The sequence below is a fragment of the Peromyscus leucopus genome, chromosome 8a (assembly GCF_004664715.2).
Source record: "Peromyscus leucopus breed LL Stock chromosome 8a, UCI_PerLeu_2.1, whole genome shotgun sequence".
In the NCBI taxonomy this organism is placed as follows: Eukaryota; Metazoa; Chordata; class Mammalia; order Rodentia; family Cricetidae; genus Peromyscus; species Peromyscus leucopus.
In genome coordinates, this window is record NC_051085.1 from 25,983,362 (window position 1) to 26,980,985 (window position 997,624).

General features: G+C 38.7%; 1 protein-coding gene and 2 pseudogenes across 8 annotated transcripts; all 3 read left to right on the forward strand.

Annotated features, from left to right (window-relative positions):
• The first annotated feature begins 641 nt into the window (after positions 1-641).
• LOC114698631 lies at positions 642-24,350 on the forward strand (annotated as a pseudogene).
• Positions 24,351-371,960: 347,610 nt separating this feature from the next.
• Positions 371,961-945,531, forward strand: Lama2 (laminin subunit alpha 2). Of its 8 annotated transcripts, none has more exons than XM_028877370.2 (67): positions 372,020-372,216; positions 508,478-508,648; positions 515,735-515,847; positions 548,272-548,514; positions 595,293-595,472; positions 598,265-598,354; positions 599,763-599,880; positions 605,832-606,010; positions 611,790-611,889; positions 616,205-616,365; positions 630,190-630,330; positions 633,499-633,672; positions 689,925-690,026; positions 691,352-691,563; positions 703,830-703,941; positions 709,870-709,923; positions 710,118-710,231; positions 715,148-715,275; positions 723,719-723,805; positions 730,905-731,116; positions 734,617-734,723; positions 735,433-735,696; positions 739,731-739,911; positions 744,061-744,197; positions 751,271-751,507; positions 752,728-752,871; positions 753,555-753,734; positions 753,845-754,033; positions 754,120-754,253; positions 757,464-757,581; positions 765,931-766,065; positions 774,140-774,264; positions 780,908-780,994; positions 783,938-784,131; positions 799,761-799,903; positions 803,696-803,794; positions 812,879-812,990; positions 817,672-817,834; positions 819,469-819,679; positions 828,778-828,894; positions 829,592-829,755; positions 831,450-831,588; positions 857,086-857,188; positions 869,861-869,977; positions 871,816-871,998; positions 873,851-873,856; positions 876,583-876,737; positions 883,242-883,385; positions 884,137-884,270; positions 885,782-885,941; positions 890,530-890,654; positions 895,805-895,967; positions 896,653-896,797; positions 906,275-906,413; positions 908,443-908,454; positions 911,626-911,746; positions 914,437-914,613; positions 919,742-919,890; positions 925,469-925,645; positions 925,878-926,046; positions 934,036-934,148; positions 934,476-934,665; positions 936,631-936,786; positions 938,187-938,340; positions 941,231-941,361; positions 943,763-943,985; positions 945,060-945,531. In XM_028877370.2, the coding sequence occupies exons 1-67, from the start codon at positions 372,108-372,110 to the stop codon at positions 945,215-945,217; spliced, it is 9,684 nt and encodes a 3,227-aa protein (XP_028733203.1). In that variant the 5' UTR covers positions 372,020-372,107; the 3' UTR covers positions 945,218-945,531. The 8 variants fall into 8 exon arrangements, with proteins under 8 accessions (XP_028733209.1, XP_028733203.1, XP_028733206.1 ...); XM_028877373.2 differs by having other exon boundaries at positions 783,938-783,993; XM_028877371.2 differs by lacking the exon at positions 908,443-908,454.
• LOC114698638 lies at positions 643,174-643,289 on the forward strand (annotated as a pseudogene).
• Positions 945,532-997,624: the final 52,093 nt, after the last annotated feature.

Genomic DNA, 997,624 nt, shown 5'->3' on the forward strand with positions numbered 1-997,624 from the left:
TTCACACAGAGGCAGGTGGAACTCTGTGAGTTTGAGGACAGCCTGCTCTACATGGTAAGTTCTAGGGTAGTCAGAGCTATGTAGAGAAACCCTATCTTAAAAGAAAAACAAAAAATACCCACAGGAGCAAAATAGATTATCAAAAATATGCTGTTTCTTTGGCACCATAATGAAATCATCAACTCGGAAACTCAACAATTAAAACTCATGGTCCACTAATCCCAACAGAGAGTCAGAAGTGGAAGTCAAAGCGTGTTTCTCCATAATGACCAGTGGCTATGAACTACTTTGTGTAACTTTACAGAAGATTTGAGGAGGCTTCTTAAGCAGGAAGGTAAAATAACTCAAAATAGCTTCAGGAAGTCCCTGAAGCAGACCAGATTCACGAGGCCCTTCCCTGGCAGGGTAAACAATAAGAGTTACCCTATGACCCCGAGTGTGATGGATGTTGGGGTGTTGCTGGGCAGACAGTTGTAAAACTGCACAGGCACAACCTCCCAGGGCAGAGTGGGGACTGCCTTCCATTGTGAAGTCTCATACTGGTTACTCAGGAACCAACACATATTGTACCAGAACGTTCTATAGATGATCCCATAAAGAAGAAAATGGAATTCACATCGACTAGTGCTTCACTGACAAATATGGTTTCAATAGAGGAGAGACTGTCATACAAACCACACCCCCAGGACCCAGAAAAGCCTATTCTGAACCAGGAAGCTGTCATCATTGCAAAAGGGGGCAGCCTCCTCACCTACCTTGAAGGACTTGGGGTCCACACTGTATCTTCAAACAACAGCAAAGGCTTTGAAGCAATGGAATGGGTGGGTCAATAGCTGAACGCTGAGGTTGAGGGATTTTCTGTCAAGAGAAAGCCTTAGGATAACCCATGGCAAGTGGTGCTGTTGGAGAGGTAACTGTGAAAGTTGGTGAACAGCATCAGGTTCCCCAGGGCTTGCCAAGCTGACTGTGTGTGTGTGTGTGTGTGTGTGTGTGTGTGTGTGTGTGTGTGTGTGTGTACATATATATATATATGTATATAACTATAACTATTTTATTTTAGGTACTTTTTTTTAATGATCTGTGGTAAGGCTGTATGACTTTTGAATAAAACAAAAGGATCTAAGACTTCTAAACCAAAGGAACCATCTAAGGTTACATAGTCATAGTTAAATGACTATGATGGAGGGTTCTGGAATTTATATGAACAGTTAAAAGAGTATTATTATTATTATTATTATTATTATTATTATCATCATCATCATCATCATCATCATCATCATTATTTTAAGTACTTAAAAGAAATTGATGTCTCCTTATGGTAGAATCTTAAAGCATTTCAGACAGGAACTCTGCCTGGCTATGGACCAGCCCAGAACAAAGCCCAACACCCTCATGCAGAAGGTGGCCTTGCTGCTGTGAACTAGAAACTCCTGGGTGAGGAACTCACTTTAAAAGGAGAAACTGTGTCATTTAAATGACATTAATTTGTATAAAATAACTTTCTCTGTTGAAAACTTCAGTGTTTGGATTGGCTACTTACATGATTATTTTTAGAGTGAAGATTAGCACTGAGGTATTATATGACTCTAACAACAAAAAATATTATTTTATTGTGTTAGAGTACTGTATTGACATGCCACAGTTTTGTAATGTAATAAAGACATTACCTTCCTTGGATTTGTACTTTGTGATGCTGTACTGAGAGCTAGTTATGTTAACTGGGAAAAAAAGAAAAAGAAAGAAAGGAAAAGAAAAAAAGCCATTACCCGAGTATTATAGCACTATTAAGCAGAAAGAATAAAACACTACATGTTTGTTCTGGAAAACAGAGAAGAAGGGCTTGCAAGAGGACGGCTCAGTGGATAAAAACACTTGGTGCCAAGCCTGAAGACCTGAGCTCAGTCCCTAGGACTCAATAATGGAGGAAGAGAAGAGACTCCATAAGGTGTCCTCTGACCTCCACAGGTACGCACAGTCACACACACACACAATGTGTAAAAAAAAAAAAAAAAAAAAAAAAAAAAAATGCAGGTTAAAAAAAGAAAGAAAGAAGGAAGAAAAGAAAGAAAGAAGGAAGGAAGGAAGGAAGGGAGGAAGGAAGGAAGGAAGGAAGGAAGGAAGGAAGGAAGGAAAGGGAGAAAATGAAGACAGGGCTAAGAACAAAGAATGCAAGCAGCTTCTAGAAGCTGGAAAAGCAAAGAGAAGTGATTCTCCTTTTGAGTCTACAAGTCAAATACAGACCTGTTGTTTTCTCTCTGATTGTACTGCAGCCTGTCTGTCAGCCATGATGGGACAGAGACATAGTGTCCTGCTGTGATCCCCAGAAGGAGTTCCCCTGGTCTTTTAGGGACCTCCACTCAGGCCAACCCATGGCTCATGGCTTTGACACTGAAAAGAATTTAAAGCAGCCGGTCTGTGAAGCGGAGTTAGGGATTCCATTAAGGATAAAGTAAGAGTTAGGCGAGAAACGCTCAGAAGAACGGCATACCCAAGGTGGGTTTCTATTTCGCAAAGGAGGGTAGGGGGAAGATAAATGTACCCAAGTGTAGATACGGGCTCATCAAAGTAGAGTAAGCATTAACTGTTTCAACATTGGCAGTGTATGCGATTTTGGCAGCTCTGAATCTGCTTCTAAAAGGTTGCTAAGAAACTTTTTCCCCCTCCCTCTCTCCTCTCATGATGAATGAGGTAAGTAATGCCTTGGATGGAATTCTCATCTGATAAGGGAAAATCAGGAGCCACTTCATTGCGCAAGGAGCTACTACGTACGCATCCTTTCCCTGTAAACTGAGTGTCTGGTGAGATTCCTAGAAAATTGCAGGTTTATGCCTGGAAAAGGGGGAAAGCCGTAAGCAGTTGGTGATAGTTGGAATTCTTGCTTCTCTGCTGGTGAAAGGCTCCAACTTTATTCCAGGGTGGGGCCTCCTCCTTCTCTTCTGATGTCCCCCAGTTGCGTCCCAAATTTCTTCCTTGCCTCCAATCCTTTTCAGAGGGAGAAGACAATGAACTTGTGTATTTTTAAGTCACTGTGTCTGTAGCAATTTATAATAGCACTAGGAAGCTCATGCACCTGGACGGCCTCATTTGATCTAAACAGTAAACAAATTTCATAGATGAGAAAACTAATGCTCACATGCCTAAGTTAAGCAGTTTATTTAAGTGGTGGAGCTAATGTACAAATCTATGCTCTCCTGGTCTGCCCATAAACAATACTGTTTCTAAGCACAAATTTAGACTCGTGAGAATATACTGGGGTTAGGGATGAGGTTCCTTGATAGACAAGCTGCCTAGCATGCACCAGACCCTGATATCAAGCCTCAGCACTGGAACAAGTTTTTTAAAAAATTAATTGAATTACTACATGAAGGTACACTGTGATCGCAAATTCGTACAATTTTACCGAATAGGGTTGCAATTTTCAGTGTAGTCAGAGTTAATACAATTTCTAAGATTTAAGTTCAACTCCTTTGCTACGAAGGCCAACGATTATATACTGATCTTGTGTAGCTATTGTGCTGGTTAGTTTTTATGTCACTTGATAAAAGCTAGAGTCATTTAGGAAGAGGGAGTCTCAATTAAGAAAATTCCTCCAGCTGGGTGGCAGTGGTACACACCTTTAATCCACCCTGCTAAAAACAAACAAAAAAAAAAAGAAAAAGAAAAATCCTCCATAAGACTGGCCCACAGGCAAATCTGTTGAGCATTTTCTTCATTAAGGATTGATGTGGGAGGGCCCAACACACTGTGGGTAGTGCCAACTCTGGGCAGGTGGTCCTGAGTTGTATAAAAAAAAAAAAATCAGGTTGAACAAGATATGAGGAGCAAGCCAGTAAGCAGAGTTCCTCCAGGGCTTCTTCGTTTCCTGCCTTGCGTTCCTGCCTTGGCCTCCCTCAATGATGAACTATGACCTCTAAGCCAAATAAACCCTTTCTTCTCCAAGTTGCTTTTGGTGATGGCCTTCATCACGGCAATAGAAACTCTATGACAGTTGTATTATTTAGTCAGAGGAGCACATAAATTAGGACCTAACCTTGGTCAGGTTGGCTGGAAGACTAATCATCGTGCATGTTTGGTGTGTTTCCTGTCAAAACTATTCTTAGGTTGTCCCCTGTGGACTGTACACTACTGAGAGCTGAGAGCAGAGCGTCCCAGTGTTCCACAAGGCTATCATTCCACCCGCTTCCTTACGTCCTTAAGAGTTTGTTGGTCATTGATACAGAAGGTCATTTCCTTAGGAATCAGTCTTTCGCCTTGCATCAGGTGGTAGATACATCTCAATTACTCAGGAGACTGAGGCAGCCGGATCACAGGTTCCAGTCCCGCCTTGGCTACAGAGTCAGTTCGAGGACAACTGAGGCGACTTAGCTGCCTGTCTCAATACAAAAGTTTAAAAGATGGAGGTTGGCTGGGGGTAGTCATCCCAGAACTCAGGAAGCCGAAGCAGATTGATATCTATGAGGTCAAAGCCAGCCTGGTCTACTACATAGTGAGTTCCAGGACAGCCAGAGCTACATAGTGAGACCCTGTCTCCAACAACAACAGCAACAAAAAGGCAGAGGCTGATGCTTGTGGTGTGTGTGGCTTAGTGGTCAAGTGTTTGTCCAACATGTGTGAGGTCCATGGCTTAAACCCCAACACTGAATAATAATAGAAGAGTAGGTGTAGTCTCAGTGCTAGGGAGACTAAGGCTAGATAATCAGTGAGTCAAGGAATTTTAAACCAGCTTGACCTATCTCGATTCTGTCTGAAAAAAAAAAATGCTTATAATAACAACACAAAGTGATAAAAGTGGAACTCATACAGTCATTGAAAAGGTTTAAAATAACATGTATGACAACCTGAGTTCAGATCCCCAGAACCCAAGTAAAGGCTGAAGGCAGTAGTGGAGCATGTCTATTAGTCCTAGTGTTTGGAACGTGAAGACAGGAGGTCACTCTTAGTCAGTCAGTCATTTAAACTATTTAGTCAGCTCCAGGATAAACACATACAAATAAACACCCACACGTGTGTATGTACTCACATAGTATAGATCTCTCTTTCTCTCTGTCTCTGTCTCCCTCCCTCCCTCCCTCCCTCCCTCCCTCTCTCTCTCTCTCTCTCTCTCTCTCTCTCTCCCCCACCCCCCGTCACACACACACACACACACACACACACACACACACACACACACACACAGAGGCACAGAGGCACACACGCACGTACACGATCAACCCTGATGCTGTATGCCTACCTTTTCTTTCTTACTCTATCTGTTGCTTGTTTTATAGCTCTAACCTTGTTAATTCTTTGTATGGTCTTCATGTGTTTGATGAGATGTTTTCCTTGGGCATGGCAAACAGCAGTGGGCATCACTTATTTACACTGAGAGACACCAAAGGCTTATCATCGTAACTCATTGGGTGGTGCTGTTATTGGAACTAGAGGAACTGTACATCTAACTCCAAGACATCCAGGATAAAGTGAGGCAGCACAAGAACACATTGCAGACCGATTGGGTCGCTTTTGATCTCAGCTTTGGGGTTTTCCCCTCCCTCCTAACTGCCAGAAGCTGCATCTACACTTCTTCCTCCGAATTACCTTTAATGAAAAAATACTTTAGTAAACAAATCGTGATTGGGCAGGGGGCCCTGGAACCCAGACTGTACTTGAGGGTGTCTGACGAAAACCTCTCTGCTGCTAGCTTGTCCCAGCTTGTCCCATGCAACTCAATTTTGTAGATACAGTCCCTGTGGGCCTCACAGGAGCCAGCTACTCTTTGGGACACTGCTTATACAACAAGGAGCTAGCAGTCAAAAACCATTGCTTAGTTTTCACATTTTAGTCGAGAGAGGTGGACAATAACAAAAGAAGCAGAGCGTATAGATGGTCCGGGGGGAATAGCTGTCTCCACAATATTGTAATATATGAAAATGATCAGAAAAGGAGGCGTCTTATTGGACTTCACTTCCCCAAACCAAGACTAGCTTTGGTGTAACCATGTTTGCTCAAAGTAAAATTGGGCTCAGTATAAGAAAAGAATGTATGGTGAATAGATTATCTGCTTTTTTCTTTTTAACTGTGGATATTTATATTTTGTGAATAATTGTGTAGCCATCTGGGTTTCCTTTTTTACTTTGGCTGCTAGGAAACTCAAGTCTAATTTTGCAGTTATAATAATTGGTTCAACTTATAAGTCTATATTGTTTCAGATTACATTTCTACTGATCTTATTTACAGTTTTATCCTGAAGTTCCTCTTACTTTGTAGGAATTTTGAGACACTTATTTCATGAGCTGTCTCCTTGGTCAGTTAGTACAACTATCCCAGTAGGACAGATACATGATGCTTGTACATTCATAGAGCAAATCAAATGCTTCTATCTTCTGACTTCTTAAATCTTTTTGAAGAAAAATAGAACGTTAAGCTGGAGGTGTAGCTCAGGTGACAAGGTGCTTTGATGAAGCCCTGGGTTCAAGTTCCAGCCCCACATAAACTGGGCAGGGGTGACACATGCCTGCAATCCCAGCACTGAGGAGGTGGAGGCAGGAGGATCTGAACTTTAAGGCCAGCCTTATCTAAATAGTAAATTTGAGGGCAACCTGGGCTAAATGCATTTTTAAGTCATATCATGAGACATCAAAGTTTCCCAATGGATCTGTGAGCATGGGTCATTAGCTGACTGTTAGATTTGGCTGGCTCACCACTTGTCGTGGTAAAATGCAGGTGGCATGATTTCTCTATTGTGAACACTTTAATTAAAATGCCTTCGAAAGTTATTCATCATTAAGTCACAGAATTGTTCTCCCTTTCCAGTTTTTATCTACTTCACGGATATTCTGAGAGTTATCACTGAATTTTTCTCTAAGAGAAAGAAATTAAGGTGATTGACAGAGTCCTCTAAATGCTCACCAAAATCGTGGAGAAAAAGAAATCTGGGTACAGAATCTACAAATCGTAGCGGATGCACATGTTTATGGAGTCAAGGGAGGGTGCTTGAAATGCCTCTAAAGGATTGCAAGCTACCTCTTTATTAAAGAGCAATTATGCGGCTCTGATTCAAAGATGTGATTTCTCAAAGAAAAATGACACCTGAGTTAAGTGAAGAGAGCCAGCACAGAGCTCTTTGTCCAGTAGCAGCCACGCAGTCTCTGATCAGCTTACCAAAGAGCCCAGAGGAGCAGATTAATGACTTAGCGGTGGGATGAACCGAAAAGCTGTCCCTAACTACTCCGGTATAAATTGCAGCACGACTCTTTTCAGAACTCCCAGTTAGGAATCACAGAAAGTGCAAATGAACCTGAGTAGGGTCGTGCGACTGGTGGAGCATCCTGATCTCCCGTTTCCCTCTCTTAATTGTACACCCCCATTTCTCCACTCAGCTCAGCATCCAGTGACATCGTTTTCTCTGGGTCATGCTTCAGGGCCTGCTCAATATGGTACAATTCATCCCTGCATCTTTTCTCATATATATGTGTGTGTGTGTGTGTGTGTGTGTGTGTGTGTGTGTGTGTGTGTATGTATATATAATGCTCTATGTGGAGGCACTGAGGATATGATGAGAGTGATTTCCTCTCTCCAAGAGCATGTTACCACATAAGAGTAAGAGTAGGGGACAAGGAGAATGGCATGTGACAAGGATTAAATACAAAATCTACAGGCATGAGACACACATACCCTGCTGTGAAAACACAGATGCAGAAGCAATTAATTTCTGTCATTTGCGAGCAAGGGTAGGTGACAAATATCTTCACTCCGCGATTCTTCCATCTGTTTCTCTCACTTCTAATGGGGACCGTTTGGGATCTTGGTTTGTCAGGATTTGCTACTGAAATGTGGAGGGTGAAATGTATTCTGATGTCAACCCAGTAGATACTGTATGTAACTTAAAATAACAAAGGAGCCATTTAGTGACTGGTTTTCAATCAAGAATAACTGTCTGAGGTGGCTGGTACGACTTAAGGATGTGCGGCTCCCAATACCAATTTTCTCACTTCTCCCTCTATTCTACTTTCCAGCCTCTTCCCAGAATTCCCCAGTGTTCTGCTTTTACTTCCTAAGCAGTGCCTGAACTGGGCTGTCCTAGCTAATACAGACCAGTCTACATATCAAGATAGCCCGTTACCTCTGTGTTATGAATTTAATAACACTTCTAAAATGCCACATTTCTATGAATCTTATATCCCTGTGACAGGAGAAGGTCTCTAAGTCATTTACCTCTCTGTAGCTAGAGTTTTCCTGCCTTGCCCACAGTCAGGACAAAATCTGTCACCTGCCAGTCCCACAGCCGCTCAGACCCAACCAAGTAAACACAGAGACTTATATTGCTTACAAACTGTATGGCCGTGGCAGGCTTCTTGCTAACTGTTCTTATAGCTTAAATTAATCCATTTCCATAAATCTATACCTTGCCACATGGCTCATGGCTTGCCAGCGTCTTCACATGCTGCTTGTCATGGCGGCAGCTGGCAGTGTCTCCTCCCACCTTCCTGTTCTCTCAATTATCCTCTTTGTTAGTCCTGCCTATATTTCCTACCTAGCCACTGGCCAATCAGTATTTTATTTATTGACCAATCAGAGCAATTTAACATACAGACCATCCCACAGCACCTCTCCATTAAAATTATTTCATAATATCATTGTTTTCTATGCATAAGCAGTGGTGGATAGGGTAATTCACAATTCAACCTCCATTTTCTCAGAGAACTATTATATGTTAAGTTGGTTCAGAAAAAAAGAATAAGAGGTGGCTGACTCATACGCCAGTGGGGCATACATGTGCAAGGAATACAACTGCAGTTTTAATGAGTGACAGTTTTATAGAAAAACCTCCACACTGCTTGGGGCATTGGGTAAAACCTTCCAAGAAGACCAGACACTTGCCATAAATCTTTAAACCTAGGTTGGGGTGGGCCAGAGTGAGAGAAGGAGGGAAAAATAGAGAACGAATACCCCGATGTAGGGGAAATGTGGCTGAAGACTGAGACAAAGACTTGAAGAATCCCGGAGAGGAAGCAGACACTTCTGGGAGGGAGAAGTGGACCGTTATTAGGGAGAACACGACAGAAGAGAGAAAGGATCATGTGAGGACTCTGAGACGTTCTGAAAACTATTTGAATTTTTGCCATTGAGTTTGTTTTGAGTACTGAGGACGGAGCCTGGGCCCTTATACAAGCCAGCCAAGTGCTCCACACTTAAGCGACAGCCCCAGCAGAAAGCCGGTCTTAAGAGACAGGGAAGTGTAAGACGGCATCCCAGAGTTGTTTTGATTTGCATTTCCCTGATGACTAAGGATGTTGAGCAATTCCTTAAATGTCTTTCAGCCATTTGAGATTCTTCTGTTGAGAATTCTCTGTTTGTTAGCTCTATAGCCCATTTTTTAATTGGATTGTTCGCTATTTTGATGTCGAGTTTCTTGAATCCTTTATATATTTTGGAGATCAGCCCTCTGTCAGATGTGGGGTTGATGAAGATCTTTATCCATTCTGTAGGCTGTCATTCTGTCTTGTTGACCATGTCCTTTGCCCTACAAAAGCTCCCTCCTACAGCTCCAGAGAAGCTAGCTAACAAGGAGGATCCTAAGAGGGGTACAGGGATCACCCTGCAAAGAAGAAATAGATGAGAACTCCATGAGAAAACTGGGGAGCCTTCATCCAGTAACTAATGGAAGCAGATGCAGAGATCCACAGCCATGTACCAGGCCAAGCTACAGAAGCCCAGTCGATGAGAGAGTAGAGGGATTCTATGAGCAAGGGACATCAAGATCATGATGGAGAAACCTCAAAGACAACCAAACCAAACTAGTGGGAACTCATGAACTATAGACTAATAGCTGTGGAGTCGTGTGTCTCCTCCCCTCCCCATGAGACTGGACTAGGCCCTCTGCCTAGGTGAAATAGTTGTTTAGCTTGGACTGTTTAAGGGGCCCCCTGGCAGTGGGATCAAGAGCCATCCCTGGTGCATGATCCGGCTTTTTGGAGCCTAGTGCCTATGGTGGGACATGTTATACAGCCTTGTTGTGTGTGTGTGTGGGGGGGGGCTTGGATCTGCCTCAACTGAATGTACCGGGCTCTGCTGACTCCCCATGGGAGGCCTTGCCTTGGAGAAAGTGGGAATGGAGTGGGTTGGTGGGGGAGCCTGGGAGTCGGGAGGAGGGAAAAGAGGGAGATCTGTGGTTGGCATGCAAAATGAATAGAAAATTTCTTAATAATAAAAAGAAGAAGAAAAAAGAGAGACAGAGAAAGAACTCGGGTTCCGATTAGAGAATGTGGAAGTAACTGGAATTAACAGTGTAAGAAACCTTCCTTTTTTATGTTTAAGATGTAGCAATTTTTATTTTATACTTATGAGCGTTTTGCCTGTGTGTAATGACTGTACACCATGCGTGTGCCTGCTGCCTACAGAGTTCAGAAGAGGGCATCAGATCCCCTGGAACTGGAGTTATGAATGGTGATAACCCCCTGTACTGATGCTGGGAGTCGAGCCAGGTCCTCTGCCAGATGAGCAAGTGCTCTTAACCACCGAGCCATCTCTCCAGCCTCCAGCACTCCTTCGATCAGTTCTTTGGCCGACAGAACAAAATGTTGACGCATGTTGTTGATTTACTGCTGCCTATGACACCTCAGGATTCAACTTTTCATTTTTCACAGGGAAGCCCAAGGAAGAAGATCCTTAAGACTCCTATGAGCTCTAAAGTCTGCAATTATTTTATATTTTAAATCAACTGCGCTTTGTCTAGCACTGTCTACATAGACATGGCCTCCTACTCTTAGGAGCAAAAGCATTATCAGACATTGACATGAAAAAAATTGAGTGCTTTATTATTTTAATTTGAAAAGTAACTGTTTGACTCATTACAAGGATAGTCCATATTCGTTACAGTAAAATTAAAAAGGAGAAAATTGTAAAACAGTACTTAGATACTACCATGGCTCTTATTTAGTATATAACCTTACCAAGAAGAATACTGTTTTGAATATGATTATTTTTGAGTAGAAATACAAAAGGCACCCTTGTTTGTTTCTTCGACAGCTAAGAGATTTTCACAAACAATTATTAAGCATCTTCATGAATTTAGGCAGATGCCATCCTCTCTGTGAGATCAGTTAGTACTGAGTAAAAGCTAATAGAATTAAAAGTCAATATAAATATCTTCCCTGGGACTTCAGAGTAGTGCTTCCTTAAGGCTGTTTCAAAACGCATCCTCAAACATTAATAAAAACACATGCCAGGCACTTGGATTAACTCTTCTTTTCTCACTGCTGTGACAAACTACCTGAGGAAAAGTGAGTAGAGAGAGGAAGGTTTCTTTTGGGTCACGGTTGAAGGTCCACTGGTCACATGGTATCCACAATTGGGGAGTAAAGAGAGCTTGATGTTGCTGGTCATGATGCTGGCTTCTTTCATATTATTCAGGCCAGACCCCCAGTCCACTGTGTTGGTGCCCACATTTAGAATCTTGCTCAGGACATAAACCTCTCTATAAGCAGCCTCACAACTAGGAGGTGTGTCTCCTAGGTGATTCAAAATTCACTCAACTTGATGACAAAGTCAAACCATTCAGGGGATGTACAAGATACTTTGTTTCTGTTAACTGTAATCATATACTAATGCACCAGATGAACTTATTTGTATCCCAGTTCTACAGATACAATTTCAGAGGCTTGACAACATCAGTGGAATTTATTACAATTTTGACAGTAAAGCCCCCAAATACTCTTACTACTGTGCCAGAATTCAGCAAAGCTTTCCCTAAAAATATTAGCATCCAGGAGTCAATGTTCTATGATAATGGCTTCATTGTCAACTACATTTGGGACATACCACATGGCAGCAAAGAAACAGGTGTAACTCAATTGAATGCTTAGTTTCTTAATCTAATGTGTTAAATAAAAGGACTTTTTAAAGGAAGTACTGTGTCAGGGGCTGGAGAGACTTCTCAGAGGTTAAGGGCACCTATTACTCTTTCAGAGACCCAGATTCGGTTCCTAGTACCCACATGGATCCTCACAACCATCTATAACTCCACTTCCAGGGGATAAAACACTCTCTTCTGGCCTCCATGGGCATTGCACACACATTGTACACATAGATATATGGTGGCAAAGCATTCATATACATGAAATAAAAATAAATAAGCATTTTTTAAAAGCTAGTGCTGTTTGAGGAGAATGTATTTAAGAAGCATAAGGAGACTTATCTAGGTGACACTTTCTTCTCAGAGAATGAAGTTGATTAGGGAAAGATTCAGAAATTTCCCTTTCCATTGCCAAGAATTCAAAGGTAATCAGAAATTGAGACTTGTTCAATCCTCTGACTATTAGATTTTTTCCCATGGCTTCAGTATTGTGGACTAAAGGGAATGCATATTATCTGGGAATCAAAATAAGTTTATTGCCTGGATCTCACATTAACCTTCCTAATGGGTTTCAGAGGCAGAAGTGAATTTGTTTTTTTTTTTTTTTTTTTTTGGTTTTTTGAGACAGGGTTTCTCTGTGTAGCTTTGCGCCTTTCCTGAAACTCACTTGGTAGCCCAGGCTGGCCTCGAACTCACAGAGATCCGCCTGGCTCTGCCTCCCGAGTGCTGGGATTAAAGGCGTGCGCCACCACCGCCCGGCCCAGAAGTGAATTTGTAAGACAATTTCACTAGACAATATTTTTCTTAATAAATTTCCATTTCTTTTCTTTTTTCTTTTTTTTTTTTTTTTTTTTTTTTTTTTTTTTTTTTTTTTTTGGTTTTTCGAGACAGGGTTTCTCTGCATAGCTTTGCGCCTTTCCTGGAGCTCACTTGGTAGCCCAGGCTGAAATTTCCGTTTATTAATAATCTTAGTTTACAGTTAATATTGACAAGGAATAAAGGGACTGGAAGGTTTGCGGGTTCTAACTGCCTTACTGTTCAGTGTAAAGAGTATACCTTTGGCTTCTCTTTAAGACATGGTCCTCATACCACTATTTAGCAGGTTTGTTTCAAGAAAATTGGTATGAAGACAGTACATAGCAGAGGCTAGAACAGGTATAGTGGGCGGCCATTCCAGCTTTGATCTGGAAATTCCAACCCCCATTGAGGCTTCGGCAACTGTCACGCCTACAAGGCGGGGCCAAGAGAGGCACAGGGAGACCCGAGATTGGGATGGGCCAGCGTGCTAGCCCTAGACGGTGGAGGGTGGAGGTTGACCAAGCAGAGCTCCAGAGAACACCGCTGGACTTGGATCCACCTTCCCCAGACCCCACAACCTACCTTTCCCTTTTTTTGTAAGTTACCCACTAAATAAATCATCCTTTTAACTACGTGGAGTGGCCCTAAGAATTTCACCAATGAACAGGTCTTTTCGTACCTACACATTTTCAAACTCATTTTCTTATTATTTTATATGTATCAGTGCTTTACCTGCATGTATGTCTGTGTACTATGTGTGTGCTTCTTGCCCACACATTTAACAAGATAAACTGTCAAATATGTTTAGTTCAATGGCTCTCAACTGGAGATTTTGCTCCCTAGGAAACATGTTTAGACGTCACAAACTGGGATAGGGATTGGGAATCCTTCTGGCATCCAATGAGCCAAAAAGTGGGTGCTGCCAAACATCTTGGGATTGACGAAGTGTCACCAACCTCAATATAGATTTATCTAGCCCCAAATGTCTGTAGTATGAGGGCAGAAGAGACCCTGGTTAGTGGAGGGCATTGTTGAGTGTAGAGCCTGCTTCTCGGGGGTATTCGGTGTGACCTTGCCCAATGTCCTGATGGAGACATACAGACTAGAGATCACAGCCCTACAGGAACTTGCCATGTGGTGATTGGCCTCAGACACATGCAACTGGCAAAGGGAAAAGGTTTGAAATAAGGCAGAAGCTGGTCTCAAATATTTTCCCCAAACACTGAATCTGTACAATTAAGAAATACAAGGAGGCCGGGCGTTGGTGGCGCACGCCTTTAATCCCAGCACTCGGGAGGCAGAGCCAGGCGGATCTCTGTGAGTTCGAGGCCAGCCTGGGCTACCAAGTGAGCTCCAGGAAAGGCGCAAAGCTACACAGAGAAACCCTGTCTCGAAAAACCAAAAAAAAAAAAAAAAAAAAAAAAAAAAAAAAAAAAAAGAAATACAAGGAAAAGATGACTACTTAAAAACAAAAATCATCTGTCAGAAATGTAACAGTTATTTTGTACAATATCAAATGCACCACGATTTTTCTCTTTTGTTGATCAAAATTATTTAAAATAGAATTGACAGAAATTGTGTAACTATAGGGTACAAACGTAGTGGTTCTACAAAAGCCATGTGTTTTGCTTGGTGTGGTGGTGCGTGCCTTGACTACCAGCACTCAGGAGGCAGAGACAGAGGCATGTGGATCTCTGTGAGTTCAAGACCAGCCTGGTCTACACAGTGAGTTCCAGGAAAGCAAGTACTATGCAGAGAGACCCTGTCTCAAAAAACAAACAACAGCAACCCCCACAACAAAAGACATGTGTTTTATGGATTCCAGCATGTAGGAAAGTCACCAATACTTGTGTTCAGAGTTTTCTAAGCTCTAACTAATTTAAAATGTATTCTGACCTATTATGTTAAAAACATAAACCAAGTTTTTTTTTTTTTTTTTTTTTGTAAACTAGCTATAGGAAACATTACAGAAATTTTCATATAAATAAGTGATCCATTGCCCAACAAAAAAGGCTAGGAAAACTGTACTAACTATGCTAGGCACTTGAGTAATTAATTAAAATTTTTTTCTTGAAATTTATGATGTTTACTTGTCAGCTTTGAACAATACATACCTTGGGGCAGGAGAGATGGTTCAGTAATTAAGAGCACTCTTCAGAGGACTGAAAGTCGATCCCCAACATCCACATCAGGTGGCTCATAACTCCGTACCTCCTGCTCCTGGGGACCTGATACCCACATCTGTCCTTTACTAACACTTGCATGGACATTGGCTTATACTTACAGACACACATCCTTTTTGTGAGACAGGGCCTCACTGTGTAGTCCTGGTTGGTCAGAAACTTACTGTCTCAAACTCACAGAGATCTATCTGCTTCAGTCTTCTAAGTTCTAAAATTAAAGACAGGCCAAGACAATAACTTTTTCTCATCTTTAAAACATTTAATTCATAAGTGGGATAAAGACTTGTAGGGAGGAGGAAGGACTCATTGGGCAGGGTTATAAAATAGGGGACAGGGATAAGTGTAACCAGAATGTATCACATATATGTACAAAATTGTGAGACAATAAATTATATATACATATAGCATGCCTTTTACTATTTTAAGTACCAATTTTGAATGTATAAATTTAATTTTTTTCTTATAAAAAGGATTGTAATGTATGAATTTTAAGCTTCACAAAGCTTCAATGTCATCTGAGATTTGCATTTTACTTTGCAATAAAACTTTGAATTGTTATTTCTTTTATTTTCTGAACAAAAATATTTGCTTCCAGGTCTTGGCTCCTTTTAGAAAGCAGCTGGATGGAGAAGTCTCTATTTCTCCCCATTTTCCTGTCTTTCTTGAGCTATGGTGTCCTCTTCCATTTCCCTCACTTAATGGAAAATGAAGATGTAAGAAAAAAAATTCCATTACCTCTGTGACACTTGATGCCCTAAAGTCACAAACATAATTTATGGATTCTGGCCATGCTTGCATTCCTTGCCATGCCAATAAAGTTTATTGAAATTGAGGTTGGAATTGAAAAGCTTAAGCCAAAGAATTAGTCAAGAGGTTGGAAAAAAAAACCATGTATTTGTAGATGACACCCAAACGAGAATATTGTTTTACCTGCACCCAGGGTGTCATGTAAATAAATTACCAGGAAGTAGTCTGTTTTATTTTGAAAGCCAAGCTAAACACATTAGCAATGAGGAAGAATTTCACTTTTACTTAATATTCATACTTAATGTTGTTCTACATTGAAATGAGGTTCAAGGAAAAAGGAACATTTTTGCTTTATCCTTCAGACTTCTAGGGCTTTAAGATTTAGAGAGAACATGACAAAAAAAATCTGTGTAAGGCTAAAATTACTATTCAGGGTGAAAATCATAAGAATGTAAGTAAAAATGAATTTTAAAGTGATATGAGTACATTGAAATGGCTGAAACATAAAACCCCACAGAGAAGTATTTGTGGATGGCTGCAGGAAATGTGCATTAAAGGACATTATTTCCTGTGGAGAGAATTTTACTGAAATTATAAAGAACTCCTATGGCAAAAAGGAAAAAGAACCCACAGCTTTCTAGCAGCAGTCAGAACCACAGCACACATCTCAAAATAAACCACACACATAGTCCTAGGGACTACTCCCGCTAATCAAATGTCTCCAAACATCTGGACCCAACTTGGAGTTGCAGGAACGTTCTGGCCAAAGAGAAGGGAATGTAGGTTGTGAGAGCGGAACACTTCAGAGATGCAGCTTTTTTAAAGCATTTCTAATTTTGTTCTATCTCAGAGGGCCCCAGACTCATCAAGAGATACCAAAAGAGTGGGTGTGAAGACCCTTCAGTTGCAGGTGGGGGAAGGCGTTGAACCAGTGGTCAGGTGGGTGTGGAGACACTCTGGTAGGTGAAGGAAGCTCTTCTGACCTCTTCCTGCCACGGCTGAACTGTCCTCCATGCGGCTCTGACGAAATGTGCCAGGCTTGTCACCAATGCCTAGGATGTGCCTATATACACTGAACTTGGAATTGTCAAATTTATGAATCCCACCCGTCCCCAGCCATTAAGAACAAGAGCTGGTTACCTCCAAAGAATAAGCCAGGGCGCAATGAATAAAGGAATGATGTCATATACAGGCTGACCTATAAAGATAGAAAAATTCATGCATGACCACAACCTAGATAAATTTCTTGATCTCATCAGTAATACATAACGATGAAGTTCTGAGGGAGCAGTGATGAAGTAATAAGTGTTGTATGTGAACCTACTACACAATAGTCCTAAAAGATACTGGCTTTGGGGGCTGGAGAGATGGCTCAGAGGTTAAGAGCACTGACTGCTCTTCCAGAGGTCCTGAGTTCAATTCCCAGCAGCCACATGGTGGCTCACAACCATCTGTAATGAGATCTGGTGTCCTCTTCTGACCTGTAGTCATACATGCTGTATACAAAATAAGTAAATAAATCTTTAAAAAAAAAAAAGATACTGGCTTTGTTGTTTTGTGGTTACTGTGGTGGTTTGAATAGGAATGGCCCCCATAGGCTCATACATTTGAATGCTTGGTCATCAGGGAGTGGCACTACTGGAGAGGGATTAAGAGGCAAGGCTTTGCTGGAGTAGGTGTGGCCTTGTTGGAGGAAGTATGCCCCTGGGTATGGGCTTTGAGGTTTCAAGAGCTCAAGCCAGGCCCAGTGACTCTCTCTTCCTGCTGCCTGTGGATCTAGATGTAGAACTCTCACCTTCTCCAGCACCATGTCTGCCTGGGAGCCGCCATGCTCCCCACCATGATGGCAATGAACTAAACCTCTGAAACGGTAAGCAATCTCCAATTAAATGTTTTCTTTTGTAAGAGGTGCTGTGGTCATGGTGTCTCTTCATAGCAATAGAATAGTGATTAAGACAGTTACTCTCATCTCTTCGTTTAGTTGGGTGAGTGACTGTGTGTGTGTGTGTGTGTGTGTGTGTGTGTGTGTGTGTGTGTGTACGTACACGTGTGTGAATTACTTCTTACCAAATAAGTGCAACATAATCTTAATTTTTAAAAAATGCTATTATGTTGAAATTAATTCAAAGCACAGTCACATTGACATAAGTTAGTTTATATTGTTATTTGAGCAGGAAACTTAGGTATTCCAGTCCTAACATCACACACAGAAATGTCCAATATTATACCCCCAAATGAAATATATTTGAAATAGCCTTTATTTTATTAACACATTTCTGATGGGACAGAAACAAGTGGGGGCTTAATCTCAGTGTACTGAGTTTCAGAACTAAAGATTTCACCTTATGCATGAAGAAGCAGACCACACTATTATCAATAATTCATGAGTTGCTTTCTTCAAAGCTAGAGGTACTAATATATATTACGACTTCTTTATTCTCTTTTGCTCAAAGTTTCCCTTCAAGTCGCTTAATTAGTTAATTAATTTTTGGTGATTGTTGTCTATTTATTTATCCATCTATTTATTTATTTATTTGCAGGGTAGAGAGGACCCTTATAGCTCAGGCTGCCCTCAAACTCGCCATATCTGTATCTGAGGGTAGCCTTGAACTACTGGTCCTCCTGTCTCCATCTCCCAATTCCTGAGATTACAGACCTGTATTAGCATGCATGGCCAAATCATTAATTTGACCAGCTATTATTTAATTATAATTTTTGATCTAAAATAAACAAGACATAAACATGGGTTTCACAATTCCACAGTTGTGCTGTGTAATCTAGAAACTACATGGCCATTCTGAAATAACAAAATTAAAAGACAATAATTGGATCTTCTATCAGGCCTATTTCATATTAGTAACTCTTTGAAAGTCAAAGAAATGTGTTAGTGTGTGTGTATATTTTCACAGTGAATATTCTCTAGAAGAGTCATTGAGCCACATTGTCTGCTTTTTTTTTTTGTTTTGAAGTATTGAAATTACAGCTGGATAAAGCCTCATCTGTAATCTGAAATGCAATATTACTTGAATACCAAGAGGTTTCCTAAAATTTACCAATGGTAACTGTCTAGAGGTTCAAAATGGAAATGTCTATGATTCATGGCTTCCTGCTAACATGGCTGTAGCTGTATCTTTGATAACACAGTGCTCAGACACTCTCTAGTCTATGTCCTACCTCTGTTCTAAACCCACATGTTCTACAATTTGCTACACATTCCAGTTCTCTAGATTTCTGGAAAGAGATCATAGCCCTGGATTTCCTTCAGCAATATTCCCAACAGCCTATGTTTTCTTCTTTTTAGTATTTTAAAACTCAGGCAATTTACACTACTTTAAAAGATCAGCTGTGTTTAAGAATTGATTAGAGATTGGTCGTTCAGAACCTCTTGTGAACTGTGTTCTGTCAGTTTTATGTCATCATGACACAAGCTAGAGCCGTTTGGGAAGAGGGACTCCCAATTTAGAAATCGCCTTTGTAAGATCTACCTGTAAGAATGTCTGTAATGTGTTTTCTTGATTAATGATTGGCATGGGAGGACCCAGCTCGGGGGGCAGTGAAAATGCTGGGCAGATGGTCCAGGATGGTATAAGAAACCAGGCTGAGCAAGCAATAGGGAAGAAGATAGTAGCCTCCATGGCCTCTTTTTCAGCTGCTGTCCCCAGGTTCCTGCCCTGTGTGAGTTCTTGCTCTGACGTTTCCTCAGAGACGGACTGTGATGTGGAACTATAAGCTGAAATAAACTCTTTCCTCCCCGAGTCTCTTTGGGTCATGGTGTTTTCTCACAGCAATAGAAACCCTACCTAAGACATTTAAAAAAGCAAAATAGAGTTTATATTTCAGTTAGAGAAGAAAAGAAAACCTTCACTGTCCAAGAGAAGTATGCATTGGAAAACAAACAGAAAGGCAATCTTTGTCATAGCAGGAAAGATAATGCTAAATTTGAGATGAATTTACTTGAATGTAGGGGTTGCATTTTACTAACATATCTCAGACAGCAGAAGCCGATGCTGTGTGCTAACTTCTCGAGTCCTGTGGTTCTGTATGGTAATCAACTGTTTTCAAAGTTTTTGATGGATGGTACTTACTGCTCTGCTACCCTGCTCTGTGAGTCATGTAATTGTTTACTGTCCTGGTCCATTTAACTCCCATTTAGGACCATATCTCATACATATCCTGAGTATTTGTATTTCTTTTCTTTGATCGTAAAACAAAACATTTCATATTTTCTGCAAGAGATTTCAGAAGTTCAAGTTATTGATACTGGAGGGTGAAAATTCTGACATGTAGTAGGTGACTTCCTCCTTCCAAATTCCTCTCCCTCACCCCAACTCCTTTTTCCTCCTCCCTCCTCCTCTCCCTTCCTTTCTGCCCTCCTCACCCTCCCTTTCTTCCTTCCTTTCCTCTCTCTTCTTTTTCTCTTCTTCCTCCTTTTTCTCATTCATTCTTTCATCCTTCCATCAGTCCCTCTCAATCTCTTTCTTCCTAAAGCAATATTACACTTAATAAACACAATTTTATGCATGTGGAGTCCGTTTCTTAAAATACCGTGTGTCAGTTCCAGGTCTTTTGTCTAAGATCAAGTATAAAATACTGTGCTGTCTTACTCCATATGTAAGTTAAGTGTTCATACATACCTGTCTAACTAAAACAGTTGTATGGACATTATCTTTACTGTGAGGATGCTTTACTGTGAAAACACTAGGTCAAATGATATGATTGTTTCAATTGAGCAAACATGTATATTAATGACATTTATAATGAATTCAATAAGAAATTTGCAAGTAAATACCCTAACTTAGTAAAAGTCTGCAAATCAAGTCAGAAAGATGAAAATATCTTTCACTAAACTGTACAACTTTAAAGTGCAGAATTTGATAAATGACAAATACATAGAGTTATGAACATATAATGTACATATTGTATGCACAACAGGATTCTTCTTTGTTTTTAAATGGCTTCATTTATTCAAGATAATTATTTTGAGGCCCATTCGTGCTATTAGCAAATTCTATTTTATGATGAGGAGATTACATTGTGTGGATAAGACAAATTTTTAAAAAGATTTATTTATACTTATGTGGGTGTTTGTCTACATGAGTTTATGTGTACCATACCATGCACATGCAGGTGCTTGAGGAGGCCAGATCCCCTGCAGCTGGTGTCCTAGGCAGTTGTGAGCCAACCAATGTGGGTGATGGGGACTGAACTGGGGTGAGCCGTGTCTCCAGCCCAAAGGCACGAGTTCACATGTACACTTGTTCATGAGTCAGCTTGACCATATTACAATTTACTGTATTATGAATAAAGTTACTGTAAATATTTTTATAAAGGTTATGTTTTCATTTTTCTCCAACCAATGCCTAGGAGTCTGATAAATGGACCATATCATGGGCACACATTGACTTTTCACGCACTTGATACTTTTTTTTCAGAGTAGTTATTGGAATTCTGTCAGAAATGCTAGAGTCCAGTGACTCCATGTCTACACTAACACTTGGTGAGGTCAGTCTTTTACTTTGAGAAATTCAAGGTGCAGTGACATCTATTCATAGTTTAATTTGTAATTATTTAATCAGTAATGATCTTGAGAGTCTTTGTGGAATATTAATTTTTATGTTTTCTTCTGTTAAAGCAGTCATTTGGTTTTTCACAAGTAGACCATTTATTAGAACAATTTTATATTTATAGAGAAACTAAGATAAAAGACCACAGGGCTGGAAGACACAATGGCAAAGTTCCATTTTCGTTATACCATAGCAGGCATTCTTATTATCAACTTCCTTTTCCACTGTGACTGTAGCCTTAACCACCAGATCAAGCTAGCATCTATCGCATGGCCTCACCTAAAAAAAATTGTATTTAGGGTGTTGTTCTTTTTTTTTTTTTTTTTTTTTTTTTTTTTTGTTTGTTTGTTTTGAGACAGGGTTTCTCTGTGTAGCTCTGCGCCTTTCCTGGAACTCACTCTGTAGACCAGGATGGCCTCGAACTCACAGAGATCCGCCTGCCTCTGTCTCCTGAGTGTTGGGATTAAAGGCATGTGTCACTACCACCCGGCAAGGGTGTTGTTCTTGATCCCGGTTGTAACTTAAAGGGAAACTTAGACAACGTCTGGAGCCCTTGATGTCCTGCAGATGAAGAAGGAGGATGTTTGCACATTCGTTGCAGCTGGAACCCTCTTAGGAGTCACCAACCTTGACTTTCAGATGATGCAGCACATCTACAAAAGGAAAAGTGATGGTATCGACATCGTGAATCTGAAGAAGACCTTAGACTGAGAGCCTTGCTGATGTCAGCGTCATCTCCTCCAGGAATACTGGCCAGGTAGCTGTGCTGAAGTTCGCTGGTGACTCCCGGAGCCGCTCCAATTGCTGGCCGCTTCACCCCTGGGACCTTCACTAAGCAGATCCAAGCAGTCTCCAGGGAGCCATGACTTCTAGTGGTGACTGATCTCAGAGCTGACCCCTCATAGAGTCGTCTTGTGTCAGCCTGCCCACCATTGCTCTGTGTAACAAAGACTGCATATGCATTACCATCCCATGCAACATGGGAGCTCACTCAATGCGTCTGATGGGGTGGATGCTGGCCAGGGAAGCACTCCACATACGTGGCACCATCTCCCATGAGCACCCTCGGGAGGTTATGCTTGATCTTTACTTCTACAGAGACCAGAGGAGATTGCAAAGGAGGAACAGGCCGATGCTGAGAAGGTTGGGCCAAGGAGGAATTTCAGGGTAAAAGGACCACACCATTTCCTGAGGTCACTGCTGGAGCCAGAGGGGGCAGACTGTACCTATCAAGCTGTTCCCAACTGAAGACTGGAGTGCCTAGCCAGCCAGTGAGGACTGGTCAGCAGCTTCCACAGCTCAGGCCACTGAGCAGGTTGGAGCCACCACTGAGTGGTTTTTGAACCGATCGGCAGACACCTTTGCAAAGGGAAAAAGAAGTGGAAGAAAAGTAAAGCTCTTAAAAGCTGGAGAATATTGTGTGGTATTATGTTTGTATTCTGACAAACATAGCTAGCCTGGAGATCAGAGAAACAGAGTAGCAACCACTTCTTACCTCTATGAATCTTCAGATCGAATGGGGGAGTTCCTTTCTCCACAAATCCTCAGACTGAATGGGGGCGGAGATCCTGTCTCCACCTGCCTTATATTCCTATCTCAAACTCCCACGTGCTGGGATCAAAGGCATGATCCTCCCAAGTGCTGGAATTAAAGGTGTGTGTCACCACCGCCCAGCTCTGTTTCTCTTTTAGACTGGTTCAATCTCATCGTGTAGCCCACGGTGGCCTTGAAATCCTGATCTTCCTGCTTCCTTCTCTCAAGTGCTGGGATTAAAGGTGTGTGCCACCACTGCCTGGCCTCTAGGGTTAACTAGTGACTAGCTCTGCCCTCTGATCTCTAGGCAAGCTTTATTCGTCAGAACACAAACAAAATATCACACAACAGGAGAAAAAAAAAAGAAATTGTGTTTATCATTGATGCACACACTTGTGTGCATGCGTACATGTGTACGCGCGCGTGCGCACCAGGACAACCTGCTACCTTTAAGTTGTGGGGATCACCCCCAGGCCATTAGGCTGCACAGCAATCACTTTTACTTGCTAAGGCATCCCACTGGCCCTTATGTCTTTCTTCAGTATAATCTTTGCAGAGAAATCTCTCTACAATTTTTTAATGGTGTATCTATTTGTTAAATGTGTGTGTGGGAGTGCAGGACAGAGGACAACTAGCAACAGTCAGTTTTCTCCCTCCACCCTATGGATCCTGGGGATGGAACTCAGTCATCAGGTTTGGCGGCAAGCACTTTGACCTGCTGAGCCACCTCACTGCCCCCAAAGTCATTTTCTTTTTTTTTGGTTTTTCGAGACAGGGTTTCTCTGTGTAGCTTTGCGCCTTTCCTGGAACTCACTTGGTAGCCCAGGCTGGCCTTGAACTCACAGAGATCCGCCTGGCTCTGCCTCCCGAGTGCTGGGATTAAAGGCGTGCGCCACCACTGCCTGGCGGCCCAAAGTCATTTTCATTGAGAGTAAGTATTTGTGTATATGATCCGTAATTCTACACACACGGGGTTTATTTCTTTCCCCCGGTGGCTTATTTTAATCGTTTGTTTGATAAGAGAGATGGGTTCATGAAAGTGTATGTTCATGAATAAATATTTCTGTAAGTAATCCAATAATTCATTGCTGTCAACGCCTAAGTCATTACTATTTCAACTATTGGAAGCTCTTTTAGCCAATTCAATATATAGCTTTGAAAAATCTCCTTCCAGAGGGTTACAGTTTGCTTTGTTAGGTTTTTCTGGCAAAAAAAAAAAAAAAAAAAATCACTGATTTATCATTTTGTACATTTTAATAAGAATTTTTTGCGCATAAAATTTTAAACACAGACACACATGTTCTTATTGCAGTTTTGGGAAGCAAACCCAGGACCCTGTACATGTTAGACAAGTGAACTTTTCACTGAATTACACCCTCAATCCCTATAGATATTCTTGATCTAACTCTTTCTCAAAAAAAAAAAAAGTTTTGCCATACATTTTCTGGCATCATGTGGCTTGTATTTTTATTTTCTTAATAACATTCTTTGGGATTTTTGATTTATGGACCTCTCAACTAGAATCCTTTTATTTTCAGTCTGGTATCTAATTCAACCTAATTCACTCCTGATTATAAGAAACCTCTGTCTACTGTCATCAGAAATTTCTACCACATCTCTTCTGGAATCTTGTAGGTTAAAGATGGACGTTGTGGGGCCGTCATTCACTTTGATTTCCTTGATGAGGTGTGAATTGAGGTTCAGCCGGTCAGCTTGTGGACTCCAGTTGTCGTAGCACGATTTGATGGTGAGAATGTACTTTCGCTAGGAATTTCCTTACCCCTTTGCCCACACACTCTTGACGCGGCCTTCCTTCCTGGGATGTTCTTCTGTCTTCATGCCATGATCACACTGGATGATGTCCGTGCCCTTACACTGTCTGGAAATCAGGCCATATAATCCTTCTAATTTTGTTCTTCTTTCTGTAATTGGGTTAGAACCCACTGTGAGCACACACTGCTTTTTGTGTTTTCTTTGTGAGCACTCAAAAAATAAAACAAAAACAAGTTTTGGGAGGTCCCTGGCAATGATGGCTTTACACTTATGGGCCAAAGAACATCAAAGAAGAATGTATTGAAATTATAAAAGTATCTCTACACGCATGTGTGGAGACCAAAGGTCAAGGTTAAATATCTTTCTCTTTTACTCTCCACCTTGTGCTTTGGGACAGGTTCTCTCACTGAACCCAGAGCTCATTGACTGGTTAGACTGATTGTCAGTGAGACCCCATGCTCTTCCTGTCCTGACCTTGCAGCTCTGGGAATACAGACACATACTGCCACACTTAGTTTTATTACATGGGTCCTGAGGATCCAAACTTCAGTCTTCAGGTTGGCGCAGGCAGCATTTAATCCTGGGGGCCGTTTCCCAAGGCCCAAGATCACCACCATTTTGAAATCTACAAATATCAAAAGCTAAAGAGGGATTGGGGAGACAGGCATTACCATTTAGTCTGCTTGGGGTAAACTGTCAGTTCTGTCTTGTTGGAGTCATGACTTGTTGGAGTCATTTTGGACACTGACAGTGGAGAGCAGGTGTCTACTGAGGTGGGGTTATAATTGCTCAACACAGGCTCTCCTTTAAGCAATTTCTTACTTACCAACATCTCAGTATTCCTGCCTGGCTCCGTGTCTTCTGCTAGAGTTGGCGAACCAATCTGTAGGGTCAGTGGATTCCCAGACACGTTTCTGCCCTGGAAGCCCATCCAAGCTCCTGAAGGGTGACTCAGCTAGCTACTTGTTGAAAGTCTCCTTGGCAGATCTTCAATTTCGTTCTTGCTCTTCCAATTAGATTACCACTCTTCCATCTGTTTTTCCTCTTCCAAAATTTTGTTCACACCTCTCACCTGCTGTTGCCTTCTCTCTAATTCTCTCTGTCCTTGCAGGTTTATTCTTTTATTAGCAATGCTTTTCATCACTTTCATTTCTAGAAGGAGAGGACATAAACAGCCGAGTTCCATCCACCCTGCTGAAAGGAAACCCGTTTCCCCAAATTACCACAAGAAATATGATGTCATTTTAAAATTTAAAAAGTTACTTTAAAATGAATGCTGGATCTGACAGGTGAGGCCTGCCTCATTTCTTTACGGCTGTGATTTTTAATTAAGCATGAATCAAACGCAGCAAACGCTGACAGCTTTATAATGTCCATTTGTCGTATGTTCAACCGAGCCTACCAGGGATGCTGTTTTTATAGTTCCCTCTCTGGCTTCCCATGGAGGTTTGACTCTGGGCCGGCTGCAAGCAGGATGTGAGAGAGACTGCAGGGCCACATTCTGGGAATGTGTGTCTAGTTTGTTTACATACATTTTAAAGTCCACCTGATAGGGAGTTTAGGAAAGAAACGATTTACTAATATTAGAAATGTAACAGTAACAGACCTAGGAAAGTGAAATGTATACTGGCGCTAGGGAGATGGCTCATTTGATAAAGCAATTACTCCACAAGTGTGAGGACCACCAGAATTCAAGTTTAAAAAAAAAAAAGTGGGCAGGCAAGACAGCATGGAATCCCAGTTCTCGGGAGGCAGAGACGGGGAAGTCCCAGAACAAGTTGGAATTTGCAAGAACTGGATTCAGCGAGAGGCACTGCCTCAATAATAGAGATCCCTTGAGGAAGACTCCTATCTGCTTTGGACCTCTGCATGCACACATGTGCCCTCCATGTGTTTGTACTAACACATATGCAATCATACATACACACATGATTGTAAAACACACACACACACACACACACACACACACACACACACACACACACCCCAAATCAAATGAGCGAAGCATTCCTTGCCTTATGTAAGATGTTACCAAGTTATGATTGTGTGTCAGCTTTCACAGAGATGCCCGCGGCATTGGGAAAAGAAACTACGTTTAATTAGAGTCATCAGCTCTATAAATACCCACCATACATGAATTTGTCAGTTGATTCTTGAACGTTGGACTTTCAACAAAACCTTTATCTCTTCTGCTTTATACGTTTTCATTTCCATTAAAGAGGGAAAGCACAACACTGAATGAAAGCCTGTGATCTGTGTTATGTCAGGAAATCCTCCATGTCTATTAAAAACCCACCTAAACGTGCAGTTCCCTTGACAGGGCACATAGGAAGGCCTTTCTCCAGCTGCTGTTTTCTGCTGATGAGATGCCAAATGTCTTTACAGATACATCTGCAAAAATAAAGAAATAAAGAAAATAAAATAAAGAGAAGGAGTGGATGATGGGAATTCAATTACAGGCGCTCTGTTCTTCAAAGAAATGGCTCAGCAAAGGTGAGTGAGTTTGCACATACAGGATCACCACACAAGGATGATTTTAAATGATGTCCGTGAAAGAGAAAAGGGTTTTTAATCTGATTTTTAAATATTGGTTTATGCTTAATAAATGATGTATGAAATGTCCGTCATCTGCAAACGCAGAACTGGAGTGCTTCTTCCTGTCACGATTTTATTCATTTAAAAATTCTAGAGCTTTCAAACGTTATACATTCTTTTTTATTTATGTGAAATCCAATTTGTTTTTCACAATATTGTGAGCTATACTCTGTAGACCTGTGTTATATAGCAATGGATTTAGAGACATTCAATATATAAATATTACTTACTTCATACACATCCTGATTTTGATATAATAATGTGATAAAAGATCAGCTAGTGCATTGTAACTTTTTTGTTGTTGTTTTTGTTTTTGTTTTTGTTTTTTCGAGACAGAGTTTCTCTGTGTAGTTTTGGTGCCTGTCCTAGATCTCACTCTGTAGACCAGGCTGAGCCTCGAACTCACAGAGATCCTCCTGGCTCTGTCTCTCATGTGCTGGGATTAAGAGTGTGCCACCACCACTCGGCCACATCGTAACTTTTAACTCTGCAGACTCAATAGAAAGTTTCATTAATTTCTTGTTTCCAACTAAAAAATTTCAAATAATTTCTGTTTCTCCTTCATCTCACACTATGTACCTTTTGGAGAACTTGCTTTTTATATGAAAGGCACACCGGTTTTGACTAGTCGTTAACGTTTGCTAGTGTATTATTGGCCCCAGTGATCTTTTAAAATAATACTTATTTGTTCTATTCTGTGTGTGTTCCTCAGCGTGTATATGTGCACCATGCTTAAGGAGGTCAGAGGAGGGGCTAGGAATCGGAGTTACAGGTGGTTGTGAGCTGCCACGGGTGCTGGGAACCGAACCCACACCCTTTGCAAAGAGCAAACAAAGAGATGGCCTCCTAATGGCTGAGCCATCTCTCTAGCCAATCATCTTTGCTGAGGATCAGTAATTTTAGAAATATTTGGGCACAGTCATGGCAAACTTCAAAGGTAACAACAAAAAGGTACAGTTTCCTCTGCCTCTCCATCACTTCCCTCTCTCTTTCTTTCTCCCCCTTCTCTCCCTCTAACCTATCTTGTCTCCCTTTGCCTTTTATTTAAAAAAAAAAAAAAAAAAAGCAGACGGCAAATTTAGTTCACGGCTAGTTGAGGTTGGATATTTTTACCCATCACTTTCTGAGTTAGATTACACATCTGTTCTTTAAAGCATCAAATTGTTACCAGAGTGTGTAGGAAAATTAAACTGCCTCTGAGGCTGGATGACACACGTTCAGTGTTCTCCGAGATAGGTGTAAATTGAAATGGAACGGAACGAGCAAGAGCAAACAGAGTAAGAATTAAAAGCACGTTGCCTTTGTTCCTTCATTTCCTTTACGACGGAGTGTAATCAATACTTTACAACAGGGTTAATACACTGTCTTCAAACATGGTATTATTCTTTCAAGAGCACACAATAACTTTATTAGTTATGCTGTCTGCAGTCTTTCCGAAGTGACAGCGCTGTGTGGGTGTGTCAATCACAATTCCTGGTACCCTCTGGTGGAGTGTTTCCTTTGTGCACCAACCTTAGCGGTGAGAGCCATACAGCTGCAGGTAATTTTAATGGTGGAAGTTCTAATTTTAATTAGTATAATTAGCTGAAACAAAACAAACCAAAAAAAAAAAAAAAAAAAAACAGAAAAAAACATCCCAACCTCTTTTTGCTTACTGGTTATTGAATATTCAAATCTTACATCTGTTCTCTCTATTCAAGTGGAAACTAAGTTGCTCAATTTTGTTTCAAAGGAGTCCTAGTCTAATTCCATATCAGGACACTAATTCAACTTTCCTCTGGATATTTAGTAGAGTTGAATGTTACTTTTTAAGTGCTATTCACATACACGTTTTTGTGTTTCTAAAAATACGTTAAAAGTAAAAACAAAATTATTGTATGAGTAACATTTCTAAGTTTCATTACTAGAATTTGTGTATTTTGATATGTATTTTAGGAATGAAAGCAGAAAACCCTTTTTTATAAGTAACTTACTAATGACCTCTCCAATCATAAAAATGTTCTACAGAATACAAAGAAATCAAACAGTTTGAGCTGAACATCTACAGGGTAACATCTTGTTAGGCAATTCAAACTGTGAGTTCAGGTGGAGAAAAAGGTAAAAACAACCTATTATGGGTTTTTTGGTTTGTTTGTTTGTTTATCTCATCAAAAGAGGCAGGACAGTTCATGTTGGAGTGATACCTGATACAATGCTGGTGTCATGCATGGTTGGGCCTAAGGCCAACTTGCCACAACTTAGAACCACCTGAACACCAGGCCTTAAGTGAGGAACTGTCTCTGATTGCCTTCGGTGAAGTAGGAGGTCCTACCCCTAATGTGGGCGGCACCCTCTGGTAGCAGCTCAGACAATAAAGGACTCAGCAGAAGGGACAATGTTCGCTCACCTTTGACTCACTTGGCCTCGCTCTCGCCACAGCATTAACTTCCCCTGCTGCCGCCGCCGCCGCCGCTGCAGATTCCCTCACTGACACCGGAACCAGCGTTTTCAGACTTCCTACATGAACTGTGGATCAGTAGCTCTCCAGGAACCCTCCATGACCTCAACACAAGACTGGGAATGCTGAGGCTCTCAGCTTCGTAGGCTGCACAACTACCAGGTTTTCAACCTTTCAGGCGTGAGACATCTCTTGTTGCTACTTAGGCTGTATGGCATAAGCAATTGCGATAAATTCACAGAGGTGTTAGGCATAGGTCTGGGGTCACAAAGAAAGAGACCATGCTGGGAAGAGTGAACAGACACACACACACACACACACACACACACACACACACACACACACACAAACACACACACGAGAAATACGCTTGGTTTTCCCCATAGGCTGGAAGCAGATCTCACAAGCTGACTCGATTGGCTGGTCTGAAAGGAATTAGTACACAGGAAATGAAGGAGGAAGAAGGGTCGCTGCGCCTTGGGAAGAGGGCCAGTGCTCCAGGCCATCAAATTCCTGAAATGCAGCAGGGACCTTTGTGTAAACAAAGGTTTGACTGGGTGGGGCAGGGTGTTAAAATATTTGCATAAAAGTCTGGTAAGGTGGGGGAGATCAAAAGATTTGAATTCCTTGTCCTAAACACAAGCTTTATAGTGCTGGATAGGAAACATTCACTTTACATTTCTTACAAATAAATATTCAATCTACCAGTTCTGGTCCTCTAGAAGACACTAACACAGCCGGGTTCCTTGTCAGGGAAAACGGCTCCTCAGAAACACAGATATGTAGACCGACAGAATTTATACAAAGAGGAAGGCAGAGGTAGTGGGGGGTCACTTTGCCACAAGCTGAGGAGTCCTAAAGATTGCCACTTATCGCCAGAATGCAGGCAGATGCCAAGACAATCCTTTCCGTACAGCCCACACAGAAAGCGGGGTCCTCACACAAAGTGGGATGTTGATTTGTAGCCTCTGAAACTGTGACACACTCCCCCTGGGTCGTCTCGCCTCTCTGTGCTGTTGGGTGTCTTTACAGTTGCAGCCATAGGAAGCTAGCTAGCACAGTGTCTCTGGCTATGTGGCCTTCCCTGGAGTCAAGAAGATTTGGTTAAAGGTAACATTCCTAAAGCCCTGTTAGAGCACAGGCTGGGGCTGGCTGTGGGGATGTTAGGGTAGGAATGGAGGACATGTCCACTGCCTTTAGTGGATCATCGAGGACATTTAACCAACATCCAGTTACTGAAGCCAATAAATAATACTATAGTATATATTATATCATCATCATCATCATAATAATAATACCACAGTATTATTATCTTGATGTTCCTCAAAAAATGAAATTCTGAACAAGGAAAAGAAACATATTATCACCTTCTCAATGATTTAACAGAGATGACATTCACTTTAATTTTTCTTTTCCCCGGGACTGGAGAGATGGCTCAGGGGTTCAGAGTACTTTGTTGCTCTTGTAGAAGACCTGGGCTCAGTTCCAGTACCTTCTTGATCGCTCACAACTCCAGTTCCAGGGGATCCAACGTTCCCTTCTGACCTTAGAGCATAAAACAGGAAAGGACGCGACTGCTCTTAGGTGTGGTGGAGGAGAAAGTTTATTGTAGGTAAAAGGGAGACATAGTCGGAGACAGGGACATCTGGAAGAGTCCAGAGTGGACATGACCCTGGGCCATGTGAGGAGAGGGGGGAGGGTAATGGAGAAGGGAGAGCAACTGCTGACCAAGAGGGACAGCCTGGGCCAAAAGACCAGCCAAGGGATTAGACCAAACAGACCAGCAACCCAAATGGCTGGATTATATAGGGAAGGGCAGCTGGGGGAAGGGCAGCCTAGCCCCTGGGCTGGAGAAGTTTAGGGTGGGGGCTTGTATGCCAGCCAGTAGGGCCCTGTCATAGGTAGAGACTGAGGGATGCAGGGAGAACCTAGAAGCCAGGGTCCACTTTGATATGTTAAATAGGCACCTCAGTCATTTGCCCCGGGTTCCTGAAACCTGACAGAGGGCATTATGCATGCATGTTATGCATAGACATAAATGCAGGCAAAACACTCATGCACATAAAATTAAATGAAACAAAACGTGTTTTTGAGCAAGATCAAAGTGGAGAATCATCAACTCTGAGACAGGCCCCCGGAGTAGAAATTTCACGTAATGTTATGGCCGGAAGTCTCAGTATCAATAAGCTAACCTACTACAGTCTGGCCTTTTTTGCCTGGCCCTTCCTTTTCTCACTGTGGCCTTGGCTTATTACAATAGAGTCAGCTTGCAGTATTGCTTGGAAACACCCGACTCCTTTCATACCGAGAAAGCAAAGCTTCTATGATCTAGACAGATCTTCTGCTAGTCTGAGGGAATGGAGGAAGAAAACAGAGCAGAGCCGACAGACTGGGCACAAACATAATTAGAGGATGGCACATTACATCAAGAGGAGGAAATAAACAGTGTGCAGGAAGCCGAAGAGTCAGACGAGAGCAGACAGTGCCCTGGAAAAGTATAAGCTGGCACAATATTAGATTCCCCCCATCTGAGTAGTATTTGAAAGTAATATTGTAAATTAATAGAGGATTATAATCCTAACTATATCTTTGGGTGATAATTTAATGGAAACAATTAGGTAATTATGTTTTTGCTGTTTGTTTTATAATCAAACATGAAATTGAGAGGTCGAGAGTGGTTTTGCCCGGGTTACAAAGGGGAATAGATGTTAAGAGATCACATACTATTATTAAATGTGCAACAAACTTGTTTTCTAATCTCGGGACTGTAGGTTTGCTGGGTAGTATGGCCTTTAGATATTACTGATAGTAGTGTGATGTTTAATTAATTTGTGTTTATAAAATAATCATTTTTAAAACATGTCATATGATTGCAGATGACAATCAGGATTGTGTGTGTGTGTGTGTGTGTGTGTGTGTGTGTGTACATGTATGCTTGCAATAATATCCACCAATAACCAATACAATACCTTTCTCCCCCCAGAAAGGTTTATCTGCTGAAATGTTTACACTCAGTTAATCTTGATGGGGATACACTCAGCTGCTGGTATGAAGAGACAAGAAACACAAAGTATGTGAGAGGAGAAAGGAAGAAAAGGGGCATTTCAAAATTTCTCAAACTCCATCGCAAACAGGTTCTTAAAAAAACAGAACCCACTGCCATTGGTATTGGGAGACCACACTGTGTTCCTGTATGCTTTTCTATTCTCTGTGCTGTGTTCTCCTTTGTTCAAATTACCTTCCATTTTCTATATTTTGTCTATTATCTTAGTCCTTGAAATCATTAAATTTTAATATTTTAGTCATTTTCTTCCCTCTTCTCTAGTCCCGGGAGAACTATCCATTTTGTCAACATTTACCCTGCTGTTGATAATTTCATGGAGTTCATGGCAAGTCTCCATTTATAACAAATACATGAGGGATGAGTTAAAAAAAAAACTCCTCAAATTCTCCTATATTATGGGGATATAAAATATACATTTGGGAGGGCATGGCAGAATCCATGTAGAAATTAAAAACTGAGGAACTGCGTCCCTTCCCTCCTGTCCATTGGGCCTTATGTCCATTTAGACAGCAGTTAGTGACCACCAACATGTGCCTGTTGCTTATGGCTCCCTAGGGAGACTAGACTATAGGAAAGAGGCTTTCAGGTCAGATGCAGCTCAAATCATATCAGTCTTGAGTCCTATGTGTGTGGTTTCATAGGGACCTACCCTCAAAACCCCTCCCCCCATACACACACCTGTGGTGATATATTGTGTCCTCTAATATATTGTGCATCCTAATAAACTTATCTGTGGTCAGAGGACAGAACAGCCACTAGATACAGAGGCCAGAAAATGATGGCACACACACACTTCTTTAATCCTATCTCTTGGGAGGCAGAGATACACCCGGATCTCTGAGTTCAAAGCCACACTGGAAACAGCCAGGCATGGTGACTCACGCCTTTATCCCAGGAAGTGCTGGCAGAAAGCAGAAAGGTATGTAAGGCATGAAAACCAGGAACTAGAGCTGGTTAAGCTTTTAGGCTTTTAGCAGCAGTTAAGCTGAGATTCATTCTGGATGAGGACTCAGAGGCTTCCAGTCTGAGGAAGCAGGATCAGCTGAGGAATTGGCAAGGTGAGGTGACTGTGGCTTGTTCTGCTTCTCCGATCTTCCAGTATTCACCCCAATACCTGGCCCTAGGTTTGTTTTTATTAATAAGACCTTTTAAGATTCGTGTTAAACACACCATAAACAACAAAGGCTTCTTTGGATGATTTCATTTCAATGTTTCTCATCTGTCCTATTCTTACCACCCGCCTCACGGTCCTTTGCTATGGCCTTCTTTGATGATGTATTGCACTGATGTTTGCACCAATCCTCACACGTCTTTCTGCAGTCTCTGTGCTCTCACTTCCTCTCTGTGGTGGCTTGAATGAGCGTGCCCTCCATAGGCTCCTGTAGTTGAACACTGGGTCCCCATTTGGTGAAACTGTTTGGGAAGGCTTAGGAGGTGTGGGCTTGTTGGAGGAGGTGTGTCAGGGATGGAGGGTGGGCTCTGAGCTTTCAAACACCCATCCCATTCCCAGTTAGCTTTTTCTATCAGCCTCATGCTAACGGATCAGGTGTGAGCTCTCACAGCTCCTCCAACACCAAGCCTGCCTTTGTGCCGCCATATTTGTTGCCATACTTATTGCCATGATGGTCATGGACTCACACTCTGAAATGGTAAACAAGGCCCCAATCAAATGCTCTCTTTTATAAGTTGTCTTGTTCATGGTGTCTCTTCACAGCAGTAGAAAGTAACTAAGACACTCTTTTGATTTGTCTTGCTATTATCGATGTATTTCCCGTCTACTCTTTTTAAAATTATTTATTTTAGTTTTTGAGATTATAATATTTCCCTGTTGCCTTTCTTCCCGATAAACCATTCCATAAACCCCTTCTGGCTCTCTTTCAAACCTATGGCCTCTTTTTCCATTGTTGCTGCATACATATATGTATATGTATATGTACATGTATATGTATATGTATAGACATGCATATTCCTAAATGTATAAACACAACCTGCTCTGTCTGTATAATATTACTTGTATGTGTGTTTTCAGGGCTTACCATTTAGCACAGGATAATCTATAGGTGCAGTTTTCTGTCCCACCAGCCTGCTCCCAAATAACCATACAGAGACATTATTAATTATAAATGCTTGGCCAATATCGTAGGCTTGTTACTAACTAGCTCTTTCAACTTCAATTAACCCATATTTCTTATCTACACTCTACCATATGGTGGTACCTTTTCCAGCATGGCATGTTCATTTCCTGCTTTCTCTGTGTCTGGCTGGTGACTCCACTCTCCTTCTTCCCTGCCCTCTCTTTTTTCCACAAGTCCCCCCCTAACCTCTACCTGCCTAGCTATTGGCCATTTAGCCTTTTATTAAACCAATCTGAAGGTACCTTGGCAAAACACATCTTCACAGTGTACAAAAAGATGATTCCATAACAATAACCAGCTGGCATGTTCTTTGCTGTCAACTCTTTACCATGTTCTTGAATAGACTTTGGTAATGCTATGCTTTTACTAAGATGTCTCCATTTGGGAGCTGATCCCCAGTGCCATGGCTAATCTTGTCTGTCAACTTGACACACCTGGGAAGTGGGAACTTCAGCTGAGGAATTGTCTCCATCAGGTTGGCTTATGGGCATGTCTGTGGGAAAAATGTCTGGATTGCTAATTGCTGAAGAAGGCATCTCCATCACTGTGGGGTGGTGCCATCCCTGGGCAGCTGGCTGTAAGTTGCATAAGAAGGCTACCCAAGCAGAAGCAGGGAGCAAGAAGTAAACAGGAACAGCATTCCTCCATGATTTCTGCTCCAAGGTCCTGTCCTGCAGGAGTTCCTGCCCTGATTTCCCTTGAGGATGGAACGTAACCTGTAAGATTAAGTAAACTCTTCTTTCTCAAGTTGCTTCTAGTCATGGTGTTTTATCACAGCAACAGAAACCAAACTGTAACACCCACCTATATTTGGTACTATTTGATTGAACCTCATGTTCCCACTTTTTAAAAGCCTTTGGCATTTTTCACTGACTTTTAGGATGAGCATCAAATTTTTCAGGGATTGCAAGACCACTCACATTTTGGCACAGTGTACTATAGCTCGGAGGATGGAGCAGGGGCCAGGGATGACTGATGTCTCAGTGTGCAGTGCTCTTGTATATAACTTACTGTCCAGTATCTTGCAAGACTTTCAAATGCCCCATAAATGCCCCAAGAGGAAAATTTCACCTAAACTCAGAACCTCTGCTTTTCATAATATGCAAACCTCTTATTTAACTTAATTTTAGAAGGATTTTTAATATGTACCAATTTTAATGGTAGTTTAAACCAAGATACTGCAGCACATCAGTTGTGGAAACTTTCCATTTTTAGCTTCCTAGAAAGAAAAACAGGAAAAATGAAAACATGACAAAACCCTGGGGCATCCCCACTCAGTTACCTTCTTGCGATATGTTAAGGTTTATGTGCAAACGTGTGTGTGTGTGTGTGTGTGTGTGTGTGTGTGTGTGTGTGTGTGTACGAAGGTAGCTTCAGCCGGGGCAGGATGTAGTGTATGGAGTGCTCAGAAGGTGAAGTACACAGGACACACTTGTAACCTATTCCTTCCCCACTGGCCTCCATTATCTTGGCACAAACAGTGCCACCTCCCGATCCCCACAACTCCCAATCCCTACTCAGAACCTTCACTCCAGTGTCTTCAGGACCCAGTGCCAGGCAGTAAACCAGTCCTTTCCTTCTGGGGAGCTGAGAGAAACAGGCGGGGTCAATCTGACCGTGCGGGAGTTGAGTCATCACCCTTCATTATCCAAATTACCGCGACAGTGGTACTCAACCTTGCTGCACAATGGAAATACCTACGTATTGTAAGATGTGCTAACACTGGGTCCCTCCCTCCCTAACAGCTCCTGGTTTAGTTTAGAGTGTAAGCTTGGAGATTTTTAACTGGTTCTCTTGGCAGCATAGATTAACTAACGAGCATCTTCTACTGATGGTGATTCGGTGCAGGGTAGTTAAAGGTAGAAAATGAGGATTTAACTTTGGGATGTTTGGGAGTATGGGTGGGTGGGTAGAGTTAGAGGTGCACCCCCCCACCCCCCACCCCAAGTTATCTAGATCTCCTTGTCAATCATATTGGATTGACATAATGACATGTGCTCATTGCCTGACAGGAAATCCAGTATACCTGAAGAGTTAGATCCCAATCCACACACCTTGGAGTCACCTGGACACTTTAAAAGAGCAAGAAATATGAACAAAAGAAATGAGAAACCCCACTGGTACTTGACTCCCACTTATGCACATGTCCATTTAATCAATACATGTTGGGACTTGGTGTATGATATGAAGAATTTGCACAGTTCTAATGGGAGACAGCAGAGTGGGGAATTCCGACTTTAGTGCAGAGGATATCCCAGAACAATAGAACATCCCAGCTGGGGAGCACAGCCACTTCAAACATTTCCATAGATTATCAATCCCAAAGGAAAAATAACCTGACAAACAGAACCTGAATAAAAGGTTGATATTTGAAAGTATTTACATACACACACACACACACACACACACACACAGAAAAGGAAGTAGGTAGCCAAATTCACACTGTGTACATGGAAAAATGTTTCAAGACCATAATGGCAAAAAAGAATCTAAAGCTCAACTGAGAACAGCTTCTAGTAGAGCAACTAGTAGGTGCAAAAAGATGAGGAAAGGGTATTTTATAAGAAGTAAAAGAAGCCAGCCTAGTCTACAGAGTGAGATCCAGGACAGGCACCAAAACTACACAGAGAAACCCTGTCTCGAAAAACCAAAAAAAAAAAAACCCAAAAAAACAAAACAGTAAAAGAAGCTGTACAGTGGCGGCACATAACTTTGATCCCAGCACTTGGGAGGCAGAGGCGGGCAGATCTGTGAGTTGGAGGCCAGCCTGGTCTACAGAGCAAGTTCCAGAATGCCCAAGGCTACACAAAGAAACCCTGTCACAAACAAACAAACAAACAAACAAACAAACCCAAGTTTGTATCCCCTGCATCTATGTAAAAATCTGGGCAAGGCAAAGTGTCACATCCCTGTAATCCCAGTGCTGGGGACTGGAGACAAGAGGAACCCTAGGGTTTGCTGGACAGCTAGTCTAGTCAACCCAGTGAGCTCCAGGGTCAGTGAGAGACCCTGCCTCAAAAAACAAGGTCAGAGCCGGGAGGTGGTGGCATAGGCTTTAATCCCAGCACTCAGGAGGCAGAGGCAGGCAGATCTCCGTGAGTTTGAAGACAGCCTGGTCTACAGAGTGAATTCCAGAACTGCCAGAGCTTCACAGAGAAACCCTGTCTCAAAAACAAACAAACAAACACAAAACAAAACAACCCACAAGGTGGGAAGCAATTGAAAAAGACATTGAACATCCACCTGTGATCTCTACATGAGTCCACGTCCATGACGTGTGGGAGAACACACAGAGACACACAAAAGAAAATTAATAGTATATCAGTTATTTCCAGGAAAATGTCAAATGGCCTAGTATAGATGCAGTTGAAGTTCTCATAGGGAACAAAGCAGAAAGAGAAATACTTGAAGAAATAGTGACCGACTTTGTTTCAAAAATTATAAATTCCCAGGTTAAATGAAAGAAAGAAAAAATAAATAAATAAAAAGATGGGCATGGAGGCACCAGTACTCAGGCAGGAGGCAGGGGAATTCAAAGCTCACAACTGCTCTATAGGTTGAGGGTTGCCCGGGGATCTGATGAGACTTTGTTTCAAAAAATAAAAGTCAAAAGAGCCCACTACAAACATTAAAAACATTGTGTGGTTTTCTAATGGAAGAGTCAACAAAGTTGTCTCCTCATTATGTATCATTAGTTCCGCTCTCAGCACTGGTCAGAGACCCTTCTGGAGCAGGCAATGGTTCTGACCTTTAGAACTATGTGCTGAGGGAACGGCACATATGGGAAACTCAGAAGTCTAGAACCAAAAAACTATCTGTCCAAACAGCCAAAAGAAAGATTTTCAAAGACGCTGTGGAAGAAAGAAGAAAACAGAAGTGAATGCAATGTGGATACATACATAAGAACTTTTGGGCATGCTAGTACAGGTCCTTAGGGAAGGTGAAGGCAGGAGGATCAGGAGTTCAAGGCCAGCCTTGACAACAAAGGAAGCTCAAGGCCAGTCAGGACTATTGGAAGCCTTGTTTTATAAAAAATAAATTGGAATCTTTTTTTATTGTGCAAATACCTCTAAAAGAGGATTGGTGGTTTAAAGGATCTGCCGTGTGTTTGGGAGGGTTCTGACACAAACAAAGTGAAATCTGTGCCAACAACTGCAGAAGACGGGAGAGGAAAAGTGGAAAGATACGGGCATAAGGGTACCACATGGGTTGGCACAGTGTCACCAGGAGGCAGGCTGTGGGAGGAACAAAGGCCCAGCCAGAAGAAAACAGTCCAGTATCAAGAGGAAAAGAATGGCAAAGTACAGATAGCACAGGTGTATTTGAACCCAACAGAGGCCATTGAAAGGACCATTGGAGCATCATCGCACACGGGTCAACATTTTCAAAAATAGCCGTTCATCTGATGCAGTGGTCAAAAACTGCTTATGGGTTACAACCTGTGCGGGATGTGTGGGATATGTGTGTGTGTGTGTGTGTGTGTGTGTGTGTGGTGTGTGGAGGCCAGAGGAGACACTAGTTTGTCAGTCTGCCAGTTACCCAGCTCCAGTCATCTTCCTGCCTCCGTCCTTACCCCTGAATGCTACAGTTAGGAGCGTGAGCCACACCTGGCCTTTTACATAACTGCTGAGGATCTGAACTCAGGTCTTCACGGTAACCCAGCAAGCACTTTTACGCACTGAGCCATCTCTCCAGCCCAGATTTAAAGTTCTAACGCTAAAAACCTAACATCTCCCTGTGCTGTGGGATGGTCTGTATGTCAAATTGCTCTGATTGGTCAATAAATAAAACACTGATTGGCCAGTGGCTAGGCAGGAAGTATAGGCGGAACTAACAGAGGAGAAAAGAAAGAACAGGAAGGCGGAAGAGTCACTGCCAGCCACCACCATGACAAGCAGTATGTGAAGATGCCGGTAAGCCATGAGCCATGTGGCAAGGTATAGATTTATGGAAATGGATTAATTTAAACTATAAGAACAGTTAGCAAGAAGCCTGCCACGGCCATACAGTTTGTAAGCAATATAAGTCTCTGTGTTTACTTGGTTGGGTCTGAACCGCTGTGGGAACTGGCGGGTGACAGAGATTTGTCCTGACTGTGGACAAGGCAGGAAAAGTCTAGTTACAAATGGCGCCCAATGTGTCGGCAAGAGTTTCCACCTAAAACCTGAGTAAAAGGATTCTAAAATGGAGATAAAAAAAATGTATATTTTAAAGGTACCTTGACTTCAAAATTTGGGTGTAAGGATATGTTGCTTTGGAAAGGAGGTTCTGCTTTTGTTCCCACAGAAAGCCAGAGGCTATGGTTTTGTTCCAGATTAAGATACATCAGGTTTGACCAGCCAAGACCCCCTGAAAGGTCTCAGATGACACCAAGGCTCAGATGATCCAACATCCAGAATTGTTTCAAGGCAACTGGCTCAGATGATACAGTCTCACGGACTACTCCATGATCCTAAAATTTTCTTTGTGTCTCCATAAGATACAGCACCCCCCCAAGCAGGAAGTAGTAAGAGAAGCTACGACCAAATTTCCAAATTGTATGTAATTTTACTATGTTAAGGTTAAAACCTTCCTTTAAAAAAAAAAAAGAAAGAAAAGAAAAGGGGAAGTGCTGTGGGATGGTCTGTATGTCAAATTGCTCTGATTGGTCAATAAATAAAACACTGATTGGCCAGTGGCTAGGCAAGAAGTATAGGCGGGACTATCAGAGAGGAGAAATGAAAGAACAGGAAGGCAGAAGGAGTCACTGCCAGCCGCCAGCCACCATGACAAGCAGCATGTGAAGATGCTGGTAAGCCACTAGCCATGTGGCAAGGTATAGATTTATGGAAGTGGATTAATTTAAACTATAAGAACAGTTAGCAAGAAGCCTGCCACGGCCATACAGTTTGTTAACAATATAAGTCTCTGTGTTTACTTGGTTGGGTCTGAGCAGTTGTGGGAACTGTCAGGTGACAGAGATTTGTCCTGACTGTGAACAAGGCAGGAAAACTCTAGTTACATCCCTGGGCAGGTTTTCAGGTTCCCAGAAACGCCATGGGTTGCAGTGTCTTTCCATGCCCAAATAGAACTTTGGACTGACTACCTGTTAAAAGTTCAGCCCAGTTTGCTAGGGTCCCATGCTCCATCCTTTCCTCCTATGGAAACTCATTTGTCATCTTTGCTGACTCTTCGTCTTACACAAATAAGGCTGCCTGCTTGCTAATAGTATTAATTTTCTCTAGCCATGTGGCCAATCATCACAACCTTTCTGCTTGATACAACAAACGGTCATTCTCATCCAGTCCCGTAGGTTAAGTTTCTGATGTGGGTGTCACCGGCAAAAACCATGACATTGACCAGACATCATTCCCTCCCAGAAGCCCAGTGGATGAGGTGGCCTCTTCGTCTCTCCCAGCCTCTAGAGGTTTCCAGTATTTCTTATCTTCTGGCCTCCTACTCCATCTGTCCCCCTCACAGGCTTATGTTACTGGTATGGCTTCCGCCTCCACATCTGTTTCTCCTTGGATCCCTCTTTTATACTTTAAATTACCCCATGATTACATAAAGCCCACCCAGACAATTCAGGATAACAACCCTATTTCAAAGTTAGCTGTCTCAATTCTATCAGAGCAGCCCCAGTTTTTCTTTGCTCTGTGCAAGAATGTATTCACAGATTCCGGGGACAGGGATGTGGACATTCATCACTTCCTGGGGAAGGGGGAGGCATTTTTCCACCTACTAAATGTTTCTAATATCAGCTTTTGTTATTAGTAACACATACCTCCACCCCTTTTTTATCGCCCCATGGCTATATAAAAACAAGTTCACACGGCCACCCCCTGTCACTAATCAGATTTCATTAATTTCGTGTCGTTTAAAGCACCTGGCAATTCCATATATCTTCCAGTGGAGTTAGGCATGTACTTTCATGTGCTGAAATAAAATTTAAGTTTATATCCTATTATAACAGTGTAACTTCACAATTGTTACATTTTCCTGCCCTCCCTGCTTGCCTCTCTCTCTCCCTTCTTTCTACCTTCTTTTGTTTCTTTTTTTCTTTCATGATATTACGAAGGTATGAGATTGACTTTCGTATTTGAGAGCAGTTGCTGAACAACAAGGGTATTAGGTATGTTGCTATTGAAACCCGTTTGAACTGTCTGAAGAAACTTCTTCAGGGCTAACTGAAGTGTTCTGTCCAAAAAAACACCTGTTTAGCTCCACCCATTCCCATCTGCAGCTACCTCGGGTGTAATGGCAGGTGCCACCAAGTGCCACAGAGCTGCTGCCAAGGGAAATATTGACCTGGTATGCCATTTCATGATTTCCATTTTCATGCTAAGATACTCTGTTGCAAGTCTGTGGCAAGAGAAGGAAATGAAGCTTATCAAATAAAAATAGTTAGTTCCACAGAGAAATAATGGAAACAGAGTCAACACTTCAAATCCAAAATAAACGAAGTCAAAGTTTTGTGCATGAAATTTTTAAAAATCTGTCTTAATTTTGTCTTGGCTACTAAGTGATAATTTTGACACATTTAAAAAATAAATGATTAATTCCTGTTTACATGATTACTAGTGGAATGCTTACCAAAAGCTTTCTTCAGTTTATGGTGACTGTTAATGTGTAAACATATCTTTTTTTTTTTCCTTTTTTTTTGGTTTTTCAAGACAGGATTTCTCTGTGTAGCCTCAGCTGTGCTTGAAGTAGCTCTGTAGACCAGGCTGACCTTAAACTCACAGAGACCTGCCTGCCTTTTCCTCCCAAGTGGTATAAAAACACCTTAAACTAGAAACTTTCAGGGTTGTTTTTATTCTCTGTATTTTTTTAAGGGAATAAATCTCATTCTTGGTTTAACAAGACAACACAAACACCTGTCAGATTTCTTTTTAACTTCTCTCTTAAAGCAACTCAATATTTGGCTTTCTGTTTCTCTCCCAGCCGGCTTCTTCTCTTTTCTTTCCTTTTGTTCTTAGGCACACAGTGGTGGTGGTGTGGGAGATACTGGTGTTCAGAAAATGCTGGCTATTGTAGTGAAAAATCCTCATTCCTGTGGACAGAAAGAAGACACCAGTGCATTCAGAAAGGCTTAAATAAAGATAATCCGTGCAAGTTTTATCTCCTGAATGTTCCCAGCAAGAAGAATCCAAATGGTATCTTAGAAGTCTATATGCACTTTCTCATTAAATTGCGTCGCTGATTACAAGAAACTCACCCCCACCCCCTACCACCCAGTCCCCACCACCACCACACCCCCCTACCCCATTCTGATGTAGAAGGAACAAAAACCCCTCACCCCTCGCCTGGTACTGTTTTCCGTAATGCCGTAGCTTTGCTATGTTTCCTCGAGCTATTATAATTTTATAAATAGAGGAAATGGAATACGAAGTTATTTACAGAGGGAAATACATCTCCCAAACAAATTGAGAGCCAGAAGGACAATGGTCTAGTTAGAACTAGTTTGGGTTATTCACTTACTCGTTCATAAACTAGTTCAGTACTTCCTGTATGGGATGTGGTGAGTTAGACAATGAAATGCTGAGATCAGTAAGGCAGGGATCTGCCCCCTAGAGATTTCTTTGAGAAGGAGACCAAAAGCAGGGTGGGATTATGTAGTTATGTTTCTAAAGGTTGGTGAAGAAATCACACAGGAGAGTAGCTGTCCTAGGTGGAGAGCTCATGGACAGCCCGAGCTGAGACTGCAGAAGCTAAATTCCTAGCCCGAGTGTGGCAGGAGAGATTGGTGGGACAATGGAAACATTGCTGGCAGCCAGGCCAACCAGTGGGGATGAGTTCTGGGCAGTGTCGGGGAGATTACAGAAGTCACGGGGGACAAAGCATTTGTGGAATGCTTTTGGCAGCATTTAAGCACATAGTGTTTTGGGTTTTATTTTGAGGTAGTGTCTTACTGTGTTGCTCTGGCTGGCTATGGAGACCAGGCTGGCCTCAAACTCACAGAGATCCACCCGTCTCTGCTTCCTGAGTGCTGGGCTTAAACGTGTGTGCCATACACCTGCTCAAAGCAGATCTTCAGTGCATTTTAATTTGCTTGGAGTTCACTATTTCTCCCAGGACTACAAGAGAATTTCCTATGTGAACTAGACTATACAGGATGACATAACTCTTTCCTCCCCTAAAAGCCAAGAGGGCATGGGATCCCTTCATTGTAACTGCTTTCTTTCCTTTTTCCTATCACTCAGGCTCTTCTATTTTAGATTTTTTTCCCCCTACTCTCCAGATAGTCCCTGATATTCCGCGTGCCCCCCCCCCCCCCCCCCCCCCCCCGTCTGGAATAATAATAGGAAAATAACACACAGCAAAGCTAACACATCACCCACTGGGCTATATTGAAGGTGTTATCATACATTTTAATTGTAAAAGTTTATTTTGGTAAGCTAATATTTTTTTCCAGTCCTCCTAATATATACCAATGACACATGTCCTCTTGGGAGAGGAGAGCAGTGGGAAGCCATCCCAGTTCCCCCAGGGGCATGTCTGAGGAGGAAGTCAGCGCTCCTCTTTAGAAGGAAGATTGTGACTGTACCAGTAAAACCTGCTTTGGTGGAGGCCGGCAGTCAAGACTTGGATCTTTGCTTTTGTTTGCCTGTAACTCACTCCCGGTTTAAGTTCCTCAAGTCTGGAAGCAGCAGGCATGCATGTCATTGTGGCCAAACATTTCCCATGACGTTTTTCGTTGTTTATTGTTGCAGTAATGAGGGTATGTGGTGCTATAGGTTAAGACAAGGCATCTTTCTGTTTGCAGCTCTGCCAGGCCTCTGCATACTAGGCAGAATGAAGCCTTTAGCTAAGTACTCAGATAGTTCAGGCAAAAAAAAGGCTAACCGAGAGGGAATGACTTGTGCGCCTTTTGGTGCACTGAAGTGTTCTGGATCAGCTGTCCTTGTGTACCAGAGCTTCTTTTAGCTGTGTCTTGGGTGCGGGAGGTAGAGGTAGACTCCCTGTGGGCTGTGCTTGTCTGTGAACAGCATTAGAATATATGAGGTTAGGGCCCTAGAGATGCCTGAGCACGTAAAGGTGTTGCTAAGTCAGATGAAGCAATTGCAATCCCCAGGACCTACATGGAAGAAGAAGAGAACTGATTTCTACAAGTCTGACCTTCACACTCAGGCACACACACTCTCTCCCCCCCCATCTCCCCCCCCCCTCTCACACACACACACACTACATAAAGTAATGAACAAAAAAAAAAAATCAAAGAATATACAAGATTAACCAGGATGTGCAGATAACCTGCGCCCCCCCCCCCCCCAACAGAGAATCATGATTTGGGCTAAGACTAAATTGCTTGTAAAAGTCACAGCAGTATGTAACAGAGGTGATACTTGAATATCCACAGATTCTGAAACTCCCTCAATACTTTAAAACTTAGAATATAATTTAATGGGCTTGGTGTAATGGTGTGCACTTGGAATCCTAGCACTTGGTAGGCAGGAAGTATCAGGATCTTTAGTTTAAGTCCAGCTTGAGCTGCATAGTGAGATATCATCTCAAGAAAACAAAACAAGCCCAACATGCTGGCGCTGACCTTTCATTCCAGCCCTTGGGCTGCAGAGGAAGGTGAGTCTCTGAGTTTGAGGCCAGCCTGGTCTGCAGAGTGAATTCCAGGTCAGCCAGAGCTACACATAGAAACCTTTTCTCTACAAACAAACAAACAAACAGTCAGCACAGTACTTGAGGATCCTTCTTTACTTTCTTGCTTAGTAGTAAGGAATGACTGCCTAAGATCAGATGACTGTTAATGGTGGAACAGAAGCCGTCCAATGGCCTTGAAAGCAACCAGCTCCAGGGCAGGAGAGGTGATGGCTCAGAGATCTTTATCCTCTGAGCCACCAAGCCAGCCAGAGGACCTGAGTTTAATCCCCAGGGCCCAGGTGGTAGGAAGAAAGAGCTGACTGGCCTTCAACTGTCCTCTGACATCCATTTGTACATGGTGGCATGTCCATGACTGTGAGAATGCACACACCAAGTCACAAAACAACTAAATAAAATGCATAAAGAAATTTAAAATGTATCATCTCTGTATGTTAAGGATGACACCAATGTATTCTTTAATATCTCTATGCTTATACGCAAATGAAATTTTAGGAATTTACTATACATACATATAAATGAATTTTCCATGAGGCCAGTTTTTCTTACAACACACGTTCTGAATAACCACCATATAATTGTATGTGCAATTTGAACACTGAGGCAGTGGTGGTAGGAGCAAATTCACACAAATCATAAACTGTTGTTACACAACACATTTGGCTTTTCAGTATATTCTATCATTTTCTTAAGTGAACCTATCATTCAGGCCAGGCTTTTAGAAAAGTACATTGCAGGTGGTAAAATAAGGTTAAAACAACCAGAAAAACAAAACAAACCAGAGTTCTAGCCACCTATGCATTAGCATACACCTTGTAAATACAGAGCTAGAAGTGTACATTATTCTTGATGGATGGCTGTTCCTGCGGTGAAGGTTTTACTGTGTGAAAGACAGCAGGAACAGTATCTGCAAAGCCTGGGAAGGTGCCTTTCCCTTTTCAGACTCAGTGGTTTGAGATTATTACTGTTCGGCAAGCAGGAGTAAATTGGGCCACAATTTCAACAGCTTTGTAGAAGTAGTCCGAGAGAGTGTTGGTGAATGAGTCTCAACACACCACGTGGCTCTCCTGTGGCTTCATTGTCTGATGACTTATTCACAACTAACACGCTCAGCTCTGAGGGCTCCTGTCACACTACCAAATATGAAAGTTGCTGCTTTCCAATCAACCAGCTCAAGTGGTATACACAGAGCTTGAATGGATGATTGGCTTCTAGCAAGTGTGAAGCTCTAGGTCCAATCTACAGTACACACCTTCTCTCAAGCAGGCAAGCAAGCAAGCAACCAACCAACCAACCAACTTGCCAACTAACCAACCAACTAACCAACCAACCAACTAACCAAACAACCCAAACCGCCCATGTCAGTTTCTTTTCCTGATGCTGTAATGAAATATTCTGATTGACAACTTAAGATAGCATGGGTTTATTTTGACTCACAGTGTGTTGGTACAATCCATCATAGTGAAGAAGCCATGGCAGCAGCTGCTCGAGAGAGCTGGTCACATTATATCCAGTCAGGGAACAGACGGAGATGCCTGTTCCTGCTTAGCTGACTTTCTTCTTTTTATGCAGTTCAGGAGCAAGCAGAAAGGAATGGTGCCATCTTTTAGAGTGGGCTTTCCTACTTTTTTTTTTTTGGTTTTTCGAGACAGGCTTTCTCTGTGTAGCTTTGCACCTTTCCTGGAGCTACCTTGGTAGCTCAGGCTGGCCTTGAACTCATAGAGATCTGCCTGGCTCTGCCTCCCGAGTGCTGGGATTAAAGGCGTGCACCGCCGCTGCTGCCGCCAAAAGCCGCTGCCGCCACCACCACCACCTGGTGCTACTTTCAATTAACCTAATCAAGATAATCCCTTAAAGATGTGCCCAGAGACTTGTCTCGTGAATCTAGATCCTGTCCGCTAACAACCAATATTAAACTTCAGACCACCACACAGACCATGGAGAGCTTTTGCCATTTTTTTTTAACCAATATAGCAAATGCAATTTGCTTTCTACAGAAATCATTCTTATGTATATCTGAACATCACCCAGGACAGCATCCTGTTTAATTTTGTCTAGGGTCCTATGAGTGATATTGTTTGGGGGACAATGAACATGACGTTTCCTTTAAAAGGGTAATGCTTTTAAAGCTCTTTTGTCAGACAGGGTTGACTTTTCTTTCATGAAGAGCCTGGCCTAAATATAGCTACTTTGCGTTCTGAAGGGCTGCCCATGTGTTTAGGACAAGGGGGAGGTTTAGGTACTGTGAGGTGTTTCCATGCTCTATCTTATTTAATGAATATTTACAGGAAATTCTGCAAGTTACACATCAGTCCTAGTTTACAGATGGAAATATGGTACTCAGGAAACTTAAAGAGCCTGCCTAAAGTCAGACGGCAGAGGTGGGTTTTCAAGGTTCCATTTCTCTCTCCAAGGTCAGGAGACCTCATCCTAGCTCCCATTTGGTTTACAGGGCTTACTTGGTTCTTGTACCAAACTCAATGAAACAGTTTCTTTTCTTTTTCAACTTTGATTGCATGTACTTATCGTGTGTGTACTCGTATGAGTGTAGATGTCAGAGGACACCTTGCAGGAGCCTGTTTTCTGTTTCCACCATGTAGCTCTGGGTGACCATTCAGGTATACGAGAAAGAGAATACTCCTTTCCAAAGTGGAGTGAAGTTCTAAGCATTTCCTTGATCGAAATTATTGACTTATGATGCCCACAATGAATGAGATTAGCCTGAGATTTATTTTGATCAATGCACACCTTTGGAGGACATCAACTGTACCATAAATACATGACCTTTGTGCAAAGAAAATGACAGATTCTTATTGGGAGATCATCTATATGCTGACCATATTGTCAAGAACCGAGGCCTTATGTATATCTCTTTTCTTCTCCTTCTCGTCCTCCTCCTTCTTCTTTTTAAACCACTAACAGTGAAGTAAAGAAACTTGCAGGATTGTAGTGTGGATATGAGTTATGAAAGGGGATGTAATGTTAACTGTTTCTGTCATTGAATTTTAGTTTTTTTGTGGTGAATAAGTGCATAAAATATATTTGATAGTAAAAATATAAAATCCAATGTAACACTCCGTGGCTTCCTTTCTGTTCTAACCACATTCAAGTCCATTGAGATGTATAGACTGTGGGTCTGGTTAATTTTTGTGTGTGATTTTTTTTTGTTTGCAAGTTTTTTTTTTTAATAATGGAGTTTATAAAGAGATTTTTAAAAACAAGAAATCTGGAGGAAGATTCTTAGCACCTATTTTGATGAGAATGTCACATTCTCTTTGTGCAAACATCATGAAAACAGTCTCTTTGTATTATGCTGTGACATGGTGTCATAAAATGCTTTCTGAAATAGCTAGTATATTAATTATTTTCCTTTTTTTCTATTTTTTTTTTGAGGCAGAGTTTTTTTGTGTAACTCTGATGGTCCTGGAACTCATTCTGCAGACCAGGCTGGCCTCAAACTCAGAATCACCTGCTTCTGGCTCTGTAGTGCTAGGATTAAAAGTGTTCACTGCCTCCTCCCAGTCTACTAATTATTTTTCTTATTGCTACAACAAAAACCTGACACCCTCAGTTTAAGAATGATACAGTCCATCACTGTGGGGTAGGCATGTTGGCAGGAGTGTGAGGTAGCCAGTCACATTGGGTCTACAATCAGGAAGCAGGTAGAAGACAGGAAGTGAGGTCATGATATAAAAGCTCAAGGTCTGTACTCCAGTACATACTCCCTTCAGTAAGCTTTCACCTCCGAAAGATTCCACAAACTTCTAGAACATGGTCACCAGCTGAAGACAATGTACCCAAAATTATGAACCTGCAGGGGACATTTCAGATTCAAATCCTGGCAATTAGTATGCTCGTCCTACCTCAGCAGCCTCAGTGATCAATACATTTTGTAAACACGTATTTACAAAGTGGAGCAGAGTTGGTGCCAATCTGAGTTTTAACACAGCCTGCAGTTGGCTTTGATCATTCTAAAGCTTGATTATTACTGGCTTATGAACATGTCCATATCACTATATTTCCATTTAATTAATTTTTGAGATCATGTTTGGTCAGATAACTGAACCCAAGATAAATGATTTTCTTGTCTTATTTTGTGCATAGCAATAACATTTTGAGTTAGCCAGCTTTATACAGTTAGTCTGCTGTAATGATGTGTCTTTTAAAGTGTGAATTTGTTCCTGTGTAATTGTTATACCGGGAATGGGCTTATTATAAGGGAAATTTGCATTTAAGTGCACATTACTTCATTGGCTAGACAAAGTAGCTGAATGCAGGAAAACTTCATACATTTGAACAGGGCCTTGTAAGAATACACAAAACTTGAACTCACACATCACAGGGTTAAGCAAGGATTCTCACATTTCCCTATGAAGTGATACAACTCCTTGTTGATTTCACTGTCTCTTCCACCATTTCCTACCCACTCACAAAGCTATGATCCTCCCGTAAATAAACTTCAGGTCTTTTGTCATGCAAAGTGGTGCAGTAATTATGTGTTTTAATACCTTAACAAATATACAATAATGCTAGCACCTTGTTAGGTATTTCTTTTTAAAAATGTTGTTTTGACATTTGGGGGGTATTATATTCCAATACTGTGTTCTTTTGCACAGTCTGGATAATTTTAGGAAATCTTGTGTTGCCCTGAAGCAATCAAAGTACAATTTGAGCAAAACGTAGCAACTGTTATAACCCTTATTTTAGGACATTTTTGTTTACAATCACGGTCCCCCCCCCCATTAATAACATCAAAGTGAATTTGAAGTGTCTTTAAAATATTTATCAAGGGCACAAGACTGTAATCCCGGGGTTTTGGAGGTAGAAGCTAGAGGCTCAGGGGTTCAAGGTCATACTTGGTGCGATGATTGCTTTTATTGTAAACACCTGAGAAAAGAGGCTCAGTGAGGGTTGTCTACATTGGCGGGCCTGTGGACATGTCTGTGGGAAACTGTCTTAATTAAGCTAATTGATGTGGCAAGACCCGGTCCACTGGGCTGTCCAGAACTGTGGAAGAGTGGGAGAGACGGAGTTGAGCACATATAAGCAACATGCATGCATTTGTTTCACTCTGTTCTTGACTGTGATGTGAGCAACTGTTTAGGGGCCCTGCCCTGACTACCTACTATGATGGGCTACAACCTGGAATTGTAAGAGCAAATAAACTATTTCTCCCATCAGTTGCCTTTTGTCAATGTATTTTAATCACAGAAACAAATGTCATTAGAACATTTGGCTATACTAATTCTAGGCCAGCCTGGGCTATTTGAGAACCTGTCTCTGTCTCTGTCTTTCTTAGTCTCTCTCTCTCTCTCTCTCTCTCTCTCTCTCTCTCTCTCTCTCTCTCTCTCTCTCTCTTTGGTTTTCAGTAGTATGTCTCCACGTTGACCAATTATCACAGTGATAGACAAATACATGAAAACAGCTCAAATTGTCCTTCTTTGCATGGAGCTGGAACCAAATTTGTTGGTATGTGCCAAAAGAACTCAAAGACAAGAGACACTTGACATCACAGGAGGAAAACGTCAACCCTAAGCCTCCCACTTACTGTTATCAGCATTGCATTTGTTTTTCCCCTTCGTAATACAGTGCCTCATCCTACACGGCTCCAGAGATTGGCTGGACTGGGGTGATGAGGGGATAGAAAGAGGACAGACAGAAACACATGCGCAGAAAAGCTGGGACCAGGTGGGCTGGGCTCGCTGATGGAGAAGCTGCTGCACCCCAGAGGAGCAGGATGTCTTTAAATGCATTTGAACATGGAGGTGGGGTTATTACATAGAGCTGAACAGGGAGGTGGGGTTTTTATTACATAGAACTGAATCGGGGAGGCGGGGTTATTATTACACAGAGCTGAACAGGGAGGCAGGGTTATGGGTAAGCAGGGTTATTACACAGAGCTGAACAGGGAGGTAGGGTTATTACACACAGAGAAGGAGGCAGGTTTATTACATAGAGCTGAACAAGGAGGCAGGTTTAGCTAATCTTGATGGGGGATCAGTCTGCAAGGCCATAAACCTCCTGGAGGAGAAAGCTACAGTGGACATTTTCTGCATACACTGTCAACATTTGTCCCTGGACCCAAGGAAGGCTTTGCCAACACTCTGAGCTTAACCAAGGGAGGTTTTGCTGTTCCCATGGTTTTAAGGCATTGGACCTTGACTCACTGTGCCCATGTTAGCAATACACATTTATTTAGGACTTTGCTAGCTCCCTACAATACAGTCCTTTATTATTTTTTATTTTTCATCAACTGTCAAGAATAGTTGTCTGTCCAAGTCTGTCAGTGATAGCTTTCCTTATTATACAAAGAGGCAACGTTATTTGGTAGTTAGCTATGCACGTGGGTCATTGACAGACAGGACACAAAGGGAAGCAACTGTTCCTGGATGCTGTATAGGGCTGAGGGCTTGACGGCCAGTCTGTCCCTACCACCCCCAACAGGAAGACTTTTGACCAAGTCTTACTTTTTTTTTTTCTTCTCCAAAGTCCCAGCTGAAGCTGAAGAAGAAACCCTGTGAGCATGTGCTGGTGGCCATGATGATGCATGCTCTCAAGGCAGGATCTTTAAACACGAGATAAATGACTGACCTTATGGTTGATCCTCAATGTATTAACTCCACAGTCAGTGGACTTTGGCTTCCTGTTTACAAGAGGACATTTAGACTTCATCATTCCGGACCCATTCAGTGCCTCAGACATTCCAAAACTCAACAGATCTCATTTTCTAGTTATTTGTCTGTCTTATTGAGTTTTTCATGGCTAGCTTATCCTCAGAAACAAAACGAAGTTATCTGATGGGTCAGAGTGGTTTTTGAGGAGAAATCAATGGGTACTGGATTTGTTCTTGTTAATGAAGTTTTAGAGGCTGTACCGATTTTCTAATATGAAACTCGGGAGAGGATGAGGACCACAGTGAAAAAAGGCATCAAGTAAACACGTAAGAAGCAGATTAAATCTTGGACTTGAGTTTCTTTGGGTTTTAAAGAGACACATCTATAACAGTATTGCTTCCTGCTGACCTACCCTGAATATGATGTTCAGTAGCATTTTCTTTTCCATCCCTAGAAAACACACTCTATTCCTTCAAATAAAAAACTTGAATAAAGCCATTGTAGTTTATAACTCCCTTCTTGTTTTTTGAGGTAGCATGTCTGAGTTTCAGGAATCAGGGTAATGTTGTGAAGCGAGATCCTGTAGGCTGAGAACTCTGGTATGCGCATCACCTTTCAAACTGAATGTATGCCAGTATGCTGGTTCAGATCTATATGCAGGATGGCTTTCTGAACAATTAGGTGTATGAAAAGAGCAAAGGTAAATAAATTTTGTAGTTAAAGACAGCAATTGGAGCAGTGCATGGTGGTATAATCCTACTACTTCAGAGGTAGAGACAGGAGGTCATAAATTCCAGGCTAGCCTGGACTGCACAAGGAGTTCGAGGCTAGAAGATTCTGTAAAGTGAGACGTGTCTCAAAAATAAAATTAAATTAAAAGAAAAAGAAAAAAAACCTATTGTTCAAACGATGTTTTGCATCAACTCATTTATTTCTCAATGTCCTCCCCAAACCTATTATTTCATGACGCGTTGGCGGGAAATCATGATCTCTCGAGTAATGAATGTGCAGCAGAAAATAACAGCGCCTGATGGCCCTTTAAAGCATTTAGCAATTAAAGGTGGCTTGTCCAGAACCCATTTATCCTGAACAAAAACATGGTGAGACTCGGAAGTTTTATCTCTGTAATTATTCATTGCTTATTATTTTGTTCATGGTGCAGCCTCCCTGCTCCCGCATCAGTGCTATCTGTCTTAGATTATGATCTGTCTTGACCTGAACTGTTTTCTAAATTGCTCTGTGCAATTAAATCCTTTGTGATCGTGATAAAAAAAGCATCATTATAACTGGGAGGCTGGAGATCTACAGGCAAAGCCACACCCCATGAAAAGAAGCTACCGCCTGTTAGCAATGGCTGAACCTGCTCTGGGAAGGGAAGGAGTCACAGTTGTTGGCTTTGAAACAAGCACCCATGCATGGCTCTCAGTATTTGAACTCCAGCCTAGTTGTGTGCATGCGGGTATGTGGGTGTAACTTCCTGCTTACTCTACAGCTCAGAATACCAAGTAAATTGGATTATATTGTAATGTCAGTTAATGTATTTGTTTTTTTGTTTTTGTTTTTTGGTTTTTCGAGACAGGGTTTCTCTGTGTAGCTTTGCACCTTTCTTGGACCTCGCTCTGTAGACCAGGCTGGCCTCGAACTCACAAAGATCCGCCTGGCTCTGCCTCCCAAGTGCTGGGACTAAAGGCGTGTGCCACCCCAGCCTGGCCAATGTATTTGTTAATGAAGGAACTTTCTGTTGCTGTTTTTGTAGACTTCCATGGCTTGATCTCCTAAACCTGAGGTCTCTGTTAGACTGATTAGGGACTCTTAGTAAATGGTAGACAATAACAGATTTTATACTTTGTAGCAATGAAAAAGTTCTAAGCAACTCCCTCAACTAACTTTCATGAACATTTGCTTAGTGTCTGAGACACAGGAGGTGACAGTCTTCCATAACCAACAAAATACTCTTTTCCAAAACAAAACAGCTTTTGCTAATGTGTGCAAAATAACAAGCACACGGACACACATGTGCGTGTGTATCCCGCTCCCCAAATGAAGCTGATGGTCTTGATTTATTTTTCAGAAATAATACATTTTGGATCTTTTCTCTTAAACTGTTTATAAAAACATTTGAAGAAATATGAATATATTTAAAAATTATTTCTCCCCTACTGTGTTCTCAGTCTTGTATTTTCTAGTTAATATCAAAGTATTTTTTAAAATGAAGGTTAAAAAAACCAGAAATAAGTGTATTAATATATATAAACTTCTGACATTATTAATAGGGCCTAAGTCTCTAATGAGTGAGCATCTGGAATGACAAATAAACTTTCAAATCATCTTTAAACTGACAAGCTTTAAAAATTCTCCAAGTAAATCTCCCCAATTTAAGTTATTCTTTCATAATGTACAAAACCTTTAAGTCTGCAACAGGAAGTTAAAAAAGAAACCTTGATGTTTGAAAATAAAAGGTTGTATTTCAGAGAATGCATGAGAAAATATCCCATCAAAGGCTATTTCTATCAACATAAACAGCTGGGGAAAACAAGAATGGTAAAGCCAAGGAGAATACCCTGACCCCGCAGTGGGACTCCGTGCCCACGAGCACATCTCATTATGGAAGTCTTTCTAATCTGGTGCCTTGCAAACTCCAGGTTCGACCTTGGGCAGGTCATTTCATCTCTCAAGGCCTGCTTTCTCTCATGTCAAAGGAAGAGGTTCATCTTTAAAAAACAAAACAAAAAAAAAAAACAACTTAAAAGTCCTTGTTTGTAAATACTATAAAATTATTACCCCGATACATGGCATGATTCTTAAAAATTCTAGAAGCACTTATATAAAAACGGCTTGAATGCACACTGTACCCTGGGCTGCTATGCTGAGGAATCACAGAGGCATTAGTGACCTAGTTCTCTGATAATCAATGACCACTGAAGAGGGGTACAGTTTCTCTCAAAGTTTGTAAATTCTCCCCAAATACTGGTGGAGGAAAAGAACTTCAACATCTGTAGTGGGCACCCACAATACGTAATTTACAATAATAGGTACTATGCATTATTATCTGCATAAAATGTGTTAAACGTAATGACCTCTGGAGCTCAAGCTAATTACATCGAACTCATGAGCATATGCGTGTTTATCTGGAGTAAAGTATATTTCAAAGATCAGTGGCCCTGAGTTAGACTGTAAAGGTCAAAGCTCTTAAATTCATCCAGTGCACATCACCTAAGGAGCTAGTAGTGATTTCTGTTAGAGCTGTTCAATTCAAGGTAGAGTGACCTCACAAGGCAGAGACTTTCCTACAACGGTTCATTTAGCAAATGTTAGACGAGCAGGCCATTAACGGGAACACAAAAACATTGCAAATACATATTCTTCTTGTTTGTTTTCGTGTTGTCTGTCGCCCTGACAATGGAGGGGAAATCACCACACACGTCAGAGTTGCCCGTCTTCCTTTCTCCCAGGCTGGAAATAATTGGCAGTGTGGATCTGAAATGCAGACACAGGAAGTCATTCTGGGTTCGATGCTTTTTTTGTTTTGTTTTGTTTTGTTTTGTTTTTCATGTTTTTATTTTGGTGCACTCTCCCCTACCCCATAATTAGATATTACCTTAGTATTAAAAAAGAAAAAGCAAGAAAAATACTGGGTAGGAATGCAAAGAAGAAGTGAGAAAAACGAGCTCCTTACTTGTCTCCTGCATTGGCTGGGCTTATGTGATTGGTGCATTTGATTTTGTAGTCATTTCACTGCCTTCTCTGTAAACATCACACACGAAAAGCACATCCTTCTACCGTGAGGATGAGCACCAATTATTTCTGTGTGTGTACAGGTTGCCTGCTTTCCATCTATTGATCTTCAGGTAAAGGCTGAGACTGAAGTAGACTTAATGTATAGGTAACTGCTCTATCTTTATATCTATTGCAATTAATATCTAGGAGAGCAAGCAGGAAAAGATACATTGCCATTCTTCTGATTTTTTTTCCCACTTGCTCCTGAGAAAGTGGGATAGAGAAGGCTTACTGTCTATCTAACTGAAACAGACAGTTGGACTATAGTGAATTCAAAATCCTTAGGCATTTCCCTCAAAGTTTCTTTCAGTGAAAATTGATAAGAATAAAAATTATGTGGAAAAAAAATTGCAGGGCCATTGCTTCTAGCGGAGTTATCTGAATGTTCCCCAGGTCAAGCAATCTGTCAACTATTTCCCTCTAGATTGTAGGATTAGTATATAAGGCCAGATGCTTATCCTGTATATCATTGGGTAGTTATTTTTAGAATCAGACTGAGCATACGATTTGACACTCCTAGAGGAGACTTTCGAAGATTTTACTTCCAAAAATCTGGTGGGATATTATAGTAAAGTAGAATTTCTTTGCAAAATACAGCTGGAAAAACTAAAATGCAGTTTGAATACATTTAAAACGAGTCTCCAAGGCTTTCTTCACTAAATAAAAAGATTGCAAATTAAAAGCACTCAAAAATTGTAGTTGACATTCAGAAACTCATTAGCTTCATTCTTCTCCAAAAATCACCATAGCAATTAGTCTAAACTTTAATTGGTTAAAATTGCTCCTCATTAAGGCACTGATTTTTTTTTTTTTAAAGACATTTTCCCTCCATCTCTGCCTTGGTCTTAAATTTTTTAGAAATTGAAATTCCTATCCTTGACTAGTTTCTGACATGATTGAGTCCATTGCATTTCATCTGTCCAGAGATGATAGTCTTTCCTTTGAACTTTCTCACCCTGGTTTCTTCTGCATGGTCAAATGTCTGAGAATCCCACACTGATATATTGCTTACTAATCTATATATTCTAAAACAGTAAAAAATGTGTACAGAGTATCCTATTTATATTAAGAAATTTCAAGTAGAAATTTCTGTCAATTTTACTCTATCTCTGTAATGTAGTCTTAACATTTTCATGTCAAGTTAGTGTTCACAATTTAAGATATTACTTCCTATTAAAATATAATAGATGCCATCTTAAAATCACCCACTACTGTTTAATATAAATCTTTAGGTTCCTTCCTTCCTTCCATCATATATTCAATAGTCATGTTTAAATTAATTCAATATCTCCCTGTGCAGATATTATGGTAGAAATATGGATTAAGGGGAAAGAGATGTGTTGTATGGTCTGAAAATGCTTACGAAAAGCAGATAAACTAATGCTTTTAAACTGTTAAGGGAACAGAGACAATATGACAGACAGGGCAAGGGAGAAGCCCATAGAAACAGATTTTACCATCTGAAAGGCAGGTGATGAAAGAGAAGACAGGTAAAAAATGTACATGAAGCTTGAGCAGCTGAGTGTTCAAAGTTGTGTTTTACCAGGTGGTCAGTGGACAAAGGTGTCTTCGATGGAAGACCTGAGGCACAGGACAGGAAAATACACAACACATTGAGAGAAATCAAGCAGTCAACCCGGCTAAAGTAGATGAGAAGGCTCAAGACTGAGGCAGGGACCAGTCGATGGATGACATGAAGACAACAATAATCATGAATTCTAGACAAGAATCATCAATGTCAAGCAGGAAAAAGAGCATAAAACATAGTTTCCTCTTTTGGAGGAAAGATATTAGATATTTGAAAAAATAAAAATAAAACATTTCCAAACCTAGATTTGGCTTTTCTTTAACCAAATTTGTACCAAAACAGAATAGAAACAGAAACATGGACAGAGAAGTACAATTGCTTTTGAACTGACAAGGCGTGCGGACCATAGAACTTTGACAATGAGAATCTAAGCCAAGGCCCGAAACTCCATCCTTTTCACCAGTGTGTAGGCTGTTGTAGAATATTATTTTAAGGTGTGTTACTTTTGTTTATGCTCTGGAACATTTATTTAATGATGCAAAGATGTGTTTGATTAAATAAAATCCACCTGCAGTCAGGAGGCTGACTCAGCAACCAGCTGACAGGAAGTGGTAGGGAGGAGCCAGGTGGAGAAGGGTTTGTAAGGAGGAGTGAGGAGCCACACTGGGCTTTTTGCGGGGAGGACATGAGCAAGGAGAGGAGGTGAGGTACTTGCTATTCAACCTCTCTGAAGAACAGAATTCCACCTTAACCTTTGAATCCTGAGTTCTTTAAGGGACAGAAGTTTAGTTATTTGCAAGAGTCAGAGCCTGGCCGGGCAGTGGTGGCACACTCCTTTAATCCCAGCACTTGGGAGGCAGAGCCAGGCTGATCTCTGTGAGTTCAAGGCCAGCCTGGGCTACCAAGTGAGTTCCAGGAAAGGGGCAAAGCTACACAGAGAAACCCTGTCTCGAAAAAAAAAAAAAAAAAAAAAAAAAAAAAAAAACAAAAAAAAAAAACAAACCAACCAAACAACCAAACAACAACAAAAAGGCAGAGGCTGAAAGAACAGAATTCCCTCTGGCTACGACTCTTGTGGGCTAACCTCTGCTGGTACCGGAGGAGTTGCAGTTGCTGATTTGGACAGCGGTGGCTTAAAAGGCAGCAACAACTAAATAAAACGACAACAGTAGGTAGCATGGTGGAACTTTAAATTATATCCAGCTAATTTCCTTATAAAGTATGTGACTGAACAGATACAGGAGAAACAAATAGGGATGGAGAGATGGCTCAGTGATTAAGAGCACCTGATGCTTTTATAGAGGATCTCAGTTTTGTTCCAAGCACCCACATGATGGTCCACAGCCATCTACAACCCCAGTTCCAAGGGATCCAGTGCCATCCTCTGGTACCTTCAGGCACTGCATACAGGAGATGCACATATATATATTCAGACAAAAACATTCATACACACCAGATAGATAAACCTTTAGCAAATAGGACAAGAATATTAAAATAATAGGAGTGGATTAGAAGAAGGTTGATTTTTCAAAGAGCTTTTATTTTATTCGATGCGCTATAAACATAAATGTGATGAAATTGTGGCAATTCATGATACATATTGTGGTCCCTTCAACAGGCATTGAAAACAGGGTAAAGATGCATACTGAAAAAGACTACTGAGCAATTCAAACCTAAAAGTAGAAAAGTGGAAATGCAAGCAAAAAAGGAAGAAGGAACAAATAGCAAATACTATAGTCAGATCAAGAACTGCTCCCTTTTAGTAGGAGAATGTAATCTATTTATACCAAATATAATTGTCCACTAAACTGGCTTTATCCTATCAAAAGATGTATTTTTAGCCTGAATTAAACAATAAGGTCTATTTATATCCTGCCTATACAGAAAAGCTGTGTGTGTGTGTGTGTGTGTGTGTGTGCGTGTGTGTATGTATGTATGTGTGTATGTCCACATCTCTGTGTGGGTGCATACATAAGTATGGAAACTAGAGGTCAATGTATGGTGTCTTAATTTTATTTTGAGTCAGTTTCTCTCATTGATGTTCTGTTCAACTAGACAACTCTTAGCGACTGCAGAATAATCAGTTTTGAAGTGTGCATAGACTATCAGAGATATACTGAGCCCTAAAACATGTCTGAACAAATTTCAACAAATTGTGTAATTGCTGAGTATATATCCTGACCAAAATATGCGTAAGTTAGAAATAAACATAATGTATAGAATAGTCTGGAATATTTGGACATTAAATGATTGACTCTATGTAACATCTCAGTCAAAGGTAAGGTTACAAACAATATTTTAGTTATAAACTAATTAAATTTATAGTTTGTATTGAATGATACCTGACCAATATTCTTTTTTTATTTAAAATTTTTCTCATTTTACATACCAACCACAGTTCCCCCTGCTTCCTCATCTCCCCCTGCCTCCCCCCCCCCTACCCCCCACTCCCCATCTACTCCTGATAGGGTGTAAGGCCTCCCTTGGGGAGTCAACACAGGCTAGTATACCAAGTTGGGGCAGGACCAAGCTTCTCCCCCATGCATCAAGGCTGAGCAAGGTATCCCACCATAGGGAATGGGCTCTAAAAAGGCAGTTCATGTACCCAGGATAAGTCCTGGTCCCACCACCAGGGGCCCCACGCAGATCAAGCCACACAACTGTTACCCACATTCAGAGGGCCTAGTTTGGTCCCATGCAGGCTCCCCAGCTGTCAGTCCAGAGTCTGTGAGCTCCTACTAGCTCCCACAGAGTCAGCTGTCTCTGTGGTTTTTCCCATCATGATCTTGACCCCCCCTTGCTCCTATAATCCCTCCTCCCTCTCTTCAACTGAACTCCAGGAGCTCTGCCAAGTGCTTGGCTGTGGGTCTCTGCATCTGCTTCCATTAGTTACTGGATGTAGGTTCTATGGTGACAATTAGGGTAGTCACCAGTCAGATTACAGGGGAAGGCTAGTTCAGACACCCTCTCCACTATTGCTAGGAGAGTCTCAGCTGGGGTCATCCTTGTGGGTTCCTGGGGATTTCCCTACCACAAGGTTTCTCCCTAACCCATAATGGTTCTCTCTGTCAAGATATCTCTTTCATTGCTCTCCCTCTCCATTCCTTCTCCAACTTGGCCATCTTGATGCCTCATGTTCCCACCCCCCAATCCTCTCCCCACTACCTCCCTTCCCAGTTTACCTAGGAGATCTTAACTATTTCCCCTTTCTGGGGCGATCCATGCGTGTCCCTCTTAGGGTCTTCTTTTTTACCTAGCTTCTCTGGGGTTATGGATTGTAGCCTGGTTATCCTTTGCTTTGTGTCTAATATCCACTTATGAGTGAGTACTCATACAATATTCTTGACCAACTGGAAAGAATAAAAGGTACAAAATATTATCACAGATTCTAAGAAAAAAGAAAGAAACAAAAACCTCAATGTCAAAAGGTTATGAAAAAATACTAAAAGCAGACTGTCAACTCTATATCAGATAATTTTTTTAAAATAGTAATAGTTTCCTAGTTTTATTTCATTACTGTGCTAAAACACTCTGATATAAAAACAATACAGAGGAAGAAAGGATTTATTCCAGCTTATAGCTTAGAGTCTCTCTTTGAGGGAAGCCAAGTCATGAACTTGAAGCAGAAACCATGGAGGACCACTGTTTGCTGGCTTTCTCAGGCACATAGTTAGCTAGATTCCCTTATACAGCATACGACCACCTGCCATGGGAATGGTGCTGCCCACAGTGGGCTGGACCCTCCTATTTCAATTCACAATCAAGACAATGTCCCAGAACTAGGTAATTCTTCAATTAACCTTTTCTCTCAGATGATTCTATGCCAATTAAAACTAACTAGGAATACAGGTTAAGTAAAGACTTCTTAGAAAAAGAATAAGTGGAAGAAATTGCCAATTTAAATTATTTATTTATTTATTATTTTTTTCATTTATTTTACATACCAACCAAAGTTTCCCCTCCTTCATCTCTTCCTGTTCCCCACCCTCCCTCCCTCACTTCCCATCTATCTCCCTTATCCACTCCTTCTCCATTCAGAAAGGGGCAGGGCTCCCATGGGCATCAACAAAGCATGTCATATCACCATTGAGGCAAGACCAAGCTCGTCCCCCTGCATCAAGACTGGGCAAGGCATTTGTGCATGGGGAATAGGTTCCAAAAGCCAGCTCATGCTCCAGGGACAAGTCCTGATCCCACTTCTAGGGGCCCCACAAACAGACCAAGCTACACAACTGTCACCCACACAGAGGGCCTAGGTCAGTCCCATGCAGGCTCCCTAGCTGTTGGTCCAGAGTCCATGAGCTCCCATGAGCTCAGATCAGCTGTCTCTGTGGGTTCCTCTGTCATGCTCTTGACCACCCCTCTACCCCCGCTTGCTTGTACAATCCCTCTATCCTCTCTTCTGGAGTCCTGGAGCTTGGCTCAGTGCAGATTTTTTTAAAAAATTATTTTATTTTTATTCATGTGTATGTGTATATGACAGTGTGCATGTGAAGATGCCTGGAGAGGCCAGAAGTCATTGAATTTCCTGAAAAATTATTTTATTTTTATTCATGTGTATGTGTGTATGACAGTGTGTATATGAAGGTGCCTGTAGAGGCCAGAAGTCATCGCATTTCCTGGAGCTGAAGCAACAGGAAGTTGTGATCTGCCTGACGTGTGGGCTAAGAGCCAAGCTCTGGTCCTCAGCAAGGGCAGGATGTGTTCTTAAACCATGAGTCACCTGTCCAGTCCCTGCCAGGAGATTCAACTGTAAGAAATATCAAACATTGTTCCCCAGGTTGAAGAAAAATGATATTAGATAGTGATCTGGAAGTAAACAGAAAAAGCTTACACTGGTAAAATATACATTACATAAAAAGTTACCACTTCACCATTTTAGTGAACACTTGAGGGAGTTAGATACAGTTCCATTGTCTAAAAATGTATCATGACTATCTATTTCTAGAAATTCTTCATCTTTCCCCAAATGACTCTTTTATTTATTTCATTTCTGTTTAATTAAAAATATTATATTACCTAAATAAAAATCAGTGACAATGTAGTATTCTATTGTGCATACACACACACACACACACACACACACACACACATATGAGAGATATGTACAGCAACAAGAACACAAGGTAGAGAGAGAAATGTATATTCACAGTAGTAATATTCTTACATATAAAAGGTATGATGACATTGAATAGTACTATACTCTTTATGGAATACATTATTTAAGCAATTTAATGAGAGCATGTGGTGACAAGATAAAGATGTATATTATGAACTATAGAGAAACCACTAAAATATTAAAAATATGTATAGTTAAGAACCCAATAGCAGAGTTGAGATGGGATATCAAATGTAGCTGTGATGGCTTTTCATAGTTGTCAACTTGACTGTATCTGGACTGCACTATAATCCAGAAATGGAGGGCACGCTTGTGATCTGGATCTTGAGGCAAGAAGACAACATGCCTTTGCCCCAGACCTTGAGGCTAGATGACACACACCCTTAATCCAGACTTTGAGACTGGAAGGCACACCTTTCAACTGGGTCACACGTTCTGCTTGAAGCCCATGTAAGGACAATGGAAAAAGGAAGGGTTTCTTCTTCACCTGCTCACCCTTGCCTTGTCAGCACGTTCATTCCTTCTTCGGGATCCCAGCAGACCATCTGAGACCCCCAGCCTCATGGGACAGAGCAGCTACTAGATTCTTGGACTGTCCATTCACAACCAGGTATTATTGGACTATAGCCTGTAAGTCACTCCAATAAATTCATATACATACAATGAGAGATTCATTCCGTAAGTTCTGTGACTCTAGAGAACCCTGACTAATACAGATTTTGGTACCAGAAGTGGGGTATTGCTGTGACAGACCTGACCATGTTTTTGGCAGGATTGTGGAAGGACTTTGGAACTTTGGGCTAGAAGAGGCATTGAGTGTTAAGAGCTCTGTGGCAACTTAAAAATAAGAATGTTAAGAGCAGTGCAGATAATAGAGGCTTGGCTTGTGAAGTTTCAGAGGGAAGTTTTAAGACTCTATCAGGGCCATTTGTTATTTTTGAATTAAGATCCTGTGGTTCTGGTTAGCTGGGGCTCAAGAATCAGCTGTAATTAACAAGATACCAGAACTACTAAAGCAAAATTTTGCTTTGCTGGGATAGTTGATGCTGGTTGGCTGGAGCTAAGAAATCAGCGGTGATTAAGAAGAGACCAGCATCACTGAGGTGAACTCTTCTGGGAAGTGCTTCCTGAGAGCACAGAGAAGCTGTGTTCCAGAGGTGGCCAAGGTTGTACCTCATGCTGGCAGCCAGACTTGGTAATGTGTAAGCTTCACCCAGGTGGTTCTGGTTTTGAAGCCATGAAGGGGTCATGGAGAGCAGCTGAGGCTTGGCACTATGAGAGGCCAGGAAATGCCATCGGTGAAGGTACAGCCTCAGTGGGACTGAAGGGGTCAGTTGTACTGGCTGGTTTTGTGTGTCAACTTGACACAAATTAGAGTCAACAGAAGAAGGAGCCCCAGTTGAGGAAATGTCTCAATGAGACCCAACTGTAAGGCATTTTCTCATTTAGTGATCAATGAGGGAGGGCCCAGCCAAAGGTGGGTGGTGTCATCCCTGGGCTGCTGGTCCTGGGTTCTGTAAGAAAGTGGACTGAGCAAACCATGGGAAGCACGCTAGTGAGCAGCTCCCCTCCATGGCCGCCGCATCAGCTCCTGCTTCTGGAATCCTGCCCTGTTTGAGTTCCTGTCCTGACTTCCTTCAGCGATGAACATCAAGGCTAAAGTGTAAGCCTAATAACCCTTTCCTCTCCCACTGCTTTTTGGTCATGGTGCTTTGTCACAGCAAGAGAACTGCTAACTAAGACGGTGTCATCTAATTCAGAAGGAAAAATGAGCTGGAGTGATGCCTCAGCAGTTAAGAATGGGTATTGTTCTTGAAGAGGACCGGCAATTGTTTTCCAGAACCCACATAAGTGGCCCACAGTCGCCTCTAACTCCATCTCCAGAGAGACCCAATGCCTCTGGTTTTGTGGAACCTGCACTCATGACCACATCCACGTACACACACACACACACACACACACACACACACACACACACACACACAGAGAGAGAGAGAGAGAGAGAGAGAGAGAGAGAGAGAGAGAGAGAGAGAGAGAGAGAGAAATAAAATAAACCTTGACAGAACCCCCAAAAAAATTCAGAAAAAAAGGAACCAAGAAGAAACATAATAAATTGAAAACACAAGCTTGAGTATTGACTTAAATGCCACCCTAACAGTTACATGAATTCAGATGATTCTAAGTAGGTCCAATCAAATCACAAGGATTATCAGACTGCATTAAATAAAGTGTGTCCAACCCCATGTTATCTACAGGAGATGCTTTTTTTTAGTGTAATGGTCAAGAAAAATTTAAAAGAATAGACCAAGGAAGTACCACACATTGAAAACCATTACAATACACTGAGAAAGATATTCTGTGACTTTCCTGACCCTCTTGCCAAAATGTACACATCCTGAACTTAATCTGATCTAACCAAGTAGAAACCTCAAAAAATCAGAAAGAAAACTAAAAAGATGACCAGCTTCTCTAGAACTGTCAAGGTTATTAAAGTCAAGAGGGAGATGAAGAATGCTTCCTGACTAAACAGACCTGTGATGGAAGTTCTGGTCAGGATCCTTTAAATAGAACTATTGTTGGGACAATTGAGCAACTGTTAGTAGGATCCTGCATAGTCTAGAAGTATGTAAATGAGTCCTGTGCCGGTGCCGGCTTCCTGATCTCATGACTGCATTCAATTGTGCAGAGCAGACTGGAACATGTCCTTTTATCTAGCAGGTAAACTGAAGTCTGGGTGTCCAGGCTTCTGCTTGAGATCTTTTCAAATGGCTTAGGAAGACGTTCTGCTATCCTGGAACGTTTCTAAATGTTTACTGTTTGGTTTTGTAGGGCTGGCAGGGTTGTTTAATGGGTGAAAACACTTGCCATGCAGGCTTGATGACTGTGGTTCATCCTTGGAACCCACATAAACGAAACAAAAACAAACAATATATGGTTGCTAGCCAGCACTCCCAAGCCCAGGCAGGAGGTGGAAAAAGAAGTGGGAGGCAAGAGCTGACTCCTCAAAGTTTTCTTTTGACTTCCATACCACCGTATGTATATATGTGCCAATACACATATAAATTTTGGCGCACCCCCCATAATATGATGTAAATACAAAATTTTAAATTTGTTTTATAATAATCAATTTTATAATAACAATGAACAAAATCAGAATGACATTGAAATTCTTTTTTTTTTAAACATAGTTTTTAAAATTGATTCTTTGGGAATTTCACATCGTGCACCCCAATCCCACTCATTTCCCAGTCCCTCCATATCTGCCCTTAACCCTTGTAGTGTCTCCCTCCCAAAGGGAAACTAAAAAAGAAATCATAAAAATTAGACAAAAAATACAAGAAACAATACAAATAACAATATTAGTTAAAAACAAACAAACAAAAAAGCAAACAAAAAACCCACTTGGCTCGTCAGTTTTTCTCACCTCTCCATCACCTCTTCACTCGTCTTAGTAGCGTTGGGAGCTGCGGTGTACCATGCAGTATACTCTTTGTACAGACAGCTTTACTTGCAGATGTTCACTGTGTCATGTGTTGTTGGTCAGGTTCAAAGCCTCTGGCTTCTGGTGCACCATCAATGCTGGACCCCACTGAGACTCCTCGCAGATATCCCGCTGTTGTCCTGAGTCATGGAGAATCTGTAGATATGGTTCCACAGGACCAGTCCCTTGGTGAACTCCAACAGGTCATAGGAGTAGATACTGGGGAGTGCCAACTCAAAGCCCTGGAGGTATGTCTTGGTTTGATAAGGCGGCTGGAACCACCGCCCTCAAGTGAGGGATTGATCCAGTTCTCCTATGGCCGTGGGGGCTGGGAGGTGGGGCCAGCTTTCCCAAGTGGGAGCTGCTCTCCTATTAGAGGCAGGGCCATCTTTCCCATGCTGGGGTCATGGGCCCGGTATAGGTTATCCCAGGGCCGGTCAGGGGTGGCGTCAGCTCTCTGGTAAAAGAGAGTGGCTCTCCCTGGCCAGTGAGGGGTGGGACCAGGTCAGTATGGCTCTAGTACTTCAACACATGGTTCACATGGCCCCCTGTGGTAACACAGGCCACAGATATCAACACCAACCCCAGGACCATGTGCAAGACCAAATGAAGGACCACGGACCTGACATCAGTAGCAGGGTCTGGATGTCACCATTCGCCCAGGAGTGGGGGTGGGGGGCACAGGCCTCCTGCATCGGCATGGGCCCAGGAGCAGCCTGTTTCTCAGACTCCAACGTGGTCCCAGGTGGTAGCCCAGACCCTAGACAGTACCACAGCTTTTGATGGTAGTAGGAGCCACGGATCTCAACATAGCCCAGTGGTACCATGGACCCAGACATAGTCTCCAGCCATTGCTAGACCGAGATGTCAACATGGCCCCAGGTGGCAGTGCTGGCTACTCTGATCTGTATGGCCCTGGTGGCAGCATGATCCTTGGGCATCAACGTGGCATCAGGTGTTGGCCCAGACCCTGGGTGTCTGTACAGCCTTTGGCGGTAACTGGAACCATGGAACTCGATGCAAGACTCCAGCTGCGGTAGGGCCACAGACCCAGACATGGCCCTCGACAGCAGCTTAGATGCCAGCGCAGGCCACTCAGGTTGGCATGGCCCTGCAGCGATGTGTCTGTTCCTTTGTCCCCAACATGGTCACAGGTGGCAGCCCAGAAGCCAGCCATCCTGTGTCCTTTGGTGGCAACATGTGCTATGGACATCAACACAAACCCCAGCTGCAGTAGGACCACTGACCCAAACATGGTCCTTGGCAGCATCCTGGGCCTGGTTGTCACCATGACCCCAGGTGACTGTGCAGGCTACTCAGATTAAAATCACTTGGGTACTTGGACACCAACATGACTCCAGGGAGCAGCCTAGTTCTTGGGGTATCCCTATGGCCTTCGATGGTACCAGAAGCTGTGAATATCAACATAGACGCTGGGTGTGGTAGGGCAACTGACTCAGACATGACTCTAGGCTGTAGGTTGGCCTGGGAACATTGAAGTTCTTAACAGTTGCCCTAGATGCTAGGGATAGAGCACTGCATTCAGAATTCCCAAGGAGAATCCCCCATGCTCAATTCTTAGATGAATCAAACTTCCCCAACCTCCGTCTACCGGAGCTAAACCACCTGCCATGGAGGCTGGCCCTGTCCAGGTTTCTACCTCAGTGCTTATTTAACCCTGGAGTCCTTTCTAGAACGGCTGTTTTTATTTACGCTTTCCTTTGCTTTGTGATTTTCTGTGCATGTCTCTGATAGTTCTCTGGGCGCTTGGTCTCAGCTGCTGACAGCTCTTTATTTTTAGGCTTCCCTATTCAGAGAGCGCGGTCCCTGTGCAGGGACTTCCGCTGTCATCCTAAGCTTTCCGTGGAGCTCGACCCTGTAGCTTTCTTCAAATTCAAGTCACTGGGGAGAACTCTTGAAAAGCTGGAGAGACAAGACGACATTCTGTAGGAAGAAGGAAGAAAGGTAACTGGAGACGGAGTCCAAATCAAGCAGATACTGTGAAATACACACACAGACACACAGAAGCACTTAGATATACACACAGACACACACACAGATAGACAGACACACAGAGACCCACACACAGACATACAGAAACACTTAGATATACACACAGACACACACACAGACACACAGAGATAAAGACACATACACACAGACCCACACACAGACACACAGAAACACTTAGATATACACACAGACACACAGATAGACAGACACGCAAATACACACACACACAGACAAACACACACAGATAGACACACATAGAGACACACACACATAGAGACACAGACAGACAGAGAGACACATAAACTCCTCTCAGAAAAGTGAAGATAATAACAGGAGCCAAGAGATAAAGGGCAGGACCCCAAATCCCCAGTAAGCCAGCCAAAAGCGTCAAGGCCAAGGGGGCTAACTAGTCCTTAGAAATTTGCATATCCAGAAGGCAATACTCTCCCTATAATTTCCCCAAATACCTCCTAGGTTACTATACAGATTATAAATCCTCCCTTTTATTAAAATAAAAAAATATGTATTTATCTACCTTTTGCCCACATGGTTGGATAGGAGTGTCTGAGAGTGTACCTTGAAACACATTTAGATATATGGGTTTTCAAAGGGGTAAGACCATTATGTGAATGAACCTTAGGTTAAACCTACAGTCTAAAAAGAAGGAATAGGAGCGCTGAATGGATTCGTGCCTGGAATTGCAAAGATGTTTATTTAAGCATCACCAAGCTTTATAAAGAGTATTAACCTCTCTTTCCCCAATATTTAGTAATCCTCCCAATGGTGAAAGATAAACTAATGAATAAGCCACACTGTAATTGTCATCAAATATAAAGGTGCACCTCAGGCCATGTCTAACATGCCTTTTCGCAGTGACTTTGAGAACAGTATGTCCTGCCTGTGATGCCAAGAAATGCCACATGAGTCTTTTTTTTTTTCGTCCTAAAATGGAATCATTTGTTTCCTGAAAATAAATGTTATCTTCAATATTTCAGCCACTTGAGGTCTACTCCCATGAACCACTGTAAGTGACCCGCGCAACCCAGGACCCATTTCCTTGTTCACGGCCCTGGTTCCCATATGCACCCACTGCAGACTGCCACCTGGTTGCTAGCTTTGGGTCTCCAGCTCAGGCCCTTTCATTACAGCAGGCAGGAATGCAGGAAGCTGGGCAACAGGAGAGCAGGAAGCTGGGCAGGAGCAGTCCTGTTGCGGGTCAGACGTGTCTCGCCTTGTCTTTCTCCTTTCTCTGCATTTCCTTGGCCGTCTGGACAGTTTCTGAGGACTTGCATTTTTGGCTACATTTTTTTTTTTTTTTTTTTTTTTTTTTTTTTTTGCTTGCCCCCATTGCTCATTACAGAAACTGCCGGGCCTTTAAAACTCCTCTGCCCCTCTCTCCCCCCTCTCTCTTTCCCAGGATCTTGTTCCTGCTGGCCAAGTGTTCTGATACTATGCTACATACAACTCACGGTCATCTTGGAGCTGTTTTAAAGTGTTTTGATGCTGTTAGTTGGTTCCATTAAAAGGCTATTACCCCATGCTGCTTATGTGTGCCGTTCTGGGGACTGGTCCGCTGCCTTGTGCAGGCCAGGCCGGCATCATGTCGATTTGTCTGTTTCACCACATCCCTGATAGTAAAACAAGTAGTTTCTTCCAGACTTAGCGTGATCCCACACTCTCCTTTGACCTTCCTCTATACATCCTGTCTTAATTAAAAGTTGAATGAAAGAAGCCAAGCAGCCCATACTCGAAATTCATAAAAACTTCAAAGTGAGAAAACAACAACAACAAAAGATCTGGCTGAGAAAAATATCTGGCATCCCCAGACCCCTGCGAGTGTTTCCCTGAAGGTTTGACTCTCACCCTTGACCCAGCCACAACAGTGGCAGTCAGTGACACTTTTTTCCCCCTTCTTCTGAGGATTACACAGAGATCCAAGGCCAAGCTCTGCATTCAGACTCAATGAGTCATGAGTTCCTCCTGTGAACTGGTATGAACTCGGCCCCCTATGCAAACACCTGCGAGCGTTTTGGAGCGAAACCACGGTTACTGTACAAGTACCGGCTTCGGGATGCTCTGGCTGCCTTCCAGGCCCAGCCAGCGACGCTGTGTCGTAACTAGAGTCAGTCTAGCAGCATCGGGGCTTAGTAAACCATACTCCAGAGTGAATGGCCGGAAGCACAGCCGTTGTTCCGCCTCCTCCTCCCCTCCTGCTCCTCACTCCTTTTTTGTCTTACGAGGTAAGCCAAAGAAATTAGAATTTCCCTTCCCAGTGCTGGATGATAGCAGTTACTAGCACTTTGGTCTAAAGCCAACCATAAACTCTGAAAATATTGATTCTAATTTCCCCTGCCCCCTTTTTTTTGGCTAAGAATTGATCAGAAGACAGCCTCTGATCGGCCTCGTTGTACTGCTTAGTCTTTTATTGTCAACTTCATACAACCTAGAGTCACTTGGAAAGAGGGATCTTCAGTAGGAGAATCGCCTGGATCACGCTGCCCGGTGCCCATGCTGGTAAGAAACTTTCTTGATTGGCGATTGATGTGAAAAGGCCCAACGTACTGCCAATTATATCACCCCCTGTAGCTGGAGGGCTTCTCTCCAGGTTCCCCAAGCCCCGCAGTCCCACAATCCACTTATAAAATAATCACTCAGACGCTTATATCACTTATAAACTGTATGGCCGTGGCAGGCTTCTTGCTAACTGTTCTTTTATCTTAAATTAACCCATTTCTATAAATCTATACCTTGCCACGTGGCTGGTGGCTTACCAGAGTCTCTACATGCTGCTTTTCCTGGCGGTGGCTGCAGTCTCCCTCCCTCAGCCTTCCGCTTCCCAGAATTCTCCTCTCTCCTTGTCCCACCTACCTCCTGCCTGGTCATTGGCCATCAGTGTTTTATTTACATAGAGTGATATCCACAGCACTTCCCCTTTCTTCTTTTTTTAAAAAGGAAGGTTTTAACTTTAACATGGTAAAATTACATATAACAAAACAATTACCGAGCAAGAATTATAGTTACAATATTAAAGAAGATGTCCTATCTATCTTATATTTGTGAGTTTAAGGTTTTATAGCTAACTTATCTTTTATCATAACTGAGGAAATTACGACTATCTAGTCTTCAACCACATCAAAGACCTGAGAAGGAACATAATGGTACCTGAGAAATGGTAGATGGATGCAAGCAACTTTCGGGAATCTTGCAAAAGTAGACCAAGACAGCTGGCAGCCTGGACAGTCACCTAATGTTTTTCAGCATTGTTGGTGCATTCAAATTGGCTACAGGCCTAGAGTATCTGACAGACCATTTTTAGAAGCAGGAATTTTAAGAGACCATCTTACCCTGTCTTGGCAGAGTACAGTGGTCGCTTTCCTTGTGTCCCACTTGTCCAGAAAGGACAGCATTGCATTTGTACTGTCAGCCATCAAGGCAAGGGCAGTTCTTTGCCCAGTAGGCCATTTTGTGCCAAAAAGACAAACTTCCAAATGGAAATGTCTTAGAAGCCCAACATTCTCTCGGGATCAATTGGTGCAGCCAGGAGCAATTGTGTCTCACGTCAACAGAATTCTAAGTTATTTAAATGCCATATTCTCCAGGTCTATGAAGTGTTTGAAGATTACCTATCTATCTGAAATATATCTATGTATACCTAGAAGACTTAACTAACATGGCTACAGATATGATTATCATAGATGACTAATTATTAATCTATTTTTTAATTATCCATTACAATTTTAAATGAGTTATATAAACACAACACCTCAAACAAGAATAGAAATATATACATATATATAGAGAGTATAACAAAATTAACTTCAAGTTTGTATCAATGAACCAAAATTTATACCAATGTAAAACATTTTAAACATAAACTAAAATCTATACCAATGTAAAACATTTTAAACAAGTTATTCTTTAAAAGTAGGTTCATTAATCTACCCTTTAATCTTATCATCTCCATATCCTATATATCCATATCATATCCCCTTTTCTTTTTTAGAAAGAGATCACATTTATAATCAACCTGCTTTAAATAAAAATATTGGTTTTTGTCTGTCCCACACCAGAGGGCTCTTCTGATTTGGGACACAAGAATCACTTAACCATTTTTTTTTTTTTTTAAAGCAATATGTCTGGGTTTAGAGGGGGAGTGAGCCAATTCCACCTCTAAAGCCAGCTTGGTATATTTGGGAATTTGGGCGTAGCATCTCTTACTACTTCCTGCTGGAGGGGGGCGCTGTATCTTATGGGGATGCAAAGAAAATTTTAGACCTATGGGGTAGTCCGTGAGGCTGTATTGTGTGAACCAGTTGCCTTGAAACCGATCTGGATGTTGGATCATCTGGGCCATGGTGTCATCGGAGTCCTTTCAGGGGGTCTTGGCTGGTGAAACCTGATGTATCTTAATCTGGAACAAGTCCACAGCCTCTGGCTTTCTGTGGAAACAAAAGCAGAACCTCTTTTCCAAAGTAACATATCCTTATATCCAAATTTTGAAGTCAAGGTACCTTTATATACATTTTGGCATAACTCAACAGCTTTTGTAATCAAATGTTTTTCTTTAGTTATGAATATCAAAGAGAACATAATCCAGATTCTCTGTGTGGTAGCCAACTTTATGTGGCTTATGTTTTATATTACCTTGAGCCTTGAGCCTATTGCTTTAAACTGTACCATTGTAAGCCTGAAACGGGCGCTGTGGCTGCTGGCTCCGCCCACTTCAGCTTCCCAACATGGCAGTGGTACGTTTTCCGCCAGCTCTGGGAGTTATCAAGTCTCAGAAATAGTGGGTCTAAGCTTTTATCAAAGCAGCGTGTAGCCCAGAAACCTCTTTTTTTTTTTTAAATACTAGTAAAGACTAAATCTACCACACAGCGTAATGTGCCGCTGGCAGACGCCTCATTTCCGCCATACTGCCGGTCAAACGCACCCGCCAGGAACCCGCCAGTGTTCAAACCTGCGTTTTGCGGCGTCTAGCTGCTCATATGAGACAAGAAGCAGGAACCTGGTTTTGGCTCTGTTTAGAATTGGTTATTAAATATTCTCAGGTTTAAGGTGGAAACTCGAGCCGTTGGGCGCCATTTGTAGCTGGAGGGCTTCTCTCCAGGTTCCCCAAGCCCCGCAGTCCCACAATCCACTTATAAAATAATCACTCAGACGCTTATATCACTTATAAACTGTATGGCTGTGGCAGGCTTCTTGCTAACTGTTCTTTTATCTTAAATTAACCCATTTCTATAAATCTATACCTTGCCACGTGGCTGGTGGCTTTCCTGGCGGTGGCTGCAGTCTCCCTCCCTCAGCCTTCCGCTTCCCAGAATTCTCCTCTCTCCTTGTCCCACCTACCTCCTGCCTGGTCATTGGCCATCAGTGTTTTATTTACATAGAGTGATATCCACAGCAACCCCCAGGCAGGTGGCCTGAACTATAGAAGGGTAACTGAGAAGGAAGGCAGGGAGGCAGCCAGGAAGCAGGCCTTCTCCATGGTGGTTTCTGCTTCAGTTCGTGTCTGACTTCCTGTCCTGACTTCCCTCAATAACAGCCTATGACCTGGAGGTACATGATGAAGTGAATCTTCTCCTCCCCAAGTTACTTTTGGTCATGGTGTTTATCACAGCAGCAGAAAAGCCAACTACAACAGCCATCGTATTAAAAGTCATAAGACGTCCCCATTCCAGAATGGGTCCTACCCATACCTTGGAAGGAAGGAGTTTTGTAGAAAAGAGCCAAGAAGAAGGAGGAGGAGGAGGAGGAGGAGGAGGAGGAGGAGGAGGAGGAGGAGGAGGAGAAGAAGCAGCAGCAGCTGAACAGCCAGGTCTCACTGGGCTTTCACTTTACACAATTGCTATAAGATCATACCATTTTTGAGTTGTATTTCCATACAGATGTTCATGCATCATCGAACCTAACCATGAAATTGGTCAAATAAATTTGTCAGAGCTTTATTCAACTTCCAGAAGGAACATTTGGGTTTCCTTACACAATAATAGTAATACCACCCCCACCTCCAAACTCATTATAGAATGCAGTGCATAGCAAGTCCTCTCAATATATTAAACACTGTGTTTATAAAAGTGTTTAGTGAACGGCTAAAGTTTAGATTGATATTTAAAGGGATGTTCTTAGCATAGCCTCAGCTTTCTTCATGTGGTCACATCTTTGCCACTCACCCTCATCCTAGCAGGTCTTATCAGTATCCCCTGCTGACTGCTCTCATCTCTAAAATGCCCATGACTACACTTTAGGCTTAAGGGAAAAACACTGTCCCTCTCAAAAGTCTATCTAGTTGACAAGTTCTATCTGGTTGGCACTTCCTGAGTAGTCAGTGCTAACTTCCTGCTCCGGGACACACCTACCAGAGGTATGTCTCGCTGAGTTGTTAGGAATTACTTAGAAAAGTTCCCTCCTGAAAAGGACTCAGTGTGCCCTGATTAACCATTCCCACCTCATTACCAAAGGCCGGCAGGGACAGGAAACCGGGTCAGTGGGAAAACAGCAGTTACCCCTTTGCTGTCCTGTCTCTTCCACATTTTGACTAGGCTCAAGGTTTGTGTTCATCTGTCCATAGAGTTCTTTCCAAGCTGTGCCAGAACTTGGCACGGGGGATGGGAAGGCAGTTTTCAATGTGTCTCCCCTGCATACCCCCACCCTTAGGAAAACAGAAGATGGATATGCTCCTTGGGAATTGTCATCTCCCCAGTTCCCGGCTAGGGACTGTCACAGTGCTTAGGATCTTGTCATCTGGTCTTAGACTGTTGGTTCAGTTTACAATTCCACTCCTCACCATCTGTGCGAGAGCTCTTCAGTTACTTCTCCTTTGGCTTATTTGTCTGGAAAACAGGTACTTTAATAACAGCGCTTACTTCTTTGAGGAGATTAAATAAGTTACCCTGCATAAGCAGCAAGGATGGTCCTCTGTGTGGAGCACATAGCTATTAAGGTAGGTGTTCAATAAATAGTTGATGGATTGAGAAATGCCATGGTACTTTCAGCCATCAGCATTCACCAGGCATCATTTAATCACTGTGAATAGGCCCGCTGTTTTGAAAGTCTCTTGATTTTTTTTTTAAAAAAACACTTTTCCACAGGCCGCCTCTCACGTTTTATTGTATTTGTGTCAAGTCCACTTGTCTGAACATTTAAAAGAGCAAAATAGTGTTACCATTACAATGTGACTATAGGTTTCTAAACATTACATACAATGCTTAATTGCCTCTTGTAAGGCTTTACTTCTTGGAATACATGTAGTCAGTCAGTAGACATGTATTAATGTGGTGTGTAGCATGTAAATTGGGATAGCAGGTCAGCCTTTGCATGTATAGCTTGGTTTGTGTATATGTTTATCTGGATATGTATTGTGTGTGCGTGCGTGTGTGTGTGTGTGTGTGTGTGTGTGTGTGTGTGTGTGTGTGTGTATGTATGTGTGTGCGTATGTATGTATGTATGTATGTATGTATGTATGTATGTATGTGTGTGTGTGTTAGTGTTGAACTGGCAGTGACAATAGATGAACAAGACAAAGTTATTTCATGAAATTTTAAAATTTAGTATTTTGTTCCACGGAATCTTGAAATTTAATATTGAAGATCACTACACTAACATCGAGCTAAACAATCAGGCTCAATCTCTTGTGAGCCTGGGGGTGTCTGCACCCTGTTCCAGGAAGGTATAATAGTCTTCCTTTGTGTCTCTAATTTTCCCAAGGCTCGCATCAGAGTCAGAGCTTAGGTTCTTCAGGTCACTCTATCAGCTTGTACAATGTACCTCTGTCTACCTCTGTACACAAAATAAAATGTTGCTGTTACTACATTATGAAAAGAATGCATTTTCCCTGGAAAGGATCAAAGTGATTCCACAGAGGTAGAAACAAGGGTAAATTGCCGTTGAAGAAAAGTCCCTTAAAAGGAACTTTTAAAAATATTTAAACAATCTAACTAACTTACTAACAAAAAATAAACCAATGGAGTAGAGTTTAAGGGGTACTGTCCATTCTCAGTCATCCTGGTTTTTCTTTGCTCATGCTCTTCTTTGGGTCATATTTCTTCAAGTCCACTCGGTCCTAAGTGAGAGCATTCCCAAATCAACTTCATAACATTTTGCCAACAGCAAATAGAAGCAATGGATTTCATCTCTCTGTTCTTCAATATCTTCTTCTTCAAAACTTTGGCTAGAGTCCTTCCTGTTTCATCCCAAATGTCAGATCGTCCCTTCTCAGACAGCTCTCCTCATTATGATTGTCAGGGTCAGTGCATAGAGGGAGTCTTCCCACTGAATGAACAGGGTGGAGGGGGGGGGAGGTTACCATAGAAACATCTGCCGTTATCACTGATTCACTGCATCCCCCAGAACTGATGAACCACATCCTGTCTCCCAGTTACACTGGGTGAAGCCACAAACTTGGCATCCCTTCTATGACCAAATAAAGAAAAGCTCTGAAATCTATTCCAAGGTAACATTCCTCAGACTCAGAGTAATGATACTGTTTGCAATGTGTTTAAGTGGGTGATGCTAAGCGATTAGCTGCTAAGAACTGTTAATAGGGCACACAGCAAACATCACCTGTTTCCTGCTCTGCTTTCTGTGTGGTGGTGCCTATGGAAATAAAGAAAATGCCCATGTAAAAGCAAAGCATCTGCACATTCACATTGAAGATCCTCCTTCTGAGGGGTTGGTGTAGTCTCAACCTGCTGTGCTGTGAAAAGAGAGATAATTAAAAGGTCTCTATTATGGGTGGTGGTGGCTCATGCCTTTAATCCCAGTACTCCAGAGGCAAAGGCAAACAAATCTCCATGAGTTCGAGGCCAGCCTGATCTGCAGGGCAAGTTCTAGGACAGCCAAGGCTACACAGAGAAATTCTGTCTTGAAAATACAAAAGAGAGAGAGAGAGAGAGAGAGAGAGAGAGAGAGAGAGAAGAGAAGAGAAGAGAAGAGAAGAGAAGAGAAGAGAAGAGAAGAAAAAAGAAAAAGAAAAAACCAGCCATAAAAAGTCTGTTAATTTTTTTGATCCTTTAATTTAAAAAGTAATAAGTTACACAGAGAAACCCTATCTCGAAAAACCAAAAAAAAAAAAAAAAAGTAATAAGTTGATCTATGTAGAAAAGTCACATTTGTGAGCTTCAGATGTATTATCTAGCTTTATTACAGGTTTATTGTTTAGCCTTATTGCAAGAAAGCAGCATTTCCTGGATGGGATACCCAAAGAGACACAACTTCCCATTGTCCACCCCCTACATCACCCTCCTTCGAACAGCTGCTAAAACTTATAGCTTTCCTGCTCTGTTAATTTTTCCCCTTTAATCCTAGTAAAATTGTCTTCAAGCTTCCTTCCAGATCTGTTTCTAAATTCTTCTGCTAATGAGATCAATAACCCAAAAGGGAACCCTGACTTCCTCACTGACACCATCATTTTGGTGCTTTATTGGGCCCAAGACTGGAATTTTGAAAAAATGATCACTGTATTTATTACAAAAACATTTCTGATATTCAAAAATAGATATTAACATAATAACACTGTCACCTGATTTTAATGAATTAAGGAAAAAAAATCAATGTGAACTAGTCTAATAAACCACAGAGTTTCTTTTATTATTCTTGAAATCTAACTGTCCTGGGCTTTACAAGCAAATGATGAATGTCTCCAGGAAAATCAAATAAAAATCACAAAACACCAAAGCTCACATCATTGCTAATTCTGTCACACGTCTGGAACGCACATCGGATAAGATAGGGCATTTATCTAGAGAACTCCTCATCATGTTGCCTACAGGTACCAATCTGATGAAATGCTCCTGCTCCAAGGCACAAACCAATGCATTCAAAAACCGCTCTTTTCCTTCCAAGGATCCCACTTTCATTTGGATTAAAGCTTTGATGGAGAAGAGGGGCCGCTGGGAACGCAGGCAGTTTAGGGACTGACTGTTCCAGTATCCTTGCTCATCATCCCCAGCCTCCATGGAAAAACGGGTCTGAGGACAGTTGTCTTCTCCAGCAACACCTAGAAGGCCAAGTGGTTGGTGAACCACACCTTAGGCTGAGGATGAGGCAGCCGAACCAGTGGTTACAGACAATCTAAACAGAATTCAGGGAGGAAAGGCAACATCAATCTCTCAAAAAAATTGCTGACTGGGTTTAGGGGTAGCAAAGCTATTATCAATGGAGAGCTGACACAGCAAATTGTGTCTTGCAAGACCATGCAAAAAAACAAAGACAATGGAAGCTTTCAGGAATGGAAGTGTGTGTGTGTGTGTGTGTGTGTGTGTGTGTGTGTGTATGTGTGTGTGTGTGTATGTGTGTGTGTGTATGTGTGTGTGTATGTGTGTATGTGTATGTGTGTATGTGTGTGTGTATATGTGTTTTTATGTGTGTGTGTATATGTGTGTGTGTATGTGTGTGTGTATGTGTGTTTTTATGTGTGTGTGTGTATGTGTGTGTGTATGTGTGTGTGTATGTGTGTGTGTGTGTATGTGTGTGTATATATGTATAATGTGAGCTGGCACACTACTACCTTCAGGCTGGAGTCTTGGATTCATTCAGCTGGGATTGTCTTGTCTAGGTGGACAAGTAGGGATTATTTGAACATATAGTCCTAACTGGCCTCCTGTGGTTATCCCAGGAATTTAAGGAACATGTTTTAAAAAACCACTACAAATAATCCAGCCTAGAGAAGGGCACAGAAAGACATTGAGAAATTAGAGATGAAGAAAATGGAAAATAAATTAGTTATGGAAAGCTTGGAAAAGGAGAGCCCCGACACAGGGTTGGAAAAAAAGAAAGCTATTTCAGAAGTTGTTATTAAAGGTTTGTGCTTTAATGTCACAAGCATCTTTTAAGGTTCTAGATTTGTCTTTATGAATGAGAAACCACATGCTGTAGATGAATTTCTAAAATGTTATTAAATAAAAAACACAGAGCCAAATATAGGGGTGAAAGCCTTAGAGAGATCAGGGAAATAGGGAAAGCCACTAGCCAACCTTACCTCACCAACTCTGCAGCTTCCAAATGTGAGTTACTTCCTGTCTGCCCAGGCCTTTATTGCCTTGCTATTCTGCGCTCTGATTTGCTCTCTGTCTAGCTACGTCACTTCCTTTTCCTACACGGCTCTGTCACTTTCTGTCTGTCTGTACAGACCTCCAGACCTCTATGGTTGGTACTGGGATTAAAGGCGTGTGTCACCACAATTGGCTCTGTTCCCTAGTGTAGCCTTGAACACACAGAGACCCTGCCTGCTAAGTGATTGGATTAAGGGCGTGTGCTACCACTGCCTGACTTCTTTGTTTACTTATACTGGCTTTCTTTTTCCTCTGATTCTCCAGGCAAGCTTTATTTATCAAAGGACAAATAAAATATCACCACAACATGTCTTCCAGTAATAAACCAAAGCAAATACATGCTACTGTTTGGGGAGAAACCCTAACCCATAAGGTGTTTCTTCTAGGACTGAGATGTCACCGTCGGGGACTTACATGAGAGTCCCACTACAAGTCTCTCCCCAGTCCTGGTGCGCACTTTATCCTGGGAGAAGGAAGAAGTTTCCTTATTTTGAGTATGTAAGGCATTAAATGTAATCAGTGAAACTCTTTTCTCTCCTTTTCTGTTATCTGTCAGGAAAGGAGGTATATGAATGTCTGCTCTTTGCCATTTAAGAAAAACTCGGCCCCAGCCCAGCAGGAGGCCAGCAGCTGCCTGGTTATCACAATGGCCAGTGAAGGTGCAGCCCTTTCCAGTGTGAGGGTGATGGCACAATAATCTTACTGTGTGCAGTGTCGAAATCATCATCATCAAAGTGACATGGATATGTTATCCACTCCCAAGTTTGAACATGAAGGAGGGGACGTGTGCAGTATCTAAGTCATAATTAAGGTAATATGGATATGTTATCCACTCCCACATTTGAATATGGAGGAGGGAATGTATGTGTGCAGTATCTAAGTCATCATAATCAAGGTGATATAAATATGTTATCCACTCCCAAGTTTGAACATGAAGGAGGGGATGTTTTATTCAAAAATACCTTAAGAAAATTCTGCTTAATTCCATGATGGAAAAAAAAATTAAAAGAAATTTACAATTATATATCAATAAGTAAAACATCAGTAAATTATACATACATTATCATGCCAATTTGAGCAAGGTAGATAACAGAATGCATTTGAGCCCTAAGGTCATATTAATGGCCAATATTATTCTTTACTCCATTCAATCAGTTTTAGAAATATTACGGTCCATTTAAAATTTCTATTTTTAATTGAATTAATTATTAATCTAAAGATCTATATTTTAAAATTATGTGTATGTCTGTCTGTCTATGGGGATATGTACTTGTTTGTGAAGTTGCCTACAGAGGTCCAAAGACGGTATTGTGCCCTCTGGAACTGGAGTCATAGGAAGATGTGAGTTGTTTAACGTGAGTGCTAAAAACCGAAGCTGGAGACTTTGGAAATACAGTCAAAACACTGAACCTATCTCCAGCCCCTTTAGTTTAATTTAAAAAATTTTGAAATAGATTTTACATAAACAGGCTGACCTTGAACACATTATTGAGCCAAGGATGACTTTGAACTGTTCTTCCCGCCTTCACCTCTTCAGGGCTGATTACAAGTATGTGCTACCATACTTGGTTTATTTGGTGGCTTTGTGTATGCTAACGCAAGCGCTCTATCAACTGAACTAAATTTCAAATCCATGGACATGACAATCAATAAGAAATGGACATTGGGCTGGGAGGTGGTGGTGCTTGCCTTTAATCCCAGTAATCAGGAGGCAGACTCAGGGGGATCTCTGTGAGTTCCAGGCCAGCCTGCTCTACAAAGTGAGTTCTAGGACAGCCAAGGTTACACAGAGAAACCAGGTATCAAAAAACAAGACAGAAAAAAGAAAAGAGATGGAGATTGAAATCATCATTAAGGACATGAACTTAGAATGGGGTTCTCATAATCTACAGAGCACTGCAAAGTAATTAGACAAATTTGATACATTTCTTAGAAAACAGAACTTTGGTTGACAATGCCGACATTTCTTTCTTCTATTTCTTTATTGTTTTTGTCTGGATTCTATTGCCAGGCGAAAAAGAAATAATTTAATAATGTGCTAGGATATCCTGCCAAAATAGTCTTCAAAAAGCTTTACCCAATTTATCCTGCAGCTTAAAGTATGTAAGTGTGTAATTTGAATTCTCATCCTCAGAGTAGGCTGCTGAGAATTTCCACATTTTATTTCAGTCAGGGCCAGCTATGGCATCCATAATTGCAAGCAGGCCCCAAACGTTAGTGATACGAAGTAACTTGGGTTTCTGTCATGCTCAGAGCCCCTTATCTTTTGCAGGTAGGTGAGTACTCAGCTCTGTAATTGCCCTCCTCTGGAATCCTACCCAGGAGAGTTCAAGAGACTTGACATCTGCTCTTTCATATTCTGGTCCCTGAGTGAAAATATCACTTATGTCCACAGGTTCATTAGTCATAACAAATCACTGTGGTGGTATTGTGTTCCCCAAAATATTATGCACCCTAATAAACTTACCTGGGGTCAGAGACAGAACAGCCACTAGATATAAAGGCTAGAAAATGGTGGCACTCACACCTTTAATCCTAGCATTCCAGAGGTAGAAATCCTTCTGGATCTCTGTGAGTTCAAGGCCACATTGGAAACAGCCAGGCATGGTGACTCACACTTTTAATCTCAAGAAGTGAGCCTTTAATCCCAGGGAGTGATGGCAGAAAGCAAAAAGATATATAAGGCATGAAGACCAGAAACTAGAAGCTTTTAGCTGGTTAAGCTTCAGTCTTTCGAGCAGCAGTTCAGCTGAGAGCCATTGGGATGAGGACACAGAAGCTTCCAGTCTGAGGAAACAGGACCACCTGAGGAATTGGCGAGGTGAGTAAACTGTGGCTTGTTCTGCTTCTCTGATCTCCCAGCGTTCACCCCAATACCTGGCTCCAGGTTTGATTTTATTAACAAGAACTTTTAAGATTCCTGCTGCAAATCACATGACTTCACTGAATCTTAAGTAGAGTAAGGAGTGTAAGCCTAACATATATCAAATAGAGTGAGAGAACGAGAGAGAGAGAGAGAGAGAGAGAGAGAGAGAGAGAGAGAGAGAAAGATATTTTGTGACCAGTTCTATGCCTTACTTTTTTTAATATATAAATCTCTCTTGTAAGAGAAGTCAAGCAACGGTCTTTTGTGCATTGCTCACTGGGGTTGAATTGGCTTGCATATTAAGCTAGATACGTTGTAGAGCCTAGTGGAAAAGTTGAACAATTTAAGTTGCTCTCACATTATGGAACAAGGATGTTCCCCTTCCTGCTCACATAATTTCACACAGTGAACAATTCAGAGGCTAGCGGGTGGTCACCTGACATGAGACTCACTTCCAGCATTATGTCCTATAATGCGTTCAATAGAGACATGGACCATTAGCAGTAATTGGTGACCTATGATTGTGCTGTACAAATTTATTGTACAGTAATAAAAAAAATGTCAGTCTACAAGATACACACTGCCCGGTAGCTCGTTTTCCAAGAGGCAATTCTTAGCTACAAGGGACAGAATTTCAGTTTGAATTAGTTGAAAGCCAAACATGTACTGACTGCCTCAAGTGAAAATTGCATGGTTTTCTTACTCGCAGCTTGGCCAAGAAGGTGGGATCAAAGAGTATCACCTGAAATCTCTTCCCTTTTTCACCTGTCATGCTTGTTTTGGTCTGTGTTCATTTTTATCCTCAAAGGGTTTTTTCTCAACGTGGCTGTAGGGAGAAGGTTGGCAGTTATGTAGGTGGGCTTCAGATTGTATCTGAAGTCTTAGAACTCTGAACTTCAAGAAATAGGACCCGACCTTTTTTACCCACAATAATGAAAAGAAAATCTATTTTCAAATAAAAACTGTGCATATTCTGAAGTATAATATGATGTTCATGTATATCTGATATAATAATTAAGCAAGATTATTTATTGTTAGACACCCATCTTTATGGTAAGAACATTTAAGTTTTCTCTTAGTAAGCTTGAAAGATTATATTATTAAGTAGGATCGCTGTGTTTCTCAGTAGATCTTAAAAATTTTTATTTATCTTTCTAGCTGAAGATTTGGCCAGCATCTCCTTATTCTCACTGCACACTCCCCAAACTCTAAGTACCAATGTACTCTGCAGAAATTAACAAAGTAATGGCCATCCCTGCCCTGTGGTTCTGATTCCATTCCTATCCTATAATGAGATAGGTGAAGTCCTAGCTCACTAAACCACTAACTCTGACAACAGTCTTCCAAAGGGAAAGAGGCAGGGATGCTAGGCACACAGCTGCACAATCCCCATAAAACCTACGTGCCTAGGTCTAAACATCGTGTGTTTCTACAGAACCATGGCCTAAACATCGTGCTTTCTACAGAAACATTCTGGTAGGGGATGAATTATTGATGATGGAGCTCTTATTAAAGTTACTCCAAACACCTTCAACATCAATTTCAACATCCACAATCCAGTATAGGTTAGATGGATGCCGAGCACAGTTTACAAGGCTCTGCAGTTAGTCATATCTTAATTGGACCCTATCCACACCAATTTATTGCTTAGATTACTTCAGAGTTTGTCTGGTGCTATGTTTTTTTTTTTTTTCCTCTACAAGTTGTGGATAATGATAGTACTTTTTCAGTTGTGTGGATTCTTTATGTTAATTTATGTAAAAGTCTTATCACACTGCTTAATACAGTAATAGTAGACACTGCCCATTATTGTCCTATAGCAACTACTATGTATGGCAGTCCACACCAAAATGACCTGATTGCATGGAAGTCATGCAGAGATCTGAATTTAGCTCTACTATTATCTTTGAACTTTATCATAGACATGCAAATGAGGATAATGGCATGAAAGATTTCAAGTACGTCCCAAGCAGATTGCAGAGAGAGGAGGAACCGGATTTTCCAGAGTCCATATGTCTCAGTGTTGACTATGTTGAACTTGAGGTGCCTCATGATGACAGGATGGAGATGTCTGGTTTGAAACGCTGTTCTGTACATAAGGACACACTCAGGATAGGAGCCAATCCTGCAAAAGTCATTTGCAAATGTCAGAGATTACAACAAGCTCACCCTAGAGAACAGTTTGTGTATGCTTTCTTCCTCTGTAGAATTTCACACCAAATGGACAACTTTGCTATCCCCAAACACTTAAACAACAACAACAACAACAACAACAACAACAACAACAACACTTTCTTTAATTGATGAAGTGATTCAGGAGCTGTGCTTTACATTTTCCCATGGCAAATGTCAAAGGAATTGAGAACTCTCTAACTCCCCAGACAGGGACCATGCCACTGGTTCCCCATTCTTTTGGGCTTCCTTTCTCCATTCTGCAAGCTTTTGAACATTGGATCCAATCAAGCATCATGGAGGTCCCGATGAAGGTCACAGCCAAGACTGTCGACACAGAGGAAGTTGCTGTGGGAAAGCACATGCACAGGGCTGGTGGGGGAAGGGCCAGTGAGGAAGGAATCCTGCAGGAAACCAAGAAGAAACAGTCAATAAGAAGAACAGAAGACATTCTTACCAAGGTCAAAGCAGAAAGACGGGGTTCATTGGAGGGAAGTGGTCAAGCCGTCACATTCCTAAAGAAATGGACTAGGCTGAGTGAACCCTGTCTATTCATTTTGTCAGTGAGAAGGTCACTGGTGACATTATCCTTGTGATGGGGCAGAGGTGGGGAAGTCTTTATTCTGTTTTAGAAACATTAAACCTGCCTAATGTGATAACTGAATGAAGACTGATGACAAGGCTCTTTGCCTTTTTTTTTTTTTCAAACCCCAGAATAAAAATTTGCTTTATTGACTCCATAGGAATAGGTCTGAGTGAGAATTCCTGCAAAACAGTGAATAATTGATGGGCTTTATTATAAATAGAGAGACTGACTCAGCAACATTTTACACCTATGCAGGAGAATTTTAAGACTGGGTAGTTTTGAGATGAATACTATATGGATTGTTGGAGCTTAGAAAAATTGAAATCTAGCTTAGTAATTGATCCTACCTCTCTTTAAAGTGATTTCTAGTCTTACATTGTTCTCCAAATCAGGCAGTGTTGGAAGAACTCTGGAAATTACTTTGTATTTTCTTATTACCAGTTAATTCCTCTTATTCTCCTGGACACAAAGTCCCATTGAGTTGTCCCCTTCAATATGTTTTTAATCTTTGCAGTTTTTACTTCTTAAGACATTTTTATTAATTCTTTGAGAATATTCTGCAATGCATTTTGATCACATTCACCTACATCTCATGCCCCAGCTCTTCCCAGATTGTCTATACTTCGTCGCCCGCCTCCACTCATGTTCTCTTCTTTTTTTTTTTTTTTTTTGAGCTTTAACCCATTGACTACAGTTTCTGAAATTCATATGCTCTTGGATGTGGAACACGTAGGTGATCTGGCCGCAAGTAGCTCCAGCTGCGTGTAACTGCTTATAGCTATGGTCAAGTGCAGCTTTGACCGCCTGGAGCCTGACCGGTAGCTCCGGCTGGGCCTGGGGCCTGTAAACTCTGGCTGAGCTGGGACCTGTAACCCCTGGCCTGTGAGGCCACCAATGATTTTTTAATGAACTCTTGCCACATGTGTGCCAAATGTAGACGAATTTCTAAACAGTCTTATTAAATAAGAAACACAGAGGCAAATACAGAGTTAAAGCCAAAGAGATCAGAACAAGAGCCACCTAGCTTTAGCTTACCACCAGGAGTAGCTTCCCCTGAGAGAGAGACCTTCTACTGTCTGACTTGTGTTTTTATTGCCTTTTTGTTCTATCTTCTCATTGGCTCTAAGCCCAGCCACATGACTTCCTCGTTACTGCCTGTCTATACAGACCTCCTGGTCTCTATGGTTGTTACTATAATTAAAGACTCACACTTGGCTGTGTCCTTGACCACACGGAGACTCTGCCTGCCACGTGATCAGATTAAGGGTGTGTGCTACCACTGCCTGACTCTGCTCAAAGGCTTGCTATGACCTCTGATCTCCAGGCAAACTTTATTTATTAACATACATATAAAATCACATTTCAGTATAAATAAAATATCACCACATTTCCCCCTATTATTCTAATAAAAAGAAAAAAGGAAAAGAAGTTATAACTAATATAAGAAAAACTATATACAGTAAGTACAATAACTATATACAATATATACAAGCAATAAATACCTAAACAATGTCTAGTCCATTTGCATTTGACAGACTCAGAGAAAATATTCCATTATCTATTCTATTTTAGTAAGTCCAAAATGTACCTTATTCACTTTCTATCCTAACTTACATTACTAACAGAACTATCTACCAAGAGCCACACCCTTAAAGAAAACTGACTCTCCTTCACCTAGAAGTTGTAATCTGTCCACTGCTCTTAGTCACGGTTTGGGACCACCTAATCCTTCCAACTGTATTGACTGGCTTGCCCTTGTGCAAGTAACCATAGCTGCTGTGAGTTCATGAGTTCATTGGTCCTCTCCTGTCCAGAGGACATTGTTTTGCTTCAACCCTCCCTGACATCTGACTCTTAGATTCTTCCTGGCCCTTCTTTCAAGATGGTCTGATGCCTTCTGAAATAGGAATGATGTAGAAGTCCCATTTGTGGCAAAGTAACCCCCCTGCCATTTATTTTCTCCACTTTGACCAGTTGTGAATTTCTGTGTTAACCACCATCTACTGCACAAAGAAACTTCTCCGACAAGGTCTGAACTCTGCACTAAACTGTGAGAGGGGAGATATAAATTGAGAAGACAGTTGGATACTATGTCTGTTTAACAAGATAGTAGTAGCTGGTTTACCTCTCGAACAGTACCAGGCATGCATTTCCTTATTTGGAATGGGCCTTAAACCCTTTCAGAAAACAAATAGGTAACTCCATAACATTTGCGTTACTATTGTATTTATGGGCATATCTCTCCAGGTCTGTCCTTCCTGTGTAGCTTTTAGGGTTCACAATTGGGAAAGGCTGTTGATGACGATCCACCAGTAGCCCGAAGAACACTTCCAGCACTATGAAAGCTAGCCAGCAGCAGGGAAGCTTCCACGTCAACACCAGGATAACTCCTCCATGTCCTGTAACCAGAGTGTGTGGTGTCTTTTGCAATAGAGTCTTACCATCAAATTCGGCTGGGCAACTGAAAACAACAGTATCAGCCTGCATTGCTTTGTGAGGCTCCTGGACACCTCTGACTAACAACTCCAGGGGAAGCATCCCACATCTGCACATCTGGCTGTGGGCTTTTTTGTTGGCAACCTGTGGATGAGCACAATCTCATGTAAGAAATTCTAATCAAACTCTTTCATATGTATGTATATATGTGAGAAAGTCATAGGTTTCCATGATGTGGGTTTTTTCAAATGTAAACATTCTTAACTTGGTTATCACTCCTTCGCCCACTTCTGTTCTATCCTTCATCTGACTCCTCACTTAAACTTCCTTCTCATTATTTTCTTTCCCCCTTTGTATCATTTTGAATGTTTTTTTCTTAATGAAGGTGATGTATCTTTTTCCCTATGGATCTCTGCCGAATGGGAAGCAATTTAAAATGTCATTTCAAGTTCTAAAGATGTATTTCAATGAGTGGGCTCAGTGATTCCGCTCATATCTCAGGACTATTGTATCTATGTCCTAGCTACAATGAGCAGCCACTCTTCCTCGCATACCCTAGACTACTCCTTAGTCTTTTGTGTATCTCCTGTCTTTAGATGAACTATTACTTCACTGAATGCTTTGTGCCATGGACCTTCCACCTGGAAAATAGATCATTTATAGTCAGCGGAGGAATTAACGAGCCTGTAAAATTTCTTATCACTCCTTCTTATGTGTGCAGATTGTACTGCAGGATGCTAAATTCCTTTTTCCTTCTGACACACAACCACAAAGATTTCTCAGCCCACGTCCTTTGGCCTGGCCACAGTAAGTTTCTTCTCATTGTGATCCTCTGTAGCGTTTCTCATTTTCCAATGGTCAGTTTACACAACCCGCTAAAGGAACTCTCAGAAGTCACTCATTGAAGATGGAAGAGCCATTGGAAAAAGGTATCCCAGATCTCTCATTTATGGTTTGGGAAAGTTCTGCTGAAGTGCCATTCATGAACTGGATCTATTATCTATTATTTACATGTGTATTTGCCTGCACATATGTACAGCATATGCATGCCCGAGGAGGGCAGAAAAGAGCATCATACCTTCAGGAACTGGAGTTACAGAAGTTTGTAAGCCAGCATGTGAGTGCTGGGAACAAAACCCAGGTCCTTTATAAAGAACTGCCAGTGCTCTTAAATGCCAAACTATCTCTCTAGGCCTCACAATTTCTAAATTTTAATATATCTTTTTTTCCTCAAATTAATTTTGCCTCAGAACTCCCCCACCCCCAAATTCTTAAATTGTGATATGGGCACTTTTTGATTATTGATTCCTATGGGGGTCTAGCCCACTGTGAGTGGTACCACCATTGGATAGGTGGTCCTGGGTTGTCTAAGAAAGCAAGCTGAGTTGTGTTTCTCCAAGGCCTCTGCTTTGGTTCCTACCTACAAGTTGTAGGCCCCTGTTGTCTTTCCTGACTATCAGCTCTAGGGTGAAAAAGCCCTTTTCTCCCCAAGTGGGTTTTGGTCTCTAGGACAACATATCTTTCTAGACCTGCATAGATGTACTTTGTGCAGTTGGGTGCAGGCTGGAAGATGACTTTGAATAGCTTCCTTATATTTTGCAACAGGATCTCTCGGTGGCGCATGCCTTTAATCCCAGCACTCGGGAGGCAGAGGCAGGAGGATCTTTGTGAGTTCAAGGCCAGCCTAGTCTACAGAGCGAGATCCAGGAAAGTCACAAAGCTACCCTGTCTTGAAAAACCAAAAAAAAAAAAAAAAAAAAAAAAAAAATCTCTCATTGAATCCGAAATTTACCAACTTGGCAAGACTAGCTGCCCATAGGTTCCAAAGATCCTGCCATCTCTGCCAAGTTCTTCACTGCTGAGATTGTTGGGATGTGCTGCTCTGCCCAGCTTTATGTGGTGCTGACGATCCCAGGTCTTCATGTTCGTGTGGCAAGCACTTTATTGACAGGACCAACACACACACCCCCAACCATTTTTAAGTATCCAGTACAGTAGCATTAAATCATTAAATAAAGTCATAATGCTTGTGCCAACATTATCGTTGCTTTCCAACATAAGTCTTCTCACCTTGTAAAATGGATACATGGTACACACTAATGGATACATGATGCACACTAATGGATACATGTTATACCCTAATGGATACATGATGGATACATGTTACACGCTAATGGATACATGAGACACACTAAGTAACACTTCCCCTTTTCTTCCTCCCCAAGTGCCCAGACATTACCATTTTATTTACTGACTTTATGTTTTTTAAAAACATTTCAAATATTCCAACTCACTGCTGGCTGTCTCCAAAATTCCTGAGAAGGAACCTGAGAGTAATCCCTCGCCTGTGCGTAGTTGCTCATCTCTCCGTACACCAGACAGATTACCAAGGGCTGCTGTTGTCTGGCCGGGAAGGTAGCTCTTGTTCCCCCTACACTGACCTCTCCCTAGAATTTTCCAATGGCTATTTTTCCAAGGGAGAGCGTTCAGGAAAAAAAAGTATATTCTTCATAATTACAAGTGACTGGATTGTGGTTTTGGCACAAGGTATTCTCAGTTTTAGGAAACGTATGAGGTACAAGAAGTCATATATTCACCCAGTAATCATAAGCCTAAGAATTCCCTCTTCTCAGAGTGAAGAGTGATTGATATCAGGCCAGTTTTCAAATGTAGATGTGGTCCTGAAGTTTATAATTTATTATTTGTATTTTCATCAGTGCCAAGTGCTGTGGTGGTTTGCACAAATGAACACCCACAGCAGCCGTATTTTAGTAAGATTGAATAATAACCGTCTGTAACCTGAAAGGTAATTCCATTATGGCAAGCGTCCTGGGAAAATCAAGTGGACTGACTGTTATGAAAATTTGGGTTTATTGTTAAAAATTACAAGTTTATTCAATAATTCATACAATTGTCATTTGACCTTTAAATGTGAAGCTTTGGACTGCGGGTAGGAAAAGATAGTTTCTTAGAAATCCTTTCATTAATTCTCCCCCTCCCCGAAATGATCAGACCCTGGTTTGGAAGGTAGAACAGATTGTGAGGGAGGAAAAAGGATAATTGCCGTTCAAGTGAAGACTTAGAGCTATTTTCGTTTTTTTCTAAGCATTTCCCTTTGTTCCAGAGCAAATAAGGGATTTTTCAAGCTAATTTAATTATAATAAGTCATTCTTAAAATCCTAGAGAGCAGAAAATGACCTTGTTATTCAGGATTAGTCTAGTAAGTAATTAGTAGAAGTAGATCTTGGAAGTACTGGTTACTAAAATCCAATACAGGTTATAAGAATATTATTGTTATAGAGGAGCTTTTAAAAAATGTTTTTACCTTTAGACTAAAAATCTCATTAATTTGAATTGGCAATTATTTAGACTTTGTAAACAAAGAGTGCAGTCTGACATTTAAATTATTTGTTTTGAAAATCAGTGGTAAAAGTGGTATGTTAGGAAACTTTTAAAATCCATTTACAATGTTTAGAGAAATAGAAAACAAGGCACTGGTTCTGGTTGTAGAATTAACAGTAGTTACAAAGAGCCACAGCTACTTATCAACATGAATATGCTGATGCAAAAGCCACATCCCATCTTAAAGGGGACAAGGGATAGTTTATTCTGGAATCATCTTGAGTGACCATGGCCTGGTAGCATAGATTTAGGTTACTCCAAATTTGCACGTTTTAATGTGAAAGTGGTTTTTGTGAAATTTTATCGTTTCACAAAACAAGAAATGTCATGAATCAAGGCAAGTTTAAAATACACTGGGGAGTACATCAGGTTTAAAATACACTGGGGGGCACATCAGAGAGCCCAGTAAGCAAGATGGGGGAAGCTTTTCTATAGGCCCAAGATGCTGTCTGATATCATTCTTAGTTTTGGGGTTGGTGGAAGACAGTGGTCTGCAAAAGTTGACAGATCTTAAGACTTTATATATATATATATATATATATATATATATATATATATTAGTCACATGATATTAGTTGTGACACAGAGGTGGGTGTGCAAGGAATGGCTGTTCTGGAGGGCTAGAGCTAACCCACGGGAAGGTACTTAGCCTCTGGGACTGCAACATTCCGATCTCTCCACAGTACCCATCAGCCAGTGGTCTCTGAAGACACTGCCAGGAGTACTCATTCACAAATACAATGACATCTTAAATCATCAACGCCATGGGAAGACAGAGAGAGTCTGGGCAAAGGAGACCAAGAGGGAGGGGGGCCAAGAGAGGAAGACAAAAGAGAGAGTGTGTAGCTGAAATGGTAGGGTTATAAGGGCAGAAAAAGCTGGGGGAGGGGAGCCCATGAGCTGGTAGTTGGGCAGAGTGAGAAGAGCTGAGAAGAGCCACAGGTCACTGGGATACTGAGGAAGCCTGGAGGCCAGCATGCTCTGTGCTATGCTAATAGGCACCAGAGTTAGCCCTTTGTCCCAAGTTTCTGGTGGACCTGACACTATTTGTGTTATATACTTAGAGCAGGTGCAGCCACAGTTCTCCTAAACAATCTCAAAATTTTGGTTCTCTGTCTATATTTGCGAGACAGGCACACAGGATTTAAAGCTTAACTTGAACTTTTCTGTTAGGAACTTTCTTGTTAAGGTGAACAGGTTCAATATCAGAGATTCTGGGAAGACAGTGACCTAAATAGAACGCTCTGTATTTCACAACTTACTCCTTCCTAACTGACTTTCCCTAGGCAAACAGCTTCTGGCTGAGTCGAAGGGAGCTATTTGTTTCTTTCCCTTTGGTGAGCTAAGGGCCTTAGAGCCTCAGAGCCGCAGGCTAGGTCATTGGTTAGTTTCTCTTTCCTGGGTTGTGATAAAGTACCCTGACAAAAGGAACTTAAGGGAAAAGGGTTTTTTTTTTTTTTTTGTTGTTGTTGTTGGTTTTTTTCCTTCTTTCTTTTGACTCACAGTTCTAATAGTTCATACTAGAAGAGGACGTCACAACAGTAGGAACTTGAGGGAACTGGTCATAGTATATCCATTGTTAGGAATAGAGAGAGCAATACATGCATAATTAGTGCATGCATACTAGTGCTCAGCTCATATTTTATCAACTCCTATGTGAACCAGGATCTGCTGCCTAGGGAATGGTACCACCCAGAGTGGGCAGGTCCTTCTTACTTCAATTAATATAATCAAGACACGCTCAGAGGCCCATATCCCAAGTCTTTCTAGGCTTTATCACACCGGTAATTAAAACTAACCACCACAATCGTAAATCAATATGGCCCCTAAACAAGAAAACTAGCATGCTTACGGACTTCCCTTCCATTGTCTTCCAGAGGGGGCAGAAATCAATATTTTAAAAGCCACGTAAGACAATATGAACATCTTTAGGCTTGTTGCATATACCAAGGCATATATGACAATGGTAGATGTTTTAGCAAAGACATTTATACTATTTGTGGATGAAGGAAAAGCTTCTTAGCCTTGAATGGAAACTGACAAATATTTGATGATGTTGAAGAATAATTGACATAAAAATTCACGCGCCTAAAAGTTTCTGGCTGAAATGTTTAAAGCGACCTTCTTATAAGCACTGGCTTTAAAAAACAATGAAAATTACAAAGGAAATACAGTCTGTCAATGGAGTTGTCAACCATAAAAAGCAAATATAGAAAGACATGGGGTCCTCTGCCATTCTTCATTATTCTACAAGATGTGGGTATTTGAAGATACTAAAACACACACCCATTATCATGAAAAAGAAAGATTATATGTGTGCTAGCCAGGGGTCTCTAGGGGAACAGAACTGATAGCATGAATACTAATTGCAAAGGGCGTTCACTAGATCGGCTTACATGATGTAGGCTGGGCATTTTAACAGTAGCTGGTTGCACACTGGAGAAGTGGTGAATCTGGTAGCTGCTTACTGCACAAAGTTGGATGCCTTATCAACTCTAATCTGGTGCCAAAGGCCTGGAGGATGCCTGGAGATTCCTATGGGAAGAATGAAGAAGCTGAGTTCCAGTGTCAGCAAATGGGGGCAGCAGCTGTATCGACAGCAAGTAGATGTACTTACATGCAGAGAGCAAAGGCAGGCAGAAAGGCAAAAAGGACTCCTTTTCCCCAGACCTTTTCATATTAGTGTTGCTGCAAGAAGGTGTCCACTCTAGGGCATGGTCTCAGCCCCTTATTGAGTCCTTTTAGGAAACAGCCTCCTCATAGATCTCTCTGAGGCATGTTTCTTAGTGGAGCCTAGATCCAATGAAGTTGACAATCAAGATTAACTATCACAGTGCGTCGTTGGAAGGCATTATCATTTGGACATTATCAAATCAAAGCAAAAAAAAAAAAGTAGCCTTAAGGTAGAAGAGGAGGGTACGTCATCTCATAGTCCCATCTGACTGTCTTCACCCACACATGAGTGCTAAGTATGAGTCTTGAAATGAAAGGGCTGCATTGGGAATACATTTCAACCTACAAATAAAAGTACTAACTATTGTGTAGGAAAACCCAAGAGGCTGGAGTGGATTGGAGAGAAGTGGAAGTATTCAGATAGTTTTGTCTGGGGCACAAGGAAGATGGGGAACTGACCACAAGTACCTGATGTAATTCATATGTACCTGTGTGTGTGTGTGTGTGTGTGTGTGTGTGTGTGTAGTTGAGGGTAGGGGTGGGAAAGCAAGAATTAGGGTAACATTATACAACCTTGGCTAGGATTATTACATGATTTTTGTTTTGTTTGTTTATTTTATTTTTTTTTTTAGTCATGGTCTTCATAATCCAAGCTGGGCTTAAATTTGCTAAGTAATCAGGAATGATCTTGAACTTCTGATCCTCCTGCCTCCATTTTCAGGGATTACAGACCTGCACAACTACCAAGTTTATGCAGTGCTGGGGACTGAACCCCGAGATTTTGGCATGCTCAGGAAGCATTCTGAGCTACATCTCTATTCCCCAAATGGTGTTTAAATACTGGAGCGATGACAAAGTGTCCGATAAAGACCTTCATTAGCATGTCCATCAAAATAGGAAAGATATAAAATAAGCTAACTAATATCAGTGAAATAATGAAGTCATAACAACCTAACCAGAAATAAAATAAAAATATCAGGAAGAGATAAGGTAAATTCTAATGACTAGTATAACTCTGCATACACGTTTATAAGAACGACTCCCCTCTGCAAAAGGATGCAATGCACAAAGGGTAGAGTTTAAGGCGAAAATGGCATTTTAAGTACAACATTGAAAATTGTGCCTATGACATTTTAAAAAGATAGGTACCTCATCAAAATGGCAGAACAGGTTAATGAGTGTTAAATGACTCAAACACACACACACACACACACACACACACACACACACAGTATGTGAAAAAGAATACTTTATTTTCAACATCTTCGGTTTCATTCCAAAGTGCATTGAAAAGACTTCAGCAGGTAAGCTGTTATGAAGTGACCGAACAAGGGTCAGCTGAGTTCGCATGCAGTCTTTTGGGCTGGGATGAGACTCATGGTGTGAACTGTTTTCTGTGCTAAGGTGATGACCTGAGTTCAAACCCCTCGGAAGACACATCAGATCTGATCAGATAGTGCGTCTCTGCAACCCCAGTGGTCTGATGGTGAGTTGGGAGGCAGAGAGACAGACTCTTCAGTTTACAGAACAGCTAGCCTGAGCTATGCAGCTAGAAACCAGAGATGGAAGGTGGGAGGCAAGGATCGACAGCAAAGGTTTTGTTGTCTGATTTCTGTATGTGCATTGCGGCTGCGCGCACGCACACATACACACACACACACACACACAGATGAAAAACATTGGGATCTTGTTGCTGGAGGGCTTCTCTCCAGGTTCCCCAAGCCCCGCAGTCCCACAATCCACTTATAAAATAATCACTCAGACGCTTATATCACTTATAAACTGTATGGCCGTGGCAGGCTTCTTGCTAACTGTTCTTTTATCTTAAATTAACCCATTTTTATAAATCTATACCTTGCCACGTGGCTGGTGGCTTACCGGCGTCTCTACATGCTCTTCTCCTGGCGGTGGCTGCAGTCTCTCCCCCTCAGCCTTCCGCTTCCCAGAATTCTCCTCTCTCCTTGTCCCACCTACCTCCTGCCTGGTCATTGGCCATCAGTGTTTTATTTATATAGAACAATATCCACAGCACTTCCCCTTTTTTCTTTTTTTTAAAAAGGAAGGTTTTAACTTTAACATGGTAAAATTACATATAACAAAACAATTACCGAGCAAGAATTATAGTTACAATATTAAAGAAGATGTCCTATCTATCTTATATTTGTGAGTTTAAGGTTTTATATCTAACTTATCTTTTATCATAACTGAGGAAATTACAACTATCTAGTTTTCAACCACATCAAAGACCTGAGAAGGAACATAATGGTACCTGAGAAATGGAAGACGGATGCAAGCAACTTTCGGGAATCTTGCAAGAGTAGACCAAGACAGCTGGCAGCCTGGACAGTCACCTAATGTTTCTCAGCATTGTTGGTGCATTCAAATTGGCTACAGGCCTAGAGTATCTGACAGACCATTTTCAGAAGCAGGATTTCTGAAAGACCATCTTACCCTGTCTTGGCAGAGTACAGCGGTCGCTTTCCTTGTGTCCCGCTTGTCCAGAAAGGAGAGCATTGCATTTGTACTGTCAGCCATCAAGGCAAGGGCAGTTCTTTGCCCAGTAGGCCATTTTGTGCCAAAAAGACAAACTTCCAAATGGAAATGTCTTAGAAGCCCAACATTCTCTCGGGATCAATTGGTGCAGCCAGGAGCAATTGTGTCTCACGTCAACAGAATTCTAAGTTATTTAAATGCCATATTCTCCAGGTCTATGAAGTGTTTGAAGATTACCTATCTATCTGAAATATATCTATGTATACCTAGAAGACTTAACTAACATGGCTACAGATATGATTATCATAGATGACTAATTATTAATCTATTTTTTAATTATCCATTACAATTTTAAATGAGTTATATAAACACAATACCTCAAACAAGAATAGAAACATATATATATATATACAGTATAACAAAATCAACCTCAAGTCTGTATCAATGAACCAAAATCTATACCAATGTAAAACATTTTAAACATAAACTAAAATCTATACCAATGTAAAACATTTTAAACAAGTTGTTCTTTAAAAGTAGGTTCATTAATCTACCCTTTTATCTTATCATCTCCATATCCTTCTATATATCATATCCCCTTTTCTTTTTTAGAAAGAGATCACATTTATAATCAACCTGTTTTAAATAAAAATATTGGTTTTTCTCTGTCCCACACCAGAGGGCTCTTCTGATCTGGGACACAAGAATCCCTTAACCATTTTTTTTTTTAAAGCAATATGTCTGGGTTTAGAGGGGAGTGAGCCAATTCCTCCTCTAAAGCCAGTTTAGTATATTTGGGAATTTGGGCGTAGCATCTCTTACTACTTCCTGCTGGAGGGGGCGCTGTATCTTATGGGGATGCAAAGAAAATTTTAGACCTATGGGGTAGTCCGTGAGGCTGTATTGTGTGAACCAGTTGCCTTGAAACCGATCTGGATGTTGGATCATCTGGGCCATGGTGTCATCGGAGTCCTTTCAGGGGGTCTTGGCTGGTGAAACCTGATGTATCTTAATCTGGAACAAGTCCACAGCCTCTGGCTTTCTGTGGAAACAAAAGCAGAACCTCTTTTCCAAAGTAACATATCCTTATATCCAAATTTTGAAGTCAAGGTACTTTTAAAATATACATTTTGGCATAACTCAACAGCTTTTGCAATCAAATGTTTTTCTTCAGTTACGAATATCAAAGACAACATAATCCAGATTCTCTGTGTGGTAGCCATCGTTACGTGGCTTATTTTTTATATTACCTTGAGCCTTGAGCCTATTGCTTTAAACTGTACCATTGTAAGCCTGAAACGGCGCTGTGGCTGCTGGCTCCGCCCACTTCAGCGTTCCAACAGGGCAGTGGTACGTTTTCTGCCAGCTCTGGGAGTCATCAAGTCTCAGAAATAGTGGGTCTAAGCTTTTATCAAAGCAGCGTGTAGCCCAGAAACCTCTTTTTTTTTTTTTAAATAGTAGTAAAGACTAAATCTACCACAGAGCTTAATTTGCCGCTGGTAGATGCCTCATTTCCGCCATACTGCCGGTCAAACGCACCCGCCAGGAACCCACCAGTGTTCAAACCTGCGTTTTGCCACATCTAGCTGGCCGTATGAGACAAGAAGCAGGAACCTGGTTTTGGCTCTGTTTAGAATTGGTTATTAAATATTTTCAGGTTTAAGGTGGAAACTCGAGCCGTTGGGCGCCATTTGTTGCTGGAGGGCTTCTCTCCAGGTTCCCCAAGCCCCGCAGTCCCACAATCCACTTATAAAATAATCACTCAGACGCTTATATCACTTATAAACTGTATGGCCGTGGCAGGCTTCTTGCTAACTGTTCTTTTATCTTAAATTAACCCATTTTTATAAATCTATACCTTGCCACGTGGCTGGTGGCTTACCGGCGTCTCTACATGCTCTTCTCCTGGCGGTGGCTGCAGTCTCTCCCCCTCAGCCTTCCGCTTCCCAGAATTCTCCTCTCTCCTTGTCCCACCTACCTCCTGCCTGGTCATTGGCCATCAGTGTTTTATTTATATAGAACAATATCCACAGCAGGATCTCTTAGAAATACTTCTTTATTTTTAATTGGTAACAATTATATATATATGACAGTGCCTATTTTAAGACATGTATAAAGTCCTTATTGATCAGGTTAAGGTCAGCTCTAAAGTTTTTTTTTTTTTTTTTTTTTTTTTACAGTTTTATTTCAGTGTGGTTGGAGAACACAAATACTTTGATTTGCATACATTTTGTGGTCTGTTGTATGGTCTGTCTGGACGATGCTTCACATGATAATCAGAGAGAAAATGTGTGTTTCATGGCTATTGGAGGAAATATTCTTGAAAAGTCTATTGTGTCCATTTGGTCTCTGACATAATTTAAGTATGATGTTTATTTGTGGACTTTGGGGTGGAGTCTGGATAACTTACCTATTAACGAATGTTGGGTATCACACAATACTGACCATTGTATGCTACAGACTTCTCCTTTCAGATCTAATATCACTGGGTTTAAACGAACTGTTGCAGTGCTCTGGGGTGCATATACTTACAATAATTATTTCTTCTCATTGAAACGAGACAGTTCTCATTATATAGTGATGTTCTTTGTTATTTTAATTTTCTAACTTAATATCTATTTCAGTTGACATATGGATCTAGCTATTCTTATTCAGTTGTGTTTTTTATTTGTGTGACAAAAAATTCTTAATATTTCTTTTTTTTTTTTTTGGTTTCTCGAGATAGGGTTTCTCTGCATAGCTTTGCGCCTTTTTTTGGAGCTCACTTGGTAGCCCAGGCTGGCCTCGAACTCACAGAGATCCGCCTGGCTCTGCCTCCCGAGTGCTGGGATTAAAGGTGTGCGCCACCACTGCCCGGCTAAGTCTTTCTTATTAAATGATTTTCTTGTAAATAAATATATTGCTAAGTGTTATTTTTTCTATCCATTCCATCAATGCATTTTTGATTGGGGAATTCATTGCCAATGTTATCATCATTGATTAAATAAAGATCCATGTGTTAGTTAGGGTTTCTATTGCAGTGAAGAGACACCATGACCACTTAACTCTCATAAAGGAAAACATTTAATTGGGGCTGGCTTACAGTTCAGAGGTTTAGCCTGTTATCCTCATGGTGGGAAGCATGGCGGCATACAGGCAGACTTGATGCTGTAGAGGTAGCTGAGAATTCTGCACATGGATTCTCAGGCAGCAGGAAGAGAGAGTGACACTAGGCCTGGCTTGAGCATTTGAAACCTCAAAGGCCAAGTCCAGTGACACACTTCTTCCAATAAGGCCACACCTACTCCAACAAGGCCACACCTCCTAGTAGTACGACTCTCTATAAGCCTATGGGGTCCATTTTCACTCAAACCCCCACAACCCGTCTGCTCTTTTGGTAATTTTTTCCTGTTCATTGTCTGCACCCTTTATTCCTTTCTTCTTTTTCTCATTCATCTTTGATGTTGTAGGACTTTCTGTAGTGATAAATTTTGCTTTTATTTTCTTCCTATTTTGTTTCATTCAGTGAATTTTCTGCCACAGATATTTAGTACGGTAATTACTATCATTTCAATGCTAGTATAGTGCTTTCATACATTTTCTTCTAGATCTAGTCAAACTGTTACATTATCCCTGGATCTACTTTTTTGTGGTCTTCCTTGTTTGTAGATCCAAAAATATTACATTGTGTCTCAGTTAGGTTTATTCTTACTATGAGAAAACACCATGAACAAGACTAAGTTTGGGAGGCAAGGGTTTATTTCACTCATAGTTCCATATAATAGTTCATCATTAAAAACAGTGAGGGCAGGAATTCAAGCAGGGCAGGAACCTGGAGGCAGGAGCTGATGCAGAGTCCATGCTGGGGGGTGGGACGGGATGCTGATTCCTGGCTTACTCCTCATGGCTTGCTCAGTCTCCCTTCTTATAGAGCCCAGGACCACCAGCCCAGGGATTCTACCACCTACAATGGGCTGGGTCCTCCCCACCAATCACCAATTAAGAAAATGCTCTACAGGTTTGCCAAAAGCCAGATCTTATGAAGGCATTTCCGCTCAGGTGATTACAGCACAACACTGGCCAGCACACATAAGAAATTCCAGAAATAAACAAATAAATCTCTCCCTGACTCTGTTCTATTTAGGACCTAAATCATCTCTTAGTCCAGCACCCAAACAGTTTATATGCTACTCATTATAGCCACTTAGTGACAATGACAGTTATGAAGCATCATCCCAGGGTGATACTTGAGCTGTATGCAAGCAACTATTATGTTATTTAATAACAGCCTCAAAGTTCAGTGGCACTGGTAGGTAATTTTATTCTAGCAGAGTCACGTGCCACAGACTGCTGTTCTAATCAACAAAGGACCACACATAGGAAGATACTCTCATGAAATTATAATGAAGTGAAACATTTTCCACGGCTGATACTATATTCATTGTGGCATCACAGCACAGGGGGTTAGTCATACATTTTTGATGATGCTGGGGTAAATAAACATATCAACTCACATTCATTTGATAGTGACAGTAATTGGGCATGTTCTGGTTTTGGTCTGTGTGGTCCTTTTGTCATTATTTTAGAGGGTCCTTCTACATACAGAAGAGTTCACTATAGAGAGCACGGTCCTGCTTTGCTGTGACCAGTCTCACACACCATGTGTTTCCTGTGTCTCAGGACTGCGTCATTCACCTCTGCTAATGTTATCATCAGGGCCCCAGAACACATGGAATGCCCTATGTACTATATACCTTTAATAGGTAAAAGAATATACCACCTTGGTTTGTCTAGGTGTACTCTATTGTGTTTGTGTAATGAAAATTGTCTAATGACACATTTTCTAGTATATACTTCTGCAGTGAGCAATAAATTATAATATATTATAATTACCCTACTTTATTAGTTATTTTCGATAACATCTCACTGAACCTAATTTATCTATAAAATTTATTTATATTGGGGGTTGGGGATTTAGTTCAGTGGGAGAGCGCTTGCCTAGCAAGCGCAAGGCCCTGGATTTGGTCCTCAGCTCCAGAAAAATAAATAAATAAATAAATAAATAAATAAATAAATAAATAAATAAAATTTATTTATATGATGGGGATGTTGTTCTGTACGCTGTGAATATGTGTTGCTCTGATTGGTTGATAAATAAAATGCTGATTGACCAATAGCCAGGCAGGAAGTATAGGAGGGACAAGCAGACAAGGAGAATTTTGGGGAGAGGAAGGCTGAGTCAGGAGTCACCAGTCAGACACAGAGGAAGCAAGATGTGAAGGCAAAACTGAGAAAAGGTACCAAGCCACATGGCTAATCATAGATAAGAATTACGGGTTAATAAGTGTAAGAGCTAGTCAGTAATAAGCCTAAGCTAATGGCCAAGCAGTTTTAATTAATATTAAGCCTCTGTGTGATTATTTTATAAAAGGCTGCAGGACTGTGGGTGAGAGATTTGTCCTGACCGCAGGCCAGGTGGGACACAGAAAAACTTCCGACTACATTTATATATACATATTATAATACATAGTACATACCTTACATGCACACATAGAAAAGGGTGTTGTTGGCACTATTCGAGGGTTCTGACATCTATAGTGTCTTGGTGGATAACCCCTGGAAGCGAGGCAGGCTCTTCTATCAATCCCACAAAGCTGCATTCAGTTTGTGCTCTTCTCAGCTTTTGCCCAGTTCTCCTTGAAATTTGATCATTCACTAGCAGATAATTTTTTTTTTGAGGCAGGGTTTCTTTGTTCAGCTTTGGAGCCTGTCCTGGATCTCGCTCTGTAGACCAGGCTGGCCTTGAACTCACAGAGATCCGCCTGGCTCTGCCTCCCAAGTGCTGGGATTAAAGGCACGCACCACTGCCACCTGGCTTTAAAATTTGTTTTATGTTCAATTTTTTTTTAAACTTATCACTTATGACAAAAAATTCATATTTTTCAAACAAGTGCAGTATATAATAAAGATAAGAAAAGAAGGAAGAAATGATATTCCTCTTTACAGAAAACATTAATGGAAGTAAACACACAAGACAGCCAATGCGGTAATATCAGAGAAGCTGAATTTTAAGGGTAGCCACTGCAATCAGGATAAAACAGAACGTTATGCAATAATAAATGACTGTTCATGAGTAAACACGCTCTGTAATATAATATGTAGCAAATAAGGCAGGAGTTCGTGGGATACGGTAAAGTAGAAAGGGTGGTAAAAAAAAAAAAGGATGAAAAAAAAAATGATAGCTGGGCAGGGTGCCTAGACCTCTAATCCAAACACAGGAGGCTGGGCCTGAAGGGGTGTGCATTCCAGGCCAGCTCAACTATAAAATGAGACTCGGCCTCCAAAGCTAGCCAGCTCACAAGTGAACAATCATGCTAACCAAACACCAAATGAAATACAGACCATATTAATAAAAAACAAATGGTAGCGGACTAAAAAAGAAAACAGCAGAAAAGGTCAGCGTACAAACAGACGTGTATTTCTATGAAATTTAGTAGTCTCTGCTACTTGTGCTTTTTGAAAGGAAAAGATTGGTACCTAACAATTAAAACTGAATTAATTGGAGTGCAATATAACCCCTGTAACATATAGCTTTATTTAATAAGAACATTGTTACAAAAAAATGTTCTGTTGTATGGTACATAGGGGCTACAAGGGAATGCATCATGTCTAAACTACATTCTTCTTCAAGTCAGAGAAGGCAGAATGGAGACCTCATCCTGTCTGGGAACAGTAATGATGGCTTCTGGCTTATACTTTTCAAAGAGAACCAGCTGGATTACATTCAAGTGAGGATGTCATTACTTTAGTTTGCTTTCTCTGTTGACTATTAAAATGAGTTGTCTGAAAGATCATAGCCTGTAGCCACCTACGTATATACAGAAAATGAATAATTTGTGCCTTGCCAACGTTTTTCTAGACGTTCAAAAGGACTCTGGTGCCTAGGGATCAACATGTGAAATTCTGAGTCCATGGTACAGAAGTAATGATTGGCTTTCAGATATAGAAATAGTGACAGTGAGACCAGGCATTCTATTGTTCTATAAGAATTAGTAAGACATTCTAAATCTATCTAAAATTTTTCTAATACAAATGACTTTGTGGCAAGAGCTTTAGAGGACTATATTCTTTAATTCTCATCCATGAACAAACTAACTGGAACAGAAAAGAATAATAAATCATACCTTAAGTGCACTATGATATGTTTGTTCTCAAACAGGAGTATATGAGGTCTACACCGACTAACGTAGGATAGTTGAACCTTAATGCTGGTCAATCGTGACTATATATTGAAATCACCTGGTGCTATGCTGTGCCTGTGTCCCTTAAAATTCTTACCTTGAAAATGTAATTCTCAGTGCCACACTGTTAAGTGGTACAATTTGAAGACATGCTCAGTTCATAAGATTCCTGTCCCCATGGATGAAATAATTCTGTTCTTGAGGAGAGGACTCGTAATCACAGAAGCAGGTTCCTTATCACAAGCGAATAGTTTTATAATTCAGGTTTGCTGCTCGGATGTTCTCTTAAATGCTCTTTTGCCTATTAGCCTTCTTCCATGGAGTGAGGCAAGAAGTGTCCCCCAAGGTGTGGCCCTTAGTCTGGGGCTTCTCAGTCTTCCTGACTATGGGTCCACGACAGTTAGCCTGTTTATATAAACTGTTCAGCTGTGACATTATGTAACAGCAGCACAAAACAGACCAAGATATTTAAAAAAAAAAATACAGTGCTCTTTCCCACATATAGGGATTTTAAATGTTATCCATGGATTTCTATTGTGTAACCAGAGTTAAAAACCTTGGACGTAGAAGGAAATTGCCTCAAAACAACTTAGTAGAAGTATCAAAGCCCTATAAAACGGGCAATATTTGCTCATTTTTGGTTTGTTCATACATTTGTTTCAGGTGTTCAGCTTACTCTTTGTTTTCATCTTAATTCAATTGTTATTAAACAAGTGCTTTGTTATTAAACTAGAGGCAGAGATTCTCTATCCAGCCTTCAAAGTCCTCCCTCCTTGGCTAAGATGCGCATTAGTTTTCATTCAGTGCTTCTTACTACAAAAAGACATCTTCTTTTATTGACTCTGGATTGGAGAAAGAAAGAGATAGAGGGAGAAGAGGAGGAGGAGGAGAAAGAGGAGAGAGAGCGAGAGAGCGAGAGCGAAAACGAGAGAGCGCATTCCACCCTATTTGGCAAGTGCAATGTCCATATGTTTCTCCCAGTCAGCTGTTGGAAACTCGATCCCCACAGGCACATACTATTCGTGTGCAGAGGTGGGGCTTTGGGAAATAGGATTAGGTGAGACCTTGAGGGAAAGAGAACTGACTGACCTAGGATGCTTGCTCCGCTTTGCCTCCTGATGCCTCCTGCCATCTTGCCATAGCAAAAAAGGCTCTTACCAGGATTTGCTCCCCTGCTCTTTGGCTCTCCAATCTCCTGAACTCAGTTCAATAAATGTCTGTTCTTCAAAAAGCACTCAGTCAGTGTTGTTCAGTTAGAGCCCCAGACAACAGATTAGGAGAGCATTAGCATTTCACAACTGGACTCTATGAAGGAGGCATTAACTCTGTTTTATAAACTAAGATACTAAGACTGGAAAAGATTAAGTAACTTTAGCACAAAGAGGCACTTAGTGGCTGAACTGGGACATAGTCTGCAAAGTACTTCCTTAAAACCTTTTGATTGCAGCTTAACTCAGATGTGAGTAAAATTATGTCATCCTTAGAAGCTGTGCTTATGCATGTGTTAGGAAATACATTCTAGGAATACAGTTTCTTCTTGATTTTTTTTAACGCTTATTTTTATTTATTTCATGTGGAGTCTAGTCACATGCCGTAAGTTTTTCTTTCTTCAGTTTATTCTGAAATACCTTTTTCTTCTGTGCATCCTTCTCTTATGGCTTAGGATCAGCAGTTCTTTCCCTTGCACAGAGACTCATCTACATGACAGGGGAGCTCATGCATGGGTTAATTCACCTTGCTTTCTGTAAATTCAGTGATGCATCTTGGGTGTTTAGTTCATCTGGACATGTCATGACTTGACAAACTCAAGTTCAGGAATACTCTGTGTATTTAACCATGTACAGAAAACATTTGGTGTTGGGGAATATTATTATTATTATTTTTATTTATTTATTTATTTTTTTGGTTATTTGAGACAGGGTTTCTCTGTGTAGCTTTGCGCCTTTCCTGGATCTCGCTTTGTAGACCAGGCTGGCCTCAAACTCACAAAGATCCGCCTGCCTCTGCCTCCCGAGTGCTGGGATTAAAGGCATGCACCACCACCGCCTGGCAAGGGGATTATTATTTTAAGGTGTGTTACTTTTGTTTATGTTGCATTTGTTTAACTCTGTGAAGCTGTGTTACTGTGCCTGTCTAAAATACCTGATGGTCTAATAAAGAACTGAATGGCCAATATCGAGGCAGGAGAAAGGATAGGCGGGGCTGGCAGGCAGGGAGGATAAATAGAAGGAGAAATCTGGGAGGACAGGAAGAGGAGCAAGAACAAGGAGAAGAGGACATCAGGGGCCAGCCACCCAGCGACACAACCAGCAACAGAGTAAGAAAGAAAGGTGTACAGAAATAGAGAAAGGGAAAGGCCCAGTGGCAAAAGACAGATGGGTTAATTAAAGTTACAAAAAGCTGGCAAGAAACAAGCCAAGCTAAGGATGGGCATTTATAAGTAAGAAAAAGTCTCCATGTGTAATTTATTTGGGAGCTGGGTGGCACCCCCCACCAAAGAGTAAAAAACAAACAACAACAATTTGGTACCCTTTTGGGACTACCAAACCTGTATCTAGTGCCACTGTTTGGCTTGGGTACACCTACAGACAGTCCAATAAAGCCACGTGAGTCCACACATTGCTTCTTTTTAAAAAAGAATTTTTTTTTTTACCTCATTGTTTTTGAGAACTTCGTACACTAGCACCATATTTACACCACTTCCTTCCCCCTTTCTTCTTCCTGCCATGTTGCTTCTTTAAAGAGACACCTTTCAGAACTTGGCTTTTTGTTTGTGCATATAACCTTGATGGTCTGGACAGTTTCACTGATATTCTTAAAGTGAACAGGAAGATCTGAGTCTCTCTCTCATTAATTAATTATGTGTATGGCTATTTTGCTTTCATGCATATGTATGTGCACCACATGCATGCCTGTTGCCATGGATCCCCTGAAGCAGGAATTGCAGACAGTTGTGAGCTGTCATGTGGGTGCTAGGAATTGAACCTGGGTCCTCTAGAGGAACAACCAGTGTTCCCGTCCCTTGAATTATTTCTCCAGCCCTAAGACTTGAGTCTCCTGATTTGCATGATTTTGTAGTTTTGTTTTGTTTTGTTGTTTTTTTTTTGTCAAGTGAGTGCCAAATGATTTCCACATGTCACCTCAAGCCACTTACAGGAAGATTCTTTTTGTATCTTAAAAAATTCATCTTTAAAATTTTATCTCACCCCTGTATGTCAATTAAGGTAATAAATGGTGGGTAGCTTACCATCAAGGGAAAAAAAAAACCTGTTTCTGCTTTAATAGGTACAATTATATCGAGTATATTAACTTCAGAACCTTGTGCTAAAAAGACATGAGCATGAGTTAGGGTCAGCATCCAGGACATTTCTCTCTTCTGCCTTGTGTTTACTAAATTTTTGGAATTCACCTGACCATTAATATGGGGATACACGTGGCAATGGGCCTTGTTTGCTGCATTTTGAGCCTCTGATAGAGTGTGGCTGAAGCTAACCCTCAAGCATTGCCTGAAGCGAAACACCCTCATGTCCACTGCTCGGTCTCCTGATTGAGCCTGCTCTGTACTTCTCTTGACAATATAATTCTATCCCCTGAATTAGAAGTCTCAAGTGATTGCAGTCCCTAGGATTACCTCTTTAAAACTTCATTCTCTCTCTCTCTCTCTCTCTCTCTCTCTCTCTTTTTTCCTTTTCCTTTTTGTTTTTTTTTTGAGACACAGTTTCTCTGTGTGGCAATCCTGCCTGTCCTGGAACTCACCCTGTAGACCAGGCTGGCCTTGAACTCTCAGAAATCCACCTGCCTCTGCCTCTGAGTGCTGGGAATAAAGGTGTGCGCCACCACCACCAGGCTAAACTTTATAGTGATCCTACATCACTGTCACACTCAGCAACCCCTTGCCTACTGCAATCACTTACTTAAATCTCTCAATTATCTTCCAAATTTGTATAGTCCCTGCTGGCACAAGTCTGGGAAAGACAGGAAGTGGGTCTGTCTTTTCAACTAACGTATCTCCCATGCTTAGCGTTTCCACTGGCTACCTCATACATTTAGTGCTTGTCAACTCCAGTGTGGGACTCTCCATGTGGTTTGTTTGCAGATATACTTCTCATGTGTCAAGTTTCACTGACTGTAATGAAATGTTAGTGTAATTTATAAGGGCACCTGGTTGTGATTTCTACTTTATTGTTCTGTTACCTTTGGTATTAATAACGTCTATGTTACTATAGGTGTGTGTGTGTGTGTGTGTGTGTGTATGTGTGTGTGTGTGTGTGTGTGTGTTATGTGTATATATGGATGTATGTGCATGATGTGTGTATGTGTATGGTGTGTGTGTGTGTGTGTGTGTGTGTGTGTGTGTGTGTGTGTATGAGAAAGAGAGTGAGAGGGTGGAGGGAATGTATGTTCCGTGGTGGACACGTGGAGGTCAGAGAACAACCCTCAGGAACTGGAGTTGATTCTTGCCCCCCACCTTGGAGAGACACGAGCTCTCTTGTGTCTGTCACTTTCCTGTGTGCTCCAAGCTAGCTGGCCTGTGAGCCTTTAGGCAGTTTTCCTATTTCTGTCTCCCATTTCACATGAGGAGTGCTGGGATTGAAGATGGAGTCTACTGCATCTGAATTTTTATGTGGGTCCCTGGGATCTGAAGATCTGAACGCAGGCCACCAGGGCTCCCAGGCTTGTGTGGTCAACATTTTGCCCACTGAGCCATTTCACTATATCTTACACACACACACACACACACACACACACACACACTACTTTAATTATACATTTTTTTCTAAAGAATCTTTTCAGGTCATTTACCTGAGAGTCGCTTGACTCAAAGATTTCAAAATGTTCTGCACTCCGACTGTTTTATACACTTTAACTGATTTCAGGCCCACTTTCAAGTGATTGCTTTCTTCTTTTGTCTTTTGAGACTGTCTCAATTTGTAACTTAAGCTGCCCTTGAATTAGCTGTGCAGCCCAGGAAGGCCTTGATCTAGCAACTCTACTACCAACTGCTCAGATTCTCTGTGTGACTCAGGGTGCTTGCCAGATGATGGGTATTGAAAACCCTCCTCATAGCATATCCATAAAATATTGCTTAATACTCATTTCCCTTCTTAAACCTGCTGTGGAGGGGAACTGGTAAGTTCGACCTTCAGAAACTTGGGGCAGGAAGATCAAGACTTTGAGGCTAACCTTGGCTACAAGAGGAATTCTGTTTCAAAACAAACCACAAGAAAGAAAACAAGTTTGTTTGTAAATGCAAAAGATTGTGAATAGTTTTACTCATGTTAACACTGGATTGTCATGTAATTGGAGAACTCATAGTGTCAGAAACTGGTATCAAACCCACCCTGTGCATATCTAGCATCCAGTAACAAAAATATACAACCACTGTACTCCATTATTTTACATTACTCTAGATGTGATTTCTCAATTCCCAAATGATGCAATTTTATCACACAAGTGTATATACTCTTTTTATTGATATTTGACAATTACAGACTATCATACAATATTTATTGTCTTTCAAAAGCATAATAAGCAATGGGAAGCAGCTGGGACTGTGATGAGTTTGGTTCAAGGTCACGCATGCTCTGACACAGCTAGTCCCAGACCTGTCTTTGGTGGCTCCTGTTCACCCTCTCCTGTTTTGATTTTAGAATTCTGGCAGAAGGGAAGGGAAATAAAGGAAACGGCCCACTGCTTTCTTGCTCTACACTTTATCTTGTGAGAATTTATGGTGCCCAGCTCTTGAGAACAGTGCCTGCCTGGCGATTCTCTCAGCATCTCCGGGGCTGTATATCTTCCCATTTTCTTATTGGCCACATTGTAAATCAGCTTTGCAAACAGCCACTCATACAGGAACGGAACTGTGGAGTGGACAGTATAGAACTTTCTAACCCTGTATGTGGCTTAGCAAGCTGTGTCTCCTAAGTGTGCCACTTTTTTTTTTTTATCACCATCCCACCACAATTAATTCTAACACAGCCTCACAATTCTTTGGCAAATAAAAGACAGTATTGCAGCATACCTTTGTTAGGTATGATGTACATGGATGCTAAACTATTTTAGGATATCTCGTGGGGTGTTTTATGATACCGAGGTAGAAAACTTTCATCAGGACTTGGTGGGGGAAAAAACAGATGATGCAGTCTGGTAAGATCCTGTTGACCTTGGCAGAAAGACGTGATAGAAGACACGGGTTTAGAGAATTCCTGCTGCAAAAGTTTTCAGCTGATCTAAGCAAGCACGAAGTGGAGTTGCATGTTCAAGAGAAGGCTGTGCAGAAAGCATCCATTGTGTGTGTGCATGTATGCTTTTTTTTTTTTTTTTAAGCTAGAACTAGCTGCTTGGGTCTGTGGCTGAGACAGCCTCTGATGGGTGGGAGCCAGCGTGAGTCGCTGAGGGAACAGTGACTTGCTGGAGGCACCAGGATTCCAGCTAAGAGCTGACCTAGCCTCTTGCCAGGGGCTGAGAAGCTGCAGTGTGCCTAGATCAAGGACCCAGGGAGACACAAGGCAGGTGTTTTATCTGGAAGACGTCAACTGGCACACTGTCAAGCAGAGCAGCCAAGCTCGGCAGAGGCAGGCAGAGCTGGGCTCCCTGAATGTGTGGCTTTGCGAGAAGGTACCTGGCCTCAGCTCTTTTCGGCTCACTGCTTCTCTGTTCTTTACCTTCCTTGCTTCCCCCTGGGGTGGTATTGTTGCTTTAAAAGTTTCAAGAAGTTTGAGGAAACCCTGCTACTTGGAGATAATATTTTTTACCCATATTTACTAAGGGGGGAAAACATCTGTGTTCTAAATTAAAACCTATTACTTGTTTTTGTCCTTACTGGCAAATTCACCCCTGGTGCCTGGATTTGTGCTGGCAAGGTGGATGCTTCCGTCTGAGGATGCCTTTGCTCGTTAAGTAGCACAATCCTGAGCACATAAGGTTCATAAATTCTGCAGCTCTTCTGACTTTGCCCTTGACTCTGTCAGCTCTTCCTTAAAAAAAAAAAAAAAAACAAAAAAACCCAACACTGTGGGGCAGAGCAGTGAGGTGGCTTCCCCTGAGTATATCCACCCCCTCTCCAAGCTGCCTGTGGGTTGACAGTTTATGTAACACTAACTCTGAATATATGGAGCTGACAGTTGTCAAATTAATATTTATACAGAATTTGCTTCATATGCAAAACCAGTCAGCCTCACGTTTTCAACAGTGGACACTGGTTTAATGCTTTAAATATCGTGCTGATGTGGCTGAATCCGACTGTGGCATAGAAATGTGGTAGTGTGACGGAGTGCCGGGCCACTTTTAGTGCATGGTAATTATCTCCCACCAGACAACTTTATTACTATCTCTTGGGAAAACCATGAGATTTTAAAAATAATTCTTCCTTTTCTTTCTTATCTAGCTCTGGTCGCAATTTCTCACCCAAAGAGTCTTAACTAATTGTTTATTTCTCCATATCTTTACTTCAATTCCATTATAGCTTTAGCATTTGGATTAGACCCAACAGCCCCCTTTAAGGTCATTCAATGATCAAAATATCACTTTTTTCATATTTATAAAATTGACAACAACCTTCTAGCATTATCACTCTATAATTATAGCAAGCACTGGAAAAATAGTCATTTAACTAACCAGGGCCCACAGAGGCTCACAGAGACTGAAGCAACAATCATGGAGCCTATTTGGGTCTGACCTAGGTCCTCTGCATGTATGTTATGGTTATATAGCATGGTGTTCTTGTGGGACTCCTAACAGTGGGAGAAGGGGCTATCTCTGGCTCTTTTGCCTGCTTTTGGGACCCTTTTCCTCCTACTGGGTTGCCCCACTGAGCCTTAATATGAGGGTATGTGCCTAGTTTTATTGTAACTTGATATGCCATGTTTGGTGGATACCTCTGGGAGGCCTGCTCTTTTCTGACGGGAAATGGAGGAAGAATGGATCTGGGGGAGAGAGGTGGTGGAGGGGAGGAGATGGGAAGAGAAGGGAAGGAAAACCACAGTTGGGATGTAAGAAATGAGAGAAGAATAAACAAAGAAGAAGATATATTCATAATTAAAATGTATATAAATATTAAAAACATTCAGATACAGCTGAACAATGCCTGTGAATAAGACAACAATTCTCATGACAGGTCTCAATAATGGTTAAATGGTCAGACCCATCATCTGTAGAGCCTTGAAGTGTTTGAGAAACAAAGCTTTATCTTGGGCGTTTACAACGGTAGAGAAATAGAAATAAGAGGAGCTAGGAGAGAAAATGTAAGGAAATAAGGATGTCTTTTTTACTTCTCTATCATATGTCTGCGCCACCCTGTATATTTTTCCCTTATGGAAAAGGTAGAATTACACATACTTGAGTCAATAAATAATCTCTGTCTGCTTTAAAGAAAACCTACAAAATTTGTAAAGGCAAAGACATTGATTGCTGTTTTTTTTTCTTGAATCCTCTGTATCCCAAGCATGAGATACCATGATTGCATAAAATAAGTATGCAGTCCATTTTCTGAAAGAATAAATTAAGAAATTTCTTGCAAATAAATGAAAGAAAAATCAAATAATAACTAGTGAATCTAATAGATAGCCAGGCAAATAAGTCTCAGGATTCCATAGAGACAAGACAGCCTGTTGGGTATCAGTGGTCTGGAGTGTCCAGATGTTACCTAGCGACAGGAAGTGCCACCAGACTAGAAGGTGACTCTTTGCTTTGATTGTCTTGGTGACAGGGAGTTATCTCCTCTGAGTTTGGATTACGGGCTCTATGTACAGTAATTGTTAAGACAGGCCGTGAGAGCATCAAACAAAGGCTGTTTTCATTTCTCAAACGTCCAATGTAATTCTTTAATGGAAGAGACATTGGCAGACCATCTAACATGCTAAGCATATTTTTTTTACAGTGGTTATAAATGTAACATTATCATAATTTCTCCAAGTCTATTGTATTTTTTAAGTATAGTCTCAATATGAATAAGCCCAAACACACCTGTGCAACTCGTTGGTTGTATAATAATTAATACATTTAATAAAGACAGTAAAAGACCATCTTTTCTGGAGACAGCACATTTAACTTTCTTACTAGTTTTCCATAACAATTTGCAATTTAATTTATTCACACTTGTTTACATTCACTAATTTCTTTATATACTATCTACAAGAAGCAATTTGTCTTGTCTTCTTATTGGTTTATAAATTTGAGTTTTAAGACCAATTAAAGAAAAAAAATCATCAGATGAATGCAGCTGAATTAATTAACTAGCTGCTTTAACAGAATAAAAATACATGGAAGTTTATGTCTTCTTTAATGGGATTCTTTGTTATACCCTAGACTTACAGCCGGTTGAATAGGGTTTCATGTAGGCTCAAGAATCCAGGGCTACCTTCTGAATACGACAGAAGTGTTACCTGATGGGCTATAAGATCCTCTGAGAATACCAAATATAAAAACTTCAAAACAAACGTGCACTGAGAAATTTGTTTTTACTTCTAATTCACTGAAACAATGAAAGACGACTACAAATATTTAGAAAACATTTATGAAAACAGTAGGCTAGATACTGGGTATGTAGAGACGAAAAATGTGAGTTTTTAAAAATTCTCAAGACGTTTTTCGATTGAGAAGGTAGATACAGACAGCAAGGGCTTCATTAGAGTCTGATGAGAAATATAGGCACTCCCAACACATATGAGGAGCCATCATGATGGCTGGTGGGTACAGGTGTCCGCTGCTAGGCCTGTAGATCTGGGCTGTGACTCACATGGTAGAAAGAGAGAACTGACTTCTACAAGATTTCTTCACACTTCCAAATACACCCCTTGGCTTGCTTGTGCTCACACATATACATATGCACACACCAAGTAAATAAAAATATAATAAACAAAAATTGAAAGCATCAAAGAATTTGCATTAATTTTTTGAGAGTTTTGTGCAGGCGTGCAGTATATTTTGATCATATTGACTCCCCTCTCTCCATAACTTCTCTCAGGTTCACCTGCACCTTCCATACCCCACTCCAAACTTCATGTCCTCCTTTTTTTTTTTTATAGTTCACTTTGTTCTGCCCATTTGCGTATGGCTACAGCACAAACCACTGAAGCATGGTTGATGTACGAGAAACAACATCCTTAAAGAAAACTGACTCTCACTACCCTAGTACCAACTGTCAATAACTCCTCAGTTAATGGTAGGAGGGCTCATAAGCCTTTCCATGCTGCATACTGGAATGCTGATTGGCTCGATCTTTGCAGGTTGTATGCAGATAACCATAGCTGCTGTGAGTTCAAGAGAACATTGCTCCTGCCACGTCTGTAAAATGTTTGGGCCTGGCTCTCCTTGACTTCTGGCCCTTCTAGTTTTTCTTGGCCCTCTTCAGTGGTGTTCTCCGAGGCTTATAGGGGAGGATATGGGATATGGAGGGCTCATTTATGGATGATAACTCTACAGACAAAAAAATTCTCTGCACTTTGGCCACTGTGAGCTTCTGAGTTACTTGCTATCCATTGTAAAAGAAGCTTCTATGATGAGGACTGACAGCTATGTTAATCTAAAGTAGAAGATACAAGTCTTTAGAGGGATGTATAAAACTATGTACACATAGCCAGCTACTAGAGGCAGGTTTATTTCTGGGGCCTATGAGCTCCTCAGTCAGGGGTTGTTGGTTAGATTTATAGCACCAATATACATTTATTACTGTGGTTGGACCTTAGATCCAATCAGTTGATGGTTACATCCACGACATTCATGCCATCACTGTGCTCATGGGTATGGCTTACCAGACCGGTATTTCTTGTAGCTTGCAGGGTTCATAACTGCGTATGACTGTTGATTGCTCTCCCAAACCCCATCAACAGCCTGTCTAGCCCCTTCCCATCTGTGAAATCTGTCAAGCAGTGAGGATGCTTCCATGTTAGTATTGGCTAACGTGGTTTCTCCATTTCCTGTGGCCAAAGTGTTTCGTGTCTTCAGCAAAACTGCGTATGACTGTTGATTGCTCTCCCAAACCCCATCAACAGCCTGTCTAGCCCCTTCCTATCTGTGAAATCTGTCAAGCAGTGAGGATGCTTCCATGTTAGTATTGGCTAACGTGGTTTCTCCATTTCCTGTGGCCAAAGTGTTTCGTGTCTTCAGCAATAGGATCTTCTCATCAAACTCTGTTGGACAACCAAGAATGATGGGAATAGCCTATATTGTTTTGTAGGTATCTGAGATACCCCTGGCCAGTAGCTCAAGGGGAGGTATCCCACCCACATTTGGCACTGGGCTTTTTATTTTGCAACTTATAGCGTCTGTGATAGGCAGGGAGGTTTAGGTGGTGAAGGATGGGAAGGTAGGTTGGAGGAGGAGGTAAGGAGAGGGATAAACAACATTAAGGATATGTGAAAGATCCATATGGAAACTTGTTTCATAAGCTTTATATATGTGTGCAAGAATATAAATAATTTTTTAGCCAGGCAGTGGTGACTCACATATTTAATCTCAGCACTCGGGAGGCAGAGCCAGGTGGATCTCTGTGAGTTCAAGGCCAGCCTGGGCTACAGAATGAGTTCCAGGAAAGGTGCAAAGCTACACAGAGAAACCCTGTCTCAAAAAACAAAAAAAATTTAATAATAATAATAATAAAAATAACATTTTTTTAAAAGTGCAAATAATGAAGAGGCATCCCATTCAACCTCAAAATTTACTTTGTTGTCAAAACAAGTATCTAAGGCAACTATACTTGAGGGGTATTTTGAAGAAAAAGACATCATCAGAAGCAAATGGTGTGTGTGTAACTGTGTGCATGTGTAGTAGATATCAATGGGGGGATGTAGTTGCAGGGGTAGCTTGTGTATGGCAAAGCATGTAGTTTCTCCTTTGTAGTTCTGTACAGCATTTATGTTTAGTAATCATTATTGACATCTTGGGAGAGACAAATAGATGCCATATCATGAAAAACTTTAAAAGCACATTTACCAAGTGGCCTCTTATTCCAAAAAGAATGTGGAACCTTATGCAAATTTTTTCGTAGAATTGCTTCCGGTCTCCTTCATCATCTTCACTCACTCACCTTCCTTCTATCTTGCCTCCTTTCTCTGCTTTCTATCAGCACATATTCTCTTTGAATACACATATAAAAAAATATGGCTTAAAAAACAACAACCCAGAGTTCAAATCAAATGTTACTACAGAGAGTAAAGCAATGAAAGCCTTGAGTAGGATTTCCCCAATTGCACTAGTGACCATTAATTTAAGGTTTGCTTTTTTAATAAAGTGTCCTTTCCCCCAGCACATAGGAGAGATTGCTATATGATCTCTTTGCAGACACTCAGTTGAAATGTAAGGTCATGGTGGACTTTGAAGAGAGATGTTGGAGAATGGACTTGGGAGCTCTGTTAGGGGGTGAGAGCATACTGCAGGTAGGAATGATTAATGTCTGCACTGAAGAGGGAGCATCAGGAACTGAAGAAACAGCATTGGTGTAAGAAATACTGAAGAGTTCCGATCAATAGAGCTGGGTGATTGATTGAATGGGGCGTAGGGAAGACAGGGCAGTTACTCTCTATTAAGTGGAATTAGATGGGTTCAAATGAGGAAACCTTGGGAAAACCGTCTATTTACACAGAAGAGGAGGAAGGGAAGTTGTAAAAGACCCTGGAGCCAGGAGCTAGGGAAGCAGGAGTGAAGGCATTGCAGAATCTTAGGAGAGAACACAGGGAGTCACACTGAGGGAGAAGATGGAGATTCCAAAGTGACCAGAGGTCGAATGTGGTGGAAACTTACAAGCCTCGTTTCATTTGGTCACCACAATGTCATAGGTGGCTATATTCAGGTTGCATTTATGATTTTGCTGTTAAGCCAGAAAGATTTCTTTTTGTTTTTTGTTTGCATTTTAATTACAATAGTCTCCCTTCCCTTTTCTCCCTTCAAACCCTCCTGTCTAGCCCTCCTCACTCTCCTTCAAATTCATTGACTCTTTTTCATTGTTATTGCATGGATGTATGTATTTTTAAATGCACATATGTGTGTGTATATATATATATATATATATATTATTTGTACCAAAATGTGATTTTATTTGTATGTTAATAAATAAAGTTGCCTGGGGGTCAGAGCTAATAGCAAGCCATAGCAGAGCTGGGTGTTCGTGGCGCACGCCTTTAATCCCAACACTTGGTAGGCAGAGCTAGGTAGATCTCTGTGTGGTCAAGGATACAGCCAGCACTGGAGACACACGCCTTTAATCTCAATACCAAACATAGAAGACCTGCCTGTCTGTACAGACAGGCTGTGACAAGGCAGTCATGTGGTTGGGTTTACAACCAATGAGAAGGCAGAACAGAAAGTCTATATAAAGACAAACACACAGGAAGTAGGTCTCTCTTTGCTGAAGAGGATTGCTGAAGCAGGAAGTGTAAGGCTCTTAGCTCTGACCTCTTGGGCTTTTATCTTTACATTGGCTCTGTGTTTCTTATTTAATAAGACGGTTACTTCTACATATATACATATGTATGTGTACACACGTGTGTATACACATATACACATATATGTATATGCATGCATTCCTAAAACTAACTTGTTGAGTCTGTATAGTGCTTTTTGTATTTATGTTTTCAGGGCCGACCGTTGGGCACTTGACAACTAATTGGCATGCTCTTCACTCAGGAAGGCTCTCCTTCTGCTCTCAGCTTTACCCAGTTGCCTATAGTTCTTTGTATAGGGTTGAAGTCCCCGAGTTCCTGCGGGCTTTTTCTCATCCAGTTTGACATGTGCGTTGGTGTCCTCCTTATTCAGTTAACATTTGAGGTCATGTTGGCGAGACTTTACTGTAGAGTGTCTGATGACAGAAAACCTCAACCAATCAATACGCAGAGCCATAGAGCCCAGTCCCAATGGGTAAGTCTCCGAGGTTTCTTTTGAAGACACAAAGCCCATACTAAACCAAGTCTGATTAAACAAACAAACAAACAAACAAAAACACCTTTCTTCACACTAAACCAAGTCTGATTAAAAAAAAAAACCTTTCTTCACGTCACTTATTTTTCTTAATGTTGCAAGAGCTTTTGGCATTGAAAATAAAAGAGGAGGAAGGAAAGATAGTATCATACTCCTCCTGTATCCATTTCCTGTCATTCCAGTCAGCTGTCAGTTTAGTAAATTTATATATTTGCAATGACATAATTGGCCCCAAAACTATTTTGATCTTTTCAGATGTTGCTTGTATTCCACTTATTAAATTTTGTGTCACACAGACTTACAATGTTATTTTCTGGATTAACATTAATAGCCTTGAGTCTATAATGTATTAATTATAGGTGCACTTAAACATTAACTTTGGATGAATGTAGAAGATAATTTAACTTTAAAACCATAGTAACAGCCTCTCCAAACCTTATAGCATCCCTTATGAAGAAGGGTTCTGGGATCTCTCTCTCTCTCTCTCTCTCTCTCTCTCTCTCTCTCTCTCTCTCTCACACACACACACACACACACACACACACGTACACACACATTCAACAGAGTCCTGCAGGAAAGATTTTCTTTCTGATTAAATTTTCCATTTTAACCTCTCAAAAAATTACATTTTTTTGTGTATGTACATGCACACACACAGAAACACACACACACACACACACACACACACACACACACACACACACACACATGAGTGAGAGAGAGAGAAAGCAATTTAGTGGAAGACAGAGAACAACCTATGAGTGATATTTCTTTCCTTTTATTATGGGCAGCCCAGGAGTCAAACTCAGGTTTTAGCTTTTAAGTATAGGAAATGAAGTAAAAAAGTTTATGTAAACAATGGAAGTGTGGTTTGAATCTGGTGACAACAGAGATAGGAGAGAGGAGAGAAATATGACTTCCTTTTAATACCTAACAATATCGTTCTAAACAATAGGTCAACTTCTACTTCAAAGTCAAGTAGCCGCAAAATGCTCAAAATAGCCACAGGCAATACTGAGAGAGACCGCAGCCAGGATGCCAAGGATAAGAGAGAACTTGGGTAAAAAGTGGCCATGGAAGTAATATTTTGGGCTTAGGAAAGAATGAGATGGTTCCCAGGACTTCCTACTTCCTGTTACAGGCATGAGTTATATTTCCTAGATAAACAACATCTGAAAAAAAAAAGTGACTAGGAATTTTATAGAGGTGAAATTTCTCCTTTCATTATTGTGCAACACAAAATTTCTCCATTAAAAAAGCAAAACACCTCTTCCTTTAGTAAATGAAGTTTGAGAAAATGTAGGACTTTCTAAATCAGTATATTGTTGAGTAAGTAAGATGTGTTCTTATTTCTTTTATCTGTTTTCAACCAAAGGATAGAGATGAGACTGAGAAATGAATCCCCCATTCTTTTAACAAACTGAGAAGAGCTGGTTGAAACTCTTATGGCCCCCAGAACATGTGTGTAGTAGTGATGTATGCTAATCTCAGTTGGGAGAGACAGGAGAGCTCCTGCCTTCTCAGAATCGGAGAGGTAGTTTATTTAGATGCACAGAACTTGCTAGAAGCCCCTTGAATAGCTGTATGTGGTGGCCATAACTTTACTTCCTAATTGATTTATATTTTTCTTAGTTGTAAAACCAATTAGATTTTTATACAAATATTTCAATAATCTAACATTGTGAACCTGACTTAATTCACCTCTGAAATCGATGCCTATGTCCAAAAAAAGCACAGAAGTATATGGAGCTGAGAGATTTGCTTCAGGACATGAAGATTTGCTTCAAGGAAATAGGAGATTAAACTCTGCCATGGAAAGTTCTCAAGTCTCCCTAGTTGTCTATATGTTGTAACTTTCTTTTTGCTCAACATATTTGTATTTATTATTTTTAACTTTTTTAATTTCTTGAGATTACAATGACACCATTTCCCTCTTCTCTTTCCTCTCTTTAACCCTTTCCTCCCTTTCAGCCCTCCCACTACTACGTCCCTTGCTCTCTTTCAAATTTATGACCTGTTTTCTTTTAATTGCCGTGTGTGTGTGTGTGTGTGTGTGTGTGTGTGTGTGTGTGTGTGTGTTTAGCAAATACATGAATACAACCTGTTGAGGTTGTATAACGTTACTTGTATGTATGTTTTCAGGGCTATTTTGTCTTGGATAACCAATTGGTGTGCTCTCTCCTGGGGAAGAATCTTCCCTATTCCTCATGCTCTTAGCAGTTGTTAGTTGACTATAGTTCTTTGTGTAGAATGGAGGCTTCATGAGGTTTCTCTCATCCACATTAGCACATTTATTGGTGTCATTTTTGTTCATTTTTTAAGTTTCAACTAAATTTCTATTTTATTTTGCAGGTAGATATGTGCATATGCCGTGGTGTATACGGTGGTGTAAATATGCCACGGTTGGCCTGTGGAAGTCAGAGGATACGTCTGTGGAGTTCACTCCCTCTTTCCACCTTTATATGGGGTTCAGGTATCTAAGTGGATTACTAGGCTTGCGTGACAAGTGTCTTTATCTACTGAACCATCTCACTTGTCCATGAGTATTTAATTTTAAAAAGAACTGAGCTAGGTGCTTGGAGGAAAGAGTCAGACTTCCTTCAAAGATGATCAAGGCATGGTAGACTTAAAAAATGGTAATTGTTCTATTTTTTCTTTGACTATGAGAAATTCATCTGTACAACCAATTTCCAGTTTTAGCTGTATGGTGGCATTGTAGAGCTGTTTCTTCCCAAGTGAGACATTACTTCCTAGGGAAAGGAAGGAAGGTCATTAAGACAGAGGAGGTGAATGAAACTTAGAAGGCTAAGGAATTAAGTATCAGGAGGCCCTGAAATTCACAAGACTCACCAGGCCCCTCCCAAGGGTCCGTAGACAATAATGATTGTTGAGGAGAGGAGTTACATCAGTAGAGCTGCCTGTAAGTCATGAAAGGCACTCCAGGGATGAATCATCTCCCATAAGGGAATGGGCTTTTCATGAGACACTACGTGTGTCACCCATGATTCTATAACTAACCCCTGGTCCATACTCCTATAACTAATGTAAATAGGCTGCCTGGCTCCTTAGGCGAGGCTTGGGTACAGTTGTTTCTGTGGTCTGTTGTCAGCACTCTACCTGAGGTGGACAGATGTTTATTCTCATCGCCACAGGAAAAGTTGCATGACAGCAGGTTGCTGTGAACAAATCCAATAGTGTGAGAAAGTGTTTCAAAAATGGTTCTTTGAAATCAAACACTGTTGTTAGAGATGGGAAGGAAGTTCCTTGGCCAGGATTGTCAAACCTTGGTCATGAGGGTCACATCTTTCTCACATCTAGCTCTAATAACCACTACTATTAAAAAATATCCACCAACTGTTATTATCTCTCATGCTCCAACTGCTCTACCAGACTAAAATATTGCCTATTTTGAGGGTTTTCTGAAATGTCACGTCATTGGTGAGACCCCTTCTTGATCTATATACTGAATGCAATCTTTCCAAATTCTGCTGGCCCACGAAAGTATCTCCCTTTTCATGTTTTTGAGGTTTAAGATTTGTTTTGTCTGCTCATTGGCCACACAGCTTGTAACTTCTTTCATAGCACAATTTTTTCTTCAGGTTTATATTACCCATCATTTTAGATCATGTCCAATTGATGACAGGTAGATAAGTGATGAGATAATTTGTTCTTATGGAATTCTTTAAATTATGGTGAGGAAAACAAAATTTTAGCACGTGCGCGCACACACACACACACACACACACACACACACACACACAGAGAGAGAGAGAGAGAGAGAGAGAGAGAGAGAGAGAGAGAGAGAGAGAGAGAGAGATCCATTTGCCAAGAGTCTTCATCAGCAACATCAGTTGGGGATATTTCCTTCAATGTGTTTTATTCTTGGCACATTGATCTACTCAACACATTTTCTTTTTAAAATATTTGTTGTATGTATATGTATGTGTGTTTGTGTGAGTAAATGCCATGTGTGCATGAGTACTGGTGGAAGCTAAAAGGGGGAATCCCCTGGAGCTGCAGTTATAGGAAGCTGTGAAGCTTAGGATCAGTGTGAGTCCTGGGAACTGAACATGGATCTCCTGTAAGAATAGTATATGCTCTTAGATACTGAGCCATCTCTCTAGTCCTGCTATTTTCTTTTTTAGAAATTACATTTTTGTTTGTTTATTGTGTGGTGTGGGGTAAGCATGCGCTTGTCATGTGCAGATGTAGAGGTCAAAGGAAAACCTGTAAGAATTGTTTTTTTTTCCCTTGAACTCAGTTATTTTTTTTTTTTTAAAAACTATTTATTTTTCACCCTGGCCACAGTTTTCCCTCCCCCACTTCTCCTTGTCCCTTCTTCTCACTCCTCTCTGTTCCCACACCCCAATCCACTCCTCCTCAGGCTCTGTTAAGGAAAGGGCAGGTCTCTCATGGATATCAACAAAACATGGCACATCAAGTTGCAGTAAGACTAAACCATGTATTAAGGCTGGGCAAGGCTACCCAGTACGAGGAGTAGGGTCCCAAAAGCCAGCAAAAGAGTCAGAGACAGTCCCTGCTCCCACTGTTAGGAGTCCCACAAGAACACCAAACTACACAACCATAGCATATATGCAGAGCGCATAGGCGCGTCCTATGCAGGGCCCCTGGTCCTTAATTCATTATCTGTGAGCTCCTATGAGCCCAGCTTAGTTGATTCTGCAAGTTTTCTTGTGGTGTCCTTGACCCCTCTGGCTCCTACAATCCTTTCTCCCCTCTTCTGCAGGATTCCTGAGCACCTAATGTCTGGCTGTGGGTTTCTGCATCTGTTTCCATCAGTTGCTGGATGAAGCTGCTCTGATGACAATTGGGCTAGGCGCCAATCTGAGTGTAGCAGAATAACCTTAGGCATCATTACATTGACAATTTTTTTTTCTCCAGTCGTATTTGATTCTATCCTAGATCGCTGGGTCATCCAGCCTGTGGCTCCTGGTGATCCAGGCTGTGTCAGGGGTGGGCTCACTCTCCAGGCATGGGTTTTAGGTTAGAGCAGTCATTGGTTGGTCACTCCCTCAATCTCTGGGCCATCCTTACCCTCCACCCCCAGCACATTCCATTGAATTCAGCTCTTAAGGCTTGACAACCAGTACCTTACCTTGTTGATCTACCTCATTGATGATATATATATATATATATATATATATATATATATATATATAATTTGCTTATCATTTTTTAAAATTTATTTTACAATACTATTCAGTTCTACATAATAGCCACAGATTCCTTGTTCTCTCCCTTCCTGCCCCCCTCCCCTTCCCCCCAGCCCACCCCCCATTCCCACCTCCTCCAGATCAAGGTCTCCCCCGAGGACTGGGATTGACCTGATAGACTCAGTCCAGGCAGGTCCAGTCCCCTCCTCCCAGATTGAACCAAGCGTCCCTGCATAAGTCCCAGGTTTCAAACAGCTAACTCATGCAACGAGCCCAGGACCCGGTCCCACTGCCTAGATGCCTCCCAAACAGATCAAGCCAATCAACTGTCTCACCCATTCAGAGGGCCTGATCCAGTTGGGGGCCCTCAGCCTTTGGTTCATAGTTCATGTGTTTCCATTCATTTGGTTATTTGTCCCTGTGCTTTATCCAACCTTTGTTTCAACAATTCTCGCTCAGATACACCCTCCTTTTTCTCACTAATTAGACTCCCAGTGCTCCACCAGGGGCCTAGCCGTGGATGTCTGCATCCAGATTCCTCAGTCCTTGGATGGGGTTTATTGCACGACTATTAGGGTGTTTGGCCATCCCATCACCAGAGTAGGTCAGTCCCAGCTGTCTCTCAACCATTGCCAGCAGTCTTTTGTGGGGGTATCTTTGTGGATTTCTGTGGGCCTCTTTAGGTCTTTGTTTCTTCCTTTTCTCATGTGGTCTTCATTTACCATGGTCTCCTATTCCTTGTTCTCCCTCTCTTTTCTTGATCCAGCTAGGATCTCCCGCTCTCTTTCCCTCGACCCTCGCCCTTCATTGCTCCCACTCATGTCCAGGCTGTTCATGTAGATCTCATCCATTGATGGTATTTTCTTTTGATTCATGTGCTTCTTTATTTCTTTTTTTTTTAAAGTTTACATACTGCCCATTGTTCCTGCCCCCATCCCACCCCACCCACTCCTCCTAAGGGGTAAAGCCTCCCTTGGGTATTCAACATAGGATGGCATACCAAGTTGGGGCAGGCCCAAGCCCCTCCCCCCTGTATCAAGGCTGAGTAAGGCATGGCACCACAGGGAACGGGCTCTAAAAGAACCAGTTCATGTACTCGGGATGAGTCCTGGTCTGATTGCCAGGGGTCTCACAAACAGATCAGGCCATGCATCTGTCACCCTCATTCAAGGGGCCTAGTGCAGTCCTATGCATGTTCCCCAGCTGTCAGTCCAGAGTCTATGGGCTCCCACCAGCTTGGGTCAGCTGTCTCTGTGGTTTTTCCCATCATGATCTTGTCCCCGCCCTGATAGTCCCTCCAGGAGTTTGGCTAAGTGCTTGGCTGTGGGTCTCTGCATCTGCTTCCATCAGTCTCTGGATGTAGGTTCTATGATGACAGTTAGGGTAGTCACTGATCTGAGTACAGAAGGCTAGTTCAAGCGCCCTCTCCACCATGCTATGAGTCTTAGCTAGGACATCCTTGTGAGTTCCTGGGGATAGTGAGCTCAAGGTCAGCCTTGGACAGCAAGACCCCTTTAACAAAAAACAAGCAAATAACAATTCTTCAGTGATGCATTTATTGTACTAATTTATTTTAAATTTGAAAAAAATTAAAAATTAAGTTTTGAGAGTTTTATTTTTATGTTATACCTATTTCTTTAATTTCTAGAGTTAACTGAATACTATAAAATTAAGTTTCATTTCTCAAATATTGCCCCAAATTGTGTTTTTCTCTAAATGTGTTATAAAATAACCTCACAACTTTAGATTTAGAATGATTTGGTTCACCCTAGTGAATATAAATCCTGGTGAAGCATGAAAAAGCATCTCCTACTTCTGTGTCTATTTACCCAGATTATCAGTACCTAAGTACTTACTGGTTGTCCATGCTTATTTTAAATAATATTTTTAAATCCTGGTAAATTATATTTATAAGTCTGTGGAAGGTAAGGAGAGGGAAGGAGGGAGGGAGAGAGAGAGAGAGAGAGAGAGAGAGAGAGAGAGAGAGAGAGAGAGAGAGAGATTCAGTCTACTTTATATTTAATACTTAAGAGATGACAACCACTGTGTTGGAATCCTTTAGCTTCACAATAACCCTTTGAGTTTGGTCTTTTTTTTTTTTTCTGTTTTTCATCTTTATGTGGCTGAAGACATGAAATGCCAAGAAATAGCAATTAAGCTTCCAATAATCCAATTGCCTTAAAGCTAATTGATGAAACCAATTGTACATTCATATGTTACAAAGCAAAAAAGCAATGGAAAATTAGTGAGTATGTTATTATGTTATTATTTGATGGCATAAACACTTATTTGTTATGGGTAAATTAAAAAATGAGAGTCAGAGACCCATAGCCAGACATTTTGCAGACAGAAAGATTAGAACTCACTCTCTCTAAATGGGATGTCTCCATCAAATCCCTCTTTTCAGAGCTCAGGGAATCCCATGGAGGAGGAGACAGAAAGAGTAAGAGCCAGAGGGGATGGAGGACACAGGAGATCAAGTTCCTCTAAATCAACTGAGCAAAGCTCATATGAACTCCCAGCCAGCACAAGGCCTACACAGGTCTGTGGCTGGTCCTCTACCTATGTATCACAGCTTGTAGTTTAGTATTTTATGTGACAATTGACTGTGTGAACAAATGGGTCTCTGGTTTTTGTGCCTTCTCTTTTTTTTTTTTCCTTCTGTTGGTCTGCCAACTTCAATGTGATGGTTTCTTGTTTTATCTTAATATATTTTATTTGGTTATGTGTGGTTGTTATCTCTTAGAAGCCTGTTCTTTTCTAATGACAGTGGAGAGGGGAGCTGGGGAGGAACTGGGAGGAGTAGAAATGGGATGAGTTTGTACATTGACAAAACCTGGTAAAGACATAAAACACCAAGGATCACATATAGTCAAAAAATCATGTTGAAAACAGGAATTTGTTAAAATTGTTTTTGTATTGATTTCAGGGTAGTAAATTATAGTGACTTTGATTTTTTATTTACTCTTAATAGCTGACAATGAGTGTACCTCAGTACTATTTAAAATATAGCTCTTATTTCTAAAGTTACGTGTAATAGTGTCACACAGTTGTTATATAAGAACATAGATTTGCTGTATAAGGCCATTTTCTTTTTACCATTATATACTTCTTAAGTCCAAGGACACTTTAGACATTCTTGTTGGTGTGTTTATGAAGGAGGAGAGGGACAGAGACCAGAAGCCCCGGATTTACTCTTGACTTTATGTGCAGTTCACATTTCATGAACGTTTACCTTCAATCTAACCATTGTTTGCACACACATGGGAAAGTCCCTCCCAAAGTGAACAACAGGATATTTTCTGAGCTCTACTGGCTGCTACAAAAAGTCATAAAGGTATTTTTTAATTACAGTCAGAGAAGGTCTGCTGTCCAGCTCTGGGGAAGTCTGAGTATAGATTCTTTAGGAAAGCTGTGCAGGCGCAATTACTGGGAGGTTAATATTTAGCACAAGGGAATTTGGTTCTTTCTTCTTAAATGGCAAGTTTAATCAAGGTCTGGGTCAGAAAATCCTAAGCAAAATCAATGGAGCACAGAGAAGAATCTGGAAGAATAAACCATAAACTCTTCTAAACAGTAGACCACAGACCCCTCCCTCCCTCTCTCCTTCCCTCTGCTTCCTTGCTTCATCCTTCCTTCCCTCCCTCCTTCTCTCCCTCCCTCTTTCCCTCCCCTTTCCTCCGTGTCTTCCTCCATGCTCTCTATTTTCTTCTTCTGTCCCTCTTATTTTTTATTTTGTCCCCTGGTTCCTTGCCTTCCTTCTTTCATTTCTATCTTCTTATTACAACAGTCCTGGTCAAATGCTCTGCTTGAAGCACTTTTTGTAAGGACACTGCCTAGACCGTGTGTGTACATTAAGAGCATAGGTTAATATTTGTCTTTACTAATAAATACACCCCAAACACTCACCTGTGGTCTTTTTGCCAGTCACAGTCTCACCCATGAATTGAATAGCTCGTGCTGTAGAAAATCATGTACTTTGGGGCCCGAACCCCACCCATGACCTTCAAATGGAAATCAATGTTCTAATCAATGTAATGTGTACAGCTAGTGATGCACAGCATTCACTTGTAGTGGTGGTGCTGGCGCTTGGGTATCGGCCACATGGAGACCTAGGGATAAAACAAGAGAAATTAAATGAAGAAACTTCAGGTTCAAGGAACAATTTCCCTTGCAGAATAAAATCTTTCCTATTACAAGCAATATTAGGGTGAAATCTCACAGAATTACACAAAACACACTCAACTACAACTGTAATACTATAAAGTATAATATTAAATTCAGACTCGGAAAGAATACAAATGTGGGCTGAAAATATGTTTTATTTCAAGTTGAATTTCATGACAGCAGACTAGGGATAGGATATTGCCTTTTGATGAGCTATTTCTCCCCAATTTTAATACTGACCTAAGGTCAGCCTTTTTGGATTACACAGCACACATCTTTAAAGACCCTTCTAAATCATTCTTGCAGTCAAGTACAAGGTAACTACAACCCAAATCCATGTATTAAATCAAGGGTCTTTCAAAATGTGGGCGGAAAAAGCAAGTGGCCACAGGCACAAGGTGCTGAGTGCTTTGGGAAATAGAAATTAACCCTGGAAGCTTCTTCATTGGGCAAGGCTCAGATAAAATGGTGAGTTACTCCTCAGAGAATGCTAAACCATTAGAATAAGTCTCATCTTGATGTGTGGGCCCCCTGTTTATTTCTGGACACAAGTCTTTCTACGTCTCTTCCACATGTGAGAAAATGTGAGTTATGTCATATGTTTCTAATTGGTCAGGTTTAGAGATGGAGTGCTCCTCATGGAACACTGAGGCTCAGTCCAGAGAAATTGGTATACAGCCCCCACCTTACCGCAGAGAACTGGGAAGTAGATCATTGGGAATGGGGAATGGTCAGACCTTGGGACCCATGTTCAAAGTTCAACAGTTATCCAGAGAAGTGATTTAGACAAGTTGGCATTTAAAGGAATGTGGCAATAAGAATTCCAACAGGTACAATCCTTTAAAACAGAAGACTGCTAAGACTTAATATCACCTGAGTACTTTCTATATGCCACAAACTGTACTGTTATTTACATATAATTTAATAACAACTGTTTACTATGTACTGGGAATCCTTTAAAAGTACTAATTTTCTTGACTGTGATCCTATATTTATAAACTTATAGCAACATTTAGTCACCTCTATGGAGAATTGTGCAATAACATATTTGCTCTGTCATTTCTGCTATATAAATTTTGAGGCAAATATCCAAACAATTTTAGGCACCCCACATGGTGACTCACAGCTGTCTGTAACTCCAGTTACAAAGAACCCTACACCTTTCTCTGGCCTCCAGGGGCACCTGGAATGCACATGGAACACAGATGCACACATAGGTGAAACACAAACAGTAAATAGATAACAGAAATAGATCATTACTAATAACGATAACAACAATAATAACAATAAAGCTTGCCAGTGGGGAGTCCTGCCCATCAGAAAATTCTTTCCTCTTAGTTTTTGACTTTCCATAGCGAGAGAGATTTCTTTATATACATAAAGCCCTTGTTTCTCTCCCTCTTAGGAATCCGGTACCTCCAACAGCCAGCTCCTGAGTGTAAAGAGATACTTAGTTTGAAGCTAAGTCATTCTGTTGGGTCAGGAGTTGCTCGCTGACACTCCGCTGGCTTCATGAGTTACTGAAGGTGCGCTCCCATGACTGCCTGTGGTGACTTCCTGTGATACACCGAGTGTTCCCAGAAGTAATTGAATTTGTATATCAAGATATCTAGCAGATATTAGCTATCGGAGGCTTGACTACAGCTCAGTACACATCTGCTGTCTGTATGAAAGACTTCATGGTCCACATAGACGATAAGAATGTTTCCTTACCCAGGGTAGTGAAAACTTCCTGGAATGCATGAAGGCAATCCTAATGAGGACTCCTAGTAATGGGGGACATGGAGTCTCAGCTGGCCTCTGTTGTCACCAGGAGAGGCTTCCAGTGGTGGGACTGGGTTGATTTGAACCTGAATTGTTGGCTAAAGCGGTCCATGGAAATTCCCAAACCACCCAGGCTGTTGCTAAGACAAAAGTTGCTCTCTGCAAATGGACAGTGGGACCATGGCCATGGACAACACAACGGTAATTTTATGAAGAATGCTGTTCAGGTAGCTTAAGGTTTGAAATGAAGGTGGGCCGTTGTAGTTGGTATTGGGAAATTAGGGTAGCTTCAACAGCTTTGATGTAATAATATTGGGTTGTGAACTTGAGCACAGAGGGACTTCCTTTCTTAGAGTCCTAATCTCTTGTCAATGTGTCAGACCACTCAGATGAGATCTTAAGTCCCATCTTAATATATATATATATAATTTATGAGCATGCAGGTGTATGTACACTGTGTGTGTGTGTGTGTGTGTGTGTGTGTGTGTGTGTGTGTGCTCACAGGTCAGAAGAGAGTGTTTGATCCCTTGTAGATGGAGTTACAGACAGTTGTGAATAGCCAGGTGTGGATGCCAGGACCAGAGTTTGAATTGTCTGGAAGAGCATTAAGTGCCTTTAACTGATGAATCACTTTGTAGCCCCAATATGAAGATTTTTGGTTACAATATTTCGTGGAAACTGCAACTGGATCTCCATGATATCTGCCTAAGTTTTGAATTACTCTTTAAAATCATAGAGTTGGGTAAATAGGATTCATATTATAGTTGCTGGTCATGTAAATTATTGTAAAGGAAGTTGCTTGCTTTAATTTTCTTGCCTTAATTTTCATATTAAAACTTGAAGAGAAATTCCTTAAAAAATCTGGCATATGTTACTAGTTTGGAAAAAAATTTGTATTTCATATATATATATAACAAATCCTGCTGTTTCAGAACCCAAAAGAGACCATCTCCCAAACAATCTTTCCTCAGAACTCCCTGTGGGTGCCAGGCACAGTGAATTTACATCTGACAGACAAATGGGAAACTTTTTCCCATTACACAAAGGCGACTTTATAGTCTGGCTGTCAGGCCGCAGCTCCATTGATGCACTCAGATGTGGGGCAGATGAGGATCATCCAGGGAATCCAGCTGCAGCGACAGTCTCAGGGAGTCCTCCCCCCGGTTGGTTGAAATCCCAACCGCTTATCACAAAAGCGAGAGAAACTCGATAATGACTTGGCAGCAGTGGACTAGCCTCATTCTTGCTAGAACAAGAAAGAGATTGACATACTCTTCACATGATCAAAAGTTTTCTTTTCAGCTTAACTTGGTCAGATAGTGTGAGGGGCCATGCCAAATCATTTCTTCGCGTCTATAAAATAAAGTTGAGAAAGGGGGAAGAAAAGGTAGAAAAGAATGGGGCATTTATTTGCTGCAAGGACCAGTGAAACTGATCCTCCCCAAAAGAGAAGAAAAGGAGGCTACTCTGCCGGGTACTTAAAAATGTATGCACGGGGATGATTTCTAGAAAATGCTTGGTGAATAGGTTCCACCATAGACAGACACCAAAGGTAACAAAATTGGGTCATGTCAATTATCACGAGGTAATGAGTAAAACTGATATTGAAATTTATGTTGGCAAAAGTAATACAGGTTCATATTAAAGCAAAATCAGTAAAATGCAGAAGGTGTCCACTCCGTGGACTCAGCCGCAGTTAACAGCCTGATGTACGAAAATCACAGAAGAGCGGATGAACTTGTAGGTGCTCTTTAATTTGGTTCCCTTAGTTAACAGCAGAAGACGGTGAGATTCAAGCAAGGCTACCTGAATAGCTGGTCTGCACAGCTAGTTAGAAAAAGGCCTTGCTGTGCTCTGAGACTACCTGTAGACACGGATGTTTCTAGTAACCCAGCTTTCTGTCTTCAGCTACTAGGAAATTCATCGGATGGTCTGAACCCCCTCCTTTGTTTACCAAAACAGAGAATGGAAAGAATCGTTCAAAAGGAGAATGGCCCAAGGTAAGCAAAGGAGGTAATTTATGATTGAATGATCAGTCTCAGATGAAAGAATCTGCCATTCTTCTAAACTTGAGGTAAAAACTCAATAGCAATATCTAACAATATCTAGCGATTTCTTTGTTGAACACAGGAGTATATTTTCAGCTCTTTCTCTGGAAACTACAGGTTATGGACTATTTGGCCAATCGCTATATATGTTTACTCTGTTTTTTTTTTTTCAGCACGCCCACAGGGGGCTATTTTATAGTGAATAATACCAAGATAGTTTTAAATTTCTCTGAGATATCCACGAATTCCCTGAATGTTGGTGCCTCTCTCTTTTAAGGAACACTTGCGAATACTTTTCTTTATAGTTTATAACAACTGTATTTAGCATCTACCTTCTCTAGGAAGACTATTTCAGTACTATGAAAATCCCAGAAATGTTACTCATACATTTTGCATTGTTTAAACCCATCTTAATACTGTTTCTTTCTTAAACATGTCTCCAGGTCCTCTTTTAAATTTATAAATTTATGCCTTCTTAGCTTTTTAAAATGAAGTGGTGCATAAGCAGAGGATAGCAATGGTCCACGTAGGTTTTTTTTTTCTTCTCATAACCTCCACAGTGCTGAATGCAGTCAGCAACATACCTGGGAGTACATGGATGAACAGTCTGTGTACACATGTGTTTATATGCATTTAAGCATCGATCAATACAAGGTTCACAAATGTTCAAATAGGAAGGTGGTTGGACTTAGATTTGGAATCAAATGTTGACTCCTGTTGCTAGCTGTATGATCTTGGACCATTCACTTCCCTTTAAACGGTAGCTCCTCCTTTATGAAATGGGAAAAATAACGACTACTACCTTCACACCTTGTCTTAAGAATTAAATAAGATGATTCATTAGAATGCCTAAGATGTCAGAATGCTTGGTACATTGTAAGTTTCAACAAATGGCAATTGGTGTCCTCATCGTTATTATTTTATTCAGGCTCTCATGCATTGTTGGCTGGCTTTGAACCTAACATGTATCAGAGATTGACCTTGAACTTCTGATCCTCCTACCTCTGCCTACCAAGTGCTAGGATTATAGGTGTATGCAGTTTATGTTGTACAGCAAATCAAACCTAGGGCTTTGTGCATGCTAGTCAAGCATTCCACCAAAAAAGTCAAATCCTCAGGCTTAGCAGTTTCTGATATAACCACTGTCTTATCAAAGAATTAAATATTATTACGTAAAATATGCCCCATTTTTTCCTTGTGTTCTGACTTCCGTCCTTCAGAAAATACTTCTTTAATACAATTTACGGCTTGTAAACCCCCATACCCTATTTTTCTCAACCATATGATTTCTCTCTGACTCCGTCTCTCACAGGTTTCCTGCTTGTTGCTGTGTTGTTTCCTACAATATTGTGACCCGTTCCGGAACCATTTGGGGGTATTCTGTTCTCTGTGGATCTACCTTAGAATCCACCTCTCACAGTTGGTGACATCTTTATGAGTTGACCAAATTTCACAGTTGAGCATAGATTAGGCTGTCATGCCTCTGGAGTGCTTGCTGTTCCAAACACTTTACTGGACACTTTCTCTTGTCCCCTGATGCTAAGAAGAACATGTCAACAGTGAAACTTATCTGGAAGCTGAATATGATGTGGCTGAGAGATTTAGGTGTCGTGTTACATGGCAGACAGTAGTGTTGCTTGATAGGACAGAACACTGTTTGACTTTTTGCCAAAAGACACACTGAGTTCACGATAACTGTCTAGCTCCTCGTGTATCAGAATGTCATTTGCTAGCATGCTAAAAATGTAGCAAGAGGCCGGGGTTATTTTTAGTTTGAAAAGCTTCATTTACTTCTTATAGGCTAAATAGATCTTTAATGAAAAGCTGCTTTAATTTAGGCTTGTTTTTAACACATGCAAAGGGAATAAATATTCAGTGATTTGAATGATGGGTTCCCTGGAACAATGAAATATTTAAATGTTCTTCTTAGGAGCATTAATCGACCATAACGTTTCTTTTTGGCACTCATGAGAATTTCCCATTAAGTGGGAGTCATCTTTTAAAGCTACATATAAAATCATAAACATAGAGAGTTTTCATTTTAAACCTTCAATACTCAGAAATGAGCTTTTCTTCAGGTTGCCCATAGAAATATTTTCCTTAATTGTTGCATGAATAAGAATTGCCTATAAATGAGAATTAATTTTATGATTGGCTTTGAGACAAAAAGCTAAATTATAGTTTCTTGCATGAAGTGTTTCTTAACTAGAGAAATCAGAATTTGTTTTCTTTTCCCACTAACCCAGTCACCACCTAATATCACCTAATATCTGAGAGTAAATGCCAGTTTTTCAGCATTCTAAGATGGTGGGTAATTTACAAAATATTCCAATTATGTTGGGAGGAAATTGAATCTGGTAGATGAAATGCAGTAATCTGAGATTATCAATAATGAATTTTCATAGATTAATTGAGAATTCCAAGAAAAAGATGGGTATGGAGGGTTACCTTTGACAAGATTGCAAAGACCATGAAAAGGGTCAATCATTTCACTTCAGCTTTGAGTTCATGTTTCTGTGATGGAGTACTTTTCCATCAAGAAAATGTGGAACCAGAGAAAAAACAATACTTCCAATTTATTTCTTAAGGTATGTCAAGAGTTCGTTTGTTGTCCATATACACAGGCCTTAGGGGAGACAATATACAGCATGAGTCCCAGCCTAAGACTTCACCAGAATGATGCTGATATGGTTTATAGCTTTCTGTTTTCAACCACTTTTGACCTTTTCTAATAATGTAGGGAGTTTTCCCACACTGGTAGATTTCAGTCAAGAAATCAGAAGCCACTCTGTTTATTCCAATAGGAAAGGTTTACTAGTGAAATGAGTATAACTATAGCTTGGGCTACAATTGAATGTCAGGAATCCCTACCTGCACTTGCCAGTGACTGAGTGACTTAGAAAGGATTCTTGTAGATTTTTTTTTTGTTTAATTATGTGTATGTGTATGTATATGTATATGTGTATGATGTGTGTGTGTATGATGTGCATGCATATGTGTATGATATGCTGTATGTATATGTTCATGAACATGTAGGTGCTTGCAGAGGCCAGAGGAGGGTACTAGATCTGGTGCTGGAGTTACAGGCAGTTTGAGCCACTGGATGTAGGTGCTGTAAACCAAGAGCAGTAGTACATGCTTGTAACCACTGCGCCATCTCTCCAGCCTCTAGAAGGGATTCTTATAAGGTCACCTGGAAGCTTTTATAGTTCTCAAGGATCTTTAAGATGTAGTTATCAGTCATCTCATGAAACACCATGGTGACTGATTTGGAAATTCTCATGCAGAATCTCATGTCTGCCTATGAGTTTGTTTGGTTGCTTCCAGGGGGAAAATGCCCCTTCTCTGTGGTACCTTCTTTGTTTTCATGCTAGTTTGTCATATTTAGTCCAGTCGATAGCCATCTACCTAAAGGAATCCTGGATGTTGCAATTTCAGGTATCCTTCCTTTGAAGCAGATAAAAAGATAAAAGATGGACAGGACTAGCGTCAACGTAAGAGTCAGTGTGGCATTATCCAAACTTGGTCAATTCAGACTCCACAAACATTCTTCCACTCACATTCAAAAGTAATGTGAAGTGGTGTAAGTGTCTCTGTCCAACCATGTCCTGTTTATCACCTCTATGTGGGAGTGGATGTGAAGTTCTGTCAGTCACTCTGTTTCTGGGTGGTGTCGATTCTTTTTCCCAACTCGGTTGCAATTCTTCTTGGATACATGTCGCTTACAGACCGAAACATAAGCATAATGCTCATCTCAGCTAACACATTCTATAATAGAGAAAAGATAAAGAAAGACAAAATACGGTTAATATATTCAAATATCTATTTCATAAATAAGGAAAAGAAACGAATTTAGCCTCCATTGGCCTTGTTCCTGCCAATGAATAAGATGCCATAATTTGTATCTCTAGTTCCTTCCTCTTACTATTCATTCCTCTCCTCTTTAGTAATCACCTTGTCTGGTCTTGATTTTTCCTTGATGAGGTAATGTAAAACTTAGTTTTTAATGGCTTGAAAAAACCTCACTTTTATTGGGTTGACTATTCCTTTATCAGCCTCTGACACTGGACACATGAGTACTGAGGCAATTCAGAAAATTCCTTGAACCCTACCTTTCTTAGGGAGTAGCAGGTTTTTTTTTTTTTTGGTTGCTGTTGCTGTTTTAATAATCACTATTATCCCTGCAGTTAGTACAGAAAAATCTTTCCTTTTCTGCCAGTTGGATGGTATAAAAAAAACCTCAGTTACATGGTATCATTTAAGCAGCAAATTCCATTTAGTTTTTAGCAACAAACTAAACCTACAGAGTTAAACCACTGGAAAGAACAATCCAAATTCTTGTGATTGGCTCCTTGAGGGTAACAGGGAGAGGCAGGACCCACCTCCTTTCCCCTCTCCACCTTTTGACCCATGCGTTCTGGCGGTGGGGAAGAGATAGCATCATACTGGCTGCTGATTCAGGAGACATATCAAACCTTGCAGGACAGTACCCTCCAAATGAGATGTTGTTACTCTCTTATGTTATCCAGCACTGCAATGCGGACTTTCATATGGTACTCCACAGCTTTCACAGACAAGCCAACTCGAGCTGATGTGGTGCACGATAAGACCAATAAATTGCATGGGTGTGAGCCTTTCTCTCATTCCTGGATGGTACACGTGTTCTTTGGCTATCATCAGAAATTGAATGGCTATCATTAGAGAATATCAAACATTCCTTTAGCCCACAGTTAGCGGTTAATATAAAAGTAGAGCACCCAGAGAAGGCCGTTTATATCCATGTTTATTTTCGTGAAACATGTTGTTCCTGCTTCTGTGATGGAAATAGTCAACTTGGTTTGCAGATTCCTTGGGGAATGGAGCCAATAAATTGAATCAGTATGTTAGGTAGCTAGCAATTGGGGTAGCAAGAATAGATTCGTTGAAGGGAAAGCTGTGTGTTATTTAGCAAAATGTGCAGTATCTGTACTGAGTGCCTTGACTGTTTATGAGCCCATTGGTCAAGCTAAAGAGGCTGGAGAGGGAGGGTGCTTAGCGGCCACAGAAGAGTCTACTTGGTGTCAGTATTGAGAGAGTGCCCTGCAAGTGAAGCCTGCTTGTGAGCAGTAACTTGCAGCAGGATTTCAAACTCTTACCCATTCATATTTGCTCATTACTTTTTCTTATCAATCCCTTACGTTGGTTCTTTCAAAATCCTGAGACACGCTATAGCTATTATCCATTTTTTATTGTAGAGCTCCTTTTTTCTACAAAACAAACAAAACAAAAACAACAAAATACAAAACCAACCAACCAGCCAACCAAACCAACAAAAAACCAAATAGAAGTAACAACAGTTCAGGCTGCAAGGATGATTTCTTTCCCTGTCCTCCTTGAGGGCTATTCATTTAGGGACTGAAATGGTATAGGCTAGTGCAAGATTGGTGGACATATCTTCTAATCACAATTGACTTGGGTTGTTTTAGTCACTTGTTCGAGAACTCCTCCCAGTTCGAAGGTGTAGTATGTGATGTAATTGTCAGTCCAAACTTCTGGGGTTGAAAGTCTGAATTTTTGTGTCCATTCATATTATGCTGGAAGTTTCATTTTCTTTTGGTCACTAAGGGAAACTGATGTCAAATCCATGTGAGATTTCTGAATTCTCTCCTTTAATACACACTGCTAGGACTAATTCAGTTTTATTTGTGGTTGGGCTGTAAAACATCTTCCCCAAAGTCTGTGTTTTGAGGGCTTTGTCCACATCTGGCAGCAGCATTGAGAGGTGACTGGGTCATAAGGATACTGAGTTTGTCAATGGGCCAATGTGCTAGTGAATCCAGTGCTGTGGAAACTCTTAGGAGGTGGGATCTCAGCAGAGGAACTAGATCGTCTAAGATGGGCTGTGAAAAGAAAAGTCTCTGGACCCTTCCCCTTGCTCATTCTCTACCTTTAAGGCTACTAAGATGAGAAATTCTTCATCTCCAATCTGCTGTCTATGATGTTCTGCTTCATCAGAGGCCCCTGTAAAAATGGAGCCCAGGAACACAGATTGAAACCCTGGCCACCAGGAATCCCAAAGGAAGATTTCCTGATTCAATTGGGTTTCTCAGTTTTTTTGTCAGAGCAACGAAAAGTGCCTAATCCACCAGTTTAGTTCGATTGTGGGGACCATCTATACACTCTTAGAAATTTTGTTGATATTTAATTTCTATCCAGAACTGTATCCATTTAAATTCTGTCATTTAATGTGTTCTGACAGTTGTATACTTTATGCATGACCTTCACAATAGACACTTTATGGAAAGTTCCAGTGTACTGACATGCTGCAGCTCATTGTCCCATCATCATACTGGGCATTCTTTTGTTATGGATTCACCTAAGTAAATTTTAGAACTAGAAACTAGACGGTTTTCCAAATGACGCTTGATCTTCCTAGTCCCGTCTACAATGTACACGACCCTGTCACTTTACAGTCTTGTTAGACTTTTAAAATGTTAGTGGTTTTTACTAGATATTTAGGGATATTAACTGTAGTTCCATATCGGTTGATGGTGCTTCAATGTTTCATATGCTTATTGAACACGGAATGCTTATCTATTTATTTTGGTGATGCAGAAGTTTACGTTTACTTTTAGTAATAGACCAAATATGTCTATTACGAATGCTGACTCCTGGTCACAGCTGGCCTTTTTTGCTCTGTACAGCACAGTTCTTTCAAAAAAAACAGTCATTGCAGTCTTGATGAAGGGAAATGATCTATTTTTTTTCTTTTTGGCTCATAATTACTGTGTACTATACAAAAACAGTAAACAAAATAATGAAAAGAGTATATCAAAGCCATACTTTCTACTATGCTTTATTTTAGAAATTCTGGTGGGGGGGAGGGGTAAAAAAAATAAAAAAAAAGAAATTCTGTAGCTTTGACTTTCATACTTAGGTTGTAATTTTTAAAATTTTTTTTTTAAAAAAACATTTATTTATTTAACGTGTATGAGTGTTTTGCCTGCATGTATGCGGCTCCACAACATGTCTGTGAGGGTCATATGAGCGTGTTCGATTCCCCTGGGACTGGAGTTATAGATAGTTGTGAGCCACCATGTAGGGGCTGGGAACTGAACCTATGACCTCTGGGAGAGCAGCCATTGGTCTTAACTGTTGAACCTTCTCTCCAGCCCCACAGCTGTGGTTTTTCCTTCATATGTCAGACTTGAGGAAGGCTTTGAGGCTTCTGCACTCTTTTCTATCTCTAGTTTATTTCAGGTCATTTTGTATCATGGTTGTCTCTATTTCAAATCTTTCATTTTTTTTTTGTCCAGCTTTGTATTAACTGATTTATTGCCTGTGTTTACACGTCCTATCATCTCTGTAATTTGGAAGCCAGTTTTGATGTATGTTTCTACTCATTATGAGTCTTATTTTCCTACTCAGTTTCTGTCCCTACAGCAGATTTTGTGAAATTCATCTTGTTAGGTTGGATGTTTCCATATTACTTACTATAAATGTTTTTTGAGATTCATTCTGGGACATAGTGAAGTTACCTCAAAACAGATTGGTTGTTCTGGGTCTTACATTTAATCTTTGTTATGAAGGATCCTGGCAGCTATTTTTTCTTCACACTCTGTGTGTTTGTGCATTTTCTATCCAAAGTCTTGCTCTCCATTCTGACTGCTGAGAAGAGGAACTGTACCTGGTCGGGAGAGAACTCTGGACCCTCCCCCTCCCTCTCCGATGCTCCTGGGTTGCTCTTTTTGTGGTTGTTGTTGTTTGTGAGCTCTTGGGCAATTCACTTATGTGTACAGTACATTCCGGTTGCTTCCCACATGTTCTTGCTCATCTCCCTCCCATCTCCACTGGCCTCCTGTCTTCTCCCTCTGTGCCTGCCCTAGATTCCTGACTCTTGGATTCATTGTACAACCCGCTTGGTTTCACCAGGGCCATCTGTGTGACCTTCAGATGGAGACTGGCCTTTAGAGGTTGTTAATCTTCATCCCTAGAGAATTTCCTCGCAGAGATTCACTGATCATGATTTAGTTAAAGACTGGAGGGAGAAGGAGTCCATGGAGACTTTTGTGCATCTTTCTGTGTACAACTCTCTCCTCTTTTCCCCTGGCAGGGAAAAATGAAGCCTTCTCCCAAAGATACTTCAGCAGATAAGCAGAATATACTATATCTGACGTGGTGATATCACCAGGAAAATGACATGTGGTGGTGATACCTGTCAGTCTCAGGGCACTTCCTATTGTCACAAATCTCTCATGCCAGCAGGAATGTTCTGGCCAGCTGACTTAACTCTTCTTCCCTGGACACTGCCAGACACTCCTTATGGGCCTGTCTCTCTTGGGGTCCTTGACCCTCGCTGCATGCTGATGTGTGTTTCCTTTATAGATCCTTCCTTTAGCCATAACTGCACAGCTTTCTTGTTCTAGATATAGTATAATCTTTGCAAATTAGTCTTGTGTAGCTGGTTAAATCTTTCCTGCCCACCCGCCGGTACCCGAATAACCAGATAGAGGCTTCATATTAAGTACAAACTGTTTGGTCTATGGTGCAAGCCTCTTGCTAGTTAGATCTTTCATCTTAAATTAACTCATGTCTATGAATCTATGTATTGCCATGAGGCCATGGTGTTAACAGTCTGCGGGCATGTTGTTCCTTGGGCTGAGGGCTGGCATCTGCCCTGACTCTTCCTTTCTTCTCCCTGTATCTTTGCTTGGATTTCCTGCCTGTCTATAATCTGTCTTGCCATAGGCCAAAGCAGCATCTTCATTAACCACTGGTAACAACACATATTCACAGCATACAGAAAGACCATCCAACAGCAGTCATGTGAATGGAAATTTTCAAAACTCTTTATTCACAAATATTGATTGTCAAATGAGTTGTTCTTGTAATTTAATAGTTGAGTAAGTATATTTTGTTTTTTTTAAAAGTATTTTAAATTTCAGAGATGAATTTCATTGCAAAAGTTATGACTTCAATTGTTATGGTTTATGAACTCCTGGAAATATTATTAGTATTTTCTACCTTATTTGCATGAGTTCTTTTATAATCTCATTTTTGAATATCATTTATCTGCTAATATTTTCTCATTTGGTCTTGACTCCTATTTTGGTTAAATTTGATTCTGTATAAAATTTAAATTCTTGTTTACATGCATTGTTCTTCCTCCACTTCAGTTCTCATGCACGAATTAATCTTTAATCCACAAAACTGGAAAAGACGTTGAGTTATATATTTTTGCAAATACTTCGGATTTCCAGATGGATTGGAGTGCTGTCCCATCTCTTCCATTTCCCTCCTCTCAGGAAACCAGTACCAGATCTCAACTGGGAGAGACCGAGTAAGCAGGATGGTAGCTAAGTACAACCCTCTGAAGACATGCTATTCACAGAGACATCAAAGTCAACAGCTACACAGACTGTTTTTATTAGAGCGAAGAAAGCCAGGTGAGACACAAGAGTGCTTGTTTTTTAATACAGCAAAATGGAAAGACTATTGTAGGAACAGGAACAAAAGACAGATGTCACGTCTCTGCACCTCTAAGCACCCCGGCACATGGAGAGATACCTCCTCCTTGTGGGAAAGATGGCAAATTAAATTCAGGTTTAAGTGTAAAAGCTAGTATCAGGCTCAGCCAATAAAACCAAGTTCCTGGCAAAGCCCCCACTGACTCTATAGCCAGGCAAGGACGAGCTGGTGGAACTGCCTCAGGAAGATGCTGATAACAACTACTGTCTCTCCCTAGCCTTGTGCTGTAGAGATGGGAGCAGGACTCCACCCCGGAACCAAGGCACCGGAGCCAGCAAAAGGCTTTGTCCTAAAGTCCAGCACCAAGGTTTTCATAGTAACACCAGCATTTGAAAGAAACCGAAGTGGTCCTGCACACAAACAGCCTCTAGGTCAGGTCCAGCATTAAGCAGAGGTATATCTGCCTTCCAGACTAACTCAAGTGTGAGCTGGATTCATTTCTAGTCTTGGAATGAGCTTTGAGTACCCTTCTCCTCTTACTGGGACTGTGGGTTGAACAGGATCCTGCATTAAAGAGACTTAGGCACAGTCTTCCCTAATAAGAACCTAGGTGGACGAGGGACTGACTTTACCAATACTTTCCCACTTCCAGTATCATAGTGTCTCGTGGGAACCTATATACTAGATATAAGATAGGGAAGAAAGTAAGGGGCTGGTCAGGATCTTCGCTGTAGGTTAACACTTGGAAGATCTTTATGGCCCCCAGCTGTAGGCTTGCCCATAACTGACAGCTCTGGAACAGCTCCACTGTTAGAGAAAGGTACAAAGCTGTGTTAATTGGGGTTTTACCCCAGGAATGCCTGTGGCTGGCTACAGTGGTCTTGAGCTTAAAGTAAACGGCAACCCATAGCAATGAAAGTCTTGGTCTGATTGCAGCGATATGCTTGCAGATTCAGGGTGTGATGAAGCTTGGTGGTATTGTAGCCACAGAGATGACATAAGAGTCATGGGTTGTCCATCCAGGGTGACTTTGTCCTTGACTATGCAGAATCTTGCAGTGCCTAACTACAGGCTTGTAGCCAGGGACAAAACATCTGTCCCCAGTCAAGATGTTCCTGAGTACACAAGACCCTTCCTAGGTGCTTTCTTTCTTTTCTTTTCTTTTTTTTTGTGTGTGTTTTTGTGTGTGTGTGTGTGTGTGTTTTTGTGTGTGTGTTGTGTGTGTGTGTGTGTGTGTGTGTGTGTGTTTCCCCACTAATTCATTGACAGGGGCTTGGATTGCCTTCAAATGCCAAAATAGCAACAACAGCAGCTTCCTAGCCAGTCTGGATCTCTGCAGAAATGGTGGAAGCAAGGGTAGGCTTGGAGAAACTAAGCAGCCGGTTTAGGGTTTTTCTCATGACATATCAAGAGTGGGACATACGTTCTGTGTTTATCCATGACTGCAGAAGTAATGATAACAGGGGGTTCATTCATAAAACAAGAAGCAGCTCCTACTAACTGAGATGGCTCAGAGAGTGAGGATGCTTGAAACCAAGCCGGAAGACCTGCTTTTGATTGCTGGGATCCACATGGTAGAAGAAGGACATTGGCACCCAGGGGTTCCCTCTCTGGCCTCAACATATGTGCTGTATGCAGATGCACATATATGTGCAAGTATGTATATGCACACAGATAATAAATGAATATTAAAACTTTTATTAAAAACCTAGAAAAGAGCCAGGCAGTGGTAGTGCACTCCTTTAATCCCAGCCTTCGGGAGGCAGAGACAGGTAGACCTCTGTGAGTTCCAGGCCAGCCAGAGCTGTTACACAGAAAAAAAAAATCTGTCTTGAAAAACAAAACAAAACAAAAAATCCTTGAAAGGATTTTGAAAGTTTTTTACAGGAAGAACTAATAAAAAGTTGAGGAGATGTGTTTAACATAACTTATATACTATATAATGTATGCATGTATCAAAATGTTGCACATTGTCCCATTAGCATGGGAAAGTATGCTCAAATAAATTAATAAAAATTTAGAAAAGAAGAAGGGAGAAGGCTTGGGCAGTACTGGAATAGTTTAATTTAAAATTAAAAGCGGAAGAAGTAGTTCTTTCCCTTCCCACCCCTCCCCATGATGACTTAGCTCACCCACAACATTCCCCGTGGCATTAACTGCACATGTATTTATTTCATTGTTTCTGTCAGGAGAGTGAAGGAGAGCTAGCAAGGTCCAGGGTGGAGTAAATTGACAAGGTTTCAGGAGAAGGAATGACCTTTGAGAAAGAGAATAAAGCATTTGCATGTATATTTAAGGTGTCAGGCTTGTTCCAGGGGGTATGCAGACTTTTGTTTTACAAAAACCACTTTATAATTACTTTTAACAAAAGCAGCAGAAATCTAAAAGTGTGTGGATTTAAGTTTCTGAATTCTCTTCTATGCCTTCAACACTAATTTTCTTTTTGAGATATGTGTTAGGCTTGTGATTTAAATATATGCACTGCCTGGCTTTGTCGAAGGACGAGGTGAATGCAAAGGATGCTGCTAAGGAGCCTCCTAGCTTAAGGGAGAAGGCTTTGTGTCAGGCAAGTGGTGGAGGTTGTATTCATTTCCTCCCATCATCTCAGTGAAGCCTTTCTTCTGTTGCTGCCAGACTCATGGCCCCAAGTCCTCAGACACAGAGAAGGGAAACAGGTAGGAACCAGACAGTTTTAAGCACAAGTTATGTACTGGTCCAACAGGAGGGCGTGATGATTTCTGGCTGCTGTTTTATCCTTAGTACTCCATTTTTCTCCCCTGATCTATTTATTCCTATATATTGCAGAACACTGAGAATTTTATTATTTACTTACTGATTGATTGATCTGGTTGTTTTGAGACAGAATTTCTCTGTGTAGCCCAACTGTCCTGGAACTCCCTCTGTAGACCAGGCTGGCCTCAAACTCAGAGACCCCCTTGCCTCTGCTTCCTGAGTCTTCAAATTAAAGCTGTGTGCCACCATGCCTGGCTATTTTTAGTAGAATATATTTATTTTTTAATTGACACATGTAAACAATGTTTCTTGAGCATATGTAACCTAACTCCTCTCTCCTGCTCCCCCCGGCACTCAGACACACCTTATCCTTGGTGTTCTCTCCCCCACTTTTTTTTTTTTTTTCAAATAAAGCACTGAGACCAGTCAGTGTTGCCTGTAGTGATGCTGACTGATTCTGTTGACTTGTGTAAGTACCGTACTTACAGTGGGTTCATGGATGCAGAAGCCATGTCACAGGCAGAACAAGAGCATTTCAGAGCATCTCTCTCTAGCCTCTTGCTCTTACATTTTTTTCCATCTCTCTTCCAGGATGCTCCCTGAGCGAGCCTTGGGCAGAGGAGAGATGTCCAAGTTAGAGCTTGAGCCCTCTCCCAAAGAGCATGGGAACTTGGAAGCTTCAGGGAAGAAGTGAAAACTCAAAAATCGCATGCATAACTGTGAGCGGGTGTCTGCGGCAAACGAGGTCAAAGGGGGAAGAGTTGGTGGAGTTTACTGGTTTTAAGAGACAGCAGAAAGACAAAATTTTGAGGCAGCCCGGATTAAACTCCCCGCCCTGCAGGAAAACTCTAGTCCGTATGGGTCTCATTTTGGAAGTGGATTGAAAGGGTAATAGGCATGGAAGTGAGTTGCTATACACTGGTCCTTATCGCTTTGAAAAAAATAAACATTTCCTCTGACAGGTCAGACTTTTTGTGGCTTTACTATTCTGTTCTTAGGGCTCGGATTCAATGTCAAAGGAAAAATTAAATCACTTTTACTAATAACTAGGATAAACCCGATCATTAAAACCTGAACATCTCATTAAAAATCACACACCATCATATATTTCTACCTTTCTGGGTTTTTTTTTTTTTTTTTTGTAATTGGATTTGATTGCTCATTGTAGGGATATTTATCCATGAAAATTTTATGTTTTGTTCAATGAACAATGTACAAAGTTCATTCTGTTATCACTTCTTAGTGTACTAGTCACTTATTTTCTTATTACACATAATTAAAGTGTTAGCACCAGCAGATTAAATAATCCTGTGTATCTACTCAGTATGGAATATGATAAATAACAGTCATGTCCCCCCCTGCCCCCGCAAAAAAAAAAAAAGTAATTTTTTTCCTTCCCTAGGTATTTGGACAAACTGTACTGGTAGAATTTTATGGGCAGGACAGGTGGCATTAAGGCTGTCAATCAATTGACTTTTGAGCAAGGAAAAGCTCCCAGATGCAGCATGGGTGTAATGTAATTGCTATCCCTATAAATGCGGAAGACAGCAGCAAGAGGACCAGAGTGAATGACTCAGTGTGACTTTCTGATCAGCAGATGTTAGATCTGTTGTGAGTCTTTCTCTATCCTGCCAGCCAGATCCCAAATCATGACATGGAGACTTATTAATTATGAAAGCTTTGCCAATAGATTAGGCTTGTTTCTGACCAGCTCTTATAACTTAAATTAACCTACTTCTATAAATTTACTTTCTGCCTCATGGCTTTATTACCTGTTCTCTGTAGTGCCCATCCTGCTTGCTCTGTGTCTCTTGGCATCTCCTCCTTCTTCTTCCCAGCATCCTCTCTGTTCAGAAATCCTGCTTAGCTATTGGCTGTTTAGCCTTTTATTAAACCAATCAGAGTGACCCATCCTTACAGTTTATAAAAAGACTCTTTCACAACAGTGACTGTGTACATGTGGCCTGAACAGGGCAAGAAGGCAGAGCCTTCCTGTATCCCAGTGCAGAAATCCAGTCCTCTGGTTACCTAACCTCTAACCCAGTGGAGCCCACTCTGAACTTCAGATCTTTGGAGCTTGGCGGTGGTGGCACAAGTCTTTAATCCCAGCACTTGGAAGGCAGAGGCAGGCAGATCTCTGTGAGTTTGATGCCAGCCTGGTCTACAGAGTGAGTTCTGGGACAGCCAAGGCTGTTACACAGAGAAACCCTGTTTCTTTTTCTTTCTTTCTTTTTTCTTTTTTCTTTTTTTTTTCAAGACAGGGTTTCTCTGTGTAGCTTTATGCCTTTCCTGGAACTCACTCTGTAGACCAGGCTGGCCTTGAACTCACAGAGATCTGGCTGGCTCTGCCTCCCAAGTCCTGGGATTTAAGGCATGCACCACCGCCCGGTGAAACCCTGTTTCAAAACAACAACAACAACAACAACAACAACAACAACAACAACAAATATCTTTGGAATTATGACAATAAACTTTGTGTTCTTTCAAGCCACTGCATGGGCACTAATTTGTTATGGTGGCATTATTAGGGATATTTCCTATACACATATCAAGAGGGACATTAGGTTACTTTTATTACATAAACACTGTGGGCTAAGTATTATAAAGTACCAAATACTCAATATGCTTGTTGTAGCACAGGTGGAGCAGGCACAGAAATCTGTCTGTCTGTCTTGGAGTCTGACCGTAGAATCCATGGTACTAACCTCTGTCTACACACTCTTTTATCAATCATTGAACAAATAATTAAAATATAGAACATCAGGCTAGTACACATATGAAATGCTCAGCAAATGCTTATAAACAATTCATTTGTCATTAACAATTGATTTTTTTTTGTAATTCTCGAGAGTGAGCATAGGGACTCATGTGTGCTAGGTAGACATTCCTCCACCACTGAGCTCTAGCCCTGCCTTTTGTTTAGTTTTGATTTTAAAACAGCATCTCCTTAAGTGGCCCTGGCAGACTTTGCGTTTGTAATTTCCCTGCTCCTGTCTCTCGAGTATATGGAATTATAGCCATATGACCAGATGAAGCTGCATTTTCTATCAGAACGCATTTCATAGATTCCTGTAGAACAATGTTTTGATCAATAGGAGTACTGAAGAGGCCAGAGCTATTCTGCCTGCCAGGTTATAGGTGTGTCAGGGCCCATATGAACTTCCAGTGAGTGGAGCTATTTATATTTTAGCTGTTCATTACATGCATGATTTTAGAAATACCCAGACCTTTCAGAGCTCATTTCTTATAACTCAGAGAATGAAAAGATATATGAACCTTCAAGTATGCCCTGGTGAATTCTCCTAGTCAGGGTGCTTCTCTCAAGGCTTTCCTGACAGGCATTTTTTTTTTTTTTTTTTTTTTGTTTAAATGTGAAGAAATGGAAGCATATTGAACCCAAAGTCAAGTTATAGATTCCTTAAAGGTAAGCATCATAAAAACAACCGATCCATTTTTCTTCAACTTTCCCAACTTGTTTTCAGCCATTTGCTCAAAATGTTTTCTCTCTTGCTCTGTAAGAATGTTATGGGTAGTGCCTGAGTTCCCCTGTGGTGTTTGTTCTCCATTAACTTCCCATTGATTTTCAGTTATGTGTACACAGTACTGTAGGAGCATAAACCATGGGCACCAGACCTGAAGTTCTAAACTGTAGCTGTGTTATCTTGTTGACAAACTACTACGATGTGAATATTATTTGTGCTCTCCTTTTAAAAAACGTATTTAAAGGGAGTTGTGACAGGTCGGGTCAAGTCTGAGTAATGATGTATATAAATTATAGTGGGAAGGTGTTTGGCACCTTGCGATGAAGGATGTTCAAATAAGAAAGACAGGCTGGAATGGATAGAGATGAAGTTTTGAAAATATGGCACAGCGGAAGGTAAAACAAAATGTAAACCTTGAAAAGAAAGGTATCAAAAGATGGGAAAAGCCAAGTGGAAGGGTGAGGAAGGAATACACAGAGAGCTGATACAACACCTAAAGAGGACATCATGTTTGAAACAAATGAAATGTTGCATGGTATTTTAATTTACTTTGATTAACACTGCCTCTCACATTTAAAGACATTCAGATTAAAAAAAATTTTTTTTAAAGATTTATTTATTCATTATGTACACAGAAGAGTGCGCCAGATCTCATTACAGATGGTAGTGAGCCACCAAGCGGTTGCTGGGAATTGAACTCAGGACCTCTGGAAGAGCACTCAGTGCTCTTAACCTCTGAGCCATCTCTCCAGCCCGACATTCAGATTTTTATTGTTTAGTTTTAGACTCTCAAGCATACCAGCCACGTGTTGAAACTGGAAAGACATGGCAATACACTAGGCAAAAATATTTAATTTTATTAAGACTTCGTTAAATCACCCATGAGAATGGTCTCTGGACCAGTCTGTTGGGGGTTGTTTTGATTATGTTAGTTGAGGTGGGATGATCCAACACACCATGGGTGGCACCATTCCCTATGTAGGGATCATGGACTGTACAGGGGTGGAGTAGGGATCATGGACTGTACAGGGGTGGAGAAAGCCAGTTGAGCTTTACCATGTATACATTCATTCATGGGATATGACCTGCTGCTTCAGGTTACGCCATCCCAACTTTCCCAATACGATGGAACATTGAGCTAAATTTTTTCTCTTCTTGAGTTCCTTTTGCTGGAGTATTTTATCACAGCAAGAGGAAAAGATGCTGAGACGTTAGGAGAGGTGACAGCCAGCAGACATAGAATTATTTAAAAGGTGGCTCATGATAACAGGGTTGTGGGGATACAGCTCAAAGGTAGAGTGACTGTTTCACATTTGTAACTTCCGAAGCCTGGGACAGAAAGAAAGAAAAAAAAACGTAGTGAGATGTCTTTATGTTGTAGCCTCGTTTTGGACAGTTTGTGATAGTAAGATTTCTTTGTGTTGCAGGTTTGGACAGTTTCTGACTACATAATTGCACTGAGCTAAGACTGAGGTGGAAGACTCTTTGCTTTGTTTTCTGCATCAAATCTAATAGCATGTAATTTTTTTTAGAACTCAATATTGTGTTCTACGTTCATGTAGTATTTTTGGAAACAGAACAAAGCTTGAAATATAAGAAAGCCTTGTCACAGTGCTGAAAGTCTTGTAAAAAGCACCATATTGCGCAAAGTAGCTTTAGACAATGTTCATTTTTCGTGATGCCTCCTTTGAAGCATCTTTCTTGATACAACAAGGGACTGTTTTCTCAGTAGAACAAAGGTATGCTTTGGGATGGCAGGTAAGAGGCCAATGATCCTTAGCTTCATGCCTCTTTTCCTTATGCATCCAATAATTTTATGGATTTAATTGTTCAAAATACTTTTTGGGTGGTATTTACCATATTTTGTTTGAAGAGTTTAGGAATCTTAAGTAATGTTTAGTTATTAAATATTTGCCACCCCTTTTAAAAGACAGGGTTTCCCTTTGCAGTCCTGCTTGGACTGCAATTCACAATGTAAATGAGGCCAGCCTGGAACTCAAAGAGAACCCCCTGCCTCTGCCTTCGAAGTGCTATGATTAAAGGCTCACACCACCACGCCTGCCTTAAATGCCTTGTATTGATTTTATTTCATGTATTTCTATCAAAAAGCTCTTTCAAATGCAGGAAATAAGACTTTGATTTTTTTTTCTTTTTTTTGGCTAAATTGGGCTGAGTTGGGCTGACAGATTCCTGGATTGCGATTGATAAATGGCTTTTTCTAACAGAAGTCTTTTTGGGACTGTTGACTTACTTGAAAAACTTCAATCTTTCTCCAGCCCAACCGTAAGCTGCAATAAAATAAAGGATTCCACATACAATTTTTTGAATAGGAATCGGTCCTTACACAGTGAATTCATTTTTTCTTTCATCGATTACAAGAATACATCTCCTCCCGTTATTAATTAGCAGAATAACTGAAATAAAATCATTGGCAGCTACGATTTCTATTCTCTTTGATAACAAGTTAAGTATTTTGTTGCTTTATTGTTTTGATTCAGGGTCTTGCCGTATAGGAAATCCTTCTGTCTCTTATTTCCAAGTGCTGGGATTTTAGGCAGGTGCCATCACTCCTGGTTACAAGTCAAACTTTGACAATACAGTTAAACTCTGCAAAAAAAATTAAGCCCTGAAATTTTGTTCCCTCCAAGGTCTATTGCAAAGACTTTGTCTAAGGTGAGAAAGAGAGGCAGTATGTGGAAGTGTTTTATTTAAAATGGTGATCTTCTGAACCACTTCTATTATTAATAAAAATTATCCTTTTATGTCGAACTTCATCTGGCCACTCTGAGTCAGATTTCTAAGACTTACAGAATGTAAAACCTGGAATGCTGTTAGCCAGCAATGTTACATGCTGGGCAGAGTGAATTCAAGAAGCAGCAGTGAAGTACTGTACCACATGAAGCTGTGTGGTCAGTTAATACCTTATTGATAATACACTTACCACTAATGGTTGATTGTTTCTTGATAATATACTTAGCTGTAATGGGAAGAAAATACAATGAAGTGTTCTGAGTCTGGCAATTTTCATTTAATCAAGACTTTAAGAGCATCAAGATGGCTCATTTGGTGGGAGTGCTTGCTGCCAAGCCTGATGACCTGAGTTCAGTCTTCAGACCTCACATGATGAAAGGAAAATGTAGACATGTAGACTCCCACAAGTTGTTCTCTGACCTCCACATAATCCGTGGTGACACACACACACACACACACACACACACACACACACACACACCACACACACACACACACACACACACACACACAGAGTAAATGTATTAAAAAATTAAAGGAACTCTATTTGTTTGTATATTTTACCATAAAGAGAAAAACGGCCTTGATTATGACAGAGTTCATTTTTTTATGGAAGAATTCTGACCCATCCAAGATAACACAGAAACTCATATTTGGAGAATAACAACATCTTGTTCATTACTTTTCTCTTCACTATGGCAGCATATTTGATAAGAACCCCGAAGGGAAGGAGGCTTTATCCGGCTCACAGTTGGAAGGGACACAGTTCATCGTTGTGTGAAAGGCTTTGGTGAAAGGTGGCTCTATGGTGAGGAGTGCCTGTCTGTATCAATGTCGTCTCCTGGTAACCCATTCTCTTTATCTAGGCTCCAGTTCCTAAGAGTTACATCACCTCCTGAAACACTACCACCATCTGAGGACCACGTGTTTAAACACATGAGCCGATAAGAACATTTCATACTCACATCACAGATGTCTGATGGAACATTGATGTGGAAGTCAGTGTGTCACTTAATGCTTTCATTCTTTTTAAGTCATATCTCGAATCCTACCAGTTCTGGTCCTGAACCACAGGAATACCAGAGTTTTCCCTGTGACCCACACTGACCAAATGCACAGTGAGTGCATGAAGGATTAGATTTCTCAAGCTTGCATGAAGATGAGATTATTTACAAATCTGGAACGCACAGAATGGCCATCTGCAAACCAGTATTTTCTTCTTATCTGAGGCCACCATCCCTCCCTGAAATTTTCTTTTTTCTCATTTAGGTTTACTAGTTTTATCCTATAACCTCTCTTTATTCTTCTCATTTGTTTGTTTTGTACTAATGGTCACCCATTGGACAATCCTTTCAATTTTCCCTTGGTATTTCCTTTCAAATGACACTTAATTTTCAGTATTCCAACTCAGTTCTTTTGCTGTCTTAGGTACTGGAGCTCATTCTTCACCTGTAATCTAGCACGGACCCAGAGATATAGACATTTAGTTGATTGGATAAGAGAAGTAGTAGGGATGAAATATGATTTACATGTATGTGTATGTGTGTGTGTGTTCGCATGCACGCACGTGTTCATGTGTGCACATTTATGTGTAGGTGCATGTTCATGGGTGTGAGTGAGCATGTGGAGGCTAGAAGTCAGCCTTGGGTGTTCATCAAAATTACTGTCACTTAGTTTAATGAAAGAGGCTCTTTCATTGGGGTTGGAGGTCATGAATTGGGATAGTCTGGTTGGCCAAGAAGTCCCAGAGATCTTCTTGTCTCTACCTCCTGGTATGGGAATTATTTGAGTATGCCATAATATCACACCTGGCTTCTTAATGAGTTTTGGGGACTGGGGTCTGTTTCTCATGATTGCAAGGCAAGCACATGAAAAACTAAGCTATCTCTCTGGTCCAAATTAGGGACCAGGATGTTTAAAGGAATCTGAGAAGCATATTGTTCACTCATCTGTTTAATACCTACTACTAGAATTGAACAAGTAACATCTTTGGGTCATTCTTTTTTTCTCAAATGAGACAGAGATGAACACTTGAGTATTTCTTTAAAACAATTCTTGTTTTATTCATAACCAGTTTCATCTCTGCCAGGCCAAGGTTTTTACTCATTGAGTCTATCAATAAGTTGACAATTTGTAGCTATTTTCCTTTAGGTCACGTTCATTGTTTTATTTAAATCAGCTTGTATGAACTTGTGGTTTTTCTCAGGTTAGAACTCTTTTGTTTGTATCTAAAAATCTAGATCCAGCATCTTATCATCCTTATCATGTGTCCTATGCAGTACTTATATCATATACTGATAACTGGATATGAATTATAGATACAGACTGCATAATTTTGTATTTATTTTATAAACAAATGGTTAAGATATTACTGTGTGCAAGCACTTGATTCCTTTGTTCCTTCACTCATTTCTCAATTCTTTTAAGGTACTGAGGGTTTATTTAACACATGCTACCATGTAGTGGGTACTCCGCTACAAGTTTATAGCACACAGAACAAAGTAGATATGTTCACTTCTAAGTGTCTACAGGACAGTTGGGAAATCAAGTTGGGATTCAAGGCAGCTGATAAGACATAAGCTCTTCATACTGTAATAATGATATAGAAGCATATTGAATTTTACATTACAAAATTCAAAGCAGTGTAATTTTAGTAAAACCTGTAAAGTGACCCATACACATGAAGTAGGAAATAAAATCTTACTTGATAACAAGATGACCAGTGACAGTTTCATCAAGTTTTTTCCAATGAAGAGAGAAAAAAAATTAAGTTATCAGTGTGGTTCTCTAAGGGCCTACAAGGAAACACCAAATCTGGTAGCAATTTAAATCCCAGGGCAGAAGATCCGTAGAGAGTAAAGCCACACTTCATCCATAGCTTCAAAAAAGAAATGTGAAAAATCGACCCTGGTTTGGCAGAAAGAATAAACATAAAAATTCTAACCCTCAGGAGAAAAAAAGAAAACCTAGATCTTGATGAAAGAAAGACTTCAGAAGAGAATGGTTAATGTTAGGAAACCGTGGGCAAGCCTAAAAGCCCGGGATGTTTGGATCCCTGAAGAAATAAAGACACCATCACACGAATTTTATAGGGCATTTTATTTTCACAATAGTTCATACTGTAAGTTATTCTTTTTCCCCCAAAGAGAACCTACCATATAACAACCAGTAAAACAGCAAAACAACAGGTGAAATTGGATAAAAGACTCCATCTTCCAGCAGTCTGAGAGTTTACCCTGTAATTTGTCTTTTATTTTTTCACTTAGCTTGTCCCCGGCTGTCTCATCTAACAATTGGGTTGTAGATTATCACATCACTGAGCAGTCTGATGGTCTGAATCATAGGCCAGGGAAGCTCCGCAAGTGTCACCTTCCCCGTCTCCTGCCCTACAGCATTCAGACTAACCTAAAAGAATCACTCTTTTAGTCTCTGAAAGTCTTTTGTGAAGGAGAGGCCCCCATCTTCCCTTTCAGGGCTCCATGGAAAGCATCTAATTGCTAGGCTATTTTTAGATGAATTATCAATGACTATGCTTTTCCCCAAGTCTCTTAGCAAAGTACTTCCATACAGTGCCAACAGCCCCTGTTATTACCATGTCAGGGTAGCATTTTATTTAATAGACCCCTGGGAGGAGGGGAATGAGTTTATTCTTTTGAAAGGATATATATATATATATACACACACACATATATATATATATATATATCTCCTTGCATTTGTCTAGTATATACTCATACCTTGCTCCTATATTTTCTTTTCCAGTCTACACAGAACTCTCTTTGCCTCTCTATAAAGTTTAGAAGAATCAATGAGGGAATAATAAAGAGAATTAAAGTTGAATTTGGGATTTGGGGTATGAGGGAAAGGGTTTTGGGGAGTTATTTGTTAATGCCCACTGGCTCAGGACTTATTGTGTGACTGACATTACCCATCTCACAATTAGTATATTCATGTTCTTTCTATTCTGCTTAGGAAGTTAAGGTTATATTTTAAAATACTTATCTGAATATATTTACAACTAACTGGTTATCTACCATTTCTGACTCCCCATCAGCAATGATTTTTTTTTGTATGTGTGTACATTCTTTACCTTGTGTCTCCTTAAGCAACTTTGCCAATCACTGCTTTATGATTTGAAGTTTGAAATGACAACCAACCAACCAATCTAGATCTAGAAGTCAACAATAGTATTCAATTCCTGTGCTCCCAAAACATTACTTAGAGGGGCAACAAAACAAATACACCCCACTGTGTAAAGGCAGCCCTACAGTTGGATTTTGAGAAAGAAAGGCTTTGTCCACTGTGCTTGCTAAAGGTTGATGGCTTCCTAAAGCCATTGGGTGACACTTTGCCTCTCTCTGAGCAAGAAGAATATGGTAGTGTGAATGGAAGTGGCCCCCATAAGCTCATAGGGAATGGCACTATTAGGAAATGTGGCTTCCTTGGAGGAGGTATGACCTTGTTCAAGGAAGTGTGTCACTGTGGGGGCAGGCTTTGAGGTTTCTTATGCCTGAGATACCGCCCAGTTAAACATTTTCCTTTGTAAGAATTGTGGTTATGATGTGTCTTCACAATAATAGAAATCCTAACTAAGACAAGGAAGAATGGGGGCCAGAAGGTCAGACAGAGAAAAGCAGACCCAAGACAAGGAAACAGACCAAGTTCTTATTGATATAACTGGAGTTACACAATCTATTGTCTTGAAATTTAAGCTTATAGATTCTCCAATAGCCTCTTTACTTTCCACAGTCCTTCATGTCTTGCACTTTTCTATTCTAATAAAAACAGTCTTAGGTAATGAAATGTTTGTTTTGCTTCCATAAACGTAGTAGAACTTGAGACCATATACATTTCAATACAAAGGAGTCTATGCAAGATTCCCCTTTTGACTTAGTTGACCATCTGATTACATTGTAAGTAGATGGGAGATGTCATACAGCCAGTAAACTACACAGGTAAGTGGTTATGGGTCTTTTTTTTTTATATGCTAACAGTTAAATAATGAATACTTCTTTATTAGAAAACAAATTGGATTAATTAAAAAATGTAACTTATCTATGGTGCACACTACTGGAAAAAAAAAGCTAATATAGTTTAAAGACAGTTTGCTACTGATACCCTTTCATAGAGGCAGGTAGGAGAAAAAGAACAAAAGGCCACTTCTCTTCTTAAACTGCCTGAAAGGAATCTTGATGCAGAAATTGTGCATTTGTACCTGTCTATTCATATCTAGCAAGATGAGTGTTACAGAAGTCCATAGATACTGGTCACTTTTATTGCCACTCTTTGAAGAGGTGGATAAAGGAAGGTAACAGACCCCGGTGAAAAAGCAAGATGTACAATACATGAAGCTGAATTCTTTACCTGGGGAAGGTATATTATAAGACACTGGAATATTGTGAAACTGTCCTAATGGCTTCGTGAGGAACAAGTTTTCAACACTAGACATTAATTGTCTTAGGTAATACAGTTACTATTTGTAGTAGGAGGAGAGGAACAAACATCTTATTTTTATTAATTTTCAAGTTGTTGCATCATTTCTTTTCTGCTTTTAACAGGAAAGGAATGGACAGACTTGTAGATGAAATGTCAAGTCAAGGAACCTCTAAGTCATCTGATACTTGGAGATGGGTTGGACTTTCTGTTGGCAGCAGATTTTGTTTTATTATTTGCATAAGAAACCCCAAAACATTATTTTATGGAAAACTTTATGAAGTCTTTGTAATTTAAAGGAGGAGACTATACTCACAACAAATGAAATCTTGATAAAGTCTTAGAAAGGGAATATAGCAGTGTAATGAATACTCACATTAAGAAACACAGTGTGACTACATCCCCCACATTGCCCATTTGACTGTCTACTACCTCCACAGTAAGGACAACTGACAGTCTGACTTCCTACTCTAAATTAATCATTGGCAGGAGTTTTGAAAAGCAGAATACCCTACTGAAATGTGAGAGGACTTCCATTTATTACTTTAAATGTTAAACTGTATGATTCCATTCATTACTTCAAACATTAAACTATATGATGTCTTTTAACAACATTGACTTTCCTACGACTTATACAAGTATCTTCTCATGCCTACCCCACATTTTTGGCATTGAATTTGTTTTCTATTAAATTTTAAACATTATGGTTGGCACTTTAAATGACTTTGGTCTAAAGAGTTTACTTCATCATGGAGGATGGATGCCTTGGGAAGGGAGCATCTGCGTGATAATGTGGGTGCCTGTGACAGTCAAGGGATAGGGGCTAAAAGTAAAGCAGCCCACTTGTTTTCTCCTCTCATCCTTGTCTGCTCCATAACACCCACTGGTACGCTCTTTATGAGAAAAAGGGAAAGGAATAAAAGTTGCTTTTAGATGGCTTCATTTTAAGCCCCTTTACTTGCTACCCCCCTCACCGCCCCTAATTTTAACCTTCCTTAATCTTTTGTGTTCTTACCTTAAGGAGTGTAGGTCTCTTCTGGTGTGTTCCATTTTGCATCTGAAGCAGCAGAATTACACACAAGCAGACAAGTGAAAGGATGGTGCAGGAGCACTGGCCTGTATGTGCTCTGGGTGGAACACTGGTGTGGAGTAGGTTGGAAAAGGGGCCTTGCCTTGAAAGAATAGTGGTCATTCCTGTATACTGCCAGCTATTCTGGGTTTCTAAGTGTTACATTCTGCATCCAGCTAAAATAATCTTATCATCATTTACTACAGAGAACACAGAATGACTGATTAATAGAACCTAGTAAAAAAAAAATAGGGGTGCTTGAGCCACATGAGTTTTGCTCGTTATACTGGAATATTAGGAGAAATTTGACTGCTGGAAGGTTTAAAACTTGAGATGAAGCACTGTAAAAATACTTAATAGCATTAAGAAAGTCAGAATGAGAGGAATGTGCCTTAAATGATATTTTGTCCTTTATATTAAACTATAATCCGAGAAATGCTGATAGGAAGACTCTATGCATTTAGCAATTCCCAGAGCCACCGTTTAAATTGGATTTAAATAGAGATATCTCTAGCCCCTAATTTCCCTACATGGTTTAGTGGTTAAGATCACTTGTTGCTCTTACAGTGGATCTGGGTTCAGTCCCATCACCCACGTGGTAGCTCATAGTCATCTATAACTCCAATTTCAGAAGATCTGATGTCCTCTTCTGTCCTCTGGAGGTACCAGGCATGCATACATGCAGGTGAAACATGCATACACATTAACTAAAAGAAAACCTTAAAAATTATAAAAGAAAACATACTGCATAAAACTCAAAATATTTGTACATTGTGGCAGCATGGTTTATTGTACTCAGCCATTTAAAGGACACATGTAGCATATTACATTAGCATCTTATAATCCTTCATAGCACACATTTTTTTTAATTCTTGCAGTAAATCATTTTTGAAAACTGTTGAGATCATTTTAAAAGATTATCAGGGAAGCTATCTACCCTTACCAGCTTTCTGCCTTCTCATAGATAAACATTTTAAGCTTGGGTGTTGACTCAGTGTAACCTGGAACAGGTTAGTTCAACAAGGCTGTGTACGTGCATGCAGGCAGGTGCTCACTCACTGAATGTGCAATACAGTATTCATGTTAAAAATGGACACAGTATGAATAGTATGAGCAACAGAGACAAATGCAGTCATTAATAGTGGGGAAAAATAGAGGAAGGAGCAAAATGCAATAAGTACAGAACAAATGATCAGGGTCTTAATCTTATTGATACCAAGAAGTTATGGTGTTTCCTGTGGATGTGACCAGAAATTCCTTTGGTAGACAGAGCTAAGTTTCAAGTTCTTAGGTAGATAGATAGGAACCAGAAATAACTTTCCAACTCTAAAGAGAAAATCCTCCCTAAACTGCATATGTTTAAATTTGCATGAAATTCCCTAGAGACAGTGGCATGAGTTAGTCAAACAAATAAAAAAGAAGTGGAGAGATCTTTGCATGTGTAAATAAATTTGGTATCAAATATCAGATCAGTATCCTGAGAACTAGTACCAATCCATCTCTCCCAAGCCTAATAGCACACTTTTCTCTGATGTTTAAAGACTTTCTGTTGAACCAGTGAATTCAAGTCAAGAGCAAATGCTAGGCTAATAAAACCCAAATGCAAGGGGCTTGGGGTGTGGCTAAGCTGTTAGAATGCTCACCTAACATTCATGAAGCTCAGAGTATGAACCTCAGTAGTGAACAGAACTGAGCATGGGTACATACACGCACCTATCTATAACTCCAGCACTCAGAGGATCCGAAGTTCAAGACCAACCTCATCTACATAGTGATTTTCAGGGGAGACTGAGCTATATTGTCTCAAAAACAAAACAAAACAAAACAAAAATCCCCAAACAAAAAAGAAGCAAACAAAACAATACATAAATATGAACATGTTATACATGTGTGTGTGTGTACATATATATAGTATATTAATGTAAATATACTTGAGATATGTATGGTTGAAGGAAAATGACCCTCATAGGGATGAAAATATTAGGAGGTATGACCTTGTTGGAGTAGGTGTGGCCTTGTTGGAGGAAGTGTGTCACTGTGGGGGTGGGCTTTGTGGTCTCTTATGCTCAAGCCGTGCCCAGGGTCATAGTTCACTTTCTGTTGCCTATGGATTGAGATGTAGAACTCTTCACTCCTTCTCCAGCACCATGTCCTTCAGCACCGTGTCTGCCTGCATGCCGCCATGTTCCACTATGATGATAATGGACTAAATCTCTGAAACTGTAAGCCAATCCAATTAAATGTTTTCCTTTATAAGAGTTGCCATGGTCATGGTGTCCCTTACAGCCATGGAAACCCTAAGACAGTATGCATGTACATGAACTTGCTATTTATGTATGTGTGTGTACATATGTATAGCCCATTCATGTAAATATACCTGAGTCTTAAGTATTCCAGGTCACAAGATTTTGAAAATGTTATAAAATACTAATTCATTAAACTTCTGATATAAATCCAGGTTTTATAAACTTTTCCTTTAAGCAAGACCTCCAAGTTTTAAAATACAACCAATTTCATTTTTGTTTTATGTATTTTATTTTTAGTAATTAACTCTAAAAAACTTACAACTTGGTCATACTCATACACATTGCTGATGTGAGAATATTACAGTCCAGATGCAGACCACAGATCTTTGTCTCTGGTCCTGCTACTACCCTGTCAGTCTTGGACATTATTACCAAACATGAGGTGGGAAAGGAAAATTAGTTACTTTCTGTCTGTGAGATTTGCTTATCCCTTAGATACAAACTTTATAAATAGTGTTGGCTTCTGGAGACTGCAGTGGACAGATGGGGAGGCAGTCACCTGTCTCACCCAAGCGTATAACACAGATCCAAGTATAGCATGAAGAGGACTTGGATGTCAACATGACATTTTCCTTACAATGTATGCAATTAAACATAGGAGTGGTGAAGAAAATGCAACTTGATGATATTTCCAGGGCCCAAGGAGAAGGCTCAGTGGATAACGCATTTGCAGTACAGACCTGAGGACCTGGGCTTGGAGTCCTAGAAGCCATGTAAAGCAGAGCATGGAAGCACCCATCTTCAATCCCAGTGTTTTTAAGGTAAGATGGGAAGCTGAGACAGCCCTCAGAAACTAAAGTGGCATAGGTAGTTACAACCAACAGGAGACCTTGACTCAAACAAGGTTGAAGGCAAAGACCAATTACCCAAGACTGTCCTTTGACCTCTACACATCTGCCATGGCAAACCAACCCATATTCACACATATGAACACACATACACACACATACATATACACACAAGGTTAGAAAAATAGAATGATTTCAACCTACTATTTTTAGGAAGCAAATAAAAATGTTTGGTAATCATTCCATTTGGTATTTTGGGATTATTTAGTGGCTCCTGTCCCAGATGGATATTAGCATATTGGTTTGGCACTGCCAGCTAAATGGTCAAATTTTTAAAAAAGCAAGAGCTATTCACTTGGCTTCAACTGCTTTCTTAAAATGGCAGATTAGTTTTATGTGTGGTGTTTTTAATACAGCTTCATGGCAAAGCAGATTTGTGTAATTTGGCCACCTGCTATAAACATCAATTTTAATCAATCACATATATCTTTGCCAATACAGTTTATCAGTGGTAAATGTTTGAAGATTTTTGATATAAATTTAATGATAAAATTAAGCAGCCATCTGGAATCACAACACAGGGCTCCTCTAAATGGTTTGCATGTCATAAATCTGAAATGCTCTCTCTCGAGAGGACACATGCACAAAGTGTACATACATTTCCCCTCTTCCAATATTGTTTGCAAGGACATTTTATCATGAATAATTCAGAAAATTTACCTACCAAATAGGGTCTGTATGCAACCAAGGGTGGAAATATGTTTGAGCTCCACTGGTCTAGACCAGTGTTTGGAGAAAATGAATTCAGCTGCTCTCTCTATCCAGGGCTCATAGAGATTAGGATCCTGTCCCTGTAGCTGTCCAGTGAGTGTGTCATTATTGCAAAAAAGATGAAATTTGTTTACAGATATTGATTTTGAGTGATACTGTGCTAATGATGTGCCCTTGATTCAAAAATCACTTATGGTAAAACACCATATTTATCCTGCATATGTGAGTTAGATACTCCTCCATCAGAGTAATAATTTCCCAAACTGCTTAGGGAAGACATTTGCAAAGTATTTGCACAAAGATTGTATTACAGTCTGGATCCATGGAAGTAAATATCCTTAATATCTGCATTAGTAGTAATTTCTGCCTCTAACCCCTCAATCTACTTAGCTCCCCACATGGCTTATTTTGGATCTTTTCTCAGGCTTATTTTAGATTCATTGATTTATTCATTACTCATGGCAGGGAATGTAGGTTTTTAAAAAATCTCTCTTATTTTATCCCCCTTTTAGAGTTCTTTTATAGTTTGTTTTAAGAAGCCACCTATGGGATTTCTCTTTGAAATTACAGTATCAGGAAAGCAAGAAAGATATTTTAGTATTTTTCTAGCTTAGCTCCGCCTTTTATTCAAACTTATGGGGTTAAAAAGGACTGGCTACAACATTGAAAATCTAAAAATGAAGTAAAATACATTAAAATTATTAGCATTGCCAACTTGATACTTCTTCTTTCTACTTGCAAAATAATTAATTTTAAAACAGTTAAGGACGACATATTGTATTTCTAATCCCTACAGTTATATTGAAAATATGCATAATATATAACCCTTATTTACAGATTTGCTCTGAGCATGTAAATAAGTAATATCTCAACTAGAACTCATCTTGGTCATTGTTTATTTCATTTAAAATTAAAATAATTAGGGTCAATGAGATACCTTAGTGACTTGCTGCCAAGTCTAACAACCTGAATTTAATCCCCAGGACTCACATGGTGGAAGAAGAGAATCAACTCTTTCAAGCTGTCCTCTTACTTCAGCAAATGTGACATGACACATGAACACACTCCCTCCCCAACACACAATAAATAAATTAAATGTGATAAAACAAAAATACTTTATAGATTTGAAAAACATCCTTAGGCTATCCTGTCATATAGAGACATGGGATTCTTTAGCTTATTCGTTCAACAAAACCCATACAATGAATTGAATCCTCATCTAAACATGGTCTAACATCAGAATGTTATGAGGTAATATGCTGAATCTAAATGACAAGTTATCACAGATATGCTTGTTATAGTTTGAGAAAGAAATGTCCTCTACAGGCTTATTATGTACTTGAACACTTGGTCTGCAATTGGTAGAACTGTCTAGGAAAGTTATAGAAACATTGGAAAATGTGGTCTTACTGAAGACAGTGTATCGCTGCGGGAGTAGGCTTTGAGGGTTTATAGCCTATCTCTACTAACTCTGTCTGCTCCATGTTAACAAGAAGATGTGATCTCTCAGCTTCATGAGTTGGTCACATGCTGTCATGCATTGCCCACCATTAAGGACTCTTCTAGAACTGTAAGCCACAGTAAAGTCTTACTTCTGTAAATCACTTTTGGTCATTGTGTTTTATCATCACAACGAAAGAGTAACTAATGAAATACCATAGTACCTGTTAGCAATATTTGTGATGCAACTTGTTGCAGGATATGTTAATTACAAATTAATGTGTGCTTAGAAAACAGAGAAAGAAATAGCACAATTGTCTTTTAAGTTTCTTATGACTTTACAAGGGAAGTAATATTTACATTGGGCTATATTAGTCAAGGTTTACTGGAAAGACCAAACTTATAGAATACACACACACACACACACACACACACACACACACACACACACACACACACAGAATACACAGAACTTAATATACATTTTAATACATACTTATGCATATACAGTTTGGATGGGATTTATTAGGTTGGCTTATGAAATCAGTGACTGCATAATTACCCAGTGATTTTCTCTAGACTGGTATCTGAGAAACCAGGGGATTCTCAGTCCAAGAAGTTAGAAGCCTTATAGTAAGAAGAGGGACCCATGATGCAGCCCTCATCTAAGACAGAAGACCAAGAAGCTACCTGAAGGGTAATACATTCAAACACTGAAGATTCTGATGTCAGATATCCAATGACAACATCAGCAGCAATTTTTAAAAGGCACCTACTCAAGGGGAAGAGTCTGTGTGCATAGGCCCTGGCTTCCTCCTGGTTTCAACCTGTTGACAGCATTGAATTGAAGGAGACTCTTTGTCACTTAGTTCTCTGACTCCCATACCAGTCTTTACTAAAAACAGCCTCCAAGTTCTACACAGAAGTGCACTTTACTGCTTCCTAGCCTTCTCCCAAACAAGTCAAGTTGAGAAAGAAGATTTGCCATCACATGGGTCTTGAGGGATGTATCCATGTAAGAAGCAAGAAAGCAGACCGGGGTACATGGAGTGTCCTCACATCGTGTGTTGAAGACTCGATGTCCCAGCTTGTGGCACAGTTGAGAGGTGACCATTGAGGAGGAGCTCATTGATACATTAGTCCATCAGTGAGTTCACAACTAAATGAGCTAGGAGGAAGTGAGCCTTACTTAGAACAACTGTTTCCAACAGAAATTACTTAACTTAACCCCAGGTATAAAAACACCTATGGTGGGATTGGGAAGCTGGAAGCTCATCCATGGATGGACTCTTCTTCTCCGGCTGAGTTCTTCATTCGCAAGCTGTGGCACACCAATTTCAAGGCCTCTCCAGTTGGTTTCTGCTGTAGGTTATAAGCCTCCGTTTGAGGATGCTACTTACACTCTCTCAATCCTGCTACTCTAGTCATCTCTTTTAGATGTTTTAAGTGCCTAGTGGGACAATGTTTTTCTATTGAGCTGCTGTGTCTGTCTGCTACTTTCTATTTGATCTTTTCACTCTTGTTTGATACAGACCTGATAAAGTCCCTCATTTGAAACTGAATGTGAGGCTATACAGATCATTCAGAATACTCATGGAAGATGAAACATGCAATATTTGTTGGAAAGTAGATACTTCTGTATGAAGATTATTATTACTGCTGTATTCAGTACCTTTATTTTGTACCATTGATGCCTATACAGTGCCAAATCCATATACTGCAATGCATTATAAAACAGGATATTCTTGTGCGAGGGATCATTTGTCCATGTCAAGACATTTGATGGATTTGACTTGATTTGACAGTCTGGGTCAATCAAAACAATCAAACAAGCCTTTATACTACATCCAGTCTAATTATACTGTCAAAGTTAGATGCTTTCTGATGATAAAGCATCTTAATTGTTTCCTGCAAGGAGCTTAGGGTTCTTAGCTGCCCTTCTAGCATCTAAAATGTTGTTCACTTTCGTAAATATGTAAAGGGAAAGTTGGATTAAATTTTAAGCAAAGCAATTTATTTCCTTACTTAATGTAGGACTAGTACTAATGATTCTTGTAACAATTGTCATAAAGATGATTCATATTTTTCTATGTGGCTTTATAAATGCACCATCTAGTGTAAGATAGAAGATTCTAGTTTAATTGCTAGCATTTATCTTTTTGGGTCTCATTTTCCCCCTGGAGTAACATTTCTAGAAATGATAAAAAAATAAATCATTACTTAAAAGATTGGGCTTTAAAAGTGGAGTTCAAGGTTGTTACATGAAAGTTTTTATGGAGGGAATACTTACATTGGCCTAGCTTGTATGTTATATTCTCTGTTAGTCCACAGAGATAATTCAAGGGTTTATTGCCTTGCTGTCTTTACAACATCAGTGTTTAGATTACATCACAATTACCAGTTGCTGACTTAAATATGTAGACATTTGCTTTAAATTTTATCCTTTGAATCAGTGTGTTCAACAAATAACTTCTTTGTTTTCTCTCTCCTTCCCTGGTTCCTCCATTCTCTATTAACTTCCTTCTTGCTGCTTTATTATTGAGAGATTACTGAGTGTGTGCAAAATGAAATAACCTAGTGGCAACTGTGTGTGGTCATAAAAACAGAGCAAAAATTTCCTGCATTCAACCATTATCGAGGTTTGCCTCGAGCAACATTTGAAGATGGACAAAGCAGCCTGCTTTGGAGGGAAGATACTGTGAGTTAACAGAGACTACACCAGAACAAAATTGGCCCCTAAAGAGTAGTCACAAAGGCTGAGTTAGTTAGCAAGAATCTTATACACACTGTAGGCCTTGTTGGCGGAAGAGGGGAATGACCTTTAGACAGGACTAAAGAAGGAAAACTAAATACACTGCTGTTACCAACCCTCATAGGAAACAGTGCTTGGTGCAGAAGCAAGGCATGGGTCATGAGGAGCAGGAAGGCACAATCCTGCCTTTAGTTGTCAGAAAGGATACATTCACTAGGAGAAAAACCAAATCATTTTGTGTGACATCAATAGTGTTGCTGTTGTTATTTTCTTTTCCCTTTGCGGGGAGAATAGGGCAACCATGGTATCAAAATGGAGTATAAATTTAGAGGACACAGTCATCAAGAACACTCAGTTGTGATGTCAGATTGTCTGAATTCAAATCCTAGCTCCACTCCTCCCAAGTTATGGGACTTGGGGAAATTATTCATTCTTTTTGTGCCTTAGTGCTATTATCTTCAAAGTGGAGAAAAATCATTGTGCACACCTCATAAGATTATGCTTAGCCAATAGTAATATTATCGCACATATTTAAAATGGGCTATATAAATGAATAGTTCATGATACAAATAATAAGTACTACTACTATAAGAATAAAAGGGCAAATGCCTGGTGGTTAGTGTTTGAATGAGATCTGTGGGGTGAAGTTTGTAGTTGAAGGGACAGGTCTATACTTATTTTCTGTCTCTTTATACAAGACCAATTAATGCCCGAGTTCTCCATATTACCCCGAATTTCATAGAAGCTGGTTGTATAAGTGATGAAAAGAATTAAGATAATAAATTTCTATCTAAAAGGACAAGGGTATTGAGGTCCTAAGCAGTAAAATCAGACCAAAAGTATCTCTCCAGGAGTCTTGAGAACAAATATTCAGGGATAGAAATCTTGGGGCTTCTGAAGAAGGCATGTTACTATAAGGTCCAAATGCACACACAAGCTAAACAAACAGGACCAACACAGCAACTGAAATGGAGATTGGCATCTGCCTGAGAGGCTGCTATCTGGGTCTGACTCATTAATGGTTTGTAATTTTAGGGGTTAAAAACTAAGGGTCTAGAATTTGGACGTTTCATTCAGTCTTCATGTCTGTGATAAATTTATCTATTTGGAGAGTCTAAAAGTATAGAACTCTGTAGACATTTGAGAATGCTGTAGGTTAAAAAATGGTTAATGTCCTTCTGAGAGGTTGATTCATATTCTGTTATCCTAAGGGGAGAACTCTATTGTTGACAAAAATGTAAATTTCTTCCTAAGTCACATTGTTCAGTCTATGGGGACAACACGGATTGTTTTGTACAGTATGTTTTCTAATGATTTGTCCAAACTGATTTTGTATTCTGGAGTTACACATTGCTCTTGGGTTTTTCTCCCCATATTTCCCCCCCAGTGGATTATTTAATACTTTTAACAAAATGATGAATGGTTCTTTGTATATTCTAAATGTGTTTATTTCTGCTGGAGACTCTGAGCGAAACAAGTATATTCTTGCAGAAGACTCCTAACATGGTTACCTATCCCTTTGAAATTGGCTTTCTCTTCAAGTCTAAGAATTCTCTACAAATTGAATGCTGAGTATTAAAAAGCTGCAATATTTCTTATTTATAATAGTAGAGATAAAATTGTAGAAACAAGTCAAAATAGAGATGGGATTTTACTTTCTTCTGGAGAGGCAAATTTTGTAACATAAAATAAATCCATTTAGGAATTTAAAGACATCTTTCTCTCCATAAAATTATGGAGTTACTTTACCCCTTCTAGGAAAATCTTCCTCTATACTTCTAGCATCTGTTGTCTTCTCTCTTCATTGTTGTGTTTTTTTTTTTTTTACACGATGACAAGTATATTTTTTAAAGTCTTTACCAAATTGCTTTTTTCTTTTATTGAAAATAGATTTTTTTCCACACAATAGATTCTGATTACGATTTCCCTTCCCCCAACTCCTCCTAGTTCTTTCCCTCCTCCCCTCCCATCTAGATCCACATCCTTTCTGTCTCTCATTAGAAAACAAACAGGCATCAAAGGAATAATAGAATAAAATACAATGCAGTAAGATGAATAAAAGACAAAGAAAATTGGAATATGACAAAACAACCAAACAAGAAAAGGAGCCGAAGAAAAAGCACAAGAAACACATATAGATGCAGACACATTTGTGTACACAGGTATCCCATAAAAAAAAATCCCAAACAGGAAGCCATAATGTGTGCTCACGCGCACACACACACACACACACACACACACACACACACACACACACTGCCCCAACTTAGCATTATGAGTCAAAGAACCCCTAAAGATTGCCACTGAGTTCATTCTGTGTTGGTCATCTACTGATGGGCATGAAGCCTGCCCAAGAGTGTTTTGTTTCCCCAGTGAGACTCCCTTGGAGAAAATTATCAATTGGAGATAGCTTCTGAGTTAGGGATATATAGATGTAACCAACCATCTTATTAAATAAGAAACACAGAAACAATGTAAAAGAGAAAGCCGAGAGGTCAGAGCTCAGAGCTAAAATCTCACCCTTCCTCCTGCTGTCCCAGCTTCGCGAAAAGAGACCTACTTCCTGTCGGTTCGTTTTTTTATAGTATGTTGTTCTGCCTTCTCATTGGTTGTAAACCCAAACACATGACTGCCTCGTCACTGTCTGAATGTACAGCCCCCTATGTCTTAAAGGCATATGTCTCCAATGCTGGCTGTATCCCTGAACACACAGAGATCTATGGGATTAAAGGCGTGTGCCACCACCGCCACACTCTGTCTATGGCTCTAATAGCTCTGACCCCCGGACAACTTTATTTATTAACATACAATCAAAATAATATTTCAGTACAATTAGATTACCACCACAGGGATATGGGCATCTATCCACTTCTCTCAGCTCCAGAAGCCCATCTGGTGCAGACCTGTGCAGGCCCTGTGCATGCTCCCACATTCTGTGAGTTCATGTGTGAATCAGCGGTGCCGTGAATACTAAGAAGGCCTTCTTTACTTGGTGTCCTTCATTGTCTCAGGCGCTTACTCTCTTTCCGCTTCCTCTGCCCCACAGTTCCCTGAGCCCCTAGGGGAAGAATTTCATGGTGACACCCCATTTAGGGCTGGGTGTCCCAAGGTCTCTTACTCTCTGCATATTGTCTGGCTGTGTGAGGGTTGTGTGAGGGTCTCTGCATTTGTTTCCATATGCTTCAGGAGGAAGCTTCTCTGAGGATGGCTGAGCAAGACACTGATCTATGAGTCTAGCAGAATGTCATTAGGAGACATTTATTGCTATGTTTCTTTAGCAGAGCAGTGGTATTTGGTTTTTCTTTAGGTTCCTGGTCTAGCTCGTCTCAGATTCTTGGCCACCCAAGCAGTGCTAGGTATGGGTTTCATCTCACAGAGTGGGTCTTAACTCAAACCAGATACCCCTACAAGCTTTGTACAACTATTGAACCAGTGTATCTTAAAGGCAAGTCATTTTTGTAGCTAGGGTTTCTAGCTCTGTTGGTGTTTACCTTTCTTTGTTGGTAGCATGCAGAGTGCCATGAAGGTTAGCCCCAAGGGTCTGGGTAGGAACCAGCTTGACTTCTCCATGTTCAATGAGTTGTGTAGATTTTGTCTTCAGCAATAGGGATTTAACATCAGTTTGTAGAGAGCCATCAATAGCTTTGGGAATGGCCTGGGTTGTTTTGGGGTTCCTATAGGACTCCTTTGTCCAAGAACACTATTAGATGTAACCCATTCCCAGTATTGGGAGTGTCATTGGTGGCAAGAGATGTCCAGTTGGAGTTCTTTTTTTTCTTTTATTAAGAAATTTTTTTCATTCATTTTACACACCAATCAAAGATTCTCCTCTTCCTTCCTCCCATTCCTCCAGCCTCCCCTCCCAACCCATCCCTACTCCCCCCTCACAACAAGGCAAGGCCTCCCATGGGGAGGCACTTTCAGTAGAGGCAAGTCCAAGCCCTTGCTCCTGCCTCAAGTCTGCACAAGGTGTCCCATCATAGGTAATGGGCTCCACAAAGCCTGCTCATGTGTCAGATGGATTCTGATCCTACCACCAGGATCACCTACTATCCATGCAGATCAAGGTACACAACTGTCTTGCCATGCAAAGGGCCTAGTCCAGTCCCATGTAGGCTCCACAGCCATTGATCCAACTTTCATGAGTTCCCTCTAGTTTGGTTTGGTCATCCCTGCATGTTTCCCCATCATGATCCTGATGCACTTGCTCATAGAATCCCTCTTCTCTTTCTTTGATTGGACTCCTGAAACTCTGTCGAGTGATTGGCTGTGGATCTCTGCATCTGCTTCCATCAGTCATTGGAGAAAAGTTCTGTGATGACAGTTAGGGTATTCACTGGTCTGTTCTCTGGAGCAAGTCAGTTCAGTTCAGGCACCCTCTCCACTATTGCTAGTAGCCCAGGGTGGGGTCATCCTTGGGGACTCCTAGCAGCTTCCCTAGCACTGGGTTTCTCTCTATCCCTGTGATGTCTCTCTCTATCATGGTATCTCTTTCATTGCATTCCGCCTCCCTCCCTCTTCCAGCTCAACCATCCCATTCCCTTATGTTCTCATCCCCTATCCCCTACCCTCCATTGCCCACCCCTCATCCCCAGTTTACTCATGGAGATCTCATCTATTTACCTTTCCCAGCATGGTCCATGCATCCTTCTTTGGGTCTTCCTGCTTAGTTAGCTTCTTTGGAGTTGTGGGTTGTTGTCTGATTACCCTTTGCTTTATATCTAGTATATACTTATGAGTGCCAGTTTAAGTTCTATCTCACCTTTTATTTGGAAATTTTTATTTATATCATCTTCATTTATGCACATATTATAGGAAGCTTCTACTGTATTAGGTTTCCATATGACCTCTCAAATGACCCTTTGTTTAAATTTTCTCTCCCTTAACCCTTCTTATTTTACTCTCCCGGTATGATCCTCCCATTCCAGTCCTCCGACATCCAGCCTTAACTATCTTATTTCTTCTTCCTACAGATATCCACCCTACCCTTCTAGTCTCCTTTTCACTGCCTAATCTCTGTGGTTATAAGGATTGTGACTTGCTTACCAATGACTTAACAGCTCACATCCACACATAAGCAAATGCATACACATTAGTTTTTCTGGGTTTGTGTTACCTCATTCATGATTTCTTCTGGTTCCATCCATTTACCTGCAAATTTTATGATGTTATTTTTTTAATGGCTGGGTAATATTCCATTGTGGAAATGTACCACATTTTCTTTATTTATTCATCTCCTGACAGACATTTAGGTTGTTTCCAATTTCCGGCTATTATGAATAGAGCATCAATGAATATGGTTGAGCAAGTGTCTCTGTGGTAGGGTTAAGTGTCCTTTGGGTATCTGCCCAAGAGTGGTACACCTGGATCTTGAGGTAGATGGATTCTTATCTTTCTGAGGAACTGTCACACTGACTTCCATAGTGGCTATTCAAGTTACTCTCCCACCAGAAATGGATGTGTGTTTCTCTTACTTCACATCCTAGCCACCATACGCTGTCATTTGTTTTGTGGATCTTGGACATTCCAATTGTTGTAAGATGATATCTCAAAGCAGTTTTGAATTGCATTTTTCTGATGACTAAGGATATTGAACATTTCTTCAAGTGTTTCTCAGCAATTTGGGTTTCCTCTTTTGAGAACTCTGTTTAAATCTGTACCCCATTTTTAGTTGGGCTATTTGTTTTCTTGATGTCTAATTTTCTTTTTAGTTCTTTGTATATTTTGGATATTAGTCCTATGTCAGATGTGTAGTTGGTCAAAGTCTTTTCCCATTCTGTAGGCTGCTGCTTTGTCCAAATGATTGTGTCCTTTGTCTTAGAGAAGTTTTTCAGTTTGGCGAGGTCCTACTTATTCATATTTGACCTCACTGCTGTGCTATCAGTGTTCTGTTTGGAAACTCTTTTCCCGTGCTTATGAGTTCAAGACTACTCCCCACTTTATCTTTTATAAAATTTAGTGTATCTAGCCTTATATGTGAGTATGTGCACCAGAGTGCAGGTTCCTGCAGGCCAGACGTGTCAGAGAACTTGGACATGGAGTTATAGGAGGTTTGACTCACTGGATGTGGGTACTGGGAAGTGAATGTGAGTCTCCAGGAAGGGCAATATGTGCTTTTCACTGCTGAACCATCTCTCTATTCCCTCATTTATTTTTACACAACACATGCAAAGTCTCTGCAGGATTTAACAGGAGGAATAAAACCAGAAATGATAGTGGAAAAAAAAAAATGAAGTGTCTTTCCTAACGGTCAAACTACAGAAACCATAACTTCTCTATCCACTCCAAGAAAAAAGTGACGGAGTACCTGCTCATGGAGCAAGGCAATCTTCTCAGTGCCTGAAAGAGATGAGTGGAAGAGCAAAGTCATAGCTCCTGAGGTTTGCATCCTAAAAGATGATCTGGACCTTACAGTGAGTGCAATAGTTACAGAGGCATGGCAGCATAAATCATGATCAAGACCTCTCTCTCAGCGAGTGTCACAGTGGCGTGGCATAAAGGATGATTAGGACCTCACAGTGAGTACGACAATATCGACAAGGATTTCTGAATAATTTCTTCCCTCATTAATTGCAGTGATGTACTATGGCCTGATAGAAAACAATAAGAAACAAAATAGAGAAAGAGTGTGATAAAGAAAGGGAAAAAATTCAGAAGTGTTTTAGACAGAGAGCATCATTCAATTGATTTCATAGTATATTTGTAAAGCAAAGGTCTGGGTTTTTTTTTTTTTGATAGCTTTTGTTTGTTTTATTTACAGGTGATAATTGCACATTTTTTAAAATTTACAATTGTCTGTTCATTTAAAAGTAATTCATTCAGTTAATTTAAAACTTTATTTTATTTTTGAGAATTTTATACATGAAGCTTGTAATTATAATATTTTCACCCTTCCTTCTCCACCTTCATCTTCTCTTGTGCCCCCTTTCAAATTATTGACTTTTCTTCTTTAATTATTATTTTATAACATGCACATATGTATATATGCATACACACACATATATATGAAGACGTACATACAACCTGCTAAGTCCATTTAGTATTGCATATATATATATGTATGTATGTATATGTGTGTGTGTGTGTGTGTGTGTGTGTGTGTGTTTAGGAATGACCATTTGGGATTGGATAATCTCTCAATGGGTTTGTCCCTGGAGGAGACTGGTTCTTTCTCTCTCAGCCACCATCAGTTACCTTTTTTTTTTTTTTTTTGGTTTTTCGAGACAGGGTTTCTCTGTGTAGCTTTGCGCCTTTCCTGGAACTCACTTTGGAGACCAGGCTGGCCTCGAACTCACAGAGATCCGCCTGGCTCTGCCTCCCGAGTGCTGGGATTAAAGGCGTGCGCCACCACCGCCCGGCTGGGTTACCTGTAACTTTTCAACTAGAGGTGGGCCTTGTGAAATTTCCTCATCTAAGGTTGAACATCAACTGGTAGTGTCATTATGCAGATCTTGTTTAGGTGACCACATTTTTGATATTATGGGTGCAGCTTCTCTGTCATACACAGAGACATTATTTCACAGCAGATGATCTGGTTCTCTGTCTCTTATTACCATCATGTCCCCTCTTCTGTGATGTGCCTTAAGCCTGAGGTATAGGGTTGTATTGTAGATGTATCAATTAGGGTTGATAACTCCCCAATCTTTGTTCTCTTCTTTTCGACCAGTTGTGGATGTTTGTAATAGTCTTCATCTCATGCAGAAAGAGGCATTTCTGAAGAGGGGTGAGAGCCACACGTACCTGTGGGTATAAGGATAGGATTTAGAATACATTTAGGAATGACGCCGGTCAGGAAAGTGACAGAGGCAGGTTCTCCTTTTGAATCCGTGACCTCACCAGTCATAGGCAGTTTGTTAGGTTTACAGTACCAGGCACGAATTCTCTCCTATTGATCAGGCCTTACATCCAATTAGAGAGTTGTTGGTAGCTCCCAAGATATAAGTGCAGCTAATGCACCATTGGAGAGATCTTGGCAGGATGGTTCACTTTTGTGGCCCATAAATATTAGAGCTGGTCATGACTATTGATTACCTTTCTCCCTTGTCACCTTGCAGAGCAGCTTTGGATAGTATGAGAGCTAGTCCTTAAGGAGGCTTCCAGGTTGCTATCAGCTTGCATCCCCAAACTCCCATGTTCAAAGTTTGTGGTGTCTTCAGCAATAGGGTATTCCCTTCAAGTTTTAGTAGGCAATCAAGGACAAATGTCAAGGACCATATTGGTTTGGGAGTCTCTTAGACTTCCCTCCCAGTGACTCAAAGGATGCTTTCCATGCTTGGCACTTGTTAGACACTCTATGACTCTTGGGGAAGCATTATCACCCCAAGTAGAATAACTTCATTTGAAAAAAAAATACGTATTATTTGTATTTTTAAGTAAACATAAAAAAAATGTCTCCCTATGTTTTTTTTTTTTTCTCAAACATCCTTGGTGTTATTTATCCCTTTCCCTCCCTCTTCTTCTTGACCCCTCCTTCCCCTTCTCCAGTTAAATTCTCCCCTCCATGTGAGGACACAGCCTGAAGGAACTGTCAACTGTGTTTTTAATGTGAGGTTTACTCAAAGAATACATTTTCCTCTAGAGTGTTTGTGTCAGAGAAGCAGACAAGACACAGAAAAGACTGAAAAGAAGATAAAATTCACCACGACAGTAGTCCTCTAATCATTTGAGAAATTTTCCCTGCTTGGTGGATATTTATATTCTACTTAACAATTTAATTAACACATAGTTATCAAAGCCTTTCTATCTTAAAAAAAGCTGCAAACAGGCTATGGTATATTTTTTAAAAATCAAGAAATAAAATCTTTCTTTAAGAATTTTATGATCTAAATGAGGGCTTTTAAAAAAAAATTTTAGGTCAAGCAAGATGGCATAGCTGGTTTGTTCCCTTTCTACCCAAGTCTGCTGCCCTGTGTTCAAGCCCTGGAGTTTGGGTAGAAGTGGAAGGAAAGAGCTGACTCTACAAAGTTGGTCTTTGATTTCCATATATGTGCACATCCACCTCCACTTCACATCAAATGCACAGGCACACTAACAATGATGCTGATAATAATAGTCATAACAATAAATATAATGGTAATAATAATGACAATAAATATTTAAAAAGTCAATCCTAAGCCTCGATTAAACATTGATAAAAGGATTTAGATAGGAGGTGTCTAAATTTACTTCAGGATATCTGGCAAGCTGACCAGGGGAAAGGCTCTCAAGACAAGCACAGAAGGTAGAACCCAGAGGCCAGGACATTTCCAGCAGCAGTGATACAAGCCAATGCTTGGAAGGGTCACACCATGTAGAATGCTAAGCAAACAGGTCATGGGATGGGAGGGGCCTGGTGGAGATGTCAAAAGGCATGAATGAGCCTGCTTTGCAGCAAAAGCAGCTGATGAGATGCATTGCCTGTCAGCCTATACTTGAATGTTCTGTAGTAGAATCTTTTGAGCGCTCAAATGTTAGAAAAAAGAAGACTGTCGCTCTAGTCACCAAACACAGAGCATCAAGCCAAGTCTTTGAGGTACTGTTGAAATAGGATGCTGTGGTCTCACTTGAAATGGTGGTCATTTTTAGAGGCTGAATCTAGATTCCCTGAGGCAAAGGAATAAACAGACACGGAAGGTTTAATGAGCTTCTTAAAGGCAGTCTTCACCTAGTGGAAAGTATAAAGGAGAGTTCCAAAAAGGAATAACAAAAGTTGTTTGCTTTGTCTAATAAATATTTATTAAGCGCCCACAACATATCACTGTATAAAGTATGACTCTTACTCTTGAAGAGTCTATAAAGTGCCACAAATATAGCAATCTTTGAGTCTGAAGAACTACAGCAATAGACTCATGTATGTCTTGTGGCTACTTCCTGCCCCCTAGGTACTTTGAGTGAATTATACTGCTGATCTCAAAGAGTGGGAAAGTTAATGGACAATTACATTCCTTGGTGTGCTTGTAAGTGTTCCTTTTGTGAACGAAATGTTTGCCTATTTGTAAGACACACCAGAACAAGGTCTAGAGGGAACTCTTCAAGCTGCAGATTCAAACTTGGGGTTGTGAAAATAAACAAACAAGTCAGGATTTTTAGTAGATTGTAATGAAACTAGGGAATGGATGAGCAGAACAAAGGGATTGCCTTAGTGGTGGGCACAGGCTGCACTCTTGGTGGACTGTGAGCATGCATCTCTTTTCTTTGTGCTTTGCCCAGGGTTTCTGAGCATCAGAAGATCTTGGCTTCTTCTCCAATTCCAGGAGGGGGGCTCTGACTTGTCCCAGCCAATTATGGCAATGCCATAGCCCTGCCAAGTGATTCATTATGGCATGGGCATATGACAGAACCTAGCAAGTGAGATATGACAGACATCATTTGGCTTACTTCTGGGACAGTTTTAGCTACTGTTATTTAGGGATACAAGGAAATAAATTTGCCCTCTTTTCATCCTGGCTTTTGGATGTGGTTGTGTAATGGTGGAACATCTGAAATAGCCATCCTGCCTGCTGGCATGAAGGACAGACAAGCCTGAGGACTCCTCTCTCCATTCTGATGGTGATATGTGGAAGAGATGGAACATGCTACATGCTACACAAGGTGTAACCAACTGATGATCGACCAGTTAACCATTTTCTTTCAGCTATAGCTCCAAACTTCTGTATAACTCAGAAAAATCTCTCTATGGAAGCCAGTATTGTTTTAATGGCTTTTGCGGTTCTGGAGCCCAAAAGCTCTACAGGAGGGGAGCCTATTTCCTTTGCCTTTTTACATTCAGTACTGAGCATCCTGCACATCAAACTGACAGAAGACAGACTAGTAAGTGGAAAGGCGTGTGCTTTATTTTTTTAAAACACTCTTTTCTTTTGAAAACCACATTGTTGATGGGTGATGTCGCTCTGTATGCTGTGAATGTGATGCTCTGAATGGTTGATAAATAAAAGGCTGATTGGGCAGCAGTCAGGCAGGAAGTATAGGTAGGATAAGAGACCAGGAGAACTCTGGGAAGAGGAAGGGTTGAGTCAGGAGTCGCCAACCAGACACAGTGGAAGCAAGATGCGAAGGCAGAACTGAGAAAAGGTACCAAGCCACGTGGCTAAACATAGTTAAGAATTATGGGCTAATTTAAGTGTAAGAGCTAGTCAATAGTTAGCCTGAGCTAATGGCCAGGCAATTATTATTAATATAAGCCTCTGTGTGTTTACATGGGGGGACGTGAGTGGGAGAGATGTATTCTGACTGCCAGCCGGCAGGGACACAAAAAAACTTCCAGCTACACATTATTGGTTGATAGTCAAAGAGGTGAACATAGCTAATGTTCATATCTTGCTAACTCTATAGGTGAACATGTCATCAATGAGGTCACCACTGTTGTAATATGTACTTAAAGGCTGCCTTTACTAAAAAACTCTATGTGATGGCTAGTGTTGTCAACTTAGTAGAATCTACAGTCACCTGAGAGATGAGCCTTTGTTTTTTTTTTTTTTTTTTTTTTTTTTTTTTTTTTTTTTTATCAACTTTACACAAATGTAGACATATATGGGAAGAGAGAATCTTAATTAGGAAAATGCCTCCACAAGACTGACCTGTAGGTAAATGTGTGGGGTATTGTCTTGATTAACGATGGATGGGGGAGGGCCCAGCTCACTATGGGTGGTGCCATCCCTGACCTTATGGTCCTGGGTTGTATAAGGAAGCTCAGCAAGCCATGGTAGATGGGGAAGGGGAGGGGAGGAGAAAGCCAGTAAGCAAGTCAGTAAGCAATATTCCTTCATGGCTTCTGCTTCAATTCCTGGCTCTAGACTCCTGCCTTGAGTTTCTACCCTAACTTCTTTTAATCATGGACTATGATTTGAAAGTATAAAATGAAATAAAGCCTTTCCTTTCCAAATTTCTTTTGGCCATTCTGTTTTATCACAGCAATAGGACTCCTAACTCATGTCATGTGGGTAGGGCCATTCCCTAGGCAGAGGTCCTGAATTGTTTGAAGAAGGGAAAGTAGCCGATTGCTGGGATGTACGTATTTGTGTTTTCCTTGCTTCTTCACTGTGGAAGGGATGTGGCCAGGACCCTCTAACTCTCCCTCAGTGGTGATTTCTCCACTATGATGGACTGTCACTTGAACTATGAGTCAGAATAAACTCCCTTAAATTGCTTGGTTAGAGGATTTTATCACTGCAACAATGTAAGACATACTGACTCCTCCTTCCTGGTACCCACAAGGTAATTATAATCAGGAGAGAAGCCTGGCATCCTTGCATTTAATTTGCATCTGTTATCTTCATCTTAAGATTTTGGGTCAGTTTCCTGCTCAAAGTGTATGTAGGCATGCTAATCACACAGGGAGGGTCCATGTAACACTGGTGACACCTGAACAATCTCACCTCCCTTCAAGGGCAAAAGCAGACAGATAAAAATAATCACAGCAAATTGCTGTCAGCTTTAAAGTGTCTTATTCTACAAAAGAGCACCCCAGAATGTACAGCTATTGTCCTAAATCTGTAGCCTCACTTGATTCTAGAAACAGAACCTTACAGACAGATCACCCAAAGAAGAGATCACTCCCAAGAAGGAACATTCATTTCATGGGATGGGCGTGTCCCCATAAGCATTAAGGACATCTTGGAACAACCTTGTAGAATCAGAGCTAATGCTTCAGCAGAAGACCACAGCTTCATCAAGACGGCTTAATTATGCTCACTTCTTGCCCACTACCCTAGTTCTTTCTCTGTGTAAACCTAAAAAGTTCTTGTCTGTACTCTACAGGAGAACTTGGGGTCATTGAACTCCTTCATTCATTCTTTCCCACATGGCTACATTGGTTAAATCTTGCTTCTCAGCCCTTTGCAATTACTCACTTGTCTGGCATGTTGGGGAAGGAACTGGATCCCAATTGTTGGAACTTCTGGAGTTGTGGAGGGATCTTTGCCTAAGACCCTGGTGACACTATAATTTGCCATAAACTTGGTTCATTGAATTCACAATTGTCATATTGCTATTTATTTCTCTGTTTTGAAATATCAATATTTATGTATTTGGATGCTCTAATGTCGATGGTATATATAAGTATACTTACATAGATTTCTTTTGAATTAACTGATTTAAAAATATTTAATGAGTTTCATTGAATCTTATGGTAGTTTTTGAGTTAAAGTCTGTTTAGTTCAATGAAAATATAACTACTCATGCTCTTTTCTTGGTTGCCATTTACATGGACTATTTTTTCCTATCCCTTTACCTTCAGTGTGTTTGTGCTCTTATATATAAAATTCATTTCTGTAGTGTTTGAATGGTTCCACCCTGTTAATTTTCAAAACCTACTTAGCCTCTACGAAACTTTTAACTTCTAACTTTTATCCCCTCATGTTTATAGTAATTTTCTTATGAGTACGGACTTAAAATTTTTATTTTAATTTTTCTCTACATCACATAGGTTTTTGTTCTGTTCCTCTCTCCCCAACTTATTGTCTTTATTTGTGTTTTGTTAAAATTTTTTGTAGTGACATATTTGACTTTTTTTTTTATATTCTGCTAGCTAGTTTATGTCAGCTCAACCCAAACTAGAGCTATTTTGAGATGGACCCTCAACTGAGAAAATGCCACCAACATACTGGCCTGCAGTGCATTTTTTAAAGGCTGCAGTGCATTTTTACAATTGATGATTGATATGGGAAGGTCCAGGTTACTGTGTGTGGGTGGTGCCAGTCCTGGGTGTATCAAAGAGCAGGCTGAGCAAGCCAGTAAGCAGCACACCTCCATAGCTCCTGATCAGTTCCTGCCTTCAGGTTCCTGCCCTGCTTGATTGAATTCCTGCCCTGACTTCCTATCATAATGGACAGTAGTGTGGAACTGTAAACCAAAATAAATCCTTTCCTCCCCAAGAAACTCTAAGAGATGTATCTACCGTAAATTTTTCTCTGGGGTAGTCATGAGACATTCATAAAACTTCATATGGTTATAATAGACCATTTTAGCTACTGACAACTTCAATTTTATACATGGATTAGATTTATTTCCCTAATTTTATTTTATTGATTTCATCATTTACTTAATTTTCATTCTATATTCACAAACCAGCTTTGTTTATAATTAATTTTATTACTTAAAATTAACTTTAGTTTTCTTTATGTGTCTGTGTCCATATATGACGGCAGGCATGTATTCATGAAGGCTAGAAGAGGGTGTCTGACCCCTTGGAGCTGCAGTGACAGGCAGTTGTGAGCCACCTTCAGTTAGCACTAGGATCTGACCACGGGGGTCTAGGAAAAGCAGACAGAACTCTTAACTGTTCAGTCATTTCTCCAGGTCCTTAGTTTGTTATCCTTGTCTTAAATTCTACGCTTAATGATGACTTATAAACCTCCCTTGTGCAGAAGCACAGAAATCTTCCACAGGAAAAAAGTGGTTTCATGAGAGTCGCCAGATCCAGGTGACAGGCACCAGGACACAATAGAGCAGGCAGGACAGTTGCACCAAAAGAGGACCCTTTGGTCCACAAATTCTCCCATGGAAGAAAGGGTTTGCAGGAATGGGGGCTGAAGTCCTTAGTCTACCACACTTCTGATAGATAACCCCATATGTTGATTTATTGATAGTAATATGTACATGTATATTGGATGTCACAGAAAAGATAAAACCCAGAGGTCCTTAGACTCACGAACATACCATTTAGACAAAGGGACAATAAATTGTAAAGAGGCAATTAGATACTGAAAGGGTTGGGGGTTCAGCTTCTAGGGATAGTAACTTGTAGGAATGTATGAAATATACAGTAGACAAGGCTATTTAGTCTGGTTGGTTTGTTACACAAATTAGAACTGTGTCCTCCTCTTGGTACAGGAGATGGGAACACCTTGGCAAAAGAGATTTCTGTTCTTTTCTGAAGGGAAACATATGTCCTTGAGTTAAGGTGCTAAAGGAAGGGGCTAGAGAATTCTTCCTGCTGCTTCCAATTCACTTCGGCTCAAAATAACCCTTACGTCAAAGTAGACTATTTTGGAGTGGCATATTTTGATCTCCCTCAGCATCCTGCCTCATATAACATCACCTCATGTTTTGTTCTCAGAGCCTGGGCTTGAACCTTTTACTCTGGATTGTGGCTACATTTAATGTTCTCTAGGAACCAGAGCAAATTGGAGTAGGGTGGTAGTTTTCAGGCTAGACATGTTTACAGACGGTAATTTTCATGTCTAAGGTAAAAGCAAGTCTTAAGCATCGTTGTAACAAAGCTGAGGGTGAAGGCTGGAGGTGTAGCTCAGTGGTAGGTAAATGAAAAAAAAAAAGAAACAAAAAGGAAAGGAAAGGACATGACTACTCCTAGGTATTGTGGAGGAGAAAGTTTATTATAGATATGTGCATAGTCAGAGGCAGGGATATCTAGGAGAGTCAGGAATTGACATGACTAGGCTGAGCTGGGTCATGTGGGGAGAGGGGGACACGAAGGGAGGAGGGAGAGAGGAAAACCAGGTGCTGCAGCCAGAAGGCCAAAGGTCCACAAGGGAAGGGTGACCAAAATGTCTGGGTTGTATAGGGAAGAGCCTCTGGTGGAAGGGCAACCCAGCCCCTGGGCTGCAGAGTTCAGGGTAGGGACTGTAACAGGTAGGGACTAAGGGATGCTGGGAGAACCTGGTGGTGAGGTCCAGTTTTGATATGTTAAATACACACCTTAGGTTTGAAACTTAACGGTAGGGTGCATGTTTATTATGTGTGAGGCAGGAAGGTTGATCCTTAGTACCAGTAATAATAATAATAATAATAATAATAATAATAATAATAATAATTAATAGTATCATCATCATCATCAGATCGAGATAATAAATGAGTTGAGAAATTTAAAAATATTGTAAAAAGCATGTTCTGGGGCTAAGGATGCAGCTCAGGAAGTAGAGTGCTTGTCTATGAAGCCTTAGGCTGGTGTCCCAGCACCACCTACGTCTGTGTGGTGGTACACTCCAGTAATCTTAGCACTAATGTGGTGAAGGCTGGAGGATCACAAGTTCAAGGTGATCCTTGGCTATGAAGTGAGTTTGACATGAGCAGCTTTTCAACTAAGATGTGACAGTTCCAATTATGGCAATTTTCTTATTTTTATGACTTCTGAGAGTAAAAGCACAAAGATCTAAAGCAAGTGATCAAAAAGTTGCAATGGATTGGGCAGACAGCTATTTTTTTTAGGTACAAAAATAAGCATGGTTCTGTCTGGAATTTAGTGGAATGGCTGACCCCTGGCTTTTCTTTAAAATAGACATACGAGGGAGACATAGTGAGCCCTTCATAACTGAAGACCGGGAGTAAGAATGTGAATCTTACCACCAATAAAACGTCTCTTTTTACATCACTATTGATATCATTTGTGTAGGGGTTTGAATGACATTTAAGAACCTCTTGGCTGTATGAAATTGAATTTCAGTGAAACTACACTGTTACTTTGTGGGGTATCTGACTTAGCCCTTTTTTCTTTTAGAAGATATGGTTTTAATTAGTGTGTTTCAAGGTTAGGAGGACAGCATCATCCTTTCCCAGTAGTGATTACTTTGCGGACTGTAGTTTTATGTCATGGATGGCTGACCTTTCCAGTGTCTCTGAAAGATGCCTGGTTTTGATTCTTACCTCGGGAGGACTTCATTCCTGATTGAGAAGCAGAGACTGAAAATGTCACTTCTCCCTTTTGAGGTGTGGGGCATCATTTGGAAATGTTCAGTCTTCCAAGCTTCACGAGGGATAACTTCTGTAGAACGTTAGGTCAGAACTTTCACTACTGACATTTCTCACTTTCAAGTGTAAGCCTTGATGACACAAACACAGGAAGCAGTCCCACAATGCCCACCTCTTTCAGTGACCCCAGCACCCAGTGATGTGCGACTACAGGCTGTGATGGTTAATACTGACGGCCAAATGGATGGACTTTAGAATCACTATGGAAACAGGCCTTTGGGCATTTCTATGAGGCTCGTTGAGGTGGAAAGTCTCACCCTAAATATAGGCAGTACCATTCCATGGGCTGGGCTCCCAGGCTGATTAAAAAGGAGAAAGCAAGCAGAGCACCCGCATTCACCTCTCTCCGCTTCTTGACTGTGGATGCCATATGACCATTTACCTCAAGTCACGGCTGTGGTGATTTACTCGTCATTGAGGATGATGCTCTTGAACTGTGAGCTAGAACCAACTGTTTCTTACCTAAGTTGCCTTTGTCACTTTGTTGCCCCAAATGAGTAAAGGAACTAACATACAGGCAATGCCACCCACTAGTCACCAAGCCAAATCTTCTTTCTTTAACTTTCTATGCGGAGCTCCAAATCATACCAGAGGTCACCACAGCAAACGGTTCTTTAGTGGTCAGTGACGGGCAGGAACTTGATGTTGCTCTCTCAAGTTATTGCCCCTTCCCCACTTACAAGTGAAAGATACATATTTTCTTAGGGTAGGGAGGGTCAGATGAATTAATAAGTGGGTGGAATATTTATGATCTTTCCAGGAAGGGACCACTGTGTCTTCAAGAATTCTCTTTTCCTGTCTGCTTGGTTGTGGTTAGCTATTTACAGTGATGTTCATGGAAATTCCATAGTTCCAATGGGCAGGAATTTACTCAGAGGTGAGTTTCAATCTGATAGTGGAGCTAAAGGACAACAAGTCATCAAGAAAGCCACAAAGATGTTTCGAACCAGCCTGAGTGGAAGATCTGCTGTTTCTCACGGAAACTCCCCAATTGGATAAATCAGGAATTCTTAGGGCACATGCCGATCATGCAAGTGTGCTTCGATCAGTGGTCAGGAAAGAGGAGTATTAGAGAAGAGAAAAGAAATGGAGAAAAGAAAGAAGAGAGGGAGGGAAAGAGGGAGAAGGAGAGGGAAGGGGAGGGAGAGAGAGCGGAGAAAAAGAACAAGGTGAGGGAACAGGGAGATAGGGAGTGAGGACAGGGTACCAGCAAGATTAACTTATTGACAATAATAGAGTTGAAATGGCTAGCATGAGTGTTCGTCTTTCCTTGTTCCATGACCCTGGTTTAAGAAGGTTCTCTTTTTGAGAGAAATGGAGACCTTATGTGGACTGAAACATGAGGCGATGGTCTTTGTACAGATTATGATTTCCCGATTAAGTGAAAATTGCCTTACAGAGAGGACCAGACATTCTGAAATTCATTATGGGTTTATTGTATGGTCTTGGCTCATCCTTTTCTCTAAGCTGTATAGAAAAAGAAATATTTTTTTTCTATTATTTATCAAGTACTACTGTAGAGTGTGGGCATGTACTCATTTTGATGGTTTTGATCCTGTTGCTGTTGGGTGTGCTAAAGTTTGGATCCTGAGCCCCCTGTCTGCCAGGCAAGTGCGCTGCCACTGAGATATGTGTCCAAGCTCCCGTATCCGGTTCTTGACTGTCATGTTTTGTTAAGAATCTAGAGGTAAACCAATGTAATGAGCTGCCCATGATATAAGAGGCACAATTAGCTACAGATTAAACATTGGGGCATAATTACAGTCTAATTATAAGGAATAAAGATTAGATACCATTGACAGAAAAAGACTCCCACAGTTCATGCAATAGATACCCATTGAGTGTCTCCAAGGCGCCAGAGACTTTTTTGTGCAAGTGTTATGATTTTTTGAACTTATTCTTGGATGGCAACGTTAATTTAGAAGTCTTACTAATGTTTAATTAAAAGTTATATTAAGTATTGTGGCTGAATTGATAGCTTTGTCAGGGTAGAACAGAAACTTTCAGTTGCAGATTTCCTAAATGAACTAGGAACCATGAGGTATATTCTGTACTTAGGTTTAGCTGTGTGATCTTTTTGCGCTTCATTTTCTTCATCTTCTAAGCAAAAAAAAAAAAAAATGCCATATTTATCTTATCTATAGAGAAAATGAATATAAATGAGGAAGCTCGGGAAAATGAAAAGTGTTATACAAATGGAAGTTGAATAGTGTAACAGGATAACAGTCAAAAGTACTGAAGCAAGGAATACCTTTGAAGAGCAGACTATTTGTTATCCAAATTAATTATGGTAAATCCAGAAAATGTAATTTGCTTTTGTAAGTATTTCATGGAAGTATTTTTGCAGGGGTTGTCATTGACTTTTGAGCCTAGTCGAAAGAATGCTAGATGATGAAAATATGTTTCAGTTGTTTAGGAGAAAATGGGAGCAGAGGAGGGGACACTCGGGGCTGAGCGTAGGAATCATAATTCAGCTCCCTGGGTCGAGGTACATGCTAGAGTCAATGGCTCCTTTTAAGTTCTGATGTATTTCATCAAGAGAAACTCCTCTGCCTCAGTCTCTCTCACTAGATTTTACCTGCCCTTTAGCCTGAAATGTCTTTTTTCCCTCCCTAGTGGGAAATGGTGACTTGTTATTTGATGTTACATAAGTTACACGAGGAAAAGATCCCAAGCTGACCTATGCCTGGGGGCCTTGAAGGATTACTTCATACTTGAATAGACAGCTGCTTCTTCCTTTTTGGATAGAGTATGCTATATTGTTATCTATCTCTGCCACATTTTCATGAATATCTCTTCAATTTATATTGTTCCCACATTATTGTTTTACAGGTACATGTTTTAAAAGGCTTATTTCATTATTGTTAGTTATGTGTATGGGTGTGGGTCTGTGCATCTTTATGTATACATGCATGTAGGTACCTGCAGGGATCAGAAGAGGGCCCTGGGTCTCCTGGAGCTGAGTTATAGGTGGTTATGAACTGCTAGTGTGGGTACTGGGAAGCAATTTGGGTGCTCTGTAAGAGCAATATGTGCTCTTAGGCACTGAGACATCCCACTTGCTCATAGGAAATGCTTTAAAGACAACATATATAGATCTGGTACTTCCTTGAACCAAGTAGCATGACATGCTAAAGCCAGACTTGATACAACATATGTTTAACTCTTCCTGGACAGTCATGAGAGTCACCTGATAGCAATTACAATAGCAGAGACAGCTTATAGCTGTCACACTTAAGTCATTCAAGGCTATAAACTGTTTCAGGAAGTGCGGGGACCCTTGAGTTCCCTATCTTCTCTAATGTCAGATAGTCATCTTCTATGACAAACAAGTTTTTAGGAACATATCTCATAGAATTGTTAAGTACGCTCAGTAGAATTTCACACTATGGTATTTATTTCACACCTCCATATCTTTTCAGGCAGGTAAAAGAAACCATTGCATTATAAGCCTCTAACTTTAATTTTTGATATACTTATGTTAACAGCACATGTAATAGCAAGCAAGTTTATTTAGTTTTAATTTTTTTAGATTATAAGTATATCATTTACTCCTTCCATTTCTTCTCTTCAAGCCTTCCTGTATACCCCTCCTTGCTCTCTTTAAAACTCATGCCTCTCTTTTCATTGATTGTTACATATATATGAATATAAATATACATGTATATATGTCCCTAAATACATAAGTACAACCTGTTCAGTCTACATAATGTTACTTGTATGTATGTTCTCAATGCTGACCATTTGGTATTGAATGACCGAATGTCATGTTCTTCCATGAGGACGACTGTTTCTTCTAATCTCAGCATTCCTTAGTTGCCTGTAGTTCTTTGGGTAGGGTTGAGGTATCCTGGGATTGTCCTAATCCACTTCAGCACAACTATCATTGCTGTCTTTGTTTAGCTCTTATTTAGGCAGTCATGTTGGTGAAATTTTGTGGGTATAGCTTCTGATATTACTAGGAGACACAATCTCATAGAAAACTCCCTTATCTTCTGGCTTTTACAACCTTTCCACTCCCTCTTCCACAGTGATCCCTGAGTCTTAAGTGTGGGAGCTGTTTATCCCTTGGGAATGGGCTCCACAGCTCTGCATTTTGATTGGCTGTGGTTTTCTGTAATGGTCTCCATGTGTTGCAAAGAGAAGTTTCCTTGATGAGGAGGGAAGACTACACTTACATGTGGGTGGGAAGACAAATATTTAGAATATATTTAGGGGTTGTGTTGGTTTAAAAAGTGGCAGTTGTAGATTCTCTTCGAAGATTCCTGAGTTCACTAGTCCTAGGGAATTTTCTAGGTTTTCAGTCTCCCATGTGATTTCCTACTTGTTTAGCAGATGGAGTTCAATTAGAGGACTGTTGACTGCTGCCAAGGCATATGTACCACTACTACACCCTTAGGGTTATCCTGCAATGCTAGTGATTGATGTGGTTCATAGGCATCATCTTCTTTGGAAGCTTGCATGGTGCCTTCTGCTACCATGAAAGCCAGTCTTCAGGGAGGATGCTGAAAAGCAACTTTTAACAAATTCACTGGATGTAAAAGAGATTTGCTACTGACATCTATTAGTCCATGAATCACTAAGGAAGATTTGGCTGAGTTAACTTGTCTCCTGACGATCCCTTTTCTTCTTCATTGCCCATTTGTGTCTTTTATCAAGTTGCAAGTTGAACAAATTCAAGACAACTTTCAAGGGAAGAACTTTAATCAAACATCTTTAAACAACATTGATATACATTCAACTCAACTCTGTTGATACCCTAGTCATTGTCTTCATGAACATTATCAACATTAATATTGAAAACTCACTCTTGGCTATGCAGAATGACATGTGTCTGCAGTCTAAACAGAGACTAGATAGCAGCTCTAACTGCAAGGGTGCTGCAGCTACAGTTGAAAAATCCATTGTCAAATTATGCCCAGTCTGAAATAGTCCAGCTTCTGAAGGCTTTTGAGCACTGACCTGATGCGACATGTGAAAACCCTTACACCATAAAACCCCGTTTTATGCACAAAATTAATAAAAGCAATGTATAAAATTGTGGTGAGGCTATGTGAATGAACTGCTTGCTAGTCAGCTTTCTGTCACCATAATAAATACTGGTGACAACGAAGATAAAAGAGGAAAGGTTTACTGTGGCTTACAGCTCCAGAAATTTCTCCAGTCTTGTGCTCCCCTCATCCACTTTGAGTCTATGGTCGTATGTCACCGCATAAGCAAGGGGCTGTGTGAAATCACTCACCTCATGACCAGGAACCAAAAAGAGAAAAGAGAGGAAGAAGTTGTGGTTTAATTGTTAATTTTAATTAATTATTTAGTTAATTGCATCTGTGTTATGTGTGCATAGGAAGGTCAGAGGACAACTTATGGGAGTCAGTTCTCTCCTTCCAGCATGTGGATCCTGAGGATTGAACCTCAGGCAGTCATGCTTGGGAGCAAGTGCCTTTACCCCTGAGCCACCTCACTGGCTACTCCAACTATTTCTTCAATAACATGCCCCCTGCAACCCAAAGGTCTCTCCTCCAGTGTAAAAGGTTTTACAGCCTTCCGATAGGGCCATGCCTGGTGATAAGCCTCCAGCACACAGATCTTGGAGAGCACTTTATACCCCAACTGTAGTAAGGTCTATATGCATCCTGAATGAATTTTGTGTTTTCACTTATGTCTCACTTCTATGATATTTCAAATGAATATGCCAATACTCCAAAACTAGGAAAAATTTAAACTCTGATCTACAAGCTAAGCATTTCTGGCAGAGTACACAAGTACACACAACATACAATAGATGATGGAATGTTTGATGGTGTCTAAGGTGAGCTATGTTTGGAGCTTATTGAAGAGTGCCTATAATTTCTTCTGATTGTGATTCTTCTCCTTTGTGACATAAATATGTATATAAATATATACACATGTGCAATTCTCAACTGTTCATACTTTAAATATCACCAGATTTATTTTATTTGGTTCATGTAAAGCAAACATAATTCAAAACATGATTAATCTTCTACAAAACTAGTCCACTAAGAAACATAGCTGATTTATTAGAGAATGTGATAAATCTGTAGAGTCTGTGCGTTTTTATCAAAAAGAGTAATTGATATTACTAGTATAGATGATGATATTTTCATGGGCTTATTATGGGTGTGGGCCTGCCTGGGTGGCTCACATCTATGCAATGGTTAACCCACTTCGGCTATTCTAATTACATGTCTACTATCCTGGAGTCCATCACTTTCCATCTTAGATTTAGAAGACAGTGTGAATTATCAAATGGAACTTTAGAGAATACATCCCTATGTCAATAATCCAGCAGCCTGAGATTAATTATGTGATTTTATGCTAGTAGCCAGAGAGAATGGGGAATGAAGTTGTCCCATGTCCTATACCTCAAAGCCAAAACAATCAGGAAAATGGGTACAGTTGGTACATAACATTATCTCTATCACCCTGTATAATGTCCAAGCAGAGATGAAAATAGGCACGTGGAAAGGAGGAAAAGGGAGTGGATAATAGATATTGCCTTGCAAGACACTGACCCTGACAGAGTAGGTATTGAATAATAATGGCCATCCTCCAAAGAAAGAACATAGCAAGTTATTTGAAAGAGGATTTAAAGAATAGTGCTTCAGATGAAGGACAGGGCCAGAGAGATGGCTCAGTGGTTAAGAACATGTACTGCTCTTGCAGAGGGGCGGTTAGTTAGAACATGCTTAGTTCTCAGCACCCATGCCAGGTAGTTAACAAACTCTTGTAACTTCAGTGGTAGAGCCTGCACACACCCGAGCAATATCCGCCCGCCCACCATGATACATATGCATAACTAAAAACAAGAAAAAATAAGTATTAATGAAAAATTAAAAACAAGGTGGAACTTGTGCCCTTCTTCCTTGTGAAAAAGTTCTTGATCAGTGCTTGACCAAAGGACAGTTTTGATCCATTGCTTATGTTGGTATGAGTATGTGACTGGTTACTTTTGGATTACGTATAAATGTAGATGTCATATGGGTTTCTGCCAAAGCTTTAAGAGCATGTGCATTCATTTTCCCTTCCCGGGCTGACCTTGACTTTGGGAAATGTGCTCTGGGATTGTGGCTTAGGAAAGCAGAAGTGTAAAAAGTTTCACTGCCTTTTTCCACAAGTCTGGCCTGTGAAAGCAAATGAGACTACTTTTTGCTTAAGTCGCTACTCATTCCTGCCTTGTTTCACACATCTGATCCAGTTCTTAAATGGCATACTTGAAATGGCAGCATTTCATGCAAACACCACCACAGAATCACTGGACATAGTTCTGATGCTTTGTGTTTGTGATTTGTCCCTGATCAACATGATAACAATGATATCCACAATCAACAAATGCTGTACTCTCAGAGTCTTTGACACTTCCAAATCACTCAAAATTATCATACGTTAGGAAAGAAAAAGAAAAGATGGCCCGGAGTTACTTTTTATCTTTCTATAAGAATTTCTCCAACTTTGGGGCTAGGGGTGTAGCTCTAACTTGGTAGATATAATGCTTGCCTAGCACTCATGTAGCCCTGGGTTTAAGCTCCAGGACCATGCAATGCAAAAGGACTTGGTGGTCATGCCTATAATCTCAGCACTGGGGAGTTGGATAGGGGAGAATCAGTAGTTCAAGGTCACTCTTGACTATGTAGGAATTCTAGGTCAGCCTAAGCTATAGGAGACCTTGTCAAAACAAACAAATAGAAAGTAAAAGTAAGAAGAAAGAAATTTTCTGACTTTCTATGACTTCAAAGAACCAACAATATTCCCTGAAAATCACCGTTCACACGACACAGAAAACCAGTGTATTTTTTGGTCCCAATTGTTATATGCCACATACAGTACAGCTTCTTAGGAAGGTGAAATTAAAAGAGTATACTATCATAAAACTTTAATTGATTTTTAAGAGGGCAATGGAATTTATATGAATAATAAGGAACACCATCTTCTAAGTAATAAATTTTATTGAAAATGATAGCTTCATATAGAACACAGCTCTGAGAAGTGATAAAGGACTGTATATATAATGTGTAGTTCTTAGAATTTAATAAGCCATTAAATGTACCTGAGGAAACATGTGAAAAATTAATTTGAATTGGCAATGTCACTTTGGCTGAGAAATGGGTAACACTGATGGAATTCTGAGCTGTCTGACGGGTGATAATTACAGGACAAGATTAACTGCAATGCCTGACTTTTGTCTTGGCCGTCCAGAGGAAGACAGTGTTTCTTTTCTCCCTGTCTCTGTTTCTCCTTCCTCTTCCCCCTCTTCTTCTCCACATTTCCTTTCTTTCTCCCTCTTTCCTTTCTCAGTACATTTTATGAGTTTTCTGAAAAGACAATGCCATGTGCAGTGATTACTACGTAGTAAGTAGAGCCTATCTACACTAGAATTCTGACTTTTGCTCAGCAAGCATTTTGAGTATAAATAGCTAAATAACTGGTCATAAATGGACTATCTTACTTTCAACTCATATCTTTACCTTGCATGAAGCTGCATGTCTTAGCTATGGGAGCTGCAAGTCTTTTTTCTTGACTTGTGATCTATATTGTTTTCTTTTTTCTGGTGTGTGTGTGTGTGTGTGTGTGTGTGTGTGTGTATTTATGGGTCTCCAAAAATGTACTTTCATGCACATAGAAGCCTGGGGTTGATGTCAGGTCATTTTCTCCATTGCTGTCTACCTGTTTTTTTGAGACATGGTCCCTTACTGATCTTAGAACTCGCTGATTGGTTAGACTGGCCAGCAAGCTTACGCGGTCCTCCCAGCACTGAGATTCCAGCACAGTCCACCATGCCTGGCTTTTTTCATAGATAATGGAACTCAAACTCAGCATGCTTGCACAGGAAGCCCTTCACCAAACTTAATCTCCAGTCCTGTTTTCTCTAGTCTTAAAGACTTCCAGATGGCACATAGCTTTCTATTATACCAACAATTCTCCATTCTTCTCCTCCGCCTCATTCTTCCTTTCTATATTCCAGAATGAACTTTTTTTCCATGCCCCATTTTTCTTCACTCTAATAGTCTCATTAATATGAAAACATTTAAAATGCTTCCTAGTATGAATTGGACATCAGATAGAAATTAGAGAAACATTTGGTTCACAGAACTACATAACTATTGTCTGTGTTAATCAATTAAGGGCAGGTTAGTTCTTTCATTTTTAATTCATAAAATTTGTATATAAATAAATATTCTGCCATCATGAAACAGGTAAATGATAAACCACATATGAAAAGGTTTAAGGCACATCACACCCAGTGCGTGGGAAGTAAATGAAAGTTTTCTATCTTTTCTCTTTTATTTCTTTTTAAAAGGAAAAGTGTTATTCTAGCTCAGGCTTTCCGTTATATAGCTCAGACCGGCTCCAAACTCATGCCAATCCTCCTGCCTCAGCTTCCCAGGTGCAGACAGCCATCATACTGGGCTTCCAAGCGCTCCTCCACTGGGATTCCTACAGCCATTGCTCTGTGCTTTTTCCCTGTGTACACCTATCCTTTAATTTCTCACATTTCTTCTTCATCCTACCAAAATATTATGTTTGTAATTTTCTAAAAGCTGTAGTACCCTGACATAGGCCTAACTTTACTATACCTCTTAAATCACTTTTTAAAAGTAGATTTCCTAACACTGGAGCTTTAGCATAAAAACAGGGAGAAACAACTGTGCATGAACTTGAGTCTTCTATGGCCATTTGCAGTGTCTGCTTAGGGAGAATGTTAGTGTTTGGTTGCTTTCTGTAACACCCCAGGAATGTTTTCTTGTTCCCTTGCCAACTACACTCACCACCCCTTCTGACTGATGTGCCAGTGACAACAAGCATGTAACTCTCTAAAAGCATGGGAATGAGAATATGACAGACAGGACTTTTCTGGATGGCATTTGGAAGTGGCTGCTGTGAATGTTCACAGTAGTACCCTTCCACCAGAAGCCGTGACCTCAGTGGAGGCAATTCCAGAGGAATCCCACTAGGGAAGACATCACAGCATGGAAAATATTCTCTGTTACCATAGCAACCCTGTGCTGCCTATCACATCACTTCCTCTCCACCTTCATACTGACAGCTTAAGCCTGAGCTTCTTCCTTTAATTTCCCGCATCCCAGCTTCCTGCTTTGTAAGGTTCTGCAGACGATGACTTGGTTTCCTTACAGAGCGGCACCCTCGTCATGTGGCCTACCCTCTGTAAGGGAAGCACATGCTAGTCAGCAGAGGGCAAGCCCTAACTACGTTTGCCCAGCTGAGGATAGAGTAACAAGTTTGTCCCATAGGTGGCTATTGAGGAAAAGAGGTTCCGACAAGCTTGTATTTCCAAGAAGACCCAGGTTCCCCCTGTGCTGCTGCAAGTATCTTGTCCAGTATCCATATCAGAATGATACACACATTAAGACAAATCCATATCAGAATGATACACACTTTAAGACAAATCCACCCTCTATGGAGCAATGGGAGAGGGGTCCTGTTTTCTCAAATCTGTGACTACACAGCCTACTCTTCACTAGAAACAGAGAAATCACAAACACCAAATTGAAAGAAAATGTAAAACTTCCCTGACACTTCACTTCTGAATATTTACAGAAGATGACAGAACATAGTCAATTTCTTGTTATTTAGTTCTTGAGGGAAGTGCTGGGTTTGTAAATCCTAGAATATAATCAACTATGTTTCGAGCTTCCCTTTTTTTAGAGCTGGAATTTTAAAAGATTACATATTTTTTTGTGCCCCAAATGTGCATGCAGTTACTAATAATGATGCGGAGGGGATGGAAATGTGATCCTGGGAAGTGCTCCCCACTTCCTAAAGTTTTATAGTTCAGGAACCAGAAGACTGAAGATTGAAGTTTGATTTAATATGTGGTGGAAATAGGAGCTTATTATTTATTGCTCTGATATTAGAAATTATTTGAGGCTTCTGTTACCAAACTTTGTAAAAAAAACGTATTTCATAAAAATGGCTCTTAAATCAGGTTATACAATGAAAAAAAGGGATGCTGAAAAGTTGTCAGTTCTTTACACTGCGCCTGACCTAAATAAATTGGAAAAGTTCTTAATCTATTATGCTCATTTTCCCATCAATAAATGGAGTGATGATAGTACTTAATTATTTATTGCACAGGAGTCTTGCAATAATTAATTAATGCTTGAGAGCATTTTGAAGATGAAACAATTTAATAGGCCTCATTATTGAAGGTAAATTTTTATGGTAAATATTAACTAGCAAAAGCCCTGTATCTGGTCTCTTCAAGTTATTTTACATGCTTCATTTGGATGTTAACTAAAAATTTAAAAACTGACACTTATGCAAAGAATGTGGAATATTGCCATACAACCTGATACTGTCGGTTTTGAAGCATCTCTCAGAGCCAGCCAGTATGGATGTATTGCTCTTGGCTTAGGGACATAAGAAGAAGTCATCCATGATAGAAGACCTGTATTTGAAGCCTTTTACTTGCTTCAGAGAAGGTGTCACTAGACAATGGCAGTGCTGAATATGATATGATAAATACACATTTCTTCCTCATCCATTCTAGCAAGTACTGAGCAAGCACCATCGCCTATGAAGGAAGCATCACTAGCTACATCAAGGACCAGAAACTCCATCAAGGAGCGCAGTATCATCCTCGAGCTTATGAAACTCACATTTAATGCAAAGTGCTAAGTAGTTAAAGGCAAAGTGGAAGGTGACGGGTGCTACACAGAACATGAGCCGCCAACATTGCAAAAATCGTGCAATTCTGAGCACTGTGCAATTTTGTGATGGCAACATCTGGGTGTTCCACCATATTTAGTAGACAAAAAGAGAGGAGCAATATCCTAGACCAGTGGTCCTCAACCAGGCAATTGTTCAAACCCTGTGACATTTAACACGGTCTAGAGACCCCTTTAGTTGTCCCATTAGGGAACGTGCAACTCAGATCTAGAGAGACGGGGCAGAACACACCCAGGAGAATTTCCCACAACAAAAAATTACCTAGTGAAAATGAGAACACAGCAAAGGAAGAACACAGGACTGTGGGTAAAGTGTAGGACCTATATCAGGAGTCATTTGGCAGTAGAGAAAATCAGCACTGGGAACACTGAAAATGTCATTAAGAAAGCTTTTATCATTTTATTCTTTTAATACGTTTTATCTTATGTTTAGAATTTCATACATAATTACTGTATTTACATTCCTTTCTTACATAATTATTTTAGTTCCTCCCTCCCTCCCTCCAACTTCTCCTATATCTCTTCCACTCCCTCTCAGTTCATGACCTCTTCTTTAGTTATTAGTGTTACATATATATATATACAATCTAATTGGTTAAACATACCATCTAATTGGTTAAAATGTAGAGAGCAGCTGACCATGGGCTGCCTAACCTCTGGTGATTCATCTACAACATGACTCCTACATCCAAGGGAATGTTGCAGAAGAAGGGGCAGAAAGATCATGGGCTAGAGGATCATGAAGTCTGGTGTGAGATAACATCTATACATGACAGGGAAACTGCACCTGTGAAATCAACAAGACCTGCACAATGATGTCATTTGACATGCCAACATGAAGGGGGAAATCTGAAGGGGTCTTATCCCTATATGAAGTGCTATATATAGGCAATTAATGCCTAGAGTTTGGGCAGTTGGTAAGACAGACAAACAGAGACAGAGACAAAAAAAAAAAATCAATCTTCTCCAGAGGACTCTGCAGGTACATTATTCAATCCCAGAAGTCATCACTAAACATATACACATATGAGCAACAGTCATAAAACTTGGACTACCACACCCTAGAATCAATTCATTCTTCTCATTCACTCACATGGGTATTCATATACTTACATCTATTCCATAAACATTTATATCTCAGCTAATGGGGACACAGAGATGAAAGATGTAGTATCTATTGTCTAGTAACAATAATGTTTGTGAATCAAATAGACTAGTTACTGTATGCGCAGTGCATCACTGATTAATCTTTATGAAATACCAATTTTATTGATTCTTTAAATATCTAATATCTTAGTAAACCAAGACGAAGTTTTGGAAATAGTACATATTATACTTTTCTTTCTTTCTTTCTTTTTTTTTTTTTTTTAGTTTTTCGAGACAGGGTTTCTCTGTGTAGCTTTGCGCCTTTCCTGGAACTCACTTGGTAGCCCAGGTTGGCCTCGAACTCACAGAGAACCGCCCGGCTCTGCCTCCCGAGTGCTGGGATTAAAGGCATGCGCCACCACCGCCCAGCCGATGGCCATTTTCTTTCAAACACAGGGTAATGACTTCCTGTGCTCATCTTACTTTCTCCTTTCTCCACAGTCCAGGATTCTATCCTAATGAATGGCCCCACTCACAATGGCTGGGTCTTTCCACATCATTTAACTGAATCCAGGTAATTTTCCACAAGCAAGTTCTGGGGCCCATCTCCTAGGTGACTCCATATTGCATCAAGTTGATTCTTTCTGTTAACTATCACAACCAACCAAGCTGGCCTTGAACTTTTGGGCTCAAGTAATTCTCTTACCTCAGTCTCCTGAGTAGAGACTACATGCACATGCCATATGCCTATCTTTTTCTGTTCCTTGTAACTACTTCCTCTGCTGAACCCTGAAGATTGACAGCTGCCAGTGACTTTATTGTTAAAAGCCTTATGCTGTTCTACTGCCTATGTATTAGTAAAAATCCTTGATTAATTTTAAACTAATCTATCCAGGATCCTCCTATGAGCATGTGACCTGGGAAACATTTGTACAATAACAGCTTTGAAAATCATTTTCCAATGGGAATAAAATATTAATCTTTAGATTTCTTTTCAGGACCCATGAGAATGTATTGAATAATTTGTATTTCAGCTTATTTATAGCTGTATTTGCTTTTAAATATGGCTTATTGTATTAGCTCCTTTGCTAATTGTTGCTACAAAATACCCATCAAGATGCTGTTTAAGGAATGAAGGCTTTATTCTGGCTTACAGTTTGAGGGGGCATTCCATCATGGTACGGAAGATAGAAGATAGTGTTGTCTGGCCACACTACATCTGCACTCAGGAAACATAGGTCAACAGGAAGTAGGACTGGACTCTTAAAGCCCCGAGGCTTGTCCCTAGTGCCCCATTTTCTCCAGAAAGGCTCTAGCTCCTAAATCTTTCTAAATAGTAGAAGTGCCACCAGCAGTATAGGCGGACATTTCTCATTAAAACCTCCATACATGTTTTCGATGGCCCATAGGACAAGCCTATGGGGGACATTAGTCATTCAGCTCTCCACACATATTTACATGGCCCACTGTTCCACAGAGATGTTCTGATATTATATAGATTTCAACTTTGGCTATATTTGATTTCAGAACAAATTTCAGAACGTTGCAAAGTGAAGTGCTTGAACACAAGCTGCATTTTGTTCTGACAGATGGATTACCAAGAGGGAGGAGAGAGTGAGGCAAGAACCCACTGAGATCAACATTCAACACTGAATAATTAATACACTATGGCTCATACTTTCCAACCTGAAAGAAAGCAAGACTGCACTTTAAAGTCAAGAGAATGACTCGAAAAAATTTTCTATTGGCAAGAGGAGCAAAATCAGAAGGGGGCTTATACTAGTATGAAAGTGTATTGGATAGCACACCATCGCGTAGTGTAACATGACATGAGATAAACCAGGAGGTGAAGGGAATATTCAAAACAGCATTCTCTCTGTCCTCCCCATTCCTTCTTGGTTTCCAATTACATCTTCCTCTGAATTGAAAAGTTAGAATTTATACCGGGCATCCGCTGGCATGGAGTGGTGTGACAAAAACTCTTTAGGTAAATGGAGACTCAGTAAGGAGGGAACTTCTAGTATCCATGAACTCGAGAAAAGGTCATCTGAGGAGGTGCGTGTTGAAATCAGACCCTGAACAGAGTGAAGCAGGAGCTGCACTGGGTTTCAACCTCTGTGTCTAATCCAGAGAGAGGCAGGCCAGAGACCACAGACCGACTGGGAACAATTCATCTGTGCTTAGTGTCCCACTTAAATTTGACATTTGATCCCTTGTGTGCTCCAAAGTCTCTTGGGTCCAAATTATTTACATGTATAATGTTTTGGAGCTATCAAATTCTGCATATATTAACACTTGTTTCATTTTATTAATGGAGTAGTTTAGATTTATTTAGTTTGTTCTCTCTCCCTCTTTATTTTTGAGACCAGCTTTTGCTATGTAGCCCAGGCTGATTTTGAACTCCTAGTCATTCTCCTGCCTCAGCCTTCTGAGTGCTGGGATTATAGGCATGTGTCACCACACTTGATTAAGTGGTCTATATTTGGATATACTATAGTTGGCCATTCATATTTCAGTTGATAGACACTAGGACTGTTTCCAATTTTTGCTTATTATGAACAACTATAAACAAGTATTTATTTGTAGTGCTTATTTGTGAACTCATGTTTGTGTAAATTACTTAAGAGTTACCCAATATGAACATGTATGGAAACACTACATGGTACTTCCTAAATACCTACAATGTGTGTTGTTATGTATTAGTTAAAAATAAATTTAATTATAAGCATTTTGTGTCAGTGGGGGGACATTTAAGTGTGGGCACATTGGTTATGAAATTATTCAGTTTTTTCAGCCAGGATAGTGGTAGTTGGATTTATGAGAAGCATGTTCTTACTAGGATCTCTATGTTGAGCAGTTGCAGGTCTTAGTTGCTACAAGAGTTCTGTTCATGCTGAGTCAAAATATTTTTAAAATTTTAAAAAGATTTATTTGTATGTGTGTGTGTGTGTGTGTGTGTGTGTGTGTGTGTGTGTGTGTGTGTGTGTTCAGGTGCCTGTGTGCATGCATGTGCACCACAGACATTTCTTGTCTCTGAGGAGGTCAGAAGAGGGTGTTAGATCCCCTGGAGCTGGAGTTATGGGTGGTTATGAGATGCCCAATATAGACACTAGAAACTGAACGAAGTTTTGTGTAAGAGCAGCATCTCTCCAGCCATGTCCAAATCTTTAAAATATGACTTTATTAGTCTTGATCCTCCCACTGGAGTTGAAAGCATGTGACAATACTGATGGCCACGGGAAAATTTTCTTTTTTTCATCCACAAAATTAACTTAAAAAATGTATCCACACAAGAGAAATAATTGCAAAAATTGAGTATCCTCATCTATTTATTAATTATATGCTACCATGACACATATAATTTTGAGCATCATGATCCTTTTAAAGACCTGAGTTGGCTGAAGTTGGGAATAGTCATTATATCCACTGCTTAAATGGCATTACATTGATGTGATTTAAATTAGTATTTATGGTAGTCTTTAAGAATAAAATATATAGTGTTTTCTAAAGGTATGTGTACATATATACACATGCAGACATATGCATATCTTTGTATTCTCATTATATAGGTAGTTCAGATATTTATATTATAAATACTAGGCATCATATACACTATTGTATTATTGTAAGAGGCTGTGGCCTGCACACCCATGTTCCCTTGATTCTGTTAAACTCTTTCTTACAAGTTGTGACTGATAGGCTTTGCAACAATTTCAATATATACCGTGTATGGGAAATCTCCATTCTTGACTCTATCTTTCCATTGGGAAATGTTGATTGAACTGAGGGCAAGTGGTGAACATGTAACAACCACACCTGCTCTGCATTCTTGAATGTTAAAAGCACTTGTGAATTCTACATTTTGAGCACACCAGGTGAGACCAGAACTGCTTCCAACTGGTTATATGATATGGTCTGTTGCCAACCAACCTCTCAAACTTTCCTCCAATGGAGGTGTTTCAAAGTCTAGAAGAGGAGAGTACACCAGGATGTCCATGAGTCAGACGAGTCCTCCAATTTAGTGCTGTTAGCAACAATGCTAATATTCTGATATTTTTAATACCTGCTTCTGGTTCCAACTTAATGAGGGAGAGAGGTTTAATTTAATACCTCCTCCTCTCCCCTCCCCAACAGTCAGTGATGCAGAAACAGCATATATTTTTAGCATGCACAGTTGTAGCCAAAGGGGACCCAGAACACTTCTGTTTATTTGCATTTTAATTTGACTGCAGAATTTTTTTGTTTTAGGCCCTTTGGTCCAAGGCTAATTTAAATCACTTTCAAAAGGCTAGTATTCCCTTCTTTTCATGCTTTACAAGCCCAAATAATAAAAGATGCCGCCATTCATTTTAAAGCCCATATTCTCTAGGTGTGATTTGTTTTTTAGTTTCATGAAGGGTCAGGGGAAAGGCTGGGGATTCGGTGATTATAGACATTGTGTGGGGTAAAGACCTTGCTCGGTTTTAAATCTTAACTCTTGTAAATTAGCTGCACGAACATGTTAAAACCACCCAGTTTCTGTGCAGCTCTGCTTCCTTGAGTGTAAAATAAGAGGAACTGTGCAGTGGAGCTGTTTCCTGTACGGCTGATTTGTCCACCACCACCGTCCAACACAGGAGCTACCCGAGGCAGCTTGGCAATGAAATAACAGAATGATGCAGCCAATAACTCAGACTGTGGTGGAGGGATGGAGACTGTTAGCAGTCCCTCCTCAAAGGAACTAGAAAGGTCAGGAGCTCCCACCTGATCTTCCACAACACTCCCTCCTGTCCCAGCTATACAGGTCTTGGAGTTGCGGGAGAATGGAGGAAGTGGATAAATAATTAGGGGTTGTACTCTTCAGTAGGGGCAGATTTCTATGAGTCACCCATGCTGGGGGTGGGACTTTGATTTCATGCAGCTGCTTTGATTTGCCTGTTCTCTTCTGTAAACTTGCTGGCTCACCGAGCTCAATTTGGAGGGAATCTGTTCTTTGCTCTATTGCTGTATCTGGGGTACATAGGTGTTCCCCTACATTTCCCCTGGTGTACTAATTGGGGTTCTCTTATGAACAGAACTGATAGAATGAAGATGGTAGATAGAAAGATAGATAGATAGATGATACACACATATATGTAATATATATGTATATTATATACACACAGATAATGGATTTATTAGACTGGCTTACAGGCTGTCATCCAGCTGTCCAAAAGTGGCTGTCTATCAATAGAAATTCCAAGAGTCCAATCACTGTTCAGTCTATGAAATTATATGCCTCAGCAGGTCTTCAGCACATGCTGAAATCCTGAGGAAGTAGGCGCTGATGCCAGTGAAGGAGTAAGTTAGCCAGCAAGAGCGAGGACCAGCAGGGGAAGAGCAAAAGCTTCCTTCTTCCGTGTCCTTTACACAGGCTTCCAGAAGAAGATGTGGCCCAGATGTAAGGGGGATCTCACCATTTCCAAAGAATTGGATTGGTCCTCCCACTTCAAATGACTGAACTAAGAAACATCTCTCCCAGGTGTACCCAGCCTCTCAGATTTTAGTTTATTCCAGATATAGTCGAGCTGACAGGTACGAACATCTTATCACACAGGGGTAGAGCACACAACAGTGGACTTCATAGACTAAAGGAGCTATCACATTTATGGTGGATGTTGTGGTGTCTTCCATATAAACCTCAAAAAGTTACCATGCTTACCTGCTAGAAAAGTAAACCAAGAATTAGGTGGAAATGCTGGGAATGGATTTGTGCCAGCATTTCCATGAATGACACTCCATTTGTGATAGCTGTAAAGAAAATTGAGGAAACCCCCTCTTCTGAAATAAGAGTGGTGAGGACCAGAGTCTGCATCCTGGAGAACTGAACAAAACATGAGAACCACATCCATAAATGATTTAAAAAAAATCAAATATCAAAGACAGAATTCTGAGGGGATAAACTGCCAAAAAAGTGATAGTTACGTAAAAAGGAAAAGTCTGAGAAAAAGAAAAGAGAAAATTAAAAAAAAAACAGATTAAAAAAAATGGAACAGTGATTCCAATGATTGATGTGCTTAAAAATGGACCAGACATCCGCTGTGAGGTTCTGAATTGGAACATGTATTGTACACGATGATTATTCACACAGTAGATGTTTCTCTACTTAATGACAATTATAGGAAACAACTGGATACACTTTATTGAGCCTACTGAGCTCCGTGTTCTCAGACTTTCCAGAGAAAGATTCATCTATGCAGAGATGAGGCACTTTATTCTAGGTGCTACATTGAGAAAAGGGGTTAAGATATAACTTGTGTTTTGGAGCTTGTAGCTTCGGCTTTTCTTTTCTTTTTCCTTTCCTTTCCTCTTCTTTTCTTTCTGATACTTTCCAAATTCTCAGAGAAGTTTTGAGAGGCAGGCAATATCTTCGACACATGCTAAGATCAGGCTGCTGGCTGTCAAGTGCGTAAGGATTTGGGCTTTGGAGTTCTATTTGTTTGTGTGATCTGGAGTCCTTGCAGCTTCATTACAAATGTTTCAAAGCTTCTAAGCCCGACATACCATTTAGTTTAATAGAAGGAACAATGAACGCTGATTTCCAAGATACAAATAAGCAGTTTATTTAACAAAGCGTTTTAGTTCACAGTAAACTAAGATTTTGGAGAGATTTCTTTCCTTATATATAACAGTGTATTTTTTTTTCATTAGACATTTCTTAAAATAACATGCTTGATTTCGGAGCCTTGCAAGGATGTCCTGTGCATCTCTCTGTTCGATACACGCAAGAGGAGACCGACTTAACATTGGAAGTTTAAACATGTTGTTTTAGAACTTAGATTTTGATTTGCACTCTCTGGAGCTAGGTACCGTTGAGATACCAGTGGGAAAAAAACACTGAGTGGATGGCAACATAAAATGTTCTATCATGAAGGGAAATTTGATGAAAATATATTTGCTGCAGAGACTTTTGTCGAACGAGTAAAACCAATGATTTTTTTCCCCTCAACATCACAAACTGCACCCCCCTCCCCCCGCCGCACACCCCAGATTTTCTTGGAGACACATGTAGAATAAAATGTAATAAATACTGCACTTGTGTGTTTACTTACCAGAATGTTCTTCCCAGAAGAAGTAATGATACCCTTTCATTGACATCATCCCCGTGATAATATACTTTTGTTTCTGTCATTCCTGTAATGATAACCTTTCAGCCACATCACCACACAGCGCTTCTTTTATTGTACATAATGCAGAAAAATAAAAAGGCTATATTATTTCTTAAGGAATAAGGCTGTTATTTAAACAAACTCACAGACATCAGAAACTATGGTTCCTTTACTAATGTGGACTAAAATTTCTATAGATACTTGTGTTCTCATTCAGAATTAATTTTAATATTCTTTCAACTGTCACATTGCACTTAACTATGGGTCTCTGGGATTTCTTATCTCAAAAATATGACTTAAGCCAGTTAAAGTTGCTTATATCACCAAGATTAGGTTTCAGAATTTTTTTTTTCTCCAGATATGTCTCAGGCTAGGTTTCAAAGTCTAGTTTGTACAAGTAGATAAATTGCTTGCAAATAAGAAAACAAGAATGTAGAAGCTGAATACAGGGCTGACACTAGTCATGGTGAGAGGTTAACACATTTTCTTTCAAAATACTTTAATAATGTAAATAAAGCTATAGATTCAAAGGGGATCATTGTTATGCATTTATATAAGTCCTTTATAAATTCCTATTATGATGAATACAGTGGTAAAGAAATTGTGACACTGAGCCCCATAAATGGGGTCTCTTCAGCTTAAAAAGTGGTCTTTTTTATTTAAGTTTACTAAGTTTGACTATGCTCATCATAAATTGTCATATGACTTATGGTAGATGATAGAAGTCAATGTTACTAGATGTAGTAAAAAAAAGTGCACCATATATTGAATTCAAAAATCAAGAACTATTTATTTGAAGTAATCAGGTAGTTTTGTTGTATATATGTGAATCTCAGGTAACAGACCTAGAGGAATTTCCCAGCAACTGATTCTAGTATTTGACAAGGTTTATATGCTTATTACGTGTGTCTGTGTGGTCTTGCTCCATATCCACAGAGCAGCTTTAGGCTGGTTTGAAGACAAGTTTGCAAATGGAGGTCAGCATGTCACCACCATGTCCAGATATCTGTTACTAATTTGCAACCTATTGTTAGGTATTGAATTGTCTTGGAAGAAGAAAAGTCAAGGCAACGTTTTCTTTTTAGTATGTGTATTTATTGAACAGAACAGGAAACCTTTAAGATGGAGTTTTAGTTGTTCTCAAAGTAATATTTGGGTTTACTGTTGGAGACAGAATTCATGATAGTCTGCGTTTTACAATGACTGTGTTAATAGTTGAGATGACTTAGCATGCTTGGTTTCCTTCCATCAGCATTAAATTTAAATATACTCTAACTTAAGAGTATTCTACTTTCTTTTACTACCAGCCTTACTGAGATATAAATTGCATATCATTTGTTTAACCTATATAAAATATACACTTTATCATTTTAATAAATCCAGTTATGGAACTATTGCCACAATCAATTTTATAATTAGTATTTTCACTTCTCAGAATAAATTCTAGACTTACTAGCAGGCACCCTTCACATGTTCCTAAACTAGTCCTCCCTACCTCTCAGCCATAGCCACTTACTTACTTTCTGTCCCATACTCTGGCCTCTTCTGGGAACGTCACTTGGAGTCAGACAGAGTGGGTTTCTTGTGCCTGGCTTCTTTCAGTGACCATAATGTTTTCAGGGTTCAAGCAAGTTGCAACATGCACATGTATAGCATGGCTTTTTATTGGCAAATGATATTTAGTTGTGTAACTAGTGCTTGGGAGGTGGAGGTATGAAGATCAGAAGTTCAAGGCCAACCTCAGCTATATAGTAAAGTCCAGGCAGGCTGGAATACACAAGACTGTCTCAAAAAAAAAAAAAAAAAAAAAAAAAAAAAAAAAAAAAAAAAAAAGGCATTGTGTGGAATTATGAGGTTTCATTGAGTCGCTTCTTAGCTGAGTTTGAATTCTTTCTGCCCATTGGGAATATTAATATGACTGTAAACACTCATTTACAAGTTTCTGGGTGGATAGATGTTTTTATTCCTCCTTGTGATAGAGGTTGTAATGTTGCTCAGTACACAGTTAGTAAAATAATGGGATAATTTACTGAAGATTTCTGGGAGGGAGGTAGATTTCCTACTGTGTGCCATTAGGGGACCCATTCTTCTAGAAATATGTGATATGAATAAACACATTAACTTCATGAACATACATTTAATTTTTTATTTTATTAAATATAATAAGGGGGATCAGTGTGCTATATTAGCACCTGCATACAATATGCATTGAACAAACAAGCCTCCATTTATCTATCCCTCTTTGCCAACCACTTGTAGTTGCTGGACTACAATCAGATCAACTGAAAAAAAAATTCAACATGTGACGAGATCATGTGCTATTTGTATTTCTGGCTTATTTCTCTCAGCAAAAGATCTCCAATGTTCACCCATTTTGATACAACTTGACATATATCTTTATTCTTTATGGCTGAATCATATTTCTTTATGTACATAAACTATATTTTTCTTTATCCAGTCATCCATCTGTGGACACATAGTTTAGCTGTTGAGTAGTGCAGAAATGTAATTGTCTCTTTCAGATGCTGATCTCATTTCCTTTGGATATATCAAAAGTGGGATGACTGAATCATAGGATAAACCTCATTTAATTTTTAAGGAACCTCTGTATTGTTCCTTGTAATGTTTATCCTTATGTTCTCACCAACAGCAAATGAGAATTTAAAAAAAATTAAAATTTATTGCTACTGTGTATTTGATGTGTGTGTGTGTGTGTGTGTGTGTGTGTGTGTGTGCGTGTGTGTGTGCATGTACACATATGATGGTGCGGTACACACGTGTGGGTGCACATTTGTGTGGAAGGTATCTTCTGTAATCTCTCTCCACATTATCTTTTTTGAGACAGAGTCTCTCACTGAATCTTGAGATCATGAATTTGGCCAATTCGTTGACTAATAGGTCCCAGGGATCCTCCTGGATCCGTTCCCTAATGTTGGGATTACAGCTTTCTGCCATCATGCCTGAATTTATATGTAGGTGTTTGGGTTCTGAACTCAAATGTTTGTGTTTTAGGATTACAAAGCAACACTTTACTTACAGAGCTGTCTCTCTAGCTCTTCCTCTTGTATTTTTTCAGACAGCATCTTACCTCAAAAAAAAAAAAGTGAAATGGACTAAAACTTGAACACATTTGGCTTTGTCATAAATTTGGATACATCGTAAATTTGGCTACACATAGAATGCCAACATAAAAAGTATTTTCCATGGCACTAGACAGATAGCTCAGACATAAAGAGCACTTGTTGCTCTTGCAGAGGACCTGGGTTTGATTCCCAGCACCTATATGGTAGTTCACAACCATCTGTAACTCCAGTTCCATAGCATGTATGTGGTACATGAACAATGTTGGCAAAATTCTTACACATAAAATAAAACGAATAAATCTAAAAAATTAAAGTTTTATTCGCATTTTAAAATCTTTTAGAAGGGGATTGGAGTGAAAGCTCAGAGCACTTGCTGCTTTTGCAAAGGTCCTTGGTTTGACTGCCAACACTCACAGGGCAGGTCATGACTGTCTGTAACTTTAATTTCATGGCACCACCCGCTTCCAGACTGCAAATATTCAGATGCATAAAATAAAATATTAAAAAAAAACGCTTGGAAACTATCTTAGTTTGAGTTTCTATGCTTTGAAGAGACACCATGACCATAGCAAAAGAAAATAATTAATCGGGGCTGGCTTATAGTTCAGAGTTCTAATCCATTATTGTCATGGCAGGAAGCAAGGCAATACACAGGCAGACATGGTGCTAGAGAAGGAGCTGAGAGTTCTACATCTGGGTGGACAGGTCGCAAGAAGAGAGAGTGACACTGGGCCTGGCCTGAACTTTTGAAAGCTCAAAGGCCACCGCCAGTGACACACTTCCTCCAGCAAGGCTGCACCCCCTGTTAGTGCCACACCCTATGGGTCTATGGGGCCACTTTTATCCAAACCAACACATTCAAACAGAGATAAACGAGCTGACAATGTAAACATTTTTAGGGAGATAAAAATCTGGGTCAGCAACACAAATGAAGTCTTAACTATCAGTACATTTCCAGAAGCATTGCTCAGTGTACCTCATGATTCAAAACATGGGCACACAAACTTTGGAGTCATGTTTGAGTGACAGCTCAGTTCATCAAGTGTCAGCATCAGCACCCATGCCTTTCATCTTATGAATATCTCCGTTTCAGCTCAAAGATGAACAAATGGAATTTTTCCAATTAACCAAGCCCCAAGGCAGGAGAGTAAGAGTTCATTAACATGAATGTGGAAAAAAGCATATGTAAGGCATGAAGGAAGGACACTGCCTACATAGAAATAAAAAAGAAAAGAAAAGAGCAAAAGAAGAGAGAAATCAAACTTCAAAATGTAAATTTTTTTGCTTTGCTTTTTCAAGACAGGGTTTCTCTGTGTAGCTTTGTGCCTTTCCTGGAACTCACTCTGTAGCCCAAGCTGGCCTTGAACTCACAGAGATCTGCCTGGCTCTGTCTCCCGAGTACTGGGATTAAAGGCATGTGTCACTACCACCCAGCCAAAACGTAAATTTTTTTCTTTACAAATATTCTTTTCTTTAGCCTTGGTGTTTGTTTGTTTTGTTTATTTTTGCTGGGTGACAAGGTCTCACTATGAGGTTCATGCTGGCCTTGAACTCATGAACCTCCTGCACCAGGCTCTTGAATATGAGGAGCATAGGCTTGGGGATTGCCTGGCTTTGGCTAGCTTCTGTCAGCAGGTGATTTCATCTTGTGATCTCAGCGAAGCATGGCGCCCTTGCCATTGTTTAGAGCTCTTACGTGAAGCCACCAACAGTTAGTCTTGAAAACACATATGCATGGGGAAATGTAAAACAACATAAAACACTAAGGAAGCTTTCCTATTTAAACTTTAATGTTGGTATGATTAAAAACATACATCAAGAGCTCAAGGGCAAACTTCATAATCATAGAGAAGGCTTGCTAAAATAAAAATAAGCTTTTGTCATGTATGTCACAGATTTAATTCATTATTATTTTTTAAAGTAAAAAATGGTAGGCAGTGATCCATTTATTTTGGTGGAAAAACCGCATGTGGCACAGGGTTAATAGCCATGTAAAAGTATCATATCATTTTAGAAGGCTTGGGGGAGCCTAAAGCCTTGACTTTTACATCATTTGCTAATAAGGTAGTTATCTGCAAGCTATTAAATTAGAATATTTGAATTTGCCGAGATTAAAAAGAAATATTGGACTCATAGCTAATATTTTGTGTAGAGATGTTCTATTACATTCTGCAGTTTTAAAAGCCAAATGGAACAGTCTATTTTTGCTTTAGGAAATGTTGCTCTGTTGTACATGAAATAAAATAAATACAAAAAATTGAACTAAGCTAATGCTTTAAGCTTATATTTTTACATTGCTTCAAGCTTTAGAACTGTGCTTGCTTTAAACATTTTTTGTGGTTAATGTTTGTGCTCCAAGAATCCACTGTTTTCTACTGTGGAGAGCCTATGTGTGAAGGATAATTAATTCCAACAAAAACAATGTTTTCCCCTTTGACTCCAGTGGGAAAATTTGTAGGTAGAAGTAAATGTGAGGTTCCTAGTGAACTATGCAAGAGTACATAAATATTTTAAAAAGTAAACCTGAGAGAAGGTCATGAGCAGGACTCTTAGCACAGGTTGTAAATCTTTTAGATTACAGTGATTTTAGCATGTGTCTGTACATGCATGTGAGTTCATATGAAGATGTACATATGGAGGTCAGAGGACAACTTCTGGGAGTTGATTCTTCCTTCTTCCAGGGTTTGGGACCTGGGGATCAAACTTGGGTTGTTCTGTGTGGCAACAAGTGCCTTTATCCACCTTACCATCTCACCAGCCCTTGATTATTTATTGTTATTGGAAATTCAAGATCTGATCATTTATTTGTTACTCTCAAAGACCTTTTATTATTATTATTATATTCAGACTTAGAAGTAGAAGCTCTCAATGAGGACAGACTATGTCTCTTGACTATCTGTTCCTGGCATGTTTCTTTGGCTTTCTTCATTCTCTTGGCCTTTAAAAGTTTAGCATATTCTGCAATTTTCCTCCTTGTTTTTCTTAGTACATTGTTCCTCTAGATATTATCTTCTTTAGAGAGATTGAAAATTTTTCAGATTATGATAGCTCTTTTGGGCTCTAGCTGCCCAGGCATGGTAGTATGGTAGTATCTGTCAATCCAGGCATATCTCTTTCTCTCTCTCTCTCTCTCTCTCTCTCTCTCTCTCTCTCTCTCTCTCTCTCTCTCGTTTTTTACAACAACTAAGTTGAGAACAGTCAAATTGGCATCCCCAATGCTTCTACCAACAGACTTTGTGCTTCCTCTCTCTGGTTTTTCTCTGTCTATAACAAAGATGTCCCTTACTTACCAGCAGGTACACTCTGTTGTAGGTCAGGATGTCTTGTTCATGGAAAAAGCTTTTTTGTTTTTGTTCCTATCATGGATTAGGACCATACAACCTGTCCACTTTTCATACAGAGCATCAGCAACTGCTTCTGTGGCTGTGCACTTTTCATAGACAGTACAAAGCTTGTGTTCATCGTCCACTTCAATGTGTTTCTGAAAGCCAGTGGCTGGGAGGAAATATTCAGCTTCATCTTGACATAGTCAACAGCCCAGGAGGCACCCACGACAAAAAACAAGATTAACCTTTTAATATCTGATTTTTCTTTTACTTTCCCTTTCTTTCCTTCCTTGTCTTTTTGCTTCTTAAAAAAAAATTCTACCAAAGCTATTTTTATGTAGAGACAAGATATGGTCCTCTCTAAGGAGAATTTTACAATTCCAAGCCCTGTCTATTCAGTACCTCACATCAAGACACTACAATGTGCATGTAGTGTTTATATAAAATCCAAGAGAAGTTTTAGTTCTAAGAACACTGTAGATATAAATTTAAATCTGTTTCTTTTCTCTTTTGCCTAGCATGTTATATAATTTGTCATAGTTCAGTAAATAAATTGGAGTAAGCAACAAAGAATCCCCACAATTACATTCTTGCCACAAAATTTAATGCCTATGTTGACTTATGTTAAATGAAATATAATCACAAAATTGTTTCCCCTTATATAGATTTCTCAAGTTTTTAGTGAAAGAAGTAAATGTACAAAATATCAAAACCAGTTTCTTTTACTGAGAAATTACTTGACAATCAGCTCCACTTGGGACAGGCAGAGCCGACTTATGAGTAGGCTTTAAAATTTCCTTGATACGAGAACTGTGATATTTCAGAAATGGTTTCCCACTGTAAAAAAAAAAAAAAGAAGAAGGAAAGAAAGAATGAGACTTGGCCCAAGAGTGAGTCCCTTCAACCCTCCAACTGGCTTGTGTGTCTCATAATAAAACTAAAATATACAAATCAGGAAGCTCATTTCAAAGCATTGTTTCTAGGCATGGGAGAGAAGAACCCAAGCAATTCAGGTTTGCACTGCCCATGCGGTCAGTTTCATCCCTGTCTGTCTGACTCCAAAGGGGAGAATAAAACTGTTCAGACCTGGCTGGCCACAGCTCCATATTTGTCTTAACTGAGCCTTCCTAGACTCCTTCCTCCCATTTTTCTCTCTTACTGGCTCAGTAACAAATCTCAGAAGGAGGGGCAGCCTCCAATGTCTGACTTCGTTCCTCTTATCTGTCCCACTCTGTGGTCCCTTCCTCTTCAAGCTCCATCCTTATTCTTCATCAAATGATTATTAAGTACATTTGAAAAAATTTAGGATGCTTTTCCTCTTCCTCACATTGTGAAATTGTGCATATTTTTTCAAGTTTAGAGAGTTGACTGTACTGTAGATCCAGCCTATCTCTTTGAACCTGACATGAATCTTCCTAAATTGTAGCTAGAGTTTTCCTGCCTGGTCCACGGTCAGGACAAATCTCACTCACCCACCAGTCCCACAGCCACTCAGACCCAACCAAGTAAACACAGAGACTTATTTTGTTTACAAACTCTATGGCCGTGGCAGGCTTCTTGCTAACTGTTCTTATATCTTAAATTAGTCCATTTCTATAAATCTATACCTTGCCACGTAGCTCGTGGCTTACCGGTACTTTACATCTTCCTTGTCCTGGCGGCTGCTGCAGGCAGTGACTCCTTCTGCCTTCCTGTTCTTTTATTTCTCCTCTCTGCTAGTCCCACCTATTCTTCCTGCCTAGCCACGGACAATCAGGTTTTATTTATTGACCAATCAGAGCAACTTGACATACAGACCATCCCACAGCACAGCCAAGTGCAGACCATCTCAGACACCTGCACTCAGGCCCATGGTCCTGATCATCCTCTATTTGGACCTGCTGGGTAAAGCCACGAGGAACCCAAGAACGGGCTCCCACAGGACATACAGAACATCCCACAGCCTATAGTACTGTAGATCCAGCCTATCTCTTTGAACCTGACATGAATCTTCCTAAATCTTATCCATAAGAGAAAATTTCTTATACTCTTTCCCAGACTTTCAGGTGTCTTTTTTTCTTATTCAACCACATAGATCTCCTCTTCCTTCACTTTCTTCACTGATAAACACTGCCAATGTCATTTTCATTTCCATTAGTCTAATTTTAAGTACGTTAACTGTTTTCCTATCAAGCTTACATTCTTGAGAAGAACTTTCTTTCAGCTCTAATACATATCTGCCCACCCAATCTACTTAGTTTTCTTTCTCCTTAAAATTGCTTTTCACTTGACCTCTGGATCAAAAGAACATTATATTGTTTCTTAAGATTAATATTTTTCCTCTGATATACTCAAGTTTTTCAAATATCCCTTCTCACTATGCTGTTATTTTCTTTGCTAAATCCTGGCCCCAGAACTCTCCTGATGCTCAGAATTGCAACTCTCATTTCCTTGTGAAAAAAATCACAAAATAATTGTTTCCAAATGTCTTTGCCTGAACAACTATATTTATTCATCAACATGAATCCATAAGGCACAGAATTATTTCTGGAATCTCCAGCTTATAGTTTCTGTTTCCAAGAATCTGGCTATTTTCTCAAGTAAGCCAGAGACTTGAATACGCAGGCATTCAACATAATGTAGTCACAGATTGATGATTACATTTATGAACTTTGTTTCCTCCCATCCATTTTCCTATCTTATTTTTCCTATCGAGATTAATAATTCTGTTACCAGCTACCTATGTTCATTCAAAAATTTAAAGTTAAGTTTGATTTTACAGTGTACAGGGCTTCTAAAGTATTAATGTGGCTCATTGTCTCTTGGTGGCCCTCAACATTACCTGCCAATTCATTCATTAAAAAATAAATTCTAAAGCTAGATGTGTTTGCACATGTCTGCAATTCTGGCACCGAAGGGGTTGAGGCAGGAGGACCAAGATTAGCCTAGTCAAGAAAGCAAGACCGTTTCTTAAAACAAACACTCAAATAAACAGTGTGGATATTTATACATTAATGCTTCCCATCCATGAACATGGGATATCTTCCCATTTATTGTGTCTCATTCAATGTCTCTCTTATCTGTAACAGTTTTTACTGTATAGGGTTTTTCACTGGATTAATTTCAGTAATAATCACTTTCTTTTTGTAGCTATTATATATTGAATTGTTCTTTTGCTTTCTTTTTTTTGCATAGTGTATTGTTATAGAGAAATGTAGGTTTATTTTTATGTGTTAATTCAATAGCCCCAAATTTACTCTATTAATTTACTAGTTTTAGTAGGTTTTTGGTGGAATCTGTGAGGTTTTATAAAAAAACCCCTCTGTATCAACTAATAGGACATATCCCTTCTGAAAATGGCTTTTCTTGCCTTGTTTCAGAATTTCAAATGCTAACTTCTTCTCTGAGTCCCTGGTTTCAACATATTTTGGGAACATTTTCACATTTGTTTTGCTGGCAGAATTTTGGCCTTCTAATAGGTGACAGGCTCGTTGGTCTGGTAGACTAGTACTCATATTTTTGCTGCCACCTGCAGGTTGGATGACTCGCTGCATGTCTCATTTCTGAAGCTTGTTATTTCTGCATTGGCAAATAGTGTTCATACAACATATTACTCGTGGGATTTTAAAAGATGCCCAAGGAGGCAATAATACACATAGCTGGACAATAACAAGTTCTCAGAGATTTCCTCTACAAGAGCAGAATGCTGTTACTAGCAGAAATATAGCTCCAAGATGCAGGTTCTTGTTAGCATAGGTACTAAGATCATCAATTAGTAAATGGAACTTCATGAAACTAGAAAGCTTCTGTAAAGCAAAAGGCATCATCATTTGGACAAAGTAGTAGCCTACAAAATGAGGAAGGATTTTTGCTGACTATACATCTTATAGAAGGCTAATATCCAAAATACATAAAGGACTAAAAATGTAGACATCAAGAAAACAAATAACCAAGTTAAGAAATAAGGTATAGATCTAAACAAGAGAATTCTTGAAAGAGAAAGCTCAAATGACTGAGAAGTATTTAAAGAAATGTTTAGCACCCTTAGTCATCAGAGAAATGTAAATCAAAACTACTTTGAGATTTCATCTTACATCCATTGGAATGAACAAGATCATTAAAACAAATGACAGCTAATGCCAGTGAAGACATGGAGTAAGAAGAGCACTCAGCCATTGCTGGTGGGGGTGAAAACTTGTAAAGCCCCTATGGAAATCAGTTAAGATAGAAACTGATCTACCTGAAGATCCAGCTAGTTATACCACTCTTAGACCTACACACAAAGGACACTTCATGCCACTACCGCAGTGGTCCTCAACCTTTCTAATGCTGCGTCACTTTAATACAGTCCCTCATGTTGTGGTGACCCCAACCATAAAATTATTTTCATTTCTGCTTCATAACTGTAATTTGCTACTGTTATGAATCATAACATAAATATCTGATATGCAGAATATGTGATATATGACCCGTGTGAAAGGGTTATTTGATCCCCCCAAAGGGTCATTACCCACAGGTTGAGAACCACTATATTACAGAGACACTATGCTCAACTATGTTCATTGGTGATAGATAGAAGTTGGAAACAACCTATATGTTCTTCAAAAGATGAATGAATAAAGAAAATGCGGCATATTTACACAACAGAATATTATTCAGCTGTTAAAAGAATGAAATCACGAAATTCATAGGTAAATGGGTGGAACTAGAAAAAAGTCATCCTGAGTGAGGTAACCCAGACTCAGAAAGACAAGTGGTATGTATTTGTTTATATGTGGATGTCAGCTGCTAATTCAATGATAATCAACTTGCATCTGTAGAATCACAGAGGTTAGGTATGGAGTCAGGGACCAGTTGAGGAGGGATAGATCTCCCTAGGAAGAGAAATAGGATAGATAGTTGTAGATGGGTGAGGGGGTGGACTGGAACAGGAGGGTCAAACAGGTAGTGAAAGGAAAGAGGGGCATGAGGGAAGGAATATGGATTGCAGCTAAAATTAAGGGCCATTTGAAGGGAAGTATGGAAATCTAATATAATAGAATTTTCCTAAATTATATACATATGAGAAGGTGATCTATATGAAATCACCAAATCATGGGAGACAGAGCCCAGCTAGATATCTCTTGCCACCAAATGAAGCTCCCAGTGCTTGGAATGGATTGCATTTAACCCAGTTCTTAGCCAGAGGGGCACCATGGGAACCCCCAAACAACCTAGATTTTTGCCAAGGCTGTAGGTTGCTCTCCACAAAGTAATGACAAGACTCTATTGCTAAAGGCAACAGCTACATAACTCATTAAACATGGAGTGGTTGAGCTGTGTCTACCTAGAACCTTCATCCCTATGGGCTAGTGTTCTCAGCACCTGAAGGTACTCTGCACACTAGCAGAGAAGAAGAGTAAACACTAACCCAGCAATAAAACCTTGGATCTACAATGGTGTCCTGCCTACAAGATATGCTAGTTTAATGGTGGTACAAAGCTTGTGAGAGTAACCAATCAATATCTGGTTTGACTTAAGACCCATTCCATGAGATGAAACTATTTGTGACTCTGCTTGGGTGACCTGAAACCTGAGACTAGATGGACCAGGGACCTATGATAAAACAAAATACTACTGTTCTACTAAAGGAATGGAAAAATAAAATGCATCCGAATGACATTCTGCCATACTCATAGATTAGTACCATGCTCAACCAGCATCAGAGAACCTTCCTTGTGCAGCACATCAGAATAAATACAGAGACCCACAGCTAAACAATATGCAGAGAGTGAGAGACCTTGGAATACTCCCCCTAGAAGGGATGTTTCTATTACCACCTGCACCCCCCACCAAGGTTCAGGGATCCCTGTGGAAGAAGAGGCAGAAAGAGTGTAAGGGTTAGAGAGGATGGAGGATACCAAGGAAACAAGGCCTTCTAAATATAGCATGACTAATGTACATATAAACTCGCAGAGACTGTGGCATCATGCACAGGGCCTTCACCAGATGGGTTCCCAGAGCTGAAAGGAGAAGTGGAAGCATCCCCTATTCCTAACACAGAAGCGAACTCCAATTGATAAACTCCAATTGAGTTTTCTGCAAGTGAGTCTCACTGGAGAAACAAACGAATCTTATTGGTAATTCCCATGATCAGCAGTAGATGGCCAACAGTAAACAATCTAAATGGCATCTTTGGAGGTTCCTTGCCTCATAATGTCATGCCAGTGCTTGACTCTTTCCTTCCTTCTTTCTCTCTTTCTTTCTCCTTTCTTTCTTTCTCTCTTTCTTTCAGTCTTTCTTTTCTCTCTCTTTCTCTCTCTCTCTCTCTCTCTCTCTCTCTTGCTTGCTTTCTTCCTTATTATTTTCTCCTACATGTCCTGTATATATTATGGCTTCCAATTTTGTGTTTTTATGGATTTCTTGAGTGTGTGAAAGAGTGGGTCTCTCAGTCTATATCTCTCTTGCACCTTTTCTTGACTCTTTCCTTTGTGTTTGTTTTGTTCTATTTTGATTTGTTTTGTTTTGTTTTATCTTATTTTGTTTTATTATGGTCCCTTAGATGCCTATTGTTTTCTAATGAAAGACAGAAAGGGGTGGGGATGCAGATGGGAGGGGACGTAGTGAGGAACAGGAAGAGGTAGAAGGAGGGGAATCCATTATCAGAATCTATTGTATGAAAAAAACATCTAATTTCAATAAAAGGAGAAAGAAAAAATCCAGGTGCCTGTTTCTTTACCTGGTCACAGTATCCAAATTACAATAATTATACCATCTCTACTACATGGTGTATTGAATTATAATTTAAGTGGGTATTTTTGGTTGTAAAGACATCTGTATTGTTTTCAGTGAATATAAACAATGAATGAAATAAAGTATTTCAAGAGAGAAATTAGGTTTTGTGTATATATATATATATATGTATACACACACACACACACACACACACACACACACACACACACACATATAGTTTCTCTGCCTAGCCCTGGCTGTCCTGGAACTAGCTCTCTAGACCAGGGTGGTCTCGAACTCACAAAGATCCTCCTGCCTCTGCCTCCTGAGTGCTGGGATTAAAGGCGTGCACCACCACTGCCTGGCATTTTTATATATCTTTAATATTTTTTACATTTTATATATTATACAAGTCATTGTATTATAGTGTATATTATATACATATATTTATGTACATGTATATAATTGTTATTTTTGATTACATTTAGTTTGATATTGTATTGTTCAATTTTCTGATATTGCAGCAAGATATCTGAGACCACTAACTTCTAAAGAAAAAAAGATTTACTTAGGCTCAGTATTTTGAAAGTTCAAGCACAAAATCGAATGGACCCACTATACTGGGCACCTGGTTAATGGTGAGATGTGCAGATCAGCCCAAATTTCACCCTCACATGTCAGGAGACAAAACAATAAGGGGTCAAGGTGCCATAATTCCCTTCAAAGACACAAATGTCCTATGGACCTTCTTCAAGGTCTCACTTCCCAAAGCTTCCAGTACCCCTAATAATGCCATCTTGAGGACCAGGCATTTACCATATGGATCAATGGAGCATGTATAACACTCAAACCATAGCCAATATGAATCTTACATTTCTCATACACAGGTAATTTTGAAAGTATAATCCATCCCTCAGAAAATCTCTCTTATTCTTACCATGTCCTGTAATACAAAGCCAAAGCCACAGCCTCTTATTCAGAATAGAACCATTTTGAAAACAATGGTTAATACTTTCTACTTGACCCTTTGTCTTTAGGCTTGAACTCTATCAATCTGTTCATTGAACTGATGTAGACTAATCATTATTATTATTATTGTTATTTATGTGTATGGGTGTCTTGCCTTCATGTATGACTATGTACTACTGTGTGCCTTGTGCCAGAAGAGGCCAGAAGGTAGCATCTGATCCTCTGGAACTAGAGTTATAGACAGTTGTGAGCTTCTAGAGGAAGAGCAACCAGTGCTCTTATCTACCTAACCATCTCTTCAGTCCCTTATAATCATCCTAAAAAATCTCATAGGTCTATAACTGTCCCTTTGCTGAAAAACTTTCATTGGTTTGCTTTTCCCTATGTTGATGAAAACCCACAGCCCTCACTTCAAATGAAAAGAAAATTATTCTGGAGCCAAATATGAGTGACCATGGCCCAGAAACACAGATACAGGCTGCATTAAATGCTAGGTTCTAAAAGATAACAGTTCCATGGAGTTTTATAGTAACACAACAGTGAAAGTCACAAATTTGTACTCTCAAATACATCAGTAGGTGCATCAGGTAGGGAGGGAAACTTTGAGCAAAGGGAAACTTCTGTAACATGTATCAGATGCTACCTGGGGACATTCTTAGCTGTTCAGGTGGTGACATCTAGGGTTTTGTTTTTACATTCCACAAGATTTATCTAATAGTTACAGGATGTTTTTGTCTCACACAAAGATAGACGATAAATGGCCATTTTAGGGCGCTAGAGAGAAATGAAGATTATTTGTTGCTAGGTTTTGGACCCCCAACATTCTAACTTCACCAGATTATTTAAATTCCAACTGGGGAGTCAGCCGGCAGCTTCATTCTGGGGACTAGAGTACACATAGCCCAACAAAGCTAAATGTCTCCCCTGAAATTTAAAATTGCACACATGCTTCTGTTCTTCCCATGTGCTAATATTTTCTATTGTTCCTTAACAAGCTTCTCCTGTTCTCCTGAGACAGGTATATTTTTTGCTTATAGTAAACAATGCCTCAAAGATGAAAAAATTATAAAAATATTTAGGAACATGTTCTTTCTTTTACCCACTCCTAATATGGTTTTAAACATACATACCTCCCATTAATCCACAGAAATCTGCCTAAAGCTCACAACCAATTACATGTCCTCATTTCTTAACATCCTCCCATAGTCTTTTAAAATAGATGATCAAGTCACACAAAATAAACTTCAGTAGGTATTGGGAAAAATGCAAAGGTTCTGGCTCCCCATCAGGTAATGGAGAGGGCAAAGCCCTAACTACACATCTCTTGCCACCAGATGATACCTCTAGTGCCAGGAATGGCTTACATCTTATTGAGTTGTTGGCTAAAGAGGCCCCATGGAAACCCCCACATAATCCAGGCTAATGGTTGCTTTCCACAGACTGATGATAAGGTCCTACTGTTGAAGGCAATCCCTACATATCTCATCGAACGCAGAGGAGTTGAGCTGTGCCTAACCAGAGGCCTCACCCCTGTTGACTAGTATCCATGGAACTGGAAGGTACTTTGCAAGCTACCAGAGCAGAAAGGTCAGCACTAACCCAGCTCCAAATTCTTTGCTCTACAATGGTGACCTATTTGCACGTTGTGCTGGCCATAACCATGAGAGTAACCAAACATTATCAGATCAATTTTAAGGCACACTCCACGAGATGTTACCCATGTTTGACACTGCTTGGGTGGCCAAGAACTTGAGAGTAGATAGTTCATGGACCTAAAGGAAAGCCGAATCCTATTGTTCTGTTAAAGGGATATAGAAATAAATGATTCCTAACAATATTCTTCTATAGTTATAGATCAGTGATTCACTCAGCCATCATCGGAAAAGCTTCCTCCTGCAGTCGATGAGAACTACCACAGAGATCCACATCTGAACAATATGCAGAGAGAGCAAGATTCTGGAACACTCAGTCTTAAATGGGATGTCTCCAACAAACCCCTTTCCTCAGGCTCAGGGATCCCTATGGAAGAGAAGGCAAAATGAGTGTAAGAGCCAAAGGGGATGGAGGACACCAAGGGAATGCGTCTTTCAGACACAATGGGAGTAATACACATATAAACTCACAGAGATTGTGGTGGAATGCACAGGACCTGCATGGGTCCAAGCTAGATGGGCTCCCAGAAATGAGAGGGGAACCAGACAGGAACTCTCATCCTAAACAAGAAACCATTTCCAATAGACAGCTACTCTCAAACAAAAATTAGTTTGCACCAATGGAGTTTTCATTGGGAATACAAACCACATTTAAGGACAGACTCCAAATTCAGGTGTGGATGGCTAATGATCAATACAAAATGAACTCACTTTTTTTTAAACTATTGGTCTTTTGTTTGTATATTATAGTTTCTGATTTTGTGTTTTTATGGTGTGTGTGTGCGCGTGCGTGCGTGTGTGTGTGTGTGTGTGTGTGTGTGTGTGTGTGTGTGTGTGTATCTGTTTCTCATGTTTTGTTTTTGATTTGTTGGTTTTCTAAAGAGAGAGAAGATTTGGAGTTGGAATGGTGGGGATGTAGGGAGGTCTGAGGGAAGGAAAACTGTGGTTAGAATATATTGCATGAAAAAATTATTTTAAAAGAAAGCCCCCAAATCTGAGCAGAAGAGTGTTGTTGGTTGTTTTTGCTCTTTTACTCTTTTGGGGGGCTCCACCACCCAACTTCCAAATAAATCACACAGAGAGGCTTTTTTCTTGCTTATGAATGCCCAGCCTTAGCTTGGCATGTTTTTTTTTTTTTTTTTTGCCAGCTTTTCTTAACTTAAATAACCCTGTCTTCCTTTCACCTCTGGGCTTTAACCTTTCTCTATTTCTGTATATATTTTCTTTCTTCTTATTCTATGTCTGGCTATGTGGCTGGGTAGCTGACCCCTTCTTTTCTCTCTCCTTGATCTCTTGTATTCTCTCTCGCTCTTTCTTTTCCTCCCAGATTTCTCCTTCACTTTATTCTCTCTGCCTGCCAGCCCCTTCTATCCTTTCTCCTGCCTCACTATTGGTTTTGCAGTTCTTTATTAGGCCAATCAGGTGTTTTAGACAGGCACAGTAACACAGCTTCACAGAGTTAAACAGATGTGACATAAAAGAATGCAACAAATCTTTGCATCATTAAAGCAAATGTTCCACAGCATAAATGAATGTAACACTTCCTAAAATAATATTCTACAACAGGAGTCCTTTCAGAGATGTTCTCTGCAAAGACAAATGTAATGCATGTTTTTCCATCATTTTTCTTTCTTCCCCCTTCTAAATTCAAATTAATGGAGGAAGAGGAGAGATAGAGCTGTCCCTAAGGAGGTCACAATAGAGCGGGGACCTGAGTGGAATAATTGAGAAGGTTAGGTGAAGATCTGGGGAAAGTATTCCAGGCAAAGCAAATGGTAACTGCAAACTCATTTACACAAGGCAAGTCCTTCCTACTTCAGGGAAACCAACAGTGTATGAGGCAGTTGGGGGCGAGGTCACAGCAAAGGAGGAAGGGCAGGTCTCAGGACCCAGTCAAGGAGAGAGGTTGAAGATACAATAAAGCCTTCAGAAGATCTTAACTTGATGAAAATCTACTGCCTGGCTTAGAGCACAGTGGGACCAGACTGTGATTTAACACAATCATGTGTGTGATCTGTTGGGATGAGAGGCTTGGCCAAGGACAAATCTCTCCACTGAAAGTTTTAGAAACACTTTCCTACAGTGACTTTGACAGTCAATCATGGATGATGTAGAATTAGTGACATTAAGTTTACTGTATAAACACTAAAAAGTCAGAGGCACGATGTTGGAGAAATTAAGGCCAGCCTAGGCTACATAGTGAGTTCCGGGTCAGCTTGTGATATCTAATAAGACCCTATCTCAAAGAAATTGAAATGATTACTATGCACCTAAACCTAGAGGGTATAAGTAGAGTGGTACTGAGACAACACACAGCTTAGAATGAGTCTATTTAAGGTGGTGGGATAAAACTGAATGTCAAATGAAGTAAAAGTTTTAACAAAGTAAGGCCAAGTCATTAGGTGAAAACGGATTCAACTGTAAACAGAAATTAAATATAAATAAAAAATTAAAATTGACAAGTTTGAAGAAGAAAAACACATTGATATGTGTTATAGGAAAGTTTTGTAAGGATGGCTCAGCTCCTAATTCTATGGTTTTGGAGGACTAACCTCCAAATGTACAGAGGTTGATACTTGGGGCTCTGTGTATCACATGTTTACCGTGATTCTTTGAGTACAGTCTAGGAAGTTCACCCTAGCTAGACTAATTATGTGGGGTTTTTTTCCTCATGGAATTTGGGAAATAAAGTTGTCAAGACAAAGAATGATTAGAAAAGGCATAGAGCAGGGCCTGAAGAGATGGCTCTAGGTTAAGAACACTGGTTGCTCTTCCTAGAGGTCCTGAGTTCAACTCCCAGCAACCACATGGTGGCTCACAACCATCTGTAGTGGGATCCGATGCCCTCTTCTGGCATAAAGTTGTACCTGCAGATAAAGCACTCATATACATCAAATAAATAAGGAAATCTTTAAAAATAAAAGAAAGAAAAGGCGTAGAGCAGTGGCTTCCATCTGAGGCGCCATCATTGAGGATCTGTTGTGAGGCACTTGTCTTGCTGCTGTGACAACATGACTAGAAGGAAGTCAAGACAGGAAGCGTCTTCTTTGCTTTACAGTTTGAGGTTGCAGTTTGTCAGGATGGGAAAGGCGTGGTGGCAGGAGCAGGAAGCAACCGACCATGCTGTGTCCACAGTCGGGAAGCAAAGAGTAATGAATACCTGTGTTTAGCTCACTTTCTCCTTTTTATTTAGTCTAGGATCCTGGCCCAGAAAATGGTGCCACCCAAATCTCGGGTGGGTCTTTCTTCTCTAGCTAACTTAATCTAGAAAATCCATCACAGACATGCTGCGAGGCTGCTGTCCATTAAGTCTACATGGCCACGCTGACAGTCAGGATAGACCATCACAATTATGATTATTGGGGCTCATAGATCATGTAAGGGAATCAATTTCTATAATCCTCACCATCCATAAATACTCTCTCCTAAAATGGCCTGTTTAAAAGGAACATCATAAGAAATTATGTATCCCTTACCTGAATTTTCACGTAGCCTTTGTCTCCTCTACAAATGAAGACACGTGGGCTGGGAAAATGGCTGGCTCAGTGTTTGAGTACTCATAGCTCTCGCCAAGGACCTGAGTTCATTTCCCAGCACCCACATCTGGTGGCCTGTAACACCAGCTGCAGGTGACCCAACACCTATGGCCTCTGGGGACACACGTGCACACGCACACAGCCTGCCCTCATAATCAGAAATAAAAGGAAGGAAAGAAACAAAGACATGGCTCTCTTCAAGTTTTCTAGAATATTACAATAGACTATTATACCACTCTGTAACCATCAGGGTACCAGACAGAAGACAGTTGGAAATACTGATGCGGGTATGGAGGAAGCAAATGCCTAGTGTCTAGGTAACAAATCCTCTCATGGATTGTGGGATTTACTGTTCATTGAGTGAAATAAAACTTAGAGAATCTAATAGAATTTCCACTGATTAATCATTAAAAATAATATCTGAAGGAATACTGCTAAGTGATTTTTGTTATATACCTAATAATGAGTTCAAAGCATTGAATAACATTACTGTGTCTAAGCTTCCTCTGGGAGCCAGTTATTAATTTATGTGAATAAGCATCCTCAGCACTTATATCTATGAAAATGAAAATAGGGATGAGATGGCTCGTGAATACTGTCTCAAGAATAATAATAGCCATCAATGCATATATGAATTAATAATAAAGACTTATTGAGAGATCAGAAAAGCTTTATTACCTTCCCATTTCATTAAGAAATGCATTGTCAATTAAAGTTTATGTTTTCAAGACTGAAAATGGCCGAAGTTGTATTTTATTTATGTGTATGATCCTGGGGCTTGAACCCAGGGCCATGCACATACTAGACAAGCACATTGCCACTCAGCTACTTCTCCAGCCTAAATTAGTCAATTTATTCATTAAATCAACAGAGTACAACTAAACAATTATACTAATGATTTAATTCTGGGAAAAAATAATTTAACACTAGAAACAGAATCAAAGAGACTTATATATTAAATTTATTTACATAGTTTTTTTTTTACAAAAACACATTAAGAGATAAAAATGATGACAAAATGTATCATAAAACTATTTTAAAATTTTGTGTAAGGTTATATCAGGGCAAGTAAATGACGAATAAGAAAAATTTTTATTCCTGAAGGCAATTTTATTTTAAATGGAATGTGGTTCCAAATCTCCATGGTGTTCATGCTGAAGCAGATATGTTTTAAAGTGACTTGACAGTTTTATTTTCAAAGTGATGTATTTATAATAAACAGAAAAGTAAACTTTTTTGCAATGATTTGAATTTACAATGAAAAATTTTAGTTCTTAGGAATTCTTACGGAGATACTAAAATAACAAACATTTAAGACCTCACTCAGTTCTAGAGAGAAGGCAGAGTTGTGCTGGCAGATGCCTTAAAGGACCTTGGGAAGGGACTCCTTCTTCTAAACTGGGTTCAATTTTCAATTTAAAGAGGCAGAAAGATGGTCAGACGTGTATAGCATATAGGTCGAGAACACAGGCTTTCCAGTATGGACAGTGAGGCTGTTTGTTCTCTGTATAGTACTAGACGAGGGCAGTATTGATTTATATCTCCATTTCTTCATCTGAACAATGGCGAACATGGGCTACCTACTTAGAAAAGTTGTTGAAAGAACTATGTTAATATAGTTTGTGAAAAAATGCCAAAAATAATTGTACTAAAGTATAACAGAACACTAATTAAACACTTGAAGAGTAGGTAAAACAGTGAGAAACTGTAATGATTAATTCCCGAGTTGACTCATATAAAGCAGAAAACCTGAACAAAGCAACAATCATAGAAGAAACTGGTGCCTAAGACAGATTCCAATATTAGTTGACTTTAATGTCCAAGTGATAAAGAAAAGTCGGGGATCACTGAGTTTGATGGAGGATTTCTCCATCACCTTAGGGGGATTTAGCTTAGGATTAGGGTATCAGTCAGTTCTGGACACAAAATTTTCATTCAGTCAGTGGTCTCCAGGTTCCTGTTGTGCAGTTTGAAGAATGTGATTCACACACAACTGGAATATAAGTTTAGAAATGAGGTTTAATACAGATTCATAGCTGGGAGCTTAAGGGAAGTATGGCAGACAGAGCTCCAGGACAGTCAGAAAGGGTTCCTGGAAGTTGGGTGCCTTGAGGTGCTGTTCTGGGGGTTTATATTATAGGACCCAAAGGCAGAAACTGGAGTGAGCCATGGGAAGGCAGTCAGTCAATCCAGTCTACTCATCCATGAGGCATCCAAGGACCTTCTCTTGGTTTTGCTCACATACAGCTTCCAGGCGGAAGGGTAAGAGAGATAAGGAGAAAGTAGGCCAGGAATGGGAACTCCCTTCTGGCATTTCTAGCCTCTGGCCAGGACAGACCAAGGACACTTCCAGCTTTGGGCCAAAGACAAGAATTAGAACTCTTTCTTCCCTGCCAGGGTCCCTGCTGCTAAAACTGCCTAGTCAGTCTCTGTTTCCTGTGCTCATCACAGTCCTCCTAAACCTTTTAATGATTTAAAGAGCTGCTTCTGAAAATGGGGCAATATGGCAGGCCTACTCCCCACTTTCTTCCCTCCCTCCTGCTCTCTCCCTCTCCCCTTCCTTCCTCCTTCCCTCTATTCCTATCTTCCTTTCTTCCATCTGTCCTTACAGTAGAGATCAAACTGAGGTCCTTTTGCATGCTAGCAATGATCTATAGCCTTAGCCTAAATATAATTAGAAATGAACAATTCTCCTCAGGAAAGCAAACACATGTTTTTTAAGTAGTAGAGAAAATATTGCTATTGTGAGATGAGAAGCATTAACAACCCAAACTCTACCACATTACATTTGTCCAGTGTAAGATGAATTGCTAAACAGTTTTATTAATAAAAAAAAATTTGGAGCCAGATATTGGGGTGAAAACTGAGAGATCAGAGAAGGAGAAAGAAACCAGCCACGTTCTGACCACTAAGAAATCCTCAGCCAAGGAGAGAGCTACTTCCTGTATACTCACACCTATATCCTTTCTGTGCCCTGCCATCTCACTTCCTCTCTCTGCCCAGATACATCATTTATTCTTTCTGCCCAGCTCTATCACTTCCTGTCTGTCTGTACAGACCTCCAGACCTCTGTGGTTAACTAGTACTGAGAATTAAAGGCGTGTGCCACCACACCTGGCTCTGTTCCCAGTGTGGCCTTTGTTGTGCCCAGATCGTAACCCCCAGAGAGACCACCAAGGACGAGCATGCCCGAATGCAAAAGCAAAGTTTATCTGTTACAAGTCATGACAGGGAACTCATCTCAAGTCATCCCAAGTGAGGCAGGGAAGAGTTACTCTTTCTTGGGAAAGTTAGTTTTTATAGGCAAAACCCATAAAATTTCTTAGAGGGGAGGGGGTTAGTACGGGTCCATCCTTGATTGGTCCAGTTTTTCCCGGGCCTGGACTTTATCTTATTCTAGCTTATCTGTTTGCCCTGTCAGGAGTTTTACAACTCCTCTCAGGGGTCTGGTCATGTTATCTCCAGAGAGGGGCATCTTGTGGTTAATTGGTTACCATCAGACATCCTGACTCGGTTCTTTTGTTCCTGGGGCTGGCGCCATCATTTCTGGGGACTTGAAACTGGCCTGGGTCTATCTATATTGAGATATCTTTGTCTAAGACCCCCTTTTTGAGACAATAGAGTGAGGGTCTTGTTGTGCCTAGATCACATCCCCAAAGCTGCCACTGGAGACTTTAGGTACAGAATGCAAAAGTAAGGTGTTTTCTAAGTTTACAAGCCTCCAGGGAGGCTCTTCCAAATCTCTCACTCAAACACAGCAGGGAGGTTGGAAGGAGCACTCCCCTTTCTTTGTGAGGCTAGTTCTTAAAGGCACAGACCATATAATTTATTTTAATCTGCCTCCCTTTTTAGTCTTTTGGTCGAATATCCTGACTGTGTTTTCCAAAGTCCCTGTAGCAGATACAGCCACCTGGGGAAAAGGGGTCTAAGTTCTTATTTACACTTAGGAATCCTGGTTTAAGCTTCTCTTTGTCTGTAGGGGATAGAGTGGGGGGTTTTACTGAGGTATCACAGCCTTGAACTCACAGAGATCTGGATGAATCTCTGCCTCCCGAATGCTAGGATTAAAGGCGTGTGCTACCATTGCCTGACCTCTAAGTTAATATAATGGCTGGCTTTTTCTTTTGATCTCCATGCAAGCTTTATTTATTAGAGCACAAATAAAATATCACCACAGTACAGAGATTTGATGACAGGAGAAAGAGATTCATAGAAAGTTCTCAGATGGAAAAACTAAGCGTGTATTGCTAATAATGGTCCTAAAATTAATCTAATGATTATTGCTCAAATTAAAAGGTGGATCTGGAGAGATGACTCAGTGTTTGAAAGGACTCATTACTCCTGCAGAAGACCTAGGTTCCATTCTCAACACACACATGCTGGCTTATAACCACCTTTAACTTCAATTTCAGGGGATCTGATGCCTTGTTTTGACCTCCTCAGGCACCATGCATGCATGTGGTGCACCTATATGCATACTGGCAAACCATTTATGTAATAAAACAAATAAATCTAAAAATAGTTAAAAATAAAATGGTAACAGACTACTGACTTTCAGTTTTCTCAGAAATGAATTAATTAATATACGCAAAGGGAGCTAGACTGGACCATGCTTGATGAGGGAGCTGATTGATACACTGTTGTGAAAGGTTATCATGGTACATCACTGTACATTTAGAGCAATGGTTCTCAACCTTCCTAATGCTGCAGCCCTTTCAAACAGTTCTTCACTTAGTGGTGACCCCCCCCACTGTAACATTATTTTGTTGCTATTTCATAACTAAACTAGTGCTAATGTTGTGAACTGTACTGTAAATACTTGATATACAAGATATCGGATATGCCACCAGAGGAGGTTGTGACCCCCAGGTTGAGAACCACTGATCTAGATAAATGAGTGACATGACCTTTGACCTCTCTCTCACTGAACTATTTTTTTTTATTGAAAATATTATTTTTCATACAGTATATTCTGATCAAAGCTTCCTTCCCTCATCTCCTCCCAGATCCTTTCCACCCATCCTACCACACATTTTCTTTCTCTTAAAAAAACCTGGGAAAGGCTGAGGGAGGGGGCCGGGAGGAGGGAAAAGGAAGATCTTTGATTGGTGTGTAAAATGAATGGAAAAATTGTCTTAATAGAAAAAGAGAAAAAAACCCAACAGGCAGAAACAAATAAGAATAAAACAAAATGAACAAACTAACAAAAGAAACAAAGAAACACATGTACACACACACACATACACAGACCAAACTCATAAAAACACTAAGTCAAAAACCATACAAGCAAAAAACCAGTAAGGCTAAAAAAAAAAAAAAAAAAAAAAAAAAGTCCAAACAAAGCACTATGAAGCAAGACATCTCCCAAAATACATTTGAGTTCTTTTTGTGTTGTCCATCTACTGCTGGGAATGGAGCCTGCCTTCAAGTTTGGTTTGTGAACCGAGTGAGACTCACTCTCTCGGAGAACCTAATTTTCCCTTTGTAAGCATTTCTCAATCGGCAACAGCTTCTTGGTTGAGATGGAAACTTGTGTCTACTTCCCAGTCTCATGGCTGGGAGTGCATCTGGTTTGGACCTGTGCATGCTGCCACAGTCTCTGTTAGTTCATGTGTCACAAAGAACTATTTATTTATAGATTGTTTAATTCATTTTATTTTGTTAAAGACTCACACATAGTTACTCTCTCTATAGTTATATATAGATGTATTTATATCTAAGAAAATACATATATAAAGAAAAAGGTATCCAAGAGTGCACACACACTTAGAACAGTATACAGTGGCACACACTATGAGTTAGAGGCCAGATTTGTCTATGTGGTGACTCTCTGTGGCAAAAAAAAAAATCTCTAAATATCTGTCAATTTTTAACAGTACATTGCAAAGCTCATTTACATTGCTAATTGACTAACAAGAACAAAAATTTCTACAAAATGCAAGTCAAGCCTTGGGAGAAATGAAATTGGCAGTGGCCACCAAAAACAAACGTGCCCGTTACCTAGAATTAGAGGTGAGATGAAGGAGGAAGAGGATTTCCCTGCAAACTGTCTGTCCTTTGCACTCAGTGGTGGCTCTGCCTTAGGCTGGATTCACCATCACTTCAGCTAAACCACACCGTCTCTTCTGTAGTGAGTGACCTTACACATACATGACCTTGCACATACATGACCTTGCACATATATGACCTTGCACATATACAACCTTGCTTGACTCTCATTCTTTTTTTCTTGACTGACCCTAGACGGCTTAGGGACTTTGGTCAGCCAGACACTTTAGCTTCTCCTAAATTTTATGGCACCTTCTGATATGTGTCTACATTTGCATCACGTGGAACAAAAGTAAAAAAAGATACAGTTCCTGAGTTGTATGAATTATTTCCTTGTTTCAGAGATGCAGATGATAAAAACCAGGAAGACTTTTAAAAACCTTCAATGTTGGACATTTATTCTTGGGGTTTCCCATCTTTCCCAATGCTCTGCCTTGCAGTGTGGTCCTGTCCCCTGCTTGGAACCCGCCAAAGCACCACATCCTCATGTTACCCAGTTTTCCTTCATGGCTAGTCATTATTTCTCTACCCAGACTTTGGTTCTTTCCACCATGACACTCTCTCAATATCTTTCTTTCCTGGGTCTCCCATTCATCTACCTAGTATTTATCAATCTATTAGTCTACCTCTTTACCTGTTAGATCTGTCTCTCATCTACAAATTCTGTAGCCTTTGCTTTTCACCTAGATATGATAAAGAAATGTGCATGTGTATGTATGCTCTTATGTTTCATATACACAAGTGTGTGGAGGTCAGAGGTCAAACTCTGGTGTTATTCCTTAGGTACTGTCTACCTTGTTTTGTTGACAAAAGATCTTTTCCTAGATTGGAACTCTGGAATTTCTCCAGAAAATCAATTTTTATAATTGGACACTAGTCTTCCAAAAAGAACTGTGAGCAAGGTCATTCGTGTACACATTACCTATAGCACTGACTGGTCAGCAAGCCTGAAGGGTTCACTAGCCTCTGCTCCCCACCCCTCCGTGCTGGGGTTACAGGTGTGTATTTCTAACCCTCACATTTCCAGTGAGGAGTCTGGGCATCAAACACAGGTCTTCATGTTTGGAAAACACGCACTTTCCCATCCGAGCTCCCACCTCTGTCCTACACATACACTATTGACACCTTTATGTATAATTTCTTCTAAAAGGATCTAAATATGAAGAATTTGATCTTCAAGGTTTCCATAAATTGATCCTAAAGAGAAGAACAAAGTACCTATAAACCCAAAAGGATTTGAGAAATTAGCTTAAAGCAACTTGAATTGAAATGTTTATCTTTAATATACTACAAAATAATTCTCTTTGAATCTCATGGAGTTACAGGGAGAGCTCTGGGCAAGCTTGGGCAATAGAACAAGACCCAATCTCACAAACAAAAAAGAAAAGAAATAAAAAGGACTTTCAAGTAGAAAATAAAACAAATCATTTTATTTATTTAACCAAATATTTAATAAGATTGATTTTTCAAGATGGGTTCTTTCACAACAATCACCTTGCAGGGTTTCTCACACACCATCTCTCCAAAGCATAGCATTTCCTAGCTAACTCTCTTGTCTTTGTATTTGAGGATGTGTGATCATGTGCTTGCATAGGCTGTTACTTTGGGGTGTTTGGTAAGTAGAAATTTCTTACCCAATGTTTCTTAGAGGCCTGCTATGCTTACTAGTGGAAGTTATATGGGAGGAAAGCATAATAATGTATGCAAAAGCTACTCCTTAGATTTTCCATGCACTTAGAAAGCTGAATTTCAAAAAGGCCATCTCAGTGTCTTATGGAATTAGTCACCAGAAGGAATTGATGCAGCTTTTAAAAGAAACAGAAGTTCCAGGAGGGTGCTAATGCTTTGCTGGAGTGAGCATCAGTAGGCAGGTAAATCAGTCATACAAAATGAAATTATATATGCACCTATTAAAGATTACCTCTTTGCTAAATAAACGGAAATTTTTGTGATGGACATATTACGAGTAATTGAACGTTCTTGATTGCATGGGGTGTGAATGACAGCAGAGACTCACAGCGACCTGTTAGAGTAAATTCTTCTTAAAAATAGACTGAAAATGCAGACTTGGAAAGGATATTTTGCTTTCTTCTAAGTGATGGAAGTCAGGGATATAAAAGATTTAAATCAAACTCTCAGTGCTAAATTATCTTACAGAGAGAAGCCTTGTTTCTTGTTAATGTATATAATTCTCTCCATGTACTATTTTAAATAATTTAGCATGTGTGATCTAAATAATTTACAGTGACTTGTTTGAGCACAGATGTTAACTAGGCACTGTTTATGAAACATGAAAGGGTCTCCTTGGCTTGATGAGGGATTGGTTGCATCTTCAGGATGTAGGGGTGAAACCAAAAGAGAAATATACTCTGAATCAAATATAGGGGGACAGGTAAATATGGAGGAAGGCTTTCCATGACTAATAGAATTTGTACACCTTCCATTGAAGAAGCATAAGATGCCAGGTGCAAAGGTCTCGTCCAGAAAAAGCTTCATGTTATGGAAACATCAGAGGAAATTGAGCTCCTCTAGACCATAAAAACAGAATGGGCTGCGTGCCTGCTGGGTGAGTTGGTGTTAACGACAGCAGAAGCTCGGCTGTCTGCTGAGTTCTGCCTTCCATGGCAGGTAGGCAATGGTCACCATGTTCAGCTTCCTTCTCGTTCTCAGTCATCCCATCACTCTGTACACTGATGTGTCATGTTTGTTTGGGTGGGTGAAAGGCAGTGGCAGAGCTGCTCCCAGCACAAACTTGGCCTAAGCAACTTATATATATATACACACACATATATGTATATATATACATACATATATATGAAATATATATTATATATACACACACATGCATGCGTGCATGTGCATGCGCGCACACATACACGCGCGCGCGCGCGCGCGTAAATTTTGACACCTAAAACTCAAAATCAGAATATTGGATGTCTATATTTTGCTTAGGTCTGTGCTAGTAATGAGCTGGTTTCAGTCAAGAATCTTAGTAAACAATGACAATAAAACATATCAGGCAAGAATGCCATAAATTTCTTAAATACTATCTGTTTTTTTCCCTCAAAGTATATCCCTTTAAGTACAAGATTTCCCCTGTCCCAACAGGTCTTTTTCTTCTTCTTCTTTCCCCCCACCCCTCTGGCAGCATCTCCTCTTGTTGAGTGATAATGAGTTCAAATGGTACAGTACGTCTCCCTGACCTCTCATTTCATTTTATTTTGTCACAAGTGACTGCTATTGGAGTTGAAGGACATCCTGTTTTCTATAGGAATGGTGACCTTGAGCTTGCAAAGGTGAAGATTTCCATGCGAAACCTGTACAGCAGTAAACGATTCCCTCGGGACTTTGTTGTGCACATGTAAGGCTCCTGCCGTGACTTAAGTCTAATTTATCTTCAGTTCAAGGTGAAGTTAATATTCAGGCTTCGCTTTTCCCTTAGCTAGCTTTCTCCCCTTGCCCATTCAAGTAAAGCCTGAGCATTTTCCCCTTGCATTATCCTTTTTTTTTTTTGATTTGTATACTTGATGTCACCGGAAAGGTATTTGAAAAAGAGTATTTCAAACATAATATGGCTATAAATATCAAAGTTCTGTTTTTAATTTCATGGGAGAACTGTTGCCATTCTGTAGACTCTCCTAAAAAACTTTAATTATTTCTCAATTAATAGTAACTTTTGCATCTACAGGCAATTGAGATCAATACAACTGGGATTCCAACTAGTTTTAGAACGAACACCTGCCCCTGGAATTTGGCGTGACATTCGGGGAGCTATGAATGAATTGAATTTCTGAAGGCCAACACTAGGGGTCGCCCTTCCGTATTTTAAAGTTTTAGTCATTGTCCACATCCAATTGACATTCCATTAATCTCCGAAGGAAGCAGGCACTTTTGTAAAGGGAAGCAAAGAACTTTGGCTCTAAGAATGCTAGTGTCTTTTGCATTTTTGTCTCTATCTTGCTGTGAAGACAAAATTTGTAACTGAATTTGCTGAATATGAAGATGCTATTGATCTCTTTGACCAAAACTGTTTTGAGAATAAAAATTAACTCTAGGTTAGAGCTCTTAAGACAGTAAACATTTTAGTTCATATATATGTATGTATATATATGTATATATATGTATGTATGTATATATGTATATATTTTTAAATTCAAATAATTGAATTTAAAAAGGAGTTTTTCACTTTTTTAAAACAAATGAATAAATACCTTTCTAAAACAGTTCAAATTCTTCACAAATTAAATAGGTAAGTAGTGGTTATGCATAATATAACTATGGGCTTAAATATGTTATCTAAGAATGAAATTAAAAATAAAAAGACAGTGAATCTTTGGGTATGCTGGTGAATATCTTTAACCCTAGGGCTCCAGAGGGGGAATCTCTTTGAGTTCAATGCCATACTGGTCTATGTAGAAAATTCCAGGCTAGTCAGAGTATGGTAACATCTGTTTTAAAAGAACATTGTGCTGATCCATATAATGTTTATTTATGTTTTGGTGTGTGTGTGTGTGTGTGTGTGTGTGTGTGTGTGTACGTGCACGTGAGTGTGTCTGTGAATTTGAAAGAATATTTCCATCTACAGTAGTACAAAGAATCTGTAGACTATCAACTGATATTCTTAGATTTTTCCTCCACCGTTGAATTTTCAAGATGTCTTAACAGTTTTGTTAGAAAGCTTGTAAATGTACATTTCTAGTTCTTCTCAGCTATAGTGTTTCAAACATAATATGGCTATAAATATCAAAATTCTGTTTTTAATTATGAAAGAGGTTTTGAAATTTCTTTTAAAATTAAGATCCTAGAGCTGAGGATGTAGTTCAGCTGGTTGGGTGCTTGTTTAGTGTGCAGGGATCCCAGTTAAATCCCCAGCACCACATCAAACTGAACATGATGATGTACCTATTACTCAAGCAAAAAGGAGGTAGAGACAGGAGGATGAGAAGTTTGGGCTCATCTTCAGTTGCATATAGAGTTCTTGGCCAGCTTGGACTACAAGAGACCTTATCTCAAAAGGCAAACAAACCAACCAACCAACCCTAAACTACATGATACTGTACATAAGAAACCTTAAAAAACTCCACTAGAAACCTCCTAGAACTAGTGAACACCTTCAGCAAAGTATCAGGATATAAAATTGGCATTGAAAAACCAGTAGCTATTTCATATATAATTAACACACTGAGAAACAAACCATGAAAACAATTACATTCACCATTGCTTAAAAACACATATGAATAAACCTAGCCAAGGATGTGAAAAATCTCTAAAATGAACACAATAAAACACCGAAGAAAGAGATTAAAGATGACATTAAGGATGGGATGATCCCTTATGATCACAGACTGGAAGAATTAATATCATAAGATGGCTCTATGATGTTAGATATATTGCCAAAAGCTATATACAAGCTCAATGCAAACCCTTTCAAAGATCCAAGGATATTCTCCATAGGAGAAGAAAAAAATCCAAAAATTAATGTATAGAACAGAAAAAAACATGGATAGTCAAAGCCATCCTGAGAAAAAGAACAATGTTGGTTGTATAACTATCCCTGACCTCAAGCATGGTGCAGAGGTATAGTAACAAGAACACAGTATGGCATAGTCGTGCAAACAAGAACATACGTCACTGGAATGGAGTGGATGACCCAGAAATCAACCCACGCTGCTACAGCACACGATTTTTACAAAGATGCCAAAAGCTCACATTGGAGAAAAGACATCTCCTTCAACAAAAGGCACTGGGGAAGTTGGATACCTAAGTGTAGAAGAAAGAAACTAGATCCCTGCTCTCATCCTGTATAGGAATCAACTCAAAATGGACAGATTACCTTAGTGTAAGAGGTGAAACTGTTAGAGCAAAAACCAGGGAAAGCGATTCAAGATATGGGCAGAGGCCAGGACTCTGAAACGATTCCAGTCACCCAGAAAAAAAACCCCACATGTTGATAAATGGGATTGCATGAAGTAAAAAAAAAAAAAAGCCTCTCTATGGCCAAAGAAACAATCATGTGGAAAAGCAGCTATAGAATGGGGGAAAATATCTTCTAGTTATCCATTTGACAGATGACTAATACCAAGAATATATATAGAATTCAAGAAACTGAATTCCAAATGATATCCAAGCACTGGATTCAGTAAGTATGCCAATTAAATGAACAGAGAGTCCTCAAAAGAGTGAATATACCACAGAAATACTTCTACATCCATATGTGTAGAGATTTGAGACAGCATCTCACTATATAGCCCTGGATGTTCTGGAATTTACTATGTAAAAACCAGGATGGTTTTGAACTTACAGATATCTGCTTGCATCTGCCTTTTGGGTGCCATAGTTAAGGAGGCATTCTACCATGCCTGGTGTTCATATTTACTGTAACACTATTCACAGTAGCCAAGATACCTGTCAACAATAAATGGACAAAGAATACATAGTGTATATACCCAATGACATTTTGTTCTGCCATCCACAAGAGAGAGATTATGGCATTTGATGGAAAATGAGTGCAAGTGGAGGTCATGAGAGGAGAAAAGAGGAAATATATGGAGTGAAAACAAACAATGTACATGACATACTTGAGTGAAAATATGCTGATGAAATTCATCAATATGTGCAATGAATCACATGAAAATAAAAGTCTTGCCACAATTCTCTCCTGACCTACAGTTTTCTTTTTGCTTTGAATATAATTCTGCTTATCTTTTGTTCATCCTGATGAGAGAAGTACACATTTTAGTTGCTGATGCTTCCTGTGTGATGAGCATCAGGTCTTTACAACATCTTCATTTTATAGATGAAGAAACCAAGATAGTTGTTTCCTTGGTGCCAGAGGCTGGATATGAACCTATGCAAGTGAACTGAGAATCATTGTTCCTAAAAGTCTGGCCAGGCTGAGTTAGCCTGCAGACCACAAAACCTCATTATTAACTATATACCATACCTAGTAAGCCGCCTTAGATGGCAAATGTAGGGCTGTGGATGTACCTCAATGTTATATAGCATTTCTTCTGAACTGAAACATTCTATCCTGGAGGGAGACTCCTTAAGTAATAAGGAAGTAATATGATGTACAAGACTCAAGAAGTAGACATCCCACAAGTCTCAGGAAGTCTAAAAAAGCTTACAGGATTCACAAAGGCCTCCTCCAAGGTTGTAGAAGCAAGGCAACTTCAGAGATGCAGCTCCTGTGAGTTGTCTAGAATGTACTTTTGGTGAGTTATCCATGTACCTATAACTATCTGCTCACCCATACTTAAGTAATCCCCAAAAACTCACTGGTTCATTAACCTATTCTTGGGTGGGATCATTTCTTTGGTCCACCATAAGTGCTATATCTGGAATAAATAAATAAATAAATAAATAAATAAATAAATAAAATTTGTTTACATCTCCCCAGGAAAAGTCACACAGCACTATGTGGGTAGAGTGCTTGCCTAGCATGGGTTCTATCTTTAGCACTACATAAACTGCTGTGTGCCTATGATCTCCACTTGGGATGTAGAGGCAGGAGGATCAGAAGTTAAAAGTCACTGTCAGCTATATACTGAGTTCAATGCCAAGATGAAACTAAAGTGAAATAAGACAGTGTTACAATTTCAAGAGTGTTTCATTATTGTTGTTGAGACTGGTTCCTATATATATCAGGATGTCCTATAACTTGGTATGTGATCTAGGATGACTGTGAATTTCTGAATAGAGTGCTAAGGTTGCAGATTTGTGCCCCCATGCTCAGTGTTACATCAGCTGAGGATTGACCCAGAGCCTCATGCATGCTGGCAAGCACTCTTTCCACTGAGCTATCTCCCTAGACCAAAAGAAGGAATCTTATAGTAGCATTTTGGACACTGTAATGGGATCACTAGGGCAGCTATCTGGAACGATAGGTAATCATACAAGATACCACATTGTTTCCTGAAAGTCAGCCACACTAACTTGCAGGGAAGAACCTCAGCCAGTAGCCTATGTTAGAAAACCTGTGTGAAGTCCCACAGTTTGGTAATAGTCATGTTGATGCATGTTGGGAAGACAGTAAGGTATCACTGGTGATTTAATGAGATTAAATTTATATTTGAGATGTTTTCTCCCCAGTTACATATTTTCCTAAATTAAGAAGAATAATGAATTTCTCTTTTCTTTGTTATATTCTCATCTATCTATCTATCTATCTATCTATCTATCTATCTATCTATCTGATTACTATAACCTTCTCATAGCCTCTTGATTTTATCTACAGTTTCATACACAGAATCTATAAGCTCACTGAGGCTGAGACTATGTGTCGTTCTCTGTGGCATCCTCAATAACTGTAATCACGTCAGACATATGAGAAATGGAAAAGGCAGATTATCAATAAATGTGTTCTCAAATTTTAGGAACTATGCCATGTTTTGCCATCTGCTGTTGAGATATTGCTCAATACTTTTAAGGTAGGGATTGGGGCTGGGTTCATGGAGATGCTATGTTAGGAAAATGTGGTGTGTGGTCAGTTACAGGTGACTGAGAGACAAAGAGAGAGACAGAGATAGCCCAAGGTGAATTACACAGTGTGAAAGATGAAAGATAAGGAAAGAGAAGAGAAGGGAAGGGAAGGGAAGAGAAGGAAAGGGAGGAGGGGAGGGCAGGGGAGGGAAGAGAAGAGGGGAAGGGAAGGGAAGGGAAGGGAAGGGAAGGGAAGGGAAGGGAAGGGAAGGGAAGGGAAGGGAAGGGAAGGGAAGGGAAGGGAAGGGAAGGGAAGGGAAGAGTCTCGTGGGAAGGAGTGGAATGATGCTTATCCATCTGACCAAGGTGCATGCTTTTTTTTTGGTTTTGTTTTCTGTTTTCTTTGGTCAATTCCCAAGTGGCAACCTAGGCATTGTTTTGGAGAAGTTAAAGTAACATTTTTTCCAAGCTGAATGGGTGATAGAGAATAAAATCTTCTCTACCTCATTTTCAGAGTTGACAGAAAGTTGTCTGCAGGCCGAGGCATCAGCCTCCTGTAATCTAGATGCCTGTTGAGGCATCTGGTGGTTGGCATCCACACCTGCTGCTTTTGTTGATTTTGTATCAATTCAGCTACAGTATCTGCCAGCTTCCCATGTTGCCTAACACTGCTTTCACGCACTCAGTAGTTCTGGAGTTTAGAAACCCTGAAAGTTCAGAGGCCCTAAAAAGAGTCACAAGCTTGCCTTCATATTGGCTTTACCTTGCTCTTTGGCCCATCCCCTCTCTCCTCTCAAAGTCTGTGTATCTGGTGAGAGAGCGGAAGAAAAGAAGCCTTTCCTGGACTAATGTGTGAATGAATTGGCCTTACACTTGGACTGGATGTCTCATGCTTCCTTTTGCTCATAGGTACCTTCATACCCATCATTCTACCTCACTGACATTTTAACCTGCCTTGCCTTGAGAGGGAAAGTCTTTACCCCACAGTGATGTTTAGGCATACACTACTTTCTAAATGATTTTTAAATAAAATTTTGTTTGGTCATGAGAAGAAAACAAAAACAGCTCTCGCCCCCTTCCCCTTGGAATGAAAGAAATGCAACATGCTTCAAAAATTCTACACTAAATTCCTTCATATTCAGGGTGGGTGAGTGCTTGGGACACTCCATACCAGCCTTGCTCATCATTCTCTACATATCTTCCTTCTTGAGTGTCTTGCACCTGACTTTGAAAGTATTCCTGAAACTTTCTTCCTTCCAGTCAACTCTTCATCCCAGTCTCTAACTAAAGTAGGCATTACCTGGGAACCCACAGACCAGTCTGGCCAGAGAAACAGGCAGGCTAACTCCAGCTCTGTAACAAACCACCTACTTCAGCCCCCAACTCCTCCCTGCCCATATTTCCAATGGATCATACAGACTTTCTTCTCCAACCTTCATCCTACTGAACCCATTATCCCAGTCCCCAACTCCAGCAAGGGCCAAGCCTACAAGAGAAGCTATTAGGCCAGCTAAGCAGGTAGGCAAGCTTTGGATCTTTACTCTCCCCTCCTCTCCTCCATATCCAGTTCCCCAGTCTCATCTTCAGCTCTGTAGTAGACCCTCTGCTTTGGCCTCTCCTCACTCTTTGTCCCCATTCCCAGGAGACTAAGCAGGTCCTGGTGGGACACCCTGCTTTTTTCTCTCCTGTGGACCCCTTAGAACATCCTTAGCCTGTCTTCGTTACTAGAGTGTCGGCTACCAATACCTAGAAACACATTTTACTTGGAACCCCCAGTGGCCACCTATTCTTGGCAGGATCCCAAAAAGAATTCTCTACCAGGCAACATGCAGCTACCACACTCTCCCGAGAACCACAGAAGGGACAAAGCACCCACCCAACAAAGACAAGGCCAGATATCCGCACCTACAATGATCCCAATCCCAGATGCCTAGACCTCAGTGTAAAAATACAATCAATTATTGCTAAGACAATATGTCTGTACTAGAGCTCAGCAACCTTGCCACAGTAGGCCCTGAGAATTGTGATTCAGCAGAAGCATAAGACAATGACTTTAAATTAGTCTTTATGAATATGATAAAGGTCATTAGAGAAGAAATGTATACATCTCTTAAAGAAATCTATGAAATCACAAACAGTGGAAGGAAATTAATAAAACACTACAAGACCTGAAAGTGGAAAGGGAATCAATAAAGAAAACTCAAATTAAGGGAAATTTGGAAATGAAAAATCTAGGAACTTGAACAAGAACCTCAGAGGCAAGCCTCACCAATTGAATACAACAGAATGGAATAGAAATCTCAGGCACTGAAGACACAACAGAACAATCACCACCTTGGGCAAAGAAAATGATATATATATATGTTTTATATATATATATATATACACACATATATGTTTTATATATATATATAAAACTGGTACAAAACATCCAGGAAATCTGGGACATTATGCAAAAACCAAATCTAAGAATAATAGGACTAGAGGAAGGAAAAGAAATCTAGGTCAAAAGGATAGAGAATATTTTCAACAAAATCATAGAAGAAAATTTCCATGATTTAAAGAAGGAGATGCCTATCAAGGTCCAAAAAGCAAATAGAACACCAAATAGGGTCCATTGAGAGGAGCCAGGGCAGGAACTCAAACCAGACAGGAACCTGGAGGCAGGAGCTGATACAGAGGGTATGGAGGGTTGCTGCTTATTGATTTGCTTCTCATTACTTGCTCAGCCTGCTTTCTATAGAACCCAGGACCACCAGCACAGGGATGGCATATCCGTAATGGCCTGACATTTTCCCATCAATCACTAATTAAGAAAATGCCCTACAGACTTGCCTACAGCTAAATCTTATGGAACCAGTTTCTCAATTGAGGATCCCCCCTCTGATAACTCTAGCTTGTGTCAAGTTGACATAAATTTACTCAGTATACTCATCAAAGGAAAAATTCACCAAGGTGACATTTCGATTCCCAACATCTATGCACCAAACACAAGGGCACCCAAATTCACAAAAGAAGTACTGCTACAGCTTAAATCACATATTGAACCTCACACACGGAGAGTGGGATTTCAGTACTCCACTCTTGCCAATAGACAGGTCATCTAGACAAAAACTAAACAGAAAAATGCTGGAGTTAACTGACATTATAAACCAAATGGATCTTAGAGCTGCTTATACAACATTTTATCTAAACAGAAAAGAAAATACCTTCTCAGCAGCTCATGGAACTTTCTCCAAAGAACTGAGCACATACTCAGACACAAAGCAAGTCTCAAAGGCTCAAGAAAATTGAAATAACATCCTGCACCCTTTCTGACCACTATGGATTAAAGCTGGATATCAACAACAAAAACAGCAGAGAATTTATAAACTCATGAAAACTGAACAACTCACTGCTGAATGAAAAATTCATCAAGACAGAATTAAGAAGAAACTAAAGACTTGTGAGAACTGAATGTAAATGAACACACAACACACCCAAACTTATGAGACACAATGAAGGTGGTTCTAAAATGTGATCCAGAACACTAAGTGCCTACCTAAAAACTACTGGAGAGATCTCATACAGTAACTCATAAGCAAACTCAAAGCTCTAGAACAAAACGAACTATACCCAAAAGGAGTAGAAGGCAATATAATAATCAAATTCAGGGTTAAATCAATTTAATAAAAACAAAAACAAACAACAACAAAAACAATACAAAAAAATCAATAAAATAAAGAGTTGGTTTTTTGAGGAAAATCAATAAGATTGTCAAACCCTTAGCCAAATAACAAAAAGACAGGAAGAAAAGACTCAAATTAAAAAAAAAAAAGAATTACAAATAAAAAATGGCATATAAAAAGAGAAACAGAGGAAATCAAAGGACTCATAAGGACTCATTTTAAAAAATTGTACTCCTCTGGGTGGTGGTGGTGCATGCCTTTAATTCCAGCACTTGGGAGGCAGAGCCAGGCAGATCTCTGTGAGTTCGAGGCCAACCTGGCCTACAGAACAAGATCCAGGACAGGCGCCAAAACTACCCAGAGAAACCTTGTCTCAAAAAAAGCTCCCAAAAAACAAAAAACAAACAAAAAAAAACCCCAAATAACAACAAAACCTCCCTGTACTCTACCATATTCAAAAAAATCTAAAAGAAATGGATAATTTTTTAATATATATTTAATTTACCAAAGTTAAATCAAGATCCCATAAGCAATTTAAACAGACCAATAATGCTTAGTGAAATAGAATCAGTAATTAAAATCTACCACCACCACCACCCCAAAAAAGCCTAGGGCCTGAATCCTATCAGACTTTCAAAAAAGAGTTAATGCCAATACTCCTCAAACTATCCCACAAAATTGAAAAAAAACAAACATTGACCAATTTATGTTGCAAGGCCAAAGTTATCCTGATAGCCAAACCACATAAAGAAAGACCATCCACCAAGATTGAGTGGGCTTTATCCCAGAGACGCACACAGGTATAGTTCAACGTATATGAACTGATAAATGTAATTCACAATATAGACAAACTGAAGGACAGAAAACACATGATCTTCTTATTAGATGCGGAAAAAGCCTTTGAAAAAATCCAATACCCCTTCATGACAAAAGTCTTGGAGAGAGTAAGTATAAAAGAGATATACCTCAACATAATAAAAGTAGTTTGTAGCAAGCCCATGGTCAATATCAACTTAAATGGTGAGAAGTTCAAAGCAATTGCATGAAAATCAGGAACAAGACAAGGCTTTCTTTCCACTCACTCCATACATTTTCAATATAGCACTTGAAATCTTAGCTAGATAAATAACACAGGGGAAGAAAATCAATGGGATACATATTGGAAAGGAAAAACTCAAAGTATCTGTAATTGCAGATGATATGATATTAGACAAGTGATTCTAAAAACTCCACCAGGAAACTATTAACAGCTGATAAACACTTTCAGCAAAGCAGTATACAAAATTAACTCACACAAAATCTGTAGCCTTCCTTTATATAAATGGCAAATGTACTGAGATAAACATCAGGGAAATAACACCTTTCACAATAGTCTCAAATAATATGAAATATCTTGGAGTAACTCTAGCCAAGTAAATGAAATATTTATTTGATAAAAAACTTTAAGACATTGAAGAAAGAAAGTAAAGAAGATACAGCAGATGGAAAGATCTCCCATGCTCATGAGTCAGTAGAGCTAAAATAGTAAAAATAGCCATCTTGTCAAAAGCAATCTACAGATTCACTACAATCCCCATCAAAATTCCAACACAATTCTTCATGGATATTGAAAGAACAATTCTCAGCTTCTTATGGAAACAAAAAGCCTAGGACATAGAAAACAATCCTGAATAATAAAAGAACTGCTGGAAGTATCACCTTCTGGGATGTCAAGTTGGACTACAGAGCTATAGTATTGAAAAAACAGTGTGGTACTGACAGAAAAACAGACACATTGATCAATGGAATAAAAATGAAGATCGTAACATAAATCAACACACCTATGGATGCTTGATATTTGTTAAGGAAGTCAGAAATATATATTGGAAAAAGGACAACATCACACACACACACACACACACACACACACACACACACACACACCCTCCCTCCCTCCCTCCCTCCCTCTCTGGTCTTGCTTTGTAGCCCAGTCCAGGTGTTTGAACTTGCAGTTATTCTCCTGTTTCTGCCTCCAGAGTCCTGGGTTTACAGGTGTGATCAACTATGCCCAGCTAATAGTTACATTTCAATCTGTGCAAGTATGCAGTTCATTGTCACTAATTGTAGTGATGCTGTTGTACTCTAAATGTCCACGACCCAACATCTTTGTCCAGGCTGTGTGCCTTGATGTGACTCCAGTGATAGTTTTCTTTTGGGATGAGACATACATCAAGTTCTTCAAATCCTCTCTACTTGTTTTTCGTTTCCATTCTCTGGAACCTGAGCATGACTTGTGTATTTCACCTTTACTTTCTACTAAAAACTGTAATATTGGGCTTGAGAGCTGGCTCAGCTGTTAAGAGCGCATACTGTTGCTGCAGAGGACCTTTGTTCAGTTCCCAGCACCCACCTCAGGTGGCATACAACCAGTTGCAACTACCGTTTCAGGATCTATGATACCCATGTATCTGCAAGTACATAGTTCATATAAACTCACATAGGCATGCACACGAACACACAGATTCACACACACACACACACACACACACAGTGGGGGGAGGGGCACTCACAATGATAAAAGTAATAAAAATTAAAAAATTGAAACACTGCTTTCCTCAGGTCCTAATGTTCGACATCCCCAGTTTTTACTCAGTCCTCTAGGGTTTTCTAATTTTGCTTTCAATTCACTAGCCACTGAAAAATAAAAAATATAACCTGCACTGTTTGTTAAGAGTAAACAGAGATGATATCAAGCAGCTAACTGCAATTACTCAGCCACATCCTTCCTGAAAGTTTAACCTAACCCTGTCTCATAATCAACCAATCCAGGAATGGTGTTCTATAGACCTGCCTTTCTTTGAGCTACGATGTATTATTTCACTCACAGAATATTTATAAATGTGTAAGAAGTTAACCATAAAGGCAAATTGGATAAGTCATATTCTATATAAAACTGAAATATCATTTCAAATGATAATATGAGAAGGAAAAGTTCCAGTGATAAGCTGAGAGCTTCCCTTGAAAATATAAAGGAATGGGGGGAATCCTTTCTGATATTTGGTATTATTTTTCTAAAATGTATGTCTTACCTACTTATGCATGTTTGTGCCTGGGTGTGTGTGTGTGTGTGTGTGTGTGTGTGTGTGTAATAAGAGTGCCAGTTTCCTCAAAGCTGCTGTTACAGGTGATGGCCTACTTGTTTCATGGTAGGTGAGATCCAAACTCTGGTCTTCATGTTGCAACAGTAAGCTCTCCTAACTGCTGAACGTGTTTACGGTCCTGTGTCTTTTTTTTTTTTTTTTTTTGAGGCTTGCCTCATGACCTTTGAATACTCATCCCCACTCCAAGGCTGCATGGCTAGGACTTGAACCAGGCCACACCAATTATATCTTTACCTTCTTTGAATACAAAGGAGCTTTCATATACAGCCCAAGTAAGAAAAGACAATGTGGACATCTGTTCTTAAGCTGCGAGCTGACTGTGAGTAGCCTAGGGATGGGGCATTGATTTTCTTTGTTCTAAGATTGCTAGTTTGCAACAGGGTCAAGTGAGCTAGCACCTTGATTATCTGTTCTTACACCTCATCATCCCACAGAGGAAACTCTCTGCAGTAAAAGAGTTTGTGGTAGCTGTTTCCTAAGGTGCACACAAGGGTGGTGAATCCAACCCCAGAATGAGGGAGAGACAGAGAACTCTGAGATATGCTGAGACAATCACCATTCTTAACTCTGGTAATACTGTTTGGGAACTAGAATTTAGTGATGTTTCAAAATAAATTTCTTCAGCTTCCTTGGAAGTTTTCTCTTTTATGAAGCTTTCATTTTTTTTCCTGTGAGAGGCAAAGGCAAAATGATTGGAAGTTCACAGTGACCCTGGGCTATGAGCAAGACATTGTCTCAAAAAAAAATAAATAAATAAAATGAGTACTACTCGAGGACTCCTGAAAAATAATACTCTTATTATTTAAAAATTTCTTTTAAAAATAAGAAAATATAAGCAACTAAATAAAATGAGCAAAATTATGAAGTAGAGGACATCAAAATGACTAAAAGCAATGTAAGAAAGAAATAGACTTTACTTCATATTTGTCATCAATACCAAAATAGTAAGGCTTATTAATGACTTAAATATAAGTAAAATGGTAAAAATAAAAATTGCATATTTTTAAATTTTATGTAGGCAGGAAAGGCCTTCCTTATGAAAACCCAAAATCAAAATCCTAAGAGAAACAAGGGGAAAATTCAGAAGTGATTAAACATAAATTTCAATGACTTGATAGGAAATAAGGTAAGATGAATATTTGTGCATTTGCATATAAATAATATGTCTTAAAAACAAAGCCCCACAAGATAAATAAGGGCAGGAGAGGTGGCAAGCAGTTAAGAGCACAGGTGTTGCTTATAGAGGACTTGAGTTTTATTTGCAGTTCCCATATGATTGCTTCCAGTTGTCTATAACCAGGGGAATCTGACACTCCCTTCTGGGCCCCATGGGCACTGTATGCGTATGGTGCGCAGACATATATACAGGTGGGTAGCTGGACTTTTCTTTCCCACCTGTCTGTTCCCAAATTATAGATAAGGAGACTTAAAATTATTTATAAATGCTCAGCTGACAGCTCAGGCTTATTACTAACTAGCTCGTACAACTTAAATTAACCCATTGCTATTAATCTATGTGCTTCTCTGAGTGAGGCTGGTAGCTTTTATCTCTCTGGCATGTCTTGCTTCTGTGTCTGCCTGGTGATTCCTGAAACTTGATGACTATTGTGTGGTATGTAATTTTCCTATGTTAAAGTTAAAACCTTCCTTTTTAACTAGCCAAAAAGGGGGAAATGTGGAATATTCCTTTACACTGTGTGAGTATAGTCATTGTGACTGGTTTAATAAAGAAGCTGACTGGCCAATAGCTGAATAGGAAAAGGTTAGGTGGAAGAGTCAAACTGAGAATGCTGGACAGAAGAAGGGTGGCATCAGGAGTCTGGAGCAGATGCAAAGAGAAGAAAGATGGTCATGCCATACTGAAAAATGGTACCATGCCACATGGCAAATCATAGATAAGAAATATGTGTTAATTTAAATGTAAAGAGTTAGCTAGTAACAAGCCTGAGCTATTGGCTGAGCATTTATAATTAATATTCAGCCTCTGTGTGGTAACTTGGGAGCAGCTTGTAGGACAGAAACTTCTGCCTACCCAGGCAAAAATCCATACACATAAAATAAAAATAAGTAAATCTAAAATAAAAATCTCCAAGAATTTTTAAAGTACATATACTAGATAATCAAAGTATCCTACTTCTGGGTATGCAACCAAATCACCTCACCAAAGACATAATTTAATAGTCATGTGTATTCTAGTCACTATTTAGAATAGATAGAATAGGGAATCAGCCATTGTATCTGCCAACAGAAGAATAAATAAAATGAGTGTGTGTGTGTGTGTGTGTGTGTGTGTGTGTGTGTGTGTGCTGTGCATATGTGTGTGTGCAATGTATATTATCCATCTTTAAAGAGAAATGAAATCCTGTCATTTGCACTAAAATGCATGAAATTGGATGACATTGTGTCAAGTAAGCTGGGCACAGAATGACAAGTTCAACATCTCTTCACTAATATGTTAGAGTTTAAAATAATGTCAGCCTGAATGTAGACTAGTAATTACCAGAGATTGGAGATGCATAAGTGTAAGTAAAGAGAGGTAGAATTTACTCAATGTATGCATATTTTGGACCTTATCGACATGAGCAATTAAGACATGCTAGTAAGAAAAAGAATAGAATTAAATTAAAAAACTTTAAAAAATAATAAAAATGAAAAAAATAATTGCTAGGGTAAAGCTAATTTTTATAGAGGATACAAAGAAAAATGAGGTACCAATTTCCAATGGTCATCATCAGACAATGTGATAGTCTTGCCTGACAAGTACAAAACAATGCACAATTTTTAATATATTGATGATAGATTTAGTTGATACAAAATTTTTTGGGGTTGGTGTGAAATATTTCCCTGTATTCACTTAAGAGTACACAAAGAAGGCTGATAATATGCCAAGTACTGTCCCAGGCAATGGATGAATGTAATAGACATAGTATACAATAGTCTCTGACCTTATAATATTCCATTTTACAAAAATATAATATACTAACGTCTTCATACAATAATGTACTACTAAAAATTTATCTTGCAAAAAGGCTTATTAAAGTGCATAAAGGTTTACATAAAATGATATTTATCATATCACAGTTAGTCATGGGAAAAATTCAAAACTAGAAAAAAGTTTATCAGTATATGACTATTTGAAAAAAATTACATGTGTTGTGAAAACATTTTTGTAGCTCTTGAAAACAATGAGGTGCAATTGTCATATATATTTTTATGCATAAGAGACATTATATATGTATATACATATTAATATAGGAAATAGAGGCAGCATGCACCAAGTAATTATTTCCTCTAAAGGTGAGATTACGGCAGACCTTTATTTCTCTCTTCATTTTTAAATGATTTAAAGGTGTGTTTCAAATGGCATGTGCTATCCATCAAATAAAAATTGTTTAAGAAGTATAAAATGTACATAATACATTAGCAACCAAAGAAATCTGAATTGAAATACTATTGTTGTCTTTTAAATTGATGTGAAAACCTACAAAGAAAGGGAGAAAAATTCACAGTGTGGACAAGGGTTTGGGGAACAGGAGCTGACACAGGAGCTCTCTTCTGACATCACTTTCTTTAGATACTTTGGCAGGATCCACACTGACTGTCAGGTAGCTGGAGGCTTTGGGCAATGCAGTTCCCCAAAGGTCTTCATTTTCCATGACAGAAGCCTTCACAATTCCATGGACTCAGCAATATAGATACAGCAAGCAGTTCAGTCTTAGGAGTACATCCCTCAGCATTGCCTGGAAACCTCTCCATCCCAAGTCCTGTCTTTGTTATTCTACAGAGGCTGGTATGATCAATGGAACAAACCATGTTGCCGGAGGACCAAGCTTATAATCGATCAAGGTCTTGAGAAGGGAAGACCTTTCTTGTTGAGTGCCAGGGGGAAAACGATCTAGCTCTCAGAGTGGCAGGACTGGACAGAGGCAGGTTCTGTGTGGAAGCTGTGGAAGGACAGGAACTTTGCAGGACCAGTGGGCCATTCAGCAGGGACCACAGAGCTGCTATCTCCTTCTACTCATACAGCCCAGTACTCACAGGATGAATCTTTAAGAAAAAGAGACTGGAAATCCGTAACTTCCTAAAAAAATCTATGTGATCAAGTTGCATTCTCATTTTCATTCATCAGCAAGGGGGCTGAAGACATTGTTTTAGGGTCTGAAAGCATATTTGTTCATTGCATAAGTCTGCAAGTGGCTCATTGTATGCAAAAACACAGACCGATCATAGACTTATTCAAATGAATTGTTATTACAGATAGTAGACATAATATGAAGTCTAACAACAAGAGATGCTGAAATAGATTCATGGTATTATTCTGTGACTGAATGCTGGGGAGTCTTAAGAATACCCTTGAAGAATACTTTCGGCCATAGGAAAATATTAAAAACATTTTAAGTGAAATAAAATAAAATAAAATGAGGCTTTGAATCATAGCATACAGACCTGTTTAAAAAGAGATCTATTTTTATTTTTTATTATTAATTTTTCATTTTATAATTTAATTTTACATATTAGCCATGGATTCCCCTGTCCTCCCTCATCCCCACCCTCTCCCTACCCCCCCTCAATCCACCCTCCATTCCCATCTCCTCCAGGGCAAGGACTCCCCTGGGGATTCAGCTCAGCCTGGTAGATTCAATCCAGGCAGGTCCAGTCCCCTCCTCCCTTCACCCAGGCTGAGCTAAGTGTCCCAGCATAGGCCCCAGGCTCCAAAAAGCCAGCTCATGCACTAAGGACAGGTCCCAGTCCCACTGCTTGGGGGCCTCCCAAACAGTTGAAGCTAATCAACTGTCTCACTTATCCAGAGGGCCTGATCCAGTTGGGGGCTCCTCAGCTATTGGTTCATAGTTCATGTGTTTCCATTCGTTTGGCTATTTGTCCCTGTGCTTTTTCCAACCTTGGTCTCAACATCTCTTGCTCATGCAATCCCTCCTCTAAAAGACATTCATATATTAACTTGCCTGGATATATTAAGAGCGGCTCTCCTCACCTGTAGGTACATGTAGGAATTTTCCATAAGGAACTGTGGCTTCCATCTTGTTCACTTGTTCTGAAATTTTCCATAATAAATAAAATGTGCTCACTATTGGCAAACATTTAATTGAGCAAACTGCCTCCATTAGGATTTCACTATATTTAAGTCATTTTTTTGTAACTGTTCTCATGATTGTTTATTACTTACCAGTCACTAATTTTATGTCTGGTGCTATAGCTCATTTGGTAGAGTGCTTGCCTAGCATGCACAGATGCCTGGGTTTGATCTCCAGTACCTGACATGGTGGCACATGCTTGGAATCACAACACTTGGGAAGCAGGGGTAGAAGGATCAGAAATTTAATGTCATATTCAGCTACATAGCAAGTTCTAGAATGGGCTGTGATACACAAGGCCAAGTCTAGAAACAAACAGCAACAAACCCCAAAGATTTGTTAACTTGATAACCATAAAGCTTTTTGCAAAAACTGTTTTACTTTTTAAAAAGTTAAGAAGAGTATGTGTTGGATTGAGATGCACCCTCCTGTATAAAATAGTCAACATCATTATCTATCCTATGGTCTCTTTTTGAAACCTAAATGAAATTTATTCATGCAAAGTACCCCACAAAATGTCTATACGTCTTACCTGTTCTGATCATCACCAAACAGCAGCTGCAGCAAGCCTGGTACATCATCATTTCCTCCTCTGTCCTTATGCTTAAGCACTGGCCATCAATAGATGTCTACTCAGCGCACCTCTGTCAATCAGATAGATACTGGTGAGAAACACAGTCCCCATTCAAGAAATTTTATTCCCCATTTTACTTGGAAAATTATCAGATCTTTAATAAACAGATACATCAAATATGTTACCAAATATCCATGTGGATTTGATGCAGCTAAATTCCTCTGGGCTCCTCATTTGTCTCCATGTTAGTCAATCCTTGGAGCAAAGTGCCAACATTTTCTAAGATCTGTTGATTTTTATTATTTTATAAGCTTGTTTTTTCACATAATAAACTTTATTCAGACACATCCACTAAGTACATAAAATTGAAAGCAATCCAGAATTACCATGCATTCTACTCAGAGTCACACTAGGGCAATATTGGTAAACAGGTAAATCAACTGCTTTCTATTTGTATCAAAGTTTCTTGCACCAACATCCATGCTCAGATAGCTCACGGGAAGGGTGGACTTTACCTGTCAATCATTTTGCAGTATTTTGCAATACTTCAACAATGCAGCATTTTCAAACCAACATCATGGCAAGACCCCATCACTTCCCCATGACATCACACTACAAAGAAGTGAATAGAACATACAAAGGGAATCTCAGATAAGTCTTTTTCTTTCTTTTCCCTGATGGGTAAATTAGTCTGAACATTGATTTTTTTAATCATTTAAAAAAATTTTCCACATCAAAGATTGTTTGGGCAAGGCAGATACATTATTATTGAAAATACATTATTTAAAATTCAAAGCTCCTTTCTTAAATAATTATTAACCTATTACAATATAAGTAAAAAAAAACCCTGTAATTTCAATGGAATACATTTCTAATTCTGAAAACTTTGTCATGGGAATTAGAATGACAGACTTTCACAGTGTATTATTTTTCATTGACAATATGGGCATATGTGAGCACATATTCAGTATTCAAAGTATTCAAAGAAGTAGGAAGCTAAACTTAATTCTACTAAGAATTGAGAACTTTATATTTCATGATTTCCAATTTAAAACTTTTAAAAATCAAGAAAGGCAGACCAATCTACTCTTAGTCTGTCTTTAGAATCAATATATCACAGCTTGCTTTCTAATTGGCTGGAGCTGTGACTAGGACAGTTACCATTAAAGATTTCAGTTTGTTTAATTTATTGAATATTTTGATTCATAAAAACTTAAGCAAATTTTTATTGGGAATATAAAAAGACTATTAAAAATGATGTCAACTGTATTATGTAGGTTTGTTACTGTTTTCAAACTGTGTGTGATATTCAGGGTTGGTGGAAAAATATAACTTCAAACATATTCTCAAGAAGCAGTGCATATCAGATTCCCAAAATACTCATTTCTCCACCATAGAAATAGGAAATTTACTAGATAGACAGGTTACAAAAATAGATTTCACTGTGATGCCCAACAGGACTACTTTTTCCTTCCAAGTATTAGAATTAAAACCACGTGCCACCACCTCAGCCTAGGCTCAATACCTTGACTTCCTTTGGTATGCATCTTAAGCTATGAGGTTATTTAACCTGGCATATTGCTCACTGTTCAAACAGGTAGACAAAAAGTGTAATGAAGAAAGCCACATTCTAATCTCACGGAATAAAGGGTATCAGTAACAGTAAAAAGAAACAATAAAACAAAAACCAAGGCCCAAATAAGCAAATACCAAGTTGTTAAATAGATTCAAATACACTGGTAATCATAATATGCATAAATGAGTTAAATTCTCAAATGTACAAAATCAAAACTAACAGGAGAACTTATGAGGAAAGAAGACTGATCTAAAAATTCTAGTTAAGAAATTAGAAAAACAAAAAGGAGAAAAAAATTTAAAGAGATAAAAAACTGCACAAGAAAACACTGCAAATAAATCCAAACACAGATGTAATCACCATAAATGTTTGAAGTAAACAAGTAGTTTTCATGAAAGTTACCACATTAAAGTAAAATGAAAACACCTTCTGCTTTGGCTTATACTTTCTTACAAAGTTATAAAGACATTAAAGTAGAAAGATATAAAAAAAAAACATAGGCCACAAAAATACTAAGTCAAGGATATTTACATTATTAACTGACAATGTAAAGTAAAAAAAAAAAACCCATTGTCTTAGTTAGGTTTTATTGCTGTGAAGAGAACCTATGGCCATGACATCTCTTATAAGGAAACATTTAATTTGGGTGGCTTACAATTTTAGAGGTTTAGTCCATTATCATCATGGTGGGAAATATGGCTGCATGCAGGCAGACATGGTGCTGGGGAAGAAGCTGAGAGTTCTATCTACATCTTGATCTTCAGGCAACAGAAGGAAGCTGCCACTCTAGACCTAGCTGAGCATATATGAGATCTCAAAGCCTGCTTTCCCAGTGACACACTTCCTCAAACAAGGCCACACCTCCTGACACTGCTACTCCCTTTGGGCTAAGCATTCAAACGCGTGAGTCTGTGGGAACCATTCCTACTCTAGTAAGTTTGCTGTAAAACTGATTAAAACGAGTGAACAAATCAGTGTAAATTAAAAAAAAAAGCGCATCTGTTTAGGAATTGATGGTCCAAGGGAGTAAAATTAATAGTCAAGATGCCTACCATTGACACATTTCATCAGAAAAACGGGTAAGGGAGCTTTGAAGAGGTCCTTATGGTCCTCATGGACCGATTCAATCTTATCATTTGCCGCTGACCCATGTTGCCTTTGTAACCTATGTTTCCTGGGATGGATGTCCTGGCTTATTGTTTTCTTTCACTCTAGCCCCACACTGGGCACCACCAATGTGCTGTTGTTTGCTTTTGTTCTTTTGGGGGTCCCATCACCCAGCTCCCAAATAAACCACACACGGAGGCTTATTATTACTTATAAATGCCCCGCCTTAGCTTGGCTTGTTTCTAGCCAGCTTTTCTTAACTTTAAATTATCCCGTCTATCTTTGGCCTTGGGGCATTTATCTTTCTCTATTCCTGTATACATTTTCCTTCCTTCTTACTTTGTGGCTGGCTGTGTAGCTGGGTGGCTGAGTGCCTGGCCCCTGATGTCCTCTTCCTCCTTCTCTTGTTCCTTCTCCTCTTTTCCTCCATATTTCTCATTTAACATATTCCCTCTACCTGTAAGGCCCACCTATCCTTCCTTGTGCCTTGATATTGGTCATTCAGCTTTTTATTAGACCACCAGGTATTTTAGAAAGACAAAGTAACACAGCTTCACAGAGTTAAACAAATGCAACATAAACAAAAGTAACACATCTTAAAATAATATTCTATTACACTGGCTGTTTATTTTCTATTTATATCTGCACTCAAATTATATAAGCATAGCCACTGTAGGTTTTTAAAACAATGATAGGGTGATATCACTTTGCTGTTCTTAAAAAGTTTCATGTATGTTGGCTAAATAATTGCTTTTCCTCATGGATTTTTAGATAAAAAAAGAATCAAGTTTCGTAGGGTAATGCTGTGATTTTTTTTCTGGAATTACATTAAAATTATACTTTACATTTTGTTGTAATTGAATCTTATTTTTTCATTAAGTTTCATAATGGATGATTAAAGATATATAAGAATATTGCACACACACAGGCAGACACAGACACACAGACACACACACACACACACACACACACACACACACACACACAAAATGTTTTTGAGACAGGGTTTCAACCAAGTTGCCCAGGCTGACCTGAAACTCACAATCCTCCTGCCTCTTGGATGCTGAGATTAGAGGCATGTAAAACTATGCCCGATGCTGTATTTCAAGGTCTATTATTATATTAAAACAATATAATTGTAGATTGTCTTTGGTTTCCTAGTTAAACAACTTTGTTTTCTGAAAATATAGCTAGTTTATCTTTTCTGTGAATATTTCTAGAATCATTAGTTGTTTTACCTTCTGGAAATGAAGCTGTGCCGACGGTAGCATGCTGGCCTGTTGTTTTTGAATTCAGTGTTTTTCTTTATTGCTCCTATGGAGTTTCATAAGATGTCATTTTCAGGCTGTCATAATTTCATCCCGTTCTAGTTTCTTAGTTTTTCTTTACTCATGGATGTTCTGTTTGAAGGGAAAAAAGGATTAATTCTAGAAACAGCATCTGAGTGCTTGGCTACTTATATTTAGCCCTTAATATGTTTATCAATATCCTTTTCCTTGTCTTACACTCTTTTGTATTTGTGTATTTCTGACAGAAATTTGCTAAAACATTCATCTTATTAATAGATTTCAAAAGTTTCTTCTTAAAATTCAAGCAATCTTGAATTTTGTATTTCAGCCCTGAGTTGTTAAGTTCATACACAGTCATTATTTTTTCTTACTTGTGAGACCACTTTTTAGGAAATTACAAGGCAACCTTCTTTATTCAATTGTATTTTTAAATGAGACTTTGTTTTCTCTAACAAGCATGTCCACATTGCTCCAGCCTCTTCTATTACTATGACATATCTTTCAAACTCCTTTGTCTTTAAACTTTCCACATGTTTTTATCCAAGGTACAATACTTATCCTACCTGAATATAACTGCCAAATTCGTTTATATCACCCCTCCCCCAACCTAGGGATTTGGTAGGTGAATATTCTCTTCTGTTTGCTTTTCATTTAGCATAAACAGTAAATACAATTTCCATTCAAATCTGTACTTCTTAGATGTTTCCTACTAAGCAATAGTAAAAGTTTTAGCATGATTCTCCAATGGGTAATCTATGATGCTCCTCATCTTGTTATTTTAGCCAAGAAGTTGATACCTCCACTTTTATGACACAGACAGTTATTTGAAAAAAATGCATTTAACTTATTTCAGGAGGGCATTTTATCTTATTCAATGTTTTACTCCCCCCCATTTTCTTATCTGCTGATGAGTTTTGTGCGTTAGTTAGACTAGACATCACAAGATAGATGATGCAATATTCTTTCAGGGTATGTCTAAGAAGGTGTCTCTTCCTAGATCAGCTCTTGCATCAGTGGGATGAATAAGGAAGATCAGCCATCACCAGTGTGGGTGGGCATCATTCAGTTTGTAGATGACCCACTAGCATAGGGAAAAAATGCAGAGCAAGGCACAATCTTTCCTCTCGGGAACCTGTACAGCAACCTCCTCAGGCCTCTGTGGAAACTCACAGAACACTTCCCTCATTCTCAAGCACCTCTGGTCTGGTAAAGGCACTTGCTACCAAACCTGAAAACCTGAGTTAGTTCACTCACTGGATCCCATATGATGGAGAGAACCAAAATATCACAGGTTGCGCACGCGCGCGCGCGCGCGCACACACACACACACACACACACACACACACACAATTAAAATGTAACATAAAACATTTTGAGAGAATGGCTTATAGGTAAATGATCTCAGATATAAGTCTGAAAATACTTTTTTTGCATTTACTGTTGAATATCAGTTTAATTAAGTATGAATCTTTGTTGATAGTTTTCTTGTCTCTTCCATCTGTGCTTAAGCATAATTGTTGAAATATACTGCTGTAAATGAGAAGTCTACCTCCTGTTTGATTGTGAATTCTAAGTAGTTTATCTGTGTTGCTCTGACAGATTTCAAGAGCGTCATTTGGAAGCATGGAGCGTCTTGGAAGCATGGAGATCAGCTCTCTGGATGCATGTGTGGAACTTACCAATGGATCCCTGCATCCTCTTGACCTATGGGTTTGAGCTGTAGCTCCATTAACGTTTTATGTCTCCAATTTTCCTAGCCCTCCAAGTTACCCTATTGGAATTTCTTAGCTGTGTTTTATTAAGTTTTTGAACTGTATTTTCAACAACTCCATTCTTTATCCATCCTTCTAGTCATTTTGTTATTGTTTCCATTTTTATAACAATCATATATACTACATTTTATTTAAATGACATTCTTTTTCACTTTGGGGATAATTAAAGTTTCTTTTATTCTTAGTTTTATTCTTGCTTTAAAATTCTAGCTCTGATTTATTTCAAGCAAGCTCGGATTAATTACAATGGACTTAAGCTGTGAGTATTGATTTTCTTGGTTATGTTTTCTTCTTCTTCTTCTTCTTCTTCTTCTTCTTCTTCTTCTTCTTCTTCTTCTTCTTCTTCTTCTTCTTCTTCTTCTCCTTCTCCTCCTTCTCCTCCTCCTCCTCCTCCTCCTCCTCCTCCTCCTCCTCCTCCTCCTTCTTCTTTTGTGTGTGTGTGTAGTCCTGGTTGTCTTGGACCTTGCTCTGCAGACCAGGCTGGCCTCAAACTCACAGATCTGCCTGCCTCTGTATTCCAAGTGCTGGGATTATAGGCATGCACCACCCCTGCCCAGGTAGTATTCTATTTCTTTATGTGTTTACAATTTTCACCTCTTTTTCTCTCTTCTTTTCCTGACTACTACCCTCCTCTACTGCTTCTTATTGTTACATTCTTTTGCATGTGGTCATGTATGTGCTGATACAGCTATGTGAGCACATGTATGTATACATGATGGCCAGAGGTCAGCCAGTCACAGCCTTGAAGTTTCATCCAATCATAGACTCCAAACAGATCAGAACACACTCATGTAGGGCAAATGTTAACTATATCTGATCATGTGTCTTTTTTTTTTTTTAAGGTCCTTCCTTTCTCTGGCTACATACATAATCAACATATGTGGTTAGAGCAAGGCACTTAGAACTGAGTCATTTTTAGCCTGAGTAATGCCTGGTTTTAGAATTTTTTTTTCCTCAAGTAAACTTTGTGAAATATATCACTCAGAGTTTTCTTTGCTTTTTGTGTTTACTGAGAGATTTGAGAACCCCTTAGGAGAAGACCTGTGATGTTCACCCTCAGTGCCAGAATTTGGGAGGTGAAAGCAGTTATATTAGGGTTCAGGTCAATTTCAGCTACATGGCAAGTTTGAGGCCAGTCTGGGCTATAGAAATCTTTCTCAACAAACAAAAACAGAACAAGAGAAGAACTATTATCTTGGAAAAAGAGCTGGGGATCCAGCAATGCCGTTTACGTTTTCCCATGTCAACTGACAGGTCGTTTTCTTTTGGTCTTTCTTGCATTTCTTTGAAAACAGTGTAAGTCGATAAAAAGAAAATAGCTTTGTTTCTGGTGTCATCTGGGTAACTAGACAATTGGAGCAAACACAGGCACAGCTTTAACTCTTTAGCTTTTTTTTTTTTTTTTTTTTTTTCCCAAATGGATGCTGCATGGTGGTCATTTGAACTGTAACACTGGGGTAAACATTTGCAACGACAAAGGAAGTGTGAGTGTGTGACACAGCTGGATGACATAAAGGTAGACCTGTTGGCTTAACTTTAGAATTCAAAAAGAAGAATGGTAGATCATATGGTTGGAAGTGCAGTTATTAGCGATCAAATGTCATGGGTCTCATGCTATTATTTTTCTCTTCCTTGTCTTTTTGCAAGGTGCCGAAATAACTATTTAGTGTGTAAAATGTTAAGTCATCTTAAATGTATTCTGGATACAAATCTAACATATAATCCTACAATTTATAAGAACCCTCTTATTTCCTATTTGCTCACATCTTAAAAATAATTTATTTTGCCGGGCAGTGGTGGTGCACGCCTTTAATCCCAGCACTTGGGAGGCAGAGGCAGGCAGATCTTAGTGAGTCCGAGGCCAGCCTGGTCTACAGAGTGAGTCCCAGGAAAGGCACAAAGCTACACAGAGAAATCCTGTCTTGAAAAACCAGGGAAAAAAAAAGATTTATTTATTATTATTGTGTGTGCCACAGGGCTTGTGGAAGGTTGGCAGGCAACTGTGTGGAGTGGTTCTCTCTCTCTCCACTTTTATATGAATTCTGGGGATGGAACTCTGAAGCCCTTCACCCAGGCATCATCTCACCAGTTTCCTGTTTCTGTTGTTTTTTTGTTGTTTTCGTTCAGCAGGGGAGCCGCATTGATTTTTGTTATAAAGAGGAGACTAAAAACTTGAGCTGTTGTACAAAGCAATTTAATCTCGATAATCAACTAGCTAAATAGATATCATTCAGAGGCAAAGACACCATGGTGCACATTCGAGAGCATTTAAGCGAACTCATTTTTAATCTCTCCCCCGTTGACAATAGGCAAATATTGATACTGGGTGCTACAATGCACGCGGCAAAAGAGAATGATTTTCATGGTTATTGAAAAAAGGCAGTGGAGCCACTTTGCCTGTGGTTGGTTCTTTTTATCTCTCTGAATTGGCTTATTGTTTCAGGCTTTGTCTCTTACTTAGAGGCAATTTATACAAAAAGAAAAAAAAAGAGGTTTTCATTTGCATATTCTGTTGTATTCAAAGCATGTTTCCTTGGAAACTTCGGTTGTCTGATACAGATATTTACATAAACAATGTTTTCATCAAAGCTAATGCTTCCACAGAAGGGGGATATTAATAGTTTATCTTGAATAAGCACGGAGTTAGCACTAACATACTCTACCCCAACATCTACTGCAACTAACAAATTTAGAGACCCTCATCAAGAATATGAAATCATTAAAGAAACTTTCATAATAACACTAGGTTACATGTTCTATACATTATGAAATCATATTCGTTGTAGTTGGACCAGGCATAGTGGCCCATCCAAGCAATAGGGAGGCAGAGACAGGTGGATCTCAATGAGTTAGAAGCCACAATGGGTTCCTGCCAGCTAGGGTTACCCAGTAAGACTCCTGTCTCGAAAAACAAAACAAAACAAATCCCTACTACTAACTCACAACTAGTAGTTAGTTAAAACTGTTGCTTGAAGTGAGCTATCAGGGCTGGTGACATGGTTTAGTTGGTAGTGTTTACCTAGTAGAGTCTTCAGGTTCAGTCCCCAGTACCTCCTCAACTCGATGTGGTGTGTACACTTGTATCCCAAGGACTTGGGAGGTGGAGGCAGGAGGATCAGTACTTCGAGATACTCCTTAGCTACTTAAAAGTTTGAGGCAAGCCTGGGATACATGAAATGTCCCAACAAAAATTACATAAATCAAATTTTAAAAATAAAACTTAGCTACAGGGAAGGAAGAAACAGATGAGACGTTTGCTAAAGATGGCATGGCAGATGTTGCCCACAGAGGATCGCTAAGCTTGGGACTACAGCCGTGTCCTGTATTCAGGAAAGAGACTGGAGCCAGGTCTGACCTTGAATAAGGACCAGTAAAGATTTATAGTCAAGAAGTGGTGAGGGCCATGATGATGTGAGAAAACACCAGTGTCTTTGGATTCAACGGAGGCTTCTCCGTCGCCTCGGGGGGGCTTTAACCGATGCTCAGTGTCACACAGAACTTTGCGGAGTGAGTGACCTCTGTGTTGTTGTCTCACGAATTCAAAGAATGAAATCAGGGACAGTGTGGCAGGGATTTCAGGAAGGAGTTTTATTCTAGAACCACGGCTGAGAGCTTACGAGGAAGAAGGCGAAGCTTTATTGGAGTATATGTTGTCCCCGGAAATGGTACCAAACTGCCAGTCTAGGGCTTTTTAAAGGTCTGGAGGCAGAAACTGAGGCGAGGCACGGGGAGGGAGATGAACTGGTCTGTCCAACAGACTGAACCAGGGGTGTCCAGGTACCTCCTCTCACCTTAAGTCACTTCTTCATGGATAGATTCCAGGAAAGGGCTCTCACGTAAGCAAGGGAGAGAAGGAGAAACCAGCCCTCTCCCATTTCTGGAAACCCTGTGTTCTGTCAGAAGCAAGGACGTTTTGCCTGAAACCTTACTCTCTGAGACTTCAGTAAGTCAGAGCTCCCCACAGGGCTAGAGATATTTCCAGCTTTAAGGCAGGGGAAATCTATTTATTACCACAGTTCCTTACCCCAAATCTGCCTGACCAGTTTCCACCTCTTGCTCTCATCAATTGTATGGAAAATTCCTAAGAGGAAACACCGTGGATAATGACATGTAATAACTTGGTGGATGATTGCTAAGGATGGGGGAGGCAAACGCACAAAGGGAGTCAGATGCCACGGATAAGGGATTTTTGCTTAAGTAAATTGGTGGAATTCTTGTTCAAATAAAATTCTACAAGGAGAAGAAGGGAAGCCCAAGACTGAGTTCAGTCAAGTGAAGGACTCAGTGGCACAGGTCCAAAGTTTTGGCTGAAGGAGAGAGTCTTTGTCAATGCACGCATCAACATTTCACTTTAAGTTAAAACCAATGAATTTGTACTCATTTGCCCAAGCTTTGATGGTGATCCAAGAGCATTACTTTGATGTCTGCTGGGAAAAGCAGTACATTTTCTTCCTTATATAAACACATTCATGATGTACTTTATGATTTCCACTTTTAGTTTCTTTAAATTTAGTATAGAAGTCCATGCACTTGGGGAAAAAAAAAGACTGAGTATAACTTCTAGATTTTATTTCCAAAGCCCTTGTCAATATTTAACTTTCCTTGCTTGTCACACAACAGTGAGTATGTTAGGCATTAACATTTGTGGAAGTCTTCAAAGCATTTAACTTAGTTTACACAGCAAATCCACCATCAATCACATTTCATCAATTTGCATACCATTTAATTTAATTACATAATTGTAGTAAGAAGTACAGCTAGCATAAACAGCTCAGGAAATTCAGCTCGATTCTGGTAGGCACATATCTCTACTGCTAGGAGTACATCTATGCAAAAAAGAACCAGAGCAGTCTACTGAGGACTTACATTTACCTTTTGAAAAATATCTGAGAACAAGGAGGCTCTGAGTAAAAGTTCTCATTGCCATAAAATGGCTTTCTAAAATTTTTATTTTTGAGTCTTTATAGATACCAGACAGAAAAAGAAAAGATCATGTCATTGAAGAAATTTCCCCAGGCCACCACCAGTGGGGTCCAAGGTGATGTAGCAGGAATAAAATAAAAATTCTTAAGGTAAAACTTGCAAGAAATAAAAAAAAAAAATGCTACCTACAAATACTGTATCAACTTAGCTACTCCTTCCACCCCGACTTCCCATTTTGAAAGAGAAAACTATCTGCCCGTGTGGGATTTCGGCACTCTTTTGGTGCCAGGCAGAGTTCTTTTTGAAAGTTCATTCCTTGGATTGGTAGAAACTGAAATTGCTTTGTGCATTTTGTTTGGTGGGGAACGCTGCATCCTGCATAGCTCCGGTGGTTGTCCTAAGCGGGACATCAAAATAATGCAGAAAGAACAAACACATGGACATACAGGAAGCTGAGATTGGGTGGACTGGTTCTCTGACGGAGAAGCTCAGAGCGTTTATTATATATGGTTGAACAGAAAGGCGAGATTATTGTATATAGTGAACAAGGAGGTGGAGTTATTTCCTATGAACAACCCTTTTCTACACTATGAATATGCATTACTCTCATTGGTTAATAAAAAGCTGGGCAGGAAGTTAGGTGGGAAAGTCAAACTGAGAATGATGGGAAAGTGGGCGGAGTTAGGAGTCACCACCAGGTACAGAGAGAGCAGGAGACAAAGGGCCATGAGAATAAAGGTATCACCATGTGGCAGAGCATAAATAAGGAATACAGGTTAACTTAAAATGTAAGAGCTAGCTAGTTAGTAATAAGCCTGAGCTATTGGCCAATCATTTATAATTAATCGTTATTTAGCCTCTGAGTCAGTTATTTGGGGCTGGGTGGTTGGGACAGGAAACATCTGCTTACAGTTGTTACAGACATATAAGCAAGGAGGCAGAGTTATTATCTACAGCTGAACAAGGAGACCAGTTGGTCTAACCTCAGTAGAAGTAGCCTCTAGAAGAGCAGTCTTTGGGCAGTAAATAATCCAATGTGGTGGTGTGTGAAAGCTATGGTGGACACTTCCTGCACACACTGTCAACATTTCCACTCAGACTAGAGGAAGGCTTTGCCTTCCCTTGAGTCTCACCAGAGGGGAAGGCTTTATCACTCATATGGGGCTGAGGCTTTGGTCCTTGACATGGAGGACCAATGGAGAAAGGACTTCACTCACTCCCTACAGGAGAGCTTCAATTAGCACTTTTTAGATTAAATAACTGTCTTGTAGGGCTTCAAACTTGGACAATATTACCTAGTTATAGGTCTTCTTACAAGACAGGACTGTAACTTTCTGATTACTTTTGAATAGTTATAGTACTCTTAACAGTATTTTAACTGGAAGGACTCCCCTTCTGAATTAAATGTCCCCACAGTCCTTTTATCTTCAGTTTTTGATTGACTGATTTGTGCATTTTATGGGCACCAGTGTTTTGCCTTCAACATTCACTACATGGATGCTTGGTGCTAGCATATTGTAGTTACGCGCGCGCGCGCACACGCGCGCATGTATGTGTGTGTGTGTGTGTGTGTGTGTGTGTGTGTGTGCTGGGAACTGAACCTCAATCCTTGGCAAGAACAGAAAATACTCTAAATTGTTGGGCCATCTGTCCCTTATATTTTAAAGATTTATTTATTTATTTATTTATTTATTTATTTAATGTTTATGAGTGCTTTAACTGTCCATGATTGAAAAATGTGTGCTATGTGGGTGAAGATGTGACCAGGCCTTTTGTAATACAGATTACAGGCATTAGGCAAGTGTGTTCCTTTGCTTTCTATCTACTTTGACTTTTCAGATTTTAAACAAGAATTCATTCTGGCTGGAGATCTTCTCCAATATGGCTCCCAGAGCAGAAGCATTGTGGGTAGTATTCAGGATGCAGTAGACACCAGCTAGGATTTTTAGCATAGGAAACTTATTTCATAGTGTTGTAGATCTTAAAAGGTTACAGCACAATTGTCAGTCAACATGTGCTTGACTCAGAATACAAGTATGAGACCAAAGAGTCACCCAAATCTAACCTGAGACAGTTCTTCTATGGTGCATTGTTTCAGGATGATAGTTAAAAACAAGGATGTACATAAGAGTAAGCAAAGCAAAGCAGATTAAGCAAAAGAAAATTAAGCAAAAGTGAGATATAAGGAAAAGCAAGAAATTAAGAAAGAGTGAGGAATTCAGGAAAAGTGAGAGAAATTCCTGAGAGTGGGGTGGTCCTAAGAGAGGGGACAAAACAGCTGTCCTGCTACTTGCTTGGGGACATTCCATAGGACTTACAGCAGAAACTGGACAAACACTGGAGTCGTTTCTCTTGAGATTGGTGAATTTTCTCTGCGTATTGTGGACTGAGCCAATGAGCGCAGCAGAGCATCATACCCTGAGCCAATGGAGAACAGAAGAGGATCATACCCTGAGTCAATGAGCACAGCAGAGCATCATACACTCTGCACAGATCCTCCTGGTTGAGTCAGAGAGACCATCACATCCTGTTCACGCACTGCTTGCAGTTAGGAAGGTGGTCAGGTGTTGAAGCCCTGCCCCCACCACTGTCCATCTCTTACTTCTGCTTTGTTAACTGCTGACCTTGATTGCTGTTGCCAGTTGTTGACTTTGTAGGTGTTGCTGGGCTCTGACCTTGGCTTGTGTCTTGTTGGCGGCTAATTAAACTATGCTTTCTTTGTTTTCACATTTATGTGGTCATAACTGTAGTTTTATCGTGGGCCTTTTTTTCCTTTACTGCCGACAGACCTCTCATTCCTGCCTCAGTATTGGTCGTTTGACCATTTCTTTCTTGTTTATGTATGGCAGTGTGATTTAGGGCAAAGGCTTTATATTTCAGCAAATTTAATCAGTATTTTTCTTCTAGTTGGTAGACTGCAATGTTTCTTCTTCACAAAATATAAATGCAACTGTGTTTACTGTAAGTTGATATATTAGTAATTTATTATTTTTGTCTAAAAAAGTAATATTTTAGTAATACAAATATATTCATATCATTTCTTGTTGGTACTAAAAACCAACCTTCTGAAACTTAAATTTTCTTTCAATGACCAGGTTAATAAATCTAGCTAGTGCTTTTAAAGAATATTATGTCACAGCACTACAAAAATAAGTCATAAGGAAATTTAGAGAAAGATCCTTTATTTGGCTTAATTTTACTTTATAAAGAAGACAGTGGCTCTATTCAAATAAATCCGAATGTAAATATTTCCAATGCAGTAAAACATGCATTACAACATCCCATTATGCTAGAAAATAAAACACCATTTTTTTTTCCAATTTTGCATTCTCCTATTTCTTTGCAAAAAAAAAAAACTTTGCTTTGATTGTGGTCTTTGTTGCTATTGTGATTTCAAATGGAACAATTTTAGGTGAAGTGGAAACATCTGTGTACCTGTTAAATAGGTGACGGAATGAACATGGACTTTTAAAAAAGGATACAACACACTTTGTGATATCTTTTTAAAATAGAAGTTCAGTTGAATCAGCCCTTTGCTCTCTCTCATTCTTTTGGCTTTAGGCTTCCCCCCTAATCCTAAGGACTGAGAAGAAGCCCGCTTCCAGTTTCAGTCAATTAGGGGCGAGAGGTCAGAGTTGACTGCAATCTTCATGCCAGAAGAAGGCTTCTTGGCTCATCCTCAAATCCCTCTGGAGCCAAACTCAGTTCCTCAAGTCAAGAGCTTTCACTGAACCCCCAAATCTTCCACAAAGAAAGACAGGTGACCAGAAGTGAGGCATTGCCCCCAACCTCCACCCCTTCTCACAGAAATGGAATGTAGAAATTGAAGAGCTCGGTTGGAAAACTTTGATGCTGTATTTGGGAAACTAAAGGAGGATGTCCAAAACAACACATTTATCAATTTGTTTACTTTGAAGTAAGAAAATAGTGACATGAGAGCTGATGAGCTGAGGATTATATTTCCTGTTTCTTGTCTTGGTTTCCCTTCTAATCTTTTGTTTACCTCTGATTCTTCTGCTATTCTAGTCTCTAATCTTTTATTTCCTCCTCCTTCCTCTGCCAGTCCCTTTCCCAGTCTTTTAACAGATCCCCCTTTCATGTGATAGTCTCAATAATCCTTTCCTCTTCTAATGCTCATGTGAGCTGAACACAGAAGTCATGTTTTCATCTTAAAGCAGAGGAATAACACTGGCTCCTGGAGGATGAGATCCCATCTGACTTTTTGAATGGAAGGAAATAGCACTTGGGAGATGAATCCTCAACCCAGCTTGGGTTTTACTCAATGTAAATCCCATTTCCGGTTTGTAGCTGAAAGTTTCCCGTGTCCCACCCAGTCCACAGCTGCTCAGATCCAAATAAACACACAGAGGCTTATATTAGTCAAAACTGCTTGGCCATTAGCTCAGGCCTACCATTGCCTAGCTTTTATACTTAAACTCAGCCCATTTTTGTTAATCTATATGTCACCACATGTTCCATGGCTTTACCTGTGTGCCATTACATGCTGCTCCCTGGACAGTGGGCTGGCATCCCTCACTGAGCCTTCCTCTTCCCAGAATTCTCCTTGTCTGCTAAACTTCCTGCCTGGCTACTGGCCAATCAGCATTTTACTTATCAACTAATCAGAGCAACACATTCACAGCATACAGAGCAATATCCCCCACTACTGGTTAATGCCTTCCATATTCCTTGGACCCTTTATACATGGAGATATCAGACAGACTTCAAACTTAAGACATATAATATTAAAAAAAGAAGAACAAGAAGATATTGCAGTTTTTATCCTACCATTTTTTTTTCAGGAAATTGCTTTGTTATTTTCTTTTCATGGGAAGGTTAGTTTATCACTGTGTATTATGTTATGAATAGCTGTTAAAGAGGTGGCTTGGACTTTCTTCATATACAGCATCTTCAGTAAAAGCCATACATTTTCAGAGAAGAGGTAAGACAAGGGGAAAAAAAGTCCTTAAATTTTTCTCGGTAGAGAGTAGAGGAAGACAAACATATAAGCAAAGGCAGACAAAATCCAGCTCCTGAGATATACATAGATGCCTCTCTTGAAGTCTCTGAACTGAGGTGGGTCCTAAAATGTTATGGTTTGTGTGGGTTGTGTAACAGATAACGTGGCTACAAACAACAGAAATGGGTTCACATTTCTTGAGACTACAGGACTCAGTAGTAAGGCACTGTCAGCCCCAATGTTTGGTGAGGCCATATCTTTGGCCTATAATGATCTGTGCATTGTCTGGAGAAATAATTCAAAGGATTTTTTTCAGCATCTAATGAGATGATCATGTGGTTTTTTTTCTTTCAGTTTGTTTATTTGGTGTATTACATTGACAGATTTTCATATGTTGAACCATCGTTGTATCCCTAGGATGAAGCCTACTTGATCATGGTGGATAATTTTTTTGATATGTTCTTGGATTCAGTTTGCCTATATTTTGTTAAGTATTTTTGATTCAATGTTCATGAGGAAGATTGGTCTGTAATTCTTTTTCTTTGTTGCATTATTGTGTAGTTTGAATATCAGGATAACTGTAGCCTCATAAAAAGAGTTTGGTAATGTTCCATCTGTTTCTATTCTGTGGAACAATTTGAAGAGTATTAGAATTAGCTCTTCTTTGAAAATCTGGTAGAATTCTGTGCTGAAACCATCTGGTCCTGGGCTGATTTTTGGTTGGGAGACTTTTAATGACTGTTTCTTTTTCCTTAGGGTTATTGGTTTATTCAAATAGTTTATCTGGTTTTGATTTAACTTTGGTATGTGGTACCTATCCAGAAAATTATCCATTTCTTTCAGATTTTCCAATTTTGTGGAGTACAGATTTTTAAAGTATGACCTGATGATTCTCTGGATTTCGCCATTGTCTGTTGTTATGTCTCTCTTTTCATTTCCGATTTTGTTAATTTGGATGCTCTCTCTTTGCTTTTTAGTTAATTTGGATAAGGGCTTGTTTATCTTTTTGGCATCCATGGTCTCTTAGTGTCTGCATAATTTCTGACCAGGATCTTCTGGCTTTCAGAGTGTCTATATTGAGAAGTCAGGTGTTATTCTTATGGGTCTGCCTTTATATGTTACTTGACTTTTTTTCCTTTGCAGCTCTTAATATTTTCCTTTATTCTGTGTGTTTAGTAGTTTGATTATTTTGTGGCAAGGGGACTTTTTTTTTTTTTTTAAATCTAGTCTCTTTGGCATTCTGTAAGCTTCTTGTATCTTTATAGGCATTTCCTTCTTTAAGAAAAATTTTCTTCTATGATTTTTTAAAATACAATTTCTGTGCCTTTCAGTTGTTATTCTTCTCCTGCTTCTATCCCTATTATTCTTAGGTTTGGTCTTTTCAAGGTATCCCAAATTTCCTGGATGTTTTGTGTTATGACTTCCTTGGCTTTAGTGTTTTCTTTGACTGATGAATCTATTTCCTCTATCTTGTCTTCAACACAAGCAATTCTTTCTTCCATCTCTTGCATTCTGTTGGGTAAGCTTGCATCTGTGGTTCCTGTTCGTTTACTCAGATTTTTCATTTTCAGCATTCCCTCAGTTTGTGTCTTTTTATTGCCTCTATTTCATTTTTCAAATCTTGGACTGTTTCCTTCACCCATTTAATTGCTTTTTCTTGACTTTCTTTAAGAGATTTATTGATTTCTTCCAATTTTTTGTTCATCTTTTTCCTCAATTTCTTTAAGGGACTTTTTCATTTCCTCTTTAAAGGCCTCTACCATCTTGTTAAAGTCATTTTAAGGTTGATTTCTTCTGCTTCTTTTATGTTAGGATGTTTGGGTCTTTCTTGCTGATGTAGAACCACTAGGTTCTTATGGTGCCATGTTGGTATTTATATTGTTGAATATGTTTTTGCACTGGTGTCTAACTATCTCTTCTTTCACTCTGTGCAAGTGGAGTCTGTGTCTGAGGGAGCCTCTCTTGGTACAACTGATACTTCTGGTCTAATTGGGGCTCTTGGTCCAGTCTGTGCTGGTGGACTCTGTGTCTCAGGGAGCAGCTCTTAGGCCAATCAGTGCCATTGGGCTCTGTCTCAGAGAGCAGCTATTCCCAATTGGCATGGGGAGGGCTTATGGCTCCAGTGGTCACTGGTGCTGTAGAGGATGGTTGGCTTGGTGAGGTGGCAGGGGAAGAGGCAGTTGCCTGGTCCCTGGGCCTCAAACACCTGTGGGGAGGGGCATGGCATGTACCCCTGGGGCCTAGGGGCTAGAGACCTGGTCTGCTCAGTCCAGAGATGGGGCCTTACCCATTCCCAATCGGTGCAGAGTGGGCTTATTGTTCTGGTGGTCACTGGTGTCGCAGGGGATGGACCTTGGGTCTTGACATGGTAAGATTTTGGAGAGATTTTGAAAGCAGGCCCCTTAAAAATCTATATAATTAAATTTTGAACAAAATAATATTCTGTTTTTTGGCATAAGACAGAAATCACTGTTGAATCATATCTCTTGAGATGGATTCTCTGATTGCTTTGTAACAGCTCTGAATATTATTTGTGACTCTTCCTCAGCATTAAATTTTGTTTTGAATTTTTTTCTGGCCTACATTCATATATGAAAAAAAAACAGTTTTATATTGAGATGACAGAACTTGATTTTACAGATACGTGTGGGTTAGGTTTAGGGTGAACTTGGCTTTCTTATGTTATATGGATCATAAATATGTCTATTAATCCTATAAGTACTATAGTTTTAACTTATAACTAAAACATTTTCTTTGTTTTTTTTTATTATTATTTTTTAATTTTATAATTTAATTTAACTTTACATATCAGTCACGGATATAACTAAAATTTTTAACTATATCTTTATTTTTATTTCCAGAGTAAAATCTATACTTAAGATACAAAAACCATGTGTTTTACAGGTAATAAATTCCCGTGCCCATCACTTCTAAACCAGGCCTCCCCAAACTGGTAAGAGATTTATGCCTCATCTTTTGTTGTTAACAAGTCGTTTGAAACTGGGGACTGATAAATTCTGAAATAGACTATGAAGTATTGGACACCGTTCCCCCATTTCTTTAAGTGAAAATTCTTTTAAACAATTGGAAAACATATCAAGTACCACAACCCACTTAACACTCTTGTCAAAATCGCTCAGCTCCACATGTAAGTGTTCTTAAGCTCTTCGCTCTCAACAGTGACAGGTTATCTATTATTTTGTTGTTTCATTCTTTCACCTCAGTCTCTATTTGAGTGGCTTATTTTCTGTCTACAAATGAAACGTTAAACCATCATTTTTTGTCTTCCTGATGACACAGAGTGATGTTTAAAAAAAAAAAAGCCTGGGAGAAGTGATGTAATAGTAAGAAGAGACAGGCATGTGAGTGACAGAAGTCAGCATGGCTGGACCAACTTGGTAAAACCCACTTATCTTCCCAGATAGAAATCTGAGTGTGCTAAGACATCCTACTGACAGATGAAAAATATGCATTGAAAGTTTCATCATCCTTTCAGTTTATTACTGATGAGCTTATTTCTTGTGACAAAATCCATATTTTCTTTATAAGAATTTAGGTGGATGATGCTTCATGGGCAAGATGACAACAGATGATGTTGGAAGTAGGGAGACAAAACATCTCTTAGCAAACACAGCTCTTAGTTTGGTTCCAGCACTTAGGGCATTCTTCATGCTTTATGTAGATCAATTTCAGTTAATCTCACACACAGATTTCATTTTCTATCAGGATTGTTCAGCTGAACATCAAACTTTGGTACCTATCTGTATCCTGTCAATCTCAAACTGAACTTCCAGGTTACAGGGCTCTGATGTAAAGGTCATTGCAAGATTAATCGATAATGACAATTCTTCTGTATACTCAGGCCCACAACTTGAGTTCCAGTCTTGGCCCCTCTTTTGCTCTTTTATCCCACATCTAGGCATTAGGAAATACTGTTTGCTGTAATTAAGAGTATATATACCATCTAACCCCTTCTGTCTGAACTACCTGTTATAGACTGGGAGATGGCTGGAGATATCTAAAGGCTTCTATCACCTTCTGCATAGCCTTTTCTTTTCTTTTTTGAAAAAATACTTTCACTATTAGCACAATGGGTTTCATTATGATATTTTTATATATGGACATACTGGATTTTTATTATATTTACCCACTGTTGGACTCTTTTTTCCTCTAACTTTCTCCAATCCACTTTCTCTTGCCAACTAGCCTTATGTCTACTCTTATAATGCTCATGTTTTCTTCCTTCCTTCCTTCCTTCCTTCCTTCCTTCCTTCCTTCCTTCCTTCCTTCTTTCCTTCCTTCTTTTCTTTCTGTGAGCTCATGAGTTTCACTAGAATTGTTTACAGGTGTATAGGTGAAAATTTGTTTAGAGAGACATGGGCATCTTCGAAGTGGCTCCACCACTGAAGAAAATGTCTCTCCCTTCTCCATCAATGAATGACTGTGCATAAGTTCTCAGGGAAGGGCAGAGCCTTAAGAGCCCTCCACTTTCCATGACAGGTTGTTGACTAGTATTATTGTGCAGATCTTGTGCAGGTAATCACAGCTTCTGTGACCTTGAGTGCAAAACTATATCACACACTGAAGTCACTCTACCTCCTACCTTGGTTCTTGAATTCTTTCCATAAAATTCTTTTCAGTCCTTGGTGAATTTTTGAAGGAGCAATATTGCTGTCTCATTTGTGGACCTGTGTTACTTCTCATCTTATAATCATGCTTAAACATTCACACAAACTACTTGAAACATCATTTATTGTCACGTCTTTTCTGTGCCCCAAACCCTACCATTATGGCCCATTTTAATTAGAAAACAACACCAACACCAACAACAAAGTTCTCAAACTGGTCTATAAATACATACATGATGTAGCCTACTGTTATATCTTGCATATGGGAACATTCTTCAACATCCATCACTATAAAGCTTTCTAGTAAATTCACCCTTGATGTCATATAGAAACATTGAGACCAGTTGCCATAATGTATACTATACTTACTTCATCCCTGAGTAGATTATGATAACCCTTCTTAACTCTGTATGCCAGCCATATAGATGAAAGCAATAACAATAAAAGGCTCACTTGGAGGAAGTCAATATTAGATGGAGTTAGCATATTTTTATACATAATTTACTCTTTTTATTAAATATTACTAGTCATGTCAAGAGAGAATTTTATGGTCAGAAATAAAGATGAAAAGGGGGACAATAGAAACAGATTTACAGGTGATCCTGTTATTAACTGATGGAAACATTATCATAATTAATTGAATTGAACATATAATTGAAGAAATAGAGAACAGGAAAAAAGAGGAGCTGAAGAATGTTATCATAGGGGTAGAAGTGAAACAAACAATTGCATTTATGACTGAAACTAAGATCTGTATATTTAGAAGCAGCAGGAGACAAAAAGTCAACAGAAAAATATCCAGCCTGGACCATCAAAAGAGAAAGAATAAAACTGATATGTGGAATACATGATTATGATCTAAAGTTCCAGAATGAGGGAGAAAATGTATCAGAGGCAACATTTGATCCCCCTGCTTCTGCCTCTTCAGCCTACCCCACTGGTGTGCACCACCACAATCAACCAGAGGCAATATCTGAATAGATGATAAGGAAGACTTTTATAAATGGAGGAAAGATTCAGCAGCACAATTTAGACAAAGATTCTACTAGAAAAATTCTAGCAGAATAAATATAAAAGCATCACACCCTGGAGTAACATAGAGAAAATGAAAATAAAAAACAGATCAGAAACCTTAAAAGGAGCAAAACTAAAAGACACTTCATCTTCAAAACCTGACAGCTAATTACTCAGTAGAAGTGATGGAAGCCAGAAACCAGTGGAAAGACATCGTTACCATGCCAGAGAAAGTGGTTCTATTATCAACTCTATAACCATAGGAAAACACAGACAAAACAACTAATGACATTCTCAAACAAAAGGCAAGAAGTCACTGTGAGGAAATCGAACAGAAATACTTAGGGAGGGCTTCTGACAGAAATAAAGTAACCTGAAACAGAGACATGGAAAGTGAGATGGTAAGCATAAGGATGCTGGTAAATCCAGACATAGACTGTTCATGCAAATAGCAGTAATTATAGTGATTAATAGTACTGAGGCTGTGTAAGGCATAAAATTCCCGGCAATATGAATGTGGAAGAATATAGTGCCCAATTTATGCTGTATACATGTTGACATTTTCTAACTTCTTGCCCTGAGTGGCATGGCTCTAGATTCAGTGCGTAGATGTTGACAGTGTTTACCTGTAATTTTCATTGTCTGGATTTGACCACCAGTCCATGATGATGACAATGGACCAGATATTTAACTATTGCATAATACAGTCATCCATCTTTTCCACTTCTGCTATTAGTGACCTCATTGTCTACTGCCTGGTTACTAAGCCAGCACCACATAGGTAAAATACTTCTGTTTTTCTTTTCTTTCCTTCTCCCCCTTTTTTTGTGAGATAGTTTCTTGTAGCTTAGGCTGTTCTCCAATGCATTGTATAGTCCTATACCTCCTGAACCTCTGTTTTCAGCTCCCAAGTACTGAGATTACCAATGTGATCCACTATGTCTAGCTGAAAGACATTTCTCACATTCAAATTCTTATTGTCCATACGAGTTAAAATTATCCTATATGACAAAATTACCAAATCAAACACAACATGGATGACTTTTGGTTCCTTATATATAAGTGAATATTTTATGCCAAAGTACCGGTCTTGCACAGGTGCTTTTGGTTGACATGTATTCCTGTTGTCAAGTCTCTAACTTCTGTCATATGTCTCCTCCATGGTTTATTTATTTATTTATTTATTTATTTATTTATTTATTTATTTATGTGTATGTGGTGTTTTCACTGAGGAGGACATTGAATATCCTTTGGAAGAACAGCAAGTGCTCCTAACTGCAGGGCCATCTCGCCAGCCCCTTCTCCATCCTTTAAGCTTTCATCTTCTCTGTGTCAGGTGGCAGATAAGGAAACAGTGTGACCAAAGCAGAGCTGCTGTTGCAGGTAAGGTGCCACCTACCTCTTCACCCCACACTATTTCAACCACTCTGATTGAGGGAGCAGAACGTGCAGTTGTAAACGTTGATGAACAACTGGTTCTCAACAGGAGCTGGTACAGCACAGAGAGAAATCATGACTTTGTGTTAAACAGTTAACTATTCTGACACATGGGACACGCGAATAAAAATATAATCCTATTTTAAAAGTGTGTAATAGAAATATATCTCATCATACTTACCTTGGAATATTATGACTATTAAATAGATTTGTTACAGTCTCCAGAGGATAGAAATGAAAATGTCATCTATTTGTAGACCTTATGCAAAAGCTTTTAGTTAATTCATTTATTGGGAGTTTAAGTACTACAAAATAAACATAAACTGAAAAAGAGTCATGTAATCACCCAATGACATGGTATATAAGTTGAAAAAAAAAAGGGATACTTTACTCAAAAGAGATTCTTTGCATTTTAACCTATCTCCAGTGAATTTAACTTCATTGTTGAACACACTCTAGAGTCATTTGACTTGAGTAAGCATCATAAATGAAGACTGAAGAGAGCTGTTTGCAATCAGCTCTGTGTGCCATCTTCACCCTCTTGTGGATCAGTTACTTTCCTGTTGTTGGATTGTCTAGAAGACCTTGAGTTTTGTTTCCAAGAGTAATGCAGTACTAGAGTCTGTAGCAGGAATCTTAGATGGTCTTATTAATAAAATCAAACCTGAGGCCAGTTATTGGGGTGAACTGGAAGATCAGAGAATGTTGCTAGAGTTTTCCGCCTTGCCCACAGTCAGGACAAATCTTTGTCACCCGCCAGTCCCACAGCCGCTCAGACCCAACCAAGTAAACACAGAGACTTATATTGCTTACAAACTGTATGGCCATAGCAGGCTTCTTGCTAACTGTGCTTATAGCTTAAATTAGTCCATTTCCATAAATCTATACCTTGCCACGTGGCTGGTGGCTTACCGGCATCTTCACATGCTGCTGGTCATGGCGGCGGCTGCAGTGTCTCTTGCCTTCCTGTTCTTTTATTTCTCCTCTCAGTTAGTCCCGCCCATACATCCTGCCTAGCCACGACCAATCAGGTTTTATTTATTGACCAATCAGAGCAACTTGACATACAGACCATCCCCCAGCACAGCCAAGTGCAGACCACCTCAGACACCTGCACTCAGGCCCATGGTCCTAATCATCCTCTATGCGGACCTGCTGGGTAAAGCCATGAGGAACCCAAGAATGGGCTCCCACAGGACATACAGAACATCCCACAGCAAGAGAACCATAACAAGCCACAGCTAACCTCACCTGGCCAACTTCTCAGCTGATCTTGTTTCCTCAGACTGGAAGCCTCTGTGTCCTCATCCCAATGGCTCTCAGCTGAACTGCTGCTTGAAAGCCTGAAACTTAACCAGCTGAAAGCTTCTAGTTTCTGGTCTTCACACTTTATATATCTTTCCTTTCTACCATCACTCCCTGGGATTAAAGGCTCACTTTCTGGGATTAAAGGTGTGTGTCACCATGCTTGGCCGTTTCCAATGTGGCCTTGAAACTCACAGAGATCCAGAGGGATTTCTACCTCTGAAATGCTAGGATTAAAGGTGTGAGTGCCACCATTTTCTAGCCTTTGTATCTAGTGGCTGTTCTGTCTCTGACCCCAGATAAGTTTATTAGGGTGCACAATATTTTGGGGGAACACATTACCACCACAAGAGTCCCACAGACTCTCAATATTTACATCAGGTTTTCAAACCTCCCTGCTCATAACATGGAATGATATGAATTGCTTTTAATGTGCACACTTGGAGATTGCTGAAATCCTTAATTTCTCACAACCACTTATGTCTTTACTTTGTCAGTGGAAGAAACAAATGATACTTATGGTAAAAACATGAATGCACACATGCATTTGTACACACATCCACAGCCCAGAATCTAATGAAATGCTGTTTGGAAACTGCCTGGTGCACCACGCTGAGTTTATGCTTTCTAGTAGTTTGCAGAACCGATTCAGACTTAATGAAAACCTTACACTTGCTACTTAATTTCTGATATATTTATTAAATTGGTATAGAAAAATTCTCTCTTAAAACATGGAGTTCCTTCTCTTGACTTGAATTGCTTGCTCAAGAGGCACCTTCCTGAATGACACAATAAGGATACCATTAAAAGTTTTAAAGATATTAAATGCTAATTAGGTCTGGTCAAATATACATTAAACTTTTATTGCAGTTCATTTTGTTCTTGATTTATTATTGAATACAGTAGTTATATTCTTAAATTTGTAGCAAATGAATTATTTTCAACTTTTTAATTATTATTAAAGCGGCTCATAGCCTGTTGGTTTTCTTTTTTCCCCCTTGATAGTATGTGATAAATGTGGACCCTTCATAATAAGAGCCTTAGAGACTCAGAGTGTGACCTTGCAAAGAAAGAGGTCAGCATGAGCATGCTAGTTGATCACAGAGAACAGTTTTTAGCACTCCCATACAGCGGTTCTCAACCTTCCTAACACCGTGACCCTTTAATACAGTTCCTCCTGTTGTGCTGACCCCCAACCATAAAGTTATTTTCATTGCTACGTCATAACTGCAATTTTGCTACTCTTATGAATTTTAGTATAAATATTTGCTATGAAGGATAACTTATATACGACCCATGTGAAAGGGTCATATGACCTCCAATAGGGTCACGACCCACAGGTTGAAAACCACTGCTCTCATACAAGCCCCTTCCTCCCTCTTCTCATTGGCTGAACAGTCAGGACACAATCTTGTATGTCTTCCAGATCTTATTTTTCTCTCTGCCACTAATGCTTTCCTTCATCTGTAGCTAGACCCAAGATGACTCGGGGTACTTTTATTTTGAAAATGAACAATCCTATTTTTATTTATTACATTGCTATTTTCATGGTGGAGAACAAATGAAGGCCTATGTATTAGTTACTGTGATAAAATACTGTGAAACAAAAGCAGCTATAGATGAAGGAGTTAATTTTGGTATATGGTTTCATCCAGTGGTAGGCATGGTAGGCATGGTAATAGGAATGAGACGCTGTGTAGAAGACAAGAGGGCAAGCTACACACAAACTCTAGCCAGAATCAAGTCTGGTCATTGCAATGACTGAAAATTACCAGAGGAGAACGTTTACATTGTAGTTTATTCTATATATCGCTTAAACAGTCATTTACTATTTTTCTTGGTCCTGGGATCTAATCTATCACATTGCATGCACGCACAGAAGGTGCTCTATCACTGCACCACACTGCTAGCCCTCAGCTATTTTAAAGTCTTTAAAAGTGCAAGGGGGAGGAGGAGGAGGAGGAAGAGGAGGGGGGAGGAGGAGGAGGAGGAGGAGGAGGAGGAGGAGGAGGAGGAGGAGGAGGGTAGAGTTCCATACCTCATGGGAGGTGAGAAAATGATCTCTTGTTGCACGCGCTCTCAGGATTCCTCTCTCAGGAACACAGGATTTTTGGCTTCCTTTGTGTCTCAGAATGTCTGTTGCTTTCGCTTTTTTGACATGGCACTGTTTCATCTTTATTTTTTTTTATTTTTATTTTTATTTTTTGGTTTTTCGAGACAGGGTTTCTCTGTGTAGCTTTGCCCCTTTCCTGGGACTCACTTGGTAGCCCAGGCTGGCCTCGAACTCACACTGGCTCTGCCTCCCGAGTGCTGGGATTAAAGGCATGCGCCACCACCGCCCGGCTTGTTTCACCTTTAATTTCTCAATTATTTTGTGTTCTTTGACTCTGACATGAATGGGACTTTAAAGAATTTCCTTTCATAATTCTATCAATAGATAAATGCAAGCAATTTTATATTACCTCTGTGTACTATTACCTTGTTAAAGTCACTTCTTCATTAAAGTTGCTTATGTAGCATGTTTAAATTTTTCTGTATGTGTCGATATGTGTATAATTGAATATGATTAACAATCTCTGTGTCATTCTGTGTTCTACTTTATTTTAGATATATAAATATATTTGGTTTTTATCATAGTCTAACTGTATTTATGAAATAATGTAATCTATAAATATATACAATTTGAAACAAGAGTTTTCATGTTTTTAAAAAAGTATCTTTTCCTTGCAGCAACTTCTATAGTTTCCAATAAAATTCTGTGTGCAGTATTGAGAGGGGACATCTATCTCTGTTTTAATTATTGAGTGGAATATTTTATATTTTTTTCTTTAGAAGTTGTAGTTTTTCAGGGATATTCTTAATCTGATTGAAGATTTTCATTTTCTAACTGTTGCAATTTTTCCCTAAGAAATGATATTAAATTTTCTTGAATTTTTCCCCATGTGATCTTGACCTTCCTACCTTCTACAATTATGGGAAATAAATTTCTCCTGTTTGTAAAGCATCCTCTCTGTGATGTTAGGGTAGCACTAATGGACTAAGACCGTTAATAATCATTTCTATCTTATTTTACTTTTTCAACAGGGAGTTATGGAATGCAAGCTGACCTCAAATGCTCAGTGCAGCCAATAATAGCCTTGACTTCGTGATGGGCCTGCTTCCACCACCCAAATGTGGTAACAAGTGTGTACCGTCATGCCTGCTTTATTACTATTTTAAATGTTGGACGATTTCAACACTGAAGTGATGTGAACATGAAGTTTTCCTTCTGTGGAGAATATCAATAAAAATTCAATATATTAAACAGGAAGTAATTAAACCTTCTTTTCTTATGTTATTTTGGTAAAAATAGTTTTAACATTAATTTTGGTTTTCATTGGGTATTAAACTTCATGGCATAAAAGTCTTCCTAACTTCTTAAGGCCTGTGGGGCCTATATAATACCACTTTTGTTTAATTCTTCATTTGGTAATCATTCATTTCTTCCTTTTATTGGTTATTTTCACTGGAGATTAAAAACATTGTTTTTTAAATCTCTGGCCAATAGCCTAGTGAGCCTCAGGTTCAGCAAGAGACTCTGTTTCAAAGGAATAAAGTCATAAATGATAGAAGAAGATGCCAGATGTTCTCCTCTGCCCTCTGCATGGGCATATGTACCTGCTTACACATGTGTACACATGTACATACACCTCACCAGCACACATGAAGAAATAAATACAAAATTAAAAAATATTGTTTTTTTCTGAATTTAGATTTACTTTTGTCTACTGCACTTTAAAAGTAACACTTTCCAAGTGTCATCATTACTGCTCTGTATTTTAATTGTTGCATACTTAATTCACTTTTGTTTTGGTAGCTTTTAAAAGTGTAAGCACAGATTCTTTTAAAGGTTTGCTCTTTTTTACTGTCTGCATTAAAAATTATGTTTCCAGTTAATTAATACTTAGCTGCATCATGGTAATTTTGACATATTGCATTTCAGTTACTATTTGGCTTGAAACAGTGTCCTTATTCCTCTGCAGTTTTCTTTACTACAAATTATTTATAAATGTTATTGCTATTAATTATGATTCAATTTAATCAAGGGTCAAAGGGAAAATACTGTTATTCTTTGCAATTACTGAGACTTGTTTCCTGGTCTCACTTATTTTCCACTTGCTAAGTATATACATAATGCAATTATAAGGTGGGGTGTTCATAAATATGCCTATTATCAAGTATGCTAATGTTGTTTAAGTCTCTTTTGTCTTTGATGAAAGTTTGTCTAATGATTGCTAACTAGGCAATGTTAAAATCTGTAATCATGCTTGTTGATTTGTCTATTTTTGTGTGTGTTTATATATGTCTATACAGACATGTGGATACATGTGTGTTGTGGGGTAGAAGCATGTATGCATGTGTGTGTGTATTTGGAGACCAGAAGTCAGGAGCTATCCCCCTTTGTTTCTTGAAACAAAGTCTCATTGACCTGGAATTTGCCAACTGGGTTAGAGTGGTTTGCCAATGAGATCCAGGAATCACCTTGTCTCTGCCTCCCTGGGGTTATAAGTATAGGCCATCATATTTATCTGTTTTATTAGTGTGGTCTGGGGATTGACCTCAAGTCCTTACTCTTCCAAGGCAAGTACTTTATCTACTAAGCCATCACTCCAGGTCTCCATTTCTTGTTTTAATTCCATAAGTTATTGCTTGAAGTATTTTTGTTCTGTTATTAGATATGAATAAACTGATTTGTTGTTATGAAGTCCCTCTTTATTTTGTCAGCGGGCTTGCTGTCTTGTCTTGAACTATACAGTCGCTCATATTAGCATAGCTGCATATGGTTGCATTTTATCTTTACGGGGTGGGTCTTACTAGTCTGGAGCCAAGGCTGCTCTGAAAGTCATTAAGTAGTCCAGGCTGGCCTTGAACCCATAGCAATACTCCTGTTACTAACTCTGTAACCCTAGCCTTAACATGCATGAGCCATAAACCAACACAGCAGATATGAACCAACATGTTTGATTTTCCATATCATTCTTATGACTATTATTTATATTGTATGATTATTTCTAAGCATTTGCTAGCAAAATACTGAATCTATCTGTCTGTCTGTCATCTGTCTGTATGCATTTTAAAAAAAGCAGATAATTAGGTGGCCTGGGCTAGCTGAAGACATCCACAGGCCTGTCTGGTACCGTTTGGCCCAAGGTGGGCACCATTACAATGAGCAAATCTATGGTGAAGAAATGAGAGGGAAAGAGAAGCAGAGTGGTTCATGTGCTGTAGAGAGAGGTAACTGAAGAAGCTAACGTGGTGAGGAACAGGCTGATGTGGATGACCTGCATGGCCACCCCAGGCCATAATGACATCCAGGCCCCAGCTGCTGCCAAGGGCCTTGTCTGGGTCTGTGGCCCTATCACACCCAGGGTCTGTGTTGATGTCCCTGGCTCCTGTTACTAACAAAGGCCTAGCAGTCGCCTGGTGTCTGGTCCATGTTGGTGTTCAAGAGCCATGCTGCCCTCAGGGCCATTCTGATCTGAGTGGTCTGAGCTGCCACCCAGGACCATCATGGTGACATCTGAGTCTGAGCTGCTTCTGGGTGCTATGTCTAAGTCAGTTGTCCTGTTGCAACTGGGGCCCCTGTTGATGTCTGTGACTTGTGTTACCTTTGGGGGCCATGCAAACTATGCGTGTTGAAATTTGAGGTATGTGACAAGCTTGCACCACTGGCTGCTGCAGCAGAAGAGTTGGTCCTGCTCCTCACCTGAGGGAGGTGGTCCCGGCAGAGGCCGGGACTCATCAACTGGGCTACCACATCCAGGGCTTTGTTTTGGCTCTCGCCAACATATACCCTATCTATGACCTACTGGAACTTGTGAAGGTCTGGTTCCGTAGAGTCGTAGCCACAGGCTCTCCATGACTTGGGGCAACAGCAGGGTATCCAAGGGGAGTTTTGGTGAGGGTCCAGTACTGATAGTGTGCTGGGGGCCTTAAACCTGACTAACCACACATTACACTATGAACATTTGCAAGTAAATTGGGCAAAAGGGTCTACTGCATGATACATAGCAGCCACCAAGAGGAAGGAAGAGGTGATGGATAGGTGGGAAAGATGGAGGATTGAAGTTTTTTGTCTTTGTGTTCTTAAAAATATTTTTGTTCTTTTTTTAAAATTTTCTTTTGTGGGTGGTGGGGGACTGCTGCAAGGGTGAATATGGAGGGTCTAGAAATGAGTGGGATTGGGGTGCATGATGTGAAATTCCCAAATATAAAAAAATATGAACCAAACATTTCTTTATTTAAAACAAAGCAGACAATTAGATTCAAAATTGTACCCTCATTTTTAATTAGAGTGGCCAGATGACCTGCGTTTCATACAGTTCTTATAAGATTTGAATTTTAGACTAATCTTTTGTTCTGTTACCCTCCTCCTTTTGCTCCTGTGTTCTTGACATCCTTTCCATTAATCTTGCTTATTGGCTTTTAATTATTCTTGGTTTTCATTTTAATTTTATTGCTTTCCATGGAGAAAGTGATATGTACCCCTTAATTTCAGTCTCTACTATGTCAGTATTTTATTATTGCACTGAATGACAGATTATTTCTAACTTCCTTCCCATCCGTTGTGCCGCTGTTTTACACACCTGTCTTCTACACGGGGAACAGATCACACACCCGTCATTATTTTTGTTCTAAATAATCTATTGCCTGTAAAAGCAATTGAAAAAGTGTTTTAGTTTTCTCACATGTCTATCATTTCTGATGATCTTTATTCTTTCAGGAATATACTTGTTCTGTGTGATATAATTTATTTACATGCTGACAATGTGTTATCTACAATATCTTATAACTCTGATGATGTTTAAAATGATTTATTATTATTTTATCTATATGAGGTTTTTTTTTGCCTGTATGTACACATGAGCAGTGTCTACGGAGGGCAGAAATGGGCATTGGATCCACTGGAGTTACAAGTGGTTGTGAGATGCCATGTGGGTGCTGTGTACTGAACATGGATCCTTTGCAAAATCACTAAGTTCTCTCAACCACTGACCCATCCTGCCAGCTCCTTTCTTTAATTTTTATACAATTTTTTGTTTATTTCACTTCCACTGTTGAAGCATACCTAGCTGGCTATAGGAGTTTGGCTGGTAGGTTTCTCTCCAGAACTTAACTACACAACTTCATTTTCTTGTGGAGTTGTGATGAGAAGTCAGTCAGTCTTCTCAGCAGTGTCTTTTTAAAATGTATTATTTGAGAATTTCATCCATGTTCACAATGTGCTTCTGTCAAATCTGTCCCCATGTCCTCCTCTCCACATCTTCCCACATACCTCCTACTTCTTCCTCTTAACTTCATCAATGTCCTTTTAAGCTCTTGACCCATGGACAATTTTTCTCAGTGCTTTAATTTTTCAGATGTTGGAATATATTATTATTCTATACTTTGGTTCCCATTGCTATATCCTCTCTTTTTTTCTTTTCTTTTTTTTAATTTAATTTAATTTTATTTTACAATACAATTCAGTTCAACATATCAGCCACAGATTCTCTTGTTCTCCCTCTTCCTGCCCTCTCCCCCTCCCCATTCTCACCTCCTCCAGGGCAAAGCCTCCCCCAAGGACTGAGATCAACCTGGTAGACTCAGTCCAGGCAGGTCCAGTCCCCTCCTCCCAGGCCAAGCCAAGCGACCCTGAATAAGCCCCAGGTTTCAAACAGCCAACTCATGCAATGAGCACAGGACCCGGTTCCACTGCCTGGATGCCTCGCAAACAGATCAAGCCAATCGACTGTCTCACCCATTCAGAGGGCCTGATCCAGTTGGGGGCCCCTCAGCCATTGGTTCGTCGTTCATGTGTTTCCATTCGTTTGTCTAGTTGTCCCTGTGCTTTATCCAACCTTGGTCTCAACATTTTTGCTCATATAAACCTTCCTCTTTCTTGCTAATTGGACTCCTTTGATGAGTATTTACTTCTTCTGTATCTCTTCTGATTAGTTTTTGTCTACAGTTTGGTTTGCTAGATATTAAGATGGCTGCAGCAGCTGGCTTCTTAGTTCCATTTGCTTGGAGTATCTTTTCCATCCTTTACCCTGAGGTTCTCTTTATCCTTGATGTTAAGGTGTGTTTCTTAGGTGTAGCAGAAGGATGGATCCTGTTTTCACATTCATTCTGCTTGTCTGCCTCTTTTTATTGGTGGATTGAGACCATTAATGTTTAGAGCTATCAATCATCAGTGTTTTTTGATTCCTGTTATTTTGTTATGTTGTTGTTCTGTGTATTTCCCCTCTTTTGATTTGGTAGTCTAGGATTATTTATGCACTGTCTTTTCTTGGGTGTGGCTAACCTCTTTAGGGTCAAGCTTTCCTTTTTAGTATCTTCTGTAGGGCTAGATGAGTATAGAGATATTGCTTAAATTTGGTTTTATCATGGGATATCTTATTTTCTCCATATATAATGAATAAATGTTTTGCTGGTTATAGCAGTCTGAGCTGGCATTTGTGGTATCTTAGAGTCTGTAAAACCTCTGTCTAGGCTACTCTGTCCTTCAGAGTCTCCACTGAGAAGTCAAGTGTAATTCGAATAGGTCTGCCTTTATATATTACTTGCTCTTTTCCTCTTTCAGCTTCTTTTACCTTTTCTTTGTTCCCCATGTTTAGGATTTTGATTATTATGTGATTGTTATGTGCCGCAGGGACTTTATTTTTCTGGTTCAATTTATTTGGTGTTCTGTATGCTTCTTGTACCTTGATAGGCATTTTTCAGTTTAGAGAAACTTCTATGATTTTGTTGAAAGTATTTTCTGTGTCTTTGACCTATGTTTCTTCTCCTTCCTCTATTCCTATTAATCTTGGATATGGTCTTTTCATAGTCCCTCAGATTTCCTGGATGTTTTTTTTTTTTTAAATATATTTAAAAATATATTTGACCAATGTATCCATTTCTTGTATTTTGTCTTCACTGCCTGGATTCTCTCTTTAATCTCTTGTGTTCTGTGGGTGAGGCTTGCCTCTGAGGTTCCTGTTTGAGTTACTAAATTTCTCATTTTCAGATTATTCTCAGTTTTGGGTTCTTTATCGATTCTTGAACTCTTTTATACATTTTCTTCCACTGTTTGTGTTTTCGTTAAGAGATTTATTCACTTTCTCTTTAAGGACATCTATCATATTCATAAAGGCTATTTTAAGGTCTTTCTCTTGTGCATCAGCTATGTTGGGATACTCAGGGTCTACTGTTGTAGGGTTGCTATGCTCTAGAGGAGACATAGTGTCCTGGCTGTTATTGATTGTGTTTTTAGTCTAACACATCTAGGCATCTGAGATTGAGAAGATTGTAATTCTAGGACCTGGTATCTGGTCTTGTCTTTTTTTGGATGAGCATTTTCCTCCTTGGTTTTTGTTTCTTCTCTCATTCTTAGGAACATGTCATAACTGTGTGTTGCCTGGCAGTGAATTCTTCTGGGATCCTGATAGGTGTGGCCACTTGAGGTTCTGGGTAAAATGTGTTTATAAGTATTGAGAGCTCATACTTAGGATTGGATTTGGACTAGGAGGGGGAAATGAGGGGGTCCACAGGAAAGAGAAAAGAGGGCTGCTCCACCAGGATCTGCTTAGTCCCTTAGGAATAGGGGCGGAGGATGAGGTGAGACCACAGGAGGTGGTCTGATAGAGAGCTGGGAATGGCTCTGGAGGCTTGAATTTGGAGGAAGGAGGGAGAGGTAAAGATCCAAAGGTAGCCCATGTACTTTTCTGGTCAGAGTGGCCTGGGGTTCCCAGAGGATGCCTGTTGGAGTTTTGGGCTGGGATAAATCAGTGAAGGGTGGGGGTAGGGAGGGAGGGGAGACATCAGCTGGTTGCCTGCTTGCAGAGCTAGGGATGAGACTGGGGGACTAGACTTGGAAGAGTGTAGTCAGAGGTGAAGATCGGCAGTAAGTCTACCTTCTTTCCTGGTAGAAGTGATCTGTGGTTTCACAGCACGTTTGTTTATTTTTTTACAGTTTCTGGTTAACTTTTTGGTTTCCCGAGATCTCATTTGTTTTCCTTATCCTGGGTATTTCTTCCTCAAGTATTTTAACATGTTAAAAATTCTGGGTTCAATGCACTGTGTACTAATTTGGGAGTCTGAATTAGGCATGATGTTCATTACTGAACTTTTCTTAATATCTACCTACTCTGGATATTATGTTTGTATCTTTGGAGTGTTCATTACTGAACTTTTCTTAATACCTACCTACTCTGGATATTATGTTTGCATCTTTGGAGTGGTCCTGCTTCATCCTTTTCATGAAGGGCATCTCCTTTCAAGTCCAGGAGGAATGGTGTTGTGGTATTTGGGGCTGTTTTATCTTTGGATTTTGTCATAGTTACTTTTCTATTGCTGTGCTAAGACACCATAAGCAAGGCAACTTATAAAAGAAAATGCTTATTTAGGACTCATGGTTCCAGAGGGTTAGAGTCCACAATCATCGTGGTTGGGAGCATGGCACCAGACAGGCAGACATGGTGCAGAAGCAGCAGGTGAAAGCTTACATCCTGACCCACAGGCTCAAAGCTGAGAGAGGGTGCTAACTGGGAATGACATGGGCTTTTGAAAACTCTAAGCTCATACTCAGTGATACACTTCCTCCAACAAGGGTACACTTCCAAATCCTTCCCATATATTTTTACTAACTGGGGCTAAGTATTCAAATATATGAGCCTCGGGGAACATACTCATCCAAACCACAACATATTCTATTTTAGCAGGTCTCTGGAAACTTTGTAGCCCCTATAACATAATACTTTATGAATTCGGGTTCATACTCATCCTTCACTGCCCTTCTTTTAGCAAACTTCAGAAAGCTATGGGAAAAAGTGGCCAGCACAGTGTTTTCATTTTGTATTGGAGATGCTTTCAGGTTTCAATATTTTCTTCCAATCTTTACTTTTTAGAAATAGTTTTCACCTCATTCTTCAAAGCAGTAGACAGGCTACTTACTGCTCAGCCCACACAGATCCAGACAAAGTGTAAATCCCTGCTGAATCTCTGCTTAGGAAGAGATGCTTTGTAGATTTTTTATCAGCATTTCTAGATAGTGTGTTTTTAGAAAGCATGGGGTATGCCATAACAAAAGAAAATATACTTGTCAGATCTTCATATACTTTTTAAAAAATAGTTTGAAAAATCTTACCTGTGTAAGTATGGAGAAGTACGGCCATATTCATGCTACGCAAAACATGCTTATGGAGACCAGACAACAGCTTACATGGGTTGAGGACAGCTTACAGGGCTTATTTATCTCCTTTTATCATGTTAGTCTCAGGGATTTAACCCAGGGCTTCAGGTTTGGTGGCAGGTGCCTTAAATGCTGAGTCATTTTCCTGGCCCAGGTCTTCATATCATTTTTATCTTTTAAGTTGCATATATTGAAACGTTGTCTTTCTTCTGCTGGAAATCATCAGTGTCTCAGTTCATTTAATGATTCTCTGTTCCATGCTGTATCTTTCATTGTTTGCTGGGATGTCCCAGCTGTACTACAGAAATGTAGGTTCAAGGCTGTGGGTGTAGCTCAGTGCTGGAATGGAATGTATCCTTATCATGCACATGGCTCTTGTTCAATATCCAGCACTGTTATGAGGGTGGGAGGGGGAAATGTAGGTTTCAGAAGGAACTGGTTTTATTTTGTTATAGTCTGTCCATAAGTTAATTAATTAATCACATTTATTTTTAGGGACAATATCTTGCTATGGAGCCCAGGCTGAATTCATGATTTCCCCTGTGTCAGCTTCCCAGTTATATGATTATAGTGTGTGTCACGAAACTCAGTTTCTAAATTTGCTTTGTACTTTCACATAAAAGTAGAAATACCGTAGTCCCATTGCTCAGCCTTTCTCTACTTCTCCCACTCCCTACTCTCTCCAGTATTTTAATTTCTATGAGATTAAATATATTTGATTCCACATATGAGTGAGCACATTTTTTTTTGTGCTTGCCCTATTTCACTTAGCAAGATGAGTTCTAGTTACATTCATGTTGCTATAACTTACAAAGATTTAGTACTTCTTGAAGACTAAAATGGTAGAAGTTGATTTCTTTGTCTCATTCCAGATCTTAGCAAGCATTCATCTGTTTCTCACTCAATATAATGTTGGCTGATCATAAATGGCCTTTATTACATTGAAATATGTTCCACATATGCCTTATTTATGCAGAATTTTTTGCATGCAGAGATGCTGAGTCTTAGCAAATGTTTTTCTCAGTTGAGATGGCCACAGGGTTTTTGTTTTTCATTTTGCTGCTGTGTTTTGCTGGTATTTACTAATTTACCTGTACTGAGCAGTTACTGTATCCCTGGTAATGGATTCCATTTAAATCTTTTAAGGCACTGTTCAATTTGGGCTCTCAGTATTTTTTTTTGAACACTTTACAACAAAATTGATTAAGACTGTTGGCTTATAATTCTCTTTCGGTGGTTGTATTTTTGATTTTCTTATATTCTTCATATTAAATTACTAGTGTCTTGTACAGCTAGCTCATTTCTCATGAGGAAGGGATGTATGAAGAGTGTAATAATGTTGATGAATTTCTATAAAAAAAGGTAAAATATTTTCTGTGAAATCATTTATTACAGCTATGGACAAAAACGACTTCACAGACAAGCAGCCGATAGCACTTCTCTCAATCCAGTTACTCCAGTGTTTTCTCATTTTCATTATACATTTCTCATACTACAGTTAGCAAACATTCACAATCAGTGCTCAGTTAAATTTTAATTTCAGAAAACCTAAGTCATTTTTTATGTTGTATGACTGAAACTACAATTAATTTCTCCCCTGATATCCAAATGTAACTAGGTGTCCGGTATTTTAACTGGAAATCCTCTTTACGTTGTAACTATATTCCTACTGCTAAGCTTCCCAAGATTACATTCTTTCAAGTCTATCTTCTACCCCAAACAGCTAATCCTCTAAACCCCTCTAAACTCTAAACCTTCCATCTGCAATAAGGAAAGATTGCTGCTGATTGATTGCTCTTGGCATTTTTCAAGATGACAGTTACCACACATGCACAATCAGGCCTTGTCATACGTGCACAAGAGTGGTTATCTCTTGGAATTTGCACCTCTCAAGTACAATAAATGCAAGCAAATAATGTTCCTTTGTAAGCAATGACATCATCCAACTGTTTGATTCTATTAATGTAAAGTTCAAAGCACAGACAAAGATCTCACTATGAAGAAAGATCAGGTTATGTTCATGATGTCAGGGAGCATGTTAATGCTTAGTGGGAAATTTAGTCTAGATTTTCTATCCTCTGTGTGTGTGTGTGTGTGTGTGTGTGTGTGTGTGTGTGTGTGTGTGTTAAATAGGGTCCCATTATATGAAGAAGCTCAGGTTGTCTTCAAATTAGTGATTCTTCTGCCTCTGTGTACCAAGAGGTAGGACTGTGGATATGACTGGGGAAATTTTTTTTGAATGCTAGAGATTAAACTCAGAGCCTTGTGCCTGCTAGGCAAGTTCTCTACTGATGAAATCCACTCCCCAAGCCCAACATATTATTTTAAATTTAATTTTAAGACATTTAAGAATTTCCTAGGAATATTTAAAAAGTTTAAATGACAATTGCAGTCTTGGGTTCTAAAGATGTAATGAAATGTAGTAACAAAAATCATGAAAACAGTCATAGTCTTCTAAACACAGTATTATATACACTGCCATCATTTCTTTTCAAAGACTGCTCACAGCACAATACTACTTCCCCATTGCTAAAGTAATCAGGAAATTGACTTGGAAACAACTAGAGATGCACAAGGAAACTGCCACTGAGAGAACTCATTTAGCCACTGTTATTTTCAATGAGAACCTACTTGTAAAAATGTACATTTAAGGTGGTTATACAAAAGAGTGTTATTGTGCAAAAAGTCGGGTCAACAAAATGTGAAAAGCTTTCAACTAATCTAAGAAGAATTCTATGAGCATTTTAAGTTTATATTTCATGGAACTCTGGTGATATTTTGTTTGTGCTCTCACAAATAAAGCTTGCCTGGAGACCAGAGTTCAGAGCTATCCACTCGAGGCCAGGCAGTACTGGCACACACCTTTAATCCCAGCCCTTGGGAGGAGGGAACAGGAAGTGATATGGTTGGGCAGAGAAAGGAAGTGATACGGCAGGGTGGAGATGGGAGCTCGGCCTCTTTCAGTCTGAGAAGTCCTAGAGGTAAAAAGTTTCACTGTGGCTGGCTACTCTGCTTCTCTGATCTTTCAGCTTTCACCCTGATATCTGACTCTGGGCATCTATCTATCTATCTATCTATCTATCTATCTATCTATCTATCTATCTATCTATCTATCTATTTTGAGGCAGGATTTCTGTGTGTAGTTTTGGTGCCTGTCCTGGATCTTGCTCTGTAGACCAGGCTGGCCTCGAACTCACAGAGATCCGCCTGCCTCTGCCTCCCAAGTGCTGGGATTAAAGGCGTGCACCACCATCGCCCGACTTTGTTTTTATTTTTAAGACCAATTAGAATTTGCACTACATAGAACAGTAGTGATTTTTAAATTAAAGCAGGAACAATGATTACATAGAAGATAAGGAGAAACTTGGACTATACAACCCAAGAAGATAATTGACCACTGGGGACAGTTTTTGACAACACTGATGCATCATTTTTGAGATGGACAACTTCTTCATGATTCTGTGTGTCCCAAAGACCTCTCTGTATTTTATCTCTGTATGACAAAATGAGATGCCTGAGCAGAAACAGAGTTAGTAAGACAAATTTCTACAAATAAAGGTAGTAAGACAAACTCCTCCAAATCATTCTAATATCCTCTTCTTAATAATCACACCTAATAGCAACCAGTTTTTATTTTTATTTCTTTATTTTTTTGGGTATTCATGTGTTTGCATGCATGTTTGTGGGACACGAAGTGCATGTGTGTGTGTGTGTGTGTGTGTGTGTGTGTGTGTGTGTGTGTGTATGTGTAGGCCAGACATCAACCTTGAGTGCTGGTCCCCATGTTTGAGACAGACTCTCCCACTGATCTGGCACTCAAGTAGGCTAGATTGGCTGGCCATATCCTTAGGCATCTACCTGTCTTTGCCTTCCCAGCACTAGAATTACAAACAGAACACTCTGTTCAGCTTTTAAACATGGGTTCTAGGAACCTGACTCAGGCATTCACGCCTGTGCAGACAGCAGTTAACTGGCTTGCTGGCCTCTAAACTACTCTTTTGGTGAAGCATGTTAACCGTCAGTTTTGTCCAAGGTTGTCCTGATATTTAGATGAAGAGAGAAAGCTGGAGACTGCCTCTCATTTTCAAACGCACCTCTTTCTGACACACGGCTGTCTACTCTACCTCTCAAGTGATCTTAGTGTCAGCAATGACACATCTCTCATTTCACAAATGTCCAGGGCTTGTTAACCGTTTTTTTTCCTTTTAACAAGTTTTTCCTTTATTATAAAACAGTGCACTTCTGGGAGAGAAACACTCTAACATGAGTTGATTGAATTATTTCCAGCTTGGTGCTTCCCAACAAACTCAGAGGAATTGATACAGCTGTACCAGTCTTTAAGAGATCTTGCCTTCTTTATGACTTTAGTATTTGGGACACATTGTAAGGATGTTAATAAAAGAGAAGACACATCGGAGCTCAGACACCAATGACTAATTCTGACAAATTCATTCAAGCAGTCTGGTTGCATTTCATACTGTGGCTTTGCTAATTTCCTGCATTCAGGCGTGCTCTAACTAGGAGGATAATCTCACTGGACAGCAGGAGTGAAGTGCACAGCTATTCCTGCTACTTAAGACAAGAGCAAAAAGAGAGGCATTTCCATTTGTCTAGGATCTGTCAGTGCTGCAGGGACTCATTCATATTATTAAGAAGCTTGTCTATTGAGCGTATGTTATGTGCCAAATGTGTCCTAGGTTGTAACACAAGGAAGCTTTTGCACTCTTGGTATTTATAGTCAAGGTGGAAAAAAAAATTCACAGTTTTACAGCCTAGCTGATAAACTTTTCATATGCACTTGCATGAATTTCCTTTCATACACACGTGTCCACATTGAGAGCAATAGGTACAAATGCGTGTGTATGTTTGGTGGTGAGTTTTTTTAAAAAAAATTGAATAAAAGATGGAATTTCACAGTGGGCTACTTCAGCTAGAAACACCTCTTTGGTCCAGTGACATCTCCTGAGAAATGCAGGAAAAGTGGAGGGTTAAGCCAGCGTGATGCTGCATGGAGCCTTTCAGGGCAGGCCTTTGTGTTTGCAGAAGGACGGAGAAGGGAAGAGGCTGCATTAACGAAACAGAAGGCTAAGGACTTGGTAGGAACCTAGTTGATTTGGGAGACCTACTGAGGGTAAGCGTTTTATGCTGCAGCACCAGTGAACATGCACTGCATAACTGTGCATCACAGAAGGGAATAATCTGGTTTAAGTTTTAAAAGTAATGTGTGTGTAATGTAAGATCAGACTGTAGGAGAACTGAAGCTGTAGGGAAGAACATAGGTTAAAAAAAGATGGCTACATCTGGTCTTGTGTGCTGTCTTTAGAAGAATTTGAGTCTCACTAAATTTGTGTTCCATCAACAGGATTTGCTGATTTTTGGTTTTGGGATGTGAGGAGGAGCCAATGTGATAATGTAGAGTTTGGCCTGAGAAATTAGAAGTATAGAATGTGCTGTTTCTGAGATAGGCAAGCATGTGTGATAGCCCAGACCTGAAATCCCATCCCACTGGAGGCTGAGGCAGGAGACTCGCAGGTTGGAAGGCATCCTGTGCTTTATAGTGAGGACTGCCTCAAAAAATAAGAGAAAAGTTTCTGAGAATATTAATAAGAACCGATGTCCCAAATCTTCTGCAGCCATGTGGCAGCTCTCCTTGGACATTAGTAAAAACTTTTTCAGAAGACTGAGCTCATTCAGGATCCCATGATGTTACCTCTTGAATATTTTTCACACTTGTTAATAAATGCTCAGGTTGGCAGCAGATAAAAATGATTGGTAGAACTGTTAGGGAAAGGAACACCCATGGAAGCTGAGCCATCTTACTTGACAGGCAGAAACAATGACTTCTTAAGTGGCTTTAGGGCTGGGTAGTGGTCACCAACCCAGCTTAAAGGAATGCCAGCCTTATGACAGCCACAGAAGGACCCTGACTTCATGAGCCGTCTGCTACTAACAAGGTCCTGGGAGATTTTTCTCCTTCCTTTGGGTTTGAAAATTAGTATTAAATGATCATGGGCTAAAAATTAAATCGACCTTTTTCCTTTTTAATTATTAATAATAGGTCATTTATTTAGTGTCTGGGAGTAGAGAGACAAATCTAAAATCACTTGGTGTATTGATACTTTCCGTATTGACAGTAAAACAATTATTAAACAAACTGCATATTAGGAAAAAATATATACTAGAAAATTTAAAATAACACCTGTCTTAGTTAGGGTTATTATTACTGTGATGAAACACCATGACCAAAAAGCAACTTGGGGAGGAAAAGGTTTATTTCACTCACAGTTCCATATGACATTTCATCCTCAAAAGCAGTGAGGGCAGGAACCTGGAGGCAGGAGCTGATGCGGAGATCATGGAGGGGTGCTGCTTACTGGCTTGCTCCCCATGGCTTGCTCAGCCTGCTTTCTTTTTTGTTTGTTTGTTTTTGATTTTTTTCATTTTTCCTTATTAAGAAATTTTCTACTTACTCCACATACCACCCACAGATCCCACCTCCTCCCTCCTCCCACCCCCCAGCCCTCTTTCCCAAGACACTCTGTATCCCCACATCCCCCAAATCAGGGTCTCCCATGGGGAGTTAGCAGAGCCCAGCACACTCAGCTTAGGCAGGTCCAAGCCCCTTCCTACTGCACCAAGGCTGTACAAGGTGTCACACCACAGGCACCAGATTTCCAGAAGCCTGCCCATGCTCCAGGACAGATCCCAATCTACCTGCCTGGGTGCCCGTCAAACAGTTTGAGCCAAACAACAGTCTTCCGTAACCAGAGGGCCTAGTCCAGTCCCATGGGGGCTCCACAGCCACCAGTCCACAGTTCATGGGCTCCCACTAGTGTGGCCGGTCATCTCTGCACGTCCTCCCATCATGATCTTGAAGTCCCCTGCCTGCAGAATCCCTCTTCTCTCTCATCATTTGGATTCCTGGAGTTCAGCCTGGTGCCTGGCTGTGGATCTCTACATCTGCCTCCATCAGTCACTGGACAAAGGCTCTATGATGACAGCTAGGTTATTTGCTAGGCTTGTCACCAGAGTAGATGGGTCCAGGCACCCTCTGGACCACTGCCAGCAGTCCAAGGTGGGGTCATCCTTGTGGATTTCTGAGAGCCTTCCCAGCACCCTGCCTCTTCCTATTTCCACGATGTCCTCATCTATCATGGTATCTTCCTCCCTGCCCTCTCACTCTGTCCCTGTTCCAGCTTGACTCTCCCATTTCCCTATGTTCTCATTCCCCACTCCTTGCTCTCTGCTACCCCCTCCCCCCCAGTCTGCTCCTGTAGGTCTCATCCACTTCTCCTTAGCTGGGTCATCCATGTGTCCCTCTTAGGGTCTTTCCCTGTTAGCTAGCCTCTGGCCATCCCTTCCCTCACATCTAGTATCCACTTATGAGTGAGTACATACTATGTTTGTCCTGAGTCTGGGTTACCTCAATCAAGATATTTTCCAATTCCATCCATTTGCCTGCAAATTTCATGATATCATTGTTTTTTTTACTGCTGAGTAGTACTCCATTGTGTATATGTGCCATATTTTCCTCATCCATTCTTCAGTTGAGGGGCATCTAGGTTATTTCCATGTTTTTGCTATTATGAATAATGCTGATATGAACATAGTTGAGCATGTGTCCTTGTTGTGAGATTGAGCATTCCTTGAGTATATGCCCAAGAGTGGTACAGCTGGGTCTTGAGGAAGACTTATTCCCAATTTTCTAAGAAACTGCTATCAGTATACTTTCTTATAGAATCCAGGACTACTGGTCCAGAGGTGGCCCCCACCCACAGTGGGCTGGGCCCTCCCCCATTAATCACTAATTAAGAAAACGCCCTCAGGGTTGCCCACAGTCACATCTTATGGAGATATTTTCTCGATGGAGACTCCCTCTCCTCAGGTGACTCTAGCATGTGTCAAGTTGACTTAAAACTAGCCAGCTCAACATGTAAAAAGAATTCGTAAAAATGTATATACTGGATTATTTTCTCCTAGAAACATTATATTTTTATGTGTAGATTTTTTATTATCTAGGAAATTTCTTTGCTAAGGGAAACTATTTTTTAAAAGAGCACGATTAAGTGGTAATTTAAAACTATAGTAGAGTCCTAGAATGCAAACCTTTCCCGGAATGACACAGCACTTTGCATGACATGCTTGCATCCTATATGCTGTCTTCTACAGCATGTCTTTCTAAAGAATAATGCTATCATCTCTGAGGTTTCAAAGCAAATCCATCTCATTCAAGAAAATAAGCATCAAAACCGATTCGCACACTTCAGGCTTCAGAAGACAAGACTATTTACCTGAGTTTCAGCTTTCAGACTTACAGCCGAAACATAGAACTTCCAACTGGGCATTTCCCCATGGCCTTCTGATGGTAATGCTGCCTGCGCTGCCCTACAACATGACCAGCCAAGACTGTTCTCTTTCATTGAAAAACCATCCTTACTCCTTTCAATTGTTACTGCCATGCGCGACACCTTCCTCCTTTTTTTCACCCCAGGCTTCGCTGTCTTGCTACTTGTTTCATTGAGAGTTTTATGAATAAAGAACAGTGTCTTCATGACCCCATTCTTTATTTCTGCAATGAATGTGGGTGATATGTCTCCAAATCAGCTAACTCCCTCATCTACGTGGTCATAAGGTCATAGCCTTGACTCCCAAGGAATTATCTACCCCTGGAACAATCAGCTAGACATTCCAGTGTTTGTCCATACCCTCCTTTGGCTAGTCTGCTGAATTCCATTCTCCTGTCATTTGTCTGTCCTCACCAGAATCACCAGCATGGACACCTCTACATTTCCTTCATCATCTGCTCCTGACTTCTTATGTGTGCCGATGATCCGGTTTGTGACTCTTTTTCGATCATGCTTAAATTCCTATCAACTTATCTTCCCGTTCCATCTTCTGGGAAACATATGCCTGTACCTGTTAGTAATCCTTACTGCAGAAGGATGGAAAATGCTTCAGAATCAATAAAGCAGAAAGGAACTATTGGAATAGTTACCGGAAGCTCACAACCTGGGCCAGAAGATGTGGAAAACGGGCACTGAGGCAGTTTCCAAGGAAGGCTCAGGGCACAGATAGATGGGCTTAGGATGCTGACAGAAAAATGGGTGGACACAGTGACATGGCTCATCTGAACAGCGATGCCACAGCTGTCTGGTCCTGATACTGCTGTTGTTACCACAGCTGTACCAATAGCAAGTAACGTATAAACAGGGCTGGGCATTTGTATCACTTCCTTAAGACTCACAGTCTTAGATGGGAGCATATGTTAGTTTGAAATTTATGTAAATGGCTATATATTGGCTTTATAATAGAGTAGGAGACTCTCTCCTTTGTCTTTTGGTAATTGGAGATGAGGGAGTGAGTATCAGCAACTACAGAGTAAAAACCTCCCCCAAGTCAGAAACATGTTTGGGAGCTACTTGGTCAAAACACTGAGAGCTGTTTGACTTAGAGAGCTCTCTCAATTCTGCTGTGTTCCTCATCTCCTCTGTGCAGGGGACAATGAGCACTACTAGGGAAAACCACACAGGCGGGCATCTATATTCCCCGTCAGAATTAGACGCCCTCCCTTTCCTTCACATCCCCTCTGTTAATTATCTCTCTTCTCCACAGCAATAATTGCTGGTTTTCTCCACCTCTCTGATTCTTCTAAATATCCTTCCCTTTCTTCTATTCTTAGTGATCGCCTTCATCGCCTTCTTTAGGAAGAGAAAAAAGTTTAGTTGAGTCCTATAATTCCAGCCAGCATCCTAACAAACACCATTGGTCACAGTGACATTTTTCCATCCCTTTCCTCAGTCTTCCCACCTGTGTTCCACACCAGACTTCACACCATTTGGGTTCTTTACTTTGTTTACCCCCCACCCCCTTATAATTAGGTACTCCGAGTTCTCTTTTAACTTTGCCATTATACGTATATGCATTGATAGATTAGCATGTTACAGTTGCAACTGGAAGTGAGATTTTCTTAACCAATACTATTCCAGATGCAACCATTACCCTATGCAATAAAATTCAATAGCTTTTTATGGTTGTTCTGAAAGACTGTCTTATTTATGATACTATTTCCGGAATCATTTTAGAAGATGGAAAAAATCAATTGATCAATATCTTAGTTAGCTTTATGTTACTGTAACAAGATATTCAAGATATTTAAGACAATTAACTCATTTTTTAAGAGTTTATTTGTTTAGGCTGTGTTTTTAAAAGAGAAAACGGCTCAGTGGATAAGCACTTGTTGAGTAAATGTGAGGACTCAAGTGTAAATCCCTGGAGCTAACTCTCTCTCTCTCTCACTCTCTCTCTCTCTCTCTACACACACACACACACACACACACACACACACACACACACACACACACACACACACATTTGTAACCTCAGGGCTCCTACAGTAAGATGGAAAGTAGATACAAGAGGATCCACAGCCGGGCAGTGGTGGCGCAAGCCTTTAATCCCAGCACTCGGGAGGCAGAGCCAGGCGGATCTCTGTGAGTTCGAGGCCAGCCTGGGCTACCAAGTGAGTTCCAGGAAAAGGCGCAAAGCTACACAGAGAAACCCTGTCTCAAAAAACCAAAAAAAAAAAAAAAAAAAAAAAAAAAAAAAAAAAAAAAAAAAAAAAAAAAGAAAAGAGGATCCACAGACACTAATGGCCCAGCTTGCTTGGCATGTGCAGCCGCAATCAGCAGACCTTGTCTCAGGCAAAGCAGAAGGCCACAAGCAACATGCAAGTTGTTCTTTGATTTTTACACGAGCACCATGACACAAACACACCACACTCACACTCTCGAACATATATACACTACACTACACACACACACACACACACACACACACACACACACACATTCATGCAGGCATACACTTGCATACACACTACAAGAAAAGAAATGGTTTAGGACATTTAAGCCCAAGACCAACCATTTAATACCATGGCAGCAACACCTTGTGGTGGAGCATATGACAAAGGATGCCTCTTCATGTCAGGGTTATCTAGTTACAAAAGAGAGAAAGACCCATAGTCCTACATAGTCCTACGATCTTCTTTGTGAATGTGCTCCACTCACCGAACAGTGTCCTATTGGGCCCAGTTCTACAAAGTACCACCACCTCCCAAGTCTTTATTTAACATATGGACCTTGGAGGGTATTTCATATTATATTAAAACCAGCACTTTCCAAGGTCAAGGTAAGTTGAAGTTGAATGTCCCAGCTCCTCAAATCTCTGGTCAGGAGGAAGAAACTAGGGTTAGCTTACTTGAACGGAGATGAGGATCTTTCAGACACTCATTTGCCAACAAGCGTTCTTATTGTGGGAGCTGGGGGAACTAGCTTTCCTCTTTTTGGGTCCTCATCTAGTATCTCACTTGGGACAATTACCTAGTAACTACTGTTTGATCTCCTCATCCTGTATGGACTTCTTGTTGTTCCTATAAAATGTAACATCAACGTGACACAGATGCATGGTGGCACTATCTTCTAGGGAGGAACTCAGTGCTGGTTCCACTAGGTGGAAGGAGGTGCCAGCAAGTGAGCATTCCCTCTGGAGACTCTAGAGGAGAAGCTGTGGCTTGGGTTTTGCCAGCTTCTAAAGACGGCTTGCCTTTTACAATTCACGCTATCTTTCCTTCAACTTAAGAACTAGCAATAGAAGTGAAGGTCATTTCAGTAATAGTGTGTGGACCTTCACTGCACCTCTATCTTCTGGTTTTAAGGTCCCTTGTGATAAGTTTCTGGAACAGTTCAGAATAGTCACTTCAAGGTACTTAATCACATCTACAAGACACTTGATGCCATGTAAGGTAATGTCTTCATCAAATATGCCAACTAGAGCATAGATAGCATTGGGTGGCTGTCCATACTATTTTGTACTGGCACGTTTTGTGTGTCAACATGACACAAGCTAGAGTCATTCAGTGGAAGGAGCCTCAGTTGAGGTAATGCCTCCATGAAATCCAGCTGTAAGGCATTTTCTCAACTAGTGATCAATGGGGGAGGGCCCAGCCCATGGTGGGTGGTGCCAACCCTAGGCTGGTGGTTCTGGGTTGTATAAGAAAGCAAGCTGAACAAGTCAGGGGAAACAAGCCAGTAAGCCATGGCTTCTGTATTGGCTCCTGGGATCCTGCCCTGTCTGAGTTCCTGTCCTGACTTCAGCAATCCTGATGTGTAAGCCAAATTAACCCCTCCCTTCCCAACTTGCTTTTTGGTCATGGTGTCTCTTCACAGCAATAGAAACTCTCACTAACACCTACACACCTTTGAGTTGCCACTGAACCATTATGTATGATCTTGTGGCCATGTATTGCCATGGTCCAGATTGGTTTGCATAGTCTAAACAAGGAGGAAGCAGTTGACTCACCAAAGACTGCCATATTTTTCTCACATCTCTTGCACATAAGTGAAGAGTGGACACAGAAAAGCATCATAAGGGCTGGGGAGATGGCTGAGTGGTTAAGAGCACTGGTTGCTCTCTTCCAGAGGACCTAGGTTTGTTTGATTCCCAGCACCCATATGGCAGCCCACAACTATGTGAAACTCCGGTTCCAGGGGATCTGACACCCTTACACAGACATGAAGGCAGACAAAACACCAATGCACATAAAATAAAATTAAATAAAGTCTCAAACAAAACAAAACAAAACCCTGGCGATATGAGTGAGTGGTCCTGGATCTGAGGGCCTGAGAACAGGAGAACCGGGCCTGCTCCTTGCTGTAGGCTGCAGTGAGTGAGCCAGACAAGGCAGTGCTGGAGAGCTCGCCCACATAGTGACAATGAGGGAAAGCTAACAAGCTGACCAATCCACCTACCACCCAGGCCCAGATCCGGGGCTCATTTTGGCCCACCCCAACATCCACTGAATCTATGAACTGTTGGGGCATGTGAAGGGGACAATGCAATAGATTCAAAACAGCAGAACCTCCATGACACAGGATAACAGGATATCCAAGATGAGCCCCAAGGAGAGGCCATTATCAGTAATGTAGCAGAAACCAGGGGCCTTCATCCAGACTGACTGGTGGCAGTGACCACTTACAAGTAAAGATGAATGGAGAATGAACTAAAGGGTAAACTGTATGACTCAAAGGGCCACACTACAGCTTCCACAACAAGATTCTTCTTTCTTTCTTTCTTTCTTTCTTTCTTTCTTTCTTTCTTTCTTTCTTTCTTTCTTTCTTTCTTTCTTTCTTTCTCTCTCTCTCTCTCTCTCTCTCTCTCTCTCTCTCTCTCTCTCTCCCTCCCTCCCTCCCTCCCTCCCTCCCTCCCTCCCTTCCTTCCTTTCTTTCTTTCTTCTTTTTAAATTGTGTTTTGATTTGGGGAAAGGTTGTAAGGACAGAGGGCAGATTTGAGGAGAGGAGGAGATAAGTGCGATGGGAATACATGATGTGAAATCCACAGAGAAGATGTGATTACAGGTCTGCCTGTAGGCTGGCTCCTTTCCTCTTTTGAAGTGTCTTTAAGGAACAGACATTGTGTATGAAAGAGGGTCAATACACTCCAGCCTCCAATCTTGCTTTGGTGTATTGACTGTTTTGAGCTGAATGTACTTGTGAAACAGCACACTGACAGAGAGGCTTGCTCTCAGTCTTCTTAGCTGTTAAGGCAGACACCCCCCCCCCCACCTCACCAAGGGAACTCAAGTGTCAAGTCAATGAGCCATTCACCAGGAATTTTAACAACTGGGAAACACTGGTTCTTCTAACAGAGGAGAAGACAAGTCAACTCTTCAGCTTTTATTCAAAAGATGATGTCTCTCACCTGTTCTTTAGAGAGCTTGTTCATCTTATTCAACGGTAAGTGGATCCCTCCTCTTATCCTATTAGGACAGTACATAACTTTTATTTCTGGCTGCCTATTTTAGTATTCATTTTCTTTGGGTGACACCCAAGTGCCTATTAAAACTAATGATTTATGAAATCTTTTTTCTATTAACTTACTTATTGTCAGATTGTTTCTTATACCATCTATCAAACCTAGTGGTGTGGAGACAAAGTCCTGCTCTGCAGGGTATTTCATGGATGACACTTTTCCTGTCATCTCCTCCAGTATCACAATGATGGTGTCTTAGGGTTTCTTAACAAGTATGATATATTTTGAGGGTTTAGACTTATGCTCATAATAGACATGAAACAAATGGTTTTCTTGGTGTAATGTGAAGGGAAAGTTTATGATTTAGCATTTATATATATATATATATATATATATATATATATTCTAGTGGCATTTATTGAAGAGATTAAATTTACCTCTTAAATTATCTTCCCCTTTGCACAAGCAAAATCATTACAAATGTAGAGACCTACTCAGTCCATAGTATCTATCCCTTATACACATCTTTGGAACAATACATTCTGTTTTCTGTAGGTTCTAATAAGCCTTAAAATGAAGTCATATATGTTCTTTAATCTTGTTCTTTATAAAGCACATTGTTTTTATTATAGATCCCTTATGTTTTCTTATAATTTTAGAATCAGTCTAATTTTTAAAAATTCTGCTTGGATTGTACTGAAAAGATATAGCAATTAGAGAATTATTCAGCAATATATATTCTATGAATTCACGATTGTGATATATGTCTTCCTTTCTCTGGGTCATTTATTAAAGTTTGGCCACTGTTTTAGAATCCTTATTGTAATTAATATACTTTAATAAATATATTCTTAAGCATCTCATGCTTTTATAAATTGCTGCATTTAAATTTCTATTTCCAAGTTGAATGTGGGGATACAGATTCTAGCACTGGGAGGCTCAGGCAGCAGGGTTAATGGAAGTCTGAGGGTAACCTGGGCTATGTAGTGAGATTGAAGCCAGCTTAGTTTACACAGGGAAGCTGCCTAAAACACACACATACACAAAAAACCCAAAATAAGAGGCAACAAAACAACAACAACAAAATCCCCACCAAATCTAAACAAATACTCAACACAACACCTACTTCAGTTGTTTGCTTTTGTGTGGAAGTGGAATTGACTTTTATTATCTTTATTATCTTTATATTTATTATTATCACAGGATATGTGAATGGGTTCAGTTTATGGTTATTTTGTATGTTCTTTGCCACTTTCTATGAGAGATACTGATGAGAGTCACGTGTGACTCTTCAAGTTTCATTTCTTATATGCATTTCTTTTGCCATTTCACATTAACTACTAATTCCAGTACAGAGTGAAGGGGATGAGCGTGAACTCCCTGTTTCTGCTGTTTGGTGAGAGCATTCAGTCTTACTTGGAATTGTGTATTACATCTACCATAGGTTCTCATAGATGCTAAATGCCTGAGTAAGGAATTTTTTTTCCTGATTTTCATTTTCTCAGGTTTTTGTTTTTATTGAAAACTGTGAGTAGCTGTCTCTCTGGATCTATTGAGATATTCTTTATCTCATATGATTTACCTCTTTTATTTTTATTATTTTAGTAAATTGCAATGATCAACTTTCAAATGCTAACCCAACATTGAATTCCTGGAAAAATCACTAGTTTTTCACCTTTCCATTATCATTGTGTAACTGATGGAGTTATTTGACTAGAATCACTGATATCTAAGATTTTACCTACTTACAGAGGGATATTATATTTCCCTCTACCTCTTTCCCTTCCTCTTTTGAATTTTGACAGTTTTCCACATCATGTTAATATGACCCTATAAAAGTCACTTGGGGAATATATTTTCTATGATTCATTTTTTATTACCAACTTTTTATTTTCTTAAAGTATTTAATAGATATCAGTAAATGCTTTTGTTCTGGAATTTTCTTTGTGGTAAAGTGAATTGAGAATAAATTAAAAGTCTAGTAAATTCAGGGCTATTTAATGTTCATTTTACTTTCTCAAACAAACATTAGTTGTTTTTAATAGGAGGTATATTTTTTCTTCATTCAAGTTGTCACATTTATACCAGACAATAAGCCTTTATGTCCTTTGAGACTGCTTTTCCTGTCTGCATTATTTCTTTTGTTGATATGTCTTTCTCAGTGATAAAATTTTTGGTCACATCATCAGCTACATCTCCAAGATCAGTCAAAAGAGAGCTCAGCTTGTGGGAGAGTGTGGAAAGGACAATAGAGGAAGGAACCACTGAGCCTCTCTGGAAAAGCTCCTGGTTCCCCAGGTACTTGTGAGCCCTTCTCCATTACTCCTCCCTCCATTTTCTCCATTTCTCCTTGAGAAGATATTGCACAGCATACACAGAGGTTTCACTGTAGCGAAGCAGATGGTGTACATGAAGCAGTCAGTTGTCAAAGGTCGCAACATGTGCCACTGAGATTCACATACCTAGATATGCCACTCCAGCTGTTTCTGTAAATAAAACAACAGGTTCACAGAAAGGGCCGAGAAATGAGAACATCGGGGGAACTAACCAAGGCTCATTATGGAAGGCATGAGATTGCTCCAGTAGTTGATGGTGGCACAAAGGTTTCCCACCACCAAGGCTGGAACTTTTGGGGGAATTATGTGCAGAGTTTTTATACGAGTGTTTCTTCTTCTCCAAGGTCCAGATCAACATTCTGTTTGAAGACTGACCAGTATCCTCTGAAGCATCTTCACTTTTCCTTATGGTATATGTCTTAGGGAATCTTCAGCACATGTAATCCTGCTATGACATCTGCCTTGTAGAGGGCCTGAACTCCTCTTGGTGATGCCACATCCTTAAGCTTTCAGGTAGTGTCCTTGCCTTTGCCTTCATCTAGAGTCCCTAGGATACACTATGTGTATCCCTCAGTCCCACAACTCTGCTCTGCAGCCTCCCATGCCTCAACTTCCCTAAATTCAGTTTTCACCTCATTTACTCATTTAAATAATTATGTTCTACTTGGGATCTTCTGGACTAGGCCCATATAGATATCCAGGGGCAATGTATGACTCACCTGCTTGTTTTGTCTGTCTGTCTGTCTGTCTATTTGTGACTCTCACTTGTTTTGTGTTATTTTATCTTACATTCAGTTATTTATTGTGCATATTAAAAGTCTGAATATTGCAGCCTCCAAATCATTCCAGGCGATGCTATGAGATGAGGATTTAGCTTCTTTTGTTTGTAAACAGTGAATGCAATTGTAAAATTATATTAAACACCATTTTATCATAAAAAATTTTTAAATATCTTTGTACCTAATTCTTGAGTTATTGTCCTTTTCTATTTACATATTTGCTTTCACTTGAGGAAGTTTCTGATAGTTTCATAGAACATGTTCTTCAATCTGATGTGTAGAATAAATTCAATTTTTGTTGTTTGTTAAAGTTAATAACAGGATGTTGTTTACGCATAGACAAGTATGTCTAAGAGGACTTACACCACCCAATTTACAATACAGAGTCATTGCAGCAAGACAGCTACATTGATCAATGTGATAACATAGAGAAATTGATGTGTACAAATGTGCACAGCTGACTTTTGTCAGCACTAGGAAAATAATTCAGTAGTTGAGCAAGTGTTTTTAGCTAATGATCTGTGATCATGCAGCACCAGTGAGCCAGTAACAACAAAGTGCAGGACTTTGTCCAAACTGCTCCAAGTAGAACATTGGTCTAACACATACAGCAACGTAACAGGTAAATCCTATAAATTAGGATTAGGTAAAAGCTTCCTCGGTAAGATACAAAAAGCATACTCCATGAAAAATACAGACGAGTTCCTTTTCACAAAAATTTTAAATATTTCCTGTTCAAAGAATCTTTTATTCCTGTAAGATGGAGAGTCTATTAACAGAGAGAGTCCTGTAACTGGGCGAGTCTATTAAGAAATCATACGCATAACAAATAAAAGCTATTATTTATTTATTATTTACTTTCTGAGAATTTCATACATGAGTAATGAGTATTGCATTCCCATCATTTCTATACCTTCCTCTTCCAACTCCTCCTGTGTTCCAACTCCATCTCAAATTCCTGATCTTTTTTATTTAATCACTATTGATTCACACACACACACACACACACACACACACACACACACACACACACACACACACGTGAATACATCCTGCTGAGTCTATTTATTGTTACTTGTATATACATGATTTCAGGATTAACCATTTGGTATTGTATAGCCAGTTAGGGAGAATTAGGGAGCTTATCCCTAGAGAAGACTAAGTCTCTCTTTCAGCTGTCAGTCTGTAGTTCCCTATCTAGGGACAGGACCCAAAGGGAATACTCCCTTCCACATTAGTAGGTCTACTGGTGTTGTCATTGTTTGGGTCTTGTTTAGTCAACCATATTGTTGCAGCACTGTGGATATAGCTTTCTTGCAATTCTAGGAGACAAAATCTACAGCAGGTGTATGCCTTTTACTGGTTCTTACACTCTTTCCGTGGCCTCTTCTTCAGTGTTCCCTGAGCCTGAGGTGTAGGAGTTGTGTTGTAGATGGATCCATTGGGTCTAAGCATCCTACAAATCAGTTGTTCTCTGAAATTCGATCAGTTGTGGTTTTCAATGATGGTTTCTGTTTGCTACAAAGGGGAGTTCTTTTTGATGTGTCCCTTCTAACTATTTTTCCTATGTGTACAGAGCTGGCCACATAGGGTAGGATAACTTGCCAGGGGGCTCATCACTGTAGGTGACTGAATCTTGTTCTGTCAGCAGCCACGGACTCTTTGGAGTTCTTCCTCTAAGAGTGGGGCCTTGCGAGATTCCCCCACCTGTGTTGGCATGTGCACTGCCATTGTCACCGTATTGGTCTTGCATAGATGACCACATTGCTGAAATTTCATGGATGTAGCTTCCATGTCATTTATAGAAGATACTGTCTCATAGCAGATATCCTGGTCCTCAATAACTAAAAAAAAAAATAAAAAATCTGATTAGAAAATAGGTAAAAATGTCAAGCACATACTTCTTCAATGGATTTATACAATTGGGAAACACGAATGATGTTCATCATAGCTGTTACAGAAGTACACAAATTCCAAGCCACAGTGAGATGCCATAAGCCTATTGGAGTAGCTAATGTTAAAATCTCGTTGACTGTGTCAAACGAGTTTCTCATATATTGTTGATTCATTATGATCTTATCTTAATTAAAACAATCGACTCACCATAAAAACTCATGTATTATGTGACTCTGGAAGCAAACCCTTCCAAGTGTTATATATTATTTCTCCAGTTCTGTGCTTTGTTACACTGGTTGGTGGAAAGACACCTTATTTTTGGTTGAGTTTGTTTCACAAATGGATGGCTTCCTCTAAATGTTCCCTTCCCTCATCTTTCCTGTTTACTTCCTTTTTCCTTCCTTCTATTACTTACCCATTACTTTCTCATTGGATGGGGTCTTCAGTCTTCCAGGCTGCTCTGACCCCTGTAGGTAGACAAGGAAGGACCTTGAACTCTTTATCCTCCTGCATGTCTCTTCCCAAGTGCTGGTGCTACAGATGTGCACCACCATAATCAGCTTCTAATGCTTTTTAATGTTTTAAAAATGCTTTTTCTTAGCCTTTGATGGTCTCCTCACATTCATACTCAGACTCATACTCTCCTGTAGTATTCTCTCTCTCTGTGAAGCTTTCTTCTCAATGACAATCTCTATGTCTCTCCCTAGCTTGAAATTTCTGTTCTCTTTTCTCCACCCAGGAAATCTGCCAGTCTCCTTCTCTGTGCCCTTTCCATATATGGAGACTTGAAAGACCAGGCAGGAGACTGAAGCAGTAGCAGGATGGACCTCCCCGTGTCTCCTCTTCCTGGGATAGCAGTGGGCGCGATACATAGAAAACTGTTGTTCCGTGTTTCTCACATTTCGTCTGCTTTTGTGGATGTTTCAAACAGAGAGACCCTGTCCTTGAAGCTCCTTAGCCAGATGTAAAGGCCTCCAGTATTCTACTTTAATTGAACATTATAAAAACACTTCATATTTCTCTTTTATTCACTTGTAGTAAATTGGTTGTGTGTGTATGTGAGACAGTAAGTGTGGTTCTTCAAGATACAATTCCACTTAGACAATTCCATGGTTTTTCATGGCATTTTAGCACTAAGGTTGGAGTCTAATAAAAGTTTAAGGTGGTACAGGGGTGCCCATCTTTTTGACATTGTGATGTGATATTGTCTACTACAGATGTGTCAAACAACGTCCATAGCTATTCTGGAACACACGTGGTCCAATGGCCATACACTGAAGATGTCCAGTAGAAGGTTCTATATAAGTCCAGTGTCAAGACCTCTGCACTTCCCCGTTCAATGCCTGTGTGCTAGTCTCACTGAGCATGGAATTCTTCAAAGGCAGCAAGGTGGTCTTGCATCTTTAGACATTTACATATCCAAGGCCTTCTCTCTATTTACAATTAATTTTTAACTATCTTCTATTTGCCCTTGAATACAGGACATTTACACTATAATTCCTCCCAGTGTAACACTGTGTCACTCAATGGATAAATAAAAAATATCTTTTTAATAGTATAACTTGAGATTGGAGAGTGGAAGATGGGACTAATATTAAAGACTTTGAGTATTTGTAGCATTAAAAAGAGCTAAATGAATTCCTAATAAAATTATACAGTGTTTACCCTCTCCAGATCTTTATTTCATACTAGATAGTCATATGTGTACTTATTTTAGCAACCTTCATGTTCAGTAGAGTTTAATCCACCTGTTCTCTGTGTTCATCATTCCCACTGAGCCTCCAGGACTTTCCATTTAGGGCCAGGTTTTACCCAATTCAAGACAAGCATTGTCACTGCACTGTATTCCGTGAAATGCCTTCTCCCGTTTCCACTGGTCGGTTGGCATTGCTCATGGCCCTTTCCAGCAACCATGGGCCATCTTAGGTTCCAGCTTCATTGGCTTTTTTCTCACGGCACCAGACTCTCTTGATGAGACAGAGACTATTTGTCTTGACTGATGGTGGGCAAGATTCCTACTCCTATTACAAGTCACTAAGCAGAGAGTATTCAAGTGGTAAGACAAGTTGGCTCTAGACAATTTATGAAAATTAAATACTAAAAATAAATGAAAAAGTTATCCCTATGGAACAGATAATTTTTTAATATGAAACAATGGCGTTTCAGTTGCTGACATAAAACTATGCTTTCAGATATATTTTAAGTATATAAATTAAATCTGTCCAGCAATGCTTTTTTTTTTTTTAAAAAAAGAAGCAGTGCTGAGGGTTTTTCTCAGGGCCCCACACATGAAAAGCATAGGCTTTATCCTTAGGTACATCCCCTAAAATATGATAATACTGTTTTTCACAATGGCATTGTGTGTCATATGTCTATAATAATTATTTTTGGAAACAATATTTTCTCTGCTCTAAATGATAAGAACTCTCTTAAAGTTAGATTAACCTTAATATCTGAATTATATACCATTGGTCATAAAATATTTATTAAGCACAGCACTTGATTTTTGTTTATTTTTTTATTTTTATTTATTTATTTATTTATTTATTTATTTATTTATTTATTTATTTTTTTGGTTTTTCGAGACAGGGTTTCTCTGTGTAGCTTTGCGCCTTTCCTGGAACTCACTTGGTAGCCCAGGCTGGCCTCGAACTCACAGAGATCCGCCTGCCTCTGCCTCCCGAGTGCTGGGATTAAAGGCATGCGCCACCACCACCCGGCAGCACTTGATTTTTGGATTGGCACAAGGTGCACCAACGGGCATGTGATGTCTGCTGCAGGCACCTTTAAGGAGAGAGATCACAAAATGGCTAATTAATAATTCACAGGAGGCTGAGCTTCTACACTGTCTAGCCCCACCATACCCACTGTTATAATTTATCATTTGCAGAAAGTGACATTAGCTGCATGTGTCTTCCTTTTTATTGTTCGGTTGCTTGTAGCCAGTGGTAGAGAATTTTTATCTTTGTTTTGTCAGGTACTGTCATTGGAGACTCCAGTGTACTTTATTTATTCATGTTTTTATGGGTAAGTGATACTGTAATAAATACAAGTTAACCTAACATCTGGTTTGAAAAATAGACACGCAATGGCCTGGCTCTTCATGTTTCTCTTCTCCACTTTCTTGCTCTCTCTCTGTCACTGCTCTTTCTGAATTATGTGTAGGTATCTTCTTGCTCTGAAAAACATGATGTTAGGGTCCCAGAGAGATGACTCAGTGGTTAAGAATGCTCTCTGTGTAAGCAGGAGGCCCGGGAAGCATGCAAAAAGTCACACATGGAGCTGAGGAGATTGCTTGCTGTATAGGAGTGAGGGTGTGAATTCAGATCCTAAGAACCCACGTGCGTTCTAGGTAGGCATAGCAGCCCACCTAGAGTCCAGTGTTGGAAGACTGAGAGAGGGCAGCCCCAGTGCTTGCTAGTTACTGAGACTAGCCATGTTGGTGAGTATGGGTTTAATTGAGAGACTCTCCCTCAACCAATAAGGTGGAAGAGTTATTGATGGAAGATGATTCCCAATATTAACCTTGGGTTTTCATCTACTTGTGTACCCACATACACATGTGCTCACACACACACATGCCCCCACACATGCACACGTAGGTGCATACCACACAAACACATGAAAATAAAAACAGGAAAAAAGGCAAATGTAGCTGTGTAACCCCAACATTTGGAGGCATACACAGGTGTCTCCCGAGAGCTCACTGACCAGGCAGCCCAGCTGATGGGGAATTTTAGGTTCACGGTGGACCATTTCTCCAGACAATAAAGTGGAGAGCAAGAGACGAAGACATTTGACCTCTTCTGATTTCCTCATCAATGCACAGAGATACATTGTTTATGTGCATGTGGCACGCATACATGCAACACATAAAACACCTGGAGAAGAAAATATGACTTTGCTATTTATTGTTGAAAAGTCTGTTGTCTTCTTCTTTGTGAGAACACCTCATACAGTGATTTACCTTTTCACTTACGAAGAGTTCTTGTTGCTTCCCAAACCGGGCAAGATGCTTCTAACAACACTTGCCAGATGTTTGTACTGGGTATATGTGTTATTATGAGAAAAAAACCCATCCATTTTTACATAGGGCAAGCATTTCTCATGTTTAGTTAAAACAAAGAAATGAACAAATAAACAACAAGATTAGAGTTGTAAATGGATTTGACAGTTCGAAAGAAAGTGTTGTCCAAATGCCATTTTCTTAGATGATGGATGGGACTTTGAACAAGCAAATTGGAAATGAATTAATTTATTTTTGACACAAGCTCTCACTCTGTATACCAGGCTGGCCTGAAACATGCCAGGTAGTCCAGGATGACCTGGAATTCGCAGAAATCCACCTGCTTCAGGACCCACAGTGCTGAGTTTAGAGGAAGGAACCAATATGCCAACTTAAGCCTTTTGTCTTACGCCATGTTATTTGTCTGTGGCGTATGTCCTGTATGGCAGTGCTAGCTGGCTTTTTCTTTTTTCTGTCTGTAACCAGGTGGTAGTCGATATTTCCTCAAGGTAGTGGACTCCTAGCTTCTCTGGCCTTATGTTCAGAACTTTCCCTTAATGTTGCATTTGTAATTTATTACTTGACCACAAGGGTGCACTAAAAAGCCCTCATAAACACGAGAATGAGTTACTTAATTTGCTGTAACTCATTTACCTGGAGCAGTAAATGTTTTATTGGATTCACTTGATGGTGTTCACGCTCACAGGATTTTCCTAGGTTGTTGAGACAACACACATAAGAATGAAAATAAATTTTCCTCTCAGATAAAATACAATTGATAACTGCCTTTAATTAAGTCTTTAAAAAAAACTATATAGTTTATTTTAGGCATGAAAATGAATTTAGATAGGAAGTTTAAAAAAACCTCTTTGGTAGTTAAAAATAATTTTTCTTTGGGAGAAATAATGATATAATTGGTGCAGATATTTCTGTCTTGAACTGTAAAATTTTACATGGTAGCATTAAGACAAATTTCCTCCACTACTAGGATTACTAAGTAAAGTTATGTGTTGAGTTTTTAATGAGTCATACAGACTTGAAAAGAAACCTCACACGCTACGTCTAACAGTCTGAACTACTGGAAGTGAGTAAATTGCTTTTCACAGGACAAACAAAACCCAATGCTCAAATTTAATTACCTTCATATGCTGGAAACACATTACATCTTTTATCCTTTTGATGAAACATGGCAGTTATTTTGCTTTCAGGAAGAGCTTTAGAATTTTTGGTTGCAACTGCAACGTCTTTTTATTTTGCACTGTGCATATTTTGATCACCGTTTGTCAAGCTCCATGATAGACCTGGCAAAATAAAGAGAGAAGGCTCTTTTTAAGTCTTCTCAGGATGACAGGGGGATGGAGTTAACTAGAAAGTCACCTGAGGGGCAAAATTGGCTTCATTGTTCATTGGAGAATTTTCATGTGTAGATGGGGTGGATGGATTGGAGGGAAATATTGGGGTGTTTTAAAGCTAGATCAGGGAAGAAACAATAGATGGGAAGCCATCTCTTGTGTTTCAGTCTCAGCTCAATCATCGAGACCCCAAGGACTTCAGAAGATCCAGTTTTCTTATTTGTAAAATAAGAGAATTAGACAAAATGACCTTTGAGTTGTCTTTGTGCTTTATAATGTTGATTCCACTTGCATTCTGCGCAGTGGAGAGGGTACTCCATTTAAACGAAAAAGGAATGGGTTACAAACTGAACATTTTTTAGCAACAGGACAATAAATATATTGTGAGCTCTTAATTTTGAACATAAAGACATCATTCATTTTCACAGTTTAATTCAGCAATGGCATCTTGCCGATATGATAGGCCTAATATGACCCCTTCCACACAAAATCTCTGAATACCACGACATTCTACATCACTGCTATTCATCACAGGGAATGTCTTGGTAGGCCAGTTAGCTTGGAAATGGAAAAATAGGCAACAATAGTCCAAGAGATGACATTTACTATTGAAGCCTAATAGTGCATGGTTTCATTGAGAACTTCCTTATTTTCCACCATACCTCTCTTTACCTCAATATTGCATTTACCTTTTCAAAATTATGGTCAATAGCTGGTGCTTAAAACAAAATTGTGTAATAACCCACAAAAACATCCGTGTATTTTTCATGTACTTTTTAACAATTATTTTTTGTATATTGAATCTCTACCATTAGGTCTCACCTACTCTCACCCCATGTGAAAAATGCATTCAAAGTGATCAGAACCCTTGGCAAAGCAGCCCCTTACTTCTTCCTACTGCCTGAGTGGCTTGTGTTTGAACTCTTTCCTCCAGTGAGCTGAGGCTGTGGAATGGGCGAAGCATGATTTGTGAGCTGGGATTCCAGAATGTCTGATCATGTGGCTTCTACATGTGCTTCATTGTAGAATGGGTTTAATCAGGAATGAACCATTATATTTTGTAAAGTGCAGCTGTTGTCTACGCTTGATTTTTGTCACTTAGTAAATTGAACAGGATGTGTGTGTGTGTGTGTGTGTGTGTGTGTGTGTGTGTGTGTTGTGCATTTGTGCTCATGTACATGTTGAGGTGGCTTCCTCATTGAAATCTCCATCTATTTTTTTTTTTTTGACACAGCCTCTCAGTGACCTGAAGTTCTGTTCCATCCAGACGAGCTGGTGACTGAGTCCCTAGGATCCACTGATCTCCATTCCCCAGGGCTGGGGTTACAGGGGCAGTCATGTTTGTATTTCTGTCTTTTCAATGTGGGTTTTGGTATCTGAATTCAGGTCTTCATGCTCGCAGAGCAAGCATGTCACCTGTTAAGCTATCTCCCCTGCTCTTCCCTTCAGACATCAAGTAGGTGGACCCATTAACTCCAGACCACTTAGTACTTATCTGATGCATACTATGAAGAATGGGCCCACTCCTATTACGAGGTTACACCTATACCACTTTTACAACCGTTTGCTTCCTCCCTACTTATCTGAGATGCTACTTACTTTATCATGCATGTTGTCATAACAGTTAAGCATACACATGCATTTTAATTTCATGTCTCTTACCTATCTGCTTAGTTGAACATTATCATTTTAATTACAGAGGCTTTTAATATATTTTAATATATGGGGGTGCTAGTTCTCTCAGACATTAATCTTTTTTGTTCAGACCTTTAAGTCACTTTTTATTCACTCTGAAATTAACTTTATAATAATCCTTTGTAGCTCAAGGAAAAAATCTGTAATGACATTTCTGCAGCATTTACCTTAAATATATAAATTAGTTAAAGGAATGCTGATGTTTTTCTGGCAAGTCTAACCTGTCCTTAGACCTTCCTTTCCAAGTCGATCCTATCCTTAGACCTTCCTCTCCAAGTCTAACCTATCCTTAGACCTTCCTTTCCAAGTCTAACCTATCCTTAGACCTTCCTCTCCAAGTCTAACCTATCCTTAGACCTTCCTCTCCAAGTCTAACTATCCTTAGACCTTCCTTTCCAAGTCTAACCTATCCTTAGACCTTCCTCTCCAAGTCTAACTATCCTTAGACCTTCCTCTCCAAGTCTAACCTATCCTTAGACCTTCCTTTCCAAGTCTATCTACTAATGTATCATTAGTGGTTTTCATGTTGGCTTTTCTATGCTTCTTGTTAAGTATGCTTCTAGATATGTACATGTGTGAGGAGGTGAGGTAGTCTTGAGTGAAGGTGTGAAGAGTGGATGAATTACAGTGTATTGTTTGACATGGGCACAGCCGTATCAAAGATCAATGCCTCAGACCCACGGGAATGGCAAAGCCTTCACCATATGCGTCCAGCTCAGAATGGGCAAAGCCTTTCTCTGTCCTCATGTGAATGTTGACAGTGTGTGCAAAGACTAGCTGCTGCAGCTTCCTCCTCCAGATGTGTACAGCCTGACACTGCTCTCCTACAAAGCCCTCCTACTGTATTGTACATGATAAACTCACTGAGGTTCCTAGGTGTTGCTGTTGTTGGTGTGTTCCATCAGAGCAAGCACAGCCCTCCTGTCCCCACCTATGTGTCTGTTATTCATTCTTTTGCCAGCTATAGTCAAGTTTCCAGGACCCAGCAGTTCTGGCCATGGCACAGATGCGTATTAACGTAACTGTGTACTCAACTGTTAACCTACAAATGTACACACATCTGCTCTCAAAAATAGGGTTTTAGTTAGTTTAGTTTAGTTTAGTTAGTTTAGTTTTTGTTTATACACAGAAAGACTATTTATGTTGATTTTCACCTGCTACCCCATTAAATTATCTTAATGCAGTAATTTACATATTATTTAAATTTTCCATATAAATATGATTATTTCACTTGTAAACAATAACAACAATATTACTCCCTTCCCTGTCAACACTTTGTGCCTTTAAGCACTTCCTTTTGTCATTGACCAGTATCTCCAATAAGAAGACTGAATAATGATGGGTAGTGGTAGTGCGTGCCTTTAATACCAGCACTCAGGAGGCAGAGGCAGGTGGATCTCTGAGTTTGAGGACAGACTGGTCTACAAATTGAGGACAGCCAGTGCTACAAAAAACAAAAACTGAACAAAGCAAAACAAAAAAAGATTGAATAACAATGGATTTAAATGGCATACTTTCTTTCTAATGAGACCTTGCTTCTCAGCTCAGGCTGATCTTGAAGTCAGACTATATTTCAGGCTGATCTTGGCCTTGTGGAAGTTCTCCCACCTAAGTCTTCCCAGTGCTGGGATTACAGGCCACGCCTTACTCATTTTTGGTTTTGCTCTTGATAAAGAACTAACTACAGCAGGGGTGCCTCTGATGTTTTTCATTAGAAAAGATGCTGGCTTTTTTTGTTTTAAAGTCAAGGAAGAACTGCTTCATTATTAAGGAAGTTTCAATAGTTGTGTTTACTCATTTTTATAAGATATTGTGTTGAATTTGCAAAATAATTTTTCTTCAACTATGAAAATGAGCTAGTGCTTCATCTCTTTAGTATACAGTGTGAGGATAACCTGTACATTTCCATAAAGTGGAACTTCAGGTTAAAAGCTGTATGACTTACTACCATTATTATTATTACTATGTGTTTGAAATAGGGTGTCAGGTAGCCTAAGTTGTTCTCAAACTTGAGATCCTCCTGCCTCTGCCTCCCAAGTGAAGGGAGGTGGGCACCACTATGGTTTGCCTCCTTCGGGTTTTCTGTGCCTATATATTTGTTTACCTTTCCTTAATTATCCTACTTTATCTGCCTCAATAGACATTAACCTCAAATTAATGTAGAATTTTGTCTATAATGGATTATGTTACTTTGAGTGCTCTGTTTTTATAACAGTCTTAAAAGAGATGAAGAAAACCACATATATTAGTTTGTTGGCTGTATGTTACTTTTTTTGCTGCTCTGACAGAACCAAGGGAGAATACTTTTACCTTGGCTCACAGTTTTGGAGGTTCTCCTTAGTCTACCATGGTGGAAGGAGAGTAACAAAGCACATTGTGGCAGTCAGGAAGCAGAAAAAAGAGGGATATAAGAAGATGCTACAATCCAGCCCCTAAGAACATGACCCAGAACTTGACATACTTCCGCCAACTATGCCTACCTCCTACATGATGGTCTCAAGGAAACAACAACAACCAAACAAAACTCCAAGAGTCTTTACTAGCATCTACCATTTTTCTCTATCCCTTTCTCTTGACTCAACCATTTGTTCTGTATGAGCCCTCCACAGTGGGAAGGTGCCTGGTCGCACTGGGTGAATATAGGTTTCCATTACTGCACTGATTCAAATCTTACACTGTCCCCCAAACTCCCCCACACCTTTAGAAGCATTAATTCTAGGACCACTCTGCACCCAAGCTAACCTGCAACTCACTATGTAAGCTAGGCTGGCCTTCAATGCATGGTCATCCTCTTACTTTACCCTCCCACATGCTGGGCTCACAGCAGGGAGCCGTCATCTTTGGCTTAGTAAAATCTGCTTTCGGGGGATAATATGCAGCTCACTAGCCACTCCATCATAGCAGTTTGCCAGTGTTTTCCCCAGAACTGGATTCTGGCCTCCTATATTTCATATTCAGGTCAAATTCTGCATTTCTCTATTAATTCCATCAAGTTATGGCTAGTGTGAGGCTGTTTCTGTGTAGTCATTACAAAACATGGCTGAGAAACAAGCAATTCTAATTACAATGAAAATATGGACAGGATGAGGAGCCTTTTGAGTTTCATTTAAAATTATGTTTCATATAATGTAAAAGCCAAGCAATGACATCATGTTAAATTGATATCATTTTAAACTACATGATGTCAAAATAATGATATTATCTTTAAAAACCAAGTAATAAATATAAAGAATATTTGAACTTCATTAGGAGTAATTTAGTGCTGCTTTAAAATTCTTTAAACTCATCAATTATAAAAATAAGAACTTTGTAAAATTGAACTTTAACATTGAGAAATAATCACTGTATAAAAGTTATTTAAACTGTCAATTAATAGAACGCATTGCATTGTGTAACTTCTTTCAAGGCATTAATTACTTTTTTTTTCCCCTCTTGTTCTTTGAGAGGGTCTTATGTAGGTTTACCTGCCCTCAAACTATATATAGCTGAGGATAATCTTGAACTTCTGATTTTCCAGCTTCCACCATTTGAACACTAGGCATGAGGCTTGCAGTCACACCTTACCACTCCTGATTTAGGAACCCACAGTTTCATGCAGTCTGCCAACTGAGCTACAAACCCAGTCGCTTGAGTTCTGAGTCCAGTGAAAAGTGTGTAACATTTGTCAAATCACCCCTCCCTTTGGTACCAATTATGACCTGGCAAAACATTGAGATGATATTCGAAAGTCATGCAAAGCTACACAGGACACCACCATTTAAATAAAAAAAAAAAGAAATGAGCAATGATGCTTCCATTTCTTCTGCCTGTTCCACAAGAGGACTTTCCTGTCTCCTGACACATATGCGAAAAAGAGAACAAATAAAAATTTGCAGTTGTTCTGGACTGGAAAGATAGAGGTGAAAAATACCAAGAGCAGATATGTGTAGAAAAGGATATCTCAGCAAGAAGAGCACTCAGGGAAGGGATGCCCATCCCGCAATACTGCATGTACATAGTTTTCAACAAGGATTTAAGGCATAGAACAAGCCATAATCCAAAGAGGTCAGAGGAAAGCAGAAACTGAGCTATCCAAGACTCCAACATTTACCTCTTGTTTAGTAAGAGAAATTTTTTCTTCCATCTCTCTCCCTCTATGCATTCCTCCTTCTTTCCCCCATTCACCCACCCTCCCTTCCTTTCTTTTTAAAACATGTGTGTTAGTGTATATGATTTCCATGGTGTCAAGTGTGTATATGTTAGAGTATATGATTTCCATGGTGTTATGTGTTTATGTGTTAGTGTATATAATTTCCATGGTGTTATGTGTAGTGTGTGTTAGTGTATAGGATTTCCATGGTGTCATGTGTGTATGTGTTAGTGTATATAATTTCCATGGTGTTATGTGTAGTGTGTGTTAGTGTATATGATTTCCATGGTGTCATGTGTGTATGTGTTAGTGTATATGATTTCCATGGTGTCATGTGTGTATGTGTTAGAGTATATGATTTCCATGGTGTTATGTGTGTAGTGTGTGTTAGTGTATAGGATTTCCATGGTGTTATGTGTGTATGTGTTGTGTATAGGATTCCCATGGTGCCCCTGTGAATGTCCTTGCCTTCCAATTTACTTGAAGCAGAGTCTCTTGTTCTTCACCGTTGCATACACCAAGCTAGCTGGCCTGTGAGATTCTGATTCTTCAGTTTCTACCTCCATAGAAACACTGGGGTTCTAGATGCTTACTCCTGCATCCACTTTATAGGTTGTTTCTGGGAATTTGAACTTTGGTCCTCATGGTTATGTAGCAAGGGCTTTATTTACCGAACCATTCTCCCTATCCAGAGTCTCACTTTTACGTCAGACAGGTTTGTATCTCTCTGTTGCCGGATCTGGCCTTAAATACCTAGAAATTCCACAGCTTCAGCCTCCACAGAGCTGGCACTTTAGGAATGAGTCACCATGCCCTGCTCTAATTTTTCATTTAAAAGATACTAAGTCATAGGTTCCAGAACTGTGAAGACAATCAGTTTCTGCGGTTTGCTCCACCCGGTTTGTTTACTTTTAAAGATAGCCTTAACAAAAACTAATGCAGGGATGAACTCACAGGCAGCCACATGGAACACAGATAATAAATCATGACCAAGTGCATTTTATCCTATGAATGCAAAGCAAAAGCGTCTCAATGTTTCAAATCAGTCAATATAATTTCAACATGTTAATTCAAAAGAGGACAAAAAGTAGGGTCACCTAAAAAGAAGCATTTGACAAAATTTAGCACTAATGTATGAATTTTACAAAGGAAATCTCCCAGCAACCTAGAAACACATGTGAGAAAGCATTCTTAATCTGATTGAAGACACCTGAGGGGAAATGCACAGCCACTGAAAATATCCTCTCTCAAGTAAGAAATCAATTGCTGCCATCACTACCACTCAATACCAAAAAGAAGAAGAGGAAATAGCAGGGAGATCTAAGGCAATGAGAAGGAAAACTAGGGTCTGGGAAATTAATTTGCAAAAGACACAACTCATAAAAAGCTGTATACTACAATATACAAAGAACTCTAAAAACCAAAGAATAAGAAAATAAACTCAATTGTAAAACAACCCAAAGACCTTACAGGATATCTCACCAAAGATGATACATATTCAGGAAATCAGCATATGAAAAGATGCTCTACATAGTTTGCATCAGGGAAAATGCAAAATAAAATCACCGTGACATGAGTTATATAGCTAGTTATCAGATGGTCAAACTCTAGAACAATATCAAATATTGATAGAGACATGGAACAACAGAAATTCTTATCCATGGCTTCTGGGAATGCCAAAAAGCTTAGCCACTGTTGAAGACAACTTGGTAGTTCCTTGCAAAATGAAACATACATCAAATGATCCAGCATTCATACTGCTTGGCATCCACCCAAAGGAGTTGAAAATTTAAGTCACACAACCCGCATACAGATTTTTATAACAACTGTATTTATAATTGCACAAACTTGGGAGCAAGTAAGATATACTCCAGTAGGGAAGAGGATAAATGAACTGTCTTAAGTCGAGATAATAGGATGTTACATTATTGTGAAAACATAGGAGCTACCACTCTACAGGAAGGTGTGAAGGAAACTTTAATGTTTATTAACAGATGAGATGAGATCAGAAATATGAGTGTTCAAGCCTGTACATGAGATAGATGGTTTTAAGGCTGAAGACTCTGCATGATATACTATCGTGGCAGAATCGCATCCTTCTAAGTCTGTCCAAATTGATACAATGTATAATACCAAGATTGACCCCTAATATAAATGACAAATGGGTGATAATAATGTGTCAATGTAGGTTTTTCAACATTAATAAATGTAGCCCCCTGGTAAGGTGTATTGATGAGATGATCTGTAATATCCTTTTTATTTTATTATGATTCTGAAATTCAGGGGAAAAAGGCAGTTTATTTAAATGTTGGAAAAAATTTAGAAGAGAAGAAATTTAGAAAAGAACAAGTGAAACTTTATTGATGATACATTATTTTCAGGGAAAACTATATGCATTGTAAAAAATAGAAAAAAGATAGCCTACTTGAACTCATAGGTGATTTTAGCATAGTAACGCAAATTTTTAGAAATTTGAAGGAGAATGAAAACTACCATGTCTATTCTTACGTTACCTTTCACTCATACACTCCACTTATACTGGGCTTGTTTATATGTGGTGTATATATGTACACGGGTGTGGGTAAACGTGTATATGCATGCTTGCAGAATGTATGTGGAGGCCAAAGGTTCAAGTCAGACATCTTCCTCAATTGCTCTATATATTGAGAGAGGGTCTCTCACTGAACCCAGAGCTCATTGGCTTGGTTAGTCTAGCTAGCCAACTTGTCCAATGGATCCCTATTTTCTCCTCTAGGATATTGGGGTTGCAAGTGGGTTGCCTCCACAACCCAGCATTTATCTGATCTCAGAACCCCATCATTCATCTTCCTAGCCCCGTGTGCTTTCATCAGGTCATTTAATGTACCAACTATCTCTTAGGGTACACTTCACACACCACTTATAAGACAAGCTCTGACCATGTGCTCTATTGGTTGAGCATTGGGTTAGATATTAGCAGGCTTGGAGGTCATCGGACATAAGCTAAAAACTGAGAGACTCCAATTGTTACCGGGTCAAGGAGGTTCTACTACCTGCTCCTCTCCCCAAACAAATCTGGAGACAGACATTGCAGGAGGAGATAATTTTTATTCCAATCTGGACTTGGGAAAATTAGGTGAAGACTGTCCATATTGAAGAAATGTCCCCCTCATACTCTCCAAAAGAAAGGTCTTGGAGTAGAGTATAGAGTCATGAGTGAAATATTCATGCTCTTAGCAGAGAATTTTGACTCCAGACTCCCCCAGATCAATTTCTTCTTTAAAAACTAGCCACAGGCTGCATCCCCCATGTCCCTGTTGACATGCTAATTTTACAGTTGAAGAGCAGCGATGAAGGAAGGAGAAATACCATTTCAGCTTCTCCTTCAAAAGGTTAGCTACTGAGTAGACAGAGAAGGGGAAGAAGGCTGGAGTCAGAGGGCTTTGTAGAGGCTCGCGAAGAGAGGGTCATTTCCTTCTGGTAAACCGAGTTCATTTTCATAAATTCATTTGTAGCGCCTCCATTGTTAATTCCTCTTAATCCCTTATGTTCATGATTACTGGTCAGAGAAATGAGATCTGAATTGTAGCTCTGGCCCTGAGTAGAGACACGACAGTTTGAGTTGCCCTGAAGTTCATAAGATCGCTCTCTAGCAAGAGAGTTTACATGCTACCAGCTCCTCCTGTAAGAGTTAATTCAGCCTCTGATGGTGCATGCCAAAGCTCCAAGAAAAAAAATGAAAGAAAAAAAAGGTAAAAAAGAAAGAAAAAGGGAAAAAAATCAAATGTACCTGTTAATCAGCTGTACAGGAAAACAAAGTCAGAAAAAACTGTCTAGTCCCAAGACTGTAGAAATAGTATGAAGCCTTCCTAAAAATGGACACAATAGTTTCTCTGCCACCATCCACTCTCTCTCCTAGAGAGTGTTTTCCTCGGCAATGCTGTCAGCAATTGTCTGACTCACCTTTGAGAGTGGTCCACCACTCCTCCTGTCCCTCCACTGTGTTCTGCCCATCTCTTCTGGCGAGACCACAAGGGCAGCTTGAGACTCAGTGCCATTACCGTGTAGTGTACTGAATGTGTTCTAGGTGAAAGGTCAACACACAAAATCCTCACATTTTTTCTGAAAGAATATAAGCTGCACAAAGAGTTGATTGGATATTTACGGGGAATGCCACGGTCTGTTACTTACTCAGTAAATAATTATGGAATGAACGACCATGCAAATGATGATTTTGGAACAAGATAGCCTTTGACTTTTAAAGCATGGACAAAAATATCTTGTGGGGGCTCTGTATATCTTAGTGATACAGTGCTTGCCACTTGCTTACTATTTAAAAGGCTCTGGGTTGGATACCAGCCCTGGAAAAAAGAACTAAATGCTTTTTTCACTTGTTTGGACTAATGTGTAATTGAAGATAGTTTCCTAACACTAAAAAAAAAAAAGATCCATTATGGTAGTATACTCCAGCAAGATATGCTGGAGAGGCAGAAATAGGGGAATCATGAACTACCTTGCCAGCCTGGACCATACCTTGGGCTGGCAAGGTAGTTCAGTGGGTAGAGGCACTCGCCACAAAGTCTGGCAATCTGAGTTTGTTCTCTGGGTCCAACCTGCTGGAAGGAGAGAGAGCCTCAGCTACTGAACATTTTTGTATTCTGAGCTCTTCATGAGTGCTGTGGTATGTGTAGTAGGATTTTTCTTTGGGCCACCAGCTCTTAAATAACAACACAGTGACTTGTTAATTACAAAAGCTCGGCCTTAGCTTAGGCTTGCCCCACTAGCTCTTATAACTTAAATTAACCTGCTTTCATTAATCTATGTTTTACGATTGGCTTTTCACCTTTCTTCCATTCTGCATGTCTGACTCCCTCCACGTCTCTTTGGCGTCTCCTCTGCCCTCAGTTATCTCCTCCTTTTTCCTCTTTCTGCCCTGAAGTCCCACCTATCTATTGGCCATCAAGCCCTTCATTAAACCAATCGCAGCAATATATCTTCACACAGTGTACAAATATCTTACAACAGGCATGTGCTGCCAATAAATATGTGTCCTTAAAATAGTGTTTAAAGTACAATCAGAATGCCTTCTACTTATAGAATTATTCTATAGATATTTAAAATTAATTTTCCTCAGTTATCCACTGATAGAATTCTGCTTAACACATAACTGGAGCTAGGTATTTTCAATCCTATTAAAATGAAAATAAAAGCCATCCTTCAGGCTGATATGATGATACAGGAGCTCCAGCTACTTTCCCAGGTTAGCTCCTCATCGGCTTTGTAGGAAAAGGGCACATATTATTTGTATCCAAGCCTATGCCTTTCTAGAGTTGCGAGGCAACTGATTTCCATGTAATTCCCTCATATGTTCGTTAAGATTGGCAGCCCTGCAACTTACTGAAGTGAAAACAAGATCAGGAGGGATTCAGGGCTGCTTTCAGGGTAAGTGGGGAAAGAGAGAGCATGGCCTTTCCTGGCTGGCAGCTTCAGGGGTCAGATAGATGAGAGTACTTGACAAAGAGATGAGGGAAAGAATTTCACATTGGTCATGGAAGGAAATCCTGTATTGGGTGTGCAGCTGTGAATGTAGGTCATGGAAGCAGAAAGGGGACCATAGGAAGGAATCTTAAGTGCCAGATCGGGGGCGAAGGAAGGAAGAGAGCAAGAGAATACATTGACATCAAAAATGGGATGTAGGCTAAATGGGGGAAGATGAACACCAATAGGAAGGCTGAAGGGGCTAGGACATGGGAGAGATGGAGGATCAACAAGGTACATATGACAACACCATAACAAAATTGATTTGCTAATTTAAAAGAATATTAAACAAAGTCATATTGTTTTGATAATCAAGATCAATAAATGAAGTACTTAAAGTGAAAAAGGAAATTTGAAAGTAGGCTAGGTATGGAGCCCATGCCTGTAATGCCAGTACTCAAAAGGATGAGGCAGGAAGGTCACAAGTTCCAGGTCAGCCTGGGTTACATTGTAAGACCTTGCTTCAAAAATTCCTGAATGATGATGCAGTTTAGAGAAGCAGTTCCTGAAAGAGTTCTGCTGATGTTCCATCAGTGCATCAGTGAAAGTGGAAGCTGAAGGGGAACTTGTGTGTGTGTGTGTGTGTGTGTGTGTACAGTATGTGTGTGCAGGTACATGTGGAGCCTAAGAAGAGGGCATCAGAATTTGCAGATCTGGACTGGCTAGTGGTTGTGAGCTGCCTGACCAAATTCTACTCCACTGGAAGAGAGGCGAGTACTCTTCCACTTAGCCATGCTCCAGCCCCACAGATGGACTCTTGATTGCATATTGTTGATTCAAATTGTCAGTCTCCTGGTGTAACAGAATGTGAGCTGTGGCTGTGACAGTCACATCTTTACTGAGGAAGAAGTGAGATGGCTTCAATGCTAAGTGTTTCATGGTTTGAATTAAATCTACTAAGAGCAACCTTGGGAAGTGAGGGAGGACAGAATACATAAACATTCAGGGGATGATATTTGGGGTGCAGATTCATCTACACACAGTGGTCCGTTCCTTTCCCTTCAGTTAATGCAATCATGGTAATCTCCCATAGGCCTGCACAGAGGCCTATCACCCACACGATCCTACATTCTATCATGATCTCAACGGATGCTATCCACCACAAAGTATAAGGCATAACTGCCCTTGAGGTAAAGATTTATTTCAGGATAAGTGTTGGATTAAAAAGAAATTCTAACGACAGCAATATACAGATTTGTAGTTAACAGAAACAAACTGACATTTGTCATGTTGTCCCAGAAAACATACTCTAAAATTTCTATACTTTGGCCCTGTGCATTTGGCCCCCACCTGTGCATGAAAGAGGTGACGAGCAAAAGCTGCTATCATCACCGTGGTACATTTTTTGATTCAGCGGCTGAAAGCGACAGCTTAAGTTACAGAAAATTGGTAGAGGTACCATCAGGTAAGTAAAAGTCATTTTGCTTTTCTTTAGAAGTTAGAGTTCAGAAACTGGGAAGCAGAAGTTTGCAGAGCGTCATGACTCGAGCTTTGTGGCAGCACTACGGAGAGACAGATGACAGAGAGAGGAATAAACAGAAAGGATAAGCATGGGGGAAGATGACTGATGCTCTGTGCTCTCTTAGGTTCATCTCCTAGTTTCAGAACAAAGGGGAGATGTGCTGCAAAAATGACAGCCACAAATATAAAAAGCACAAACACCACAAGAAAACAGCCCGAACACACGAATCCGGGCCCCAGCTGCCAACATGGTATACATCAGCAATGGATCACATTTGCAGATGTGGTTTCACACCATCATAATGGAGCTGAAAATTCCCATCACCTCATGACACCATAGCCCGCACAACATGGCAGCATGCTACTATTCGTTTCTGTGGGCTTCTTGTGACATTGGGGTAAACCGCATCCCCCCAGGGAGGTGCACAGAAAATACAATACAGTGCACAGAGTATTTGATAAGGAGGATAAATGGGTATGCTCTTGGTTTACATATTGGTTGGGTTCTTGTTACTAAAATATTTATTAGATTATAGTCACATTGCCTGCCACTCAAATAAAGGCCAAACATGAAAGCAGGAGAATCCAGCCAGGACCCCTTAGAGTTCATAAACAAAAACAAGCATGAGCTAAAGCTGTTAGCTGTGAGAAACAGAATCTTCAGATTTGTTATTTAGAAAAGTCCTTCTATTCATAAATCTGTGCCCTGTGATGCTGACTGCAGACTCATACAACCAGTGTTTACTGTCCCCTGACTGCAAGCCTTCCTCTTGGGCTCAATTCAGTCTCTTGATGTGTTCATCAGGGCCCTGGGAACAATGGGTTCTATCATATCCCATATGCTGCATAGCTTAGATGGGCAGTTGTGGCTGTACTATCTAGACTGATGCACGTACACTCTGGGGTGATCTTATAACAAGAATTTGCTTAGAACCCACTCGAGTATTAAGTGATGTACAAGTGTAAAAAGTATCTGAAAAAGACAGTCTTGAAGCCAGCATATGTGAATTAAGAAATATTTAATCAAAAGATGTATGATGTATGGACTAGGGAGATGTCTCAGTGTCTATTTATTTATTTATTTTTGTCTTTTTTCTTCGCACTTAAGAGCAGTCAAGTTCTCATGTAGCCCAGGATGGTCTCAGATGCACTAAATAGCTGTGGATGACGTTGAACTCCTGATCCTTTTGTCTCTACTTGCCAAATACGAGGAATGAGAATTCGTCACGACACCTGGTTTACATGGTGCTAGGGATGAAACCCAGGACTTCCTGTATGCTAAGTAATCTAGCCTAGAACAAGGCTTCCTGCATGCTAAGTAAGCAGTCTATCAATTACACCTGGAACCCAGGTCACTCCCTTTCTGGAAAAGCAAACCCCATAAGTCACTGTGTTGTGTCTATAATTATTGGGCCCAGATTTGCTCCCAAATTGGTCAACTAGGTTGTGGATAAAAAAAACAAAAACAAAAACAAAACAGAACAAAAAACCCTGAAGTTATCTGGAACATACGTGAATCACTTGTAATCATAGTAATTTTTGATGTAAAAAAATCAGTAAATAATAAAGAAAACAATGATATCTCAAGATATCGTCAACAATGATAATATGACATGGACATTAGATTTCTAGTTTTGACAACTGCAAATGCTTCTGCGATTTCTTGGTGATGTGTGTTCGTAACCGCAGCACTGAAAGACTGAGACAAATATCCTGAGGGCTCCCTGACAAGGCAGTCTGGCAAAACTGGTGAGCTTCAAGTTTAATGAGACACTTAAAAGAACAAAAATAAAAACAGTGGAAAGCAATAGAGGAAGAAAACCGACACTGATCTCCAGCCTCCCCGTGAGAAGCCATAGGTAAATGGAAACACACACACACACACACAGACACACACACACACACACACACACACAGACACACAGACACACACACACACACACACACACACACACACACATACACGCATGTATGTATACACCACACACAGCTGCACATATGCATGCATACACTACACACATTCACATATGTAAACACCACACAAACATGCACATATGCATACTTAGACTATACAAACACACAAATATGATATACATTGAACTTACTAAGTAGTTTCAGCAAGAATGTGTCCTTAGAGGCGGGGATGTTCTTTAGAGTTGGGCTTAGTGCAAATATATCTCCCTACTAACTGGAATATGAAAAGGCAAATATATTTCAGGATCTGAACTTTTGAGCATCAGCAGAGGGATACAGGTAGAAAAATCTACACTTGAACTTGTCTTGTGATGATTTGCAGACAAGACATATGCACTAAAGTATAATGTAAATTATCATCAGATTACATGTACAAGAATATGTCTCTAAGATGTATTTGAAACATGAATGAATTTCAAGTTTAGGCTTAGGTCCTATCCCTAAGATATCTTATTAAGTATATGCAAATATTACAAAATATTAATTAGCCTAGTGTTCTACTTCTAGATTTAACATTTAAAGGGATATTCAACTTATAAGAAGGACATATAACCCAAACAGCCTTTTTGGAGAGATTTGCCCACTACACACATATAAAATGCCCTTGAAAGAGATCTTCTAGGTCAGACTCTCAGAGTTTCCACTTCACAGGGTGTGGTGGTTTGAATGAGAACATCCCCTATAGGCTCCGATGTTTGAATACCCAGTTAATGGAGTTGTTTGGCTACATTTAGGAGATGGAGGAAGTATGGCACTGGGGGTGGGGGTGGGCTCTGAGGTTTCAAAACGGTGTTGTAGCATTCCCAGTGTGAACTCTGTTTTAAGCTCGTGGTTCAAGGTGTGAAGGCTCCAGCTTCCTGCTCCTTCTGTTTTGCCTTCACTCTGCCGTCATGGACTCTAACTCTCTGGAAGCATAAGCCCAAGTAAACTGTTTACTATAGTGGTTGCCTTGGTCATTGTGATTGATCACAGCAATAAAAAAAGTGACGGATACATAGAGGCTAGAGTCACATTACTTGTCTTATTCACTGAATTTCTTGTTCTCTCTCTCTCTCTCTCTCTCTCTCTCTCTCTCTCTCTCTCTCTCTCTGTGTGTGTGTGTGTGTGTGTGTGTGTCTTCCTTCCTTCCTTCCTTCCTTTTTTTTTTTTGGTTTTTGAGATAGGGTTTCTCTGTGTAACAGCCCTGACTGTCCTAGAACTCACTCTGTAGTCCAGGAGGGCCTTGAACTCACAGAGATATGCCTGACTCAGCCTCCTAAGTGTTGTGATTAAAGACATGCACTACCACAGCCTGGCACATTTCCTGTTTGTAGTGGGGAGCTGTTCCAGCTTTGACCTGGAAGTACTAACTCTAGTGAGGCTTCTGGTAACTGCTGCACTTATCTATGACCTGCCCATGGGATGGGGCCAAGACAGGAGCCCTTAGGACCTGAGATCTGGATATGCTGGCTCTCTTGGTTCCTGGTGATCCTGGATGCTAGAAGACAGATGGAGTCAGAGTTCTCCAGAGAACCCTGCTGGACTGCACCTCCCCTCCCCTAGATCTTGTAACCAACCCCTTTATTGGCTGTAAGTTACCCCCAAATAAACCTCCTTTTTAACTATGTGGACTTACCTTAATAAATCCCCACAATATCTGGTGCCCAACATGGAACAAACTTTCAATGCCTGGGTGGCCCCCACGCTCAGCCTCCTCTGTGGCTGCTGTGCCACGTTTTCCATACTTCCCATGCTTCCCTGTCTCTTCTTCCCTGTCTCTTTTAAAATTCCCACCTCTAGCTGGGCGGTGGTGGCGAACGCCTTTAATCCCAGCACTCGGGAGGCAGAGGCAGGCGGATCTCTGTGAGTTCGAGGCCAGCCTGGGCTACCAAGTGAGTCCCAGGAAAGGCACAAAGCTACACAGAGAAACCCTGTCTCGAAAAATCAGAAAAAAAAAAAATTCCCACCTCTCTTTGAGACCAAGTGCTTTCCCATTCATCCCATAACCACCTGGTACTGCTCCTTCCCTCCCCTCCCCTCCCCTCCCCTCCCCTCCCCTCCCCTCCCCTCCCCTCCCCTCCCCTTCCCTTCCCTTCCCTTCCTTTTCCCAGGCACCCATCTGCCCAGTTCTGTATAGCCAGGGATCACCTCTGCGGTGATTCTGGTTTCATTTCTGATGCAAGGGAGCAGCTGAGTCTGGTCCTGGATTCTCCAACAAGCTTAGCTCCCAGACAGGCAAGAGCCACCATAAATGAGGCACCTCCCCCACCACCCACAATGCCCCCTTAAGAAAAGAAAAAAGGGGAATGGATAGGTATAGGGTATTAAGGCAGATTATTGTATATACTAGTAAACTAATTTAGTAAAATATCAGCCTTAGATAAATTGCACTGTTATGGATTCTTGTATATTGATACAAATGTAAACTATTTTTATATTCTTATTCCAGATAATTTGTATATTGATACAAATATAGAACCGTATTTGTTGTAATGTACATGTATTTCTACTCTTATTTGAAATGTTTATATATTGATACAAATGTAAAATTATAATTGTCATACTGTATGTATGTTCTAACTCTGTTTAGGATATTTGGTATATTGATACATATTTAGGATTATTGTCATATTGCATATTGCACTATACATTCCTACCTCAGCTTTAGCTGTTCTGTGTATTGTCACAATTTGGAGGTGATTGTCCTTTTACTGTACATTTGCTTACAGACTGTTGACCCTATTTACATGAAGCCTTAGTCCTTAGGTTATCTAGGTAGATAAGACTTACAGATTTATAGTCACTTATGCTTCTCATCTCTATAGTTATGTTCGTTAGATTCTCCAGACTTACAGAAACATATGTTAGATGGGTAGGTAATCTTCAAATGCTTCATAGGCCTGGAGAATATGGCATTTAAATGTTTTGATAACTTAGAATTCTGTTGACATGAGACATGATTGCTCCTGGCAGCACCGATCTGATCCCAAGAGAATGTTGGGCTTCTGAGACATTTCTGTTTGGAAGTTTGTCTTCACCTTGGCACAAAATGGCCTACTGGGCAAAGAACTGCCCTTGCCTCCATTGCTGACAGTAAGATGGTCTGACAGATATGCTAGGCCTGGAGCCAATTTGAATGTACCAATGATGCTGAGAAACTTTAGGTGACTGTCCAGGTTGCCAGCTGTCTCTATCTACTCTCACAAGACTCCCAAAAGTTGCTTGCATCCTTCTTCTGTTTTTCATGTATTATTATATTTCTTCTAAGGTCTTTGATGGGATTGAAGACTAACAGTTACAGTTACAATCTTCTTGTATCTTAGCTAGAACACATTAAGTATTAGATTTAGGTTCTTTAGGATAGGACACCTTTTAGAATGATCTCTGTAACGTGCAATTTACATATGCTCCAGACTTCTCTGGATTTTAGTATTTTAGTATGTGTCTCTTGTTTGATATTGTTCATGATGGTTGTAGTTCCATCTTAACTGGGTCATTATCCCTTATTCCTCCTCAACAATATTTGATAATCATTCCTGTTTATATATTTTTGTACTATGTTAGAACTTTCTTATTTAGACAAAAAAGGGAGATGTAGTGGGTAGCTGTTCCAGCTTTGACCTGGAAGTACTAACCCTAGTGAGGCTTCTGGTAACTGCCACGCCTACCTATGTCCTGCCCCAGGGGCAGGGCCAAGATGGGAGCCCTTAAGACCTGAGATCCAGATGTGCCAGCTCTCTTGGTTCCTGATGATCCTGGATGCTGGAAGATAGATGGAGTCGAGTTCTCCAGATAACCCTGCTGGACTGCACCTCATCTCTCCCGGATCCTGTAACCAACCCCTTTACTGGCTGTAAGTTACCCCAAAATAAACCTCCTTTTTAACTATGTGGAGTTGCCTTAATAAATCCCCACAATATCTGTTCTTACAATAGTGACTGCCATAGAAGAATACATTTAAATTTAAATTTAAAAAATGAAAAAGCAATAAATATTTTGGGTTGTGTTAGGCTACGTTTCACAGCAGAGCTGGGGCTTTGGATTGGTTCGTTTTGTCAACTTGACATGAATTGAGTCACTTGGGAAGAACCCCAACTGAAGAACGGCCTCTATCAGACTGGTCTGTGGGCATGTCTGTGGAGACGTTTTCTTGACTGCTGCTGGCTTTGAGAGGGCTGAGCCCTCTTGGGTTGTTCCAGCACTGAACAGGAAGGCCTGGGCTGTATAGGAAATGCAAGGAAATGCAACAAGAGGCATCATTCCTTGTTTCTCTCTCAGTTCTTGCCTTCCAGTTCCTGCTGTGAGTTCCTGCTTCGGCTTTCCTTGATGATGCATTGTAACCTTTAAGCCAAATGAACCCTCTCCTCCCCCAAGTGGGTTTTGACCTGGGTTTACCATAGCAACAGAGAAGCAAACTAGGGCAAGCATGTATTGATTCTTCAGGAAATATAGGGAACTTACGTATTGCATGCTAGAATAAAGAAACTTCCTTGTCTATTAAAAAAACAACAGCTCCGAGGAGCAGCTGCCTGGTGGGAGAGGTGAGATCCCCCGAGACTGAAGAACCTGGGAAGGAGGGCAGCATCATCAGGTCAGATGGATTACCTTTGTGGAGGATATTGGAGATTTGGTGTGAAACATGGCCAAGATAACTGAAGGAAAATGATTTCCTAAATAAAAGAATGGAGTTTAAACTCTTTTATATCTAATTTTAACAGGCTGGATTGGGCATCTCAGTATGGACAAAGAAAATGTTGCCATTTGCAACTATCAGGAGTATTTCTGGTGGTGGAGCCTAGATTGCCTTGATTATGGGCATATAGGCAAGGAAATCACTCACTAGTGATGGACTGGGGCTACTTTATATGGTAATAAAACTTACTGTTCAAAAATTCTCTGCCAGTATTACATCATGCTGATAGCCCCTTAATGGAGGCATGTCCACAATTATATGGGCTGCTGTTGGCGACTTTGGGATATTAACCTCATTTTGGGGGATAGTCTCAGGGGTATACATCATTGAAACTGTCCATTTGTAGTTTGAATAAGACACTTAGTACATTGCCTGGGCATAGGAGGCACATGCAAATATTTCTCTTCTTTGCCTATGTCATGACTATTTCCATCTTCACAAGTATCAATTCGTTTCTCTTTAGTCTGAATCAGAAGGCATCTGATACAGTGTTTGGTCTGTTTTTTTGTAGACAACTGCAATTCCTCCTCCCCCCCCATGCTTAAAATACTAACTCTGATTCTCTCCAATGAAACATGTCAATCAGCTCCATTGAATTCCTGAAGGTTATCGCTATTGAGATACCTAATACCAAGCGAATACTATATGCTCATTTTCTAGTCTTAAAGTCACATTTCATTTAATCTTAAAATTTGCTACCCACCCTAAGAATTCATCATAGTGCTCACCTAGTTGGAAGATATACTTGCAGCTCTGCTGAGTGTAGATTTAAATGACTATGGCCTTTAGATTAGTACCGCTAATTAGGTCTTAATGATTTTATGTGCTAAAGCTGATATCATAGGTAGATTGTAAATGCCTTGACTATTAGGCCTATCTGAGGAGTATTTGTTTCCTTGACAGCACTAAATCCAAGGGTCAGCATGTGACATATCCTCATTAAATGCTTGGTGACTTAAACAGAGCCTATACATAGGTGGAAGGAAGATTCCTAAGTCTTTGAGACAGAACTAAATGCTCATACAAGGGGCTGTGGAGACGACTCAGTCACAAGGATGAGGAACTGAGTTGCATTGCCAACATGTATGTAAAAAGTTGAGTGTTGTAGTGTACATCTAAAAGTTAAGTTCAGGGAAGGTGAAGCTAGGAGAATCTCTGGAATCCCTTGGCCAAGCAAACTTGATGAATTAGTGAATTCCAGGTTCAGTGTCTCAAAAAAATATGTGCCTCCATATGTACCCAGACACCCATGCACCCACAAACCCATGTACCCACATACAAATGCACATTCATATCACACACACACACACACACACACACACACACACACACACACACACACACCACACCACTCATTCCTTTAGTTTTAGAAGCGTCTCCTTCAGCACTCTTCCCTGCAAGACGTCTTCACAGCCTTCTTCTTGTCATTCTATTTTCCTTTTGCTTTTAGTCATTTTCTCAGTCTGTATCTACAGGTTCTTCATGACCATAAAATGACACATGAGAGCTATGGCAAGAATCTGCTGCATATCACTGAATAAGAAATGTTACTCATCACCAGCTAATGTGACATGGCAAACCCCCAGTCACTGGAATGTTCTAGGTCTATTCTTGAGCACAGCAAAAAATGGAACAGTCACACCCTGCACTCATGACTTCACAAATTTATTCTCAGAATTGGTGAAGCAGTGACCCTAAATAACTGCTTAGATTTTTGCTGTGTTATATATAAATGTTCCAACTAAGTATAGACTTATCTCCAGCTTCTGGCTTCATTGACAGTGTCTGGTTTAGTAGGTAGCTGATAATCAGTTTGTATTATAAAAATAACAAAATGTAATAGTGCTTGGTTGAACTTCAATGCTCAATAAAGGTAAAACCAATAAGCAATTATAATGAACAAATTACACATTGCATAAAAATCTATATAGAAAGTTGAACTATTGAGATAGACTTATTTTTTCTGAAGAGTTTCATGGAATTATTTTAGAGCTCTTCGAACAGATATGTTTTGAGATGTGGTCTTGCTATGTAGACCAGGCCAGCTTAGAACTTTTTATGTCTGTTCAAGATGGTCTCAAATTCCTAGCAATTGTCCTGTCTCAGCCTTCTGAGTACTTGGATTAGAGGCTGTGTCAACATGCCTGTCTGAATGCAGAAACCTTTGTTATTTTGAATAACAAAGAGAATTACAAATTTGATTAATTACGGTCTAACTATCATTACACTTTCTCATGGGTAGTAGAATATTAGAGAAGATAAACTGGTACATTGTCTCTGTTTTTCACTTATACTCACCATGACAGAAATTTCTCTCTGATGTGCAAGAGAAGACAGTTATTTTTCTAGAAGAATGTCTGTGGTGGTTATTCCCAAGAGAAATTGCCTAAAGGACCTCTCTGGACTTCTCTAGTTATAAGGTTGTTCAAAGACAAATTTTTTTTAAAAAGCAAACAACTCCCTCCCCTCCCCTCCCCAACTACTCCATCTCTCCAAAGCTGCAAGCAAATTGAAACTGTCCTCTTGGGCTTTCCTGAAACTCCTCAGGTCTAACACTTCAGCTCTGCCCTCAACACCTTTCACCTGCTTCTGGTTCTTGTTTTGAAATTTCACGGGGCCACAAATTCTTAATGGAAAATGGCTGAAATACCTGGAGATCAATTTAAGAACTAGTACGAGCTCTAAATGCTATTTGAAGTTAATTAAATATGGTAAAGCAAGGCAGACACCCCCTCCCCAACATGCTCTTCTCTCCCAAAAGTTATACATCTATACAGAATCATGCATGGACACTGGTCTCTGACATCTGGCCCAGAACAGACTCCGTGGAGGGACAGTTTTTACTGCAGAGTTCCCAGTATGCTTCACTGCAGCATTGGCAGATCTTTGTCACTGTTGGGAGATCTCTCTGCCTAATCCCTTTTCTTAAGTGTGGGAGCTCCATGGTGACCTTGTGCCTTCTGACATACCCTACTTCCTTCAGTTTTTATCTCTGGCAGACATTCCCACCCAAGGGAGCTTCCGACTTCCTCTATTTTTCAGTCTGCTTTCCAGAGAACCCAACTGTCAGAGTATTTTAACTGACTTGTCTAATATGTAAAATATTCACTGCAGTTTGTAATTTAATCTCCCTTTTATTCTATCAAGTTATGCAAGAAGAGGACTCAGAGCCTGGGGCTTGTGTCTAGACAGTTGATTTTGCTCTGTCATTCCAAGGAATAGGGATAGGGAACTGGACAGAGTGAAACATAGCCCAAGGGTAGTTACTGAACTGGTCACTAAAATCCTAGGTCAAGTTCCATTACAGACTGAGAAAGTTAGTCCAGCTTTCCCACCCCCACCCCTTAGCGCCTAAGTGTTGACCATAGGGTAGGAATTTTCTTATACTGCTGTTTGATCCTGTATTTCAGTGTCTGAATGGATTGCTTCTGAGAACTCATCAATAAAACAGTAGAGAATCTGAGAGAGAGAGAGAGAGAGAGAGAGAGAGAGAGAGAGAGAGAGAGACATAGACAGAGACAAACACTGAAGCCAGAGGCTGCTTTTATACCTCTGTGCAGCTGAATTTAACATTAACAACTGAGATAAAATTATAGGTCAAGAGATTGTGGCCAAAAGATAGACACTTGCCATTTTAAGTATCTATGAAGTAAGTCAATTTTGAAATAAATAAAATTATAAAAAGGTGTAACTTAATCTATTAGAGTCAGCTTTAACAACCATCAGCACTATATTCTTCTCATTTTCTTTTTCATCAAGTGCTTCTTTCCTTTGTTTCCTTGGTATTTTTAAGAAAAATCTAATGGAACATTAAGTTTTACTCATAAGGAACATGGTTTGGACCAGCAAGATGAGTAAAAGTACTTGGCATGCAAGGCTAAAGACCAATGTTTGATCCATGGATGCCAAGGAAGAATGTAGCTTGAGTTTTCCTGCCTTGCCCACAGTCAGGACAAATCTCTCTCACCCGCCAGTCCCACAGTCGCTCAGACCCAACCAAGTAAACACAGAGACTTATATTGCTTACAAACTGTATGGCCGTGGCAGGCTTCTTTCTAACTGTTCTTTTATCTTAAATTAATCCATTTCCATAAATCTATACCTTGCCACGTGGCTGGTGGCTTACCGGTGTCTTCACATGCTGCTGGTCATGGCGGCGGCTGCAGTGTCTCTGCCTCACCCTTCTGCTTCCCAGAATTCTCCTCTCTCCTTGTCCCACCTACTTCCTGCCTGGCCACTGGCCAATCAGTGTTTTATTTATTGACCAATCAGAGCAACAGATTTGACATACAGACCGTCCCACAGCAGAAGAAGAAAGGAATTATTGGTGTGGGGGAGTCCCTGTGGCTATCACCATCCACAGGCAAAGGAACCATGAAGAGGTGAGAATGAAAACCAGGCACAGGTGGACTTGGTTGGTCCAACTGGATCAAAATCTAAAGGGTCAGATACAGTGGTTTAATGCTCCTACACATTTAAACACAATAATACTCTGGGGGAAAGTCTCTACATGACAGTTTTCATAACAAAGCTTCATGGGTGGCTACATCAAAATTTCCTTTTAAAACACTGGCTACAGCAAAGTACCTGAGACCTTTATCCTAAGAATGACTTCTATTGACTGGGAAACCATGCTCAGGGCTAGGACCTAGAGAGGGAGAATTTGTACTAAACATAAGGATGGATTCTATTAATGGAGTGCGGAAAGTATGGAGGGCCTCCTTCATGAGTTTTACCCATTGAGAGAGGAAGCCCAGGGTTAGATCTTAAATAATTCTCAGGATTTGGGGGAAATTTAGGTGGAAGCTGGCTCCTAATAGAAGAGCAAAGGATCACCAGGTTGTTGGATCATTTTCATTTGCTCCAGCATTTCAGGTGACCCAGAATCTTCTTCCTTCCTTTGAAGAAAGCAGTCCTGTGTGCATAATAATTCTGGCTTGTCCAATGCTTAGCCAAGGCTGTGCTTCCTACAAGCAATGGCTCTTGAAAGTTGTCCTCTGACCTCCCTGTGTGAGCTGTGACATGTGGCACAAACACACTACTGTGCATGAGCATGCCCTCTTTAAAAATAAAAATGACAAATTAAAAAAATAAATTTAAAAAGGATCTTAATTTTTACTTGTATCAAGAAATTTTAAGCCTAAACACAATGTTGTCATCGTTTTTTAGCAAAATAAACTTAACCCATTACAATGTCCAAGTTCATTTTGTCCTGTTTTTAAAACACACACACATACATACATACTTTCACATGCCATTTGTTGGTTAAAGTAACTGAATTATGTGTCTTATAGAATTTCAAATATTCTTTCCTTGACTGAAAAAAATGACATTCTATAAATGAATTCTATAAATGACATTCTATAAATTCTTAACCTGATTATCTCAGTGCTGTAGCATTCAGAGAAGGCTCTCTCTCTCTCTCTCTCTCTCTCTCTCTCTCTCTCTCTCTCTCTCTCTGTTTGCTTTAAACATAGACAAAATAAAGGGGAACCTTTATGTTGACTAATTTCTAATAGAAATCTTAAGGTTTTTTATCTTTAATGTAACAAAATCACAGAAATTTTAGCAGTTGTCAAAAAAATATAATTTTAAGCCTATACTGTGTTTTAATTGCTAGATACATTGAAATATCATTTCCATCATTAATTTACTATTTTACACAGTTACTTTTGATATTAGTTATTGCAGTATATTTCAGGTCATGACAGTCTTGCTAGCCACAAATCTGATTGGTCAACTTGGGGACAAACCTAGCCTACCAATTACACAGATAGAACACAGTGACTTACATGGTTTGCATTTCAAAAATGCAGTTATCTGGGCTGGAGATGTGGTTGGTACAGTTCTTGTCTAGCATGCAAGAAGCCCTGTTCTTGACCTCTAGCACCACATAAGCTGGATATGATGCTGTAGACCTCTGTTCTAAGACTTGAAAAGTGGAGACAAGAAGACCAGGAGTTTAAAGTTATCCTCCATCACATAGTGAGTTTAAGGCCAGCCTGCACTGAAGGAGACCCTGCCTAAACCAAAAATCAGTAGTGATATTTTGTAACATAAATGGTTTCCAAGGCCCTGGATATAACATTCAGCATGTGTAAACCTAGTAAGTTCAAAGAGATATTAAATATATTTGAAGGACACTCAATATTGGCTATTTAAAGGAACTTATTTTTACTATAAACAAATTGGATATTACCAGCTCTAAACGTGGTAAGCAACAGAGACTCTTGTTTCTGTTTTCTTCCAGACTTTAACATTGTCTATGTTGTGAAATAAAATCATGGGCTGAAGTATTAGCTATGAAATTTGATTCTAGGGAAACTGTTCACCTATGTAAAAGGACGTTCAAAAGGGCATGTGTTAGACTGGATCCTGCTGTGTTGTTTTTGTTTTTTTTTTTGTTTTGTTTTTTGGTTTTGGTTGTTTGGTTGGTTTGTTTTGTTTTGACAGTTGAAAAGCATCAATACAATCTGTGGAATTTAGACTAAGAAGAAAATAATGCAGAGTGGAAAGAATAGTTTTTTATTATTTTTACTTGAAGATTTATCCAACTTAAATTATTGAGTGAGTCATGGAGGAGGTAAGGAAATATTTGGAATATATTGGTGTGTGTGTGTGTGTGTGTGTGTGTGTGTGTATGTGTGTCTGTGGGGGGGTGTATATGTATATGCATGTATATGTATAGTGTGCTTGTTTGTCTTTGTGGCACATGAAGAAGCCAGAAGTCAATGTTAGGAGTCTTTCTCAATCACTCTGCATTTTATTTTGTAACATAGGGTCTCTCACTGAAATGGGAAGTTTCTGAGTTGGCTAGACTGGCTAGCCAACAACCCTCTGGATCTGCCTGTCTCTGCTACCCAGCACTGGGATTATAAATGTACACTTCCATAGCTGTCATTCTGTGGATACTGGAGACAGGATTCAGGTGCTCCTGCATAGCCAGCAAACACTTTAGCTCCAGAACTGTCTCCCCAATCCTATAGTCACATATTTTGTTTTAGTTTTTTTTCTCCTATTACTAACCAGTAAGTACTGTTTTAGATAGTCTTGCTGTAGTATTCATATTGTATATTTTGGGATCAGGAAGCCCTCTAACCTCATACTTCCAAGTGATAGAATTACAGTTTGGAGCTTCCATGTTTAGGAGATGAAGGATGTAAATGACATTGGCACTGGTACTGTTGGGACAATGTCACTAGTGACACACTGTATATACGTGACTTACTGTGTTGCACACTGAAGGATTGCCTTAACTATTCTTAAGCATAACCTTAAATGCTAATTAAAATCACATTTCCAAGTAGTCAGCATTTATCAAAATATTGTGAAGACTTACATAATATGATATTCATGAATTGTTATTTACACCACTGAAAAGTATAAGAGGAATTATTTAGTCATCAGTTCACCCATTCTGTAAAAGTTTAAAGCAGCACTTATCATGATATTAAAACTCAAGAATAAAAAAGAAGGAAGCTTCACTTTTCTCCACTGGGATGATGCTCCTGAGTGGTTGGTGGTGTGAGTTTGGTTTATCTCACAGGTACTGATCTGTGTGTTCACCTTCTTATTGCAGTTTCATGATCTTATGTAATTCTCATCATTTAAATTTTAAAAACCACATGGAAGAATTTATTTGTTAACTTAAGGCAACAGGCTTAGAATGTGACAGATCCAGTATAGTGACACTTTATTCAATCTGAAAAGTAAGGTGGGTCTGAAGACCTTATTTTTAGTAACAGAGAACATAGTACTGTATGAACTTGCCAGGGCTGACATAACAGAATTCTACACCCTGGGTGTATTAAACAGCAGATATTTACTTTGCACACTCTGGGAAGTCTGAGACTAAGCTGTCGGCAGGACTGATTCTTGATAAAGTGAGTATCCTTGACTTGCAGATGACTGTGTCTGCTCTGTCCTCACAAGACCTTGTCTCTGGTCCAGGTTCTTCCTGTGTCCTTGTGGAAAATTGCCAGTCATATTTATTAATCCACACTCGATGAGTCTCATTTTAACTTAGTCACGGCTTTGGTGGCCAAAGCGTTTGGCTAAGAAACAATGCAGTCCAGAAGCCAGATAACAGTTGAGTGATATAGGACAGGGATGAGTAGAGAAGGGCCCAGAATAGACAGAGAGGGTGGGAAGTCTAGCAAAGAAAGCGCGGTGGGGTTAAAAGGGCAGTGAGAACAGCACCAGATACCCTATTTCAGCCAAACACACTTGTGGGTCAAACACAAGTTTTTATTTTTTCTCTGTCCCTATGTCCCTGTCTGTCTCCCTTCTCTGCTCCCCCCACCCTTTTCTGCAGAAAGGTTTGCCCATGCAGGTACATTTGCAGGCCAGAAGTCAACATCAAATGTTTTCTTCAGAAAAAGTAGTGACAAAGAAATAATACATTAAAAAAAAAACAATAAAAACAGTAAACAATCAAAAGCCAATTCACAAAAGTAGAGACACAGAGAGATTATAAATTTGTTTGTTTTATTTAATTATATAATACTATTTAATTAGACTGACCAACATTTTAAACATTGGTCAGTCTAATTAAACATTGATAGCATAATTAATTTTTCCTGGCCTTCTGCTCAGTTTTGGTCTAAGACCATGACTGATGGATAGTGCTTTTTCAGTTTTTATGAAAATATGCTTTTCTGGGATCTTTCAGAAGTAAAGCCTTGACACTGTTCCCAGGGTGGCAATGTCCTTCTATCATTGGAAAGAGCTGTACCCTTCCCACAAGTGCTCAGGTAGCCTGGTGGTGCCCAGTCAATATAATTGGGTTGTATTGCAGGGCATTGTGAGGTCATAAACTATATTTTGTGGCAAATTAAATGAGTCCTTGTAAGATGATGAGAAATTACCAAATATTTATGTACAATGAACATATAAATTTAAAATTAGTTTTATAAATCATTTGTACCTCATCTGTCAAAATAGTTGGAAGAATGAAAGTAACAAAAAAAATTCACCTTCTGATCAATTTATTCCCAACTCTATCTAGGTTTTCTGCTTTCAAAAATGCCACATATTATGATTACCAAGAAAATCCATCCTTTAGCCAGTATTTTAATTCTGCATGGTATATAAAACCTGTATCTCCTATGTGTCATTTGCTTAAGATACACATTAATGTCACAAATAATTAGATTGGTTAATTAAAATATTTAATTAAATTTGTTTGTCTTCTGTCCTTTCAAATATCTGTACATGTTATTTTTTCTTATTTTATTAAATTATACATTGGAAAAAGACAGTATGCCTGGAAGAATCATGAAGTAATGGATCAATCATGTGAGCTTGAACTTGAATCGTATGGTTGGGAGTCTTGACCATTTACCTTGATTGAGATAATGAATTTCTGTAAACTTTAATTTTTCCATTTCTAAAATGAAGAATAATAGTACATAGGCTTGTAAGAATTATTCTCAGGAATTATGGAAAATATTTTGATTGGCCATATATTTAAAAATGATTGCTATTGTTACTAGAATATCATACACATAAGATAACTAAAACATAATGATGTTTGTAACAATCAGATTATATATCATGCCACATGAATAAAATAATATATACATTTTCATGCTTTAGAATATGAGATAACAAGTTATCCTGAAGAATAATAATACATTAATTTTTAAAAAACATGTCACATTATCTTTTGTAATCATTGGTTTTTAAGTATCATTTACTGATTTTTTTTTAGAAATAAGGCTTTAAAACAAATTATCTATTTCTGCAATAATAATAAATAATAGTAATAATAACAATTTGGATAAAATTTTTTGGGAAAAAAGACAACCCTCAAATGTTGAGTTCTTTCCTGCTTGGATTCTGGGAAATTCCAAGCTGCCTTGAGATCCCCATCTGGTCTTTCTGTCAGTGGTACAGGTGGAGCAGGTGGAGCAGCTGGAGGAAGTGGAGCAGCTGAAGGAGGTGGAGCACCTGGAGCAGCTGGAGCAGGTGGAGCACCTGGAGCAGCTGGAACAGGTAGAAACACCCCTGTTGTACCAGGTCACTCCAGCTTTCAAAACAATTAATATGAGCCTAGGAGAGCTGAGTACAATTTACATTTACACTAATATTTTCAAAATGGAAACTATGAAACAGGTATTTAACTTTTATTCCCTGAAAATGGGAGCACCATTTTTACTTTGTGACATATTTCAAAAGAGGAGCCTCTGAGGATTTCTAGAGACCAGAATCTCTTATCCACTGCTCACATGCACTGGCTTTTCTACCTCACATTCTATATTCTTTAAGTTACATAGAGTAATGCAAGTGAAAGTTGCTTAATCCTCATAGGAGACTTATGAGCGCCTGTGAATGTGTGAATCTTAAGGAAGTTGAGTTTCTAGGCGGATTTTTATTCAGTAACTAAAGGGAATCTTTAAGGACTCGGCATTTTGTTTTCAAATTCTGCTTTTTGTTATCATCTTCATCCTCACCTTCCAGCTTTCCTCATTATGCCAAAACAACTGCCCTACCTCCATGCTTTGTAACCACATGTCATCTGGAGAAGGGACTGCTTCTTCCCTAGTGTTCAAAGTCAAAGTCCTAAAGTTCACTTCTCTATAGATGAATTATTCAGTATGTAGGAGAAGCAATGCTGCTCACTCGGGCCAGTCAGATGCCTCACTCTTGAACCGAACTCCCTTAGAACCCTGGGCAGCATAGTGAGTACCTAAAGTGAAATTAGTAATCCTTTTAGGAAAAGCCAGCTCATGCTGACTAAGCAGCTAATAACCAAAGTCAGAAAAAAAGAACTGAAAACGTTTTGGAAAACAATCTTAGGTACTTTGTAAATTTAACTCTACATCTTCAAGTATATTATAAAATAAAACACATGTAAACAATGGATAATAAAATAACTTACTTTTTTAAAAAAGAAAACCTACATCCCCAGAAGTTATCCATAATTTTAATGTTAATCTACTTTAAGAATATGGATCTGGCCGGGCGTTGGTGGCGCGTGCCTTTAATCCCAGCACTCAGGAGGCAGAGCCAGGAAGATCTCTGTGAGTTCGAGGCCAGCCTGGGCTACCAAGTGAGCTCCAGAAAAGGCGCAAAGCTACACAGAGAAACCTTGTCTCGAAAAACCAAAAAAAAAAAAAAAAAAAAAAAAAAAGAATATGGATCTGGGAATATAGAAGTCTAAATAATTGTGGATAAATTTGTAATGGATAATATACTCCAAGAGAGCATTTGTTATGGGACCCTCAATGAATAAATACATAAATAAACCGTTTAAAATGCAGTTTCTAGTGACGTCTTAAGACACTTGTCATATGAGACACTGTTTCACCTGGGACATGGCAACAATGGATTTCTGGACTTCCAGCACTGGATGCTTTCCAAATCTAGAGAAGACTACAGAGCAAGTTGTAGATGGCTTCATCTCTTTCTCTTCAATGCTATTACCAACCATACTTCCTAATTCAAATAGATCTCCAAGGGGCCGACAACTGAGTATGAAAAATGGAGGAAGAGATAACATTGCTCTTTTGTCTTGTTGGCTTTAGCACAATCCATGTGGATGAGCTGAGGCAGCTCCAGTCAAAATGAGTTTGAGGATAAAGCTAATATGTAGTTGGTAGGGTTCTCTAGAGATAGGGTGGATGGATAGATGGATGGGTAGGTAGATAGAGATAGATAGATAGATAGATAGACAGATAGACAAATGAAAGGTAGACAGATGATAAGTAGACAAATAATAGATAGATGACAGAAAAAAGATGATAGATGTGTAACAGATGATAAGTAGATAATAGATATTAATTAGATGGATGATAGAAAATAATAGGTAGATAATATATAAATAATAGACATAGAAGGATACATAATGAATAGATGATAAATAGGTGGTTATAAATGATAAGGAGTTGTCTTACATGATCATAGAGGCTAATAAGTCTCAAGGTCTGCACCATGGAAGCTAGAAAAAGTAGACTGATGTTTTAGTTCTAATCTAGTCTGGAGGCCTGAATACATGGTCAATGGATGGTGTAGTTCTAGCATGGTGGCTGGTAGGGCAGCCTGCATATGCAGGCACCCAGCAAAAGCCCATGTTTTTGTTTGAGTCAGAAAGCAGAAAACAATAATGCCTCTGGGGCTGGAGAGAGGGCTCAGTGGTTAAGAGCACTGGCTGCTCTTTCAGGGGACCCAGGTTTGATTTCCAGCACCAACAGGGCTGCTCACCACAGTCTATAACTCCAGTCCTAAGGCATCCAACATCTTCTTGTAGCTCCTGTGGGTACTCCATGCAGATGGTGCACACACATGTATACAGGGGAACCATATACATAAATACAATAAATAAAATAATAAAAAACAAATAAACAAACCTGTGTGTGTCTCAGCTGGAAGGCAAGAAGAATTCTCTCTCTTTGGAAGCTCTCTCCATCTTTTCTGATAAGAGACTGCCTACATTAGGCTATAAAATATGTTTTTATCATATTGCTTATCCAATGCTCATCTCTCTTAGAAGCACCCTAGTACAGAATATTTGGCCAACTGTCTGAGTATTCCCCGGACCAAGTAGAGACCCCAAATTAGCTACCACATAATAGCAGCTGAGGGGACTTTCTGTTAGAAGCTGACAAATGACTGACAGAAAGAGGCAACCCTTTAAGACTATAGAACTATTTTTTTTCAGTCATTTATACATTTTTGTTTGAAGTTTTTTGAGTTATATTTATTTATTTTATTTATTTATTATTTATTTATATTTTCTGAGGGGGGAGCAGGAAGGAATATGGGTATGTCACAGTATGCTTCTGAAGGTCAGGGGACAACTTGTGGGAGTCCGCTCTCTTCTTCCAGCATGTGGGTTCCAGGATCAAACTTAGGTCCCCAGGCCTGGCACCAAGTACCTTTACATCCTGAGCCATCTCATCTGTCCTATTTATGCATTTTAAAATCCATATAAGGGATTGACACAGAACGGATTAGCATGCTTTGGAAGAAAGCTCTGTAAGGATTGGGGACAGTGGATGTGCTACCCAGCCTACAGCAGAGGGTGAGTGTCTTGAAGATGTGTATGTCCAGATTAAAGCTCTCCAGAAAGATTGTCATGCCCATATTTCGTACTGTAATCATCTAGAAAAGTAGGTTCAAACAGTTCAGTAGCCATAGTCCGATATCTAGTATGTAAAATGGCTTACTTTTAAGTCAGGGCACGTAGTAGCTGATTCGTATGAAGGACAGAGGGGTTGGATGAGATTTATGCTTGGAGGGGGTCGGAAAGTGAGAAGAGGACTTTAGGGTCATGTCTGAGCTTGTGCCCGGTTGGCTTGAAGTCTGTAACAGAGAATTTTCATAACAACGCTACATGGAGTGATGGCTCAGTCTCTTGTGGAAGACCCAGGTTCCATCACCAGCAACATGGCGGTTCACAACCCCCTGTAACTCCAGTTCTAGGGGATCTGATTCCTTCTTCTGGCCTCCATGGACACTGGGTATACATGTGGTACACATACTTACATGCAGAGGAAACATTTACTAACATGAAATTAAAAAAAAATAAGTAAATCTTTAAATAAACGACTCCACTAGACAAAGGAGGATCTCGCAATGTTGTTTCAGAGTTCTGGTCTGAAATGTAACAAAGACAGAGAGAGGAGTGGAGTATTGTACTTGTTATTTGTTACTTTTTTTTCTAAGCAACACAGCATGCCATAGATACAGTGCAGACTGGAGGAAGTTCAGTGTTATTTTGCTCCCCGGAGAGTTTACTGCTATGTAAGCAACAAGAGAAGCTGCCCTTATCTTTACAAAACAAAAACAAAACCTCGGAACAACAGAAACCAAAAACGTTTTTTATGGTGGGTACAGAAGCAGCAGCCACATGGGGGCCTGTCTCCAGAGTGTCTTGGTAGATTGGAAGCCTCTGGGGGAGGCTGGACACAGAGCAGTGGACTGCTGGTTTGCTAATATGAGATACAATGGCAGTGTTGGGAGGCTGGGAGTGGGTTCTGAGTAATTTTTACAGACAGATTTAAAAGCCAGCAGTATTTATTTGAGTTACTGCTGTTAATAAGAGTGTCTCACATTGCTAAGGAGGGTAGATAACCGTCATTTCTTGGCTCTATGACCTTGATACTAAATAAACAACAGAAGAGATGACTGAGGAAACCAAAGGCTGAAGATGTTATGTCAGTATTACATATTTTGAGGAGAGAGAGAGGGAGAGAGAGAGAGAGAGAGAGAGAGAGAGAGAGAGAGAGAGAGAGAGAGAGAGAGAGAGAGAGAGAGAGAGAGAAGCCACAACTATTTCTTTGTGGTATGTTCCTGTGTCAGTGACTTCTAATTTCAGTGAATGACTTACCTTCTGTTTAAGGGTTAACTTGGTCACCTGCAACATGCAGAATTAAATGAATCAAGTCAAATCCGGAAGTCTCCTTTCTTACTGTGAGAAGCTAAATTCCACATGCAAACTTCTAGAGCAGTGGTTCTCGACCTTCTTAACGCTTCGACCCTTTAATATAGTTCCTCATGTTGTGGTGACCCCCAACCATGAAGTTATTTCATTGCTACTTCCTAACTGTACTTTTGCCACTGTTATTAATTGTAACGTAAATATCTGCTATGCAGGATATCTGCTATGTGACCCCTATGAAAAGGTTGTTTGACTCCAAAGGGGTCTAGACCCATAGGTGGAGAACCACTGCTTTAGTGACTAATAGCAGCTGCCTAGTCATTAGATTTCAGAAGTGCATACTGTCCTTGATTATCTGGCACGGATACCTTTTTTACATTGCCCCCAACACTGGTGTTTTTCAAGCGTCTTAAGTAGAACTTGTTTTTTAGTTAACCATAGGTATATGCTTTCAATAAATTTGGAGTTATGCTTGTGTTATGAATGCTGGTTGCACTCACTAAACCAAGAACTCTGCCTGGTAAAAGGATCATATTTTCCACAGAGCTGCTGAAAGACACACTTGATGCCAGTTTTATTCCATTTAGCATTTAAATAGGGATGGGGATATGGCTACTGTTAGGACCTTTGCCTATCATGTCCCATCCCCATTAGTCAAGGCTTCCTTTAGGCTCCACTTCCCAACACCACCACATCAGGGATTAAGCCTCAGTTTACCATTTGGTGGGGGACAAACTCTATTCAAACTAGAGCAGGTGTATACATGTTCTTTCTTTCCATTTCCCTTCTTCCGTAACAGTGAGGATAGTGTAATAATGACCTCCTTCCTTCCATACTACAGTTATGTTTCAAGTTACCCCCACCCCAAGGCTGGTCTCGCTTGTGTATCTTCACTCCTCTTCTAGTTTAAGAATCATGTCATCTGATATCGCCCCAGTGTGGGTTACATTTTTGTCAACCTGATACAAACTAGAGTTGTCTGGGAAGACGGAACCTTACCTGAGAAAATGCCTCCATCAGACTGGACTATACAGTTGTCTAGGGTTGCCTCGGAAAGCAATTTGAAGAAGCCACAGAGAGCAAGCTAGCAAGCAGCATTCCTCCACGGTCACTGCTTCAGTTGCTGCCCTTCCCCCGCTCTGTGACAGACTGTAAAGCGTACGATGACAAACCCCTTCCTTCCCAAGTTGCCTTTGGCCAGGGTTTCATCACAGCGACAGAGAAGCAAACTTGGACAGCCCCTTTCTGGGTTTCAGTTGCCGAATTCTCACCCATACTTCATTATTCAAGTGATGCTCAGAAGAATCAGAGTTCACCTGCACAGAATGATCAAGGCTGGACTCCGCTGCCAGATCGTGGCTCCAAATGCACTTCTGCTGAAGGAACCTGACCTTGGGGAAGCTGCTGAACTACTTTTGCCCTTCAGTTACTCATTCTGTAAGTTGAAGGTAACCGTGCCTATTTGTGGATTTTTTTTTTTTTTGGAGGCACAGAAGAGAAAACATGCATGAGGCACTTGGCAGAAAAAGGTGCTTCATGGCTGGTGAATATCATACAACATGGTTCTGATTAGGATATGTACAACAACATGCAAGTCTTTCTCCCAGAAACTGACTGGTCATTTCTCTAGCCTTGTCTCGGAATGCCCAGTAAGGTATCTTTTCTATCTCAAAGTATATAAATTCTGAGATGCAATACTAAGTGTTCAAACTATATATCCCCCCCCCGCCCCCGTTTTCTTGCCCTAGAGTGGTCTTATGCTGCTTAGTGCTTGAGGGGAAAAAAACTATTCAAAATTCACAGCCAAACTTTGATGGTACACTTTTCTGACCCTGTCTATGCTAGGAATTGCTTTAAGTAGTAGAGACTGTGGTTTTCCTCCAAAGCTCCCGATTCTATCTATTCTTTCCATACGTGACAGCGTCAGCTGCCATGACACTTTTGTTTAGTGATGGCCCTTCAGCTCTTTCATTCACATTATCATCCTGCTACTGAATTCACATCACAAACTAAGTGCGGGTTAAAGACACAAAGGGCTCAGGGGTCCGAAAATCGTTATCCACCTGGGGCAACCCTTACGTACTGAGAACATGGGTACAGGGTCGGATCCTGGAATTCAAAGAATTATTTCTTCATTGTCTTTTCATAGTATGCTACTCAGGTTCTTTCTGCAGAGCTGATTAGAGAATGGTGTAGATTTTATCTGCCTTCTGCCTCTGTGCCGTGAGATGCTCTTGCATCTGGCCCAGTCTTATCTTTGCATTGCCACGAGCCTGGCTTTGTTAGCACAAGAAAAGCCCAAGAAAATAGGCAACTAAAAGGGACCGGGGTTATCTGTCATGTCATCTAATTCTCTTCCTGGCTCTTACAGTCCCTTGACTCCTCTAAGGTTGTAGTGATTGAGCTCGAACTTACACCTCCCTTTAAGAGACTAGAATCTTCCCCTTCATATCCACGCTCATGGCTTTTACCTTCTAGTTGATGACTTTTTATTTCTGTCTTTCTCTTCCTGAACAACTAAAGGAAGGAGGGAATAAACTAGTAAAAGAATGAAGGAGAGCAATTGAAAGAAAGGGAGAAAGGAGGGAGTTGGAAAGGAAAAGACTGTGGAGAGTTCAAATTTGAAGTTCTGTCACGCGTCAGTAACACAGGACGCGAAATCAGCTGTGAAATGTGTGGGGCAGGCCTGAAGCTGAGAAGGGGTTGAAGTATGCCTAGAACCCGGGATCTTCTCATCCTGAGAGTGGCATGAGTTTGGCTGTTCCCCCGATTTGCTCCGGCACAACAGACCCCAGCAGATAAGTTTCCCCAGCCCAGAAGTGCTCCGTGCATGTAGCAGCTGATAGGCATTTCCCAGGCTACAAGGACTGTTTGCCATTTATCTAACGACTGAAACATCCCAGGCTGGACTTCCTTTATTTTCTATATGACCTTCTAAGTGTCCTTCTCCTGGCCCCTGATCCTCCCAAATATGCAAATGAAGCACCTTGATGTTCTTGCCTGATCCAATAACAGAACACCACGTGGATCCAACCGGCCATTGTTGGGGTGTAACTATCCCCTGCCCCCTCTGATAGTCTCCCAGGTGTTCTTTCCTGTCTACTACTCACTATCACCCAGGATCATCCTTTGGCCCCGGCCTTGCTTGTCCACACTTCCAGCCTCTCTCCCAGTTGAGCTAGTGTGCAACAGTCTGACCATACTGCGACAAAGTAGGGCTTGAGCCTGGATGGACAGGCAAGAAAATACAGATGGGCAAGAGGCTTGTAAAGGCCTTGGGAAAACGGAGAAGAATAACATATATAGGGAGCAGTAGAGGGCAGAAATATTGGTATTTCTTCAACCAGTAAGCAATTACAAAACAACTCTGAGATTTCATGTCCCAGAATAAGAACCATCAAGATCACCATTATCTGATAAATATACCAAACCTGTTATATGTTGTCAATACTTTCATTCTAGTATTTTGGTCAAGATTTCTTCTTACTTAGGATTTTTGTTGCTATGATGAAACACCATGACCAAAAGCAAGTTGAAGAGGAAAGAGTTTATTTGGCTTACACTTCTACATTGTAGTCCTTCACTGAAGGAAGTCAGAAATTCAAACAGGGTGGGATCCTGGAGGCAGGAACTGACGCAGAGACCATGGAGGAGTGCTGTTTACTGGCTTGCTCCCGTTTGCTCAGCTTTCTTTCTTTTTTCTTTTTGGCCTTTTAAAAATTTATTCGTTGTGTCTTTTACACCATGCATCTCAATCCCATATATTTCTCAATCCCTTCATATTCACCCTCTGCCTTTTGCAACCTATGCCCAAAAATAAAATAAAAATTAAGAGAAAAAATTTTAAAAAAGAAGAAAAAAAGAGAAAAAGTCAATCTCATCATCAAAGCTATAGTGTGACAGAGTGAGTCACTCAGTAAGTCATATATCTTTACTTGCAAGTGTTGATTGCAGGATGATTGATCTGGTTTGAGGCCTCTGGTTTCTGATACACTATTGATGCTGGGCACTAACTGGACTCCTCTTGTATATCCTGTTGTTGCCCTTTGTCGTAGAGATCCTGCAGCTTTTTTTTTTTTTTTTTTTTTTTTTTTTAAGATCTGTAGGACTGGCCCCTTCACATGCTCCCGCAGATCGTGGGTGAGGTGGATGTTGGGGGTAGGGCAACTCATAACCCTGGTTCTGGGCCTGGGTAGTTGCAGGGTTAGTCAGCGGGCCAGCTCTCCCTTGTCTTCACCACCAGGGGTGAGCTCTCCAGCATTGCCCTGGCGAGTTCATCCCTTGCAGCAATGAGCAAGGTGCAGGGCCAGTTCTCCTGCTTTCACATCCCCCAGGTTCAGCTCCCCTACACCTACACCATCAGGGCCAGCTCTACTCTGTTGCCCAGGCATGGTGCCGGGACCACTTTCCCGAGTGCTGCAGCTGGTGAGGGGCAGGGACAGCTCTCCCACTCTCATACCGCAGGACCAGCTCTCCCATCCACCTCAGGTGTAGAGGGGAGGAGGCAGCATCTCTTCCCTGTCCATGAAGCCATATGGCAGATGAGGGACAGGTTGAGATCTCCCACACTCATGTTCTCCAGCTGGCTCAACCTCCCCCTCCTCTGCCGCTGCCGCCACCACAACCACCATGACCACCACCACCACCACGACCACCGCCACCACCACCACCACCACCACCAGGTTTGGCTCTGTTGTGCTGCCCAGGTGAGTGTTGCAGCTGGTAAAGGGAAGGAATAGCTTCCTCGCCAGCTGGAGGTGTTAGGGGCGAGAGGGGAGGGTATCTTTCCCTCACCCCCAACTACTACATCGTAGATGAGGGAGGTGGTACCAGCTATGCCCCACTCATGTCCTCAGGGCTGGCTCCCCCATGCCTTATTTACATGGTGAACTCCACTGTGGTGTACAGGTGAGGCACAGGGCTGTTCTCCCAAGTGCTGCAGCTGGTGAGGGGTTCCGTCAGTTCCCCTACCTGCTGCAGGTGGCAAGGGGCTAAGGGAGGCTTCCTTTCCTCACCACATGGCAGGCACAACCTGCTCTCATTCTCATGTTCTCAGGGCCAACTCACCCTCGCCCCTGTGAGCAGGGTCAGCTCTATTGTCCTACACCTGTGAGGTACAGGACCCTCTCTCCTGAGAGTTTCAGCAGGACCAGACCAGTTCTCCTTAGTGTTGCAGCTAGTGAGGGGGTGGGCCCTAATCTATAAAGCCCTATCCTCTTGGCCTTCAGTGATATCAGGAGCCACAGACATCAATGCAGACTATGGCTCTATCAGGACCATAAACCCAGACATGAGCAGGCTGCCAGACATCACCATTCAGCCTGCTTTCTTATAGAACCCAGGACCACTAGCCCAGGGTTGGCCCCACCAACAATAAGCTGGGCCCTTCCCCATCAATCACTAATTAAGAAAATGCCTTACAGCCGGATCATATGGAGGCATTTTCTCAGTTGAGGCTCCCTCCTCTCTGATGACGATAGCCTGTGTCAAGTTGATATAAAACTAGCCAGCATATTATCTTAAACATAAATATATCTATTAACCCAAAATGTAGACACACTCATTGAGAAAGAGGAAACATTTCTTAAATTATTTAAGCTTTGAAAGCAAACATTCTTCTATCACATATAACTTCTGCCAATATCACAAACTAGTGTTTTGCTGCTTTATTGTCCATTAAAGAGAAAAGCACCTCTGGCAATATCACTTTCTTTATTATCTTTGCAGGTGTTATCTGGAAGGCAGGATATTGAGTCATTGTCTCAGAGCAGAAAGAGAAAACATATACCAGCAGAGGTCTGCTCAGAGGTTTACAATAATATTCTAAAGGAAAGTATAATTTTATAGCTAGAGTCTTTTGACCCAATTTTACAATTTTGAAACTTTTAGGCCTATGGCAAAGTCATAATCTAATGATTTAGGTTTAAATTCAATAACAATCTCACATTCTTCTGCTTTCATAGGATATATTTTGAGCACTTCCCAATCTCCCCAAAGTGTAAAAATATTTTCTGTCAAAATTACATTGTACATTGGACCCGGTGAGCAGTTAATTATGCAATTATAAACAAAGCTTATAATGAGGTGGGGCTTGGTATGTGACAGGGTTTCAATGAAGTAATTCTCCTGTCTCTTATTAGCTGTGACTTTGGAGAAGTGATTTCACCTCATTATATGTTAGCTTCTGCACCAGAAATCGAGAGGATAGAGTAATGGAAGAGCCTAATGAGTTAATTAATTGAAAGTTCATAAGGCAGTGCCTGGTAGTGACAGGAACTTGATGAGTGTTAATAATTTCTATTGACTACTGCTCTTGTGTTTGCTTGATCACTCTGTGACCATTCTATGTGCCCAGAAATTCTGACCTAAACTCCTGCTGGGGGGATGTCCTAGTTAGGGATTCTATTAAACAACATGACCAAAAGCAACTTGGGTAGGATAGGGTTCATTTCCTCATTCAGTTTGTAGTCTGTCAACCACCAAAGTCAGTGCAGGAACGCAATGCAAGATCCAGAGGTAGCAACTGAAGAGGATGTGAAGTAACACTGTTTACTGGCTTGCTCCTCATAGCTTGCTCACCCTGCTTTGTCATAAAACTCATGACTACCTGCCTAGGGGTGGCACCCCATCCTAGGATGGGCTCTCCCACGTTGATAATTAATCAAGGTAATATTCCACAGACTTGCCTCCTGACCGATAATATGGAGGCATTTTCTAAATTGAGATCTTCTCCCTTTCCCCAGATATATCTAGCTATGTGTCAAGTTGATTAAAAAAAAAAAAAAAAAAAAAAAAAAAAAAAAAAAACCCAACCAGCAACAAGGGAGACTCAGTCTTCCTATGTGAATAGCAGGTACTTAGCACACTTGTCTCTGGAGATTCCCTTGACTTAAGCTTGGAAACTTTGGGATGCATGAGATCATTCTGCAAAGAAACTTACACAGGGCTGGAGAGATGGCTCAGAGGTTAAGAGCACTGTTTGTTCTTTGAAAGGTCCTGAGTTCAATTCCCAGCAACCACATGGTGGCTCACAACCATCTGTAATGAGATCTGGTGCCCTCTTCTGGCCTGCAGGGATATGTGCAGGCAGAACACTGTATACATAATAAATAAATAAATCTTAAAAAAAAAAAAAGAAACTTACACAAGTAAATGTGTGTCTAGTCGAAAGCAGAGGCGTAGCAGTGAACTTACAGGGGCAGCATTAGCAGGCGCCTAGCAGTGGTAGTCTAAGTTGTTAGACATCCTTCCTACAGCTCTGAACCAGTTTTATCGGTGATAACAGTGGCCACTAAGAATGTCAAGCTCATATAGGCAGTATAATTTTTGGCTTCTCTTATGGATAAGGCTTTTGAATCTGGTTTTCCAAACTCATTGCAATTTCCTTCACAGCATTTTTGTTTTTTCAAATTTAAATCTCGAATCATCCAGTGACAGTCAGGATTTGTTGCTTTCAATGCAGAACTCTGATTAATATAGAATTGGAACCAGAACATGTTTGCAAGCAATAAGCCTAAGGGGAAATGGATGGTGAGGGCACACAAGGACTGAAGAGCCCAGAGGCAAAAAGATTCTGGTGAATATTAAAGACTTGTGGTAGTCAGTGGCATGTGGTACTTGAGCCACTAATTAAATTATTCCCTGTGGTCATCTACAGTGAAAAAATCCATTCAAAGCAAGGCTGTGAGAGACCAGTGGCTGTTGCACAGTAGCATGAAAGGCATTCAATGGGTAGGACAGAGTTTTTCAAATTTATGGACATATTCAGAAAGGAGGACAGTGTGCTCAATTCTAAAATTCTTGGCTTAAGCCCGAGACTGTAAATAACAAAAATTTTTATGACCATATCAAAAGGAGGAAAATCCCATCAGCTTTTGCTGCCCAGAGATGGGACATTGTAAACAAAATGAGCATAACCAGTCTGTGCTCCTGAACTGTGTTGGGTGAATTCATTGCCCTGCTGACTTATACTTTGTTATTTAGTTATTAATGTGTTTGTGTGTGTGTGTGTGTGTGTGTGTGTGTGTGCAGGGAATGCATATTTGTACATTGGTGTGTGTAGGCCAGAGATCAACCTTGGGTGTTGTTCTATAGGCACTAGGTGCTCTCTCTCTCTCTCTCTCTCTCTCTCTCTCTCTCTCTCTCTCTCTCTCTCTCTCTCTCTCATTTCCAGACAGGCTCTTTCCTTGGTCTTTAACTCAGTGCATAGGCTGGGTTGGCTGGCCCATGGTTCTCCTAGCTCCTCTTGTCTCTGCTTTCTCCATGCTGTAATTACACGTTTTCACCACTGTAACTGGTTTTCTGAACACAGTTCTGGAGAGTAAACTTGTCTTTATGCTTCCATAGCAAGCACCTCATGGAATTATTTCCACAGTTTTTACTTTGCCTTTTCTTTTAATCTCTACTTAGAAAATTATTGGTTTGTGTTTTTATTAGTGCATGGGTTGCAAATGAAAAAATGTCATCCAGGTATGAAGATAAATAATTTCTGCTTTTCAGCACAGAGCGCAGAGACACTGACGGCTTAAGCATAGTAATGTAATCATCCAGGTGAACCCACATGTGCTCATGAGGATGTTATCTCCTTGGTGGTGATACAAATCCAATGAATGTGGCAAACCATGCATGTTTGATGAACCTGTTCAACAGCTCAGAGGGGTTTCTCTTTGCCATTACTTCATGTCAAAGACTGGCCACTGTAATTCTCCCTTCTACATTCATGCTCAAGGTGAGGTCAAGGTAATGGGAAAATGCTAAATCTGCTACCAGACAATAAATTCTTGCTGGAAATACCATCAATTTGACACATTTCTGATAAGATACCCTTGTTAGGATTGAGCTGTGTATGTTTACCACATAATAGAAAGTGTAGAGAAATGGGTCTTGCTATCAATTAATAAGGTCTGCCACATTGTGCTTAGGTACTTTGGCATCTCTGGAGTGTGTGGTTGGAGTTCATATGTTTCAGAACTAGCAGACCCTTCATTTACTTGCCTGAGCCATGAGACAGAATTACTGTGGTAAGGAGAGCCAGTTAGGAGCCATGGAGCTTTTCTTCTTATCAAGATAATGCACTGAAGCCAATATATGATCCCTGAAGAAGGTAATCATCAACAAAGACTTGAAAGAAAGAAACCCAGGGCTCCTCCCATGTGTTTCACTTCCTTTTCCTGTTAATGTGCAGCATAATGGCTTGTCCCATCCTTTAGAAGAATTCTACTGCCATGATTCAACTTGTTGGCATAACCACTTTTAGGTTTCACTGATAAGGTAGACCCCTGTATTTCCTCTATCTTCCCACTTTTATAGTTCATCTGCCTTACCAGGACTTCTAATGTAGTTGCTTTCCAATGCTTAACTATCTCCTTTTAGTGCTGTGCCATGGGACTTCAGAGGCAAGCTTTTAAGTGTGTATGCCAAGTACCTGTTCATTAGGATTGAGGGTCCGATAAGCTAGTCATCTTTACATGTACCAAAGTGCACATTTGCAAAGATAATTCTAATACAGAACGGGCTTCTTGCTTAAAAGTCTTGTAGTTAGATACTTGGGGTTTGGTTTATTATGCCTCAAGTAAAATATAATGTATTATTAATTGGATTGGTCACTGGGCCAGTCACAGTGGTCAACTTAATCGCATTAGGCTCCAAATTAAACAGAGTGTGGTTGTGTTCAAGTAGAATTTAAGTTCTCTGGAAAGGATGTTGTAAAAGACAGTAGGAGACAAAGGAAGCAGTGTCTTTCTGCCTTGACTATAGAGGAAATGAAATAAACAATGAAACAAACAAAAGACAACAATGAAAGCCCCAAACCCTCTTCCAGCCTACTTAGCTCTTTCCCCTGCAATCTACTTCTGAAGATTAGCTTGACACTCTGTTACAGAATTATAGCACTGACCCAACTGGATTTCAAGATCTGAAGGATCTACAATCCAAATCTATGTGGAACTCTGTTTTTTATTTTGCTGTTGCATGTAGATTTGAGTATGCTTTGAACTGAAGTTGATGGGCAGTGTAGGGAGTATCGTCTGTAGGACTGTTCCCAAGCTTGGTTCATTAAAGCTCCTCTGCTCCCTAAAGCCCTATCTTTCCTCCACTCGAAACATATAGAAGAATTAAAGGCTTTAAGGGTCTTCTCAAGGTTCCTTTTGTGACACAGGGTAGCTAAGGATGGTAAAAGCACATTACATGGCAAGATTATCCAAATTAGCTCTTATTGAATTGAAGTCCTGTTAAAGTAAGCGTCATCTTCTTATTAAGCAGATGTTGTTATTAGAGAATAGCCGTAGTTTCAATTAGGGATGAACCAGGATTGTAAGAGTAAGTCCAATCGATGAGGGAGAGGAGGGATTCTATGAGCAAAGGGCATCAAGATCATGATGGGAAAACGTACAGCGATGGCCAACCAAACTAGTGGAAACTCATATACTGTGTACCAGTAGCTGTGAAGCCCTCATGGGACTGGACTCAGCCCTTTGGATACGTGAGACAGTTGTTTAGCTTGAACTGTTTGGGGGGGCCCCAGGCAGGGGCATCAGGATTCATCCCCGGTGCATGAGTGGGCTTCTTGGAGCCTAGTGCCTAAGGTGTAACACCTTGGTGCAGGGGGGAGGGGCTTGGACCTGCCTCAGCTGAATGTACCAGACTCTGCTGACTCCCCAGGGGAGACCTTGACTTGAAGGAGGTGGGAATGGGGGGAGGGTTGGGAGGGAAGGCTGGGAGGCAGGAAGAGGGAGGCAAGGGGATCTGTGGTTGGTATGTAAAATGAACAGAAAAATTCTTAATAATAATAAAAAAGGGGGAAAAAGAGTCAATTTAAGGACCAGGAAGTGAAGGGGAGGTGGTAAAGATAAGAGGAGTACTGAGTGGGAGGAACCCAGTTCTCCTCTCACACACCCTCTCTTCCTTACCCCAACCTCAGCAATGACTGGCTATGTGTATCAAATTTCCATCCACTTTTATTTAAGGAAAAGGTCCTGCTGCTTAAATTGCTTGAGGACACTTGGGTAAGAGCACATCTAATGTCCATTGCAAATACGAAATCAATGGCCTGACATACCCACCACTTCTAATAGCAGAACTAACTTTTGGAAAATATTATATACTTTATTTGTATTAAAAATATTTGATGAATTTGGGACACAAAATAAAATGTATATTTGTGTTTGATTATTTATTTAAAATTTAAAAGTTAATAATAGATAGATACATAAAATCTTAGGGCACATACACAAATCCCCCTTCTCCCTTGTTCCCAAGACATGGCATTTTCAAACAGCAATGACTCCCTAGTCTAACATTTCCAAGCAACATGAACTGGAAAATTGTCTTAAGCTCTTTATCCTTCAAATTCCTCATCTGTAAAATGAAGATGATAATAGGATCTATTCAGTGTAATGAAAACATTGTAAGACATTTTAAACCTTTAGGAACGTGACAAGAACCCCGTCAGCACTCACCATAAATAAAATTATATTATTGCTTATTTTGAAATGATTAAGTCAATATTACATGTGTGACCATTGAATATTTGAATAACTAATTTACGCCATTGTATAAAAAGAAATGGGACGTCTAGAATAGCTCGAAGTAGAAAACAGAAATGGAAAACAGATGGGAAATACCCGGAAAGAAATTTTTCTCGGTATTGCCCATCTGCCTCTCTCTGTCTGCATGCTTTGCAGTAAAATAAATTTCCAAACAGCTAAGTAACAGAATCCTCCATCCAGTTTAATTTGTGTTTGCACTTCAGTGGCCACTGGCAAGGAGTGGTTAGATTTCAATTTGACAATCGTTGCCACATAGTCTTCATGCTTAGCCCACGAGAGCCAAAGCCGTACAAAAGGCTGAAATTAGTGGGAGGCGATTGTTCTCCTTATTAATCAGTTCTGGACACATTTGGCAGCCTTCTTTTGTGACACGAGCATTATTCAAATCAAGGTGTGGAGGCTCTTTTCTAAAGTGTTATTTTAGTTGAAAGCATGCAACTCTTCCGAGAAGGTCACAACCTCCTTTGCCTAAGAATATGTTAAGATTAGTGTTTTTCATTTGAAAATTACACGGTTTTCTAACCGTGCCATCGTTGTTCATTCTCTTATTAATTTAAGCATACTTATTCACAGAAAAATAAATAGAACCCTATTTGATTTGGGAATTAAAGGCTAATGCATTCTCCTTCTAAATGGGAGGAAAGTCAGCATTACTTTGATTTCTTTTAATAAATGGCTGTGCATGCAGATCCAGATCACAAAGCAAATGATGGGGGCTCTTTTTTAAAGACAAGACTGAAATGTCGCTCCTGAATCCATTAAGCAGTTTATAGGTTGTTTTTTTTTTTTTTTTTCAGAAATAAAGGTGGTTAGTTATTAAGTCTATACATCACTAGAGTAGATGTTCAGTTTCCTGTTTTAGTAAACCAACTAATACAGACATTTTGGAATAAAAAGGAAAAGAATATTTTTTTTGGCTTATTTTTAATCCTTATTTTAATCCTTATGGTGGTATTTGTAGATGGTTGGCTACATCTACAAATCCTTTAATAGTTAAAGGAATTGGGCTAAAGGCTTTTTTTCTCTCTTTCTTCCTGTGTGGTTCTTGTTAGAAAATCTCTGCTGTGAACCCTCAGAAGTTCCAGCTGAAGGTCTTGTAGTAGCTAATGCGCATGTCTTAGTTCCATGCTACATTGCTTGGGGTGGCATAGGATTCAGGCCAGCGGCATTGCCTTCTTTAGACTTCCGAGTCTCATGACAGAGTGGCGTGGTACAAGGAGAAGCATGCAAAACCAACAGACATCACATTTCTTCCCTTGCCAAGGCCAGATACATAGCACGATGAATTGGACATAGCAGGAAACCATAGTCTCCCTGTTAGTGGGACTTTGGGAGTATCTGGCAGGCCTCACCACAAACAGCTGAAGAGAAGAAGTTTTGTCCAAAGCCCTATAGTGCTGAACTTAGCAATACCAGGTTGCTCATTCTTCTTCTAGGGAAAAGGGAAAAAAGATCAAAGGAAAAGTTAAGCCTGGCTTGCTGGTGTATTTCTTTATTCTCAGCCTTGGCAGGCTGGGACAGGACAGTCGCAAGTTGGAGGCCAGCTTGTGCTCTATAAAAGAATGTCTGAAACAGACAAGCAAACAAACCAAAAGTCCCCAAACATATACAACAACAAAGTAACAAGAGTTAAAAAAAGTTAAATTTGACCTTTTATCCTCTGGCCATGTCTAAATCTCTCTCATTAAGAGTGTTTTGGGATTCTATGTCCTGGCTAGGGTACTTGAACTTTGTGTGAATAGTTTGTTCATTAACTTAAAATTTGGAGAGACTGTTACATTATGTTCTTTGTTAATAAATCATCTGATAATTGTACTTGCTGTTGAAGGTGTCTGCAGCACTCTAAGAGTTACAATGGGACTGCAAGGACTTTGTAATTCTTTCTGTATTACTTTTTTTAAAAATAGTTCTCGCTTCCACACAGACTAGGATGTGTTTTGATCCCAACTATAATAATATAATTTCATCAATCCCCTCCCTTTCCTCCCTCCAAATCCACTCTTATACCTCTTCTTACTTTCTTTTAAATTATGGTCTCTTTTTCATTAATTGTTGTCACATACACACACACACACACACACACACACACACACACACACATTCCTAAATACATAAGTACTACCTGTGCAGTCTGTATAATGTTGCTTGTCTATGTTTTCAGGGTTGAGTATTTGCTGTTGGATAGCAAGTCAGTGTGCTTTTCCCTGGGGAAGACTAGTTCAACCACTTTCAGCTTCAGCTTTCCTTAGTTGCTGGTGTTCTTTCTGTAGGACTGAGGTTTCATGAGCTTTCCCCTGCCCACATTAGCATTGTCTAATGGTGTTATCCTTGATCAGCTGGTGTTTAGGAAGCCATGGTGGTGAGTATATATGGTGTAGTTTCTGGCATTTCTTGGAGACATAAGCTCACAGCAAACTCCCCTGTTCCTTACAATCTTTCCACTGCTCCTTTTGCAATGATCTCTGAGCCCTAGGTGCAGAAGTTGTGTTGTAGATACATCAACTTGGACTGGGCTCCAGAACTCTGAATTTGTCAGTTGTGGTTTTGTGTAGTGGTCTCTGTCTATTGCGAAGATAAGTTTTCTTGCTAAGTGGTGAGTACTACACTCATCTGTTGATATAAGGACACATATTTAGAATGTAGTTAGGGACTATGCAAGTTTAGTAAGGTGGTGGTTGGTTGTAGTATCTCTAAGATCTATGCTTTCATTAATCCTGGGTAGTTGTCAAGTATTCCAGTACTAGACATGATTTTCCTCTTGTTGAATGCGTGATAAGGCCAATTAGACAGCTGTTGGTTACTGCCCAACTATGTGTGCCACTAATACACTCAGGGTTATCATGCCATGCTGGTTATTGTGGTTCATAAGTTGGCTGTGCTGTTGTTTGCTTCCCTCCTTTGGAAGTCTGCAAGGTATCTTCTGGTACCAGGAAAGCTAGCTATTAGGGAGGGGCATTCAGGTCATTGACAGCTGGGAGGCCTGGGTCTTATGTACAAAATCTATGATGTCTGTGGTGATATATAGTGTCCCCCAATATACTGTGTCTCCCAATAAAATTTGCCTGAGGATCAGAGGGAAAAGCCAGCCACTATATTAACATAGAAGTCAGACAATGGTAGCACATGACTTTAATCCTATCACTTGGGAGGCAGGGATCTGTCTGAATCTCTGTGAGTTCAAGGCCACACTGAGAACAGAGCCAGGCATGGTGATACATGCCTTTAATCCCAACACTAACCATTGAGGTCTGGGGGGTCTGTACAGACAGACAGGAAGTGACAGAACTGGGAAGGGAGAGGAAGTGGTGTAGCTGGGCTGAGAGAGCAAATGAGAGAACAGAACAGAAAGGCACATAGGTGTGGGTAGACAGGAAGTAGCTTGCTTTGGAAGCTGTGGAGTTGGTGAGGTGAGGTTACCTGTGGCTTTTCCTATTTCTCTGGTCTCTCTCAGGCTTTAAACCCAATTTCTGGCTCCAAGTTTTTTTTTTTTTTTTTATTAATAAGGCTGTTTAGCAATTTGTCTACAGGTGTCTTCAGAAATAGGGATTTACCTTTTATGCCTTGTGGGAAACCAAGGGCAATAACAACAGCAATAGCCTAAAATATTTTGGGAGTCTCTTAGACAACCATGACAAATCAAAAGACAGCTGATCATATCTGGTATTGGGGTTTTCATAAAGTTTCAAGAATGTGTTCATCTTTTCATTTTATTTATGCTTTGAAGCTAACTAATAGAGTCTATCTCTTTTTATTTCTAGTTTTCTTTATTTCAAGTTCAGAATATTTTCTCATAAATTTTAAATTTGCTAATAGGAGTTATTTTAAAGTTTCTGACATGAATATATGCATATTGCTTTAGAGGTTTTAAATTTCACAGAAATATATTCATTGACAAAAATCTCATTAGTAATATTTCCATTCTCATATGTAAACATCAGGGACAACTAGGTATATCCAAATATAATTATATAGTTCTCATTTTTTAGTGTGAAAACACCCACTGTTTAGTAAATTTTAAAGAAAATTGTATACCATTACAAAATTCCTGTGTCTATAACACTCCTTTTTATGCTGGCTTAGCATCCTATGGGAAGGACAGATCATAATTTATTGAACCATTTCCAGCTGACACATCCTATATGCCTGGCTATTACTATTGTGTACACTCCTACAATCATCATCCTTATACCTACAGGGCATTTTTGCAAATATAGGCTTTCTCCTTTGAGCTCCTAAAGAGGGGAGTCGTGTTCTGCAATTTAGCTCAATTAAGGTGCAAGAAAATTAAATATGGCAGCAAAAGACTACCAAACTCGAGAACCTTTGAAACCAGAGAACCCCAGAATCAGAAAACTGATACTCAGAATAAAGTATGCTACTCAGGCAAGAGAACTCTGTGCTGGAGGCCATCACAACAGATGTTAAAAATGAATGAAAGCACTGAGAGGGGAATGCTGATAAGAGTGGAGCTGATGGTGGTAAAAAATGGGCTCCTGAAGCGGAGCTGTGAGCCGGGTGGATGCCATCCATGGTGGGTACAGGAAGTAGTAACTGCCATGAGAGTGAGCCATCACAGGAGAAGCCAGGGTGCAGACATTGATTCTCTTCCTTTTGATTGGCACATAATATTTGCACATATTTATGAGGTATGATGTGAAGTTTTGATGCATATATGCATTGAATATGCACGGATCCTTAATGGAATTCCACTTCTGTGTCAGCTAGGCTGTGAGCCTTTTCCTCTCATCAAAGGTTATATATCTACTAATGCTTTCCTTGCTATTTTCTTGGGGTGGGGTGGGGGCAACAGTATGAACCCACCCAAGTTCTTTGTGATGTTTTACATCCATGACCTATTTATAAATCAAATGTGAACAATTGACTTCAGATAAATATGAGCTGAGATGAAACAGACTGTGTTGATGAAACAAATGATTCTGCAAATAGAATAATTGGTCAAAGGCACCACATGTTTTAAATGTTGCATGAATTGAATGAAATTTACACACTGTAGATTCTTCAGGAATGTTTTCCCAAATGATGTTGGTAATTTTAATCACAGGTTCCGAGAATGTTATTCTACATTTCTTCCTTTAGCAGTGTGGATGGTTAACTTTTAAATATTTGATCAATTTATTTTACTCACTAGAGTGAAAATAGCCACTTCATTACTATCTTCATGTTTCTGAGTCAGCAGGAGAAGAATATGTATCTTTTATCTTATGAACCACATGTTAATCTTTGCTTATTTTTCTATTGAATCGTTTTCTGTCTTAGTAGTTTATAGACACTTAAAAATAACTGTATGTAAATGATGTGCTCATTAATCATTCAAAAGCATCCCCAATAATCCTTGTTCTATAATTTAACTTTATATGTTATTTCCAAAACAAATTTCACATATTTATGTGGAAAATTTCACTAGTTTTTCACTAGTTGTTATGAACTTTTTACTTTGTCTGCTGCTCAAGTATTAACATATTCATTTGTATAGTTTTGTCTATTTTTGAGATTGTATTTTAATTACAGCATTTCTCTCTTCCCTATTCACTTGTATTTTAATATGCTTTTGAAGTTTTAATGTACAGATATTAGAACTAGTCTATTTTTATGTAAGTTGTATAATGATATTCCAATTATCCTAATGATTTCTTTTGCTTAATAAATAATCAAAACTAACATTTACATTCCTTACCCAGTAATTTACAGATATTTCTAAATTGTGATATCTACTGTTTAGTTTACCTCTTACCAAATTGCTAGTGTCAATGACTTTTCCTGTTCCGTAAACACACACACAGACTTGTTTTAGTTATTTGCAAACAGTTTTATCTCTTTTTAAATTATTTAATTAATTAGTATAATTTATCTATTAGGTTTAATTTTTAATTGAAAATTCCTGCAATATATTCTTAACTTGGTTTCTCCTTCCCCATCTCCTCCCAGATCCTTTGCACCTTCCCACCCATCCAAACTCTACACCTTCTTTCTCTTTCTTTAGAAAACAAACAGGCAAATAAAAAAGCAAACAAACTAGAATAAAAACAAACAAACAAACAATAAAGAGACACAAGAAACACACACACACAAGAAAACCCATAAAAGCACAAAATTAAAAAAAAACCATAATATACAAGCAAAAGACCAGTGAGATAAAAATGCCTACAAAAAGTAATATGAGACAAAAAAAAAAAATTCTACAAAAGCACCATTGAGTTAGTTTTCTGTTGGACAGGGGGCCCACTTATCCTTAAGGATACTTTATATATACAGTGAGACTCTGTTGAAAAAAAAAACTAATTTTTCCTTTGCAAGTAGTTGTCAATTGGAGATAGCTTCTTCATTAAGGATGGGAGATCATGACCACTTCTTCCTCTTGGTGCTAAAATCCCACCTATCTTGGACCTGTGCAAGCCTTGTGCATGCTGCTACCGTCTCTGTGATTTCATATGTGCATCACTCCTGTTATGTTTGGGAGACACTATTTCCTTTGTGTGATCCATCCCCTCTGGCTCTTGCAGTCTTTTGCTTCCCCTTCTGCATAGTTCCCTGTGTCTTGGGAGGTGGGGTGGGGAGCTGTTAAAGACATGTGCTGTAGGACTAAATGTTTCAAAGTTTCTCACTCTCTGCACATTGTCCAACTGTAGGTCTTTGTATTAGTTCTCACCTACTGCAAGAGGAAACTTTTCTGATGATGACTAAGAGAGACATTGATCTATGAGTATAGCAGTATGCCATTATTAGTTTTTCTTTTTTAATTGCAATGTTCCTTCAGCAGAACAATGTATTTGGTTTTTGCCTAGGCCTAGAGCCTATGTAATTCATGTATACCCAAGTAGTGCCAGACCTCGATTCCATTTCATGGGATGGGCCTTAATTCCAATAATGGTTGATTATTCCCACAATGATTTCCCCACTATTGCACCAGCGTGTTTTGTAGGCAGGTCACCATTGTAGATTGCAGGCTTTGTCACTGGTTGGTGTTTACCTTTCCACTCTGGTATCATGCTGACTACCATCCAGTACCATGAACACTAGTTAGTAGGTGAAGGCTCCGGTGAGGCACCAGTTTGAATTCTCCATGTTCAGTGAGTTATGTAGGTGTTGCCTTCAGCAATAGGACTTCACCATGATTTTTGTGGAGATAAATCAATAGTTTTGGCAATAGCCTGGGTTGTTTGGGTTTCCATGAGGCTTCTTTGGCCAACAATTTGATTAAGTTGGCCGTTTCTGACTCTGAAAGTTTCACTTGGTAGCAAAAGCTGTCTAGTTGGGGCTTTGTATCCCCTGCTATTTGATGATTATTTTTAGCTTTCCTTTAATTTTCTTATTAAGATATATATATATATATATATAATAGTAGATTTGATATGACACCTCAGTTAGCCAGTAGTATTCATTGTCCCTCCCTTGCTTCCTGCCTTACTCATTCATCTCTTTCCTCGCCCTCCCCATTTAATTCTGTTCCAGTTTGCCCTGTCTCTCCATAACTGTGTATTCTACTTTCCCTTCCTTGGGAGATCCCCCCACCCCAGTTTTTTACTTTATACCTAGCCTCTAAGCAGAGTATAGCTTGCTTATTGAAGACTTAACAGATAACATGCACATTTAAGTGTATACATACATGTTGTGGGATGTTTTGTATGGCAAATGTGTTGCTCTGATTGGTTAATAAATAAAACACTGATTGGCCAGTGGCCAGGCAGGAAGTATAGGCGGGACCAACAGAGAATTGAGGGAACAAAAAGGCAGAGGAAGAGGCCTGCGAGGCACTGCCATGACAAACGAGATGTAAGGTACCAGTAAGCCACGAGCCACATGGCAACTTATAGATTAATAGAAATGGGTTAATTTAAGATAAAAGAAGTAAATAACAAGAAGCCTGCCACGGCCATACAGTTTATAAGTAATATAAGCATCTGAGTGATTATTTTATACATGGATTGTGGGACTGCGGGGTTTGGTGGAATCTGGAGAGAAGCTCTCCAGCTACACATACATTTGTCATTTTGGGTTTGGGTTGATTTACTCAGGATGAATTTTTTTCCTGGTTCTATCCACTCACCCATAGATTTCATGATTTTATTGTTGCTATTTTTTCTGCTGAATAATATTTTTAACTGTGTCTGTGCCTATGGAGACCAGATAAGGGTATCGGATTCCCTGGAACTGAAGTTAAACAGAATCATGACGTGTTCCACATAGGTCATCAGAACCAAATTTAGGCTCTCTGTAAGAGCAGTACATGCTCTTAACAGCTGAACCATCACCCCAGCCTCTAGTTTTACCTTTTGTTTTGATGAACTTTCACGTCACATTGCTCCTTGATTATATTTTTGTCTTATTCTTATGAATCTTCTTCACCAAATTTGGGCTCTGGGCTTTTCTGTCTCGCCTTGTAGAATCCAGTTTTAGCAAGAATCCCACAATGCCAGATTGCTGCTATTCTTACCCTTGGCTCGCCTTAGCCAAAACACTGTCACTTCGTTTATCATGACTTCCCTTCCTCTTGATGTGTCTGTCCACTACCCCGATGTTACCCCATCTACTTGTCAGTGTATCTTTGCTTGTTCTTGTGTTGGGAGCCACGTCTCTCCCCCACCACAGTAGTCTCAATAAGAGACACAGCTTGGTAATCAAGAGAGGTTTATTTCTGGGAGTAACTTACAGCCAATAAGGGGTTGGTTACAGGATCTGGGAGAGATGAGGTATCATCCAGTGGAGAATTCTGGCTTGGTTTCCCATGCTTCCAGGACCACGAGGTATCCTGAAGGGGCCAGCATTATGCCCCTCAAGTCTTAAGGGGGTCCCTCTCAGTCATGCCCCAGGGGCAGGTAATAGGCAGGTGTAGCAGTTACCTGCTGTCATTCTAGGGGCAGTGTTTTAAGGCCAAAACTGGAACAGCTGCCCACTACAGGGGCCCAAGTATGTTTTCTTTAAGACACAGTTTTCCAGATTCCAAAAATCTAGACATTTAATAAGTATTGATTAATTTGAGTATATTTGATATATTTAATGTTTGATCCTCTTTACAAGAGACATAGTTTATATATCTATTTCTAAAGATATATTTGTTTTTCTCCTTCCTTCCTTCCTTCCTTCCTTCCTTCCTTCCTTCCTTCCTTCCTTCCTTCCTTCCTTCCTGTTGCTGGAGGGCTTCTCTCCAGGTTCCCCAAGCCCCGCAGTCCCACAATCCACTTATAAAATAATCACTCAGACGCTTATATCACTTATAAACTGTATGGCCGTGGCAGGCTTCTTGTTAACTGTTCTTTTATCTTAAATTAACCCATTTTTATAAATCTATACCTTGCCACGTGGCTGGTGGCTTACCAGCGTCTTCACATGCTGCTTATCCTGGCGGTGGCTGCAGTGTCTCTCCCCTCAGCCTTCCGCTTCCCAGAATTCTCCTCTCTCCTTGTCCCACCTACTTCCTGCCTGGTCACTGGCTATCAGTGTTTTATTTATATAGAATGATATCCACAGCATTTCCCCTTTTCTTCTTTTTTTAAAAAGTAAGGTTTTAACTTTAACATGGTAAAATTACATATAACAAAACAATTATCGAGCAAGAATTACAGTTACAATATTAAAGATGTCCTATCTATCTTATATTTGTGAATTTAAGGTTTTATATCTAACTTATCTTTTATCATAACTGAGGAAATTACAACTATCTAGTTTTCAACCACATCAAAGACCTGAGAAGGAACATAATGGTACCTGAGAAATGGTAGATGGATGCAAGCAACTTTCGGGAATCTTGCAAAAGTAGACCAAGACAGCTGGCAGCCTGGACAGTCACCTAATGTTTCTTAGCATTGTTGGTGCATTCAAATTGGCTACAGGCCTAGAGTATCTGACAGACCATTTTTAGAAGCAGGAATTCTGAGAGACCATCTTACCCTGTCTTGGCAGAGTACAGTGGTCACTTTCCTTGTGTCCTGCTTGTCCAGAAAGGACAGCATTATATTTGTACTGTCAGCTGTCAAGGCAAGGGCAGTTCTTTGCCCAGTAGGCCATTTTGTGCCAAAAAGACAAACTTCCAAATGGAAATGTCTTAGAAGCCCAACATTCTCTCGGGATCAATTGGTGTAGCCAGGAGCAATTGTGTCTCATGTCAACAGAATTTTAAGTTATTTAAATGCCATATTCTCTAGGTCTATGAAGCGTTTGAAGATTACCTATCTATCTGAAATATATCTATGTATACCTAGAAGACTTAACTAACATGGCTACAGATATGATTATCATAGATGACTAATTATTAATCTATTTTTTAATTATCCATTACAATTTTAAATGAGTTACATAAACATAATACCTCAAACAAGAATAGAAATATATATATATAGTATAACAAAATTAACTTTAAGTTTGTATCAATAAACTAAAATTTATACCAATGTAAAACATTTTAAACATGAACTAAAATCTATACCAATGTAAAACATTTTAAACAAGTTCTTTAAAAGTAGATTTCTTAATCTACCCTTTTATCTTATCATCTCTATATCCTATATATCTATATCATATCCCCTTTTCTTTTTTAGAAAGAGATCACATTTATAAACAACCTGTTTTAAATAAAAATATTGTTTTTTCTCTGTCCCACACCAGAGGGCTCTTCTGATTTGGGACACAAGAATCTCTTAACCATTTTTTTTTTTAAAGCAATATGTCTAGGTTTAGAGGGGGAGTGAGCCAATTCCACCTCTAAAGCCAGCTTGGTATATTTGGGAATTTGGGCGTAGCATCTCTTACTACTTCCTGCTGGAGGGGGGCGCTGCATCTTATGGGGAAGCAAAGAAAATTTTAAGCCTATGGGGTAGTCCTTGAGGCTGTATTGTGTGAACCAGCTGCCTTGAAACCGCTCTGGATGTTGCATCATCTGGGCCATGGTGTCATTGGAGACCTTTCAGGGGGTCTTGGCTGGTGAAACCTGATGTATCTTAATCTGGAGCAAATCCACAGTCTCTGGCTTTCTGTGGAAACAAAAGCAAAACCTCTTTTCCAAAGTAACATATCCTTATATCCAAATTTTGAAGTCAAGTTACCTTTAAAATATACATTTTGGCATAACTCAACAGCTTTTGCAAGTAAATGTTTTTCTTCAGTTACGAATATCAAAGACAACATAATCCAGATTCTCTGTGTGGTAGCCATCGTTACGTGGCTTATTTTTTATATTACCTTGAGCCTTGAGCCTATTGCTTTAAACTGTACCATTGTAAGCCTGAAACGGCGCTGTGGCTGCTGGCTCCGCCCACTTCAGCTTCCCAACATGGCGTTTTCCGCCAGCTCTGGGAGTCATCAAGTCTCAGAAATAGTGGGTCTAAGCTTTTATCAAAGCAGCGTGTAGCCCAGAAACCTCTTTTTTTTTTTTTTTTAAATACTAGTAAAGACTAAATCTACCACACAGCGTAATGTGCCGCTGGCAGACGCCTCATTTCCGCCATACTGTCGGTCAAACGCACATGCCAGAAACCCGCCAGTGTTCAAACCTGCGTTTTGCGGCGTCTAGCTGCCTGTATGAGACAAGAAGCAGGAACCTGTTTTTGGCTCTGTTTAGAATTGGTTATTAAATATTCTCAGGTTTAAGGTGGAAACTCGAGCCGTTGGGCGCCATTTGTTGCTGGAGGGCTTCTCTCCAGGTTCCCCAAGCCCCGCAGTCCCACAATCCACTTATAAAATAATCACTCAGACGCTTATATCACTTATAAACTGTATGGCCGTGGCAGGCTTCTTGTTAACTGTTCTTTTATCTTAAATTAACCCATTTTTATAAATCTATACCTTGCCACGTGGCTGGTGGCTTACCAGCGTCTTCACATGCTGCTTATCCTGGCGGTGGCTGCAGTGTCTCTCCCCTCAGCCTTCCGCTTCCCAGAATTCTCCTCTCTCCTTGTCCCACCTACTTCCTGCCTGGCCACCTACTTCCTGCCTGGTCACTGGCCATCAGTGTTTTATTTATATAGAACGATATCCACAGCACCTTCCTTCCTTCCTTCCTTCCTGTCTTCCTTCCTTCCTTTCTTTCTTTGCTTGTTAGGAGATTTGCATGCATTTGCAGGGTAGAGACATCTATTAATAACTTGAAGCTTGAATGGAATCTGAAGCATAGGTGTGACAAATACATAAAACACATCATTTAAATTTAATTATTTGAATCATTTTATATTTAGCTTGGGAAATTTAAACAATAAATCTAAATCTTTTAGCTGATATTTGTCACCATTCATGAAAGTCTAAAATTCACAAAATATATACAATGAAAATAAAATATATACATTTAATTAAAAAATATACTTTGAATTATTGGGGATGGATTTATATAGTTTTTAAAAACATTCCCAAATGGAAAGTGTGGAGAGATTTCTTTCATTTTTATGTCCTGAAAGGAAGATAAAATAAAATTTTAAATTATGAGTTTATTATCTTGGACATTATGATAAAAATTATAAAAGGTTAGTAAAAATCAATACTAAGAAAGATATTCCTCTAACTGGTCTTATTTTTGTCATAGGAAAAGAATGAACTGAACTTGCCTTACTGTAAATATTTCTAACAAAAATTATAGAAAACAGGACATGAACTTGTTTATTTTACATTTAGTTTTTGAAATACACTTCTTAAACTGACCCTTTCTGTTGAAGTATACAAGCCGTTTGCTAAAAGTGAATCTTAGTTATCCTTATTTAAAGTGTTTACACTGTTACCACATTTCTCCAATTTTATTTTTATTAATTGCTGACTAGTTTAAGTGTGACCTGTGCTTTCTGAATTTCCCAAGATCACATTCATGGACATGGGGCATGCTTTAGTTTTACACAGCTTTTACTTTCTCATTGTGTTAGTTACTTTTCTTATTCTAATCGACCCCTGTCAAGAAGCTACCTCAGGAACCTCAGGGGTCTGTTTTGGCTTCCAGTTTGAGGGACAGAGTAAGTCATGACGAGGAAGGCATGATGGCAGGAGTTTCAGCTGGCTGGTTCCATTATGTGTTGTCATGAAGCAGGGAGTGAAGAGAAAATAGAGCCAGGTAATCATATGTCAAGAGGAGGTGGAGAACTGACCCAGCAGTTAAGAGCACTTGCTGCTCTTGGAAAGGACCTGGGTTTGGACCTCAGCACCCACATGGTGGTTCCCAGACATTCACAACTCCAGTTCTAGGATATCTGATGCCCTTTTCTGACCTATACAGGCACCAGGCATGCACATGTCATACACATACATACAGACAAAACACTCATAGACATAAAATAAATCAATCTTTAAAAAGTCCAAAAAATATTAAGGCTTGTCAGCAATGATTCATTTCCTTCAGCAAGGGTCAACTTCTTCAAGGTTTGGCCTTCTTCTCCAAGGGCTGTAGCACCTGGGGAACAATAGCTCAATAACTCTACCCATGAGCTATAGGGCATACTTCACATTCAAATCTCAACACACAAGGCAACTGGCTTGCTTTTAGTACCTATTATAGTATTAGAAATCATTTCTGAGAATATGACACTCATTTAGTTTAACACATAAGGAATAGACTTTTCACTTAAGTTTGAGAACTAACTCAGTAGCTTGTACTGATATATATATATATATATATATAATATATATATATATATCATATATATTATATATAATATATATTTAGGTACACATATGCATGCATCAACACCCACCCTCTTTCTCTCTCTCTCTTTCTCTCATTCTGCTTAGTCTAACTAGTGTTGCTCTAATTTGAATGTGCTTAGGACTGACCCCTGAAAATTAGGGTTTATCCCTTAAAAAAAAAACCTCAAACAAACTGATTTTCCCTCCTCCAGCAGTCACTGACTAACTATAGTTATTTATCTAGGGGTGTGGTCTTGTGAAGTTTTCCTTCATCCATGTTGGCACGTCAGTTGACATTGTGTTTGCAGGTTGTGTGAGAGTTCAGGAAAGGAACATCTTGCTCAGTCCATATGAACTGTCATATAGTAGTCGTCCTGTTCTCTGGCTCTTAACAATATTTCTACTCTTCCTTCTGCAATGCTCCCTGAGTCCTAGGTATAGGGTTGTATCGTAGATTTTCCATTGGGGTTGGACACCACAAGTCACCTACTCTTTGTATTTTGACAGGTTCTGTATCTTTCTATTAGTCTCTATCTGCCCCAGAAAGAAGCTACTTTGATGATAAATGAGAGCTGTATTTATCTCTGGGTAAAATTAAATATTTGGAAGGTAAGTAGAAACTATATTACCTTAGTAATATGGTAGTAGTAGGGTTTCTCTAAGATCTAGAGCCCCTCTAGCTATGAGTTCTTGGCTGGGTTTACAATCCCAGGCATGAGTTCCCTCCAACTGAGCTGGCTTTTGGTCCAATTATACAGCTATTGGTGGATTGCAAGACACAAATACTATGACTGTCCTGTTGGGGATATCTTGTCAGTCCTGTTGCTGTCACAGCTCTGTGGAACTATTAATTGCTTTTCTTCCTTGGCAGCTTGGATAGGAGCTTCTGACACCATGAGAGCTAGCTTTCTAGGAGGTGGTCTCCAGGTCAGTATCAGTATGGTTTCTTTAAGTCCTGTGTCCAAAGTGTACAGTGTCCCATGCCTTATGCCACCTTTCCCACATTCCAGATCATCTGTGATTTTACATCTTAATGAAAAGTTATCACACGCACGTTTTCCCTAGGATTAGTGTTCTGTGGTACCATAATTAAGGCAAGGTTTTCTTCAAATGTCACATTTTTTAATGACATCATATTCTTGATACCTACTCATGAGCCCTACCTCACAGTTCCTACAGTATATTTTTATGCATTTTCCTTAATTCATCTATAATTGCTCTAAACAATTTATTTTTACATTTGATCATAAGATTATTTGGAATTATATATGCGAAAATCTGAATTTCAATTCCTGCAGTTGCTCAGCCAGTTGACTATACCCTTACAGTTGTTTTTTTTTTCCCTCATTCATATTAATTCATGATGCAAATGAGCATCTGTTAAATTATTTTGCTTTTAGGTGCATTATCTTTTCTAATGATTTCCTCTGCACCCATTCTTCTACTTCATAGAAAAAAATCTCTTCCCTTGACTGGGTGCTCTATTCATTGAAATGACTCTGAGATGCTTTTATCAGAACCAAAAATAAGCATCCGGACACCTCCAGTGTCAATTACCTCAGCATATTGAGCTCACACCTGGCGGTCAGCCTGTGTTTCCTATCTCAGGCATTCACACTGCCAGACAGCCAGTTGCTCTAGGCAGAAACTTTAGAAGGGTCCCGAAATCCTCATGTCCGGTTGATTCACAAGACTTGTGAATTCACCCTCTCAAAGATCTCCAAACTATTCTCTCCTCGCTACCGACTCTGCATTCACTGCAATCCTGTCCTCCGTCAGAGCTCAGCTTAAATGTCACCTCCTCAGAGGGCTTTGCCTGGCACTGTTTAAGGGGCATCATTTTACAATGACCACTTAACTCCCTCCTTTCCCTTCTAACTCCCGTAACAATTTGTTGTGACTCATTCCCCACTTTTTACTGACTTATGGTCGGTTTTCCCACTTGAATGTAAGTCCTGCGATGGCTGTGTTATAGATCCAGTGTGTCCGATCACTCCTGTGCCAGCTCCTAACTCATAGCAGGCATTTAGTAATAAGAAGGAATGAATGGCTAAATAAAAGCACCACATGCTCCCTTCATTACTAGGTTCATTTGCTTCCTTCTCCCTGGATTGTTTTTGACAAACCCCCATGACTCGGATAGACTCTTTATCAAGCACAGAGGTCTGACCCTGATACTTCCTAGATTACAGACCATTCCCTCTCAAATGCAAAGCCAATATCATTTTCCTTAGCACACAAAGTAGCAGAGCTACTTTGAATTCACTTTAGGTTTTGACTACTCAAAAATGAAACATCCATATTACATATGCACCATACACCAAATCTACCATACATATTATGCTAAAAAAATCTTAAAATTCATATCAGATCTTAAATTCATCATGAATGAAGCAACAACAAACCGTCCACTGGTAATAGAGTTCCAGGGCAAAGAAAAAAATCCATAAGTTCACCTAGAGCAATGTTTCTCAATCTGTGGATCATGATCCCTTTGGGGTTCCAATGACCCTTTGATAGGATCCTATATCAGAAACTCAGCACATCAGATATTTATCTTATAATTCATAGTAGTAGCAAAATTACAGTTATGGAATAGCAAGGAAAATAATTATATGGTTAGGGGTCATCACAACATGAGGAACTTTATTGAAGGGTTGCAGCATTAGGAAGGTTGAGAACCACTGCTCTAGACTGTATTTATTAACTCTTTGAACATGTTCTCAACTTATTTCTTGCTAAGTATATTAAATTCTATTATTTCGGTTTTTAGAGATGTCTTTTGCTTTTATATTTTGTTTCTATTAATCTTTTTGTGGATTTTATAAGATTTCCACATTATTAAATATTATCCCCTTTTCTGGGTAAATCAATAGAAATGTTACAGAAAAGACCTGTATTTTGTGATTAGCCTGTAGAATTGATTTCATTCATGCCATTTTCTCTTCTACAGATCATACATTGGAAGAGCATGACAGACTTCCAGTGACAAGGGCAATGTCTCTGTTTACATAGCATCTGTATCATCTGCATGTCGAATTGGACACTTGGGCAGTGGCTAAAGAACTGAAAAAACCTCAAACATTAATTTTGTTTTATTTCATTTCAGTTTAAATAACCAGCCTTGACTGTGGCTACTACATCACAAAGTTCAAATGCAAACACCCTAATAAGAAGGCAGAAATTGATAGTCTCTGTGAAAATGCAACACTCAATCAGTTGTTGACTGTAAGAGACAAAGGTAGGCTGTTGGAAAGAATGCCAACCAAATAGGAACTACTGGATTTTAGCAAGAAAGAAATTTTCAGAGATATTATCAGGTTTCATTGTGATAGAATACCAGGGTTTCAGAAGAGGTGATATGAATGTACAAACATAGATGCTGTTGATAAGCTTAATCATTACTAGAAATCTTATGTGAAGAAGCTGCAATCTCAAAGAACTATTTTATAAGATTTTGGTGGTTTTGACAGAAGGTCACTCTCTGAAAACTGACAGCAGACCCCATTGCCAAGGACAACATCCACACAGCTTATTGAATATAGAGAGGTCCAGCTGCTATGGGTTTGGAGCCTTCATCCCTACATGGTAATCTCTATGGCCATGGAAAAAGAAACTTGGACACTAACCTAGACACAAAACCCTCTACCTACAATCTATCCTGCCTGCAAGATGGGCTGGGGCAATGGTGGTGCAGAACTTGTGAGAGTGGTCAACCAATGTCTTATTTCACTTGAGGTCCACTCCAGGAGAGGGAGCCCATGCCCTTGATGGCCAGGAACTAGAGAATGGATAGCCCAGAGACCTAGAGAAGAACCAAACATGACTGGCTATATATATATGTACACACTAATAGTTAGGTGCCTTGTCCAGTCATCATCAGAGAGGCTTCCTCCAGTGGCAGCAAATGGGAGTGGGTGTAAAGACCCAAAGTCAGACATTATGCAGCAACCCAGTCTAAATTGAAGGTCTACATTGGGTCCCTCCCCTTGGAGATTGGGGTACTCCAAGGAAGAGGCAGAGGAAAGATTGTAGGAGTCAGAGGGGATGGAGGACACCAGGAGAACATTGCCTAATGAATCAACTAAACAGGGCTTACAGAGCCTGAAGTAGCAAGCACAGGGCCTGCATGGGTCTGCACCAGCTCCTCTGCATGTGTTATGACTGTTAGTTTGATGTTTTTGTATGGCTCCTAACAGTGGGAGCAAGTGTGCCCATGACTCTTTTGCCTGCTCTTGGGACTTTCTTCCTCCTATTGGGTTGCCTTATCCTGCCTGGTATTAGGGCTTTCCCCTTGTCTGATTGTATCCTGTTTTGTCCTGTTTGGCTGTAGTCTCTGAAGAGGCAACAGTTTTTGAAGTTTCTGAAGAGGAAACAGAGGGGGAGTGGATCTGAGGAAGAGGGGAGATGGGAGGAAGTAGGAGGAGTGGAGGGAGAGGAAACTATAGTTGGGATGTATTACATGACAGAAGAATCTATTATATATACCTAGACACCTTTGAATACCCTTCCTTTGAAAAGCAGGAGTCTAGTTCTCGATCCATTGCTTATGATCTCTATTTATTCTCCTCATTTGATGGAACACATGGTGTGATTAGGTCATATATAGCCTTATAAATTCACCACCCTCTTCTGTTGGCCAAGTTATAAGACTACTCAGTCAACCTTATGTTGGCATGTGTCTGTTAAGAAGATAGACAGGTAAAGTAATCCCAAAGCAAGTAGAGGGAAGGAAAGTTTTTAAATGAAGAGAAAATTAGCAAACCTGGAAATGTACAACAACAATGATGACAATAATAATAATAACAAATCCCAGTGAAACGCAAAGGTGATTCTTTGAATGCATCAGTAATATTTGCAAGAATCATACTAGACTATTTTATCTAAATGCTCTCCCCCCCAACCAGCTAACTGAACAAGGCAAAAATAGTTTCAAATGCCAGGGGAAAGAGGCCACCATAGCAGACTTCACAGACAGTAAAAGGATAATGTATTTAAGAGAGAAAGAACATGAAGTTGGGTGAATAGGGAGGATCTGGAAGGAGTTGAGGGGGAGGGGGAGAAAAGAATATGAGCAAAGTATATTGTATGAAATTCTCTAAGAATAAAAAAGAAAATTATTTTAAAAGATAATTAGCTATTATAAGTTATTGCCAATTGAATTTGAGAATATAAACAAAATAGATGAAGTCCTTAATAGTCATAAATCACCAAAACTTGTATAAAAATTGAATTACTTTGTATATACTTAAAACAATGAATTTAGATCTTATAATCAGTAAAATTATGAGTTCATACAACTTCAGTGGTGAGTTCCATCAATCATTTAGGAGAAAATTTGTAATAATCCTCTATGAACTGTTTCAGGAAGGACCACATTCCAAGTAACTAAATAATGCCAATATTACCAATCCCTCATCAGAAAAAGGTTCACAAGAAAATTACTATAGGATGGTATGTCCTATGGGTACAGCGACAAAATACTTGTAAAATCCCAGGTTAATTGTGATAGTATTGGTCTGCAAATGAATGTACAAATGAAACCATTGGCCACTTAAATTGTTCTTATATAGTTTTGTATGTGTATGTGTGTGTACAAGTGTGTGCATGTTGTGTGTGTGCATATGTGTGTGTGCATAAGCTAAGACCACAACATGAATTCTACATTTAAAATATTCAGAACATAATACAGTATTCTTCATTACTGAACTTGAAAATAGCACAAATTAGAAGATCTAAATCAGAAACCTAAAGGTATAACAAATTGTGGTTACTTGGAGTTTATACATGGGCTCTTTGATTTAATATTAAAATAAATCTATAAAATTCATAATGTAAACCTAAACAAATTGTGTTAATATATATGCAAAAGAGTTTCTTTTTCTTGCTTTTTTTTTGGGGGGGGTATCAAAATTTAATACTCTTTTCTCACAAAAGTTTCATCCAAAGAAGAAAACTTTCTGTTTCGGTGAGTGCCTGTTGAAACCTCTAGCCATTATCATATGAGTGCCAATGGAATGGAAGGTTGCTTTTCATTCTGGTCAGAAACAGGGTAGAAGCGTCAACTCTTAACACTTGCATTCCACCTGGGACCATTGCCAGACCCATAGGCCAGAAAATATATAAGAGAGATACCGATCGAACAAGCACTAGTAAAATTGCGTATATGTACATAGCATAATCCCGTAAATTATGATTCAATGCATTTGTCCAAATCAGTAACATTATTGTTAGTATAAATATTTGAAAACTAAACCACTTTAAACATTAGACTTCCGTTAAACCATGGAACATTTAAAGTTTTGAAAGTATATTTAAGACACATGTACTTGAAAACTTCAAAACATGGTGTAAGATGTTAAAAATGTGAATTTATGAGTCATATTGTTTGTAGAATGAAAGTTGCGGTATTGCTCAGATGTCAGTTTCCCCCAAATTAATTTGTAGACTCAACCTAATTGCAGTCAAAGTCCCTCTTTTATAACAGTAGAGATTGATGAGTTAGTACCGTGGACTTTATAGAATCAAACACACTCGTATGGTCCAACCTGGTAATTGTGATCCTGGGTCCCAAAGCTCTGAAAAGTTATGTGTATGCAAAATATCTGTGCTTAGATGTTTATAACAACTGTTAATACTTGTTCAGTCTTAGAAGTAATAAGGAGGTTTTAAAAAATCACTGATTGCCAGAGACTAGGGGGTCAAAAGATGAGAAGAAAGATGAATTGACAAAGTTTAGGGAGTAATTTTAGGGCAATGAAACGACCCAGCATAGCATATTGTCCAAATTCACAATCATATGAGGTAGCAACTTAACATGTATGTGCTGTGCAGGCTGAGTGATAACTGTGGGAGCACAGGGTCATTAGCTGTAACAAGATCACCTTGATGAGAAAGTCAGAAATAGAGGAGACACACACACACACACACACACACACACACACACACACACACACTCCTTTTAACTTTCAGTTAATTTCTATCTGAGTCTAAAACAGTTCTAAAACAGTAAAGTAAAAATGTTCAACTTTATCAATAAAAACATTTTATCTAAGCAATTACACAAAATGCAAAAGCCCTAGAATAGTTAAGCGTTTTATTTTGTAAAACTAATATAGGATTTAACATTACCTAACTTTGAAGTTTGTTCTAAATCTATATTTGGAAGCTGTGACAGAGATAAATATATATGCATATATCGCACACAATGAACTTATTTTTTTGGGGGGAAAAGCCAAAGTTATCAGCTTATCAGCTGGGGAAATGATACCATTTACATCAAATATTGTCTGAGAGAGAGAGAGAGAGAGAGAGAGAGAGAGAGAGAGAGAGAGAGAGAGAGAGAGAGAGAGAGAGAGAGAGAGAAAGAGAAGAGCATCCTGATCCCATGGTACACTGATGCAAAGGATATCCTGTGCCTCCTAAAACCTATTAAAATTTGTTTTTGATGTCTTACTAAGAACCATTGGTCAATGAGCACCTGGTATGGCGTGGCCATCTGACCCCGGTGACAGAAATACTGTTCTGTTGAGTTAAAGAAGCCGCCATGACTGAAAAATGGAAATCCTCGCAGACACTTTATCCCCTTTTAATAACGTCCCCCGAGTAGAGGGAAAACTTCCAACCGGTGGAGTGATGAGAACCATTTCAGTAGAGCCTGGACAGCTTTAGTCTGCCACCCCCTGCTGCCGCCTGGACTGTCACCTCCCAGGAGGGGTGTCCCTGCAGGCAACTTCAGTTCCTTAATACTTTAGCACCCTGGCCTTGGGACAGTCCGGGATCACCTGGACCCAGGGCAGCTGCACACAGTTTTGCCAGGACTTTCTGAGGAGCAAAAATCTCTTAACTTTACGGATTTCTGGGAGATAATGTTTTCCATCTGGAGGGATTTTGCAGACCCCAGACTGCCTTGGTGTCAATTACTTTCTTAATGCTAAAGAAGTTTTCAAAAGTCCCACTAAGATATGATCCCCCTGACAGAGGAAGCACCCAGAGGAAAAGTCATTTCAATCAAGGACCCTTTAAAAGCCCAGGCCTGGGAAGGGGTGGGGACTGTCCTTTCTCCCCCACCCTTGGGCGGTGGCGGGGCAGAGCTGGGGAGGGCTGTCTCCTCCTCTTTTCCCTCGCAGCTGCTCATTCTAGCCTGGGTGGACCGGAGGCAGCAACTCTGTGGGCTCTGGAGGAGTGGATCTGCTCCCGCCACGGCCACGATGCCAGCGGCCGCCGGTGTCCTCCTGCTCCTGCTCTCCGGGACGATCAGAGGTTCCCAGGCGCAGCGGCCACAGCAGCGGCAACAGTCCCCAGCGCATCAGCAGAGAGGTAGGGTCCAGGGCGCCCTTTTCTGGGACCTCTGCTCCTAACTGGCTTCAGCTGGCAAGAGGCGGCTGGCTAGGGACCACTTTCTTGCTTTACTTTAGGACTTATGCTTCCAAGCAAAAGGGACCAGGACTCCTGAAAGTTTTGGGTCAGATCCCTGAGTGGGAGAGGTGCAAGAGCGTTACCTCCAGTAGAAGGGACCCCAAGCGCTTTCTGCTTTTTCACTCCCGAAGTCCTGGAAACTGGTTTATGGAAAACTTTTCTAAAGTTCCCAGGGCAGCCCTTTTTCCAATTGAGAGAAAATGTTTCATCAAATTAGATTCCGTTCCTGCAGAGGAAGGCTTCCCCGAGCTGGAGTTTATCTTAGAACTTTGAGTTAAGTACTTTTTTTTTTTAACTTTAGGATCGTGTTCCCAATTATTTATATAAAGCAGTTTAGTATGTGGGATAACACATCCATCCTCACAGTTGTGAAATCTCCTCGCGCTTAAAATAAAGACTAGACCTCTGCGTATCTTCAGACTCCAGGGACCAGACACACATTTCAGGGGCTTTTGTGAAACAAGTATGTTCAGTGCAACTAAATTACTTTTATCAGCACACCTTAATGTTTCTGTGCATTTCTTTCTGAAAAACTGGGGAGCCTTTGAAGGGTTATCAGAATTTTAATGAGATGCGCACGCACAGCACTGAGAAACATCATTTGTAACACATTGTTCCAGGACGCCTGTCCCAAAGCTGAAAAACTTGAATCAAAGTAGAAAGCATTTCAGAAATATGTGAACTTTATGTTAAAATATTTACTCTTAAAAGTGCAAAATCGAGAGGAAAAAGCTTGGGACAGTTGGGGGAGGCTGAATCTGGTAGAGTTTTGAAATGCAATTTCTGTTTATTAAGTAACTGGAATCAAGCCATGCCTAAGAATTCTCATGCTTGTTCATGCTCCAATCTATCACTTTCCACACTACTGTTTAAAAAGACATGTACAGGCACCCTGAGCTCCTTGGCTGTAGTCTCTGATGATAGTTCCTAGAATAAAAATGACTTCCAGCCTCTCTAGATAACTTCCTTCTATTTTTTGCAGAGGCGAAATGAGGTCAATGTGGCACAAATAATAGAATTACTTGAGACTGCTTTGGGGGAAGTATGGCTGGCAGTTGGTTTGAAAAAAAAATGCTACATTTAACCTTTTAATTTTTTTCCTTTCTTCAACTGTGATTAGCAGCAGGTGGTACTTTAATACTATTGGGCTTTGGGAGAGGTGGGCTGGGTCTGTATTCTCCATTAGAATAAGGCAGAGCTTCAACCCTCCAGTGTAGTCACAAGCTGAGTTCCAAATAATTTTTTCTGCACACACACACACATGAAATCTCTCCATGCTCTCTTCTTACATCTATTTATTTACTCTTTTGTAGTGGGGTGTACACATGATGGTGGAATATGTGTATCAGAGGTCAGTTTGGAGAAGTCACAACTTTCACTATCTGGGTTCTGGGTATAAAAATCATGTCATCAGGTTTGGGCAATCACTCTTACCCAAGGATCCATCCTCCTGGCTTTGTAAATGTCTTTGTTATAGCCATTTGTTACAGTTATTGCAATATATTTGGAGATAGGCTCCAGGATAAGTGATTTAAATTTATTAATAATAAAAGTATATTTAAAATTCATTTTATGATGACTTAAATTAGTATGAATGCTTTATAACTTAATGTACTTATATAGAAGTCATATAACCTTGTATTACAAGATCTATTTTCATCTTCAGTTATCATTATTCCCATGAGGCTAATTTAAAACCTAAGGCTTGGAGTAGTAGCCACAAAAGTTCGCATGACTGATGAGAATATTGTCATTTTCAGAAACTAAAAGAGTAGCCAGTATTATTTATGCTCACATTTCCTTTCCATGGTGTCAGGGTCTCTTTACTTTCCTTTTAGAAGGTTGTTTTCTTTTTGATATTGCATTATCAGTAAGAGTCACTGAATATGGTTTGACAAAAAATGTTTTCTTGGTTACCATCAACTTTTCTGGTTTTGATTATATGTACTAGCAATGACCTTAATGTCCCGGCACTAACTGTGAAGGATTTCTGATTTCCCTTGTAGACCAGTGCCAACTTATTAAGGATACTGATGTGTGGTATATTTAGACTTTGTAACACAGTGGTTCTCAACTTGTGGTTCATGACATCTTTGGGGACTTGAAAGACATTTTCAAGGGGTCGCATATCAGATATCCTGCATATTAGATATTTACATTGCGATTCCTAACTGTAGCAAAATTACAGTTATGAGATAGCAACAAAAATAATTTTGTGGTCCGGGGTCACCACAACATGAGGACTTCATTAAAGAGTCGTAGCATTGGGAAGGGTGGGAACCACCGCTGTAATAAAATTGGAAACCAGATTTTATTTGTTTGCCTCTCCTTTTTCCTGAAACTGTTGCACACTTTCTATAGAATACTGAATTATAGTGTGAATATCAGTGATTCAATAAGTTTGATTTCATAAAGGAAAAACTTTACTGTCCTGTTAATATATAAAAAAATAGTGATTCAGTCAAAGCAAATCTACCTTTCAGCACAGCAATAAATAAAATGCTCTCTGAATTCACATTATTAATATGTAGAATTGGAAGCATAATAACAGTATGTAACCTGCAACTGAGGGAAAAATAATTTCCCAAGAATATTGTATAGTGAGTGAAATCAATCTGGTAGTAAGGCAGTTTTCTTATGTTCCTTGTATAGATAAAAAACATACAATTTAAGTTGTCAGAACTTCAGTTAGTCTGAAGTTAATCCGCTAGTCTCAGTTTGGTTGTTGGTGAATAACAGGTCCAGACATTTCAGAGGTCTCCCCACCTGGACCATGGAGCCTGCATGAAATTAGTTTATTACTCATATCCAGATGTTAAATGATTCATTCTCTTCTGGAAATGTACTGTGCCCTCTATTAATGCACAGGAATGAGAATGACAATACCAGTGTGAATTGCAGCAGTTTTAGTGTGAATATATAGTCTGGAATTGTGGCCGAAAAGTCAACTTCCATTCACATCCACATAGAAGCAGACAAGGTTAGCACAGTCGTGTACCTGACTGATAAATCCACAGGCAGGGGGACAGTAGTTAAGGCTTTGAAAATATGTTCACGGGAGGCACAGTCCAAGGGAAGACTTTTATTGAAGAAGAAGGGAAAGGAAAGGGAATATAACAGACCTCTTCAGACCTCAAGGGGTTGTTATATGAAAAGGACTGAAAGGGTCTTCTTGAATTGATTCCATAGAAGACTATGTGAAAAAGGAAGACTCTACTCCAATAAAAAGAACAATCCTGATCTGTCTGTAGTTTTACCACTCATTCCAAACAGTAGGGCAATAACTAGGAGCTCCCTGCCTCTGAAATGTCCGCCTGATGATCAGATGCCCAGCTGGCCAGGTGTTCCTCAGGAGGAGATGCCATGCCCAGAGGAAGTTACGGCATGTGATGTTCTCAGTCTTGTTTCAGTTCCAAGATTCTGGAATTATAATTTATTGTCTTTGGAGTGAATACTTGTCTCTCAGTCTCTGGATTCTTAAAAATGTCAACAAAATGTTCAACGTGTTTGAATGTGTATTTAGATGCCTTTGGGAATTTAAAATAAAAACATGTTTGGGACAAACCTTGCTCATTTCTGGCAAAAATACTTAAACATTTGGTAAGGAATTTCCACATCACTGACAATTGCATGATTTTAAAACATCGTGTGTTATAAAATGCAAGAACAGTTTATAAATGACCTAAGATATTGCTGTGGGGTTTATTGTAGTCATAAACCTAAAGTTATTGTTTTTAACCTTTGTTTTGCCACTTTTATGATTTGATAGTTTATTTACTGTTCCCTGACCTAATAGTTTAGTAAAAATTCTTCAAAAACAGTTAAAACTGAGAATAAGAACATATTCAAAATTGACTGATTTATATAGTAGGGTTAATAAAATTGATACAAATACTTCAAGTTTCACATGTCAGTGAATGAAGATTTCAGTTTGGAGCCTTGAGGTTTTTTTAATCCAGCTGTATCATGCAAATTACTGAACTGCATCTGTATAAAGGATGTTGGTCATTAAGAAGCAAAAATTGGGCATGCTTTTCCCATTCTCCCTAACTCACTTCCTTAAATGTGGGTCAGTTAACACCTTTAGTTATGGTCATTATAAAGCCTAATTAGGTAACCCAAGGATTCTAGCCATGAATGGTGGCTGCAGGAAAAATGTTATTATATTTTCCATGAGGGATAGGTAGAGGGAGATTTCCAAATAGGAGACTGAGAAGATGGTTCTGTAAGTGAAGTGTTTGCTGCACAGCATGATGATTTGAATCCAGATGGCCAGTGCCAACATAAAAGCCAGGGGTAGTGGCCATTGTCTGTAACCCCATCACAGAGCTGGAGAAATGAGGATCCTGGGGATTCTCTGTCTAGCCAGTATACTTGATTCATGAACTCCAGTTTTACTGGGGGACTTTCTCTCAGATGTGAGACACTGACATTGAGCTCTGGCTCCCACATGAACACACATATATAAGTGCACATACATGTAGATAAAATATAAACCCACATATACATACACTTCAAATTTTTCAGATAATTCCTACTATACTGTAATATCTATGAACAAAAAAGTGTGCTTGATGGTACATTTCCCAACACACAGACTTCACCTTTATTCACCTACAGCCAAGCATTGCTGCTATTCGTCCATTCACACATCTAGTAAATACTGAATATTCTTTGATAATGAATGTGCTAGACCTCTAAGATTGAAGTACTACTTCTCTTGGTCCAAATAGACATAACAGGAATTATTAGTCAGTAAACTTTGTAGCATATCTCACACATTTCTTTCTTTCTTTCTTTCTTTCTTTCTTTCTTTCTTTCTTTCTTTCTTTCTTTCTTTCTTTCTCTCTCTCTCTCTCTCTCTCTCTCTCTCTCTCTCTCTCTCTCTCTCTCTCTCTCTTTCTTTCTTTCTTTCTTTTTCCGAGACAGGGTTTCTCTGTGTAGCTTTGGTGCCTTTCCTGGAACTCACTTTGTAGTTCAGGCTAACCTCGAACTCACAGAGATCTGCCTGCCTCTGCCTCCCAAGTGCTGGGATTAAAGGCGTGCGCCACCACTGCCTGGCCACACCTTTCTTCATAACATATGTTATTAGAGGGCCACACATCTGTTCACAATGGAAGAAGAGTACCCAGTAAGGCCAGAGAATGGCAACAACCTTAACCTTGACCATACACTGCAAAAAATCAGTGAGGTGGTTGGCTGTTTAAATTATAGAATACAAAGAATTCAAGTTGTGCTTAATTCATGTCATCATGGTTCTTCAGTAGGATTCTACTTTGCTGTTGAGCAGGGTTTTAAAGATTTCCAAGTAGAGAGGAATAACCACAACAGCAACAACACTTATTATTGTTATATGGAAGTTAGAGGAAAACCAAAACTGATTAGTGCAAGATTCATGTCAAGGTTGGTGTATGTAGATCAAACAGACAGACATAAGAATGACACACAAATCCCCATCACCGTGGAAAGTATATTTAGTTGGGATAAACATGGGGTGACAGGAATGTGGTGAATATATAATGAAGTAACACAGTTTACACAAAACAGAATATAGTCAATGATAAACACCTGGAGAAGCATACAGAAGAAAGAAGGGTCCATAGAAGAGCAGGGAGACTGACTACTGTTGTAAATGTGTTGGAAAAGGTTGACCTCATGAAGAAGGGACAACTTGAGCAATTGCTTGCAGGTAGAGTAGAATGTCACTGCAGGTATCGGGTGGAAAAGAAATCCCCAAGCAGGGATCAGCATTGACTGGGCCCAATTAGAGGACTCAGAGAAGTAGCATGAGCTAGATCACACAGTTTTGACCACTGTAAATCTTTGGCTTTATAGTCTAAATGAGATGGAAAGGGTACAGGTTTTGATCAGAGTTAATAAATGACAGAAATCATGCCTATATCTTTCCTCATGTAGACACAGCTCATGGAACTAGACTCAATGTCCAAGAATAAGACTATTTGCTGCTCATCTCTTCTCCCAGATGTCCTGTGCCTAGAGGATGTTAAATGATTCTATGTGGTAGAACATTATACCTCAAAATGCCTCTCTCTGTAAAACTCAGATACCTGATCTGACACTTCCTTCCTTTTGTTATCATCAATACTGTCCCACAATTCAAAGCATGTCAGTGGCTGCCTCAGTAAATGCTTTTGCAAGGGACATCTACAGCTCTCTTTAGATTCTGCCAGTGCACTCAGAAATACACTGTGGACTTCTAAGGGTAATTTTCTCTCACATGCACTTTAAAACAAAAGTGAGGTATTTTCAGTCCCACATAGATTCGTCTGTTCTTTGGAGTCGCCTTTGTTATTATCCATTTCAATATCAAAGCTAAACTTCAGACATCATTGCTAAAGTGACAGAAAGATATATTGGTCTGATGACCTCTTTTATGAAATGAACTTTGAAACAATGCCTATTATAGGAACAGAAGTTTATTCTCTGTTCCGTTTCGATTTTTATAAATAAGAATCACTGTAAATCTTACAGTGGCCTTTGGACCAAAGTAATGTGATTAGGGCATGATTTAATTCTGTCATTTAAGACAAAAGTTACAAGAAGAAAATTGCTTAGCTTTTCCCTTCGGCCATCTCTCTTTCATTCCCATTTAGTAGCCTGTTTGAGAATAAAATATGGTAGTTGAAAGAGATGATTTTAGCATTACATTTTTTAAGAAGACATATGCAGAAAATTCCACTTACATCTTTCATATTAAAAGGCACTGATAATTACTAAGATAGGTTTGAAACAATCTGAATTTACATGGTGAGTTAAAGCTAATGGCTTGTCAAACATATGTAACATAGATTAATTTTTCCCTTAAATCATCTTCCATATTGTTTTCATTTTTTTGAGGTAAGGTTTCAAGTATTCCAACTTGTCTTGAATCTTGCTGTGTAAACACATCTGGCTTTGAACTGCTGATACTCTTACCTCCACCTCCTAGGTGCTGGGATCACAGGTGTGTGCTACCACATACGTCTTTGAATTATCTTGAATCCAAGGCTCTGACAACCAGGCTGTTGCACATGTTAGCAAGGGCTCTACTACTAAGTATAATTTGGAGATGGTGTGTTTTTTTTTTTCAAGTTTTTTAATTTTTATTCAAAGACATGCCATTTAGTAAAAGACCATGAAGTCAATTCTATTTGTGATTTATTCCTCATAACACCATGAAGAGCTTAATACAGTTCAAATAGCAAGCTACTCTATGCAAATTCTGAATCATGAACAGTGTCAGAGCTCCGTGGTGCCTAGCACGTAGGCAAGGCCCCTTTTGCAATGCTGCATTGTCTCTCTATGTGTGGTCCTCTCAGCTGACTCTGAGCTGCATGTCTCCCCAAGGCTCTTCCTTCAACTGCTCTCCAGTGCCAGATGGTTTCATTTAGTATAATAGTATTTAGTAGATTGTATACATTAGCATATTTACTTACATAATGGGGGTGTTTAGTCAGTTAATATAATTATCCTCAGCTTATAGAGGGACAAGGATAGATGTCCTGCAGTCTGTCAAGGACAAAGAACAATTCCAGTGCAGTTTTAAGACTTAGAAGTTCATTTTTTCTGATTTTATGAATCCTAAGGCATCATCTCTTTTGGAGTTTTAAATGTCTATGTTTTATATAATACCTTGAGAAATTATATCTTCCTTTGTGAGTTTTGTTACTTTAATTTGAAAATAGCCATGAGACTCTACTCTTCAGAGGCCATCTTCATTTTAACTAATACACTACATAAAACCATGTGAACATATAAACATACATAACTAACTAAAACTACACTTGAGGCAGCAATGTATGGATGCAAATATAATTAGAATTTCTGCTCTAGTATTCTGAACTTTGCAGCTTAGCCTGTAAAAACATTACTTAGTGCTGCATATCTTGTGATAATTTCAATTTTCACATACATTTCCCTGTTTTAGAAATAACTATGAATATGAGAAACATGCACTTGAAAGATGGCAAAAATTAAATTGATAGAAAAGTTACTACTTATCTAATATCAAAATTTTGATAGACAGTTAATCTTATTAGTATTGTAATTGAGTTAGAAAATACACGTGGAAATGATTGGCAGTGAATCAATGCTTGTTACTTCTTTTTCTTTTTCCTTTGAGTATTGGGCTCAACAATAATATTTCCAGCACACATGAAGATAATTTTGCTTACAAAAACAAAACACCCTAAAGTATTCCTTTAATACACCCTAAGAGATTACACATGTCAAAACTATTTCGCTGTAGAGGTGTTGAAAAATTCTGTCAGGGTTACACAGGTCAGCATGGGAGATAACAGGAAACAAAAACCTCTATAATTAATTAATCTTCATGTTAGTAACTCAGTGTGAGAAGTGATTTGAAACAGACAAGACTATGTAGACATTAAGAATATATTTTTGACTCTCTGCACTTTTTTCAGTTAAAAGGTGATTGCTGGTTTTAAGTATCTCTCTGTTTTAGATACTTGTTAACTAAGTATTGAGAAAGCATTTTTATAGAACCCTGTAACAAACAGAAAAACACATCACACAGTTTTGTAAAAATTAGTTACCATTTCTAGCCTATGGAGTATTTATATCTATGATTGACATCTGCTTTGGTGAGATGTAGAAAATATCTCACTATAGTTTGTTTATATTGATTTTCACTAAGGACAAATAATTGTCTTGAAACACAGTTTTAATACTAAACTGGAGAGAGATATTTAAAAAAACAGTATATATTGTACAAAAGAATGGTTATTTTTTGTTTGTTTGTTTTGTTTTTTGTTTTTGCGGCAAGGTTTATCTGTGTTACAGCTCTGTGTAACAGCCCTGGCTATTCTGGAACTCCCTTTGTAGAACAGGCTGACTTCATACTCACAGAGATCTGCCTACCTCTTGCCTCCTGAGTGTTGGGATTAAAGGTATGCACCACCACCAACTGGCTCAAAATAATGGTTTTCATTATGACCTTTTTCTAGATGTATATATTATACATTGAATATATTCATTCTTCAAATCATCTTCTCCTCTCTCTCTTCTACTTGGTCCTTCCTCTCCTCAAAGAGTTTCTTTCTGTTTTCACATCTTTGAAAAATCCAGATTCTTCATAGGAGAAAATATTTTTTCCTTTTTTCCTTCCTTCCTTTCTTCTGTCTTTTCTTTTCCTTCTTTCCTTCTTTCCTTCTTTCCTTCTTTCCTTCTTTCCTTCCTTCCTTCCTTCCTTCCTTCCTTCCTTCCTTCCTTCCTTCCTTCCTTCCTTCCTTCCTCTTTTCTTTCTTTCTCTCTCTCTTTCTCTCTTTCTCTTTCTCTCTTTCATCCTTCTCTCTCTCTCTCTCTCTCTCTCTCTCTCTCTCTCTCTCTCTCTCTCTCTCTCTCTCACACACACACACACACACCATGTCCTAATAACAGAAAAGGTGAATTGATATGAGAGAGAAACTTTTTAATTTTTATCTTTTTATTAAGAATTTTTTATTCACTTTATGTACCAATCACAGATCCCCAATTCTTCCCTCCTCCCACCTCCAAGCCTTCCCCCCAACCCACACCCCATTTGAGAGGGAAGCTTTTAAAGCAGCTATCTCATCATTTTTAGTTTTTTTGGAACACATGTTTTGCAATTAAGCAAACATTCTTTTTCTTTGTCATGTAGACTTTATATTGCAATATATTCTTCCTATTCTAATTTTCTTCAGAATTTCTCTTTAAATTTAAAAAAGATTTTTTTTCGTGCAATAGGTTCTGATAATGGATTCCCTTTCCTCAGATCATCCCGAGCTCATCTACCAAATTCACAATATTTCTTGTTCTTTCTCACTAGAAAACCAACAAGCATCTTAAAAAATAATAATAACATAAAATAAAATAAAAACAAAGAGACCAGAATGGTATAAAAAAGAGCCAAAGAAAGCACAAGAAACACATAAGGAGACAGAGACACAAACATTCACACACATAAAAAACCAATAAAAACAAAATTGGAAGCCATAATGTATAAGCAAAAGTCCTCCAAGTTAAAAGAAAGGAAGAATTAAAGAAAGAAAGAAAGAAAGAAAGAGAGAAAGAAAGAAAGAAGAAAGAAAGAAAGAAAGAAAAAAACCCCAGACAAAACACTATGAGACAAAACAAACAATACTTCAAATAATACCACTGAGTTCTTCTCGTATTGACTATATGTTGTTGATCATGGGGCCTGTCCTTAAGTGTAGATTGTATACCCAATGAGACTCCACTGGATCAAAACAATTTTTCCTTTGTGAGCAGTTACCAGCTGGAGACAGCTTTTAGGTTAGGGGTGAGAGCTTGTGCTCACCTCCCCTCTCACTACGGGAGCCCCGTCTGGATTAGACCTTTGCAGGCCCTGTGCATGTAGCTCGTTTCTGGAGTTCATAGGTGCATCAGTTCTGTTGTGTCTAGGAGGCTTCGTTTCTTTGGTGTCTTCCATCCCCACGGGTTCTTACAATGTGTCTTCCTTCACTTACAGAGTTCCCTGAGCCCCGAGGGGAGGGATTTGATGGAAACATGCCATTTACGAATGAGTGTTCCTAGGTTCCTTACTCTCTGTACTCTGTCCAGTTGTAGGTCTCTGTATTTGTTCCCATTTACTGCAGGAGAAAGCTTCTCTGGTGATGGTTGAGCAAGACACTGATCTACGAGTCTAGCAGAAGGTTGTTAGAAGTCATTTTATTGCTGTGTTCCTTTAGCAGAAGAGTAACTGGCTTTTCCCTAGGACCGTCACCTATCTAGTATCAAGTTCATGGCCACCTGAGCACGTCAGGCATGGGTTTCATCTCATGGAGTGATTGGTTGCTTCCACAGTGTTTGCACCACGCCACTATTGTACCAGCATATCTTATGGGCAAGTCACTGCTGTAAGTAAAAATATTGTAGCTGGGTTGGTGTTCACCTTTCTCCTCTTGTAGCATGCAGAGGACCTTCCAGTACCATGAATACTAGTCAGTAGGTGAAGGCTCTAGGTAGGCACCAGCTTGACGGCTTGACTTTTCTGTGTTCAGAAGGTATTGTCTTTAGCAATAAGGACTTGCCATTAATTTGTGGTTGTTGTCTTTAGCAATAAGGACTTACCATTAATTTGTGGAGAGCAACTAGTAGCCTTGGCCATAACCTGGGTTGTTATTTGGCTTGTCAGTGTTTCTGTTTGGCTAGCAATTTGATTAGCTGAAAGTCACTTCTGGCACTGAAGGTTTCGTTTGGTGGTGAGAGATGCCTAGTTGAGGCTTTGTCTTCCCTTTGACTCCATTTAGATTTCTTTCATATATGTACGGATTTTAAGATGCTTCTAATGTATTAGTTTTCTATACAATCTCTTAAATGGCTTATAGTTTTAACTGTTCCTCCCAAATTTCCTCCCCCATCCCTCGTTTCCCTCCCTTTCCTGGTTTGATCCTCCAGTTCCAGCAGCCTCCCTTTATCCACAACTACCTATTTTATTTTCCCTTTCTAGGGAGATCCTTCTCTCCCCCATAGTCTATACCTATCCTCTGCAGAGATATGGATTGTAGCATGTGTATTGAAGAGTTAACAGCTAATGTCCACATAGAAGTGACTATATATATATCACATTTGTCTTTTTGTGCCTGGATTACCTCACTCAGTATGATTTTCTTATAGTTACACCACTTTCATACAAATTTCATGATTTCATTTTTTTTAACAGCTGAGGAACTTTTCATTGTGTAAATGTACCACATTTTCTTCATCCATTCATCAAACACACGTTTTTCATTTCTTCAATTTTCTTCCTTAACCTTACGTAGAGTGTTTTGTACTTAACTTTATACATTGTGCTCCTTATATGGTGTTCTCTGAGAAGTATTGAGGAAGTAGCGCCGTTCTCAAGCTTCTCACTGCTTCAAGTTTGTGAATTTTACATTCAGTTATTAATTCCTTTGGAGACAACCTTTTTCTTTTCCCTTTCCTAAAGCATCTGCTGTGATGTTCTTGTTCACTTTGTTGTGAATTAATTTCTGCTGCTTTCCTGAGGATTTCAAGCTGTATTCTGTTTTCAGGTCTACCTGATAAGAAATGTTTAGGGAAATAAAATCTAGGTTACCTCAGTAGGTTATTAACAAAAGAAGAGGACACAAAATTTCAAGGGACTGGAATCTAGGGGGAGTTAAGTTGAGGAGTGGGAATGAATGTGGTCAAAATACATTGTATGAAATTCTCAAGGAATTCATAAAAACACACTTAAGAAAAGAGAAAACACTAACTAGTTCTGAAGAAAGTAGAAAAAGAAACCTAGGTGACATACATATATAGCATTTATAAGCAAACAGTTTCCCTTATTTCAGTTAAATTTTTTTCTCTAGTTTTTAGATTAAAAATTTTATGTATCATACATGCATACAATAAAACTCATCTCTTCTCCCCCTCTAATTTTTTCCCCAAAGTGCCAACCACTCTTTTTCCCAACTTCATCTGCTTTTGAAAAAAAAAAATCTCACTGAATCCACTCAGTGTGTAGGACATGGGGCCTGGGCAACTTCTCATGGGCAGCATCGCTGAAGAAAACCAACTCTCCTTCCTCCATGAAGCAACAGCTGCCAAAGTCTCTTCAGCTGATGGAGGAACTTCATGAATTCCTCCATTTGCCATGCTGGGACGTTTGCTGGCTTGAACTTATACAGGTCTTGTACAAGCAGTCACAGCTGCTCTGAGTACTGACATGACTTTTAAGTGTATTCTGACATTGGTTATGTAGTCTAACTTGTTATCTCTCTCCTGGAGAAGGCGCTGTGTGTGGATGCAGAGAAAAGTCTTGCACTAAAGTTAGCTGAAATGGTGCATGAATGTTATTTTTCTCTTATTTAATTCTTTCTTTTATCAGCATATAGTGGTCCTCCTTTATAGCGGCTCCTTTTGTCTTTGTTTTTTAAAGTTGGTACTTTAAAAATCCATCCACTATATCTGACATAAGTCTGGCTGCTTCTTCTTATTGTTTTGTTTACTTAGGATATCTTTTCCTAATCTTTAATTTTTACTTTGTGTCTAAGCAAGTTTCTTGTATGCTGTCTACAAGAAACTTGCTTAGATTTCTTTTTATTCTTTTAAGCCTCTTGATTGATGAATTTTCTCTTTTATATCAAAGTTTTTGTGTGTGTGTGTGTGTGTGTGTGTGTGTGTGTGTGTGTGTGGTGAGAATTTAATCCTGTCATTTCATTACCTGTTAATTGTTTTCTGTTTGTTTTACTATTTTGTTGTTCTCATCTCTCATTTTCCATCTTTTTGACGCATTTTCTCTTTTTTTTTTCACTGTGGTTACTGGAATTGATTCTTTTATTTTTCTTTGGTATATCTGCTTTACCAGAGAGTTTTATTCTTTCATGTTATTTGTATAACATATAATACCATGGTGTTATTTGTCATTTTTTACTTATAAATGCTCTTTAAACATTTCTTGTAGTTTTAGTATAGTCATGATGATTTTCTTCAGATTTACTTGTCCTGGAGTTCTTATTCCTAAATAATTTTTGAAGGATGTATTTACTACATATAATCTTCTTTGCAAAAATTTGACAAGTACCTCATGATGTACTTTTGATAACACATCAGGGTAAAGAATAATATGCAATTGGCTCCTGTATGATGTTGGTGGAGTATAAATTCTACTAATGAGGTTCCTAGTTGGCAGAACCATTATTTCTAGAACTATAATTTTCCATCAGAAATCCAGCTCATGTGAGAATTAAACATGCACATCTTGAAATTAGATTTTCTGGAGGTTGAGCTCTTGTTGGCTGAGTGATGTTTGGTGAATTATTTAGCTTCTTTCAATGACTATCTCCATCTTTAAAATTGTGCTAATAATAATAATAATGACTATCTTAGAAGAGTACTCTCAGGATTACAAGGAATCTAGGACTTAATGCATATCAGACGAGAGTGATGAAGTCATTATCCAAAGTCTTTACTCAGTGTGGTGTCTTCAGCATGACCAACTAGAGCTTTGACTTAAGACATATAGGAACTAGCCTGGTTGGTCCTAGCTTTCATTTGATTAGAGGAAGTCACCTGCTGGTCTAAGTTGCACTGCCCTGTTTCAGATGGTGATGCTGTCTACTTCATGTCGACACTTGGATGTGTGTTTGGCCTCTGAGAAGGAGCTTTTCCAGTACTAAACATAAGTACTCTGTGTTCCCTTACTTCCTTTTTTTCCAAGCTTTCCCCAGCTTGGAAAATAACACTGATACCCACCTATTGAATAAAGTCAGACACATAGAGGATATCATGAAAATTTTTCTTTCCTTCACCTCCCACATCTAAATCACCAAGGCTTCTATCACCATACCACCAAAGGTTGCTTTCTCCATGTATAGTCACATATTTTCACCTCTGCTGCCGCCTGCATTGAAACGCTCTTTTCTTGCCTATGAAGCTACAACAGCTGCTGTTTCTTTTGCCTAGTTTATAATCCATTTTCCAGGCAACAGCCAGAGTAAGCTCTGAAAAGAGAAAATCATATTAGATCTGTCTCCTCCTAAGGCGTTCACAGAATTCCAATTTGAGGAAATAAAAGCTCCATAGTTTACAAAACTATTTGTGAGTGAGCTCCTATGTCTTTTCTGATGTCAAAGTGTGCTTTTCTGTTACATTCTAGCAGCAATGAGGACTTCTTCCTATTCTTCAAACATATGAAGCTTATTTACACGCCTATTCTATTCTTCCCTTCCCTTCCCTTCCCTTCCCTTCCCTTCCCTTCCCTTCCCTTCCCTTGCCTTCTCTTCTCTCTTCTCTGTGTAGTTCCCTCAGCATGACTTTATTTTAATATTTAAGTTTCATCTCCTGGCAAGGCCTTTCCCAAGTATTAGTTTAAATTATCTCCTATTGTGGATTTATTTTCCTGTTATAATTTCCTTAGTCAGGTTAATGTTTATTTAGAATAACTTTATCTTACTTTTCTGACTGTCTTCCTCCACTATTGGAATGCAAACTCTAGATGAACCTTCATCTCCAGAGCCCAGGGAATACTATGTATGCATCAATATTTCTTATTTTAAACAGGGCTGTGTTTAGTCTCTTCTGAACATAATTACATGAGCTAAGCTAACCTTGAATTGATGTATGTAAAGGATGTCTTGCTTATGATTTCTAGTTATGTACCGTAAGAGAAGACCAGTCCATTCATATTTTGAACTAACCCATAACAGCTCCAATTATAGAAAGATAGAAGGGTTGGTTATTAGGCAATTAGTTCTTCCATGGGCTTCAGTATTTTAACAAATAGAAAATTATTCAACATATTTATAATGATAAAACTTTTGTTGTTTGCTTCTTCTTTTTTGTTTTAATGATTGTGTCTGGCTTAATGTGACATGTGTCAGGCACAAGGAGAAAAACATGTAGTAACTAAATGAATAAACCAGTCTTCTTAGCTCTACCCCAAAGTAGGACAACTATAAGAGAGCATTATTGGTACTACTCATGTGATAAATAAAATACTTTAGAGATGAGGCTACCTTAAATCTTGCTTCTTGAGTTACATTTTTTTTCTTTAGACATTCCAGTGAGAATTAAACAGCATTTAAGCTTTGGATGAGAAATGAATATTTCTTGGCTTAATCAGAGCTGTTAGGTATTTGAAGCCCTTTTGGATGAGAATTACAATGTATCAGATCAAAATACCCACTTAAGATGTAAATTGAAGAGACAGAATATAAATAATTCACATGGATTGAGTTGATTGGCATCTGTTTCCAGTTTTTGTTGTTTCTTCTTAAACACCACAGAATATTTTTTTTTTCACCCAGAACCCAGTAAACAATTTCTTAAAGTTCCCGTAGACCTACAGAATATGTCAGTACTTGTACCATAGCTTTAGATGTAGTCTCTTCCTTGTAGTTCATAACAATCAAAGTGGGCAATATATGTGGAATTAATAAAAGATTTGGTACTAAGGATTCAGCTCATTTGTCAGAGAGCTTGCCTAGCCTGTGGGAAGCCATGGGTTCAGTGCACATCACCACATAAACCTAGATGTCGGGGTGCATGCATGTAATCTAAGGACTTTAGGAGAAAGGGGAAAGTGGATCAGGAGTTCAAGATCAGCCTTGGAAACTGGATGCCAGCCTTGGATTTATGAGACATTTTCTACGAAGTAATAAATAAACTTTTAAAAATGTATTTCAATAAATGTGGTGTATTTTTTTTTTTAAGAATAGACTGTTTATCAAGGCCAAAGGTAAGTCAGAGCTGGCCTACCAGCAGAGGTGGGGTGGAGGGTTTTGTTATAGAAATGAAATTAACAGAAAGTGAGACAGTGTAAGAGCTTTGAGAGCAAGGATCATGGCTAGTTTTTTGCCGCTGTTGCTGTATCCTCACTACAGAAGCTGATGCTTACAATGTCAAAGAGAAGATTGATGAACTAGTAGAAATGCGGTAGCTGACTTTCAGAAAGGAATATGTTCTTTATACCTGTGGTTGTAAGAATAAAAAGAGGAATGGCTGAAATTCATGGTTCTATTCAAAGAAAGCCATTATGACTCCCCCCCATTATAGAAAACATGGCGAAACAGCGCCGACCACAGGACTATTGCAACACGATGCCTTAGTTAAATATTTAAATGTAAGTGATGATGTCGATTCCACACCAGGGTCCTTCGTAAAATCCTCCCCACTTTCAAAGGTCACTGTCTTACTTGATGTCCTCATTTCTCAGTTGTTTGTTATTATATGGTCAAAGTGATTCCCTGCTTTATGCTTTTAGTAAACTATTCAAGCCATCAAAAATACCACCATTCAAGCCGGGCGGTGGTGGCGCACGCCTTTAATCCCAGCACTCGGGAGGCAGAGGCAGGCGGATCTTGTGAGTTCGAGGCCAGCCTGGTCTACAGAGCGAGATCCAGGAAAAATGCAAAGCTACACAGAGAAACCCTGTCTCGAAATAAACAAAACAAACAAACAAAAAAAACCAAAAATACCACCATTCTCCTTTAGCACATCCTTCCCTGGAACACCCTACCTCCTCTTCCCCTTTTGAAATAAGGCTTAAACATCATTTTCTCCACATTCTCCTGGTGATGTCACCTTTGCCTGACTGCATCTGACATGTTAGCACCGGGGATCACCACAACGTATGGCATAAAATTCTTGATCGTTTAATGTATTTAGAACTGTAGTCAGTTTCGCTCTTAACTGAGCTAATTAAGCCCCCCACTTTTATGAATTTAAATCTTCCATTTTCATTATTAATGTGCTTGTATGCTGAGAGTGTGGAAGGGGTAGGTTTAGTCTTAAAATTATGCATTTTTCCTTAACTAATTGAACTATTTAGTCATTAAATTATGTCTAACCTCACCAAGTTTAGCCAACATTTTTAAGTGGCAAATTTAAATAAAATAGAAACGTCACACCCTTTAAAGTTATGTATTTATTTATTATTTTTGTATATGTGTGTATACAACATGTGGGGGCACATGTGTACATGCTCCTGTACATGTGTGCAGATCCAAGGACAGTTTTTGGGAGTCAGTGTTTTCCTTTTCTGCTTGGGACCCAGGATCAATTTCAAGTTATCAGATTTGCATGGCAACTACTTCTGCCCATGATGAGCCCTCTCATTCTTCTCTATTTGTCATTTTCCTCTCATTAATTCTCCACACAAAAAAAGAAAAGGTAAAGTGATTGAAAAGACAACATGAATCAAATACTGAAAACCTCTGCAGCCAGATATAGAATTATTAGTCTACTGGGAAGTTTCTTTAATGCCAAACATTCCTCTAAGACATACAATTGATGTGATACAATTTAAACATTTTCTATTCAGTAATCAGTTACTATAACATACAGATACAGTCTGTTGTGGTTTGGATGGATATCTCAAAAGTCCATTTGTAAACCCAGGTCTCTAGAGTGGCAGGATTAAGAAGTATTATGGTCCAGGCTGGCATAACATCCTTATACCATGGGTGGCATACCACCAAAGGGGATTGTGGGACCTTGCCTCATCTGCTCTCAGATTCTTGACTTCAGATGTATATGCTTCAAGAAAAGCATCTTCCCTAGTTTGTCATCCTTGTCAGAGACCCAAACCAAGGGGGCCACCTAACCTTGAGCTTGAATATCCAGAGTGATAACATTTAACTTTGCCTTGATGACTAACATAGATCCTACAATTTAAATGTCTAGTCTTAAGTAACTATGTAACATATAATTTTTGTGGCTTAAATAACACAAAGCCATGACTCATTGATTTTATTCATTATAATTTTCCTTTCCACCATGTTTCTATCATATTCTTTACACCTGTGTAGAATCTGTCATCATGGAAGTTAAGCCTTTGCATCTTACATATAAGATGGATACTACAGCATAACCCATAGCTGGAGTAAAAGGGATCACTAGTCAAAGTGAATGAAAGATTGATGAAGAGAGGGAAATAGAGCTCTGTGTATTTTATATCTTATTCATGGATTCTATTTCTACATAAATTGTTAATTTTCTCTCAGTACTTAAACAGTTGAAGGCTGAGGAATTTAATATGCAAATTATATCAGAATAAGAGTACTTAGACATGATAGAATTAAGATTTGTTTAGAATCATGCCTATAACTAACCTAAAATGCAGGTTTTTAAAAAAAATGTAGTAAGAAATACTGATTTCTGTAGCTGGAGTTTTCTTTCCGGGTCCTGCCAAGCCCCGGCAGTCTGACAGCCCACTCATAAAATAAACACAGAGATGCTTATATTATTTAAACTGTTTGGCCTAATGGCTCAGGCTTTTTCCTAGCTGTTCTTATATCTTAAATTAATCCATTTCTATTAGTCTAAAAGTTGCCACATTGCTCATAGCTTACTGGTACCTTACATCTTGCTTGTCATGGCAGCGACTGGCAGCGTCTCTCCGCCTCAGCCTTCCACCTCCCAAAATTCTTCTCCTCCTTGTCTTGCCTACCCTATCCTTCCTGCCTGGCTACTGGACAATCAGAGTTTTATTTATCAATCATTCATCCACAGCAGATTTCTTAGACTTTCCAGAGTAAGGCATATATTCATTTTACTATGTGCTTCAGATAATTATCACTTATTCACTTGTACAATTCATTTTTGTATTCCATTCATAAATATTCATAAATACATTTCTACAAATTAGAATCTATACTGTCTTATTAACATATTTTGTTCTTTTATGTTAGGGTTGTATATGGTTTCCTACATTAGGATGATTAATTTATTATAATTCATTTTGTAAATTATTGATGTTAAAAAAATTTAGCATGTATATTTTAATGATACCAGAGTCTCACAGTGAAATTATTCCATCAAAATCTTTCTGTAAGTCATTCACTATTACTGGAATTGGGTTTTGTGAATTACATTCCTTTGATTTAATGTAGACTTCCATTCTACTTCACTATAAATGGAGTTTTATTAAATCTGACTCCACAATAAGTGGGTTCCAGAACCATTGACATTTAGTAGAATTGCAGATCTTAGTGTCTTTGTATATTGTGTAATAACAATTCTGTTTTAAAGATGTGACCATTAATTTACATAGTTGTTACATGAGAGAGTTTGTTTAAACTTCATTGCATGATTTCAGAGTGCCTTGATTTTTTTTCTGAAATCATTTGAAAATATTTTGTAGCATAGTTACAATTATTGTATAAAAATGAGATAAATTATGGATTATAATTTTTATGGATCTTAAGATATAGTTGTAAGTTTTTCCACAATATTCTTTTATTCTGTACTTTTAAAAATCAGAACTTTCATTTAGGCAATTAAATATTTTGGGCTTGGGATGTAGCTCACTTGGCAGAATAATTGATTAGCATACACAAAGCCCTGGGTTTGACCCTCAACAACTGTATTGTGGTATATGCCTCTTGTTCCATTCCAGCAGTGCAATACCAGCCAGGTTATATGATGCCCTTTCTTATAAAACATGAAGTATTTTGCTTGCAATTTCTATCTATCTATCTATCTATCTATCTATCTATCTATCTATCTATCTATCTTCTCTCAGCTTGTTTTCCCAAGTTTAAGGGACAGAGCTCACTGGGAATAGAATCTTTCCCTAGATTGCATATTTTGGGAATGTATTGGTTAAGGTGTTGCTATGTGGAACAAAAGGGAGAAATCTGGGTTGAAGGCAGTGACAAAAGAAAAGACAAATGCAATGGTCTTGATTTTAAAATGTTGTTGCTAGGATCTCATCCACACCCAGAAGCACGTTCTTGCCAATGATCTGTTTCATTTCATTTATTTATGTGGTAGAATATTATTGTAAGGTGTGTTACTTTTGTTTATGTTGCATTTGTTTTACTCTGTGAAGCTGTGTTTCTTTGTCTGTCTAAAACATCTGATGGTCTAATAAAAAGTTGAATGGCCAATAGCAAGTCAGGAGAAAGGATAGGGAGGGCTGGCAGGCAGAAAGAATATATATTAGGAAAAATCTGGGAGGTGGTGGAGATCTAGTAGCCAGAGAAAGAGGAGGACAACAGGGGCCAGCCACTCAGCTACACAGCATGCCACAGAGTAAGAAATGATGAAAGGTATACAGAAATAGAGAAACGTAAAAGCCCAAAGGCAAAAGGTAGAAGAGATAATTTAAAGTTAAGGAAAGCTGGCTAGCAACAAGTCAAGCTAAGTCTGGACATTTATAATTAAGAATAAGCCTCCATGTGTGATTTATTTGGGAGCTGGGTGGTGTTCCCCCCAAAAAGAGCAAAAACAAACAAACAAATAATATATTTATTGGTTTGTTGAAAGAACCTTACAGTGCAGGACGTGCAGGGGCATTTACCTTGTAATTAGGTTAACACTGTCAGTTCTGGAATTATTTCTTCAAGGGTCTTAGATCAGAGATCAAAGCCCAAGACATATCTGCTCAGTCCACTGTGATGGGAGGAACTCTGTGAATTCATCCAGGTCAATATCACCCACTAGCACCCTGTGTCAAAAACTGTGCCACAGGCCTCCTCTTTGTCCTGGTTTGAAGAGAAAATGGTCACCAAGTTAGTAGCTCCCTCAAAAGACAGCTTTCTGTTTCATCAGTATGCCACCCACAGCCTCGCCTCCTCAGCTTGTTCTGAGGAAATCTTCTTCATAACTTCCAGCAACAGATCGGGTGCAGAAATGCCCTTGATGCGGGTTGTAATAAGCATTCTTAATTTCCAACAACATGATTTCCCTTTGCCTCTCTCTCCCTAGCTAGCAATATGTGGGAGTTGAGTTTCCTGCTGAGTTTTTTAGCATTATTGTCAGGTCAGAAACCAAGCATATTAACAGGAAGCATGCTTTTCTGCATCTAGAAGCCAGAGCATAATAAGCATTGTTAATTTAGTTAAAAGAAAGACAGCTGCTTACGATTACTCTTCTTGTGTATGTGTGGGAGTTAACAGAATAATGTCTCCTTTCCAAATTATGCATGGTTTTCATTTGCTTATATGTGAAATTTAATTGAAGGAATTAAGAAGCTGAATGAAATAATGAGCTGTTTGGAAGGAAATCGGGCTATTGCTGCTCACTTAGATGCATGGTTGTATAAAGTCCTAGAAACTAGATAATCTCCAAATCCTTTTTTACTGAATTTTGTATTCTAGGTTATAGTTTCTTGTGAAATACATAGAAAACCATTCTACTTTCTAAATCAACCTTTTTGGTAGCTAGTATTTAGAGCCCTGGTCTAGCTAATGACTTGCAGTTGGACCGATGCTGTTTTCTAATAAGAGACTTGATAATTGTTTAGATTATACACTATATACAGATGTGTATAAAGAGCTTCTTTGCAAAATAAAGTTTGTGTGTTGAGTTTAAACCTCTTATCTCCATTTGGCTTTTATTACATCTGACTATTTTTTTTTCCTCTCTCCAAGGGGTAGTACCAAGTGTGTGCCAGACAGCCTATTCATATTGTCTCAACGATTTTTGAGATTCACTGAGGACTCAGACTGTTGCAATATGACTCCACAACAGGATAGGCAGCTGCTCTGAATTGTGGGATACTTACAAATGTCCCAAAGGCACAATTTCTGTTTTAAATGAACCCTTTGAGGCATAATTTATATCTAATAAAATTTGGGTAAGAATGTAAAGGTGTATGGTTGTTGAGAGCACATTCACTTATGTAACCATCACCCCCGATCATGAAGTAGAACTTTTCCTTTTTCCATCTAGTCCTCCTTGCCCTTTGTGGTGTCCTCCTATACTCTCCAGGTTGTTACCTGATTAAGTGATTTGTCTAAGAATTTCTGAAACCCAAGACATCCAATTCTGTATTTCTTGGGATCGTCCTAAGACGATCCCTACTTTGATAACTTATTTTAAAAAGTCATGATGTATGTTCCTCAATATTTGTCCCTTCTAACTTTCTAGCGTTTCCTATGTATAAATTAATGTTGAGTTTGCTTATTGGTGACATATACACATGCTGACTGTCTATGTTAACTACTTCAAATAAAGTTGATATTCACAATTGTTTTGTAGGTGTATGTTTTCATTTCTCATATTTAGGAGTAAATTAATGGATTTCATGTAAGATATTGTTTAATCTTATAACAAAAGAGAAACTTGTGTTTCAAAGCCAAGGCACAATAATAGTGGAGTGTTATGTCCCTATGGATAGCAATATACATGGTTGATCAGCTAACATTTTTGGCTACTGAATGAAACCATAATTAATATTTTTCTTCTACATTTTGGCTCTTTTTATATATTTTGAAATGTAACAGCAAAAAGCTTGTTTTATTTGGAAAGATTTTATCTTTATAAAATACTGACAAAGCTAACATTTCTTTAATAATTCTGCTTAAGTATATGCCACAAAATAAATATACACTAATTTTCAAAATGTGTGTGTGTGTGTGTGTGTGTGTGTGTGTGTGTGTGTGTGTGTGTATGCCACAGTGTTCAATTGGAGGTCATAGGGCAATATTCAAGACTTGGTTCTCTGATTTCATTATGTGGGTTCTGAGGATGAAAAACAGGTCATCAGTCCTGATGACAAGTACCTTTACCTGCTGAGCCATTTCACTGATCCAAATAAATATATTTTGTTTGATGTCTTTTTATCTACTTTACATGCATTATTCTCCCAAGTCAGGCAATGGAATGATACAAAGGACAGAAAAAAAATGCCCTTATTAAACAGGAATGCTTGGAACCAGGTGCTATAAGTAAGAAAAGAAATTTGCAGTTTAGATACAAATATGAAAAAGGTATAATTATCTCCCTCTAGAATTACATTAGTAGAGAAAAAGTAAATGTATCTATATAATGAGGTAAACACAGGCACAATGTATATGGAGAGGGTTTAATATGGTTATTAAAGTGTTTTTAGATTCTAAGAGAGAAAATTTTTTTATTTCATAGGAATAGGGACAGCATTACAAAGGAGATGCAATTTGTACTGAGTTCACTAGATGAGAGGAATTAAGATGGGCAGACCAGGAACAAAGTAACTTAGGGAGAAGGAACGGTGAGTTATGGGATGTAAATAATGAGCCTGACAACCAGGGAGACAGAATTATCAGTATTAAAAGAAAAGATCCAAACTTGAATTTAGGCTTATTAGTTTATAATGAAATCTATCATAAAAGAAGAATAACTGAAAATCATTTCAAATGTTATTTTTAATTATGGCTATAGGTGCGTGCGTGCATGCATGTGTGTGTGTGTGTGTGTGTGTGTTTGTATTGGGCACATGAGTGTACACACCCAAGAAAGCTAGAGATCCCCTGGATCTAAAGTTGCAGGGTGTTGTGAGCTGCCTGGGATGGATGTAGCGAGTGTATTCTACCTCCTGTATTATCTTTCTAACCCTCAACATAATTTATAAATATTTGATTAGTGAGTATTAACTGAATATTCTAATGGGGTTCTGTGTGATTTTTCAACATGTGCATACAATACAATGGGATCAAATTCTGCCTCATTTTATCCATGCTCCCCTATGGTATCCCTCTTCCCAGTTCTGGTAGTCACTCTTCCACCGAACATCAGCCTTTTTATTTTTTCTTCCACATGGAAGGAAGCATGTAGTGTCCCTTCTGAGTCTGGAGTAGTTGAGCAGGCAGATTATGAAAGTTGAGGTGGAATCTAGTTACATGTTTTTGACATGGCATGAAGACATAGTTCCTAATTTAACCATGCCTAGAAGCTATGCAGGAAATAACCATTACAGTGGCAATTCTAATAGACAGAGATTTTTAAATGTTGGTTCATGTTTTGTGTTACTTTTACCTTTTAAAGATTTATTTTATTTCTTATTGTGCATATGTGTGCATGCAGGTGTCCATCTAGATGTCATCTGATCCCGCAGAGCTGGTTACCAGGTGTTTGTTAGTCATCCAGTGTGGTTGCTGAGAAGCTAATTTCAGTCCTTTATAAGAACAGTGCATGCTCTTAATCTGAGCCATCTCTTTAGCTCTTCAGTAACTTTTCAAAGCTGATAAATTTAGCCAAACTCACTCAACTATTGGTTATTCTAGTGATTTATTTGTTTGATATACCTTTTCTTTGGGACATATTTTATGAATATAGATATTTGTACTGGCTTCCTTTGTCTCTTCTTAGAGCTTTTCATCTGAGATAAATGTCCATGGAAGACAGAATTATCAGTATTAATTTTTTTTTGTGGTTAGATGACTTTCATAATTTGGATTTAGTCACTACTAACTCGAGATTCTTTTAAAAACTTTATACTTGTAGCTTATTGCAATACCATAGTCAAAGCTCCCATATTTCCACTTCTGGAATTGATTTGTGACATCCTCTACATTATATACACCACTGTAGTAGCAAAGCAATCAGTGTTAAGCTCTCAAAGCAACTTAGACAGTGCTTATTAGCAATAAAATTTAGTTAAAATATGCTAGGCATAAACATATTTTTATGTTATGGAATTGTTTCAGCCCACAGGTAATCTAAATTAAATGAGGTTATAATTGAGAGTTGTTTGCAAGGGAAAAGAAAATTCATCTGTTACATAGACCACACATAAATTCATCTGTTGCATAGACCACATAATATGGATGAATTTATACATATATATGTGGTCTTTGTAACAGATGACTCTGTGTGTGTGTGTGTGTGTGTGTGTGTGTGTGTGTGTGTGTAATTTTATATCACAGCCAAAATTATCAGTATCTTTTGAGAATATGTGCGGGTGCCATTAAATGAAGCTGTTGTCTTAGACTGTGAGCACAAGAATAAATCTAGACATAAAAAATAGAAAATAGCAAGAAAAGCACTGTAGAGAAGAAGAAATTTTAAAGTAAAGCTAACACCTTCAATCCATTTTTCTCCCTTAAGTTTGGTAGATAAAATAATTTTCCAAATAGCTATGAAAAAAAGAAGCTCTTACTTTTATTTTTATAATAGTTTTCTATGGTGGGAGGTTTGTTTCTCTGTTACTATTAGAAATTAAAACAAAACAAAACAAAAAATAATAATGGGTTGGAGATGTTATTTTAACTTGATCCTCAAATCATTGGGTAGATGCTATTTAAACAGTATTTAGGTGCATTTGATTTTCTACTTTGGAAATGTATGTACATTTATTTGCAAAGTGGAACCTGAAACCAGCAAACTAAAAGTAAATGTGTAAAGAGCAACAAAGAATCACTACTTAAGTTAAGAGTTGACCTGTGTAATTTAAATGTGTAATCCTCTGTAATGTATGTATGTAATACTTCCTTCAAGTTCAATATAGCTCCTGGGCTCAGTGCTTCACAGTGTCATCTCAAGCATATCTAATTTTAAAATAACTATGCTCATTTCAAAAGGAGAATTTGCCACAGTTAAGTTGTATTTCATGGGCTGCAGTTTTAAATCATAGCTCATAGGAAAATAACAAAGCAAACTTTCATGGATAACTGTGCTTGACCTGTGTGAGGTAAACGATCTAAATATGTGTCACACAAGTACTTTTTTTATTTGAGTCTTAAGATGAAGATTGTAAATGTGCTGAAACAGACGCATAATTGAACCAGGGTTAGTCATTCTTGAGTTCACTAGACTTGAATCTACATATACTTTAATTTCTATTATCTAGATCCTGTTCTTAACTCATTATGACACTCCCAACTATATTTTCACATTATTTTTGCAAACTTTTTTTTTTATAGCAAACAACAAAAAAATAACCTTCTCCTCAATTTCTTGTACCAATTTGATCTGGTTAGTTTTTCTTGTTAGATTGACATAATCAAGAGTTATTTGGGAAGGGGAACTTCAATTGAGAAAATGCTCCCACCAAATTTCCTGTAGGCAGATCTGTAGTACATTGTTTTTTAAATTAATGATTGTAGTGGGTGGCCCCAGCCCAGAGGTGTGGGGCAAGGAACAATGCTAACCTGGGCAGGTAAATGGTCCAGAGTTGTATGAAAAATCAGCATGAACATGCCATGAGGAGCAATCCAGTGAACAATGTTCCTCTGTGGCCTCTGCATCAGTTCCTACCTTCAGGTTCTGGCCTTAAGTTCCTGCATGACTTGCCTAGATGATTGAATACAAATTATAAGATGAAATGAAACTTTTCCTCCCCAAGTTGCTTTTGGTCACAGTATTTTATCACGGCAACAAAAACCCTAAGACACTATTATTAGCCATTGACAATTTTAAGTAGAAGTCAGAACTTTGAAAACAATAACAGCCAGAGAGAGAGAGAGAGAGAGAGAGAGAGAGAGAGAGAGAGAGAGAGAGAGAGAGAGAGATGATTCAGCAAGGAAAAATGCTTGCTGGCCAATCTTCAAATCTCAGGTTCAGATTCCCAGAACCCAAGTAAAAGCCAGATATGGTGGCACACATCTGCAACCCCAGCACTCCCATGGGGAGATGGGGGCTGGAGACAGGCTAATTCCTCTACTCCACAGAAGCTCATGGGATGGCTAGCCTGGAGTATACAGAGCAGTGGTCTTCACACATAAATACACATACATACCACAGAGAATTGGGGAGAGACCACACACACCACCACCACCACCACCACCACCACCACCACCACCACCACCACCGCCGCTGTCAACAACAACAAACCCAATTAACAAACTCCGTGAACAACTCTGCCCTCAGACTTAATTGTTTTTGTTTCTAGATCTTGTTTAATGAAAGAGATGAGGGTAAGACAGAAGACCATTTGCTTTAATTTCAGACACTGGTTTCACGTGGACCTGGACCTAAATGCTACTGCTGTTATTCTGTATTTGGCCAAATGTTGAAAATTAACGTACTTTTCCTCTCTGCAAAAACACTTACCACGGTGACTATTTCAAACATCATGTTTTGCACTATAAACACATACAATTTTGTCTATCATTTTAAAAGGAAGGAAAGAACAGGGAACAGAAAAAAGGAACATTTTGTAAACATTCTTCTCAGACAGTGAACAAGGGAGAAAGGCTAATGAAAACAACAACAACAAAAAACCTCATTACCTTTCTTGAAATGCATGTGCGTCTATTTTTCCTCCTTTAATTGCTACTGTGCTTTGTGGATTGGTCTGTGGTTTTCTTTGAGGACTTCAGGGAGTATAGGGCAAGATCTGAGGAAGGAATTTTCCCCAGAGCACTTCTGATTCTCTTCGTATTCTTCTGAACAGCGTGAAAGCTGTCTTCCAATTGTGTAGGGTAAGTACAGCCCACTGAATGTGCTTAACAGCAGTTTACCACAAGCCAGTTATAATGTCAGAAATGTTGGAACCTTTTCATTTCTTCTATATTTGAATAATGATAAACGCCTTCATGCTGTGTGAGAACTATTGAAGTGTGTTTCCCTGCAGGTAGACTTGGCAATGTCTTATATAACTCCACTCGATGGGAGTATTACTTAACCAGTGTGAAATACATTGTCTGACATGAACTGTATCACAATTTGGAATGATGTTTATGCAAGTAGATAGTCCACCAGCTATTTTATAGTTGAAAAATGGACCTCTGAGGCCACAGAAGAAAAAAAAAAAAACCCAAGTCTTTATTTGGATGATTGTAGTGAAAACTATAATTGTTCATTTTGGGAGAATAATAAATTAAGGAAGGAAACTCAAGATAAATTCTACAATTTGGCCCCAGTTTATCATGTATGTTTGATGAGAGAGAGTATGTTTGCTTGGCAATTCCACAATAATATGGATAATGTAACTAAGGCATTAGTGTAAACTATCTAAATGGAATTGAAATATGGAAGTTTGTGTGTGCCTGGTAGTCGATCAGTTATGTTGACGGATGCACTTCACTGCCTCACTCTGCTGTCGCCCTTCGGAGCTTTGGAAATTGCTCCACTTGCCTCTCTTGATGATCGTCTTGCTGTTCATTTCAAGTGTCAGTCCAGGTTTTAATGGCCTTAAGTGGGCAGCATATCAGCCTTGTGACTGAAAAGTTTGTTTGGGTAATGCAGAATGAGAACGGATTCCAAACATTTTGGTCACTGGCCAATTTCTCTATTCCTATTCATTGGGTTTGAAGGTACTCGAAAGAGAAAACACTAACCACAACATATCAAGTTTCTGTCTTTTGTTTTTTTGGTTTTTCGAGACGGAGTTTCTCTGTGTAGCTCTGGAGCCTGTCCTGGAACTCACTCTGTAGCCCAGGCTGGCCTCGAACTCACAGAGATCCACCTGCCTCTGCCTCCCGAGTGCTGGGATTAAAGGCGTGCACCACCACCACCTGGCAAAATATCAAGTTTCAAAGCTCACCCAGCATGCATGGGGTGCCTGATCATCCCATCCCTGGATACCTGACTCGGGTCATGTTAGCCGTACTGCGTGTTACTTGAAATCACCTTTTGTGGATTGACTGGGATTTCAAGCCTCCTTCCTCTGATAATGTGCTGTTGAGGTGTAGGGGTTGCTTTCAGTGATAGCTTTGGGCTCCTTCAAAGTCTGAAGTCCTTGCCTTTAAGGATAGTTTTTCTATGCTGGGCATGTCCACAGCATATAGAAGTGTCTGGTGGCTCTGAAGTCAGCCAATCACCAGAGGGCGGGGGGGCGGTGAGCCAAAGCCTTCCCTCTCAGCTTCTTTGGGTTTGAACAAGCAGGTAAAATTGGAAACTTACTTAATTTGCTTTACTCTGGCTCTGTTCCCCTTCTTAATGGGAATGATTTGAGTAAGTTATGTGATATATAGAAGACTTGAGCTTATGTGGTGGCATGGGGGAAGTCTTAGGTTGAGGGTACGTAAAGGACCTTCCTGTAATTTTTGGATTGCTCTTTCATTTAAAACAGAGTCAGTTCAAATTTCTACTTTCTGATCACACTTTTGATGTGGAATATGGATTCACAGGGGGCTTATGTGACACCATGATATCAAGCCGGGAAGGCACACATCTGGCTTTTAATTAAGCTTATCAACATGGCAAGTATGGTGTGATCCTATAGTAGCGATCAGAAATCTCTCCTGGTGTTGATCCAGTTCACCCATAGTGACCTCACCATTCAGTCATACATGTCATCTGACTCCCCCTTTCTCTGACTGACTCCCCATTTCTCAACTTGGTCTAATGGCATACTCTTTTTCCCCTCATCTTCCTCTTTGAAAGCCTTAGGGTACTTATAGGGATGATTTTTCTAGAGTTGGCACTCTGCTTACATGCATGAACCACATATAATCAAGCACTTTTCTAATGTCCAGGGACAGCAATCCTCACCATTTTGAATTTTAATGTATAGTCTTCATCAGTCAGTCTACTAATAATACTTTCACTAATTTTTATCATTTTCACTATTATCATTCTTTAACACTGTGACCAACCATTCTTTAACCATTTGCGTAAAATCCTTCAGGGGTGTCTTCGAACTTTCATGCTGGAGGCCAAAAAAAAGGGTGAATTTCAACAATTTCATAAAGTCAACCTAATAGTATTTCATCAGTTTCCTTATAGTCCTCACACAACTATCACAATGATTCAGGTGACCATTATCTCAATAGCCAGAAGCTTCATAGTGGACTTTTAATGGAGCTTCTTGCTTGCAATTTAGCCTTCTCCCATTTGTTTCTTGTATTTGAGCTAGAGGCAATTTCATGAAAACAAAATAAAACAGGACACACTCCTCTCTATAAAATGCCATGGTATATCTCATTGACCTTAGCCCCAAGTCTGAGCTCTGCTAATGTGAAGTGAGTTGCTAGTTTTCCTGACAGCAATGGTGTATACCTTCTGTTCCAGCTTAATTAATAGCAGTGCCCCCATTTATTCTCAAAAGTAGCCTGGTCTGAATGATGAATTAGGTGACCATCTTATTTATAAATTATTCTGTGATTTGACCTTTTGCATTTCTTCCCAACCTCATCTATCACCCCTTTTCTCAGTCATGATCTGAGCTGCAGCCATTCTGATTCCTTGGGATAGATGAGATATGTCATATGCTGTCAGTTCTGGACAGGAGACTGTTGTGTCCCCGAGGCCTGAAATGACCCTCTGCTAATGAGAGTAATGCATGATAGCTGCCATATTTGCATTTCTTTCATGCTTCAAGAAACAGGTTCTATTCTTTAGAGGACTTTGAATTCTCTGTCTCTGTATCTCTCCTTCCCTCCCTTCTCTGACTATCTCTGTCTTCATCATAGAGTCCAAGCTTGCCTTGAACTTGCTGTGTAGCTGGGATTTCCCTTGAAGTTCTTCTAATCCTCCTGCATCTACCTCCTGAGTGCTGGGATCCACAGGCTTGGATTTCCCTAGTTTCTAGTTTCCCTGTACTACCCAATCAGATCATTCTCCAATTAACCTACCCACCCACTGACTTCTGTGCTTCTTTTTGAATTGCAAATTGTGGTAAGGTAGTGCTTTCTCATTTTGTCACAAGATTTTATAAACGTTGCTTACTTGGGTGCTATTCATGTGTGTATATGTGTATGTTTGTGTGTGCATGGCATCGGAACAAAGATAAGACAGAAAGTACGGGGCTGTGTCCTGAATATCTAGAAAGGAAAACATGGGACGAAATACCTGAGATGCTTTGAACTGACCATTTGGATGGACAACTGCATTCCATTTCTCATCATCTGACCCTGCCTACACATTGTTGCTTACACTTAGCTTAGCAAAAACATGTGAGGAAAAAAGAAGGAAGAGAAGAAAAACAAGAAGAAAAAACAAAAAAAGAAAAGAAAGCCTGAAGCCTATTTTATATATACATATATATATACATATATATATATATACATACGTATGTATGTATGTATGTATGAATGTATGTATACAATTTCCCTCCCATCCTGTCCTCCCAGTCCCTCCCTCTTCACCTCCCCTCTGCAACCCCCACCATCCACTCCTCCTCTGTTACTATTAAGAAAAGGGCAGGCTTCCCATGAATATCAAAATATGACATATCAAGTTGCAACTCCCCTTGTATTAAGTCTGGGCAAGGCCACCCAGTATGAGGAGCAGAGTCTCCAAAGCCTGTAAAAGAGTCAGACACAGTCCCTGCTTCCACTGTTAGGAGTCCCACAAGAGACCAAGGTACACAACTGTAACATATATGCAAAGGGCCTAGGTCAGTCCCATGCAGATTCCCTGGTTTTCAGTTCAGTCTCTTTGAACTGCTATGAGCCCAGGTTAGTTGATTCTGTGGGTTTTCTTGTGGTGTCCTTGACCCATCTGACTCCTACAATCCTTCCTCCCTCTCTTCAGCAGGATTTCCCGAGCTCAACCTAATGTTAGGCTGTGGGTCTCTGCATCTGTTTCCACCAGTTGCTGGATGAAAACTCTCTGATGACTATTGAACTAGGCACCAATCTATGAGTTTAGCAGAATATCATTAGGCATCATTACATTGACTTTTTTTTCTCCAGTACTGTTTGGTTCTATGTTTGTCCTTTGGGCCATCCAGCCTCTGGGTTCTGATGTTCCAGACAGTGTCAGGGGTGGGCTCACTCTGGTGGCATGGGTCTCAGGCTGGACCAGTCATTGGCTGGTTACTTCCACAATCTCTGTGCCACCATTACCCCAGCACATCTCATAGGTGGGACAGACTGTAGGTTGATGGTTATGTGGCTGTGTTGGTGTCCCATTCCCTCACTAGAAGTCTTGCCTGGTTATTGGAGATGGCCAATTCAGGCTACATATTTCTACATATTGCTAGGACTCTTAGCTGAGGTCATCCTTGTAGATTCGTGAGAGTTTCCCTTGTACCAGGTTTCTGCCTGACCCTGAAGTGACCCCCTTTCCAGTTGTCTCTTTCAGTATTTTCCCCCTCAACACCTGATGTTCCCATACCCTCCTACCCCCAGTTCACCCATGATATATATTCTATTTCCCCTTCCTAGGAAGATCTGAGGTTCCCCCTTAATCCCTCCTTGTTACCTACCCTCTTTGAAGATGTGATTTGTAGCATGGTTATCCTTTACAACTAATATCCCCTTGTAAGTGAGTACATACCATGTTTGTCTTTCTGGGTCTGGGCTACTTCATTCAAGATGATGTTTTTCTAGTTCCATCCATTTACCTTTGGATTTCAGGATGCCATTGTTATTAACAGCTGAGTAATACTTCATTGTGTAAATGTTTTACATTTTCTTTATCCATTCTTCAGTTGAAGGACATCTAGGTTGTTCTGGCTATTATGAATAAAATTACAATAAACATAGTTGAGCAAGTGTTCTTGTAGTATGATTGAGCATCTTTTGAGTATATGTCCATCAGTGGTATAGTTGGGGCTTGAGGTAGACCAGTTTCCCAAATTTCTGAGAAAGTGCCATATTGATTTCCAAAGTGACTGTACAAGTTTTCACTCCTATCATCAGTGGAGGAGTGTTCCCTTTGCTCCACATCCTCTCCAGCATGAGCTGTCTCTCGTTTTTGATCATAGCCATTCTGACGGGTGGAATCTCAAAGTTTTCATTTTTTTCATTTGTATTTCCCTGACGGCTAAGCATGTGGTAGGGTTCAGTCTTATTGGAGCATCTTTCCTAGTCACATAATTTCAGTCAGTGCAGAGTGATTACGCTTGAATCTGAGAAAGTGTTGTATCAAGAGGAACTTGCCTTCTAAAGTTGGCAACAGGTTAAACCAAACAAAACACTTTTTTTTAATGGCGGCTAAAGTAGGGGTCGTTGAAATCCTACTTCCAGCATTTACTTCCAGAAGATGAAAGCAGGATGCTGAAGTGGAATGTTGTTTGCCAGCTGTTTTTATGGGTTGAATTGTGGCTCTCAAAAAGTCCCTTTGAACTTCGGTCTCTCAGTATTTGTGACCGAGACCTTTTCCACAAACAGGAACTCTGTAAATGCGATTCCGTTAAGAGGAGGTCATATGGGGACAGGATGAGCTTGCACCATGTGACAGTGGAGGATACAGGAAATGTAAGGGTCTGGAAGAGATGCTTCCACAAACCACACCATCCCAGGGATTACTGAGCCTCATCAGAAAGAAGGAAGGAATGGGAACAACCTTTTTCTCATGGTGTCTACAGGAACACAGTCTGCAGACACTTTAGTCAAAGGCTTCTAGTATCCAGAAACACAAAGGAATAAATGTCTGCCTTTTTAAGCCACCCAGCATGATGTAATTTGTTATGACATCCCTAGGCAGCCAGTATAGTTTTTTTAAAGGGGGTAAATACATCAGTGTTTTGAATGGAAGAGATGGAAAGGGATGGTAGAACATGCATTTAGTAGTTACATTGAACATTATGATTTCTATGTTTTTCACCTATCCTCCTGGTCTCCTTCCTCCTCTCAAATAGTTCCTCCTTGTACTTTCCCACCACATGTATTCCAGTTCTCTTTTTCACCTCTTCCCCCTCACATAATGGCTTTCCCTCTCCTCTCATGGTCTACTTTCTTTTAAAAAACATTCTTGAAGAGTGCGTGTATGTGCATGCATCCACTTGTGTGGGCACATGTGTGAGTGCAGATGCTCACAGAGGCTGGAGGGGTAAGTCTCCTGGAGCTGGAATTAGAGGCTGCTGTCAGCTGCCTGATAAGGGCTCTGAGACCCAAACTTGGGTCTTCTGCAAGGGCAGTGCATCCTTTTCACAGCTGAACTGTCTGACCTGTCCCTGTGACCTTCCTTCTAATAATATGATCTATTTCCGACCACCGTGTACCCCAACTGTTTTCTTTTCTTTCAACATCACTGTTATTTTTATTTTTTATTAACACAGTCACTTGAATGTCAGTGCTCAACCATAGCGCAAAAGTCTCAACATTACCAAGGTTTATTTCTTTTACTCGAAAATCATGCACTGTGTAAACAAGCCCATGAAGTAAGTCAGAGTTCCAGTGGGTCTTGCGATCACTAATTAGATCAATAGTTTCCCTGATTACTAAGGCAAAGGTGAGATTAACATAGATTTGACACTCCAGATCTTCAATAATTCAACTAGGAAAGCATACACATTTTACTATATAGAAATAGCTATACATCTTCTTAACTGCAAGGGGTGAGCTCTGTATGGCACACAAAATGGACTTACTTAGAACTACTACAGATATTTTTGCTTAAGCATCATATTGAAAAATATGGTCTTCAAAGTATATTAAAAGCATTCAAGTTTTGCAAATATTCTGCTTCCTTTATTTATTTTATATATGCATACCATAACTTATTTGTTTTATATGAATAATGCCATACTGTACAGTTCCACTTGTTTGAGACACCTGAAGTCATCAGATTCACATGGACAGAAAATAGAATGTTGGTTACAGGGAGCTCAGGGAGAGAGAAATGGCAGTTAGTGATCCAAAAGTACAGAGTTTAGGTTTCACAGTATGCAAAGAGTTCTGGAGATGGAGAGTGGTAATGTGTGCAGATAATTGTCAAGGTTATTGTTAGTGCCAAACTGTGCCCTCAAGATGGCTAGAATATCATATTTATGTTATGTATATTTTTCTACAATTAAGAAAACTTCAAAAGTTACTTCACCACAAGTGCTCTTCCAAAGAAAAACCTGTGGTTTTATACTTCACATTCTCATGCACCACTATGCGAATTACTTGCTGATTAGTTTTTTTGTTTGCACAAATGTATTACATGCACACAATTTGTTTTCCATGTCCAGTGATATCTCACTATGAGAGACAAAGCATAAAAACATCCTGGCCCAAATTGAGTTGGTGTTTTGTCTCTTTTACTGACTTGTTCTTTGTGGTCTTTAAAGCATTGGGCTGCTGTTCTCCATTGGCCTGTTTCAAATGAGCTATTCTGAACAAAGTTTTTTAAGATTTATATATCATTTACACCATTTCCCCAATTTTCAACATGTTTTACCTACACTATACTGATTTTACTTGAAGATGTGTGTGTGTGTGTGTGTGTGTGTGTGTGTGTGTGTGTGTGTGTGTATCATGCATATGGGATGCAGAGTGTTGTTCTCCAAAGATGAATTTGTATGTATGCACAATTCAAGTTTCCTTAGTTTTGAGTCTTTTTAGTCGTGGTGGGAACAGGGTTTGGAAGGACAAATTTCAGCTCTTTTTTACAATTGCTTCTTTTAGACATAAAACATACAGAGTTTTGAGGATGGAAATACATTTCCCAAATTTATATTCCACAGAGCTTACTCATATGTTTGTTATTCTTGCTAATCTTTTTTGTTCTCAATATTTAGGATGAATCCAAGATGAAGAATAGGCAAGAAGCTTTTCAAGGCTCCAATGCTCTAACAGGGTGACAAATGATTGACCCTTAAGACTTCTTTCTTTATCCAATACAGAGAAACTCAGTATCTCATCATCATCTAATATCAGTACAGTGTCATGTTGCTAAATGATATTAGGAGTCATATTTTGAAAATTTATGCCTGCTTTTAGCTTTGGTCATCCCTCTGCAGGGGTAAATTCTGGAAATCCAGCCCTTCTCTCGAGCCCTTCTCCCAATTTGAAATAGATAGGACCATTTGTCAATTAGAACTATTTAGTGTGATGCTAAAGCTCGGAGAGGGAAGGTGTTTTAGTATTCATCAGCTGCAGCCCTGCAGTATTATTGCTAAGACTGTGACAAATCCCAGTCTCCCAAGCTGAGTTAACAAAGACAAAATGGAGAATTAAGTAGGTATATGATGAATATGATCAAAGTTGACATTCGGTTTGAACACATTCATCCACTGGGGTGTAGTGTGGGGGATAAATCATCCACCAAGCACAGAATGGAGAAGTTGAAAGCAGCAGGGCATGTGTTAGTCAGTGCTGAATTACTGCAACACAGTACCTGACACAGGCTACTTAGGAAGTGTTTTGGAGACTGGAAGTATGGCATAGGCTCAGTGTCTCTGCATGATCTTCCTCTAAGGTCTCCCCTCCTCTCCCTCTCCCTCTCCCCCCCTCTTTCTCATGAGGATGTTAGTTTTTCCCTAATGCCCTTCTCTAACTCATTCACTTCACACTTTTCTGAAAACCATAGCCAGATAAATGTCTATTTGAAAACTACCATTAATGGACTAAAATTCTATATAAGCTTACAGAGAAAAACTCTATTCAAAACATGATGGGAGCAAAGATCTGGTAGGTTTAACAAGCTGAGAATGATGTATGTGTCTATGCTAAAATATAAGGTAGAAGGGGATCCATCTGTGGTATTCATTCTAAGGAAATTCTTAAAGTATTCATTGTTCAACACTCCAGTTTATGTTCTCTTGCTGCACTTTTCTTAAATAATAGCCCCCAAATCATTTTCTTAGTAAGAAAACCTATGAATTCTGACCATTTTTCTCTCTAACGCACACACAAAATCAATTAATAAATAGTGACATAACTTGTCTTGAGGACATGCTACCACTACTGACCACTCATTGTGTTCTAGCTAAGTTTCTATTCTATATTCTTTGTTAATACTAGTTCTGACCCACTACACTGGACTTCAAAATCCAGAAACAAATGCTAATGACAATTTGCAGAAACCATCATCAGACTGTTTCATTTCATGTTTGACTTTATTATGGAACTAAACGAACTTGCTAACTGAGTAGTGAGTCCTTTCAAATTTACCTGCCCAGAGACTGAACAAGTTTCTCTGCACTGACAACCCTGCCTAGGGAAGTTGCTTGAAAAAAAACTCATAAAGATTTCCCTCATTAGTTTTTTATTAAAAGTTCATGTCTGTACACGCTAAGGCCAAGGGAAAGAAAAGCTCTTTAAAAAAAATCACAAAATGATTATAACACCCTTCTGAGGATCATAGTTAAGTATGAACTTTTTAATTATCTCGGGGGAGATCAGCCATTTTCCTTGTATTTACACTGTGACCTTCTAGGAGTGACATGCAAAAGCTGCAAGACTTTATTAACAAAGAACTCCTGAAGGATTCAAAATTCTACCACTGATTTCAATGCTTAAAATAGTAATACTCCCGAAAAAGGTCCCAGACTCTTCTCTACATTATTTTTATCAATGTCATTTTCCCCCCAGAAGTATAAAACCAAAGAAATAAGATGAACTTTCTCTTGGTGCAGGAATGAGATAAGGTCACATGACTGATGCTAAATTTGCATAGGTTTGAGCATTGTTTCTGTTAGTGATTCCAGAATCTTTAGTTCCTTTTCTATGACTCTATTTTCTAATTTTCATCTATGTTCTGGACATCATTACTTATGTATCTTTCCAGGACTTACAGCATACTGCCCTGGAAATATCTCATTCTGCCTGCAGGCTCTCTTTATCTTCCATGAACTTTTTCTCCTCTGATTTCCAAACCTCTACTAGAGGTACCACCGACCTTACAGCAGTAAGCACCCACATTAGAGCCTTTCCTTTCCTCTCATGTTACATTGATCAAGAAGGTCTCAATTTCCTTTCTAGAATAATTCTTATGCTTGCCAAATTCTTTGTTTCTGAAGCTTTACCCACATCCCTTTTTGAGGTAGGTGCTGGTATTGTTTATGGATATCTCTAGTTCTTCTTCTGGGAACATGGGGATCATATGAAGTTAGACATAGGTCAAGGTCATAAGAGCAGAATCAACATGTAATACTCTAAGGCTGAACCATTTAATGACCAGAGCACAGTTCATCATCCTACAAATGACCTTTCAAATGGACACATGAGTAAATGGGCATTAACTTCACCAACACATGGACACTAAATGCACATGAGGAAGAAGCAGGAGATAACATTCTTGTTATGTTTCTTCGTTTAATCTACTGAGACTTCAGAGTTACATGGCATCCTAGTCTGGTAAAACAAATTCCCTCTTATGATTCCAGTCTCTTCCTCCTCCAGTGACTCTTTATTACTCTAACATACTAATCGTGTGAAGAAGACATTGTTTTTCTTTCTTTCTTTTTCTGTTTGTTTTCAAGACAGGGTTTCTCTGTGTAGTTTTGGCGCCTGTCCTGGATCTCGCTCTGTAGACCAGGTTGGCTTTGAACTCACAGAGATCCACCTGGCTCTGCCTCCTGAGTGCTGGGATTAAAGGAGTGCACCACTGCCGCCTGGTGAGGAAGAAGTTTTTTATACACATTTATTTCCATGATCTTTTATTCACCGCTTTCAAACCCATCACAATGTACACAGTAACCCACTTTTCAAGCATCTCATTATGTCTCAGCATTCATACTGACAAGACACCTTCTGCTTCTGTTTCATGATCTATAAGTCCTTGTGGGTGAAGGTATTACTTCCCCCCTTTCTTTCCTTTCTTTTGTGTGGTGTTTATGGCTATGGGCATGTGTAGAGATGCATTAGTCTCTGTGTGTGCATGTGTAGGCTCATGATCAATAGTGGGAGTCTTTCTTATCTTTCATTCTCCAACTCATCCTTTGAGACAAGGTCTCTCTTTGAACTTGGACCATGGTATTCAGCGAGACTGAATAGCCAGCAAGCTCCTTGGAATATACCTGTCTTTATGCCCCCAGAGCTGGGCTTGCAGATGTGCAACACTACGTCTGACTTGACTGTATGTGAGTGTTAGGGATCCAAACTTCAGGACCTCTGGAGTGTGCAACAAATACTACCAACTGACTCATCTTCCCAGCCTTTGCCACCTCTTTTAAACAAATGATTTAAATGTCACTATCTCTAAAAAAAGTATTTTCTGGACACTTATATGAAAGGGACAAGAGATATCATTGTACCTAAATTCCCAAAGGACTTCACTAGTTCCCATCACATTTTCAATGGTCATTCAGAGTAGAGTTCCTGATGTTTTTTCCCAAGCATAAAATGCCACTTCTGCCTTACTTCGAATTCTTCTGCATAGTGTAAAGTACCTTAACATTAATGGATAAGTGAATTTAAAGCTGTCACGTTTCTCTATTGAAACCATGAGATTATCGATACAATAATGAGGCAGGTATTGCCATAGAAGTTTTTATTAAATAATAAAAGTAGGTTTTATTACTTATTCATTTTCCTTATTCTTTTCATGAGATGGGGCCTTTCCCTGTAGTACAAACTGCCCTGGAACTTACTATGTAACCCAGGTTGGCCTCAAACATAACTCAGGTTGGCCCCTGCCTCTGCCTCCCAAGTGCTGGGGTTACAGGTGTGTGCCACTATACCCAGATAAGGCTTTCTTAAAAATTACTTTGTCTGAAATACATTTTTAATTTTATTTTATGCTCCAACTTACTTAATTTTCAAGCATTTTTTGTGACTTCAGTTTACATTTTAAATGGTTTAAAATTTTGTGCAATAACTGTTTCAAAGAATGTTCCACTTAGACACTTGCTATTGTGGAAATATGTTAATTTTCTTTTCATTTTAAATTAATTTCTTTAAAAATAATTATTCATTATATTTTTCCTAACTGCTTTAAATGTACTAAGTGTTCTTTGATAGGTTATATAGGGACTCAGGTAAATGAATACTATACATTGTCCTAGCTTTGATTATTAAAAAGAAGGGAAAATTTAAAAACTATTTCTTGTGTAAAGTCATACTTAATGGGCCTCTACTTTAAATTTATTCTTAAGTGATGCGTAAAAGCCTAAAACTTGGACATTTTAATGGTGAACATTGAGAAGTAACTGTACATTAAAATGCCTCCTTTGAACCATAAAAGCAGCCTTCCCAGCAATAGTGGTAAGAACAAGAATAGATATGGCGATAGTCTCACAAGCAGAGCTCTGTGTCATTGGCTTCGCTTTTGCTAAGGAGGGATCCCCAGTGGCCATGACTGTGCCTTATACAAATCTATCCAGCTGGGGTTCCTTTTAGCAGCAATGCCTTGGAGCCCTCAAATCCATCACTCAACAAGTGTTTACCAAGAACTTACTATACTCATGCTTACAGCTCCTTACCAAAGAGAACACTAAATATGGCATATAATCCCTCCTCAAGAGCTTAGGCTCAAGACAGGACTCATACATGTTACAGAGAAACGTATGGGAGGGCATGACTCAATTCTGACCTGTATATCACAGTCTCTGAGTGGGGAGAATTGAGAACAAGAGGCCATGTCCTTCACAAGAGCAGTGTAAGGGAATGGTATTTAGGTAGCACCGGGGCCCAGACAGTGAACTTTGTCTCATAGTTTGTGGAATTAGGAAAAATGAGCCTAGTCCTAAAGTTAGGCGTGATTTTTATTTATAGACTTTAAAAAAATATAATTGAAAAATAGAGGTTACACACATTTCACATGTGCAAAGTAGTGATTTAATATGTGTACGCACATTGTCACATTGTGAGATGATTACCACAGTTAAATTTATCACCTCACAGAGTTAATAGTGTGTGTGTGTGTGTGTGTGTGTGTGTGTGTGTGTGTGTGTATTTCATATCTCCAGGGGAGATATGAACAAATGTCTATTTATATCAGATAGGTCACTGTCATAGTCAGTAGTTAGCTGTATCAACTTGCCACAAACTAGACTCCCCTGAGGAAAGAGTTATCCTTTAAAACTTGCTTTGATAAGTTTGTCCTGTGAACATGTCTGTGGGGATGGTCTTGATTGCTAGTTGATGTAGTAGGGTTGGTGGTATCATTTCCTAGGTACCTGGTCCTGCACTGTATAAGAAAACTGGCTAAGCCTAAGCCAGCCAGCAAGCACCATCCTTCATGGTCCTTGCCATGCTGCTTCGGCTGTGAAATGAGTTCCTTGGCTGGAAGTAAAGCTGTGTGGAATAACAAGTCATCTTACCTTCAGGTTCTTGCTTGAGTTCCTGCTCTGTCCTCTCTCAGTGATGGGAAGTGACCTGGAAGGTGAAATGAACCCTCCCCAACTCCAAGTTGCTTTTGGTCATGGTGTTCCTCACAGTAGTGGAAAAGGTGATTAGAACATCATTCCCCCTTTCTCTCCACAGGCCAGCTCCTGTTGACTACCGTTCTATTTCCTGCTTCTGTGGGTTCAGTCATCAAGATTCCTCATATAAGAGAAAGAATATTTTAAAATTTGTTGAGTTAGTGTGTGTGTGTGTGTGTGTGTGTGTGTGTGTGTGTGTGTGTGTGTGTACTTGACTTATTTCACTTAATATAATATAGCCTGGGTTTATTCATGCAATTGAAAATGGCAAAAGTTCCTTATTTATTGTATGTGTGTGTGTGTGTGTGTGTGTGTTAATATATATGTGGTACACGTGTGTATCTGTGCATCTGGAAACTAGTGAATAGCCTGGGATATTATTCCTCAGATGATGTGCATGTTGTTTATAGAGACTAGGTGACTCTCTGGCCTGGAACCCACCAATAGGCTAGCCTGGCTGGTCAGCAAGCCCTGGATATCTGCCTCTCTCTGTCCCTCCAGTACTGAGAATACAAGTAGAGATTATTGTGACTGACTTTTACATAGGGTCCAGGTCCCATGCTTGCAAGACAAGCATTTTACTAACTGAACTGTCAATCAGCCCTTCCTCCTTTGTAGCTAAATAATTTCCCACCACATACACATGCTGTGGGATGTTCTGCATGGCAAATATGTTGCTCTGATTGGTTAGTAAATAAAACACTGATTGGCCAGTAGTCAGGCAGGAGGAAATATAGGCGGGACAAGGAGAAGAATTCTGGGAAGTAGAAGGCTTAGTCAGAGTCTCTCCCAGCCGCCGCCAGGACAAGCAGCATGTGAAGATGCCAGTAAGCCATGAGCCACATGGCAAGGTATAGATTTATAGAAATGGGTTAATTTAAGATATAAGAATAGTTAGCAAGACGCCTGCCATGGCCATACAGTTTATAAGCAATATAAGTCTCTGTGTTTACTTGGTTGGGTCTGAGCAGCTGTGGGACTGGCGGGTAAGAGAGATTTGTCCTGACTATGGGCCAGGCAGGAAAACTCTAGCAACATATACTTTTTTCTTTATCCATTTATTCACTGATAGACATAAGAACTAATTCTAAATTTTGGATATTGTGAATAATGCTGCAGTGACTATGGGAATGTAGATATCTCGCTGAAATCTTCTTTTTTATTTCCTCTGAATAAATACCCAGAAATAGATTGTAGTGTCATGTGGTATTACTATTTTATTTTTTAAATACCTTTTGCTGTTTTCCATAGCAGTAATACTAATTTACATTCTCACCAGAAGCATACAGAAGAGTCCCCTTTCCCACACCTTTCCTAATATTTGTTATGTCTTGCCTTTTTGTTAATAGCCATCCTAACAAGTATGAAGTGATACTGTGATTCTGATTTGCATTTCCCTGGTGATTACTAATGTTTGTTTTTTTCATATGCCCATGGGCCATTTATACAACTTAGGAAAAAACATTATTTTTTGTACTGTTTTGAGTTGTTTGCTCATTTTTAATAATGAGTATTTTGCTTTTGATGTAACTGACTTAAACAATTTTTTCATGTATTCTTTTATTATCCCTCATCTGATACATAGTTTGCAAATATTTTATTTCATTTCAGAGTTTCCTTTTTCCTTTTGATGTCATTTCCTTTGTTGTGAGAATCTTTCTTTCTTTTTGATCTCGACGCACCTGTTTGTTTTCCTTTGTTTGCCCGTGTGCTTTCATATCCAAAAAAACATCTGCCAAGAAAATACTAAGTGCTTTCCCATATTTTGTTTTGTTTTGTTAATTGATCTTATGAAAAGTAAAATACACAGAGTTCAAGTTAAGAAGCATAATCAGAAAGCTTTTGAAAGATTGATGTTTTAGTTTCTGAAGGGAGATTTTTGAATGAATAGGTTAATGTGTAAGTAAATTAATCAAATAAATGAAATCATACTTTCAAAGAAATTTCTAAATCTCCTCAGATTAGTTCCCTTGACTGTGAAGTCTGAGTTTTGTTTCACAAATCCATTGGTTCTCTTATATTCTGCTAAAGAAAAAATATTTTATTTATTTATTTAGTTTTTCGAGACAGGGTTTCTCTGTATAGTTTGGATGCCTGTTCTCGATCTCACTCTGTAGACCAGGCTGGCCTTGAACTCACAGAGATCTGCCCGGCTCTGCCTCCTGAGTGCTGGGATTAAAGGCATGTGCTACTACCGCCCAGTGAAAAAAATTTTAAAAGTAATATTTTTGTTAACTCAGACAATTTCGCAGACATATTTTAATCACAGTAACCCCTCAGTTACTCTCATATATACCAATCCTCCCTATCCACCAAACTTTGTGTCTTTTCTCTTTTTTTAATCTATGAAGTTCAATTTATGTTGCCAAAGTACTTTTGGGGGTGGGCCTGCCTTAGAGTCACTACTGGGGGTCATGCCATTAACAAAAACTGACTCTCCATCTTCAAGTCTTCCAGCCACGATTAAATGCCAATAGCTCCTAAGATAGGTGTGGTATTTCATGCCTACCTCCCACCTCAGTGTAGGGATTTTGGCTGATGAGCTTGCTGACAATCATGTACATGTTATGACAACCATCGTGAGTTCATATGTGGAACTTCCCTGTTGTTCTTGGAAAAAATTGTTTACTTTAAATCATCTACCACCTCTTGCTCTTACAATATTTTCACTTCCTCTTTCAAGAAGATCCTTGAACCTTGTGGGGACAGATGAGATATAGACAGCCATTTAGGGCTAAGCATTCCACTGTCTCTTATTCTTGCACATTTACAAGCTGTGGGTCTCTCTGTTAACTGCCAGCTATTTTAAGAAGTTTCTCTGATGTGGGTTGGGCGATGCACTGATCAACAAGTATAACAATAAGTCATTAGGAGTCATTTTAATACAATGTCTACTTATCAGAAGCAAAAATGTTAACTTTTGGAAACAAAATAAGTGATGTGCTATTTAAAAAAAAAGGTGAGCTTACACCTAAACATTTTGAGAAATGGTGAATGTACAATTGGGAAAATGAAAATGAGTTTCATTAACAAGACACATCATTAAGCAAGACCAGATTCCCATGTGGCCGATGGTAGTTTTATTCTCCACGCCCAGTGTGCCGTTGTCTCCTCCTGACAGTGATTTTTTTTTTCAATATCCTGTGAAGCTAGGGGCCATCAACAACCCACAAAAACCTCTGTCACTGAGAAGTTCAGCTATAGATGATGAAGGAGAATGGTGTTGATCTTGGTTAATCTTGGCTCAAAAAGGACGTCTCTAGAGGACACTAGCTGAATTAGCTATGCCCAATGTGCTGCATCACTTCAGAGCAGCAGAAAACAATCTCATTAAGACAAGCTCAGAGATTAATTCCAAGATACATGATTAAAAATTAAGCTAAACACATACAGCCAAAGCAGACATAGCATGACCTTCTCAAGACTTTTAATTCCACCTCTCTACTTATTGAAGTCTTCTTTGGGACATTAAGTTTTGTTCAGAGCAATAACTTTTGAGGTTACTCATCTACTCAATCTATTATTTTTCTTCTGATTTTTTTCTCTTGAGGTCTGTGCAGGCCAGTCTTTTTTTTTTTTTTTTCAACTTGACATAAACTAGAGTCACCAGTGAAGAGGACTTGCCTCCATCAGATTGGCTTGTGGGCATGTCTGTAGTTCATTTTCTTGATTCATGATTGATGTGGGAGGATGTCCTGCCTGAGGAAGGTATCCTGGTTGAATAAGAAAGCAAGCAGAGCAAATCATGGAAACTAAGTTATTGTGTGATATTTTGGTTGGGTTCTGACAAATAAACCTTACTTGGAATCAGAGGGAGGGGAGCTAGTCACTAGTTAACCATAGAGGTCTGGAGGTCTGTACAGAGAGGAAACAGGAAGTAATAAGTTGGGGCTGAGAGAGGTCATTGACCCTTTTGGTCAGAGGAACTAGAGAGGTTGGAAGTCATTGGTGGCTGCTCCCCTGCTTCTCTGATCTTTCAGGTTTTACCCCTATATCTGATTCCTGGTTTTTATTAATTAATTAGATTTATGCATCACTAAGTTCATGAGCAGCATTTCTTCATGGCCTCTGTATCAATTCCTACCTCTACAATTCTGCCTTGAGTCCTGCTCTATTTCCCTCTGTGATGGACTGTGATCTGTAAGCAACAGAAACCCTTCCCTTCCTAAATTAGCTAGTGTTTTGTTAAATGAACAGAAACTCAATTGTAACAAACTCTTTTAGGAAAACCTTGAAAAAACTATATAAATCAAAAGTTTTCACCCAAGCTCTTTTAATGCAATAGCAAATCCGGAGTTTCTTTTGAAAGTTTCTGATCTTTTGTCCCAAAAGTTACTGTTTACTGAAATTTCATTGAAAACTAAAGAGAACTTTTTTCCTTTCAGTTCATCTTGAAAAAAAAAGAATAACCAGACATACTGAATAAATTAATACTTTTAATTTGATTTTCAAAACTAAATCCACTCATTTAAATGAGTTCTAAAAGATATTTTGTGTGCATGTCTGAATACTGTTTTCATGAAGAATAAAATATTTTTCCTTTTAGTTTTTTACACTGAGAATGGCAGATTTCTTCAATTGATTGTTCTGTTTTTTAAAAAATGAGACCTAGCTCTATATTCATGGCATACTGACAATTATCAATTCAACTAGAGACACTCTTCGTCATAAATAGGCCTGAATCTTACCAAGGGAATTGAATAGCAGGGATTGACATAGGTGTGGGAGTTGAGGGTTTACTATTGAGACTGTGGGCAGAAATTTCTTAAAATTATGCTCCCTGTGAGCAGCAGAATCTATGTAAGGTTCTTTCTGTATGTTTCAGAAGATTCTGTCGCATGTGTTCCATAGAGTTCATACTATCATTCCCTCAATATTCTCTAATATCATTTCTTATAATTTTTTTCTGTCATTATTGTTATCAGTTCATGTTGTTTGTTTTCCAACAAGGTCTAATATAGCTTTGGTATGTAGTAAAAAATGAACTTCTGGTTTGAACTTCTGGTCTTCCTACCTTTACCTTCTGAGTACTGGGAATATAAGTATACACACCCAGGCCTGGATTATGCAGTGCTGAAGATTAAACCCAGGGAGGTCTTGCTGAGTAACAAGCAAATACTCTACCAATGTAACTATATCCTTAGCTTCATTTTTTTTTCTTTTTAACATAAATTAATTTTGTGGCATACAGATTTGTTTCTATGGAATAACAGATGTGTACTAAGCAACTTCTACTCTTTGAAATTAGCTTTGACTTTCCTTGTGGATTTTTATATAATATAGATTCTTGTAGTTACTGGGAAACAATGAAGCTCTCCTAATGTAATTTTCTACTTACTGCCTTATTAGAGAGAATTAGTGGAAATGATGTTATGAAAATATTGCCAACTACTATCCTGGAAAATAGAAGAGAAAGCACAGCATAATTATATGGCATGAAATAGAGCAGAGAACACATCTTTCTGTCCTATATGAAGCATGTAGGTCAGATGTATGACACCAGAGTGGAAGAGTCTTGCAAAGAATGAGCAACTAACATTAAAGAGTTAGAAAGACAACTTGCCAATATATTGATGACAGCAAGCCTGTTTGGTGTGTGTGTGTGTGTGTGTGTGTGTGTGTGTGTGTGTGTGTGTGTAACAAACTCAAGCTCTCAAAAAAGATTTTTGCAATATATCTTTTTATCATTTAATTAATAGTGAAATATCAAGGTTGCTTTTTGACAGGCAAATACTTCATAGCATATATTCCATGTATCAAATCTTAGGGAGTTTAGTGGACTGGAAGTTTATCAGATGCCTATACTCTGATATGATTAGTAAAAATTTTACTAGGGGCTTAATTCTTACTAGACATGATTTCTTTAAGGTTTAACTGAGTATAAATACCCAAAGTGTTGGAAGTATACGATGTAGGAACTATCCCTAAATTAATGAATTAATCATTTGAACTGTCCCCAAACTTCTTGCATAATCCCAGACTTTACAAATGTATGTAAAACATTGAAGTTGATAACCTTGACCCATTTTCTTTTTTTAAATTGCAAGTAGATTTTTTTTTCATATAATATGTTCTGATCATGGTTCCCCTCTCCCAACTATTCCCAGATCCTTCCCACCTCCCAACCCACCCAAACTCACACACATTCTTTCTCTTTCCCATTAGAAAACAATCAGGCAACCAAAAGAGAAGAGGAGAAAAAAATGAGAGAGAAAATGATTAGGATAATACAAATAAACAAGGGGGAAAGCCAAAGGGAAAATACAAGAAACATACAGGTGCAGAGGCCCAACACTCACACTTATATAAATGCCATAAAAATACAACATTGGAAACCATAACACATAAGCAAAAGATCTGTATGGTCAAAAAAAAAATTACCAGACAAATCATTATGAGACAAAAACCCTCCAAAAATACCACTGAGTTTGTTTTGTGTTGTTGTGTTGGCCATCTACTGCTGGGCATGGGTCCTGACCTAAAGAGTGGCTTGTATACTTGATATTTCACTGGAGAAAACTAATTTTTCTATTGTGGGCTATTGTCAGTTGGAGATAGCTTCTGGGTTAAGATTGGGGGTTTGTGTCCACTTCTCTAGGTGCTGGAACCCATCTGGCTTAGACCTGTGCAAGCCCTGTGCATACATGCTGCCATAGTCTCTGTGAGTTCATATTTGCATCAGTCCTGTTGTGTCTAGAAGACCTTGTTTTCTTGGTATCTTCCAACCCCACTGGCTCTTACAATGTTTCTGCCTCCTCTTCTGTAAAGATCCCTGATCTCTGAGGGGATGAATTTGATGGAGATATCCCATTTTGGTCTCGCTCTCTGTGCATTGTCCAGTTGTGGGTGTCTGTATTTGTTCTCACCTACTGCAGGAAGATGATTATCTAAAGATGGTTGAGCAAGGCATTGATCTATGAGTATAGCAAGATGTAATTGGGAGTAATTTTGTTGCCACATTTCTTTGGCAGAATAGTAGTATTTGGTTTTTCCACAGGTTCATGGCCCATCTAGTTTCAGGTTCATGGAAACTTGAGCAGTATCAGGCATGAGTTCCATCTCACGGAGGGCCTTAAATCCTTTCAAATAGTGATTGGTTACTCCCATAGCTTTTGTGCCACTATTGCAATGGATTATTATGTAGACTGTTGACCTGTCTCCTTCCTTCCTTCCTTCCTTCCTCCCTTCCTTCCCTCCCTCCCTCCCTCCCTCCTTCCTTCCTTCTTCTTCTTTTTTGACCTATTTTCCTTTTGCTAAATATAATTTAGCAAAACAAATCTCAGTTGCCACACTACAGAAGGACACAGTCTACTTTAGTGGAGAAAGAATAGATATGACAATAAAGGTTTATAATAACATCTTCTTTTGATGGAATGTATTTTATCAACTATTAAAGCAGGCTCAGGAAATCCTTTGTCTTTAAATGGCTGAAGAGACTATTTCTAACAAGTATATTCATCAGTGTGCCTTACTTGTTGAGAAATTTTGATTGAAAATATCCTTTGGTGAGTAAAAATATGCCTTTCATTCAGTGACTATCTGTTAGAATCCTTGAAACCTCTACCTATGAAAAAATTATATATATATATATATATATATATATATATATATATCAGTTAAGACACATTTATTCCACAAAGCTCTCAGATCTGAACTTTTATAACCAACATAGTTTCCATCAAACTGACCAACCAGCTTACAATGTTACACTGATACCATGTGGATCAAAGAATAGCTGCTGGGTTCTCATTCTCTTTCTGTCTGCCATGACATCCAGGTGCTAATCACTGGGGACCTGCATTTTACCAAGACTAGCAACAAATAGCTTGATCCTAAATCAGAACTCATTTTCCAAAAAATGAAGCTTAGAATAAATATCAATAACAACACATACATAAAATATTAGTGAGTTTAATTCCAGTTGTTTTTAAAATGACTAGTTTTTATGTTGGAAGACCTCATGTATATGCAATCAAGTTAGAAGGTTATTCACTGTAGCAAAAGATTCAAAAAGTTCAATATGCTTAGTCCTTAGGTTATGTCTTCTGTATAGTCATCGCTAAGTAAGTATGGATGGGACCCATGAAAATGCTGGGCTGTCACTGAAATGATTGGGGCATACTTTATCATAAAGTAAAGGATAGAATTCTGCCCACTAATTAGCTTTTTTGAGATATTCAAATGAGAGATCACCTTGAGTTGATCTGACTGATCAACTCAGAGCACTTAGAACTGAGAGACTATCTCCTGCATCCCTGAAGGACAGGTGGACAGATCATGAGAGGAATTTTAGGGAAGGTAGGAAGCTTGAATGACAGCCAAGATGTAAGGGTAGACCAATCAATGCCAAGATCACTGCTGACTATTACCTGGTGTATCTTGAGCAGGGAACCTATTCACTCTGTAACCATTCCTGCCCCACAAAAATTGTGATAATAAGCATTTGTTGAATTAAGCTGGGGGGTTTATGAACATTTCTTGTAAAACATGCCCAGTTAAACAATCCCATCAAACAGCTACCCATTACTCAAACAACAAACTTGTTCTTTCTAATACATGTAATTTCTATTTGTGTAGTTGATACTTGTTAACTTGAAAATGGATGGGATGATCATAAAATTGAAATGTTTGAAAGTAATTATAAATTTTCCTCTCTTTCTTATTTTTTATTTCAAACCAACACTCTGTTTGAATGTTACTTAATTTTAAATTTGAGATTTTTTTCTCTGTTTCTCTCATTGTTTTAAAAGATACAGAGACACTTTTCATACTGTATTTTATGCTTGCTTAGAATTACTATATTTCCCAGGATGGCCTGGAACTCACAGCAAACCCCTGTTCAGTCTCTCAAGTATTGGATTTGTATACATGAGCCACCATGGCTGGCTGATATTTTTTTTTACTGATAATTCTCTGTTAACATTTAAGAAGTGAACCATGTTTGTTGAGACTCACTACATAATGTAGCAAAAATATAAGCAACATAAAGTTATTTCCCTCTAATTTGGGGACATTGAATGCTGATGTAATACTTGCTCCGATCTGGTATGTTAGGTGGCTTGATATCTAACTGATAACAATATTGTCATAAAACCACTTGTTCAATTGCAAGCCCATTATTACCTTTACTTATTGGTTTGCCAGTCTTTGACTAGATAGCTTCTCTATTCCTCATAGTATGTTAGCTCTGAGAACATGAATAATCCAAAATTTATAATTCTGCTTTTGGTCTATGTAACTGAATATTCTAGATCAAAAAGAGGTTGGGAGTAACTTAACTGTAAGGTAACAAGTTTGATTTTTGAGATGATATTTTTCTTAAATTACATGTATCTAAGCATGCATTACTCCTAAGACTATAAAACACACATAGCCATCCCCCTAACCCCACAAGAATGTTTCAAGTTTTCTAAGTAAAACAGTGATTGTTTTTGTTTGTTGTTAATGTTTTGGGTTTTTGTTTGTTAGTTTTGATGGATCCTATCTGGTATAAAGGGAGAAAGGTGCAAAAATTATGGACAGTGGGGAAGATGTAGGTCTGAAGAAAATTAAAGTATTGTGAGGAACTAGGTGGCTTTTGCCTATTGGATACAAAGTAGAGTCATATGGAAATAGGGACTCTCAGTTGAGGAATTGCCTTCTTCAGACTGCACACATGTCTGTGGTGGTGTTTTCTTGATTAATGATTGAAGGATGGATGTGAGAGGGTCCAGCCTAACATCAATTGTGCCAACTCTGGACAGGTGGTCCTCAACTGTGTAAGAAGGCAAACTGAGCAAGCCATGGAGAATAACACAATAGGCAGCCATCCTTTGTGGTCTCTGTCTTAGTTCCTGTCTCCTGGTTCCTGCCCTGAATTGGCTCAGTGATGATCACTGATGTGGAAGCATAAGACAATAAATGATTATTTTTTTTCTCCCAGGTTAGTTTTGGTCAGTGTTTTAACACAGTTATAGGAAAGGAAGTAAGAACATGTGGAAAATGATGCTTACAATGTCACCACAGTCTGAGCAAAGGAGAAGAGAAAGAACTCAGCAAGATTTTCTAGAAAAGCACAGATGATACAGGTTTGAGATGTAAGTGACAATGTTGGCCTGGAGATGGAGAATGGAAAACTGAGATTTGCAAGAAAAGAATTGAGAGTTGAGAAGGCCATGTAAAATGCAGAGAAGAGAGCAGACACATGAGCAGCCAAAAGCCATGGTTTGAATTAAGCCAGGTCATTAGTTGAGATTAATAAGATTGGGTGTGGAGGTCCTGGGAAAGTCAAGATTGCAAACATATAAAATAAAGCAAATAGAGAGACATGAGCACATGCACATTCCAGAGTGGTGGGGAAGTTAGCAGGTGGGTCTGACTGCCACCCTGAGACTGTGGTACCCTGACCTTGGAGCAGGGACTTTACAGGACCCAACTTCTTCATTCTGTGTGACTATTACATTGGGCTTTACTAAGTTCCCATCTTATATGCTTCTAGGATGACTTCTGAAAACACAGACTTCTGATCCAAGCCTGCCTGCTCTTTTTTCCAGTTCAGACCATTACTGCCTCTAAACTGCCCTCTACCACACACATAATCCTGGCTACGCTTGAGTCATTTCAAATTGCACAGATTCTTTTGAAAATTAGTGTGAAAGTTAGACATCAGGGAATGTGAATTAATTATATGTGTGTACGTAGGGGTGTGGTGATGGTGGGGTGTCAGTGTAATACACAGATATCTCACTGAGAAGTGTCCAACACAAAGGTCAAAGTTAGGAGAATTTTAGCTTCTAAGAAAAACATAAAAGAAATGGAAAGAAGAGGAAAGCATAGAAAGAAAGGACAGGAGAAGAGAGGAAGGGGAAATGCATCATAGGAGTCAGTGAACTGTGCTTCCTTATAACTGCTGGCAAGTGAACTTAGGTGCATTGATTCAAGGCAAAGTTAAAGCCGAGAAAATAATCCTAACAGTGAGTAACCCAGCAAGTGAAAATGGGTTATTAATTATTTTTAGTATTTTTTTCTTACACAACACATGTTTTAAATCTTCAAATTTCACTAAAGCTGTCATGTTTTCAACGTTGGGATTTGTATTTTATGTGACAATCTGAGATTTGCCACCCCACCCAATGTTAAAGATAAACTAGATTCAGATTTAGCCAGAATATTATCAATAACTTCCTTTGATGTGTTTAAAGAGTTTGTACTTCCAAAATATAACAAAATATCATCTATATTTTATTATTTCTATAATATTTTGAACCTAAAGAAACACACACATGTGCACACACGAGTGCATGTACACACACACATGCTATACAGATAATTTAGGGCACTAAAATTTGAAGTAAAATATTATTCCTATACTTAGACTACAGCAGATTTTCTATCTGATCATCAAAAGTAATATGACCTAATATTGATGGCCCCAAGGGCATCATTATAGACAGATGGCAGAAACAAGTCAGGCAGGTGTAACATTGCTGTCCACTCTATTGGTGAATATGGGCTGCATAGAGAGGGCGATTAAGAGTGTAGCTGGAGGCAAAGCCTTCTGTTCTGGCTGTCTAGGAAGCCTATGAGACTTTAAGGAAAGTGAGTACTTTTGGGGGATGAACATTTCTGAAAGAACTCACCTAAAAGGAAGCAGGAAAAGAGAAGACAAAATGGTAGTAGGGAAAGTGAGTGAGGAGGTAGGCAGCCAGCTAGATTATGTGCACTTTTTAATATGTGATATGCTTTGGAATTAGACTGTTAGGTATTTGAATTGCACTCCTCTCTTCTAGTTCTTTGATCAAGTACAGATGCCCTCAACTCCATCTAAACAAAACCTGTAAGGTGAGGTTTTATTACTTTGGATGTTTAGTCAAGAGGACTAAATGTGACAACAGGTAGCAGAAACTGGTAAGGATTTGGCTCCAGGAAATCTTCATGATACAGTTCCTGTAAGTAAAGAGAGCTATTAGAAGAAAGATAACACACTTGTAGATAAAAATCTGGGTTTGAAATTGGGTGAATAGGTGGTGTTTTTTCTTTTCAGTGATGCCAAATAAAGGAGTCACCATAAATTACGTTATGAATATACCAGGCGACTCCCCGAGCTACGTACATCTCAAAGCTCAGTAGAGTGATGAGTGCAAATCCTTTCTCTCTTCTTGGTCCAGGTTCTCTAGGCCGGCACTCCTTTCTAATAGAAAAAAGCTTCTAATCTGTTCCCCTAAAAGCTATTGGTGATGAATTTGGTTCAACAGGCCCTCCCCAAATGCTGCTCTTCTAATTTCTCTTTCACATTAAAAATATCTTCAACTTCTTATTTAAGAAATTTCTCTTGTTAATAAATCGTACCAATTCTCTAAATTCAAGAACACTTTGAAATCCTATAGTTTCATTTTCTTTGAAGAAAAGATTCATCTTTACATATATGGAAAAGCCTTTCTATTATACAACCTATTTTTGAAGTTACTGGGAATTTGGTTAAGTAGTCTAATGCTTCTTGATAATTTGGACATTTCCCCGCAGGAGTAGGAATCACTTCATGTGATATCAATCGCATATGAATTTTGGACATCTACATTAAGCAAGACGTTGCCTTAATGTTCTGGGATCTAGACATGGAGAGATACATGTTCAACTCCTTAGGCACTCAGAAAAATGGATGTGATAATGAGCATCGTTGGGTTTAACAAAATTAAAACTGTGCCTATACTTGAATCTATGTTTGCAGGTAGGGAATTTTACAGTGTAAAACTTGGACACACCTTCTGCATAGGAAACAGGACTGTGCTTTTAGTGACACAATAAGGAATACCATTGTTGGGTACCTTTTGTGGACTGTCCTGGATACTTTATTCCTAAATGGGTGTAAGGAAGTTTGTGATATGTTAGTCTTCAGTGGTAGGTGATCAAAATTCAAATTCTTCTGTCCAGGGCAGAGCGAGAGGCCTGAAGGATCTATCAGTTAATCTGATGCTGAATCACATCACTAGCGCTCTCACTTTTTCCCTCTCTATAGTCTCCTTTCCTTTCTCCCTCTCACTCCTCTTGTGTCTTAGTAAGTCACTGAGGCTTCCCTAGACTTGATCCTCCTGCTTCTGTCTCCCAAGGATTACTAGCAGGCACCACAGTGTAAGGGGAAGTTTTGGTCCTGCCTTGCCCTACGATCTGGATGAATCTCTCTCACCTGAGCTCTCACAGCCGCTTATAAAAAAAATCACTCAGAAGCTTATATTAATTGCAAACTGTATGGTCTATGGCTCAGGTTTCCTGCTAGCTAGCTCTTTCATCTTAAATTAACCCATTTCTATTAATCTATATGTTGCCATGTGGCCATGGCATTACCAGTCTGCTGGCATCTTGTTGCTCCTTGGCTGGCATCTCCCGTGACTCCACCCTTCTTTGTCTCTGTCTTCAGTTTGAATGTATCACCTAATCTTATTCTGCCTAGCCATTGGCTGAATGGCTTTACTTATCAATCAATGAAAGCAACGCATATACACAGTGAACAGAAAGACATCCCACAGCACCACAGCACTTAGCTCCTGGCAATCATCACCAAGCCTCTATTGGAAGCACTTCTCAATCTAGATAGACTACTTTCTGTCATGTCGCATTTATTTTATGTGAAAACTGATTGTCAATTGCAAGTGAAAGCAATAAAAGTTCTTTTTATATTTTCTTCTTGTGTAGAAACATATTTCTTAATACCAGAGATTTCCTTGATAAACTAGTCTCTCAGGAAGGAAAGAAGAAGTTGTAAACACTGGGACATCCCTGACTAATGCAGCATGAATTCTAACAGGTGACAAACTGGGGGATTCACTGCCCTATCCTAGTGTACCCAATGTTTACAGAACCTGCATTTGGTTTATGTTCATGTGTGCACTTTGTGTGTGCATGCGTAGATGTCTACATATGTCTGCACATGTGTGGTATTTAAGTGAGAGGCAAGGAGAAGAGTGTGATGTTGGATTATCAATATACTATGGTAGTTGATATTACATGGCCTTTTCTCTCCTCCAAATTAATCAAAGGACACTTTTATGTGCACTTTACACAGGAGACACACTTTACCCCCTTCTAATGAGAGCAGTTTTCAAATAATCTCATTTATCATCTGTTTCTAGTCAAAATGCCAACCCTACAAAATGCATTGGTACTATTTTATGTGTATTTTATTTATAGTGTTCCTTGAACGTTGAAGCCCAGCTGATTTCTTCTTGACTGTAACAAAGTCCAGGGACCAAATTACATTCTTTAGATTTTTGCTGCTGTGTTAGATTTGATCTCATCTCCTTCAGTCTTCAGGGGTGTTGTGTCAATATGGAAGGAAGGCCAAGTCCTAAAGTTTGTCTCCTTCACAGTGGGGTTTTTGTCCATTTCAGAAATAAAGCACGTGTTTTGCAGAGGGTATGAGCAGCAGGACATATCTTTGAAGGAAAGAAAGCAATACTTGGCAACAAGGCATTCTGATCTTACCTTTGAAGATCCCTATCATTTTAGCTGTTCTAAAGCAGAAAGAAGTGTCGCAGAGCATTAAAGAACAATATCTATAGTCACAGTGTCATGGCATTAAATAAAGTGAAGGCATGAATATTTAAATTAGATTTTGTTTCTCATACTTTATTATGTCAGGAAGAAATTGCAAGCTCGGGAAATCCTTTGCGTCTCATTGAGAGAAAAGTCTGTTTCTTTTTTTTTCTTTTATGACCCCTTTAAAGAAATATCTGCATCAGCAGAAGGTTGCTAGCAGTCATCATATTTGATTTTATTTCACATTTCTTAAACACAGAGTTGTTTTTACGCATATGTGGCGTGTTGGCATTTTTACATTATCAGCTCCTTGATTTAATTTTTATTCGTGGTGCTGACCTGTCATAGGGGATAAATCTACTCAACAGGAACATTCCGTTTTGCTTAAGTACACAGGCAAATGCAATACATTTGAGTAGAGACATTGTAAGTCACAGAAAGAGACATATTTATGAATTTTCAAAACAAACCTCTTGGGTCATACAGAAAAGTGCCCTGACATCAAACTCTAGCTTATGTAATATAAGCCTGTGTGTCCCAACTTAACTTGTTACTTATCATCATCATCATTATTATTATTATCATTATAAACATCAATATTGTTGGTATTGTGCTACCAAAATCGAAAGTCATGGCCTTGCCCATGGTGGGGCATCCGTTTACCACTGAGGTATTCTTCCAGCCCTCGAATTAATTTTATCATTCTAAATCCTCTCTATATAAATTTAGACTTCCTCAGAATTAATGAACGTTTTTCAGTTTGTCAGGATCAGAAGTCTGATTTAACAGTGCTGTCAGCCTAAACGATACACGCAAGAGCTCTTCAAATCGGAAAGCCGTGCAGTACATTATTGTCACGAAGCTTCCCAGTAAAAAGAGCTGTCAGCTTCAGAAGATGCTCAATGGGGAGAAGTCATCGAAGTCGTTCTATAAAATGTAGTGACTCACCTCGGGGATCTGCCGTGTGCTACTTAAGATTCTTGAGATAAACAAAGTGACACTTTGCGTGGTCCTTATTCTCCTCCCACAAATGCTCAGATGCTTGACACATAGTTCATTAGCTCTCTCAAAAATGCTGTGAGGTAGGAACTACTACTGCACCCACTTTACAGACACAGAGCTTAGGAGTTAAGGAACTTCTCTTAGGCCGCCCATATGAAAGGTCCCAAGAATCTATGCTTTTATCACTAGTCAGTATGGTTACAGTGAGTTCTATAGTTAGGACAAATTGGGACTATATTTTCTGAATTTGAAAATGAGAGATCAAAACATGTGGAAGCACCCAAAATTGTAAATATTTTGATGTGTTTACATGTGCATATGCATGTATGCCTGTGTGTGTGTATATGTGTGTGTGTGTGTGTGTCTGTGTGTGTAGTTTAGAGAATGTGCATGTACACAGAGATCAGAGAATGATCTTCTGCATAATTTGTCAGGTGCTGCCATCTATCCTTCCTCTTTTCCTAAAAATCAAGTCAAAGTCTGTAACTGACCTAAACTCCCTGAGGAGGATAGACTGGATGGCCAGTGAGCCCTACGGATCGGCTTGTCTTTGCCCTGGCCCCCATTCTGGCATTACAAGCATGTGGCTGCCACCATGCCTTACTTAAACAACAACAACAACTTGAATTTGGGGTGTCAAATTCAGGTCTTGACTCTTGTAAGGCAAGTATTTTAGTGAGTGACCTCTTTCCTCAGTTCTGTCAATATGTTTTAATGGGATAAAATGAATGGAAAAAATATATAAAATTTTCATTCTTATTACTGTTATGATGGGTGTTTAGATACAGTTTGAATTTCTAAGGTTTGTTCCCTTTAAATATATATATATATATATATATATATATATATATATATATCTTCTTGTTGCATTTATCTCTTTATCAGTTTTGTTAAATTTAAGGACCAAAATAGAGGTAGTCATTATAGAGACCAGATATTTAAAATATATTAGCATTACATGAAGTCACTAATCATCATTGCAAAAGTATTTTCAATGACTGTATCTTTTGAATGAGAGCTACAAAGACTGGCAGATATATAAGTAGTGTGGCTGACCAAAGTATTTAAGTGAACTACAGTGTTCAGTAATGAATTTCTTTTTTAGCAAAAGGCTAAAATATACTCATTTGATCAAAACACATGAATTCTTCTGACTTGGTAATTCTCATTCTACCATAGATTTCACCATCATTTTTTATAGAAAAAATACACCCCCACAGCAATTCTCAGTTTGGGGAACAATTCTCATCAGAGATATAGAATGATAGGCCCATATGGTATGAACATGGAAGTTTGTCTTAGCCTATCAACTTTGTTCAAAGACAAATTTAAGCAACATTTTAATATTAAAAATAAAAAAATCGTGCAGTAGAATAACATATTTGCATTTTAAAAAATATCCTGCCCAACTCTTCAAAGAAATTTCACAGTCATGGCTGTTAAGTTAGAAATTGGGACTGTGCCAATAGACCTCAGGGTATAGCTATTTATTCCTCCCTGCCTTAGGGAAATTAAAAAAAAAAAGAGTTTGAGACTTTCTGAGATAATGTAGCTTTCCATATTTTTTTTTCTCTCTGAGGATTGGTAGTAAGTTTTGACACACTATGACTTCCACAATGAAGATGAGACAGAGTTAGGTGTTTTTAAAAGTCTCAGTGCATTGGTCTGTTAATCCAAAAGAATAGACAGATCAATAATAGTCTTACCCACGAAAGAGAATAAAGAGTATTAGTATCCGAGGAACAGAAAATAGAGTTAATGACATTTTTCAGAGAGTGGCAACACTGAGCAATATATATCTAGTAATTTTCTCCCTTGACAATTACTACTCTGTGAGTTTTTAATGTTGTTCTCCGTAATGACACACTGCTGCCTCTTACAATCATGATCATCTCCTACTTCCATTTTATTTGTCATGTCATACACATTCATGTTTCATTCTCCAGTAATACAGTTCCAGCAGGTCACAAAGAAGGCAAAGGAAAAAAAAGAATGTAGCACTGAAACTGAATGATGGCATGGTTGGATTTTATGTGCAACTGACTTGTGCGAAGAGCAATTCAAAATAAAATGCTCCAAGACACAGTGCGTGGCAATCTCAAAGCAAGGCGATTCTTCCACAAATTAAAGCTTATTCTCACGTTAGGGTTTTGGTACGTGCAGAACATGACAGAATTATAATAGCAACAGCTCCTGAGGTTACTCGTCTGATTTTCACTTGACACCAAAGCACAGGAGTAGTAGGGCAGGGATGTGGCTTCATGATGTCAGTCAGCGTGATGTTTTCCCAAGTCACTCTGATTTGTTTAGTGCTTCTGTTGAGTGTTCATTGTGTGCCACCTATCAGCTAACTTCTGGATGAATATTAGGAAACTGTACGCCAGTACTGTTCATTAGGTTAATCTTAACTTTTAGTTTATGTCGATTCATTTCTTTATTTATTAAAAAAAAACAAACTGTCAAGTATATTAACCAATATGATACAGCTGCATGTTGTATGCAAAAACTTCCCTTTACCTGCAGACTTGAACATAAAGGAAGAGAGAAGATTAAGTGTTTTAACACCAACTACAAGGAAGCTAGAAAAACCTTTCTTTTCATTTATTTTTTTTTTATTGAAAATAGATTTTTTTCTTCCATCATATATCCCGATTACAGTTTCCCCTCCCTTTACTCTTCCCAGCAACTCCCTTCTCCTCCCCCATTTTGGTCTCTCATTAGCAAGCAAACAGGCTTCAAAGGGATGATAACAAAATAAAATGTAATCAGATAAAGCAAAAACTAGCATGTCAGAATAGGACAAAACCAACAGAAGGAAAAGAACCCGAGAGAAGGCACAAGAAACAGAGACTCACTCATTTGCACACTCAGGCACCCTGTAAAAACACTGAACTGGAAACCACAGTATATACACAAACGCCCTTTAGGCTAAAAGAGACAAAAAATATATAAATAAAATTAAATAAAAATAAAAAAGAGGAAAAGTTTTAAAAAGGGAAAAACCCTGATACTACATTATGAGATAAGAAACCTCCAATGATGCTGTTGAGTTTGTTTTCTGTGGTTACCGATGGGCATGCAGCCTACCCTTCAGAGTGGATTGTTTCCCCTAGTGAGACTCCCTTGGTGAAAACTAAATTTTCTTTTTCTTTTTCTTTTCTTTCTTTCTTTCTTTCTTTCTTTCTTTCTTTCTTTCTTTCTTTCTTTCTTTCTTTCTTTCTTTCTTTTTTTTGGTTTTTCAAGACAGGGTTTCTCTTTATAGCTTTACGCCTTTCCTGGATCTCGCTCTCTAGACCAAAGTCTCTAGACTTTGTGGCCTCGAACTCACAAAGATCTGCCTGGTTTCTGCCTCCCGAGTGCTGGGATTAAAGGCGTGCGCCACCATCGCCCAGCAAAAACTAAATTTTCATTTTCAAGTGCTTATCAATTGAAGATAGCTCCTGGGTTAGGGATGGGGCATGTGTCATCTTCTCCTTTTAGCTCCAGGACCCTCACTGGTGCAGACCTGTGCATGCCACTTCCCTCTCTGAATTCATATGAGCATCAATCTTGTTGTAAACCATCACACACCATAGGACTGATATTTGTGACCCCTTTCATCTTCTATTTCTTTACTCTCTTATTTATGGATGTTTCGTTGAATCTTCTGGCTGCTTTGAACAAACGTCCAACAAAAAGCAATTCAAAGGAGGAAGGGCTTATTCTGGATTTTGGTTTTAGTAGATCCTTCCATCATGGTGGCAAGACCAAACATCCTGGATAAAAATAGGCCAGCTGGTCACATTGTATCCACACTCAAGGAGAAGAGAGAAAACAGGAAGTAGCAGATATAAATGCCCCAGACTGGCCCTAGTGATCCACATCTTCCAGCAAGCCTCCTGAAGTTTCTACAACTTTCTAAAACAGCCCCATAACTCTGTACTTAATGTTCAAATGCCTGAACCCATTGGGAACATGGCACATTCAAACTACAAAAACAGAGTTATTGCCTGGGCTCTACCAGAGTTTGATGTATTTTCACTTTTCAATGGCATAAGGCATTCTGTAGATTTCAAAGGCATTGCTCCCTGAGTTTTTCTTCTTTTCCATTTTTCCAGGCTGAGATACAATTGGCTCTACTATCCACAGGTCCAGCACCTACTGACACAATGAACTACCAGTGGAAGAATCACTGGGGAAAAATTGCATGTGTACTGAACGTGCACAGATTTCTTGATATCACTCCCCAAACGGCACAGTGTAACAGTTATTTCTGCAGTATTTACTTTGAATTAGGTATTACAAGTAATGAAGAGAGTAAATGGGAAGATGTGCACATGTTATGCAAATGCCACACCATTTTCTATAAGGAAGTTCAGCACTGGCAGATGTTGGTATTTACCATGGGTATGGGTGTGGTGGAGTATTCAGAATGAATCCTGTAAGCACCAAGGAGTAACTGCATGTGTCTTTTAAAATCTGGGCTATAAAAGCTTCATGCTTCTCTGCCCTCCATCAGTTCTCACAGATGTACTTAACCATAGGTGTGTGGGGAACTTTGCATTGTTTTGGAGTCCAGTGAAGAAGGAGAATTTCACTGATCTTGCTGGCTGTTTCACTGCCAGGGATCTGTTGTCTTGGAGGAGTACTTTACACTGAGTGACAACAGGTCCTTGAGATCTCAGAGCTTATTGACAAGTGTAATGTGGAGTGCCCCCCTCCCCAGTGTAATACTTCAGGCCCATTTTCTGCCTCTTGTTTGTGAGCTGTCACTTAAATGGGGCTCTTTCTGTGGATTTCACATTCGGAGAGATGTGTCATTTACCAATTTGAGGTTTCCCAAGAAAATCCTCTTAGCCCTTAGAGAAAAGAATGCATCTCAGTCACATGCCATACCCTGATTCTCTTCTTTGTTTCTAATCTGTTATCACATGTTCTGTTTCGTGGTCATAGAATACCGCGTATTGATATTAAAATCTGGAAAATTCATACAAGTAGACTAATCTCATCAGTCAAAAATAATATTTGCTGACATTAAGCATACGTCATAGCACTTTGATTAGGAAATATACAATTTTACAGAACTTATAAAACATTAACATTTTACAAATGTATTTCTTTATTGGTGGTCTTTCAAGCTCTCCTGTTCTTTTATCATCTAAATTTAATTTAATCTCAAGATATTATCTTCCAAAATTAATTTTTTATTAGCTACCATTCTTGTTCTGTGGAACATTTTTCTATGATGTCATTAAACTGAGTTTCTTACAGAAAAAAATTTCTAAGTGTCATTTATATGTTTAATGTATTTTATCTTTGCTACTTTATTTTAAAGTCAGAAAAATAAGACTTCAGAATTCATAATTTTAACATGTTGTTATAAAATAAAATTATATATACAATTGAAGCCTTACCTGCACATCTTTTCCTTGTACTTCATAAGGTACAATAATTTATCATGTGATTATATATGATTTTAGTCTATTGTTGTGGAACACTGCCCGGAATTATTCTTCTCAAGATGTCTTCATGGCTTATGCCCTTCTCTTTGTTGAAAACTAATAAAATCAATCATTCTCAGTAAGTCTCCTCTCACCTATTTATGTAGGTTTGCAAATTGACTCTGCCTTATCCATCCTGGTTTCCCAAACGTTGTTCCAGTTCCTCTTCATTTTTATCTTTAAATATACTATGGAGCCACTTCTGAATTAGGAAAACTTTATTGTGTATCTCTCTAATACTCACAATATTCCATACTCTCTGAGAAAGTGAAAATATGATAAAGTTAAAATATTGAATTTTTAACATTTAAACTATATTTATTTAATTGTGTCTATGTGCTTGTGGGGTAAACATATTCCACAGCTCGCATGTGGAGGTCAGAAGAGATCCTGGGTGACTTGGTTTTCTTTTTCCATCATGTGGGTTCTGGGAATCAAACTTAGATTCTTGGGCTTAGCTACAGGTACATATATATGCTGAACCATCTCACTCATCTTTGACTTTTCTTTTACTTTCTTAATAAGTGACATATCTGCCGGGCAGTGGTGGTGCACTCCTTTAATCCCAGCACTCAGGAGGTAGAGGCAGGAAAATCTCTCAGAGCTTGAGGCCAGCCTGGTCTACAGAGTGAGTTTCAGGACAGCCACGGATACACAGCCAAACTCTGTCTCAAAAAGCAAAAGAAAAAAAATGACATATCCACGTCTACTATATATATATCCCTACACATCTATAAAAGTGCCCAGAAGGCTTGGAATATACCTTAGTGGTTGAGAGCTTGCTCAGCATATGTAAGGCCCTGTCTTGGATTGCGTGCGTTACTGAAGCAGACACAAAAGAGAATAGGTAAGTATTTAAAAATACTTGTTAATAAATTATTTTCTAATTGCCCATGTTGAAGTTGAGGTCTTGCCCATTTTCCCCATCCCATGTGCCCTATGTACAAGCCAAATGTTGCCTCATTATACTTTTGAAGTCATGTCTTGATGTACAGTATTCTGTAGTTGATGATGAAGGTCTTATGCTATGAATTTTTTAACCTTGAAATACATGGATTTAATTTCATTATTTATTATTCAATGGTGTGTTATCTATCTCTATAACTCTTCATTATATGTTATATCTCATGGATTGATCTTTTAACATTCACCACTCTTTTCTGTTTGATTTCATTTTTCTTTTTATTCTTTCCCCCCCCCCCCGGGAGGAACTTCATCTTTGACTTATATAGCTTTTTTGGCACTACAATTTTAAGTTTGATAATTATTTATGCTTTGAATACCTGTTAAACTCAACCCTCTCACGTGATCCTGTTTTCATCTACACCGTTGTTTTTGCTACTTCTCTTAGAGCTTTGAGTTTGAAAAGTTTGTTGTAATTTCCTTAAGTACCTCATTTTTATTTCTCTTATCTACTTTCCTACCTTTCATGTTAGAAATAATAGTTCTGAATAATCTTAGCTGTCTAATTTTAAGTGGGGACACCAAAACTGTTAAATGAATGGGTGTTAGAAAAGTATATTAACTCAATTATGATCAAGTTGTGCTTTCACTAAGAGACTCCCGAATACCACAAATGCAGACAATTTTCATGGGCAGGTATTTGCCAATGTTTTGTCTATTGCCATTTCTAATGTGGATGGAGTTGGGTAAGAGACCAGAATGTTCAGCAGTATCCAGCATAAGGAATTTTACTTTTTTGTTTTCAGTATGGGATATTCTCTTACTCTCCTTATCCACTGCATGAAGACTAAAGAATCAGTGGCTCAATTGCTCTAGAGCAGTGATTCTCAGCCTGTGGGTCAAGGCCCCTTCAACAAACTCTATATCCAAACTATTTAGATTAGCAAAATTACAGTTATGAAGTAGCATTGATTTTATGGTTGGGGGTCACCATAACATGAGGAACTGTATTAAAGGGTCACTGCAATAGGAAGATTGAGAACCACTGGTTTAGAGAAAACATCCCCCTGACTCCTGCGAGCAGTGGGTTTAGTAGCTAAGTTTTATCGGTCTGGCAAAGGAGATGGGACCTAACTAAGATTTTGCAAACTCAGTCTTTCTGCAGCATGATCCTTTACTTTGTTCCTGACATTTTAGACACTTTTTGGAGCTTAGCAACTCCAGTTGATGTGGCTTGTTCCTCCCTATCACTCTGTGTTCTCTGATCTGAGATACTACCACTCCATCCATTTTCTTTCTGCCTTCTCACATTCCCCTCATTTTTATTTGCTGTCATAATCTTCTTGGTTATATAATGCCCCAAAAGTAATAAAAAATCCTTTTTATTGATTTCAGTCTTATTTCAGCAAGTTTTGCATTAGGATTTAATGTATGTGTGTTTATGGCTCTGCTTAGTCCAAATTCTAAGAATGGCTACTTTCTTGTGAAGCACACATTCTCCCTTCTCCTGCTTTTGAGAGGTAGTCATTTTAACCCCCTTTTACACCATGATCACATCAAGAACAATGACATGAATCTGTGTGTGTGTGTGTGTGTGTGTGTGTGTGTGTGTACACATGTGCACACCTTGAATGCATGCATGTGTGGGTACATATGTACTTGTGTGTGCCTTTGAAGGCCTGAGGTTAATAGCGGGTGTCATCCCCACTTTTTCATTGGCTTGCTTAGGGCTTGTTGATTAGGCAAGCTGGCTGGCTAGGAAAGCCCAGTCATTTGTCTGTCTCTACCTCCCCCAGTTCTAGGATTACCAAGCATGAGCATCATGCCTTATGTGGATTCTGGGGATCAAACTCCGGTTCTCATGCTTGTGTGGCCATCATCTTAGGAGTTCTCCAGCCCTGAAGTTGGTTAATTTTATGTGCTTTATGTCACTATAGAGAAGAATGTGGTGACTTAACATGTTCTCATGTTTTTTTTTTTTTTTTTTTTTTTTTTTTTTTTTTTTTTTTTTTGTGAGGAAGCTTACTCCCTTAGGAAAACAGACAATGGAAATTTAGTACAACTACATTAAGTATGGTTAGACAATGGGTGGTGGTTTTAAATTATTAAATGTTAAAGTCACATTTCTCTTTATTTGTAATCTTAAAAAAAATGATGAATCTTGAGAGATTTTAGCCAAGGCTTTTCTATGAATGTGGCATAGACTTGAGCTAGTAAAGTAATTGATAAACCTAGGGATGTAGAGATGAGACTCGGTGTTTAAGAGTACACACTGCTGTTGCAGAAGGCCCAAGTTTGGCTCCCAGCTCTCATGTTGGGCAGCTCACAACCTCTAGTACCTATAGCTGCAGGAACACCTTTATCTACCTACCTACCTACACACACACACACACACACACACACACACACACACACACAGAGAGAGAGAGAGAGAGAGAGAGAGAGAGAGAGAGAGAGAGAGAGAGAGAGAGAGGGAGAGAGAGAGAAAGAGAGAGACAGAGAGAGAGAGACAGAGGGAGACAGAGAGTTAAAAATACAAAACTCTTCTGCCTCAATATGGATTTATTAATACAGTAAAATATGTATAGAAAGTCCCATAGAAGTATGGAATATTTTGTTCATAATCTGATTTGTTTCTTAGTAGACAGTACCTCTGATCTTAGAAATGCTGTTTAGAGTAGTGTCTCATATGAAGCCTTTCCATCCGGCTGTCTGCGGGATTCATCATGTGTAAAACCCACTGTGTGCTTTCTTTATGATCAGGAAATTTAAATCAACATGTTACATCAATAAAGAAGTTGCATCAAAAGACTTAGAGCAAAACCTCCAAGAAGCCCAATACTCCCTTCCTCCATTTACATCATCAGCAAAGTCAACAACTGTTCCCAGCATCTGAACTCACTGGGCTTATCATTTTGCCCCTTTCATGTCTGTTTTTCTCATAGTTAAAATGTCTTCAGACTTCCAATTCCGACAAGGAGGAAGGTTACAAGCAAGCAAGCCTTTGCATTTTAGCTGACAAAAACATCTTTTTGAAATGCTGTCTGTGTGAAACATTCAGAAATTCAACACCCAGATAGTCTAAATTATAGTATAGGAAGCATGCCACATGTTTGGGGGATGAACCTTCAACATCCTTCTAGACTAATTTACTCCTACATGCAGGTTCTTTTTGTGCTTCTGTGCTATCCTCAGATGGCTGTGTTTTTCTTTGGAGCTTTGAATGTCTGACCACCTTTCATCAACAGTGGCATTCAATACACTTGGGGAAAATATCGTTTTCTTTGGAGGTAAGTAGAGGGGAAGAGAAATCATTAAAGTCTGGCGTGTGGAATTGTTGCAATTGAAAGAATATCAAGTGTATTGAGTGCCCTGTATTTTAAAAGTAAGAGTGATCTCTATTATTGCCTTTTAAAAATCTGCCTTTTATATGATACCTGCCATGGGAAAGGGATGCTTGATGAGTAACCAATGATGTTGAACTTGTATTTTCCAACTGACTTGCTTTTCTCCTGAAAGCAGCATTTTAGTGAAATTGTGTTTGTTTTTCTTTCTGATAGGTTCTAATTGAAGTTTGAAGGTTCATTACACAGTGCTTGGGAATATGTTGTCAAATACAATTCACCTCTCCCATAGTGAATGCTGGTATAATTTCATAGGACAGGGTGCTCCAGAGTGCTCAGCTGCCCCAATATTTGGCTCCAGTTTCGTTCATCACAGACAAAATAGCCATGATGTTTTGATTTTCTATTTCCAAATGTTGGTATAGGGAAGCAAATAATGGAGAATGGGTTTGAATGTAAGTATATGGACTTTTGGAGACTGTAGCATTGGTAGTTTTGAAATCATGAGGACTGAGTTTAATCCATAGGACCCACATAAAAAAGCAATATATATATATATATATATATATATATATATATATATATATCCACTTCTATAATCACAGAATTTGGGTGGCAAAGACAGACAGGTCCCTGGGGCTTAAAAGCCTGGGCTAATCAGCAAATTCCAGGCCATTAAGAGACTCTGTCTCAAAAAACAAGGGAACCACATTCAAGAAATGACACCCAAGGCTGACCTCCTACTTTCAGGTGTATCTACATAGACACAGACATATATACAAAATAGAAGGGCTTTGTCATTCAAACAGCATGTTGTAGGCTAATCATAGTCTCCTTCAATTATATTGCAATGATGCAACCTTGCATGTTTTGACAAATGTCTCTCAAGAAATAAAACCAAAATCACTTTATCAATCAAATACAGTTATCTGCATTTATTTTTAATATATGAAAAGGAGCAGGCTAGAATTGTAAAATTTCAGTTGTTATTACATACATACTTCCTCACATAGAAGGGCACCTCTGATTTTATCTGGAAAATTGACTATGTGTTAGGTATCTCTGGTTGCTCAGTAAATGAGTGTACTTCAGCATGAGAACTGTTTTTATTAACAGAGTTTTATAAACTGGCTTGGGTGGCTTCCAGTTCTGTGGCAGAAATAATCTATCATCATAAACCTGTAACATAAATGTACAGGCTGCGTTCTTGCTTCAGGAGACTGTAAGAGGAGTCCCCCTCATGAACAATTTATATGAGAGGCTCATAAAAAGACGACCGGTGATAGCCCAAGCAACCACAGGCAACAGCGTACTATTGAGGCACTTTAAATCATGAGAAAAGATACTTCCAAGAGCTTATTAATCTTATTCCAAATACATATCTTTGGCAAATAGAATTGGAAGGAGGGATTTATATTTTTGAGGGGTGCCTAGTTCATCAATGTATCATAGGACTAAAACAGACCTTAATATATATTCTGACCAGAATATGTTACTGTTTTGCATCTGGGGCTACCAAGGCTGAGTGGTGTCACTTTGGGTTTTGCTTGTTCAACTGGGATGAGACTGTCTGCCTCCAAATGCGTTCTGTAAGCAGAAACTCTGTTGTATGAGTAGAAAAATTGTTCAAAGCATATGGAGCAAAGTTTACAGAAAGCTAAAAAAAAAAACCCAAACAATCTTATCCTATTTATTTAATTATTCTAAAAAGATGACTTAGTAAAGCATAGTCGGCATTTTCCACTTTGAAAAGTTATTCTCATTGGTCCTTATTCATTTGAGTCATCCATTTTATTCTTTTTTTAATGTTCAGTGGAGGAAGAAGAAACCAAAGTTTCAGAAGAAAAGGACAAAAAAAGATAGAGACAATATGTGTTTAAGTGTAGATGTTTATAAACTACAATATTTAGGACATTATTACTTATGGCATATAAAACTGTGTTTAGCCAGTTAATGTATCTTTTTTTTTTGAGTTCTGTTTTATACTGTTCATAAATTATTCTTCAAAATGTCTCCCAATATTATCCATCCTCCAGAGAGAAATATTTGAGTCATACCTTAAAAAATTACATTTGTTTCTTCTTCTTCTTAGTGTGTGTGTGTGTGTGTGTGTATGTGTACGCACACATATACACATGCATGGAGAGCATATGGAAGTGAGGGGACACCTTGAAGGAATCGAATCTCTCCTTCTCCATGTGTTTCAGGAATCCAACACATGTCAGCAGCTCTGACACTAGTGCCTCTACCTGCCTCCCTTGACTTATTTTAACTCCAATTTTATTCTAATTTCTTGTTTCTTAAATCTAGAAACAATATATTAAAATGTACTAGAAAGAAACTACCCTTTCTCCATAGTGTGTTTTCCACTGGGATATCTTTTACTCTTCTAAAGATGAGCACGAACACCAGGCTTTTTTGTATGTTTAGAATAATCTGGCACTTCTAGGGTATTGTTAATTGCCAACAGGGAATATTGAGACGACACAGAAGTTTACAAGACATAGAGCTCCTTTTGAAGGCTTATGACTATAATGTCAGTGTTGATGAGATAAAGGCAGGGTTGCTACATTTTGAGGCCAGCGTGGTCTACATAGCCCTTCCCAGTCTGGGCTATAAAATCAGAAAGAAATAATTTTTTTGAATATTCAAGTAGTTAAATATCAGAATTCGATTTTTAAATTTTTCTTTTTCACTTTGTAGAATTTCACCTTGACTTTGACTAGTCTCTAAAATGCAGATATCCTGATTTCCTTTCCTGCTAAGCAATAGTCTTAGAAATTGGTCATGAATTTTAAAATGTGATGGTTTTTCAAATGTTTGATGTTCATGTAAATTTAGAAAATACATCCTTGCTCAAGTGACTTGAATTTTTGAGCTAAATAACTTCTGGAAATACAAGGATTTTTTTCTATAATTTATATTTTCTGTGAAAAATTTCTTGAAGTTTCTTCTGCTGTTATTGGTTAGTACTCAGACCCTTTAACTAAAAATGAGATACAATGGTATGTATAGACGAAGACTAGAAACAAAAGAAAAATAATTTTAACTTCTGAGATTTCCCTGGACCAAGCTTCATCATGCAAGCTCTTCTTTGGAAAGGCATTGTGCATTTAGCTGAATAGTTTGAAAAATCCTTATTATTTTGATAAATGATTCTATTGTTTTCTCAATGTTAAATATTCATAAAAAGTATCTATTCATTCACATAATTCTTTTTAAAGTGAGGTAGGTTTAAGGAAATAAAGTAGGTCAGTGTGATGAGAAATTAGCTTTTTCTTTAACAAATGGTTAATTTTGTATTCTTTAAAAGAGCAAAGATCAGCCTGGCAAATAAGGTCCTTGTAATAATGAAAGTCCTACACACAGGAAAAATGGTCTTTTTGTTTTTAATCTAGAATTGATTAATTAAACTTCATTGTGCATGTATTGCATAAAAAACATTTCAAGGACACAATTCTTCCTCATTATACGGTGAGTGAAGGTCCAGATTTCATGGAGTGACTCACACTGGATGAGAAAGTACTCACAAGCTGGGTGTAACTTGTTAGAGATCTTTTCTTAAGATTCTTGTGAATAGAGGCCAGGAACATGACCAAGAATGAACTGGTTCAATGCATTTTTGCTGCTGTGAAACCTCAGGCCTGGGCTCTGGCACAGAGATGCTGGGCACCCACAGCACATAGCAGCCAGGCAGAGATACTGTGCACACCCAGTGCTCAGGGTTCTGATAGATACACGCTTTCCACTGTGTACAAAGACATGGGGAATTAGACACTCATTAAAAAGAGAAATGATGCCTCCCAAACAGATCAAGCCAATCAACTGTCTCACCTCTTCAGAGGGCCTGATCCAGTTGGGGGCCCCTCAGCCTTTGGTTCATAGTTCATGTGTTTCCATTCGTTTGGCTATTTGTTCCTGTGCTTTATCCAACCTTGGTTTCAACAATTCTTGCTCATATAAACCGTCCTCTTTCTCGCTAATTAGAATCCCGGAGCTCTACCGGAGGCCTAGCTGTGGATCTCTGCATCCAGATCCCTCAGTCATTAGATGGGGTTTCTAGCACGACTATTAGGGTGCTTGGCCATCCCATCACCAGAGTAGGTCAGTTCTGGCTGTCTCTCGACCATTGCCAGCAGACTATTGTCGGGGTATCTTTGTGGATTTCTGTGGGCCTCTCTAGCACTTTGTTTCTTCCTTTTCTCATGTGGTCTTCATTTACCATGGTCTCCTATTCCTTGTTCTCCCTCTCTGTTCTTGATCCAGCTGGGATCTCCCGCTGCTCCCACAGGCTCTCTTTCCCTCGACCCTCGCCCTTCATTACTCCCACTCATGTCCAGGTTGTTCATGTAGATCTCAGCCATTTCTCCGTCATTGGGCGATCCCTGTGTCTTTCTTGGGGTCCTGTTTTCCAGGAGGTATCTAGGCAGTGGTACCAGGTCCTGTGCTCATTGCATGAGTTGACTGTTTGAAACCTGGGGCTTATGCAGGGACACTTGGCTCAGTCTGGGAGGAGGGGACTGGACCTGCCTGGACTGAGTCTACCAGGTTAATCTCAGTCCTCAGGAGAGGCTTTGCCCTGGAGGAGGTAGGAATGGCGGGTAGGCTGGGGGGAAGGGGAGGGGGAAGGAGTGGGGAGAACAAGGGAATCCGTGGCTGATAGTAGAACTGAATGATATTATAAAATAAGATAAAAGGAAAAAAAAGAGAGAAATGAACTACTTTAAAAAGGAAAGAGTACAAGGAAATTATTTTTAAATTACTGACAGCAAAGAAAGAAAATCTCAATTATTTCATTAAATATTTATTGAATAAAATATTTGTGTGCCCAACAGTGTTAGATTTTCTCTGTGTGCATTGTACCAGCACCATATAGAGTATGCCCATCACAGAATATACTTCTGGACATCTTGATGATGGATGTGATATCTACCTATATAGTGCCTAGGGCTTGGGCAGAATCTGTGCTAAACAATACCTGATGGGTATCTTTGCCAGACACTTAAAAACTAATTTTTGTGTGATTATTCCTGGGGAAATATGAACATATTTTTCATTCCATATGGGGGCACCAGTTATAGGTCAGAGAAATGATTTTACCTCAATCTAGCTTAGTGGGTCAGTGAGTTTACTTGGGTTTCTTACAGGAGCACAGCTGACTCCAAGGTAGCTGTATCATCTAGAATTCATTCTAGCTTGGGTAATAACTAACAAAAGATGTTTCTCTTTGAGTATCCTAAGTTTCTTGCAGGGTGTCCTCTCCTCAACCAGCTGTGATGCTTATTTAACACTGAGGAGGAGTCTTGGAAATCTGTTGAGTTTCATGGATTTCCTGAGACTTGTGAGTTTCCTCATTTATTTCCTGAGTCTTAAGGACCCTTTCCTCCAGTAGAAACTGTTTCAATTAGCAGAAAATTACTACAGAAAAACTCTCTTCCCTGAAAGTTGGGCCCTAGAACCTATTGTTAAAGTTTTCTGTTTGAGTAAAAAATACTAGTGCAAATTCAAAGCACAAATACATAAACTAAAATATGAAAAGCCTTCAGATAGTCTGTCATCTTTAATCCCTTTCTCTGTAGAATATTGACTGCCAATGGTAAGAGTCTGTAAGCTTTCCTTGCTGTATTTAATTTTCCCAACACCCATGAGTGCAGGTAAGAAAGATGGCTTATTTGGGTCTTTATAACTGAAAGTGAGTAAGTTCAGATCTTTATATATATATTTCTTAATCATTTTTTACAACATAATCCTGAATAACCACAAATAAATTTACATTATAAAATGAAGACATTCAGTTGTTGGAAATAATGTCTAATCCTATTGTGATCATTTGTTTCTTTTAAGTTCTCAAGAATCTTCTTCCTAAAGTGTTTGTTTTATGATTTGACTTTGCATTACTAAATCAATCATTGCCCATTGCAGTCTCTACATTCACTGTCTTCAAAGGAAATGGATTAAGTTGTTACATGCAATGGGAATAACATACAACTATAAGAATTAAAAGCAAGATGTGTCACTGATAAGAGGCAGTAGCCATCTTTTGCATATCTCTTGAAGTATGGAATGACTCAGCTGTAAACTAGTGACAGCCAACACTTGCCAAAGTTCAGAAATGGAAACTCAGGCCTGGAGAAGGTTTCCAGGTGAGACAGGGACAGAATTTCCACCACGGGAATTCCACATGGGTTAGGTCCCTAGAAGGCTATGTGGGACAGCAGACCCGCTAGCTAAACAGAAATATTTAATTCAGATAGGTTATGACTTCTGATTGAAATTACTTCATTCAACAATAGGACACATTTTTCCTCAACAGCACTGGATTTTGAGTCAGAAATACTTTCCCTTAAACTATGGTTTTGTCTTTTGCTGCACAAGTAGCTTCATGTTTGTTACTGGACCATGCTGATCCTCCAGTTGGAATGTGCTCTAGGGATTTGCAATGCTGGACTCCACCAGACTGAGAGAAACATGCACTACTTTATAAGTTGAAGCATTTCACACTGTGCATGGTGACCAGGAACGTTTCTTTGGATGGCCTATAATTACTTTATTCCCGATGAGCAAAGACTTTATGATCTCCCGGGGGACATTCAGAGGCATTGTTGAGTTCTGGAGATCACTGACTTTGGAGTTAGGGCCTGGGAGTGAGTCCCTTTGGTATTTGTTATGTGTATGGTCTTAGCGTGAATGCCTTCTTACAGTTTGTCTCTTTACAGCTCTATGCTTGTGCTTACTTCATCATTAAAAAGAAACTTTGCTCAATTAGAAATAATGAACTATTGGAAAGGATGAACTACAGGTATCTTAGAGGCCCAGGAAAAAAGCCATTTTTATTGCAGTGATTTTGGTAGTGCCTTAAGGATAATGCCAAGTGTTCTCTATGTCTCATATGATGCTTTTCACAATATTCTTTGAAAAGGTTTCAACATCATCTTAGCTATATTGCTGTTATTTTTTATTCAGCTTAAATATCCTTTCAGTATTGAAATAGAATATTTTGACTGAATACCAAATGAGCTCCCTGAAAATACACAGAAAACTTACAAGTTCATCTCACATTTCAAATTTAAAACAATTTACTAGCAAGTTATTATATTGGGATGGGAAAAGGGAAAAAGCTTTCCAAGACTGGTGATTCAACAGTGTTGCCCTGGTAGCCATTGCTACAGAAAGTGACACTGAATCAAAGCCATCTAAAATGCTCCAGACTTTTGACTTGTTTGGCCCTGGTGCTAATGAGCTGAGCACAGAAGATCTCACTTCAGAGCAGGGCTGATTTTCTTACTGTGTGGTAGTCCTGCCTCTGGGTTTGGCTCAAAGGCACAGCCACGTGCAAAGGAGGATACTGATAATAACAGAGTTTGACACTTTAAGATTTTCCTTCTGCCAGAATCTCTTTATAACACTCAGCTTAAAGGAATGAGGAAGTTACTTAAACAACAACAGCCACAGAACAGAAGCATTATTAAAACTGCACTGTTCCTTTTGCTGTAGGCATTATTTCGTTCAAAATAACTTTAGAAACTTCACTGGTGGGATGTGGAGATGGCTCTGCAGTTAAGAATACATGCTGCTCTTGCAAAGGACCCACATTCCGTTACCAGCACCCATGGTTGTGTGACTCACAATTGCCTGTAACTCCAGGTTCAGGAGATCCAACAGGCGTCACAAACACATGCAAACACACCCCCCTCCACACACACACAAATACACACACAAATATACACACACACACACACACAACATACTCCCCTAACACATATACAATTAAAGTAAAATTAAAAAAACTCCATTGGCAATTAAACCATTAGGAGTCTCTTTATTTGTTCTCATTCATTATAAATTATGAATTCCCTTGTTTCTTTTTTAAATGGGAATTTGAAAATAGAGGATGGGTGTAGCTAGAGTTTTCCTGCCTTGCCCACAGTCAGGACAAATCGTTGTCACCCACCAGTCCCATAGCCACTCAGACCGAACCAAGTAAACACAGAGACTTATATTGCTTACAAACTGTATGGCCGTGGGAGGCTTCTTGCTAACTGTTCTTATAGCTTAAATTAATCCATTTCCATAAATCTATACCCTGCCACGCGGCTCATGGCTTACCGGCATCTTTTCATGCTGCTTGTCATGGTGGCGGCTGGCAGTGACTCCTTCTGCCTTCCTGTTCGTTCTTTTCTCCTCTCTGTTAGTTCCACCTATACTTCCTGCCTAGCCACTGGCCAATCAGTGTTTTAGTTATTGACCAATCAGAGCAACTTGACATATAGACCATCCCACAGCAGATGGGAAAAATGGAGACAGAAAAAGGAAGATGGAAACCCTAAGTTTTCAGTTTACCAGCTGGGCAATAAATTGCTAGATGAGCTGAAAGTAAATGTTATAGAGACAAGGGCACGTTTAAGCACAGGGCTAACCCCACTGCTTTCTTATATCAATGATTAGATAACTAAGGCTACTCACAATGATAGCTATCCACCTTGGAAATGGGTGCAGTGCCTGCTTTTCAATGGCAATGTCCCCATGCCAAGGGAATCCTAGGAATTCTGGCACCAATGCTGACCTGTGTACCAAATTAATGTACCTTCTTCAAATGCTTTTTAAGCTTTTCACATTAGCACAGACATACTATACCACATAAAAGTCCTAATACATCACCGGTCACTTGTCTAATCAAGGTACATGGTCAGGCACCAGCATTCTCTGCACAATATTAGTTGGCCTTGATGTCATCCCCTGTGACTCTACCTGCTTTATCAAACACAGCTTTGAAGATGAGGACAAAATATATCCTTGCATTCTACCAAAAGAATTGCTTGAAATTGCAGAAAACATGATTGTATTTTTCTAATGTTCACTTTCCACCAAAAGAAATGGCTCTGTGATCATGAACTCAGGTAAGTAGGTGGACCTGACCCTCAAGCTCAAATACTAATGCATATTAGCTAGCAGCATTCCAAGAAATAGCAAAACTTACAGGATTGTATGATACTAACTTGTGGAATAAACATTAAAATTGAGGACTGAAGGGACAGCTCAGACTCATTGGCTGCCCTTACAGAGGATCTGAGTCTGGTTCCGAGCACTCATATTAGGTGGCTCCCAACTGCCTGTTGTTCTAGCTTCAGGGGATCTCACACCCTTTTCCAGCTTCTCTAGGTGCACACTATCATGCAGACACATACAGATAAATGAAAAATTAGTAATTAAAAACAAAAATGTTAATGGGGTATAGAATAAAAACCTTGTTTATGTTGAAATATATCCAATCCTACCACACAATAGAATAGAAAGCTCATATGCAGTATATTTCTTGGGTAACAACTCACAATAATAGGCCGGTAGTAATGCTTTGGAAAAGTTTAAACATTGTGTCCAAAACTAGCACTGATTTTCAGAAAAGTATTTGCAATACATTTTAGTCACTACAATGAAGTATAATTTTGTTCTATTCACTTGGAAGATAAAAATCAGTCAAATTGGCCTTGTGTCTTCTTTTAGGGCACAATTGAACAAGAAAACATTTTTAAAGCAAGGTAAATGACATACAGTGAAATAATTACAATGATGCCTACTGACAGGTGCTGTAGGTCCAGAGGTCAGAATATAGGTTGAGTCTTAAATGAATTAGAGGAGTCTTTCTGAGAGATAAAGAACTAATTTGAAAATGTGTAAGGATAAGCAGGAGAAGTTAAGAGAAACAGAATCTAGAGTTGGGAGAAAGGTAAAGAGGATATAAAAATCCCAGAGAAATAACTTAGCATAGATTATGAGGAGACCCTAAGTGAGCAGGGATCTGTTGATTGAGTTACTAAAAGGAGGGTTGGAATGCTTGACATATTAGAGTGTGTAGAGAATAATGGAAGAGAAGAAGCGAAGATTGAAGGGAAAGAGTTGGAGGAGGTGAGGTCAACTGCTGAGCAGGAAGCAGACCGTGGAATTCATTGTGAGCCTTAGAATGTAGAAAGGTGGCTCTGTGATTAAGAGTGAGGATTGCTCTTACAGATGGATCTGAGTTCAGGTCTCAACATCTACCTTGGGAGGCTCACAATCACTGGTAACTCCATCTCCTGGGGCCAGTGTGTGGGGATCAGACACCTCTGGTCTTTGCAGGTACCTGAACCCATGTGCACATATTCACTCATAGACACATACTTTAAAAAATATTTCTTTTGCCGGGCGGTGGTGGCGGCGCATGCTTTAATCCCAGCACTCGGGAGGCAGAGCCAGGTGGATCTCTGTGAGTTTGAGGCCAGCCTGGGCTACCAAGTGAGTCCCAGGAAAGGCGGAAAGCTACACAGAGAAACCCTGTCTCGAAAAACCAAAAAAAAAAAAAATTCTTTTATTTTTTGAGATTATAATATAATGACATCATTTCCCCCTTCCCTTTCCTTCCTCTAAACTTTTCCATGTATACCTCGCTCTCTTTCAAATTTGTTGGTTCTGTTTTCATTAATTATATTTCTAAATACTTAAATACAACCTGCTTAGAATATATAATGTTATTTGTATTCACATGTTGTCAGAGTTGACTGTTCGGTATTGGATAACTGACTGGTATGCTCCTCTCTGGGGAAGACTATATCCCACTCTCCGAATTCCTTATTTGCCTGTAGATTTTTTTTAGTGTGTGTGTGTGTGTGTGTGTGTGTGTGTGTGTGTGTGTGTGTGTATGTGTGTGTGTGTGTATATGTGTGTGTGTGTGTGTGTGTGTGTTGAAGGTTGAGGCCTTGTCATCTTTCCCCAAACATCTTTGACTCTTTGTCATATCTATTGTTGTTGTCTTTGTTCAGCTTGTGTTTAGCCACTCTTGCTGGTGAGACTTTATGGGTGTACCTTCTGACATTTCTAGGAGATCTCCCAGCAAACTCCCTATTTATCTGGCTCTTCAAATCTTTCCACCATTTCTTCTGTAATGATCCCTGAGCCTTAGGAGCAGGAATCATGTTGTAGATGTATCAATGGAGACTAAGCTTATGCTTCACAACTCTGCATTTCTGCATTTTGATTGGTTGTGGTTTTCTGTAATGGTCTCTGTCTGTTGCGGAGAGATGTTTCTTTGACGAAGGGTGAGGACTATATTTATCAGTGAGTATAATTTAAAATATTTAGAATGTAGTTAAAGATAATGGTGGTTTAGTAAGGGAGCAGTGTGGATTCTCCTCTAAGATCCATGGCATCAGTAGCCCTGGTAGTTGGCTAGATTTCCAATGTCAGTCATGATTTCCTTCTTATTGAATAAGGTTGTAAGTACAGTTAGAGAGCTGTTGGTCACCACACAAGTATGTGTGGCACTACTGTACCTGTAAGGGTTATCATGACATGCTGATGTGGGTGTGGTTCAGAGACATCATAGTTAGGTAGAGCTGTTGATTGTCTCTCTTTTTTTAGAAGCTTGCATGGTGCTTTCTGTTACCATGAAAGCTAGTCTCAGTGTAATTGAAGACAATTTCAAGGCCTGAACTAGGATGGTTGCTGAGGAGGTAGACTGTAGAAATACATTGATAGCTTGCTGTGGTGTTTTGACCTTACAAGACTTAGTAATTAGTTATATGCAGAATGCAAGGTATAAGAAGGGGCTAGATAGGATATGCAGATTTCTAACTTGATTGAAAGAAAAACAGATTTTGAGAGGAAACAAGAATTTCTGGTTTGATTTAGTTTCTGATTTTTGGTACTTCAGAGGCATCCAGTCCCAGATGAAGGTTGAGAGTCAGAACTTATTGGAATTGTGTCTCACAGAAATGGCTATAGTACTTGAGTGCATAAGGTCCACCGGTATTCAAGGGACCCATAGGTACTGCTGGTACAGGTTTGAAGAATAAAAGGCATGTACTAAAAACATCAGAAAAGCAAAGGCCTGGGAGAGGAAGAGGACTTTGACCCAGGGTATACTTAGTATTCACATTTTTCTCTTTAAGAAAAGCAAGAAAAAAAAACCCCAAAAACAAAAAGGAATTTCTTGTGCTTTAGACCATCTTTAATGCATTGTCTCATTAATAAAGAGTGCACACTGAGAATGAAGTTGACATCCATGTGGACTATCTCTTGGGATCTTCAAATCTATGTCATTTCAGTTCTAACAAATACAAACAAATTGTGTGAGGTTTAGGTTCATGTTCCATATACAAGATACTTTCCAAATACAGAAAATACAAACTCCCAAGTATAGAAGAAGCCTCAGATAAGATCTGGTCTAAGATTCCTCTCCCCTCCAAAGTGGGGTTCCCTGCATCGTACAGCAGGTCTATCATGTGCTCCCAAACAGATATCAAAACAATATTTAGCTTTGTTTTTTCCTTGAATTTGCTTATAAATGCAGTTTCTTCTCTCTTTAATCTTTAAAGATTAAATGGTTGTTCTTATTGATAAATTTCAAAGGTCAAATTGTACTTATAAAAGGAACATAGTAAATATTGCAGATGATTTAAGGTCTCTGTCATGATTCAACCTTACTGTTGCAAGGAGGAGGATGCCATAGACAACACTTATGGAAATGAATGTGTTTCAATAAAACTTTATTGGCAAAATTCGCCATGGAGAGTACTTTGCATATTCCGTGGTTAAATAAAATTTTAGTCATTGTCTTATTTCTAAATGCGTCCATTTAAACAAATATAAGGATATTTGGAGGGCTATCGTACATATTTAGCAAGCATCAATGAAATTTATACATTGAAAATTAGGTTAGGAAAAAAATTGAAATCCTTTGATTTCCCTTTGATGGACTGTCACAAAAAGAAAGCAGCAGCTTGGATCATCTACCAAGAGGATTAACATGAAAGACAAATGAAATGCCAGAAACTGGATACTAGAGGGAATGGAAGCTAAGAAAATGTTTAAAAGGGTTCTTGAAAAGCAAGGCTCACTTGGGAGGTGAACCTGTTCAAAGGATGCATTAACTCGCCTCTTGCAAGAACAAACGATCTTCAGAGGCTCCGCTCCAGCTCTTCCGATATGCGGCACCCATGGTCTCTGTAGACAAAGGGTTCTGCGCATGAGCAGCATGGGGTTAGGGCTCCTGCTGGAAAGAATGGTGAGTTATCTTCAAAGCATGAAGATGAAGTCAGAGAAAGGCAAAAAGACTTTCATCACAGCACTCTTTTGTTTTTGCTTTAGTTTAAATTGTATACATATATGTCTATATGTGTGTGTATATATGTATACACACATTGTGTATGTGTCTGTGTGGATGATATGTGTGTGGGCACATGTGTGGAGGTCAGATAACACATTGCAAGAGTTGTTTCTTTGATTTCACTGTATGGGTCCTAAGGATTGAATCCAGGTCATTAGGCTTAATAGTGAGCACTCTTTACCACCAGCCATCTTGCTGGCCCACAGTACTCATTTATTTGTGTGATTTCATAGAAATCTTTTATTCTATAGATTTTTTTTATCTTGATCACTTTGTGAAATTTTTTTAATCAAAAATCATTTGGTGTTTTAAAAGTGTTTTGGGATTATGACAATGGGCACGAAGGAAGAAAATATTACTCAGGATGGGCTATGCCACCCCCCCACCTCACCCCTATCCCCTACCCCCTACCACCATTTTAGTCACCACCACTAACAAGCATGTTTGCCACTCAGAATACACTTGCACGGGTTTCAGAAGGTGTCTGTTACTAGCAAGTCACTGAGATCACTAACCGGACGGACTAGCCATCTTTTTACCATTACTGGCAATCAGAATAGAAGGAAAAGACACAGTGTAAACAGTTAAATGTTTGTCTTTGGGGTGACTCTATTTTATTTTATTTTTTATCACTTAAAAGCCTGTACTAGTTAATTGTCCCTCTCACTCCTATTGGCCCAGGATATTCGGGGCTGGGTGAACTACTCTCCAGGTGTCTAAAAGGCGCATGAAGAAAACTCAGACTATGGCAGAGCATTAAGTAGTACAACACAGACTTTTTAATACTTGTGTGAAGTTATTTTTACTGATTTATTAATACCTCTTCTTTCAACATGATGAAAACACAGGCTATTATTATTTTTGTTCAATGTATTCTTCAGATATACATAAAACAGTTCCTCACAAAATGGGAATCACAATGTATTTGTGAAGGATGTGATGCTGTCTCTCTCTCCGATGCTAGATCATGTGAGATAAAGGGTCATGTCTTGTTTATGATATCTTCAGGAATATAATTTCTATGTGTTATTCCTGAAATGTATGTCCCATCTATTAGAAGTTAGATGGAACTGAAGATGATTTGTTTATTGGCACATTGTCCACAGTAGCACCAGAGACCATAGAAATGTGATAGTGCCCTTGGGGCTTTACCCTCTTGGTTTACTGTAAGACAAATTGCTAAATGGTCTTACTAATAAAAAACCTGGAGCCAGATATTGGGGTAAAAACTAAGAGATCAGAAAAGCAGAATGAAGCCACAGCCACACGTTCTTACTGCTAGAAATACTCAGCCAAAGAGAGGGCTGCTTCCTGTATCCTCACGCCTATATCCTTTCTGTTCCTGCCATCTCGCTTCCTCTCTCCACCCAGCTACATCACTTCCTCTTTCTGCCCAGCTCTGTCATTTTCTGTCTGTCTGTACAGACCTCCAGACCTTTAAGGTTAGTGCTGGGATTAAAGGTATGTATCACCATGCCTGTCTCTGTTCCTAGTGTGTCCTTGAACTCACAGAGATCCAAAGGATCTCTGCCTTCTGAGTGATAGGTTTAAAGGTGTATGCTACCATTGCCTGACCTCTATGTTTACTATAGTGGCTGACTTTTTCCTCTGATCTTCAGATAAACTTTATTGGGGTACACAGATAAAATATCACCCCAATTTACATTAACTTAGGTAGTTCTGATAAAAATAAGCAATATCTAAAATCTTGGCTGTTTCAAACAAGAGAGTTGGTCTTATTTCACAACTCAGTTATCAGGGATGTGGAGAAAGGAAGACTGAGTATCTGCCACAGATGACAGATGCTAATGGGTGCTGCCTCTCTGGGAAACTGTTGATCACCTTGACTGAGATAGACAGCTGAAGGTCCAGCTCTACTCTTTATGACTTGGCCTGGAAAGTGAGACAAACCACTACTACCTATAGCTTACTGTGCAGAGCAAATTGCATGTTCTTACATAAACTATAGATTTTATTTTGGATATATTTCTTTAGATAGCAGGAGTAGACTGAGATGGTAGGGGAGACAATAACCCAGTCATGACAGGTTGTTAAAACTGTCAGTGGGACTGTTTACTGATTAAATAGTAAAGAATAGCAAAAGGAAGCGAGAAGTTGGAGTTTGAGAGTGATGCCCAGGTCAATAAATGCTGTCTTCCAAATTCAAACGATTGCTGTAATGACAAAGAACAAAGAAGGATCTACAAAGCTACCACTAATGGACTACCATGGATCAATGTCAACAGTGTTTCCTAATATTAAATGTGACAGTGGAAAGAAAAAAAAATTATCCCTACACCAATGTCACACACACTAACAATGGATGTGTGTTTTAAAATATTTCACTTTTTGCCTTGTAAACAGTTCCCCTCTGCATACCCTACAGATCTTGAAATGACAATATACGATGAGTGTGGATAGTTGGCCTATAGAAGAACACCTGTTTAGGCCATCTACATTGATTGCTCCTAGCAGACTAGGAAGAGTACATTTTTGTATTTTATAAACATTAACATTCACAAGAAGAAAGGAGGAAATCAAGTGTTTCTCTTAGGGATTTAGTGTTTTGTGTGAAACAACAATCTCATTCTTCTATTTGTTTGTGCATGAGTTCTCATGGACTATTGGGTCATATTAGGTTAGGGTGAGGAAACAGATGTTTTCTGAGCTGTCCACATATCTGCTTAAGGATATTCACATCTATAAATAAACTTATTTTTCCATGGTGCCAGAGAGATGATAAGACTTTATATAAAAATATTTCTACCAGCTGATGTATCATGACAGTTAGTCTAATGTCCCCTCCATATCTACTTAGTAACTGTATGTCTGTTTTAGCAAATCACAGTGGAGATATATATATATATATATATATATATATATATATATATATATATATATATATATATACACACACACACACACACACACACACACACACACACACACTTTTTTGCTTCTTAAGAACTACTTTCAAGAACAAAGGCAGATTTTTCATTCATATGTATATCTTGTGATGTGTTTCAATCAATCAATATCATGAACAAATACCTAGAATATTAATCCACAGACAAAGGTAAGGTTCTGCTTTAAATTATTCTTAACATAATGGTATGATAGTATTTCGATGGTTTCAGTATTTATTTTCCAGGTTTTAATAGTGTTGTAGTTAGGTTTTTTATTGCTCTGAAGTGACATCATGACTGTGACAACTCTTATGAAGGAAAACATTTAATTGGGGGTGGCTTACAGTTCAGAGGTTTAGTCCATTATCATCATGGCGGGAGGCAAAGTGGTGCATAGGCAGACATGGTGCAGGAGAGGTAGCTGAGAGTTTACATCTGAATCAGCAGACAGCAGGAAGAGCAAGTTAGCTACTGGGCCTAACTTGAGCTTCTGAAACCTCAAAGCCCACCCACCCTGTGACATACTTCCTTCCTTCAACAAGGCCATACCTACAATAGTGCCACTCACTCCCTATGAGTCTATGAGGGTTGTTTTTTTTTTTTTTTTTCAAACCACCACAAGTATTAACTGTCACCAGCTTAAAACCAAGTGAATTGAGAGTAAGAGGTATCCCCTTTCTTATTTTTTTTTTTTGGACTTGATAAAGTATAGTCCCCCTGAATAGTTCACCATGATGTGAACTGTTCTGCCCCTCCACACCTCCCACCACAGTTGACTGAAACCTATGAAACCTTGAGGCAAAAGAAAGAGTTTCTCCCTTTACTTCCTCATGTATTTGGTCATGACGTCACAAAAGAAAATGCTACAGGCATTCAACTTTTCTATACTCACAGCACAGTCTGTCCTTCTCCTGCCAAATCAGTCACGCAGTCAAAGTAGTTAGTTTTAGTTGTGTGGACTCATTATTGCATTGTTCTCTGGCACTATCGACCATGTCTTCCTTCTTTACTGTTACACCGAGAAAACCAAATTTGTGGGAAAAGTGATAAACTGTATCCTCAACATTCCTGTACAGTTCTTAGGAAACTCAACCTTCGGCGTGTTGTCATTATTTTCTTAATAAAGAATAAATGCTGCAAGCCACAATCTTTCATAATTCCCATTCTTGCTTTTCTAGAAACAAACGTCATCATAGGCTTGCTACTTTTCTTTCCCTTAAAAGCACTATATATAAAACTATATATGTAAAATACACATATTCTATCTATAGCTCAGGTTCTATGTGTCTGTGCTATTTGCTAATTTTAGAAATGGTGTGATCCTTTTCTTAACTTATTAATTCTTGTATTTTAATGATAATTTTTAAAAAATTATGCTACTATCTTTAACCACCAAATATTTAATTTTAACTAAATATGTCAAAAGGTAGACTGCCATGTAAATTAATTTTCATCAACTTTTTGAGTGAAAATAGTGTATCATCAGTGCTTTTCTCTTGGCGTTTGCTAACTTCTAGTGACTTCCTGTTTTTCTAGAGAATAAGCATTAATACCCAGAGGAATATTCTAGATTCATGGATCTGTGGGTGGTTAATTGGCTAGTACTTACTTCACAGAATGAGAATGGTAGAGAGGGAGAGAGGAAGATAGGAAATACCATGCTAGGAATTTTAGGCTTCATTTTCATAGATGGAATTTTAGTGATGGAGTTCGATAGGGCAGCACCTCCATCAGTGACTCATTTTAAAGAATGAGTTTGCGCAACACGCTTTGGAGGTTAAGGGATTAGGGAGGGGGAGATGTGGAGCAGAAAATCAATTTAGAAAACTACTGTTGTGGACCAGACAAGAAATGCTAATGATCTGAAGTAAGCAGAAGAAATGGCAACAAAGAAAGAGTGACTGTAATTACAATTTATTTGATAAATTGAATTTCAGTGATCTGAGTTGGGTTGTGAACACAATATAAATGTTAATGATATTTGCTTAAGATATACCACTAACATTGTTATTTTCTTTACTAAACTCAAAATCTAAGCAATCAGACCCCATTAAGCCCTGTGTTCTGCATTATATCGCCAGCATAGTAAGTATTCAATGAATAAGCATAGCAGCCGCCTTTTCCACAGCACCTACACTTTGTAGTGTGGAAGTTTCTTGCAAATTCTGCTCTTTCCATTCCTGCCTTCAGTCACTCACATTTTCCCATGTCCTACGTAAGATTCATGCACCACGTTGTTCTTTTATTTTATCTCCTGCTGTGAGGCTGGTTCAATTCAGAAGCACCAGCAAATGCCTTCTGTAATCTGATGTGATCTTTTCTTGCTTATGACCTGCTCCTATTCTTGCCACGTGAATGCCCTATGTAAAACTGATTTGTCTAAGGCCTGTTTCCATAGCCACCGTTTGAGGACTGACCCTTCTTCTGAATGACTCATTCACACCACTCAAATAGGAAGGTCCACAGGGACAAGTGTCTGGTAGTGAGCGGCTCAGCTACCCTATTCCCCTCTTCTCTAGACATATGAATGTGTCTGTGTTGAACACCGCATTCTTTGAAGGAAATAAATATCCGTGCCTTCTAAATTCTTATAAGACTGAATGATACATTTCTCAGACAGACGCTTTTCTATGGGAGGAAAAAGCAGGTGAGAATCTGAGTAAATTTGTTTTGTTTGTTTTTGCAACCATTACGAAATCATTTCCCATCAATGATATTCATTCCCCCCTGACTCGCTCTGTAGTTAACATGAATAGTCCCTTCGACATTCACAAACCCAGCTAATTAAATTTCACTCTAATCTTCCCTGGGGAGTACCTACTTCAGTATTTGTGTTACAAAACAATACAAATTGCATGGGTGTACCTCAGCAGTCACTTGAATGTAGTTGGTAAGTATAGAAAACAAAGATTTATGAATGTTTTGTAGATTACTAAAAACGATCATTATCTTGGTATTGTGTATAGAAGTACAAAATAACTAGTTATTAGACCCAAGATATGTAATTTTTCTTCTACATTGTATATTAGTTTCCAATCATTTCATATAGATTACAATACAGAATCTTTTATGTATCACATTTTATAATCTCTTTTTTTAGCCTGCCTCTATTCCTCTTAGGTTTATGCCCATGACATATGTGGTCTTGAATGTGGAATGGGTTTCTGCAAAGAAAAGTGGGTCATATGGTTGTCTGTGCAGACTGGGGGAAAATCAATAGCTTCCTGGGCTCTTTTGAAGGGTGCTGTTTTAAAATACGGATTAGTCAAGGTTAACAGTACTGTTACCAGTCTGGATACTTCAAGATACCATGAAATTTGAAACTATTCAGTGCTCCTGGCAAAATTCTGGGCTTTTGATGTTGGGACAGGAGCAGATATTTTATTGGAAAGTGAAGGAAAAATAGAGATTAAAATGTTGGAAGATCGGGAGGGCGAGGGAAACTGACATTGCTTTAATAAGAAAATCCTCTGCCCCTTCAAGATGGTAGAAATATCAAAGAAGTGACAGAAACAGTGGCAAGGAGAGTGGAATGCTAGCGGAGAGCCCTCTCATAAGTCTGACATCCCAGTGTCTCAGACATTTGGTTATGGAGATCTTCACAAACGAAGAGTGGAAGATCGCATGTAAAGAGACATTAGTCTGCTCCATGATGGCCGTGGTCAGCACTCATCACCCAGGCTTGTCATGTACACCCCCTCCTTCTTCCCTGACTAGGTTCTTTTAAATCAATGGTACCACATCATGTAAACCATTATCTGCACATTTTCAGCCACGAATCTCTAAAAATCAAGAGTGAGGTAAAAAGGCATCGTCCCATACACTGCCTTGCTAAACATTCAGCATTAATTATTTCATATCATCAAATAGTTATTGTTGAGCTTTTAGAAATTATTTTTGGCTGGGGTATTTATAGAAAGAAAAACATTTGATACTTAACTCTTTGTTTACCACCAGGTAGATTTTTCTTACAGTGAAGTATTTATTTTCTGGGTTTGAGGGGAAAAGAATGAGGACTACTTTGGGGTATCTGTGTGAAATCATTGATTTTCAATGTATTTGATGTGTTTCAATCTATTGTACTTAATACTCCTTTCAGTGCTCAAACGGTCCTATGTTTACTTGGGAGAGGGTCTCCAGTATGTGTTCTTAGCCCTTCAAGTCAACTCTCCCATCACTATTTCTTTGGTTTCTAGTGTGTACTGAGATCATGTTAGATGATCCTATAGATTTCCTCCTTTGGTCTTGGAGTCATTTCACTAGGGAGTATAAAAGGATATCATTATATAGAAGGCTACATCTATCCCAGCAGGATATCCCTCTTATTGTAAATTATGTTTTGCCGGTGGGCCAATAGGATGTAATACATGATGAATTCATTCTGAAATATTCATTTGAGTTTTTTAGGGTTGGTGATTTTTTTTTACATTTTTACATTTGTGATTTTTTTCTCATTCATTGAAAATTTTGATTCCTGTCAATTTATTCACTCTATCAGCCTAGGTGTCTATATATGTAATTTCAGATGAATAATGCCAACAGTGTCATATACAATAGCTACTGAGGTAACTCTCCTAATGATTATTTTGCATTTCTTTTATTAAAAAGATTTGTTTCACTTTTAATTTTGTGTTTGTATGTGTGTCTGTGTGGGGTTATGTGCACTTAAGTGTAAGTATCTGCAGCGGCCAGAAGAGGGTGCTGGATCCCTGGGGCTGTACTTACAGATGATTATGAATCATTCAACCTGGGTACTAGGAACTGAACTTGGGTCCTTTGCAAGAGAAGCAACATCTCTTAACTGTGGAGTCATCTGTCTATCCTCTTATCTTGCATTTCAAAAACATCTTATTGGTCAGGAAGACATTACCAAGTTAAAAATAAAAATCTTGTATGAATAATCTACAAACCTTGTGGTCTTAGTAAACCTTGGTGATAGGAATCTTGAATGGTAGTTGGTTGTGGAAGAGAAAAGGAAAACTAAGCTTAGAGACAAGACTCTTGGACTTGAAATTCAAGGACCCATGTTTAATTCTTCAGATGTCCATGGTTACTTTTTCATTCATTCAAATTCTGACTAGTTAACTTCTTTCATCTGCTCTGTGGTGAAGACTGGGTGAGATGATATCTATGATTGATATAACAGACACCTGTCTATAGTAATTGCTAAACATATAATTTAATAAAGATAAATGGTAAAGATTGGTAAAGAACTTGGGAATTTCTCCTTGTCTTTGGATGAGAATAGGCAACAGGATATTTCTGTCTGGTGATTTTAAGATAGCAACCACTCCTGGTACCAAGATGAACTCTAGATGAACTCAGGAGGCCAAAACCTCCGTGTGAACTAAATCATAATGATAATCTTTAATGCATCTACAATGACACATTAAGTGCTTTAGCTGCATTAGTAACTATCTAATTATTTACACAAGACTTTGTAATGAAGGGGCTATTATCTTTGACAAATGAGTAAATGAGGTTAAGAAGTGATTAATAATTATGCAAGGGTCAAGGTTATATAGCCATGACTCTTAATATTTTGGTATACTGACATAGTCATATATAATCATAAATTTATTTTCTGTGTGTGGGTTGGGGGTGGTTGTGAGCAGATGAGTATATCTGAGTGTGTGGGTTTTCAGGAAGCCAAAGTACAGCCTAAGTGACCAAAGGGAGTGCAAAGACTATTTAGTCTCATTTGGACAGAATAGTGCTGATGTACACTTTACGCCCTGATACAATCACTACTGCCACAATTCCCATCCTTAGAAGTCCCCTACTTTTGATTCCCAACAGTCTTCAAGAAACTTATGGGGTTCTTTAATGTCGTAGTTTCTTCACATACTTTGTGGGAAAGGCGTCTTTCTAAATGAAAGAAAAGCAATTGAAAATACCACCATCCTGGCGGTAACAGGCCTCAGTAGCATTTTAGTCATAGAGAGTTCAGCCTGGACTTCTAGAAAAGATAAAAAGCAGGCTGGTCTGCAGGCTGCCTTCTGTGTTTTAAGTCTATATATTCCCAGAACTTGCATTAGATCCTGCCAAAAACTGTCACTTGGGTAATGTTTCAAGTAAATAAATGATCCTTAGTTGGTCTGTTGCCACTAAGTAGAAGTGGAGGAAGCTAGTTAGCTTGAGGAAGGAAACACAAATAATATTGTCAGCATGGAGGGCTCTGATGCTGGGCAAGCATTGCTTGGGCAACAAGATGGCCAAGTACTAGATTCTTCCAACTTCTTAGAATTTAGACTAAATTAATTTTTTTAAAAATTTAAGTATTTAAAATTATATGACTGGGAGAAATTTAGTTCATTTTTACTCTCCATGCAGGATAAAGATGAAATTCATCAGAGTTAAGCCAAATAAATTAAAATTGAAAGAGGCATTTAATTTAAACAACTCAAAATTTCTTCAGGCTGAAATTGTTAATTTAAACAAGTCTATTAGATTGTGTTGGAATTAATAGCATACTGAATAAAACTGAAATTATCCTTTGGGGGACAATTGAATGAAAGACAAAAAAAAGCATGCTTTCATAAGTGTACATGTGTATGTATGTACACACACACACACACACACACACACACACACACACACACACACACACAAAATAACTAGAAGAGTAAAGAATTGTCTTCCAGAAAGTAAAAAGATTGGTGATGGTGGTGATCTATGGATATGAGAAGCTTAAAATAAAGACTAGAAGATGTTATAGTTATATTGGAAACTAGCTTCTCTAGCTCCATAATATTCCATTAGATTCATTCAGTAATTCTTCAATTACATTTTTTTTTAAGATGGCTTAAAATGGACTCTGTGCTTTTCTAAGCTCTCACAATAGCATTTGTAGCACCAAATATACATGTAAAACACTTGTTCTCAAAAGCTAAAATGTCGACTATAGAACCTGAAGGCTAACCAAGCTATGCAAGCCAGGGACAGCAAACTGGGTAATCCCCAACCAGGAGACATGTAAGCTGCCTTTGAGGAATAGAAGTCACTAACTCCTGCTCATTGCGGGTGACCAATTTTTAAAATCTCCGTTTTCAAAAAGCAGATTTGTTTCTTAAGGTTCTCAAAGTTGGGAAAATTTAAAAAGATCATCACAGGATCAGTGCCCATAAGGGTCTGGCAGAGGTCTCATTAACAAGTTTCACCCTCCTGCTATAGTCTCAAAAGGTGGAAGGGATCAAGAGACTTCTCCCAGTTAGTAAGGGCACTAATCATATTCATGAGGGCATTACTATCCAGACCTCAGCACCTTTCAAAAGCCTCACCACCAAATATAATACTTTGAGGAGATTCTAACATGTTAGTTTTGATGAGGGTGGGCACAAAAATCCAGAGGACAGTGTGGAAAGAATATATGTGTATTCAATTATATATATATATATATATATACACATATATATGTATATATATACATATATATTTATTTGTAATACCAATATATATTACATATTTAAAGGGCTTTCTGATTCTTTATTATCATTGTTCAAATAAAACGAAGCATAGGACTGTAATATCAGTCAGAATACCTTATGTAGCTTTGTTTGAAGGGGATATTTATTAACTTTCTTTACATAGAATATGCTATTTATGTTTCCTATGTTTTTTGGGAGGGTCTTCATACTATGCTATTTCAGAAAAAAAATTATTTTCTTCTGTATTTTCTATTGGTCCCCTGAAAGAAGCGATCATTTCAATTATTGATTATTTACTGTTTAATGGGAAACTCTTGTATTCTGGCCTACAGGAATACAACAGCAACACATGTACTGCATGTGAAGCAGGTCATGTATACCTAGCTGGGGAAATACACATCTTCAGATGTGAATATGCATTTAGAACCTGGCATGCTGCCAAGCTCCTGACACAACACGCCACATGCTCTGTGCTTCAGCTTGCTATTATAGTGGGTCTTGTGGATGGGTCTTCAGCTAGAGCCAAGGGAAGCCTACAGAGTCTTGTAGCTAGAAAGAAGTACTTTCTTTGTGGTTAGGCAATATAATATTTATTAGCTTGCCTGAAGCCAACTACATGGTTAAAGACTAGCTCCTACTTCCGTGTTGTCTTCCATCAGGTTACTTTCACTCTTATTTATCTTTTCTTAATCGGAGAGTTCATTGTTTATTAAAAAGCTTTCATATGAAGTACTTCTATTGTGTGTATGTGTGCCACCTAAAACAAATGAGCAAACAGCGTTTTTAACTGAACTGTGAGCACATGACTTGGCAGAACATTAATCATATAATAGTTATCTCTGTGTATGGACAAAGAAGGTACCTTAATCTGCTTGTGTCCTTGTATTTAAGTTAGAAGAATCTCACTGTAGAAGGAGTCCTGGCAAGAATGCAGGCATTTACATTTGTTTATAATTAGAAAGGGAATAATTCTATTGTTCTTTCTTAGTGTAGATGGAAGATTATGACCAAACAATTTAAATACTGTAAGAGAGGTATTGTTTAAATGGGGTTTTGACTTAAAGTCTAAATTCATGGGACTGTGGGGTATTTTAAAATCTGATCCGTAGAGGTGGCAAAGGCTTTTGTGTGATTTTATTTATCCCTCTTCCAGCATAGCCACCTGCTGCAAAACATTTTATTCTTCTAGACTTGTTCTCCCTCCCCCTGACTACATGTGATGACTTCCTTACAAATAGAAATTTCTCTCAATGGAGAGTTCTTCCTTCTACTGACTTCTATTGGTGAGCTCAACATTGTTCTTCAGTCCTGCAATATAAAATTCTGCCTTTTCAGATCACCCAGGCCTCTCCCAATGCAAATGGATGGGTGTGCTCCAGTTTATTATAGGAGCAGAGACACTTCCATTTCGACTTCGCAGATTCTTACGAGTGAAATATAGTCAGTTTGTAGCATCACATCCAAACTCATTTTAGCATTCCTCACAATAAATTGAAGAAGAGAAAGCAATCTGCTGCCCATATTAAGCAGTGGAGTAAAAAGCATGGTTTTAAAAAATTGTTGGCTTTGTTAGGGGAAAGAAGTTCCCGCTGTTGGCTAACTGCTTGAACCCTGTAGAGGAAACTCAAATAGCCTACAACATGTATTCTAGGACAAAATAAAGAGACTAGAATCATGTGACTAATTGAAGTGATATAGTTAGACATTCAAATTTTAATTTTCATAAATACTTCCTATGTACTATTTTTCTTGGTTTTCTGATTCTTTAAAAGGTTTTATTCTTTGGTGATCTTATCCATGTGCAAAACACCATAATGAATTCTGATCATACTTATCCCTTATCATCTGGGATCTCCCTCCAACTCAAGCCAACCCCTCCCTCCTCTGGACAAGACCCTTTCTTATTTTCACATCTTTTAGGCTTGCTTTTGTTTTCACCTTTGACCCACTGAGTTTAAGTAGGACTGCCTGTGTGGGTGTGGGTGTGGAGGGATCTACTGAATCATGGGACTCATTGGCGGCGCTGACGATAATGATTCCTGTTTGCCCAGAAGCCATCACATGCCCATAGCTTCCCGGGAAAGGAACAGCACACAAGCCCTTTCCCTATCCCCAGTCCCATGACTGAATGTTAACAGGTTCAGTCTCATGCAGGCACTGTGCCGGAAAATGTAGCTGTTGTGACTTTGTGAGTTCATGGGTACAAGTGTCATGTCATGTCCTCAAGACAGCACTTCCATTCTGCCATCTGTTCATATATCCCTTTAAAAATTTTATTTATTATATTGTTGTATGTGTGTGTATGAGATGTTTGAGCATGTATGAGTGTGTGTGTTTGAGTGTGTGCATGAGATATTTGAGTGTGTATGTGTGTGTGAGTGTGTGTGTATGAGATGTTTGAGTGTGTATGTGTATGAGTGTGTGAGTGTGTGTGTGTGTGTGTGTGTGTGTGTGTGTGTGTGTGTGTGTGTGTATGTGAGTGTAAGTTAAAGGTTAACTCTTGGGAGTCAATTATTTCCCTCCACTATGGGTCCTAGGTATTGAACTCAGGTCATCAGCTTGTCAGGTGTGTGTTTTCCTTGCTGAACACCTTGCCCTCTCATGCTCTTACAGTCTTCCTGTGCATCTTCTGTGGTATTCTGAAACATTGGAAAGTAAGGCAGATGTCCTGTTTACAGCTGAACACTCAACAGTCTTCCTATGTACTGTACTCTGGATATTTCTTTATATGTGTAATTGAAATGAAGATATCCTGTAAGAAGTCTCATCTGAGAAAGAATGAGGGAACATATTCATAGTCTAATAGTTGCCTTTATATCCATGTGATTTTAGAATAGAACAGATTTCCACCATTATTTATAGATAGAACTTATTTATATGCAAATTGCTTACTCATTTTATATTATATAACATATAGGATAGTTGATATTGTCCACTCTTGCATTTTTTTAATCCAGTGAGAACTCCTTGGCATTTAAAGACTTCACATTCACAATTACATCTCTTATAGTTTTAGAAAATTGTAAGAAACCTTAAGCATTAATTTGGTTTCATATTTGTAATGATAGATATCTGTGCTTTAATTTCAGCCACTGGTGGTCAGTGCTAGTACTACCAACAGTTGGTGGTTTTCTGTAAACTGGAGTCTTATATATTTACTTATATGAAGTGACAGCTTCATTTCATAGCAAAAATTGGTACAAATGAAGTTCACTTTAACTAGACTTAACTGGGGAGGTATATTATAAAAGAATTCTCTTCAAAGTTAATTCTTGGATCCAGTACTCAGTTATCCTGAATTTCAAAGAAAAAGCACAAATGCCAGTTATTTGAATACTTGGCCATATGGAAACCATCACTAAGACATAACAATGCTCATTTAATGGGAGACTCAATCTCAGCTACTGAAATCACCTGATCAGAGAAAGAATTGCTGTAAACTTCAGCAGAACCTTGGCATTGAGTGTTACAGATATTCATATGTAATAATCCTAAAGGACTCACAAGTCAATGTGAGATATTGAACTCCTGATTAGGTAGGTTGAAGCAGGAGGATGGAGGCCATGTGTGTATTCTGTGATGTGATATTCCCATTTTCCCACATGGCTTTTTCCATTCTACCATCACTGTGTATTGGAGGTTTTGTTGTAGAGCCTTCATATGCTCCTGCTAGGGAAGTGGTTCTCAACCTTCTTAGTCCTGTGACCCTTTAATATAGTTCCTTATGTTGTGATGACCCCCAACCATAAAATTATTTTGTTGCTACTTCATAACTGTAATTTTCTACTGTTATCAATTGTGAGGTAAATATTTGATATGTAGAATATTTGATGGGGGTTACAACCCACAGGTTGAGAACCACTGATCTAGGAGGAAGGAGAAACTGTAATTGGTCAGAGAAAAGGTAAGGTCCAGGGTTATACAAAAGAAGAATATGATGTCATTTAAGATAACTGAATCTTTTATGTAAAAATGTTTAGGGCTATCATATGCCAAATCCATCACCAGTACTATTTAATTTCTCTGCTTTTCAGTGAGAATCATTCCTGAGATACATAGCAAAACCTTCCTGTGGATGAAATCATCCCACCACAGCAGCACAGCAGATAAGGCTCAGTATTTCCATTCACATATATAGATCATACCCAAATAATTCTTACTGAAAAACTCAAAGGAAAATACTAAGGTGCCCTTTCCACATAAAGATACTGTTGACCAATGGAAACTGGAAAAAAATCCTCTCAGATTTGCATGTATTGTACATAGATCCTGACTGAACAATGGGCGTACAGTAATTTCTCACAAATTTCGGCAACATTCTTGACAGTGGCTCATGGTGCCTCTGTTGCTAGGCAACCTAAGAGGAGCTAGAAATTCAACCCAAATTTGCTCATATATGTTAGATTTTATACATATTTTATTGAGAGTGTATTACACACATCTTTATAGGTTAGTTGTACATGTCTGTTCTCATTTTTTTTGTGTGAGATTTTCATTACCTTATTATGAAAAACATTTCCTGCAACCTTACTATTTCCAGGTTTTTAAAATCAACATAATCCTGCTAAGGTGTGCATTGCTATGACTCACTGTCATCACAAGATGAAGGAAAATACACAGTCTCACAGCCTTTATTGATGCAGAAAGAGTAGTTTTTAATAAGGCATACAGTATGGAAAGAAGAGAGTGAGTGAGAGAATGAGAGAGAGAGAGAGGGAGAGGGAGAGAGAGAGAGAGAGAGGGAGAGAGAGAGAATTTCTGAAATAAGTTGTCTATGAAAGAAAGGAGTAATCTCACTTCTACCTGGTTGTTCTCATAAAATTACCATAACTAATGAGTACAGAAGTAAACTTAACAGGGCTCTTAAATACAAGGAAATATTAAATGTCAAAAATATGGATAGAAAGGCTAATCAACTTCAACAATATACAATGAGGTTTAAGAAACTGGTAACATGTTAATTTCAAGTTAGAGTTTTATATTTGACACTGGGGTAGTTTGCAAATCTAATTTTAAGAGTTAAATGTATCAACAGCACAGTTCAGAGAACTAGATATTGATAACAAAGGAACTTGGTGAAACTAAACAATAGATTGTGGAGGCTGAAGGCTCTCACATTGATGGTTTGAATCAAAGGAGATAGATAAGAATCTTTTAGGGGGTACTAAGGAAGTAGCCAGCCAGTGAAGTCTTGCTTTATAAGCACGAGAATAGAGTTCTATACCAGAACTGTGGGTATCTATCTAGAACTCAGGTAGGTTTAGGGGATTTATCCACAGGCGCTGGCCAGGAGAGAAAAGATGTTGCTGTCTGCCCAGTGCTATGTCTTCCTGGCCTGGAATTGAATTAGGAGGCTAACTTCTATACTTTGGTTTCTGCTCTACCTCACCATTGGAAGGCATCTTTCTCTCTGCTGTGTTTTGTGAGTTGCTGGAGGAGAGATGGGAGTATTGTGCTGGTCACTAGGCTAACAGAGTTTCAGAAACTCTGGCCATAAGCACGAGCCTGGACATAGTGGCCATGAGCCAAGCCTGTTGCACTAGGGCATGTCTAGGACAAGGTACCAAGTCTGAAGCCTGAAATTAATGTTCATTCCCTCTCCCGAATGGGAACTAGGTGTCTTTCTCCTACCCTGATGGGAGTTAGGAGGGGGGTGGCAGGTGTATCGTTCTCCCTACCTTCGCTCTCTCTGCCTTCCTTCTTCAATATATCTTCTCTTGATATGCTAAAATCACACCTTGGAATTTCTTTCCAGACTTCATTAGCCTTGGCAAAGAGTTTCACAAGAAAATAGCTCTTCAAATGGATGATTCTGTAGAAAGAAATTGATTGGAGGGTCTTAACCCTTCATCTTCTTGTTTCACCTCTAAAGGAAAGATAATGTCAGCCTGGTAATCAACTTTCCATCAGCATCTTGGTCACAGTGTTATTGCCATAAAGAGACATCGTGACTAGGCAACTCTCATAAAAGAAAGCATTTCATTGAGGGCTCGCTTACAGTTTCAGAGGTTTTATCCATTATCATCATGGCATGAGGCATGTAGGATACATGTAAACATGGTGCTGAAGAAGTAACTGAGTTATATTCTGATCCAATAGCTCCAAGAGACTTTGGGCTTGGCATAGACTTTTGAAACCTCAAGGCCTACCCTCAGTGGCACACTTCTTCCAATAAGGTCACATTTCCTGATGTTTTCAAATAGTGCCACTCCCTGGTGACTAAGCATTCAAATCGATGAGCCTATGGGGACATTCTTACTCAAACCACCATAATCAGGTAAACAAAAATAATAATAAGCCCCAACAATTCAGCAGTGTCCATTAGTGTCACTAGTAGTCAACCGTGAATGTTCAATAAGTATTCAAAAACTCTGTAGTTGGATCAACAGCAACTTTCAAGTGTTCAACAAGAAACAACCTGATAGCATAAAACTTCATTAGTGGGAAGAAGAATCATTTTAGTTTGTGTCTGGGAGCATCTACAGGTAATTGATACTCTACTCTCCCCCAATAATTGTTGAGCATTTTGTGGTTTGATGATTGAGTTTAATATTTTTTAACTTGTGCTAAAATAAGTATTTCAGTAAGAAATGGGTGGTGTGGGTTGTAGCTCAGTTGGTAGAATATTTACTCAGCTTGAACAAAGCCCTGGGTTCTGTCCCCATTGCTACATAAATCTGGGCCTACTGGAGCATACCTGTAGTCCTAACACTCTGATGGTGGACGTAGAAGAAGTTCAAAGTCATATTCAGGTACACTTTGAATTTCGGAGCAACCTCTTCTGTGTAAGATCTCATCCCCCCCCCGAAAAAAAAATAAATAAAAAAGAATGATTAGTATTCTTAATCTCATTTTATCCACTGAATTATTTTGCCTCAATCTTAGCAGTGGATGAATGAAGTGACTTAGGTTTCTTCTCCCACTTAGCTGATTTCAGTCCGTTTGCCCATCCATCCACATGACAAATTACACTGTCAAGTCCTATTTTACGCTCACTGTCATTTACTCAGCTACCAGGTTCTATGGATACTGCATCTTGAGGTCCATCTAAAAGCCACCTGCTGCTTTTTGGCCCTGCAGCCATGGCTTGCCTGCCTTCACAGTCTTCTCCCTTCTATTCTCAAGTGCCTCTTCTGTTACTCATAGGCAGTCCTCTAGAATTCCAGCCTTCAATTTTCATACCATCCCTGCTTAATGTTCTCTTAGGAGCACCAGAATCTCTGTCTTAGTTTGGGTTTCTGTTGTTGTGATAAAACACTATGACAGTAAACAATTTAGGGAGGAGAGTATTTATTTCAGCTTAAAACTCTCAGGCTATACTCCATTGCTGATGGAAGTCAGGATAGGAACTCAGGGCAGCATCCTGGAGGCAGCAGTTGATTCAGAGGGCATGGAGAAGTATTGCTTACTGGTTTGATCCTCCTGAAATGCTCAGCCTGCTTTCTTATAGCACCCAGGACCACCAGCTCAGGAATGACACCACACACAGTGAGCTGTGCCCCACAACATTACTCATCACTCATCAATCAATAAAATGCCCTACAGCCTTACCTACAGGCCAATCTTGTGGGGCCACTTTCTCAGTTGAGATTTTTCTCTTCCCAAATGGTTGTAGCTTGTGTCAAGTTGATGTAAAAATAGCAAGCACAGTCTGCAAGATAAAATTGTATTATTGCTTAAAATGAGGTATATATCCTGCATATAATTTGGTCCTTGCTCACCAGGTCAAACCAATCTCTGACAACTTTCTTATGCACACTGTACCTGCCGGGCTGCATTTTGCCATTCCTGGGAATTGTGTATGCATACTACAGCACAGGCCAGCCACTATGCCTTTCTTATTGCAATTTCTTATTTGTAAAGGTAACATTGCATCACATTAAACTACTTCTTGACATCTTGACCCACAAACAATCATGCTTCATGCTTTCAAAGGTCTTTATACATGTGTCTTTTATCCCAAAATATTATCACTGATGGGACACATCCTGAGGAGTTGCCAGAGAGGAAATTAATGGAAGTAACCTGGTAGAAAGGATAGAAAAAAATTTGTCCTTCTGTCACACTGTCAGAGCACTGTTTTACACAGACTATGTCGAATGGAGATGGACTTAGGAAGGCTTAGGTGGTCCTTGGAGGAAGGGGAAATAGGAGGCACTTTAAGCATCTTTTGTCACATCCATAACTGGTTCCTATAGCTAGAGTTTTCCTGCCTGGCCCACAGTCAGGACAAATCTCTGTCACCTGCCAGTCCCACAGCTGCTCAGACCCAACCAAGTAAACACAGAGACTTATATTGCTTACAAACTGTATGGCTGTGGCAGGCTTTTTGCTAACTGTTCTTATAGCTTAAATTAATCAATTTCCATAAATCTATACCTTGACACATGGCTCGTGGCTTACTGGCATCTTCAAATGCTGCTTGTCCTGGCGGCAGCTGGCAGTGACTCCTTCTGCCTTCTTGTTCTTTCTTTTCTCCTCTCTGTTATTCCTGCCTATACTTCCTGCCTAGCCACTGGCCAATCAGTGTTTTATTTATTGACCAATAAGAGCAATACATTTGCCATACAGAACATCCCACAGCAGGTTCCTTCACCTAGCACCTGAAATACAGAAACTATGCCTGTCATCTATCTACATATCCCCTGGGTACCACACAGTATTCAGCAAGTAGATTATACAAATTACATTGAGTAGGCCCTCAATAAACATTCTTGGATAAAGAATTCTAGGTGCTGTTATTAAAGCCCTGGTAAGTTACTTTTAAAAAGTAGTATAAAGTATACTTATTTAATGAACTATTTTCGAAAAAATGCAGTGTGATTTGATGAAGATGTGTGAGATCCAATGATTTTAAGCCAAGCCATCACCATCTATATGTAAATATTGCATGAGGACCTAGTCCAACACCACCCACCGATGGTGACTATGAAAAGGAACCTCCTTGGCAAATACTTTCTGATGTTGGAGTAAGGGAGGAATACCAAGAGCCTACTTGCTCTATTTCAGGTCACCATTTTTCCCCCCTAAGAGCTATTGCACACCAACTATTCCAAAATTGCCTCTTTGAAATAAGAAAATGGGTTGTATTGTCAGTACCATGGTATTTATTGATATTTTCATCTTTGGAGTATATTTAAATCACAAGATCATGGGGGTTCCACTGCTGTTTCAGCTACCTTGCTACCTGCTACAGTATGTGTGCTGTGTATTCACCAATTGCCATAATTTATGGGCAGTTTTGACCTAATAAAACACATCCTTGAGAAACGTCCATTTTGATATCAATGCAGTAAGAAAAATGAATAACAAAGGGATCAATTTAAAGCAGACTGAGACAGCTCAGGGTTAAAATCATGGAAGATGGGCCACCAGGCTTATTCAGCTTTTATCAATGCTGTCATTGACTGCACAGTGGATTGATGGTACCACTTCAGATCATGGTTGATTTTCATGCCAAAGCTTGCAGAATCCCTGGTATAGTTACTGGTAAAAGTGCTGCTGTCCCTCTTCTGGATATTATGGCTGCTCTGTTGAGGTAGAGAGTAATTCGAGGTTGCTGAATTTTCTTTAAAAGATTTCAAATTAGTATGAGTAAGGTATAGTCACTTTCACTATTGAAAAGGGAGAGTATAAAGCATTTGATATTCTCAAAGAAGTCTTACCATTGTGAAATATTTTACATATATCATCTAATTTTGCCATAAACTCAGAAGATTGGAAATATCTCTATTTTACCAGAAAGAGATGAAATGGTTTGCTAGCAATTGATCTCAGGATTATGTAAAAAGAACATGTATTCTCAATTAGCTATGGAAGCCTATCAAATCAGTTATTTTATTAAACTTTTGCTTTTAAATTTTTTAAAGATTTTAATTGTATGTATATATGTGTGAGGTGGGGTGGGGTAGGGATTGTGTCCCTGAATGAAGTGCCTGTGGAGGCCAGAAGTCAGGGTTGAATCTCCTGGAGCTGGGGTTACACATAGCTGTAACTCCATGTAAAAATATGGGTGCTAAGAACAAAACTTTGGTCCTCTACAAGAGCAGTGTGCACTTTAAACTTCTGAACCATCTTTTGCTCCTTATTAAACCTAGATGTGAAAAATAATATTTCTAGAAGTAGTGGAATTTTGATAGAAATTTATGTTTAACAATTTCTATTTAAAAACAAACAAACAAAAAACCTTTTGAACCTTTGCTGAGCTGACTAATAGAATCAGGACCTACATGCTGTCAGGAACTTTGGCAAGAAGGAAGATTATTTTTTGGATAAGATCATTTGTAGGAACTTTCCAGATGATTCACACAGAATTAACTAAATATCTTGGAAAAGAATTTGGGGATAAAGAACATATTGTTCCCAGGATTCAACATGCTTGCTACAATGTGGTCTGTGAGTTTTCCATCTATATGTGTAATCCAAAGGCTTATGTAGAGATCAATGGCTTTAAGCAGCTCTAACTACAAAGCAAACACTTTCTTAAATTTATACTAGCATCTCTAATAAGTATAATTAACTGTGCAAGTCCCCAGTGTTGCCTTCTCTAGAGGTCATAGGGAAAGTTGCCTTCTTCCTTAGGAGTCTTTGGAGAATATACTATACATGTTAACTTTTTTGTTAAATTAATGCTTATTTGGAATATAAAAGGGTATAATTGAATCACCTTGTAGAAATTAGTTAACTTCATTCCAAGCCAGATCAAAATCTGTCATATGAGTACAAATGAATTCATTTTTTTTTCTTCTAAGCACTTGGGAATTGTGGTTCATATCCTTTGAAAATGGAATGTTATGATTAGTTTTATTTTTAAGTTAAAACATTGATGAATATTCCACATTTTCTTCTAATTAGGAGAATCATTTTTAAAAGTCACAACATGATTAATCCAAAATCTCAGTTTAAGAAATAGAAATTAAAATACAGTCTTTAGAAAAGTGAAGAAAACTTTTTTTTAAAAAAAAGAAGTTTGCAGTCATCAATTAAATATTTGACCTTTTCGTAACTTTTCAAATGTCCATTTTTAAAAGGAGAGAAGCCATTAGAAAGAAAGACTGTGAATGTCGATTCTGGGCCAGAGGACAAAAACTGTTTTAAATGCCTTGATGTAGATTCTGAGATTGCAAATGAACATTTTTGACAATTTGAAACCTTGGATACAATATCTCAGGCACAAAATGTGTGTGTGTGTGTGTGTGTGTGTGTGTGTGTATACACTTTGTATATACACACAAATATATATACTACATATAGTATATATATGCGTATATATACTATGTATGTATATATATCTATACACACACACACACACACACACACACACACACACACAGAGTGATTCTTCGTGACTACTGGCTATGTTCTGATTTCAGAAGATGACCTTCCCCATAAGTTTTATATCAAAGTCATAAAATGAGGGGCCCAAGAGAACAATTATCTTGATGCGGAGTGTATTTTCTTTATGATACGGTGGGGTCCTGTTTCCCACCTCTGTTTCTGAAAGATATTAAAGGAAAGATTAAAAATGCTCTGGCTGTAACAGGAAAGGAGACCAAATTGATTCTGGCTCATGGCTCAATGTGTCAATGTTCTTGGCAGCACCTGTTGGCTGGCAGCTGGTGAGGATTATTGCAGGTTTACTTGTCAGGCGTAGTGTGGCAACAATAATAAATCAGACTTCAACTGGATGCTAAAGGGTTTGTTTAGAAGATGTGAACGTCTCCTTGCAACAAAGATGTTGATTTTTAAGTGGCAAACTAGCACAGACATATGTATATATACATATATGGGACTGGCATATTTTCTATACCTGGGAGCTGATCACTCATGTACTGAAACCAGGAAATCATCCTCCCTGGAAGATCCCACACTGGAAGATTCTCTATCAAACAGGCTTGCAGAGCAAAAGGCAAGGGGACAATACTTTTGCAGTTTTCCTCATTTTGGTTTAAGTGCATTGGAAAATATTATTGATTAGAATTTCATATGGAAGATGCTCATATACATTGTGATTTGCTGAAATCATTTTTCACTGTTCTAGAGAAAGGAATTTAAAAACGTTCATGATCTATTTTAATTCAACACATCTTTCTACTACTTTGAATGAGATAAAAAGAACTCTTAAAGTCAAAAATGTAAAACTGACTTCCTTCTTAGTCTATGCCATGGCATGTTGAGTACACTGTAGGGAAAGTGTCTCAGGTGAATGTGGAGGGTGGAACAAAGCAATTAATTTATTATTCACTCTGGTAATAATACTTTATGCAACCTGTTATTTTTGCATAAGTGTTCATTTTCTATAAAGGAAGCTCTCAAGAAACTTGCAGTGGTTTTTCTTTCCTCTCTGGGGGCCCACCAACCAGCTCCCAAATAAATACATAGAGACTTATTCTTACTTATGAATGCCTGGCCTTAGTTTGGCTTAATTCTAGGGAGCTTTTCTTAAATTAACCCGATTCTCTTTAACTACATTTTACCTCTTGGCTTTCTGTATTTCTTTATTCTATATGTCTTTCTTCCCTTCTACTCCATGGCTGGTTGTGTGGCTGGGTGATGCATTTATCTAATTATTCTTTATCAATAAAAAATCAGGAGTGAGATATTAGAATAAGAAACTGATCAGAGAAGTGGTAAGGGAATGACCAGTAACTTCCTACCTCTGTTGTCCCTCTCTCCAAAATGGCCAAAACCCTAAGCCTTGCCCTACTACTTCCTGTCTCTCTATCTATCATCCTCAGTCCTTCAAAATCTCTATGGTTATTTTTTGTCAGCTAGCAGCTAGCTCTGCCCTCTGATTCAAAGCAAACTTTATTGTCAAAGTCAATAAAAAAAATCACACATTTCCCCCTTTTTGTCTAAAAAAGGGTTTTGGGACAGAAACTTGGAGATGAATGATGCCAACTGAAGCAATGGCACAGGACTCAAATTTCATATAGATGTGGCCCATATCTATATCTTTATGTATTCATACATGGATGTTCACATCCAGATATATTCCAGGGTTTCCTTTTTATATTCAAAAGCTATGCATGGAAGAGGTAGATTTAGTCTTAAGCCTGTTTAACTGTGTATACTCCCTTTCTGCATTTTACTTTACCAGTCCTCTCTCTTCTTAGAACTTCTTTCTTGTTCTTCATCTGTTTATTCTGCTACTAATTAAAGGCTTCACCTAATGGAGGCTTCAGCTAAAAGGTATTTTAACCACTAGATCATTTGGGTGGCAACTGTTATAGCTTCCATTCATTTATAGTACCAGTTCCTTGCTCTTCAGGTATAAATGGGTAAGAAATACCAATGCTGAACAAGCTTCTGGTTTGGGAAAAAAAGAGAGATCTACTGACTCTTCTCCTATTTGGAAACCATGGACTCATGCCTGTGCCCTTGGCACATTTATGAAATTGCTGTGATTTGTCCTCTATGTCTTCTCAAGCATTCATGTAATTAGGTTAGGCTCTATCTAATGGAAGAGAATTGTTCTTCTTCTGTGCATAGGCGGCTGGTCCATCCCAGGCTTTTCAAGCATCGAAGGCAGCATTAATGCACTCAGCATCAAGGTTGAACAAAGAAAAGGCCTTTCCGGAGATGACTCTGAAAATCTCTCATTTTGAGCACACTTGTTTCTCTTAGCACTGTTTACTTAAGGGCTTTTAGGGTCAGTGGGAAAGCTTTGCAACGAGTTGGATTTATTTTTTTCAGAATTTTTTTTTTTTTTGGCTAGTTTTGTTATATGTGCTTGGTAACTCATTTTTAAGTGGTGGAGAGATGGAGATAAGGGGTATCTAGAAATCTAAATATATTTAGGCTTTTTTATTACTATAATTTCAACTAGAAACAAACAAAAATCATGAGACTAAAAATAGGTTTAATGTTGTCCAATATAGAACATTTATTGAAAGAAAATGACAAGTGTATTCCTGACATTTTTCACTCTTCTTATATTCAGCCCTTCATGCCCTTCTATGCTAGACTCAGTTGAAGGAATTCATGATTTATTATTATTATTATTATTATTATTATTATTATTATTATTTCATACAATTCCAAAGTGTATTCTATCCTTCTGCAAAGCAAAAATAAATTGGCAGTTCAAAACTCATTCATCTTCAAACCATAGGAAATACGTGTTTTGGCAGAAATAGTTTTTAAATTTAGGTATATTTTGTGTTCACACATGTCCTTAAAATAGAAAATACGTAATGGAGTTTTTGTGACTCACTATTTCTTTAGCTTTCATTCTCATTTGATTATGGTTGTGACACTCTGCTTTGTTAAGTCATTAAGAACCATGCTCTTCTACTGCAAAGAACCACCAAGTCCTGTTTCCACCCTTAAGTTTTTTTATTCAAAATTGGTACAATTCAGAGTCAACATGCACATAGCATCAAGGTGAGAAAAAAAAACAACCCTCTCATAATTATTTATGAAGGAAGTATTCTCTCATTGATAAAATATAGCTCCATTTTGTATATTTAGAAGAATTTTTGTATGCTTTAGTCATAACTTCTCTGAGCATTTATATCAGAGTAATAATTTTTATATAAGCCTTTCTGGGTTATTCCAGGCTCATTAATATACTTCTTTGAAATCAGTTGCTCTTTGTTTTTCATTCCAGAAGAAAGATGCTCTACAAATAAATGATTTTAAAACAAAAAACTGAAACTCTAATAGTGATGATAACATGACCATATCAGAGCAAGGTTATGTAGATTTGAAATATTAATAGTTCAATATCATCATTAGTACCCAAGGAAGCATGAATGTACCAGGTATTATATTTTGGCAGGAGAATTGGCTAGCCTTAGAGTTTTGAACTATAACTTGGAAATCTATTCAAATAAGGCATTAAATACAATTTATTCTAAGTAACCAATTAAGGCTTTTATGTATTAATTGGGAATGCCTTGTCTGAGATTGAACTAAATATATATCATTTATCAGTAAATGTCTAAGTGTCTTAGTTAAAGGATACAAACTTCTGGGCTCAGAAATGAGGTAATGTTTTTGGAGGCCTAAACTGAGAGTACGTATGATAAAATGTTCATAATCCTATCTAGTATCTAGGGTTCCACACCCTAGATCACATGTGGTACAAATTTGAGATCAGCAGGGTCATCGGCGTCTTTGATCTGAGAGCATCAAAGTCATGTATCAAGGCGAAGACACCCCGGTGAATCAGAGAATGGTAATAAGACCAGAATCAGTGTCACCATCCCAAGACACAAAGAATGTAGTCCCAACTAGTCTTCACAGCTTCCTAGAGTTGATTTGTAATATGAATTATAAGGATCTTTAAATTATGAGTATAATGATAGTCATAAGCCTTTACCATTAAGACCACTAAACATTTTAATTATGAAACACAAAATCTACAACATCTTTTTTTAAAAAAATGAACTAACTCTCTTTTTATCGGGAAATTTAATGCCTAGACACTCTAGAGTTTTGAATTTGTGCTCTTTTGTTTGAAGGTGAAGGGATGTGGGTGGTAAAGGAAGGTATTATTTTAAGAATCTGAGCATTGCTTATCACTCCTCATCAAAGAATTCCTTTGGACGTCGCCTGGCTGTGCTGCCCATGAAGCATGGCTTGTTAACCTGCTCACTGCTTATGCACTTGGGGCTTGCTTATGTGTGCAAGTGTGTGCATTTACAATAACCGTGGGTATTTGGAGCTCTTCTGGCTTTTGACTACAGTGGAGACTTTAGCTGAAGACAGTGGCATCCAGCTGAGAAAAAGCACCACTCTTGTCTGCACTCCAGTCAGCAGGAGCTTCTCTCTTAGTTTGTTTAGAAGAACCAGGCCCTGTCATCTGCATGGCATACCATCTTTGACAGAGGAATTTTTTTCCTGCCTTTTGTGTTTTAAGTGGTGAGTGCTACAGAAACTTCTGTCTAGCTGGAGAACCGTTTAAGGTGTCATGTACAGCTACGTTAAACATAAAACTAAGTAGCATTTTTATATCATTATGTGTAATAGAGCAAGGACTATTATCTGAGGACCAAACAGCCAAATAATTCCCTATGATTCAGATTGCACATAAAATATTTTAAAAACAAGCCTGTGCCATAATCCACTTTGGAACGCCGTTTGACATTATCTGCTGTACTTAAGATATATGTGATCTGTGATATTGCAATTCAACGGGTAACCATAGACCCAAGAGAAATGTGAATACTTACGCACCAAAGCACGTACTGAAGAATGTGTGCTGCAATGTTGTTAGTACTGCAGAGCTGGGCATAATGACACTATATTAGCATGGATAGATATTCAATGGGATATTGATAAAAAGGAATACTATAAAGCACCAAAAGTCATACCCAACAGCATGGATGAGCCCTTACAAGTGATATTAAGAAGTGCTCAGATAAAGAAGAATAGATTCAGCTTAATTTCATACATATAACTTTCAAATATAGATACAGCTTCTCTTTCATGTTAAATAGAAGATAATATTTATCTTGGGGAGAGTAGAGTTAAGAACCAGGCAGACACAGCACACACAGTCATATATACACAAATATATACACATATGTATGTATGCATGCTTGTATGCATGCATGTATTTATTTATTATCCACCAATGTATGGTCATAAAGTGCCTAGGAAGAGAAAAAAGGAAAATTTAAGTAACTAGGAAGCTCTCCACTCCTCTTAGAGATGTGTCAGTCACTCTAGTGCCCTTTGAGGATTGTGTCTGTGTTAGAATTGGCCTAGTAAGCCAGTTTGCATCTGCATCTGCAGAAGAACAGGTTTAAATGCTTCTGATTTAGCCACTTCAAGAATTCAGGTGAGACCTTTCCCTGAATAAACCTGAAGTGTGTTAGCCATGGACAAATTTAATAGAAGTCAATTGTTTTAAAGCTCAGTCTGTTGGCTGTATCTAATTCAACAATCCATTTCAAATTTTTTTAAATAACTTTATTTTGCTTCTGTTCTTTGTGAGACATTATATAGTTTTTATGTGGACACAGATTCTTAGGAAATTTTATTGATGAAGGTACTGTTGATTTCAGTAGTGAACACAAACATACACACTCACACACATACACTTACACACACTCTCTCTGGCACACACACACACACACACACACACACACACACACACACACACAAGCACACACCTATTAATTATGTACCTGTAGCTTAAAAAGTGCATCCAGTAAACTCAGGACTTTTGTAAACTTACCTGGCATTTGGCAGCTGAATTTTGGAACAGGAAGTCAAGGAAAACATTACAGTTCAAATAGTGTGTTACTTTTAAAAACCTATTTTACATAATCTGTTGGGTGCTATGTTCCAAAATAATACTAAAGGCAACATTAATAGCCATCTTTTATCAGACACATACCCTTTGGTAAAAACAGTAGAATGGCTGATGATACATCTGACGTGGAGGTTTCTGGAAAGAGGTAGTTATTATTATTATTATTATTATTATTATTATTATTATTATTTTGTGTGTGTGCTTTAAAATCAATGGAATATTTTCCCTGAAACCATGGTTTCATTCATCCTATTAATGGAAAAGGTGACCATTTTAGAAGAACGTTGATAGCTATCACTATTGATAATTAAAACCTTATTTAAAAATATTAACATCAAGGAGCTGAAGAGACGGCACAGTGGGTGAGGTGCTTGATCTCTACCATCTGCTTAAAAGCCAGACAAATATAGCAGTTTGCCTCCAATCCCAGCACTTTGGGAGGTGGTAATGGGCTCTCTGGAGTGGGCTGTCTAACTAGGCTAGCTGAATCTATGTGCTCTGGCTTCAAAGGAGAGGCACTGCCTCAATTTATAAGGTGAGAAACAAGAGAAGAACACACCTGATGTCAACCTTTGACATTTACATGCACACACACACACACACACACACGCACGCACGCACGCACGCGCGCACACACACACATACTTGTGCACATGCAAAAAATAAAGCTAGTTGTAGCAGGAATCTTAAAAGTTCTTATTAATAAAATCAAACCCGAGGCGAGTTATTGGGGTCCATGCTGGTAGATCAGAGAGACAGAACTGGCCACAGCTATCTCACCTTGCCATTTCCTCAGTTGGTCCTGTTTCCTCAGACTGGAAGCTTCTGTATCCTCATCCCAATGGCTCTCAGCTGAACTGCTGCTGGAAAGCCTGAATGCTTAACCAGCCACATGCTTAACCAGCCCAAAATGCCTCTAGTTTCTCACCCTCACGCCTTATATATCTTCCTGCTTTCTACCACCACTCCCTGGGATTAAAGGCTGGCTTTCTGGGATTAAAGGCGTGTCACCATGCTTGGCTATTTCCAATGTGGCCTTGAACTCACAGAGATCCAGAGGGATTTCTATCTCTGGGATGCTAGGATTAAAGGTGTGAGTGCCACCATTTTCTAGCCTTTGTATCTAGTGGCTGTCTGTTCTCTGACCCCAGATATTTTTATTAGAGTACACAATATTTTGGTGAACACAATACCACCACATCTCCTCTCTTTTTGTCTAAAATTAAAAAAAGCTTATAACTAATACAAGAAAAAACTATCCAATAAGTATATACAATATATACAGCCAAAACTTACATTAATGATGTCTAGTCCATTCACATGACAGATTCATATGAAAACTCCATTATATATATTAACAATGTCCAGTCCTGTAACATCTGATAAACTCAGACCAAAAAATTTTCATTACTTATCTTATTTAAAACAAGTAGTTCCTTTTTAAAAGTAGATTCCATAATCTCCCTTTTTATCTTATCATATCCATATTCTTTTTTTTCTTTTCATAATAGATTCAGTAGTCTACCTTTTGTCATTTTTATATCTTCCCCTTTTTCTTCAGTGTAGATTCAATGATCTACCTATTTATCCTATTATTTATCTTCTTTCTCAGAGTAGATTCAATGATCTATCTCATATCTATATTCTCCTTTTCCTTTTGCTTTCTAGGGGTGAAGATATCTTTAGGGAATCTTGAAAAGAAAATTTTGGGGTTAATCATCAAGTCCTGTATCGTTTGTCCAGTCTCTGCATAATAGGAAAGTTCAGGGCTTGTTTCAAGTCCTTGTTTGAGTAGTCTGTCAGGCTGGATCATCTCAACTAGTCCTCTCGAAATTGTTCTGACCAGTTTGTAGTCCAAAGTTGATTTTTCCACGGTGTTAATCGGCTTAATGGCTTTATCATAGTCCATGTAGAATCATCGTTGTAGAATCCTGTCATCTTTTTGAAGATTTCAAAGTCAAAGTCACTGTTAGGCATGGTCATGGTTTCCTGCAGACTATTTTTTTTTTTTTTTTTTTTTGCCTCCTCTGTGGTTTGGAGCAATCATAGTCTGATAAATGTCTGTCTCTCGGAACCATGAACATTCTTCACTAGAACAGAAAATCTTCACAATAATTTCTCCCCACCATTTGTCTTGGCAAGCTTTTCCAAACTGACCTTTGCCGATGCTTTCTTGTAACACGATGGTCCTGGCAATTCTTCTCTGAACCAGCAGCAGTAAACCCTTCGTCCCAGGTAGCAGCATCACCGTAGTCACCAACACGATGAGAAGGAGCTGGCAACGTGGAGCAGTAGCCACTGCTTCCATGGTCCCACCACTGTTTGTGGCTCTGTCCGGGCCAAAGCTTCTCCCAAGCCTCCTAGGCCGGCCGCAAACTCGGGATCCTACTGCCTGTCTCCTGCAGCAAATCCTACCGGCGTGCGCCACCACAACCGACTGAGTGTAGCTTGGGCCTGAGCTGGGGCTCACAAGGCCACAGGCAAACAGCTTTTTCATGAATTCGTAACACGAACGTTGGGCGCCAGATGTAGCAGGAATCTTAAAAGTTCTTATTAATAAAATCAAACCCGAGGCGAGTTATTGGGGTCCATGCTGGTAGATCAGAGAGACAGAACTGGCCACAGCTATCTCACCTTGCCATTTCCTCAGCTGGTCCTGTTTCCTCAGACTGGAAGCCTCTGAGTCCTCATCCGGAATGGGTCTCAGCTGAATTACTGCTCAAAAGCCTGAAGCTTAACCAGCCCAAAATGCCTCTAGTGTCTCACCCTCACGCCTTATATATCTTCCTGCTTTCTACCACCACTCCCTGGGATTAAAGGCTGGCTTTCTGGGATTAAAGGCGTGTCACCATGCTTGGCTATTTCCAATGTGGCCTTGAACTCACAGAGATCCAGAGGGATTTCTATCTCTGGGATGCTAGGATTAAAGGTGTGAGTGCCACCATTTTCTAGCCTTTGTATCTAGTGGCTGTCTGTTCTCTGACCCCAGATATTTTTATTAGAGTACACAATATTTTGGTGAACACAATACCACCACAGCTAGTATCAAGGAGGATTGTAGTCAAACTTTCCTTGGACCACCAGCTCCCAAATAATGACATGGAGACTTCTTACTAAGTATAAAGCTTGGCCTTAGCTTAGGCTTGTTCCCAACTAGCTCTTAAAACTTAAATTAGCCAGGCAGTGGTGGACCATGTCTTTAATCCCAGCACTCGGGAGGCTGGGGTAGGTGGATCTCTGTGATTTCGAGGCCAGCCTGGGCTATAGAGCAAGTTCCAGGGCAGGTGCCAAAACTACACAGAGAAACCCTGTCTCAAAAAAATCAATCAATCAATCAAACAAACAAACAAAAAACCTTAAATTAACCTATTTCTATGAATCTATGTTCTGCCACATTACTCATTACTTCTCTTCCAGACTGTATGACGAACTTACTCTGCATCTTCCTGTCTAATCTCTGCAGCTCAGATTCTTCCCTTGTGTTCCTCTCTCCCCCCAGAAGTCCTGCCTGTCCTCTCCTGCCTCGTTATTGGTCATTCAGCTCTTTATTGAATCAATCAGAAAGTGCCTTGGCAGATGAGGTTAAACAGAGGCACATCTTCACAGTGTACAAAAAGATTATCCCACAACAGGGCATGGAAGTAAATACAGTTGTTCTGGGTTAGACCCTGCACAGCTATGTATTTCCAGGGACATTGATATCTCAACTCCAGCAGTTTTATCTATCTCTTCCCATTATGTGCTCTGATTGAGAGGAAATTTCCTGTCTGCTTTCCATGAAAAAATAAATAGTTAAAAGGAGATTAGAAATATTTTTTGGTCAATTTTAGTTCCCTTGAAATAAGAATCCAAGAGGTATGTTGGAAAGTCCCACTTAAATTTCTTTTTAATTTACATTTGTATTTATTAAAAACAAATCAAGTCCACTCCTCATCCTCTCTTCTGTTCCATTTCTTCCCTCCCTCCTCCCTCCATTACCCCCCCCCCACAACTTTTCATATCCTTCCTTTCCACACTCTTGTTGAACTCATTCGTTGCTTTCAGAAGCATACATAATATCTCGAGAGGACGAGACAATGAGTCTACATCAGTTAACTCTGAATAAACAATGAGACTCAAAAGAATGACACTGGCTGGGGCTAGAGAGACAGCTGATCAAGGAATAGTGAACAGCGTTCTTGCAGAAGACCTGGGTTTGTTTCCCAGCATCCTTGCTGAATCACTCACAACTGCCCGTATATTACTCAAGCTCTACAGAGAAATGATGCCGTTTTATGGTCTCAAATGTACAATACTCTCATTCAGTTCCCTTGCCACCCCACATAAGCAAAAAGAAAAAAAAAATGACAATTAAGGTCTTAAGGAAAAGGGAGAAATGATTTACCTGGAAGTGATAAATGATACACATGTCAAAGGGAAAGTTTAGCAAGCGAAGACATTTTGTGTATTTTAGTCCTTCAGACACAAACAGACACAAGTTCCCACCATTCCTAACCATGCTCTTTTCAGTTCTGTATCATTAATGTTTCTTGGCTTTTGAAAGAGATGTCTTACACCTCTTCTCCTGGTTTTCTGTATTGATCATTCTAAGTATGTTAAAACTGATAAGTCACCTCATAATTTCAACCATATAAATATTGTCCTCTGCTACAATGATCCTGTGAATGCACATCCTAATTTTGGTGGTTTGGCTATCTCTTTTTTTCCTGTCGTTCTTGTTCTTACTCCCATATGCTTTCCATGATCACAAACATCTCAACATACTTTTTATTCCTAAACTTCCACTGGTCTTTAGAGCTCTTTGCCCAAATTCCTTTGTTACTGCCGGAGTTCCGAAGCTACTTCCTGTCACTGGATTCTCTTTGTCTGGGAGTCCTTACCTTCCATTCTCTTGGTTTATAGCTTGTTTTCCTCAGGCTCATCCTCAGATCTATCCTTTCCATTTCCTGTCACCTTACCCCCTTTCTCTTCCTGAGTCACTGCGGAAACTTAGTGTATCTTTTGAAGATACCATGGATCGTCTTGATTCCTCTCATCCACAAGGGACTCTGCTCAAAACATTTCATGTTCTTCTTTGCCTGATTACAATTAATTATGGAGTCCCTAACATAGACCAAGGGGCCAATGGAGGTGATTGGCAGCACTTTACAATAGGACCGGGCAGCAGGTGATCAGGTAGAGAGCCGCAGTTTGGTGGACAACATCAGCAAGAAGCTGGCTTTTTTCCCTCTGGGCTGTGTCTCCCCACTGAGCTGACTACCACACTTACTCTTAGGAGATTGGCAGTTACAAGAGCTGTGGGGTCACAGCTCCTTTGGGGTACAAGTATAAGAAATGCTTTCCTGTAGAAACAGTTCCACTATTGTGTTCATATCATGTTTCTGTTTGAAGTTTTCATTGTGTATTGTTATGGTACACAGTTCTGTTACATAAGGACATCTTCACACAAGTGTATATTGTACATCGAGCAGATCCTCCTATACTAATCTCTCCTCCCCATTTCAAGCCCCCTGCTCCTGTTAGCACCCTCCTTTTTCCCTAGATAGTTCCATGTACTTTCATGACATACATATGTTTATGATTTTATGTATCTATATATAATATAGGAACCACAGGGAGAGCAAAACATCCTGCATTTGTCTTAGTACATTATGTCTTGTAGTATAATCAGATCTTGTATGTCTTATTTGACTTAACAAAAACAAATGAACAAAAGAGAGTTCAAAACTTGACATCCCCATAACTCCTCTGAAGTTTTTTTCATTTCAAAATTTCACTTAAATGTTTATTAATCTTAAATATTAGTGTTTAAGAAAATTGTAGCTTTGGATCACAGTTTAGTCAGTTTTGCTTATGATTTCTGAGAAGTAATCTGCAATATATACTCACTGACCAACACGCCGATGAATTGCTTAGAATGTTATATCACTTACCTAGTCTAAAATGTTTCACTTATAGACCACTACTCTTCCAAGTAGGCCTTTTTTATGTATATAATAGTTAAGATAATTTTGAAGATGAAAATTTTTCTGAAGCTGAAATTAGATTTTCATTGATTTCAAGTAGACTGTAGGTGGAATTAAATGTATGTTGTGTATAATATAGCTCCTTTCTTGAAATTACATAGAGAGCGCACATAATTCTGGAAATGAAAATGTCAAAAGCTAAGAAGCTCTCTCCTGTTATTTGTCTTCCATTTGCCACAAGCATCTTATAGTGTGGCTGATTTTCTAACAACAAGAATTAGCAGCCGCTTTGGAGAGAAAGGGTAGGGGAAAAATGCCCTGAGCATCCCTTTGAATGGCTCAGGCAAGAGCAGGTGTTATTATCCCAGGAGGAACCTGTAAGTGACTTCTGTGTAATTGGAAGTGTGTCCTACCCTGATAAGAACTTGTGGGAAAAGTAACAAGAGACTAGTAAATAGCCAAAGGGAAAAAAGCCAGGAAAGCATGCTGTGTTCCTCGACTTAAATCTATGTCATTTCTTTAGGGTCTGCAGGTTTCACAAAGAGATGAGGACTAATTTGGAAATGCTACTTACCTCGGATTCCAAAAGAAAGTCTCTAAAATGTGGTTTTAAGTAGGCCATGGACCAAAAATAGCCCATAAGACATGCCAGGATGCTGTAAGAACTAGGCATGGGGAAGTTTCATCCATTTGAGTTTCCCAGCACTTTAAACAGTACTAGAAGGAAAGAGAAGTGAACCATGCTGGGATTTTGTTTTTCTCCTGCAAGAAATGACTGGATGGTAGAGCCTAAATACATTGTCCATCCATGTTGTTGTTGTTGTTTTGGTTGGTTGATTCTGAATATTTTTTACTTGTTTGCCTGATTTTTTTTTAGCATACAAATAAGGTTCCTTATACCAGCAAAATAACATAATCTTTCAGGGGGCTTGCAGATAACATCATACATTTTTGAGGTTTCTAAGGCCAAGCTTCTATTTTGTTTTACTTAAAAGGAATGTTATAGTGCTGCACATTTTTGCTTATTCTACACTGTTGTTTATTCATGAAGCTCAGAAGAAATGCTGTCCATTGACAAGCTCTCATTGTGTATGCGCCACAATGCCAAACCCTCATTTACTCTAAAATTTAGCGTTCAATGATATGCATGTTATAAATTCCTTCCCAGTTGCAAAATTTTCCTGGTCCTTAAGAAATTGTACTTTAATCACATTTAGCCACAAAGTTTAGAAAAACATAGTGCTTTGACATGCAGTGTCAGCCTTTTGCTAGATTTTGATAAATGTGAACAAAAATCAATAGATAGATGACTGAGAAGGACCCAAATAAAATCATCGTGCTTCAAATGTGTTTCCCAATGTACTTCGCAGCTGTAGATTTTTTTCTTTAAGCAATAAAACACTTAATACAACCAAAAATTACCTTTTCAATTTCCTTCACAAAGGCTTCTCTGTAGAAGGTACATTAATGCTCAACAAACTGAACAGACTATCTAACTTGAATACAGTAGTGTATACACAAAAGTAATGTGAACTCAAAATTTATTGTTTATAGTTTAGATATTTAGGAATGTTGTCTGCAACTACATGCCAGTGTAGATTGTCTTTCTCTACCTCATTATCATGTTATCACTTTATTATATTTTTTCTTAGTTACCTTTTTTATGTTACGCTGTGGCTATGTACAAATCAAAGCAGGACAGGCAGCTTGATGAATGTCTAGGTTCTAGAAAATTTCCCTTGCTTAATCCTTTCAGTATTTCACTTTCTTAGTTCCTTTTCATTGTAGAGAGAAAGCAAACCATAATATATACAACCACCCTTGACATATCTATCTTTTCCCCTGTTGCCTCATTTTTATTTATTCAACTGGTGATTATCTGTAGGTTCTATCTATAAACCGGTGCCCCCTAAATTCCTCTGTACAGTTCTTACAAAGCAGTACTCTGGATTCTGGACTGTCCCTATTTTTTTTTTGTTGCATCTGTATCTATAAGCATGTCTACAGTGCTTACTTTAAGTTATCATTAGACAGTGCTATGTCTAGGATTCCCATGTGACCTGTCACTTGTTGACACAGAGACCTAGAGAGTCCCCCAGTCATCCTATCTCTTATTCTCACATTAGTTAACCACCAATGCTACCATTTGCACCTTGTAAATGTCTCTTGATTTGATTCTCCTTCTCTTTACCTAGTATCAGTACCGTCCAGCCATGATTACATCATGCCCAAGATAATAATGTATTATAGCTTTTGATCATGTGTTGTTGGTATGGCCAGCCCAACTTAGACAATTTCTCTGATCTCTCTCAACTTGTAGACACCATCTATCAACAAGCATCACACTTGATTTTATTTATTCACTTCTGAGTCATACTCTGCTTGCTTATGAGGTATCAGGTACTGTTTGTATCATCAATATTTTTCTTCTTCCATTCACTCCATAACATGGTATTTGTTATGTGTGTCTGAAGAAGGTGCATAGAAGTGAACTTAAAGATGAAAAAATACAGAGACTGGCTGCTCTTTAAACTAAATGGTAATGACCATGAGAATATAGAGTGGGCATGACTGGCTGTTCATAGATATTGAAAGACACTTTTCTAAAAGCTTTTAACCAACAGCATAGCAGTTCTTTGAGTCTTCCTTGCATTTGCTAAAGTTGTTGTGCAAGATAATTCATAATTTCAAGATTTTTTAAAAGATTATGTATATGAAAGTATGTCTGCATGTAGGCTTTTGCATCGCGTATATGCAGTATACTCAGAGGATTGAGGAGAGCATCAAATTTCCTGAAGCTGGAGTTATATGCAGTTGTGGGTCTCAGATATGGTTGCTGGGCATTGAAATGGGTTCTCTGTAAGAGTACTATGAGCTGTTCACAACTGAACTATCCCTCCAGTACCCAGAATTTTCGCACAGACCTTCTATGCAGCCCCAATGTTGTATTTAAGTACTGTGCTACAAATATGCAAGATAAATATATCGCATCACGTGGGAAAATGTAGAAAGCATGGAAAAATTACTTCTAGTTTCTAGAGGAAATATACACCCAATAAACAGATTTAGTCCATTTAGCATGTAACTGAAAACAGGTCTAAAAAACTCACATGGTTTATATATAAAGGTATCTTTCCATTTTTTTGATTAAGCAAAAGTGTGGCAAATTCAGAATAAAAAGTCAAAGGCCTTAAGAACTGCTTTCTTTTTTACTCATAACATTTAAAAATTAATCTAACTAGTTTTGGTGCCCATATGTTTGGAAATGAATTCAGCAATGGTGAATATTCCCTGTTAAATATTGTGTCTGTATTGAGAGACTTAGCTGAGAGTCTAATTTAGTTCCAATCATTGAGGGAAGAGATCATTGAGATGTAGAAAATTATATGAAATGTGTGCCTCTGCTATTTTTAAGCAAAGTAGACTTTTAACTTTCGGTTACAAAAAAGTAACTCTCCTTAGTCTCTCCTCTTCCCCTTCTAGCTTGCTTGTTCTCTGTCGTTAGTAAATTTCCAAGAAAGTACTGATGTGCACCTTAATAGAAGGAATGGTGTTTGGGTACACATTATTGTTTAGACAAACTCAAGAGCTCAGATTGTGAATTTTTCTCAAGGACTTTTTTTTTCTTAAGAGTTAAAAGCCCAGAGCCGGGTGGTGGTGGTGCATGCCTTTAATCCCAGCACTTGGGAGGCAGAGCCAGGCGGGTCTCTATGAGTTCGAGGCCAGCCTGGGCTACCAATTGAGTTCCAGAAAAGGCGCAAAGCTACACAGAGAAACCCTGTTTCGAAAAAAAAAAAAAAAAAAAAAAAAAAGAGTTAAAAGCCCAGAGATCGAGCAGTAGCCAAGAGCTAAGGCCACCTTATCTTACCACTCCCTGCTGTCCTTCCCCTGAGAGAGAGACCTTCTTCCTGTGTCCTGTCTTTTAATTGCCTTTCTGTTTTGCCTTCTCATTGGCTGTAAACCCAACCACATGGCTTCCTTGTCACTGCCTGTCTATACGGACCTCCAGGTCTTTGTGGTTCGTACTGAGATTAAAGGTTTGGGTTACCGCTTGGCTGTGTCCTCGAACACATATTTTTTTTAAACAGAGGTCTGAGAATGGATGGAGATCTTGCCTCTTGCTTCAGAGTAACTGTAAGCACTTTATTCATCAGTAGCTTTGCAACTGTGTTGAGGAGGAATCCTACATAAGCTGAAGGGCTGACAGAAAAGAGACCAACCATAGCTGAATTTGAATCAAATTGAAAACATTTAAATCAAGAAAACCATTTTTGCTTCTTTCAATAGTTTATGTAAATTCATACATTTTAAATGGGAAATTGCCCAGCCACTGAAAAGCAGCGATGGGAGCTTTGTGGTTACAATCTACCTATGGATACTACTGCTCATTTAAGTAAATGTCATTTGCAATGTGGAGCCACAAGAAAATTCAGTGATTTCTCTTTGGTGGAACAAAACATTTGCTTTTGTAATCACACCCTCAGAATCATTCCACAGCCTACCTGCACTTAAAATACAGAACATACCTGAACACATTCATACATGCAAGGTTACATGAAGTTTTTTTTTTTTTTATTGTATCAAACCCAGGCATCAACTGAAATTAGTGTTTTACTCTGGATTCTAATGTACTTCATCAACAAAATGTCTTTTTCTCATGAGGATGTTTCCTGTAAGATCTGTTAGTGATTTCATGTTTAATATGATCTGGCATAAAATGAAAGATTCTATGAAATAAAAATCCAAATGGCAATTATCTTTCTGTCATGTAGAATAAAATATGCATCTTGACCTGATAGAAAAAGGTCTATGGTAGTTACATTCATAATATACCAACTCAATTTGTAGACTATATATTTCTCTATTAAATTATGCAACATTTTAATTAAAGTGAACATACTGTCAAATTTCCAGCAACACAGTAGCAAAAAAATATTTTGCATAAATGTGCACTAAGTGGAGTCAAAAGCTGAAGAGAATAATGTAGTAGCTGCACTCTTAGGAAACAAGTCTAAGATTAAAGCTGTTTGTGAGCAATTAGTATATATTTGCTTCAATAGGGGAAAGAGAATTTATTGTAAGTGGAACGCTTTAACTCTTTATAGTTCCCAACCAGCTCCATGCATCTGAGCAACGTGCCTCGTCCTGTGAGTCATGTTTTAGTTTCCAGCTGTTTTCTGACGTTGGAAAGTGAAATGCTGTGGTTTGAAATGGTTCTGGGGACATGATTTTTCCTGTCAGAGATTCTACCAGATGCTGATATAATTTAATATCCATGGAAGATGGGGCAAATATAGAATTACATCAAATTGATTTTGCAGTTTTCAAGCCAGATGGCCATTGGCATTTACATGGGAGAAGTCTATACTGTGCACCAAGTTGCATATTTTTGTGTGCAAGTTCTCAGCCGTGGTGTGCAGTCACTGGTGTTTTCGCAGCCATCTGCTCAGACCTTACTTTCACCACTCAACCGTCACTAAAACTGAACATTTTTAAAACTGGAAAATTCCAGCTAGTTTTGATTTTGAGAGAATAAAAAAAAAATGTCGACTTTTTGGTATTAAAACCCCAAAGGAATGTTCTTGACTGAAGGAGAATCTTAGAAATAGCAGTGCAAAAAAGGTAACTTCTCAGTGACTAGAAAGTCTACTTTATTTTCAATGCATTTTATTTTTACTATGTGCAAGCTTTCTCATCTGGATCATAAAGTTAGATAAATTAATGACTACAGAGTCCAGAGATAGTCTTGGACAGAGTAAGCACTTCAAGTGTTTGTTGCAAGAATGAATGAGACACACGTAATAACTTGCCTCCATGTGCATACTTCTAGCAAATTGATTGGCAGGTTTTACTACATGGCGATGAGCTCACGCGCATAGATTTGTATAAGAAAAATTTACTTTTATATGTTGTGAGTGAATGAAGTTGTGCTTAATAAGAACTTTTGCATGTTAACAAGACACCTTAGATATTCTAGGCATTGTGGAACTCAAGCATGTGGAAACATGGCTTCTTAGGTCATGAGTGTATCTGCATTAAAAAAAAAGGAGCATTTTAAAATAAAAAAATCATAGCCAGGCGGTGGTGGCACATGCCTTTAATCCCAGGAGAGAGGCAGAGCCAGGCAGATCTCTGTGAGTTCAAGGCCAGCTTGGGCTACCAAGTGAGTTCCCAGGAAAGGTGCAAAGCAACACAGAGAAACCCTTTCTCTAAAAAGAAAAAAAATGCTACAGAGTCATTATTGGCAAAGGACAAAAAAGAATGGAAATTTAATTTTAGAACAAAAAGATGAGTTTGAACAGATTTTGAAGCAAACACTTCTAGAGTTTATGAGGAAAAATTCATGAGGGCCCATGAGCACTACCATAAAAGATGGCACATTCAGAAGAGAGACAATTTATTTGGCTAGAGAATGACACTTTAACTGAGAATTAAATAGAGGAAATTAGAATACATTTTGATACATAATGCAGATTACAGTGATATTATGAAATACTTGGAATACTTAGAGGAAATCTTCATTTTTAATCTAAGAGTCTATTTTGAATTATTGAAGGTTCTAGAGAGCCATAGTAATAAGAAAAGTGGACTCCTGTGGGCTTTAATCTACACCAAATGCACAGGAATCTAACAAATTGTGTTAATCTCTGTTTTTAATAAAAAACGAGGACTGACACAATATGATAGAGAATAATTGGAACTTAAAACACTGATAAAAGACAAGACCTGCTGATTACAAGGAAGGAAGATATGTTTCAGGTAGCTCCCAAATCCTGTGAGCGTCTCTACAATCACATTTTAAATTATAAACCATTTGAATTGTTCTATGGTGCTGTGGGATGTTCTGTATGGCAAATGTGTTGCTCTGATTGGGCAATAAATTAAATACTGATTGGCCCGTGGCTAGGCAGGAAGTATAGGCAGGACTAACAGAGAGGAGAAAAAAAGAGAACAGGAAGGCAGAAGGAGTCACTGCCAGCCACTGCCAGGACAAGCAGAATGTAAAGATGCCAGTAAGCCACGAGCCACGTGGCAAGGTATAGATTTATGGAAATGGATTAATTTAAGCTATAAGAACAGTTAGCAAGAAGCCTGCCATGGCCATACAGTTTGCAAGCAATATAAGTCTCTGTGTTTACTTGGTTGGGTCTGAGCGGCTGTGGGACTGGTGGGTGAGAGAGATTTGTCCTGACTGTGGGCCAGGCAGGAAAACTCTAGTTACACTATGCAATGTTCATGTCTGTGATTAAAGTTGGAATTTGCCTCATATGTTGTATTCATGTTCTGATTAATTAATTAATTAATCAAGAATTTGAGCATTTTCTGAAGTCTGGAGTGACATTGAATAGATAAATTATGAGACAGTGTTTTCAATCTGGTTGAGAGAGTGATGATCAATAAATATAATTTTCATGATGTAATGTTGAGGCTCTCCATCCACCTATTAGTTTCATAAACATGATTTCCAAATCTGACAAAGTGGGCAGCATTGATGTTTCAAAAGAATAATACTTTCCTAGACATGTTTGTTATTGTCAGGCAAATATATAGTATTTTGAAAATGGTGCTTATATCCCTTGTTTCAACATGCTTGGAACAGGTTAGTAGTTACAGTTTTGTGAGTGAGTAAATTCATATGCTGAAAACATACTGTTCAAAAACTTGACCTTGAGTTTTGAATGCCTTTAGAGCCTGAATGTGGCTCTCAGGCTTCATCTTTTAGGTATATTTTTAAGTTCTTAGCTTTTTTTCAACTCTTAATTATTTTCATTTTGATTAAGTGAACTATATTATGGAATATAGTTACACTAAATTATGAATTCCTGCTGGTGGCAATGATGAGATTCCATAATAATAAGGAAAAAAATGGACAGCCATTTGCTATAACGCCACGACCAAGTTCCCATTTTAGAAAATATGAATACCCTTCCAAAGTAATTTCAGGATATGATACCTACTTATGAGTTCAGATGACATAGTATAGTCTTAAATTATGAGGCAGTAGAAGAATAGACAGAATGTTTGTCAAGATGCAAGGAGAGAGCAATAAACTCAGGAATTGCATAGACATGAATCAGATGTTTCACACAGGAAACAAAAAAAAGCAATTTACTGGGGAATCAAAAATCTTGTGACACTAAAACAGGATGATGAAGAAATTACTTTAAGTGTGTGTGTGTGTGTGTGTGTGTGTGTGTGTGTGTGTGAAATAGCTAGTGATACCAGAGTGATCTGAGAGCTCATTATGCATCAACTCTAACGATTGTACAATTAAAACCTAGAGAGAATAAATAAGAGTGTGCCATGTGTGGCGGAACATAAAACCTCTGCCTAGGATTTTACACAGTGATGCTCTTGGGGGGAGGGGTGCAAACTGATTAGGAATATTTAATTAGAGGACAGTTGCAAGGATACCTCCTGTAGCAGATTCATGACAATAATTTCTCATGCTGGGTATCTTACTAGTAGGAAGAATAATCCTCCCAAACCTCAGAGATGTTTTCCTGCATCCCAAATGGGATAGTCAGACTCCATCAGCTTCCTCAACATGAATGTCAAGCATGATGGGGGGTCAATGAGTTTAAACAGGGAAAGCTAGTAATTTCTGTAAGAAGCACTTTTTCTCTTCATGCTATAGGGAGTAATTCTCCTGTTTCTGCTACCGATCTCACTTGAGGAGAGTTGGGGGTCACAGATCTACTCTACCACATTAGCTTTACATGGATTCTAGGGACCCAAGCACAGTTCCTCACTTGAGCTCAAGTACTTCATCCGCTAAGCCATCTTTCCAGTCCCTGGGTGTCCACCTCCCTTCAAAGACCTCAGCATAGCCAGTAATAAACTTCTTATCTCTAATTATAGACTTAGATCTGCTTGCATAATATAGGTCTCTCCGACTCTCAACTGGAATGCAGTGCTGCTTCCTAGTAAAACTGTTGGCTGAGGATTAGAAATCTGCCTTAAGGTGTGTGTGATCAATTCTTCTCCAAGCCTGTGTCCTGATCTCTTTCTGAGAATGTAAATACCATTGGGTCTCATTTCCCTGAGCCTGTGTCTACTGGCACCATTGCTCAACTTCTGGATTGACCTCAAGCCAGACTCACTTTCTGTATCTTTCATACTCTCTTTTTGCTGCCAACTCTGCTTTAGATCTTTTACCTTTTGTTTTTAAGGTGGAAGTATGCTTTCCAACATTTATTCAGAAGCTATGTTCCATAACTATGTTGTGTCGCTCTGAGGATCTGTGGAGACAAAGGACTTTGCTCATGTCAGTCACTTTGTGCCATTGCATCTCAGTTGAATAACAGCTGGAGAAACTTAGTGACCATGTATCAGATACTTTCAGAAGAGCCTTCATTTGATTTGATAGAAAAACATGTCTCTTATTTAGAAAGCCATCTTTCAATGTTGATCTCCCCTTATTTTACTTATAAAATTGAGTTAACAATGCTTACCCAATGCATACAATAGCTTTTATGTGTGGGAGAGAAGAGGTAGAGGAGATAGATAGAAGGATGGATGGATGGATGGATGGATGGATGGATGGATGGATGGATAGATAGATAGATAGATAGATAGATAGATAGATAGATAGATAGGATACAAATCCATGGAAAAGTAAAAATACTTTGTAAATTTGAGTCCTCCATATGTATTATCAGCAATGACTCAAACAAAATTTCATATAGTTCATGCTACTTGACAAAGAGAGAGGTGCAATTTGGGTTTTGTTTTGATGTTATTTTTAGAACAGATACAGTATAATATATGTATTCCATATAGAATTTTTTAAAGGTCAGAGTCTCAGGTGATTCATTAATTTTTAAGGGATATTTAATGAGCTTTTTTTTTGGTGTTGATGACTAGTATCTGAGGGTGAAAAGATTAAGAAACCACAGCCTCAACCCCCAAGGAATTGAGAGTCAACTGGTCATAGAAGGGCAGTTAAAGGCAAGAATGAAATTCTGACAGAAAACTCATTATGTGTGATAGTTTGTATGTACTTGAAATGAAAAGCATTATTAGCAAAACTGTGCCCAATGACTGTAAAATGCTGATTTTTTTTTACTTCAAGTAGTTACAAGGAGAAACAGAATATTTGTGTTTTCCTGCATTTTTATGTGTGTGTTCAAACATCTGCTAGAGAACAAAGTGTTTTTCTATAAACACTGTCAGATTTCACTTTAAAGGGAATTTGCTATAAAACAAGTATTTCTATAAATGTACCAGAATTGTATAGAATTCTCCTGGATAGCAGAAAACTAAATAGATGCATAAGTCAGCTATCAAGCTCCCACACCACTCCGGCCCCACTCATTTCTCATGCTAGTTCTTCAACCTAAGTGTTAAATTGAGGCCTGGTACAGTTTGAATTGCAATGGGAAAATTCTAGAAGCTATGTGGTAGTTAGTGGTACTGAATATTGCATTCATTAGAATAGACCACTCATGTCTTCTGATCTATGTTTGACGAGGTGGAGTCAGATGGAGGCATAAGAAAAAATTCAAAATAATTCATTAAAAGAGCACAAAATATGAAAAGTTTTATGTTCCAACACAGAAATTGTTAAATATATCAAGAAGGAAAGGGCATGCTATTAAGAAGACAATTAACAAAATAAGTAGGAAATGCTTTAAATGGCTTAGAATACTTTCTATGCTACCTGTCACTAGAAAAATAAAAAATAATGCCTTATTGTATCTTGTTTTTATTTTGTTGCCTCCTTGCTTCGTTATTTTTATTTTCTGATATGAGGAATCGGGGGCTTGCTGGTTCTTCAGAACCCTCACAACTTTATACTGAATTTTGAGAGGATTTCTCCCATTCAAGTACTAACCAGGCCCGACCCTGCTTAGCTTCTGAGATCGGGCGCATTCAGGGTGGTATGGCCGTAGACCTGAGAGGATTTCTCAAGGGAGAACATTGCCCTATACCTCATGTGTCCAGCTCACAGGCTCTGAGAGTTTGGTAATCAGCACCAACAGAAAGCAAAACATATGATTTGTTCCATCCCAAAATTTATATTCCAAACAATTTTTAAAATTATACATTGTATTTAATGCTTTAAAAAACATATTTGTATATATTGGAAGGCATCATAACAAAAGACTCTACCTGGGCCTGGTACCTTAGTAATCCTAGTTACTTGGGAGGTTAAGGGAGAAGGATGGCAAGGACAAGACCAGCCTGGATAAGTAAATAAACCTGTATTGAAATGAAAAAAACAGTCAGGCATGGTGGTGCACTCCTTTATTCCCAGCACTTGGGAGGCAGAGACAGGTATAAATTTGTGAGTTCAAGGACAGCCTGGTCTACAATTCAACTTCCAAAACTGCCAGGGCTACACAGAGAAACCATATCTGAGAAAACAAAAACAAAACACACAAACAAAAAAAGAAATAAAAATAATTTTTAAAAAGATGGGTATATATACTCAATGGTAGAATGCTTGGCTAGTATGTACAAAGCCATGGGTTCAATTTCTCTCTCTCTCTCTCCTCTCTTCTCTCTCTCTCTCTCTCTCTCTCTCTCTCTCTCTCTCTCTCTCTCTCTCACACACACACACACACATACACACACACACACGAACACCACTTGAGAAAAGGGAGAAGACAGATTAAAGAAGAAACACTTTTGAGTTATAGGAAACATGAGGAGAGGGTGGGTGTTGCATAGCCAAGATGTCTAGACAGTCATGAGGAAGAAGAAAACATTGCCTTGTTCTAAAAGCTGACTAAAGAAGGGAGTCTTGAGAATTTGATGGGAAGAACTTGTCAGCCAGGGCAATAGTATTCCATTTTTACCTAGCTCTAATAACAGTCTGTTGAAAGCATTAAAAAGAAGGATGAACTAATCAGATTCATACTTGTAGGGAGGGTTCATTTCACACATACACACACACACACACACACACACACACACACACACACACAATGGTTGAAGAAAGGCAAATGTAATCAGGAGTCTGTCTAATAGACAATTGCAGAAGTCCTGATGTTAGAAATGCTTGTGATTTGCCTCCACGTGTTGGCAGTATTGCTAGAAAAACAGCTGGATATGAAATTGGTTTAGAATTGGAGTAGTATTTAGTGATAAAATGACCTGAATATTTATTGGTTTCCAGTTTTCATTATGATGTTCTTGGTGGATCGAGTAGCATACTTTGAACTAGGGAAAACACAGGAGGTGTGAATCCAGGGTGTGTTCTGGGTAAAGGTTGGAGCATGGACAATCCTAAGCTCTCCTTGAACAGCGTTTGAGATGTTCCTGAGATGTATGAAAGAAGTCAGACTGGATGAGGATAAACAGGTCTAAAACTTCAGAGAGATTTCTGGCCCAGAGCTACAGTGAAGAGTTATTGACTCCAGAAATGGCTTGGGAGTAGATGACATTATTGGGAGGGAAGAGTGTAATAAGAAAAGAGTTGCTGAGAAACTCTAACAGTTACTCATAAAAACAAACAGAAAGTGTGAAGTAAATGAATATGCCTTTTCTTTTCATTCATCTAGGTGTTTTAAGCCAGGGTAAATAGAATGTGTGACCAGACTTTCATGTGAGTTTCATCAGTAGGAATAAGAAATAGAGGAGTGGACTTTAAAGAACACAGGAACAATACCTCTCCTGAGGGTGCTGTGTTCATCAAAAATCTTGCAGGCTATACATATAAGCATGTATAGCAGGTAGTATAGAGATTTTTCATTTTTTAGTTTTTGTTGTTGGATTATTATTACAGCAGACATAGCATAAAGTTTTCTATTGGTTTGCTACATTATAAGCAAGCCTCTCAACTTCAACTTCAGTAATGTAAAGACCTACCAAGGAGACATTCGGTTTGTAGGGCTGGTTTTGGAACAGGCAGACAAAAGCAGGCATTGAGCATATGTTCTGTTGATACTGATGAAGTGAGGTTGGATGGAACCTTGATGCAATTGATTCACCCCAACTGCTACCCCCTCAATATAAATTTGGGTATTCTCATGCTAGAACATTCCAAATAAATGTCTCAACAAAGATGATTATTTTTTTTTTTAACATACTGATTTTGAAAACCATCTGGATTGTTATTCAGGATTCTCCCACAGGAAGAACATAGTCAAACACACACAAAACAGTGGGTAGATTCTAGTTTTGCCAGTGTCAGGTAGGATTTTCATGCCTTTGATAGGGACTGGAAATGTAAGCAGAGCAGTGTTTGCATGACAGCAGGTAAGGGATAGGAGCAGAGGATGGTGGGGACCTGTTTCTAGGGCAGTTAAACTTGAGGTTAAAATATGCTCAATCTAGTCACAAAGATATCTTGCTAAATTTGATTTTTTCACTTCAAGAAGTATGTTATAGTAAATACTTTGCCAAGCACAGCATAGTTAGAATTGATTTCATATAGTGTGTTCAGAAATTGAGAGAGATTGAAGTACAACTATCACCATCTGAAAGCATGTTACAAACTATTATGATTTCCTTGGTACATCATTGTTCCTCCCAGGTAGTTGGGTTATAATGACAGTTACTTTCTCAGCTATGTCTTAATTTTAGGCCCTAGCAAATTGATACGGTAATAAGGATTTACTGCTGCTTTAATTAGGATTTGTTATATAGTAATGTCTTCTAGGCTGGACCAAGTGTTTGAGAAGCCATTTGTGTTCATAATGCTTACTTTAGTATGCATCTGTTATGCAGAGTTTATATTGATACCTGTCAGCGGATCTTGTATACAACCAATGGCGGTTCATCTGATCGTGTCTGGTTTATTTCCCTTTTGGTGATTAAAAAAATAAAGCCTGCTTGAATTTTCGTCTTTCTCTATTAAAAACAAACTAAGAGTAAGTGATCTTTAAAATAAATTCTTCAGAGAAACATAACTTTTTCTGTTTGTTTGTTTCTGGTGAAAAAAAAAAATAAAAAGGGAGACCAAATCAGAGATCTTTGGAAATGTTCTTTTATTTTGGAAGCATACAAAATTTGGAAGGGCAGAATTAAGTGATGAATTATGACATGAATTTGCAAGTCGTGGAAACAGAACTGGAATACATTGTCTCCTTGGCTTTGTTTGCTACTGGCCAACTGGGTTGGATGTTATTTTTCTCCAAGCTCTCAAGTGCTGTGTGTCTGGATGGCGATTAGTTCAAATTGGGCTGATTTTTCAGTTCTATAAAACTCGTCATCTGCATTGTGGATGGAGAGCATTAAACGACTTCCTGCGGTGCACAGCTGGAAGCCATTCTCTTCAACATTTTGTTTTGTTCCAATTTTGTTTTATACTAGTATATTCCTACACACCCACATAGCTAGGATTTCGACAGACAAGTGTCTCTTTTACTTCCTTGACACATCTTAGAACATTTGCAATTGGCATGTTCTCTTTTGTCTTTTAAATAGCGAATCACTTGCAAACAGCCCTGTTTACACGCATGAATATATTTTAAAATGCTCTACAGACCTAGAAACTGAAATGGAAAATTAGAAATATTCAAACAGCTCCACTCTACACACTTTTTTTCTTTTTTCTCTTGATAGGTGATAGGTGCTTGGCAAGAACTCAGAGAGAAATACCGTGTACTCTGACTATGATGACAAGAAAAGAGGAAATGATAAGGAGAAAGGCAGAGATCTGCCGTGTATTATAAATAATACATGACTGAACTCCATCATTAAAACAAGTATATTGAAAACAGTTGTTTTGTGACTCAAGGATTTTTTTTCTCAGCAAGCCACCAAATACCATTAGATATCAATGCCATATAACATTAAATTTCCTTTAATTTATACACTAAATATATTGGGTCTTTAAAAATGATAATGTAAAATAGTAGTTTATCAACATTTACACAAAGGTAATACAAGTAGAAAGTTCAATGATTTAAAGGTAAAGAAAAATACATTTTTCACTTTAAAATCCATTCATTAAGTGACCTTGTGGCTATGTATGATCATGATCATTGTGTTATTGTTGTACCTTTTTAAAACTAGTTGTGATTAGTGGCCATGCAGAGAGGCAGGTGGGAGTCTGATTACAAACACTCAGATTACCAAGCAATCTGGCTGTTATGCTGTAGGTAATAGGCAATTCACAGAGGGTTTTTCCTCCCTATAAGTATATAGGTGAAGCAACTGTGCATATTTATTTGTTCATTTGGGCATTTGTAATAGAATAGAAAAAAATGAAATGGAGTAGGGATGGAGGAAAGAAGGATATGGTCAAAGTTTCCTTTATTTTTCAAATGGTATGACTTTTTCCTTCCATTTTTTTAATTTGGCTAAAACAGCAAAGCAATTCCATATTTTTGTCATCCCAAGGCACCAATAAGTTTATTGGCTTTGTGGGAAAGACTTCCCCAGAAGGATTATATAGTGCACATTTTTATTCTCATCTAATACATTTCAATATCTGTGGTATTATATGTTAGCTGGGGTTGTTTTTATACTCAGTCGTAGACTAGCTAGCCATTGCACAGGCTTAAAACATTATGAGGATTATAATAAAATGTACTATACCACACCAGGAAGGAAACAAATTCAGTGTAGCAAAATTAGGAAACATGTTCACACTCTAAGGAATATTTGAACTCGGTCATGAGAGCTGAGCAGATGAGCATATTGCACAGATTATGTAGAAAGGACAAAATTCTATCACACAAACAGAGTTTTGAAATACTTGCTGTATTTGTAAACAGAATGACATAGGCCAGCATGGGTATAGGAAGGCATGCAGTAGGGTATTAACATGGAGCTGACCATGGAATCTGGCTACTATGCTGTGTGCAACAGGCAACTCACAAATGCCTTAAAACAGGAAGTGACAGGATGTTTTAGAAAGATCACTTCAATGACACTGTTGAAAATCAAGGGAGTAAAGTCACACAGAAAGACCAGTTAGGTGACTTTAACTACTTATAGTATATAGTAGTATTAATCTGAAGACAAAATTAATGAATTGGAAGTGGACATCTTACAATGATGAAGTTGTCTGTAACCATTCACAAAATACTTTTTACCATTCCTGATTTCAGCAAATTGCAATCCCCACTGGCTGATAAGTATACATTTGATGAGAACGGTAGAAATTTGGGGGATAAAAATGACTGTATCAGGCAGCACTTTCGGGATGGTCTTCATGAAGTCACTCCATATTGGAGAAGAGTATATGGAAGAGGAGGATTACTCAAATCTTGGAAAAGGAGTTACTGAGAGATATGGGATGAACTGATTTGCAAGTCCCTTAAATGAACCAGAAGGATTCTGTGGACCTACTGGGGGCCTATTGGGAGATCAGAAGTAATACAGTTGTCAGAGGAAGGCGAGGATTCAGGTGACAGGAAGGGGTGCTTTCTTAGAATGAAGCTGTTTGGAAATGAACAATAGGACCCGTGAAGCTAGCAGAGAAGTGGGGCCATGACATCATGGGGACAGCAAGGAGGAGAGCAGGCAAGTTTGCATGTGACTCAGCAGTGAAGGAGCAGGCGAGGATGGTGCTCCTTTAATGTGAACAGGGATGGGACAGGGCGGGCTTTGGAAAGAAAATTAATTTTCAGGCTTAAGAAGAGATCACTCAATCAGTAAAAGCTTGTTGCTCAAGTAAAAGGACCCTCGGGGACTTAGATCCTCAGCATCCACATCCAGCTAGGCATACAGGATGTGCCTGTAATCCGAGTGTCAGGAGGAGGTAAAGACGAAAATATCCCTGGAGCTTGCCGGCCAGCCAGTGTGGCAGAGTCAGTGAGCTTCAGGTTCGGGGAGAGATCCTGTCTCTCACAGGCAGCCTGGGAAGACACTTGATATTGACCTCTGGCCTCTATGTGTATACATACACAAACAAATGCACACACACACACACACACACACACACACACACCACTCACAGTACTATATCACTCACAGTACCACACACACAAGAGCACACACACACACACACACACACACACACACACACACACAGTACCACATCATGCACAGTTAACACTCACACACACACACACACACACTCAGTACCACACCACTCACAGTATCACACATACACACACACACACACACACACACACACACATAGAGTAGCACATCACTCACAGTATCACACACACACAGAGTAGCACATCATGCACAGTATCACACACACACACACACACACACACACACACATACACACACACACACACACACACACTCACACAGCTCAGCCACTGTGCTGAATGCATTTCACATGGACTCATACCATTCTTCATAATACAACTCATGTACTTAATATGATCCAAAGTCAAAATCTTTTATTTACTTGAAAGGGGAAACTGGAATTGGAAAGTTGCCCAGGGAAAGTAGAGTTCCTGCAATAGTTTGCTATCAAGTGCTCTCTTTGTTCAGTTCATCTAGTTCTGGGGGACTTTGAAAGGACAGTTTCCTTTGTAGCATCCGATCATCCTTTCGCACATTTAAAAAATATTAATTTAAATTTTGCTTGTGCTGATATTGCAAGTTGATTGAAACCAAAGCATAAGATGAATCTTAAATTTAGGTTACACCTACTGACTTAAAAACGGATTCTGTGAGTGTATGTGTGTATGTGTCACATGGGTGCAGAGACCAGAAGAGGGAATTAGATTCTCCCTTTGTGCTGTAGTTATAGGTGGGTTTGAGCTGCCTGACATTAATGCTGGGAACCAAATTCAGTCCTCTAGAAGAGCAGCATGTGCTCTTAAGCACTGAGATAGCCCCATTTCTATAGAGTTTTCCTGTCAAAATTTTGTGATGAAAATTTTCCTCTATGAAGCAAAGTTTTAAAAAAAACCTTACATGTTAAACACAATATTATCCACAATTGAGATTATAAAATTAATATTTTGCTGTCTTTGCCTTTTTCATATCTATTTCCATGACATATTAATTATATGTAATATGTAATATGTTATATATAATTGACTTAAACATTCCAGATAATTGAATTATGTGTTGTCATTTCAACTTTGATAAAAAGATTCATAAATTTCTTGTCACTGCAAGCACTGCCCGTGAGTCTATATCAGTTAATACAGTTAGAAAACTGCATTGAAACGTTTGTTTGCTTATTCCAATATGTGTTTGATTTCAGCAGTGATCTCTATTGAGGACCTTTTCTTTAAATTTGAGTTAGATTTTATTATTTCTTTGTCTAGGGATCTTTTTAAATGTGCATTGGATTTTGTGAAACATTTTGTAGAAACTCTGGATTCTGTTGTGTTCTTTTGAAGAATGCTCTCCCAGCTTCTTGTTGGTAGTTGTTAACTAACTATATTCACACTTCAAGCTCAAATCTGTAACCTTCCAAGCCCTGCTAGAGTAGAGTTCTTGGCATCTAACCTTTGGGCAGAGTTTGGAAACAGGTTTGGAGTCACTTTTTCTGTGATTCTCTCTGTTCGAGTATTTTCCTCATCACTTGAGAGCCGTTGTGGCTCCTTGGTTTTGCTCTTTGATTTGATTCTTCCAGGGAATGAAACCATGGATGTTGTGAAATGATCATATGGCATTTCCTTCTTGGGTGCATACACCCTTCCTCTGCCTTTAATATTCTAGGTTCCTCTGATTCGACAGTAGCTCCCATGTCAATAGACAGACAGGTATTTTGAGAAGCCACAGCTTTTATCTTCCATAGATAGCTTTGGACCAGTCAGAACCAACACTTGCTTTGCTTTGAAAGGAGCTTAAGTAGATTTAAAAAATGCACCCACCATTGAAAGCCAAAATGTGCAGCTCTGACTGTGTAGGACATGAAAACCATGCCAATATGTGTGAACATGCCACATTATGAACAAGCGAACACTTTAAATATGCCAAACAAAACCAATGAACTTGCAGTGAGTTTTCCAAATATTTGCCACAAGGGAGCAAATTTTTTTATTTTGTTCCCTTATTTAGATCCAGACTTTTTTTAAGTTGTATACTTACCAAGTATATACAATATAAAACTAAATATATTCCTTTTTAAGCAGTATGCATATTGTAATTTCTCATATACATATTAGATAAAGAAAAAATATTCATTTAGCTTACATCAGACTTTGTTTCTTATAACTGTAAATCCAACTAAATTTTATTTAGTTTCGAATCTACTCAGAAAACTGTCAATCATGATTATATGGATAATAACCACTGCGTTTTATGTTATTAAAATTGCAGGATCTCAAATTGAATTGAGAACCTGCAAGTCAACATTCTTAAAATGTTCATCAGCTATTTGTAGTTCATCTACAGTCATAATGGTTATATAATCTTAGCAGGTGACCCATATCAAGAATGACAATAGATATTATCCCGATGCTTTTGAGAGGGAATGATGAAAATAGCCTAATAGATTTAGCATATAATGAAAATGCATTGTAATTCAGAATATGACATGCCAAAGATTCAATAAAAGCTCAAATATCGACCTATTCTTTGAACTGGTCATTAACAACTAATTGAGGACTTTCCAAGACCAATACACTTCATTGCTTTTTAAAAAACAAACAGCAAAATAATAATAAAATCTGATAAAGCCGCTGCTCCTTGACCTTGAAGCAAGACTATTATACTGTGAAGAGGTTAATTTGAGTATATGATCAATAAATATAGTAGAAGCAAATCAACAGAAAAAAGTGAAAGATGCTAGATATAAATTTAATTAATATCTTTAATATAATGCATAAAAACCCCATGAAGCAATATTGGAGTGGTGACTAAGTTATTTATTTTGTGAAGTACATAAATTGATAAAATTTTCAGAGGAGCAAAGTCTAACTCCTCATCAAGCATTCTGAGCTTTTCAGAGCTAGGTTCAAATTATATTATCAGTTTTAACTGTGTGTTATTTATCTCCTTTGAACTGTACTGCTTTTCTAAACTGCAATTGCACAGTAGGATGATTGGGAATTAAACGCCATGAAGAACATAACATGGTTTCTTGATCAATATCGCTTAGGCATCTATAATCCTATTAAGGCTCTATCTTTCTCATTCATTTGATCCATATACTCCTGTAGAAAAAAATGGCATGGAATCCAGTTTTCTATATTATAAACATAGAATACCTACTAAATAGTGTGATCCTGCATCTCTCTTTTTGATCCTTCTTTCATGATTGCTTTGTCCTTAGATAGCACAGATCTGGTCTTCTCAAATTAAGTCCTACAGGGCTGCACCATTTCAGAATACAAAGGGTTTGCCAATATTAGCAAGACAAAACCAATATCATAGGAGGTTCAGGACTAGTTATCAGTTAAAGAAGAGAGAAAAATGACGGAACCAAATTCATAATACCTACTTATCTACAGCAGGCTGAAGGTAGCTTTTATATACATAAACTGGTTTTCCTGGAAGGCATTAGACAGAGCTTACCTACCTAGCCAGAAAGAAAGATATAGCTCTTCTCCAAACAGAAAACCAAGCAGGTGTTTTTTTTTCTCACATTTTATTTTTATACTTTAAATTAAATATTTGAAGAAGAACGAATAAATAAGGAAAATGAATGGCCAGTAATGACAAACATACAATGGTCTCTGCTGATGAACAACTATGTGTTTTTTATGTGTGCTATATGCATCTATATTCATGTCACATACCTATCCAATTACATTCTCTTATGTGATAGGTCAAAGGCAGGTTCAGATACTCTGACAGTTTCAGCGTGACCATAGATTGTCCAGAGAGTTCAACTCGGACACCATTTCCTCTGGCTAGCACTCTTACTCATTCCTTTCTTGTGTTTTTCTAGAAAATAAGCTTTGCTTTCTCCCAAGAGCTCATTTAAAGTTCCCTTCCTCATGAAGTTCATCTTTGTATTTTTCAACTTTTTGGATATATGGTTTAGTGCATGCTCAAAATACCTTTGATGAAAGAATAATTTTACAGTAGCATAAAATGGTGCAGAACAACTGAGGAAAAAGACATCTAGATGAACCTCATTTATTTCATCATATATAATTTACTAAACAAGATAACAAAATGCCTAAGATACAGAAGTAGTTCTCTGGAGACTAATTATTTAAAATTTGCAATTTCATAACTTCACAAAATGGTGAGACTATTTCCAATAACATTTATTTGGTATGTAGGGAAGATAAAATGAAAAATATAGTGCGTGCCTGTTGTATCATTTTCTTTTTACAAAACACTGTATTTTTTGTGATGTAAAGATGATATTCTTGTGACTGGCTAGTATTTCTCTGAACAGTGATCAGATAAGCTGACCACATAGCATGAATAGATTGGTTCGTTGTGGGAAGGCCAGAAGATGTAGAGGTGAGCAAAGTCAATAGAAAGAAGAGTTGAGCTAGTGAATGGGATTAAGTAACAGAAGTAAATGTTAAAATGCTAGAAAATGAGGGAAAGGTGTAAACTTCAAATAACGGTTAGCTGAAAACAAGCTTAAAACAAGAATGCTAAGGAGGGAGGTTCATTGGAGGAGGGGAGTCAGGGGCATTTAGAGACTGGAGAGTGTGGAAACAGAAGCTGTAAGGATATATATATATATATATATATATATATATATATATATATATCAATTTGGGAGTGATTTATGACAGCTGAGGTATCACTTTATCTACTTCTAAAGTTTTAAAACCAATTACAATAAAGATCACAATATTTAAAATATGTTTTATGTTTTCTCTTATTCTTCTGGTCCAAAATAAAATTCAGTAATCAAACACAAACACATATGAGTCCAATCCAATATTTTAAATACTCTTTCTGGTTTTCCTTTTTAAAAAAATTCTTTCAGTGCAATTCTAAGGTCAACTAAGGCTACAAATGAATACAAAACATATGTTCCGTATCACACTGTGGCAGTGTTAAGAGACTAGACTCTGGGGTCAGATGTCTTGGTTGTGAATCACAGCCCTGCTGTTTGCCATCTGTCTCCCAGGCAAGTTGCTTAGCAGCTTGATAAAGTAGAGGTCAAGTAGCACGCAGATCACATGGCTGTTTTGTGGCACAAATTAGTCCACGAAGATGAAAAGCACTAGAGTGATGGCAGACATGGATGGAATAGTGTCAGCCATGTTGTGGATATGCACTAACAGGGAAGGGTGCTAGCAACAAAGGCAGCTGGTGCCGGCTGATATTTATGAGCCAACATGTATGTCATCTCTCCATCTTGTAGATAGGCTGAGTTCTGACTCTGTCTTCACCTTGTGTTAATGCTTGAAGTTAAAGCAGAAAGCATCTATGAACTAATGAGTCCAAGAGTCTCAGCCAAACACCATGCATAGAATGCAGATAAGAAGAACTTTCTGTCTGAAGTTGAAATGATAGAGACATCCCTGGTCCAGGTACAGAGCAGAGTCAGCCTGAGTGGCTAGAACGTTCCATGTACAAATCAAGTCTACTTATTTGTCATCTCAAGTATGTCTTCTTTATGATGAGGTTTCAGTGAAGGAAGGGCTTTTGGTGATTGACTTCATGGCACTGTCATTGAAAGGAGGCTCATAGAATGCAAGTTGTAGTCATGCATGTAGCAGAATTGGCATTACCTAGGAGGAAGTAAAAAGCCTCCACTGGATTCTGAGCTGGAACAAGAGGCCTCTCCAACTTTGCACTGAGATGGCCCTGCATAAGTCAAATCCTTCTGTTAGACCCAAAGCAGAAATATCTGTCCTATGATCATTAACTACTATGGCTATGATAAAGTTATGGTAGCACAGAAACCAGAAATAAATAGTTCTCTAAGGACTTTTAGCAATGTATTTTTTTCCAGTCTGCATATGCATATGTTGTAGTAGTAATTTACACTAAGTGATAATTGGCATGTAAAAGTACCCCGAGAAACATAGGTACATAGTAGTATAGAAACTGCGTATGATCATAGCTTAATTCTGGGTATTAGCTAGCCGAGATTGAATACAGTATACTCAGATAAATAATACCATCATATCAAATACATAAAGGCTATTTTTAAATGTCTGCTTGAGACATGGCTATTTAAATTAAATTTTTAGAGGCTAAATGTTAAAAGAACATCTTAAGACCCAGAAAGTAAAAGAAATAGTCTCTTAATAATGTACTTTTGATGCAGTGCATTGACTTAAGTCAGGTATTTAGTGACTAATTATTTGATTTTTGATTAATTTAATTTCCTGAATGATATCTTAACTTAGTTTTACTTTAAACATAGCAAGAAATTTGTGTGGCATATCTTCATTTGTCTCTCTTTTTCAGGTTTATTTCCTGCTGTCCTGAACCTTGCTTCTAATGCACTCATCACAACCAATGCTACATGTGGGGAAAAGGGACCCGAAATGTACTGCAAGTTGGTGGAGCATGTCCCTGGGCAGCCTGTGAGGAACCCTCAGTGTCGAATCTGCAATCAAAACAGCAGCCATCCACATCGTATGTATTATATATGTATTTGTATGGCACTAAATGGAATGGATGATAAATAGACATTGAGGCCAAGTTGCATTAAGTTCAAGGGACTTGTGAACCTAAGAATTCCAGAATTTTTTGTTGAGCTTTCTGTGGTCCCTCTTAGTCATCCTAGAAACATATTTTAACACCAGTGTCCCATACATACATCAAGTTCAATAATAGAGGGGAATTCACCTGTTGAAGTTTTGTGTCCGTTACTAGGATCACTGGCCCCAGAATGCTCTCCGGGGATGTGGTGATTCTCATGGAATTTGGCTGTTCATGGTTTACCTATTTTCGAGGTACTGTTCTTGAGATTCAAGGGGAATAAAGTATTGTCCTGCCTTCAACTCGTGAGCCAGGGGTTAATGAATACAGGACCTGAACTGAAAGAAGAGGTTATAAGTTCAGTCTGAGTGTAAGAGAAAGAAGGCTTGCCTGAGGAAACCATGGTGAAGCTGGCAGCCTAGGCCAAGTATGAACTAAAGAGGTTAATAAGTGAAGAGGGGATGAGAAGAGCAAGGTGAGGAAGGAAAAAAAATCAGAAAATCTTCCTTGTAAAAAGATGTGCAAGTAGTTAAGAATGGCAAGAACTGAAATTTCTAGAGGGTGGAGTCCAGACATATATGGAGTATAGAAGCTGGAAACAGGTTATGAAGGGTCCTACAATCCAGTGGGGGAATGACCAGTAAGAGGTGAATGCCAAGCTCTCTTGTCGGCCTCTGTGAACCATATACTTATTCCACAGAACATATACTATGATCAATACAAGGACATAAAGTTATATTCTTTGATTTAGAGAAATTATAAGAAAATCAGGAAAAGGGAAAAGTAAATCAGGCACTAAGAACTTGGCAAGAAGATCTAAGCACAGGGAGAGAGTCATGCCTGGACAGAGGCAGTACAAGTTAGGAAGAATAAGTAGATTATCAAAGTAAGTCACACACACACACACACACACACACACACACACACACACACACCTAGAGGATATGATGCAACATGGCATATTGAGGAAACTGTGTGTAATCTGCTTTAACTTGTAAATGATTTGTATGATAAGGGGAAGTGATTCAAAATAATTTTAGAGATGAAGACTGGCTTAGAGATGTGTTTTAGAAAGCAATGTGCGCATCTATATTGATTGCCTAGAAAAGAGACTAATAGAGTAAATAATGGAAATTGAAGTTATGGTGGAAACATAATTTCAGAGTTAGACAATTTTAAAATTTGGTCAATTTTGTTCACACACTATATTATTAAGTACAGTTTAGTTTGCCAGTAAAATAAAGAATAAAGTACCAAGATTTCCCAAATATCCCCTTCCCCAGCATATGTGTGGCCTTCTCAACAGAATTTCGGTCTTCATTATCCCTGCTATCTAGAGAGCTACACTGTTGAACCTATATTGACACATTATCATCTAACCCTCACAATTTACATTGGGACTCACTTTTAGTGATGTACAGTCTATATGGGTTTGGACAAATGCTCTTTTACCATGTCTTAGTATGAAGGAGAATAGATCAATTGAGCTATTCTTAATGGAAAGAAAGGGAAGAAAACCTGATTTTGCAATTTGTGGATTCTTTTTTCATCTCAGCAAGAAAAATGAGACTATGAGAGAGAGAGAGAGAGAGAGAGAGAGAGAGAGAGAGAGAGAGAGAGAGAGAGAGAGAGAATAGTAGTCAAAGGGCATTATATCAAATTTAGGGATTTTTTAAATTGGATATTATAGATATACATATGAATATATAGACACTTCTGTGATTAAAATTACTGATGTTGTATGTCCAGAGTATTTGAAAAACTGTTTTATAGAAGGCATCCGTGAAAAGACTTTCTTATCTTTTAGTAACTCTGCTGTATGCATAGGAGTGGGCAGTGGTAGCACACATCTTGGGTTTTTCTATCTATGGCATGGTATATTAAGAGCCAAGGACCAGGGCCAGAGCCCTGGTGAAGCTTTATTAGGTAAGGAAATTACTATGGATAATCTAGGCAGGTGATGAAATAAAAAGATTTCTAGGTGGGCAATCAAGAGAATGTGACACCAAATAGGGAGTAAAGAGGTAGGATTAGGGGTGTAGATAGTGAGGGGGTAAAAAGAGAAGTAGCAAATGTCTGGATGAACCCCAAGGGAGAAGGCAGAGACGATAGAGGAGAAATACAGGGCAGCAAGTAAATTGAAGAAAACGCCAGAAAAAGAAATGAATGGATGGATAATAGCTTGTACATACCCTGGGAATGAAGATGAGTTCTGACAAACAGAAATTGCTATCTATTCAGGGACTGGTACCTCACTTTTCATTAAGACATGAAATCCTAGAAGCCTGGACATGGTAGTAGGTGAATGGAGGACCTGGGGTGGTGAGAATCTGTAGCTGCTGCGTGCTTAGACTAGGATGGGAAAGAGAGAGGATTAGAAAGATAGATGTGTTGACATCACTATGTTTATGCTTATATAAAACATATTAAATATGAAATTATAATTACTGTATAATATGATCTAAGTATACTAACTATACAAATACACTTAAATATGTAAATATTTTAATATACAACAGAGAAAGATGGAAGTGAGTAATGTCCTAGAAGCAGCAATAATAATGCAAAGTTTAGGGTGGAGAGTGATTAGGTGGAGACTCCTGGTTGGAGAAATAGATGACTTAACCTTTTCCAGCAGAGTCACTGACCCATGCTGTTCCCTGCCTGCTTTAAGGTTCTGTGTTTGGGGGTCTCTTGCATCTCTGTGGAAGAGACTCATATTTTGATGTAGACACACCACGTTTTCCACACTAAAGCCAGAAATGATTCTTTCAGTGAAATGAGGTGCATAGGAGGAGAGCGCCAGGTCTCTGTTTGCTCACTTGTAGTCTCTTAAACTTGTCACAGCCTGGATTTACTTTGTGTTGCTTTTAAGTCTGAGCAGCTTCATTACATTTCAAAGTCAATTGTGATACTGGAAACTCAGAAAGAATAAACTATGACAGGAATAAAAATTTGGCAATAAATTATGTGAATGTGCTTGAGTAAAGGTTGTAGTAACAGATGATAAATTTCCACAAATTCAGGGGCCTTCCATAATAAATCCACAAGGTCTGCATTTAATCACCATGCAAAGAAAAAAAATGAAGCAAACTTTCTGGCTGTTAGTAGTTTGTGTTTCTTAATTAAAACACAAACAATTTGAGAAGATTATCTTATGATTCCCCAGCCAGTTTTCAGATATAGTTGACTCTTTCTTTGACTTGTATAGTTTATCTTTTTTGAGGATATTATGTTCCTGTCTTTTTTAAATAAGGGTACTCTGCCAACAATTATTCAGTATTTGCAAATTAATTATGATTATTAAAGTGGGAATTATGGTTAATTGTTGATACATATTCCCATCTATTTTCTGGCTGATTCTCATATCAATTTGACAGGAGGCAGCAGATATCAATATTCCCATTTTAAACAACTTCTCTTGGAAATTACTGAAAAACCTACTTACTCTGTTTGGAAATTGTTTGCACGTATGCTTTGCTTCCACACACAAGAACAATGATACGAAAAAGAATTAGGAATATGTTGTGGCAATGTTTTCTATATTTGTTTTCCTGTAAGGGCAATGCCAGTCATACTTCATGTATTGCTTTGATTCTTAATGTGCTGGTTTCTGTATCCATTCACACTATCAGAGACATTTGTTGATGTTTTGTTATGCTTCTTCTGTTTGCTGTTTTTATAAAGTGACATTATATCCAACTTCAACAGAATTCAACTGGCACAAATTATTAAATATATTCATCAATTTTCTTTTGATTATTGAGACAGGATGCCTTATCGCAATGGGCTATTGATATATGATAAGACTTGATACAAAGTCCATGGAGCACTGTAGTTGTATTGAAATTCCAGTGGCAATGTTATATTACCATTCTGTCCTATATTATAATATTTGGGTTAAAATACGAATATCCAACTTTAAGTTTATGTTTTTAGTTGAAGATTATGTAGAAGACTAAACAAGCAAAATTAACATCATAATATTCACGGACTGAAAATGGCAAATTTAATAAACATTCTTTCATGAATGTATGCAGGCCTGTGTTCATGTATGTGAGTACAAAGATATGGGCTCTGTGTGTGTGTCCTGTTTCATGTGAAAAGAACAGAGGATAACTGTGGGTGTTGGTCCTTGGGCACTTTCCACTTTTGATTTTGAGGGGCCTGTAATTTGCCTGGAGCTTGCCTAATAAGCTATGTTTGCTGGCCATCAAACCCTAACTATTCTCCTGGAAAAAAGATCCAACATAGTCTAAAATGTAACAGTGCTCTGAGATGTGGGGATAATTCTTCCCACAGTACTGAGAATCCAGCACTCCTCTGTCATGCACACAAAATGAGCACTTTACTGACTCAGTTATATTACTTGTTTTAAAAATAATTTTTATATTACTATTAGACTCTTACACATGAAGACCATAGTTTGGTTGTTTTTAATCTTCAAGTTTTATTAACTGTAATTTGTGAGATTCATAACAATGCATATTATTAACAGGCTCATAATTTATTTCAGTACTACACAAATATGTTCCTCATAGTAGTAGCATGAATGGGCAACCCTCTGAAGAAAGGGATCCCACTCAAATATTTTCACTGATCAGTGATAGTAAGAACAATGAATGCAGTGTTCCATAGTCTTCATGAAAGTAAAAAGGATATATTTGACTTAATGTTCCTTATTTGATATTGATTTTTAAAAGTAATTGTAGGTTTCTAAATGTCCATTCACTTATGAATGAATTTTGAATTCATGGTACATTGGATGATAGTAAATGAGACTCAAGATTACTATTACTTATAGAATTCTGGAGGTAGAATTTTTATATTAGCTTCCCAAGTCTTTTACACACATATTATTTTTTTTCTATCTGATTTTACTTTTCTCCTGGAAGTTGAGGATCTGGAAAATGCTTCTGTGAGTGGAGTTTTGCCACCCCTCTTTTAGAGATAAAATGGAATTTAAGTAATTTGTCCATGGCCAGTCAAGTACTATACAGTGCAGTCAAGAAATAACTGGCATCAAATATGCCTGCTCTTTGTACCCCAAGTCTTGTGGCCTTTTGTCCTTTATCATTAGACAGAATACATGTCCCGGCTCCTGTATTATGCTGGCAAACTAAGAGGGTAGGATTGATCCTCATAGTGACAAAATTTGCCTACTCATTAGGTGTATTCAAAATAAGGATGGTGTCAGGGTTCTCTAGAACAGCACTGGTCAATGAATGTATATTAAAGGGGCATTTCTTATGCTGGCTTGCACAATATGGTCCAGATAGACCAACAATGGCTATCTTCACATGGAAGAAGCTAAGAACCAAGTAACTTGGTTCTAAAAACTGTGTGCCTCAACAGTCCTAACCTGGTATTGAGTTCCTGGAGGATTCCTGCAGAGCCACTGACCTTCAGTGCATGTTGGAAGCCTGAAAAATCCAGATTCTGCTATGAGCCAAGAAAAGCACCAGAGGCAGCAACAGCATAGATAAAATAGTAGTCAGATATACAGACATCATGCAAAAAGTTTTTCTCTTGGACCTCCTTTTGTCTGGGCTGCCACTGGAAGGTGCATCCAAGTTTCTGAACAAGTGTGTCAACAGCTTGTCTGTTAGTTGATTCCAGATCCAGTTAGATTGAGAATCAAAATCAGCTACCACACAGTATACCTCTGAATATTTTCTGAGACAATTCATTTTGTCCAAGACTGGTACTGCAGAGCACGCTTATATCAGCATGAAGAGTAGGGTCACAGGGTAGCAGAGAATCTCACCAACACTTAGTGGGCATTGCAGAGGCCAGATGTGGTGGTTTCCACCTGAGGTCTGAGGGGCTGAGACATCTAGACATCTTTACCACAGCCCTGAGAACAGAAACAGGGACACCAATGGTCTTGTCATCCTCAGCCAGATGTGCTTTGTGCATATTTAGAGAAAAGATCTAGAACTTGTGAAATATGAGAAAAGGTTCCAGCACAGACAGAAATGTAGCAGGGCTGTGAGATGTGGGGATATTTCTGTTCTGTGAGATCTGTGAGATGAATTCGAAGACACGAGAGTTTCAGAGCTCCTGGCTTAGGAGAAAGAAGAGAACTGTAGTGAAAGATATCTTGATTGGAGGAGTGGTTCGCTCTCCTTCCTTGTCTCCAGTCTCCCTTTGAATCCCACAAAAGGTTTCCTGCAAAGCTGTCTGGGTTGGGTTTGGGAGGGAAAGCCTGTGTTTGGTTGGTACATTGAGTTTCATGTGCCAGTCTCCTGGCTTGCCAATGTTGATTAGATTCCTCCTCTGGAATTAGTCATACATGACCAAGTAAATGTTGGATAGTGAGTTTGGAGAATCTCTCAGCATAGTTCTAAATCATGGTAAGAAGGTGACAAGTTAAAGATTTGTTACAAAAAAAATCTCATGGGCAGAAAATGTATTATTTTATATTAAAGCCACATACATACTGGATTGTCCACATCTCAGCACTAAGGAATGTGTATGAACCAGCAATATTCAAGCATCTTTCCTACAGGAGAGGTTTTCTTTATCAGCACACTAGTAGGATTTCTGTACTATTTCTTTGCACTTTGTTTCTAGAAGTATCTTTAAGGCTTTCCATTGTAGCTGGTGGTCAGTGTTTGGTACCTTCTTCTGTAGCCGAGACATGTCACCATTTCCTGCATGTTGTGTAGAACTACGAAACTACAGAGATGCTTTGGAAACAGAAACTGATTCTTTAAAAAAAAAAAAAATGCAGCCGGGTGGTGGTGGCGCACGCCTTTAATCCCAGCACTCAGGAGGCAGAGACAGGCGGATCTCTGTGAGTTCGAGGCCAGCCTGGGCTACCAAGTGAGTTCCAGGAAAGGCGCAAAGCTACACAGAGAAACCCTGTCTCGAAAAACAAAACAACAACAACAAAAAAAAAAAAATGCCTGTTATATGCAGGCTTGTTCTACCTCTTCATCTTTGTTTTACTTTTCCTTGATGAAATAGCTACAAACTCCTTATCTGATATTTTCCTTCTCTGCTGCCAACATACAGAGAGACATCCGATCACGAATGCTATTGACGGCAAGAACACGTGGTGGCAGAGCCCCAGTATCAAGAACGGAGTTGAGTACCATTACGTGACCATTACTCTGGATTTACAGCAGGTAGGGCACTTCTTGTCATTTTCCACTTTTGAAATTATACCTTGCATCTGTGACTTGTTTAGTTAGCAATTTTTAGATGAAGGGATATGCTTTCTTATCACTATTATTTTCTCGATATTGTAACAAAGGGCCCTGCCCATTTCTCATGTAGTCATTTATTGATCTTTGGCCCTTATTTCTAAAGCACAACTCAAATGGATCCATGTGGATAGTTTAGACATGATTAGAGACTGAGTGTCTCTTATAAAGTTGGGAGTGGTGATAAAAATATGGCTCAACAAAATTTTATGTGAAGAAAATACAATAACGAAGTTTAAAACTTATAAAACAAAACTTTGCTACCACTCTGATGATAGTGTGCTCATTTGTAAGGATCTTGGATAGGAAGGCTCTTGAGTAAATTGTTTCTTATTACTGAGAGTTGCACAAGCTATAACAGTTGATTCTCAAATTAAACATGGATAACTAAACAAGGTACTAACTAAGCCTTGTAGTTGTATAAAATTTATGTTGGAGGTCAGAGTTTGTATCTTCTTCATGATATTCAATTCACGCTGAGTTTAATAACCAATACTCATCCTCATTCCAAAAATATTTAGACTCATGGATGGATTTAGGATGGAATTTGAAAAGATGTCCCCCATAATTTTCTCCCAATACATAGTAAGATAGTGCCATTGACTAGAGGTTAAGACAAGAAAGTTTGAACTTAGATGGATTATTATTTAGCTTGTTTTTCTTTCATTTTCTTGCAACATCATAGAAAAATCATCTAGCTGCACCTCCTGTGCAATGTGGAGATAGACTAGTAAGAATACAAGGATATGGTGAAGATGCTTAATGACATAGACTTCAAGGTGAGGCCATGGCTGCCATAGGATACTATGGTTTGATAAGTAACCACTAGCAGCATAGACTGACACTAGACCCAAGAATTAAGCATCCCTTCTCTAGGATCTTGACCCTTCTTCATAAGGGCTGCACGTATCCCACAGCTTATACACGGCTGCTCAGGGAGTGAGCAAACTAGCAGGCCTCACAGTAGATTCTCCTTTATCCCTCCAGGGACTCCTTGGCACCTAGGCAACTGGATTAGAGCAGGATCCCAATGCTGAAGCTGAATAATCAGCTCACCTGGCTTTATTTCTACCCATTAGAATAGTGTTAGTCTAGAGTTAGTTCTTAGTTCTGTCTGGCCATGGAGTACAAATGCCATCCTGACATTCTTTAGATTAGTTGACCTGTAGATGAATTTCCAAAGGATCTTTCCCTCAAAATGGACCTTTTTTTCTGAGTATAGACAGCTTGGTCTTTTATTGATCTCAACAGCCATGTGATCATTAAAAATCAGCCTTTCCAATCAAGAGTAAGACTGCAGTCCATTGACTCAGGTCATTGCTGGTGATAGGGAATCAATAGAGAGTGAAGGTTTATTGTTCTCATTTATTCTCTACTTATTTTTTTTATTGCACATGGATCAAGAAAGTCAATTATTAATATCATGTGCACAGATTACTTAAACTTCCCTTTGAGCTGGACAACAATATCAGTTATTTGTTATCAAATGGAGCATCATTTTTCCTCTTAGTTTATAGCCATATGGTGCAATCATGGGTTTTAACTTAATCCTCTATAGTCAACTAATCCGTCATTAATTTAGCAAGTGAGAGTTTATCTGAAAGCAATGTTTTTTCACTGAAGGCAGGTATGTATTCCTCACTGTGTTTCATGTACTGATTTCCACATGACACATGGTATCTTCAGAAATAGGTGGTGTTTTCTGTGTTTATGCTTCCTCTCATGTCATATAATAACCTTAAGTTGAGTTGATATTCTAAAGCATCTTCTACAGTTATGTTTTCATAACAAGTGAATATGTTATATTTATAATAAGGTTGACCCAACTCCAGATTCTGAATTCATCAAGTAGAATTGGCTCAGTGGCTATAGGCTCAAATGGTCTGATAGTGTGGCACACAGCCATTTTCATATTTGTGTTTACTTTCTCTGATCCCTAAAAATTAGCTTATTATATACATTTAAGAGAAGGCAGACTCATATACGAGGTAAGTGCTCATTTCTACATGACCCAGGATTTTAGTTTAGTCAATTAATTAATGTTGTAAAATATTAAGCATGTTTTATAACTAGGTTTCATAATAGAATTCCTTATATTAGAAGGGGTTCACACTTTCATTGGCCTCAGTCTGTGGATTAACAAAATTTAGAAGGTGTTCTGGTACTGTTCAGCTACAGGACAGAGATGCAAGAAATCATCTTTTAATGCAGTGATAACGAAAGAAATGTGGGCATCCTTTACTATCTCCCTCACTTCTCACAATATCACCTTGAGGCAGCTGGTGTTACTACTCCTATTTAATAGTTTTTAGAGGGTTTAAACTCTGAGACATTTGTTTTCCCAAATTATTAATCTCATATCTCCTTAGAAAAAACAGCACCATCTAGTGACTTTGGCTTTGTGTAGATAACTTAAGTCATTGGTCACAAGGTTCAAAGCTCCCATTTAATAGTTGAAGAGGGCAGAAACTTAGAAAAATGAATTGGCCTTCTTTACAAAGCCTCCACCAGGCAGTGATGTGGTTCACACCTGAAGAGTTCAAATGCAAAATTACAAGTACGTTAGAATATCCTAATGAGACTCTGAAGACCCAGGCCTATAGAGCTCATAAGAGTTGTGTTTTAAATATATTTCTATATGTAGTTCAGGTTCAAGGAGTGAGTACGTACTGTTCTGGCTTCTATTGGGAGAATAATACTAATGTCTGTGTTATTAAAGACAGCCCATTAAGATCTCTCATTATCTAACACATACTGGATGCTTCCAGCATGACATAACTTGTCTTTTTCCACACACCTTGAAAGGATATACCTAGTTACACAGCATCATGCTAGCTATTGTCAGCTCAAAGTCAAAGAAATGTATTATAAGGAATAGGCAAATATCATCATCTCTCACTGACTCAGTGAGAGGTTTAGTTCTCTTAATTCTGAGATATACATACAAATCTTGGCAAGTACTAGTGATTTTGTTTACATATTCTTGACTCTTCTGAAAATGCTTTTAATAAATTACTATTTTAAATACAAGGAGCAGTCATTAACATGGCTTGATCAAATCATCATCAATTACACTTAGAAGATTCTTTAATGGTTTAGCATCTGAGATAAGCACTAGAAAAAAATAAGACAATTTATTCAGAAAAAAGTAGCTCCTTATTTTATAAACAGATTGTTTTCAGACATTTATTACTAAGGGATGTTAACATTTCCCAGTTCTATTTACTCACAGCCTATCTTGAGCAAATGATTTAATCATGCTGTGCTTTGCTACTGAGATTAGCAGAATAAATATTACATTGTGGCAAGAATATGGAATAATGATTATCGCAGCATAACAACTAAATTCCATCTGGCAAGCATGGCTATTATTAGGATGTAGAATCAGCATAAATTCAAGTAGAAACTATACTGTTCCATTGAAGTATACAACAAAGCCCAACATCAGGATTATGAACAAAATTGTACAGCAAGTTAAAAGATGATAATGAACACTCAAAAATTCACAGGATATCCTAATTTTTCTTTTATTCAGTTTCAAGATGTCATGTAACTATGTCATGATTTCTGATTTCATTGATGTCTCATGGGCAACACCAGGCAAGGTCTTGTTCTCAGTTTAGAGCAGTTTCTCCTACAAACGGGACCAGGTATGCAGGGGCAGTAATGGCGACCCAAGCTAAAACTATCTGGGCACAATGTTTAAGCAGAGGAACCTCAGCTCAACAAGCTGAGCTTATATATATATATATATGCCCTCCCCCCAATCCACCCTCCATTCCCACCTCCTCCAAGGCAAGGTCTCCCCTGGGGAGTCAGCCCAGTCTAGTAGACTCATCTGAGGCAGGTCCAGTCCCCTCCTCCCTGCACCAAGGCTGAGCAGTATCCCAACAAAGGCCCCAGGTTCCAAAAAGCCAGCCAGTGCATCAAGAACAGGTCCTAGCTCCACTGCCTGGGGGCTTCCTAAACAGTTCAAGCTAATCAACTGTCCCACTTATCCAGAGGACCTGGTCCAGTTCCATGGGGGCTTCTCAGCCATTGGTTCATAGTTCATGTGTTTCCACTAGTTTGGCTATTTGTCCCTGTGCTTTTTCCAATCATGCTCTCAATATCTCTCGCTCATACAATCCCTCCTCTCTCTCGCTGATTATTGGGCTCCCAGAGCTCCACCTGGGGCTCGGCCATGGATCTCTGCATCTGCTTCCATCAGACATTGGATAAGAGTTCTATCATGACAGGCAGGGTGTTTGGTCATCCTATCATCAGAGCAGGTCAGCTCAGGCATTCTCTCAATTATTGCCAGTAGTCTACAGTGGAGGCATCTTTGTGGATTTCTGAGGACCTCTCTAGCACTCTCTTCCTATTCCCCTAGGGTCTTCATTCATCACCATATCTCCCTCCCCATTCTCCCACTCTGCTCCTGATCCAGCTAAGCTTTTAGCTTTGGCTTAGACACTGTGCTGGAGTGGGGGTGGTGGGGAGACAAGGCTATCACCATATACACTGATAATTGATATGCTTTAGCCCATGCCCATGGAACTCTCTAGACAGAGAAAGAGAATTGCTACCCTCAGCAGGAAAAGAAATCACAAATAGAGAAGAAATTCTTGACCCATTGGAAGGTATCTGGTTATCTAAAAGGGTATCTGTTGTCCATTGCAAAGGACAACAAAAAGGGGACTCGCCAGAAGCCAGAGGCAACCGAGAAGATAAGCTTTATTGGGATGCACATTAGTCTGGTCACTTATTTTATTGCTGTCCTTGGATTTGCTTAGGGAGATAGCTGACCAGTAGGTAGAGTAAAACACAGAGGAACAGCTTTATAGCACAAATTTTTGTTGGTTTGTTTTTAAAAAGTTTAAACCTTATTTTATATGTATGGGTGCCTGGCTTCCACAGAGGCTGAAAGAGGGCACTAGAAATACTGAGACTAGAGATATAAAAGGTTGTGAGCCATCATGTACATGCTGGGACTCAAACCCAGGTTCCTTGGAAGAATAGGCAGTGCTTTTAACTGTTGGATCATCTCTCCTAGTAGATGTTGAAATGATATTTTTAGTAGACTTTGTTAGCATGTATGAAAAGTACTTCTCCTAGACAACCCAGGAATTCTATGGAGTTACTTATACTCACATGTAGGTATCAGTTCACCTTCATCTGTCACTCACTGAAATGCATTGATTAAATAGGATTGTCTTAAAAATTGTGGAGATCATATGATGCATATTAGTGATCTAAATATTTTATTTGTTGACATTATAGAGCTGTATTTCATGAGACAGGTTAACATTATTTTAAAGAAAGTTATTTTTGGAAAAGGGTGGAATTAGTATTTTTAAGTATACATTACTATATTTTAAGAATCTATGTGATCAGAATAAAAGACAATTTTTCTTATAGCTTAGATTGTTAATATGATTGAGACATTCTTTAATAGTAGTGCTTATAATTTTAGTTTAAGGGAGTTTGATACCTGCTTCTGGCCTCAGTGGGCAGTGTACACATGCACATACACCCTCCCCACACACATATATACTGGAAGAAACATTAAAATCAATGTTTTTAAAAGTTAATTATTTTTTCATGTTAAATTATTTGTTAATAACATTCTGCATCCCCATGGTTCAAAGAGAAATTTTGGGAAATTTACCAATATTCAAAAATTAAGCAAAACTCTCCTGAACAAGTAATAGGTGGAAAAGGATATTTTAAAAAATGAAAAACTAATTGTGCAGTGGTCATGGAGAGATAACATATAAAAACTTAATGAATGAAGCAGAAGAATTTCTCAAAATGATCTGAATAGACAAATACACTAAGAAGAAACAAAAATCTCTATCAGCCTACTACTGTTCCTCAAGGAATAAACAAACAGATTAACCCCCGAGTTAATAGAGGTCAGAAAATAATACAGAAGAGAAGAAATAATGAAACTGAAATGATCAACAAAACTAGAATTCAAAAGATATATTAACAACGTTGGCAGAGCCTAGCTAGATTATAGGAAAAAGAAAAGACTCAAATAAGATCAGAAATAAAGGAGAATAGATTGTAACAGATAACATGTATATTGAGCAGGTTTAAGATTATTGTGAAAAGCAATTATCTATATACCAATAAACTGTAAGCCTAAGAGACATAGATGGATTTTCAGACATGATAACCTCCCAGGGCTAAGTCAAAAAGAAATAGAAAACCCAAATGGTCCAAAGGAATAAGGGAATTAGTGATGGCACATATTTTCAATCCCAGAATTTAAGAGGCAGAGTCTTCAGAGCAAGTTTCAAGACAGCCAAGGCTTCACAGAGAAACCCTGTCTCAGCCTCTCCCCACCAAAAAAAAAAAAAAAAAAAAAGATCGCAGAAATTGACCCACTAATAAATTGTCCTCTAGAAGGGCCAGCAGGATGGCTCAGTGGATAACAGTTCTTTTCATGAAAACTGATGGCCTGAGTTTAGTCCCTAGGACTCACATGAAGGAAGGAGGGAACTGACTCCTAGAAGTTGTCCTCTAATCTCTACACATGTGCTTTCATACATACATATATATGCACATACACAAGCATACAGATGTACACACACACACACACACACACACACACACACACACAAATGTACATAAATTTTTTTAAAGTCTCCCTTTGTAGAAAAACCCAGGACCTGTTGGATTGCTGAACTCTACCAGACATTTAAAGAAATGATGCCAATATTTCTCAAAACTTTTCCTAAAAATCAGAAACTTTTTTAACACTCTGAAATGCTTTTGTAAGAGAACAGGAATAGATTGATATTAAAGCTAGATTAAGACACTAGAAAAATTACAATCAGTATCATTGTTGAACCTAATATTAAAAAAAATTAGCAAGCCTAAAGCAGTATCACTTGAAAATAACCATTCACCATAACCATATAGAATGTATCCTTGTTACACAAGGACAACTCAACAAATGCAAGTCTGCCCATGTAATACAGCATATTAACAGAATAAGGATAAAAATCATATGATTGTCTCAATGGTATAGAAAATACATTTGACAAAAACCCAACCTTCTTTTATGCTAAAATCCTCTAAAAAAAGAACAACTGGCTATCAAAGGCATGCATATCAACACACTAAATTCCATATAAGACACACCCATAACTAACAACATTGTACTCGATAGTGAACAATTGAAGGAATTTCATGAAAGACCAGAAGCAAAACAAAGGTGGTACCACTGGTACCACTTCTCTTCAGTATGGTACTAGACATCTTAGCCAGAGTTTTTAGACAAGAAAAATAAATAAAACATCCAAATCAGAGAAGAATGTGAATTTTCTCAGTTTACAAATTACATGTTCTTATATACAGAAAAACCTAAAGAATCACCAAAATAGTTAAAACCAGTAAAAAAAAAAATCAGTGAATTCACATTATTATGCAATGTCAGTCACTATCCAAAGGAAATCGAGAACATTGCTTTACATAATTGTATACACAATATAAAATGAAATAGAGATGCATGTGAAGTATTTCTACCCTACAATCTATAAAGCATAGATAATAGTAATTGGAGAAGATGGAAATAAACATCATCTGTCTATTGCAGCTTCATGTGTCAGAAGGAACATTTAAATTCCCTGGAGTCTTTTCTATGGAGGTCACTGATGAGGACTCTGTCCTCATGGGCCCAGCATTTCCTGAAGGCTTCACCTTTGGGTTAGGACACAAATATTCAGTTCACAGAAAGCATATGATGTTCTCACCAATTCTCTTTCCAAACATACTCTAAAAGTCTGTCACCTTTTCATTGTCTGTGTGTCTCTGTCATATTTATAGCATTGTTTGAGAAAGTCTCCAATTACTGTAACTCTCTTTTGTAATCAAGTTGGGAACCACAGGCTATATTTACTTGTTTATTTGTCTTTGTTTTGTTATGGCATGCCATTTGTTTTTCTAAGTGGTAAAAGACGAGATGTAAGGATAGGGACAGGAAAGACTGACCCAATGTTGCTGTTGTGCTATTTAAACAGTGTCAACATATGATCTTGTTTATTTAATTAGCAACACAGCTAGACTCAAGTCTAGTGCTATCATGGAACACTATTTGGAGATATATGTACCATTGCGGCAAAGCTAACTGACTATTGGGAAAATGCTTCTTGGAGTCACTGGTTAAATTAGATTAGTTCATAAAAAGTAGGAACAATAGAACATAGGGAAACAAATTGCTTTTAAAAAGGCTGTTGGAAAAGATCTGTTAACATTTTAAAATCATACCAACTTTGTGATGGGAAGCCTGAATAAGACATCCCAAAATAGACCAAATGAGGATGATTTTCACAGCTGCCTGATGGCTTCTACACAAGAAACATCTTTATTTCATCATTTTACTGGAATCTTGTATGTTTCCTCATTTTATTCTTAGAATTTACGCTTCTCCTTATTATATCTTACTATACTTATGCACACAAGTCTTGGGCTTGCAAATTTATGCCATTATTCATATATTGAATATAATTACAATGCCTATTTATAGGTAGACATGATTTACTTTCATAAATATAGCTATATGTTTCAGTTATAAGCTGGAATATATGTTTTAATTTGTAGATGGGACATGATTTTATGTTACCTTGACTGTAAAATGTAAAAAAATCCAAGGAAGACCATAATAAGGCTAGGAACAACATTAGGAAACCTATCCTCCTACTTACTTATTACATCTTGGTTAGTTCTTTGACCTTCACTAGATTCTCTCTTTTTGTGCTCCTCAGTTGGGTCACATGTGGAATGTGACAGTGCCACTGCCTTATTCAGAGGATTGGTATTATGAAGAACTAATGATATGTAGGAAACTGCCTCGCATACATGCTGCAAATTTACTTGCTATTCAGTAAATAACACTTCCTGGCCTTCTGTAGTGAATATATGTTGAGCGGAGAATGAGTGGGCTACTTGTGATGGGTATAATAATGGGAAGCTAAACTAAAATTAGAGTAAATTCAGAAACAGCTTAATTACTGAGATGTTTAAATGATACCATACATTTTATGTCATATGCAAAATATTTTATTCTATGTATTTTAACTAAAATTTACATAGATAGGACCTGAAAAACATTGCTTTGTCACTGAAGCACTTTTGTATTTCTTTGTATTATTATGTTGTTACAGCCTCCAGATTATTTGGTTTTAATCAAGCAGTAACTTTGTTAATCACTGCCATGTCCTTTATATATAATTTATAGACATGATTTTACTACGCCTTATTTTGTTATCATTTACATGTATACTTTTCTATTCCTTTATTAATTCAAACATTTTTGCCACTTTCTGTTTTGTCTCATAACCATATATAATTGATTTTTGAGGTTTTATTTACTCGGGAACACATGCTTTTTAATAAAACTTATTTCTTATATATATATGTTTATATACATATGTATACATATGAATAAAAACATACAATATTTTTGCCATCACAAACTCAGAAATGTTGAAAATTTAGTGAAAAATTGTTGAGTATTTGCTATCCGTACCTATCCAAATAGCCATCATGTAGATCGAGATACTATGTAAACTAAATTGTCTCTCCTGCTCTTTCTTACTCCTTGCCTTCTTAAGTAGTTACTTTTCTATTGCTGTGATAAGACACTGTGGCCAAGACAACTTATAGGAAAAAGTCAGTTGTGGGCTTACAGTTCCAGAGGGTTAGAGCCCTTGATGGTGGATCCGAAGTGTCAAGTGGCTGGAGCGGCACTTGCTGACTCACATCTAGAACCACAAACACAAGGTCAAGAGAGTCCACAGAGAGTGCACATGGCTTTTGGAACTGCGAAGCCCACTCCCAGTGACACACTTCCTCCCGCAATGCTACATCCATTGTAACTTTTCTATGTCAGCGACTTTTTAAAAGAAGTGCTTTGTGTCTAAATTATAGAATGTTTTCTCTCTTTCAAATTTTTTCTCACTCAGTTCCATTGTGGTCATTATATTTTTGATTGTTAAAGGCACGGCTCTTTTGAAATTTGTTTTGTTCAACTAGTGTCATTGCAATTTTGCATCAAGAATGCAGATTTGGCTGTTGGTGCAGTATTACATATATATCAGTGAACTATGTATGTTTTTGTTTCTATATGAAGATCCTAAGGGAGACATACTGGCTGAGATTGGAACTTTATAAGCACATTGTAGCAGTACTGCTAACAATACTTCTGTGAGTTTCCCGTGGCAGCAGTCTCCAGCTGCTTTTCCATAAATGCTTGTGTTGTATAAATTCTCTTTGACATCTTTGTGTGTTACAGATGTATATTCTATCAACATCATACATTTGATTTGATTCAGAATTAAATGATTCTGAAGATTCTTCCCTAAATTGGACATACATTTCATTTATACTAAATGTTACTGCTGATACTTGGATTCAAATGACTAAAGTCTCACCTCTATTTTGTTTATGTTATCTCAGACTAATATTTTACTCAGGACTTTCCTTCTTTGGGAAATTAAATGTTTTCCTATTTTTAATCCAACAAAGTATCCTTTGTAGCCCTAATAGTCTTGTGTCTCTGCCTCCCTCAGACTGGGATAGAGGCTTGTATCACTATGCTCAGCTTCCTCACATGAATGCTGGGGATCTGAACTCAGGTCCTCATTCTTGCATCACAAATACTTTGTCTGCTGGGTCATATCTCCTGTTTCCCAATTTTTTTTCCTTTTACTAATGAAGGCATATTGGCAAGAATATTCTGTGATTTCCTTTGTCTGTGATGTGTTTATTTTTGATGCTTATTTTTCTGTTGACTATAGAATTTTGGTAGGAAGTTATTTTTTCTAGCTCCTAAAAATGCCAGAGTATCATCACCTGGTTTTCATGATTTCTGCTCTAACTTCAGAAACAGCTCTTACTGCTGCTGCCCTTTGAAACACTCTTGTTTGTTATGTTTTATTACTAACACGTTGTATGCAGTATTCAGTAGTCCCTTTTTATGTGTCTGGGAGTGATTTTAAAAATGCATTTATTAATTATCCTTGTATGTGTGCATGCATGGTATGTGTTCAGATGTGCATGAGCCCACCAATCAATGAGCAGAGGTCAGAGGACAACCTGATGGGAGTCACTTCTTTCCTTCTCCCTTTACACAGGTTCCAAAGGTGGAACCCAGGCGACTGGGCTTGTAAATGCCTCCAGTCATGAGCCAACTTGCTCAATTGCCCAGGATACTTTTTATTTTATAATTCTGTTTTTTTTAATATCATAGAATTCAATAACTTCTGGATTGTGTGGGTTAATATTTTCCATTGGTTTGGGGAAATTCCCAGAGATTATTTTCTCTAATATAATTTTTCTCTATTTTTACTGACACACCAATTTCACATTAGGTAGATAATGGTGTTTGTGGTATATTGTACTATATTCCTCCTTTTCTTTTATTTTGAGGCATCTTCCATATGTATATTTTCTGGTGACATGTTTTTCTGATAATATCTTTATCATCCTGATGAATCCAGTCTTCTGTTGAACATACTGAACCCTTCATTTCATTCTTTTTGTTTTTCTGTTCTTAAGCTTCCACTTGATAGCATTAAAAACAAATTTGAGGTATTTTCCCATGTGACAATCTGCAGGATATTAATTAGCTATCCTTATAACTGTAACACTAGAAGGAACTGGAAGACTGAATCGTCTTTCTGCTATTTTTAGTTCACTCATTAGTGACATGCATGATGAGTTTGAGTTAAATATTCTATGTCTGAGAATTCCTATGAAGGCTGGATAATGTTGTTTACCCTTGAAAGGATTTACTTGCATCTTCACAAAAGCTCAAGAGGGTTCAGGTGGCCTTTATCTGAGGAACAGCTTAGATCATCCATCGTCTGTGCAGGCAGGAACTGCAGTGGCCTTCTCCTCTTGGCATTTGTTTTGGAGGCAGAACTGAAAGCTCAGTTTACCAGCCAGAGCCTTTCCAGCTTGACCCGGAAGTCCAATTTCAGATTCCCCCAGGTTTCTGTAGATTTCTAATGGTCAGCTTAGCTCTTCACTACTCATGGATCACATTTTGCATGCTCTTTATCTCCTGGCCCTTTACCTCTTAGCATTTGCCAAATCTCCCAAAGCCGAACCTTAAATGAGGCCTTCACCCCATTTCCCCACAGATCACCATCTGTCAAGTCTGAGCTGAGGTTGTATCCCTGACGTCCAGTGTGGAGTTTCTTGTGTGTGCAGCTGTGGCACAATCCAGGCAGGAGCTTTTTTTCCCTGAACCCCCTGTTCACCTTTCCACAAATCCCTAAAGATGCCGAGAGGAAAATACTAGTTCATGTGGGTCTGCTGCCCTTTGCTCAAGTCTGGCAGTTTCAGTAATTTCTTCACACCACTAAGCAGCTGGTCTTTGCATCTTATTCAGCTTTTATATTTGTTGTCTTTGGGAGAAGTGAAAAAAAAAACCCCACAATAAATCATACGTATACAGGTACAAAATATTTTTAAAAACAAATGTCAGAACATGATATGTGATACAAATTGTACATATGTATTTAAGAAATATTTCAAATATCACTCCTGATAATGAAGCATGATAATTATTAGAATATTTTGAGAAAGTAAGAGAGAATATTTAAAATCATGATCACACAGGAAATGTGGGGAAAGTGAAATTGTTTTCTAAAGTACTTTAAATAGGTGCTATACTCATGAGGAATGATGATGCCCTTTGTTTCCTTTGGTTTTTTTCTCTGGGTAATACTTAAAGAAAATAATTAAGCTGACCCCATGTCTATAATCCTGATACCTAAAAGGTTGAAGGAGAACAATTGTAAGTTTGAGATTAGGTTGGGATGCATAATAAGTGTGAAGGCAGTCTAGGTTACAGAGTAACATCCTATCTAAAAAAAAAAAAAAGTACCAACAGCATTCCTGAAAAATCTTTATTGAGGAGATAATGGTTGGCATTAGCATCCAGACAGAAGGTCTGGATACAAAGGGAGACAGAAAATGTAAAATAATTATTTTACATTCTTTGTCTAAGTGTGGAAAATTAAGCAAACTTTTAGAGCACTAAAATGCAGAGTAGAAAACTAAATAAAGCAATAAGACACTGTAAAGCCTGATAGAAGAGTCCCTTCCTTTACACATTCTGTCTATGAAATCTTGAACAGGTGCTAATGGAGCCGAGAATTTAGTAACAGAAAGCACTAACCATGGAAAAGACCAAGTACCTTTGTCTCCAGCAGAAGGAAAGGAATAGGAAGACGGCTGATTTTTTGGAGCACAGAGATCAAAGAAGGTGGTGTGAAGTGATCTTGGGAAAATGGCTCTGTCTGCTTAGCCACTGTAGGGAGCAATCAGTCACCAGAAGGACTTTGGATTTATCCTGAGAATAATGAGACACTGACCATTGAGATCGGAGCAAGGAGTAACCTGATTTCCTTTATTTTGTTAGCATCACTGTAGGAGGAGGAAATGGCCTACGGAACAGCCATTAGATCACTGCTGTTTCCTGGCAATGAGGTGACGCCATGGCAGTGGCAGAGGAGAAAAGTGCTGCTCTGGAATTTATGAAGGAGGTTGATGTGACTAGATTTAATGGTGGAAGAATCCAGAAGGGAGGTGGGAATGTTGACCCCTATGGTGCAGACCTGAGGAGTGCCTCTTACGCCTCAGTCACAGACCAAGGATCAGGTAGTATTAGATATTGTGTGGCTATTAAGATTTCGGTTAATTTGTTATACTTGAAATGTACATTTATTACCAATGTGAAAATAGTCAAGAGACAATAGCACTTCTGGGAGAGAATAGAGTGGTGGGTCAAGCTTTGAGACCATGAGGATATAGATTCGTTTATCACTGGTCTCTTCTGTCAGCTAGAATGGGAGTTTAGAGTCAAAAGGAGGGCCGGGCTGAATCCTAGGCCTCCCAGAGTTAGAGGTGAGGGAAAAACTAGATCAAGAGGCAATGGGAGTGTTAAGAAGGAGAAGCCCTCTGCCTGGGTATCAGAAACACAACAGTGCCAGAAAAAAAGCAGATAGCAATGTCCCTGCCTGCCCCCCCACCCCTGCCCCAGATTTCAATGAGTAACATCATCTAGCTTCTTTTTGTTGTAGATGTCTTTCTTCTTTCTTTCTGTTTTTTTTTTTTTTTTTTTTTTTCTACAAAATGGCCACAAACAGTGAGTTGTAATTTGGAACCTTTCCCCACATAGTTCCATCTACCAGCGACCGGTTTAATTATTTGAACACACAAATGTTTACACTGCATTTTTTCAATTAAGGTAATAGCCAATGAAATCCTACAGAATAAAATAGAAGAGATAACATCTTTGCTTCTTAGCCAGATTGTGTCTAAATATTCAAAGTAATATATTACTTTGTCAAAATATCTCACTTGTTTGTTTTTACAAATATTTTAATGCAGCTTTTCTGCCAAGTTGGCTGTGGGAAGCTGATTTTAGATTAATCTCCAATTAGTGGAAACAATGAACACAAATAAAGGAAATTTAGTACAAGTCAGGAAATCAGGCCGAACCCGGAAGAGCAGATGCTTCTCAGCAGTGTGTCATCATTGTTATTCTGATATAAGGAGTCATGTTCAGGAGCTGGTGATGGCATGTTAGGTAAAGTGCTTCATTTGAGTTATGTGTTCTCCCCCGACCCAGCCCTAGAGGCATGTGTCCATAATCTGTGCATAAAGTGTGTAGAATCACCAGAGTCTGAAGCTCATTAGCAAGCTCCGGTTCCAGGGAGAGACCCTGTCTCAAAAAGATGTGGTGAGATTTAGAAAGACACCTGATGTGGATCTCTTGTCACCCTATGCATGCATACAAATGCAAATATAGCCTTACACACCCACAGATATGCACACATGTATATGGTACATGTGCACACACACAAGAAGACACACACACACACACACACACACACACACACACACACACACACACAGAGAGAGAGAGAGAGAGAGAGAGAGAGAGAGAGAGAGAGAGAGAGAGAGAGAGATTCCGAGAGAGAGAGAGAGGGTCAGGTTCAACACAGAGGCTAATAGGAATATTCTTCAGAACACAGTGTAAGCTATTTATTAAGCTGTCTGTGGTCACAGCATTTACTCATTTCAGGCTAAAACCTTTCAGTATGGGTTGGAATGCCTGATTTTTCTGAGTAATAATGTTAAAATCAAATTTCAATTTCAATTGATACCCTTTTCAAGAATTTCAAATATTTATACCTATCACGCTGAAAATTAGTGAATTTACTTAGTGATACTGGAAATACAGAAGGGCTTATAAAGTAAAATATAGAAATTAAGATATGGGAAAAGAAAATGAATGTTATTTCCCTAATAATTTGGGAATGTGCTTACGAAAATTAAGATAGTGATGGCATATTTCAATTAGTTCATAAAACAATAAGTTAGTTAATTTTTATTACAGTTCATATAATTAGATTTTTAGTATTTAAATAAACAGATTATATCTTGACATTATTATTAATGTACACCTGCCAGCTGTATTGGATTTTGAAAGCCTTGCTATCATTTTACACATGTATCTGCACAAATTTCAGTATTTGTTGAGACAGAAAGTGCGCTAGGAAGCAATTGTCCTCTACTTATCCTTATGATAGTGAATACTGTATGACACATAACACCTCTTCTAATTCCATTTATGTTGCTGTGATAAAGCACCCTGACAAAAAGCAACTTAGGAGAGAAAGGGTTTATGTGGTCTACATCCTAGGTTACCTAGTCAAAAGTAGAGACATGAATGAATGCATATAAGCCTGCTTGTTCTCTCTACATTTATAGTAGGGAATGGCGCCACTCACTGTGGGCTGGGTTCTCTCAGGTCAGTTAATATTCAAGACAGCCTCTCCGCAGCTATACACAGGACAACCCAATGTAGACAGTCCCTCACTGTGACTCTCTTCCTAGATGATTTCTAGGTTGTGTTGACATCCGAAGCCAAAGCTATCCATGTAGTGCCATGTAAACTTTACTTATGAGGGAGACTTCTGAACACACTAGTGACACAATTCTTATTTCTTACATCGCCTGCTGATATGCCACGCCACTTTCTTTTCTGTTTTTTTTTAAGAGTGTTCTCATTTCACCAAGATAATTTGCATGGACAAAAATTAAAACCACATTTAAATTTTATTTTAAAAAGAAATCTGGGTTTGAAGAATATGAGGATAGACAGAGCACGTGGTTTCTAGGTAGTAAATACATTCTTGTTATAATAATGAGAAATACGTCATTGCACAGAATGAACCCTGATAGAACCGATGGTGCAGGATGGTTATGATGCGTAGTGAAGCTCTGTCAATGGTTACAATGTACTACTCTCAGGGGGAAGTTCTTACTGTGGAAGACCCTCTACTTACAAGGGCAGACATGTTTGAAAAAACATTCTTTCCATGTCTTCAGTTTTGCTGGGAACCTAATAATGCCTTTATTTTATCAATCAGATCTTTATAAAGACAGAAAAATGTTCCATGTTTCTCACTAATTTTTGTTTGTTTGAGGTTGCCATTTTCAACTCAGAAAGCACTTAACATTTTGAGTGATGTTTTCACTCACCACCAGCTTCTTGGAATACGCTGTTATGGTTCTCTTTGTAAACCACTGCAACCACCAACAAAAATATGATAAAATATTTGTGGCATAAACTTGATCATCATGATCACTGTTTGTGTAAGTTCAATGACATTTAGGACATTCATGTTGCTGCTGGAGCCATAACACCATCTGCCTTTGCGTCTTGCAAAACTTGACACACAGAACTCATTAAAGGAAAACTCTCCATTTCACCCCAGACTCTGTCAAGCAACATTTCCCTTCCATAGTATGAATGTGATTATAGTAGGTACCACATACAGGTGGAATTATACAGTGAATGATGCTTGCTGGAAGTGTGTATCTCACACCCCTACTTTGCTGATGGCTATTTGGGCTATGATCCTGTTTTTGTATATCAAGACCCTGTTTTCTTCTCTTTTGTTCTGTTTTCTATTTATTCGTTTGCTTTTTTGGTTGTACAACCTGCAGGTGGACTTGCTAGTACAAAAGATACTTTGACTTTGAAAGAACAGTTCTTTTGTGTAAGCTCCATACTATTTCCACGGTGGTCACACCATTTGACTTTCCCTCCACTAGGGCTCTGAGTTCCAACCTCCTCACACTCTCACCCACACTTATTGTTTTCTGTTCTCTCTTTTTTCAGTTTTCCAAATTGGTTTAAGGAGATAACGGTTCCTGTTTTCAACACAAGTTCTCTAATATTTCTTGAGGTCGTTTTTGACACATCCTGAGAGATACATAATAATTTTGAAACTACCTGCTGTTGGAAAGAATAGCAATGAGGAGTGCCCTGTAAAATTTGAATGTCCTGAATCATGATAGATACAACCTTGTGCTAAAGGAAATTAAATCCTGCTCAATTTTGCTCAGCTTGCTGAAATATGTCATCAGTTAAAGGCTCATGATAAGTCAAAAAGAGTCAGGTAGTAAATGAGCTATTTTGTTATTTGCATAAATTACAGTTTTATCATACAAATATAACACGTGTGTACTCATGTCTGGAATTACAAGAGGCTTTTTTGTCATTAGGAAATTGCTGCAGGCACTTCTCGAAACCCTGTTTTGTCCTGTACAGTGGACAAAATGTTTTACAGGGATCTGTGAATCATCATCTGGCATTTTTCAACTTTTCGAGGAAGATAATATTACAAATAGGAACATTTGTGCTGCAGAGATTAAGCATCTTGCTGAACATTTAACAGTTGGAAAGCAATGGAACCAGAGCCCAGCTTAGCCACCCCTGGTTTCACAGCTTTCCCTCCAGATTCTAAACATTTTTCAATTTCCTACATAAACCTCAGCATTTAAGAGCATCAAAGTTTTCTCTGTTGTTTTCAGAACTGAACTTACTATTTATCACAGCTTTACTAGTCGAATTAGCGAGAAAGAGGAGGGTTTATATGAGCGAGAATTGTTGAAACCAAGGTTGGATAAAGCACAGGGACAAATAGCCAAATGAATGGAAACACATGAACTATGAACCAAAGGCTGAGGGGCCCCCAGCTGGATCAGGCCCTCTGAATAGGTGAGACAGTTGATTGGCTTGATCTGTTTGGGAGGCATCTAGGCAGTGGTACCAGGTCCTGGGCTCATTGCATGAGTTGGCTGTTTGAAACCTGGGACTTATGCAGGGATGCTTGGCTTAGTCTGGGAGGAGGGGACTGGACCTGCCTGGACTGAGTCTACCAGGTCAATCTCAGTCCTCGGGGGAGGCTTTGCCCTGGAGGAGGTGGGAATGGGGGATGGGCTGGGGGGAAGGGGAGGGGGGCAGGAAGGGAGAGAACAAGGGAATTTGTGGCTGTTATGTAGAACTGAATGGTATTGTAAAATAAAATAAAAGGGAAAAAAAGAACACACAAAAAATTTAAATTATTGTAAAGTAATCTTAAAATTCTACTTGTAGGTGAAACTTTGGATTTATCAGAAGCATTATTATTACCCTATAACATATATTTCTAGATAGAACTTCACATCCTGTATTGCCTGATTAAATGTCTCTGTGTGTTGTTGCCTCTCTAAGAATAATTTGGATGGGGTTAGTGCACTAGTGTGTTCGTTGGTCAGTATAAGCACCCATAAGAAGCCCTATAGACTTGGGAATCTGATAAAAATGCTCTGGGAAACTAATTACAGCAGATCGAATATCCGACAGATAGAACTGAACTATTATTATTGATCTGATTTAGTCAAGATGGTTTCAGGAAGTTAAATCCCCCTTTCTTCATTTTCAGTGTGATTTGTTGATTTTGCTGAGGAAGAATATTTAACTTCTCTGCAATAATCACACTGTAGATTTGAATGTTTCCATGGCATCCTGGCACTTATTGTTTCAATATATTATATAGAATTCTGCACTCAATATTTTACAAAGGAATTTCTGAAAACATAGTAAATGAGTTTAATTCTTGTTACATGATTTATTCATCTTTATCAGATACAAGAAATAAAGGTTACGAAATTAATTAACAATTAATCATAAATTTATTAAAATTATATACCAAACAGCTGGGGTTTAAGACATATATCATTATCAAAGTCAGCTGGTATGTAAGACATATATTATTATCAAAGTATCCCTAAAAATATAGTGAGGATTTTAACAAAACAATATTTTTTTATTTGAAAGAAAATAACCACTAGATAATTGGACCAAGAGATAGTAAAAATTATACTACATCTTCAAATGTGAAAATGTATAAGTGTATTTAATATCTTCTTCATGTGTCATTTATTTTTTCAGTGTCTAATTAGATTCTGGGAACTGACACCACATGGTTGTTTAACAATTGTTATTGAATTATTTATAGAACTGTGATTTACTGAAATATAAGGACAATGTAAGTGAAACAGAATTAGTTCAACTTAGTTTTGGTGTCTGCTGCTATCATGGGGATCACCAATATGAGATTTCTAAATAAGTACTCCCACAGATAACTAAACCATTTAAAATGCATTCTACCATTACATTTGAAATACATTTCCTTTTTTCTCTATTATTACAATAATTTTGAAAAGTCCAGAAAAAAAATAACTGTAACCATGATGACTATTAGTGAGTAAACTAGAATTCCTGATGGGAGTACAGACCGAGGTAGACCTTATCCCCAGTTAATAAATACTTACAAACAATTTTAATTTCTCTTTCTCAGTTAAAGGTTTTAAAAGATACTCAATGTGGATCATTTTCCCAACTTGACGCTGGAAATAACCCTGATTATCTTGTCCTCTTCAAACTCTGATGCAGGTCCTTTAAAAACTACCTACAAAGCTCATCCTGAATGCATATGACATTATCTGCATCACCCCATCCTAATCTAAGCCATCATCAACCTCTCACCATGGCCTGTAGAAGAGCCTCATGTCTGACTTGTTCTCATATCCCTGTCTGCATCCCATTTGTCCTTCAGGAGTCAGAATAACCATTTAAAATATAATTAGATTCTGTTACCCCTCTGTTCAATGTCTCCACATAGCACCCAATCTGTACAGATCCAAATTCCCACTTTTACTTCTCTCTGTGTGTCCCTGGGACCTGGTCTCCAGAATCTGTTTCTGGGACTGTATACTGCCTGTATCACTGTTTGTCTGTTATTTTATTCTGATCACAGCGGATCTCTTGGGAGGAAATAAATGTACTCCTCTATCAAGCCTTCCACTCCTGCCATGACCTCTGCCTTAAGGGCTGTTCACCAAGATATAATGTGGCTTCGTCCCTCATGTCATTAAGGTCTTTACTTGAATGTCATCTTCTTAGAAAATTCTTTTGTGAATATGTTCTAGGAAACTCTACCTAAAATCCCACTACTTGCTTATTTACCTTGTCTTTATAGTAGCATATTGACAAGTGTTTAACCACCAGCTCTCCAGGGGATAGCAAAGTCCCAAGTTAAAATGTTAGCAACTTTCCATGAGGAAAATATTCCCATAGTGGTTGATTGCACATTACCTCATGCAATATCATTGGGCACAGACAGGTACAACATTAATAAGAGATGCTCACACTGGCTTCTGAAAACCACGTGAATCGGCTCTATCTCAGCCCCGGCATGGTGCTTGTTTCTCTAGAATATAACTCAAGTGAGAGAAGGATTTGGAACTCACTCCTGTATTTCAACAGCTAGGTTATAAGATGCCACGGTAAATGATGTGTTACTCAACAATTGTGAAACAAATGGATTAATGAACTAATTAAAACACCATTCTGTGGGTCTTTAATATACATATGTAACTGCAGACTGTATAATTGGTACCTTGAAAAACAATAATGAGCTTAGTAATCTTCAAGTGCATTTGATTTCAAGTACAAGTGTCCTTCCTACCTTGTTTATTTTGGGAGTCACCCTAATCCTTATTTGAATGTTCTCTTATTTACTGAGAATAAGGGCATTCAAATGTACCCTGTTCATATTTAAGTAATTTCATTTATGTTCAGCTTACAAAGCCGGATCTGAAGTTATTCCAGTATGTTATGTACCTTAAGCACATAATGTATTACTAAAATACCTATATCAATCACATCTGCAATTGAAATTACGACCTTCCTTTCCCTTATATTCAAACTTTAGAGTTTCCTATCCAGATATTAAAAGGATCCTGGAGAATTTTGATAGCCATGAGGCTCCACTTCTTTCAGTGTGATGTTCATAATGTCACATGTGGAACAGGGGAAGGAATGAAGTACCCGCTCCATACAACATACACGTAAAATGTGTTTCAGCAGCTGCCTAGGTTTACTGGACACTGTTCATGGATGGTCATAAAGGCAAGTCCCATCCTACAGTGACGGCCAGCACAGAGGCTGGCCTTCCAGAAGCTAAGCCTCCATCCTCCATCCTTCTCACAGGGCTTCATTGATCGTTGCCATCATTGCTCAGCTGTCCACTGTGTGTTCTCATTTAACTGAGTCCTGGCTTCATGTCACGAGACACCTAGCAGCACTCACTCCTGTGCTGCCTTTCTGTTTGTGGTTTTCTCTACATTTCTATTCCTGAGCTCTGCTCTCATCTATTCTTTGCTGGGCAGATGGTGGTCTTGCAACCTTAGGTCTGGTGTGAGCCAGACTGCTCAGGAAGCCTCTGGATTATGATTCTGGCCCCAATTTTCACATATGAAGCAGAGCTTGATTCCATGCCAGGGAAATACTACAATGCCTTGAAGATATGCTATTTTTATTTTTTATTTTTTATTTTTTTTGGTTTTTCGAGACAGGGTTTCTCTGTGTAGCTTTGCGCCTTTCCTGGAACTCACTTGGTAGCCCAGGCTGGCCTCAAACTCACAGAGATCCACCTGGCTCTGCCTCCCGAGTGCTGGGATTAAAGGCGTGCGCCACCACGAAGATATGCTATTTTTTAAAGATTCCGCTTCTAAACTTTTTGACTAAATTTATTTGTGGAGTGATGATTTCAGAATCAGAATTCAGGGGCAATATTTTGTACTACTTTAGAAGGAATTGAGTATAGAATTTTTCTAGAGATGCCTTTTCTACAAATTAACCAAGCTAAGGGGTGGTCGAAGGCTCACAAGGGAATCTGGAACCCCCAAACATCTCCAAAGCTATTTATTTTGGGGGGCAACTTTATAGTCATGATTTAGTACACTCCTAACTTGTTTGGAAAGATTTTTGTTAGAAATTATTCTCATGTTACTTTGAAAGATTTCATTTCCCTCTCAACCCTGTGTGCTCAGTTGACTGAACTAGATCTATTTGGTTGGGATACTAAAGAAAAAGAAAAACAAAGTCTTATCTTATTTTCTCATCTATTACTTATCTCAAAGAGTTCTCAAAATTATGCACGCTAAAAAAATGCTGACAAAAAGTATCCATTGAATCTTATTTTTCTTAAAGAAAAGGAGGAAAATAAGATTCAATGACCACTTTTGGACACGAAGCACATTTTGTTTTTTGCTTGGGAAACTCAAATTAAGGAGACAAGAGAGCTGTCTTTCCAGGGCTTAGCAAGAACTCAGTTCGGTGTTATCTCCTGGAAACCTCTGAAGGGTTTGGGAACTATGCTTATCACTGCAATGTAGGGGTAGATTTACAGTTTGGGTACTTCCTCTTGCGTTGTTTACTTTCTACTTAAGGCAAAGAGCTGAATTAGGAAGGTATGATGCAGTTTCAAAATTTGCCAAAGCTTAAGTATCTTTTCATTCTGAGACAGTGTCTCAATATGTACTAGGTTTGCTTGAAAACAAGCAAATAGACCATCTGGCTCAAGAGATTGCAGGTACCAGAATTTTTTTTTTTCCTGAAGGGAAAGAAATATTCAGAAAGTTGGAGAACAGAGAACTGAAATGAAAATCTGTAGATACTTCAAAGAAGATGAAGGATGAGGAAAATAATATGAATTGTCCAACCAAGTTTCTGGTATCTTTCTGGGGTTGGTGATATTAGGGTGGAGTGTGTGATTCTGCAGCTATAGGTAATTTAAATGGAGACAATGTTTATTTTACATAGTCTACAAAGAAAGACACAATAACGGAGAAACAAGAAAACATGAAAATAACTGGTACTATTTTATTCGTAGTAGGTTAATTGGGTAAGTGTTGAGTGATTCAGATCTGTGGAAAGCATTCATGAACCAAAATCAAAAAGTTTCCGCCTGTCTTTGATTTTTTTTTATTCTGCACTGTTAACACTCCATTTCTAACTCTTCTCATCACTATAGATCTTTCCTATTGTTCTCCAAATGCTTTGAACTACAGTCATCCATTCATGTCTGTAATGGCACTATTGGAGACCACGTAGGTTGTCCGGACCCTGCTAACTGTAGAAGCACAAAAAAAAAAAAAAAAAAAAAAAAAAAAAAAAAAAAACCCACAAGGCATGGCTGGGTATTTCTCCAGGGTGAATAATTTTCAGAAGGCAGGCTTTAAACTGCCACTGTTTTGACTGTCTGTGATTCACACCAATATTGCACTCAGGGATGGCTGTGGCGAAAAGATTGCCTTGTAGGACTCAGCCCACCTGCTCTTTTACCAGTAGCTGGTGTGAACGCCATGCTGAGCCAATGACTTCCTCACAGGAGGCAGGTCAATCTTTTGAAACCATAGATTGTTTCAAATTAGAAAGAGGCCTGTGAGGAGAGAGGAGTTGTCAAGGGCAGTGCTAAAGACAAGAAAAATGCTTGCCTGGATTTCCCCTGCAGCTAACATTGTTAAAATGATAGCAACTTAATGAAGCATGGACGACTAGATGCGTTACTAAGCAGAGGGAGGGCTGTGTTCATTCTGATTTGAATTCCACTTCCTCTTGTGACTAGTTTTAATAAGGCTGGGCTAAAATTTTGAGACCTTGTGGCCAACAATGCCATTGGAGTTGATAATTATTCATACTTGTTTCTTGGTCTCTGACTACAGTATAGTCACAGAAAATGCCGAGCTATTTATCAAGGTAATTAAGAAAATGTATTAAATGTTTTCACTTTAGGATAAAGCACTAAATTACTGCCAGTGGTAATACTGTTGTGTGAAAGAGAAATATTTGTTTATTAAAATGAGCTATACTAGTAAGCCTTTTATTCTAATTGTGAAAAAATCAAATGTACACAAAATCATAGTGAATGGCATGAGTGTGGGTGTCCTCAAAACCCACCCACTTGTGAGAATTAGCTCATGATTTCCCTCATGTCACTGTTTTATTTTTATTTGTGTGTGTGTGTGTGTGTGTGTGTGTGTGTGTTACACACAAGAGTGTGCAGGAGTGTGTGATCTAATGTGCACATGTGGAAGCCAGAAGATGCTTGGTACCGTTATTTCCTTGAGACAGGGTGACTCAGTGAAGCTGTAGCTCACTATTTCAGCTAGGCTGACTAACCAGGGAGTTACTCCCACATCTGGCTTTTATGTGGGTACTGGAGATTTGAACTCAGGGCCACATGCTTGCACGGCAAGCACACTGATCCAATGAGCCATCTCATCATCCCTACCATCCATGTTGGTTCTAAACAAAACCATATATTACACATATGCTACACCGAGAGGCAAGATTATTTGGAAGCAAACTCTTGTACATCTCTCTCTGGGTGACTATTGCCTTTCGTATCACTGAAAGATAAAACTTCTTTGGTAAATAAAAGCACTACCATGCTTAAAGATTCCTACTTGCTTAAGAGCAACAGGTATCAAGTCTCACCCAGAATCTCTATACGAGCCTACTGTCTCTTTTTGAATGGCTAACTAGTTTCATCACAATGCATATGAAGACATACATTGCATTTGTTTGGCTAAACCTTTCAAATTGCTCTTGATCTATAAATTATTTTTCTTAAGCTTCCTTTAAATTTATTTATTTATTTATTTGAGGATTCCTATGACTTGCCCAGTGGAAGGCCTCACATTTCTCCCTTTGATAATGTAGTATTGTTTGCATACTACCACAGTTCCAGCTTAGTTTCCCGCTAACAGAATTTCACTCTTTCAGCTTGACTGTTTTGTGGGTGGTAGGCCATGCCTCCAACATACTGTATAAATGCCTGGGTGTCTCCACTTTGGTGATATCTATGACCATTGATGGGCATTGGTATGCAATGGGGCTGTTGATTAAAGTAGATCCTCCTCACAATAAAGAGAAGCAAGCCATGTACAGCATCACCATATCCCACACAGCCGCTTCTCATGTAGAGGTGTATCCCTCCACTCAAGACACTTTAATTTTTCCATGTTCTTGATTATTCTGGTTGTAATGTTTTAAAAGTTAACTTTGTGTTAAGCTTGTCCAGGTTTAGGAAAAAAATCTATCTAGTATTTCTAATGAAATAAGTAGAATTGCATATTATTGCATGCAATTGTATGTTAATTGTTTATTAACAGAGAAAACTGGAAAGCACCTCATTTATTTGAAATAGACGTAAAGTTTTTCCTTCTTGTAGAATGAGGCCGAAATGTCCTTCAAGACTGTCTGTTGAAAAGTGAGCCATTTGATTTAAACCCTTTATACAAGATCCAATTTCAACAAATAATTGCAAATTTTCTCTTCACAGGATTATCATTAGTCATCCAGTTAGATTATTGTTTCTTAGGAAAATCTGAGGTGGTGAACCATTCATTTTCAAATGTATTAATTTCATGAGTGTGTGTGAGCATTTGAAAAATCTGTATTAATTGGGAGCAGAGTGTTCCCATTCCTCTTGTGACCTGGCAGAGCCACTTACCCCGAGGCAGAGAGGCACATCTGCTTACCTGCAACTTCAATCAATTCGTGCTCAGCTATGCTAACACATTTGCAGGAGGGGAAGATAAGTGGCCTACACAGTATAATTGAGTAACAATTACACATCATTTTAGCATGTGGAATTATTTGAAATGAATTTGCCTGAAGACTGAAAGCATGGGCCCGTGAACTCCTCTGAAGCCCCCTGCCAAATTATTCTGGGTTTCCTGAATGAAATAAAGAGATAAATAGACACACAACTCACTCTGAATATAATGACTGTGGATGTTTTTAGGTTGATTTCTGTTTTTAACTTTGCAGCTTCATTTAAAACCTTTTAAACTTGGTGTCAGACTGAAATTTGAGTTGAGCAACACCATTATCAGAACACACATTCTAATCTCTTTTTAAAGATATGTGGTTTAATTTTTCTGCAATAAATCAGACATTTGTGTGGGGTAAGAGCCCAGTTCTATGCGCCATTGGTGGGAGAAAAGTGTTGTGTCCATCTTCCTGTACACAGCCTTGCATTGAGTTTCATCTGCTCAGCCCACACTAGGCTCCTGCATCCATCAGCGCCTTCTCTGCTAGGTTCTGGACTGTGGTGATAGCCACGGGCATCATGAGTTCTTTGACTGTAACCTCTGCTTTCCATCAGCAATTCTCATGGATCTTCCAGAACAACCCCAAGTTCTCCTCATTCATTTCTCTTTGCTCTTATTGGATTATGTTTTGTTTCTTAATTTTTCGTTAGTAGATGTAGGTGACCACTGATGATCACATGAACTGTGTCTGTCAGCTCAAGCAATGAAACATAAATACCTACCTCTCTGAACCTCTTGAATTCTTCTCTAAGCTTGAAAAGTCATACTTTTATTTTGGTAATCCTTCCTTGTTTTGACATTAGGTCACTCTCATCACTTTAAAACACAATGGACAAAAAGCACAATTTGGTTCATGTACCATTTTAAAGCAGAGAATGAAAATGAGCTTTCAAAATATGGTTTTTGTAGTGTGGAGATTGGGTCACAGCTGCTAGGAATGTCAAAATGCATGGACAAAAGCAGATATTAGAATATTGCAGAGATTCCTCCTGGCAATCGCTGGCTACAGTTCCCCAACTGACAACAGTGTAGGGAAGGAAACAGGACACAAAACAGGACAGAAATGAGATGGGCACCTGCTAGTCTCATAAGCAACAAGGGAAGGAGAGTCAGAAGAGAGTGAGTTGGGTCAAGTCCCCCCTGAAGGGACTGCACTGCTACTTACAGCCACCGGCCTTCATCAGTTCATTAGTCTTTTATGAAGTGCTTGCAGAAAAGACCTTGTTCCATTGTTAAGGAGTCATGTTCATCCTGTCTCTTTTTAGAAAAACAAAACACACCACACATATTTTACTCATTTGTGAGTGTGTGTGTGTGTGTGTGTGTGTGTGTGTGTGTGTGTTGCTTGGTGTCTGTGTGAGAGTGTGTATGTGTTTGGGAGGTGTAGGCACATACACCTGTGTGTATGTACAGGCCAAAAGAGGATATCAAAACTCTTCTTACAGCATTTGCATGTTGCCTTGGTTGTTAGGTGAGTACTAACTGAAAACTCTGGTCTTGATGGTACAATAGGCACTCTTAATTGCTTAGTTATCTTTCCAGCCCTTGTCATCATCCTTTTAACTGTTTACCAGTGACACTCAAAATTTCTAGAATACTCAAAACACAACACTTTTTGGTAGCATCTAGAAATCAATCTTGAAGAAATCACTCAGCAGTGCATACATTAGAGTTGGTTCTGAATACCTCCCAGATCTCATCATTTGTAGCTGAGCTAAGATAATCAGCACCAGGGTAGCACCCAGAGTCCTCCAAGCTTCCGGGTTACTGACTTGAGGTAACCTTGCACAATATCACATTATTTTAGCCGTGGCATGAAAAGGTGATTTTCTGTAATGCCTGTTGGGTGTGTTAAAATTATCCTTGGACTGATAGATCCTTCAAAAGGACCCTTTGCTCCAATTACATGCCAAATGAAATTACATTCTAAATACTCCAATTACTAGAGAAGGAATATCTAGTTCAACACTGCATCAGATGAGGTAATTACATGATTATCTGTTACATGTGTGAATGAGCAGAAAGAAGAATAGGGAATAGAAAGTTCCCTTTGTTACAGTAACATTCCCAGATATTTGGTGTTATTTAAAAAATTATTTTGGATTTTTTCCAGTTACTAAGTTTTAAAAAATATCCTCCCACCAAATACCAAGCCTCCCCCACCAAAAATACAACCAATCAACCAACAAATAAGTAAACCAAAAACTATTTGCATATCACGTTCATATATTATGGCCAATGAAGTCTAGAGGTCTTAGTCTTTCTTATAATGGGATGTTTGCCTTTCTTGCTGCATACTGTAACAGATTGGGCCTTTATTCGTCTAGAATAAAGTATCAACACTACTGATTTTGAAGAGTCTTTATATGTAAAACACAGGAGACACTTAATAAAAACAGCACAGACAACATTAAAGAGCTATTGTTCCAGGCATTGAAAATGTGGAATACTTAGAAGACTCTTAGAAATTTCCACATTCACTCTCTCAAGCCCTCAAAGAATGCTTCTATTCACTGTGTTTTTCAATAATGCTATTTACAACACTTTAAGAAGTTTATTCATAATAGTACATGCCAACAAATTTAATTAATGTTGCATGGGATGCAGAAGAATCCATAGAAAACAAATGAAAGAACGCTATTGTTTTGAAATGGCGCTCTTTTGATATTTTAAAAGGCAGTGACTGCTTTCCATGGCGCTTAATACTGGCTGTTATATTGAATTATAGAATGAGGCTCTGAGATACTTTGTTCAGAAAGTTTTCATCTATTATTTCAGAGCCAACACAGATGCTCTGGAATCATAAATCTATATCACATCCCAAGAGAAGTTGGCCTGTTTCTGTATCTGCTTTCTGAGCAGCTTGCTAAACAAAGTTCCTTATCTATAACCTCAGTGTATCCTTATTTTTCTTATGTACTAACTGTGATCTCTAATATGTTCCATTATCTTTTATTTCTGTATATCTTTAAAAAAATCTTTGCACATTTTTTTTTTTCAGGAAGGAAAGTCACCAACTTGAATATATGTGCAGCAGATACTCTTTTCCGAAGAGTATCCAGCACATTGTGTTCATTATCTCACTGTCTCTTCCTTTGGTTTTCTTTGGGAAAAAATATTGGGAAGTGGAATGTTAAAGAATTTACTTACTTTTATTAGATCACCAAGGCTGACTAAGCAGCAGAGAAATGTATGCCTTGCTTCCTCCAAGTCACGTATGCCCTGGTGTTGACTAAGATGCAGGCTCTTGCAAACAGAGATGGCCAGAGCTAAATTAAAAGCAGGAACAGGGATGCTTCAGTGATTTTGATTATTCAGTTACATGTCATAAATGCCGAATACTCACTGTCTCAAAATATTGTAGTAAAAATTACAGCATTTCTAAAGCTGTAAAAGCCAACCAAAGTCCTAGTTCTCTAAGTACTCACAATTTAACTGTTCTCTTTTCTTACTGTTTTAAGGCCTTCTAAAGTTGCTTTAGGATTACAGATAACCAAGAAGAGATTATTTCACAGCTGTACAGTAGAGGCCAGTCTCTCTTTCTATTCCTTATGAGAGATCAGTTAATATATTCCTCAATAAGAGATTCATTTGATAGATTATTGACTGGGATTTACTTAAATGGAGATAATTCCTTAAGACCAACACCTAAAATTTCAGAAACAGCAAATATTGTGGCTAATGGAGTTTGATCAATCCAGTTCATAGAAAGCCAGCATTAACTACAGTCCCTATACTCTGAGGTAGAAGAATTACAAATTCTGGGCTAGACAGGGCCATTTACAACAAATGAACCTAGGGTTACAGATTCAGCTCCATCATAGTGTGTTCTCCTAGTGTGTGAGAGACTCTGGGTCTAAGTTGCAGAACCACAAAATAGTAATAAAAATAATCATGTTGTTGGAAAGTAAGACATTTGTGTTAATACAAGTAACATAACAGGATACTGGGATGAAGAAAGCGCCCTCATGTTCCATCTCTCCCTGATTCCTCCTTAAAGCAAATGGCTTTAACATGGTATGAATAGTCTTGTCTCAAACGTGCAAACATTTTTAAATATTTATATTAACATATATATATATAATATAAATGTATTTGAAATTACAGAAATATAAACTTGGGGGCTACAGTGATTGTTGAGTGATTAACACTCTTGTGTGCAATTGTGAAGACTGAAGTTCAAATCCCCAGCACCCATCTAAAAGGTATAGATCTAGCACTCTTAAGGCAGATACAGGGCAATCCTAGAGGAAAATAGTTAACCAGATTAGTCATATTGGCAAGCTCTGGCAGTGAGAGATTATGCCACAATGAATGTAATATGAAATGGTCTAGAAAAATTCCCAACACCATTGTTGGGCCTGCATGTGAACCTGTGTACCTGTGCATATGCGCACGGGCACACACACACATGCACGCACACGCGCACATACACACACACACACGAAAAAAAATTAAACTCATAAACATTTCCCACTTAAATGGCACTCATAAAAACAGAATAGCACAAGCTCTTTCTGAACAGAAAAGACATCTTGGCTGTTCCTTGTCTTACTCCAAAATTTAGTCTGTTGGCCTCAAGGAATAGATGGCATTTAAATGACTGGACAATAGTGCTTACCAACAGAAGGTATTCAGAGTTTTAGCCAGCAGCTTTCCTTCAACTTTATCTAACAAGTAAATACTAGGTAGCTCTTGTAGCATGAATTCTTATTGGTCTTAATAATAAAAACCCATGTCAGCTATCGGGGTAAATGCTGAAAGATCAGAGAAGTAAAGGAGCAGCCTCTGGAGAGACTTCTTACCTCTACTGAATCTGCAGACCAAAACGGGCTGAGCTCCTGTCTCTGCCCCACCATATCACTTCCTATTTCTTCCTCTCAAGATCTGGGATCAAAGATGTGAGCTGCCAAGTGCTGGGATTAAAGGTGTGTGTCACCACTGCCTGGCCTCTAATGGCTAGCTCCACACTCTGATCTCCAGGCAAGCTTTATTTGTTAGAGCACAAACAAAAATATCACCACAAGCTCTAATTTCAATCATCTGAGGGATTGTGTGTTTTTTCACTACCTATGGTATGCCCACCTTCTAGGAAGTATCTTCTAGAAAGATCTGTGACCTATATTGTCCCTTCTATATCAAGTTTTTATTTTTTAAAAATTGCTATCTGAAAGTATATCACAGGTACTATACATAAATTCATGGAGCTCTAATGGCCAGTACCGTTTCTCTAGAATATTCCTTTCAGGATTCCCTCTATGACACAGCAGAGCCTTTAATCACATTGTTGGATAGACCTGTCATCTGGTTCATCCCCACTAGTGACCTCATCATCCAGTGATCTTAAAGCTGTCAAAATCCCTATATGGTATAGGATTAATAGTCTAGAAATTATTATATTGCTTTATTGTTACTTTTTATGGATTATTATTTCCATTCTAGAGAGATAGTGTTTTTATCTAGGTTGCATCTATATTTCTTCCTAGGGTAGTATACAAAAATGTCACTTTATAATATGTGAACATTATTCTTTGAGAATTTCTTATTGCACTGCAAACACACATACATTCTTACAAACATTTAGCATGCTCTCTCGCTCTCTCTTTCTCTCTCTCTCTCTCTCTCTCTCTCTCTCTCTCTCTCTCTCTCTCTCTCTGTCATCAAATCGAATGAGGATTTGAAAAGGTTACTATTTCCCTGGTCTCTTTCTCCTGGGTTTACTCTGTCAAATTATAACAATGACACCTCCTCGTTCTCTGACTTTTAGATATTTACTTCTCACAAAGAGAAAGCGCAGGAACCCCCCCCCATTTTTTATGTTATAGCTTGAATCACTTGTGCACATGTCCCTGGGATTTCTAATCCATATTTTCTATATGGGCATGCAAAGGAAGCCACATTTATTGGGTATCTACTGCCAGGTGCTTTTCCAGGTGCCCTGTGTACATTATCCCATTTAATATAGTTGTTTCTTTGGGATGTGCTTATTCTCAATCTTAATTCACAGAAAATTAAACTAGAGGCCGGAAAAAATAATCTTTCCAGGTTTGCACAGAGCTGGACCCACAATTTGAGCACAGGAATGTGCCCCTGAAGTGCGTTGTTGTTTTGATGTCATACACAAGGTCTACATTTTTGAGGATTAAGTAGATATAAGTAAGAATGTTTCATTTTTAGCACATATTTTCTTGCCTCTAATGTGAGGTGAGGAAATTGGTATGCAGGAAGTGTTTTGTATGATGATGCTATAAGAGAACGTGAAAAACTAGGTGAAACAATATTAATGAGTTGTTAGAGAACTTGAGTATAATCTTAACCCATGGCCTTCCAAGTCATGGTTGTCAAAATGAAACAGCTTGTCTCAGCAAGAAAGTATGAAATATGAGCATTCAATGCTAAAATCATTATTGCAAGACACAATTGATTTATAAAACAAAATCTGAGATGAACTCTTAGATAGTGGCCGCCTTTCTCTTTGGCACAACTAAGAGAGAGCACTTTGGCACTCAGAGCTATGCTGTCGTCCCTCATCTTCAGGTGTTCCAGATTGCCTACGTGATCGTGAAAGCGGCCAACTCCCCTCGGCCTGGAAACTGGATTTTGGAACGTTCCCTGGATGACGTGGAGTACAAACCCTGGCAGTATCATGCAGTGACAGACACGGAGTGCCTGACCCTCTACAATATCTATCCCCGCACTGGACCGCCATCCTATGCCAAAGATGATGAGGTCATCTGCACTTCATTTTATTCCAAGATCCACCCGTTAGAAAATGGAGAGGTAAGATGGAGAAGCTACATTGAAGCACATTGAATATGGTACAATAAGCCCCATCAGAAAGACATGAACATAACAGTAATTAATGTTAGGAAGGTTTTAAATGGAATTTAGCCCAAGTAGATTTAAATTTGTTATTAAATCAAGAAGAAAACCCAAGGTGATTAGAATGTTAACCACCTTAATGTGTCTCCTCTCTCCAATAAAGATCAGAGATGAGGAAATGGGTTTGAGCTGGGAAGCCGGAGATTAATTTTACAACTGAGGAGATTTTCCTGGTGATGACAATTGCTAGTGACTAGGGAAAGACTGGAGACCCGAAGAAAGCTCCAGAGTGTGCATACACAGTCTGAGGACAGTAACAAAGGAAGGGGATGATAAAAAGCAAACGAGCAAACCAAATTGAAACCATGTAAAAATAAATCATGTCACGTTTTGTATGCATTTCTACTGTCACCATGGAGGGCCACAGGGTGATATTATCCCTTTAGTGAAGTCTTCCTGAAAGTTTATGTGCAGGTGCTTAAGTTCTCAATTATTATGTAAGCACACATAATTCAAGAGTGTTTGGCTGCCCTGTACTGTGTTTTTGTTTTTCTTTTCTTCCTTTGTCCTGGAGATAATATTTTAGTTTTCATTCATTAGTTTTAATTCCATGGATCCAGGCTATGACTTCCATGATGTTAGCTGTGTATTCTTGGTCCAGTTGCTTAAATTCTCTGTGCCTCAGTTCCACTTCCCATAAATAAGGAACACAAGAGATAGCTAAATTGTTTTGCTGGTAAGCATGATCAAATGAACTGTTGTACTTAAAACTACCCATGAGCTTATATCTTGAAACATCCATCACAAGATGAAAATATCATTAAGTAGCTAATGCATTTAATGCACCAACCTACTAGGCATCACAGCTTTTTGTAACCTACCTTATGTAGGTCTTTTGTAACCATAACTTACATATGCTCAGAACACTTCCACCAGCCTGGCTTGAACAAAGATACCTAACACAAAGTCCATTTTACAATCCAGAGTTGAGTTGCTCATGCAACTTGATGACACTCTATTGAAGGTAAAATCTGTGTGTTTGTGTGAGAGCAGGAGACCCAGATGAGTGGTTTGTAGACATGAAATAGAAAAGCACAATGCCCAACAACCCAGCATGCTGCAGAACACTCACTGAGGACACACTGTATCTTGGTGTGATACGCAGTGAATGGAGAATTGTAGCTAAGGCTGCTGGGCTTCACGAGAAGGAATTGTCTTCCATACAGCTAGGCTGGGGAAAGATCCAGAAGGAAATTATATTTATGTGGAATGCATATTTCAGTATATCAAGTTCAAAACAGAAACATTCCTATGTGGGATACAGTCTGTAGCCCTGTCTGATATTCTCTCCCCAGTCCAGTATCTGAGGATTATATCATCTTCTATAAACACTTCCAGAAAAGCCACATTCCCATTCTATTATCCCCATCATAGTCAATCTAGATTGCATCTAAATAACTTCTGGAGAAGAAGTTCAGGTCTTGACATGTCTGGCAGACTCCTTTTTGGCAATTTAATTCTAAAAATTCAAAAACAGTACCCTTATTCTATCTCAAATTTCATGCTCAAAAAACAATATTTGTGAGGTAAAAACCCATTCCGAATGGTGCACCCAGCAAAGATCTCAATCTGAGAAATGACAAGGAGTCAAATGCACCAAGTCAAATAGCTGTTCAACCTTTGTGCCCAGCGACAGCTAATTCAAGGACAGTTTGTTTAAGAGAGAGAAGAGGGACGTACAGAGAAAATATATATGAGTTGAATTTTACTGGTCTTTTCTCTTCCAGTTTTTACCTAGGACTAATAATTATCTAATATTGTAAGTTATTCTTTACCACTTAAGAAATGCTGCAATTCAGAAGTTGATTGAGCAATAAAGTGTACTTAGGTAGCTATGTAATGTACAATTATGTGAGTAACTCCTCCTTAGGCATTATGGATGGTTTTCTGACATTTGGATCAATTCAACCTGCCAACAGGAACAAACATACTTGTTTGCTTGTTTGTTTTGTTTAATTTCTAGTTATTTGGTGGTGGTTTATAGAGACCTTGCCACTTAAATATATAATACCTTTGAATGTATCCCTCACTATCTCACTATCTCTGGCTACTAACCTTATATTTTCCTCAGTTGTTTCCTTCAATTAGACAACTCTATTTTCATGACATATATCTTATGTATAATGGGATTTATCTCTGAAATCTAGGATCCACAGATCATATTGATTTGTTTCTTCAGGGGTCTGTAGTCTTAGACAACATCCACCGAAAAGTTAAAGGACTCCTTCCCTAAAAGGACAAAGGAAGAGACAGCTTCTCTGTCCTCCTCCTAAGGTCCTAAGGACAAACCAAAGGACAGTTCCAACAAAGTTTACCCTGGGGAACCAATGAGTTTATTGGACTTGAAGACCGTGGGTGAGAGCTTCGTGCAGATTCATGGGAGGAGACTCCGTAGCAGCCACACTGGCAAGTTTCACTCACCCTGCAGGATGATTTTCCTGTAGCTACATAGACCAAACCCCCTTTCAGTTAACATCCCCCCTTCTATATACTCTATCATAGCATATCCTGAGGACCCCAAGGCCACATACAGTTATTACAGAATTGCATAGAAATGGCTATGAGGAATAGCCGGAATCTCAAGTGAGGGTCTACCGGCCCCTCCTTACTCCCTCCTTCAAGGAGAATGGCAATAGTCAAGAAGCCAAGGGTGACAGTGACTTGTAAACTGGCACAGCAGATCTAACAAAAATAGAAACGATTTTGCTGTAAAAGACCAGCCATCCACACCACCACTCACTGATGAGGACTAAGAACAGGTAATCCAGATTTTCCCATGATGTGTTGCCTCAAGTCTCTTTGTTTCTTATAGGGACAAAGTTGAAGTAAGGAACAGATATATTCCAATACTCTCAATAGAATGATAGCATTTAAGAATAAGAGTTAAAGACAAGCTTCTCCTAGGCCTTTTCCTCATTTTATGGCATTTTCTTTGTTGAATTTGCTACTTTCTAAAAAAAAAAATAGATTAAGAGAAGGCAGACATGATTCTGTGAGTATTTCCACATACAATTCCTCTTTCACTCTTTCATTTACAGTTCCAATTAAAAATAAATTAGCATGTATTTGTCACTTTGTGCCTTACTTTGTGTCTCTCACTTGGGCAGTTTATAAACTTTGTGCATTTTCCCTTTTGTATATTTATGAAATATTTTATTATGGCATATTGTTACTGTATTAAATTCTGTCCAGAGCTAGGTAAAAACTATTTATAGAATTCTAATTTGCTTACAATAATTTTTAATTTCTAGAATTTCTCTGGTTCATTTCCAAGTAGAAGTTTAGAGTTTCTAGTTTTCCATTGGAATTTCATATTTATTAAACATTACGTTTAGGGAGCTGGAGAGATGGATCAGTGATTAAGAGGGAATACTGTTCTTGAAGAGGAGCTGAGTTAATTTCAAGCACCTGGGTCAGGCTCACAGCTTTATGTAACTCCAGCTTCAGGGAAACTGATACCCTCTGGCTTCTATTCAGACCCACACTGACATGGACATAAATACACAATATTTAAAAATAAATATAGTATTAATTTAATAATATAATTTGTGTTGAACCTATAAATATTGTGTCTTTATTTCCTGGAATACAAAGTTATATTTATTAGAAAATTTTGTCTAATAACTCAATGGCCTTTGTGGATGTTTTGTTGCCCAGTTACTGGCTCGTTCTTTTTTATGTTGTCTTTATTCACATATACTTCATTAGTTTGCATAAGAAAATTGAATTTGAAAAATGTTTGTGGAAATAATTGAAGGACTGGGATATGATCTTCCTGGGAGGGTTCTCTGATGCTTCTTCCTACCTCACATAGCAATCTGGATCCTCTTTAAACAATTTACAGATTTAAATTCCTGGGACTCTCAGATGAGTAAACCCTTGGCTAAATCTGGTGACAGCTGCTTTAATTCCAGTTACACTCATTCCTGGGCATCCTGTCTTTGGAGTCCAAGCCAATATACATGGAATTTCCTAAGTCCTGAGCCCTTCAAGTTTCAGAATCCAACTTTTGCCATCTGAAGCAGGGCTGTCAAAGCATTTCTTAGTCTTCTCAGCTGTGTTTTTGGGACAGGAATATGCTCACATGACTAGACTTCTCACAGTGAACCAGCACCTCTCTAGACATTATTTTTTATCCTCTTGGTAGCTCTCAAATGGCTTTAAATGGATGTGTTTTATGTTACTTGGTTGGTGTTTGTCACTGGAAATGTTTGTCTTGGTTATTTGACCTACTAGAAAGAGAATCAGAGTCATACATGCATTTTTAAATTTTGGAATTGTGTTGCATTTACATAATGCACAGAATGATGACAGTTTTATACTGATGCTACTATAGATAATGTCTTTTTATTAAGATAATGTCTTACGCAATGCATATGTCAAAGCAAAATAGTTAACCTTCATTTGTACAGCATTATGAATCAAAGTACTGACTTTATTGAGGTATTGTTACTATTTCCATTAATGTCTGTTTTTCTCTTCTAGAATCCAATTCAGGAGACAACACTGCATCTAGAATTGTGTCTCCTTCATAACCTCCGATCTGTAATAGTTCTTAGAGATATTTTAAGAACTGTTGAAAAGATATTTTGTAGACTATTATTCAGTTTGGACCTGCCTGATATCTTATAATTAAATTGACTTTCTAGGTTTGGGGGAGGAATACCATGGAAGAAACAGCTGTCTCCTGTGTCTCATATTTAATTTCATGTACATTTTCTTTTTATTCTTTCAGAAGATTGTGCTTTTAGATAACTTTTTATTTTGATTAACAGTATCTAAATATTCACCACTATCTGAAATACGTGATTTTGACTAAGCATGGGATGATCATTTTTATTCAGAGCTTCATAATATCCTTTAAGTATAAAATGAAGTCATCAATAAGAAAAAAAGAGATTATGTTAAAGTTCACCAATAAAAAAACATGATGAAATTATAATATACACCAGTATAACACTTTTTTTAGGTTTAAGGATAGAATATAAATAGAACATCATCTTCTCATGACTAATGCCCAATCCAATGATGTATGTTTATTATGTCATTACTTGTTTGAAAACATTTGGAGACATTACAAACCCTCAAGACCTTCTAAAATATCATTTCAGGAAGATAATACACCATTGTCAGGTTAAAAGATACCAAGGTTAATTCACCACTGATCTAATAAGGAAGGCCAGACCTTGAGTCTGGCCTCTGTGCCCAGAGTTTGGTACTATCTCTGGTCTAGTCATCATTGCAGATTTCTAGCTTTTCTCTGATCTCTTTGGTCTTGGCTGCATCATGCCTGCTTGCTTATTTGGACTTTGTTGCTCTAGCACCCAACTTATTACCTACCTTGGTTTTTCTCAGCACACTCTACATGGTTTTCATGAGATCAAAAATTGTTTACCATGTAGCTTCACTGTGAGGGAACTTCAAGGTTGCACTAAGTTCCCAAGATAACAAGGTTCAACTACTACCAAGAAAGAGATTAACTCTGCATGCTGGGCTTGAATCCCAAGGGAGCAGAGAAGCTCACTGTGAGCTGTGATAATGCTGGTACATTAAGTATTAGGGCCTGGCATAGAAGGGAGATGGAGGACCACGGGGGATAACCCATGTGTTGTTATCCAGGTTGAAAACCGTAGGAGGCATTGAGAAAAAGCCTTTAGAGTTTAATTTTAGAAAAGTAATTTTGTATCATCAGTGCTGAGAGGACTCAGCAGGCGTTTGCTTTCCTCTGGTCAGAAAGAATGATCTGGAATTTAGTAATATGCGTTGCAGGGTATGAAGCAGCAGACCCCGGGGAGTCTCCATTAGTCTGTGAGTCCAGCCACAGGAGAAAGCTCTAATGGGCACCCATATGCAGACATGCCTCCCTGCTGTGATGCAGAGAGTCAATCTGCTATCCTACAAAGAGGGCTCCATCTGTGGAAAGCAGTTGCTCCAGAAGCTGCTGAGAACTGTCCACATGGACTGCCACTTGGAGACACCACTGAGAAGTTGGATTCCCTTGTAAATCTCATAAACCACTTCCCAAAGACTTTTTATTTTTCTTGGCGTGGGGGTGGAGGAATGAGAGACTCTCACATTTAGAACATATGACAGGGACATGGGAAGATGTTTTACACATGTGATCCTGGTGCCTGATTCTGAAGACTCTATTGGCTTGCTGTTCTTGCTGTTCAGACAGTTCCAGCTTCCTCAGTTCCCAGAGAACAGTGTGACTGGTTAGGTTACTTAAGGACTTAAGGAAAGAATGTTGGTAATTTGTAACTGAAGAAAGACAATAGCATATTGTTCTCAGGAAATCTAATAGGATTTACTGAACAGAGAGAATCTCTGGGTGGTTTATAGCTGAGTAAATAAATAACCTGAACTATACTGGGTTATTGATAGTTGAGGAAGTGGAGGAGAGAGGAATTACATAAACAATGTTGAGGCTCATGGTCTTGTATGGATGGCAAAGCTTTAGAGATCCTAAAATCAAAATCATAATCAATGTTTTTTTGTTATATGAGATGTTTCATGTCTTGTGGCTGGGATTATTTACTACTTTTAATTTATTTGGATAGTAACTAAATATTCATGGTTTCCATGGTGATTTTACCTCAACTTCCTTATACCCAGACCTTTAAGTTATTTACAAGTGATTTTCGTTCCTTATTGCTACAAACCTTCCCACCCCAGAGGAGTGCAGCTCAGTAGGACTTAGATTCCCTTTGAATTTGCTTTTGAAATGTGGCAATCTCACATAAAAATCCCTGGAGGTAACATCATTAATTCTTGAGGACACTTCTTTTGGAAAACCATATGTATAGCTTTGATATTATTTTGATTTCTTATGTGACAGAATTTTACATAGTAAGACAGAATATTTCCCCTTCTCTTTTCATCACCTGATATTATGCAGATCCTTAGAGCTGAAAATTAGTAGAGAAAGAGGACACAAATCTGAGACTCTCCTTTGATGTAATACTGCCACGCGTATAGTATGATTCCATGTGTGAGCATCTATGGAAATGAGGAATTATCCCTTCTAAATAAACCTTGGAATTGTTCCCTCAGGAAGAAACGGGGGGACATTACCAATTCCTAGCTCTTAAAAACAGAGATGAAAGTAAATAATTATTTGGAGTTTCCATATATCTTTCCTCAAACATAATTGTCACAATGGCCAACATTGGGCTAGTCAACAGAATATAACATGAAATTGCCACCTTGCCCTGAAGATTATGAAACCCCCTAAGAAACAAGGTTTCATCTTCAGCTATAATACCCAAAGCACTTGAAGTAATTTGTTTATAAAGTATTATACACATAAATATTATAAATAATTCATTTAAGGTATTTTTATTTATTGTGCTTCATAATACACCTTTCTAATAAAGATAAAATTAGGGAGGCTGTGTTCTTCCTTTGTCTTTGTTAGTCCATAGGCTTTTCCTTAACGTACACACATTACAAATAGTGTGCACAGATAAGAACGAGAACTTTTAAAATTCATATAGTATCTTTGAAAATAACAAGTGCTTTTTAAATTCATATAGTATCTTTGCAAATAAAGGTGATACTGACTGACAAGAGTGGAATCTGAGGAGAAAACACCAATACCTAGAGAGCAGTTATGGAGTTGAAGGTATTAGCACCCACCTACCAAAAGGAAATGGTGAAGTAGGAACCTGTTAACGGCCTGTGAGAAAGTAAAGGGAGTTGGCCCAGTGGTACTGCATGTTCTCACTTGATGTGGCTGATGTAACTCTGCTAGCAAGTAACAATGGAACTTGCAGAGACAAGTTAACTATCATACATGTCTAGCCTAGTCTCATGACTAGAGTGAAGGTCTTAATAGTTTATAGCAATGCTTCCATATATCCTGTGTAACATGACAGATGTTCCATAGTTACTATAGCCCATCCCTCATCTTAGAAAGACTGTGCTGGATGGAGAGTATGGAGCATCCAGAAGCAGGACCAGGTAGTACTGTTTTGTGGAGTGATTGTGGGACAGTCCAGGACTGTGAAACCATACCAAAGAAATAAGTAAAGCATGCAACCTTATTTCCGTAGAGAATGAACTGTGAGGAAGAAGAGAAGATGGCCTTAAGGGCTGATGTGAGGTTAGCACAGAGCCAGGAAGATAATAATTGCTCTAGTAATTACAGCATATGACTTTTTATGACAGATGTTACCTGAAGGGCTTATAAATATAAACTCATATAAAGCAATCTTGTGCATTGTGCTTATATGCAAGAGGACCGGGATCATCTCAATACTCCCAATGAATGTGTGAAACCACAAATAGTACTGAACCCCTATGCATGTCATGTTTTTTTTTTTTTATTATAGGCACACACCTATAATCAAGTGTAATGTATGAATAGGCAAGGTAAGTGCAACAACTAAACAATAAAATAGATCAATTCTAGCAGCATGCTGTATTAGAATCATCAACACCATTGCTCTTGTGTTGTCGTGGGTCATTATTTATTTACAGTAAGGACACATTTAATAGAACCACACTGATTTTGAAAGAGATGTTTCTTTAGTGACTAATGGACAGGAGCACAGTGTGATACCAGGATGGAGCAAGGTAGTGTGAAGTCTTATCATGCCAGTAATAACTAACATCAATACACAATTTGAAACTCATGAATTGCTTCTGAGATTTTTGATGCAAAGTTTTTAGACTACTGTTTCAGTTACCTGTGGAAAGCAAAAACATGCTGGATAAATGAATTATCTTACTTTATAACTGAGAAGAAAGTGGTTTAGAGAAGACTAACTTTTCCAGGGTTCATAGCAACCACGTGATCTTTAGATCTGATTTGAATCGGATACTATGTTCTTGGAGAACTAGAAATTTTCCTGTATGTGGAGTTCTCTGGAATATCTGCTGGGAGTCCCAACTCCCTGACAGTTCCTTTCTTTGTATGTGACCACATACAGGTCCGGCTTTCAGCTGCTGTGCCTTTGTGCTTCTGATCTCTCATTCATCTTGTAACATTTAAAATCCATTTTAAATTGCTGGGCAAACAGGCCTCTGATGGAACGACAGGTCACACAGGGTTTGATGAGTCTCATCGGTTCTATTTAATGTTACCAAGGAAGTCTGAAAGGCTTCCAGTTAAAATGTGAATCCCAAGAAACAAATGAAGGAAGTTAGTAGATGAACTAGTATATCTTTGTCATCAGTAATATTAGCAATAGCCCTCTCTGCGAATTTGCGTTGTAGGTTTTCAAGTACTTTGTCATACATTTTCCTATTGAGCCTCATCAAAGCATTGGAGACACTTGAAGCTCATATTTTAGTATTCCCCTTTTAGACATAGAGGTGAAGGAATGTGTTTGAGGTCATGAAGTGACTAATGGTCGACATTAATATCCGGTCCAGATCTTCTCATGGTGAATTCCATAAACAAAACCCTTAGGTCCAATCAGCCATTTCTAAATGTGTGTTTTCATTGGTTCAAAGGACTTGGGTAACACGGTGTGGATAATTAAGTGCCAGCCAACTGTCTCTGTTGGGGAAACCTGAAGCTGTGTCCATGTCCATTAATCAGTCTCACACAGGAAAGATAATGTAGTATTATCTTTATTGCCCAAGTATACTTGAAAATACAACAAAGGAACTTGAAGCTATTAAAATGAGCTCTGCTCCATAGGGGAACTGTTTCAACACTCAAGCTGTTATCAAAAGTCCTTGAGACAAATAACTCAGGAGCAGAATGGTCATGATTACACTTTATAAGCAAGCATAGCAAGATACCAGGAGCTACTCCACCGGGCCCCCTGCTGAGAGCTGAACAGTGTAGAGAAACCTGCTGCAGCTCATTCTGGCCTGAGGCTGTGTATCATTTTGCACCATACCAGACTAACTACAACCAAATATTTTCACTGGAAATGTATGAACTCATAACTTTGCTGGATTCTGCTACCTGGGGAGTACACACAACACAGAGTTTGCATTCCCCTGGTGGGAAGCCAAGTCCCGGGAGTTGGCTTGTGAAGGAGAAACGACAAACCAGGCAAGACAGCAACTTAGGGCATCACGTTTTCCTCCTGCAAACTCGCTCTTAAGCTGCATTCAGCAGGAATTACTTATTTTCCTATTCTACTGATAAGTGCCTTTCTAAACCCAGTCCCACTGTTAGGTTCAGCCACGAGAAATTGCCAATACCCAGCTATTTTTTAGTCAACAGAATGCAGTTTCGTATGATTTAAACTAATGTTTGCAAAAGCCTGAAGAGAAATACTTCTAGAAATTGAAACTATCCTAAATGTAGCCTTAGTCATAGATAATGTTTTCACTAATATCATCGAAAGGATATCAGACTCTCTGCTGAAACAATAATTTGTAATAATCTATGACAGATACTTTTATGAAGGCCTTTTCATGACTGAATTAGTGACATGGTAATAATAAGCTCAAGAAAGTCATATCACATGTGTTTTTAATTTCAAGGGGGGGAAGAGAGGGACGGCGAATGGCATTTTTATAGGACTAACCAGCTTCGTTCAGATGCTGTGGGGAGCTTGGGGATGCTGACAGAATACTGGATACAAATAATGAGTCTGGGCTTGTGTTTAGCCTCTTAGACTGTAAAGTGTGAATCTGCATGTCTATACTTCCAGAGACATATTGAGGTTCTCTTTATGTGCAATACGATCATGCACATAGACATTCGCTATATCAGGATTGACAGCTGCCATCTTTGAATCAACATTTCATCTATTTTTAAACGTGATATCCCCTTAGAGCGACAATCCACTGCTCTCAAGACATATTACCTTATTGTAAGATTATTGGTGAAAGCTCTCAGAGATTATGTCAAGAAAAGGATCTTTGCTTCTTGGAAAAGAAAAATCATAGCAGTGGTTTAATTTTTGCCGTCTTTCTTATCACCATATTATTTCTATGGATGAAAAGCCTTGTGCTTTTTATTCTTACAATTTGTTATGTTGTACTCTGTTATCTCATAACAAGATAAAGTTTCATGTTGAATTAGCTGTGGGAGAGCAGCTTACAATTTTTTATCACTTCTAAGCAAATGTTTTACTCAAGAGATAGGACACCAAAAAATGTGGATTGAATACAGCTTCAGTTTATCCAACAAATGGCTTGCAATTGTAAAAAAAAAATCATGAGTTTATATAGTGTGAGTAGGAGTTGATCCTTTATTTTTCCATTTAGCAAATACCGAGAAGCATCTGCAGGACAAGACCTGTCTTGGGTACAGAGATTAAAGTGTGTTATATTTAGAGGCTTATTATAAGACATTAAATGCACCAGAGAAAACATGCCAGAGTTTGGGAAACAGTGGTAAAGATATTTCAGGCACTGAAAAGACATAAGGGAGAAATAAAGGGAGAGAGGGATGGAGGGAGGAAGGGAAAGGGGAATGAATGAATGAGTGAGTGAGTGAGTGAGTGAGTGAGTGAATGAATGAATATGGATGGCAGCGACCTGCTTGGGAAACTGCATGGCTGAGTGGTGCGAGATGGGCTGCGTGTCTTAGGAGTTGCTTTGATTCATCATGATTATTTCAGCTGCCAAATCACTGAATTAACCAAGTGAGGATGCTCTCTGTACTGAGCTGTAAAACAATCTGAGAGTGATAAAATTCCAGTGTTAAACATACACATAGAGGAAAGAAATAATGGGGGGGGGGGAATCCACGTACTTTGCTGAAATATAAACAGATTTGAGGGTGGAATTCTTTCCTCATGCAATGGTCCTAGTTGAATCATTGTTGAAATAGAAGCGGGGATGGTTATGAATGTAAGGGACAAAGTATTTGAAGTTTTACTTGGGTTCACAAACGAGGTCTTGCTTTCCTTTGTTTTCATGTGGTGCTCACGTAATTCAGGGTTTGCTCTTCGTGGAGAGGAACTCCATCACTAGAAGGCCAATGCTTTAGAATCCCCTCTTTTCCTTGGTGGCTTGATAACCCTTTCCATCGATTGATAGCCTTTTAATAATTCCATGAATAAGCCATTTTGACTCCTAAGTTACTGTCAGAGATAAGCCTGTCTAGTTGCTTGAAGATGGGTGTGATCTCCTGTCCAGGGTTCCATGCTAAGAAAGACATATGTATTTTTCTTAATAGTGGGTTAGAGAAACAGGGAACCCAGATGTGGAGAGAAAAAGTCATCAACAGAGCACCTAGCTAGTCTTCACATGTGTACTGTAGTATCTGGAGCTATGAGGTTCTCTAGTCACTAATTCCATTCACCTTGTTTAACTAAAAGTCTAGCTTTTTAGGTGAGCCATTTAAATGCCATCATGCACTGCACAGTGATGTTGCTGTCAATCATAGCATAAGCCATGATTTATCTAAAAGAATATAGCAGATCTGGAAAGTTCCTAATACCCAGTGACATTGTGGTTGCCATAACATCCTTACATAGCACATCACTCACATTTGTGGTAATGCTGGGATGAGCAGACCTACTGTGCTGCCAATTGTACAAACACATAATGTATTCAGTATTGCACAATACAAGGTACTCAGTGATAATAGTGGGTGACAACTTCTGTTTGTGTGTTTGTCAACCCTGTTAGTGTTATTTTAAGGTATACTCTTTCTAGTTATTAAACAACAGTTAGCTGCTCAAAACGTGCCCCATGGTTCAGGTAACTCATGTTTTCTGTTTCTCCCACTGCTCTATTTTCTGTTTGATTGAATCCGAACAAATTTGTTGTTTCATTCCTCATTGCCTCAGAACCAGTAACCAATCTCTCTCTCTCTCTCTCTCTCTCTCTCTCTCTCTCTCTCTCTCTCTCCTCCCACTTGCTCTCATTCTCTACATCTCTACATACACATACACATATACTTCACATAGCATGTATATAGAGTGGCTATCCCATGCAGATATGCAGCAGTCAGGTCTATAATGGTCATATATTTATGGCATCATCTATAAATATATTTCTTCATGCATGTCTCCATGTTAAATAAATATGATTGCATAATCAAACACCAATAAAGCAATCAAACATTTAAGAACTCTTCTGTGCTCACAGAAATAGGCTCTAGCATCCACAGAGGAATTTGGATTAAGGCAAAACAGAATAGGGGGGCATATTACCTGTACCAACATGGAGTTTCCCTGTACTTCTTCCCTGTAGAGCTCCTGCTAAAGCTTGGCAAGGCCCTCTGGTATCTCTGAGGGACCACCTAGGAGGAGCCAGCAATGTAGGCCATCTTTGGCCCTCCTCCAGCTAAGGCCACACATTCAGACAAGGGAGAGAGATGAGTCCAGACATTTTATTCCTATCTCAGCACTGATAGTGCTTTTCCTTTTAAAAATAGCATGGATAATTTTCAGCCAGATGATTTTTCTATCAGTAAAAGAACCAAAGACTGAGTAAGAGGAGGGATCTTAGGACCTCCCATTTGCCAACGTTTGCTTTCACATGAAAGAATCAGCCATCTCCAGGTCCTTTAAAACTCAAAAATTGAAAGTTTATCAAATCACGATAAATAGGGTATTTGTATTTTCTAAATCAAAAGACTTGTATATGATAAGATAGATGTAAACTAAGGTTGAATAGATATAAAAAATAATAGTATTAGGAATACTAAGTATGACATATGCCAAACCAAACAACATACAGATAGTCTGGTTTGGAAGAGGGACTGTGAGTTATTTTGAAAATCAAAGTCTGTATGACTCTGTCCAAAGCTCACAGCTGCAGAAGGGGAAATAAACAAGTCCTATGAGAAGGCGGCATGGGTGAGGACAGATGAAGACTCAAAACTGAATGAACTTCTTGGTTCCCATTGGTGTGTTTATAACTCATACAATTCCCCAAGGCAAAACTATGAAAGGAAGTTTGTGGGGATAGAAATACAAGTCGTGTTTGCTCTTTTGTTCATTGTGTTTGCACTCAAATACCATATCAACTTTCTGTACTTGCTTTAGAAACCCAGCCCTGTAGTCTCTGGGTAGTCTTGTCTTTTTGTGGGCCATCACATGTCATCTCTGTTTAGAAGTCACTGCTGTCAGCTTTTGGGGTCCATGAACAAGGGAAGCATAGTTCATGCCTGCATTCACTTCCCCTTTCCTCAGTTTATACTGTTACATGAAGTCAAGTGTAAGGTCTCCCTCAAAGAGCACCATCTCCGTTAAATCACTCATGGAAGTAGAAGGTGGTATCCGACTTGCTAGTTAGACAATCATGACCAGTAAACCATCTAGCCTTTATGTTTCTATTAAATCAACGACAGGAAGAGAACACTAGACTTCTGAAGTATCTGTGTACAGTGCTTCCCTGATGTGCTGAAGTTTCACGGCAAAACCAGCTGAGTCAGTAGTAAAATGGTGAATGTTCCTACCAGATACAAGTCTAGGCACTACATAAGAATAAGTCATGGGCACAAATTATTTGTGTGACAATTTTTTTTATACCTCTTGGGTACTTAAGAGGTCCCCAGTTAATTAAACACACACACACACACACACACACACACACACACACACACACACCACACACACTTCAGTAAAATATGCTCCAGTGGATCCCAGAAAATTGTCTTGGAAATAGCATTATATTTTCTACCTAGGAAATACTTGCTGTAGCAATATTCTCACATCCTTTAACAGAGATCTGTCTACATGTATGAACTAACACATCAGAGTAATCATCATTCTTCTGCAATTGGACACTCCTCTCCCCCATAACCAAATTGCTGTCTCCACTTTTATTTCTCTTTTGAAATTATTTCTGTTTGGTTTTCTTTTGTCACTGGCCTTCTGGATGATCATTTTGTAACATCTGGACAATTTCATATGAACATCTGGAATGGAAATTTTTTTGACTGTCTGATGCATACAGACTACTTCTTGAAGAAATGTATTTTCCCAGCTGTTATTAAAACATGGTTAAGTGAGTGTACATGCTATAAAATTCCATAGGAAGCACAAACCATGTTTAATCTAAAGTCCTGTGAATCTATTTTTCCTTCCTACCAACTCTTGCTCTGGAATAAGTGATTAGGCTATTTACAACAGGAACAATTAGAAATAGTCACAGGTGGTGTCCTTGGGTTAGGAGTCTTTGAAATCAGGCGGGTTTGGATGCTGGATCTGGCAGACAGTAACTCTGTAACCTTGAGCAATTCTCTAAAGGTCAATGTCTTTACTTCAAAATTTGAAATGTGAATAAAAGTCCTCCAAGCTAGTTGTATTAAATGAGATGATTTAAACAATATATCTGGCTCAAAGTGCAGATTCAACAAACAGCAGCTGTTGTGAGCATTTATCACATTGCGCCACAGAACACAACTTGAGATTCCTTCTTTTCCTGACCTCCAGCGGATGTTTTATGCACATAATTAGTAGTTTGGTACTCACATAAAGTTTTTCAGAGTACAGATTTCTTGAGAGTTGCAATGCAATCTTCTCTGCTAAAATATTGCTCTTTAAGTGGGAGAGAAGGAAAGAATTCAACTGTTTTGATTCATTATAGGAAAGTGAGAGGATTCCCAATCTTCTGCAGCACAGACTAAGATGTGTGTTCGCAGTGGAGAGTGGGATTGGGTATGAAGTTCCACTCCCAGACAAGGAAGGAACTATTGGCAATTGATAGCTGCTAAGAGAAAGAGAGGCAGTTTTCTTTAAGAGTTTAGCACTTAAAGTTAACCAAACTCCAATGGAAGGGCCACACATTCAGAAATATATGCCTTTACAAGAGGGCTTAAAAGTAAGAATAGGGCACAAAGTTATGTGGATAATAAATGGAGAACATCTGAGAATTAGGAAGAAGGGGGTGAATGTGAGCAAAATAGATTATACAAAATTCTTATGTAACTAATTTTTAAAAAGCTCTCAATTAAAAAAAAATGAGCAGCCTCATTCTTGATTTTCAGACTAAAAGACGATTCCCCCCTCCAACCCCCAGATCATGAGTTAAAACAGTTAGAAAAATGATTTTTTTTTCAAGGCAGGGTTTCCCTGTGTGTAGTTTTGGTGCCTGTCCTGGATCTCACTCTGTAGACCAGGCTGACCTCAAACTCACAGAGATTCACCTGACTCTGCCTCCTGAGTGTTGGGATTAAAGGTGTGTGCCACCATTGCCCGGCTAGGAAAATAATCTTAATGGCATAAATTTCATACGTGTATTCTGAAAGGGAATGATTTTCTCCAATGAATTTGTTTATTCTCATACTCTCTGTGTTGGTTTGAAAGAAGATGGCTCCCAAAGGGTGTGGCCTTGTTGGAGGAAGTGTGTCACTTTGGGGGCAGGTTTTGAGGTCTCTTTTCTCAAGCTTCATTCAGTGTGACAGTCAGTAGATTTCGTGCTGCATTCTGGTCAAGATGTAGCACTCTCAGCGCCAGCACCATGTCTGCCAGCATGCTGCCATGCTCCCCATCACGAAACCTCTAACTGTAAGCAAGCCACCCCAATTAAATGTTTTCTTCAGAAGAGTTGCCATGGTCATGGTGTCTCTTCACAGCAATAAAAACCTAAGACACTCTCCTTTAAAGAAATTCAGCATTTGATGATGCTTTGTTTTTCGTTCTTCTTCTGATGCTTAGAAGAATCTGTTCTCAAGTCAGGTGGATAAGCTAATAAGGAAGGAGCAAAATAAATCAGTTTGTTGGAGTGAAAACACAGTGCTGTGGAATAATCCTCTTCTACACTGTAAAGATTTGTCACTTAAATTGGCTTAATAAAACACTGACTGGCCAGTAGCTGGGCAGGAAGTTAGGTGTGAAAACCAAACTGAGAATTCTGGGAAGAAGGAGGGTGGAGTCAAGGAGACTCCAGCCAGATGCAGAGGAAGCAAGATGAGAGCATTGTATTGAGAAAAGGTATCAAGCCACATGGCTAACCATTGATAAGAATTATAGGTTAATTTAAGTGCAAGAGCTAGTTAGTAATAAGCCTGAGCCATAGGCTAAGCAGTTTGTAATTAATAACAAGCCTCTGAGTCAATTATTTGGGAGTTGCTGGCAGCACAGTTCTGTGTACATGTGGTGGGAAATGGCTGCAGGACCTGGCAGGATGAAAAACTGCCTCCATCTACAACATGGCCCTCAATATACCTTGACTTATTTTTTAAAAAAAAATGGGGTGGCATAAAGAAAAAATGCAATGTTGATACAACCAGACTGTGAAAATAGAACTAAAGTATTTAAAATATATATTGGCTGCTCATCTGGGGTGAATTGGCTGATTCAATGGGACTATAAATATAGAATGTTCAGACAAAAAAGAGGGAAATATTAAGTTATATTATTTCTTTGTGTGACGAGAGAGAGAGAGAGAGAGAGAGAGAGAGAGAGAGAGAGAGAGAGAGAAAGAGAGAGAGGGAGAGAGAGAGAAAGAGAGAGAGAGAGAGAGAGAGAGAGAGAGAGAGAGAGAGAGAGAGAGAGAGAGACCAAACTTTTAAGGTAAGTTTTTCCTGGCAATGCATTCTCAGAACAAATTTCAATGAAGTCCTCTCATTGTCAGCACAATGAGAAATAAGAAAAAAACAAACCTTTTTTTTCTAACACACAAGAAAGCGGGAAATGTAAACAGTTGTGGTCCACAGTCTCTGAAGAGCCTGATAATGAGTCAATTTTTCTGACATCCTATACTAATTTTACTGCAAAAGAGCCCTGGAGATGTTGAGGAGTATGTGCATTTTTTTTTTGACTCTCAAGTATCAAGTATACAGGCAAATTCTAAAGGTCGGACTACCTGCCATGAGCTTAACATTATGTGTCTTACTTGTGATAAGATGAGATATGAACCCTGGCTTATGTCATAAATGATGCCCTTAGTCACAGTCATGAGAAGGCCCTGAAACTGTCTATGAATTTGCATAAGCCCATAGACACCAGAGGGTAGACACTATAGATTCATATATGCAAGGGGCCAAGAGAAGGGAAAATAACATGAGCAATAATAAAGGGAACACTAACTAAATTTTACTAACCTAGCTAAGAAAGAGCATTAATGTGACTCTCTGCCACTTGGAATGAACAGAATTGTATCATGGTCACCAGACTATGTATGATTAAAAGAATTTAAAACATAGTATAAAGTGGCAGAGTGAATGAGCTAGTATGGTACTTAGCACCAGGTAAAATGAATGCTCATTTTTGAAGGTGATTGTGCACTAATGAAAGTGTCCTGAATTTTAAGGGGAAAAAAACCAAGAATTTGATTCACAATTTGTTTTGCATTTATTTTGGGGGTGTTGGTGGGGGAATGGGGAATATGTCCATACCACAGTGTACATGTGGAAATTAGAGGACAATTTGTAGGAACTGGGTCCCTTCTTCTAGCATGTGGGTCCTGAGTACAGAACCCAGGTCTTCAGGATTGATGGCAAGCACCTTTACCTACTGAGCCATCTCATCAGCCGTAAATTCTAATTACTACTTAGCATCTATAACTCTAGTTTTCTGGAGCCTGGGATAGATTTATACATGCTATTTTTTTATCTATAATTTAGCTTAAGATTCGTTCTCTCTCTAGCTGTTACCTTGTTGTGACACACACACACACTCTCTCTCTCTCTCTCTCATATCAGAGGGTTATCAGTGTATTCTGAGGCAATTTTAAAGAGCAAAAATATTCCAACAAGTGCCATGGGTAGATGACCCAACCATCAGTTAACATACAAATGCTGCCAAACAGTTTTACATCAGAGAGAAGGATAGTGTTTGATGGGCCATTTCAGGCCACCTAAAGAGTTGGAATTTCAACTGCCATTATCCCATTCCTAGTACTGCGATCCTGTCTGTATGGAAATTGGACTAGACTGTGAGATGCACATAGGGTATGTAGAGTTCTCACCTTACTAAAATAAATAAAGTAAAAGATGTTTAAAAAAAATCTCTCTGAAAACAAGAAGGGTGTGTGATTGTTTTTTAGCTGTTTCCCTAAAGTGGGCAAGAGGGTGAAGCTAGCTCTCAAGAGGAGTTGTTGGACTGCTGTTGCTCCTTGTGCCAGAATGGGGACTAGAGAGAAAATCCCCATGGGAACAAGAAGGAATAGTGTAGTGCGTACTTAAGCATTGAACAAGACTTTTAAAATGTAAGCACAAAATAAATGGTGTCACTATAAAGCAGCTGTGTGTGGAGGGGCCAGTTTGAACAGTAGTAGATGAAGAGAGTTCTCCCTTTCTCATGTTCATCCCATTGTTCACAGCACTGAACAGTTTGGTGTGTTTTCTTCTCTCATTTTCTATGAATTCATAAGCCTGCATCTATGAAATCATACTGCTTACTCTTGTTTTTATGTAAATGCAGTTATCCTCTCCATGGTATTATGATAGGGTTTTCTCACTTATGATGTTATATACATTTTTCCTATTTTGTCATTTAGGGACTTTTTTTTATTTTACTTTCATTATTTTCAGTGTTTGATAACAAGCCCAGGGCCCTTCACATCCTCATCACTTTACTATGGAGCTGGGTCCTTCCCTCACTGTTTTTGAAACAGAATCTCCTTAGGATGGCCTCAAACTTGCTGTGCAGCAAGCCTGGCTTTGAACTCATGATCGCCCTGTCTCTGAGCTCTTGATGTTTGAGATTATAGGTGTGTACCACCACACCTTGCTGTATTTTAAAACATAAATGCTACATCCTTCTGCAATGTTGGTATTTTATAATGTACTTTCCCATATTCCTATGATGGTACTTCATGTCATTTCCAGCTTTTCATGATTATAACCCATGCTGGAATGGACATCTTGCACACATACATTCTTGTTCTCTTATGAGTATTTCAGTAAATAAATCTGACTGAAGAATATATACATATTTTACTTTGGGTGAGCACTGACACATAATAAAATGAGGAGCAATAATTAAATATGCTTAGGAACATAGACGTTTTCATTGTTTAATTAGTAGAAGTTGTCATTTGTCCAGCTACATTTGTGCTATCAACTCAAAAAAGCTTAAAGTATGTTTTCCAATATCCATCCACCTGTGTCAGAGAGTGAAGTTCTATTTATAACCACAAATTGTCAACACATATAGGAAATACATCAAGAACATTTTGAAGTTGCTAAATCAGAATTCAAGATATTTCAAGCTAAGACATTCAGATAAATGTTTGGGTCCAGTCCTTAACTCCCCAAAAAGGTTAAAGATAAAAATGGTTTAAATATTTAAAATGCCATTTGTATTAGAATTACCAGTATAATAAGCTAAGGTGGAAAATGGAGGTTTAAATGTTTTGGGCTTTTTTGAAACAATTAAAAATCCATCATGTAAACATTTGGGTCATTTTTAAAGTTTATCATCTATAAGAAAAAAATGAAAGTTAAAATGGAATGAGATCAAACGAAAGAACTCTGTTCTTTGTTTGATGGGGTCACTCAGAAAAGCTGTAGTTAGTCATAAAAGTTGACACATTTGCCATCAAACAAAAATTTGAATTTGTAGGGCCCTCCTAAGGATCAGGCTGAGCAGAAACATAAAGTTATCTTGTATATTTTTTGAAAAGTGGATCAGAGATTTTAGATTTTTAGATTTAAACCAATAAAGGAAAGCGGAATGGTTCTATGATGATCCTGAAGGACAACGGTTAGTATAGTTTAAACATCTGGAGTCTGGGTGCGATCTCGCTTTCTCTTTCACGACATGGTGGTTATTTCTGGTCCTGCTTGGTTGAAAGGCTCAATTTATCCTCTCTCATGCAATCACGCTATGACTCTTCAGTCTGTCTGGGTTGTAAAATCTTCCCGGACATTAGTCACCTCAGATCTGGATTATCTTTTGCTATTGCCTTTGGGGCAAAAGAAAGAAGGAAATGTTGGATGATTACTGTGGAAAGTCTAGAAGCTTCCAACGTCTCTTCTCCAGACTCCTTTGTTGCCTTTAATTGAATGGAAAAGATATTTTTAACCCACTTGAATCAGTGTGCCCCTTCAGCTAGGCTTTGCAAGGCAGCTTTGTGAATACTGAAGTGATTAACAGTATATGAGGTTAAATTGTCCAGAGCCCTGTGGTGTGGTCATAGTGGGTGGGAATGTGGAATAGCCTAGAGGCCCCTGCTGAGAAGTCAGAGACCTCCCTCCCAATTGTCCCTCATCGATGGTGGGCTTGGGATGTATTTCCAGAACTAATTATTTACAGAGAACTTGTAACAACAAATGAATCACCCTCATCATTGTACTTGCCCTATTTTGAGATGTTTGTCTACTCAGCTTTCTAAAACTGGAAAATTTCAAAGTTCAACAAGAAACACATTTAAAAAAAATTTCTTTGAAGATACCGACTTCTTGGGTAATTATACTTTCAATTTTTATGCCCTTTGTTATTGTTTACCACTACATTTTAATTTGACCTGGATAATATTTTAATTCAGCATGGGTCATTCTTATACATGTATAATTTTCTTTATATATATATATATATATATATATATATATATATATATATATATATAATATCCCAGACACAGTTTCCCCACTCTCCTCTTCTCCCAGTCCCTCCTCCCCACCTCCTCTTTCCCACTCCCCAATCTACTCCTCCTGGGTTTCGGTTTAGGAAAAGTCAGGTCTCCCATGAGTATCAACAAAACATGGCATATCAAGTTGCAGTAATACTAAGTATGCCCCCATGTATTAAGGCTGGGCAAGATGACTCAGTGTGAGGAGTAGGATCCCAAAAGTCAGTAAAAGAATTGGAGACAGCCCCTGTTTCCACTGTTAAGAGTCCCACAAGAAGACCAAGCTGCACAACTGTAACATATATGTAGAGGGCCTAAGTCAGTCCCATGAAGGCTCCTTGGTTGTCAGTTCAGTCTCTGTGAGCCCATATGAGCCAAGGCTAGTTGGTTCTGTGTGTTCTCCTGTGGTGACCTTGACCCCTTTGGCTCCTGCAATCCTTTCTCCCCTCTTCTGCAGGATTCTCTGAACTCCGCCTAATGTTTGGCTGTGAGTCTCTGCATCTGTTTCCATCAGTTGATAGATGAAGCCTCTCTGATGCCAGTCGGGCTAGGATCCAATCTGGTCACAGGAAATGGCCAGTTCAGGTTACATGTCCTCTATGGCTGAGAGTCTTAGATGAGGTTATCCTTGTACATTTCTGGGAGGTTCCCTTGTGCCAGGTTTTTACCTGACCCCAAAATGCCGCCCCTCCACACTTCCTATAGTCTCTTTCATTATTCTTCCCCTCTCCCACCCAACTTGATTGCTTATGTTCCCATCCCCATCTGCCCTCAGTGGATCAAAGACCTCAATGTAAATCCACATACACTGAACCTGATAGAAGAGAAAATGGGAAATAATCCAACAACATTTTGAATAGAACACCATTAGTACAGGCACTAAGATTGACAATTAATAAAAGGGACCATGAAATCAAAAAGTTTCAGTAAGGCAAAAGATACTGTCAATAGGACAAAACATTAGCCTACAGAATGGGAAAAGATCTTCAACCCTACATCTGACAGAGGGCTGATCTCCAAAACATATAAAGAACTCAAGAAACTAAATATCAGCGTGTTCAGTTTTCAATAGTAGCATAAGTAGTCATTGCATCTTTGTGTTTTTAATGGGGTGTCTGTTGCCACAAAGATCTGCCCAGACTTCACACATACAACCTGACAGAGCCTCCTGACACCAGAATACAGCAGGAGAGGCTAGCGAAATCCAGATACTGTGTGATTTCAAAAAGGAAAATTATTTGGTTAGTAAGATTCTAGATTACACTTTCTCACTCCATTACAAGTGAGGGGTGTGTGTGTGTGTGTGTGTGTGTGTGTGTGTGTGTGTGTGTGTGTGAGAGAGAGAGAGAGAGAGAGAGAGAGAGAGAGAGAGAGAGAGATTTGTAGTTTTTGTAATTTTGCTTATTTGTAAAGTTTTCACACAAGTATATAACCTGTATCTCGCATTTTCACCCCTATCCTGTTTCCTCTTTCTTCCCTTATCATCAGCCCCTCTGTTCTCCTAGACAATTCCATTTCTGCTCTCTTGTCATATATACACATATGATTTTTAAGAAATTAATCATACGAATGAAATATTAACAATTCTGGAAAAGGCTACCATACAAATGAATTATAAAGTGGTGGCAAATTGAAAACAGTATGTGTTGAAATTAAAATTAAAATTAACTGTTGTCAATTTATGAGACATTGAGGTATCAAGGATTTAAAAATGGCCTAAACCCTCAATAGTTCGGTTGAAAGAAATGGAATGAATCCTATTTGCTGATTTGCTACTTAAGCCACATCGAAAGCTGAAGTGGGAAATTGTTACTCATTATCAGGGTGTCTATTACAGAATTATGTGGGGAGAGAGCACTAAAGATTTCTTTCCTCTTTCCTTAAAATTCATAAGCTGACTTAGTCCCCAATGTGATCAGTTTGTGTATAGGTAAATGTCCTATGAAAAATTTAAGCTAAACTCTATGGAAATCTTTCATAATGTGAGCTAGCAAGTTACAAATTAACAAATATCAAAGGAAGTAGATTTGTCTAAGTACATTTGTGGCATAGTTTCAAAAATCTCAGTAAATCAGAATACCACTCCGTATAGGCCATTGTTTCCATATGGGTGAGCACCTGCAATAGGTTTCTTTCCCATCTATGTGCCTGGTTGTAAACAACTTTACAGCTGAAGTGTTCATCCTACTGTGGTCAAAGTAAGTATCGGGGCAAGGTGACTGAGGGAGGCATAGTGCTTTTTCTGTGTTTCATAGCTCTGTGGGTCTGTGTGAGACCCCCCTGTTGCCAGAAAGAACAACAGAAATTAAGATCACACATGAAGTTTGGCACCTTCGGTATGGTGTTTGTGACTTGTGCATTAGTGAAAACAGAGTCATGCCTAGGTTACTGAACAGTTAGTTGCCCATGGCCTCTTGTTCTTGGCTAAATTCTAACATCTTTTAACCTTTTTTTCACCTGTAAAAATAAATAACATAGTAATATCTTCATAACTCCAAGATTAATAAGAATTTAAATTAAGGCTGTATATAAGTTGGAGCATCTAGTAATAATAAAAAAAGAGATTTTTCTCTAAAATTTTAAAATTTTCTTTCTAAGGAAACGAAATTAGCATTTCAATGCGACAGCCAGACTCTACCATTCTTTGTAGAAATTAGTCATAGTAGCCGAAAGGCAGAGGCAATGCAAACACTCATCTGTGGATAAATAGGGAAATGAGATGTATACCATCTCCAGGAGAATACTGTGCAGTATTTAAAAAGAAAGAAATTCAATGAGACATAAAGCGCTTGAAAGTAGAAGACATGTAAACGCAACAAGCCAGATGCAGCGGAAGTAGTGCGGCTCCCCCCTTATATGTGGAGTTTCAAAGTCAAAAATTACGAAGCAGAGAGTGGATTGGTGGCTGGCAGGGTTTGTGGAAGAAGGGAAAGAAGAAGGACAGAAAAAAGGTTACAAAGGTTCATAAGATGAACGTGGAGGTCTACTCAGCATAGCGTGCTTGGCGTTAACTACTTCCATGTATATTGTAAAGTTAGCTAACACAGTAGATCTCAGGTCACGTTTTGTATCATAAAATAGAAAGAAGGAAGGTGAGAAGAAAGTTTTGACGGCTAGGGACATGTTGATGGTGCAGATGATTCTGGCACAGCTTCAGAGTGTAAGTAACAGTGCACTTGTGGTATTGTATTCACTACATTTTTTTGTTAATTACCACGCCATAAAGTGTTTTATTTTTAAAAGGGCAAATATGAATGCCTGCTTTAAAAAAATAAGACTCCCACAGGAAGCCACAGCATTCATGTAGTGTTTCTGTGAAGCAGAGTTATTTTGGCTAAGAGTTGAGCTCTAAAAGCTTACTTACGCTTGAACTTAGAAACCTTGGCAAACTGGTTGTAAGTTTTGAAACCAGAGTGAATCATCTTTCGTCCAGACAATCTTTTGTCGATGTTTATAGAGCAGCAGCCTTGGAAGGCATAGACAGCATCTCTTGGAGACAAAGGGCAGATAAACTTGGGGAAAAGGACTCAGAGTCTCCATCCAGAGGGAGGACTAAGCACCAGTCAGCACATGCAAGAGAAAGTGTCAGCTTCTACAGTCAGGATTCATCTCCTGTTGCTCACAGGGAAGACAGACATAACTGGCTCTGGCTCTGCCTTGCTCTGGAATGTGCAGCTTGGGGAACTGGCACTGCCTGTTTCCTCTGTGCTTCCAGGCTTCCCAGGCTTGAGTCGTGATGGTCGCCTTCCCTTATTTAGGGTCTGCATGTGCTCTCCCAGACTCTATGAAAGTGCATCAGCTAACTATGGTTTCGCAAATAGGGTGAAATCTCAGACTCCTCACAGTCCTTTAACTATTTTTCAAAAGGCTTTAGAAGTTGTACTTCACCCATCCCTTCGTTCTCAAGTTTGACGTGGACAGGCTAGTCGTATGTAGGACGGGCACAGTTTTGCAGCCAGCCCCGCCATCCAAACTCAGATCATGTTCAGCACCCGTAAAAACAACTTTCAGTAAATAAACAGTCGTCCCCCACACCCTCTCCCCCTCACTTCGTGCTCCAGCTGTTCTGGGATGACGGTGCAGCCAGGAAGGAGAGGTGGAAGCAGGAAAACAGTGAGGAGACTTTGGCAGCAGTTCAGAGGATAGATGACAGTAGCCAAGAGTGCAAAGGCAGCTGTGAAGGTGTAAGAGGCGGCTGAGTAGAACAGACACCTTGAAAGGACAGCCAGGAGGATTTCCTGACTGACTGAATCTGCCAAGAGGATGTGTTGGTGGCTTGCCCATGAGGTGGAAGGAGATGGGAAGCCCAAAAGATGAGTCCCTGGGTTTGACTTGAGCAACTGCAAAGATTGAATTACTGTCCAAGCAGCTGAGGAAGACTGGGCATGCAGGCAGTTTTGGTAGAGGAGCACAGGAGTTTAGTCTGGGATTTGTTAAACATAAAGGATCTATTCAGCATCATGTTGAGGGCAAATGAACACTGTACAGTGGTCTGGAATCCTCAAGAGAAATGGTGCTTAACAGCAAGATCCAGGGGGTTGAAAACCAGGTTGATATAGGGAAATGTGATATATATATATCACCTACACCAAAGTCTGGCTTGTTTTGTTTACATGTCTTCTAGTCTCAAACTCTTTATGTCTCATTAGATTTCTTTCTTTTTAAAGACTGAACAACATTCTACTGATATTGCCAATGATGTTTATGAAGATAGTGTTCTAACCCTGAGAAGGAATGTCATCCTTCATAGGTAGCAGAGAAACTACAACCTTAGCATTCAAAGCCCAACGTTTAGGATGAATTTTCTCACAAGAACTTTGCAGGTGTCCTGGAGCCTCTCTGTTGGAGAATGTGAAATACTGATCTGAGAAAAAAAATGTGCCTGAGTTTGGTGTGATTTATACACAAGTGGTGAACAATTTGCTAACTCCATTAGATACACAAGAAAACAAAAGTGTTGCTCAAAAACCCTTTATAAGGAGAACGGGTCTCCAGCTCCATAAAGATGTGACCAACCTTGGTAGACATTAAACAAAAACAAGTTAGTGTATGCTGTTTATCCTTCAGGATTCATATACTAAGTTATCTATCAGAGCTTGCATGCTGTATATTTAAGAATACATCACAGTAGCATGAAATATTTGAAGAATAAACTCAGAGTTCAAATGTGTAAAGTATGTACCATTAGACATAGATTTACTATCTGACAGTCTCTGGTAACACTGGATATTCATAACTAGATTTTCATTTAGGCTTTTGTTTGCCCATGTAAGCATTGAGAGATAGCTGTGTTCATGTTAACTTATTCACAGTATTTTGAAAGCCTCTAAGGCAGAATTGTATCTATTGAGAAAATGAAGTATTTATTCCTTTAAATTGTTTCTCTCCTGATGATCCAGACTTAAAAGACACTTGTTTTTCTGTTAAAATGATGTCATGTGTGATGCCAGACACATGGGTCTAACTGACTGATGTGGATGGTTGTTGATGCTCATTACTTTCTGGATATTTAGTGTCATTGAAATGAAAAAAAAAACATAATTAGCGTTTCAACTTGTCAAATAGATGTTCTCCTGAAAACAAATGCCACCTTTTCTACAATTCCAGAGAGCAGAGCAGGTGACCCACCTACGTGGGGCTGTGCTTCAGTTTTCAGAGTTAAAGGAAGCAAAGTTTGTCAATGTAACCTAGTCAGCTACATGCAGAATAGGACTTGTTAATTTATAGAAATGAGAACTTTCATTAAAAGGTTGTGTGTCAAAATTTGTCTTAAACTCTTGTATTTTCATGGTATGAAAGGTACCTCCTAGAGGTCTTAGAATATCCCTTATCAAAAAATGGCTGAAAACAGAAGCAGGCAAAATGGTAAGTTTAAAAAGAGTTTATGACATAAAACATAATTTGAATATAATATGTGGGGCTGCAGAGAAGGCTATGTGGTTAAGACCATGTACTGCTCCAGTAGAAGATATAAATTCTGTTCCTGGCATCCACCCAGCACATAACCACCTATAAGTCCAGCCCCAGAAGATCTGACCCCTTCTTCTAACCTCTGAAGTAAGCTGTACTGACCCTTCACACAGACCTAAAAAAATAAATCTTTTTGAAAAGAAAAATAATTTGCAATAGAGTTTTAAATTTGTAAAGCATGTTCCATATTTCAACCAGTGTTTTAAAATTCTCCATCACTTTTTCATTTTATATATATAATACGTATATTATATATATAATTTTTTATTAATAAAGATTTTCTTTCCTTTTATATACCAACCCCTGTTCCCCCTCCCTCCTCTTCTCCCACTCCCCCCACCTACCCCCATCCCACCCTCATCCCCTCCTCATAGAGAGTAAGACCTCCCTTGGGTAATCAACACAGGCTGTTATACCACATTGGGGCTAGACCTAGTCCCTCTCTCTTGCATCAAGGCTGAGTAAGGCATTGCACCAGAGGGAATAGAGTCTAAAAAGTCAGTTTGTGTACCCAGGGTAAGTCCTGATCCCATTGCCAGGGAACCCACAAAAACATCAAGCCACACAACTTTCACCCACATTCAGAGGGCCTAGTTCAGTCCCATGCAGGCTCCCCAGCTGTCAGTTCAGAGTTCATGAGCTACCATTAGCTTGGGTCAACTATTCCTGTGGTTTTTCCCATCATGATTCTGACCCCTCATTGTTCTTATAATCCTTCCTCCCTCTCTTCAACTGAGCTCCAGGATCTTGGCAAAGTGCTTGACTGTGAGTCTCTGCATCTGCTTCCATCAGTCACTGGAGTAGGTTCTATGATGACAATTAGGGTAGTCACCAATCTGAGTGCAGGGGAAGGCTAGTTCAAGAACCCTCTCCACTGTTGCTATGAGTCTTAGCTGGGGAAAATCTTGTGAGTTCCTGAGGTTTCCCCTAGCTGCAGCTTTCTCCCCATGCCCTTAATGGTATGCTCTGTCAAGATATCTCTTTCATTGCTCTCCCTCCCTGTCTCTTTCCCATGTTCCCACCTCCCATCCCCTTCCATTCCATCTCCTCTATTCCCCCATCTCAGTTTGCCCAGGAGATCATAACCCTTTCCCCTTCCTAGGGTAATCTATGTGTGTCCTTCTTAGTGTCCTTCTCTTTATCTAGCTTCTCTGGGGTTGTGGACTGTAGCCTGGTCATTCTTTGCTTTGCTTCTAACATTCACTTGTGAGTGAGTACATACTATGTCTGTCTTTCTGGATCTGGGTTACCTCATTCAGGATAATTTTTTTTTCTAGTTCCATCCATTTGCCTACAAATTTCATGATGACATTGCTTTTTACTGCTGCATAATACTCCATTGTGTAAATGTACCACATTTTCTTTATTCATTCTTCTGTTGAAGGGCACCTAGGTTGTTTTCAGGTTCTGGCTATTACAAATAATGATGCTATGAACATGGCTGAGCAAATGACCTTGTGGTGTGGTTGAGCAACTTTTGGGTATATGACCAGGAGTGATATTGCTGGGTCTTGAGGTGGGTGGGTTCCCAATTTTCTGAGATACTGCCAGGCCATACTGGTTTCCAGAGTGGCTGTAAAAGATTGCACTCCCACCAGGAGTGGAGGAGTGTTCTCCTTTCTCCACATCTTCTCTAACATAAGCTGTCATCTGTATTTTTTAATCTTAGCCATTCTTACAGGCATAAGATGGTATCTCAGAGTCATTTTGATTTGCATTTCTCTCATGGCTAAGGATGTTGAACATTTCCTTAAATGTCTTTCTGCCATTTGAGATTCTTCTGTTGAGAATTCTCTGTTTAGCTCTGTAGCCCATTTTTTAAATTGGATTATTTGATATTTTGCTGTCTAGTTTCTTGAGTTCTTTATATATTTTAGAGATCAGCCTTTTATCTGTTGTGGGGTTGGTAAAGATCTTTTCCCATTCTGTAGGCTGCCTTTTTGTCTTATTGACAGTATCCTTTGCCTTACAGAAGCTTCTTGGCTTCAAGAGGTCTCATTTATTAATTGGTGCTCTCAATGTCTGTGCTACTGGTATTACATTTAGGAAGTGGTCTTCTGTGCCAATGCATTCAAGGCTATTTCCCATTCTCTTCTATGAGATTCAGTGTAACTGGATTTATGTGAGATCTTTGACCCATTTGGACTTGAGTTTTGTGCATGGTGATAGATATGAATCTATTTGCATTCTTCTACATGTAGATATCCACTTACGCCACTATTTGTTCAAGATGCTTTCTTTTTTCCATTGTATAATTTTGGCTTCTTTGTCAAAAATCAGGTGTTCTTAGGTGTGTGGATTAATGTCAGGGTCTTCAATTTGATTTCTTTGTCAATGTGTTTGTTTTTATGCAAATACCAAGCTATTTTATTATTATTATAGCTCTATAGTGGAGCTTGAAGTCAGGGATGGTGATGCCTTTAGAGGTTCTTTTATTGTGTAAGATTGTTTTGGCTATCCTGGGTGTTGTTCTTCCATATGAAGTTGAGTATTGTTCTTTCAAGATCTGTGAAGAACTGCATTAGGATTTTGATGTGGATTGCATTGAATCTGTAGATTGCTTTTGGTAAGATTGCCATTTTCACTGTTGATTCTACCTGTCCATGAACATGGGAGATCTTTCCATTTTCTGGTTTCTTCTTCAACTTCTTTCTTCAAAGATTTAAAGTTCTTATCATATGGGTCTTTCACTTGTTTGGTTAGAGTTACCCGAAGATATTTTATGTTATTCGTAGCTATTGTAAAGGGTGATGTTTCTCTAATTTCTTTCCCAGCTAATTTATCATTTGTATATAGGAAGGCTACTGATGTTTTTTTTAGTTAATCTTGTACCCTGCCACATTACTGAAGGTGTTTATCAGCTGTAGGAGTTCCCTGGTAAAATTTTTGGGTCACTTATGTAGACTATCATATCATTTGCAAATAGCGAAAATTGGACTTCTTCCTTTCCAATTTGTATAGTTTTAAATTTATAATGCATAACCAGCATTTTTAAATTCTCAATCACCTTTTACAACATGTGACATGGATGCAATAACATCCTTTTGGGGGATAAATAATTTTCAGTCTTCAGTAGAAGGCAAGGATTTGATTTTATCCTGAAGACTCCTTTTTCTAGAAGGGATATTCTAAAACCTCTAGAAGCTACCCGAAACCAAAGACAGAACCAAAATCTTATAATATCCCCTACACCCAGTACTGAGATAATGTCTGTTGGTAAATTAGGAACAATAAGAGATTCATGATAATAATTTAACTTACATCAATGTTAGCAATGTACTCTAATTAACAGTATGCAGATGTCTGTCTTGAAAAGGTCTGTCTGTCTTGAAAGAATGAATACAAATGTAATACACTCAGACATGGTTGACGACAAGTTATTGAGAGTAAGTTAAAGAGAAAGGGGGTTACCCAAGGGGAAACGGTGTTTTTAGTAAATGTCTTTGCTTACCAGTTCTTTCCCTAAGCATTCAGTGTTCCCCAGCACCTGTCTATGATAATCTTGAAGGATCCTGAAGCTCTGCTGTCCCCTGGAATTGTGGGTAATGGGGGGACGAACAACTGCACCCCTGCTCCATGAACTTTCCTCCAGTTTCAGCTTCAATTTTGCCCTGACCTTCTATATTTATGTACTGTTTTCTTTCCTCACTTACCCTTTGTTCATGAAATAGTCTTCCCCTTGCCACTTCATCACTAGAGAAAAATATGGTGAGGTTACAATAAATTGAGAGAGGTCAGTATTTTTATAATCACTTCAAATAATTATTTGGAATGAGCAGCACCCTCCTGACAAACTCTACTTATTTTAAAATTGGTTTTGAATTTGTTGACCTACATAGATATTTGTGTTTTTACCTCAGGAAGAAATGGGATTTGGGGTAGTTTATAGGTACTTCCGTAAAAACTGTATACGCCATTGATGACGTCTTAATGTAAGAAAGTCTTTTCTCCCTTATCATCGGAGTCATCATGCTGTTTCACATTCTTCAAGGAAGGGGATGTGTAAATATGCAGGAAGATACCGACCAGAGTGAAAAGAGAATGCTCTTGGGCTGGAGAGATGGCCCCGTGCGTGGTTAAGAGCACTGGCTGCTGGCTGCTGGCTGCTCATTAGAGTTCCTGAGTTCAATTCCCAGCAACCACATGGTGGCTCACAATCATCTCTAGTGTAATCTGATGCCCTCTTCTGGCATAAATGTGTACAGGCAGAGCACTCAGACATAAATAAATAAATCTAAGAAAAAGAGAGAGAATGTTGCATTCCTTCAGAAATAAAAAATAAATTACATCTCAGTTTTAAAGTTGTATATTTAGAGATGAAATTAGGAAACTTGAAACATGCATAAAGACAGCATTTAGGTTGGAGGGTGACTTCAGCCGAAGTATATAAACAGAGGATGGGAGGATTGTATGATATTGTAATCAAAAGGTCTAGTTAGAGCTAGAAACAGAAATGGAAATGAATTTCCAGGAATGGGGAGAAGTTATTGTTGATCAAAAATCTTATATAGAAAATTCAGCAAATACTGGCACTATCAGAGGCCTGAGATTATTTTTAAAGCTGATTCCCAAGGAGTATATCCAGTCTCTCTGAGTAAAGACAGGAAGCATAGCATGACCTTTGTGATCTCTGGACCTACAGGACATAGTAAAATGCTTGGAACAGAAGGAGGCAAGACATCATGTCGGCACAGGTGCTCAGGCCACTGTCTGCCTTGAACAGGGTTTTAGAGTTGCCATGCTTAGCCAACCAACAAGGAATGACTCCTCCTGGTTATGAGTCTGTGTCTGCCTTCTCATCCTTGTACCCAAGTCAGCCTGAGGATGACTGTCATGCTGGTGGTGAGGGACATGAAAACCTAGGGCAGAAACTACTGGGGAACCAGAGATTGCAGGTGAAGGTGATATTTAAGTGTTCAAAGCATTGCATTTAGGCAATAAATATTCACTGGCATATTCTGGACCTTTTAGGAGCAAGTTTACAGGTGTTAGAATAGCAAGAACCACATCCTGTAACCTGGACATATGATCTTTTTGGTTTTCCTAAGCATCATTGTGATAGTGAACTTTTTATCTCGGAAGTAGGGTAATAGGAACAAAGGGGGTGGGGAGCAAGGAGATAGTCCTGTCCCTGCTCTCAATGGAGCAAGTTTAGAATAGAAACAAACAAACACAAAACCTTCCAAGACCAACAGCAACATCCATAACAATTTCCTTATTTACCCACTTTACTTTGGGCTGAGGAGGAACAGTTGTGTTTTGGTCATTAATAGAAAAGGGGAACAGTGCCTAAACAACCTATTATAAATTCTTCCGGGAAAACATATTACAAATAATTGGGAACAAACCTGAGACTGTGAACTTGGCAGCAAATGTATACGAGAAAGCAATTCTGCTCTGGCCCCTGGATGATTGATTAAATCCTTTATTCCCTTTACCTTTCATTCACACTGTGTTTATCAAGAGGAAAGAGAAAAGAAATGTTGTGTAACAATGTCTCCTTTAGATGAATTACTTACAAAAAAATGATCAATGACCTCCAATCAGCGGCTTATTCATTTTTTTCCCCTCAAGTTTTAATGTTTCAAACTATTTGTAATTCTGCACCGGTCCTTGTAGAAAATAAGGCCCCAAGTTTGAGCCTGTCCTGCCCCCCACTAGCTAACCAACAACGTGAACTGTTTCTGAGCTTCTTTGAGGGCATGGCCCAGCAGCTTCCTGTGGTCAATTATTAGTTAGAGGCCAGAAAAAGAACAAGAACACTGTGTACTTGGTAAATCAGCAGAAAACTTCATCTTCTGCTTGTGTGGGAGGCAAAGTCCCTGTGTGCACTCTGTTTCTTTGAAAGGACTCAAGATCTGCTGGAGCCTTACAGATGTCAGAGTGCAGCAAGCCAACAGCCTCCAAACTTTGTAAATAAATGATTAGGATCCACACTGCACAGAGTAATAGGAGGAACCTTGATTTGGGACATGGATGACAGATATCACAACTGTGGGCACTCATTCTATCAAATGTACAAAATGAAGATCAAACTTCTTTGTGAAACACTTTCTTAAAACCCCATTCATTTATAATATCTAGCCATCTGTGCTCATCACAGTGATAAGCCACAAATACAGCAGCCCCAGCCACCTTTCAAGTCCGAGGTTCGATTTATAGAGGGTCCCTTGTTACATCATATTCTTTCCCTTTTCATCTTTCTTCTCTTACAAGTTCCTGCCCAGATGTTAGTAATTCTGTAGCCTCTCCTTCCTGAAGCTTTTGTGTTGGTACTTGGTCATCTTCTCTGATCTCAGTTCCTGAAACTGCCTTGTCAAGGGTTGAGAACACAGGCCATCCCCAGGGCAATAGTTTCAGCACAGACCTGGAGGGCTTGAGCTTAGAACTCTACTGATCCTTTCTTCTTTAATTTGTTGTGTAGAAACTGGATGTGGATAAGAAAAAAGACACAGGGATGTGTTTGATGGGCTTCATGCATGTTCTTCCATTGACATCCAAGCACCTTAATGTCTTACAGTTGCTTCTCCATGGTGGGTGGAAACTTTGTGACTCTCCCTCATGTCTGAAGCAATAGAGGTTGGCCATAGGTAACTGGGATAAAGTGGGGGAACACTGAAATGCATAGTCATTTCATGTTTTTTTTTTTTGTTAATCTCAATAAAACAAGTAACTGCAAATTTTCTCTTTGAGCTGTGCACTCTTCTAATAATTTCACATGAATATCTTTTAGTCCTTACAACAGAAGTTTAAGGTATTGCTATTTTTATCTCTTATAATGAAAACGTAGGCAGGGCATGTGCATGTCTTACTATTCTTGTGGAGATGTGAACAAATACCTACATTCCTCACATAGGGAACAAAAAACAGACCAAAGTAAAACATACCACCAATGTCCAGCTTGGTGAACCCGTGAGGTTTACTGGGGTTATGTAGAAGAATACAGGTGAAGTGTTACTTAAAGGAGGAGAAATGACTCAAAGACAGATGTGTACAAAAAGCCTACCCTAGGATGGGTGACACCTCATGAAAGCTGGAAAACATACTGTGTAGCCTAAAGGGGCTCAACAGGTTGGAGAGTATCCTTTTCAAGTAGCTCGGTTGGTCTGAGCCTCTTCTAGGCACTTAAGCTGCTCTCTGCTTCTTGCTGGCAATTTCACTTGTCTTTACTTCTTCCATGCTGCTCAGTTGCTCTGAGCCTCTTTGTAGCTCAGATTGTCTGAGAGTCTTTCTGCAGTCCTTCCAGCTATGGATGCTCTGAGATAGAAGAGCACAGTGAATCTGGTCAGTTTCAGGGACTTCCTGAAGTGACTGAATTGTTTGCTTCCTGAGTTTAATGAGCTTCCCTTCTTGATGGAATGTTTCACATCCCCTTAGAGCATCCCATTGTTTCATCTCCCTTTTAACATCCCGTGTCTTAAGAGGCCTTCCTTTAAGATGAAGAGTGTATTTGAGAGGAAATTGCTAAACAACAGCTAGAGAAAATAAATTAAAAAAAAGATAGATGGACAATACATAAGATATGGAAGGAACTACTCTAATTTAATAATCTGAAAATAAAAGTAAAAGGAGAGGGAAGGTGTTCAAATAAGGGACAGGCAAGTGTCAGGTGGGGTGGTGACTCTAGTTTGCAACTCACAATGCCAGAGGTATCAGGAATATGATGAGCCTAAGGAATGTGCTCCGTGTTGAGGAGCTATATCTAAACTCTTCTCCAAAGATCACTATTGTCTTTTTATTTTAAAGTCTCTTACATCTTTCTATTTTTAGAAGGGTCTTTTTGGGACCTTAAATCTGTTGAGATTATCAGTGGTCATCACCAAATGCATCAAATCAAGATATACATACAGACTTTCATTTGCACACTTGTGAGGTCTGAACATACTTTCTGAGAAGGCTTTGAATCAGAGAATGAGTCTGAAAAGAGACTGAATTTCTCCTTCAAACACACATGCAGGCTTTATTCCAATGGAATGACACGGGATCTGGCGTAGTGTTTGCACTGCCTGTTCCAAGATTTTATTTTAATTTTAAACAAGTGTTCCCACACAGGGACTGAAAACAAAACAGGAAAATGTTGCTTTAGTCTTCCTTTGTGTTGTTATATGACTTCTAAGGGTACCAATTGTTCTGGGCTACCAATGTAGGTCATGGAACACTCTCATTGTCCTTGAGACTTGCTCCAATTTACATCTCTGTATTAAAGAAGACCATATTAATTTCACAGCTGTTTATTTTGAGTATGAAACATTTTTATCAAATTATAGCTTAAAGTTTTAGTACTTTCTACTTTGTAGAATATTCATGAAGTGTAAATTGTCTTGTGTTTTTTAACTATCACTGTTAGTTCTCACTTGATAAAATACTCATGTAACAAAACTTTCACCACAAATTTCACTTATTTTGAAATTAATAAAAATTTAGAATTTGATTGATTTCTGGATATTAATGCTTCATTCCTCAACTCCAAGAAATAGGCAGTTATGATTCTGATTTTCTCAAAAGATTTCTTTTGTCAACCAGAGAGACTGTATTAATGTGATTTGGGGTTAGATAGATTACTGGGTATGGAACTGTCCCTTAGCTTAATGATCTTCTGTTTTCTATTCTTTCTGAAGCCTGTCCTCTTTCAGAAGATCTGTTCTCAATCTGGTCCAGTGGTGTCTGAGTAGGACTTGAGCAAAACAATAATTCCACACCACACAGTCCTCAACAGAACTAGAAGGGCAAATCCTATGCAAATTAATTAAGGAAAAACGGAACCATAAAAAGAATCTGAAGAATCATGGGTGAGACATATAGAGGAAATGGAAATAGTACATTGAGGCTGTCATATTCAGAACTGTATGGAAGCATGTCTGATGATAAAATGGGGAGCAGATGCATTGGGCAGACTCATCAGCAATAGTTTCCTGTCAATATAAGTCTTCTAGTTGTATCTATATGACCAGATGTTATTTACTGAATGGAGGGTTATTGAACTTCTGATTTGTGGGATATACTGTTATGATGGGCTAAAGTGCATAGTGAGAGAAGTCAGAATAGAATTAGAAAACATCTCAGCTACACTTGGACATAATTCCTTAAAATTCAATGTTTTTTTTTTTCCTTCAAAAAGGGTAACACCCCCAGGAAGCATTAGCTGGGTTAATATTGCATCAGTAAGCACATTTCAATGATGAGTAATGTTTTTAGATATCTAGTAACTGCATAATAATAACCAGTGCTATTTCTACATGTGAAGTCCTACTGAATACTTAAGGGACTGGAAGAGATGAATAATGAGTCTATTTTCTTAGGCTATCTCTAAGTTGAGACACACCCAGAGCACAATTTGGAGCAATGCAAATGTCTGAGGAGTGAGAGAGTTTCCTTCTGGTGTTTTCCCTCATGGCTTGCTCTGGAGCTGCTCCGCTTGGATTCTTTCCTGGCAGTGGAGATCACATGATGACTGTATCCCTCTATAGTCTTGGCTTGACAGCGCAAAGATTTAGCAATGACATTTGCATTTGATAAAATGTAAATGAGAAGCTCCCTAAAGAGGTTGAGAAAACCTATTTTGACAAGTCTTCTTTTATCCACGCAAATATTACAGAACTGCAGAAAGAAAAGCACAATGGTAAATAAAATATTTTCAACTTAGGTCACTGTTTTATTACATTAAAGGCATTGAGAATACATGACGTAAAAGGAATTATTATATTTCAAAGACCTTTCAGAGTTAGAAATTAAAGGAAGGGGTGGAGTGCACACTTAGTCATGATTTTTTTTTCTCCTTTTGAAAGTTTCAGGCACTTAGTGGCCAGTGTTCATCTTATACATCATGACCAGTGGGAGTCATATGCTCTTTCATTTAATTAAGATGAATTACAGGTTACCCATCAGGTCATGTTTCAGATGAAACTGATCAAAGCTCATGTTTAACAAGGGACTTAGAAATAAATGCTTTGCTGGATTGCTTTGAGCTGTTGAAAGCAGGAAAACCAGCAGATTTATTCTAAAACAGGATCATCCCAACACTAAGACTTTGAAAAAACTGGTTCCCCTAAAGCAGTTGGAACTTTTGATTCTGTTTATATGCTTGCTAAAAATTTAGCCCTTCTGTGTGTTCCCCAATTCTATGGAACATAGAAATTCACTGCCACATGAAATGCGTTTTGGTATGAAGATGAAAGAATCTCATCCTACTCCATTGCAAAATGAGAGGCAAAGGAGTCTTTTCTTTAACCGGCTGATAAATCATGCAAACCTTTGGGCCCAGGATTTTGATTTTCACTAGAAGAACAGAGAAGTAAAAAGAAGAGATGACAAATATTCTGTGAAGATAGCTGATTTTCTTATTATGTTTCAATTTGTTAATGACAATGCATTTGACAGTGAAGAATTTGTTTAAATATTTCATGGCAGGCAAAGCTTTCATCCAGGAAAGACAAATGCAAGAATTATAATTAAAAAAAAAAAAACAGGAGAAAAACAATGTCAGTTTTAGGGCAATTGAAACAAAGTGTGTGTCTGGAACAAAATACTCGGTATGGGATAGTAAAACAAGTGTTAAGAGGAAGCTCAAGCATAGAGTTGTCAACGATGGACTCATATTTGATAAACAGTTCACTATGCTAACATCTGTCTGTTGTGTTGAAATGGATTGCTTAAAGAAGTTGGGGCCACACACAGCCTTTTGACATTTCATCTTTAAAGCATCACTTTCCAATCAACTCTAAAATCATCAACTACACACAAGTAGTTATTCCAGTTGGGTTTATGAATGTCTAATGAAGTGGTGTAGTCATCAAAGGCCCTCTATATTAAATTAGTATGGTGTATGCTACCAAGAAAATGTTTCCCATTCTGGTTAGAGGGAGTACTGAGGCTCATGAAAGGACATCTGTATTTTTACAAGCATATCCCATTAATTTTTCCTTACAGAAATTTCTCCTTTCAAGATGACACACTTAATAATTTCTCATTGATTTATTAAAAATATATGACTAACCAATGGATAAGGTCTTTTCTGTTTAATCAAGGTTAACAGGTCCTAAGTTCAAATACAATATCATATCTTTCCCAAACCACATTTTTGTATTCATCTCAGATAAAACTTGGCATACCGTAAGGAAACTTAAGTGTAATAAAATTGACTTATGTTGAAGTCATATTAACATGCTTAGTAAACTATGATAAAAGGAAATAATAGGCCAGAGTTAATATTTAAACTTTATTTAAATCAACTTAAACAAAAATGCTCTGAGTTAAAGGAATTGGAAGGATTATTACTCTTAATTTGATTTTTGTGAAAATAGCATACTCACATTAATAGAACATTTTCATCAACAATTCTAAGAAATCCTTTTTTTATAGAAGAGTAGTTGATTGAAATTACTAAGTATTTAGAACTTTGATTAACTTCATTCAAAAATTTTAAATTAGCCCTTAATTTTTGCCAGAGACTGGCTACTATGCTTGGGGTTACATTAGTTTAAAAACAAACTCCAGAGCTTACTAATGTCTTAGGACTCATGTTCTGGAAGATTGAGAGAAAGCATCAGTAGCAATGTCTTGGGTTTAAGATGATGAGAATGTGGTGCAGGATGGTTTCAGTGAAAGTGGTAGACAGCAATGGCCTGCTGCATATATTTGAAAATTAAACCAATGAGATTTACAGATAAATTTGACACAGGATGTAAGAAAACAGAGGGATAGCTCATGATCCTAAGCATTTGGTGGGAAGTAGCTGAAAGATAGTTATTCAGTGAAACTGAGGAGGCTGGGAGTGAAAAGCAGGAATTCATTTTGTGATTCCTACTGGGCAGCTTTATAAACTAAGTAGGCAGTTAGTTTCTGCACTCTACATTTCATATAAGTCAGCCCTGGAGACCAGAGATGGAAAACACCAGCATTGGTAGTATTGAAAGCCATGGGCTCTGATGAAATGACTGTATGAGTAACTGGGATTAGAGCAGAAAAACAAACAAACAAACAAACAAACAAACAAAACATGATTTGTTGTTTTGCTGGTGAAGAAGTTCATAAAATATATTTGATACCTAAAGTGTAAAAGTTAACATGAAGTTCCTCATGATATGTTCTGTATTCCTATCCTAACTGTATAAATATTTCATTGGGTTATATAGACATTGGGTCTGGTTAATTTTGGTACGTGCTGGTTTTATGTATTTTCAAGGTTTTGTATATATATATATATTTATTTAAAAAGCAGAAGAAAAGACAGAGCATGGAGCTCGATGCCACTCTCTTATTAGAAGGAGCTCAGCTGAGCAACCTCACCCACAAACCCAAACTGAACTACTCCAAACTGAAACAAATTAATTTCATCTTCAAGCATGTGTCTCACTCTGAGGATATCACATGGGGTGTAGGAAAATATCCAAGATCTGCAGCGTTTTGGAGTGACACATCTCTGCCTAGAAATTTCAGATAAAGTATTCTCAAGCAGCAATAGTGAGCAAGTTGGAGTAGAGGAAAGCCAGACAAGGCAGGAGCAAATGGAGGACAGCACGTTGTCATCTGAGTCAATGGTGTAACTAATTGTTTCAGCTGCTACTAGTAGATCATGGTAAGGACAGGCCTGATCCTTTTAGCTAATAACATGAAAGTCATTGGTTACTTTTGTGAGAGCAGGTACTGTAGCTGAAGTTTTCCTGGTCCTGTCCAGCTCCCATGCTGCTTGGACCCATGTAAACACACAGAGGCTTATATTAATTAAAACTGCTCGGCCATTAGCTCAGGCTAACTATTGACTAACTCTTATACTTAAATTAACCCATAATTCTTATTTATGTTTAGCCACATGGCTTGGTACCTTTACTCAGTTCTGCCTTCACATCTTGCTTCCTCTGTGACTGGTGACTCCTGACTCTGCCTTCCTGTTTCCAGAATTCTCCTTTCTGTTTATCCCACCTATACTATACTTCCTGCCTGGCTAGTGGCCAATCAGCACTTTATTTATCAACCAAATCAGAGCAACACACATTCACAGCATACAGAAAGACATCCCAAGCAAGGTGCTGTCATAGAATATTATTTCAACACATGTTACTTTTGTTTATGTTGCTTTTTTTTTTTAACTCTGTGAAGCTGTGTTACTGTGTCTGTCTAAAACAACTGTTGGTCTAATAAAGAACTGGCCAATAACAAGGCAGAAGAAAGGATGGGTAGGGCTGGCAGGCAGAGAGTATAAATAGAAGGAGAAATCTTGGAGGAGAGATCAAAGATCTAAGAGCCAGAGAAGAAGGAGGACTCCAGTGGACAGCCACCCAGCCACACGGCAAGCCACCGAGTAAGAGTAAGATTTACAAAAGTTAGAGAAAAGGAAAAGCCCAGAGGTAAAAGGTAGTCAGGATAATTTAAGTTAAGGGAAGCTGGCTAGAAAGTAAGCCAAGCTAAGGCTGGGCATTCGTAGTTAAGAATCAGCTTCCTTGTGTGATTTATTTGGGAGCTGAGTGGCACCCCCCCAAAAAAATGTAAAATACTACCACCAACAATAGGTAGCTTACAACATGAAATAAACAATGCTATTCTATAGGTTTAATTCAGAATCTCGAGCACTAGAACTAATACATCAAATAGCCAGAAGCTTTTATTTGTATCTTGCTGATGCTGGCTGTGTACATTATAGTTATCAAGGTGAATGTGCAGGTGAATTTATTCAGGGAGGAAGGCTGGGTCCAGCACCCTCAGAGCTCCTAACAGGGTGGATGCAACATCTGACAGATGCTTGTTACACAATGTTACACACAGACTTTTTGGAGAACACGACCAAGGACAGGAGGCAAGCTACTTGCTGTTCCACCTGTGAAGAGCAGAATTCCACCTGAACTTTTGAATTTTGAGTTCTTTAGAGGGACAGTGGTTTAGTTATGTTCCCTTCATAGCTTTGCAAGAGTTGGAGCCCGAGGGAACAAATTTCCTTCCAGCTACAGCCCTTGTAGCCTAATCGCTGCTGGTAGAGGTCAAGGTGCAGTTGCTTGATTCAGACAGCTGTGGCTTAAAAGGCAGCAACTATTTTTTTTAAAAGGGGGCGGGGGGACAACAAGGTGGCATGGAAGGGAAGGAGCTCTGGAGCAGTAGGAGCACAAAGGGAGGCATGGCCCCCAAAAGGGGCCATTGACCTTGAGGGCCAAACCCTAGTTTTACATTTTGATAGTAGCAGTGATACAAGTGCCATACTGTCTCCTTTTCCCAAGCTTCATACGGCTCCTCTGTGTCCTGCAAATCCTTTTTGTTCCCCACTCTAAAATGAAACACGTAGGCTAATTTTTCAAGATCATCCTCATTGTCTAACTCTCCCACACAGGGCTGGATTTGCAAGGCTCCGGGGTGGCTTCCATTCTTTCATTTCCTTTGCCGTGGATGTGAACAGATCATCTCATTCTGTACATACGGACGGACTTGTTGTTTGAATGCCTGGGGTCAGTCTGTTCTCACTGCGCTCTGTTTCACTGTCGCACTCTTAGAGGTTGCTGATAAAAAAGAGGGTTTGAAAATATTCCCAGGGGACCCTGCCACTTTGGGAACTTCATTCCTTCTACTATTCACTGCCAAGTCTCTGATGTGTATCGCTGATCTCTAAACCTTCTTCCTTCTCTTGCCCACCTGTTCTCATGACAACCTTGTATCGGTGAAATTATTAAGGCCACTCCACGTAGTTAGAAGGATATTTATTTAATGGTGTAACTCACAAATTAAGGGATAGGTAGGTTGCAGGGTCTGGGGAAGGTGTATCGCAGTCCAGCGGTGTTCTCTGGAGCTCTGCTCAGTCCACCTCCACCGTTCAGCATCCCGGCACTGAGAACTCGCTCACCATCCAGCTCTCAGGTCTCCAGGTGCCTCCCCGGCCCCGCTTCATAGGCGTGACAGTTGCCAGAGTCTGAATGGGGGTTGGAACTTCCAGATCCAAGCTGGAATGGCTACCCACTACAACCTTGTGTCATTGAGACAGTTATTAGGACCACAGCACTTTCAGCAACCTAAAGCAGATAGAGTCTCATAATGAGGGGCAGTTTTCCAGAGCTGAAATCTGATTTGTGTTTTTTTTTTTTTTTTTTTTTTCAAGACAGGGTAACAGCCCTGGCGGTCATAGAACTTGCTCTGTAGACTATGTTCACCTCAAACTCACAGAGATCTGCCTGCCTCTGCCTCTAGAGTGCTGGTATTAAAAACATGTGATCATGTGTTGCATAAAATATTTTAAAACTGTATTTTAAGGTAAAATAAGATCGACGTAGAGAGGTCTTTCCCATCTGCTGGGAGAACATGGCATACAGTGTGCTTTACCTAACAGAAAACAGTCATTGGCTGATAAGAATGTACTGCTGGTGAAGTTATTTGGCAAATAAACGTTCTGATGAACTTTTCCCCATTTATTAGTCTATGAAATCTCATTTCTGAGAAAAGTGGTTTCAAATTCTAAAAGGTCAATCGATAGTCACAGTTAGATATTTTCCGTTGGGACAGATGCTTGTGACAGAATGGCTGTCTACCCACCAGTGTGTCTGGAACAGAAACCATTACAGAAGACACTGGGGTTCCAGAGCTTTCCAAGGCCTCACAGAAAGGCAGAGGTGGTCAGGAAGCCCGCTAGGTTTCATCTTCCTTGAAGACAGACAGTCTCCAGCTGTCACTCCATAGGAAGTCAGAAGCATGCTAAACAATTCTGTCAACTTGAAATTACACACCATTGTGCCAGAGGAAATAACCTACTCAACATTTTTATTAAATTTAGATGAAAATAGAAAGGGGAGGAAGGGAAGGAGGAAGGGAGAGAGGGAGGGAGGAAAGAAAGGGAGGGAGGAACGTAGGGAAAGAGAAAGAGGGAGAGAGAGAGATGAGAGAGAGGGAGAGAGAGAGAGAGAGAGAGAGAGAGAGAGAGAGAGAGAGAGAGAGAGAGAGAGAGAGAGAGAGAAAGGAAAAAAGCATGTGACATGAGCAAACAGCTGGCTGGATTTTTTTTTCCTCCCAGAAACAGCTTGGGACTAGCTATGATCACAAGATCTCTTGGCAGAGCAACTTGATGAACACAGCAAAGCTGTGAGGAAAAGTGTTCTTTTGCTGAATATTTCATGGTGCTATACTGTGGCTAACTAGCCTAAATGAGCACATGCACACCTTTTAAAAAATGTGAGGAATTCACTGATTCTTACATAGCAAATCCTGGTTCACCATAGCATCAACATCAAGGAACACTCAGAAACCCGAGTCCAACATATTCAATGAGTTCCTCTTTCCCTTCAGATCATCTCAGGGTCAGGCAGTGAGGGAAGACAGGAAAGAAATTCAGGCACAAATTTAAGAACACTGGTAACCTTTTGAGGGTGGTAATGTTGACCTTCAAGGGAGACTAGTTTTAACAGCTTCATGGATCATTTACTTGTTCTTTAAACATTTAATTGATTTCTCCTTTAGCTGAAAGAGCAACTTAATTTAAAACACATTTCTGTTGTGTTTTTTTCTCACCTGCTAGATGTCAACATTATAGGATATTAGAAAATGTACATAACTCTTCAGATCTCCAGCAGTAGAGGATGTTCAGTGTTGTGAGATTCAGCATTTTTGGAGAGCATGCAGTCTATCTCCCTCCAATGTGTCGATTTGGTGAACTGATTCATCACTAAGTATCAGAGTTTGAATCAATTAGCTTGAATGTTTTTATATTTTTAATCATGAAGCATTTGGGTCTAGTCGTGTGTGTGTGTGTGTGTGTGTGTGTGTGTGTGTGTGTGTGTGTGTGTATGTGTGTGTGTGTGTAGCATCAAATCAGTTTCTCATCTCAGTGTTTGCTATATTTCTCCAGTGACTGGAGTAGTTTATTGGCAGTCAGTTTGTAAAATGCTCTCTGGAGTTATCTAAAAGTAGAATTGTAGGATGGAAATACATTTCATCGACTTGCCTGTCAAAAAATGTAATTAACATGGGTGATATACTGTCTTCCAAAAGCAGATGAAAATTCCAAGGCTGACCTGAATCGAGAGTGCAGTGTGTACACAGACTGCCCTGAACTCTCTTCCACTGAGGCTCAGGTCCTCCATTTTCAGTTCTCTAGTCATTTTAGTCACATATACGTGTGTGTGTGTATGTGTTTGTGTGTGTGTGTGTGTGTGTGTGTGTGTGCTCATGTCTGCATTTCCACGTGGTATGTTCAAAACACACCACCCAATTTCAATAGTTTTTACAATTTTGATCTGATTGAGTTAATGCATGAGTAATATTTGTTTTATACAGGATACAGAAGGAACCATTAGAGTATTTGTAACTGTTCCCATAATTCAATATGTAGGTGTGTAGTTTATGGAACCCCTCTCACACTAACAAATTATTCCCCTTTTTTTTTTACTCTGTTTCAAAAAGGGCTAAAAGAATATTTCCATGTGAGTTCAAGCTGGTAGACTTCCACTCTGTGTGACTTTTAAGGAAGATAACTAGATTTCTCACATATCCAGAAACCGGCAGGCTATGGTCAGAGGTCAGCATGGTGCTCATCTATTATTGTGAGAACTCTCTTCTGGATTGTGTACTCTGGACTCCTGTCCTTGCTTGGTGCAGATAAAACTAGATTTCTAGCATATTTTTTTTTAATCAGGCCACTAATCCCTTTCAGGAGGATGCCACCTTTATGAGCTAATTACCTCCTAAAGGACTCACGACTGCCTATATCAACACCCCCAAATCAGATTTGGCAAATAAATTTGGGAGTGAACAATGGGAACTCTCCATCTATTGAATATATTCAGTTTATATGTGTTATAATATCTGTATTAGTTTGTACAAAGAGAAGTGGCAAATCAATAACCCTGTACATTTCTCATTTTGGAATGTGTTGCCCAATTCATGTTGGAGGTGTCTGTGCCATTTGGCTTTAGACTCATAGAAGTCAGACACGTGACCATACAAAGCTAGTCTCATTCTCAAGGGGTGTTTTCAATATTGGTGAACATTTTCAACCTAAAAACTGGAAAAATAGTTTACCAGTGCACTTTTAGTTAACAGTTACCTTATTATAAGACGATAGAATTTTATCAGTAGTTGATAATTCAGTTATATTTGTGTTTTTTCAATAATGTTGCCACACCTGTTTTGTTCAAATTTATTGTAAATTATTTGACTTTCTTTCCATTATGATTTGAAATCATTCTTAAAAGTACTAAAGACCTATTTCCTTTATTTGTGGTAGTGTTTTTTTTAATTTGAACCAACAGTTTATCTGTCCTTCAGTAGATTCTCTGCTTTTTTATGAGTAGTTGATACCTGCTGCCAGAGGAAGAGACATTTTCTTTTAGGGATATGATGGGTAGACCATGCTCCAGTGAAGGCCAGATATGCAAGAGTTAATGGGCACTGCACACTGTACTTGACGGACTTTAAAAAAAAATCTCTATATAAAATTGGGTGGGAAAGTGAATAGGGAAAGGTCTGAAAAGATTGAGAAGAGGAAGGAAATGTGATCAAAATGTATTATATGAAATTCTCAGAGAACTAAAAAAATAAAGAATAGAAAAAAATGAATTATCTGTTTTTTGAGGTAGTCTGGTGCAAGCACATCAGCTTTCTGTGCATTTGGGGAAGTTCTATTTATATACGGAAGATGCTCTGATCAAATCATATTTCTTCTGATGTCAATGTGCTAAATTATTTTTGTTAAAAAAGTCATCATTACATCCAGGTTTAATACAATTTCAGACAATCCATTTTTCTTATACTATGCAATAGCCTGTGTGAATTTTTGTCCTCTTGGTCTATCAATTACTAAAAAATAAATAAATCATAACAAAAGTAAATCTATTGAAATGTCTGAGAGCTAAGATTTATCTAGTTTCCATCAAAATTTATCATTTTTTGCCCTGTATATTATCTCTGAAATATATGTCCCCATTCGTCATAGAAAGATTTCAAGTTCAGAATTATTTTTAATCCATGACAGAGTCCTAGTTTTGTCAGATATGGCTAACATTTTTCTATCAAGTGTTCTTGTTTGTTTTTTTTTTACTATATAACAGATTCTTACATAATTTATAGCACATTAATTTTTAGAAAATATAGTTGATTTAATAGTTAATTTCTGGGAATGCTATGAGAAGCAAGATGATGAAAAGGCTTAGAAGAACAATTACAAATAAGTACAGCATGTAGTATCTGGAACATATAACAGATGAACAGCACTATAACCTGAACATCTATTGAGATGACCGTACATATCTCCACTACTTTGCTTCACTTGGATGTGTGAACAAGAGCCTGCAATTCCCATGTTGGGAGAAGCAGGAAGAAAACTAACCCTGTACATCATTTTCTGCTCCATGTAGATTCACATTTCTTTGATTAATGGGAGACCAAGTGCTGATGATCCTTCCCCTGAACTCCTGGATTTCACCTCTGCTCGCTATATTCGCCTGAGGTTTCAGCGGATCCGCACCTTGAACGCTGACTTGATGATGTTTGCTCACAAAGACCCCAGAGAAATCGATCCCATTGTCACAAGAAGAGTAAGTGTTGGGAATAGCACGGGAGCCTGAATGACACCATGCCCATCTTCTTAACAGCCGGTCAAGGATCGAGAGAGAAATTGGTCTGTGATTTGTAGGAACATTTACCATTAGAGACTTTAAAACACAGAACACTCTCCTTTGTTCAAATCCAAGTTCTGTGACTTATTAATTATGTGGAATTTATCAAGTCCTTTAACATTTTTCAACTTTAATTTCCTCTTTTGTAAAATGAAGATCATAATATCTTGTTCATAATCTTCTTAAAACATTACATTAGATTCTTCTGTCACTTTATGGGATCTGTATTTTTACAATTGGCTCTGAGCTGTTACTTGTTGAAGTACAGGGGATTTGAAACACTTTTGGCCAAAACACACATGAAGAAATGCGTTTTTATATATTTATCATACACATAGCTGGTGTTCTAGTGGAAACCACATTCTAATTCAGTAGGTAGAGAGCAGGACTGAGATTTCACTATTCTAGAAATTTCCAGAGATATCAATATTGTTGGTCCAAAGACCAGGTTATCTTATCAAATATTCTGGCCCCATTAATGATTATAAACCACAAAATTAAAAAAAAAAGCCATTCCATGGGGAAAATGATTCTACAAAATGCTTTTTTTCTTTGCGAATAAAATTAACAAAAGCAAACAAAAATCTAAATCGTCTTTTCAACAGATCTTTGACAATCAAAACTAACTGTGTATTTTTCTTCAGTACCAAACACACTGAAATTTCTGAGGTTGTTATGAGAAGGATGATCAGCCCAGTTTGCTGTTCCTAATTTTGATTCTGCCCAATTCCTCCCTATGTACCCCATGCTCTAATCATGAATCTGTATAGTGCCTGTCCCCACACAACCAAGCCATTACAATAGTTCCAATTCAGTTTTGAATCCTAAGGCACAGTCATGCTAACAAAGTGATTGCTGTACTGTATCCTTGAATGTATAAGGGAGCAGTAGAGTGATAGGATGAAATTGAACCTGAGGAGAGAACAGTAGATCTAGACTATGAAGACCAGACCACTGCCACCACTGGACCTACTTATGACACAGTGAGCTGAGGGTCACAATTCCTCATCACTCTTCACCTGTTTTTTTCTACTCATTGCTTAGCCTACCCAAGCTTACCCTCTCCATCATCACAGACTAACTACCAAGTTTTAATTATCTCCACACAACATATGGTAGATGTTCTAGTGCCTTTTATTTTCCAAACCTGAAGCAAATTTTACTTTGTATTATATTTCACCAGATTGTCAATTGCCTTATGCAGAAGCAATCATTATTTCTTAACATTGTTTGGAATCTTCACAGATTGAAAAAAAATCACCTTTAATTTTATTTCTAACATGAAGAAGTCTGAACAATATTGTTGTGAAATTTATTCTTATTTGACAAGTACATCAGGGGGCATCCATGAAAAAATACTGTTCTTTTTTAATCATCTTTTGCAGGGTTGGGTGGGGGTTGTGTTACATATTTATCATGTACAATTGCATTGTATATGAGCCTTTGAGTCAGTATATGAATATGTTTTCTGAAAGTGTTCAAGTTTAATGAACACTACATGCAAATTTAAACATATAAAAACAGAATATTGCATCTCATCTCAGCTCTTCATACTCAAAAGCAAAGCAGTATGTGCTTACACTTAAAATAAATTTATTCATTTTAAGAGCATCTACAATAATACTGCACCAGCCTCTTGAGTAATTATCTCCATTTGTATCTATATCATTAAGTGATGAAGTTAAGTAAGGAGAGTTTTTTTTTTCTTTTAAGTTACCTACATTTCTCAACATGTTCCACTAGTTCCAAGTCTCAGTATAACAAATAACCTAAGATAGGAAAAATATCTTGCAAGACACTATATGTATATAACTAAAACAAAAGAAGAAGGGTAGAAAGAAAAAGAAATACATAGAATAATAAATGATTTTTAGTCAGGAAGCTCAGATATATGTTCATTTTATTCTTACTGAAGCTGACAATTTTTCTTGTATATAGTTGTAATAAGAGAGCTTTCTTCCACTGAGAGGGTTATTTGGATACTAAATGATAATGTGAAAAAAACTCTAGTGATTATAAAATGTTATTCACATTAATTAAAATTTCAATTTAGTCCAGCTCTATAATTATGAATAGTATTTTAAAAATAGCTGGTAGTTTAAAATGACTATGACTGTAGCTTTGTGTTAATTTCAGATAGGAAAGCAGTTGTAAGAACATTTTAACATAACAAAAAGCAAGTTTTCTGCACGTCAAAATTTCACTTTACCATTTTTTTTCCTTTGAAATTTCTTGTGAATCTGGATAAAAATTATATTGTTACCACCACAGTTTCCCTTAAAGGTATTGTTACATTTCAAATTTATCAAGTAAAAGAGGACATCCTGATTCACAAATACTGTTTCTCATGATCACAACTAAGAGGTTGTTTTATGAGAAGCTGTGTGAAACAACTTTATGAAGAATTACTGTTCTTAGACTCAAGGTCAAACCTCCTCTGGCAGCGGGTACTCCAGCCTGTTCATCGTAATGTCCATGGGGAAAAAATCCCCAAGGTAGGCATGGAACATAAATTGAAGGCCTTCTTTTTGGGGGCTATGAGTGCAAAGCTAGGAGTTACCTCAGGAAGAACAAGAATGCATCTAGGGAAGTCCAAAGGCAAAGGTGAAGTTTGAACTGACTGCCCTGCCCCCTCTTCCTGCTCTTCCTGTTCTCTACTTTCAGCAATGCTGACATTTCTTTCTGGCTTTTTTTTTCTTTTTTCTTTTCAGTATTACTATTCAGTCAAGGATATTTCGGTTGGCGGGATGTGCATCTGTTATGGTCATGCCCGGGCTTGTCCACTTGATCCGGCAACAAATGTATGTATATTTATAGAATGCTTAGGCAAAACGAAATGCCACACTGTAAAACACTTCAAGAGAGGCTTTACTGAAAGGAAATGCTGTGAATGGGTGTCAGGTCCCCACTTAAATGCTTTAACGGGAAGCCTTGCCAGGGTGAAATGGAGCTGGCAGTTAAGATGATAGACTTTGAATCCAACCGTCACTGCATCAGAAAACAGATTAGTTTTCTTTTCCCATAAAGGTTCCAAAGTGGTATCTGTTTTGAAGCCTCTCTAGCTATGACAGCCTGCTGCGTGATTTAGCTTTGTGAGGATGCTTGCCATCAATCTACCTGTCCAGTCCTTTAAAATTTTTTAATCAAAAAGAAAAAAAAAAAAAGATCATGCAAAGAAATAAAAATTGTGCATGGAGGTGAGCGGATAAGTGTCCCCGTGACAGGAAGCTGATGTGGGGGGAGGGACGATCAGAAATCAGGTGGAAGAGAGTATTGGAGTGTTGAAACTGCCAAGGGAGAACAGGCTTGAGAGCTTTTGTGTAGAACTTTTCATTAACGACAATGAATGCATTGGGTGAACACAGCCTCAAGAAGACGAACGAGCATGTGTTTTTCTCCTGTCATAAACAAACTGGTGAAATTCAAAATCAGCTGTGCAGCCTATGGAAGAGATATATTGAATTGCGAAAATAAGTGGGTGTCTGTAAGGCTGTGCTGGTTTATTTATTTATGTATTTAAAACTTTTTGCATTTACTAAAACTCTACTACAGGTAACATTACACCCAAAGCTCGTTTTCTGATGAATGATTTGTATGATGTCACCTCTCAGAGAGATGGGAGAACCTGCCTGATTTTTCTGGACTAGTTTGAGTGTAGCTTGCTCTGTGTTATCTAATGGGGTCACTGATGAACAGTGTTTCCCTAGGATTGAGGGCCCCAAAAGCAGCCTTGGAAAGGCTGTGAATGGAGACTAGAACACAGGGCACAGAGACAAAAGTCATGGTAACAGAAATTCTAAACTCCTGCTCTTCCTAAGAACCTGGATTCACAGCAGGGATTAACTTCCTATTTTGTCTCTTCTGAAACTTTTAACAGGGCTTTGAAGTAAGACTTATGTTAGGCATGTGCCCCAGGAAAGAGAGTCTCAATCAACTGGAGAATCAGAATTCAGTCTTCAATTGGGCCTCTTTACTCTCTTCAGAACCTAAACCCAGTGATGCCAGCTACAGCAGGGACCAACCACGCTGGTGCAGAGCATTTTTAGTCCCCCCAGAATGGCCACTGTGTCCTACACGTGCTGACCCCAGTTTTACATTTTAGTGCACAGTCCAGACGTTTCTCCTTTTCTACACACACCTTTCAGAGACAGCTCCTCCCCTGCAGTTCTGTGTATCACTCAAAATCTGCTTCTCTCCCTCTGTGGCTAGAAATCACGCTGCGAGTGTGAGCATAACACGTGTGGGGAGAGCTGTGACAGGTGCTGCCCGGGATTCCATCAGAAGCCCTGGAGAGCTGGGACTTTCCTCACCAAGACTGAGTGTGAAGGTATGTTCCTGACCTAAGAGGACAACCCTGTCATTCTACTTGGCTAGGGACACAGAGGACAGCACTGTGAAGCAATGTTGGTTAGGCATTCTCATAGCCCTATTATTTTTTGTTTTAGCCAAGACCATAGTTAGTAAATCCATCAACCAAGTGCCTTACTACCTCAGTTTTCTTGGATTTTTATTTTACATTTCTAAATATTTACCAAATGCTATTAATTTATCATAAATATAAAGATTATAGGAAACACAGAAGAAAATACTATATACTTTTTGTCATCAGGAAGAACTCAGTACTTGTAGCATAAGACACCAACACAAACATACAAAAATATGGAGACACATAAAGACACATAACCACATGCAAAACATACAAAAAACAGACAACAATCACAAACACAAAGTAAAATCAAATATGCAAACAGACATACATGCAAACATGAAAACATACAAAAATCCATGTACAAACACACATATAATATACAATAAACAAACACGCACACAAAACATAAACAGTAACACAGGAATACAAAGAAACATAAAAACACAAAGATACACAACTATTAACTAATACATATAAAATCACACACAAAGACACAGACACAAAAATATTCAAATTCACACATAGTCAGGAACACAAAAAGAAACACACAAACATACAAGCCCATACTGACAATATAAAAACACAAATAAACAGACACATATGCACATAAATAGAAATGGAAATGAACAGTAAGTGAAACCTAAAGTCTACAGAGATGTCTTCTAAACCCAGATACTTGTAGAATCTCTATTAACTCTCTTGGTCCAGATAATCACTTACAACACCCCCCCCACAACCCAATAGCCTTTAACACCCATCACCTAATACGAGAGTCCAGTCAAAGGTGAGAGATTATCATCATGCTAAAACCAGGCTACCAGAGAATGAAAGGATTCATTAATCACACATAGGATACACAATGCTGATGAGCAGTGGCCAGAAAAGATAGTGAAATGTGACAAGGAGGTCAAGACATGAAGCCCTGTGGAAACAAATATCACTCTTTAGTTGACATTTAAAATTGCATGAATTTATGGTATCCTGTATGTTAGTTATATATACACTTTGCATACTGTTCAAATCTTAAATCATTATATCTTAGTGGTAAAACTAGGCAAAGCACTTTCCTCTGTGAAGTAGGCAGTATATTATAATTTTGTACAGTGCTTTGCAATACTGTAAATGGGACAACAGAAACTACTTCTATTTAACTGCAAGTTAGTACACAGTGACCAACCTTTGCCCATCTCACCCTCCCACCCCTCTTGCCCATTCCTGTTAATCAACATTCTACTTTCAAATTTAATGAGCTCATACTCATTAGATTAAACATATATGTGAGGTCATGCTCTGTTTGTCTTTTGGTGTCTGGTTTATTACATTTGACATAATCCTACTCAGTTCCATTCATTTGATCACAGCAGGAATATTTTATCCTTTGTCTTAATAGTATTCCATTATGCACATATTCCACATTTATTTTCCTCAGTAGATAGACATTGTGGGAAAGCAGTCCAAGAATGGAGTCATGTGAGGATTCTGAGTGCTTGTAAGAAACAAGATGAGAGTCTTGTGACCTTAGTATCTTCAAAACACAGAATTGTTCTTGGAATGTGTTTTCATGATCCTCCCCAGGTGTAGTGGATAGGAGTGAGTCGACTTCACCTGTTGTTATTCATGTACCACTATGGAAAAAACATGCTTTTGCCAAGTTCAGTTTGTCCCTGTGAACACCTTATTTACATGACTCTTCTTAACCCTCAGTGTATAAAATGTCTGATGGCTCTGAATAAAGTTGGCTATTGCATGAGACTTTAGTCCCCCTCATTTTTAGACCCTACTCTCTCAGGTTCATGATGCCAACTAGAGCAGTCAATACTCATTAGCTGGATTCCATATATTGACTACTCTGAAGAGTGCTTTGGCAAATGTGGAAGGTGAAATATGGCTTTGTAATACTGATTATCAGCAGTCAAATGCTTTTAATTAGATTCTCTGTAGCAATACCATTATATAGTTACTTATAATAAAGTGGCATCTGTGGTGATTATTAGCACAAATTATGCTATAACATTTGATGGACAATGAACACCAAGAGAAAGTGAAAGAAATGAAAAATAGTGAATGATATGTCAACAAGAGTTCATACTTCTAATGATTACCTTAGACATAAAATGAATGCCTTTTTTTTCTCCTGAGGGAAATGACGAAAAAGCCTTCTGGCTGATTTTAGATACTAATTTGGTCAAGCAGTCCACCCTAGTAACCTGAATCCTAGATATATTATTTATTTATTTTTATTTTATATGTATTGGTGTTTATTGCATGCATGTATGTCTGTGTGTTAGATCCTGGAGTTGTAGATAGTTGTGAGCTTCCATGTGGGTGCTGGGAATTGAACTGAATCCTCTGGAGGAGCAGTCAGTGCTCATAACCTCTGATCCACTTCTCTAGCTTCTGTGACCTGAATTCTAGAGAATTCTGTTTCTGTAGTTTTTCTTAGGGTAAGAAAAGGTCTTAACACACACTTCTGTAGAACTGTAGACTCAAACTTGCAGGGAGCCAAATTCAGCTGAATTCAATATTAATATTTTAGTGAGCAAGCCTAAAGCATATATTTTAAGTTCAAAAAGTATGTAAAGTCTCCAATGCAGGCTTGCTATCAAGCAAGAAATACAAGTGTTAACTATAAACAAATTTAACTTATGTTTATTGTGGCTCATATGTTGGACATGGTAAGACTTTAAAACAATTGAATAAAATACTCTCCAATCATAAACACACTCCTTTTGATGTTTTTGGTGCTACACATGTTATCTTTATTTTGAGTACTTTTGATAGGTGTCTACCTGTTTTTATTATTAGTGGACCAGGTAGAGGCTTAGCCACAACTGAACGCTCGGACATGACTGTATGTCCAATCTTTGTTTTCAGCTCTTCTCAGCCATCCCTGATCTAACAGGATCCATTCATTCTTAGGTAATTTTAAAATGTTAGGGATCGTAAGTCTTTTCTTCTTTTTGTAAGATAGAGGGGTAAGTACACTTCCATACTGGAAAGAACAAAGATTTTCAAAGCCCAGAAATTAATGATGAGTATCTTAATTATAAGTTAGTTAAGTACCACACAATTGGTAATGTATCCATTTCTAAAGGTAAACAGAAAATGTCTCCTTTCCAACTCTCTATATAAAAGATAATCACTTTCTAATTAATTTGGATTTAATTTAGATTTTCATTGATTTAGTTTATTTAAATCAAGGTGTATTTCTGAGTAGTGACAAATTTTCATTCTGTTACTAAGACTTTATTTAAAGCACATGTCAAGGATTTTCTGTGGAGTGGAAAGTTGCTGATGACAGAGTAGAAAATGGCTCGCTGAGAGCAGACACCATCCTTGTCCTCTGAAGTCATCCACCTAGAGCTGGGCACAGTGCCATTGATGTTGATAGACAGATAGAGGGTTCTGGTTGCAGGGAATATGAGAACTGCCACTCAAGCATCAAACATTAGCCCACAGTTTACATACTCAGCAGCATCCATTCTAAATATTGGGTAGATAATTCTGTATTGCATTACACACTTCAATCTACACTGACAGCTGAAATTTCCACTGTTTCTTACAATATATATTTAAAAGCGGATATTTAAATATTTGTCTTTTTCTAGACCCTCAAAGTCATTTATAATGCATAGACACATGTTTATTCCTGAGTTTTCCCTAAAATAAAGCTTAAAACTCTAAAAATATAATGAAACTAATATATTCTAAATCTAAAGTCAGCAGGTTGGAGAAGGCTTTTTCAACAACCATGACAAGGAGGTATCAATCTTACTATATTAGGAGATCTTACATGTCAGTAAGAAAAACAATAATGCTGTCATGCAAAAACCAAAATGGGTGTGTGTCCTTTGGAAAAAAAAATGGCATTCACAATTCAGACAGAAGAGAATAACCCTTAAAATGAGGACACACCAATTAAGACAATGGAAATACAGTGTATGTATCCATCCTCCTAACAAATACTTGAATGCTTGATATACCTAATAATGGTATTAATAGAATGATAAGATACAATATTGGTGAGGTTATGGGGAGATGACTTTCATCATGTCTATAGGGTAGAGAGTCATCTAACATAACCTTTTTGGAATAGCCACTTTTCAATCTATTAAAATTCAAGTTGACATACATGTAGTTTAAAATAGAAATTACACTTGCAATAATTTAATCCAAAGGTGGTATCATATATACACAGAGGCCATATTCTAAAATCTTTGCGTTATTTTAATTGCTATTACTAATATATTTCTTGAAGCATGTCTCTCCAGAATTCTTTTAAGTATTTTGCATTTACAAAACAAATGAAATAAATAAGTCATAAAATGGCAGTTAAATATTCCTCAGTCTCTCAACCTAACACAAGAAAGAGTTTAGCTTCATAGACCAGGTCCTACCCCTCAGCCTTATCCACTGAGCCCAGTATATGTACACTGTTGCTTAAGGAGAAACCTCCTGACAATTTATAACTATGCATCAACAAGATATTGACTTATACCTACTCTCTAGTAGTATTCTGTGTAGCCTTAGGTGATACCCATGCTGATATGGAAAGGCAATTATTGTAAGGCCAGGCAACTCAGCAGAGTATATACATACATAAAACAGCTGTGTACATACATGCACACTCGTGTGTGGGTGTGCATGTACATGTACGTGTGTGTGTGCGTGCGTGCGCTCGCGTGTGTGTGTGTGTGTGTGTGTGTGTGTGTGTGTGTGTGTGTGTACATGCGTCTGCCCTCTGGTACACAAAAACAAATCAATGAAAGAACAGATAACCAAATCTATGGGAGGAAGGAGACTTTACAAATATCTTTCCCTGATTCTCACTCTCATAAAAATCCCATATATATTTCAAAGCTTTACCCAGTCTTTTCTGGGAAAAGTAATTTTTTCCCCAACTGTCTTGAATTCCTATAATGCAACATGAAAAAGATAAAGAGGGTGAAGAGCAGGACAAATCAATTGAACTTATCTAAAAGGCATTATGGTAATGGTGTTGCATGCATCATCTCATTTGATGCTTTTAAACATCCCTATCTGCTAATGACTATTGACTGTCTTATGCTTTACATGGAAACTGAGTCCCAGTGAAAGGAGGACATTACTTATATCACATCACTGGTAGTCAAGGGTAAGGGCATCCAACTCAAACTACCTTGGGCTCTCATTCTGTCCTGATTTTTTGGTACCTACCACACATCTGCCTCATTGACTGCAAAGGATGTGAGAGGACTATACCAGTAGTTTGAAATGCAGATTCCTGAGTTTCACTCGAGAGTAGTGTCCAATACCAAAAACTGCGCCTTGTATGTGATTGCCCCTGTCTCTGACTTGGTTTAGTGATGTATGAAGAGGGTATTATTGTAATTGAAATCAATAGTAACAAATATAAAATGACTAGCAGAGAATCTAGCCTATTGAAAAGTTTTGTTTGTTATTAATGATGAAAAATGGGACTAATTAACTCCTCCCTCTCTATTTTACCCACAGAATGTAGTACAGAGGGTCACACATGGACATTATTCATCGTAGATTACAAAGATTACATGATTGTTAATCATTCAGTGCTTTGTTTGACAATTTATCTGTCATAAGAGTGTAGACTGAACTATATGAAACTGTAGTTAGATTCGAAAAACCAGTGAACTATTGGCATTTCTCTACTCTGTTGAACTTATAGACTTTAATTATTTCAAATTCTGTTACAAGAATGAATTATTGACATATATGTAATAAGTATAAATGCTTTTCAGGACTTGTGTGTCTATACTATATGGATAGTAAAATGTTTTTAAATATATTTAAAACATGATGTTAGTATTTGCTGTTTTTTATTTTGACTGTAGCATGCAATTGTCATGGAAAAGCTGAAGAGTGCTATTATGATGAAAATGTTGCCAGAAGAAATCTAAGCTTAAATATACATGGAAAGTATATTGGAGGGGGTGTGTGCATCAACTGCACGCAAAACACAGCTGGGATAAACTGTGAGACATGTATTGATGGATTCTTCAGACCAAAAGGGGTAAGGCATACTTTTCTTTCATAAAGCTACATTTTTGATTTTTCATAAGAGTTATGTACCCCAAACTAACTTTAATAGCATCTCTAAAATATTGTGCTTCATCCTTTAAAATATGACCGAGTACTTTTCTTACCTGAAAGTGTGCTATACCTCTTTAAGGATGTGGTATGCAATGTCATAACCATTCCAGAAAAGTCTCTTTGACTTCCTCAAATTGGGTTACATCCCTGCAAAACTGTCTTCTGATCTTAGAAAATTAATTGTTTACTTTTCAGTAAACATTCAACAACAACAATAAAAACTAGAATCATACAGTACTTGTTCATTTGTGTCTTTATTTCTTCCATCATAAAATTTGAAGATTTATTATCAATGTTATGTGCACCAATAATTGTTCACTTAAAAGAACTACTAATATTCCTTTACATGAACATATGAAATAACTCAATCAATTCTCCCATTGATGGGTATTCAGGTGATTTTCAGATTTTGATTAGCTCCTACAAACAAGTCTACATATGCCATGTTATGATCTTGTTTTAATTTATCTTCTGGAAATACTTAAAAATAAAATGGCTATTTCATAAGACAAGTATGTATTAAAATTTATAAGAAATTTCTACATTGTTATCAAATTATCAATGACATTTACATGTTTACCAAAAATGTTTAATGTCTATGAGTTCCATGTCTCCACTGATATTTGTGGTTGACAATCCTTTTTGATCTTAGTCATTCTGATGGTTTGAAACTATCTCATTGTATATTTCAGTTTGATCTCAAGTGCCTGTTGGCCATTTGTGTATCTTCTATCATGAAGCATCTGTTCATGTAAAGATACTATTCTTTTTCAATTTAGAAATTTTTAATTTTTAATTTTTAAACAATATCTTGAGCAAATTTTTATATTTGGTGGGAAATAATGATTTAGACTTACATCTAGTTATTTGGGAATCATATGATGTGGCCATACAATGTGGATCAAGTTGTAAGCCATGTTCTATGTCCACTAACATCAATATGCTTTGAGTCAAACAGTGCAGGTTCACCCACTTTATACTGCATTTGGAACAAGGCTCTCTCTTCAGTAGTTTATTTGCATTTCCATAAAAAATTTAAAATTATTTCTTTTGCTTTCTGAGATTATAATTATATAATTTTCTACTTCCTGTTTTTTCCTCTAAACTCTATGTGTGGGTTTTTAAAATTCATGGCCCCTTTTATCATTAATTGTGTGCATGTGTGTGTGTGTGTGTGTGTGTGTGTGTGTGTGTGTGTGTGTGTGTGTATGTGTGTGTCTGGTCTGTATAATGTTACTTGTATGTATATGTTTTCAGACTGGTCAAGAGAACACCAGTTTGTTACTCAAAAATTTTACAATCAATGTCTCAAATAAAGATAGTATTGCTTGCTACTTGTTTAGAATCTATGTCTAAATAGGGAGAGAAGGAATATCATGTTAATGTTGAGTCATTTATGAGCATATCATGTCTCTATATATTTTTCAAAATAATCCATAACAGTAATTTTGGAATAGAGGTCTTACAAACCCTTGATTAAACTGAAATGAGCCTTTTGTTTATATTGTGTCTAAAGTTATAAATTAAACTAAACAGTACTAAACAGTAAAACTTTTTTCCAGATTCTTGCATTTTATTATTAACAAAAAATTTAATTCTAAATTTATCATTTGTACTCATTGAAAATTTATTTGTTGGTTCTAGTAATCTTATGGCATTCTTTAGAATTGCACACTTAGATTCTTGTCTACAAATAACATCAGACTTACTCTTTACTTTGAAATATTTATGCTGATGTTAAATAGAATTGCTGAGAGCTGACATTTTTATTTTGTTCTCACTTTAAATATAAACATAATAATTCACTATTGAGCCTGATGTGAGTTATGGGATTTTTATGGGTGCCTTTTATCAGATTCAGCAACTTCTTTGCTCTTCCCAGGTAGCTGAGCATTTTTATTATAAAAAATTCTGAAGCATTTTTCAAATGCTTTTCTGCATCTATTAAAACAAATATGTGTTTTCACTTTGCGTGTTAATATGGTTAGCTTGTATTCATTTGCAGAGCATGGAAACAATTTTGTATTTGTGTATTAAGTCTGGTTTATTTATAAAATACTGTAATTTTCATGTATGAGATGATTTTATTTAGTCAAGGATTTTTGTTTTGCTGAATGAGGGATTTGGGACTTTAATTTTGTGTTTTTACAATATCTTTGTCAGTCATTTGTAGCATGGTTTACCAGCCTCAAACAAAAGAACTAGAAAATGCTTCCTTTACCTCAGATTTAAAAAAAATCGTTTACATATGATTGAAATTAAATCTCTTCCAAACATTTAATACATTTCAGACTAGATTTTCCCAGTGAGTCACCCGAGCTATACATTTATTCCTGTTCATGGGTGCTTGGAATGAAATTTGATATTAATTAATTTTTAAAATTAGATATGTGGCTAAACCTAATAGGTTTTGCATTTTTATTTTTTTGTGTGTGTGTGGCAGAGTCTCACAATGTAGCTGTTATCAAATTGAAATCTCCTAGCCAGACGTGTGTATGTTGAAATTATAGACTAGTCTTCATGGATCATTCTGATGCATCTTATTTTTCAGAGTATTTTTTTCTTCTAAGCAGTGAAACTTTTAGCATGAGGGCTTTGTTTGTGTGTTGACCATCCCCCATCCCTTTTTAAAGCCTCGATCATTTGACAAGTAAGGTACCATTGTCTGCTGGATTTCATCAGTCCTTATGAAAGCACACCTAGCATTTGTTTCTTGTTCCTACTATGTGTAAACCTTGTTAATTCATTATCTGATAGAAAGATTTGATTGATTGTATTTGAGCCAGAGTTTTACTAAATAGTTAAGGATAGTTTGAAACTCACTTTGCAGTCCAGACTGGCTTCAAATCCATTTCTCTCTCTAGCTTCAGTCTCCAGAGTTCTGGCGTTTGGGGCTTGTCCCAATGCCACTGCCTTCTATAGAGACCTCTTTAGATTGCTTCTCAGCAATTATTCTAAATATTGGAAAACGTCCCTACCTATCAATCAGATTAAGTGCATGATTTGTCTATGTTCTACAAGCAAATAACTATTTTTACATTTGTGATAAGAAAGGAAGGAAGAGAAAAGACACAGGGTAGAAGGGTGCTAAACAGACAGAAACCGACATCATGCAGCATCATGCACGTTACCACTCGTCACTTTACACAAAATAGTCTCCAACCTCAGCACACAGCAGTGTGTCATCTGGTTTCTTCTGTGCTTATCTTACATGGTTCATTGAGCTTCTCATAGCAATTGACTTTGATTTTGATCCACATTGAGTGTATTTTAGGGTATTAATTTTGTTGTTTTGTTGAGACAGGGTTTCATATAGCCCAACCAGTGCCTAAACTCGTAGCTGAGGCTGCCTGTGATACTCCACTCCTGCCTCTACCTCTCAAATGCCAAGATCTCCATACCTGATGGGCCATTATCACATTAACACTATTATTTGATCTAGGTTCTCTTTCTCCTTTCTGGGACTACATACCTGGGTGTCAGGTTGCTTAATTGTTCCCAGCAGGTTGCTGAGGCCGTACTCACTTTTAATTTCTTTTCTATTTTTCAAATTGAATATCTGACATCTGTCATTGGGTGGATTACTCACCTCATACACGCACAACTGCTAATTGTAATCTGAAATCAAGCATATCCAGTGAATTTGAAAAATTGAGATTTTTGCTTTTTTGGCTGTCTGGAGTTTGGCTTTTGTCCCCGCCCCCCCCTTATACTTTTTGTTTCTCAGCTGAAATACTTAATGCATCACTCATGAACATCATTCTTTGAGTTCTTTGACACATCCACAGTTCCTGTATTGGCTTGCTTGTATGTTAATTTCAATCTGGGTTTCCTTGGGGTCCACTTTTATTGACTTTTCTTTCTTAAATGATTACTGCATTTTCTTGTTTCTTCTCACGCTTCCAAACACACATTCTGACAGTGCTTTTGGGGTGATAAAGTGCAAACCTCCTGGATCCCATTTTCTTCCTCTGAAGATTTTGAATGTGTCCTAAGTAAAGTAAACTTGCTGATGCATAGAATGGTGGAGGAGAGCATTTGCTGCTTGAGAGACATCTGATGGAAAGCTCATGGAGCTTAACTTACATTTCTAAGTTTATTTAAACCCTGTTTACTTGGTGCAAAGCACTGAAAACTCTCTTCAAGCTTCTCTTTTTCATTTTAGTTCTTTCCATCTTTCCATTTTCTTGGCTTCTCCTGAATGACTTTTTTTTTTTTTTTAATGTAGCATGGATCAGTTAAGCTGTGGGGGGATGTTAGTATACAGATGTGGATACCCATCCCTCCACAGACCTCTCTTTAGCAGATTTTTCTTTCTGTTCTTCAAACATCAATTTGGATTTTAAAATAATCAAAATAATAATAATAATAAATATAAAAATTAATGTTTGAAATAAATGTGATGGGTTGTAACATTTGATCCTAGAGGCTCTTTAGGTATGTCTATTTTTTATGACTTTTTTTTAATCAGTATTTTATAAATCTTTTGGTCCCATAAGCTTGTTTAAGGTAGAGAACATGGCTCATGTCTGTGTTAGGGACAGTACTATAGCTCCATGAGGACATGATTAAAAGTTTCTCAAACAAACAATGGTTTTTAAACTATTGTGAACTTGAGATCTATTTAATTAGATATATAATAAAGTCTAGTTTTTACATCATAATTTACATTAGCAAAAAAATTCCTCCTTAAAAATAAAACTAGGTATAGATACTTATTGAAGATGTAGTCTACCGGAAAAAAATATATATATTCCTGAATATTCATTTCCTGGGAAACCAGTTTATGGTTTTTGTTTTCCACCAGGTCATCTGGAAAACAAATGTGTGTGCAGTATTGTGAGCAGTTTAGATTTGTTTAATTAAAATATCAATAGTCAATGCTACTTGTGACTGACTCTAAGCATTGACTGTGTGCCAGAGATCTCGTGAGATACCTTCCATGCCATCCTTCTTCGTTTCCTCTTTAGAACATCTTTGAAGCAATTGTTATTGCCCTGGTACCAACATGAAGGGTCAGGGCTGCACATGCCCCTCTGGGATGTGAGCTCAACTTCTGCTTACCGAGTCTGACAGTTTCTTCCCAGGTTATGCAGCCTCCTAGAACCAGGTTTCTAACTTAAATATTTAACTGTGCCTCTTTTGAGCAGCAAATATAAATTTTTATCTAAATAACTATGCTATGGTCAGTATGAAAGTTCTTGAAAAGTAAATTAGGAAGGGAATTGATGATGCTGATTTTAAACCACATCATATTAAAACATATAATAAGCAGGCATGTTAAATTATGGAATATATATTTGAGTATCCCAACCAAATATCATCATTTCATTATGATAATAATGCAGTGGTTATAAAATATGTTCCTTTAAGTATACACTTTATCTGTGGTTTCCTTTATACAAGCTTTAAAAAAGCCAGGAAGAAATGAAATACAGAAAAATCTTATTGATTATTGAATCTAAATAACAATTACCTACAGATTAATGATGTCAGACCCTTTGCTTTGTGTATTCACTGAGAAAAATTTCGATTTTAGAAGTCCACCAATCTGTGTCAAAGATTCTTATAATTCTTATCAAAATAATTTGTTATGTATTTTTTTAAACTAATTGGTCCCAAATTGTTTGCAATGAAGCTGAAAATACTGGAATTTTTATTACACTTGATTGAAACAATTTCAATTCTTTTCTTTTCAGGTGTCACCAAATTATCCAAGACCATGCCAGCCATGTCACTGTGATCCCGTTGGCTCCTTAAGTGAAGTCTGTGTCAAGGATGAGAAATATGCCCGACGAGGTGAGGCACAGTAGAGGACTGCTGCTCTGATGAAAAGATGAGAGGACGCCAAACATTCTTCTTTTCAGAGAATTTCGCAGTAATTCCATTTCCATCGTCAGGATTCTGACATCTAACAGTGTGCCTTCTAGGAGGCTATTTTTATTCACCATAATAATTTGTTTTGTGCTGAACTATGCTGTTTGAAAAGAAAAAAAGATCATCTGCTCTGATGTATGTGTACAGTAACATGGCACTTTATTGCGGACATAAATTCTGAGAAATTTGTCATAAGCAGTTTAGTTGTAGAAATGTCATAGGGTGTATTATACAAAGCATGATGTCATCAGGCAGTATAATCTTATGGGACCACTCTCCTCTATGTGTCCTTGAGAAAAATGATTTTATATGACAATTACGTGTGTGTGTGTGTGTGTGTGTGTGTGCGCGCGCGCACACGCGCTGGGGGAGGAAGGACATAGAAAAGAGAGAAAGTGTTTATGCATAAAGTATACATATTATGTATAAAATTTTTCTTCTCCTGTAGCTGGAAGTTTTCTCTGGTCCCTGAGGTCAGGATGAATCTCTCTCTCCTCTGTCCTGCAGTCACTTGAGCCCAAGTAAACACACAGAGACTTATATTACTTACAAACTGTATGACCTAATGGCTCAGGCTTCTTGCTACCTAGCTCCTATAACGACTCATTTTTATTAATCTACAAGTTGCCACATGGCCATGGCTTACCAGTGCTTTTACATCTTGCTTCTCCTGGCAGCAGCTGGCGTCTCCTATGCCTCTGCTTTCCTCTTCCTCTCTCTCCAGTTGGAATGTGCCGCCTAACCATATTCTACATCACTATTGGCCAAACAGCTTTATTTATCAACCAGTCAGAGCAACACATTCACAACACACAGAAAGACATCCCACAGCATTGTCATGTTCCTTAGATTGTTCTGTAACTTCCACTGGGTTCAGTGTAAACTGCATTGTCTCAATGACAGCATTCATTGAGAGATTTGTGTGCAGCATTGGGCAGCAAATAGAAATCACATTGTGAGATGTAGATGATGCCAAGTGTATACAAAGGACTACAGATGGTGGTACTATGAGTTGCAACCAAATACTTTGAGGAGTAAAATTCACGATAAACTCTCAACATCAAGGAATCAAATGGCAAAATAATAAAATTAATATTTGGGAGCTAATGACAGGGCATTTGCCCTGGAGAATTTGAGTAGCAACTTTAAAGTAGCAAATAATGAAGACTGTGTGCATTTTTGCCCTGATACCCTTAAAGTTAAATCTTGCCATCATGATTTTTTTTGCTTTTTTAAGGACAAGTCAATCACAATTATCAATAATATTAAGTCACCCACCAAAATTAGTACATTATTCAAAAATTGGTTAGAAATAGAAAAATTAGAAAAATAAATACACAATGTAGTGGTAGTTTAGAAGCAAGAATAATGAAATTCTATGAAGAGAAAAACTTTAATATTGCCCCTCCTTTTTTGTTTCATATTTTACCTTTCATTGGATCCTCAATGGGAACTGAAGGTGTTGACAGTTGTGAGCTGCCATGTGGGTCATGGGTATTGAACCTGAGTCCTCTGGAAGAACAGCAAGTGCTCTCAACCACCGAGCCATCTCTTCAGCTCCTATAATCAGTAGTTTTGAAGCAAAAATCTAACAAAAATTACTTTATTACATCTTTATCAATGTAAACTAAATGTTTAGGTATTAAATCTATTATATTTCATGTCCATAATTAGTATTTATGTGTCAGTTTTACTTTTCTGCATGCTTTCCTGACATATACATATGTTCTTTGTGTTTACTATTTCCAGTCATTTTTCACGACTCCTGTGCACATTATGCAAACACTCTTAATACTAATAGCGTGTATTCTTGGTTTATTTGTGTTCAATATTCCTTTTGTTCAGTGATAGGATTTCTTATCATGAAGTATTCTTGCATTTCATTATTCTTTGTCTTTTTCTGATGGTGATCACATTTTATTGATTTGCTCTTATTTTGAAGGCCTATTTCTAGTATTCATTCATTCAACAGCTTTTTTCCCTATCTTTATCATCAAAGGCAAGAACAACAGATTGCAGTCCTCACATCATTCCTGAAGAGAGACTAAAGGTGTTCTTGTGGATATATTATCTTGAACATTTCTCTGTCAAAAGAAAGGGGAATTACAACAGCTCTCATACCCCTCTTCCATGTCCTAAATCTGTTCCTATGAATGCCTTCAGTCTTTTCTTTTTGAAAATTTAAAAATATTTTATTAATTTGTTGAGAATTTCACACACTATATTTTCAACATATTCACCCCACTACTCCAATTCTACCCCCATTCAGCCTTTTCTTTACCATTGCTGTGGGTGTCGCTACATCACAGTAGCAATGCTAACTTGTTAAGTAGTCCATCTTTCTTCCCAAGGATGTCCTCATCTGTTATGATGTGCTGGGGCAAGCTGGATTATGAGTTGCCAGACATGCACACGACACAGCCTATTCTTCCCAGTGTTGTGCCATAAGTTTTAAACTTTATGGAAAGTACCCCTTGACCATTTTGTTGTTGCTACTGTTACATTCTGTAGCCTTCGCACACAGAAGTTGTAGTTTGATAGATGGTTCATCTTTCATCTTTCTGTCCTTCATTTTTCTTAAATTTCGCATATATATGGTATGTGTGCAGATACAAGTGTGTAGGTACATACATGGGCGTGGTTTCTGGGCATATGTGTAGGCAGTTAAAGGTTAGCATAGGCTGTCTTTCTTTACAGCTGTCTACCTTGTTTTTCAAGACAGGGTCTTTCATGAAACCCAGAGTTCATCCATTTGACTACACTGGCTGGCCAACCAGCTCCAGAGATCTGCCTATTTCTGCAAGTCTTAATCCTACTTACCAGTGTCTACTGTCCCACTCAGCTTCTCTGTGGGTGCCAGGAATCGAAATCCAGATCCTTATGCTCCCGCACTTCATTGACTGAAACATCTCTCCAGTCTTTAAACTTTATTTTTCAGACTTTTAGATCTATTTATTTCATTTTATGTGTATGGATGTTTTGCCTGCATGTAGCAAGTATATGTACTATTTGAGTGCTTGATACCAGCACAGGCCAGAAATGCTTCCTGGATCCCCTGAAACTGGAGGTGATTTTGAGTCAGCATGTTGATGCTTCAAACCAAACCTGGGTCCTCTGTAAGAGCAACACGTGCTCTTAACTGCTGTACCATCTCCCCAGCCCCTCTGGCATCTTTATTTAGGCTCCAGATCCTTTATTATTAGCTTTACTGATGTACACAAGAAAAGAAGGCCATTTAAACCAACTTGAGCAAAGCTCATATGAACTAGGAGACTAAAGCAGAATGCAAAGGACCTGTATGGGTCTGCACCAGATCCTTTGTATGTATATTATGGCTTTCAGTTTAGTGGTTTTATAGGATTCCTGGGTGTGAGAAAAAGTATGTTTCTGATTCTTTTTTTTTTTTTTTTTTTTTTTTTTTTTTTTTTGGTTTTTTCGAGACAGGGTTTCTCTGTGTAGCTTTGCGCCTTTCCTGGAGCTCACTTGGTAGCCCAGGCTGGCCTCGAACTAACAGAGATCCACCTGCCTCTGCCTCCCGAGTGCTGGCATTAAAGGCGTGCACCACCACCACCTGGCTGTGTTTCTGATTCTTGTGTCTTCTCCTGGGGCTCTTTTCCTTCTGTTTATTTGTCTTGTCGAACTTCGATGTGATAGTTTCTGTTTTATTATGTTATATTTTTAAAATGAATGAAAACCTAGCCACTAGGATAAAGGTTAACAATTGAGCTGTCCTGTATACCCACTGAAGGAAGGAAAATCAGTTTTCTCCAACAGAGTAACACTGGGTACATCAACCATTCCAGGACAAGGCCTCATGTTCAGGAGTAACTGACCAGTAGTATATAATGAACTTCACAGTTTTTGTTTGTACTTTTATTGGTTACAGTTTGCTGTGTGTGTGTGTGTGTGTGTGTGTGTGGTGGGGGGTGTTTTTTGGGAGGTGTTGTATTTTGTTTTCTAGGTTTTGCTGTTGTATTGGTTTTGTTTGTTGTTCTTGTTGAGAAAGAACTTAAAGTTGAATGAGTAGGGAGGGAGAGAAGATCTGGAAGGACTTAGGGGAAGGGAAGAATAGGAACAATGTATACTTAAATTTAAATTGTTTTAAATAATAAAAATTTTAAAAAAAACTAATTTAGTGATCAGAATCCAACTTCAAAGTTACTACAATTCAAACCTCAAGAACTAACTTGTGTTTCCTTTGAAAGTGCTGATATGTATGTAATGCTTCTTCCCTCAGGTTTAATGCCTGGATCCTGTCACTGCAAATCTGGCTTTGGAGGCATGAGCTGTGATCGGTGTGTCAGGGGCTACAGTGGCTACCCAGACTGCCAACCCTGTAACTGCAGTGGCTTAGGGAGCACAAATGAGGACCCTTGTGTTGGGCCCTGTAGCTGTAAGGTACGTTGTTTAATCCAGCCGTATCCCACTGTTGAGACAGGATTCATCTCCCCTTGGCTTCTCTGTTATGTCTGCTGCCATTCGGCATGTAAAGCTTCTCCTGTGCATATGACTGTCTGTTATGGGCATACTGATCCTGTAAGTGTCATTAAATGCTGACCAGATTCACTTGCCACACCTGCATTTATATAAATTCTGCAAATACATAGACCCCCTTAGTGGTCTATGCCATTTTATAACAAATGATCTTTCTCCCATTGCACAAAAATGTATGCATCACTTGAAAAAGTAGTTGTTTCAAATTAAAAAATATATACTCTTAGAGCCACTTCAGAAAATAGTTCTGTCAAGGATTTAATTCTGGATTAAAAAAATAATAATCCCGTGAGATTTGAGTGGAGATAGGTCTTAAAATCCTCTCCATACTTAAATTCTATTTAATTACCAAAGTGTAAGAAGACCTAGTGGAATTGATTAAAGATTCTATGTGTTCTCCCATGGGTACTTTCAGAAAGGCAATTTTATATGTTGTACATAATCAGCTAATAGCTCACCATGTCAAGACTAAGGGCCTTATTACACCTGCAGCCTTCACACATATAGGAAACAGAGGTATGCACAAGTCTGAAATGATAGGACTAATTTACTTCAGGTACAGAAGTCTGTTCCATGGTGCTCTGACTAGTGCATAATTGTATTAACCAAGTGAATAAGCAATCTTTTCAAAATGGTGGCATGCCACACTATTATAAACATAAAAGCAATTTTGATATTTTTGATAGGGCCATATTAAAAGCAAGACAGTTAAATTAAGTCTTTCCTTTCTTTAACTAATTTATTATGCTTATCTAGGAATATATGAATATAGTTGGTACACATGAATTTTGGTGTATATGCACAAATATTACAGCATAGTAAAATATTTTTAATATTTAAGTGCCTATTGGTAAAAGCATTTCTAAAATATGCTATATAGTATAGTATTTGTGTATTTTATGTATACTTATTATATACAATAACAATAATAAAACTATGTACAAATTATATTTACATAATAAGCATGCATTTTATTAGAGACTATTTAAGCATCTATCTTGAAACTGGACCACTTACTGCCTACACAGTGAACAGAAAGCCATTGTGAAAGCTCTCGTGTATTGGAATATAATACATTTTCTAGATTTAGTGCATTTCATTCTAGTATTACCTGAAGTGAAAACTGCTAAGACCAGCTCTAGACAGCAATGATTGAGTGGCAGCTTGCTTCAGACACCCCTGCCCCACCCCCACCCCATTCTGAATGCTGTTGGGACAATTTTGCAGCTTTCAGTTCTTCTCCTCTAATATGCACTGAGAAAGATCTTGTTTATGATTTTATCTTGTCACTTGCTCGAGTGCAGGACAGGTAGAGCTACGCTTAAAGTGGGAGAGGAACTTCGTGAGTCTGTAGGATACGGGAACTTAAGCAGGAGCAAGGATTCATTTTCAGATACACACCTTTAGAGGAAGAATGGGCATCTGCTACATTTAAGGAAAGCCTGACAAAGGAGAGGGGCAAACATCATTTCATTGGCTTCTTTGGGAGATAGAGCCAGGAAGGCTGAGACAGGAGAGCTCTGGTGATGAGCTGTGCTCACAGGGAAATTTCTTGGAGCTGCTTAGGCACCAAGTCTTGAGAAGGGTAATTGTAATCCTAATGAGAAAAAAGCCACCATGAACACACTTGATGCTCTAAGCATGCCGTTAAAACGCTACAATAAACAGTAATTAAGAAATCATAAAAGAGATTTAAAAATTAACTACATGGCATCATTGAAAGCAACATCTTTCAACAGTGTGATATTTTAAATATAAAACAGCAGCTCTTAAGGACTCCTATGATAAAGCGAGTTTCATAAGATGCCAGCACAACTATGAAAATATAAAAATGTATACACACATAAAGAATGAGTTACTTTTTATCAAAAATTATGTTACAACATAATTATATCATGGTGTCTTATAATGAACTATGTAACAACGTACAGACACTGCACTGTGATGAATTGTCCATCACCTCTCATTTATAAGAATGATAAATAGCTAAGTATTTAAAACAGCTATATGTATAATTTAAATATTCAAAGGAACACCCACTAGTACAGAAAGGAATGAGATATATCCTTTTTTTTTAAAAAAATATGATTTGAAGTAGTTATACCAACTGATAAAAAATAGATCAAAATTCTTTATAAGAAGAAAAACATTATTGGATGCTTACAGTAAAATGATCGATTTTTATTTCAGTATAAAGTATGTGTGTGCATGTATATTCATGTAGTATTGATATAAAAATAATTGAGTTTATCTCTATTTTTTTTTGTTTTTTCAAGACAGGGTTTCTCTATGTATGTAGTTTTGGTGCCTGTCCTGGATCTCACTTTGTAGACCAGGCTGGCCTCAAACTCACAGAGATCTGCCTGGCTCTGCCTCCCAAGTTCTGGGATTAAAAGCATGTGCCACCACTACCCAGCAAAAATAATTGACTTTAAACAAGTATTTATTTATAAATAGAATATAAAATAGATATAAATAATAAGTATGTAAGTATGAACATGCAAAGTGCATACTAGTCAATAAAAAATTACATTTCTATTTCTTCATTTTGATATATAAAGAGAATTTTTCATTATTTTCTTTTTCAAATGCTTTTATTTTTTAAACTTTGTTATTACATTTATTGACTTACTGTATGTGTGTGTGTGTGTGTGTGTGTGTGTGTGTGTATGTGTGTGTGTGTGTATGTAGTGTATAGGACAACTTGCTGGGGTTAGTTCCCTCAGTACACCTTGTGAGTCCCGGGGATCTAGCTCTGGTTGTCAATTTGGCAACAAGCATCTTATGTGCTGAATTATCTGGCTGGCCTGGCTCCTTTTTCATAGTTTCCTTGAATCAGAACTATCCATTGAGTATGAAAAGAGTTTAAAGAACTCCTTCATTGTAAAACCTGAGGCCTATTTTTTTTCTTTTATGAATTTTAAGTGACAGAGATTCTAAAAGCTATGTTGAGTTGAGATGGGCACAACACAACTTTTCCAGCATCTATTATTTCAAACATATAGATTGGTTGGATAAATTCAGCTAGTAAACTAAAAATAGTTAGATTTGGGAAACAGATGGGAATTTCTAGATGTGAGACCTAAGAGGGAAATCTGTTAAATCTAAGCTCAAGCCAATTTGAGTAACAAAATAGGTGAGGTGTAGGTAGAAGGTCAGTCTTAGTTTCAAAATAAAGTCCAATATTCGGAGGAGTTAATACACTTGAATTGGTCCACAGAGATAGACAAGAATTGAACTGCTTCATGTGGGGACCCCAGAAGTGCTTTCCAAATGTGGGCGGGAGACTACAGGTCCATGATGTAAATTCAGGGAAGCAGCTGGACAGCTTTTTGTGTCTCTGGAGATCTGGGAGAAGAAAAGTTAGTGGCCAATCAGACTCCCAAACCTGTATGCTATGTGAGAATAGAATTAATTTTATTTTTTCCTTATGATATCCAGAAATAAAATGGTGACTCTGTGATTATGATTGATTCTCAGGGCAGGGGAAGGGGGTGGAGAGAGAGAGAGAGAGAGAGAGAGAGAGAGAGAGAGAGAGAGAGAGAGAGAGAGAGAGAAGTGGGGGAGAGTTTTCTTTAAGAATGTGGCCCCTGGTAGGTAGCACCCTCAGGTGGAAGGCAGACATCCAAGAGTATATAGACAGCACAATCTGGACTGGGGTTTAAACAATGTGACAGGAAGTTGGGTGGGCGGGGAAAGCGAAGAGTAGGGGGAGAGGGAGGGAATGAATGTGATCAAAATACATAGTAGAGAATTCTCAAAAACAAAATGAAAAAAGAAAAGGTCAAGAATGTAAAGTAAAATTGAAAATGTGGAGACAGTTGATACTACCAAACAGCACAGGAAATTTGGGGAAATGGAAGTAAATGTTTGTCATTGTTATTAGAATGAGTTAGTACCACTAATTCAAGATGACTGTACCCTGCACTCTAGAAATTTCATGACTAAACATTTATCCTAAACAAGTTTAACAATACATTTTTTAAAATTATAAAAAAGATGTTTAATACATAAATACTTGTTATAATGAAATTTAGAAAAATAAATACCAGAAAAATAGCAAACATGAATTATAATAAGCTCACTTTCCTTGTCTGTGTATGTAACCTCTGTAGATTAAACTCATCACAGGGTGAAAAACTAGGGCTATATAGAATACTTGCTTAACATGCGTAAACCCCCAGATTTGATCCCTGTATCACAGACAGGACAAAATAGAGAAAAGAAAAATATTTAAAAAGCAATTATATATATGGAATGCATATACACTTTTCACTTTTAATCCCCTAAATTCAGGGTAACACTGACACGTAATTTACATTGTATTCAGGTTTGGAATTAATCTGGGGATAGTTTACCTTAATGGGAGGGTACACAGATGGAACAGGATTTTTATTTAAGAAGCAGAGTATCAGTGATTTCTGGACCCACTAGCTGTTCTATAACCAATTCCTTAGAGATGCTGAGAAGAAACCAAATCTTTATTTAATCTAATATAAAGAAACAAATTGATCACAGTAAATCTATGTGTATAAGGAGTAATAACTTCCAAAAACTTCAGTTAAAAATATATGGCCTAAAGTTTGCATTCATGTAAAGTTGAAAATATTTAATAATTGTACATTTTTGCAGATGAGCACACATGTAAGAAAATTTTAAATATACTGTAAGTGAAAATTTTAAATATACATGTCTCCTAAATATAAAAGCTACCTCACTTTTGATCATTGCTTATATATTGGTACCATATACTAGAGTTTGGCTCTTTTGTAGTTTGGTGTTATACTATTTATTTCAAATGAGTTGGATTGTGGAACGTCATAAATAATATAGATTGACCTTGATCCCAGAAGGAACATTTAGCTTTATTTTTTACCAAAGTCTTAGTACAAGATTAGAAACTGGAGTCTGTGCTTCATTTTGCTTTGCTTTGTTTTTATTGCACTTTCTGTTATGACCTCAGTAGTCCACAAGGCTACGTGATTGGGCCTCAACTTACCTGTCCGGAATGATTGTGGGCATCTGTCACTGTTTCTCAGGCTTGATTAAATTCCCTAGTCCCCAAGCTTTCAGTAACTGGAGTTTTCTAAGTTCTTTCAGACTGCTTAGGAAACTTCATCTCTCCTCTCCTTTATTTTGCCTGATGATTTTAGTCCCAGCTTAATCTCTACTTTCCCATCAACACTTTCTTGAATTTCCCATTAGGAAGCATTCTCCTCCAACAATCACGCTCACAGTTTTCCTTTAAAATATTTTCGGCATTTGAATCCTACCTTATGTCTGTCTTACCTTGGGTAATGACATGGAACCTATGTCATGTCTTCATCATTGCACGCACCGAAAGATAACACAATGATTATAACAAAGAAGTGAGGAAAATAATGGAAACATCATGGGCGCTGGCCATCAGTTTCTTGTCCCATTTAATGCTGTTTACTTATATATACAGCAATGATATTGAGTATATCTTACCTAAATCTTATTAGGTGTGCCTAGAAAACAGAACATCTGTATGGACATATAGATTTACATGTGATTATTTTTTATTGATTGTTGCTTAAAGTCATGACAGTTCTACAAAGAATCTTGATGTACATGATTTTATCTCTAATCTAAATTTCATAGAGAAAATATCACAGTAACATAAATCACACACACACACACACACACACACACACACACACATGAAAGACTCTCTCCTTACCCAAAATTAGATAGGCTCTTCTGACTTCTCTTTTTGTCTACACCTTTCCTTTGGGCTTAATCCTCAAGTCTAACCGTGTCTAGTAAGAATCCTCCTAAATCAGCTTCTTGTGAGTCCCTCATCCTTCCCATCAGAACAACCTGCCCTGCTTTCCACATGCAAGCTGCTGGGTAGTTTTAACAAGGGTACCTATCATTAATAGTCCCCATTAGTAGCTTTCTATGGCTTTACCCTCTTGTATTCTGTTTATAAAGCCCCACTTATCCTTGATGCATTTGGAATGAAGCTCTGTTCTGCATTGAGATCTTATTTGAATAGTTGCTGGGTAAAAATCTCTAAACTAGTATATGGCCAATCCTTTTAAACAACATTGAATAAAACTTAGTTTGTGAGAAGTTAAATTCTCTCATTTCTTTTCATCTTTCCCCAGATCACCACATACTATCTAATTCTGGATCAGTATGCTTAAAGAATATGCACTCAACAAATACTGCTAATTAAGTAATTATCTTTCCATATGTTAAATTATTTTAATACTAAGACACATAAAATGAAGGTTTTTATGGAAGAAAAATGTGTAATTGACTACACGAGCCTCAAAACTAAGCGTGACTACAAAATTTCCCAAGCAATTATCATTAAAAAACTTAAATGTCACTGTGGATATTCTCAGTAACTTTGTCAATAGAATTCCCAGTTGACTAACAATCACAGTTAAACACACACTGCTAAAGTCGTACCTAATTTATAAGGAGGAGGCTTCATGAGAATGGAAACAGGAAAGCTATTGTGACTCTATTTCTCCAGAGAGAGGCTGTACTGAGGAAGCTATCACAAAAAGAAAATTGATGTCAGCTCACCAGCCTCTGACTTGAAGGGAAAAAAATTAGCTACATAGTAAGGCTTTTCAAATTTAGCTATTCCATTGGAAAAAATAGTCCTAAAGATATAAAGGACAGCCACTAAGAGTGTTTTGTAGGATAGACCACAATATCTTTTAATTAGACATTTTACTATGCATAGTCAATGGAATTATGGGACTAGAGCAAAAAAGCCTTCCTGAGGAGATGGGTGTTATTTCAGGAGGGACGAAAACATTAATTTTACATGTAAGATAGGTATGTCCTTGCAGTACATCTATACATGCTGTCCATCTGCAGTTTTAATGTTTCTCAGTAAAAATTATGATTATAATGTGACCAAGCATGCCCCTTGAGGGTCATGATAATGAAAAATATTTTGACTAAATTAAGAACACTGGTCTCAAGCAAAGTGACGCTTTTAATATCACAATGTGGAAGAATGTATTATCGATTATATAGAATATTTACAAGGGGAAATTCATAGGCTATGATTGGTCCATATTTAAAAGTTAGTATATGCAATTAGAATAACCTAGAAATGAACAGTGAACGTGTATTAGGAATAGTTATTTCTAGAATAAAAGTGTGAAACCTGGAAATTGTACCATTTTGTTGACTTTATTGTGGAAACTATCATTAAATATGTAAATTAGCAAAATCACTAATGGACTCTAAACACTTAAAATATTAAAATAAATTGACAAGAGTTGCCCATTGGAAGTAATGAGAGCTTTAATGGCATAGTCCCTGATTACTTAGGTAAAATTAAGAGACATTTAATATTTTGAAACATCAAATTATGCTGGTAACTCTTTAAAAGATCAGTACAAAGAAGTGCTAGGACAAAAAGAAGGGAAATATCATAACAATGAAAATAACTCTCAGTGTTAGAAGTTCAGGGTCAGTTATATGCTTACCTGTAGTTTGGGGATCAATGGGGTGGTCTGCCAACCTTAGAATGTAACAGATAAGAAAATAACAAAAACAATGGTTTTTATCTATTTATTTCAGCCAGTAGCCTTTAGTGGGTAACCATACCTAAAAACATCTCAACTGCAGAGGACAGTGTTGCAGTAGATTATTTTTGTGTTATGAGGAAAACAGAATGCATCTTTTGTATCAACCTCTGTCACTTTTCTGCTTAGTTTTCCTTCAGAGACTCAGGGACTGTCATGATAATCTGGTGTCGGCCATGGCATGTGTTCTTTGTGCCTGTCTCAGAGCAGGAATTTTTTTCCAGTGTGTCTTAGGTTATCTGTGCACTTTTCTAGTTGCTTTTGCCATAATCCTCTGGAGTACAGTTTGCTACTCCCTAGCATACCTGGACCAGAGACGCTCAGCTGTGATGAGATGCATGAGTCACAGAAAGAAATAATGTGCAGAGCATTTATTAACAATTTGATATGGGTAGCAAAGGAAACAAAGATGTGCAGAGAGCTCTCTTATAGAGCTGATGGTTCACTCTCATGTAAAGTCAAAACCTGCAAGTCCCAGATCTCAGCTCTCAAAGCAGATCTTCCTGTATGAAATGGGGATACAGTAAGAGGCTGACTTGTGGATGGAATATTGGAACACAGATGTAAAAATAAAACCCCAAAATATAATGCCCCAAACCTGCAGAAAGAGTAATGCTCAGGCTTTCAAGATCATGTTCGTATGAAGGTACTAATTATATAGATGATTGTGTAGCCTACACTGTCAAAGTTGAGGGTTCTTTGACACTGTTAATACACACATAAAAGTCTCAGAATCAACTTCTGCATTGGAATCATGGTACTCTCTATGACATGAAATGCATACATCACACCACATGTTCTTCAGTAATCACTTTGAAAACTATTGTTTTTGAAGAATAATTTTCAAGCACAACCCTATACCTCAATTGTTAGATGTATTATGACATAACACTTCTTCCTGAGGAGATTTGATAAAGGAAGGAAAACCTAATAAGTTTATAGATTTCCCCAATTGAAGTGTCTAGAAAGTAGAGTTCTAGTGAGCTAAACAGAATTTCTCTGATTCAAATTCAAAAGGCCCTGTCAGGAGTAGTATTCGTTACTTTTCCAATTACCATGACCAAATAGCCGATAAGAAGCAGCTAGATGGAGGGAGGGTTTACTATGACTTACTTGTTCCAGCAGTTCAAGTAGACACAGTCCTTCATGGTGTGGATGTAACTGGAGAATAAGGTGATTGCAGTCAGGGAAAAGAGAATAAACAGGAAGTGGGCTAGATGATCCAAACTGAGGGCCTAATTCCAGTGATGCACTTCTTCCAGCAAGGCTTTAGCTCCTGAACATTCAATGAGCTCCTAGAAGAGTACTGTCCCATGGAAAACAAGAGTTAAGTGCCTCAGTCTGTTGGGGCATTTCACATTCAAACTACTACAGAAGCCATAAGGGTGCAAACATCAGTAGGTCCTATTTATTTGTGTGTAAGATTTGTCTCTGGTAGAGCCTGACAACAGTCAGCGTATTGCAGTTTTGGATGTAATGAGTGCCATTTAATTTCAAAGAAACATTAACATGAAAGCTCCTTTTAAAGATGGCTTGTGAATCAGGTAACACTCAGAACCAGAGGAAACTCAGAGAGCTCTGTGTTCCAGTGTGACCAATAAGCATCTGGAGATAAACTGGAGATAAAGTATAGGAATAGCTGGACTGGTTACATCTAGACATTTCCCTTATTTGAACATAGTCTGGCCAGTTAGCAAACTCTGTTTAGCTCAAGTTCAGATGCTTGAGACTGGATAAAACTTGTCGGTGACAACATTATGCTCTAAATTAGGTTTTTGCCTTGTTGACGTATTGGTAAATTGCAGCTTATTATGAAGAAGCTGCAGGATTAACTTGAGAACAGCAAAACGTACCTAAAATACTTTAGTTCAAATAGTAGTTAAACTAAATGAGACAAAAGTAGCCGTTGGACATGTTCTTATTAGTCTACAAATGCTTTATAGGTTCCATCATCCCTAGTATGGTATTTAGATGTTCCTGGAGACCATAGTAGTTTGAGTGACTTCTTAGAAGGACTTTCAGAATTTATAAAACTATGTTATATTCATGTTACATTTTATTACATGAGCAGTTCCAGATGAGAATCACTACAGACAGAAGAGGCACAGTGAAGCACCCAGGAAAAACAAAGTGCAAGATGTCAGTCATCCTCTCCCAGCAGAAGCATGCAGAATGCTTACTCTCCCACCATATGTGACAAGTAGGGAGTATTGCTAACTAAGGAAGCTCACTCAAGTCTTGTGTCCAGGGTCTTGTCAAATAGATAGTTATGTCAATATGGAATGCTCATGTGGCAAGCATATACTTCATCTGCAGTATCCACAATATCTCACTGATACACCATGGCTCTGGAGCCTCCAGATGAGTGAGATAAGACATTTAGTAGAGTGTTAATATAAATCAGCTAATGAGAACCTAGTTCCCACATATACAAAATCATTCTAGAAGGCCGTCTCAAATATCTTTTGGTTCGTACCCCATAGCACAGAGGTTATTATCATAACCCCATTGGCAAATATCTATCTCCAAAAATATTTAAATGATGATTCATAACAGTAGCAAAATTGCAGTTATGAAATAGCAATGAAAATAATTTTATGATTGATTTGGGAAGGGGGAGTCATGACAACATGAGGAACTGTATTAAAGGGTCATGGCATTAGGAAGGTTGAGAACCACTGCTCTAACATATCATTCATCGTTAGACGATGTGTTTGAACATTCAAACCTGCTGAGTTAACCCATTCCTATACTATATAGTAGTGAAAGATTTCTGTGTCTCACTGTCTCACATCTCATAAACATTTTACTACTACTGTCAACTCAAGTGCCTCAGATATAATTCTGTGGATTTGTCTCCAGCTTAGCTCCCATTAATTATCTCCCATTTCCTAAGGGAAGAGGTTCCATCTCTTAGAATACCCTTAAATGTCAACTATTTAGGAGTAAGCCTTTGATTTTAAGTGTCAAATGAAATGCTTACCATATAGAAAGTTTTCCATGAGTGAGTTTATTTGGAAGAATAGGTGACAAATAAAACTTTCCTCACATTAAACATTATTTTCACTGTCTTTGCTAACATAGATGTCTCCCTATATCTACCAACAAGTTTAATTTTTTAAAACCATGCTTCAAGGTTTATTTGCAATTTTTTCCTGGCGTAGAGCCTTCACAAGAAGAATCCGTGCCTCCTTAAGTATGTTCTCATAAGTTAATTTGCTTCGGAGATGAACTGACCATGTTCCACCTTGCAGTAAAGTTAATTTCAGGTGTATCCTTTTATCTAGATAGACACTGGCCTTTAAGAACAAAGACCTTGGCTCTACTCTCGTCTTTTACAGTACCTAGAATTCCCACTTTAATGTGCTGCTCCGGGTCATTAGATTAAACTGAATATACAATGATTTATTCATAATTTTTCTCAAGGTCACATTACAAGGCTAAAGTGGCACTAAGGAATATGTAGCTAATGTCTAAAAATGTCTAATTGTTCAGCTCAGTCTGAATCTCAGAAAAGTGGCATTATTTGCTTTCAATTTAGAGTAAATGAAAAGTAGACTAGACAGAGCCCAGAAGAACACGGTGTTCAGAACAGCTGTACTGAGTCCTCAATGGAAAAAGCTAAATTATAATTATAGATATGTTTCATCTTTCCTGCCTGTGCACTCTTTTGAAGATGCTCTTCACTGCTTTGGGGATTTCTTTGTCCCTACGGGTCGGAGAGTAGATTGATTACTTTTGCTGACATCTACCATCGCAAAATATTTGGAATCAGGCTAGAAAATTTAAAGCTGGTGAGAATGTTAGTAACCACACCTCAGTTTCTATACATATTGACACTAAATACAAAGACATGAAATGGCACTGTAGGCATGCCCCCCTGTTAAGGATCCCAGAGATGCAATAATAGTTGGGGTTGTGAATGGGCCATGGATGTTAAAAGCCAAAAATCAAAGTTTAAATAAATTCTCTAAAATCTTAGAAGAAGCTCTTGTTTGTTCTTGAAAACTTATCCTTTTTTGGGGCCTGTTTTCTGTCTTCTCTTTTTATATTTTTTACCACCCCATCTTCTCAATCCTGACTTACTCAAATATATTTTGTGTATTTGCATGAATGTATGTGTAGATTTGTCTATGCAAGCATTCATGTGAAAGCCAGAGAAGGCCAGGTTGGATGTATTCCTGTATTACACTCCACCTTTATATTTTGAGACAGGATCTTTCACTGAATTTAGAGCTTGCCAATTCAGCTTAGATTGGCTATCCAGGAAGCCTGACATCCTTCCTGACACTGGTTCCTCAGTCCTGGGGTTAGAGGCTCACACTGTGCACCCAGCATCCTTCTGCTTTGCTTATTCTTCTGCCATTGCTTACTTTGTTTGTTAATTTGAATGTTGGTGCTAAAACTCTTGTCTCAGTACTTATGTAGTAAGCATGTTGCCAACTGGACCATCTCCCTAGCCTCTCAAATATATTTTTAATAAGCATCCACTGTGTGGCACTTTAATATACATAAAAATACCATCACCAAGTAATTTGTTTAATCTTAATAAAGTTGTATGAAGCCATTTCTCAACGTTGTCCAGGAAACTTGTTATTTTCTGGAAATATGTACACAGAAGGGTGCCTGTTGTAGGATATATGATAACACTATGAACCCCAAGTTTGTATTTGCATTAGTTCAATAAAATCAACCTTGGGTCAAGAGGTGGAGCTAGCAACTAGTTGACAGAAGTTAATCACAGAGAGTAAGAGGGCATATGGAAGATGGATAGAGAGATCTATAGAAGTAGTAGGGAAGGACTTTGAATGCGGTGGTCTTTTTTGGTTTGGCAGAGCAGAAACATACTATCTTTCAGAGACACACTGGTGAAGAAAGGTCAGCTAGTTGCTCCTCAACCTCTCTGAGCTAGCAGGTTTTCACCCCAGCCTCTGACTCCCAGGTCTTATTGATAAATAGAACAATAGAGATTTAGTTAAAACTACATTTGGTGGGAGAGACAGGAGGCAGATCTGGGGCGACATAAAAGTCCCATAGGGGCCATTACTTTGGAGCCTCAATTCTTAGCTGAAATAGCAGTAGATTCAAATGCAGTTGCTGTGCTGGAAATTAAACAACAGGTTTCTACCTATAACTAAATATTACATGTATTTGGAGAGAATAATCTTTGTAAGCCTAGATATGATTTCATGGTTATAATAAAGCAGTGCATTTGAGGCTATAGAAACAGTAGGTAAGCAAGTTAGCTCTCTAAGGAAAGGGAAAGCTATGCAATGGGGCAGAAGGAGAATGTAAGGAAGAGGGGAATAAGGGGTCATGCATGCTTAAGGATGCTGGAAATCTATTTCCTGCAGAGGAAGCCTTCATTTGGAGGTATTAATCAGGATTAACCACTTCTTAAATCAGATTACACCCTTCCCAGATTTTCATTGAGCAGTCAACTTTCATTGGTCTGAGCACACAATGTAGCCTCACCTAGAAACAAATATGTTTTCTGTGTACTGGGATTAGGATTAATGAACCTAATCTGGAGAACAGTCATTAAATAAGAATGGATTTTCTCCATAATATTAGTCTATATAAATAACCTACTAGGCTAGGAAACACTGTATAAAATTAAGCAGGGAAAAAGTTTCCCTCTTTTCTACTTACCTATACATATTTGCCCCAAATTCTCCACATCTCAAACCTGCATGCTTGCCTCAAATGCATGTATTTTTAACCTGTAATATGAAGATTTGACAATTTTGTATAATAGAAGTGTTTTAATTCTATCATATATTTGAAGGTGAAGTTGCTCTTTAACACAGAATGGTGAGCTTAATATTGACTCCACGTTCATTAGACTAACACATTTTCTTGATGTATCATATTTAATATACATTCTTAATAAAGATCAAAATAGTAACATTGAGTGCAGTCCTTAGCGCTCAGTAAACCCCGCTATACACACAGGCTGTGATGTTAGGACAACAGACCTTAACAGGAAACTTTAGAGCAGTTGTTTTCCATGACATTGCTGTACTTTACAAATGGGTGAGAAAGTAAAATGAGGACTACAGTCATGTTTTTCATATACAGGCATAGATCCAACTCTTCCTTTGAAGAATGTCTCTGTTGCTAACACACCTCTCTATGCTTTCAGGAGAACGTTGAAGGTGAAGACTGTAGCCGTTGCAAATCTGGCTTCTTCAACTTGCAAGAGGATAATCCAAAAGGCTGTGATGAGTGCTTCTGTTCAGGGGTGTCAAACAGATGTCAGAGTTCCTCCTGGGCCTATGACAATGTAAGGATGCTCACTGCCCTCCACTTGCCACCCCATGCTCCTTCCTGTCTCTGCTATTTTTGTTCTTTGGTAGGAAATTGAAAAACAAAACAAAAACAACCTTAGATACAACTTAAACTTGCCCAGAAAGAAAGTGGATGGAACTTCCTTCAAATGCTCTTCTGTGCTTAGGTTCAAAACCTTTCAGATTTCATCTGTGGCCTAGTGTTTGCTGTTCATGAAGAGGTCTAGAGTTTGGTTCCCAGTACCCACAGGTGGCTCACAACTGCCTGTAATGCTAGCTCCAGGTGATCTGATGTCCTCTTTTGGTCTCTATGGGTATCCACACTCATGCACATACCTTATATACATACACTAAAATAATCCATATTAAAGTATTTTTGTAAGTGTATAGACTGAGTCATCTCTGAAGTAGATGCAACCCTTGTCAGCTCCCATATATGAAAGCATAATGAAAATCATGTTGCTTTCATCCCAAATGTAAGATGTATAAGAGAAAACATAAGATCACAATAGTAAATTTATTTTCATTCACCAAAATGATCTACATGTCACTTAAGAAAAGCCTGACTTGTCAGGTCTTCAGCAATAACTGAGCCTGTCTTTTTCTAAAACAAACACATATTACATCTCTACCCACATTGCCCACCATGCTCCCCACTGCCTGTCTGCAGAGAGCCATTTGTTCCCCTGTAGAAAATATATGAAAGGAAAATGGGATCTTTGGGGATTGCCATAGTGACATGGGCTGTACTTTGAGTGCAGAACATATAGGAAGTAGGCTGGAAGAAATGAAATTTAGAATGAATAAAGAAGTAGATTTCCAGAGAGAGGCCACTGAGACACTGTGGGGTTCTACCTGGGCAGATATTAATCGATTGTAAACAGCAGAATGGCATGTCAGAGTCATGTTTTATAGACTGATATTTTGATAAGCTAGCTCCTAAGCACTTCTTCCAGCTTCGATCTGCAAAGTAATCCAGAGCACAATCATGAAATATTGTTCTGTCTATATCGCTTTTAAGTCATTTGAAATAAGAAGTTTCTGACTGTACTCTTGTGTCTGAGTGTGAATCTCTAGGTACTTATCCAATGTATGATTTAAAAAAAACCTCTGAAGAAACAATGACAAATGGACTCAAAGTCTAACTTCTTCATATTGTTTACAGAGTCATGCTTAACATTCCTAACAATTCCACTGAAAAATTTAAGTTTCATGGTTTGCCAAGGGACAAGGAACAGGTAACACTCAAGTCTTAAGTCTTCAGAACCTAGATCCACACTCCTATTTCAGATGTCTCAGAACACCTGAAGGATAGGTAAAGTTAGAAAGCAGAATTTATTTCCATCTACTTACTTATCCAATGTCCATTGACCTTGTTTGGTATTTTCTTTTGATCAAAGCTGACTTAGATATCCCAAAGCTTTAAAGATGAACAAAAATCAAATAATCTCTACACAAAAAGAAAATTAAAAGTTACGTTTAGTCTATACATCCTCAGCCTTATCACTGTGGTTGCTATCAATCACTTGCAACACCAATTATATCTCGGGAAGTAGTATTCTGAAACTGGTAGCCCCTGTGGTGATTAACCTGGGTTATCAGCTTGCCTAAACTGAGAGTTGAATAGGATTTTCATAGAGTACTCTTCTGCATATAGGCAATAATGTCTGGATTACACAGACTCTCATCCAGTAGATGGTTTGGTCCTATTGATAGATTGAAATGTTTAATAGTCTATTGGGAGGTGGTAGGAATCCTGTAAGTGGGGCCTGGTAAGAGGAAGTAAGTCCAATGGGGAATGTTTTGGGAAAAGACATTAGGCCATGGATTCTTCCTCTCTATACTCTGCCCACTGGCCACCATGAGTTAGATGACTCTTCTCTAACACAATCTGACCACTGTGATGGACAAATCTTCTGGAAACTAGAAGCAAAATAAATCCTTCCCACCTTCAGTTGTTGATAGTAGGTATTTAGCCACAGTGACAATAAAACTAATATAACCCTGGTGTCTCACTCATAGCCTTACACCTCAGCAAATACTGCTTTGTCTTAACTAGACAGGATGGCTTCAATTTGAAGTGAAAGTGTATACCTGACCTTGACTAGGGTATAACACTGTAAAGCAAACAATTTCCTTTTCTGGGCCAGGTACTTCTGGTCCCCAGAGTACTTCTGATCCTATGGTAAAGAATATATACAGTTTTGGGAGATGTTGTCATAGCAACATTCTGGTGGATTCAAGTGACATAGAGCCTCAAAACATAAAATTTATAAAGTAGGGGGAATTGTAATATTGAATGAAAAGCTACCTTTTAGGCCTTGCATGTATGATTTCCTTTTGTCCTCTGCTTTATGAATATATATGCAACACTTGTGAGATATTAGGTCTCCTAAAGCAGTAATAAACACTACTGAAGTGAAAAATGTAAAATTCCAAGTCAAATTATTTGATAAAATATATGGCATTATAACCGTTGTGTAAGTTAGAACGGATTTCTATTTTTGGTTACGTTAGCGAAATGCTTACCATGCAAACACGGGGGCCTGAATATAAATCCTCAGGACTCACATCAACAGCCGGGTACCATGGAGCACAGCAATACCTCCAGCACTGCGGAGACAGAGATGGGAGGAACCAAATCAGCACCAGGGCCAGCGAGAGACCGGGTCTCAAAAAGTTGGACAGCAATTGCGGAAGACAGTAGGTGCTAATCTCTGACCCCCACCACAGACATTCACACAGGTACCTGCAGGCACATATGCACAGACACATCTCATGCACATGCACACACACACACACACACACACACACACACACACACACACATACACACACACACACACACACACACACACACACACACATAGTACTTGGAACCAGATTTTAAGGAACAGTAGAAACTGATTATTATTTGACTCTATCATGATTCTCAAAAACTTCAATTAAAAAAATAAACAATGGATTCTTTGTGACTACATATGGTAAGTGTGGTGATGTACACATCATACACAACTCCTATGTTTTTTAAGTGTCTGTAGCTTTTCCCCAATCCTAATTTCAAAAATAGCAAGGTCTATGCTGGAGAAAAATGAGCTGCTGCTGTTGTTTGCTTGTGTGTGTGTGTGTGTTTTGTAACCAGTGATGGTTATATTTTCTTTAAGGTTCAAGATATGCGAGGCTGGTATCTCACAGACATCTCCGGCCACATTCAGGTGGCTCCCCAGCTTGATAACCCAGACTCACCTCACCAGATCAGCATCAGTAACTCTGAGGCCCGGCGATCCCTCCTGGATGGATACTACTGGAGTGCGCCAGCTCCATATCTGGGAAACAAAGTAAGTCCATTTGTGACATTCTTCTGGAAACTGTATTTTAACTGACCTATCTAGGAAGTGAGTTTTAGTTAACATGTTTTTTTTAATATTGAAATCAAACATCTGCTGTATTAGACTTCCAAAAGTTAATGAGGTAAGTTGGGGGCACCCTCCATGTGGCATGACTTATAGAATGTAGGAGATAGCGAAGGACTGTGACATCTTTGGATTTTCTTATAGGTCCTAGGTAAACTTTTTGAATGAGTGAATATTAATGAAATCTCTAGAGTCTTTTGGAAAATATATTTTAGATATTGGAGGAAACTGTGATGTGTTCATTTAAATATAACTACTTGTACAGTAGTCTAGGGTGGCATTTTTTTTTACAAAGCTCCCCTCATCTCTTTTAGTTTTATATCAAAATTGATAAGCCATGGCAGTCAGTCACATTTTCCTTCTTTCCAATATGCATGCTAATTGGAAAAGGAGATTTATTATGTATCTAACTCAATGTTTGCTATGAGGTATATATAAACTACATAGTTTTTAGAGTTTGGACGGAGAAGTACCCTGAACTTGCCACATTGAAAGCACATGTTGTTTTCAATCTGGTTCACACATGTAAAATACACACACAATAAAAAATGAGAGCAACTTTGAAAATTCACGGTGTGTGTGTGTGTGTGTGTGTGTGTGTGTGTGTGTGTGTGTAAAATTTATGCTATTGTACATTAATTCTCTCTAGATATATTTCTTGGTGTTTAGAATTCTGTTTTCTCTTGCCAAATAATTTGTTAGAAACTAAATTTAGTTTTTTGTGAGTATTTTCCTGGTGTATGAAAATTAGTATCTTGTCATGGATTAAGTTACCATCAGCTTGTGATGGCAAAAAGCTGGTGATGAGTACATACTCAGGCAGTAGGACTGGGACTTGTTCCTAGTACATGAGCTGGCTTTTTGGAGCCTAGTGCCTATGGAGTGACATTTTGTGCAGCCTTGGTGCAGGGAGGAGGGGCTTGGACCTGCCTCAACTGAATGTACCAGGCTCTGCTGACTCCCCATGGGAGACCTTGCCTTGGAGGAGGTGGGAATGGGGCTTTTGGGGGGGAAGGCTGGAAGGTGGGAGAAGGGAGGACAGGGGAATCTGTGGTTGATATGTAAAATGAATAGAAAAATCTCTTAATAAAAAAAAGGAAAAAAAGCTGGTGATGGGGAAATAATATCACCTGTCACCTCTAAGAACATATTGTTAATACTGGCTATAAAAAATTCTTCATTTGTAAACAAAAGTATACTTACAATTATTAGCTGTATTGCATAATGTGTGAACATTTAAACAGAAATGATAGTAACATATATTGCTCAATGAATGGGAACTGGTAATTTTAGCTGATTGAAACATTTTAACTCATAGCCAGGTTCTTATTTTTAACAGGCTTCTAAATGCTACTATGAAAAATGTGTAAACGAATAAAGTAGGTTTTCAATGAGCATGTATTTTAAAATAGACAGCATATGTTGCATAAAATTCAATAGCTGTAATAAAAATATAATTAAACTTTTATTTGCTAGGTCCTTTATGACACGAAGTCATTTTATTCTATTCTATTTAGAAAACTCCTGTATTCCTGTCTTGAATTTCTTCTGCTTAACATTGCCAGGAAGTTAAAAATAAAAATAAACTTCTTTCCCTTTATTGCTGAAAGAGCTTCAAGAAGAAATTTAGGTCAAATTCAGATGAGTTTCAGACATTTCTCTCTCTCTCTTTCTTTCTTTCTTTCTTTCTTTCTTTCTTTCTTTCTTTCTTTCTTTCTTTCTTCCCTTTTTTCTTTGATGGCACTAAGCTAAAATTTATTGATTTAATGATAGTTACTAATAGAAATGACCACATTTTCCATCATTTCTTTTTCGGTCATATGCCTTTTCTTTCTGTTGGCTGAAAATCAAACCAACAGAAGGAAAGCAAGCAAATGGGATATTAAATAACACTGGAGCAAAGAAGTTGGACATCCTGTTCATAGTGGTTGGATCCCAAAGATAACTTCCCTCATCTGGCTGAACTGTTTCTTCTAACCACCCACAACGGAACCCTTCCTATTCCACAGCAGATCATTTTCACTTCACAAAGCCCTGCCTGCCAGTGTCCCCATTTCCATTCAGTGAGCAAAATGATGGTAACAGAGTGTGCAAATTGCTTGACTATGGAAGGCATTTTTTAGTGCACCGTGGAAGCCCTCAGTGGTTTACTGTCAGCACGCTCAGTATGAATGAAACAATTTGCCTTAATAACTGAACCATATAAATTTTTGATACCACAATAATACTGCCAGCTCTCAGAAATTACCACAGTACATCTTAACTGTCATGTCACATCACGTAAATTATAGTCATGATGACACACTTAGCTTGCTTGATTTAATATCTTGCTAAGGAAATGGAAAATTGTAGGTCCTTGTTTGTAAATTCAATAAACCCACTTTTCTAAACAGTGGAGGCTAAATTTTTTTTTGCCAGTAATTGCTATGTGAATAAGAGCCACTGCCAGAATCTGATAGGAATAGTACATCATGATTTTCTTTTATATCAGCTTAATCACCGGGTTTTATTGATAGCCATGGTCTATAGGCTATTAGAATATGATGTCATCTCTACTTTTTTCAGTGTTAATTCTTAAGATAAAAAAATTTATTTATGAGATACTATCACTTTTTCCTAAAAATAAGTGGGATAGATTCAGAAACATTTTTCTATTTCTTTAGTTATATGGCTGCTTGCAACAGAGGGGAATGATGTTGGGCATATGCTTCCTATAATAAAGTCACTGTAGTTCTTCCTTCATCTCTTAGCACCCTAACCACACACATACTAAAAGAGCCCTTTCCTGGGACACACTGTGAAAACACACAAGCCATCCTGCTTGTCATCAAACTCAAGAATGCAAGCAAATTTAATACAGAATGCCCCTTATCCGGTGAAACAACACTGCCTTGTGGAAAGTAAGGAGCTTTAGGAGTGTGTGTGTGAATCGTGGATGAAGCCCAGAAGACCGTAGCCCATTTATTTACATGCCACTCATAAAATTTCATCATCTCAAGTATGAATTAATTCCTCAATAGTAATCATGACATATTTTTTTTTCTCCTCCACGAGCAAATACCAGGCACCATTGGCAGTTTATTTTTACGTAATTTTCTCATGTCATTCTCAATCCTCCAAGAGGATTAAGTCAGTTCCCCACTGGGGTGCAATGGATAGCATTTTATTTTCACAATCCTGGGCAAATGTTAATGCTTGTTTTTAGGGCATTTGTGCCAGGGGGTGGGGTGGGGTGACAGGCAGAAGAGGAGCGAGGAAGAGGACAGAGAGCCCTGCTGGCTTTCCAAAAGCAGCTGCTGTTCAGAAACAGTTTGGGAATTTCAGAGTTAGGCTAATTTACTGCTTTGGTAAACTAAATGCTGCTGGAATACTGATGCAGTCATTCGCTTAAGGTTCCCCTAGTGGACTGAAATGGTTGGTGCAGCGTCCAAAAGCAGTTCTCTGTAAAATTCTCCAAGAAGCTGCTCCTGCGTGCTTGCTTCTATTCTTACACTGCTGTTAAATTTAAATTTCTGTCTTCGAAGATTATTGAATTAACCTTATGAGATTTTGTTTGTTTGTTTTTTACAAAATCATTCTTATTTTCGACTCCACCATATTGGATTTCTGTGGCTAGTTCAGAGAAACATGCAGTAGTTTCTGCTGGTAGTAATGCCTGCAGTTAGGCTTTAAGATGCTCTCATGAAGTCTTTCCACGTAGAAGCATCTCTGGTAAATCCGTTTGTTGTGCTCTTTGGAAGGCCCACATTACATCTGTGCACAGGAAGAAAATGGATGCTGAAATCATTCCGACAGAGTGGACATAAAAAGATCTGAGAAAATACTTTGATTGATAGTACATGCTTAAACAAACAAAAGCCAATATATATATATATATTTGGTTAGATTGTTGACATGTGACCCCTGTGCAGAAGTTTGTGTGGAAGTTGAGAGGAGATTTCAAGCCCATAGGTTTTTTTTTGTTTTTTTTTTAAGTTAAAACACAAACGGTCATTGTTTCATATTTCTCAACATTGTTTAAAAGTGGAGTTCAAGCAGGGCAGGGTACTCACACCTGAAATTCAGCACTCAAGTGAGGAGTTTGAGGTTAGTCGTGTCATGGGGTACATAGTGGTTCTAGGACAGACAGAGTGAGAGCCTGTCTCAAAAAAAAAAAAAAAAAAAAAAAGTAACCAGAAAGTTGAATTTTAGATTCTCTTTTCCACCTACATTCCTTCTAACTTGAACTGTGGATTAAGCCAAATGGATTAATTAAAATCTCTGTGAATGTGGAGGAAGACCCGGCCATAAAAGTTAAAAGGGTAAGTCAGCTGGTAGTCTTTTTTTAATTTCAAAAATCAAAGTCTAGTAAGTGTGATTTAGAATTAGACCCAGGGACCCAGGAAATATTTTCTGCTCGGAATAACCCCAATAAATTGTTAAGGATAAATGAGAAAATCCATGTTGAAACATAAAAAGACCAAGGAATCATTCATTGACTGTAGTTACTATGAAGTATGCTATGCAAAAGTACGTATCCCCAAGAAGGATTCAAGGTCACAGAAAATAGTCTTTACAGCAAAGATATGTCCTTACTGTAATATTAGTTTATTATGTACCTTATTTCTTCCAGAAAACTGGTATATAGAAGAGAATTCTAATCTTCATATGTATTTTGTTTTCCTTATTTTATAATGAAATATAATAGGCACAAAGATCACTTTCTATAATTAACTGAATGAGTTAAGTTAGGTAGGGTAACATTCAGGTTAATAACAGATTGTTAGGGAGATAAAGGAGTTTCCACAGTAGTATATCAATGTGAATAGGTTGTTGTTTGGTAGACAACAAAACTAATAAAGTCTAGGACTTTAACAATAGAAATTTACTGGTCAGGGTATAGGAATGCATGGCCACCACGATTCTGCACAAAACATGCCATCTAATATATTCACTCAGCTACGAAATTGTGTCTTCATGTGTGTTAATATACACAGTCAAAAATCATTGGCCAGTAAACCAAAATATCTCAACTAGGAAAACAATGAAGGTAAATTGGTATCTAGATGTGTGCTACGCTTTGCAGTTGGGCATTGTTCAAACATTTATCTTTAACTTCTTGGAGTCACTTTGCTTTGAAAATAAAGTACTGAAGCAACATATCCGACAGAAAGTGTATGAGCAGAAATAATATGCAGAGTGTAAGAGACTGAGGCAGGAGGTTTTTAGTTCAATCCAGCCGGGGCTACAGAGTGAGACCCAATCTCAAGCACACACACACACACACACACACACACACACACACACACACACGAGGAATATTAATGCATTTGAATGCAAAAGAAAGCCGATGACCACAGAGAAGACACAGACACAAACTTAATATTAGAAGGAATGGAATGAAAACAATTAAGCAAAAGGGGATAATGATATGCAAAGAGGGGTGTGTGTGGTGATTGCAAGCTTGAGGCCATAAATTCAAACCTCTAGCCTCTAAGTAAAAGCCGCATGCAGCGGCCCTCCTTCAACCCTAATCTTGCACTTCGGTAGCAAAAACAGGTGGGTTTCTATAGCTCCCTGGCCAGTTCCTGGCCAGTTCCAGGTTCACTGAGGGACCCAGTCTCAAAAATAAAGGTAGAGGCCAATTTAGGAACACACCTGGCATTCCCTTCAGGCCTCCACATACATGAATACACATGAACACATACAAATACATGCAGGAGCATACACACACACACACACACACACACACACACACACACACACACACAAAATAATAATAATTGAAATGACTTTAAAAATTAAAGAGGCAATATCAGAAGGTCAACAGGTCAAAACGTAAAAATCCACATACTAACTCTGAATAACTTGAAAAATGATGAAATGCAACACAGTGAACTGACTCGGGTTGAAAACACCTTCACTGTCTTCCATCTTATGAAACAATGGGAGTTTCTTTCATGCAGTTTTACATGGTTTGATATCTTTGATCTAAACAAAACTTTGACCAGGGAGGTAAGAACATGTAACTCATCATCCAAAATCATGGATGAAAACAGAAGCAAATCAATCATTACTGATACAAAGATTCAAAAAATTAATATAACTAAAAGATGAGATTAATATAACTAAAAGACACAAATCCATAAATGCCCTCCCTGTTCATACATGAATTTTTCTTTTAGCCAAATTGCAAATCAGTGTTAGTAGGATAGACTATGGATCTGGAGCCAAGAATTATCAGTAGGGAAAAGGGTAAGTAATGTGCTCTTACCTTTCATCATGCATAAAAATGAATTCCTGCTGGATGGAAAGATTAAAATTTCACAATCACACTAAATAAGCTCCATGAGGATAATGCATTGGGATGCCTGCTTTTGACCATGGTCTGGATTTCCTTCCCTCGTTTAAGTCACAGGAACACTTGACCAAAATTATATGATTGGACAGCTTATAATACTGAGCATTGGATGCCAAGGTAACACAATCACTGAGAAATGAAAATTGAAGAATCGGGTTTACAGATGTCTCAGATTAGTGCCTGAGCAGTGGTTTCTGGAGTGAAGTACACCAAGGGAAAAACCTCAATAGAGCATGGGTACGCCAAGCAGAAGGGCTGGCACACACAGAGGCCGACTTACCAAGAATCTGCTCAGCACAACGTGAAGGGAGAACAAGCCACAGAAGGTGGAGACGAAGAGCATGAGATCTGCATTTCTGCAAGCAGGGACCCAATTGGTGAGTGGTACATGCATGAAGAAACCCAGATACAGCTACTCTACGAGTCTCCCAAACTCAATGGTTGGCAAAGTGTTTGGAGCAAAACTTGTTCCCTGGAGTTAGCTCGCTTTCCCGTGACTCAACCTGGAATGCCTTCATAGCAGTGAGGACATTCGGTAAAGTGTCAGAGAACACTTGCTTAGTAGGGGGACTAAATTAGCTCCAGACCACAGCCACTCTTCATTCATGCTAACAAAGTCTGAAGGCAAGTCTGGAGAGAATCTACTGAAAAGAATTATCCTTTCCGGGAAAATTAACTGCATACCAAAACCAAGTCCCATCCAATTAAAGTACAACAAAACTCAGGACTTAGCAGTCTAAAATGCACCAATATCTGGTATCACATCAGATATTACAAGGCACAGGACATATGAGTAGAAGTGGAACATATGAACCCTCACCTGATGAAGCAAAATCAGGTCAAGGGAGAAGACCCAAATATGACAGGATAACCATGAGGAGGAATGGTAGAATCCGATTAGGAAGAGAGCAGAAAAAGGGGAAACAGCCAGGGGTGTAGCAAGTGACAAAACATGCAGAGAAGAATAAAGACAAGGAGCATAGCAGATTCCATCTGTGCCGATCAACTGTCGACATGACGGAACGAAGAACCAGCTGGGAAGTGGGCATCTGGCCATGACTGGGGGATTAGCTAGTTTATGTTAATTATAGAGGTGAAGAGACCTTTCCACTTTCTGAGCAGCAGTATTCCCTGGCTGGGATCCCGGATGGCAGGGATGGAGAAATGGAACTGAACAACAGCATGCCTGCGTTCATTCCTTTCTCTCTGACTCCTTATGATGGATGCTTCAAACTCTTGCACCCAAGACTTCCCTAACATGATGGACTGGAGTTTTGACCTGTGAGCCAAATAAACCCCTTTCCCCTGAAGTTGATTTTGTCAGAGTATTTTCTCACACTAAGAGGAAAAGAAACTCAGACATTGACAGTTTGTAAGATGATCCAGGGGTTGGTGCCCTCCCAAACCTCAAGTGATAATACTAAGAGGTGGGTCTTTTGGGAAGTAATTTACTCATTCCCTTGTAAGTGGGTTCGGTGCCATTACAAATAAAGGGTAAAGGTAACTGTCCTGCCCCTTGGGAGTGCAATGTTGTGCTTCTCTTTTTAAAGGTGTTTTTGTGAAAAATAGATTTTTTTTCATATAATATATTCTGACTATGACTTCCTCTTCCCCTACTCCTCCCAGTTCCTCCACACCTCCTCAGCCATATGGATCCACCCATTTTTATCTGTTAGAAAATAACAGACATCTAAGGGATAATAATAAAATATAATAAGATAAAACAAAAGCGAACATGTCAGAATAGGACAAAAGAGAAGGAAAAAGAGCCCAAGAAAAGGCACAAGAAAGAGATATAGATACAGAGAACCACTCATTTTCACACTCAAGAATCCCATGACAAAATAAAACCAGAAGCCAGAATAAATAGCAGAGAAGAAGCCCTCATCAGATGTGGGAGCTACTGATGGTTTGATATTAGACCCCTATTCTCCAAACTGTGAACAGTAAATTTCTGTTGTTAATAAGTGGCCCAGTTTGTGGTATTTTGTTATGGTAGTTGAATAGACTAAGATTCTTCCAAACTAAAATATAATACAAAGATATTTCAAAGGTTTTTTTCTGAGAAAGGAAAGACAACAAAATAAACAAGCCAGTATTGTCAGTTCAAAATTTTCAACAGACTGAAATATCTTTGAAAAATGAAGACAAAGACATTCTTAGAGAAATAAATCACAGAGAAAATTACATTACAGGAGATGGAGAAATTTCTTCAGGCCAAAGCACAAGCCATACCAGATGGAAATTTGGCCCTATAAGACAGATTATATGTATTAGAAAAATAAACAAAAAGGTTTTTTCTTCCCTACTACTGCTAGCTAGAAGACCTCTCTGGCCCACTATTTTTTTAGCCCTCAGGTCAAACATAACATTTATGGAATAAATGACCAAAGACAGTGACTTAAGCTAGAACTTCAAGTAATCCTTGTGTAAAACTCGTCTCTGAACTTAGAAAAAGGAAGACATCATCATGGCAAGTGTGTTTAAAATAGCCTCCCATGTCCTCTGACACTTCTTATCTCAAAACTAAAGAGAGCACACAAACATCATTTCAAATGCACACTGTCTCTTTTTTTATTATTATTTACTCTTCTCTCATACATTACATCCCAATCACAGTTTACCCTTTATCCCCTCCTCCCAGTGCCCCCCACCATAACCTCCCCTCTCCCCCAGATCCACTCCTCCTCTGTTTCCCTTCAGAAAACAACACCCCCCCCCACCGGGGACATCAACCATATAGCAAGACAAGTTACAATACAACTAGGCAACACACTCTCATATCAAAGGTAGATGAGGCAACCCAAGAGGAGGAACAGGAACCCAAGAGCTGGCAAAAGAGTCAGAGACACCCCCCCTCCAACACACACACACACACACACACACACACACACACATTGTTAGGAGTTCCGCAAGAACACCAAACTGCACAACCATAACATATATGCAGAGGGCCTAGCTCAGACCCATAAAAGCTCTGTGAATGTTGTTTCAGTCTCTGTGAGCCCCTATCAGGCCTGCTTAGTTGCTTCTGTGGGTTGTGTTTTTGTGTTATCCTGACCTCTCTTGCTCCTACAATTCTTCTTATTGCTTCTTGGCCTTTTGGCTAAGATCAAGTATAGTATCTGTTCTTACCAGTTTAATATCTATTTCTTAATGTAAAAAAGTATGCCTTTCTTCTGTATTCCATTCAACAACACTTTACACTTATGTTCCATGTGCAGCCTAGTAGTAGACTATGGGAGCCAATGGACTGATGGTTCTGACAAACTTTCCAGTTCTATATAGGACAAACCCTCCAAATGCTACTCTGCCTCTGGGAAAGAGCTAACTTTAAGTGCAATTCGCTATGCTATTTCTGAACCTGCCATGGCAAGAGTTTTCTGGACATTCTGTTTTACTTGTTGATGCATTGTGGGTAATGGACATTGTAGATGGTGCAGTCTGTAGAGTGAAATGGTGTGAAGTCCCAGAGAGATGGCTATTTACAAGCCAAAGAGAGAGGCCTGGATCAGATTCTTCCTCACAGCCATCAGATGGGGACATCCTTGCCAACAATTTGCTTCCAGACCAATTTCCCACTGTTCGTTTCCATGAGAACTGACTGAAAACTCTTACATGGGTAAAGAATGACCTGATTTGGTAATATATGAGATAATACTGGTTAATGTTTTATTCTATGTATCTTACATAGACATGAGTTAGATAGTAAATGTTTATTAGTGTTGTGATCCATTCAATCTTGGCCTCCAGGGTTTACAAAGTAATAGTTAGGACATTCTTCAGAATGACACAAAGTTCAAAAGAAAATTGCCCTGGGCACATAGAATATCTTCAGCAAATATAATTTGCTTTGTGATTTTTTTCTGTAGTTGTTTTCTGTGATAATTTACATTGAATGTAAGCTTCATATCAGGAAAAGATTTTTGCTAAAGAATACATCTTTGCATACCTACTTGCTGCTGACACGATGCCTGATGGCAGTGATAGCATTACAGATGAAAATGGACAGTTTGAAAGTTGAGGTTTAACAAGGAAAGAGATGATATGACTTAAATGTCAGCTTTGCAACAAAGAGAAATGACCAGTCTTGGAAATACCTACAGCACAGTTTGCACTTTATCTTGAATGTTTCAGAGTAGAGCTGATACATATCATGTCATCTCATCCAAAACAAGTGGCATAAGTGTCCCACTGGTTCTTTCTTTACTGAAGACCTGGCAGAAAAAAAGGATTTGAATATCTTATGCTCCTCTGTCCCTGCTCAAGAAATTGCCAAAAATTCCAAAACTGCAGTCAATATCTCATAGTAATAATAACACAGATGAAAATGAAACAATTAAGATGGACCCTAACTCAATATTACTGGAGTCCTTGCATGAGAGAAAGTTTGGGGACAGACAGACAGACAGACACACACACACACACACACACACACACACACACACACACACACACAGTAGCATATGAACATGAAGGCAGCTGTCTTCAAGGCAAGGAGAGATGTCGAGAACATACTCTTCTTTCTCTGCTATGACACCCTCTCGGTTTCCAATGTCTAGCATCTGAAACTGTGAGGATGTCGATTTCTGTTATTTAAACTGCCCAGTCCATGATATTTGTTATGACAGCGTAAGCCAACCGAGTAATAAAATATTAATTCTTTTTAAAACCCAATGGCTTTCATTCTTGGTGTAATATTTGGCAAACAACTGGCAATCTGTCAGTTCTGTAAAGAAATCATAGGAATAGATAAGAGCAAGGCTTGGAGTCAAATAGAAAAACACTCAACAGATAAGAATGAACAGTTCCTAGGAGAGGAAAAAATGGCCCTAAAATACAAGAAATTATGCTCACTTGTTTCATAATATGGTAATTACACTGAGCAGTCATCTATCATGCACCATATGATAAAGGTAAGAAGATAACATGCTCTTGAATGAGACCTTAAAGAAACAGATCCTCATCAGTTGATAGTCTGATGCAATCAAAGACATCCAACTTTAGAAACCTCCACTGAAGTTACAAATGTACATATTCCTACAAACTTCCCTTCTGGGGGCTCAGTCTAGAACTCCACATACCTGTGTGAAGTGTCACAAATGGATCTTAGCCACAGAAATGCTCATTGATCAATGAGTGATACCATGAATGTTGCTATAGCTATACAATCAAACAGCATATAATGATAAATAAGCTAGAATTCCTATGCATAGTAGTTGCAAAATAATATGAAGTGATACATACAAAGTATATCTTTAAATGGTTAAACTGATGTGATATATACATATACATATGGATGTGTATGTATGTATGACTAGCATTCATCTTCAAGTAGAGAAAAAAGAATATGTATTTGTACTTATAAGGTGGCTTGATTCTTTAGAGTCACATCTAGTATTTGAATTGACATGAATTTGTGGCAGAGACTATTCTATTGCCCTTCTTGAGAAGAAAATATTGTCCAATTTGTAAAACAAGGCATGCTAACTAAAACAACTTTAATTTATATTTATAATTTAGTCTGCTACAAGCTGTTATTTTGCCTTCTACACTTTGCCGTAAAAACTGTTCCTTAAATGTAATCCCTTAATATGTATTAAGGGTCCAGTCCTATCTGCCAAACAGTGGTTGTCATGCTTAATTAATCTCTGGGATTCAAATAATAGTACTCATATCTTTCCAGATTCTTTAGTAAATCCTGCCTGCTGCAGCAGCGCCTTTTGGGGAAGTACACAGTTGACACTTTTATTTTTTGTGTCTCCTGTCACTCCTAGTAGTGGCAGCTGTGTCCTACCTGACTTACTCTAAAGTTCCCGCTCCATCACCTGAGTCTGGGATACTGAGCGGCCCGCATCTCACATTTGCCACATTGAAGAAGAGGGAGTTAGGACCCCAACCTGAAATGTGATGAATTATTGAACAGGTAGTTTGTGGGTGATTGAAAATTACCTGCAAAAAAAGTGCTTATCTCCTTGAGGCACATCGAAAGCTAGCAGAATTGAGCCAATTAGACTGACTGTCTCTTCAATGAGTTGCGACCTATCCATGGTAATGGCTTATTATGATGATAAATGAACCCATCTCTCAAACTGAAGCCTGAGTACACACTTCAGCAGTTTCCTTGAATCATGAGGCCATTACCTCTCAGCCTCAGATCGACAGCAGTGACAGCCACGGAGGCAGAGAGCACACATGACTAGACACAGATGATTGTTTCACCCTGATGGATATATTTACAGCGATTTCCAAAGAAATGGGCCTTCCTTGTGCTTTATGTGTTGACACCTGAAAGAGTTATCATACTGGCTTCCTTCATTAGGAAACATCCCTCCCTGGGTGTAATGCTCTGAGATGACTGGACTCGGAATTTTCGTTTATTAAGTATTTGGTTGTTTACAGTATTTGAATATTTCATTCTTGTCTGTCTCCTGGTTGTGCAAAAGTTCCAAAGGAAAAAAGATTTTTTTCACTGAACACACATGAATAAATGAATATGTTTTTGGAAGAAAGAACTTCACCCATTAAATTTCACATTTCATCTTTCATGTGAGTGGGAGAAACTATACCGAACTTCCTTTTTCTTTATAGAGAAATTTTATCACTCAAATGTACATAATTTGATTTGGGGCTGTAAAGGAAGGTGTGCTAAAAATTCTGTAGGTAGTTACTGAAGCTGGATAGTTTTAATATTCAACTATAGACATCTTTTTGGCTTTAGGAGAACCTGAGTATCAAGTTATTTCACTATACACATATATAGATATATATATATATATATACACGTATATGTATATACTTACATATATTTAATAATAAATCTTAAGATTTCTTACAAAGTATTAGACAAATTTTGGCTTATAAACTTATTTGTATTGTTTTAGTGAAGCCTTGAAGAGAGACAACATCTTAACTAACTTGAAATAGCAGCTCAGAAGGTGTGGGGGCTGGGGCTTTTAGGCTTTAGGGGAAATGGGCAGTTTTAAAATAGTTCCTGCATGACAGGTAACTCTCTGAGACTGTGCAGAACACAAGATATAAAACCTTGGCATTTGTCGATAGATCGAGGCCAAGATCTAGAATCACATATTGCAGAAGCTGATATAAATCTATAGGTATGTTAGTTTAGATGGATCTTAGTTGAGGAAGAAAATTGTCTCAGCACTGACTCAAGCATGTATTCATCTATTTACAAATCAGGAATAGAAAGTATGTGAACTCCCAATATTGTTTATCATGGGAACAAGGAATTCTGTTAGCCTTAGTTCTTACAGACAACAGCTTTATGAAATCTCGGCCATAACTTTGTTTCAATATACTCACTTTCCCTCCAGTGATAGGTGGATGAATACCAATACCAATTCATAGAGCCACTGTGAGGATTAAATGAATTAACAAGCATTCATCAGTTAAGAGGAGGCATGGAAAATAATAAACACCTGCCAGAAGCTATTGTTGTTAACTCTAATTGTGCCTATATTCCACTGAGGCTTTACAACTCTTCCCCAAGACAAGATAAATGAAAACAGGACAAAGAAGAAAGGGTAAGAGAAGAGTAAGGTAGAAAGAGGGGGGGAAAGGAGAGAGAAGGAGAGAGGGAGGAAAAGGAAAGTGAAAAACAGAGTGAAAAAATGGAACGCAAACGGAAATGGATCAGAAGGGCCCATTGATGTATCTTTAATTTTAGAGCATTTTGTTTATCAAGTGACTGCCAGGAATTCTTATCCTGTTTACAAAGTGATGCTGTGGTGGGAGAGTGAATGACTTTTCTCTCTAATTTTCATCTGAGGCTGGATTTGAAGGGATCATCAGCTTCAGCATTCCAGAATATGTCCTCTGTAATGAAATGCAGTGGAAACAACCCACAGGGAAGAAGTTTCATTGGCCATTGAAGGTCCTGCAGGCAGTTTGCTGCCTTAAGCTTGTTTCCACCCACAGCACAGAAGGAAAAAAGGAACAGTGTGTTGCTGTTGCTCTTATTCTGATATCAAACAATTTTAAATTTGAATGCAATAGTATTGATTAAAGATTAAAGTACTTTGTTTGGCTTCCCCTTCCCCCACTGCCCCATCCCAATAAGTCTAGAGATACAATTTCAATACTGTAACATGTAATCTTAATTACATTCTTGATCAGGACTCTTTGCTAACTTTAAAGTGTAGTAATTCAATGTATCTCACTGTCTGGCAGATACATGGAGGATGATGGATAGCATGCTGGTTTGAAAGTAGATTCTTTCTGTTGTGCCAAGCTCTTGATCTTTGTGTCAGTAAAGATATTTAGGCGAGGGAGAATGTTAACTATGCTGGGAATGAAGCCCACAACAGCTTGATTCCTGAGGCACAGCCTGGTCAGGGTTTAACTCCATCTTCCTGACTCACACACTGTAGTATTTTTACTAAAAGGAGACAGACCAGACTAAGGGGTGGAGAAAATACTCAAATCTAAGTCTGTGTTTTAAACTGAGTTCTATTAATAGCCATGGCAATCTCTGATGGATGTCTCTCCATCTACTCTGTATCTTTGTAGGTAGGTCATCTAGAGTCTTCGTTAAACATCGGCACTGCTACCTTAACCCAGAAGACTTGGGCAAATACCTGAGAATTTATACTTTTGTTGAAATTCTCCCTCCATCTTTCTCTCCCCCCCATGCTCCTCTCTCCCTCCCTCCCTCTTTTTATCTCTCTTCCTTCGCCCTCTTTCTCTCCTTTCTTGTGTGTGTGTGTGTGTGTGTGTGTGTGTGTGTGTGTGTGTGTGTGTGATGCTTGTGGGCAATTTTGTATGTGTATAACAAAAGATACCTTCAGCTGTGGCTCCTAGCTTTCCACCTTGTTTGAGACATCATCTTTTTGTTGCTCCCAGCTGTGTGTGTGAGGTTAGCTGGCCTGCAAACTTCCATGGAGCCTCCAGTCTCCGCCTCCCCCCTTGTTATAGGAACACTGAGCTACTGTGTCCTGCTTTGATGTGGTCTATAAGAATTTGAAGTCAGGTCACCACATGGGTACAAACATTTTATTCATGGAACCAATTCTCCAACCCCAGAATCTATAGTTTTAGCAAGTTTCCCACCCCACTTTTCGTCCATAAATACGAGATACTCTTTTAGGATGACTTCTAAAACTACTGATATATATCATCTGTAGATGGCTCTACACACTTAGGCTTTCCAAGGCTTAAGAAAATATACTGTAACACGCTTTATTTGAATTCAGAGGCCAGCTTTATGATCTAATAGTTTAGTATGTACAAGAAATCCCTTAAATGATTCTCTTTTAGCTACCACTAAAAAATATGCAAATTTAAATTTATTATCAAATTCATTATAAACAGAATAATCTAGGCACACATCTTCACACAGGAAGAAAATTAATCTCAGCAAGCAGCTGTTTTCTTTTAGAATAGGAAGTCTGAAGTGCACAGCCATTAATATTCGGAATGAGGAAGAAACGAGACTTGGCGGGAACAGAATGTTTTGAGGGGGTTGGGAACAGTTTTGTGTCCTACAAGGGTTGCTAAGTTTCCCAAAGTTTGTTAGGGGTGCTGCCATCTGGAGACTGCTACTACAAGGTGAGTGCCAACAGAGGCAAACCCTTACTTCACCTACACAGCTTCAACTCCTCATAATGTGGAGGGTTATATTGTATCAGCAAAAGACTCAGTTTGCAAACAAAATCGCTTTTTTAAATTGTAGTGTGTGTGTGTGTGTGTGTGTGTGTGTGTGTGTGTGTGTGTGTGTGTGTGTGTATTGGCATGAATGATCGGAGGACAACTCTCCGGAGTAGGTTCTCTCTGACCAACTTTGTAGGACCACCCCTGTGCAGATGCCTCTGCCCAATAAGCAGGCTCTTCAATAAAATCATTAGTAGAAAGTTCAAAACATACAAATTATGTGACAAGTCTGGGGAAGATAGAGAGGGGATGGGATGGCCCAGGTTAGATGGAGGTAGGGGTGGCTCTTGCCATAGAGAGAGGTAGGTATCACACTGTATAGTAGCAGATAGGAGTAGTTATGGCTTTCAGAGGGAGGTATGAATGCTGCTAGTTCACCAGAAAGTAGGAGGGGCACTGGGTAGAGAAGGGAGAGATTGGCATATGTCTAAGGAGATGGGGATGTGGCATCAAATGATGAGGGATAGCACTGATTCAAGATGAGTAAGAAAAGCTCCCATTGCAGGACAAATGGAGATGGTGTTGGTTACAGGGCCACAGGACAGGACCAGGTCACAGCATCTGACCTGGTGGGTTTTGAAGTGCGAGACTGGAATCATGGCTGAGACAGGGCCAGTGGTGTTGATGGTAAATAATGTGGGTGACCGAGTTGGGCACTCTACTTGCATGTATACCTCCAGTATTCATCTGATTTCCTCTTAGAAAAGCCTAATTCTGAAAAAAAAAATGTGAAAACAAATTAAACAAATAGATCATGTGAATTAGAAGTCTTCTGCAGATTTAAAAACCTTTGATTCTAACACCATATAGAATCATTCACTCAGTTGACTATGAGGTAAGAAATAATAACTCTACAAAGTATGGGAAAGGCACCATCTAACAACAGTTGAAAAGAAAAAAAATTTACCCAGTTGGGCTATTCTCCACATCCAGATGCGCTGATGAAACATAAGCCCAGCCGTAGACAATGTGAAAAGTGTCAAGCAAAGCAACTAAGATGATTCAAGACCCCGAACAACTAGTGTTTGGGAAACATCACTTTCTGCCTACATTGCAGAAAAGGCCATTGAACTTTCTTTCTACCCTTACCTCCCAGCTCTAAAATGTTATTCACATACCTGGTGGAGAGATGCTTTAGGAACCTCAAATCTGATCACCTATTCCTTCCTTAAGAAGGTTAGCATTAGAAGGATAAAATGGAAACCCAGAATACCTTCTACACTCACAGCCCCCATGAAGCTTAAGAAGACAGTAGTCCCACCATTAAATGCCCATAACTATCTAATGGTTTCTCAGTTTTCCTGATTCAGCATTCCTTTTGTGGGGCATTTCATCTACAACTTTCCTGATTGATTAGCTTTTGTTCATCCAGAACAATGAAGATCAGATGTTGAGTTCTATGGATTCATCTCTGACAGTTCTTTCTTAGTTAGGCCTTCCCCTGGGACCTCCCTACACATAGAAACGTTTTTTTGTTTTTTTTTTTTACTCTCTACAAATTTGTTACCTCCCCCAACACTTACAACTTGATTCTGTGCCCCCTGAGCACACAGATTACTTCAGATAGAAATTCCACAACTTCTTTTGAGTGAGTAAATGTGTGTTTCTGTGTTAACATTTATTTCTATTTCCTTAGAAAATGAGGAAGGAAAAGTATAGGTTGAATTCTCTTAAATGAAAAAAAAAGTTTGAAACCTCATTAAAAATGCTTGCTTGGAATTTCCTAAGAAGTGTCTGAGCAGATCTTCTAAATATACATATATATACATAAAATATGTCTGGAGTCATTTAGGTCCATATCTGTTCAGTGCCAAGGGGAAGGCCTAAATAGTTTTCTAAATTTTTTCCCAACCCTCAAATTTTCTGCGCTTATAGAGCACTAGGTGGGTAAAAGTATTTTCCTGTGTGTTCTGGAGGAATGTAAGACATGAATATTTACACAGAAGCAAAGTTTCAGGGATGAGAAGACTATGAATTGTACTCTATTAAGTGGATTCTACATTCTGTTGTGTCCTGATGCAGCTTCTCTGTGTGCTCTGGGGTCCATCCATTCCAGGTCAAAAGGGAGTATGAACCAATACGGATTCCCTTTGCTTCTTAAGTCAATGTGATTTAATCTTTTTCCTGTTTTGCATTTTGACAACACCTGGAATGAAATGTAGAAGGTGAAAAGCCAAGCGATTAAGTCATTTGAATAAAGAGACACAGCTTCCCCTGAGTCTAAACATACATAGAATTTACAACTTCTTTTTTTAAATTTATTTATTAAATTTAATTTTACATATCAGCCACGGATTCCCTTGTTCTCTCCCTTCCTACTCCCCTGCCTTCCCCCCAGCCCACCCCCATTCCCATCTCCTCCAGGGCAAAGACTCCCCTGAGGATTGAGTTCAACCTGGTAGATTCAGTCCAGGCTGGTCCAGTCCCCTCCTCCCAGACTGAGCCATGTGTCCCTGTATAAGCCCCAGGTTCCAAACAGCCAGTTCATGCACCGAGGACAGGGCCCGGTCCCACTGTCTGGATGCCTCCTAAGCAGATCAAGCTAATCAACTGTCTTATTTATCCAGAGGGCCTGATCCAGTTTGGGGCTCCTCAGCTATAGGTTCATAGTTCATGTGTTTTCTTTCGTTTGGATATTTGTCCCTGTGCTTTTTCCAACCTTGGTCTCAACAATTCTCGCTCATAAAAACCCTCCTCTTTCTCGCCAATACAACTTCTTGACATCCACTTAGACCTCTTTCTATGTTTCAATGCAGGATGTTAAAAAAGAAGAGTAGGCCACTTTACCAGCAAGATGGGTTAAACATCAAACAATTTATTTTGAAACTTCAAGTTTATGACATCAAATTTAAGAATTTGGTTAAAATGAACCTAGTCTGCTTACATTTAGGAAGCAGCTGTCTTTCAAGATAGTAAAATAAATAGATACAATAATATTTGGTCAGCTGTGGCTTGCAATTTAAATGCTTGGTTTAATACTATTTAGTCTGCCTCATTCTAAAATATGTTCTCCAGTAGAAGTGTATGCATTTTAAAGTATTTCAAGTGTTCATTGTGGATTCTTGATCTAACCATCTTTCCACTACTCTGCATCCACTGATCAGAAATGATACCTTATTTTTCTTCAGTGTGTGTGTGTGTGTGTGTGTGTGTGTGAGAGAGAGAGAGAGAGAGAGAGAGAGAGAGAGAGAGAGAGAGAGAGAGAGAGAGAGAGAGAGAGAGAGAGAGAGAATGAGAGCATCTGGGTATAAGTGCAAGTGTGGAGACTAGAGTTCTATATTGGATATCTTCATCGATCTCTCCATTGTATATTTAGAGTTGCTCCCTCAACTGTAACTCATCTATTCAGCTTTGCTATGTGGCCCTTGAGCCTCAAGGATCTGACATCTCTGCCTCCCTAATGCTGAAATTATGGTTGGCGTTACTATACTGGCTTTTTATGTGGGTGCTGAGAACACAGGTCCTTGTGTTTGTTCAGCAAAAATTTATCTACTGAGCCATCTCTCCAGCCATGTCAGAATATGTTTTCTAAGACACATGTTACTTTCAGATTTACATTTTTAAGTGACAAAATAACATGGACTGTGGTCATCATCAAGTTCTTCCTGGCTTTGCTTTTTACAGATGTCCTGTACTTGGGGGGCATTCCTGAATAGCCTTTTCAGATTGCCTTATTTTACTCTGTAATATGTATCCATTTTTCTTCAATGTGTTTTCATGGCCAATAGACTATTATTATATTTAATTTAATTCTTTTGCCAGCATGGGCCTCAGTTTAGTTGTTCTTCCATCTACTGAAGGACATTTTAGTTCAAATGAATATTTAGTTCAAATATCCAAATTTTGTCGGTATCCATAAAGCTGGTGCTATGAACTGTTGTGTGATATTTTGATTATATTCTCAAAATAAAGTTTGCTTTCTATCAGAGGTCAGAGCTAGCTTCTAGCTAACCAAAATTAACCTAGAGGTTTTGGAGGACTGAGGACAGATAGAGAGATAGGAAGTAGTAGGGTGTGACTTAGAGAGTGTCTCAGCCCCTTTGGATGGAGGAACAAAAGAGATAGGAGGTCACTGGTCACTTCTCTGCCACTTCTCTGATCATTCAGGTTCTTACCCCATATATGACGCCCAAGATTTTGTTCATAAAGAATAATTAGATAAATGTATCATCTGTCACCCAATATGGGGCGCCACTTGTGGGTGGATTTTTCTGTCCCATCTGCCAGCTCCCAAATAACCACACAGAGACTTCTTGTTAATTATTAACACTTGGTTGGTGGATTAAGCTACTTTCTGACTAGCTCTTATAACTTAAATTAACCCATTTCTTTTCATCTATGTTCTTTTTATTACATGGTTTGATTATGTTTACTTTGTAATGCCAATGCTACTTTCTATGTGTATGGCTGGTGACGCCCTGTGTCACCTCCCTTCTTCCTCTCAGTGTCCTTTCTGTACAAATCTACACAGTGTACAAAAAGATTATTCCACAAGAATAAATACCTGGGCTGTTGTTTGTACTTGTTCTTTGTAACTTTTCAGTTGTGTGGGTAAATAGCAAGGAGTGTGGTTACTACACTGTATGGAGAATAGTTTTGTCAGAAAATGTCAACATTCTACTCCACTATATTATTTTTATATTCTCAATAGGATGCGAGCTTTCTTGTTTTCATATCTTTACTGACATTTTGTTGCCATTATTTTGTATGTAAGCATTCTAATAAGTGTGTAGTAATATTTTGTTGTGTTGACTTATGATTTTGTAATGATTTACAGCACTGAGTAACTCTTCATATGCTTGATTTGCATGTGTACATAATATTTCACAAGTTGTCTTCATGTGTTTGCCCATTTTTGAATCACCATATTTATTTTCCTACTATTGATATCAAAGAAATATTATAATTTGGGGAAGATTTTTACTAGGTATAATCTCTTGCAAATACTTCCTTACCATCTGTAGCTTGTATTATCAATGTTTAACACCTTTTTACTGAGTACATGATTTTTACTTTTGATAAAATAAAAAGGTCGACTATATATCTTAAGCTTATGGATAAAATAATGATCTGGTGTAAATAGGAACAGTAATGCTTGAGTGTGCCAAAAATCAGTTCACAATGTGATAAAAATCTCCATTGAGAAAGAAAATTTTATTTTTGAAATGGTAGAAAACTCATAGAGCAAATCTGATTGTGCCATCCTAGTAACCTGCAGCAACTTTCTATAGAGTAAATACAAGTGTGGAGATAACAACTTTATCATTTATATTTTATGAAAATGCTCTTCTTTTGTTTTCTTGTCAGTTTGATGGTAGAATAACATCCTTGAGGGCAAAACATAACTTTTCATATGTTAGGGCTGCCTAGAGCAGATCCTGGTATGTTATATAAATAATAAGTAATCTTTGTAATTAAAATGATGTTCTTTGAATAAAGATAGAGAGACACATTTATCTGAATAGCCTTGAGCTAGTTTTTACAATAAGTAGATTTTTACTTTCCTAGAATATGTAATGAATCATGCTGTGTTACCAGTAATTATGAATTAATGGTTAAAATACAAAGGATATTGTCTTGGAGGTATGGGATAATCTACTTTATGACTAACGGTATTTATCATGAAGATGCAAGCTACTGTTGAATTGTAAAAAGCTATGTAACATCTATTTTCATTCATAAAGAAAACTGTTCTTTCTTTTTACTAACATTGGACATATTAAAAGATAATAAAATAAAACCAGTAAAATAAAGTTTGCAGTATTTATGATGTAGACTTTCTGGTACAGAATTAGAAAATATTTTTAAGTTATTTAGAATACTTAGAAGTAGGTATAATTATTAGGACTTATATTATTTCATAAGCTTATATTAAGGTCTTCATTTCAAAAATTATATTTGGAGCAAGAAAGTAAACTATATAACTATATTCTAGGTAAATTAGGAGGGAATTTAAGATTCAAATCAAACAATTTTAGAATCACTAGCCTCTACAATACTTCTTTTTTTCTACAAGTCCAAACATCCGTTGTCTACAGTGTGCCCATGTCCAAAGGTTTGTAATTATAGCCACTGTATAAATATACCAGCACAGAAATGGTTTGGGCAGTCTTTCAGTTACTTTTAGCAAATAGCTAGTCTCTTTGTGTCATTGTTGGCCTTCTCTTTATGTCAAAGAATCATGTGTCACTAGACCATTGTCAATAAGGCTACCAAAAGGCAGTGCATTGCTCTATCCAAAGGATTTTTCTCCTGTGAGTGCCCTCAAGGTGCTTTGCATGGATATCCTCTATTTTCAGGTCACACACAAATCCAAATCTTTCATTTTGTTCATATTACAACGCAAAGTTCTTTCCCCATCAAAATGATAACTAAAGGGTCTGGTTAATCCTTTTTGAAATTTTCTCATTGAAAAGGGAATCAAACTAAGTTTTCTGGGAAGCCCCAGTATGTAATGTATTCTAGGCACATTCATAGATGAACACAGTTTCCTACTTATAGGCTGGGGTCTAGTCAGCCACTGTGACTTGAGATGAGTCTGGAGCTCAGACACAGATGGGCCTCATAAAGTTCCCCTACATGCTAATCATTTTTCTTTGAAAACAATGCATTTGGGGCAATGGCATACAGTTTGTATCCAGAAGATTCCTAAGAACCAGGTAGAGTCTAAAAGGACCCTCTTCCTTTGTCCCTTAGATGTCAGAGAGAGGGAAGTTGTGACCATGTGTGATCCCATTAGACCTATTCAAAAGTCAAAAGCTTTTGCCTCACAGCACTTGAATTTGCCAGAATTTATTGATTTCTTTTTCAAACACAGAAACATCAACTTTTCATAGTCATTTCAGTCATTTTAATGCAAGAAAAGAAAATGAGAGTAATGAATCAAAGCTTAAAGACTTGAAATATGAACTAGATTAATACAGATAATGTGCCCAAATCCATTATTTCAGATGACATTAAGAGCAGCTTCGCCATTACTACAGATGGCATCCCAATTAACTCCTAATAAATCAAAAACAAGAGTGCATTCATATTTGTAGTAATCTAATGATATTTGAACTGAACTGTCTTACTCTATTGTGAAAAAATTCAATGTTTTTTCTCCTCTGAACTCAAAACAGCTTACTGCAAGGAACAGTGTTTTGCTGACCTTAATGTGACCTTCAATCTCCTCACATCCTTACAGACAATAGCTGTTCAATGGGCTTACTGTATCCAATAAAACTGACTAAATCTTAGTTTTAAAACTCGTGTTTCTATTTAGTGTACTTGTGAAAATTATAAAGCTTTTCATGAAAAATGGGAAAGTTATATCTGGTTGCTAAAACCTTGGGGAAACCGGTACATTTTCTCTGTGATATAAAACAGCAATAGGACCTAAGATAAAATAATGATTTTTCACATTCTTCAATAACATTTATTAAATGCCTAGTATTATCCAGTACCTTCTGAAAACTGATTATAATAAGGAGATTGTGGTTATTAAAACATTGTCATAGAGTTGGAGGTAAAAAATGAGAGAATTATGGTGATCTAAGTACAGCAAGAATTTGATTAGGAGACAAGATGAAATTATATTTTTAAGACAGACAGTGTTGCTCATTTTCCATATTTTGTATCCAATAAAATCATACATATAGATAATATTTTCAAATACTTAAATTTCAATGCATTGTCAGTTTTGTCAACCAGAAGCTACATTTAGTAAATGCATTACTGAATAATAAGTTAATATTATCAAAGATGTGTATATTAGACCCTATGCTTACACAGTTAGGGTAATAAAATGGTAGCAGTAACTGGATGTAGCTTAGGTTTTGCCTATTTTTTGACATACATCTCATGATGTACTCCAGGCTAGCTAGAAACTAAACATACTTAGTTTCTGCCTCTGGGGGCAGAGATTAAAGCTGTTGCCACCACATTTAACTTACATAAATGCTTTCCAAGTGTCTAATGTATGATCAACACTAGCCTGTTCATTTGATAGGTCCCATGTTCAAGCTGTTCTGAGGGAAACATTAGTCGTAGCAAATTGGAGTACGTTTGATGTTTATCTCGCCTGTGGATTAATTTTTAGATAATGAAATATTGCACTTTATTATTTCCAGATACACTGATTGATGGACTTTATCTCTCAGAATTTTAAACCAATGAAGCCTCACCAAAAACTTATGTAAGATATTAAAAACAAACAAACAAAAAACCCCTTATGTGAGCACAAGCAGAAAATGAGAAGAATAGATCCCAGTGATTTCCTCTATACTTAGAATTTATTCCCAGTTCCAAGGATAAACAAGAGCAATGTCAGCAGCTTGAGAAGAAGTCAGGTAATGTACTAACAACATTGAAAGTATTTAGTATACAGAGGCCATTTCAAGAGCTTCTAGTATTTGGGGCTGGAGAGATGAATCAATGATTTAGAGCACTGGCTATTCTTCCAGAAAACCTGTGTTTGATTCCACGAACCCAGAGAGTAGCTAATGACCATCTAGCTATCTGTGACTTCAGTCCCAGGGAGTCCTACACTCTCTTCCAGCTTCTGTGGGTACCACGAATACAACTGGTGCACAGACATACTTGCCAGTTGTTACGTACATACTTTCCTGTGTACATAAAAAAATTGGTGTCATATAATTTAGGGCTCAAACTAATGATGGCCTATCAACCACAAATGCACTTTTTGCAAATCAGAATGAGAAGTGGGATGGTATAACTTACTTTTAATCGTACTGAATACAAAATCTTAGTCAACTCTGTTCCTTCCTCTTAAATATGTTAAAATGTCATGCTGTCAAAATATTTTTCAACTAATATCATTTAAGAGTAAGACATTTATTAGTTGAATTTCAACTGGAACTTAAAGTAATTGGTAAAAAGCATAGAAAGCTGGGGATCATAATTAATATTCTTATCATTGCTAAAACTCATACAAGGGTTATACATTTGTATCATCTGTATAATTTTATGTACAAAATTATTAATCCTGGGTATTAAAAGTAATCTAAAATAGTATATATGTAGAATACACACACACAAACTTATATTGGGTACTATTCTTATTTTGGGATGAAGTATCTAACTGGAAGAAACTTAGGACAGAAAAATTTATTTTGGCTTACAATTCAGAGGAATACAGTCCATCACAGTGGAATGACATCACCCCAGATTTGTGAGCTGGCTGCTTCCCCTGCGTCTGCAGCCAGGATGCAGAGAGAGATTCATGCTAGTGCCCAGCTGATGGCTGCTTCCCCGACCCTCCTTTCTGACTCAGCCATCTCATCACAACCCATGTGATGCTGCTTTTGCCCACATTCAGGGTGGGTCTTCCCTATGCTGCTAAAACTGATCCCAAGGCAAGAGCAAAACAAGTACAAAGACCAAAGACCCTGACACACAACTGTGCCTGCATGTTCAAAAGACATGTGAGGAAGAGAATGACAGGGATGGAGAGGGAGAGTGCAAAGCCCTGCCATCATAATTTGTATATTTTTTTCTTCAAGAAATAGGGAGCCAGAATTCTTTGCATACCTTATTATAATCCTCTGGCTTATTTTAACAGTCAAATATTTATTATGCTTGGGAGAATCAGATAAGAGGGTTTGCAGTTATTCTTAAGAGACTGTGTTTATCCAACCATTGGTTAAGACTTGGTTCAGAGTGGGAGTTAGCAGAAGCAGCAATACCAGATACGTTTTGAAGACAAGACTAAGCACACTGAGCGATTTCTCTGGTTGCAGTAACAAAGTAACAGACAGAAGCAATCTAAGGAAGAGAAGGTTTATGTTGGCTCACAGTCTGCAGGAACCATCAGGTTGGGGAAGGGAGGGCAAGCAGGAGTTCCTGAGGCAGCTAATCACGTGATGTCTGCAGTCAGGAAGCCGGAAGTAACAAATGCTCATGCTCAGCTTGCCTTCTCTTCTCTGTTTCAAACAGTTGGGAGATCCAGACCATGGGATGGTGCCACCATATTAAGGGTGAGGTTTCCTTGCTTTGGTAAACCTTTCTTGAAACACCCTCATGGACAAAACCAGAAGTATATTTCCACACAGAGATTCTAAATCCCATCAAGTTGATAGTGAAGATTATCCATCACAAACTTGTTCTGACAAATTGATAGAAATGAGAAAACTCAAAGATGACTTCAAGGTTAAGGGTTGAACAACTAAAAGAATAAAGTAGCTGAGCTAATGGGCTGTGGGAAAGTATGTTTTAGAAAGATAATCAGAGGTTCAGTTTAACTAGTTATATGAAGTGGGGGAGGCCTATGAGACATCCAAGGAAATGCTAAAACTGATAATATATACGTCTGATGTTCACTGGGAAAATCTGAATTGGAAATTAAAAGAATGCTTGAGCCACCGAGACAGATGCATTTAAGTCAGAAGAGTCAAAGATATTCTTTCCGTCTTCTTAAAAAAATACTATGCTTGGAGCTGGAGAGATGGCTCAGCCTTTAAGAGCACTAGCTACTATTCCAGAGGAACCAGATTCAATTCCCAGTACCCACAAAGCAGATCACAGTCATCTGTAACCCTTGTTCCAGGAGACCAAGTCCTCTCTCGCTTCTACTGGCACCAGGCATATATATGGTACATAGATGTACATGCAGATAAAACACCCATGGGCATGATGTCCCATGCCTTTAACTTAAGCATTCTGGAGATGAATACAGGTAGATCTCTGTAAGTTCAAAGCCACCTGGTTGGCCTAGAGAATTCTAGGCCAGCCAGAGCTACATACTGAAACATGGTATCAAAAAAACAAATGCAAGAACAGAAAACAAATAAAACCAACACGTTTTTGTCAGGCATGGGATGTTGGACAGGTCTTCGTTTTCCATCCTATTCAAGGCAGTTTGAGGTATTTAGTAGCCACATCTTTTTTCGTCACAACTTTAAAGCTTTGACATGATTTTAAACACATTGTAGTTTCTTCTTCGTTGAAATGGAGGTTTTATGCATGTCCTTAAGCCAAAATGACTTAATCTAACATGATCATGCTTTGCAAATCACCCCAATCATCTGCTTGTTCTATCACGAATAAAATATTCTAACAAGGAATGGCCAGATTAACACTGTGGAAATGTATTTTACTTATCATGGGTTAATTTTAATTGGTGATTCACATAATTATTTCTTATATGATAGTTATAATATTAATGTATTAAACATGAACATGTGTGTGGACATGTTAAGTGTTTTTATGTAACACGCAGTTTCAATTAGCATGGGGTGATAATGGTTTTACCTGCATTGTCTAACCTGTTTGGTCTTTGCACATTTTCCTGGTGTATTACCATTTCCTCCATTAGATTGCAGACAGTATGAAGTGTGCTCATTCCTCAAGGAAGGGAGGTGAGCTTCACAAAGATATGATATAGCTTCATCCTTCTTCCACACTGGATCCTTCTTTGGATGTTTTTAATCTAGGTGAGCAACAATAAGAAATACCCCCTTTTTTTTTTAATTCTAGGCATAAACACATTTTGTTTTCTTGAACTATTCACATACTTCCTTCTTCCTCTCTTTTCACATTGATGACTAAGAATAAGAATGTAGGTGGGTTTTGTTTTTGTTTTTGTTTTTGTTTTTTTAAGAAAACACAAGCCAGGAGTGAACATCTCCAGAATGATTTTAGTGAAAAGCTCTCTAAAATATTGCTCAGAGCACATTAAACATCAAATGACTTAGCAGCTTAAGGAAAAATGTCAGCTTCTGAAACAGCATGTCATTAGATATTAGGGACATTTCTTTATAAATGCATAGTTATGTTTTGCCTTTTTACAGTTGTTTTTGGCATACCCTCAGTACTTATGTGGAGTTCCATAAACATTTCACCTTGATTAAAACTTTATTTTGTAATGTTCTTTCTTTTCAGCTCAATAACCCTGAAAATGTAGCTGTCTGTCTAGCAAAGACATGCTTTTAGTTTGGCAGAGCAGGCAGACAATATGCTCCTAATTTTTGTCAATACGTGCTGAGCTTAGCAAAGTCACTTGAAATTTGACTGAATTTATTTTGGTGTTTAACTCTTTACTTTTGACATGATTTATATTCTGGGTTGATCGTAGCGTCTCCCTGCTTGAAAATCAGCAGGATGACATTAGCTGGAAAGGTATATATGTTCCTATTACAGTGGTGTCTGCCTGGGCTTCTGCCCTGTTACTAGAAGCCTGTCAGAATTTTCAGTGAGCCTTCCTTTTCTGCATATTATGATTTAATCTGCTAAATTCTATTACTCCCTGAGAGCTCTGCAGCCATCTAATATCTTACAACAAAGCCTCTTCCAAAAGTTATAATACCTTATTTCAAAGTTATCATCGCAGGACCCGACCCTAAACTGGAATTCTGGGTATGTTTACAGAACTCCTAGCTAGTGAGCACCTCATGGGCATTTATTTTTATCAGTGGTTCTCAACCTTCCTAATTCCGTGACCCTCTAATAAAGTTCTTCATGTTGTGGTGATCTGCAACCATAAAATTATTTCATTGCTATTTTATAACTGTAATGCTGCTACTGTTAGTAATTATTAGGTACATATATGACCTATATTGTGACCCACAGGGTCACAATCCACAAGTTGAAAACCACTGATTTATATGGATCTAGAATGATATTTATTTAAATTGCTATTGATAAATTTGGTAGGATAAATGACAGACCACTAAAAAACAATAGCAGGATCCTAATATTTCAACCCTATAAATACGTTACCAAATATGATCAAATGTGTTTTGTAGCTGGGTGTGGTGGCACATGTCTTTAATTCCAGCACTCAGGAAGCAGAGGCAGATGGATTACAGTTTGAGGCTAGCCTGGTTTACAGAGAGTTTCCAGATGCCAGGGCTACACAGAGAAATCCTGTCTCAAAACTGTCTCAAACAAAAGCAAAAACTGTACCTTGAAAATGTGATTCATTTAAGGTACCTTGATTTTTCTTTGTTGGTTGACAAAAGCTCTCGTAAGGCTTCCAATGGCCTCAGATTCACTATGAGGATTCAGATGACCTTGAATTTCTAGTCTCTACCTCCCTAGTGCAAGGATTACAGGCTTGGACTCCTGGGTTTCTGCAGTGTTGAGTTTCGGCCCAGGGCTTTGTGCATGGCCTGGTAGGCAGGCACTTCATTGGCTGAATGGTAGCCTTAACTCCTGAATGACCTTGAGGTGAGTGATTATCTTAGATGATGTCGGAGGGCACAATCTAATCACACAAGGCATTAAAAGCACAAGAGGAAGAGAAAGGAGCTTCAGAATAGTCACACTGGAGAGATGAGGAAGTGAGAGCTGAAGAATGAAAAAGAGTGGTTGGCCTTGCAGAGAGAGAAGCACAGGAGCCTTGGAATGTGGACCTTTTTTCAGAATCTGGGAATGGACGCTCGCACCCAGCCAGCATGTCCATGGGAACCTCAGTAACACAGCCACAACAGCTGGACTCTTTCAACCTTCGGCTCAGGCAAGGACACAGCTTTGCCCTGGGAGGCTACAGAGAAGCCGTATTCTGCAGGAACGATTTTAGCCACATTCACGGGGGACCTGTTTTGGAATCTCACCTATGGAGCTGTGATGCGATATGCTTATGTTGCTTAGTTCTTTAGAAAGCTGCTAAGATCCTTAGACAGCACTAGGACACCGAAACTATAAGGCAGGCCTCTGATGACTTATGTGTGCTAACACTGTATAGACGCCTTTTCTAGGTAGAAGGAGTTAGGAAGCATTTTGTGCACAAGGCTAGGAGGAAACAGTAAAATAGTGGGATGAAAGAAATGGAGAAGGAATGTGTCTTCCTTTTCTCCCCTCTCCCGTTCACTTGAGGCCTCAGAGAACTATGTGGAGCCTTATTTCAAATGAGAGAAAACTGGGCATTAAAGATTGAAAGAAAAACATTTATCACAAATACTGTGTGACAGATTACAGGAGGGCCTGTTTCCCCACATTTGGCTGTAAAGTTTTAGACCCTACAGGTTAAGAGCAGCCTTTTCATTCTGCACATATGTTACAGTTGAGTAGCTTGGTCCTCTAGTGGGACTCCCAACAGTGAGAACAGGGCTGTCTCCAACTCTTTTAAATAAATAAATAAACAAACAAACAAATTTATTTATTTAAAGAAATGAGCATAGCTGGAGAGATGCTCAGTGGTTAAGAGCACTGACTGCTCTTCCAGAGGACCCAGGTTCGATTCCCAGCACCCACATGGCAGCTCACAACTGTCTGTAACTCCAGTTCCAGGAGATCCAATGCTCTCATACAGACACACCTGCAGGCAAAACACCAGTGCAAATGAAATAAAAAATAAATATTAGAATGAAAAAAATGTGCAGCCTTTTCTGAAACTGTAGGCTCACTAAGAACATGGAGTACTGATACTTTTTTGAGATAAGTTTTCAAACCCAGCACAAGCTAACCAGGAGCTTACTGTATAGCCTAGGCTACCTTTGAACTTGTAATCTGCCTGTCTCACAAGTAGTCTCCTGAGCATCTGTCATTTAAGGTGTGTACTGCTGGCCTAGTGAAGAGGTATTTTGGTGAGGAATATGAGCAGACTTGTAGCTTGAGTTTTCCTGCCTGGCCCACGGTCAGGGCAAATCTCTATTACCCGCCAGTCCCACAGCTGCTCAGACCCAACCAAGTAAACACAGAGACTTATATTGCTTACAAACTGTATGGCCGTGGCAGGCTTCTTGTTAACTGTTCTTATATCTTAAATTAATCCATTTCCATAAATCTATACCTTGCCACGTGGCTTGTGGCTTACCGGCGTCTTCACATGCTTCTTGTCATGGTGGTGGCTGGCAGTGACTCCTTCTGCCTTCATGTTCTTTCTTTTCTCCTCTCTGTTAGTCCTGCCTATACTTCCTGCCTAGCCACTGGCCAATCAGTGTTTTATTTATTGACCTATCAGAGTAAATTGACATACAGACCATCCCACAGCACAGACTGGCTTTGGAGATGTAAAGGGGACTTGATGTATGCACATAGTGGTGAGAGGCCAGGATATGTGTTCATTGTGTAAAATCCTTCTTCTTCTTATTCTGAGATAATCCACAAGTACTTAATTCAAAATATTCAGCCATTTCACTGCTGTCTCCATGATGCTATGCATGCATAGACAGAAGCTCCAAAGTGATTCATTTACCATAACAATGTGTGGAGTCCCACCGGAGGTCGCCTTGTTCTCATTTTTCTGAGTTCTCGGTTTTTTCATTGCAGAGTCCAAATGCTTAAAATATAACAAAAGAAGGGAGATTATATAAAAATAAATTGTGAAACTGTTGTTTTTTTCTTCCATGTATTTTATATTGATACAATATTTTCAGTCTAGATTTAGTTACATTTTTTATTTTTATGAAATCTTTTATTAAAGAAGCAAAATATTTATTCTGATGAGCACATTTTATGAATAGTTTCAAAGTCTTATCTGTATTTTCAGAATTAGGTATTATCAATTTAAGTTAATATTAACAGGTTCACTGCTTATTTTATATGTGTTTTTGTGCTATTTACTCAGTCTCATGGAATGTGATTTAAATATGCAGTAAGTTAACCACCTCAGACATATAATCAGAGACATGAAACTGGTCATTAACCTAATGTATCTGTGAAGCTAAACACATTAGTTATTTTTCTGGTCACATTGGTAAAATAAATATACAGCAGAAGCATGTTAAAGAGGAAGAATTTTCTCTAGTTCATGATTTCAGAGGTAGGAAAGTCATTTCGGCAGGGAGTGATTGGAGTGTGGCAGGAAGAGCTTGCAGCAATAGCTTCTTCACCTTGGTGGATCAGGAGAGAGAAGTTTGGATGGAACCAGAAGTGGGAATCACCCCCATGGCCTGTCTCCAGCCACCTACTTTTACTAGCTATACCACAGCGCTGAAGTTTTCACAATCTCCCAAAACAGCGCCACCAGTTCATGACTGTTCAAGCACATGAACCTGTTGGGAGGCATTTTACAATCAAAGCATAACAGGGCATGTTGGCAGTCTGAATTCACCTCTGTACTGTAAATTAAGGCTATAAGTTTCAGAGAATAAAATGCAATAAACTTGATTAATTATTCTAGTAAATGTGTGGCTCGAAAAAAGTTGGAAGTAAAACCTTGGGCAAATTTCTGAAATGTTAAAGGGACAAACCTTTTTATCAAACCTCAGTTAGCACATCATTCTAGATTTATCTTCTTTATTAGATGTTTGTTTGTATGCATTATAAGCAAGAAAGTCAAAGAGATTGAGAAACCTATAACCCATTGAACTCAAAGTAATCTTTGGGCACTCCAGTGCATAGTTTGTGAACAAATAATACGTTCTTACCAATTATGGTGCTGGTAGTGTGTTCAGAATTTTACATTTGGCTTTCCCTTAGTTAACCCTTAGTGAGTAAATGATGATGACATTTTTGGATGATCTAAAAACTCAGTGCTCTGGCTCTATCATTTCACTTGCAGCACATAGCCAGTACCTCTTCCAAAGAGCAGACTTTCTATATCTACCCTCCCCATCCATTGGCAGAACCACAAGGCTTTTCTATACTTTTTTTTTTTTTTTTTTTTTTGGTTTTTCGAGACAGGGTTTCTCTGTGTAGCTTTGCGCCTTTCCTGGAGCTCACTTGGTAGCCCAGGCTGGCCTCGAACTCACAGAGATCCGCCTGGCTCTGCCTCCCGAGTGCTGGGATTAAAGGCGTGCGCCACCAACGCCCGGCTCTATACTTTTATCATAATATAAAGTACAGGATTTATGTTTTTTATGACTTGTGGCAAAATAGAAGCAATCAACTCTCTTCACTGTCTCCATACGTTGTATATGCTTAGAACAGGGGTGAGCTATCATCCACCCAAATATAAAACTATACTTATTGGATTATCTGACAATAACTAAAAATTACAATAGGATTTTTTTTGACCCAGACAAATGATTAGAGTTTCTTAAATGCCACATATATAAAATAAGCTATTAGAGAAGTTAATAATATGATAAATGTTCTGCTTAATGAGTAAGATGCACATTGACATTTCTGTAGTTCTCATTAGTTAAATATAATGCAGCTCTGAAAATATCTATTCTGGCATTAATTTTCCAAAAATTTATTATATCACTTACCTTGCATCAAAAATACCTTCCCGTGATGATTCTTTCCTTTCTTGATTTGAACTCTTACTGCTAACTTTAAAGTGTATTGCTAAAAGTGCATCAGGATCATGATGGGGAAACCTGCAGAGATGACCAAACCAAACTAGTGGGAACTCATGAAAGTTGGATCAATGGCTGTGGAGCCTGCATGGCACTAATCTATGAGTGTAGCAGAATATCATTACAGATCTTTTTTCTTTTGATACTCTATAGTGTTTGTCTTTACTGTTGGTCTCTGGGCTATCTAGTCTCTGGTTCTTGGTTACTCAAGCAGTGCTGGAATGGGTTCTTTCTCATGGGGAGGGCTTTAAGTCAAATCAGACATTGGCTATTCCCACACTTTCTGTGCCAATATTTGCAGGTCAAAGATTTTGTGGCTGTGTTGGTGTATAGATTTCTCTTTTGCAAGCCTGTGGGGTACTTTTCCACACCACAGAGACTAGAACATAGGGATGAAGGCTCGATTTAGGGACCAGCTTGACTTCTTCATGTTCAATGAGTTGTGTGGGAGTTGTCTTCAATAATTGGGCTCATTGTCAGTTTGTAGAGAGTAACACTCTGTCTTAGCAACAGCCTGGGTTGTTTGGGGATTTCCATGGAACCCATTTGGCCAACAACTCAATTTAATGGAACCCTGTCCTACCACTGGAAACTTTGCCTGGACACAAGAGAGGAGCATTGAGACTTAATATCCCCCATATAGTCTTCATTAGTATCACCTTAATAGATTCCAGAAACTGTGCTAGGTTTCCACACCACCCCCCAACCCTAAATGTCTCAGCCTGTACTCTCTCACTCCATTCTATCTCCTCCACACCTGATCCCACCTGCCCACAGTCTTCCCATAAAATCTGTTCTATTTCCCCCTTCCATAGAGATCCATACACTCACACTATACCCCTTCTCTTAACCTGTTCTCCCTGGCTCTACTGATTGTAGCTTGGTTATAATTTACTTAATGGCTAATAGTCACTTATAAGTGAATATATACCATATTTATCTATCTGGGTCTGGGTTATCTCACTTAGGATGTTTTTTTTTCTAGACTCATACATTTGCCTGCAAATTTAATGATGCCATTTTTTTGTTTTTGTTTTTTTTTATTAGCTACTGATTAATACTCTGTTGTATAACATTATCTTTATCCATTCTTCTGTTTAGGGACATCTAGGTTGGTTTCAGTATCTGGCTATTGTGAATAAAGCCTCAATGAACATGGTTGAGCAAATGTCCTTTAGGTAGAATGGAGCATCCTTTAGGTATATGACCAAGAGATATATTGCTGGACCTTGAGGTAGATTAATTCCCAACTTTCAGTTTAACTGTCATATTGATTTCCATAGTGTCTGTACAAGTTTGCACCCCCACCAGCAGTGGAGGAGTGTTCCCCTTGTTTTACATCCTCACCAACTTGTGAAATTCATCTTAGACAGTCCAACAAGTGTAAGATGGACTCGTAAAGTAGTTTTGATTTCTATTTCCTTGATGACTAAGTATGTTGAACATTTTTTTTGAGTGTTTCTCAGCCATTTGAATTTCCTTTATTGAGAATTATCCTTTTTATCTATACACTTTGGGTTATTTGTTTTACTGATAACTGGATTTTGAGTTCTTTATATATTTTGGATATTCATCCTTTATCAGACGTGTAGTTGCTAAAAATCTTTCCCCATTCTGTGAGCTGTTGCTTTGTGTGATTGACAGTGTCCTTTGCTTACAGAAGCTTTTCAGTTTCATGAGGTCCCACTTATCAGTTGTTGATCTTAGTGCCTGCACTATTGGTATTCTGTTCAGAAAGTCATCTCCTGTGCCAACGTATTCAAGTCTATTCCCCACTTTCTCTTCTATCAGTTTCAGTGTAACTGGTTTCATGTTGAGGTCTTTGCTCTGCTTAGACTTGAGTTTTGGGAAAGGTGATAAGTATTAATCTATTTGCATTCTTCTACATGCCGACATCCAGTTTGACCAGTACCATTTGTTGAAGATGCTATTTTTTTTCAGTGTGTATTTCTGGCTTCTTTATAAAAAATCAGTTGTCCATATGTGAGTGGATTTATGTCTGGATCTTCAATTCAATTCTCTTAATTAACATGTCTGTTTTTATGACAGTACTATGAGGTTTTTATTACTATAGCTCTGTAGTACAACTTGAAATAGGCAATGGTGAGACCTGCAGCAGTCCTTTCATTGTTCAGGATAGTTTTAGCTACCCTGGATATTTTGTTTTCCCATATGAATTTGAGAATTGTCCTTTGAAAGACTATGAAAAATAGTGTTGGAATTTACATGGGGATTGCATTGAATCTGTAGATTGCTTTTGGTAGGATGGCCATTTTTATTAATCCTACCGAACCATGAGCATGTGAGATCTTTCCATCTTCTGGTATCTTCTTCAATTTCTTTCTTCAAATACTTGAAGTTTTTATCATACAAGTCTTCCACTTGCTTGGTTAGAGTTACCCCAAGATATTTTATATTATTTAAGGCTACTGTGAAAGGTGCTGTTTTCCTTATTTTTTCTCAGTCTGTTTGTAATCTGTGTACAGGAGGGCTACTGGTTTTCCTGAGTTAATCTTGTATCCATCCACTTTGCTGAAGGTGTCTGCCAGCTGTAGGAGTTACCTGGTAGAATTTATAGGGCCACTTATGTATACTATCATATATCTTCAAATAAGGATATCTTTACTTCTTCCTTTCTAATTTGTATCCCCTTAATCTCCTTCAGTTGTCTTATTGCAATAGCTAAGCCTTCTGAAACTCTATTGAAGACATATGGAGAGAGTGGACAATCTTGTCTTGTTCCTGATTTTAGTGAAATTGCTTTAAGTTTCCATCCATTTAAATTTATGTTGACTATAAGCCTGCACTACATTGCCTTTATTATGTTTGGGTATATCCCTTATCTCCCTAATCACTCCAGGACTTTCATCATGAATGGTGTTAGATTTTTGTCAAAGGTCTTTCCTTCCTCTAATGAGATGATCATGTGGTTTTTTTTCTTTCAGTTTGTTTATATGGTAGGTTTTATTTATTGATTTTCATATATTGAACCATCTCTGCATCTCTGAGATGAAGTCTACTTGATCATTTTGTATGATCTTTTTGATGTGTTCTTGGATTTAGTTTATAAGTATTTTATTGAGTATTTTTTAATCTATGTTCATAAGGGAAATTGTTCTGTAATTCTCTTTCTTTGTTGAGTTTTTATGTGGTGTTGGTATAAGGGTGACTGTGGCCTTATAAAATAGCAATGTTCCTTCTCTTTTTATTTTGTGGAATAATTTGAGGAGTATTGGTGTTAACTCTTCTTTGAAAGTCTAGTAGGTTTCTGTGCTAAAACTTTCTGTTCCTGAACTTTTGTTTGTTTAGGAGACTTTTAATTATTGCTTCTATTTCACCACAAGTCATAGATCTATTTAAATTGTTTATCTGATCTTGATTCAACTTTTTAAGGGTAGCTATTATCCAATTCTTTTAGATTTTCCGGTTTGGTGGAGTACAGGTTTTTGAAGTATATATTATGAGTCTCTGAATGTCCTCAGTGTCTGTTGTTTTGTCTCCCCTTAGTATCTGATTTTGTTAATTTGTATAGTCTCTCTTTGTGTGTTAGTTAGTTTGGGTAATGGTTTGTCTATCTTGTTGATTTTGTCAAAGAACCAACTCTTTGTTGCATTGATTCTTTTTGTATTTTTCTCTTTGTTTCTATTTTATTGATCTCAGCCTTGAGTTTGATTATTTCTTGCCACCTGCTACTTCTTTTTGTTCTAGAGCTTGCAGGTGGGCTGTTAAGTTGCTTCTGCTAGATCTTTCATTTCTTTATGTAGGCGCCTACTGCTATGAACTTTCCTATTAGCAGTGCTTTCACTGTGTCCCATAAGTTTGGGTATACCTTGTATTCATTATTGTTGAATTCTAGGAAGTCTTTAATTTATTTCTGTCTTGGACCATTTTTCATTCAGTAGAGAGTTGTTCAGTTTCCATGAGTTTGTAAGCTTACTGTTGTTTCTGTTGTTGATATCCAGCTTTAATCCATAGTAGTCTGATAGGATGCACAGTGTTCTTTCAGTTTTCTTGTATCTGTTGAGCCTTGCTTCATATCAAAGTATGTAGTCAGTTTTAGAGAAAGTTCCATGAGGTGCTGAGAAGAAGGTATATTCCTTTGTGTTTGTGTAAAATGTTCTGTAAATACCTGCTAGGTCCATTTGGTTTATAACATCTGTTAGTTCCAGTATTTTTCTCTTTAATTTTTGTCAGGATTACCTGTCCATAGGTGAGAGTGGGCACTGAAGTCTCCCACTATCAGTGTATGATGGTTGGTGTGTGATTTAAACTGTAGTAGTAATTCTTTTATGAATGCGGTTGCCCTTGAGTTTGGGGTATAGATGTTAAGAATTGAAATGTCATCTTGATAGATTTTTTCCTTTGATGTGTATGTAGTATCTTCCCTATCTCTTTGGCTTAGTTTTGGTTTGAAGTCTATTTTGTTAGATATTAAAATGGCTATACCAGCTTGCTTCTTGCATCTAGTTGCTTAGAATATCTTTTTCCAACCCTTTACCCTGAGGTAATATCTATCCTTGATGTTGAGGTATGTTTCTTGGATGCAGCAAAAGGATGGGTCCTGTTTTTTCATTCATTCTGTTAGTGTCTTTTAATTGGGGGACTGAGACCATTGATATTGAAAGAAATCAATGGTCAAGGGTTGTTGATTCCTGTATTTTATTGTTGTTGGTGGTGATGGTGGTAGTGGTGTTTGAGTGTGTGTTTCCCTTCTTTTGATTTTGCTGGTGCGAGATTACTAATTTTTTCTGTTTCTATGGGTGTAGATAGGTTGGAGTTTTCCTTCTAGCACCTTCTCTAGGGCTGAATTTGTGAATGATATTGATTAAATTCGACTTTATCATGGAATAGCTTATTCTCTCCATCTATAGTAATTATAAATTTTGCTGCATATAGTAGTCTTTTCTGGCATCTAATTTCTCAGTGGAGACTCTAAAACCCAGAAGTACCTGGACAGATATGCTGCAGACATTTTTATTTTAACTAAATAAATTACATGATTTAAAAAAAAAAAAAAAAAAACTTGCCAGGCGACGGTGGTGGCACACACCTTTAATCCCAGCGCTCAGGAGGCAGAGGCAGGTGGATCTTTGTGAGTTCAAGGCCAGCCTGGACTACAGAGCGAGATCCAGGACAGGCACAAAGATACAAAGAGAAACCCTGTCTCAAAAAAAAAAAAAAACAAAAACAAAAACAAACTTGAGCCTCTAAAAAATAATAGCATAAAACTACTCTATTTTGTCCTTTAAAAATAACAGAATCGGAGGAAGTATTATAGGTTCTGTATAAATGCTAACAAAAGGAAGGCCATTTGACCTTCATAGTTTTTAAATGGTAGTAGCTGAACTTTTCAAATATATTATTGTACTCAACATCATGTATAAAACAACTGAAAATATAAAGTATTTAAGTATATCTGGAGTACGAGAATACCTTGAAACTGGGAGTGCAAGACAACTGTTTGAATTTGTTCCATGTTTTCCTGCAAGGATTTGACAGGTCATTGTAGGGATGGTGTATCTTGCTCCATGACATCTTGTGTCTCATCCTGGCAGACTTGAACAGCCATAGGTGAGCTAAATGTTGGATATCTTTGAACTGACCTGCCTATGCTTGGACTATAAAAGCACACTGTATGCTTGTTTGAGGGGACCATTAGTTCCCCCGCCTGCCCGTGATTTGTAGATATGGCTCAGGCTTCCTTAATACATTATGGCTTTGGTGGTTGAATTTCATTTGTTGGGCTTCAAAGCAAGAGTACTCTTAAGGCAAGGTGCAAGCTCAGTGATCTTTGTACCTTTTCTTCAGAAGTCTCAGAACACCATGTTTGCAGTATTTCATTCATCAAAGCAATCAATACCCACTACAGACTTGGGCCAGGTAGCAAAGACTTCAGTGACACTCACCAGAATGGATGGCAAAGAATGTGTGACCATATTTTAAAACCAATATAACAAAATAAAGCAAAAAAAACCTCAACAAGCCAAATAATTATATATGATCATATATCAACATGAGAGCCTGAATGAAGCCCAAGACCCAGATTCTCTGCCAGTATTTGCAATTTGCCTTTAGCTGATTATGTATCTTCCCCATATCATGCTTTCTTTTTGTTAAAATAAATACTTCATGTTTAAAAAAATAATCTAAGATGCTTTAACAAATGAGGATATGAATAAAATCATTTGATTTTGTTTACCTGATGATGTATGATTACATTTGGAAATTAGGTTGTAGATTATGAAACACTGGAAGGTTGTTCATGTTATCAAAATACCATTCATTTATCACTGAATGCATGAAAATTGATGATCAGACCAAGGTGAATGAATATTACTTTGTTTTTGCTGATTTTAGCGAATCTAAAATTTTTTTTAAATTTTGTTTTGTTTTTTTACTACATCAGAATTATAACAGCCATTTCTGAGAATTACATGAGTGAGTGGCCTAAATTGGTTTGAGATGGGAAAAGGTAAAGGTGAATATTTTTGTATCTCAGTAGTCAGGTTATAGATTAACTTATAGAGGAATCTTGTTTCTTCTCTTTCCATGAGACAAATTACTGTTACATGGACAGAAAGCTCCTGGAACTTTGAGACATGGACGTGTTTGCTGCTGTCATGAACTTTGTTGAAACAAGTATGTGAAGTGCTGCATATATAATTGGAAATGTTTTATATTAGTCGCTAGTAGCCCTGGAAGCCTTCTAACTAATCACCCCAGGCCCGTGCATTTTCACATCCCAAGATCTAAATGGAGCTCAATGAGGGAAATTGATGAGAAGCCTGACATTTAATGAGACATAAAAGCTTTTGACTGTGACCTTGAGCTGTGATTCGGTATTTATGATGTGAAATGACTTGCCTTCTTCTAAGTGGAGAAACATCTGGCCTGTGTAGAAAGGATTTTCATTTCGAAATGAGAAATGTTAAAAAAAAAAAGTGAAAAGAAAAGAAAAAAGAAAGAAAGAAAAGAAACTCTATATAAAATCAAGTATATGCTGCAAAGTCTAAGGCAGTAGGTGAAAGTTCACAGGACACATGAAGGTGGACCTCTCCCCCCCACAAAGGGAAGCAGTTGCTGTGCTGATGTGAAAGACCATGGAGAAAACAAGTTTCCCAAGCTGCACAAACATTTGTACCCCCATGAGAGTGTGAGAAAATGCATTTCATGTTGTGATTGATAGAGGGGCTTTGCTGGCCCACTTTGAACTCTCAGCAGGAGCTTCGGAGTGCTCTGAGGGGCTGTCTGCTTTTGTGTGTCAGAAACTCTGTTTTGTTAGAAAACAGTAAAGAACACTGTTTGCACTCCCTTTGTTCTCAGAGGGTACCTATAGTTTATGGGAATTAAGCTACGTAGGGAAAAATCCCAAACTTATACATCTTACAGCAAATGCTCAGCTTTACTTGGAAGTTGGCCATTGTTTTCTTTCTTTCTCTTTGTCCCCGTTCTCTTCCTTCTGCATTATTTTTTCTCCTTCCTTTCCTTTTCCTTGTCTTACTCTTATTTCTCCTTTTACTTAGGGATGATATAGTCTGAACTACTTAGAAATATACATGTGATTAAATATGCAGATTCTGACAAGACTGTTTTGTTTTGATTTTTTAGACAGGGTCTCAATGTGTCCTCATACCTGGCTCTGAATTTACAGAGATCCTCCTGCCTCTTCCTCCCAAGGGCTGTTGCTGAAAACCTTTTTATGCTGATATGTTACTTAGAGAAAATAAAAGGGAATGAAATGAAGGCAAGTCTAAAGCACTATATAATACATTTACTGGAAAGCAGTGAGTTCTGCATGATGCAGAAGTTTCCAGTTAAGCAAAAGGTCTTGAGATGCACTGAAGTTGTATGGTCTAAGGAGCATAAAGTCTCTATTTATGAAAATTTAAATTCCATGTCAGCTAGGTTAAGTATAATTAAAGGTGTCGAACAGTGACAAGATCAAACCAGCCAAAATCCCAGCATGGATGGGGAAGAGTTATGAAGTCTCATCCCTTCTAGAGGAGCTATTGGGAATTGGTGGCTATGGGGTAAAGGGGTCAGAGTTCTTTAGGGGTCCCCGGTTGGCTACCCATGGCCCTATACCCACATACATGCTGACAATACTAAATAGAGTCAGTGGGTTAAAAAAATAGCACATGAAAAAATGAGAGGGAAAAATGATGGGTGGGTGGATATGAGTGGGAATATGGGTGAATGTGCCCAAAACGTATTAAATGCATAGGTAAATTTTTCAAATATTAAAAAAAGTTCTTTAAAAATATGCATACATGTGCTTCCCAAACATACTAAGTAAATATCAAAGCAAAAAGGAAAATTTTTTAAATTTATACATGAAAGATGATGATTCTAAAGCTCATTGCACTAATAAATAAATAAACAAACAAACAAATAAATGTTGTTCCAGCCATAGCTCTGAGAAATACTCAAACTGGGGCATCATATCTGCTCTTGTTACATTCATATCCTTTTGTTTTAGTGTAACTTTTTTTTGAGACAGACTTTCTCTGTAAAGCCATGACTATCATGAAACTCATTCTGTACACCAGGCTGACCTGGAACTCATAGGGATCTTCCTACCACTGCCTCTGGAGTGCTGAGATTAAAGGTGTGCTCCACCACCGCCCAGCTTGAGTTTATATTCTGTATTTTGTTTTTTGTGTATGTGTTCAGAAACAAGTAATTAATTTTTTTAAATAACAACCAAGTAAACACTGCTGTTTTCAGGGATGCCTTCCCTCACATTGTCTGTGCCAGCCATACAGAAACTTTTCCTGATTTCTAAATGCACTTTGAAAATATTCTGTGTAACAGCCACGTTTTTATTGGAAAACAAGGGCATTATGCAGGTACTGAAGATTCACAAATATTTATTTTTTTCACTCATTCTAGATAAGAACACCAATTTCTTTTTCTTAATATTTTTAGGGAGACTTATTTTATATGGTAACAATAATTAAAGAATAAATGATATCAAAATAATAACAATCATTTATTTTGGAGTTGGTTTAATATTTATATTTATCTATAACTTCATATATATTAAAACATATATATACATTATATATCTAAAACCCTTTCACAATAATTACTGAATGCCATACATATTTTATTATAATGTTATAGTTTATTTTTTATTTAATACAATTTGAAAGAATACCAATGTACAACCTTGGAAAGCTTCATTTACTTTAGTTGAATGAATGAATGTCCTGTTTGCTTAACACTTGGAATAAATGTTCATCATTGATGCTTATGTTAGTCTGTGAAAGTTCAAACCCTGGTTTCACCACCCACTAACATCATAGGTTTGAATAGGTAGTGTCATCATCTAATGGTTCCCAATGATTGAGATGAAAAAAACATCAGCAATAATATTCCCATCTCACAAGGCCATGTATGTACTGTTTTGAGGATTAAATAGATGAATTTTTGTAAAACTGTAGTTCAGTGAGTGTCACTTTGTCAGGGCATCATTTAACCATCCCGTTCATCAGCATCATTTTTATATCTATGAGAGATCCATACTGATGGACATGAGAGTATTTTCAAAGTTTTCTGCCATAAATATTTACTCCTCAGTTGATCCTCCATATTTTATACATTCTTTACCCAAAACTGACTAATAGTTCATATTATTAAAAATTTAGCCTTTATCAGCCTAATAGGTGAAAAATGATGCCTTAGCAATTTCTCACCAATAGAAACAGTATGTCTTAGTGCTAAAAAATAATATTTTATGTTTTATACACTTGAAATTCACAAATTTATTTTAATTGAATTCCTAGTACAAGCAAAAACACAAAAGCAATAATGTTTAAATAAATTCTGAATCTCATATCAAACATAAAGAATATGTTTTACACATGTTCCTGTCATAGATTTTTTGCTTCAGAAAGAAACCTAAAACTTGAATGTAAATATTCTCATCCTTTAGGTACAAACATTTTTTTAACTTCAAGTTAAATTAATTTTCCCAATATATGTACTACCTTTAGAGAGGAAGTTCATCTTTACATTTTTATATATCTTGTTTATTTTTTTGTACACGTATGTGTGTATCTGTCCCTCTGCCCTGCATGTGGTTTAGCTCTACAATCGTAGAGCAGATGTGCATAAATCTAATTACTATTCTGGTGCTTTACATTAGACCTTGCAAATGATTTCCCTGTAACGTTTAAGCAATCTACCATTAATACAATAACCTCAAAGCTATCAGGATGAAATTGCAAATCATACCAAGCTACCAGTTCTAGTCCAACCATTCAGCTGATGCAGGAGTCTTTCTCCACATCCCAGACAGACAGACCTGTCCCTGCACCTTCAGAGACAGAGTGAAGAGTTCACACACTACTTCACTGCATTTCAGGCAATTTTAGATGTTGGGAGTTAGTTTTATGCAGGATTAAAAAGACACTCCTCCCGTGACATTTTCTGATACAGGTTCTACATTCACACAGTGAATCACAATTTCCCTGTCTATCACACATGATAAACCTTCAAATGTTCCAGGAAAACAGCTTTTTAAAGTCTTCTCTTTTACTGTTAGGTACTTGAGTTACCTTCCTCAACCCCTCGTTCAGCTCTGGGAGCCATCAGCATCCTGGTCACACCTCTTTGGATGAACTCTAATTTGTCAACTACCCTCTTAAATGGTGGTGTCAGGAACTGATCATGGGGTGCTGGATGTGCTCTGACTAGCTACGAGTGCAGGTGCATCTCTGCTTCCTTAAGCCTGTGTACTTGCTATCTTTTTAATTCAAGGGTTATGCGGCTTGCCCACAGATCATAACATACTGCAGATGTATTTACAACTTATAAAATATGTATTGGGTACTGAGATTTACATTATTATCCTACCACATAGAAACTGGCGAAACAGAATAGCATAAAGTTGATTTATATGTGTGAATGTCTAAATGGCTTAAATATTGATTTTTTTTTCGTCTTCAACTGCCAATTAAACTTTCTAAATGGTAAAAGTTCCTTCCTTTAAGACTAATGCATTTATGGTTTGCCAGTCAGCAGTACAGTAGGTGCAAACTGCTGAAATGTTAGGTGGATATATTTGCTTCGGTTTGTTTTTAGGACTTAAAGGAATAGAGAGACCAATAGAGACATTTTAAAAAACAACTGCACACTATCTCTGAGGTAGCCCAACCTTATCTTGCTTTTTATGCCCTCTCCATATATAATACATTGAAATGATAGATGGTTATGAATGCTATTAAAATTCAGCAGATATTTATGCAGGGTCTACTGTCTCTGAAATATTTTAGCAAAGTACCACAGGGAAACATCAAGACATGTGTAAGAGCTGAGTCCTCCATCACTATGATCTCCCAGAAATCCTATGATTTTCTCAAAGCATTTAGAATCATGAAATAAATATTTTTGCCACTAGGGCTTAAGTGAGGGCTCTTTGTAGAATTTTAATTTGGAAGATGATACTTACTACAATGGTATGGTCAAAAATATTCATTTACTATGTGCATGGTGCCAAGTGAAGGACTATATGTGTATTTTCTCATTTCTTTTTATCAAAATGAGCTTTTAAGGGAGGGACAATTCAGGTCATGTTAGTGAAAAATAACTGAACTACTAAAGGCATAAATTACCTTCCCAAGGGTCACACATCACATATAGGCAGAATCTGAATCCCAACCTGGAAAGCTAAAACTCCAGGAATGAGCTTCACCTCTGTGTGATTTATATAAGACTCTAATATTAATAGACATAGCAGACCACTGACACAAGTCCACCCATTTATTCTGGAAGAAGACACTTGAATGTCTTTTATTGGCCTGTTGATTCTTCTCTGGAGTATGACTTAGTACCCTTTGAACTTCTAGGATTCTTATCTTCTAAAATTCACAACCAACTTCTACTGCCTCAATAAAGAACCCCCTGCAGCACCCATGAACAAAGGAGAAGAAATGAAATAGTAGCAGATCAGTGACATTTAGCATCTAATCAAAATACTGCGTCTGGTAGTCTCACTTCTGCTTTTGCAAAAAAAAAAAAAAAATGAACTGCTATTTTAAAACACCTTCATCTGAGTAATGTAAACCAAATTAACTGAAAGACATCATGGCAAACCGTGCTCAGAGGGTTACCAAAAGTTGCAAGCATTGTGGGTCCCTACAGATGAGAGAAAAAGTCTTCACTCTTGTTTCTCTTCTGGTAATAAAGCAAGGGATAGCTGAAAGATAGCCACACACTGTCAAAGGTGATCAATATCCTCATGAGACAAAATTCCCTAAACAGTGAGAGAGGGAGATTAAAGTTCTCCTTAGAAAGAATAGTCTCTCTCTCTCTCTCTCTCTCTCTCTCTCTCTCTCTCTCTCTCTCTCTCTCTCTCTCTCCCCACAATATTTCCATAACATTTTTAAAGGATTGTACATCTTGTTATTACTCATTTGTCATTTATGTTACAGTAAGTCTATTTATTTTTAACTTAATGGAACTTGGATTAAAATGCACCCTGTTGTTTTAACCAGCGTCAGTGTTGTGTGTCATGAGCACACAGTTACAATTTTCTTGGCAGAGATCTTGAAAAAAAATTTAAACCCTAGTCAGGAAAAAAAAAAACTATGTATATATAAAACTATATTTTATGGTTTATTTGATTAGATCAATGTTTAATTATGTATTACATGTATTTTGCACAGGATTTTTGCATATAAATTAATCTAGCCCATAGCAAGCGTGCCAGTGGAATGTTCCATCCAAACTTAAGTAGATGGAAAGTGAACAGCTGTTGCAAAGACCTTGCTTTGAGTCTGAGCCACAGAGCACAGAATGGTTCTGTGAAGTTGGCTGCTATGCCTGCAGTTGTTAAGATTCTGCTCAGCCCAAGATCTTATCACTGTGTGACACAAAATAAGGATAGTTCTCTGAATCAGGGAACTTTAATGGAAGAGTAAGTATTACTTTACTGTACAGGATGCTTTCTTTTATTTTAACTATTGCTCATCTTCTAGACAGTGTACAAGTAATATGTTCACAGGTCATAGATATTTTTCAGGAGTCCTCAGTTGAGTCTATATATGAGGGAAAGAAATGCTAATCTGTTTGTTGTACATTAAAATATATCTACTGGTTTGCTTCTTACAGGAGAACCACTGATAGTGTGGTTTTCAATTATAGCCAAAAGTATTGTGATTCAGCAAAATTTTTATAACCCCATTTCAGTTGAATTATAGATGAGTATATGAACCATATAATTTGGTCTTGGTTGTGACATGAAACAGAAAATGTATTGAAGAATGTGTGCATATAGGATCATAAATTCACACATATGTCCATGGGACACTCACACTATCCTTTCAGTCCTGCTTTCACAATAAATGTCTCTCACAATTATTTTCTCCTCCTTGCCAATCAAAACATGAAATTGAGTGTCTCTTATAATTATCAAAATGAAACATTGAATAGAGTACAATCAGTGAAAGTCTGGTGAAATACGGTGAATTTCAAGCAGAATAAATTTAGTGTGGTGAGCCTGTGTACTGCAGGAATCTGGTGATTCCCTCACTGATGGTCACATTGAGGATCTGACATTGGTCATCAGCCCTAGAGCTCTGTTCTTGATCTGGTCACAGATGGCGTGTTCACCACTACGTTGTACTTTCAAAGCTTAGATGCCACGCGATGTTGAGAAATATAAAATTATCAGATTGGACTGGTTGTAGTGGTGATGTTGAAAGGGGAGATCCCGAAGTTAGAATTTGCCTCTTCCAATTCTAATAAATGAAATGACTAGAGATACCATGAAAGAAAATACTGTGAAAACTCGGTGTTGTTTATGAAAAATTAAATGAAAATAAGAAAGTAATGAATCAAATGGATCGAAAGATTGAAGAAAAGAAATAGAGAGGGAGGAAAAACAGGCAGGTAGAAAACAAGGGAGGATGAATCCATTTCTGCAGTCAGGAAGAACACAACCTCCAATCTTCTTTAAAATAATACCTATTAAGCCTTAAAAATATTATACAATGTATTTTGATCACATTCATATCCCAGCACTTCAGAAGATACCCTCACTTCCCTAGACACAATTCTCTGTCCTTTTTGATGGGAGGAAGGGAACCATGAGTCCAGTTTGTGTTGGCTAAATATACCTGGGTACTGGGAGCTGCCCTAGAATGGGGTCAATATACAACCAATCAATGGTACCCTTAAAGAAAACTAATTGTCACTCTACCAACAGACACTAACTGCCAAAAGTTCCTCAGCTAGAAATAGGACCTGGTTCTCACATCACCACCTTGATGCTGAGGATTTTATCTGGCTTCAGCTTGCATAGGTCTTGTACATCTTGTCACAACTGTTGTAAGTTTGTATGTGCAACTGCCCTGTTCTCTCAGAACACACCATTTCCTTGAAGTCATCCACCACATCTGGTTTTTAAAATGTTTCTGCCTCCTCTTCCATACTGATCTCTGAGCTTTGGGGAAAGGGGTATGATATAGATGTCCCATTTAGGGCTGAATAGTCTGTAGTTTCTTACTCTGTGTGTTGACTAGTTGTGGGGTCTTTGTGTTAACTATGATCTTCTGTGGGGGAGGAGGCTTCTCTAATGAGGCTTGAGAGATGCGCTAACCTATCAGTATAGAGATATGTCATTAGGAGTTGTTTTAATACTATGCCCATTTAGCAGAATAATAGTAGTGGCTTCTACCATATGGCCTATGACCTATCTAGTTTCATGTTCTTAGCCCAGATAATTAGGTGTAATATAGCTATACACCTAATGGATGGTTAGTGTTTAGTTTAGATTATACAGAGAACTGAAAACACTAAGCATCATGAAACAAAAAAGCATCTCAATTAAAAAAATGGGGGCAAAGCATAAATACAGAGTTCTCAAAAAACAAAATGCAAATAGCTGGAAAAAATGCTTAAGAATTTTCAGCATTTCTTTTTATGTGTGTGTTTTAAGAAACTTTAACACTTGCAAAGGCCTTTAGTGTCAGTTATTCCCCCACATTGTTCCTCCTCTACCTGCTCTTCCTCCTCCACCCCATTTTGCTTGTCCTTCCTGTTACATTAACACCCCTTTTATATCACTCCATTCTATCTCCCCTCCTTTGAAAGCCCACTTTACTCCCCATGACCTCTTATTATTTTTATAACTTTTTAAGTATTCCAAATGAATAACACATATCTGAAGATTCAAAAGCTACCAGCCATATATTGAAGAAAACAGATGATATTTGTTTTCTGTGTCTGGGTTACTTCACTCAGAGTAATTATTTCTGGTTTCATTCATCTACCTACCAGTTTTATAATTTTATTTTCATAAGAGCAGAATAATATTTACAAAGTGATAGATATCTAGGTTATTATCTGTTTAGGAGATATTGTGAATAGATCAGCAATAAACATGGATGAGCCAATATCTCTACAGTAGGATATAAATGCTTTGAGTAGATGCCCCAGAGCAGTATAGCGTGGACCATGGTAGATATATTTATAGCTTTGTTAAGCCTTTTAGCACTGTAGAAACATCCCAAGATATATCCATACACATATACAAAAGAATTTATATGGAGTTATCATGTAACAGGATAACAATGTTCCTACTACACACTGCATGTTAGAAATAAAACCTCCAGCACTGGGACATCTTTTTGAGTTGATGCCTAGTAGTGTCCTACACTCTCCTAATCACTACATGCTATTGCCATTTCTCTTAGTTATACTCCTGAACTTGATGGTAAGACTCTTTTGCTGAAGACACCATAACTTGAATGACAAACATGAAGAAATCCAGCTGGTACTGACTTGGATCATGCTTACTGGCTAGCTTTCATAGTTTTAGAACAGTACTATGTAGGCTGCCAGAGGAGGAAAGTGATCATCACTCTTACCTAGCTTAAAACTCTATGAGATACAGCTGTGTCTGGAAATGCCCATTGATGCAATAATGGTATGAATGCTGTAGAACCAGCCTGCTTCTTATAGAAACTCTATACCATGTGGTCTCTTGCATTCTAAACCAATGGTCCTCAAATGTATCATCATCTCTTTTTGGCAACCTTAACTCCTAGCCAATTTTCTATATGCTGAAAGGGAATGTGTTCTTAATTCTCCTGCATCTTCTATCACTTAATACCATCTGCCTTATTTTGTTCTAATACTTCACAATCCCTGAAAAAAGCAGTGCATCTTCTTCTATGTCATAAACACAAAAGACCACAATGGGGCCTTGCAACACAGTGAATAGATTGAACACGTGCACTGTAAATATGTGTATAGGAGGAAGGAATAACTTTTCAGAATTTTAGTTGCTAAGTCTTCAGAATCTAGAAATGATGAAAAGGAAGTAAAAATACCATTTATTAACAAGCAAAATCCATGCACAATTATCACAAAAAAGGAGGAATCTGAACCAGGTCAAAGCTGCTTGGCTGGTCACAGTGACTGCTCATTCCTCATTCCAAAAGGGCTGTGCATCCCTTGACCCCACCTTATATTTGGATCACGTCCAATTCCAAAGAAATCCCTGACTTTTGGACCCAAATGCTCTTTTCAATTGGCTAGTAGACAGGTGACAAAATTCCCATAACATTTGCCCCTTTTTGTCTAAGAAGGAATGGTTCTAATCCTAACAAAATAAAACTATATACAATAAGATTTATTGTCAAGTATTGTTGAGAAGAAAGAAAATGTAATAACCTAAACAAAAATACCACTCTTGGGCATATACTCAAAGAATGCTCAATCATACCACAAAGGCACTTGCTCAGCTATGTTCATATCAGCATTGTTTGTAATAGCCAGAACCTGGAAACAACCTAGATGCCCTTCAACTGAAGAATGGATAAATAAAATGTGGTACATATACACAATGGAATACTGCTCAGCAGAGAAAAAAAATGACATCATGAGGTTTGCAGGCAAATGGGTGGATCTAGAAAAAATCATCCTGAGTGAGGTAACCCAGACTCAGAAAGACGAACATGGTATGTACTCACTCATAGGAGGATACTAGATGAAAAACAAAGATGACTAGACTGATACAACTCCATGGAGGCTACCTAGAAAACAGGACCCCAAGAAAGACACAGGAATCGACCAACGACAGAGAAATGGATGAGATCTACATGAACAACATGGACATGAGTTGGGGTAATGAAGAGCAAGGGTCGAGGGAAAGAGAGCTTAGGGGAGTGGGAGATCCCAGCTGGATCAAGAACAGAGAGGGAAAACAAGGAATAAAAGACAATGATAAATGAAGACCACATGAGAATAGGAAGAATCAAAGTGCTGGAGAGGTCCACAGAAATCCACAAAGATACCCCCACAATAGACTACTGGCAATGGTGGAGAGACAGCCCGAACTGACCTACTCTGGTGATAGGATGGCCAAACACCCTAATTGTTGTGCTAGAGACCACATCCAATGACTGAGGGAACCAGATGCAGAGATCCACCGCCAGCCCCAGGTGGAGCTCCAGGAGTCCAATTGGCGAGAAAGAGGAGGATTTGTATGAGTGAGAATTGTTGAGACCAAGGTTAGATAAAGCACAGGGACAAATAACCAAACGAATGGAAACACATACACTATGAACCAATAGCTGAGGAGCCCCCAACTGAATCAGGCCCTCTGGATAAGTGAGACAGTTGATTAGCTTGATCTGTTTGGGAGGCATCCAGGCAGTGGGACAGGGTCCTGTACTCAGTGCATGAGTTGGCTGTTTGAAACCTGGGGCTTATACAGGGACACTTGGCTCAGCCTGGGGAGGAGGGGACTGGACCTGCCTGGACTGAATCTACCAGGTTGATCTCAATCCTCAGGGGAGTCTTTGCCCTGGAGGAGATGGAAATGGGGGATGGGCTGGGGGGAAGGCGGGCGAGGGGGGAGAACAAGGAAATCTGTGGCTGATATGTAAAATTAAATTAAATATAAAATAAAAAAGCAACAACAAAACAAAACAAAAAAATGAAGCTACATACAACAAAAACAATTATCAAGTAAGAAATAAATTCTAAATGGCCAGACCATAAGTAAATTGACAAATTTATAGAGCTTATTCCAAAAGCTGTTCTTTCCTGAAGAATCCAAAGTTTTGCAACTAATATGTCTTTAGCTAAGATTAAGAACTGTAACTGAGCCGGGCGGTGGTGGCGCATGCCTTTAATCCCAGCACTCGGGAGGCAGAGCCAGGCGGATCTCTGTGAGTTCGAGGCCAGCCTGGACTACCAAGTGAGTCCCAGGAAAGGCGCAAAGCTACACAGAGAAACCCTGTCTCGAAAAACCAAAAAAAAAAAAAAAAAAAAAAAAAAAAAAAAAAAAAAAAAAAAGAACTGTAACTGTAACTGTCTGGTCTTTAACTCCATCAAAGACCTGAGAAGGAAAATAATATTACCTGAGTAAGCAGGAAATGCAAGCAAGCGACTTCCAAAAAATGTAAGAAATGACAAAAACACCTGGTTTACTGGACAGTCACCCAAGGTTCCTCTGCAATGCTGGAGAATCCATCTTTGGCCTACAGATTTATAATATCTGACAGACCTTGTTCAGAAGCAGGAAATTTTGAAGGGCTATTCTACCCTGTCTTGCCAAAGTTTGGAAGTTGCTTTTCTTTGTGTCCTCCTCGTCCAGATTGGACAGCATACTTACTGTCAGCAGTTGAGAAAAGGGCAGTTTCTTGCCCTATAGGCCAGCTTGTGCTACAAAGAAAACAAACTCCTTATGGGGTGTCTTCAGTGCCCATCATCCTCTTTAGAAGTAGATTGGTGCCCCCAAAGGCAGACATGTCTCATGTCAAGAAAAGTCTAAATTTTTAAAACATTTTAAATGATATTTTCTGTAGATCTTGAAATGTTTGAACATTGCCTATCTATTTGAAATGAATCTCTATATACTTAGAAAACCTAACTAACATGACTATAAGTTTGATAATTATTGGTGACTATAAACCTGCATTTCTTTATCATCCTATATTACTTTTAAGGACTACAACTTTGGATTGCATAAATAAACAAACTGTATAGGTATGAGCTATATAGATAATACCTTAAGCAAAATTATAAAGAGATTACAGTATAAGGACAATAACCTGAAATTTGTAACAATATACAAACATATCTTAAAGGATAGTAGAAACATATAGATAGTCTGACAAAAATAACCTTAAATTTGTATCAATATATAAAAATATCTTAAACAGAAGTAGAAACATACATACAGTCCAGCAAAAATAACCTTAAATTTGTGCCGGTACAAGAGAATCCATACCAATGTTAATTATTTAACACTGATAATTGCTTTTTTTAGTTTGAAAGTAGATTTAATAATCTACCTTTTCATCCTATCATTCTGCCTTTGTTCTGCATGTGGTACTAAATGGAAGCTGACAGCTATGTTTAATTTATCCAGCTCATTATTACAAAATCTTTTACTCATTTCATTTTACTATATTCCACTTGAAATATTTGCTCTGGTAAGCAGAGGCAAATATTAGGTTTTACACTCCATTTAGTGGGATAACACTGATGATAATCTGACATCAGAGATCCAAATATTCCTAGCTTATTTCCAGAGAAGAATTTGCTTTCCAGGTGACGTGTCCTCAATATGTGCCTCATCCCACACTCTCTCAATTCATATTTCCTTAAACTTAGTGGAACACACACAGGCACAACCCCATACCCAATATTTTGTTGGTAAAGTCAGTTTTATAGATTACATTCAGTTCTTTCCATACATGAGTGGTGTAGCATGAATTTTAAAAGTTTTTATTAATAAAATCAAACCTGAGGCCAATTATTTGGGTGAACACTGGAAGATCAGAGAGACAGAACAAGCCACGGCTAACCTCACCTGGCCAACTTCTCAGCTGATCTTGTTTGCTCAGACTGGAAGCCTCTGTGTCCTCATATCTAAATGGCTCTCAGCTGAACTGTGCTGCTCAAAAACCTAAAAGCTTACCAGCCAAATGCTTAACCAGCCAAATGCTTCTTGTTCCTGGTCCTCACGCCTTATATATCGTTCTGCCTTCTACCATCACTCCCTGGGATTAAAAGCTCACTTTCTGGGATTAAAGGCATGAGTCACCATGCTTGGCTGTATTCTTGAACACATGGATTTCTGCCTACCTCTGCCTCCCAAGTGCTGGGATTAAAGGCGTGTGCTACCACTGCCTATCCTGTATGTTTAATATTGTGGCTGTTCTGTCTCTGACCCCAGATAAGTTTATTAGGGTGCACAATATTTTGGGGAACACAATACCACCACAAAGTGGAAAGATCTCTGGCTCTGTTCAACCATGTTTTCATGCTAGAAAAGAGTCACACATTGCATGGAAGCAATGTTATTTACAAGCAAGCTGTTTCTTTCCAATGAAGGTAGAATTCAAGCAATACTCATGGGAAAGAGCTGTCTGCAATGTTCTTGTCTTAATGGTGTGAAACTAAAGTCTGGAAAATGTAGGGTTTAATCTTGAACTACATCCTGGAATAGAATGGTGTCTTGCCTTCCAATGGGAAACTCCTTCTCCACTTGGTAGCTGAATCTTTAAAGACTTTATTTTTTAAACTATGTATTTCTTTATATAACTATCTATACTCATTTTATTCTCTCTTCCAAGCCTCTATATATTGTTATACACACTGTAAACCCGTTAAAGATTTATTCCCTCTGAAAATGTCTTATTGTGACTCTATAGTCCCTCTCTGACCAGGAGAGATTTTTAAATTGTTAAACTGCATGGCTAGGATGAATGTGACAGCCCTGGCTGCTGACTCCACCCCCCTCAGCTTCCCAACATGGCAGAGGTACCAAGGAGAGGCACACTTATCCCACCGACTCCGCGGTCCGTGCTGCCACCACGTAGTGTGCAGCTGGCACATAAGCCCTTTTTGACTCTATGAGTAAAGGCTAAATCCAACATGTAGTGGACTGCATAACTTGGAGACACATCTGTGTACCAGTGGTGGAGTTCGCCATGCTGAGCTCAGGCTCAAATACCCAGTGTCTCTGTACCTTGGCATCTCTATATCTCAGCCTGTATGAGACATGAAGTAGGAAGCTGTTCTTAGCTCAATTTTAGAATTTATTTTTAAGTTCTCTCAAGTTTTAGGTAGAACGTCCAGCCAACTCATTGGACAGCCAAACGTAGTCAAAAGTTTTTCCAGGGCCCGCCCGGTCCCGCAATTCTGCAGGTGCTCGGACCTAAGTAAATATACAGAGGCTTGTATTAATTACAAACTGTATGGCCATGGCCTATGGTTTATACTTCTTGCTAGCTAGCTCTTATAACTAAACTCAGCCCATTTCTATTAATCTATATGTTGCCATGTGTTCCGTGGCTTTACCTGTGTGCTATTACATGCTGCTCCCTGGATGGTGAGATGGCGTCTCCCTAAACTTCCTTTCTCTTTCCTATCTCTCTCCTTGGATTTCCCTGCCTGCCTCATTATCTAATGGGAACCACACATATCCACAATGTACAGAAAGACATCCCCCAGCATACAACTCTGGGTTCAGTTGCATCACCCTAAAATTCACATGCTAAAGTACAAATTCCCATTACCTCAGTCTATGCCTAAGTTCTAAATTGGGATCTTTAATGTCTACCCCCTACTGTATATCTTTATTTATTTGGAAAACACTAAATAATTCAGTTTTCTTTGAGATATTAATAAAAATCAACTGCAGCCTTTTTAGCCTCTTACTGATGTTTAGCTGATTTGAATAAGCTGGCTATGTGAAAAGTTCAATGCTCATTCTAAAAGAGCCAAAACCTTGGTATACAGATTCATCCTCCATTACTTATAATAATGCCAAGTGTTATTGTTCAGACAGATATGTATTATTTTATATATGAAAAGACATTAGAGTAGCACATTTCTCAGAGGAGCCGCGGAATAAATGTTTTCTGAATTTCAGTCCCTCCAGAGCACCATGTAATGAGCTCTTCTAAGCCAATGCTGAGCTGCAATGTAAAATCCTGTTTAATGAGCCATAGCAAGCTCTGTGTGGCCCCTGTGGGACAATTCCAAGAGATCAGGGTTCTTTCTCCTCCATCCACTGCCTTCCCAGGAAGTGCCTTCTGGTCAAGGTCTGCCATGAAAGGACACCCAGAGAGCCCAGGTCAGAGAAGCTGGGCTCTGCATGTCAGCACAAAGCTAACAGCAGAATACAAATCATCAGCTTTGTTCTAAGAATGTCTTTGTTTACAGTGCCAGGGTAGAATTTTTAAGGGGCTCCAACATTTGCATTGATTCTGTCACTCACAGATCAAGTTTTGATTCTTGCCCTATAAAATGATCTTGTGTTCTAGTAGAAAAATATATTTTAGAAGGTTAATGTCAATGTCAGAAAATGTAAGCATCAAGCATATGTTAGAAGAAATGAAATTTGCTTAATGAAAAAGGGGTAATAACGTTCATCCAAACTATCTTACTTGATTACATAGGCAAAAGTAAACCGTCTCAGGTAGTTCTGATTGAATTTACATGTAAATTTTGCAGCTAACCTTTATTTTTCTTTGACCAATAATGTTTCTCAGCTTAGCTCATGGTCTATATAAAATGCCTTTCAAATGGAAGAATGTCTTTGTTGAATGTATTCAGAACCACAGTAAGTAAACATGGGGATGGATAGAAACTGTCCAGTTTGACACTGATCCTTCTGTTGGGGGATTCTAAAACTCAAATTATGGACTAAGAAGATGACAGGGAAATCTGTGATTGGTTACATAGAATCTATGCTATTTTATCAAGCCTACATTACTGGGGAAGTAAACAATGAATTTATATTTATCTCAAGCTTGCTGTTGATGGGCAAAGGTTCATATAAAGGTTACTTCTACAGAAATGTCTATCATCTCTACTCCGTACTCCACTTATTGCTGCTGTTTCCAAATATTGCCCTATAGAACAATAAAAGTGTTTTAAAATAGTACATAAAAGATGGTTCAATAAACCATCTCCTATGCTGAAATGATCATGCATCTCTTCTCTTCTAGCTTCCAGCTGTAGGAGGACAATTGACATTTACCATCTCATATGACCTCGAAGAAGAGGAAGAAGACACAGAAAAAATCCTTCAACTGATGACTATCTTACAGGTACAAAAATAAGCATGTCACTGTGCAACCATATGATATCTTCATGTCACCTGAGGTAACTCACACAGTTTTAATTGATTGGTTGACATTGAAACATGTAAAAAAAAATCCAGAATGGGTTCTGATGACAAAGGAGACCATTTAGAAACATTTTGAAACTGAAAGTTAAAACATGATCATATTTCTGCTCTTATAAGGTTATATGATCCATGTGTTTAGGTCAATACTAATTTAAGTAATACATTATATTGTAGATTTTATGGTTTGATTTTTTGTTTATGTCTTCAAAGGGAAAGGGGGGAAGTAACTTACTTGTTGAGCCATTGGTAAGCCTTGACTTGAAAATCTTACTTTGGGAAGAAAATATAGAAGAGAAACTGCCATTGGGAGCTAGAAGACCATGTGCAATTCTAAATGCTGGGTGCAGTATTGTGCTTAGAGCCCTGTCTTACTTCTTTGCACTGCCATGGTGGAAAACCCGCCTTGTAGTCACATACATGTACCCATAGGCACACACATGCATGTGTGTTAGTGGTTTTAAATAGAAGGTGCTCATTGAGCTCTAGGCTCTGTTCTTGCCCCGAGTCTTCCTTGCTTATGGGTCAATGACAGAATGGCAGCATTGCTCCCCCAGAATCAATTTCTTCCAGAACGCAATGTAGTGGTTTAGACTTCATATAAACACAAAACAGGGTGAGTATCTTGGAATTCCTTGAAGATAAAGGGAGTTTTCTTAAGCATGAATGTTGAGAGATGATGTATCGTTAAAATGTTAAATGAAGAAAGGTGACTTGAATGTCCTAAGTAAACCTAAGTGATTTTTATGATGATGTTTTCCTACTTTGGACATCACTGTGCAGATCTTTCCTTATATAGAAGTCAGAAATATTTTAACTTATATATTAATGAAACTTCCTTGCCTAATGTCCTATAATTCTTATCTCTGCCATAAATACAGGATATTTGCAAGCTCGTAGAAAACTAAACTATTTGTAACTATATATATATATATATATATGTATATATATATATATGTATGTATGTATGTCTGATATCTATTATTTTAGTTGATGGAGAAAGCAAGTTCATGCAAAACTCATAATGGTAGATTTTGTAGTATATGAGATGAAGGCTGATCTTCACATTGGTTTGTCTTTGATTCTTGTACACCAAAATATGCTAAATGATGGGGAAAGCCAACCTTAAGTTAAAACCTTCCTGAGGATAATCTGGAATAGAGAATTCAAATTCAAATAACCTTTATAAATTTTGTAACTTTCTTGCAATTTTATCTATGTATATTTTCTTTTTTTGCCTCCCTTTAGGGAAATAACTTGAGAATCAGCACAGCCTATAAGGAGGTATATTTAGATCCAACTGAAGAACACATTGAGGAGTTACCACTCAAAGAAGAATCCTTTACCATACACGGAACAAACTTACCAGTCAGTAGAAAAGATTTTATGACCGTGCTGGCGAATTTGGACAGAGTCCTCATACAAACCACATACAACTTGGGGATGGATGCCATCTTCAGGTAAGATCTAGAACTCCATCTCCCAATGTTCATATGTGTATCTGGGGCAAACAAAAGTGTGCCAGAAAAGTACATTTTAAAAGGTCTAATTTTGTGTCTTCAAGTAAAAGACAAGCGTAAGTTCTGGTTTCTAGAAGGTAATCTAGAAGGCAACCTTTAAATTTTAAATATTGAGAATAATGTATGGGACTTTTAACACGGAGAATCCTCTGCAATTTTGACAGGTCATGTGATAGTGACTTCCTAATGAGAAACAAAAAGACGGTTTCTTTTATGGCAGCTCAGATGGTGAAATGCTAGAGATATGTGATTCCAGGCTGCTCATACTCAGAAAGTGGTTTATAAAATAATTTCTTCTATGAATCAATTAACTTGTTTCTAATAGCATCTAGATTGTAATAAGAAATACAAGCTTATTCATTTACATTACCATGCACCCCTTCATAAAACACTGTGACACTGTAGTAGACACATGGTTTAAAGGAAAGAATGGGAGATTTTAGAGCTTAAATTAGTTCTGTTGATCTTGGCAAGTGATTGGCATTTGTGGAATCTTGATTTTAAGTGTAATGTGCCTATAATAGTATTTATCTCATCCCACTTTCACCAGGGTGATAGTTAAAAATGATGAACTACTTTACCTTGGATGTTTTAAAAGGCTATTTAGTTCCTTCTTATTATTTATATATTGTGCTAATAAAGAGAGAAGCCTGACTTGAGCCAAGTTTGATCACAGAGAGAAGTTCCTATGTTTATTATTTTAGAAACAATGATATTTTGTCTCATAAAATCTTTATTTCAGATATATGGGAATATGATTTTCCTCCTTTTCTTAAAAAAAAAAAAAAAACAATCCAGATAATAACACAAGATATTACTGCACCTTCGTTCTCAATGAGATGAAGTTAGAAGATCAAGCTTGTTGCTGCACTGACAGCTATTATGGCTTGATTCAGAGCAATATCCCCTGCTCCGGGGCTTTCAGTTGCAGTTTCTACCCCCATTATTTGCTAGTGCTGCCGAGTTTGTCTTTCACTTGTAATATTTCAGCAAAGTACAATCATCATTACCATTTCCCAAAGGAGGGAGCTGCAGGTTCATAAACAAAACCGTTGCCAAACAATATGCCTCTTTTGCATAGGCAATTCTGTTAGAAGCTGGGTTAAAGTGCTATAAAGATGAGATGCAGCACTTAGGAATTAATTATGCCCCCCCCATTTAGTAAATAGAGATTGTCATGATGTTTAAACAGTATAAAGAAATGAGTCCTCCAGCTTTGAAAGTGAACGACAACCAAATTGACAAAAAGTAGCTGGAGGGCCTGTTTATTTTTGTCGCATTGCTTCTCGGGCTAGTTAATTCAAAGACACCCTCCTGATTTATGTCAGACAATTTCAGCGTCTACCCATCTTAAAGTCATTGGTCTCATTTAAATCCTTCTGGGGTTCTCTCTGAACTTATGAATGTGGTCAGGGAGTGTGACTATGTGAACTGACTTAAAAGTGCTCCAAGAAGGTGACTGCTCTTTGCCACCCTTATTACTGAAGTGTTGTGGCCCAAGAGGTGGAGCCAATGTCAGATTGAAGCTCCAGCCCATTCTAGGAGAGGGAAAGTCACCATGAATCCCGAATCAGTTGGCTTTTGATATTTGATTTATCTCTGATCTACCAGTAGATTGTCTTATTTGTGAAACATTTTTTGAATTGATTTCGACTTGTCTTTCACAGTAGGCTTCTGAGTTGGATACCGCTTTGTGTGCAAGTACAAGGAAATTGAAGTATCACAACAACGCTTCATATTTAGACTCACTGAAGGGTAGTTATCTCAGCAAAATGGGCTTGGGTTTGCCCAGTTGCATGGTTAGGTGGAATTGGATAGAAAACTGAGCTGTAGGTCAAGGATTTTGACTTCTGTTTCCAACACAGCTATTTAATGGCTGTAAACATGAATATGGCTTTGACCTTTTTGTACTTTAGTCTCTTCATTTCTGAAATAAGGAAGACAATTGCCTTGCCCACTTCAAAAGGTCACTTTGGGAAAAGAATTAGAGAATTGCTGAAACACTTTTCTAACAGAAAATCAGCTCACAAATATGAAGTATTTATATCTGACCGATCTCATTCCATGTGATTATACTTTCTCTAAACATCACTTAAGCTTGGAGACATCTAGAATGTGCTACACTCTGCTATTTCCACAACTGTGAGAATACTTGCTGTCATTCTTATCCAGAATGCTGAAAAACTAAGTATAGCTGACTGATACCCTCTTTATGGCCGTATTTAGTAAAACGAGGAGAAAAAAATAATATGCATTATTTTTTAAAGAATGTAACACAAGGGCATGGAACAGTAGGTAAAGTGCTTGCCACAGTAGCCACCAGGACACAGTTTGGATACCTAGCATCCTCATAAATTCCAGATGGACATGGTGAGTTGTCTTAAGAAGTGGAGATGGGATTGGTCCCTAAAACAAGCTAGATTAGCCAAATTTATGACCTTGAGATTCAAGTGAGAGACGTTGACTCACTATATGAAGTGGATATCTGTCCAGGAAGCATCTAATATCAACCTCTGTCTATACATGTACACTCATTCATACATATACTCATATGTACACACACACACACACATACACACACACACCACAAATAAAAAAATGTAAACAAATTGTCTTCCTTTTGGCCCTACAATAGACATTGTTAAAATTCACCAAATTCTACTCCTTTGGGGATATCACATTTCCCTTGACTCCTGAGGGGAGATGAAGTGGTTTAGCCAATGTAATATGGACCAAAGTAATGAGCTTCTTCCCGGGAAGAGGAACATTGGACTGTCAGTGTGAAACTTCCTAGAGTTTATTCAGCAACCAGAAGATAAACAACCTGGAATTCTGGCAGCACATGGAGGTCAGCACCCTGGTTGTTTTGATCTTCTAGATCCTGAAGAAAGGTAGACTCTTGGGAATCCTCTCACAGACTTAGATCAGCTACCAGAATTTGGAGTTGCTACTAAGGCAGAATCAAGGTCATTGTGACTTTATCAAGATAGACTTCATATGCATTCATTATATGCAAACAAATACAGACTCTTTAAAAATATTTTTAAATTCTTGATTATTTTTATTGTGCTAATGTTTGGCCTGTTAGTATATCAGTGCGCACTTACATATCTGGTGCTTTTAGAGGCCAGAATAGAGTTCAGCTGGAGCTGGAGTTACGAACAGTTGTAAGCTGTCTTATGGGAACTAGGAATCAAATTTAGGTCCTCTGGAAGGGCAGCCAGTGCTCTTAACTGCTGATCCATCTTTCTAGTACTACTTAGAAATATTTTTATTTGACATATAGCAGTTATACATATTGATGAGGTTCATAAATAATTTCGATTCAAGTATATCATACCCTTTGAACTCACCCTCATATAGAACCTTTTAAAATTGAGATATTTTCGTGTGAATTTAGGAGTTTTGTATTGAATAGAATTTGACAGAGTTTGTACTATAAGTTATCTAGGAAAAAACCACATGAGCAAAAGCATCTTTGGTAATAAGAGACATGGGGTCGAAGAGTACATACTTTCTGTCTATATTTGAAATGAGCCATACAGGTGACCATATTTTAAAGAAATATGTTGACAAGGACCCCAGGACTTAAAAAGATTTAAATAACTCATTTTTCATCTTGCTGTTGGTGAGAAGCAGAGCCAGGGTTTAAGCCTGCAGGCGTTTCTTCCCATGGTCTTTAAGTATCTCTCAATGTTCAATTATAAATATTGGACTCATTCAGTCTACAAACACGTACTGAGCATCTTGCATGTGCATTGTCTAAATCTCAGTTATCTGCCATGTAAACTGGCAGAAACAATATCTAAATTTCCAGATTGAAGATGAGGTGAGGGAACAATGCCTATATAGCATCTGATTTACCAGCCTATGTTGAGATGCCATGCGGAGCACTGAATTCAAAGAAAGCATAGTCCAGAATGAAGGCAAGATGCATCTATTTACAATAACATAAAGGATGCTACAATAAGAGTAAATACTTTGTGCACTTGGAGGACTAAGAAAAAGAGGTGCAATTTTATTTAGCATTTTATGTTTTTAGAAATGCCTGGAGTACCATCACATTCTCTCATTTATTCCTCCTGCTTGACATGGATTAAAATGTTTGGAGAAGGACTGAGGAGAGGTATTACTTAGTAAGAGAACTGCTTGACACATAGCATGAGGACTAAGTTTAGGTCCCCAGCACCTGGGAAAAATACCAGACAGGGCAACTGTCACCTGTAACCCCAGCTCCCTGGAGGTAGAGACAGCTGAGAACCTGTCGCGTTCTGGACAGCCAGCCTAGCAAAATTGATGAGCTCCAGGTTTAGTGCTTGACAAATCATGCTTTAAAAAATGAGCTGGGAAAAAATTGGGGAAGACACCCAGCATTGACCCCTAAGCCTCACACATGCTCACATGCATGCATATAACACACACACACACACACACACACACACACACACACACACACACATACATACACACTACATATACATACACCACACACACACACATACACACATACCCACACTCCACATACACATACACCATGCATATCACACACCATACACACACAACAAATGCATACCCCCACTCACATACAAAAACATACCATACACCACAAACATACACACACACACACACACACACATGCACACACCACAAACATATACACTCACATCTAACACACAAAACCCCACACATATACACCATACACATCATGCACACATACCACACATGCACATCACACACATATCACATACAAACACATACCCTACACATACACACACACACACACACACACACACACACACACACACACACACGTTTGAAGTGGAGGTATTCTTTCCCAGAAACTCCTTTGGATATCACCTGGATCACTAAATCATCTGTCGCCTCGTTAGCAATGAGGTAGAAATGATGGGTCACCTCTAATGAGAGGGTCTTAGCTATGTTCCACAGGGCACAGGCTGGGGACTTATCCTGATGACTGAAATGGCCTCACCTGTATTAGTTCGGCCTTGCAGCAGTGACCAGCTCTCTCCTCATCCTTATTTTGAAGCATAGTCTTGCTGAGTTGTCCTGGCTGCCTCTGCCTCCTTCTGTAGCTCCAGCAGGCCTTGAACATGCTTTGTTCTTGCCTCTCAGACTTCAGAGCTGGGATCCAAAGCCTACATATCCAGACCCAGTTAGAAAGAGATGCTGAATCACTCACTGCCTTAGGTTTCAACAAATGCAAAACAGAATAAAATATTTTACTAGCAAAAAAAAAATCTTTCCATGGTGGTCATCCTTAAGTTACATTTTTTTTTAAGTTGAATGAAATGAAAGACTTTAAGGAAAATGTGTGAAGAAAAAAAGAGGGGTTATTTAACTGAGTTTTAAGACCACAGGAGTTTTGTTGTTTCAGATAGTTTTGGTGGTTTTGGGGTACCATTACTTAGCCAACTTTGTTGAGAAATGCAATCAAACAGAAATAAATGAACAGGACAGCATGTGATTTGACTCGAGTGTTTTTCATAGTAACTTGTAGTCATGTATCTTCTCTCCATCCATCATCTTATCTGTATTTTCAAGTCATAATAAGGAGAATCAGGTAAACCTTGGAGAGTTTCTCATTTTTCAGCATTCAGTACTTTGTTGCTGCCAATACTTTGTATTTAAATGAATGCAGCCTGGTATCAAGGAAAGCAAATGACCGTGTTGAAGGGGGAGGAAACAGCGCCTTCTTCATGGGTAACACTTAAAACCGTTAAACGCATTAAAATCCCATTTAACAAACAGCAGAACTTAATGAACATTGGGATTGCTCAGGGAATACTAATGTGGAATATTATGGGGAAAGATGTTCTAGTGTTGAAATTTCTCACAGCTCAAAATGGTTACACAGATTAAGAAGAACATCTGCTGTTCAGAAGACAAAGGAGACTTGGCAGTTCACAGAAAATATTTCCTATTTTCTATCTTCATTTTCAAATTGTTTCTTAAAGTACTCAAACAACCATTCTCCCACAAAGTCCCTTCTTTGAGTTTTACATTTTATAATGAAAGTCCTGAAACATATCTGTCTTTATCAATCAAACTGCTAGTTAGTAAGCTGTGACTCTTTCATATGGTAATCAACTAATTTATCAGCAGTGAAACTATTTGATTCTTAATGATCAGAATTATAAGCTTATTATTTGATAGTACGTTAATTCTAGGCAACTGGATGCCATGATATATTCAGGACACTTCTTGCTTCTGGTTTTAAGTCCAGACAAATTTTCCCCATTTGTTTTCTATGTTAGATTGAACACACAATTCAATTTTTCTTACTGCATTTTATTTCTCTGATATGTGGATGATAGATTTTATTGGACTTGTTGTCACAGGATATTTTAGTTAGCATGTCTACTATAACTGTATTCCATTCACCTACTAACTTATATGTATTTTAATTAATCTTGAATATGTCTATCCATTTATCTATTTATCCATTCATTCATCCATCCACGTATCCACCAAAAGTATGTGGTACAAAAACTGAGAAACTCCTTCTGCATATGTAAGGAATGTGGCATGGTTTATGTTGAGAAATAATCCATGTTTGTGTCAACCTAAGTAAATACTGTCTTTAATTGTATGCCTGTTGTGTTAAGAAAACTTGACAACCTAGATATTCTCCAAAGTTTATAACCATGAAAAATGGAAAAAAGGTACTGAAAATATGTTTATAAATACTCATAGCATTCAAATGGTAGAAAAATCTCAAATATCCATCAACAAATGAGTAAAAGACAGTTTGGCATACAGTAGAATATTACTTAAGAATATCAGTAAAAGTATTGATACGTACGGCAGTGAAGCTGATCCTTAGAAGCAGACTAAATGAGAGAAAGCCGACACTGAAGTCACATATTACTGAGTTTACCATTAAGAACTACTCAAAATAGACAAGTAATGAGAAAGCAGAACAAAACAAGAGGGGAATCCTGACTGGGCAGTGGGGACAGGCGTAGTTCAGGGTTGATAAAATGTCTTGGATCTACAGCAATGACTGCTGTATGGTATTGTGAATATCCTAAATGACAAAAGTGTTCCCTCTGAAATGAGAGAGGAGCTCATGAAGTTCTACCCTTAGCTGTAGAATTATTGACCATTCATGAAGGGATGGAGAGAAGAAGGGAGGGATGGAGAGAGACACACACAGAGAAAAAGAGAAAGACAGAGAGGATAGATAGATAGATAGATAGATAGATAGATAGATAGATAGATAGATAGATAGATAGATAGACAGACAGATGGATGCATAGATGCATGGATGGATAGAGATAGAGACAGTCAGTTTTCTTCAGGGATGGAGCCCCTTATAAACTATAATTGCTCTGGTGGATGTTTCTATACTCATGCATGTTTTGTTTGGTTTTGGGTTTGTTTTGTTCTTTAGGAAGAAGAAAGTAATTGGGGAATAGAGGAGGAGTTGAAGGGGAGGGAATGGGGGTACATTTGTTAAAATGCATTATATGTGTGTATGGGATTCTCAACTAATAAAAAGCTACTAATTTTATTTTGTGAATGTCATCTTAAATAGTAAGAGATAAGTAATGAGATGCCCATGGAATTGGATCTTTCATGTATTAGGTTGCCTGGTGAGCAAAAACTCCACTTTGTGATTTTTAATTGACCTATGTATGGAAACACTATAAAGACAGCCCATCAGTCTAAGACCTTCTACCAAGATGTTCAAAGAAAGTACTGAAAAATAGTGTAGGCTGTGTATATATGCAGATAAAGATCATGCTTTGTCTTTTGAAGGTTCCACTCAGTGCCTAGAGAGTTTCCATCCATCTACATATTTCAGACTGAAATTAACCTTCTTTTTCTACTTTAAGGATCATCTAGAAATTAATACACACTCCAAATTTCTTTTCAAATAATAAGAAGGAAAAAATGAACAGCAAAATAGAAAAAATAAAAGAATAAACCTTTGCCACCAATAAGCATGCCAAAGAACTGAACAGACAATTCTCAAAAGAAGAAATACAAATGGCCAGTAGATGGTTTAAAATGTGTTCAATATCCTTAGCCAGCAGGAAAACAGACATTAAAACTGCTTTAGATTCCATCTCACTCCACTAGAATGGCTACTATCAAGAAAACAAATGACAGCAAATGTGAGTGACAATTTGGGAATGAGGAACCTTTATTTATAGTTGATGGGAGTATCAGCTGGTGCAGCCACTGTGGAAATCAGTGTGGAGCTTTTAAAAAACGTTAGAAAGAGAATGACCATATGATCCAACTAGACTACTTCTTAGCAGCCATATAACTATATATTCTTCATCCTACCCCCAGAGTTACTTGCATGTTGATGTTTATTGCTTCTCTATTTATAATAGCAAGGAAAATGATTCACAACATTCCTCTCCAACCTTTGACTTGTACATTCCCTATGACCTCTCTCTCACAATGTTCCCTGAGCCTGGGAGAGAGTGATACCCTATTTAGGGACACTCCACAATTGCTTATTTTCAGCACTGTTACCAGTTTTGAGTCTCTGCATTAACCAATGCCCACTGCAAAATGATGAGAGTTGAGGGAAACACTAATCTGTGAGTATAAACCAATACTTAGAAGGCAAACTGAGACACCATGACCATTTAGCAAAACAGTAGTAGTAACTTTACCCCTACCATGTATACTCTCCCAGCCATGACCTTTTGACCATAATCCAATCAGAATGTGTTTGGTTACTCATTACCTCCATAATAATCACAACATATCACTCTGGAGGATCTTTCCTCCCAGGCGAGTCATTACTCTACCTCTTGGGGTCAGCATCTAAGTAGAACTACTCATGGCTCTTTCCCTCAAACAACTTGAGTAGCAGGGTTCAGTGCTGTGAAAGCTAGCCAGAAGCAGGATAATTCCAGCTTAGATCCACTCTGGCTTTTCAGTATTCTTCAACCCAAGTGTGTGGGGTCTTAAGCAACAGGGTTTTTGTGATCTAGGACATTAGCAATAGACCTTGTTTGGAGGACTCATACTGTAGGGGACTCTGGACCTCTTTGCACAAATAACTTACAGGGAGCTATTCCACATGTCACACTTATATTTTTGTTTGATGATCTTATCATTTATCTATTTTTCTATTTATTTATTTATTTATTTACTTACTTACTACTTACTTACTTACCTACTTATTTACTTACTTATTCTACATCCTGACTGCAGTTTTCCCTCCCTCCTCTCCTCCCAGTCTCTCCCCCACCTCCCCTCTGCCTCCCCACCTCTCATCCACTCCTTCTCAGTTTCTATTCAGAAAAGGGCAGGCCTCCCATGGATATTGACAAAACATGGCAAATCAAGCTGGAGTAAGGCAAAGCACCTCACCTTGTGTTAAGGTTGGACAAGGTGACCCATTATGAGGAGTGGGGTCCCAGAAGACAATAAAGGAGTCAGAGACAGCACCTGTTTCCACCGTTAGTAGTCCCACGAGAAGACCAAGCCACACAACTGTCCCATATATGCTGAGGGCCTATGCAGGCTCCCTGGTTGTCAGTTCGGTCTCTGTGAGCTCCTATGAGCCCATGTTAGTTGTTTCTGTGGGTTTTCTTGTGGTGTCCTTGACCCCTTGGGCTCCTACAACCCTTTCTCCCTCTCTTAAGCAGGATTCCCCAAGATCAGCCTAATGTTTCACTGTGGGTCTGCATCTCTTTCCATCTATTGCTGGATGATACCTCCCTGATAACTTTTGGGCTAGGTACCAATCTGTGAGTATAGGCAGAATATCATTAGGTATCATGACATTGACTTTTCCCCCCCTCCAGTCATGTTTGTTTCTATCCTAGGTCTCTGAGCCATTTGCCTTCTAGGTCCTGGCACTCCAGGCACTGTCAGGTGTAGGCTCAGTCTTGAGGCATGGGTCTCAGGCTGGGCCAGTCATTGGTTGGCCACTCCCACAATCTCTATTCCACCTTTAACCCAGGGCATCCTATAGGCAAGACAGACTGTAGGTATAAGGTTATGTGGCTGGGTTGGTGTCCCAATCCCCCCACCCCCCGGAAGTTGTCTATTTTCTAAAAATTTGAAATTTGAATTTTCTCTTCCTCTTTTCTTGTTTTTGTTTTTTGTTTGTTTTCTTGGTTGGATTTGTTTGTTTGATTTTTGAGACAGAGTCGTGTCGTGTAACCTACACCAACCTCTATTTTCTTCTACTACTTTCATAATTTCTTACATTAGGACTTTGATATATTTGATTATTTTTTGTCATTGCTATTTTTATTTTCTTGCTGTTTGTTTTTGTGTAGTCTTTTTACAGAGTAGGAACTAGAGGTCAGATTTAATCATCTGCATATAGATAATACAGTTTTATCAGCACTGTTTGTCAAAGGTGTTGCCATTTCTTCAATGTATGTTTTTTGGCACCTTGTTAAAAATTCATTTTTCTGTAGGTGTGTGTGTGTGTGTGTTTATATCTATTTTCTTATTCCTTTGGTTTGTGTATCTATTTTGTTTGTCAGTGTTCTGGTCATTGAATTTCTATGGCTCCCCAGAATATTTTGAAATCAGCTACTATGATGCAAACAGATTTGTGCAAGTTGCTTTATCTGTTAAAGGACTCTAATGTTCCTTATGAATTTTAGAATTGTTCTCTTTGGATTTAGCGCCATAAGGCATGTCACTAATATTTTTATGAAAATTGCATTGAATATTTATGTAGAAGGCTTTGAATATTATAGTCATTTCAGTAATGTTGGTTGTTACAAGCTGTGAATTCTAGGTATCTTCTTTGTTTTTTTGTTCCCACTTCAATTTCTGTCACTGGTGCTCCTTGGTTAAATTTATTACATGGTATTTTTAGAATTAAATTGATTTTCTAATTTCTTTCTTAGAAATATTGTTGGTGGTTTACAAAAACTCTCCTAAGTTTCAAATGCTGATTTTCTATGCCATTTCCAGCCATTGGGACTTCTGGATAGAGTACATAGAGTAAGCACTGTACAGCAAGCACATATAGTCTTCAAGTAGAGTAATTTGACTTCCTTTAATGGTCATTAATTATAATTTCTGGTTTTTGCCTTGACATATTGTTTTAAATACATATTTATATTATACTGTGATGATTTAAGATGGATTAAGCAGTTTCTTCATCACTGTGACGTCATTCTTGACTGTAACAACTGAAGAGAGGAAAAGCGTATTGTGGCTCACAGTTTAGAGAATGCAGTTCATCATGGCAGGAAGTGTGTTGGTAGAGGTTGATGGAAACAGCAACTTAGGACACAGCTTATGACATCTCCATAGACGGAGCAACAGAAAGACCTTTACCAGAAGCACAGATGAACCATAATCCTCACAGCCTACCGGGATGGCCCTATGCCAGTTAGCCCCATATCCAAAGGTTCCATGGCTTTTCAAAACAGCAACACCATCTGGAGCCCAAGTCTTCAAACACATGAGTGTTTTGAAGACATCTTACATGCTGTATAATTTGTTGCATCTCAGTGGAGTAGGAGGACGAAAGCGCTTGATGTCAAAATAGGGACCAAAGATAACCATCAAGAACAAACTCTGTGGTTCTGCATCTGTCACCTCAGGCCTATGTCCAGAAGACCTCCTAGATGCCTGATGACACCACCACTGAGGGGGAATCAAGTGTTCAAGGTTCCACGTGAAATGATATAGGATACTCTAAATCCAAATCATAGCCATAAATTACTGCTAGACTATTGTATGATACCTAGTATAAGGCTAGTACTGTATAAATAGAGGCAATGTAGTATTATTTAGGAAATGACAAAGGCTATTTTTAAAAGTCTACAGATGCTCAGTACAAATACACGTGTTTTGTCTAACTATTTTCAGTACACATTGATTAACTCTATGGATGTAGAGTCCATTGGTAGCCAGTACTGAGTCTGTAGTGAATGACGGCAGCAGCTTCACATTACAGAAGCATTCCTTTTCAGCGTGGATGGTTTATTCATGTTTACATTGTTATAGATATTCACATATCACCACTCATCTAGTTTCAAAATAGTTCATAGCTTTTTTTTTCGAGACAGGGTTTCTTTGTGTAGCTTTGCACCTTTCCTGGATCTCACTCTGTAGCCCAGGCTGGCCTCAAACTCACAGAGATCCCCTGCCTCTACCTCCCAAGTGCTGGGATTAAAGGTGTGTGCCACCACCACCCGGCAGCTTCTTCACTTACTTACTATTAATTTCTCTCTTCCCAGGTTGAGCTCTGTCGGTCTTGAATCTGCCGTCCCCTATCCTACTGATAGAAGTATCGCAACTGCTGTGGAAGTTTGCCAGTGTCCACCGGGGTACAGCGGCAACTCGTGTGAAGTAAGTTTGTAGGAACCATCTCTCAGTGTTGCCAATAAACTGCCCTAAAAGGGATGTTTTGAAAATTTCAATCCCTAACTACATAAACATATTATTTAAATAAAATTGGCTTCAAGGGGTTTTTTTTGTTGTTGTTGTTGGTTTGTTTTTCTATTCTTTGAGAATGTTATAGATGCTTTCAATGAATCAATGAAGTATGATCCTATCTACCCATACTTCCCTCCTCCCAATCACTGGATCCTCCAATATGTGCTCTTTTCTACTGGGTGTCTTCTTTTTGATTACTTTTACTAATATACTATGTGCAATGAGCACCTCCCAAACGTGTGTGGGCGTGGCCATCTGCAGCAGCACGGACAAGCTACCAGTGGCCCTAACCCTAGAAAAGAATGACTCTCCCTCCCCTAGTAGCAGTCAGCTGACAATAACTCTTCAGTCAGGTGTAGGACCTTGGGAGCCCCTCCTTCATCCATGCTAAATTAAAGGAGGAATTAGAATGTCTGCCTAGAACTCCTGGCTCTTCAATGGAGTTAACCATGTATTTCCAAAGCTATAGTGCCCTTTGAAATAGTTTGCCCTACCGTAACTGCAATTTGTGTGTTCCCTCCCTTTTTAGCAAGCTCTAAGGTGATGGTGGCAAAATAATATTTCAAAATGATTTCCTTTTTATTTCTGTTAAAAAATGGACACTTGTTTCATGTCTCTTTCCTCTCCCATTTTTAAGTCCCTCTCCTTCTATTTCTTTCTGAAGAAAGCATCCTGGGCCCAGCATACAATCCTTAAAACTTCAAGGGCAGAGTATGTGGGAGAAATAAATTACTCCTGAAAACTCTTTGCAACTCTTGAGCACCTGAGACTTGACATCCTTATTGTTGTCTCTTTTTTCTATATTTGTAATATTTTTTTAAAAAAATCAATGTTTCTTAATACATTGGCATATCATTTTAAAATGATTTTTAGAAGATTAATTCGATGTCTTTTCTTTTAGGTAGTTTGAAACTTGATTTACTTGAGATATCTCTCTCTCTCTCTCTCTCTCTCTCTCTCTCTCTCTCTCTCTCTCTCTCTCTCTCTCTCCCCCCCCCCGTGTGTGTGTGTGTGTGTGTGTGTGTGTGTACTTCCCTGGTGGAAGGAATGGCTTATAGATAAATAAGAGCTTAAGTTTCTTTACGATGGTACCTTGAAGGAATTACTTGAGTGCTCTGAGATGTTCCACTCCACAACACTACTTCTGCCATTTGGAGAAACACCCCAGGCATAACTTTGCTGGCTCTTGTGTTCTTTAAAGTAATACATGCTTCCAGAGGCTATACAGAGCTTAAAGTCATGTTCATGACTAATGTGTTTTCTTTAAACCGGGTAGAGATTTGCCCGTCTAGAAATGAAACTAAATGTAATTCACTGAAGTACTTGCTTTTCCAAAATTTATAGAGATAAGAGAAAAATAATCATGGATATGAATTAGTTATGTCAACTCAAATTTGATCTTACATATAAAACACACGCTGGACTTGATAAAATATTCCGTTATTACAACTCTTCCAGTTTTGATTTCAAACCAGGCAGGTCCCTTTGAAGCTTTAAACTCCTATTTCAGTTGGAATAATAAATGCCCTCATTCTATTCTTGATTTTAATATATTCCACTTTATTCTCAGTTCTCCCCATCAACTTTTATACTAAATGCCCATTGAATGTAAAATCATCAGAATATTGGGCTTGTTCGATTATATGCCTTCTTTCTTTTATTCTTTAGAAATATATTTGATAAGTTATATATTTAATAAATTTTATAAATTCATCTGTATAAATTAGCAATAAGTATACAGTACGATCTCCGTCCTTAAAGATCTAGCAATCTGTTTAGATAGAACAAGTACCACTGGAAAATTGAATCACAGCACTCTATAATTAAGGGGGTAGTAAGTGTTATATAAGGTAATGGCAATAATCATTCACAGGGTTGAGCTGTTCAGTGGAAGGAGATGTCAGGAAAAGCATCATGAAGACGTTAACAAGTGATGATGGAGAGGGCAAAAAGAATAAGGTTCTAAGAATTTCAGATGTGGTTTCTAGAAATATCACTGAAGTCTAAGAGACAGATCAACAGTTAAAATCACTGACTGTACTTCCAGAGGACTCTGGCTCTATTCTCAGCACCCACACGGTGGCTCGCAACAATCTGTAACTCTAGTCCCTGGGGATACAATTCTCTTCTAGGCTCCTCAGTCATCAGACACACATATGATGCACAGACATACAAGGAGAGCAAACTCATAAAGCAAATAACTAACAAATAAATAAATAAATAAATAAATAAATAAATAAATAAATAAATAAATAAATACAGTTTTTAAGTAGCTGGAATAAGTAGGAGTGTTGAGAATGTATGAGAGCAGGTACATAAAACTTTTTGTTTTGTTTTCAGTAAAACTAAATGCTATTTCTTCCTCAGTGATCTTCCACACTTCATTCTATTCTTATGTCTACTCAAGCAAAACTGCTTTTGCTTTTGCTGTCAAATTCAAGGTAGCCAAATGAAATCCTGTGACTACATTTTATCTTACCTGTCACCATCATGTGACCCAGTTGATTCCCCTCTCCCTCAAATGCTTTCTTCTTCTCAACTCTATGCCATCACCACATTTTCCCAAATTTCCATTTAATGGGAAATTGAGAAGGTGATTTTGTTGTTTTGTCTTTTGTGATAATTTTTCCTGGAGATAATAGACAATATTTTCACAAAGGTGGTAATTATTCAATAAAAAACTGAGAGGCAGAATGTTGTAAAAACATAATCTTGGCCAGGCCGTGGTGGTGCATGCCTTTAATCCCAGCACTCAGGGGGGAGGCAGAGGCAGGTAGATCTCTATGAGTTCAAGGCCAGCCTGGGCTACAGAGTGAGTTCCAGGATAGGTTCCGAAGCTACACAGAGAAACCCTGTCTTGCAAAACAAAACAAAAACAAACAAAAAAACCATAAACTTGGTTCTAGAATATGAGTGAAATAATATTGCATTTAGAATACTTTGTTCTCCCCATTTCTATTATTTTGGATGGGGAATGAGTACAGAGGTGTGGATATAAACCCTGGTGCTTCTTAGCTTATAAGTGAAAAGATAAGTATATGGCTTTAACTTTTCCATGGATATTAATATAAATTCCATGGCTAAGGAAAAAGTGTGTCAATTAATTTTCTACTGCTGTGAAAAATAAAACACCAATACCAAGATAAATTATGGAAGAAAGCATTTAATTGTACTAACAGCTCCAGAGGGTTAGAGGCCATGTTGGAAGAACAGAGGCATGATGTCAGGAACATCTCAGAGTCCACATCTTGATCTGTAAGCAGAAGACAGAAGGCACACTGTGAATGGCAAATGGTCTTTTGAAGCATCAGAGCCCACTGCCCCCAGTAACATACCTCCTTGAGCAAAACCACAACTCCTAATCCTTCCTAAATAGTTCCACAAAATGGGGACCAAGTACTCAAACTTATGAGCTATGGAAGTCATTTTCATCCAAACCACTGCAAGGTGTAAGGAATTGGAATGCTTACTGAAAGAAAATTGATGCAAGTACATTTCAAAATTATTTTTTGAAAACGTGTATTAAAGAAAATACCATGAGGTTCCACTTTGACAACAATAAATTATTGCTCTTTGTGTTGTCAACACCCTTATATTTTAATTGAGACTATGAGGGTCCTGCCCCTTGATAGTCCCCTCCCAGGGTCCAGGAAGAATCTGTAACCAGCTGATAATTAATCTTTGAGGATAAAAAAATGAATCTATATACACGAAACTCCATACATTTTATTATTCTGTCAGTTCTCTTTCTACACAGCTTCTATTCTGCTCTCATGCCTAGCTCCTTTCTTGCCTGATTCTCTCTACATCTTTCTGCTATTCCCTCTAAGACTATTTTAATTCCTTCATCTTAGTTCTGCCCCATCTACGTTCTCATCCATCTAGTTCCTTTCCATCTTAGCACCTCTCCCATCTCCTTCTTTCTCATCTTCTTCTTCCTCATCTTGTTCTTCCCCATCTGGTTCTTCCTCATCTTCCATCTTGATCCTCTAGTACTCTCTTCTAGCCCTTCAATCTAGTTCTTACCCATCTAGTTCTTCCATTCCCTTTTCTCTTCTCCATTTCATCCTCAAGTTCTCTCCCAAATCCTTTTCTATGTCTCCTTATACCTCTCAGCTCCCTCATCTCTCAGGTATTAGTTAGAAAATCAAGCAATAGCAATGATCTGGCTGAGCAATGACACCAGGCTTGAATTCTTACAGGTTCATAAAGGCAGATAAGAGTTTCCCTCAGGGAGTGACCATCAGGCTTTCTTTTACAACCCAAAAAGGGAGTGGTAAAGGAGGAAGTCAACTGAGAGCTAATAATTGGTTAGTATATCAAGAAAAGGGGGGTTATGTGCTCAGTCTACAATCCTAAAAGTAGTTAGATAAGAAGTTAGGAGTCTATAATATTAGTAAGACTGTATAAGAAAGAAGGGTCACAGCTTAAATTGCACAGGAAATGAAGGTATCTGCCTGACCTAGGAGACAGATGATTTTTCCATAAGGTTATTACCTTAGTTCAGGAGATCGATTGACCTTAGATGCTTGATAGGTATTTTAGATAAATACACTGTTAGGAGTTCTTGGAAGCACACATAGCATACAAGAGAATCATTGTAGGAATCAGCTAATATGTACACAAAAGCTAAAAATATCACCAAGACATCTTAAGCCGTGGCTTGACCTTCAGAAGCCTTAACTTTTTAAAAGTCCTTAACTTTTCTAAGTAGTAGCTTTTGTCATAGTAGCTGGATTCCATTATATTTCCCTGCAGCCTGCAGCAACATTTTACCTCCATTTGGATTGTGGAGGCTTACTGGTTTTGAAAAATATATGTCAGAGAAGGAATCACTTGTACTGAAATGGGGGAAAACATACTAGAAGGAGACATGAAATTAAACCATTGTCTCTGTACTGCTCAAATTAAGAGGAAGTGAATTTTATTTTCTTCTCAGATAAGAAATATTAGTATGTATTTTTCACATGTTTGTTATTGTTGTTCAAATGGAAGTTTCCTCACATCCTGAGGCAAAAGGATCATTTCCCACATTACACAGCATGGTTCTATGTAGTTATTACTGCAGTGATTCTCTCTGGGTTCCATTTCCAACCAGAAAAGGGGCCTTTTCTTTGACATATGATGACATATTTAACCATCCAGAAACATAGTAAATAACTCACAAGATGCAATTGCAACCTGAGGGTACCATAAACTTCCAGAGGGCAGCAATGTTTGCACAATTTTTTTTTTACATCTCATCTCATCTGTGGAAGTCCACACAGAAGGAAATGTAATGAATGGTGATAGTAGATGTGAAATGCTGACCCGCAGGTAATCTGCCATGCAAATATCTCATATTGGTTTTCTGTTTTCAAATAATTTTATTCCACATTTTAAAATATCAGTGGTGAATATAAGCATGCTTATAATCAAATAACATAAATGAACTAGCAAGGCAATACATGCTAAATAAATCATAACCTGTTTTATACAAATTTGAGAAAGCATGAAGGACAGAGGAAATTTAAGATAAAATATATGAATTATGAATGTGTTCCAGTGACTGGGTATGTTTTGAAATGAAAGAGGGGAAACATTGGGTATGCCTTCCAAGTGATTCCAAAGATTCTCTGGAAGAGAAGGTGGTCAGGGCAGTCAGTTTGTGGGGAAGGGCGTCCATGCAGAGAATCAATCTGTGATGACACTGTGTGCTCTGTGAGCCTAAGACTCTGTAGACTCCTGCCATGCCCACTGCCTTCCTCGGTGCCTTTCCTTCTGTTTTCTTGTCTGTGCTTTTTGCTTTGAGACTGTCACATTTCAATTCTTTATATCTCTGCTTTATTTTTACCATTTCAGAAGAGACACCAAGCTAATGCTTCCTCTAATCTCATACCTGCCAATAACAGTAAGGTCAGTACGAAGCCTCAGTGTCAGGAGTAATAGCACAGTAGTAATGTTTCAATAATGGCTTTGCTTCTTTTGACAAGCACATTTGCTGAGTTTGCTACCTGGGTTATTTTCTATTATCAGGAAAAAGGGAATGACTTGCCTTTTTCTTTAAATACTGAAAAGTGACACTGAAACCTTATCTTTTTTTTTTTCAGTCCTGTTGGCCTAGGCACCGAAGAGTTAATGGCACTATTTTTGGTGGCACCTGTGAACCATGTCAGTGCTTTGGTCATGCAGAATCTTGTGATGACATCACAGGAGAGTGTCTGGTAAGTGCTACTCTCTTGAGAATGCTGATGGACAAAGCTGAAATCTGTGCAACACACCCTGGAATTCTGTTGCTGCCTTTGCAACCTTGAACACGTGAGTCAGCAAATGATGTGTCAAACATCCTTATCCAGAACTGCGTTAGAAGTGAAGAATGCTCTTTCATATATGTGGTGATATTGAGTCCCCCAATATATTGTGCACCATAATAAACTTAACTGGGGTCAGAAAACAGAACAGCCACTAGACAGACATAGAGGCCAGAAAATGGTAGCACTCACACCTTTAATCCCAGGCTTCTGGAGGCAGAGATCCATCCGGATCTCTGTGAGTTCAAAGCCACACTGGAAACAACCAGACATGGTGGCATACGCCTTTAATCCCAGGAAGTGATGGCAGGAAACAGAAAGGAATAAAAGGCATGAAAACCAGGAACTAGAGTCTGGTTAAGCTTTAGGCTTCTGAGCAGCAGTTCAGCTGAGATCCATTTGGATGAGGACTTAAATGCTTCCAGTCTGAGGAAACAGGATCTGCTGAGGAATTGCCAAAATGAGGTCAGCTGTGGCTCATTGTCTCTCTGATCTTTCAGCGTTCACCCCAATACCTGGCTTTGGGTTAGTTTTCATTAATGAGACCTTTTAAGATTTGTGGTACACATATGTGATCTGCCTAGGGACTATGAAGAAGTGCATTTTCATATTCATCTAAAATCTGAATTAGGATCAAATAAATCATTATAAAGTATAACTAATGACTAGGATACACATCGACTATGAATATATATGGTTTCTCTCTCTCCTATACATCTACCAAAAGCAGACTATTCTAAAACATAAAATGATTTATATCCCCATAATATGAAAAAAACATACCACATAACCATTACAATAAAAATAATAATTCACTTTTTTATATGTTAGAGGTTTCTTTCACTTGGAAAATAAGGACATATTATGTATGTTTATTTAAAAATTTGAACATTGAGATCAATTAAAGTGTTGTGCATAGATTTTAACATATTAAACATATGTCATGCATCTTCAGTGAGATTGTTCCTTCTACAATTGGCTCTGTACTTTTAACCAAAAACCGAAGCTGCACAGGCACAGAGCACTGTCTGGGCTGCTAAGGAGCTGGAGGCCTGGAGAGTTCTTCTAAACAGACACTCGAGGGCATGTTAGCTTTATATTGTCTGCCATGGCATGAAACTTGAAAGAACACCTCTCATGCCATTAGTCTCACAAAACAGGATTCGAGATGGGGCCAGCTTTGGAGGATATCATAGTCTCATCTCTCTGCAGAATTTAAGGCAGACTCTGTTGTCTGTAATTCTTACGCTGTATTCCTCTTGCTGATTTCTCTGCTTTCTCTTCTACTTAAATGCTACTAGGGAAAATCCAAAGTGAAAAATCAGGGCTTTTGTTCCAATATAATTTGGCATTTCAGTTTATTGGTGCACTTTCTGTTTTCTCTGCATAAGATTTTTGTTCAATTGCAGAGCAGCATAAAGCATGATAGCCCTAATTTGTGGATCAGTAGATTTTTCAAATGACGATTTTGCAAATAAAAAGACTGAGTGATTTCCATTTTAATTATACTACAGTCTTTTAAAGTGACTCTGGGGGAAATATTGAACTACCTTTAAACACTTTATTAGCATGCAGCAGAATATATTCAATTCCAAACTAACATTCATTTGCTTTACTTACCCTGAAAGGACAAAAATAAATATGCCACAATACCAACCACATAATGTCCCCTAAGATATTCAATAAAGTTAGTTCATTAGGATTAGATCAAATCCTGAAGTTGATGCATTTGATGATATGATACATTGTCAAATAGGGACCATTTGTTTCAGAACAAAATAGTTTCTTTCAGCAGAGTGGTAAGAATAGGAATGGTAAGAATTGGTGGGGCCCACCAGGTTATTGACAGTTTGATGGACAAGAAGAGAGAAGCCAACCTTCCAATGATGGAAGGATCTTAGGGAAACCATGGATTCTTAGTAGCCAGACTCAGTCTCTTCTTCATAGGTTTCCTGAGGGAGCAAATGATCCCGCAGACTCCTCTGGAGATGGTCGTGTTACTTCTCTGTATTGGTACTGATAACTCTATGCTCAATCCCATTCTGAATGTCTTAGTTCTGACATAATCTATACAGACAACAATATTAGGATATTGTGTATTAAAGGAATTCTTATAGATCAGTCAAGTTTTCATTTTATCTCCTTTTGATTATTCAGGGGAAATTTTTTCACTAGTAGCAAACATAACATGAAATTTATTTATTTATTATTATTTTTGTTTTTTTTTTTGAGACAGGGTTCCTCTGTGTAGCCCGAACTGTCCTGGAACTTGCTTTGCAGACCAGGTTGGCCTCAAACTCAAAGAGATCCACCTGCCTTTGCTTCTTGAGTGCTAGGATTAAAGGAGTACAACACCATGCCCAGCATCATAAAGGATGTTTTAGTGTAGCTTACCTTTGAAAATTGATTATAAACGAGCACTTTAGGGTTCAGAACAAATTGCAGGCTTCTGTTTTAGACTTGATCCGTACGACAAGGTCATCTCAACTCAAGTACACTGGAGAAAACCCAGAGAGTATTTCAAGTCATGTAGGAAGGCTGTGTGAGTCTCAGTATTTTCATGATCTAAATTGCAAGCAATGGTTAAAAGTCACGTTGATAGCAAAGCTACCCATGAAAAGACTCTGTTCATCAGAGTAGAAAGTCTATCTTTTCCACTGTTGATTTCCATTGTATTGCTTGCCTGGTGGTATCTCAATTTTGATTACCAACATACTTGAATTTTAAGATTACTCTTGTTTCCATTTAAGGAAAGGTAAAAATAGACAGCATAAGGAACACACTGTACTTATTTTTGTTTTAAATGTGTAGTTGAAGGCATGCAAATTATCTAAGATTTTCAGTTGAATTTCAAAAATTCTAATTTTGGTCTGGTTACTGTGTAATCAGTTGAATGATCCTATTTAAAAAAAAAAAAACCCAAAGATATTTTTTCCTTTTATTTTATTTTACAATACCATGCAGTTCTACACATCAGCCATGGATTCCCTTGTTCTCCCCCCTCCTGCCCCCCTCCCCTTCCCCCCAGCAGACCCCCATTCCCACCTTCTCCAGGACAAAGCCTCCCCCGAGGACTGAGATCAACCTGGTAGATGCAGTCCAGGCAGTCCAGTCCCCTCCTCACAGACTGAGCCATCAAATTTTCATCGTGTCAACTTGAGATAGGAAAATAATTTTTCAAAGAATAAGCAATTTCTTAGGTTTAAGAAAATGAGAGGTGCCTTACGGGGGATTTGGAAAGTGAAAAGAAGCGACAAGAATATCCAACTAAAAGAAAAACCATTTTCTGCAAATGGACCCATTTTCCTTGGGTATCTTGTGATAATCATTAACAGAAAGACTAACATTCATGCTTTCTTTAAAAATATTTGCTAAACTAATAGACAAAGAATTTTAAATAAAATCCATTTTTAAATAAACTAGTTATTGTGAAAGAAAACCATACTTCTCTGTTAATGGGCTTCAGTTCCCTTTCTTCACAGATATGAATGGGGAGTTCAAAGATAAAATTAATAAATTATATTTTGGATATCTTTCAACAAACAAGCCTGACCTCTCCAAGGAATTTTAATAAGTTGTTCTCAGAATTGTATCTTTACTTATTAATGTCTATGCTTCTGTTGAGTCCATTTACTAAATGTAATTGAAATCAGTCTGATTTTAAAACATCAAAATAAATAATATTCAGAGTTTCATTAACTTAGTCTATTTCAGTGGTCACGCAGGTTAATAACTTTATACTCTCAGTTTAAAATTAATTTATATTTTAGCTATTTCTCTCACAGAATTTTTCTACTGATCATAAAATAAAGACTGCATACCCTTGGGTTCTATGAACTCTTTCAGTATGCAGAGAAATTATTAATTGTATATCCTTATTACACTGAAATATATTTCAGTAGTAATGAGCACTTTTCGATAGGAAGTAAACACCCTCATTTTATCATGGGAGACTAATCGCATTGAACTCTTGGAAGCCTCGGAGACAATTCTGTACTTAGCAGCTGCATTGTTCACCTGAATCTCAGACTTGGTGACTTCTACAAATGCAGCCCAACCCAAGGAAGGTAATCTAGCTCATATGAAGGACTCAAGAAGTAAATTATTTTTGTTTTTGAAGAAGACATGTTTCCCAAAACAAATGGCAAGAGCATGTAGCTTCTGTTTTTTGTTCGTTTGTTTAATTTCTAAAGGCAATAGTTACATACCTTGCAATTTCATTATATACTGTTGTGTTTAAATTATATTGTTTTTTTAACATTCAATTATGGACCAAATAGACTCCTTACTGACATAATATGGGAATGCATTGTTCAATCCATCCGAATCCACTAAGTTCCAAATTACTGCTGAGCTAAGAGAGCAGGTCCCAAGGGATTTACATAATGAGCTACAGTTCCTATTAAGCCAGCATTTTTAATGCCATTAGGGCTTTATGCCTAAACACACACACACACACACACACACAGAGAGAGAGAGAGAGAGAGAGAGAGAGAGAGAGAGAGAGAGAGAGAGAGAGAGAGAGAGAGATTGCCTTATGAAAATAAAAATAGGATATAAAATTTTCATATTGAAAATTTTCTTAATGAATTTTTGTCATTTTCTTTAGGTATGCTACACTGAAACTAGTGTGAAGTTGTAAGATAAATATTAAATAAGTGTTAAATTAACTTCCAGTGCTATTTTTTTGTGTGCTGTAACATTGAACATTTAATATGGGAAATCACTCTCCCAGACAGAAACCCACTAATAACTTTGGAGAACTATTTTTTGGTAACATGGTTGTGCTTGAAACCAAAGTAATGAAGTGATGTGTGCTTCTTTCTCAGAACTGTAAGGATCACACAGGGGGCCCATATTGCAATGAATGTCTTCCTGGTTTCTATGGTGATCCCACTCGAGGAACCTCTGAAGACTGTCAACCCTGTGCCTGTCCACTCAATATCCCATCAAATAAGTGAGTACCAGGTTGACCCTACTACAGAGCTTCCCTTCTACTTCTACAGATGCACTTTTGATATCAGAAAGTTACATTTGTGGATCTCTCAAGAGGGAATGTAAATTTTGATATGTGCAGTATTTAAAATTATGACCATTTCCATGGATTTTGCCATTTGGGCTACAGATTTGATTTATCACTTAAGAGATAAAATCTCAAATGAAATTTCTAAATTAATTCCAAAGAGCAGATCTACTTTGTATAAATCTATACCCCTGATAAATAATCATTTATTATAATATGTCTTTATGTTATAGATGCCTTATTAAACTTGTTCCACAGCACCACTGTATCATAAATGAGTATTGAACTATGGATGATGGTTACTCTATATTCTTACATAAATAATGTAGATTTTAGAAAAGTATAATGTAAGCATCATATCATTTCTATCAATTTTTCTCATTTTGTCACCTGGAGAAATAATCTGTTGGAGAAGACATTTTAAAAAGAAAGAGACATATGCAGCTTGTTTGAGTCTTTTCCTGACTTGACCAGTGTAGCTGAAGCTTTTCTGTGTCCCCCCAGTCTGCTTCCACTCAGACCCAAGTAAACACAGAGGCTTATATTAATTAAAATCTGTATGGCCTATTGACTCAGGCTTCTTGATAGCTAGATCTTACATCTTAAATTAACCCATTTCTATAAATCTATACTTTGCCACGTGCCTCGTGGCTTACTGATATCTTTACATCTTGCTTCTCATGGTGGCGCCTGTCAACGTCCGCTCTATTCTGCTTTCGACTTCCTCCTCTCTAGATAAAAATGTCCTGCCTAACCCTATTCTGCCTCACCATTGGCCAAACAGCTTTATTTATCAACCAATCAGAGCAACGTATTTTCACAGCATACAAAAAGACATTCCTCCATCATTTGAGAATACTATATTTCAGTTGCAAAAATGGCACATTCCCAAAGCATAGGCATGTCTCAATGTATAGGTCCTGATAAAACAACAACAAAAACACTACTATGGTGTACATCACTCTGAAAATAAATTAGTAATTTTTATAATGAATACATATAAAGAAATGTCATTTTATTTCTTTTGTTGTCGTTTCTAAAACTGCAAATTAAACCCAGGGCATTGAACATGCTGTACCACTGAGCACAGTCCTAACCCTAACTAAATTCAAATGAAAGAAATTCCTTTTTGAAGAGACCTATTAAAGGCAAATTTGATGCTTAATACAACTCTTGCTGTAGTACATTTCTTCAGCTCTTTCCAGTTGCTGTGGTAATACTACAAGAATAAAAATTGTAAATATTCTTAAGGAAAATATGTCAACTGAAGCTTTTTAATGTGAGAATTTGGTCAAGCAGGGCAAACTCTAAGGCCTTAACCAAGAAGTCAATGTTCTATATGGCTATCTATTAGATTATATTCCAAGTGAAAAACTTTGGAAAGATCTGCCATTCCTTAAGTCATCACTGAAGTTCCTGCTATCCACACTGGTAAAGTCTTCACCATTCTCTCCAACCACACTTCTCTTCAGAATTCACTGTTGACCGCAGGAGAGAGCAAACTACTGTTTAGTGAAGGCAGGTTGTCAGAATAGATCTGAGCACCATGCTTTGGTGTTTCAAGAATAAACCTGTAAGGTGGAGAGTGAAGTTTCTGAAAAGATGGCATTTTTATGTCATATCTAGAGCCAGAATTCCTTGGCTTCCTGCTAACTCTACACTTTAAGATGTAAAACTTTGAGCAGGTTACCAAAACACCACATAGTTCATCAACTTAACCCTCTTGCGGAGGTGTGCTTGAATTACACAATTAAACTGTGTTAAGCACTTAAAATAGTAGATGATATAGAGAACTGAGAACTGATTTAAAGTAAACAGTTCCGAGTCCTAGTCTCAATTATCCTGTTGGAATTTGAAGTAACTAAATGTCCCTATTATTTCCAGTCCTCTGAAGTACATATTAAAGAACTTTTTAAGGAAGTAAAATCTATATTTTAAATGAGAACAATTAAAAACAACTCATTGATCTGCCTGGTAAGTTAGGTTCCCTAGAGAGACACTGAAAAGAAATGAAACACTGGTTTAATGTGCTTTAATGATCATATATTTCTAGAGTTCAGGGAGTGTGTCTAGACAGGCACAGAAGTAAACTCTAGACAAATTTCTAAACAGTCTTATTAAATAAGAAACACAGAGCCAAATGCAGAGGTGTAAGCTGTAGAGCTCAGAGCAACAGCCGCCAACTAACCTTAGCTTACCATGTCACCATAGCTTCCCAAGAAAAATTCTTCCTGTCTAACCTGTGGCTTTATTGCCTTTTTGTTCTGCCTTCTCATTGTCTCTAAGTCCAGTCACATCACTTCCTTGTCACTGCTTGTCTATATAGACCTCCAGATCTCTGTGGTTGGTACTGGTATTAAAGGTATGTGTCACCACACTTGGTTGTGTCCTTGAACACACAAGAGACTCTGCCTGCCATGTGATCAGATTAAGGGCATGTGCTACAGCTGACTATGACCTCTGATCTACAGGCAAACTTTATTTATTAACATACAAATAAAATATCACATTTCAGCACAAATAAAAATATCAGCACATTGAAGAACTTTTAATCACTAAAGGTGTCAGAAAAAAGAAAGTAGAAAACTGGAAAGCAAAGACTGTGAAGGAACAAATGAAGATGATTCCTCCCTAAGTAATGGCTACTCAGGGTGGCGCTGGATGTAATAGGTCTGTGCTGGACATGATGGGACAAGATTGTTGTCAGCTGCATATTTGTAGGCTTCACCTTCATATTCACTGTGGCTGAATGGTATTGTCCAAACCATCTACCTACATATGACAATCATTATTCCACACCAGTATTTACTGATAAAAACTGACAGGTGGCACCCGAGATTTTCCTATAACACATCTCCTCAGCCAAAATATTGTCAGTATTTGCACCGCTTTCAGTTCAGAAACACTGGCCATTCGTGTTATCTTGTGAATCCCAGCGCAGTACACTTTACAAATAGAGAAATATTTAGATATATAGGCATTATGGATTTCCTCTCAAGCCTGACCAATTTTGTATGTAAGTGTCATGTGTGAAAGAATCTGCATGGTATTTACTGGCATTCATGACCTATGTTTCCTCTTTGAGTGTTGTGTGTCTCTTTTTATAACAGCTTCTTATTATTTCTTCCAGATAAAACTAACTCAGCAAATATTAAAAACCCACCCATGATGCCAAAGGGATTGGAATCCCAGTGTCTAATGGCTGTGTTTCCTAAAACAAATACATTCCAGTTTGGTTTAATTATGTTGATCAAGTTTTCTAAAATATAAAAATAAATATAATAACATCAGTAACACAAGGCAGATTTGACTAAATTGTAAGATAATTTATTAAAGAAAATATTTGATTATGAAATAATAATTTTACTTTTAATAGTAGACTTGTAGGGAGAGAGACTGCCTATTTTAAATTATATACTTAATTGTGGTATTTTTGTAAACAGAAAAATAAGAATTAATGGTACTCCAATAGTTTATAAGTCATAGCAATTTTATGACTAAAGTCATATATTCTTTTAAATTTAAAACAGTTTACAAAATTATTGTAGTTTAGCTGCACAACTATGTTGCAAAAAGATCATCTTTATCTAATAACCTAAATATTTTCACCAAAACTTTTCAGTAGGTGTAGGCACTTAATAATGAAGGAAACCATCTTTATATAAGGGGAATGAAAAAAAAAACTTTGCTGTTGTAATCCATGCTAGGTACTCTGAGGTATAATTGAATATTCACATTTAATTTATAAGATGTGATTTGAATTTTCTCAGGTTATTCAGAAATAATAAAAAAAGAGCTAAAGGTTGCTGCAACCTCTATCTGAAGTGCAGGCTTAGTGATAGTTTTATCTCAGTGATTTATCTCTTAATCCCTGGTCATAAATCTTAGAAATCACAGGCATTTTGGCTCCAAATTTCTTAGATAATATTGCTAAATAAATCAAATGTGAAGGAGATAAAAACATATTGGTATGAATATTAAGATGTATGGATACATATGAGCATATAATATTTAAATTATAAGTATAGATCACCTTCATCAGCTGTTTACAGTGTACACTGTCCTTTTCATCTTAGTGATGTATATATTTTAACTATGGATAGTAACTAAAGTAATGCAATTTCCTTCTGGAGAAACAAATAAAGTGCAAACATTTCAGTTTATATTCATTAATTTGTAGTTACACAGCTCATAGTTTAAAGACAAAACTCCACGAATATTTTTGCTTGAACACTTAGGTTCTATAAAAAATAGATATTATCACTGAGGACTTTTGAAATTTCCCTCAGTTATGTAATGTGTTTAGAGGTATTGGCAGAGTGGATGGGAGGTCAGGCCTTAACAAGTCCTGTGTACTATGTCATAACACTACTTGGCAGCTCAGGAATACCAAGAGCTATGTTTGTAAAACAGTGAAATGTTTTCTAGAGCTGATCTTAGGGATCACAAATGAGGTTCTGTTGGGCTGGGGATATGGCTCAGTGGAGACAGTACTTGCCATATGAGCATGACAAGGGTTTAAACCCACTGGGTCTATGTAAAAGTTGGCTAGGCGTGGCAGAGACCTGTAGTCTCAGAAATTAGGAAGCGGAGATAGGTGATCTAAAGAGCAAGCTACATAGCTAGATTAGTCACAATTTGTGATCCCCAGAACTAGAGAGAGAGACAGACCCTCTCTCAATGAATAAAGTTGATATCAATCAAGTAAGATAACCAGCATCCGTTTCAGGCCATCAATAATGGTCACACACATACATGTGCAGCCCATTCACCTGTGCATACATAAATACAAACACACACACACACACACACACACACACACACACAGTAACATTGAATTACCAAAATTGGTACTTATAATTGGGAAACATATTTTAAGACAAGCTAGTCCACTTATCCCATGACAATTTAACATTGTTTAGAACAAGGCTAATTATACCTGTACAAGTGAATTCATAGTTATACATAAATAGATTCGCATATATAATCAAGTAGTACTGAGATTGTACATATGAGTTTATGTGTGTGCGCGCACACACACACTTATAAATTAAGTCTTTGTAAGTATAATAATATATGCTTGGCTATCAAGAGGGGCTGTACCATTTATCCCAACAGCAGCTTGCCTCTCTCCTCTTCTTTGCTCTTGGCTCACCCAGTGTTTGGTGTCACAGGGTGGAAAATCTGGGAGCAGGGCCTTTTTTCTGTCGGTGAAGAGTGAGCCAACTAGAGTTGAATGGCATAAAGTTGGAATCACTTGGAGTCAGCGATCATTTTACCATTCCCTCTTTGTGTCCCACAGCAATTAGCTTCACATTTGGGGCAGAATCAGTTTGGAGATGCCTCCTCTGCCAGTCCAGAATCTCAGGGCATCATTACTATGCACATCAGTTTCTGGTTCTAGTTTTATTCATGTTGTTGACTGTCACCTTCTCCTGTAGCTGCTACTGCAACTGCTCTAGGAAAGAAACAGTGCTCAGTTAGCATTTAAGGAATATGAAAGCATACATAGAGGAGCATTTTAAGAAGAGGTTTTATTTGAATACACTGAGGCAAGTATTTATATTACTGGAAGCTTAAACTCACGTAATCTCACCAGCAAGTTTGAATGACAGGTGGTTATAGGGAGAGGAGAGGATCAAATAAAGACCCTGAAGTCATGAATCTCATGTAAATTCTCCTGGAAATTAGTGTATGACCTTGAGGAAGGAAAATTAAGTTTGTCTCAGCCAGCTCATACGAATCTCTTAAAATTCAGTACAATTATGATAAAAGTACTCTGAAATGTAAGAGCTTGTCAAAGTGAATATATTGTTTTTGCTTAATATTTTTCCTGAAAAAAGTATTTCTCTCTGTCAGTGAGCTCAGTTGACTTTATCTCAGCTAGTTTTAACTGACAAGGGAGTATTTTTTAAGAATTTAAGATTTATTTAGAAGTGGTTTTAAGGTGTCAGAAGCTTGTCAACCACCTTTGACATGCCTTTATGGTAAACTGATTTAGAATTTAAAAACAATAATTCACTTGGTTTTCCTTTAGTCAGTATAGTCGAGCAAGGATGACAAACTCGGGCTTCCCCTTGGGGTGTCTTTCTCCATAATGATGAGGCAGTTAGAGAATGCCAATGTTGGAAGAACACACAGGTACACAGCAGTGAGTTGTCAGAATCCAGTAGTAGGGTCAATCGGATTTCCATTTATTTGTTTTAATATGTGCCAAGACCTCATGCATGTGGAGCCTTCTGTTATGAGCTCTCCTCTCACAAAAAAATTGTCTCTAAGACCCCAAGCTGGGTTCCTACAGCACCCATCAGAACCTCTCCACTCTGATAATGTTTATAAATTCAAGGTTTTCCTGCCTTGACTTTCTCTCTGATTCACAGATTCATTTAGGCTTTACAATGAGCTGAAATAGCTAGTCTGAAGGGTCTAATGGGTCATAATAGTTTGGTACTATAGAGAAATGAGAATTATTGGAGCATTACAGGACCACTCAGTGTTATGCCAGAGGGAGGTCACCTTTAAATTGTAGTTACAATGATTGGCACCAAAGTTGGAAAAATATTCCAAGCCACACCAACTATCAGAAACACAATGAGACCAGGGCCCAGCGTGCTTAACTTATGGTGATCTCTTTAACTATTTGGCTTTTAAGCAAGTCTTGACTACATTGTTTTGTATTATGGAATAGGAAATATTATAGGGAAAACATAATTGGAGTAAGATTAGTTGAGGGCAGTTACCTTTAAAATGGCAGAATGATACAGAATCTAGAATAACTAATCTCACAGAGATCACTCTTATGAGAAGAGGCTGGTAGCGTAATGGGAAGCAATGGAGAAAGAAGACTAATAGGAGATGTGAAGTTGTAGTTAACTGGTACCAAGAATTTCTCACATGATATTATGTAAGAGGTCTGTAGGTAAGAACAATATATACATTTCTGAAATCTGCAACATGGGACCCTGAAAAATTTTAACATAAAGAAATAATGAAAGCTATTTTATGAGATATGTGTCACGTGATTTAAATGTGTACAAAGCATACCACAAAACATTATATGGCACCTGTGTGTGTGATGATATTATTATATAAATATAAAATTGCATTTTATATAATTTTATATAGCAGACAAAAATAAACTTTTAAAAAGAACAGTGTAGCTAGAGTTTTCCTGCCTTGCCCACAGTCAGGACAAATCTTTGTCACCCGCCAGTCCCACAGCCGCTCAGACCCAACCAAGTAAACACAGAGACTTATATTGCTTACAAACTGTATGGCCGTGGCAGGCTTCTTGGTAACTGTTCTTATAGCTTAAATTAATCCATTTCCATAAATCTATACCTTGCCACGTGGCTGGTGGCTTACCGGCGTCTTTACATGTTGCTTGTCCTGGCGGTGGCTGCAGTGTCTCTCCTCCTTCTTCCTGTTTCCCCAATTCTCCTCTCTCTTTGTCCCGCCTATACTTCCTGCCTGGTCACGGGCCATCAGTGTTTTATTTATACAGAGTGATATCCACAGCAGAACAGTCTAGCACAGAGTTCAAAGTAGATGAGGACTGGCTCATGGGACAACCAGAAGACGTCTACATTGGGTCAGTTGTTGCAGGAGAGGTGTTTCTTGCCAGGCAAAGAAGTGGCACAAAGGTGAACAGGACGAAAAAAAGGCTGATGCTGCCATGTAACTGTGTTAGTTTTCTTGCTTGATGTCACACTCTGGTACTACAGCCCCAAATTGGAACTGTGTTTAAAGACAGGTAAATTTTGGAGCACACTGGGAGATGTGACTTGGTTTGATTTGCGTAATTATAAATCAAGAGGATGTAGGCATTAGGTATTTGGTGAAAGCGTCTCTAAGGATTCCATCCATATGGCATCGTGCCTGTTGGGTACCCATGCACAGCAGCCTGCCTGCATGCATGCATGCATGCCCTGCAGCAGCTCGTCCGGATATAGGAAGCCATACAGCCATGATGACTCCACAGCTGTCTAAACATCACTCAGATTTCTCCATGCTGCTTCAGATTCTGAGGGGTATGCTTGCAGAGGAAGAATGTGAAAGTAGGCTTCGTCAGGACTGCAGAATTCTTGAAAAGCTGCTATGTGTCCACTCTTCTGATTGGTGATCTCAGAGCCCAAACAGTCCAAAGTCAGTCAATAACGTGTCACAGGGGCACTGCTCTCCATGGGGCTGTATTAGCTTCTGTCAAAATAGCGATGTCATTTCATCCTCCCTTGTCCAGCCTTGTTGATTTCTGCCTGGGAGATGAGAATGGCCAGCCTGTACCCTCCTGTCACAGCAGTTGTAGAGAAAGAGATGTGAGGATACACTGCTAATGATCTCATGTATGCCTCTTCCTATCTCCTGAACGTCACTACAGCTTTAGTCCAACGTGCCATTTAGACCGGAGTCTGGGACTGATCTGCGATGAATGTCCTGTTGGGTACACAGGACCACGCTGTGAGAGGTAAGCATGTACCACATTGCCTTGCAAAATGATTTCTACCTTGGGAGTTATAAAGCCACAGGCATGATCTTCCCCTGCTCCAGAAAAGCTGCAGTGCTCACTGGGGTGAAATAAACTTTCTTATCACACTTATCACACAAATGCATTCTATTTTTATAGTTTATTTATTCTCTGGGAATTGGTCTATAAATCTCCATTCACTCCGAGGATATCTGATTAATGTTTTAATCTTAAAGGTTAAGCATTAACCTACACTCTTTCTAAAAAAAAGTGTTGCTCAAGTGAAAAGCCATCATTTTAAGATTTATCTTACTGTCTAACCTTGGCGCCATTTATTTTTCATAATTAGCTTTTTGTCCTTAAAATGTGGCTTAAATTCATAGTTCATAGTTCAGCAAGTGGCCTATAATTTACCGTAAATATATTTGAAAGAAAAAACAAAGTGCAATTTATTATCATGACTTATATCCCCTTCTAATCATTCAGAAACTGGTATCTTAATTCCTGTCAAGTTTCTGGGCAGCAGGAACATAGATATTATTTTAGACAATTTCCATAGTCATATTTCTTCCTTAAATACCTTTGGAGAACTATTTCTTGTGTGTATTCACTCCCAATTTAAAAGTGATGCAAGTTTCTTCCTTAACGATGTGGACAAACAGAACACCCTTCCCTGTGTTTTTAATGCTGAAAAATAGTCTCCTCGGCGACCATTGGTGAGGATATGGGTGAGGCAGAGGAAGAGAAACCAGACCATGGACATGGGCTGCCTTCCCTCCTCCTCACCAAGGCTAACGATCAGGACAGCTATGTCTACCCATCTTTTCCTGACTTCTTGGCAGCCATCACTAGGTCAAACCTTCACCCGGGGAGAATTTGGCCAGCAGCTAGTAGTCTGCACACAGCATGCCACTAGCAGTTTCCAGCATTAATAAGTCCTGTTTGTGATTGTGGCAGCATCTGTAAATGAGAAAGGGGAGAACAGACCTGAAATAAGAGGGATTTATTTGCAGTTGAGAAACTGAAGGTCTTTAATTGTGTATTTTTCATAAGAGGAAAGGCATGTGTTTATGACATTCTAATAGGACAGCATACCATCACTAAAACAAATTTACATCAATGTCTAGTACCCCCCCCCCGCCCCAGCTCACTACAGACAATCTTTTTTTAGCAACTGGAAAATGACAGCTGCTCTGTCATACAAGGCTATTAAATCTGCTTATCTAGGTGAGCATGGTCTCTGATGTATTTATATTGCTTTGCTTTGTGCACTGTCCTTTCTACACGTTAGACAGTTTCTGAGACATCTGCAATTTAACAAGTTACATTTTATTTACCAAATATTTATTTTGCAAGCACCATATGTTAGGTACAAGGTAAAACACTGAATGCAAACAGATGTGTTTTTCCATCTTTGTCCTCAAGTAGCTCACAACCCTCTTTAATGGTAAGAATAGTCACATGTGTTCTAGGGAGAATTCTAATTGAATGATGAAAATCGGCAAGGAAAGAAATAGCTGACAGAAAATATGACGCCCTGTCTAAAATCTGCATTAATCAGATTTAAAAGAGGGTGAGATACATACACTGTGTACCAAATGGTACATCTTACTTCCAATTTAAATTTTTCAGCCAAAAATAATTTACTAGTATTATTAAAGAGCTAATGAAATGTTCTGTTTTCTTTGGGTTAAGATTTTCCTTGAACACTTGGGATTTGCCATTTCAGAGTATTTTTATGAGTCAAAAAAAGCATCATATGGATCATAAATACTAATAGAAATATTTTTGAAATGTATTTGTGGATATTGAAGGGAAAGATGACAGAGGTCGGGCCCAGGGAGGGCTAGTGTTTACACTGTATATCTTGTGATCAAAACCATCCTTGCATGCACAACATGACCGAACTCAACATTTTACAACTGATGTGGTGTCTTCCACACTGTCACTATTCCTGTAGTAAGGACTTCCATGATCACTTAAGTTCAGGAGATAGCCATGCACATGGTAATGTTCTAACGTTCCCTGTAGTGGACAATGAACTTGGTTAGCTCAACATTGACTATATAGATGCAGACTTAAATCTTCTGCTTTTATTTTATGATATGAATGTGTCAAGAGGACATGAATTAAACTTATATTATCTATCTCAATTCATTTCCTTTCTGAGACTCCAGTCTTCTGTGGGAGTTGTGATGACTTAGATGCATGGACTGGACAATTAGACTTTTCCTCCCTTCTCTCTTGCGAGCCACCTTGAATTAAAGTTCTATCCAGTTACAGAGTTAAAGGTGTTTGTGTGCATGTGTGTGTGGTAGGTGAGTGTCTGTGGTTACGCATATTTCAGAAAAATGGACACACAGTGTGGTTAACTAGTACTGAATGATTCATCCAAGCATTTTCCTACTGACCTCTTCCTTTCCCTGGTCCTCACAATTAGCTTTCCCTTTAGATATTTCTACTATCTCCCTCTTTTTCCCACACTTAGGGAAATAATAACTGCTCAGGAACCATTCACCTTCCTTCCGTCTAACACTGGGAACTGACAGCATCTATATCTTCATTTGTCACTTTCTGACTCAGCCCCATTCCTTTTAAATAATGCATTTATTTATTCTCTGAAATTTTACGGAACATATTTTAATCATATTCATGCCTCTGCCTCAGCCCCTTCCAGATTCTTTCCCACTTCCATACTCATTCAGCTTCATCCCTTCCCCATTTAAAGAAATAGACACACACAACGCAAACAAGCAAACAAGCCCACAAACCCCCAAACACAGAGTCCAGTTTTTTGGGTGACTGCTTTTTGAGTGTGATTAATACACAAGACGTCACTCCTTTGTAAAATAAACACATTTTCCTCTTCCAGCAGCAATCAAAGGCCAACAGTCCCTTAGCCAGGGCAGGGCTTGCACTTAATTCCCATCTCTCCTCCTCTCTCCTGAGGAATCATCCAATTTTTGTTGTTTGGGCAAGATTTACAAGGAATGAGAAGCTAATACAAACCACAACCCAAGTCTAGGAATTCCTGTTTCCTTTACTGGGGCATATAGTACAAGATGGATTTGTTCCTTAAATAGAGGGAATAAAAAATACAAGCAAAGCGGCCAGCCAACAAAACCAGGGAGTGTAATGACAATCGTAAATACAACAAAGTATCAGACTATTAATGATATTCTTTGAGACGCCAACTGCTAGCTGCAGCTTGCAAACACTCATGTTGCTTCTTTGATGAGGAAGAGTTTCACAGAGGAAATAGAGTTAGGCTATTGAGAAGACATTTGTCATGACGCTCTGTTAAGATTCTAGGCTGTTAGTATTTAGAAAAGCAGAGAGAAACAGCATTGTAACAGGCATGAAGGGATCGAGTGAGCTTTGGACGACAAAGAAAAATTGAAATAAAGAACACAACGCCAATTAAGGGCCAGTGACACTTGATCAGGTACTACTAACTGACTTTCGGCATCTGTAGCTTCAGCAACGTATGACACAACAGAGACACTGAGAAATACCATGATACATTAACTAAGAGAAGTCTACAGGAAAAGGTGAAATGGTATGATAATGGATTCCTTAAACCCCATCTCCTCACCAGCGGGCAAATACTAAAAACTCACTAGTTGAAAAGAGAGAAGGCCAAAGCGTACTCACAGGTAACCATTGAAAACATGGACGGTAGGTAATTGACTCCAAAGGCTTAACATTTTGAAAATTCACCACATTTCAATTTAAATTTTAAATTAAAGTTTGAATTTAACTTAACTTTAAATAATTTAAATTTAAAATTCACCAAATTATAACAACAAGATTCACATTAGATATAAATGAAGTTCCTTTTTCTTTTATTTCAACTCCAAAAAAACCACTGAGATATTCTCTACTTCAGTGAGGTCTTAATCTGGACCAAGTACACTCACTCTCAATTACAGTGCTGCAGACATTTTCTGCCCAAGTCTCAATCTTCAGTCCTTAGGTCTTGGCTGCAGAGAGACAATTATTCCTTCTTAATAATCCTGTCACAGTCAGAATTGTGACACCCAAGGTTTTTAGAGGCTACTCATGTGATTGTGCACTTGGAGAGGGAGTGATTGGCGCTTGGACCTAGCATCAGATTCTGTGCCCAAGAACCACTTCTTGCCAGTGCAGGCTCGGTGCTTCGCTCAGGTGCCCGCTTGGGCCTGCAGCCCCTGCACTGCTTCCGGGTTGGCAAAGGCAACTTGTGGGCTCGCCAGCTCGCCTATTATCTAGCTGAATGAGAAGTAGTAAGGATACAGCACCACAGGCCAGGCAAACCCATTAGACGACTCCTGATGCGTTTCTCTCCGCAAGGTGACTACAGTCCTTCCGCGTTTGGACCAGGCATTAGCACCTGTTCAATAGCTAACATTCAGCTCCACATCCTGAAAAGGTCTTTGATGATTCTGTACATTGATTCTAACTCTTATGCATCTCTAGTTGTTCTGTGGTTAGGTTTTTTAAGTGTATATTTCTTGGACCTAGGCAGTAGAATAATATTATGACTTATTTATATTAGTGTGATATAAAATAGCTCTGTTGATTTCTCTCCTTTTCTATTTAAGTTTTTTTTTTTTTTTAAGGAAGATAGAGGATGCAAAACTAGGTCAAAGATGATAACCAAAAATTTCATTATAGGTGCCGGAACAGAATGAGACAAAGTTCCATCGGTCCTATTATATTTTTTTCCTATTATTGTTGGTCTTTATTTCTGCCATTTATCTTCATTCATGTTTCCCCTCCTATAATAAATGATATTGTTCCCAAAGTATCAGCTACAGAACTGTTGTGTAGCCTTAATTCACATTTACATTTAAAGGTTCTTTTATCAAACAATTATGATTTGACTTGAGAAATTACAAATATGAAAAGGAATAGTCTACACATTTCCATATTTAACAAAGAACCCTACAAACCGGTTTTCATGGTCTTCACTGCCCTTCTTCATGTGAGAGGGCTGGAGATTTCACATTATAATTAGTTTGGGTAAATTGAAAATCTGGGAGGCTGGGGCAACCTACAGAGATATAATATTGACTAACAGTAATTGCTGTTATTAATAGTAGACATATAGTATGATACTGTCTACCATCAGGATACATTTTAATCCCTAATGGGACCTCTTTAGCTCTTTTTAAAGTCTAATATATACACACACACATCAGTAATAAACACCAAATGGTTAAATGTTTAAGAGGTTGCTCACATGTGGCTGTGCACTTGGAGGAGGGAAGAGTCCTACTTTAATCATGTTGTATATGAATTGTCATGTATATTCACATTTTCCTTATATGTGTCCTGAAAGAAAAGTGGCAGGTACATGTTCAGTTATTCTTTTTAGTTATATTTTTCTGCACGTATATTTTAAGTCCTGGAGAATATGGGACCTAATAATTGGTACATTTGTTTAAAAAAAATCTAATGCTTCATTACATAATTCCATCTCTCCTGAGGTCAATAAGACATTTTGGAAGAAGCAAGATCAAAGTACTAGGTTTTTGTTGGCTTTGATAATGATTGATGTACAACCTATTATTCTAATTGGCCAAAGGCAATCTTAGGAGAAGCAAAATGAGATGTGAGCATGTGTGGATATGATCATAATAGCTAAAGATCAAATAGGGTAAAAATCAGGTTAAAATTCAAAGTTATCTTCTAATTTATTAAAAGAAAAACTCCTGAAGGAATTTTGAGGAAATTTTATGCACCACAATGCTATTTCATGGTCTATAATAAAGAATTAATAAGTAATTATTGGCAATAATAGTAGCAATATTCTTCTAATCTCTGAATATACAGCTTTCATAATTTTATAAACCTTTTGTGGATAGAATTAAAACACCTCTTAAAAGATTATGATAAAACCTCAAATCTGCAAAATTACATTCCCACTTAATAGAGCTTCTATAAAACTTAGAATGATCAGTGTATCAGTATCAAATGAACAACTTTGACCTAATCATGTGATTAATGCATTCTCCTGTCCCATGTTGTAGTTAACACGTTTGTGTTTCCAGTGGTAGAGTGTCTCTCTCTAAGATGTTTCCTTGTTTGAGCAGGAAGGCATAAGCACTATATGCCATGAAGTTATTATATTCCTCTACAATATTCATGCTCTCTCTCAGTCTTGACCCTTGCTGCAAAGTATTTTATTTGATAAGATGCCACAGATAACAGAGCAAATAGAGATAGGAAATCTCAGCATCCTTACCATTGAGCAGTGTTTTAAAACATGTACATCAGGGAAAAATGGGTAACATAACTCATAAATAGTTTTTATGCCCCAGTTTATAAATGATAAACATGTTGTTTTTCAAATAAATGTACAGTTTGGGGTTGGGTTTCATATTTATGAAGACCTAGAATTCTCTGGTATGAATTTGGGTCACAGGTCAGCCCCACCCTACAGCACAATACTGTAATAGGCAGGCCTCCCTACTTATATTTCTCCTGAATGAAGACTTTACAATGAAAAGCAGCCTCTTAATCTATATGCAAATGTTCACAAACACTTTAGTAATTCAGAGATACTCAGAGCTCCTACCCAAGTGACAATAATATTTTCTGAGTCACAATTTCCTTCAATAAATGTTGAGTTTGCATTTGTTTCCTTGTAACAAGCTCTTGCTGTAAGAACAACAGCAACAAAAAATATGAACCTTATATATGTGGACAGAAAATGGCCAATTGGAGTTGGAGACATATGATTTGTTATATTATAAAGGCTTTGCAGTATGGACTTAGATTCCTTCATAATGCCAGCCACAGATTTCTTATTATGCTTTGGTTCCATCTTCAATGTCAGTGACATGATTTTTATTTTATTTTTTGTTAAAATCTAATTATGAGTGGAGCTGGCAGATTTCATCTTGTATCTTTACCACAGTTCGAGAAAAGCATTTTTTTTTAATCACTCTGCAGCTGAGAAACGGAGCGCTAAGGGAGGAAAATCTATTATCCTAGCAGAGGAAAATAAAGGACATGTAAACATTGAGTGGGGTGGGTTTCGTGAGCCCTGCTCCCCCACCCCAGCCCATGCACACATACACTAAAATCTCACTGTTGGAAATTATTACCTTAGGTGTGCAGAAGGCTATTTTGGACAACCTTCCATACCTGGAGGATCATGTCAGCCATGCCAATGCAATGACAACCTTGACTTCTCCATCCCTGGCAGCTGTGACAGCTTGTCTGGCTCCTGTCTGATATGTAAGCCAGGTACAACAGGCCGGTACTGTGAGCTCTGTGCTGATGGATATTTTGGAGACGCAGTTGATGCAAAGAACTGTCAACGTAAGTCCTGAACTATTGATGTCCCTGACAGAATTGATGTATGATACCTCAAAGAAGCTGATGAGTTCTTGAGTGGGGATTGGAAACTAGGAAATTATCTGTAATACACAGATGATGGATGTCCGGTGAAGACACAAAGTCTGCATGTTCCAAAATAATTCTTTGTAGTAATGAACAGAATAAACCTCTTAAAATGTATTTATATTGCAAAATGTTAATTTTGCTTACATAAGCAGTGAAATTTTAGAAATGAACTTAAATCTGTAACAGAAAAGAAGAATTTAGAAGTGACACAGGTTATTAGGCCTTTTTCATTAGTATCAACTCAATCATTTGATGAAAATAAATTCATCTGTCCATATTATTACATGGTACTTATCAGCCAGTGTTAATTGGTCTTGCTTTCATAGGAAGACTTTACAGAAATATAGGTTTTGCATTTCATAACAAGTGTAAGAACATGACAAGGATTTTACACACTGGCATCTGATAGTTGTGTGATTAATTCTTGTGCCAGAATTATTTGTAGAATGGTACTCAAAGGTTTGGGGCAATTTGGTACAATGTATTCCTCCTCTAATCTTTTTCTCCTTAGCTATACAACACAGTGTTATATGGAATTATATTGCATATAATTCTTACATTGCATTTTGTTTTATAACAACACAACATGCAAAAGAAAATTAAGTCCAAAAGTATGAATCCACATCAGTGCCTGGTGCTTATTGGCAGTTATCCACTTCACTGATATAATCTTTAGGAAGAGAGCTATAAGACCAATAATAGTTCATTTCTGCTGAATTAATGTAAGCAGAGACTCGATGCTGAGGTGAGTCCCAGGACCTATGGAATTGCAGACACCACAGGAAACCCTGCCTGTTATCTCTGGTGTAAACAGCAGTGACCCTACTTCAGGAAGAGATGTTTCTCTCCTCAATTGAGGAGCTGGGTGTTAGCTTTCTGTCATTTCAGAATGACTAGTTGTTAAGTTAAACAAATCAGTCTCTGGAGTAACTGGAATTTGTTAAAATCACAAATTGGCTTTCTAAACAAAATTTCCCACAAGACCAGAGTGACTTTAAACATTATAGAATTTGGCATTTCTGTGAAATATCAAGGAACACAAGAATGTCTTATGTTCACACGGAATACCTGGGAGATTTAGTCTCTAACTATGGGTCTCTAGGAATGGTTTCTTCATATCCAAAGGGTCATAAGTTTTCTGTGGGGATTAATGGATGTAGCACATACAGGAGATGTGGTGAGCTCTTGATGATGGAGATACCTTCCATTGTCGATCTTTGCAAGTGGTCCCTGTGGTAGTTTTGAGCATTGGTGGCTCACTAATTCTAAGTCTAGTTATCCATTTCATAACTTCTTTTTATGTCTTCTAATAACTCCACACACCAAGCTAAGGACATCCCACTCATTTTATTATGATCTGTGCATAAAGTCCTATGAGATCAGAAAAACATAAGAATAGCCACAATAAAAAAATGAATCATCATTAGTTTGTGTACCACTTACCATGAAATATAGGTCTGGATATGATTTTTAAGGTCCTTCAGCATATGGTTTGATTTAAAGTATATAAAATATTTTAGTGAATAATTTTATATTTTTTCAGGGTTGGAATATCTCCTTTATGCATAGAGTAATCCCTCATTGAGTTCATAACTGGGTGCTAAGCACTATAATCACAGAATTCAGAAGGCTGAGGCAGGAGGATCACAGATCTAGGACAGCCTGACCTACACAATGGGACCAACTTAAAGAACACACACACACACACACACACACACACACGTTTCCAAATAAAACAGTTCTTTATTTTTCTCAAGATAATTTTAATGAATATCTCTCTAGCATAATGGAATGAATATCTTTTTTTGTCCTATTTCTCTATAGATACTTACAAAATCTATTGCTTTTGTTATTTTTAGAAGTTATCTTTAGACATTAATCAGTTACCATCATTCCATGGTAAATCTAATTTTGTCGTTTCTACTTTTAAAAGAGGGAGTTAGTGATTCTAAATAATTTGAAATTTGCAAATCTTATGTATTTTGCACACAAAAATTTTATGTAAAGTTGCAATATTCAGAACAATTCTCATGTCCACTTGAAAGTGACTTTTTAATGATGATATATTTTCTCATCTTGTTCTTATACTACAGTTGTAGACTATCCTTGGGCTCTTGACTGAGAAAAAGAAGTGGTCAATTGGCTGGGCTGGTTTCTTAGTGGCCTCCAGTTAGTAGACACTGAAGGCCAAACTTTGATGAAAGAGGACCAAGCAAATTTTAGAAAAATGGTGAAGAGAAGTAGAACTAGGAGCCAAATGAGCAGAATAATATCAGAAGATGACAGAGCAGCTATTTTTAATGTATTTATAAGCTGTGATGTTGTACCATACTTGCCAAAGCCATGTATGAATAAATCCATGTCATCTTCCACTCACAATTTTATTCAGGTATCAGTGCAATTATGGATACCATTAAAAATATGTTTGTCATAAGCAGAGTCAGCCATTAATTGCTACCTCTATCAGAGAAGTAAAACAGGTTTTAGAGTTATTCAGTTATTAAATGTTTCAGAATACCTTTATAAAATGCTTCTAATGCAAAAGTGATAAAAGAATAACTAAAGCAAGCATGTCCTCCACCTTTGGCGATGTAATAAAAATTTGTAAAATTGAAGTGAATTTCAGCAATTATAATATTGCATTCCTAATCAATTTGAAGTCATGTTTGTTTTCTTATGTGCTTTTATAGCATAAAGGTGATATATAATCATTTAAATTCATTTTATTGGAGTTTAGTACAAAAACTGCACGTAGTAAATAAACACCATACTGAAAAATGTTTTCTTAAAAATGACATTAATGCTATGTCAAGAGGACTATTGATATTGAAAATTTCTCAAAATTGCTTCAGCATTCCAGGGGCATGTATTTTATATATGTGATTATAACAAGTAGATGTTACCCCAATGTGTCTATGAAGAGGTTCAATAGCATTGAACCAGGAAACAGGGGACTCCATGGCTCAAACGGATTCCTGGACCGTCTATAACACTTACTAAGCATGTGGCATTATATGCGTTATTGCTTCTTTGAACTTCCTTATCTTCAATCTCAAGATTATAGTAACAATTGTATTAGAATTTTATTAGTGTGACATACCGACCATGTGTGAACTATGCTCTAAGATAGGTAGAGATGTTGCAGGGATTACGTAATGGAATGTCTGAAAGAGTACTCAGTGAATTTAAGACATCCTAATACTGAAGTCAGCTACAGTTTTCTTTAATAACTCTCATACAGATATGCAGCACTTCAAATCTTGGATTTTTAGTTTAGTGATGTATGCAAAATTATCCAAGAAATATCTCATGTCTGAGATGCTTCTAAATACAAGCATTTCAGATAAGAGCTACTCGACCCTTATTTGGAATTTGTAGGACCGTATTCTCATTTGCCGTGTGTCTTGTCTTTACAGCCTGCCATTGTAACACCAATGGTTCCTTCTCAGAGATTTGTCACATTAGAACTGGGCAGTGTGAATGCAGACCCAATGTGCAAGGGAGGCGCTGTGATGAGTGCAAGGTAAGGACCACCCTCACCTGCTTTCGATGATGGATTTCAAACATATATTGAACAGAGGGGTCAGAATTATTTACTTCTGAAAATGGAATATCTATACTCAGTGAGGCATTTTCTCAACTAGAACAAAATTTGCTGTACATTGCAGTTGACCTGTGTCCCTACATGCAAATTGGTATAATAATTGCTGTAATTGAAGTATTTACTCAACAGATAGGGTATATTTAATTCTAGTCTGTGAGGAGTAAAATAATTTACCTTGAGGGGGCAGATAAATGTGCAACTCCTTTTGCTTCCAACCAAATGTCCCTCACACTTCAAGTTCTGTCATTTAAAGGTTAGTTTCAGTGAATAAACATTCAACTTCGTGAAAAATTTCAATATAGTTTTAGGAATATTAGGAATGGCTAAAGTGAAATATCCCATCCATTTGAATGTTGTTTTCAGTATCTGTGTACCATGATGGCCCTGCCCTGTGTTGAGGTTCCTTCATGAGACAGCCTCTCAATTTTGCTGATTGATACATTTTACGTATCACGTAGATACGTAAAATGTAGATACATTTTATTCACAACAAGCAAGTAATTTTCAGACGTCATACTGGCCTTTAGTAGAAAGTTTCAAAATATCCCTGCTTCTACCTCTTGAATAATAATACCATATGCTCAATTCTGTTTTGTTTCCTTGTTTTTCCTTCTGTTGGGTTTTAAAGCTCAGTACGTGGTGGGACTCAGCGAAGCGATTCTGTGAGCTGTGTGACTGCAGTCCCCTGGGCTCCGTGTCACCGCAGTGTGATATGACGGGAAGATGTATCTGTAAATCAGGCTTTGTAGGGAGACAGTGCAGCCTCAGCACGCAGGTGCACCATCCAGAGGAGCAGCCACACAGAGCGCAGCGGGTGCTGGGGTCTCCTCGGAGGTGGGGTTCCAGCAGTTCCAGCGGGTGCCCCAGGGGAACCTATCGGACCCCTGTGCCGGTAGGCACTGCATGGCTGTGGGGGCATGCTGTGTTCCTGGGCTGTGGCTGAAGTGGCTTGGAAAGCTCTTACCAAATAATTTTGGTCATTAAGTGTGCAAACTGGTCGCTAAGTGTGCAAATTGCAAATGCAGAAATTATACAATGCCTGACTAAAGCCTTGCCTTTTAAAAAAACAGTGATTTTATGCTTTTAAAATTGCATTCAAGTGCATAAATTTCCATTAAGCATGGCTGTGGGGTTGGAGAGATGGCTCAGCAGTTAAGAGCATTGACTGCTCTTCCAGAGGAAGCAGGTTTGGTTCCCAACACCTAACTCACAATCATCTGCAACTCCAGCTCTGGAGAATCCAACACCCTCATCTGGCCTCTGCAGGCACCAGGCACCAATGTGGTGCACACACATACATGCAGGCAAATGACTCATACACATAAAATAAAATATTTTTAAAAGCATGTCTATGGACAAACGAAGTAAAAATTTAGTTGCAAGGAGCTCAAGGTAACAAAAGTGACTTTTTCTGGAGAATTAAGAGCATTGAAGTAAGAAAAGCCTAACATTTCATTTTAACAAAGGTTTTGGTCGTGTGCACTCCAAACACAAGGAGCACACACTCCCTCTTTAAGTGTACAACAGACACAAAGTAAGGAAAACTTTCACTTTCAACAATTTCTTCCCTATTGGGTAGCTCACAGCCAGCTACCTGTAACCATAGTTCTAGGGCATCTAACATCCTCTTCTGGAATTCCCAGCATTTGCAATCATGTGCATGTACACACACACAAACACACACAGAGACATAGACACACAGAGACACACACAAGCACATGCACACACTCTCACAGACACAGATACACACACACACAAGTACATGCACACACACACACACACACACAATTAAAAATAAATCTTAAAAACAAAGTGCAGACTCTGAAACCATGCCAACTAATTTGGGATACGAATTGCCCAATTGTCTCAGTGGGAACTTCAGATTTCCCTTTTCTGTGCCTATTCACAAAAGAGGTGGTAGGTCCAGCTGTCTGAGAGGGTTGTCCTGGGAATTCAGATTTGTTAGAGTTGGAGAGCAGTGCTTGGCACATAGGAAGCAGCATATAACATATAACTACTAGATTTTGTTACCGCCCCAAGTCAGAGTTACTGACAGGAGCCATCAGGCTTCCAGTGGGGACTGGAAGGGAACTCTTTCTTGTATTTGGGATTCCATGGAATCTAATTACAAACTACAAGTGTCTGTTCCTTAGATTTATTTATTAGAGCAGTTTTCTTTGAAATTTGGAATAGATTTTTAAGTACCAAATATATTAAAATTTTATTATTCTATTATGAAGTTTGGTAGCTTTATTTGAACTACAATATAATAAATATTAGAAAACTGTTGTAGTAACAGTTTGTTTTATACATTTCCTTACATAATCAACTTTGAAATTTTTTGATGACAACTGTGATTTAGAAATCCACTTTAGATTTGTTTGATTTACCCATTAAAGGAAAGTGTATATCTATACATACATCTGCATATTTGCTAAATGTGGACAATTCAGGAAATAAAGATGATTGTACATTCCTGTCTTCACAGTCAGGGTTAGTATATGAAAAAAGTTAAAACACAGTGAGAAATGGAATATTTTACAACTATAATCAAATTTTTTAAAAAAATCTAAATATAGTGGGCCAGGGAGATGGCTCAGGGGTAAAAGTGTCTGCTGTACAAACCTGAAGCCCTGAGTTCCATCCTCGAGTCCACAGTGGGGGGAAGGAACCAGCTCACGAAAGCTGTTCTCCTTGCACGGGACACATGCTCTCACTAGAAATGTCCATCATATCACTCAACACTGACAGCTATAGTACATAAAATTTAAGTCTCTACTTTGCTCCCAAAAAACCTGAAGTGCATTATCATCTCATTATCATCTAGACTCTTTTGGAATCCAAGTGTGTGTGTGTGTGTGTGTGTGTGTGTGTGTGTGTGTGTGTGTGTGTGTTTCTGAGTGTGTGTCTGGGTGTGTATGTATGTGTATCTAGATGGATGTGTGTGTGTCTCTGTGTGTGTGCTTGTTTTTCAGGGTGTGTGTGTCTGGGTGTATATGTGTGTGTGGCTGTGTGTGTTTTTCTGAGTGTGTATGTGTCTGGGAGTGTATGTGTGTGTGGCTGTATGTGTATCTGGATGGATGTTTGTGTGTCTGTGTGTGTATCTGTGTGTGTTTGTGTTTTTCTGAGTGTGTATGTGTCTGGGAGTGTATGTGTGTGTGGCTGTATGTGTATCTGGATGGATGTTTGTGTGTCATCTGTGTGTGTATCTGTGTGTGTTTGTGTTTTTCTGAGTGTGTATGTGTCTGGGAGTGTATGTGTCTGTGGCTGTATGTGTATCTGGATGGATGTTTGTGTGTCGGTGTGTGTATCTGTGTGTGTTTGTGTTTTTCTGAGTGTGTGTGTGTCTGGGTGTGTATGTGTGTGTGGCTGTGTGTATCTGGATGTGTGCATGTGTGTCATTGCACATTATGTAATTGAAATCACAGTCTAGATAATGTGTATGCTGCTTTTTAGAATTTATATGTGGTGTTGGATCATAAACATATTCCTGTCATTAAAACCGCTTCAAAATAGATTTTACTTAATTGCCTCTCATTTGATAGCATGAATGTACTATAATTTAATTTATTCAGTACCTTCTCTAACAGTGAAGGTTTGAGTGTCACCATAATTACATGCTATGATAAACAATTTGTAATGAGCATGCTTATTATTTAGTCATTGTTCTAATATCTGATAATTTCTCTAAGGTTAAGGATTTTACATTGAAATGATTTTTATGAGTAAAATTTGTTTAAATTTTACTTTATATGTATAGGTGAATTTAATTACAAAAGTATCCATTGTTGTCGATCTTTACCTACTTTCTACTTTTTTTGTTGTTTTTTGAGATACTTTCTACTTTAAAATGATGAAATCTGAATTATAAATAGAACTTAAAATAAAGCCAGCAGTAAAAATTAACAATTATCACATTCAATCAACTCATTGTACATTTTAAACAATACAACTATTCTTAGCTAGTCATATTAAGTCTAATTCTCATTATAATTTTAATTTCTCAAATTTATTTCTAATACCGCTAACAATAATATTAAAAATATAATGAAGCTTATTCATTTCTCTTTGGGTGATTCCCAATAAATGGCAAGATTAATTTTTTACCAAGAAGTAATTATGAAGTCTAATTTTCCAAAATACAAATTATTTTGACAAAGAAGTAATTACGGAGAGTAATTTTCCATATTAAAATGCCATAATAATGTGACATACTTTATATTTATAAAAGAAAGTGGTGTACATTAAGTATGATACATGGTTCTCACTTTTCTAGTAGTAGTGATGATTCCTGAATCTGCCAGTGTTTTTAATCATAGGTACCCTGGGCCTGGTAACATGTATTTCAAGAACGTCTTCACAGCTAGTAATATAAGGCTGGGTGAGAAAATGATGTGGTTACAGGTAGATACCAGATCTACAGTTTCAAACTCGGTTGAAAGGCCTGGCCTTACCTTTCGAATCTAGTGTATTAATCTTTTCTCACTAATGAGTTTTGATGACTAGAATGCTGATCAATAATATTGAAAGCATTTTAGCCAAGCATAGGTAGTTCATGACATCTGAAAGCAATCATTTTAGTGTATTAACAGTAAAGTGAGTAAAACTTTGAATTAAAACCAACAAGGTAATGCAAAATCTACTTCGTATTACTATTAGAACCAAAGAAGATCATAGAAAGGCTTTTGAATAAAATGAAAACGTAGTGCATATTTTGATAATTAATTTTGATGACATTTCTAAGTAACCGTACTTTTCACTTTGTCAACATTTACCCACTGAACAATAGACAGTTGTCAATGCCACCACAGAGCCTGGTGACCCATGGGTTCCTTACTGCCAGCTGCTCTCTAGATTGCATGCTTTTTGTTTCAGGATGAGCTCATTTGCTGAGATGTACACATTTTCTTTTCTTTTCCACACCAGCCTGAAACCTTTGGCTTGCAATTGGGAAGGGGATGTGTTCCCTGCAACTGTAATTCTTTTGGGTCTAAATCATTTGACTGTGAAGAAAGTGGCCAGTGCTGGTGCCAACCTGGAGTAGCAGGGAAGAAATGTGACCGCTGTGCCCATGGCTACTTCAACTTCCAAGAAGGAGGCTGTACAGGTCTGTAAAAGAGATTCACGCCCTATGCATTCATTCTCAGATTTTTTTTTTTTTTCGAGACAGGGTTTCTCTGTGTAGTTTTGCGCCTTTCCTGGAACTCACTTGGTAGCCCAGGCTGGCCTCGAACTCACAGAGATCCACTTGCCTCTTCCTCCTGAGTGCTGGGATTAAAGGCATGTGCCACCACCGTTTGGCCAGATTTTATACTCCTGGCTCTTGTAACAGCTTGTTCTGTTAAAGGAAATGCAGGTTGTAAACAAATATGTGATACAGAATATTTAAAGTAATGAATATGTTAATTTGTAATAATGAACCAATAGCACAGTTGGAAACTCTGCCCTGCATGTAACTATGCTTGCAAGTCTTGAGCAACCATCAGCAGATCCCAATGCAGACGGACGCTTTTGTCTGTGCCCTCCATTCCCATGACTTCTACAGGTTGAAAAATCAAATGTTCAGGGTTTTTGGTGCCACTGTTGTCTTAGTGCCCCTTTCAAACTAAAACGTCTCAACTTCTCCTGCCACATAATGGACACAAGAATTGAGGAAGGTTTTTGTTTTGTTTTGTGGTGCAAAAAGACATGCTTGTTTCAAAGCTGCCTTAGAAGGCTTTTCATTCTGGAAGAGAAGCAAGTTGGATCTTGATATTTAGTTCACGGGAAAATGCTGGTTGTAGTTTCTAACATGATTCCCTGAAAGAGTGTTTTTCCTATGTTCAGCCAATGATTGCACACTGATCATGAACTAAACACACACACACACACATTAATCAATTAGCACACTAGGAGTGAAAGTAAAGATTGAAATTAGCTTTGATTTATATATCACTAATTTAGAATTGGTGGCATTCCAACAACCACAAAAATGAGTTGCGCTTTTGTTTACTAAGTTTGCTGACTGACAACTATTACCTCTGTATTTTGCTTTCAGCACTATAGCAAGATTTTAAAATGTCATCTTTGACTAGTGTAGCAAATTCATGCAAGAATCAAAATAATATTTTAAAGTATTTAAGGTACCAGTATCTTTCAGAGCACAGCCTGAATTATAAGCCCATGGTTTTCTTCAGAAAGAAAGTCATTTTGAGTCATTTGTGATGTGATAGAGATCTCCTAAGACCTGTGTGATCTCTAAGCTAATATCTGTAAGTACTAAACATTATAATGAACCACTTAAAAATATTCTGATCTTTAAGTGCAATTCTCATTAATATTTTAACATGATATGAATTAATGCAGAGCTATCTATGTTAGGGATTCTGTTGCTGTGATAAAGCATCATGACCAAAAGCAACTTGTAGAAGAAAGGATTTATTTCATCTTACAATACTTAAGTCTCACCCAATGAATAAGAGAAGTTGGGACAGGAGCTCAAGGCAGGAATCAGGAGGCAGGAGCTGATACATAGGCCATGGAGAAGTATTGCTTAGTGGTTTGATCCCCATGGCCTGCTCAGCCTGCTTTCCTATACAACTAAGTAGCACTAGACTAGGGATGGCAACATCCAAGGTTAGATGAGCCCACCATAATCAATCATCAATCAAGAAAATTCCCTACAGTCTTTTGGAGGCATTTTCTCAGTTGAGATTCTCTCTTCCCAAATAGTTTTACCTTGTGTCAAATTGACAAAACAAACTATCCAGCTCAGGGTCTGTTGTATATTCAATGAATTCTACTAGCAAAAGTCAGTAGGCCTTCTGCACATATGTTAGAGTTGTGTAGTTTGGTCTTCTTGTGGGGCTCCTAACAGTGGGAACAGGAGCTGTCTCTGATTGTCTTACCTGTTTCAGGGACCCTTTCCTCCTACTGAATTGCCTCATCCAGCCTTAATAGGAGAGGGGGTGCCTAGTCCTATTGCAACTTGATATGCCCTGGTTGGCTGATACACATGGGAAGCCTGCCCTTTTCTGAAGAGAAAGGAGGATGAGTGGATGAAGTAGGGGGAGAGGGAAGGTTGGGGGAGGAAATAAGAAGAGTAGAGGGAGAGAGGGGAAAACACGACTGGGTTAGGAATTCATTAATTCATTCATAAAAATTCAAGAAAAGAGTATTCCTCACACGAAATAGCCTATATGTATCTTGTGGCTCCATCAATAACTAGTTTTATGACCTTGAATGTGTTATTTGACTATGATTTCTTTCTGAAAAAACTCATCTTTTACCTTAGGCTGTCACTAGCATCTATGTCATGAGGATTTGTTGGAATTCCCTGTGTTATGGCTTTAGAGTAATGGCTGACTATCAGTATTGTGAGTTTCTTACCATTATCTTTATTAATAGTTTTAGTTGTAGTACACATTGTGCTTTGACAGAGAAAAATAATTCATTGCTCAAGTTTTCCTGTCTTATGATTACACTGAAATTCTATACAGAGAATTTCTATTTCCAAATAATGATTCAAAGTGTCCCAACATGTTTCTTAGTACATAAATTTAAACATAATGCTATTTTTCTTCTTAATGAATGTCATGTATAAATAAATCTATCATCACAGCATTAGCAAAAACAATAACAATAGCAAAGACAATAACCACTGGCATTTATTTGGCACTTAGTCTATGTCAGGCATGGTTCTAAACGTTCACAGCTGGTATGAAACACTTTGAGTAATGATAATTATGACCCCTTAAAATTTAATTTAATCAAATACCTAAATAGACTCAATTAAAATGATTTAACCATCAGCTAACCAATTAAAAGCTTTCCTACAACATTGATCTTCAATTTGAATTCAAGTATTTGGTATTTATTTTCTTGCAATAATTTTTTTTAAATCAAATGCTGTGCTGAACTGTACTCTTACCATTTGGATCAAGTCTGTACACTAAGTGGCATGCATCACTTCTCATGGTTGGCTTTGAAGGTCTTCTGAAACCCAATTCTTACATTCTTTGAGAACATACAATAAGTAGGAAATTCATACTTTTATAATTCATTTATAGTGAGAAAAAACCCTTTGAAATTAAAGTACTAAATCGAATCATAAGGAAATTAGAAATAACTCTACTTTGAAAGTTTTATAATGCAATTATTTTTTAATATATATAAAACTAAAATATACTGTTATTTGTAACTATATACATGATATACTGGATTTAAAATGTTGGGGTTGTGGGTTTTATTGAAAATCAAAATCATTATCAGAAAGAAAAAAGTTAACTTTTACAGCAAAGTATTCATAAGCTTGAAATAAGTACATGAAATAAATATGACCTAAATCCCCTTTAGACCCTAGAAACCTGACTCCACCCCTACTCAGCAAGAAACAGCTTGATGAACATAGCCTCCCTTTCTCTTTGTAGTTCCTCAGGGTCTAGAATAAAGAGCTGATGACCGACAAGCCTCTAGTGAGCCAAGAAACTCTGAACAGGAAAGTCATTTGCTGACAGCATCTCCAGGTAGTTAGGGAGCTCCTGACAAAAAAGACAACATACCAAGTTCCTTTGGGATTTACAACTTTGAGGATGCTGCGGAACAGACTATAGATGGATCTTCCACCTCAAAGTGCCTTTTTCTGCTCTAAAGAACCCCAAGCTCCCTAGACCTCAACATACAAGAACCCACTGCCCCAGAGAGACTGCAGGCCCTCAGTTTTCTCATTAAGGAACAACTGGCTTATAAAAGTCAATAAATAAAATAAATACATGAACAAAAATATTAGACTTTATAGTATTTGGATAGAAGATAAGTAGTTAAGAATTTGGTAACAGATGTCCTCTCCCTGAAATTTAATAGAAAAACTAAAAAATTTGAAATTACTAAATGAAATGCAACATTTATTGAAACAACACTTTTGTGAAATATACTGTACTATGGTATAAATAACGAAGTATGTACATCCTCCCCTCAACAAGGATCCTTCAACCTAGTATCAAAAAATGGAAAGAACAAATCAAGGCATTAAGAATTTAAAATGTTGCCGGGCGGTGGTGGCGCATGCCTTTAATCCCAGCACTCAGGAGGCAGAGCCAGGCGAATCTCTGTGAGTTCAAGGCCAGCCTGGGCTACCAAGTGAGTTCCAGGAAAAGGCACAAAGCTACACAGAGAAACCCTGTCTAAAAAAAACAAACAAAAAAAAAGAATTTAAAATGTTATGTCAAATTTTACCTTTCTTTGACTCATCTTTGCTTTCTATCTTTCCCATGTGAAGCTTGTGACTGTTCCCATCTGGGCAACAATTGTGACCCCAAAACTGGCCAATGCATTTGCCCTCCCAATACCATTGGAGAAAGATGTTCTGAGTGTGTTCCCAACACCTGGGGCCACAGCATTGTCACTGGCTGTAAGGTAAGTGGATTGCTGTTGTCATCCGAACATTTTCTTATAAAGTTTTCGTTCAGTCCAGGTCTGTAACTGCACATTTCAACCCAGTACCACACACCACAAAATAACATAGAATTATCAAGGACGATCTCAAAGACACTGGCCATTATTTTCCACTTTACTGTGGCAGAGACGTTTATTAGTTGAGCTCATGATGCCTACAAAATAGAGGGAAAGGGAAAATAAATCTATAATAAAACTCCAAATAACTATTTCATTCTCAGACATGAGAAAATTCATCTGTGAAATAAAAGGGACTGAAAAGTTAATTTGCCAATATCCTGTTAAAACTGTGCCAAATTAACTTGGTTTTAATTTCCAAGAGGTGATTAAAAGGAATCTGAGGTGTCAAATTATCTACCGTTAGTTTGAAAAATCCTCTTTTCCCCTATAGAGAGACCATAGAAAATGTCAAAGTGTGACTCACTCTTAGCATCAGCAGTGAATCACCCACGAGAGTGCTATAGAAATATTCATGAAAGACGCCACAGGCCAGGACCCCGTGTTTTCAGTGAGGTTTTGGTGTGGGCTGCAGGTGTAGACACCTTAAGCTTATCTGAACCCACTGATTTGGAGGTAACAAGGGAGAAGCCATAAGGATGTCAAGGCTTTATTCTTGACAACATAGAAAAGGACACACTCTTAGTCCTGTAGGAATCACAGGGAAAGGAGGAACTTCAGGAAGGGGAGGGGACGTTCAGGGCTTGTTTGGTTCTTTGTTGTTTAGTATTTTTTTTTTTTTTGTCAAACACTAATTAAATGAGATTAAAAGTCATTTATTTAAAGTGCAGTGAGCCTTGACCAACAATTGCAATAAATTAACTATGCCTTGTGACACTTGGAAATCAGCCTCCTTCACCCCTCCTGGTGCTACTATATTGAGTTTAGTGATTTCTTCATCTTTATGAGAATAAGATAATACTCTCTGTTGTTTCCTTTTTCTTGATGTGAGGAGAGAGAATTTGATTTACCTTCCATCACTTAGTGTTATGCTTTTAAAGTTTATTCATCATACAGCAAACATCAGAAGTTCGTTCTATTTAGTTGCTTAATAACATTGCATTGTATACTCTACTGTAATGTGTTTATCTGTTTACATTTGATAGGCAGTTTGGAACATTCATTAATAACTTTGATGTAAACATTAGTGTGGAAGTCAGCAGTATATTCACAAACCGTAAATTTTAATTTCTCTTAAGAATACTCCACATCTTTGCCAATACTGACAATTCTGATTATTTTAATTTTAATTATTTAGTTGGTTATGTATTCCTTTCTTTTGCAATTTTTAGTGCTAAACAATGGTGGGAAATGGTTTGCTTATTTGACTAGCTGTTTGCCACTGTGTATATTCTACTAGGAAGTTGTTACAAATCTTTTACACACTTTCATTCTGAGAATATTTTCTATTAATAAAAATAATTATTAAAGGTTTTTGTGTATTCTAAATGCACATTCTTTAACACACACACACAGAGAGAGACCACGAATATAACTTGCTTTTTACTTATATCTTCGTCTAGTTTTTATAAGCATGAACAAGTGTTTTGTATCATTTCTTTTCTGGATCCTATTTCTTATATTTTGCCTTGGAAGAATCTGCTGGCCTAAGTCTAAAGATTACTTTGCGGTGGTTTCTTTATAAAATTTTATAATTTTAGCTCTGAAATTTAGGTTCATATTCTACATTTAATATCAATTTTTATCTAGTTTGAGGTAATCGAATTCACTTTGTTATGGCTGTCCAATTTTTCCAGCATCATTTGCTGAAAAGACTCCCTTCCTATTGAATTAACATGGTTCCTTTATTAAAGTAGTTCTCATGTTCATGATTTTTGGATGCTTCTATTTTCTTATATAATTGTGTGAATAGTACAATGTTTTTATCACTGTGGTTTTTCCAGCAAGGAATGAATCATATTACAAGTCCTCCAGCTTTATTTCTCATTGCCAGTATTTTGGGAAGACTTTGGGTAAAATACATAGTATATTTTGTTGTATTCCTTTACACTGTTTATTCTCTGATCCTTTGGATCCTTGTGAAGCTTGAATTTATGTTGTCATAGGGAAGGTGAAAAAAAACCTTAAATCTAGGGCCAATGAGCTTCCCTCTCACCCTTCTGATAGCCCAGTTCATTGTTGAATTTCTCCCATCAGTTAAACAATCTAAGGTTTCCGTGAGGTCTAGAGATGTTTCATGCTAGATGTCTTCAATGCTTTACATTCCCTCACCAAAGAGTTTCATTGCTTCCCTAAGCACATTCGAAATCAGCCAAAGCCTCAGCCATTCTCCTGCTTGTCTCTAGATGCCTCACAGTAAAACTCCCATTCTGAGCACATGGTGTTTGCTCCTGTAAATTCTAGCTTCTTCAGATTTTCAAAACAAGCACCATTGTCTCTCAGCTCGGTTCCTTGCTGGGCCTTTGTTTGTTTTACCTTTCTCTCTAGTATTACAGCCTAGAAGTTACCTCCACTCACAGCCTCCTTTCTTTCTCTTTTCTCAGAAATAATAGTTGTATACTTCATTACCCAATATCTAAAAATTTTTTTTTGTTGTTTTCTGGTTTTTGTTTTGTTTTGTTTGCTTTTATGGTTTAATCATTTAAACACAGAGATAGTGTTTAAAAATAAGTGGGCATTTTGGCGTGTGTATATGAAATGTAACAGGTCCAGGTAACATGAAAGTCAACTGCACCTACTGGATTTAAAGTGTTAATAAAGGCCTTTTAAAAGGTGGTGACAGTCCTTCCAATCAGCCACCCTGAGTGTAAAAAGACTGAAATGTGGCAACAAAGTGTGGCCTTTTTAGCCCCATGATATTGTCCTGTGTAGATAGGAAGTCTGTATTTTTGACTGATAAAAGAGAAGGGGTTCATGAGCTCCTACCTCCAACTGAGGAGATATAGACAGTTGATGGCTTCTAGGGGAGGAAGAGTCAGTTTTATTTAAGGTAGAGCTCCTCATACATAGGGCATCCATGCTCTGGTGGCTGGCCCACATCAGGAGTACATTGTCAGCACAAATTGGAGCCGATGGGTAATTTAAAAACCTAAAAAGAGAACACATAGTAGGAGGGTGTAAAAAGCTGGGGATGGATCTAAGAGGAGTTACCAGAAAGAGTTAAGAGTGAACATAATCAAAATACATTTAACAAAATTCTCAGAGAATTCATAAAAATTTAAAATTAGGTGAATACTGGCCTAGAATACACTGACCTCAAAAAGAGTTTAAGTATTGATAAGTGTTTAAGGAAGTTCAGATTGTGCTCCAATATGTGACTAGAAAGCATAAACACTAGACAAGACACTCATTTTTTTTATTTCTCAGACTATTAAATTTGACATTCTACCGTGCTACATTTTGAAAAGCAATATTTTTCAAGAATTTGAAAGTTTTTGTTGAGTATAAAGAATGCTCTACATTTCTAATTGATTGCTATTATCACTATTATAATTATTATTATTTGCATTTTAAAGTCACTTAGAATTATTTTAAAAAAAAGTCATAGGAGTGAATTCTATCCATAAAGCTTTCAATAGGACCAAATTTTAATGAAATTCTTGAAATTAAAGCTGATTCTTTAATATATATATATATATATATACATATATATATATATATATCAAGCAGGGATATGGCTTAATGTCTATAAAAGTTATTGGGGGCATATTCTTTTACTGGTCACTGAACATCATATTGCTTGAAGTCTCAATTGAATTTTATTACTTCAAACTATTTGTTTGAAGTAACCTAAATTTCTGAGTGTGATAGCACATTTTGCTATCAGAAGGATTTATAAAAATCACGTGGCTTTTAGACATTATTTATGAGCAAGCATACGCTCTGCTGTTTAAGAACTTGGGAGAGTATAATTTAAGGCAACCGTGATTTGGGACTGAGGGAGTCTTTTCCTGTTTGCCATGGAGCATTGCTCCATGCTGAGGTGTGTGCACACACATCCTCTGAGCTGTCTTGCAGTAGAATACCAAGCCTGCCGTCCTTCACTAGCAGAGGGGAGGCAAATAAATCTTCTGCTGCTAAACAAACATTACATCCAATTATAATTTAAGTTTGATGTTGGGTAGAGTGCTATCTAAACGCACAGTTAGTTGTCTCCTCTATTCCCACTGTAATTTCTCAAATAAACTTCCTGATCTGGAACCATTCCAAAGTCTATTTGTACTGTCAGTAATCCTCAAGAGCTAGTTATTTGATTGTATACAACAAACTGGTTAGAAGACATTTTTATGTATTTTTTTGTCATCTAAAAATAACAGTGTTTTTTAGAACCTTTTAAAATCTATCCCATGGTTATAGTTTCCATGCAATATCATTATTTTCTCTCTATTTTATTTAAGTGAGTCCACACATACTCAGTGAAATTGGCAAAGAAAAATTTTCTATGATTTACTAGGTCATTCTGATTCTGAAAGCTCATTCTACATCTGCTATAGTTTAAGTGAGTTATGTGAGGGTCATTGTATTAGTCAGGGTTCTCTAAAGGAACAGGAATAGCTGGGCAAATATGAATATATGTGTATATTAAAAGGGGATTTATTAGATTGTCTTACAAAATTCGGTCCAGGTAGTCTGAAGAATGATTGTCTCACAAAGGAAAACAGAGAATCCTGTAGTTGCTCAGTCCATGAGGCTGGATGTCTGAACAGTCCCAATCAGGCACTGGAGTCGTGGAGGGTTCCTGGAGAACTGCTGGTCTTTAGTCTACTTTGGAATGCCAGACAAAGATGGTTTTAATACCAGCAAAATAATGACTCGGCAGCAGGACAGGTGGAGTTGCCAGTGAGACTGAGGGCAAGCAGGCGAAGAGCAAGGCTTCCTTCTTCCATGCCCTTTCAGGTGGGCTGCAAGAAGGCATAGCCACAATGTAAGGTGGGTCTTTGTAATTCAAATAATCTAAGAAAATCCCTCAAGGAAGAGCCTAGATCTTGATTTTAGTTGATTCAAGATATAATCTACTAATCTTGACAATCAAGAGTAGCCATCACAGACATGATCATGGGTTATCTGTGTCATAGAAACTACATCTGTTAGAAACCCCCTTCTTGCTCCATCTCTCCCTCTCAAAGTACCCTGTTGAGTTGGAAACCCGTCCCTTGCTTTACCATTGGACAGTCTTGAATATCCATACATCCCAGTTCTAAATTAGGGGAAGGTGCATCTGGCTTTCTCTTGGACTTTCTTACTAACCTGTATCCGACTGAAGAACATAAATGTTCAGACCCTGTCCTGCCACTTAACTGTGACTATGCAAGTTTGAAAACCTCTTACAGCCTCTTTTCCATTATCTGTGCAATAATAACATGAAACTAATTCCATGGAACATGCATGCCATCCATTGTGTCTGCTCCTCACAGCACCTCTTCGAGGTGGTCGCTGTATCGTTTCCTTTTTAAGGATGAGAAACTCTGATGCAACCAGAGGTGAATTAACCTGACTCAGGATATATGGCTAATAAGTGGCAGGTGTAAGTGAAGCATAGATCTGGACACCTAATTGCTCTACTAGACAAGTGCTAGCTAACACATGACATAGGTCCTGCCTTTTCCTGGATTGCTCTGGTTGTAAAATGCAATGTTTGTGTGTGTTTAAAGGAGACTAAAAGGAAACAACCAGATCAAGGAGTTGAGAAAATACTTAAATCTAAGTCTGTTTTTGGAACTGAGTTCTATTAATAGCCATGGCAGTCTCTGATGGGTGTCTCTCCATCCACTCTGTGTCTGTGTAGGTCATTTAGAGTCTTCATTAAACATCCACACTGCTACCTTATCCCAGAAGACTTGAAAAATACCTAAGAATCCATCTTTCATTGAAATTCTCCCTCCCTCTCTCACTCCTCCTCTCTCTCTCTTTCTCATGTGTGTGTGTGTGTGTGTGTGTGTGTGTGTGTGTGGTGTGTGTGTATGTGTAATGTTCATATAGTTCCAGCTACATAATCAACTGTCAATAGCATATTTCTATTTAAATTTTTAATTAAATTTAGTTCCTCCTATATTCAGAAGGAAGGAATACAGTAGAAAAAAAGGGTTTGTTTTCGTTTGTTTGTTTGTTTGGTCTGTGTATACCTTTTTTCTTATTTTAATGATATACTTAGTGTAATTAAATACATGGAAGTTGAAAGCCAGCCCCCCCCCCCAAAAAAAAAAAAACAGAAAGAAAGAAACCATGTTCATATCACTGATTTAAAATAACTAATTTAAGATTCTTTTTAAGTGTGTGTGTGTGTGTGCATACACACAGGCACACATGTGCCATCACATGAGCATGGAAGTCAGAGCAATTCTCTGGAGTCAGTTCTCTCTCATTGCTTTGTAGGATCAGGTCCTTGGGCCTGAACATTAGCACCAGTCTCTACCCACTGAACCATCTCACTCTGTCTAAAAAGACTCTTAGTGGTAATTCCCCCTACAGCCTCTTCCTTGCACAGCAATGAAGAGACAGAAAACTAGTTTGCTATCAGGGCTGAGGAGGTAGCTCAGTCAATATAGTGCTTGCCACACAAGCATGAGGCCTTAACCCTGATCCCCAGAACCCACAGAGATAGCCTAATTGGTGAGGCCCACAAGCTCCTGTAAGAGACAGTGTCTCAAAAAACAAAGTGGACAGAACTTGAGGAAGGACACGTGAGGGTGACCTCTACTTCCATATGCACCTATGGAAGCGTGCATACACACTTGCAAGCACACATGCACACATATACACACATGGGAGGACACACGGAATAATGTTATTTAAAATAACTTAGAATAAAATGAAACAATAAAGCAAAAACCTACATTTACTTTCTTATCACATAGCACTGTGGTTTCTAGATTACCATACATTTTTTCCTACAGGCAGGAAGCTTTTAAATGCTATGTTCACCCATGGGTCCCAAAGGACTAAACTCTACCATTACAAAACATATAATAGATACATAGTTCATATGTGCACAGTGGAATAGCAACGTTAAGATTAAAATTTCAAGATATTTCCCCTGCAGTTGTGTCAACAGTTGTTGCTTTTTCTCCCTGCCACAGGCTTGTAACTGCAGCACAGTGGGGTCCTTGGATTCACAGTGCAATATAAACACAGGCCAGTGCAACTGCCGTCCAAAGTTCTCTGGTCTGAGATGCTCCGAGTGCAACCGAGGTCACTGGAACTACCCTCACTGCAGTGTCTGTGAATGCTTCCTGCCAGGGACAGATGCCACCACTTGTGATTCAGAGACTGGAAAATGCTCCTGCAGCGATCAAACGGGGCAGTGCACCTGTAAGGTATGAACGGCTGGAGGGGTGCAAGGAAGAGCCTCGTTCACTGTGGATGCCATTGCTCAGCTTTACCTGCATTCACTGTGCGCTATTCTTGCTTCATTAAGCAACACAAACAAACATTCATGGCCAGACACAGATTTCCTTGATGCGTGATCATTGGCATATGCTCCACTTTTCAAGAACTTTCTTTCAACCCAAACCCAGCCTCGTTTCCAGTTAGTACGCAGGGTACAATTTCTTCAGTGAGTGACGTTATTTTTCTTCTCTGTTCTTCTTGCGCAAATGAATGTCTGTGGAGTGGGCAGGGGGGACTTGCAGGCACAGTCAGAGAGAAACCACAGCTGACAACCAAGCTTATCACCAACCATTTCTCCTGCAGTTCATCTGCAGCCTTGCACACTTTAGCATATTTACTGCTATGGAAATTCAGTAAAATCCCATCACATATGAAGGCTGACATAACAAACTGTGGCTAACTACGTGCAAATTTCAGTCCTCATTAATACTGCTAAATGATGTAGAAAAAACAGCCAATTAAAATGGATAAGAGGGATATTTTTTTTTTGTCTTTTATATATTCCTGGAAAAAAATCAATCCCAGGAAAAGTGTGGTTAAAACAGTGTCACAGATAGCTTTTCAAGACAAAGTCTTTGCAAAGAAAGGCAGAGGAAATGGCTGATTGAAATCTGGTAAGCGACCAGCCTTGAATTTCAGAAAACAATAGCTTCTGCACAAAGGAACCTAGCTAAGCAGATTATCACACTCCACACATACACATTATATTATGGTCATATGTTATATTTGGTGCATGTTGCATATGCATTATATTATGGTAATTATATAATATTAGAGTAAATACATAAATGTTGTGTTTTAGTTTTCTGACTTTTTTCTTAGCTGGAAATTATTATTATTATTTTTTTTGCTTTTGAAATTCTTATTGCTCACAGTAGAGTCATAAGAAAAACACTGCTAGACATCAGCAACAGTATACAGCACCCTTAGTAACAGGTACATTTAGGAATCAAGTGCCTTTTAAAGTCCTAAGAAATCCAGACAGGGATGTGAGCTAAAATACTGCTTGAGGTATAAATCTCTTACCCTTCATTCAGGTGTTTTATTTTACTAAATGAAAAAGAAATGTGTCGCTATTCCTTGTTCTTAAGTTAATTTCTCCTATAACATTATAATGAACCCTGAAAGGACCTTCTTCTTTCTTCAGGTGAATGTGGAAGGTGTCCACTGTGACAGGTGCCGGCCTGGCAAATTCGGACTGGATGCCAAAAACCCACTTGGATGCAGCAGCTGCTATTGCTTTGGAGTTACCAGTCAGTGCTCTGAAGCAAAGGGACTGATCCGTATGTGGGTGAGTAAGAAGCCGCTGAGCCATGTAATGGTATAATGTTCATTCCTGCAGGAATCTTTTAGTCGGGCCCTGAGGGGTAGTAGGAAATGGCAAAACATTTAAGTAACCTTGTTCCCGTGTGCATTCAGAAATGGTAAAGGCTCTATGTACCATTAGGCAGTTGGCATAAATGCTTCTTTAAAATTCTTCCTAGAAGATTGTTCAGTTACTGTTGATAGGGAAGTAGATGGCAAGGGGAAACTGGAAACATTGCCAGGGAGGCGTGGTGTTCTGGCTTGGGGAGCAGCACCTTATATACTGAGGAAGGAGGTGCTAGAGTATGGTTGTTGACATTAGTGCAGCCCTGAAAACCATGACCTGTTGCATGCCTTCCAACTAGCCATAGGAAACTATCCATTGCTTGCATTGGGATTATGCTTATTTTGACTTTAATTTCCTTTTATATCTCCATAATTTAATTTCAACTTTTATTAATGAAAAAATATTGCAATTTTTAGAGATTGAGGTTGATTATTATGCAAAACATTTCAAAGCATTTCTTTCCTCCTGTCCTCACCCACCATGTCTCATTTCTTTTTCTTGTGGCATCTCATCAAAATAGGGGCAAGAACCCGTACAAGCCTGTCTCCATACTCAGCTTTAAAAAAATGCTTCATATTCCTATTTATCTTCCTGCTTTGCAGGTGACTCTGAGTGATGAGCAGACCATCCTGCCTCTGGTGGATGAGGCCCTGCAGCACACAACTACCAAAGGCATTGCTTTCCAGCACCCAGAGATTGTTGCAAAAATGGATGAAGTCAGGCAAGATCTCCATTTGGAACCTTTTTACTGGAAACTCCCAGAACAATTTGAAGGAAAAAAGGTAAAAATAACTCTGAATTCACAACCAAACAACAAGATTTTGGGGGTCAGGTCATTTGGAGGTTTACCTAAATCATCACTTTTTATTCTTTTTTATTTTTATTTTTTCAGTTGATGGCCTATGGGGGTAAACTGAAGTATGCAATCTACTTTGAGGCTCGGGATGAGACAGGCTTCTCAACATACAAGCCTCAAGTTATCATTCGAGGTGGGACTCCTACTCACGCTAGAATTATCACCAGGCACATGGCTGCCCCTCTCATTGGCCAGCTGACAAGGCATGAGATTGAAATGACAGAGGTAAGTTTGGTAGTTGTTTGGTGCAGAGATGCTAGTGACTTTTTTCATTCGGTTTTATGACAAGGGGCTTTTTTTGTTATTTGCAGAAAGAATGGAAATATTATGGTGATGATCCTCGAATCAGCAGAACTGTGACCCGTGAAGACTTCTTGGATATACTCTATGATATTCACTATATTCTTATCAAGGCTACTTATGGAAATGTCGTGAGACAAAGCCGGTAAAGTATAATAGAAAATACTCAAGTTAAGTTCTTGTCCTAGGGCTGGTCAGGAAGACAACAGACAAGAAATCAACAAGCGGCTAATTTGGGATTAAGATGATAGAAGACAAATGAAAGGATGTGTCCAGTCACTTGATAGAAGATACCATAATTTTCCCCCAAAATAAATAAGAACAATATTCTTACTTTATTAGTCATGGCGATTTTAATGCACCAGGCAAAAGTTCAGGATAGTACATATGTTGGTCACATATAATCAACTGCAATGTTGTAAGATTATTGAGAAAATTGACCTTGAAACATGAAGGTGAGTAGTCAAGGCCAAGTTAGTCCAAACTCCTCCATCCTTGAGCATTCTTATTTGTCCATGCCAATATAACCTGTATGTTCATTTACACTGGGTATCATGATGTAAGATGATGGAAAATCATAGTGAAAAAAAAGGTAAACAGATGAATTAAAGAATTGAATGTGACATCAAGGAAGCCAAACTGGAAATACCTTAAGAGCATATTCAGTGTTTCCATGTGAGTCAAAGAGGCCAATTAATATAACCATCATTTAAAATGGTCCTTGGGACCATACTGGCGCTTTTTCCAATATCATCTTTTGCTGAGGCCTTTGGACAGAAATAGTCTCAAAGTTTTAAAGAATGAATGAGACACAAAGAACCTCATATTGAAAGTGTGGACTATTGTTTTCCATGACTCTTACTATAAAATGATGGAAAGACCCAGTGACAAAAGTCAAGGGATGTTTGTCTCATTTGAAAAGTAGGTAAGCATGTTTATGGACTGTGCTAAAAGTGGTAATTGGAGAGAGAAAATAGAATAAAATAATGTAGAATAAAGAGAGCAACAGAGGGTCAAGGAGACATCTTCACTAGTAGAAGGATCATGCAGTGAAATTAAATGAGAATTCACATAGATAAAGTAATTTCTTACTGCAGAGGCTGTACATTGTGTTGAATTTACTTAGTAACTCAATGTCTTTTTTTACATGTTCTATTCTTTCATCTTCTGGAGAAACATCGAGTCAATACTTGCTTGTAAAATAGTCTTATGACAAATTAATGTATCAAGCTAGAGAAAATAAGGAAAAAAGAGGAAGCCTCTCATAGTCAAACTAATGGATCTAAAAATGTCTGTATTTTAGATATTTATATGGTGCTAAGCATACACAATCTCCCAGAGAACTCATTTTTGTCTAATAAAGATTCATGTTGTTCACATCACTGATGAAGGAGCTTTCAGTGAAAGAGCTAATCATGAACCAAAATTCACTTCCTCATTTTTATTCCTTTCACTTCTTTGTCTTAAAAATAAAAACATGAATAAAAAAAAAAACACTGTCACCTTTATTGTTAATTACCTTAGAATAGCAAATGTACACTAGTCATAGAAGCCAAGGCAGGTTTGTATATTAGACCATATTAAGAGCTTGGCAGTTCATAGAACATGCGGTTAGTGTAACTGAAGGAACCAGTGTTGCCTTCATTTTTCACTATACATACTTTTTCCAAGCACTATCAAAACTTGAGCTAAGCTTGCCAAGAAAACAAGTAAGGCAGAAAAATCACCTCACGTGATTGTTGAAGACAGTGGAATCCTGGCAAAAGCTTAAAAACTTTAAAATGCCCCCCAAACTTCAATAAGACATAATACAGCATCTTTATCGTTGCAGGAACCATAGCTGTGTCCAAAACAGAGATTAAGAGTCACACGTGTAGTTGAATGGAAGTAACTTTTAGACCTTAGTACTCATTTCAATGGAAGCCGTATCCAGACACAACCATTACACTTCCACCCATCTCACCCCTCCAACCTTCCACCCACATGGGAACTCCTCTGATACACCTGAGAAACAATATTTATGGCACAACTGTCTGTTGTTGCCACTGTTCAATAGTCTCAAGATTTCTAAACGTCGCTCTCTCATACACACGAATGTCCAAGAGAATGAAGGCAAGATGATGGGTGTATCTTCTCAAAGTAGCTATGGAGACCCACGGGGCTTCAGTGGAGAGAAGGCTGCTCACACAAGCAACTAGTTTTCCTCTTGCTCCACAGAGTCCAGGGAGAGCAGAGCAGTAAAGGCTGTCTCATCAGAGACGAGTGGCTGTTTACAGCTCACTACCACTACGCTACTCTAAGGAGAAAAAAGCAAAACCAGCATTTTAGCCCAAAATTGGTTTCATAAAGGCTCCCAGGTACAGACCGAAATGCTAGTGAAACCAGCACAAGCAGTCATAATACAATAAAGCTTACCTATGCTTGTTATAAAGTTTCTGATTCAACCTCCCTAAGCTATTGGAGGTGCCCTTTATTAAGGCAAAACTATCCAGTGTCTCGCTTAAAAGTTTATTTGCAGAATATTTGCATGTTGCAGTTAGTCAGTCATGAAATAGTCTGGGTTTATGGACTGCATATATATTTTAATGCATAATTTCAAATTAATGAAAAAGGTATTAGTGGATTCACTGGGAATATATTTTTTTCTTTTTCACCAATAGGAAGGGTGAATTAAGTCACTTGAAGGATTTACCTAATAAAGCTAATAAAATATTAATTTGGGAAGCTCTTTATCCTCTTAAAGATCAGGGTTAGCTCATGGTCTGCATTGTTTTCCAGGAGGCTTTCTAAAGTTCTTGAAAGGACACACAGAGGCTCCAGAGGGAAAAATGTAGTAAATTAAAAGCAATTTCACTTGTGACTACCGGAGACATTCTAAGAGAGAGTGACCTTGGGTTGCCTGGTTGAAAGAATATAAATGTCTAATTAATTGGCCATGTCTGTATGAAGCTACTCTAATTTTAAAAACTAGGGGGGAAAAATCTTTATAATAACTTCTCAACAGGACAGCAGACATCCAATTTACTAAACTCCTTAGGATTTATGTGGATATTTTCCTAATACATAATCTCAGACTTAGAGGAAATAAAAATATAGTAATCAGATGTGGCAACTGAGCTCCTGGAATTTAAGCAGCTTCAAAAAAATGTAGTTATTAGTTTGATGGCCCCTTTCTACAATGTATAATATCATGTTACCTTGATAAATGTGTGTATCTTGGTTCACTGAAAATGAGTAATCAAAAGAATTTTACCTGTGACTGGCAGAAATCTGAGGACGTTCTTCTTTAGGACTTAAGTCGTTCTGAGAGGTTGTATGTGGTTGTGTGATCATGGACTCTGCTCTCTGTTTCTAGCATCTCTGAAATCTCTATGGAAGTAGCTGAACCAGGACATGTAACCACAGTAAGCCCACCAGCACACTTGATAGAAAGATGTGACTGCCCTCCGGGATATTCGGGATTGTCCTGTGAGGTAAGCCAGCAGCTACTAAACTTGCTTAAGCTTAGCTCCCTTCCAGAGGCAAATGGGAGTCCTTCCCAGACTGTCTTTGCACTTGACTTCCAAGTGTACTCTTAGCCTATTTATTTTATCTTTTATGCACAGTATGAGACACAGAGGCAACATGATAATGTTATTGTTACCCTGTAAAGAATCACAGCTGAAGGGAAAGATCCGATAAAAAATTAAGAGATTTGTAACAATATGTCACAGTCAGGGGATGAGAGTGTTTCAAAAGGCTGGTCTGTTATAACTCATCTATCTTCTTGGCACCATTTCTGAGCAGTTAGAGGCATTTAAACTACAGTGATTATAAGATATGATTATATCTGTTTTGAGAGTGTTTTTATATAGAACAGACAAAATTTATGCACTAAATAGCAGGCTGTTCCATTGAACATAGTCTTCTCAAAAGGACATAATTTCTTCCAACGATGCTATTATCATTCAGTCATTACAATTTTAAAACCATTTCCTTTTTTTTCATTGATAAGATATTCCTTTGAATACCTTCTGGCAGCCTAATCAATTTCTATAAATATTAACTCGTAAAAGAAATACTACAATATCAGAATGTTGGGAAAGATAAGAAACTGAGCTGAATTTGAACCTAAAACCTTATCATGTTTTAGGGCTGAGACTTTGCACAGGCTTTTAAACTTCTTTAAACTGGACACGATAAACACTCAAGTCAATGAGTAACTAATGGTACCACATCTGATCTTCCACATCTGGCCTTCTGTAGAGCCTAGTTTAATGCCTGGCCTTAAAGACTTCTGGGACCTGCTGGATCCCAAATTCTGTCTCATTAGTCACAATAGTTAGTGCCCTTTGCATGGTGGCTGGATATCATTGGTGTCTCCTCCTCCTACCACTTAGGAATCTGATGAAGGGTCTATGAGCTGTGAACCTAACACATATATCATTGGTTTGTAGTCAGTGTTACTTGCTAGAGTTGAGGCTATGACACATGTAATTAAAGGCCCATGTATTGATATTTTTAATACACATAGTTTAGTCTGCTTACTTTGTAAATGGGATCATGGAAGTTTTGTTGAAAATGGCATGCACGATTCCAGGTCAAAGTTAAAATACAAGTTGAAAATACTGACTATGGACTGGTGAGATGCCTTTGCAGGCAAAGGCCCTTGCTGCCAAGCCTCATAACCTGACTTCTTTCAGTTCCCAGGACCCATGTGGTGAAAGGAAAGAACAGACTGCCTCAGGTTGCCCTCTGACCTCCATGCATTCATAGTGGTATGCACATACCAAAGCACATACAGACAAATTGATGAATAAATAAATAAATGTAGTTAAAATATCAAATATATAGCCGGGCGTTGGTGGCGCACGCCTTTAATCCCAGCACTTGGGAGGCAGAGGCAGGCGGATCTCTGTGAGTTCGAGGCCAGCCTGGGCTACCAAGTGAGCTCCAGGAAAGGCGCAAAGCTACACAGAGAAACCCTGTCTCGAAAAACCAAAAAAAAAAAAAAAAAAATATCAAATATATGTTTCCTAAAGATGGACTAGCATATGTGAAGAACTATAGAAATCTGATGTTGTGACTCGTACCTCACTCCACCAGTTCAGGCACTTTTGCTGGTTTATGGCTGATCTGCAGGTTTTTACAGAGAGTCACCACAAGGTTTCATATAAGAGAAAATTCATGGAAGAAAAACCCTATTGTAAGGTCAGTGCTGTTCAGCTTAGCCACCGCTGTATGGTTCCACACTTTTCAAAGAACAACTTCATAGGGTGACTGAAATAAATGCCTTGAAGCAGCTCCATCACCTGCTCCAAAGGTGCTATTCATTGTGATATGGATATGCCACTTTGATATTATAAATAATAAAATAACCGATCTCATTATTAAGTAACTGTTCCCTTGCACATCTATTTTTACACACTACAAGCTATTACACTTATCCATATACCCCTTCCAAACATATACAGTATATGGCTGGAAAAAGAGACAATGTGCACACACAAAATGGGCTAACATTTAGTGAGCATGAAAAATAAGAGCATACAGGACAGAGAGAACCTGAGACTTTTCTAAAGAGATGGAATTCTATTTCATTGTGTGACTGCATTGCTGGAAAACTGGGTGACCTTGACCAACTCCCTTAACTGCCACAGACCTCATTATTATTATATATAGTTATCTAAGGTATAAGGTGGGAGCTCTGGAAGTTCTGACTCAGTAATGTAATTTTCCAATAGAAAATATTCAGAGTCAAGCTTGACCTTCAGGTTTCTTGAGAAGAAAAATGTTATGTCTTCATTTCTCTCCATTTATTTAATATGATTCTCTTTACTTTTCCACAAAAAAAAGGATTGGAAGATCACAAAGTTATTTCAGTACAATCTACATACCTCCACATACTTCATGTTTGGTGATTCATATTGTGATTTAGAGGCTTTAAAAATGAGTAAAACACACTTTAACATTGATTTTTATCATCTGTCATTATCTGAAAATATGAGTCAGCACAAAATAAGCCAAAGAAATCAAATTTCTATTGTTCTTTACATATGCTATTTCATTCTTAACTACATTTGCTTACTTTTTCATTAATTTGTCAATATGTGCTTTGCTATGTGCACTAAGGAAAACCTAGAATGTGTTCACACACGCTTGTGTACCCACAGCTTTATCTGTGTCCTATAAGCCCCACTCAGGCTCCTATTTATAGGCACTGTTCACAGTGAGGATTTAGTGGAGAGATTATGGAGATAAAAGCTTATCTCTCATAATAAGACACCTGACATGTTCTCCACATCCCGTTGCCTCTAATCCATTATACATCTTATTTATAATTCATTTTGATTCTAAAGTGTAATTACCCAGGCATAAAATCTAATCGTCAAAGCAAGAGCTAAGGATGGTTTTGAAATAATCCACTGCATTCCAGTAACATATGCTTTGGGTTACGAATACACAAAACGATTCCTCTACATCTTCACCAACTGTGTTGAATTCGACAGATATTTACATTGATGAGCTATTCATTTCCTAATTTTAGACAAAAGGAGATTGCATGAAGACAGAGTCAAGTATTACCATTTAAAATATAGCCAGTTATAAAGATATTACACTTTTGCCTAATACCTGGAGTGGTGGGACACTATTGCTCTGTCCATCTCAATTTCCTGCCCTTCAAATACCTAATTATTGTGGTTTATGATTGAAAATGGGAGCTAGATTTATTTTAGAAGTCAAATGAAAGGTTCTGTCTCTGCATTATACTTGTTTACAGAACCACCTTAATTAGCCTTTTTTCCAGATGAACTCAGGATAAGATTATAACCTAAACCTAAATTCAGCTGAGGTTCCATGTAGACACCATTTTTATGACTTTTCAGCATTGGGTATATGATACTCTGCAATGTCATCACAGAGATCAGAAGTTTGATCATGATGTCTAGTTGATATTTTGATAGTTCTGGTCTCTGAACCCTTCTTTCCAGGCCTTATTTTAGTGAAGTTTCTGGATCAGAGATGAATGGACAGCTGTTTGATTGTATCAATCAGGACCTATCAGTTTGGGCAAAGTAAATTTTAAGTCCCCAATGAATACTTATTAGAAAAATCATAAAACCCAAAATTCATAATGTGGAAAGACTTGGCCCCTTCCACATGCAAGCCTCGTTTGTGACTTTGGTACCATGGCATGTGAGAGAGACCCCAAGACTATTTTCATGCAGCCAAGTCCTCCTTACTGATGGGAACATATGTGAGAACTGTGTCACTAGGGAATTCCATCCCTATGCAAACATCATGGCAAACACAGCAAGATGACTGTTCTGATCCCGCTCAAAGTAAACTGTGAGGCCATTATTGTGGATGTGGCATGTAGCTGACTGAAGGGTTGTTTTGTGACACATGGTTGTACCTCCAAACATTAAGGGACATGTTGTGGATAGATGATATGTGTTGGCATGTTTTTTCCTTGAGAAACTTAGAGCAATCTTGGCTGCCTTTATTTTTAATTTATTCTTAGCAACTACATCTAAATCTTACCTAGGACAGGGCACTTACGTTAATTTTATGGAAAGCATTAAATGCATGGATTAAATGATCCTCACAACACCCCTATACAAAAATAAAATTTAATTTGTTTCATACTCACTCTATCCTGTACAATCTCAAACACATTTCATGGCATCTTTATACCATCACCACAGTATTATTTGTGATCTCCATATTGCCAGTGGGAAAACCAAGGCCCACGCAGGTAAAAAAAAAAAAAAAAAAAAAAAAAAACTTGCCCACCATTACACAGCTGTGCAGTAGCAAAGCTGTGATTTGAACTGAGATAAACTTTTTTCCAAAAATGTAAATTAACTGATATTCAAATATTATGGTATAAAAGATCCATGTGTTGCAGGCCAGGAAACCGAGGCCCGCAGTACTCAAAAGTACTGTGAGCAACAAAATGTAGAAAGTGTCAGAAGAAAAAACTCAAGTCATGTTTGCCTGGGTGCAATGCCCATGCAGAGATAGGGGTAGAATATCTCCACTGGCACCTACACTTGGCTACTTCCATTATTTCAGAGGAGAGGACTGTGTGTAGCACTTGGCTGCTGCCATTGTCTCGGAGAAGAGAGGACTGTGTTGAGCACTTGGCTATTTCCATTGTCTCAGAGGAGAGAGGACTGTGTTGAGCACTTGGCTGCTGCCATTGTCTCGGGGAAGAGAGGACTGTGTTGAGCACCTGGCTAGTGCCATTGTCTCAGAGGAGAGAGGACTGTGTTGAGCACTTGGCTATTTCCATTGTCTCAGAGGAGAGAGGACTGTGTTGAGCACTTGGCTATTTCCATTGTCTCAGAGGAGAGAGGACTGTGTTGAGCACTTGGCTATTTCCATTATTTCAGAGGAGAGGACTGTGTTGAGCACTTGTCTATTTCCATTGTCTCAGAGGACGGAGAACTGTGTTGAGCACCTGGCTAGTGCCATTGTCTCAGAGGAGGGAGGACTGTGTTGAGCACTCTGAGACATGTTGGCTCACTGCTCTTCTTTAACTCTCCTGGCTCTCTCTACTGCTCCATATTTTTGGACAAATTTGATTCTAATGTTTTGGAGAGATGTCATATTATGAAAGGAAAGATGAGAAGAGAACAGAAGAAAATTGAGCTTTGTCTAATTTCAGGACATGGGAAGAGAATTTTTGGAAGTTTGAACTACAGGAGGGAAAAAGATCTAACAAAATGAAGTTTGAAGATTATTTGCTTTTCTTAACTTCTTCATCAGGTTCCAAATTTTTTTAAAAAAGAAAATTTAAAAGTAGCTCTTTTTCTGTCCTAATTGAAGCTTTTTTATGCTGTTGAATTTTGCCCTTTTTTTCAGTGAGGGTAGAAAAACTAAATATTTTAAAGACATCTTCAGTTTTTTGCTTTGTTTTGTTTTGCTTTGTTTTTATTTATTTTTTTTGCTTGTTTTTTTTTAATAGAAAGAATAAATACAAAGGGATCCAGGAACAGAGGAGATTGAAAAGAAATAAATACGACATGTTGTTTTAAACACTCTTTAGTGCTCCAATTCTTACATTGAAAAACAGTATCTTTTTCGTTGTTAGGACACACAGCCCACCAGAACACAATATTAAACTGTTAAGAAGAAACCTGAGATTTCAACTCAGTAAACACAGCTGCTGATTTGTGGGATGAGGGAGCCATGTCACAAAGATAATAACTGGCCCACAGTCTTCACAGAGACTAGCTTTGAAACCACAGATCCCATATTTATTGGGGCACAGTCCCAAGGAACCCACATAGGCTTTTCAAACACCCTTTGCAAACAGAGGGTGATGGGTGCGCTTGAGACCTTCAGCCACGCCCACTACTCACACCTTCCCAGCAGTTTTAACACAGCTCTCTGCCCTTCTTTTTACCAACTCCACCATAATCTCCAGGGGAGGAACCAAGCATCACAAGGTTTCAAAATTCCCCAGAAAGCTAAAAATCAAAAGGAAAGGCCTAAAACTTCCTTCACAGAACTCAGTGTGGAACGTGGGCGGTGGACACTGCTGGCAACTTATTGCCAGCCGAAGAAAGACCTATAGCAATAAGCAACATCTGATGGACTACAATACCACCCCAGGATTATCAGTATATTTCAGCATGAGACACTGAACTTATTTCCCTTAATGAAGTGTCATTTTATTGACTTTGTTCTTTTAAGTCTTGTTTGTTTGCTTGTTTTTGGGGGGATATAAAATAGACCTTAGAAATTCCTCCCAATATTCATAGTTTTCATGCTATACACTTTATACAACCATACAAACAGATCTTGAGCAAATAAACCAACGAAAGAAGAATATTTAGAAAATATTTAAGTGTGAGATCCATGTAAATAAAATGCAAGTTTATTCAAGTCAACATAGTAACAATTTACACCGTTGGTCTACACCGTGCACCATTTTGGGGTAGGACCATTTTGGGGTAGGAAGGAGAGGTGTATGTGTGTGTATGCAGTGTGTGTAGATTTCTTTGTGCATGTTCTCATATGTGTGAGTGCATTTGAGTGTAGAGGTATAGGGTTGATGGGTCTTCCTTGATTACACTACATCTTACAAAACTGAAGCAGGGTTTCTCACTGGCTCAAAGCTCACAGCATTGTCTGGGTTTACAAGTGGATGCCACAACCACCATGTTTACATGAGTTCAACCAATCCAAGCTTCTGCCTTCATACGTAAGCAATTAGCAATTTTCCCACTAAGACACCTCTCCAGTCCCTGGGCCACCATCCCAGCCCTGCTCTCATACTTAAGCAATTAGTACTTTTCCCACTAAGACACCTCTCTAAGCCCTGGGCCACCATCCCAGCCCCCTGTACACCACCTCCCAGCCATGTGCCCTCTTCCCATGCCCCTGTGTGACATCTCCATAGTCTCTGTGTACCACCTCCCAGCACCTATGTGCCACCACAGTCCTGGAGTTGTCTTTGAGTTATGCTTAAGTGAATTCTTCAGCTGTAATGTCTAGACTTTTTCTGTAACAATGATGAAAATTAACCTCAATTGTCAATAACACGATTACATTTGGGATATATATATATATATATATATATATATATATATATATATATATATCTTTGTATGCACCATGAGATCAAAAAGAGGCAATTTTTTGTAGTTTGTTTGTTTGTTTGTTTGTTGACTACTAGGCTCAGTCTTCCTTTAGTTTGCTCAAAGTTGGAAAGGTGTTAAACCTCATTAGAATTTCTTATAGGCTAATAAAAGCCAAGAGACTCTTAATTAAGTGCTTAATTGAGGTACACATTCAACAAATCAAAATAAACACCAGGAGAGTACTGAGTATTGATTTTTTTCTCTTTCTGTGGGACTTCTGTATATTTCATCCTGGGCTGCTTAGGCCAGATCAAAAGCATGTACAAGCATTAGGAAGTTCTTGGTAAAACATGTTTGCCCTACTTAGCGAGCTGTCATTCTCTCATCAGCAAGAGCGAGGTTTTTAAGGGAAGAAAGAAAATCCTACTTAACCAAGGTGGTAAAACAGGCTCTCTACAATCCTCAGAGGCATCTGAGAACTACCACCTACTCCTTAATCAAAAATCAAATGCTGTCTGATGAGCAAGACCATTGAGCCTGGAATACAAGGCACTCTCATCTTATGCCAAGGCCGTTTTATTCAGAAATCCAGTGATGGTTTTGATATATTTATATAACAAAACCTTCATGAAGATGAAACTCTTGATTTTGCATATGTCAGCATCACCAGCATTTTTCTTTTGGTTTTGGGTTTTTATTGCAAAATGAAAAAATACAGATCAGGAGAAAATAAATTTTATGAATGGCCTAATGGTCTCAAGACACATAAAGATTTTGTTATTTTGAATTTTTTCTTTTTATAATCTTTAAATCATATTGATATAAATAATGCACCTATGAGATTTTTTATTTTACTTGGATGAGTATCTTTGGACATTTGCCAACTACCCATCAAGCACAGAGAAGTCTATTTTTGCTGTTGAGGAGGGTGGAGTTGCCTTGTTAGTCCATATGACAATGTTAGTTAAAAATAAACCTCTCAAGGAACAGACACCTCCAGGCCTTCTCAGGCTAAAGGCAGTAGATGCAAATGAAAGCTTTACCTCTGATAAAATTTGATTACAGGGGGTGTGCCTGCATCTCAGAACAGAAGGACCTAGCAGAAATATATAAGTGATGCTCCCCAAATTCACATACATACATGGAGGGGCATGGACCAAGGTCATCTTTAAAACCACTGGAGACCTTCAGTACTGATGAAGCAGGAGTGCCACTGTGGCCATTCTAACTGCTTTCCTTTTATTCTAGACGTGTGCACCAGGATTTTACCGGTTGCGTTCTGAGCCAGGTGGCCGGAGTCCTGGACCAACCCTAGGAACCTGTGTTTCCTGTCAGTGTAATGGACACAGCAGCCAGTGTGATCCTGAGACGTCAGTATGCCAGGTAGGCACCTGCAACGTCATGGACAAGAGCTGGGCACTCATGTCTCTTCCAACTTTGCAGGTCCTCCATGTAGAGGCTGAATCATCTGCAGGGAGTATGACTGTTGTGTGCTTGAAATAGAACATGCCAGGGAAAAGTATGGTTACCATGTTTGTCATTTTAAGATGTAATGAAAAATAATGATGGGGAAAACTCAGTTCCTCTCCAAAGAAAAAAAAAGAATAATAGCAGCTTAGAGCACAGGGGAATGCACTGGTCAAAAAGTATGTCATGTGTCAGTTTCTGATTATAAGCAAGAGTAGTTTTTTATGGGATATGGAAATTTTACCAAAATGTTTACAAAATTAGGATGGTAGAGAGCTTGTGGCACATTTGAGGTCTTGACTTGGATTTCCAGGGCTGCAAATAAAAGAGAAAGGAGTGAAGGGACTGAGGAGTGAGGGAAGGGATGAAAAAGGAGGGAGGGGAGGAAGGAGGGGAGGTCAAAAAGAAAGGAAACATTACAAAAAGTATGTTTCCTCAAATTTAGCCTAAGACAAAATGTTAATATTTTAAATATTTCCCACTAATTTTATCTATGTTTAAAAACAAAATATGCAGTACTATTAGTGTTTTATATTCTGCCTTTTGCACATGCCTATCATGAACATCTTTAAATACATTGATTTTATATCCTATAACTTACCTATTTCTCATATAATTGACGCTATTCTCAGTGTTGCATTTTCCTGTTGATGCCCAGAACCCAGAGCCACCATTTGCTTTTGGAGTCCACCAGGACTCCTCTGTCTTTTGTCCTTATTATTTCAGGTTCCTCTGTCACTGCAGAATCCCTAAAGTTGAATCGCTCCAAAGCGCTAAACATCTATTTGTCCCGTCTTCTCCTTCTAGTCCTGAGCCATGTAGAATTCATGGCTACACATTTAAAAAAAATCCCATGTAGAATTCCCCTCTTCTCCTAATTTTCTCTTCAGGTTGCTCACAGAATCCTGACTGTCCCCTTACAAGCTGCCAGTCTTGTGGCCTTCCTAAGCAGTCTTTTTTTATTTTCATGTTCTCCATGCCTCTAACCCTGAAGACAGGGTGGGTGGGTGTCCCTTTCCCTCACGGCCAGTCTCACACCCTGCTCCCTTTCTCCTCTGTAGTACCACTCAGCTTTGAGTTATTCCCAAGTCTGTCTTTGCACTGTCTCTACTTGTCAAGCCAACCACCAGCCCTCTAGTTAGCCCCATCACTACCTAATGGTTTTTCCTTGTGTCATTTCCATCCTCCATCAAAACTGCTAATGTAATTCTTCTTGATTTTAATGTCCATTAAATCAGTCCTCCATTCTGCCCCCTCTCAATCTCTTCTACCTTTGCAGTCTCCATTTTGAACGTCTGCTTCTCTGGTTACTATCTGTTTCTCTCCTGCTCAGTCCTTAATATTTCAACATTTTAATCTCATCATTGAGCCTTACACCTTCTCTCATGTTTAAAAGCAGCTGACTTCACGTCCTTTCATGTCATTCTTCAGCCTCCATCTACCTTGGTTTTCTTTCTCTTTCTCTTTATTTTTCCAGACAAGGTAGATGTCTCATTGCCATGGGACTTGCCAAGTAAGCTAAGATGGCAGGCCAGAGAATCCTGCCCCCACAGTGCTGGGATTACAAGCACAGAACACCATGCCTGGCCTCTTATATGTGTCCTGGGGATCAACTCAGATCCTCATGCTTGTGTGCTGAGCTTTATTCTGACTGGGACATTTCCCCAGTCCCTGGTGTTGCTTCTTATGAAACCAGCAACAATCAGAGAGAGAGAGAGAGAGAGAGAGAGAGAGAGAGAGAGAGAGAGAGAGAGCCATAGCTTACCTGAGCTCAGTGATCCCTTAATCCCTTTCTGTCTATGTTACTTCTTACTCTCACACTTTTCCTTACATTGGAAGAATTGATCTTTCTGGAAAAGACCAACTCTTAGGGTAGAGATGTAACTCATGGTAGAGCACCTGCGTAGCACACATGTGGCCTTGTGTTCAATCTGTAGAGAATGGGGAAGGAGACACCAGGTCTTCTTTGTGCGTTCCTGATCTCACCTCTTTCTCCCATTCAAGAACACCACCCTGTTGACCTCCTATCCCATCTACATCATTGTTTAAAATGGAACAAAACATCCTTTTGGGCTCTGCTTCCCTCTAGCAACCACTCCTTCCATCATCAAAGAATGTTCTATGTCCTCTCCACAGTTTTTCTCATTCTATTAGGACTCCAGTTACTAAAATCAGGCTTTTAGTTTGGGGGCTGTGGTAGAGCCAATGACTCACTTAGCCTCAGGATTCTCCTTTCTCGATCTGTAATCAGAGTTGGCCACCATGAATCTCCCCATTCTTTTTGGAAGTCTGAGTTTGGTGCATTCCCCAGCCATGACACTGAGGATTTCCAAACCCTCTGGCTCCTCCCCCTCAGCCCTCTTTACTTTTCTCCTCATTATCCTGGTATCAATACATGGTATTACTGGGATTCGATGCTATTTGCTTCCCTAATTACACTTGTTCCCATGGTGATCATATACAGGACCATGAGTCTCAGTATCTATGTATGCTGTGATCCCACAGTATTTACATGATTCTTACCATTTAACTTTAAATCTCTAATCATTCTAAAAGTTTTTGTGGCGTCGGAAAGTAATGTTTTTTTTTTCTTCAAAGATATTATAGTAAAGACACATTTTATTGATTAATATTTTCTTTTCCTCATGGCTCATGGTTTCTTAATATTTGCACAATTAGTTTTCCATAATAAAATCTGCTTAGGTCTTTGTTCTGCTTGTCTTTTTGTTTTTACCATAATGCATTGCTTCCCTTCATTTTAGAATGTGTCCCTCTAGTTTTCTTAACTAGATGTCCATATATTTGTTCTGCTATCATTTTTCTTCACTCTTTTGATTCATTTTCCAAAATGTGTTACTGCAAGTTTGATTGAAATTGCATCAAACTTCTTTATCAGGATTTGCTATATTTATACAGTTCAGTTACATTTCCTCTACCTGGGAAGGTTACTGTCTTCTCTCTTCAAACATTTTATATCTTAGAGTAACCTATTATAAAATAAATGTTATATATTTTATATATTAAAATTGAATATATCATAGTTTAATTTCAGTGGTAAATATTGTAGTTTTGTGTTAGAAGTTCATTCACTAGTCTTTAATGTAAATTTTTTTTAACATGCTTCATAACATGTTTGAAATCCAACCATTTTTAATTGCAACCTATAAATTTTTGATTATTCATATTTATTTTATCATTACAAATTTTTGTTTTCAAGTACTTATAATTGTGTTGCTTCTTGTCATAAACTATATCTGTAATAATTATTTTATAAATTTTTTATGCTTTTTTTATTTTACAATACTATTCAGTTCTACATAAAAACCACAGATTCCCTTGTTCTCCCCCTTCCTGCCCCCCTCCCCTTCCCCCCAGCCCACCCCCATTCCCACCACCTCCAGATCAAGGCCACCCCCAAGGACTGAGATCGGCCTGATAGACTCAGTCCAGGCAGGTCCAGTCCCCTCCTCCCAGACTGAGCCAAGCGTCCCTGTATTTTATAAATTTTATAGATTAGGAATTACACAAAATTTTAAGCAGGCACATAAGCAACAGCTTGCCTAACTCCTGATTTCAATATTAGTGTCTCATTCTTCTATCATAAAGCTTGGTGGTAGAGGTTCATTTAAGAAAATCATTCCTTGTCGTATAAAGGAACACCTTTCTATTCCTGTATTCTTGGAGATTCTTTCAATCAGGCAAAGATATTAAAATATCGCATATACTTAATTGTGGAGGATGAAATGATAGTAAAGACAAATTCAAGAAGTGATCATGTATGGTTTCACCCACTAAAAGATGAGTAAGTACCGTGAGCAAATTAATAACTAACATTAACTATCCTTGAATTCCTGAAATAATTAGTGTTTGCTTTTGGTGTCATAGTCTTACTTTCTGCTTGTCTGTAAATTTCAACAGATAATTTGGGGGAAAGACACAACTCACAAGTTAAATGTACTGTTCTTATGTGGTTTTAAAAGATTACATTTGATCATATAATTGATTCAGAAGCACCCATAAATGAGAATTTAATTTTCCTTTTATTAGAACAGAGGCTGGTGTCTTCATGCTGTTTTTCTTTGTTCAGTTGGGTATTACAGATAGTTTTCTGCCTGAAGAATCCTCGGTGAAAGTCTATTTTCTAAGAAATCCCTAGATGAAGTAAGAAACAAATAAATACTTCCATCAAGCACACACAGTTATACAAATTGTTATGCCTAGAATTTTTATATTGTCCTTAGGGGAACTGGCAACTTTTGAATTTAGACAACTTTATTTATCTTAGAAACGGGCCTATGAGGCAAACAGGAAACAAGTATGATAACCTCATAGTTCAAGTGAGAAAGGAGAAGCATACTGATGTCTCCTCTGCTGGGCTCCATCTTAATGTTCTGTCTCTTATACATTGCAATGTCCCTAGCTTCGCTGGTGTGGAAATCCTCAGCACCATTATCTTGACTCAAATCCCAGCTTCACCTCTTACTGACTGGATGAGCACAGTCAGTTTCTTCAGCTTTGGTGGTGTCCGAGGTTCCACATTTATCAAACAATAACAATAATAGCAGTGCCTCCTCAGATAATTTTTTATACAGTTTCAATAATATGCTGGTAATAATACAGGCCACTGTACATATGTTTTCCTATTTATTCTTATAATACATTAATGAGATAGGCAGTATCATTTCTTTTCTTATAATTGATGAACTGATATGAAGGAATAATTTGCTTAATTGAAAAACAGTGAGGATGCTATCTATTATTCAAATGTCGGGTTGCTTAAATAAACATCCACTTCATGATATTCCCACAAACAAAAGTAAAACTGAAAGCTCCATGTTCACAGCCAATAGAGTAATGGTGTGCATAAGTTGCTGCAAAAGATGGACCACAGTAAGCTCCAGAGACATCACTGATGGCATGATGCAGTCTCTGTAGCACAGGTTCAAAGTGTTTACAAGTGATATGGATAAGATCTTTCAAACATTACATTACATAAAACTGAAATGATTCCTAATGTTTTAGATGATAGAAAATATGCTAACAGGTGACCTTATGACCCACAATTGACAATATGAAATTAACAGAAAAAATTAATTCAGTTCACCTGTCCATTTGCTCTTGTGGCTTTTGTTACTAAGTATTTCCAATGTGCCTGCCTTGTGGTTGGTGCTAGGATATAAAGATGAGGATGATAGCAGCATATAGTATTAATTCATGTGATGCAGATGTGCTGATTGGATTGTAGATTTACTGGGTGCCCATACAGGGCATTGCTGTATGTACATGCTCCAGAAATCAAGGCCAGAAAGACACCTAATGTGTTTGCAAATCTCAGCAACACACTTAAAATCCCCCATGTTTTTAAAGAAACTCAGTATCTAGGATTGTTAAAGGCTTAGCTTCTAACAAAAGATTTAGGAAGTAATGGTGTTCTTAGATATTCGAGCATCTTCCCTGGGAAAAGGGAATTAGAGTTAATCATCCCAGCTTCAGAAGGCAAAGCTCAGATTGCTGCCACAGGACAAGAATGAAGCAAATGTTCAGATGGCATAAGGAAAATTCTATTGCTGACAGTCGTGTAAGGTGGAGAGACCTGTTTTATGAAGTCTGTGCATTTTGTGATACCTGAAGGAAAGCTTAGAAAGTATTCTTATAGTGTAAGATTATGTTCAGTTACTTCTCACCTTAAGTCTGAAACACTACAAGATTGGGTTATACTCATTGGCTGTTACAGAAGACACATGGAGCACCCATAACCCAATAAATAAAGCAAGCATGTAGATTTCATATATTCTAATATACTATGGAAGAAACACTAATGTGTGACCTCTCTGAATGTATTTAAACTTATTAGCTATTCCTAGTATATACATTTCCCTAAGGGAAAATGCCTACGTAAGAGAAAATATTATGCACACTGTTTCAAAACATTGACTAGTCATATGAAAGAACTATGTGTCCAAGTTTCTAAAATAGTGATATGATCTATATGCTTTGCTTACAGAACTAGCCAGGATATTTTATTCACTTAACCAAGTATAGCATGCCAGTGTATCTATGAAAGATCGACAATTCAGAGAAGGTTAAAATATGCTTGTTTTCTTTGTAAACAATGTAAAATTACAGAGTGAGGAAAAATAAAACCACATTTTGGGCCTCTATATTTTTAGTAATGATCATTACATTTAAGCAACTGAGTTCAGTTGTTACTGGTATATCTAGGTTACATAAAAACACAATTATTTTGTTGCAAAAGCCGAAATGCTGAAGACTGTAATTGAAGAATTTGTCTTTGGGGCATTTTTATTTTTGTAATTATAAAATGCGATCTTAATACCTTCCCCCCCAAAACACATTTCTTCAATGGCTTGTTAGATGATTTGAGACCAAAATACATATAATAATTTTATTTTGGAATCATTCTCTCTCAGAGTGCTGCCATGAAATACAAAAAGGCTTTGCCTGCTAAAATATGTAGATTATTCTGGATGGTCAAGTAAAGGAGGATTATGGCACTTGAATCAGCATCATAATGCAGCAAATCATTTGTCCTGCTGACCAATTTTTTCTGTATTTATTAGATGTGGTACCTGTCCTTCATATTAACAATCTTGACCCATCTTATCCATGTTACCTTGAGCATGAGCTCTTTCATTCAGTCATTTAGAATAGTTGTTGCATGCTGGTGATGTTTCATTTGCCGTGTTAAGTTACAAGAAGCTATTAAGCCATACTTAGGACACCAAGGAATGATGAGGAGAGAAAAAGACATTTGACATAAGAGCTGACGTGATCTATCCAGATAAGAAGATGAAATGCTATTAACTGAACAAAGGATTTACAAATGAAAGTCCTAGAGGTAAAGGAAAGGAGCCATAAACGGGGGCTTCCAGGTGCTCTCCCGTGGCTAGTTCCATGTACATAGGCAGCCCGTGCTGGAGGTGAGGCTGGAGAGGGAAGTGTGTATCTTCATATACCTTACTACTGAATTATGCTTCTCAGCATCACTCGTTAGCATACAAAGGAATAAGCCATTGCTCTGATTACTCTAAAGCCTGTCTTAGAAAACAAAGCTCTTAGAAATCCAGCTCTGAAATTTTCCCCTCTCGACTCTCAAGACCCAATGCCATATCTTTTAACAAACAATATTCATGGTTGCATTTTTGTTGCTCTGTTTTCTAATTGTCAGCTTTTTTTTAATTCATAAAGTGGATATGTATCCACCAAGGTAGGGTATTATTTGATACTTTTCTTTCCTCATTTGAGTGTCTTATGGATGCCTCCTCCTATATCCATACTGATTGCTCTTTGTGAAATGAAATGATTCTACTTTATGAGAATTTCTAATCCCAAAACTGTATCTTACTCTACAACTCTTCTTGTTTCTTTATGAAAATGCCTTCAAACATATCAGTGGAATACCTTTCATTATTCAAGCATGAAAAGGAACTATTGACCAATGGTTACAGTGTTGGATTGAATCTTCTATAGGGATAAAGAACCACCAACATTTTGCAGGAAATAAATTAATGACATTCATGATCTAATAACAAGGCTGACTATTTTTGTGTGCATCCTCTCTTAATACATCTATGCTTTCCACCTTGGTTTAACTATGGACACTCCCCACCCCCAAAAAAAAGACATGCACCAGGGCCTTCGTCTTTTAAAAAGCACTTTCCCCAGCTCCTCATAGAGCTAAAATTTGAGAGATTCTTGAATTGCTATTTGCTCCTTTTGAGTAAAGTAAAAATGTACACAGAAATTGATTTAGGTAGAACAGAAATTCTTACTGATAATCTAGCTACCACACATGGCATCAGCTTCTTAAATGAAAAGTATCTTTAAAAATACTTGAATCTAGAACTGATCATTGTAAACGTTCTCCCCACCCTGACCCATGTGTACACATTGCTGGGGAACTGCGTGATATAGCACATTGTAATTCCTTGTACATTAAAAGCAACTCTTCCTCTGTTTTCTTTTACAGAACTGTCAGCATCACACTACTGGTGATTTCTGTGAGCGATGTGCCCTTGGCTACTATGGAATTGTCAGGGGAATGCCAAATGACTGTCAACCATGTGCTTGTCCTCTGATTTCTCCCAGCAACAAGTAAGATTGATACATATAACCATATTTTCCCATTAGTAATCCCATCTGCCTGGCGCATAGACTGTTTATGAACTGCCAATTTTTCCAAGTAGACAAAAAAATCTCAAGCCACGTTTTTTTTTTAAATAAGATAAAAACCAAATTCAGTATGTGCATATTCTATGACTCATTTTTCTTTTAAAACCCTCTTTCAAGTAAATAATGCTTATTAATAAAAATGTAAGCATCAATATTGACATTGCATTTGTATCTAAAACAAGTGATATATGTGCAGACACATGGTTTCATAAATGCACGGGTCTAGTGTAACCTTACACTTCGGCTGTGATCAGCTTTGAGGGATTGTCTGAGTGCATACCAAATCACATTTGTGGCTGTTTCCTTTCATTTTGTATGTTAGATTCAATACTGGGAAATAATTACCAATGAAGCAATTGAAATATAGCACAATGAAATCTGGGTAACTTACTATTAAGCTCTTTTTAAAAAGTCAGTATCAGCTAGGAGCACAGACCCCTTTCTGTCCAGATGGTTTGAGCTGGGTACCATGGAAACACCACCACAAGGGGAAAGTGGTGGTGAAGTATCTTATTTTCATGCTGTCTGATCCTTCTGCCTTGGTTTATATCTATTGTTGTGAACCCCTTGATGTTTTTATTTACCTTCTTGCTAAGACGAGTTTATTTTCTGTTAGGTGATTTGTATACTTCAGTCTATACATGAGGAAATCATTTTCCTCTAGGAATTTGTTTTTTAAAAGAAGGTTTGACAGTTTGCCTAGCCCTGAAACTCTGGATACCTTGAGTATAAAAGAACCACAAAGCCATGCAGACCAAATGAACTTCCACTGGTACACACTTCTCCTGTTTCTTCATTTTTTGCTCTGTATGCATTCTGAAAACAGTTATGTACAAATTACCCACCTCTCATCTGCAAGAGTATAATTCTTTCCAGGGTATCAAACATAAATTGTTAGGTATGGTGGATATTGATGAAGATAAAATATATGATCTCATTGTTCAAGTAGAAAATGATAGGTGTATGAAATGGAATATTATTTTTCATTTCCCTTTCTGAGCTCTCCCTCTGGTGCCCATGCTTAAAGAAAAGAATGCCATTTATTTCATTGTTTATTAAAATGTGAACCCTTTGGATTAAAAAAATCAATAGTAATTCCCTGTTGGTTATACTATAATAGCAGAAGCTACATAGAGTGTAAAATAGAACCTTGTCATTTCTTGGAGAAGTTTTATATATATATATATATATATATATATATATATATATATATATATATATAAAATATTTGCATTAAAAGCAGTGGTCAAAGAATTCAAAGTCACAAATACCATTCTTAACTGTAAAAGAGTCAAGAACATGTCAAAAGAAGAGTAGGTTAAGGATTTATATAGGTTTGGGCAGTAAGAAATTATATGCACAAATGCTTAGAAAACAAAATGCAAAACATGCTTAAGAGCTAGTAGGCAACAGAGTTTGGAGTATCGGCTATAAACAGGGTTCTGCAGTGGCTGACAAAGATGACCAGAAGAATGGAGGCCATATCAGAGGAACCTTTGAGTGCCAATCCATGAAATTACTATTTAACTTCCTATGTTACTTTAAAGCACACAAGCTTTCTGTAGCAGGAATCGTAAAAGTTCTTATTAATAAAATCAAACCCGAGCCGAGTTATTGGGGTCCATGCTGGTAGATCAGAGAGACAGGACAAGCCACAGCTATCTCACCTTGCCAGTTCCTCAGCTGGTCCTGTTTCCTTAGACTGGAAGCTTCTGAGTCCTCATCCGGAATGGGTCTCAGCTGAATTACTGCTCAAAAGCCTGAATGCTTAACCAGCCACATGCTTAACCAGCCAAATGCCTCTAGTTTCTGGTCCTCATACCTTATATATCTTTCTACCACCACTCCCTAGGATTAAAGGCTGGCTTTCTGGGATTAAAGGTGTGTGTCACCATGCTTGGCTATTTCTAATGTGGCCTTGAACTCACAGAGATCCAGAGGGATTTCTATCTCTGGAATGCTAGGATTAAAGGTGTGAGTGCCACCATTTTCTAGCCTTTGTATCTAGTGGCTGTCTGTTCTCTGACCCCAGATAAATTTATTAGAGTACACAATATTTTGGGGAACACAATACCCCCACAGCTTTCTTTCTTTTTAAAAAATTAATATGAACAGAGCTACATTTTTGCAAGCCTGATGTGCTAGAAACAAATGCAATGAATGGAGCTGGTGAAAAGGAAAAATGAAGACTCCAATTAAAAGGCGATTGCACTAACCCAGGCAAGAGATAATGAGAGCTGGAAGCCAGGTAACAATCACCAGAGATCAACACAGGGATGAGTGTGAGGAATTTGTTACACACAGCACTCCACAACTGGTGACTAATTAGGTGTGAGCGGGGAGAGTCCAGGCAGGAGTTGAGGGCTGATGCTTTTAGCCAGCTTGCCCCCCAAAATGGTGGAGCCATGAACTCACACAGGGAAATCAGGAGAGAACTGCTGCTGAAGATAGGTAATTTATGGTTTAAATGGGTTCAATTGATGTGAACTGTCTGTCTGAATAGAAATATGCAAATAGCCACACGGAATGGAAATCTGAAAATTGCAGGAGCAGATGAAGGAAGGAATATGTTAATACATGAATTAAAGTCAGATTGGATTTCCCAGGTGGATGGTCCTTAAGGGAAGCACATGGGAAGAAGGCAAAGTGGGACTTTTTTAAGGGATAGAAATCTCCATCACTAGAAAATGGAAAACAAATGCAGGAGAAACCCGACAGACCAGAACCTCAGGAAACATTGTCACTTACACCAAGGGAAAGATGGGCAATAGTTAGCAGGCATTGTTCTCTCAAAGGATACTGAGCAAATATAGCAGCTTTTTTTTACTGGGAGGGTCACTGCTGAAAGCTGACAATAGCAGAAGTAGACTTTAAATAGAAGGAGTTTTAGGAAATTGCATAGATACAATACCAGCTTGGTTGGTTAGCAGAATCAATAAAGCATCTTATTTGTATTTTAATGCATGATTTTATTTGTGTTATTTCAGTATAAATTTTATGCCAAGGAACCTTAAAGACTCAAAACATCATAGTTGCAGCTCCAAAGGCATTCGGACGTTATCAACCACAACTATAAGTAGTCCTTTTGAAATATCATAACCAGTGTTCAAGAGCCTACATGTAGACACTCAAATGTATATGCGTGTATCCCACCACTTATTCAATTTTCTTATCGTACATTTTTAGAGAACTCTTAGTCAAAAAGGCTGAGCTAATTTCATGACCCACTAATCTCACCAGCTGTAGCTTGAAATGTATTAGCCTAATTAACAAAAAGATCTATGGACAGTAAGAAGGGTTAAGAGGCAAAGTAGAAAAACTAGTCAGGGCAAAGAGAGGCACTTTTTCCCCCCAGTGTGTGAAAATAGATTCTGCGCTACAGATGGGAGAGGTGAAATGTTTTATTTTAGTAACTGTAGTTTATGTAGTCCATGAGAAAAAAAAAAGGTAAGGAAGACTCAGTGATTACCAACTCACTGCCACACCGTCGGCTTCTTTCCCTCATATCAAATCAAATACTACAAACCTGCAACAGTGTGACTCAGCAACCCCACTTACTCACCGCTGGGTATTCTACTGTGCACACCCAAGGAAAGGGCAGATTTTGAAGGTAGCATCAGAAACCTATGTCAGCCTGTCTTTGCAAGCTGTGGTCCACAGCACTTTTCCAAGTGATGTTCATCTTGCAGCGGCATGCTCATTTCCAAACATGCTTAGAAATCTTTGTTCTCACTGAGACCTGAGGTCATCCATACACAATTCAGTCCAGTTCTAAGAATCCTGTTCTGTCAGTGTCATTTTTCTAATGTAGCATGGCTTAGCACTTTTTCATGCCACTAATGCATTTTACATCATGTCTTGACTTCAACCAGATGCTCTTCCAGATACTGAAATTTTACTAAATAGTAAGTAATCCATTCTAATATCCTGAATAAAAGAGAAAACATGTGTCCTGTCCTACATTTGTGTATGGATCACAGATAATTGTGCATTCCATGAAGATAACCGTATTTTATGTATTCCTTTGGCCAACAAATATCTAGCAAGGGCCCAATTCACTTCCATCTGAGAATACCTTCTCATGCTGGGAACATACAAGCAACAAGGATAATCCCATTTCTTGCTCTCTCAGAACTTGTATTTTTCATAAGTAAGACAGTGAACAAAGAGACATGTGATGTGATATATGGATTGAGACAGTGCTTCCAGGAAAAAGCAAGTAGCTACCAAGGATGGGTTTGCATCATTTTCAGCAAGGGTCAATGACCTCCACAAACAGATGTGGCTGCTGGTGCAGTGACGTGAATGAAGTGGCAGGATGAATCATTGGAACAGCTGCAAGATTAGCCCAGCTGAGGAGAAACCGTGTATTGACTCTTCCAAAAGTCTCTTAACCAGCAGAGGCCGGGTTAATGTGGCTGGAGTGGAGTGAATGCAGAAGACGGTGGAGAGGGGATGCTCGCAATTTCATGAAGGTCACTGGTGACACAATATAGGGCAATGTGATGAAGCCACTGAGAGCAGCTCTGGTGACATTTATACATCAAACAACAGTTTGATGGAGTGCAGAAGAAGTGGACAACATTGACGCTATGCATTTAGCAGAGGAGATGGAAGCATAGCCATTGACCAAACTGAGGAAAACCAAGTGCATTTTTCAGAGGAGAAGAACATCAGCGTTAGATGTTAGAGTCCATGCTGTATGTAAAGCCCTCCGGAGGAGGGAAGTGGCTTAGAGGAGAAATCTGAATCTGAACTGGAACCCAGGCGAAGAACACAACATAGGTGTGGTAAAGAAGCAGCTTGTGATCAGAGATCAAAACCAGAGGAAGTGGTTCCCAGGAGGCCAGTCAGCACTGTAGTCCACAGAGGGTCTCGCACAGAATGAACCCTGTAAATTTCACAAGCTGTGGGGTGGCATGTCTGAGACTAGGGGAATAGAAAAAAAGATGGTCATGAAGAGAGGCACACAAGGGTTTCCAAGTGATCCTGAAGACGAGATGAGAGTCAGGGCTAGAGAGACGGGAATGGGAACTGCGAGGAGAAAGACTGAACACTAACTTCAGGGAGATGTAATTCTTACCTGCTCCTTCCAAAGCCCTTCGATATGCTTGAAGGAAAACTCAAAAATCCATACAAAAATCACCATTCAACAGTTTGTGTCAGCTCGTCCAGGACTGCTACATTCTCATACAGTATTTTAATATATTTATTTATTGAGGACTTTATTATTTTACAGAAATAGACTGTAATTTCATTGTATTGGCAGTCTAGAATTGTATTTAAAATGATGTCTGGAATCTGTCTCCTAGGCCTATGTGAGGTTATGTGTGCATGCCCCCCACACATGTTTTCACCATCAAGTTTTAAGCTAAAGAACTGAACACTTGACAGATGTGCCAGTTATGAGTTTAGGGGTTCCAAGCTGGAATTGTATTCTGGGAAGAAAAAAAAAACAACTGGTTGGATAACAAGGCTGTTGTGAGTAGTAGATTCATTTGTTTGCACATTTCAAGTTAAAATTTAACATTCATTCGTGAACCATGGATTTATATAGATTTTATGCATGCAGAGCTATAATAAGTTACCACACTAACGATGCCCATGCCAAAGAATATGGTCATAGTATGTGCTTCCTATTGCTTCTTGGCATGGACAGATTTGGAAGACCCCAAATAATGACATGGAATATCTGAAGCATCACCACTTGACAGCCAGGAAGTTTCCTCTCCCTGAGTTTCTAATGCTCCATGAAGTCTTATCCAGTGGGAATGAAGCACTGGTTTGAGAAAAGCTTGCCACAATCCTAAACTGTATGATAATTTAGTTTAGTTTTCAAGTGTCATCAAGCACCCACCGCCCACCACAGCCAGGTATTGGGTGATCCTCGAACTATGGTCTGGCTGTGGTATATGCATGTGATAGGAAGTTAGTTACATGGAAGTTATTTCATAGTCCATAAAACAGTGAACAAATTTCATTCATTTTCATATAGAAATCTTTGTCTCCTTGCCACACACTAAATCAAATTACTTTGCATCATTTGTTAGAATGTTGACATCTAGATATGTTGGGAAAGGTGCTGTTGTATTCTGGATGAAACATCTATTCACACTCCACATGTTGAACTGCCGGTGGGGGAAAAAATTATATAGGTTCTTTGTCTCCTCTTTTTTTGTTGTTTGGTTTTCAACCTGAAAGGCATGGAGTAATACCTGGTCTTCTATAAGACACATACACACAAATTCCCATCAAAATTGTCTTTATGATAACGTTGCTGAATATTTAATATTTACATAGGTTTCACAGAATTATTAAAAATTTCAAAATGCTGATATTTTAATGTGGTACCTTATTAATTCACCAAGAATGAACCAATTTTGTTATCTATAATTAGTAGTATTTAATTTTCTTTGCCGTAAGAGCTATGTCAATATTTATAAATATATTTATTACCCCACCCTTCAAAATGTCCCAGTGACCATGGTAATGGGTAGAAATTTTTAATTTTATTAATTGAATGATTAACCTTTTGTGTGTGTGTGTGTTTTTTTTTCTGATTCAGTTTTAGTCCCTCTTGTGTGCTGGAAGGTCTGGATGATTACCGTTGCACAGCCTGCCCACGGGGGTATGAAGGACAGTACTGTGAAAGGTACTGATAGTCACACATGGAGATTATAAAGGGTCATGACTCTATTAATCGTTTCTGTAATTTCCTCATTTCTGTGCAAGTAATTAATACTTCAAAACTATTTTCATAGCTTTAGAATTGTGTCTTTAAAAAGTCGTTTGCTTTAACTTCATATTGAGACCTAGTGATCCCAAATAATTTCATGATTATTTAATTCATGTTTAGTATAAGCAGAGTCAGATGTGACTTTAAAAGAACAGTCTTCGGGTTTTTTCAAAGGTTTTTAGTAGCTGTGGAAATTAAGAAGCTAATCATATTGTTCTCAATTAGTTCACTGGCCAATAGTATCTAGCAATAACTTCACACTTGCCAATGTTCATAGCACTTTGGCTTTGTACCAGTGGGTCTTTGTGTAGTCTAGAATTAGGTGGTAATGAGGGTAGTTAATCAGTCCCACCCACAAAATAAAGTGTTAGTTTTTTGAGCCCCATTTTTAGTAGGCTATCAGTGTTCTTCAAAGGCTTCTTATAGTCAGAAAATACAAAATCTGATAAAGCACCATTAAACTGAATCATGCAAATGCTAAACTAAGGAACACGGTCCCAGATTGACTGTCTCTAAGGCAGTAAGTTCACATCTTCCACATGTATATTTACATGAGATCAGAAAGCCGGGTGTTCAGATGGTTACTATGAGTTCTAGTATTTCAGACACTGCAGGGGCACTAATACTAAGCATTATCAAGATATAGATAGATAGATAGATAGATAGATAGATAGATAGATAGATAGATAGATAGATAGATAGACACATAATCTGTGATCTTAGTATAATTGGCAGCGATTTAATAGTTTCATAACAATAATTAGTGGATTTAGCTTAGTTCCAGCAACCTATCTGGGCCTCTTTTTCCCACCTACTTAACACTGCCTTCCTGATAATCAGGTGTATAAAGGACCCTATTCTTGTCCTGCCTAGGCTCTTTCACAGAAAGAGGTGTAATTAGCCTGAAAATTTACCCTCATCTTTCTCTTGGTGGCTCACAGCCAATGATTAACAAGAGAGGATGGATTTCAAACTCTCTATCCTTTGTCTTGAGGCAGAACAAATTTTGACTCTCTTTAAATTCTAAGATTTTCTATTCAATAAAGCTAGGGCTGAAAACTCATCTGAAACCACACTTACAGTTTTCTTTTCCAAACCTGTTTGCCCACTTCACTAGAATCTCTTAGGAGATCCTGAAACCATTAATCATTTTTGAAAACTAAATAACCATTTTGTTGTTATTTCCTATCAACTACTTAAGATTCTTTTATACAGCCAGGAATGGTTGTATGGATCGTGGCAATGAAGATGACTGGAGTAACTAGATATAAGTTTGTAAATTCCAATAAAATGTATATGTTTGCAAGATATATTTTCAAAGATCTGTGTATGATAATGACACATAATATCCAGCACTTTCATAAATGTAAAGAATGGTGCACTCACACCATCCATATCACTGGGAATTAGCAGAGATTAAACTACAAACATCCAAAAACATTTTCAGTTATTTGGAAGATGTATACATCACTTGGACATCGATTATAGATGATAAGGCTCTATCTTCTGTATGTCTGCTATGTCCTTTGGGATTATGTTTATGTGAATATTCATTTAGTGCTTTTGTGAACACCAGTAGGATCATGACAAAAAAACAAAAATGGGATCATCTTTAGCAATTTATTTTATAAATATTTTATGTTGCAGCCAACTTTATATATTGAAATTATCACTCACTATCTGCACACCAAAGCAGGTGTGTAGAAAAGACTAAAAGAATATATAGTAAGGTCACAATTGCTGTCTGAAAGCAGAGTGTTCACAGAAATCCATCATTTTATTATGCATTAATGCAGAAATCAGTAAGAGCTGGTAGTTCATGCGGTTTATGGTCGAGCAGGGTCATATACTATCAAATGTGAATGGTCTGAATTGTTTTTGCAATTCTCAGATGTTGTTATAGCTTTGAATTTATCATCTCTAGCATAGAAGCGATTAGGTTATATTTCCCTAAAAATTGCTTCCATTCAGCTAAATTAAACCAAAGGTCTTTGTTAAGTTTCTATTGTAACCTTCCAGATAAATTTGTTCCACTTATGAGAGCTTCTTAGATCATTTAAATCACCTTTGACCTGCCCAGTGCAGTCAGGGTCTAAAAATGCTTAAGCTCTTGATTGTCCCTATAATAGAGAGCCCCTCCCACGCTTCACCTTAGTTAGTCTTGCACTGAACCCTTGGAAGATTTAATCAATCTGAACCTGCTTAGAATACAGTCATTTCATGTGTAGATGTTAAGCAATAACTTCAGGGGTTTTATTTAAATAATGTTTTCTTTTTCTTTTTTTTTTTTTTTTTTGGTTTTTCGAGACAGGGTTTCTCTGTGTAAATAATATTTTCATTGAACACTTGTTATCTTATATTAGAATGGTAATGACCAAGCCAGGCCAGTGAACACAGACCCATCATCAGAGCTGCTCAGAAGGCTCGGGAAGGAGGATGGCATGTTCAAAGCCTGTCTGGGCTACACACTGAGTTCAAGACCAGCCTGGGCAACTTAGTGATAGCTTTTCTGAAAACAAAAATTGAAAAGAGACGCCGGGCAGTGGTGGCGCATGCCTTTAATCCCAGCACTCGGGGAGGCAGAGGCAGGCGGATCTCTGTGAGATCAAGGCCAGCCTGGTCTACAGAGTGAGATCCAGGAAAGGCACAAAGCTACACAGAGAAACCCTGTCCTGAAAAACCAAAAAAAAAAAAAAATTGAAAAGAGATACAGAGTATATGTTATCATGTGCAAGACCCGAGGCTCAGTCCCTAGCAACACACACACACACACACACACACACACACACACACACACACACACCTAGCAGATTTAAGAATGTGACTTAATCTCCATTGTTTTGTCCCATTCCAACCTAGATGTGCCCCAGGCTACACTGGCAGTCCAAGCAGTCCTGGAGGTTCCTGCCAAGAATGTGAGTGTGATCCTTATGGCTCCCTGCCTGTTCCTTGTGACGCAGTCACGGGACTCTGCACGTGCCGCCCTGGAGCCACAGGAAGGAAGTGTGATGGCTGCGAGCCCTGGCATGCACGGGAGGGCGCAGCGTGTGTCTGTACGTATACTAACTCAGCTGCGAGTTCCACGTCTGTCTCTGACCCAATCAGCCCGATATTTCCATGTTTGCAGTAACTTCTGCTACTCTACCTCCTCTCTGAAGCTATCTACCCACCTTCTGCTGTTCCCCATGCTGGTTTACTTTATTTTTATTTTTATTTTTATTTTTTTTGTCTCCATCCTGCTGAGCCAAGAGCAGCTGAGAAAATCCTCAGCATGCTTTAGTCAATTCATGGAAGACCTACAACAAAGCTCCTCCAGGCAAGTCTTATTTTTGCCCATCTCAGGATTTACCATTTTGCCTAAAGTTGGCATTGCCTTTGTGACAGATTAAAGATCCAAGACTATTTAATCTTTTAGAATCCTCCTGAATTTGTAATTGGCTGGATAGGCGTTTTAAGCCTTGAATTACGACTGACTTCTTTCCCCAGCGTTTACATAATGCTTTGTGACTTCATTGCAAACTATAAACCTCGGATGCAGTTATAATGCACTCAAGTATTTAAGCTTTTTTTTTTCCATACAGAGTAAACAGTGGGAAGATGGCTTGTTTCTCCTCTCTCTTTCTCTTTCTCTCTCTCTCTGTCACACACACACACACACACCTTTCCTCTTCCTCTCTTTCTCCCACTGTCTTTCATCTCTCCTGATTCTGGATTCAGTGTTGAAATAACATTGGATTCAGTAGTTAAATATGTAATACTGGATCTTACATCAATTCAAATCTAGAGTAAATTATTTAAAGAGTTAAAAGGAGAGTATTGAACCGTGCTATGCTTTTTCTTAAAGAAATTTGTTTCATCACATTTTATTGCAAGAGTTACATATTTCCATGTGTTTATGCATGACAGTCTTCCCTGTTTTCATGTCTTATGAGCATCTAATTCTGAGTTGCAGTTTTAAGAAGAACTTTCGCTTGTGCTCTGGTTTTCTAAAAAGCTACCTCCAAAGCTAAAGCTGGGTTTAAAACTAGGTCAAAATAGTAAGACTCGAGCACTTGGGGAAATAAAAAAGCAAACAAAACAAAACAAAACAACTAACTGGGCAGGGGACTGAGGAGATAGCTCAGAGGTTAAGAGTACTTGCTGTCACTAAGTCCCATGCTGAGACCCATGTCAGGAGGTTCAGAACTGCCTGTAACTCCAGCTCAAGGGGATTCAAAGTATTCTTCTGACCTCCACGGGCACCTACACTCGTGTGCACATACACATGCAGAAACACACACACACCTATGCAGAGACACAAGTCATTTTCAAAATCCAAAAGCAGGGTTTTCTTTGTATTCCAACTCTCTTTAATGAAAATATGTAGTGTTTGAAGTAAAAGAGGCTATGGATGAGACTCAGTGTTTGAGTGCTTACCTTGCCTCCACAAAGATCTGCATTTAATCTTTGCACCATGATGGGGAAAAACAAGTAAAAATAAGTGTGAGGGTTGGTGTGAGGAAAAACTATAAATACGATATGCCAATGTAATATGTTTGATAGTAGTGTTATTTTATCACACATATACATACATATACATACATATATACATATATACATACATATATACATACACACACATACATATATCCACTCTAAATGTGTTTACTTAAAAGATAATCTTTAAAGTAGACCCCGGGCCAGCAAGAGAGCTCTGCAGGCAAAGGCACTTCCTACCAAGCCTCACAATCTCATCAGTCTCTGAAACCCACATAGAAGAAGAGATATGGCTTCCACAAGTTGTCCTCTGACCTGCCCACCTGCACTACAGCACAGGTGCCCACACACATACAAACAAACAAACAAATAAATAAATAAATATTTTTTAGTGCATTGCCAAATGTCCCACAGCATTGCCTTCAAATTACCTCATTTACATGATATAACTAGCTAAGTAATATATAGACACAGCTCAACAATCCTTGAACTATAAATAATCAATTTTATTAATTATTCAGACATCAGTTTAAAAAAATGTTTAATGTGGCATGCAAAAATTAAATAGTAGCACACTAAAGTCAGAAAAATATGAAATTAAAAGGATTACTTTCTAGACACTTATTTAAAAAAAATTGTGATTTTTCCAGTCAAGCTAGCTTTGTGTTCTTTTTCTGGTGATTAATTCTTTACTTACATATTAAATTCATGCATCATAAGAAAACTTAACTCATCACTGCCATGTATCTCTAATTTTCACATGTTCCATCTGCTATTCATTGATGACAGTACTGACCCTATACTGACAGAGTCACATGACCTGTCCATGTCTGTCCATTTGCACTTGTTCAACATGGTATTCACATCCATTATTGTATCCTGGAGATTTTAATTTCTTCTGGAATAGTATAGTGATTTTTATCCCATAAAAGCTGTTAAATTGTGGAATTGTTTTCTGTCTAGATCCCTATTCTACACTATTTACATCTGTGTTGTGTAGGTAGACGTTTTTTCTACAGTCTTCCTCCAGGCTGAGTGGTTCCCTCTAGCTTCTGGGCCTGCCTTCCACCTTTCTTTAGATCGACTGTAAGAACTGTCATGCAAAGCAACTCTAGACCTTTCTTCCTTTCCTACCTTTTAGAGTTTCTATGGTTTAGAGCAAACATACTGTGGTTTTCTTACACTGCTCCCCTCCCCCAGCTCACAGCTCCTAATTCACACCCCTACTTTGAAAATGACTTAAGAAAACAAGATTCAGTGAGGACAAAACTCTGGCTCATTCTCAATTCTCTTTGTAAGAGACTTCTCTATCCCCAAGCTAAACGAGATCAAGGGACCAAAGAACAGATTGACCTGATGTGTCTTATCCGTGGGGCCTACTTCATCGCATGGGGTCACAGTGGGTTTTTTATAAGGCCTGGGGGTGTGAGTTAGGAGAAGGACCCCAGTGAGGGAGACAGAATATGAGAAGGAGTAAGAAAAATGAATGTCTGTGCTGTTGTCAGTGAGTGTGGTGTTGACTGCAGAAAAGAACATGTCTCTGCTTGGTAGAAACTAGATACCACACCGATGGTTTATTTGTATGGAGTATATGAGAATTGATCTTGTTTTCTTTTATTAATTCTTAAAGAAACACAATTGATATTGACTCATATTACATACTTAAATGTTTTGGTTTTAGTTTTAGGTTTTTATTTACATCTAAATTTTTTTCATCATGTATAGTCATTGTACATGGTACTGTGTTATGTAGAACATTTGCATACAAGATTATGGCCTAGGCTTCTTCATTGTGTTATTTTAGGAGAGCTGTGCATTTGTAGAAAGTGAACACAGACTCAATATTTGTTTAATGAAAGATAATAATTTATGCTATAGAATTTGGACAATGCAGAAGAAATCATGAGATGCCTGTCACTGCCTAAATTTCTGTAAATGTCTATTGGTTGTTTATGGGCCTCATTGACCAGCAAGCCAAAGCTAGGAATTCACTGTATATAAAAAAAAGACTTCAGCCTGGTGTGATGGTGAATACTTGTAACCTAGCACTTGGGGAATGGAAACGAGACAAAAGGATCAGCAGTTCAAGGTCATCCTTGGCTACTTCACAAGTCTGAAGACAACCTGGGTTTCATGAGACACTGTCTCAAACAGAAATCAAGTGAGAGTGGATTGGAGAATTTCCTACCAAATGCAATCATTCTATATATTATATTTCCATTATAATAACAATAAATGTGTACAATAATCTTTCATTAGGAAATATGGAGACTTCAGAGTCTCACAGTAAGCTGAATTTAGACCCCATCATAGCAATTAACTGCACTGAATAGAATCAGTAAAAGGCATCACTAATACCAGGAAACTTCAGATTCCTAGTTCAGATGTCAGGCATCACCTAAAGCATTCCTTTAGCCACTAACAGGTTCATCATAATAGCAATTTGTAGAAGCTCACCTTGCTTGGGAGCTTCCCATTTTTTAGGTACAATCTTCAACCCTCCATGCATTCTTGTTCATTCTTGCAGTGTATCTGTACATGTTACTGAGAGCTGGTTTTGTACTTCCATCAGCTTCCTGGTGATTAGCATCAAAAGAATTCAAATGAGATACACAGAGCATAGTGTAGAAGACAAGTAAGGTATAGTAGAGTAATATGAAACCCACCAGGATGAGACTGGATAGTGATCAGAAGACCCATTAACTTAACTAACATGTTAGATAAACTTTATGTTATTTGTTTTTAAAAATATTTCATTGAACTTGAAAATTTCTATATAATTATGTATTTATTTATTTATTTATTTATTTAGTGTGTGTATGTGTGTGTGTGTGTGTGTGTGTGTGTGTGTGTGTTTGTACCTGTGTGTGCCTGTGTGTACTTGTGTGGATGCATAAAGGCAACAGCATGTGTACAGAGGTCAGAGAACAACTTCCAGGAATTTCTTTCTCTCTCCCCCTTATGAATCTAGATGATCAAACAAATGCTATTAGGTTTGGGAGCAAGCCCCTTTACCTGCTGAGCCATCTTAGCAACCCCAGGTCATTCTTTTTCTCTTAGAGGCTGTCTCTAAGTTTTAAGAGATCATATATTTAATCAAGAACCATACATATACATCAGAATTTGTCTACAAAGATTGTGCATCATTGAAGTAGAAAAGATACATGAGGCTGGCATTTAGGTTAATTTCATATCTTTTCTCTTTCTTTGTCTCTAAGCATCAAACTCAGAGGTTCCTTTGCATGCTAGCCAGACAGTCTACTACTGAGCTTCATTCCAGCCCCAAATTATCAGTTTAAAACAAAGAAAAACGGAGTTACTTAAGACAGTTGAACAATTTTATTCGTTAGGTGTAAGTTCTGAATATTTTATTGTAATTCTCAAAACAGGATTTCTGTTTAATAAGTAGAATTATACAAATCCATTCTCCTGTCTAAACCCTCATTCATAATTGACATGTCATTTCATAAAATAAGATTACCCACCTACTCTGAAATTTGAGAATGAATGAGAAAGCCATTATATATTCAATGCAAAAAGTTTTGTATGTGAAACACAAAACTTGATTTGTTCACATCCTATTTTCTTAAAATTCATAGTTAACAGAATAAGTCATACAATGTTTAAAATAGACCATGAGTGACAGAGTAAAATATAGAACACTCCTGGGGAACTGCAATTAAAATTAGTAACTTTGGCAAAATGTTACTCCATAGAGTGTACCCAAAATACCATCTCGTGTCTTATAAATATCAAATTCGTGCTTACTTTTATAGTCACTGCATAAGAGGTATCTGTTATATATCTATTTTGTTACTTATATCACAGCTTATTTAAAATATGGCATATATGATGATGCCCCTCTTATCAGCATTGCAGTAGCAATCACGAAGTGTTCTTGATTCTGCAATTCTGCAGAGACACAATGAAGGTGCTTCTCCTTATATCTTGTTTTGTATTTATTTCTTTATTGGTGAGGGTGCTGCATATGCTATGGAATTCATGTGGAGGACAGAGGACAACTTGAGGAGTTGATTCTCCCTTACACCATGTAAGTTGCAAGAATTGAAATCAGATTATCAGATTTGGTGGCAATCATCCTTATTCACCAGGTCTTCTTAGTGGCCCAAGATTCTTGTTCTTGATAGCTAGTTGCCAGCAAGCATCTCACCACCGTGATATACAGTCCCTTGTGATCACTAGAATATTGTTAATTCATTATAATCAAAGATGATTAATGATAGCACTTACTCTTTCCTATACACAGAAGCAGGAACAAAAAAGGGGGATGCTGTTATCATTGCAAAAATAAACAATACTTACTGCTCCAAAGGATGATTTGAAAAGACCCCCTGGAGTGATTTATTAATCGGTGACTTTGCATATGATCACCCTTTGTCCTCACCCCTAAATTTCATGCCGTCTCTACCATCACTTAGTTCTCAAATAGGTTCCTTTGCACAGTCCTACTCTCAATGTATGTTTGCCATGGCTTTCTAGAACTGTAAGTCATGATGTCATGTTCAAATCCAAGTGCAGAACAGTCTGTTTAGGCTGCTTCTGTGCCTTCCTCTATTTATCTGCTCTTTCAGTAGAACAGGCTTCTTTTTCTCATCGACAGCCTACTCAACATTGTTCCATGCTACTATTGTGTGAAACAGTATTTGTGAGGCTGATTCCAGATGGGCCTAAACATTCTTTATACCACATTGACAACCCCATGCCATAAGCAAATTAAGGCACCGAGCAGTCAATTTATGAAGATTACTGATCATTATTGCTTTTATTTTAATCAGGCTTTCATTTAAGAGTGAACTAAACTCTACTTTGGTTTTTTTTACTCTGGATAGGCCCAAAAGGTTTATTGGCCCCTTTTGCAAAGAAGAGAAGAATCATATATTGGTCAAAGTGAGATAGTTTTTATAGACATGATTTCATAGTCTCTAGAATGGAAAAGCTACATATTGTCTTTATAAAGACAGCCTGTGCTAGTTAGCTTTTTGTTAATTTGGCACAAGCTTGGGTCATCTGAGAAGGGTGATTCTCAAATGAAAATATGTCTCCATCAGATTGAAGAAAAAAACTGGGACATTATTTTTATTAAAGATTTATGTGGGAGGGTCCAGCCCACTATGAGTGATGTCATTTCTGCCCAGGTGGTCCTGGAGTGTGTAAGGAAACAAACTGAGCAGCCTATGAAGTGCAAGTTGGTAAACAATCTTCTCCAATGGCTTCTGCTCCAGTTTCTGTCTCCAGGTTCCTGCCTTGAGTTCCTGTCCTGACTTGCTGTCATGGTGGATTATCAGCTGTAAAATAAAATAAGCCCATTCCTCTCCAAGTTCCTTTTTGATCATGGTATTTAGTATAGCAATAGGAAGCAAGCCAGGGCAGACCCTGACTGCTCCTTTGAACTCTTTGGTCATTTTTAAAGGCAAGGCACTTTGAATATCTCATCAATTTCTGATCAAGTATTTCCTTGGCTTAGACTGAATCACATTTTTCAGAATTATCTCTAATTCTAGATACTTTAAATCACCGAAAACCACTCTTGGACTCTCCCTACAATTCCTCTCCCCTTTAAGTTTCTGTATTCATTCTTTCTACATTCCTAACCACTGGCCATGAATGTTTTGATCCTCACTAAACTGCTGTGAGCATCAAATAAGAGAGTGATGACAAAGCACTTTGCCCACTAGTGTGTGATTGTTAGATAGGCAAAAAGAAAAAAAAAGAAAAGCTATATTCTTGTGGTATTCATATGTGTTTAAAGTTCTATTTCACGTTTGCAAAACTACATCATCTTGAACTGCAATAGCCTTGTCTTTACTGCTTTATTTTTCCCATTTAATTTTACTTTGTGTGTGCACCAAGTGCATGTGTGTGTGCATGCATGTGTGCATGGGTGTGTCTCTCTGTGTACTCTTTATGTGTGCTAGTATGCATGCATTTATGTGTATGTACGTGGAGGGCAGAGGACAATTTCAAGTTTCATTCATCCTCAAGTTCTGTCTACCTTGGTTTTTTTTTTTTTTTTTTGAGACAGGGTCTCTCACTGGTCCAGGACTCACTGAGTAGTCTGGATTGGCTCGCTGTTAAGCCCGAGATAGCCATCTGACTCTGGCTCACCAATGATAGTACTACAAGTTTGTGCCATCATATTTAGATTTTTAAGTGTATCCTGGGGATCAAACTCAGGTCCTCGTGTTTGTGTGGCAAGCACTGGACTGTCTGAGCTCTCTCCCAGGGTTACCTTTCTCATCTTACATAATTTGATTTAGTTTAAATGGCATACACATTTGTGCTTTACAACTTCTCCATGTACAAATTTCTGAACCTCTGCCTAACTTTACATTACTGGAAATTTGGGAGATTGTTTTTGTTGTTACCTGAAGATACCAGAGAAACAACAAGGGACCACTGCTGGAATGATTAGTCTCATTGATAAAAGAACAAACTTAAACAGAAGCCTGGGGGTGGCAGATTTATAGAAGAAGGAAGAAGACAGGAGGGGGAGGAGGAGGGGGGAGGAGAGGGAAAGAGAAAGAGGAGGAGGGGGAGGAGCAGAGGGAGGAAGAAGGGGGGAAAAGAAGAGGAGGAGGAGGAGGAGGAAGGAGAAGAAGACGACAACTTTAGGGCAGGCAAGCTGTAAATTTCAGCAGCTTCTGAAGGAGAAGAATACAGAAGAGAAAGGAAAAAAGCCATGTTGCCTGAGTTAAGACTGTGTGGATGTGAGCCACAAGGTAAACAGACAGCCACACAGCAGGGAGGTGGGCTTTGGAGGAAGACTAAGGAAGCCTAAAGCACCAGAAAAAGCAGTGTGCGGTCTGATGGGCATCCAGAATGAAAAGACAGAAGAGAAGGAAAAGGAGGACTTACATCTAATTGGGATTCAGAAAGGCACTCTGACCCAGCTGAGTCTCATGGAGATTCAAAGGGACTGTTCAAGGTGGCAGGAACTCAGGGAAGAAAAAGTACATTATCTCCTTACAGGGATAATTTTTCTGCCTCTTTAGCATGGTTTAAGGTGAACCTGCCTTCCTAAGGGTGGTCCCTTAACTAGGTCATTAGCCCACCCAACTGGATTAACTCTCAGCAAGCAGACAATCCGTGTCTCTGCCTAGAGGTGGTGGATAGGAAAGAACAGCTTTCTCTTCATTGGTCTTCTGATGCTATTCTAACACTTACCAAATACTTCCCTCTCTAACAAAAGAAACAGAAGGTGAAGAAACCTTTTGAATAAGTCTGAATTCAAATTCTTATATCAGATACTGACATAAACAATGAAGTATTGCAGAATCTGTTTTAATAAGCTCTAAATCTGGTAAGTTCCCATTTGTTGTTGTCTTATTTCTTAAAGCAAGCATCTCACGGTGTCACCTCCAGTTGGGCTTAGCATTCTCCATGTATCCCAGGCTGATTTTGAACTTGCCACTCTCATGCCTTTTCCTCCAGAACACAAGGGTTGCAAGTGTATACTATCTGCCCTGCTTAAAAGTTCCTTTTTCAAGGGACCAAGGGGAAGATAGACAAAAAAAACAAAAACAAAAAACACCCAGAACCAGAGATGTATCAGTGTCTTTCAGTCCTCCTAATTAATTTAAAATATACACATTATAGTATATTTTATTTTTTGTTCAAAATGTGAATTTACATTCATCTATCCCTAGTTGATTGGAGCAGACAATTTATGTATTTCTACTGAAAACTGGTTAAAGGGTTTGGCCTTTTCCAAATGCCCAGTATACTCATTTCAGCTCCAGCTTCTTTGCTTTAAATGCACTTTGTGAATTTTTTTTGTGACAGTAAGCCAGTAATTACTATGCATGGGGGATTCTGGTAGAAACGCAATATTTTGAACTAATTGCTAACAGAAAGATGTGTAATATCGGCTACACGATTTGCCCCTTACATGTGCCCAGCTATAACAATCTGAATTTAGTACTGCATTTGTTAATATTAGACACAAATTTATCCTGACACTTTTATAGGCCAAGGCTCGGAAACATTTAGTCATGTAAAATCTAATCATAGTCTTGAAATATTTGCTTTTACTCTCATGCATTTTCGGCAAGCTCTCACTTTATAAGCTTATCCATATTATTGAATTAGGAGAATGGTTTAGAGAGGTTTGGAGGATGTCCTGATTATGAGGTAGGTACTAATTTACACAGCAGCCTTGTCAGAGAGCCATTGTTTATAGAATGTGAATACCCATGTGTCTCTACGCTCCTCAGATCTTCCTATCAAAGTGAATTAAATTTGTTTTTCATTTGCATGGCATCTCTGGTGTCTGTTACCATACACTTCATACATTTTAAGGTCAAAGAAAAGTAGCTTGTAGCATAAGTGAAATATTTCACATCACAATAAAATGACAAATCATTATGTAAACGGTACAACCCCCATCAATGTGTGTACCTTAAAACTCAACGAATGAGTTGAAGAGAAGCTTTGAAAAATCCCCCATGGCTATTATATTCATAAGTCTTTCTGAGCCATTCAGACAGATGTGAGTGTAATACCTAGAGAATACTATAAAACTTACCTTTCACTTATGGAAATATGCTTTGCTCCCTAAGACGCAAATGCAGAGAGCATAACACAGGATCTAATAGTAGATCCTTGGACCCAAAGACATAAAATGGCATGGATGAGTTCTTGAAGAGGCAATAAAGTACATTTCACTTCAACAACTGAAAGGGAACCAAAGCAGACAGATGGGCATAGAACAAAAGGAAGAAGCTCAGTCATCATTGTGCATCTTGGCATCCTAGCTCAGCAATTTGTTCTGTGGTATTTACCATATATCAACCTTCTGCATCAATCAGTACTTCTGCATTCTAGTTCTTGGGATGGTCTTGTATGAAATGAACAGGGAAAAAAACCAAAAATAAACAAACAAAAAACCCGTGGATCCTTTTCTTGGAAATTTCAGGAACCACTCAATAAGGATCCCCTACCAATTCAATAATAAATAGTCTAGTCCAATTCATTCTTAGAATAGATAAGTTATACCAAAATAAACAAATTAGAGAAAGTACTATCAAAGGATTTTGGATGAATACACAACCCTAAAAAGCATAGAAAGACAACATGTTAAATATGTTCTGAGATCGAAAAAAGATCAAATTACTACTTATATTCTGAAAATACCTTCTCTAAATTCAACTTCACTAGAATGAAATGGAATTCATTGGGGAAAAAAATCGTCATTTTTTCATAGCGGTGTGTGTGTGTGTGTGTGTGTGTGTGTACATAGGTGCATGTAGCAGGGGTTCATGTGTTGAGAATAGAACCCAGGGTTATTTGTGGGGTAGGCAAGAAGTACTTTGCCCCTGAGCTGGATGCCCAACCCTTTAAGACAATAATATTGAGAATTGTTACAAATGCTTGTTTTTTTTTTTTAACGTATTAATTGAGACTTTAAAGTCCCTAGTGTGAATCTACATTGCAAACCATAACTCCAAACATTGAGCAAATATTGCTCACGTCTTAATTACATGGTGGGGTCCCCGTTGGTGACAATGAGGTTTAAGCCCTTCTTCCTGCCATGCTGCCTGTCTCTTAATGAGGCTAACCTGGGACTATACTCTGGGAAACAGAGGTCTAAGAATGTGAAAGTAAAATCTTTGAATCTTTGAGGCCAAAACCTAAGCCTACCAAAAACAAGTCTCTTGTCATATTCTGTGGATAAGAGTATATTGCAAAGTCAATCCAGAATTGGGAGGAAGTAATATAGACTCTCGCTTCTTAATGGTAGTAAAAGCAAAGAAGTTGTAGATCTGTTCAACCCATCCAGAAATGAACATCTTAGTCCATAACCTAAATGTGTTCTTTCCCAGTCATTCTTCCCACTTTTTGCCCCCCCCCCCATCTCCTCCATTACAGTACATTCCTCTGGGTCACCAGTAAATAGCAGTACTTGCGTGTACTCATTGGGAGAACATACAGTGTTTGTTTTTCCATGCCTAGGTTATCTCACTCATTATAATGTTTTTCTACTTCTACCCACTTACCTTCAAAGTTCATAATTTCATTTTTCTTTGTAACTGAATACAGTTCTGTTGTGCACATATACCACACTTTCGTTGTTCATTCGTCAGTTGACGGACATCTGAGCTCATTCTGTCTCTTAGCTTTTGTGAGTTCAGAAGCAATAAACACAGATAAGCAAGGATATCGGTTGTGGGATATAAAATCCTCTAGGTGTATTCCCAGGACTGTAATAAGAACAGCCATCTCCCTTGATTCCTGACGATCTCTTCCCCTCTAGTCAGCAGGTTACTATGTTTCCTCCAACTATTGTTATTATTCTAGTTTGTATTCCTTATACATCTATATGGCTCTCCATTGGCTATCAAACATACCATTCTCACTTTTAGACATTTCCTATGTCTAAAAAAAAAAGTCTCTTGTCATATTCTGTTGTGACCAACACTTTTCTCTCTCTGATCCCAAACTCCCACCTCCCTGTTTTTCTCTCCTGTTCATGATGTGTATAATTATGTCATATGCCTTCTTCAACTATTGGTCCCTGCTGTTCTTCTTCCAAAATATTTTCTTATCCTTCTTTCACAAAGATAATAATGCACAAACATTCATTAGATTTTTACTGTGTACAGTGGCCTAGACACTGTGGCAAAGATGTTTAAAGTCTGTTCTAATGTCAAGGAGAAACCATTTATAAATATGTAAACAAGAAAATATACTAGCCAGTAAAATCAATCACAAGGGTTCAATTGGAAAAACATGAGGAATACAAGAGTGTCTTGTGACTTATTAGTTCACTTAATGGTAGCTTCAGTCATCAAACCTTCCCTTCTGAAAAAGTCACACATTTGAACAGAACACTTAGGAACCAGGTGGGTGAAGATGAAATGTCCCAGACAGAGTGCTGTGGGATGTTCTGTATGTCCTGTGGGAGCCCTTCTTGGGTTCTTTGTGGTGTTACCCAGCAGGTCCGCATAGAGGATGATTAGGACCATGGGCCTGAGTGCAGGTGTCTGAGATGGTCTGCACTTGGCTGTGCTGGGGGATGGTCTGTATGTCAAGTTGCTCTGATTGGTCAATAAATAAAACCTGATTGGTCGTGGCTAGGCAGGATGTATAGGCGGGACTAACTGAGAGGAGAAATAAAAGAACAGGAAGGCAAGAGACACTGCCACCGCCGCCATGACCAGCAGCATGTGAAGATGCCGGTAAGCCACCAGCCACGTGGCAAGGTATAGATTTATGGAAATGGACTAATTTAAGCTATAAGCACAGTTAGCAAGAAGCCTGCCACGGCCATACAGTTTGTAAGCAATATAAGTCTCTGTGTTTACTTGGTTGGGTCTGAGCAGCTGTGGGACTGGCGGGTGACAAAGATTTGTCCTGACTGTGGGCAAGGCGGAAAACTCTAGCAACAACAGAGGAGACCACAAGCTAAGTAACATCCTCCTTTGGGTATTGTGCAACCCCACCATTTGTAATAGGGCACACTCTTTCAAAACACTGACTGCAACAGGCAACTGGAATCCTTTAGAAATACTGATGGCTGAAGTTTTTCATGGACATATTGAACCCAAGTCTCCAGGAGATGGAAAGGGGAAGGCCCAGGCATGAACACATTGTGAATTTCTTTGATTCTGTGGTACATCCCTAGTTGAGAACCCCTGGCCTCCAGCTATCTGTCTAGATTTGTGTGTGTGTGTGGGGGGGGGGGTTACATGGAATCTTTGTGAAATGTGGATTGTGTAGGTGGCTATTCCCAGGCCTCTGCATTTCTATTAAGCTCCCAAGCACTGCCAAGACTGCTGGTCTGCCTCTTACCCAGGGTCATGCCCAGCCAGCAGTATCAGTGTCTCTTGAGAGCTTCTCAGGGAAGTACATTCTCAGCATGAGAATCAGAAAGCGTGGCATCCCTTCACCTCTCCGAAGGTTGCCTAGTCCTCTGAAGATCTGAAAGCTCTCCCAGTGGTTCAGAGCCCCAATTGTGTTTGAGAGCCGCACTGATGATGTTCATATCTTTAGACCAGCCAGCACTTAATTGTGTCTTGTGATGTGTTCTCTACCATGATTGAATGCTGACAGGTCTACTGAAGCTCTCGCTGCCCAAGGGTGTGAAGAAGTCACTGTTCTTTCTTCCTTTTCATTGTGTCTCCATGGTGCAGAAATTCTCCATTTCATTCTAGTTGGAACAGTAAGAGACATGGTTCTAGCTCTAGACTTTAGCTCCTGCCTCCAGAGCCTCTTGTTCACTCACTTGTAAAATGTCAGGAGCTTGCAGAGTAACTCAGATGACATGCCACACTTGTACCTGCCACCTGCAGGGAGCTGATTTATTAAAAGCCCTGCTGGGGCTGTTAAATCCCTGTGAAGGGATATGGCAGCTCACCTCTAACTGCTGTCCTATCAAAAAAAAAAAAAAAATCACCCTCTGTACAACCTCCCTTTGTTTACAAGCTTCTGTAAATGGTTTTCCTCTCCATTAAGTGCTCAGGGGAGTGCTGTTTAGAGAACTAATTGAATTCTTGCCAGTCTGGGGCATGAGCCAATCCTGCTTCAGAACTCAGTGTTTTCATATACATATATATGGTATGTATGTATGTCTTCTAACATGGATGTGGTTTTGATCCATCAGCAGACTAGAAGACAGAATTTGTATCTGTTTACATGGATTTATGTATATAGTATAATCATATCAGTCTATACTTCTTGGTGGAAAGATTCATGTCTTACTAAAAAGTGCAAAGTGCAGAGCTAGAGATGCAGCTTAGTTGAGAGAGTCCTTGCATAGTATGCACAGAGCCCTGGCTTCCAGTACTGCATAAGCCAGGCACAGCAGTTCATGCTTGTAATCCCAACACTTGGAAGGTAGAAGACAGAAGGTCATAATTTTAAGGTCATCCTTGGCTACATAGCAAATTCAAGGCTAGCCTGGGCTATAATGAGAAAGACCTTGTCTCAAAAAAATGCAAAATTAAGCAAATACACTTTACATTTTCCAAAGAATGAATATATGTTCTCTTTAGAAACTGTGATTCTACTTTAAGTTTAATTTGGCAATGGACTGGCAAACATCCAGTTCTCTCTACCACCTCCACCAACACCCTCTCTACCACTATGAAGTTTGAATAGTTAACATTTCTGATCATTAGGGATAATATGAATGATACTAGCAAAGTCAGTTCCTTACAGATTAGATCTTGCCCTACCTTTAGAAGCTGTGTATTGTTTACAAGACTGGATAAAGTTTATTGTCACAGTAGAGATTTGTGGAGCTGCAGCTCATTGTGGGAGATAAAAGATTTGGGGAAAGGAGGAAATGCTGGTCAAAAAGTAAACATCAAGACAAGGAAAAATCATCGCAGAAAGAAAACTTATTTTTTGGGGGGCTTAAAAATTCTGTTGGGGGTTAAGGAGAGGGCTCTGTCAGTAAAGTGCTGGCCACACAATAATGAAGGCCTACGTTCATGCCCCCAGCACCCAAGGAAAATGTTGAGTGTGACCACACACTCCTGTAATCACCCACTTTGGAGAGGTGGACACATGAACATCTCTGAAACGTGCTGACCAGCCAGTCTAGCCAAAATGGTAACTCCTGGTCCAGTTAGAGTAATAAAGAAAGATCCCTAACATTGATTTCTGACCTCCACACACTCACTCAGCATCCCCACACGTATACCTGAACCTGTACCTACATGTGCATACACGCAGACACATGCGAAATCTTTTGACTATCTATCACGATAATACTGCTATACCTCTTTCATGGTACATGAAGACATTGTGGGAGAAATTGCTACAGATGCTATGCAGTACCATGGAAGACGTACAGCAGGTTTGGACACAGCGAACATTCTGGTGTGGTGTTCCTGCCGTGTTCTCACAGATTCATGTTCTGTGTTTTGCCTTTCCTTTACTAGTTCATCAACACGCTTCACCCTCCACCCGGGGCAACCTCAATCTGCTCTTCTTGTTTGGTCCCTCTAGTCAAATCATCCTCTGTCTTCCAGGGTCTGAGTGACAAATACAACTTGCTCTTTTGTTGCTCCCCTCTTTCTTCAGCTGCCGTCAGTATGATAGCGTTAATTATCTGACATCCATCTTGCCATCTTTCGTAGAACTACGCTTGGACCATCAACTCTTCCACAACTGATGTCTTTGATTGTCTGGCTGGAGTATTCGGCACGAGTAAACGTTCTTTCTTATTCCCCTTTCACAGTCTGTGGAGATGAGTGCACAGGCCTTCTTCTTGGTGACCTGGCTCGTCTGGAGCAGATGGTCATGAACATCAACCTCACTGGTCCTCTGCCAGCTCCATACAAAATTCTCTATGGTCTTGAAAATACAACTCGAGAACTCAAGGTAGGTAGATTCATGAACAGCTTCAGGGCCAGGGGATGAGATGACAGAGGCTTCCCAAATGGTCCTGGCCATCATTTGTACATGTTCCTTCCAGGAAAACAAACTCTAAACTGATGTTTCAAACTGGAAGAATGCAATATGCAGTGTGCTATTAAAGGCAAATACTCTTATATCCCCCTCTGTTTGGCCTAAATAGGTTTTATTATGTGACTTAAATATGTGCAAACATAAAATCAGGTATGTACCCCTTATACTTATAGCTCTATAAAATCAAAACAAATTAATCCTTACAGAAGTCTGCAAAACCAATAAAATTCAAATTAAAAGCATTAATCTGAAGTAATGTGATTTTGGCTGAAAGTGAATTGCTTCTCACAAGAAGAATATGATATTGACTACATTCCCACTCCCCTACAAGTGACTGGTGGTTTCTCAGTTCTACATTCCTGCAGAGGAACTGGACAGCCCCCTACAGGAGGTCCTGAAGGGACAGGCACACATGACTTATACATGCAAATTGACCTTTGACCCATGCAAATGTAGGTCCAAAGATCAAGTGCTGGCATCCATCTCCAAGTTGCCTACGCTGTGAGCTAGGAAAGCTTTCACTGCTCTTTATTATTACTGAACAAACAAGATTAAAGCATTTTTGCAACTTTGAAAGCGATTCTGAAGGTACCAATTCAAGACACACGATTCCAAAACATTGCTAATGCTTTCAATCCGTGAAAGGCTAGAAGCGACATTTAGAAAATTAATGTGACTTCCAGTGACTGAGAAGTCACTTGCATGTTGTCACTCAATTTTCAAGTACTGATGGATAAGTCATACGCTCCCAGTTGCACTCAGTTCCTTGTGTAGTTCTGAACTCCTCTGGTTTTTCCATATCTTCAGGGAGCCTACATACATTTTCTGCTGTTTAAAAAGAAATAGTTAAATGATAATTAAGTCATTAGCAAAATATATAGTTACCATGGGCCTTCTAATGATTTGAAGCACAAAAATTGAAAAAACAGGTAAGATTCAGGGCAACTAGAGAAACCACCAGTAATGAGAGCATAGTTTTGTTGGGACCTGAGAGGCAGAGAAGGTTTTAAAAGGAAGAAAAGTGCTGGTGAGGACCAGAGGGAGACATCTTTACTTCATTCACTAGCTGACAGCAAATACATTTCTAGAGGATATATCCTTTAATATTCTTTATTAATCCTCACCATAGCCTTAATGATGGCAGTAAAAATACCTAACATTTGTTGAAAAGTTATATAATTAGAATTGTATGTGTATTATAATACTATGTTCTTCTAACAACAACAAAAACCCAAGAAGTAAAATGGAGTTTTGATAAATAGTTATGCCCCCCCCCCCCTAAATTTCTATGTTGAAACTTGGTCTTAGTTTGTTTGGCTGATTCAACAAAAGGCCATAACTGGCTAGCTTATAAACAATAGGAATGCATTTTTAACATTTCTGCTGGCTGGAAAACCCGAGTTTAAGGCAGACTCAGTGTCTGGTAAGGGCTCATTCCTTGTATATATGTAATTCCTTGCTCTGGCCTCATAAATAGCAAGAATTGTGAGCTCTCTGGGTATATTTCAAGGGGTACAATCCCAAGCAGAAAGGGTCTGCCCTTATCACAAAAGCACACTTGATAACATCATTACCTTATACACTAGCATTTCAAACCATCAATTTGTGAACTATATACACCCTAGTTCCCACTGTGATGGTATTTTGAAATCAGATCTTTGGGAGGTCACCATTATTAAACTGAGGAATGAAGATGGAGCCCGCATGATTTGATGTTAGCCTCATAAGAACAGGAAGAGGAATTCTCTGCCAGCCATTTCAGAACACAGGGGAAAAGATAACCATGTGCAGGTCCTCACCAGCAACCAAATTAGTTGGCAACCTTAGACTGTTCAGCTTCCAAAACTGTACATTTTGTTCAAGCCACCTAGTCTGTGGTAATTTTTGTTGGAATAGTCTGAAGTAACTAAAACAAAAGTACTGTAGTAAATATTTTTTTAAGTAGGAAAACGGAGACAGTTTTGAGGAAGTTTTGCTTGAAGCACATTCGCATGGCTAAGTGTAGAGGGGAGATGTGAATAGAGGCAGTATGACTTCAGGGCCTTTGAGATGGAACATCTTTTCCAACTGTGAAGTGACCAAAATAACCCTTAGGAGAGAATCTAGTCAGCCAGTAGTGAGGCCTCCTTGGCCCCCGGCCACACTCTTACCACCTATTTTTGCTTAAGAGAGCCACTTGCATATGACAGAGATATGCATTGGTGACATTAGAAGTCAGGCCTGCTTGTGAGAGATAAGGCTGGAACTCTAGAGGACAGGGCAATATAAAGGACAGCCTTGAAGGCTAGGCCACAGCTGTTTGCCTCACTGTCTCACATTCAAGAACATGGAACACTGTATGAAAAGGAGGCCAACCAGCTACTTTCAACACAGAGAGAGAATGCAGACTGGAAAACAAATTAGAAAAGCAAATATTTAAGTTGAGCATAAACATTTTTAAAATTAATATGTCATCAATGGATGGTGAGTTTCCTGTAGGCCCTCTGGAAGAGGTTCTACCCCTGAACGTCACTAATACCAAAGACTTCTGTCACCTGCCCCCCTTCCTTACATCTTAGAGTTCATGAAAATGACCTCCATAATTCTTAAATTCTAGTCTTTCTTCATTCTTTACCTAAATTCTTTTTCAATAATACATTTATTATCTGAAAACTTAGGATCCTATTTTGGTATTTCACAGCCTTTGAGAACTATATTTCTCATCTTACGGTTCCCAAGTTCTAGCCAAAGCCCACCAAAACAGTACACATGATGGCCAAATCTGGGTTTATTTATTTATTACCACCATTGACATTAAGCAACATGGGGGATCATGAAATATCTCACTGAGAAGGCATAAAGAATGACATGCAACATTTAGACTTGTACTTGGCCTCTGTGAATGGAACAGGTTCCCAGATGCAGGGGCTTGCAGTCCCTTCAGCCATTAGAAAGTGGGAGTGAAGCTCTAAATACTTTCCTAGTGAATCTTATGCAGAAGAATGGAGGGTGGCTAAAGTTGTGATTAATAAAGGGTGATGATTCCTCCTCCTATTAGGCATGAATGGGCATTGGGGTACTTGTATGATCTGTACAAGGATGTGAACTGTCTGCCTTCGACAAGCTTACAGAGTGAACTAATTTTCATTCTCTTCATCACTGTCACAAGATGGCCCTGTCTAAAAGTAGATTGTAATTGTAGAGGAATCTGGCACAGCTGTGTGTGTAAGGCCAGCTCCTACCAATCTTGACCAGAGGACCAGCCTTGCAAGAAAAAGTCCTTGGAGCAGGGGCCATTCTCTTTCTCGCTTGTAAGCCACAGCTATGCGGATTGGAAAGGGAGCCTCAAATCCAAAAGTCCTTCTAAGCACGACCGATTACCAGCTGATGACCTTTCGTAAAAACTCTCTGCAGTCCCTAGTTTTCTCATCCAGAAAATGGAGTGACTTTTGCCTCACGAAGTTCTTATAAGAAGTGAATTGGGAGGAAAAGGGGATAAAAAAAAATTTAGAACACAGTAATGTCTCAATAAATTGCAGCAAGTTAATATTTACCTGAGTATCTGGGGTGGTAGTCAGTGAGTAAGTGCCCACTTATAGTAGTTTCTCTTCTACTGAGGGTAGAAATGCTAAGTATTCAGTGTGTACAGGAAAAATGTGCTCCACCCGACCCTAGGATGGCTGCCAAACCATTTACTAAGATGTATATGGTCTAAATCTTTTTCAGCACCTGCTCTCACCCCAGCGGGCACCGGAGAGGCTCATTCAGGTGGCAGAGGGCAATCTGAACACCCTCGTGACGGAAATGAATGAGCTGCTGAGCAGGGTGAGTTGAAAAAGCCACGAGTCTCCTTAAGCACATAGACCTTAGGGAATCGGTTTCCTTCCAAGTAAAGAATACGACAGCGCTGTTCTGATATCTTCTTTCTAGTTTTCAATTTTGTGCATGAGATCCCGAAATAATGGTTGGCTAATTCTTCTCCAAAGGAATTCTTATTTCCCAGTATCCCCCTCCATTCACACACACACACACACACACACACACACACACACACACACACACACTAAAATAAACTACATTGACACACTTGACATGGGTCGAGGAAAAAGGCTAATGATGATTGTATATTTTGAGGACTTTACCTATTAGCCTCCATTGTAAAAGTTTTTTTTTTTTTAATCAATTCTGTTTCAAAAACTCTGACCTTGATTATGTAAAGGAAAAGAAAAACAAATGAAAATACTTGTTGTGTCTAATCCGATGGGAATTTTTGCATTTTTACAGAAACAGTCTCAAGCAGTACTCCTACTCAGAAAACGAAATCTTTATTGTCAAAATCTGGAGCGTTTAAGACCCCATTTAGTCAGGCTGTAAAATCCATGCTGCTTCTATCAGACTTTTCCCCAGCAATTGGTAGGTTTAAATTTTCAAAACTGCAAGAAGTTTGCAGTTCTTTTTACCATTGGCAGCTGGGGAAAACAGCATAAAGTCTGCCATCTTGTGGACAGAAGAATGCATGCACCTGGAAACTGGCCGGCCACTCAGAAGCCAGGCGATTACATAAACTTAGATGTAAATGAAGAAAAATGTTGCAGTTAGAAGATTCTTGGAGATTACCTCGTCTATTTAAAGAAAGGCTGGGCAGAGGGAAATAAATTAACAATGGCCACACAACCTGATAAAGTCAGGGTCCCGAGCAGACCCAGCTCTAGTCTCACTGGCCCTTGCCCTATGAACTGCATCAGGGAGAGCCCTACAGGAAAACCAAACAGCTTCTAAGCACACAGAGCTAAACCATGGTCCCGAGGTTCCAAAGCACATCAGAAACCCCCTTTCAAAGACTCAGCCCACCAATGCAGAATGTGCAGGCTGAACAGAGCTCCAGGCTAAAGTTAGTGAGGCTTACTCTGGTTTATTTAATGATTAGTAACTTTTGACTTGTTACATGAATATTACCAGTTAAGATAGTTTAAACAAGTCTTGCTAAACTCCATTCAGTTAGACTCATTCCCATCTGTTTGTCCACCATATCCAAAGTCCAGATTATGGGGTGGCAGATGAAAAATACTAATGAGGCTCCACCTACCCTGTGGACCAGTCTGGTGTGTGTGTGTGTGTGTGTGTGTGTGTGTGTGTGTGTGTGTGTGTGTGTGTGTTTAGGTGTATGTAGGATGATAAAATTTTGTCCAAATACATAATAAAGTATGAAGTAAATGAACAAAAGCATACATGAGAAATGACTAAAAGTAGAATAGTTTAGCCTGGTGAGGAACAATTAGAAAAAAATAAAGTCCATGAAACAGGTGTGTTTCACACACTCGCCAGTTGATTGCTGGGTCGCACTGTTGCAGGAACTATGACAAACCCGCAGATACCAGTGCCAATGGAGCTGGTGCAGACCCTGCTCTCACCGAACCTGTGCAGACTAGTGATCTCAGTCTAGAGACAAGGACGACTACTTCACCAGAAGTGTCAGATCTCTTTTCTGTCTCAGCCCATGTGTTTTTTTTTTTCTTTTCAGCAGACTAAATTTGTATATCTTTAGAAGTCTTTCAAGAACAGTTAAAGGCTCAGAGCAAAATGGAATGGAAAGTGCAGGGAGTTTCTACACCTCTTCAGCACTCCCACGTTCAACTGCCTCCCTGTTCACTTTTCCAACTAGAATGGGATGTTTCTCATTGTCAATAAACCTATAGTGCTGCATTATTATTGCCCAAAATTTGTAACATGCTTTGACATTCACACTTGCCACTGCATATTGTATATAAGCGTAGAATACTCAATATCTAACATGATTATATCCTACAGAATAGTTTCACTCCCTTAGGGTCTCTCCATAGGGCGGTCTTAGCCAGAATACAATGTAATTGGAAACATAGATGCAACATTTTCAGACTGCCTTTCCCCCCTGAGTTATATACACCTAAGGTTTCTCTCCATCCTTCCATGGATTAATAGCTCATTACTTCTTGGCTCTGAATAATAAACATTCTACTCTCTTCACGCATCACAGCTGATTTATCCATGAACTTAATGAAGGATGTCTTGATTGCTCCCAAGTTTTAGCACTATGAAGAAACTGACTATAAATATCTCCGTTCAGATTTTTGTGTGGACATAGTTTTCCATTCATTTGAGTAAATATCAAGCAACATAATTGCTGGAGTGTTTTTTAAATGAGTGTGTTTAGCTTTGTAAGAAAGTGTCCATGCCTTCTGAACTGGGTAGAACATTTTGCATCCTCAGCAGCGTTGGATGGAAGTTGCTATCATTCTGTGCCCTTAATGAATCTTGGTATTGTTAGATTTGGGGGGTTGGGCCATTTCAGAAGCAGAATATCATGCTCAGCTTTTTTTTTTTTTTAACATGGGTGCGGGAGATCCAAACTCAGATCTTCATGGCTGTGCAGTACACACCTTACCTACTCAGCCCTCTCCACAACTCGTCTTTTTGTTGGATTTTAAGCGTTCTTTGTATGATGGGTAATAGTTCTCTGTTCTATGGCTTATTTTTCATTTTCTAAAAAGTGTGGGAGTTTTTTGTTCTAATGTAGTCTAGCTTATCAAAAACATTTCCCCATTAGTGTATCCATTGGTATTTTAACCCAGAAGTCATCACCATCACCCAAGACTCTCTGTATGTTTGTTCTCTTGCCTTATATCCTAGGAAGTTCATAGTTTCTCATTTTATACTACGATCCATACTTGATTTCAATGATAAATTTTAAAAAATAAACCTAATGTATTATATATTTTTTAGATTTTTTTTCAGAAGCTACAAAAATAGTGCAGAGGGTTTCCCTATATCCAGTCCCCAGTGCCCTTGATTTTTAACATCTTACGTTATTTCAGTATATCTGCCAGGCTGTTTAAATGAAAAGTAGCTTTATTTTTGCATCTTTAGTTTCTACTTAGTGTTTTGCCCTTCCGTGACTTCTTCCATAGTGCCGTGCCCCATGTAGAAATCACATCTTCCTAAGTTGCTCTAGCTAACAAGAGTCTTCAGGTGATCAAGGTACATGAAAAGTCGAATGTTTATAGAAGCATATGAAATCATAAACAGAAGGATAGAAGGCTCAGGTATCCAATAGTGGACTACACAGCCAAGGCCCAAGCAAAGAGTCGTGTGATTGGACCAGAGCGTAATCCATGCAATGACTACAACTTCTTGTTCTCCAATACCTACTGTCTCGGACTAGGGTTTCGTTGTGAAATTTACCCAGGTGAGGTCCCAGACCCATGGGAATCATGATACTATTGGCTTGAGGTCCAGCCTGAGCACTGGGATTTTCATGAACACCTCAGATGATTCTGACATCAGCCAAGGTTGAGGTCCACATGCTCTCAAAGTTGCCTATAGCTAAAGCTTCCATTCCTAGTCTTTACATTGGTTAAGACACATGCACTTTCACTCTGCAAAGCTGGTGTAACACCTGCCCTTTTGCCTTGAAGCACTTACATATTTTGTGTTCATTTTTAAAAGAGAAATCTATTTCCCTAACATTCCTGGCTAAAAGGATTAGTGTCAGAGTAGCTACAAAAAAATGTAGACAAATCCAAAATCAGCACTGACTTTGAATTTCTCAAAAACTGTATTAAAATGAGTCAGCACTTATATAAAGTTAGATACTTTCTTTGATAGCTTCTTCCCATGTGCTTTATATTCTATGAGAAGACAGTACTTGAAACAGCCTGAATATCAAAATTTAGCTTTGCTTGCTTTGTCTTTTACTATCTATTGAAAATCAAGCTTAAAGAAGATGAAGGGTGTACAATATAACAAAATTAGTTTTTCAATATTTAAATGCCTGCAATGGCATGTGTTTATGATGCTTTATTTTCATTTTTCAAAAATTAAAGTTCAAGTTGCTAGCATTGTCCTTTATTTTTTTTTCTCTTGTATTTTTAAGGGGGTGAGGGTATATATAGCAAATCATGCTGGTTTGGCTTGTACCTTTGAAAATCGACACAGGACATATTCAAAAAGAGATACCCTTAGAAGTGTCTCCCTCACCATTCCAAAGAGCCAGGTGACAGCTTCCTGTATCTTTCCTTGTGTGTTGTTGGTCCAACAGCTTGCCTGCAGAGTGAGTCACTGCCACTTAGATATACAATGCAGGTAGTATCTAAAGATGACCCTTGAAAATATTATGTAAATGACTAAATCTGAAATTTAATTATAGCAAGAACAATATAAGTCTGCAGATGCAAAGGTGGATGGCATTTAAGCAATGTTGTCTATTATGCAGTTAGATTTGCTCCATTAGATTCTTGTTTTAACATAGAGAAGCCTGTAATGAAAGACACTAGTAATATCCAACCAAGAAAATGATGTGCAGAATGTAAGAGGCATGGTGAGACCTGTTTGAGCTACCACAGGGAGGTAAAAGCCACACTATTCAGGAGTAAATTAATGTCTCCCTAATGGTCAAGCATGCTGTCTGTATATAAATACTCTAAAATAAATCAACAGAAACTAAAAGCCAGGGGGAAAACAACCTAGTTGAATGAGCATGTTTTCAAAAGATAATTAGAAGCGATGTGTTGGTACGTAAAGCATTTTTGGAAAGGAACACTGGAAAGATTGCAGTGTTCAAGCTGGGCTAGAAGTAAGAAAACCAAAGAGGATAAGTGTGCAGCATATTAGGATAATAATAAGTATTGGTCAAATAATCAAAGGATAAGACAACCATGAAGAGGGAGGATGACTAAGAGATAGGAATGGCAATTTTCTAAAACAAAAGAACACCCAGACCAAATCCACAGGCAGTTCCTATCAGCTGATACTTAGCGTCTGTCAGTAGATATCAACAGCCTGTCCTGGGTGAACTTGTTCCTTATGAGTTTCACCCCCTGCAGTTTGTCTGGAAGGATGACACCTAGTAGGAATGATGATGTCTGGTACTCTTAGGAATAAACAAAGCTAAGACACATCCCCTAGCACTCGAAGGCAGAGACGATCCTAAGTGAAACTTCTGCCAGCGTCCACTGACCTGGGTTACAGAGCATTTGTAAATGGCTTCCCTTTGTAGGGTCTGTTCTGGGGTTGTTTTGACCAGATGATGACTTAGCTACAGTATAATGAGAGACATGTTTTGGAATATCTATATTGAGGTGATGTTCTGATGTGGACTTTGAAGTGTGTTGATTTATTAAATGCTTACAAGTACACTGAATGTGCAACCATGGCTTCTTCCTGCTTTGGATGTTTTTTGTATGTTTCCCTCATACACCTGGGTGTTTGATAGATGTGCAATAGCACTTGGCAGAGACAAAAAATTCAAAGCCAATAAATCTGTGCTTTCTCCCTTCACCTCCCTACCAGTGACTTCAAGTAGACCATTTAGCTTCCCATACTTTCACTTCTACCTTGTAGAAATAGGGCCTGTGTTTTGATGTGTCTCTCTAGGAGGAAGGTAACCGAGATGAAAGCGTTGGAAGCCCTTGTAAATCTGCATGGAATCTGTCTGTCAAAGGCTGACTGTATAACCTGTCCTTTAGTGTGTCAATACACCCAAGCCAGTGTCTTGGTACCAGAGACTTCACATCTCTTCCTCTGTTGGAGTGTAGCCGAGAGAAGAAGTTATTGTATGTGCCAAAGAGATTCATCCTAATTAAGCCCTAAACTGTCTGAGGACTCCAACTATCCTAAGTCTCCACCCTGCCTTCACCATCCTGGAGTCTCATATGTCATTACAACTTTGAGTTACCAAGAGACTAGGAGATAGAGTATGGTGTCCCTACAAATGGAGGGCTTCTTGCCTGGCTCTCCTCCCAAGTACTCAGCTGCAGTTCCTAAGTAGCAGCTTCATGTGAACAGTGAGAAATGCCCAGAAACCTGTTCTGCCATCCACATTCACTGGCAAGCACAGCACCAGGCATATGGTCAGTCTGAATGACATTGGGATTCCTCCAGCAGGCTTTAGCACTTCAGAAGGGTGGCTGGTTTGATTATTTTTATACCAGCCAATCATACGACATTTTAGACCCTCTGCAATTTGCCACATACCATGACCAGTTTGCTTGGGAATAAAGGAAGTGGGGCAGAATGCCAGCACCCAAAGGTGAAAATTAGACAGATACAGCAAATTGTCTAACAACGATGGCAAGTTTTATGAGGAAAATTGTTTAGTCACCTATATAACCACATCTTTGGACTATTTACTTTTTTAAAGTTAATCACCATACTAAGAGATAGATACAAAATGATGAACACCACAGGTCAAAACTTGCCCTCGTGGTGCTTATAGGAGAGGGGAAGTCATTGTGTGGGTAAGTCAGTTATTTATTTGTTAAAATAAATGTGATTCCAAAAAGGGAATACTTGTCTGCAGTAAATCTGGAGGGCTAGTTAAGAACCCCATCAACAGCCATGCTAAGAAGAGAAAAAAATTAAAGGGGATGGAAGAATGAAAGTCAAGTCTCTGAGAGTGTTAAGGAGAAGCTCATTCTGGGTAAAGACAATAAGAAACAAAGGGATTCAAAGAAGGGACTGCTTTGGCTTATGTGATGTGCTGAAAGGGTGCCAGGGAGACTCATTCCACATGGTCTTAGTGATCACCTTTGCAATTGTGTTTCTCACCTGAATGATACTGGAGTACTGGTATGATGTGAACTTAAAGTGTTTGTTAATGAGTCTCTTACACACTGCTCCATAAATGCAGTAAGCCAAGAGAAGAACACAATGGATATGTTCTTGGCTATCTAAATATATGAGAGAGCATACTAACAAACATTTTTAAGGATTAGCTGTATTAAATTTTTACAGATTAGTGTACCTGATGGTGTGACTATGTGATCAGTTGGTAATATAGAAAAGATGGTGTTACAGCAACAAATAAATGTCAGGTCAAAAATATATTTTCTGTGTAGTAGGGTATACTGGTGCTGCTGGTGGATATATTCACTCATAAGGTATTGAAGGATGACCATATTGTAGATCCCATCCATTATGGTGTTCTGCGACATGTGAACATCAGAGTGGTATCATCAGAGTGCAGGGTCAGGGTACAGTTTAGAGCACAGAAACTTCTAAGATATTTCAGATTGTCAATATCTTAAATAGTTTACTGTAGTCAGCAATCAAAAGTAACACTGAAAAAATTGTGTGTGTGGTATGTGTGTGTGTGTGTGTGTGTGTGTGTGTGTGTGTGTGTAAAATTATTTGACACATCTAAGACTCGGGTATAAATAGCTACAGAGACCTGATTTGAAAGAAATTACTGGGTCTCTTAACAATTACCATGGAAGCAGGCAACTGAGATACTTAGAAATTATGTGCACAGTTTACTTCTAAAAAGAATTGTCAAAAATCTAAAGTAAAACAATCCCATTATTAATATTTCAGAAGAATAAATCAGACCATTAAGTACATTGGTTAGTATTCTCCAGGTCTTTGCTACCTGCTGCAAACAGAGTTTTAAATGGTTCCAATGGCTTCTTCACTTTTCATCCTTGTGATGTCAACACTTGGAAATTTAAAAATTATGTAACAGTAGTTGGAGTTCAGATTCCACCATTAATTCAACTTCTTGTTGCCCCTGGGGGAGAAAAATAAAATGCAGAGCAATTCCTATGGTATCTCCTGCCATGTTTTGTGCTGGCCAAACAAACATTTGCTGTGTAAAATCCGCTGTGTGTTTATTTGGAAAAAAAAAAGAAAAAGGAATTCTCTGGTCATTCCTGGAATGCAAGCACTCTAGTACAAGACTGCCCAGTGGTTCTCAACCTTCCTAATGCGGCAACCCTTTCATACACTTCCCCATGCTGCCATGACCCCCAACCATAAAGTTATTTTCATTGCTACTTTATAGCTGTGATTTTGCTGCTGTTAGAATCATAATGTAAATATGTGATATACAAGGTGGTGTTAGGCCAACTCTGTGAAAGGGTCATTCCCAAGAGGCTGCGACCAACAGGTTGAGAACCATGGCCATAGAGTGTTACTGCTATGCAAACTTAAACCTCATGCAATATCACACAGAGGCACATTTTGATTCTCTGGTTGTCAATAATTAGATTACTAGCATTTTTTAACAAAAGAGAAGTCCTATTACATAGAGAAACAAAGCTTAAGCCATGCCAATTGTGCTCTGGACCTTGTATTACTGTTAAAGAAATGTTTAAAATCATCCAGTCTATTTGTACTTGACTGTGTTATGTCAGCAATGAACACTTCAAATCTATCCTGTTGTGTCAAAGGCATCTCCAGTGTCACCCATGTATGTTTAGGTTTGTGCTTTGGAAGGTAGAGCTATTTGGGGGCTTCTATTTCATTTTATTGACCATGGTGTGTGATTCCATGATTAGCAGCCATATATCTGGCGATGCCATATAGGAAAACAAGTATTAATTCTGTCTTAATGTTTTATTGGCATCTTTGGAGTGTTACAAAACAGGCATGTAACTACTGAGTAGCTAAGTACTCCCCACCCCCTTTGTTTCTTAATTAGCATATTGATCTAAACTAAATCCGTAGGATCAAGCTTATTGAGACAGAAGACCAGTTCCTCCCTCAAGAGATCATTGCTGCATACCACAGGGCTTCAAAAAATAAAGTACAGACAAAACTGCAACATGCAGGGGCTGATGATTCCATTAAAGACTTTTGGTATCAGAACCATGAAGACACTTCAAATAACTGTGTATTAACACTTTTGTGTCATCGCACGTAACGGGGGTTTTAACCGGACCAAATGCAGCTCTCTGATTTCCATTTAATGGAAAAAGTAATAAAGTTTAATTGTATACTTGAGCACAGAGTGTCGTTGCCGGTCCATCTGATCAATAATTCATCGATTGCCTTTGGCTCAAAGTAAAATCTGAAAGGAAAATGTAGCCAGTGGGAGTTTATCTAGCTCTAACTTCATCATCTCTATTAATTATGCTTTTCCTAAATCTGGACCATTAGGCGACCAAAGTGACAGCAGATGGCGAGCAAACAGGTCAAGATGCTGAGAGGACCAACACAAGAGCAAAATCCTTAGAAGAATTCATTAAAGAGCTTGTCCGGGATGCTGAAGGTATTAGAAAATCATGTTTTAATTTTTAGTTTTCCCCTACAATCGAATTAAAGAAGGGATTGCATGGAACTGGAATTCCTTTGTAATGAGGTGTCATTTCTAAATTCAAGTCTTAGGTTTGAAGAGTGTTTTGGTTGAGATATTGGGGGTCATGACTGTCTGAAATCTACAGCATATGGAGTTGAATGATCGGTGGCCGTTGATTAATTAATGATTATGGTGTAGAATAGGCATCAATTCTAGGATGCTTAAATAGTAAATCGAAATCCTGTACTTGGCTATTTTTCCAGTCAAAGCTATTGACAGTTTGTTAATCCTTTCCCTTTAAAAGTTATTTTTGTAATTCCATTTGGTACATGAGCACTGCTTTTTCATTCCTCAAAATGGTCCTTCAAGTACTTGGTACAGGTTATGAGAGAACATCTGTTGCTCAGGATTTGGCTGCACAAGTTCACCAGAGGCTCCCTGGCATGTAGTCCCCAATTCCCTAGGAATTAGTTCTTGGCATCTCCTAATATGACTGAGAATTCAAATGGAAGCCACTTCTTTGGGCAAAAGCCCAGACTAAGAAGTCCTTAGCACTTCAGTCTCTATAAATAAATGTTAAATATGCATGCATGTTCAGAAGGTTCATAAAGTGGCTTCTTTTCTTTAAGAAGTTCAACATCTTTATTGTTCAACAAAGCTGCGGGCTTTTGCAATTTTGCCTTGTGATATAGAAAAATAGAGGGAATATGAGCTAAACTTCAAGGCAAATTCAGACCAGTGGTCCAACATCAATAATGACTGACTCCCCTATTGTGTAGAGCAACAGTGTTTTTAGATGAGTCTCTTCTGAGGTGGAATATGTTACTTTCTCTAGAAAATTATCTCAGTTAACTCACTGTGTTCCATGCTCTGGTCCATGAAACTGTTGTGTTCTGCCTGGTATTATTTCCCACTGATGCTATTTGAAAATGCCCCCAAACAATGGATGTATGACAGAGAGCTGCTTTCTTCCACATATATCTCTGAAGGTAACCTTTCCCATCTTTTGTCTGAAGTTTCAAACCCTCAACACCCAATAGCCTCTGAGTAATTCATTTTAAAATCATTTCTGCTTTTGTTTGGGGGGCCAATGCTTAAGAATACTTGCCATTCTTGCAGAAGACCCAGATTGGATTCCAAGCACCCACTCAGGCAGCTCAAAAAACCTCCTGTAACTCCAGTTCCAGAGATGTGATGCCCTCTCCTGGTCTGTAAAGGCATCTGTATGCACTTGGTATCCATACAAACACTCAAGTTGTGCATACACATAAATAAAGTAAAATACATATTTTTAAAGCCACTTGTTTGTAAACATAACAGCTAATACACGCTTTAGTGGACGTCAGTTCATCACTGCTTTCTCTCTGCTTTGCAAATGACTCCCCCACCCCCACTCTTACCCCCAACCCACACAGAGACACTGATATAGCTGCTAATTTGGTCAACATGAGCTTTTTATGTGTCTTTTTGTTGTGTTCTGGATCTTACAGTTTGTACACCACACAAAGTCACCGCTAGGGGCAGTGTAAAGCTAGCATTTAGCCACATCGATTGGTCTGTACACCAGACGAAAAAGCATTGTCAATCATGAGAGGTAGCTCTCATTCCCCACATTAGGCACTGGTCAGATGACCCGAATACATCTGTGCAGGGACAACACCATTTTCTAATTCATGTAAGGTGTGGTGTGGGATAGCTGGAGCTGGGGAAATGGGAATATGGCTCATTTCTGTCAGCAGACACTATTTGGTAGAATTAATGCAAGTCTCACAATCAAAGTTCAAGTTTGTATATACCAGAAATATGCTAAATTCTAGCTGAGGTATTCTATGAGATTGGCCACAGAAGACTTAACAGTTTAGGGAAGAGGGGAGAGAGGAAAAAGAGATGAGGAGGGAAGACAAGAAAGAAAGAACAGGAGGAGGGAAAGGAGTTGCCTAAAAATTAAATAGGTTATCCTACAGAGCCACACTTTTTTTTCCTTCGCCTAAACTTCAGTAATGAGGGTAATCAGGAGTCCTTTTGTGTTTTATTAGTGGCAGTAAATTGCTGTGGAAAAGTGAATGCTTCAGCCTGGCATTTGTCTGTTTCAGTTTTGTTTAGATATATGAAATGCTCATCTATCATAACGTCTCCCATTATGAGTCATGGCCTCTTCACAGACAATCAACTTCTATTCAACCACAATGTATTTTTATATCTACTGTAATTTTATATCTACTGTGCCATGACTCTTGATCAGCTCATGAGTGAACTGCATTTTATCTCATGGGTTAGAATTAATGAAGGACAAAGATCAACCCCATTAGTGTTTATGCCGTGACTTATAGTAGAACTTAATTAGTACTAGACATCTTTTTTGTCTGTTTCCCAGAACAGACTAACAAATTTCCTCCATGATAAACTTACTCATAGGAGGGCTTTTCAGATTTAATATGGAGAACATATTTGCTTCCTCCAAGGAGCTGGTTTGTTTTCTTTCATGGATGCTGCCTACTTCCCTTAAGAAGACTCCATTTATTCTGTGCTGTGCACCAGCCGCTGTCATGATTTGAAGCTGATTTAGGATATTTCAGAACAAACAGTATGGCGTGGCTTTCTATCTATAAATATTTCCTTCATTCTTGTTTTTTCTTTTTCTCTGGTTTCCCTTTATATTGATTTTACCTCGTCTTTAAAAATATTTTAATTATCATAAAACCCTCTTCTGAAATAAGATCAGAATAAGTAGAGTAAATTCAAGTGGCCTATTTTGCAATTCTTTTCAACTCTGTAGGAAATGTATTGAAAGGGACACTATATACCTTGGAATAAAGGATTAAATAACATATTCATCTTTAGTTTAAGTTCTGGTTCCACCTACATAAGCTGTAGAAGGATCAAACCTTGTTTGCTCAAGCTAGATTTCTTCCCAGTGCTGGGGATTGAGTTGAGGACCTCGTCCATGCTGGGTAATATTCTACCACTGACCTTTGACCCAGCCCCTCTTACATACAAATGATATTTCTTTCTCAATGCAGCATCATGATATTGCAGCCATTTTTGTGTAGCCCATTAATTTCTTTACTCCTTCACTTGATATTTTAATTGAAAAGATGTGACATATACATTCCAAAAGATGCAGCTAAGGTCTGTGTTTCCTTATTCTCTTTCTCTGGTCATTCTTTTCCTGCCAAATTCTTCTCTGCAGAGATTTATCTTTGAGAACAGACTATAAAAGGCATTGGAAGGTGGCAGAGGCCTCATCTCTACCTACCATCACACAGGATTTAAGTTTTGCATTAAGATTTTGGAAGGAAAATGAATCATTAGGCCTTTAGCTGTGACACTCAGGAACAAGTGTTGTCTACAGCGACTTTCTAACCAAACACATTTATAAGGAAAGGGGGTGATTGAAAAGAGCAGGTGAGATACAGTCAGCTTCTTGCACTTGTCAGTGTTCTTTACAACCCAGGAGGCACCAAAACTTCTGGAGGAGTTGGTCAAACACCAGATTGTTGGTCTCTGGCTCCCAGACTCTGTTTCAGTGGATCTGTGGTGGGGCCTGGGAATCTGCATGTCTAAAATGCTGCTGCTACCTCTGGACGGGGTACGACATTTCAGAGCCACCTATTCAAAGCCTACCCCGACTGCTGTGTGCACATGAGCTGGGAGCTCTACCCAGTGCAAATTTGAAAAAAAAAAAAAAAAAAAAAAACTGTTCAATAAGGAAAGTTCAAGATTTATCACATCTTAAAGAGGTCTTCAGATAAACCTCTAAATGTTAGAAAATACCTCTTGGGCAGGCCAGACTCTTCACTCCGAAGATTTTCATGGGTAATATTATAGAAATATATATTCAACAGACAAAGAGCTTGAGAAAATATCTCCCTTCAACTCACCAAATTAATGTCCCATAGAACATTCAGAAAACGTGAGGCTAAAATGAATGATAGAGCTATGTAACTGTTTCAATTCACCACGTTTTTAAAGTTTTATTTGACAGAGAATTCTTTTTCCAAATGAAATCTTGCCCAGAACACCAACCTATCAAGCAGTTTCTTGGCAGAAAAGACATCATTTGTAGAGTACTTGAAGCACCTGGAGAATCCTAATATTCCAAAGAGCGCAGCTTGAAACCCCATTTACTGCATGGTAAACACAGACTTCCAGGATGAATGTTAGTGCTGAAGGCGTGCATCTCTCCAACCCAATCTACTCCCCTCCTCTCTAAACTGGTGCTCCTTCTCTCCTTTAAAAATTGAAGACGAGGGAGTTGTAGAAGTGTGAAGGCAGGTCAGTGTTCAGTGAGTTCACCGCTGATAGCGTTTCCCGTCTCAGTATTCTAAAAGTGACTGGATATGGCTGGTTAACAATGCAAAAGATCTTGTGTGTTCAGCCACAAGGTGTTAACCTCTGCTTCTCCTAGTTTTTACCTTTCCCTGAAGAGAATCTGAATCTCTTCTTTATTTATATGTCCTCCATTTGAGGCTAGACACACAATACTTTAATTACTGTGGTTTCTCAAAAGAAGATTAATGTCTCATTTTCCTCTTTGTTGGTGACTGTTACCGGTACCTGCCTCTGATTCTCAGCAGGAACACCCAGCAAATGGTAAGTGTTGCGTGTGACATTTTCATTACCTAATTTACAAAATTTGCCTTACCCCCGACAGCTGTAAATGAAAAAGCTGTAAAACTAAATGAAACATTAGAAAGTCAAGACAAGACCGTGGAGAGAAACTTGCAAGAGCTTCAGAACGAGATTGACTGGATGCTGAAAGAACTCAGAAGTAAAGATTTTCAAACCCAGAAGGAAAAGGCTGAGGATGAGCTGGTGTGAGTAGATTTTCTGAGGTCTTTTCATTTGATCAATTGAACAGCATTATTAAGTGTTAACTACATTTCTACCCCAAAAGTGAGCAGAACACGGTTTCCTTTCTTCTCCGGGGATGTTTGTTATTATTTATTTTTCATACTCTCATTTAATTCTACCTACTTTGCTTTAAAATTAATTCAAAGCCTGTTTTTCCTACATATATAAAATAATAAGTAAATGAACGTTTTTGGTGTTACCTTTCATAAGTAGGCTGGTAGGCTTGCTTTCCTAATTACTGGTGTTGGAAGTGTTGGAACTATCAATAAGCTTAAAAGGCTAGAAGTATGACTTGGCTAGTAGGTGTTTGCTTTATACGCACAGCACTTGACCTTGATCCACATTACATAAGCTGGACATGATGGCACACCTACAATTCCAGCACTTGTGAGATAGAGAAGCAGGAGGATCCAAAGTTCATGGTCATCCTTGGCCACATAGCAAATCCAAGGCCAACCAGGTGAACATGAAACCCCGTCTCAAAGGAGGAAATAGAGAAAGGGAAAGGGAGGAGAGAAGAGGAGAAGGAGATGCAAAAGGAAAAAGAAAAGATGGGCAGGGAGAAGGGGAAAAAGGAGGAGGAAGAGATGACCACCTACTTTGATAAATGATAAATAAGTCACACTTTGCTTAGGCCATCATTAGTTTGCCATTTTAGGAAACCCTGGCAAGTTAAGTCAAGGACTTTCAAGATTGCTGAGTTGTAAGAAAAAGTAGAGTAGATTAAAATTAAGGGGCTTAGGGACTTAGTTCAGTGGTAGATCCTAGCAAGTACAAAGCCCTGGGTACAGTCGTCAGCTCCAAAAACAAAAACAAAAACAAAAAAGACAAAAATAACAAAATTATGATATTAAGCTAGCTACACAAAGCCCTGGTGTGGTGATATTTTATTTGTGCTTTAATAAATAAAGCTTGCCTTAGAGGTCAGGGAAATAGAAATAGCCACTGGCCAACTTTACCTTACCAGCTCTGCATCTTCTAAATCTGAGCTACTATCCATGCCTTTATGTGCCTTGCTTTTCTGCCCTGTCATTGGCTCTTAGCCCAGCTACCTCACTTCCTTGTCACTGCCTTTCTGTATAGACCTACAGGTCTCTAAGGTTGGTACTGGGATTACAGGTGTGTATCACACTTGGCTCTGTTCCCTAGTAAAGCCTTGAATACACAGACACCCTGACTGATAAGTAAAATATCACCACATCCTGGGAGTTCTATCTACAATTACCTAAGCAAACAGTCACTCCTCACAGTCAAAGAAAGTATCGCATTGTGCTGGGACAACTGGCATTTTGATCTGTTTGTCTTTATATATGCAGCGAAACAAAACTTTTCCTTTCGTCAGTCACACTGTGATCATGGCATGATACCCCTAAATAACTAAAAGTATAAGCTTCCTACTAAACTTAACAGGTGTCTTTTCAATTTTAATTTAGAATTCTGCCACAATAAGACACCAGTTCACCTTGACTTAGTGCATAGTGAATCTGTTGGTGTGTTTTCAGATACATTTAATTTTTTGTGTTAGCATCTCCTCATAATATAGCTTAATGTAAGTAAACCCTTATGATGTACACTTGGGGGCTGTGGGTATTTGCAGGGAAGCAGAAAGCCTTGCGAAGAGAATAAACAGGCTGGTTGGAGAGCCCAGAGCCAAGAATGAAGAAATGGAAAAGGACCTCCGTGAGAAGCTGGCACGTTACAAGGACAAACTTGATGATGCTTGGGATCTACTGAGAGAAGCCACAGAGAAAACACGAGATGCTAATCGCTTGTCTGCTGCCAATCAAAAAAACATGACCATTTTGGAGGTGAGAGCTAGGAGCTTTCTCATCATTGTCTTGCGAATGGGGAGAAGGTTGAGTACATCTACAATAGTGAAGTTGGCATATGTTTACAAAGGTCAAGACTGTGACTATGAGAGGTCTTCTAAGAAACAAAACAGTGTGTGTGTGTGTGTGTGTGTGTGTCTGTCAGTCCATCCATCTGTGTCACTCAGACTATGGAAGGTTTGTAATGATGGCCTTGAAGAAGCTTTTCCCTGTGAGACAGAGAACCTCCATGTCAATGACAAGCATGTTACCACCTAGAAATCCAGATGGGATCAATCCATTCCCAAGGGCTACAATGAGTACATTATAAGGGAACATGCAAAGATGATTGCTAAGCCCCAGTGTCATATAATTTTGCAATTCACCAACCTGATTGACAAACTGAATTCAGAGATGTGGTTACAAACCATCGCTACAGTTCCCTCTGCATGTGTGGAAGCTGAGGATATGAGAGACCCGAGAGACCAGATCGGGGGACCCTTCATTCCCTTCTTCTCTGGAATGTGTTCATGGACAATGACATTTTTAATGGGACTAACGTGACAGATGAGTCTGGGTTATTTTCCCTCCTTCCCCTCACAGAGACCAGTCACCATTTACCAGGGTTCTGCTGAGCTTAAAACAAAAATAGGTTCTTTGCAGCATCCCTTTTTCCCTCCATCCCTCCACCCCTCCCTCACTTTTTTCTTTTCTTCCTTCCTTTCATGCTTTTCAGTCTCATAACATGGACGGACAATGCTTAGGTCCTCTGAGAGTGCATGCAATGTACACAGTGGCACAGAAATGTGTTTGGTGCTTAAACACCTTTCTCTCCATACACAATCCACCTCTTGCCGTTAGTTTCCCAGCGGATCTGAATGCTGCAGGAAACCCACAGCTCTGCTAATGTGGAATTTCACAATCAGCAATAACTCAATACTCCAGCGTTGCACACGATTTCTAAAATGTTTGTTGAGTGTCACTGACAGAGAATTAAACCGGCCACACATTTTAGTTCTTGTTCTTTTATTTGATCTGTTTTTCCTTTGGGTCTGAGAAAAGTAAATTAAAGGAAAAACTGGGGGAGACATTCCCTCTTCTGGGACTTAGCCTTGTCACAGTGGTAGGAGACTGAGGAGGTGGACTTTCACTGTAAGTAATGTATCTACTCTTAACCAATTTGGGGACCAGTGATACACTAGCCATAATCAAGAGAAAGCAGTCTCTGGAGAGTCAAAAAATGCTGAGGCTGTCCTGTCACGGGCTCCATCATGGCACCCTAGTGCCGTAGCTTACCCGTAGGTCTACCTCTTCATTTTATGGCAGCAGTTTAAGAAATTAAAATTCCCCGGGTGGGAAGCCTACGAAGCATTGGAGAATTATTTCAGGAAGAGTTACCACGGCTCACTGAAGGGGGGCCTCGGCTTCTCCTCCCATGAGTGATGTGTAAAACCAAGCGCTGTCATTCTTGAGCACCCTGGCAGATGCTTGTGCCTCTGCCATCAGCCCTGGAGTTCCATGTCATCATTTCTGTATTTTTATTTCATAGGCTGTGCTTCACTAAGTAATAAAGGCTTATTTAAATACTTTCTGGATGAGACAGGTGAATTAAGTAGATTATCATGAAAAAAGTATGGTGTTTTTTGTTTGTTTACATTGGTAGAGCTATTAAGATTGGTGCCAGTCTAGCCTTTAAAAAGTGCCACTTAGGGCCATTTGAGATGGCTCAGTGGGTAAGGAAGAGCCTAAAAAGCTGAGTTCAATTCCACTGACTTCTTGTAGTGGAAGGAGAGACCTAACTCCCACAGGTTGTTTTCTAACTTTCACATGTACACATGTACATTTACACATACACACACACATACACACACACATACACACACACACACACACACACACACACACACACAGAGTAAAACAAAAGTTGACTGAAGAATTCATTAAACAGACAGTATCTACCAGGAAGTGGTGTCACACGCCTATAATCCTAGCTCTTGGTTGGCAGAGGCAGGTGGATCTTCATGATTTGAAGGCCTCCCTGGTCTACAAATTAAGTTCCAGAATAGCCACGGTGGGTACATAGAGAAACTCTGTCTTGAGAAACTTAAAAAAAAAAAAAAAAAAAAAAGGAAGGAAAAAAAAACCAGACAGTATCCATGATTCATGGGTTCCCCTGCAGAATCTACATAGGCTGGCCTACGGTGTTACCTAGTGTCTATTCCTAAGATCCTTGGATTCACTTACTAGCCACATAGATTTGAAAACAGTGGCTATATCGTACACAGCAGATTTAATAATGAAATGGCTTTCAACTTTCATTGTACTGTACCTACTGTTAAGGTAATATTAAGACCCAAGTCAAAGGGATAGTTGTTTATTTATTTTAAAATGGCCAGCTAGTAACCTTGTTCTTAAAAATATCCTCCAAAGCTGGGGATGGTGGCTCACACCTGTGATGTCTGCACCTGTGAGGCAGAAATAAAAGGTTAATAAGTTCCAAACTATACTGGCTACATTACAAAGCCTCATCTCAAAAGACAAAGAAAACAAAACAAATCTTCCAGTGACTCAGACGCAGCCTCCAGTCTAAGAAACCCTGATGTAAAACAGCAACTCTGATGGCTTTAATAACCTGAAACTATTTGGAGGTACACACAGGCAAACAAACCCGTCACTCTGAGCACTGCAGTGATAATCATGCAAGTGATCCAGGTGGGTAGGGGCAGCTTACCTGCCCGTGCATGGAGATGCTGACACTTGTTCCGGGCCCAGAGTATGAGTACCATCCGGGAGAAGCAGGGGTGAGGAACATTTCAGAAACAGGGACAGGCACATGAAAAGCAATATTGGAAAAGAGGTAACATGTGTGACAGAGAACTCGTGATTGGTAGAATTGGAATAGAGTATATGTGGTTGAATGTTGGCATAAAGAGCCAGTGGGAATAAGTGGATTCCAAATCTTGAGTTACAAGAAAATTGGGTTATGTGACTAAAGAGTTTTGTCTATAGCTTAAACACTATAGGAAGCAAACAAATTACGGAATCATATACTAAAATTGCACATTAAAGGATTTGTTAAGGGCTCCTATAAACTGATAACCGAACTTTGTGTTATTAAATTGTGTGATTATAGGCCAAGAGAGTAAACTGACCTAGCAAATCTGGCTGCTGTTGGTAACCCAGTCATTTCAGGTTGAGTATGAATAAAAACTAACTGCATCAAACTTATAATATGAAAAAAAATCTAGGTTTCCCTATATTTAATATTATAATATTATATTATAATATTATATGAAAAAAATCTATCGTTTCCCTATATTTAATATTATAATTTATTTGGCTAGGAGGGTCAACAAAATATTTGCAAACATAATGTCACCACACCAAAAATTGTGAGAAACTGATAAACATGAGAGGAGAAGATGCTCTCCAACATGGAACTGTGAAGGTACCAGGTGATCGTAGGAAATGTCAAGTAGCGTGGGCTGGCTCATTCACAGGCTACATAAAAGTCAATAGTGAAAGGCGGCTCTGGAAATGCACTTTGGGATGAGATCACAGAAGGCTTTGAACAGAAGCTACTGGTGGTGGCTGAGTTAGAAGGAAATTTCTAGCCATTGAGAGGAAACTGTGGGGGATCAGATGAGGGACTCAGTGAACCCTCTGCTCCAGTGCCCACTCTTTGTACTTGACTGCAGAAAAGACTGCAAGAAAGAAAACTAAGTTGCTACACAAAGGTAGATAGAGACGTGGTGTTTACAGGTTCCTACAAAAGCTATCCGATAAACCACAGCAAAAATGATGGGCAATAGTCATCCTGAAGGGCTCTGAAGGGATGAAGATCTATTAGCTAGAAAGTAAAGGTAGGAGTATAATCAACCTTGATATCTAAGCAGAATGAGTTAACTATTATCTTATGGAATACTTATTATTTTTATTGAGAAATTCATGAGTGCGTGTAATGTGTTTAATCAAAGCCATCACTCATTCTGTCCCCTGCAATTCTTTCCCATACACCCCTACTTTCCCATCCCAACTTCATGTGTCTCTTTTTTATAAGTCATTGTGTCCACTTAAAGCTACCAATGTATGCATAGATACAGGGCCATAGGCTAGAGCTTGGGTAACCTACCAGGGGCTTCATTCCTAAGGAAAATTGGTTCTCCCTCCCACAGCAGCCATTAGTTGCCAATAACTCCTCAGGGGTGTGACTTCATGAGTCCTCCCCCAACCCTATCGTAATTTTAAAGACTAACTGTCTCTATATAGGGGCCTTTCTTTTTTGTCTCTTAAACACTCTGAGCTTCCAGCCCATGTATTCCATATCCTACATCCATCTTTACTCATTCCTTTTTATTTATTTTTATAACACTAATCTCATGATTATCTAAGCTGACACATTAATTGCCTAATGCTCTTTCTCCTTCTGTGTTAGTTATCTCTCCACTGTTGTGGCAGAACAAATACAAAATTAAAAAAAATGGATAAGGAAAAGGTTATTTAAGTTTCATCTGTCAGCAGTCTCAGTCCATGGCCAACTCATTCCGCTGTTTGCAGTCTATGGCAGAGCAGAACATCATGGCAGGAAGATCAGCATAGAGGAAGGATGGTCACCTTGTGGTGTCCTGGAAGGAGGAAGGGAGAAAGGGAGGAGGAGAATGAGAAAGGAAGACTCACGTGATAAATGTTTTACTTTCTTGTATTAGTGATTCATTTGACCTTTGTTGAACATTTAAGATCTATACCATAATACTCTTCCAGAGGAGTCATAAGAAATATATCTTCAATTCTGATTGGATCCTCCAAGCCCCAAATGATGGCCAGAACAAATATAAAAATACTATTTTAATCAATAAGAACAAAAGAATGTCATAAAGCAAAGAGAAATCAAAATTTTCTCTGGAGCTCCAAATCTCCATATTCCTTGTTTCAAATCTGGAGTCTATTATCTAATTTGAAAATCAGCCACCTTTAAAACTTGTTTGCTCTCTCTAGATCATCATTTGCTTAAAGATGCGATAAAGAACACATTGTGACACTTACATTATAGTTGGCTCCCTGAACTGACCCAATAAAAACTTTAAACAGATACTCTGTACTTTACGTAAATGGAAATAGATGTAGCTCTTTGCTTAACATGCCATTGGCATAGTATCTTTTAAAATTATGTATAGTGTTCTGCCTGCATCTATGCCTGCAGACCAGAAGAGGGCACCAGATTGCATTATAGACAGTTGTGAGGCACCATGTAGTTGCTGGGAATTGAACCCAAGACCTCTAGAAGAGCAGCCAATGAATGCTCTTAACCTCTGAGCCATCTCTTCAGCCCTGACATAGTATTTTAAATGACTTTGGTGTATTACTACAAGCAAGTCACAATGAGAAGAGCACTTTTGAATTTCTGTGTACAATGTACCTTTACATACATTTATATAAGAGCTAGGGGCTGAGTGGCTATTATGTAAAGAATTCCAGACCCTTGGAAGCAAAGATGTGACTGGAAATCAGTGACACTGGAACTTCTCCTGGGATTTTTGTCAAAAAAAAAAAGTGGCAATCACAAAAATCAAATACTCCACTGAATCTTCCAGAAACACAGTAGCTCAATGAGCTGCATCACACACAACACAAACCATACGCTTCCCTTTCATTCATTCATTTAAAACCATTCGCTGGGGAAGTTCATAGAGGTACTAGAGAGACAGTGCTGCATAGGACTGTTTCAATAAGATTCACATTGTAGTGAAGAATATATTCTTGGTTCTAATTAGCAAGTATATGAAGTGGTTGGAAGCCTGGACATGTGAGACAATGTACAGAGTAATGGTGTGTTGGTGTATAATGCATGATCTGCAACCGGCACTATGATTCTTCCTTATACATTCTATTCATTGTCCGTCACTATGCACAGTTCAGTAGGCTGTGTCTTTTCAGTGGTCCCTGTACATGCATCTGTGATGTGTTTATTCCTCTGATATCCATTACATAACTGATGTTTTTAGAAACCCCCCCTAAACAAAAACTAACGAAGATGGATCAATCTTTATAAAAAAAATGAAAGTTAAAAAAATGAAAGTCATTTATACATCTATAATTGGTGAAATACCCCACAGATTAAATTTTAAAGGAGCCTTAAAAGGTGACTCATTTGACAAAGTGCCTCCCACGCAAGACTGAGGACCTGAGTTTACATCCCCGGCACTCATATAAAAGCCTTCTGTAGCAGCCTGTGTCTGTAGCCTCAGTGATGGGAGAGTGCGGAGACAGACAGATCCCTGAGGCTCCTCAGACAGTCAGCACAACCAAATCCTTGAGCTCTGTGTACAACGACAGAACTCATGTCTAATACAAGATGAGAATGATTAAGGAAGACATCTGTGTCAACATATGCACACATACTTATATGCACATGCACCTACTTGCAGATAGGCATTTACCTACCTAACATGTACATATACCATACACAAGAGTCAACACTAAGGTACACACACACATGCACACACACCACACACACACACTCACACATACACACACATACACACATATACACATACACATAAAACACAATCACAAATGCACTCACATTCATATACACACGTATAGACACACTCACACACATAGACAATAATTAAGCTAAGTGAGAACTAAGAACAAAACTATCAATAGAATAGTTAACAATTACACAGCATTTCTTTGTGCCTGGCAGTTAGAAGAACAATCTTTTTTGTCTAATTTCACAGAAGCCTGAGTTCTTGTTACAGAGTTCATTATGAGTCAGTACTTCCCATAAAGAATTGAGACGATATATTTCTGACAAGCTTCCTGTTGAGGCTCATGCTGCTGGTGAAGGAACCACATTTTGGGTAGTGGGGAACTATGCAATTTGTAAGAGGCCACATTGCTTGCTCAAAATTTTGTAGGTGTTGTTGTTGTTTGTTTGTTTGTGTGGTTTTTTGTTTGTGTGGTTTTTTGTTTGTTAGTTTGGTTGGTTGGTTGGTTGGTTTGGTTTGGTTTGGTTTGGTTTGGTTTGGTTTTTCGAGACAAGGTTTCTCTGTCTAGCTCCAGCTGTCCTGGAATTCACTTTGTAGACCAGGCTGGCCTAGAACTCACTGAGATCCACCTGCTTCTGCCTCCTGAGTGCTGGGATGAAAGGTGTGTGCCACCACCACCTGGCCTAATTTTGTAGGTATTTAAGCTGGGATTCACCTCAGAATGGCTGTTGCCTGGATGTGATGTGCTCTACCTAATATATATATAATGATTAGGAGGAACATGGGTGATTTTTCAGGTTGATAGTTAGGGAACTGGCCATGAGCAGAAAATATAGAGGAAAAGAGCCCAAAGGACTGAAGAACATGTGATAGAAGAAGCTGAAAAGATATGTGTACTGGGAGCCTGGGGAAGTGGTGGGTGATAAAATTAGGAAACGGAGGTATGAAGCTAGCACTCATTCAATGCAAATAATAAACATGATTTCTGTAGTCTAAGAGTCCTTTTACAGCTCAGAATCCAAGGCCTGTTAGGTAGATAAGAGTAACACCTTTAAAATTTCTATTTAAGTGTACGTGTGTGTACCTGAATGCATATATGTGTACCACATGCATGCAGGAGCCCAAGGAGGTCATATGAGGCATTAGATCCCCTGGAACTATAGATACAGGTGGTTGTAAGCCACTGTGTGGGTGTTGGGAACTGAACTTTGTCATCTGCAGGAACAGCAAGCGCTCTTAACTGCTAAGCTCTCTCTCCGGCCCTGCCCCCATGTGTTATACTTCTAACTACACTATGTTGTCTGCAACTCCTCGGTTAGTGCCTTAGTTCTTTCTGGCTGCTATCACAAATTACCAGAGCTGTCTAGCTTAAAAGCAGAATGAGTATATGTCACATAGTCCAAGGAGTAGGGGTAGATAATCCAATATCAAAATACGGGAGGACTGGTGATTGGCGAAGGTCTGTTTGTTGGCTCACAAACTCATCTCTTTGCTGTGGCCCTACATGGTGGAAGGGTGAATAAGCTCCCTGTGTCTCTTTTATAGGAGCACTGAACCCATTTATGGGATTTTAGCTATCTTCTCTCATCACCTCCCAAAGGCCCCACCTCCTAATACTGATTGATACACTGGAGTACTGAATTTCAGCATAGAAATCTGATGGAAACAGAAACACAAAGACCACAGCACTGCAATGACTCAGTTTCCTGCTCATTTCAAGTTGATGAACATGGGCCCTATAGAATCAAAGGCTCATAGGCTGCTCAGAACATCTTTAAAAAAACTACATTAATATGAATATAAACTACCATTAGTATTTATTTACATGAAAATATATAAACATATAAAGGCCAGAGACTAACAATTGATTGTGCTAAACATGTAGGGGGAATGAGGGTTGGCAGAATATGAATGAGTTTGAAATGCCAAGAAAATAATAGGCAAAGGCAAACTCCACATGAAAGCACAGCAGTAATTCTCTCCCATTGATTTTCCTCATCTAGGCCAGGAATGAGGTCCATGTAGCTTCGAGACAAGCCGTTAAGTTCCACAGAAAAGTTCTCATCTCATGAAATCATCCATTAGGTCTATTATTCTTTTGGGGGACAGTTTCTTTTTCTTGATAGATATTCTTTCTAAGTTTCCTTAAAATTCCCACCTTTTGAATTTTACAGTATTTCCCTAGAGTATATTTATGCTCACAGTGTAACTATTGCTGTGTAGGTTCTGGAACGCAATACATTTCTCCAGTTTAATCTGGCACACTAGGTGCTGGGAACACATGCTCCGCACTTGCATTGCAGTTAAGATGGAGGTCCCACTGTGCTTTCGCAATCCTTTGAATTCTCTAGTAACTATCACATTGCTTTTCTTTGCCTGGATGGCTTTCTTGAATGGGAAGGAGAGATCCCTTGTGCGTGCTCTGTGATGAATTCTTAAGAGGGTTGAGTGGGAAAGTTAAATCATTGTCATCTAGCCAAACTCTCAATATCATACACTTTGTTTGTGAACCTTGTGTTCAGACAGCCCAGGGGAAATAGGAATACACAGTAGCAATGGGCTTTCCCGAGATGCTATTGTAATATCTTTTTTCTTCGCATGCTGTAGAAAAAGAAGGAGGCTCTGGAAAGTGGCAAACGGCAAATAGAGAACACTTTAAAGGAGGGTAATGACTTACTTGATGAAGCCAACCGACTTGCAGATGAAATCAACTCAGTCATAGATGTGAGTATTGAATAAACCTCAGAATGAGGAGAAAGAAGATGGTGACAGAATTCCTTCCCACATCGTCAACAAAACTCAGTAACAGAAACAAGAGCCTCTCTCTCTTTGTTTTTTTTTTTTTTTTTGTGTGTGTGTGTGTGTGTGTGAGAGAGAGAGAGAATACATTATTGTAGTATAGTGTTGTGGACACACCCATCTATTGGTAACAATTAGGACCTAACATTATGGGAGTACTTATGCAAGCTTATGGGTTGTTGTTTTTTCTTACTGTGTTGACCAGGTCATTCCTTGTTCCTAGGCCAGCACTTACCATCTGTTTTACTAGCTCATACAGCATTAGTTAAAAGAGAAGTGAAAATCTGCAAGCAAACCTTTGGCCGACTGTCTCATATGTTGCATGGTGATGTGCGGGAATAAGGACACAAAGGATCTAAAATCCAATGATTGTCATTTGTTCATTTGTTGCTATGAAGTAACCTTACAAGAAAAAATAGGCCTTTCATGCTGTAAATTGGCTTCATAGCATTCTATGTTTTTCAATTTAGATGACTGCTTTTATTCTCTGTTTGCTCTGCCAGTAGACTGAAAGGAAAAGAAAAAGTGAGCATGTGTGATTGTATCTCCTAGAGAAATTAGCAAGTTCAAGGAGGCCTGGATGCATTTGCTCTTAATGCTCTCTCTTCTCTCTCCACATCAGTATGTCGAAGACATTAAAACTAAGTTGCCACCGATGTCTGAGGAGCTCAGTGACAAAATAGATGACCTCTCTCAGGAAATAAAGGACAGGAAGCTTGCTGAGAAGGTGTTCCAGGCTGAGAGCCATGCGGCTCAGCTGAATGACTCTTCTGCTGTGCTTGACGGGTATGCCATGTGTGGTTGGAAATGTCTGCATAGCTTGACACTCCTCCAAGAGTTTAGACAAGCAGAAAGGGTAGAAAATCACTTTCAAGTCTTGATTTTTGTAATTATGAACAAAAGAGCCGCATGGCTTTTCTATGGAAGATCCTAATTAGGAGGATGTAGGCAAAGATTTCCTGGAAAAGCATCAAAAGTCCCAGTTAAAAGTGAATTCAACTATGCCTGGTTAGGAAATGAACATAGCCTTAGGCTACCCTTACAATATTGTGTTTTGTTCTTTATTAGAAGGCAACCAGGGTTGTCTTATTAGCATTTTAAATAATACACAAACACATTCTGCTGCACATTTTAGTTTTCTATTTCAAACGCAATCCTAGCATTTCTCTGTTTAAAGGTGCCTGTGAGTGTGTATCCTTGTAAGCAGCTTTTCAGTCTCCTCCCTCCAGTAAGATACTTCGTGCACTGCTCTAAAGTAACAGTGCAGTGCTGGTGCACCTAGAACCTTAGTACTTGGGAAGTTGATGCAGGAGGACACAAGTTCAATGCCAGCTTCAACTACAGTGTGCTCAAAGCCAGCCTGGTCTGTAATAAACCCTTTCAAAAATAAAAAGAAATGTAATAAACAACAGCTCACTGTAGCTGGGATTATCATGTGGGCCAGAAGAAAGGTGGAGAACAGGGTTTGCTTATTAAACAGCATTTTAGGTATGGCTGATTTACTTCCTCTATACTTTTGTGATTGGCTCAAAGAAAAAAAAAAAAACAAAGAGCTATTCATCCTAGGAATAACTTTCCAAAATAAATCTATTTAATATGCACTACATGCAAGTCTGTGTTCTGATCTTTGATAATCATTGATGCAGAAAGAATGATGGAAAACTCAAGCATCCCATGCACAATTAGTCTTTTAACAAACCTTCCCCAATCTAGAGCAAAGAATAGTAGATGAATCAGTGGCCAGTAATCAGCAGATTCCAAGTCTCCCATTAGGGATGTGTTAGTCATGATTTGATTTTTTTTCTATGATCTCTTTATGCTTTCTGGGAAGTGTGCCTACTCTGAAGACATTGTAAAATTCATTTGATTAATGGGATACAAGTGCTCTGGAGACTGGAGTGCGCTTGACAAAATGGGAAGTACTGTAGCCCTGCACATACTCGCCTGGTCACGTGGTTGCAAAGGATTTAGCAGGCTGTCACAGATGTTTAACATATATGGGGGAGGGAGCAGGGGGCGCAGAAGGAATGCTCAGTGGGTGAAGATGCTTGCCGCCAAGTCTGAAGACCCGAGTTCAATCCCTAAAACTCACACAGTAGAAAGAGAGGACTGACTCTTTCAAGCTGTGCACATGTGCTTGTCTGCGTTTGTACACACACACACACACACACACACACACACACACACACACACACACGCATGCACAGAGAGAAAAGGGGAGGGAGGGAAGGAGAGAGAAACTAATCAATGTAAAAAAAAATCTTATAAGACATGGTGGCTGTATTTCACAGTAAGTCTTGAGGAATACAAGTTTAAATAGAACAATACGACAGGATACAATCAATATACACATCACTAGGGTTTGGAATTATCCTGCTTACATTGGCCATGATCCCAAAGAAATTGGGTTTTTATGCCTTGGTTGTTCTTTGTTTGGGTGCTAATTCCTCTAAAACTCTTTTCTCGGTCTAACCTGACAGAATCCTGGATGAGGCTAAGAACATCTCTTTCAATGCCACTACAGCCTTCAGAGCTTACAGCAATATTAAGGACAATATTGATGAAGCTGAGAAAGTTGCCAGAGAAGCCAAAGATCTTGCCCACGAAGCTACACAGCTGGTAAGAAGCAGAGAGCATCACGTGCTCAGAATGGAAGTTGAATTATTTTTCATTGTATGCTTAGCACGTCTCTCATCCTCATCCCCCTCCTCTTCCTCACCCCTAATCTCTCCCAATTGTCTCCTTGGTTTCCCCAGACAATTTCAACTCAACTTTCATTTCCTATGTACATGCATGATTTATTTTGCTATATAAAATTTAGATACCGAGAATCAGGAAAAACTTAATATTTGCCTTTCTGGGACTGGCTTAATTCACTTAATATTATTTCCTGTTGTATCCATTTTCCCCAAAATCACTTAGTTTTATTCTTCTTTGTGGCTCAAAAAAAAAAAATCCCATTGCATACAAGTACCATATTTTCTTCATCAGTTCTTCTGTTAAAGTCTATAGCTTAGCTTGTCAAATATTTTTAAAATTAATTTTCAAACTGAAATGAGACATGACAAACCTAGCAAAATGGAGTAGTTGTCATGAGTCTTTACTGAAAATCTCACAAAAAATCCAGCTTAAGTATTTTCTCCCTATCTGTTACCACATCAGTCACTCACTATCTACTGTTGTCCAAGTTCAGAGATCACTGCTCAGTGCCAAGCAGATTCATGCTGCAACTCACAAAATTAAAATAAGCGAATATAATTGTTGACACAGAGAACTTTAATCACCTTTAGTCCAAATGGCATTGATTTTGAAAAGCAGCCTGAGCAAAGCAATTCTGCTTTCAATTACGTGGTGTTGGGTTTGACAGACAAATGCACTTTTCTAAAACACACCAGATCATATGTTTCCGAAATATATAGACTATTTTATGAGCAGAAAAACCTCTATCTTTTGGTCATTGTTCAAAGTATGCATGGAACTAATATTTTAGAGCTTTGGGATTCTAAGTTGTGCGCCTACCTTTAGGATCCTTTTTTTTTAATTATTAAGAGATTTTCTATTCATTTTACATATCAACCTCAGATTGTCCCTCCTCCCTCCTCCTCCCAACCCCCAGCCTTCTCCCCCAACCCACCCCCTAGTCCTATCTCCTCCAAGGCAAGGTATCCCATGAAGAGTTTAGGATCTTTCTCTTCAGACATGGTAAAAATTCTTTCACTGTGTGTAGAGCAACATTGTGTAAACAATTTCTCCAGTAAGTGTCCCTCCGACTGCTCTAGGTGAAGAAATGCCTCATGGGAAATACCTTGCAAAGTACAATGCCTAGAACAATCACTGAAATCATTTTGCTTCACAGAGAATCTACAACAACATCAATAATTTTGGAGGGAAAACACTTACCAGAAAATTGTAAATGAAATATGCATAAACTAAGGCTTGCAAGAGACAAATTGACATTTCCCTGGCTTTGATACTGAGCAAAAACATTTTCTTGACCATGAGGGACATCAAATAATTATCACATTCTTCTGTGGGAACATTTTTGGTTATAATGAAAACATCATTATGCTGTCCATAATTGCTACATGAAACATTAGTGAGTGTTTGCTCTGGCATGGAATAAACTAATGCCATATACTATATTTCTCTTTGTATAGATTTAATACATTGTCTTTATTTTTAAGAGTTTCCTGTATGCATATATTTAAATGTGATATTATCCATCTCCCATTTCTTCCTCCAATCCCATATAATCTTGCCATCAAGTCTCCTCCCTCTTCATCCCACCCCCTCCTCCTCCTCCTTCTTCTAAACTCATTACATCCAATTACTGCTGCCCATATACCTATGGGTATGGAACCACCCAATAAAGTATGGGGAAACTATCAGTTTCTTATTCAAAATAGTGATATAACCATTGAAGATACTGTCCTTACAAAATGATTATTTTTTAAATCTAACCTAAATTTTATTCATTTACATAGGTACTGTTATAATTTTAAGAACCTAATTTCCAAGTTCACCAACTTGTTGTCTAAATTGTATTTTGTTTGATAAATATCTGCAGCCTCTAGCATAGTGTTTAGCAAGTGGTAGCATGTGTTCATGATACATTAATACATTTACACATATTTATAATTTATATTGTTAAAAAATTATTGTAATTATTTTATCTTTTCTAACATTTTGTGCTAAAGAACTATTTAGTACTATTCATTTACCTATATGAAACCTTCATGGTTATGCTGACATAGTATTTTTCACTTCTCCTTATATCTGGCAGGCTAACAACCTCAAACAAATCCCATTCTCCATTATTATTATTTTTTCTCTTTCTACAGACTACAAAAGTAATGAAATTTATGAAAAAGTACGTGACAGAGAGAACCAGTTATTTATTCAATACCTATCAGGACATGTAAAGAACTGTCCTGGGTAATTTGTTGGAGCAAGTTTCATGAACAGAAGAGACAGGGCTTTAATCTTAAGAGGTCATTATAATATAGTTTATTTCTTTCAGAAAATTAACATATTTGTACAACATTCAATTGAGAAGTTACCTAACAGCCCATAAATCTAAAATCTAATATTACTGTTTTAGTGCTATATATACCATAAATAACAAAGTAGCACAAGTTTATTATTTACTATGAAAGGAAATGAAGGATAACAGTATGGGAGTATGAGTAATCATGTGAATTATATCTAGAAAAAAAGCAAATGTTTATGATGAATTATAAAGGAACGTCAAAGAAACAAAGTAGATACTTTTGCTAGAGAAAGATCTATTAAAGAAGTAATAAAAGATTACATTGAAACACAGAAGAAAATGGTGATGAGACAATTTAAGAAAGAAAAGGAAAACATTCAAAATACCATAGGAAGAGAAACAAGTGAATGGTTGAAGTAAGCTCTATGCATAATGGAAGCAGCATTTTAAAATCAAGATCATTCCTAACAAATCACTGAAATTTATTTATCAACACAGAGAGATAATTAAGAATGGAATTGAAATGAAAATATAAGAAGTTGATTCCTTATAAGCAGGCAGAGGCTATATTCAATTTTAAGTTTATAATATGCCATTATTATATCAGAAATAACAGCTACTTGTATCAAAACATAATTTCTTTAAATATCAAGATGAAATATTACTTAAGAACTGAGGTATTATGGGGAAAGTCATATTATATTTATGTTGGTGTTCAACTGAAAGTAAATTATATCTTATAAAATATTCATTTTTCTCAGCCCAGTCTTTCTAATCTTAATACTTCTCTTTTGATGTGTACAAGCAAAAGGAAAAAGAACTGTGTTACATAAAGGAATATGGAAATCCAGTAATTATTTTTCTAAAATTAATGTATTGGCTTTGAGTCCTATGAACACATCCTAACAGGTGATAGAGATAGCTCAGCAGTTTAGAGCAGGCACTGCTCTTCCAGAGGACCCAAGTTCAGTTCCCAGAACCCACATTGGCTCATAACTGCCTCTAACCCTTACTCTAGGGTAACCAATACCTTCTTCTGGACCCCACAGGTATTGCATTCAACATGCAATTCCCTTACCCACCCCACCCCTGCAAATAGGCACACATTTACACAGAACTAAAAATACTAGCAATAAACCGTGTTTTAAAAGATCCTAACATAATCAAGAATTGATATCTCAAATTTCTATACCACAAGTGAACTTAAAGCCTCTACCATCCGCATTGCAAGTGTGTGAATATATGGATTTCACATGCTGTTGGGTCTCATAAATGGTCACATAAAGATGTGCAAGTTCATTGACATTGACCTTGTCCTCTACTGCTGCAGAGGTCTCAGGTGCGACATGTACTTATCTAGAGTATACAAAGGTTCATATGCATGAACCCCATAGCCATAGTCTTAAACATAATAGAGTCACCACACTGTCCACATTTCCTCCATCCTCTCTCTAAGGCTACCTTAGTCTCTATAATCTGGAAGTCCTAGTCTTCTCTAGTGATCTAAAGTAAAGATTACTTTTACTTTCCATGGAAACTGAACTGAACTCTCTCTCTCTCTCTCTCTCTCTCTCTCTCTCTCTCTCTCTCTCTCCTCTCTCTCTCCTCTAATCCCTCTTTCTCTTTTTCTCTTCTTTTTCTTTTCCTCTTCCTCTTCTCTTCCCCCTTTCCCTCACTCTCCTCCTCCTCTTCCTCTTTCTCCTTCCTTCTCCTCCTCCTCTAGATCCACTCTAGTCACTGTCATTGTCTGACTCCCAGTTTCTATCTCTGATTGTCTCTTCTGTTTTCTCTTGCATGCCCATCCTCAGTGTTGCCTAATAATACTCTCCTGTCTTGATTCACTCCTGTCTTTACTAAGAGTTAGTATTAGAGATGGGGAAGAATTCATACTGCATGCATTACTCAGAGTTCTCTAAAGAAACAGAACAAGGAGCAGATAAAAATATATAGATAATTGAATGGCTGATAAATAATAAGTAGGTAGGCAGACAGACAGGCAAACATGAATTTAAGAGAAACAGACCCAAATCTGAGAAGTCCCACCACCTGTCTGCTAGAGACCCTGTTGTATATTTCAGTTCTAATTTAAAAACCTAAAGACCACAGCAGCCAAATGTGAATCACAGCCTAAGGGCCATAGACAATGAGCTTAGATGTTACAGTTTAAGTCTGAAGGCAAGAGAAAGGAATCATATTTCTTCTTCCTCCATCTTTGATTCTCTTAAAGCCCTTGGGGGATTGGTTGATGCACAGATCTTTCTGGGGAGGGGTGTCTTCTTAATTTTGATCCAGAAGCACCATTACAGGTGTACCCTGTAACAAAATTTTATCTGAGCATCAGTGGGAAGTCAGTTTGATGCATAGCCATGGCATTGGCCTTTGGTTCTGAGACATCATACTATTACTATATCCCCTAAGTTATCCAACACCAAGGTTCTCATTTTCTGCAATGACTCATATATATTCCTTGGGAGATGTGATTCTAAAACTCTCTGGCAGTTTCTTTCCCAGGCATTTCTTAGACAAATATAAAATACAGGAAAAGTCTGAGTAACTTGGTGTATATGTGTTATCTCATTGAGGCAGTGGTGGAGGAAAGTAAAGAATGCTACAACCAAGACTGGAGAGGTTTCTCAGTGGTTATGGGCACTGGCTATTCTTCCAGAGGTCCTGAGATTAATTTCAAGCACCCACATGGTGGTTCACAGCCATTTATAACTGTAGTCCCATGGGATCCAATGTCCTCTTCTAGTGTGCAGATAGATGTACGTGCCGATAAAACACCCATATACATGAATAAATAAATAAATCTTTAAAAATGCTATGAGCAATGAGATTTATTCAAATGGAAGAAAGTGTAAAGCCTGGGTAAATGAACTCTTTATATAACATGCCTAAGAATCAAAGGCACTTGTGTCCTGAGATATAAATAGAGTCGCTCTTGGAGGCAACTTCCCAGTGCTCATCATTTGCTAATACAGGAGAATGAAAATCTGCAGGAACCTTTCCTTTGTTTTAGATTGAAATGTCTAAGGAACAAACTGCACCTGTGACAATTTACTTTTCTGTGGCCACCAAGTGAGGGGAAATATCTGAACAACAAAATCACTTCACCAACTAAAACTTCCACAAAGTGCACTTCAAAAGAGCACAGGAATTAAAAAGAGAAAAGAAACAAAATAATAGATGTGTGCAGATCTGAGGGAAAGTTATGAAAAGACATAATGATGATCATTAGTAATGCATGGAATGAGAAAGGAAGGACCAAAATGTGGGTGGTGAGAGGGAAATAAGTTAGGTGGTCAGTTCAAAGTTTTTAGGGTTCTTGAATTTGGGACAGGTGAATAAAAGAGCTGACCACCTCTAATCTTTATGACATATAAGCTTTATAATACTAAAAATACTTGTAAATGAATAAAAATAACAGCCAAAATACTCCAGGGAAATAGAACTGATTAGACATAGGTATCATATTACAATCAATCCATATGAGTCTATTAAATGGGTAACAGAATTTATTAAGATATAAATTTAGGAAATACACTCATGAATATGGAACAGAGTAGACAACTGAAGTCGTACTCTGATCTGAGTAGGAGCAAATCCATCTTGCAGGCAGGAGCAGGGAGAAGGGGCATGTGACCCTTCTCCCTTCCCTTATAAGAGGTCATATGCAAGGGCAGGAAGCATTGCTTTCTTCAGGCCCTATAGCCCAAGGTCACGGGTGGAGCAAATACCACTTCAGTACTGATTCACATTTACTGTTCTGAGAAATACCATATTAGGCATTTGCTCACCATCAGCTCATACGGAATGCAATGGCTCTGATGTCACACTAGGTGATATGGTGTGCAACCACCATGACATACGTAACCCTATTTAGAAAAACTGCAGTGGCTCATGACTGGCTGCAGAGATATTATAAACAGTTGGCTCATGAAGTTGTGGGATCAGGCAAGTGCCAGATCTACAGGTCAGACCAGCAGTCCAGAGCCCCAGAAAGAAGCATACTGCCATCTTGACTCCAAAGGGTGATAGAAAAAAAATTCTCTGTAAAGGAACCTCAGTCTTTTCTCTTAAGAAAGACCTTCAGCTTCTGTCACAAAGCTCTCTCCATCATGGAGAGTAATATGGTTTACAGAAAATCTACTGAATTAAAATTTAATCATAATTTCAAAATAACATTATAGTGACATCTAAACTAGGCTTATAAAACTTTTACTGACCCCTTTCACCTGAGGAAGTTTTACATGATCCCAGCTTATGAATGTATAATATGTATATGTACACCCATGTATGTATATACACAATTATTTTTTAAAAAACTATTATTTTACAATAAATATTTTGTACTTTTAGTAAATGATATATATATTATTTCAAAATAAATGTATGATTTACTTTTAGTAAATGTGATGTCTATTTTATATATATACCAATATGATAAATATTTGATATATATCATATATGATATATATTAAACATACATTTACTAAAAGTAAATCATACATTTATTTTAAAATAATAGTCTTATATACATTTAATTTTACTATTGATAAAAACTAAATAAATTTGCATAATAGTGAGGTTTATATGCCTTTGTTTATTGTTACATAAAAAAATCTGAACTCTATATTTAATATAGCAGAACATAGAAAACATCAACATTTTCAGAGATAATTAATATTTTTATTTTATAATTGGCAATACTGAGAACACTTTACATAAGCATGTACTCAAAATGGCAAAAGTATGTTTAGTAACCTTTAAGAAATTGTTAGAAATTCTGTCCTAGTCCCAAACAAAGTTTTATGTAATGACATTTTTTTGCAATTCAAGTCAGCAATTCGATCATCACATTTTAAAGTCAAGCACTGTAACATAATAAATCGAAGACATAATAATTTGCTACTAACATACTGAAGACAGAAAATATTAAAACTGTTCCTTTCTAGAAACCATCACATTTCTGTACAAGCAGAAAACATATGTATAATCAAAACATTGCAATTTGTGACATACAATAGTCTCAAATATGAATGATGATGTTTCACTGGTGTAGTGTGGTGCATCAGAATCCACAATGCAAAGTGTGCATATCAGTGTGTTCAGAACCAAGGCTGCAGTAAAGCTGAGCAGTATGGCACTGCACAGACACACCTGGGGTTCATTTTTACACGTTTGACTTTGAATTAAGTTTTGGTCGGTGCATATTCAGAGACCTATTATTGCTGCCAAAGTTTTAGTGGCCCTCACATTGCACAAACTATAGCTTAAGAAGCAGAGATATAGTATCGCTTTGAATTAGAAACTGGGAGCCATAGCCTAGCACATTGACACCAGAATAGCCATCACGAAAAGCCAAACATGTTATATATGAAGAAAGAAAAACAATGAGATCAGAAAAAAAATCTTTAATCTATCCCATAGAAGACAAAACAGACAAAAGAAAAACCATCACATCTATGGGAACATATGTGTACATGTGATAAAAATATGGTAGAATTTAATCAATCCAATTACAGAAGTCAGAATAGCTTTCACTAGTTGTTGCATATAATTCCAGAAATTTCAGAGCCTAGACACAGTTCATGTCTGCGCCATAAGTCACAGTCCAATTTGCAAGGTACACTCATTGTCCTCCTCGAAGTTAACACCACACTACACAGACTCCAAGACTGTCTTGGCAGAGAGGAAAAGCAACATTCCAGCTCTCACCATATGGTGCACGACCTGGGCAAATGTGGTCAAGAGTGCATTGACCAAAATTAAGTAGCTCTCCAGTCTAGCTGTATGGGAGGCTGAGAGTAAAGAAAACACAAAAATGTTGGTGAGAATGAACAGTCTGTTACACAAGTTGTCTTTAGAATTAAATGCAAAACGACTAAAATGTTCAATCAGGTTAGAGTGATTTTCCTACTGGATCCGAATTGTTATAGCTTACACAAAATACTACTAAATACACTGTGAGGCTATGGAAAGATTGCAAATGAAGGATCTGAAAGATAACAAATCAGGCAACAAAGCAGGGAAACTAATGAGAAAAAAAATGCAGGAACACTGACAGTAACAATCACAATTGGCTTTAAAGTTTAAGAAAGGAATTATTAGGGAACAACAATAAACTCATTAGAATAGAATGAAAATAATGATTTAGTAGGAAAACGTCAAGCATAGCGAACTCCCAAGGTCTTAACAGAAGAGCCTGAGAGTAAAGACAGACACATCAGAATGAGAAAAAATTCATCATTTCTGCCATGAGGGCCTTTAGCATGCCTCTTAAAAACTGACAGACCAGACAGAGAAATAAAGGCATGCAGGTTTGAAGAGTCCTATAGACAGGAATAGTGAATGGCCTTATGGAACCTTGCAACAGTTAGATAATTGATTCTGCACGCCTCAGTAGTTAAAGTACACATAGAATTTTACAACAGCAACAACAAAAAAGGACCATGAAGTGGAGCTCAAAGACTGTACCAGAAACACATGATGATCTGAAGGCATCCAGGCTGTAGACTGTCATCATAGACAGTAAAATTAGAAACTGACAAAAATGATGTAAAACAAGTTCATCATAGGGCTAGAGGAGGGCTCAGTAGTTAAGAATACTGGCTGCTCTTGCATAAATTCTATTCCCGGCACCCACATGGCAGTTCACAACTGTCTGTAATTCCCATTCCAGAGGATCCAAGGGCTGCTTTTGGCCTCCACATTCACCAGGAATACACACGTGGTATACATGCAAGTATTCGCACACAGACAAAAGACAAATAAATCAAAGTTCAAGATGTAAAACATACTTCCAAATATTTCAAGAGCCAAAGGACACAGAATACTTTGAAATCACTAAATACTTCACACAGCAAAAAATAGCTTGACAAATTATAAAGTGCAAATAAACTGATAATTACTGGAAGATGTTGGGAAAAGATAGAGAAGAAACTAATTAAATCTAAAGCTCTATTCAGGGCATTTAAAAAGTATGAAAGAAGAAATAAAAAATGTAGAAATTAATGACATAGGAAAAAACATTAGAATTAACAAAATAGAAAGCTGATTCTTCAAACAAATGGGCACATAAACACAAAAGGCAGGGAGTATTGAGGAGACACAGGAGCAGGATTAGGAATGAATAGCTCATAGCTGCTTGAGACCATGCAGATTCAAAACTCAACAAATACACTCGAATCCCCAGCAGCTTTATTCAGATATTCTAAATACTCAGATGTAATGGCGAATAAATCTAGAGCAATTTTTGTTCAAAAACAAGACCGATGACTTCAAAAGAATTCTATCAAATAAATTATATCAGTAGTTCACAACCTACCTACAGTCAAATGATAACATCTACCATCAACTCAAGGATCCCAGAAATAAAATATCCCAATGCATAGGAATAGAAGGCAAGGGTCCCCAACTTATTTTATAAAACTGAAAAAAAAAATTGGAGTGCAAAATTCTATGTCAAACAGTAATTTTTGTTGGTTTTAAGATTTATTTTTATTTTTGTTTGTATGTATATGTCTGTGTCTCTGTGAATGTAAGATATATATGTGCAGGTACCTACAGAGGCCAGAAGAGAATGCTCTGGAGTTGGGTGTAGCTAGAGTTTTCCTGCCTTGCCCACAGTCAGGACAAATCTTTGTCACCCGCCAGTCCCACAGCCGCTCAGACCCAACCAAGTAAACACAGAGACTTATATTGCATACAAACTGTATGGCCGTGGCAGGCTTCTTGCTAACTGTTCTTATAGCTTAAATTAATCCATTTCCATAAATCTATACCTTGCCACATGGCTGGTGGCTTACTGGCATCTTTACATGCTGCTGGTCATGGCGATGGCTGCAGTGTCTCTCTGCCTCAGGCTTCCGCTTCCCAGAATTCTCCTCTCTCCTTGTCACACCTACTTCCTGCCTGGCCACTGGCCAATCAGTGTTTTATTTATTGAACAATCAGAACAATTTGACATACAGACCATCCCACAGCAGTTGGGTTTACAAGGAGCTTGGGAGCTGCCTAGCAAGGTTGCTGGGATCCTAACTCTGGTCCTCTGCAAGAGCAGTATGTGCCCTTGACCTCAGCCATTTTTCCAACTCCAGAGAGAATAGGTTCTCTCTCTCTCTCTCTCTCTCTCTCTCTCTCTCTCTCTCTCTCTCTCTCTCTCTCTCCCTCTCCCTCTCCCTCTCCCTCTCCCTCTCCCTCTCTCTCTCTCTCTCCTCCCTTCCTTCTTTCTTTTTTATGTATATGCCAATCCTTTAAATAGAAATGAGTAACTTTAAATAAAATATTATGAACTGTATCAAAACATAGAGAACTGAGAGCTCTAGATAAATAGAGCAGAAAGATCCTGCTTCTGATGTGGAGAAGGAGAATGCACACGTCTACATTTCTCTTCTCCCCTGTATGTTTAAACTATCATCTAGTTAAATGATTTAATTAAAGAGAAAAAAATTAAAATAGGACCATAAGGTCAGTCTTAATTTTTTTTAATTAGGAAAGTAAGACTAAAATGGATCTAGAAGCAAAGTTTCTTATTTCCTGTAAACTCATAATGCTCATGTGTTCGCATAGCTGTACATTTTAAGAAGGGGGCTGATCATTTCAGCCTACAATTCCTCCAGACCTCACATTTCTCACTTCTGAGATCACACCCTTAGAAGCTACCACTTCTAGATCCTTTCAGTGTTTCTTCTCTTTTATCTCTTGGTGCTGTCATTTTAATGCCACTGTGATGAGTGAGTCATGGCTCACTTACAGAACATGATACCCCAGATTTCATTCACCCAAGATCAGATACTTTATTATTTGCTTCCTAAGTGCTGCAGACATCCTAACAGCGTCTTTTCCTGTTCATGCTGGTGGGTCCTGCATCCGTAAGATGATGAAGGATGATGTCCTGGGCACCTTCATCCATCCCTTTTGCTCACTTCTTTGTTCCTTCTCTCAACTTCTGTCATTTTAATCATCACATTGTCATTGTAAGTGATACTAGGGTTTTTATCTCTACCCATAGCTGTTCTAAGAGAATGAAGAAACCTTTTCTCACAAGCCATTGGCTTTCCCTAAAGGACATTCTCTGATTGTTAGTTCCCCAGGATTTTTTTTTGGGGGGGCACACTCTGCAGGAGGGAAAGACAGATAGCAGTGAAGTATAGTTTTGTTCTCACAGCAGACTGTGGTCCTCAACCTCATCCCTTGTTTCTGTGTGCTGATGTGTTCCAGATCCTGTGAATTCCTTCCCTGCTTTATTCTCCTCTGTATGAGGACTGTGAGAAATAACTGTAGATGATGAAAGAACAAGAAACACCCACAGAGCCATGTTGATATGGGTAAAGAAGAGTGCCTATTTTAATTAGGGTTTCTATTGCTATGAAGAGATGCCATGACCATGGCAACTCTTATAGAGGGAAAACATTTCATTGGGACTGGCTTACAGTTTCAGAGGTTTAGTTATCCTGTTATCATCCTGGCAGGAAGCATGGCAGCATGCAGGCAGACAAAGTGCTGGAGAAGGAGCTGAGAATTCTACATCTGGATCCACAAGCAGCAGGAAGTGACAGTCACATGCTGGCCAGGCTTGAGCTTCTGACACCTCAAAGCCGACCTGCTAGTAACATACTGTCTCTAATAAAGCCACACCCACTCCAACAAGACCTCCTAATAGTGCCACTCCTTATGGGTCTATGGAGGGCATTTTTATTTAAGTCATCACAGTGTCCATCCTGCAGAAGGGAAAATTCCTCTGCTGAGATGATGGCCTCTTTGATCTTCTTCTCCATAGACCTCCATCCTACTGCTATTCCCTAGTGACCTTGGTACTATCTTGTAAAGAAAGACCAGTCCTTCGGTGAAAATTCAAAATTTAAATTGAGATATATATATCTTATTCTGCATTTTACTTTTTCCATTGATATTTTGAGGGCCTTTAATTGTCCACTTCTTATGGTCTGAGTAGGAAAGGCACCCTGCTTAACTCGATATGCCAGGATACATATGGCACTGGACACTAATCAGACCTTTTCTCTTGGCCCTAGGATGGACGTTTGGAGTGGTACCCCAGCATCTGCATTTTATATGTAGATCTAGGCAGGTCTGACATTCTCTCATTCCAAGGAATCTTCTCCAGTGGCTCCTCTCTCTTCCTTTTCTGACTAGTAATGACAGTGTTTTAGTTCTTCTTTTCTTGTCCCTGAATGCAGTGTCTCTAGATTTAAAATTAATGCTGTCAACAGACTCCTTAGTGAACAAAAATTTGAATACCAAAAATTACCCTGGATCATTTATTTTACACCTCCTCCATGTCCAAACACAAACAATGGAACTAGAAATATAGAGCAGTTAAGATACAGATTTTAATAATTAATGAAAGAGTTATATTGACACAAGATATAAGGAAGTTGAGCAGAGAAGAAAACTACAAAGAAATATCTCTCTTCCTCCTCTCTCTGTCTGCCTATAGTTTGAGCTCACATCTGAATATCTCTATGAGTCTAAATGTCCTACATGATGTTTATAGTACATGCAGTTCTTAGAACTTACAATTTCACTTTTAAGTTTTATTATTTTTAATTGAAAACTAAAATGCGTATATGTAACATGCATTGTGGATTCAATCCTAGTAAGTGTGAGGTAATAGCTTATGTTTTTAACTTTGCATTCCCCTGATGGTTAATGATACTACCTATTCTTTACATAAAACTGCTGCCCTTCTTCTGAGACACACCCCAGTTCTTTGTTCCTTTTCATTTGTTATTTTTCTTATTATTTGGACATTTGAGCTCCTTTATTTTGCACTACTTCTTTATCAGAGGTATGGTTTACAAATATTTCCTCCCATTCGGTAAATTTTGTTAATAGCTTCCCTTTTTCATAGAAGATTTTTAGTTTGATGTTCTCTCCTTTGTCTGGTTTTGTTTTCACACCTGTGCTTTTACATATTTAAAAAAAATCATGTGGGCCACATGTGCAGAATTCTCCCTTTATGTTTTCCACAAATGTTTTATAACTTCATTTCTATTTAAGTTTTAATCACCACTTAGTTCATTCTCTGTTACTGTAATGAAATAACCAAGGCCAAGAAATATATAAAGAAATTTTTATTTATTCACAACTTTGGAGACTGAAATTCCCAAATTAGATGGCATCATAAAGACAATGTCCTGAGGCTCAGTGAGCTTGTGGCTTCTTGGTGGAAACATGTGTAAGAGAAATAAATCGTATGTTAAAGACAAAAGCAGTTGAAGAGGGTACAGCTTGTTCTTTCATATCAATCTCTTGCAAGAAATCACTGAATCCTACAACAAAGTGCTAAATCCTTCTGAAGCAGCATTTTTGATGACTTCCCACTTCTGTTTTAAGGTTTATTGTTTTAATCCTCAGCAGTTTCACATGTGTGTATCATGCACAAGGCCCTATCTCTTAATTGTCTAATCAACTCAATAATATTATAAAGACCAGCTATTCTCAACCTTCCTGATGCTGTGACCCTTAGTACAGTTCCTTATGTTGTGGTGACCCCCAACCATAAAATCATTTCGTTGCTACTTCCTAACTGTAATTTTATTATAGTTATGAACCACAATGTAAGTATCTGATTTGCAGAATATCTGATATGTGACCCCAAGGGGTCACAGCCCACAGGTTGAGAACCATTGATATAGAGCAACAACCTTCCCAGACATGAGTCCTTGGCAGACAAATCACATAAGATCCTTTGCAAATCCGTTTTGCATTGATTTTTTTCTACATGATGTAAGATAAAATCCACTCTCATTTTTTTATGTATGGCTAACTAGTTATCACAATATTTTTTTCTTGAAGAGATTGTACTTTCCCTGTTGTGTATTCTCAGGCCATTTGACAAAGCTCCACTGACCACCAGTGTGTGGGTTTTTTTTTTTTTTTTTTCTGAGAACCCTACCTTATTCCTTGTCTGTGTTCCAGTTTTCTCTCTGGTATCTTGATACTTTGATTACTATTACCCTGAAGTATATTTTGAAGTCAAGTAATATAATGACTTCAACTTTATTCTGTCTGTTCAAGACTTCTTAGTTTATTCAGGAGGATCTATCATACATCCATGAAAAACTCTGTTAGAATTTTTTCTATATCTGTGGAAGATGTCATTGGAATTTTGGTAAGCATTGCATTCAAACTTTAGATCAGCTTTGGAAATATGATTGTTTTACTCTCCCAATCCAAGGAGGCCGGGCATCTTTGCTTACTTGTGTACTTTTAAATTTATTTTATCAATATCTTACAGTTTTTAGTGTACAGAGCTTTCATTTTCATGGCTATTTTCCTGAGACTTTCTTTCATTTTTCTCCTTATTTTTTCTTCATCCCCCAGGAAGTAGAATTGGTTTGGGGCTTTGATTTCTTCATTTGTTAATTTTGTTTTATTTTGGTTCTCTTTCAGACAGGTTATTATTAATATCTATAAGTGCCCTGATATTTTTTTAAAAAAAATTAATTGACTTACATTTTATCATGTGTAGCATGATGTTTGGAAGTTCATAGGCACCATGGAATGACTACAACTAGGTAATAATAAAAGTGTTACTGCCTTAGGGTAAGAGCAGATACATCCCTTTCACAGTACCTCTAGAGAGTACAATAGGCCATCAACTACAGTTCCCCTGTGGATAGTTGGAAACCTCATCCCTCCTGTCAAATGCAATGGTATCCTTTAATATACATCTCTCCATTCATCTTCAATCATACCTCTAATCATGACCAGTCTACCTCTGTAAGGCCCATACGAGATGTCATACAGTGGTGAGATCAAGGGGCTTTTTTCTGCTTATGCCTGGCTAATATTTCTAAGACAGTATCCTGCATGTTCATTCATACCATCACAAGGGAATTTCCTCCATTTTTATGGGTTCATAGCATTCCACTGGGAGAAAAATACTGGGTTGCATGGGCTGATTTAGTGCCCTCTAGCTTTAAAATTTAATTTTTATGTGACTTAAAGATCACTCTACAATTATAGATGATCATTTCATACCATATATCAAAAAATACATAAGTGCTTTATAAAGTACTTTTTATTTGAGATATTAAATATGTTTATATTTTCATTGCTCATTAACATTAAATTTATTTTTGTTGTGAATCTACTAAAATTAATAAGTAAATAGCACTATTAAACATAGGATAAATAAAGATGAATGAAATTCTTGTCTGTCCTCAAACCAGGAATATTTATTTTTCATTACTTGTCTTACTAATAAAAAAGTAAGGTTGAATATTCCCTATAGAATCTACTCATTTTCTTTATTTTATTCTGTTTCTCATTGTGTTGTTCTCTCATTTATTATTTTCTTTTATGTTACTACTATTCCTCATAATTTATTCTTTGCTTTATGCATTTCTGAAATCTATGTTGACAAGATTCTTCTGATTCACTGTAAGACAGTGAATTAATGTGAATCTTATAGTTATGTGATTAAGCATTAAGGCTTTGCTAATGAGTGCTTGTTTAGAAATGTGGTCACATGTTCTGTTCAGTACATCTTATTTAAGTTTTGTTTCTATAACTGGATGAAACACAACACATAAAGAAGACTAGTAAGGTAATTTTGTGGTATTTTCTACAGAAATAATTGTGTAAGTGATGATAGTCCAACTATTGTATGGTATAAGCCATGCTGCATACATTTTTAAAACAGGCCTTGTTTGGGTTTTTTTTTCAGGGGGGGGTGTTTTTATTCCCTCAATAGTAACATAATAGTCATTAAAATAATAACTGGGACTTTCCATGAATTTCTACAATTTTAGGAATTAACATTTAGACCCATGTAATGTTGACAGCAAAATAATAGAAATCCACACTTGACATGACAGTTGAATGTGTCAGTGAAACTGGTGAACAGCATTTGTTCATCTTCATTAGTGAGTTGGCATCATATCTGAGAACTAAACGTTTTCCACAACAGCAAATACGAAAATGTCAGTGAGGATCTAAGGTGCACAGTCCATACTAGTCTGTGTGTGAAAACCAGCTTCATTATACCACCAGGACCTGGTTAATTTTCTTTATACATGATATACACACTTGGGTCAATGACTACATAATTTTCTATTGGAAGCAGAAAAGCCAGTGCTATTTCATGACCCAAAAAAACAGCATCAAATGTTAGCAAAGGTATATATAGCCATCCCAGGGCCTGCCACGTGGACAGTAAGCTGTGGCACTCAGATAAGCAAAAGTGATTGTGGGACTGGAGAAAAGCCATTTTTATGTATGTATGTTTTAATTTCTTGAGACATTTGACAAAATATTTATCAGATCCTTTTTATATTTTAAGTTCTCCATTTAGATGGGTTTTCTAGTGTTCTCATCCAGCTAAAAAGTCAGTCATGAACTCGGATTCCCAGAAGCAATCCTAGGGATTTCCCCCCACCCCAATTTCTGTGTGTATTCTGTTGCTTTTAGTCTTCTCATGGACTCACCCAGTCTCTCTACATCCTAGAATCCATGATATGATGTATCCAGGAATATAAAATGTGTCAGTTTGCTCTGATCATAGCCATCTCTTGGAGTTATTTCTTAACTGATTTTTAACCCACTCTTCCTTTTTAGTTACTAGTTCTTTTAAAACATGCTATTCGGGCCAGCCGGTCCATTCAGTAAGTCATGCAAGCTTGAGAACCTAAGCTCAACTCATGGATCTCACAGTGGAAGGAGACCACTGACTCCAGCTGACCTCTGATACCCACTTGTGAACCATGACATGTGTGGACCTGCACTTACATCGAACACACATCAAACATACACGTATACACTAATGATGTTAAATTGAAGTTCAAGAAGAAAAATTTAGTTCAAAAAACTATATTTAAATTGATACACAGTGATTTCCTTATTTTCAAAATGGATACAATCTTTATAATATTAGTGTAAAGACAATTCATGTGTATTTTATAAAAAATATTAAATACAGGCAAGGAAAAGGGAACAGTGTAGAACTGTGCAGTCCTACTAACCACAAATGATTAATTATGATGTTGTTGTCTATCTGTCCATACTTCTTATGGTAATACTTTTTCATAAGTGTGTCTTTTCAGTGAAACTGATTTGTAACTTTATATAGTAACTAACTTCAAAAAAATGTTTTTAACAATATTCTCAAAAATTATGTCTTTTAAAGTATATATAATAGTAGATTCCCTCATTTCTTTCTGATAATTCATTATAAACGGTACATTACTCTTAATTTTTCTCAGTAGTCTAACATCACAAAGAATATAATTTCCTCTTTCCATATTTTATGTAAACATATCGCACCTAATTACCAACATTACGCATGACTTTTACATTTTAAATAGTTTTCTTTATTGAAAAGATTTGAAATTTAAAATCATGTAAGTTAGCATATTATCTTGGCACATTTCCCCTTTTGTAAGTGTGTAATTTGTCTTCTAAAATTAGTTATTTCATAAACAGGATAGCACTGTCAGTTACTACTTCCATTAAAAAATAAAAATGAGAATTCTGCATGTATTCAAATAGCCAATGCTTCCAACAAACTCAGAAAATTTATCTCTAATAAATTTATTTGGGGAACATCATAAAAGTCTAATACAGAAAGCAATATAAACAGCGTTTAGCCGGGCAGTAGTGGTGCACGCCTTTAATCCCAGCACTCGGGAGGCAGAGCCAGGCGGATCTCTGTGAGTTCGAGGCCAGCCTGGGCTACCAAGTGAGTTCCAGGAAAGGCACAAAGCTACACAGAGAAACCCTGTCTTGAAAAACCAAAAAAATAAATAAACAACATTTAAGCTTTCAAAAAATAAATCACTAAGGCAGTTTACCTACTTGACAAATCATCACTTACCTTCAGGGTTCCCTTCACATTCCCATCCCTCTTCCTCCTTCCCTGACAAAAAAACTTGGTGACATGCTTCTGTTCCCTAGTGGCAAAGATCATTTGTTCTTCAATGGTGATGTTTGAATCTGTCTGTCTCCTCCACTCCACTCCAGTTCCATCAGGAAAAACTGCTCTCTTCCCATTTTGGATAAACAGGAGTGACCATTGTGTTCACAAGCAAATAAGTTGATTTCGTATTCATAATATTTTGTTTCAATATGAGTTACTACACACTTCTAACAAAGGTTAAAACTAACATCAAAATGCAGTTAATGCATTTAACCCTTGGTTAAATCTTTACAAAATTTATCATTTCCATTTTTAAATATATTTACTACTTTGTCTTAAACTCTTAAACTTCATATTAAGTAACTATGAATATATAATTCATATAGACACCTACATGAAATAAATTCTATTTTAAATGACAGCAAATTTTATATAATTATGTGTATACATACACACACATATATAATCATACACCCAGAGAGAACAAAAGAACAGATTTATAAAGATACAATCTTTAAAAGCAAGAAATACAGTATCTTTCAACTCTGGGACTCTCGCTTGGATTTCACATATGCTGTAGACACAGCTCAGAAACTCAGATGCGATGCTCATGAATATGTATGAGGTATAATTAGCTTGGAGAATGTTGCTTCATCACCTGTCTTGGTTCTGTTGCTGTGCTCCAGTAACTTACTAAGCAATGTTGGAAAGGGTCTCTCCAAATTCCAATGAGTCGAAACAGTTCTGTTCATCCATAAGATGTTAGTGTTTTCCATTCCCTTATCATATGAAAGCCTGTCTTTCCAACCTGGGTCTTGGCAGATTGCTTGTAAATGACAGTTGCATTCCATCAGCTGTTTAATATTTTGAAGATTGTCTGAAAACATTAAGGCCTTTTTTTTTATTTCTCTACATTTTGTAAATCTAAGCCTCTCAATTCCACAGGCCTATTACAATGGCCAACTTAAGGCTCCTTCCCTCCTGTAACTGCTCACTTCAGTGTCTTTCATTATAGCAATGATCCTACTCACCAACTCTGAAACTGTTAATGGCTCCAGTTGCTCATTTCCCAATACCCCAAATCTGACTTCAAATGTGATGGAAAGGTCATTCTAACAGTTTTACTTTATGGTAAGTCCACACACTCCACAAGGCCCATGGAACAGAAATACTTGTTCACTCATCCGTGCATCAAGATCCCCTGCTTCTCTGCCTTCCCGACACTGCTTCTGCTATATCCCCTGCACGCCTTCATACATCACTTATCTCCTTGCACGGCAGTGAGGAATGGTAAACTACAGCTCTAGAGAAATTCCCAGCTTCCTAAAATTCATGAAAAATAAGATGGTTGGAATAAAAGGGCATAAGGTATTTTAAAAGGCAAAATGGAAGGAAGAAACAAAACAAAACCCACTGGCTGTAAGGAAATCAGCCAGAAAGGATGCAGACTTGCTACAGGACAAAAGGTGCAACGTGAGCTGGAGCATCAAAAGGTAATAGCCATCCAGCCAGATTAATAATCACCAATGCAGGCAATAAAGGATATGATGTCACTGTGCCTTCTCCAGAAAGGAAAAGAAACTCAGGATACATTTAAGTGATGCTATGCCAGTAATTCAGTAATTTTATTGGAGTAGACAATTTTTTTTACAAATTATAAACTGTTCAAATTCACCTACAAATAAACAAATAATTAGAATAGTTTTGTAATGAAGAAACAGATTTGTAGTTTAAACACACACACTGCACACATGCACACCACACACACACACACACACACACACACACACACACACACACACACACACCATTTTATCAGCCTAGTATTACTGTTATACAAATACCAGGCAACATCATTAAATAAAAACAAAAGTATAGACTGATTTTCTTCATGAAAGCATGTATAAAAGTTCTTGATGAAATTATAATATATCAAATCCAACTATTCATTAAAAGTATTATACAATGTTTATAAATGAGGTTAATTACAGGAACAAAATAGGTAAATTTGAAAACTCAAACAATATGTTTTAAAATATTAAAGAAATGAAAAGCAGCATATCCAAAGTCATTTCTTAAAAAATATTCTCAGCATACTGTGACTAAGAGAACTTCTCTACCGACCAGCTAAGAAGGTCTGTTACATAAAGGAAGACCCTTCCACTGGCATCATACTTCAGAGTAAAACGTTTCAAAGTTTTCTTCCTAGTTCAGGAAAAGGGAAAGGATGTCTGTTCTCATGGCTTCCATTCAGTATCATACTGCAGACCACAGCCAGCCCAATAGACAAGAAAACAGGAAATAAAATTCATCCATCCTGAAAGCAATGTACAACCACGTTCATGGTGTCTAAGTGTGATAGCCATTATGATCTGCAAAAATGTTACTAGAACTGATAAACAGATTGATCAATGTTAAAGAGTATGGCAAAAATATACAAAGTCAATCACTTGTAGATTCTGTCAACAAGGAAGTTGTTGGAAGTTGATGTTAAAATGGACAATAGCATCAATAATGATGATAGAAATAAGGTCTATAAAAGGTCAAAATGCCCAGAAACTTGAAATAAATAAAGAAAAGCTGAGTAATCAAGATATATACAATGTCTATGGATCAGAAAATCCAAAATTCGTATGCTGACAATTTTAGTCACATTGGGATATACATTGAAAAAACTCCTAATAAAACCTGGCTAGCTTTTATTCTTTAGAAATTGACACATCTTTTGAAGAATTAGCTGAGAATAAAAGAACAAAACAATGACGCATTGCTGAATTGGACTTCAAGGCTTTCTATAAAGCTGTGATGTGTAGACAATGTGGTGCTGGTCAATATTAATAGGTAGGTCACTGAAACAGAGTAGAGACACACCAAGACTACATGGTCCAATGTACAAAAATTCATGTCAAGTCAATAAATGCACATACAAGAGTTGGATATTTGTGTTAAAAATATCTTATACCATATTCCAAAAGTAACTCCCAAAACACTATAGACCTATGGATAAATTACAAAAATATTAAGAGCTTAAACTGTATGATTTTAGGGGAAGAAAGATTCTTAGGATACAATGCCAAAAGCCTGATACTTAACATGGGAAAAATGATAAACAGACTTCATTAAAGGTTACAGATGTTGACTTTAATAAACTAATTTTTTTTTTTCGAGACAGGGTTTCTCTGTGTAGCTTTGCGCCTTTCCTGGAGCTCACTTGGTAGCCCAGGCTGGCCTCGAACTCACAGAGATCCGCCTGGCTCTGCCTCCCGAGTGCTGGGATTAAAGGCGTGCACCACCACGCCCGGCTAATAAACTAATCTTAATAAAATAAAAATTCAAATCCCCAAAATAGTAAAATCTTTTACAAAATTATATATCTGACCAAAGACTTTTATCAAGAATATGTTAATATCCTTCAAACCTAAATAAGAACAAATAACTCAATAAAAAAAATTGAACAAATTTAAACAACAAGCGTATCTGTAATCCGAGCACTTGGGATATAGTGGATGAGGATCAGGAGGAGTTCAAAGTCAATCCTGGCTACATAGTGATATCTAGGCTAGCCTGGGCTACATGAGACCCTGCCTCTAAAACAAATAAGATTTAAACAGGTTCTTCACCAAAGAAAATAGCCAATAAACACACAAAAGAATGCTTAGCATGGTGCATCAACAGGAAAATTGAAACTAAAAGCAAAACACCCACTTATTAGGATGTCAAAGTTTTCAAAATAGTGAGGATGTGTTGGAAAGAATGTACAGAAATAGAACATCCTATTAATGGGGATTTAAAATAATTTAAATACTTTGTTGTCTGGTGGTAATTTCTTAAACTCTCAATCATTTACCTACATGTGATCCAATCTTTCAACTTCAGGGTGTTTACTCCTAGGGAAATGAAAACATGTTAATATAAAACATCACACAGGAATGATCAAAGAAGCTCTATTTAGGATACACAGGGCTGAAAAAAAATTCCAATAACCATCAGGTATGAGGTATAACCATGTAGTGAAACCACCCACCAGTTGCAATCAAATATTGATACACAGCACAGAGGAATGTCCAAATGCATCCAATGTAAGAAGCTAGATTTTTTTAAAGGCTGTACTACATCATTAAATTTATAGAAGATTGTGTAATTTGCAAACATAATGTTGGAAATAAGATGAATGCTTAGAAATGGAAGGAAGATATAGGAGTAGATATGGGTGGAGTGAATAGGAAAAGAATAAAATGAAATGCTAGTGCATTTGCTACTTTTATTGTTGATGGTGGTTTCAAGGTTGTATGTGTGTCAAAATGTTAAGCTTTCCTCAGTCTATGCAGAAGGTCCTGAGCTGGAGCCCTAGAATCCACATTAAAAACCTTAGCTAGAGTCAGGCTGTGGTGGCGCACGCCTTTAATCCCAGCACTCGGGAGGCAGAGCCAGGCGGATCTCTGTGAGTTCGAGGCCAGTCTGGGCTACCAAGTGAGTTCCAGGAAAGGCACAAAGCTACACAGAGAAACCCTGTCTCAAAAAACCAAAAAAAAAAAAAAAAAAAACAAACAAAAAAAAAAACAAAAAAACCCACCTTAGCTTAGCTAAGCATAGTTGCTTGAATTCCCAATGTTGAGGAAGTGGATACTGATTGACTCCTAGAGGTCTGACCAGCCAGCCTAACTCTATTTGGGGAGTTCAAAGCCTGTGGGAGACTGTACTCAAAGACAAATGGTAACACCACTTAGGGAAGACATCTATGCCACCAGAAGTTGTTTGTATTCTGGCCTCAGCCTCCACACATCTCGCTCTCGCTCTTCCCTCGCTGAGTGTAGAAACGATGTTCTTATTTTTCTCTAGTTTCCTTTCTTTTTCCAAGTTTTCTATACATTGTGAATGACCCATATTGTCTTCATGATGCAGGGTCAGCATTATCAGCCTGATATCTTACTACAATAATATTCTCCTCTGCCAAGAACTACTCTGCCCCCATACATTTTACCTGTCTCCAGATTCTCTCCCATCCAAGTACTAACCAGGCCCCTACCCTGCTTAGTTTTAGAGATTAATTAAACAAGATCACGTGTGTTCAGAGTGGTGTGGTCATAGACCCTCTCCCGATTGCCTTGACTCCTAAGCTTTAGAAATGTTCTCTCCTGATTAGCTTTCTTGTCTTGTTCTCCACTGTCAAAGAGATTGTCAGCTGTCAGTTCTGTTGTTTTCATGTCTCCTTAGCTAATTATCATGAGGTTTCTCTTTGTAATAGCCTATCCTTAATCTGTTTTGATTCAGAAAACTTAGAATCGGGCAAATAATGATAGGCACACTACAATAAATATAGAACCTGGTTGAATGACCTGAGGCTTGCTCTCTTTTAGTAAAGCACATGGAATTTTAGTCAAGTCCACGGAACTCAGTTCGTTATTGTTATCTTAATTTTAATTTTTTCAAAAGCTGTAGCCCAGGCTGGCCTGCAGCTCGTAACCTTCCTGCTCTCCTGCTTCAGCATACACTACCTGTTGGGCTGCCGTAACTCACTTACTTTCTCTTTTCCATGGTTCTTTGCTAGTTTTCAAGTGAGCACACACAGTCATGGGTTTCAGTGTAGCATTTTCATATCTACTCTGTTCTTCTTCATCTTCTATTTCCCTGCCCCATCCTCTCCCCTTTCTCATGCTGGCCCCTTTATTCTCCCAATAATCCCACTTCCTCTTTCATGCCATATACCTTTCACTACCCTCTGCTTTCCTTACTCTCTTTCTCTTAAGGTTGGTATCTCATATATCTTCTCTCTAGCTTCATCACATACACATACACACACCATATAAATGTGTGTATGTGTATACATATATTTTGTATATGTGTGTTATATATACTGTATATTATATATGTGTGTATATATACATATATGTGTGTGTATATATATACATATATATGTGTGTGTGTTTATATGCAGGATCTACATATGAGAGAAAACATGTTACATTTGTCCTCTGAGTCTAACTTATTTCACTTATCATATTGATTTCCTAGGCCATCAACTTTCTTACAGATTTCATGATCTCATTTTTCTTTACAGCTATGTAACATCCCATTGCACATATTTTCCACATTCTCTTTACCCTAAGCACAATTCAGTTTTGCACTTCTTTTTTTCCAAGATAAATGATACTTGAGTGGTGTTATTAGATCAGTTCCCAAGATAAGACCTGGATCTAAGAACCCCTCTTTCTAAAAATTCCGTAGAATTCTAGTCCAAAGCTGGTTTTTCAGTGCACCTTTGCCATTTTTATGCATATGATTCTATCATATACTTTGCTACAGATCTTAATATTGTATCGTTGATTTAACTCTTGATCAATCAAGTACTTAAATAAAAACGTGGATAACGCATTAAAACAAATTTGACCATAGCATCACCGCATTCTGTCATCTTCCCTAGTTTTGTGCTGAAAAAACACAACCGAAAAACTGCATTTACTAGGATGCTCCAAGTGACTTTGGAGGGTGTCGTGTCTAGAATAAGCCAAATTCAGATAGATAAATGTAAGCATAGGCAGTTCAAATTCTTCAACTCTTGTACTCTGAAATATTTTCCCATTTAAAATGTACATGTAAGATCCTATTTGATTTACCTCTTGGTATATATGCATTATGCAATGACTTCTAAAAAGCAAACATTATCTAAATGGATAACTAGACCGGAAGTTAAGTGATCCCTTTCCAGTTCTCTTATCTTTGTGTCACTCTGTTCATAGCTAATCCTGAGCTAATATATATTGCCTAGAGATCCCTGCGTTCTAAGATTTTCAATTAGAAGTTCATGTGTTGCAGTGGTACTTAGAGCTGTGTTTAAAAAGAGATTCATTTTTGTTTCCATTTCAACACTGAGAATGTAGGAAGGGCTTTCTGGTCATCCTCTAAAGATAAAATATGATGAGAGGTGAAGTCAATGGATGTTTTTAGTTCTTAATTTGCCCTGGCTACTGACAGATGATGCGGCTGCAACATTTCCAGCTTTCATTTTTGGACTCCCGAGCATCTCAGCAGCCTCACTTTCTCTACCTGTCTGAACAGTACAGTCGGAAGGTTTCTGCTCCAACGCTTCTCAACCCACACAGTAAACAGCTTCCGGTCATCAAATATGCATTGAAAATCTGCGACCCTAAATCCATAGTGCTTACCGCAAGCTCTGTGTATCTGCTGCCTTCTAGGCCCTACCTCTCTATGGTTTAATATGTGACACCTTTTCTTCTGTCCACAGGCAACAAGTCCTCAGGGATTATTAAAGGAGGAGGCCAAAGGCTCCCTGCAGAAAAGCTTCAGGATCCTCAATGAGGCCAAGAAGTTAGCAAATGATGTGAAAGGTTAGTGTGGCCATTGTTTCTATTATGTTAAGGTTAATAGCATTACAATGCGAGGATACTATACCATACTATTAAAAAATGAAACTGTGAGCCATGACTTATATATATAATACAAGTGACCTTTCTTACAGGCCGGATGACACTTAGTCTTCAAGCTTCACCGAGCAAAATTTCATAGTTTTAACTAAGTTTCTACAGTATTGCTCCACCTATCTAAAACAGAAATTTTCAGTGTGATAAAACTTTAGCCTGCCAAACTCCATTTGATATGGTTTCAGAAATAAAATTCAAGTAAAAAATGAACTACGAGGTTGTGGCATAAATGTGTTAGCGAAATCTTTAATTTTGTCAATAGGTTCTGAAGTCTTTAAATATTTACAAAATAGTCATGTATTTTCTTCTTGATTGAAAACATAAAAGTGCACAAGACAATTTCTACTATGATATATTATTAATGTTCGTAAACATGGTTGTTATTAATGTAAGCTATTGTATCTATCATTTCATTCAAGTATCACCTGTTTCTCAATACTTTTTTCCTGTTTCTCTAGTCTCATGCCTTAGGGTCATTTGGCTTGCATCCACCTCCCAAATGTTGCTACACATGGACCCTCACAATGCTGTCATTCCATGGTGCCCTATGTTCAAAGTGTTATTCCGTCTTCTTAAATTTGCTCATTCTGTACTTCTTCTGCTAAGCACCTTTATAACAGACCACTACAGTTTAGTTCCGCAGCATCATGGATGCTGGGTAGAAAGGGCAAAAGGATGGCAAGTTCAAGATCAGGCCAGACTACATAAGTCCTTGGGGACATGGCTCACTGATAAAGGATTCACGTACTGTACACAAGATCCTAGGCTCCATCCCTAGTTCTTCACTCACTCATTCACTCAATCAATCAATAATTAAATAACTGAAAGTTTCTGGAAAAAAAAAAAAAAACAATCTTTGCTAAGATAGCTTCCCTAAGGAATAATGGAATATCTAATTCACACTTAATCTGCATGTTCCATCTTTCTCATAAACAGACCTGTCAAACCATTTCTGGTATGGATTTTATATTCCTCAAAAAAAAGACATAAGGTATATTCTAACATTGAACTTATAATGTATAACATACTGCCTAGCACAAATTATAAAATAATTACTGATTTTAAATAAATAATAAAGTATAAGTTAATGACAATAGATTTTTAAATTGAGTTTTACTCACGTTAGAAAACATAAAGTTTGAAACAGTCTAGATTTGGCATGCTTTAAAGTAAAATATCTTGGACTCTCTTAGCAACGGATATGGAATTACAGGAGCCATCTCTATTATAACTCACATGGATACTAAAATGCTTTGGACTGTGCATTACACAAGTTCCTGATGACAATTCTGTGGCGATGGCATCTCCACTGCAGCAGAAGAACGACTGTACAGAGCCACGCACAGTTTTCTTACTGTCCAATTGCTCCAATTCCTTTGCAGCCACACTTTCCTATCTAATGCCCATGCTGGAGGCTAGAATTTTACTCGGGGCATTGAGGTGCGTGTACAAATATAGAGCCAGACTCTGCCTTTATTCAAACAGTTGACATATTATTCTTCATGAATTTTCTTTGTTTTAACTTAATGTTACAAAAGTTTGGGTGACTAGTGGTAACTCCCACTTGCCTATTGCACATTGACACCCTGGATTCAGTTCCTAGAGCCTCATACACTGAGTGTGGTTGTGCACGCCTGTCATCTCAACACTGGAGAGGTAGAGGCGGGAGGTTCAGAAGTTCAAAGTCATCCTTGGCTACATAGTAAGCTTGAGGCTAGCCTAGACTCCATGAGACCCTCTCTCCAATATATATATTCTATGAAAATACTTCTATTTTGAGTACTGAGTTTTGGGTTGCTTATTCAGATCTCATTCCTAAACTGAGAGTTTTACTTACTTTACACTGGTTCCAATCCTGTTCTTGAGTCTTCTGTTTCCCTGAAATCCTAATACTACACATAAAAGGACACAATTTCATTTTTGTTTCACTTGAAAGAAATCTGAGGATTGGGGTGGTAGACAGGATTAGGAGAGAGAAATGTTCATTAGTTTAAATGTCTTTTTTTTTTTTTGTACTTCAGGTAGTACATTATTTAAAGTAATGAAAACCCACAAACTACTCAAGCAATAATTCCCACAGAAAACCAAGCCAAGGCCATGACGGAGATGGGAATGTTTTCTTGCTACGTTATGACATTCTCCTGATTTGTGGCCAATTACACAGGTTATAAAATGGCCGTTAATCAGGGAAATGCCATATATCACCACGAGAAACTGCTGAAATGGGCCCTGCAGAGCAAAACTCCTGACAGCAGCTATTAAAATAGAGATTTAGTCATTTCTCTCTCTGTGGTGCCTGGAGTTAGAAGGAATAAAAATGGTGGGGCCAGCATGCCCTCCATATTTCTAATTTGTTGCTTGTTCAAGTCAGTCCAGCTCGGCTTGTTCCTGTACTCTGGCCACAAATGACTTACTGCTGCTCCCTGCCATTTTTATGCTGTCCTTGCCTTGAGGGAGTCTGAACTTGCCAGGAGCAATTTGTTTTGCTTTTTAATTTTTGAATATACATCTGTTAAAAGTGAGTTTTACCCTTGCACATGTTTGAGCCTTGAAGGCAGTGTGCAATGCACTAGTGGAATGTCTGTGTGGAGATAAAAATCATTTTGTTGATAGATTTGAGCTGCAGGACAAACGGATGACTGGAAGGGTCAGAAGATGAATTAATGGCACTAGGTGAATGCCACTTTACAGAGGAACAATGAGTTTTGTCAATAAAAGAGTCAGTTAGGGTTCTCATAGAATATGTACGGGGCAAAGAATGAAGTGGTTTGTGGTACAGAAACTGTGTGAATGCTAAGATTTTATGTACCTCATCTCGTTGGAGTCACTTTTCAGTTTTATTCACTTCCTGTTTTGCCTCTAATTGTTGGCTTTGCCCAAGGTAAGTGAATTTAATTACGTATGAAAATAAGTGATCGTTCTACATACTAGAAATTGGTGACATGAAATAAAAAAATTATTCTAAGTTCAAGAATAATAGATATAATTAATAATAAATCTGAGAATTCCTAGATCTACAGTACTGTGCAATATATGGAACAGGGCAAAACTGTGTTCCCAGCATTAACATGTATCACTCCAGTTTATACCTTCTTTCTGTACTACTATGGTGCCTCAAGTTCTCAAGCATGCTGTCCACACAAGTGTATCAGAAAAATGTTGAGACAATAGAGGTGGTACATTTGCAATACTTACCTTTTGAGATTCTGTTACTATTCTATATTAAAAAAAATTTTTTTTTTATTTCATTATATATTTATACCCTTGTTAATGGATAGGAATACCGTAGCCCTGTTAAATATGACATAGGAGTTTAATTTGATTAAATAATTCTTATATTATTAAAGTTATCTCCTTTTTGAGTTCACATACTACCATTTGCCTGCATCAGTTTTTCCATATGTACACGTACGAAAGGCAAACAAAACCTGCTCCATTGACAGAGATTTGGCAATATGTAGATGGGATTGAGTCTTTGTCCTCTGGCCACCACGCTGTCTCATCTTTTCCCATTAATGTTGCTAATTCCTTGTACAGACTTTTGTTCACTGCTTTGGATGTGAACAGTGAAAATCAAGAGAATAGGACTGAGATGGAGCCATGTTAGGGGGAAAAACAACAAAATAGTAGCAACATGGAGGCAGTGGCGATGGGAATGATGTTCCTTGAGAATGAGACTTGGTTGGCAAGTCTGCCTCATTTTGTCAGCAAACCTTCACCAAGTTCATTAGTGCCATCTTAGCCAGAGACAGGGGCCTGCACAATACAAATGGGTGTCCTACCTGGAAATTACTGGTCTTGGTCTCTTTTTCAAAACCAGAATCCAGGATTTCAGGAGGTGCGACAGAATTTACCAATCAGTTTAGACATAGTAGAGATAAACACAACACCTTCAACTTCCTGATAACTCAAGGGATGGTGGGGCTTGTGTGAAATCAGAGAAACTTGTCCTACTTAAAGGCTTTCAAATTCCATTTCCTTGCTGACTAATACAAAACAAATCTATAGGCTTTTAATCAGGAATACAATATGGATCTCAAATCTTGCCATTTAGTTTTATTAATCTAGGTGTAGAAAGAACTACCTCTGCCTCCACATCTTAAACATTTAGAGAACCCATCACTAGACACATACCTCTTCCCTCCTGTCAGAAGGGGTCTGCTATGATCCTCTAGTGGGAGGAAGAACACAGTTGTAGGTAACAGGTATTTGGGGCCTGTCAACCACTGTACCCATTTCTAGAAGTCCTAATTTGGATGCTTTCTGATTCATCAATGAGTGCTTTGTAAATAACGTAAAATGAGCATATATATATATATATATATATATATATATATATGATCAAAATAGCATAAGAAACTGCAATGAACACCTTATATTTAAAAGACATATTTTTAATCACGGGGGAAAAATGAGCAACTCACAAACTAGACTAAGATTGTTGTGTAACTCATTTGATATTCTGTACTTAGTTCATGAAGCATTGTGGCACAGGGGTGGTCTACCATACAGAAGATCTCATCTCAGCCTTCTCTCTGATTTATCATGACAATTGATTGACAACACAGCAAATATACATCTTGAAGGTCCCATATATCTGAGGAATTATAAAACTGAATACTGTAGACAATCATATACTCATGTGATGTATGCATATCTTATACATAGAATGTAAGTTACAAATTAATATATATAATTCACTCATATATATATGGACTTGGTCAGTATTGATTCTGGAAGAACGGAAAAACAACTTCTTCTGCTAAGATCAATGTAGCTAATATACCCTTCTTAACATTATCTTCTACATAGATAAGGAAAGAAAGTTCTAAAAGATTGATGAAAAACAGATTCATTACTTCAGTTAACATAAGCTAAATCTTTGCAGGTTGCCTTAGATCTTTAAAGGAAGATCAGGCTATCAAGAGTTTGTGCTAGCTTCTCTGGCCAACATTTCAATTTTGAACTTTACATTATTAATAATCATGTTTTTATAACCCTCTCTCCCATGTGATAAGGTGTTGCCTAGTACATAAGATTCTGTATTCAACTTCCAACACAGTGAATCAAACAATACAAATAAAAAATTTTAAATAAACAAAACCAATGATCAAGAACTGTAAAATACTTGCATTGGCTTAACTAAAGAATTGGCTATTCTAAAAGAAGGTATACGTGTGATATATAAGGAAGCAAGACCTTACAAAAGAACAATGACATGTAGAAATGAGTTTATATGTGGGCAGCCTCAATAAATAGTTTTATAAGTATATTTGAGTATGTTAAAAAGTACATTCTAGCAGGAACAGCTACAAAGGCTTTGAAGCAAATGACTTTATGGAGAGGTGATCTTTAAAAGGCCTGAGACACTAGGTTACTACACTTACTCAAAGTCTTTTGGTATCATTTAATTTTGAAACCTTATTTGTTGTTTTGAAAAAGATCACTTAACTATTGAAATAAATAAGAGCAAAAAAAAAAAAAAAACCCTGAGTCAGAAGTTCCCCCTGCTTTTATTCGTTACTACACGTAGTCAATTAAGCAAGTGAAGAGACAATCTGTTTTTACATGGAGGTGTTTCCCTCAATCTTGGCCCAGGCAACAAGCTGACCTTGCTCCTAAATAATTCATGTCAGATACATCCCTGTATTCTCCACACATCCTACCTCAGAGAACAGCAAAAGGAAGTTCAGAGGACCTAAACTATCTTGAGCTTGAGAACAGGTGTAGAGGACCCCCCCCCCCCCGGCACTGTCTCAGGAACATAGGAAACCCGAGAAAGCACTGATGTAGAAGCAGTTTCCTACCCTTCCCCTGGGGCTTCCTTTTGGCTAGGACTATCTGATGTATGAATCACTGTGCTTGCAACAAAAACAGTTGCTCTGGCATGTCCTCATTCTCTGCCTGTGGTTTGCTTCAGCTCCTCCTCACTTCATGAGGTCCATCTTTATCCAGTTCATGCATGGAACATAGTCGTCTACATTAACGTGATGAGAAAGGGAGAGAGAGAGAGAGAGAGAGAGAGAGAGAGAGAGAGAGAGAGAGAGAGAGAGAGAGAGAGAGAGAGAGAGAGAGAGAGAGAGAGAGAGAGAAGAGAGACCTTGAGGCATGTTTGATGCAGCCTTCAGAAAGAAGACAAAGAAAGATGCAGGTACTGTGACTAGACATTGTTTTACTGTGGTCAGGAAAAGGCAGGCCCATACCATCCAGCTTGTGTCTTCCTCTTGTACTCCAGAAGTTAAAAGACTTACATAATGGTTTCTTTCTACCATCAGTGATTCTGTTTCCTCCACCATATTATAATTCCAGCTGGACCACAGGCATTCTTTGGCATGCCAAAGCTGTGGTTCCACTAGGTCTCACAGAGCTTCCCTTGCAAGCCAACATAGCCATACCCACCTGTTGTGGAATATTATTTTAAGATGTGTTACATTCGTTTATGCTGTAGAATATTTGTTTAATGATGCAAAGATGTGTTGCATTCTTTTAGATTGCTTTGTTTAACTCTGTGAAGCTGTGTTACTTTGCGTGTCTAAAACATCTGATGGTCTAGTAAAGAGCTGAATGGCTGATAGCAAGGCAGGAGAAAGGATGGGCAGGGCTGGCAGGCAGAGAGAATAAATATGAGGAGAAATCTGGGAAGAAAAGATCAAGGAGCAAGAAAAGGAGGACAGGAGGACTCTGGGGGCCAGTCACCCAGCAGCACAGTAAGCCATGGAGTAAGAAGTAAAGAAAGGTATATAGGAAAGAGAAAGATAAAAGCCCAGAGTCAAAAGATAGACAGGATAATTTAAGTTAAGAAAACTGACCAGAAGTAAGTGAAGCTGAGGCTGGACATTTATAAGAAATAATAAGCCTCCATGTATTTATTTGGGAGCTGGGTGCCAGGCCCCCAAAGAGCCAAAAGAGTAAAAACAACCAACAACACTCACCTTTCTCTTTCTTGCTGTACTTCTGACTTCCATCTCAGAATCTGTGCTCCACTGTGTTCAACTGCTGCTTACTTGATTCTATTGCTAAAGCTACAAAATGTCCACCTTGCTTCACGATGTTCCATAAACTACTAAGCCATAAGTGACCATTGTCAGAATGAATAATTAAGAAGCCAGGGTCAAATAGCTAAAACATCAAGATCCAGAGTCAGAGTATATGCATTAATTTTGGATTTTATATATATTTTTATTTCCCAGTACAGAAAGCAAAGAATGAAGATAATAGTTTTAAATAGAATTTGAAGGGTATCAATGAAAATCTTCTTCAGTTACTCTTTCTTCTGAAAACCAGAATTTTTCATCCATTCTTTGCTAAGCATGCAGAAAATGGTATAAACCCAACGATACCCTTTAAATTAATGGCTTTTTAAAAAATAAACTATACATGAATATCTTGCTTGCTAGAGAATTTGAATATTTGTTGTGTAGAAAAATCAAATTCAGTCAGGAAAGTAAGAAATGAAATGTTTGCAGTTCTATTTCCTTAACAGATGAAGACCTCTGGGTTCTCAGTGACAATGTAGCCCCTTAATCCCAGGGAATCCACACAGACAGTGCCCTCCTCACCAGACTAGACCTATTTCACAAAGGTGGCTTTGGTAACCATTCAATAACTTTATTTTAGTGCCAGCTGTGAAAACAGCAGAACTGTTCAAGGAAAGATGAGCTGTGATTGACAGAGAAGAAAATTCAATTACTTGGAAAGTATATTTGAGAGAACAAAATTGAAAATAGTAATATATTAGTGCCATAAATGAGCATATTGATATTTTAGAGATGTGCTTTGCTGGGCTGGTTTATGCTTTGTTTTCTGTAAGATTCGGTCTTTGTCTTGGATCATAAAGCGAAACACCTTAAACAAGACAATGTGATTATATTATCATAATCTGCACCATAGTCATGGCTGCCTGTGGATTATGGCAGTGGTTTAATTGAGCTGCCTATAAAAAGCCTTTATGTGCGTTGGAGTGGATCATTAGTGTATCCAGTACTTGTTCATGTCCAGAGCACTGCAAGCTCAGAATTCTCAGTCTTCCTTCCTTTTACCTTCTTTCCAGAAGAAGGTCAATGGAGGACAGGGTGATGATGATTCTTCAGCTGTTTGCTGTTGTCACAGGTCCTTACAACAGCCCTATGCATAGCCATGAGAGGGCAGGCACAGTCCAGTTAAAGCAATCTTTCTGAGGAGCGTATTCTCCTCTGACCTCATCACTCTGGGTACAGGGAATAATGAAAATAACAGTCCTCCTGTTGGCAAGTACTACCAAGACTTTTCCTACACTTAAATATACTTTTTTTTTAAAAATCAAAGAACAGAAGTATACACACAGAGAAAAAATTAAACTAGTACAGCTAGATATATACTAAGAAGTTTTAATTTCCTGCTTTTGAAGCTGACAATTGCTGTTCCATTGATTCCTAGTTCCTATTGGAAGTGCAACCAACATTTTCTAGTATATTCTTTCCTACCTAGTTCCCAACCTCTGTCCTGCCAAATTATTGCATATACATTATCATCTGTATGGTGGACGCCTTAGTTATTTTTTCTGTTGCTGTGATAAGACACCAAGGCAGCATATAAAAGAAATAGTCTGTTTACCCCTTTAGTTTCAGAGGGGCAGAGTCCATGTCCATCAGAATGCACAGACATATCACTAAGCAGGCCATCATAGTGGTAGAGCAGCAGCTAGGAGCTCACACCATGAGACACAGCCGTAGCAGAGAGTGGGAGACATTGGGGATGGCGTGGGCTTTTTAAATCTCAAAGCTCACCCCCAGGAACATACATCCTCCAACAAGGCCACCCCTCTCAATCCTTCTCAAACATTTCCACCAGAAGAAGAACGAGCATTCAAGTAGGGGAGCCTACAGGAGCCGTTCTCATCCAGACCACCACAGTGTATCTTTCTTATTCATTGGAAAGTTTTAAGGATCATTATACGCCCACACATACGCATATAATTCATTTTTAAAGGCTGCATCATCCATACTATTGTATGAACATGCCATATTGATGTAAAAAAATACTCTTAACTGAATTACTTAACATTTTCTTCTCTTTTTTTTCTATGACAAAGATCTAATGTGTATCGCAGATGATACACATTTCCGTTTTTGTTCTGTGTATCGTATATCCACTTACGTACAATTTTCTGACCTCAGCCTCTGCAGTGCTGAGGTTTCAGGGTGTGCCACACACATAATAATATGGTCAGTTTCTCAGTAGAACTTCTGGTCCTAGGGCTTGGATGATGCTCAGTGATAGAAGATTTGCTTAGCATATGTAAGGCACTAATTCAATCCCAAGTGCTGATAAAGACTTGCCAAACCAAATCCATTTCCATTTAAAAATTCTGATAAATTTATTTAAATACTCTTAGAAAAGCAGCATTGTTGATCACTTTTTACTTCCAACACTCTTGGGAACACTTGATATCATCAGAGTTTCCTTTTGATTTTATTAGTGTCTTGAAAATTTCATACATTATATTTTGATAATATTCACCCCCTCCCCAAACGGCTCTCAGACCCATAACCCATTTCTTCATCTACCCAAATTTGTGTCCTCATATTTAAAAAAAAAAAATCATCAAATCCAGTTTGTGCTGGCCATATACTCTTGGGTGTGTGGCCGTTCAATGGAGCATGGTTGCCCTATCAGGAGCCACACCCTGAAAGAGAATTATCTTTCCATCTTCCTAAGTTGCCAATGGCTCCTTTCCATGTTGGGATTTTATCTGGCTTGAGCTTTAGCTGGTCTGGTGCGTGCTATCACAACCACTGTGAGCTCGAGTATACAACTTCTTTGATGTGTGTAAGAAGCTCTGTCTCCTTGTAGTCATCCCTCTACCACCTTCAGCTCTTATCACCTTTTTTTACTCCTTCTTCCTCGGTGACCCTTGGGCCTTGGGAGGAGGGGTGTGATATATATGTCCCTGTATTCTGCAGTCTCTTATTCTCTGTACCTTGACAAGTTAAGGGTCTCTGTTTTAATTAGCATCCCTTACAAAAAGAAGCTTGAGAGGCTTTTGATGAGGGTTAAGAGATACAATAATCTGTGGGTATAACAATTAAGTTTCTTTTGGAGTTGTTGACAAGGAAGGTTCCATAGACTCCCAAACATTACAGCCTATTGCTACTACTCTTGATCGCCCTCCAGGACTTTGAGCCTACTGCTAAAGATGCCCTGTCCTTTATTCATATAAGCCATAGAAATCAAGCTGATATTGACCTTGAAACTTTATCTCTATTGTCTAACTTCTACAGTGCTGGAAGTGCTTTATTCCAGAGGGGGTTATTAGATGTTTGACTTTTGCTAATCTGATAGATGAAAAATATGTTTGGTTCTTTTGCGTAAGGTTCTTTTATCATGATAATGTTGAGTATTTTGATTTTACCGCTGGTTCTTTCTTTTTAATTTATTGCAATCTACCTTTCTTGTATTTTGTCTATTATCTTCAACTACATGGAAGACTTGGCATATTAATCTATCATTTTTGCACATATACTGTGTTTATGTGGCTCTCCTCTCATTTCTGTAACTGTAATAACAAAGGGAAAATGAAATGGAGACATATAGATGGAGAAGGATGAGGAAAGACTGGGTATGTAAGTGGAGATGGGAAGACCATTACTACTGGCTAGACTAGTTCCATCAATCCCTGCTCCTGAAATCATGCTGTGAGGAAGAAGGGAAATGATTTGCTAGAACTAATAGGCATTGCATGTGGTATGTATCACAAACTGAGCAATAGCTACCTATCACTACTACTAAATGCTAGCCGGTCCTTTCAAGATTAAAGAGCCCTCTCTTACTTATCCTTTTTCAATGTAACTCCTTACTTAGAGAGTCTGCCTTTTATCTGTGTTTTGCATTCCATTAAGCTAGCTTAAACAATTAGTGCGCATCTCCCAAGGAAATGAAAATTATGGTATAATAAACTACCAAAAATATATTCACAAAGGCTGAAGACATGGCTCAGTGAATAAGAGATAAGGATAAAGAACTGAGTTTGGATCTCTAATATCCAAGTAAAGCCCTCGGGGTATAGCAGCAGCACACCTGTAACCCTAGAAATGTGGTGAGATGGTAGTGATAAGAGGATTTCCCAGGCTTACTTGACAACTAGTCAAACCAAAATGGCAGGCTTGAGGTTCATTGGGACACACAATATTGACACCTGGCTTCTGCAGGGGTTTGCACATGCACAAATAGGTACACATACTTGCATAAATACACACTTTTCTTTCTAAATGTGGCAAATGTTATTGTGTGAAGTAAACCTTGTGCTTTTCCAGTTTAACTGGTCATTTATAAATGATGCAAGAAAAGCGGGCTGGTGACTAGCTCCTTCAAACTTCAGATATTGTATTAGTGACTTTTTCTGTTGCTGTGATAAAGCACTGTGACCTGAAGCAACTTACAGAAGACAGAGTTTATTTTGCCTTACAGTTCCAGGGGTGGGGGGGTATCCACAATGGCAGAGGAGATATGGAAGCGAGAAACAGATATGGTGACAGGAACAGGTTACTGAGAAACACATTCCTATCCACACACAGGAAGTAGAGAGAATGACTTGGAAGTTAGGCAAGGCTAAAAACTCCCAAAGCCTTCCTCCAGTGTCAAGCTTCTTCCAGCAAGGCCTGGCTGCTCCTCAAATGGTTCATAATTTCTCTAAACAGTACCAGCAAGGTACCAAGTTTTCAAATACCTGACCCTATTGGCCTGGGGGAGGCAGCTCTCACTCAGTCCACCACATATGTTTATTGTATATTGGTCCCCAGTAAGATTCCTAAGCCAACCTTTTTTATATCCTTGAATCAATCTTTGTTTTTCCCCCAAGGGATTTCGAAGTTCTTGACCTTGCTAAAATCTAAGCCATATAGTTCTTGTTACAATAAAAACTAACATAAGCTTTTAAAAATGATAATATAAATAATAAGATAAAGAAGCCAATATGTACACATTTAATATTAAATCATCACTCAAAAGTACTGGTTTTGAATGTAAGATAACATAAGCTAATGTAGCAAGACAAAAGGCTTTATTGAAGTCCATTTGAGGGAATCTGTAAAAATATTGCTTTCTCTATGAAAAATGATAGGTTTATCTGGGTTGTATTGTTTTTCCTTTGCTTTAATTTTTATTTCTGTTCCAAATAATACTCAGTGATGTTTACTGAAATAAGATATTCTTTTCTATGATGATATAAAAGATTTTGAAAAGCTAACCCAATGATCCATTTTTGATAATAAAATTTGAATATGTAAAAATCAGTAGAGGGAGGTCAAGAGAATATCACTAAAATACACTTGAAGGCTGAATTTTGGAGGTTTCTAGCCCATAGGAAACCATCAAATTAAGTCATGGAGACCAGATACCAAGAGAAAAAATGGTATGGGTAAACATTTTCAAGTACCAAATGATTGTAATATACATTTTTAATGGAGAGATATGTGGATGGATAGATTATAATAAATGAATCATATCTTTCTTCTTGCTAACTTCTGTGTGTTAAAGTTAATTGAAATTGCATATCCAAGAATAATATAAGTAATTTTGTCTTTTGGGGGCTTATGTACACAGAAAATGACAATGACCTAAATGGCCTGAAAACCAGATTAGAAGCTGCTGATGTTAGAAATGGCGATCTCCTGAGAGCTTTGAATGACACTTTGGGCAAGCTGTCAATCATTCCGAATGGTAAGCACCGTGGTACTGCCCTCTGCATCATGTGAACTGAAATACAGAAGGATCTTGGTAGTTTTTACAATTTTCCTAACACTGCAGCTGCAGGTTTCCTTAATTATGAATTATTCTTTTGAGAATCAGAACCACACTTAACAATATGGCTGTGCTATCCTTTGTTGCCTTTAGTTGGCATGCATAGTAACATGTTATAGCAAGGAAGAGACCATATTATTATATTGTCATCCCTGTTTCAGCCTGAGAACTCTTGGATTAGTGGGAAAGAATAAAAACATACATGCACTGTTCTCTATGACATTGGTGTACTCCCACAATTCACAGTTTATTAGCGTATCTACACAACAGACAAGAGCTTGTCGACATCTCATGTTCTGCTTGACTAAAATGACCTTAGCTATTCCCGATTTCAAAAACAGTAGTGTCAATCCATTTCTGTAACATCATCCAACCAAGTAAAACTATTTAAAATGAGTGTTTGATTATTAATTCCAAACAGTGCAAATTTCCTTAGTGATCTTATTTTTATATTTCCCTAGCAGGCTACAGTGAATTATAAGTACTTACTAATCAATACGATTTAGTGAGCATATGTAACCTCTCATGCTAATTCTCCAAGGTGGAAAGAATTGTTATTTTCACTTTGCAAGTGAGAAGCTGAGAAACAGAATGCTAATGGCCATTGTTTAAAGTGATGCTTATGAGATTTGAACTTTGCATTTTATCTTCACAGCCTTACCCACCACTATAGACACACAAGCATGGATCTATTTGTACAATTGTTTTAGTCACTTTATATCTCTGCAATTAAAAAAAAAACCAGATATAAACAGCTTAAAGAAAGAGATTTACTTTAACTTATGGTATCAGTGAATGGTCAGCTGACTCCTCTGATAAGGGCACATGGTGAGAGTGGTGGGAATGTGTGGGAAAGGAGAAGCTACTTAACTCACAGTGGCCAAAAAGCAGAGAGAGGGGCTGAGGAAGGAGGCTGGGAATCATGTAAACCCTTCAAAAACAACCTCCCTTGGGTGACTCCCTTCCTCAGGGCTGCCCCCCACCGTGCTTCTTTCACAGTTATCACCACCCCATAGTCCACCAAATTATGAATCTGGCGCTGGATTCATCCATAGATGGAAGGCGGAGACCTCATGGTTTAAACACTTCCCAAAATCCCAGCTCTAGTGACAAAGCCCTTCAACACAGGAACCTTCAAAAGTTATTTTACATTCCAACCACCAGAACTATGTTTTACATTCAAATCAATATCCAGAAATAATAACATACATGTATATAACATAGGAAATATTAAAATTCAAATGCATTCTACTTTTATTTTATTATTTTCATGAATTTCTTGACTACTTAGAGCCTACCAAAGTGCCAATACAGAAAACAAATAGAAACATACAAGCACAGGTTCTAACATTCCCAAGAAGCCTATCCCAAAATTAAAACACATTCATTTTGCTTCTATGGATATACAGATTAATTCTTAACTCTGGTTTTGATGAAGCTACATGAACTGGATGGAATCCTCCCTTTAATATGCTCAGCAGCAAATCACAGTATACACTTAAACTACAAACTTAGAGAATAATCGCTTTGCTATTTTAAAAGCTAATCACGTACTCATCACAAAGGTCCCTGAGAAAATTCAATTTAGCTAAAAAATTTGCTTCATTTGCTACAGCTGATGGAAACACAGTTCAGCCTTCACCCCTGTGTAAATGTGTCCCTGAGGTCAGCCAGCCACAGCCTCTCTCTGCCAAGCACGGATGAGACCTGCAATGTCTTTTCTTTGTTTTCTTTCTCGTGCCCATGTGTGCCAACAGACACGGCTGCTAAACTGCAGGCTGTCAAAGACAAAGCCAGACAAGCCAACGACACAGCCAAAGCGGTCCTGGCCCAGGTCAAAGATCTGCATCAGAACCTTGATGGCCTGAAGCAGAACTACGATAAACTAGCAGACAGCGTGGCCAAAACAAATGCCGTCGTGAAAGACCCTGCCAAAAACAGTAAGATTTCCTTCCTCGCTATGATAATGTCATTTCTTTCATCACACCGTGATAGTGGCCTAGACTCATGAGTTGTAGAGCAAGAGGAAGTCCTAAAGCTCGGTGCCCTCTCCTTCCTGGTGTGGGTGTGAGAATTAAAGTTCCCACCATTCCAGCCCCCAAATCTCTCAGCTCTGCCTGGGCTCCTTTTTCAGTTATTTTTATCCAATCAGAATTCCAAGCTAGGGATTCTGAGAGTTGACATGCTATTTGGTATGTGGATGTCACAAGTGTTTAATCCGTCAGTGTAATTGAAAATACAGTTTTACACAGGTGATTATCTGCTTAGGATTGGAGTTGCATGGGACGGAGAATTTAAGGGGCACATTCATTAGCTGTCCTGTTAGAGAAAGCTGTCACCTTCAAATGCATCAACATTTGAAATTTCTCTGCATTTGTTATTTAGACTTCAGCCAATTAATATTTCCAGGAAATAAAGCATTTATCTACTTTGTAACGACTGTTTCTTCGCATCTCTTATATAGTGTATTAAATTCATTAGAATTTTCTGAGAAATCTGAACGAATTTAGTGTAATGATTTATATTTTTAGTTAAATTTAGTCGATAAACATTGATACTTCTTAGAGTATTTTCCTTTTTATCACATGATAAGATAGTATCTTAGTATGTGATTTCTCTAAGGGAAAACTTAAGGTTATTTTTATTTTGCTTTTTTTTTCTTTTGGTGGTTGTTGGTTTTGGGGGGGGTGTTTTTCTTTTTTTTTACTTTTTGCTTTTAAAAAACTAGACTATCTAGCAGTATTTTTTATGAGGTATAAGAACATTTATAGAATGTGATGACAGAAGAGGTGTTATCAGATGGTAGTGGCTATAGAGTGGAGGCAGATCTGAATGTCTTCACGTCAACCCAAATGTTAATGATGCCGTGACGGAAGACCTCGTTATGATGGTGATGCCGGGGGATGCTCATGACAGCTTCCTGGGCAAGGGAGAAAAACAACACGAAAATGACGTGCTTCAGATCTGGGAAGAGGAAAGACCCACTCCTTGCCGTTTCCTCAAGGAAGATAGGGAATAAACACAAATTGTACTTTTTTTCATGTAGACTCAGAAATAATCCCGTGTGTTTCAGCAACCGCCCCCCTTCAGTAAATCAGAAGAGTTAATTCTTCTGATGCACCACAACACTTCTCCAAATCAGGAGACAATAGATTTAAAAGAAAATTTGCTATTTTATTTCACTTAGCCCACAATTCAAGGTATCATTTTGTTCTAGTTTAGACTGAATCTCAGCTGATGACGTCCTTTTCATAATACTGTTATTTATTGTAACTGTATCTTCAAATAAAAGAAATATTTATCGGTAAATATTAATTAAATATTGTATTTTTATCTTAATAACATTTCCTTTCGTGTGAACAGCTTACTAAATGGCATTTCCCCCCCTTTTTTTAAATTGAATTGTTTTTAGCTGGGCAGTGGTGGCATATGACTTTAATCCCAGCACTCAGGAGGCAGAAGCAGGCAGATCTCTGTGAGTTTGAGACCAACCTGGTCTACAAATCCAGGACAGGCACCAAAGCTACACAGAGAAACCCTGTCTCAAAAAACCAAATTAATTAATTAATTAATTAGTTAATTAAAATTGAGTTGTTTTCATGCAATGTATTTTGATCGTGTTTTTGCGTGCTTTTACCTGATAAAACTTATTTGAATTAAAATAAAGTATATTTGTAAAGAGCATTTGTTAAAAAGTGCCACTTTTGTGGTACTTTACAATACCTGTAGAAAATATTTTCTCATGAATTTTCTAATTTCTTTTTTTTTACTTCCATCTGAAATTCCCTGCAGAAATCAGTATGTATATGTTTATTCATGTGCTTTCTAGAAACTTCCATGCTTCTCTACTTATTGCAAAAAGCTTCAGTTTTGCATGTGACCATATATTGGAACTGCTTTAAGCATTGCATAGCTGTTCTTTACACTATCACTAATTAATACCAGATATTTAAAAAGAATATTCATCCAGTGAGACTAAGATGTGGATTTACTTCGTATAAAATGTCTTAATAGTGCTATGGAAACCTGATGAAATATTTGAATCTTATCTGCATAAAAGTGTAAAACTGCCTTTTGTAACAGATTGAGATAAATTACCACATCTCTGATAGCACAAATTCAGCCATTGGGTGTGAATGACTTCCCTGCACATGAGTTAAAGAAGCTAAGATAGATGATGTTACTGCCACTCCCCCAAAGCTCACTTTCCCTCCCTCCATTTAAGTAATTATCCTCATAATTAAATTTCTTCTAAACAATTCTTCTTGAAATAAAACTGGTTCTAAACAAATGAGCAAGTCATTTAACTATAAAAATATTGTCTCTTGAACATTTCAGAGTTTGAGCCAAACATCACAGCACTATAGATAAGTAGGGAAAATAATAATAAAATCAAACGTATCAAAATCTGAAGTACATGATCAAGGATGGCCTCTGTGGAAAATAATATAGAAGAATTACATTACTGTCAAGCATTCAAGAAAAGTCTTAAGCCTTTGCTCAGTGTGTTAGAAAAATAAAACTGACAAGAAACAGCTAGCCAACTAACAAATTAGAATATAGAAAACAATAAAATAGAAAATTAGTAGGCTTAATCCCAAGAAATAAAGGACAACCAGGCGATTCCTGAAGGCAATCAAACTAGATAAAGGAGAAAATGGAACAGAGAAGAGAGTACTTGGGAAAGTGCCATGTTGGTAAATTTTAGAGCCTACAACATACAGATGATAATCTTCCAGAAAAACATCCATTTATCAAAATATAACTGGAGAAGCTATTTTAAAGTCTACTTACTGAGACAATTAGGGAAAAAAATGAGAACATGTTCAAACACGAGTATACAAGAAGTCTTAGACTCGGCTCATAGATGACTCAGCTCTCAGAACTGCAGGAGGATAATTTCCACATGGCTTAAACAGCTTTGGAGAATAGAGGTAAAGGAAGGAGGGGGAACCTCCAGTTCCATTTTGAAGCATTTGGAAAGGCTTTTAGGAGATTTAAGAGAAATGGGTCAAATATTTATCTTAGCCTTAGTAGCTAGCCTTAGCTTAACTCCTCTTTCTCTTTGTTGTGAATCTAGCTGTAAAACTCCATTGTCCTTAATTCTAGGGCAAATTCTAATAATTTGTAGACTATAAAATAATACTGGAGCGTTAAAAGGAAGAGATCACTGGAAAGTACAGAAAACAAGAGAGTATCTGTGGCATGCTACGGATTTGACAAGGGCTTTGATCTAGGTAACCTGCATCTCGAGAAAAAACAAACAAAAACAAAAAAAATTAGAGTCTTGCTCAAGTAACCCTACAAATGTTAAAAATAGTTCCACATTCTTTTTAAATTCCACTAAGAATACAGACCACATTAATGAGCATGAGTCCAAATCACCTACCTCAAAATACAGTTTAAAGCTGCCAATATGCGGGACTAAGGACTGAGCTGAGGTCAAGTGTTTGTCTATCAAGCATTGGGCCCTGGCTTCTATACCCAGCATGGACAAAACCAAACTGAATGATTGTTTATGCCCATGTGAACATATTGAATTCAATCTTAAAGACTAGTTCTCAGTGTCCCAAGACCAGGTAAGCAGCAGATTCATCACAGTCTTGCAGGGCAGGTAGTCTTGGACTTTGCAGAGTTCTTCAGGGTCACAATAACAGAGAACTAAATAAAACAAACTCAATTAGATAACAGATGATATAGTTTGGAGAAGATTGCCAGCATCCTAACAACTGAATAATCAGCTTTCCACACATTAGATACCCAACCCCCATCCTGTCCCCATGTGAGCACATACTAAAGTAAAGGTCTATGGGTCAGATAACCTTCAGTCCTTTTCAGGTTGATCCCTTTGAAGTTGTCAACATTCAACTTTTTTATAACGTCCCAAAAAGGACAGTTTAATATGAATCCAACCAATATACAGTGCAGTATAATGTACTGTTATTCAAGACAAAATTGAGCTGAAGTTTGAGTGATTTAATTAAGGTAGAACAGAGTTGCCTGCAGTCTAAGTGTTCAGCAAGGTAATGTTCTTTAAGCCATGTCTCCATAGCTTCCTTCTCAAACATGCCCAAAGAAAGACAAAGAGGGGGAAAAAAAAGCAAAGAAAAAAAGAATACAGTTTTGCATGAGAGGCTGGGTTTTAATGTGGTTTCTGTGTGGTTAGAGCAGGTGATATTTTAAAGGTACCCCATATTCATTCCTGTAAAGGTCAGCTTTGAGGCTAAAAAGTCAGCACTGATTAAACTTATCATATCTTCTATCTTTAATGTCAATTTTCATCTCAATTGCAAAGCCAAAGACTCTCTCTAACATCTCTGGCCTGCTTTAATCTCAACTAAAATATTCACAGCTGGCCTCATGCACTCTGTCAGCCATCACGCTCTTGCTTTAGTCACATAGACACAATGAAATAGATTAGTATAAAGTTCACTGCTATTCTGACACCTATGTCTGTGTGCGTGGAGGGGGGAGGGGTACATGCACATCCTCCTCCCCAAATATGCTAATTTTGTTCTGTGCAGTTGCAGATGCAGGTGCGACAGTGAAAAATCTAGAACAGGAAGCTGATCGGCTAGTAGATAAAATCAAGCCTATCAAGGAACTTGAAGATAACTTGAAGAAAAACATCTCTGAAATAAAGGAACTGATTAACCAAGCCCGGAAACAAGCCAATTCTGTAAGATCTTATTTTCAGAATTAACTATTAATACATGTTACTACTATTATTCCCAGAAGGGACGTCTTCCCCAATGAACTCGCTAAATAAATGTTCTCTGGCTTCTTGAACTTATGGCTATTTTGGTAGTTAGAAGAAAGAAGGAGCACTTTTTTTTTTAATAAGACAATTTTTTCATTCATGATAAACCATACTTACTGTTTGAGAATTAGGAAATCCGGTATATTTTGTTGATGCTTTAATATACTAAAACAACACAAATGAAAAGCTTATTCTTGCATACTAAAAGGAATAATGAGAGTATCTTATTCATTAATATAAAAAGTACAATGAGTAGGGTTGCAACTTGAATTCACAAACAAGGTTAGGAGAAATTGAACCTTTATTTCAATTAAGTACAATATAGCTTTTGATCATTTAAAAAAAAAAACAACCGCCGGGCGTGGTGGCACACGCCTTTAATCCCAGCACTTGGGAGGCAGAGCCAGGCGGATCTCTGTGAGTTCGAGGCCAGCCTGGGCTACCAAGTGAGCTCCAGGAAAGGCGCAAAGCTACACAGAGAAACCCTGTCTCGAAAAAACCAAAAAAAAAAAAAAAAAAAAAAAAAAAAACAACCAACAACTTACTTTTGTTGCAGTGCTTCTTTTTATATTTATGGAACAAAAGTAGGAAACATCTGGCTTGAAATTTACCCAGTTAGAAAATAATTCAGACAGACAGACCTCTCTAAACCAAATAACATGCTAAAGGACTGAGGTGTTTAAATGTTATGTTTATTTTTTGTTTTGCTTGTGTGCAGACATGTGCCTCAGCATCCATGTAGTGGCCTGAGGACAACATGCAGAAGTCAGTTCTCTCCTTCCACCCTGTAGATCCTAGGAATTTAACTCTGTCAGGCTGGAGGCAAGGACTCTTCCTCATAGGCCTTGAACTGGGACACTAAAATGCCAATGTGAAACTTTAGATATGTAAAGTCAAACCATGATGACTTTAGAGAGGATAGATTTTAATAAGACACCTTTTAATATTGTCCATTTTAACTTAAACTTCCATAAAATATTTCATTAAAAAAAAAACTTAGTAGCTAGGATGGTCAAAAAGAAATTTTTACTAATTTATCAATTTATAGTTTTTAGTAGTGGCCATGAATCTGTGTGAGTGATCCTATGTACTTGTCCCTCCTTATATGTATCTAAGAAATCTAAACAAGGCCATGACAATCATGTTCCAGGTGAACATTGAAAAGTATCTTACATTTATTGAAGAAAACCTTAGAAAACAACAGATTAGAGAAAATGGGGTAATGTAAGATAAAAGGAAGTGGTAATGCTATCTGAGAAGATGCCTAGTCAACTATAACATGAAAACCATGTGGTGTGATTGACAAGTGATCACTATGTCTTTGAAGCACATGATAAAATGAAGTCCAGTGTTGCAACTTTATTCAGAGACGTACACAATGAAACTACACCCCTTATGTTCAGTGCTTTTTCCTGTGAAGTATGCAAAGATGAACTAGTCCACTGTTATACTCAGAAAGTTGATAATGGAGTGGACAAAATGGAGCTTTATAGTAGTTTCTTATCTCATCACTACAAAAGAATACAGCTTAAGGAAGGGAGGGTTTATTTGGCTTATACTTCCCAGGGACATGGTTCATCATGGCAGAGAAGACAGGACAGGGGGAGCAGGCAGTTGGTCACCCTGGGAGCAGACAGCAGTGGGTCACATTGGGGCTACAGTCAAGAAGCAGAGTGACAAATGCTTGTGCTCAGCTTGCTTCTCCTCTTGGTTCACTTCAGACTCCCAGCCCATGGAATGGTACTGCCCACACTAGAGTGGGTCTTCTTCAATGAACCTAATCTAGGTGATCACCGACAGACAAGTTAGATGCTTTCTCTTCAGTGATTCTAGATCTTTTCACATTGAAAATCAGTGTCAGTCATCACAACTATACTCACTGGGAACTTGATGGCCAAATATATCACTTTTCTGACCCTTGTCCCTACTAGGCTCTTTGCTTTCTCAATGTAAAATGCTTTCAGTCCAAATTCAAAAGTCCCCCCCCCCAAATTCCTTGTCAGTTTCAGCTCTATGGTAAAGTCTTTTCTGTGACACAAGACTATCTCTGAGCAGTGAGCCCCAGTAAAATGAGAAAAAAATACATACTTCTAATAAATATTAATTCAGGATAAGCAGGAACAATTGGACTGAAGCAAGGCAGAAACAGAGCAGGGCAAAAAGTAAATCCTGAAGCTTCATGTCCAGCATCTGGCATTCATTATGGAATGTTCTGAGCTACAAAAGGCTTGGATTATCCTCCTCCTCCTCCTACAGCTCTGCACCCTACATCACACAATGCTTTTCTCTTTGGCTCTCCTGCATTCCAGTAGCTTCTCTTGGTGGACATCTCATGATTCTGGCATGTCTAACATCCTGAGGTCTCCATTGCAACTGAGGCTTTACCTTCACAGACTCAAGCAGTAGGCTTTTCAGGCGTCTTTGCCAAACTCCATACCAATGCCATATATTGCCTAGCCTCAGCAGCTCTCTGGAGATGTGGTACAAGACTTGTCCTGGGAATCAAAATTAGGTCATCAGGTTTGGTAACAAACACCTTTACCTACTGACCTATCTTGCCAGCCCAGTTAAGACATTTCCTAATTAAGGAACTAAATGCATTTATTTTAAAGTGATTTACTTTAGCTCATTGATTGCATAATTGAGTAACTTACACTGTTTTTTTTTAATGAATGGCTAATTACCAGATGAAAAATGCAGTGCAAATCCAGTACATAGAGCAGTGGGATATCCAACAATGTTTAATTGTGTTTATGGTGATTAACTGGTGAATAATGTTGTGCCAGGAACACCTTGGAAACATCAATTACTTAGTGGTAATTTCATGAGCCTTACAATAAAGTTACACTAGAATATAGTAGTTGGTAGAACTGAACACCCCAACAGAATATTTGTGTTTTAGAACTTTCATGCCTCTTGCAAGAGTGATACATCCAAGAGGTTTCTTTTAAAGAAATGTGTAAATGCTGTGTTTTGATTTAGCTATTATAAGTTGTTCATATGCAGTCAAATGCCCTACCACTGAGTCACACACCCACTGGAAATCGAAACATATGGTATTTTCAAGAATAAATTTGTAGTTATGATCTAGTTGTAAACAGTTGGGCCTCTTGAATATTCCAGGTATTTGGTGTATGCTCAAAAAGAAAAATCAGCAAGCCCAGTGGGTTTTTATGTGAATGGGTCAGAGCTGAGCAGCAGGTGACTTTGTAAAATTACCTTGTCATACTGGGTATAACACTGTCCTTCTCTTCACAGAATCAGACTGGATATGGGAAGTGTACCATAGAGTACCTTAGTTGCAAATCCTTGTAAGATTAAGTATGTCTAGTTTGTAAATGGTCACACTCATGGCCTGGGTTTCCAAACTAAGCTTTGTCTGTTCACTTGGGTGCTGTCTTTACATTTGGTACTGCCACCCACCCCTTTTAGTGCATCAATTGAATGATCAGTTACTTCTGCCTCAAGTCTACAGACAAGGTCTGAAACATCCTATTGTAGCAGAAATCTTAGATGGTCTTATTAATAAAATCAAACCTGAGGCCAGTTATTGGAGTGAATACTGGAAGATCAGAGAATCAGAACAAGCCACAGCCACCTCACCTTGCCAGTTCCTCAGCTGGTCCTGTTTCCTCAGACTAGAAGCCTCTGAGTCCTCATCCAGAATGGGTCTCAGCTGAACTGCTGCTCGAAAGCCTGAAGCTTTACCAGCTAAAAGCTTAACCAGCCAAATGCTTCTAGTTTCTGGTCTTCACGCCTTATATATATTTCCGTTTTTGCCATCACTCCCTGGGATTAAAGGCTCACTTCTTGGGATTAAAGGTGTGTGTCACCATGCCTGGCTGTTTCCAGTGTGGCCTTGAACTCACAAAGATCCAGAGGGATTTCTACCTCTGGAATGCTAGGATTAAAGGTGTGAGTGCCACCACTTTCTAGCCTTTGTATCTAGTGGCTGTTCTGTTTCTGACGCCAGATGAGTTTATTAGGGTGCACAGTATTTTGGGGAACACAATATCACCACATCCTATGACCCTACATTTCACATAATTATTGTATCCTCACACTATAGCCAAGGAGCATTATTTAATTGGGCTCTTTAATGAAATGTGATTTTGTTTCTGATTCAACCAGTGATAACAAGGCTTTAAAGCTAAGCCTATAAATGCACTTATGAAGTAAAGATAAAACAAACTACACACGGTTACTTTCCATTGCTAATCAAGACCCTCTATGATTTTGAATGAGGTTTCCTACCAGGGATGGCTGCATCTACTGTGTAATTCTATTCGTGAATTACAGTCAGATCTTTGACTTTTTGTTCTCTTTGATCCTCTTGGGTTATCAATGGCACTTATAACCTGCCTCAGATACTAAATTTGCTCAATGCCACTAGCTGTCTTTCCTCATGAAGGTTTTGGTTCATTCACTGTAAATTCCTAAGAACTCACTGTATATTATACCTTTCTTTGAACATTAAAACATGTCTGATGGCTCCCTTTTTTTTCTAACTACTCTCTATTATAGGGACCTTCCTTTCTGGTGCTTTCTCCTTTTAATCTCTCACTCTGGATAACTCTTTGCATAGCTGCTATTTTACTGGATGACTTTTTTCCACTCAAGCTGCACATCCATTTCATAGTACCAGCACCCAGGGTAAAGTTTGTACATTCCCTACCTTAGGATTCCTGTCATTCATTTTGATTTGACTGCTCTCAGCACTCCACATAGAAGGGAAATTCTATCATATGGAAAACAAAGAACAGACTTTCTGACTGGAGATCACACAACCAAGACCAGCTTACAGGGACACAAAGCAAATATCCTCAGATCCAAGGTGATCCTGAGTCCTGAACCATCCATTGTCAGGTTAGATCACAACACCTTTGCAGGGGACAAAGACACAAAACAGTCTAAGTTGGCTTTCTAGATCACTGTAAGTTCAGACCACCACATAAAGCCTGTTTTTCTGCAGAACAGTTTCCCCTATGTAGAGACACAATTTGCTTAGAGACCAGATGAGGAAACACTTGTCGAATGCAAGCCCTGTTGAGTCAATAGGAGAATCATCATATTTGCTCTTTCCCTAGAAGTCCCTAAATGTAAATCTTCCTGTTTCTCAGAGCCAAACACTTCTCCTTGATTTTGTTTTTGTTTTTGTTTTTGTTTTTAAACATAAATCATTCTGGATCTAGAGCCTCCTCTGGCTAGTTTCCCCCTTTGACAGAAAGGATCCACAATACTCCCTACCTTCACGCCCAAAGTGAGCCTCTTGGTGATACCTTCTGTGTTACCAAACCGTGGCAAGTGGTTTGGTGGCCTAGTCAGTCTTCTTCAAGGTCTGCACAAGTTTTCCATGTGGATAACGATAATATTAGTGGGTTTTTCTCAAGTGTGAAAACTATATGAGTAACAAAAGCTCTAAGAAGAAATAAACAGGTGGGAAGTTATGATTACAGAAGGCCGGTAGGCATCCTGAAGCTAGTTAGCTAGACCTCTGATGTCTAATATGATAGACTTCTGAACAAGGGGCAACATAGGTTTCACAGCTTCCCTTCTCCCTGCTGAGCACTATTAACTAGCAAAGCAGCAATCACTGATGGTGATTTTTTCACCTGACCCAAAAGAAATTAAATCCAATAATCAAATAGTGCCATTTGTGACTGAATGAAACCTCATTTAATAGGAGTAAAAATTGGCATGAGTAGTGCCATTCTATTCACATAAGAATTCCTTTCTTAGCAATTTATAGTAATTTTTGAAGTACTATTCAGAAGGAAAAGGAGCTGTTATATGTATTAGTAGTGATAGACATTTGGAAATTATTTCCATCTCATTTCCTGGTAACCTAATAATAAGTGTAATTTATTCTGAAATATATATTCTGAGGGGAATGATTAATATTCTTTTTGTTAGAAGATCTAGAACAAACCCTGCTTGGCCTCTTTGAACTGTAAGAACATGGGTGGGCCGACAATACCCTCTTGAAAACTGGATTCTTCTTTAAGTCATACCCAAATCACTGAAATTTTAATTAAAATTCTTTACCAAATAAACTCAATGAAGATCATTTCCATTTGTTCTGCATAAAATCCCCTCTGTAAAAGTGTCTTCAAAGAATGGTAGGAAGGTGAGAATTTGTTAGCTTCATGCTTTAAAAATAGTGGCACCCTAATAAGCAAGAGAAAGAATCATGAGCAAATCATTGGCAAAATGCTAGTGAAGAACTAATTACCTGTGCCCTTCCTAAGGTACGTAATGATGTCTGCATATGAACAGGTAATGATACTATTTGGTGACTGAAAAATTACATCAAAGAAAAGGATGATGATGGTTTTGTGGTGATTTGGGATGTACTTCAAACTCACAGAGAGATTTATTTAGTCATAGGCTTTCACAGAATTTTGTATCTTGTTTTTCTTGAAGATCAAAGTATCTGTGTCTTCGGGAGGTGACTGTATTCGAACATACAAGCCAGAAATCAAGAAAGGAAGCTACAATAACATTGTTGTCAATGTCAAGACTACTGTGGCTGACAACCTCCTTTTTTATCTTGGAAGTGCCAAATTTGTAAGTCTAATATTCAACTTTTTTTTTTTTTAAAGCTACTGTGTATGTGTAGAGGTCAAGGGTTAATCAATGAGGAAAATAAATAGAATCTAGCAAAATGGCCCCTAAAGTGTCTAATGTAGCCTTTTGTGTCTGGAATCTCGGAATCTTAGCTGACAAATGTTTGCTTTGAGTTATGTTAGAAAGACGAATGGGTGACAATTCTTTCCCATGTCCAGGCACATTTCTTTTCATTTGTCAGTGTGCTAATATTTATTTTGCATTATATTTTCAGATCTAGCCATTTCATGAGAAAGTCTAATAAGAATAAAAGGTTTTTTTCCTATTCTCAAATTAAGAAACAATAATAATCTTTCATGTTAACGAAGTGCAAAAAACAAATTCTAACCGACGCAAACTCTCGCAATGTGTTGAATTTATGATTCGAACTGAAATTACACAAGTTGTGTCTGCAAACTCTCGTCCACCAAAGTTAATTTGACTTCTCGTGTGTGGGAATCTCTTAAGGTGAATAAGGTGTCTAAACTGACTGGTTGTGTCATAAGTTAGCATTTGCTATTCATGCGAGGGAGCCTGTCTCACCTTGCGAAAAACTACCACAGCTACCTCTGATAGAAGACAGTGTCTTGGGTATAACTATGAAAAGTTCTCAATCCAGTTATTTTACATGTCATTAGAAAACACTCCACAAACCTCCTCTTTCAGAGTGCTTTGTTCTGAAGCATATTGTTTTCACATTTCTTTGATCTAGATTGACTTTCTTGCTATCGAAATGCGTAAAGGCAAAGTCAGCTTCCTCTGGGACGTTGGATCTGGAGTTGGCCGTGTAGAGTATCCAGATTTGACCATCGATGACTCATATTGGTACCGTATTGAAGCATCAAGGTAACGTCTCAGTAAAGAATAAGATAACTGGATGGCAAAGTTTTGAAGTAAATTTCTAGCTTATGAAAAAAAAATTCTGTTGCTATTTCAATAATGTAGCTGTGTGTGAGTATCCATGTGTGTGAAGGTTATATGCTATGTGTATAAATGTGTGAGAAAGTGCATTTGTTGTTCCTGTTAGGAAAAGACATGCATTCAAGGTATAAGCCAGGGAAGCTATTCCAATTCTAACTCCTTAATCTGTTTTCTGCTAAGAGCTGGATCAGGGCAAGAAAAGCTGTCTCAGACATCTTACTTCACTTGAGGAGAAAAAAAGAAAAAAATACAGCTACTTGTTCTTACTAAACATAAAAGAGCATAAAAATTGTCATTATTATCTTTGTGTACTCAGTTCCCCTTCTAGTCTACATAGTAACTACAACTCCAGGCCTATTCTATGTCAAAATACTGGGTCCCATATTTAGCATGTACAATTCACCCATACCACTTTAAATGGGGGCAGAAAAGGAGAAAGGAGAAAGCTGTGCTCACACCCACGGTAATGTTGGAGTGATTGAGTACCTTGCTCAGTTCAGAGACATATATTCTCCCAAAGTACAGTTATATCAGCAGAGATTCATTCTATTCAAGAACTCTCGTTGAACAAATCCATTCTTGGTTCCCACATATTTCACTTAGCGCTGCCTTCTCGAAGACAGAGTTTACCACAATGAGACAGACGGGAGAGAGATTTAAGGAAGTTTTGACATGACCGCTTGTCTCCGAAGAGACCAGATTTTCATATTTAACAACTCATGCAAATCAATCACTTAAAAGGGAAAATGAAATAAAATGATAATAGCTTTCAAGATTTTTTTAACTGAATTTAAAAGTGTACTTCTACAAATTTGTATACACAACTCGGCAGACTAACGACTGTGCTCTATACATTAAGCTGGGATGACAAACAATGATTCCTACAATTCTGGGAAGATTACTTCAACAAATTAAGATCCATCATAAGGAATTTTAGGCAAAATTATGCAGCCTGTGCTGCATAAGGGTGGCTCATTAGGACTCCACTTGCCGAATTAATTTTAACAAAATACTAAATGAAGTCATAAAATTTGTTTAAGTTGCATGTCTTATAAGACAGCAAATTATCATGTAAAGCAACAGAGAAATGCCTTCTTCTTGGTTTATAATAATTCTATTGTCTAATTGTTGCTGTTCTTCCTTACCAATGGCCTGGGTTATGTTGTTATTTCCTTATTTAAATGTAATGGTAAGTACTTAGCAAAGATAAATGTATAAATGGACTAGCAAAGGTAATAAAATAGCAAAGATCAAATCTTGGAAGTGGTTTGAGAAGCGCTGATTTCAGAATGCTTGGACCTAAACACACAGTTCTCTGAGGTTTTCTAAGATAACTCCGTTTTATGTCTTTGAAATCTGAAGGTGAGAGGATATGATTCATATTTCATTTTCTGTATTTTGTTTCCTTTTATTTCAACACACATGTATGCTTGAAGAACGGGGAGAAATGGTTCTATTTCAGTGAGAGCTCTAGATGGGCCCAAAGCCAGCATTGTGCCCAGCACCTACCACTCAGTGTCCCCTCCAGGGTATACCATTCTAGATGTGGATGCAAATGCAATGCTGTTTGTTGGAGGCCTGACCGGAAAAATAAAGGTAATGAGCTTTTCCCCATCCTTCCTCTCCCCTTTACAGACAACGAAGGGAAGGCATGGAGAACGCTGAAAACACCTGCCCATGTTTTCTTAACTTGTGTTTGTGAAACCATCGATTTAAAGAACTTTCTGCTTTGGTGTTTTGTTTCTCTTTGCTCTGCTTTATTTTTTGAGACATAGTTTTACAGTGTAGCCAAGGCCTGCTTGGAACTTGTAATCCCCCTGTCTCAGCTCCCAGCTGTAATGATGACAGGCATGTGTCATAACACCCAACAGAACTTCCATATTTGAGTTGTGAACATTCAAATCTGGAAGTACCATATTTCTAAGCCTTCAATAGTAGTTTATTCCTTAACTGTGACATCCATTTTTGGCATTCTTTTTTTTTTTCAGTCACTTCAAAAGCTAAGTGTTTCTTAAATATGCATCATTTTTGCAATCAATTTATGATTTATAAAAGTGAAGTGCAATAAAGTTCATACATCTAATTAAAAGATTTATGAATCTCCAGGAAATATCATAGGGACCATACACTTTCAAATCATGATCTGCTTTAAAAAGTTTTTGAGTTGCTCTTCTCCTCATCCTTCGGAGCAATACATTTAATATTCATAATTGCTCCGTGGCAGGTCCTTGTGCATTTCAAATTGCGAAGTGCTTGCATCTGAAAGAAGCTTATGTTGATTAGATAGAATTAGGTGTTGAAAATCGACCTGTGGGTGAGATGCAGGAACACAACCGAATATAATGGATAATCCTGGGCTTGTCAAAATCACCCTGGGATGAGATTAGCCAGAAAGTGTAAAAAGCCAGGGTGACCCCACATTCTTGAGAACTCAACTTTCATGGAGCATGAAGCTAATTTGTTTGCTTTGTGCAAAAAGATGTGACTCTAAAATATGGGAGTTGATTCCACAGCTGCACACTAAAACCATCTTCACTCCATAGAACTACTTATGAATATATATAGTACATAATAGTATGTAGTCATATTGACAACTTTCTCTGCTCCCTTGAAGAAAAACTGGGGCAATACATAGTAGCACGAAGCCATGGATTTTGAAATCATATCTGGGTTGCATTTCTTTCGCTGTACTACCTATAAAATATGTCCTTATATAAGACACTTAACCCTTTGGGCTTCAGTGTTCTTTACTACAAAAGAACAGCGAATATATGCCTCACTTTCATGTTAACAGATACAATAGGAAACTTTGATAACATTTGATAATCCTCACTATGGGCTAAGTCACATTCTAAACAATTTACATGTTATTTAATATTCATAGCATAACAAAATATCTTAATTTATTTGGGCTGCTGTAACACTATTATTAAAGCAAGCAGTGTGTAAGCAATAAACAGATTTTTCACTATTCTAGAAGCTGAGAGGTCCAGGATCCAGGTACCAATAGGCTGGTATTTAATGTGGTATTCAACATGTAAGGCTCTGTCTTGTAATATGCTCCCGTAGGAGGAGTAAATGAATTCCCTTTGGCCTTTGTGGTGTATATATCTACATCTATATCTATATCTATATCTATATCTATATCTATATCTATATCTATATCTATATCTATATCTATATCTATATCTATATCTATATCTATATATCTAATTACACACACACACACACACCAAAGGTGGATGTTGGATGTCTTCCAGTGTGGCTCTCCACTATCTCAGTCCCTACCCCAGTGCCTGAGTGACAGTGTGCTGCCCTGCCTGACTTTGTGTAGGTGCTGCGGATCCAAATTCCATTCCTCATGCTTGTGTGGCAGGTACATTCTCAACTGAGCCACATCCCCAGGCCCAAGCTCATTCTTTTTTATTATGCGGGTGTCACTAGTGCAAAGCAACTCTAAATTGACCTAAGGATAAGAAGAGCATATAGACAGAGGAAATCTATAGAAAACCTTAAGCAATCACTTGGACCAAGAGTTCTAAGTCCCCCGACACCCAAACCATAAACCAAAAGCTACAAGCACAACAACCTTCCTGCTTAAAACTCAAATGATCAGGAAGAGTTCTCGAGTGCAGCGTCTCAGGATGGAAGAAGACTGAGAGAGGGAGCAGAAGCCGCAGCAGGATGGCCTATGTCTAGTCAGCCAAGAGGCTCCAGCTGCTGACAGCATTCCAGAAACCTCTCTCGTTAACATCTGTGGCCCTTGTCCCCATTCCTATGCATGGTCACAGTGCTGGGGAGAGATGCATATTGTTAATGTTAGGACCAAAGCTATCACCAGAATGCTTCAGGTTCTCATAGCATCATCTCACAGTTTTTCTGCAACACCTCAAACTATTTTTTTTTTACTGGATAACTTGGGTACGGGTAGCCTTACGTATCCATTACTCCTCTGGTTGCTGTGATCAAAGACAAGACAAAACAACATGAAGAAGGGGGTAACTTATTTTGGCTCCTGGTCTGGGGGTACATGCCTCCTGGAGGGGAGAGGAAGGCATGGGCACAGGGGGGTGAGGTGGTTTCTCACAATGAATTCTGGAAAGAGAGGAGGAAGCTGATGCTTGGTGTGCTTTCATTCTCTCTTTTCTTTTGTTTTTTTTTTTTTCTTTCTCTTCAGTCTGGGAACATGCACATGTCCTAGTTAGCTCTCTGATACCATGATAAAGACTACAGCCAAAAGTTACTTGGGCGTGGGGGGGGTAGAAAGAGCTTATTTAGCTTACATATCCTGAGCATAGTCCATCACGGAGGAAAGCCAAGGCAGGGACTGGAGCAAGATGGGAGCCTGAAGGCAGAAACTGAAACAGAAGCCATGGAGGAGTGCTGCCTCCTGGCTTGTTCCCCCAGAACTTGTTCAGCCTGTTTTCTTATACAACCCAGGACCACCTGCCCAGCAGTGGCACAACCCCAGTGAGTTGGGCCTTCTCACATCAGTCATTTGTCAAGAAAGTACCCTACAGACCTGCCTACAAGCAATCTGATGGAGGCATTTTCTTAATCGGGTTTCCTACTCCCAGATAAGTCTAGCTTGCATCAAGTTGATACAAATCTATCCAGGATACCAGGCTATAGGATGGTGCCATCCATATTTAGGGTTAGTCTTCTCTGTTCAGGTAAACCTTTCTGGAAATACCCTCAAACACACCCAGGAGCGTATTTCCATGATGGTTCAAAATACTTTTAAGCTGACAATGAAATTAGCCATCACCGCTAGCTTTGACATAATTTCTGATGTAGGGAGCAGATTATGCCACTATTTTGTAAATCAGGGCTGAGACAAGAGGTGTTTAAACAAGGTTTTCTAGCTTAGACCTGGTCTTTTTCCTCCTTTGTGACTGTAGTGTTCACCAAGCTGAAGAAGACCTGTCTCTGCAGCAATGACATCAGAACTGACATTCAACAGAAAAGTCTATGGAAGTCCTCTTAGATCCCAGACTGCGCTGGGGACAGCAGCAGACAGAACCTGTGTGGATATATATGGTCCTCTCTTACAAAGCTGCTGCCATTCTCCTTAATCTCTTGAGATGTAGGCTTACCTGGCGGGGAATGAACACCTTACAAGCAGTTCTCTACCTGTGGGTCTTGACCCCTTAGGGGTCACCTAAGACCATCAGAAAATACGGCTATTTACACTATGACTCATGACAGCAGAAAGCTTAGAGTTAGAAGTAGCAATGGAAATAATGGTTTTATGGTTGGGGTCACCACATGAGGAACTGTATTAAAGGGTCTCGGCATTAGGAAGGTTGAGAGGACTGTTGCAATTTAATTTTGCATATGATCTCTCCTTCATCATTAATAACTCTGTGTGAATTCTCTCATGACCTGAAGGGAAACATCTTAGTGTGCTGTAGGCCAGATTTGCCCAAAGTAAGCAGTATCCATGCACTACTTCTTAATATACATTTGTCTGTCCTGGGCATTGGATTTAGGGCCAAAAATAATCTAACTCTCACAATGATCCCATGGGGCAGGCATCTGTGGAGAAACTCAGTAGCTAGCCTAAGGTTAGAAGCTAAAAATCATTTCTTTCTGCCACAAGTATAAATGGGCTTTCCATCCTCAGACTCAGCAAATAAAGAATGGAAAATGTTTGAAAAATAAAAATTGCACCTACATTTAAAATATACAGATGTTTTCTTGCCTTTTTTTGTAAATAACATAGTGTGATAACTAACCACACAGAATTTATATTACATTGCTTTATGTTTATAATGTAACCTAGAGATGATTTGAAGTATATAGAAGGATGTGTGTATGTTATCTACAAATACTACACCATTTTATGTAAGAGATTTCAGAATCTAAGGACTGTACACTGCAGAGGGGTTTTAACAAAGCACTAGAGGACACAAAAGGACAATTGCTTTTGCTAATAGAGATAATACATGTACATTGAGTTCCATTTGAGATAGTATGTAAAAGATAACCAGGACCCACTGATGAAATATTTGAGCTTTCCCCTTTTTGATCTATGCTGTAGTAGCTGTGAGGGCATAAGAAGACTGCCCAGACTGTCATATGGAATGGATAAGAGCTACTCTGCCTTCTGTCACTAATAAGTCACAACTACTGCAATTCGTGAAATCCTTAATGCTAACAAATGCCACATGTGTCTCTGCAGAAGGCTGACGCTGTACGGGTGATCACATTCACCGGTTGTATGGGAGAAACATACTTTGACAACAAACCTATAGGCTTATGGAACTTCCGGGAAAAAGAAGGAGATTGCAAAGGCTGCACTGTCAGGTGAGTTTAGATGGGAAGGTCTGTTCTGTGCATCACACAAGTTCCATTTTACTGTGTATCCGTCTATCAGGACGCAGAACGGGGTTGACTGTGCTTATGGTGGACTTACCAAAAGTGAGTAAAACTTTAAAGTCCTGGCCCAATCCTGGCAAGCATTTTCCAAGGACCTTGAAAGTGCCCTTCAACACATTTGCATGGCCATGTGTTTTTATAAAATCTGCACAGATGAGCGATTTGAACCACAGTCAATTAAGACTAGCCTCGTGCTATGCCAGTGTCTCTTCGTGGCCAGGAGAGTTTGCTTATCTATTAATGACTTCTGGTCATAATTATTATTTTATAAGGAGAGAACTCCCCAAACTGATTAAGCATACATATAGATGCCTAACTTACATGACTTTTCCCGTAGGACCTTTCAGACTGACATCTGAGATCCTGCAAGTGCTTACAGGGATAACTGGAGGACCTTGAGATGCTGCTTAAAGTGGGGGTGGGGGTGGGGGTGGATGACAGGTGCCCAGTCAGTCCAGGAGGAAGTACCATAATACATAGCATCAAATGTAAGAAAGAGTCCAGAACAAACAGGATTTTAAATTCATATCCAGCATAAAATTCATGTGTAGAAAATAAATGCTTTTATATGAACCAGAGTAGAGAGTATAAAAACAATAATCTAAAAGTAGGGAATTTCTCAACATGAAAATATAGAATCCCCTAGTCATTTGAGTCTGAAAGTGATTCAATTATAGTAAAATTCTGAAGAACACATTAAATACCCAAAAGATTAATGTAAAAATACACAAGAATTCAGAGGTACTAAGTAGTTTGTGTTTTTAATTCTAATTTAAAGAATGCATAGGCATTTCCAAACCCCAAACCCCAAATCCCATTAATGCAGCAAAACGCAGTGTACATTTTCTTCTAAATATCTCTACAATTCTTTTCAGTAAGAGTTTCCAAAATATCTTTAAAAAGTTTTAATGTCTTTCTTCTGGTATCACAACCTTATCAACATGGCATTAAGACAGGTTGAAAGTCTGACATATTTAAGGTGATTTTATCGAGAACATATTGACACAGAATATGGAAAGCTGTGTATAAAATTCTTTCAGTTCAACAAAAGCCATGAGATACAATGTAAGGCTTGCTTGTACATGCCTATAATCCCAGAACTAAGAATGAAGAGATAGGAAGATTATAAATTCAACACCAGCCTAAGACAGATGAGGTCTAGACTTGCCCTAAACATTTTCTTGCTAGTTTTCTAACTGGAATTTTTAGGAGATTATTAACAACAGAAGTAAAAGAAAATCTTGCAGAACTATCCAACCACTTGACATTGTGGTATGATATTGTCATCTATAAATGTATTGGGTCACATTCCTAGCTATCTTGGAATACACGTACCCATAGACCACAGATTGAACGTGCCTGATTACCCTAAAACATCAAATCGTCATTCTGTCCTGCACAGTTTGTAAGAACACCACATTATCAGCTGCGTAAAAAAAAATTCAATATATAATGTATTACATAGGGAATTTAAACTTCCAATCTTCTGATACTAGGAAGAACTGAATTAAAACTCAGTCATCAAAAGTTGTATCACAAGGAAAGGAGAAAAATCAATAAGGTGGTTAAATTATAAAGCACAGTTTTTAAAATCCCTTTGAATGGGGTATTAAAAAATAACTTTGGAAATCTGTTTTGTAAAGCAGCCTGCCACCCTGAGGTGAACATCAACAATGTGTCTAACCGAGTAGAATGTGGAGAGCCCGGAGATAGTCGATGTTGACCGCCCAATTCTCTACCATGATATACTTTGACTAAGCCCCACCCCTCTGCAGTATTGACCCCGCTGTCTCAGTTAGATTTCCCTTGCTGAGGATAAAACACCATGACTAAAAGCAACTTGGAGAAGAAAGGCTTTATCTCAGCTTACAGTTTCACATCACAGTCTATCATCAAGGGAAGGCAGGGCAGGAACTCAAGCAGGGAAGGAACCTAGAGGTAGGAACTGAAGCAGAAGTCACAGAGGAGTGCTGCTTACTGGATCGCTCCCTCTGGCTTCCTCAGCCTGCTTTCCTACAGGATCCAGGATTATCTGCCTGGCAGAGGGAAAAGCCCACAATGGACTGAGCCCTCCCACATCAACCATTAACCAAGGAAAACAAAAACATAGGCTTGCCCACAGGCCAACGTGGTAGGGAGATTTTCTCAATTCATATGCCCTCTCCCCAAATGACATTACATCAAGGACAAAAAGCTAATTAGGACTTCTTCCCTATGCACCCAGCTGCAAAACTACCCTTTTCTTTTTAAAGTTCTATGTTTACATAAAAAAATTCCACTATAGAATTATTTATCCTTTTGCTTTATGGATTATTTTGATTAGGATTGCTATTATTCTTCAATGCACTTTGATTTTATAGCTGCATACATTTTGATGATCTCCTGAAGCACTGTTGTCCCATTTGATCTTCCATTTGTAACAATAATATTTGTAGAACTCTAGGTATTGTTCTTTGCTTTCTTTAGAGAAAGCTTTGTTACATTTTTACAGAAAGACCAATCATGCAATTTAGAGGACAAAATTGATTTTGTGAGAAAGATAAAAGGTAAGTCTACAGGAGGTAGGCTGGGAACATTCTGTAGAGACATCAGAATGTCTGTCTTAGAAAGCAGTGTTTTTAGATAAATAATGTAAAGGTTGCAGTTGTAATGCTTAGAATGTCAGTTGGGGAGTAACTCATTTTTTTAATATAAGACATCACTTTTGGATTAAAATACAGAAACTGCTAGAAATAAAATACATTTAGCTGAACATCAAAATTACAAAGAAATTTTAAGTACTAAGACACAATATACATTCATTTCTACGCTGACAACTGTCCATAGAATGTGGCTGCTGCAGACCAGCAGATTCATTCTGCACTTACTTGACTAGACACACGGGTTTAGCACAGAAATAAAAGGCAAAATTTGATAGCCTGTGTTTGTTAGGTATAAAAGCCTTGCCACAGTTCCTTTAAGAGTATGATCAAAATAGACAGGAAATTGATACAATGTGGCATGTTGAAATGTAGCATATACCTAAATGAACTAACTTTTCCCACCTCAAAGTTACTCATTCAAAGCCGGATTTCCCTTTTTTGACTAGTGTCAGTGATGAATTGAGTGAAGGTGTGCTGCCTATTGGCTGGCTCACTTCTAGCCAGAAACACCCGTAAATCGTCTTTTGCTTGAGTGAGATAATGTTATCAATGTTGGAAGGGACTTTAGAAATCTAAAAATGACTGAAACTTTCATGTCACGCTTGGGGAATTCCAACATTAATTGTTATATGACTTCTGTGAGGTTCTCCAGCAGTTGCCAGTGTACCTGATATCTAACTCACACTGAAAAGAAGATAGATTAGGGACACAAGGATGTCAGGGCTTAAATTTCCTAAGTTTTGTAACAAAAAATAAACTGGTATTTCTCTTTTGAATCTAGAATTGTGTAGTGAGTTTTTTTTTTTGGGGGGGGGGGGTTTGGGAAATAATTTTAAAGTTATCAGTAAGTAACAATGTATAGGAGACAAAGAAGGTCGAAAGTGGATGTGATGGACTCCCACAGTCCTTTCCTGAGATGTTCTTGGTACAGTTCTGGTCAAGGAGAACCACAAGAAACATGTATGGAGTCTCTTGTAACAGCCTCTTATCTCTAGTGTGGTGCTCCAGAACTTACTGTGCTATCATGATGAAAGACTAAATTACAGCAAAGTTACTCACTATCAAGTATGTGACTAATAAGCTAATTTAGCTCCTCCATTTCCAAGTAAAGATTTTTTATAAACACACACACACAAAAAGCATCGTTTATCTTATATTTACTGTTTTAATCCTTTCTAACAAGGAACCAAGAGCAAGCCAACTTGTACAAGTGTGAAACAGCTCTTCCTACACAGCACACTCAATTTTATACTCTATAATTTTGATCTCATTAGCCATGATTTAATGAAAATCACATTTTAGGCAATTATTTTATGACAAACCATCACAATTTTTTAAAAGATTTATTTATGTATCATAATACAGTGTTCTGTCTGCATGTACGCCTGCAGGCCAGAAGAGGGCACCAGATCTCATTACAGATGGCTGTGAGCCACCATGTGGTTGCTGGGAATTGAACTCAGGACCTCTGGAGGAGCAGCCAGTGCTCTTAACCTCTGAGCCATCTCTCCAGCCCCAAACCATCACACTTTTCATTATCCTCTCTACCCTCAAAACTATACAATAATCCAGTTTCAGAACTTAAATGATTATGAATACGCAGATGTTGAACGTCTGAAAACTCTCCCCAGAATGGGAATTCTTCTGAAAGAACAACTGATACATAAATGATTGGGTGTGTGGGTAGGTAGGTAGCTGGGTAGATGGGTACATGGTTAGATACTTAGATGCCAAGATACATAGATGAGATAAACTCACATTTGAAAAGCTAATAGTTTTCAATTGTTATATTTGTAATATTTATCTTAATCGTTAGTTATTAAGCTAATATTGAACATATATTATCTATGAATCATTTTGCTATATGAAATTCTCCTTCATTCCACAAATGTTTATCATAATCTGTTAAGCAAGGGCTAGCATAGATGCTGAGTGTATGGCTGCCATAGGTAGGGACCCATAACTTTTGAATAATCTCTTAAAGTCACATACTGACAAACACAATTTAAAAACACAAAGTGAAATGCAGGCATCTTTCATTGTCTGAATTTAATTTGTCCAAGGAGAACTTGTTTAACAGCAATGGTTTAGAGATTGGGGTCTATATTCTACTATGCTATCTAGACAGGAAGTGTCATAATAGATTCAGTCTATCCCAAATTCTAACAGGGTGCACAAATATCACTAAGAAGTACTTAAATGTTATGCAAATTTATACTAAGTGCTTGCCTAAAAATGCCCATGAAAGTCTAGGTAAGAGATTATGGTTTGGAGTCTAAGAGTGTAACGAGTGGAGGTGGAAGTGAGAAGGACATGTGTCGTGTTTAGATAGTTTCTGTCCTACAACAGCTTGCCATCCCGTCCTGGGGGATAGTCTTGTTCAGTGAAGGATGACAGACCAAAGAGGTCTAACTGATGTGAAATGTCTCTTTTCAGTCCACAAGTGGAAGACAGTGAGGGTACTATTCAGTTTGATGGAGAAGGTTATGCATTGGTGAGCCGCCCCATCCGCTGGTACCCCAACATCTCCACAGTCATGTTCAAGTTCCGGACATTTTCATCAAGTGCTCTCCTGATGTATCTTGCCACACGAGACCTGGTAACGTGGAGAATGGGAGATGTGTTTGCTTCTGTTTTTTTTTTTTTTTGTAGAAAACCAATACAATTATTAGTTATTGATGAAATTACCAGCTAAACCTAAAGGGAGTCAGTAATGGTTGTGTTGTAACCAAGAATGATACAGGAAATGCTTGTATGTTTTCAGTGATGATTTAATCACAATACAGTTTAGTTACTTTTTCTCTGAAGTATCACTACATGGATAGCTCTTTATGAGAAGCACCCAGTGATAACTTTCCCAGGATAGAGGTATGTAGCAACAATCCTAGTTCCCTAGCTTTATTTAAGAGACCTAAGCTGAAAGATATTTCTAAATACTCCTAGGCATCCTTTTTCTCAGGCCTACATTTCTTTAGTAAATTTGTTTGGGGATCTTAACATTTGATGTGCTTAATACAATTTCCAAAGAAACCCACTTTGCCCCCCCATCATGAGAGAATGTGTCCCAGTAATTTGATGGTGGCCATCTGCACTATAACATCATACTCCCAAGCAAAGAAAATTACAAAGAGTAACACTAGTTCTATTTCTGAAATGTACTTCTGTCAGAGTGACACATGCCACAATCTAGCCATAAGGCCCTTTTATAAACCCCATAAAAAAAGCGAATACACATATATTTCTCTGTGTATCTAATCACTGGTGTATTTTTACTCTATTAATAGAAAGATTTCATGAGTGTCGAACTCAGTGATGGGCACATAAAAGTCAGCTATGATCTGGGTTCAGGAATGGCTTCTGTTGTCAGCAATCAAAACCATAATGACGGGAAATGGAAGTCGTTCACCCTGTCAAGGATTCAGAAACAAGGTGAGTTTTTAGAGCAAGAATGCAGTGTGGGCCCTAATCATGCCATCCAAAGCACCCGCGATCCTAATCAGGAGAAGGACCTTGCCTGTAATTTCAGCTACTCACAAGTTCTGGGGAAAATTGATACAGTCATTTCTTTGGCTTACATTATGGGTGGTTTGGATTAGACAAGACTGATTGAAGAGCCAAATGGTTCTGTCATTTTCCTTTTTGAAACCAAGAGCTTAATTTGAAAGCATAAAAGTGTCTTACAACTTGTGAAATTATACCCCATAACAGGTTTGTGTGCTTTTCTATCTTGTTGAGATGTTTCCTTTAGTTTAGAATCTGTAGGGTGGAATGACACAACTATCAATTCCTTGATCTCCAAAAATGCCAAAAAAAAACTGTAAATATGTTCCAGCAATTAATTGAGAAGTAATGGTGTGACATTTGCTATGGTTATGAGACTTTTTAAAATTGAACATTATTTCAGTTGATCATATGAGGGTGTATTGTGATCTGTTGTTAGAGAATGGGAAGTGCACCCTTAAACTTATACATGCTGACAGACATGCAGATGTATGTGTACTTGTGTATATGTATATGATGGTGTGGGGTGAGTGTGTGTGTGTGTGTGTGTGTGCCGGCTAAACTTTTTAGCTCAAGACACTTGAGAGGATATAACCTCACATCAAGAATGCCTCCATCAGTTTTTTGTTGTTGTTGTTGTTGTTTTTTTTTTTTTTGGTTTTTCAAGACAGGGTTTCTCTGTGTAGCTTTGCGCCTTTCCTGGGACTCACTTGGTAGTCCAGGCTGGCCTCAAACTCACAGAGATCCGCCTGCCTCTGCCTCCCGAATGCTGGGATTAAAGGCATGCGCCACCACCGCCCGGCGCCTCCATCAGTTTTTACCTGTGGGGCATTTCCTTAATTGCCAATTAGTGTACAGTGGGCCAGCCCACAGTAGATGGTACCATCTCAAGGCAGGTGGACATGGGCTGTTTATGAAAAGTGGCTAAAGGTGAGTCAGGAAGCAAACCAGTAAGTAGTATTCCTCTCTGGCCTTTGCTTCAAGCTCCAGTCTTGAGTGATTGCCTCAGCTTTTGTTGTGATGAACTATAACCTCTAAGTCAAATAAACACTTTACTCCCCTAAATTGCTTTTGGTGAGAGTATTTTATCAGAGCAATAGAAAGCAAATTAAAGCAAGACAGATAAACATAGCCAAGATGGGAGGCCCTGTCTCTTAGTTCTCAATTTGGTGTAATGGTACAATGGTTATTTGGATAGCATCTCATAATTCTCTGTCCTGTGGCATTGCCAATATCTGAAACCCAAACTTTGATGCCTATGTAAATAGAAATGGACCTAATTAATGTTGATGTTGCCATTGTGATATTTTACCAATGTGATGTGTGCACCATCATTGTCCCCCATACTCCGTATTTGATAAACTTTTGCCAATCATATACTAAGTGCTGTGCAAGGACTAAAGGTAATCTGAAGCAAATCTTTGCCTTCAAGAAACTTACAGTCAGATGATACAGGGATGGTTAATTGCTGATAGAGTTGTGTATCATAAGGTAGCATTCTGTCTTCATAAGGTTTTCTATTGCTGTGATAAAATACCATGACCAAAAGCAACTTGGGGAGGGAAGGTTTTGTTCATTCATTTTATTTACTTTAGTTTGTTTATTTACTCATCCATAACATCATTGAAGACAGTCAGGACAGGAATTCAAGCAGGGCAGGATCCCAGAGGCAGGAGCTGATGCAGAGGCCATGGAGGAGTGCTGCTTACTGGCTTGCTCCTCGGGGCTTGTCCAGCCTGCTTTCTTATAGCACCCAGGATCACCCTACCATTTACAGGGCTGGCACAACCCACAAATGAGCTGGGCCCTCCAAGATCAATCACTAATTAAGAAAATAACCTACAGGTGTGCCCACAGCCAAATTTTACAGGGGCATTTTTTTTTCTCTCAAATGGGGCTTCCTCCTCTCAGATGATTCTAACTTATATCATGCTGATACAAAGCTGGTTGGCACATAGTCTCAGAAGAGAAGTGTGGGATGGAGAAATCCGCTCGAGGGAGTGCTCCTGAAACACGAGCAAGTGTGGAAGAGTGGCGTAGGTGAAGAGCCTCTGCAGAAATTTCAGAGGAATGCTGCACCAACCCTGGAGCCACTGGAGAACAAGATGCACCAGTTTGAAACGGCATCTCCTTGGAGCAGGAGGAGGTGCTTGGAGAAACTCGTTAGGGGAGACAAAGCTAATGTTGCTCTTCGGTAGCTGGTGTGCTGCATTCTTCATCCCCATGTAAGAGAGACACGGTGCTCACAAGTCATACAAACCCTGTGTAAGAACATTTGATTGGGTGTTTCCCAAACACCTTTACTCACATAAATCCTTCAGCTGCTGCAATAGAAACGTTTCTGCCAGACACATGTTGGCAGACACACTGATAGCTATCAATAAACATGTAGGCTAAATGAATGAATGATGTTAGGAAATAACTGAATTAGACTTAGATAGCAGGGTGACTCTCTGCATAGGCCTGTGAGCTAAGAAAATGACTTTAGTCACAGGGAAATTTAACTCTTCACCAAGATGGTGGTATTATTGGATCTGGACTTCACTGAAATTTCTTCCATAGCAAATTTGGTCAGTATGTGTGTGACCATTTTGTTTGCTACCGAGATCTTCAGAGAATCAGTAAAAAGAATAAAATTGAAGTCAATAATGAGACTAGAGAGGGGGAGAATGGAGTTGACTAATACCAAGTATCTTAAGCCTTATAAGCTTAGAGGAACAAGATCTGGAATAATCCCTTTTCCTTAGACAACAAGATTATGCCAGCGCTATTGAAGGAATTGTTAAATTGAGAGACAATAACAGGGTTATTGGTTTTTTTTTTCCCTTGAAAAATAGTCAGCTCTATTTGAGACCAATTGTATTCAAGTTACTTTCAGTACCTTCAGTAACCTAGGGAAGCTGTGCACCTTCCCTAGGTGCAGGCAATTAGATGTGGTAAGAATCATGGAATTCTAGAGAGGAGATGGAGAAGTTGGAATCATTTTCATATCCAGAATGGTCAAATATGAGTAAGGGTGAGAAAAAACTGTGTATGATATCAGATCAAGATGACCCACCACAAATATTGAAAGAGCAATTAAATGGAGACCCTGTAAAGGAAGCCATCGAGAAATAATCAGAGAAAGATTAAATGAATCCTTGCAAAAACCTAATGTTAAAGAAGGACAAGAAATAATTTCCTCAAAGAATGAGGAGCTGTACATGGTGGCCCAGGCCTATAATCCCAGCCCTTGGGAAGTAGAGGCAAGAGGATTGATTAAAGGTCATCCTGGATTACCTAGTAAAGTTCTAGCCATGATTACATAAACTCTTATTTCAAAGAAAAAGGAAGAAGAAGAATTTGGCTTATCACAGATCATAGAATGCTGACAGAAAATAAAAGCAAAGGAACTCATTATCAGGGGAAATGTGGAAGCCATAATTATTCTTGGAAAGAATGGTATCAGGTAGTCAGGTTAACTCGTTAGGGTGCAAAGGACTATGGGAAGGCAAGCGCCGTGACGACAATCTGATTCTGAAGGAGGTCTGGCTCAGACAGAGAACACAAGGAAAAGGCAGTAGCTGACAGTGTGGATGTGGAATCAGAGGGCAGGTGGTAGGAGGTGAGAGGACACTCTAGTGTTCTCCATCAGTTTCTAGCATGTCCTAAATACTTGTAAGTGTTGAGAGAGAATGAATGAACAATTCTTCAGCGTGATGGTAGGCTGTGAAGAATGTGCCCGAAGAAAGTCAAATGACGAAGAGAGGAGCGGTTACTAGTCCAGCAGGAATGCTCCGGAATGCAGGACCCAGTTCAAGGCAGGCAGAGGAGAAGAGTCAAGTCACACAAGAGGTGCACATTAGGAGACATGGACATTCTCGGGTCATTCTCCCCAGACGATGAGGCACAGGAGAAAACAAGAGGTCAGAGACTGACAAGCTGGAAGAAAAGTTCAATGTGCATTGTGAGAAAGGTATAAGAAAACACAAGAGTGCTGTGCTGGGCAGGCTAGTGCTACAAATTCTAAAGACAGCAGTGTGTTCAATAAATCTATAGGTAAAACCATGGGTGTGGGATGATTCAGCTTCATAGGAGTATAATTTCCATATATTGTCACCTTGGAAATAAATCAATTACTGTAATTTTCCTGTTACCTTGTGTATTTTTGTTCTGTCCATTGAAGCAATTAATCCCAAAGTCAAATTACAGTACTGTGTAAATGTAAAAGTCATTAAAGGAGCGTTCCAGTTTATTGTAGCTCAATCATTGCCCCCAAATGGTGTTATTTTTTCCAGTTCCCACTAAACTTACATTATTACCTCTCTGGGGTTCAGAAATCAGAGGGAACCTTGACAGTCCTGAACCTATACAGTGTCCTACACATCGTTTCTATTCTGCATTTTGATCCTCATACTAACTACTGTTGCTGGTGCCTCCCTCCCCTTTGCTAAGTGCCTTCTGGGTTGACTCTGGGCTCCCATTCTGCTCTGCCTTCTGAAATACCTCCGTCCAGGGCATCGCTCTCACTTTTACTTGGGAGTCTTTATAGAACGAAGCATACTACTCTTTCCCCATAAAAAAAAAAATCACATTAAATCCCATATACTTCATTTGTCCAGAAGTTGGATCCTCAGATTAGCTTGGGAGCTTCTCCTGCTGTATTTGTTTTCTAGCCTCCAGCCCCCCATTGCTCAAATCAAATAGGTGGCATTTTTGTTTTATTAAAATTATATAGATGTCTGGTATTCCACATGTTTTTATATATCTAATATATCTTCTCTGATACCTTTAAAGGATTATAGTATTCTGGCAGGTTAATTAGCGTAAATTATCTTTCATATTAAGGAGAAGAGTGTGGAAGCCACAAGAGAAAATCAGGCAATGGTTATAAACAAATAATTAACAAAAGACAAACCAATTCAGATGTCTTATTATATATGGTTGGGAAATGAAATCTCAGTGGAAGAATATAGTCATTGAACATGCAGAAGCAATATTGAAAAATTACATACATGATTGTGAAATAAATTTTATGTCACGGTGGAACTTGACACTAGGAAAATGTGAAAAGGATGCCACTCCATGGACACCAGAATGTCTGAAATTTAAAAACCCAGTCATACCCAGTTCTGCAAAGATTCAGGACAGGAGAAGCCCTACACACTGTAGCAGAGAATGGAAGATGGCACAACATGGGTAAATATTGTGCAAGCTCACCAGCCCTAAGAACCAGCCATTTTTCTCCCTCTTGTGGGGTTTGAAAGCATAAATCTGAACAAATCATTGGCCCAAATGTTCATACCATTAAAAGGATATTATAGAACACTACTTGACCACAAAACTAACCAACTATTACTATGAGAGAAATGAATGGATAGAAAAATAATGAGTGATGTAAGTTAGACACACTGGAGTACATTGTATTAAATTATAAGGGTAATGCAAACTCTTCTACAGTCACACAAAGCATATGGGTGTCAAACTATGTTAGAAGAGGGGTAAGAAGGTGTACCCACAAAATCTCACAAGGAAGCTTTTGGAGGGATAAGTAACACCCACTTTCTCGAAAGAGGTAATGTATTCCATGGGTGTATGGATGTTTCAAATTTTGTCAGAGTGTACACTTGAAACATGCACAACGTATATGTCAGCTAGTCAACTATATCTCACTAAAGCTATTTTAAATAGCATAATTAGTGTATTTATGTGGAATTAGCATATCAGTAAGGGCAGTGATTTTATGAGCTATGAATGCTGGTGGGGGGTGCCTTCTAGTTAAGAGACTGGCTAGGAGTAACAGTGCCAGCAAATACTCAGCCATACTCATGTATGTTGAGAATACAAAGTACCCCACTTTGGTTCAGAATGTGTTTAGCATTGAAAGAAAGTGCTAATAATGGTGTCTTACTTGTTAAATGTGAATTTTTAGAAAAAGACAGGCCCAGGCATGAATATTTGGGGGAGGGTGTTATTATATTATAAATATACATGAATGTGAGTTTACTCTGTTGGCTAAAACTAAGATGTGAGCAAAGGAATAAACCTTAGAGAACATCAGTATCTCCTAAGTATTCAAAGAAGTATGGGAAGGACCAGAGAGATGACTCAGCAGGTGCTGGCTGCCAATTCTGACCCCTCAGTTTGAGCCTCAGAACCTACATAGTAAAAGGACAGAACTGACCCCTGAAAGTTATGCCTGACCTCCTCACATATGTGTGCACGTACATATGCTAAGTAAATGTGATTAAAATTTTTTTAAGGGTAAAAAGGAAGAGATTGAAAATTAGAGGTAAGAAAAACTAGAGACAAAAGAAGAAAATATCCACAATGAAAAAGAAACGCTAACAGCATCAAATATTTCACTGAAACTGTGGTGAGGACTCACAGTGCTCGGGCTTTGAAAAGGAAGGTAGGGAAGGAATTCCAGAAGGCCTGAGGCCTCTGCAGGGACACTTTGCTCAGCCTGGGTAAAGGGAGGAGGGGACTGGACCTGCCTGGACTGAATCTACCAGGCTAAGCTGAATCCCTAGGGGAGTCCTTGCCCTGGAGGAGATGGGAATGGGGGGTGGGCTTGGGGGAGGGCGGGAGGACAGGGGAATCCATGGTTGATGTGTAAATTTAAATTAAATTATAAGATAAAAAAAATTTAAAAGAATAAAAATAAAAAATTTTAAAAAATGGACTGTAAGTAACAACAACAACAACAAAAATACTCCAAGTACTGAGGTGAGATGATGTAAGGCTCCAGTAATTAAGGTGACTGACTGCTTTTGATCAGTGACCCTGTTCTGTTAATTGCTTTGCATAGATTATTATTTGTTTGTAAAGCCACTGCTCTCCTGAAATTCAGAAGCATTCCTTGAGGGTATCCCTCACTCTCCTCTTAGTCTTGAGCAGACCCACAGCCACTAACAGAAGTGTGGTTCCCCCAAGTGCTCTGAAGGGGACCAAAGCTGAGAATAGCTACTTAGGTTTCTGTTGAATTTGGAGAAGAAAAGGATTACCAAGGTAGAAGCAATGCATCACAACACACAGAGGACTCTAAAATGACATGCTAAGCCCTCGCTCGGTGTGTTTTATGTGGTACCACCCTCTTTCCTCTGCTGACTCATAAAATGGATGGCTAAACCTACCAAATCTTGAATGTGTGTGGGGGTAGCTATTTTGGTGTTCTACCAAGAAAAAAATTATGGCAAGCATAACACAATCCACCAAGATCGTCTTCATCCCTGGTGCTCTTAACAGCTTCAGGAAAGCCCTGCTGTCAAGACAGTAAAACCATGCCAGCCTGTATCTTCATCAAAGGTAGCTCTGGGGCTGGTGAGTTTCACTTGAATTTTGCTGATGTTCTTTACTCCGAGAACGGCTTCTAAAACTGCATAGACACTCCCACCGATAAGGAGGGATATCCAATCACTGGCTTGTTGGAGACAGAGGCAGAATCCCATTTCATGAACAGCATGAAAATATCCTCCAAGTCTCCAGAAAGAGACAAGTTTCATGTTCCAGTGAACAGTGCCATATAAAGCCGCCTTTGTGATCTGGATTTTAAAAAAATGTATGACAGTCTTAAAAATAATTTCATAAACCTATTTTCTTTGGCTACCAGACTAATCTAAGAGGTGTGTGTATATAGAGCTAATTATATGTGTAAAAGTAATTAAATATATGAAATGTATGGAATTAATTAAAATTCTGAATATTGATTTGTTAAATATATCTTAATGGGACAATTATTCCTTTAGGGTGGTTTACTAGTTTTATTTTTGGCTTTTTACAAAAGTGGGCTTTTCCTAGGTATAGTGGTACATGCACTTAATTCAGGCACTCAGGAGGCAGAGGCAGGTATATTCCTGGGAGTACAAGGCCAGCCTGGTCTGAATAGCAAGCTCCAGATCAGTCAGAACTATATACTGAGAGCCTGTTTCCATGATAGGTAGATGATAGATAGATAGATAGATAGATAGATAGATAGATAGATAGATAGATAGATTCATACATACATACATACATACACACACACACACATACATACATACACACACACACACATACATACATACATAGACAGATAGGTAGGTAGATGAGTTTGAGTTTTGTGGTATTAATAGGTTTAGAGGTATTTGATTTGAGTCATTTTTATATGCTGAGGGTATTTGATTTTATTGAAGATATATTTTGAGTAGCACTGTAGACTACAATGGAAGTTTTTACTTTTGCTATTTTTTTTTGTTTTGTTTTCCAAAGAATCTCAATTCTAAATGATGATGAATGGAGAGACTAAAATAATCCTGATGTCAAACAAATTTGAGTAGTGCCTCACCTGTGAGCCTCTGTTGGCACACTGCAGAGTACATTGGCATACTAAAAGATCTGGGCAGCCAAGCCTTAAGATATATCTTTAACACTGTTTGATATAGTGTACATCATGTGTATTTGAACCAGGGACATCCAAGAAATTAACATTGCTAACAGAGATTTCCTTCTAACTAATTGGTTTAAATGCCCATTTCCAAACCCACACTAATTCAGATCCTCCACCAGGAAGCAAAACATGCCACATGAATGAATTGATGTTTCACTATATATCAAGGACCAACAACATATGAAGCACTTGAATGTTAGGTCTAAGCTAAGTGTATAGCATGCCAAAGAAGCATATCATTCAGAAGGAGCCTAGCCTGACCCTTAGAAATGAGTGAGGAAAACCGATGGTGTAAGAATTCCCATTTGTTTTCTAAACAATGCAGCCTCAGCAAGGATGTGAGTTATTTCCTCTTCCTTCTCTTTGTCTACATTCTAGTCTTCTCCACATGAGAAAATCCTCTGACATCTAAGAGAAGCAATAAAGAATAAGGATAGCACATCATTCATGACACAGCCTCCCAGTCTAAAATGTGTTTACATTAGATGTGGGTCTCAGCAACTCATGGAACCAAGCATTCCCGTTTCTCCACTGGCATGTGCTATGGTTTTTTACAAGAAAGTAATACTTTTCAAATGAACAGAAACCTCAGTAGTTCTGAAGAGGCTGAAATTCCCAGGAAGCGGCCAAGAGTTGAAACATTTCTAGTTATCCAATTTCTAGTTCGATAGTCCTGCAAACACAATACTAATTTTCCTTAGTATGAAAAACCATGTCAAGTGGTTTGTTGACAGCCATCTAAACTGCTTTCTTTTGTCTCCACTGATTTGCTTTCATTGTGTGGAAGCCATTATTTCCATTCTTGGTGTGAATGTTCCAATAATGTACCATATTTATGCTATTGTTATGCATTAGTTATATACATAGTACACATGCTGAGAGAACACCAATGTCTGTCTATTCAGAATTTAGACAGAATATATCTCCAGTTGTCAGCAAGAACATAGGTATGGTGGACCTTGCACTAATTAAATGGAAAATTCCTATCTCCGTTACAGCCAACATATCGATTGTAGACATCGATACTAATCAGGAGGAGAATGTAGCCACATCATCTTCTGGAAACAACTTTGGTCTTGACTTGAAAGCCGATGACAAAATATATTTTGGTGGCCTGCCAACTCTGAGGAACTTGAGGTAATCTAGTGTGTATTTAAAGTGAAGGTTTTAATTAAATGGCCATTGTGTCGCTAGAGTTGTGAAGTTTAATTACAATGGCAATGTCATATAACCTTTAGCTATAGAAAGGACTAGTCAAAAAAAATCATGTTGTATGTAAGAACAACACAAGGATTTGGAAACGGGGGGTTGATTTGACGTCTTTGTTGAAGAGATAAATTGGAATTGCTATTTCTCTTATATACACTTGCTGAAAAGAATTATGAAAGTAATTAAAGGTGGAAGCCCAAGTTGAATGTGAGTCTTGTAATTGCTGTTCTCAGTGCACAATCACTAGAGAGAATGGCATTCTGACATTGTGCAGAAAATTAGTCAGTGTTCAGGATGCTGGGAGCATAATCTATGTTATTGCTAAGCATTAGCACCACAATAGCATCGTGGAGCTGTCCCACGTATCCAGTACTAAATGACATTCGTTATTCACATGCCTGTTCCAACATATTTTAGGAATTTCTCATATGCTCTGTAGTGAGCAGGATAAAGAGACATCTTTAGCTCATAGTTCAGTTAGTTCAAAAACAGGGACTAAAAAGTCAGAAAGTAGTCCATGTGGTATAAAGTTAATTTACAGCTTAATATAAAACATGAGAAACGAATCCCATAGAGTATCTAGTATATACTATATGTTCACTGAATCTGATTAAAATGGAATGAATTGACCTGGTTAATCTGGGGGTACTTATGACTCTCTCAGAGTACCATGTTTTGAGGCTTTTCCAACTTTGGTTTTTGGCTTCTTGTTGATGGTTTATAAAGGTTTTGAAAATCCTATAAAGTTGTTTCTACTCAATAAAAATACTACATTAGAATGCTATCATTGGAAATCATGGTGGGGATTGGGGAGCAGTTAGCTCACTATTTCCCATGAACAGGTCCCTGAACAGAGGAACCTTAGTCTCAATTTTTGATGTCAGTTTCACATCAACTGAAGTTGTTTTTCCCAAAAATCTACTCCTAGACCAGGCAATTGTCTATTTGCCAGTCTTTCATAGTGTATATTGATAAGCTTCATGGTATAGGTCATGAGTGCACACACACACACACACACACACACACACACACACATACATATTTTATGTATCAGTATATTTATTTGTTAGAAATATAATTCTGAAGTATCAAGTCATAAAATCACTACACATCAAAATGATTTAAATAGTGATGTAGTTATCACTTAGTAGTTCCTTTGTTAAACAAGCATTCAACACAAGATTGCTGAATACCTACTATGTGCTAGGCAGCATACCAAACACTGGTGATACAGGACTTATTTAAACCCAAGATTTACCTTGAAAAATTACTAATTATATTCATAATGAGTTAAACTCCCTAAAAATAGTTCACTTAGTCTAGTAATGATTTTTATTATCAGAAACACCCACAAACACACCATGAATTAACTTCATTGAGAATGGTTTGTATCTTGGGTGTATTTTTGGAAACTATGTTCTGAATCTTGATCACTGAAATGTTACTTTCTCTATTCAGCAATTTAAATTATAATACTTGTGTAGCATGGCCTACTATTTCAAAATAATCTCTATATGCATATTTGTGATTGACAAAGTATTCATTCATTCACCTGCTTTTCTCCACAGTCAGAAACCCTGTATGGTGATGTGGTAAACAAATTATTTTCACATATATTAATAAGCTTGTGCTTCTTGGGAGTCAATATTTATAAGCTATTCATAAATACCATGTTGGTGCACTTTCTCATATAATATGTCAATAAAAATAAGAACTCTGAAATAGTATTCCAAAATAAAAATGTCTAAGAGATGATGTTTAGGGAGTGGCCATCTCTGAATTCTGGTTTCACTTCCATCAAAGACATTTGTCTATTCTATGTCCTTTCCTTTTTAAATATTCCTTTCTATGAGATGGGTTTTTTTTAACAAGATGTATTATTAAGGTTAGTTGTTTTACTAAATGGAAATGCAATTATAAGTAAATTGGTTTTTTTTTTCTCTTCCCTTTGACTTAGTATGAAAGCAAGGTAAAATTTAAATTTTATGCATGCCTTCTTCAAGTGCATGGCTGGGGCAGTGTGGCTTTGTGGGGACAGCAGCGGTGCAGAAGCAGAGCAACACCAATGCAATTGCTTCCACGGTAGATGTCATGAGCAAATAATGCGTGCTGCAAGAGTGCTCATGCTTCCCTGCACTTTTCAAGGAGGCGGCTGCTTGCCCACCATCAGTCGGGTTACAACGTCTGTTGTGTCACCAGCCCTAAGGGAATTTCACTGCTTACTTATTCAAACACTTGGCACAGGACCTTCTGGTGGCCGGCAGGACATACGTAAAGGGCAGCTGGTCAGTCAAGTTTATGAGCACAGTCTAATTCTGGGGACCCATGTTAAGATGGCTTCTGAAGCAGAACCTTAGAGTCCGGCCTCCCTGGCACTGTGCTGTTTGCTCAGCAAGCCACCCGTGCTACTGAATGCTTAGCACTGCCTTCTTGCTTTTTGCAGACCTGCAACTATGCATTCACGTGGCCACTACACCTCTTGTCAAAGCTGCTTTCTTATTGCCATATATAAAAGTATCTAGGGAGCCAAAGGAAAAACACTTCTGAAGATACTAAACTTCAAACAAAAATTTGAGTTAAGAATGGAGAGGTTTAAAGACGATCTCTCCATAGCTTTTTAGCAGCCTTTGCATCCTTCCCTGCAGGCAGATATTAGTAAGAATTAGCAATCTTGTAAGTGGCTGATCAAATCCTGGAGATGTGGCTGGCTGGGCTGGCTGACCCTGGACAAAGCCAAAGGAGTTTTGGCATTTCGGAGCCTAATTCTGCCAGAATTCTGAACCAGGAGATAATGAAGCTGAAGTGATCCAGGAAATGTTTAAAACCAAGACCAGATTTTAATATCAGAGACTAGAAGACATAGACGGTGGGAAAAATAAAAACAAGTTATTTTTTTTTTCATTGCATTATTCTGAGACTAGTCATGCCCTGTTTGCAGAGATGGGTAAAAGGCAAAGACTGAGCATTCAGTGGAAATACAGATAAATAAACCTCCAGGACAGCACTGTGTAGCCTGGCAGTTTTGTGCATGAGTGGTGCGCCTAAGGAAAGAGACCTGCGGTCCCCCTAGGAGAGCAAATCACTGTACCATGATTCATCCCTGAGGCTTTCATAATGTTGAACTTGCTAAATCATTACACTTTGTAAAGGATCTTAGTATTTCCATGAAGCAATAAACTTGTTGGAGTGCTTTATTCACACAACTCCCCCAACCCCCAAAATTGTGATAGATCTGTCCACCTCTAAAGCACAATTCAGAAGCAAGTGAGCACCGCAAATGAAATCCGCCATCCCCTTCACTTTGTACACAATGATAAGTAAGATCCCTCCCCCCACCCCGAACCCCAGGCTGGCAATGTTCTTCATAATTACTGACTGAAGGAACAGAAGGAAGAGACCTTGGGCACCAGAGAAAATGATCAAAGGAAATAAAGAAGTTCCAGAGAGACGGAGGTGGAAGTGGAGAAGAGAACAAATACTTGACAAGAAATAAATCACCTGGTACAGACTGCCAGGGTCTAATTTGCTTTCCCACCTGTTTTTCCTCATGCCATGTGTCTTTTATAAAGATGAAAACGAGAAACTTGGCATCAAGGGACGATGAGAGGAGAATTAATCATTAGCCTATCAAGTACAATATTGGTGCGGATTGGACACTTTCCAGATGTTCATCAACACTGCATAATGAAAAATTACAATTTTACCCCTATATTTTGATATTGTTCAATGTAGCAGCTACTAGCCACTGTGAGCATTTAACTTTAACACACACACACACATGCATACAAACACACACACACACACACACACACACACACACACACACACTCAGCTCCTCCTTGGCACAAACTACACTGGAAGTTACAGATGCCTGGGAACTAGTAAACTCCTGCACTGGGCAGTGTAGAACAGAGCTTATGCACCATCAGAGAAATCCCTGCTGTCATAGACTCAAGAGATGTCATCACCAGGCACGTCCTGTCAGTGTGTGTGAACTATGCATGTAGATGTGCCGTGCTCTTCAGTACATCCAGAGTTCAGTCATTGAAAACACTGTCACTGATGCCATCGTCACCATGCCTACTTACACGTACAAATATGGACTCCCAGAGAAACCAGATCACTTGGTCAATATCAGATAATACATCAGAGCAGCATGTAAGAGTCAAAGGCCAGGAGTTAATATCTAATTAATGTCTAATCTATTATCATTCTTGCAGTGTCATTGGAAGTAGTGAGCAGAAAGCAAGCATCCAAGTGTGGTTTGGGTGTTGAAGACATTGACCAAATTAGAAGAACTGACTGTTTCCCATTAGGTTGCCTTATTTTGTTATGGCACACACGTGCACACACATGCACACACACACAACACATATATGCACTCTCTCACACACATGCACACAATACACACACACACGCACATGTACACATACACATACATACACACTCACACACATACTCACTTGAACATGAACACACATACACATTTTCACACACATACACACCCAAGCATATATACACACAAATATACACTCTCACACACACATACAGATGTACACACATATACACACTCTTCACATACATTCTCTCACACACCTCATATGTGCACACACAAACACAGGCACACACACACAGTACCCACACGCACACTTCTCTCTAGCTTCAAGAATATTTCAAATAAACATTTCCAAATATTTTTCCTAAATTTTGAGCAAGATTTTTAAGAGCTTTTTGAAAACAATTGAATTATTCTGCCCACACAATTATCTGCTCTTTAGAAGCACTTATTTCATTATGCACATGAAGCATTCATAAGTCAGTTGATTCCTGGGCCTCATATTGAAATGCTGTGAGTGAAGCTTCTCTTGGAGAGAAAAATGGTATCAGAATTCTGTATCCAGGGTGATGTCAACATCCACTCAACCCAACTACCACATAACAGTCAGCACAGTTTGTGGAGGGCAAGTGTGTGCATGTGCACTTTGATAGACATGCACCTGCCTCTGTGTGTGTGTGTGTGTGTGTGTGTGTGTGTGTGTGTGTGTGTGTTTGCTCCACATGGCTTCCTTCCAGCGCTCAGAGACTGCACTGTCATCAGTCTAATGCTATTGCTTTTGCTCTCCATTTGACTACTCAATAGGCCAGAAGTAAATGTGAGGAAATATTCCGGCTGCCTCAAAGACATTGAGATTTCAAGGACTCCGTACAATATACTCAGCAGCCCCGATTATGTTGGTGTTACCAAAGGCTGTGCGCTAGAGGTTGGTTCATTTCTAAAGGTTCTATAGCATATTCATATCGTACTTCATTTACTTAACGTGAGTGCTTTTGCTAGAATTGTTCCTTTGTTAATATGTTTTAGTTTTTGTACGGATCTTTTCTTAGTTATGCATGAATGACAGAGTAAGACAGAGCATTCTATAAAGCACCGTGATGGAAATAGTGTTATGAAGAACCAAAATTGTGTGCCGTTTTCCAAATTGTGTAGTACTTGAATGTATGGCATATATATTTAATATGAATAGCTCTTCTGGTTAGGTCTTTCTTCTTTTTTAATAACATTTTTTTCTCATTTTTTGTCATCTTCCCTAAATTCATTTCATCTTTGCACATCATACAGCTTGATGACCTTTTTCTAGGCTATGTTAGTAGTTTACACAGACGGCAACCCCATCTACCATCTTACCAGTGTGCAGCATCTCTGCAAAGACTCTTGTGATAGGAATGTAAAAAATCCCTCCTATCTCAGAACCTCTTCTTTGTTGCTAGTGCAGCCTGGGGACAAGTGCTCAGTAGTGACTCTTCAATTCTGACCAGTCAATGTGAGAATGACCCAAAGCATCACTTCCTTCTTTTAAAATATCTGTAGCATAGCTAAAGATGACCACACATTAGTAACAAGAATTTTCTGGAAATTCTATAGTGATGAGATTTTAAAATAAGAAAACGTTGAATCTCTCAAACACAAATTTTTAATTACCCACTCGGCTATAACTGTTCATTTCGGCTGTGTCCTCCAATTTGGATCATTTTGAGTCCCTCAAGTGGAGTTCAGTGAAATGAAGAGGAGACAGGGAAACGAGAAAAGAGTGGATTTGCCTTCCAGAAGCTTTCCAAGATTGGGACAGACCTGTCTGGCTCTTTGTTGTGCATCACTGCAGGCTCTGTGTGAAGTGGCCGTAGACTCCCACTCCAAACCTAAGGAGAAATACTGAAAGGACTAATACTCTAAGGGTCCACTTCTTAGAGAAAAAACTTCGGTAAACTCTTCAGTCTAACTCTCATCTGCACTCAAAAGATGTATATGTGAGAGTGGAAAGCTGTCCAGAGCAATGAACTGAACAGCCTGGGTGCACAATGGAAAGGCATTCTATGTAATGTAAAGATGCCTATGTAAAGGCATTCCAAAATAGGGAATTATTTGGCTAAAATAAAAGACAGCATTTTGCTATACATAAATATTGAAAAGTCTGCATGGTAGTTTTCTCTGAACTGTCTAAAATTGTGAAATTTGAAAATCAGAATAGAAAGTAGATTATACATTTTACCAACTCCTGTACCATTTTACTGGATTTGGAATCCTGTTCAGGGGTGCTGAGAGTGGGGATAGCCCACATGAAAGGGATATTATTTTTTGCTTTTATTCCAGAAAAATCCAAGACATTAAAATATCAATATTGTAGGCACCTTAAATGTCCAATGGCACGGCCTTGCTGAAATAAATGCCAGGACTCTCAGACAGTAGAATTCCTCCAACTATTAAAAGCGATGATAAACCAGGTGTGGTAGCATGCACCTTTAATCCTAGCACTTGGGAGGAAGAGGCAGGCCAATCTCTGTGTGTTCAAAGCCAGCCTGGTCTACAGAGAGAGTTACAGGACAGCTAGGGCTGTTACACAGAGAAACCCTGTCTCAAAAAATAAAAAATAAAAAAGTGATGATGAACTTCATTTACTGGCAGAATAATCTACATATTTGAAAAGAGATGTTGCAGGACTGGAGAGAAAGCTCAATGGTTAAGGACCTCTACTGCTCTTGCAGAAGAATTGCCTGAGGCTCACAATTGCCTCTAATGCCAACTTGAGGTAGACCCAAAGTCCTCTTCTGGCCTCTGTGGGCACTACATTCATGCACACAACCACCACCACCCTACCCCACTGCCCCCCCCAACTTAATTTAAAAAAAAATAACATCTAAAAAAAAGTAAAGATGAAATTCAGTCTAAATATAAAAAGAATGGAAAAGAGGACACGGTTGTGAAGGATAAAGTGAAGGTGCAGATGACGTATAGAAGACTACATGCTTTCTGCATAGCTTTGAGAAGTAGGTCACTTTCTCTGTTTTGCACTGTGGTTAGTCTCTGAAATATGGGTATATGAATTCTATGATTAGCCACAAAACATTGATATTATTTTGGAAAAAACAGACATGAAATATTAGATTCATTTATTTTTAATAATTAGGTTTATTCATTTAATAATAAACACTAGAAACTATTCTAGAGAATATTTGTACTCTTGATATTGATGAATATTTTCCTTTCCCATGGGCTCATCATGAGGAAAAATGTAGATAGAAGCCATGGTCACACCCATCTTTAAGACATAAAATATTAATTGATACTACATAGCCAAGAGATTTAAGAAAGACAGTAAGTTAGATTTAAGCCAAAAGAAAATGTTGTCTACCAATATTCTTCCACATTTTATGTCTAGAGTTATATATTTAAAACAGAAGCCACACTTTTTAAATTTTAAGCAGAACTGTTTAAGATTAATTGTATTGGAAACATTATTTTCTCCAACTGCTGTTAAGCTCTCAATGTGACTATGGATTTTCATGCTCCCTAACATTGCACTGTTTTTGTAATCATGTTGACCGCATTGAGGAAGGAGGCAGTGTGGAGAATTTAGCTCCTCATCTCTAATGATTTCTCTGGTTTGTCCTGCAGAATGTTTACACAGTGAGCTTCCCCAAGCCTGGTTTCGTGGAGCTTGCCCCTGCGCCCATTGATGTCGGAACGGAAATCAATCTGTCCTTCAGTACGAAGAATGAGTCTGGACTCATTCTCTTGGGAAGTGGAGGGGCACCAACACCACCCAGGAGGAAACGGAGGCAAACTGGACAGGTACCTTCACAGCTCACACCTAAGGCATTTTCCCCTTGTTTTTAAATAGTACCTTTAGGGGGTAGGGAGATACTCAGTGGACATGATCAGTTGGCGAAGTGCCTGCCTTAAATAACACTATTGAGTTGGTTTTATAGTTTAGAATTGAAGTATTCATTTTGACTATCATCTTGTTTAACCAGGACGGATTATTCTCAGTGAGAAGAGTCATAGCTATTACCAAGTCAGGGATGATCAAGTGAATAAACAAACTATTTTACAAATATATCTATGAATATGAAAACACCTTTACAAATGAGATGGTGTCATTTTTATTAGATGTTTGTACATGTATACATGTTTGTAGGGAGGGATGTGTGTGTGTGTGTGCACAGGTGTATGTCATGTGCATGGCCTATAACTCACCAAGAAGGCGAGGCTGTCTGGCCTGCAAGCCCAAGGAATCTGCCTGTATCCACCTCCCCAGTGCTAGAATCACAGGCATGTGCCACTATACCTGGATAGATTTTTAAATATGGGTGCTAGGGATTGAACTGAAGTCCTTGTGCTTGCAAAGTGAGTGCTTTACTAATTAAGCAGTCTCCCAGGCCTTAATTGGAGGCCTTTTAAATTGTTAGATTTTAATATTGAGTAATCATTAGTAGGCAATAAAATCTTAATTTCTTTCTCTAAAGCATAATTAAGCCTACAACAAAAGAGTAGGTAAGAGGAGCAAGCACTACAGAACTTTGAGAATCTCAAGAATGCACAGAGAGGCTGGAGAGGTGGTCCAGTGGGCTAAGGCCCTTGTTGCTGGATGAGCTTGATTCCTAGGGTCCATATGCTGGAAGAAGAGAACCAGCTCCCAAGAGTTGTCCTCTGACTCTTGCTACATGCCTCATGCCATGGCAGTTATGTGGCCCCCACATGTCCACAAACACATTCACAAAATGAACAAATACATAATGAAAATTAAAGAATGCCATTATAATCTAATATCTTAAAATTTAAAAAAACATAAAACTGTCATAATAGATTTAAGAAAAACATTAGGTAAAATTTAACAACATTCATGATTTAAAAAAAAAAACACTTAGTGAACTAAGAGGAAGAAATATTCTATCTGTAAGAAGATGATGATTAGTGGTCCTGATGGAAGACCATCACAAGACATGTGACATGCTGTAAAATGAGGACCTAGGAAAAGAAGGCTACTTCCTATGCATCAATCTCTCAGCTGCAGCAACAGAAGAACAAGCAGCTAGATAACAAGAGGAACTGTGAGCTTGAAAATAAACACAGCAGGTTAGTCATAGATGAGAAAACTGCAAAGTTTTATTGAAAGCCATTAAAGTCATCCTCAATGATTGCACACATTCATCTTGTTAGGAGAGAAAAACTCATTATTAAAATATGTCAATTCTCCCTAATATGATGTACAGATTTAATTTCCGTAAGAATACCATCTTATCTTTCTTGCAAACCAGAGCATATTAGGTATTTTATTTTATAACAAAAATCAAAATCCACCCAAATTCCTGAAATGGAAGAGCATGGTGGTAGAGCCCCTGTACCGGAAATTGTTCCTTCTGAGTCAGAGATTTAGACAGTAGTAATGCTTTCATTCTTGGAAAATTCTGTCCTGGTAGTATAGAACAGAGAAGACTGGATAGATCCAAGTATAAATACAATGACATTTACAAATAGGTAGCATCCAAGATCATTAGGAAAACAGTAGGCTTTCCCTGAGTGATTCCAGGCAGTTGGTTTCTATACAGGAAAGAATAAAACAATTTCTACTTCATATCCAACTGAAAAATAAGTTCCCAGAAAATTAAAAGTGTAAATATGGAAAGAATAGTAAGTTTAAAACTTTTAGCAGAAAATAGCAAAGCATGGTGGCACACACCTTTAATCTTAGCACTCAGGAGGCAGAAGCAGGTAGATCTCTGTGAGTATGAAGCCAGCCTGGTCTATCTATATCATGAGTTCCAGGACAACCAGGGCTATATAGAATGAAAATCTCTCTCTCTCTCTCTCTCTCTCTCTCTCTCTCTCTCTCTCTCTCTCTCTCCTCTCCCCCTCTCTTTCCCTCATTCACTCTCTACGAACACACACACATACACATATATGTTATGGATATAGATATAGATAGATTAGATAGATCTAAATTGGTGATAGATAGATAGATAGATAGATAGATAGATAGATAGATAGATACTTTTGATATTTCTGATCTCCTGGAAGAGATTTAGAAAACAAAATAAGAGCATAAGTACAATCACATTAATATTAAAACTTTCCATTCATCAAAAAGCACAAAATATAATCATCTGCCTGAAAAGGTATTGTTAATGTAACCATCAGAAAACCTAGTAACCACACCATGAAAGCAACTTTCAGAACCCAAGATACAATGGAAACATGTACAATAATGAACATATCTAACTAGACATTTCACAGAAGAGAAAGCACAATGGATGCAAAAATACCTTTAAAACACTCAGCTTTGAGCTAAGAGAGGAATGAATTTTCAGTCCACACTAGATTTTATATCCACTGGAACGATTGAACATTATGAAATATAGTAATGCCAAGTGTTGGCAGGGCCTTTGTTAAAGGCAGTTCTTACTGCTGTGGACAGAGGAAATTGATACAGATGCTCTGGTGACTGCTTTGAATCTATTCTATAAGGTGGACCTCATAAGCACTCTACAAGCCAGCCATCCCACCCCATTCAAAGACTTCAGTACTGGCAAGGATGCACAATGAGACAAGTACAAAAACAGCCCAAAGGAACAGTTCTTATTTATAGCACATAAGTGGAAAAAGTACCCAAATATTTATCACCTGGAGAAGAGACCAGTAAACTAGCATTTTGGCTTAATGGTGTAGAAAGCACGAGTCGCAAGGGATGAGTTACAATTTAACAAGACAACAGGGATGGATGAGAACTAAGTTAACAGTGAAAGCCCAAGGCACACTGTGATATCATCTGCATATGTTTCTGTAAGAAGCATTGAGTGTATTACTTACAAATACAAATGTGACTCTTCAAAAATAATTTTTAAAACCCTGGGATGATAAATCCCATAATAGTGGTACCTCTGAGATGTGGAAGCAGAAAGACACAATCAGTAAGAAGATCAATGGATATCTAATGCTAGCTTCTTAAACTGCATGGTGGATTACAGTAGATTTGACTACAGAGCATAAACATGTATTCAGCATTTACATAAGTACGTTTATATTGTGAGGACCACATCAGTCATAACAAAATATTCTCAAGGGGCTGGAGAGATGGCTCTCGAGTTCACAATGCCTTCTGTGCTTGCAGAAGACCCAAATGGATGGCTCATAACCACCACTTATAACTCCTGTTCCAGAGAGCCTAATGTCCTCTTCTGGCTTAGACAAGCACCTGAACTCTCATGCTCATACTTATACACAATATACACATATAAACATAATTTTCAAAATTGAAAAAGTTTTTTCAAATATTTTTCTTGACACATAGAGGAAGAAAAAGTAATATTTAACTTCTCATTGTGAGTAATGATCATTGAATAGATATAAAAAGGAGTGCTACCAAGTCTTCATCTTCTAATCCTGAAAAATAAAAATCTTTTCTCACTTTTGCAAATGACACTCGATTATATTGAGGACCAAACCAAACATTCTGAGATTTTCACCACATCCCCTTGGCCACTGCTAATAATTAAACACCTGTCAGCTCCAAATTTCTTAGCACTGAATAAACGGATTAAATCACCAGATTTCAGGCAAATTCTTAAAATAGAATGTGTTCCTGATTAAGACAATTAACATAAGAAGTACAGTAAGTACTAAAGTAAAAAATGCCTCAGAAATGAAATTTTAATCCCCAAACATTTAATGATAATGAATATCTAGCTTTTAAAAGTCATATAATACTTGTTATCTTAAAAAGGAAACAGTGTTGAATTGTTCAGATGTGTTTGAATCAGTGCTGCCTAAATGGACGCATTTTATTTGTGAAAGCTAACAGTTGAAATATCCAGAAGGTTATTTTTGATTGCGCTGCCCTAAATGTGTTTCCGATCTCAAACAATCAGTTAAAATAGTTTTTGAGTAAGTAGCTTGTGGTGGCCCCATTGAGGGATGATGAGGGCTAATCTTCGGTGCATTGTGTACTGGACACACAGTTGCATAGATAACCTAGTGAATTATTGAAGGGATGGTGATGCAGATGGAAAACACATTAACCATCAGTTACACGTGGAGCACAGAATGGTTACTATGCAGCAGCTACCCTGCTACTACACAGGAGAGCGAGTGCATATAACATCAGCTTTGGGTACCAGGATTGCACCCAAGCTCCCCGGAGTTCATAATCGGATATCAAAACCATACTGGTTGCCATGGTAACACTGACAAGAAGAAAACAAGCTTGTTTGTGGATGGAAAAATCTCTTCCTTCTTTCTAAATGTGGGAGAGAAGTTACATGTTTGTGGCAGTGATCTATTCCATCAGCTTGGAGAAAAATTAAAGTCTAAACACTCAAATGCCATGAGATTGAGTCAGACCTCATTTCTAGAAACTAGCTGCCCACTTGTGAGTGTAAAGGAGAACGATTCTGTTGACACCCTTTGATTCCTGACAGGTCCTGTAAGTTAGAGGACAGAGGTAAGCAAAGCTGTTGTGTTGAGCATTAGCAACTTGTCAGACAACTGATATTAATATGTCCACCTGCCTCATTACCCAACAACCAACATGGATTTTAAAAAAGACATTCCTACATCCTTATCAACTCTATTTAAGTAAATATTGAGAGGCAAGGGAGATGGCTTAATGGGTAAGAACTCCTGCTGTGCAAGCATAAGGACCTGAATTCAAATCCCTAGGATCTACATAAGTAGTGAGATGTGGCTATATGAGAACCTCTTACACGGGATTATTGCTGGGGCTCGAGAGATGCCAGCCTGGCTCCAGCTTCAGTGAGAAAGCCTATTCCAAGTGCGTGAGGCAGAATGTTAGAGCAGGACCTGACTTCTTCTGGCTTCTCTGTGCTTGTGACAGGATATCAACCACTCCAGCTGTCACAGATACAACTCCTGTTTAATCTTCAGTACCTTTTTTTTTTTTTTTTTTTTTTTTTTTTTACTGCAGGCCTATTATGCCATATTCCTCAACAAGGGCCGTCTCGAAGTGCATCTCTCCTCGGGGACACGAACAATGAGGAAAATTGTCATCAAGCCAGAGCCAAATCTGTTTCACGATGGGAGAGAACATTCGGTTCACATGGAGAGAACTAGAGGGTAAGAGGGGGTAGAGCACGTGTTGTTACTGTGTCTAATGTGGACTCCCTTTTCAAGCACAGCTCTCTGCCTGAACCTCCCTGTGTGTGCGACAGACCACATACTCCAAACGGTGACAATGCACTGATGCCCTCTTCTTTGCATTTTGTGTTTGGGAAACCTCAATGGCAGGGACCTGAGGAATTCTATTACTAAGTTTCCCTTCTGTATGGTTCTTCCCACCGCCTTCACACGATGCATCCTCTCCAGCTAGAGATAAAGAACAATCACTCCCCTGCACCTTGCAAGTAGCTTTTTCTCTAATAAGATAATCATAGAATAGGTCAAGTCAAGCCAGCAGGCTCTGGCTGCTGCTAGTTCACTCAGATTTCAAACTAGTTAGTACAGCTGATTAGAAACCCATCATCGGGTGCTGGAGGGATGGAGGGATGGCTCAAAGGCTGCTCTTCCATAGGTCCTGAGTTCAGTTCCCAGCAACCACATGGTGGCTCACAACCATCAGTAATGAGCTCTGGTGCCCTCTTCTGGCCTGCAGGCATACATGCAGGCAGAACACTATACATAATAAGTCTAGAGAGAGAGAGAGAGAGAGAGAGAGAGAGAGAGAGAGAGAGAGAGAGAAGGAAAGAAAGAAAGAAAGAAGGAAAGGAAGAAAGGAAGGAAGGAAGGAAGGAAGGAAGGAAGAAAGAAAGAAAGAAAGAAAGAAAGAAAGAAAGAAAGAAAGAAAGAAAGAAAGAAAGAAAGAAAGTCACCATCAATACTATGGAGCATGACAGTAGCTATGAGACCTACAGAGCCTCTTACGGGTGTGTTTTGATCTCTGTCTGTTCCCCTAAAGGGGCGGCAGGGCCCTGTAGTGGCTTTCTGGGAGAAGTGGGTCAAAGTAGAAAAGGAGAATGGTGGCCATTGTAATCATCTATAGTGGTCACTTCTCTACAGATCTCCAAGGATACTTGTCCTTAATCCAGAGCCAGGGAATCATCCTTAAAGCATATAAACTGATCTCTCATTTCTGCACAACACTTTGTATTTACTTTGTTGGGAAAGTCGTCTGTGTTCCTCATCAAAATACTATGTAACAATTCAGAGAGGCAATTAGTTCAGAAGGAGGATGAGAGGAAAAGAAAACAGAAGCCCAGAGATTTGGGGGCCTCAGACCTCCAGACCAGCAATCCATTTATTAAACCAAAGGCAGAGAAGAGAACTGGAAATCCAATCTGATGAAACCTCAAAACTCAGAGGGCATGTGGGAGGGCAGCAAGTATGAATGTGCAGCAATGGTCCAAAGAAGCAGCTGCTCTCACACATCGGAGGTCTGTATTTCCTATTTGTCCTCTTGTATAGGTAACCGTTTAGGTAGCTAACGAGGTTTCTTGTTTTCTCAGTAAATAATAAAGCCTTCCTTGGTTTGCTCTGTTATTGTGATACAGAGCATTTGTTTGTGAGCTGAATTAATACTAAGCATCTGTGTTGTGTCTAGACTGAAAGGTTTGGAAACCATGATTAAGAAACAAATGAGTGATCAATATTCAGACAACTCAGAACTTTTACTTATGTAAAGCTAGGTATTGTAGGGTGTCTGGGGTGTTGGGGGAAGACAGACTAGATTTTCTCACTTAAATTTTGGGGAGCACATTAGAACACCAATTTCACATGTCTTCTCATCTAGATTTTAGGCCATTTGCTAAACATTAATCTTTCTCACTGTGGGAAGGATGTTTTTACAAGTCCTTAAATCTCAAATAATTTCCACAAACAAATACAGATTTGGGAAATATATGTGACCAAAATTACCAAAAGAATGTTATTTTCAAGAAAGAGTTTAGAAATTCCCATATGTGTCATCCTGTTATATTAATGTGTCCTTTGAACAGGTGTTTCTTCAAGAAGGGTATTTTATTATGCCACCTTCACAGCTGTTGGCCATCAATCCAAATTTCATTTGATTAAGCTCTGTATACAATACATCCCTGAAAACTGGTCACTCGGTTAATTAGCCATATAAACAAACAGGTTTGCCATTCACTGTTAGTTACGAAATGATGTATTAGACATATGACTGTGTGGCTATCTAATTCTGTGCCAAAACAGGAACCATTTACTATGGTATCCTCCTTGGCACCCTAAGGTCAAAACACAGTCATTGTCTATTCTGTAAGCAAACACAGGAAGCTGGTTAACCAGACATTACTAATGAGTGCACGAATCTTACTCGGAAACATTGTACTGCTTCCTATAGCAATTCTAAGGAGTGCACTGTGTTGGATTCCAGGCTGATTGTTTTTTAATCATTTTAAACTGTGTGTGAGAAGTGTATTAATGTCCTTTTATCCCAAATGAGAAAACATTACATAATTTGCCTCCAATTGCATACATAGCAGAAACAAAAGCCAGGTTTAAAAACCGGTTGTAACCAGCCTTAACATTCCATCTACTCTTGGTCTGCTGTTTCTTCTTACCCAGTGGAGACTTCAAAGATTTAATATTACTAGACAGTGAGTATGGCGTGCTATTACTAATTTGGAAATACTTGCTATCTCCTTATGCTTTTTATATGCTCTAGGTCAATCACTTCATTCCCTTAATTCCAGAATATTGTGGTCACTGTAGTAACATTCTTAAATTATTTAAATTTTCAGCAAGTTGTGAGACAAAAGTTCGCTCCCCTTTTGCTCCTTTTTAGCCCTCCCCCCCCCCATTCTCTCCTTTTCTACCTCTTCCTTTAAAAAATAAAAATGAATCCACATCAATCATCTGCTTATCTCACTTCCCGGCACTCAGGGACCCTTCCTTCTGTGACTGCCTTGATTTTAATCTTTCCCCTGGAGACTACTACCATGGACATCAGCTCAAACTGAATAAAAACTTTGAAATCCTAAGGCCTGAAATAGCGCCTTGAGTTACTGGGATAAAGGCCTGAGTGGATTCTGTTCTCTGTGAAAGCATTTGGTACACAGACAGGTACAGAATATGGCTAAAGACCATCAACTTGGGAGATTTTCAGAAGTTAGGACTTCCAGAGACCATGATTCAGACATTCCAAGCATTGTCTCCATAGCATTCAATATATGTCAATTAAAAATATTTTATTTTTCATGTAAATTACAAATACTCAGTTAATACTTTCCTCCACATACACAATTGCTGGTGACTTGAAAATTATTGGACCCATTCTGCAAATAAGTAAGGAAAAAAGTACAAGAAATAAAATAATTATGGGACTGTGAGAATCAACCACTGAAATTATCAAAGAAAATAATCAGCTAACGTATCACAGTACTAATAGGGGATGCGTGTTTACCATAGTGTTTTGCATGAAGTAGCCTATCAGTTAAAAGTTATAAATGAGGGGCTGGAAAGATATCTCAGTGGTTAAGAGCACATACTGCTTTTGTAAGAGGTCCAAAGTTTGGTTCCCAGCACCCATATCATATAGCTCACAACCATCTATAACTCCAGCTCCTGGGCATCTAGTGCCATCTTCTGGATTCCATAGGCTCCTGCACTCATATTCGAATATACCTACACAGAGACACACATACATACATACAAATAATTAAATAATAAAATAAATCTGTAAAAATAATAAAATTAAAACAGATTGTCACATCAGAATGGAAACATTGTTAGTGCCCTTATCTGAAAAGGAACTAAATCAATTATTTATATTTAATGTTTCTCGAATGTAAAATGCAAGAAAAAAAAATCAACTGTAGTCTTCTAGCATTGCCCTTATTATGTACCACAGCCTCGGGGCAATCTCTTAATTAATGTATTCCACTGTTTGAAGTGAGGGTTTTTAATCTCCATTTTATAAATGAATAAAATGAAACTAAGCATGATTAAATAACTTGCCCAAGGTCACGCTGCTAGGAAGACGCCACATTAATACTGAATTCCAGTCTGGCCCTCCTAAAGCCTCACATTCCTTCTGCATTTCAGCAGAGTAAGGCCTGTTGCTGTGTTCCCCAGGCAGAACAGGATGATTGGAGAACCTACCTTAGAAAAAGAAGGGCCCCCAGTTCCTTAACACTCTAATCAAGACCAGAAAGTTACTCTCAATGGACATCCCTCACTAATCTCCAGCTAAATCCTTGGGAGCACTGTTCAATGCCTTAGGAAAAAACAGGGCTTCAGCAAGAGAACCCTGGCTGGGAGAAGGTGCGTCTCAGTGAGTCACTCACACCTGGACATGAGTGGATGTCTCGCGTCCAACACTGAGCAGTAACGTTGAACCTCCTGGGTTTTGCCAACATCTTCTTCCAAGCCTCTTCTTTTAAAACAAAGTTCTCACTAGTTTCCTTCTGTAAACAAAGTCTTGCTTGTGCCTCTAATCCCCTGAACATTTTGGGCCATGACAAAGTGTATTTTGTTCTATTTTCTTATGCTGGAATTAGACCAAAGTAGATCCACTGCTCAGTTCCAAGTCCTGACTTGTCTTAATTTATTATTTCCAGCTTGCTCACCTTGATGTCCCCCCTCCCCTCCCCTTCTATCCCTCCCTCTCTCCTCCCTCCCTCCCTCTCTTTCTTCCCACTACTTCTAACAAAATCAGGTAATATGGCATTTTAAGGCTGAGTTTGCACCTGGGCACTTAGATCTCATCTTCAGATAAGAGCTAAGTTCTCCGTAATCCATTTACAGTCCATCCACAATGACGAGCAGCATTGTGATTACTGTTGGGAACCAAGCTCCAAACCTGCTTGTACAAAGAAAAATAGAAAATGCCTTCGGTCGTTTTCATCATTAGAACTCCGTGTCTTGGTTCTTTGCCCCTGGATCCAAGGATTGTTGTGAATAAGTAGTATGCAGTTCTCAATTAGTAGTGTGTGAGTAATCACTCATAAGCAAATTAGGGAAATTAATGAAACAGCCACTGAGGAAAATCACTGCAAGGAACAATTAGCTTGGTGTTCTGGCCTGCCTCTTCAATTCAAAAGCCAGCAGCTACATTCTTTATAAAATGTACTGTAAGTGTTTGCTGTTGATTCCTGCAATCTAAGCTCTCGGGAGGACAGTTTGTCCCCTAGCAAGAAGATAATAGCTAGCACAAACCAGGACGTAAAGAGCCAGACAAAATGCAACCCCACGCTGTGCCAAACTCACAGATCCTTATCCGATTAGACATTGCCATACAGCCCCGAGGCCCCTGTTCTCACAGAATGTGCATTGGGTTGCAAACCTGTGTTGCCACCTGCATCAGAGACGCGTGTCCCAGCTGCGTGATTGCCGAGTTTCAGTCAACTTTCAGTCCAAGTTAATGAGCAAGGCATGAGACAAAGTCCGAGGAAACAATGGTGTTTGCTAGTTGCTTGGAGTAGAGGTCCTAATCATGTAATCTGGGCGGTCTTGAAAGCCACGGGAGATCAGAGTGCCCTGGGACATGCTTGCAAACTCCTAGCTCTCAGAGGGTTGAGGCAGAAAGAGAATGAGTTCAAAGCCAGCTAGACTTCTTTTCAACAATAGTAATCATGACAGCATAATAGGAAAATTAATTTCTGGGAGCAGAGAGTAAGAGGTGGCGGGAAAGGCGTTTCTAACTGCACTGGATATTTGTTGTCTTTAAATGTTTTATCAGCATCTTCACTGTTCAAGTTGATGAAGACAGAAGACACACACAAAACCTGACGGTGGAGCATCCCATAGAAGTGAAAAAGCTCTTCGTCGGGGGCGCGCCCCCTGAATTTCAGCCTTCCCCACTCAGGAATATCCCTGCTTTCGAAGGCTGTGTGTGGAATCTTGTTATTAACTCTGTGTAAGTGACTTTCATTTCTGCTGCCTGTTTGCTCTTCATTCATTATGAGGGTCGCTTGAAGCATCCATATTATCCAAAACCACAGTAGGGAAGGGGCTATGAATACCGTTAACTTAGACCTGAAATTCTACCCTGACCATTTCAAGTCAGAGCTGGGGACTGATTTAATTGTTCAGGAAGAAGACAATGAAAAATAAGAAAAACAACTTTCATTTTGATTTTATTTGACTAGCCCCATGGACTTCGCACAGCCTGTCGCCTTCAAAAATGCTGACATTGGCCGCTGTGCCTACCAGAAGCCCCGTGAGGATGAAGAAGATGCAGTTCCAGCTGAAGTCATCCTCCAGCCTCAGCCAGTACCTGTCCCTGCCTTCCCTTCACCTGCCCCCACTCTGGTACATGTAAGTGTTCACATAGACACTGCTTTTGAACCTTCGAGTTTGAGTCATTTCCAGAATGAAGTTGTTCAAGGGATTTAGTAGACTCTGTCAACAGGAACCTGTCTATAAAAACCTGGCCTCCTCACCTCTTCTTTGGGTTGCTTTTATCTTCATACCTTTCCCTTTAATTTTGATGTTCATAAACTGGAACTGATTTTCCTTTGAAAAATTGAAGAGGACAGAGGGTATCAGAATCCAGATTCAAAGCCATTCATAATACCAATAACAGAGATAATCATGCCAGTGTGCAGTCCCTTTGAATTTTACACATAAATCTCACATAATTTGTGGTTTTAATTTTTAAAACTGGTAATGCATAACTGCCACTGTCTGTAAATATCACATAGACGTATGTCTGTGTCTGACATGATTTCTATTGTTCACACACGCATGCATACACACACACACACAAACACACACACACACAGAGAGAGAGAGAGAGAGAGAGAGAGAGAGAGAGAGAGAGAGAGAGAGAGAGAGAGAGAGAAAATATGCCACATTATAAGAGGTGGGATATCCTTCATGAAATCCTTACATCTAGTCACCAACCCATGCCCCAGTCCCAGCTCTCAAGCCAACCGTCTGAGTGAATGTGGTAAAGCTGCTTAGCAATCAAGGCCAGGACCATAACTTGCAAAGTGAGGATATTAACAGCCCAGCTGTCAAATGCCATCAGAATTTTAGAAGACAGTTTCTAACTGCCTGAAATAGACTAAGCATATACGAATAATTCTACTTGCTGTTTTCAAGACTTACTATGTGCCCACCTCTAGCCAAACAAATTCTATCCAATGTGATGTGTAGTTCTCATAACAGCTCTGTGAACTCCAAACTGACACCCATTTTCAGTAGATTGGATAAGAATTGGCTATCTAAAGTAACTCAGGAGTTACAACTGGTCAGTGTCAGGATGGTGATTTTAATCCATTAGATCAGACCCTGAAACTGGCTGCAAATGAGCACAACATTTCGCCTTTACAATTCGTTGTACTTTGACTAGCCCATTGAGGGCTGCTGACGGGGTTTCTAGTTTTCACTATTAGAAACTATAAACAACCAAGTACATCTGAGAATTAAACTCACCATTACTCATTATTGTATTAGATTTCCAGTAGGAAACTATGAAGCCAAAACATGGGTACATCTAAGGCTCTCATATATGTCAAAATTGCTTTTTCCAGAAGTTACTACAGCTTACAGTCTCACTATTACATCAGAGATGGTCTATCTCACTGCACCCAGGAGCATAGGCATCGATCACAGCTGTGGCCCACATCTAATGAAATTTAGAGCATGTGTGGTCTTAAGTAAAGATTTTGAAAACACTTGGACACAGCATTCTCTCCTTTAGCTTATTCTCTAACTGTTTCCTTGTCCCTAAAAATTATTATTACATGACAGGCCAAATAGTCATCATTCAGAAAAACTGATTATGTACTACGATCAACATTTAAGCTTTTGAAAAATGAGTCTTACAGTACTAGAGTTATTATAATGAATTAACAATAATGAGTATATTATAATCATGATTCTTGTGATGATATAATAATCAAAGGGTATGGTGTATGTGGAACTTGAAAATTGGGATTTTATTTTTATAAGATACTATTTTATATATAGTTAGAAGTATTGTTATCCCAGTCTTTACAAAAAGAAATGCCTAGAGTTACCAGTAAATAACAGGAAGCCCATGGTCAAGTAGGGTGATTTCTCCCTGGAGTACCACTGCTACATGGATGCTTCCAACAGATGCATCAATAGGATGCCTCTTAATTAGTTGTCATATTTGGTCAAGCAAAACCTCCTGGAGCTTCCTATCAGTAAGTCTTCATCTTTGTGTGTTGGTTTGTTTGGATAGAGAAGATCATTGGTAGTCTCTACAGAGCCCCTCATTTTTCCTTGTGAAATGGATAGCCCAATCTGTGGTTAATGCATTGTCAGCCATCCAAAGTTAGAAAGCATTTCCCACATGTTATCTCACTTGACCCAGTGCCAGAACCTAGTATCCCCTTGTGCTTCTGTCCTATTATACAACCCATTCGAGTCTAGGATATTCCTGTAAATCCTACAAACTTGGCTTCAAGGGGTCCCTCAAGCACACCACTCTGCTTTCTGAAGAGCACTGTTTTAGAAACATGGAGATTTTTACAAATGAGTTTTCTTGGAACCTCTTATTCTAATTCCGGTTTTTAATTTTCTCTTAGCAAAAATGCTTTAACTTTTTCAAAAACACAACACTGCGCTTAGTAGACAAGACTGATGTCAAGGGCTTGAGGAGCAGCCCAACTTGTAGATCAAGACAGAACTGTATCATGGATAGAAAAGATCTTGGAAATCCCAACTCCTTTATAAAGTATTTCTCTTTTAATATGTATGAGTATTTGCCTGCATGTATGTCTGTGCACCACATGATGCACTCAAAGTTCAGGAGAAAGAAATAAATCCTTTAGAACTGGATCTATTTCTAAAGTATGGTTGTGAACCTTCATGTGGGTGCTAGGATCCTTTGCAAGAGCAACAATATTTACTTCTAATTCATCTCAGCACAGAATCCTAACTCTTCTGTGACCCCATGAGAGAAGTTGCAGTGTGGACTCAGATTATACACACAAGTAATAGAGTCCTGAACTCCATCTGCTATTTCTCCTGCTACATATCTGTGACTGGAGGGTCAGAATTGTTTTAGGACTTTCCAGCTTCATGATTTTTTGTTTGTTTGTTTGTTTTAAAACAGATTCTCACTCTGTAGACCAGGCTGGCCTCAAACTGACAGAGATCCACCTGCCTCTGCCTCACAAGTGTTGGAAATAAAGGTGTACACCATTGCACCAAGCAGAATTGTATTTTAGAGGTTTGGCTCCTATTTCATATGATACACATTATCCGTTTTAATTTTGTATATTATCCATTTTAATTGGGTTTATTTCTTTCCTTTTTTGGAAAGCAGAATCTTTTTAGAAGTGACTAAAGTTAACAATTTAGTAATTTATTTTATAAAACATATTTATCAAAAGCCCAATAAATGTAAGATTAATATCACCATGGCTACCTAGGGAGGAACAGAGAGGGGATGATGAGGCTACCTACCATTGCTCACTGAGCTGTGCAGGTGAGGTCCTCTCTGAGTGTGAAGTAATGCAGTGACAGTCAGGACACCTAGCGTTGAAGGTCATTAGGTGCGGAGTTACATACTGTCCGTAAAATACCTAGAACAAGGCCTAGCCTGTGCTAACACCCCACCATACTATTATTCCTTCTGTGAGAACTAGTTGGTCTAACCTTCCACACTTCCAAGTTGAACCAACGTACTAGGAGCCCTCGGGTGCTGATGAGTGTTCTAATTATAAGCAATTTCAAACTCAAGAATTAAATGCTTTTTGGAACTTGTTTCTATCTATTTTTAATTCTCAACATTTCTGAGTTTAGATTTTTAAAAATCGCTACAGGTTGACCTTGGAAGTGAGACCTATCTGCAAGCCTCATATTCTTGACTGACAGGGACCCCTGTCCTTCCTGGCCATCCTTATCTTCCTTATACTCTTCACCCCTACCTTGCCAGCCATTTAGAGTACAAAGAAAACATTCACTAGGCTTCAGGCTAATTGAAAAGTACCCCGGGACAGCCCTGCCCTGTGAAATGGATATGTCAACCCTGTAGTTATTATGTGGTCCACCATCCTAGATTACACAATATTTCCTGCATGTTATCATGTTATCTCATTTTACAGTGCCAGAACCTAGCAGCCCCTTATAATTTTTTTCTGATTATTTAGCCTACTAATATCGGGAGAGGGGGAGGTAGAGATCCCTTGTGTGTTACATTTGTGAATATTTCTCCTCTAGAATGACAGTGATGGAATAGGTAAGTATCTGGGCTTATCAATACAGAAATATATTGATGTGTTCAAATGGGACAAGTGTGCACTGTTGATCCCAAGCCTTCCTGAAAAGCACAGCCCATGAGGATTGGCATACAACAAGTTGACTGCATTCCTTTTATTTGAATCTTCCTGGAGTGTTGAATGTAGCACTTCCAAGTTCTGGTAGAAATGAAGAGTTCTGATAAGGTCTCTTTGGGAATTGAAGAGAAGAAGTGAGCTGAAGAGGAAAAAAAACAGAGCAATGGAAAATGATTCCTGTAGCAACATCAATGCTACAACTTTAAAAGCTATGTACAGTTGAAGCCATAGGATAAATCAATTGGGCACTGACATGTAGTTAAAGGATAAATGCACATCCTCGACACTCCAAGGAACCTATCTTAAGGCATATCACTGGAAAGACCCCGTCCCCACCAAAGAGCTCACATACAAGGAGGTAACATGATTCAGTGCCTCAACAAACACAGCAGGAGGTATTGTATAAGTCAGGACATTGAAGTTGGCGCTGCAAAAGTACCTATTTAGTATTCACCCACAGTGATCATCAAAAGCAAGGATCAGATGGGAGTTGAGCCCACACTTATTAGTGGGATCATTGACTCATAGAGGAAGAAAATTACACAACTTTTAGCATGAGTCATCATTTGGTGTCCATTTGGATAAACACCGTTGAAATCTCTGCTCTACAGCTATCTAAAGTCAAAGTAGGATTACCAAGAAATGATATGCTGCCTTGGATTTTATCATTTATTTCCAAGTGTCAGCTTTGCATCAGGAATTGGAAACGACCGCTGCTTTATTCTGACCTGAAGTTTAACCACGGGAAGGTTTGCCATGACAACTGACCTCTTGCCTTGTGAGGATGGCGCCAGGAAACATGGCTCCCTTCAGAATCCTTTCAAGCCACTTCACGCCCTCATCAACAGATACACTACTCCCCTGAGCCTCCCACATCCCTGTGTGCCTAAGAACTATCCTCTACAAAGCAGAGACAAAGCTTTTTTTTTTTTTTTATGGTCCTTTATCACCTTTCCCGGTACATTACATGTATTATCAAGCATCACCACCAGGTGGCAGAAGTGTAACATGCTGAGATTGATGAGCCTCTGTTGAGGCTGATTTTTTTTTTAATTATTATTATTGTTGTTGTTTTAACACGTTTCAGAGGTCAGTGTTTCCAAAATGCAGGAAAAGACCTCTCTCGGGCCCTCATCAGCTGAGAGGAATAAGAAAAGAAAAAAAAAGCAAGCTGTGCTTTGGCCATTTCTCCAACTGCTCTTGCTTAGCTTAGGTTTCTATGGAGGACTGGCTTGAAAATGTCCTTCCTGATGAGATGGCTTCATTCCATGAGAAGAACCATTTGCTAGTTGCTCTCAGGTTTTTCCCCACTTAGAAGGTTGGAAAGGGAAAAATAAGCTAAGCTACACTAAGAGCAGGTCTACCCTCTCTCCAAGAGCAGGGAGGAAAGGAAGCCCCTACCACAGCAGGCAAACCTCTGGAGTGGACCCTGGACCCACCCTAACATCAGACCCCCCCTCCCCAAAGTGATGGAGATTTGGCAAGATCCAGTGAAGCCAAGCAAGGGGAGATGTGTGGATTCCCAGGGAAACATTGTCTTGGAAGAGAATTTTTTTTTTAACATTTAAATCCTAAGGTAGATAAATACTCACATAAACTACCACAGACACACCTCTATCCTTTGCCAAGGACCAATTTTATGAAGGGATATAGATTATGGGTCTGTTTACTGAGGTGATATACAGGGTATGCATCCTGTCAACAATCAGCGGTAAGAATCTGCCATTGTGGCTATACGCAGGGCTGGCCTGTTAGAGGATGGGCTTGTTACCACTCGCTTCTATGACTTTGAGCAATCTGAGGACACTCTTGTGCTCACTGATCTTCTTGATTGTCCCCCTTATAGAGACATGAAGCTGGTCTCTTACAGTGTTCTCCTCTTGCCTAGGGAGTCATGCTATAAAATGACATCCAAGTCAAAGGACCTGGACTAAATCCCTTCCAACTTAAAGTGTTTCTAAAATGACTGCCTAGAAAATTTAATAATAGTTTCATGGTCAGTGGCGACCTGTTCTATATACCTGCCCAGTCTCCCAACAGACAGTCATGGGGTTCGGCTGCCACATGACATTCAAAGACAAAGGCTGTCCAAAACATACCCCTAACAAAATACCTAATCTTTACAACTGTCATCCCCATCACTCAAAAGGTCATATTAGAAAACAACATATCAGAGTATTATTTGGTGTCCTTTGGTGAATGGATAAGCGGCCACAGAAGTAGTAACAGGAGCATTACCTACCAGTGGATTTCTTCAGGCTGCTCATTATTGGCTCCTAATTCCTTGGCATCCATTGGCTTTTCAATATCTGTTTTCAGAGCTAAAAGTTTAGGTGTTCTGGTAAAATTCTGTTCCCAAGAACTCACAACATATAGATTCTCTTGGAGAATTATAAGAAAGGCTACACATTATGATATTTGCTGAGAAGGTCCTCTGTACAGGAAATACCCCTGAAAGCCTGATAAATGATCCCTATTCTATTCGTGGCCTTTGTGGGACAGGACGTTAAGGCACCGAAGGCTTTCCATTTGGGCTTTCTTTGTTGGCCATGTAATAAGGACAGTACTGCTGGGTGTTGTGAATAGAATTATCCTGCCCTACCCACTGGGCCTTTGCATAGCTGTACGAATTTCGGCCAGGCTTCTCTTCGAAACTGACCATCTCCTGGGAGGCAGGAAAGGAGCTACCTCCAGAAAGACCAATTTTAGAGCTTTCAAAACACTTTTAAGCCCTTTTACCTGCTGCGGCATAGCAGTGCCTTTGACTAAGCTCGAGAGAAAAGAGAATAAGGCTTTTCCTTGCATAAAAATGTCCTAGGTGCTGATGAGTCATGTCTGAAATACTCTGCTGGAGAAGAACACCCCTCATCAAAAGCCTGCCCCGGGCTGTTTGGGAGGCCCTGCTTAGTCAGCGTTGGCTGGGGCAGCTGCCCTTTCGTAGCTATTAATCTCAGATCTGAAAAGCAGATGTGTGCGTGCAAGGGTGCACGTTATTGTTATGGACTCTCGTGTAGCCTGTGTTCTAAACGACTTTGTCAGCCACCTGTACAGCAAGCTAGCCTGTGAAAATAGAGAACGGATGAGGAGAAGGCTTGTGGCTTTGTCATTTGAGGAGCCCCGTTTCCTGAGCTGTGCATTATAGTCCAAATTGCCAGGTTTGTTTATGTGATTGGCGAGGCCGTGTGCAAAGGGGAAATGCAGGGCCCCTTCATCAAAAATTATTATGAATTTCCAGGTGGTGACAGTGTAGTATTAAAGCTAGTAACTGCGCTTCTATGTACCTAGTTGCCCCTCTCAATCACCCTAGGAAGCTGATCTTTGAATGGCAGCAGTGGAAATGGTGTATGGTGGGTTGCATTTAAAAAAAAAGAAAAAAAAAAAAAAAAACTCATGCTGGTTGCCTAGCAACTAGCAAAGGCCCTGAATGGGCTGACTTGCAGGTTTAGATACACCATCTTGAAATTCTAAATTTGCAGCAACCTTCTAGTGGACTGATAATTTTCGAGGAAAAAAAAAAATACTGTAGTGGGAAATGGAAATGGGGAGGGCAAGAAGGAACACATTTTTCTACTCTTACAATCCACGTGGCTTTCCCATAATTCTCCCTGTTCCATCTTCTGAAAACAAAACTCCTCATCAGTGAAGTAAATGTGGAAAAGAAAATGCAATTTCCCCAGAAATATCAACCATGTTTCCCTTGGAGAGTAAGGAAAATATGAATGTATCGATACATTTTTTTTTTAACACATTCCTTCAGCAATTCCAGGCTGTGGCTAAGGAACACTCGTTCAAATTCACTGAGCACTTCATAAGCACCTGTGTGTGCTGCAGGCTGCAGAGAAGAGTAGGGGGGGGGCAGGAGGAGGGGGTTGTTCTTGAGGAATTCTGCATTGTTCAAAGTCAGGAAGGGAACAGATATGAACACGCAGACCGCAGCAGTGTCTGTTTGCAAAAGGCTGCGATCTCATCTCCTGTCCTTGGTCTTTCTCAGGGGCCCTGTGTTGCAGAATCGGAACCAGCTCTTCTGGCAGGGAGCAGGCAGTTTGGGCTTTCCAAAAACAGCCACATCGCCCTTGCCTTTGATGACACCAAAGTTAAAAACCGGTATGTATTATTCTGGAGCATGACACGGGAACCAATCATCAAAGCACTGAATATTCACATTTAATCAAGCCTAATCAACTACATGTAAAAATCCCTAGTGTTAGAGGATTGTTTGTTTTTCATCCACTGAATGAAGTAGAAAATAGAATTCTGTTTGCTTTGAGCTTATATGCAGGAGATTCATAACCCTAGAAAGCCCTCCCCTCCCCCCCCCCGTTACAGATTTTATATCCTTCATCAATGCACATGCCCTCATATGATACCACTTTTTCACAGCCTAATAGTGCTCTTAGTTTTCTGATTCCTTTCCACATTTGCATCTCACAGCCTCACAATTGAATTGGAAGTGCGAACCGAAGCTGAATCAGGCTTGCTCTTTTACATGGCTCGGATCAATCATGCCGATTTTGCTACTGTCCAACTGAGAAATGGATTCCCCTACTTCAGTTATGACTTGGGAAGTGGAAACACTAGCACTATGATCCCCACCAGAATCAACGATGGCCAGTGGCACAAGGTAACAGTCCCTGGGTTATTCTAAGAAGGGTCCTGGAGACATCCTGGACCTTCCCCTACCACTACTGATTTGTCAATGCAGACCCTAACTCTAGGGTTACAGAAATTTGGCAGAGACTGCACAAGTGGCCAGTGGTGTGTACAGTGGCTAGAGCTTTAAGAACATGTTTAGACCTGAGTAGGTTTCTGCTTCACCATATGAGCTCATTGTGATCCTAGAGTCCTGTCATTGCTATATAACTGTGGTCCCCAAGCATCTGTGCACAAAACAGGGCCAGGTAATTGAAGATGGTTCCATTGGCTTAAGTGAGAATCTGAGGACAACACACTGTGTTCATTATGATGCTTTTGTTTTCAGCTTAGAGAAATAATGTTTATTCCAAGACTGTGCATCCCTCTCTACTAAGAAATAATATTCGGCCAAAGCAAAAGTTGGCAACATGAAGATGAGCTCTAAGACTTAGTCCTCACCCCAGCACATTTTGATCTGAAAAACCAGGAGGCTGGAAATCTCTGCAATACCAAGTTTAAGGGGCCCCGCGGTACCCTTTCCACCAACAGTCATTTGCAACAACTTTAAACGTTGCCCTTACATCCAGAAACTGGTGCTATTGTAGGCACAGAAGGCTCATTTGCCAACTTGTTCCTCTTTGGCAAGACAGCAAGTAGGTAATATGTGGCCTGATTAAAACAAAAGCTCAAAATTTGTCTCTGCACCTGTGATACCCTATTAAGTAAAGTTTCCCTAGGTAGACCAATGAAATGTTTAATTTTCAGAGTGCAATATTATTAGATGTTGGGTGTGATGGATTAACCTGCTTTGGCTTGTCATGTCAGAGAGAAAGCCAAAGAATGGAAGCGAATAGAATTTCAATACAAACCGCAGGTCAATCAGTTTGTTATCCCCAGACAGGAGCTATGAGATCTTTTTTGCTTGGGACCTTCAAAATAGCAAGTGTGACTCCTGAGGAGGGAGGTCATGCTAAGGTTTCTTCTGTTCTCTGGCTAATAGAAGAATAAATAAACACTTGGTGGGGGGAGGGGAATGACATATTGTTGGACCACCAAGTTGAGATTAGTAAAGGCAATTTATGTAGAATAATAAACCTTAATAGTTAGGACAGATTTCATTTGTGAAAGTTAAAAAAAATTACTTCATAAATCAGAATAGATGTTTAAAGTGTGGTATTATATTGTTCTAATCCTGCCCTAAGTTGCTCTTAGAGTGCCCCAGCATTAAAGGCCTCCATCTTCCCTTGGCTGAATGCAGACTCCCCAAGCCTAACATTCCTCCCCTTCTCCCATTTCTCCGGTCATGATTTCAGCAGATCTCAGGTTTATGCTCCCTCCTTGACCTTAGACCAATCAGCTGCTCCAGGAATGTCAATGCCCCTCCCCTTTCCTGATCTTCCTTCCTAAAACTTTTCACAAGGAGGGCTTAATAGGCATACATGAAGTTCAACGAGGATCCCGGGCTTTGCTCATCCAACTTAACACACTACTAAAGGTAGACATGGAAACTGAGTGCAATGATGCATGCTTCTTATACCAGCACTGGGGGGGCTGGGGTAACAGAATCCTGAGTTCAGAACCAACCTAGGCTGTACAGCGAGAACTTGTTTCAATTAATAGTAATAATAATAATAATAATAATAATAATAATAATAATAATAAAATGACATTTGTATCTCTCTCAGCTCAAAGCAGAGCTGTTAGTCTACCAAGTTCTTTATGACACATCCACCTCTGAAGCATATATTTCTATTTCTATTTCTGGAATTTTAGCTAAAAAAATTTATCAGAAAAAAATATATTCAATCAATGCTGTCTAAAATATACTTGCTTTCACTTGTATTATGGGCTTAGCACATCAAGGATATTGTTTTTCCTCAGAAATACCAGGAAAGTTCTGTGTCTTGTGTTTGTGTTCAAGATTGACGTTAATGATGCCTCCTCCCCTTTGTAGATTAAGATTATGAGAGTGAAGCAAGAAGGAACTCTGTTCGTTGATGATGCTTCCAACCAAACCATCAGTCCCAAGAAAGCTGATATCCTGGATGTTGTGGGGATGCTGTATGTTGGTGGATTGCCGATCAACTATACCACACGCAGAATTGGTCCAGTAAGTCTCTAATTCCTTGTCGCTTATTTGATAGTGACTTGTGTATGTATTTTTTTTGAATTCTGAGGTCCCATGTCTCATCATTACTTACTGGTATGTGGGAAATCATCTTATAAGAGAAATGAAAGTAGTCTTCTAGGTAGCCTTGACTATTCGAGATATTACCACAAAACACTGATGTGGACCCTGGTATCCAAGATCCTTGGTTTGAATATCTGCTTAACTAGATATTCACACTAGATGTATAACCTTAAGCAAATCATTCCATTTCTCTTTAAAGGAGCTATTTTCAAAATATGATAATACCAACCAATTAAAGATCCCATAAAGATTAAAGGAGATAATACATGTAAGGTGTTTGGAAAAGGACTAGGCATATGGAGAGCACTGGACAACAAGGAAGATGAAGGTCATAATATCCATGTTCTTTCAGATGTAGAATTTAAAGTGTAGCTACACAATTTTGACTTTAGAATTTAAAAGCTTAATAGTTGTACAAACTAATACTTACCAGTTAAGTTTCATAAACTTGGCTTGTGTCTTGGTTTACTTTGGAAAGCATGATTCTGAGACACATGGGATTAGAGTTTTTAGTGATTGCATTACAGACAAGTGTGATAGACTTCTTCACTTACTTAGCAAGTGCAGGTTTATACATCAAAGTCTATCACTATTACAGTCATAACGCTCAGCACCTGGCTGTGTCTGTGTATATATGTGAATAATATATATTACCTGTTTTCATAACTACCTACCTATCAAAAACATGAGTCTGGAGTGATGATAGCAAAAATGATCAACTTGAATTTCTAAATCCAATGGACTATAGTGGATGAGAATATAGAATTAAGTTAGTTCTAATTTTCATCATCCCAAAAATATTTTATAAAAACTTTCACATCTTGTGTATATATTTTTCTGAGGGGAGGGACCATTGCTTTCTTTGGGTTTTTGTTTGAAGGAAGCAGAATTGATCCAAACTTGTCTTTTTTAGTAGAAATGGAAACATAGATCACAACAGAATGCATTGATAGTAAGGTTAAGAAATTATCCTTAGAAACACGAGATCAGGAATAGAAGAAGCTAATTAAAAGTTACCATCCTCACATGGAACTCACAGCTCTGTCAAGTCAAAGGTCACATAGTATAACCCAGTCCTTAGATGTTCAGGCGATTGTGGTCCTAGCTAGATACATCCCGGGGGGACAAGTTCAATGTCGGATTTGGGTCAGCTGTGCTGTCAAGTCTGGGGTACAGAAGTCCAGACAAAGGCAGCTTTAAAGTGTGTTCTAGGTCAGCTGGCTAATGACTGCACATAGTATACACCCCCAGATGACTGACTACACATGGAGGCAAAACACTGCTAAATTGGCATCTACTTCCTCTCTCCGACTGCTCAGGTGACCTACAGTCTTGATGGCTGTGTTAGGAATCTTCGCATGGAACAGGCCCCTGTTAACCTGGACCAGCCCACTTCGAGCTTCCACGTTGGGACATGCTTTGCAAATGCGCAGCGGGGAACTTACTTTGACGGAACAGGTTTTGCCAAAGCAGGTGAGGTACTTCCACTTTCTTTCTGTTGATATTCACGATGTATAAATGCTGACTTCTTACCTATGCCACGAAACAGAAGTCCCCGGGTCCTGAACTATTATTCTTCATTTAAACCCAAAAGTAGTTTCTATAACTAACAACAATAACAACAACAACAACAACAAAAACCCTCTAAAACATTCACATATGGTTTGTGGGGTGGGGGCTGTAGTTCAATGGTAAAGCACTTGCCTAGCATGGGTGAGGCCCTGGGTTCAGTCTCTAAGAATGCTGAAGCAAACCAGCAATGACAACAAAAATGCACGTGTGTGATTCTGATAAGAACTGACAGAAAAAAATAAGTTGTAGGGAAATTGGTATTTGTAGAGTCTGTTTTGTTTCCTTCACTAGAGATCAATGGCAGCAAGATGAACCTAACTACGTAAGAAGACGCACATGGAAGGGTCAGCTTTTCAGTGTTCTGTCTAACTTCCTGTAAATGAGACAGCTGTAGCATGAATCCTAAAGGGTCTGGCCAACTTCTCAGCCAATCCTGCTTCCTCAGACTGGAAGCCTCTGAGTCCTTATCCAAATGGATCTCAGCTGAACTGCTGCTAAAAGCCTAAAATCTTAACCAGGCTATAGTTCCTGGTCCTCACGCCTTAAATAACTTTCTGCTTCCTGCCATTACTTCCTGGGATTAAAGGCGTGAGTCACCATGCTTGGCTGTTTCCAGTGTGGCCTTGAACTCACAGAGATCCAGGTGGATCTCTGCCTCTGGAATGCTAGGATTAAAGGCGTGTGCTACCAGTGCCTAACCTCTATGTTTAATATTGTGGGTGTTCTGTTCTCTGACCCTAAATAAGTTTATTAGAGTGCAAAATATTTTGGGGAACATAATATCACCACAGATAGCATCTTCCTTTCTGTCTTTAAAATTCCTTTCAGGGTTCCATTTCATCACACACACACACACACACACACACACACACACACACACACGTAATGCACAGTGGTATCTATTTGTTGTTGACAGTAACAACAGATGTCATTTTGGCTGGCTTTAAGTATTAATTTCCAATTTAGGTCTACATTACTGAAATCAAACATCACATTATAAAGGAAAATAGAATTAATCTCTTCTTACATAAAACCCCTTACATTAGTTACTATAAGAGAATACTTAGGACTGTGTGCTTTTGAGTAACATGTATTCGTTAATTAGGAGAAAAATAAGGAAGACATAATGTGGGAATGCTAATTGTAGGAAATGGGTAAATGAGATGTAATTCCTATCTTTAAAAGTATATTACCAATAATAAAAATTCAATTTTCTGAGAAATCACAAGAAGGAAAAGACAAATAATTTTTAAATACTATAAAAGACGCACAGTGTTCTGAAGATTTATAAGAAGGATTTATTTTGCTTAGGAGTCAGGAAAGGTTTTATGGAGCAACAGATTTGAGCAAAGCTTTATTATATGACTTGAATACTTCCATGCAAAAGTTGTGGAAATGGATATTAGAATTCTCAAATTCTGGTCTAGGGAGGAAACCCTATATCCATAAAAGCAGAATTCCAAGAAAGAGGGGATGTGTCAGGTATGGAAATACTGGAGGATGTGATGGAACCCAAAAGTCATGTCCTGTGAAAGTCAAAACGTTTCTCAGTGTTCCTGCAAATTCACACGGGGCCACCATACCATTCTCTTAGCCAGCTTTGATGCCAAGCTTCAACATCTGTAGTGAATGGACTGGCTTGCCATCCCCCTACCCGTTCCTGCCCTGGATCCAATTGAGCCAAAGAAAGAAGTCACTTCTCCTATTCCCAGCAACTCCTCCCGTCACTTCAACTCACAGCAGAACACAATTCACATAAGACTTGGGTAGAAAGAGCTGAAGGTTACTTCGGTGGAAACCATACAAGTTCAATACAACAAGTTCAATATCTCCGTTCTTAAAAAGCTTTCTAGCTACCCAGTCACTGGACATTTTATCAGCCTCCTCGATACCTCTGTCTTCAGTTGAAGCACTTTACATCATTCCTTTCTTCTTTCTTCTTCTCTCTTGCTGCTTTATTTTCCAGAACAATTCAGCTCCTTCAGCCCTTTACTTGGAAAATTTGCTTTAAATCCATCTACCCTTTCCCATGCAAACTCAGCAAGCAGGAGAACAAAAAGTCTAGCACATCACAGGTGCCACCCTTCACTGAAGACAGTTGTGCTCACATGTGGTAGTTATTGCTTGCACAATAAATAGAAGGTATAGAGAGGATTTTCTTGAATACTTTCCTAATATTCTGTGGAGTTCATGTAGTCTTAACTGATCCTAGGAAATCATTTTATTCCTAAGTGAAATATCTTAAATTCTTATTTAAAGGCTGAATAAATCTATGAGCCAAATATTAAAAAGTGTAGAGAAAAGAATTAGCTGGGTTATATAGAAAAGATTATGTTCTAGAATCTTTCCATAAAAATTATATTTGCAACTCTTCTCTTCATCTAATAAAATATTTAGGACTGTTTAAACTCTCTCCAATCACTGTAGTGCCATTCAGAGCGTCTCAATAAAATTTTACTGAGTAATCATTGAAATGCATTACTTAACCCAGCAGACTTCTGAAATAACCATACCTGGCTTTCAGAGTCCATGATTCAGTCTTAGTGTGGGCTCATTCATTTGGTCATTCAATGATTCAGTCTCAGCATGTGCTCACTCATTCAGTTATTCAATGATCAAAGCTCCATTGTGTGGCAGTCTCAAGAGTAAAACCAGGGGCAGTATAGATAAAGTCCTGGCCTCTGGCATCGGCAACTAAGAAAATAAGCAATAGTGATAAAGTGCACACTGCTGGTGAAGCTGCAGATTGAAATTGTTTAGCCTCAAACTCTAATCAATATTTTTTCCCCAGTTGGTGGGTTCAAAGTGGGATTGGACCTTCTTGTAGAATTTGAATTCCGTACCACAAGACCCACTGGAGTTCTCCTGGGAATCAGCAGTCAGAAAATGGATGGAATGGGTATCGAAATGATTGACGAGAAGGTGAGTGAGTGTTTGCAGCCCAAACACAGTTCATCCTCTCGTGACACTGGTGTTTCCACTCAGCTCTGTTTTTTAGGTCTTGATAGCTTCTTCATTGCAAGAAAGCTAGATCCTCCTTTGTCCTTCTTCTGGGTCATCACAATTCATGTGTACTTTTATCACAATCATCCTGTACACCAGCCTATACTTTAAATGTGTCAGTCGACACCATGATTGTGTTGACCAATTGTGGACCAAGTGTTTCTGGATGCTCAGCTCTTAGTGTGATGCTCCAAGGACATCTGCTCTCTTTATGCACCTAGTCTACAGTCTGCTGGTACAGAGGAAAGGGAAGAGGCTCAGGTAATCTGAAATCAGCCCACCTCCTACAACAGGCAAGCATCTCCCCTGTGACACTGAGGCCAGCCACATACCAGTCCCCAGTTTTCACTTACAAGCACCCAGATACTTTTCCAAAAAAAAAAAAAAAAAAAAAAAAAAAAAAGCAAACGTATACAAGTATTACTAGTTTGTGTACAACCAATAAGCCAATTTCACAAAATTTCTGATTGACTCCTATGTAAGGATTACATTTCCACTGTGCTTTTATTTCCATCCTTGGGGTCCTGGTGTTGCCCAAGAAGAAACATGACAGGTTGATGTAAAACACAACTTCCTTGCCTCTCTCTCTTTTGTGTTCCTCACATCATCCCATAAGCAGCACAGAAAAAAAAAATATCCAGGAGCTTATAGCCAAAGAGGATGGACAAATGAACAGTTAGACAGAATTTCCTAGATTTGTCGAATATTCAAAGCCTACGTTCATTACATCTTTTTCAAGTTTCCTTGCCTGCTTGTAGCCTTTTACTGTTTTCATGTCACTGTGTCATGTGATTTTTTCCACCAGACTCTTCAGAGATGCAAAGCGTCATTTTAACAAACTCCACTCAGTGTCCTAAACTCTAATATTTACGTTGCCATAGATTTTGCAAACTTTTCGCCTAGCCTTATTAATCTTTTTTAAAACAAAATATTTCTTTCTTTCGTCTACCTTGTCAAGTCTATTGCCAAGCTGACTAATGTTTTTAATATTTCAGCATGTTCTTTTTCTTCATCAGCTTCAAAAGAATTCTGATGTCTCAAATTTCAGGGACCTTGCCATGTTACTAAAAACAGATTTTTCTTATTTAAACAAGAACGTCTAATCAAGTTCTTCCTTGTGGGGAGTTTAACTGGTCTTCTGGCTCGGGTCCTGGGCACCTGTGACATGAAACTTGCCCCAAAAAGTAATTTATGTAACTCTTAATCCTGTATATAAAATGAAAACCACGAAGGAGAAAGAAAAACACAATTAAAACATCAAAAGCTTACATTTAAAAGCAATCCTTTAAAGCAAATTTGTCAGTCAGTGAGTTACTTTAAGCAATATCTCCTAAGAAAGCTTTGTGAGGTTCACCATGAACACTCACACTCTAAAAAGATGTGTGGCAGAAAGTTTTTTGTGTGGATTGGGTTCTTGGTTGTTGCTGAACTCTCTTCAGTGGTTTTTCTGAAATGGAAACCAACAACACACACACATTTGTCTAGTAACATTGGCAATACCCAAGAGCAAAGAACGTGGTTTGTCACTGGGTCCCAAGCTTTAATTTTGCATGTCAACTTTCCTCTAGGTTGTGTGTGGTGTGGGGTGTGTGTGTGTGTGTGTGTGTGTGTGTGTGTGTGTGTGTATGTGTGCTTGATTGTGCCTGTGCATGTATGTGTACATGTGCATTTGGAGGCACACATGTATGTGGGCACACATTCACAGAATCATGGCCAGAAGACACTGTGTAGGGCTATCCCGAAGAGTTGTCTACCTTTCTGTTGGAGATACTCTCTGTTGCTGGCTTGGAGCACACCCAGCAGCATAGCCTGGCTTGCCAGTGAGCACCAATCTGTTTCCCTTATGCTGAGATTATGAACCCATGACTGCCACATCCAGATTTTTCACTTGAGTTCTAGAGACCGAACTCAAGAACTGCACTTCAGCTGTACCCATCATTTCCATCCTTTGGTGCTGGCATCTCCTGCAAAGAAAAGATAATCTAAAATACACTCTCCTTGCCTCCCCCTCTTTCCCTTAGTCTTCAAACCATCCCATAAACAACAGAGTAAAACATCCAAGAACTCAGAGGCAAGGTTAAGCACGTGAACGGATAAGCAGAACCAAATACTTGAAATAAACTAAGTAGTTTTAAGTGCATGTCAAGCACTTTACTGCTGAGCTATTTCTCCAGACTCAACTTTGGTCCAGATTTTTTTCAGAAAAAACGTTGAACAGGCCCTCAGTTGTGTTCACTCCAGACTCTAATTTCCACTGTGTGGGCTGTGGAGCGTTCCTCTACTGAAGCCACCTGTGACGGCTCATTTTCCTACTTCCCAGCTTATGTTCCACGTGGATAATGGTGCTGGCCGATTCACGGCGGTCTACGATGCCGGGATCCCAGGCCATATGTGTAATGGACAGTGGCATAGAGTCACTGCCAAGAAGATCAAAAACCGCCTTGAGCTTGTGGTGGATGGAAACCAGGTGGATGCCCAGAGCCCAAACTCAGCATCAACATCAGCTGATACCAACGACCCTGTTTTTGTGGGCGGCTTCCCAGGTGAGTGCTCGCTGCTCCAGCAAACACGTCCTTTGCTCCTTGTGTTTGTGGTTTTCAACATGTATATTTGTAGAACCATGTCCAAGAATGTGGACTGAAGGATACTTACCTCCCCGCCTGGCAATCTCCTCCCATAAATAACACTTGGCCGATAATTTCCAGTCTGTAAAATGAGAGGACCATTTATTTAAACCACATGGGGCTGAAATGTTCATAATCACTCCCAAAGTTTCATCCAAGGGGAGGATAAAGCTAAAGGAAATGAATTTGCCTTATAAAAGATATAAAGCGTTTCACAGCAGTTGAGGCAGAATTGGTGGGGGCGGGGGAAGGAACTCTGAGTTTAAAATTAATGTCTCAGAGGAATCATAAAATGCTGTCGAACTTGTTTCCTCCAGTTCTGTTCTGGAATTCTCCAGGTTAAATGTAGCTAGTTTCGCACATAGGTTATTATAGAGTTTATATTTATATTACAAAGAAACCCAAGCAATAAATCCATATTTAAAAAAGAAACAAACCTTCCGTCCATTAAATACAGCATGTGAACTGCATAGTTACCTAAAGAGCCCATGAGCAAGAGTGACGAACTGAGCAGTGAGGCCTCTGCTTCTTCATGAGCACTGGAACAACACAGACTCCTGGAGTGAGCTGTCATCGTTTTGAAAGGACAATTTCTTCTGTCCTCCCCGATGCAAAGCCCTTCTGCTTGGGAAGCAAGAACGATGTGCCGTATTCAGCACGGGTTGACAGAACAAAAGACATTAGAGGAGACTGACAGTGTCTCCTTCCAGGGTTGCATTTGACTTTTCTCTTTATTTTATTTTATGTGCATGGATATTTGGCCTGCATCTGTGTCTGTGGACCGTGCGCATGCCTGGTTCCTATAAAAGATGGCCTCAGATCTCCCGGATGGGGAGTTACAGACAGTTGGGGCCCCGTGTGGGTGCTGGGAGTAGGGGTTAGCCCAATGGTAGAGTGCTTGTCCAGTGTGCACAAGGTTTCTGGTCTGGATCTCCAGCATTTGTAAGGAAAAAAACAAACAAACAAACAAATCCTCTTGTTCTGTCTTTTCAGCTGGTCTCAATCAGTTTGGCCTGACCACCAACATTCGGTTCCGAGGTTGCATCCGATCTCTGAGGCTCACCAAAGGCACAGGCAAGCCACTGGAGATTAATTTCGCCAAGGCCCTGGAACTAAGAGGTGTTCAACCTGTGTCATGCCCAACTACCTAATAAACCTAAGTTCAAGTCTGTGAAGGGTCCATCAAAACAAGTGTATCAAGTTAAACAATATACTTTCTTATGCATATTAATAAAACTAATGTGTTCACATACATAGGATTCTTTCTGTATTCGGGTAGTGATAATTCAGACCACGGATTGAATTTTAATTCAAGTTCTCTTTCAAGCTTATGATTATTAAACCAATTATTTCATTCTAAATAATTGCATGTTTTGTATGATTTTAAAGATGAAAGGTAACTGACCATAAAATGAATTTGCAACATGCCCTGAAGTCATCATTAAAAAAAAAAAGAGCTCATGCAGTTTGTGGAGGCAACTATAGAAAGAGACAACATTTATGAATAATTTTGTCATCCTCTTCCATGGCTGTTGGCTTTGGCTTTGTGTTCAAGCCACTGAAAACAAGTGGATTCTGTACTTGTGATTGGAAAGCAATCAGGCTCTTCAGTCCCTGTGTTTGCAAAAGCATTAGCAAATGATTTCCCTAATCCAAGTTCATTATTAAAGCATTTAAGTAGCCTTATGAGTGAATACCTTTTCATGCTGAAGGTTGATAGTATAGATCAGATTCAGGCCAGAGAGCTTAATTACTTGATTTTCTTGTTTGATAATGATTTATGGGCTTCGAGAAGAAGCCAGAGTCAAGCTGCAGAATGGCAGTGACGCTCACAGCCTCTGCTACTTCAGTGAGATTGTGGACTCTAGGTTTATAAGAGGGAGTTCACAACCTACATTGAGATGGAGAGAAAGCGAGGAAACAGAACTTGTATTTATCAGGAGACAACCCACCAGCGCTTCAAAGACATTTCCCCTTGATCTTTCTGGCATGCACTGTGACCTAACAAATTAATTTTTTATAAACAAAAACAAAAACAAACAAAAAAGTCTGGGTTCGTCCTTCCTTCCTTCCTTCCTTCCTTCCTTCCTTCCTTCCTTTCTTTCTTTCTTTCTTTCTTTCTTTCTTTCTTTCTTTCTTTCTTTCTGTTCAGTCATCTTCAAAGGCATGTGGGAACCAAGATTAGGCTGGATTTTATTCAAGTTTAAAAGGAAATATTTCATTTGCCACCTTCAGAAGAAATGGTTGTGATTTAATAATTCAGAACATGTAACACAGTGTTTCTCAACCTTCCTAATGTTGTGACCCTTTAATACAGTTCCTCGTGTTGTGCTGACCTCCAAGCAGAAAATTATTTCATTGCTACTTCATAACTGTAATTTTGCTAACATTAGGAATTGCAGTGTAAATATCTGATATGCAGGATATCTGATAGGCGACCCCTGTGGAAAGGGTCATGATCCACAGGTTGAGAACCACCAATGTAAAAGGAAAAAAAAAAAAAAAAAACTGAGCACCAAGAGAGTGATCTAATAGGAGGTGGTATCCACTAGGGGAATGAAGGCGCTGTTTCCATCACTGTGATGGCAAATGTACACTTAGCATTTTACCATTAGCCAGCTGCTCTGCACAATTTATCCACGTTTCTAGTCTATAGAAAGCGATTCTCAACCTAAGCTTGGGTTTTAAAGCTATTTCCTTGGAGAAAGAAGAAAGAAAGAAAGGAAGGAAGGAAGGAAGGAAGGAAGAAAAGAAAAGAAAAGAAAAGAAAAGAAAAGAAAAGAAAAGAAAAGAAAAGAAAGGAAAAGAAAAGAAAAGAAAAGAAAAGAAAAGAAAAGAAAAGAAAAGAAAAGAAAAGAAAAGAAAAGAAAGGAAAAGAAAAGAAAAGAAAGAAACCTGTTGTGAGATACAGCAGTTCTGATTCAGTCTAGAGCAGAAGGGTTTTTGGAATCTTCTCCATGAAGAAAGTCACCACTATTAAGAAATAATTATCTACCATGCCAACTGAATTTTATAGTCATTTGAAATTCCTACTATTATCATGACCTTGGTTATTTCCAAACATATAAAAAAAATCTATATTGAATCTAGTTGCCTTTTAATCAGTCGTTTAGCCATTAAACTATTTGAAATTCAATGTGTCTTGAAAATGCAACCATTACTTCTGCAGTGGACCTTGACATAAATTATTGGGTTTATTTTGGATACTGAGTATGATAAACATGAATAAAGATGCTTTCCTTAAATTAAGAAAAAAAAAGCCCTTTTTTTCCTCAAGTTCTGCTCAGAATGATACATACATTTGAAAGCCAAAGTGCATGATTGACACTCCTATCAGAGTCAAGTCCTGCTGAAGTCAATTCTAGATAAATGGTTTGGAAGGGTAGGATTCAGAGTGTCCTTTGAGATGAATGCAGGGCCTCCTGATTGCAGGCAGACATTAAAAATGGCTCCGGTGCATTAACAAAAAAAAATTATATATGGATTTTGCCCTGTATCAATTAAGCAATAATCTTGAGTAGGGTCCTTGCATACACACACACCCCAGTTTCCAACTGAGTCTAATGTGTGATTGGGAATGAAAACCTCAAGTCTCTTGCTATCTCCATATTTTATTAGGAGGAGCTAAAGCGTAGCCTGAAGGGTGACAATGTGCTCAGAGTCCCGCCTTAGTAATATTTTCCAACATAGTTCCAGAAAAGTTCTTTGAGACAAAATGTACTCTGCCAGTCTTTGAGTAGATTTCTCTCACTCTAGGATTATACTGAAGAGTCAATCCATGACGATGCGTGAGCAGAGCTTATCTAGATTTTAAAGTCAAATTTTATGAAAGACAAATTTCTCCACCATACTTTAATTCCCCAACTCAAATATCAAATTAATTTTTATCCCACAATAAGTTAAATTATTTTTCAATCAGTCCTTCTCAGCAATTTTCTCACTTCCTGTCATAGACAGCAATCATGAAAAAAGGTGGATAGTTGTCATTTATTTTCCAAACAACCACTCCTACCGGGTTGTCAGCCTTTCTTTTCTAAAAGGTGCTTGGCACTTCAAAAGGAAAAAAAATGTGAGGGTCTTTTATGGAAGTTACCATAGTAAATACCACCAAGAATGGAAAATACAGAAGAGAACAGACAGACCTCAACTCCAAGTCACCAGAACCCTGACATGCACAGCTTCAATTAGCAGTTATAAAAATTGTAACTATTTTCTCTCACTATCATTTTGTCTATTGTCCCCGACCACAAAGCCCTTCTAGATTTTCTACTTCACAAAAGAAAAGACAATTTTACCAAATTGAAATCTTCTGATTTTATGGAGATTTTACTGGATTTATTTATGGATAAAACAGATAAATATTAACAACATAAATACAAAACAAAATAGTAAAGTTTTGCAAATGTGGAGTCATTTTTACAACTACCTGCAAAGATCACACTCCTGGAAAACCTTTGTTATCATGTTTATTTCTGTTTTTTTCTTTATATTTAGATAGTAGAGATATGTGAACACATTAAAATGTAGTTTCCTCCTTTACTTGACTGAAATTAGTTCATATTGCAGGTCCAAACTCAAGCAGAGGGAAAGTCTACCTGGTCTGGGTGCTGAACTCAAACATTATTTTAGAATCTAGAGAGTGGTAAGATAAGACTCACTGGTTAGCATTAGCACCTGTGACCTAAATGGGTGTGACATCTGTGTCCGTTAGTGATAAGGGAATGTTAGGAGTGGAACTGTGTCCTCACAAAAGCCACGTGTAATCCCAACCCTCACCTCTGAATATGACTAGTTTTGGAGATGGAACCTACAAAGACAACTTAAAAAAAAAAGAGGACATAGAGTTAGGCCTTAAAAGAAGAAATCAGAAAACAGTTTTTGAGAGTGAACCAGAAGGAAGACAGCCACTTAGAAACAAAGTAAAGAAGCTGTGAGAAGAGACCAATGCCACCACTGCCCCCCACCCCCGACACCTTGAACTTAGACATTCAGTATACTGAAATGTGAGAAAACAATTTTCTCTTGTTTATATTACCCAGCCTCTAGCTCTCTATTATGGTGCTGTAAGCAATCTTAACAGAGTATTCTTTTATTGAGGTATAAATAATATTTTTGAATCTAAGTTTCAATCATCAACACATTTCAGTGTCCTGAATGGTGACAGCCACATCAGAAAAATCAATTATTTTGAAAGTGACATTTGTCTCTTCTGCTATGATTAGAAAAACAAATTAAGAATTTTCCAAAGTAAAAGATTGTGATTCTCTACCTGAAGAATTAAAATAGATCCATATGTCTCACCCTGCACAAAACTCAAATTGGGTTTTGTCAAAAACCTTAACTTAAAGATGGAAACACTGACACAGATATGAGGAAATATATCAGGATGTAGGTACAGGCAAAAAGTTCTGAATAGCCCTCCCCTCATAGTACAAATAGCCATAAGAATTGGTCAAGGAAGATTACATAGAACTGAAAAGCTTCTGCACTGAAAAAAAAAATCAAATAGCAAAGGCAACAGACTGTAGCTTTTCCTGCCTGGCCCGTAGTCAGGACAAATCTCTCTCACCAGCCAGTCCCACAGCCACTCAGACCCAACCAAGTAAACACAGAGACTTATATTGCTTACAAACTGTATGGCTGTGGCAGGCTTCTTGCTAACTCTTCTTATATCTTAAATTAACCCATTTCTATAAATCTATACCTTGCCATGTGGCTCATGGCTTACCGGCATCTTCACATGTGGCTTGTCATGGTGGCGGCTGGCAGTGTCTCTGACTCAGCCTTCCACTTCCCAGAATTCTTCTCCTCCTTGTCCCACCTATACTTCCTCCTGCCTGACTACTGGCCAATCAGTGTTTTATTTACTAACCAATTAGAGCAACACATTTGCCATACAGAACATCCCATAGCAACAGACACTACAAAATGGGAGAAAACCTTTGCCATCTATGCTTCAGACAGGAGGTCAATATCTAGACTATATAAAGAATGGCAAAAATTAAGCACCAAAACAATATAAAACATTCAGTCAATAAATAGCCCAATTAACTGAACCGAAAGTTTTCAAAGGAAGAAACGCAAAGGGCTAATAAATATTTTTGAAGTGTCCAACATCTTTAGCCATCAGAGAAATGTAAATTAAATCTAATTTTACATTCCATCTCATCCCAGTCAGAATTGCTATCATCTAGAAAACAATGGAGCTCTTCTCCTACAGTTCCAGTGTTCCAGTGTTAGTCTCAGTTCTGTAGCAGACTGCATGTTGTGTCCTCCCCTTAGGAACCCATTCCCAGCAGATCACCCACATCTTCTCCCACACTGTTTCTCTACCACCCCATTTCTTTGTCTTAGCTACCAACCCCTGTAGGTACTGCCTGGAAACTCACTGGCCGTACTGCTGGGGAAATCAGATAGGAGATCTTCACTGTCCCCTCCTGTCCTCCAGTTCCAGTCACCCAGTCTTTACCCAGCTTTGTAGCAGGCCACCTGATATGACCCCTATTCCCTCTTGTTCTAGGAATTCGGTCCATTCAGCCAATGGTATTGGGGTGACTAGCCCTATGGGGCATGGTCTTCTCTGAGTACATGACTGAATAAAAATGGAAAAGAGGGGTCACATGCTCTCTCTTGGGTGGTGGCTGCAGGAGCAAGCAGTGGAGAAGCCTGGCTTATGGTTGGTTCTTATCACCCTTGGGCAGAACAGCAGGACAAGGACAACTGGATTAGCAGTGGCATCTTCTTTGTTCTGTGTCGTGAGTGTATCTTATTGATTTCATTTCCTTAATAAATTTTACCTAGCCCATTGTATCAGTGTCCCACTTTACCCTTTCTGCCCCCATTCCCAGGGATCTACACAGGTCCTGGTGGCAAACTCTGCCTTCTTTCCTCAACTCCCTTCTCCTAACCCATCCCCATTCCTGAGTACCAGCTTCCGATATCTAGAAACATGATCTACATGGCCACATCTGGCAGGATCTCAGAAGCGTCCCCTACCAGGCAACACACACTCTCCTAAGAACCAGAGAGAGCAACAGAAACCAAGGAATGGAACACCCAATGAACAAAGGCAAGACCAGATATCAGCCCCTAGATTTAAAAATCAGCCCAACCAAACCCAGATGCACAGATACTAAAATAAAACAGAGTAACAGCCAAGATAATATGTGTGCACTAGCTCCCAGTAAACCCTGCTACACTAGGCCCTGGGGAATGTAATATAGCTGCAGCATAAGACAAAAACTTCAGAATAGCTGTCATGAATATGTTCAAAGACCTTAAAGAGGGTATGAGTGCTGCAGGAATCCTAAATGGTCTTAATAAAAACCCAGAACCAAGCCAGGCGGTGGTGGTGCATGGCTTTAATCCCAGCACTTGGGAGGCAGAGCCAGGCGGATCTCTGTGAGTTCGAGGCCAGCCTGGGCTACCAAGTGAGCTCCAGGAAAGGCGCAAATCTACACAGAGAAACCCTGTCTCGAAAAAACAAAACAAAACAAAACAAAACAAAACAAAAAACCAGAACCGGCTACTGGGGTAAATGCTGAAAGATCAGAGAGACAAAGGAACAAGCCACAGCTACTTCTCACCTTGCCAACTCCACAAATCCTCTGACGGAATGCTCCTGAGCCATCAGTCAAAAGGGTCCTAGTTTCTGTCTCCTCCTGCCTTATATGCCCTTCTCTGCCCAGCCATATCACTTCCTATCTCAACCTTCCTAGTGCTGGGATTAATGGCAAGTGTGCTTCCCAAATACTGGGGTTAAAGGTGTGTGCCTGACTCTGTTTCTCTCCTAGACTGGATCAATCTCATGGAGCCCAGTGTGACCCTGAACTCACAGAGATCCAGACAGATCTCTGCTTCTGAGCACTAGGATTAAAGGTGTGTGCCACCACTGCCTGACCTCTATGTTTAACTCTGTGGCTGGCTCTGTCCTCTGATCTTCAGGCAAGCTTTCTTAGATTACAAATATCACCACATAGGAGTAACTCCATTAACGACAACACAAACGGTAGAATGAAATGAAGAAAACAATTCAGGACAGTAAAAGTGGAAGCATAATCAATAAAGAAAACACAAAGTGAGACAAAGATGAAATGAAAAACATAGGAACTCAAGAAGAAACTCAGAGGCAAGCCTCACCAACAGAATACAAGAGATGGACTAGAGAATCTCAAGCATTAGAGACAAAATAGAATTAGACATACTGACCAAAGAAAATGTTAATCTAAAAAAGAAAAATTGGACAGATCTAGTATTAGTAAATTAACAGTGCACCTGAAAGCTCTAGAACAATAAGAATTACATATGAAAAGAGTTGGTTGAAAGAAATAATTAAAGTCAGGAGTAAAATCAATAAAATAGAGAGAAACAAATTTTAAAAGACAACAAAAAAATCAATGAAACAATTGATTCTTGAAGAAAAACATTAAGATTGACAAACCCTTAGCTAAATAACAATAAGGCCAAAAGAGAGATTTGAATTTTAGAGATGAATTGGAGGACATACGAAAGACACCAAGGAAATCCAGAGAATCATAAAGATGTACTTGACAAACCTGTATTCCACAAATTGGAAAATCTAAAAGAAATGGATAATTTTTTCCATACATACCACCTTCTAAAGCCAAATCAAGATCAGATAAGCAACTTAAACAGAGCTATAACCCCTAGTGAAATAGAAGAAGTAATTAAAAGTCTACCAACCAAAAAAAAAATTTCAAAATCTCAAACAAGACAAGGTTGTCCACTTTTTCCATATCTATTCAATAGAGTACTTGAAGTCTTAGCTAGAGCAATAAGACAACAGAAAGAGATCAAAAGGATACAAATAGGAAGGGAAAAAGTCAAAGTATTTAATTACGGATGATATGATTGTGTATATATAAATCACCCTAAAAATTCCACTGGGAATCACCTACAGATGATAACCACTTTTGGAGAGTAGATGGAGACAAAATTAACACATGAAAATCAGTACCATTCCTATTTACAAATGACAAATGGACTGAGAAAGATATCAGAAAAACAATACCTTTCGTAACAGCCTCCCTGGCCCCTGCCCCCCCCCCAAAAAAAAAGTACCTTGGGTTAGCTATAACCAAGCAAGTTAAAGACTAGTATGATTTAAAAACTTTAAAACATTGAAGAAAAAAATTGAAGAAGATATCTGATATCTTTCTCATAAGAACCCTTGAAAAGGTGGGAGCTGGCCTCCCACAGTATATGAGGGTGATCTAAATGGCATCACCAAATAAGAGGTGAGATAGAGCCCCAAGTGGCTATCTCTCATCATCAAACAAAGCTTCCACTACTGGAAATGGTTGACATCTAATCAAGTTGTTGGCCAAAGGGGTCCCATGAGAACCCCCAAACAACTGAGACTATTGACAAGGCCACTGGCTGCTCTCCACAAACTGACAGCAAGACCCTACTGCTGGAGACATCACCTAAACCACTCATTCAATGTGAAAAGTCAAGCTGGTGCCTCCCTAGAGCCATCACCCCTGCAGACCAGTGTTTCCCGGTCCTGGAATGTACTCTGCACGCTACCAAAGGAGAAAGATAAACTCAACCCAGATACAAACTGTTCAGTCTGCAACTGTGTCCTGTCTGAAATATATGCTGGTGCAGTAAGTGGCACAAATCTTGTAGGAGTAACCAAACAATATCTAATTTGATTTAAGGCTCACTCAGTGAGCTGGAATCCATTCCTGACACTGGTCCTTGTGTAGCCAAGAACCTAAGACTAGATAGGCCATGGACCTAGGGAAAAACCAAATACTGTTGTTCTTAATGCTAAAACATTGAGCCAAAATGACTCCTAACAACATTCTGCTAGACTCATAGATCAGTACCTCACTCAGACATCATCAGAAAAGCTTCTTCCTGAAGCAGATGGGGACAAAAACAGAGACCCACAGCTAAATAAGTTGCAGAGAGTGAGAGACCTTGGAACACATAGCCCTAAATGGGATGTTTTCATCAAATCCCTCCCTTCACGGGTTCAGGGAAGCCTGAAAAAGAGGAGGCAGAAATATTCTAAAAGCCAGAGGGGACAGAGAACACCAAATGAGGAAGGCCTTCTAAACATGGCATATGAACACAGCACCTGTATGAACTCACAGAAACTGTGGCAACAGGCTCAGGGACTGTACAGATCTATACCAGATGGGGGACCCAGTGCTGAAAGGAAAAGTGGACACAAGCCCCCATCCTTAACCTAGACTGTATCTCCAATTGAAAACCATTTGCAAATGAAAAATTAGTTTTCTCCAATGGAGTCTTACTGGATATACACACTACTCTTAAGGGAAGACCTCATGTCCAGAGGTAGATGGCAAACACAAAACAAACTCAATGGTATCTTTGCAGGTTCTTGTCTCATAATGTTTTGTCATGGAGTGTTTTTTAACCTTGCAGGTCATTTACATATATGACTTCCAGTTTTGTTTTTATGGGGTTCCTGTGTGTGAACGTGTGTGTCTCTCCATCTATATATGTGCTTTTTCCTTGGCTTCTTTTCTTCTGTTTGTTTTGTCCTATTCCAATTTGTTCTGTCTTGGTTTTTATTTTATTATTCTTTAGGTGCCTATTTGTTTTCTAAGGAAAGACAAGAGGGGTGTGCATCTGAATGAGAGGGAAGGTATAGGGAAACTCTGAGGGTATGGGGGCGGAAAATACATCTGATTAAATACATAATCAGATGTATTTTAAAAAATCTATTTTCAATAAAAGAAAAATGATAACAAATACTGGGGAAGAAATTTGTGCAGCCAATATGGACATTAGTGTGTAAGCTTCTCAGAAACCTAAAAATAAAACTACTGTATGAACCAACTCTTCCATCACTGAGTAGCTTAGTCACTGTTCTATTGCTGTTGAGATATACTTTGTCCAAGACAACTCATAAAAGAAAGCATTTGAGAGCTTGCTTACAGTTTTGGAGGGTTAACCCATGAGCATCATGACAGGAAGCGTGGTAGCAGACAGGCAGACATGGGATAGGATGAAGAGTTTATATCTTGACCTGTAGGCAGGTAGCCAAGCATACAGAGACAAAGAGACTGGACCTGACATGGACTTTTGAAACCTCAAATTCTACCCCCAGTTATATACCTCCACCCAGAGGCTATACCCACTCCAACAAGTCCACACCTCCTAATCCTTCCCAAATAGTTCCACTAGCTGGGGACCAAGCATTCAAACATAAAAGCCTATGAAGTCTCTTCTCATCTAAACTACCACATTCTATTCCCTGGGCCCTACAGGCTTGTAGACATATTAGTGCAAAAGTCCCCATACACTTTCATAGCCTCAACACTGTTTAAAGGTCCAAATTACCTTGTGCAACTCAAGGCAATCTCTTAACTATAATTCCCTGTGAAATCAAAACCAAAAAGCAGATCACACATTTACAACATACAATGGCACAAAATATATATTATCATTCAAAATGGAAGGAAAGGGAGCATAATAAGGCAATATTGAACCAAAACAAGATGGAAACCCAGCAAGGAAAACTCCAAATTCTACAGCTCTACATCCAATGTCCATGGTCTTAGATGACTCTTCTTATTGCCCACTCCTTCCAGCTTTGTTGACTGCAATACAGTTCTCTGTCCTGGCCTTGTTCCACACATTATCTACAGCTCTCCTTGAGAGATATATCATAGCACTATCATCTCCAACATCCTGGGATTTCCAAAGCAGTCCAGGCTTCACCCTCACAGCTTCACACAAGGGCCTCTCTGGACTTTCCACACCCACTGACCTTGGCCAATTTCCTTAACCTCAGAAAAAGATTCTACAACCCCTTTTCATATCTTTCTTGACTCTAAATCCAGAACCACAAAGCTGCCAAGCTCTTCCGCTTGCCAGGACTGGAACCTGGCCTCTCCTAGTATGGCATTTGTCTCAGATTCCTGTTGTTGATGGCTCTTTGGCTGCCTAAGCTTTCCTTTAATTCCTTTGCACAAGTGGGAAGTGTAGGTGGGTGGGATCTTGCCAGAGGGTACCATGGACTTTATTTCATTTAGCATTCGGTCTTTCTTTAAACTTCTTATCTCCTTTACCATGAGACTTGGCTCCAACATTACATATCCTGGTGTTCTTGTTCTTTTCAAACCATACATTTTGTATTTCTCTTTGTCCTACTTATTCCTTTTTATTGTAGACCTGCGTAAGAGTGGCCACTAGTAACCATGTGATACAATCAATAGTAGGCTGCCTTGGAATTTCAGCTGCCAATGACATTAATCCAAAAACTCTCCATTTTATCCTCAGGCAGATTCCTAGGAAATGGAAAAAAGCAGATACACTCTTTCCCAAAATATCAGAGCACCCTCTAGGCCACTTACTAATATTCTTCCCCTCTGAAACCTCTTGAGCTAGCGCTTCATAGTCCTCATTGCCATCAGTACTACTGTTTTCTGTGGTCCTACTAAGAAGCCCATAAAGTCTTGCTTAAAGGGTTCAACCATTTTACTAGTCCAAAGTCTCAAAGTCTTCCATGTTCCTCCAAACAATAGCATGGTCAGGCTTGTCACAGCAAAACACCACTTTCTGATACCAACTGTGTCTTAGTTGCTTACACTTCTGCAGCTGTGAAGAGACACCATCACCAATGCAACTCTTATATAAAAAGCATTTAGTTGGGGACTGGTTTACAGTTTTAGAGGGTTAGCCACCATCGTCATATCAGGAAGGATGGAAGCAGGATGGAAGGCATGGGACTGAGAATTTACATCTGGATCAACAAACAGGCAGAGAGAGAGGCTGGGCCTGGTATGGGACTTTGAAACCTCAAAGCCCATTCCCAGTGACACACTTCCTCCAACAAGGCCACACCTATCCCAACAAGGTCATACCTCCTAATCCCTTCCAAATAGTTCCACTAACTGGGGACCAAGCATTCAAATGTATAAGCAATGGGAGAACATTTTCATTCAGATTACCACATGGGCATGTACCCAAAGAACTCTGTACTCCACAGCAGAGAAATCCGTACATGAAGAATGGAATCCGTCTAGGTGGCCAATAACAGATGAATGGAAAATGAAAATGTGGGGTGTATACACCATGAAATTTTATTCACTCATGAAGAAAAGTGAAATCATGAAATTTATGTACTTGCAAACACTATATTATACAAGGCAATTCAGGCTCAGAAAAAAATGATTACCCCCCACCCCCATATTCTCTCATATGTGGATCCAGCTTCAAACTGTTAAATTTGTGTATTTACATGAGAATAACTGGGCAAAGTCTAGGAGTCTAGAAAGGGCCCTATACAAGAGGGATGCGGCTTTAAGAAAGAGAAGTGAGAAAGACCTCCTGGCTGTATCACGGTGGTCTTGCTTTGTTTTGATTTTTTATTTTATTCTTCTTCTTTATATGCCTGTTTATTTTCTAACGAGAGACAGAAAGGGTGTGAAAGATCTTACTGTAAGGTTAAAAAGTCACAATGGAAAATGGCAAGGCTGGAAGATGGGGTGAGGGAATAGGACATAAGGATAGTTTAAAGAGAACCAGTCAGAATGAAGTATGCATGAAGATATTTTGTAGGACAACTTAAAACAACATAATAAAGTAGCAGAATATTCATTCACATTTTAAAAATGTATTTGCTTTTAAAATAATGTGTCACTCTATACTATATATATTGTGTATATATATATTATATAGCTCTCTCTATATATATATGTACTATATACACAGTATAAATATATATAGTGAGATGATAGAGATAGATAGATAGATAGATAGATAGATAGATAGATAGATAGATAGATAGATAGACAGAGAGACAGATAGACAGACTCTATAAGCTATAGTGTCTATAGGTTCACCTGACCTGGAATTTACTTTGTAGCCCAGATTTGCTACAGTAATCCTCCTCCCTCAGTCTCCTAAGCTACAACATACTTAAATCAAGTTTTTTATGTGTTCATGGAGAATATTAGACATAGCTACATAGAATTATAAATTGGGGAACTAATATTCCATGTAATAACAATTTCTTGAACTGTTCAGTAGAGAAGACTGTCTTGAGAGCTAGTCTCTATACTTGAGTTTGAAGAACTAATCATTAACTTCTTGGTATATCTAAATGCTGCTGTGTTTCCCACATCCTCCTGGAGTTCAATACCTCTTTGTGGGCACACATGATATGGTAACAGACAGGAATAGTGGCCATGGTGAAAAGTGATCACTACTACATTCAGAGGGTGGATTGCTGTTTCTTGAAGAAATTCCCATGGAGTGTAAGAAAATAAGGGTCAGACTTATGATGATCTGACAGTAACCATCTAAGAGGCCCCAAGGGTAGAAGTGGTCTTCTGTGGAAAAGATAACTCAGAATTTAGATTTAGACTTGGCAAATTTCAACGGTGTATTGGGCATGAAAGGGCATGGCACTATGAACAGTTGGATAGGGAGATTGGAGGTCAAGAAAGAGATTTAAACTATCCACATAGTCATCAGGATTTTAATATCATTTATACAGGACCAAGTGAGAGCGGTAGGAAGAGAGTAGGAGGACTCTGGACACACTCATGTTAAGAGTGTTCAGAGTAGAGGTGCCAGAAGACTGTGCAGAGCCTGGAAGCAGGGACAGGAAATTTCTAGATGATCTTTGCAGTTTATCACTAGGCTCAGCTTCTACATGGGCTGTAGTAGAACTCCATGGGACAAATAACTGGCAGCTTTTGTCCAGTACATACAAGTAAGTGAACCAAATAAGCCCTAAAGTCACAACAGCCTGTATTTTACTGAATAACCTTGTTCTCACAGTTCATTGACAAATTAAATGTGTGTACATGTACATCTTATCAAGCTCTGAGACCTTTAAAAATTACCATTTCCCTCATTAGTTGATGAGTTAAAATCATTGGTGTTTTTACATTATATTTTTCTGACAGTCATAAATTTTTGTCTCTGTAAACCGTACTTTCACAGAGAAGGGAGTGAAAGGAAGTAACAGAACAGACTGGATTTGCTCAGGTTAATTCAAAACTAAATAACAGTTCACACAATTTATTTACTTATGGTTGAATTTTCTCAACCCTTCTAACCTTTTGTTTCCATTACTGCATTTCTTGTGAAGTAAATGTTATTTTTAGATGCTACTTTAATGTATTTTCAAGCACAGAAAAAAGAATTATAGCTCTTTATATGTCTTTAGATTCTCTCTCATTTGTTTGGCTTTAATTTTTAGAGAGAGGGGAGAGAGAGAGAGAGAGAGAGAGAGAGAGAGAGAGAGAGAGAGAGAGAGAGAGATTATTCAGATCTAGTCTTATCTTTGGGTAATATAATTGGAGCCAGAAAACCAATTATTTGTAGTAAAATATGTTTATTTTCTTTTTTCTTTCTTTGCTTTCTTTTCTATTTTTCTTTTTCCAGACAGGGTCTCCTGTAGTACAGGCTACATTCAAACCTGATATATAGCCAAGGATGACCTTGAACTTCTGATCCATTAACATCTACATAAAGAGTACTAGAATCAGAGGCATGTAAGAGGGATTGAACCCAGGGCTTTGTGCATACTACGCAAATACTCTAATAACGCATCTGCTCCTCCATCCCCAACATTTACATTTCTTTACAAAAGTCAGACCTTTTGGTATTCAGAATCTTAGATAACACACAATCCCAAAAACACACATAGAATTTTCTAAAGTCATTTTGTAGCTTTGCAATACAGAGAACAATGACTTTTTTAATTATAAAAATTAGATAATTACACTATTTAAGATAACCATAATTACTTGATTTATTTAACATTTTCTAACGAAGTCCATGATCATACATACAGCTAAGATAAAATATTGATTGTTAAAAATCACAAGAAGAACTATCTGAACAGATTATTGCCAAATTTGGAGAGACCATTTTGAATTTATCAGGTTACAATGAAGCAATCCTTGTAGCCTTCATGGAATTCATCCAAGAAACCCTGATGGGAACCTCGGGGAACTGGGTAATCAGAGCTAAAACCTGAAGTTACTGTTAGACACTCTTGACTGCTTATAGAGAAAGACAGTCCACACATACCGAGACACGATGAAAAGGACCAAGGGGGGCACTCCCAAGACAAGCAGCAAACCACACCCACCAAATGATGCTGTGTCAGTGAGCTGTATTTTACTGGTGATTCTGTACAGCAATTCCAATTCCAGGCTTAGAACCCCCTAGAATCATCTAAACAAACAAACAGCAGCTCATATGTATTTTAGAAGATGTAGCAGATGAGGACAGAGAAACAGGGAGAGGAGGAGGAAGGAAGGAAGGAAGGGAGGAGCGAAAAGGGATGAGATAGGGAGGAGAATGGGAAGGTGGAAAGAAGGGATGATGGGAGAGAATAAGAGAAAAAATTAGACTTCATTATAGAGGCAATGTTTAAAAAATATAGGTAAGAGCCATGTATTGAACAATGGTTATTGTTTTGTCTTAATATATTTAATGAATATTAATATTTTAAAATTCAAAAACATTATGTGGAATAAAATGGATCAAAACAAACTTTATTATCTAATGTTTGCAATTCTTAAATTTTCATACTTTAAAATATCAAAGGATTCACCTTAATTTTTTGGCTTCTCTATGACAAAAGGGGAAATTTTGCATCACTACATGTAGGCCCATCTTGAAAAGAACACCTTGTTGTGAATAGTTTAGTTCAAGTAGGCAGAAACTGGATGCTTCCTTTTTTTCCTCTTTGCCACTGGTTTTTAATGTATTACAGGCAATTGTAGTGTCAGATTTAGAATATAAATTATGGCTCTCATGAGGAAATGTGGAATTTTTCATATTTACAGAAAGATGCCTGGCATCTTGTGTGAGCAGGAGCTGTGTGACTGAATCATGGTGTTTTTATCTGGTTTTCATTAGTTGGTTTGTGTTAGTCAGGGTTCTCTGGAGGAGAAGAATGGATAGAATGAGCGTATATTACAAAGGGGGGTTACCACATTGGCTAACACAATAGGGACTGAGTAGTGGCTCTCAGCGAGCTGGAAGGCTGTGAATCTTGTCGCTGCTCAGTCCACGAGGACAGAGGACTCAGAAGTCCTAATCCAGCACTGAAGGCCTCGAGGATTCCTGCAAAGCCAGTGGTTTGACTTCCAGGCTGGAAGGCTAAAGAGGCTGGGCTCTGGTGGCAGTGAAGGACAGTGGTAGCAGAGGTGGTAGCCAGAGCAGATGCACGCTAGCAGGAAGTGAAAGCAGCCAGACAAAAAGCAATACGTTTTCCTCGGGCCTTCTTATTCCTCGGCCATATTGAAGACGCCTCCCATTCTGAAGGAGGGTCTTTTCAGTCTCAGTTAATTCTTCCAGAAATTCCCTTATCGACTCACCCAGATACATATCTCTTTGGTTATTCCAGGCTCAATCAGATTGACAAGATTAATAATACCATAGGAGCTATGCTTACTTGGTATGCCCTAGGGTTTTCTCAACTGTGAGTAGTTAGGATAACAATTTCATATTACTTTAAATTATATAATGCTTTTAAAAAGAGAAACACAAATATTTACCACCTCTATATTACAAAGATAAGAACTCCTTTTAACACACATAATTATTCACGATAAAATATAGCTTAGGCAAGACTATCCAAATTGTATTTCTGAGACACATCAGTGGGTCATAACATCAAATAAGAGGATTGTAAATGAGTTATTTATTTTAGAAAATTGAATGAAAGGGGAAAGCACAGAATAGCAACATGAAAGCACATCATACAGTGTGAGACTGCTTTATGAGCAAGTCTTTGTGAGTGGACATGCTGGGTTATTATATAAAGTGTATTTAAAATATAGGCTAATGCCTTTACTTCTGTGGATTATAGTTTTAAAATGTTGAAGCCGATATTAGCAGAAATAATGCTATGGGAAAATGCAGGGGGAGAAAAGGGAAGGAATCAGTAAGGCAATGCTATGGTTCAAATAAGAAATGTCCCCTCCTGGTTTTTAGCACTTGGTCCCCAGTAGGTGATGCTGATGGAGAAGGTGCTGTAACCTTTAGAAGGCAGAGATTTCCTGTAGGAAGTACATCCCTGGAGGAAGACTTGAAGGTTTATAGCCTTGCCCCACTTCCTGTTCAACTTCTCTGTTTCTGTGTGTGGATAAAAATGTGATCATCCAGCCTCCTGCTCCCACAGCCATGCTTGCCCTGACTGTTCTCAGCTCTCCATCATGATGGACTCAATCCTGGAATATGCCAAAATACACATTCTTCCCTAAGTTGCTTTTGACCTTCTTATTTTATTATATGAAGAACAGTAACTAACACACGTGACTTTTTTCATATTTTTTGATAAAAAAATTAAAAATAACAATAAAAGAATAGTTGTGGTGGTATTGTGTTCCCCAAAATATTATGTACTCTAATAAATTTATCTGGGGTCAGAGAACAGACAGCCACTAGATACAAAGGCTAGAAAATGGTGGCACTCACACCTTTAATCCTAGTATTCCAGAGATAGAAATCCCTCTGGATCTCTGTGAGTTCAAGGCCACATTGGAAATAGCCAAGCCTGGTGACACATGCCTTTAATCCCAGAAAGCCAGCCTTTAATCCCAGGGAGTGGTGGTAGAAAGCAGAAAGATATATAAGGCGTGAGGACCAGAAACTAGAGCATTTTGGCTGGTTAAGCATTCAGGCTTTTGAGCAGTAATTCAGCTGAGACCCATTCCAGATGAGGACTCAGAGGCCTCCAGTCTGAGGAGACAAGACCACCTGAGGATCTGGTGAGGTGAGATAGCTGTGGCTTGTTCTGTCTCTCTGATCTACCAGCATGGACCCCAATAACTCGCCTCGGGTTTGATTTTATTAATAACAACTTTAAAGATTCATGCTACAAATAGTCTTTATTATTATACTAAGAAAATGTGTATAATTTATCCATTAAACCAAATGATATTTGTTTCCCCAAACATTGTGTACCATTAAACTAATATCCTAGAAGTATTGCATTTAAAAGTATGGCTTAGCCAGGTTTGGTGTCCCAGGCTTATTTTTTCAGACTGAAGAATATAAGGCTGAAAATTTGATATGAGTTCAAGGTCAGCCTGAACTACAGAACGAGACCCAATGTCTAAAAACAAAAACAACTCAAAAAGTTTAACATAATCAATAGCTTCCTTAATAGGAACTATTTTGATTCCAATAGATACCAAGGCTTCTGACTTGTCCAGAAACTCATCTCTAAAGGGACCAAGAGTCCTGAGAACAACAGACTTCCAAAGGAGTCACAGAGCTGAAGACAGAGTTAGCACAATACTGCTCAAAATGCTGCCTTTGAATTAAAACCTTGTAAAAATCATCTCTTTGCTCTGCAGACTCTAAAGAGCAGATTTCCATAAAAGGGAAGGGGAAGGCAAATATAAGACAAAACAATTTGTGGTAATCAAATTTCAATGAAGAATAATGTGTTTCTCAGGACCCGTTTCTAAAAATCACATCAAGACAAAACTGACAAAGGTTATGCATAGCTCATGGACAATTATATTGTGAAGAAAACAATAAACTCCATTTCATAGGAGAGGCTTTTAAAACTATGTCCAAGGCCAAGGAATGGTACATTTGTTGCACTTAGGGAATGAGAGGCAACCTCTCCCCCAGATCCATGTTCCTCTGAAGATTTGTCCAGCCCATGAATTCTTTTCCATAAATAGTGATAACTCAGCAAGTGAACTTTATCCCATCCACCCGCCCACAATCCCTGGGATGATAAAGATGCTAATTAAGACCGTGGTGTTTCCAGTGAGGTCTCTTGGAAGCAGTGCATTCCCCTCCTGAGTGATTGCATGTGGAAGGAAGACTATGATAGCTGGTATGGTGATACCTCTATGGGGAGACTGAGTATGCAAGGAGCCAAAGGATGAATGGGGACAGAGACGGTATTGTGAGAGGTGGACTAGGGAAACACTATATTCTGGAACCTGCCGTTACTCTGGTCTTTTCTGCTTCCTGACCAGCACCATTCTTGTGTTAAAGGCTGGTAGTGGGATTCCCTCACAGTTGCCACAATGAGCTCTCATTGTCAGGCAGAACAACTGCGTGGAAGGCACTGTGTGCATGATTTCCCAGCCAAACTTCACACCATCATCTCCTCTACATTTGAAACATGAAACAAGAGAGGCGTAAACTGATTGTGTGTTCATCCCAAAGTCACCAAGCCAGGAAGTCCCGAAGCCATGAATCCTAACTTTGGAATGTTGTCACCTCACCAGATTCAACACTCTCTGAAAGTAAAACTGATCCCCCCCACACTTAGACTTCAAACGCTTTTTAAAAATGAAACTTGCAAGATAAAAGTGGAAGAGAGTTGAAAAGTATCGTTCCTGACCATTCTTTCCACGTATCACTTCAGTACTAATGCATGGAGTCACTATTGAGATAACGCACATATGATCTTGTCACATTCCCTTAGTTTGTAAGGAAAAAATGTAAAAGTAGCCAAGAGTGTTCCTTAGCAGAGATAAGGGATTTTCATGGGACTTGAAGAGGGAACAGCAACCTGAGCTCATGAGGACCACAGCTAGGTACTGAAGCTACGGTGTCGTGCCGCAGCTCTGTGCATCCATTTCTGCTTCCCACTGTACTGGCTCCAGTCTTCTCTCCTTCCAGATGGTATCTCAGCGTTGACTGCTGTGAAGAGGCAACCCCCACTTACATCAGTTATTTTTCAAAGGGCCCTTGGAGAAGCTCTAGCTGTGCCCAATGGCAATTCTAAAGCCCCTAACACCATAGCAGGTTTGGAGTGGGTATGAATCAACTGTTGCTACCAGTGGTCCAATCTGCATGGTCACTGGAGGGTCAAGTGATGCAAACTTGAGTGCATAAAACAAGCCCTTGCACCTAAGGTGAGGGGGTGCCCTAGAGACGTGGGGGATTATCTCCAGCACTAGCCAAGTGTTGAGTTCATGGTGCATGCAAACTCAGAGGAAGCTTTGAGTCTTGATGAAACTTGATAATTAGGGGGTTTGGAAGGACAGGGAGAAGTCATGTAAAGAGGGAAGCCTAGATTCTGTTTCACAGAGAGCTGGTGAATGAATATGTCAGAGTTTGTTTTTGTTTTTTTTTTTAATATGCAATAGTAGAAACAGATATTTTAAAATGATACACTGACACTTTGAAAGCAGAGTTTTTGATAGGCCAAAAGAGGTTGTAAGAATGGTGTGTTCATTTCAAATCCTTTCAAAATGATAAATGACTTTCTCAGCTAAGTGCTATCTTGCAATGAAAGTCATACCACCACAACTACGGAATATTCAGTCACTGATTAAATGATAATGAGTTTTTTAAAGTCTGTCTCCTTCCTCCTGTTTTTTTTTTTTTAAACAACCCATCTGCCTGATAAATCAATCTAAATTGCTCCATAATTTAAAGGTCTAGTTATCTACTCAAAGTGTTTGGTTTGTATGTTTATTGTAGTCCATGTAGTACAAACATGAAAAAAAAAAAGCCTGATTTTCTTAACGGAAGATCTATAATGGACTCAACCTAATGTACTTCTGCAAGATTAATAAAGCAACTTTTCTTTGTGGTTATAAGACAGATGTTCAAAATAAAATCCCTCAAGCAAACAGTGATCACATGCCTTCTTTCTTTCATCAGCCAATGTCTTCTGAACATATTCAAGGTGGAACATGGCTGATGGATCCATGGTCTCCTCTTCTAAACTAAATAAATTGTTTCTCACTTGAATGGAACCAAACTTGTAAAGCTAAACTAACACGACCTATCTAACTTTCTAGATCAAACAATGTGGTTCTCAGAGGACTTTTTCCATTAATGCTAACCTGAGGTGCTAAGGTTTGCTTCTTGAAAAAAATTAGAAAAGATTTCTCTGTTCTTTCTCTACTGTTATCTCCTCTTCTGTTTATTTTTGTACAATGCCACTCTAATTTTTAAAACAGGAAAAAAGAATCCCTATCTTTGTTCATGTCAAATGGAGACGAACTGTTAGTACTATCAAAAGTAAGAAAAAGAGAGCCTTTGGGGATGGAAGACAAGGAAACCTGCCTTCTACACACAACAGGGCTGGTGCACACATGAACTCACAGAGACTGTGTAGCATGCACAGGGCCTGCTCAGGTCAAGCCAGATGGGGTCCCAACACTGAGACGGGGCGTGAACACAAGCCCCCATCCCTAGCCCAGAAACTATCTCCACTATATAACTGCTCACAAAGGAAAAAGTAGTTTTCTCCAACAGAGAAACCTGGGTACACAAACCCTCAGTAGATGGCCAACACAAAATGAATTCAATAGTATTTTTTAAGGTTTTTTTTTGTCTCATAATGCTTTGTCTGGGCATTTTTCCCCTCACAAATGTTTTGCTTATGTATTATATTTTCCAGTTTTGTTTTGATGGGTTGTCTGTGTGTGAGAATGTGTGTGTTTCAGGATCTGTGTCTCTTGTACTTTTTCTTTGGCTTTTTGTTTGTTTGTTTTGTCCTGTTCTCTTTTTATTTTATTTATTTGTTTGTTTATTTTATTTTAGATGTCTATATACTAATGAAAGAGAGAAAGGGTGTGGATTTGGGTGGGAGGAGAGGTGGGGAGGGGCAGGGAGGATCTGCAGAAGGGAAAATCATAATCAGAATAAATGGTATGAAAAACATCTATTTTCCATTAAAAAAAATTAGCCCTTATCTTTCATCTGACACCTGTGAGTTCTGCCTGTAGTGATGAATCGGTTGGGTGCTAGAGACACAAAGTTGAGTGAAAATCCACCCACTCTTCCTTTTCTCTTAAGTAGAAACAAAACAAAACCCTGTAATAACTGCCAGGAAAGAGGAAAACAGAGAGACAAAAGGCTGGGCATATGTCTCAGTGGTAAACCTCTTGCCTCGCCAATACAAGGCTCTGCCCTGCACTGCAGAAACATCCACAAAAACAGAGGAAGCCGATTTCAGGGTGAGTCTTTACTGGTTTTCTGAAATGGTAGCCCTTATGTTGATACTGTGTGAGAAAATCCAATTACGTTAAAAATATGTTCATGTGTGGACAAGGCAGAGGGGTGCTGTTAGGAGGGCGTCAATCAAAAGGGGAGGAATTTACAGATTGAGGCACCGCGGACCAGATGTCTCCTACGAAGAGGAAGCCACCAGTGTGGTTAGAGACTAGCAAACTAGAGGAAGGCTGGCATGAACTCAGTTTGACAGAAAGGTAGGGTTATTTTTAAAGAGGGGGTGTTTTAGTCTGTTTCCTAGTGGTAGGGCTCTTCTTCTCATGCTAGGTCTTCTGCCTGGCTCTTCTCAAGTTTACCCACCATTGCTTGGGTGGGAGTGGCAGTGACTGACCTGTCTCACTCTTCTGATAGGGTTCCTTATTTTACTGTGCATTTTCCATCTCTGTCTCCTTCGTTGACTTATTATATTTGTTTGTTCAAGAATTCGATAGATTCGGCTTGAAATGGTTCTTCAATGAATATGTCTGGCCACATACCCCAGAACATATCCCAAATTCATTCTCTACTCTGGATTGCTGATGAAATCAGTGATCACATATACCAACAACATTGAAAGCTAGGATGTTGAATGGACAGATAGGCTACACATCCCTTATCATCCTCTAAGAAATTACTGAAGAAATGGTTGGGGATTTAGCTCAGTGGTAGAGTGCTTGCCTAGCAAGCGCAAGGCCCTGGATTCGGTCCTCAGCTGTGAAAAAGAAAGAAATTATTGAAGAATGACTTCTGCCCTCCTTCCTATCAGGGTTCATTTTCCTTGAGCATGTAGGAAACTACACAAGCAAGGAGTTAGATACCAGGTAACCAGGAAAAATTGAAACTGTATCTTGTTAATTGTGTCTTGTTATGCAAAGAATCAGATAAAAAAGGAACCAAGGCAACTATGTCTCTATCCTGTTGGCTATGTCTCCTAATGGTTAGTGTGGTGGTTTGGATGAGAATGGTCCCCATTGGGTCATATATTGGAATGTTTTGTCCCTTGTTGGTGGACTGTTTGGGGAAGGATTAGGAGGTGTGGCCTTGTTTGAGGAGGTGTGTCATTGGGAGTGGGCTTTGGGGTCTCAAAAGCCCATACCATCCTGTTAGTTTTCTCTCTGTCTCTGTCCCATGAGTGTGGATCAAATGTAACCTCTCAGCTACTGCACCAACCCTATGCCTGCAGATCTTCTGCCATGATCCCTATCATGGTGGTCATGGACTCACTCTCTGAAACTGTAAGCAAGCCCCCAAGTTGAATTATTTCTTCTATAAGTTGCTTTGATCATGAAATTCCTTCACAGCAACAGAAAAGTAACTAACTTACACAGTCACAATGTTCCTGTGTGGTTAAGCATCCTGGAATCTGTTGCTTATATCAGAAACTCAGGCATCATTGGGACTTCCAAATTGCCACACTGGCACAATGAAGGATCTGCATCCTCAAAATTCCAGAGCTGCATAATATCGTTTACTTTGAGGTTTTGACTCTCTTATGGTGGGCTTTTCAAGAGGATTATGGAGAAAAGATCTTATTTATTACAACCTGACAGGGAAAAGGTGGGTTACCTTGTTCCTATGAGTATACCATCCACCCTCTATATTCATTAAAGACTCACTCCACAGGATCCAATGGGCTGCTAACCTCCACATTCCAACCTCTATGATGGGTACTATCCGCTCTGTACTGCTACATATAGTTCTCACCAAACTGCTTGGCTGCTTTCCTTCCAAGTCAGGAAACAAGGAGAAATTTTGATGTGTTAATATGTGTTGTAGAATATTATCTTAACTCGGCAAAGGTGTTTTACATTTGTTTATGCTGCAGAATATTACTTTAACGGTGTAAAGGTGTGTTGCTTTTGCTTATGCTGCATTTGTTTAATGATGTAAGGATGTGTGTTTAATTATGTAAAGATGTGTTGCGTCTATTTCACCTTGCCCGCTGAAGGCACCTGATTGATCTAATAAAAAGCTGGGCAGTCAATAGCTAGGCAGAGAAAGGATAAGCAGGGCTGGCAGGCAGAGAGAATAAATAGAAGGAGAAATCTAGGCTTAAGAAAGAGAAGAGAGGTGAGACTGAGGGAGATGCCCAGGGCCAGAAACCATGCAGCTGCCAGCCAGCAGACCCAAGAAGCAGTGAAAGTAAGATATACAAAAAGAAAGAAAAGTAAAAAGCCCCAAGGCAAAAGGTAGATAAAGAGAAAGAGGTCCAGTTAAAAAGAGCTAGTCAGAAACATGCCTAAGCTAGGCTGAGCATTCAAAACTAATAATAAGTCTCTATGTCATGATTTGGGAGCTAGTTTTTTCTTAAAAGAAAAAGCCTGATACAAATAGGTGAAGTGTTATGAGCCATGTGGATGGAAGTAGCTATTTGTTTGTTTGTTTGTGTGTTTTTTGAGACAGGATTTCTCTGTATAGCTTTGCTCCTGTCCTGGATCTCGCTCTGTAGTCCAGGCTGGCCTCGAACTCACAGAGATTCACCTAGCTCTGCCTCCCGAGTGCTGGGATTAAAGGTGTGCGCCACCACTGCCCGGCATAGCTGTTGATTTTTAAGTACAATGAGAAGTGACCACAGGGTTTTAAACATGTGGGCTGCTGTGATTTCTGTTTCTGCTCTCTAGGAAACAGGACAGAAGGAACCCAGGAATAGAAACAGGAGCATGTCAAAGTAATAGTGACCTGCACTAGGGTGTGTTTGTAGAAACAGAAGAATTACATTCTTTTAAGGAGGCACTTGCACTTAGAACGAGAAGTGCTTGAAGAAGACAGGGAGGAGGATTTCCTAAAGAAGAATAATTCCTAAATATCTGGCTTGAGTGACTTCACAGATGATGTGACTAGTTAAAATAGGCAGACTTCACTAGAACGGGAAGACTAGAAAGGTAAATAGAATGTGATGATCATGAAGCAAATGGTTAAGCATCCTAGCTTATTAATGTAAGTCTTATGGAAATGTAATATCCAACAGAACAGAAATTCCAGGTGCTGGGTGGGCTTTAGGGACCCTCTGTGGACCTCTCAGTTCCATCTTGTTCTACCTAAGTCTCTCCACAAGGACATCGGCAGTATAATTTTTAGATACCAGCATGTCTACCAAAACTTTTGTCCACTTCCTAGAAGTGGACAAAAGCTTGCTAGAGTTTTGCAACAGTCTCTACTTGGGGATAACCTATAGAATACACAGGCCCACAACCAACTTCATGCAAATGAAATAACTCCTTACATTGTTGGGCACTATTCGGGATATTTTCCTAAAACTAAAGATAGAATTTTCTAGCCAAAATATGTCAGAAACTTGGAAAGAATAGCAAATCACTGTTTTGTGCTAACTTTAATGTATAGGAAAAGTATGCCTACTCAGAAGCATGTACAAAGATGTTTAGAGCAACTTTGTATAAAATTTCCCATATTGCCGGCTGGAGTGATGGCTCAGTGGTTAAGAGCACTGGCTGTTCTTCCAGAGGTTCTTAGTTCAATTCCTGGCAACCACATGGTGGCTCACAACCATTTGTAATGAGATCTGGTGCCCTCTTTTGGCCTGCAAGCATGCATGTAGGCAGAACTCTGTATACATAATAAATAAATAAATCTTTAAAAACAAATTTCCCATATTGCAAGCAGCCAAGGCGTTATTCAGTAGGAAGACTGGTAACCAAATTTGACGTATTCATGAAATGCAATGAAATGTTATTTGGCAAATAAGAAATGATAAAACCATGAAAGGATATGGAGGAAACAGAAATGCACATTTCTAAGGGAACCAAGTCACTAGGGAAGAATGCACACTGGATGATTCTTACTCTATGGCTTCCTAGAGGAAAAAAAAACTGTAGAGATTATAAAGGGATTATAAAAGATTATAAAGCAGAGGAATGAGTAGGGTAACGTGGGCTTTGGGGGGGGCAGTGGGGCTGTTCTGTATGAAACTGTACTGTCAGACACCTGCCATCATGCATTCGTTAACATCTCTCTAAAACAGAGTGAGTCCTAATGTGAGCTACAGACTGTAGTTAATAATTTACCCACATCCATGCATCAATTTTAACAGATGGACCATACCAATGGAAGATTCCACTAACTGAGGAAGCTGCATATATGGTTTGTCTTTACGAAAACTGAGGTTTTTTTCCAGTAACAAACATGGGACAAACAGACTTGTGTTGTTGGCTGATAGTATTCATGATAGGTGAGAAAACGAAGTAGCATTTCTGCTCGAATGTTTTGATTCTAGAAGATTCATGTGACTATATCAAACAGGCTGATGGACCTGAGGTAGACTCAAAAAAAAATAGAATAGGTGAAAGAGATACAAATTTTACAAGTAGAGATTCAAGAGTCTGAGAGAAATAGCCTCTATATTTACATGTTGAGATTTTAAAAAGGTAAAAGTAAAGGATTGAGAAAAGGTAGAGAGATTTCAGAATAATGTCCTAAGGCAAGCGAGTAATAAGACTTTATCCTCTAAATTATTCAGTGGTGAGGTGCTGGGCATGTTCATTCACCTAACTGGGTCTTCCCATAATTCATAAAATATCCCACTATACCCCACAGCCATACCCAATTATTGTTCATCAGTGAAACAAATATAAAACTTAAAAATAATGGAGCTAAACAATCTCTTATTAAATAATCAAAACTGTATTGTAAAGAATTTGCAAGTAAAAGGTCACATGGGAAGATTGGTCAGACCCACAGTCCATGATCTCAATGGACTTCTGCACAGTCAGAAGAGCCATGCTGAAGCTGTAAAGCCTCACACTGCATTTTACACTCACAGTATCAGCTATGCTTTATGCACATCAATTAGATTATTATGTACTTATCAACTGTAGGAGATAACAAAAGAATCCATGAGAGAGTTTAAACTAGAAAAACAAGTAGCTTATGTGTTCTTGCATGATTTATGTGTCCATTACCAGAATTAGTTACTCATCACCTATATTTACTCTTTCTTGCTCACTTTTCTACATATTACACTATAACAACATGTACATGTGTTTTCATCATGTATACTATGTTAGAATTCATGTATGAGAGAGAACATACCTTTTTTTTCTTTCTGAAATTGTGACCTGGCTTCATATTATGTACTCTAAGCCCATTGTTTTTCTCTAAAGTTTATGATTTCAGTTTTCTTTAGAGTAGTATTCTATTTTATATATGTAATATGGTTTACATTATTGATTCATCAGTGGATGCGCAACTAGATTGGTGTCAGCTCCTTGATACAGTGAATAAAGCAGTAATAAAATGGGTGTGTGCTGTGGATATCAAATGCTCTGTATGCTCTGAATGTGTTGCTCTGATTGATTGATAAATATAACTCTGATTGGCCAGTAGCCAGGCAGGAAGTATAGTATAGGCGGGATAAGCAGAGAGGAGAATGCTGGGAAGTTGAAGGCTGAGTCAGGAGATGCTGCCAGCTGCTGCTGCCATGAGAAGTAAGATGTAAAGTACTGGTAAGCTATAAGCCATGTGGCAAGATATAGATTAATAGAAATGGGTTAATTTAAGATATAAGAACTAGGTAGCAAGAAACCTGCCACAGCCATACAGCTTATAAGTAATATAAGTCTCTGTGTGTTTACTTGGGTCTGAGTGGCTGTGGGCCTGGGTGGGACTGGAGAAAACTACAGGTACAGGGGTGCACCTATCTCTGAGCTAAGATACGGAGTTCGCGGGGTGTATGGCCACGAGTGAAATAGCTGGGTCGGGTGGTTGTTATGTTTAGTTTCTTGAGGAATCTGATTTCCACAATGCCTGCATTCATTTTTACCTTCACCAGCAGTGAATAAGGGTTCCTCTTCTCCAACAGTTTTGTAGGATTTCTTGATGATAGCCATTCTAACTAGGGTGAGTGAAGTGGTACCTCAAAGTCGTTTTGATCTGCATTGCCATGGTGACTAGAGATGTTTAACACACTTTAAAGTCATTATTGGCTATTTCTGTTTGAAACAGAAACACAAACAACAACAATAAAAACTCTGTATGCAGTCCAATAGCTCATTTGATGATTGGCAGGGTTTTTTTTCTTGGTATTTAATTTCTGAAGTTCTTTGTGAATTCTGGACATTAGCTCCTTGTCTAAAGAATAGATGATCAAGATTTTTCTCACATGCTGCAGGCTGTCTGCTCTGCTGTTTGTTTATTTTCCTGAGCAGGAAGCTTTTCTTTTCATATAGTCCCTTGTGTTGGTGTTTGGGGCCAGGTCCTGTGCTGTTGGTGCTCTATCCAGAAAGCCCTGTGTCTAGAAGCATATTCCCAATGTTTTCTTCTAGTCGTTTCAGAATTTTCATGTTTAAACTAAGATCTTTGATGAACTTTGAATTGATTTTGCACAAGGTAAAAATGATATGAATCTAATTTCATTCTGCAGTGGATATCCAGGTTGGCCAGGACTTAGATAGCTTATTGTACAAATCATCTTTTCCTCAATGTTTGTCTTGGTCTCCTTTGTCAAAAATTAAGTGGGCATAGCTTTGTGGGTTTATTTCTGGGTCCTCTTTTCTATTCCCCTGGTCCCCTGTCTATTTGTATGTCATTTTAAGCATTTCCTTTAAAAAAAAGAAAAGAAAGAGTACCATTGGATTCAGAGAGTGCAGTGTGTTTTTCATGATGAAAGCAGAAGGCTGTTCCTGGACAGACAACACGGTAACCTTGACAAGAGCTGTTCTGTAAAGACTTGAGCCCTGAATAGGAAACGAGAATTAAAGAGGGCTTATTGTAGATGAGCAAATGTTTTTTGTAAACGGATTATTTTGTGTCAGCCCATGCCTCACATATAAATCTCTCTCTTTCTCAACAGTGAATGAAATGGAATGGGAACATTAAATCATTTGAACATATGTGCATCCACATGACTCTGATAAAAGATGCCAGCCCATTGGACAAGCTAATACAGTTTCATGAAGGGCCCTGCCTCTCAGCAAGATGCAGCTCCTGTAACTGAGAGGCCATCAGCTAGTCAGATCACATCTGCCTGCTCACCAAAGCCCTCCTAGACAGATTTTAGAACTGAAGAAAGGGGGAGTCTTTCTACAGGTCTATGCCTTAAATAATTGACTTAAATAAACCACTCAGTCCATCAATAGTTAATAAAGCATTATCTGCTTGATGGAGTAGACTAAAACAGGAGAAAATGTCAAAAGACAAATATAATCAACTAGACTGCAGTAACAAAAAGATGACAGTGAATGTAGAGCAAGCCTTAGTGTTGCTAGACACAAGAACCCCTGCCCTCCTCCTGCTACCCAGGCAACCACTCACACACAGTTCAAGAGTACTCTGGGTTTTGGCTGCAGAGCATGAGGCACATCACAGACACTGTTTTGCTCCTACTACTAAGGACACCAGATACTTGGTTCCAGGACTAAGCTCCATTCTTAAGATACACGACCTAGAAATCCATCATAATCTCTGAAGGTTAACCTCAAGAAATAGCATAGCAAATTTGAGTGCAACTTGGCATAATTTAAATCTTTGCTGTTCTACTTCAAAGTCAAGGTGCTGTACTAAGGCTAGGCTGTGAGAGTGATTGTGTTAATCTGGGACAGTCAATGGGCAGAATTTGAGAGACTGGGTCAACAATAACCAATGGAGCTATGATTAGATGATTGTGCGGACAAAATACTTGGAAGAAAGTATCAGTGGGGCTAACGTGGAAGCACTCAAATAAAATCATGTGTAAGACATACAGAAATGGAGTTCCTCTTATCAGGAATGAGATATCGTGATTTAATAAGAGAAAATGATCTACTCCTAAGACTAAAGTCTAGAGGTTACTTCTACCAATAATTGACTATTGGTAAAATGCTTATAGCTGGACAGCTAAGTAGTAAAATTTGAACCCCATCTGTAGGTAAAAATATCATCTTCTCTGCTTGACCTAGAACATTTGTTAAGAGAATTCTTTCACAGGGAGTTGTAAACATCATCTACCCTATCCTGAGAAGGAACCGATGCAAACCAGAGGTTGATTCCATCAAAGTTAACTCTGGTGAGCCAATGAGTTCACTAGGCTTACTTACAGAGGGTGGGGGAGTGTGGGAGATCCTGAAGCAGCTGAACCAGAAAAGTTTTCCTCAACATGGATGATGGCTTCCCCGTGTCTGCATAGTTTAAAGCTCTGCCTTGATTAACCTTCCTTAACTATGTCTTGGTCAGTGTTCTATTGCTGTGAAGAGACACCATGAATGTGGCAACTCTTCTAAAAGAAAGCATTTAATTGGGGGTGGCTTAGAGTTTCAGAGGTTTAGTTTATTATCATCACAAGAATTTTCTTAAGTTTCTTAATTTAAGGGTAATTATTTAAGTGTAATTTTAATTTGAGATAAAAAAAAACTGGAAGAACTTCCATCGTGTGTGTGTGTGTGTGTGTGTGTGTGTGTGTGTGTGTGTGTATCCTAGTCTTTTGGTTGAATTAAACACTCCAAAGTTTGTTACTCCTGATATTTGGCTTGCTTTTAGGCAATATTTATTGTGATTTAACAACATTTTGGTTTATTACCTCTTCCTGGATTTTCCCTCTTTCCTCTGGATTCTTTTGTTCAGTTGCTAGGGATTCCCTGTTGTGGGAATAAATCTTTTGATTTTTAAATTTCTGGATAAGTGCTTGTCTAGCTTTGAATATTAAGTAATAGGTTGATGCAGATGATTCTGGACAAACATCTTCAGGCAGCACTTTGAAGGTGGGAACCCATTGTCTTCAGGGTTATAACTGAAGCTCTCTAACAGACCTGCCTTAGCACTTTGGGGGTGTATTTTGTTTTCTCCGTGATGTTAAGGCATCTGCTCTTTGACTATAATGTATCAGCTGAAGGTTTGGTTTGATTTGTGCTATTCAGATTTCAATGTACATTTTTCAGTTTCAGAGTGGAGTTTTCTTGTAATGTCTCTTTGTGCATTGTCTTTTCCAAATTCCCTTTTTTCTTCATTTGAATCTTAATTAAATTGAAGCTTTTCATTTTGCCTTCTTTGTGCCAATCTGTCTTTCATATTTCCAGAGACAGATCCAGGATTTTTGGAATCTGCAATTTACACAATCTGGAACTCATTTTAGGGATGATATAAAAAGGTGAATATAAAATTAAATATAAAGACAGTATATCTTTAGAATATGATGAAAAAAATCACTCAAATTATAAATTGAAACAAAAAAATACATGAAGGTCTGAAGAAATGGCTCAGTGGTTAAGAGTTCTACTGCTTTTACAGAGGACCTGGATTCAAGTTCAGTTCTAAGAACCCACACTGGGGCAGCTCACAACTGACTGTAACTCCAGATCCGATTGTGTGTGTGGGGGGGGGGCTGATGCCTTCTCTGGCACTGCAGGCACTATTCTCAGTGTGCAAACCCACACACAAACCTATTCATATAATTTAAAATTAAAATGTTTTAAAAAATCAATATACCTCCAGAGCGCTGGGATTAAAGGTGCTGGGGAGGCAGAGGCAGGCAGATCTTTGTGAGTTCAAGGCCAGCCTGGTCTACAGAGAGAGCTCCAGGAAAGGCGCAAAGCTACACAGAGGAACCCTGTCTCCAAAAAATCAATATATTTCAGTGTCCTCTCTAATGTGTTTCTATCATAGTCTCTATTATAGCTTCATTTAATCCTGCAGCACCTCAGGTTTTATGCAGAGATGCTACTTTTTGTTTTTTAATTATTGTCAATTGTGGAGAAAAACTTCTAAGAGGTTCTTTTGTATGTATATTAATTTCTCTTCCCGATGCTATGACTAGACACCCTGGCAAACACAACGGAGGGGTAGAAGGTTTATTTCAGCTCTGTCCAAAGGAGCAGTCCATCATGGCAGGGAGGTCAAGGCAGACGAAGTAGCTGGGCATCTTCGTCTACAGTCAGGAAACTGGGAGGGGTGAACACACGCTCAGCCCGCTTCCCCAATTTATACAGGCCAGACGCCCTACCCAGGAAATGGTCCTGCCAACGTCAATGAACCTAATCAAGATAATCTCTCACAGGTATGCCCAGAGGCCCATCTCCCCGGTGGGTCTAGATTGTGCCAGGTTCACAATTAGAACTTTGCCATCATAGAATATAGATAAGATGACGCTCTGACTCCATACATCTCAAACTTTGCCAACTCTTCATTGTCCTTACTGTCTCAATGACAGGTGCTGTGGGACATTTTCCTATTACAAAGTGATCTTAGACCTTAATGCCTTTCAAAATGCCTGTCGTTCGGGCATTGTGGCAGAGTAACTGTTCCCAGAACCTGTTCCTGGGTGAGGATGCCTGCAGTAACAAATATTCAAAGAAGTTACTACAATTACAAATTCACCCCTTCGAACACAGGCTGCATATCACCAAGTCAACTTTACAGAAAATGTAAAGCCCCCTCCAAATGTTTCCTCATGTGAAGAATGTGTAAATGAAGACAAATAAAATAGAGAGGTTTAGTAGCTGTAACCAATTGCAGTTAAAAACTTCACTTTTGCATACTGGAGATGCATAAAATATGAGGAAGGGGCAGACAGATCTCTGTGAATTCAAGACCAGTCTGGTCTGCAATGTGGTTTCCTGGATAATCAGAATTGTTGTCTCAAAAAAGCTGGAGGAGGAAGCAGAAGAAGAAAGAGGAGGAGGAGGAGGAGGAGGGGGAGGAGGAGGAGGAGGAGGGGAAAAGGAGAAGGAGAAAGAGAGAAAGAAATATAAAATATGGGCACATTGCTGAGGGGATTTTATCCTGGTTGGGACCTGTGTGAGAAACTAAAGCTTAAAGATAGTTATGTCATTAAGCATATTTTATATCTGCCTCTGTATATGTCACATAGGTTTCCATTGTTTTGTGATTTCTTCACTTCTATTTTCCATTTCTCTATTATTTCTTCAACATAGTCTACCAGTTAGCCCATCTGCTGACTATTTCATTGTAATGACTTTAATGTGAATTTTTTATTATTTAATATTTCCATATAGGTCTTATTTAAAATGTCTTCTTGCTTTCTTCAATTTCTTATGAGTCATTGTCATTGATCATAATATATCATTAAAAAATTTAAGTCCTTGTGTCTTTATTCTAAGTTGTTCTATTATTTATAATTCTCTTGGTGGTAATGTTTCCAATTATTGTATCTGCTAACAGTCTCAGAATAGGGGTGTCTTGTGCATTTTTAAATTTGGGGTATACGTTTATCATGAGAGTCTTATATGTATCCTGGCTTATGGAGGTATCCTATACAGCACTTCCTTGCTTACGTTCATGAATAGACTGTAGATTTAGTATTCAGCTACATGTGGGGCTTAGTCCTGATACCACTGATATAAAAATTCCAACCCCTGTTGCAAGCAGATGTAAGGTAATTTGGCCATTTAGCAAGCAGCAGATTGGGGAGTAAATATTATGATAACACTCACGAGCACAAATACATATATGCTGCACATATTTAACCTCAATAGCAGATGGTATACTACAAAGAAATAAACCCCTGAACCACATTTCATTTTCAGTTTGTAACAAAAGAAACCAAACATTATTAGCAAGAAAGTATAAAAGGCAGTCACACGCATTAAAAGTCTCATGGCAGAATCGCCTCCTTCTATAGTCCTAGGCTAAGTGATCTGGATAAAAATAGATAGTACAGTCACCATCAAGCTCTCTAACACTACTACAGCTATGAACTTTTCTAAGGTTCCTAGGTTTTTACACTTTATATTGTATAGTATTCTGAGCCAAGCATCTATCTTAAATCTGACTATTTCATCAGCAAAAACTCTGGCTTTCTCCATCATTATATCTATTAGCAAAACCCTCTGATGAATATTTTCATAAAGTTTGACAGGTACACAGCACCTGGCTGCAAAAGTATAAATCCCTGATGCAGATACTTTAAATGCTAAATAATACTGCCTACCACTGTGTTTGTCAGATTTTGGTCTTTAATATTGTGGGAGGTTTTTTTTTTTCTTTGTTTTTTTTTTTTTTTTCCATTTAAGTGAAAAGATGGTCAGTCACCAGCAGCTTCCAGAATTAGAATACCCCTTCACCAGGGTGGGGATGGAATGTCTGTCTCCCATTTCCATCATGAACACAGATATTTTGAGGCAAATTGACTAATGTGAGTTAGACATCATCAAGGGAAAAAATGTTTCTTATGCAGCTGAAATCAATTCCTGACTGCGACATGAAGACAAAACATTTTTTTCAGATATGTGTGGTCTTTTTTTTTTTTTTTTTTTTGGTTTTTCGAGACAGGGTTTCTCTGTGTAGCTTTGCACCTTTCCTGGAACTCACTTGGTAGGGATTAAAGGCGTGCGCCGCTGCTGCTGCTGCTGCTGCTGCTGCTGCTGCTGCTGCTGCTGCTGCTGCTGCTGCCGCCGCCGCCGCCGCCGCCGCCGCCGCCGCCGCCGCCGCCGCCGCCGCCGCCGCCACCACCACCACCACCCGGCTCAGATATGTGTTTTAATCACTTGTTATATTTCACATATGCATGCAAATTCTCAGGACAGGAATCCTGCATTATGTAATTGTATGGTCCCTTTTTATAGCTAAATTTTGGGTTTGTAGGTATACCATGTACATTCAACCTTACTCATTGTCTAAATTTATATTTAGAGTATTATTTTGATAGCTAGACAAACAGATGGATGAGGGGGTGGGTGGGTGGATGGATGGATGGATGGATGGATGGACAAATACTCTAACATTTGTAGGCCATGTTTCACAGTCAACAGTGCTTTCCCAAAACTGTTTCAAGTTCTGCATCTGGCTTATATTATCTCCACAGCATTTCCCCATGCCCCCACTTCTTTGGACACTGCAAGCAGTCACTACTAGCAACGAAGGAAATTACAATGGAAGAGAAAATCTTATCATGAAGACATAGTAATTTTTGAAGTAGTACCCCTGTGGCCTGCATTATTACAGTCTCCCAATGAGCTTAACTCCCCTTGGGGGAACAATTTCTATGACAGGAGAAGCTGATTCAACACATTTCTGGATCTGTATCCTTTCCTGGTACTGGCTGTGCTCTAACCAACTCTGCTAAGTGATCAAGTTTCATGGCACATGTAATCATAGCACAGCAGGACTTGAGTAAACAGCAGAAATTAGAGGTAGTGAGGGAAAGCAAACAATTATAGAAGGGAAAAGTTAAGGATTGAGGAGAGGTGGCTCCTAAGGCAGAAAATCCCTCCTCACTCAGCCTTGAGTCTAGGGAAACATAAATCCAATGGTGGATTGCACAATTATCCAACAGTAATGGGCTTGGGTCACTACCAGCCTGGGAATGTTCAGGCAGGCAATCTTCAAAGTAATGGGGCCATTTATGGGTCCCCAATGCCATGATGCCATTCTACGTTAAACAATCGCCGTAGTAATAATAACTCCCAAAGTTTTACAGACAGTGAGTCTTGAAAGCTCAGCTTGCTGTGATTCTAAGCAGATGACAATGTGATAGGGCATGTGACCTCAGATTACTTAACCCCCAGAAGCTTTGGGGACTCGGTGTTATCAGGCATCTGTCTGTAACTGGAGGTTCGGCTGAATGAATTATCTCCCCCAGGGACAAGTTTAATGGCACAAAAGAGGTGATTCATTCAATGATTTTTTTTTTCCCAGAAGTTTAAGATCTCTTGTGTATGTATTTAAAACCTGGAAGTGGTTGTATTTCCCTTTCTGTAATTGCCCTAAGGAAAAGTACACCCAGAAACCCAGCAATGGTTCTCTATTTCATGTCTCTACTCTTGTTGATATCTCCATTGCAGCTCCAGAGACTGCCCCCCCCCCATTTCAAACTCCCCTTTCATCCTCTGCTTATGTTTTTATTCATAGAAGGAAAAGCTTTTTTGTTTTCTGGTAGTACTTAGCTTTAGGTTTAATAAGTAAATACTTAAAACGAAAAAAAGACATCATTTCAGAATTTAAAATGCTAACTTCAGCACAATGCTCAAAAAAATAACATCAATATGATCTTTATATGGTAAAATATACACAAGGAATATCTTACCTTGTTCTGTGTGCCAGAGACTCCTGCTGATAGCTTACCATGTGTTGATTCTTTTGAAAAACTCCCTCTTGGGTTTACATTTGAAGATGCTAGCCCCAATCCTTTCTGCCTAAAGAGGAAAAACTGCTTCTATCATGACCTAGGTTATCATCTCCATCTGCCTTGAGAATAAAGAAAGGAGGCAGGAGACATCAGTCTCTGTAGTGCCCGAGCCAACACACGCATAGCTTCCCATCTCAGGCTCAGGTAGGCTTCTCCAGGTATTTCCTGGGGGTTAGCTGAGCCACCACCACCCCCTAGTCTGCAGCCAAAGTCAACACTTGGACTCTCCCATTGGAGCTGTCACTCTCCCTAAGGGGATATATTTACCAAAGACACAGGCAAGAAGGAAATTTTCTTTAGAAAATGGCATACTGGCTTAGCTACCAAAGACATAGTCTTCTCCCAGAATACATAGGAAAATGCAGATTCTGCTGTAATTTCAAGTAGCTTGAATCCTCTCTGAAAAGCAAGCTTTCAGTTTTTGCATGTCAAGATCCCATGCCTTTTCTCTTATTTCGCTGGTTAAGGAATACATTCAGAAAATAAATACACATAAAAACCCCATTGACCCAAATAACTATTTGCCTTGTCTCCTCCAGCTGTAACTCAAAAGTGCTCCATAAAGTCTTCAGGGTAATTACAAAGGGAATGCTCCAGAAAACTGTAGTGGCAAATAGATTTAAGGTAATTCCTGGTGACTAGACTCTGGCTACTACCATCCAGTTCATTATTGCTTCTCTGAGTTGCTTTCTTGCTTTTCTCTACTGGAGTCTCAGATCAATCAGTAGATTTTGTTGGGAGGGCTTGTCCAGTGTAATGACATCTGGCACGGAGCTGTAATCGTTTCTGTGTGGGGCATGTTCCACTCGGCACTAAGTCTCTTTCTTCATTAAGAGACTTTGAATCTCATAATGGGCGTTAAGCACAGAATGGAACACCTGGCAGCAAATGCTTCTTCCATTTAAATCAAATTTCTCTAGGAAGTTAGGAGCAAAGGGTCAGCAACATTCAGAGAAGGAAAGGCAGACAGTCCATATCAGGAACACAGAGGCAGCTTCCCATGTCTAGCTTTCCATTTCCAGAGAGTGTAGGTGAGCTCTCTAAATCTCTCTTCCTTTCTAGCTGATCCACTGATGACTTGTCAAGAGAATGATCAGAATGTTCTCTCCCTCCCCCACCCCGCCCCGCCCCATAGTGATGACCCCATTGGCTTTCTTCAGTGTGGATGGACAATCTCTTCATCAATGTCTGGGTGCCAGCTGCAAGTGGCCCGTCTTTGGGGAAGCTTCCCCAGAACCATTCTATCTAGAGACCTCACAGTTTTCATGGCGGAGGAATCAGGTCCCCAACAAACTTTCCCCATACAGTTTCCAGGCAAAGATTACTCTGAACATTTTTTTCTGGCACCCCAGCCCCAAGAGTCTTCCTGACTGAGCATGAAACTGGTTCCTGACCTGCTTCCCCAGCGTCTCACAACCATGCAGGGTCCTGGGGCATAGCAATGAAAGTCAACCTTCTTCCAGGATGCCAGAAGACAGACTTCCCGTAAATCTCCCCAGAACAGCATCACAGTGAACTCAGCACACCAGTGCATACAACAGTACTCTCCAAAGTTAGCATAGCCTTTTCCTGGGTGCTTCCTCTCAAGCTCAGTGGTGATCTCTGCACCATGACACAGCTATGTCAGCATTCTGGGGGCTTTTGATAGATAGCCAAGGCCTCACTGTGAGCATCTGCTAGTAGCATTGTTGTTGGTTTTTTTGTTTTTTAAGTGGGATCACATTCAGTAGCCTAGTCTAGCCTCTGGAATTAAAGCAATCCTGCCTCTGCCTCCCAGGCTCTAGGATTACAGATGAAAGACAACAAGCTTGGATAGTTCTTTATATTTCACTTTCTCTATCCAATTTTTCTTTGTGGTGCTTGGATTCAGGTCTCCCATGTACAGCAAAATACTTGTTCTATCAATGAGCTATTTATCCATTGATTTATTTTCTGTCTTCTGCTAGACCATAGATAATAATCACTCAGACAAGAGGACAGATAAATTCCCAAGGCTTCAAGTGTAGAAGCATTGCTTTGCCCTTGATAATTTCTGCCCTATTCACTCATCCTCTAGACACCATTGCATGATAACTGGACATGATCATTGGCTTGCTCCCATTGACCCCTACTCCCCAAAGTCTCTACCTCCACCATGCAAAGATTGTCCCTAAATCTCTCCCCACTATAGACACCTCTTCAGGGAAGGGGCAAATAGTAAGAGTTTCTCAGATTCCTACACAAAATCATCTAAGGTACACCCACACTTCAACCTTTATTTTTTTAAAAAAAATCTCAATTTGCTATTTCATAATAGTGACTTGGCCAGGACTCTGAGTCTATCACAGTTCTAAATTGCCAAGTTAGTGAAAGTCCCTGAAATCATGCTGAGAAACAGGATATGTGTGTTTCCACTGTGAAGGTCAGTCAGGAATTTCTCAATTGTACCTGACAGTATTGGAGCCAGGTCAGCCTGGTTTTGACAGTGAAAAGCCCCTGGTTGGCACATAGATAACCAGTGTTCATTATGTAATCTTCTACCCATAACCACAGGAGTGACAAATTGACTTCTGTGGTGATTATAAATAAAAGAAAGGCTCGAGGGGACTTACTTCCCAGTCTTTTGGGTCGAAGCCCACAGTTAAAGTTGCAAGGTTTTTTTTTTTTTTAATGTACAGTAAGACCCTCTCTTTGATCTGATTCTTCTACTGGTTTTTCATCTTCAGTCCAGGCAGAAATATATTTTGCTCCAGTTATCCTTCTAGATACAGGACTTTTAATCTGGGTTTGGAAAATACATGATTCCTTAAAGAATTAATATCTGAGCATAAGATACAACATAAACAATGGGTTTTTATCCAATGGCAGAAACACATGGCAAGGTTCTGTTTCTTAAGCAAGCTCTAAAAGGTCCAGAGCTATTGATTTTGTTTGAAATTGACTCACTGAGATGTCATCAACAGCCTTTCTTGAGTCTGCACACACACTATACCGAGGACCAGCCTAGGTCTTGCTTAGAAATATATACTTCATTTGTTCATCTCCTATATCCTTAGATTTCTGTCTGTTTGTTTGTTTTTTGAGATATAGTCTCACTGTGTAGCCCTGATGGCCTGGAACTCACTGTGTAGGTAATCCAGGCTGGCCTCATCCTCACTGAGATCCTCTGTCTTCACCTTGGCCTCAGCCTTGGTCAGGATTAAAGGCATGTACCACCACACCTGGCTTTTGACTGCATTTTTGTCGATTCCTTTCATTGAATCTGAATGCTGCAGACTCGGGCTGCAGCATTTGAAGCACTATGAAACACTTTGGGAAATGGAAGAATGAGGAAGAGATGAAGCTGAAGCCAGACTAGGGAATACTGCAGAGCCTTGTGAAGAGCAGAGTACTTAAGCTAAAGATGGATTTGAACTAGAGCCTCTTGAGTAAAATCAGAATACACAAAGAGAAATGGTACCCCTCAGATTAACCCTAGTACATACTAGGCAAATAATCCTGTTGTTTCATTGTTTTGAGACAGGGTCTTTCTATGTAGCTCTGGCTGGTCTGGAACTTGCTACATAGACCAGGTTGACCTCCAATTCAGAAACACCTGCCTGCCTCTGCTTCCAAGTACTGGAATTAAAAGCATGTGCCACCATGCCCAGTTGGCAAATGGTCAGCGTATGCCATGTGGGTCTTGTTCATCTACATCCTACTAACAATGTGTAAGATTTCTTTTTTCCTCCCTATCCTCACCAGCATTTGTAGTTGGGATGGAGGTTGGTGAAGGCAATTCTGATATTAGACGATAACTCCTGGAACTTTCTATTTGTATTTCCATGATGGTTAATGATATTGAACATTTTTTCTTGTTGGTAGATATTGATATTCTTTTTTTAAATGTCTGCTTAGATCATTTGCTGGTTTAATTAGATTGCTTATTTTTGCTAGTTTTTTTTTTTAGTTCTTTTACTTTTATTGTAGAGATTGTTTATTTGTCAAACAAATAGTCATCTATCTATTCCACTGATAATCCCATTGCTTTCCAGAGCCACTTCAGTAAATATCATCCCATTCGCCAATTCTATGCTTTTAGAGTCCTAGACAGTACTAACGTCTCAAATAGTCCCCTGTGTTTTCCTCTACAGTTTTAGGATTTCTGGCCTTACAAACATCTGTGGTCTATTCTGAATTGATTTTTATTCAAGGTGAGAGATAAGAGCCATGCCTCAGTCTTCTGCCTGTAAATATAGTTTTCCCAGCACTCTTCATTGAAGACACTATTTTTCCCCTCCAGTGTATATTATTGGCATCTTTGCTGGGAATCAGTTGGCTGTGGATACCTGGGCTCCTTTCTGTGGATCTCTGTCCTGTTCCATGGATTGATCCCATCCTCTGTGTTGCTGTTGTTGTTGTGTTTGCTGTTGTTTTACCAAAACCACACACACACACACACACACACACACACACACACACACACACACACACGACCGCTCTGGAGTGTGCCATGAAGCCAGATTTGCCCTTGCCCTTACTTTCTCCTTTACTCCTGTCTACCCTGGCTGTTGGGTTCTTGTACTTCCTTCTGAAATTTTGATTTCATTTGTTTCTATTCATGTATGTTTGTCTATGTGGGAGTTTGCACCGTGTGTCCGCAGGTGCCTGTGAAGGCCAGAAGAAAGCATCAGATCTCCTGAAACTGGAGTTGTTGCAAGGTACCAGACATGGTTGCTGGGAACTGAGCTCTGGTCTTCTCTAAGAGCACAACATGCTCTTAATGCCTGAGCCATCTCTCCAGTCTCTCCCTTGTGCTTCCACAGGAATTGGAGGATTGTTTTTCTAGTTCTGTGGAGAATGCCATTAACATGTTGATGTGGGTTGCTTTGAAGCTATAAGGTCCCTTTGAACATATGGATATTTGAACCTTCTTAATTGTTCCAATTCATAAACATGGTAGTCTTTCCTCCTACTGTTTTCAGTTTCCTTTTTCAGTGCTGTGATGGTTAATCCTGATGGTTGACTTGAAGAGAATTAGAACTATCAAAGAAACAAATCTCTGGACATGTTTGTAGGAGATCATCTAGAGCAGTGGTTCTCAACCTTCCTAACGCTGCAATCCTTTAATGCAGTTCCTCATGCTGTGGTGACCCCCAACCCTAAAATTATTTTCATTGCCACTTGATATGAATTGTAACAACACGTAAATATTTTTGGAGGGAGATTTGCCAAAGGCATTGTGAGCCACGGGTTGAGAACCACTGGTCTAGGTTAATTAAAATAAGAAGACTCACTCTAAAAGTGGGTAGTATTAGAGATGGAATGTTGGCTTAGTAGTTAGGAGAATGGGCTATTCTTCCAGAGAACCTGCTACTAAGCATCCATTTGGTGACTCACAACATCCAAAAGTTCCAGGGGATCTGATACTAATGCCTCTGCAGGTACTAGGCACTTAAATAGCTCATGATCCTACATGCAGGCAGAATATCCAAACACATTTAAACAAATATTAAAGCAGGTAATACTAGTCAATGGGCTAGGATCCTGACCTGAATAAAAAGGAGAAAGTGGGCTGAGCAGAGACATTCCTGGATACTTGCTTACTGGCTGTGGGTGCTTCCTGTTCCTGCCACCATATTTCCCCTGCTATGTATGACCTGTAGCACCTGGAACAGTGAACAAAATAAATACTTCTGTCACCAAATTGCCTCCTGTCAATCGTTTGGTCACAGCATCAATAAAAAGTAACTAATGCAAGCATCTCATAGTTTTCATTGTATAGGCCTTTCACTGTTTTAATTCAGTTTACTCCTCAGTTATTTGTGACTATTGTGAATGAGATCACTTTCTGGCAAATTCAGATTCATTTTATCACTGGTTTTTCTATGCTAATATTTTTGTCCTGCTTCATTGCTAAAATTGGTAATTAGCTCTAAGAATCTTCTGATGGAGCCATTAGGATCTTTTAACTATAGACCCATGTCATGGACAGCCAAGGATAATTAGATTTATTACTGCTTATTTGTATCCCTTTTATTTCCTCCTCTTGCCTAATTACTTGGGCTACTGTTTATTTCCTTTTTTAAATCTTTAATCTTATTTACTTGACATTGCTCTTTCTTTCTTGGTGAATCTGGCTAAAAGTCTATCAGTTTTGTTCATAATCTCAAAAGAATCAACTCATTGTTTGAATGAATGCTTTTTAGAAATTTTTACACTCCACTTCATGTATTTCTGCCTGAATCTTTCTTGCTTCTTTCCTTCTACTAACTTGGGTTTGCTTTGCCTTCTAAGTCCTTGACATAAATTGTTTGCTTATTTGAAATCTTGTATTTTTATGTAGTATTTATTTTTATAAGCATCCCTTCTAGTACCACTGCATTTGTTGTCTCATAAATCTGTGAATGTTCTGTTTCTATTTTCATCTGTTTTTGAAAAATTCAGTACTTTACCCATGAATCGCACTGGTTACTCTTATAACGGAAAACAGTTTATTGGGGCAGGCTTACAGGTTCAGAGGTGTAGTCTGCCACTGTCATGGTGGGAAACATGGAGGCATGCAGGCAGACATGATGCTGGGGAAGGAGCCATGAGTTCTACATCTGAATTGGAAGGTAGAAGAGAGAATGACACTGAGCCTGGCTGAGCATTTGAAACCTCAAATTCCATCCCCAGTGACACACTTCCTCCTCTAAAAAGGCCACACCTCCTAATAGTGCCATTCCCTATGATTCTATGGGGGGCTTTTTTAAATTCAAACCACCACACTTTTCTTGCTTTTTTTTTCTCAGGATTGCTCTCCATCTCCTGGCCTAACATAAAGATGCCCCCATTAGTTTTTTTTTTTAAATCCATTCAGTCAATCTATATTTTCTTTAGATTAATGCATGTTTTATATGTATGTGTGTATATGCATATGTATGCAGATGTGCCATTATATATATATATATGTGTATGTGTTTGAAGACCCCAACTTGAAGTCAGGTGTCTTCCTCTGGTGCTCTCTATCTTGTGTTTGTTTGTTTGTTTGTTTGAGAGAGAGAGATCTCTCACTAAACTTGGAGCTCAACTCTACAGCTGGCCTGGCTAACCATTGCACTCCAAAAATCCTCCTGTCCCTGCCTCCCTATCGCACTCCCCACTGGGGATACAGATGCACAGTTGTGCTTGGCCTTATGTGGGTACTGGGGATCTGAGCTCAGGTCCCCATGCCTGCATGGTAAGCATGTTACCAACTCAGATATTGCTTCAGCCCCAATTTATATCTATTAATTGGAAGGTGTCCTTTTATATTCAATATTCTTATTGATCATGAGTACTTACTCCTTTCTAGTTATTTTTTAATAATTTTTGACTTATTTGTGTTTGATGGTGTGGTGTATTGAACTTTTTGATTATTTTCTCTTTCTCTTTTGTACATCTGCTCCTCTTGTCAGACTAGCATTTTCCCATGCTGTCCTCTTATTGGTTGTCTGCCTCACTCTTGAATGTGGGTCTCTCTTAATAAGCATAGTCTGTAAGGCAAGTCTGCATCATGATTTCTCTCCTTTTTTGCTTGTCTTTAAGGTCTATATTCTGGATTCATTTCTGAACAATGCCTTTGAGTACAGCATTTTTGGTTAGCCTTTTTTTTTTTCCAGAAATAGGAGCACATAATTACCTTTCCTACTTAACAATTTCTCCACAGGTACCTGCCCCGAGGAGATTTCTACTAGGGTCCAGAACAGATGCTACAAGCAGCTTAGGATGATAACCTGAGGGATATCAAATGAATCTAAGCACATAGAACTCTTTAGTCCATTCACTTTATTCTTCTAAATCAATTCTATCTACATATCTTCTTTTCTGTTCTCATACTTAGCTACTCTGTGTCCCTTCTTCTGTTCTCTCATTATTCTACCTAGTTCTTTCCATCTTCCTTCTCCCCCAAGCACATATATATGCATTAACAACTTGTTAGTAAAAACTATAAAATAAATTCTCAGGAACATGTGGTGGTATTGTGTTCCCCAAAATATTGTGTACTCTAATAAATTTATCTGGGGTCAGAGAACAGACAGCCACTAGACACAAAGGTTAGAAAATGGTGGCACTCACACCTTTAATCCTAGCATTCCAGAGATAGAAATCCCTCTGGATCTCTGTGAGTTCAAGGCCACATTGGAAATAGTCAAGCATGGTGACTCACGCCTTTAATCCCAGAAAGCCAGCATGAGGACCAGAAACTAGAAGATTTTGGCTGGTTAAACATTCAGGCTTTTGAGCAGTAATTCAGCTGAGACCCATTCTGGATGAGGACTCAGAGGCCTCCAGTCTGAGGAGACAAGACCAGCTGAGGATCCGGCGAGGTGAGATAGCTGTGGCTTGTTCTGTCTCTCTGATCTATCAGCATGGACCCCAATAACTCACCTCAGGTTTGATTTTATTAATAAGAACTTTTAAGAATCATGCTACAGGAACAAGTATTCGATAAGAGTCACACTTGGCTAAGACTTGGTCAGCTCAATTGGTGACTGACAACAGCTGTAGGTTGTAAAAAGTTCTGGTTATCTCTTAAAGGGATAGTTACAAGGGTTACAAGTAAAGAAATTAAACCAAGGAGAGATTTAAGGAAAAGGTAAAGAATATGTGTACTATTTTATGTGATTAATAATATCCAGACATGGTTAGTCAGTTAAGCCTTTTTCTGTTAATCACCTGAAACTCAGGACCTATACATAATTAGTCTATTGAGCCTAAAATCTTGCATTAAAAACTGATGCAGAAATAAATACAAAATGTTAATTGTTTTTTGAATCAGAGTGGGAAGGTGCTGGTGGAGGAAGCTTAGGGCAACATAGTGTATGTGTGTATATGTATGTATGTATGTATGTATGTATGTATGTATGTATATTAACCATTTTAGAGAATCGACCAAAATTTCCAGTGATGGATGAGCGTATAGATTCACAGCAGAATATTACTCAACCTGAAAGAAGAATGAATTCTGTTTTTCTGGCAACATGGGAAAAAAGTGGAGGTCTCTATGTTAAGTATAATAAGCCAGGCACAGAAAGAAATGTCACATGTTCTCATTTTTGTAAACTAAGAAGTCAATTTCATAGAATGAATGGAAATGTGGTCACTAGGGAATACAATACCCTGTTCATAGACTAAGAAGAAATTATAAAAGTCGAACTGAGGAGATAGGAGTTGGCTATCATAGTACAGCAAGGTAAATATTATCAACAACAACCCATGACCTACTGTAAAGTAACTACCAAGTGTGAAAGCACATGACACACAAATCATTAATAATGAGCTGGAAGTGACTTTATTCTGTTTGATCATTCTAGACTATATGCATGTGTAAAAAAATCATACTGATCCCATAAATACATAAAAGAGTTAGTGAAAGGAAATGGAACACTCAGTGATACCTATATTTTATGCTGTTTTGATGAAGGGCTAGTTTTGCAGTAGTGATTGTACAAAGGAGTATGGTCCAGTTGTAATCAGGGAATGCTCAAGAAGACCGCATTTGACCAGATCTTTTCTGCAGCTCTTCATTAGTCCTAGAGATGCCAACATTCCTTTCCTCTGCATGTAGGGAATGAATCTCATCAATAAGGGTCCTATGACATAATGTGTAGGCAAGCCATGGAATTCTTTTATACTCTGCTGTAGTGGACAAGAGTGGGAGAAGTCAGCAACTTCCTGATTCTACTCTTGTTTCTACAGCCAACGTGCTACGTCATATCCTAAACCCCATTAATACGTGCTTTTCTAGAGAAAGAAACAAGTATCTAAAAGTATTCAGCATCCCCCAGTTATCAGAGAATGTAAGTTAAAACATTCAGGCATTGCTACCTGGGAGAAGAATAAAAGAAAACTCCTGCCCCATCCATGTACAGCCAAAGGGGCTGAGAGAAGCTTTGTGCCTAGCTCTGGAACATGTGTTACAACAAAATGAGCTTGAATAAAAGCCCTGCTTCCAGCAGCTGCTGCAGTCCCAGACTTAAACCACTATCAAAACAGTAGAGAGGAACATTGGGGTTCCTACTGTCACCCTACCTCCTCCATTCTGTGTGTGACTCAGGGCTGCTTCAAAGCTGGGTGTGAGGGACAGAGCAGAGACCATAGCTCCCACCCTCAATTCTCTCACTGCAGTGTGTGGGCCTGTGCAGCTGGTAAGTTGAAAATGTGTTTTAGTTCCCTCATTGCTGCTGGAGAGGTCAGTGCCAGAGGCCCGAAGGAGTACCAGGGCTAGCTAGCATCAATAACATCTAAGGAAGTCTCTATTTTCTCATGGGGCCACTTCTCCCAATTGTCCCAATTGTACTAATAAGTACATAGTGAGCACCCCTCACCCAATGTCTGCTATGCACTTGTCTAAACAGCTAAAGGGCTCTCTCTTTTGCATGGCCCACAAGCACAGAGGTTTCTCTGACTCTGCCACAGTATCCAGTGTGCCTAAAGTCATTGATTATAGCCAAGCAACTTATAGGAAGACTACATTACCTTGCCTAGCAAGAAATAAAGCCAACATTTCCCACCTGTAGGGAAAAAAGCCTGCCTACTATTGTCATCTTATGGAGGGGAGAACACTAACTGATTTAATAGATGTGCAAATTTGAACATAACACAAGAAAGTGTGAAAACACGGGTGATAGGGTGCCTCCAAAGAATACAATAACACTCCAGCAATAGATCCCAAAGAAATCAATGTGGACAAAATGCCTGGGAAAGCATGTAGAAAATCCAGTGTTGGTGCTGTTGATGGGCCAGCAGTTAGGGGTGCTTGTAGACAAGTCTGACTGAGTTCAATCCTCAAATCCCAAAATGTGGCAGAAGAGAACAAACTTGTGGAATACTCTTTTACACTGTGTGAATATGTGTCACTGTGATTGATTTAATAAAGAAGCTGACTGGCCAATAGCTGGACAGGATAAGGGTAGGTGGGAGAACCAGACCAAGAGAATGCTGGGAAGAAGAAGAAGGAGGGAAGAGCCTGGGGTGATCATGAGAGATGTAGAGAGAAGCAAGATGAATGTGCCATGTTGAAAGGAAGTATAGCCATGTGGCAGAGGGTAGATAAGAAATATGGGTTAATTTAAAATGTAAGAGTTAGCTGGAAATTAGCCTGATATTCTATTGGTGATTGGCCAAGAATTTACAATATTAAGTTTCTGAATGGTTATTTGGGAGTGACTGACAAGACACAGAGAAACTCCACCTACAAATAGTGCCCAAACTTCTGGCACCTACATCCACATAAAACATGAGAAAGCTTTAAAAAGGTTCTAAACATACAAAAACAGAGCCAAATGTGACTTCCTACTCTTGTGTCTCTCATGCTGGCTGTAGTACAGAGAGTGTCTCTCAGCAGCTGCCAACAAACCATGAGCTAAGCCACATGGCAGGTTCTCACAGTCTCTCACATGGGTCCCAGTACAGAGAGGATTCTCCCAGCCACTGCCTCAAGTCTTTGAGCTGCCAGAATGTTGCATGGTGGGTTTGGGGTTTTGTTTATGCAGTCAGAAAAGGTTAAAGATGCTCAATAAAGACAGATCCAGATGGAAAAACCCTCTAAATGGGTTCCAATGTGTTTAAAAGTGTACAAAGGCTTGAAAGAGGAAAAGAAAAGGATATAGACAGTAATATATATATATATATATATATATATATATATATATATATGTGTGTGTGTGTGTGTGTGTGTGTGTGTGTGTGTGTGTATTTATATTGTGTGTGTGTGGTTTTAAAATAATAAAGTCCTTTACAAGGGAGTAAAGTAATATAAAAGAGCATGTAAAGATGGAAAATATACAGAGAATCTGAATCCTGTATGTCATTGTGTTGTCTTTGAATTTTTTGGCTGCTAAGAGACACTGGGTTATGAAAGCTGCTAGATTAAACCACCTATTTATTTAAAAAATATCTTGACTTCAAAATGGAAGTCAAAAGGTGTGTTGCTTTTGGGGAGAGATTATGCTTTTATTTCCATAGGAAATGAGAGGCTATGGATTCATTCCAGATTGATATGGATCAAATTTGTTTGGGGAAAACCCCTTGAAATCCTGACTACAGACATAAAGAAATAAACCTAGAAAAACTATAAAACACACAATGTATATTTTACCTGCTCAAACATAAAGCAAAAAATCATCTTTGATTGACTTGTGTACAATGCACAGTCTATACTTGTATTAATGTAGATATGTATGTTACCTTTAAAAGTTTATGTATTTTCAGAACAATGGGACTAGACCTCAATAAAAATAGATGGCCCAGGTGATCCAGCATCCATAACAACTTCAAGGCTGCTGACAGAGATGATCCAACCTCACAGAATACTCCAGCCAAGACTTAACAATTATCCTGATTTTTTTCCATTTTCCCCCAAAGATGTCAGCACCCCAAGACAAACAGGAAGCAGCCTAAAAAAACATCACCAATATTTCCAAAAGATGGGTTATGGATGTTGGTTATCATTTAAGGGGGGTTGGTTACAAGTTGTTATTGGTCATAGTCAGAATAAAAGCTAAACAAGAGAGTTAAATTCAAAGATCTCTTTCTAAAGGAAAAAAGAAAAATATGATATCGAAATGATGAGATAAAATGATAGATTATTAAATTTACTTTAATCCAAAACACAACTATTAAATCTCCAAATATTTTACATTGATATGGATTATGATTTATTGATACAAACTTAAAGTTATTTTTGCTATACTATATGTATATTTCTACTCTTGTTTTGGGTACTGTGCTTATGTGACTCATAGTGTGGTCATTTTAACATTACTGTTTCCTCTAATCTGTGAACACAGGTTCTCCTTATCACCATCACCATCTTCTCTTCTCTCCTCCTCTCTTCCTTCCTTCTTCCTGCTCTCCACTTCTCCTGTGTCCTTTACAAGGTTTTTCACTAGTATTTTGTGATTTTCTTTTCCTCCATTAAATTGACTTCTAGTTTTTAGAAGCCATTGTAAATGGAATTATTTCTTGATTTCTTTTTGGGGAGGCTTGCTATTGACATGAAAAACTGCAACTACTTTTTTCATATGCTGACCATGTGTAGTAAAACTTTACAAATTTTCTTGGTTTTAACAGTCCTTTGATGGAGTTGAATTTTTATGCATAAAATCATGCCATCTGCAAACACATAACTTAACATCTTTTCCAATTTGGATGTATTTTATTTGTCTCGTCACTTATTAAAACTTCTAAAACAACATTTAACAAAAGTGGTGAAAGTGGGTATGCTTGTCATGTTCTGGATGCTGAGAAACTACCAGTGTATCGTTGGCTCTGGGCTATGGGCTAGTCATACACAGGCTTTATTATTTGGAGTTGTGTTCCATCTACATATAAATTATTCAGTTTTTCTCAAATGGGATAATGAGTGTTATCAAATGCTTTTTTGTGCCTACTTGGGTGATCATGTGGCTTTTGGCTTTTGTTGATGTTAGCTATTACATTTATTGATTTGTAAATGTTTAATCATCCTTAAGTCTCTGGGGGAAATCACACTTGATTTTTTTCAATGTTATCTTGAATTTGCTTTGCTTGTATTCTGGTGAGAACTTTACATCAATTATCAGGAATGTTGATCTTTAGTTTTATGAGTTTGCTTTGGTTTTGGCATAATGCTGGCTCTTAAAATGAGTTTAATAGTGGTCCTTCATTTTTCAGTTTTTGGAATAGTTTGAGAATAATTAGGATGACTTTTAGAAACTTATAAAAATCTGCTGCACAGCTCTTAGTAATGGAGTTTTCTTTTATGTGAAATAGTGACTATTTCAATCTTGTTATTATTTATCTGTTTATATTTTGTATGCCTTACTGATTCATTTGTGGCAGGTTGTATATGACTAGGAATTTGTCCATTTGTTGAAGGATTTTTAATTTTCTATTATAGAGTTATTCATACTCACTTATGATCCATTTTGTTTCTGTAGTATCACTTGTAACATTTCCTTTTCCCATCTTTGATATTTGGGGCTTTCTCTCTCTTTTTTTTTCCTATTTGGTTAGTCTAGCTAAAAGTTCTCAAATTTTATCTTTTATTTCATCCTAGTTACATTTTATTCATTTTGGATTTGGTTTTCTAAGTCTGTAAAACATATCCTAAGTTATTTATAATTTTCTCTTTTATATATACATTCATTTCTGTAATTTTTCCTAATACAGCTTTTGATATATCTGTATATAGTACAGTTTGCATTATATTTTGTTTTCATTCAATTCAGGATTTGTTGCCTATTTAGGAACATGATGATGCTCAATTTCCATTTATTTATATATTTCCTACTGTGTTGCTATTGATTTCTAGTCCTAATTCATTGTGGTCTGAGCAGACACAGTGTCTGATGTGAGATTTTAGAGTGCTGTAGGCTTGGACAGTGTAGGAACTCCATGATCAGGTCAAGGCCTGGAAGTGTGGGAATGGTGCCAGTGGGCTTAGGAGATTTACCTGGCAGTACCGTGGATATGCTGTACCTCTAGAACTAAACCTGGGAGTATGGAAACGGTGAGGTGGGCTTGGAAAACTCACCAGTGAAAGCTGATAGATGAGTTGTACCTCCAAAGCTAGGCCTATACTTTACTTTTTTTTAAAATTAATCCATTAAATATATACTTTTGAAATCATATGTATGTTTTTCCACATAGAATTTTTTTCTTTATTAATTCCATAGGTAGATCCCTAACCATATCATTTTATGGTTCCATAAAAACTGTATTTATGCCAGGCAGTGGTGGTGCACACCTTTAATCCCAGCACTCGGGAGGCAGAAGCAGGCAGATCTCTGTGAGTTCAAGGCCAGCCTGGGCTATATATAGAGTGAGTTCCAGGAATGGCACAAAGCTACATGGAGAAACTCTGTCTCAAAAATAGAAAAAATAAAAAAAAAATTAAAAAAACAAAAAACAAACCAAAACTGTATTTATACTTAATTTTGTTGTTGACATTTTAGAAATCATTTTAAAATCTTAAAGCTTTTCCTCTACCTAAATGTCTGTGTGCTTATACTCAAGATGATGTGATTCCAGCTCTGCAGTGAAATATGAGGACAACTCTAGAAGTCTACACCTATGAACGTCAGTAATAAAAATGTCAGTATCACTTTCATGTCCACAACCTTATTTGTATATTTTTATGTATAATAGCTGAGTTTAAATACCATCTGACTTACTTGGGGAGGGACAATGTAAAGAAGTCTCAGGTTCAAAGGAAATTCCATGTTAACAATTACTACTAATAAGTAAAATATCATGGAGCTGGAATGATGGCTCAGTATCTATCAATCTTTATAAGCACTTACTGCTCTTGCAGAGAACTCGGGTTCAGTTCTTACCTGGTGGCTCACAACCAGTTCCAGTAGATTTCATGCCATCTTCTGGTCTCCCCAGTCTCCTGCATGCACATGGTGCACATAAACTCATGCAGGCACACACAAATATACAAGGAAACTTTAAAATCTTTTTCCAAGGGCTGGAGAAATATCTCAGAGGTTAAGAGCACTGGCTGCTCTTCCAGAGGTCCTGAGTTCAATTCCCACAACCACATGGTGGCTCACAACCATCTGTAATGAGATCCGGTGCCCTCTTCTGGTGTGCTGGTGTACATGCAGACAGAACACTGTACTATGATAAATAAATAAATCTTTTTTTAAAAAATCTTTTAAGAAAAGTGACAGAAGGTGATAAATTTTCAAGATCAGACATCACAATTTTTAAGGAAGCCTTCTGACTTACCCAATACCCATAGAATACTATGGACTGAGTGGCTTAACTAATATAAAGGAATTTCTTAGTTCTGGGAAACAGGAAGTCCATGGTAAAAGGTATTATAATTCAGTCGTGGATCAGACTCTCTTCCTGGCTAACAATAACCACTTTTTCCTAGTTTTTAAATAGCTTTTACTTGAACCATTCACATGAAGAGGATGCTCTTTTATCATGTGACAAGCCTACTAATCCCACAATGGACCTGTTCCCATGAGCATATCTAACTATACTTACCACTCAATGGTCCTAGTTCCAAATACCATAATTCTGAGTATTTTTATCTTTAACAAATAAATTTGGAAAAGACATATTCATTCCTTAACATCCTCATTAAATAATTACTTTTCATTTCAAAATGCCTCCAGCATACCAAAGTTAAAAATCAAATTTTAGAGAAAAAGAAAACAAACTATTTAAAGTCAAACCAGAGGAAATGCTCTCCACAAGTAATTCTGATACCAGATAATTCATTGAGTAACATGCTCTGCTATGTTGATACTTTCTGTCACATCTATACCTACTAAATGTACAGACATAATAAATGTAAACTTCCTAAATGCAATTTTTGTGCTCCTCTGTTACTAACATATAAACAATATAAAAAGATAACATTTTATGAACATATTATAATAACCATATGAGACATGATTAGCCTCAGTAAGTATCCATAAAATGTACCTTAAAACAACAAAATTTCATTTTTTTACCAATGGCATTAATATAAAAGGGAATAAAGGAGAGACACTGAATATCACTCAACCACCATTAAAAGAAGTATAAATTAATACTTTAACAATATATG

What these genes read in the sequence shown, in the direction of transcription:
- Lama2 (XM_028877370.2), top strand. Translation starts at nt 372,108, where the DNA reads ATGCCAGCGGCCGCCGGTGTCCTCCTGCTCCTGCTCTCCGGGACGATC. An exon ending in CCCAGCGCATCAGCAGAGAG is followed by an intron (nt 372,217 to 508,477) that starts GTAGGGTCCAGG and finishes TCTCTTTTTCAG; the next exon opens with GTTTATTTCCTGCTGTCCTG. An exon ending in CCAAGAAGGAGGCTGTACAG is followed by an intron (nt 739,912 to 744,060) that starts GTCTGTAAAAGA and finishes TCCCATGTGAAG; the next exon opens with CTTGTGACTGTTCCCATCTG.